The sequence below is a fragment of the Bos indicus genome, chromosome 10 (assembly GCF_029378745.1).
Source record: "Bos indicus isolate NIAB-ARS_2022 breed Sahiwal x Tharparkar chromosome 10, NIAB-ARS_B.indTharparkar_mat_pri_1.0, whole genome shotgun sequence".
In the NCBI taxonomy this organism is placed as follows: Eukaryota; Metazoa; Chordata; class Mammalia; order Artiodactyla; family Bovidae; genus Bos; species Bos indicus.
Window position 1 is genome coordinate 79,389,376 of NC_091769.1, and position 1,093,293 is coordinate 80,482,668.

The 1,093,293-nt window shown below is 43.0% G+C and overlaps 4 protein-coding genes, 7 long non-coding RNA genes and 1 pseudogene across 17 annotated transcripts; 6 read left to right on the forward strand and 6 right to left on the reverse strand.

Moving 5' to 3' along the window:
* Positions 1-760: 760 nt before the first annotated feature.
* RDH12 (retinol dehydrogenase 12) lies at positions 761-10,068 on the forward strand. Its single transcript, XM_019967984.2, has 7 exons — positions 761-993; positions 2,432-2,550; positions 3,035-3,190; positions 3,844-3,948; positions 4,680-4,889; positions 7,394-7,583; positions 8,746-10,068. Exons 1-7 carry the CDS (start codon positions 926-928, stop codon positions 8,846-8,848), a joined length of 951 nt encoding a protein of 316 aa, XP_019823543.2. The 5' UTR covers positions 761-925; the 3' UTR covers positions 8,849-10,068.
* Positions 10,069-20,179: 10,111 nt separating this feature from the next.
* ZFYVE26 (zinc finger FYVE-type containing 26) lies at positions 20,180-87,623 on the reverse strand. Its single transcript, XM_019969101.2, has 42 exons — positions 87,537-87,623; positions 86,785-87,062; positions 84,751-84,829; positions 81,027-81,116; positions 79,103-79,604; positions 78,444-78,565; positions 77,710-77,874; positions 77,482-77,570; positions 76,381-76,544; positions 73,325-73,528; positions 71,488-72,099; positions 70,872-70,958; positions 67,688-67,756; positions 66,917-67,068; positions 64,669-64,870; positions 63,556-63,819; positions 61,248-61,367; positions 60,989-61,153; positions 59,603-59,821; positions 58,905-59,007; positions 57,316-58,061; positions 55,328-55,524; positions 51,264-51,368; positions 49,470-49,592; positions 48,909-49,085; positions 46,872-47,118; positions 46,042-46,140; positions 43,483-43,646; positions 42,317-42,453; positions 40,368-40,399; positions 39,451-39,587; positions 38,192-38,412; positions 34,323-34,470; positions 33,890-34,099; positions 32,878-33,096; positions 28,587-28,784; positions 27,486-27,685; positions 26,608-26,749; positions 26,260-26,319; positions 25,333-25,515; positions 24,565-24,609; positions 20,180-22,264 (listed from the first exon to the last, which is right to left on the reverse strand). Exons 2-42 carry the CDS (start codon positions 86,976-86,978, stop codon positions 22,061-22,063), a joined length of 7,596 nt encoding a protein of 2,531 aa, XP_019824660.2. The 5' UTR covers positions 86,979-87,062; positions 87,537-87,623; the 3' UTR covers positions 20,180-22,060.
* A 122-nt stretch (positions 87,624-87,745) lies between these two features.
* Positions 87,746-707,646, forward strand: RAD51B (RAD51 paralog B). Of its 7 annotated transcripts, none has more exons than XM_070796749.1 (12): positions 87,746-87,865; positions 93,260-93,370; positions 94,579-94,692; positions 98,573-98,689; positions 117,794-117,930; positions 131,106-131,225; positions 132,910-133,093; positions 539,110-539,206; positions 651,899-652,002; positions 696,449-696,527; positions 699,587-703,773; positions 707,167-707,646. In XM_070796749.1, exons 2-11 carry the CDS (start codon positions 93,287-93,289, stop codon positions 699,637-699,639), a joined length of 1,089 nt encoding a protein of 362 aa, XP_070652850.1. In that variant the 5' UTR covers positions 87,746-87,865; positions 93,260-93,286; the 3' UTR covers positions 699,640-703,773; positions 707,167-707,646. The 7 variants fall into 7 exon arrangements, with proteins under 7 accessions (XP_070652850.1, XP_070652849.1, XP_070652847.1 ...); XM_070796748.1 differs by lacking the exon at positions 87,746-87,865 and adding an exon at positions 87,903-88,900; XM_070796746.1 differs by lacking the exon at positions 87,746-87,865 and adding an exon at positions 89,811-89,910.
* LOC139185121 (uncharacterized) lies at positions 393,164-421,461 on the reverse strand. The gene is made up of 3 exons (XR_011568663.1): positions 420,998-421,461; positions 417,994-418,115; positions 393,164-394,299 (listed from the first exon to the last, which is right to left on the reverse strand). It is a non-coding gene; the product is annotated as an uncharacterized lncRNA (long non-coding RNA).
* Positions 707,647-720,846: 13,200 nt separating the features above from the next.
* On the reverse strand, positions 720,847-731,391 carry LOC109565277 (uncharacterized). The gene is made up of 3 exons (XR_002181644.2): positions 731,183-731,391; positions 726,692-726,911; positions 720,847-723,146 (listed from the first exon to the last, which is right to left on the reverse strand). It is a non-coding gene; the product is annotated as an uncharacterized lncRNA (long non-coding RNA).
* Positions 731,392-800,850: 69,459 nt separating this feature from the next.
* Positions 800,851-827,307, forward strand: LOC109565279 (uncharacterized). Its single transcript, XR_011568664.1, has 2 exons — positions 800,851-804,279; positions 824,324-827,307. It is a non-coding gene; the product is annotated as an uncharacterized lncRNA (long non-coding RNA).
* On the forward strand, positions 804,513-818,186 carry LOC139185122 (uncharacterized). The gene is made up of 3 exons (XR_011568665.1): positions 804,513-805,598; positions 814,958-815,134; positions 818,102-818,186. It is a non-coding gene; the product is annotated as an uncharacterized lncRNA (long non-coding RNA).
* A 42,563-nt stretch (positions 827,308-869,870) lies between the features above and the next one.
* Positions 869,871-872,425, reverse strand: LOC109564570 (uncharacterized). The gene is made up of 3 exons (XR_002181507.2): positions 871,425-872,425; positions 870,768-870,910; positions 869,871-870,100 (listed from the first exon to the last, which is right to left on the reverse strand). It is a non-coding gene; the product is annotated as an uncharacterized lncRNA (long non-coding RNA).
* Positions 872,426-1,035,261: 162,836 nt separating this feature from the next.
* On the reverse strand, positions 1,035,262-1,040,777 carry ZFP36L1 (ZFP36 ring finger protein like 1). Its single transcript, XM_019969106.2, has 2 exons — positions 1,040,548-1,040,777; positions 1,035,262-1,038,083 (listed from the first exon to the last, which is right to left on the reverse strand). Exons 1-2 carry the CDS (start codon positions 1,040,602-1,040,604, stop codon positions 1,037,124-1,037,126), a joined length of 1,017 nt encoding a protein of 338 aa, XP_019824665.1. The 5' UTR covers positions 1,040,605-1,040,777; the 3' UTR covers positions 1,035,262-1,037,123.
* A 2,333-nt stretch (positions 1,040,778-1,043,110) lies between these two features.
* Positions 1,043,111-1,053,436, forward strand: LOC139185347 (uncharacterized). The gene is made up of 2 exons (XR_011568973.1): positions 1,043,111-1,044,043; positions 1,049,116-1,053,436. It is a non-coding gene; the product is annotated as an uncharacterized lncRNA (long non-coding RNA).
* Positions 1,050,482-1,073,918, reverse strand: LOC139185346 (uncharacterized). The gene is made up of 2 exons (XR_011568972.1): positions 1,061,711-1,073,918; positions 1,050,482-1,061,172 (listed from the first exon to the last, which is right to left on the reverse strand). It is a non-coding gene; the product is annotated as an uncharacterized lncRNA (long non-coding RNA).
* A 13,323-nt stretch (positions 1,073,919-1,087,241) lies between these two features.
* LOC109565281 (GTP-binding nuclear protein Ran pseudogene) lies at positions 1,087,242-1,088,613 on the forward strand (annotated as a pseudogene).
* Positions 1,088,614-1,093,293: the final 4,680 nt, after the last annotated feature.

Sequence of the window (1,093,293 nt, forward strand, 5' to 3'; positions counted from 1 at the left end):
AGAACATAAACACAGTCAAGGGCTTCGGTGGGGGGCCAGTGGCTAAGAATCTGCCTTGCAATGTAGGGGACACCAGTTTGACCCCTTGTCCAGGAGGACCCCACATGCTGTGGAGCAACTAAGCCCATGGGCCACAACTGCTGAGTTCATGAGCCACAGCTACTGAAGCCCCATATGCCCAAGAGCCTGTGCTCTGCAACAAGAGAAGCCACAGCAATGAGAAGCCCATGCACCACAATGAAGACTCAAGTACACTAAAAAATAAATAAAAAATTTTAAAAAACCACCAAGTGCACAGATCAAGTGCATGACTCAGTGAATTTTCACCAAGTGAGCACACCTGTGTAACAGCAGCCACCTCAAAGAACAGAACACTCCCAGCACCCCCCACCAGAAGATCCTAACATGCTCCGCCCCAATCTCTACCCCTTCCCCATCAAGGGAAACCACTCTGCTGAATTCTCTCATCGTTCTCCTTGTCTATTTTAATCACACTGTATTTCAAATATCATGGGGTCTGTTGCTAAAGTTAAAAATATTCTATTTTGCAGGTGTGGAGCTGGGGGTGGTTGAGAGAATACACCTCCTAGATAAGATAAATGATTGAGGATGGGAAAGTTAGGGGGCTGTTCTCCATCTGCCCTCATTCTCTTTGCTAATGTGAGGCTCTGCTCTTTTCTCTGTCCTCCTCCCCCAGGACTACATCTCCCAGCAGGCTGTGCTCTGACAGTGCTCGGATTTAAATAGGATTCTGGGCTACACTCAGAGCCAGGCTGTTGCTGAGCACCCAGGATCGAGAGGAGCTGGAGGAGAGAGAAGCAGCAAGAAGCAGCCAAGAGTTGGAGCCAGACCAGGAGGAGCCTGAGCCAGAGTTGGAGTAGAAGTTGCTCTTGCTGAAGCAGCAGCAACTAAAGAAGTTGAAAAGATGCTGGTTGTCTTGGGACTGCTCACCTCCTTCCTTTCTTTCCTGTATGTGATCGCTCCATCCATCAGGTTTGTCTTAATTCAGTAATTCATTGAATAGTTTACAAAGCCCTGAGTTGGGAGCCATGGAGCTTGTAAGGAGATGAGTTCTCAGCTGCTGAAGGAGGAGAAAGGGATGGAGGCCAAGGGAGAGAAAGTCAAGGCAGAAAAAGCACGAAGGAAGGAGGTGGTTATGAATACCATGGTGGAAGATGAGAAGGAAGCACCTGGGGCTGGGAGAGGAGAGGTGGGTTTGAATTCTGAAGCTAGTGAAAGGCTGCATGGATGACTCTAGTAAGTAGCTTGAAAGCCATCTTATGGGGGAGCCCTTGCTCTTTCATTCTACTCCCTTGGGTTCCTCTGAAGACCTCCCTTTCTTCAGTATCCCCAGTCAAGGTGGGCTTGCTGCATTATCATGGGTGGTCCATGCCAAGGGACTCATTGTTAAGTACCAGGCATCTTGGGAAGGAAACAAACTCTCCCCACTTTGAAACTACTGACAAGTAATGTTTGGGGATGGCTATTTTGCTGTAAGATTTCTGGGGTTGTCAGAGAAATGTGTGTTCTGACTAGAGAATTTTTAAATTGCTGATGGCCAAGAAGGTTAAAGGGACATATCTAGGACAAAGTATTACTCTAGGTCCTGGCAGAGAAACCTGGGTTCAGATTCTAGTTTTACCACTGTTAGCAAGTGAACTTCTTCAAGCCTCAGCTTTCTCCATTGTCATATGGGGATAATAACAGAATGACTGAATTAAATTTCCTTGGAAAGAGCCTGGCTTAGTGCTTGGCAGCTGGATGATGTTCAGGTCATGTCAGGTCTGTTCCTTCCTGTCCTATTTTGGGGAACTTGTCAGGTCAACTCTATGTAAAAGAATGCTCTTCGCACAGAGGTCTGAGCAAGGGAGGTTTTCCTCTCTGTGCACTGACGGCTAGAATGAAATCTCTAATAAGATGGCAGAATATTCTGGCTCTCTTAAAACTGGCAAGGCAACCCAAGAGCCATGTTTACATATGGAACCCCTGGAGGTGCTGTTCATCAGTTACTCACCACTGATGCTTATTGGAGACCGAGGGCTCAGGACCACTGATTGCACGAATGCCCACCCCTCTCATGTTTGTGGCGCAGGTTAGAGGAGGAATCTGACCTCTGAGAACCTCTAGAATTAAGAGCAAGATATCTTTGTTATCTAACAAGGAAGGTCTCCATTGGCTCTGGCTCAAGAGAATTGATTTTATTTGCTCTGATGATCATTTGTAGCTTCCAGGCACATGACCTCCCCACCTGAGCTGATAAGCAGGAGACTGTCTTGCTCACTGGGACAATGCTGTCCCCTGAAGATTAGCTGCTTTAGATCTCCTGACAACAATGCAAAGAAATCCCTCTTTGAGGGCAGGTGGGTTTTATGAATCTCCTTCTGGGGTTAGAAGAGATGGTGCGTAAATGTTTTGTTTCCTTTGCCTATAGGAAGTTCTTTGCTGGCGGGGTTTGTAGAACAGATGTGCAGCTTTTTGGGAAGGTGGTGGTGATCACTGGTGCCAACACAGGCATCGGCAAGGAGACAGCCAGAGAGCTCGCTCGCAGAGGCAAGTCTTTCCCTTCGTCTCCACAGGGCAGGACCTTCTGCCTTTCTTGCTAGGAGCTCTGCTCACATTCCCTTATCTTTCCTCCTGGGCTTTGAGGTTGTGGCCAGGAACTCAAGGATCCTGGGGTTCAAGTCCAGCTGGGACACCAACTTACTCTATGTCCTGAAACCTTCCTTCCTGCCTGCCCCTTCCTTATTATATAAAGTAAGGAAAACAGTGATGCCTGCGTATAATATTGATCAGGTTGGTTATTCTAAAAGGAGGTCCTTAGCTATGGTAAATATAAAACCAGGGTTGTGAAAATCAGGGTTCCCAGCCTGGGCTGAAGCTGATAGCAAAGAGAATCCAGAAGTGGCAATATAGCCACTCATTGTTTTAAGAATGGTGAGGGGGAGTGCTCTGCCCACCAGTCCTGAACTCACTTACTAGACTCTTCTTCAGCCCAGGCTCTGAACTTGTAGTCCTCTGTTTGTTTCGGCCCTAGGAGCCCGAGTATACATTGCCTGTCGAGATGTACTGAAGGGGGAGTCTGCTGCCAGTGAAATCCAAGCTGATACAAAGAACTCCCAGGTGCTGGTACGGAAACTGGACCTATCTGATACCAAATCCATCCGAGCCTTTGCTGAGGGCTTCCTGGCAGGTGAGGCCCCAGTAGGTGGCTAGAAAGGCAGGAAGCTGGGTGTGGGAGTGGCTGCTCCACCCTGGACCATCTCTAACTGTAAATCAGAACCATCACAGATCCCACTGGACAGGTTCTGCCGCATGAATTAGCAGGGCAGGGAACTGGCACAGGGACAGCGGGTGGACAGGTTGGGCAGGATCCTTATCATTCTCTTGCCCCAGAAGTGGGGATGTTGGAAGTGTCAGCTCCCTGTCTGGGCTTGCACCTTGGCATCATGGTGTGGCCCTGATGCCACGCTCTTCTTTGATTCTGAGAATCAGCGTTCTGTGGCCACAGGCACTAGAGGAAGTTGTGTTGCTGCTAATACTCTTCTGTATCTTGGAAAATGACCATCTCCCATCAAGGACTATGAAATCTATGAAGGACAGGGACAGTGTCTGTCTTATTTACCACTGTGTGCCCAGTGCCTAGCCCAGCCCCGAGTCAGTAACTGAATACACATTTGCTGAATGAATGGATGAATGGTGTCCGAGAAGACAACAGCAACCAAAATTAGAAACCCAGTGACAGCGGTTACAGAATATCACTGAGATAGGCCCAAAGGCAAGGAACAAACACTCAGAAGTGGGACAGGCAGCTAACCACATGGTCTCCTTGGCTGTGCTCTTTAGAGGAAAAGCAGCTTCATATTCTGATCAACAATGCAGGAGTGATGCTGTGCCCGTATTCCAAAACAGCTGATGGTTTTGAAACCCACTTGGCAGTCAACCACCTGGGTGAGTATCTTTGAGTGACTGAAAAGCAAGGCATACTGGTTTTTCCTTCATTATCTCTCTCCTAACCAGTACAAAAAAGTGAGCTCCTCTTACTCACACCATTAAGAAATCCCCCAAATTAGGAGATACCAGGAAGAAGAATGTCATTCTTGAAGGGAACCATGGTAGTGAAGACTTGCCAGGCAGGGCCAGATGTGGGGGTGCAGGGATCTTTGGCTGCAGGGGGTCAATTACTGTAACAAGTAAACCAAGGGTTGGTCCATGGAGGAGGCAGACCTTTGAGACTTGAGGTATGAGAGAGGTTATGGTTCAGAGTTCAAGGCAATGGCTTTCATGAGGGTGTCATGGAGCATGTTCTCTGATCATAAGCACATGTTATTTTCCCTGAATATTTCATCCTTCCTTAGTCCATGGCCCCAGCTGTGTGATCATAGCTAGAGGGGAGATGTCCAAAGCTCGCAGTTGCCCCTCACTGGGGCAAGGGCAAAGGTAGAAATAACTACAGGTTACATCTGTATTGCCTTACCTACAGTCCAGCTCTGGCCCTTGCCTTGAGAACTCCACTAACTCAGACTGACTGACCACTAGTGCTAAGTTGCTCATTGTATCAACGAGTTCATACCCAGAAGAGAGTGAGCTAGTGCTAAAGTCCTGTCATACGCCAGCTCTCACACCCAAGCCCAGGCTGCCAGTCCACTCTTACATTCCCCCCCCACTGGCTCTCCTCACAGGTCACTTCCTTCTCACCCACTTGCTCCTGGGGCGGCTGAAGGAGTCCGCCCCTGCACGGGTGGTGAACCTGTCGTCAGTGGCCCACCATCTCGGCAAGATTCGCTTCCATGATCTCCAGGGTGACAAGTACTACAACTTGGGATCCGCTTATTGCCACAGCAAGCTGGCGAATGTGCTCTTCACTCGCGAGTTGGCCAAGAGGCTCAAAGGTGAGTCTAGAGAAAGGGCCAGAGTTAAGACGGCAAAAGCGAGGGCTCAGCCCAGTTTCGAGGTTGGCAGAAACTTCTGAAGTCAGAATGTCAAGCATGCACATTTCTGTGGCAGCTCTGTGCACTAAGGAGAATGAGGTTACAAACAGAGTGAAAAACGAATGAGGTTATAAAACAGAGTCCTTGCCCTTGGGAAGGACTGTTAAAATTGAACAGGGGTCAGGAAAACCTATAAACCTTATGTGTTTTGTTACATCTTATTGGGTTGGCCAAAAAGCTCATTTGGGTTTTTCCATAACATCTTACAGAAAAACCTGAATAGACTTTTTGGTCAACCCAGTATTTCATATTTATAATCTCATCTGATTTTTAAAATAATTTTATTTATTTTTGACTGTGCTGGGTCTTCATTGCTGTGAGGGCTTTTCTCTAGTTGGGAGAGTAGGGGCTACTCCCTAGTTGCAGCGTGCAGGCTTCTCATTGCAGTGGCTTCTTTTGTTGCAGAGCGTGGGTTCTAGTGCATGCAGGCTTCAGTAGTTGGGGCACATGGGCTCCGTAGTTGCGGCTCCTGGGCTCTAGAGCACAGGATCAATAGTTGTGGCGCACAAGCCTAGTTGCTTCACAGCATAAAGGATGCTGCTGGATCAGGGATCGAACTCATGTTTCCTGTATTAGCAGGCAAATTCTTTACCACTGAGCCACCAGGGAAGCCCTCATCTGATTTTTTCATGACAACCTCTTGCAACAGGCAGAATAAGTATTATTTTTACTGTTTTATGGGTCCACACTGAGATTCAGAGAAGTGGCCAGCCCAAGATTATACAACAAGTGAAGGACAAGGACTGTAATGTGGGGACTGTGATTTAAGTCAGGTTGCTTCCTTTACTGGGCCTTCTGCTGAGGTTCACATGGTGAGCTGAGCTACAGAGTGGCCACTTGCTGCCTGGAGTCAGGGTTTCAGATACTTGGGTCTGAGTTTTTGCTCTGCCATATGCAGAGCCACGTGTATATGCAAACATGTCCCTTTAATCTCCCTTGACTTCATCCCTTCAGCTGTAAGGGGAGGTGAGGCCACTCTTAATCCTATGATTCTATGCTCCCCTGGAGTTTTTGTTGAGCTGTTGACTTTGATATCTTTGAATCTAGAGGACCATTTGCTCTAGTGAATAAGCCAGAGTTTGGGGGAAATGGTATTTACTATCAGAATGCAGAAAGTAGAAGAATCGGGTAACTCTGTTCAATGTCATATGGTGGCCTGGGTAGGAGGGGAGCTTGGGGGAGAATGGATACATGTATATGTATGGCTGAGTCCCTTTGCTGTCCATCTGAAACTATCACAACATTGTTAATCAGCTATACTCCGATATAAAATAAAAAGTTAAAAAATACTAATAATGACAACAATAATTGAGAGTTTGTATGTGCCATGTACTATTGATGTCTTTACTCATTTAATACAATATTCCTATGAGGTAAATGCTATTATTTTTCCCCTCCCTACAAAGAAAGAAATGAGCACAGATATCTTAAGAAACTTGCCCAAGCAGGATATATTATTCCTAAATGAGACAGGATTCAAATCCAGGCCGCTTGGAAGTCCATGCTCTTTGCTCTACATCAGGGTTCAGACCTTAGCTCTGCAACCTGCTAGGTGGGACCTTGGGCAATTTCCGTAACCTGTCTGATGAGAACTCAATTTTCTTAGCTATAAGTGGGCTTCTTAGTATTGCTTACCTCATGAACCTCTTTGAGAGTCAAATGAGATAACATGTAAAATATCTGGCACAGCCCTTGGATGTAATAAATACTGAAGACAGTAGAGGTAGCAGGGGTGTCTTAGGGGCCTGTCAGTAGCCCCCATCATATCCATCAACACCCCTCAACCTATATACTTCATCAAATGTGCTTGCCTGGCAAATGCAGTTTACAACAAGGTCCTAGCTTCCTACCTTCTAACAGAATTGTTACCCCTGAGACCCTCCAATAGAAATTCCAAAGACACCATTGAAGCCAAAGATTAAGATAACACTGAAACAGGGACTTCCCTGGTGGTCCAGGGAGTTCACCTCCCAGGGCAGGTGGTATGGATCTGATTGCTGGTTGGGAGGTAAGATTTCATAGGCCTCATGGCCCAAACACCAAAATATAAAACAGAATCAATATTGTAACAAATTAAAGACTTTAAAATCAGTCCACATAAAAGAATCTTCAAAAGAAAAGATGACACTGAAATAGGACCTTCAACCAAGCATTCCATCTGGCACATAGAAGGCTGAGAAAGTTATAGATTTTTCTGGATAACATCAATGAATTACTTGTGAGCTTCTACCTGGCGACTTAGCAGCTAAATCACCACCACCACCTCCACCTGGCTAGAAGTGGTGTCTTTGGAACACAGGGGTTCTCGAGGCTCTTCTTGTCGCTTGTGCATGATGGTGCAGGAGGTGAGCTGTTTTCCTGGCTGGGACTGTGTCTCTGGTCTAACTGTGCCCTCTTTGCCCTAGGCACGGGAGTCACCACCTACGCAGTGCACCCAGGCATCGTCCGCTCCAAGTTGGTCCGACACTCCTTCCTGCTGTGCCTGCTTTGGCGGCTCTTCTCCCCCTTCCTCAAGACGACGTGGGAGGGGGCCCAGACCAGCCTGCACTGTGCGCTGGCTGAGGGCCTGGAGCCTCTGAGCGGCAAGTACTTCAGGTGAGTAGCAGCTGTGTGCCTGCCGGGGGAATCTGGATTCAGGCTGGGCCAGTAAAGCAAGTGCTTTTACTTTTTAAAGGAAGCTTAGATTTGATACATAGGCTTCTCTAGTGGCTCAGTGGGAAAGAACCTGCCTGCCAATGCAGGAAACGTAGGTTCAATCCCCAGGCCAGGAAGATTCCCTGGAGAAGGAAATGGCAACCCACTCCAGTATTCTGGCCTGGAAAATCCTATGGAAAAAAAAAAGAAAATCCTATGGAGCCTGGCAGGCTACAGTCCATGGGGTTCTCAACAGAGTCAGACATGACCTAGTGACTAAACAAAAGCTTTGAAACTTGGCAAGAACTGGTTTCAACAACAACAACAAGGGTTGGTTTCATGGCTCGGTTTGAAGCCTGTGGGCCACAATTCCAGGTAAGCTTTGCAGAGCCTTTTTCTTTTCGCTGAAGCTTTTGGCTGACTTCCTTCATGAATTTTTAAATAGCACATAGCACAAAGCTCCAGGGCAAAGCCACTGCTTCCCAGCGTGAACTCTGTCTCCCAAAGATGCCGAGATTGGCACTAACTGATGGGATGTAAGAATAGACATTTTGTGGTCTACTAGATGAGCTAGCCTGGGGTCTGATCACCACCAGATTTCAAAGGACTGGTGAGCGTAAGTGACATTCTGTGCTCTCTGAAACAGAAGGTCTCTGAAATAGTGGACCTCTGAATAGTGGTCCCTGAAACCACTGCAAAGTGACATGAACATGTTCCTCTGCTATACATTTGTTTTTAAAATATTTTATGCTGTATATAAGACAGATAACCAACAAGGACCTATTATATGGCACAGGGAAAGCTACTCAGTACTCCGTGATAACCTTTATGAGAGAAGAACCTAAAAAAGAATGAAGATATATACATGTCTAACTGAACCACTTTGCCGTACACCTGTGCCTAACACAACACTGTAAATCAACTCGACACCAAGAAAATTAAAATTTTTGAAAAGTCAATACAAAACCCCAAATATTTTAAAATTGCGTTTTAGTACAGTTAGTTTCCTTTTTATCTAATATATTTTATACAGTTAGAAATCTATTCCAAGGAGGAGGACGTGAACTTTTCCGGACTGTCCATTTTCACACCTGGATATTCACTCTCTTTCTCTGCCCTCCAGTGACTGCAAGAAGACCTGGGTGTCGCCCAGGGCCCGGAACAATAAAACGGCTGAGCGCCTGTGGAATGTCAGCTGTGAGCTTCTGGGAATCCAGCAGGAGTAGACCTGGTGGAAGAGGCATTGTTGTATCAGGCCGAGACCACACCATGAGAAACAGGGACGGAGGAGAAAGCCTACCCTGCAGGCTTGTCCTGGCAGGCTGCTGTAGTGAACCCTGACCTGCTGTGATACTCCCAACCCTTCTAGAAATCTTTGCACACCCAACACTCTCATGAGGCTGGCTCATGGCATAAGATGGTCACACCTACAGAGCACTCTTCTCCAAGACTTACAGAGACTCTTGGGCCAGGAGAATGGGGCAGATGTCAGGCTGGGCATGAGAATGGCAGAAGAACCTGGGAAAGTGGCTCAGTTTCCTCACCAAGACCAGGAATGCCAGTCAGCACACTCAGCTGAGGGGATGAACATCAGTGTTACATCTTTCTAGGATCTATAGGCTCAAAGACTATTGACTGATCTCTTTCCTCTTTGTAACGCTAGTCTGGAGTCTGGACCAACTCAGGAAGATCTTGGCTCAACCTTGGCTGACTTTATTTCCTTCCTCTGAGCATCCTGGAGCCATAGTGTAAAGGCTCCAGTGTAAAGGCACAACAGCCTGTTCTCTCTTTCCAGTAGTTTTTTTTTTTTTTTAATTAAAAACAATTTTTTCAGCTCTATTGAGATATAATTGACATATAACGTTGTATAAGTTTGGACCTTCCCATTTTCAATCATGTAGATGGTTTCTTTTCCTAAAGAGTTGCCTTTGCCTCAATTTTAGAGAAAATAAAGACTGTGTATTCATCTTATTGCCTTATTTATTCTTTCAGGGTAGCAAGGGAGAAATGAAACCAACGTCAATGAGTAATATTTCACTTTCTTACCCACTGACCCATAATCTTCTTATAATATGTCCTCTAGGTACAGAATAAGATGGTTCAGTTGGGTGTTTTCTCAAGTTTCTTTCAGCTCTCACATTTTACTATTTAAGAAGTGGTAGGAGTGATTTAAATTATACAGATGCTGAGCTTCACTATAGATCAAGGTCAGAGGCAGTAGAGGACTTCATTTAATTTGATACTTAAAGACAGAAAAATCAAGCTCTGATAAACCCTCTAATTAAAACCATAGATCTCTTCTCTTCTGGCCTCCCTGTTCCCGTCTACTGTGGCCCTGGGTGACCTGCTCCTTGCCTTAAGTGCTGAAGGTCACCAAGAAGAGACAGAGAGATGCCAAATTTTTAAGTCAATTGACCCAAGAAATTATGTTATTGCTTAAAGTTTGAACATATCCAAAGGGCATATGGGAGAAGGCAGTGGCACCCCACTCCAGTACTCTTGCCTGGAAAATCCCATGGACGGAGGAGCCTGGTAGGCTGCAGTCCATGGGGTCGCGAAGAGTTGGACATGACTGAGCGACTTCACAGCTATTTGTAAGGCCTCCCCAGACAGCCATTTTGCTTTTTTGCATTTCTTTTCCATGGGGATGGTCTTGATCCCTGTCTCCTGTACAATGTCACGAACCTCATTCCATAGTTCATCAGGCACTCTATCTATCAGATCTAGGCCCTTAAATCTATTTCTCACTTCCACTGTATAATCATAAGGGATTTGATTTAGGTCATACCTGAATGGTCTAGTGGTTTTCCCTACTTTCTTCAACTTAAGTCTGAATTTGGTAATAAGGAGTTCATGGTCTGAGCCACAGTCAGCTCCTGGTCTTGTTTTTGCTGACGGTATAGAGCTTCTCCATTTGGCTGCAAAGAATATAATCAATCTGATTTCTGTGTTGGCCATCTGGTGATGTCCATGTGTAGAGTATTCTCTTGTGTTGTTGGAAGAGGGTGTTTGGTATGACCAGTGCATTCTCTTGGCAAAACTCTATTAGCCTTTGCCCTGCTTCATTCTGTACTCCAAGGCCAAATTTGCCTGTTACTCCAAGTATTTCTTGACTTCCTACTTTTGGATTCCAGTCCCCTATAATGAAAAGGACATCTTTTTTGGGTGTTAGTTCTAGAAGGTCTTGTAGGTCTTCATAGAACTGTTTAACTTCAGCTTCTTCAGCATTACTGGTTGGGGCATAGACTTGGATTACCGTGATATTCAATGGTTTGCCTTGCAAATGAATAGAGATCATTCTGTGGTTTTTGAGATTGCATCCAAGTACTGCATTTCGGACTCTTTTGTCGACATGATGGCTACTCCATTTCTTCTAAGGGATTCCTGCCCACAGTAGTAGATACAATGGTCATCTGAGTTAAATCCACCCATTCTAGTCCATTTTAGTTCGCTGATTGCTAGAATGTTGACGTTCACTCTTGCCATCTCCTGTTTGACCACTTTCAGTTTGCCTTGATTCATGGACCTAACATTCCAGGTCCCTATGTAGTATGGCTCTTTACAGCATTGGACCTTGCTTCTATCTTTAAAAGAGAATACAAAATTACAGATACAGGGGACATCATTGGTGGTTCAGTGGTTTAAGACTTTGCCTTCCAATGCAGGGGGTGAGGGTTTGATCCCTGGTCAGGAAGCTAAGACCCCCACATGCCTTGTAGCCAAAAAGCAAAAACATAAATCACAAACAATATTGTAACAAATTCAACAAAGACCTTAAAAATGGTCTGTATTCAAAGATCTCAATACATATACAAACTTAGGTACACAGATGACATTGATTTAAAATGAGGAAACCCCCCACTCCCAAATCCTGAGTAATTGGAGCTGTGGGAATTCAAAATCATCTGATATCTTTAGGCAATTTGATAGCAATACTTGCATAAAAATGCCTTCTTAAAGTAGTCTGGCTTCCTCTCCCCACTTAACTCCCCTCCCCAGTTCCCAGGAACTCCTGTAACTCTCAGGGGCCCAAGTGAACTTCAAGAACTTAATTGTAAAAACAGCCCTTAGGTTACAATATGAAGAGGTTCACATCCTCTCCGTATTTTTAAGCCACTTCACGAAGCAGCTCCCTTGAATTAGTAACAGGTGATTTCTCCTCTGACTTTATGGAGAACATGGAAGCCAGCAGTCCTAACTACTTCAACTTTCTGCTACCACACTAGCAAACTTACCTATATCCCATTCATATTATCTTCCTTTCTACTTTTCACGGTAAAAGAGGTGTTACTCCCTCTATTGTTTAATTTTCATATTGAAAAATTCTCTGAACATTTGTCTCCTTCTTTCATCAAAGATGAAGTTTCTGTTTGTGTTTGTTGCCCTCCTTCGCTCTTTGGGGGTGGTTTATGAGAGTAAACAGAGCCACGTGGAAACAAGAGATCAACACTTGTTCCCTTGGTTTCTGTGAACTGCATTTCTAGTTCTCCTCCCCTCTCTGGAGCTTCTTTCCAGGTTCTTCCTCTTCCTGCCCTTAAATTGTAGACATCCTCCATTTCTGGTGGCAGAGTCTGGAGAAAGGGTGGCAGGTGTGGTGTGGGGCATGAAGGTGGCAAGAAGAAGACCCTGCAGCTGCCCAGGAAGCAAGCCCAGGGAATGGATGAGGAAGATAAGGCATTCAAGCAGAAACAGAAGGAGCAGAGGACATTTGAGGAGCTGAAAGTGAAGGCCATGGGGAAAAGGTCCCCAGCCTTAGGTGGAATTAAGAAATCTGGCAAAAACAAGCTGTTCCTTGTGCCCGAGGCAATTATGATCTTTAATTCCATCCTTCTTAAAACACCTGGATTCCCTGCCATAACATTTGTTGCCACCTATAGCTAGAATGAAGTTTTGTCTCGAAATCTATTGTACTTTTAAGAACAAGTTTTTGTTAAAAAAAAAAAAAGTAAAAATAAAAAAATTGTAGATATCCTCAGGCCACCATTAGATCATTTATTTATTAAAAAAAGTACACACGATGTTCCAGGATTGTTGCCAGTATGGGTGACAGGAAGTGAACAAGAGACATGCTGTTTCTGCTCTTACTACAGATACACATGGCAGAAGTGCCCATGCTTGTCTGCGGTGGGGTGAAGAGATCGGAGATGTCCTAAGCCACGTGCCATGTGTTTAGCAAGACTTGTTCACCAGGTGAAGAGAAGGTAAAAAGAGATCAGGCAGCAGGCTCACAGGGGGCAAAGAATGGTCACATCTGAGAAGCTGAAAGAAGGGAGTGGGGGTGGAAGGTGAGAAATGAGAGGTATGTCAGGATCCAATAGGGCTTCCTTGGTGGCTCAGTGGTAAAGAATCCTCCTGCCAATGCAGGAGACAGAGGTTTGATCCCTGGGTCAGGAAGATCTGCGGGAGAAGGAAATGGCAACCCACTTCAGCATTCTTGCCTGGGGAATCCCAAGAACATAGGAGTCTTGCAGGCCATGGGATTGCAAAAGAGAGAGTCAGACACAACTTAGCGACTAAACAACAACGATGAGGGTCTAATAAGGATGGGCCTTGTGAGCCCTGTTGAGGATTTGAAGTTTATTCTGAGGGCTACAGAAAGCCTCAACTACCATCCAAATTTGGTAAAATCTCTTCTTCTCCTCCTCCCCTGCCCCAATTAACCTGTGCTCCATTCTGCAGCCAAAGTGACCTTAAAATTAAAGACATATCATGTCATTCTCTTGCTGAGAACATTCTGATGCTTTTGTATTATTCAGTGGGTTAAATCTGGAACTCTTTAACAAGCTTATAAGACAGCATGCTGACCTGGTCTCAGTGAGGTGCTCTGTTGTTTCTGGACCCCAAGACAAATTGTTTATCCTGCCAGGAACATTCCTCCAGCTATTTGTGTGTTGAGCATCACATTTGCTGGGAAGCCTCCATTGACTGCTCCCTAGTCTATATCCAGGACTCCTCCTGTGAGCTCTCATTTATACTTGGACATCCTCTCAATATTTAATACATAAGACTTATAACAAGTGACTGGGCATCTGCTATGACTCTCAAAACCCTAGCATACAGCTCACAATATAACCTTGATATTTGTTGGATAAATAAGTGAATAAAAAATGAAATAGGGGATGTAGTCAACATGTTCTGTGATCGCTTCTAGCTCTGAAAAATACATTCTCTGTAGGTGCTGTCTGATACAGGTGACTTAGGAAGAGTTGAACAATTTACTTCTAACAAGACAGTGGGAGTCAAATTTCTACTCTTTGAGTTCCTATTTCCATTAAATTGAAGTAACTACTATGTTGGATTTTTTTCCTCAGCTCAAATGTTCTCAATATATCAACACAGAAATGAAAAGTATCTCCTCAGCTTTTCTTTAAATATGTTCAATCTTGCCCATTTTCTCTATAAAGTACTTTTCTCTATAAAGTCTTTTTCTCTCCGAGGAAATGATTTCTATACAGGTTTCAGTTTCAGTTCAGTTGCTCAGAGAGTCCAACTCTCTGTGACCCCATGAACCGCAGCACGCCAGGCCTCCCTGTCCATCACCAACTCCCAGAGTCCACCCAAACCCATGTGCATTGAGTTGGTGATGCCATCCAACCATCTCATCCTCTGTTGTCCCCTTCTCCTCCTGCCCTCAATCTTTCCCAGCATCAGGGTCTTTTCAAATGAGTCAGCTCTTCCCATCAGGTGGCCAAAGTATTGGAATTTTAGTTTCAACATCAGTCCTTCCAGTGAACACCCAGGACTGATCTCCTTTAGGATGGACTGGTTGGATCTCCTTGCAGTCCAAGGGACTCTCAAGAGTCTTCTCCAACACCACAGTTCAAAAGCATCAATTCTTCAGTTCTCAGCTTTCTTTATAGTCCAACTCTCACATCCATACATGACCACAGGAAAAACCATAGCCTTGACTAGACAGACCTTTGTTGGCAAAGTAATGTCTCTGCTTTTTAATATGCTATCTAGGTTGGTCATAACTTTTCTTGCAAGGAGTAAGCGTCTTTTAATTTCATGGCTGAAGTCACCATCTGCAGTGATTTTGGAGCCCAGAAAAATAAAGTCTGCCACTGTTTCCCCATCTATTTGCCATGAAGTGATAGGACCGGATGCCATGATCTTAGTTTTCTGAATGTTGAGCTTTAAGCCAACTTTTTCACTCTCCTCTTTCACTCTCATCAAGATGCTCTTTAGTTCTTCACTTTCTGCCATAAGGGTGGTGTCATCTGCATATCTGAGGTTATTGATATTTCTCCCGGCAATCTTGATTCCAGCTTGTGCTTTCTCCAGCCCAGAGTTTCTCATGATGTACTCTGCATATAAGTTAAAGAAGCAGGGTGACAATATACAGCCTTGACATACTCCTTTTCCTATTTGGAACCAGTCTGTTGTTCCATATCCAGTTCTAACTGTTGCTTCCTGACCTACATACAGGTTTCTCAAGAGGCAGGTCAGGTGGTCTGGTATTCCCATCTCTTTCAGAATTTTCCACAGTTTATTGTGATCCACACAGTCAAAGGCTTTGGCATAGTCGATAAAGCAGAAATACATGTTTTTTTCTGGAACTCTCTTGCTTTTTCGATGATCCAGCGTATGTATGTTCCTTAAGTAAACTATTCCCATTGGTTCGAACCAATTAAAAAATTCAGCTAAAACTGATTGATAGCCCATCACGTGCCAGGCTCAGTCCTGGGGATATAAATAAGTCATTTGACCTTACCGTTATCTGACCGGCTTACAGCCTGGAAAGAGCCTCTTGAACAGATAACTTAAAAATGTTTCACTTTCTCAACTATTTCTGGTTCAGGACATGCTTTATACTATACAGTTTAATTTAAAATAATATTTATGTACTGGTAAGCAGTGCACAAGTAATTTGTAAGTGAACTTGAAGATGAGCAAAAGATGACCCTGGCTTCCAGGAGCTTATGGTCTATGAAGAAACAAAATGATAAGGTAAAATTGACTGTCAGCTCAGGGAACTTAGAGGGGTGGGAAGAAGGGAGGGAGGTTTCAAAGGGAGGGGACACATTACACCTATAACTAATTCATGTTGATGCATGGCAAAAATGAAACCAATATTGTATAGCTTTATCTTTCAGTTAAAAATAAAGAAATTAAAAAAACTGAATGTCAGGAAGGCAGACTAGGGGAGCTTTAAGAGAGACAGAGGGTTAAAGGAGTAACAGCACACATCCTTCGGGGAAGGGCAGAGACAGAAGTTGCCTAGTCAGTCAGTCGTGTCTGACTCTTTGTGACCCCATGGACTTTAGCTCGCAAGGCCTCAGTCCATTGGATTCTCCAGGCAAGAAAACTGGAGTGGGTTGCCATTTCCTTCTCTGAGAGAAGGAACCAGGAAACAAAAACTTCTCAGCACAACTGCTATTCGGAAAAGGCCCCGAAGTACCGATAAAATTGATGTAGGTACGTTATGTTAGTGGAATCATGTAATATTTATTATCTGTCCTTTTGCATCTGGCTTAGATTTCACTTAGCGTAATGAAAAGACAGTTTTTATGTAGTCAAATGTATGCTTATGGGTTTTTAAAATATGGGCTTCCCTGGTGGCTCAGATGGTAAAGAATCCACCTGCCATGCAGGAGACCCAAGTTCGATCCCTGGGTTGGGAAGATCCTGTAACAAAAATAAAAGGACTACCAAAAGTTGGAAAAACATGTTTGCAACATATATGACAAAGATCTAATTAATTGAGATGTAGGGTAGCACGGTGATTACCAGGGATTAGGGGTAGTCGAGGAGGGATAGAGGGTTAGTGGTGAATGGGTACAGGGTCTCAGTCTGGGAAGATGAAAACGTTCTGGAAAGGGATGGTGGTGATGGTCGCAAACAATGTGAATGCATTCAATGCTACTGAACTGCACACTAAAAAATGGTTAAAACGGGAACTTATGGTTACCAGGGGGAAGGGAGTTAGGGAGTTGGGGATGGTCATGTACACACTGCTATATTTAAAAAGGATAACCAATAAGGACCTACTGTATAGCACACGGAACTCTGCTCAATGATATGTGGCAGCCTGGATGGGAGGGGGTTTGGGAGAGAATGGATGCATGTATACATATGGCTGAGTCCCTTAAGCTGTTCAATTGAAAGTATCACAACATTTTTAATCAACTCTACTCCAATACAAAATAAAGAGTTCCAAAGAAACAAAATGGTTAAAATTATGAATCTTTTTGTTAGGGACATTTTAATCACAATAACAGCTAAATAACTTCATGGAAAATAGATGGGGAAACAGTGGAAACAGTGACAGATTTTCTTGGGCTCCAAAATAACTACAGACAGTGACTGCAGCCATGAAATTAAAAGACACTTACTCCTTGGAAGAAAAGCTGTGACAAACCTAGACAGCGTACTAAAAAGCAGAGACATTACTTTGCTGACAAATGTCCATATAGTCAAAGAAATGGTTTTACCAGTAGTCATGTACGGATGTGAGAGCTGGACAATAAAAACTGCTGAGCACCAAAGAATTGATGCCTTCGAACTGTGGGGCTGGAGAAGACTCTTGAGAGTCTCTTGGAAAGTGAGAAGATCAAACCAGTCAATCCTAAAAGAAATCAACCCTGAATATTCATTGGAAGGACTGATGCTGAAGCTGAAGCTCCAATACTTTGACCACCTGATGTGAAGAGCTGACTCATTGGAAAAGACCCTGATGCTGGGAAAGATTGAAGGCGGGAGGAGAAGGGGACAACAGAGGATGAGACAGTTGGTAGGCATCACTGACTCAATGGACATGAGTTTGAGCAAGCTCTGGGAGATGGTGAAGGACAGGGAAGCCTGGTGTGCTGCAGTCCATGGGGTCACAAAGAGTTGGACACAACTGAGCGACTGAACAACAATAATTAAATGTTTCAAGGATTCTGGAACTTACATCTGCTTAGAAAGACTTCCCATGCTTGAAGATCATAGAAAAGTTATTTTTTCCAGAAGTATTTTGTCTGTTAATATGGAGTTGATTGGAGGTGCAACTTTTGGATAGGTGTTTGAGATGAAGAAAATAGGCTTCTGCAACAGTCAGAGGAGGAAGTGACAAGGACCTGAAGTAAGGTGATGAAGGGTCAGGTTCTTCAGTTGGGAAAGCAGGATAGGAGGTCTTGGCTTTCAACAGGATATATGCTTGATGCATGGTAGGTACTTGAATATTTATTGAATGATGAGGAAAAAGAAAGTCAATACAGAGAACTCCTGAGGTTTCTAACCCAGGTGGCATTCACAATAGTAATACTAATATTAATTAATTGATGATACTAATATTCATTAAAGGAGGAAGGTTTGTGGGTAGAAGAGGATTGTGTTCCATTTTGAACATGCTAATATTTTTATGGGCAGTTCAGCCATCTGGGTGAGTTTCAGAAAAGAATCAAAGATGGATCTGATGTGGAAAAAACTTAAGGAAGACAAATTTGGTTTATAACTTGGCCAATGAAGATGACTGCTGAAGCTATGGAATTATTCAGGAGAGTATATGAGTGTCAAGGAAGAATGGATGTGACCTTGAAGGATTTTAGTCCTTCAGTGGGATGAAGAGGAAGTATAGCCAGAGCAGCAAATAATTTGTAGACAAGGCACTTGAAGTGGGTTTGAAGGGAATTCCCTGGTGGTCCAGTGGATAGGAGTCTGCACTTCCACTGCCAGGGATATACGTTTGATCCCTGGTCAGGGAACTAAGATCCCACATGCTGAATGGTGTGGCCAAAATAAATAAATAAATAAATAAAAGAAATGGGCTTGAAGGAAGGTTTTGGATAACAGCAGATTGGAGGGTGGGGTAGCAGAGGTGATGAAAGAAGAGCGCCAAGCAGGAATGACAACGTGAAGAAATAAGGAGTGTGAAAGCACCCCACTAGAGAAGCCATTCAGTAACCAGATGTTGAATAAACCTGTTGTAGAAGAATTGGAGGCTTCAAGGATGGGTCAGTTAACATCATTACTAAGAAGAGAGGATGATGACCAAGACAGGCCGTTTCCCTCAGGGTTATGGTGACCATTGCTATTTGGTTGCTTGAGTATGAAGAACCTGAGAGCATTTGATCTACTTCACTTAAAGCTCCAGCCAAAGATATCCAGTAAATTTGGAGCATCTCAGGTTTCTAAACATAGTCCGGGTCCTCTATCTTAAGATTTACTTTGGGTGTTCCAATTTCCTTTGTTTGAAGCATCTTCGTGACAGATCCCAAACAGGGGGTTTTCAGGTCTACTTTCATCATTACTTTTTGTTTGTTGTGTGTTTGAAGTTTTGTTAATTTTCTTAAATGAGATATTGGATGAGATCATGTTCCTGGGGAAAGACGATAACGGTAGCAAAGCTCCTGTCTGTGGCTCAAGTGTCATTCTGCACACAGGTGCTGTAAGAGGGCGGCCGGAAAACAACAAGCCCAGTGTGAGTTCTACTTTCCCCAAAGATCTGACCCCTGGTTTCAAAGAGTCACAGTTTGGTTGATATTAAAAAGATACGTAGAATTAAAAAAAAAAAAAAAAAAAACCAGCTTGAAAAAAAATTTCAGAGTTCCATTTTTCATTCTCAGACTGGCAGAGATCTACAGAGTTTGCTAAGTGTTGAGGTAAGGGTGTGGGAAAGCAGGCCCTTGTCTTCACTGCTGGTGGGACAGGTAATTACCATGACCTCTATGGAAGTGACTGACAACACTCACCAAATGCTCATACTCTCTGACCCAGGGTATTCTAGTTCAGAGGTTTTTTAATTTTTTGACTATGCCATGCAGCATACAGGATCCTAGTTCTCCAAACAGGGATAGAACCCATACCTCCTGCATTGGAAGTGCGGAGTCTTAACCACTGGACTGCCAGGAAGTCCTTGACCCAGGGTATTCCAGACAAGATAATTCCCTGCAGCATAATCTGTTGTGGTAAAGATGGCAACCACCTAAACTATCCATCAATAGAGACTGCTTAAATAATTATGGCATATCTTCACCACAGAATACTTTGGTCATTATTGCTTCTATATGCATAAAAGAGTTCTGAAATTATACACAAGAAACTGGTCACACAGGTAGCCTCTGGGAGGGGATGGGGCTGAGGGCTGAGGAGGTAGGAATGGGAAGGACTTTTCATTTGCCTTCTCTACCTGATGAATGTATAACCTACGTCCACCCACCACTCTGAATGAAGCAAAAAAAAAAAAAAAAATCCCTGGCGGTAGAGAGTACACTGGGAGGTTTTTGTGTGTGCCTAGTCGCTTCAGTTGTGTCTGACTCCTTGTGACTCCATGGACTGTAGCCTGCCAGACTCCTCTGTCCCTGGAATTCTCCAGGCAAGAATACTGGAGTGGGATGCCATGCACTCCTCCAGTGGATCTTTCCAACCCGGGGATTGAACCTGGCTCTCCTGCATTGCAGGCAGATTCTTTACCATCTGAGCCACCTAGGAAATTTGAGAAAAATCTTAACCCAAGAGGCCTGAGTTATAACAGGAATCATTTTGAGAAGTTCAAGAGTTGAAGGTTATTGCATCTTTCCCACCCACCTTTTCACTCCACAGAGACAGCACAAATGAGCCATGAAGCCAAGAACTTGTAGGACAGACATTTTATTGTGACTTGCTTATAGTCAAACATTCAACCCGGCGACTTGCCCATTAGTTAGTTGTTTTGCTGGAGATCACAGCCTGATGCCCAAAGGCCCTTAGCCTCATCTTTTGTCAGTCTAGTCAATGGTTGCCTATTTTACATTTCAATTAATTAGAGGAAAATGTCAGGAAAATCTGGTCTTAACATCTCAAATTAATGGCTGTGAGATTTGCAATCCATTTAATATAAAGTGCTCAAGTTCAGTGCAAAAAGGGCAGACTCAGAAGGGCAAGCAGGTGCCAGGGAGGAACGTTTCCTGGGAGACAGATGCATTCTACGACTCAAAGAAGAAAAAGCCACTTGTCCAACTTCCCCATAACGGGGTCTAGTATTTTCTTTGCCATCTCTTCCCTCTCTCAGAGGACCAGAACTTCTACAGATACTCTTAGAGTTGTTTAGTTCACTATTTAAAAAACCCAGTTCAGAGGGAGATCCGCAGGGTTTCTAAGCACCAGAGATACTGACTTGGGCTTCTAGCTCCCGTTCCTCTCAGCAGCCCCTGTGAGGCTGACAGGCTGAGTTCTGGCTGGTGGGAGGCTTGCAGCTGTGGAGCTCTCTTCACACCCCTCATTTGCAAATTCACATCACGGACTAGGGCAGACTTTTTCCAAAAGCTTGTCACATCTCCAGTGGGAAGACAGGCCCACACTAATTAAATAAAGGAGCACTTCATTTAGTTGCTCACCAACTGGACATGACCTATTTCATCTTCCCCTTGTTTAACTCTTGTCCTCAGGCCCAACTTTAAAGTGAACCTTTGACTCCCACTGTTAAGACAAAGAAGTGCACTGCCTTCTCAATGACCCTGGGTCTCTTCATGTCCATCCTTCTGTCCTGAAGAGACTGAAGAGAAGCAGGTGGGAAGAGGAAGCGATTTTTTACCAATTTAAGGGGCATAAATAGGACTGTAACTCAAACAGGCAAAGTCTAGCCATTCGGTCCCAGGACCTTGGCTATTGTTTCTCTCCCAGACTCTCCAAAAGGAAGCCACGTTCTTTTACTTGGCAGCAGGAATATTGACAAAAGCCAGTTCTGTGCTTGTAGACAACTCTCCTGCAATGCTGTTTGGAGAGGTTCCCCTTTCTCTCCCTGTGGATGAACACGATGGCGCCCCTCCTGCCCGTGTCTGGGGCTCCAGACTCCATCAGGTGGCCAGGCAGCCACAGCTTTCAGAAGCTAGCACCTGCGGACTCTTCTGTTCAGACTACTTTCCAAAGACTCACAGTAACTCTTGTGCTTGTGAGAGGAGAGAAGCTCAGAACGGTTTCACACCACAGGAAGCACCTGCCCCAAAGCCATCTCTGCATCTGGGGACGGGAAGGAGGGGAAAAGAGGCAAGCCTCTGATGTAGCTCCATCATTCTCAGTCAAAAACCCTTCTAGTCACGAGCAGCTACTGGAACATCTCCACACCAAGGAGACTGGGTACAAACAGGATGAGCCCGGGTTAAGAACCAAAAACGCAGGAAGGTTTTCAGACAGGCAGAAGTCGAAAGTAAAGTGCCTCTTTGCAGTGGGGGAGAGCTTCGTTTGTTCAGAAATGCTTGGGCGTAAACATGAGCGCAAAGAGCGTGAACACACACACACTCACTCTGAGGTAGAAAGAACTGGCCATCTCCAGACAAACACACACACAGACTCCACAATTTTACAGAAACATGGCACTTGCGTGAAAGATCCTATCTTTGCTCAAGATGGCAGGTTGGGTCCAATTCCAGCTCTTTCCGACCTGGGGTGGAGCCAGGGAAGTCCTGCCCCACAGGAGGAAAGAGCTGGAAGTGCGCCCATCACTCCTGCCCCACAGCTGTCTGGCCCTGCAGCCAGGGTCACTTCCTGGAGGCCGAACCATGGGCACCCCGGCTGCGGCTTGTCAGAAGCCACTGGGAGCAGATGTCTTGCACCACTGCGTCCCCGCTGCTCTTGGCGGCCTGCTGCACCTGCTCGACTAGGACTGCGGCCCGAGAGTGTTCTTGTTTCACGGCGATCAGGTAGGCAGAACGCAGCTTGCAGCACGTCAGGTAGGCCTGAACCTGGCAATTGGGTGTGAGAGATGGCCGGAAGGAAACCATCACTGACAAGTCACCAAGAAGCACACAGGGCCGCGTGAAGAGAGACAAGACAGCACTTCTCACCTACCAGTAACTGGGTTCTTGCCTTTTATTACGTTATGGCTACTCTTTAAATATTCTGGACACTAAGCTATTATACTGTATTACTGTACAGTGTAAAAGTTATTATAAATAAGACATGAATTTTAAAAAGCAGAAGGCAGGCAGGCAGAGCCTGGCCTCTATCTACTCCCTTCAAGGCCCTCCTCACTCTCCTGGGCTCTCCAGCTTTCTCCGGGCCTCATTGCTGACAAACTGGTTTTTGTGGTTATTTGGGTGATTATTTGATTGATGTCTGTCTCCCTGACTAGGAGGGCAGGAAAAGTGTCTGCTTTTTCTAACCATTCCTGGAGCCAAGCACAGGGCATGTGGGTGTTCCATGAATGTGCATGAAGTGAATGAATGAATGAATGAGTCATCACACCTGCCCTCTACAATGGGCCCATAGGGCCCCTTTCTCTATTTTTCTTCGACCTGCTTAGTTAAAAATCTTCTACCAGGAAGCTTGGGAAAAGAAACACAGATACACAATTAGAAAAACGTCTAATTAAGGGGTGGCCCCAGATTGACCTTACTTGCTGTTTGCATCAGAGACAGTCTAGTTTCCTGCATTCTGGACACACTCCATCTCATGAGTTCCTAGCATGAGGGAGATGAGAGCCCCTTCCTTCCCTGCCCTGACCCCACCAGCACCTCCCTGGTTAGCCAGGGCTCCAGGCTAGCAAATGGCAAGGTCCTGGTGAGCTGCCTCAGACCTCTAGGCCAGCAGCTGCCTTTTGCCATGACAGTCCTCCTGGTGGTTGGAGAGGACTCCTCTCTTCATGTTTCAAAGCTCTACCTTCTTTTCTTACTTCAGTCACTAAAGTCTTCCTTTTCTAAGCTCAGTTACAGATAATTGACAGCTGCAAGATGGCTGGCACGTTCTGAGCTCTGGTCTGGTTAATCCACCCACTGCTCTGGGATGTTCGCTCTCACCCAGGCCTTCAGCTCCACTTGGCACCAGTGTACATTGAACAGAATATCACCAAGTCGACAGGCAAAACTCCCTACCTAGAGAAGGGCATTTTTCCAGAAAGTCTGGAATAAAAACTGAATGAAGCTCTTTTACGGCAAGATCTTGTGGCCTTACATCTTGTGTGTTAGAACAGCGACTAATAGAAGAAAAAACCTGAATAAGTTAACAATGACGGTAGAGATTCCAGGGTCCATCTTTTCCAGGGACAAAGGCTCTGTCCTACTGAGCAGGAGGTCCCTGAAGGCTTAGAAAAGAGCCACACACAGTCTGAGAATCAAGAAGCCTGGGTATCAGGCCTGGCTGTCAGGTTCTCAGTCTGATTCTAGAAAAGGAATTTTTCACATTTCGGGATGTCAGAATTCCATTCTTTTCATAGGATCGCATCAGGATCTTGCAGAATTAGATGAAGAAATGTTAAGAACAGATCCTCCCTAAACCCTCGAATGAAACATGCCCTGGAAATTCAGTTCAGGAAACAGCAATACCGCCATGGGGGGCAGCAACGTGGTAGTGTGTAAGAAGTTGTTTGCTAACATGAGTTTTCTTCACGAGGCACTCAGCTGCCGGAGGATTCCGCTGCTAGTGGCCAGGGCAGGCTGGCTGGGTTTTCTCATGCCTCTCCTGGCCTGCAGGCCTTCCCCTGAATGGCAGGTGGATTGAGTCTATGGTGAGCCACAAACTGGAGCAGCTGGGAATACTTTTAGTCTATCCATTTCCTATGCAACACGAAGCAGGCACGGGCCTCAGGGGAAAGGCCTGTTCTGGAGACCAAGGCACTAACAGGCATTGTTGGTCAAAGGGCTGGCTGGATTTTTTCCCTACCATAGAGGGTACCCTCGCTCCTTTAGGATAAAGAGATGCCTGTTCACTCTGAGAACCTTATTCAGTGAGACAAGCTGCAAGTGAGGATTTCCTAGGGATGGGAGAGAAAACCTCCATGGAAAATGGGGAGAGTGGAAAGGCCTGTGTGTCTTGGGGGTACAGAAGAGAGAGGGCCAAGGCTCATGTGGTCAGGGTTCTTTCTCATGTTCTCTACATGTTCCCTCCCTTCTACGCCCTTATCTGGGTCCCGGCCCCACCTCTGATAATAAAGAGGGCGAGATAGGGGTTGAATGGAACTGTCGTAGCAAGTGAGGGGTGAAGGTGACAAGGCAACTCCAAAGGGCTGTTCCCGAGCATTACTGGGTGAGGAGACAACTCTGCTCACCTTGTTGTCGTCACTGTGTATCGCCTGGATCAGGCCCTCCAGCTCCTGTGCGGGACAGAGACACAGCAGTTGTGAGATGGAGCATGGGAGCCGGGGCTCAACTCCGTCTCAGCCCAGCCCTTCTGACTCTGGTTGGGGATGCCCGCCTGACCCTTCCTTATAAACTCAACTCCTGGGAAATCCTGGTGGTCCAGTAGTTAGGACTCGGTGCTTTCACTGCCGAGAGCCCACGTTCAGTCCCTGGTTGGGGAAATGAGATCCTGATAGCCTTGTGGTGTGGCCAAAATAAAAAAAAAAAACACCTCAACTCCTGCTATCAGAGCAATAGAGGAAATCTAATGATAACACTAAGCTTGGGAATCTGAGAATCAACACCAGATCAAAAGCTTTTCCTTGGTTTTCATGAATGATGTGTCTGTTCATCCCACAAAGCCATCAGGGGACAGTTTTGCAGGTGACATGCCACCTGCAGGCCCACACTGACCTCGTCTACAATCCCTGGGAGAAACTCAACTCCGTCTGTCCGCAGACACTTCCAGGTGTCAATAACATCAGACAACGGGATGCTTAGGGGGCGGCTTCTGGATACGTACCATGAATTTTCTTTCCAGGGAAGGGTTGATTAGCATAAGGCCATTATTATAGAGGGGTCAGAAAGACAGAGGGATCTTGTAGAGTTTTGGGTACATGATGGGGAAGAGAAAAATAAAGACGGGGATGTGAAGACACTGAAACAGATGCAGGAGCCGAGGTCTGGGGTGGGCGTACCTGGGGGGGAATCCTCCTGAACGCTTCCACGCAGTTGAGGAGGACGGTGTCCCTGTCGCTTTGGGCCGCCATGCCCGACTCGCTGACGCACTTGAGCAGCTGTCGGATCTCACCGAACTTCTCCCTCTCCACCAGCTGCCGGGCGGCCTTGCAGTAGGTAGCGGCGGCATCCAGCTGGAAGTCCTGGAACAGAACACAGGATGACAAGGGTAGGGAGGCAGGGACTCCACAGCTGGGGGAAGGACGGTGACATTCACAGAGCTCCGAACGGGCTTGGGGCAGACACGCCAAATTGACTGCAGTCCCAGTAGAAACATACATAAGCAGACAACCAGCAGAAAGTTCCTCTTTTGGAGTCTGGCAGACGTTTGGGAAGCAAGCATGAAAACTGGAGAGCGAGGGGCCTCTGGGTGCCTCTGTGTCACTGTGGAGTAGGGGCGGTCTGGCTTCTCACGGTCTTAGCTCCCTGCTCCATCCTGCTCCAGTGCCACAGCTGTACCTGGGTCCTCTTATCACAAGCAACAAAAAATGTATGCCTCGAGCTGGCTCGTGGGCAGATGAAGGATGGAGGGGCGGCTCTTGTTGCCAGGGGCCCCCTCCCACTGAATAGGACCTCTCCCCCCCACCAGCATCTCCTCCAGCCATGCTCCCCTGCAGGGAGGAGAGCTGTGGTGAACTGTTGTAGACCTGGTTTCAAGTATTTATTTGACGTTTTGATGAACTTGTCACCAGTTGCTTGGCTTTTGTCAAAGTGGCCTTCGGTCTCGAACTTGACCCAGTTTTGTAACAGCCACCTCGTTGCTTTCATCCTTGATGTAGTATAAATCTACTTTTCTCAGGATAAAAATTTTCTGAGGAATAATCTCTCACAGAACTGTGCTCATGTGCTGATCCCCGCTCGAATAATCCTGAGTAATCCGGTCATACCTGTAGAACACGGAATGCGATTCCAAAACCATCTTCTACATTTTTCCCTCCTAGCATGACCTGAAAAGGAGAGGGAAACATGCTTACAGAAACAATAATGACTGGAGCAGCCCCTCAGTTAAGAACAAGGCCCTCGTTCATTCGTTTATTCAACAAATATCCGGGAAGACTCTACTGGGCACAGGCATGAGGGATACGAGAGTCATCAAAATGGACTCAAGCCACAGCCTTCTGGGGCTCACACTCCATCGGGGAGGCAGCCATCAAACAAACGACTGAAAAGATCAGACGATCCCAAGCGTGATGAGCATTTAACAGCCTGTCGGGGGCCTGCGACATCAGGCATACCTTGCAGGCAACATCCATTTTCATGTGGTTATTTCCAAACAGGGTTGGCAGAGGCGAGGTGGTGACTTGGGAGGTCCCGGCACTTTCGCAGCGATGCAAGAACCTGGTCACTTCCATCTGCAGCTGAAGGGTGTTCATGTGTCTGTGGGGACAGGTGACACACAGTCTGGCCTCAGGAGGGAACTCGGGGGTAACTAGGACCAGGGGGGACTGAGAAGTCATAACAGGATGGCAATGAAAAGGACAAGAGAAAGGGTGCGGAGGGAAGAGATCCAAAAGGCCCTCTGAGAAGTTACGACAGGACAAAAAGGGGTGACGAGTGTTTACAGAGCATGGTATGCTGCTAACAACAGAGGTTGAGACAGATGTGAATCCTGGCCCCAGAGGCTAGAGGAGAGCTGGGGAGGGAATAAACACACCAAGGCACCTAGCGATTGGGACTGTGAAGGAAAAAACAATGACAGCGAGCATTCACTTCAGATGCTATGTTTCGGCATAAAGGCTGTGAGGAGGGAAGGACTCGGGGCGCCGAGGAGCCAGTGTGCCTGATGCACCTCAAGGAAGGAGAGTGCTTTGACGTAAGATTGAGATGAAGGGTCACCCAGGACTTCTTTTGCCTCTTGGAGGGGGTAGGGGTTTAGCCTGATTGTCACGGGTGAGCCTAATCCCTGCCCCTCCCCCACTCTCCTTTCCTCCAAGCTCCTCTGGAGACTTTTGAGACTTAACACCAGACACTATCATCCGTGAATGACTCCTATCAGGTATATATGTTTGTTTCCCATGATTTCAGAGATGGGCGAGGGCGGCTTCATCACCAACAGTCCTCCCGGTTCCAGCCCTTCTGCACTGCCCCAACTGTTCCCTGAACCCCGAGCTACCTTGACACATCAGACGCCGTCATCTTCTTTCGGAAGAAGGTGGTTTTCTTCCTTCCGCTACGCCGGGAGGTTTCTTGGAGGTAGATCTTCAGGTGGTCCTTGGCTTTCAGCAGCCAGGAGAGCTTCTCTCCCAGCTCCGTGTATGTCTTTGCTTTGTGAGTGAAGAACCGGATACAGGTCATGGCGGCCCGCACATGGTCCTGGAAGAGGAAAATGAATGTTCGGGTCAAAGGAGGCTTGGAGGCTGGGGATGCAGGGAGAATTCTGATCTGAATTCCACCCAGGATGTCTGGTTGCCAGCACCCCTTCCCTCAGAGGCCCAAGAGATCCAAAAGTCAACCGACTGGCTGGGTTCTTGTTTCTGCAGCCTTGTGGGCTATGCGTGTGCTCAGTCGTGTCTGACTCTGTGACCCCATGGACTGTAGCCCGCCAGGCTCCTCCATCCATGGGATTCTCCAGGCAAGAATACTGGAGTGGGTTGCCATTTCCTCCTCCAGGGGATCTTCCTGACCCAGGGATCAAACCTGCATGTCTGGTGTCTCCTGCATTGCATGGCTCCTGCTGAGCCATGGGGGAAACAGCTGGCCAGACTCTTGGGTAGGACATTATTCCACCACAAAAGAGATCTTTAAAAAGGAGACTTAGGATACTCCATGAGACTTGCCATCACTTTCACTCTGGCTTTGAATCATTCAATGTCTCTGTGACTTAGTATTGGCCACCCTCACAGACTGGAAGAAACATGATCCCTCTCCTTTCGTGCATGTTCTCTACAAATACTTCTCTACCCTTCCTTATGAATTCTGCATTCACACCCCATGTTTATCTAGAAACTACCATATCCCTCTCCTTTTTAATCTTTATATTTCCTGAATTCTGAAGAATGCCATTACTGACAAGATTAAAGTTTGCCTCTTTGGGATGAGAATGGAAATCCTGATATTACATAAGAATGCCTCAGAGCAACATGGATTTCTTGTTGCTGAGTCAAGGAGCAAGGCTAGGGACCAAGTGACAGTCTTGTTCCCTTATCCTGCGCAGACCCACCACATGGCAAGGCTGCAGGGACAGAGGTAGCAGGCAGGATGGGGCTGTTGTTACCTTCATAAACTGCTGCAGCTCATACAGGATGTGGTAGTAGTTCTTCTTCTGTAAATGCTGGCAGGCGGCAATCAAGTATTTTCCCCAGCTTTCCAAGGATGAGTCAATAGATTCTAGGAGGTTTTCTAAATCATGTAGCTTCCCACTTTTATAGCTTGGCTGGAAAATGCCTTCTATGAAGACTTCTGGGGGACTCTCCTGGAGCAGGGCAAAGCAAAAAGGCAGAAGTCTTGAGCCTGGTTCTGGCACTGCTTAGGATCCATTCTGAGTTTCCTTCCACTCACAACCCTCCGCATTCTCATATAGGGATGCTACTTAACCTTTTTTGTGCATCACAGATGGATCCCTTTGAGAATCCCACTCCAGGGACTGCTTCTCTCCTCTGTACAGAAGAGCTCTTTGACGGAGTTATCTACACCCCCTGTCTCTAATTCCTCTCCTGTGATTGTCTCTTGAACTCACTCTCATCCAGCTTTTATACCTACAACTCCACTGCAACTGCCCCTTAGGTCACCGAAGACCTCTACTTTGTTAAATCTAAAATTCTTAGTCCTTATTTTCCACCTATCCTGTCAATAGCTGCTGATAGCTGGTGGTTTGCTCCTTGAAAAACTGTCTTTATTTGGCTCCCAGGATACTATCCCTGCCAGGTTTTCATTTTATTTCTCTGGCTAGTCCTTCTCTACCTCTTTTGTTGATTCCTCCTAAGCTTCCCAGGGCTTAGGAGGATCCTCTTCTCTTTTCTTTTAGTCACTCTTTTGATTTTATAAGTCTCAGGGCTTTAAATCTAGCTATTTGCTGATTATGTCTAAATCTCTATTTCTAGCCTGTTTATTCTTCCTGAACTCCAGAACTGTATATCTAAATTATATTCAATTGCCGACCCAAAAAGTCCTCTTGGGTATCTAGAGAATACATACTGATATAAAACTGCACTCCTGATTGTTTCTCCTCACTCTGCTCTTTCTGTGGTCTTCCCTTTCTCAGATGGCAATTTTATTCTTCTATTTGTTCAGGCCAAAAGCCTTCACCATCTTCTTCTTACCTTGCAACATAGAAGTCATTACCAAATTCTATTGGCTCCACCTCAAATATACACAGTATCTATATGTAATTGACCACTTCTCACCACCTCATGTACCACCCTGGTCCATGTCATGGGCACCACTTGCCTGAATGATCCCAATGGCCTTCTCCCTGGTCTTCCTCTTCTACCTCCTGCCTCTTTTTTGACTAACGTCAATCAACCCAAGTGATTTGGTTAAAAACATAAGTTAGATCACATTATTTCTCTGCTCAAAATCTTCCAAAGGTTTTCCTTCTCATGCAGCACAAAGCTCAAGTCCTCATAATGTCTGCAAGGCCTTATATGATCTGGGCCCTATTAGGTTTCTGACCTTACCTGCTACCACCCTTTCCCCAGCTCACTCTGCTTAAGCCACCCTGGCTTTGCCCTTGTGACTCCGTCCACCTGGACTGTGCTTCTTCCACAGTCTACATGGTTCATTCCCCACCTACTTTAAGCCTTCGCTCAGATGTCACCTGTCCAAACATCCTGTCTACAATTGTACAATTCGCCTCTTCCCTCTCCTCTACTTTATTCTTATTACTTGTCACCTACACTATATATTTTATCTTGTTTATTGTCTCTCTCCCTAGTATAATGTAAGTTTTATAAAAGTAGATTTTTTTTTGGTTTGCCTTTTTTTTTCTTCACTGTTGTACTTCTGGTGCCCAGAATAGTCCTTGGCCATTTAATAACTATTTTTTGGGTGAATGAATAAATGATAAATATCATGGATCTTATCAGGAAAGTGTACACACTCACTAATCTACTCAATTCTGAAGCTCATCTGTGGTTCAGAGACCCTGAATCATACCCCCTCATTGCATAGTCATAGAAAAGAAAATCATTTGGCCATTTAGACTTTAGATGAGTAAGTGATGAGAAGTGAAGGACAGCTATAAACTCATGGCAGTACAACCATGCTGGCCTTGAAGCACTGGGCACAAGCTGTTTAGAAGTGGAGAGGATCTGGGCTTTAGAACATCCACAGTGGGCGAGTGGCTTCTTTCCCAATTTTGGCTCTTCCTGAACACTCAGACCTAACCTAAAAGTTGTAGGACACACTTTAAGAAGTAGGGAGATCAGCTGCACTGGAAAGGTACAATATCTCAGAAGAGCAACCCCTTAAGAACTTTCATTTCATCCACTCATTCACTGGCATTAGGACAGGTGGCTGAAGACAGCAGGTAAGGGAAGTAAGGGCCTTCTCGGTCCAGATGGGAAGACACAGTTGTAAAGAAATAGCTGCAATCCACTGGGATAAAAGCAATAAGAAACCTAGGTTCTAGGCACAGAGGTGGTATATAGGAAGAGGTGAATGCTCAACAGAGAGGGTCTAGAAGGACAAACAGGAGTTCTCCAAGAAAATAAGGAGGGGCAGGGCATCCTAGGGAGGGGAAACAGCAATGCAGATTCCTGGAGCTAAGAAAGGGCATGGTACTATTAGGAAAATTTAAGCAATCTGGCAAGTCTGGAATACAGATCATAGATAGGACTTGTGGTGAAAGTAAACTGGAGAAATAAGAGGACCTGATCCTATTGTGTTCTGCATTCATGCTAAAGAACGTGGACTTCATCTTAGAGCCATGGGGATCCACCGAAGGCCTTTTAGAGAGAGGAATCACATGAATTATGAATACCATAAATAACATGTACTATGTTTTAGAAAGCTCTCTCAGGGATGAAAGGCAGGGAATGAGCATCTTCCATGCTCTAGGCATTCAGTTGTAGTTTTCACAATGTTTTTTTTTTTCTGTTGTTCTCCACCTGCTTGAGAAGGTAAGATAGTCCACTTCAAGGGTAGTTGTGATTACAGGAGACAGAAAGAAGAAGCAGGGGCAAAGCTGTCATCAGCTTTTACCAAGATAAGTAGGTAAGCAGCTTAACTCTCTGGACTGGTCATCAGAAGAAACAGAACTGGGTGAGGTAAAGCAGCTTTATCTCAAAACTCATTTGGAAACTGAACAGACAATTAGCAATTGAAGACCAAATAACATAACTTTTACAATATTCTTGACACCCGGTTAAGACACAGTAGCTAAGGCAGGAGTGAAAACATCTCCCTTTTGTGTCCTGTGTGTGTGTGCTCATTCATGTCTGACTCTTTGCGACCCCATGGACTGTAAACTGCCAGGCTCCTCTGTCCATGGGATTTTTCAGGCAAGAAAACTGGATTGGGTTGCCATCTCCTCCTCCAGGGGATCTTCCTGACCCAGGGATCAAACCTGCGTCTCCAACACCCTGTAAGGGTGGGGTTACCAGGACTCTGTACTGCTGACTCACTTGGAGATATTCGAGAAGGTATGTCTATTTGTAAACTTGCATTGGCTACCATTTTGGATGAGGGCAGCAGACTAAAATTAAAGTAAAACTCAAGTTTCTTTAATTTTATATGAAATTTGCTATGAATCAGTTTTTCCCTCAGAAAAACTTCATGGGACATTCAGATAAAAAAAGAGAAGGTCAAAGAGTCATGGTGAAATGGAGTTTTGACTTGGCTTAACAATCGCTCCAAGGAAATCACACACTTCACCTTTGCCTCCTGTGAGAGGAGAGCAGAAGACATCAGAGGAAGAAAGGAGAGCATACTCTCTCCTCCCGTAAGATGCTTGGGGCCAAACTTAGGATCTGTGTCTTAGGGTGCCTCCTGGGCTTTGTGATGACAACTCAGAGTGGATGCGCAGTTGGGTTAGCAGCAGGACATAGTCCAGGGCAGGTGGGAAGTGTGTGGAAACAGAGAGAAGTTAAGCAATTTGCCCAAGGTCACACCACGCATACCAAACATCTTGTTCCAGAGCCCACATTCTCAGCTATTATTTAGTTCTGCTGTATGTTCTGGGAGAAGGGATGAAGTGTGTCATTGCCAGTGACAAGGGCAATCTGGGATCCAGGTTAAGACTTTTACATGCTCGTCCAAACATGATTTGTGTAGAGAGAATTTGCCATTTGTGGTTTTTTTTTTTTTGGTCGTGCCACACAACTCACAGGATCCTAGTTCCCTGAACAAGGATTGAACCTGGGTCCTCGGCAGTGAAAGTGCAGAGTCCCAACCACTGGACCGCCAGGGAAATCCCTAGAATTTGCCATTTGGACTTGACTCTGCCTGAGATGATCCTACAGCTGAACCCTGGGGTAGCATTAAGGGGGGTTATTGCTCCCGGAAGCTGGGCAGGCCAAGCCAGGGGGGCAAGGCAGGCACTGCGTGCGAGGTGTCTGGGGTCCCACCGTGTGTAGCAGGTGCAGCAGGGCCTCCCGCAGGCAGCTGTGCCTCACGTAGAAGCTGATGATGGCCAGGTGGGTGCTGTAGCTGTGCAGGTAGAAGAGGCATTCTTGGTAGTAGGTGTTGTTCAGGATCTTCCCTTCAGGAATCACTTCCAGAGAGAGGCTCTGGGTCCGGAGGGTTGCTTCCAGCTCTTTCAAGGTGGCCAAGAAGTCATCATCTTGCTGCCAAGAGAGGACAGAGAGGGAACAAGGGACCCAGAGAGTTCTCAGCAGCCTCTGGAAACGCTGCTTTCAAAAAACACTTAACAATATGGAAAAATGCTCTCTTGTATAGTGTTAAGGGTAGAAAACAGGCAGGATATAAAATTCTACACATTATAAACCGTATGCCATGCTGCGCTAAGTCACTTCGGTCGTGTCTGACTCTTTGTGACCCTATGGACTGTAGCCCGCCAGATTCCTCTGTCCATGGGGGATTCTGTAGGCAAGAATACTGGAGTGGCTTGCCAGGCCCTCCTCCAGGGGATCTTCCTGACCCAGGGGCTGAACCCGCATCTCCTGCATTGGCAGGCAGGTTCTTTACCACTGGCACCACCTGTGGAACCCTATATACTGTACAGCAGCAATTTAATTCAGAAACATAACGAAGAAAAGTCGCCAAAATCCAAATACGGCTTAAGTCTGGATATGGGATTATATGTGATTTTCATGTCTTTAAAATAATTCTTTTTGTTGTTGGAAATTTGACTGTTTATGACTTATCTAATCACACAGATGGTGAGGGACAGGGAAGCCTGGCATGCAGCAGGTCCATGGGTCATGAAGTGTAGGACATGACTAGGCGACTTTCTTGGAAAAGGAACCACATACACTGGAAAGAAGGAAATCCAAACTGGACAGCTCTGGGCCAGGGCTGCACTGTCATTGGGATGGAAGCTGATCTTCTTCCCAGGCCGTTACTGCTCTGGGGCCTCGCTGTTCCCCTGAGCCCAGCCTGTGCCTGCTGCGCTCTTACCACAGATAGGAGTGGCCTCGCTGTGGACTCCAGGTACTCAACCACCTCCTGTACCAGTCTTGAGCCATGACTCAGCTGATTGAGGTCGAAAGGGGGCTTCAGGCAGCGGCTGAACTTCTCCCGTGCAGCAGTGAGGTTCCCAGCTTTGAGGCAGGCCATGCCCCAAGCATGCCATGCCCCGGTGGGATCAAGGCCAGTCTTTGTGGAGACCTGGAGGAAAAACCGCTCCTTTTAGGGAAGAGGACTTGCAGCCAGGCCTGAGGGTCCCAAAGACTGACACTATCCCCTGGTTGTCAATCATCTCCCCTACCCCACCCCACCCCACCTGCCATGACTCCCACACTGGCAAACTGTCATGCCCTAGACACTCTCCATGGCCAAGGAAAAGAGGAGGAAGTAACTCACTGGGGCAGACATCAGCTCTGTGCCTCACCTCAACACCCAGTTGGTAGTACTCAGCTTCCAAGAGCTGGTTCCTGAGCCTGGTTACCGCAGCTGGTTGCAAGATCTGATCCAGAGATGGCACGTGGCGATAGGCAGCAGCAACTAAAATATTCAGCACATCGACCTTGCTGATGTAGCTACCAGGAGGAAAAGGGCATGGCAGTGAGGCTCCCCAGGGTCCTCCCAGCAACAGTGCTGCTTCAAGGTTCCCTATTTCATTTTTAATGTGAAATGGGATCATGAGAATTGGGAGGTACATGGGCGAATAGGTGCTGGAGTCAGACGTTCTGATTCTCAACTTAATCTCTTGGTGGCTCTATGATCTTAGGCAAGTTAGCTAACCTTTCTCTGCCTCAATCTACTCATCTGTGAAATGGATATAACAGGGGGTTTTAAGGATAAAATGAAATAACTGAAGGAAAAGACTTAGGATGGTATCTGGAGCTTTGCAGTAGATTGCAGTAGATGTAGTGTTAGTCGATCAGTGGTGTCCAACTCTTTGTGACCCTATGGACTGTAGCCTGCCAGGTTTCTGTCCATGGAATTCTCCAGGCAAGAATACTGGAGTGGGTTGCTATTTCCTTCTCCAAGGGATCTTCCCAACCCAGGGATCGAACCCAGGTCTCCTGCACTGCAGGCAGATTCTTTACCATCTGTGCCACCAGGGAAGCCCCCCCAAGGAAGCTTTCAGGAACTCATTAAATGTTAGCTATCAATACGTGGAGTAGGGACGTTCTGGAACACTCAGGTCTATTTGAGGCAAGGCCTTTACATTGAATGTTAGGAGCTCACAGGCTACCCATTGCTTTTTGGTTCTCTGGAAGCCTATTTGGGAGAGCGCATACAGACTGTATCAGGGGTCTGCACCTCCAGTCAGTATGGAGGTCACAGCACTACCATCCTCTGGAGTGCTGCTGGGCAGGGGCCTCCTGGCCTTTTGGATTCTCGTGCCCTGGACTTGACATCCTCTATCTGGGTCAAGGATGGATACTGTTACTAGGACTGCTGCCTCTGATCTTACTCCGAATATCTGGTGATTGCAAAAACCTTTTAAAGACAGACTCCAGAAAGCTGTCTGGGATCATTCTGTGTGGTCCTACCTGAGACAGGCCTACACTCAAGGTTCTTGACTCTTGCATCAGATTCTATCAAAACCCTTCCATGGATCCTGACTTGTCCACTGATTTCCCTGGAAAGGGATTCAGCACATGAGTGAGTCTCAACGAGTCAGGGTAGGGCAGGGGACGTTACAGTGTGTAAAAGCAAGTTTGGTATTATCATGTACTGCTGCTGCTGCTGCTAAGTCGCTGCAGTCGTGTCTGACTCTGTGTGACCCCATAGACGGCAGCCCACCAGGCTTCTCCGTCCCTGGGATTCTCCAGCCAAGAACACTGGAGTGGGTTGCCATTTCCTTCTCCAATGCATGAAAGTGAAGAGTGAAAGTGAAGTTGCTCAGTCGTGTCCGACTCTTAGCGACCCCATGGACTGCAGCCTACCAGGCTCCTCCGCCCATGGGATTTTCCAGGCAAGAGTACTGGAGTGGGTCGCCATGCCTTTTCCGACTAGATACGTGTAATAGGTGGTTTGAGCTTCTGTCTTTAAACATTATTTGTCTATAGACTCTTGAGCGTCCCTTGGACTGCAAGGAGATTAAACCAGTCAATCCTAAAGGAAATCAATAGTCATTGGAAAGACTGATACTGAAGCTGAAGCTCCAATACTTTGGCCACCTGATGTGAAGCGCCGACTCACTGGAAAAGACCCTGGTACTGGGAAAGACCGAGGGCAGGAGGAAAAGGGGATGACAGAAGATGAGATGGTTGGATGGCATCACCGACTCAATGGACAGGAGTCTGAGCAAACTCCGGGAGACAGTGAAGGACAGGGAAGTCTGGCGTGCTGCAGTCCATGGGGTTGCAAAAAGTTGGACATAGCTTAGCAACTGAACGACAACAATTTGTGTACTGGAAGAAGGTATTTAAAACAGTGGAAAAATACTCTGCAAACCAGGAGTTCTCAATACCCGAGAGAAGAATCTATTGTTGTCAGCAACTGGGTACAAATGCAGCTAATGTGAGGACTCCAGGGTTGGGCGGAAAGAATGTGCAATTTGAAACCACTGCTGTTACGGGGCCAGCAAGCCCAAGACACCTGGGGGTGGATGAGAATCCTCCTGAAGCAAGGCCCTCCTTAATTTCTGCTTGCTTAGTCCAAAGTGGATATTGCCTCCATCTGTACTGGATTTTGAAGGAAGTTTAGGACTTACTATTAAATTTGTTCTGCCTCCCCACAATCTGAGTATCTTTTTTCTCTTAATAAGACTGTATTTCATTTACATTTCCGATATTTGAGAAATATTCAGACATCTCAAGATTTTTGCCATTAACTCTGCCTTTTGCTATATGGGATGGTTTCTGTTCTTTCCTTCTCTTCTCCCCCATTTCTGATAAATTGGTATAGTTTTGGTTCTTTACATGGTTATTTAAAAAACTGTATTTAACATATTATATTCCTCTTTTTTTGTCAACTTGAAAAATGATATAGAAACCTTTGTCTCTTGATCAAGGAGTAAAATTAACTCCTACATATTTCCTTCTACTTTCTGTCCCACTTCTTTCTGCCTTTCTCAACCTTCGGGTGTTTGTTAATATGAATAAAACTGACATTTTTGGAGTACACAGGCCCAGTTCTTAGCCCTTTATATGGTTATAGTACTCACACTTTATCCTTATAACAGCCATATAGAATAAATATCATTATTATCCCCATTTTCCAGAGGAGGAAACTGAGGCCCAGAGTCATCTAAAGTTACAGAGCTCTAGGAAGTGGTGAAGCTGAGCGTCACTGTACTCTCTGTGACCCGGTGAGTGTGCAGGCTGGTACTCTGGGCAAGTGCCTGAAGCCCTGACACGTCAAAGAAAATTATGCTCTCTGCTCTGAAATCTGGGTAGGACTGAGTGCTGGGAACATACAACATGAGTCACACATTTGGGTGGGTAAGCTGGAAACTGGGAGTTTTCAATGTCAGGTTAACAGAGGCAGAGCAGGTTGTGCAGGGGCCTGGGGCAGAATCCTCCCCTTTCCACAGAGACTTCTATTTTATGACTCTCATTTCTCCCTGGGATGCAGGGACAGACCAGTCCACAGTGTGCTTCAAAGATCTGTCATCCACAGCTCCCTGAGGCCACACTCTCAATTTGATCAAGACTAGGTAGAGTTTTGGTTAAGGCTAAGGATACATTTCCTTGTCTTTTTTTTTTTTTTTTTTTAAATTTTTGGTTGCACTGAGCAGCATGCAGGATCTTAGTTCTCCAAGCAGGAATCAAACCTGCAACCTCTGTGGTGGAAGATTGGATTCTTAACCACTGTACAGCCAGGAAGTCCCAGAACACATTTTCTTTAAAAGCCAGAAAGTTCCACAGGGACTAAAGATGTTCCCCTAAATTAATTTTAATTACAAATTAGCCAGTCTTTCTTTCAGACCGGGTATAGCTAGAGAACCTTCCTTGAGGACCCCTCAGGGAAAGGGAAGAACTGTCTCGGGAGGGTGAGGAGGACGGCTTGTGGTCTGGTGATGGCATTTTGCCAACGTCAGACGGGATGCAAAACAGTTCAGCACGTCTTGTCAGAGGATGGGGAGGTGAAAACTCACAGTGGGATCAGAAAAAGAAGCTGGATAAACATGTTGTTTAGTCGCTAAGTTGGGTCTGACTCTTTGGCGATCCCATGGACTATAGCCCGCCAGGCCAGAATACTGGAGTGGGCTGTCACTTCCTTCTCCAGGGGGAGTTCGACCCAGGGATCGAACTTGCATCTCACGATCACCAGGTGAAAGAAGAGGGACTCACTTCCGCTTACCTGTCACAAAGCGCCAGGTCCTGGCTCTGGCCTGCCTTGACGAACATCATCTTGGCGCTGAAGAGCAGCTGCTTCATGATGTCCGTGAGCAGCCCCGCATCCACCTCGGGGTTGGTGAGCCCCTGGGACAGCCTGCAGCAGTGCTCGATCAGCTGGTGGCCACAGGACACGCTGTCCTCGTGCAGATTCAGGATGGCAATGCACAGGGAGGCACTGGGGGCCTGGCCCAAGCGGAAGAGGAGAGAGGCACACCGTGAGTTCAGGGGCCAGGTCGGTCTTCAAAGGCAGCTGGGGAGGCAGGAACTCTACCCATTTCAGGAAGCTTGAAAAGCTCAGGTGGAAGAAGCCAAACTCCCACAGAGCAGAAGTGGAACTAAACCTATTTTGGAAGTTCTAAGTCATACTCTGGCTGCTAGGCTTTGTCACCTGACTGGGAAGAAGGCAGCTGTGTCCACGTGTCACCTACTGCTTGGGAATGTCCGGAGGGGCCCTTCTTTTCCAGTTTACTAGGAGTTCAGGTACTCTTTGATGCTGGTTTGGACAACAGTTGACTTGCTTATTTAGCTACCTGGAGAGGTCTCTGCTTCAAGCCACTGGACACAGTGCTGCTAAAATTAATATTCTTAAAGCACATTCCATGGCCCCTCATGTCTACCTAGTACATATATCTCACTGCAGAGTGTAAGGCCCTACACATACGTAGCCCATTTCAACCTTACCTCTATTAACACCCCATGTTTCCTCCAAATTAAACCACTTCTAATTCCCCAACTATTTTGGGCACCGAGTCTTTGCTTGGATGTTCTAGTTTGGAAATCTTTGTCCTTACCCTATCCTCACTCCCCTCATGACACCCAAACTTCTGCTTGTCAAACTCCTACCACACTTCCCAAGCTCATCTTAAATGCCACGAAGGCTTTCCTGATTTTCTCCTGTGTATTTCTCAAGCTGTTCCTCATTTTGTGCTTTTAACTGGTTTCCTTGCCTTAGCTCCCATGTGATTACACTGTGAGCAAGTGAAGACCAGCCTGTGTTTGCCCAGCTCTGCGTTTCCTGCTATGTGACTATACATCACGTGTGTACGTGTTTTCAGCTGATCAGTCTTGTCTGACTCTTGGCGACTCTGTGGACTGTAGCCCGCCAGTCTCCTCTGTCCATGGGGATTCTCCAGGCAAGAATACTGGAGTGGGCTGCTATTTCCTTCTCCAGACTACACATTATAAAGAAACTCAAATGACTATCCATTTTATCGCTATTACCTGCTCATAGTAAAATTCACTCCGCACCAGCTCATTTTCCTCCTCGTTCAGATCCAAAATCCATTCCACCTCTGCTGCTTTGGGGACTCTCACCACAGCTGAATACGGAGGGCTTTCACTCTTGGAGCTGTCTGGGGCTGAGAAGACAAATACCATCCACGTGTCATTCATTGGCAGCAGCCCAGTTAGTCCAGCCAGTGGGCAGCGTGAGCTGTTGGCAGATCCCTGCCTGCTATCTTAGGGCTCTTTCTTTCCTTTTGGTCCCTTGTATTTCCTTCAGGAGATCACCTTGGGTACCTCAAACTTTCTTCCCCAGGCACAGACCTGGGATGAATGTTGCAATATTTGCCACAAAACCCTGTTGCTTCATGTGAGAAGCCCTGAAAGGTACATGCTTCCCCAGCAGAGGGCTGAGCCACTGGCTGCTCTAAACCAACCTGCCCAAACTACCAACGGTGATTACCAAGGGGAGGGAGGGAGCATTGGGAGGCAGGATGGTGGTCAAGGGGAACCTAGGGGGAAACAAGAAAAATAAGCTACTAAAAGTTAAGGACCCAATTCTTTGGCTACTGGCATTCTCGATGCTGGAAGCTAATGGGCCAGTGTGATAAGTTAATATGATGACAAATCTTAAGGGAAACAGCCTGATAGAAATGCCAAGAATTTTCTTTGGTCAGCCTACTGGACTGAGTTGCCACTGAGGGTGTCAGTTGCAGCAGATATGCTGAAGGAATGGCTAACTTGAGCACAGAAAGGAAAAGTCACAAGGAGGGAGCTCCCTGGCGGTCCAGTGGTTAGGACTCTGTGCTTTCGCCTCCAAGGGCTCAGGTTCAACTCCTGGTTGGGAAACTAAGCTCTTGCAAACCTGGCAGCATGGTCAAAAAAAAGAAGTCATAGGGCATGTGAGTCAGCCTTACCTTCTGCTTGTCCTGGATTCTCCTCTGGTACACTGGAAACAGAGAAAGAAAAGGAAATGCCTGTGAAAACCGAATTCCTCCTCCTCCTTGACCTTGGTATACAGCACTGACATTTACTATTACTGCACTGAAATTATCAGGGACTCATCCAAAACTCTTCTCTCTCTCTCACCTGTCACAGCCAACCACTTACCATTTCTTGTCCATTCCATCTCCTGAATCCCTCTTTAAATATCCTCATCTCTCTCCTCATCCCTGTCTCAGAGACAGCCCTCATCACTCAATGCTATTGCCTCTGCAGTAGCTTCTCAAATGGTCTCCTTGATTCTGCCAATCTATTCTCTACTTTGTAGCTATAGCAAGCTTTCAAAAAATGCATTATGCTATGCTTCTGCTTAAAATTCTTTAATAGCTCCTCGGGGTACAATATTGCACATTTGCAGGTTAGCAGACAAAGCTCCCCATGGAGCTGCCTCTGGAGACCATCTCCTACCACCCATGACCTCTGCTCAACCCATAAAAGTCCTATTCACACTGTCACAGGCTTTGATCAAGTTCAATTGGTGCCGTTAACCACTAAATCCCAATGTCACAGGCCAGAGCCCAAGGCTATCACCTGCATGAGGAGCCTTCTGATCAACCAATCCCAGCCCATGCTGCCAAAGAGCAAGCTCCAAGCCATTGTGCCATTCCCTAGGTCCTCCCAGCTCAGATGCCAGCCTCTGAGTCTAGAACCTTAGCCCATGACCTACCTATTTACACTTTTCAAAGGACCCACATTTTCTCCTATCCCTGACTTTGCAGGTGTTATTCCCACTTTTGGGCACACTCTGCTTTGACTTATTTTATCACCAACTTTTCATCCTCTAGGGAGGCTTAGGCCAAGTGCCACACCCCTAGGAAACCCTCCTGATCACTGAGCTAAGCTGGGTGTGTCTCCATACCACACTTACCAAAGGGCTCTGTGCTCTGTGTTTTGGCTATCTTCCCACCAAAATAGGAACTCCTCAAGGGAAAAGTGATTACTGCTGAGTGATTGCTGAGTGAAAGAATCCGTATTGACTGCTCATTTCAAATCTCAGCAGAAAGATAAATGGGTAATTTCCCTGACCCCCACTGGGAGGGAGACAGTGGTATGCCAGGGTCACAGAAACTGTGGTATAAGCAAGGCACGCCTTCCTTTCTATCAGGTCAGTAAACACCATGATAAACAATGATAAAAAAGTTCATGTTAAAAGAAACACAAACATGCGTTTGAGATCGATTTAGGTCTGTTCATAAAACACAAAGAAGTCAAAGTAATTTGGCTTTTGGATAGCTGCTTTGGCTCATATGCCCACACGCACTTAGTTTTACCCTCTTTTGCCGCTAGAAGTAGTGGAAAAAACAGCGACACTGAGCCGGCAAAAATCCCTTGACCTGTTTTGCCAGTGGCGTGAGCAGTTTCTGAGATTTGTCCCTGGGTGAACTGTGTGTAGGAAAGTGTGTGGGGACTCTGAGTCATGGATAACAAGCCAGAATGATAAGGTTGATGAGAGCTGATGTAAGTGAGGCCCCAACATTCAGTAGGTGAGCGTGTCGTTTTGAGTCCAGCTGAGACTGACTGAAGCAAGAGTGGCTGGAAAAGAGGTGAGGGTGTTGGCAAGCAAAGATCAGTGGCCTCAGTTAGGGGACAGGCCAAAGAACCCAGGGCCCTGATCTCTGAACATCATGCACGCACTTGCTCTCTGCTTCTACGCACCCCTACATCCTCTCTCTGATGTCTCTCCGACCAAGGTTGACCATTACACCGCAGGCTTAATGGCATTTCAGTGTGAATGTGGAAAGAAAACCTTCTGTAACTGCTCAGATTTGAGATGCTCTCCCTCATGAGACTTGTAGGTATGTCAGGACCCCGGGGGAGGGGGCACTGGTCACCAGCTGCAGTGGCCCCGCCGTGGGACACTCACTCTTGGTTGAAGTAGCTGTAGCACTGGTCACACACGCGGGTGGGGTTCTCTCGGCAGCCTTCCACTACCATTTTCTTGGTGGAGCAGGAACTGCACACCAGCCGGCCACAGCGGCGACAGTGATGACGCCTGTTGAACTGAGGAGTGTCATTGGAAAGAGAAAGAGGAGTAGGGAAGAGAAAGTGAGATGGCCGGACCTGTGAGCAACCTGTCAATCCATTTATCCTTGGAATGAGCCACCTGTGACTTGCTAAGACTATCAGGTGCTTGGGCCTCTGTTGAGAAAGAACACACTAATCCTTGCCTTCACAAAACTGACGTTTAAAAATCTCTCAGTTGATGGGCAAACATGCCCAAGCCATGGACAGTTTTGCAAGAGCTTCTGACAAGCCCTACCTGTCTGTGGAGGAAACATGTGAAGACGGAATAAAAAGCAGTGGGGAAGAAGTGACTTTCCCAGCCAATGAGGAACACAGTTCTACAAGGTATTGATGATGATGAAAAACTGTCCTTTTTTCAAGTGTTTTACAAATACTGCCTTATTTCATCGTAAGAGGTTGATAGACATTTTACACCTTTTTTATAGAAGAGGAGGAAACAAACCCAGAGAAACTACACCATCGTCATTTTCCCACGGGCTGAGCTGTTATGCCAGTCAGGTACTGTGCTCAGTGTGGTAACGTGTGTTACTATAGTGTTTATGAACCAAGTAATAATCATTGCCCCCAGTTTACAAGTGAGCATCTGAGATGAAAAGATTAATAGTCACATTGCAAGTAAGAGGTAGGGCTGGAATGAGAACTGAAGTCCTCTGGCTCCAGCACAGAAAACCATTACCAGGTCACCTGTCTTATTGCAAAAGACACAAGAGCTGGAAACAAGATTTCCTGATGTGTGGTCACTCCTTCTGCAATACCTCTGCCTCTTATCATTTATTTCATAAGAAAGGCAGAGATTTAGAATTTAAGGCTACTCAAGAGTGGGGGCGGTCTACCCTCTGTCTGAACTCAGAAAATACATCCTGGTCAGGTCAAAGATAAACTCAGTGCCTTAGACCTTCTGAACATACCCTCTCCCTTGGGGACAGGAGGTGACTATAAATTCAGGCTCATGAAGGAGAACTTTCATTTCTCCTACAGGTGAAGCTGGAGACAGATAAGACTTACCATGGTGAAGCGCTCCCTGCGGCAGACCATGCAGACACTCTCACTCTCATCTGGGACCCACTGGTGCCTGGCAGGGGGTGTAGCCGGGGGCACAAACTCCAGTGGCAACTGACTCGGGGGGAAGTTCCTCTCCCTCACACTTGGGGAATGTACAGTGGAGACACCTGGGAGTCAGAGCCAGAAGTCAGAGTAAAAGGTGATTAACAGTCAAGCTGATAAATGACAAACGAAGGAGACAATTAGAATTGTACCATTTTACAAAGCCTCCTGATATCACAGCTCCAATTAATGATCATGGATGGCTGATTGCCAAAAGAGCATTGTGTGGGACTTCCCTGGTGGGCCAGTGGCTAAGACTCTTGGCTCCCAATGCAGGGGGCCTGGGTCCAGTTCTTGGTCAGGGAACTGGATGCCACATGCCACAACTAAGACCTGGCACAGCCCAATAAATAAATACGTCATGTTTCTGAACTTGGTGATTTAAAGAAAAAAAGAGCATTGTGCATTTCCTGACGGAAGGCACAAGACCGCCTATCAAATATACTAGCCAAAAGACACTGAGCCTGAATCAAATCAAGCTTCTAGATCTATCTACAGGGTACTGGATACAGAGGGGACGGAGACCCAGATTACCACAGGGTGACAGTCAACAAAATCCAGAGTGTGGGAAGCTCTATGGGACAAGTGAACCAGTTTCCTTCACAAATAAAAAAAGAGGTAGAGGAAAAAAGAGGGTACGGAAACCTATTGATTAAAAGAGATTCTTATTGAGAGAGAGTTTAGTCAAATGCCATGTGTGGACATTATTTACATCCTTATTCTAGAAATACCAATTCTAAAAAAACTCCTCATGAGATTACTGGGGAAATCTGAATATTGACTGGATAGTTTATAATAATAAGGAATCATTAATTTAGTTTTAGGTATGAGAATGATGTTACGGTTTTGTTTTATATATGTCCTTACCTTTCAGAGATATATACTGTTTTTGGGGTTTTTTTGCGGGGGGCCATGCCATGCAGCTTGTGGGATCTCAGTTGGCTGACCAGGGATTGAACCCAAGCCATAGCTATGAAAGCCCTGAACCCTAACCATTAGACCACCAGGGAACTCCCAAGATAGACACTATTTCATTTATGAACAAAATGGTATGATGTCTAGGATCTATTTCAGAATAATCCAGTAGAGGGACAGGGGTACAGATGAAACAAGAATGGTCAGACTCAGATGATAAATATTGCAACTGAGTAATAGGTATGTGACACTTCATTACACTATTCTCTCTACTTTTGTGTACTGGAAGTTTTGTATAATAAAAAATAAAGAAAAAATTAAGTACACTAAAGCTGCTCAGGCTGCCTTATGCAGATTTGTGCAGCTGCTCATATCCCTGTATACCTGAGCCCTTCTGTCAGGTCTGCTGATTATCCTGAAGCATGGCTCCTTCTCAAAGTTGGGCCACAAAATGCCACTTTGCTCTATGGTATCTAAGGAGAAGGATGGTATGGTACCTAGCAGAATGATGTTGGCACGTCACAGTAAAAGAGAACTGGGAACACAGTGACTCTTAGCAGCACCCAAAAGAAGAGGGATTGTTGACCTCTCCCCAGGAGCCTGTTCTCCTGACTGTTGGCAAAACAAACACTCGCTGAGCGTCTTCTGAGTGCAGCCCATTGGGCAAAAGTCAGGAGACTGGAGTGGAAGGGTGGTGAAAAGGGGTGACCGAGAAATGGCAGGAGACTTCAAAGGCCTTGCACCCAGTGTGGGTGACAGGCGTAAATAACTGCCTGCAGGACTGGGCCAGAATGAACATGACAACTGAACAGTCGATCCTCCTTATTGGTAGATTCCGTATTTGTGAAGTGGCCTACTTGTTAAAATCTACTTTTAACTTCAAAATCGGTATTTGCATTGCTTTTGTAGACACATATAGAGTGGTGAATAATTGGAGTTGCAGGCTTGTTATTATGCAGGTTCTCATCTACGGTTGAGTAAGGTCATGTTTTGCTTCCTTATACAGAGCAGACCAGAGAATGGAGCCAGCAGAGGACAGTGCAGCAGGGAGTGCAAGAAGCTCACTTCTGGGGATGGCTGGACAGGGTTTGAATCCCAAATGCTCAATATGCATTCGTGGATGGGGTGACTTCAGGCAAGTCACTTTAACACTCTGAGCCTCTTTTTCTCTTTTGTACAATAAAGAAAATAGAATCTACTGGGATGAACTGTCTTCAGTTTGAGATTATAATGTATGTGAAATGTTATATATACGTATATATACGTCTGTGTACGTACAAGCATACACACACATACAAGCATATTTTCCCTAGGAGCAATGGTTCAGTATTTGCTAATTCATTGTGGAATCTTCATAGATATACTATTGCAAATAATAAGAATCGTTCATATGTTGAGTTTTCTGGGATATACAAAGCTGGAACAAATCAACAAAACCAATAAGAATGTTGTGACTGGAAATGAAAAAAGCAGCAAAAGAATAAAAAAATCAGAGTAAGGCAAGACTGAACTGAAAAATGGGTAACTCTCAGAACTCATTCTTACCAGGAGCAGTAGCAGAAGAGAACTCGGCTGATGGTGACCTAGACAAGGTCTCGAGGTCTGAAGCCTGACTGACAATCTCCTGGAGGTGAATTACAGAGTCTGCAGGGAAGGAAAGTGTTGACAGATCATTCTACCATAAACAAACCTTACTTGTTTTGCTAGGAATTTAGTTCAAAGCCCTGTTGGTTTCACTGTCATCCCATGATTCTACCAGGTATGCAAAGAATGAGAGAAGGGCGTCTAAGATAGTCATAAGCATGCTTCTCAAATGCCTCAATAAACAAACTATGTTAGGCATGTGAGATAAATGATGTAGACACTAGGATTTTACAGAATAAATCTAAAGATGTCCAGAGGGAAGTGGAAGATATTTAAGTGATAGTCCTGGAGGGTAGGGAGTAAGAAAAAAAAAAAGCTGGCTGGGAACATTAGCCCTCATTTATTTAATTTTCTTCATTCTATTGGAGGCTGAGTCAGCTCACATACTAGTGACATCTGATGTGACCCTGGGAATAGTCCTCAAATCAAAATGATGGCACTTAAGAGCCCATTGCACCAAGGCTAGACAGACACCACTCTCAGCATGTTCTGTTTTCTGAACCTTTATGTTATTATGCACATGGCGGTTATCCACCATCATTTCATTCAGGTTAGCCTGCCACTTCCTCCAAGACTGAGATCTCTCCTATACAAAAGAGCTCTCTCTCCTGAAGCGTATCCTCTCATTCTCTATCAACTCAAAACCATAAAAGAAGAGAAATGGAAACTAAGGATGGAGCACAGTACTTCCTTCTCCACATAGAACTCCCCCTGAGCACGCTGGCCGTTACCTGAGCGTTTCTCCCGCAGAGGGTATGGGAAATCCAGGGCTTTTCCCGCGTATCTGGAAAGCAGCGCATCCACCTCGTCCGTGGTGAAGCCAATCTCCTGGCCGGCCAGCAGCTGGCGCAGAGTCTGCACGGCCACAGCGGCCCAATCCACCTTCATGTTCATGAGCAGCTGCTCTAGCATGAGCAGGGGGCTGGAGGACAGGTGGGCGTAGCTGGCCCGGTGCTGCTCGGGCAGGGTCAGCAGCACCTGGGAGTGGGAGAGAGCCCCAGCGTGAAGGAAACAGGATATGAACTTCAGAAGAAAGTCAAGATTCTCATGGGGAAGTGGGAAGGGTATCTGGGACCAATGGGCTCTTGGCCAGCTGGCTGGGAGTCTTTTAGAAAGGAAGTAAGGCTGGACTCCTAGCTAAATCCTCCAGGTGGCAATCAAGATGAGGGGAACTGTCTCTGGAAAGGTTCAGATAGTAAATATTTCAGACTTTAAATATTCAGACAAAGGCCATAAGGTCTTTGTGGCAACTACTCAACTGGTAAATGAGCGTACATGCTTGTGTTTCAATAAAACATGATTTATAAAAGCAGGCAGAGGACTGGATTTGGCTCACAGGTGCTGGTCTCCTAACCCCCAGCCTAGACCAACCAGGCATGATTGACTTCTTCCTGATCCTTAAAGTCACCGTTCTGTCCTTCTGAGGCTTTGCTAGAATAAGCAATAGAAGGTGAACTAAACCTGGCATCTCCAGGGTCCTACAGGTGAATGATGACTCTAAATTCTTCCTAGGGGTTGTTATCATTGGGCTTGAAATATGTTCACTGGCTCTGATCATTGCCAGTCTTCAAAGATTCCACTCAGGCACAGTACAGCCAGAAAAGAAAAACAGGTGTATCTTCTTTAGGATCATTTTACGTGGTTGAACTCTTAGCAAGTAGGCTGGTGGTCATGTTCATGGCTCTACCAGCACTGGTTCTATTCATGCGGTGTGTTCTATACTCAGGGGACAGTATGACAGGCAACCACAATCATCAGAGAGTTAGAAGGCCTTATCTTTTCCTAAACACTACTCCACTGAAATTAGCTTGTAATTTCTTCTACTAGGTTACACATCAAGGGTAAGGACTTGTTATCCCACTGCATAGTGAGAGAGTCAGTTCCTAGGCAGGTTGATAGGGAGTCTAGGGGTTCCCAAGGAGAGAGGGGTCTGGAATTCTCAAGGAGGAAGAAAGGACAAACTTTTCTTTCTCCACATTGCTTAGGATTATATAACAATAATGTATCTTGCCTAAGGACAGTCTCTGGATTCAACCTTCTGTTATCTTAAAATGTAAATTATGGGAGTAGGTGTGATGAGGTCTTTACAACCTCCAGACATTCTTTGGATTCACTGGAGAGTATATAACTTCATTGTTAACACTAGCAAGTGGGTACTCTTTCTGCCCCCTTCTGATGCCTATGTCAGAAGTTTTCTCTATCTCCTTTATACTTTAATAAAACTTTATTACACAAAAGCTCTGAGTGATCAAGCCTCGTCTCTGGCCCCAGATTGAATTCTTCTCCTCTGGGGGCCAAGAATCCTGGTGTTTTCGCGTGATTCAACAACAACCTTTCAATAGACAATTGACCCCTTTCCTTTAGCACAGAGTAGTTTTAAGGATTTAAAGCAGCAGTTTTAAGTCTTCACATCAGAATCCTTCTGGAAAGCAGGCAGGTCCTGTCCCAAAAAGTTCAGTTGTAATTACTCTAGAGTGTGAGTCAACTACTGCTATTTTTAGAAAGTACAGGTGATTCTAATTCATAGTCAGACTTTAGAAGCCTTGATATAGCAGATGTCAGGCAAAGCATAAAGAGAACTTAGGAGGACTGTAAAATTCACTTTGGAGGCAGAGCAGTAGGCAACGCTAAGTTCTAAGGGATATGGTGGGCTATTAGGGTCAAGACTTTGTATAGCACAGGTCAAGGAAGGCAGGTGCCTGGAAGAGCAAGTTCTGAAGTGGGAGCTGGACCAGCATGCTTTCCCAACAGCCCCTTCCCCTCCTGACCTTGGATCCCATGTACAGTGCCTGGATTTCACGGTGTCGGTCAGCAGTCAGTTCTCCATAGAAGTGGGTGGTGAGGTAGTTGGCCAAGAAGTGAGAAGTGGCCAAGCTAGGGTGCTGGTCGAGGGACTGCTCTGTGACCTCAAGGCACATGGTGGGGTCGGGAATTCTTTGTAGAAGCTGTTGCAGGAGGAAGGTAGAGGAGAAAGGTGAGGCCTGTAGAAGAACTCTTAGTCCAGCCTTGTTTTGTTTGAGAACAGAACCTTTCAGTTTATTCACTTTGGATTAACCCTTTTTCTGCACTCATTTTTTTCCCTCCACCACTCCTCAGCTTCACAAATGATTTTGACAGGACCAGAGATCAGCAGGATCTTGGACCCAGCTGCCCACCTGGTATCTAATGTAAGGTTGGCACTTACAGGCAGGGTGACTATAACCAGCTTATGGAGGAGCAGATGTGAGACTGTGAGTGCTCTGAATGGGATCCAGTAGGAACAGAGCCATCCGATTCGACCAACTTTTGAATGCCTCCCCAAAGAAAACTGGGAAGAGTTGGAGGCTTACCTGCAGAGCCTTTTCATGATCTCCTCTTTCTAGAAGGTGGAGGAGATGCTTCTGATGTAGGTTGATTAAATGTTCTCTTGGAATAGGGTAGAGGCAGCCCCACTCCTCACACAGCTCATACTCCTGGAAGGAAACACACATGCCTTCAACCCATTTAAAATCCAGGCCTTGTTACTCATTCAACGCTTGCCTGGTTTTTCTCAGCAGTCCTGAATCTGCCAAAGCCCCAGGACAGCTTGGGAAGTGTTGATGGGAACTTCGTTGTGGGATTAAAGTGGGATCATAAAGGACTACAATTGGCAAGGTAAGTTCTGAAAATGGTGCAAGTAGGCAGCTAAAGATGTCCTTTTCCTCTTAGCTCGACTATAGAAAAGAAACAGATGACATACAGCCACAAGCACTTGGTGTCGGTGCCGGGAAGATACTAAGGAAGTGGGCAGGACGGAGAGGACTGTCAAAGGAGACAGAGCCCACTCAGCTCTGACTGTGGCCATATGACTGTGCAGGCCCCGTGCTGCCAGAGTTTAAAAATTTTCAAAAAAAATTTTTAGGGCTTCCTTGGTGGTCCAGTGGTTAAGACTCTACACTTTCACTGCAGGGGACATGGGTTCAATTCCTCATCAGGGAACTAAGTTATCTCTCACATGCTTTGTGGCACAGCCAGAAAAAATAAATTACAAAAACATTTTTTTTTAATTGAAAAATCTCCCTATTTTCCAATGCTGGCAATGAAATCAATATGAAAAGCTAAAAATTCCACAGACCACTACTGCACAGGCCAAATAAACACGTTGGTGTTAGATTCCATTGATATCAACCCTTGCTACTCCCTGCATCCCCACCCCCAATTTGTGAACTCTGGATTAAAGTTTCAGACGGTGGAATTCTCAGAGCTACGTCTGAGTGTTCTATGGTGGCATGTGGAAGGCTCTCCCTACAACTCTGCCTGGGGCCACCTTCTTCAGGATGTTCCCTTGTCTCTCAGGCTACATTAGATGCCCTGCCTGTGCCACCAGCACCGTCTGGGCTTGCTTCTGTCACCTGGTATATCACAATCACCTAGGGATATGTCTCACATTGCCCCCCACCCTCGCCCTACCCACCCCCTTCCCAAAATAATGAGCTGCACAAAGGAAAAGGCAAAGGCTAAGTTGAATGACCTTTAGTTTCACCATCGTCTAGCAGTGGTCAATAAAGGTTCCCTGGATGAGTCAGCACCTGAATAAACACATCTACATTTTGATCTATGATACAGATCAGCTTCTTAAAGGGTAAAGAAAAAATTTACTCAGCATTCAATGTCCAACAAACATGTGGAAAGGTAGTTGAGGTCATTAGTAATCATGACAACGTAAATTAAAACAATGATGAGATACCGTCTTATTGGCAGAAAGTAAAAAGCTGGACGATGCCAAAATTGCCAAGAAGATGCAGCAATACGGACTGTGAGTGGGAGACTAACTGGACCAGAACAATGTGGTAACATCTTAGTAAAGGTGAGGATGCTCGTGCAGCAGTTCCACATTGGGTATGTATTTTGTACCTACTGTGGACAGTGTAGGAAATTTCATGTATGAAAACAAGGGTGTTAGTTCAAAAGCGTTAACTGCCTTATTCTTTACACTTCTCTGAATGTTGGTAAATTTCACATGCATAAAAAAGAGAAAAAAGAGTGTTATGTAATTATAGAAAAAACTGTGAACCTTGACATATGGAAAGGAGTCTACCTAACTGGCTAAGGAGGGGCAAATCTAGAAAGAGGAGGAAGGAGAACAGTACCCAGGAAAATGGTACCTTGGCTTCCAGAATCAGGTTCATGACAGTCGATGGGTCCTCAGCACAACAGTTCCTCAGGGCCTGCCAGTTACACCACACTGGGGTAGACTGCAAACCTAGAATCTAAGGGAAGACAAGAAAAGCTATCAAACCACACTGTAGTTTCTCTGTCCAGGAACAAGTCCCTGGAGTTTCCAGGGATGGGCCATCCCCAGGTCTCTGTACCAAACTTGCCAGGAGAGAGAGGGAATGAGAACCAATGGGACAGAGTGTTTGGAGAGATGAGTGAACCAATCTGGCAAGTATAACCAGAGAGCCAAGATTTGGAGTGGGGAGGCCCCAACTGTAGGACAGTTCTCAGAGGCTTCTGTCCTTTGCAGCTTGTTCAGTCTTCTGGGGTCACTTGTCCCTTGCTCCTTCATCTCAAAACTCTATCCAGGTTATTCTTCTGGCTTGAATGCTCTGTGGGATCACCCTTCAGGCAGCATTTTAGCTCAGCATGAAAATTGCTGAGGAAGAGTAGAAAGAAAATCTTTTTCACTTGCCATTTTCACTTTCCCTGGTAGGGCTCTGGACTCTGGTTAAACAGTACACTTGGAAAGATTAGCATATATGTATACTTGTTATGTAGCTGTATCACGTAAATCTATCTCCCTAAGCCTCTTGATCTTGAATATAACACATACATCACAAGAACCTTTCACTTGAAAGGTTGAACTGAAAGTGAAATTGTCACTTTCAGTTATCCCTTTCAAAATGGCTATTGTTATAGTGAAGAGTTCTCATAAAACATGATCCACTGAAGGAGGAAATGGCAAACCTTGAGGTAATTTTTGCCTTGAGAACCCCATGAACAGTATGAAAAGGCAAAAAGATATGACACTAGAAAATGAGTCTCCAGATCAGAAGGTATACAATATGCTACAAGGGAAGAGTAGAGGGCAATTACTAATAGATTCAGAAAGAATGAAGTGGCTGGGCTAAAGTGGAAACGACGCTCAATTGTGGATGTGTCTGGGAATGAAAGTAAAGTCGAATGCTGTATACAGCAATACTGCACAGGAACCTGAAATGTTAGGTCCTAAAGCAAGGTAAATTGGACATGATCAAGCAGGAGATGACATGAATGAACACTGACATCTTAGGAATCAGCCGACTAAAATGGACAGGAATGGGTGAATTTAATTCAGATGACCATTATATCTACTACTGTGGGCAACAATTTCTTACAAGAAATGGAGTAGCCCTCATAGTCAACAAAAGAATCCAAAATGCAGTACTTGGGTGCAGTTTCAAAAATGACAGAATCATCTCGGTTTGTGTCCAAAGCAAACCACTCAATATCATAGTAATCCAAGTCTAAGCCCCAACCACTAACACCAAAGAAGCTGAAGTTGACCGGCTCTCTAAGACCTTCTACAGCTAACACCAAAAAAAGGTGTCCTTTTCATCATAGTGGATTGGAATGCAAAAGTGGGAAGGCCAAGATACCTGGAGGAACAGGCAAGTTTGGCCTTGGAGTACAAAATGAACCTGGGCGAAGGCTAACAGAGCTTTGCCAAGAGAACACACTGGTCTTCAGATCAGATCAGATCAGTTGTTCAGTCGTGTCCGACTCTTTGCGACCCCATGAATCGCAGCACGCCAGGCCTCCCTGTCCATCACCAAGTCCCGGAGTTCACTGAGACTCACGTCCATCGAGTCAGTGATGCCATCCAGCCATCTCATCCTCTGTCGTCCCCTTCTCCTCCTGCCCCCAATCCCTCCCAGCATCAGAGTCTTTTCCAATGAGTCAACTCTTCGCATGAGGTGGCCAAAGTCTTAGTAAATACCATTTCCCAACAACCCAAGAGATGACTCTACACATGGACATCACCAAACGGTCAGTACCAAAATCAAATTATGTTCTTGGCAGCTGAAGATGGAGAAACTCTATACAGTTAGCAAATCAAGACTGGGAGCTGACTGTGGCTCAGATTATGAGCTCCTTATTGCAAAATTCAGGCTTAAATTGAAGAAAGTAGGGAAAACCACTAGGTCATTCAGGTATGACCTAAATAAAATCCCTTATGATTATACAGTGGAGGTGACAAATAGATTCAAGGGATTAGATCTCTTAGACAGAGTGCCTAAAGAACTATGTACAGAGGTTTGTAACACTGTACAGGAGATGGTGGCCAAAACCATCCCCAAGAAAAAGAAGTGAAAGAAGGCAAAATTCTTAAAGAGATGGGAATACCAGACCACCTTACCTGTCTCCTAAGAAACCTGTATGTGGGTCAAGAAGCAACAGTTAGAATTGGACATGAAACAATAGACTGGTTCAAAATTGGAAAAGGAGTATGACAAGGTATAGCAGAGTACATCGTGTAAAATGCTGAGCTGGATGAATCACAAGCTGGAATCAAGATTGCTGGGAAAAATATCAACAACCTCAGATATGCAGATGATACCACTCTAAATGACAGAAAGTGAAAAGGAACTAAAAAGCCTCTTGATGAAGATGAAAGAGCAGAGTGAAAAAGCTGACTTAAAACTGAAAATTCAAAAAACGAAGATTATAGCATCCGGTCCCATCACTTCATGGCAAACAGAAAGGAAAAAAGTGGAAGCAGTGACAGAGTTTATCTTCCTAGTCTCTAAAATCACTATGGACAGTGACTGCAGCCATGAAATTAAAAGATGCTTGCTCCATAACAAACCTAGACAGTGTATTCAAAAGCAGAGACATCACTTTGCCAACAAAAGTTGGTATAGTCAAAGCTATGATATTTCCAGCAGTCAGGTACAGAAGTGAGAATTGGGACCATAAGGAAGGCTGAGTGTCAACAAATTGATGTTTTTGAATTGTGGTACTGGAGAAGACTCCTCAGAGTCCCTTGAACTGCAAGGAGATCAAATCAGTCAATCCTAAAGGAAATTAACCCTGAATATTCCTTGGAAGGACTGATGGTGAAGCTCCAATACTTTGGCCACCTGATGTGAAGAGCCAACTCATTGGAAAAGACCCTGATGCTGTGAAAGACTAAAGGCAAAAAACAGAAGAGGGTGGCAGAGGGTGAGATGGTTAGATAGCATCACTGACTCAATGAACATGAATTTGAGCAAACTTCCCTAAAAGACAGGGGAGCCTGGTGTGTTGTAGTCCATGGGGTCACACAGAGTCAGACACAACTAGGTGACTGAACAACAGCAACACTGAACTTTAACTGAAGTTTAAAATAATCTTTAAAGAAGACAGATTAAATTCTATAAAAACTCTTGACCATCACCAACAAAGACACCATATCCATAAAATGTACACAAAGCTCAAATATACAGGTATTCCTTGGGGGTACTGCGGGTTCAATTCTAGACGACGACAAAATGAATGTTATAATAAAGTGAGTCACACGAATTATTTGGCTTCCCAGTGCAAATAAAGTTATGTTTACACTGTACTGTAGTCAATAAATTGTACATTGTCTGAAAAATGCACATGCCTTAAATATTTTATTGCTAAGAAATGCTATTTTTTAGCATCTGAGCCTTCATCTAGGTGTAATCTTTTTGTGACAGCAACATCAGAGTTCACTGATCACAGATCACCATAACAAATATAATAATAATGAAAAAGTTTGAAATACGGTGAGAATTCTCAAAATGTGACACAGAGACATGAAGAGAGTAAATGCTATTGGACAAATGGTGCCAAGAGACGCTCAACACAGGGTTGCCACAGACCTTCAATTTGTAAAAAACGTAGTATCTGCAAAATGCAAAAAAGCGAAGTGCATCAAAAAAAAGAAAGGTATGCCTACACATAAAAAAGATGCTTTTTAGACTGTACAGCATCATTGCAGTGTTAATCTTGTTATGATTTTTAATCCTCATCTGACACATATATATTTAAAATCATAGGAGTCAATACAATGGGAACCAGGTAAGAGACCCTATCGATATTCACCTAAGAACAGAAGCTAGACACAGAAATAGCCAGGCCTAGATTTTGTTTCTTAAAATCCACCATCACATGAGAACAGGCTGGAGCTGGTAACAGGGTAAGAAGCCTACTTCCTTTCTCTTGATGCCAGGTCGTATACCTTCTGATACACCTGCAGCTCTGCGAGCTTTCTCCGTAGCTCACACTCCAGCCCATCTTGGACAGCTGTGTCTGAAAGGCAGTAGGCCAGGATCTCCAGGCACCACTCCAGGGGCCACCAGTCCACAAACTGCAGTGTTAGCTGACTTCTCAGACATGCATCCTTCACAGCAAACAGGAATTGCCAACCTTCTTTGTCTACGAGACAAAAAGATGTTCAGCAAGCCTGGCACGGGAGCTCAAGAGTCCAGGTTACTTCTTAAGAGAAGGGCTGCGTTCAGTTTTACAAACAGGAGCTGGGTGGGTCCTGAAGATCCATCCGACCCGAATTAGTTTTTACACTTGGAACAATTCTATGATGGGGACAGATGCTGTATCTTGTTTCTTGTTTATGCAAATGAAATCAAAGTCATGGGAGTTTCTGAAGAGAAAGGAGAAGAGAAGAGAGGAGAAAGGAAAAAAGGGAGAAAGAATGAAAAGAGAGAAGACAGAAGAACAGATGAGGAGCTCCATGGTTTGGCAAGCTGCATGCACAGCACCGTTTCAGACTCAACTTGTCAGCAGAACTTTTGGTTTTCCCTGTATTTCCATGCTGCTTCCTACATTATGACTTGAAAGTTATTGCAGGCAAACTAAGTGTTTTTTGTTTTTTTACTGTTGTTTTTACTTAGAAGCTCTCTTTCTCACACTCCCACATCATAGAGCTGAAACACAGACTCGAAGCCATTAAGACCTCGGAGCTGGTCATGGATTTCTCTACCTTCTCATGGAAGGATTTTCTCCTTTGCATAGAGAAGCCTAGGACCCACTCACAGCCTGCCTGGCTCTTGCTCCCCCTAGTGGAGGGCTGAAGGTCGCCACTCTCACCTCTGGGTACACGTCAGTCTCCTGGGGAGATTTTATAGTAGGAGTTAACTAGCAGGCCCTTGTGTATGTATGTTTTAAATAATTTTTAAAAATCATTTATTTATTTACTCTTGAGTGCACTGGGTCTTTGTCACTGCCCAGGCTTTCTCTAGTTGCAGTGAGCACGGGCAACTTTCTAGTTGCGGTGTACAGGCTTCTTATTGTGATGGGCTCTAGAGCACAGCTGACCACCTCAATAGTTGTGGTCCCATGGGCTCTGTTAGCAGGTGGGATCTTCCTGGACTAGGGATCGAACCAGTGCCTCCTACACTGGCAGGTGAGTTCTTTACCATCAGGGAAAGGGTCTGTTTTTATAAAGATTTACTAGAAGATAGCCACACTCACTTATTTATGGTCTATGGCTGATTTCATGCCGTAATGACAGATCCGAGAGGTTGCCACCAAGCCTGTGGAGCTTACAAAGCCCTTTACAGAAAAACTTTCCTGATTGCTCTTTTAAAGCAAACACTTGCCTGAACCTTATCATGGGCTTCTGGAAATGCTGCTGCTGCTGCTAAGTTGCTTCAGTCGTATCCGACTCTGTGCGGCCCCATAGACGGCAGCCCACTAGGCTCTCCCGTCCCCGGGATTCTCCAGGCAAGAATACTGGAGTGGGTTGCCATTTCCTTCTCCAATGCATGAAAGTAAAAAGTAAAAGTGAAGTCGCTCAGTCGTGTCCGACTCTTCGCAACTCCATGGACGGCAGCCTACCAGGCTCCTCCGTCCATGGGATTTTCCAAGGCAAGAGTACTGGAGTGGGGTGCCATTGCCTTCTCTCTGGCAATGGGGCTCAGATATTTGTAGTCTATAACATTTGCCAATGATTCTGATATGCAGGGTTGAGAATACTGGTTATGAGTGCCTGTCCCAAAGCTTGATGGGCTTGGGTTCTAAGCTCTGCTTCACCACTGACTATCCTGGGCAGTTTCCCACACTCTGGGCCTGGCTCGCCTCTCAGTATCATCAGACTATGGCGGCACCTTTCTCTAGGGTTCCTGTGAGGATCAGACATGATGAGCCACTCGGGGAACGCTCAATGTTATTACCACTAGCTGAAGGAGGGAGACACAGCTTTCTGCTCACCACAAGCCGCTGCACAGCTCAAGACTGCATCCTGTACGCTGCTCAAGTCATCCATATCTTGTCCGTACACATCAGTGAGCTGAAGGGCCCGGCGCCAATCTCTAGCCACCAGGGCTTCCTCGAAGGCCTCGGTGAGCACGTCCAGGGCAGTGGGAGAATGGGGGCCCAGGAGGACGGTGGACAGACTGGCCTGGCCACAGAGACTCGCGGCCAGACTCTGCCCCTGCTCGGAGGACCCTCGGAGGGGTTCCCAGGCAGCCAGGAGGGAGGCCTCCAGCACAGGGAACTGTTCCAGGAGACGCTCACACTCCCGAGCTACCTGCTCGGCTGTCAGAGGCACTTCCCTGCGGCCACGAAGCTCCTTCCAAGACAAGCTGGGCTTGGTGACCTTTGACCCCCGGGAAGCCCCCAGACAGGCCACGGTAGCCAGCAGCTTCGAGCGGGACTTCAGAAAGGCCAAGGCGGAGGAGGTGAGGGCTGGGGGTGATGAGTCCCTCGGGGAGGAAGGGGGCTTTCTCTCCAGTGTGGGGTTCTCAGTTGACTTCAGGCAGCTCAGCGTGGAAAGTGGGAGGTCATCCAGGCAGCGGGAGGTGTGCAGCTGGGCCAGGGTGCCCAGGCGGGTCAGAAGGGCTGATGTCTGCTTGCTCTGCCTGGAGGAGCAGAGGGTGAGGGGCTCGCAGCAGCAGTTGACAATGACTTGTGGCACGCTCAGGCTCAGACCCTCTTGGGCCAGGAGGGCTGCCAGCCTGGAGGGAAAGAAGCAGAGGGCACGCAAGGCTTGAGTACCTGGGCACCATCACTCAATCTCCAAATTTCTTTATGTTTAAACAAACAGAGGTAAATGCAGACTCTCTGTTTGCCCCTAATCCCCTCCTCTTTCGAACTCAAAAGGCAGCCTATTAGACCCAATGCCCTGCCCCTTGCTTTTTTACTTAATAACACATCTGGTAGATCTGTCCATATCCATCTACAGAGAGGCCCCTCATTCTTTTTTTTTTTCACAGCTACACAGCATTCCATTATCTGGAGGAACCTGAATTTAACTAGTCTCCTATTAGTGGACGATAGCTATGCCACACAAAGTTGTGATAAAATGACTTAGTACATACAGCATTTTTCATATGTATAATAAAGCTTTGGGATAAATTTCCCAATGTGGACTGCCAAAAATGTCAAAAATGCGGATCGTCATTTTAGTGGACATGGACAAACTGCTTTCCCACAGGGGCTGTACCGATTTATATCCTGCTGGCAATCTGTGAGAATGTTTGTTTTCCTACAGCCTAGCCAACTAATTGTGTTACCAACGTTTTGGATTTTTGCCTACTCTTAAGTAGAGTCACCTCTTTATTTTATTTACTTATTTATTTTTAATCTGATTTTAACCCCTTTATTTAGATGGGGATAGGAAGAAACAAGGCACATTGAATTTTAATGAAGCCTGCATAAGAGTAACTGCAAATTAATGGAAAAGTTGAAGAAATCTCCGCTTCCTGAACTGGACTCAAACACAGCTCCACTGAGCCCTTGGTTTCCTTGATGAAACAATTAGGAAGGCCCATGCCTTACACTCATGGGGTGGCTCCTACCTGTCTGGGGGTACTTGTCGCTCAAGCAGGAGATGTGACACCAGTTGGGAAGAGCTTTGTTGCAGGAGAACAAAGGGGTTTCCTACCTTGACCTCCACGTGATCTGCAGAAGTAAAGAAAGTGATCTTTGCATCACTGACCGCAACATTCAGAGCCCTATTTTCCAGACTCACCAACAAAAATAGTGTCAAAACTACATGGAAGGTCCTTTCATTGGTATTTTTCTAGGTAAAAGGTATTCTTGACATGATGCTGACCACAGGTTTATCACGCCTTAGCACTGTTCTAGAGACTTCCAACCACAGACACACTTCAGTGAACAGGTCTAGCCACAAATAGCAATTTCTGCTCCCTTCCATGCGACTGAAGTGCAGGTAATACTTGCTCTGTGGTAATACTTGCTCTGTGGACTCGAGTAAGCGTCTGGCATTTTAAACAGAGACTCAATTCCTCTTCTCAGTTCTCATATCCACAGTAGATCGAAGATCTGAGAGAGTATTTTTAAGTCATTAATGCCATCAAAATGTACTGAATACTCTCGTGTGCTGTACTACTGTATGAGGCATCGGGGAGATAGAGGTGAATAAGAGAGGACCTCATAAATCTACTGCTGCACCTAGAACCTCTTCATCGTGTGCCTTCTTCTTCCTTGCCCTAGACACTTGTGGGCCGGTCCTGACTGTATTCCTGCTACTTACCAGGCTCAGAGCTCAGGCTCCGAAGGAGAACAGCAGCCAGGGTGCTGCAGTACCTGAAGAAGGTGCCCATGTAGTCAGTCTGCTTGCCGCCTGCTGCCGTCTGTTTGCCCAGGTTCTTCTGGAGGAGCTGAGCCTGGATATACACAGGGTGGGCCTCGGCCTCTGGAGCTTTCTGGGCCACCTGCTCCACCAGGGAGGAGAGTGGGGTACTCCTGGGCTCTGGGAAGAGTTATGGAAGGAGAAGGCATGCAGTCTTGAGTCTGTGCATCTGGCTTTGGGTCAATTTCCAACACAATATGGGAACTGAGCCTCTGCTCAGTTCTGCATGGGGCATCCTATACGTGGGTATTATACTTACAAGGCAGCTATAAAATCCTAAGTTTAAGAAATATAAACGCAAGTATATACTGCATGGGGCATCCTACAGCTTGGGTATTACACTTATAAGGCAGCTACACAATCCCAAGGGCTTCCCTGATAGCTCAGTTGGTAAAGAATCTGCCTGCAATGCAGGAGACACAGGTTTGATTTCTGGGTTGGGAAGATCTGCTGGAGAAGGGATAGGCTACCCACTCCAGTATTCTTGGGCTTCCCTGGTGGCTCAGGTAAAGAATCTGCCTGCAGTGTGGAAGACCTGGGTTTGATTGCTGGGTTGGGAAGATCCCCTGGAGAAGGGAAAGGCTACCCACTCCAGTATTCTGTCCTGGAGAATGCCATGGACTGTATAGTTCCTGGTGTCGCAAAGTAGGACACGACTGATTGACTTTCACCACACAATCCCAACTTGGTTCCCCGTGCAAGTGATTCTCAGCCAGGAAGAGTTCTGAGTCTGGAGAAATTAGGGTGAAGAGTTCCAGTTTGAACTCATCTGCGAAATGCACAGCACTCTTTTGGGCACGGTTTGCCAATGTTTATGGAGTGACTTCTGGGTATATCTTTCACTAGGAATGAGAAACATGCACCAGCTAATGGTGCGCTAAGCATCCCTTCACTTAGGAGGTGGGCAAACAGGTGGGATTAGTTACAAGACCAGTCCTGGTTAACTACAGTGCTGGTAGGGCCCACTGCTGGGCTTCCCAGGTGGTGCTAGTGGTAAAGAACCCACCTGCTAATGCAGGAGACTTGGGTTCAGTCCCTGGGTCAGGAAGATCCCCTGGAGGAGGGCATGGCAACCCACTCATGCCTGGAGAATGTCATGGACAGAGGAGCCTGGCGGGCTACAGTCTACAGGGTGGCAAAGACTCGGACATGGCTGAAGCGACTCAGCACGCACACTCAAGGGCCCACTTCTGAGTCCTAAGCCTCCCTTCCAATGTGCTCCTTCACGCTCCGCTATGTCCTTTCCCTAGTTCAACCTCAACTGCTCCCTCACAGAAGGACTGGTACCTGGCAGCTCTAGCGCTTCTCTTAGCGACTGCAGGATCTGCTCCAGCTGCTGGGAGAGGGTGGTGTGGCTGGCTACACAGTCCTCGGTGAGGCTGGGCCAACACATCTGAAGCAGCTCAGCAATGCTGCACCGTGGGGGACCTCCTCCTTTATCCTCTCCACTCTCTATGGAGAGCAAACGAGAAAGAAAAAGTCAGGTCTGATGCTGACCCAACGTTCCGAGTCCAGGAGATTAAAAAAAGGTAGTTAAGCAGCTCACCTGATTTGATTTGCCCGGCTGACACAAGTGGGTAATTGAGAATCTTACTGATCTGCTGAAGAACGCCTGGAAAACCTCGAATGCCATCAGCATTGACGAATACGTGGTCTAGCCGGCGACCTGGAAATGGATGAAGCAAGAGGGAATGCAGAAGAAACACAAGGTACTTTCAGAGATTGAAAGTCCTGTATTTACATGTCAAATTTTATCTCCTTCAATATTAAGGGGGAGGTAGATGCTGTGCCAGTTGAGTAGACCAGTAAATCTGGTGTATTCCATGCTTGTGGTTCCAGGGCTATCTGAGGCAAGATGCCTCAGCTGTCCACAGCAGCAGACCCAGGAGCTCTGGTATTCCTGGGGAATTGCTGTCCCAAGCCAACCAGGTACTTCTTGTGGATTTGCCTTGGTACCTTTCTTAGTTGAGAATTTGATCTGGTATCCAGTCTCCTCTGATTATTTTAAATGGTATCCTGATACCCTGACTAGACTATAAAGAACTTTATGTAGAGATTATTCCTTATACCTCTCTTGTGCTCCATAAACTTCAGATAATCTGGAAATGCAGCAGGTACTAAATTAATTCCTGATTGGCATGAAACCAGTTGGCCTGAACATTATATAATCTTCATTCATTTTGGAATATAAGCGCTAGACGAGGGGGCAGTAAACTGTTCAGTAAAAACAGCATTGTGTATGCCACAGCACACTTTCTTAGAACAACTATGTCAGCATTAAAGGATTTCAAGCCAACCGCTCAGAAGTGATTTAGAAGGGTGTGCATAAAAGAGTTAACACAGAAGGCCTGAGACTGCTATCCTCAGAAAGGCCTGCTGGCAAGGCTGGTCCTTGGCTGGCATCTCCGAACTTGACTGGTAGAAGCTTTTCTACACTGACAAAATTTTCCCTAAATGATGGAAGTGACTGATTGTGCCTAAACTGTACGGTGTGGTTTATGCTGAACACCTGCCTTCCTTCCGAGACTCTGGAAGTTTGGTACATGTTGGGCAGAGGGTGCCTTTGTCACCAGCCCCCAGTAAAAACCTTGGGCTCTGGGTCACTGATGAGCTTCCAGTAAACAACATTTCACATTTGTTTGTCACAACTTACTGCTGGGAGAGTTCAGTACGTCCCGTGTGATTCCAGTGGGAGAGAATTCCTGGACGCTTATGTCTGGTTTCCTCCAGACTTTATCCCATGAGCCTTTTCCCTTTGCTAATTTTGCTTTGTGTCCTTTTGATGATACAATTTGTAGCCATGAGTATAACTGTATGCTGAGTCCTGTGGGCTCTCCCAGCGAATCACTGAACCCAGGGAAAGCTACTCATGTCACACCTGTTCACCATTGCACCCTCCGTATTACTCAGAGTACGTTCCTTTCTCTCTGCCTCGTCAGTCCTTCCAGTGTTGGGTGTGTGTATCAAGGATGGGCGGGGAGTGACACTTTGCCTAATTCTTTCTTCACATTCCTCTACCTTCATTCCTCTAAGAACTCCATAGACACATTCTGGGATATCATTAACCTCAAGGTACAATCCTCCCCTTAACTGTGATCCACTAAAATTTTCCCTTATACCTGGTGTACAAGTTTGAGACCCAGGTTTAGAGTGAAGTGGGATTCACTGTGGAGGAGGTATGCAGTTTAGGGGCACAAATTCCATTTGTACCATTTTTGGAAGGCAACTATATTCACCACTGTATCACCAATGCCATTTGAACCAGTTTTGAATGTTTATCTCTTTCTTGAGTTTATCTATAAACCAGAAGAAAATTTCCCCAAATGACTGTAGACTATTATGTCTGTTAAGAAGGTGAGATTCTTGGGCTTTCCTGGTGGCTCAGTGGTAAAGAATCCGCCTGCCAATGCACGAGACATGGGTTTGATCCCTGATCTGGGAAGATCCCACATACCGCAGAGCAAATAAGCCCTCATGCCACAACTATTGAGTCTGTGCTCTAGAGCCGGGGAGCTACAACTACTGAGTCCCTCACGTGCTACAGCCTATGCTCTGAATAAGAGAAGCCACTGTAACGAGAAGTCTGAGCACCGCACCTAGAGAGTAGCCTGGCTCTCTGCAACTAGAGAAACAGCGAAGACCCAGCAGGGCCAGAAATAAAATAAATTAAAAAGAAAAGAAGGCAAGACTCTCAATAGACTAGTCACCAGAATGGACATGAAGAAATAAAGAAACAATCCTTTCTCCTTGTCCCTCCTTCCCCAGTAACTTTCTTCCTGTACAATTATCAAGCATCTCAGAACCCTGTCTCCTTATTTGAGAATAAAGGGATCATGTGAAAGAAGCATACTCACCCTGACTCTCAAGGCTGCTGTTAAGGCGCCGTTCAGCTGTTTCCAAGAGCTGCTTGCCGGTTTTCCAGAGCTGGCACTGTGAGCAAGCCAGGTCAAACGCAGCCATGGCGGGCGGGCTGAGGTCTTCCAGAACCTCTTTCAGGGGAGCAGTGAGCTCCATTGGGCAACTGCTTATCCAAAAGTCCTCCTGGAGCGTGGGGATGGGGTCTCCAGAGGTGCTGAGCAGCTTGTCGGTCACATCAGAGATGGAATAAAATACCATCCCTGGACACCCAGCGGTTGGGGGTAAAAGGCAAGAGGTTAAAATGATGCTCACTACCACTTTTATTTTGAGAAGTAGTTATAAGGTCAGGAGGAGTAAGGGTTTCTTCCAGGTCGGGCCTAAAAGTAGGCTGAGAAAGAATGTGGTAGGTCTGTGTGTGCTCATCTGAAAAGATCTCTAAAATATATTGCTAAAAAACCAAAGCAGAAAATAGTACTTGTTATAAAAGCCCATTCATATTAAAAACAAAAAGCATATGCATATATTCTTTTGAATCTGTAAAGAAAATTTCTGGGAGCATATAGAAGGGGCAGTGTGTGATGGTAACTTGATATATACAGCCTAGACCGGCAAAAGATGTAAAAAATGGGACAAGGTTCCACTTTCAATAAACAATGAAAGGATGAGCTCTTTCTACAGTACAGCCAAGGTTGGGCCTGGAGATCTGAGAACCCCAGGCCACAGATGTTAGACAAAACTTCTTCACTTTTTAGGAATGTAAAATAATCCCTGAATAACTACATGGGAAGAAGATACACTAATCAATTCCCCAAAGCTCAAGATAATGGCCATCAAAACCCATGGTGGAAACTGCATTCACACTCCTCAGTATAAGTCACGTAGGACAGACTTAATGGAATAGTTCGAGCAGCAGGTAAGAGACCCCTGTGGTCAGCATAGTTGGCTGCAGCTAGAAAATGACTCGGGGGGTGTCAGGACTGCTGTTCTTCAAGGCAAGCGTCCTGCCCTGGGTTTCTGTCATCTTCACAGTGAGCCTCTGGTTTGGGTGGTTTCTTGCCCACACCCTCCTCCCACAACTCCCTCAGCACCTGACAAGAGGGAAGCCGGACCTGCGGCCGCAGCGCTGCCGATGGCCTGCAAGGTGGAACGGCCACTTCCTGTTCTTCGGATAGTGCTGCTGCCCCCGTCTGAGTTCTGGTTTTCGATTTTATGTTCTACTTGGGCCAGCTCCTGGATCACCTCCTGGTAGCGCTCCATGAACATCAGCTCCCCAGAACTGTGTGAAGACTTCAGGTTGAAGGTGAACACCACCTGTCATAGGAGAGAAAGGAGTGTGGCTTTTGGTGGGCCTGCTGGAGTGGGGAGAGTCTACAGATCTGAAATCTTGCCAGGCATCAGCCTCTGGCCCTGAGACAGCTGCTTTGGGGGGCTGGAAGAGTGCTGGATGTGCAGAGAGTAGATCAAATGTAGAAATGACTCATAAAAGTCAGCAAGAGAGTCACCAGAGCCCCGGCAGAATATAGGCAAATGATGTAGACAATTTCAAAGAGAAAATACATGTGACTAATACACACATGAAAAAATGCCTTCCCCTCCAAGTAGGATTCCTGTATTTCTCACAGCTTGCACACAGTCCTCTTAACATTCCAGGGGGCAGCACAAGCAGGTGTTACGTTTAACTCCAGTTTTCAGGTGAGGATATCAAAGCTCAGAGACAGTACCTCAGAGGGAGTAAGGGTCTTTCCGATTTTTAAATTTTAAATTCAGGGAATTTAAAAGTCATACTACGGTGCATCTATCATAAGGACAAAGTGTAAAAATAAACTCTCAGGGGGTGGTGGTAGAATGAGCTGTCACAATCTTTTTTGAAAAGCAATTTGGCAATCTATGGAGCTTTAAAAATGTTTATATTCTTTGACTCAGTCATTTTTATGAGAAACTTTCTTAATGAAAAAATTCCAAAGTCTTAATGTGTAAAGGTGATAATCTTTACACTAGTTATTACAATGATTACAGGATTGAAAATAATGGTCAAACACAGCTACATGATCAGATAAGGTTACTAAAATCAGTTACAGAGCAAATACTTGTAATGTAAAAAGGCACTAAAATTTTAGATTCAAAGTGATCTTGGCTCTATATAAAGGTCACATATATTTCAGAAAGACATTGGCAAAAAATATACTTTTATCTTTAGTATTGGTTCCTCTGGATAATTAGTTTTAATCTTATTTTATTTTCTGGTGAATACTTTTTGGCATTTTCTTATATGCACAACTTGCTCTGTAACCAGGTTGAAAAACTTCTATTAAAAAAGAAAAGAAGAAAAGAAAAACTCAAATTCTCAGAAAAGGAAGTGAGCACTTTAGTGGTAAAGCATCGGGGACCTCATAACTGACTTCTTGGTTTGGGTGTCAGAAAGGCTAGTGAGAGTCCTATCCTCCTGAGAGGGACAGAATTGTTACTGTTATTAAAATACAAGAGCTAAAATGTGTCAGAGGAAGTTAAACAAAAATTATCCCATTGCATAGATGTTTCCATGTAAACTCACATGAAAGAAAAATTCTGACCTGTGTGTTAAGAGACCAGCATAGGCATCATAAGTACAACAAGAGAGTTTTAAAAATTACAATGGTGGGTTTTTGTGCTATTACATTTAAACAATAGCAGAGGATTCCTGTATTTCTCACAGCTTACACACAATCCTCTTAACATTTCAGGAGGCAGCACAAGCAGGTATTACATTTAACTCCAGTTTTCAGGTGAGGATATCAAAGCTCAGAGAGAGTAGCTCAGAGGGAGTAAGGGTCTTTCCATTTTCACTCCCTGCAATTTCCCCTACACACATGAACCTAACAGTCTGCTAGCCCCCCTCCACTTCCTGCGTATTGAACTGGCTTTCTATTTCTTGTTAAAAATGGTCTGCACAGTGATTTCTAACTATATAAAACCACATATACGTTCAGAGAAGGACTACAAGGAAAGACATAAAAATCAATGTTTTGATTGCCGCCCAATACTTTATCTTGCTAAAACACCATTTATGTTAAGAAAACAAATGATTCAACAGCTTAAATCTCCCCTAGGCTGGCTCTTGAAATCCACAGTGCTCAATGGGGTGGATCCCACCCACCCCCCCACCCCCATGGGGTGGATGGGGTTCTGTACACGCAAACTCCCTCCTGCTTCTCCTGCTGGAACTGCGCCCTCGGGTGCACCCGAGTGGCTCTGGCTGCACACACACCTGCCTCTACCTGTGGCCCGCGGGTCCCGGAAGGTAAAAGGCTGCCCTAGCGCTTTCCTGCGACAAGGTAAGGCTGAGGCTCCTAACGCCTGTTGCACAAGAAGCCAGCTCACCTGGTGGGCTTCTGCAAAGTTCCCCCGGAGGATGCAGGATGCCAGCAGTGACTCCGGTGGGGAGAACATCATGGGGATGAGTGAACTGTGAGGCTGCGGCTGCAATCGGCCCTCCAGCTCGTTCTTCCCAGACGCAGCACTCAGACTTCCCTCTGTTGGGATACAGGAACATGGGCGGCTATGGAAGGGACAGCAATTGGGGAAAAACTATCCTGTCACCTGCTGCCCAACTCCTATCCTTCTCAAAGTCCTCTAAAAGGTCTATAAATAGATCTTGGTTTTTCCTCAAATGAAGGGCACACCTATGCTATCATCTTTTTATCTTCTTCTTAAATCTGAAGTACAGTTGAAGTAGAGTTAATATTGCATACTTTCAGGTGCACAGAAAGTGATTTGGTTATATCTCCTCTTTTTAAAAATTCTTTTCCGTTACTGGTTATTATAATAAGTATAGTTCCCTGTGCTACCTACCCAGTAAATCCTTGTCTATTTTATATATGGTAGTGTGTATCTGTTAATATGCTAAATTCTTTAACATATTAAATATAAGACTTTATCATCTTTAAATGTAAGACTTACGTACCAACTACTTTCCTTGGGTATTTACTTCTGTTTCTCTCTACTGATGGGTAACTCAGCTGATAGGGAAATAGCCCCTTCACTGCTGAACACAAGCAAGAACTGCTCAGTCCAAGGTTTCACATCAGGGTGTATGACAACTCTATCAGGGCAAAGTTACTGGAAGTTGGCAACTGGCAGGGACACTGATACCTGAAGTACTTGTGCTCAGTTCACTACTCGTATTTTCCAGGGATGATCTGGAACCTTTGTCCTGGTCATCTAGAGGTATTAGGAAGAAACAGAGAAAATCAACCATCAGTACCTTACAGTGCAGAAAGTGGGAGGTTGGCTTGAGAGCTGAGATCCAGGTAAAGTGAAAAGATAATGAGTAGTTACTACACCAGTGGCTCCTTCTACAGCAAAACACCAAGTTCCTACGGACCTATATATATATGTATATATATATATAATTATTTCCCCCACCCGCCGCCCAGTGGTGAGTCTTTATTCCTTTTAGCTGAGCTGTATTGCTCCCCTTGCAGGGAGGAGAATTTCCTCCTATCTCAGTCCAGCTGCTCCTTCTGAGCGCCCTGAGAAATGGGGATCCATCTTCTTAGTCTCATTCTAGAAGGCTCCAGGCTTCCTCAACTGATGGTCCGCTTCCCCTCCAGCACGAAGATACACCTACCAACAAGCTCCAGGGAGGGGTGCTGGCCCTGGCAGAGGAGCAGGGTCAGGAACTGGGGTGAGAGAAGCGACTCAGAGTCTGGCTGAAGGTGCTAGAGCAGCAGCTGCAGGAGTGGGCCCAAGAGGTGAGAGCGAGGGCCCTGGCTGGACCCCTCCCTGGGCACACTGATGGCCCCAGGGCGGGCTTAATATGACCCCAGTGCCCATTTGGGTAGAAGCTTATACCAGTGGTTAGCAAGCTCTGGGTCTCAGAGCCCCAGGAGCTTTCAAATTACTTCTAGGGGTCACCGACCCCCATCTGCCCACTAAGCACTGTCAACAGTCTGAAAAAAAATAAAAGCACAACTATGATAGCCAGGAAGCAGCAGGATGCCAAAGAGGGTCACAAAAACTTTCTGACATAGAAAAGGTGGTCCTAGTACTTGAAAGAGTAGGTAACCAAAGTGTAAGGCCAGGCAGGCTGAAGACCACGATATTGAAAGCCCTGGAGAAAAAGCATCTTCTTCTCAACACTTGCTTTCCTGAAGTGCTGGGGCTTTCAAGGGAAGCTTGCTATTCCTTGTTGTGAAGAATATGTAATTTGAGGGTAATGTCAGGCCACATAAGGCAGCCTCCTTGGCTTACTGTGGGGAAGGAACAGACAGCTGCGGGAAAGAGAAAATGAACTATGCATTTGGGGTTGGATCAGCCAGGTGAATGCAAACTATGCCTTTTGACTCGAATTAACTGAGTCACTTAAGGGGCTCAGCCTTTAAGTTTTCCGGTTCTCTCTCCATATCTTCCAGTCTGGCCAGGATGCTTGCATCTCTCATTGCCACTTATCTAAAGCCAACTCATTCATCCATGTTTGGTTCAATAGTCAACTCTTTTATAAAACCTGTTTCTCTGCCTTTTCAGGCTATGCTGACCTTCCCTTCCAAGAGATCTCTTCTGTTTTCAGGCCATGCCACTGGGCAGTTTAAGTTTTTCATGGGTATTGTTTATGCAGGTAAATTATAAATTCTTCAAAGGCAAAGTCCCGGTTTATGCCTCATTCACCTCCCTCAAAATACCCAGTATTTTTTAGGGCACAGTAAACTATTGAAGAATTACCTGTTAATTATTTAAAAACTAACACAAATCATAATGGAATATGACTATCCAAAATTTAATACTTCTGTATAATGCTCAACAGACAAAATGCAGCAAAGCTTGTAGCACATAATGACAGAACATTTTCCTTCAGGTATAAAGAGCTTCTTACAATTCAACAAGAAAGACAAACCCAATAGAAAATATGGACCTGAGACTGAAAATTATAAACAGCCAATAAATATATGAAAAGACACAATCTCAAACTAAAAATTAGTATTAAAATGATGACACACCATTACTATACTAATCATATTGGCAAAGATTAGTACTACTCGTTTTTTTTTTTGATACTCCTCATTTTTGATGAGTGTATATTCAAATAGGCTTTTATATACAGATGATGGGAGAGTAGATTGGCCTGCCTTTTTGGGGGGCGATTTGTTACATCTATATTTTGTACCCACATATACTTTGACTTGGTGAAGGCAATGGCACCCCGCTCCAGTACTCTTGCCTGGAAAATCCCATGGACGGAGGAGCCTGGTAGGCTGCAGTCCATGGGGTTGTGAAGAGTCGGACACGACTGAGCGACTTCACTTTCACTTTTCACTTTTATGCATTGGAGAAGGAAATGGCAACCCGCTCCAGTGTTCTTGCCTGGAGAATCCCAGGGACGGGGGAGCCTGGTGGGCTGCTGTCTATGGGGTCGCACAGAGTCGGACACGACTGAAGCGACGCAGCCGCAGCATACTTTGACTTTCTGTTAAACTGCTGTCTATATTATAGATATATTCACACAAGTATGCATAGACATACATACAGGGTTGTTTACTGTAGCACTGTTTATAGGAGCAAAAAACTAGAAACAATTTAAATGCCCACAAAAGGGTACGTAGGACAATGGACTCCTAAGCAGTCTTTAAAATAAGTGAAGTGACTTCCCAATACGGAGTATGATACATTTACATATGTAAGACAATGTAAGTGAAAAAAGAAAGTTGCAGCTCTCTCTATATGGTAACAATGAATCTATATATCTTCCCAGGTGGCACTAGTGGTAAAGAACCTGCCTGCCAATGCAGAAGATGCAAGAGACGCAAGTTTGATCCCTGGGTTCGGAAGATCCCCCTGGAGGAGGGCACGGCAACCCAGTCGAGTATTCTTGTCTGGAGAACCCATGGACAGAGGAGCATGGAGGGCTACGGTCCATAGGATCACACAACTGCAGCAATTTAGGGCACATATATATGCTTGCATTGCATAGAGAATTTCTGGGAGAAAACTACAAGCAGGGGTTATCTTAGGGGAGTGGGATTAGGATAATCTTAGACCACTTTTGTTTATACTTTATTTGGAATTGCTCTAAGATACTTTATCTTTGGGTGGTCCAGTGGTTAAAGACTCCACATTCCCCGCGCAGGGGGCCCATTTGGATTCCTGGTCAGGGAACTAGATCCCACATGCCACCACTAAGACCTAGCACAGACAAATACATAAATAACAATTTAGAAAAAAAGATACTTTATCTTTAAGAATTGCTTGACTGTTTTATCTTTAAGAATACTAAACAAGCGGCAATACACCATCTGCCTGGTGCATGGGATGGAGGCATGGGGAGAGCTCTTTGGATTACCTGCCCGGCTCTTTCTTGTCCGACGACCCCGGCGGAGACTGGGGTGCCGTGTGGTGATGGGTCGGTATCTTCGGGAGGGTTGTTCCTCTGAAACAGCAAACCCAGTGGGTCATATGGGAGGGTGATCAATTTTTTTTCTAATTGATGTATCACTGCTGCTGTACAGTATTATATAAGTTATAGGTGTACAATATTATATAAGTTACAGGTTATATATAACATATAATGTAATATTGTATATTACAGTTGCACAATATAGTGATGCACAATTTTTAAAGGTTATACTCCATTTATAGTTATAAAATATTGGCCCTATTCCCCGTGTTGTACAATATATCCTTGTAGCTTATTTTATACCTAACCGTTTGTACCTTTTACTCCCCTACTCCTATACTGCCCCTCCTCCCTTCGAGGGTGACCAATTTTGAGTTGGTCCACCTCCTGGGGTAATAACAGGGAAGATCTGAACCGGACTGTGAGCCATGGAGCAGCCCCCGAGTTCTGACAGGGGTGGCTCTGGTGATGTGTCTGGAGCTAGTTGGCTCTATGCACTCCTAGCTCTCTCCCGTATTCCCGAGATGCTTCTTCCACCTCCCCTTCTGTTATCGCCTCTCACCTGAGCCCTGGATGCTGGTCACCACCTTGTACCTCCACTGGGCCTCCGAGAGAACCTTAGAGAACTGGTGCAGGCGACTCTGCAGTCCGTCTCTGCTGCCCGAGCCACTCTGGCCTTCCAGCAACTTTGGCTTTTCAGGGGGACCGCGGCTGCTCAGCTCATCCAGCTGCTCCTGGAGCAGCCTGAGGAAGGCTCCTATCGCAAATTCATCAGCCAGGAACCCACTGACACTGCTCGTAAAGTGCTTTAGGTCCAAAAAGCTGTGCCCGTGAGGCTCCGGGGAACTGTTTTTTGGCTCTGGCTTCGGACAGCTTGGAACTGTGTAGGCCAGGCCCCTGGCGGTACCCAGGGCACCCTGTTCTGACTTCCTCTCAGGCTGTGCTATGTGCTGAGGGCTCTCTGATGGGGACCTCAAACCCAGCAGGCCTTTCCCCTCAACATCATCGTCCTCAGCGTAGTCCTCGGGCAGGTGAGGCTCTGGGTGAAGATCGGCAGAGGTGATGAGGAGCAACGAGAAGACGTTTTCTAGAAGTTCCAGGCACAGAGAGTCAGGAATACTGCACAGATACTGTTGACACCTGGCCAGGTATGTTGAGAAGAGATCTGAAGCACCTGAAGCAGCATGGGTAAGAGAAGAGGCCAGAGAAGGAGAAGGAAAGAGAGAGAATGCAAACATTAGAAAGAGTATTTGCCCGACTCAAACACTTTCCCAACTTTAACTCATTTCTTTCTTTGTAACGACTCGGGGAACTGTGGTTACAGTCAGAAGAACGAGAGACCGCTGAGCCATGTCTTCATGATTTGCAGAAAGATTTTGTTCCCTTAACAAAAAGCACAGCTGACTGAGCACTCAAAATTTTGTTTCTGCTTTTTGAAATTAGATTATTCCTCATCTCGGAGAAGCACTCCATATTTCAATTCCTACAATGAAGACAGCCTTATCCCTCATTTCCATTTTCATTCACTGTTACACTACAGGTGGCCACAGGCTACCCAGATCGCTTAAGACATACTCACTGGTCAAAAATGACCATGCTTAGAGGTGAAGGTCTATTCCAAAGCTGCAAGGGAGAGATATATGAACACAAGGCACAGAAGGCATCATAAGGAGTTGCAAGTTATTAAGAAAAATGGGAGAGAATAGGACAGAAGGTTCTTTCAAACTGTAGGCTGTGACCCAAGACACTGACTTAGCTGCACTTGAAAAAAATGAAATAAAATAGAAAAATAATCTGGAGTGTGCTCTGTATGGAAGGGTAAGCAATGTTTCTTGAAAGTTATTTCAGTTTTGTTGTTGTTTAGTTGCTAAGTTGTGTCTCTTTTGTGATCCCCAAGGAGTGTAGCCTACCAGGCTCCTGTCCATGGGATTTCTTAGGCTAGAATACTGGAGTGGGTTGCCATTTCCTTCTCCAGGGGATCTTCCCTACTCAAGAGATCGAACCTGCATCTCCTGTAGTGGCAGGCAGATTCTTTACCACTGAGCCACCAGGGCAGCCCTATTTCAGTTTATACGTCACATATATACATACACATAAAAGCACAGATTATATACCTAGGTACAAACTGAAGTGATGTAAAATACTGTGGGTTGAGTTAAAAAAAAAAAAAAAAGCATTTGGAAAATACGGTACTAGATCAGACTCTGAAAAGTTATATAAACCACTTGCTTTCTCCATGTCCCTTTGATTCACAGAGGCTGATACATAGAAGAAATTAATCATGGGCATAATAAAAGGCCACCTTCCAATCCTGGTGGAAAAGTGTTCCCACGCAAAGAGCCTCCTGGGGCAGGTGGTGCGCAGCTTCTGCTGGGGAAGGGGTGAGGGCAGCGCTGTACCTGGGGAGGAGGGAGTATCGTTCATGGGCTCTGCAACTGAGGCCAGGTCATCAGAGGGGCCGTCTTTGCACTGCCGGCACTGGGAGTGCTGGTGTGAGCTGACGCACAGGGCATAGATGGCGTACTTCATGGCACAGAAGCTCCGGTAGAGAGTCAGGCTCTGACTCTGGCTCAGGTGTTCGGGGACGAGGGTGTCAGCTGAATCTGAATTGCAGAGAGAAACAGGCAGAACTTCAGGGTTGCTCTTTTTAGGCCAGGGCCGCACTTGGGGCTGAAGCACAGAGATATCAAGCTACTAGTCCCCTAAGTGTTCTCACCCTCTTTCTTTTTGGGCAGTGTGATGGGTATCTCTTCCAGGTCTTGTTTCCTACTCAACAACAATGTCTAGTCCCCCTGTTTCCTCTTCCCCACCAACCTCCCCTCTACATGTCTGTTCAACCCAGGTCTCCTGGCTATTTAACAAGTTTTCCCCTTGCATTTCTTAAAATACTTGTTTTTCCTTTTTTAAATAATTAAAACTTGTAGAAGTTTAGTCTACTTTTAGAATGCCGCATTATCCAAGAGGAGGCTTAAAATGTGTTTAGATCGAGAAACAAGAGAGCAAAGGTAACACAAAATTTTTTTAAAAATTGATATTTTTAGGAAAGCCCCAAAGCAGACATCATGGGAAAAAAAATACAAACTCTGTTGAGATTCCTTTACACTTATTTAATAATTTATAATTTTTTATTAAAAATTTGTTTTGAATTTAGGAAGCAGGGTCCCATAATCTTTACAGAATCTCTAAACATCTTAATCTAGCCCAAATTATTTCCATAGAAGAAGTATAACCTGTTCAAAGAAATAAAGCAAAAAGAAGAAAAAAAATGTCACCCACAATCCTACCAGCTAAACACAAACCACTGGTAGGTACATTCTGGTTTAACCCCTTTCACACTTTTGTGTACAAGTGTATGTGTTTAAGTTGAATGTAACAACATTTTGTATACAATTTACTTTTTCTACTTCTTACGAATCCCTTGGAGCATAAGCACTGGATTATGTTTCTTTATAAACTAAATCTCTGCTGGCTGCATATAGTTCTACCATATGAACCCTTTGTCTAGGCATATTCCTCAAGGGACACTGGAGTAGTTAGGGGTGCTTTGCTACTACAAACCCTTACAGGTTTCCTAGTGATCAGTTCCTAGAAGCTCGGCCTTGCCAAGGTCAGGGTAATAAATAGAAGCTCGGCCTTGCCAAGGTCAGGGTAATAAATAGAACAAGGTCAATATTGTTCTATGGCCTTGACTTCTTCATGGCATTACTGCCCAGAGCCAGGACTTGCAAGCACCCAGACAGGGAGTGGCTCCAACATTGTTGTGCCAGACGCCACTCTTGCCTTACTCTGTACCGTGTGACACGCTCAGTTGTGTCCAATTCTTTGTGACCCCATGGACTGTAGCCTGCCAGGCTTCTCTGTCCATGGAATTTTCCAGGCAAGAATACTGGAGTAGGTTGCCATGCCCTCCTCCAGGGGATCTTCCCAACCAAGGGATCGAACCCATATCTCCCTCATTGTAGGCAGATTCTTTACCCTCTGAGCCACCAGGGAAGCCCAAGAATACTGGAGTGGGTATCCTATCCCTTCTCCAGGGGATCTTCTCGACCCAGGAATCGAACTGGTGTCTCCTGCATTGCAGGCAGATTCTTTACCAGCTGAGCTACCAGGGAAGCCCTGCCTCATCCGAGTCCAGCCCTGTTATCACTCCTCTTTGCCTCTTCCAAGTTCAAGGTCTGAGTGTGTCCTGTGACAGAATTCAAATGCTTCTTTGGAAGATTTTTGTACCTATATGTGGAAAATAGAGTTCCAGTTCTTTTAGGAAATCTGCTAAAGTTGTCTACATTTCTAAAAAAAAAAAAAAGTGGAATGTAGTAACACTAGCTGTAGAGTTAGTGGTAGGTCCTTTAAAAAAGTAAATGGTGGGGTGGGATGAATTGGGAGATTGGGATTGATGTATATACACTAGTGATATTATATATAAAATAAGTAACTAGTGAGAACCTTCTAGAGAATGAAATGGCAACCCACTCCAGTATTCTTGCCTAGGGAAATCCCATGGACAGAGGAGCCTGGTGGGCTATAGTCCATGGGGTCACAAGAGGCAGACACGACCGAGTGACAAAACAGCAACAATGAGAACCTACTGTAGAGCACGGGGAACTCTACTCAGTGCTCTGTGGTCACCTAAATGGGAAGGAAATCCAAAAAAGAGGGGATATATGTATACATATAGCTGACTCACTTTGCTGTACAGCAGAAACTAACATAACACTGTAATGTAATTATGCACCAATAAAAATTAATTTACAAAAGTAAAGCAAAGCAATATCTAGGCTGAAAGACATCTACTGCCATATGAAAATGTTTGTTTCTCCCAAAGGTAAGGTCCCTGGCCTGTGTAGTAGATTGAGACCACACTATCGTATGATTTTTGAGAGCGGAAAGAAAGAGCTTGCTACGAGGGCTCTGAATTTACACCAAAGATCTAAGGCTAAAGTAAGGCTTTATTACTGTTTAAGGCAAGTCTTTCTTTGGAAAGAAAAACTCTAAAAAAGTTTGAAAAAGAATGTTCTAAGAGAAAAATCCAACCTGTTCAATAGACTATGAAGAAGGTACAGGAGGGAAGGCAGGCACAAAATGTGCTACGAGACAGCTAATGGACCTTAGAGACTCACCAAGAACTGGCATAGATACTGCCAGTGACAATGCTGTGAATCGCCACGTCACATGACAGTTCCTAATTCCATGGAATGAGGGTATGCTTGTGGTTCCTGAGCTCGATCCCTAAGGGACTGCTCTCATAGGATTCCCCTGGCCTCACCTAGAAAGGGGAGGGTGTCCCTACATCTCATAATCTGATTGGAGCAAACAGCACTAATTTAGAAGGTACCTGCTGGACCACCCATCTTGACAGATCCCAGCAATCATGCTAAATAAATCTTGTGCTAAAAGAAACATGTGTAATACTTTCCTTGGGGGGAACCCTGCCTAGGTCACTCCTTCGCCAACTCACCATGCTCTTGCTGGGGGTCCTTGGCTGGCACCTTCTGTAGGAGCTTGAGAACATCTTCCTCCCTGAGGGCTGGAAGGTTTGTAAGGTGATGGAGAGAGTAGAGCACTGAGTGGCTGTCTCCACCATGTAAATGACACAAGAGATCTCTCTTTGGTATGGGGTTGCTGAAAGCAAAAGTTGGGAGGATGGAAGGGGAGACAGTTTAAATAATTGCTTGGGAAAAGACCAGTCTCCGTTTCCTCTTATTCTTTCTCTCTGGCTTGTAACACCACAGGTTTCACTTCCCCAAACACTAAATTTCAGATGGACAATGACAGAGGATAGCATTTGTTTTACCCTCAGGGAAGGACATCTATCAAACAAGCTTTTTACTTGTCTAGAAAAGATCTAGGAAGGGCCTTTGTGCTCAGCAGACTCTAAAAAGGCCCCATAGATTAAGCTTCCTAATTTCTGTAACCTTCCTAGCTGAGATCCAACAGGGGCTTCTCTGCTTTTCTTTGAGTCAGGGCCCCTCGCTACTTCCACCCCTGCTGGTAATGTGGGTGAAGAACAAAACAGGACCCCAGATTTAGGGAGGACTAAGGCTAAGTTATCAGGAAAACACAGGACCTCACACACATTTCCAAAGGCAGTTGTTGAATAAAAACGTGACTTAAGATAACATGCAGCTAAGGATGTGGACTATGCCCAAAAGCTGTGTGACTCTAGGCATGTTACTTAACACTTCTGGGCTTCAGGGGCCCCATCTTTAAAATGAGGATAACTTTGGTGTCTATCTCACAGGATTAGGGTCAAGCTCATTACGTAAATGACTTAAAGCAATCCCTGGTATACAGTAAGTGCTCAGGAAACACAAGCTTTTGTTTTTGTTATCATTGTCATCCTTAAATTATCCTCTAGTTATGACCTTGTGGCTATAGTGAAGATCATCACTACTTGTATTTCTTTCCTGGTTTAATAGTTGGAAAAACTACTTGTTGTGGGTCAATACTGTCAACTCAAGACATTTATGGGGAAGATGTGTTGAAAAGGCCACATGCGTAGATTGTGGGGTCAAGTGTGCCCAGTGGTGGGAAGGGGGCTGGTGGTACAGAACCGTACCTGCTGTGCTGCACACACCACTCCAGGACCTCCAGGTGAGCCCACAGCCCATCGCAGGCATCCCTCAGGAGCTTATCACAGCCTTGGTCCTGCATTGATATAGGAGAAGAAAGAGATGCTGACTCGGGCCCCTGGGGTCAGAGGCTGTGACCTACTTCAGGATCCTGCCCCAGCCCAAAGCCTCATCACACACATTTCTGGAGGAGCTTGGGCTACAGCGTGAGTTACCTGGGTCCTGTGGAGTGTCTGGAGCAGGCTCTTGGCTGATGCTAGGCTCTGGCAGTGTGTCCAGCCCAGGAGCACGAGCAGTCTGCTGAGAGGCCTGAATTCTCTACTGAGCAGGCAGCCAAGACTTGGGAAGTCTTCCTCCTTCAGTAGGGTGAGTGCTGTCACCTGGAAGCCAAAGGAGATGGCTAGAGGACTTGCTGCGCATCAGGGTGAGAAGATTTTCCGTTTAGAAGGGAGGTTTCCAACAATGCCAGAAGTGGCCAGTTGTTTATAAAATGTTTACAAAAATACTAGATGGTAAGCTTCCTGAAGGCAGGGACTGACTTCTATTGTATCTCCAGATCCTAGCATAGGATGTAGCACATAGACTAAGTTAATAAACAGTTGTTGAATTAAACTGGAGCTCAGCTGCAAATGGAAGAAGGGTAGAGTAATTAGATTCCCCTGTTAATTAGGTGACGTGTTGTTGCCACTGTCTCTTCTTCCTCATGCTCTCCAGAAAGCTTACACATACCTGCCCAAGGACAGATATGAAATGAAATGCTGGTAGTTCTAAATATGAATGATACTGGTTCTCAGAGCCTTCTGGAATTGTGAGAGGGACACAAACTAGATGACTTACCACTAAACTGCTCTGCATTGGACAGATGAATGGGCAAGAAAGGAAGAATGAAAAAAACCTGGTAAGGATCCCTGGGAACTTGTGTGATGGAGAATCACTGAGTTTGACTTACCAGGATCTGCTCGAGGAAGTGCTTGCTGTTGCTCAGGCAATAGAAATAGGCCACTTTCCAGGCGTGGGCTGGGTCAGGATTGGAGAACAAGGCTAGCATTGCCCGCTCAGGATCAAGAGGATCTGGTGGGAGTGAAAATTAACACAGACAGCCCAACTGATGTGAGAGTTCATTCTTTCAGAAAGTTACACCAGATTTTCTACACTTCTATCTTAAAGACTCTTTCTTCTCTCGGTGTGTGTGCTCAATTCATCAGTTGTGTCTAACTCTTTGCAACCCCATGGCTCCCCTGACCAGGCTCCTCTGTCCATGGGATTTCCCAGGCAAGAATACTGGAATGGGTTGTCATTTCCTTCTCCAGGGGATCTTCCTGACGCAGGGATTGAACCTGCAACTTTTGTGGCTCCTGCATTGGCAGGTGGATTTTTTCCCATTAGCGCCACCTCTTTCCTGCTAGTGTGTCATTTTTCCCCCATCACTCCATCTTGGACTACAAAATCCGTGCTTTCACAAAGCACAGATGCCCATTTTTACAGAACCCTTGCCCATTTTTCCTTAGCTTTTCCCATTAGATTTCCAGAGCAACATAGAAGACAGGGATTCAGAGGGGTTGGACAGGGTGGAATTGGCAACACAGGAGAAGCTGTGCAGGGACACACCTTTTCCTGAGGGCGTGGCCTTCTCTGCATAGGTGTGGCTGTACAGGGACACCAGGTCCCGCCCGGCCTTGTGCAGCAGGCAGCCCAGCAGCCGCTCCTCCCTCAGGGGACTCCCCTCGGACCTGCAGGCCTCCAGCAGCTCCTCACACAGGAGACGCAGCTCAGCCCCGAGTGGCTCTGCAGGGCAGCGCAGCGTCCGCAGAGCCCCGTAGATGGCATCGACTGTCCCTGGGGGAGCGGCGGTAGGGCCCTGCAAAGTTCGCAGTGCCTTCCGAATGAGGTCCACCAGTGCTTTCTGCAGAGGCCAGCCTCGGAGGCCCGCACCATCAACCTCCCCAAGCAGGAGCTCCAGCAGGGCCTGTGCGACCTGCGGGGCCTCCCTCAAGAGATCCCAGAGCATAGACACAGCTTCTGAGCTAAGTCGAGGTGGCCAGCTCTCCTGCCTCAGGTTTCCATCAAGCACAGGGTCCACTCTGTCTTGTGCTAAGACCGCATACAGCTCCTAAATAGAGGATGAAGAGAGAGATGGGTGGTATGCCCAGAATGTCATCATTTACAAGCCTTGATGTTTCCCTCCTTTCAGTGTACACATGCATGGATATATACAATAGTAGCAGTAGCAAAGGTTTCTGTAGTCGCTACTATGTGCCAGGTTCTTTAGACAGAAAAATTAATACTTAAAACCACCTCAGGAAGAAGACACTACTATTATCCTCATTTTGAAGGTGTCCTCTAACTAGGGGGTTGAGGCAAAGAGAGATTTGTCCAAGGCCTCCATCCTCAAGCTAGTCTATCCACACCCCTACCCCCATTGCCCCTGAAACGTACACTGTCACACTAAATCAGGGACTGCAAGCTCACAGACCAGGTAACAAGTTTTTATAAGCACTTAAATTCAATTTTTAAAAGAACACTACAGACTAGTTTTTAACCCTGGATCTAAATCCCAAGCAAGATTTCAGATACAGCCTGTTCTTTTCTTTTTGATTGTTTATTTTTCCTCAACTTTTAATTTTATATTGGAGTATAGCAGATTAACAATTTGGGGATAGTTTCAGGTGGACAGCAAAGGGACTCAGCCATACATATACATGTATCCAATCTTCCCCAAACTCCCCTCCTATCCAGGCTGCCACATAACATTGCAGATACAACCCATTTTTTTATCTTTCCATAAAACCTTCCCCAGTACCTCCAACCCACACAAGTCTCCCTCCTTATGGGGCTCAGTACCATATGGTTTAGTACATAATTGTGCTATGCACGTATTTCCTTCTTCCCCCACTAGACTGTATGTAGTCTTTAAAAGGCAAGATCTCTGGAGCCTATAATTTGTTTGGTAGGTTATTTCCCACTCTTCATTCCTGTGGGTGGTGCTCAGGGATACTTCTTCATTACCTGCCTCCGAGACAGTCAAAGGACCTTGAGTCCTAGTGAAAGTCCCTACCTTAAATCCTACTGTAAATATGTCTTTCATTAGCTGGTGGCCAGGTCATGAAGAAAATAAGCATTAAGCCTCAGAGCATCCCTCATGCACTAAAGGACAGATCTAGTTAAGATTCTGAATCTCTTCCCAGAAGGTGGTTGTGAGGATTAACTATAACATATTCAGTGCACCTGTTACAGAAAAAAGATTTTTTTTTTTTCCTTGTCTAAGGGATTTTTCCAGGCAAGACTACTGGAGTGGGTTGCCATTTCCTTCTCCAGAGCTATACTTAGTACTTCTGGCCAAAACACTTCTAGGAAGTCTACAATTAGATAAGATTTCCCTATCTGTAAATTTCCTTCAAGGGGCCTCCCCCTGGTCTGGCCTGAGAAAAGTGAACAGCCAGCATCCTGAGGGCTTGTTTCTGCTGGATCCCTGAAAGCTGGGCTTCTTGAGTGACTGCACACCTGGGAAGACAGAGCTGGGGCTCTTTCTCACCTTGAGGATGTCCTCTGAGATGTCACTTGGGAGGTCTTCTGACAATAAAAGAAACTCAAGTTTTCTCCGGAAGCCAGTTGGGAGTAACTTCTAGAAGAATCATACAAAGGAGCATAGAGATTAAGAATATGATTTAAGGGAATTCCCTGACTATCCAGCGCTTTCACTGCAGTGGGCCTCGGTCCAATTCCTGGCCAGGGAACTAAGATCCCACACACCACATGGAGCAGCCAAAAAAAAAAAGACTATATTTTAGCTGAAAATTATAAGTAAGTACTTACTTTTCTCCCGTTCAGCTTATTTCTGCTGTTTTCTCTAAGATAAACTACTTTCTTTCTTGATAAAATACTTTTGACCATTATGACCATTACATTTCTAGGTATGTTTTCATTCAGACACTTTTCTTTATAAACAAAAACAGCTAAACTGAACATATACTCCCCTTAAATACTAACACTGAGATCCCACACTGATCAGCCTCAAATGCCAAGGCTTGCTCGTTTCATGTGATTTTTTCCCTCCCTAACTTGAGGACCTTCTCCAAGAATCTTCCTTGTGGTGTCCCAAATACCCAGTTATGAGTAAGTTGGGATGGAATGGCCCACATGATCCTTTTTTGGACCAACCCCCTATTTTTAATTTCCATTTTTAGTTAGAAAATTAAAGGGGGAGAGATCTAATGTTCATGAAACACTTATTCTGTGCCAGTTACTACATGCCAAGTTTTCATATGCTTTTAAAAATCTCATTTAATTGCTAAATCAACAAACCTATGGCCTTGGGATGTTTTAAGACACAATCTTCAGTAAAGATGAAATGATTAGGAAGTATTTTCCAGTCATTTCAAGCATGAAAAGGAAGATGTTTGTTAAGGAGACATGTCATCAGAGATTAATGCATAAGCGAAGAGAAAGCTTCTGATTTATTCTGTACCTACTTATTTCACAGTAACTTCCCTTCAGCTGGTCCTTAAAACTAAAATGATAGTTCCCCTTTCTCTAGGCACAAATTCAAATAAGATGAAAGTCTGGGACTAATCCTGACAAGCACTCTTTAAAACTAGAGACACCTGTAAATCTTGCAGCTGGTTAAATCTTCCAGAAGATGGGTTTTATTGAAAAGTCTCCTAAGGCAAGGCAAGAAGCACCTGCAGGATTGTGTGTCTATTAAGCGAAGTTTAGAACATAAGAGCATGCTTACTTTATTCGTGTGTCATTCATTACATCAGAGGCTAATAAGATCTAGTATGTTCTTGGTCCAAAATCCTTCTTACCATGCCCTCCCCTAATGCTCTATGCCACCTGAATGCATGCATAATGCTAGTGATTGGAAGGTGATAAAGAAAATTCATCTGGCAAGCTGAAAGTTAGTGATTCCATTGAGGACTAGGAGGAAGGAATAGATAATGCCAGAGAGCAGGCTCTTAATAAAAGAACTGGTTAAGATTTTAGGACTTTCATTTAAAGTCCTAAAGACTGACTAGCTTGTATTTTTCTACTGGTGAGGTTACTTTATGTCTCTGCAGGGTCATAAACATTTAACATTTGTAAAACAGGCAAGAATTTGCCCAATGTTTCTAGGCACAGATTTTCTTATTAGAAAATCAAGGCCACATTCAATGTAGAGAAATCAGAGAATACAAACAGGCAAATGAAAACACACATTCACAACACACACATACCCCAACTCTTTCAACTGAAGGAGAACTATAATGACAACTGTATTCTAAGAGTATTCAGACCATTTTCTATATATGCATATAGGCATGCATAACAAACACTGTTTTCTAAACAGCTTTTTCTTTTTCTTCACATAGCAGAATACAAATATCCTTCCACAAGACTGAAAATTCATTCACCATGTAATTTTAATAGTGCCATGGTATGTTACAAATAGATTAATCAGTTCTGGACTGTGGACATGGGAGCTGTTTCCATTTTTCCTCTTTTAGAAGCAGCAGGCTGTGAACATTATGCTGTTCACTTGATAAAACATAAAAAGGCAGAAGGCAAAAATGGATGAAGGAAAGGGAAAATGGAATCACTGTTTCAACAAATAATTAAAAAGGAGCTTTCAGTAGCAGGTGGTAGACAGGAGAAGGAGCTGCCAGCAAGTCCCTAGAAGATGAAGGCTGGTCTAGGATAAAGACTGGCTTTGTAGAACTACTCCAGAAATGCATTTCAAGTCTTGGTCCTTGTATAAAGTTTTAAAATTCTCTGAGGTCCTTGTATAAAGTTTAAAACATTCCCTAAACTGCTTAAATAACTGAGGCACTGGGGCTTTAAGGACCAGATGATCTTCAATGCTGGGTAAAACAACTCTTAAGTCTGTGAAAAGGAGCCAGGGAAGTGAAATTCACCTTCAGATCTGGTTGAGTAACTGTACAGAAATTTAACCACCACCAGTTAGCATAGAGTAAGCAAATATGCTCTGTGAGGCGAAAGTTCATCTGGTTTGACAAATTCCATGTGTGTACTGAAAAGGTCCTTGGTAACAGTAAGACATTTTTTTCCCCTTTTCTCTTTGAAGATACTTTTGGATATTTTAGTTGAAGATGTCTCTTTTAGATATGAAACTATAGCCAACTCTGAATCACCCTGGGGTTGATTATTTCTCAGTTTCGGTTCTCTTTCTTCCCTCTCCTGCTGACCTTTTTTGTCATTTCTCTTTGCTAGTCCATTATCAAAAATCTGGATGATGAATGCATTTAGATTAGTAACTTCTGGTACTTTTTGAAATCTATGTGAAGAAAGGTAAGTGTCAGGCAAATTTGGAACTAAAGACAAAATTCATTTTGATGATCAAGAGAAGGGAAGAAGAAAATCAGGCTGAATTATAGACATTTAGAAAACATAATTTACAGTTTCTTACTTTCCAGTCCATGTAGGCTAAAGATAACACTGAGGTGGGAAAAGGAGAGGACTGAGGAGTTGGAGGCAGAAGACCCTGGTTCCGGCTCCAGTTCTGCCAACTAACTTTATGGTGTGACCTTGAGCCAGTCATCTCTTTTTTGAGTCAGAGGTTCCTCACTTAAATCTTAAAGTGTCAACTTTAATACAAAATTGCCTCAGAGTTTCTTTAATGGATATTTATTTCTGATAATTAACACATATTTCTAAAAGAGCTAAGAACGGTAATTTTTCTTTTTTTTTTTTTAAAAACGGTAATTTTTCTTAAAAACAAACCCTAAACCCTTCCTTATGTTTTCTTTCACTATTAATTTATTCATTTTTTTATTTGGTAACTTTTAGTTCCAGTCACGTGAGTTATTAACTTATTAATTAATGATGTTTAAATCAATAAGATTTCACTGTACTGGACTAGTTAAAATACAATTTTTGTATCAACAACCAAGTTTTGATTCAGCCATTCTCCATTATTTGAGTATTACGAGGATTAGACTTTATTCACAGTCTTGTCACTTTCACCGAGTTCTCCAAAGTTCTCTTCCAGCACAAGAGTCACAGTGGTTTTTAACACAATGGTACCACCTCAAATGGTAGGTTGGTGACTCAATGCCAATGCAAGTTAGTAAATTAATAAATGAATTTAGGTAAGGAGACATCAATAAATATTCAAGCCAACCTCACTGCCAATACTGAAAAAGGAATACAACAAACCTCAAAATAAAGGAAGCAGCAGACAGAAGGGAAATTTCACAACTCCTTCCAAGTTCTTTTCAATCCTGGCCTCAGGAGAAAATTTGAAATGTAAACCTATTTACCTTTTCCAGGGCCAACCATTTTTCCAGTACAAGAAGCCAGACCCAGGCTAATCTTTGAGGACTGATATCCTGTCCACATCTGAAAAATGTAAAAAGAAGAAAAAAAATCTAAACAAAGAGTTTCTACTTATTTTTTCTTCTTTGTGATCCAAAATTTAGATTTCACTGCTCAGTCTGTTTTACACCTGAACAGATAAGACATCGCCCTAATGAGAAATTTTTGAATGTATGTGACAGATCAGTAAAGGGAGAATCAGAACAGAACTAGCAGCATTCACTTAAAAAAAAAAAAGGGAAAAGGTCTCAATTCTATCTCTATCTCCTTATCTAGTCTTTCTTATTTTTAACAAAATAATATTCCATCAAAAGCCATAAAAGCAAAGCTATCTGAAACAGAAAACTTGAAATCTTGAAATAGAAACTGATATCAAGTAATCAAAGAAACCAGAAAGTTCATAAAAATTTAACTCTATGCTAAAAATAGGATTGGGGCTTCCCAGGTTACCCTAGTGGTAAAGAACCTGTCTGCTAATGCAGGATATATTAGAGAGGTGGGTTCAGTCCCTGCATTGGAAGATTCCCTGGAGTAGGAAATGGCAACCCATTCCAGTATTCTTGCCTGGAGAATTCCATGGACAGAGGAACCTGGCAGGCTACAGTCCATAGGGTCGCAAAGAGTTGGACGTGACTGAAGCGACTTAGCATAAAAAACAGAATTACAGGAATTCATAAGCCTTTCTTTGAAGTTAGTAGTTTAGACAGTAATTGACTAGAATCCAAATTTAAAGGAAAAAAAAAAAGGAAGAAAAGAATCATGTAAATCTCCATTCTATATGTAATACAATACTTTCTTATAAATAATTGCCAGAGTAAGGAAAAATGAGGGAAAAGACTGAAGTTTAACTCCTCTACCACTAACTGTTAATAGCACTGCTAAGAAGGACTTCAACATTCACACAGAGAACATTGGTTGCCAGGGGACAAGGAAGGAATCAATGCACAAACAGGTAGTCCCAGGGACGGGGGGGAATTCTTTTGCGGTGATGCCTGATTATAGTGGTAGTTACATGAATCTAAGAATGGATAAAGATGCACAGAACTACACACATAAAAATGAATACATATTGGGACTACCCAGGTGGTCCAGTGGTCGGGACTCCCACTTCTAATGCATGGGGTGTGGGTTCCATCTTTGGTTGGGGCACTAGGACCCTGCATGCAGTGCAGCACGGCCAAAAAAAAAAAAAAGAGAGAGAATGCAGATTAAAAAATGGTGAAGACTGAATAAGGGCTGTAGTCTAGCTAACAGTGGTGGTGGTTTAGTCACCTAGTCGTGTCCAACTCTTTGCGACCCCATAGGCTGCCAGCTCCTCTGTCCATGGGATTTCCCAGGAAAGAAACTGGAATGGGTTGCCATTTCCTTCTCCAAAGGATCTTCCTGACCCTGGGGCTGAACCCAAGTCTCCTGCATTGGCAGACGAATTCTTTACCAATAAGCCATGAGGGAAGCCCCCACCTAGTTAACAGTACTGGTGTCAATTTCTTGGTTTGATATTGACTATAGTTATATAAGATGTCACAATTGGGGGAAGTTGGGGAAAGGGTACTCTTAGTATCATTTATGCATTTCTTGTGAGTCTATAATTAATTATTTCAAAATAAAAAGCTTTAAGTGAACTCACTTCTGGTCCTTTGTTAAAGCTACAACAGTATCTTCAATTTCACAAGCAAGAAGGGAGCAGCATTTGCTCTTATGGAGGCAAAGAAAATGCTTTATTATTAATGATAATAAACATGAAATGCTGGTTCCAGGCTTAAATGCAGTTTCAGATGCTAGTTCAAAGCCAAACTGATTAAGTAATAAACAGGCATGTATCAATATTATAGAAGTAAAATTTCAGAACAAGTGAAATACAATCTGCCTTTGTTAATTCTTCACAGGTGATTGAGTGAGGCACGTGGACCAGAGCTCAAGTATTGAACCTTTCCTCTCCGGTCCTGTGACCGCATGGCAGGAAGCGAGAGATCCCTTACCTCAGCTGATTGGGACACAGGACCAGCGCCCAAAGTATATCTTCCACCTTCTTTGGGATATCCCCTTGTGCCTCGTGTAGCTGAGGTACGCATGCCTTTGCCAGTTCCCATTCTCCTCTCCGAAGGCACTCACAGAAAAATCCTAAAAGCTGCTTCTGGGAAGCAGCTTCTTCTTTTCCAAATGGATGGTGCATTTTCCCCAGCACAGAGTGCAGGGAGATATAAACAGATGAATTACACAAAACACATCGGCTTTTTTCTCATTTGTGGACTATCTCCTAGAAACAATACACATCCGAGAGAGAAGAAAAGGAAGGAATAAGACAAACTAGTAACTATTACTCGCACGAGGAAAGGCAGGACTTACTTTTCTAATTTGACATGTTACCGTCTCTCTTTTTGAGAAGTTCCACCTTTCCACAAGGGGTGGATCCCATCTTTCTAGGCGCATCCAATATTTGATTAATATTAATCGTCATATTAGCCCGCGACGCAGACCCAAAACTCCACTTCCTTATTTCCTCCTGAACTTTATGCCCAATCCGGCCCCGAATCTCCAGGTGGTCGCCTCCCTAAAGATGAGAAATTCAGCAGGAACCTCCCTAGTTTGAGCCCTCTTTTAAGGCAGAGTACTGATGATCAGGAGAGGAATCGGGGTCAGAACTGGAGGGCGGTGGGGACTGGGGCGCAGGGATGCTTTCTACCGGGATCGTGGAGAGTGCTCCTGCCTTCTTGGGGCGCCTTACACTCACCAGCTCCCGGTGCCCAAATCTGTACATCTTCCAGCGAAGCCATGTTTGAGCCGAGTCAGGTGACAAATCTTGTTCGGCAGGCTGGGGCGGGGGAGGGGGGGAGGGGGGGAGGGGGGAGGCGGGAATGACGATTGACATCGGCTACTGTAATTGGTCAATGGAGGAAAGATGCAAATAAAGCGCCATATTTGTTTGGGTCACGTGACTCTACCTCAGGCCCCGAGGAAGCCAGCCAGCTGGGAAAGCGATACCAGATACGTGCCTTAGGACCATCCCTCATAGTTCTGACAGTTCCTCCGCTTGATACCTTCCGTTTTGCCTTCGATGGAGTGAGTGGCAGGAATAGCTGTGTGCCTTGATCTTTTTTCTTTTGTTTTCTTTTCTCCTCCTAGTTTGAAGTTAGCGTTTGCCTAGCGCCAGCCAGTGACAGTGCTTTGCCACGCCCTGGGGATACCCAGATCAAGGAGATTTAACGTGAAGTCGCTCAGTCGTGTCCGACTCTTTGCGACCCCATGGACTGTAGCCTACCAGGCTCCTCCGTCCATGGGATTTTCCAGGCAAGAGTACTGGAGTGGATTGCCATTTCCTTCGCCAAGGGATCTTCCCAACCCAGGGATCGAACCCGGGTCTCCCGCATCATAGACAGATGCTTTTCCGCCTGAGCCACCAGGGAAGTCCAAGGCGACTTAAGTCCTCCGTTATTATTCCGACCACTTGGACTCCCTTATAATTCCAGAACCCTACGTTCTGAATTTCCGGTTCCTTCTGCTTAACTCCCGTTATGTATTTGCTCATTTACCGACTTATGACCAACCTAAACAGCATGTTAAAAAGCAGAGACATTACTTTGTCAACAAAGGTCCGTCTAGTCAAGGCTATGGTTTTTCCAGTAGTCATGTATGGATGTGAGAGTTGCACTATAAAGAAAGCTGAGCGCCAAAGAATTGATGCTTTTGAACTGTGGTGTTGGAGAAGACTCTTGAGAGTCCCTTGGACTGCAAGGAGATCCATCCAGTGTATCCTAAAGGAGATCAGTCCTGGGTGTTCACTGGAAGGGCTGATGCTAAAGCTGAAACTCCAATACTTTGGCCACCTGATGCGAGGAGCTGACTCATTTGATAAGACCCTGATGCTGGGAAAGATTGAGGGCAGGAGGAGAGGGGGACGACTGAGGATGAGATGGCTGGATGGCATCACCGACTCAATGGACATGGGTTTGGGTGGACTCCTGGAGTTGGTGATGGACAGGGAGGCCTGGCATGCTGCAGTTCATGGGGTTGCAAAGAGTCAGACACGACTGAGCAACTGAACTGAACCGACAACCGTGAACTGTGCACTAGACTCTACTTTAGAAGCTGAAGAAGGTACGGTCTTATCCTCAAAGAGATCACAGTCTACTGAGGGGTGCAGGTCAATAGTAAGGATGCAGTGGGCTAAATGATAAGACAGAGGTATGCACAGGGGAGATGAGAGCAAAGAATTAGCAAAAAGCCATTCTCAAATATAATAATCTGAAATTGAGTCTTAAAACAATTTACTAGGTTTCCTCATCACAGCTGCTTTTATACTGAACTTTCTGGTTTCCGTCATGTTCTTCAACTATAGACTAGGACTTTTCCCCGTTACATGTTTTTGGCTTGAGCAGTTTCATTCAATGTTTTCCAAACTATTTCACCACCAAAGGCGGAGAAAAAACCAAAGCAAACCAAAAGTTCTCTTCCAAAACTTGGATGATTGGTGGATTCTCATCTATTCTCAGAAAATTAACTTGTCTTTCTGGTCCATTAAGCAGTTTTTCTCCAGTACTCTTGCCTGGAAAATCCCATGAACGGAGGAGCCTGGTAGGCTGCAGACCATGAGGTCGCTAAGAGTCGGACACGACTGAGCGACTTAACTTTCACTTTTCACTTTCATGTATTGGAGAAGGAAATGGCAACCCACTCCAGTGTTATTGGCTGGAGAATCCCAGGGACGGGGAAGCCTGGTGGGCTGCCGTCTGTGGGGTCACACAGAGTCGGACACGACTGAAGTGACTTAGCAGCAGCAAGCAGTTTTTAAATGAAGTGACAAAATAAAGAATAGAAAATTAAAAGAAAGTCACTTCCTGGCATCGTATTCTCCTTGCTGATATTCCTCCACCGGATTTTAATAATCAGTATAATGGGAAATTGATTGCGACTCACAGGTATTGGAGAGTGTGAACTACAATTCCCAGCAAGCAGCGGAGCCGCCCTGGGCCTGTGCCTACCTTTTATTGGATAGTTCCCCAGGGTGACGACCCAATCAGGGCTTCGGTTGTTACTTTTCCTCACTTTCCGCGGGGAAGTGTGTAAGGGATAGGGGAAACTTTGAAAGTTGGATGCTGCAGAACCCGGTACTGGAAAGTTTCCTGTTGCGGGCGGTTTGAGGGAATGGGGTGCGCTTATTATTTCCTGCTCCCTCTCTGGGGACGTGTTGTTGATATCGGGGGAGTGGAGAGCCACTCTTGGGTGCAGGCGCACGCCCCCTTAGGTACATTGGGATCTTAACTTGATCCCAGCCTCAGATCTTAGGGGGTCTGGTCTTCCTTTGTGGGGGTTGCGTGGAAGCTGCACCTTTTTGGGAAGAGCTATTGTTAAGGGATTCTGGGGTGATGTTTTCGCCTCTTGATGTCCATCCATCTTCCCACGTGTGGGCAGTTTGAGGTCTAGGAAGGAGAGCCTGTCATTAAGGAAAGTTGAGTGTCTTCTTGTCTTCAGGTGTTGTTGAATTAGAGGTACTTAATAGTGTGGAATATGGAGTCAGATACCTGGATTCGAATGCAGACTCCACCTTGTGCTAGATGTTAGGTAGGCTTTGCTTAAGTTTTTCAACTCCCAGTGCCTCAATATCAAACTATAAAATGGGGTAAAAATCGGAGTTCTTGGAAAAGTGGCATGTAATAAGGGCTCAAGAAATATTAGCTATGATTGTTAATTCATAGTTTTCTATTGTGAGGATTTTTCTTTTGATAAGAAGAGCATTCACTTTCCAGGATCGAACTTCTTCCCTCACACCCTTGTGTACATGCACTCGCACATATACGCAGAGCATGGATTTAACGTGGAAGAAACAAACGTTCAAGCCATAACAATGTGTTAATAAGATTATCGAACAAATGAGTACACCATGGGATGAGAACATTGGAGAGAAACAGAGTAAGCAGGAAGTCTTGGTGGAGGAAAATCAGGGAGGCAGGATGGCGCTTATGTAACCTATTAATGTTATGGCTGGAAGGCAGGTCACCTGAGGTTGCAAACGCTGGTTTTGCTGAATGAATTAATAGTAATTGTTAGCACTCCGAGCCAGGCACCATCCACATCCTCTAACCTTCACTACGTTCCTGCAAAGTAGATATTTACACGATGTCTGTTTTTCAGATGAGCAAAGTAAGGTACTGGGAGGCAAGTGACTTTACCAGAAAGGTCAGAATCTGGGCCTTGCAATCTGATATATGAATAAGAGGAAAGTGAGGGACCAGTTTACCAAGAGGCTTTAGGCCATCATAAGAAATGAGTTTATCCTGTGGTCTCACGGTCCCATGGGCAGTTTGAAAGGATGAGAGCGACAGGATTGGAGCACATTTTTAGGAGGCTACCTCTGACAGGATTGTGACTTGTGGGTCAGTTTGGTGCTTATTCCTCTCTGCTTCCATCTGAGTGTGTGTTCTTGTTGCTGTTGTGTCCGACTCTTTGTCACCCTGTGGACTGTAGCTGCCTAGGGGGATTTTCCAGGCAAGAATACCGGAGTGAGTTGACATAGCACATTTAAATTCCTATGACAGTACTTGCTACATGACTAATTATTTGTGTATGTATTACTTTTCATCTTTTACTGTGAGTTTCCAAAGGGGAGAAATATACTTAAGTGATTCTTGTGCCACAGCACTCAGCAGAATGTGTGCTTAAGAAGCATCTGTGGAAGGAACAAACGATTTATTTTTTTGTGGGTTGGTGGGTGGGTGTGCAGGGCAGGGAGTGACCAGAGGCAATATGAGTAGTCTAGGCAAGTGATGTGTGTGTGTGCGCTCAGTCGTGTTTGACTCTTTGCGACCCCGTGGACTGTAGCCCACCAGGCTCTTCTGTCCATGGGATTTCCCAGGCAAGAATACTGGAGTGGGTTGCCATTTCCATCTTCAGGGGATCTTCCCTATCCAGGGATCAAACCTGCGTCTCTTGCATTGGCAGGTGGATTCTTTTATCACTGAGCCACCAGAGAAGCCCTGTTCTCCTTTTTGGGTTGAATTTATTAGTCAAAATGATGTCGTTGCCCAGAGCTACCTGGTATGTGAAGACCCTGGGCAATGATTCAACAGATGTCACTTGGTAAACTTTCTACTGGAGACACAAAACCCAACACTGACAAATTCCCTTTGAGTAAAATGAGAAGGATTTATTTTGTGATTGTGGGAGGGATGTGTGTGTGAGAGAGAGAAAGATGAGGGAGAGAGAAAGAGTGTTAATCTGATTAGAAATTTGGGCCATGGTATTGGAAATAAATATCTACATTCTCAGTGAATAGTTTAGTTCCCAAATGTGACTCTTTTTCTGATCATTTTATTGTTTTATCTCCTGGAACAATGAAGAGTCCCTGTTTCTATTTTATCCAGAGGATATTCTGCCATCTGAGTATAATACAGCTTCTCCTTTGTTTGTGTAATTAAGAGAATCACAGTGATTCTGTTCTAACTCTCTGAAGGCACATATTTCATGAGCCTCATTTAGTCCTTACAGGGTTCAACAGCAAGAGTGAAATTTAATTGCATGTGGGAATATGAGCAGCTACTATAATAAAAAACAATTTCAGTTTGTAAATAACACCTGAAATAACAAAATCTCAGTTGATTCAGAATGTTTGTTCTGACTCCTAAAAGAGAGGTTCAGTATGATTATGGACTTGTAGAAGAGTGTACTGACTAAGGGATAGGCTTCAGAGTCAGACTTCCTGGGTTCAAATTCTGGATCTACCATTTACTTTTTTTGGTAACAGTGGAATGGCTAACCTTTCCAGACTTTGGTTTTCTCATATGTAAAAATGGGATCCATCATCAACCTTCTTATAGGGCTGTTGAGAAGCTTAAATGTGGCAATTGATGTAAAGCTTTGAAACAGTGCCTGATATATAGAAGGTGGTCAATAACTTTATTATTGTTTCAGTACAATGAAAGCAGATGTTTTGGGAGTGCTCTTTGGGAATATTTGTATTAATTACACATCCAAATAAAGTTTATGGATGAACTGAAAATCTTAAGAAAGAAAGAAAAAGTGAAGTTGCTCAGTCATGTCCGACTCTTTGTGACCCCGTGGGCTGTAGCCTACCAGGCTTTTCTGTCCATGGGATTCTCCAGGCAAGAATACTGGAGTGGGTTACCATTTCCTTCTCCAGGGGATCTTCCTGACCCAGGGATTGAACTCAGGTCTCCGGCATTGGAGGCAGATGCTGGTATTATTATATTTGTGTAATAAGTTTTTACAGAATTTTTGTGAAATGCAGATTCTTACATTGTTTCTTTCCATGTTTGACAAACAGTAGTCTCCCCCATTTAAAGTATTTAGAAAGATTTATAGCCTTCTTTTATCAGTAATATTTTAAATACCATACATTTCATTTTATATATGGAGAGGCTTGAAAAATGTTTTATTTTGTAGAGTGTTGTGGATAGCCCATCTGCTACTGCTTATGCTATTTCCCAATGTTTTTTCAAGGTTCTTTTTCTTGCGGCACCTGGAGGCATGGGTAGCAAGAAACTAAGACGAGTGGGTTTATCGCAAGAGCTGTGTGACCGTCTGAACAGACATCAGATCGTTACCTGTCAGGTACAATTTGTTTAATTTTTCTCAGTGAGAAACCTTAAGTGCAAATTAATCTTAAGTGTACCTAAATAACTCTTTTCTTAAAAAAATTTTGCTTCAAGTTTTAGAAAACGTGTTTATTTTAATTGGAGGATAATTGCTTTAAAATATTGTTTTGGTTTCTGCCATACATCAACATGAATCAGCCATAGGTATACATATGTCCCCTCCTTCTTGACCGTCCCTCCCAATAATTCTTAATTGCATCTGAATGAACATTTAGGTTTAAAAAAAAAGATAAATGATGGCGCTTGCTAATTCAAAATAACAAACCACTTACCTTGTATTTCCAAATGTGATTTCATTTCAAGAGTTTTGCATTTTAGTTAGGCTTGGGTCTGGAGAATGCTCATGGCAGAAGGCGAAATACACCTGGCCATTTATTTGGGATTCTAGAGAAGTTTTGTCCTTGTAAAAGAAATTCTGTAGTTACATGAGAAATATGACTCAAATGAGGAGACAGTATTCAAAATGGAGAATTTCTCATGAAAGCAAGAAAAATTTTTAGGATTATTTTTCTATCAGTGGAGTGATGTTGTATATTTAAACACAAGAGTAAAGCAAATCCCTCTTAGGAGGTTAAATTAGATTTAACATTTTACATTAGGATTTAATCCTTGATAAGATGGACTTTTAGAGAATGCTGGAGTTTTTTTTTTTTTTTCCCAATTGTTTTGTGTGTTAATGCTATCTTTGCTTTCTCTGTTATACATTGGATAACCTTCGTGTTCATACTTTGAAACACTCTTAAAAATATGATATTTAACATTTCAGTCCATAGTTGGTTTTATTCTCTCTCAATTATTAAATACTTCCTCTGAATGATCTTATAGCTTAGGATGAAACGGATTTCATTTCTGGGTGTCTGTTTGTGTCCAAACTTTTGGGCACAGGGGCAGTGCTCATATCCACTTGGGCTGATTTCTGCTGCTGTGTATTTTCACTTGGTGTGTCCTCTGATATATACTAAGTTGGATAATTAGAAGATAAGATTATGTCATATCTTCTGGTTAAGGAATATGTAGGAGGAAAATACTATAAGAAACATACAAACTGATCTACAATAAATGATGCTTTTATTTACACATGGACAGTGTCAATTGAAAGCTTCCTTTTAATTCCAATATCTTTGTTATACATGTATATTTAAAATAGTCTCTTTATGTTTTTAGGACTTTCTGTGTCTTTCCCCACTGGAGCTTATGAAGATGACTGGCCTTAGTTATCAAGGTGTCCATGAACTTCTGTGTCTGGTTAGCAGGGCCTGTGCACCACAGATGCAAACGGTATATATGTATTTTAGAGTTATGGTTTGGTTATGATTTTTATTTTGAAAAGCTTCTGTATTCTCTTTAAAATCTTTTAGGGGATAAGGTAAAAGCAAAAATAGAGATGAACACCTCAAAAATACCAACCCTCACAACATAAGAGTTAGTCCTGTAATGAGAATAAACTTATGTTCTTTATAAGTTCATGGGAGACAGTTACGGGAATGAGAGGTAACAGGAATTTTTTTTCTCTGTAGCTGGCAGTTTTATTTCAAAAGGTCATCTTTCTCTTTTACTTGTTTGGGAAGGATTTGTGAACCTCATGGTTAAACTATAATATACTCATTTAGAGTATATTTAGGAAATTTTAGAATGTCCCTTTCTCTATAATACTAACTTTTACCATCATCATTTACTCTACATCTCAGAGTATGCATATTGGACTTACACTGACTTTTGATTGAATGAATAATGCTTTAAAACTTATCCTCACTCCTGAGAGGAGTTAAAGTCTTTTGAAATAAGCCCAAATCAAGTTGTACTATTATTTCATACTTTCTGTGTCCTGCCTTTAGCTTTTCAAAATGTAGGTTTAGTGCATGGTAGAAAATGTCTTATTTTCTCAGCATAAGAGTTACCTGAAAGTCTGTCCAGTGTTTTGTAAATGTATTTATTTGTGTGGGTTGTAAACTACTTACTATGTTATATTGAAATTTGGTAACCACTGAGCAATAAAGGAGGATCCAACTCTGTGGAGGAGGAAGGAAGGAATATTAGTGTCATTTGAAACTTTGAAAACAATGAACAGATTGAGCATTTTCTTTTGTTCAGGTTTTGCTTGTGGGTCTCAGGAAGATACTTTAAAGGCAGAATCATCAGAAGGTGATTTAGAATTGGAATTAGAGATGGGCACTAGTCTTAGCTTTGTCATTGGTTTCAACAAAGATAGGTAGCTTTGAACAGCTCACTTTGTTTTATGGGAGAAGTTAAAGAGTTAAAATCATATGTGATGATTTCATTAGGAGGTTCAAATTAACTGTCACTATTTTGAAAGTTGTAAAGTACCAAGAGAACCTTTTAATTTGACATCTGTGATTCAATATGTATTGCGTATTCCTAGTCGGATAATTAAGCAGGAGATGATGGCTAGGAAATTCACCTTCAATCTCCACGTCCTTCACCACTTTCAGCTGCAGTGTCACTGCCATCCCAGTCGCCAGGGCAAGGTGCCATCTTTCTCCTTTGTTGCACATTTACTTTTGTAACAGTCATTCTTTAGAGTCCTGCCTTAAATATTGGATTAGCCTTAGTTCATTCCCTCACAAAGATTTTTTGTTTTGTTAATTTATTTATTCAGTCATTTATTCCTTCAACCAATATTTATCGAGTGCCAGCCATGGATGTGTCAGGTACTGGAGATACTGTAGTGAAGATGATTGATAAAGTTTTCTGCACTTGTGTAGCTGACAGTCTAGTGGAAACAGTTGGACATTAAACAAACAATTGTGTAAATGATCAATTAATTGTAGTAATGATAAGTCCTATCAGAGAAAATACAAAGAGCTTAGGAACTGAAAGGGACATTACTTAGTGTAGGGGTCAGCAAAGGCTCCCTCATGGAAGCAACACTTCAGCTGAAACTGATGGATGAACAGGAGAGAGACAGCCAAAGGGATTGGGAAGGGAGGGGAACAGGGAAGGGCTTGCAAGCAGTGGGAGTGGGAAATGCAGAGACCCTGTGAAGAGCAGGAGAATGCTGCTTGTATGGTAAGAAGGTCAGGCCGGTCTGAGTGAACATAGCAAAGAAGAGAGGGGCAAGAGATGAAGCTGGAGAAGCAAGCAGGGTCAGATCACTGGGGCCTGCAGGCCTGTTAAGGATTTTGGACTTTATTCTGAGAACAATGATAAGTCATCAAAGGGAGTAATCTAGTATGTGTTTTTAAAAAACTCAGTCTTTAAACATAGACAAGTGATTGAAAAGGAACAAGCAAGTATTTGTGGACTAGTTAGGTATCTGTGACCATACTCCAGACAGATTGTGACATGGACTATTAGTGTCCATGTGTTAATGCCAATGGTATAATGTCAGTTACTGTGAGCGATATGTAGGAGGCAGCATGAATAGGATTTGGTGATGATTTGTCTGTGGGAGGTGGTGAGGTACAGGAAAGGTCAGAGATTCCTTGGTTCCTTGATTTTGCTCTAAGAGACGGGATGGTACCATTTCCTGAGATAAGGAATATTGGAAGAGGATCAGGTTTGAGGGAGGCAGATCATGGTTTTGTTAGTACTTGTTGAATTTAGGCACTTGTGAAACACTGAATGAATATGTGAAGTAGGCAGTTAAATATGTGGACCTAAGCTTGAAGGATAGTGTGCACTAGGGAGTCATCGGAATGAATATGGTAGTCAAAACCATGAAAATGGATGGGAGATTGCTGAGAAAGTATGCACAGTAAGAGAGTAAGTGTGCCCGAGGCCAAGTCCCGAGTCAGTCAGCATTAAAAGATCAGATCAGACAACGATGGATCTGAGAAGCAGCCACCGAAGAAGAAAACTGGTGGAGTTGCTGATAAAAGTTTTTGGCCAACCCTGTATTAATATGTTGGTCTCCTGTGTCCTCATAGAGGCAGAAGAGCTTGGATTTGAGACCAGATTTATTAAATTGTAAGCTGTAAGTGGGTAGAAACTATATCTATTTGGTTTACCACTCTATTCCCAGAGCTTATCATATTATATAGCATGCAGTAGGCAATTAATTTGTATTTGTTGAATGAATGAGTGAATGAATAATTGTAATTCTGTGGCTTGACCTCAGTTTATTTGGGCAACTTAATACTAGTAATTTTTATTGTTAGAGATTCTTACACATTGCCAGTAGGTATGTAATCACGTCAACCACATTTGGAAAGACCCTTTTTCCAACTAAGGTGACATCACAAGGATTTGATACGGCTTTCTTTTGAGGGGCCGTATCTTAGTCCACACCACGTGCTTTCAGGCTGTTCTTCACATACCAAGCTTGGTTTGAAATGGTAGCTTGATCATGTCACTCCCTGTTGCTCTCAGCCTACATGCTACACTTCAGCAAGGTTCATCTGATGCAGACCCTGCTTATTTCTCCAGCCTCATCGTTTGCCATGCCATCTCACGACCATGCTCCATCTTTCAGCCATTCTAAATCACCTCTTTCTTTTTTGCAATTTCCCTTAGTTTCCACTTCTTATTTCTTGCTCCTTGACCTCTCTTCCTACATTCTTGTCTCTTTGGCAGGAACATGCACATTTCCTTTGCCCATCTCATAGCCTTTTCAGGTTTTAGCTCAGACATCCAGATCTTCCCTTGATCACAAAATCCAGATCAGGTGATTTGACCTGGACAAATCCACTTGCCAGTCTCCACTTGCCCTATCACAGTAGCTTGTGTTTAACTGTATTGTAATTGCCTACTTTCTAGTCCTGGTTTCATAGTCTCTAGTTGGCTATAAGTCCTGTGAGGGTAGGGGCTCTGTCTTTTATATCACAGCCTTCAAATTTAGCACAGTCCATGTGAAGTGCAAGTTGGTCAGTCATGTCCGACTCTGCGACCCCATGGACTATACACTCCATGGAATTCTCCAGGCCAGAATACTGGCGTGGGTAGCCTTTCCCTTCTCCAGGGGATCTTCCCAACCCAGGGATCGAACCCAGGTCTCCCACATTGCAGGTGGATTCTTTACCAGCTGAGCCACAAGGGAAGCCCAGCACAGTCCATGGTACAGAGTAAATAGTTGTAGAATAAATAATAGAAGGAAAAAAACATGAATTGGGTTCTAGCTGCTAAAATTTGAATTTGGAGTTGGCTTATGTTTTTGAATAAATATGGAGGTTGAAAAGAACTTAACTTCTTCTTTGATCAGGCTTATGAGATAAAGACACAGAGGTGTGCTGCTCACTCATCAGCATTTTTGTCTACAACCCTGTCTGCTTTGGATGAAGCCCTGCATGGTGGTGTAGCTTGTGGATCCCTCACAGAGGTAAAGAAGACACTTTCCAAACCTTCTAACATTGACCTAGAACCTTCAGAACCAGGGGAAAAAATATAATTAAGATATATAAATTATTTCATGAATACTAATCTAAATTGTAAGTACCTCAAGGGCAGGGTTCTCCACTCAGTCCCTGGTGGTACTAGTGTAGTATACCAAAAGGAAGATGTTCTAAAAATCTTTGCTGACTGACTGAAATCTACTTGGGTGGTTGTTCCTCTGAATTAGAAATTGAATATTATGAAATAATAGGAAACAATTCGGGGGGAATTAGAACAGGATCCCTATTTAGTGTATTAGGAAGGAAAATTTGAAATTTTATTAATGTGCAGGTAAATTTTAGTATTATGCTGAAATGAGCTATTTTTACTCCCTGTTAAAGATAAAATTTGGTTCTAGGAAGTAATCAGTTGTTGTGTTAGTTATTTATTGTTACATAACAAACTACCCACAAACTAAGTGGCTTCCACGACAGTAAACAGTGATTTCTGTTTCTTTGGGACTGGCTTAGCTTGCAGATACTGGCGAGGGGTGCGAAGGGGCAGGTTGGTGCTGGTTGTTGGCAGGAGGTCATGATTCTCCCCTGGAGAGCTCCCCGCAGGCTGCCTCAGTCTCCTCATGGCACGATGTCTGACTCCCCCAGGCAAGATGGAAATGGCCATTCCTTTGATGATTTAGCTTTGTATGTTACACACCATCATTTCTGCCACTTTCTTCTCTTTAGAAGCAGGTCATTAAGTCCAGTCCATGTTCAAGGAAAGGCAAATTAAGCTCTACGTTTTGAATGTAGTGTCAAGAATTTGAGGATATTTTAAAACAACAACAGGTTTTTTCCTTGTAAACTGCATTGATGTGCTTACTGGTCCTGATGTGGTGACTCCATAGGCTGTGTTTACCAGTGCAGTCCTGAGGGCCTCCTTGCCTGAGAGTTCTAGGGGCATAGATGCGTGAATCAAACTTTTAATAAGAGTAGATGCTCAAAGCATTGTGATAGGCATAAATTTAACTGTAGATATTTTTCTTGGAAGATAGAGAACCTGTTTTAGATAGTAAGCCTTGTTTTATTTCCTGACTTCCAAGAAAGATTTAAAAATATGTGTTCTTTGCCTAGTAAATGAACCAGTAAAAGAGTTGATCTTAAAAAGAAATTAGAATCTGCTGTTGCAGTGCACTGCCACCAGATGGTGCCAGAATCCTATCTTCCATAATCTTTGCACTCTAGTTAGATCTTTCTTGAAATAGGTCTATGAAAAAAAAGTTTTATAACAATTGTGAGCCATAGTTATAAACTTACTTATTTAGATAACAAAAAATTGAACTTCAAGATGATTAACCAACAAATACTTTTTTATGTTTTTAAGTTTTGGTGTAGTTTTCAATACTTTTTCACATCAGTCAGTTTCAGTCACTCAGTCGTGTCTGACTCTTTGTGACCCCATGGACTGCAGCACGCCAAGCTTCCTTGTCCATCACCAACTCCCAGAGCTCACTCAGACTCATGTCCATTGAGTCAGTGATGCCATCCAACCATCTCATCCTCTGTCATCCCCTTCTCTTCCTGCCTTCAACCTTTCCCAGCATCAGGGTCTTTTCCAGTGAGTCAATTCTTCACCATCAGGTGGCCAAAGTATTGGAGTTTCAGCTTCAACATCAGTCCTTCCAATGAATACTCAAGACTGATTTCTTTTAGGATTGACTGGTTTGATCTCCTTGCAGTCCAAGGGACTTTCAAGAGTCTTCTCCAGCACCACAGTTCAAAAGCATCTATTCTTCGGTGCTCAGCTTTCTTTATAGTCCACCTCTCACATCTGTACGTGACTACTGGAAAAACCATAGCTTTGACTAGACGGACCTTTCTCAACCTTTTCTTGTAGCTTTTATCAATTCTTTTCGAATTCAAGAGGTAGTTACAAGCCCTGAGTTGTGTTTTCGTGATCTGATAGGATGGCATGGAATATAAATACCCTGATAGCTTATTAGTGGCAAGTTCTTTACTTTCTGTTCCATCCACAGGTAGCCTCTGCAGTCTTTTTTGGGACTTTTCAGCTGATTACAGAGATTGTTTACCTTTTATTAAAAATAAAATTTAACATATATCTTCTGTATACAAGATTAAATACTGCCTGCATGTATAAATTATAAACATTTATGAGCCTGTGACCCCAATATAAACCCCAGAATACCAAAATCATTGAAATTAACTGTGGGCTCCTCCCTGATCCTATCTTTGGCTTTCTGTTGGGAGGTAACTTCCATCCTGAATTTCTGCCATTCTTGTAGTTTTTTAAAATTGAAGTATAGTTGAATACTTCAATTATTTACAATATAGTTGAATTAGTTACGATATAGTTGAATATCATTGGGAATTGACTTAACGATATATCAATATTAGTGTCATGTGTACAGCCCAGTGATTCTACCATTCCTATGCTTTTTTCCCCAGTGTTTACTTATACCTGTAGTTTTTTTTTTAATCACCCATGTACATAGGAAATTTAGCATTTTATTTAGTTTTGCTTTTTGAGCTCTGTTACATCATATATTGATGATTAAATCATAGCATATCTCTTCTATGAATTGCTTTTTCCACTTAATATTATTTTGTAAGATTTATCCATGTTGTTGCAAGTAGCCGGAATATAATTCACTTTCATTGCTATATCATACTCCTGGCCTTTTTTTTTTTTCTGATCCTTTTTTCTGTGAATGAACATTTGGCTTGTTTCCAGTTTCCTGCTAGTATACATAAGTCCTATGAAAAGTGTTGTACATGTCTCCTGGGTCACACGTACAAATATTTCTCTATAGCAGGGATTGGCAAACTACTTCCTAGTGGTCAAATCTGGCTAGCTGCCTATTTTTTGTAAATAAAGTTTTATTGTCACACAGCTATGTTCATTTGTTTACATTTCGTCTGTGGCTTTGTTTGAGATACAAGACAGAGTCGAGGTACTTGTGACGGAGATCTCACGGTCTGAAACACCTAATATATTTACTGTCTGGTCCCTGTTGAGGGTATTTGCCTTGGAGTAATGGCTAGTTATAGAGTATGTACATAGGTAACTCTGTAGAATCAGGACAAATTATTTTCCAGAGTGGTTGTGCCTGTTTAATTTCCCACCAGTGATGTGCATGAATACTTCTTGCTCCATATCTTGCCTTGGTATTATCTGACTTCTTAATTTCTGCCTGTCTTTGTTTTCATTTTCCTGATTACTAATGAGCTTCAATTTCTTTTTTTTTTTTTTTAATAAGTCATTTGGCTATTTAAAAAGTAATTTTATTAATGTACAACTTAAATACTATGAAAGTCAATGTTTGTAACTGTATAATTCCATTGTATTAGGGGATTTATAGTAAGTCATCACCACAATCCACTTTTAGAACATTTTCATTATCCTAAAACATTCCCTCGTGCCCATTTATAGTTAATCCCCACTCCCATTCTCAGCCCTAGGCATCCACTGATCTACTTGGTGTCTCTATAAATTTGCCTTTTCTAAACATTTCATTTAAATGGAATTGTATAATATATAGTCTTTTGTGTTTGTTTTTTTTCACATAGCATGATGTTTTTAAGGTTCATTCATGTTGTAACACGCTTTGCCCATTTCTGGTTGGTTCCCGAAGGAGACATTGGGTGCCTCTTGGCATTGGCAGGCTACGGAGAAGGCAGTGGCACCCCACTCCAGTACTTTTGCCTGGAAAATCCCATGGACGGAGGAGCCTGGTGGGCTGCAGTCCATGGGGTCGCTAGAGTTGGACACAACTGAGCGACTTCACTTTCACTTTTCACTTTAATGCATTGGAGAAGGAAATGGCAACCCACTCCAGTGTTCTTGCCTGGAGAATCCCAGGGACGGGGAAGCCTGGTGGGCTGCTGTCTATGGGGTCGCACAGAGTCGGACACGACTGAAGTGACTTAGCAGCAGTAGCAACATGTATCAGAAGGTTGTTCCTTTTAATTGTTGAGTAATATTAATATCACTCCAGCCACAGGACTGGAAAAGGTCAATCTTCATCCCAGTTCTCAAGAAGGGTAGTGCTAAAGAATGTGCTAACCGTCGGACAGTTGTACTCATCTCCCATGCTAGTAAGGTCATGCTTAAAATCTTGCATGCTGGGCTTCAGCATTATGCGAATCAAGAACTTCCAGATGTCCAAGCTGGGTTTAGAAAGTAAGAGGAACCAGAGATCAAATTGCTAACATTCACTGGATTATAGAGAAAGCTAGGAAATTCCAGAAAAACATCTACCTCTGTTTCATTGACTACACCAAAGCCTTTGTCTGTGTGGATCATAATAAATTGTTGAAAGCTCTTAAAGAGATGGGATTACCAGACCATCTTACCGGTTTCCTGAGAAACCTGTATGCAGGTCAAGAAGCAACAGTTAGAACCCTGTATGGAACAACTGATTGGTTCAAGATTGAGAAAGGAGTATGACAGGGCTGTCTGCTGTCACCCTGTTTGTTTAATCTATACGGTGAGCACATCATGAGAAATGCCAGGCTGGATGAGTTACAAGCTGGAACCAAGAGAAGCGGGAGAAATATCAACAACCTCAGATATGCAGATGATACCACCCTAATGGCAGAAAGCAAAGAGAAACTAAAGAGCCTCTTGATGAGGGTGAAGTAGGAGAGTGAAAAAGTCAGCTTAAAACTAAATACTAAAAAAAACTAAGATCATGGCATCTGACCTCATTATTTCATGGCAAATAGAGGGGGGAAAGGTAGCAACAGTGACAAATTTGCTGATCTTGGGCTCTAAAATCACTCTGGTGACTGTAGCCATGAAATAAGAAGACGTTTGCTTCTTGGCAGGAAAGCTATGACAAACCTAGACAGTGTATTGAGAAGAGAGACATTACTCTGCTGACAAAGGTCCATATAGTCAAGGCTGTGGTCTTCCCAATGGTCATGTACGGTTATGAGAGCTGGACTGTAAAGAAGGCAGAGCACTGAAAAATTGTTGCCTTTGAACTGTGGTGCTGGAGAAGACTCCTGAGAGTCCCTTGGACAGCAAGGAAATCAAACCAGTCAATCTTAAGGGAAATCAACCCTGAATACTCGTTGGAAGAACTGATTCTGAAGCTGAAACTCTAGTATTTTGGTCATGTGATATGAACAGCTGACTCACTGGGAAAGTCCCTGATGCTGGGAAAGATGGAGGGCCGGAGAAGAGGGTTTCAGAGGATGAGATGGCTAGGTGGCATCATGGATACAATGAACATGAACTTGGGCAAACTTTGGGAGATGGTGAGAGACAGAGAGGCCTGGTGTGCTATAGTCCATGGGGTTGCAAAGAGTCGGACACAACTGGGCGACTGAACAGCAACATTAATGTTATTCCATGGTATGGTTATAACACATTTTGTTTATCCAACTGTTAGTTGATGTTCACTTGGATTGTTTATAGTTTTTTCTATCGGGAATATGACGTGTCTTTGTGTGGATGTCGGATTTTATTTCTCTTGGTTAGATTCCTTGGAGTGGAATGGCTAGATCATATGCTAGGTGTATGTTTAGTTTTTTAAGCAACTGCCAAATTTGCTTTCTGGAGTGGCTGTGCCATTTTACATTCTCACCTGCAGTGCATGATAGTTTATTTCTCCATATCCTCACCAACACTTAGTATTGTTTATCATTTTAACTATTCTAGTGAATGTTAGTAGTATTCATTGTGGTTTTAATTTGTCTTTTCCCAGTGACTGATGACATTGAACTCCTGTTCATGCACTTATAACCATTTGTATGTTTTTTAGAAATGAAATATCTGTTCCAATCTTTTGCCTGTTTTTAAATTGGTTGTTTTCTTGTTACTCAGTTGTGAGTTCTTTGTATACTCTAGATACAAGTCTTTTATCAGATACATAATTTGCAGTCCAATCTATGGCTTCTCTCCTTATTTTCTTAATGGCAGCTTGTGAAGTTTTAAATTTTGTAGTCTAGTCTGTTGGTTTTTTCCTTTATACTTGGTGTCAACTCTGTAAATTTTTTTTGTCTGGCCAGGCACACAAAGATTTTTGCTATATCTTTTTCTAGAGTTTTATATTTAGGTTTTGCATACAGTCTGTGGTCTGTTTTGAGTTTTTTTTTTCTGTGATCTATTTTGAGCTATTAGAATGATTTGTGGAATATCTTCTCTTTTTTATGTACTATAATAGTTTGTACATTGTTTCTTGAAAATTTGATATAAGTTTCCTGGAAAAGTGTCTGATCTTAGTATTTTCCCTGTGGGAAAATTAAAACAATGAAATAAATTCCTTTAATGATTAAAGGACTATTCAGGTTTTTTATTTCTTTTTAAGTAGTTTTACTGAATGATATTTTTAGAGATTTGCCCATTTTAAGTTTTAAAATTTATTGTCATAAAGTTTTTCATTGTATTCTCATCTTTAAATCTTGTTTGAATGTGTTTCTACCCCCTCGCCCTGTTTTCATTTCTACTGTTACTTCTTTGTCTTCTCTTTCCCTTCCTTTTAAAAAGACCTGGTCAGATGTTTGAGTATTTTATAGTCTTTTCAAAGAACTGTGCTTTTACTTTTGGTTCTTTGTTGGTTTTCTATCTTTTCTCTGTCTTCTACTTAAGTGATTTCTGTTTTTTTCTTATCTCCCTCTATCTAATTGTATTTTTCTGGGATTCTTCTCCCCCTCCCTCCAACTTATTAAATTACACATTTAATTCATAATTTTCAGTTTTTCTTCTTTTTACTCTGAGCTGTTGCATTCTTTTTGTGTGTGTGTGATGAAGTATTTTCATTTTTATTTAGTTCTCATAGTGTTTAAAAATTTTCATTATAATTACTTCTTTCACTCATGATTCTTTTTGGAATTTTTGAAAATCTAAATTATTTAATTAAATTTTCTTTCACATTTTAATTAGATTGCTAGCTTATTTGCATTTTAGTCAAAGAATTTTGTGTGATACTGATTCTTGGAATTTTTCTTGTTTTAAGGATTAATGTGATTAACTTGTGTAAGTGTCCTAAGTGTGCATGAGAAGAATGATTATTCTCTAATGATTTAGTGTTCTGCTTATGACAATTAAGTTAAACTTGGAATTTGGGTTGTGCAACTCTTCTTTATCTTTGCTGATTTTTTTCTTCAACCCGACCTAATACTAATCCAGAGAAGGTTGTTAAAATAGTCCATTATATCGTTAGCGAATTTACTTGTAGTTCTGTTATTTTGAATATTTTGAGCCTATTTGATTATGTTTAAATCAACAGAATTGTTGTATATTCCTTGAGAACTGACATGTTCTATGGTTCTTCTATGTAAGTACTTCTCACTGTTACAGTTTTATTGTTTGTGTGATTAGTTACTGTATGTCTTCCTCATTGGAGAATAAATTCCAAGTGGGCAGGAATTGTCTTTTTCTTCTTATTTTTACATCTACAATATTAACACATGTGGTGGTGGTGGTTTAGTTGTTCAGTAATGTCCGAATCTTGCAACCCCATCGATTGTAGCCTGCCAGGCTCCTCTGTCTATGAGATTTCCCAGGCAAGAATACTGGAGTGAGTTGCCATTTCCCTCTCCAATTAGCATATGTAGAAGGTACATAGTAAATATTAACTGAATGAATGAATTTGTTTTCATTTATTTATTTTTAAGCACTTATTTACTCTAATGTTTTGGTTCCTGCTGCCTCTCCTTCACTCTCAGACTCTTTGGTCTTGGAATAAGCCAAACTTCAGTAACTTTTAATGTTACTGCTCTTCTGTAGTACGGTATTTATTTTCATTTGTATGCCATTTGGTTTCTTCAAATTATCAAAATAGTACATTTAAGAAATATGATTTTTCTACCTAATTGATTTCTTTATTAATAAACATCAGCGATTATTTTAGGAGTTTTTTTTCTCATAAGTTTTAAAGTCGTTCCTCTCTGATTCTATATCTACAGATGTATAGAACTGTGTTAAACTGCTGTTTAACGAACCATTCCAAAACTTAGTGGCTAAACACATCAATAAATGTTTATTATCTCACACAGTTTCTGAGTCAGGAATTCAGGAGAAGCTTAGCTGGCTGTTTTCAGTTCTGGTGTCTTAGGAGATTACAATCAAGAAGTTGGCTGAGGCTGCCGTCATCTGAAAACTTGCCTGGAGGTGGGGAAGATGAAGATGCCTTTAAAGCAGCTCCCTGACCTATAGAACTGTGAGATAATAAACAGGATTGTTTTAAAGCTGCTAGTTTGTGGTTAATTGTTATATAGCAATAGAGAGCTCATGTAGATCTCAGAGGAGATGTCTAACTAGTTGTGTTGCTGGATCTTTGTTTCTGGTGAAAAGTTCAAACCTAGCATCCCAGATATCAGGTAGAAGTTAGATCTGGTGAAGATAAGATGTAAGGCATCTAGTTGAATAAACTTCGACCAGGCCTAAGGATGACTTGAGGGAGGAAGAATAAATCTGGAAACATTCTGCTGTCACTTTTATAGCTGCTCTTTCCTGACTCTGACTTCAAAACAACCTAATTTATTTATCATCAGTTTTGATTTATGTGAACTGCCCTGAATCTGTGTATGTTCAGCTACAGTACCAAGATTAAAAGTGGAATTAGAGAAGTGCTACTCATGCCAAAGGCAGAAGCAGCAGAGGAGAAATCAAAGGGAAACCAACTGTGCTGAATCACTAATGGAAGTGAGCTACAGGGCTTTGTCTCATTCCCAGAGAACATCAAATCCCTTACTTATGGAATATATAAGCAGATAATTCTACATCTATTATGACAGTATTGGTAGGGAAGATATGTTTGAAGTTTAAACTTTAAATATTTATGTTATGTGGAGATCAGACCGTGTAATGGTAGCCTTCTCATATGAGGTAATATAGATCAGATCAGTGTTTCTCAATCTTTGTTCATTACCACCCCTTAAGGAGCTTTTTAGTCATTTTTCCCCCCAATAACATTTCCACCCCCACTCGAGATTTTAATTGTTGCTGGTGAATTTAAGGTTCTTGCTTTGTCATGAAAGAATTTAGAGACAAAATGATAGGTTAAGAAGTGGCTTTATTTAGAGAGAAACACACTCCACAGACAGTGTGTGGACCATCTCAGAAAGAGAGAGCAAGAGAGCCTCAAAACATGATGTGGGTAGTTTTTATGGGCTGAATAATTTCATAGGCTAATGAGTCAGGGATTATTCCAATTATTTTGTGGAAGGGGTGGGGGTTTCCAGGTATTGGGCCACCACCCACTTTTTGACCTTCTGTGGTTGGCCTCAGAACTGTTATGGTGCTGGTGGGTGTGTCGTTTAGCATGTTCTTTTACCAGGAGGAGAAGGGGATGACAGAGGATGAGATGGTTGGATGGCATTGCCGACTCTGTGGACATGAGCTTGAGCAAGCTCCAAGAGTTGGTTATAGACAGGGAAGTCTGCTGTGCTGCAGTCTGTGGTTGCAAAGAGTGGGACACGACTGAGCAACTTAACTGATATTACCATGAGCACATAATGAGACTCAAGGTCTGCTGGAAGTTGGCTCATCTACCTTCTTGGACCTAGTTAGTTCTAACCAGTCTTTGTCATGTTCTGTCATTCTTTAAAAGGTTGTGCCCTGCCCCCTTCCCTCCTGTTTCATGTAGATATACTATATATCTGTTTATGTACTGTATGTAGATCTGTGCTTTATAAGGAAAAGAGAGTAACATCTTTCTTCCATGATCAAAACCAAGTTTTGCCCTTGAGGTCACTGTCACCCTTGCTGAGAATGCATGATAAAGATGCTGATATAATTAGGTAAAATTAAAGGTTGTATTTAAAGGGATCATTAAAAAAAGGTATTTTCATATTGTAATCCAGAGATTATAGGAATAGAAAACTGGTCCAAACTCACGTCGATGAAAAGAGGTATGGCATCTGCATATGTTGGTTGGAGAGTACCTCTGGACGGGTAAACCTGTGAAGCACCGCCAAATCTTTATAACATTTAAGAAAAATGATTATACCCAGATCCTTGCTCTAAATAATGAGAAACAATGTGGCACATGTCTACATTATTTGTGTTTCCTGAGTCGTTTCTATGCTTTGTTCATGATTTAAGAAGACCAGGTGTCCTCCTCGAAGGGGGCAGTTTTGCTTTGGAGGTGACCACTCTTCTGTCCCTAAAAGGTAGAGGCAGAATGCCAGACTCCTCTTTTGGCTTCCTTATCTTTCCTTAGAACAGTTCTGCTTGTTTCTCGTTGACTGGGTGGGCTGTCTAAGATTACAGGAGACAATAAGTCAAGGCTTGTAAATTCAAGTGTCCACAAAGGTCTTGGCATGTATAGAAATGCATAAACAATGAAATATAAGACATACATACTTTATCAGTCAATTTTGGCTGCTTACTCTGCTTACAACAGCAGCAGACAGTCATTTTTCTTGCTCAGGGGTCTGTAGGTCGGTCAGGGTGGGTCTCATCTCTTTTTCAAGCTGCAGTCAGGTTCTGGTCTGTTCCATGTGCAGCAGCAGCAGTAGGAAAACTAGGGAGAGATTTCTAATCTGCATTCCTGGAACATCATCTGCTGACAAGATTTGTTTATCCTGCCCTGTGTTTTGAAAGGCAAGATAACCAGGCCTCTGTTCTAAGACAGGAGTTTAGCATATGTGGTTGATTGAATCATTGTTCCTAATTCGTCACTCATTTCCTGATTTAGAAATAAGTATCTTTCTCCATAAAGGTTTCATAAAGTCTTTTATATGGCACATATTATATGATTGTTAAATTTTTTTTTAAGTTTTATTTTTAAAATTTATGAAGGATAATTGCTTTACAGAATTTTGTTGTTTTCTGTCAACATCAACATGAATCAGCCATAGGTATACATATGTCCCCTCCCTCTTGAACCTTCCTCCCATCTCCCTCCCATCCCACCCCTCAAGGTTGATTCAGAGCTCCTATTTGAGTTCCCTGAGTCATACAGCAAATTCCCATTGGCTATCTATTTTACACATGGTAATGTTTTGACACTTTTTTTTTTAATGTGAATCTTGGGGTACTTGTCATTTTCATGTCCTCTTGTTTTCTTTTTCTACTCTTTTACCCTGCCTTCTTTTTTCCCCTTACCTTTCCATTTACTTTAAAAACAGCAATTGTCAGTATGGAGTAAGAGAGAGTTGTGGAGAGAATTTAAAGTATAAAAGCTTCCACTTGTTGATATAAAATAACTTTAAAGATGAAAGTTTCTTTCACAAGGCAAACAGCTGCCTGACTGTTCTGAGATTGTTTGCTTTTTGTTTACTTTGGGATTCAAAGAGTGATTTTAAAAAAGAATTCTTTAGGTTTGAAAACCTAATTGTATTTCTGCCTAATTGTAGAGCATATGGAGACAGGTAGTTGGATGCTGGGGAAGGAGGCCATTAAAAAGATGATGTAACGTTTCCACATGCTCATTTCTCAGATCAGAACCAGGCAGTCCTTAAATTTTCTCTGCAAAATATTGGCTTGGTGGATTGACCCATCCTCTTGACCTCATCTTGAATGTGGAGGAACTCTCCCCCACATTCAAGATTTTGGGTCCTACTAGGTCTGGGTTTCACATTCATCTCTACTGCTTGTTCTCTTTTGAGACTAAAGTGACTAGGCTTCATTTTCACTTCAGTACAGTTAAACTGGGCTTCTTGGGTGGCTCAGTGGTAAGAATCTGCCTGCCAATGCAGCAGACACAGGAGTCTTAGGTTCGATTTCTGGGACGGAAGATCCCCTGGAGGAGGAAAATGGCAACCCACCCCGGTATACTAGCCTGAAGAATCCCATGGACAGAGGAGGCTGGTGGGCTCCAGTCCATGGCGTCGCAAAGAGTCAGACACAACTGAGCACACACACGCATGCACAATTAGACTTTCTTGGTAATAATTCTTTCCCCTTTAAAGCAATTGCTAGTATTTGCTTCTTTGTTGATATTCTAGTGATCTTTACTACTCGATGTTTCCTTTCTGTTCTTTTACATTTCTCAGGCAGGATTGTTGAAACTCAGGCTCTAACTATACGAAGCTAATCGTATTTTACCAGTATCTTCTGTGTGTAAATGCTGTATTCACTCGGAGTTTCCAAGAAGCAATCACTTAGACTATTCTGGTTTGGCATGTCTGCTGTTTCTGACCACCATTGGAGCTGAACCTGGGAACTGAACACAATTTGAAATTTTGTGGTTTGGCTGCTAGAAGTCAGAGCTAAACTATCTGAAGCTAAAAATTATTAATGTTGAAATGTTTTAACCCACTAAGTAAACTTGAAAAAATAATGAAATTTAACTCTAGCCAACCTTTAAAAATTGCAAACAGCATATTTTTTGAGGCTAGAAAGAGAGGAAAAATATATGAAAAGGATCTGAAATTGCTAAAGAATTAGCAATTATTTATTATAGTTTACTTAAAGAAAATGTTAATATTCAAATTTGAAAGCGAAGTAAAGCAAACACACAAAACCAGATGAACCCCAAAATCTTATGTTATCCACGTGATGTTCTACTTTTCTCAAGACTGTACTGAATCAGTACATAAAAATAATGAAGCAGGTAAAATGCCAGTTGCGCTTGTTTAACTTCAGAATTTTTAAAAACATGTTTTCTTTGAAGATGAAATGATAAGATATTACCTTACATTTTCATGGTATTTTATACTTTACTAAATATTTTCACATATAACATCTTAAAAAATGTTTTTAAGTTGAGGGCTTGCTTCACCTTTCCACTAAATATTAAAAGTATTTCATAGGTTTAAGCTCATTAAATCTCAGAACATATCTAAAGATCTAATTAAATCTTTCAGTTTAGTTCAGTAGTTTGGTCGTGTCTGACTCTTTGCGATCCCGTGAACCGCAGCACACCAGGCCTCCCTGTCCGTCACCAACTCCCAGAGTCTACCCAAACCCATGTCCATTGAGTCAGTGATGCCATCCAACCATCTCATCCTCTTTTGTCCCCTTCTCCTCCTGCCCTCAATCTTTCCCGGCATCAGGGTCTTTTCAAATGAGTCAGCTCTTCGCATCAGGTGGCCAAAGTATTGGAGTTTCAGCTTCAACATCAGTCCTTCCAATGAACACCCAGGACTGACCTCCTCTAGGATGGACTGGTTGGATCTCCTTGCAGTCCAAGGGACTCTCAAGAGTCTTCTCCAACACCACAGTTCAAAAGCGTCGTTTCTTTGGCACTCAGCTTTCTTTATAGTCCAACTCTCACATCCATACATGACCACTGGAAAAACCATAGTCTTGACTAGACGGACTTTTGTTGACAAAGTGATACCTTTGCTTTTTAATATGCTGTCTAGGTTGGTCATAACTTTTCTTGCAAGGAGTAAGCGTTTTTTAATTTCATGGCTTCAATCATCATCTGCAGTGATTTTGGAGCCCCCCAAAATAAAGTCTGACACTGTTTCCCCATCTATTTCCCATGAAGTGATGGGATCAGATGCCATGATCTTCGTTTTCTGAATGTTGAGCTTTAAGCCAACTTTTTCACTCTCCTCTTTCACTTTCATCAAGAGGCTTTTGAGTTTCTCTTCACTTTCTGCCATTAGGGTGGTGTCGTCTGCATATCTGAGGTTATTGATATTTCTCCTGGCAATCTTGATTCCAGCTTATGCTTCCTCCAGCCCAGTGTTTCTCATGATGTACTCTGCATATAAGTTAAATAAGCAGGGTGACAATATACAGCCTTGTATATTTCTAGGACATATCTGAAACTGGATAGGTAGATAGTGTATATTGGAAGGAAGTCGTTTATTCCTCCATTGGTTAACACTCTGAAGAGCTATCATTTCTCACCTTCAGGATCCACTTTCAAGTTTATTTATGAATATTTCCTTTGCTCTGATATCTGGCAGTTAATTTGATCCATATTGTTTTTGATGATGGTAAAAAAGTCAGTGAAAAGTGTTTTGGGGTCTTCAAAACTGCCAGTCTCCAAAGGAGAGTATGTAGCATGGCCCATTAGGTTATGGGAAGAAAATACTAGAATTTTTATTGGTGTTACATCTAAAACATAAAATAAACCTTAATTGACATTTAACATACGGCATCCTCACTTGATCCCTATCTTACACTGTCACGTGTCAGGTAATAATCCATGAGGAAAAGGTACAGAAGGTTGACAGAGACACCTTGTTTATATCTTTATTTTCAACATGTTGGGGTAGATTATAGTCCTACATGTTGGGATTCCCTGGTGGCTCAGACAGTAAAGCGTCTGCCCGCAATGAGGGAGACCTGGGTTCGATCCCTGGGTTGGGAAGATCCCCTGGAGAAGGAAATGGCAACCCATTCCAATACTCTTGCCTAGAAAATTCCATGGATGGAGGAGCCTGGTGGACTACAGTCCATGGGGTCGCAGAGTCGGACACGACTGAATGACTTCACTTCACTACTTATAGTCCTACATGGGTCTAGTTAGGTCAATTTATGGATTTAGCTAAATCAAATCTCGCAAAACAGACAAATGGCATAAAAAGATTCCTGCAAAAAAACTATATATTGAAGGCAATACTAATAATGTGAGTAGAAATGAACCACATGTATGTAAAAGTCAGAGGTGAGAACTCTCCTACGATTAATGAAGTAAAAATCAGTGACAGTCTAATCTCATTTGTAAAGACATCCCCAAAATTTGGAATTAGAAAACAATTTGATATGGAATTATCTCCATTATTGTTAATAATGAAACTTTCTCTGGTATTTTGTTCCTTGAAATAGTGATAGTAGGAAGCCATTGTTAAGAAACATACATCACAGAAAGACAAACATTCACAAGTTTTTCAGTCATGTTTAAGGTCATGTGACACATATTCAGTATCTAGACAAATTTCAGTAAAATTAATGTTAGATATTTAAAAGCCTCTTTTGGGTTTTCTTAATAACAAAAGACCAAATGCAATACATTTTTAATAACATTAGGGATACCTTTCAATGGACATGGTTTTGGGTGGACTCTGGGAGTTGGTGATGGACAGGGAGGGCTGGCATGCTGCAGTTCATGGGGTTGCAGAAAGTCGGACACGACTGAGCGACTGAACTGAACTGAACTGTTCTTCTGTTAAAATGGATGACATAAGACAGGGGAAGCAACATGGAATAACTTACATGGATTCTTTTAGGAATAAATACTTTCAGCTGGAAATCATTGCCAATGATGTGAAGCATTAAGGATTAAAGCAAATTATTCATTGAGGAAAGATGCTAGACAGTTAAAGTACAGAAGTTTCTAATAGGGCCCAGATTATCTTCTTAGCTAGATTCTGTTTCAGTAATGAGATACATGAACTAAATTATTTTTAAGCCACAAAAGTGAAGATATATCAAGGAAGATATGTTCTCAAAAATAAATGACTTCTTAAATATAAAACAATGTTTATGAGGGAATTTCCTGGCAGTAATATTCTTGTTCTGACCTGATAGGGGTTTGGATTGCTTACATATATATACATTTGCTACAGTTCATCAAATGAAACACTCACGATCTGGGCATTTCATTGTGTGGAAAATTTACCGTAAAAGAAAAAAGAATCATACTTACTAAATTCAGGTTAATGATACACACATCAAACTTTTAGGGGAAAGTATATTTATGTCTCTGACTTACTTTGAAATACATTTAAAAACATCTAAGATGGACTGACGAATGAATGGATTGATGGATAGTCTAGTGTATTAGTGAAAGTGAAAGTGAAGTTGCTCAGTCGTGTCTGACTCTTTGCGACCCCATGGACACCAGGCTCCGCTGTCCATGGGATTTTCTAGGCAAGAGTACTGGAATGGGGTGCCATTTCCTTCTCCAGGGAATCTTCCTGACCCAGGGATTGAACCCAGGTCTCCCACATGGTAGACACATGCTTTACTGTCTGAGCCACCAGGGAAGTCAAGTGTATTAGTAGACTGTACAATAGTATAAATATATGTATATATGCATGCACACTCAGTCGTGTCCAACTCTTTTTGACCCCATTAGTAGACTATACCCCTCCAGGCTCCTCTGTCCATGGGATTTCCCAGGCAAGAATACTGGAGTGGGTTGCCATTTCTTTCTGCAGGAGATCTTCCTGACCCAGGGATCAAACCTGTGTCTCCTGCATTGGCAGGCAGGTTCTTTACCAGCTGAGCCCCAGGGGAAGCCTGTTATAATAGTATAATAGTAATAAAATGGCAGTTGCAGAGTCTAGGTGGTGAGTATATGGATGTTACTTGTAAAATTCTTTGCATTTTTCTGGTACATCATCCTTAGTCTATAGTAACACAGAAGTTGATGTCATATGTGTGAAGAATGCTTCAGGATGGTACAATTTTTATAAAAACCTGACTAGTTTTTATTGACTCTTTATAGTACTCTGTAACGTGATGAGTGATCATGAAAATAATTTGAATCACAAGAACTTCTTTGGTTATCTCTCAGCAAAGATTGTAAAATGCTGTTGAATTTAAAAATGGGTGAAACTTTTTTAAAATGAAAAGTCAAATTTGTTGATCCTTTTTGTAAAACAAGTGACTGTGTAACTTGCCACCTAGCAGATTGCAAATCAGGCAGTCAGCCAACCAAGGGAACACTCTTATTCCATCCCTTCAAAGTAAAGGTGATATTTTTACAATGAGTGAGAAAGTAACTGCTTATTAAACGACAGAGATCAAAATACAGAACATTATTCAAATTTCTGCTTGGAAATGTTTTATGACGTGGTTTTTGTCTTCAAAGATGTACGTATCTTGTGAAAAAACTCTAACAATATTTTCTAAACTGTTAAGAAATCTTCCAAATAGTTTCATTTGATTTTGAAATCAATTTTTAAAAATGTTAAAGTGTAATACATCTTGATTGGTTTGCAAGAATAATTAATTGACCCGAGGGAAAATGACCATTTATTAGCCAAAGTTGAACAATAGCTTTTGCAATTATCCTTTCTCAACTACAGAGACATTACAATTGAGTACTACAATAAGCAGAACTTAGGAACTGTTTCAGTTGCTGGATTACAAAATAGTTAAATCAGTATTTTAAAAACAATGTACATAATTTCATTTATTTTCATTGTTTATTAGATTGAAAAGATCTGTATAACTAATATATAAAATATGAGTATTCTTTATGTTTCTAGATATTACTACTTTGTCACTTACATATATCACAAATGTAACCTTCAAATTTATAAGTCATCTTTTTACTTTCTTTATGGCATATTTTTATCAAAAAAAGTTCTTAAAGCAATGAAACTATTGATTTGTATTTTAAATGAAAAATATATGAAACTTTTTAAATGCTTGTAATCTTTTATTTTTAATCTCTGTGTATTTTTTACTGTCCATAATGTATTAGTAAAATAGTTTATATATAATACATATGCATATACTGGAGGATTGTAATAAAATTTTGTTTGTGTTTGTTTTTTTTTGGGTGTGTTTGTTGGAGTATGTAATCAAAGAATTTTGGCATTTTCACTGATCACTGATCTGGCACAGTGTTATTGCTAGCAGCAATTATTTATACTAAAAGTTTAAATCATTGTTTTAGAGATTATAAATCAACACATGGTTTCTAGCTTGTGAGCCTTTGTTTTTTTTCAACGTTAAACTTTGAAAAATGAAGTTTACCTTTAGTCTAAGTTCTATAACTGGTTCTCAAATGTGGAGCAGCATTGGTGTCAACTTATTAGAAATATAAATTTTCAGGTCCCCTTCCAGACCTATGGCTAACCAGAAATGCTGGTTAATGAGCTTGCCAGTTGAGTTTAAGCTCAGTCATGTTTGAGAACCACTGGCCTAGGTGATTTAGACTCCTGTGTCATCACTTCTCATTTCTTCCTGCTTCTTGGTATACCTGAGACAGTGTCTTCAGATCTGGTGTGTCTCAGTTTAGCTCAGAGTTCTGTTCGTCTCTACCTCAGATTTTCTTCTCTCCTCCTTTTCTACTTTTTCTTTTCCCTTCTTCCTATTGTGAAAAATTATTCATTAGTGCTATTCTCACAAAAGGGATAGTGTTTTGGTTCTGAAAATCTGGATGCCATAGCCAGTATGACAAACAGTATGTTTAAAGGGGTTATTTTAAATATTTCAAATTAATTTTTGTTAACTACTTCCTGTTGGACTCAAATATGCCTTGATTAATGTCCTAGGCATATTCTTTTCCATCTATGCCCTCTTGTTTTCAGATTTTATAGTCTCAAATAGCTTTCCAACAACTAAACTTTTAAAATATACACTTCAAAGTATGAATCACCTAGATTTAGCAGTTGTTGAATTTGTTTCATTTGCTTTATCTCTCTTCTACACACACACACACACTTTTTTCCTTTGCTAAACCATTTAAAATTGTATACATCAATACCTTTTACTCTTAAATACTTTATTAATATTAACGATCAAAGTACCTTTAAATGGGACTAATTTAAAATTGTTTTGAAAGGCCAATTCATAACAAATGTTAAACCAATTATTAAAGCCTCTTAAATATTTTCAGAGCTTTCTATAAATGTCTTATCGAGAAAAAATATAGAACTTCAAGTTGTGAGTGTATCAATGAATCCTCAAGCCTTTCTCAACCAAAGTTTTTCATCTGAATTTTGCACAACACAGGGATGATTTTGGTGACTGTTTTCTCATTTCTCCCAAGGATGGTCCATACCTAGTACTAATCCAGATGCATAGGGGAGAAGTTCTTTTATTATATATATATAGTGAAAGTGAAAGTCACTCAGTCATGTCCGACTCTTTGTGACCCCATGGACTATAAAGTCCATGGAATTCTCTAGGCCAGAATACAGGAATGGGCAGCCTTTCCCTTCTCCAGGGGATCTTCCCAACCCAGGGATTGAACCCAGGTCTCCCGCATTGCAGGCGAATTCTTTACCAGCTGAGCCATAAGGGAAGCCCAAGAATACTGGAATGGGTAGCCTATCTCTTCTCCAGTAGATCTTCCCAACCCAGGAATTGGACTGGGTGTCCTGCATTGCAGGCGGATTCTTGACCGACTGAGCTATCAGGGAACCCTTAAGAGTTGTATTAACAGTGTTCCCTTTGGGAACCCAGGTTAGTTGAACTGTGGCAAGTTCTTAAAAGGGTTTTGCTTTAACTAGATTGTGATGTTTATACAAATAATATTTTTTTCTTCTTATTTTTTTAGATTACAGGTCCCCCAGGTTGTGGAAAAACTCAGTTTTGTATAATGATGAGCATTTTGGCTACATTACCTACCAACATGGGAGGATTAGAAGGAGCTGTTGTGTACATTGACACAGAGTCAGCATTTAGTGCTGAAAGGTAGGAGATTTTATTTTCTATTATAATGCTTTATTTTTGTAACATATACAGCATAAAATATTTACAAACAGATTAATATTTACTTTTGAGAATATATTGTTAATAGATACAGGTTTAAAGGAATTTTCTTTTTAAAATTGACACAGGAAGCGTATTCTTTTTTTCACACTTTAAACTTTTTGTTTTAATTTGATGTATAGCCAATTAACAATGTTGTGGTAGTTTCAGGTGAATATTAAAGGGACTCAGACATACTTATCCATGTATCCATTCTCCTTCAAGCCCGGCTCCCATCTAGGCTGGCACATAACATTGAGCAGAGTTCACTGTGCTATACAGAGGTCTTAACCTTCCTAAAGTCCCTAACTCTCCAGGAAACATTTTCTTTTTGCCTTTTCTATCCCTTTGTTATGGTTTAAAGGGAGTTTCTGGATAAGCTGTGTTTTTCACAAAGTCAGGAAGAAACAAGTTTAAGAAACAGAGGGAGAAATGTAAGTAGAAAATGGAGAAGAGGGAAGATTAATAAGAAAGACAAAATGTAAAGTGTTTTGTAAGTAATTTCTAGTTGGAAGTAAAATATTTGTGAGTGAAAAAAATTGCAATTTTCAAAACATTTTTTATTGAACATTATTTTACTTTAATCTTTGAAATAATGTGGTATTAAATGCAGGAAATACTGATAGTAAGTATATGCATGCTTAGAAAGAAAAGATTTCCTTAATTTGGCAAGGACCTTTGTTTTAACATTCTGTGAGAAAGGTATTCAGTCATTTATGTAATTCTGTAAATCTGAAGATAAGTCTGGTCTCCTCTTCTGCTACTCTGATAGACATTCATAAACAGGAGTGCTTTATACATCTGGAAACTGATTCAATTCTGTTTTCTCAGCCAAGGTGTAGTATAGGTATAGTTCTTTGAGTCTTTCTCTAATTGTATCACAATGAATCTTCCTTATTTTTCTCTAAGAGTACTACAAAGATCAAAGTGTATTCCCTGACCAGGTAAATTCCAAATTTTGCCTAGAGCTTGTTTGCTTTGTTCTACAAATGGCACCCCACTCCAGTATTCTTGCCTGGAAAATCCCATGGACGGAGGAGCCTGATAGGCTGCAGTCCATGGGGTCGCTAAGCATGGGCATGACTGAGTGACTTCTCTTTCACTTTTCACTTTCATGCATTGGAGAAGGAAATGCAGTCCACTCCAGTATTCTTGCCTGGAGAATCCCAGGGACAGAGGAGCCTAGTGGGCTGCCGTCTATGGGGTCGCACAGAGTTGGACACGACTGAAGCAACTTAGCAGCAGCAGCACACTTCTTGATAATCTTTTCTTCCTAAGTATATACCACTGGTTTGTCAGCTGTTTAAGTTTGTGTTACATCTTTGTATCTTCAAAGCCAAATCCTACAAGTGGCACATACTGGCTACTCAGAAAATGTTTGATAAATGAGGGAATTGACAAGTGTTACTCTCAGATCATGGAATCCAGATACCATTTCCTACTAAAAGGAACTAGGGTTCCATAGGGGAATGGCCAATTCTAGGTATGGAGCAGAAGGTTTTTGTTTTTTAGTAAGAGGCAAAAGATTTATTTGATCTGAAGTTCAATCAGTATTAGGAGGTTTATAAGTTGAATCTGAAACATCAGATATCAAGAGAGCTATCGAAGACTACTTACAGGAGTATCAGAAGGACTTAAGAATCAACCTGAGGAGCTCACACTAGCCAAAGATGAAACAAATTAATTACCAATAGAACAATAATAGAAGTAGACTAAGATACATGAAATATATTTAAATTCATGAGTCTGTAATATTAAGAATGAAAAGCAACAAATTGATCATCCTTGGAGAATTCTGGAGATGCAACTTATTATTTTGAAAATTAGTTTTTATAAAAAGGGAAATTAAGCATTTATTCTGTTTTCTATATAAATATTACTAAGTAGCTGCTGCTGCTACTAAGTCGCTTCAGTCGTGTCCGACTCTGTGCGACTCCATAGACGGCAGCCCACGAGGCTCTGCCATCTTTGGGATTCTCCAGGCAAGAGCACTGGAGTGGGTTGCCATTTCCTTCTCCATACTAAGTAGCAAATATGTCTTTTTTATAGACAATAAATGAAGAAGAAATAATAGAATATCACCAAATTATAAACCCTAAAAATCTAATGGATCTAGGCACTGAATATTGTGATATAATAAATATGTGTTTTGTAGTCATCCTGGTTCCTGTCAAAAGAACTTCTAAAACTTTTGAAATTTCCTGAGTGATAGAACTGAAAGAAGCATCATTTGTATTCATAATTACCCCCTTTCCAACCATAATTGATTTATGCTAATGAGATGACTCTTGATGGCCCTCTAGATTGCATCCAAATGGACCTGATTGCCAGAGGAATCTGTCATGTAATTATAGGTTTGAACTTTCAGTCCTACCTCCCCAGTCTCTGAGCAGGGAAGAAGGACTAGAATTGGATCAATCAGCATTTCAATCATGCCCATGTAATGGAATCTTCCAAAACTCTCTAATTGATAGAGTTTGTAGAGCTTCTGGGTTGGTGAACCTGTTGAGGTGTTGGGGGCAGGTGGTGCTCTCAATTTATTGCTGGTTGGTGTGAAGTAACAGAGGTCTGGGACTTGTGATTGATGTCTGAGGTCGGGGCAGTCTTGTGAGTCTGAGCCTTTAATCTATGGGGTCTGAGTTAACTCCTAGTAGTTAGTATTAGAATTGAACTGACTTGCAGGACACACAGTTAGTGTCCATAGGGAACTGGAAAATTGCTTAGTATAGAAAACCTACACATTTGGTGTCAGAAGTGTGAATAAAAATGGTTCATAAACAGAAAAGCATGCTGACATCACAAGGCAACCAGCCATTTTGGTACTTCCTGATGGAAGAATAATCAAATCAGAAAGTGATCAAGGTTTCAGATCCAATGACCAGTTTATAGGGGCTTCCAGGTGGTGGTGGTGGTAAAGAACCCACCTGCCAATGCAGGAGACATAAGAGATGTGGGTTCGATCCCTGGGTTGGGAAGATCCCCTAGAGAAAGAAATGGCAACCCACTCCAGTATTCTTCCTGGAGAATCCCATGGACAGAGGAGCCTGGTGGGCTATAGTCCATAGGATCACAAAGAGTTGGACACTGCTGAAGTGATTTCAGTCACTTAATAATGTTTCCTAACTCACAAGGAACTTATGAAGGTTATTTGAAGACAAGGATTGAAATTTATATTGTTTTTACTTTTCTAGTCTATTCTTCACAAGGCTTGAAAAGTGTAGTCATCTAGTGCTAGGGTCAGATCGAATCAAAGGTCCTGGTGCTCTTTTGTATAGATGTCAGACTTGTGTTCTTATAGTGCCTTCTGGAGTTGGACATAGTGGGTTACAGAGTGGCACCAGCTCTGTCCTGCTTGGTCATGTTTCATTTGTGCTATTACAAGAGTGTTTGATCCCTGTTTGGTGTTGCTGGGAAAGGTAGGTCAGGAAAGCTTTCTCCTGCAAGCAGTTGAATACCCAAAGAATAGTGGCTTAAACAACAAGAGGTTTATTTTTTCTCTCATAGCAGGAAGACCTGAGTTGCTGGCAGTGGTTCTGCTTCTCAGTGGTGGTAGAGACCTAGGGCTGGTACATTTTCGGCATTATATCCATTCTGTGTTCCAGTCAGTGAGATGAGAAAGAGCCATTATATCTTAATCAGGAAAGTATATTTTTCAGAATAGCTGCCTCTTCTTCTCTGCTGATTTTCTTTTCATGCTTTGGAATCCTTCTCCAGATTTCTCAGTTGGTCACCCTTGCATGCAAAGGAGGAGGGAAAAATCAGGGGAGAAATATTTGTAACAAGTCTGATGGGGCTGGTTAACATTACTGCCTGAGTGAAATTGAGGTTCCCACATTGCAGGCAAGAAGTGGAAATGGATATTGGTGGGTAATTAACAGTGTCTGCCACAGCTGGGATAGTTTATAGACTTGGAAAAGATATAAAGCAGGAAAAATAAGACTGAAAAAGGAATATTTTTAGCTTTCTGTATGTCTCTATATGGAGCACTCTCTCCATTTTGTGTTTACAAACAACTTGTTGGAAAAAGGCAAATGAGAAAGTAAATTGAAGGATTAATATGATGGGAGATTAAAGGATTCACATCTAGGGAATTTAGGGTAAGTGGAAAATATTTTCTATCAATAAATTGCTGAATATCTTTTTATCAAGAAGGAGGAAGAAAACAATAAATAGAATGAAAAAGAATAAATAAAAGTAAAAATTTTTTAATTTATTTAAAAAAAAGAAACCCTTGTGGGTGATGTACGTAAAAGCACTTTGGAATGAATTGGGATGATTAGTTATATATATTTTTTACAACAGTGCACTAGCTAGCTTATTTTTATATGACTTTGAGCAGTATGTTAATCATACATGTTCATCACAGACTGCAATTATATTTCCATACTGTTAATAATTAGATAATAGTATGAAAATCAAAGTCGCTCGGTTGTGTCCGACTCTTTGCAACCCCATGGAGTATGCAGTCCAGGGAATTTTCCAGGCCAGAATACTGGAGTGGGTAGCCTTTCCCTTCTCCAGGGAATCTTCCCAACCCAGGGATCAAACCCAGGTCTCCCATATTGCAGGTGGATTCTTTACCAGCTGAGCCACAAGGGAAGCCCAAGAATGCTGGAGTGGGTAGCCTATCCCTTCTCTAGTGGATTTTCCTGACCCAGGAATTAAACCGGTGTCTCCTGCATTGCAGGAGGATTCTTTACCAACTGAGCTATCAGGGAAGCCCAGATAATACTATAGTCTGGTGCTAAACCCTCAGGTACTTAGGGACTGCCTTGGGGAGAGGGGAATGCGGCAGAATTCTGAATCCCCTTCTTCTGATTGATTCAGGAAAAGTCTGTTTATTTGTTTTACCTATTGGATTTCTGATTAGGGTCTGATATAGTTTTAGATGCTATATACTATATACACCTTGAGAATATGGATAAATAGATTAGTGACCTGTCTATGGAAATTTTGGCAGCCATGAAAATTCCAGTATACATATATTGAATAAATACTATATTGTCCCTATTGGGGATAATTAGAAGAAAAGATGGAGCTGGAGGTTAATAATAAAAAAGGAAGGTAATATGAATGGTAAGTAGTAATAGTGATTTTTGAAATAAAACTTTGTGAGAAATAAAGTGGATAAAGGAGAATAAACCCAGGTCTTAGGACTGCAAGTGGATCTGTGTGTGAGAAAGGCTGAAGGATCTGGGGAAGCCGGAGATCTGGGGAAGCTGAATTCAGGGCCCTGGAAGGTGGCGACTTGGGGAGGAGGGATATAGAACTGGAACTGTAAGAGGCAGAAGTGGACATTCCTGAGTTGTCATGAAATCAGAAGAGCTTGAAAACCAAGAAGAAAGATGTAGTGCAATAGGGGACGAAGACAATCAACTAATCACAAAAATGTAAAATTATAACTATTATAACTAAGTATGCAAAGGAGAGGTATATGTTGTGTTGGTACCATGTGGAAGCAATGGCCAAGCTTAGATCTGAAGGAAGTTTTCTACTTAGGGTGCAAGTCACTTCTGAGGGTACTGGGTGCTTTACCATTGCTGCTGCTGCTGCTGCTAAGTCACTTCAGTCGTGTCCGACTCTGTGCGGCCCCATAGATGGCAGCCTACCAGGCTCCTCTGCCCATGGGATTTTCCAGGCAAGAGTACTGGAGTGGGATGCTATTGCCTTCTCTGACTCTACCATTAGTGCCCTTTAATTCCTACCAAACTACTCAGAACATCAGTTTTTCTGAACCAGTGAAAGAGGGAGCAACATGTAGTGGTAGTGATAGCTTGACTTTGGCTGATTCTGATGGCAATGGCAGTGTAGTCTTAGGACCATCTACCTACTTGATAGTTAGTATGAAAGTGAAAGAGGAGAGTGAAAAAGTTGCTTAAAGCTCAACATTCAGAAAACTAAGATCATGGCATCTGGTCCCATCACTTCATGGCAAGTAAATGGGGAAACAGTGGAAACAGTGGCTGACTTTATTTTTGGGGGCTCCAAAATCACTGCAGATGGTGATTGCAGCATTGAAATTAAAAAATGCTTACTCCTTGGAAGGAAAGTTATGACCAACCTAGATAGCATATTAAAAAGCAGAGACATTACTTTGCCAACAAAGATCCGTCTAGTCAAGGCTATGGTTTTTCCAGTGGTCATGTATGGATGTGAGAGTTGGACTATAAAGAAAGCTGAGTGCGGAAGAACTGATGATTTTGAACTGTGGTGTTGGAGAAGACTCTTGAGAGTCCCTTGGACTGCAAGGAGATCCAACCAGTCCATCCTAAAGGAGATCAGTCCTGGGTATTCATTGGAAGGACTGATATTGAAGCCTAAACTCCAATACTTTGGCCACCTGATGCAAAGAGCTGACTCATTTGAGAAGACCCTGATGCTGGGAAAGATTGAGGGCAGGAAGACAAGGGGACGACAGAGGATGAGATGGTTGGATGGAATCACCAACTCAATGGACATGGGTTTGGGTGAACTCCGGGAGTTGGTGATGGACAGGGAGGCCTGGAGTACTGTGGTTCATGGGGTTGCAAAGAGTCGGACACGACTGAGCGACTGAACTGACTGACTGACTGACAAATCCAGGATCTTTGATCCAGGAGACAAACAGTAAGGGAGATAAATTCCCTTTTACCAGTTTATGAGATGGCTTCTTGAGTCTGATTAGGTTTTTATTGGTTCACTTCCAGCTCTCCTATCACTTGTGAATCCAGGTAAATTAGTGGTGAGGGAGATCCTGACGATTTCTGTGATAGAAAATAAAAATTATTCATAAGTACTTATTATCACTAAAACAAAACTTTGGAATATTCTGGAATCTGTAAGGAATTAATAGGTTCACATTATTATACTTCGTAATACCACAGTACTGAGCAAGTACATACTGAATTAATGAACAGGAAAGTATTACATGTGTGCAAGAAGCTTTGAGAAACCATAAACATATTTCAGCACATTTATTATGCTAGATTTCAACTAGAATTTTGAAAAGCTTTTTTTTTTTTTTAACATTAAGCTTGTGTTTTGTTTCAAATTGGCATGTGGTCACTAATGTAAAGCTTTTAATTCTCTTTTTATATGAGAGCTGTGAAGTAACAGGGGAAACTAATAAAAACCTTGATCTGAATCCAGTCTTCTTCACTTTCAGTTCAGTTCAGTTCAGTCGCTCAGTTGTGTCTGACTCTTTGCGACCCCATGAATTGCAGCACGCCAGGCCTCCCTGTCCATCACCAACTCCCGGAGTTCACCCAAACTCTTATCCATCGAGTTGGTGATGCCATCCAGTCATCTCATCCTCTGTCGTCCCCTTCTCCTCCTGCCCCCAATCCCTCCCAGCATCAGAGTCTTTTCCAATGAGTCAACTCTTTGCATGAGGTGGCCAAAGTATTAGAGTTTCAGCTTCAGCATCATTCCTTCCAAAGAAATCCCAGGGCTGATCTCCTTTAGAATGGACTGGTTGGATCTCCTTGCAGTCCAAGGGACTCTCAAGAGTCTTCTCCAACACCACAGTTCAAAAGCATCAATTCTTCGGGACTCAGCTTTCTTCACAGTCCAACTCTCACATCCATACATGACCACTGGAAAAACCATAGCCTTGACTAGACCTTATCTTGAATACAGTGTTACTAATTACCTGAGCTGTTCTCTCGGTCAAGTCATCATCTCTTATCGGGATGACTGCACTAGCTGATCTTGCTGTCACCCTTGCCCCTCTGTGTCCTATTCTCCATTTGGTAGCTAGAGTGATTCTTCAAAAAAAAAAAAAAAAAAAGAAGTCAGGGTTTTCCTTGTGGCTCCGTGGATAAGAATCCACCTGCCAATGTGGGAGACACAGTCCAGGAAGATCCCACATGCAGCAGAACAACTAAACCTGTGCACCACAACCACTGAGCCTGCAGTCTAGAGCCCGGGAGGTGCAACTGTGTGAGCCCACACACCCTAGAGACTGTGCTCCGCAATAAGAGAAGCCACCATAAAGAGAAGCCTGCGCACTGTACCTGGAGAGAAGTTAGAGAAAAGCCCGTGCGCAGCAACCAAAACCCAGCACAGCCAAAAATAAATAAATAAAATTATTTAAAAATATGTCATATCGTGTCAATCGTGATCGTAGGTTTCCTATCTTAGTGAATAAAATCTAAAAACAAAAACAAAACAAAACACCCGCAAACATAAAAATCTTTTGTGTCTTTGGCCCCTGGCTGTCTCTTTGACCTTATTTCATTTTATTCTGCCTCCTGGTTTCTGTGTTTCAGCTACTACATTAGCCCCCTTGTTTATTCCTCCAGCACACTAGGTATCTTCTCACAAAAGAGTGGACTTGTGCACTTGCTGTAATTCTTTCTTCCTGTGTGCTGTTTCACTGGATAGCCATATGGTTCATTTTCTCATCTCCTTTAAACTTTAGCTCAAATGTCAGTTTATTAAAGAGGCTTTCCCCGACTACCTTCCATGAAATAGCCCTTACTTCCTTCTGTTACAATGTGTTCTCTGATCCTGACTCACTTTTCTTTAAAGCACTTATCATCTGCCATATATATTTATTTGTCTTTCTCAGTAGCATGTAAGTTCCATGAGGGAAGGATTTTTTTGTTTTGTTGTTTTTGTTCACTGTTGTATCCTTAGCACCTAGAATGGTACCTGGCATATAGTGGTGATGGTTTAGTCACTGAGTTGTGTCCAACACTTTGTGACCCCATTGACTGTAGCCTCTCAGACTCCTCTGTCCATAGGACTTTCCAGGCAAGAATGCTGGAGTGGGCTGCCATTTCTTTCTTCATTGGGTCTTCCCCACCCAGTGATTGAACCTGGGTCTCCTGCATTGTAGGCAGATTCTTTACCGACTGAGCTACCAGGCATATGATAGGTCCTCAAATATTGGTTGAATGAATGAATATTAAGTGCACCTTTTGGAAAGAATGCTTTTTATAAAAAAGACATCCACTAGATGGCATTGCTTTCAAATTTTTTGTAATTAATGTCCGGGAGGAAAAGATAAGATCTTTTGCTTGCTGTAACCAAAAAGACCTTTGTAATAAAGATTGTCCTAGATTAATGTGAGGCCTACAGAATATTACATTTATATTTGGTGTTTGATTTATATGTATTTTAGATACATTTTTCTAAAGTAAACATGTGGAGAAGCTTATAGGAAAACAACAGCATATTGGTATGTGAATAACCATAAGATACTGTTGCTTAGTGTGGTTAACTGTGATGTCCATATAGTTCATGTCCACACACTGACCATCCTGCTTCTGAGGGGCCTACATGCAACAAGAGAGCAGAAGTGAGTCCAGAGTCTTTCACTACTCCAGCCACTAGTTAAAATCGAGCCTAGTGTTAGAGGCAGGAAATTATTGTTGTCTGTCAGCTGTTCAGTTGTTGCCACCAATGAGTTAAGTACTCTCATCTCATTAGGTACTCTCAGTCCGGTTTCTAATCAGTTGAAGATCCAAATATTAAAAAAAACCCTCCCTGTTTCCTGCAGATGTCACCATCACTATCCTGTTGAAAAGCAGTAGACTCCAAGGATCAGAGCTTTTTAGCTGACTTCTCTGACTAGCACTTAACTCAGCAAATAGTTTTTCTAATCAAGAAATTTGAACGTTTTCCCCAAGCTGTTAAAATCTGCCTGTTCCACCTTTGCCTGTGTCATCTCATTTCTTCCTGCTTTCATCACTTACCTCATTATTTGTCCAATCCCTATGCCTACCTCTCTCAAGTACTTCTCCTGAATGGTCATTTGATCCGTCTTGTTCTCACTTTGATGGATCCTGATTCTCAAGCTGGAATTGGGGTTGCCAGGAGAAATATCACTAATCTCAGATATGCAGATGACACCACCTTTATGACAGAAAGTGAAGAGGAACTAAAGAGCGCCTTGATGAAAGTGAGAGGAGAGTGAAGAAGCTGGCTTAAAACTCAGCATTCAAAAAATGAAGATCATGGCATCTGGTTCCCATCACTTCATGGCAAATAGATGGGGAAACAATGGAAACAATGAGAGACTTTATTTTTTTGGGCTCCAAAATCACTGCAGTTGGTGATTGCAGCCATGAAATTAAAAGATGCTTGCTCCTTGGAAGAAAAGCTATGACCAACCTAGACAGCATTTTAAAAAGCAGAGACATTACTTTGCCGACAAAGGTCCATCAAAGTCTGGTTTTTCCAGTGGTCATGTGTGGATATATGAGAGTTGGACCTTTTCTTGGAACTCACTATTTAGAAATGAAAAGTGTTTTTTATACTTTTGTATCATTAAATGGGACATAAAATATAGGATGGTTTTAGTGTTTACAGTCATTCCTCCCAGTCACCCTTGGATGATTAAGTTTTGGGGCTGCTGACTATCAGAGACAGAGACAGTTACTCAAAGATTTACATTTTTAACCAGAAATATCTGAAATTTCTAGTATTACTCCATGTCTTATATTATTAATGGTAAAGTTGCATCTGTTTCAACATGTCACCTCTAATGCTCAGCCTACCCCATGTATTTGATCTAGCTTTGAGGTGGGAATTCAGTATTTAGAAAATAGTTTTTTTTTTTTTTTTCTGAAGGAAATGATGGGCTGCTCTCGTGGTTCGGACTATAAAGAATAGGCCTGCAATGCAGGAGATCCGTATTTGATCCTTTGGTCAGGAAGAACTCCTGGAGAAGGGAATGGCCACCCACTCCATTATTCTTGCCTGAAGAATTCCACGAACATAGGAGCCTGGTTGGCTACAGTCTGCTGCTGCTGCTAAGTCACTTCAGTCATGTCCGACTCTATGTGACCCGATAGACAGCAGCCCACCAGGCTCCCCTGTCCCTGGGATTCTCCAGGTAAGAACACTGGAGTGGGTTGCCATTTCCTTCTCCAATGCATGAGAGTGAAAAGTGAAAGTAAAGTTGCTTAGTCGTGTCCAACCCTCAGCGACCCCATGGACTGCAGCCTTCCAGGCTCCTCCGTCCATGGGATTTTCCAGGCAAGAGTACTGGAGTGGGGTGCCATTGCCTTCTCCGGGGCTACAGTCTATGGGATCTCAAAGAATCAGACGTGACGACTAAGCACAAAGGCAATGTGGATAGCATCCATATGTTTAGAAAATAGCATCCCGTTTACAAAGGAGCAATTGGATAGCATTTATTTAGTATGTATTAAGCTTTCATTGATAAATCATATTTTTCTGGTCTGAGACATGGAGATTTACTGATATCTGATTATTAGAATAATATTCAAATATATATTTCATTCATGAAATTGAAAGCCCTTTTCTTAATTTACTAAACACATCTTATAGGTGGGAGTCAGATGGTCATTTATAATAACATTTTTGTATTAAACCTCAGAGATACTGCTTTCTCAGCACTAGATGAGATCTGAAAGCCCTTGCTGGGCTCATGCTCTGACTGGTAATCTTTTAGGAATTATAAAGAAGGGCTTCCATTCCAAAATCATATACAAAGCCATTTTGCTTATACCTGCTGTATTGATAAGACTTTTTTTCTAGTATTACTTGTGGCTTATGAGTTTCCTAAATAAAAGTCATTAGAGGTTTTGTAGTGTAACCAGAGATCAAATTGCCAACATCTGCTGGATCATGGAAAAAGCAAGAGAGTTCCAGAAAAACATCTATTTCTGCTTTATTGACTATGCCAAAGCCTTTGACTGTGTGGATCACAATAAACTGTGGAAAATTCTGAAAGAGATGGGAATACCAGACCACCTGATCTGCCTCTTGAGAAATCTGTATGCAGGTCAGGAAGCAACAGTTAGAACTGGACATGGAACAACAGACTGGTTCCAAATAGGAAAACGAGTACGTCAAGGCTGTATATTGTCACCCTGCTTATTTAACTTATATGCAGAGTACATCATGAGAAATGCTGGACTGGAAGAAGCACAAGCTGGAATCAAGATTGCCGGGAGAAATATCAATAACCTCAGATATGCAGATGACACCACCCTTGTGGCAGAAAGTGAAGAGGAACTAAAAAGCCTCTTGATGAAGGTGAAAGTGGAGAGTGAAAAAGTTGGCTTAAAGCTCAACATTCAGAAAACGAAGATCATGGCATCCGGTCCCATCACTTCATGGGAAATAGATGGGGAAACAGTGGAGACAGTGTCAGACTTTATTTTTTTGGGCTCCAAAATCACTGCAGATGGTGACTGCAGCCATGAAATTAAAAGACGCTTACTCCTTGGAAGGAAAGTTATGACCAGCCTAGATAGCATATTGAAAAGCAAAGACATTACTTTGCCAACAAAGTTTCGTCTAGTCAAGGCTATGGTTTTTCCTGTGGTCATGTATGGATGTGAGAGTTGGACTGTGAAGAAGGCTGAGCGCAGAAGAATTGATGCTTTTGAACTTTGGTGTTGGAGAAGACTCTTGAGAGTCCCTTGGACTGCAAGGAGATCCAACCAGTCCATTCTGAAGGAGATAAGCCCTGGGATTTCTTTGGAAGGAATGATGCTAAAGCTGAAACTCCAGTACTTTGGCCACCTCATGAGAAGAGTTGACTCCTTGGAAAAGACTCTGATGCTGGGAGGGATTGGGGGGCAGGAGGAAAAGGGGATGACAAACGATGAGATGGCTGGATGGCATCACTGACTCAATGGACGTGAGTCTGGGTGAACTCCAGGAGTTGGTGATGGACAGGGAGGCCTGGCGTGCTGCGATTCATGGGATTGCAAAGAGTCGGACACGACTGAGCGACTGAACTGAACTGAGTGTGATCTTAAAATTTGACTTATTTAAAATTTTTATTACAATTTTAAAGGTTACTATCCATTTATAGTTATTACAGAATATTGGGTATATTCCCTGTATTGTACAATACATCCTTGAGCCTGTCTTACACCCAATAGTTGGTATCTTCAACTCTTCCACCCCTGTACTATCCCTCCCCACTCCCCACTAGTAACCAATAGTTGTTCTCCATATCTGTGAGTCTGCTGCTTTTTTGTCGTATTCACCAGATGGTTATGTATGTTTTAGATTCCACGTGTACGTGACACCATACAGTGTTTGTCTCTAACTTATTTCACTTAGCATAATGCTTTGCACGTCCATCCATGTTGCTGCAAATGGCAGAAGATATTAACTACTGTTGCTTGTGCTATTTTTTCCCTTCACAGACTAGTTGAGATAGCAGAATCTCGTTTTCCCAGATATTTTGACACTGAAGAAAAATTACTTTTGACAAGCAGTAAAGTTCATCTTTATCGGGAACTCAGCTGTGATGAAGTTCTACAAAGGTATGCTGTTTTAGATTTTGGCATGTTAGTAATAGTTTGAAGATTTATTCTTTTGTTCTTCATGTTTTTAGCTTCTGAGTGAAAAAAAGTCCCTACATATTAGGATTAAGAGAAAAATCATTTCAGTGTTCTTTATTTACCACAGCCTATTGGTTGAAGTATTTCTTTAAAAATGAAAAAAAATTAAATGAATAAAATGTTTTAGATTTGACTAATTAAGTTGTATATTAAATATCTACTGTTCTGTTAACAAATTACCCCAGAATTTAGCAGCTTAAAATAATCTATTTATCTCACCTAGTTTTTGAGGGTTAGTTATCTGGGAATAGCTTAATTGGGTATTTCTGGCTCAAAGTTGCTCAAGAACTTGCAGTTAAGCTGTTGGGCAGGGCTGTAGTCATCTCAAGGGTCACTTGAGGCTGGGAGACCTTGGAGAATTCCAGGATCACTCATGTAGTTGTTGGGAGACTTCCATTTCTTCCTGGATTCTAGCCAGAGGTCTCCATTTCTCACCATGTGAGCCTTTCCATAGGGCTTCTTACAATATGTTGTTTATGCAAAAAAGTGCACAACTTAAAAGTTGAGAATTATGTTTTATTCAGTGGTCATACTGAGGACTTCAGCTTAGGGGGCAGCCTCTCTGATAGCCCTGAGGGACTACTCTAAGGATGTAAGGGAGGAACCAGGATATAGGAGTTTCTGCAACAAAAAACCAGGTAGTCAGAATATCAAAAGATTACTGTTAATTAAAGAAAAACCAGACATCTTTTAAAAATATATATATATTTATTTGGCTGTAGCAGGTCTTAGTTGCTAGTTTCAACACATGGGATCTTCCTTGCAACATGCAGGTTCACAAGGGATCTATAGTTGTGGCCTGTGGGATCTAGTTCCCTGACCAGGGATTGAACCTGGGCCCCATGCATTGGGAGTATGGAGTCTTAGCCTCTGGACCACGATGGAAGTCCCCAGATCAGACATATTGAGTTAAAGAATTTAGCATGTTTCTGTGTGTGGGAAGATGCAAGAGTCTGGGCTCATTGAAATCATTCCTTTGCTATGCACCTTAACTGTCTAGAGCCAGTATCTTGCTTTTCTCCATCCTGAATTCCCTCATGGTGCACAGCTTCAGTAGCTGATGGCTTGATGGCCTCAACATCATTTGTTTACTCATGTGGCAGGTAGCATTTCTGGTCCACAGTGGTATCTTGCCTTCCCCAGAGCGAGTGCTCTGAGAGTGGGCAAATGAGAAAGATCCCAAGACGGAAGCCTATCTCTCAGCAATGATGCACCATCGTTTTGTCATTTGGTCCACAGACGAACCCTGGTACAGTTGGGAAGGGGACTCCATAGGGATGTGAATACCGGGAGATGGGAATAAGTGGGGGCCATTTTGGAGACTATCCACTGCAAGTAGTTTTGCTCTAAAACTGGAGCTTTAGCAATATCATGAAAAAACCAAGGAATAAATCTACAGGAAAATATTTTGGCCTATTTACAAAAGAATGCAATATGTATGGAAGAGCTGGAAAATAAGTTATGTTTATTGAGAATATCTGCACTAACTACTGTAACTTAGAGAAGAGTAATTTGTTGTTTTACAGTTGGTTAACCTTTGCATTGCTCTATTTTTAAGAATTATACCTTGAAGTCATCCACTATCTTATATATTCTGCTTTTACAGGATTGAATCCTTGGAAGAAGAAATTATTTCAAAAGGAGTTAAACTTGTGATTATTGACTCTGTTGCTTCTGTGGTAAGAAAGGAGTTTGATACACAGCTTCAGGGCAATGTGAGAGAAAGGAACAAGTTCTTGGCTAGAGAAGCAGCCTCTTTGAAGTATTTGGCTGAGGAATTTTCAATCCCAGTAAGTTTTTCTTTTTCTTTTTTTCCTTTCTTTTATATGAAGTTCACTAATTTATAATATCAAAAATATAATTAGAAAGAAGTATAAAACAGATGACCAAAAAGGATAACACAGTCTGGTTGCTATAGCAAATACTGCCATCTTCTAAAATTTGTTTATCTGTTGAGATTGTTTTATCTTTTTCATAACTTGAGCCTAGAGCAGATTTAAATATTATTTTCCAAAGTTCCTATAGTCAGTCCTTTTCTTCTCTCTCATTGTTTACTCTTTGTGATGTTTTTATATTACTTTTGTTATGCTGAGGTAAGTAATAAGAATTAAAACTCCATGAAATCGCCCATATCTATATACCTTTTTTTAAATGACAGTATTCATCAGTTTTATAAATTTTTAAGGTTTAAATATTGTTATTGTGTTCAGTGCTGTTTTGTATGCTGTAGGAATTGGTTTGCTTCAAAAGCCAGAGATTGATTCTTAGGGTATGAACATTGGGAGCGATAGTAATGAAAGTGTAAGTAAGGAAAACTTGAAAACTTACTTTTGGCATGACTTTTAATAGTGGACCAGGAAATCTGAAGATGAGATGTATTGTAAGAGTTTGTGGTGGGTAAGCTACAAGAGCAATAAGTTATATTCCCATCAGTAGTGTGTGGGAGAGGACAACTTGTTCTGAAGTCTCGCCAGCATTTAGTACTGTCAGGCTTTTAAATTTTAGCCATGTGTCATCTGAACAGAAGATAGGAAAATTCCTTAAACTGAGATAAAATTTAGTAATGATTTTATAATTTTTAGATTTGTTTGGAAAATTAAAACCTTGGATCTTGGTAACATAGGAATATGTAGCATTAGTGGAAACTATCACATAGCCTTTGAGATTTATAAACCAAAACAAGGAGTTGAGGGAGAAAATGTGGCATTCAGAAAGTTCTGCATGTTTTAATGGCTTTTAAATTCATATTTTGGATTATATGGTATAATTCCTGGTGAAGCAAGTGCTGTAAAAGTTATCTTGGATGATGTTTATCTTTTAAATTTTGTTACAGTTACATAAAGGGACAAATTCAAACTGTATATTTCCTGGTCAAGGAGAATAGGGAATTAAAAAATATTTTATAGAGTGGATTGAGTGGAAAAGTTAAGTGTATATGTTTATTTCATTAATTCATACTGTTGCCTGATTTAATCTTATGTAAAATATGAAAATTCACTTTTTAAAAGTTGTATTTGTTATTGTTCTATTGTAATTATAGACTAATGCATTTCAGGTTTTTCTCCGGTTGTTACTTTTCTGAGTGAGAAAGGGCCTCTGCTTCTGTTTGTTTTTATAGAGCCTTCGGAAAGAATGGGTGCTTAGCATCTCCACATTCCTCTGTCTTTGCCTTTGTTTTTCTGTTTAGAGGTAAATGCAGAATACAACATATTTTTATATAACACAGTATGGTATTGGTTTTTCTGACAAATCAGTATTGGTTTTAGAAAGCTTTTGAAAAATACTTCCTTTAAGAAATGTCTGACTTTTCCTAGCCTACTTAGCTTGTCTAAATGGAAAACCATAAACTTTTAAACTTTTATATTGTACTTTGAATAGGTGGCTTCGTATGGAACAAAACACGTTAAAAAGTGTGTTGTCTTTTGGTTCATCGTACCTTTCAAATTAGCAGTCTTATGCCTCTTTGTATTCACTCAAAGTGAAAGTGAAAGTTGCTCAGTCGCGTCCGTCTCTTTGCCACCCCATGGACTATACAGCCCATGGAATTCTCCAGGCCAGAATTCTGGAGTGGGTAGTCTTTCCCTTCTCCAGGGGATCTTTCCAGTCCAGGGATCTAACCTAGGTCTCCCACATTGCAGGTAGATTCTTTACTAGCTGAGCCACAAGGGAAGTCCAAGAATACTAGAGTGGTTAGCCTATCCCTTCTTTTTTTTCTTTCTTTTTTTATCCTATCCCTTCTCCAGTGGATCTTCCCATCCCAGGAATAGAACTGGGGTCTCCTGTTTGTGTTTACTCAAACATGTCCACAAACATTCCTGTCCCAGTAAGTGTTTGCTGTTCCTTAGCCTGAAATATTCCTCCACTATATCCATATGATTTATTGTCTCCTATTGTCTTGTTAAGTGAGAACTTCCCTGACCATATTAGTATTAATCACACTACTTGTGTCTCTCTCTCTTATTATGCTTTATGTTCCTCCATCATAGTTTTCACCCTCTAGCATTATATATTTTTTATGTTTATTATCTGTGTGTCCCCACCGCCCATCGTGTGGTTATAGGGACTCTGTCTTCTTTGTTCATGGCTTTATTCTCAGTACCAGGAATAGTGCCTAACACATAGTAGGCACACTGAATGTGTGAACTTCTTAGGCTTGATTTAATCATGTATATATTGATATTGAACTTAAATTTTATTATTTGCTTTAAATTCTATTTTGATCCTATCTTTAATATTATTTACTATTTATATAGTGATAAAATATGATTTTAGATGGCAGAATCTTATCATATAGGAGCTGCCCTCAGTTTACACTGGTGTCTTATAGGAAGAAAAATAGTTTTTAAGATTCTTAAGCTTGGAAAAGTCTTTAGAGATCTAGATAGTATCACAAAGCCAGGAATTTTAGAAGAGATTTTATCTCAGTTTAGTAAAAGTGTGAAAAGTGAATGTCTGATGATCTCTGAAGATTGGGCAAAAAGCCAGGCCCTCCAACCTGTTGTTTAACTGTGGATCTGAGGTGGTGGATAGGGCCAGGAAACCTGGCATATTGATACACTTTAGGTATGTTTTCATTCAGATGAGAATAAAGAGTCAAACCAACTTGGGTAGTGGGTTGATTGCTTCATTGAATTTAAAAATTTCTCTATAGTGAAACTTCAGTGCTTTCAAAATGTGGGGGAAAAGCTTAAAATATAATTTGTATTTCATTTTGATCATCACACTGTGTATGTTTGTGTGTAGTACGTACAGTTGTCCCTCAGTATCTGTAGGAACTTGCTTCCAGAACACCCACAGATACCAAAGTCTGCAGATGTTCAAGTCCCTTGTGTAAAATGGCGGGCCTCCTTATCTGTGGGTGTTACGTTCAGGGCTTTGCATCAGAAATTGTTTAAGTGAGAATTTTTGATCCATGGTTGGTTGACTCCTCAGTTTTGGAACCCATGAATATGGAAGATGATCATATGTATGTTTGTATGCAAGCATGTCTATGTGCATGGAGATTTCAACTTCCTTTCTCAGTAACTAATGGAATAAATAGAAAGTCAGAAGAATAACATCAAGCAGCTTGATCTAATTAATATTAGATTAGATTATAAAACTTTCCACTTAAATGCCTGCAGAATACATACTCCTTTCAGGTGCACATGAGATATTCACCAAGATAGACTATATTTGGTGCCGTAAAATAAATCTCAACATATTTAAAAGATTGAAATAGTACAAAGTATGTTTTTTGACCACAAGAAAATTGAACTAGAAACAGAAACATGTCTGGAAAATTCACAGGTATTTGCAAATTAAGTAAAAACACTTCTAAATAACTCATGAGTCACAGAAGAACTTAGAAAATATTTTGAAATAAGTAAAAATGAAAATACAGTGTATCAAAATCTGTGGGTTGCAGCTAAGTCAGTGCTTGGAGGGAATTTTTTTTTTCTGCTGTAAGCACTTGATAAAGAAAGACTTATTTAATATTTAATATTAATTTTTAATATTTAACATTAATATTTATTACTTTTAATATTTATTATTTGATTTTATTTAATATTTATTTAAAGCAATCAGTGATCTAAGCTAGTGAAAAGTAGAAAAAAATTAAATCCAAAATAAGCAGAAGGAAGGAAATAAGATAAAAGCATAAATTCATGAAATTAAAAATAGGAAACAATAGAGAAAAAAAATCAGTGAAATAAAAAGCTGGTTCTTTGAAAAATTTAGTAGAGTTGATAAGACTCTCCAGACTGATCAAGAGAAAAAAGAGAGAAAAAGCAAATTAACAGTATAAGGAATGAAAGAGGTTATATATCACTGGAGGTCCTCAGATATTAAATGAACAATAAGGGATTGTTATGATCAACTTAATTTCACTAAATTTAGTGATGAAATGGATAAATTCTTTGAAAGCTATAAACTACCAAAGCTTTCTGAGGAAGAACCATATAACCTGGATAGTCTCATATCCATTAAAAGGGACTTCCCTGGTGGCTCAGTGGTAAAGAACCCACCTGCCAACGTGGGAGACTTGGGTTTGACCCCTGATCTGGGAAGATCCCACATGCTACTACAGAGCAACTAAGCCAGCTGTTGAACCTGTGGTCTGAAGAGCCTGGGAGCCCTGCTGAACCTATGTGCTGCAGCTACTGAAGCCCATGCAGCCTAGCACCCAGCTCCACAACAAGGGGAGCCACCACAGTGAGAAGCACACACGCCGTAGCTAGAGAGAAGCCCCTGCTTGCTGCAGTTAGAGAGAAGCCCATGCAGCAACAGAAATCCGGCACAGCCAAAAATAAGGAAGTAAACAAAATTATTAAAAAGAACAGAAATTGAATTTGTAGTTAAAAATCCCATGAAGAAACAGCTACATGTAAAAGGAGGAAATCAGAACACTTCCTAACACCATACACAAAGATAAACTCAAAATGGGTTAAAGACCTAAATGTAAGACCATAAACTATAAAACTCTTAGAGGAAAACATAGGCAGGACACTCAACGACATAAATGAAAGCAAGATCCTCTATGACCCACCACCTAGAGTAATAGAAATAAAACCAAAAATATACAAGTGGGACCTAATTAAACTTAAAAACTTTTGCACAGCAAAGGAAACTATAAACAAAGTGAAAAGACAACCCTCAGAATGGGAGAAAATAGTAGCAAATGAAACAACTAACTAAAGGATTAATTCCAAAAATGTACAAGCAGCTTGTACAACTCAATACCAGAAAAACAAACAACCTAATCAAAAAGTGGGAAAAAGACCTGAATAGACATTTCTCCAAAGAAGACATACAGATGGCTAGCAAACACATGAAAAGATGCTCGACATCGCCCGTTATTAGAGAAATGCAAATCAAAACTACAATGAGATATCACCTCACACAGGTCAGAATGGCCATCATCAAAAAGTCTACAAACAATAAATGCTGGAGATGGTGTGGAGAAAAGAGAAACCTCTTGCAGTGTTGGTGGGAATGTAAATTGATACAGCCACTATGGAAGACGGTAGGGAGATTCCTTAAAAAACTAGGAATAAAACCACCACATGACCCAACAATCCCACTCCTAGGCATATACTCTGAGGAAAGCAAAATTGAAAAAGACACATGTACCCCAATGTTCACTGTAGCACTGTTTACTGTAGCTAGAACATGGAAGCAACGTAGATGTCCACTGACAGATGAATGGATAAAGAAGTTGTGGTACATATACACAATGAAATATTACTCAGCCATAAAAGGAACATATGAGTCAGTTCTAATGAAGTGGATGAACCTAGAGCCTATTATACAGAGTGAAATAAGTCAGAAAGAGAAAGATAAATATCGTATACTAATGCATATATATGGAATTTAGAAAGATGATACCAAGAATTTATCTGCAGGGCAGCAGTGGAGAAACAGACACAGAGAACAGACTTATGGACATGGGGAGAGGAGAGGAGAGGGTGTGATGTACGGAGAGAGTAACATGTAAACTTACATTACTATATGTAAAATAGAGAGCCAATAGGAATTTGCTGTATGTCTCTGGGAACCCAAACAGGGGCTCTGTATCAACCTAGAGGGGTGGGATGGGGAGGGAGATAGGAAGGAGATTCAAGAGGGAGGGGACATATGTATACCTACAGCTGATTCATGTTGAGGTTTGACAGAAAACAACAAAATTCTGTAAAGCAATTATCCTTGAATTAAAAATTATATAAATTAATAAACAAAATCCCATGGAGAAAATTCTAGGTAAAATTCACTGGTAAAATCTATCAAACATTTAAAAGTGAAATAATATCAGTTCTACACAAACAACTACAGACTGATGTTTCTCATGAACATAAATATACAAATCCTTAAAAATATTAACAAAGTAAATTCAGCAATAAATAAAAAGAGTGAATACATCATGACCGAGCAGAGCTTATTTCAGGATTGCTAGGCTGATTTTGAATGCAACATTAAGATGTAAAATTTACCACAGCAACAGATAAATAAAAAAGATCATTTCAGTAGATGTAGAAAGAAAAAAATCATTGACAAAATCTATTAACTATTTATGATGAAAACTCTGAGGAAACCCAGAGTAGAAGGGAACTTTCTAAACCTGATAAAGGATTTAATACTTAATAGTGAAAGGCAATGGCAACCCACTCCAGTACTCTTGCCTGGAAAATCCCATGGATGGAGGAGCCTGGTAGGCTCCTAGGTTCACTAAGTCCAAGGTTCACTAAGAGTCAGGCACGACTGAGCGACCTCACTTTCACTTTTCACTTTCATGCATCGGAGAAGGAAATGGCAGCCCACTCCAGTGTTCTTGGAGAATCCCAGGGACAGGGGAGTCTGGTGGGCTGCCGTCTATGGGGTCGCACAGAGTCGGACACTACTGAAGCGACTTAGCAGCAGCAGCAGCAGTGAAATACTGGGAGAAGGAAATGACAACCCACTCCAGTATTTTTGCCTGGAGAATCCCAGGGACAGAGGAGTCTGGTGGGCTGCCATCTATGGGGTCGCACAGAGTCGGAAACAACTAAAGCAACTTAGCAGCAGCAGCAGCCGTGAAATACTGACTTCTTTATTCCTAAGATTGGGAATAAGGCAAAGATGGTCTATTCTTGCAATTTCTAATTAGCAGTGTATTGTTGAATCTAGCCAGTGTGATATGGCAAGAAAAAGAATTTAAGTGTATTTAGATTAGAAGAAATAAGACTATCTTTACTCATAGACAGTATGATATATTTGGTAGAAAACCCCAAAGATTTTACCCAAAAAGCTACTAGATTTAATGAGTGATTTTAGTAAGATTACAGAGTATAGGCATTAATTATTTTTCTGTAAGCTAGTGATGGACAATTGGAAATCAAAACTTACAACCTATACCATTAATAAGAGAATCTTAAACCATGAAATATTTGGTGATAAATGTAGCAAAATATATGTAAGATTTATATGCTGAAAGCTATAAAACATTGATGAGAGAAATCAAAGTAGACCTAAATAAATGAAAATATACCATGCTCATATACTCAAGACTCAGAAGTGTCACAATGTTAATTCTCTCCAAATTGCTCTGTATATTCAATACACAATCCTGTAGATCCCAGTAGGCTTTTGGGTAGAAGTCAATAATCTGACTGTGAAATCTATGTAGGAAAGAAAAAGATTAAGAAAAGCTAGAGCAATTTATGAAAAAGAAAGTGTAGTTAGAAGACTTGCACTCCCTGATTTTAAGAGCTACTAGAAAGCCATAATAATTAAGACAACATTGTACTGGTGATAGGATTGACACCAGATCAATGGAACAGAATAGAGAGTGAAGAAATAAATCCACAGTTTGCAGTTAATTTTGAACAAAGATGCCAAGAGAAGTCAATGGAAAAGGAATAGTTTGTCAACAAATGATGCTAGAACCAGTGGATGCTGCTGCTGCTGCTGCTAAGTCGCTTCAGTCGTGTCCGACTCTGTGCAACCCCATAGACGGCAGCCCATCAGGCTCCCCTGTCCCTGGGATTTTCCAGGCAAGAACACTGGAGTGGGTTGCCATTTCTTTCTCCAATGCATGAAAGTGGATATCCGTATGTAAAAAACAACAAATAAACTAATTCCTTTCACTATTGTAGAAACTCAACTCAAAATGAATCATACACCATAACATAAAACCTAAAACTATAAAACTTCTAGGAAAAAAAAAAAACATGGGAGAAAATCTTTGTGGCCTGGGGCCAGGCAAAGATTTCTTAAATGACATAAAAAAACATAAAATATAAAATATTAACATTTCTATTCTTTGAAGACATTTCAGAAAATGAAAAAATAAGCCACAGACTGAGATAATATTTATTATGATTAATATGATTAATATGAGATAATCACATGTTAAAGGACTTGGTAACTAGAAATATAAGGAACTATGAAAACTCTAACAATCTAATTTTAAAAATGGACAAAAAAATGGGCAAAATATTTGAATATGCACTTCAGTAAGGAAGATATACAGATGACAAATAAGCATGAGAAAATATGCTCAAAATCATTAGTCATTAAGAAATGCAAATTAAAATCACAATGCAGTACTACTATATACCTGTTAAAATACTTCAAAAAACAAAAACAAAAATCCTGACATTACCGAATACGGACAAAGATACGAGCATGCAGAGCACCTTGAATTCTCCTACGTACTGATGGAAATGCTATAATAGTATCGCCACCATGGAAAACAGTTTCTTATAAACATCTACTTTAACCATATGACCCAGCAGTCTTTCTCCTAGGTATTCTCTTTACCCAAATAAATGATATATATCAGTGCAAAAATCTGAAAATATTTTTAGTGGTTTAATTCATAATCACCAAACACCAGAAACAGCTCAGACAGGTCTGGGTTATAGTAGTAACTAGTTGTTCTTTTAAATTCAATTTATTTATCACAGAGCTTCAAATACAGCTTAACAAGTTAAAAAAAAAAAAGAGCTGTAAGGGGCCCTTATGTCTAATATTTAACATCTTCATTTTATAAATCAGAGAATCTTATCGTCTTATCTCTCTTCTAGAAACAGTAATGCTTTGTTTCCCACTTGTTTGCTTCAGGACTTTCAAATGCCAGTGAGCGCATTCTCATTTTGCCCTATTAGCTCACTGGCCAAAGGTCAGCAAATCTTTTCTATAAAGAGCCAGATAGTAATATTTTAGGTTTTATGGGCCCTACAGTCTCTGTGGCAACTACTCAATCAGCCATAGCATAAAGGAGCCTTAAACAATTTGTAAACAAATGGGTAAGGTTGCAGTTCAGTACGATTTGTTTACAAAACCAGATGGAGGGTCACAGGCCTTAGTTTGCCATCCCCTGATCTGCCCCTTTCCCTTTGCTCCTTAGCCTCAGGACTCAAGGCTGGTGCTACCAGTAGGATGAGGGTTTTAGAGGAAGGGTCAGAGAGCAGTCTCCTCATAAAGCAGGGTTTTCTCGAACTAGTGTAAGGCATTGACCCCTCTTAAATGCAAGTAATACTTTCATTAACCTCCATTTCTGACTTCAGGATTATTATAATATCATAGAAGTATATAGAATTATGTGCTAAGTAACTTCAGTCATGTCTGACTCTTTGTGACCCTATGAACTATATAGCCTGCTAGGCTCTTCTTTCCATGGGATTTTCCAGGCAAGAATACTGCAGTGGGTTGCCATTTCCTCCTCCAGGGGATCTTTCCAACACAGGGATTGAACCCGAGTCTCTTATGTCTCCTGCATTGGCAGGCAGGTTCTTTACCAAAAAGTAGTTAATAACTCTTCGTTTTAAACCATACTTACGAAACCATAAAAGTGGGTTGTATTTATAAATAACATAATACTATTCAAATTAATTATTCTAATATTATAGGTGATAATTTGTTAAATTAAACTATTACTTGCAATATAAATATACTAACGGTATAGCTTCTTTGAATTATGTGTGTGTGTGTGTGTATTTACTGTAGTTCACGTGATGCCTCAACTTTGAACTACTGTAAAATCTTTTTCTCTTTGGGAAGATGACATCAATTGGTCTTCACCTGGGCATGAATGCCTTTACATTTGAATTCTGCCATTACTTTTTATCATTCAGTTCAGTTCAGTTCAGTCCAATTGCTCAGTCATGTCTGACTGTTTGTGACCCCGTGAACCGCAGCACACCAGGCCTCCCTGTCCATCACCAACTACCGGAGTCCACCCAAACCCATGTCCATCGAGACGGTGATGCCATCCAACCATCTCATCCTCTGTCGTCCCCTTCTCCTCCTGCCCTCAGTCTTTCCCAGCATCAGGGTCTTTTCAGATGAGTCAGCTCTCCGCATCAGGTGGCCAAAGTATTGGAGTTTCAGCTTCAACATTAGTCCTTCCAGTGAATACCCAGGACTGACCTCCTCTAGGATGGACTGGTTGGATTTCCTTGCAGTCCAAAGGACTCTCAAGAGTCTTCTCCAACACCACAGTTCAAAAGCATCAATTCTTCTGTGCTCAGCTTTCTTTATAGTCCAACTCTCACATCCATACATGACTACTGGAAAAATCATAGCCTTGACTAGACGGACCTTTGTTGACAAAGTAATGTCTCTGCTTTTTAATATGCTGTCTGTTAGACTCTGACAATGAAAGTTGTGCCACTTGGCATCACTTGACTGAAAATACACATTAACATCTGGTGTCAGTTTTCAATTATAAAATGCCTATACTAATACAGATTTTGCGGCCATCATTGAAATGGAAACATAAAATTTTAAAATTCTCAGAAACAATTTATAAATCTTTGAATATGTTCACTGACTATAGTTTGAGAAACATTTGTACAAGTTTTGCAGAATTTTTTTTCTGAATTTTTTGGGGGAAGTTTAAAAGATACTTTGCTCTTGGGATGTAAGATGCAAAACCTTTGTCTTTTTAATTGAAGTATAGTCAATTTACAATGTTTTGTTAGTTTCAAGTGTGCTGCAAAGTGATTCAGATTATTTTCTATTATAGAAAACCTTTGTCTTTTTAAAGTGTGTCTATGCCAGTATTGGAAGAAACAGTAAGCTCTATAATTGTTTATAGATAATTGATGAAAATAACATAAAAGAATTTAAATATTACCTCTATAAAATAAATGTTGGTTATGGTTGCTTGTTATCATTGATTTCTAATTGCCATACAAAATAGTTTAGATATATTGTTAATTATGTATTAGATTAAAATAATTGAGGGTTTTTTGTTTTTTTTTGCCAGAAAAGACCTTTAAAATCATTTTCATTTTATAGATGACACTGATTCTGAGAGGTGACTTGACTTATTCTATTTTTAGCATAAGAGAAGACAGATGAGTGGGTACAATGCAAGGTCTTTGGGGTGCCAGTTCTTAAATTTTTTTCTTACAGTAGGAGTCTCTTTTCTGAGCTCTACAGAATGATGGTGGTGCTTCTTTGAAAATGCTTCAAAAGTGTCTTAAACAGGCCCTTACAAATGCAAAAAATGCACAAAATGCCGATAGCAATTTTTCATGTTCCAGAGAATTCAAGTTAATTTTAGTGTTGATCTATGAGTAGCATTGAAGTTTCTTGTCTCTTTCCCCTCTCTTTTCTTTTACCTTCCTTGCTTGATATTGTGCAAATGTTTTCTAGTGAAAGAGAACTAGTACTAGTTATCAGAATTTAGAGATGTGGTATTTCAAGAAAAATCAGAATGTACTATTTAAAGGTTCTAAGAAGGAAAAGTCTTTTTTTCATTAAAAGTTGTTAAAATCCAAATTATTTTACCAAAATGTGGTTTTGACAGGTTTTTCTGTTGTTGCCATCTGTGTAGTCTTGATTATGTGTTTTTTGAGAAAATGCATTGGTCTAATGTGTTGCATGATTTCTTTTGAAATATTAATGCTCATAAAATATTTAAAGCTGTTTAGAAAAATGAATTAAAACGTGTATTTCCTATTTTCATGTTTTAAGGACATAAGAGTTTAAAATAATTAACAAATTGAAATTGTGTTTAGTGAGGCAAATATTATAAAGTTAAACTTTTCATTATTATTTGACAAAAGCATAAAAACATTTTTCTCAGTTTCATGGTAAATTCACATGGGCCAGAATTTCTTCTTCTTTATTTTTAGCTGTTCGTCATACAAGATAGATTTAATCTTATAGGATTATACCTTATTTTAGATATTAATAAATATTGAAAATTAAAAAAATATGAAGCTAGGTCAATGCATTTAAAATAATTAAGGTTTTGTTATTTGCAAAACTATAATACAATGTTTATGACTTGAAATAGAGAGAAAAGGTACATATGAACCCAGTTTTGACATTTTTATCATAAATGTAAAAATTCAGGACTTGGATTTTCATAAAGCATTTTGTAATGAAGTTTCTCTAATTGCGAAGTTGAAATCCTAGACTCTAGATACATGTAAGTAAGCCATCAAAACTCTATAGTTATATTTTATTCTTGTATAATGTTATTATATGATTTTTCAGAAATGATACAATTTTTGGTTTGATTACTTTCATCTTAATTACTGAAAGCAAACACTATGGGAATTCTATGAGATAAGAAAAGTCTTTTACATTTTTCTTTCTTTTTTCATAAGTACCTTGTGTTTGCTAACTCACATTTGAAGTCAGAGTATCCTTAACGGTACCCTATATTCATTTTGGTGGCTGAAACTAACAGTCCGGACTAAGTCTTTATTTTATTTCATTAGTAACTGATAATAATTCTGGAAAAATTATATTCTTCCTTTGTGTGGCTCTTTATAATTTATAAAACTTTGTTTTTATTGTTGACTAGAACAAAAAGCTAGGAACAACTTAAGGTGAATGAGTGTGGGGTGCTTGGCTAAATTAGTGGTAGAATACCCATACAATGGAATACTGTGCTGTTGTTAAAATGAAGGAGATAACCCAAAAATGTATTCATAAGTTGTATAGGGAAAGGTTAACTCAGCTGGGGTGGGTTGCTGAGACCTAGCATGCCCCCAAGAAAGTCTGGTTTTTAGGACTACCAGCTCCTGGGAAATGAACTCAGAGCCTTTGGAACATTCTTAAGAGTGTTTTTGTATGCTGGATGCCTTGGACCACATAATACCAGTTGAATCAGATGGTTTATGCAAACAGTGTGATTTATGGTGAACACTTAACGTTGCTCTAGTGTTTAGTTGCTAAGTCATGTCTGATTCTTGTGACCCTATGGACTCTAGCCCACTAGGCTCCTCTGTCCATATCGTTTTCCAGGCAAGAATACTGGATTGAGTTGCCATTTCCTTCTCCAGGGGATCTTCCTGGTCCAAGATTTGAACCCAGATCTCTTGCATTGCAGGCAGATTCCTTACTAACTGAGCTACCAGGGGACTGGAGTCTCAGTAGCTCACGTCAGTCATGCAGGCTCTGCATGTTGTGTGACTGACCCCTAATAAAAACTCTGAACACCAGAGCTTGGGCAAGCTCTCTTGGTTGACTTTACTTTTCACATGTGTTGTCACATATAAATTCTGGGAGAATTAAACACGTCCATGCAACTCCACTGTGGGATGACACCTGGAAGCTTGTACCTGGTTTCTCCTGGACTTTATTCATGCTCCTTTTCTTTTTGCTTATATCAGACTGTACCTTTTTGCTGTACTAAACCATAACTGAATGTAAAAGCTTTTCTGAGTCCTAGGAGTCCTTTCAGTGAATCATTGAGCCAGAAAGTGGTCTTAGAGACCCCTGACACAGAGGGACATTAGTAGATAGGTACAAGAATGTTTAGGACTTTTATGGCAACTTAATTTAATTGTTCAAAACTGACAAAATTTAGTTATTAGTATTTCATCAGCCTTACTTTATTGGTTTTGATCAATGTATAAGATTATTTATAAAAGATGTCAACATTAGGAGAAGCTGGGTGAAGAGCATGTAAGAACTCTCTATTTCTTTTTGCAACTATTTATTGGATGAATCTAAAATTATTTTTGAATAAAAAATTAAAAAGAACAGAGTGGGTTGGGTGCTTTTATATGTGTAAATTGGCTCTGGAAACTCATTAAGAAACTCTGTTGGTTGAATCTGGAGAAGGAAAGTGGGTGTTGGAAGAGGGCTTATGTTTTAATCACTGAATGTCTTCCATTTAGTCATCTGGTCCTGTAGGTGTTACCTAATACCACTTCAATTTAGATGCTACTCTTCATCTTTCAGCTAATCTGGCTCCATTTCCAGTATATACTAAGTACCATCATCAGATTAATTCCCAGCAACTTCAGTGCTATCTACCCTGGTTCCGGGTGGTTAACAGTACTGGCTTTGGAGTTAGGTGTTGATTTGAATCATAGCTTCACTGTTTGCTGGTTTTATGACCTTGAGTAAGTTCCTAGTTCCAACTCTTAGTTTCCCGTTTGAAAAAATGGGGACAATAATATCCGACTTATGGGGGTGTGGGGATTAAATAAGATAATGTCTGTACTGTTCTTTGTGCAGTGTTTGATACATTCAATAAGAGGTAGCCATTAATTATTAATTTTAGTAGTTACGTCATTCCACATGCTTGGTATATTTTATCTCTCGCCTCCTATTTTTTTTTTTTTCCTTAGAAGTCTGCAAGCTCTTCAGAAGGAAAAACGTCTTACTGCTGTATCCCCTTCCAGATATTTTGCTGATGGTTGCTGTTACCGTCTGACTCTCCTATACCTGGTTTACTCACTTATTCTTTGGATCTCAGAAAAGTCCTAATTCGATCCTCAGCAGTGTGTACAAAACTCTCTGCTAGGCACTATGAGATCATAATGATGAATAAAACATAGTCTTTGCCCTTAAGACTTCTATAAATAAGTTATTTGTAGAAGACAAATGGCTCTCTATGGTATAATGGAGAATGAAATAAGTACCTTGTCTACTATTCTTTTTTTAACAGATAAGTAAATGCCTTGGTGTACTCTCTTCTCTGTCCTTTACTTGGAACTACAGATTACACACAGAGAAATAAAGAGAGGTGGCATAGATCTTCATTTTTGTTGTTCAGTTGCTCAGTCATGTCCCGACTCTTTGCCACCCCATGGACTGCAACACGCCAGGCTTCCCTGTCCTTCACCGTCTCCTGGAGCTTACTCAGACTCACGTCCATTGACTCTGTGATGCCATCCAAACATCTTGTCCTCTGTCCTCTTCTCCTCCTGCCTTCAATCTTTCCCAGCATCAGGGTCTTTTCTAATGAGTAGCACTTTGCATTGGGTGGCCAGAGTATTGAAGCTTCATCTTCAGCATCAGTCCTTCTAATGAATATTCAGGACTGATTTCCTTTAGGATTGACTGGTTGGATCTCCTTGCAGTCCAAGGGGCTCTCAAGAGTCTTCTCCAACACCACAGTCAAAAGCATCAGTTTTTCTGCTTTCAGCTTTATGGTCCAACTCTCACATCCATACATGACTACTAGAAAAATGATAGCTTTGAGTAGATGGACCTTTGTAGGCAAAGTAATATCTCAGCTTTTTAATATGCTGTCTAGGTTTGTCATAGCTTTTCTTCCAAGGAGCAAGCGTCTTTTAATTTCATGGCTGCAGTTACATCTGCGGTGATTTTGGAGTCCAAGAAAACAAAGTCTTTCACTATTTCCATTGTTTCCCCATCTATTTGCCATAAAGTGGTGGGACCGGATGCCATGATCTTCATTTTTTGAATGTTGAGTTTTAAGCCAGCTTTTTCACTCTTCTCTTTCACTTTCATCAAGAGGCTTTCATCATAGATCTTCATAGGCTCTAGCTAAATTCTGTCTCATCTGATCTTGACCCTGATGGTCCATTCTCTTTCAAAGAGTGTGCTTTTGGAGACAGATAGTGGTTAAACTGATGAAGTATAATGCCAAAGTTGAGTTGGTAAGAAAAAGTTAGAGATGAAAGAAAGCAAGTTGTAGCTGTTAGATTTTAGTGTTACTTTACATTTATTAGGCAGCGCTTTGATGTGCTTGTAGAATTTTCCAGTTGAGGATCTTAAGGTTGTAGCTGAATGGCAAACTTCAATTCTCAAGTGAGAACAGGGATGCAGAGAAATGAGGTGTTTTATCTAAGACTGCTCAAGAAGTATTTGCAGAATTGAATACTATCACTTATATCTTCTCTCCTGGATTATTATTACAGTGTCTTAATTGTTCTGTTGCTTTTCCACCCAAGTACCTATTACTGCTGCATAATATCCCAGAGTATATCTCTGATCACATCCTCTGCTCTGAAGAATTGCATGGCACCATATTTTTTTTATAGAATAAGCTACTAGACTATCATCACTGTGAGGGTAGAGAACTTCTCTGTTTTGTTCACACTTGTATCCTTTGCGTCTCGAATTGGGGTACATGACACAGAATAATTGCTCTAATTGGTATATGTTGAATAATTCATTCTAAGTTCCTGATCTGATATTCAAAGTTTGCTTCCACATGGTTCTAGCTTACTTCTCCTGCCTTTTCTCTTTGGTTCTGGCTGCTGGTCTGTCCCTGGTCACCTTATGTTTATTCCAGCTGTGGATGTCCTTCATCTCTCCTTTCTAAACTTTACTCTTCTTTGTTGTCTGAGCTCTCACGTTTTCTCTTTTTCCTGAGAGTTTTGTACCACTTGATTTTTAAGTACCAGTTAATTCTACACGCAGGTTTTAATCTCCATCAGTTCTGTCTTCTTTGTAGTATACATGGTCTTGACTTCTAAATTGGATCTTTAATCATTTATTGCTTTGCAGTATTATTTAAATTTTTGTGTGTCCATGTCTGGGCTCCTTAGTTATATTAGGAAGCTTCCTGAAAACAGAGCTATATTATAGGTATACTCCAGAGCTGCCTATATAGAATAGTATCCCTGTTGATTAGTGTCCTATGTATATTTTTAGAATGATTGTATCACTTTTTCTAGTCATGCAATTTATGAAATGCATATTTAATTGTCTACTTCATGTCTTACAATACTTAAAGGGAAAACCTTCTAACATTCATTATAAAAAGTGAAAAGATACTTGGAAACTAAACTTTGATGTCTTTTGCCAACCCCTTTCCTTCTTTAAAATTGATTTGCTCATGATTTGCTAGTTCTGTACCTTTAATATGATGGAAGAACTTCTGTCAGACATCATTGATCAAGATTTTATACAAAGAGTTGTGATCATCAAAGTGGGAATTTAACATTAGTGCTCTGATACATTATTACTATAATGCCTTGTTTGGAAGCTTAACAATATCGGATAATGCTCTATTTTAAGATTTTTAACTTATCAGAGGAAAGCATTGTAGATAAATTGGATCTTGAGTTTCACGGAATCAACAAACAGCTCACTGTTTAATTAAATTCAGATGAAGACTTTGAAATACAGTCTCGGCTCTATGAGAGGTTGGTCAGAGCATACTATCTTGTGTTTTTCAAAGACAAAAATTATTTCTTTGGTTCATACTGTTGTATGTTCTTTGTCTTTCTTCAGTATATCTGTTGAGTTAATTACACTTATCTTCCAAGTGCATACATATTGACATGTTGTTAGTGTTTTAGTTTTACACTTTTTAAAAAGTGTTTAAAATCTTCATATTTTAAAAAAAATTTTGTATTTTTTTGAGCTTAATTCTTTGACATTGTAAATTTTGACTTCTTTCTGGAAGCTTCCAGTTTTATAATTTCTGTTTTCCATCAGTTTATTAAGTCAAATAAATTTATTTCTCAGATAACTTATAATTTTAATAGAGTTTGAAGTCCTAGGCAAAGTTTTGCCTTAAAACAGAAAACAATTTTAATCATGGCAGTTAGAATTTTTTCCTTTATTGAGTACAAGAATTAAAGTAGGCGTTTAATTAACTGTCCAAGATTTAAGAAAAGTTTCCAAATACTTGAGTCTGTGTAAACATGTAACAGCTGTAGTTTAAAGGTTTTATTTCCCTTCCAATACAATTAAAATAATTTATAATAGAGACTATTGAAAGTTAGATGTTTCTTATTTGAGCAGTTTTTCCTTCCCCCTTTTTAATCTTTTGTTTATCCTTGATATTGAAATATTTCAATTTCACATTTTCCTATTTGTTTCGATTCTCTTAATGTGGATTCGTCTCTGCTGGGAAATGTCTTATTAAAAGTAAGACATTAAGGAATTCTCTGATGGTCCAGTGGTTATGACTCAGCGTTCTTACTGCTGGGGCCCTAGGTTTGATCCCTGGTTGGGGAACTATTATTAATAAGATCTCACAAGCAGCATGGCATGGCCAAAAATGAAGTAAAACATTAAATTAGTTGATGGCTCTTTAATTCTTAAGACTGTTTTGATTGTTACGGGAGAGAAAAATGTATGTGGATAGAAAGAGAACAAGGGCTCCTTACCACTAGTGGTTTGAAAAACTTAAGCGGCTTCTAAAATTAAATTTTGATCATAGATGTTTGGGTTTTGAAATCCCTTTTAAGATCAAGGACCCCTTATTTAGTATTTCAGAGTTTGTGTTAATTGTTTTACTGGCAGAAGTAAGTAGTTGTTGACTTTGTAGTTTGTCATCTTGAAAGACTGTTAATTATAAATAGCTGGACCTTACTGAGCACTTAAGTTTTTGTTCGAGGTATTGTAATGAGTACATTTTAAACATTTTTCATCTAATACTTTAAATAATTTTATGAAGCAGGTTATATTACTCTTGTTTTATAGTTGAACAAATTGAGTCTTGTAAGCATTAAAGATTTTAACTTTCCCAGAATCACATGGCTCGTGAGCGAAAGGGGTAGAATTTGAACTCAGATCTGTTTGATTCCAATACACATATTTTTTATTCACAGTGGAGCACATTGTTTCTTAAAGCACTAGTCAAAATTATTCTGCTCCCTCACTTAAAAAAAAAAGAAGAAAGTTTTATTTATTTATTTTTGGCTGTACTGGGTCTTCATTGCTTTGCATGGGTTTTCTCTAGTTGCAGTGAGCAGAGGCTACTCTTCCTTGTGGTACTCAAGCTTCTCATTGCCGCAGTTTTCTCTTGTAGAGCACAGGCTCTAGGCGTGCAGGCTTCAGCAGTTGCAGCACATGGGCTCGGTAGTTGTGGTGTACAGGCTCTAGGCACTCGGGCTTCAGTAGTTGTGGCACGTGGGCTCAGTAATTGCCGCTCATGGGCTCCAGAGCATGACCTCAGTAGTTACAGCAGTACGGGCTTAGTTGCTCTGCAGCATGTGGAATCTTCCCTGACCAGGGGTTGAGCCCGTCAGTGTCCCCTGCTTTGGCAGGCGAATTCTTATCCACGGCACCACCAGGGAAGTCCCCTTAAAAGCTGTTCAGTACTCAGAATTCTTTCTTCCAAAGCTTTTTCAGTGGAAGATTTCACACTTCACTTAATGCTTTGATTGTTGTTTGGAAGTGTAATGGTAGATGTGCTTCTATGTTAGCTGTATTGGTATTTCAAGTAAGAGAAATATTTGAACAGTTACAGCTTGGTTGCTTTTCCACCTGCATATAAATCATACTTGTATGTTAAGGGTATAATTAATCCCTTTTATCTGCTAGTGAATGTGCAGACTTGTTGGGTTTCTATATTTTCCAGCTAGAATTGGCGAATCTTAGCCTAAATCCTGTGTTAGGTATGCTATCTTAGGAAAATAATTTCTAGACACTTGTACTTTAGACCTCTCTTAGGGAACATCTGAAGTACAGACAACCTCCTAAGATTTTGCTCTGAGGTTTAATGAAGACTTAATACGTGCTGTGACTGTACGGGAGATATTTCAGTTTCATGGCATTGCCAGATGTATCTGGTAAAATTGGGTGTTCGTGATTTAATTAAAAGTTCCTAGGAACTTACAACTTAAGGTAGTTTTTATAAGCATTGGTACTCAAAGGATCTTTAATATATATATTTGAGGGAGGGACAGTTTTGACTTGAACTGAAATAAAGCCATGTTTGTAGTTATGATGACCAAGGTGCCATATTTTAAAGAAATACTGAAAATGTTATAATGTGAAGCTTTTTTTTTAATGCTCCTAGTTTAAAGTTATTGCAGTTGGTTTCATTTCCTAGACTATATTGCAGTGAATCTCTCTTTTGTTCTTCTTTATGATCTTTAGCTTAGTTTACCGGGTTGTCCAATGACATGAGATTGGTTTGCTCTGCTGCTGCTGCTGCTGCTAAGTTGCTTCAGTCGTGTCCAACTCCGTGTGACCCCATGGACTGCAGCCTACCAGGCTTCTCCGTCCATGGGATTCTCCAGGCAAGAACACTGCAGTGGGTTGCCATTTCCTTCTCCAGTTTGGGAAAGTGAAAAGTGAAAGTGAAGTCGCTCAGTCGTGTCTGACTTTTAGCGACCCCATGGACTGCAGCCAACCAGGCTCCTCCATCCATGGGATTTTCCAGGCCAGGGCACTGGAGTGGGTTGCCATTTCCTTCATGGTTTGCTCTAGAGCCTTAGAAATGACACTTCAGTGTTCAACAGTAGACCTCTCCTTTCACATTTCTTACCCCATCTTTGGGAGTCAATCATGTTTTGAAGAGTAAACATTTTATACAAACAGGATGATGTAGTAGAAAGTACCCCAGAATTTCAAGTCTGAAGATACGAGTTTAAGTACCAAGTATATTTCAACCAACTGTGTGGTTATGGTCCAATCAGTTCTCCTTCCGGAGCCTCAGTATCCTCGTCTATAGAAAGGGCATATAAATTCCTTCTCATAAGCCTTAATGTTATTGTTACTCATAATAGTAATATTATTACTAATACAAACTATAACTAGTAGATGAATAATAGTATTCATATTATTAGTAATATTTATTGCTAATACAGATTGCTAAATTACTTTTATAGAGATTTTTACAGTTAACAAACCACTTTCATATGTAGTAATTTTTAAAGAAGATCTATCTATCTATGAAAGGACTAAATTCTAAAGTACTGTGTGGGTATTAATTGATATTTGCATAACCAACTGAAGTGGCTGTTTTCAGTTTTAGTCATTTGAATGATAAACCAGAGTTTTTAAAATTCAGATAACACATTTCTGTTTAGCTAAAATAGAAGTTTTAGAATGTTTTCTGATTAGTGTTAAGATTGATTTTAAGTTAAATTTCAATAACATCTGATTTCTATATTACTATTATTATTTGGATTTCCCTGGTGGCTCAGACAGTAAAGCATCTGCTATTTAAAGAAATAGAGATAGATGATCAGTAAAATTATGAGTGATCAGGAGTACTTGTGAACTAGTGTCATTTCTAGAAAGTACAACAAGATTCCCGTTGCACTAACAGTAAGTTTATCATTTACTGCTAAATCACTGTGATTATTTAAAAATAAACAGTTAGCCCTTTGTGTTTACAAAGTACCCTGCAATTGTTAATTAGCCTGCACCAGTGTTTATAAAGGGCTGGACTAGTGCCTGTACTGGTCAGCTTTGTGCAGGATTTCCAGACACCATTCTGATGACTCAGTCTAACTCTGGGATCAGTTGATATTTGTCTGTATACTGCAGGGCATTATCAAAGCTTATTTCATCTTTCAGTTGCACCATCATTTTCTCAGAAAAAAGCTGAAGAAAAAATTATTAAATCTTTTTTGTGCATTTGTTTCAGAACCTCACAGTTTCTGGGACCTAGAAGTTCTTACTAAGTATGATATAAATATTTCCCTTCAGAATTTAAATAGCTAATAGTTTTAAGGTAGTTACCATTTAAGGCATTTTGTAATGAAATAATCTTTGCCTTCAAGACTCATATTTTACTAGTGGATGTAAGACATATATGTGAGAAAAGATCAATGTGATATAAGGTAGTAGGTAATGAGTGTTAACCAAGTGGTTGTGGCAGATACTGTTAGTTGCCTATCTAGTCCTCATTTCCATCTCCCATTGTTAATAGACCCCGATTAAGGTGGCAGTGTCCTCACCTTACTTAGTGTTAGTGTCAGTCACTCAGTCGTGTCTGACTCTTTGTGACCCCATGGACTGTAGCCCACCAGCTTCCTCTGTCCGTAGGATTTTCCAGGCAAGAACACTGGAGTGGGCTGCCATTTCCTTCTTCAGGGCACCTTAGTTAAGTTCATGGCCATCATGTTCCCTCATTTCCCAGGTTCTTTGCAGGTGAAGGTGGTCACGTGAGTTAGTTCTGGCCAATCATAGCAGTTTTAATTCTCGATTGTGCTTAATAAACTCTTCCAGAATGTAGTGACTTAAAACAACTTAAAACTTCTAGCTGTAGCTAGAAGACTCCAAGACTGGAGGCTGGAATTGTATGAAAAGGCCCCTTTGTACTGTTTGACGGTTAATGCTTACGTCTGCTGGGGACCCAGCTAGAACATTCACACGTGGTCTCAGCGTGGTTTCTGGGCTCTAAGAGTTTCCCAAAAGAGAGAGCCCCAGATGGAAGCTGTATTCTTTTTATGATGTTGCCTCAGAAGTCACATAGCATCACTTCTGCTGTACTCTGTTGGTCAAAAAGTCCCCCTTCCCAGATTCAAAGGGAGAAAATATGACCTCTCAGTTGAAGAAGTACCTATCACATTGTAAAAAGATCATGTGGGCTGGGGTGAGTTTGTTGGTGTGGCTATCTTTGAAAAATAAAGTTTGCCACAACCTATTGAGGGGAAGCTTATAAGAAAGCTTTTATAATACTTTCCAGATAAAAGAGAAGTGATATTTCTGCATGGTTCTTTGTTACTTGTCCCTTTTTCCTGCCTTAAAGGAGCAGCAACCATCTTGTGCTTATGATGTGACAAACCAGTATTCTAAGGATGTTAACATCATTGGATATCAACCCTGGACTATCTGCTTTCAGACTTTTTCTTCAGTCAGTTCAGTTGCTCAGTCATATACGACTCTTTGCGACCCCATGGACTGCAGCATGCCAGGCTTCCCTGTCCATCACCAACTCCCGAGCTTGCTCAAACTCATGTCCATCGAGTTGGTGATACCATCCAGCCATCTCATCCTCTGTTGTCCCCTTTTCCTCCTGCCTTCAATCTTTACCAGCATCAGGGTCTTTTCCAATGTGAGGCAAATAATTGCCTATTTATTTAAAATTGCTGTAGAGAGGTTTCCATTTTTTTTTGTTGTAATTTATTTATTTGGCTATGCCAGGTCTTAGTTGCGGCATGCAAACTCTTAGTTGTGGCGTGTGGGATCTAGTTTCCTGACCAGGGATCAAACCCAGGCCCCTGCATTGGGAGCACAGAGGCTTAGCCACTGGACTGCCAGGAAAGTCCCTAGGTTTTCATGATCTTGAAATCTCCTCGTTGTCAATACTGAGTGTGCATAGAGATCACCTGGAGAGCTTGTTAGGGCTGACTTAAAGGGAGACATGGATCTTGGGCTAGATAAGTACGATTTGGACAGATAGAATTAGGGAAGCAATTCAAGTATTACAGGTGGAATGAGCAAATACATCAAAGCCAAAAAAGTTAAGTTTTTTTTTTTGAACTTCTATAATCAGCTTACTTTGAGTTTTTATTGAGGGTTGGAAATTAGTTAAAGGGGAGGGAACAACTATATTAAGGAGGTCCATGGAGGCCAGAAAGACATTTCTTTTTTATTTTGTAAGTAGTTAGATGCCCAGAACTTGTCAAAGGCTTGTACTGTTTGACCATTGTTTGTCATTCCCCACCCCTCCAGTTCCTGCTAACCACCATTCTACTTTGTTTCCTTGATTTTTTTTTTTTTTTAAGATTCCATGTATAAGTGAAACCAGACAGTATTTGTCTTTCTGTATCTGCCTTGTTTTACTTAGCATGTCCTCCAGGTTCATCCATGTTGTCGCATATGGCAGAAATTCCCTCTTTCTTATAACTGAATAATACTCATTCATTGGTTGACACTTAAGTTGTTTCTATATCTTTTTTTGGCTATTGTGAATAATAATACCCTTTAAATTTTATATTTCACTAGATATGTGTAGTGCCAGATTTATGTAGTGACTCGAATTAGGTACCAATTAGACTTCAAGTTACTGACCCATATCTGAAGATAGCCTTGTATAGTATATATGTAATAATTTATATTGTGCATTGTAGGTCCGATTTTGAATTAATAGTTCTTCCTTTATGTCAGTGTTGAATACAAGATAGAATCCTTTATAAAACAGTGAGCCTAACCTGTAAAATGATCACATTCCTTTAGCTTTAGTAGTTTAAAAAACTGTCTCATCTGTTAGTATGTTATGACTGAGATGTTTGCCAAGTTTTTCTTAGGAGCAACTGTTGTGCAAGCTATGAGCCTATATAGTTGACTCTGGCCTGTGCTTTCTGTTATTAGCAAATAGTGTTTCTTCCAGGGAATGTTACGTTTCCTGAGTCTAGAAGTTCTGTGAGGTAGAGCAACACTGAAGGTCAAATCACACAAACCACATTTTTGGTATTGCTTCCAGAGACCTCTTACGCAGTTTCTGTGACTGATTTTTGTTTAATCTAAATAGTAGATGTTTGACATTTGTGACATATGTGACTGTCTTTTTTAGATAGTTTTCTCCACAAGTTGTTGCTCTGTATTGTTAGAGGGAAGTGTTTTGTTTGTTTGTTTTTTAAAAACAGTTTTTTGAGCTATAGTATACATACCATATAATTCACCCTAGGAGGAAATCTTGCTTCCATGGAAAGACTAATAGATTCGAAACAAAGCCCACATTTCTTTATTCATTTATTCCTACATATATCCCATATTATGAATTTATTTCCTACTTTACTGCTAGGCTACTATATATCCTGTTGCCATTATTATTATTATTATTATTATGCATCTTACTTTATACATTTTGAAATAAAAAGCTTCCATGTCATTTTAGATTGATGAGTATTTTGAAATTATTTTTATAGTTATACTCTAATATGAATTCTAATAGATGAAAGAGCTTTGCAAGCCATCTTACCGAAGACAGTAAAGATTTTAAAGATGTCCCAGTATAATGAGATTTCTAACAGCTGGAAAAGTTGATGCAGTGAATTCAGAACCAAATGATTGCATTGAAACATTAATGGGATGAGGGAAGAAAATATTTATCTTGGATGTTATTTATAGTCTACAAAGCATCCGTTCTTCTTTCTTCTTTCCTAATGGACCCATGCTTTTTCTCCAGGATTCCCCTGAAAGTGAAAAAGAAAGTGAAAGTGAAGTCTCTCAGTCATGTCTGACTGTGAGCTCATGGACTGTAGCCTACCAGGCTCCTCCATCCATGGATTTTCCAGACAAGAGTACTGGAGTGGGTTGCCATTTCCTTCTCCAAGGGATCTTCCCAACCCAGGGATCGAACCCAGGTCTCCCGCATTGCAGGCAGACACTTTACTATCTGAGCCACCAGGGAAGCCCTGGGATTCCTCTACTCCCATGTAACCAGTGAGCATCAGGAAAGCTGATTTCCACCCTCAGTTCAAGGGTGGGCCTGGTTGATCCAGGGTTACTTGCTGCTTGATGGTTCAGGTGTGAACAGATGACCTAATCCTGGCAAATAGGAAAGTGTTTTAAGTTTTGGGGCTAGTATTCCTTGCTCTTATAAGAGATCCATGGGAAGCCACTCTGTATCTTCTGTGGGAAATAATCAAGGAAATCATGTATTAATAGCTCTGATTACTATTGTCATCCACACTGTACCCAAAAAGGTGGAGCCAACCTTAGGATGAAGTGACATTTTGGATGGTATCTCAGAGAGATAGACGAGCTATGGGTTCTTGATCACATTGTTGAACAGTCTTATCTCTGGGTTTCCAGAAGTATTAATACATATATTTCTTCGTGGTTTAAGTCGCTGGTATGGAAATGGTGGTCTGTGAACTGATAGCATTAGCATCACCTGTGAGCTTGTTTGAACAAAGAAATTTCAGGGCCTACTGTAGTCCTGCTGAATCAGAATCTCCATTTTAATAGGCTGTCCGGATGATTCATGTACACACAAAAACTGAAGAAGTGTTATTTTAACCCACTTTGAAATGAGTTTTTGTTTACTTAACAAATGAAAGCATCCTACTATGATATTCTAGAGTTTTTTCTCTAAGAAGTTACAACCTGTTCCAAGCATGCCATTTAGAAATAATGGAGTTGGGGATAGGCACTATTTCTGGTTGTTATAGAAACAGCATTTATTGGGTCATGGTACAGAGTTTAAAAAATTCTCATCACACTTTGACTGATGTATGGTTTTTTTGGTTGTTTTTAATAGTTATTTTTAGATGAAACCTAAAACTGTAGTCCTTACTACTTGTGGTCAAAAAGACCCTAATGTTATTTTTGGAAAGTTGGGAGATGTGAGCTTAGCTGTGCTGGCTGAAAGCCAGCTTTGAGAGCTGCATTTTACCTTACCTAGGACCACCCCTTCCCATTCTCTCCTCATTCCCATTCCTATTTCAGCTCGTTTTGTACTGCTCTACTGTTCCAGAACTATTAACCCATTAACGTCTGGGGAGTACGTCTTGCAAACGTCTGCCTTTTAGACCAGATGTGTGTTTCAGTTACATGAATGGAGAAAAAAATTTTCTCCGCCTGCTGTAAATTATAAATTATCTGTCTGTATGAAGGTTAAAGATAGCATGAGTAAATTAAATCCACTGTCTATCTGGGAATTTTATTTGAGAATTTTTTTCTTCTACATTTGTGCAGAATTAGATGCAGCATTCCAAAGAAGCAACTCAGATTATTAAATTATACTTCTTTGTCCATTTTTCTAGAGGCCTTAATGAGCCTCTGTCAGGATAAATTGGATAATTCAGTTCACAAATTAGATGATCATTTCTGTAATTAATTGAGGATGAATGGTATCTGGTGTGCTGTACTGTGAGAATTGCCAAAGGTCTGTGTTCAGTCAGAAAGGTCTTAGCTCTGAAAGGAGTACTTTTAATGGAAATGCCAGTATGCCAATTGATTTTATTATTGCTATTTGCTGAGTTTTTACTGTGTGTTAGGCATTATGCTAGTTACTATGAGCATTTATCTCTGATCCTTACAGTTACTCTAAAAGTAAATGATCATTTTATTTCCATTTTAGACATGATAAAATTGGGGCTAGAGAGATTCATTAACTCCCAAGATCATATATATGTTAGAGCCTATGACTGGTATGGAGAAGGCAATGACACCCCACCCACTCCAGTACTCTTGCCTGGGAAATCCCATGGACGGAGGAGCCTGGTAGGCTGCAATCCATGGGGTTGCTAGGAATCAGACACGACTGAGCGACTTCACTTTCACTTTCCACTTTCATGCATTGGAGAAGGAAATGGCAACCCACTCCAGTGTTCTTGCCTGGAGAATCCCAGGGACGGCGGAGCCTGGTGGGCTGCCGTCTACGGGGTCACACAGAGTCGGACACGACTGAAGTGACTTAGCAATAGCAATAGCAATGACTGGTATACCCAAGCTCATTCAGGCCCTCAAGGAGTTTTAATTTCTACTGAATGGGAGTCTAACATGCAAACAGTACAGTGTAATACAATGAAAGATAAAGTAAAATTTTAAAATAAAATAAAATCTAAAGATAGACTACAAATAACATTTAATGAGAGAGTAGAGGAAGAGGGAATTAATTCTAGTCCAGAAGATCAGGAGAAAAATAATTCATCTTCCTTCCCATTTCTCTAGTTCCTTAATAGGCTTCACGTGACTTCTCTTGTTCTCTTAATGTTATTAGTAATCAAGACTCAGAACCTTTGCTATTTTGATTTTCTTCATATTCTTAACATTTCGTCAATCTGTAGTCTTTTAGTAGAGTTTCTGGCAGTCTCCTACTGTTCATTCCCACTTCTATTATCCTAGTTTTATCTATCGCCGTACCGTCTAGCCAGTAGTTGTTAACCTCTGTTGCGCCTAGGATTCAGCTAATGGTGCTTTGTCAATGTACAAATAGATTTGATTCATTAATTTGAGGTCACAGGTGATTCTGATGCACATTACAGTTGAGAACCACTTGACTAAGACAGGGGGTCCTCAAAATTTGATCTAGGCCTCCCGGGGTTAGGAGGCATTCCCTGGGAATCTTCAGGGGTGTGCACAGTCCATAACTGTTTTCATAATTGTACTAAGATGTTATTTGCCTTTTTCACTGTCCTGACTTTTCACTGTTGGTGAAAAAGCACGAAGAGTAAATTTGTAGTGCTTTACTCAAATTAAGGCAGTGGTGCCAAACTATGTTAGTAATCATTGTATTCTGTACTGTCACACCCTTGTGGAAAAAAATCTAGTTTTGCTTAAGAATGTCTTTCATGAATCAGTTAGTATTGTTCATTTCATTAAATCTTGCCCCTTGAGTACATGTTTATTATGACTCTATTTGACTGCACATTGTGCATTCTGATGTACAGTGGTTGTCTCAAGGACTGGCACTTTTGCAGTTGTTTGAATTGCGCTAAACTTTTTTTTTTTTTCATGGAACACCATTAAAAAAAATACTGATAGACTGAGGTTATTTAAGATTTTGATATTGGGCAGAAGTTTTCCCCAAATGAGCAAAAAGAATTTTACCATTGCTTGTGATAAAGTTTAAGCTTTCAAGCAAAAATGAAAATGTGAAAAAAACTTCCCAGTACTTGAAGACTTTTTGGATGAAATCGATGGTGTTTGAAATGTGTTGCTATTAGAAAGATAGCCAGTGTATTCCACATGACCAATGCATGATATTATAAAATCATTCAAAGTGCAAAGTAGAACAATGGATTTTAATGTAACAGAGCCTCAAGAGTTCACTGATAATAGTTCAAGTAGCAAAGCAACTGTCCATTTCTCTACCTCCTCTTCAACATTTGTTATTTGTGTTCTTTATGATGATAGTCATCTGGCAGGTGAGGTGATATCTCATTGTACTTTTGTCTTTAAAAAACGACCATTTGTTGAGTTTTGATGTACTGTCAAGGAAGACTATCTATAGTTACCCATAAAAGCTACTGAAACACTTCTTTTTCCAGCTACATATCTGAGGCCAGATTATCTTCAGATACCTCAACCAAAACTGTACATGATAAGACTGCAGAAGTAGATGTGAGAATCTAGCCATCTTTGATTGTGATTTACAGACATATAAAACAGTGCCATTCTTCTCACAATTTTTTTTGGAAAATACATTTATTGTTCATAAAAATGTGTTAAAGTGCAATGAGGTTTTTTTTTTTTTTTTTTCCATTTCTGTCTTAAATGAGCAAACTCAAGGAGATAGTGAAGGACAGGGAAGCCTGGCATGCTGCAGTTCACGGGGTCACAAAAAGTCAGACACAACTTAGCGACTGAATACAAACTACAACAAAATAAATGAGTAGAAAAGTACTTAAGCACTTAATTTTTATTTCTAATATGGTAGATATCAATATCTAACATGGTCAGTCAGTTCGGTTGTTCAGTTGTCTGAGTCTTTGCGACCCCGTGGACTGCAGGCCGTGAGGCTTCCCTGTCCATCACCAACTCTCGGAGCTTGCTCAAGCTCATGTCCATCGAGTTGGTGATGCCATCCAACCGTCTCATCCTCTGTCATCCCCTTCCCCTCCTGCCTTCAGTCTTTCCCAGCATCAGGATCTTTTCCAGTGAGTCAGCTCTTTGCATCAGGTGGCCAAAGTATTGGAGCTTCAGCTTCAGCATCAGTCCTTCCAATGCATATTCAGGACTGATTTTCTTTAGGATTGATTGGTTGGATCTCCTTGCAGTCCAAGGGACTCTCAAGAGTCTTCTCCAATACCATAGCTCAGAAGCGTCAATTCTTTGGCACTCAGCTCTCTTTATGATCTAACTCTAACATCCATACATGACTACTGGAAAAACAATAGCTTTGACTATATGGACCTTTGTCGGCAAAGTAATGTCTCTGCTTTTCAATATGCTGTCTAGGTTGGTCATAGCTTTTCTTTCAAGGAGCAAGTGTCTTTTAATTTCATGGCTGCAGTCACCATCTGCAGTGATGGAGCCCAAGATGATAAAGTCTGTAACTGTTTCCATTGTTTCCCCCATCTGTTTGCCATGAAGTGATGAGACCAGATCCCATGATCTTAGTTTTTTGAATGTTGAGCTTTAAGCCAGCTGTTTTACTCTCCTCTTTGACTTTCAACAAGAGGCTCTTTAATTCCTCTTCACTTTTTGCCATAAGTGTGGTGTCACCTGCATATCTGAGGTTATTGATATTTCTCCTGGAAGTCTTGATTCCAGCTTGTGCTTCATCCAGCCTGGCGTTTCGCATGATATACTCTGCATGTAAGTTAAATAAGCAGGGTGACAGTATATAGCCTTGATGTACTCCTTTCCCAATTTGGAACCAGTCTGTTGTTCCATGTCTGGTTCAACATATGAAAAAACCCTTTGGGAACCGCAGTCATTTTTAAAGAGTGTTAAGGGGCCTGTAAGTGAGTTGAATGTTCCCCCAAAAGATATATTCATGTCATAATCCGTGATCCTTTATTTGGAGACAGGATCTTGGCAGATGTATTTAAGTTAAAATGAGGTCATGGTGGATTACCACAGGCCCTAAATCTAATTACTGGTGTCTTTATAAGAGCAGGAAGGAGGAGATTTGAATATAGAGATGCAGAGGAGATGTATAGAGAAGAATGCCCTGTGAAGACAGAGGCAGAGATTGGAGTGATGTAGCTATAAGCCAAGGAACACCGGCGATTACCAGAAGCACCAAGGCTAGCAAGTGGCAAAGAAGGTTTCTCCCTCAGAACCTTCAAAGGGAGTGTGGCCCTGCCGGTACCTTGATTTCAGACTTCTAGCCTCCAGAATTGTGACAGAATACCTCTCTCTGTGTTAAGCCACTCATCTGTGGTACTTTTGTTACGATAGCCTGGAAAACTAATACAGGATCTTGAAACCAAAAAAGTTTAAGAATCTCTGACCTAGGTTACCCACCTATCTTTTCTTCCAGATTTTGTCTTGTCAGTACATACTGCTCACCACTGCTAGCTTACTTATCCTAAAACAAATATTATGCTTCCCTTTCTAAGAAAATGTCACTGATTTTTAAAATTATGTTGCAAATATAGTTCAAACTCTAAGTTTGCATTCAAAGTCATCTATAATCTGGCCCTAACCTACTTTTCCAATTTTGTGTATCACATTTTCCTAAGATACGATTTTCTAATATACTATATACCCTTTGGAATATTCACTTGAGTGTACATTTAAGCATGTATTCTCTTGTTCATTCATTTATTCAACAGAAACAAATACCTGTTCTGAGTTTTTATTCTAATAGTGTGTTGTCTAGTATGGTAAGCAGTAGCTCCAGGTGTCTATTCATTTGAAATTAAATACATAAAACTGAAAATTCACTTCTTTGGTCTCAGTGGCTGCATGTGACTGGTGACTGCTATATTGATCAGCACAGATATAGAACATATCCACTCTGTAGAAAGTTCTTTTAGATAGTTCTATTCTTATAAATAATCTCTTCACCTTGGCCCCATATCACCTTGCATTTTCCTTTGTTTTCAGCACTCCTGATATGGTCTTTCCAGAACTGGCTCTCTATCACACACCCCACACCTTTCCTCCAATTCCCTGGCATACTTTCCTCCCTGTTATTTATCAAAATCAACTTTTGATTCTGACTCAAATGATTCTTTTAAGATGACTCGAGCTGGATAGAATCCCTTGTTTCTATTACTGTAACACTAATTTTATTCTGTAATATATTTGTCTTGACCTGCATTTGCACCTGGCATGTAAGATGAACAGTTATGGTGTCTTTCCTACTAAGCTCATTGAAGGTAGGAACCTTGTCTTAGAGACTGGGGTATACTAATCATCATACTAGAAATAGAAGAAAAGAAAAAGAAACCCACCAGATAAATAAAATGTTTAGTGAATATGTTAATTTTAAAATCTTAATTTCTATTGAAAAATCCTCTCAGGCATATCTGTAAGGTGGTTACGATGCCTTGTTTTTGTTGTTGTTCAGTGGCTCAGTCGTGTCCGACTCTTTGCGACCCCATGGACTGCAGCACGCCAGGCTTCCCTGTCCTTCACCGTCTCCTGGAGCTTGCTCAAACTCAGGTCTATCGAGTCGGTGATGCCATCCAACCATCTCATCCTCTGTCATCCCCTTCTCCTCCTGCCTTCAATCTTGCCCAGCTTCAGGATCTTTTCCAGTGAGTCAGCTCTTCCCATCAGGTGGCCAAAGTATTGGAGCTTCAGCATCAGTCCTTCCAATGAATATTCAAGATTGATTTCCTTTAGGATTGACTGGTTTGATATCCTTGCAGTCTGGGAGACTCTCAAGAGTCTTCTCCAAAACCATAGTTAGGAATAAGAATTACACTGCTTCAGTATTTTGTTGTTTGTTTTTTGTCTCCTGTTTCAGAACCAATCGAATTGCCAGGTAGGTATGTCTTCTTGGATGTCTCATAAGCTCTTCAGATTCTTTGTATCTAAAACTGAACTTCAAATGCATTAGTAGCTCCTACTGGCCACAGAGAAGATTTGAGTCTCAAAAACAAAGCAGAACAAAAACCCCTACACAATTGATTGAAACATATTTAACATAAAATGATCTATATCATAATGACAAAAGGAGAATTACCCAACACCTCACTGAGACCACTGAAGAAACTAGGGCACTAATTCTAGTCTGAAAATTGGCCATTTAAAGGAAGAAATTCAGCATTTAATTAATTCACACTTAATACTAATTAAGATTTGTATAGCTAATCCTCTGGATTAGCTTATACTTCAGGAAGGTCAAGTAGCCCTTTACAGAAGAATTCCAGCTAATAAGTATGGAAAAAAAAATGATAGAAATAGAAGCTCATCATTTTGTGACTCCCCCCACACTCCCTGGGAAATAGATGGGGAAACAGTGGAAACAGTGTCAGACTTTATTTTTTGGGGCTCCAAAATCACTGCAGATGGTGACTGCAGCCATGAAATTAAAAGACGCTTACTCCTCGGAAGGAAAGTTATGACCAACCTAGATAGCATATTCAAAAGCAGAGACATTACTTTGCCAACAAAGGTTCATCTAGTCAAGGCTATGGTTTTTCCTGTGGTCATGTATGGATGTGAGAGTTGGACTGTGAAGAAGGCTGAGCGCTGAAAAATTGATGCCTTTGAACTGTGGTGTTGGAGAAGACTCTTGAGAGTCCCTTGGACTGCAAGGAGATCCAACCAGTCCATTCTGAAGGAGACCAGCCCTGGGATTTCTTTGGAAGGAATGATGCTAAAGCTGAAACTCCAGTACTTTGGCCACCTCATGCAAAAAGTTGACTCATTGGAAAAGACTCTGATGCTGGGAGGGATTGGGGGCAGGAGGAGAAGGGGACGACAGAGGATGAGATGGCTGGATGGCATCACTGACTCGATGGATGTGAGTCTGGGTGAACTCCGGGAGTTGGTGATGGACAGGGAGGCCTGGCGTGCTGCGATTCATGGGGTTGCAAAGAGTCGGACTCGACTGAGCGACTGAACTGAACTGAACTGAAACCATAATCATTGACGGATGAGGTTTGACTGAAAGGTTAAGTATGATTGATTATGTGTGTTTTGTTCCTTTATGTATATTTGATGCCTCTTTACCTAAATATGCATGTCTTTTTACTAAAGTGAAAGTGAAAGTGAAGTCGCTCAGTCGTGTCTGACTCTTTGCAACCCCATGGACTGTAGCCTACCAGGCTCCTCAGTCCACGAGATTTTCCAGGCAAGAGTACTGGAGTGGGTTTCCATTTCCTTCTCCAGGGGATCTTCCCGACCTAGGGATCGAACCTGGGTCTCCCGCATTGTAGGCAGACGCTTTACTGTCTGAGCCACCACTAAGTATGCACCTAAATAGTAAAATCTCCTTCAGTCTGAGTTTTCATATGATTCGATGTGAGAAATACTCTTTCTGGGAGGGGATATATGTATACCTTTGGCTGATTCATGCTGAGATTTGACAGAAAACAGCAAAATTCTGTAAAGCAATTATCCTTCAATAAAAAATAAATTAATTAAAGAAAAAAAAGAAATGCTCTTTCTGACAAGAATACCACAGAAGTGATGTGTATTCTGTGTATCACAACAGAAGGTAAATGATATTGATTTGTCCCATTGCTTTTGGTATTAACTTCAATCACCTTGTTTAGGAAATATCTTTCAGGTTTCCTACTATAAAGTTACTATTGTCCCCTTTGAAATTTAAGCGTCTTATGAGGGGTTAGCTTTGAAGCTGTAAATATGTTCTGTTCCCCCTCAAGCTTTCACTGTTTTAACAACCACTGTTGCTTCTTGCCTGAATCGGTTACCACTATGATGGCTGTCAAATGGTGATTTTCTAATATTATCATTTTATTTATATTTGTTAATGGGATTTCTACTGGAAGGAGCAAGTTTTCTTTTCTGTTTGTTTATCTGTTTGTTTTATAAGCATGAATTTATGGATTTTAAAAAATTCAGTTGTCTGTAAACCATTACTATTATTATGAGAAAAGGTGAACGAACATCTTTTCTTAGGTTTAAAGGCCATTTTTATATCTTTTTGTGTAAATTATTGATTTTTTTGCACATATTTATGTGGCGTTTTTGGACTTTTTTCCTTTAATTTTAAGATTTTAAAAATTTTGTTAGTGATTATTAGCCCTTTATCTGTGACATATTTTACATATACTTACATATTTTACATATACTTTTTCCATTTGTTTTCTTTTGACTTTTGCACATTTTTTGCCATGCATAAGTTTTTTATTCTTATGTAGTCAAACATATTTTCTTTCAAATGTATCTAGAATTTAAGTCATGGTTAGAAAGCCTTTTCCTATACTGAGGTTAGAGGGGAAGCCACTTGTATTTTCTTGAAGTGTGTACGTATAGGTGATCTTCATTGCAGATTCTGTATTTGTACTAAAATGTATTTGTAACCTCAGGTCAATACTCGTGGTGCTCTTGTAGTCATGTACAGATATTTGCAAACTGGCACAAATCCGAGTCAGCCAGTGATCATGGGCCCAGCTGAGTTCGTACAAGGCGATGCTCTGCCTTCTTTCAGCGCTCGCATTGTAAACAGTGTCCTTTTCATATTTTTGTGCTTTTTGTTGGTGATTTTACTGTTTGACCCCAAAGTATGGTGCTGAATTTGTGTCTACAGAACTTCAGTTCTTAAGCACATAAATACTGTGATGTCCGTTAGGGAGAAAATAAGTGTATTAGATAAGCTTCATTTAGGTATGAGTTACAGTGCTGTGGTGGTGTGTTCAATGTTTATGACTCAACAACATACATTGAATAAGGTGTCTCTGAACAAAAACACATAAAATAAGTTATGTGTTGATCAGTTGATGAAATTATTATCAGAGGCTTGCAGGAACCTGACCCTTTGTTTGCCCTAGGAATAATCATTCAGTATTTGTGAATTCAATGTTTGCAGAAACTTTGTAGAACATTGCCATGAATGCCATGAATACCAAGAATCGACTCTCATTTCATTTTTTACTTTTTAATCTCTGATCTTTTGGGATTTGTGTAAATAATTTGTTGTAGGGATCTAGTTTTATCTTTTTCCAAATGGCTAAACAGTTGTTCCATCATTTTTCTTTCTTCCTTTCTTTCTCTCTCTTTTTCTTTCTTTCTTTCTAAAATTTACCTTAGTTGTAGTGATTTGAGATACCATTTTTATTATTACTAAGTTTCTATATGTATTTGGCTCTGATTTCAGAGTCTCTTTCATAGTCTATTTGTGTGCTGATACCTCATGTTTTAGTTATAGATATTTTGTTTTATGTTCTAATTTTGGTAGGGATAGTTCCTTCTCATCGGAGAAGGCAATGGCACCCTACTCCAGCACTCTTGCCTGGAAAATCCCATGGACGGAGGAGCCTGGTGGGCTGCAGTCCATGGAGTCGAGAAGAGTCGGACACGACTGAGCAACTTCCCTTTCACTTTTCGCTTTCCTGCACTGGAGAAGGAAATGGCAACCCACTCCAGTGTTCTTGCCTGGAGAATCCCAAGGACGGTAGAGCCTGGTGGGCTGCCGTCTATGAGGTCGCACAGAGTTGGACACGACTGAACGACTTAGCAGCAGCAGCAGTTCCCTCTCATAGCTTTTCTTTTTTAGTGTTTTCCTGGATATCTTTACTTGTTTATTTTTCCAAGTTGTCTAGCTTCCCAAAAAAGATTATTAGTATTTTTATTAGCATCGTATTAAATTTAGAAGTTAATTCAAGGAGAACTTAAAATTTTATGATGTTTAGTTATCCTGTCCAAGAACACCAGATATCTTTTCATTTGTTCAAGTCTATTTTTGTGCCTGTCAAGTGTCTTAAAGTTTCTGTCATATAAGTTTTGCACATTTCTTGTTAATTTGTTTGTAAGCATTTTATCTTATTTGTTGTTACATTAAGGAAAATTTTCTTGTCCACCATATCCTTTAACTATTTAGTATGCTTTCATATGAAGGCTATTGTTTTTTATATTTTAATTTTATATCTTGCTACCTTATTAAATTCTTTTATTATTTTAATTAGTTTATCTTATTGATTTACTAAGATTTTCCATGTTCCCTTCTACGTCATTTGAAAATAGTTGTTTAATTTTATTTTTTTTTCCAATTTATAAGCTTCTTGCCCATTTCATTGGCTAATACTTTCAGTCCAGGGTTGCATAGTAGTGGAGATAGTGGACATCCTTGCCTTGCATTTGATCATGCATCTCTAGTGTTTATTAAGTAAGATGTTGGCTTTAGGACTGAGATATGTATTATTTTATCAAGTTAATGAATAATGCTTTTATTTTGATATAGTAAGACTGCTAGAATTTCTAACAGTGCTGGGAAGATCTAAGTAGAGAGAGGAAATGAAGTTGAAATGGACAAAAGAAGGAAGGAAGTGAGAAAGCAAAAGGCTTTGGAATGATCAGTAAAACTGCTCAATGGGAAAGAGAATGCTGTTTTTAATAACAACACATCTCACTGTTCACTTGGTTAATTAATCAAAGACTGAATGTCTGCACATTAAGATAGTAGAAATAATTCTAGAAATATTATTATCACTCTGCCTCTATTATATTCTTGGATTTTGCTGGTAGCTTGAGTAAATAAAATACTTATATGACTGTAACCCTGAAAATGGAGCTTTGCCTTGTTTTTGAACTTCCAGTTTTTCCAGATCGCTCCATAAGGCAATCATAAATGTTTATCGAGTGCCTTATATTAGAATATATATATATTTATATATATGCACACACACATATATTTACAGTGTGCACACACATACACATTGTCTAGCTTCAAGTGAGATTTAATCCAAAGGCTCAAATGATTTTATCAGAACTCAGTCTTCTTTCTCTTGATCTTTCTGTTCTACTTTTGTTAGTGTTACCCTCATCCTCAGGGTCTGCTTTTGGCAGAAGAGATTTAGATTTATGTCTTCACCTCTTTGTAGCTCCTGTACAAGTCCTTGGAGTTCACTCTGGCTGGACTACCCCCATCATATGCCCACAGTGGCAGCAGGGTTTGTGGTTCCTGCCGGACCCCAATGGCACACTCCACTCCTCATGGGGATGCAGTTTCCTCCCCAAAAAACATGGTCTGAGAGACTGGAGGGGTAGTTTTCCAGAAGAAATGGGGTGTATTTATTGTAGTAGAAGAAGGGAGGGTTAGGTGCCAGTCAGGCAAAAAAGCAGCAGCTGTTTGCTGCAATAACTGAGTAAAGTTTATTCGATGGACTCGAGTTTAGTAGTGAATGAAAAAGTTGCAGTAATTTGGAGAAAGGGAATATGCCTGAATGAATTCTTTGGACATAGACTCCTCACTGCTTGCTTCCTTCCTTCCTTTGGCAATAGCTTACTGTTTTTCTTCCAGAACTGATTCCTCTAGCTTTATTGGATTCTTTCACCCTTGCTGGAGGGAAATGATATCAGGTAAGTAGTGAATGTGAAGATAAGCATCACAGTTCTGTTTTTCTGCAGCTTTAGTCCTGTCTCCCAGATCTGCTGCCAGAGATGAATAGAAGGCCTCCTCCCAGCTTTCTTCTTGACTCTAGGGGATGAAATGTGTCATTCTTACATAACACAGAATATTTATCATATGGCATACTTGACCGCAGTATTGGTTCTTTTTTTTAGTGTCATCTAAAGTAACAATATGTATAAGTCTCTATCTTTCCTTTCTAGGGCTGCCAATACAAAAAAGTAATATTTCCTTTTGGAGCCTGAGGCTTGTTTTCCTCTTATTTATGGAGAATATGCAATTTAGATATTTGAATAGGAATAGCGGAAGCAGCCAAAAGCTTTTAAATAGTCCAGTTAAAATACAGAATAGCATGTGTTTAAAGTAAATCTTTGGAATACAGATCCGAAAATCCTGGATACAGTCATATCGTATGTACCGCAAAGGCATGCCTTGCTAGTAAGTACAAGTGGGAGAAAGCACTACATATCCTACAAGGGGTCAGAGATTCCTACTAAGATGTTTCTCTGGCAGCCTTGTTCCCATCTAGGTAGCTGAAGGACTAAAGGAATTTTCCAGTCTTGCTTAGTCTACTGGCTTTTATTGAGTTAAATGCCATCACCTCTGCAGCCTCACATATTTGCATAAACACTCTCCTTCAGAATTTAAACAAAGAGTTATATATTCTCCTTTGTTAGAAATGTAAGAAAAAAACTTGCAAAGCCTGGAAGTCTGTGGAGGATTCACCTCATTTTAATCATAGACATGGACAGGGGGCAGTCTAACTTAAACATGTGGACTTTGGCACCAGGCCAGCATGGATTTTAACCCGGTTTTTCATGTTTTGGATGTGTATCCTTAGACAAGTTGATCGTCGTAGGCCTCACTTCTCTTATATATGAAAGTTATTCATTTATTCATCCGACATGTTTGTTATTAACTACTCTTCCAGTTAATGCATCAATAAACAAAACAATAGAGGTCTCTTCCTTTCTGCGGCTTATGTTCTAATGGTGGGGAGAAGCAAGAAAGAGAAATTAGGTGTTCAAAAATCATAATTGCTGTAAGAAAGGAAAGACAAGAGCAAGATCATGGAGAAATGGATTAGGGAAGAGAGTGGGTGCAGAAGTAGGGTAATCAGGATTGGCATCACTGAGAAGGTGATGTTTGAAGTTTTCAGTGAAGTTTTAAAAGACGCTCTCTGCCTTGAGAACAAATTGTCGGGGGTTAAAAAAATAGAATTGTTAGGAGGCTTTCATTGTAACGTCGGTGAGAGTTGATGGTGACACAGTAGTAACACTGAAGATGGTGAGAATGGCTGAATTCTGTATACATTTTGTAGGCTCAGCCAACAGAATTTTCTGATGGTTAAGCTATGTTGTGTGAGACAAGAAGAGGAACCAAGGCTTTTGACCTGAAGAACTGGATGGAGGAATTGTTAGGTGACAAGAGGAAGACTGTGGGTAGGGTGAGTTTTAGGGAAAAGATCAGGAGTTCAGTTCTGTATATATTTATATTGAGTTTGAGATGTCTGTTGGGCATCCACATAGGCATAAGAACATATACGCACAGGTTGCTTGTGGTGATTCAGTATGGTGAATATAAGTCACTTAGCACAGTGCCTGACATAATTATCTGTATGAGATCAGAGAATATTTTGCTACATGAAACAAGAATCAGTTCAGTTCGGTCACTCAGTTATGTCCGAATCTTTGTGATCCCATGAACCGCAGCATGCCAGGCCTCCCTGTCCATCACCAATTCCTGGAGTTTACCCAAACTCATGTCCATTGAGTCAATAATGCCATCCAACCATCTCATCCTCTGTCGTCTCCTTCTCCTGCCTTCAATCTTTCCTAGCATCAGGGTTTTTTTCAAATGAGTCAGCTCTTCGCATCAGGTGGCCAAAGTATTGGAGTTTCAGCCTCAACATCAGTCCTTCCAGTGAACACCCAGGACTCATCTCCTTTAGGACGGATGGTTGGATCTCCTTGCAGTCCAAGGGACTCTCAAGAGTCTTCTCCAACACCACAGTTCAAAAGCATCAATTCTTCGGCGTTCAGCCTTCTTCACAGTCCAACTCTCACATCCATACGTGACCACAGGAAAAACCATAGCCTTGACTAGACAGACCTTTGTTGGCAAAGTAATGTCTCTGCTTTTTAATATGTTGTCTAGGTTGGTCATAACTTTCCTTCCATGGAGTAAGCGTCTTTTAATTTCATGGCTGCAGTCACCATCTGCAGTGATTTTGGAGCCCCCCAAAATAAAGTCAGCCACTGTTTCCACTGTTTCCCCATCTATTTGCCATGAAGTGATGGGACTGGATGCCATGATCTTAGTTTTCTGAATGTTGAGCTTTAAGCCAACTTTTTCCACTCTCCTCTTTCACTTTCATCAAGAGGCTTTTTAGTTCCTCTTCACTTTCTGCCATAAGGGTGGTGTCATCTGCATATCTGAGGTTATTGATATTTCTCCAGGCAGTCTTGATTCCAGCTTGTGCTTCTTCCAGCCCAGCATTTCTCATGATGTACTCTGCATATAAGTTAAATAAGCAGGGTGACAATATACAGCCTTGACGTACTTGTTTTCCTATTTGGAACCAGTCTGTTGTTCCATGTCCAGTTCTAACTGTTGCTTCCTGACCTGCATACAGGTTTCTCAAGAGGCAGATCAGGTAGTCTGGTATTCCCATCTCTTTCAGAATTTTCCACAGTTTGCTGTGATCCACACCATCAAAGGCTTTGGCATAGTCAATAAAGCAGAAATAGATGTTTTTCTGGAACTCTCTTGCTTTTTAGATGATCCAGCAGATGTTGGCAATTTGATCTCTGGTTCCTCTGCCTTTTCTAAAACCAGCTTGAACATCTGGAAGTTCATGGTTTGCATATTGCTGAAGCCTGGCTTGGAGAATTTTGAGCATTACTTTACTAACGTGTGAGATGAGTGCAACTGTGTGATAGTTTGAGCATTCTTTGGCATTGCCTTTCTTTGGGACACTGCTGAGTTTTCCAAATTTGCTGACATATTGAGTGCAGCACTTTCACAGCATCATCTTTCAGGATTTGAAATAGCTCAACTGGAATTCCATCACCTCCACTAGCTTTGTTTGGAGTGATGCTTCCTAAGGCCCACTTGACTTCACATTCCAGGATGTCTGGCTCTAGGTGAGTGATCACACCATCGTGATTATCTGGGTCGTGAAGATCTTTTTTGTACAGTTCTTTTGTGTATTCTTGCCACCTCTTAATATCTTCTGCTTCTGTTCGGTCCATACCATTTCATAACAAGTTGCAAAACCAGATATTCAGGGGAAAAGGGCTCATTGAATATAATAGCAAAATGATAAATAATAGTTTGAAAGGCTGAGGAAATGAAAGGCTGAGAAAATGAAAGTCAGAGGGATGCAAAAGTCATAGAGAATCCATGTAGGAGGTCTAACTCCTTCCTAATGGGACTCTTAGAGACACAGACCAAAGAAAATGAAAAAAAGAAATTATGAGTGAAACAGGACAAGAAAGAATTCCAGAACTGAAGGACAAGAATTCCTATTGAAAGTGCTCAGCACTAAGAATAGGGGGTTGAGTGGGGTGGGAAGAAATATAGTACCAAGACATTTTAGAACAGCAGAGAGAAGCAGCAAGTCATAAAGAAAGGATTAGAAATTAGCAGATTGTCAGACTTTTCAAAAGTAATGCAGGATGGAAGTAGACAATGGATTAGTACCTTTAAGGTTCTGAGGGAAAATGATCAAACATAGATTTCTATGTCCAGCCAAACAGTTAGTTATAAGGATAAGGTGACAATATTTTCCAACGTGCAAGGTCTCAGAAAATTTATCTCCTAATACATCCTTCCTTGGGAAGCTATTAGGAAAATAGGATATAACAGTAGAGAGACATAAAGGAAATTCCTAGAATGATGATGAAATAAAGTCCAGGATAACAGCTGAATAGCAAGTCTAGAGTTTAAGGTAAATACAGTTAGGGCAGAAGGATGTAAGACCCAGGGAACGTGTCTCTAAGAAGAAGATTGAACTGACATTTGATGTGTTTGACTTTTCTGAAGGAGATTCATAGGTCTTCCAGAGAGCTAGGGGATCAACTGTTCCCAGCTTAAAGCAACTTACACTGCAGTATGGCATATGCACAAGGAAGGAGGTAATTACGTAGTCTGTGAAGGTTTGGAAAGCTTAGTACCCTTCTCCTAGACCACCCATAGTTGGAATGTGGGTTTAGAAGTCTAGTATTTAGCTCCTTCAGCATCTGTAATTGAACTGTCAAACCAACAGCTTGAAGCTGACTGTTGGACTAGCTGAAAAATCATTCCACAGTCTAGGAAAGAAAGTCTTTTTCTTTTTCAGGGGGTGGGCGGGGGAAACTATTGCTTATTACTAGTTGAAAGAATTTAAAATATATGTATGTATATTTATAATCATTTATCAGTTTTTATTTTTGTATGTATGACACTATATGTTTGTAAGAATGTCTTGTTTTTACAATGGGTGTGGAATAGTACAAGAGAAAAAACTTTCAGTTGTCAATTTAGGTATAAAAAGCAACTGAATTTTTTATATAATAATTTATTTTATCCTCCCAAGATAACTTACACCCCAGTGACTTCTGCCTATAAGATATAAGAAGTTCTCCCAATATAATAGTGACCTTTTGTGTGTGTGGAATTCTTCACTATAAAGTTATTTTATAGTTGGAGATTGATTGCAAGCAAATTCAAATTTTACTCTTTGGCTTAGACTTTGCATTTTTTGGTAAGCTTTGGCTATAATAGAAGATATAGTGGTTTTGTGTCACATAAGTATTTCTCAATATAAATATGGAATGATATTTATGTCTTATCTAATTTCTCACTCACTGCTGCAATCCATGAGGTTGTGAAGAGTCACACATGAATGAGCAACTGAATAGCAACAGTTAATATATATACTGTACAGATGTATAGAGTGAGTATATAAAGAAAAATTGCAAGGGGAGAAAAAGATAATCAAAATGAAGTTTATTATTTTAAAGTTCTAATACTATGTAAGATTTTATGGTAGTTAAGTTCCTATAGAATATGGTCATCTGTAATATATGACCTGGGAACATCAGTTAATCTGCTGGGAACACAGGAAAAGTTAGGACATTATTCCTGCTCTCTGATAATTCTTAGTCCTAAAGAAATTAATTTATAAACAAGTAAATGTAATAAAATAGAGGGTTGTTGATGTGTTGTGCTAAGTTGCTTCAGTCGTGTCTGACTCTTTGTGACCCTATGGACTGTAGCCTGCCAGGCTCCTCTGTCCATTGGATTCTCCAGGCGAGAATACTGCAGTGGGTTGCCATGCCCTCCTCCAGGGACCTTCCCGACCCAGGGATAGAACCCATGTCTCTTATGTCTCCTTCATTGTCAGGTGGGTTCTTTACCACTAGCGCCATCTGGGAAGCCCAAATAGAGGGTTAGAAGTACTTTAAATGATATTTACCAAATGAGTAAAGAGAGAAAATCATCCCAAGAAAAGTATGGATTAAGAAGACAGATATGGAGATGCAGTACTATTTGTGGAAATGGCAAACTTTTTGTTTGTTTGTGGCGTAGATTAAGAGGAAGGACCTGGGAAATACATGAGCTCCATCTCATAGAGCAGGCCTGTCGTACTCAGAGATTTAATTATTTCGTCCTAGGACAGTGTTTCTCAAATTTATGTGATCATAAGAATCAGGTAGAAAGTTAAAGCAAAGCAGAACAAGAAAACCTCTAAAGTTCACCCTTGACCTGACAAGTCAGAATCCTCAGAGGAGGTCTGGTTTAATGTATCTGGTGCTGCTAGAAGACCTAACTGGCACAAACAGAAGAACTGCAATTCATTGGTATTTCTTAGTTGTTGTTATTTGGTCGCTCAGTGTCCAACTGTTTTGCAATCCCATGGACTGTAGCCCACCAGGGTCCTCTGTCTGTGGGATTTCTCTGGCGAGAATACTGGAGTGGGTTGCTATTTCCTTCTTCAGGGGATCTTCCCGACCCAGAACCCGGTCTCCTGCTTGGTAATCAGATTCTTTACCACTGAACCACCGGGGACACCCATTTCTTGGTTAACTTTCAGGTTTTCCAGTTTTATTATGTGGTTCCTCTGGATAAAGGGAGCTTAGACCACTAGGGGGTGCTTTGTAATTAGAAAATGCAGGTCCTCCTTTGCTACCACTGGGGTTAGTGCAGCAAAGCAGTGGCCAGTCAGAAGAGTTGGTGCCAGTCCTAAGACACATTTAAAATAAGAGAGAGAAGAAGAAAGGAAGAGATGACGATAGCGAGAAAAGAAGTCGAAGGGCAAGAAGAGAGAAGAGGAGAAAGTAAACAGGTATACTGTGAAGGAGGTTGTCAAATACCATCAGTAATTACCTCAGGAAAATGGCTCCTATGCCGCTTGTTGCTGATTTATTTCTGTGTTTATTCATTTGACTCTCATTTAAGGAGAGTCAACTGAGGATACCATGGTTAACAAGATGTTCTCCCTACTCTCTGAGAGTTTATAAAGGTAAAGGGAGCTTAAAAAATCTGAACTTAAAATCTTGACCCTTTCTTTGTGGAGTATGTTAAATAATATGGAAAAGAATACTTTAAAATTTTAGTTTTGTTTGTTTCATATCCTCTGTTTCATTCCCCTACTGGAGAAAACCTTTTCTAGAATTTCAAAGAAATTTTTCTGATAAAAGTATTTGAAAATTAGCTGCTTGAGGTCTAATTCTTCAGAAATTCAGAGCATGTAGTTCATTACTGGGCTGTTATTAACAGGTGAGGGAGTGTGGAGGTATCCAAGTGTGTTGAATAAATGATGGGTTCAGAGAGGGCCCTCAGCAGCCAGCTCCTGATTTGAGTCTGCAGCCTTCCTGGCTCATTCCAGAATTCAGGCTTCTGACCTTGAGCACTCTCCCAACAGCCCAGTATTCCCTCCTCAGCTGTAGCACACTGCTGCCATTGCCTGTTTACAAGGCATTCTGTGTGTCTCCATAGTGGTGAGTTCTTTTATGGTAGACTATGTGTCTAATTTAACTCATTTATGTAATCCCAATGTTTGGCAGGTGTGAGTGCTCAACAAATTTTGGTTGAAAGGGTGAGTAAATCGTATTCGGTAGTGAACTTGGTAAACAATAGATTCCTAATAGGGCTCCCTTCTACAAGAGGTGTTTTTTGAATATGCCAGAAAGCCCTTTCTTTAACACTTTTCATATGCATGAGTGTGTAGACTTGAAGTATAAGATTAGAGTACACTTTCAGAGATAACCAAATGATGCACCCTTCATCAGATAGAGATGGATTTGTCAATCCAACTCAAATTTTAATGTTGGATTCTGTTGCTTCACCATAGGTAAATAGCCCAGCTGTAGTTCTCTATATTTCTAATATAATAGGGACTGATGGCACCTATTATTAATATTTCAGGCTCTATGGCCTGCTGAGGACTTTGTCTTACAAAGATGTGCATTGAAGTTGTCAAGGTTGAGTTGAGGAGTAAAAGACAGGAAGACAGATTTCACAGTGGGTGAATTCTAGTCCCCCAGAAGTCAGTGACAGTAGATCAACATCTACTGAATGCGAGAGCTTTACTATTCAATAATGCACATCATGAAATAGATGTATCATTATAGGCCTCAAAAATGCTTGTTGTTTTATAAAGAACACATTACAGAAAGCCTTCAAATAACACATTTTTTAAAACAGCTTTATTGAGATATAATTCACATATCATACAACTCACCCTTTTAAAGTAGATAAGACTTTTTTTTTTAGCATATTCACAAATTTGTGCAACTGTCACCACTATCTAATGCCAAAACATTTTCATCACCCCCCCCAAAGAAACCCATTCCTAGTTAACAGTCACTCTCTGTGACTGTGAGAAGAGAATAATTATTTCCCTCTTTTGTGGTTCAGGCAGTGTATGCTTTTAGAGATACAGCTAAAAACAAAAAGCAACAAAGGGCCAACTGGTTCCATCAGGGATGGCAGTAGTTCAGCTCTAGTCAAATCATTATCAGAGCAATATCCTCACAGTTGATCAACATCATAGTGCTGCAAGCTGTTATTTTTCTTTGACTGTGGGTTCAGTGAGAGTTGCCCTTGGGCTACCAAACACCTAATTTAGATGATGAAGGGGAGATATGAGGAGAAAATATAATGTCTGTGTCAAGGTTTTCTACTAGCCATGGGCGAGTGAACTGCTCTGATGAACATGGACATGGAGTGACACAGTGAGGTGGTTGTGACCACTTGCACATCTTTTTGGCGGAGTCTCATCCTGTGGTCAAGAACAGTCTTGGTGCCCTCACCACACCTTTAGCTTGATATCAAAGTGTAGTGGTAACAGTGAAGATGGTTTAAACTCAACTGAGACAAATTAAGAAATGGTCATATATAGCAAGTGATAGGTACAGATGAGTGATTTTTTTTTCTTCTTTTTTTCATGGAGTGTTTGAAAAAGAATACTAAGAGTCTTCTGGGAATGATGTTCAATGTCCCGAAACTTTTTCCTGGAATGACCTATCAAAACTGTTATGGATTCTTGACCAAGACTTCTCAGCTGTATTAATGTGAAAAGGTTTGGGTTTGGTAAAGTAGCCTGGCATATGCTGCAGTACTTAAAATTTTTTTTTTAATTTTAGTTTTTTTTTAATAATAGCACTAATTCCAGATTATAGGTGCACTTGTGTGAACAGTTCCCTAAACTTTTCTTTCTAAAGTGTAAATTGTTAAGTCTTTCGGAATAACAGTACAGTTGTCTCTTTAGAAAGATCCTTTAGATTGATGTCTTATGACTGGCCTAAGTTCTTCTGGCACATTCTCTCCTGACTCCTTTTTATACCCAGAGAGATATTTCTTTCTTCTTAATCTATGCTTTGTTCAGAATAAAGAAATGTCAAAGAAGTTCTCTAACATACTTTTAGGAGAGATTGCACAATAAAATTTTGAATCCAGAATGGCATAAACTGTCTACTTTTGCTGTTCTCGGCTGATGGACAAATTTGTAATCAACCGTTTTGCATAATGGCCACGTAATTGAAGTTGTAGGTTTATCCTTAAGAACACAGCCTCAAAGACACTTGTTCAGTTAGTAATGTTTAAGGTGATTGTGAAACTCTTTGCTGTCAAATAGTGGGGACTTCTCTATCAGTTTGGTTTGCTTTGTAGACAATGCTGTCTTTAAGTAAAAAACAGTTGACACCTCCATGTCTTATTGGCATGTCTGGTTAAGTGTAGCTCAAATATATATTAAACTTTTGTGTGTGATAATGTGCTCTCCAAGTAAGGAGTCATCACTGTATGACTCTAGTAGATGAATTGTCTCATTTGATAATTTCAGTACCACCTAAGATTTTATCTAGTGTGTGATGAGGTCATGTAGTGACTGTTATTATATATTGATTCAGAGTCTAGGAAGATAACTGATGAACTTGGTCCTTGGTTCCTAGAGGTCTGTCATAGGAGAAAGGCAATGATTAAAGAAGCAATCTTTATTGTTGCTGACCAGCTCTACTGTGGAACATTTAAGACATTGGGGCTCTGATGTGAAAGATGAATTGAAAAATAAGTATTTAGCACTTATTCTATGCCCATAACTTTGTTAGGTACTGGTAAGTTAGAGACATAATTTCTGATCATGAGGTACTTAAATTTGGGGGAAGATAGGCAAAAAGATACTTCTTTTAAAAAAAAAATACATTGAGGTAATGGCTTCCCTGGTGGCTTAGATGGTTAAGAATCTGCCTTACCATGCAGGAGACCCCAGTTAGAACTCTGGGTCAGAAAGATCCCTTGGAGAACGGAATGACTACCCACTCTGGTATTCTTGCCTGGAGAATTCCATGTACAGAGGAGCCTGGTGAGCTACACAGTTCATGGGGTTGTAAAGAGCTGGACACGACTGAGTGACTAACACTTGAAGGACTTTACTTTTTCTTCCCTCCCCATTGTGGAAGCATGCACAAAGAATGATTAGCAAATACATCAGAACATGCCATCAGTTGTAGTAAAAATTATTTTATAAGAGGCAAGAATAAAATAAATGCATTACTCAGAATATTGATGATCTTCGGGAGGGAGACAGAAGAATGGAATTCAAGAAGGGCCGATGTGTAACTTCACTGGGATTGGGAATATTCTGATTCATAAATTGGGTGATGGGTTCATGAGTATATATTTTATCATTATGGTTCAGTAACCTACATAGTATACATATTCTTTTATATCTATTAAATGGTATATAAGTTTAAAAAAATCAAGATATTTTAGTAAACATTTCCCAATCTTAATTCATTAGAAGCATTTACCTAGGATAAAATGGGAGAAAGACTGAACTCAGCCAGACTTTCTCTGAACAGTATCTATTCATCCACTCATCCCTTTTTTTTTTTACTTTTAGTTTTTGAAATATAATAAAAATAATGTAGATTTTTTTTCATAGGACCTGAATGCCCTATTTCTGTGCTCCCTAAGGTTCCATGGACTCTGTGTAGAACCCAGTTTATAAGTCAAAAGGATTCTGTCTGGACTGGCTGGCTAGACATTTAAGTATTCATTACCTCTGTGCATGTGTGTGTACGTGTGTGTGTATATTTAATGATGTTTGTGCATGACTTAGCTAGGGATTTTGAAGTATTTGTAGGGTTTTCCTATTTGCTGGGTGGCTTTAGAATTGAGAGCCATCAGTAGAAAGAAAACAAAGAAAAATACTATTTCTTCTTTCATCTGTGTCCTGTATCATACAAGTGTTGGCTGAAAATAGCACCAGTTTTCTGGGAAAGGTCATGCCTGAGACTTTTCTCACCCTTTACCCCTACTCTCCAATTCACCTTTCCTTCTTACAACGTGGTCATGCGCTTGCCCAAGTCGGGCTTATGAACCGTGTCGAATATTTGTGCAGTTTTGTTTTTTAAGCCCTGCACTGTGCACATGATGCAGTATTTAATTTGGAATGGACCCTGAGTTTAGTCACACGTGCTTCTTGTGGTGTTTATCTTGGAATCCACAAGTAGGAGGGAGGTATTTTTGCATTTTATACATCTGGACATTGTTCATGATCCTCTTGTGACTTGGGAATTCTGTGTGGGGCAAAATCCAAAGAACAGCATTAAAAATAACATGGAGCTATTATGACATCTGAGTAAAAATCCTTGAGAATGCCCTTCTAATCCCAGCAGAGTTTGATCTTGACAGTGCATGTGTGTGTTAGTCACTCAGTCGTGTCGGACCCTTTGCAACCCCATGAACTGTAGCCCTTCAGGCTCCTCTGTCCATGGGCTTTCCCAGGCAAGAATACTGAAGTGGTTTGCCATTCCCTTCACCAGGGGATCTTCCCGACCCAAGGATTGAACCCAGGTCATTTGCATTGCAGGCAGATTCTTTACTGTTTGAGCCACCTGGGAAGCCCTTGATTTTGAGAATGAACTTTTTCAATTGTGCACTTCACTGTTGGCCTGAGTAGATTGCTGGGGTTATGTTTACCTGACACCTTTGCATGGAGGCTAATGCACTGCCAGGCTTTCTGAAAGTCTACTGCACAGTCAGCCTTTTGGGAGGGGAAGATTCTGCCTTGATGGTGCATGGGGTAAGACAGATGAAGTAAATTCTGCTTACTGCTGCAGTGTCTCTGCCATTCTCTTACTCCATGGGCATCTTAAAATGATGATGACCTGTGAGCATCTTTCTAGTCATTCCCTTGATCTTGCCTCATTCCATGTAGTTTAGAGCTAAAGGTTGATCTGACACCACCTTGGGCTGTGTCAAGACTAGGGATGGGAGTCGGGGGAGGGTGTTGGGTGATGGGTGGGGGAGGCAGGGAGGTGCATCCGGTGAACTTATCCTTTCCTTGATTATACATGGGAAGTCGTTTTCAACAGGATTGGACAGATATAGTACATCGCCTCCTCCTTTTGGCTAGGGTTCTGCTAGGATGGCAAAAGTGAGAAGGGATGTATAGAAGCCTTGCTGCTCTTTGAGTGAGTTTGCGTACGGACAGTATTGCTTTTTGGCTCCAATCTAGTTTTCTTTCATTCCCATGTCTCATCTTTTATGCAGCTGCAGAGAGCAGGTTTGGAAAGTGGAATGAAAGCTTCAAACAAATTTGCTCTTGAATACAAGAAAAGAGTGATTTCTCTGGGTCAGAGTACAGATTCAACTGAGGAGGAAGCTATTTGCCTTATCACTTTCTGAGTGAGGGCTGTTAGCTTTTTTCCCTTCAAATGTAATAAAAAGGGGAAAAAGCTGATAAGGTAGTTGGATCTGCTAGTTATAATTTATATAGAATTTTCAAATGTACTTAATAAGGTTTATCATATGATTATAAAAGAAGTAAATACTTGGAGGGCAAAGGTCAGCCTTTGCTTGAGGTTTCAGAAAGAGTGGAATATGGGGTGGTTGAGTGCTTGAATAGGACTACTCAAGTAGGAGCTGTTTCTCTTTGCTCGTTTCTTTGGCTTTGGGAACTTTTTCCTCCTTACTTTCCTAATGCATTTTGCAACTTTCAGTTAAAAAATATCCACCAGAGTTTAAGCTTTTAGCAAATAAACACGTCCTGGTCCTACGATGGGAATCACAACATAACTGAGAATGGCTTGACTTCAGCTGGAGAGAGGTTAATCGTCGGAACTCTGAGGGTTGATACCAAGATCGTGCTTGTTTAATGTTTTAATGACTCCAAAAGGAAATGGTGAAATCTGCTGATGACACCAAATAGTTTTTGCTGATCCAAACAGGAATTTCTGGGAAGCTTCTTCATAGTATTTGGAAGACTGGAAGAATTGGGCAATGTGGTAGCAGACACACCAAACTTGAAGTGAAGGTTTATGTGAAGTAGCAGGAGTAATGTCAATTTGTTGAAGCTACAAAGCCTGCCAAGTCCTCCAAGGGGAAGACTGCGGGGTCCCTATAAAGGACTTGGCTTTGATTCCTCTCATGAAAGGAAGATTTAGAACAAAGCATATTTTGATATATAGAAAATGAAAACTACTGTGGTAATAGTTGTAATTATAAAGCATAGTGATTTAAAGATACGGTGTCCAAGTTTCTTTGCTAGTGCCAGCAGTAGTATATCCACATAAGTGCTATTTTCTCTCCAAATGCTCATAGAAGATTGTATACTCATTTTATGCGTGCTCCTTTTTGGGGAAATAGTTCCTAGTATATATCCTTTTCACTATTTTCTGGGTTGGCAGGTCTTAATTTTTTAGGTTTATTTTTGATTTTTGATGTAGCCAGTGGTCAAAGGACTTCCCAGGTGGCTCAGTGGTGGTAAAGAATTTGCCTGCCAATTTACAGGAGATGCAGCACATGTGGGTTCAATCCCTGGGTCGGGAATATCCCCTAGAGAAGGAAATGGCAACCCACTCCAGTATTCTTGCCTGGAAAATTCCATGGACAGAGGAGGCTGGTAGGCTATAGTCCATGGGGCCACAAAAAGTTGGACACGACTGAGTGACTGAGCAAACTACACACACAAGTTGTACAGGGTAATGGTTTGATATATGTATATAGTGTGAAATGATTAACACAATCAACACACCCAGCATCTCACATAGTTACTACTGTTTTATGTTTGTTGAGAACACTTAAGATTTACTTTCTTAGCAAATTTCAAGTATATAATACTGCAGCTCTAAGTATAGTCATCATACTGTACATTAGATCCCCAGAACTCATTCATCTTATTACTGTCCCTTTGTCAAGCATCTCCCCATTTCCCCCCAATCCAGCCCTGACCAACTACTTTTTGCTCTCTGTTTCTGTGAGTTTGACATTTTTAGATTTCACATATGAGTGAGATCATACAGTATTTGTCTTTCTCTTTCTGAATTATTTCACTTAGCAGAGTGTCCTCCAGGTTCATCCATGTTGTTGCAAATAGCCAGGCTATTTAGAGTAAGTTCTTGATTGATTTATTTCCCAAATGTCACTCAAATAGATATGTAATGATAGTGTTGTTAAAACACTTGTTTCATTACATTATAGATACACCATGTTTATAAGTGACCTTCTCTTTTTAAAATTCTTAGAACTCTTGTCCCCCAACTGTACTCTTAAGGAGGAATGAAGAGATTGAATAGTAACTGGAGATTCATTTAATACATTGATATTTTCTCATTAAAACTTCCATCTGTATAATTAAAAAAGACCCTGTGGGTTAATTAATAAGATAGTCACTGTCACAGAGGCTCTGGGCTAGCTGTCTATATCCATCCATCCATCCATCTATCTGTTCATTTACTTCACAAGAATAGTCATAGACCCTTACTTCAAGATTTTTTTCCCTGACAGGGTGGTAAATTCATGTGAAGCAGAGAGCAGTGAGTTGTACCGGTGTCAGTGGAGTAAGTCAGTGGTTTTCAGACTTTGTCTATGGATGTATTTTGATTAAATGAGGGCAGGATGGGAGTGGTATTTAATTTTTGTCTTCTCTTTTCCCCCTCAATGAGAATTCATGGAGTAACTTTTGAAAAATCACAGGTACAGAGAATAAGTTATCTGGAAGGTCAGAAAAGAGTTTGTATACAGAAAGCAGTGAGGGAGGCTTACTTCATTTCTTCCCTACTCTTCTAAGATTATTAAAACAGAATTAAGAATTTCCATTTATCAATCTTATATTTTTGTATCTTGAAAGTCAGTAAAACACAAAATCCCAGTTTATGACAGTTTCACCATCATAGTTCTCTGTGTGTAAACTCTCTAAAATACGAGAAAATTAACGAGAACTTCTAATTTAATAACAGATGGATAGCGCAAACATAAACTATGTCTTAGAGCTCTATTGTTCTAAATTCTGGGCCCCAGACTGACTGTGTCAAATCTGGCAAGGCTTTCAAATTTCAGCTCAGACATAATGAATCAGAATCTCCAGAGTAAGGCCCAGGTATTTTAAAAAGTTCTTTGCGTTAAAATAACACCTCTGGAAAAACAGATGTATACGAAAAAAGCCTATAGGGAGAGATAATGATGTTATAATGTATTAAGGTAAAGTGTTGTAGACTTTGTCCTATGGAGTTCTGATGACAGAAGGCTGATTAATCATGATTTGAACCTACCTATAGTAATAGCTTGATATCATGGTAAAGAGATGGGTTCTAGACCCAGAATGTCTGGATTTAAACATAGTTTGATCACACTTAGTTGTGCTACCTTGAGCAAAGTTTGAATAACTCCTTTGTGCCTCAGTTTCCTTATCTGTAAAATGGAGATAATACTAATGACAGCTGTCTCAAAGGATTATTGTGACAATTACTTGAGATATTGAGTCTAAAGCACTTAAAACACTATTTGGCACACAGTAAACTTTCAGTCGAGTTTCATGGATCACAGCCTTGTGGTGAAAGGGCTTGTGACCCTGATGCTGGGAAAGATTGAAGGCAAAAGAAGAAGGGGGCGGCAGATAATGAGATGGTTAGATAGCATCACCAACTCAATGGACATGAATCTGAGCAAACTCTGGGAGATGGTGGAGGACAGAGGATCCTGGTGTGCTGCAGTCCATGGGGTCACAAAGAGTCAGACACAACTTAGTGACTGAACAACAACAAAAACTCTCAGTCAGACTTTGCTACTATTATGACTTGTTCTTCTAATATACAGGAGTAAGTATTTGGTCCCTACTGTGATACTCTGCTTATAGTGAGTTTAGGCCTACTAATTAGAAAGTGAAGAGAAAACAGGAAAAATGATTGTACAGATATGAAAGTGTGTGTGTGTGTGTGTGTGTGTGTGGGTAGGCAGTTCCACTAAGTATATGTATAAAAATATGTAATGGGGAAAAAAGCACACCCTCTAATTTTTTTGGAATAGAATTTTAAAGTAACAGATTCTTTATTTACTACATTTTGCTTTTCTCTAGCACTCTGATAAAATAAACAAAAAAATGATGTGATCCTGACAGACACAGTAGATGGCGCTTTAGACTTAATTTTTAAAGGAACTGGCACCAGAAGGAAAAAGAAAACTAAAGCACACTTTAATGGACTTTTTAGAAGTTTCACCACCAGGACAGTTTCATCTTAGGATACATGCCTTTAAGAAGTAAGGATTTTTTTTTTTTGACAGTGCTGGACAATAATTTTAGCAAAAATAAATTTCCCAGTTGCTATGTTTGTGCCCGGTTTGTCACTTGGAAAATGTTAGTTGTGTTTTAAGCCACAAATATATAAGGAAATAGCTTTCTTTTGAAACACTGAGATTTATGAGATTTCCCCTGCTCTTTTTCTCTATATTTAATATTTCTTTTCCTAGTTTTTTTTGGATCCTTTTTAATTATTTATTTTATAAAAATGTCATAAAATTAATTTGAATCACATTCATTTATAATGTAGTTATATTTAAAAATTCAGCTACAGTCATCCTAACAGGCCTAAAAATGTAGGTCTCCTTTAAAGGATAATTATAGTACTTTTGTTACTACCATGTTATGCTTTGTGTACTTGATCTTACTTAATCTTAGCAATAACTCTATCAGGATTGCTGTTCTCTCTTTTTAGATAAATAAACTGTCTCAGAGATGTTTTGTAACTTGCTGAGCTCACATACTTAGTGATAGAAGTAGTAGCCGGTTTAAAAGTTTCATCAGTGCAGTGTAGGTGCATTTTTTGAGCAACTGCTGTGTGTCAGGCTTGCCAAGCACTGGCCGTAGTATAGTGACCAAACCCTGACCTTCTGGACCTTGCAGATAGTTAGCTATTTGATAGCAACTCTTTGAAGTCTACAAGATTGGGAATATGCAGAGATGTATTTCAGAGTCACTGTGATTTTAGGTAGATTAGGGAGCCCTTAACCAGAGAGAAAGACTCATGCCTAGCTTGAACGTATTGTTATACTGAAATACTTCTTCAGGCATACTGATTCTAGCCAAGGAAAGAGCAAAATCTCCCTTCTCTCTACAACTCTGGACAGTTAAATTATAAAATCAAAAAATGAAAAAAAGTAAAATCAACAAATAAAACCCACCATAAGCTAAACTGATTTCCAGATATGGGACAGGTAGAGTAAGGAAAATATAAGTGTACTAGAATGTCAAAATTTTCCTTTGGTTAAATGGTATTGAAACATATAAGGCAAGAAAATGTCAGTGATAGTCTGAGAGAATAATGGACTTTGTGCCCAGTAAGACTATGGTAACTTCTAGATGGTTTCACTTGTGCCATTTGGTGAAATGTTTTGGTGTACAACCAGTCTGTGCTTAGTCGCTCAGTTCTGTCCAACTCTTTGTGATCCCATGGACTGTAGCCCGCCAGGCTTCTCTGTCCATGGGGATTCTCCAGGCAGGCATACTGGAGTGGGTTGCTGTGCCCTCCTCCAGGGGATCTTCCCAACCCAGGGATTAAACTAAGGTCTCCTGCGTTGTAGGCAGATTCTTTACCAACTGAACCACCAGGGAAGCCCAACCAGTCTAGTGATACCCAAATTGCCAAGTATCCCTTCCACTTTGAGACGTTTAATGTTTTTCTTTTAACTGATTTTTTTTTTTTTTCAAAAAGTTTTGCTCTATTATTTTCACATATGATCCCAAGCTCCTATGCTAGAGAAAGGTAAGTAATCGATGAGGAAACAGACCAAGAGTTTTAAACTAAGGTCCATAACTGGGCTTCAGTAAGTCTTTAGAACTCCTGAAATTGTATGAAATTTTATGTGTAAGTACTCAGGAATGTTACTCTAGGAAGAAACTCCATAGCATTCACAAAATACTTAAAAGACTTCTATGACTATTAAAAAAGTTAAGAATTACTGTAATTAGGACTTTAGTCAAAGAAGTTTGCTAGATTCACTCCAGTTCAGGATCATGAAAAGAGAGGTATCTTCCCAAACAGCATCTTAGAGAAGAAGGGGCTGTTTTGTTCCTTGTAGGGATTGCAGTTTTGAGACTCTGAGTAAATTTGGGATTTGAAAGTGGAGTTTTAGAACTCTCCGCTCTCAGTGGGGTATCCTGACTTCAACTGGGGGATACCTTTTGGGGAATTGGAAAATGCTTCTTTTCAATATAATCTTTTAGTCAAATGATTCCCAGGTAGCACAGTGGTAAAGAATCTGCCTGCCAGTGCAGGAGACCCAAGAGACTAGGTTTCAATCCTTGGGTTGAGAAGTCCCCTGGAGTAGGAAATGGCAACCCATTCCAGTATTCTTGCCTGGAAAATCCCATAGACAGAGGAGCCTGGCGGGCTGCAGTCCATGGGGTTGCAGAGTCAGACACAACTGAGTATGCATGCATGGACATTTTTTTTTTTTTAATGAAATAGAAAGGTAGTAGCAAATGAAAAAAGTTGTTAGATCGCAGTGGAATAAATAACTGAAGAAATTAATTCCTAAATCTTTAAATTTCATCAAGGTTAAAGATATTCCTTTAGTTCAAAGTCTTTGGTGTAAGTTCTTTGATAATACAAATTGACTTTTTTGGGACACAGGTTTAAGAGGATAGGAGATATGTATAGGAGATATGTATAGTTCTTCTTTCTTCCCTATCACCTCTCTTATCTTAACCTTTGCATATATTTTGCTAAAGAGCAGGTAGTTATAACTTACAGTTAGGGTTTCCCAATTAAGCTGTTACTTGTGATTCATATTAAAAAGCAGAGACATTACTTTGCCAACAAAGGTCTGTCTAGTCAGCCTTGACTAGACCATTGGTCATGTATGGATTTGAGAGCTGGACTGTGAAGAAAGCTGAGCACCAAAGAATTGATACGTTTAAACTGTGGTGTTGGAGAAGACTCTTGAGAGTTCCTTGGACTGCAAGGAGATCCAACCAGTCCATCCTAAAGGAGATCAGACCTGGGTCTTCACTGGAAGGACTGGTGTTGAAGCTGAAACTCCAATACTTGGGCCACCTCATGCGAAGAGTTGACTCATTGGAAAAGACCCTGATGCTGAGAGGGATTGGGGGCAGGAGGAGAAGGGGACGACAGAGGATGAGATGGCTGGATGGCATCACTGACTCGATGGAAATGAGTTTGGGTAAACTCCGGGAGTTGGTGATGGACAGGGAGACCTGGTGTGCTGCAATTCATGGGGTCGCAAAGAGTTGGACGCGACTGAGCAACTGAACTGAACTGAACTGTGGTTCTAGATAGATGAATCAAAAAGTAGAATTAGATTTCTTAATTTGATATATTTGTCTTTTATTTTTATCTAATAATTTTTGATCAAACAGTGATCTTTTAATTCTAACACTGTCACACATAATAATAGTACCTATCAAATAGGATATGGTGAAGATTATGGTGAAGGGTAGACTGAATAATAAATACGGTGTTTAGTGTAGTATCTGAGGTTTAATGAATACTTTCACAAGTATTAGCTATTGCTGTCTTCATCATTATCATTATCATTAATAGTAATATGTATATTATATATCTCTATGACTGAATACATAGCATAAAATCACCCCAAAATGTAAAGAAATGGGAAGGCTACGTTAGCTGGCCTCTTGTTTAGGGAAGCAGATTATCCCAGGAGTTGAGAGAGTTTCCTGTAAGGCATGCATATCTTTTATTCATGGGTTAATGGCAATATGGATAGCTTTTTTTAAAAAAATTATTTTTTTACTGAAGGATAATTGCTTTACAGAATTTTGCTATTTTCTGTCAAACCTCAACATGAATCAGCAATAGGTATACATATATCCTCTCCCTTTTGAACCTCACTCCCAGCTCCCTCCTCATCCCACCCCTCTAGGTTGATACAGAGCCCCTGTTTGAGTTTCCTGAGCTCTTTGGATGTAAGAAAAATAATGGCGTTAGATCAATTATAAACTCATGAGGGCAAGGACTGTGTTTTATTTGCCTGTATTCTTTTTGGTTTTGGCTGTGCCATGTGGCTTGGGATCTTATTTTCCCAACCAAGGGGTCTAATGTGGGCCCCCTGCAGTGGAAGTGTGAAGTCCTAACCACTGGACCACCAGGGAAGGCCCTCTGCCTGTACCCTTAACTCTCCTTTCAGTGTCTGGCCCATGATCCGTGTTCCATTACTTGTTTTTATTTATTTATGTTTTCTTTGTTTTTCCTTCAGCTTCCAAAAATATTTGCTGTTTCCATATTCAGAATTCCTATGAAAGAGTTACATTAGTATTGTGACTTTTTGAATTATTGATTAAAATATGGATCTTTTTTGGAATGTTTTGCTTGAAGCAAATTACCTGTGAAACAAGACTCAATTCAACTTAAGAACATTCAGACTTAAGACTTTTTGTAGAAAGGCAAATATTTGGTCTTAACAAAGGAAAAAGAACTTTATCTTCATTTATGTGTGTGTCCGGCAATCACTAATGTTTAACAACACTTAAGTTACCTAGTGTACTGGTGTGTATATATCATAATGGAAAAATGTACTGCCTAAAGAACAATATCTTTAATAAGATATTTAAGAAACACCGTTTACTCTCCCATATTAGAGAACTTTAGACAGCCAAACAAATATTTATGATTATAGGAAACATGATATTTTTCAGAAATGAATACCAATCATAAGTATGGCTACTGTGACAAAATTAGGTAATATAGTTAACATCTGTTAACTCATCTTTCTTTTGGAAATGTATTTAGATTAAATACTAAATTGGACATAAAAATTAGTATCCCTATTGCATAAAAGAACCCAGCTATATGCAGGCCCAGGGTACTTTGTTATAGTTTATAAGAACATTGTAGATATGACCCCTTTGAAAAATGGACTTTTATGAGGCTTGGTTGGTTCTTGAATTACTCAAGATTGAGCTCAAGTTAGGGGACATTTCACTTCTTTGGTCATTGAATTGTTTTCTCCCTATTTCTAGTAATAAACAACTCTGGATGCCTTCTGAGACAGAGTAGAAATAGTACATATCTCTAGTAACAGGAATTAGGGTCTGGAGATAAATGATACTCAACATACAGTGTTACAGTATCTTTGTTTTGGTAGGAGATTTGCTTACAGTATATGTAGTTGGTCACCTATGGTTTGGTATCCATTGAAATGTATTATTATTCATCTGGTCTGGAGTTGGGTGAGGTTTGTATTAACAATATCTACTTGTTGTCAGAGGGCTTCTGGTCTTTTTCTTTCTTCTGTGGTCGTGTGCTATTATTAAGTGAAATTTTTATGAACATTTTTAGAAGAATAGAAATTGAAAAATTATTTGTTAACTAACTTCAGTCTTAAATGTAGCGTTCATTCCTCCCACCCCCCAAAAAATTATTGTCCTCTTAGATTAAAAGGTTTAGACGGTGGAATAAGAATGATGAGTAATTTTGAAATTCAAAAGTTAGAACCTGTTTTCTCTTGATCATATAATCACTGCTGCTGAGTCACTTTGTCGTGTCCGACTCTGTGCGACCCCACAGACGGCAGCCCACCAGGCTCCTCCGTCCCTGGGATTCTCCAGGCAAGAACACTGGAGTGGGTTGCCATTTCCTTCTTCAATCCATGAAAGTGAAAAGTGAAAGTGAAGTCGCTCAGTCGTCTCCGACTCTTAGCAACCCCATGGACTGCAGCCTACCAGGCTCCTCCATCCATGGGAGTTTCCAGGCAAGAGTACTGGAGTGGGGTGCCATTGCCATATAATCACAGGAGTCACAAAAGAGTGGGCCTCATTATCAGTAGATGAGAGTTCAAGATTATCTGAATTTAAAGTTTTAAATTAGGGTCTTCCTTGGTGGGGCAGTAGATAGGAATCCACCTGCCAATGCAAGGGGGCACAGGTTCGACCCCTGGTCCAGGAAGATTCCACATGCCTTGGAGCAATTAAGCCTGGTAGCCGCAACTACTGAGCCTACGTGCCACAACTACCGAAGCCCACTCTCGAGCCCGAGGGTAGCAACTCCTGAAGCCCGCTTGCCTGGATTCTGTGCTCTGCAACAAGAGAAGCCACCATAATGAGAAAATTGTGCACTGTGATGAAGAGTAACCCCTGCTCGCCGCAACTAGAGAAAAGCTCATGTACCAATGAAGACCCAGTGCAGCCAAAAATAAAGAAATAAATACATTAAAAAAAATTAAATTTTACTTTAACCATAGTAACGTTATTAAAAGCCTTACTTAAATCACAGTTGACTTGATGCCACCATGTTGTCTTGGGAGGTAATGTCAGGTGGCTGGAGAGTTGCTTATAGTTAACCTTGAAGGTACCTCATTCTCCTGAGAACACTTTCTATAACTTAGTATTTATTTGCAAAATAAACCACATTTTCCCCTTGTCTTATTAAAATGATGGAATTATTTCTAGCATATGGAAACATTTCTGCACCTCATGTTCTTTTGAGCAGGTAACCCCATGTGATTTACAAATGTTGATAAAAGCAATAGATATTTCCAAATGCTATTAGAATGATGCAACTAATATATAGATATTAAAAAATTTTCTTCATTGGGATAAATGAAAACTGCAATGAATAAAGTATTAGGTACTCTTTCTACTGTTTTAATTCCAGAATTACTTTAGTTATTGTTGCTACTTTAATTTTTGTTGCTACTGTAATATCAGTATCACCACAAAAGATTCAACACTCCTCTCAACAGGCAACTGAATATTGCCCACCAAAGGTAGAAAGTTCTCCTTGCTTCACTTACAGAGAAAATAGCTGGTAGTTAAAAAAAGGTGTCCAGACTCTTGAAAGTATCATTTTAAATTATCATTGTCAAAATACATGCCAGGTTAAGATTTTAAGCATGTAAAATCTGTGCATGGAAAAATGAATGAAATATTTCTATAATATATTAATGATGATCAGATATTAATATATGGGGAGAAGTAATAGTGAACCTGGTCCTGTATTCTGACTGTAAATGAGCAGAGTGCTCATAAAAAAGTGACATATCACTGTAATAGGATGTATTCTAAACTCCTTCCTAAATGACATCTTGAAATTTTGCCCTGTCCAAAAACATTTTTTTTTTTTTTTTTTGAGGAAGGACAGATGGGTTTAGCTGCTGTCTTCAAGGAAAAAGAAAAAGTGACATCATAACCTGTATTAAATTTCATGAGGTAAAGTAAAGATGGCCTCTGAAAAAATGATAAGGTAGAGAAGGAGCAGGAGAAGAAGGAAAGGATCTTTAAAAAAAAAAAATAGAAATAGTTGAAGACATTGGGGTGTCTAATATCATCAGGAACGGTGCGTGTAATGAGACTGTTGGCAGAGTGCAGCTTCAGAGTTCTCTGAGGATTCTAAAAGCAAAAATTGTTTTTTCAACACAAAGGAATCAGACATTCTTTGGCATCTTAAAATGAGTGTCTGCTACTACATCAGCTATTTTGTGAGACTTCATTAATTCAATGCATATTCTAGATCCATCTACTGTAGGCTGCTATGCTGAGCACTTCAGAAAAAAACAAGATGTTATGATATTGTCTCTGTCTCAGAGAATTTATTATCCAGTAAGGGAGAGAACATCCATATACAAATATCTACAGCACAGAGCAGAACAAACATCTGAGAGGACTCTACTGACAAGACAGATCCCATCCTTTTGTCAAGATGAATGCTTCATGAGGGAGGACAAGTGAACTGAATGTTGTTTTGCTCCTCCCCCCCCCGCACCCCCACCGGCTATACCACGTGGCTTGTGGGATCTTAGTTCCCTGACCAGAGATCAAACCCTAGCCCCTTGCAGTGGAAGCACTCAGTCCTAACCACTGGGCTGCCAAGGAAGTCCCCTGGGGTTGTTCTTGTGTAGAATTTGGACAGTTTAGGATGGAATTGGGGTAGGAGTTAGGCTTTTGGCAAAGAAAGAAGCATGAGCAAACTGGAGCAGGGATGAAAATGGGGGGCATGTTTAGGGAACAGGGCAGAGCTGAGAGAGGGTGAAGTGCAGGTTTTATGGAAGAGAGTGGTGGGAGGCAAAATGGAAAGTAAAGCTTGAGGTCAGGCATGGAAGGTTTTAAAAAGTGAACTGAAGGATTTTGGTCTTGATTCTCTAGGCAGTGGGGAGTCCATGAAAGCTCTTCATTGGTGACAAGATAGGAGCTAATAGCTGTGCTTTAGAATACTTAAGTCGGAGAAGGCAATGGCACCCCACTCCAGTTCTCTTGCCTGGAAAATCCCATGGACGGAGGAGCCTGGTAGGCGGCAGTCCATGGGGTCGTTAAGAGTCGGACATGACTGAGCGACTTCTCTTTCACTTTTCGCTTTCATGCATTGGAGAAGGAAATGGCAACCCACTCCGGTATTCTTGCCTGGAGAATCCCAGGGACAGGGGAGCCTGGTGGGCTGCCGTCTAGGGGGTTGCACAGAGTCGGACATGACTGAAGTGACTTAGCAGCAGAATACTTAACTGGAAGGATACACTGGAGTAGGGAGAAACTTTAGAACTAAGATTTAAAATCAAGAGGCCTGGAGAGTCCCATGTGAAAAATAATCAGGGCCTGACAGAAGCTGTGGCAGTGGAGAAGGTAAAAAAGGAGAAATATTTAGTGAGAATCAGCAGAACTGAACTGTGATTATGTGGGGTAAGTAAAAGAAAAGAGAATTCAAGGAAGATTTGCATCTGCCTCAGTTAGGGCAGTGGTGCTGCCGTCAACAGAAAGACGAATGTTAGGCAGAGGAGCTGGTTTGGGAAATTAAAATTCGTTAAGGCAGTGGTTGAGGAGGAAAAAAGAAGATTTGTTAAATGCTTGAAATGAATGGGTAGGGGCACATAAGAATGGTAAGGAAGAAAAACAAGAAGACAAGAGAAGTTTAAAGATGAAGAAGCCTTAAGAAATACGTACCTTTGGGGATTCGAATAGAAAAAAGGGAAGAAGTTGGCAAGAATGGTCAAAGAGGGGATGAAGAGATAAGGACACTGTGTTCTTCAAAGGCCCCTCTTTTAGGCTGTGTGACCCTGTTTTATGGCGGTCACTGAAGATTCTACTATCTGTGTGGTCCCTGCTATACTCCCTCAAAGACTTTTCACTGTCCAGTGAGTGGCCTTTCTACCAAAGAAAAACCCCCAAATTTCTGGGAAATTGGTTACAGTAACCCTCTAACTCAACTTAATTCCATTGTTCTTTTTATTTCAATATCACAGGAGCTGTTATGACTGATAATCAACAAAAGGGTACAAGGAATCAGAGGCTTACATTGCCAGTGCCAAGGTTACACAGCACTCCCGAGCTCACCTGATAGGTCAGATTCTGTGTGCGTATTTCCCCCACACATAGGAAGGAAGGAATCGGTGTGAGTCCGATGTTTCTTTTCCTGTATCTTATGAGTGAGGGAAGGGTGGTAGGCATTTTGTTCGTGTCCAGGCTGGCTCTCGTGTTCGTTCTCCAGATCAGTGTGTCACTTGGAAACCAAGAGATGAAAACATTTTAATGAGAGTTCAGTCAGTAGTATCATGATTAATACCACTTGGTTTAGTGGTTTTGAGTTCATGGATGGCCTTTGAAAAGATAGTTTTAGTAAAATAATATAGGTAGAAGAATCCACTAGTTATAGAATAAATACATTATCAAGAATGGACTTAACTATTGTAAACTACTCTTTCAGGACTTGAGAATAGAGAGGAATGGGAATAGATAGGAGCACTAGGATGAAAGGAAGATTTTTTTCCCCTTTCTCTCTCTCTCTGTTTTTAGTGGAAAAATGAACATGTTTGTAGGCAGAGGTAAGGGAGCCTTAGGAGAATGTACTGGGGAGGAGAGGGTTCATTACTGATTGACAGATATTGGAGGAGTCTGGAAAGAAGGAGACCAAGAGTATGGGTTCAGGTATTGATGTTGGGAGGGAATATTTAGAGATCAGAGGAAAAAGGACGAAAGATGGATGAAGGTGGGGGAGCTCCATGGTGGAGAGCATGGGTGCTGAGGGACAATGTACCACATGACCTCAGACATCTCATTAAAGAAGGAAAATCCACTTGCCAGGGGTGAGGGGAAAGGAAAGAGGAGAAAAGATGTGGAGTAGCTGCTGTGAGAAATAGTTTAATTGTTGAGTTTCAGTGAGAACGCAATTGAGGATAGTTAATCTTATTTCTTGCTTTTCTTTAGTAAGATTTATGTGAGGTTTTTTTTTTTTTTTTTTCACTTAAAAGGATAGAAGAAATTTCCATGAACGTCTGCGCTCAAAAATGTGAAGAATTTTGTTGTCAGCTAATTCATGCTGATGCACATATCTTGGATCCAGAAATATAGATGACGATGGTACTATTCCTGCTGATGGGTGGATCACAGAAAAGCAATATCTACTGAGGACCTGATGGTTCTTTCAAGTGTTAAAAGAAAACAGAATTTCTTCAGGGACTTGTTTTAGGAATGTAGCTTGGGATTTCGCCAAGCATATCTTCTCTGTCACTCAGTGCATGGTTTTGCATGACAGTGTCTGGCTCCTCTTGTTTCTGATTTCTTCTCTTTCATATGAAAGGTATTTCTCTAGGTTTGGAAATACTCCAAATCAAGATATGTAAAAGATGCTTGACTCAATCCAAGAAGACTGTAAATTTTCTGAATTTGTCATGATGAAAAAGGAAATATTACATATAGGTATTGGTGGTAGTTCAGAAAAGTGGGACAGTAAACTCTATGGGGCTAACATTCATTGTGTAACATTCATTGTGTATAATGAACTTGACAAACATCTGTAGAACAAAGCAGAATTGAACCATCTGAGAAGACTCCCAGATCCCAGTCTTTTTTTTTTTTTGGTCAAGGGGAATGCTTCATGAAGGCGCAGTATATGAACTTGACTATATAGTACATTTAGAATTTGGATGATGAAGGTGAGTTTGGGGTAAGAGGCTTTTGACAAAGAATATAGTATAAGCAGAGATGAAACAGAGATGGAGATGTGGGACATATTAAGGAAACTTCTTTCTTTCCCTAGTTCCTTTTCTGAAAGTAAATACTTGACTTAGCTGTTTGTGGAGGACATACAGTTCAGACAGTATAACATCTTTCTTTGTCTTGTTTTACTTTAATGGTGATTGTCTGATTTTTAGAATTACTTGCTATTTTTCAAGTGGAAAGAAAAAAGAAATGTCAAAGTCTTTAAGTTTTAGCAGTTGCTATCTTCATTTCAACTAAAGAGTGTTTTAAAATACGCCTACTATATATAAGATGTTGATGAACAAGATAAAATTCCTACCCTGAAAACATGTGCACCCTGTTAAGAGAAATTTTACCTTGGAAATTTTAATTATTTGAGCAAACTATGCTTTAATGTTCAATTTATTACACAACATAAGCAAACCAAATTGTGCATAATTTTGTATATTCCCATTGTGATTCTAGAGCTACATTGTTCAATATATTAACCACTAGCCACTTGTGGCTGTTAAAATGAATGAAAATTAAATAAAATTAAAAATTAAGTCACACTGGTTCATTTCTAAGTGCTTTGCAGCCACATATGACTAGTATTTATTAGTATATACTGTACTGGAAAGCAAAGATACTGAACATTTTCACTGTTGCAGGAAGCTCTGTCCTGTTCTAGAGATCTAGAACAAATTTTAATTGTTTTGGTCAGGTGATTGGCTTAGTCATTCATCTCCTCGGTGATGCAGCCACAGTACTGAGCATTTTTTCTGTGCCAAGTCCAGCATCGTGTTAGAGAAGCCCCACAACAGCCCAGTGAAGATGAAGAAACTGAAGCTGAGCAAGGTCAAGTCACTTGCCCACATCACTTAGCTGAGAAAAGGCTGAGTCAGGATCTGTACCTAAGCCCCTCTGATGCCGTGTGTGTGTGTGTGTGTGTGTGTGTGTGTGTGTGTGTGTGTGTGTGTGTGCTCTCATTCAGTTGTGTCCGACTCGTTGCGACCCCATGGACTTTAGTCCGCCAGGCTCCTCTGTCCTTGGGATTTCCCAGGCAAGAATACTGGAATGGGTTGCTATTTCCTCCTCCAGGGGATCTTCCCAACCCAGGAACCGAACCTGCGTCTGTTGTGTCTCTCGCATTGGCAGGAGGATTCTTTACCCCTGTGCCACCTGGGAAGCCCCTCTATAAACCTTCATGAAATGCCTGCCATGTAGCAGGTGTTGTGCTAGAGCTAAGTAATAAAAGTCATGGTTTCTGTCCACATGGACTTTTCAGTCTGGTGGAGGAAAGAGATAAGTTAACAGGTGGATTACATAGGATATGATAAGTGCTTTCAGTTGGTAAAGAATCTGCATTGCAGGAGATCCTGGTTCGATTCCTGGGTCGAGAAGATCCATGGGAGAAAGGATAGGCTACCCACTCCAATATTCTTGGGCTTCCCTTATGGCTCAGCTGGTAAAGAATCTGCCTGCCATGTGGGAGACCTGGGTTTGATTCCCTGGGTTGGGAAGATCCCCTGGAGAAGGGAAAGGTTACCCATTCCAGTGTTCTGGCCTGGAAAATTCCATGGACTGTATAGTCCATGGAGTTGCAAAGAGTCAGACACAATGAAGCGACTTTCACTCACCATGGGAAAAGAAATCCAATAGGCTATGAACAATATATAAGGAAAACTACAGAAGCAATGCTCAAGATTTACCTCTGAGGAAAGGTCAATAGATACTAGCTTGTGTAAGCTGGAGAGAGTGGTGAAAAGATGATCCTGGCAGTGTAAAACACCTAGGATGTAAAACAACACAGCAAATTGGAGGGACTGAAAGATGTTCACTCTGGGGCCAAATAATCTCTAAGATCTCATAATTCTTTCTTTTTATGATATATTTACATTATTTTAAAAAACAGGCTGAAGTTGAACAGTTTTGTGAAGACCTACAAGACCTTCTAGAACTAACACCCAAAAAAGATGTCCTTTTCATTATAGGGGGCTAGAATGCAAAAGTAGGAAGTCAAGAAATATCTGGAGTAACAGACAAATTTGGCCTTAGAGTACAGAATGAAGCAGAGAAAAGGCTAATAGCGTTTTGCCAAGAGAACACACTGGTCATAGCAAACTGTCTCTTCCAGTAGCACAAGAGAAGACTCTACACATGGACATCACCAGATGGTCAATACCAAAATCAGATTGATTATATTCTTTGTAGCCAAAGATGGAGAAGCTCTATACAGTCAGCAAAATCAAGACCAAACTGTGGCTCAGATCATGAACTTGTTATTGCCAAATTCAGACTTAAATTGAAGAAAGTAGGGAAAACCACTACACCATTCAGGTATGACCTAAATCAAATCCCTTACGATTATACAGTGGAAGTGAGAAATAGATTCAAGGGATTAGATCTGATAGAGTGCCTGAAGAACTATGGATGGAAGTTTGTGACATTGTACAGGAGGCAGTGATAAAGACCATCCCCAAGAAAAAGAAATTCAAAAAGGCAAAATGGTTGTCTGAGTAGGCCTTACAAATGGCTATGAAAAGAAGAGAAGTGAAAGGGAAAGGAGAAAAGGAAAGATATACCCATCTGAATGCAGAGTTCCAAAGAATAGCAAGGGGAGATTAGAAAGACTTCCTTAGTGATCAGTACGAAGAAACAGAGGAAAACAATAGAATGGGAAAGACTAGAGATCTCTTCAAGAAAATTAGAGATACCAAGGGAACATTTCATGCAAAGATGGGCTCGATAAAGGACAGAAATGGTATGGACCTAACAGAAACAGATGATATTAAGAAGAAGTGACAAGAATACACAGAAGAACTGTACAAAAAAGATCTTCCTGACCCAGATAATCACGATGGTGTGATCACTCACCTAGAGCCAGACATCCTGGAATGTGAAGTCGAGTGGGCCTTAGGAAGCATCACTACGAACAGAGCTAGTGGAGGTGATGGAATTCCAGTTGAGCTATTTCAGATCCTAAAAGATGCTCTGTTAATGTGCTACACTCAATATGCCACCAAATTTGGAAAGCTCAGCAGTGGCCACAGGACTGGAAAAGGTCAGTTTTCATTCCAATCCCAAAGAAAGGCAATGCCAAAGAATACTCAAACTACCATACAACTGCACTCATCTCTTATGCTAGTAAAGTAATGCTCAAAATTCTCCAAACCAGGCTTCAACAGTACATAAACTGTGAACTTCCAGTTGTTCAAGCTGGATTTAGAAGAGGCAGAGAGGAACCAGAGATCAAATTGCCAACATCTGTTGGATCATCGAAAAAGCAAGAGAGTTCCAGAAAAATATTTACTTCTGCTTTATTGACTACGCCTAAGCATTTGTGTGGATCACAGCAAACTGTGGAAAATTCTGAAAGAGATGGGAATCCCAGACCACCTGACATGCCTCCTGAGAAATCTGTATGCAGGTCAGGAAGCAACAGTTAGAACTGGACATGGAACAACAGCCTGGTTCCAAATCGGGAAAGGAGTACGTCAAAGTTGTATATTGTCACCCTGCTTATTTAACTTATATGCAGAGTACATTATACGAAATGCCGGGCTGTATGAAGCACAAGCTGGAATAAAGATAGCTGGGAGAAATATCAATAACCTCAGATATTCAGATGACACCACCCTTATGGCAGAAAGTGAAGAACTGAAGAGCCTCTTAATGAAAGTGAAAGAGGAGAGGGAAAAAGTTGGCTTAAAGCTCAACATTCAGAAAACTAAGATCATGGCATCTGGTTCCATCACTTCATGGCAAATAGATGGGGAAACAACGGAAACAGTGACAGCCTATATTTTTTGGGGCTCCAAAATCACTGCAGATGGTGACTGCAGCCATGAAATTAAAAGACGCTTGCTCCTTGGAAGAAAAGTTATGACCAACCTAGACAGCATATTAAAAAGCAGAGACATTACTTTGCCAACAAAGGTCCGACTAGTCAAGGCTATGGTTTTTCCAGTGGTCATGTATGGATGTGAGAGTTGTGAAGCTCTGTGCTTCTGAGCTTTCTGTGAAGAAAGCTGAGCACCAAAGAATTGATGCTTTCGAACGGTGGTGTTGGAGAAGACTCTTGAGTGTCCCTTGGACTGCAAGGAATCCAACCAGTCCATCCTAAAGGAAATCAGTCTTGAATCATTGGAAGGACTGATGCTATAGCTGAAACTCCAGTACGTTGGCCACCTGATGCAAAGAACTAACTCATTGGAAAAGAGCCTGATTCTGGGAAAGATTGAAAGCGGGAGGAGAAGGGGATGACAGAGGATAAGATGGTTGGGTGGCATCACCAACTCCATGGACATGAGTTTAAATAGGCTCTGGGAATTGGTGATGGACAGGGAAGCCTGGCATGCTGCAGTCCACGAGGCTGCAAAGTTGTACACGACTGAGTGACTGAACTGAACTGAAAAAACAGGCTCCTTCCTTTTCTGAAAAGAAAAAAAAAAAGTCCCTGGGTCTCTCCCACTGTTTGGGGAGCTTCTTATACCTATCTTACCTTTGTAGATCCTGCAGTTACAGGAAGACAAGAGGTAAAAAGAAATTGGAGAAAAGAAGAAAGAAAGGGAGAAAGATGGCCAGAACAAGCTGCAGAGAAATAGGACAGGTGATATTTGATGGGGAATGTCAGTGCCATTTATAATACTCAGATTCCCTGTCTCTCATCAAAAGTTCAGATCAACCATTTCAAAAGGTCATGTCTTTGTATCATGAAATGTATTTATGTGAGAATATTTTTGATAAGGTGTCTAAAAACTGAACTGCTATAGTGATTCATTTCATTAGAATCATAATAGAATTTTCTTTGTTCTATCGTCATGTCTGTGCACTTACAGTATATTCCACCTGGCAGAAATTTAAATGCTATTATTTTATTTTTATAGGGCAATAAGTAGTCACTGTAAAACTGTAAGATTGAAACATAAGGAGTCAGAGATGGATTAAAGTCAGGACACAATGAATTGTATCTTTACTCACCAATTCTAGAGATTATTCCATGTATTATACAAAATACATTACACATAATAAATCTCTCACATTTTGTAAATATTTAGTCGTTGTTGATTTATTTCTGCCTTGGCAGCCATCATGTCTCTGTTCTGCGTTGTGAAAGTCTGTTTATATGTCTGTGTCGACACCATCTGCGCTAGGGTGGAGGCTTCTGGAAGGCAGGGATGATGTCCATTTGCTTTGCATAATGCTTAGCATATAGCTCTGTACATGGAGCTTTATTTTTGTTTGATGAGGATGATTTTCTTTATGTATTTCTTTTCTTTCCTGTCTTCAGATTGGCCACATCTTCTGGTAACAATGACTCCAGTAGAACACAGAGATGAAATTAACTGTTGAATGCCTACTCAGGCTGGGCAGCCCAGTGTCTCTTGCAACTATATGAGGTCTTACACCACCAAAAAGAGGCACCCTCTTGTAAAAAAATGAAAAATACAGAGAAGCCACCCACGTTGGTTTTCATGAAGGAAAAATTTGGTGTCTAGTTTTACCACCAGTGCTTGTCAAATAAACTTGGTCTGAAATCAAGGCTGAATACAGTAAACAGAAAATTCAGATAAAAGCTAAGTGGGGGAAAAAAAATCCTCTTTATTTCCATCCCTATTCTTTCTGGGCATGGGCTTCTGGAATAGTGTTGGGGGTTCAATGTAAGTTTGATCAAATGGAGCTGGAGCCAAGTAAGAACTCAGTATTTTTTGAAGATCTTCCAACTCTTTGTTTTAGTAAAAACAAATTTTACTACTGTATCCTCCTTTAGATTATCCATCTTTTAAAACTGGCATCACTAAATTATAAATCTGGGTATTGAAAGTCATTGTGTGGACACAATTATTAAGTTTAGTTTTGTTAGAATATTCCAAACACTAAAAAGAAACATCCTAGACTCTTAAGGTACCTTTAAACATTTCCTTAAAAACTCTCTTTTCTCCTTTACCTTGCCTTTTCTGCTCTTTCTCTAGATTTATCATGAGTTTTTCTATTGAATTTCAGAGAACTTTTAGGGGTTACTTGTTACAACTTTTGTTATAGTCAGTTTTTTATGTAACCTTTTTTGTATTAACCTATTATAAGTGACATTTCTTTTATATGATTTCTAGATTCTTCATTTTTATTTTTTTTTTTTTCTATATTTTATTGAGGTCTGTATGTGTAACATAACAAATCTTATTATAAGGGGAATCAATATTCAGTTCAGTTCAGTTGCTCAGTCGTGTCCGACTCTTTGCGACCCCATGAATCACAGCACGCCAGGCCTCCCTGTCCATCACCAACTCCTGGAGTTCACTCAAACTCACGTCCATAAATCACATTTGTTTTGTTAGTTATCAATGAAGGTTCTTATTTTCTTCAGTGCAACATTTCAGAGGAACCTATATCTTGGCTTTTGTTTCAGGACCCTGTCTCAGGGATTTTAGTAATTTGAACGCATCAGAGTATAGGTTTATCAATATATACACAATATACCTAAGAGGAAATATATTTAAGAGAAATATATTTTTGAGAACACTGGATGGTGCCTGGACATATTAATCAACAATTTCCCAGAATTTAAAAGGAATTTCTTTATTCAGATACAGTTTGATAAGAGAAATTCTCTAAGGTCCTTATTTCCTTAACCTCTGAAACAGAAGAACAAGATCAGTCAGGAAAAAAGGAGAAGTTTTCTTTCACACATGCTCTGTATCTCTGTCTCAGACAGATGGGGTGCTGGTGATTAGAATAGCAACACGGCTTACTTTGCTATTTTTTCAAAGCTACTTACTACTACTACTCATAGCTTGAGGAAGAACTTTATTCTTGGAAAGTTATGTATTTTGGATCATTGACATAAAGATGGTTAGTGCTTAGCTGGATACTTAAAACTTAGAGCTAGCTTAAATTATAGTTATATAAGCTCTATATCTGTTAGTGCCTATCAATATCTGTGTCCGAGTAACAGTATTCAAAAAAATTTAGGAAGTTTGGGTAGGCAAAAAGAAAAAAGTCACTGACTACAGCAGAAAGCTATTAAAATTCTGTTGTTAGCCTTTTGGACTTTATAGTACATGTATATACACACATAAATCAAACACAATATACATAATTAAAATAATATACTTTAAAATACACTCATATTGATGAAAAGTGAGATTGTAGAGCTATGGAAACAAATTATGGACTAGAACAACACCATTAAAAAACTAGTAAGTGGTGGAGAACCAATAAGGAATAGAATAGAGATGGCTGAAAATTTAATGGGTTGGAGCAAAAGCTTGACACAATCACTGTGAAAACAGGGGTAAAGATGAAAGCATATTGGTTAACAGTGAAAGATAACGACACAAGGCGAGTCAAGGAGAAGATTACTGGTGTCTGTGAGGAAGAGGAGTCAAACAAATGGAACTAAAAAGGTATTCAGAGAATTGAAACAGCGAAACTTAACTGAAATGAAGAGCTGAATCTGCAGGTTAAACATACACACCAAATACTGAAATTGGTAAAGGAGAATCAGTATCAACTCATATCCTGGTTGTATCTGAAGAGAGACTTCTTCAGTCATCACACAAAAGCAAAAGTCATCTGCAAGGGAGAAGATGAGTGGTCTGAGACTTCTCCACAACAAAGTGTAATACTACAGAAGCTGTGTCAACAAAGTTCAGATACAGGGAAATATGACCAAGAATATTGTATCTAGACAAGTTATTAAAGAATAAAGGTAGCAGGCATGTAATTCTCAAATGTGAAAGAACCCTGAGAATACAGTATCTGTGAGATCCCTGGAAAACTTGTTAAAATTTAGCCAACCAAGAGATGAATCAAAACAAAACTGGTTTTGAATATTAAAAACATTTATATATGTCTCAGATTTAGAAACTGTGGTAACAGGATGTGAAAATTATACACCGTAGCAAAGTAAAACAAATATTGGGAGGTGGGTGGAAGGGAAATGGAAATTATTAATCTCTTTATCTTTCATAGCAACAATTCAGTCAATATAGTCTAAAATTTAAAGTAGTTTTAAAGTAATATTAATCTCTCTGATTTTTTATAATTTTTCTTAAACATGGATTTTTATAATTAATATTTTTTGAGTGAAGAAGCAATTATCTAAGGTTTAAAATTGCTTCAGTTTCGTTTTAACTTCTGTTACTTTCAAGTAAAATTAGCATTGATACATTTTTATTATTTTTAAAAGTGAGTATACTCTTATTTTTTAGAAGTAAGTATACACTTATTTTTACAACTGAGTATACTCATCCTAGAAATTATAAATTTATTTTTGTTTATACTTCTATCTGTATATGTGAGTAGCTGTCTGGAGTGATATTCACTAAATCTTAATACTGAATATTTCTCAATGGTGAGATTTTGGATCATTTGTTGAATTTTTCATTGTTTATTTTGTATTATGTGAATATTGATAGACTATTTAGTGAAAATGATACAATGAATCTATTATCCTGAAAAATGGATTTATATTTATATATAGTTTCTCAGATATAGAATTTACTATCCTCATTTACTTTGCCAACAAAGGTCTGTCTAGTCAAAGCTATGGTTTTTCCAGTAGTCATGTATGGATGTGAGAGGTGGACCATAAAGAAAGCTGAGAACTGAAGAATTGATGTTTTTGAACTGTGGTGTTGGAGAAGACTCTTGAGAGTCCCTTGGACTGCAGGGAGATCAAACCAGTCCATCCTAAAGGAGATCAGTCCTGAATGTTCATGGGAAGGACTTATGCTAAAGCTGAAACTACAATACTTAGGCCAAGAAGTGACTGATTGGAACTAACGGGAAAGATTGAAGGCAGGAAGAGAAGGGGATGACAGAGGATGAGATGGATGGATAACATCACCGACTCGATGGACGTGAATTTGAGCAAGCTCCGGGAGTTGGTGATGGACAGGGAAGCCTGGCATGCTGCAGTCCATGGGGTTGCAAAGAGTCGGACAGGACTGAGCGACTGAACTGAGCTGATCCTCCTTTAAAAAAATTTTATTATGACCCTTTTTCTCTCGCCATGATATTTAACAGCTCACAGTGTTTTATGGATATGTTACACTTCTTCCAATCTTGATCTCAGTTTCTTCATCTGTAATTTCAGAGTTGGATTAGGTTAGTAGTTTGCAGTCTTTTTCTTTAAACAGTAGAAACTTTCCAATAAATAAAACAATTTATAACTCTTGGAATATAGTTTCAAAGCTGTACAGATTAGGTAATTTCTGAGATTTATTCCATTTTACCAGAAAAGTGTTTTTCTTAGGATTTTTTTTTTGAGTGACTGCTTTACTGTGTGTTAAAAAAAGAAAAATCAAGTAATAGCCATAAACTTAGGAATCAGAATTTTAAGGTGAAAGGGAAGAGCCTTTAAAAACCGTCTCATCTATTTCCCCTAACTTTTAGATATAAAGAAACCAAATTTAAAGTTGCTTAACTAATGTGAAATGTATGGGACTTCAGCCCAGATCTTCTGACTTTCTATGCTGTTCTTTCCTCTACAGTACATGTGAATATATATATATGTATATTTTAAATGATGGGCAGGAGAGATACAATTTTATCTTAACCTATTTCACATGTAGACTAACTTGTAAATGTGAGGAAATGCACTTAATTTATAGTGTATTTATTTTTTTCCTCGTGAAGAAAGATCTGCAGGGCAGGCATTTATCGAACTCCTAAGTTCCAGAAATTAGGAAAGTGAGTGGGATTTTGGTGAGGAAGAAAGCATTTACTTGTCAAAGATTTGGAATTTACTGTGGTTGCTGAGATTAAAATAAAACTAAAACTTGACTTGGCAGAGGATTAAAAACAAAGCGGCTCCAAAGTGTGTGCACATTATGGAGAAGATGCCCTTCTTCCTTCAGGCGTCCAAGGGGGAAGGGAGTATTGTTTCTTTGTGTTGCCGGAGTTGATTTATTTAGTTATGATTTCAGCATGCCTAGGAGGCAAACCCCAGAAAACATTGCACAACATTAACCGGAACAAATGTGTTTTTTTCCCCCTATATCCCCCTTCTTAAGGTTTTCCAAATAAAACAGCACTGGTTTTTGTTTTTGTTTTTTCAGACTGTTTAGCTGGTTGTGATTATGTTTGACTGTTGGGTGTGGCAGGTTTTAGAATCTTAAGTGGTACTACAGGTTCCTGAACAAGAAAGAGAATTAAAGGTGAGGTGACTTGATTATTGGAATGTGTAGAATGTAAAGTCTAAGAGGTATTATGGTCTGCCGCAGGCTGCTCTTAGTAATAGGCCTTCTTGTTAAAAGCCCTATTATTATTGGAAATTTATTTTGGAAACGACTATAGACGAAATTTGACAAGAAAGTGAAACAAACCACCTTGTCTCATATTTCCTTTCCACACCAGGCACTTTGAAGAGCTATCTTAAATATTGTCAAGCCTCAATTATCCTGGGATAGGTTAGCATTAGCACCATCCTCACATCCTCACAAACTTAAATTAAACACACACGGTGTTGCATTGTGTGCAACAGCACAGAGACAGTTAGCAAACAAGATCCTTATCCTTTTGGAGCTTGCTGAAAGTTGATAGCTTCGTGTGTAGTTCACCAAATCCCCATCTCGTTTTCCCACACGCTGTCTCTAAAGCCGCCTCCCTTCCTGTATTCTCTCTCTTCTTTAATAGCTCTCCATCCTCTCAGCTGGAAACCTCACGTCCATCTTGAGTCCTTATGTTCTCTTAGGTTTCCCAGCCAATCGATCTACAAGTCCTGTCTCTTCTGTCTCCAGAATTGCTTTTGAATATGTTTCCTCTCCTCCATTCTCATAGCCATAGGCCTTGTTTAGGCCCTTTTCATCTTTCACTTCTTAGGAGAGATGCTTGTCTGCTTTCAGGCTTTCCGTTTTACAATCCATCCTCCATACTGCTGTCAAACCTTTCTTTAAAGACAGATCCAATCATATCATCTTCTGGCTTAAAAACCTTTGATGGGACCCCATTGCCTTCAAGGGGATAAAGTCTAAACTCCTTAGCTAGTCATGCAAGGGTTTCATAGTCTGGCCCCAATGTGCTTATTCTCGCCTCATTTTCTGCCACATTTCCGTCTCCCTCCACCTCTTGTTCCACCAGCTTCCTCATGGTTTCCTGAGTTCACCCTTTCCTCGTACTTTTATCATACTGTTCCTTGCTCTCTACTCACAGAATGCTTTTTCTTGATTGCCATGATCCCCAAGCCCAAGCCTGGTTCAGTTCAGTTCAGTTCAGTTGCTCAGTCATGTCCGACTCTTTGGGACCCCATGAATCGCAGCACGCCAGGCCTCTCTGTCCATCACCAATTCCCGGAGTTCAACCAGACTCACGTCCATCGAGTCAGTGATGCCATCAACCATCTCATCCTCTGTCGTCCCCTTCTCCTCCCGCCCCCAATCCCTCCCAGCATCAGAGTCTTTTCCAATGAGTCAACTCTTCGCATGAGGTGGCCAAAGTACTGGAGTTTAAGCTTTAGCATCATTCCTTCCAAAGAAATCCCAGGGCTGGTCTCCTTCAGAATGGACTGGTTGGATCTCCTTGCAGTCCAAGGGACTCTCAAGAGTCTTCTCCAACACCACAGTTCAAAAGCATCGATTCTTCGGCACTCAGCCTTCTTCACAGTCCAACTCTCACATCCATACGTGACCACAGGAAAAACCATAGTCTTGACTAGACAGACCTTTGTTGGCAAAGTAATGTCTCTGCTTTTAAATGATGACTATTTTCAGTTTGGTGTCTGTCCTTCCAAGCAAGCCTTTTTATATGCGTTGACTTAGAGATAGATGCAGGGGTTGATAAATAGGTTTATGAAAGACACATAGTGTTTTGTATGTGGGTGTTTGTGTGTGCTTTTTCCACAAAAACAGTATTGTATGTATTGCCTTGCATTGGTCAAACTTCCTTTTTAAATTCTACAATTGATATTGGAGATCTTTTCATATTATCACATACAGATGATGATTTATAACCTTTTTTTCAGTTCCTCCCACATGGTATCACCTTTAGGACTAGCTTTACTTTTCCTCTTTTCCTGTATTCTCATATGTACAATTAGAAGGTAAAAGAGAAAACAGTTATAGCAAGCAAGTATAGATTCTGATGCCAATTAAATAAGGAAGTGAAAGTGAAGTCGCTCAGTCGTGTCCAACTCTTTGCGACCCGTAGACTGCAGCCCACCAAGATCCTCTGTCCATGGGATTCGCCAGTCAAGAGCACTGGAGTGGGGTGCCATCGCCTTCTCCGATTAAATAAGGAAGAAGCTTGCAATTGCTGGCTGGGGGAAGGAATGTTTTCCTTAAAAGTTAGACTGTCTTAGAAACACTGTTGGACGCAGTTCAAAGGATATCACTGACATTAACACCCTCTCCCCTCCCCTTCCCCTACCCGGTTTCCCCAAATGTTGCTGGAAACTAAATGTAACCAGGGCTCTTTGTGTTATGTGTACATCTGGCTTTCCCTTTTCCATATGCTTAAGTCCTCCCTCCTCAATTGCTTCTGTTTAGTACTTAATTTAAATTCCCAAATTAATCCAAGAAACAAATTTGAAACCTGTGAATTGAGGGGGTTTGATGATTTTTTTAGGTCTTTTAGAGCTCTGAAAAGCCAAAGTGAAAGTCGCTCAGTTGCGTTCACCTCTTTGCAACCCCATGGACTGTATAGTCCATGGAATTCTTCAGGCCAGAATTCTGGAATGGGTAGCCATTTCCTTTTCCAGGGGGTCTTCTCAACCCAGGGATCAAACCAAGGTCTCCTGCACTGCAGGCGATTCTTTACCAGCTGAGCCACTAGGGAAGCTCTTTAGAGTTCTAGGATTCTTTTAAATACTTAGTAGACAGTTTTATTTCAGAGAATTTATTCTAATAAAATGTTTAAGTTGTTTGTTTAAGTTGTAGTTAAGGGCCCAAGAGTGGGCTCTTGTCTAACATTCTGAAACAAATTGTCGGAGGAGACAATTATTGGGAGACTTTATTGGGAAGGGGTGCCCAGGCAGAGAGCAGGATGGTAAGGGAACCTAGGAGGACTACCCTGCCATGTGACTTGCAGTCTCTGGTTTTCTGGTGATGGGGTTAGTTTCCTGGTTGTCTTTGGTCACTCAGGGTCCTTCCTGGTGGCTCACACATTGCTCAGCCAAGTTGGATGCCAATGAGAAGGATTCTGGGAAGTGGTAGGACACATGGGGTCTCCTTTTGACCTTTCCTGAATTCTTCAGGTTGCTGGTGGCTTGTTTTGTGTTCCTTGCCAGGACTTCCTGTTGTAAAATAACGCATGCAAATAGTTACCACGGTGCCTGGCCAGGGTGAGTGGTTTCAATCAAAGTTTCCTCTAACATTAGGCTAAGGAAAAGTTTTCTATGTTAGAAATAAAAATACTGAAAACTAATATAAAAGTAAGGTTTGTAACATTGTAGGATCTGATCTGATCTATACAATTCTCTCCAGCTCTAATGTTTGAAGATATTTACTGCCTTTGACAAATAATTAGTGACACACGTTTTAGTTTTTTTTTTGGTTATATATTTGTTGAAATATTCTCCATGAGTTCTGTCCTTTAGATAACCTTGGAATAGAAAGTCATATATAAAATTTTCCACTTTATTTGAATTCTAATCCTTTTTGTGGAGTTATTATGTCAGGTTCTGTTTCTAAATTCCATTTCTCACTTTCTTGTGATTGGTTGTTTTTTATGATAAAAACCTGTTAAAAAAACTCTTAACCTCCTTGAAAAATATCTGTTGCTCTTTCAGTTGATGCAAACACCAGTAAACTTCCTCTTTAAAGAAAAAAAGAAATTGCAGTCGAAAGGAGATATATATTTGAGGAAGAGTGTAAAGAAATGCATACTTTTCTCATTGTACTTCTTTCCAAATTTTTGTCACCCCAGAGGGTGTGAGAATTCTCTCGAAGCTTCAGGTCTGACTGGTGAACAGAGCTGACACTTGATCGTGTGAAGTCCAGTGGTGTTTGGTTGTGTAGTTTCTGCATCTGGAGACGATTCTGTTATGTGAAAAATTAAGATTACAATTTTTAAAGTATATATTTCACAATCAGAGTATTTATAAACACATATGAAACTTGTTCTACATGTAACTTATGCTGAAATGAAATGGTAATGTTTATAACTCAGTAGGTAAACTACTCTGGAATGTTTCAGACCCGTCTCAGCTGACATTTTGAACTAATAACATAAGAAAGAGTTTGTTTCCTTATTCAGCAGTTTCATATGCATTTAAAAAGGTAGCTGATGTCTAGTTAGTTCCAAATTCAAGTTTGCTATACTTATGCCACTAGAACATGTTTTTTCTTCTGTTTGTAGACATAGTGGTGTTGGTCTTGGAATATGGATTTGCAGGTTAAAAAAAAAAAAGATTATTTGATTCTTCTTGAGCTTTAGAATTCAAATCAGTCAAGTAACCAAGAAGCACAATTAGGATACTGTTGACATGCTTTATATTTGTTGCTTTTTCTTTCTTTGTCTGCAAACTTATACTAAACTGTGGTTTTGTACTTAAAAATAAACATTAGAGAAAACTTGGAAAATGGAGAGAGGAAAATGAACTATAATAAATAGGGTCTGAGGTGAGTCTTGAAGAATACATAGTACTTAATGTTGGTGTTTAGTCACTAAGTCGTGTACGACTCTTTTGCAACACTTTTGCTGTAGCCTGACAGCTTTTTTCGACATTCAGAAAACTAAGATCATGGCATCTGGTCCCATCACTTCATGGGAAATAGATGGGGAAACAGTGGAAACAGTGTCAGACTTTATTTTTTGGGGCTCCAAAATCACTGCAGATGGTGACTGCAGCCATGAAATTAAAAGATGCTTACTCCTTGGAAACTTATGACCAACCTAGACAGCATATTAAAAAGTAGAGACATTACTTTGTCAACAAAGGTCCATCTAGTCAAGGCTATGGTTTTTCCAGTAGTCATGTATGGATGTGAGAGTTGGACTGTGAAGAAAGCTGAGAGCTGAAGAATTGATGCTTTTGAACTGTGGTGTTGGAGAAGACTCTTGAGAGTCCCTTGGACTGCAAGGAGATCCAACCAGTCCATCCTAAAGCAGATCAGTCCTGGGTGTTCATTGGAAGGACTGATGTTGAAGCTGAAACTCCAGTACTTTGGCCACCTCATGCGAAGAGTTGACTCATTGGAAAAGACCCTGATGCCAGGAGGGATTGAGGGCAGGAGGAAAAGGGGATGACAGAGGATGAGATGGCTGGATGGCATCACCGACTCGATGGACATGAGTTTGGGTGAACTCCGGGAGTTGGTGATGGACAGGGAGGCCTGGCGTGCTGCAATTCATGGGGTTGCAAAGAGTCGGACACGACTGAGCAACTGAACTGAACTGAACTGACAGGCTTCTCTGTCCACGGAATTTCCCAGGTAAAAATACTGGAGTGGTTTGTCATTTCCTTCTCCAGGGGATCTTCTCGACCCAGGGATTAAACCCGTGACCCCTAGGTTGATGGTCAGATTTTTTACCACTGAACCACCAGGAAAGACCAGTATTTGATGTATTCCAGACTATCTCTTGGACAATCTGTGTGACTGTTGTGTGTTATATGTTATGCAACTGTGGTCATCCTGCCTTGGTGGAAAGAGTTGATAACTACGGTATAATCTTTTAAAATTTTTTCTAACTTAAAAAAAAATTTTTATTGATGTATAATTGATTTACAATGCTATGTTAGTTTCTGGTATATCGTAAAGTGATTGTTATACATATATATTCCTTTTCAAGTTCTTTCCCATTGTGGGTTATCACAGATATTGAATATCTGTGCTTGTTTATCTATTTTGTATATAGCAGTTTGTATCTGCTGATCCCAAACTCCTAATTTTTCCCTCCTCCGCCCCCTATAATATAATCTTAACATATCTCCATCTATAAAATGATCATAGCTATATAATTTAAGGTCTATTTAATTCAGTGGAGGTAAACCTTTTAAATTTGTGGAAATGACTTTCACTGTGAGTGGATTTAAGATAGAAGATAGCATTGCATATTCACACATTGTTCTACATTTAAGATGGAACCCCCCCCTTTTTTTTTTTGGCACAACGGTGAAGATTAGGCTCCCAAGATAGTTTGAGTGCCTTCTGCATGTTCTAGCTCGCAATAGTCTTAACCAGCATCTGGTTTATCCATGAGAGCCTTATAATTAGCCAGTTAGTACTTCTCTGTTTGGGAAGATTTATAGTATACTTCAGGTGATGTGAGATAGAAGGCAGAAGACTAAATAGCTAACTCTGCTTAGTTTAGAAGAAATGTGTATTCCTGATACCAATATTGTTAAAAAATTATTTCCCAAAACTCTTCATTTGACGTGGTTGATAACTTTACTGTCTGAACAACCTAAGAAGCTTAAGCCCCTTGGGTGTGGTTTTAGTCTTAGGAAAGCCTGAGGAACCTGAGCTTTAGAGGGGTTGACTTGTGTGTTCTGGAGTGTTATGCAAGGAAGAATTATTGGGCCAGGTGCCTTTCATGTCTGTATCTGCCACAGTAAAAAGCTGTAGAGGCAAGAGTTTGTTGCAATAAAATTTTCATATGTTCTCTTCTCTAGGCAAAATGGCTTTGTAGTACAAGCAAGAGTCCAGATACTTCATAGGTAATCAATCTCAAAAGGGAAATTTGTTTTCTGATTGGTTATCAAATAGATACACACTTCTGTTGCTGTGTTCTGCTTAAACTATAATTAAGAAAATCTTGTTAAGTAGGATTTTATGAAATGAAGCCTATTAATTACATCAGACCCTTTGGTTTTATGTGAAACTATTATCATGGCATGAATTGAGAGCTGATTTTGCAACCTACTTATTTGGAAAATTCGTTACCTTGAAATTTTGTTTCAAATCCATGACTTCTAATGGAAAGGGTGTGGTGAGAGGCAACAGTAGATTTCTCATTCTCTTTTTCTTAAAAATCCCTCAGTGATCAAATTGCTTTGATTGAGTAGATCTAAAACCAGGGTTTGAGGTTAGTTTCAAGACATTTTGTGAAATACTCTTCTAGGGACAGGTTTATGCTAGCTAGACCCATAGAAATCAAAACTTATCAACATAGTGATGACAATGTAATTAGCCACATCTATCAGCAGTGTATAATCAACCATATCTGAGACTGCTGAAATGTCCACTGAGGTAAAAATTCTTGCTGTACCCTTGACTCTCAGTAATGACCTGAGATTTTGAACTCTGTAAGTGGACTTAAATCTAACCTGGGATTTACTCTGTGGTTCCAGGTAAATAGTGTGCAAAGTTAGGAAACTAGATCAAAACAAAACTCACTTTATAACTTGGATAAATTATGATAGAGTGAGAAATTGGCAGTAAGAAGTTTTAGTGAATAGGACCTTCAAAGAAAGCTGAAGTCTGTTGCATTGACTTTAAAAAAAAAAAAAAAAAACTTTGTCTAAACTGTTAAAGAAGATTTTATGTAAATTGTTCATGCTAAATATTTGCATTATATATTCCTATTTCTTTGTACTTCCCATTTGATGAAGTTTTCAAACTGTGGTTTGCTAGAGGGGAAAAAAAACCCAAACCCAAACCACATAGGACAAATTGAATTACAAACCTGGTGTGGTCCTTTAACTCAATTACATCTAATTTGTGTTATTTTAGTCATCCTGGGAGGCAGCTGTTCTGCGTGATTGCCCACAAACAATTTCAGTGTAAGAATTTGTCCTGATTAAGACTCCTTAAGATTAGTAGTAGCCTATTTCTATTGTAAGGGGCAAACTTACAGATTAATTTTGTGTTATCAGGACCATTTTAAAAAATTAAAAATACAGTTGGTTTGTTTCTTAAATTGACTTAAGAATTAATAGTAAGCATATAATGTTTAAATGTTAACTTTTTAATAAGTTCACCTCATTTTTTAAAAAATTTCTTATGCTTCTAAAGTTTCTCCTAACAATAGCCTCTTAATTACATCTTTTAGGCAGTTATCAATTTGAAGGCAAGGGAATATGGAATTTTAGGTTTTTGAAATACCTAAATAAATATTTTGACATTCTAAACCAACATTTGGAATGGTCTTGGAAGAAAGGACAGGAAAGAATATGGAATTATTGCTGTTCAGAATAATTGAGAGGGAGATTTCAGTTAGAGTTGAGTTAGGATTGAGTCTGAAATGCAATTGACTTTACAGAAATGAAGAATTTGTAAATTCTTCAGAATTTATAGAAATCGAAACCCAAGTGGCTTATGCAAAAACAGACACAGGAAGCACTTACATGAATGGTGTCTAACAATATCAACTTGTCCTTCACTCACTTTCTGTCTTTTATGATTATTCTTATTTTATTCTCAGGGGATTCATCTTCTGAGCAAAATACTCAGTTTAGATCATAGAGTATTATTAACTTTGACAGTAAGAGGACACTTAAATGTCTTTATTATTAGAGGTGAAATCTGCAGAATATATAGATGCAGAAGAGAACATACATGATAGAGAGATCTCAACTAGTTGTCTGAAGTGGGCAGATGGGATTACTGTGAAGAGATACTGTCCAACAGAGACAAAAATGGAAGAAAAATCTTAATTCTTCAGAAATGATATATGAATATGCTTGGAAAGACATCTTTCTACTATATCTAGTAATTTTCAGTTAGCAACTGAACATCGGTTATAGGTTAGATGTTGTTTTAGGTACTGAGACTTCACAGATCACTAAACTATAGGTCCCTACTTTGGAGGAATTTACGTGTAGAAAGGATGGCAAACATGTAAATAATAATTTATAGGGAATTCCCTGGCTGTCCAGTGGTTAGGACTCCATGCTTTTAATGCATGGGCATGGCTTCAATCCCTGCTTGGGAAACTAAGCCACTTGGCATGGCCAAAAAAATACATAATACTTTATGGCACCAAATGGTAGGTAATGTGATAGAGGTTTGAATAACTTCAAAGCTTATATTTTGTTAGGTCAAAGTATAGGACTAAAGTTAGGATTTAGATCAAAATGGAAGTGTATTCCAAAACATACTACTTTATATGAGAGGCATCAGTTACTAGTTGACCATAGATTTAGGAATATAGATTAAGTTTGTGGTGTCTTTCGGCTGCCTGTACTACTTTCCTGTCATTCTCTTCATAAGGAAGAAACTAACAATTTGATTGCCTTTTATTCTGAGCATTTTCTTGCATATTATCTGCTTTTAATTAGTTGTGAACTATACCAAGTTCAGTAACATTTAAAAATTTTTTTCATCATCCTATATTCTTTTATTTCTGACCCTATCCACATATTTACTACTTGAAACTCTTACCACCCCCTTGGTTTTCAATGGCAGTATATTTTTTGATTTTCCTCCTGCCTTTCTAACCTTAGTTGGTGCCCCTTTTGCTGGCTTCATTTCTAGATTAGTTATCTATTGCTGTGACAAATCATCCTAAAATTTAGTGGCTTAAAGCAATGAACGTTCATTGTCTGACTGTTTCTGTGAACCAGTAATAACACAGGCACATAATAAATATTCAGACATTCAACAAATATTGTTGAATGTTTCATAAATGGACGCTGTTATTCTAGTTGATGTTCTCATCATTTCACACCTAGATAACTCCACCTACTTCTTTACTGGCTTTCAATCTTTATCCCCGTGTTGCTGTTAAACCAGCATTTGTGAAGAATTTCATGATGCTGCTTCTCTGGTCCGTAACCAATTGTGACTCTCATTGGACTAACTTTAAGTTTGTATTGGTCTTGGCATTCAAAGTATTCCATATAGGAGCCTCACCCTATTTAACCATTTTTCTCAACAAACACCTACTTTATCTACTTATTTATTTTTATTGGAATATGGTTGCTTTATAATCCTGTGTTAGTTTCTGTTGTACAACAAAGTGAATCAGCTATGCATATGCATACATCCCCTTTATTGGGAATTTCCATTTAGGTTTCCACAGAGCATTGAGTAGAGTTCTCATTAGTTCCATTAGACAGTAGGTTCTCACTAGTTACCTATTTTATGCAGAGTATTGTATATGTCAGTCCCAATCTCCCAGTTCCTCCCCCTAACCCTGTATCCATACATCTGCTCTCTACATCTGTGTCTCTCTTTCTGCTTTACAAATAGGTGCATCCGTGTCATTTTTCTAGATTCCACAAGTAAGCCATATTATCTGATACTTGGTTTTCCTTTTCTGACTTCACTCTGTATGACAGTCTCTAGATCTATCCATGTCTTTGCAAATTTTGTTCCTTTGAATGGCTGAGTAATATTCTGTTGTTTATATGCACCACATCTTCTTTATCTGTTCTGCTGTTGATGGACAGTTAGGTTGCTTCCATGTCCTGGCTATTGAAATAGGGCTGCTATGAACATTGGGGTGCATGTATCTTTTTGATTTATAGTTTTCTGCTGGTACATGACCAGGAGTGGGGTTGCTGGTCTATGGTAGTTCTAGTTTTCGTTTTTTAGGGAACCTCCATATTGTTCTCCATAGTGGCTGTATCAGTGTACATTCCTACCAACAGTGTAAGAGGGTTTCCTTTTCTCCACACCCTCTCCAGCGTTTACTGTTGGTAGATTTTTTTTGATGATGGCCGTTCTGATGGGTGTCAGGTGATACCTTATTGTAGTTTTGATTTGCATTTCTCTAATAATTAGTGATGTTGAGCATCTTTTCATATGTTTGTTGGCCATCTGCATGTCTTCTTTGGAGAAATGTCTATTTAGGTTTTCTGCCCATTTTTTGATTGGGTTGTTTGTTATTTTGATATTAAGCTGCATGAGCTATGTATATATTTTGAAGACTAATCCCTTGTCAGTTGCTTTGACAAATACCTTCTTTAGTTAAACTGGTTGTTTATACCATATAAACCCCCAGCTCCATCCCTAATACTGTGTTTGATTTTGTTTTTTTATTGCCTTTATTACTGATTTTCTGCCAAATTTTATTCTCTCTCTAATTATATTCCTTCCACTTTTTCAGTAGTCACTTTGGACTTTTTCTGGCCCATTCTAGTTTTTAATATTTAAATTTTCTGTTAAGTAATGCTCTGGCCTGGAGAATTCCATGGACAGAGGAGCCTGGCAGGCTACAGTCCATGGGGTCGCAAAGAGTTTGATACGACTGAGTGACTTTCAGTCACACACTCACACACAAACCCACCAAACAGTATAGTTCTTTATCTTTAGTTTGAGTTAATTTCTCTTCCTAACTAAGATCCCAATTATCTGAGAGCAAAATTCTTTCACTGCTTGTATCTCTAGTGTACTGAGTCTGTAATGTGCATACATGCATAGTCACTTCAGTCGTGTCTGACTCACATGTTGCTTGATTGAGAATTAGGGTCACCTGTGAAAATGGTGCTGACTGAATCTTAACTCCCAGAGCCATAAGTGAGGATGAGCTGGGACTTCAGGACTGTTTGGAACTACATTTCATCATTTTCATGAAGCATTGATGTATGAAGTGATTAATTTGAAAAATGTTCCCTCTGGCCAACAATCAAAACTGGCTTTTAGCCTTGAACTATCAAAGCAAAAGTTTCACAGTTGCCTGGAGCAAAACAGGTATTCAGTAGCAAGCAGTTCAAGGCCTCTGATCCCTGCTTCAGCTATCTGCCTGGCCAAGCCCCTTGGCATAGATGAATCAAGGAATTTACTTTTATCTTCTTTCTCTTGAAAGTTTCCTGAGTTTGATTCACAAAGAAAGGGTAATAATTGAAATTTTATGTCAGCATCTTCTCATTCTTCTAAAAAAGTTAAAGTTAGATAATAATAGTAATCAAAATATAAGAACACGTATAGCTTGAAAACATCATTGGGGCTAATTGTGTTCCTTAATCCTCGGTATAATTTTGCACTAGCCCTGGAGAATGAGGCCTGAGAGCCAGTGGGAAGTAAAACTCCAGTTCTTTTGGTAGCTTTAAGTTTAGTTTTGTGGTTTTGCTAAGATAGGATTCTCTTAATATTCCCTTGTATGCCTTTATTTTTTTTATTTCCTTCTTTCTCTCCCTTTCTGTTCCTCTTTGTTCAGTTCAGTTCAGTCGCTCAGTCGTGTCCGACTCTTTGCGACCCCATGAATTGCAGCACGCCAGGCCTCCCTGTCCATCACCAACTCCTGGGGTTCACTCAAACTCATGTCCATTGAGTCGGTGATGCTATCCAGCCATCTCATCCTCTGTCGTCCCCTTCTCCTCCTGCCCCCAATCCCTCCCAGCATCAGAGTCTTTTCCAATGAGTCAACTCTTCACATGAGGTGGCCAAAGTACTGGAGTTTCAGCTTTAGCATCATTCCTTCCAAAGAACACCCAGGGCTGATCTCCTTTAGAATGGACTGGTTAGATCTCCTCTTTGTTGCTGCTGCTGCTAAGTCGCTTCAGTTGTATCCGACTCTGTGCGACGCCATAGACAGCAGCCCACCAGGCTCCTCTGTCCCTGGGATTCTCCAGGCAAGAACACTGGAGTGGGTTGCCATTTCCTTCTCCAATGCATGAAAGTGAAAAGCAAAAATGAAGTCACTCAGTCATGTCCGACTCTTAGCGACGTCATGGACTGCAGCCTACCAGCCTACTCCTCTGTCCATGGGATTTTCCAGGCAATAGTACTGGAGTGGGTTGCCATTGCCTTTTCCTCCTCTTTGTTACTTACCCCAAAGCTATAGGTATGGTATTTGGTCATGGTTAGAATATAAAAAGAACGTTAAAATTTTCATTGCAGCCATCTCAAATTCTTTTTAGGTTTGTATTTTAGGATTATTTATAGTATCAAAACTATGATTTAGTTTATTATTTGCACAGTTTTGGTTTCACTGTGGCTAAATTACTGATGTTTATATAAAAACTTTTTTTTTTTCCTTTTTATTTGTTCATGTAGGTGTTTCAGCCAAGATTCCTGTCTTTAGCACAGGAATATTTGAATTAGAGAAATAAAGGAAGTTGAAAAGGTTAAAGCTTTTGATTCTGGCCTTTTATCTGTATAGCTAATGACTTTTGGCTGTGTTTCCTGGAGAAGATAAAGAGTATCAGTTGTGAATTTACCTGGTTACTACCCAGATCACCTTGATTCATACATCCTGCCTCTGCATTCCTGCCTCTAGTTTCCCTGCACGTCTTAGGGCCTGCTCATACATGCCAATCCAGTGATGCTAGCTCTGATTATTACCTCTTTTAGTTTTCTTCTGTTCTTATCCCATACTTCTTCACATATGGAAAAGTGAAGTCGCTCAGTCGTGTCCGACTCTTTGCGACCCCATGGACTGTAGCCTACCAGGCTCCTCTGTCCATGGGATTTTCCAGGCAATAGTACTGGAGTGGGTTGCCATTTCCTTCTCCAGGGGATCTTCCCGACCCAGGGATCGAACCTGGGTCTCCCGCATTGTAGACAGACGCTTTACCATCTGAGCCACCATCTGCTACACTGCCTTCAGCTGTGCTTAAAAGTGGGCTTCCCAGGTGGCTCATTGATAAAGAATCCACCTGCCAATGCAAGAAGCCTGGGTTCGACCCCTGGGTTGGGAAGATCCCCTGGAGGAGGAAATGGCAACCTACTTCTTGCTGATATAATTCCATGGACAGGGGAGCCTGGTGGGTGAGCCACTGAGTGTGCACATACTTAAAGGTAAAAGATAAAGAAGTGGGAGACAGAGAGTGAGGGAGAGGCAGAGACACACAAGAAGACTGTCAGGAAGAGATATGATTGTTATCTTCAGTGGACTCCCTGCCCTTTCCAAACACTGCCCTCCTCTGCCTTGTTCCTGTTGTCACCACTTGAATGTTTCTAAAAGGAAGTGTTAGTCACTCAGTCGTGTTTGACTCTTTGCAGCCCCATAGACTGTAGCCTGCCAGGCTCCTCTTTCCACGAAATTCTCCAGACAAGAATACTGGAGTGGGTAGCCATTTTCTTCTCCAGGGGATCTTCCCAACCCAGAGAACCCGGATGTCCTGCGTTGCAGGTAGATCCTTTACTGTCTGAGTCACCAGGGAAGCCTCAAAAGAGATTTAAATAAAAATTAAATTTTTATTTGAATTTCAGTTCTCAACACTCAGAAGTGCTTTTGAGAAGATCACCAATGTTGTCCTTAAATCTCATGGTTTTTGCTTAGTTTCTGTCTTCGTTGATCACTCTGCTGCATTTTATACAAATTGAACATTCACTTCTTGCTAAGAAAGAAGACTTATGAATACAACTTTTGCCACATGAAACCTTGCCTAATCAGCCTCATTTGAAAGTACACATTTCATTTTATGGCATTTGCAAATTATCTACCCTCCTCTGTCCCGGAACTTGCAATATTAAAATGCTTCCATATGCTAAAAGCCAGTCTACTCATTTTGCTGAAGAAGAAAGAAGAAAAACGTACTTTACTAACTTGCTGTTTTATAAACATGAAGCTACAATGTGGGCGGACTTGGCAATGGCAGCCCCTCAGAGTTCACTGTAAACAACTTTGCAGCCCTGAGGCCTCACTGCCATTCAAGATGAGTGTGGAGAGTTGTTTTTGCTCCACAAAAGTAAATTGTTAAAAACGAAATGCATTTGTGATTTGTATACAGTTCTAAACTATTTCAGTTCAGTTCAGTTCAGTCGCTCAATTGTGTCCGACTCTTTGCAACCCCATGAATCGCAGCACGCCAGGCCTCCCTGTCCATCACCAACTCCGGGGTTCACTCAGACTCACATCCATCGAGTCAGTGATGCCATCCAGCCATCTCATCCTCTGTCGTCCCCTTCTCCTCCTGCCCCCAATCCCTCCCAGCATCAGAGTCTTTTCCAATGAGTCAACTCTTCACATGAGGTGGCCAAAGTACTGGAGTTTCAGCTTCAGCATCATTCCCTCCAAAGAAATCCCATGGCTGATCCCTTCAGAATGGACTGGTTGGATCTCCTTGCAGTCCAAGGGAACTATTTAAGTACAGTTAAAATATAGTATTAGACTTTGATTAGATTTGGACATTTAGAATAGCTAAAATACTTAGCTATTCAAAGTTTCAGATTCTTTATCTCAAGGCATTTATTTCAATAGCCACCACTCTGATCTGGGTCCCCAACACCACATGGTTGGATTACAGCAATAGTCTTCTCACTGAGCTCCCTAACATTAGTCATTCTCCCTTTTAGTCTCTCCTACCTGGTGCTGTAGGATAATCTTTCTTAAATAACTTTATGCCTTTTCCTATCAACTGATCTCACTTATACTAATCTCACCAGTATTTCTTTCAAGCTCTGACTTATAATTTCCTTTATGGAGTCTTCCTAACAATCCCATCTGGCCCTGTTTTTTCCACAGTACTTTTCAACCAAGCTCCTGCTCAGTTGTATGTAGTTGCTTTGTTAAAGATTTCCTTGTTTTTGTTGTATGTGTGTTGTTTCCTTCTCAAGTGGATATTAGTGTGATAGAAATACAGTCTGCTATTTCTTTTGACTGGATTCTCATGGACTTAGGAGCAAATAATAGATATAAAATATGTATATTCTGTTAACCACAGGTTATCAGTTAAAAATTGTGGCTGTTTGCCTAAATTGAGTAAATTATCAAATAAAGAGCTGAATTACGGTATCTGAGCAATGCTAAATATATACTAGAGACTTTAAAATAAATCCTACTGAAGTCAGTAGGAGACTATACTTTGTCTTCTTTGAAGATTTATTGCTTGGGTTTTAGCACTGATGGTTTTATCTTTTAAAGAAAGAAATAGGTCTGCTGTTCATGTGGTTATAGACAGAAATTCCAGTATTTCATATTTATCACTGAAGCATCTTACACCAAAAAAAAAAAAAATGTCTTAAAGAACAACTTTGGAAAAGAAGATAAGGTTCGAGGACTAACATTACCTGACGTCAAGATTTATAAACCTAGAACAAATAAGACAATGTGGTATTGTCATTAAGACAGAGAAATAAACAAATGGACTTGATCCACACATGATTGAACAACTGAATTTTGACAAAAGTGTAAAGGCAATTAATTGGAGAGAGACCATTCTTTTAAAATGATGGTGCTAAACCAGTTGGATATCCATATTAAAGAATGATTCATATCATACCATATAAAATATTAACTCAAAATGGATCATAGACTTACATGTAAAACCTAAAACTGTTAAATTCCTAAAGGATATGATAGCAAACCTTTATCTTGGTTAGGCAAAGGTTCTTATACACAATTACAAATGTATAATCCATAAAAGAACAAATTGATAAATTGGGCTTCATCAAAGTAAAAAAGTTGCTTTTCAAAAGAAAATGGAAAGATAAGCCACTGAGTAGGAGGTAATATTTTCAGAACCTATGTGTGATAAAGGACTTGTATATACTCAGAATGTATAAAGAACTCAAGAAAACAAACCACCCAGCGGGTAATGAGACAAAAGCTTTGAACAGATTTTATTTTACCAAAGAAGTTATATGGATGATGAATAAGAACATGAAAAGAAGCTAAACATCATCAGTTATTAGGGAAATGGAAATGAAAGCAAAAGTGAGATACCATACCTATTGGTATGGCTAAAATTTTAAAGATTGACCATGCCACGTGCTGGCGAGGATGTGGAGGAACTAGAACTCTGATGCCCTGCTGGTGGGAACATAGAAGACAGTTTCTGTTTTCTAGCTTATTTTGAGATATAATTGATGTTGAACATTGTGTAAATGTAAGGTATGCATGTTGATTTGATAGATTTATATACCACAAAGTGATTACCACTCTAGCATCAGCGAACATTTCCATCCTGTCACATAATTACTAATTTTTTTTTTGTGGTGAGACTATTTAGTATCTACTCTCTTAGCAGCTTTCAAGTACATAATATAGTATAATTAGCTATAATCGCCATGCAGTACACTAGACCTTATTAACCTTTCAGATGGAAGTTTGTGCCTTTGACCAGTTATCTCCCCATTTCCCCTACCCTTCAGCCTCTGGTAACTGCCACTCTACTCTCTGGCAGTTTCTTAAATGTTAAGCATAGACCTACTATTCAATCAGCCATTCTACTTAGCTTTTTACCCAAAAGTATTAAAAGCATATTGCTGTACAAAGGTGACTTATACATGAATATCATAGCAGCCTTATTTTTAATAGCCCCAAAATGGAAATCATGTCCATTAACATGTGAATGGATAAAAAACCTGTAGTATATCCGTGCAAGAGAATACTGTTAGGAATAAAAAGAAATTAATTATTGGCACATGCAACAACATGCATGGCTCTCAAAATAATTATGCTGAGTCAAACAAGGCACACTTTCTCTTTACTGCCCTCTCCCCAAAGTATATACTGTAGTATTTCAATTCTGTAAAATTCTAGAAAATGGAAACTTTTATGTATTGACAGCAGATCACTGGTCACCTAGGAATGAGGGGCAGGGGAAGAGGAAGGAGTCCAGAGAGGCACATGGAAACCTTTGAGAGTTATTGACATTTTCACTATCTTAATTGTGGTAATGGTTTTGCAGGATGTGTATGTGATTCAGAGTTTATAAAATTTTACTCTTTGAATATGTGCAGCTATTTTATAGGTCAATAAAACTATATCTCAATTCAAAAAAGAAAAAATATTGTGAAAAAAAAGGTCTAATTTAGCAGCAAAAGCAACATCATTTAGCATACTTATTTACATGCTGTAAATAATATATAAACAAATATATATTTATAAACATAAATATAACACATATACATTATTGAAGAGACCCACATGCCACTTACCATATTTAGTCTTATAGAGTTGCTAGAATGTTATCAAAGAAGACCATTTTAAAAGGGAATTATTATACCCTGACCATCCAGCACTTGCCTTTCATTCTGCATAGAAGATGTGTACAACTGCAGTGATAACAATAAAAAAAGGAACTGCAAGCTTTATTTTTAATTCTGGTAGACTATCTCAATCTTTATCTAAATATCAATATTTTTGTTTTTTTTTTCTTTCACTTTCTTGATAAAGCCTTATATTTTGCTTTATCTTCTCAATGTGTTCTCTTAAACCAGCTTATTATTAACATAGAGAGTGGATCAGAGGAGCCATGTAAACTGTTCCATGGTATTGCGTAAGCAACTAAATTACAAAATAATGTGCGAAGGGAAATTACTGTATTTTATCACAAGTGAGGAATGAGAACCGAAAAAATGCCAGTGGTTAAAATAAAGAGTCTAAATCAAGCAAAGTCTTAAGATTCTCTTGTTATTTTATATATTGTGCTGAAGTTTTCCATTATGAAAGTGAAGTCAAATCTCATTGGTCTCTTTATTTTTTAAAAAAGGGGAATTTTATGTAGGCCAACTTATATCAACATCAGTCTGAGTGAAAGAAAATAATGAGTTTCTGCTAAGGTTCAGTGACACCACTTGGACAGCTCAGTACTAACATGTAATAATGCACAAAATATACACAAATTCGTTAGTGTTTTCTCACGGCAAACTATCACCAAACTACCAAGGAGCAGACACTAGGGGTGTATGACTTTGACTCTATATAATGATGTTTAAGAGATACTTAAACTTGACTTTAAAGCTCTGCAATGATTTGTCTAAGATGAACCTACAAAACTACTAAACTTTAGTTTTTTTTTTTTTTAAGTTCTTGTTGATAGTAATAAGCCTGTCAATTATTTGATGTTTTAATACTTTGGAGGAAAGAATGTGACCAGTTGACATTTTGGCTGAAATAACATTGGCAAAATAAATGGCCTGTGCTGACAGTTGTTAGGTATATCTTGAAGGTAAATCACTTTGATGGATCAGAAACAACTTTATACCTATAGTTAGATAACTTAGACAAGTAAAAATATTAGGTGAAGCTAAGTTTTTATTAAAGATTCAGTTTGGTTCTTAAATGTTATAACTAAGTCCTGATGCATAATTTACCAATGACTTATGTACTTTCCTGAATTAATCCTGTAAGACATTGCCAGGTGTTAATTATTGTAAACATTTTTGGTTTCAGGACACTTATTACTCTAAATACAAGTTTTTCATTGCCTATGTGCTTTGTTCTTCCTTGAATTTATGTTCAAGACCTTTCACAATCCATCATCAAGCTATTCTTTATCTCTTTGTGTCACTGCGCCTCTGTATGAATTGCCAAGAATTCTGTGATTTTCTTCTTCTTTGCCTTTTGTCTGTCTCTGTTCAGCTGGACCCTCTGCTTTTCTCTCCTCTTTAGTTTTCACCCCTCTAAGCCCTACAGTGCTTCAGGTGCCACATAAGTCAAACTTTTCTTGATATTCTGGGCTTCCCTGATGGCCCAGCAGGTAAAGAATCCGCCTGCAATTCAGGAGACACAGGAAATGTGGGTTCGATCCCTGGGTCAGGAAGATCCCCTGGAGGAGAAAATGGCAACCCACTCCATTTTCTTGCCTGAAAAATCCCATGGACAGAGAAGCCTGGCAGGCTATAGTCCAAAGGGATACAAAAAGATGGACATGAGTGAGCGTGCACTATGGCTGTTGCGTTTGACATTCCGTTCACACATGTTATATATGCCTCTTTGGTGCTTCAGGTGGTCTGTGCCATTTGTCACCAAGGTAGGGGCAGATGGAGAGACTGCCCAGGACGTTCCACTGCGGTGCAGGAAGAAAAAATTAGAATTTTACAAATATTTTTAGTCTCATCCTGGCTCATGTGTGTGTGTATATATATGTCTTATAATATACAAGATAAATTATTGTCCAAACAGAAGACATAAAATAATTGAAATACATATAGTGGGGGTAGAGGTACATGCCCAAAATATGTTACTGATGGAGCACACACCAAAAAGTTAGAGGACCACTCATCTACACTGGTTATCATATGTCTCGAATTGTCGGATCTGTTTCTTCATTTGTTAAATTAGGTCCAGGATTGGGTTAGATCATTTCTAAGGTCTTTTGTAGCTTAAATGTTCACTGAGTTAAAAATGTTGTTAAAAATTTTTTTAAGCATACAGAAAAGTTTCAACTATGGTATAGTGAACTCCCTTATGCTACTCACATAGTTTTATCCACTGTTAACTTTGTGCTACATTTCCCATTTCCTCTTTCTCTCTTAAATACATGTATATCATAATACTTTTAATCAGAACCATTTCATAACAAATTGCAAAGGTTGTGACCATTCAATGTAAGTACTTTAGCATGTATCTATTAAGAGCAAGGACAGTCTTACATAACCACAGGATATTGATCGAATTCAATACTGGACTATTATCTAGACCTCATTCAAATTTTTCAAATTGTCTGGAGTATGACCTATGTAAGTGTTCTCCCCACGGTCCGAGGATTGAAGGATAATTTTTTTTTTCATGTCTCTTTAGCCTTCTTTACCAGAACAGTCTTTTAACTTTTCTTTGTCTTTCATGACACTGACATTTTTTGAAGAATAGAGACTTTCAGTTTTCTGGAGTGTCTCTTTTGAGTTTTGTGCAGCTGTTTCCACCGAACCTTGGTGTTTTCTTTTTTGTAGTTTAGTTCTCTCTCTATGTTATGTACTCATGCTGCGTGTTTATGTGTGGGTCTTCTTTTCTGAACTAGGTTCTAAGTTCCTCAGAGACAGTGATGATTTATCCTGTTCATATCTGTTCTTTACACTTCCATGCACATGTAATACTTTGCCTATAATATGTGTTACAAATATTCACAAACCAAAAGCTCTTTCATAATTTTTTGTAGGTTAAAAGGGTTCTTTAAAACATAGAGAAGGATATAACAGATTAATTAACTCTCAGTAATTAATGTCAAAGAATGCCATGGTAACAATAGAGTCATTATGTTTTATTTTATTGAGTCTTGAAGGAAATTGGCTGCCTCAAAGTGTAGTATAATATGGGGCATGCTAAGAACACTGTGAATCTTGTACTTATTGACATACTTCTTTTCATCATTCCTTTGAGGAAACCCTTTGCAATAATGTTTGACCCCTTTCCATACACAATATTCCAATATAGCACTTGCATCTGTTCTGATATTTCAATAGGCAGTGAAATTAGGATGAAAGATCTTAGGCATAAAAATATCTTTCAAGATTGGAAATATCTAAGGTTGTCAAGAAAAGGTGTTTATTATCCTTAATTATCCTTTCAGTTAATAACTAAACAAAGTTATAAGAAAGTGATTCAGCCGAAGTTTCAAGGCAGCCACAAGTTAAAAGTTTTCCATTTTAAAATCAGCATCTGAGAAGATGCACTGTAGCCTTTTAGAGGCTCTGATTTCCCCTAAAATTCATCAGTTATTTGTAAAAGTCCATAGCTTTCAGGAAGTCTTAGAACCCGGTTTTCTCTTGTTTTGATGGCTGACATTTAATACATGGGTTTTCTTAGAATTGACATTTGTAGCTATCGTCTGGAACAATTATTGTCTTGGTTGATTATCTCTGAAAGCGTATTCTAACTCTACATTTATCTGAAATTACTGAATAACTCCTCGTTACTCAGCACATACTTCAGTGAAGATATTCTTAGGAGTAGTGGCTGACATTCTCCATATTGTGGTTTGTCTGTGTGTTTGTGCCTGTGGATAACTTGGCAATCACTTCCTCAGTAAAATAACAGTCAGTGTGGTTCAGCCAAAGTTTAGAGGAGTGAAATGACTGAAGTGGGAGTTTTTTGCGTAATGCCAAGTGATACTGTCCTTGGTTCATTCTTATTGAATTGCTCAGGTAGCAGGTAGTGTTTCGTTGCCTTGGAAGGTATTAAAAGCACAACAATACAAAGCAAGCAAGCAAACAAAGAAAACCCAACAACAAGTGGCAAACAGGAAATACCAGGTAATTCAGGTGCTCTACTCTCTTGCCATGGTGTGAAGACAAAAACTCTTCCTGTAACTGAAAAATGTATGCTTGGATAAGAATCTGATTTAGAGAATGAAAAACATCTTTTCTGTTTTTTCCAGGATCAGATTTAGTAAGAAACTGGTGATGCAGTAATCTTTTCTTAGATATGACTTGAGACTATTTCATATGTTAAAAAAAAAAACAAAACAGAATTTTTTGAGGCTTATTTCTACTGCAGCAGGAAGAGGAGTCCTGTTATCCACTAAATTGTATGAATTAAAGGCATGATCATGGAACAGGCCATTGAAAATGATGGCTCCTGCAGGATTAAAAGTGCTTTGATCTTCTGTTTTCATATGATGAGTTTATCTTTAATTATATGTGATGATAGTTGATTACTATACACTTAGACTATTATAATGTGGTTTGTAAAATGTAGTTTGCACTATATAATAACTTTAGCACCCATGTTTCAGTAGTTATGGGCTTGCAGAGGTATGTTCTAGTTTTGTTTAAATGAAAACTACTAGATTTCTGAATTAGAAGACACTTAAATTGTAAAATATTTATCTGCCAGGCAAAGTATCTTTCCTGTAAAATAAGGATTATTGTGCTCAGTTGGACCCAGTGTCTTATTTTATGAAGGTAACAGAATTATGTATGGTTATTAATTCCTGATCTATCCACTAACGGTCTGCTTGACTTCAGGCAAATCACTCAGGGCCTTTGAAAAATGAAGGCCTTAGACTGGGTGAAATTGTTACTGAATACAAGTTCATGTGTCTGTCACACAGTGAAGCCAAGCAAACTGAAATGTCAGTTTGGAGCAGAGAAAGGGTTACTGCAGGCGAAGCAAGGGAAATTGATTGGTATTTGCTCTAAAAATCCCCCAATAACAATATCCCAGGCTTCAACTCTGAAATTCTGTAATTCTACTATTCTGTGATGTCTGTGGTAGACATAATACAGAATAAAATAGAAATTCCCAACACATTTTCTAAAAGAAAGATGTTTGTGCAGTACTGCATAAGTTAACAGTTTGACCTTGCATTTTGATATGGAAATGAGATAAAAAAAAAAAAAACCCTACAATGACTTTTTCATTTTGCTGGGTCAGGGCAATGGATTGGTGGGCAACCCCGCTATGAAGCCACAATTGTCAATTTTATTTGAAATTTCCTGTATTACACCATCCCTTTAGCCTTAAGGGTATGAGGTCTTTCTTTGAAATTGCCTGCTTTGCTTGCTTGCATTTACATGCCCAGCCTTGGATTTTTCCCAGTTTAGGCAGTTATATGCTCTGCTTATGAAATGTCCTTAAAAGTTTGAACTGGATTTAATTCTCCAGAGGAAATTACAAAATGATTCTTTTCAAATGGTAGCCAGTCATGGTGATTTGATTCTTAACACCATTTCATCAATTTTGCAATTGTTCCTAATGGGACAATCAGGCAAAAAACAAAAGTAAAAACGAATAAACAAAATCCTTCAAGTCCAGGGGCTATTTGGATAGTACAATTAGGGAGCATAATATTCCATGTGTTTTTATCCTGGATTTTGCTTATCTTTGTCATATGATAATCCTTTACTTGCTTAAAAGGCATCTCATGTTTTAAGAACTTTTCTCTAATTATGGTTAGGATGATCTGGAAACATACAGGATGATAGGTCCATAATAGAAATTTGTAAATGTGAATATAAACTTTTAATATTTATTTATTATATTTTTATAAACGTAAATTCACTCAATAAATATTTAAGTGAATTGCAGTTTCAGAAACATTTTTCAAACATAAACATGAAAGATTTAAGAGACTGGATTAGTGGTTGAAATTGTTAAGCTTCTTAACAAATGCTAGAGTTATCTTTGTTGAAGAAATGAATTGTATGTTTTTCTTCTCTTTTTTTAATTGACTGTAAGATTCATTACTTTAAATTCTGATTGGTCGCACATGACAATTGGGTATGATTATTTACTGCCTAGGAAATAAGCATTACTACTTTGACAAGTTTAAAAAAATTTTTTTTTACTGAAAGATCATAGTATGTTTTATTTGTAAATACTTGCAGATTTTTTTAAGCTAAAGCCTATAAATACAGATAATTTGTAGTAAGTAAGTGACAGAGTGAAAAGCAAAACCAGAAAGGTATAATCATACAGCTGCATCTCAAGCTAGCCTCTTCTTTGCTCACAGACTATTGCTATGTTAAGATTTTAGAATTGGTTTCTTTTTAGGGAGAGTGGAAAGGTGAAGTCTTAGCATAAACCAGCAGTCCTCAACCTTTTTGGCACCAGGGACCAGTTTCATGGAAGACAGGTTTTCCTTGGACTGAGGTAGGGGGGATGATTTTGATGATCAAATGCATTACATTTATTGTGCACTTTGATTTTTATTATTATTTCATCAGTTTCACCTCAGATCATCAGGCATTAGATCCTGGAGGTTGGGGGCCCCTGAATGAACCATTTCCAGGCAGTTAGCTCTATACCACATACTAATGGAGAAGAAGAGAGGTACAGATAATTCAAAACAGTTGTTACCTATTGCTTCCCTTTGTTGGTAAAAAGAGCGCAGGAAAGGCATTTGGGAACTGGAGCTGGGTGGGCATGTAAAATCTGGAAACCCTGTTGTTGGTGTCTTTTTTCCCCTCTGCCTCTGTCTGGATCCCTCTCCCTGTGCTTGTTCAGGATCCCTTGAGATTGAACTTCAGTAGGAAGAATGAAGGGGGAAAAGAGAGAGAGGACAGATCACTGAGCCTAAGGCTATGGTGACCCTAATGGTAAAGAACCCACCTGCCAAGTGCAAGAGACTTTAGAGATGTGGGTTCGATCCCTGTCGGGAAGATCCCCTGGAGAAGGGCATGGCAACCCATGCCAGTATTCTTGCTTGGAGAATCCCATGGACAGAGGACCTGGTGGGTTACAGTCTATAGGGTTGCAAAGAGTTGGACACGACTGTAGCGACTTAGCACACACGCAAGGCAATAGCATCTATGGGTTCTCTTTCTTTCTTGTTCCCTACAGGCAGTGAATGTGACATGAGTCTTCAGTAAAATTCCAGGTTAGAGGATTTAGCAGATGAGCACTCAGAAGGAAAAATATTGATCTCTAAGGAGCCAACCTGAGTTTATTAAAAAAAAATGTTATGATAGATTAACCTAAATTCATTCTCCTTTAGCAGATTATCAGGAGATTCCCTGGTGGCTCAGTTGGTAAAGCCTCTGCCTGCAATGCAGGAGACCCAGGTTCAATCCCTGGATCGGGAAGATCCCTTGGAGAAGGAAATGGCAACCCACTCCAGTACTCATGCCTGGAAAATTCCATGGATAGAGAAGCCTGGTGGGCTACAGTCCATGGGGTCGCAAAAAGTCGGACACGACTGAGCGACTTCACTTCACTTAGCAGATTATTAGACTATTAACACACAATACAAGTGTCTGAATTTTATCATGATGGACCATACCATCATGATATCATTGTAGGCAAGATGAGTGAGAATGGTATGATAATGCAGTTATGTTAATGTGCAGCTGGTTGAGTAATTATCTGAAAGAGTGTTAACAGAAAAGGAAGACTCCGGGATACTACAGGAATCCTGTCTTCAGCTTCGTATTACATAATACATAAACAAAGAGGTAAAAGGAAATAGTAGCTGGCACACTGATCAAATTTGTAGATAATGCATAATTGGAGAAGAATGGCTAAAGTTACTAGATGATAGAGACAGGAATCGAGAGCTTTTAAACATGCAGGGATGATGGCCTTGATCAAGGAGATGAAATTTACTGAGAACAGATTTAGAATGTAATATATACTGTGCATGCATGCTTAGTTGCTCAGTTGTGTCCAACTCTTTGTGACCCTATGACTGCAGCCCACCAGTCTCCTCTGTCCATGGGATTTTCCCCTCAAGAAAGTTGGAGTGGGTTGCCACTTCCTCCTCCACAGGATCTTCCTGACCCAGGGATTGAACTCGTGTCTCCTGTGTCTCCAGCATTGCAGGTGGGTTCTTTACCACTGAGCCACTGGAGAAGCCAAGAGGTCATAATAGCCATCTCCTAATCTTTGATGGACTTCCCTATAGAAGAGGGTTTAGAGTGAGACTGTGAGGGTTCACAACATAAAATGATAGCCAGTGGTTGTATGTTATATAGCGATCAATTTTGGCTCCATATAAAGAAGAGTTTTCTGGTCCTTAGAAGTGTCTGAAAGAATGGAATGGGCTACATTGGGAATTAAATAGTGAGTTTTCCAGGCTCTTGCCAAATTATTTTCTGGGCCTGTGGTAACAGGAAATTTATTCATCCAATAGGGAATAAAACTGGTTGATTTAAAGATGCAGCCTGACTTTTCTTTGGTGGTATGGTCCCTGTTTGTTTACTACCAGTCTTGCTTCCTGTCCTTTGGCTAAGAATGTCTTTGACCGAAAATTATGAATCAGGAATTATCTGTATAGGTTATTATCAAAACATGCCTGTTGCTTTTTCAAGGAGCTTTTTTCTTATCTGTTCACTCCTAAAATATCTTTCTGAAATTAGAAGGACTTAACAAAAATGTTTAGAAGGGAAAATATTTGTAGGAAACATTATGTATATACTTGACACATTTTTTATTAGCACCAGAACCAAAATGATCATATGGTAACTGTTAGAAGATAGTACTCTGCAATGAACACATACAGATAAATCAGAAAAACCAAGTTTACTGGTTTGGTCTCTCATTTGTTCTTTTACTCATTAATTCATTTATAAATATTTTTTGACTCCTGGTAAATGCTAGGCACTTTGCTAGGTGATAGGAAGCTAATGTATACTAGTTTCTCTCGTCAAAAATCTGTCATAGGCTCTGTTTCTTATAACTTGCCCAAGAAATACTTCCATTTAAAATAATAATATTTTCTATTTTTTGATAATATAAACTTCAAAAAAGACTATAGGGAATTCCATGGCAATTCAGTGATTAGGACTCTGTATTTCTACTGCTGTGGGCCTGGGTTTGATCCCTGGTCAGGGAACTAGATCCCACATCTCATTCCCACAGCCATGTGGCATAGCAAAAAAAAAAAGAAACTCTGGAAAATCCTGACATTAACTCTGGATTATATATATTCATATAAAAATTATGATTTTATTAATCATAATTGTATATAATAATCGTCATTATTAACATTGCTTTGAGACTGGATTCGCAGGCAGAACTTGTTTTTTTCAGCTTTCTTTTCTTTCAGAATTAGTGTTTTATATTTTCTTGTTTTTCTTCCTTGGACTGTTAGTATCCATGTTGCTCTTTGAACAGAAAAATAAAATACTATATAAAGGGCTTAAACATACTAAATACAACTTTTTAAGAAAAAGTTTTGCTCTCCTGACTGAATGTTTTTAGCTAGTTTTAATTCAGTGTGTATTATTGCTAGGTAGACAGGAATGATCTTGAAAAAAGAAAGCTTTTGAAATACTAAGCCAGCAAAGGCATTGCCTGCAGGATAAGTTAATAGTTGAACATATTCACTGGTTATGCTGCCAAGTTTTATCCTTAATTTATTTTAATGTAAGGTGGTTACTTTGTCTTTCATCTTTAAAGTGCACCTATTAATATGAGCTTATAAATCAATATCACACCCAGGTAGGGTTTATTAGTAGCATTCTTATAATTAAAAATATAGAATGAGAAGCAAGTCCTCCTCTGTGTGACTTCTATAGCCAAGCAGTGTTTAAGTCAGGGAGGGTCCCCGCTGGTTGGTCTTCAAGTCATCTGTACATGTCTGAGACTATTGCTACTGCCGTGTTGTCTTTCTCTGAAGTTTTCCAGGTTTCTCTGGTGAAATGTTAGCTTCCAACAATCAGTCTTACCATCCCCAGCTTATGGTCTTCTCTAACATTTCCCATAATCATCCCAAGACTGCAGAGAAATGGAAAAGATACTTATATACTCATGTTCATAGCAGCATTGTTTACAATAGCCAGAAGATAGAATCAATCCAGATGTTCATCAGCAGATGCATGGAAAAATTTTCAGCCTTAAAAAGAAAGGAAATGTTACAATATGGATGAACCTTGAGAACATAACACTGGGTGTAATGAGACAGTAATAGAGACAGATAGTATATGATTTCATTTATATGAGGCGTCTAGAGTAGTCTAGCTCATAGAGACAGAAAGTGGAATGTGGTTGGCAAGAACTGGGGGAGGTGGTAATGGGAAGTTGTTTAATGGGTATAGTTTTCTAAGATAAGAAAGTTTTAGAAATTGGTTGTGTTAATACAACAGTGTGAATATACTGAACACTGATGAATTGTATACTCATAAGTGGTTAAGATGGTAAATTTTTTATATGTATTTTACCACAATTAAAAAGAGAACTTTCAAAGATACTTCAAAAGGTTAACTAAATAGAAGTGTTCCCATCATATTAAATAAAAAGTTGCAAAGAAATGAAAAAAAATGAGAACAAAAACATGGCCTCCACAAAAATAGGTCACCAGATTAAGACCTGGCTTTGACTTTCAGGATTTGGACTGTGAGACAGATTTACTAGAGGAAATAAGTAAGTCATTTACTCCACATGTCCAAAACCGAACTCAGCATCTTTTCACAAATATGTTTTTGCTTCCTCTGTCCCTGTTGGACATATGAATGTCAATTCACACCTCTTTTTGTCATTTGCCCTCCAGATACTACTGATGGGCAAATCCTGCTAATTATATATTCTTCACCTTTCTCTTAGCTGTGTTCTCTACATCACTGATACAGTTTATTCATTTCAGGAATACTTTGTTAGCAGTAGTATATGCAGGACTCTGTTCTAGTTGACTGAGACTTATCAATCAGTCCAGTTTAGTCCCTTAGTCATGTCTGACTCTTTGTGACCCCATGGACTGCAGCACGCCAAGCTTCCCTGTCCATCACCAACTCCTGGTGCTCAAACTCATGTCCATCAAGTTGGTGATGCCATCCAACCATCTTATCCTCTGTCATCCCCTTCTCCTCCCGCCTTCAATCTTTACCAGCATATATCAGATGTATCAATGAATAATAGCAAAAAAAGATCCCTGCCTTCCTGAAGCTTGTGGTGAGGACAGATAATAAAGACTAGATCTAAGAGTTAAATGAAATATATAATATTTTAAAAGGTATTAATGCCACAAAGAAGGAAATAGTATGATAAGATGGGGGTTTTGAACTGTGGGAGTGTGGAAAGAGTTGTGATTTTAAAAATAGTGGTCTGTGTTGACCTTACTGAAAAGATGGAAATTGAGCAAAAACCTGAAGGAGGTGAATGAGAATATCTGGGGAAAAGCTTTCCAGATAGAATAACTCAGTGCAAAGACTGTAAGATGAGAGCATCCCTGGTGAGTTCAGGGAACACCAAGGAGGCCAGTACATATGGAGTACCTCTGGAGTACAAGAGAGCAAGAGCAAGGGTCATGGGAAATGAGATTTTAGATTTAACAGTGGTCAGTTTCTGTAGGGCCTTTGTGGAGCACTGAATGGAGGTATTGCGTTGAGCAGAGAAGAGGTACCAGATGTATGTTTTAAGAGAGTCACTTTGGTTGCTGGGCTGAGAATGGACTGTGTGAGCAAGGACTGAAACAGACCGGTTAGGAGGCTGGAATATTTTAATCAAGAAATGAACATAGCTTGGATGGAGTGTTTAGTGTTAAATGGACTAGCACTTAGTCCAACAGTAGTTGGCAACAGTAGTTTCTAATAGATTAGAAACTGGGCATAACAGACAGGGTCAAGATAAATCTAAGGTTTCTTTTCCTCCCCTCACTGAGTAACTATTTCCCATCAACTGAGATGAAAATGCTGTAGGTGGAAGAGCTTTAGAAGGGAGCAATAAGCCTTGAGTTGTTGGACTTGCTAACTTTGAGATGTCTACTTGGTATCCAAGTGAAGGTATTGAGTAGATAGTCAGATACATGAGTTCAGAATTCAGTGGAAATAAATTTGAGAGGCAAATGCAAATATATGGTATTTAAAACCAAAGGCTAAATGAATGTTCTAAAAGTATGAGTAAAAACAAATAAATAAATAAAAGTATGAGTAGATGGAGAAAGGGACAAGAACTGAGCACAGTGCTCTTCAACACTAAGAAGTCTAGGTTTGGGTGAGATGGGGACAAAAAGAGAATTGACAAAGGAGATGAGAAGAAGCAACCAGTGAAATGACCAGGAGATCTAGTGTGCTGTCCTGGAAGACCAGTGAAGGAAGAGTATCAGGAAGGAGCAAGTAGCTCATCTTTGCCTTAGTTTAGGTTTCCTTAGTCATCTCCTAAGTTATACAGAGTCCACATCTCCAGGCCTGTCCTCAGCCCTTTCTGTATACCCTATCCTTTTCCTACATCTCTATTGTGAAAGTGCACTTTAAAGCAAAAACACAAAGAAAACATTATTCTGCAATTAAAACTTTATCAGGTACTCCTAGTTGTCTCTGAAATCCATACTCCTTTTCGTGAAACAGATTTTTGTGGTCTGTCATCCCTTTATCCGGTCTCACCTCTGTTCCCTTTCTATCTTCTGCTTCAGCCTTACTGAATTATTTTACTGACTCACACTGTCTCATGCCTCTTCTATTTATGGAATATATTGTGTTTTCCTACCTTCATCCCCAAAATCACTTATTGAACATCTGTATATCTTTCAAATCTTAGCTCTGTCATCATCTGTGGATGAAGACTTCTCTGTAGAACGTACCTCCTAGCAGAATTGATCTCTTCCTTCCTTGCTCTGACTATGGCAAGTACCTACTCTTCTCAAAAATCCTTATATTTTGCACATATATAAGCATATTTGTTTATCTGTCTTTCTTCCTCCTAAGTGTCTTGAGGGTAAATATTATTTCTGATTCATCACTTTATCCCCTGATTGTAGCATAATGTGTGATACATAGTGGTACCAAACAAATGATTTAAAGGTAACATTTTGTGCTTTAAACAATGTTTGAAGGAATTAAATAAATGAGGAAAAAAGCCTTTTATGTTTAAAATTAAATAGTAATATTTTAATTAAATTTATTTTATAAATTTATCAAAGTTTAATTTGTACATGTTTACTATGATAATACAATTTATAAATGATGATTTTATATTTATTAACCCACTTCAGTGTTCTTGCCTGGAGAATCCCAGGGACGGGGGAGCCTGGTAGGCTGCCGTCTATGGGGTCGCACAGAGTTGGACACGACTGAAGCGACTTAGCAGCAGCAGTAGCAGCAGCAGCAAATATTAAGTATTAAAACTAAAAATTAATAATAAATGCTACATATTTACCTTTTCTGATATTCTTTGTTTCTTTGTGTAGATCCAGGTTTTCATCTGGCATCATTTAATTACATCCTGAAGAATATTCTCTAACATTTCTTTTATTGCAGATGTGTTTGCAATAAATTCTCTCAGCCTTCGTTTTTCTGCAAAAAAAATCTTTATTTTACTTTTGATTTTAAAGGGTATTTTTACTAGATACGGATTCTGCAGTGACAGTATTTAGTGTGGGCGTGTGTGTTTTTCCTTTTTGCACTTAAGTTGTCATTCTATTATATTCTAGCTTGTGTTGCTTTGCATGAAAATTCAAAGGAATTCTTACCTTTGTTGGCATGTAATGTTTTTTCTGCTACTGCTTAAAATTTTTTCTCTGTTTATAACTTTTCTTTTAGTACGTTGATAATGATGTGATTTTCAGTGGTTTTCTTTATGTTTATCTTGCCTGCCATTTGTTAAGCTTTTATGTGTGTGTGTGTGTGTGTGTGTTTTCCCCATCAAATATGGCAACTTTTGACCATTAGGTTTTCAAATACTGTCCTGCACATCCCCCACCCCTTGCCCCTCTCCGTTCATGGTACTCTAATTATATGTATGTTAAAATAGTTGATTTTGTTCCACAGATAGTGAGCCTTTGTTAATTTTATCTTTCTTTTTTCTGTGCCTCAATTTGAATAATTTCTATGGTGCTTCGAGGTCAATGATCTTTTCTTATGTCCAATCTGTGATTAATTCTATTCACTGAATTTTTCACTTCAGATAATGTGTTTTTCACTTTTAGGAGCTCTGTTTTGTGTGTGTGTGTGTGTAGCTTTCATTTCTCTCCGTGTTTTCGTTTCCCTTTACATTCACAAAATAAGTAAATTTAGTTCTTTTACAGTCTTTCTCTGCTATTTCTGTGTCTTTGTCATTTATATAGCTATTTTATTTACTAACTTTTCTTTTGTTTATGGGTTTCATTCTCTTGCTTCCTTGTATGTCTAATAGTTTTTATTGGATATTGTGAATGTTACGTTGTTAAATGGAGAATTTTATTGTCTTTCTATCAAGTGTGTGTTAGGTTTAGGTATAGCAAGTTGTTTAAGTTAATTGTGGATCAACTCTCTTGAACTGGCTTGGAGTCAAGAGTTATCTTTTCTCTAGGGCAGTGGTTCTCCAAATTCGTTACCTGAACTAACTGCATCAGTATTATGTGGAAACTGGTTAGAAATGTGAATTCTAGAGCTTTACTCCAAAATTACTAAATCAAAAACTATGGGGGTGATACTTAGCAGTCTGGGTTTTAACAAACCCTCCTAGTTTTTCTGATGCATTCTAACTTAAAAAAAAAAGATGTATTGTATTTGGCTGCCTTGGATCCTGGTTGCATCATGTGGGATCTTCTGTTGCTGTGCCGAGACTCTCTAGTTGTGGAATGTGGGCTCGGTAGTTGCCGCGCCTGGGCTTAGTTGCTCTGTGGCATGTGGGATCTTAGTTCTCTGACCAGGGAATCAAACCCAGGTCACCTGCATTGCAAGGCAGATTCTTAACCATTGGACCACCAGGGAATCCCTTCATCCTTACTTTTTAAGTACCACTCCAGAGCTACTTGGGACCCTTTTGGAGTCTCTGTGCAGTGTTCTATATATTTATTGAGGGCTCTACTTTAGCTGGTTAAAATATGTCACAGCCTTGTATGAATTCTGGATGTTATTCAGATTGCCAGTCATTGAAGTTTGTCTCTGTGGCCTTTATTCTAGTTTTTACCCATAGTCTCAAGAAGACCCCTATACAGATTTCTTGAGCTCTTCTCTGCATGGCTGCCTTCTCTCTACTCTGTCCTGCAGAGTCCGTCTCGTCTCTTCTTCAAATTCTGGACTCTGTTCACCCCAAGTCAATAAGACATCTGTACTCTGATTGGGTTACCACTCCCTGTGTTGCATTCCAGAAAATGCTTTCAGACAGACATCCTGTGTAATTTGGGGGCTTACCTTATTCATTTCCCTTCACTTAGGGGACACAGTCTTATCCTGACATTTGTCCAAGGTGTAACAATAATTCTTTTGTATATTTTATCCAGGGTTCTCACTGCTTATAATAGGAGGACAACTCTGGTCCCAGGTACTTAATTTTTTATGATCATGAGGCCTTACAATAGCTAATTATATGAGGAAAATGAACATTGTATTAATTTCCTCATATCATATCTAGCACTACTAGAGTGCTTTATGTACTACATAATCGACAATATACTAGGACAGGCGTATTCAAACCTAGACAGGACAGAGTCTTTGCCTTCAAAGATCTCATAACCTCTGAGGGTGGACTGACATATAAACAACTCATCATAGCTCAGTCTATGGTAACGGCTATAATAGAAGCAGCTTAAAATTATATAAAGACCACGGACTTTGAAGTCAGATAGGCTTCATTTGAATCTCGTATCCATGACTTATAGCTTTAGTTTCCCATTCTGCAGAATAGAGAGAATAGTACTTTGTAGAACCATTGAGAAGATTAAAATGAAACTCTTTCGTAGAGCATCTAGCATGTAGTAGAGGCTTGTGAAGTGGTAGTTTCTCCTTAGGATAAATGGAGGATACAGGGACAGGAATTATTAAATACATAGAGTTCTTGAGTGAGGAAATGATATTTAAATTGTTCCTTTGAAGGTCAAGTAGGATTTTGATATATGTTAGATGTGTGCCAAGAACATTCCACTTTTATGGAGCTAAATGAGCAAAAGCTCCAAGGGTAGAATGTGGGAAAGCTTGCAGATATCCTTATGAAAGTTAGCATAGTCTAGACCCTTAGGAAAGCAGCTTGGATATTAAAAAGAAAATTCCTAGGAGTAGGAAAGTAAAAATGCAGAAAAAAGGGCAAACCGAAAATCTAACCCATAGTAAAAAGTATACTTCCTTAGACCATTCCTATTTACTGCCATGACTAATAAATTTGGGCAGGCCTGTGGAAAATTCCTGTGGGCTGATATTTTCCTAACCACTATTCAAAATGACTTTAAGTTGATATTCTAAGCCGATCATTTCATTAATATTAAACTCCAGACCATGTCCTCAAGTTTCCAAGTTTGCTTCATTGTTTTTCTCTAGTATCTGTTTCCTTGGGTTACTTCCATTTTTTCTTTCTCATTCTGCAAACATTGATTCTCTAGGTTTTCTAAATGATTGGTAATGTGAAAGCACTAAAAAGATCTTTCTTAAACTCTGGTTTGTCTTTCTGTGTTCACATTTGGTAGGAATACTAAAGGGCTTAGTGAATTATATGAATGGTATTCTTTCTACATTTCTATTGGTGGGGGATTATAAACATAAACAAGTGTAAAGAGGATTTTAAATTAACTTTCAGGTTAGGATTTGTCCTCATGAGATTTTTGTTTGTTTGCTTTCAATTATTATCTTTTATACTGTCTGTTAAGAATCAGATGGCTTCCTGGATTGAGTTTGCTTCATTTCTTCAGTGAGTAACTTTTATGTGACCTTTAGATATTTGTTCTAATATTGTTTGGTTTGCTTTCTGAAGCTTTGGGATGTTTTAGGAAAAATAAAGCTTAGGACTTCCCTGGTGGTCCAGTGGTTAACTTTCTGCACTTCACTGCAGGGAGCCTGGGTTCCATCCTCAGTCAGCGAACTAAGAACCTGCATGCCCGTGCATGCTCAGTTGCTCAGTTGTGTCTGACTCTTTGCTACCCCATGGACTGTAAACCACCAGGCTCCTCTGTCCACAGGATCTTCAGGCAAGAATACTGGAGTGGGTTGCCATTTCCTCCTCCAGGGAATTTCCCAACACAGGAATCGAACCCGAGTCCCTTGTGTCCACGGGCAGACTCTTTACCACTAGTGCCACCTGGGAAGCTCTGCATGCCATGGGGTACGACACCCACCTCAAAAAAAAAAAGTCTCATGGAGAAGAGCTATTATCCCTGAAAATGAAAAGATCAAAAATGGAAAAAAGAAAAATCAGAAATCACTCCTGAAATCTTTATTTCCGTTTTTAAAATGTCCTTTGCTTCTGTCTCTGATACCAATCATTTAGAAGATTATCTGTCTCCTTCTGTGATATATTTTCACCAAATATTCTCTTGTGTTTGTACTAGATTATATTGAGTTCAAAACTTAAGTGAGGAGAATTTACATATTTATGACAGTGAATTTTCTTACTCATAAAAATGTTTTTTCCTTTATTTAGACCTTCTTCAGTAATATTATAGTTTTATCCCCAGAAAGCTTACACATCTTTTATTAGGTTTATTCTAATAAAAGTTCTTAAGAGTTTTTAAAAAATGGGAGTTATGCACAGTCACATTGGTAATTGCCTCAAAAAATTGATTTTATGTTTAGATTTTGAGTCCAACAAACTTGCTTTACTTGCTTGTGAAAATGAGTTGTAGATTTTCTTTGATTTTCCAGGGAGAGAGTCCTATCCTATGCAATGCAATCCTTTCCTTTTCAAATCTCATACTTCTTTATTCTTGAATGACTATGGTGTTGCGGCTGCTGCTAAGTCGCTTCAGTCGTGTCCGACTCTGTGCGACCCCATAGACGGCAGCCCACCAGGCTCCCCTGTCCCTGGGATTCTCCAGGCAAGAACACTGGAGTGGGTTGCCATTTCCTTCTCCAATGCATGAAAGTGAAAAGTGAAAGTGAAGTCGCTCAGTCGTGTCCGACCCTCAGCGACCCCATGGACTGCAGCCTACCAGGCTCCTCCGTCCATGGGATTTTCCAGGCAAGAGTACTGGAGTGGGATGCTAGTGGGACCTTATTTTGTTCCAGATTTAAAGAGACTCTCTCTAATGTATCAATTTTCATGTTAGAAAGTTTCTTTTTGTTGCTGAATCAGTGGACATTTTCAAAAGTAGTGAATCACTATAGAATTTCACAAATGTGTTTCCAGTGTCTACTGAGGTAAATTGTATGGGTTTTCTCTTTTATTCTATTAATGTAGTAACATATGTTAATGGATTTTCTAGTGTTGAACCATTCTTATACTCCCAAACTCTATTTGGTTATATAAAAATAATATATTGCCAGGTTTCTTTTATTAATATTTTGTTAAGGAATACCCTGGGATCTTTCTTTTTACTATTATACCTACCTTTTAATGATAGAGTAAACTTGGTAGCTTTTCCTCATTTTCTGTTACCTGTAAAAAGTTATATAACATAGGATTTATTTCTTCCCTGAAGATGATATGGTAAACTTATTTTACGCCATCTGTACCTAGTGTGGAGTTTTTAGGTGGGAGGTTTTTTGTTTTTTCTTAAAGTTTTAAAATATTGGAATATAACATGGATATGGAAAAAGTACGTAAATCATAAACATGTAACTCACTGAATTTTCAGAAACTGAATAGATGTATATAACCAGAATCCAGATTAAGAAACTAAAAATTGCCAGCTCCCCAGAAGTCCTTATTGTGTGCTAAAAGGACACACCATGGTCCTCCCCAGGGGTAACCACAATCCAATTTCTAAGCCATAGGTTAGAATCTTTTTGTTTGATTGGTCTCATACTATATGTAAATAGAACCAAAGAGAAAGAATTTTTTTGTATGTGGCTTCTTTTACTCAACAGTTATATTTGTGAGACTCATCATATTGTTTTGGTAATTACAGTTTATTCTTTCTGTTTACTGTGTAGTATTTCACTCAATAGAATCCACTACATCATATTTCCATTCTAGTACAAATGGATTTTTGAATACTTTCCAATTTTGGCCAATATGACTATATCTTTTGATGAGTAAATTTACATATTCTCCTTTAAATTTTTTTAATTAAAATATTGTAGATTTACAATGTTGCATTAGTTTCAGGTGTATAGCAAAGTAATTCAGTTTTACATACAAACATATGTGTGTATATATGTGTGTGTGTGTGTGTATGTGTGTTTACATTCTCTTCCATTGCTGCTGCTAAGTCGCTTCAGTCGTGTCCGACTCTGTACGACCCCATAGACGGCAGCCCACCAGGCTCCCTGGTCTCTTCCATTATAGGTTATTATATGATATTAAATATAGTTCCCTGTGCTATACAGTAGGTCTTTGTTGATTATCTATTTTATATTTATATATTTTAATCTCAAACTCCTAGTTTATCCCCCACCCCTTGATAACCATCAATTTGTTTTCTATATCTGTGTGTCTATTTCTGTTTTTTTAAATAAGTTCATTAGTATCTTTTTTTTTTTATTCCACATATAAGTGATATCATATGGTATTTGTCTTTCTCTGCCTGGCTTACTTTACTTAGTATGATAATCTTTAGGTCCATCCATTGCTACAAATGGTATTACTTCATTCTTTTTTATGGCTGAGTAATATTTCTATTGATAGACACTCAGGTTGTTTCTTCAGCTGAGAAGTTGAATTGTTGGATCATAGGATTTGTGTTTGTTCAGTTTTAGTGGTGGTGTACAACAGCTAAGTTGTAGAACTAGCTTACATTCTTACCAGCAGTGTTTGAATTCTGAATGTTCCACATTCTTGTTGGGATTTCATAGTTAATTATTTTACTTTAGCCATTTAATGGCTATGTTGAATATTATAGTATTCTGTTAATTTTTCCTTGGTGAGGAAGTGCATTAAGGACCTTCTTCATAAACTTATTGCTCATTTGTATAGTCTCCCTGGTGAAGTACCTAGATAAGTTTTTGTTCATTTATATCATCTGCCTTTTTCTTATTGATATATGAAAGTTCTTTATATATCGATACCATCCCTTTGTTGGATTTCTTTATTCCAAGGAGCTTCTCTTAATGATCAATTATGAATAGACATTTATTATATAGTAATTATGGATGTTTGGGCCTACATCTTCATTTATCAACAGCTCCAACCCAATTTTAAGAGAAAAGTATTAGGAACTTTTCTAGCATAAATTAAATGGAGCTAATTATTAGCAAAGTGCTGATAAAAACTACATGAAAAGTTTAAACATCTGTTTACTAGAAAAACTTTAAAGGCCAACAACAAAGAGGTGGAACTGTTTGCAGTGTGTGTGTTGATGAAGGGCAAATCTCTCTATACATAGTGTTCATGAAAATCAGAGAGAGAAACGATGCTAATCTCTAATATAAAATGGCCAAATAATATTAAAAAAAAAAAGATTTCACAGAAGAAATACAACTGGCTAATAGAAAAAAGATTAGCTTCATTGATTAAATAAATGCAAATTCAATAATGACATGTTATTTTTTGCCTTGCATATTTTCAAAAAATATGATACCTTTTGTGGGCAAGTATGGAATGGAAACTCTCAGATAACTAAGTAGCAGAAATGTAAGTTGGCATTACCTTGTGGAAGACATTTGACAACACTTATAAAGCTTGATATAATATATCTGTATAATTTAAACCAGAGTTTTACTGCTTGGAATTTATTCTAAGAAAATAATTGTTATTTTTAATATAGGTTGAATACAGTGATGTTCATTCCAACATCAAGTTTAATGGCATAAATTTGAAATTAACAATGGAGAGATGGTTAGTTACATACAGTAGAATATTTTACCATTATTGAAATTAATACTTTAAAATGTGGGCTAATTGCTTTTCAAGTAATATTAATGTTAAATGAAAAATAGCAGTATACAAATCTATGTAAAAAGTATAACACTTCCATGAAAAACTATTCCCATAACAACCATTAAACATATACATGCATATACATATATAAAAATAAACACCTCTTTATATTGGAAATAAATACCACATTTCACTGATATCTTTGGATGATATTTTCTCTAGATAGTTCTGAATTTTCCACATTTTCAAGAATAGATACATATTGCTTTTAAATTAGGAAAAAAGTATAACAATTACAAATAAAATGTTTTCACACAGATTAAACAGATTATTATAGCATGGTGAGAATTTGTTCCATATGGCCATGGGATTTTCTGTTTATAAGTTGAAGTGCTGACAGTTGTGAACTAGTTTTCTAAGTGATAGGAAGCAGCTTTGAAATGTGAAGCATTCTAAACCGTATGGGTTGACAATGAAGAAAATACTTGGGCAAATAGTGTCAATAAGCTTGACAAGTACTGCTAGCTTGTCACCAGTTTGGTTAACATCCATGTGATGATAACTTTGTTATTCCTCCCCCATTTATTACAGTCTCCCAGCTCACCCTTTGCCAAGCCCATATGAGTAGTTATATGTTGCAATAATAGATATGAGGCCCATTTCAGTAGTTTTCTCTCACTCCAGCTTCCTTTTAAAACCTAACATTTACCTTTAAATGTTATATTTTATTTATTGTTGTGAATATGTTAATGGAATTTCCCTAAATAAGGAGAGCCATCTGCCTGATTTTGGGGTCATGGTCTCTTTTAATTATATTGGAGTTTTTATAATTATATCTAAAGTGGAAATCTGCATAAATTCAACCTTATTTTACGTCTCCTGTGTATCATTGTACTTGTATTAGGGATATAACAAGGAATGGACTGTGAATTTTGTCATTCTGGAGTTCCCAGTGGAGACTATATATTAATAGTATAGTGGGGAGAGAATCAGTTCAGCTCAGTCTCCCAGTCGGGTCTGACTCTTTGTGACGCCATGGACTGCAGCATGCCAGGCTTCCCTGTCCATGACTAACTCCCGGAGCTTGCTCAAACTCATGTCCATTGAGTCAGTAATGCCATCCAGCCATCTTCTCCTCTGTCGTCCCCTTCTCCTTCTGCCTTCAATCTTTCCCAGCATCAGAGTCTTTTCCAACGAGTCAGTTCTTCACATCAGGTGGCCAAAGTATTGGAGTTTCAGTAATTGAAAGAATGAACTACTTAATGGGATTAAATGCCTGCTTTATAATTTACCAGCTTGTGATTTAAGCTCTCTATAGCTTCATCTCTAAAGTAGAAATAACAGTACTTCCTTCTATCACCCTCTATTTCCCTTTATTTTTCACTTTTCTTCATTGAACTTTTCATTTGTGAGACATGGTTTTGTTCATTTATTGACATTAATGTAAAATCCTGGAGGACAGTCACTTTATTTGGTTCACTTATGTATTTTCAGCATCTAGCTTAGGATCTACTACATAGTAACTCTCAGTAAATTGGTATTCCTTCTCCTGGGAATATTCTTCCTACGTATTTGCACATAGCACATCCTCATGCTCTATTATCATGCCCAAATATCATCTTGGTGGAGGGACCTTGCTAGACAACCTCTTCTATAAAACAGCATCCTCTATTTTTCTCTGTTTTATCTTGCCTTATTTTTCTCTGTAACACTTGGCACTACTGATATTATATTTCTTGCTTATTGTCTATATTTTCCACTAGAATATAAGATTTCTGATTCTAGGACTTTTTTGGTTTACTCCTTGATCCTTAGTTTCTCACCAGGCACATTAGGCTCTTAAATGTTTGTTGAATAAATAAGCGAATAACAATGTTGAATATATGGATGAATAGGTAAAGGAATATTACTTATACTATAGGGTTACTATGAAAATGAAAAAATTCATGTGTTACACTTCCATAGTGACTGATACAAGTAGATGTTTAAATAAATGCTAGCCATAATATAATGGAGAAGGCAATGGCACCCAACTCCAGTACTCTTGCCTGGAAAATCCCATGGACGGAGGAGCCTGCTGGGCTGCAGTCCATGGGGTCGCTAGCAGTCGGACATGACTGAGCAACTTCACTTTCACTTTTCACTTTCATGCATTGGAGAAGGAAATGGCAACCCACTCCAGTGTTCTTGCCTGGAGAATCCCAGGGACGGGGGAGCCTGGTGGGCTGCTGTCTATGGGGTCCCACAGAGTCAGACACGACTGAAGTGACTTAGCAGCAGCATAATATAATGTTGCTCAGAATTTCTAATTCTTACAACAAATTTGCTAAAACTTTTTTTTTTTTTTTTTTTTACTATTTTATAGATGAGAAAATTGAAGCTCAAGATTTGTTCAAGGTGTAGTAAAGGCTAATTCTGGGGTTCAGACTTTAATCTGCCTTTTTCCTTAACTGCATCTCTTTTTACTCTGCTCTGTTGCTGTCAGAAATATTAAAGAGTGCTCATGGGGATGGCAACATTTGAACTAGCTTTGAAAGATGAATGGGAGTTTGCCTAGCATACAGTTGGAGGAAGGGCACTCTGAGTAGTGGGAACTCCATGATGGAAACCATGAGCAGTGAGCAGTGACAGAAAGCATGGTTATGCATGTGCACTTGTGGTAAGCTAGCTCCTTACTCTCGGAGAAGGCAACGGCACCCCACTCCAGTACTCTTGCCTGGAAAATCCCATGGACGGAGGAGCCTGCTGGGCTGCAGTCCATGGGGTCGCTAGCAGTCGGACATGACTGAGCAACTTCACTTTCACTTTTCACTTTCATGCATTGGAGAAGGCAACGGCACCCCACTCCAGTACTCTTGCCTGGAAAATCCCATGGACGGAGGAGCCTGGTGGGCTGCCGTCTATGGGGTTACACAGAGTTGGACACAACTGAAGTGACTTAGCAGCAGCAGCAGCAGCTCCTTACTGTGAAGAGTATCGAAAGAATTTTTTTAAGCAGAATTTTTATAACTGGGGGTGTTATGGACATTCTGGCTGCCAACTTTGTCAGCGATTTTACAAGTCTTAATGGGCATATTTCTGGCACACAAGCAATAGACCTGAACTGCCCAAAATGGTAGCCAGTAGACATCTGTGGCCATTTAAATATAAATTAAAAGTAAAGTTAAAAATTAGTTCTTCAGATGCCCTAGCTGCATTACAGGTGGTCAATAGCTACAGGTGGCCAGTGGCTACTATATTAGAGAGTGTGGTTATGGAACATACCCATTGCAGAAAGTTAAATTGTGCAGCATTGTTACAGACAGCTAACACATGACTGGATAGAGGACTCAAGCTGATTTATATAGAAGGAGAGGATAGTGAATAAAAAGATTCCCCAAGCTAAAAATGTTTTACAAACAGAGTGTGGAGTAGTTATTGGAAATTCTACTCTAATCAAACTTAAAAAGGTCAGTTAGGCTTTTGTTTTTCCTTATAGATGAAAACTTCAGTTTATTTGGCTTGGGTGGAGATACAAAGCCAAAAGCTTCAGGAGTCTTGGAACATCGCTTCATGGATATAGATTAAAAGTCATCTAATGTGACAGAGGATGAGATGGCTGAATGGCGTCACCGACTCGATGGACATGAGTTTGAGTGAACTCCGGGAGTTGGTGATAGACAGGGAGGCCTGGCATGCTGCAGTTCATAGGGTCGCAAAGAGTTGGACACGACTGAGCGACTGAACTGAACTGAATGTGCCTCTCTATGCTGCCCATTAACCTGGCATGCCAAAACAAATGGAGTCAGAAACTTGGAATAGCCCATCCCTGATCTAGGCTCTGAACCATTTAGACTGGTTACTGATTAGGTAAAGAGTTGAGTTTACTTAATATGGATTTATAATCATCTTCATATTTACAGAAGTTTATATATTGTCTCTTCTCACTTTATAAAAACTTCACATAAATCCTCAAAATATCCCTGTGAGTTTGGCTCTGTTTCTTCAGACAGAGAAATAAGAATGCACGTAACCATGTAACTGATACCATGTAACCAGGAGGTGCTAGAGCCAGTATGCAGCCTCATATTTTCTGACTTTTAGGTCAAATGCTCCTCAAACCATATTAACAGTGAGGATACACTGTTTTAACCTGGATAAAAAGGAATGTAAAACTCTTATGACCAAAGTGAGAAGAGCTCAGATGAAAGGTAGGATGAGAGGCCTTAAAGAAGTGACTCTTTTGGCAGCAACAGGTTGATCCTTAAAATCATTGAAAGTCACCAAAGTTCTGTCTTTGCAGTGTCGTAAAACTTGGTAATGAACTTGATCACTCTGTTGAGGAGCAAATAGGTGAAAGAGCATGTTTGATGCTGGGAATCTAATGAAGTATTATAAATAAAAGATGATCTGGGCTTGGACTTTGTAGAAAGAAGTTTAAGGGAGGTGGATTAAGATACATCTTGAAGAAAGAATACATATTATTTGGCATAACATTATTCTAACAGTCGAGCTTAAAACATTGGTCTTCCCAGTTCTACTCAGGATTGATTGTGCTATCCTCCGGACTATTATAATATGTTGCTTATACCTATATTATAATATTGATTATGTTCAAACTTCATTTTCATAATTTTTGAGCGCCTTGTAGGCACTCAAGTGTCAGGTCTCCATAAATGTTTGCTAAACTTGTCCATGCTTTCTGTCTTATTCTCAAATTTAATAAATTGCCAGTTTGTGACAATTTTCAGGTTCCCTTTATCTGTTTCTGTGCCCACTTCGATTTTCCCTCCCACCACTGTTGTTCAGGCATCAGCCACTTACTTTGTGTACAGTTGAAGTTTCTTAATTTTGTTTTTTTTTCCTCCAGTCCTTTAACCCTCTAATCCAACCTGCACAAGAATCTAGATTACACTTCTTCAAATATTGCTATTACCATTTCACTCTTTTTCAGTGGCTTGCCATGATCTCTGAATTAAGTGAAAATCCTTAACTTGATATTCAAACATTTTTATATGATAGCTAATTGGAATATACTTTTCCACAGCACTAGGGAAAATCTTGAAGTAAGTTCTTAAGAATTGCTTATTGATGTGTTTAGATTGCTTTGAGATTCAAAAGCTTCTAAAGACACAAAGCAACATAAAAAAATGACTTGAAAATAGTAGAAATCAATATATCATCAATTACTTGACCATGTGATTCGTCCACACATACTTCAGAGAAAAAGATCATTGAAACTTTGGGTCATCAGACATACAGCTTTATTGGAGAAGCTGACAGTTTTGGGGGCCCTGAATCATTTATTCATTTTATTTATTCGGAGTAAATTTCCCCCTGTTTTCCTAGTAAATATATGAGGTTTTAGAGTAATGGGCTCTGTTTTGTCAGTATAAAACTATTTCTTTTGTCAGAAGAATTCGGATACTTATACATAGAAACTTGTGGTTAAATGTCATTATTTTAAATGTTATTGGATCCCTTCTCAGAACATTGAAAATATATATACCTGAGCTGTTTCTTCTGATCAGCTTCTACTGTGGGCACTTAGTTTGAAGTCACAATAGAATAATTGGAGAAAAAGTTGAATTTGGCAGATACAGCATTTGAGTACCTTTCATAAAATTTGGGTTTCAAATAGGATATGGCATTGTTTAAGCTCAACTTATAATAAGTATAATTTGTCAATTATGTAATATATACTCAAAAGTTCTATTTTTATGGATGATGGCTTTTCCTATATGGTTAACTTCTCTGTTTTGTACTCAATACAAAGAAATTTGTATTTCTTTGTCTTTTAGATAAAAGAAATCTAGAGTGTCATACACAATAGTAAAAATATCAGATGCCTTAAATAACACTTCTAATTTTCCAGGAATTTTCAAAAATAGAAGATGTAAATTGGCTAGTTGTGTCTTTTTAGTGACTGGATTGGTTACTTTTCCTGAGGACTATTTTAACTAATTAATTCATCCAGACAAGCTGTTTCTATTACCATGACATGGCTAGCACTTAAGCTGCTAGTGTTCAACTTGTATCTATCCTATGTCTGTAAAAAGGGCTGTCTGTGACCCTATACTTACTGCTTTTTATTTACTTAAACTTTATTTTGCATTCCTAAACAAAATGAGTAAACATTTTTATACATATGATTTCATTTCCTGCAATACTTATTCCAGTTTCTAAGGGCTTTCTGATTTACAGACTCTTAAAAATCTTTCTCCTTCCAATTCAAATCTAAGTAATTAGCTTCTTCCTAATTTGGAACTTCAACTTGAAAACCAGTGTGATTTGGCATTAGATTAGGAATCTTATTTTAGATGAGATCGTATAACTTTGGTTTTAGGTGATCACAGAAGTGTTTGTCGAGCAGCATCTTTGTAGCCTTGAGAAAACTAGAAAACAACTTTTCTACTAAGATTATGATTCTCCTTGACAGTCACTTTAACTGCAGTTAGGTCCTGGCTGTACCAACTCCAGTTTAAACAACTGGACTCTGAACCTGTTTTTGTTCTGATTAAGAAGTTTATTTATATGTTCGGGAATACAGAGGCACAACCTGTTAACAGCTGTAAATTTGGTTGATTAAGCTCTATGTAGACAAATTTACTAGCGAGGACTGCTCCCTAGAAATTCCAGTTCACTTACATATGAAGGTAGTCTGGCTATTTCTCACCAGTTTCCATCACTTCCTGCCAAGAAAAATAAACATTTTCTTGCAAAGGATTGATGTAGAGGTTAGAAGTGGTCAGTGTTTTATCAGTCATACTGGGCTGTCGTGAATCTCAATAAACAAACATAGTAATATCCATGTATATGCCTGGAAAAGCAGCCAGACCCGAGAGAGATCATTTCTTTCAGATGGTCTTCCAGACCTTTTCAATGTAGGTGAATGTCAATTATTAATAGACATTTATTGTAATAGAAATTATGGATGTTTAGCCCCATATTTTCACTTACCAACAGTTCAGGGAAGCTTGTGGTTTTAGTGGATAATAATAGGCTGGAGCCAGAAACGATGTTTTCTTAATTTAGTGTAACTGTAAGTACTATTATAAGTATTGTAATAAAAATGAGCTTATTAGGTCAAACTTCTGGTATTCAACATTTCCCTATAGTGGTCTATTGGGCAAACTATGGCCCCAGGGCCATCCCACAGAATATTTTTGTGGTGGGCACAATCTGAGAATTGTTTTATATTTTTAAAGAGCTATAACAAAGAAGAATATGCAGCAAAGACTATATATAGCTTTCAACGTCTAAAATGTTCATTATCTGACCCTTTAAGAAAAGTTTGCCAACTCCTACTAATATAGATTAGCAATAGTCATGGTGAGATCCACTGTTGTTTAGTCGCTCAGTAGTGTCCGACTCTTTTGTGACTCTGTGGACAGTAAGTAGCCTGCCAGGCTCCTCTGTCCATGTGATTTCCTACTCAAGAATACTAGAGTGGGTTGCCACTTTCTTTTCCAGGGGATCCTCCCGACCACGAGGGATAGAACTCATATCTCTTATGTCTCCTGCATTAGAAGGTGGGTTCTTTACCACTGAGCTACCTGGGAAGCCTGGCAATCCATTACAAGGATTCAAAAAAAGCCATCTGAATAAACAAAGCAAGACGAAAATATGGAAAATATGTTTTTCATAGTTTTAGTTTTAGAACCTCTTATTTCTGGTTTGCACGTGATATGTGAAATAAAGATGATACCATTATCCTTATAGGGTTCTTAGAATCATTGAATCATGGCTCCTTGCAGTACCTTACATATGGAAGATAACTGGTATCTATTACTGTTGTTATAGTAATGTGTTGAATGCCTGACAATTGTTTCTGCTTTATTTTATGAGTCTCTGTTCTATTCATGCCATATTTGCATTTTATTTAATTTTGTAAGCCACTTTAATTCTTTTATATTTTAGTTGAAATGTAAATCTTAAGTGTTACAGTTTTATTGCTCCTGTTACTATGGCTGCGTAACAAATTACCCCAACATTTAGTGGCATGAAAAAATAGGTTATAATGCTCACAGATTCTGTGGATCAAGAGTTCAGACAGGGCACAGCAGGATGACCTCTCTCTTTGTCCTGCAACATCTGAAGCTGGAAAACTCAAAACTGGGAACTGGAATCATCTGAAGACTTCATTCACTCTGACGGTTGTTGCTGTCTGTTGGCTAGGAAGGCTCCAGTTCCTCTCCATATGGGTCTCTCCTTGTGATATCTCCAAACAGACTAGTTTGTGCTTCCTTGAGTGAGCCAACAGGGTTCCCCAGAGCATGCATTCCAAAAAGACAGAGCCAGGCTGGAGCTATCCTCTCTATGACATAGCCTTGGAAACCACAGAACATCATTTCTTTTTTCTGCTTTGATGGTCAGAACAGGCACAAGTCCACCAAGTTCAAGGGGAGAAAAAAAGACTTTTGATGGAGGCTGAGGATATTTTTGGAATTAAAATTTCCTGTAATTATATCATTTTATTTATTTAACAATTGCTTACATATGATTTAATCCACATACCAGACACTGTTCTAAGTATTTTGCAAATATTAATTCATATACTCTAGAATAGGATTATTTTATAGATGGAGAAATTGAATCAAAATATTGAATTAACTGGAATACAATTTTCTCTGACTTTGATGGGTCATAAAAAAGTTACTATAATTTTTTTTAATTTGAACAGTATTAATTCAAAGATTTAAAAATATTTCAAATACATACTTCTGTTTCTTGCCTTAGAATTGCTTTGAGAGAGGCGTAGTTTCACATAAGTAATTTCTTAAATGTGTGCAGTGGTTAGGCCCCCACGGTTCCATCCTTCCATATTCTTAGTGTTGGGCTGTGTGGTAAATAAGTTGGGATTTCTTAATGAAGCAGGTTTCAAATAATAAGTAGGAATAATACTCTATTTTGACAGCAGTCTTGGACTAGCTTACCAAACTTGACTAATAGATTGATTCTGTGTCCTTTTATGAAAATCAATACAATGTCTTGGTCTAGGTGTGATGATCTTACATATCAATTGCTATCTTTTCCTTCATTGCTATTGAAATTGCAAGCTTTGGTTGGTAAGGTCAGTGATCTTTCAGTCTCCATTGTCATGAAGATATTTTATCAGGGGCAAATGTTCCTTCTCTTCTTCTTCTTCTTTTTTTTAATTAACAGTATGAATGTTTGTTGGGTATATTTCTTTTTTGGGGGGGGTATATTTCAAGCCCTAGGTCTTTTTGGTTTTGTGATTTTTTTGCTCTTTTACCTCTGTTGATTGGTTTTTACCTTGGAGATTTAGCAGTCTCTGACCAAGTTGTTTATAGCTTTTCAATCGGTTTGGTCTCCCAGAATTCAGTAGTCTTATTTTAAGGGTAGCCCAAAGTGACTTTCACCCTGATTCATTTGTGACACAGGTAACACTGTATCTCCGAGTCTAATGAATTTATGCTTGCTTATATGTTGTACTATATTTAAAATGGATAATCAACAAGGACCTATTGTATAGTACATGGAACTCTTTTCAATGTTATGTGGCAGCTTGGATGGGAGGAGAGTTTTGGGGAGAATGGATACGTATATATGTATGGCTGAGTTCCTTTGCTGTTCACCTAAAAGTGTAACAACATTGTTAATAGGCTATCCTTCAATACAAAATAAAAAATTTAAAGAAACACTCTATCTCCTAGTCTCTGCATATATAAATGTATAACAGGTATGAAGTATGCAGATAAGAAAAGGGTAGCCTTGTTAGAGTTCAGTTCAGTTCAGTTGCTCAGTCATGTCTGACTCCTTGCGACCCCGTGGACTGCATGCAGCATGCAGGCCTCTCTGCCCATCACCAACTCCCAGAGTTTACTCAAATTCATGTCCATTGAGACAGTGATGCCATCCAACCATCTCATCCTCTGTCGTCCCCTTCTCCTTCTGCCTTCCATCTTTCCTAACATCAGGGTCTTTTCAAGTGAGTCAGTTCTTCATCAGGTGGCCAAAGTATTGGAGTTTCAGCTTCAGCATCAGTCCTTCCAATGAATATTTCCTTCCCTTTCCTTTCTTTCCCTTGTGGCTCAGCTGGTAAAGAATCTGTCTGCAATGCAGGAAACCTGGGTTCCATCCCTGGGTTTGAAGATCCCCTGGAGAAGGGAAAAGCTACCCACTCCAGTATTCTGGCCTGGGTCACAAAAAGTCGGACACGACTGAGCAACTTTCACTTGTTAGCGTATCAAAACTCAGATGAAGTATCTAATACTTTAGGGGGATATTTAAATAATTTTGTTCTAATTGTAAAATTTGGGTTGTTCTTTGAAAACATATTTGATTAGGAGTAAATGTAGAAATTTGCATATCAAAACTTGCCAAATCTAAGACTCACTAATTTTATATTTTTAAATTTAAAATATAAGACAGAGAGATCAGTACTATGTGATCTGATTACACATATGTGTAATGTATGTGAATGAACTGATTACACTGAGTGGCATTATTTATTTACTTATTTAGACTCAGAAATAGTGTAAGAATGAATGCACAAAGGAGCTGTCCTGCTGCCCACTCATTTATCTGCGAGGTAGCATGGTGCCTGGTTTTATAGTCTAGCTCTTCTGCCATCTATGTGATTTTGTTCTAGTTATTATTTCTTTGTGATTCAGTTTCATTGTGTAATAGCTTAGTTCTCTCACTGGTCATGGCAGCACCTACCTCTTAATGTTGTAGTGGAAATGAAATGATTTAATACATATCAAGTGCTTCAGACAGTGTCTAGCAAATTGTAAGCTCGTAAACAGCTCTTATTCATTAATCCATCCTTTCTCTTACTCATTAAAGAAACATTTACTGAACATCTACTATGATGTGGACACAAAGATAAAGTTCTGCTCTGAAGGTATGAGTAGTTTAGTGGGGCAGAGGAATACAATAGTTGTTGTAACATAGGATGAGGGAAGTGATACATTGTAAAGTAGATATACAAAAGTGCTATGAAAAGGAAGAGGTTGGGGACTTCTCTGGTGTTCCAGGGGTTAGGGCCCTGCACTTCCACTGCAGGGCACACAAGTTCCATCACAGTGCAGCCAAGAAAAAAACAAAAGGAAAGGAGGAGGATGGAGTTTTTGATAGCCTTAATCATTTTACTTTTCTATGACACTGTTTTTCATCTGAAAATGTTCTTTTGTGAACCTTTTAAAATTCTTAAGGACATAGTTTCCTTTCTTTGTATCTCTGTATCATTTTATCTTACGATATTTATCACTTTTTGTCTTGTTAAATCATTATTTGTTCATATCTTTTTTACTTCAAGATGTCAACATTTCTGTATCACCAACAACTACTCAACACAGTACTCTTTAAAAATACTATATAAACATTTGCTAACTTAGCTGGTAAAGAATCCACCTGCAATTTAGGAGACCCCAGTTTGATTCCTGGACCGGGAAGATCCCCTGGAGAAGAGATAGGCTACCTACTCCAGCTTCCCTGGTGGCTCTGACAGTAAAGAATCCATCTGCAATGCAGGAGACCTGGGTTTGATCCCTGGGTTGGGAAGATCCCCTAGAGAAGGGAACAGGCTACCCACTCCAGTATTCTGGCTTGGAGAATTCCATGGACTGTATAAGTCCATGGGGTTGCAAAGAGTCGGACACAACTGAGCAATTTTCACTTTCTTTCTTTTTCAAGTGGCTCAAAAAGTAAAACTGATTAAAATGCTTAGATGCCAGTCTCTGCTTCTACCTTTTGAGGACTTTTTAAATGTGTAGATAAGTGGAAAAGTACAGAGTCTGAGGGTAAAATAAACAAGATACATATATGGCTCACTGTCTGAATAATCAGGCTAGTTCTCTAGATTCTCTAGGAGGGTAAAAAGCCCCATTTGTACCATTTCCCCATTTCCACAATATGAATACTCCCACTATGGCCAAACTTATGCTACAGTGTGACATTACTGAGTGTAGATGGGAAGAGATGTGCAGTAGAATACCAGTATATAGTAATATCTCCACTGTATAGATACAGTAGCTATAATTAACTTTGAGCAAAGATATTAGTAAGGTGTATTAATACAATTAAAAAATGATGAATTTTGAGTATTTTTTAATTTAAAATTTAATTATACATTTACAGAATTTAATTTTTAATGATGTTGGTATTTAACAACTTGCTTAGAAAATTTCTGAAAATTTAACAATAAGTACTTGTGAACCTATGCAAGCTGAGTCTATCACATCTCTTGTCCCAGGCCCTGTTCTTTACTGATTATATGTCTTTGACTAGTGATTTAGTTGCTAGAATTTATGCTAAGGAAATTATCTGTGAATCCAAAAAAACACAGATATTTATCTTGGCATTATTAGCATAACAAGAAGCAACCTAATATAATAGTTTAAAGTGAATTGTGGGATTTTTATTGGTTTGTTCAGTCACTGAATTGTGTCCAACTCTTTGCGACCCCATGGACTGCAGCATGCCAAACTTGCCTGTCCTTCAGTATCTCCCGGAGTTTGCTCAAACTCATGTCCATTGTGTCAGTGACACCCTCCTACCATCTTATCCTCTATTGCCCACTTCTTCTGCCTTCAATCTTCCCTAGCATCAGGGTCTTTTCTAGTGAGTCGGTTCTTTATATCAAGTGGCCAGAGTACTAGAGCTTCAGCTTCAGCATCAGTCCTTCCAGTGAATATTCAGGGTGGATTTCCTTTAGGACTGACTTGGTTTGATCTCCTTGCTGCCCAAGAGACTCTTGAGAGTCTTCTCTAGCACCTCGGTCTGAAAGCATGAATTCTTTGGCACTCAGCCTTCTTTATGGTCCAACTCTCACATCCATACATGACTACCAGAAAAACCATAGCTTTGATTATATGGATCTTTTGTCAGCAAAGTGATGTAAAGTATGAATTGTGGTTAAGTAATTTATTAGAATTTCCTAGAATTAAAAGTGACTTTATTGAAGACTTTATAATAGCATCGAAAAATGCCATAAGTTTAAGTGAATAAGAAAGAATGCTGAATACCTAATTTATATAGAATTATCAAAGATTTTTATAATATAGAAATATATTAATTAGAAGGAAGTGTTAGTGGTGAGAACATGGCTGTATTTTTTTTTAATCTTTATCTTCACTTTACAAATTTCCAGCAATAAGCATATTTTATATCTATAATGAAAACATAGTATCATTTTTGTTACAAAACCAAATTCTAAGTAATACCTATAATTTTTTGTTGAATTAAAAGCATTATCAACATAGACCTTTTCTGTTTTGGAAATTAAATCTTTTCTTGTAACAACCAATAAAACATATGATTTGAATTTTTTTTTTTAATTCAGAAACACAAAACTTATTTATTCTTTTAGTTTGTTGCTTATTGTTTTATTGGAATTTCTATAAAAAATGCTTTCTTTAAGAAAAAGTAAAAGCTGTTGACATCCAGTGACATTTTTTAAAATTTATTTTTTAACTGGAGTATAATTATAATTGCTTTATAATGTTGTGTTGGCTGACTCATGTTGTTTTATAGCAGGAGCTAACAGAACATCGAATTTGATTTTTATAGATCTATACTAGATTTGTTTTTCTCCCTAGATCTCATATACAGGCTGTCATAGATTTCCATGGAATACTTTGAATTTTTATAAAAGTATCCTACATTAAAAATGCTAACTTCAGAAATACCATTTTGAAAAGCTGTTTAGCAGTTAAGTCACTAACTCTTCACTTTAAGAAAACTGAAGATATATTGTTTCACAATGATGTGGGCCCTGTGTGTCTCACATTCCTGTCTAATCTCGGCATTGTTAAAAAATTTTTTGACCATTATAGCTCTTCTTTTGTGAAGGAATTTCTCTAGAGCTTTTCAAATTTTCTTTCAATATAAACAGATAATCTAATTTCACACACTTCCAGAAAGTAGTTTTAACTACTTTTACTGTCCCTTTTTAGTTAATAACTGGTTAACTGTAGTAGACAATTTAGAAAAGCTTCTGTGTAATTTTTTTCCCCTGAAGATTAAGATGTGATGAAACAAATCACCTGTGGCATTCTTTGTAGAAAGAATATGCTTTTTTGGTGATTTTTTTAAAGGTACTAATTTAAACGTCAAATCAAGTTCTGTTAGGATTTTGCCTTTGTTCCAAGGTTGTAATGTCTCTTACCACTTTATTTACTTGGTTTGGATTGGTTTCAACAGGATTTGGTCTAATGTAATTCTCTATATTTTTATGAAGGAGAAATTGAAGCATTTCATGATCTCTTGAACTCTCCCTCCTAGGAACTCCTAGTACTTATTATTTGTGTGTTTTTATCATGTGTTCTTATTAACTTTTTGAATTATTCAACTTTTTATTTGTCTGGATTGTGTTTTTAAAATACCATATATTTCTTTTGTGCAGATCAATTTTTAAACTAGTATAAGTAGATATCTTTACAGTTACAAACTATGAAATGACAGTGTTCAACCAGAAGGTATGACGGAGCAGTGAAAGTCAGAATTCAGTGAAGAAAACACTGAAGCAATAGATAGTTCTCTGCTTTGCCTCGAAGTGTCATCAATTTATAGTTTTAGTGTTAACTCTGCAAGTGTCTGTGGATACATTTTATATTAAGGGTAGACCAAAATCAACACATCAAAACTTCAAAAATTGGGGGGATCTGGATCAAGTAGAAGCACTTTTGGCTTCAAATAAATATACTGATTTTTAACTGCTTTTGCCCACATAAAAAGCTGGTATTTACAGGAAACCTGGCTACCTTTATAATTATGGTTGAAAGTATCAATTATAATGCCAGAAGATGATAATGTGTAGACAGTAGTGGGTATCTGACAAAGTATTTTTCAAAAGTGATGAACTTAAAATGTTAAAGAAAAGTAACATATTCACAGAATCAGGGGTGTTAAATTTTGGCCAATCAGGATTCTAGGTGATCAACACATAGACCACTCCTGAATGAGACTAATTTTGTCTTTTGATTGTCTTAATGAACTTATTAAATAATCTGAATTTTAAAACTGCTGCTTATGTGAGAATTAGGCCCTTGATGAACCATTGAGTGTTTAAAATATCTTTGCATCATAGTACAGAAATTTATAAAAATATGTTGACTGCTAACAGGTATTTTCACAGGTTTGACTTGTTTCTTGATAAAGTTATTAAGACATTAAAGAAAGGTTGAAATAAACAACTAAATGAGACTTGAGAACTGGCCTTTGGTTTTAAATACTTGATTTGTTCCTATAAACCTTGTCAATAAAAACAATAAATCAAAATAAAATAAAATAAAATACCATAAACTCGGTGATGCAGATATGTGTGGGCCATGGGGAATGATAGGTAATGAACTTTAGAGAGGGTAAATCTGACTTATCACTTACTGGCTATGGGACCTTGGGTAATTATTCTTTGGGCCTTAGCCCTCTTATCTCTAAAGTGAATAGAACAACCTCTAGCTTGTGGGGTTACTGAGAGGATTAGAGATAAGGTATAATGTTCCTGGCATATAATAGCTGTTCAATAAATGATTGGTTATTAGGTGATCAGTAACAATTGAATGAATGATTGTGTATTAGTCTGCTTGGGCTATAACAAAACACCATAGAAACACCATAGACTGGTTGCTTAAGCATCAAAAATTTATTTTTTCACAGTTCTGGAGGCTCACAAGTTGAAGATCAAGTTGCCTGCCAGTTCACTTCCTTTTCCTGGCTTACATGTGGCTTCACATGGTTAGGGCTGGGGGTAAAGAGAGAGAGAAAGGGAAGAAGCAAGCTCTTTGGTGTCTCTTATATGAGCACTAATTCCATCATAAAGAACCTTCATGACCTCATTTAACATAATTACTTCTCAAAGGCCCCATTTCCAAATACCATCACATGAGGTGGGGGGAGATTAGGGCTTTAATATACACATTTTGTCTTGAAGAAGGCAATGGCGACCTACTCCAGCAGTCTTGCCTGGAAAATCCCATGGACGGTGGAGCCTGGTAGGCTGCAGTCCATGGGGTCGATAAGAGTCGGACAGGACTGAGCGACTTCACTTTCACTTTTCACTTTCATGCATTGGAGAAGGAAATGGCAACCCACTCCAGTGTTCTTGCCTGGAGAATCCCAGGGATGGGGGAGCTTGGTGGGCTGCTGTCTATGGGGTTGCACAGAGTCAGACATGACTGACGTGACTTAGCAGCCCCATACACATTTTGGAGAGACATGATTCATCACAGAAATTTGGATTACTGAAATAGCCATTAAACACCTACAAAATTTTAAGCACAGTCAAAACATGAAATTAAAAGATGCTTGCTCCTTGGAAGAAACACTATGAGCAACCTGGACAGCATATTAAAAAGCAGAGATGTTCCTTTGCCAACAAAGGTCCATATAGTCAAAGCTATGGTTTTTCCAGTAGTCACATATGGATGTGAGAGTTGGACTATAATAAAGAAAGCTGAACGCAGAAGAATTGATGCTTTTGAACTGTGCTGTTGGAGAAGATTCTTGAGAGTCCCTTGGACTGTGAGGAGATCCAGCCAGTCCATCCTAAAGGAGATCAGTCCTGAGTGTTCTTTGGAAGGACTGATGTTGAAGCTGAAACTCCAATACTTCGGCCACCTGATGCAAAGAACTGACTCATTTGAAAAGACCCTAATGCTGGAAAAGACTGAAGGCAGGAGGAGAAGGGGATGACAAAGGATGAGATGGTTGGATGGCATCACTGACTCAATGGACATAAGTGTGAGTAAACTCTGGGAGTTGGTGATGGACAGAGAGGCCTGGCATGCAGTCCATGGGGTCGCAAAGACTGAGCAACTGAACTGAACTGAAAACTTAGAAAAGAAAATCACTTATAATTGCATTGTCCAGTATTAATGTTTTTAGAGTATATCAGGTCAGACTCTTTTTGTGTTCACATGTAAAAATTTATTATTTTCATGTGATAGATACAGAATTTAAGTTTGGAGACAAAGTTCAGGAGGTGGATTGTAATGATAGTTGCACAATAATGTGACTGTATCTAATGTCACCAAACTGTATATTTGAAAATAGTTAAAATGGTAAGTTTTATGTTATGTGTATGTAACTGCAATAAAAAAAAAAATTACTGTTTGCAAAAATAAGCTCATACTCAATATCTTTTTTTAAAGTCTACTTTTTATGCTCAACAATGAAAAAAGAACACCTTTCCACATAAGTAAATATATTTTTGTACTGTGATTTTTGTGGCTGAATATTTATTTTATTCTTTGGATGTACCACCTTTTATTGAGGGCAGTGTTAAAGCAAATAAAAAGGAGTGTTAGCCCTTTCCTTTTTAAGTGGATTCACAGAGAACTTTGTGATGCATGGCAGAGGACTTGGGGAAATAACCAGATGGTGGAAACTGAAAACCCCCCTGGGTCCTTAAACTGTGTCTGCCTTGTTCAAATGACTCTCTAAATAAACTGCTTTACTGTTCTGATGTCAACATGGCAGCTTTGCTTTCTTTTTTTTCCAAGTATAATTTTTTTTTATTTGTCTAAAAGGATGTTTATTCCAGACTAGTGGTTTTCTTGGATTTCTGCCTTTACTACGTTAATGTCATATTAGAGGAATCAGGGCAAAAGAGAAGCAATAGATGGAGAATATTGCACCCTGAGAATTGGTTCCTTCACACAAGGATCAGATGCCATGATGGCAGGCATGTCTGAAATTTCAGCATTGGTAAGCCACTCTTAGGAAGCTTCCTCTTGACTTAAGGTCTGGCTCTCCCCTAAGATGCTATTTTTTTTCTTTTTTTTAATAGCTCTTCTGAAAGGATGCTCCTCATTTTCCCACACTTTCTCTGTCACAGGGTCCTTGTCTTCCTAGGCTGCCCCTACCTCTTTTAGACCACCATTTCTTCACCTGCTGTAAAATACTCTGCTTCTTTTTGTTTCTTTACTTTTGACTGAGCTGGGTCTTTGTTGCTGCACGCAGCTTTTCTCTAGTTGCAGAACGTGGGCTTCTCATTGCAGTGGCTTCTCTTGTTGCGGAGCAGGGCTCTAGGGCATGCGGGGCTTCGGAAGTTGTGGTGCACAGACCTAGTTGTCCCGCGGCATGTGGAATCTTCCTGGACCAGGGATAGAACCTGCAACCCCTGCATAGGCAGGTGGATTCTTCTCCACTGCACCACTAGGGAAGTCCAGTACTCTGCTTCTTTGAGGATGCCTTTGCTACTCAGCTAAGCTAACTGGTATTTCTTTTCTGTGCCATAATTTCCTTATCTTTCCAGCTTATACACCAAATCTTCAGCCTTTCAGGGACTTGCTGTTATATGGCACATGTTCTTCACTCCTTTTTATCTTCACTTTAGATTCCATGGACCATAACTCTTAACTTATCTCTTGTCAGCTTACTGAACTCCAGTGCCCCATTATCAGTCATGTCTGCTTGGTGTTTTCACAACTGTGGGTGACTCTGAGGTTTTTCTGCAATTGCTCCCAGGCTGCTAAATTCAGTGGGAGAAAAGTATAGCGTGAGGCAGATGTCTCCATCAATACATGGCCCTCTCCTCATCTGTGCTCTCAGCATTACCGAGAAGTCTTGTGTCATTCCCTAAATAACCTTTTCGACATCCTCCATGGCAGTGTGTTTCACCTGGGGCTTTTCCTGCTAGTCTCAGCTTGCACCCCACCAAGCACCTCATATAAAGCAGTTCTCTGTAAGTTCTCTTGGCCCCGGAATCCTGATTAATTTCCTCCAGTAGCATATCACAATATGAAATTATCTTGTTTGCTTGTTTATTTTATGTGTTCCCCTGAATAAACTTAAGGATCATATGAGCTGATAACTTAGTTTTGTTTTACTACTATATTCCCTGTGCCTAGAATAGTACCCAGTGCCTTTTGTTGAGTGAATGGGTGACAGTTTCAGTTGTTTTCTACTCTTTAATCCTATCTTGATTCTCAGCAAATGACTACTTCCAAGTCAATAGGAAAGATGTATGTGTGTGCTCAGTCGCTCAGTTGTATCTGACTCTTTTGCGACCTCATGGACTATAACCTGCCAGGCTCCTCTGTCCATGGAATTTTCTAGGCAAGAATACAGGAGCAGATTGTCATTTCTATGCCAGGGGATCTTCCTGACCCAGGAATCGGACCTTTGTCTCTTGTGTCTCCTGCATTGGCAGGCAGATTCTTTACCACTGTGCCATCTGGGAAGCCCCAATAGGAAAGATAGAAATCTTCAAATGGAAAACCTGTTCCTCATTTGCCATTAAAAGTAAACCTTTCTACATGTTTTTTTTTTTTTTTTCTTCCTCTGTCCTGTCTGTTATAAAAAAAGGCTTTCCTCATTTCCTAAAGCCTGGGGCCCATCCTTTTTCACCTTATAGGTATCTTGATTTTTCTCTAATCCTGTGTATGGTATGGTGATTATGAACGTGGACTTTGTAATCAGACATATGGATTCAAATTTGAGGTCTGTTGCTATGAAATATTGGGAAAAGTTTCTAACATCTCTCAGCCTCAGTTTCTGTGTGCTTGGTTGGAGATAGTAATATCTATATCATAGAGTTGTGAAGCTGGAAAGATTTCATATTTTTAAAGTGCTAATAAGTTTTGTGGTTGGGACAAAACAAGCACTCAGAAGAAAGGTTTTTGTTATTATTGCCTCCCTTTCTATGAGCTCCTAATTTTATTAAGGTCATCTTTAAAAATTGTCCTATTTCAACGACATATTTAACACCCTATTTTTCTTTTACCCATCACACCTCTTCTCCAGTTTTTACCTCCTCCTCATTTTAGAACCCACTCCGGTCTGGCTTCCCAAACATTTCACATTTTATTCCCACTCCTAATCCCAGTCTTGTTACTTTCCCATCCATCTCTCTCCAAGCCTGTCCACCTCCAGTGATTTCATCTCCCAGTGGTCCAAATCAGAAGCCTGGAAGGTAGGCTTGTCCTCTCCTTCTTCCTTCCCTACATTGCATCACCAAGCAGAATTCTGATAATTCTACCTCCTAAATATTTCTTCAATTTTCCCTCATCTCTTTTTCCTTTGATGCTGCCATTCCAGTTCAAAGATCTATCATCTCTCACAGGATTGTGATCATAGCTTCCTGTCATTCACTCCTGTACCACACTGTTCCATACTCCATACTGTCGACAGAGCAATCTTCTAAAAAATGCAAAGCCGATAACATTATTCCCTTTTTAAACATCCCAGTGACTTCTTATAGTTCTTCAGGCAGAGCCCTTCTTGATTAGATCTTACTTATCTCTTTGGCTTTACCTTGTACCATGGTTCCCCATGTCCATGCCTTAGCCCTCTATTGAACTTAAATTCTTTCTCGTTTGTTCGGCTCTTTCACATTACTGTTCTGCTGCCTCTTTCATCATCCCTCTTTCCTGCTTAGCCTTCTGTTCTCAACCTAAATTTTACTTCCTCAGAGAGGCCTTCCTGCAGTTTGGTGCCCTGTGGTCTGTCCCATATCACTGTATCAACATGGTGTTTGTTACATGTGATAGGTCCTTGTCTCTTCTCTAGATCCCTGATGGCAGGAGGCATGTAATGTTTGCTCATCGGTGTATTCCCTTGTGGAGTGCCTGGTCTATAGTAGATACTCAGCAAAGTTTTATTAAATGTTGTTATTAAATGATAATTCAGTGAGGAGAAAAAACATCCTGTTTTACATTTGGTAGGGTTTAGAGCTACGTATGGTATTCCTGTATTTAGCTTTGAATATATCTTTAAACATAAGTAAATGTGGAAGATAATAAGACTGCTTTTCAACACATGCTCTTATTTTTCTATCTTCATACATTCCCTTATTTTAAAATCTTTTAATGTTTGTTTTTATTCTGTACTACAAACACAGATTCCCCCATGTGGATGCTTTTGAGTGTGAAATGCCACTTAACATCAGCACATCTGCCAGCTTTCATTCAGCTCTTTTCCATAGACGATCTTGTGAAGCTTTTCTATTAGACATTGAGTCTAAGTCATGCAGTCTTCTAATGGTGCATTTGCAAAATGGTGAAGCCTACTGAACTGTCTTGTTCTCTAGCACACTAGATAGAAAGCACTAGGACAGAGAGCTGTGACTTGGACTTTTTGGCTCTTCATAGCCACTCCACAGGCTCTTGGATTAATGATCCTTTCCTTCTCAGTCAGCCTTGGGTCTAAGCAGGTTATGGAGCTGAATCATCCCTGACAGGCAAAAATAAATGCTCTGGAAAGACATGGGAATTGGCTTAGATGCATTTTCTTCAAGGGTATTGAAAGCTTCATTATGGAAGGTAGTTGATACTGATTGTGTTTTTACTGTTCTTAAGAAAGAAATCCTTTTTTTTTTTCTTTTTTTAAAATCTGAGCTACAAGATCACTGTATGTTAGTTTCCCTTGCCTTACTAATATGACCACCAATTATTTGACTGTTGTTTGATAATGTAGTTTGTGGCAGCTTTTATTCGTTTTTTAGTGCATTTTGGATTAAAAGTGTAAATAGGAAAATTTTACAGGGAAATATTTGTAATCTTGTATTTACTGGGCTTTCCATAGGATTTGTCAGAACTCTTTTCCCTGAACGGATTAGACTTTTATTTTTAGATCAGTCATGATTATTTGCTTTCTTAAGTCTATAACAAGAATGTAAGATTATTATATTTATATAACCCCATTTGATACAAAATTATCATTAGCTAGAGTTAAATTAATGGATATCCCTTGTGCACAGTTTCAGGCAGACTTGGATAGCACTTTTAGCAAGAAAGGTAAATCGGTTGTTGAAAATCCTCAGAGGAAGGTCAGTCTAGTTAGTTATGAAAAGTCCTTTAGGGAGAAAGAGTAAGCTGTTTCAATTATTTATTTATTTTTGATGTCAGGAAAAACTGAGAAAGCAGTAGCTAGAGGGATCAGTGGTTAAAGAGGTTCTTTTGTTTGTTTTTTTAAATTTTTATTGGGGATAGTTAATGTACAGTGTTGTGTTAATTTCAGGTGTACAGCAGAGTCAATTAGTTATGCATATACATATATCCATTTTGTTTTGTTTTTAGATTCTTTTCCCAGATAGGTCATTACAGAGTATTGAGTAGAGTTCCCTGTGCAATACACTAGGTCCTTAATAGTTAGCTGTTCCACTTTTTTTTTTCCTTCAAATTTGACTCTGGCAATTGTCTATACCCAGGGAGCCTGGAGGGCTCCTCTGAAGAAATTGGGATTTCTAATGTTGCAAATTAAGTAATTCATCCTTGTGCCTTGGATTTCAAGCAGAAGCAGGAAGAGGATCTGATGAAGGAATTAACTTTGTGTCTCCAATGTTAAATATATTCTAAATCCATTTTGGTGATAGGTGTTTCCTGGTTGCAATGTGATCTCTGGTTCTTTTAGACTCTGATAATTTAATTTACTCAGTTCTTCTACTTTAAGTAAAACTGTCAAGAGCTCGTATTCATGGATTTCATCATTTTATCTCTAATTTCCGGAGTCTTTTTTTCCTTTTATCCTTATCTTTAAAAAAAATAACTTAAGGTGTTTGTCTTAGGAAGGCTGGCAGGATGTCAGTTTTAATGTGTTCATAAAATGAGCTGTTTTTGTTTTATGTACATGCTCAGATACTCTGTGTAAACATCAACTAATTTAAAGGAAATTAATTCAAGTGTTTTAATAAGTGAATAATTACTTTCTCACAGATTAACACATTCTGAGTTACATTCTTGGGTGAGATATGAAAATAAGAAAATACACCATTAATCTCCTCTTGTTGAGTACTAATATGAAAGGAAAGTTTATCTCATTACTACTTCGACACTCCGGGAGGTGGACTCGAGCTGCTGTTTATACTGTGGAGGAAATATATCCAGGGTTAGATGGGGAACAGCCATCCGAAGTTCCCCCCCTCACTCTTTCCTTCTGCTTAATCATGGTAGGAAAGGCTGGGGCCGCAGGAGCTGCCACTGATATTCTGGATGCTAAGAGGGCCATGCCTTCCTCTGGTAGTGTAAAAAATACTGTTTCTCCCCCTGGTAATAGGCCCCAGGGCATAATGAAAAGAACACAGACATTGGAAGCAAGATGGACTTGGGCTCTAATCCCTCTGCTTTGATTTACTTGCTGCTTAGTCTTAAGCAAACTGCACTTTCTGATGCTCAGAGAGATTAAATGAGCTTGAAACTGAGAGTGAGAAAAAAATATGACATCTTAGGTTTATGACCCGGTTCACCTGAGGGAGCCAAGCTTCCTGTTTCAGGACATAAAAAGGTAGATGCAATCTTCAAAGGCCTATTAACTATTCTTGCCCTGTTGTTACTGACCATGGTACCAACTTATTAATGACAGACTAGATTCGTAACAAAACCTAACACCACGTTTCGGTATCTTTCGAATACAAAGAAAATACCAGAATTAGTTAATGCTAATAGAAGTTAAACGTGATCTACCAGTATATCCTAGAAGATTATAATGACTAAAGACTGGTTATATAGTAGATTTCAAACCCGAAGGTTTAAGATTCAGCTCACTCAGTCATGTCCATCCCTTTGCAACCCCAAGGGCTGCAGCACTCCAGGCCTCCTTGTCCATCACCAACTCCTGGAGTTTACTTAGATTCGTCTGTTGAGTCGGTGATACCATCCAACTATCTCATCCTCTGTTGTCCCCTTTTCCTCCCACCTTTAATCTTTCCCAGCATCAGGGTCTTTTCAAATGAATCAGTTCTTCCCATCAGGTGGCCAAAGTATTGGAGTTTCAGCTTCAGCATCAGTCCTTCCAATGAATATTCAGGACTGGTTTCCTTTAGGATTGACAGGTTTGATCTCCTTGCAGTCCAGGGGACTCTCAAGAGTCTTCTCCAACACCACAGTTCAAAAGCATCAATTCTTTGGTGCTCAGTAAGGTTTAAGATTTTGGTCAGTCTTAACAAACACAGTTTATGTTAAGATGTAGAATTTTTGCGAAGATTATTCGTACGCTCAGTCATTCACTCCTTTTTTATTCTATGATTTTACTTCATATTATAAATTTTCAAATGCTGCTCTCTTGTCATATATTAGTAAGTATCTGGCATTTGAAATGTGTGGCCATTGTGAATGGAACTTCTCAGGAAAAAAAGAAGCAAACTGTTGCCATCACTCTGTGCCCAATAGTTTAAAAATAGAAATTATATGTATTAGACACATTAGAGTTTAGAGAGAAGATTCAACTGAAACCATTGTGCCCCAGAACCTTAATAACTTAAATGTAAATACTGGCATATATCCAGAAAGTAAGATTCAATTAAGTACCGTTGTTTCATCTTTAAAAAAATCATCTTTCCATCAAGAAATTTTGGCAGCTGTATTGATGACTTCTCAAGAGAGGGGCAGATGGGACTATAAAGACGCCTGAAATCTTCTTTTCCCACTGACTTCCTAATTCTTCATTTTTTTTTTTCTTTTTACTGTCAGGAGGAACCAGGCCGTAGAAATCAAGTACTCTGACTTGCCCTCTGCTTTTCCAATCATAAGTTTAGTTACTCTAGCTGTCTCTTATCTGTTCAGATGTTATAATTTGTAGTGATGGCGTAAGTGGATGTAATGGAAGTGGAAATTGGATAGGATCTAGATGGCAGATTATGGGCTTAGTTTCAAAGACTGTTTTTACCTGGAGAATAAATAAAAAGAGTTAATAAGCATTTTCTAGTGATTGGTGGTTTATCTGTTCCTTGTGTTCCACCTTGACTTAGCACTGGTCTCTCGGGAACTTCTAAAACCTCTCTTGCCTATGTCAGAATTCATTTTTTTCCCTGAAGAGATCAAAGCTTTTATGGGCATTATTTATTGTAGTCTCACAATATCCTAGGGAGCTAAGTAGAGTTTATGTGGCTCCATTTTTATTTTTAAAGTCAAGCGACGAACAGATAAATCTCTTCACCAAGGTTACAAAATGAGGCTGTGGTGGAGGCAGAAATAGACTCCTTAGTCAGAGACATCTCTTAATTCTGGCCCTTGTGTCTAAGATGCAGTAGATTGTTTGGCCTTTCTCTAAACAGGCCTTTGACACTTAGAGTGTGTGGAAAGTATGCGCTTCCGTCAACGAGTTTTGCTGTTTAGCTATTCTTTGCCTGTTAAAGCAATGACTGGGGGACTAAAGAAAACAGAAAGGACGTCCAAGCCTTATTTCAGCCCCGAGCTTTGAACAGAGAGTGCTTTTTTATTTCCTTAGGATTACTTTTCTGTCTTTATATTCAACTTGAACAGGATTTTTCTTCAGGGCACTACTGATATTGAGAACTTTTAAGGGAAATTAGTATTATTGTTTTTTTTAAATGAAAGCTTTGTATGTGAAAATTAGACTTTTGAAATAATAAGTATACCAATACTAGACCACATTGAAAGAAGATTTGGGGAGATAACTGCACATTTTTACATTTTCAAATGTAGGTTTAGTGGCCCCCCCCCACTTTTTTTCTTTTTTCCCCTGAAAGTCATTGCCAAATGGATTATATTTTAAAATTACCCTAATTCAGCAATTTATATTACTATACATTAAAGTTTTTAAAAATGAAATAGTATGCTTGATAATAATTATTTTGTCAAAATTTCAACTGTTTTCATTTGAATATTTATCACTCAGTGGTTATTAAATTTATGACTTTTTATAAATTTACTCACTCCACTCTTCTCTTTTAGTATCCATAATGCTTATTTGGAATTTTAAGCACAAGACAGGAAGGAATAGTTTTTCTTCTTTCCTTTTCTTTAAGGTCTGCTTCTCAAATTAGCCTGCATGCCTGAACCTGTGTTACAATTCAGAAGGAACAGTGGAGTGTATTGCATACAGTCTTTTTGTTAAGCCGGGTTAGCACCACTATCCTCCTGATGTCTTAAACATTGCAATTTATGTAAACTTTTCCATGTGCCTCCAGCATCTCCAATTTGTGAGCGAGTCTTACTATATTTATCCCTATTGTATATGTCCACATGTTTGTTTTGCAGTGGAATAACTCTTGACAGTTATAAATTTTTCCATATGTTCCATCCTGTAGAGATAAACAATATGTGTGCTGTAGGTTTCCCTCAGCTTTGAAGACTTACTTTTGAAATAAACAAACCCAGAGGACACTATGCTTGGTTTTGGAAAGTCATTTACATGAGCATACTTTCCACGAAAGGGAAGGTAGTGAATTTTCACCCTTTTAATGTGAAGCTGGTTAATTGAATTTTTCTAAAGGACTGAGAGCTACTTAACTGCTTTCAGTTTTTCAGAGATTTACCAGGCAATTCAGACTTATTTTTGAAAGTCTTTAAAAGTGCCAGTTAAATCATAAATGACCATTTCACGAAGTTCTCTCAGTCTCTCACCGGTTTACTTTGGCTGTAGGGATTAGTGAAATAGCTTTGGATTTCCTTATAATTTTCCCTTTTATCTTTATAGATTGAAAAGTTGGTATTGGCATGTAATGATGGCATCTGAAGCATTTATATTGTGGCTGCTTTTTTTTTTTTTTGTCTATAGAAAGAATTATTATGATTCACTTATAAGCAGCTATTTCTTTTTCTTTGGATTCTCCTAGGAAATCAAGTCTTTCTGACCAGTTTAATATGTGAAAATTGATGCAAGTATCTTTATTCTTAGCTAGATGCGTGTGTGTGTGCTCATTCATGTCTGATTCTTTGCAACCCTGTGGACTGTAGCCCTCGGGGCTCCTCTGTTCATGGGATTCTCCAGGCAAGAATACTGGAGTAGGTTGCCATTTTCTTCTCCAGGAGATCTTCCCATCCGGGGGATCGAACCCATGTCTCCTCCCTTGGCAGGCGGGTTCTTTACCACTAGTGTCACCTGGGAAGCCTTGATGTTCTTTTTTACCCCAACAGATATCTTCTGCCTACATTTCTTTCCCCCAGAAATGCAAAGGTGCTTTTATTAGTTGATTTGCTAAAGCCTTTGGGTATATAAATGTTTCCTACGTTTTCTATTGCTAACTGCAAGATTGACTACATAAGGGATACAAATTGTATCTGTATTGCAATTTTTATTTATTTATTTATTTTTTTGTCGTCTCTTTAACATACAAAATTTATCGTCTTTCTCCAAGTGCTTTTTAACTTAGAAAACTGAAAAGTGATGTGTAAATCTGGCGGTATAAGCAACAATGTGTGGGATGTGGTTCAAGGCTAGTGACGTGCTAGAGTGAGCCCCCACCAGCTCCTAAAAACCAATTATTAAATTTTCAGAAAATTTCTGAGCTTGTTAACATTAAAAATTAAACTATATAAACTTTTAATTAAAATAAATTATATTTAAAAAAAGATTTGTACTCAAAACTCATCACATCATAATTATTTTTTACTACATTTTACTAGTTGACTCATTGGAAAAGACTCTGATGCTGGGAGGGATTGGGGGCAGGAGGAGAAGGGGACGACAGAGGATGAGATGGCTGGATGGCATCACTGACTCGATGGACATGAGTCTGGCTGAACTCCGGGAGTTGGTGATGGACAGGGAGGCCTGGCGTGCTGTGATTCATGGGGTTGCAAAGAGTCGGACATGACTGAGCAACTGAACTGAACTGTTATCAGTGCTCTTGAAATTATTTGTGCCTATTTTATCTGTATTGGAAATACTATATACTAGTGAATACTTCTGGACACCTCTTCCAACTCTATGTTCACTGATAACTTGAAATCAAAGAAGTAGTAACACCATTGGCAAACACAGCAAATTAGGACTTGACTTATTGCTTTGTTAATTGTCTACACTTATGAAAATGATGAAGTATCAGTGATGAAGACTAAGCTATGGCTTAGTCTATAGCTACTATTAGGTTGGTGCAAATGTAACTGAGGTTTCAGACTGTGAATTTTAAATCGTTATAACTAGGCTCGAATACATCTTTATTAATCAAAGTAGGAACCATTACAGTCAACACATTTTTGCCAACAAGAAATGTTTGTTTATTACTGTAGCCTAAAAGTCTGGGCTTCAAGATTTGATGAACTCTTTGAAAGCATTTTCTGCCTCCTGATGGTTGTGAAAATGTCTTCCCTGTAAAAAGTTGTCGAGATCCTTGAAGAAGTGGTAGTTGGTTAGCAAGAGATCAGGTGAATATGGTGTGTGTGAAGTCACTTAAGTTGTCTGACTCTTTGTGACCCTATGGATTATAGCCCTCCAGGCTCCTCTGTCCATGGAATTCTCCAGCAAGAATACTGGAGTGAGTTTCTATGTCCTTCTCCGGGGATCTTCCCCAACCAGGGATCAAACCTGCATCTCTAGCATCTACTTCTCATGTAGTTGTAAGAGGATCAGTTATGATGATCCTCTCAACTGGTCTTTGTCAACTTCCAATGACTGGCCCCTATGCTCCCATCTTCAAGGCTCTCATCTCCTTTGCAAAACTTCTTGAATCACCACTGCTCTGTACATTTGTTAGCAGTTCCTAGGTCAAATGCGTTGTTGATGTTGTGAGTTGTTTCTGCTGTTTTACAATGCATCTTGAATAAGAAAATCACTTGAATTTGCTTTTTGTCTAACATCATTTCCCTAGTCTAAAATAAATATAAAATAAATAGCAAGTAATAAGTCATTAGCACATACATCACAGCAGGATCCTCTATGACCCACCTCCCAGAATATTGGAAATAAAAGCAAAAATAAACAAATGGGACCTAATTAACCTTAAAAGCTTCTGCACATCAAAGGAAACTATTAGCAAGGTGAAAAGACAGCCTTCAGAATGGGAGAAAATAATAGCAAATGAAGCAACTGACAAACAACTAATCTCAAAAATATACAAGCAACTCCTACAATTCAACTCCAGAAAAATAAACGACCCAATCAAAAAATGGGCCAAAGAACTAAATAGACATTTCTCCAAAGAAGACATACAGATGGCTAACAAACACAGGAAAAGATGCTCAACATCACTCATTATCAGAGAAATGCAAATCAAAACCACTATGAGGTACCATTTCACACCAGTCAGAATGGCTGCGATCCAAAAGTCTACAAATAGTAAATGCTGGAGAGGGTGTGGAGAAAAGGGAACCCTCTTACACTGTTGGTGGGAATGCAAACTAGTACAGCCACTATGGAGAACAGTGTGGAGATTCCTTAAAAAACTGGAAATAGAACTGCCTTATGATCCAGCAATCCCACTGCTGGGCATACACACTGAGGAAACCAGAAGGGAAAGAGACACATGTACCCCAGTGTTCATCGCAGCACTGTTTATAATAGCCAGGACATGGGAGCAACCTAGATGTCCATCAGCAGAGGAATGGATAAGAAAGCTGTGGTACATACACACAATGGAGTATTACTCAGCCATTAAAAAGAATACATTTGAATCAGTTCTAATGAGGTGGATGAAACTGGAGCCTATTATACAGAGTGAAGTAAGCCAGAAGGAAAAACATCAATACAGTATACTAACGCATATATATGGAATTTAGAAAGATGGTAACAATAACCCTGTGTACGAGCAGCAAAAGAGACACTGATGTATAGAACAGTCTTATGGACTCTGTGGGAGAGGGAGAGGGTGGGAAGATTTGGGAGAATGACATTGAAACATGTAAAATATCATGTAAGAAACGAGTTGCCAGTCCAGGTTCGATGCACGATAGTGGATGCTTGGGGCTAGTGCACTGGGACGACCCAGAGGGACGGTATGGGAGGGAGGAGGGAGGAGGGTTCAGGATGGGGAACACATGTATAGCTGTGGTGGATTCATTTTGATATTTGGCAAAACTAATACAATTATGTAAAGTTTAAAAATAAAATAAAATTAAAAAAAATAAAGGAGAATGGTTAAAAAAAATAAGTCATTAGCAAAAAACCATAAAATGAGAAATGTGCATTAAAATGATGTATGGCATAACCATATTTATTTAAGAATGTATTTCAGAATCAAATGGCAAAGTTCAACAAAGCAAAACTGCAATTACTTTTGCACCAACCTAATATGAATAACCCAAAAAGCTTGAGAAAATATATTTCCAGTATTTGAAACGGTTATCTGATTCAGCAAAGAAGCGGTTCACATCACGGAAAACTGAATGAGTGAAATTCTGACATACGTCTGTGTTCATGTTCCTTTTTCTCATTAACTTGAACAAAATCATCAACCAACTAAGCAGAATTGTAAGAATAATATATTGCTCCAAGTGTACCGGACATTCGATGCTAAATACATCAAGAAGCCTTTTATAGTTCTCTTCTGAAAACCATGCTACTCACAAACATGCTGCCTCTCTTCCAACTCATACATGACTTTAGATTTCCTCTCTTTGCTCTAACGGCTATTGTTAAAGGGTATGACAAATTCATTTATTCAGTCATCTGCATCCATCCCTTTGACCACAAATTACCTTGGAGCAGTGTTAGAAAAAGTTTGCTGGAAAAGAGAAACAGTTTAATACTGGATTTATAAAACCGTAGCTTTCCTTTCTTGGAGGCATAATTCTGTTATTTAGGCCACTGTTGAAAGGTGGTTTAGATTGGCAGTTTACGTATCAAAGGAGAAAATAGCTTTATTCAATAGAATTTGTTTTCCTAAGCTTTATGGATAGTCTTCCCTGGTGGCTTAGAGGTTAAAGCAATGCAGGAGACCTGGGTTTGATCCCTGGGTCAGAAAGATCCCCTGGAGAAGGAAATGGCAACCCACTCCAGTACTCTTGCCTAGAGAATCCCATGGATGGAGGAGTCTGATGGGCTACAGTCCACGGGGTCACAAAGAGTCGGACACGACTGAGTGACTTCACTTCACTTCATGGATAGTCTGATGATCCATGATAGTGTATGTAATTCATACAAATAAATGTGGATAAGAATATCATATAGTTAAAGTTCAATTTTTCAGCCTTGAGTGACCAGAAGATTTTGAAATACATTTGGAACTCTTATCACACACTTGCTCCTTATGATGGGATAATCTAGTCAAGCCCCTGCCTTCCTGTTTTAATTGATGCTTCAACTTTAGTCATTTGAATATCACCCTCATCATTTTTGTCATATCCACGTACCTCTTATACCTTTATTTACTTATTAATTTTTTAATTGACTTTTCCCTTATGACATAGCTTTATTCTAGGTGACAATTGGAGAAGGCAATGGCACCCCACTCCAGTACTCTTGCCTGGAAAATCCCATGGATGGAGGAGCCTGGTGGGCTGCAGTCCATGGGGTTGCTGAAAGTCGGACATGACTGAGCAACTTCACTTTCACTTTTCACTTTCATGCATTGGAGAAGGAAATGGCAACCCACTCCAGTGTTCTTGCCTGGAGAATCCCAGGGACAGGGGAGCCTTGTGGGCTGCCGTCTATGGGGTCACACAGAGTCGGACACGACTGAAGTGACTTAGCAGTAGCAGCAGCAGGTGACAATACCCATGAAATCTTGAGTTTAATGTAATCATCTTGTGTTTAAGTTATTTTTTTCTAATACCCATTAAAATATTGCCTACAAATTAAGTTTTTTTAAGTTTGTCCATGTACCACCAATGGTATGTGTACCACATTTTGGGAAATGATGTACCAGTGGATGGTAATAACTAGACATTAGGCCAAATAGTCTTGTTTATTCCTCATGTCAACTTAGTGAGGTAGGGATTGCTATCTCTTTTTAATAGGTGAGGAAGCTGAGAAATTAAATTTGTTAACTAACTTGTCCACAGTCATTAGTTGAGTCAAAATTTACCTAACAAAGATCCACACTAACCCCTGAGACTCACAGCTTGATTTCTAGTCCAGCAGTATCCAGCATCACCTGGGAGCTTCTTAGAAATGCAAAAGCTCTGGCCTCATTCCAGACCTAATTAATTAGAATCTGAAGTTCAACAAGATTCCCGGATGATTCTGATGTGTGTGAGAAGGTGTGAGAAGCCTTGATCCAGACTCCTGTGGTGTCTGCCACAGGAGAAGAAGAAAAGATGGATGCCTCGACGAGTCTCTTTTACTCTCTGCAGTAAAAGCGACCATCATGCCCTGCTGCTCTGAGATATAGCTATTTCTGAGAAACACCCATTGGCTATGGATGGGAAGGTAGGAAATCATGTTCTCAATCACTTTGGTTATTTTTCTCTCTTGAAGTCACCTTTTGTTTGCTTCACTTTTTTCCTTGATTGAGGTATAAGGCTGGGTTGAAAGGTCAACAGTTTCTCTCTTTTCTCTCCTAGTTTCCTTCCCCAGCATCCACAGATCCACTTCTTGCCCTCTGAAATGGCCTGGTCCTTTTTCTCTTGCCCACCCCAAACCTACCTAGGCCCTGAGAACTGTCTGCACAGCTACAACTAATTTTCAGTTCTTCTTGGATGGTTCTAATAGTGTGTATGCTGCCCTGACTCTTGGCTTCTTTCCTTCTGCTTGCTGCTGTCTGCAGCTCAGCTATTTTACTGCTTGCTTTTATTTTCTCTAAGCCATCCTTACCTCTGCACTCAGGAGGCCGCTGTTTCCATTCTGCTCTGCATCTCACTCTTGCTGTTGCTCTTACAATTGGAAGTGTTACTATAAGCAGCAGCCTCAGGAGACCCTATTAAGACAATCTCATGGAAATGGTCAGAGTGTTGGGAATTTGATGGTTGGTTCTGGGAATATCAAGAATGGCTGTGACTGATGAACATAACTAGCTATAAATTTTGAAGTATTCCCGTGCGTCATCAGCATTTCATCAGCTTATTGTCTTAGTGTTTTTTCGTAGAATTTCCTTGTGAATCCTATGCCTGGAGGAATCTGCAGGGTTTCTAGACACCACACCCCGTTTGTACAGTTACAGGCCTTCTGTCTTGGAATTTATGTAGTTGTTTATTCAGTCTCCAAGATGACTAGTTATTTGAGATGAGTGGAAGTTGCATTTATTAATGAGATCAGACCTTGCCTTCTTGTTCTCTACTGGCCAGGTACAGGTCATAATAGTATTTCATTTTCTTAACTTTGAATAGTGTTAAAAGGGAGTTGACTCATTTGAATTATAAGAAATACTGAAAGAAAACTATACTGTTCATTATATATTGTAAACTGAGAAACAAAGAGGGATGGTTGTTTCTTACCATAGTCATTTCAGGCTCTGAAAGATTTGTTTATCAGCCAACTGTAGACACACCTATCCCAACCCAGATTTTTTTAATGACCTTCAGCTTTGTAGTCATTTAGAGTTGAGTCTTTTTTTCCCCCCCTTTTCTCCTTTCTGCCACATTTTTTGGGTACACACCCTTCTTCCCTCCCCTTTGTCATTTTCTTGTTTCCTTGAGAAAAGGAGAGTCCCTCTTAGAGTGTAAACAGTTCTTTGTGGAGTGTGACTTATTTATGCTTGAGGGGCTGTCAGTGTATACACAATAGAGAGGTGACGGAGGCTCCCAGGCATGCCAAGTCAGCACTTTGCGCATGTGAAGGCCAAAGAGCATGTTAAGCAGGCTGAAAAAATTTTAACAAGTCAGAACATTTTACAATTTCCATATTTATCAAACATGTCAGGGGATGGGATCACAAAGCCTTCCAGGGATTAACTGCCTCTAGGACCTGAACTGTTTTATTAAGATGGAGGAAGCCAAGTTCTCAATACCCCATGATTTTCTCTAATAACCACAGGAGTTAGAATGTAGGTGATCCTTGCTGAATGAAAGGTAATCCTCGGGCTAAATTGCTCATTGAATGGGGAAAAAAAAAAATCTTTCAACAGATGAACTGTGTGTGAATCTATCTGACAGAGCTTTGGAGCTTGAAGTTTATTTACCTAGAGCTTCAGTTTTATTAAATCTCTGGTTGGTGGTTCTTGACCTTTGACACTTAAGGGCTTAGAATATGAAGACTAAGTAGATGTCAGAAACATGCAGACATTCTTAAAGAGGGGTGGCCTTTGGGTTTTGGGGTTTGGCAAGGCATCCTAGAGTTATTATTTATTTTCAAATGTTTGGGGTTTGGCAGATCCAAAGATGCATTTTGCCAAGCATTTTCCTTTGAATTTTAGTACAGGAATATCTTGGGTGGAATTTAATTGCTTTATTGGTGATTCATTTGCAGTATACTGATCAGAATGCTATTTTGGAAAAGATATTTGATGATTGATAAATATTAGGAACTTGACAGTTTTTTGAGTACCAACATTTTCTTAGATGAGGATAGAAATGGCATTCAGGCTCCAAATATTTTCAGTAAGATTTGGAACTTGGAATCTTTAAGCAGTAGTTTCCAAATTTGTCTATCCCTTTTTCCACAAAAGCAAACTAGACTCTACTTCCCTGGCTTGATCTGCAAACCTTTAGAAAAGTTGCCGAGCTGATCTGCAACATTGGGCCAACTCTTAATTTGAAAATTAATATTAAAAAAAAGATTTTCAACAAGTAGAGAGAGCAACCCTCTTCTGGAGAAATAAGCTGGAATTAAAACAACAACCCAAGAAGACTAAGCATAGGGTAGATTTTGGGTTCTAAAGCCAAATTACCAGGAATGACAAAACCCCTGAGAGGACTAAAGTTATATAAGGTGCCATGAGGTAGCTTTTCCATTACAGTTTGTAGAAAAGCTTGTAAAAGAAGGAAGCATGCTGAGACTTTACAAATGAGGACCAAGTCATAACTTTTTAAAGAACAAGAAAGGGACATGGCTAAATATGGCACTGAACTTCTCACTGCCCATTGGGTTACAGCAAAGCATGATGATAAAAACAAGTTTCTTATTGTCTGTTGCCAGCTTCTTATCTTTTGTGATTGGCTCAGAAGCGGCAGTGCCAGCAACTTGAATGACTGCACACACTCTCCATGAGAAAACAGCAATGCAAATAATCATCTAGCAGGAGAAAGAAAAGCATTTAAAACAAATTGACATGGATGTCTTCCATGTCCCAATTATTTTAAAACCAACTGGTGGAAATTTTGGGAAATTCTAGTTATGAATTCTGCAAACTAGTGGTAGGAGATGACAGAAGGACATAGACTTCTTCATTTGCTTCAAATAGTGGGGTGCAGGAAACTGTGGATGTATCATTGAGCTCGCATCTCCCTTAATCCATATGTTCTTTAAATGACTTAAAATGCCCAAGCAGCAAGGTGATCTGTTTTGAATCCTTGAGTTTATCCTGGTACTGATTTAACAGATGAGATTATTAGGTGATCTGTAGAGAACCATACTGATGTATGCCTAAAATTTTTTATTTGGACCAACTTTAAGTAATTGTAAATGTCTTTCAGTGTAAGTAAAATTTCATGTTTTTCTTCTTAAACTTTGGTCCTGATGACCTTAAAACAGGCAATTTGCCAAAGACAACTTTTTATTTTTCCTTTCTCTCTCTTCTCCTCTCTTTTTTCTTGTTCCTCTTTCCTTCCCTTTCTTACTGGTTATCATCTAATTAGTGGGTGCTTATTAATGACCAATGGAACATGTGACTTTTTGCTCAGCTGCAGTCTGTTCCAGCAGGCAGGATTTGTGTGAAGTTGACAGGAAAGGATGGGTCCCACCCATCTGATGCTGTTACCTTTTAGAAAATTGAAGTGATTTGTTTCATAATTGAGAACATGTGTTACATTTGGACAGTAGAGAATGTAAGTAAACATTTCAAGGGTAACTCTTGCTCTATGCTTGCTATCTCCCACAGTGCCTTTTATGTAGTAGAGGCTGAACACAAAATTGTTACTGATTTTAATTCTGTTAATTTTTGACTATAAGGGAAGATAAACTCATTTTGTTATCGTAATATGTTATCCAGGGGTGGTAAACAACATATTCTGCGAAAAACCCACTAACCATAGTAAATAAAAATCAACGAAAGTCTTACAAGTAAGAAGTAATTTAGTTTTTACAAGTAATGTATTTTTTAAAGAGAAGGATAAAATGTTTTGCAATCTGCATTTGAAATTAAGATTAAGAAGCAAAGCATTCTCACAAGTAAGTATGTGAAACAATGAGAAAGTATCTTACCTCTGCATTTAGTGCTGTTCTACAGTAGGTATTAATTAGTGACCAGAGGACAAGCCAGTGTGTAATATGGGATAGGAGAAAAGAAAGCATCTTACTTAGCTCAAGGCTGCTCTAGCAAAATACCAGAGACTGGGTGACTTAAACAAAAAGTGTTTATTTCTTATATTTCTGGAGGCTGTGAACTCTAAGATCAAGGTTCCTGCAAATTCATTTCTTGGTATGGGCTCTCTTCCTAGCTGTAGACAGTTGCTTTCCTGCTGTGTGGTCATCTGGCCTCTCCTCACTGCTTGTGTGTGGAGAGAGAGTGAGACCTCTGTGGCCCTCTTCTTATAAGGGCACTAATCCCATCATGAGGGTCCCACCCCCATGATTTAATCTAACCTAATTACCTCCCAAAGACCCCATCTCCAAAACCATCACACTGGGGATGAGGGGACTAGGGCTTCAACACATGAATTTTTGGGGAATTCTTTCAATGCATAATAGAGAGTGTGATGTGCAAGCTCTCATGCATGATGGTTTAACTGCTTAAAAAGAGAAGCCTTCTAGATTTGTTCAGGGTTTACAAATATTGGATTTTTAAAGTTTAATTATTTTAATTCTTTTCTCAATTCTTCTCAGTTTTTTCTTCTTAGATTTAGTAGCAGCACTACTGGAAACCATGGCTTCCTTCTCAGGAAATTGGAGGAAAAGAGAATCTGTGGAATACTTTGTTCATCTTGTAGCCATTAGGAATATTGCTTCTGAAAATGTTTAAAGCCATCTGCAAACTGTGGTTTTCAGTATAAAATGGGGTTAATTATTGATACTTCACTACAGTCAGATAGAATTATGTTATGGTCCAATTTAAGCTCATTGGATGAAAGATCCTCCAATTTAGTATGGTATTTGTAATATATAAGATATAGGATAATTAGGATTTTAGCATTTTTAAATTCTAACATTTCCTGTGTTTTCAACATATTAAGAGGCCAATTCACATCATGTATTCACTACAGGAGGCTTTTACAATAATGTGTCATGTAGCTACATAAGTAAGATTTCTATTTATAAGCTTCTTAAGAGCTCATTTTTGTTTATTTTTTATACATATAATTAAAAAATTTTTACTGAAGTATAGTTGGTTTACAATGTTGTATTAGTTTCAAATGTATAACAGTGATTGTTATATATACATACATATGCATATATATTCTTTTTCAGATTCTTTTCCATTATAGGTAATTTAAATATACTGATTAGAGTTTCCTATGTTATACAGTAGGTCCTTATTACCTATTTTATATATAGTATGTGTAAAGTTTTTATTCTTTAAGATCAGAAAGCAAGTGAAAGAATAGCAGGTAGACAACTTTCAAAGAATCAGAAGGAAGAAGTTGAAGGAAATAAAGTTTATGAGAAGAGCTTTGATCTTGTCATTAAGAGAGCCAAGGTGTTCAATAGAGGGAGAAGACAAAAATTCTATCAGTATCTACTTGGCAGAGGAAGTAAGACCCTCCCATTTCTTTTATGCAAAATCCCAGATATTTTCACATTTACGATTATAAAAAAAATATCTTCCTGTTGGGAGAAATTTGAAAACAATCAGAAAAAATAAAGAGTAACCATGTAACATCAACCATCTGGAGATTAATGACTCAACTTTTTTCTCATGGTTGCATGACTTTATTCATGCATTTTCCCATATTTATTGAAATGTAATTGATTTAATATCATTATATAAGTTTAGAGTGTACAGTGCAATAGTTTGACATATGTATATAGTATTATGAAGTGATTACTATGATAAGGTTAGTTAACCATCACCTCACATAGGTTTTTTTTGTTTGTTTTTGGTAAGAACTTTTAAGATCTAGTCTCTTAGCAACTTTTAAGTGTATAATATGGAATTATTAGCTATAGTAATCAGGCTGTTCATTATATCCTCAGAACTGATTAATCTTAAACCTAGAAGGTGGTCCCCTTTAATGATATGCACCTCCTCCACCTGCCAAGCATCTGGTATCCACCAATCTGCTCTGTTTCTGTGAGTTCCTGTTTTTCAGATTCCAACCTATAAGGGATATCATACAGAATTTGTCTGTCTGACTTAATTCACCTAGTATAATGCCCTCTAGGTCCATCCATTTTTCTGTGTTGCTGTAGATGGCAAGATTTCCTCTTTTTTTGGTTTTTAATGGCTGAATAATATTTCCGTGTGTGTGTGTGCGTGTGTATGTGTGTATCGCATCTTCTTTGTCCATTCTTTTGTTGATGGGCACTTAGGTTATTTCCGCATCTTGGCTATTGCAGCAATGCTGCAGTGAACGTGGCGGTGCACCTATTTCTTTTGCGATAGTGACTTCATTCCCTTCAGATATGTATCTAGAAGTGTAATTTCTGAATCAGGTGTCAGTTCTGTTTTAATTTTTTAGGAACCTCCGTACTGTTTTCTATAGTAGCTGTGCCAATTTACATTCTCACCTGCGATGTAGTAAAGTTCCCTTTTCTTGAGCCCTCCTGTACTGTTAGTGGGAATGTAAATCGGTATAGCCACTGTGGAATAGAGTATGGAGGTTTCGTAAAGAACTAAAAATAGATTTGCCATATGATCCCACTCCTGGGCATATACCCAGACAAAAATATAATTCAAAAAGATACACGCATCACTATTTTCATAGCAGCAGTATTCACAATAGCCAAGACATAGGAGTAACCTTAATGTCCATTGACAGATGAATGAAGAAGATCTGGTATACTTATACAATGGAATATTACTCAGCCATTAAAAAGAATAATGCTATTTGCAGCAACATGGATGGATCTAGAGATTATCATGCTAAGTGAAGTAGGTCAGACAAAGAAACACGAATATTGTCTGATGTCACTTACATGTGGAATCTAAAATACAACACAAATTAATATGTCTATGAAACAAAACCAGACTCATAGATATAGAGAACAGACCTGTGATCGCCAAGCAGGGGGTTGTGTAGGGAAGGATTGGGAGTTTGGAATTAGCAAATGCAAATTATTATGTATAGGATGATAAGCAAGGTCCTACTGTATAGCACAGGGAATGATATTCAATATCCTGTGATAAATCATTATGGAAAAGAATATATGTGTGTGTGTGTGTGTGTGTGTGTGTAACTGAGTCATTTTGCTGTATAAGCTATACTTCAATAAAATTTAAAAAGAAAAAAAAATTCCTTTTCTTCCATCCTCTTCAGCACTTGTCTTATTTTTAATAGTAGCCATTCTAACAGATGTGAGGTGATACCTCATTGGGGTTTTGATTTGCAATTCCCTGATGATTAGTGATGTTGAGCATCTACTCATATACCTGTTAGCCAATTGTGTATCTTCAATGGAAAATGTCTATTCACATCTTTGCCTGTGATGAATAAGTGTTGTCTTGCTATTGTCCTGCTTTTGGTTTTGTTGACCACTGTGTTTTATTCTCATTCTGAATAATTACAATATCTTAGGCACTGTGTTAAGCACTTTACAAATACTATATCCTTTCATCTTCCCTGGTGGCTCAGGGGGTAAAGCATCTGCCTGCAATGCAGGAGACTGGGATTCGATCCCTGGGTCGGGAAGATCCACTGAAGAAGGAAATGGCAACCCACTCCAGTATTCTTGCCTGGAGAATCCCACGGACAGAGGAGCCTGGTGGGCTAGAGTCCAGGATCACAAAGAGTCAGACACGACTGAGTGCCTTCACTTTCACTTTCACTTTCATCAACACTATAAGGATAGATACTATTATGCCTTGAGGTTTTGTTTCAGGGAATGTCTATAAATGAGTCTGCTTCTTTAAGTGAGTGGGCTTCACTGTATGGGGAGAATGCCTACAGGAAGAAAGAAAGCTAGACACTTTTCATCTATAGTCTTTTCATTTCTCTCACCTTTTTCTTTCTCTTTCTCTTTCCTCTCCTTCTTTGTTAGGTTTTATTTTAGAAAGAAGGAAAGAAAATTTTCCTTTTTAAAGGATAAATGTTTTTAACTGAACCCTTGTCTGCCATGTTTAGTGTGTGAACAAGTTTTAAATTGTGAAAAAGTCTTATCAGAAGGAAGACTGCTTTGAAAGTGATATGGACATATTTGTTGGCTGTTCACTTCTTTAAGCCTAGATGAAGTATACGAGGGAGTAACTAAATTTTACAGTGTTTGGATAGTTACACAGTGAGTAAGCATTCTTTATGCCTTTAATAGAAAGTTAAGATCAGTCTTCGTAGAGTTTATATGATAGGACTGAATCCCGGAATCGGTACCTTGGACATTTTTGTTAGCTCTAGAGCTGCTACTCAGACCCTGGGCCAGGTCCCACTTCCCTCTAAGGTGCCAGAACACATCAGAGTTCCTAGAGGCTGCGACAATGTTCCAGAATACTTCTCCAATTAAATGCCTCTGTTCCTCTGCCAACACCCAAGGCCTCTCCATCTTTCCTCCTCAGAGGCACTCCTTGCCCTTTCCTCCACCTTCTAGATTACAAACAACTCCAGATTCCCTGTGTCCAAGTGATCTGTAGCTCCTAGAGCCCAAGATCTCTTTGGAATTGCTATTAAGACTTTGAGATTTTATAGCAAGAGTTTCCGACTTGGATTTGCCCCTGTGAATCTATCACCATAGCCAAGAGAATAATCCAGGCCTTCGTTACTCCAGCAGCCTCCTAATCAGCCCTTCTGCTTCTTGCCTCACTGCTCATCCTCTTACGTACCATTCCAGATTTATCTTTCTAAAACGTTTTTCTCCTGTCATTCCTCTTCTTAAGAATGCCTTGAGCATCAGGCCCAGATTCCTCAGCTTGTCCTCCAAGGCCGTCTTTAACCTAACCGGCCCTACTGGGCCCCTTTCCTCATGAAACTTTCTTTGTGGCCCACAGGTGTGTGTTTTAGCCTGTATCCCTTTGATTGTGTTTTTCCCATAGGTCTAGAAAATCCTTACTTCTTAAAATTTATTGAAACTTTATCTTCAAGTTCCGTTTCTTCTATTAAGTGTTTCCTAATTCAGTTTTCCAAAGTGTTGTCTTATTCTGACAACTTCCCCTTATAGAAAGTATCATATAGATGAAATCATGTTATTATGGAAGTTATTTTCCCAAAGAGATTATAAAATTCTTCATCAATGAAGCTATGATAAAAATGGAGTGAATGCTGTTTCCTTTTCTTCATCATCATGATAAATAAAGCATGTACCCTTTAAAAGCTTACTCTTTTTTTTTCCTCCAACTTTTTTCCTATTACCCCTCCTTGCTAATTCAAATCATCGGACTGTTATCCCCTCTCCCTTCTATTATATTTCTCTCTTTTCTTTCGGAAGCCTCATCAATATACCAGCATACTCTAGTATGTATCATATTTTAGTCTATAGTGAAAATAGCTTGTTTTTTTGTACATATTACTGTGTAATTATCTTCATGTAAAACATTTTTGAAACCCTCATAAAAAAGAACCTGAAATCCCATCACAGTAAGAAGTCTACCGTGAACATTTTGGTGACTTGTCTGTTTAGGTATTTCCGTTTGTACACACATTGACGTAAGTGCCATGCTGCTTTTCAGGAATATCTTTTCAAAAATGTACATCTTTTTTGAGAAGGAGGTTTATCTTTTCTCATCTTCTTACTATCTCTTTAGGCATCCATGTTAACAAGCTGTATGTCTAAACATTCACCAAGTTCATTTGATCATATACAAATACAGGGGCTTTTTTCCTTTTGTTGCAGGAAAGGGGACCCCTTGCAGGGCCCGAAACTGGGCTCTTGTCTAACACTCGGAAATGAATTGTCTGAGGAGACACGTGTGTTGACAAAGCAAGAGATTTTATTGGGAAAGCGCACCCGGGTGGAGAGCAGTAGGGTAAGGGAACCCAGGAGAACAGCTCTGTCACATGGCTCACAGTCTCCAGTTTTATGGTGATGGGATTAGTTTTGGGTTGTCTTTAGCTAATCATTCTGACTCAGAGTCTTTCCTGGTGCACGCCTTGTTCAGCCAAATGGATGCCAGAGAGGATTCTGGGAGGTGGTCGGACATGTGGTGTCTCCTTTTGACCTTTCCCGAACTCTTCCGATTGGTGGAGGCTTATTAGTTCGGTGTTTCTTAACCGGGACCTCCTGTCATAAAATCAGTGTGCCTTCCCTAACGCTTTCAGTTTATCCTTAAGGGTTTTTGAAATTTTTGACACTGCTATGAATAGAACAATTATATTTTTAGCTAGTTACTTAATGGTATAAAGAAAAGCTATTGAGATACATATATATTTAGTATCTAGTCATCAGACTTTTTTCTTATTAATTCAAATTCCTTGTTAAAATTTCTTGTAGAGTTAGACACAAAGCAATTCTTTAGAAGAATTTTCTCAGCGTATAGTTAAGTGGAAAAAGCTAAATCCCAATGACTGTATATAATCTGATCCCATTTTGGCAAGCATCCTCCCCTCCCATACGTAACACTATATCCATATATCCATATATATATATATATATGTTATATATAAATAAATATATATAATATATATTTTATATATAAACAAATATATGTATAAATATAAATATATATATAAGTATAAATCCATATATATAAATGTTGTAAGGAGCATCCTGTGGGTAAATTTTTGTGCACAATCCTGGTTGTTTCTATGAAATAAAAAACCTGGAAATAAAATTGCTGGATGAATTTTCACATTTTTAAGGCCTTTGCCACATGGGTGCTCATTATCGTGCTATTAACAATTGTTGTTGTTTTAGTAGCTAAGTGGTGTCCAGCTCTTTGCGACCCTATGGTTTGTAGCCTGCCAGGCTTCTCTGTCCATGGGACTTCCCAGGCCAGAATACTGGAGTGGGTTCCTGTTTCCTTTGCTAATCTAATTCCCAATGGAATCTTTGTTTACTAAAGAGACTGGACATTTTTCACATTTGGTATTTTTATTTGACAAGTATTTTTTTCTTTTTTGACAACTGTTGTTAGGGGAACTACAAAGGGATCAACTCACTAGCTTTCAAAACTAAGAAAAAAACTTACTTGAGGTGTAAGTCATTTTGAGATGTAAATGGTATGCAAACTGACAAATTGCAATCAAACTACAGACTCCAGCTTTTTTAAACATGACAGGAAGATCTGGTTTTTCTACATTTTGCTGTTTCACTCTCTATGGCAATTAGGACATTAATATCTTGAGGAAATAAGTGATAAGCAAAATGTGATATCTGGGGAATTCCATACCAGAAATCTCGTACATTTTCTTCTTAGGTCCAACTCGGGTAACACCATCAAGGTGTATTTCTTCAGCTTCTACTAGTAATTAATTAACAATAGTAGTAATAACTAACATATTGAAATAGAATAGATAGAATTCTATTATTCTGAGATAGGATAATAGAAATCCTGAGATAGGATTTAAATATTTTGTTTCTTTTTACTGATGGGAAAATTTACCATAATGAGGAATTAACTAGCATTGAGTGAGAGGACAGAACCCTGCAGCTGGCCTCATTATTACTCACCATAATCGTTTCCCTCATTCAGTCTTTTCTGTCCTTAGTCCTAACTTCTGCTTCATCACCTCTAGTCATTTCTAGATTTCTTTACTCTTTTTCTCTCTTGGTGTCTTCCTTTGTCCCAATTCCCTGCCTCCTTGTTATATGGACACCAGCTGTGCCGCCTTCTCTTTCTTTTTTTTTTCTGTCTTATCATCCATTTGTTTTATTGGTTGCTGCTGCTGCTCCTAAGTCGCTTCAGTCGTGTCCGACTCTGTGCATAGACGGAGGCCCACCAGGCTCCCCCATCCCTGGGATTCTCCAGGCAAGAACACTGGAGTGGGCTGCCATTTCCTTCTCCAATGCATGAAAGTGAAAAGTGAAAGTGAAGTCGCTCAGTCGTGTCCGACTCTTCGAGACCCCATGGATTGCAGCCTACCAGGCTCCTCCGCCCATGGGATTTTCCAGGCAAGAGTACTGGAGTGGGGTGCCATTGCCTTCTCTGGTTTTATTGGTAGCTATATTTAATTTAACCTACGGAAGCTTGATCTTCTTCTGTAGAAAAAGGGATGGATCTACTGCCCATTCAGTTGGAAGGAATGTTTACTTACATTGTTGTGTTTTAAAAATGTAGTTATTTATTTATAAAATTAAAAAAGCTAAAAACTAAAAAACATATGTGTAAAAAAGGAAATAAACATTGGTATAATACTGTTACCTAGTTTATAGACCTTATTCAGATTCTTTCATTTGTTTCAATAATAGCCTTTTTAACAAATTAAAATCCCTGATCATGTGTTGCATTCACTTACCATGCTTCTTAATCTTTACTCTGAGACATTTTATTAGTCATCTTTGTTTTCTACTATTAACATATTTGATTAGTACTGGTTTGTTGTTTTATTCAAAGCACATCATTTTGAGTTTGTGCAATTTCTTATGAGCAGATTCAGATTGTGTATTTTCAAGCACTAATACCACGGAAATGATATTTTGTCCTTATCTCTTCCTGTAAAAAACTATGGGTTCATACTGATTACTCCAATTCCAATTCAGTATCACAAAGTTCATTCTATTTTTCCTCTTTTCCATATTTTTAGTCCTCTTTTTTTGACAGTGAGAAACTGGATCCGTTATCTTCAATATATTTACTTATTTACTCAATCCTAAAATACAAAGAAAGCAATTTCAGAATTTCTAACCCATATATCTACCAAAGGAACCTTGTTAACTATGTACAGTGTTTTAGGGTGCTTTGTTTTTAGTCTAATAAATATGGTTGTATTTATTATAGTGCAAATAACTGTGTCCAAAATTTACTTGGATTAGTTTGCCATTCTCAGTTCTCCTCTGCTCCTCCATCAAATGTGGTTGTGTTATTCATTTAAATACAAGTGTGATTCACTTATTCTATTTGTGTTTCATTTTCATATCTCCTGTCATTCTTATTATGTGTGTGGGCGGGTGCATGCATGTGTAAAACATCGACATGTTTCCAAAACTCAGAAATGTATGAAAAACTATATTCAGAGAGGGAGGCATTACCTCCCATTTTTTTCCATGTCATTTCCATACCCCATATTTCTCACCCACCAATCTATAAGTATCTAATCTCTCTCATTTCTTGTGCATTCTTTTGATGTTTCTTTTTTTGCAGATATGTATATATTTTGTATATATTTTTTTGAAGATATGTATATATTTCTTATTTGAACAGATACTTCTATACTTCTTCTTTTTCTCTTCTTTCTTACACAAAAATGTCACATACCATAGATACTATTCTGTATTTTATCTTAATAATGTTCTTAAATCATTCCGTATCAGTTCAGAGATTTTCCTCATTCTTTTTTTCAATAGCATAATACTTCATTATATCAATGTATCTTTAGATTACATTCATCTTTTTAAAAAAAAAAAAAACTTTTTATTTTGTATTGAGTTATAGCTGATTAACAATGTTGTAATAGTTTCGGGTGAACAGTTTAGAGACTCAGCCCTACATGTACTTGAACCAATCTTTAATTGTATTGAGGGAACTTTTTCCTCTTTAAGTTTCAATCAGTTTGGAGAGCTATTAATAGTTAGGCTATGGTGGTCGTAGTATATTGTATTAATTTCCACAAACTCAACAGTGTAGGAATAAACTAGTATTCCTAACAAGTGAGAAAGACTTATCTAATTATGCAGTAACTTGGGGCCTTACTTTCTGCACCTATAAATATCAAGGCATTGATCTAGATGATCACTGATGTCCCTTCCATCTTGAATATATTGATTTTGTATCCTGAAACTTTACTGTTTGTTGATTTAGTTCTAATAGTTTTTTTTTTTTTTTTTTTGGTAGTGTCTTTTGGGTTTTCTATATATAATATGTCATCTGAAAGTAGAGATAGTTTTATTTCTTTCTTTCCAGTTTGGATGTCATTTCTTTCTTTTTCTGGCCTCATTGCTCTGAGTAGGACTTCCAGTACCATGTTGAATAAAAGTGGCAAGAGTGGGCATCCTTGTCTTGTTCCTGATCTTAGAGGAAAAATTTTTAGCTTTTTACCATTGGATATGAATTTAACTGGAGAAGGCAATGGCACCCGACTCCAGTACTCTTGCCTGGAAAATCCCATGGACAGGGGAGCCTGGTGGGCTGAAGTCCATGGGGTCTCGGAAAGTCGGACACGACTGAGCGCCTTCACTTTCACTTTTCACTTTCCTGCATTGGAGAAGGAAATGGCAACCCACTCCAGTGTTCTTGCCTGGAGAATCCCAGGGACGGGGGAGCCGGGTGGGCTTCCGTCTATGGGGTCGCAGAGTCAGACACGACTGAAGCGACCTAGCAGCAGCAGCAGCAGCATGTTAACTGTGGGCTTGATGTATATATGGCCTTTATTATGTTAAGGTACCTTACCTCTATACCAACTCTCTGGAGAGTTTTTGCTATGAATGGATGATAAATTTTGTGAAGTTTTCCTAAATCTATTGAGATGATCCTATGATTTTTATCCTTTATTTTGTTAATATGGTCCATCTCATAGATTGATTTGTGGATGTTGAATTGACTATCCTTGTATCTGTGAAATAAATTCCACTTGACCATGATGTGTGATGCTTTTAATGTATTGTTGATTCCAGTTTCTTTATATTTTGTTGAAAAATTTTGCATATGGTTCATTAGGGATATGGAAGTATAATTTTCTTGTAGAGTTTTTGTCTGATTTTGGTATCAGGGTAGTGCTGGCTTTGTGGAATGATATTAAAAGTGTTCTTTCCTTAATAAATCCCTTGAAGGATGAATGATTATTGACTTACTTATGTATTTATGTATGATTAGGATGTTCAAGAATTCTGATGTACTTGATGATATGCAGATAAACATACTGCATTATGATAAATTATCATCAAAGGCAAAAATTCCCACAAATGATTCAGAAAAGAGGTTAAAATAATTAACAACCTAGAAGAAATGGATAAATTCCTAGAAATACAACCTACCATGAATCCTGAAGAAATATAAAATTTCAATAGACCAGTTACTAATAAGGAGACTAAATCTGAAATCAGAAACCTCCCACAAACAAAAGTCCAGGACCAGATGGCTTCACTGCCTCATGGAATGTTATGGTGTGAGGTGGAGAGCAATTATGTGATAATAGCAGCTAGAGATCAATAAGCAATGCTAGTGTGCTCATGTGAGCAGTACATATACTAAAAGTAAACAATGCTAGGTATAGAAATCTTGTTGAATATTTTAAAATATACAATTATTTATATCTTTGCAAAAATATAAGATAAATATCACACAGACATACTTTCTAGATATTTATAATGTCCTACTAGAATTGGGTTACAATATTATCATTTGCCAGTAGATGCCACTATCTGATATTATATCTTCTTAACAACCAGGATATTGTGTTCCTTACTTCCCAGGCCTCAAATACTAAAAGTAGTTGCCTCCAGTATCTATTGGATACTCCAATATCAGTTTCTATAAAGTTGAAAGTCTAAATTGCAAGTTTATTGAAAATGAAGATTATTTCAATTGCCTTGAAAATTTTAACATTACAAAAGCTTTCCTTTTTTCCTTTTTCTGTTCTCCTTTTATTTTTCTCTTTAAAGTTTTCATTTCCCTTCTTGAATGAAACCTCCTTTCATTTATAGGGTTGTGGGGCTTCCTTGTTGGCTCAGATGGTAAAGAATCTCTTTGCAATGTAGGAGACCCTGGTTCAATCCCTGGGTTGGGAGGATCTCCTGGAGAAGAGAATGGCTACCCATTCCAGTATTCTTGCCTGGAGAATTCCACGGGCAGAGTAGCCTGATGGGCTATAGTCCATGGGGTTACAAAGAGTTGGGCATGGAGAAGGAAATGGCAGCCCACTCCAGTGTTCTTGCCTGGAGAATCCCAGGGATGGGGGAGCCTGGTGGGCTGTCGTCTCTGGGGTCGCACAGAGTCGGACACGACTGAAGTGACTTAGCAGCAGCAGCAGCAGAGCGACTAACATGGTGTTATTAACAAGGAAAGTAACCCTTTGTTTTGTCTTGATATTGCTTTAGCAGAGGCATGTGAGTGTCATTCAAGCTTCATTCCAAGGTTGGCTCTGATTTTGTCAGTTTTCAGTATTTATATATTTTTGAAATAGGTATTGAATCTCAACTGATATATCCTAAGTACCAGATATGGCACTAAAAAAAAACCTAAAAGAAAGCATCAGTAAGTGCTGATGTGAACCTCAATAGAGAATAATTTCTTAAGCCTAAGAGCAATGGAAGAAATAAACGATTAATAGACTTGTGTTAAAATATTAATACTTTATTAATACAAAAACCTTAAATATAAAAAACCATATATTTTGAAAGTGAAAGTGAAGTTGCTCAGTCTTGTTGGACTCTTTGCGACCCCGTGGACTGTAGCCTACTAGGCTCTTCCATCCATGGGATTTTCCAGGCAAGAGTACTGGAGTGGGTTGGCATTGCCTTCTCTGGGGATCTTCCTGACACAGGGATTGAACCCTGGTCTCCCACATTGTAGGCAGACGCTTTTACGGTCTGAGCCACCAGGCATACTTAAAACTTATTGATTTCATTTTATTTTGTTTAAAAATAATGCCTGAAGTTATATATGATATGAACTCACTCACAGACCTTTGGGGGTATAAAATGATACAGCTCCCATAGAATGTAACTTAGTGTCATCATATTAGGAATTTTGAAATTGTCTATAAATTTTTTTAGTATCATGATTAACAGAAGAACTGTTAAAAATAATCATATATAAATATAAATATTTATAAAGAATTTACTGCCTTATTATTTTAAAATGAAAAATAGAAAATAATGTAAATATTTCAGTGATTAAATGTTATTGATATTTATACAATATTATACAGTTTTGGGGCTTCCGTAGTGGCTCAGCTGTAAAGAATCTGCCTACAATGCAGGAGATGGAGGTTTGATCCCTGGGTCAGGAAGATCCCCTGGAGAAGGAACTGGCAGCCCACTCCAGTATTCTTGCCTGGGAAATTCCATGGACAGAGGAGCCTGGTGGCCTACAGTCCAGGGGGGTCATAAGAGTTGGACATGACTTGGTGACTAAAGCACTACATGGGTGCTATTTTCTAAAGGGTGTTTTCTTCCTTTGACCTGGCGAGATCAATCTATTGACTTGCAGTATATTCCAAAAGAATAATCAGAAATATAAAAAAGTATTCATTGTCATACTCATAATAGTGAAATTTTGAAAGCAACCTAATGTTATGAGAATTAAGGAGGATGATGGTTCAATAGAAGAAGATATAATGTTTGCAAATAATCTGTAATGGTATGAGGAAACACAATTAATATAATTAAGGGGACATTTTATAAAATTGTATGTATAGTTGAGGTCTCAAACTATGTTGATAATACCTGAAATAAAGTATGAGGGAGAATACAGAAAAATGTTAGTTTTTCTGCTGGATTGATAATATAATAAGTACTTTAAATTTTCTTTTCACTTTTCCATTTTTCTAGAAAAACATATATAATGTTTTCATTTTTGTTTGTTTTGTTTTGGCCTAAGACAACAGAAATTTATTTTCTCACAGTTCTGGAGCCCAGAATTTCAAAATCAGTGTCTTGGCAGGGTTGATTCCTTCTGGAAACTGAGAGAAAATTGGTTCCATGGATCTCTCCCCGTGTTTGGTAACTGCGGGTGGTCCTCAGCCTTCATGGTCTCGAGGCTTCTTCACTTCCGTCTCAGCTGTGTGGATATACCACATGTTATTTATCCATTCATCACCTGATAGACATTCAGGTTGTTTCTACCTTTGGGCTATTATGAACAATGCTCTTATGAGTGTATGTATACAGGTTATTGTATGGACATGTTTCAGTTCCCTTGTATTTTTACTTAGGGGTGGAAGGAATAGCTGAGTTGTTTGGTAATTCCTCAATTGTTGCAGGCCTTTTGATTGATTCCCAGAGTTCTGGAGGAATTGATTTTTGACAATTTTGCTACCACTGGGTGTAATTGTCAATATGGGAGGAAATATTGAGGGCAGTATTGGTTGTTTGCAACTGGCCTTCTATGGGTCAGTTTCCTTATGTCTAACTGAGATGATATTACTTCTCTATACAAGAAATAGTCTTTGGGTGTAGAGGTACTTTTTCATGCTTCTTCTTCACAAATAGAAGGAGCTGAAAGTAGTATTTGTATTAGTAATACTCATATCTCAGTAGCTATAGATAGCAATCAACTATCTTATCCTCATGGGTATTTTATCAAGTGCCTTTATCACACACAGGTAAGAATGAGTGACTTATAAAATATTACATGTCAACTATATTTCAGTTTTAAAAAATGAGTTTTAAAAACTTCTCTAGCCCACTCATCTCATTTTTTAAAACTGAAATGAGTGGGCTAGAGAAGTTTAACCTGAAGGAGAGTTAATACAAGTGAGTAATAGGGCATCGCTCTTCAAAAAGCTGAAAAATTGGCACATGGAAAGCAGAATAAATCCAATTTCTGTAGAAGACAGACAGGACCAGTGGATCAAAGTTATAGGAATACACATTTTTAGTTACTTCCAGAAAGGGGCCTGACAGTTAGAGCTGATTTCTTATGTTCAGAAGTAGTTAGCATGAGCTTCTTAGGAGTTTGTCAAAATAATTCCTAATTGGGAGAAAGTTTGAACTAACACATTTAGGGAACTTTCTTACTTGAAGAATACATCTAGTATTTTTTATGTCTTACAATTACTGTGAAATAAATTACTTGCCCCAGATTCTTGCTTAAACAAACTTTAGTTCATTTCTATTACTTATTACATGAAAGTGAGAATTTCCTTTAGGAATATAAGGGACCTCTCAGAATTCAAGAAATAGTTGTACAGCCATACCTAAAAAAAGAAAAGGAACTAAGATAGCTCTAAGAAACTCAGCAAAACCTTTAATATTCTGCCATTGACATGTTTAACTTCCCAGTATCAGTGTGTGTGTGTGTGTGTGTGTGTGTGTGTGTGTGTGTATATGCCTGTGCTCAGTTGTGTCCAACTCTCGTGACCCCATGGACTGTAACCCACCAGGCTTCTTTGTCCGTGGGATTTTCTAGGCAAGATACTGAGTGGGCTGCCCTTTCCTTCTTCAGGGGATCTTCCTGACCCAGGGATGGAACCTGCATCTCTCGCATGGCCTGAATTGGCAGGTGTATTCTTTATTGCTTGTGCCACTTGGGAAGCGCAAATACCACTTTATGTGCCTCTGATTTCATATTCTCAGGTGAGACAGTCTGATTGCCTTTATCTGTGTTCTGTCTGCCTGTGATTCATTCGGCTCTAGGCCAGGAGTAAAAGTCATGTAACAGGGGGTTAACATGGTGGTAGTGCTGGGCTTACTCCTCTGGGTGGTGGTCAGCAGCTCTAAGAGGGAAGGTGGAGTAAGCTGTGGACTAGATGCTCCGAAAGATATTTATCACATTTCCCAAAATGTCAATGGTAAAAATAGGGCTAGGATTTGGACTATTTAACTCTATTTTGGACAAGTATTTATTATATAAATATTATATGCAAGCCACCATGCTAGGTGATGGACAGAATGTAGAAATGTAAGAAATAGTCCCTGCCATCAGTATTTATAGTCATTCTGTCTAGTAGACTATTTATTATTTAAGAGGTCATCTTGCTGAGGTTTCATTTTGGAAGGATTAACCTACTGATTATGTTAAAGGGCTCCATGTAGACTGAAAAACGTGTCAAGTTGAATATTAAAACATTTGCTTTTTCTAAATATCCACACGTGTATTATTTGTGTAGACCAATCCTAAAGGATGATCATAAGCTCAGACTCCAAAAACACAAACAAAACACCCAATTTCTTCACATCAAAGAAAAAAATGAGTTGTATGTCTTACATTGCTCAGAATCTATCATATTAAAATGTGTGCCGATTCTTCTGTGTACATGAGGAGGAAGACTACAGATATTTTAAGGCTCTTTGAGCTACCCAGTATCTTTGATAATGAACATATATAACATGACATACACATGCTCCTGCTGCTAAGTCGCTTCAGTCGTGTCCGACTCTGTGCGACCCCATAGACGGCAGCCCACCAGGCTCCCCGCTCTGGGATTCTCCAGGCAAGAACACTGGAGTGGGTTGCCATTTCCTTCTCCAATGCATGAAAGTGAAAAGTGAAAGTGAAGTCGCTCAGTCGTGTCCGACTCTTCGAGACCCCATGGACTGTAGCCTACCAGGCTCCTCCGTCCATGGGATTTTCCAGGCAAGAATACTGGAGTGGGGTGCCACTTCCTTCTCTATGGCATACACATATGGTGCAGATATTACCTGAAGGAGTATGCATATTAATTATTTCTAGTTTTTATTTTCATTATTTTAAGGGTATGTATTTATTTTAATTGAATGGCTAAGAATATTGTGTTATTTCCTATCTGTGTTTCAGCTGCCTTTAGGTTTGCAATATGTGAAAGGTGTCATTTCTGGTTTGCATTCAGCTCTTATTTTATCAGTGGAATAGTTTATCAGTAGCAGATGATAAAGTAAAAATGTATGTGTGTTCAGTCACTCGGTTGTGTCCAACTCTTTGCAGTCCTGTGGACTATAGCCTGCCAGGCTCCTCTGTCCACAGAATTTTCCAGGCAAAAATACTGGAGCAGGTTGCCATTTCCTACTCCAGGGGATCTTCCAGATCCAGGTGGATTCTTTACCATTTACCTGTGAAGCCCATAAAGTAAAAATAATGTAGTGTATATGTTAAATTCTAAGCCTTAGCCTTATTTATTTTCTAAATAAAGATGATGAAGATTTTCTAGGTGGAATGTAACATTAAAACCTTATAAGGATAATTAGTAGTAGACTTAGAAAATTGTTTGAATGTTTCCAGAAAATACTGGATTTCCACTTGAATAGGCCATTGGTTTTATTAAGACCCTATGTTGAAATCCTGGATTTATTTTAAATGGTTATCCATATTTTCATGGTACATGCTACACCTTCTTCTGGGACTCTGTGTGGCCTTAGAACCCAACTAACTTCTCTATGGATATTTCTCAGAGACCATTTTTCCTAAATAATCATTTCATTTTTTTGGATTTTAGTGCGCATTTTAAAAGTTGTTTTACAATTGCTCATATATTGTTAACTCTCCACTCTGCCAGTATGATTTCAGGAAAGGAGCACTTAAGAGAGTATGTTCAATTAAAGTTTCTGCAGATAAATTATTACTTGCCCTACTTTTCAAGTTTCATGTGGTCTTGGCAAAATGTAGTCAAAATTGTAGTATAAATGTAGCTTAGAATCGTATGTTTCCATTGATTTTTATAATATTTGTGGCTGTTAAAAAAAAAAGTACATCAATCCTGCTGCTACTGCTGCTGCTGCTGCTAAGTTGCTTCAGTCGTGTCTGACTCTGTGTGACCCCGTAGACAGCAGCCCATCAGGCTCCTCCGTCCCTGGGATTCTCCAGGCAAGAACACTGGAGTGGGTTGCCATTTCCTTCTCCAATGCAGGAAAGTGAAAAGTGAAAGTGAAGTCACTCAGTCGTGTCCAAATCTTAGCGACCGCATGGACTGCAGCCTACCAGGCTCCTCCATCCATGGGATTTTCCAGGCAAGAGTACTGGAGTGGATTGCCATTGGCTTCTCGATAGTAATGTTTAGCTCTTCAGATCAGATCAGATCAGTCGCTCAGTCGTGTCCGACTCTTTGCGACCCCATGAATCGCAGCACGCTAGGCCTCCCTGTCCATCACCAACTCCGGGAGTTCACCCAGACTCACGTCCATCAAATCAGTGATGCCATTCAGCCATCTCATCCTCTGTCATCCCCTTCTCCTCTTGCCCCCAATCCCTCCCAGCATCAGAGTCTTTTCCAATGAGTCAACTCTTCGCATGAGGTGGCCAAAGTACTGGAGTTTCAGCTTTAGCATCATTCCTTCCAAAGAAATCCCAGGGCTGGTCTCCTTCAGAATGGACTGGTTGGATCTCCTTGCAGTCCAAGGGACTCTCAAGAGTCTTCTCCAACACCACAGTTCAAAAGCATCAATTCTTTGGTGCTCAGCCTTCTTCACAGTCCACCTCTCACATCCATACATGACCACAGGAAAAACCATAGCCTTGACTAGACGAACCTTTGTTGGCAAAGTAATGTCTCTGCTTTTGAATATGCTATCTAGGTTGGTTATAACTTTCCTTCCAAGGAGTAAGCGTCTTTTAATTTCATGGCTGCAGTCACCATCTGCAGTGATTTTGGAGCCCAGAAAAATAAAGTCTGACACTGTTTCCACTGTTTCCCCATCTATTTCCCATGAAGTGATGGGATGCCATGATCTTCGTTTTCTAACTGTTGAGCTTTAAGCCAACTTTTTCACTCTCCTCTTTCACTTTCATCAAGAGGCTTTTTAGATCCTCTTCACTTTCTGCCATAAGGATGGTGTCATCCGCATATCTGAGGTTATTGATATTTCTCCCGGCAATCTTGATTCCAGCTTGTGCTTCTTCCAGTCCAGTGTTTCTCATGATGTACTCTGCATATAAGTTAAATAAACAGGGTGACAATATACAGCCTTGATGGACTCCTTTTTCTATTTGGAACCAGTCTGTTGTTCCATGTCCAGTTCTAACTGTTGCTTCCTGACCTGCATACAGATTTCTCAAGAGGCAGATCAGGTGGTCTGGTATTGCCATCTCTTTCAGAATTTTCCACAGTTTATTGTGATCCACATAGTCAAAGGCTTTGGCGTAGTCAATAAAGCAGAAATAGATGTTTATCTCTTACTTCTGTCTAAACTCTGATACGTTCAAGAAAGTGGAGGGTGTCCTAGTAGTATTTTCTTTATAGTTGTAGCATAGAATATTACTATCATATAAGTAAGTATTTGAGAATTAGGATGAGCCTGCCTATCTCAATAGAATCTAAGTCTTTTAGTTGATTTTTGCTTTGTCACTGCTGCACCCAGTGCTATTTGAATATTAAATCAAAATGCATTAACAATATAAAAGGCAAAAAGACAGAAGGTTTTTTAATGTGTATATATTTTTTTCTCATTTCCCATGACATTAGACTACCTCTGTGCCATCTATTTAAAATGAATTTCTGTTTCCAAAAAGATTTCAGGTGTGTTTTTCACTCTCTCTCTCCATCACCCCTGCCCCTCTTCCTTACACACATAAACACCCTCCTAGACCTCAAGGACCCTGTCTTTTCTCCCTTTCTCCCCACTTCTTTTGTTGCTGTTCAGTCACTAAGTCATGTCTGACCCTTTGCCATCCCATGGACTACAGCATACCAGGCTTCCCTGTCCTTCACTATCTCCCTGAGTTTGCTCAAATTCATGTCCATTGAGTCTGTGATTCTATCTAACCTTCTCATCTTCTGCCGCCCCCTTCTCCGCTGGCCCTCAGTCTTTCCCAGCATCAGGGTCTTTTCCAAGGAGTTGGCTCTTCGCATCAGGTAGCCGAAGAATTGGAGCTTCAGCTTCAGCATCATTCCTTCCAATGAATTCAGAGTTGATTTCCTTTAGGATTGATTTGTTTGATCTCCCTGGCTAAAATAATATTCTGTATGCATGAAAATGACCATTGCGTATTACGCCGTGATTATTAGGTAGTTCACAACTTTCTTGAAGGACAGATACAAAGAACAAACGGGTCCTTCTTTCAAAGCAAAGATTAAAACATAGCTTCCTGCGACTTAACCTTACTGTTCTCACTCAATCATTACTTCTGTAAACCTGTAACTTTTCCCCTCCACATTGTGAACTTTTATGCTTCATGCCTGATTTTCTTATTTGCAAAATAAGAATAAAAACAGTTGCTTCCCATTTACTTCACAGAGAATTAAAGGAATCGGCTATGTTCCTTCCCCAGATGTAGCAACTTAATCTTACTTGTATATTTTCTGTCTGTTATTCTCTTCCATAATGTCCAGTTGTATATATATTTTCCATTCTTTTATTTACATTCTTTTCTTTCTCTGGGGTTTTTCAAAATCAAAGCGTGTTAATCACATTTCACAATGTACTTGAGTACTCAAGATACTTTTCAGACACGGGAGATGTTTGAATAGCTGCATTTGTTTTGGAGTGTCTGTCAAAATCCAGGCCCCGGACCATTGAAAAGTACAATAAGGCGGAGCGTCCCCAACCTGAAGTGTTGATTAGTTCCACGGTGAGTGTTTCAGCCTTCTCTGAAAACCTCTCTGGTCTTCTCAGTTACCTTCTTTTCTTTTCACCTAGATGATCATTTATGAAACAATGGCATGATTGAGGGTTGAGTTTGCTCTCTTCAAGAGCATTAGCTGAAAAGTCTGATTTCTTATCTGAAGAACAGATGCTTTATCACAGTCCTCAATGCTTATGTGCCTGGTCAGCTTGGTATTGATAGAGAAAAAGAAAAAGTTTAGTAGTCAATATCTGGTGTCACTATCAATTACAGATAAACTATTAACAGTTAAATTACAACATAATTATTATTTTTGAATAATAGAGCATTGAAACTTAGACCTAAACTATTAATTGATGGAATTTCACTGAAGGTTAGTGTCAGAATAATGGCTTCCATCTATAAGGCTGTGCAGAAATCCTGACCTTGATATGATTTATGAATTCCAGTGGGAGCAAACTCTTAGTTGAAAACCCTAAGTTTTTAGCACTAACACAACCTGGAAACAATGATCTTAGATTTTGAAGTCAGGAGTTAATTAGAAGTCTCTGTCACTTTATTATGGCTCTTTAAAAATTTTAAAAAATTTTTTTAAAAATTTGCCCTATAGTGAGATCCCTAAAGGATAGAGTGTCCTCCAGAGATCACAGGTTTTGGGTTGGTATAACTGATAACGAATTTTTTGTCTTCTGTTAGAAGGTGACCAAAGATTCAAATGCTTCTTGAATCTGCTCCTAGAATATGTGAGCAGGGCTGTGGTCCCAGTTCCATGGAGCATCCTAAACTTTCTTTTAGCTGTGGCCCCAGGACATGTGTCCAGATCATACAGTCACTTCATGAAATAATTGTTGTTGTTTAGTCACTAAGTTCAGAGAAGGCAATGGCAAGCCACTCCAGTACTCTTGCCTAGAAAATCCCATGGATGGAGGAGCCTGGTAGGCTGCAGTCCATGGGGTCGCTACAAGTCGGACGCGACCGAGAGACTTCACTTTCACTTTTCACTTTCACACAATGGAGAAGGCAATGGCAACCCACTCCAGTGTTTTTGCCTGGAGAATCCCAGGGATGGGGGAGCCTGGTGGGCTGCCGTCTATGGGGTTGCACAGAGTCGGACATGACTGAAGCGACTTAGCAGCAGCAGCATCAGCAGTCACTAAGTTTGTGTCTGACTCTTTGTGACCCCACTTACTACAGCACGCCAGGCTCTTCTGTCCTCTACTGTCTCCCAGAATTTGCTCAAATTCATGTCCATTGAGTTGGTGATGCTATCTAACCATCTCATCCTCTGCCACCCACTTCTCCTTTGCCTTCAGTCTTTCCCAGCATCAGGGTCTTTTCCAGTGAGTTGACTCTGCATCAGGTGGCCAAAGTATTGGAGCTTCAGCAACAGTCCTTCTAATGAATATTCAGGGTTCAATTCCTTTAGGATTGACTGTATTGATATTACAGTCTAAGGGACACTCAAGAGTCTTCTTCAGCACCAGAATTGGAAATACAGGTTTGTTTGTTTTTTTTTAGAAAGAAAGGAGCTAGGACAAAATTTTAGTTTTTGACACTTAAATTTGGAACCACCTGTGTCAAACTTTTTTCTGTATTTATGTGTATTTCTTAATGATAGACAAATAAATTAGGCAAAAACATCTCATTTTTTTTCTTTTCCATAATTTAGGAAAATGAGCTTTATCAGTGTTCACTAATTGAATCTTAATGCTGCCTCTTTTTCATTGCAAGTACATTGATTTGAAGAGAAAGTTATTGAGGAAAAAGCTGCCATCGATTTTGTTGTTGTTGTTGTTAATTACTGTTTTGTTTCGGCTTCCTCAATGGTGCTAGCAGTAAGGAGCCTGCTTCCCAATGCAGAACATGTAAGAGATGAGAGTTCAATCCCTGGGTCGGTAACGTCCCCGGGAGGAGGGCATGGCAACCCAGTCCAGTGTTCTTTCTTGAAGAATCCCATGGACAGAGAAGTCTGGCAGGCTACAGTCCATAGGGTAGCAAAGAGTGGACACGACTAAAGAGACTGAGCATGTACTGTTTTGTTAGGAGTTCTTACCAGTGCCATGTTCATAGAATGTTGAGGTACACATTGAACAATATATTAACAGAATTTACTGATTTAGAGAGTAATAAATAATTTTTCCCCTGATGGACAATTATGCATTGTTTTGGCAAATTAGATTTTAAATTTCAGTTGCACTTTTTTCGAATAGGAACTACATTCGCCTGGTTCACGATTCCAGAGCCACACAGCTGCACAGCAGTCTGTAGGAAGAAGTGTTCTGCTCATTCTTGTCCCCAAATCACCGTAGTAGTCTCTCTGAAGTACAGTTTCTGTTATCTAAATTCCTTTGTTTCTTTCCATAAATATTTTACACATATAGAAGATATACATATGTGTGCATGTATATATGTATATTATTTGTAACAAAAGAATTTTCCTTCTCACATAAATGCTCACTACTATTTCTCCTGTTGCTTAGTTTCACTTAACAGTGTATCTTAAAAACAATTTCATGTTGGTCTGTAAAAAGCTTTCTTACTCTTGTGGCCTCATGGTATCTATTATATGGATGGATGGTAGTCTTATTTAATGTAGGCCCCTACTAATGAACATTTAAGTTGCTGCCAATCTTTTATTTTTTATTAACAATGATTAATATTGTTTTCTCCTTATTTTTCATTTTTAATTCATTTCCTGCTTTTGTCAGGGTCTATATATTAGTACCAAGAACTGAGAAGCATTTATTCTGACACATTTGGTGTTTGTGTGTAGACATTCAGGTAAATGTACACACTCCTAAGCTATATAGTTCTAGTCTCCTTCCTAGAGTACTCACCTACAATAAAACCTATTTATTGGAATTCATATGCTATATAAGTGCTGAGTCATAGCGCCTATTGGCAAACTAGAAATTTCCAGTTACTAATCTGTGATTTCGATTCCTGTGCCATATTCCATGTTTCAGTGACAGGGAACATCCCTTATTTGGTGAGAGTCAAATAGCCTTAAGTAAAACTGTATCATTGATAAGATAGGGTTAAGAAAATGGAAACTGTCTAAGCTCTTAGGGTAAGATGAGTTTAGGAGATCAGAGCAGTTTTACTCTTTGATTTCAGGGTTTCTGTACGTTATTTCAGATAATTCTGTTAGGGCCACAGCTGGGACATTTGCTGATCAGAACTCTTAAGGTAGTAATATGTGTGTGTGTTTAGTTGCTCAGTCGTGTCTGACTCTTTGGGAACCCATGGACTATACATGATGTTTTCCAGGCAGGAGTACTGGAGTGAGTTGCCATTTCCTTCTCCAAGGAGTCTTCTTGATCCAGGGATCAGGGTCTTGTGTCTCTTGCATTGGCAGGTGGATTCTTTACTGCTGCAGCCCCAGGAGAGTCCCTAAGATAGTAATCAGATGTAGTAATTAGATAGCGAATCATTGAGCAGGTTTTTTGACCTATGGTTCAGTTCAGTTGAACTCAGTCGTGTCCAACTCTTTGCGACCCCATGAATCGCAGCACACCAGGCCTCCCTGTCCATCACCAACTCCCAGAGTTCACTCAAACTCATGTCCATTGAGTTGGTGATGGCATCCAGCCATCTCATCCTCTGTTTTCCCCTTCTCCTCCTGCCCCCAATCCCTCCCAGCATCAGGATCTTTTCCAATGAGTCAACTCTTTGCATGAGGTGGCCAAAGTATTGGAGTTTCAGCTTCAGCATCAGTCCTTCCAGTGGACACCCAGGACTGATCTCCTTTAGGATGGACTGGTTGGATCTCCTTGCAGTCCAAGGGACTCTCAAGAGTCTTCTCCAACACCACAGTTCAAAAGCATCGATTCTTCGGCACTCAGCTTTCTTCACAGTCCAACTCTCACATCCATACATGACCACTTGAAAAACCATAGCCTTGACTAGACGGACCTTTGTTGGCAAAGTAATATCTCTGCTTTTCAATATGCTATCTAAGTTGGTCATAACTTTCCTTCCAAGGAGTAAGCATCTTTTAATTTCATGGCTGCAAAGTTACTCTAAATTGTTATAATATCATAAAAAGTACAAAAAGAATATTGTCAAAGCAAGCAATGGAGGTTTTAATATTTAATCACTAGATTGAACCAATTTCTCCCTAAAATTTTCACTTTTTCACTCAATGAATCATAACTGCAGTTCTCTTAGCTTACTCTGATTTTGTCCAGAAAACACTTTTTTTAAAAAAAATGTATCTGGAAGGACAATAGAAATAAAGTCATTAGGATTGTTATATATTGGTATTGATTTGATGGTTATTTGGCTGTATAAATAAAGAGAAAACAGATAAAATTCTATATTTTAAAAGTCTATGGAAGTAAATAAAAATTTTACTGGATCCTGATTATTTTCTATTAATGTATTTCAGTGACATATACATATATATATATTTTAAATAGACTTAGCCTCTTTAACCCCTCTTTCCCTCTGTTTAGTAACTCCCTTTCCCCTCTCTTTTTTCCATTTCTTGCTTTTCTTCAGATAATTGGGGACTTTGTGTTGCAGCATTTGCTGCTATCAGTCATGCCAGGAAATCTTCTGCACCAGAAATACTGTGAGATGTTTTTAAGCAAGACATAAAAAAGAGAGAGAGAGGGGAGGATAAGATAGGAGGAAGGGGGTAGATGGGGGGTGGGGGGATGGGAAGGAGAGGGGCAGAAACAGTGTCTGGGGTCATCGTGCTGGTGTTTTTTTCCTCTTTCAGTGAAGCTTCAGATTCTGTTTGGCTCTGGCTCAGCTGCTCTTTGGTCATAACTGAAGAAGGGGGTCAGAGAGGGGGAGAAGGCAATTAAAACCTTGAATACTGTAAAAGCCCTTCTAATTAAGTGGTGAGGATGGAAAAATAAAATTGCTTCTTAGGCTTTATTTCCGTTCTCCCTTTAAAAGTCTGCTGAGGGATTGAAGTTCATGTCCCTTAGAAGAGATAAAGTTCAAAATAACAACTCTGGAAAGAAAAAGTTTTCATGAACTTTTCAAATAAAGCCATCTTTATTTGATTTCCTGGGGCCCCCTCACCTGGGTCCTCCTCGCCACCCCCACCGTCACTCCAGCCTGAAGCACCCAATTCTCTGGAGTATTGCAGGAGACAGTTCAAGTAGCTCGCTGCTCCAGTTCCTTTGTTCAGGTTGCTTTTGGTCCTTGCTGGGAAATGTTCTGAAAACTGAACCAGCCATGAAACACAAAGGCTGACCTATGTCTTCCCTCCCGGTAACCACTGTGCGATTTGTTCCCACTCCTGTTCAGGACTCATTAGTTCCTCGGAACAGAAAAGGTTGTTCCCCTGGAATAAAAGGAATGGGCCGGGCTCAGAGTCCTCTTTCACCTTTTCCTGTGTTTTATTTGGGTGCTCTCACAGCCCCCTACCTTCATTAGTGACCTGGTGCAGGGGGGTGGGGGGGGGGTTCGTGGTGGGTTGGCACAGTGCTGAGACCAGCTTTTGCTGGTTCCCTGGGTGTATCGGAGATCTCAGAACTCAATACCTTACTGTGAAAACAAAATACTCTGCTTCAGACGACCTTTGCATGGAACAAAGCCATCCGTCCCAATCTGCCTGGGCCTCTCAAATTGCCATCCCTGCCAAGAGCCCGTCTTGCATTTTGCACATGCCCTTCACCCCCCAACTTCCCCCTCGCCCCCACCCTTCCTCTGACTGTGGTTCTTTAGGTTGCCTCTGTATCAGGTAGATATTTATGTGTGTGAACATGCAGGCTTTATGTGAAGACCTTGTGTATTTAAAACACAGTTCAGGGTGGTAGTTTCTTGGAAGAGCTGTAAGCAGCAGATATCTGTGGGCTTTTACACCCCAAGTGCGGGCTTCCCAGGTCGTGCTAGCAGTAAAGACTCTGCCTGCCAATGCTGGGGTTGCAGAAGACACAGTTTCTGATCTCTGGATGGGGAAGATCCCCTGGAGGAGGACGTGGCAACCCATTCTAGTATTCTTGCCTGGAAAATCCGATGGACAGAGGAGCCTGGCGGACTGCAGTCAATGGGGTCACAAAGAACTGAACACAACTGAGTGAACAGACACACACATACCCCAAGTGATATTATTTCAGATTCATATAGGAAGTTTGGGAAAGTATGTGAAAACTTAAGAGATGCTCTAGAAAACTGAGTTACGTATTTATAATTCAAGTTGTTTTCCCTAATTTTCCAGAGTGACTCAATTATTTTCTTATTTAAAACCTGGTCTCCTGGAGATCTCTCCCTGATGCCAGAGCCACACGTATGCGTGTGTGTGATAATGTGCGACACTAACATGTACAGTGTCCATCAAACTTATCTTAAAGCCCTTGGAGTACTCAGAGTATTGTGTCTGTTCAGCTCCCAGTGTTTACATGCTATAATTCTTGGAAACGCATTACTGTACTTACTTTAAGGCATTGTGGGAAACTAAAACTAAGGGACTTTTTGTTATTAAATGACCATTTGAGTCTTAAGTAGAACTCAACTTTCTTATCCATTGATTGTTATCACATCATCACTGCAACAACAAGGTAAGATTTGCAGTTCTAATGTGCTGAGTCGCTCAGTCGTGTCCGACTCTGTGAGCTCATGGACTGCAGCCCACCAGGCTCCTCTGTCCATGGTCTCCTCCAGGCAAGAATACTGGAGTAGGTTGCCGTTCTTTTCTCCAGAGGATCTTCTCAACCCAGGGATCAAACCCGGGTCTCCTGCATTGCAAACAGATTCTTTATTGTATGAGCTACAGGGAAATTCTAATAAATTGTTCTAAATCTCAAAGTTCATTATTTCATTTCAATGATAATATTCAGATTGTATGAGATAGTTAGGGCCTTTGTTTATAGAGTATTTAGTAATTCAAGAAAAATCTCTTTTGAGTCCACAGGAAAATAATATACATATGCAAATATGATGTGCTATTTTTGTTTTGTATTTCAGGTTTGCAGACATGCTCTAATTTTCTACAGAAAGTTTATGATAGACTCTTGTTTGAAAAATCTATAGAGATAGAAATATTTTCATAGTTTGGGTCTACATGATTTTCTTTGCATAAAAAAGTGGATTACCTCTTCCTTCCTGCTACCACAGACAGTAGAGCATCTTTGAACTCTCCAGGGTTTGTCCTCCGGAGTAGGATTGCAGGGTAATCAAGAACACACATTCTGAACGTCCCTGAGTACTGCCAGGTTGCTTCCTGGAAAGGCTGCCCTAGTCTGTGTCCCACCAACAGGAGACAACTGCTCCTGCTTCCCACATCCTTGCAAAGATTTGCTATGTTTAGACTTCATCATTTTTCCAAACTGATGGGTATAGAGTGATATTTCATTTTAATTTGCATTTCTCTGATTGCTAGTGAAGTTGAACATTTCTTTACATACTGGTTAGTTATTTGGCTTTTTACTATCATGGCTTGATTTAAGGTTTCATGTTGATGTAGACCTTAATTTTGAGTTTCGTAAATATATTCAAAAATGATGTCTCTTTTAATCTTACAGTTTATGCTGTTAGGATTCAAGACCATGGGTTACTCTCTGACATTTTTTCCTGTTAGCACACTACTTTTAGGCTTTAATTCATCTAGATGTGACTTTCGGTTGCAGCAGCGTCGTTTTAGGTAGCAACTTCATACTTTGCAACATGATACAGCGGTGTGGTGTGAACTCAAGGGCTATATTGCACCATGTATGCAGTCTGAAGAGAGGATTTGGTGAAAAAAAGATGGCTGTGGATTCATGGTATATTAACCATGTATATACACAAGACGGAGTAGGGAATAGCAACTCACTCCAGTATTCTTGCCTGGAAAATTCCATGGACAGAGGAACCTGGTGGGCTATGGTTCATCGGGTCACAAAGAGCTGGACACGACTGAGCAAGTGAGCACATATGCAAGACAGTACTTGATATTTTTCAAATAAACAGTCCATATCCAAAGATAGTCACCAGGCAGGTAAGTGTTTGTTTATGTAGGAGTAGGAGAGAATAGGAATTATAGATAAAGGGGAAAAAAAAACAAATTAATAAATTAACATAGACTGAGAGAGGGGCCTTGCAGAGATAGTATATTCTGGACTGAGAAGTATGATTAACCTAGTGATTTGGGGACAGGGTGAATATAATTTAGAGAGGTAATCAGAAAATAGGTTAGGTGACCAGCTAAAAGAGGTTAATTGAAGGAAAATAAAAATAAAATATTTTAATTGTTATAATTTGTAAGTAAGATGCCTATAAGGAAAAAAAATGCTCTTAAATAACTGCATCTGGTTGTGGGCTTTTCTTATTTTTTTTTTGCTTTTAAAGCTTGTGTGGGAGAAACAAATTTTTCTTATTATTCCTTAGGTGAAGATATCTGTAAGAAAGAAAGCAGGTGTTTCTTTTCAAGTGCATGTGTACACCTGCCATAAGACAAAATGAGTAGGTACCGCTGAGAACAGGCCCTGGTTATTTTTTATGTTGCTTGTTAAATTAAAAATTTTTTTTCCTGGCAAGCATAGGTTTATAATTAAGTCATTTATCATAAGTGTTCTTTTAACTGCAACTTAAGTTTGATGACATGCAGAAGTAATATGTGGATGGTTACTTGGAAATTAGATGAATGAATTATTTTACTGGCCTTTATCAGTTGATGTGTTGATCTTCCTATTTATAATAAACACTTAACACTGATCAATTATTTGCAACTGAAAAAGTAAAAAACATCTTCGTTTGGAACTGTGTTCTTGACTTATTTCCAGCCCACCAACACTTGAGGAGTGTGCTACATCGCATTAATAGAGGTGGTGCTCTCTTGGCACCATACTCAGTTCTTTTACAGTATGAAGAAGCTTCCATGTCAGATATAGATTCCATGTCTCCCTTGCCTCAATATCATGTATTCTCTTTTTTTGCTATATCGGTTCTGTGGGTACTCTGCCCCATGCCCTCTCATTTATTTTGTGTCCACATACTCAGCACTACACTAGCACTTTACATTTTTTTTAATCTCATTTATTCCTCATTACACGTCACATACTATATAGATAGAGAAAATAGACTCAGAAAGTGGATGTGATTTTTCTAGGGTCATACAGCCATCAGTAGCAGAACAAAGATTTGAAGCCAAGCATAACTCCTAAATGCGCCTCTTTTTCTGCTTGACTGCATTATATTTTTCATGGGCTATCTTCAAAATTCATATTTGTGTAGAGTGTGGTATCTTCATTGCTGTTAAGTCACTTCAGTCGTGTCTGACTGTGTGCGACCCCATAGACGGCAGCCCACCAGGCTCCCCCATCCCTGGGATTCTCCAGGCAAGAACAGTGGAGTGGGTTGCCATTTCCTTCTCCAATGCATGAAAGTGAAAAGTGAAAGTGAAGTCGCTCAGTCGTGTCCGACTCCTAGCGACCCCATGGACTGCAGCCTACCAGGCTCCTCCATCCATGGGATTTTCCAGGCAAGAGTACTGGAGTGGGGTGCCATTGCCTTCTCCAGGTATCTTCATTAGGCTCCTTAATTTTGAAAGAGAACATTAATCCTATTCTCTGCTCCCACTGTTGCTGAAAGAGGTGGACAACTTTAAGTTGCATCATAGAGAATCTATATTCAGGTTCCCTTTACAGATTAGTATTTTGAACTCTCTACTATTCTAGTTGGTCAAAAATCTGCTTGTAGAAGATTGGCCTTCAATGATTGATGATGTCATGAAATCCACTCTTCATAAGTAATGGAGTTTTTGAAGAGGCCCTGACTATATCACACCCAATCATCTTTAGGATGACCTGGAAATGAAATTCCTCAAGCCTCTGGGTCAGGAAACACTGCTTGATTTTCTGTTAAAAAAAAAAATAATCTTGTGGCTTTTATGAATCTTATATTTGATTATATTTTCATCTTTAAGTACCTTAGAGCCAAATTTACACGTAATTTCTAATAGCTGTGGAGAAATAAACAATGTGCATTTGTGTGCTAATCTTACTCTTAGCATTATTACACCTAGCATTATTTCTCTGTGTTCCTCTTTGATCTTTTGTTTCTTTTTCTCTGTGGCCCCATGGACTGTAGCCCACCAGGCTCCTCTGTCCATGAAATTCTCCAGGTAAGAATACTGGAGTGGGTAGCCATTTCCTTCTCCAGGGGATCTTCTGACCCAGGGATCAAACCCGGGTCTCCTTCATTGCAGACAGAATCTTTACCATCTGAGACACTAGGGAAGTCCTTATTTATTTGTATTAAGTGTATTTTCATTTGTTGTTGTTGTTTAGTTACGAAGTAGTATGGGGTCGCAAAGAGTCGGACACGACTGAGCGACTGATCTGATCTGATCTGACTCTGTGATCCCATGAGCTGCAGCATGCCAGGCTTCCCTGTCCTTCACTATCTCCTGGAGTTTGTCCAAACTCAGGTCCATTGAGTCGATGATGCCATCCAACTATTTCATTCTCTATCATCCTCTTCTCCTCCTGCCTTCAATCTTTCCCAGGATCAGGGTCTTTTCTAATGAGTCAGCTCTTCACATCAGGTGGCCAAAGTATTGGAGCTTCAGCTTCAGCATCAGTCCTTCCAATGAATATTGTGTTGATTTCCTTGTTGATCTCCTTGCTGTCCAAGGGACAGTTTATTTTCATAAATTGTCACAAATCATTTCACTGGTGTGGAATATAAATATACAATATCATGTGTAAGTTTTCCTGATTTGACGGCTCAGTCACATTCCTATTAGGAAATGTCATGTGTTCATCTTTCATGTTTGTTTCCTCCATTCTTTCATTTCCTAATTTTCCATTGTCTATTAGGGATTTCTCCCTTGATTAACAGGTTAGTAGAATTTCAGTGGTGTTTCTGATTATTGAGTGTCTACACAAGGAGTTATTTTATTTTAGAAAAATTAATCATCCATGTTTTTAGTAAAAGTATAATTTTTTATGGAAAAAATAAATTTAACTAATTTGATTTTGTTTTCATCTGAGGATAAGAATAGGGAAATCTGGAATCTCAGAGCAGTGCCATTATATAAAGTTTGGAGAGTTTATATAGAATGAAATGATTTTTCAACTTATTATAATGAAGGCAGTGAATTCTCTGTCTGTTGCCTACTGGACATCACTAATTGGATGTTCAGCTGCTACTTCAGATTGTCTGAAACTTCACATCTAATTCCCCTCCTCAATGAAGTTACCTCCACCATTTCTGCCTTCCCATTCCTCATTCCATTTCCTAATTTGGTGACTCGTATTACTTTGTACCTCGTTACCCAAATCATATATGTGGCAGTCATATTAGACTCCTCTAAGCAGTCACTTGGCTTCCCCCGTGGCTCAGTGGTGAAGAATCTGCCTGCCAGTGCAGAAGACACAGGAGACATGGGTTTGATCCCTGGGTTGGGAAGATCCCCTGGAGAAGGAAATGGCAACCCACTCCAGTACTTTTGCCTGGGAAATCCCATGGACAGAGGAGACTGGTGGGTCCATGGGGTTGCAGAAAGTCTGAAGCAACTTAGTGACTAAACAACAACAGTCAGTCACTCAGTTCTTTACTTATTTCACAGCTTTTAAGCTGGCCCTTTTCCAGTCTCATTGCTTTTTACCGATTCCAGTGCCTTGCCCAGAGCCTTTCCTAGGCAGGCACTCCAAATTGTTGGTTGAAAAAAGGAAGAAATGGCTGAATGGATGCAGGAAGGAATTGTCTTCATTTCATTTCTGCTCTCAGGACTACTGCAAGACTTATCTTTGTGCCTCTATCCTGGCCACTCCTAATGCCCTCAGAGTGATAACCCGAAAATGCAGATCAGATCCTGTCAGTCTTTTGTTTAAAACCTCCAACAACTTCTTTAGCTTCCAGGATTAGGTTTAGTTTAGTACCAGAGCCATCCGCGCCAAGTCCCCTGTGTCTTTCTCATTTACCGCCTGCATTTCTACTGGCAGCTTCATCATGTGGCTGCATGTTCCACCTCCTCCCACACGCTCCTTCATTCTGAAGAATCTAACTGTAGCTTCACTGGAGAACTTGACTGACTCTGCCAAGTCTGAGTTAAATGCTTTTTCTCATTGCCCTCATATTCCTTTATTCACAGCACATAGCTCATCTCACATTAAACTACTATCATGACTTCCTTATCTAGGGGCCTTTAATTTTTTTTTTTTTTTTTCTTTTTTAATTTGGCTGCATTGGGTCTTGGTTGTGACACTTGGGATATTTGATCTTCGTTGCAGCATGTGGGATCTAGTTCCCTGACCAGGGTCGAACTCAGGCCTTCTGTATTGGAAGCAGGGAGTCTTAGCCACTGGACCACTAGGGGAGTCCCTAGGGGCCTTTTCTTAACCTGGGTTCTTTACTCCTAGATAGTATCCAACATGTAGCGAATAACCAGTAATTGACTGACTGACTGACTGAATATGGAATAGAAAAAGTCTGTAGGCTATAATCCAATCTGTTTATTCAGTAACTATTTATTGAGTACTTACTACATTTCAGATGTTGGTTGAGGGCTGGGATTATTGCAGTGAACAGTTACTACACAGACAATTTTAAAATTAGCAAAAAGATGTATAGTGTTGGATAGTGTTAAGTGCTATAAGGAAAATGAAGAAGGAAGGATACAGAGATTCCAGAGTGTACAGTCAAGCAAGACATGTTTGGAGAGGAAACCTTTGAGCAGAGACCTGAATGGAGGAGCCACGTGGCGCAGGTGGTGGCATGGGAGAGGGGTGGTTCTGGGCAAAGATAGTAACTTTCCTGAGTACTTATCATGTACCAGGCCCTACTCTCAGGGTCCTGGGGAAAGCAATGAACAATACTGTTAAACATCAGCATTGTTTATTGTTTAATGGTGAAGTCTATTCTTTTTCAATATTATATATCATACCTTTCTTTAATTGCTTGATTTTCTGAAATTAAAAAATTCTATTATGGTGAAGTCCCTTTTTTCTCCATAACTGCTTTTCATTTTTCTTCAGGAGAAGGACCTCTAGATTTTTACTATCTAGGGAGTCCTTGGAGAAGGCAATGGCACCCTACTCCAGTATTCTTGCCTGGAAAATCCCATGGACGGAGGAGCCTGGTAGGCTGCAGTCCATGGGGTCGCGAAGAGTCGGACACGACTGAGAGACTTCACTTTCACTCTTTACTTTCATGCATTGGAGAAGGAAATGGCAACCCACTCCAGTGTTCTTGCCTGGAGAATCCCAGGGATGGTGGAGCCTGATGGGCTGCCGTATATGGGGTCGCACAGAGTCAGACATGACTGAAGCGATGCAGCAGCAGTAGCAGCAGCAGCAGCAGGGAGTCCTAATGCTAGTAAAGTAATGCTCAAAATTCTTCAAGCCAGGCTTCAGCAATACGTGAAACGTGAACTTCCAGATGTTCAAGCTGGTTTTAGAAAAGGCAGAGGAACCAGAGATCAAATTGAAAAAGCAAGAGAGTTCCAGAAAAACATCTATTTCTGCTTTATTGACTATGCCAAAGCCTTTGACTGTGTGGATCACAATAAACTATGGAAAATTCTGAAAGAGATGGGAATACCAGATCACCTGACCTGCCTCTTGAGAAACCTATATGCAGGTCAGGAAGCAACAGTTAGAACTGGACATGGAACAACTTGACAAGGAGTACGTCAAGGTTGTATATTGTCCCCTTGCTTATTTAACTTATATGCAGAGTACATCATGAGAAATGCTGGGCTGGAGGAAGCACAAGCTGGAATCAAGATTGTCGGGGGAAATATCAATAACCTAAGATATGCAGATAACACCACCCTTATGGCAGAAAGTGAGGAAGAACTAAAGAGCATCTTGATGAAAGTAAAAGAGGAGAGGGAAAAAGTTGGCTTAAAGCTCAACACTCAGAAAACTAAGATCATGGCATCTGGTCCCATCACTTCATGGTAAATAGATGGGGAAATAGTGGAAACAGTGGCTGACTTTATTTTTCTGGGCTCCGAAATCACTGCTGATGGTGATTGCAGCCATGAAATTAAAAGATGCTTACTCCTTGGAAGGGAAGTTATGACCAACCTAGACAGCATATTAAAAAGCAGAGACATTACTTTGCCAATAAAGGTCTGTCTAGTCAAGGCTATGGTTTTTCCAATAGTCATATGGATGTGAGAGTTGGACTATAAAGAAAGCTGAGCACCAAAGAATTGATGCTTTTGAACTGTGGTGTTGGAGAAGACTCTTGAGAGTCCCTTGGACTGCAAGGAGATCCAACCAGTCCATCCTAAAGGAGATCAGTCCTGGGTGTTCATTAGAAGGACTGAGGCTGAAGCTGAAACTCCAATACTTTGTCCACCTGATGCGGAGAGCTGACTCATTTGAAAAGAACCTGATGCTGGGAAAGATTGAGGGCAGGAGGAGAAGGGGATGACAGAGGATGAGATGGTTGGATGCTATCACTGACTCAACGGACATGGGTTTGGGTGAACTCCAGGAGTTGGTGATGGACAGGGAGGCCTAGCGTGCTGTGGTTCATGGGGTTGCAAAGAGTCGAACATGACTGAGCGACTGAACTGAACTGAACAGTAGGATACTGATTCAGGGGACAGACCCTCAATCTGCTGCTGCTGCTAAGTCGCTTCAGTCGTGTCCGACTCTGTGCGACCCCATAGACGGCAGCCCACCAGGCTTCCCCATCCCTGGGATTCTCCAGGCAAGAACACTGGAGTGGGTTGCCATTTCCTTCTCCAGTGCATGAAAGTGGAAAGTGAAAGTGAAGTCGCTCAGTCGTGTCCGACTAGCGACCCCATGGACTGCAGCCCACCAGGCTCCTCTGTCCATGGGATTTTCCAGGCAAGAGTACTGGAGTGGGGTGCCATTGCCTTCTCTGGACCCTCAATCTAGCCATATTTAATTATGGTGTTTGGGAATGTGTGAAAGTGTCTTAAGCTTTTATGTCTTTGAGTTGACACAAATGTGGATATACATAAAGTTCCCTTTCCATGACTAGATATAAATATCCCCGTTTCCTTTTTCCAGACCCCCAATCTAGCCCACAATCCTGGGTAAAACATTTTTAGATCCTTTTGAGTCACTAAAACAAGAAATCACAATTTAGAAAAAAGTGGAGTATGTAGGTAATTTACAATATTATCTTTCAGATGTACAACATAGTGGTTCAATATTTTTATAGACTGTACTCTTTTAGAGTTATTACAAAATACTGATGGCTCAGCAGGTAAAGAATCTGCCTGCAGTGCAGGAGATACCAGAGGTGCAGGTTTGATCTCTGGGTTGAGAAGATCCCCTGGAGGAGGAAATGGCAACCCACTCTAGTATTCTTGCCTGAAAAAAATCCCATGGACAGTGGAGCCTGGTGGGCTGCAGTCCAAAGGGTCGCAAAGAATCAGACACAACTGGGCGACTAAGCACACACACACTTGTGCTGTGCAATATCTCCTGGTTGCTTATTTATTTTACACATAGTAGTTCTTTAATACCCCTGTCTTCCCCATCTGTACTTCTCTCTCCTCACTGGAAAACACCAGCTTGTTCTCTGTATGTAAGAAATCATAATTTTGAATGCTATTCCTTACCTTGTCACTTGCCTACTTGGTAAGTTAAATCTGCTCTGTGGCAGTTTCCCATTGGTAAGCAAAGGCACCCTTCCAGTTAAGTCATAAACAGTCTCTCTTTAAATAAGCCCCCATGCCCTTGAAGAATAGGAGCTGTAGAAGCGGAGTGTCCAAATAGGAAAAAAGAAAGAACATTCCTAAGAAAACTGTGTAAATTTGCAAATTCGTTGTCCCCTGGATGCAGCTGACAGGTGGAGTGACAACCCAACCAAATAACACTAGGGCCATTGTGATAGGAGGGAACTTAATATTGTTATTGTTCCGCTCGGATGAAGTTTGCGTGAGGCCATGCCAGCTCTTGTATTGAGAACACCCAGTCGAGCGGAAGAGTCTTTGGTTTCTGAGTTTAGAGCTGCCCAACTACTGAGGAAAACCGATTAAATCTGGAAGGTGGCAGCTCACTCGACAGGCTTCTCCGGGCACCCTTGAGCAGAATCAAAGATAAATAAATACCACGTTTTATGAGAGGAGTGTGGGGTGAGAGGGGGTGCCTGGACAGGAGCTAAAATTTCAAAGGGTGGGGGACGTTCTCACTGACTTTCTTCCTGATCACACTCTTGTCTTATGACCTCGTTCATGCTCGGATTAGAGCCAGCCTTGTAAACATGTGTGAGTTTGATGGGGAAGAAAGGAGATAAGAGTGTATTTCCAACGACCTCATCTGTAGAAGCAAAATATTCAAATACAAATATCTTTTAAAAATGGTATATTGGGTGTTTGTTTGCCTGTGGAATGTGTAAAACTTCTGGCCTGTTATGCAGAGATTTATTTTTGAAAGTCTAATTCTTTTCAGGGAAAGTTTATGGACTTTTCAATATGGCCCATGTTCCAAGTTCAGTAAATTACCTCAAGGCCAGGTGGCACTCTGATTCTCTGTTTCCTGGGTTTGGACCTTGGTCCCTCATCTTTCCACTGTGCCTTACTTTTTTTTTTTTTTTTTTTTAAATCTTAATGAATAATTTTTCACTTGAGTTTGACCTACCTCAGAGGGCTATGAATATTTAATTGGCTGAAAATCATTAATTATTTTCATAGACTTATAGAGCTTTAGAGATCATTTGGCCCACTCCTCCCATTTTATAAAGAGAAACAGAAGTCCAGAGAAGTCCAGTGGCTTGCCTAGGGAAAATCAAACGGCAAGGATAGGCTCAAGGACTTCACCCAGATTCTGATACACCCAGTACTTTCCCCCCACCCCCATGTCTTTTGAGCTGCTTAGGGTTCAATATTACATACAGTGGAGAGAACTATAGCAGTTTACTTTATTGATTTATAAAAAATAATTAATGAAATAATTACAGGAATTTTCATATAATTCAAAACCTCTTCTGAGAGCAGCTGCGAAATAGATGACCACAATGAGTTTTAATTTATTGTGTTTTCCTTCCTGCTGTGGTGACTATGGTAATTAAAAAAAATAAAATGAAGTAGCCTAAAGTTAGGCAAACAGCAGGTGAAGAACAAAACCAAAGGTGTTAATTACTTTGTTAAGTGCCAATAACTGAGATTCTAGACTATGACTCCTGTGAATATAGTTTGAATCACTGTGACTATTGTTAAAACATTTTATGTCTCCATAGCTTGTAATACTTTCTCATTCTCGTTCTTTTTTCCCAGTGTGCAAACTTGACTTAAAATACTAGTACAGATTGAGGAAGGATAGCTTTTAAAGATTTTCGAGGAAGATAGGGGCCCTTGCCTGGACTAGAATAAAGGAGAAGAAAATATATTATTGACTACTTTTGATAGACCACTTCACAGAACAAGTTCTTAAACAATTAATTTAAAAAGGCATTAGTATCAAATAATCCCTCAAAAGAAAAGTGCTTTATGGATGAAAAATACAGTTAATTGCTCCTGTAAAAATGTAGGGAATTTTGCAGGTTCAGTATATTTTGTTCCCTCTTAGAAGTGATAGTTGGCATTTGTTAGTATTAGTTATCAGTGCTGCTATTTTTCAGTATTAGCTGTGGCTTGCCTGGTTTCTCCTCCTTCTGTCTTTGTTTTAGAGAATAGAACTCACGCAGTCAGTTTTCAGAAGGGCTGAGGTAACCTTCAGTATGACAATAGTACTGTTTATGTTGGAGACAAATCCCAGAAACTCACAGTAACGACATACACAGAGTGAAAGAGTATATCCGGGAGATTTTTATTTGGCATTTTTACTGCTAACAATCTACAGAAGTTTTAGTATTTAGTGCCAGGTCAGGCTTAAGGGGCAGTTTCTATTTCTGTGTGATTTTGGAAGGTACAAAGAATAAGCAAAAGAATTATATAATAGATAATAGACAATGAAGAATCTGGCTTCTATAGAAATTTACAAAGATATGGGGGAAGGCAAACAGCTGCTTCTATTTTGCTGCTGTTGTTTTAATTAAAGGAGCTGAAGAAGTTCGGTGTGTGTTTTGGTTCTTTGAGCAAGGCCTTTGTTTGCAAAAGTCTTGGAAACCCACCCCCTTCCCCAGACCTATATATACTAATGTGACAGATTAAAAAGACAGGTAAACTGAGAAACAAAGAATTTAGAAGATAGGCCTCGGGTCACATGGTGTGACCAACACAAATTCTGTGTCTTAAAACTTAGTTATCTAATCTCCCCACTCCATTGCATATTCTACTAGCAGTCATTCAGTAAAGTACCTTTCAACACTGTGGAGTCTTGCTATAAACACAGTGGCTTTGGAACAAGGTTATCTCTAGACTGTTGACATCGTGTCTCTGCTCACATACCAATTGGGTGAATATTGGTCCACATGATTCTTTTAAGTGGATTACAAGGAATCCATGATAGATCTCCTTCACTTCTGATGAAACCAGGAACTTTGCCTCTCCAGTGTCTTAGTGAGATACTGTTATTTGTGTATTACTCAGGGTGCAGGTAAGGGCTGTTAGCTCTCTGAATTCTTAGGCATTCAACTGTGAAAATCAAATCCATCATTTTACTGCACTTATGCAGAAGTTAGCTACATTTGTAATAAGGTCTAGTAGGAAATAGTAATATCTTTTAAAATTATGCAAGGAACAAAATAGCAGAGCTTCCAAGTCCTAAAGAGTTACGCATAGCTCTGGCAGTTAACTAATTTTGGACAAGTTACCTAATTAACTGAGTTTGTTTCCTGAACTCTAAAACAAAGATAAGTGCTCTTCAGGTAAATGCTCTTCTAAGTTGCCTCAAGCTCTTAAGTTCTCTAATTACTGTGTTATAGTCATACACTGATAATGAAACAAAAATTATCTATGTGCATAGTTATATTTTGCAGTAAAGAAGATGCTTTATATTTGTTAATAGTAGACTTGAAATTTCTTTTGTGTGTGTATAGTTGGTTATACTTGGCCAGTGAATGCAAAATTTCAGGTTGTAACTAAGAAACAGTTAACGGTTTCTTCTAAGGAGCAAGGCTATCGGTTTGTGGTAAGAGAGGAAGAATTTTATATTCATTTTATACTTCTTTTCGCTTTTATTTTTTTACTAAGTCCATGCAAGTTTTAAGTTATTTAAATTTGGCCTTATTATTTTTCAAAGAGCAAAGGGAAGACTTTAGAATCATTAGTGACTGTATACTAGAATGATAGTATCTGGAACTTAATTTCTGACTCCAAATACTTTATTTAGCCTGAGAGTATTATTTGAAATTACACGTAAATTGTTTGCTTTTATTAAAGGTCTTTTAAATCCTATCAATGAGAGCAGCTACTTTTGTTTGATGAAACAAGCAGCCTTTTAAAAGCATAGAAGCAGAGTTTAACAATATTAATGACAGTATTATATAGCTTCTATTTACTGATCCTCTGAAGATCTTTATTCTTTATCCTTTCTGTAACAGTTTCTGGAATTATCTTCCTTTGATTTGCAGCTATGCAAATGAAATAGAGGTGGGAAAAAAATTGTTTTTCAAATCAATTAGAAAAGATGAATGCCAAGTTTAGAGTCTCTCACAGTCATATTGCCATGCTTTAAATGCAAAACAGTAGCTCTTTCTTAATCTTCTTAGAAGAAAACTACAGGAAATGAAAAAGTCTGTTCAAACGTTAGAAGCCATTTCTAGAGGCTGCATATGGCAACTGGACTTGAATTTTGGTTTGAACATTGGTTTTTGTTCTCTTTTCCTACTTTTACAGATACTTCTATGAAGTTTTGAGAAACCGTAAGAACCCCAAAACTAGGGGTTTCTAGTCTGGCATATACATGGGGTTCCTTTTCTTTTTATCTTTTCTATTTTTTGGTTTTTTGAAAAAATGAACTTTTCAGAAAATGAGAGCCTAAAGAACATTTCATTCTATTTTTGAAAAATTGGAGTACCTTCTTAGCACTGTTAATGCATTTATTTTATTAAAATCAATATAATACAGACATGATGGGGTTTTTATTTTCAGTTGTTCTGTCAAACCTTGAACATTTCCCCCTATCTGGATCAATGTTTTCTGGCCTTATCCAGATTCAACAGGAGCAAATATGGTGGTTCCTTCATATCTGAGGGAGATTGGTTGCAGGACCCCCGTGCATGCTCAGTAACTCAGTTATACCTGACTCTTTGGGACCCCACTGACTGTAGCACACAGGCTCCTCTGTCTGTGGCATTCTCCAGTCAAGAATACTGGAAGGAGTTTTCATTTCCTACTCCAGGGGATCTTCCCGACTCAGAGATTGAACTTGAGTTTCTCGTGGCTCCTGCATTGACAGGAAGACTGGATACTGAAATACGAGGGTAGTCAAGTCCCTCATATAACATGGCATAATACTTGCATATAATCTTTGCACATCAGCCCATATACTTTGAATTATCTCCAGATTACTTATAATACCTAATACAATGTAAATGCTATTATATAGTTGAAAATACAATATAAACACTATGTGAATTGTTGCCAGTTCTTGGCAAATTCAAGTTTTGCTTTTTGTAACTTTTTGGATGGTTTTCGAATATTTTTGATGCCCAATCAGTTAAATCCAAGGATGTGGAACTTCTGATACCTTATCACAATCTACTTATGCGGAGAACCTGTCTTATTTGATTCCAGTCTGCATTCTGCTGCATTCTACTGCCTCATGATAATCAGTACTATTTCCTTCATTAAAGATGTTTATAAACATATAGCATTGGTTTGAACATGCTTGATTATGGACATAATTATTTCTTTTTAACCTTGGTGCCTCGAGACTAGAAGAGACACTCAAACCTAATACTTTAAGCATCAAAAAGGGTACAACACTTTGAAATAAATTTTACCAAAAAAAAGTTAGAAGATTTTTACATTGAAAACTACAAAACATTGCTGAAGGAAATTAAAGCAGCCTAAACAATGGAAAATCCCATGGATGGAAGAGCCTGGAGGGCTGCAGTCCATGGGGTCGCTGAGGGTCGGACATGACTGAGCGACTTCACTTTCACTTTTCCCTTTCATGCGTTGGAGAAGGAAATGGCAACCCACTCCAGTGTTCTTGCCTGGAGAATCCCAGGGACAGGGGAGCCTGGTGGGCTGCCGTCTATGGGGTCGCACAGAGTCAGACAGGACTGAAGCGACTTAGCAGCAGCAGCAGCAAACAATGGAAAGATATCTCGTGTTTAAGGATTAGAAGACTCAGTATTAAGATGGAAATATTCCCCAAGTTGATCTACAAATTCAGTACAATCTCTATCAAAACTTTAACTGATCCTAAATTCATTTTGCCTCAAAATACCCAAAATAATTTTAAAAATAAAAACAGAGTTGACAGACTCAACATTTCTAACTTCAGATTTAACTGCAAAGCTACAGTAATCCAGATAATGTGATGCTGGTATAGGGTAGAAATACAGATCAATGGATTAGAATTAAGAGTTCAGAAAATAGATTAATGGTTGCTAGGGGAAAAAAAGAAAGAAAAAATGGGAACAACTACTAATGAGTTTTTTTGGGGGTAATGAAAATGTTTTGGACTTATATATTGATGATGGTGATATACTCTCTGACTATACTAAAAAACACTGAATTGTAAAAGAGTAAATTTTATATTGTGTGAGTTATTTCTCAATGAAACTGTTACATGTATCTGGTTTTGGGAGTTTGGATTAAATTTGGATTATCTGTTTGTATTTGGGTTCTTTCAGTCTGAGTACAGTGTAATGTAGACTTTTATTACCATGAGGATCTTTAATCTTCTTTGTCTGTCTGTTGCCTTACTTTACACTGGCTAGCCTTATTGAAGTGAACTGAAGGGAAGTCGCTCAGTCGTGTCCAACTCTTTGCGACCCTGTGGACTGTAGCCTACCAGGCTTCTCAGTCCATGGGATTTTCCAGGCAAGAGTACTGGAATGGGTTGCCATTTCCGTCTCCAGGGGATCTTCCCGACCCAGGGATCAAACCCAGGTCTCCCACATTGTAGGCAGACGCTTTACCCTCTGAGCCACCAGGCTAGCCTTATTCAGATCAGATCAGATCAGTCGCTCAGTCGTATCCAACTCTTTGCGACCCCATGAATCGCAGCACGCCAGGCCTCCCTGTCCATCACCAACTCCCAGAGTTCACTGAGACTCACGTCCATCGAGTCAGTGATGCCATCCAGCCATCTCATCCTCTGTTGTCCCCTTCTCCTCCTGCCCCCAATCCCTCCCAGCATCAGAGTCTTTTCCAATGAGTCAACTCTTCCCATGAGGTGGCCAAAGTACTGGAGTTTCAGCTTTAGCAGCATTCCTTCCCAAGAAATCCCAGGGCTGATCTCCTTCAGAATGGACTGGTTGGATCTCCTTGCAGTCCAAGGGACTCCCAAGAGTCTTCTCCAACACCACAGTTCAAAAGCATCAATTCTTCGGTGCTCAGCCTTCTTCACAGTCCAACTCTCACATCCATACATGACCACAGGAAAAACCATAGCCTTGACTAGACGAACCTTTGTTGGCAAAGTAATGTCTCTGCTTTTGAATATGCTATCTAGGTTGGTCATAACTTTCCTTCCAAGGAATAAGCATCTTTTAATTTCATGGCTTATTAGGTGTAGGCAAAAACGGATACAGGATACAATATACAGCCATTTTGTTTATACTTTCTTCTTGATTCCTTTTTTTAAAACCTTAATGTTATATTAATTTTCAAACCAAAAGTGGCATATTATTATAATTATATCACTCAGGTTATGTATTTATTTTCAGGAGTACAGATTTGATTTAGAAACTGCTTTTCCTTCATTCTTACTTATTCATTGCACTTGATGGCCACCCAGTTTAAATGCTCCCTGGCCAGAGCACAAGAGTCTTGGTGGGTCATTGTAGAAGTGATTCATGATTTGATAAAATAGAGGCAGGTGGAATATGACTTTTATAATGTGGCTGTGAGCCCAGCTTATGGTATGGATTTGTATGCGTCTCTTTTGTAAACATGGAATTGAAGTAGGTTTTATTTCTTGAATGTTCTAGCATAGTGCTGGTGAGAAGTGTGAGTGTCCTACCCAGAGCATTCTATAGCAGGAAGCAAAGTTTGCTGAGAGAAATAGGGATCTTGGTAGAAAGAGAAGATAAAAATCTTTGATGGGGGATAGTTCTTTTCCATTGATATTCCCAATGCATTTCCCCAGGGTGTGTGCTGGAGGATCCTGTGCTATAGTTGGTAGATAATATTTCCTCTTATGCAGGGTGATTGGATAAAGAAACCAGTTATTTGGGGCCTGGAGTATAGACAGCAAGGAGCCATGGTTCTGAATGTGGTGTCTGGCCAGGCATTCTTGCCAGTGATGGTAACATAAGCTGGGCGGAGAAAGAGTGGGCGGCAGTATTTGATAACACAAGCCCTGGCATCACCAATTTTATTTCTGGTCTTCCCTTTTAAAATAGATTATGTTTTAGCCTCTTGTCAAATTACATTCTGAGTATCCCTGTAACTGTTGCCTGCCTTCCGAGTCATTGACAAATATGGAGAGAATTCTGTAAAAGCAGTTGCCAGCACATTTGAATTGTTAATTTTAATCAACTCTTTCATACATTGGTCCTGCCCACCAGCAACTTTCCCTTTTTGCACTTTAGTCTTTCTGCCCAATTCAAGTGACAGCAACCTCCAAATTCAGCACTCTTAATCCCTAACCTTATAGTTGTTACTTTCAGTGGTACCATGGGCAGTTGGCTTGTTTGTTCACTTGAATTTCTGAAGAAATAACATGGTTTCATGCCAGAAATGGACTTCCCTGGTAGCTCAGATGATAAAGAATCTGGCTGCAATGCAGGATACCCAGGTTTGATCCCTGGGTCGGGAAAATCCCCCAGAGAAGGGAATGCCAACTCACTCCAGTATTCTTGTCTGGAGAATCCCACGGTTGCAAAGAGTCAGACACAACTGCACGACTAACACTTTCACTCTTTCATGCCAGAAATGCATTTTAATTATTACACCATCTTGGAGTTAAGTGGAATCTTGAGATAACGTCCACTCTCTTCTTCCTAGTGGAATGCTTTAACTAAAACCATCCTAAGAAATAAACAGTCTTAATTTAAAGAAAACCTTAATTTTAAAAGAGATAACTCATTCTAAGGTTTATGGGTTTTTACAGTCAGGGAAATTGTGTTTTAAATTTTTTTTAATTGATTTCCTTAAGCAAAGTTAATTCAGTTTTCTCACTTATTTTTCCTTAATATCCTATCAGGTAGATTTTTAATATATTCACTCTCAATCTGAAGCATGTCATTTTTCTCTACTTTAACACTAAACATTTCTCTCCAAAACAGGGGGAGAGGAGACAGTCTCTTAGACAAGTGGCTTCCTAGTCACCCTTGAGTTGTATCTCCCTTGAGTTCACGTTATGCTTGAACTGGACATAGATGTCTGGTTTTACTACTCAGAGATATGCTGATGTTTAAGTATTATTAATAGTTTGAAGTCTCTGAAGTCCAAATTCTATTGAAGTTCATAACTAGACATATGCCATTCCCAAGAACCATCACATTCAGGAGCTACTGAGAAATCAGGGTAAGTTTAGTGTGTCTTCTGTGAAAGGTGGAAGTTTAAGGTGGGAGAACTGTGCACAAGGGGGCAGCAGGCCTATTCTTTGAGGTTTCCTGTTGAATTCAAGATCCTGATGGGTTAGGAACTCAAGAGAATTCGTGCCATGGACACAAGGGAGCTGGATAGAAGTGGAGGATGAGGAGATTCTTAACTATGCTGAAAAAAATGGGGAAGTGTTCACAGTATCCCGTAATCCCCTCTTCTTACCATTATGACTTTGGTAAGAGGACAAAACTTTCTTACCTCTGCGTCAAGGTTGTTAACCTGCATTGGATGGACAGGAATCAGGGAGGGAGCAGAGCTACGTTACTTAAATTTCTTTTTTTAGGACTTTGGATGCTGAAGTCTTAATGATGGTCAGTTTAGGTTTTCATAAGTAAAAGTAGGACTCATAATTATTACCATTTATTGAATACAGGAATTGTGCTAAGCACTTTAACTATATTATTGCTTTATTTATTTAATCCATACAGCTCTGTAATATAAGCATTTCTCTATAAGTTAATGGATGTAAAGCACTTAGAATAGTGCCTGAAATATAGCAAGAACTCAATAAAATGTTATTGTCAATACCCATTTTGAAGATAAGAGAATTATCTTAGAATAGCATTGGTAGAATTTGAATCCATGGCTGTTAAACTCTGAAGTTCATGCTTTAAACTATTATGCAATATAGTGTCCCTTTCCTTCAAGAACTAAACTTCCTTTACAAAAGTGTTTCCTGATCTTCTCTGTGATATCCATTCTAGGATAATACTTATTTTTTAAATTCTACATTCCTACCTGTTCTAGTTTGTGAGTCCTAAATCCTTTTTTTCTCCCCACTGCACTTATCCCTGGGGAAGTTCATTCTTCACATTATCAAGGTCTGGGCCAGATTTGTTTAGTGAGAATGTAGAATTCTTCTTACAAGATTTTAAAAGAACAAGTAAGATAATTACATGAAAGGATCTGTTTAGGCTCTTTTGCATGGTAGGGGGTGGACCAAATAACCTTTGGATCACTTCCACTTGTATAATTCACCATTTCGGCAGGACAGCAACATTTCAGGCCAAAGTTCAACTTTTTTTTATTATTAAATTCTTTTATCGTCACCAGGAAACTAGAGAAAATGAATTCTTCACAGTGTGCTTGTGCATGCAACTTGAAACGGTTTGCACACTAAATGAAATTAAATGAAAGACAGCTGTTTGGGAAAGAGCTGTCAGAAACTGATTGGGTTCTATTAGGGAAGAATAGAGGCTAGGAATAAGTTTTCAGAAACAGGATATCAGTGGTTTAAAAAGCAAGCAAATTTACATACACAAAAGCTCTCATGTGGTTGTGCTGTTGCATGTCTTTTCAGTTCATTCATCTTAAATTATTATTTGCTCTTGGTGAGGAGGTGTCTGCTTTCAAGGCTGGTTTTCACATATCAAGTGTACAGCAGTTCTTTCTGAGAAGTAAATACAGCACAACCCCACTACAATGCCATTCTGAGTACTTTGGTTTTGGTTAAATTGCAAATCTAGTAATGCTCACCAGACCACTTCCTTTGCCCAGTACCTCTGTGTTCCTACCAAAATGCAAAAGGAGAAGGACCACCTAGGCTTGGTTGCCAGAGGTGCCACCAGGGTCTCCTAAAATGGCTGACAGCAAAAAAGGAGCAATTACATCCCGTCACAGTCTCAAAGCAGATGGTCTCCTATGGTGATAAGAGCTATGATGTTATTAAGCCTTTGACTTGTGATTTTACTTTGTACTTTCAAAGCATTCAAGTTGTGTTACCTGTGTGGTGCTGCTCTCTGACCCGCAAGACCTCATTGCTTATTGTTTGGGTATTTGTCCTTGTATCTTACCCTGAAACCCTGCTACTGCTGGAAAGCTTCACTCTGCTGTCCTCCAACCCTCCTGCTAGATGATAGCTCTTAGTAGAGTCTCTGCTGGGCCCTCACAGCAGCGGATACAGTGCTACATGTGAAACTACCTTTAAAGGAATTAAAGTATTCCTTTAAAGGAATAAAAATATCCTCACATTACAGCTCCTATATTCTTTATTACTTCTACAAAATAAGTGGCGGTAGGCACCAGTTTAGAGGCACCACCAAAGTTCGCCATCTTTCCAAAGGTATTTCCTGAAGCAGATGTCATTACTGAAAGTAAGCCATGAGCTTACCAGTGATTTTGTTGGTGAGAACATTTGCTTCTTAGTTCTGAAACTGCTTATGTTAATTCCTCTGAATGCTTTCTTCCTTTTTCTCATCATTAAGCTCTAGAGCAGATACCAAAAACATTGCCCTTTTTTCCTTAAACTTTTGATTTTGTATTGATGTATAACCAATTAACAAACCATGTTGTGATAGCTTCAGGAGAACAGCAAAGGGGGGATTCAGCCATACATATACGCGTATCCATTCTTCCCCAAACTCCCTTCCCATCCATGCTGCCACATAACAACGAGCAGAGGTCTGTGTGCTGTACAGCAGGTCCTTGTGTATAGCAGTGTGTATAGGTACATCCCAAGCTCCCTAAGTATCCCTTCCCCCTCACCTTTCCCCCCGGAAGCAATAAGCTTGTTCTGTAAGTCTGTGAGTCTGTTTCTGTTTTGTAAGTAAGTTCATTTGTATTGTTTCTTTTTACATTCCACGTATAAGGGATGCCATGTGATATTTATCCTCCTCTGATTTACTTCACTCAGTTTGACACTCTCCAGGTCCATCCATATTGCTGCAAACAGTATTATTTTGTTCTTTTTAATAGCTGAGTCATATTCCATTGTATATATGTACCACATCTTCTTTATCCATTCCTCTGTTGATGGACATCTAGGTTGCTTCCATGTCTTGGCTATTGTAAACAGTGCTGTTAACATTGGGGTGCAGGTATCCTTTCAGATCATGTTTTTCTTGGGATATATGCCCAGGGGTGGGATTGCAGTGCCATATGGTAGCTCTATTTTTAGTTTTTTAAGGAACTTCCATACTGTTCTCCATAGTGGCTCTACTAATTTACATTCCCACCAACAGAATAAGAGGGTTCCTTATCCTCTAAACCTTCTCTAGCATTTTTTGTTTGTGGATTTTTTTTTTTTTTTTATGATAGCCATTCTGGCTTGCGTGAGGTGATATCTCATTATCGTTTTGATATGCATTCCTCTAATAATTAGCGATGTTGAGCATCATTTCATGTGTCTGTTGGCCATCTGTATGTCTTCTTTTGAGAAATTTTCATTTAGGTCTTCTGCCCATTTTTTAACTGGATTGTTTGTTTTGATGCTGTTAAACATCATGAGCTGTTTATAAATTTTGGAGACTAATCCCTTACCTGTCACATCATTTGCAAATATTCTCTCCCAATCTATGGGTTGTCTTTTTACTTTTATTGTTTTCTTTGCTGTGCAAAAACTTTTGAGTTTCAGTAGGTCCCATTTGTTTATTTTTGTTTTTATTTCCATTATTCTGGAAGATGAATAAAAAAAGATATTGCTGCTATTTTTGTTAGAGAGTTCTGCCTATCTATTTCTCTAGGATTTTTATAATATCCAGTCTGACGTTTAGGTCTTTAACCCATTTTGAGCTAATTTTTGTGTATGGAGTTAAAGAATGATCTAATTTTATTCTTCACATGTAGCTGTCCAGTTTTCCCAGCATTATTTGTTGAAGAGACTGTCTTTCTAGCATCATATAGTCTTACCTCCTTTGTCATTTATTAACTGACCATAAGTATATGGGCTTATATCTGGGTTTTCATTCTGTTCCATTGATCTGTAGTTCTATTTTTGCGCTAGTCTCATACTCTTTTAATGACTGTATCTTTGTAGTATAGTCTAAAGTCAGAGAGCCTGATTCCTCCAGCTCCGTTTTTCTATCCCAAGATTGCTTTGGCTTTTCAAGGTCTTTTGTGTTTCCATATAGATTCTGAGATTTTTGTTGTTGTTGTTCTTTTTCTGTGAAAAATGCCATTGGTAATTTTATAGGGATTGCATTGAATTTATAGATTGCTTTGGTAAGTATAGTCATTATGACAATATTGATTCTTCCTTTCCATGAACATGGTATATCTTTCCATCTGTTTATATCTTTGATTTCTTTCATCAGCATCTTATAGTTTTCAGACTACAGGTCTTTCGTCCCTTAGGTAGGTTTATTCCTAGATATTTTATTCTTTTTGATGTGATGGTAAATAAAATTGCTTCTTGAATTTTTCTTTCTGAATTTTCAGTGTTAGTGTATAGTAATGCAACATATTTCTGTGTATTAATTTTATAACCTGAAACTCTACCAAATTCACTGATGAATTCTAGTAGTTTTCTGGTAGCATCTTTAGGATCTTCTATGTATAGTATCATGTCATCTTCAAAGTGAGAGTTTAACTTCTTCTTTTCCAATTTGGATTTCCTTTGCTTCTTTTCTTTGATTGCTATAGCTAGGACTTCCAAAATTATGTTGAATAAAAGTGGTGAGAGTAGACATCCTTGTCTTGTTCCTGATCTTAGAGGGAATGCTTTCAGCTTTCCATCATTGAGTATGATGCTAGCTTGGTTTATCATATATGGGCTTTCTTATATTGAGGTATATACCTTCTATGCCCACTTTCTGTACAGTTTTTTTTTTTAATCACATATGGTTGCTGAATTTTGTCAAAAGTTTTTTCTGCATCTACTGAGATGACCATATCATTTTTATTCTTCAATTTGTTGATGTGGTGTGTTATATTGATTGATTTGCAGATATTGAAAAATCCTTGTGTGCCTGGGTTGAATCCCACTTGATCATGGTGTATGATCTTTTTATACTGTATTGTTGGATATGAATTGTTAGCATTGGGTTGGCCATTTTTGCTTCTATGTTCATCAGTGATATTGGTCTGTAATTTTTTTGTGTGTGATATCTGTTGGATCATCAAAATATCTGTTGGATCATCGAAAAAGCAAGAGAGTTCCAGAAAAACATCTGCTTTATTGACTGCACCAAAGCCTTTGACTGTGTGGATCACAACAAATTGTGGAAAATTCTTCAAGTGATGGGAATAACAGACCACCTGACCTACCTCCTGAGAAATCTGTATGCAGGTCAAGAAACAACAGTTAGAACTGGACATGGAACAACAAACTGGTTCCAAATAGGGAAAGGAGTACGTCAAGGCTGTATAGATTGTCACCCTGCTTATTTAACTTATATGCTAAGTACATCATGAGAAACACTGGGCTGGAGGAAGCACAAGCTGGAATCAAGATTGCCGGGAGAAATATCGATAACCTCAGATATGCAGATGACACCACAATTATAGCAGAAAGCAAAGAAGAACTAAAGAGCCTCTTAATGAAAGTAAAAGAGGAGAGTGAAAAAATTGGCTTAAAACTCAGAAAACTGAGATCAGAAACATTCAGAAAACTAAGATCATAGCATCAGGTCCCATCCAGTAGATGGGGAAACAATGGAAACAGTGACAGCCTTTATTTTTTTGGGCTCCAAAATCACTGCAAATGGTGACTGCAGCCATGAAATTAAAAGGCACTTGGTCCTTGGAAGAAAAGTTGTGACCAACCTAGACAACATATGAAAAAGCAGAGACATTACTTAACCAACAAAGGTCCATCTAGTCAAAGCTATGGTTTTTCCAGTAGTCATCCATACATGGATGTGAGAGTTGGACTATAAAGAAAGCTGAGTGCTGAAGAATTGATGCTTTTGAATGGTGTTGTTGGAGAAGACTCTCGAGAGTCCCTTGGACAGCAAGGGGACCCAACCAGTCAGTCCTAAATCCTAAAGGAAATCAGTCCTGAATATTCATTAGAACGACTGATGCTGAAGCTCCAATACTCTCTACTTCTTACTTTTCCTGTATCACATAAATAATTAAATCATAAGTCTTGTCTTATTGTTACCTAGTTAGGGGAGATTTAATTGTTTGTATCAGTTACCTTTTATAATCTTCAACACTTTCCCACCTCATTCATTTAGAAAACATTTCTTGAGCAACTGTTCTGTGCTAGGTACTATTCTAAGACTGATGTCAGAAAAATTGGTGAACTGTGTCTCTTGCTCTTGAGAGCTTATGGTCTGGTGAGCTGTGAGGAAAAGTGTTTTTCTGAGTGTTGATATAATAATTACTTGTTGTTAATGGCATTTATGTCAATAATAGTTTTAATAATATATTTCTCTCCTTCTTCATCTAATCAATGTGATATTTATTCCCCTCCACAAAATATGATCAGCCCTTTTGTCTACCTGACCTCAGATGAGAAGACAAAATGTACATTGGGGTACATGACACAGCCACAAACGTAATTCTCTGTGCAGATAGTCTTCCCTATTTCTTGACACATTTTAATTGTTAATGTTGTGAGTCTTCGCTGTAGTAATATAGATTGAATTATCGTGTGATCAAGCTGGGGTGATTGTTTTTAGTGTAGCCATGAGAAATCAAAGCTGACAATGGGGATGCAGCTGTGACCCAGCTGGTTCTGTTGAGCTGCATTCAGTGGGAGAAGGGGTGGCAGCTCTCCAGGCTCCACAGCTCCAGGAGATGGTCTTCTTCAGTCATCCAAGGCAAGCTCTGCCAGATGCTTTTGAAGTCAGTGCAAGTAACACTCAGGAAGTGAGACTTCAGTAAAAAGATATTAAGAATATAGTGCGTGTTTAGGTCACATGTAATCGTCATTTTCTTCCTTACACATTTAATAAACCTACAGCATAAAGACTACTTACCTCATACAACCAGGCAATATTTTCCCTGCATTACAAAGACATGCTTTTAAGGTTGACTGTCCTAATGTTCTCTAAACTCTCATAAGATTCTAACCTATGATGTCTAATTTTTGCCTGAAAATATTTGTAGATTCTATCAGGCAGAATAGCATATTTATGTTTAAAATATATTCAGTTGTTTTACTGATTTTATTAATTCTCACTAGAATTTGCATTAGCTACTTTTAGTTTTCTTGGAGCAAACCATGTTTGTAATTTAAATTAATCAATGTTGTCCTTATTTTAAATGATATTAATACTATAATGAAAGCTGGAATAAAATTGTTGCTGTGCATAATGAATGACTGACTAGTATCCACAATATATTCAGAATTGTACAACCTATTGTGTTGGTTTCTGGCATATATCGACATGAATCAGCTGTAGGTATATTTATATCCCCTCCCTCTTGACAAGCTTTATTTTTAAGGATAAACATTTTGAGGTTTCTTCACATATGATCTGTTAGTGAAGACCTTCCCACAATCATTATATGTACAGGTTTTTCACTGTATATATATGCATATGTATAAATGATGCAGTCAAAGATATGATTTCTCAGCAAAAGATTTCCCACATATAGTACATCCATGAGGTTTCTCTGCAGTATGAATCTTCTGAAGTGTAAATTAATTCTGACTTCTAGCTGTGGACCTGCCAATATTCAGTGCATAAGAGTTTCTCTCCAGGAAGAATTTTCTGGTACGAATGAAGTCTTAATCTTTTGATAGGAGTTTTTCTGCATTCCATATATATATATATAGTTTTTCATGTCTGTGGACTCACTGATGTCCTAGGAACTGCAGGACTCATGCTTGTTTTACTATTTTGTCCTAAATACTTGTGATCCTTGTTAGTGACAGCTGTCCAATCCTGAGTCATGGCAAACACTTGACCTTTATTGAATGACATGCTCTTTGCCTAATTATGCTTTTTGTTATGTATCTGAATTTATGAAAGTGGAATTTGACTATTTCTTTGTTATATGCTAGAAATTGTTCCAAGTTACATTGAAAGACCACTTGTTTTTGCTGACCCATTTATATAGATTGCATGCTGACTTGCCATAATAATCCTTCAGCTATGTAATCTGAGTGTCACACAGTTGAATAACAGTATTTTTCTTATCTACCAGCATAGTATGATAGTCACTCTTTCAATTAAGCTTGTGAGGGTTATACATAGCCTTTTGTCTTTAAATTTGTGCAGTTATATATGATGGTTTCTCTGTTCTATTTCATAATATACCAACATGTTAAAATTGTTATGTCAAGAGTACTTATTTTCTTAATCTTGTTACTCTTATTGGGTTGAGTTTCTTATCAAAATATAGGCTAAATATTTATTAACTTGTGTTCCATTGTCATGGGTTTGGTGTACAAGTAAAAGTATTGGTATTTCCCTAAGACATTCATAAAATCATTTTTATTGAACATCAATTGATTTGTCAGAGTTTATTATTATTAATTGCAAATCATTTTTATAATTGCTGTTTATTGAGTTCATACTCCTGAACAGCAATTGTGTAGAATGTTTCATGTATTATCTCATTCAATCATCTTAATAACTTTTAGTATGGTTGTGTTTTCAAGTGAGTAATAGTTTCATACTGGCTAAGTAGAGCACAAGTAGCAGTCATTTGAAGGGATTCATTGAGAAAATGTGTAAAACTACAGTAACAGAGGGTAAATGATTCAAATCTGCAGATATAAAATTTTCTTTTAGTCTCTGTAGGATTCTGCTCTTTGAATAGTGATAGAATATGGTCTAATGTTTAAGCAGAGAATCTGAGAGTTGTGAGATAGTATTGTGAACTTTAAATCTTTACTAACTCTCTAAATCATTGTATTTCTCTAAAAATCCCCAGCTGGAAATGTTGAATGAATGTGCTTAGCTATTACTGAGGGGCATTTTTTATACTCACAGGCTTAGACCATCGGTGAATACTGCTTGGGGTTTTTGGTTAGTTAATTGTGTTTGTTCCTGGTTCTGCAGTATAAGAAATTGGACTTTGCTTATATAAAGAGATGTCTATAAAGGCACAGGCAAGTAAAGTTGGTATTTCTTCCTAGGGGAAATCTGGAGTGTAGAGGTATAAGCAAATATTAAGGTTCAAAGCAGGCAATATAATGAGCACATTCAAGAAATTAGTAAGTATGTAACACTTCATGTTTGCAATCTGTTTTACAGCCATATTCATTCATTTACATAAGTTCCCTGGAAGGTAACAATGTTATTACATCTGTTTTATAAGCAAGACAAGCAAAATATAGGCAAATTAATTGGCAAAAGATAGAGAAATTAGGACATTGATTCCAAGGCTTGGGCCTATAATCTGTACAACGTTATTCCATTAGGGAAATAAATAAAATGCTTCTGTTTTGTTGTAGACTTGGGCATCATGCCTATTTGGGTAATTGCTTATGTATTTATATAATTTTATATATTATTTTTTCAATTATATGGTTCAAAAGCCTCCCAATACAGCTTCTAATGAATGAAAATCTGAGCTTATTATTCATGAATAAGGTCCCTAGTTATAAATTTTACATAAAATGTTCATGGCCAACAGATTGGTGAATATGTCTGGGGGATGCTCAGTGTTGACCTTGATAGAATACACACTGAGACCAACCAAGGGTTGGATGACCTCGGAGAGCTGACCTTGCTAACTGCATACTGCCTGTACACCACTCTCTTCTCTCACTGTTTCTCTTTGTACTTTCCTTACACCCCCCAGAGAATAGCAAATTTCTACTAAGGAGTAATAAATTTTCTCATAACCTCAAAAAGGTAAAACTAGAAGAACTTCCTAACAGACGAGATTAGAAAAATCACTCAGACTCTTGTGTTCGAAAACAGGAGACATGATAAATTATTGCATTCAATTAACTTTTCTTTCACTTACTAAGCACACAGAAATTGCTTTAACACCCTGAGGTGTTAAAAGTAACGAAGAGTCACTTTTTAGAATAAATATACCATAAGGTACCCTGTTTAAATGAATGCTATTCTTCAATGTAGCCACTCTTTTACACTAATTCAACAATGCTGTTATTGCAAAAAATATTTTTGGACCTTGTCCTTTTGAATTGCCTTTGGAAGCTATAAAACTGTAAAAGAAAACAGAGTCGTATTTACCTAAAGTCACACCATGTTTTTTTAATCAACTCCTCTCCAACCAAGAAATTTATTACCCAGATAGATTACTGACCTTTTCACCAGCCTTTGTTCTGCACTAATTTTTCTTTTCTTTTCTGATTTCAAAATCAGTTCTATACTTAAAAAAAAAAAATAACAATTTGCCATCAATAAGGGTATTTATTAATTTTTTAAAACTTAAAATCTTAAACTTAGGAAGTTACAAAAATAGTAGAATTTCCATTATTCTTCACCCAGCTTTCTCTAATGTTAACATCTACTTGAAGTATAGAGCAGTTCTCAAAATTAGGAAATTGTTATTGATAAATACTATTTGATAAATACTAGATAATACTATTTGCTAATCTGCAGACATTATTGAAGTCTCTCCAGTTCCCCAGTAATATACTTTTGTGTTTCAGGACGCAATCCGGGATCCCACACGGCATTTAGTTGTCATGTCTCTTTAAGACTTTAACTGTAATCTGTGACAGTTCCCAATAAGAACATTTAAAAGAAAGTACTCCCTTGGAAAAGAAGGCCATAGACTCCGAATGTAATTCCAAAAATATCTGTCTCTGTCACTGTCTTGTGAATATTTGATATATTGTGGCCTAAAATTTGTGCTGACTGCTGAAATAAAAAGAAAAGTAGGATATGCTTGGACACAAAGGAGCTCACAGTGCATGAAAGCAAAAGACCTGTCTGTTAGGGTGCCAGGTGTATATCAAGCTCTGGATTTTTTTTATGATGCTCAGAGCCTCTTATATCTCTGCCTTCCTTTCCATTTCCTTTGCCGTACCCTCAGTTTAGACTCTCTCTACCTCACGCCTTATCTGTCACAATAATTTTCTACCTAGTCTAACTATAATTCCCTTCCCCCTTCCAGTTCACCTAAAATATCTCTTATATGTATCATCTCTCTATTCAGTAACTTTGTAGCTCTCCCTAAATTTAATTTCTTAATAACTTCTCTGTTTCTTAACTGGACAGCTCTAATGTTTGTTAATCATTGAACCTACTCTAATAGCTCCCTAATTGGTTGCCCTATATCTGCTCTTGTACCTTCGTATTATACAGAATGATCTTTTCAAAATGCAACTCTGACCACATCATACTTCTGTTTAACCCTTTGAGTGATGTCCCATTGTTCGTAGGATACCATCCAAGATATCTTTAGCAAGACCTATTAGCCCTTGTATGATCTGACCATAATATTATTGCCTCATAGGGTTTTAGGAAGGATTAGATGAGTTAGAACTCATAAAGCACTTGAAATGTCGTAAGCAGTTAATAAAAGTACAAAATCATTTCATTAAGAATGGTGAATTTTATAAAATACTTTTCATCATGTAAAGACATGCTAATATAATTTTTCTATTGATGTTCTAATATGGTAAATTATATTAATAGATTTCTTAACATTGGACTATCCTTATATTCCTAGTGTGAACTCTATTTCGTCATAGTGATTATTTTTGCAGGCATAATGACTGAGACTTATTTGTACTATTAATTTTTTATGTTAGTTTCTCATTCTCTAGTCTTTCTATGAGATATCTTATTTCCCTTATATAGTGCTTTCTGCTACTATAATTAGTTTTTGTCCAATTATTTGTTTGATGTCTTTTTCCTGTTAGACTATAAATACTTTGAATGCAAGAACCAAGTTTGTTTTATTCACCAGTGTATCCCTTACACTCAGGTCTTCTGAGGTGGTTCAGTGGTAAAGAATCCACCTGCCAGTGCAGGAGATATGGGTTTGATCCCTGAGTCAGAAAGATCTTCTGGAGTAGGAAATGGTAACCCACTTTTGTATTCTTGCCAGGAAAATCCCATGGACAGAGGAGCCTGGCAGGCTACAGTCCATGGGGCTGCAAAGTGTCAGATTTGACTGAGCACGCACAAACATTCCTTACACTCAATACAATTCTGCGAGCACAGTAGATGCTCAACAAATATGTATTTATTGAATAAATGAATTAATTAGTAATTATACAAGCGAACAGATACATTTTTTGCAGTGATGCAAGCGACTTTAGCTTCTTCCACCACTACTACTACAATAAGGGACTATGTAAATACTATACAAGTGTTTTGTGTGAAAGTCGTTCAGTTGTGTCTGAGTCTTTGTGACCCCACGGACTATTACAGTCCATGGAATTCTCCAGGCCAGAATACTGGAGTGGGTAGCCATTCCCTTCTCCTTCTCCAGAGGATGTTCCCAACCCAGAGACTGAGCCCTAGTCTCCCACATCGTAGGTGGATTCTTTACCAGCGAGCCACCAGGGATGCCCGTAAGTGCTTTAAAGTTAAGCAAGTCCGAGAAAGGAGAATTTAAATGAATGGTGTCTATTTTCCCTGTTTCCTCTGCTCTCACAAATATTTGTGATTTAATGAAGAGGTAGAATAATCTTACAGGAGAAATTATTGAATAATTCCTTACCTATAACACTTCCAATCAGGCTGAAATTGTTATTTAAATAAAAGACACTGTATTTACAAAGATAAACGGGACAGAGGGCTGAAAAATTCAGCCCTTTGTCCCTTGTTCTCAAGATTCTGACCATTTAGAACTTCTTAACTTTGGCCACCTCATGCGAAGAGTTGACTCATTGGAAAAGACTCTGATGCTGGGAGGGATTGGGGGCAGGAGGAGAAGGGGACGACAGAGGATGAGATGGCTGGATGGCATCACTGACTTGATGGACGTGAGTCTGGGTGAACTCCGGGAGTTGGTGATGGACAGGGAGGCCTGGCGTGCTGGGATTCATTGGGTCGCAAAGAGTCGGACACGACTGAGTGACTGATCTGATCTGATCTGATCTGAACTTTCTGTTTTTCCTAACACTTACTTTTAAAGAGAAAGTTTAAGTGTTAGGGATGACCCACCACTGGCAAAGTTCATACTGAAGAGGAGAATGTGATTGGGCTTAATCTGTTTTCAGATTGGTAAGTGGGCACTCACCAACCACCTATGGATTGTGGATCCTGAGTCAAGTTAGTATCTTTCATCCATCTGACTGAGGACAGAATCATATGGTATAAACCTTGGCTGCTACCACTCAGCAGGGTGAAATAACATCTCTTAGAAGGATATTGGTAGGCAGTTGCCATCTGTGTGTCTACTACAACTTCCTACTACCTTGAATCATTGGAAAAGTTTCATAAATGGTCTGACTTTCAGTTTCTTTACTTTAAAAATAAGGCTAATAAGGCATGGTTACAAAGTTAGTGTAATGATTAGAGATAATATATGTAAATGCCTGGAACACAGCAGTACTCAGTTGTTATAGCTAGTGTTATTCATATGAGATAACATTAAAAAGTGTTCTAATTTGGAACACACAGAAGAAAGCTATAACTTCCATGGATTCTTGTTCAGTTGCTCATATCTGACTCTTTGCAACCCCATCGACTGCAGCACATCGGGCTTCCCTGTCCTTCATTATTACCTAGAGTTTGTTCTAATCCATGTCCATTGAGTCAGTGATGTTATCTAACGATCTCATCCTCTGCCACTCTCTTCTTTTGCCTTCAATCTTTCCCAGCATCAGTCCTTCCAGTGAATATTCAGGGTTGATTTCCTTTAGGATAAGCTGGTTCGATCTCCTTGCAGTCCAAGGGACTCTCAAGGGTTTTCTTCAGCATTACAATTTGAAGAGGTTAGGTAATTTTTTTACTCTGGACTACATAGTTTATATGTAGAAGAATTTAGTTGCAAAGTTTGTGCTTTTGACTACTATGTTGTCTTTCATATGAAGATACTTTTTAAAATATATGTATGTATATACCTAATTTGAGAGGCCAACATCTTGCTTAATAAGGAAACAGCAAAAGCATTTCCATAAAATTATTAAGACAATACCTCTATTCCCACTATCACTTAATATTGATGTAGAGATACTGGCCAAAGTAGTCTTATAAGAAAACAATTAGAGGTAAACAAAAAGTTGCAAAGAGGAGTGTTAATCATACTTTGAAGCTTATATATTGAAGAATTGGATATCTGGAAAAGTGAAGTGACTCAACTGAAAACCTGATAAAAATAAGAATGCATAATGACATGCTGAGAAAGAAGAGTATAGAGGTGAATTAGTCCATCTTTTTAATAAAAATATTGAACTATAATTTATGCTGATATAGCTGAGTGGAAAAGCCTGGGAAATTCAAAAAATCAATGTGGGATAAATAGACATACGTGGAAATGTCACAGATGATAAAATTGGCATTATGCTTCATAAAGGACAAGATGGAGGCTTTAATAAATGTTAACTTTCTGTAAAGAAATAAAGTTAACTTTTACCTTAAACCTTATTACAAAATAATTCATAATGGAACATAATTTAAATGTAAAGAATAAAATGAGAAAAATCTTTTCAAGATAAAATACAAAATCCAGTAGCCATGAAAGAGATGATACATTTATATACTTAACAAAATTTTTCATTGAAAATAATCCATCATAGCCAAAAGGCCAAGACAGAAAACAGCAAAATTCTGTAAAGCAATTATCCTTCAATTAAAAAATAATCCATTATATGCAAAATCAAATAACACATGAAAATCTAGAGAAATATCTTATGTATATATGTCACAGACCAAGGCTATTTTATTTATTGTATAAAGAGCATCTACAAATAAGTAAGAATACAATAACCAACAATCTGGTAGAAAAAATAGATAAGGGACAAGGACAGACAAAGTAGTAAATACTAATGATTTTTAAACTTAAAAAAAGATGTCCAATTTCACTTATATATTAAGTGAAATAACATCAGATTGTTGAAGATAAAGAAGTTTAATCAAAAGTGTATCGTCAAGGGTTTGAGGAAACAATTGGTCTCATACTTCTGGTGGAATGATAAATTGAAACAACTTCTGTAATGGTCAGTCTATTAAAAAAGAAAAACCCTTGAATTTGTGTATACTTTGATTAAGTAATGCCACTCTTATGAATTTTCCTACATTTGTACTTTCATTTGAGCAAAATGGCGACATAAGCATAGTTACTGCATTATCATTTGTAATACCAGAGGTTTGGAAACAACTTAAACATCTATCAGTAGGGGGCTGATAAATATATTATGATATACCATGGAATATACTATGCAACTTTTTAAAAGAATGGGGAAGTTCTACAGTGCTAATGGAACAATCATATTGTTAAGTAATAAAGCAAAGTTAGAACAGTAAATATATTATGCTACCATTTGTATAAATTACACACATGCAAAGCTTAGCTTATTTTTATAGGATTGTTTTTAGGGAGAGAACTGATGCTTGGGAAACAGGGAAAAGAAAGAGATTCTCTTTTCACTGCAAATCCCTTTGTATTTTATATCATGTGCAGGCTTTGCCTGTTGGAAAAAAATAAAATTAGCCATGTAAATATTGTGAACTTATTTTAAAAGTGAGATGATGTCAATTCATGGTTGCATTTCAGACTGTTATTTGGAAAGATCTACAAGCACAGGAATTGCGTGGAATTTCATTTGTTTCTCTTAGAAGGATAAAAGCTTGGTTAGACTTGGTCTGATTGGACTGTTTCTGTAGGAGCTAATATTCCAACATGATGTATTAGGTCCCTGGACTCTTGATTAGTGATCTATAGGTCAAGACCTATGATATGCTATTTAAATCATCTGGCAAATAGATGTTTGAGGGAAAGAACTCTCCCCATTTTTTAAAAAAGAAACTTAAGTTTGTTTGTGTGGTAAGCACATAGAAAGATTGGAACCATCATTTTGGAAACGTCCTTAAATGAAAGGAGGATATGTAAACTCATAATTCCATCCAACAGGGCAAGTCCAACTTTATTTTTCCGTTCCTTCCATGGAGCTGCTGGGTAACCCTGAGTAAGCAGTTTCATGCACTTTGACCTTAAGCAGTTTCATGCACTTTGACCTCAAGACTGTATATTCCTAATGGAGGAGCAGTTATGTTGGTACGTTTCTTATTCAGAGGGTGGCAGATTAATGAGACTTTGGGTAGTTTCAAGATTCTAGCCAAACGAAAAGGACTTTTGTATACAAGATGGTGTGATTTTTCACTTAGTTATTTTATTACATCTCTACTCTTTGAAACCCTATAAGAGTTTTTCCTAATTTAAAACACTGAACTAGCTCCTTAATGTCACTGAATTTGCAAATCATTTTGGTTCATTTTGAATAATGAATAGGTCTCATAAATTGTTAATAAAAAGAAGACAGATATTCTTATTCTCATAATAATATAAAGATGCAGTTGAAAGATTATATAACTTTCTCAAGTTCTCATGAGAAACCAGATGACAAAAGCTTAAGTTTTCTCACATAATGTCATTTTGGATGAGAAATATATCCTTGTTTAAAATATTATATCAGTGAGTCACAAGCTTTGTGGAGCTCTCCTGCCAGCAGTAACATTACTAAGCCCTATACTGGGCAAGCAAGCAAGTGGTCTGAAAATTGGATAGAGCTCTAGCATCCATTTACATAGCATTCAAAACAAAATTAATTTCGAGTCAGGCAAGTGGAACTGTAGAATTTAAGGGGGTGGGAAATGATTTGTGTTCACTTCTTTTTTTATCCTCTCGTTTTCTTTAGCTGATGTTCTTTCTCAGATGCCAGAGAGACCAGTCATGGTTGCCAGATGACTGGGCCCTGCTGGCTCATTGAGGGACTGTGGCAGTACTTGTTTCCATGAGAGCTGGAAGAAAAGATGCAATGGAAAAAGCACACGCAGTCATTTATAAGTAGCTGGCTACGTAATTCTCAGTGCCCTGTGCACCTCAAAATGTGAACTTAATCTGGGAATTCTTACATCTGGGGCATCTTTAATACAAATTCAAGTGCCTGAAAGCTGATACATGAGCAGTGGCAGAGCGCTTTGGTTAACGTGTACACATCCAGGCTTGTAGGCATAATCGGTGCCACTTGACTTGGGTCGATTTGATTGCCAGGAGTCTATGAGTGAGAAAGACAAAGTGCCTCCTTTCTGGAGATACTGTAATCATTTAGATACTTAAGAGATGTATTTTGTAAAGGTAAATCCCTTTTGGGTGATCAGAGTGTTGATCTTAACTATCATGTAATCTGCTATGAAATTTGATGGTAGGCTCTGTTCCGAGAATAGGAGTTCAATCAAAGCCCATTCTCATGGTGTTTTTTAGAAGTATATTAAATATGATAAGGTACCAAGGCCCCACAGGAATCACATAAAAGCAGAGTTTATAAAGAAGTTACTGAAATGATACCTTTGAAGTTGGTGTTTTCTCATGGCTTCTCTGTTGCTAGATCTGACATGAATTACTTGGCTACAATAATTGTAATGAAATGGAGATTGAATTGTAAACATCTATTTCTTATAGCCATGCAATTTCTTTGGGCTAATGATGTTTTTTCATGACAGAGTGACTGAGCACATACTTCCCATAGTAGCAAAAAAGAATCAGTTTCCTTTTTTGAATATTCATACTTCACTTTTTTTTTTAATTTTATTTTATTTTTAAACTTTACATAATTGTATTAGTTTTGCCAAATATCAAAATGAATCCACCACAGGTATACATGTGTTCCCCATCCTGAACCCTCCTCCCTCCTCCCTCCCCATACCATCCCTCTGGGTCGTCCCAGTGCTCTAGCCCCAAGCATCCAGTATCGTGCATCAAACCTGGACTGGCATCTCGTTTCATACATGATATTTTACATGTTTCAATGCCATTCTCCCAAATCTTCCCACCCTCTCCCTCTCCCACAGAGTTAGTTCATATGGCCTAATTTTCTGATCACTTTTACTTTCTTGGTTCTGCTGTGCATATTATTTTTCCTGGTGAGCCATTTAGTTCTTGTATATGCCAAAAAACATCTCACATTCAAGATGCACAGTTACTTTTCTTCTTAATGGATTATTCTGTTTTCAAGTTTTCTAATTCTAAATCACTGTCAGCAAAGATGAGAAGCAGCAGTCCAAAGTATTCTACTCCTTTGAACAACTAGATAAAACTGTATCAACCTGTCCACCTCCAGATGGGTTTTGCACTATCGTACATCTGATCAGTGTGAGATTGCTGCTGGACCGGACCAGAGGCTGTGCATCGACCCTCTCAACAGCAGAGGAATTTTTTACTTCCCTTATGCCTAATCTGAAGCATTTGTCTATACGCAGAAGTGACCAGCTTGTTTTCCAATCAAAATGGCTTTTTTCTGCAATTCAACCTTTTTTGGAAATTAGGTACACTTTCCAACATATATGTTTTGAGGCCCTTGGGTATTTGAACCATTTCCTAGCCCATTTTCCCAGACATAAAAGATACCATGTGTGAAATATGTGGAATGAGATTGTCAAGGTGTTTGGGTGGATTCTTTCTGCAGAAAATGTATTTGCTTATTGCAGTTTCTCTATAAAGACTTTGTGTCAGGGAAAATCTATAAGCACCTCTTCAGAACTGAAGCCATTTATGTCTCCCAGTATAAATAGAACCTAGAATATAAGCCAATTAGCCGCTGCAAATACCACCTCCTTTATGTAGCCTTCTTCATTCATTGCCTTTGTTGAAAAGAAAGCAGTCATCCCTTCTCCACTTTTACCAAGCACTTTCCATTTACAAAACAGTGCTTATCTCATATCTCAGTCTGCCTCTAATTAGGTTTTTATACATTTCTCTCCCCGTCCACCATTAAAGCAGGGTAGGGATTTTGTCTTCCTCATTTTTTATTTCTCCAACTGTTATATCCGGACCATTGATTGTAGCAATAGATCAGGCACCTGCCCCAACCTGCCTGATTTCTTCCTCTAAAAAGGTCTGTTTACTCCTTTGTCTCTGCTAGGATTATGTTCTCTTAAAGCACTACTCACACACTATTCCAATGACTTGCTTGCATAGGGGTTTCTCCTGTTAGATTTTGTACTCCCTGGTGACATGACTATGCCCTCCATCTGTATTTCCTCAGAGTCTATCATAGTGTTGGGACATACAGAGTACTCATTAAATTTCTACTGAATGACTGTTGGACTTAGTGAACAGTGGCCTTAAGTTATATGAATGGGAAAGATAGGGGCCCATTTTCCAAAGTTAGCTATACTGTGTAATAATAATAAAGCATAAATAACAGTTGCACATTGCAATACATATTCATGCTTTGGTACTTTTTGTCCCTGGAGAACTGTGAGTACTCAAGAAGTATTCTACTGTATGTTCATATCATCAAGACATGAGGCATATTTTGCTTTTAATTCTCACCTTAAAACCCAGAGATCTGTCATCTCTTAGAAGGTTAAGTAGAGTTGATTCCTGTCTTTTTGTCTGATCTGTAATCAGATTTAGACTTAAATTTTTGAGTTTTTATTTTATCAATTGATAGAATTGGCTTTCCTGGTGGCTCAGATGGTAAAGAGTCCGCCTGCAATGCAGGAGACCTGGGTTTGATCCCTGGATTGGGAAGATCCCCTGGAGGAGGGCCTGGCAACCCACTCCAGTATTCTTGACTGGAGAATCCCCATGGACAAAGGAGCCTGGTGGGCTACACTCTATAGGGTGGCAAAGAGTCTGACATGACTGAGTGACTAAGCACAGCACATTGATAGAATTGCCTGTTAAAGAAATGGTCTGTCTCTTCCAGGAATGTGCACACCCTGGGTGTGGAAACTGTGCCTCTTACTCCCAGGCTGCTAGCAGAGAGCCTGAAAAGTATGGTAGATGATCAATCAATATTGAATTGAATGTGAAAATAAATATGACCCAAATGAAATTAAAAGACGCTTGCTCCTTGGAAGAAAAGCTATGGCCAACCTAGACAGCATATTGAAAAGCAGAGACATTATTTGCCGACAAAGGTCCATCTAATCAAAGCTATGATTCTTCCAGTTTTCATGTATGGATGTGAGAGTTGGACCATAAAGAAAGCTGAGTGCCAAAGAATTGATGCTTTTGAACTGTGGTGTTGGAGAAGACTCTTGAGAGTCCCTTGAACTGCAAGGAGGTCCAACCAGTCAATCCTAAAGGAAGTCAGTTCTGAATATTCATTGGAAGAACTGATGCTGAAGCTGAAGCTTCAATACTTGGCCACCTGATGTGAAGAACTGATTGGAAAAGACCCTGATGCTGGGCAATATTGAAGGCAGGAGGAGAAAGGGATGACAGAGGATGAGATTGCTGGATGGCATCACTAACTCAATGGACATGAGTTTGGTCAAGCTTCAGGAGTTTGTGATGGACAGCGAAGCCTGGCGTGCTGCAGTCCATGTGGTTGCAAAGAGTTGTACACAACTGAAGCGATTGAACTAAACTGAACTGAATTAGAAACACCTATATGAATAATTTATCTTAATTTTCTTTTTCTTTTAACTTAAAAAAATTAACTAATTTATCCGCATTGGGTCTTAGCTGTGGCACGTGTGCTGTTTCTTTGCAGTGTGCGGACTCTCTAGTTGTGGTGCTGGGCTCCAGAGTGCACAGGCTTCAGCAGTTGTGGCATACTGGCTTAGTTGCTCCGTGGGATGTGGTATCTTAGTTCCCTGACCAGGGATCAAGCTTTCATTCCCTGCATTGCAAGGTGGATTCTTAACCACCGGCTCGCCAGAGAAATCTCTCTTTATCTTAATTTTCAAGTGAGAGCTCTTTTGCCTGCTTGGAAATGATCACTGGACAAAATGACTTTTGTCATTTCCAGATAAAAGTTGCAAAGATGGTGTCTTACTGCTAGAATATGGGTTGTCTGGTATTGGTTATTCCTAGGTTCTTTTTTTAGAAAATTGTGCTTCATTCCTTTAGAAGCTTAATCCTATTTGTTTCCCTATTTCTGTCTTAGATTATCATCCAGAGAAACAGGTTTTCAGAAAAGGTAATGTGGAGAACAATCAAATTAGGTCACAAGAATAAAGTTTCCTAGCAGTCACATTTTCTGTAACTTTCAGATCAAATGTGACAGAGGATCCTTTTCTGCCTATTCTCACATGAAAGTAATTGATATTACCCAGCTCTTAATAAGTTATCCCTTTCCTCTTAAAGTGACATGAATTAAATTTAAATTCTCAACCTAATTTTGATAAGCCTCTAAAAGTTAACGTGTCATTGAAAATTAATTTCTCTTTACTCCCAAAGATAGCTTCCTACAGATGGAAAGATATCTAGCATTTTCTACTTCTTGTGAGATATTATGCAAATTAAGCAACTTGCAATATTATTTACTACTTTATATCTTTCTTTTATCATCAAGGGCATTGGTCTGGCCTCGGCAGGAATGATCTGTGAATGAGAAAGCCACACATAATTTAGCTGCAGAAGACCTTAGAGCCCATCCATTGTGCTTCATTTTATAGATGAAGAAATAAAGGCTCGAAAGTATTCAAAAATAAACTCAAAATGGATTAAAGATCTAAATGTAAGACCAGAAACTATAAAACTCCTAGAGGAGAACATAGGCAAAACACTCTCTGACATACATCACAGCAGGATCCTCTATGACCCACCTCCCAGAATATTGGAAATAAAAGCAAAAATAAACAAATGGGACCTAATTAACCTTAAAAGCTTCTGCACATCAAAGGAAACTATTAGCAAGGTGAAAAGACAGCCTTCAGAATGGGAGAAAATAATAGCAAATGAAGCAACCGACAAACAACTAATCTCAAAAATATACAAGCAACTCCTACAGTTCAACTCCAGAAAAATAAACGACCCAATCAAAAAATGGGCCAAAGAACTAAATAGACATTTCTCCAAAGAAGACATACAGATGGCTAACAAACACATGAAAAGATGCTCAACATCACTCATTATCAGAGAAATGCAAATCAAAACCACTATGAGGTACCATTTCACACCAGTCAGAATGGCTGCGATCCAAAAGTCTACAAATAATAAATGCTGGAGAGGGTGTGGAGAAAAGGGAACCCTCTTACACTGTTGGTGGGAATGCAAACTAGTACAGCCACTATGGAGAACAGTGTGGAGATTCCTTAAAAAACTGGAAATAGAACTGCCTTATGATCCAGCAATCCCACTGCTGGGCATACACACTGAGGAAACCAGAAGGGAAAGAGACACGTGTACCCCAATGTTCATCACAGCAATGTTTATAATAGCCAGGACATGGAAGCAACCTAGATGTCCATCAGCAGATGAATGGATAAGAAAGCTATGGTACATATACACAATGGAGTATTACTCAGCCATTAAAAAGAATACATTTGAATCAGTTCTAATGAGGGGATGAAACTGGAGCCTATTATACAGAGTGAAGTAAGCCAGAAGGAAAAACATCAATACAGTATACTAACACATATATATGGAATTTAGAAAGATGGTAACAATAACCCGGTGTACGAGACAGCAAAAGAGACACTGATGTATAGAACAGTCTTATGGCCTCTGTGGGAGAGGGAGAGGGTGGGAAGATTTGGGAGAATGACATTGAAACATGTAAAATATCATGTAAGAAACGAGTTGCCAGTCCAGGTTCGATGCACGATAGTGGATGCTTGGGGCTAGTGCACTGGGACGACCCAGAGGGACGGTATGGGGAGGGAGGTGGGAGGAGGGTTCAGGATGGGGAACACATGTATACCTGTGGCGGATTCATTTTGATATTTGGCAAAACTAATACAATTATGTAAAGTTTAAAAATAAAATTAAAAAAAAAAAAAAGAAAGAAAGACTCTGGGATGTTAACTGACTTCTTAGGATTACACAGTTAGACTCTGGTAGAGCCTCACTGGATCCTGAGTCCTTTGGCAGCTAGTCCAAGACTCTTTCTACTGTGCTTTATGGGTTTTCTTTATCTAGTAAGGCACGATGCTCACTTCCAGGTCCTTATTGCTAAAACTGACCATCAGAGTTGTATGAATTGAGTTTTGGGTGGCTAAAATGTAACACACACAGCCAAGATGTAAGGATTTAAGTTCACTGTATTATTCTTTCACTGGAGAGCTAGATGTAGATACCACATGGCAGTGATCCCCAACCATTTTGGTACCAGGGATCATTTCTATGGAAGACAATTTTTCCACAGACTAGAGGTGAAGGGAGTGGTTTCAGGATGATTCAAGCATATTACACTTATTGTGCACTTTTTAATATTATTATTACATCAGCTGCATCTCAGATCTTCAGGCATTTGGTCCTGGGGGTTGGGGACCCCTGCCCTAGGGGAACAACAACAGTGAGGTGCCTCTTAGTTAATGAGGTAATGAATGTAAGGTTTATCCTTAGAGGTTAAACTACAAATCAAGAAGTACTGGAGCCCAGTGGGTATTTATACAACAGTTTTAAAGAGTATGATGCCAAGGCAAAAATAGATGACTACAAAACTAAATAGCATGTATTAACATCCCAGAGAAAGAGTGTATCAGTCAGAAAATATGTTGGCCAGCTGTTGAAGCATGGATGATCACAAGGTCAAGTTTCCTGTGCGTTAACCATCATGTATTTCTGTGGTTCCTAGACTGCCGTACACTTCAGTGTTAGCTAGAGGGCTTGTTAAAATACAGATTGTGGGACCCTACCCTCCAAATTCCTCTGGCCCAAGAATTTGCATTTCTAATAAGTACCTAGATGATAGTGATGCTGGCTGGGGGAGCTACATTTTGAGAATCAGGCGTTTATAGGTGTATTCGTTTTCTATATTTGTATAACACATTACTAAACTGTGGCACACTTAGCAGCTTAAAACAACCTGTTAGCTCATGGTCCTATAGGTCAGAAACAGGGAACGGCATGCCTGAGTTCTCTGTATTCAGCCCGAAATCAAGGTGTTGGATGGCAACATTCTCATCTGGAGCTCAGGGTCCTTTTCCAAGCTCATTCCTGTTATTGGTAAGAATCATTCCCTTGAAGTGATAGGACTGAAGTCTTTTTTTTTGCTGTCAGCTCTAATCGAAGTTGGGGCCTGCTCTCAGCTCCTGATGGTCACTCTCAGGTCCATAGAGGATCCCTACAAGGGAGAAAGTATGCTAGACCGATGGACTCAAATGTTCCTGGTCTATGTAGTAACTGATTTCACTCAAATGATTAGTAAATCAGTATCCTGATTATATCTGTTAGCTCCTGTGATCTTATTTGATGTGAATCTCATCTTAGTAAAAGGTCCCATTCTTACTGCATTTAATAGACGGGGGTTTGAGACTGCGTAGCCTCAGTTCAGATCCTGGATAAAAATAAACTCAACAAAATGGAAACTGATGTTGGGGAGCAGACAGGGCAGCCAGCCTACTTTCCTAGCGATCACCCTTCTCTATTGCTTTACATTTGTACTTGTTCTTCAAACGTTTTATTATGTAGCATATCCTAGACTAAGCCATGCTTAAAATTAAAATGGAAAAGTTCTCAGAAATTCGGACAAAACGTCCACTGATTTTTCTTTAGCCAGTCTCCCCAACATCTCTTTGTTGGAGTTGATTCTTTAGCTGAAGCCTTGCTGAGCAGTATAAAGTTTCCGAACTGAAGTAGGACGCTGAAGATAAAATGAGAAAAGGTGAAACAGTGACAGCTTCTCTTCGCTTACCTGGGAGATTCCTGAAAACACCAAGATGGAGAAGTACACGGCAGCTGCATATGATTGAGAGTTAATACATAAAGCTTTGTGATCTACTGGTTTTTAATACCATCTATGTTCCTAATTGTGCATGTGTGTCTTTTATTTCTGTTTTCCTAATTGTTTTTCTTCATCACTTAGGAAAAAGGGTATCAGTGGCCTAGAGGTCCTTTAATACGCATTTGTTGTTTTTGTTGAGTCACTAAGTTATGTCCATCTCTTTGCGACCCCATGGACTGCAGCAGGCCAAGCTTGCCTGTTCTTCACTAACTCCTGGAGCTCGCTCAAACTCATGTCCATTGTGTCGGTGATGCCATTCAACCATCTCATCCTCTATTGCCCTCTTCTCCTCTTGCCTTCAATCTTTCCCAGCATCAGGGTCTTTTTCACTGTGTCGGCTGTTCACATCAGGTGGCCAAAGTACTATAGCTTCAGCATCAGTCCTTCCAATGAATATTCAGGACTAATTTCCTTTAGGATTGACTGATTTGATATCCTTGAGTCCCAAGGACTCTCGAGAGTCTTCTCCAGCACCGCATTACAAAAGCACCAATTCTTTGGCACTCACTTAGCTTATTTTTTAATATAACTGAAATATTCAAATATAAAATTTTTATATTCCTTTAGTAAAGTTGATAATAGGACTATTCTTAGTTCATTCCTTTGTTAGATCAGGATAGGTTTGCATTGCAAGAGAATAAAGCTCAGTTCTATTTGCTTTCTTTCCTAAAGTCGGTGACAATCATGTCAGAACACTGGCAATAGTAAACCTTTGTAGACTGGGCTAGAATGAACTATATAATCCCAACAAGCTGAAATGTTACTCAGGTTTTTAAAAGTCAACTATGTAACTCAGGGCAGAAAATATTTAATTTTATAGAAATTAGTATGAAAAAGACCTAAAATTTTAATTCCCTATCAACTCAAACTGTACCATCATTCTCGTACACTTGTGACAGGGAATTTTACATGAACGATATTTCCATAAGCATGTGTCTGGCCCAAAGGTGGAAATATTATTCTATCTCTGCTACGACCAGGCCACCTGTTTTTTGACTGTTCAGAAATTTTTTGATAAATGAGTTTACTTAGGAGGGAATCATTCAGGTTAGAGATTGGAAGTCGTCACATAAAATAATACATTTTTAACAAACTGGGCTTGTTGTTCAGTCTCTGTCATGTCTGACTCATTGTGACCCCATGAACTGCAGTACACCAGGCTTCCCTGTCCTTCACTATCTTCTGGAGTTTGCTCAAATTCATATCCATTGAGTCAGTGATGCCACCCAGCCATCCTCTGTCTCCCCTTTCTCCTCTTGCTCTCAATCATTCCCAGCATCAGGGTTTTTCCCAGTGAGCTGGCTCTTCGCATTAGGTGGCCCAAGTATTGGAGCTTCAGCATCAGTCCTTCCAGTATCTATTCAGGATTGACTTCCTTTAGGACTGACTGGTTTGATCTCCTTGCTGTCCAAGAGACTCCCAAGAGTCTTCTCAAACACAATTCAAAAGCATCAGTTCTGTGGTGCTCAGTTACATAATGTAAAAAGAGAACTTGAGGGGTGGGAATGTTTCAGTTAAGAGTCTTTGATTGCATAAACTAGGTAACTTTAACAATAATATACCTCATTGGAAGAGGGTCAAGGAATTTATAGACTCAGAGAAAATAGAAGAATCAGGTTACCAAAAAATGGGGTCTCAGCAGAGGTCTCAGTTACCCTGGTGGTCATGTTCCTCAGGGCTTCATTGCCAGAGGCATCAGTCCTCAGCAACCTTCAGCACTTTTGTGAAGATTCAAAACTAGGGATTCTAACTTGGGTCATGTACTCACTCTTTGGCTAAAGGAAGGCAGGATACCTTGACTCACAGTCCTACCAGGCTACATTCAGTAGGGGAGAGGTAATTTCCCACAAAGAATTGGGATTCTGTTATTGATATAGGGAAGCATGCTCTGCAGTCAAAAAGTAGCAATTTTCCACAACAGGTTATGTGATCATGATCTTTGAATATTTTGAAAAGAGATGAGACTTGGTATAGATGTAGGACAAGGGTTAGCATGTCAAGGAGGTCTTATTGGATTTTAACTTGAGGAAGAACATTCCAACAGAGCTGTTAATAGGCTGCATTGTGAGGTTATGGACCTCTTATTTTTTATTAGGATCCTTTTGGTTGCATGCAGCAGAAATTTGTTTTGCATTAGCTTGGTAGAAAGAGAAAATTATTAGAAAAATACTATGACTATCTCATGTGAACAAGGGAAGGACTGACCAGCCAAAAGACTGTGGGAAAGGCAGACATCCCACTGGGTCTCAGAAAAACTAGAACCAAGGACTCAGATGCAGCGGGTCTTATTTCTGTTTCTCCCATCACTTGCTGTCTCTGAGTATTGGCTTCATTTTTTTTTTTTTTTCCTCTGCGGACTCTCTCTCATGTGCATCATGTGAAACATGGTTGCTGAGTGCCTGAGTTTCACATTTCACAACACTGCAGAGAAGCTCTCTTTCTCTATCACATTTGAGAAGAATCTTGCGGAAAGGCTCTGGTCCAGCTTCGGCCAGATGTCCAGCTCTGGGCAAACCAACCAGCGCTAAGGGACAGGAGGGCTTCGCAGGTGGTGCTAGTGGTAAAGAACCTGCCTGCCAATGCAGGAGGCATAAGAGACACAGCTTTGATTCCTGGGTTGGGAAGATCCCCTGGAGGAGGATGTGGCAACCCACTTCAGTATTCTTGCCTGGAGAATCCCACAGACAGGAGCCTGGCAGGCTATATAGTCCATAGCATTGCAAAGAGTCAGGCACGACTGAAGCGACTTGGCACACACAGGGTCAGGTTGCTCAGTGTGGTCAGCTATCTTCTCTGGACTGAATCAGAGTATGGGAGAAATTTGGCTCTTGGTAGAACCACAATTGGGACAAAGCAGTTCACCACAGAAGAAAAAGGGGTGCTTGTGTTTGAAAAGAATGTGGTGGGCAGGTAAAACAATAAGAATCCATTGCTCTGTCACTGTATCTGTTTAAACAAAGGTTGGATCAGTCAGAGATATTACAGAAAGGATACTTCTGTTGGTGGAAATTTAAACTGGAGTTATTAGAACCCTAACTTCTAAGAACTTAGAACCCTAAATTCTTTCCAACTTGGAGATACAAACATTCCAACTGCTTTCTAAATAAAGCAGTCCTGTGTTAGTTTTGGGTTGTATCTGAGATTTTCTTTTTCTGTGTATTTCAGTTCCACAGTTATTCTGGTTGAAAACCAGGAAATATTTACCCAGAATTTTTTTTTTTTTTTTAGTTTGAGAACAGAGAAAATATTGTATGATTTAAAAATGAATAGATTCCTGGTTCAGGAAGATCCGCTGGAGAAGGGATAGGCTACCCATTCTTGGGCTTCCCTTGTGGCTCAGCCGGTAAAGAATCCGCCCGCAATGCGGGAGACCTGGGTTCAGTCCCTGGGTTGGGAATCCCTTGGAGAAGGGAAAGGCTGGCTACCCATGCCAGTGTTCTGGCCTGGAGAATTCCATGGACTGTGTAGTCCATGGGGTTGCAAAGAATCAGACATGACTGAGCAACTTTCACTTGGCTTTCATCCAGTGGAGGAGTCATGTAAAGGTTTAAAAACAATGGACCTTAGGGACTTAAAATCACATAATTATCTTCAGAGGGCGAGAACACTCTTAACTCTGAATTATTTGTTTTAAGATGATTTTGTAAAAACTTTTCATTTTGAAATAATTATAGATTCACAGGAAAATGCAAAGAAATGTCCAGGGAAATCTCATGTGCCCTTCACCCAGCCTCCCCCAGTGTCAGCATTTTGCATGACTCTAGTCAATATCAAAACCAGGAAACGTGAATCAGTAAAATCCACTGAACTTATTTTTCACAGATGTTATATATGCACTCATTTGTGTGTGTGCATACATATAATTTTGCATTTAATCACATGTGTAGCTTTGTTTAACCACCATCAGAATACTGTACCGTTACCATAAAGGTCTCTACAGCCACACCCATCCCCAAGTCCCTCATCTCTGGCAACCACTAACCTGCTCTCCACATCTGTAATTAGATTATGTCACAAACGTTATATAACTGGAACTTCCACATGTACCATTCTGAGACTGACTTTTTTCGCTCAGTAGGGTTTCATTAAGGTTCATCCACATTGCTGTGTGGATATGTAATTCATTGTTTTTTATTGCTCAGTATTATTCTGTGGTATGGATGTACTGTAGTTTAACTGTTTACCCTTTTAAGGGTATTTGGCTAGTTTCTATTTGGGGGCTATTATGAATAAAGCTGCTTTGAACATTCATGTACAATTTTCCAAATGTAACTTTTATTTTCTCTTAAGATATATGGCTGAGAGTATTTATCTGGGTTGTTTGATAAATCCATTTTTAGTTTTAAAAGGTATTGTCAAACTATTTCCAGAGTGGCTATTCCATTTTGTGTTCCTGCCAGCAGTGTATGAGTCTTCTAGTTATTCATGTCCTCTTAAGCAATTGGTGTTATCACAAATTTTAATTTTAGCCATTTTGATAGGTGTGTAGTTATATTTCATTGTTTGATATTTTTTTTGGCCAAACTGTGTGGCATGAGGGATCCCAGCTCCCTGACTAGGAATTGAATCCATGCCCCATGCATTGGAAGTGCAGAGTTTTAACTACTTAGCTGCCAGGGACGTCCCTCGTTATGTTTTTAATTTATGTTTTTCTAATAGCTAATGATATTGAACATCTTCTCATGTGCTTACTTGCCATTTGTGCATCTTCTTTGCTGGATTGTCTCTGCATATCTTTTTGCTTATTTTCTAATTGAACTGTTTGATTTTTTAATGTTGAATTTTGAGAATCCTTTCCATAGTCTGCATACAAGTCCTTTGTTGGATATGTGGTTTACAGATGTTTTCTATCAGACTGTTAATTGTTTTTTCATCCTCTTAACCTGGTCTTTTGCAGAGCACAAGTTTTAAATTTTGATGAAGATGATTCTGTTTTAAATAATGAAAGAATATATTTTGCATATTTGTGAGTGATCTAAAGAATTTTAAGTTAGTAAATTACCTGCTCCACCTTCTCCTTTTTCTGCTGAGAAGCTGAGACATGGTTAAATTTAAAATGAATAAAATCATATAGTATACATGTTCAAATGTACTGGAATGCCTGTGTGTTTGACTCTATTGTGGACTTCCCTGGTGGTTCAGATGGTAAAGAATCTGCCTGCAATGCAGGAGGCCTGGGTTTTGATCCCTGGGTCAGGAAGATTCCCTGAGAAGAAAATGGAAATGCACTCCAGTATTATTGCCTGGAGAATTCCATGGACAGAAGAGACTGGTGGGCTACAGTCCACGAGGTTGCAAGGAGTTGGACACGACTGAGTGACTAACAATTTTTTACTCTAACACCTATTTTTTTCTTTAGTGATATTTTAATTAATGAAGAAAAAGAAAATTCAAGTCTTTTAAGGAGGTAGTTTCATTTTTAATTTAAGCAAGATACTACAGATTGGAGAGAGGACATGTAATTCTGCTTGTACCACTGATTTTGCAAATAAAGACACTTCACATTACTAGTAGTTTTCTCTCCACGCAGTCCCAAACACACCAGCAGATGCAGCCACATTCAATATTGCTTTGGTTATACACATTTGTCTTTTGGCTTTTCCTCTGGACAGTCCATTTGCTCAGTCTAAGATACCGCAGGACATACCAGAACCTCAGGACTGTGCTGGATTTAGGGTTATGATGGGGAACAAGATTCACATAGGTGCTGCCCTCATGGAGTTTACATTTTTGTTCTTATTTCTTGGTATTATAATATTTGTTCTTATTTCTTAATATCATAGACTTGTGTTGCTTGTCAGTGTTTCATTGATTAAATTAAATGTTCTTATTTCCCATCTCTTGTTACAGAATCTTTCCCACTTATCCAGTGTGTCCAAATTTCAGTGAATGATTTTGATGCTTTGGGAGTGGCTGCATTCCATTAAAATGACAACTAAGCCAAACAAGTAATACTTACAAGCATACACATGAAAATTTGTTATGAGGAGGATAATCCTCATATTTAGTTACTTTTTTGCTAATGGAGGAAATTTTTGGCAGAGCCTTAAGTTATCTTAAGCGTGATTGAAGATTCTAAATATGAGATCTCAAAGGCTCCCATTCACCTTATTCTATAAAATGAAGCCCAGCCATTTAAATGAGCCAGTTCATATACCATTTGAATGAACCAGTTAATATACTTTCTGCATAAGCTATGTTTTAAAAAATCTTGATCTTGTATCATTTATAAAAATTATGATTCCATGTTGATTTTATGTTATAAATAGGACACTTTTCCTGTCTATAAACTGGGTGACCTATTTGTAGTCTGGCTTAAATGTAACTTGCCCAAACATAGAGAAAATTCTAAAATAGCATCTAAAATGTATTAGTTAAAAATCAAAATTGGTTAAGAAACATTCTGAGTTGAAATTTTAGTTTTGCGTTAAATTCTGTGTTATTTGATAGGATATCAAAGTGATAGAATCAATAGAGTTAAGAACAGAGGGAGAAGGAAACTAAGATGTTCGTATCTGTGACAGATGATATTCTTTTGCATTGTTATAGCTGAACTTTGGGACCTACATCAAAGTGGAAAGTCCTTGTAGATTTTTAGTACTGCACTGATCGATCAGAACCCTTTTTATGAGAAAGTAATAAAAAAATACAAGTAAAACTCTATCATTAGGTTGCATTTGGCTGTAAGTTACAAAACTTCTATTCCAAATGACTTAACAAAAGGGAATTTATCATCTTGTTATCTCACATGTTGAGAATACAGAGTTGGCAACAATTCAGCAGCTCATTGATTTCATTAAGAACTCCTATTCCATCCATGCCTCTACTCTGCCTTTTAGTGGGGAGGCTTTGCTGCTAGATTGACTCTCCTCATGTTCAGATGGCTATAACATTTCTATCACATTTTAAACCAACATTATCCAAAGACAGCAGAGAGACTCTTGTGCCCCTTTTTTAGGAATAAGGAAGCCTTCCCCAAAAGCCTCTTGACACACTTCCCCATATGTTTTATTGACCAGAATTCTGTTACATGGCCCATTTGAAAATCAGTTTCAGGCAAGGAGAATGGCATTACCATGTTTGACTAGACTCCATGCCATCCAACAGAACTTTCTGTAGTGATGGCAATGTTTTGTATTTTTGCTGTTCAGTACAGTAGCCACTCACCACACGTGGCAGTTAGTGAGCAACTAACACTAGTGCAACTGAGGAACTGAATGTTAAAAATTATTTTAAATTTAGCCACATATGGCTAGTGGATGCCATATTGAACCACATAGGGCTGGATCAGTCATTTGAGACAGTGGATTTTGGGTAGTCAACTACCATGTTCATCACATCTTTAAATGAAACAATGAACCAATGATACATTAGTCTTTAGAACTTCAGTCGAACTACTGACCCACTAAGAAGGCTCTCTGGGAGACAGATAAACCACATAAGTAAAACCAGTGCACACAGGTGTGCATGCTAGCAGTAGCAGCCTCTCGTAGGTGAAAAGGTAAGGTTGTGAGATGATGGGATGCCAGCACTGTGGCACGGTGTAATTGATAGTGGGGGTTGGATTGGGATATCGTTGGCTAGGAACTCAACTGGTGAGGAACTCCTCTTCTCCACTAGGATGCTGTTTTATTTGCAGTGCTGTAAACGGGGAATAAAGACAGCTCTTATTAATATAATAATGCCAAAGCCTTTTTGCCTTGGAGGTTGTACAGCCAGGGAAATGCATAGATGGCACTGGTACATCCAGTAAATATCAGTTATTTGCTGTGCTCCACATACTATTCTAGGTACTGAAAAGATAGTAAACAGGACTCAGACTAGTGAACAAGTTCCTGCCCTCATGGAACTTAGTTTTTACAAACAAGTAATCTATTTCAAATTGCGATAAGTGTTAAGAAAAAAGCAAGATAATAGGTAGAGTGAATAAAACAGCCTTAACAAATGTCTAGATCTGTGACTGTCTTGTCAAAAGCTCGGGAGTTTTAAGTTTTTTCTCTGGGAAAAAAAGGACATTTGGTTTTATAGGCTTAATTAGTTTAACAGCAAAGAGAAACAAAAGGTCTTTGGCTTAGCTATTTGCCAAAATACAGGGAAATTAAATTAGTTTCTGAGAACGGTTTTCTGATTTTAAACTAAATTTTGCCTGAGTTGTTGTGGTATTGTAGGTGTGACCCAATTGTAGGATGAAGTTTATTTCTATTTTGTCCGTTTTCTTCTGTATCCTTTGCCTTATCTGGAGAACTTTGGCTACTTTGTCAACTTCTAGGCTCCAGCTCTCTCAGCCATAAAATGGCATTATTTAATAATAATAATTAATTATATGGGTTCTGGGAAGATTGGCTATTATCAGAATAATTATGAAAATTTTATAAAATTGCAGGCCAAAGGAAACATTAAGCTTTTTTCATTAAAATTGAGCAAGTCCTTTAACCTCTCTGGGTCTTAGTTTTTCCAATGTTGAAACAAAGTAGTTAGTATTGTCAAGAATGTTAGCAAACAGATCCTTTCTTGCAGTGCTGATGGAAATTGTTGTTTAGTCACTCAGTTGTGTCTGCTGCTTTTGCGACCCCATGGGCTGTACCCCACCAGGCTCCTCTGTCCATGGCAATTTCCAGGCAGGAATGCTGGGGTGGGTTGCCATTTCCTTTCCCAGGGAACCTTCCCAACCCAAGGAGTGAACCCAAGTCTCCTGTATTGGCAGGTGGATTCTTTACCACTGTGCCATCAGGAAAGCCTTGCTTTCCTGGGATTGGTATATTCTTCCTCCAGAGCCAATTTTCAGAATAATTTCAAGTTCTTTAAAATGTACAAACCTTTTCCCCCTAGGAACAGAATTCAAACAAGTATTCACATGTACATGTTTAAGGATGTTTATCATACTATTGTTTATAATGGCAAACAGACCATAAATGGATGTTGAACAATTGAAATTTGGTTCAGTTATGATACACTCCCTGTGAAATTCTGTGCAGCTACTAAAGATGGTAGTATTAATAAATATTAATGTAATTAGATAGAAGTTCTCTGTGCCAACATATGTGGTAGTCTGCCTCTTCACTTTGACCTACTGCAGTCAAGGGCAGTAATTAGGGTTGCCTAGAAAACAGTCTAGCAATAGTGAAAGATAATAATTGAGCACTCCAGTATCCTAGGCACCAGGCGGAACTTTCCTCACATATCATCTCACTGAAGTTTTCATATTAACCCTACTGAGTAAGAACAGTTTGGAACCTAACTTTACAGATGAAAAAACCAAAGCTCAGAGGAACAAAGTACCTTGTCCAAGGTCTTAAATGCAGTAGTAAAGTCAGCCTTCGTAACCTAGTCATTTGACTTCAGAGCCTGCTTTCTGAAACTAAGGGCCAAATTGCCTCTCTCTAAACTGTCTTTGGATTCTTCTTGCACTGGTAGATTGTGGGAACTCCTTCACATCCTTTCCTGTAGCTGCACACTTATTCGAGAATACTTTGGCCTGGGACTATGGTAGAGGAATGAGTGGTTCACTGTTTAATACAGAGGCCGGCAAACTATGGCCAGAGTGCTGATACAGCCTGCGTTTTTGTGAATCAAGTGTTACTGCAACCCAGTCATGCTTATTCATTTAGGTCTTGTCTATGGCTTCCCTGGTGGCTCAGATGATAAAGAATCTGCCTACAATGCCGGAGACCTGGGTTCGATCCCTGGGTTGGGAAGATCACCTGGAGAAGGAAATGGCAGCCCACTCCAGTGTTCTTGCCTGGGAAATCCCATGGACAGAGGAGTCTGGCAGGCTACAGTTCATGGGGTTGCAGAGTCGGACACAACTGAGCAGCTAACAGTTTCAGTTTCATGGCTGTTTTTGCACTGCTAGGGCAGAAATGAGTGTTTCAACAGAGACCATATGGCTATTTGTATTATCTGGTCCTTTACAGAGAAAGTTTGTCGATAGAAATCTGGAGGGATGTGTGCTGTATTAGTTATCATTTTTCTTTCCTTAAAGAGAGTAACTTATAAGACACAACAGTGGCTTCTCTGGTGGCGCAGTGGTAAAGAATTTGCCTGCCAATGCAGAAGACATGGGTTTGATTCCTGGTCCAGGAAGTTCCCACATGCTGTGGAGCAACTAAGTCCATGTGCCACAACTACTGATCCTGTGCTCTAGAGCCTGGGAACCGCAACTATGGAAGCCCGTGAGCTCTAGTACCCCTGCTCTGCAATAAGACAATAAGAAGCCCATGCAACTAGAGAAAAGCCTGCGCAGCAACAAAGACCCAGCACAGCCAAAAATAAACTTATTAAAAAAAAAATTTTTTTAAAGGAGGCAAAACAGCTCAGTTTTAGGACCACTCTCCTGCCACAGGGATACAGGCTGTTGTGGGGTTTTCCAAGGCAAGTGAATAAGAATCTATTTCAGGACAACTGAAGGCTCTCTGTGTGCACGCTGACTGGCATTCTCTAACTGGGTCTTAGTTGCCTTGAAACCCTGCCTGCTGTTGCTCCTCTGAGATGGAATGTGTATTCACAAGTGAGGCGCTCCATTAGTCATGGTGCATTTCCTGGGCCCTGGAGACATGGGCATGACATCACCAAGGGCCAATGAGAAAGGCTTCCCCTGCCCCGCAAGCCCTTGAACCTCTTTAGAGTTCTGTATGGAGTGTGTGTTCTGTTCGTAGCCCTCAGGGTGTGATTTGAGACTGCCCTCCTCATCCAGCCATATTCTGGGCACAGAAGTTGAGCTTCCAGACCCCAGAGGCCAGGACAAGTTTGAAAATCTGCAGAGCTGGAGGCAGATTCCCATTTCGTACTTTTTTCCAGGGCTAAGGTTTTTATTCCCACAGTTTTCCACTCTTAATGACGTTGATACTTCATGTGGGGAAGGGAGGCTGGTGAAAGGCGCAGACTGTGTTAGATAAAAGACACTTGGCAGTTAGAGTTTCTGGGTAAGTATAGGTTGGTAACATAACAAAATCAAAAGCATATTTTGCTGTTTTGTTACATGGCTTTTGTGTGTAGCTTAACATTGTAAAACAACATCTTTTAACAGAAAAGGCTCCTGGCAAAATTAGTGTGGCTCAGAGTAGGGCAAGTACCAAAGGAATTTTACTGAGGGGAATTAGTCACTCATTAAATCTTTTATCTTCAGGAAGAAAAGAAATTTTTCTTTTCCAATTCTTTTTTCTTAGAATTTAAGCATTTTAGGTATACCCAGTGCCAGCACCCCCTCTTCCTAATTTGTGTATTTGTTTATTTATGAGAATGATTTGTGAAATTTAGTCTCAGGGATAACTACCAGAAAGTTAATTGAAAAAGACTTGTTTTCTTATGGATAACAGCTCAATCTCTTGCTAACAAGTCATAATCGTAAAATTCCCTCTTTAAAAATCATTCAAGGAAACAGGCTCAGGACTCAGGGTGAGGTTATACTGGACAGACTTTTATAGTTTAATTTAGGAATTGAGCCCAAACTTGTGTTTTCCAATCTTCATAGGCAACCTATGGTTGAGTGAGAATGATTCCTTCACTATTTTTTCATGTTTGAACACTTTTTGAGGACATCTAAGAGAAATTATGAGGCACAGTCATTTTTGTTAGTATGTTATCTGTGGCTGCCCTAAGCCACCCCTACTGCTTAAAAAAATAATCCTCATTGTTTCTGCAAAGATGAAGATGATTTTACTTTATTAAATTGTAGGCGCTTTTAAGAATCGCTTGAAAGCATTTGAATTTATTCCTGTGGTCGCTAAGAGTCAGACACGACTGAGAGACTTCACTTCTAAGGACAAATATATAGTAGGTAAAGGAATTTCTTCTAGAACTGTGCTATATACCATAAAAGAGGGCTGTGTGTGCGCTTACTTGCTCAGTTGTGCTTTTTCGCATTTCAGAGATTCTCCCTTGAAGAACTCTATGCAGTTTAAAATATTAATGATTAAAATTTCCAAACATCTGTGGTATTTTTTCATGATATAGCTTTTATGGGTGAGGAAACTGACATATGGAAGGATTGAATCTCCTATCTTGTGTCATTCATAGAAGTAGATGCTGAATGCATAAATCATTCTTATCAAAACACTTAAGACATTCCTCTGTGTCTTTATACGTGGTTGTTCTTATTTTTTCTTTGCTAGCTTCAAGCTTTGCCTCATTAACAACAAATTGTGTTTTTCACAAGCTCTTTGACTGGGACAAAAGAGCAGGTTAGCCTGGGCAGACTGGAGCCAGCCTGGAAAGGGGCCAGTTACTATAGGGGTGAAGGTGTGGGGCCAGGCCTCTGGGGGATCTCCTACTGCCTTGCTCTTGGCAAAAGGACTTGATTCTCCTCAACCCCATCCCCCACTTTCTCACACCTGAACTAATATTTTGCCACCTCTCAGGGTTGTCATGAACACCGATGAGTTTCATGTCAAAAAAATGCCTTTTGGAAAGAAAGTCTATCTTATATAAGTAAGTACACAATTAGTATTGGCCACAGCACCTAGTCACAAGCCTCTTGAGTGGGCAGTAGGTACCCTTGAATGAAGTTAACCAGATCCTCATTTTGCTGAGGACAGACTCTGGAGTGAGGTCTGCTGCTGCCTTGAGAGGACACATCTGGCTTAAAATGTTGAAAGCCAGGTGCTCCTTACAGCAGCTACACAGTAATGTCACTTCACTGCTTCTGTTTTCTGCTAATCTGGTGAGTAGCAGATGCCTCCTTCGGAATCCCTCCCAGAGCGCTGGCATGCCATGGTGATCTTCTCACTAAGCCCTGCACTTCTCCCACGAGAAGAAAAGTCTCGAAAGACTAATTCAGAATATGATAGCGAGAAGTCTTGAGAGATAGTCAAATTGGTTTAGGAAAAGTTAAGGATGAGTCATGTTACTCCTAAAGGGCTTGGCATCCATTTATCACACTAAACCAAACACTGAAGGAAGAATGTCTTTAGTCTCATTAAGGAACCCAGACAAAAATCCCACTTAATCCATCTTGCTTTTCCTTTTCCTCCGACTCAGCTGGTGTGCAGGTGTAGGGCAGCTTGGCAGAAGCTTTGAACATTTGGAAAAGGGAGTCATTACTGAAAGTCACTGACACACACTTCCCTTGGAATGCTGCTGATGTCATGGAAAACTGGGACCTTAGCAGTAACCCCTAACAACCAGAGCTACAGTAAACAGTAAATGTTACCTCCACCAAGGCATTGGTTTTTAAAGAGTTTTAACAGGCTAGGGCTTGCCAGCCACAACTCATAAAAATGTTCTTATAATTTTACCCTACTCTCTAAAAGCACTGGATAACTGCTGAGGTTTCTCTGCCACTGGGGTATGCAAAGCCAAATGCGCGTCAGTTTCAAGGTTCACTATTCAGAATTTATGGTGCTTCTTTTCCATTCCTTTTCATACCCCCTGCCATGCTCACAGGGAGATTTAATACCTTTTCAAAAAAGGCTCTTGTCTTACTGAGTTGCCCCCATTTCTGATGATGGGGTAAATCTATGTGCTAGCTTTTGCCTAGTGTTTTATTAGCCTAGCGGTTAACCCAGTCTGGTTAATTTGTAGCCCTTGATCAATAGGTTATATTCCAACCAATTTGAGATATTTGGTTTAAGTGACACCTTGTAGTTCAAATTCTGAACTAGGTGAGTAACAAGAGAACAAGTAGCCCGTGCTGTCGTATAGAGGTGTCAAGAAAGGAAAAGTAGATATAGAGACCAGGAGATCAGGAGGACTTTTCTTCCATGATTGGCTTTCTTTAAGGAGAAGAATTTGGAGAAATATTACTTTGTAAACAAAACCCAGCGTGGCTTCTTTTAGACCTGTCCACACAGTGGGAAGAAGCAGAATGCTAGCACTACTCATGCAAGACATTGTCAAAACCATATAACTTACTGTCCAAACTGGATACTTGGGAGAGTGAAAGGGCTCTACTAATAATTACTCCGGGACAATGGGAATAAACCTGGATTGTCCCAAGCAAAGCCGGCAATGGGCACCCCCATCACTGTACCAAAATCCAAGCCCAGTCCCTTTGAGGAGGCAGTCTTCACAGTGCCAGAGAGAGTAGACCCATTCATGCAACCTGGGTTGTCTCAATTCCAAGAAGACAAATCCACTCCTAGAATTAGTGGCCTAGATAAGGAACTCTCTTACTGAAAAATTTCCCTAAGTTAAAACCTCAAGTAGAATAAGCACTAGGATATCTGTTAAATATACAGAAGGAAGGAAAGTTAGTTAATTTAGCTAGTTATTGAAGTCTCCAGCCCCCCAGCCCCCAAAATAGAGGGCATTTATTACATCTTTAAAATATCACAGATAGGTCTTAGGAATCATGAAAAAAGTGAAAGTGAAGTTGCTCAGTCATGTTCGACTCTTTGTGACCCCATGGACTGTAGCCTGCCAGGCTCCTCTGTCCATGGAATTCTCTCCAGGCAAGAATACTGGAATGGGTTGCCATTTCCTTCTCCAGGGGATCTTCTTAACCCAGGGATTGAACTCGGGTCTCCCACACTGTGGGCAGACTCTTTACCACCTAAGCCACCAGAGAAATCCAAGAATGCTGGAGTAGGTAGCCTGTCCCCTCTACAAGGGATCTTCCTAACCCAGGAATCGAACTGGAGCCTCCTGCATTGCAGGTGGATTCTTTACCAGCTGAGCTGCCCAGGAAGGCTGGTTTTAACCTTTGTGACTTGCTAAATCAAAGCAGCTGAATTTGACATAAGTTCAATATAGTTTCCTTCAAGAATTAACTCATGTTTCTAGACTTGAGATACCCTGTGGATATTTTTTCCATGTTTTTTTCCCACCCAGGACATTGTAGAGTTCAACAAGAGACCGCTTTAAAAAAAATTGTTTTTAAATTTTTAATTGGGGGATAATTGCTTTCCAGTGTTACGTTGGTTTCTGCCATACAACAAGGTGAATCAGCCATAGGTATATATATGTCCCCTCCCTCTTAAACCTCCCTCCTACCCCCTACTTCATCCCACCCCTCTAGGTTATTACAGAATACCTGATTGAGCTCCCTGTGTCATACAGCAACTTCCCGCTGGCTATCTATTTTAATATGGTAATGTATGTATTTGAGTGCTACTCTCTCAATTCATCCCCTCTCCCTTCTTCCCCCCGCTGTAAGTGACCTCTTCTGAATAAGGATGTCAGCTGGGAGGTGGGCACGTACAGGCTTCACCTTAACGACCATAACAACCCCTGTAATGCCCTCGTTGGTGTCCTGTATAAAACTGCAGATGGTGCCAACTACAGCCAGTTCTTCGTGTTTCCCACTATTTGCCAATCCAGAGCCTCTTTTCCCTCCAAGGGCAACTGAGGTCTACATTGACGTGACTGAAGCCCCGCTGCAGGGTGCCTCTGGGGCCCTTCACAGTAACCATGTGGTGATGGTTACCGTCTATGTTCAGCGTGATGTGGACATTTTCTGGAATGTCGACAGTCTGTTGAGAATTGACTTCATTCTTACAGTAGATGCAGCAAAGGGAGGCATTTTTGTTTTTACGTTTTAATGTCATTTTAACATGGTTTCCATAGTACTGAACAAAAATTTTTTTCTCAAAAACAAATCTGAGAAAAGACGATCGACTGCTTTGTTATGTACTTGTAAACTGATATTCAGTGGGCCCTGCGTATCCCCAGATGCGGAACTTGTGGATGTGGAGGGCCAACCGTACTGAGCCATTTTATATAAGGGACTTGAACATTTGAGGATTTCGGTGTCTGCACAGGATGTCCTGGAACTAATTCCCTGTGGATGCCAAGGGGCCATATTTCCACCCATCCCTCCACACTCACAAACTCCTTATCAGAATCGGAACCTTTAAAGCCTTTAAAGGTTGGTTACTTTTTTCTGAGAATGTGATTTTTCTCAACATCAGAAATTATTTGTTTTGGCAAGAAGGGAAAAATTCTACTATATGTTATATATGTGTGTCCGTTTGTGTGTGTGTGTATATATATGCATACCACATCTTCTTTATCCACTCACTTGTTGATGGACAGTTAGGTTGCTTCCATGTCTTGACAGTTGTAAATAATGCTACTGTGAACATTGAGGCGCATGTATCTTTTTGAATTAGTGTTTTTTTTTCCCCCAGATATATACCTAGGAGTGGAATTACTGGGTCATATGATAGTTCTGTTTTTAGTTTTTTTTAGAACCTCCATAGCATTTTCCACTGTGGCTACAACAGTTCAGATTCCCACCAATAGAAAGTCCCATTTCTCCATATCCTTGCCAACTTTTGTTACTTGTGTTCTTTTTGATGATGGCCATTCTTACAGGTATGAGGTAACAACTCGTTTTGTTTTTGATTTGCATTTCCCTGTTGATTAGGAAACTGACTCATCTTTTCATGTGTCTGTTGGCCATCTGCATGTCCTCTTTGGAAAAAATGTCAATTCCGTTCTTCTGCCCATTTTTTAATTGGGTCGTATGGGGTGTTTTATAATGTTGAGTTGTATGAGCTGTTTATATATGCTGGACATATATATCTCCACATATGGATATATATGTTGAATATTATATATACAAATATAAGTATATATATGTATATATGAAACCTCTTATCAGTCATATTATTTGCTAATATTTTCTCCTATTAAGTAGGTTCTCTTTTTGTTTTATATATGGCTTCCATTGCAGTATGAAAGCTTCTAATTTTAAGTAGGTCCCATTTGTTTATATTTTTTGGATCCATCTCCTAAAACAAAGAAAGATATTCTGCTTGGTTTTAGGTTAGTCTTTTTTCTGACTGCAGTTAGTTATATGTCTCCAAGTCTCTTTTCCTTAAGACCTAACATTTTGGATAGTTACTTACAAAACTTATATGCAATTTTAAAATAAGTAAACAGAGAGAATATATCACAGTTCATATCAAGTTCTCTTTTAAAAAGGGCTTGAAAAAAATTTTTTTAAATAAAAAGGTTTGGTGGGGGAAGATTAGTATTTTGTCTGAGATGGAGTCCTAAAGGAACACCGATATTTGTGGACAGGGAGGGCACTGACTGGATGGAATGGGAGAACTGGATATTTGTCCTGACTTTTGCTGCTCTCTAAATATTAGTATAATTTCAGCAGGTCACCCTGCTTTCCTTAGGTACTCTTCGTTTCCCCATCTGTAAAATCAGAGTGCATTAGATGGTCTTAAGGCCCCTTGCAGATCATCTTACTCTATAGTTTGTATTATACTGTCAGGACTTCTTGAAGTCCTTAGTTGACAAATAAGGTTTGGGCGGAAATGACAGAGTCTTGAATAACCAAAATGGATTTTGTCTACACACATGTGCTAATCCCCAAAAGAAGAAAAAAATGCAAACGAGCCAGGGGCCGAACACGAAAATGGTGACATTGAGAACATTGAAGCAGACAGCTGAAAGCTCCATTTCCTGGCCCGCATGAGAAAAGCTGAGACTGCCAAAGCCTCCAGGCAATCAAGGCCAGAACTTTGGCTCACTCTTATTTTGAGCTACCCCCACACCACACACACAAACCACACAGGAAAATTGTCTCTCTCCCTTCATATTTGTGCATTTTGGCTATATTTCTATTTATGCCAACTTCTTGCCTAATCCCCTTCTTCCAGCTGTCACTGTATTCTGCCTGCTGCTTTCTGGGGCTTTGGAGAGCAGCTGTAGTTGTCAGTGAAGGCCCAGAGGTGGTAGCCTTGGCAGTGGGCGTTGTCAGGGTGTGTGGACTCTTTCAGAACCCACAGTCACTTTTACCTGGTTTATAGGCAGCTTGAGCAGTGTTCTCACGCTCCTTCTTTGGCAAATGTCAGAACTGATGGCTTTAATTTTTTCCTCTCCTCTCTTTGGGGGAGATTTTTCCTCCCTCTGCATTCCTCAGGCTTTTTGTCTGCGAACATCTTATGGAAGGTTTGGTTTGTCTCAGGTTCTCTGCCCATCTTCTTCTTTTTTTTGCCTTTTTTCCACATAAAACATATTTATCTATCAGGAGAGCTTGAGTTGGATAGCCAGAGCTTACAAGCCTAGAAATTTGACCACTTCTCATCTCTGACAGTGTATCGTGTATCCCAAGCCATTAGGTTTCCCAAGGCCCAGAGAGCTCTTGGCTGGTCGCTGTCCATCCAGCCCCAGTTGTGGGGGTGGCTAGCTTTGGTGTTCTTTCACCTCTGGCTTTTGGTGTTTTCCCATTGAGCTTGTCTGCATACACCTCATGCTGGCTCTTAGTGATGGTGAATGAGCAAAGAGACACTTGGTTCTCATCATTTTAGAAAACTGAGCAAGAGTCAGGAAATCTGCTTGAAGAATCTTGGCTGAATATAAGAAGTCATGAAGGTTTTAAATCATTTCAGCATGCACAGACTGACCTTCCTGGCCTGAATATTGAAAGCAAAACACAGCAAAACCGCCTCACAGTCATCTTTTGCTGATAAGGAGAGCTTTTTTAGGTCCAATGGATTGTTCTCTGCCACTCTGGAAATGCCATCAACTATCTTGCCTCCTACTTGGCAGAACCAATTCACACTGTTGGTTATATAAGAAGAACTTTACATAGTTTTCAGAAGCTAGGGTAAAAAGCAAAACTAAAAATGTGTCTGTATTTGTATGATTTTTGTATTTTATTTCAAGGAATTTAAATGTTGCTGCTAAGCTAAGTCTCTTCAGTCGTGTCCGACTCTGTGCGACCCCATACAGGGCAGCCCACCAGGCTCCCCCGTCCCTGGGATTCTCCAGGCAAGAATACTGGAGAGGGTGGCCATTTCCTTCTCCAATGCATGAAAGTGAAAAGTGAAAGGGAAGTCGCTCACTCGTGTCCGACTCTTTGCGACCCCATGGACTGCAGCCCACCAGGCTCCTCCGTCCATGGGGTTTTCCAGGCAAGAGTACTGGAGTGAGGTGCCATTGCCTTCTCCAAATTTAAATGTTAGGTATGTTAAATTTAAATAGGTGAGTCTATTTGATAAAATCCTTTGGTGATAGGATTCTGTTTAGCTTTGTAGGAACTATGTAAAGTCTTTCCATTCATGTTGGGAATATAATACCAATATTACAAAGCCATTTTCTTTCAGTTCTATGTCTTTTTCTCAGTCCTGGACTTACTTGATGATATTGTTTCTTATGCCCAGTTAACCCTTTTCTCATTCATCCTTTCATCCAGTCCACATTTTTGTGTTGTCTATAATTCATAGAGCTATAGTTTGATAAAGCATTCGTGCTAGAAGGGCCCTTAGATGTTAACTACCCAGACTTCATTCCATAGATGAGAAGAAGCCTACAAAAGGAACAGGATTAGGCCAAGGTCACATACCTGCCAGAGCTTAGGCTCACAAGTATTTTTCCATTATACTACTCCAGACTCCATGTGTCAGGAATTTTCCAAATCACTAGACCAGTAATAACTGCTTCAACAGCCAGGGAGTGAATCCTCCTGGAAAGGGCAGAGGGTAAATTGGGCAAGTAATAAGTTTTTAGGGACTCTGTTTCTTCTTCTGTGATATGGGAAGCTGTCTATGGGGTCACACAGAGTCGGACACGACTGAAGCGACTTAGCAGCAGCAGCAGCAGCAGCAGCAGTAATAGTTCAGAGTTATTATGAATATTGCATTATCTGATCTATATAATGTGCCTGTTATACATGTGTTCAACAAATTATTATTATAAAACTCTACCTATCATAGGGAAATGTTGTATCATATATGTAAATAACAATTTATTAAAATAGGTATATTATAATTAGCGAGTCTGAGCATCACTTCTTCAATATTCTCCTAAATTTAGCATTAAAATATGAATGGGGTGTATTGTCTGGAAATGAATTCCTGAAAGTTATTTATACCATGACAGTGATTCATGTATTTCCCTTTTCTTTATGGCTTTCATCTGTACTTAGCTGCAGTGTATCTTGTCCAAAAATTTTTGTGCAAGTTGAACTTAACTTAGGAAGACATCTGGAGCATCCTTGGGTTTGGCCCCTGGTTTTCATTTAGATAAACACTAGGGTATAAATCTAGAATATAAGCTATATGGAATGTTATATTCATATTTCTGAGAAACTTGAAATATTTACTGTTATCCTGAAACTCAGAGAACTGTGTGATGAACAGCTTTGATGTGAAATTATACGTACCTGTTTGGAGAATAGGCTGAAGTTATGTTCAACATAAAGGGGTCCAAGATCATTATGTTAAAAGGAAGTAAATCTATGTTTTTATTGTTGTTCTTGTTGAACCCTATGGCATGGAGAGGAGGAATGAGTTAGGAAACAAAAGCTAAGACTGAATTAGCAAAGGCCAGAAGCAACAAAAGAAGGTTTGGAAGCTTCAGAAGGAGTGATTCAGGGGAATTTCAGTTGAGGGCCTCTTGGGTTGCATTGATGTCGTTGGCTGACTGGAATGCACTTAAGTTTGAAGTGGATGGAAGGACCTTGAGAAACTAGACAGAAAGAATTTTGCTTCTTTAATAAAGAGAGGGCTTGGGATAAAGAGCTTTGGCTTAGATTTTAGAGAAATTAAGTGCAACTAGAAAGAAACACTATTTACTTTCCTCCATATGGAACCCTTCATTGCTTAGGTCCTTACAAATCCATGTAATTTGGTCCGTAACTATGATTAGATACATAGAAGTGTAGATGGTTTTTTTAAATTGCTTTTTCAGTAAGGAGAAAGTGAAAGTGCAGGAGTGGTAGAGAGCAGAATGGATATTCCTTGTGCATGTTCCTGTCCAGTGTCATATGTTAGGTTAAAAGCCTTAGCCTGGCAGTTTCTTAAAAGTAGACAAGAGTTTGGAGGAATATTATAACCAAATATGAGCAGGAAGTAGAAGGTGCTATTTTGCTCTAGTTTGGGTTCATCCAGATGGGATCAAACCAGAGGAATTTGGCAAGCATTGGGACTCACCACTTAGAACCGCACTGAAATAGTTGTGGTAGCAAAAGAATTTCTCCAGGAGACTTATTCCACTTGAGGCATAACAGCCAGAGATTCCTGACCCTTAAGGGGAGCGTGCCAAAGTTGATAAATTTTAGTACAATCAACTGAAGTCTATAAACGCAGAAATAGTTCAATTAGATGATACCGGGCCTATATTGTTTCCTTGATTTTCACACAAAGGACATATGATGAGAAAAATATTTCTGTAATCCACTGTTTAGAATTAGCTCCTCCCTAATATTATGTCCTTTCCTTGGGATTTATTATATTGCAATTTAATAAATGAGACGAGTCTAAAAGAATTTAACTTTAAGAATGTGTGTTTGACTTCTGTATTTGTGAAATTCTGACATATTAACCTTATCGTTTTTTTTTTTTTTTTAAGACTTTCTGGAAGAGCTCTTTGTGATCTAAAATTTACCTTCCCGTTTAATTATTTTCTGAGGTTTTTTATAGTCTGGCAACATGAACTACACTTCATCATCAATGGTGTTGCTTATCCCTTGTCACCTGACATCTATCCCTGTATTGTCCAATTGTATCCCCTTCAAGCGCCCGGTCCACTGACTTAACATACATTAGGTTTTCATTAAATATTTTTTTATTTAGTGGTGAATGAGGAAGTATTTCTTTATATTTGAAACAACTGGCTATTGTGGAGAAAGCGCAACAGGAAGGAATTACTGTGAGTAAAGAGTCAAACGAGACTAAAAATGCGAGTGTTAAAAATTTTTAACAGCTCTATTGAATCATAATCGACAGTAGGCAGCACATCTTTAATGCAATTCAAAAAGATTTAACATATGTATACACCCATGAAGTCATCACCACAGTCAGGATAATGAATGTATCCATCATCCCCAAAAGTTTCTCTGTGGCTGTTTTAATCCATTTCTCTCATCCTTCCCCACCTTACCCTCTTCAAGCAAACCACTCATCTGTTTTTGTCACTATAGTTTGCATTTTCTAGAGTTTTATATAAACAGAATCATTTAGGGTAAACTCTTTTGGTCTAGCTTTTCCACTCAGCTTAATTATTTTGAGATTTATCCATGATGTTGCATGTGTCACTATTTTACTCATTTTGAGTAGTATTCCATTGTATTCATATAACACAATTTACTTATCCAGTCACCTAGTGATGGATGTTTGGGGTTCTTTTCCAGTTTTTGGATATTATAATTAAAGCTACTATGAACACTTGGCCACAAATCAGAGGTATGCTGTTTTTTGTTTTGTTTTTTTTTCATGGATAAATTCCCAGGAGTATAATGGTTCAATCACAGGATGATGTGTGTTAAGTTTTATAAAAAACTGACAAACTATTCCAGAGTGGCTATATATACCTTTTTGCATTTCTACCAGCAATGAAATAGAGTTCCTGTTGCTTCACATGCTTGCCAGCATTTGATAATGTCAGAGCTTTGCATCTTATCCATTCTAATAGATGTACCGTGATATCTCATTATTGTTTGAATTTTCAATTCCCTAATGACATATGAGGTTGAGCATCTGCTAAATAAATACTTATTTGTCACTTGTGTGTCTTATTTGGTAAGAGGTCTAGTCAAATCTTTTACCCGTTTTTAAATCAGATTGTTTAAAGGTTGTTTGAGTCCCTTGTGTGTTTTGGATATGAATCCTTTATCACTAAGCATTTTGTAAGGTTTTTGTCTCAGTCAGACAAGCCATTTCATTCTCTTAACAGTGTCTTTTGCTAAGCAGAAATTTTCAATTTTAGTGAAGTCCAGCTTGACAATTTTTTCTTTCATGGAGAGCACTTTTGCTGTTATATCCAGAAAACTCATTGCCAAGCTCAAAGTCACCTAGCTTTTCTCCTATATTATTTTACCTTCCAGAGTTCTATGACTTTGTATTTTATATTTAGTCCTATCATCCACTTTGAGCTAATTTTTGTAAAGAGTGTAAGCTAAGTGTCTAAATTCATTTTTTAAAATGTGGGTGTTTGACTGTTCTAGCACCGTTTGTTGAAAAGATGATCCTTCTACATTGAATTGCCTTTTGCTCCTTTGTCAAAATTCAGTTAACTATATGTGAGTCTATTTATAAGCTCTCTATTCTTTTCCATTGATCTAGTTATCTGTTCTTTCACTGATGGCACACTGCCTAGATTACTGTAGCTTTACAGTAAGTCTTGAAGTCAGGTCATTTCAGTCCTCTGGTTTTGTTTTTCTTCTGTATTGTGTGGACTACTATGGGTCTTTTGCCTTTCTTTATAAGCTTTATTATCAATTTGTCCTTATCCATAAGGCAACTTATGGGGATTTGAGGAAGAGTATTGAGAATATTGGGTCTTCCTATCCATGGAATGTCTCTCCATTTATTTAGATCTTCTTTGAGTTATGTCATCAGAGTGTTATAGTTTCCTCATATAGATCCTAAGTATTTATACCTAAGTATTTCTCTCCCTTTCTCTTTCAGTGGCAGTATAAATGGTGTTGTGTTTCTAATTTCAAATTCTAATTGTTCATTGCCGGTGTGAGTGAGTGAGTAATAGTCGCTCAGTCATGTCTCACTCTTTGCAACCCCATGGGCTATAGTCTGCCAGGCTCCTCTGTCCATGGGATTTTCCAGGCAAGAATACTGGAATGGATTGCCATTCTCTTCTGCAGGGGATCTTCCCAACCCAGGGATCAAACACAGGTCTCCCACATTGCAGGCGCATTCTTTACCAGATGAGCCACCAGGAAAGCCCACCAGTATATAAGGAAGCAATTAAGTTTTGTACATTAATGTATCCCATCTTCCTTTGGATTAAGTATTTTTTATGATACCATTTTATATCCTTTATTGTCTTGTTACCTATAATACTTTATTTGTTTTTTGTGCTTTCTTTAGAATTTATATTATACATCTCAAGTGATCACACTCTAGCTGCTGTTATGCCGCTTCACATATAGTATACAAATGTTGTAGTAGCTTTATTAGTAGTTGTTATACAATGGCACCCCACTCCAGTACTCTTGCCTGGAAAATCCCATGGACGGAGGAGCCTGGTAGGCTGTAGTTCATGGGGTCGCTAAGAGTCGGACACGACTGAGCGACTTCACTTTCACTTTTCACTTTCCTGCATTGGAGAAGGAAATGGCAACCCACTCCAGTGTTCTTGCCTGGGGAATCCCAGGGATGGGGGAGCCTGGTGGGCTGCCGTCTGTGGGGTCACACAGAGTCGGACACGACTGAAGTGACTTAGCAGCAGTATACGTTTTATTTATATGTGTTATACTTAAATTATGAATCACACGTAAAGTTTTGTTTAGGCAACCAATTTTATTTAAAATATATTTAATAAAATGTCTTATATACTTACTTGCTGCTGCTGCTGCTGCTGCTAAGTCACTTCAGTCATGTCCGACTCTGTGCGACCCCATATAGGGCAGCCCACCAGGCTCCCCCGGGCCTGGGATTCTCCAGGCAAGAACACTGGAGAGGGTGGCCGTTTCCTTCTCCAATGCATGAAAGTGAAAAGTGAAAGTGAAGTCGCTCAGTCGTATCCAACTCTTCAAAACCCCATGGGCTGCAGCCTACCAGTCTCCTCCATCCATGGGATTTTCCAGGCAAGAGTACTAGAATGGGGTGCCATCACCTTCTCCATATACTTACCTAGAAGGTATCATTTTCATTGTTCTTTATTCCTTTGTATAGATCCAGATTTCAATTTGATGTTATTTCCCTTCTACCTGAAGGACTTACTTTATTATTTCTTGTAATGTAGGTCAGCTGGTGATGAATTTTTTCAGCTTTTGTATGTTTAAAGAGCTCTTTACTTTACCTTTGTTTTTGGAAGATAGTTTTCCTGGGAATAGAATTCTCAGTTGAGTTTTCACTTTCAGTTTTTTGAAGTTGTGCTACTGTATTTTTACTTTCGTTGTTTCTAACTAGAAACTGCACTTATTTTTGTTTCTCTGTATATAACACATCTTTTTCTCTTGTTCCTTTTTCTTTCTTTTCACTTGTTTCGAGCAACTTAATTGTGATGTACCTTTATGTCATTTTCTTATGTTTTTTATGTTTGGGATTTGTTGAGCTTTTTGATATTTGGAGTTACAGTTTTTATCAAATTTGGCAAAATCCTGACCATTACCTTTTCAAAAGTTTTTCTTCTCTTTTACTTCTTTTCTCCTCCTTGGAGACTCCAATTACACATATAGTAAGCCACCTAGTATATTCAAAGGCAGAGACATTATTTTGCCAACAAATGTCCGTCTAGTCAAGGCTATGGTTTTTCCAGTGGTCATGTATGGATGTGAGAGTTGGACTGTGAAGAAAGCTGAGCACCGAAGAATTGATGCTTTTGAACTGTGGTGCTGGAGAAGACTCTTGAGAGTCCCTTGGACTGCAAGGAGATCCAACCAGTCCATTCTAAAGGAGATCAGTCCTGGGTGTTCTTTGGAAGGAATGATGCTAAAGCTGAAACTCCAGTACTTTGGCCACCTCATGTGAAGAGTTGAGTCATTGGAAAAGACTCTGTTGCTGGGAGGGATTGGGGGCAGAAGGAGAAGGGGACGACAGAGGATGAGATGGCTGGATGGCATCACTGACTCGATGGACATGAGTCTGAGTGAACTCCGGGAGTTGGTGGTGGACAGGGAGGCCTGACATGCTGCAATTCATGAGGTTGCAAAGAGTTGGACATGACTGAGCGACTGAACTGAACTGAACTGAACTGAAGCCACCTCAGGTTGTCTCATAGCTCAGTGATGCTCTTTTCATTTTGTTGATTTTTTTCTGCATTTCATTTTAGATAGTGAATGTTGCTATCGCTTCTACCATTAATCCTATGCAGTGTATTTGTCATCTCATATATTGTAGTGTTTATCTATAAAAGTTTGATTTTCAATCTTTGTGCCATCTCTATTTAACTTTTCAAACATACAGAATATAGTTAAAATAAGTATTTTAATGTTCTTGTCTACTCATTCTAGCATTTATGTCAGTACTGAGTCCATTTCAGTGACTGATTTTTCTCCTTATTATAGGTCTCAACTTTGCAGTTTCTATACATATTTAGTTATATTTGATTAGATGCTAGACATTGTGAGTTTCACCTTCTTGGGTGCTGTATTTTTTTGTACTCCTGTAAATGTTAAGTTTTGTTTTGGGATACAGTTGAATTATTTGGAAACAGTTTGATCCTTTTGTATCTTGCTTTTAAGATTGGGGGGTCGGGGTAGGGGCAGAACCAGAACCATTTGGTTTAAACCAAATTATTCTTCCCTATCAAGGCAAGATCCTTCTGTATACTCTATTCAGTGCTCCATGATTTATGAAATTTAGTCTGGTTGATGAGGAGATAGGCATTATGCCTGGCTTTGTGTGAGTACCAGGCACTTGTCTCTTTGCTCCTATCAATCTTTTTTTCTACAGCCTCAAGCAGTTTTCTCACATGCATGTATTGAGGGGGATTCCTCACAGATCTCTCCTGAGAACTCTAGCTGCCTTGTTCTTCCCAGGTCCTAGGCTTCATCTCGTCAACTTGAGGGGTCTGCTTGACTCCATCTGGGCTCTATCTCCTTGTATCATAGCCTAGAAATTATTTCAGGGCAGTATGCTGGGGCAATCATAGAGTGTTCTTTGTTTTTCTGTCTCTGAGGGATCACTCTTTTTCACTGCTTGATGTCCAATGTCTTGGGAGGGAGGGAGAAAGTTGTTTCATATGTTTCATCTTAAAACTTTTCTTTTTTTTTTTTTACTATTCTAGGTGATGGGGTAAATCTGATCCCTATTACTCCATCTTGGTCAGAAGCAATAAAGCTTTTAAGTTTTCAGTGGTGGTTATAAAAATGACCAATAGTAAAACAGGGAGTCTCTAACCAAAATATCCATGGTATTTTTTCATAACTTTAGAAATTGGAAAGAGAATTAATCTCAGAATTATCATTATCTATTCTTTCTTCCACTCATATCCATCACAAACATTTACACAACAAGATTCGTTGAACAAATAGTCAATCACATCATTCAGGGAGGGGAACATTGAATCTAAGAGGAAAAGCCATCACAAGCCACTAGAATTATAAGTTTCAAAGAACATATTATGTAAAAAGGAAATGATGTCAAGTGAATTGAGTTGGTATCATAGTACAGTACTATTTTAATTTCTTTATATCAGTAAATAGCTGTGAAATTTTTGGTTTTGTTTGTTTTATTTGTGCTTCACAGGGAAGCCAAGTGATTTTTGCCAAAAAAAGAAGCAGAAAAAAATAAGAAAATGCTAGAGAAATGTAGGTTATCTCTTACATGTTCTTATAGCCCCTATAATGTCAGCTTAGTCAATAAATGTTTGCAAAAATCCAACTAGAATGTGATAAGGTAGTTGCTGTAGCTGCTTTCTCTTTTCCTACTTTTGTAAAAGTAGGAAAGTTCATGGATAAATGGTAGTAATTAGCATGCAATTGTGAATCTAGGTTGCAATTTGCAAGTGTGAGTTTCAAACTGACTAGGCCCTCAGAACAGAAAGACCCTTCTAAGACTGGTACACAAAGACTTGGAGTTCATCTGCCCAGTTTATATGACTAATTAGCACTTAGGGTTTTCTTCAATAGGGGCTAGTGAAATAAGACCTAAATAATATCTTGTAAGATTTTTTTTTTTTCTATCTGTACTTCTCAGAAGAGGGGCTTGTTGAATTGGAATGGAAAAATTAAACAGATTTTTAAATGAAGCCCTGATATACTGGCTGCTTGCCTGCTCTATTGGGACAACTCTGGTTCCAGGGAAAGAGAATGCTTTTTTTGTTTATTTGTTTGTTTCCAGACAATTTCCTGCGTCATCACATTTTTTGTGAGAGCCAAGTGTTTGAGGTTGATGATGTTGACAGAGCCCTTGGAGAATCGAAGGAGTTCATCGCCACAGAGAAAAGCTTTTGTATTTCAAGTTCTGAAATCCCAGAATATTTTTCTATAGCATTGTTATTGCTAGCTTTTTATGTCTTTTTATTGGAGAAGACTGATCTCCCTTTTATCTAGTCATCAGCTTTTTAGGTGGATTACTCTTTTAAGTCGAGAAGGCTTTTTAGAAAAACTATTTCTCTTGGTATTTATGAAACTCACAACCACGTATCTTGCTCTATTTGAGTCTGTCTGGCTGGTTGTACATGTTGTAATCCCAGAGGCTTAGAGTTTCATTGTAACTATAAATTCTATGTTTATTCATATTTAATTTTCCTATAATAGAATCATTGTTTAATTAATGATATTATCTCTTGAAGTGTTTGGGAAAATATAAAATATGTTTGAACTATAATGAATTATAATGGTTTCCATTTATTTACAAATTTACTTTTCTGAATAATGTACCCAAGACTATTTTTGACAATTTGAAAACAGAAACTTTTTATATATGTGTGTACACACACACACACACACACACACACACACATACACATGTTTTTCTGGTAAGATTTGGGACTCTGACATAAAGGTATAAAGTCTTATTCATAATAGAGTTCTCAGTCTGGTTCCATAGCATCTCTGATTCAAAGAGAGTGTCACAGTTTGTAAAAAGACTTACCTTTGGTAGCTGAGGTGGTGATTTTGGAGAAATTGTGGTAGAGGGGGAAGTGTTAAGTACAGAAATATTTTTCTAACATCTATTATATGCCAAGTGCTGGGCCAGACATCTGTATGTTATCCTTTTATAAATTGTCATTTCTGAGTCTCAGAAAATGACCTGATTAGGTGGGATTTATACAACTAGAAAATCTTACTGTTATTTCTTTTTTAAGCTAGACCTATAAAAGAGCATTAAAAATTCTTTTAATAGGAGTGCTTCTTTTTCTCTGCTTCAGATTTAAACTGTTATTCTATAAGCTAATCAACAGAGGGGTAATTAATATTTTAAAGCATGTTATAGGAAAGGCAAGGCATTATGAAAAATGGAGACACTAAATAAAATGTAATGAATAGTAGGTATGAAATCCGGTAGTCTGAGAACTATAGAATTAAAAATAATCTTAGAAATCGCTTGGACCATATATTTCACCTGACAGACTAGAAAATTGCTGTCCTTGCTGGGCTGGATGAAGCTCAAACTGAAATCAGGATTGCCAGGAGAAATATCAATAACCTCAGATAGGCAGATGATACCACCCTTATGGCAGAAAATGAAAAGAAACTAAAGAGCCTCTTGATGAAAGTGAAAGAGGAGAATGAAAAAGGTGGCTTAAAACTCAACATTCAAAAAATGAAGATCATGACATCCAGCCGCATCGCTTCATGGCAAATAGATGGGGAAACAATGGAAATAGTGACAGATTTTATTTTCTTGGGCTCCAAAATCACTGCAGATGGTGACTGCAGCCATGAAATTAAAAGTCACTTGTTCCTTGGAAGAAAAGTAGTGACCAACCTAGACAGCATATGAAAAAGCAGAGACAGTACTTTGCTGACAAAGGTTCGCCTAGTCAAAGCTATGGTTTTTCCAGTAGTCATGTAGATGTGAGAGTTGTACTATAAAGAAAGCTGAGCACCAAGGAACTGATGCTTTTGAACTGTGGTTTTGGAGAAGACTCTTGAGAATCCCTTGGACTGCAAGGAGATCAAAGCAGTCAATCCTAAAGGAAATCAGTCCTGAATATTCATTGGAAGGACTAATGCTGAAGCTGAAGCTCCAATACTTTGGCCACCTGATGAGAAGAACTGATTCACTGGAAAAGACCCTGATGTTGGGCAAGATTGAAGACAGGAGGAGAAAGGGACAACAGAGGATGAGATGGTTGGATGGCATCACCAACTCGATGGACATGAGTTTGAGCAAGCTCTGGGGGTTGGTGATGGACTGGGAAGCCTGGCATGCTGCAGTCCATGGGGTCGCAAATAGTCAGACACGACTGAGTGACTGAACTGAAGGAACATGTAGCTCATGGCAGACTATTCTCATCACACCCTTCCCATAAACTTTTTTTTTTCCCTCCCCCATATCCCATTCCAACCTGCCTTGACAAAACACAGTGAACAGGAACCATTGTATGAATCGGAAGGAAAATGCCTTAAATATATGAGTTATAATGACTTGGTAAGTGCTATAAAAATACTCTGTAACTGAGTTGGAAGTTGCATCATCCATGCCTGTGGCACTATGGACTGGGCCCAAGTGGTATAATTCTTTACTGTAACACTGAAGTAATGTTTGCATCTGCCGAGTAAATAGGTTAGATTTCAAACCCGTGAAATGGCCAACTGTAATTGTTCAATTCCAGTGAACCACAGGTATATTTTGTTTACTTTACTTCTTACTGTCTTCTTTAGGTATGCTGAGCCATCTAATTAAGATTGTGTTCTTATATGAATCTACAAGGTGAGCTGTAAAGTCACTCAATGTATTTGAATGCCTACATATTATACAGCCCTGCTGTCTTAAATGTACAAACTCTTTAATAGAGTATAAGTCCATTTCTATACAGAAAACAATAATTTTCATCTACATATGTCATGGTAATGGTAGAAATAACATATTGTAATAATAGAGCATGCTGCTGCTGCTGCTGCTGCTGCTGCTGCTGCTAAGTTGCTTCAGTTGTGTCCGACTCTGTGCGACCCCATAGATGGCAGCCCACCAGGCTCCCCCGTCCCTGGGATTCTCCAGGCAAGAACACTGGAGTGGGTTGCCATTTCCTTCTCCAATGCAGGAAAGTGAAAAGTGAAAGGGAAGTCGCTCAGTCGTGTCTGACTCTTCGCAACCCCATGGACTGCAGCCCACCAGGCTCCTCCGTCCATGGGATTTTCCAGGCAAGAGTGCTGGAGTGGGGTGCCATTGCCTTCTCCAAATAGAGCATGAGAAATCAGAAATTTTAGATTCATCTTTTCCCTTACTGTCAATTTTCATCGGATCTGGCTTGAATCATTTCCTTTCTCTTTAGCTTCTTTATCTGGTGAAGGTGAATAATAATACTTTCATTTGCCCCACAGAGGTGCTGGGAGAATGAAAGATAAATTTTTCCAAAGCATTTTGAGCTATTTAAAACAAAGATTATTTGTTTATTTGATTATTATATTGTTATTTCTTACATTCAAATACCACAGTAAGTGTTAGAAGAGGCTCAAAAGATTTGGTTGTTTTTCATAATTTCATTTGTAGTAGGTAAGAAGGTGAGTATAATGGCCTGCATCTTATAAACAAAGACTAAGGCCCCAAAAGATTTGTTTATTGTGGCACTTAAAATGAATATCCCTTTATGAGAACTGGGAGAAATCAGTGAGGGTATAGGCAATAACACTGGCCATGAGTTGATAATTATTGAAACTGTTAATGGGTATATGGGGGATCATTATACTTTCCTGTACACCTTGTCTGTGTTTGAAAGTTTGCGTAATACAAAGTTAAAAATATATTGATTTTAAAAAACGAATGGCCACTGTTTTTATTTACAAAGTCCTTTTCAAAAGCTACTGAGTCCCTTTATCTCCTAGGCCTGGATAATTCTTTATTTCATAGGGTTCAGCAAAAAAAATTAACATGCTTGGATCAGAGCACAGGCATTTTAGTTTTTCATATTTAGTGTTTATGTTCTATTTCCTCATGGCTCAGCTGGTAAAGAGTCCTCCTACAATGTGGGAGACCTGGGTTCAATCCCTGTGTTGGGAAGATCCCCTGGAGAAGGGAGAGGCTACCCACTTCAGTATTCTGGCCTGGAGAATTCCATGGATTGTATACATGGGGTTGCAAAGAGTCAGACACAACTGACCGACTTTCATTCACTCTTTTTCCATTGCTTTTTCAGTCACCTGCTACTTTTATCACTTTAATGTAATCGATTATTTTTTAAAGAATTAATAGATTACTTTTTTTCTTACTCCTATTCCAGATACTTGTTAGCTTCTCTTTGTTGTTGTTGATTTTAGATTTTCCTTTTCCTGTTTCTGAAAATTGTTGGGAATTATAAGCAGTCACTTATTAACCCAATTATTTTATGCTTCAGCAGACTTGTCAGTGGGTGGGCCATATGAATTATTTCAGCTTTTAGCGACACAGATCAACCTTGCTACTCCATACCCACAATGGAAAGCTGCTGACCTCCCCACTGCAGGATCTTATAATCAAACGGCATGTGAAACATGTGAGAGCACTCATATTAAACAAACAAAAACAACCCTCAACCTGGGTTATTTTCACTGGTAGACTTGAATGCTTAAAGCTTGTTATTTCATAGGCTCCTAGATAACACGAATGCTGGACTGAAAATGCAACATAATAGTATTTATTTGTTTTTAGACATCAAAGAAATTAAATTTAGAATATAATCATAGGACTTTAGAGTTAAGAAAGCTCAGTTTATGTGTGAAAAAACTAAAGTCTAGAATGGCCAAGTAATTTTCTGGGTTACGTAACTCAGTACTGGCAGAGCTGGTTAGCTTTCAATTCAGAGTTCTCAACTGGGTTGCCTCTCAAGAGCATTTAGGTCCTTGATGTTGTTTGTGAACACTAGATATGCCTCTGCTTTTTCTATTAATAGCTTAGAAATTTTACTGTTCTGGAATGCCATGATGAGCCATTTTGAAGCCTGGGGCAAAGGAAAAAGTCAATGATGTTGACCTTGCCTTTATTTAAAATTCTGATATTTTCTTCATCATGGATTTTTGGCATTAATTCTGAATTTTAAATTGTGCATTAAAATATCATTAATCTTGCTTCTATTTTGATTACCGAGTTTTGCATCTAAGGTGGGTATCTCACTCGACACACCCTAGTCCCAATCATGATATTTTGATGATTAAATCCAGTTTAACCCCTCTTTCAGTCTTCTGGAAGTTATTAAAAAAAAAAACTATTAATATTAAATCATTATACTCAAAGCAAACCTTTACTGTTGGCCACCTAGAAATGTGGCAACAAAGAAAAGAAACCAAATTTGCATGTGCTATTCATTGACATCATAGTAGGTAACTCAAAGCATAGTAATTTTTGGCTCCATGAATTTAAGCTCTTTTAGACTCTATACCAGAGAAGGCAATGGCAACCCACTCAAGTACTCTTGCCTGGAGAATCCCAGGGACGGGGGAGCCTGGTGGGCTGCCGTCTGTGGGGCTGCACAGAGTCAGACACGACTGAAGCGACTTAGCCGCGGCAGACTCTATACCAGTTTATTGAAAAGAACTCAAAGCCAATCATGGGTTCTGATCCTTGACTGCATTGTGTTTTTCGGTCTTATATAATTGTGTTTGTTTTGATTTCTATAAAGTGAGAACCAGAGGAAGGAAGCTCTTTATAGGCTTATTGTGTTCATTATTTTACTTGGTCTTTTCAACAACTGTTTGAGATAGGTAACTCATAGGTTAGGACCTTTTTGGTTCCAAGTGATAAAACCCAACTCAATCCTGACTTAAGTAAAAATAAAAGGGAATTCATTACCTAACGTAACTGAAGAACGTAAGGGGTAGATCGAACTTCAGGTATTTTACATCGTCTCATCAAGGCTTGGTCTCTCTCTGTCTCTTGACTTTATTTTCCACTGGGTTGATTTTTCCCACACAGAAGCTCTAGGCTTATGGTCCTACTCGCTTAACAACTTCAGGAGAAAGACAATGCATCTTTCCTCTTTCTCCAGCAAAATGCCTCAGAATTGAGTATAATTGGCCCAGCTTGGGTCACATGCCCATCCTTGTGCTATTAATTAATGCCTAGGACATGCATTTATTTCACTGGTTAGGCGGGCCTCACATGCTCAACCCTGGAGCACAGGAATATAATGAGAGTGGAAAAACTGTTTCCTCCTAAGGAAGAGAGGACTGGGCTGGAGGGCAAAGGCAAATGTCTACTAGGATGTTGTTATACCCGTTTCATTAATGAGGAAGTTGAGGCTTAATCAAGTTGATTTTCAGAAGGCTACGCAGCTATTGAGTGATAGTCCTAATTCCAGTCTGCGTAACTCTAAAGCCCATCTTCTTTTCTTCGTAACTTGTATCCCTAGAATACTGTGCTTCTTCCCTGATGGCTCAGGTGGTAAAGAATCTGCCCACCATGTGGGAGATATAGGTTTGAGCCCTGGGTGGGGAAGATCCCCTGGAGAAGGGGATGGCTACCCACACCAGTTTTCTTGCCTAGGGAATTCCATGGACAGAGGAACCTGGCATGGGGTTAAGCAACCAACACTTTGACTTCACGTTCTCCTGAATAAAACTGTGATGGTTGTCGTTCCTTTATAGCAGTTGTTTTCAGCTGGGGTGATTTTGCCTTTAGGGGAAATTTGGTGATGTCTGGAGACATTTTTTTGGTTGTCAGAACTGAGCAGGGAAGTTGAAGAGATACTGCTGGGTAGAATGCAAGGATGCTGCTGAACATCTGTGCACAGGACAGCACCTCACATGAAGAATTACCCAGCCCCAAACGCCAATATAGTGCGAAGGTTAAGAAACCCTCCTGTATAATAAGGTTCCAGTTCCAAGCTATTACTATTAAGAAAAATTTTGAAAGAAAGGTATGATACAGAGCAAGATTTGAAGGATTCAGACATCTAGGTACAGTTCAGTAGCCAATCAATTCAGAAAAACATTTATTTTCATAACAGCCAATATTAGAACACTGATTTCTCTTATTTAATGGGTAAAATTGTCATATTAGTGAAGTAAATCAAACAGAGAAAGCAAAATATCTGTGATATCACTTATGTGTGGAATCTAAAAAAAATTATACAAATAAACTTACTTATAGAAATAGACTCACAGACTTAGAGAATGAGCTTATGGTTCTGAGCTATGAGCCTGGGGGAAGTGATAGTTAGGGAGTTGGGGATGGACATGCACACACTGCCATATATAAAGTGGATAACCAACAAGACCCTGCTGTATCGCACAGGGAACCCTACTCAATGTTGTGTGACAGCCTGGATGGGAAGGGAATTTAGGGGAGAAGGGATACAAGAAAACCTATGGCTGAGTCACTCTGCTGTGTACCTAAAACAATCACAACACTGTTAATTGGTTATAATCCAACATAAGATAAAAGGTTAGAAAAAAGTTTTAAAAAATTGTTCTATAAAAGCTTTAGCTAATTTTTCAGGTATAATTTTTATTTCATATAAAATTTCTTTAAATTTAAATTTAAATAATCTAGGGTTATTTTAAATCAAATACTGAATGCTTTCAATTAAAAAATCTTCACAGTATTTATCTCCATTTGTTTAATCTTATTTTATTGCTTTCATGAGTTTTGGGTAGTTTTCAGCATACAAGTACTGTACATGTTTTGTTTGATTTACATCTAAGTACTTCATTTATTTTAGTGATGATAAATAGTATTTCTCCTAGTTTTACTGAGGTATAATTGACAAATAAAATTTGTATATTTAAAGCATACAACATGATTGATATATGTATACAATGTAAAATGATTACCATAGTTAATTAACATCCATTACCTCACATAGATACATTTTGTGTGAGTGTGGTGAGAAAACTTAAAATCTATCCTCAGCAAGTCTTAAGAATACAGAACAGTATTCTTGACTATAGTCACCATGATGTGCGTTAGATCCCCAGGACTTCATCTTATAACTGAAGGTTTGTGCCCTTTGACCAACATCTCCCCACTTCCTCCACCCACCATGGCGACCATGATTCTGCTCTCTGCTTCTCTGAGTTGGACTTTTCTATTTTTAAATTCCACGTAATGGTGAGATCATACAGTGTTTATCTTTCTCTGTCTGGCTTGTTTTACTTGGCTTAATGTCCTCCCTGTTCATCTATGTTGTCACAAGTGGAAGGATTTTCTTCCTTTTTTATGGCTAATTGTGTGAATGTGTACACGTGGGTGTGTGTATATCACACTTTATTTATTCTCAACATTGAGGCTGTATATCTATCTTGGCTATTGTGAGCAGTGCTTCCATGACCATGGGAGTACAGATATCTTGCCCAGATACTAATTTCATTTCCTTCAAATATACACCCAGAAGTAGGATTGCTTGATCACATAGCAGGTCTGTTTTTAATTTTATTTCAGTATCCTGTGTACAGGCTTCTCTGATGGCTCAGTCAGTGGTAAAAAATTTGCCTGCCAGTGCAGGAGACTTGGGTTTGATCCCTGGGTCAGGAAGATCCCCTGGAGAAGGAAAATGACAACCCACTTCAGTGTTCTTGCCTGGAAAATCCCATGGACAGAGGAGCCTGGCAGGCTACAGTCCATGTGGTTGCAAAGAGTCAGACATGACTTAGCAACTAAACAACAGCATCCCTGTGTACATGCTAATATGTAGAAATGATTTTTGATTACTTGTTTTATATCCTGTGACCTTGCTAAACTCACTTATTAGTTCTAAGAGGGTTTGGTGAGGGTTTTGGTATATTTCTTAGAGTTTTCTTTTTCTTTCATTGAAATATAATTGATGTACAGTATTATGGTACTTTCAGGTGTACAGCATAGTTATTTAACATTTACATACATTATGAAATGAAAAGTCTAGTAACCATCTGTCCCCATCCAAAGTTTCTACAGTATTATTGATGATATCCCCTAGGCTGTATATTACAACTTGTGACTTATTTATTTTATAACTGAAGTTTGTTCCTCTTAATTTCTTTTACTTATTTCTTTTATTCCCCTGGCCCTTCTCCTCTGGAAACCACCAGTTTCTTCTCTGTATCTATGAGTCTGTTTCCATTTTTTAAAACTCATTTTGTTTTTTAGATTCCATATATAAGTGAAGTCATAATTCCACATGTAAGAAATCTGACTTATTTCATTTAGCAAATACCCTCTAGGTCCATCCACATCTTCACCAGTAGCAAGATTTCATTCTTTTTATGGCTGAGTATGGGCTCCCCTAGTGGCTCAGTGGTAAAGAATCCACCTGCCAATGCAGGAGACTAGGGTTCAATCCCTGGGTCAGGAAGATTCCCTGGAGAAGGAAATGGCAACCAGTAACCAAATACTCCAGTATTCTTGCTTGGGAAATCTCATGGACAGAGGAGTCTGGTGGACTACAGTCCATGGGGTCACAAAAGAGTAGGGCACAACTTAGCAACTAAACAACGACAACAGCATTCCTTTGTGTGTGTGTGTGTGTGTGTGTGTGTGTGTGTGTGTGTGTGTGTGTGTGTATATCTCTTGGAGAAGGCAATGGCACCCCACTCCAGTACTCTTGCCTGGAAAATCCCATGGGTGAGGAGCCTGGTAGGCTGCAGTCCATGGGGTCGCTAAGAGTCGGACACGACTCAGTGACTTCACTTTCACTTTTCACTTTCGTGCATTGGAGAAGGAAATAGCAACCCGCTCCAGTGTTCTTGCCTGGAGAATCCCAGGGACGGGGGAGCCTGGTGGGCTGCCGTCTATGGGGTCGCACAGAGTCGGACACGACTGAAGCGACTTAGCATATATATATCTATATACCATGTCGTCTTTCCATTCATCTTCCGTTATACATTTAGGTTGCTTCCATGAATACTGAATAATTTTAAAACAAATATATAAGTTTATCTTAGATGCCTTTTAAACCTTTCAAATAGAAGATTCTATATGAGGGGAAATAATTATTTTTTAACCTCTCAGCCAAAGCATTTTTTAAAATTATGATGCAAATAGGATATTTAATGTGCTAGAAAATGTACAGAATTTTATTCCCTTTAATCAGCACATATTTTGGGGAAAAAGGAATGAAGGCAGAAGAGTATATTTAATATACTGTAGCTGCTAGTTATAGGGGCTTTCCTGGTGGCTCAGATGGTAAAGAATCTGCCTGCAGTGCTGAAAACCTGAGTTCAATCCCTGGGTTGGGAGGATCCCCTGGAGAAGAGAATAGCTACCCACTCCAGTATTCTGGCCTGGAGAATTCCATGGACAGAGGAGCCTGGCAGGCTACAGTCCATGGGGTCGCAAAGAGTCAGATACGACTGAGCAACTGAGCTGCTAGTTATGGGGCTTAGCATTTCAGAGAAATCAATCTGCTTGTTTAATGACACGAACATACTTCCAACAGTCCATCTCCTTAGGACTGCAAGTGCTTTCTGGATTGTGCAAGTCTGAATAACGTAGGAAAGCTGTACTTCTCTAGTCACACGTCACATAGTATTCCAGTAGAGTAATGGAATGAGTAGAGGGATAGTACAGAAGGCATTGACAGAGAAGTCTTTAACAATCCAGCAAATCAAATTTATTATTGGAATTGGAAGATTTGGGACTTTTCTCATTTTGCCTGTCTTACCAAATAATTTTTCAGTATCATATTCCAGGTGCCTCACAATTCTGTGCATGCACGGAATTACAGATCCATTTCTCTCTAATTCTTTTCAGCTTCACTGAACCCAAACCAGATCAACAGCATTTTCTCCAATTTCAACCAAATAATTCCTACTTGTCTTGGTATCTCACGTGGAAGACCCTCCTTCTGTCTTGCTTTAATCACTTGAGGTCCCTTCAGCCCATGCCTATCACCCCCTGGTTTGGCTTCGTTTTTTAATTCACCATCCACCCAGCTCTATGATTGCTTCTTTTGTTCCTTCTGTTTTCTTTTGGCCTCAGTTCCCTCTCCTTTATTATATTTCCTCCATGCAGATTACTCTTACTTCCTTTTGTGTCCCAAGCCTTAAATGTTGTTGTTGTTTAGTGGCTAAGTCATGTCAGAACTCTTTGCAAATCCATGGACTGCAGCACGCCAGGCCCCTCTGACAATGAAGCAAGAATATTAGAGTGGGTTTCCACTACCTTCTCCAGGGGATTTTCCCTCCCCAGGGATCAAGCCTTCCTCTCCTGCTTGGCAGGTGGATTCTTTACCACTGAGCCACCTGGTAAGTCCTCAAGCCTTATTTACTGGTTTCATATCCCTAGATATCCCCATTTCATAGTTCGTGTCCTCACCTACTAAGATGTCTAATGTCTACCCATCTAGCATATGTTAGTAAGGTATGGGTGTATAGACAAGCCATCTATTCATTGTTCATAAAATCCAATTTGCAATTTCCTGGGAAATAAGGCAACTACTTATCTTCAAACTACCCAAGGTCTTAGTCTCCAGAATGCAAGTCCTCCTGACACAGTAGCAGGGGTAATAATTGTATGTCTACAAAACATTTTGGGAAAATACCTTTGTAAATGGTGCTGGGTAAAATGTTACACTTTATTAGTATAGTCCTGCTAATTTCCTTGAGAAGAAATGTTCTTGGAGATTTGGAATTTCTTATCTCTCCATTTATATGCATTTTCCTGGTGCTGTCAGAAGTTTGCTCCTCCCCACAGTTTTGTGGGATATGTTGGTATTCTCAGTTTACAGAGCAGAGAGAAGAGAGGTCACTTGACTAACCGAGTCATCTGACTTGTTTAGAATTTTACAGCAAGCTAATTGCAGAGTCCTTGAGTTTCCTGGCTCTAGTTCCTGTGATATAAATATAAAATGATTTATTTTGCATTGCTTATTTATATAAATGCCTTAGAGCATTTCCTTTCCTTCTAATAAAATTGTAAAAACTCTTACCTGGTAAAGATATTGTTAGTATAGAAAAGAAATGAACTAGGGCCAAGGTTACCTCAATTTGATTACTGCCTCTCCAGCTGACTAGCTCTAAAGGATGTTGGTTCCTAGACTCTCCTTTCAAATTGTGAAAGCTGTACGCATTTTATTCTACACTGGTGATGTCCCTTGAAGTCCTTTAAAAAAAAACAAAACAGAAAACTTAAAGTACAAAGTGTTCTTATTGATTAACTTAAAAGGACCCTTGTTTGTGTTGCTAGGGCAGGTGATCCCATGGGTTAGCATTGTGGAGTGTGGTGGGAACTAGCCAGGTCTCAGTAATTTCTTTTGGATTTCTAGGACTGTCTTTCTGTGGAGTTGAAGTGGGGAAACAGCTTGTGGAACTGCTTTTGGTGCTGCCATGAGTGTGTTTGGGAAGAAAAGGGTGCATTCCGATGGTATGTTAGGGGGATGTTAGCTGTTCAGGAAAAATAACCCTTACCAAAGTTAATGGCTCCCACTAGCATTTTCAGTAACATGTACCAGATGTGGGTAGTTAATTATTCTCAGATCTGATAAGTACCTGCCAGCCAAGGCTAATTTTATTTTCAGTAAACAGTGGCCAAAGGTCCTAGCTGTTCATTTGATAGGATAGGGCCTGTTTGCACTTATCTATTAATAAAAGCACAACACTCCTTTAGTTTTCCTTTCCCAGGGCCAGATAAAACATTTCAGACACTCAATGTATTTGTCTTAGTAAATCAGGCAAAGTAAACAAATCTGGTGGATTAACTTGGTAAACAGAGAGTGGTTAAGTGTTACCTTTTGAGTTTAGCTCAATGCCATATAAATAGCATTAATCGCATGGTATTTTCAATAACCTTTATGGAGCAAGACAGAAGAGGCCTTTTTTTTTTTTTTTTCTTTCTTTCTTTCAGTCACAAGGGATATGGTGTGTTTCTTAAGTACTTTCAGATGTCCTTCTGTAGGAAGATTTGAAAATCACTTTAAAATGAAATTTATTCTTTTGTCCCATTAATAACGCATCAGGAAGCTTGCACCAGTTAATGTGTGTAAACCTGGAACCCTCCATGGATCCTCTTAGAAAGTAAGATTGCACAGTGGCATGTGGGCTTTGCCACAGAGAGATAAGGAACATCTAGAGGTTATTGATTTGGATGGAACAGTGGAAAGGGGACCACCTTTATGGTGGAGAAAGGGGCAGGGAGGCAGAAATTCAGACTTTATTCATCCAGAATTTTTCTCTTGGACAGAGTCCTATTAGGGTCAGGAGTGCTATTTATTTTGTGGTGTAGATGCTTGTCTTGTGAGAACTGGCATAAAACAGATCAGTTATTTCATACTAGCCAACAGAGCACCATTATATCAAAGTATCTTCCAGTTACACCAGGCCTGGACTGGATTTGTACTGGTGCTCCAGTCTCTCGCCAGCTCTCTGTATCATCTTGTATCCCTTGTTAAACTTTCTTTTTTTAGTAATGATCAAAACCAACTCTCTACTTATACAACACACACACATATATATTTTGCACTGGGTTTATACTCAAGGTTGTATGTACTTTATAAAATGCTTTTTAAGTTTTGCATGCTGTAGAATAATTCATTTAATTTGGTAAACATCATGCATAAGAGAAATAGCTGAAAGGCCTTAGAGACAATTCCCTACTCACACCTCCACCCCCATTCCTCTGCATTAATACCTTATTCTACAAAAGGGTGATCTGACCCAGTGCTGTGAATACAGTGCCAGGTGAACAGAGTACAAGGTACCCACCCAGTGGTAACATCCCGGATGTGACTGATGATGATAGAGTGGAAGAGACAGTGAAAGCCAGGAATTTAGATCTGTTCTCTCTTTTCAGCTTCACTTTATTGACCTACTCAGGGACAACTGAATGACTGCAATTGTCTTCTTGCCACCAGACCTATCCAACTGCAGTCTATTCTCGGGCCATTTCTAGATTAGCCTTCCAAAATACAAGTCATAAAGTGTCACTTTCTCACTTTAAAAAATTTGGTAGTGGATTCTTGTGTCCTTACAAGATAAGACTTAAACTTCTGATATTATCACGGTCTTAATTATTTTTACCTTGTTTCTAGCTTGGCATCCTCTCGCTGGTTTATGCTTCAACCATATTGAATATTTGTGTGTTATTAAACATACATGTTGTTGAACACTCTACCCTCTCTCTGTCCATTTCTTTGATCGATGAATACCCGTTGATTTTTTAACACCCAGTTTCAGCATAAAGTCTCTAGTGACTCAAATGGAATTGATTAATCTTGCTTCATCGTACCCTGTGCATATTGCTTACATAGTTCCTATGAAACCTATGGCACGTACTTTGTGTATTGCCTTTTCTTCGTACTTAATTACCAGAGGGATTGTATCTTGTCCAGTTTTGTATTTTCGTGTCCAGCTGAGTGATTGGCACAGAGCTAGGACCTGTCTGGTTGGTTGGATGGATGGATGGATAGATAGTTGAGTGTATGCATGGATGGATGAAGTAAAGTCCCATAACCATATCTCCTTGCTCAAATTCCACTCCCTTTTCAGTGTTGCATGGAAATAGCCCTTAAAAGTACCCAGATTAAGATTTGATAGGTATACCTGGTCTTTACTTGTGTGAGTGAAGGATCAAGAAGAACGCTCCCATACTCCTTGTACTTACCCAGAGATTTCATAGTCTGAAATTTCACCTTAAAGACTCATTCATCAGTTTTCTTATATTCTGTCTACATTTCCTGCCCTCTTTAGAACTTTATACATAGTTGTGAAGTCCTTCCATAAGCATTGTCTTATTTAGTTTTGAAAAGGACTTTATTAGATAGATTTCTATTATATATATTTTAGAGGTAAAAGAATATAACTTCAAAGCAATTCACTGATCTGCCTAAGGTCATTCCTTTGCCATGGATGAGCTAGTGCTGAGCTGAAGGCCTTTGACCCTGGCATCCTCTTTTCTTTAGCCCCTTGCCTTAGAAGGAGACACAGATCTATTAGTCATTAAATACTTTAGGATATTAATACTGTTTGATATTAATCAAACAGATCACTGTCTCCATGCCAGCTCACCAGATTCTGAGGAAAATAAGAGTTTTGATTTCTAAATTGGGAAGGAGAAGTAATATGAAGAGAAAAAATGAAGGATAATTTTAAAGACTGGGTCAAGCACAAAGAGTTTGGTTAGATGTGACAGTGGCCCAGGATGGACACTATCTTAACGTAAATATACCAAATTTATATTTCTTAATTCACCACTTCTTTGTTAAACTACATTTTCACTAATAAAAGGGACATAGACATTTCTATCATCATTATATTGATATTCATACAGATCTTATCAAAGTACAAGGTGCCAAATATTGAAAATCGTATCCTTAACATGCCCAGAAGTGCCCTTTAAGCATCTTTAATATAGTTGTTTCATTGTTGTTGTTGATGTTCAGTCACTAACTTGTGTCTGACTCTGTGACCTCACGCACCACGGCTTGCCAGGCTTCCCTGCCTTTCACCATCTCCTGGAGCTTGATTAAACTCATGTTCATTGAGTTGGTGATGCCATCCAACCGTCTCATCCTCTGTCATCCCATTCTCCTCCTGCCTTCAATCTTTCCCAGAATCAGGGTCTTTTCCAGTGAGTCAGCTCTTTGCATCAGGTGGCCAAAGTATTGGAGCTTCAGCTTCAGCATCAGTCATTCCAATATGTATTCAGAGTTGATTTCCTTTAGGATTGACTGGTTTGATCTCCTTGCTGTCCAAGAGACTCTCAAGAGTCTTCTCCAGCATCACAATTCAAAAGCATCAGTTCTTTGGTGCTCAGACTTCTTTATGGTCCAACTCTCCCATTGGGAAACACAAACTGTTTTTATGACACAGGTGACATGGATGGGATTATGATTTGCTCTTTATCTCTCATGGTGGAGGCTTTCTTTCAAAAGTCTGATGTTCTTTGGCCCTCTGTGTTGAAGAGTAAGAGGTGCATGCACATGCATGGGCATCACATGTTTGTACCACACACACAGGTGCTTTAGGTACATGGGCAGTTTTGTTGACTGGTGTCTTTATTAGACGGTTTATGGCATGGAAACAGTGTCTTGTGGGTGGACCTCCAAATGTCTACGTCTGTATGTCTTTTCTCTACATAGAAAAGAAATCTTTTTGTCCAGAGAAGACGGTTTCAATTTTCTTTTTGAGAGTTAAACATCTGGTTGCCAGAGTTTAGGGAGCTGAGGGAGAGAAAGAGGCTAAGGTGCAGATGTTGTCTGTCCCAGGATGTAGACTCTTCCTTAAATCTTCCATTTCAGTTCAATTACCTCCTCCAGCCCACCCTCTACTTTTGTGTCCAGAACTCCTTTACATCCATTTCATTGGGAATAAATCCCTGAAGTATATGTTAATTGTGGGTAGGATTTAAACACAAGGCGATCAGAAAACCTTCCTGCAAAAAGAAGAAAGCAGGAGAATGTAAGGCTGAGTCCCTCTGTTGGGCACCTGAAACTATCATAGTGTTGTTAATCGACTATACTTCAATATAAAATAAAAAGTTTAAAAGAAGAAAAATGCAAGCTAAGACATGAATTTGGAGGAAAAAAAAAAAAAAAACAATGAATGGGAAATAGCCAATAATTCACTTCACTTTGTGTGAAGCACACATGAAGATCTGTACTTAAGAAGAAATGAACGTGGGAACAGAGACTAAAGCTTCAAAGACTAAGAAGCCTAGACTTCTGGAGGCATCAAAGAGCCAGCTTCTGCACACTCATTCATTCATTTGTTCAGTCAGTTTCCGAGAGCCTGGTAGATCGTTACTGGAGTTTTAAAAATGAGTTAGATCGGACTGCTGCTCCGTGACTTTGACTCAGTTCACTATTTTTCAGTTGAGGTCTCAACATGGAAAGATTTAATATTTCATATATATAATGTTGGAGCTCACAGATTCTAAGGAGGTTATCAGGCTTGGGAGACTTGATGTTTTTTGAGATCTGCATTTCTTTCTCCAACAATGAGATCATTTTGTTAGAGTATGAGAGCTTGGAAATATCTTTTATCTTCTTGTCAGTGAATGTTATTACTTATAGCACAAATATCACTTCTTCAGGTGGGCCATATGACCAAGGATCCAGGTGGGCCATATGACCAAGAGGCTCGAATGAACATTATCGCTTCATAAATGGAATTAAATTTGATGTTTAATAGAAATGGACTTCTAGAATTTTTTGCCATCAACCCAGGACCAAAATACAGGACAAAACTATTGTACATTGCCTAACATTGTGCTCAGTTCTGCAAAGTCCTTTTATGCTGTTGATGATAGTGGTGAAAATTTGTAAGTAGTTTTTGCCCACATATGTATGCCATGGTAAAGCAGTTTTCTTCCTTAGCAGTCTAGGAAGAACATTATTATATTTATAGACCTCAGTTACAAATTCTCTCCTTCAGACTATTGGCCTGAGCTTAAAAATATGACATGATTACACAAGCACTCTGGAATTTAGATTAAACAGCATTCAATTTGAAAATCTAATCATATTATCTAAATATCATGAAGTTATAACAGGCTGATTGATAGGGACCAACGGTGTCTTTTCCTGGCGCTACATGCCTTTCACTCAGCCAGCCTTTTCCAGCTAAGATGTTGATAAAGGCGACTATAAATCTTAATAGTTGCAGACAGTTTAAAAGCATAGTTCACTGGGTAAGGTCACACCCACTTAAGTGATCTATTTTGTATACTTTTCAAAAATAGGTTAATTAACTTAATAGAAATAATAGGACTCTCGTATTGATGTGCAATTACTACTAAAACAAGTTTTTTCTTTCTTTTTTTTTTTTCCCAAGTGAACATGATGTTCATGAAATTGAGGGCATAATAGCCATGACAAGAACCAGGCTTAGCAAGGCAGGTCACATTCAGCGAGTATATTTCAGACTTGCCCTTTAAAACCTGCCTTTATTCCCGTCCTAGGACATGGGCATGCCTCCACCAACGCATTTCATTCCTGGCACTCTCCTCTTTCAGTTTTCAGGAGGGATTATTCTTGCTATTTTGTTTCCCTAATCACTCTCACAGTCGTTTATATAGCCCCTGTTCCCTGAAGACTCCAACGTGCGTAGGATGCTCTATGAATTTGGGTCTCTGTTCTTTTTCATCTGGGGCTGTTTTCTTCACTCTTCTAACAAATGATTCATCTGGTACCCTGGGAGAAGCATGGTTTCAGAGGAGGCTGCAGTGAAGGACGACGAGGGAGGGCCCAGGCCAGAGTCATGTTTGGGACAAGTTATATTGTCCTAAAATGGCCTGGTTTCATTTTATTGTTTAGTGCCTGGTTCCAGCTTTCTACACTCAAAGTGATTTACCCTACTCTAAGACCTCTTGCTGATGGCTTAACCTTCTTATTTTATTATTGGTCACTCACTTTGCATAATTTGATTTTTTCCATTTATTTAGTCTTTAAAATAGACCTTACAGTTTTATATCTTAAATCAAGTGTATGGGTGTTTATTATATTATTTTTCAGAACACCTCAATATATTTAAAATAGCATATTACGTTTTAAGATGTGCATCCCTTCCTTCAATGTGGTATCTTATATCACAAACAGCTCTCTCTGTGGATATTGCTGAGTCCTCAGGGCTTGAATTCTCCTGTGGCCTAGGCGGTATAAGAGGGAGTTGGTTGTTGTTTAGTTGCTAAATCATGTCTAACTCTTTGTGACCCCATGGACTGTAGACCGCCAGGCTCCTCTTTCCATGGGATTTCCTAGGCAAGAATTCTGGAGTGGGTTGCCATTTCCTTCTTCAGGGCATCTTCCCGACCCAGGGATCGAAGCCACGAATCCTGCTTCGGTAGGAAGATTCTTTACTGTCTGAGCCACCTGGTTAGTGATATCTGTACATATGAGGGCAGGATGCATTTTGAACCAATGGGCATATTTTGAACTGGGGATCCCAGGTGGATTCCTAGTTTATCTTACGGCTGTACTGTTTTTCCACTTCCTTACACTGCCCTGCCAACACAGCCTTTTCTAAACAGAAACAAATCTTGTTGGTACGTATGTGTGAATGTACATAGAAAAGAGCAGGTAATACTTAGCTGGGGTAGAAAGAACCTTTTAACCATCTCCCTGCCTTAGGTTCATTAGAGAAATGCCTTCCTTACAGATGGTTGCAATGACTGTGAAGTTCAGTTTTCAGACTTAGTTTTCTGTTGAGCAATAAAATGGTTCACCTGCAGTGCAGGATGGAACCACCCCACTTGAATATGCCATATTCCTCTGTTTCCTAGGTTAATGTTAGTGGTTTTCCCTCCCAAGCATTCTCTCTAGAGTTTAGCAGCATTCCTTTCTTGAAAGCAAAGACCTCATTTCCTATTTCTTTCATATCCTCTAATTTGCCCAGTACAGGGTCCAATTGAGAACAAGCGTTTGTTAAAAACATTTTAGGTAATTAACTAGAAAACGTCTGGCTTGGGTTTCAGAGAGCATGAGAGATTGGGCACGGGAAGTTCTGGCAACGGAAGAATTGAACTCAAAGGGATATCTTTTTTTGTTACTATTTTTCTTTAATAATAAAAGAATTATAAGTACCTTGTACATATAAGATTTGGGAGCACAAAATTGTTTTAAAAACGGATCCATCTGCTCCTAAGAATACACTTAAAATAATTGAAAAAAAGTTGTATACAAATGTTCATAGCATCATTATTAGTAATACCCCCAAAGTGGAAATACCTTAAATATACATCAGTGGATGAATGAATAAACAACAGGTGGCATGTCCATACAATGAAATATTATTTGATGGTAAACAGAAATGAAGTACTGATACATGTTACAATGTAGATGAACCTTGAAAACATTATGCTAAGTGAAAGAAGCCTTTCACCAAAGACCGCACATTCTAAGATAACATTTGTGTGAAATGCCCAGAGCAGGGAAATCTATAGAGACAGAAATTAGGTTAGTGGTTGCTTACGGATGGGAGTGGGTGGGCTTGTGGATGATAGCTAAAGGGTACAGGATTTCTTTTTGAAGTGATAAAAAGGTTCTAAAATTGATTGTGGTAATGGTTGTACCACTCAGTGACTATTTTAAAAATGATTGAGAATTTTCCAATGAATGAATTGTATAGTATGTGAATTATCTCTCAATAAAGCTATTATAAAAAAAGTTAATGATCTAAAAACCCATCCTTAAATATCTACTGTTAATAATATTATATTTCCTTCATCTTTAAATATTTAAATTTTTACACACTTTAGCTCATAGTTTACATAATCTTGTATAGTGTTTTCATTTGCCATTTCATCATGATCATTTTCTCATTCTATTAAAAAATTTTTTGTAAACAGATTTTTAATGGCCACAAAATAAATTCTCTCATTGTAGCATAATTTCCATCACTGTTCTTCTAGATGTTGTACATTTAGGTTGTATCTCTTTTTCACAATTAGAAAGTTACATTTTGGAAAGACTATGAAAACTTTTATTCTCATTTGTGAGCATAAAGAGTTGAAGTAAAAGAAAAAAGAAAAGTGTAGTGAATAATGCCTTCATTGAGTTTTAGACTAAGGTTTCCCAAAATAAAAGCTTTATGTCTTGGTTTTAGCCTTTGGGTGCTGCTGCTGCTAAGTCGATTCAGTCGTGTCCAACTCTGCGCGACCCCATAGACTGGCAGCCCGCCAGGCTCCTCCGTCCCTGGGATTCTCCAGGCAAGAACACTGGAATGGGTTGCCATTTCCTTCTCCAGTGCATGGAAGTGAAAAGTGAAAGTGAAGTCCCTCAGTCGTGTACGACTCTTAGCGACCCCATGGACTGCAGCCCACCAGGCTCCTCCGTCCATGGGATTTTCCAGGCAAGAGTACTGGAGTGGGGTGCCATTGCCTTCTCCGAGCCTTCGGGTAGAACAAAGTAAATTTTCATTAGGAGTCATTAGAAGAGCAAGGCCCACCTGCCCAGGGAGAGTTTTAGGTCAACATACAAATTAGCTCCTCCTCCATACCCTGGCAAGTAGCAGAAGTCTCTTGCTTTCCTGTGTGAAGAGGTGGACAAGTTCTCAGCCTGACTGAGTTCATATCTCTATACAGTAGGTTCTTTTTCCTAAGAGATTCTACCTTATTTGATCCTTCATCATTTTCTGTTACTCTCGAGCCTGCAGTATGAAAAAAAAGTAAGAATTTCTAGAAAAGAGTCTTCTCTAGAGAAAAGGATTAAAGTTTTATTCACTGTAAATTTTCATTTTGTTATTTTCTAAAGAAAAAATTAAATGCAGTGTTTTAGGCAGTTATAACCTTTCATCATATTTATCATATCTCATATTCTTATTTTAGGCTGATGAAAATATTTAAAACTCATAACTCTGTTTAAATTTGTATACCCACCAGCCAGTTTTAGTATGCTTCTTTCCATTATATTCTGTTTAGTCTCTAATTTCAATTTGTACCTTCCCTTCTCCCTTAAATTGTCCGGTTCTAATTCAGAAGGGTAAGGAAATGCTTGGTCAGTTGTTGAGAGGAGGGTGTTGATCCTGTGTGTTTTTCTGTCATTTCATTCTTAACCTATTACATGTATTAATACATTTGTCCTGTCCTCACTGACTTGACCTCTGATCACATTGCAAAGTACAAACATCTTCTAAGGAAGGGAGAGCCAGGCGCTAATGAGCTTGTGCCTTTGTTAGCCAGGGCTCAATTCAGAATTTCTGTTTTCTAACTTGGGGGAATAAGAAGCTTAGCTAGATTAAGAGACTTGCCTAAGTCACATAGCAAGAAGCTGAGATCAGGACTGAAAGCTGTTGCCAAATTCTTCCACTAAAATCTGTAAACTTATGGAAGCTCACTCATACAATATATAAATTGGTGTAGGGAAGAAAAATAATTATGTATCCAGGTTGAACTGATCTCTCTCAAATTTCAAGTGAAGAAAGACCCTTTAAGGAAGAATTTAAGAGAATTAAAATGATGTGAACCTGAACCATGGTTCCTTTCTCATTCAATTATTTCCTTTTAACCACCGATGGCTTTTTGTGCTTGGCTGGGTATGTTTTCAGCTAGTCAAGCCTATGTTATGAAAGAGAAATAAGACACTTAATCCTGTGAATGATTAACCTGCATTGGCCTCCCTCCCCAGTAGCTTGCCCTTCCTGTATTGTAGTCTGTTTACTCACTTCTGAGCCAAATCTCCAAGGTCTCTTCTTATTGAGTGTAGGGCCATCTGGATCAGGAGTAGGGCCTTGCCTTTGTTTTATTCTGGAGACGATGTGACTGATTATACAGCTCCAGGCATTTGCATTTTTCAAAGGAATTTTTAAGTTTATTGCTTGCAAAAACCCAGTTACAGTAAAATATCAGTTTAAAAAGTTTACGGATGAGGAAGTTGAAGCCAGCGAAGTTTTGACTTTCCGAAAAAAGTTCCCCAACAAGTCAATGGCAGAATTCAAATTGGTGTACACTCTTATATAGTTAGTTCAGTGTCTAATTTGTTGAGGTGTGTTTTTTATTCTTATTTATAAAGCCAAGTAGAGCTGGCTTGAGTCATTTGTAGTTAATAAGTTTTTGTGTTTGATCTGTTGCTATTGCAACCCAGGTCAGGCTTAAAGATAGTTATATTCTCTACATTCTTGGCAAAGAGCTGTTTGCTACTTTGTCATACTGTCTGAGAGAGAAATTCAACCTGAGAACCAAAAATTTATTCTCCAAGATGGCTGTCAGTAGGTTCACTGAGACCTAGGGAATAACCTTTGGGCTGTAGATTTTCCTTCTGTGAACTGGAAGGCCTAATTGGGCTCCCAGAGGCGACAAGAACAGACTGATTACTCAGTGATTTAGATTCCAGGACTTGGGCATTTTAGTGGGATAAGAATCCCGTGGAATATGAGTAATTTTGTGTGAAGGTCTCTAGGACTTAGTCCAAGGGCATAGACTCTTAGTTCCTTAGTAGAGGGAACTAAGGAGAAATGGCTTTCACACTGTCATATTGAAAAGCAGGAGCAGAAAGAAGCCAGATTTCCTGGCTTCTCTCTTTGGGCTGTAACCATTAGACTGCGTAGATAAATATTTACTCAAGGAAGAATGCATAGCACTGAAAGAGCAAAGTCTTAAAATGGGTAAAATATACAAAATACTCCAAGGTAGGTTATTATATTGACATTTGTGGCCACATACTGGTCCATGAAGGGGAAAGTTCTAGCCACTGAAACCTCAACCACTAGAAACTTACTCTGCAGGGCGTCTTTGTAATTATGGCACTGACTAGCCCATGTTAATTAGCAACCCCTATTAATTCCTCAGTTCAGTTCAGTCGCTCAGTCGTGTCCGACTCTTTGCAACCCCATGGACTGCAGCATGCCAGGCTTCCCCGTCCATCATCAACTCCCGGAGCTTACTCAAGCTACTCCTTGTGTTATTTTCCTAATGACCCTTACAAAGTTTGCTATCTTCTTACTTTGCACATTTAGCTTCTGGTGGAGGTGCTGGTGAGTTCTACTTTCTGGTAGATTTTAGAGTCCAGATAGTCAAGAAAGAAAGAACAACAATGAGAAAGAGGAAAAAAAAAAAAAAAAAAACACATCAATTTGACTAAGACAAGGATATAGTGTTGATGGGCCTCAGTGACCCCAAGCTAAGATCAGAGCAACTTAGATTTAGTGTTAAAAGCTCTTTAATGGAAGCTATTTAAAACTAAAGCGTATGAACCTAAGACAAGCTGTGTTGGCAAGAGGGAACAATGCTGGAGCAAAGCCAAGAGCACGTGGTGAGACTCCATCCAGTGGGGCCGAGATAGGAGTGTTGGGTTGGATCAAGGTTAGTGGCGAAAATGCTCTTCTCCTTGATAACCACATGACTAACTCCCTCACCCTCTCCATTCTTTGCTTTAAATATCATCTTGTCAATGAGACCTACACATCTATTCTGACCCATCTATTTGAACTTGCAGTGAATAAAATGAGTTAATTAAACCTCATGTTGATTAATCCTGAATTACAGAAGAAAATTTAATGCTATAGATGGTTGAGCTCCATGGTATTATAATCCTCATCTTGGTTTTTAGTTTAATGCTCCTTGAAAATACTGGTATTCAATTAGTGTAAATATTAAAAAATATTTGCCCATGAGAAAGGAATAGGATGTGTATTCCCTTTCTTCAGCCATACTTTGAATCCTGGTGATCAAGATTTTCCTGAAAGATTAAAAATGAAATAAGGCAATACATTGATTTTGTTACATGATCTTTTTGTATACTAATATACTGTATTTTCTCATTTCCTTTCTTTCTTGTCCATGTTTTTTTTTTTTTCCTAGCCAATGGAAACTCACAATCTCAAACTCCTTTTTCATCCTTTTGCTGTCAGGGGTGAGGGAGAATGGAAGATGCTTTTGCTGAGCTTAAATGTAGTTAAATGTTTATAATCAAAGTAAAGCATACCAGTGGAGAAGGAAATGGCAACCCACTCCAGTATTCTTGCCTGGAGAATTCCATGGACAAAGGAGACTGGCAAGCTACAGTCCATGGGGCCACAGAGTTGGACACGACTGAGCGACTATCACAGAGTGTGCCAAAGAGGCACAGTATTAGAGTTTCATCAGTCATGTAGGGTAATTTAAGTATGAAACGCATCAGACAGCTTATTTCCGCTTTCTTTGTTATAGGCATAGCTTAAAAAGACTTGGTAGATGTACTTGTTCATGGCCTTCCCACCTGTGTTTGGGATGAGCTCATCATGGTTTATAAACATAGCTGACATGAGGTAGTCTTTACATGGAATACAACTAAGAAACACCTATTTTGGGTTGCATCAGGTGAGCTATTGCTGACTCACCCTGTGATGCTTTTCTGTCTAAATCATTGCTGGGGCTTGATACTAAGTGTGCCAGTGCTCACCAGGAAGACCAGAGTTCTTTTATGGTTCCTAAATCAAATTCAGGTTCTGGAATTTATGGTGTCTGTTTAAATTCCAGGTGGCTGAGATAAGTTCTCAGTTAACATTTACACACTGGATTGTCATCTTCTAGTAAATTCATAGTATTGATAGAAAATGTATGGATTAGTCTGACCTAGGTTCAAATCTTTCTACTGCTACTTATTCTGTTGGGTAAACCTCTTTGTGCTTCTACTTCCTCATCTGAAAATCTGACAGTTCAAAGATGATGGCTTCATGATTCTTGACTACACATTCACTTTTTAGAATAGTTGCAAACAATTTGCAATATCTGTCATTGAGGTGTTACCTGTTTTTCCTTCCTTTGTTCTTCTATTGCTGTAACTGATACAGCAGCCTGTTTACTGCAGTCATCAGGAAATTGCTAGTCTTCTAATTGACTGGCTCCTCCTGGTGAGCTGGGACTCCATTTGGGTGTTGTGTTCTATTTGTTGTTGTTCAGTCACTCAGCGTGTCCAACTCTTTACGGCCCCATGGACTGCAGCACACAGGTTCCCCTGTCCTTCAGTATCTCCCAGAGTTTGCTCAGATTCATGTCTGTTGAGTCACTGATGCTATCTAACCATCTCATCCTCTGCCACCCCTTCTTCTTTTGCCTTCTAATGCTTTCTCAGCATTAGAGTCTTTTGCAATGTGTTCACTCTTCGCATCAGGTGGCCAAAGTATTGGAGCCTCAGCTTCAGCATCAGTTCTTTCAATGAATATTCAGGGTTGATTTCCTTTAATATTGGCTGGTTTGATCTTCTTATAGTCCAAGGGACTCTCAGGAGTCTCCTCCAGCACCACAATTCAAAAGCATCAATTGACATTCAGCTTTCTTTATGGTCCAGCCCTCACATCTACACATGACTACTGGAAAAACCATAGTTTTGACTATATGGACCTTTGTTGGCAAAGTGATGTCTTTGCTTTTTAATATGTTGTCTATGTTTGTCATAACTTTTCTTCCAAGGAGCAAGGGTCTTTTAATTTCATGGCTGTGTGTTCTATCAGCTGCGTTCTGAGTACGTGTTGACTTGCCAATCTATCTAGTCCTTAACTCTGGGAGATGAAGAGACAGATTTTATTTCTTCGGTGTATGCATTTTGGGAAACATCAGCTCACACTTACCTACTTTTCTGGGACTTTGTGTGAAGAGTAGAAAGTGAAAACTAGAGGTTATGTCACTTATTCAAGATCCACAATAGTAAACAGGGAAACAAATTCAAACATAGGTCCAACTAGTTTCAAAACCTGCACTCTTAGCTCTCAAATACTTGGTCATTTCTAAAACTAATGTAATAGAATCTAGTGGTGAAATAGTGAATCAGGAAATTAAGATTTCACTTCTCAGCGTCACCATTGCCTTTACCTCGGCAACTCAATTATCCTTTGATGATTTGTCCATAAGGATAGTGAGGAATGTAATGTCTGTAACATTAAAAGCTAAAACAAATTAGCATCAGAAAAGACTTTCAGTCTCCAGAGAGGATGAACATTGCATGAATTTATAGTTGTTAATGTTTCATATTGAAGACTTCTGAACACATCCATTTTAAATACAAAAAGGTAAACTTTGGACCATGAATATCCAGATTCTGGGAATCAAATGGTAACCAACCTTGAAATAGTTATAACAGTGCCCAAACAGGCTAGGATAACAGAACAATGTCACCCAGGTGACTACCAGAGGAGGCTGCTGGATCGTTTCAGTTAGCAGCAAGAGTATGCATTTCTTGGGCCCAGAGCATATTAATCAACTGCCCTGTGCCAAGACTTGAGTTATGTTTTTTTGCTAGAGACCTGTTCTAAATCACTTTGTTCATAATATTGTCGTCAAGTTTGCCATCCACAGTTGAGGCATGTCACGAAATGAGCAAAGGAGCTTTTTTCTCCCAAGCTATAACTACAAGAATGAGCCAAGAAAGACAATTTTGAGGATTTAGACTTGTTTCTGTGAAAGCTTATTCTTTTAGATTCTAGAATGCCACGGAGTGTACACTGTCACATCTCCCTTCAAGGGCAAACAGCACGTAATGCTATACACAGACATACTCAGTGATGTTTCTCCTGGAAACCTTTAAAAGTACCACCTTTTCCTGGATGCCGGAAAGACACTCAGCCCACCAGCAGCTGCCTCTGTTTATGCACGTGTGTGCACATAAAGGCACTTAGGTTCTTGTTTTTAGAGAAGGATCTTTTTTTTTCCTGAATGATCTTGTTTTTTAGAATGACCCTGTTGCTGCCCATTACCAGAGTAATCTAATTATGTATGCTTTACTGATCCCCATCTAGCAATATCCATTTTTCAAGTGTAACTAGGGTTCTTCAATGGTTCTTTAAAAACATGTGATCCATCACAGGTAGTTATCATTTCACTTAGAGCTGAAGTCCTTTCATAAGGAGAAAATATAAAATTGTTTTAATTTTGGCATTACCATTGAAGTTTCTCCAACAATTCTAAATTGAGAGAGTGTGAGAAAAAGAAAGAGAAAGGAGGATGGAAAGGGAGAGAGGGGAAGCAAAAGGGAGAGAGAAGGGGTTAAAAGAATTGAACTGTCCAGCCAAAAGGTTCAAACCTTCTGACCTTTGACCAACCTTTCACCTGGTCTTATCTATTGTTCCTTGAGTCACTGTTGAGCTGACCAAGATAACTAGGGGCTGAGAATACTTTAAAGAAAGTTGCCTTGCTGGAGAACATTTTCCTCCTCAAAATCTTTAACAGCTCAGTGCATATGACCTTGACATTACCTGAAAGGGCAGCTCATCCAAGTGGGTAGAGTACCAGATCATGTCTGCACGGCTTTCATTCATTACGACACTTTCCTAGCATTGAGCTGGTGACTATGTGCCGCCTTCATTTTGCAAGAATCAGGGTCTTCTCCTTCTTTTCTCACCCTCCTTCCCTGCCCTGAGGCTGTTTTGACTACGGTAAGCATAAACTGGAAACCCATCTCTTTGCAAAGACCTAGAATCAATTAATTGATAGGCAGCTTTTTAGTATTTAACTTTGGACTCATTTATCAAAATTCTAACTAAGACTCTTCCCTGGTGATCCAATTAATTGGATTATGCTTTCTAAAGCTGTTGGAGAGACTATTACTGCTTTATATGCTTTTCTGTGACCACTTCCCATGTTGCAGTGTACTGTACACACTTTCTTGTCACCATCTCCCTGCCTATACTGTTGGTTTCATGAACGACTAACTGGGGTTAGTACTTGACCATAATCATGTGAGGAGCTGGCATTGGAGATTGGATTAAGATTTCGGTCATCCAAGTAATTAAACTACACACAGCTTATTTAATCACATTCCTTTCCAAATCCTTCTTTGTTAAAAGTTTGAAGGTCGGGATGTTTTATTTTCTCTTATTCCTATAAGTCAACCAAGGAATTTTTAGGCTGCATCTGGACTTCTTCCCAGTCCTGGCCCACAGCTAACATATGGGAAATTGGCAAAATGTAGGGTCAAGAGAGAAAGGGGTTCTCAGTAAAGCACCGTGAAAGCTTTCCCCACACTAACACATCCCTTTCAGTGCTCCTGTTTTGTGTGGCTGGCAATTGATGTTGTTTGGGTTGTAAAAAAATCATTTTGCCCAAGTTTTTCAGGCAGACACAAGACAGGATTCTTTGAGGTCAGAACTCGAGCAAAGTATTTGGTTCTATTGAAGAAGTTGAAATAAAGGGCACTTTGAATGAGATGCATAGATGAAAATGTTGCTCTGGTCTGAATCACAGAGAAGTGTGTGTTTTGTCAGAGTATTGTGGGAGTATATTGGCGTTTTGGACATAGAAGCAGGTGAGATTAGTGCCACCTTCTTGCAAAGTACAGTAAAACCCCTTCTTCCTTCATTAATATTTTTTCCTTTGAAGATAAAGGAGCTACTTCCAGTATGTGTTAGCATTCCTTTTATCATTAAATTACTGTTTATTGGTATGTGATTTCCTTGTTACTCTAGAATGTGATAGATTCTCCTCATATATAATCCCTGGATTACAGGCTTTGTTTTTAGGATAAGGCTTTGTTGTTGTTATTATTTTTTTCTTTCTTGACAAGAATCTGGGGATAAAACAGATTTCATTCAGCAAATTAAAAATAAATATTTAAATTACTTTTTTCTTCATCTAAAAATTTCAAAGCACTTATAGCTAATATTACGCTCAGGTCAAGCCAAAGGGATAAATATATATATTTTATCTCTGACCTATAGGTAGGAAATTAAAGAGCAGAATAATAAAGGCCTAGTTTCACTTACTAGGTTGCACTTACTAAGTTATCATTAAATGTTTGAAGCTTACTGAACGGTAGGTTTCTTTCTGGTATTAGTTTAGAGCAATGCTTCTCGACCTTTCTATGCCATGATACACAAAAATGCGTACTAATTACTGGAATATTTTTTTCAAAGGACATCTCTAGTGATAACATAATTTAGATAGGAGAACAACTTGAAAAATATTATGTTATATTATTATTGTATGTGTTGGGTGTAAAACTGCCAAAGGGCTCATGCATTAGAGTGCTCATCTGTGACATGGGTAAACAGATAACACATCCTTTACCCCATAGGAGTGTTATGCCAGACATCATGCTAAAGATACAAATGGCTTACAAGGAGCCACAAAGACTAGGATTCCAGCCAGTTCAGGTCTTACTTCAAGACAATTGATTCCTTTACAAATGGTAGACAGTGTCTATGTGTGTATTCCTCCAAGGCATTCTGTGACTAGAGCTGGGCCTTTGACACCAACAGTTTCTCAGTTCTGAAGAACATGTATAGGCCAGAGCATTGCCTAACTCCAATAGTCATCCTTAGTATTCTTGCCTGGGAAATCCCATAGACAGAGGAGCTTGGTGGGCTACAGTCCATGGAGTCACAAAGAGTTGGATATGATTTAGCGACTAAGCAACAACAGTCAAGGAAAGGAGTTTCAGCACCTGTCACCTTAAAATATGTCAAATTTGGGTAGATTCTGAACCATCACCTGCATTTTTAGAGCATTTAGTTTCATGGAGTACAGAGTATTTAGAGCGCTCCACCCCATTCATCTTTATTTTGCCTTTGACTAATACTTTGCCCAAACTTGTTTATCCTATAGCATGCTTACAGGTACCTCCATTTGCCTTTGCTCACTGTGCTTTGCAAGTAGCAGCTCATCTGTCCACTGATAGATGAGGCTGTACTGGTAACACTACATTACTATACTGTACTATTAGAGGGGACCAGTTAGAGGAATGATCTTTTTTAAAAAAGTACTCAGCATTAGTAATGGAAGTATCGTCATGTTCATCATCGAGCATTATGACATTTTAGACTCTGCTATAACATTGTGTGTTGATCCTTTAAAAGAATATTTTAGGTTGGACATGAGTTTGAGCAAGCTCTAGGAGTTGGTGATGGACAGGGAAGCCTGGTGTGTTGTAGTCCATGGGGTTGCAGAGTCGGACACGTCTGAGCGACTGAACTGAAATGAACTGATAGGTGATTTACATCATTGTGCTTATTTCTGCTGTGCAGCAAAGTGATTCAGTTATACATACCTGTATTCTTTTTCATATTCTTTTCCATTACGATTTATCACAGGATATTGAAAGTAGCTCCCTGTGCTATACAGTAGGACTTTTAAAATTAATCCATCCTATACATACTACTTTGCATCTACTAATCCCACACTCCCAGTCCTCTCCTCCCACATCTCTCCTCCCTCTTGGCAACCACAAGTCTCTTCCCCATGTCTGTGAGTCTTTGTTTCATAGATATGCTCACTTGTGTCATATTTTAGATTCTGATATAAGTGATATCATATTGTGTGTGTCTCTGTCTTTCTGGTTTACTTTTCTTCGTGTGATAAGCTCTAGGTCCATCCATTGTTTCATTCTTTTAGACAGCTGAGTAATATTCCATTGTATGTGTGTATCTTCTTTATTCATTCATCTGTTGACAGACTTTTTTTTAATTTTTAAAATTTATTTATTTTAATTGGAGGCTAATTACTTTACAATATTGTAGTGGTTTTTGCCATACATTGACATGAATCAGCCATGGGTGTGCATATGTTCCCCATCCTGAAGCCCCCTCCCACCTGCCTTCCCATCCCATCCCCCAGGGTCATCCCAGTGCACCAGCCCTGAGTGCCCTGTCTCATGCATCGAACCTGGACCAGCAATCTGACAGACACTTAGGTTGTTTGCAGCTCTTGGCTATTGTGAATAGTGCTTCTGTGAACATAGGCGTGCATGTATCTTTTGGAATTATAGTTTTCTCTGGGTATATGCTGAGCAGTGGGATTGCTATGTCATATGGTAACTATTTTCAGTTTTATGAAGCATTATGTTTCCTATGGTGTGTTTTTCAACAATGTCTTTCCTCCACAGCCTCTCTAACATTTACTATTTGTAGACTTTTTAATTATAGTTATTCTGACCAGTGTGAGGTGATACCTCATTGTAGTTTTGATTTGCATTTCTCTAATAATTAGCGATGATGACCATCTTTTCATATGCCTATTGGCTGTCTGTATGTCTCTTTAGAGAAGTATCTATTTAGATTTTTTCAATTAGCTTGTATTTTTGTTATTGAATTATATGAGCTGTTTTTATCGTATATTTGATCTTTACAACTCTACGAGGTTGCTGGCATCCTTATCCTCATTTTACAAATTAGGAAACTGAAGCAAAGAGAGGCTGAGTAACTTTTCCAAGGGCATGCAGGTCATGAGTTTGCAGAGCCTAGAACATTTAACTCCAGAGTCCCTAGCCTTATGCACTATTTCTTCTTTACGTAGATGGGAGTGGGGAGAGATACCTTAGGGAGCAGATGCAGAGAATAATAGATAATCACAGTGGTGGGATGAGCCCTTATGCTGAGTTACATACTTCAAGAGGTAAGGAAAAGATGGGGAAATGTGGAAAGACAAAAGCGTTTTTTTTCTAGATGAGAGCAGCCATGTGGCCATCATGGTGAAGTTGGATCCTGTCTGGTGTATACTGTGAGCATTCCTGTCCATATACATTGGGAACACTAAGATGGGGAAGTGGCAAGACAAGCCAGCATCACCTCCATGAGGCTGATGAGGAAAGGGAGGCAAACAGTAGAAGCATGGAGTGTCTTGTATTTAGGTGAGCGCACAGCCTAATGTGAAAACTCACTTATTATTACATCAACATTTGGATGCTCTTTGAAAGGCTTCTGGGAGGGTTATGAGAATGATTTGAGGGTGGGTTTTGGTCTTGACCCTGTGCCACAGCAAACAAAATGAAACTCTCCTTGAGCTCAAGGTAATCAAGATGAAAGTGTGTTTACATAGATGAGCAGTGGGATTTATCCTGCAACTCTGGAAGGTAATCCCAGGGTTCAGCGCTCCATGAATACCATGCCGTGTTCCTAAGCTGGTAAATTACTGTGAGCTTTTATGAGAATGGATTGTGGGAAGCATCTAGATGAAATTCAGCCTGTTTCACCTCAAGTCCAGGGCCCACTAATGCACTCCAGGTGTGCAGGCTGCCCAGGCTTTCTGCCTTGGAAGCCTCAAAGAAGAACTTTCATCCCACAAGGGAAGCTTTGAAGAATACCAAGGGCCTTTCTATCTCTCCTTGTTTTTTTGTATTCTGTCTGCCCACATTTGGTAATTGGAGATATTTGTGGTGTTAAAGCCGGACTTGTTCCTTCTCAGCCTGCCCCTCCAACAGTGAAATTTTAAGCCTGTGGCTTCAATTGTGCACAGCAGTGATTTCTCTGCAGTGTCCCTCAGATGTAAAAGGAGAACGGCTGAAATTCTAGAAAGGGGGATATAGGAAATCACCAAACAACAATTTTCCACGTCTATAGATCCTTTCATCTGAGGGCAAAAGAAGCTGGAAAGGGTCCCTCCAAGAGGACTGGCGGGGGTTGGGGGCACAATTTAAAACTCCCTGGTTATGGGCTAAGGAACTAAGATCAAAGGACTCTGTCCTCAGAATTACACAGTGAGTCACTGGAAAAACTCTGAGTAAAAGTCAGGCATCCTGTTCTCCAATCTTATATGGCTAATAAGTACAATTGACTTTAAACAGTACGTTTATTTTTTTCATTTAGATCCAATACCTTCCTAAAGAATATAATTATATGTGCATTATGGATGAAGAATTTCAAGCCCTGGGGCAGTCTGAGGGATTTTGCTGTGATGATACAGTAGTTGAAGGGAAAAGGGACTTGAGAAGCCGTGTGTCTATTGTGTGGTCCCTGTGCTCTCCTGGGTTGTTGGCCCCCCTTACAAACCACTGCCATTATTCAGGCCATCTTGTGGCTTCCATTTAGAAGTTCTCCTTTAGGAGAGATTTTTCCAAAGCTAAATTAACAGCTATGAACTGTACTGGGTAAGTCTGTGATTTCCTTTTTCCAGTTTTGACTGCTGTAAGCATTTCAGTCTGGTGCCCACTAGTTCAGATTAGCATGTCGGTTTTAACTTTATTTCCAAATGCACTGCTTTCACATAGTATAACAAATGTGTTTGTAGATTTGAGGGCAGCAGAGTTGGCTTGAACAGGGACTGTATAAGTTCTGTAAATATTTTAATATCCCATTTAATTTGGATTCTTTTTTCATAGGTCCTCCTTTTTAAAAATATTTTTGGCCTCACCATGTGGCATGTGGGGTCTTAGTTCCCTGACCAGGGATCGAACCCGAGCCCCGTGCACTGGAAGCACAGTCTGAATCGCTGGACCACCAGGGAAGTCCTCACACGTCCTCTCGATGTATGTCAGTTTCTGATGATGGGTGATCTGGCTTCAAGGTCAGGTGCCTTGAAGTGCAGGTGGCTAATATGTGCATGTGCCCACATGAAATGTTCATGTGGTAAAACTGAGCCAGAGCTGTTAACCTTCTCACTACCTGCCAGAAGCTGGAAGAAAACATCCACTGCAGAGATGAGTTCTAAGTATCTTCCCCAAGCATGTTCTAAGAGACCACCTCCTGGGGAAAATGTTGAGGGCTTTGCCTCTTTGTTTCTTGGAGATTTAAAGAGCATTGGCTCTCTGACTGTACCTAGGTTGGTGAGACACAGGGCTGTCATCTTTGGGGTCATCCAGGAAGTGTATTAGAGTCAGAGAGACTTTTGCAAATCCCTTGAGACGCATACAGATATATAAAGGTAGCAAGGACATAATGCAAAGAGCATGAACTTTGCAGTGAGACAGATTAGGGCTTAATGCAGGCCGCACCACTTCCTGGATATGTAACTTTCAGTTAATTACTTAATTGCTATCATCTTGATTTCTTCTTTCATGAAAATGAGAATAATAATAAGTACCAGCCAGATTTGTTGTGAGACTTAACCAAGAATAAATATGTGAAAGTTTCTAGGACATGGTAGAGTTTCTCTAAATATTAGTTTTATTTCACCTCTGTCATAGCCCCCTTCTCACTCTATCCTCATATGACCGGCAAGAAGAAAAGAAAGCTCTTGTGTTTCTTCCTGTAAGGGCGCTAATCCCATCATGAGGGTTCTACTCTCATGACCTAATTACCTCTCAAAGGCCCCATCTCCAAACACTATCACATTGGGAATTAGAGTTTCATTATGTGAATTTTGGGGGGACACATATATGTCCCCTCCAATTCATACCACTTTCCCTTTCTCCCTTTTGCATATCTGATTTGAAAAATCTATATGCTATCAGTTCAATTCAGTTAAGTCGCTCAGTTGTGTCCAGCTCTTTGCAACCCCTTGGACTGCAGCACACCAGGCTTCCCTGTTCATCACCAACTCCTGGAGCTTGCTCAAATTCATGTCCATCAAGTCGTTGATGCCATCCAACCATCTCATCCTCTGTCATTCTCTTCTCCTCCTGCCTTCAATCTTTCCCAGCATCAGGGTCTTTTCAGATGAGTCAGTTCTTTGCATTAGATGGCCAAAGTACTGGAGTTTCAGCTTTAGCATCAGTCCTTCCAGGAATATTCAATATTCAATGAATACTGATTTCCTTTAGGCTGGACTGGTTGGATCTCCTTGTAGTCCAGGGGAATCTCAAGAGTGTTCTCCACACACCAGTTCAAAAGCATCAGTTCTTCAGTGGTCAGCTTTGTTTATGGTCCAGTCGTCACATCCATACATGACTACTAGAAAAACCATAGCTTTGACTAGATGGACCTTTGTTGGCAAAGTAATGTCTCTGCTTTTTAATATGCTGTCTAGGTTGGTCATAGCTTTTTTTCCAAGGAGCAAGGCTACAGTCACCACCTGCAGTGATTTTGGAGCCCAGGAAAATAAAGTCTCTCACTGTTTCCATTGTTTCCCCATCTATTTGCCAAGTGATGGGACTGGATGCCATGATCTTTGTTTTTTGAACGTTGATTTTTAAGCCAGCTTTTTCACTCTCCTCTTTCACTTTCATCAAGAGGCTCCTCAGTTCCTCTTCACTTTCTCCCATAAGGGTGGTATTATCGGCATATTTGAGGTTATTGATATTTTTCCTGGAAATCTTGATCCCCCAGCTTGAGCTTCATTCAGCCCATCATTTCACATTGTACTCTGCACATATATTAAATAAGCAGGGCGACAATATACAGCCTTAACGTACTCCTTTCCCAATTTTGAACCAGTCCATTGTTCCATGTCCAGTTCTAACTGTTGCTTCTTGACCTGCATACAGATTTCTCAGGAAGCAGATAAAGTGGTCTGATATTCCCATCTCTTGAAGAATTTTCCTTAGAGTATTGTGATCCACACAGTCAAAGGCTTTGGTGTAGTAAATAAACAGAAGTAGATGTTTTTCTTGAACTCTCTTGCCTTTTCTATGATCCAACAGTTGTTGGCAACTTGATCTCTGGTTCCTCTGCCTTTTCTAAATCCAGCTTGAACATCTGGAAGCCCTTGGTTCACGTACTGTTGAAGCCTAACTTGGAGAATTTTGAGCATTACTTTGCTAGCGTGTGAGATGAGTGCAATTGTGTAGTAGTTTGAACATTTTTTGTCATTGCCTTTATTTGGGATTGGAATGAAAACTGACCTTTTCTAGTCCTGTGGCCACTGCTGGGTTTTCTAAATTTGCTGACATATTGAGTGCCACACTTTCACAGCATCATCTTTTAGGATTTGAAATAGCTCAACTGGAATTCCATCACCTCTACTAGATTTGTTTGTAGTGATGCTTCCTAAGGCCCACTTGACTTCGCATTCCAAGATGTCTGGCTCTAGTTGAGTGATCACACCATCGTGATTATCTGGGTCATGAAGATCTTCTTTGTATAGTTCTGTGTGTTCTTGCCACCTCTTCTTAATATCTTCTGCTTGTGTTAGGTCCATGCTGTTTCTGTCCTTTACTGTGCCCATCTAGCATGAAATGTTCCCTTGGTATCTCTAATTCTCTTGAAGAGATCTCTAGTCTTTCCCACTCTATTGTTTTCCTCTGTTTCTTTGCATTGATCACTGAGGAAGGCTTTCTTATCTCTCCTTGTTCTTCTTTGGAACTCTGCATTCAGATGGGTATATTTTTCCCTTTCTCCTTTGCCTTTAGCTTCTTTTCTTTTCTCAGCTATTTGTAAGGCCTCCTCAGACAACCATTTTGCCTTTTTGCATTTCTTTTCTATATGCTATAATTGATTTTAATTATGCTTTTCTCACCATAAAATACGATCAAAGTCTTCTAAAAACTTGATTGGACATTTGGATTTCATTGCATCTTTTCATGATTTGCTTATAACATGTGTATGATTCTATCATTTGACTTTCTTAACCTATGTGAAATTCAGAGTATAAATTCACTGACAAGAAAGCATTCAATGTGCGGTTAGCATTTTCCTGTCAAAGTCTGGTCACAGTTAATGGCCCTAGATTAAGGAAGAGAGGCTTATCCGCGACTCGGTCAGGGTCTGGCCTTGCGCACTGGGCCTATTGGATTTGTCAGCTAGCACTAGTTGTTTTCATGCATAAACTCCTAAATCTCAATGACTCAGTGAATTCAAATTTATTTCCTGCTCCCATCAAATTTAATTAGATGTTCTTAGTTGGTGGAAAGCTCTTCTCCAAGCAGAAATTCCTTCCACTTTGTAGCTCAGTCATTTTCAACAAGTGACGTCCAAGGTCACTTTGGAAGAAGAAAGCACATGAAGATTTGTAAATGGGAGGTTTTTAGAGGTCAGCCCTGGAAGTGTCTCAGATCAGTCCCATCCATATTCCATTGGCTTGGACTTACACGGCCGTAGTGAACATAAGGACAACTAGAAAGTGTGACATAGCTATGTGTCCAGGTGGAAGAGGAAATAGGTTCTGTGTACAATCAGCCATCTCTGACATATGTATTTGTTGATTCAACCTCATCCTTCTGGACTTGTTTGTCTTTCCTCAGTTGACCCCTGTTCCAACTTATGACATCAGTTTGTAATTTTGACTCTAACTTTATTAACACCTTATTTAAGAGATTTTGACTTACTTAATTTGTCCTCATCTTATATCCTTTTGACTCTGATTCTTGCCCCTGCCCTCTGGCCTTTTTTCATTCAGAGAAGATTGGAATTGTTTCAGAGTTAAAGAGAATTTTAGAGATCATTGAGTTCAAGAATTGTTTTCTGTGCTTCCCTGGCGGTCCAGTGGTTGGTACTCCCTGCTTCCACTGCAGGGGACACGGGTTCGATCCCCGGTCAGGGAACTAAGATCTTGACTGCCATGCAGTGTGGCCAAAAACAATAAATAAATAAAAAGAATTGTTTGTTATACTAGAGGTGTCTATTTCCAAAGACCATTGGTAAGTTTACATAGTACATGGAAACAAAATATGAACGTATCAGGATCTTTTTCTGCAGCTTTCCTCTTTTCTTAAATATTTATTTTATTTATTTATTTGGCTGTGTCGGGTCTTAGTTACAGTTTATGGGATCTAGTTCCTTGACCAGGAATCAAACTCAGGCCGCCTGCTCTGGGAGCATAGAGTCTTAGCCACTGGACCCCCAGGGAAGTCCCTGAAGCTTTCTTCTTTATAATGCTTGGGCATTGTGAAAGGAGCTTCCTGGTGTGATGGAACGTGTTCATGAATTTCAGCCCTAGTTTTGATGTTGATTAGTCATGTGAAAATTTTCTCATTTTAAAATGGGCTTAATAGGAAATGACAACCCACTCCAGTACTCTTGCCTGGAAAATCCCACGGATAGAGGAGCGTGGTAGGCTACAGTCCATGGGGTCGCAAAGAGTCAGACATGACTCAGCAACTAACACAATGCTTAACAGAATGTAGAGAAGAATTATTAGACACAAGGAGTAACAGTGTTATTTATGTCTGGTGGTAAGACTATGAATGATTCTTTGGCTTGGTTCTGTTTTGTTTTGTTTTTCACTTTTTTTTCTCCAGATTTTATGCACTGGGAATGCATTCCTTTTCTCTTTACTGCCCTTTCCCAGCTGAGTATCTCTTCAAATGTAAAAATCATGAAGAGCAAAAAGATGGAGATAAGTTCTAGCTCTAACTATCTCATAGAGTTAGGAGAATCACATGAAATAAGATGTAAAAGTACACTTTGAAAAATGAAGGCTAACTATATAATAAGGTTATTGCTGACAGGTTGGACTTGGCCTTAAAGATTCAGAATTTCTATGCAGGGGAAGTGGAACACATGAAGACATATTTTTTTTAAATTACTGGTTTATTTGGCTGCTGCCAAGTCTTAGTTGGGGCCCACGGATCTTTAGTTGCGACCTGCTATGACTATAAGACATCTTGTTGTTGTGTTAGTCACTTAGTCGTGTCTGACTCTTTGTGACCCCGTGGACTGTACTCCACCAGACTCCTCTGTCTATGGGATTCTCCAGGCAAGAATGCTGGAGTGGGTTGCCATTCCCTTCTCCTGGAGATCTTCCCGACCCAGGGATCAAACCCGGGTCTCCTGCATTGCAGGTGGACTCTTTACCGTCTGAGCCACCTGGGAAGCTAATGATGCATCTTGAATATCTTCAATTCACCACTTCAGTTTATTGCTCCTCCAAGAGGAGGAGATTTGGCAGACCCAGCATGAATATTTGTTTCTCACAAAGACAAAAGCTAAAGATCATTTGCTGCTCATACAGACTAACAGTAAAATATTCAGTATTAAAATAATCACTGCTCATACAGACTAACAGTAAAATATTCAGTATTAAAATAATCACTTGAACATCCACATTTGGGGGGGGGGGAAATGACCTTAGGAAGGAATTACACCGTTTTCCTGAAGAAAGTGAGGAGATAAATAAGGATTGTCTGCTAATCTAGAAACCCTGCCTTTGATATGTTATGTTGGCCACATAGAAATGGGGCAGACCTGCTTGTTAGTGGTGACTGTCACATGGAAGGGCTTTAGTTCACTTATCTGGCTTCCCACAACCTTTGTGATTATAGGCCACTGTCGAAAGGTTTTATTTAAATCAAATTGATCCTTCAGTGGTTTTTCTGCTTGTAAAAGTAGTACATACTCATAAAATTCAGACTTTTAAGAACTGTATTATGGGGAAAAAGAACTAGTCCCCCATTATCTTAGACTTAACTACTGATAGCAAGTTTGTGTATAGTCCTTTACGTTTCTTCAATGCATATATGAATGCATTTACTATGAATTTTCTGAACAAAAATGTGTTTCTATGTTACATACTGTTTTGCACATTTTTTTCCTCATGTTACATCATTACATCTTGAACATATTTCATAGGAGGATTTTTGATACCCGTTGCCCTACTTTTCTCATTTTCTTTCACAGACCCTTAGACCCTGATCTGGATGGTAAATAACTTACAGTGTGAAAAACAAGAGAGCCGGAGAGTGATTCAAAAAATAAGGCAAAACCTTTTTTAAAGTCAGAGCTTTTTCAGTTTGGCCATGGCCCTACATTCTTATTGGCCAACCTATTACTTGTGACTGTTGTATTGATAGTATGAGTCATGAATTAATGACTTCAGAAAAGTAATTTTTTCCCCCCATCCTGGCATTCTTTCCAGCACAGGGCTTGTGAAAACTAATTGGATTTAAGGGTGATGTTGATCTGCCCTGGAAAGATGGAATGAGTTATCCACTGAGAAATACATCTGATCCAGCCACTCTCCAAAAACATCTCTCAATTTCTCTTCTACAGAATAGAATCCAAACTCATTAGTTTCATAGGTCAGATTTTCTTGGCTCATCTCTCCAGTTTCAACTCCCAGCATCCCATTTCATGTACACATGCTTCACAAACTGCCTTTCTTGCTGACTCTTACCTTTGTGTTTTTGCATTGACTTACCCTTTGTGAAGATGCATTTTGCTAGCTTTGCTTGGTGGAGGGCTTCCCTGGTGGCTCAGAGGTTAAAGCATCTGCCTGCAATGCGGGAGACCTGGGTTCGATCCCTGGGTTGGGAAGATCCCCTGGAGAAGGAAATGGCAACCCACTTCAGTATTCTTGCCTGGAAAATCCCATGGACAGAGGAGCCTGGTGGGCTATACTCCACGGGGTAGCAAAGAGTCAGACATGACTGAGCGACTTCACTTGCTGGGTGGAGTTTGTATGCTCATCAGCTCTTTGGTGAGATTTTGCTGGACTCCCTAGGCAGAGTAAAGAACTCCTCTCTCTTCTCCATGCTGGTTCTATTTCGGTGGTTCTGATGCTAGAGTGAAACTTACCTTACCAGTCTGAATTCATACCTGAACTGTAAGCCTTTAGAATTTAAGAACCATATTTTATTCATCCTTTCTCTCCAGAGATACTCAATAAGTGCTTCAGTGAAATTAGTAACACTTATAATTTCCTCAGTCCATCTAGTGTTGATTTCTCTATGGGAAGGGGACAATAAAGGTTTTGTTTTGTTTGTTTGTTTGTTTTTTAGGACTGTGACCAAGTATATTTGTTTACTTCCTTGCCACTAGCCTCAAAAGTGAAGAGATATAACTCAGTACGAATTTCCTTAGTAGGAGTTATGGATTGTCAGTAGCAATTATGGATCCATGAACAAAAACAAATGTTATCCATTTATCTATCCACTTGATGAGGCTTCCTTGATAGTTCAGTTGGTAAAGAATCCGTCTGCAATGCGGGAGATCCTGGTTTGATTCCTGGGTCAGGAAGCTACCCTGGAGAAGGGATAGGCTACCCACTCCAATGTTTTGGGGCTTCCCTTGTGGCTCTGCTGGTAAAGAATCCGCCTGCAATGCAGGAGACCTGGGTTCGATCCCTGGATTGAGAAAGAGAAGAGAAAGGCTACCCACTGGAGAAGAGAAAGGCTACCCACTCCAGTATTCTGGCCTGGAGAATTCCATGGTTAGTCCATGGGGTCGCAAAGAGTTGGACACGACTGAGCGACTTTCACTCACTCACGCACCCATTTGATAAAGTTTTACTGGAAAATATAAATCTTAAGACTTGAGGTATTAGCAGAGAGACATGGTTAGGATCAAACTGCCTTCCCCTTATTATTTATTCCTTGTAGTAAAAAGCAACTGTGCCTTCCCTTTTAAATTCCTAAATCTAGATTTAGACTGCTTAAGAAATTGGAAATGGATGTTTAATTTCAAAATTGCTTATCCCACTAAGAGTTGCCAACATAGTAAAGGAGATAGTACTTATGTATGTTTTTTTAAGCTAAATATCAGAAAACTTGCTCAGAGTAATTTGACTTAACAAAAGGGTTAGTAATCTTCCTTGAAAAATGATCCTGAAATCAATTCCTTTAATTTACACTAGGCTCTCCAAGGAAATAAACACACTTTCCTATTTAAAATGAGGCTGGCCTAGATACCTTTTCTGAGCTAGAAAAATCCAGGCTGAAATAGTACTTTACATTGATTCCTTTTATAAACTCTTCTTTGGGACTTCCCTGGTGGCTCAGATAGTAAATAGTCCGCCTGCAATGCAGGAGACTCAGGTTTGATTCTTCCTGAGTCAGGAAGATCCCCTGTAGAAGGGAACAGCTACCCACTCAAGTATTCTTATCTACAGAATTCCATGGACAGAGAAGCCTGGCTATAGCGCATGGTGTTGCAAAGAGTCGGGCATGACTGAGTGACAAACTCTTTCACTCTGAAAAGTATATCTAGAAATAGCTAAACAATAGAACCAAATGGGCATGTTTTTTTCTGTCCTTATGAACTCAGATACCTTTTTCCCTTTTCAGCCTTAGTTTTATTATACAACTGCCCTTCTTCCATTAATTAACTAAGCAATCAATCACCTCATTCATTCACGTTGTCATTGTTGATGCCTCTTTGATGTGCAAGACACTCTAGATTTGGGAACACAAAGGTACCAAGTTCAGGTTAGACTTTTATCTCATCTCTCTATTCTTAAAAAATTAGTTTTTACTCCCTGTGACTGACTGCTCAATTTAATGAGTGTCCATTTAGGATCTGTTCTGTGCTCAGAACTGTTCAAACCCCTAATCCATAATCTTTCTAGAAGCTAGCAATTTATCCCATAAATTTAAATGACTAATAAATTTGAAGTTCTTTCTGTGGTTAATGTCATATGTTTCTTTTTTTAATTTATTTTTTATTGAAGTATAGTTGATTTACAATGTAGAGTTAGCATAAGTTATACAGCAAAGTGATTCAGTTATATATGTATATATTCTTTTTCAGCTTCTTTTCCCATATAGGTTATTACAAAATACTGAGTATAGTTCCGTGTGCTACACACTAGGTCCTTGTTGTTCATCTACAGTAGTGTGTATATGTTACTCTCAAATGCCTAAGTTATCCCCCCCTCTGTTTTTCCCTTCAGTAACCAGAAGTTTGTTTTTCATGTCTGTGAGTTTCTGTTTTATAAATATATTGTGTATATTTGTATCATATATTTCCTTAGTAATAATGAAATGGAAGATTTATGGAAACTCTTATTTCCTGTGAAATATATATCTCCTTAGTTCTCAATATTGATTATCCAAATGCTTTTAGTTAATGCTCTATTACTGTAGGCTTTTTGAAATATGCTGAAAGAATGTATCTGTGTTAGACAAATGTTATTGTTCATTTTTAGACGGACTGAGTGGTTTTGTTAGCAGAGTTGGAAACAGAAATGTGATTGCTTAAATCTTAAATTGTGTTAAGATGTGAACTGGTGATAAACAGACAAAAATTAATCATATGTGCCATGATTATGGTTTTATAGAGGTCATAGATCTGCTTTATGGAAACTGGAGTTTCTGTGTAACAGTTTGAAATTATTGCATAATCAGGCCACTTAATAGGACAACCCAATAAAAGGTAATTTGAGGTCTATGTTAAGAAACTGAAAACTAAGTGATATGACTACTTACCAGGTGAAATGAGAAAAGTCAGTCTCTCCTTTAGTTTCATCTGTTGTGGGCAGGGGAAAAACAGTTCTTAGAATCAGGTCTTAGCTTATCTAAGACTGAGAAGACACTGGCAGCTTCTCAGTGTATACCTTCTAGGGAAGCAGATAATGAAAGACCCTTTCTTCCTTGTCTTGTATGATCTCTCTTTTAAAGCCCAGGTCTTATTTAAGCATAGATTCTCATACTCAGAAAAACTCAGACTGTTTTGGTCTTAACCTATAAATCAAGAGGTAAAGCCTTTTCCTGCTCTCCTGAAGAGTTCTGCCCTCAGTAAAGGGCAGAGAAAGAGTTTATGTCATAAATCACTCAGGAGTTGTTTACCATGTTAATCTAGAGGGCACTTGCCCATGGCAGGCAGTAAAGTTACCTTGGTTGTTTAAAAATAACCTGAGTGGTTTATTCAGACTGTTCACAAATGTTTGGACATTATTCAGGGGCTGTCTTAGACTGACCAATTACCTTTATTTTTCACTGCTCTTCTTAGATTCACCCTTACACCATCCAATCACATTGAGTGGAGCAGGGGTTCCTGAAATTGCAACATTACTGACTTTCCAGCCATGTGATATAGCGTCTCAGACCCTGAGTTAAATTTCAACCCAGGCATCTCTCTTCAATTCGGGTCACCTACAGGCCAGACAAAAATCAAGGTCATGTTGAACCAATGTAAGGAGTTTTTTGTTGGTTGCAATAACTATAATGTTATTCACTGTTTGAAATACTATGCCATGGTTAATCATAAGTTGCTGCTGTTGTTGCCTTTTATTTATGAGCCCTTAATCAAGAGGATGCAGCAAGGGCCACTGTTTGAAAGGAGCCTTTCATGAGGTCTTCCTTTTGGATCTCCTTCATCTTTCATTGTGAAAAGAGGACTTCATGTGACTTTCAAAAGTTATTGAATATTGTGTATTGGCCTCTTGGAGAACAGATTTTACTCTTCTGAATTGAAATGATCGTGTTATAAACTTTATGTTTCAGCTGATAACCAATAGAACACTAAGCCAGTACTCTTCAGACTATTCCTTTCAGTTGGTCCCAAACTTGATTAATTCTTATATGTCAGTCACTATCACTAAAAGTTATATATTGGTTCTCTGAAAGCACATTTTGCTATCTAGAATTCAAGTTGTCTGTTTTTAACCATATGTTTCTGCTGATGTTAATGTAAACAGTCAGACCAGATCCCTCCAGGCAGCCCTTTTTACTGCCCCTCCTCCCCGACTCCTTCAGACTAATGGTTGAGACCTTAAATGTCAGTCTCTCTCTTTTTTTAAGCTTTTATATCCTATTTTATGAGAATTCATCTTGTGAGTTACCCTTGTTAAAAGAGGGGGTGATATCCAGGAATTAGAATAGGATCATTTTGTGAATGAATTTTGGAATTGATCATGCATGTGAATGAATATTTTTAAACCTAAGAATTGAGTAAGAGGTTATGCTCTCAGACTTGTTGATTTGTCAACTTCATCCTAAATTGAATTTGGATAAAACTAAAGCTTGGGTAGCTGCTTTTTCTTTGAGGCACTCAAAATGTTTCCAAAGTTTAAAATCAAATTTATTTTTTACTGATAGCTTTTTTGTGGATAGTGATATGAAATGATATGAAATGAAATGAAATGATAGCTCATTTCATTTACATGAGCTTTTAACTCTTCAGTTGATCCCTTGTGAGCCCTCTCCACGGGCCACACTAATTTCATGTGGTTCCCTAAGTATAGCACACACTCCTGTGTGGCTTGGCTTTTGCTGTTACTGTTACCAACCTGAGTTCTTGGCCTCCTTAATCAATAGAAATAGATAAGAGGCTAGACAGGAAATTCAGGCAAAGCATTATCAGGGTTCCTGTTGTAGCAGGAAGGAGTGAGCACAAGTAACAGGTTCCCTTGCTTGCTCACTCCCTGAGGTGGGACAAGCTGGTTCCTTTTGTGAAGTGAGGGTAGAGGTGGGTTCAGCTGTTGGGCCTGAGGGTGGCTTAGGTGTTTTGCCCATCCTTTTGGTGGTATTGTGTGCAGGGAACATACATAGTACCCTGTTTTTGCTCCTTCCTCTTAAGAAGTGGCAATTGGGTTTTTGGTCTTTTTGTATCTTGTTGTCCATAATTTGTCCCAACTGCTCATGCATGTGGTTATTATTAGTCCCTTATTTCTTTTGTTTTGTTGCTTGAGGAGACATTTGTCCAGGATCAAGCATGCTAGCAAAGGGTCCCAGGTCTCGGTCCCAGCCTGTCTCATTACTTCAGGCTGGTGTTCCACAGTACTTGACATCCTTGGAGGTAAGGCTGAAGTACTCCTTCCATCAGTACCTTCTGCCTCTGCTTACCACCTGGACTTAAATGCTGCTCACTGAACCATTTTATTTGGCCTGTTACTGAAGCACTTATTTCTCTCTACCTTGTGTTTTAATTGATTTTGTGCACATTTACTCCTCTATGAGAGGCAGACTTATTGAGGAGCGGGACTCTATCTTCATGCAGCATCCAAATGATTGACTTGATACAAAGCTGTGTGCATCTCTCGTTTTTTCATTAACATAAGGAAACTTTTCTCATAACATTTCTCAGAACTGCTGTGAGGAAGGGCTAAGAGATGGAGAGGAAAACTCTTGATCAAATTCAGAAGTCTCTTTACAATAGTGTTGATCTGAAAAGGAACACCTCAAGTTTTCAGTGACAGAGTGTGACATAACAGCTTTGCATTTTTCTAAGATACCCAAAGATCAAGATGGATAGTTGGCCAGAACAAGAGGTGATACCTGCCTCCAATCTGTTTGACCAAGTCAGGTTGAGACAAGAATGCTGGAGAATGAGCTTCTCCGACTGAACATGCTTGTTTAGGCCTCCTTCAAGCTTCTTACCCCTGGGCTTCCTCTCTCCTGGTACCCACATTTTCAATGCTCTTTTTACGTAGAATGGCATGTTAGCTGTAAGAGATAATAGGGATCATATTCATTGTGCCAACAATAGTCTATCTTAATGTGATCACACGCACTAGACAGATTATTACAGGAACTTGGGGTAAATAGCGTGGGACATTAAAACAAACAAGCCAAGAGGGCTGTCTGGGACCAAAGGAACAGAGTTACTGGATTTGTTTAAAGAATTAAGCTTATGAGCTACACTTTCCCCCTTTGCAACACAGATAAAAATCTTTACTTGAGGGACATTTCAACATCACAGCTGCAAGTGTAGCTTACAATGGAAAATGTTTTTCATTTTGGAAAGAGGCAATTGCTATTTTGTAATGGAAGACATGCTATTTTGCATGCATAGCCAATACAGTTTGATGAAGGAAGCAGAGTCTAGTGTATTAACCTCTAAGTCAGGAGATCAACATTTTCATCTTACTAGTCCTTCAGTCAAGAAATCTTAAGTGTCTCCTCTGTTTGGAACTGCTAATATCATGGACAATATAGTAAAAGTAGAAGACATTATGTCTTCCCCAGGAGGGAGAGGAAATGTAATAGGCAGCTCATATGTACCCAGGTCAACAAAGTATGTTAGTTCAGCTGGGTCTTATCAAAGTGTCACATGACTAACTACGACCAGAAGGCAAGGAGTGGATTGCTGTGGATTTTACTGCTAGGTGGCTTTAGATTCTTGGATCTTCTCCATGACTCATAACTTCCATTTAAACTAAAGATTATACCCACTGTGTACCAAGTAATGGAAGTAATCAAAGTAATGTTGAGGCTGTGAATTTAGAACCTGAGTCTCTTGCACTTTGGTACACAGAAAGAGGAAATATGACAGTGTGGTAGAAGAGACTCTTGAAGATTGATGAGATTCATGTTGATGTATGGCAAAACCAATACAATATTGTAAAGTAATTCAGTTCAGTTCAGTCGCTCAGTCATGTCCGACTCTTTGTGACCCCATGAATCTCAGCACGCCAGGCCTCCCTGTCCATCACCAACTCCCGGAGTTCACTCAGATTCACGTCCATCGAGTCAGTGATGCCATCCAGCCATCTCATCCTCTGTTGTCCCCTTCTCCTCCTGCCCCCAATCCCTCCCAGCATCAGAGTCTTTTCCAATGAGTCAACTCTTCACATGAGGTGGCCAAAGTACTGGAGTTTCAGCTTTAGCATCATTCCTTCCAAAGAAATCACAGGGCTGATCTCCTTCAGAATGAACTGGGTGGATCTCCTTGCAGTCCAAGGGTCTTCTCCAACACCACAGTTCAAAAGCATCAATTCTTTGGCACTCAGCTTTCTTCACAGTCCAACTCTCACATCCATACATGACCACAGGAAAAACCATAGCCTTGACTAGATGGACCTGTGTTGGCAAAGTAATGTCTCTGCTTTTGAATATGCTATCTAGATTGGTCATAACTTTCCTTCCAAAGAGTAAGCGTCTTTTAATTTCACGGCTGCAGTCACCATCTGCAGTGATTTTGGAGCCCTCAAAAATAAAGTCTGACACTGTTTCCACTGTTTCCCCATCTATTTCCCATGAAGTGATGGGATGCCATGATCTTCGTTTTCTAACTGTTGAGCTTTAAGCCAACTTTTTCACTCTCCTCTTTCACTTTCATCAAGAGGCTTTTTAGTTCCTCTTCACTTTCTGCCATAAGGGTGGTGTCATCTGCATATCTGAGGTTATTGATATTTCTCCTGGCAATCTTGATTCCAGCTTGTGTTTCTTCCAGCCCAGCGTTTCTCATGATGTACTCTGCATGTAAATTAAATAAGCAGGGTGACAATATACAGCCTTGATGTACTCCTTTTCCTATTTGGAACCAGTCTGTTGTTCCATGTCCAGTTCTAACTGTTGCTTCCTGACCTGCATACAGATTTCTCAAGAGGCAGATCAGGTGGTCTGGTATTGCCATCTCTTTCAGAATTTTCCACAGTTTATTGTGATCACACAGTCAAAGGCTTTGGCATAGTCAATAAAGCAGAAATAGATGCTTTTCTGGAACTCTCTTGCTTTTTCCATGATCCAGCAGATGTTGGCAATTTGATCTCTGGTTCCTCTTTCTTTTCTAAAACCAGGTTGAACATCAGGAAGTTCACGGTTCACATATTGCTGAAGCCTGGCTTAGAGAATTTTGAGCATTACTTTACTAGCGTGTGAGATGAGTGCAACTGTGCAATAGTTTGAGCATTCTTTGGCATTGCCTTTCTTTGGGATTGGAATGAAAACTGACCTTTCCCAGTCCTGTGGCCACTGCTGAGTTTTCCAAATTTGCTGGCATATTGAGTGCAGCACTTTCACAGCATCATCTTTCAGGATTTGAAATAGCTCAACTGGAATTCCATCACCTCCACTAGCTTTGTTTGTAGTAATGCTTTCTAAGGCCCACTTGACTTCACATTCCAGGATGTCTGGCTCTAGGTGAGTGATCACACCATCGTGATTATCTGGGTCGTGAAGATCTTTTTTGTACAGTTCTTCTGTGTATTCTTGCCATCTCTTCTTAATATCTTCTTCTTGTGTTAGGTCCATACCATTTTTGTCCTTTATTGAACCCATCTTTGCATGAAATGTTCCCTTGGTATCTCTAATTTTCTTGAAGAGATCTCTAGTCTTTCCCATTCTGTTGTTTTCCTCTATTTCTTTGCATTGATCACTGAAGAAGGCTTTCTTATCTCTTCTTGCTGTTCTTTGGAACTGTGCATTCAGATGCTTATATCTTTCCTTTTCTCCTTTGCTTTTCGCTTCTCTTCTTTTCACAGCTATTTGTAAGGCCTCCCCAGATGCCTCCAATTAAAATAAATAAATTTAAGTTAAAAAAAAGAGTGCTTTTATAGTATGATTTTAATTAAAGAGATTCTTCTTTTAGTTTTGTAAATTGTAACTTTCTGTTAATAAGTGGCAACTTATTAGGAAGATCTATCAAGTTGATTTGTTGTTCCTTTAAGAAACACAGGACATTTTATTTTCCCATAAGACTATTTTTTTTTCATTTTTATTTTACTCCATTCATTAATTCATTCAGTTTGTAATTACTGAGCACGTATGCTTTACTTGGCAGGAATATAAATCTGAAGAAGACATGGGCCATGTTGCTAAAGATCTCATGTAGAGGAGACTGAAGAAACCAAGGAGAGTTTTTACTGTTTTGAGTAGTTAGGATCATTTTTGCTTGTTTTCAACAGTTTGAAGAAAACTCCAGATTTTAGCTAGGTTTACTGTGCTGTCTTCATTTGTTCATTTTTTTCCAAGTTAATGGGTACTAGACACCTGATCTTTCTTGACATCTACTTTTCATTTCCCTCGAAATACAAGTGATCCCCACGTCCTTTTGATGCCTGTCTCCAGGAGATGTGTGAATCTGTCCCCTTCTCAACTTATTCACCCTCTTGACTACTCCATTCACCTTCTAACTGGTTTCCGAGGGTTTGCTCTTAATCCCTCTCATTAGAGGCTTTTGACTTTTTTTAACTATGACTCACAATAAAAAAATACATTCACGAGACCCACAGTACACATATGTCTGTGCTTTGTTTCTATCAGTAACTCTGAAATGAGAGAGTCATGAAATAATACTTTTACTCTGTATGACACAGTCTGATATTTTTTTAATTCTGTTTTTTTTTTTTTTTTATACTGCCATGGTCAACTAAATTCACTTCATGATCCATTAATGGGTTGAAATACACTGTGCTGATCCTTTTCAACACAGTGGCCAGCATGATGGTATTATCCCACTTCTTGTTTAAAACTTTTCATTGGCTTCCCATTGCACGGATGATGAAACCTGGAAATAACAGTGCCATCCGTGAGGTCCTGCATGATCCCACTCCTGCTTCTCCTCATTCTTTCCCATTTTTCAACACCTTTTCAGTTCAGTTCAGTCACTCAGTCGTGTCCAACTCTTTGTGACCCCATGAGCTGCAGCACGCCACGCCTCCCTGTCCATCACCAACTCCTGGAGTTTAACCAAACTCATGTTCATTGAATCAGCGATGCCATCCAACCATCTCATCCTCCGTCATCCCCTTCTCTTCCTGCCCTCAACCTTTCCCAGCATCAGGGTCTTTTCAAATGAGTCAGCTCTTTGCATGAGGTGGCCAAAGTATTGGAGTTTCAGCTTCAGCATCAGTCCTTCCAATGAACACCCAGGACTGACCTCCTCTAGGATGGACTGTTTGGATTTCCTTGCAGTCCAAGGGACTCTCAAGAGTCTTCTCCAACACCACAGTTCAAAAGCATCAGTTTTTCTGCACTCAGCTTTCTTTATAGTACAGCTCTCACATCCATACATGACTACTGGAAAAACCATAGCCTTGACTAGACAGACCTTTGTTGACAAAGTAGTGTCTCTGCTTTTTAATATGCTGTCTAGGTTGGTCATAGGTTTCCTTCCAAAGAGTGAGTGTCTTTTAATTTCATGGCTTCAATCACCATCTACAGTGATTTTGGAGCCCCCCAAAATAAAGTCAGCTACTGTTTCCACTGTTTCCCCATCCATTTGCCATGAAGTGATGGGACCAGATGCCATGATCTTCGTTTTCTGAACGTTGAGCTTTAAGCCAACTTTTTCCCTCTCCTCTTTCACTTTCATCAAGAGGCTCTTTAGTTCTTCTTCACTTTCTGCCATAAAGGTGGTGTCATCTGTATATCTGAGGTTATTGATATTTCTGCCAGCAATCTTGATTCCAGCCTGTGCTTCTTCCAGCCCAGCATTTCTCATGATGTACTCTGCATGTAAATTAAATAAGCAGGGTGACAATATACAGCCTTGACGTACTCCTTTTCCTATTTGGAACCAGTCTGTTGTTCTATGTCCAGTTCTAACTGTTGCTTCCTGACCTACATACAGGTTTCTCTAGAGGCAGGTCAAGTGGTCTGGTATTCCCTTCTCTTTCAGAATTTTCCACAGTTTATTGTGATACACACCATCAAAGGCTTTGGCATAGTCAATAAAGCAGAAATAGATGCTTTTCTGGAACTTTCTTGCTTTTTCGATGATCCAGAAAATGTTGGCAATTTGATCTCAGGTTCCTCTGCCTTTTCTAAAACCAGCTTGAACATCAGCAAGTTCACGGTTCACATATTGCTGAAGCCTGGCTTGGAGAATTTTGAGCATTACTTTACTAGAGTGTGAGATGAGTGCAACTGTGTGGTAGTTTGAGCATTCTTTGGCATTGCCTTTCTTTGGGATTGGAATGAAAACTGACCTTTTCCAGTCCTGTGGCCACTGCTGAGTTTTCCAAGTTTGCTTACATATTGAGTGCAGCACTTTCACAGCATCATCTTTCAGGATTTGAAATAGCTCAACTGGAATTCCATCACCTCCACTAGCTTTGTTCGTAGTGATGCTTCCTAAGGGCCACTTGACTTCACATTCCAGGATGTCTGGCTCTAGGTCAGTGATCACACCATCGTGATTATCTGGGTAAAAAGATCTTTTTTTGTATAGTTCTTCTGTGTATTCTTGCCATCTCTTCTTAATATCTTCTGCTTCGGTTAGGTCCATACCACTTCTGTCCTTTATTGAGCCCATCTTTGCATGAAATGTTCCCTTGGTATCTCTAGTTTTTTTGAGGAGATCTCTAGTCTTTCCCATCCTATTGTTTTCCTCTATTTCTTTGCATTGATCACTGATGAAGGCTTTCTTATCTCTCCTTGCTATTCTTTGGAACTCTGCATTCAAATGGGTATACCTTTCCTTTTCTCCTTTGCTTTTTGCTTCTCTTTTTTCACAGCTATTTGTAAGGCCTCCCCAGACAGCCATTTTGCTTTTTTTGCATTCTTTTTCTTGGGGCTGGTCTTGATCCCTGTCTCCTGTACAGTGTCACGAACCTTTGTCCATAGTTCATCAGGCACTCTGTCTACCAGATCTAATCCCTTAAATCTGTTTCTCACTTCCACTGTATAATCATAAGGGATTTGATTTAGGTCATACCTGAATGGTCTAGTGGTTTTCCCCACTTTCTTCAATTTAAGTCTGAATTTGGCAATAAGGAATTCATGATCTGAGCCACACCTATACATGTGTTCTTTCCTCTTCCTAGTTTTTACCCAGCCTACTCCTTCTGTTTTCCTGCAGGACTCTGTATAAAGATCACTGCTTTAAGAAAATTAGATTTCCCTTTATAATCCCTCATCCCTCATCTTCCTCTTTACTTTTTATTAACTGTAATTGTTATAGTAATAAAAAAAAAGTTTGTTGTGATTTTATGATTATGTGTTCCATTGTATGACTCTTTGTTTAATCTTGATGGCTCACCCTGGACTGTAAATTGCACAACAGCTAGGACCAGGCCTGTTTTGTTTATTGCTGCCTCCACAGCACCTCGCACCGTCCTAGCGTGGTTAGCAAATATTTTTGAGCATCTACTTTGTGTCAGGCTCTGTCCTTGGCCCAAGAGTGCAAAGATGAATAAGTCATAGACCCTGCTGTCAAGATATGCCTCTTTGGCATGTGGTGTGTCTCCCATGGACGGAGGAGCCTGGTGGGCTGCAGTCCATGAGGTTTCTAAGAGTCGGACACGACTGAGCGACTTCACTTTGGCTTTTCACTTTGATGCATTGTAGAGGGAAATGGCAACCCACTCCAGTGTTCTTGCCTGGAGAATCCCAGGGATGGGGGAGTCTGGTGGGCTGTCGTCTCTGGGGTTGCACAGAGTCGTACACGACTGAAGTGACTTAGCAGCAACAGTGTCTGAAAACAAGCTCTGTAGAAAGCAAAATAGGTTAAGAAAAATGTTTGAAAGGGTATGAGAATGCTAAAATTCCTACAAATAAGGGTTTCTTTAGTTTAAGACTGTAACTGGAGCAGGGTTTTCCTTATTGTGATACAAATTCAAGAAACTATAGTGTTTTGTGGAATGACTATGACATTTCTCACTGATATATAGAAGGATTTAAGCAAATGATAGATGCCTTTTCTTTTGAATGTTATTTATGTCTCATTACGTGGTTCTCAGACTCAGTCTGAAAGACAAGGCATTGAGACTAGTCTCCCTCTGAATTCCGGAACACTCAGTTATAACATCCCTGCCAGGTGCTCATTAAACCTTGAACTCTTGGAGAAGTAACTCTTAGACAAAACAGCCTTTTCCATTTTGGAACAGTTTGAATTGTTAGAAAATGTTTTATTACGTTGCCTTATTTTTCTGCCCATTTGTCTGCCCTTTCGAGATATGCTTGCTCTTTCTTCCACAAAACAACTCTCCAGCTATGTATTTGCAGATAGCTCACCTGCCCACAGCTTTCTTTTTTCCCAGTTGAAATAATTTTGGTTTTTCCAATTATGCCTGTGATATGATTTCCCTACCCTTTCTATTCCTATGACACTCTTAACACGTTCCAGGTATTTCCATGTATACTTGGAAACTTAGCACCCACGGTGGAGGCAGCACTCCACTTGTGTCCGAACCAGTGCAGCACAGGACTATTTTTTCCTCCTCTGAACACTATACCTCTGCTAATCTGGCCTTAAATTGCATTGGATTTTTCAGCAGCCAAGCCACACTGCTGGCTCACATAATGTTCACAGTCAGCTAAAACCCACTAGGTCTTTTTCACATGAACTCTTGTTCAGCCTGGTCACTCTCCCACCCTGACCTGAGGCATGTAATAGTTTTCTTTCTTGTATCTATGTAGTAGGTTTTTACGTTTATTCCCATTCAGTCTCATCTTATTAACTTCAGACCAACATTCCCTCCAGTTGCTTGTGGAGTCTACAGGCTTGGCAAAAGAAGAAAAAAAAAAAAAAAAAAAAAACAAACCAAAAACCCTCCAACTCCAGTGAATACCACAAACAGTTATTTGCTTTAGGTTCAGGAAATGAAAAGTTATGCTGGTTTTAAGTTTCTCAATTTGCCTTCCTCGTCCCTCCTCCGTGCCACCCCCAACCCGCTTCAGTGTTTTGGTCTGAGGCCCAGTGCAGTATGTCTGCAACTTAGGCTCTTTTTACGGAGGGCCCAGCTCTCATCCTCCACACGCTGAGGTGCGGCAATAGCCAGGGTCTGTCTTGGCTAAGCTGAGGGAACATACATCTCTTAGCCTTGCTGAGGAAACCTTTGCTGCCTTATGATATGAAACATGCCACCTACTTGCTCTGTGCCATTGTGGGGCCGACTTGGCTCATTGTCTCCCAGAGGAAACACAGAGCAAGCAAACTCCTTCTCCCTCGCCCCCTCCCTCACCCCCCACCATCTCTTTTGTCCCCACAATCCAGCTCTGGAAAATATCTGAAGGCCACAGAAGTGGGAGTACCCTTTGATGTTTATATTGGCTGGCTCCTTTTCCTTTTTACTTCTTCTTTTTTTTTTTTTAATAATCAGAGTAGTAGAAAACGTGGAGAATTAACCGCATGACAGCAGCAGAGGAATTCATCAGAAAAACTGAGATGAATTCTGCTCAGATTTCAGGTTCTCAGGCAGGAGTCACAAAGGAGTAATCGTCTTCTAGTTGTTTTTAATCATTTCTTTTGTGGCACCTTCCTTGTCCATGAAACCAATCTCAGTGTCCAGCATGAGGGAGCCTGAGAACAGAGGCTGTTGGAATGGAGGCTTTGATTGGCAAATTACTACAGTGGTATTAACTACTTCCTTCTAACCTCCCTTTGATGGAACTTGTCCATCTTGGAGAGGGCAACGGACAGTGCTATGTCACTGTATTTTATTTCAAGTGTTACCTATTAACTTTTTAAGACTGTAAATAATGTGCATAAAACTTTACTACAGAAAATTCTTAAATTGACAAAAACAACTTCTGAGGCACCAAGTTTTGCAAAGTGTGTTTTCTCACTTAAACTGCAGAACTCCTCCCAACCCTTTTTTTCTTTATTATCCTTGAAAGCAACTCTGATGGTGTCTCTGCCCTTGATTTAGTTCATTTATGCTTAAAGTTTTTCTTGAAGGAACTTGGTAAAATAAAACATTGATTTTCTCTCTAAATATATAAAGGCAGCAACTGGATTTCCAGAAGCTATGATAGGATAAAAATTTTACTCCAAAGTAGTTTTGACTGCTTTGCTTAAATATTGGATCTTCATTGCTATTCTATTTACTCATGAATCTGTTTTTAAAATGCAATCATATTAGGAAGTTTCATAGTGGAATAATTTAAAAGAAAAATCTTTCTCAAGTACTTTCATACCCTTCAGAAGTTCCTGTTAATACATAATGTATCAATCTTTTAAGTATGAATCTTTGTATCTACTTATTAAAGCAGATTCTATAAAGCCCCCCTTTCAGACCTTTTAGTGCAGTTCTAGTAAAATAGATCTACCCGAAAGCAATGAAAAGGAAAATGCTTGAATCTTAGTGATAGTTTTGCAAAGAGAATTCATTAACCTGAAGTACTCATGCATGTCATTTATTTAAAAGCCATTTGGTTTTAACTTTAAGCTCACCCAGTCAGCACGTGCTTTCGTCAGACATTTAGGGCCTAACAGGGATGGATTTATTTAGTATCACAGAAAATTTCCCAGGGAACACTCTTCTCATCTTAGGGCACAAAGTCAGACTCCGAGACTCAGAACCAGACCGTTGGCAAGTAAATTACTTTTCATGTCATGTTCCTCTTACCTGCCCAGTGGAGATGCACAAACTCATTATCTGCTTGTCAATGAGAGAAAAATATATCCTGTCTTTTTTGTGTCAGTGGTTATCAGGAAGCAGTGATAACTGTGGCCTGCAGTTTTTATAGGGAAGGCCCTGTGGAAGATGGGAGACATGAGCGAGGCCTGGGAGAGTACATAGGATGTTAGTCATTCTGAGACCATTTTTTGAGGACTTCTGATACAGGGACATTTAAGATATGTTGCCTGCTTCTGTTTTAGATTGGCACAGAGAAGTCACGAAGGCAACAAGAGAAAGGGAGTAAAAGCATAGCAGCCAAAAATCTCATAGTGTGTTTTGTATTCATGAAGCAGTGGAAGATGTGATTCAATTTAAGTTTAAAAAAACAGCCATTCATCCTAAGGAGATCATTAAGAAAGGAGTATAAAGTATGTTTTTATGAATATTTTTATTTGTGCTATTTATAAAAATGAAAAGTTGAGGGGAAAAGTCTCAGAAAACTGATTAAATAAGACTATAAGTAGAGAATGGAGTACTCTACAGATATTAAAATCACGCTGTGTAAAAGTATTTATTCCAATGGGGAAATACTTGTGGTATAGGGAAGAATGGAAATGTAGGTTATGAAATAGAATATACACTGTGGTCCCAATTTTGTAAAGTGTTTATATTTATTATGTGGGGAAAAATTAGAGAGGATCCGTAACAGTTAGCAATATGTTCTGAGATGAGTTTGACTTTCTTCTTTGGGCTCTGATGTTTTCAGCTTTCTTCTTCCAACAAAAGGCAATTAATTCTTTTTTAAAGTTAGGCTAAGAAGTTAGGCACTTTTTGGAATTGATTTATTCACTTATATGAGGCAATACAGAGTCCATTGAGAAAATCTGAGTCGATGAGTGACAGAATGAAAATAATCTTGTTGGGAGACGAATAAGATAAATAAGCCTAAAATGTTTCAGTGTAGAGAGACTACAGTTGGAGTGATGCATCTACAGACTGCAACAATACTTTATTGTAAAATGGTAGATGTTTGATGTTTGTTCCTGGAGTAGGAAATGGCAACCCACTCCAGTATTCTTGCCTGGAAAATTCCATGGACAGAGGAGCCTGGCGGGCTACAGTCCGTGGGATCACAAAGAGTCAGATGCAACTGAGTGACTGAGCACAGCACAACACAGATGTTTGAAATAAGAAGGTAATTGTAGGAATTCAAAAGAAGGGATGGATGCGGAACAGTATGAAGGGTGAATAGGCAGAATATGGTGAAATGGCTCTGGAGATGGGGGAGAGAATAGTCCTGAGGGAAAATGCAATATTTCAAGCTTGTTGAGGGCATGAAGTCAATAGAAGACAGAGACCGCTGTCTTGGAAATAGGGAAAAGTGGTTTTCAGACCAGGTTGGTTGGTTGGTTTGGTTGGTTTTTAGTGTGTATGTTTTAGTTTCTAGCTTTTTATTGGGAAGTGCAAAAAAATGTTGCAAAATAAAAATAGTATATTTGAGTACCTTTACCCAGTGGTATTTGACTACAGTTGCCTCATGACTTATCACTTGTCTATGTACATATACATACTTTTTTCCAGATATGTTTATCTTGATCCTTTACCCTCAAATACTAAGTTTGTATTCCAGAGAAAGTGGGTATTCTCTTCCATAACCATTGTAGAGAATTATCAACTGTAGTAAATTTGGTTAGATACATTTATCTACACTATCATTAATATTCCAGTTTTGTCAATTACGTCAGTAATGCAACAGTGTCTTTCACAGCATTTTTTTCTCTCTAGCACAGGAAAAAAGTCTAGGTTTAAGTATTACAATTAATTGTCTTTCCTTTTTAGTCTCCTTTCATCTAGAACTGGAACATACTCATAGCCTTTCATTTTCTTTTATGGCTGATATTTCTGAAGACTATGGTTCGTCTATCCACCCTCCACCCCCTTTTATTTTTAATTTGTTTTATTCAGTTTCCTCATGATTAGGCTTGAGTTATGCCTTGTCAGCCAGGTAAATGTTTTGTTCTTCTCAGGTTATCATATCTGGAGGCACATAATGTTCATCTGCCTCTCACTGGGATGTAAATTTTAATCATCAGGTCAAGGTATTATTAGATTTTCCTCTACATAGGTACTATTTTTCCCTTGAAAACACTAAGCAGTCAGTGGGAAGCAAATATCTTATTCCTCATGGTTCACCCAGATTTACTGTCCATTAATAATTCTTTCATAAGCCAAACTTTTTAAGATAGTTGCAAAATCACAATTTTCCAACTCCACATTCCTGCCACACTTACCAATCATCACTAGATATTTTCCAGTAAGCAAAAGAGCTCTTTGTTTTTCTCATCTATTTATCCATCCATCTCTTCCTCCATCCATCCCTTACCAGTTTGGATTTATGGATTCCTGTTTTGTTTTGTTTTGTTTTAATGGTCAATACTGTACCGAATCACTTTGGTGCTCAAATTGTCCCAGATTTGGCTAATGTGTTTTTGTGCCATATCCTCACCATTTATTTCCCTTTCTTTTAAAAATATTTACTTTCTAATTTTTTGGCATAGTAAGTTATCTTAGGCTCATCTAAACCTATTCCTTCCTAGTCCTCAAATTGCCCATTTCTCCAAGAATCCTCAGTTGTTTTGTAGTGGCATGATATTAGAGACCAAGTTCTGGGAATAGGTGGGCTCATTACTGCTGGAGTATCTTTGCTTCTTGGCCCTTTTGTGGACAGAGTTGAGAACTATATACATACATACACATCTGCATATATACATACATACGTATACATATTTTAGAAACGGAATTCATTCGTATACTTCCAAATTTAGTCCATTCCCACAGGTTTCTTCCTTGCTTGATTCAGTTTTCTATGACTTTCAGTTTGAAATAATGATAAGGCAAAATGGTAAAGAAGTCTAGCATGCAGTAGGGAGACAGAAAATTGAAACTCACGTGAAAGCGTCAAGCTTAGTGATTAGGTTAGGGTGTCCCCCACACAGAGTAAGGCGCAAGTCGAGCTTGCCAAATCCAAAGGCAAAAGAGAAAGATAGTGAAAGTGGCAGAGGATGGCCCCTGAATTTTGAGATGAAGACACTGCAGTAGAGATAAGAATAGCTCAGGGAAGGAGGTGCAGAAAATGAAGTCAAAAAAGGAGGAGAAGCCAGTAGAGTCATGATGGTCAAGACTGGTAAGATTTTCAGTAGCTAGATACTTCAGAATGGTCAGAAAAAATTGAAGATTGAGACTAGACCTTTGGATTTGATATTTGATTACCAAAGATTTTACAAACTAGAGCTCATTGGAGAATTTTTTGAGAGTACAACTTTAAAGTGGCCACGTAGCTCAGGCTAATTATGATAACATTTGATTAAATGTTTGGGGGATGTTCACAGTTACTTTTTCTTTTAGATATGTTCACCAAATACCATTTTGTTTCTAATTACATGCTAATAAGCCAGTATGTTCTGTGTATAAAGTGACCAAATCTAAGAGGCATTGTAGACGGGCTATTTTAGGGAACTCATGTTTTTCTTTAAAAGCTCAGTTAGCATTTGGAATCGATATACAGTATAATATTTAAAAGAAAAACAACATATTTCCTCATCCCCCAAGAGGTTTCTTAAAATAGCATGTAATCTTACCTACAGTGGGAAAAAGTCTCAAATTTTATAAATTGGGTTGAATCTACTAACTCAGATTACCTGACCAGGAGAGCCCCCAAGAAAAACAAGGTGTGGTAAAGGTTATTGTAATGGTAATTAAGAAATTTGTGTTCTGCATGCTGGGCCTCCCTCACTAAAGGCAGTGACCCAGCCTGTGGCTACTGGCACCATTTCTACTGCTGAGACATGCTGTCTTTTTAGAGAGACGTCCAAACCAAATCTTTGCCCACTTTGAAAGCCAAGATATTCTTCTCATTCCTTGCAGCCACAGAAAGGCTGAGCTTTTGCTAATGGGATCCATGTCTCTGTGACCTGTTGAGGCATCAACCTGTTTTCTTACGTGGCATGTTAGCAATACAGGGTTTAATTTTAGTTGTTTTTCTTCCCAGAGTCAGAAGTGCTAGAAATCAGAAAGGATCTCTGAGGTCAACTGCTTTAAGCCTCTCACTTTCCAGATGAGAACACCAAGGCTCAGAGAGGTGAAATAATGTGTGCATGGCCCCACAGCTGGAAGACAGTGGAGCTTGAACTCAGGCCAGTTGACCTTCCTCCCAGGTCTGCAGCTGTAGCATGCATCACAGCATCTCTAGTCAACAGTAAAACCTCTGGGGTTATGTATTATACGTTAGATTCTATGTATCAGATTCTTACTGGGCTCAGCAACAGTTTGGTAGCTATACCCACAAGCAAACCCTGTGGGCAGTCTGAAGGTACAGTCTGTTCTGAGTTGAAAGGAGTCTGTGGAGATCCGTTCTGTAAATCTGTGAAGCTCTGTGTTGCTGAGTGCTTGCAGCTATTCTCCAAGCTGTTGCATTTGGTGGAAGTCCTTTCCTCTTTCATGATGGGTAATTCCATTTGCCATGAAATTAAGACGCTTACTCCTTGGAAGGAAAGTTATGACCAATCTAGATAGCATATTCAAAAGCAGAGACATTGCTTTGCCAACAAAGGTCCGTCTAGTCAAGGCTATGGTTTTTCCAGTGGTCATGTATGGATGTGAGAGTTGGACTGTGAAGAAGGCTGAGCGCCGAAGAATTGATGCTTTTGAACTGTGGTGTTGGAGAAGACTCTTGAGAGTCCCTTGAATTGCAAGGAGATCCACCCAGTCCATTCTGAAGAAGATCAGCCCTGGGATTTCTTTGGAAGGAATGATGCTAAAGCTGAAACTCTAATACTTTGGCCACCTCATGCAAAGAGTTGACTCATTGGAAAAGACTCTGATACTGGGAGGGATTGGGGGCAGGAGGAGAAGGGGACGACAGAGGATGAGATAGCTGGTTGGCATCACTGACTCGATGGACGTGAGTCTGAGTGAACTCCAGGAGTTGGTAATGGACAGGGAGGCCTGGCGTGCTGCGATTCATGGGGTCATAGAGAGTCGGACATGACTGAGCGACTGAACTGAACTGAACTGAACTGAACTGAATCCCATTTGCAAACTCTGATGGACCAGGAAGATTTTCTTATCCTTCATATTACAAAACTCAAAGACAGTCGATTAAAAATAGTATTTCTTTCTTCTTTCTTCCAGTAGCGAACATTCTACTTTACTTTCAATAGCATGTTCTACATGCTAATGTCTAACATTTTGGCACAGACAGGAGCTTGTTTCCATTTTATCTGATTTTAGTGAACAGATATTTATAGAAGGCGGTGTGAGCCAGGCACCATGCTGGGCACTGTGAGGTGACCAAGGGCCTTTGAGAACTGTTCATCGTCACTCCTGAGTTCAGGGTAGTGACCGATTGTGCAGCAACCTCTGCTGACCGTCTCTGAGAGGCCCTTGATGAGTAACCCCTCTGGTTCCCAGGGCCTTGCTATCAGCTTCACTGATACTCTCTCCAGGGAACTTGTCCCTCTCACTATGATTCCCTTCAAAAAGATGAGATTTTCCAAGAGAATTTAAAAAGTGTCTTTGTTGTCTTACTCGTTTCATTTTTCTTTAACATTTGAAAGGTCTGAAGTCAGGAGAAAGAAGAATGTTTAAGTCTAAAAACATGTGAATGTTCCTTTAAATCTGCTTTTGAGAAATGATAGAAAAACGTTCAGTACACTCAGAGATCTACTGCCCTTGGGATACTCATGCCTTGATTATCATCATGTTAGAAGATACTATGTTTAGGCTTCAAAGAAAGGAATTATACTGGGAACTCTTAGTAATGAATCTTTTATTGTAACCTTGGTTTTCTTCCTCCTGCTAATCTTTTTAAATGGGTATTGCAGGAAGCTACTTGCCAGGCTGTAATATACCTCCAGGGAATGTAGCACATAATCTTTCTCCTTATTTGGCACTGAAATTTCATCAGGCTGTATTAATCTGAGTGAAGCACACTCTAGGAATATCTTGAGAATAGGTCTCTAGTTAGAAAAGTTGAGACCAGATGCATGCCTGAAACAAATGACCAGTATTTGTGTGCAGTATCAGATACACCAGGACCAAATAAATAGTACTATCTTGAAAACATTCTCATCCATGTCTGTGTTTTCTTTTAAAAACGTTAAGGGTGATAACACAGTGTAGGGTACGTAGATAGACATGAATCATTGCAGAAACCGGGCTCGCTTATTTGGTTGACTAGGACACGGGCTAATTAAGGGTAGTGGAGTGATCATCCTGTCTGTCGTGGTGGCCTTTGGTGAAGTCTGGGTGGGCTGTGATAGCAACCTCAGCTGCTGTAATATCATAGAAAAAAAACCTTGAACTTAAAGCAGTTTCCTTACCTGTAACAGACAGACAGTAATCTCCACCTCACAGAGTTGGTGTGAGGGTTAAATGAGAAAGTGGGAAAGTGCTTTGTCATCCACATAGCTCTCTGCAGAAGCAAAGATGTTCTTCTGATCATTGTCACAATGACATGGAATGAGTTATTCCCCAGATATTTTGATAAGGTTGTCAGAAAAGAGTAGGTAGCTCACTTCACTAGGATTCTGAATGTGTTACAGGAATTCCCAGTTTGAGTCACAGAGTTAAATGAAAGGCAATGAGAAGTGTGCTTCATTGAAAATGTTGTTTCATTTTCACATTTCATTCTTCACCACTGGACTCTTTCACTTCATTTCCAGTCACTTTCACTTTCAAGTTCTCAAGCTTCACTTCAGTGTTAGTGATGTTCCCACACTTCAAAATTTGCATTGTTTTCCTCGATCTTCTCTGACTAATGGATTGTGGTCAGGATGAGAGCATTGCTCGGGGTGCATTTCCTAGGTAGGAATGTCTAAAATCAACAAGAACATTCTCTATGACCCTCCTGACCCACCCTCCTCTCCCAATGCCAAGTGACTCTGATTTGTTTGCATATAGGACTACTTCATTTTTAGTTCAAGGGCCTGACTGCTTGTACACTGGACTCTTTCTGTGAACTGTGGCTTAGAGCCTTTATCAGCATCTGGCTGCCTGCTTTTTTCTGTAAGTGAGAGTGTTATAACAAGGCAGTAAGCTCTTCCATGACAGATTTTTGGGATTCCAAGGTATTCTGGCTTAGTCTCAGGAATCACAGTCTAGAAAACATTCATAGCACGTATCCTGTTCTGTCATCTTTCAGCATCCTTCTCATAAGCCCTAGAAAATACTTAAACCAGAAGAAAAGGTAAGCAAGTAGGGTTATGCTGTGCTTAGTATCTGAGCTGGTCTGAGGCCTCCAGGTGTCTAAGGGAAAGCAGGATGGGATGTGTCCTTTGGGGCCCAAGAGACAGACAGAACCAAGGCCGTGGGCAGAAGCTACACAGAGACAGATTTTGAACTGAATAATATGAAGATTGTTCTAACAGAGCTGTCCAAACATGGGATGAATTGCCTCAAGAGTCTGTGAGTTTCCATTACTGGAGGTGTTTAGAGTAAACTAGACTACCAGTGAAGGTATATCATAGGGAAAATTTATATTATCAGATGAGATAACTTTTATTTTTTTAAAGCATTGGAATTTTAACCATGAAAGTAACTCATCCCTTTTATAACAAATAACACAGGGCTATATAACGAATCTTAGTAGTCCTTTTTCTTTTCTCTGATCACATTGCTCTTTCTCTTTCCCCTGTCCCCAGTGTAACCACTGTGAGGAAAAGATAGGAAAAAAAATATCTCAAATCCTATTTCTATACTAAAAAGGGGAGCTTTCCGGTGGTGCTAGCAGTAAAGAACCTGCTTGCCAATGCAGGAGACATTAGAGATCTGGGTTTGATCCCTGGTTCAGGAAGATCCCCTGGAGAAGGGCATGGCAACCTACTCTCCCATATTCTTGCCTGGAGAATCCCATGGACAGAGGAGCCTGGTGGGCTGTAGTTCATAGGGTCACAAAGAGTCGGACACGACTGAAGCAACTTAGCACGCATGCACACACTAAGAAAGAAAATTAAAAAAATAGTAGGAGAGCGCCTGTTTTTCTTAACTGAGTCAAAGGTTTTAGGCCAAAGCTGGTTATGTTATGAGTCTAGACCAGATGTGGGAGTTACTCAAGGACTTGGTTGGGAAGTAAATTTATATCTCTCTATTTATATATGGCCATCAGAGAATGGATTAGAGCAAAGATGTGGAAATTCATCTAAAGAGAATGATGATCTCTAAGCCAAAGACTGGCAGGCGTGGTGGTGGTTTAGTCCCTAAGTCGTGTCCAACTCCTGCGACCTCATGGAGCCTACCAGGCTCCTCTGTCCATGGGATTCTGCAGGCAAGATTAAACCTAAATAAAACGCAGATGTGTCAGAAAGGAAGCTAGTCAACATCAGAAGCATCCAGAGTGAACACTGGTTGTGCTCTGTGTCCCCAGCAACTGTCTATAGGAATGGGAGTCTTCAAGGTCTCAGTTCCCCTGGCAAGAGCCTTCCTCTGTAGAAAATTCAGTTCGACATTCCAGTTCTATAGCAAGCTCCTCTTTATGATACCTCATGATTATCATTTGCCTCTGTAGGTAGAACTGTCTGAAGGGGGAAATGCTCTGGTCAGAATGTTACGAGTATCTTAGTCTGTGTGACAGATACATCACTATTGTAAAGCAATAAATTGGCATTCTGGTTTGCAGCACTGGTTTATTATGAATTTTGTTAAGGTGAAGTGTGAGAACTAACCCTTGTCAACTCTGGGATACAGACAATGTCAAGTTTCTGGGCCTGCAAGGCTGGAACTGGACCCTAGCTGTTAGTTCGTATCGTCTTAGGTTGTCATTTAGTACAAAAGGGAGATAATATATACTTGGATAATTTAGTCTCTAGAGTCTGATTTGGGTTTGAATGCTTGATCAGCCATTTATAAAATGTATGAACTAAGCCTTTTTCCTTCTCTGTAAAAGGGGAGAGAGATCATCATAACCCCAACCTCAAAGGGTTGTTTTGAAGATGAAATTAGATAATCTATGTAAAATGCTTGGCTCAGAGCCCTGCACAGAGCTGCTCTCATCTTACTACCAAAGCAAATGACACCTTGTGATGATTATTAAAAGCCAGTATGAGCTCATTAAAGCAAAGCATTCCTGTTTCCTTCTTTTACATTTCATCTGATTGCTTATAGGAATGTCATGGAGTAGAGTTGAGGTGTTTGGCAGAGATTTTTATTATATCCTTGATGTCTCATTGGGTTAATTAAGTAAACTCAGAGCTGGTTGAACAAACGTGACCAAGTGGTTTTGAGCTTAGATTGATGACAATCCAGAGGGAGATCATCACAGTAAAGAGTGTTTGCTGATACTATTCTATCCAATTTTCTCACTTAAAATTTTGATGAAAGCAGAGAAGACATGTTTGTGTAACATATGGTGGCCTCAAAGTTGAAAGAGATGGCTCACCCATCCAATAAGAGAGACCGGATTTAAAAAGATCTGTGTAGGTTGATGGGATAGGTTTGCAGCTAACAACCACATATGCATTTATTGAGCGCTTACCATGTGCCAGGCAGAAAGCTAAATGTGTTCCGTGGATTCCCTCATTTAATCCTCACAGTCACCCTCTGAGTTGTACATTATTAATACTCCATTTGATAAGCAGATATAGAAGCACAGAGATGTTATTTCCTCAAGTCCTCCAGCCACAGAGGCACAGCTGGAACATGGACCAGTTGTCTGACACCAAAGCCCACACTCTTAACCATTGTAATAAGCTCTCTGAGCCAGTGAGTCTAAATTTTACATAAGTTGATGTAAAGTTCCACACTTAGGTTAGCAAAATATTGTGATAAGTCCTAAAAAGAAGGCAGGAGCTTAGTTTGATAGCAAGTAATGGGGGTGTTTGTTGATGGGTAACTCAGTGAGTCAACACTGTCATGTCCTTGCTTAAAAAAAAAAAAAAACTAATACAATTATGTAAAGTTTAAAACTAAAATAAAATTAAAAAAAAAAAAAAAGAGTTACAGAAAAACATCTATTAAAAAAAAAAAAAAAAAAGAAGAAGAACAATGTCTTCCATACTCCGAATTAGAGAGAAGGTAGCCTATTTCACATCTGCCCCAAAATCCTTCTTGAATCCTTGGATGGGGCTGCAAAAAATACCAAAATGTTGCTCTAGCAGGAGGCCCCTCAGGAAAGCCTCAGGGCAAGGGAATTGTGTTAGCCCCAGGACTGGTCATCTGTGGCTCCAAGGGCAACCAGACCAGCAGGGCAGCCTTGTCCCTGGGCTGTCCAGCCTCTGTGTGGAATGGGTGAAGATGATCCTGCCAGCAATGGGAGTTGTGGGGGATAGAAGATTTCTAAGACCCCGTGCCTAAGATTCTCTGAGATAATTTATGACACACACTGAACAGCAACTCTGAGTTAAGGAAGTCGGTGGTTTGAGGGCTGAGTTTAAGCAACAAGAGACGGCCGATGTTCTGAGTGTTGCGGCGGTCATGTTTTGGACGTGGCTTTGCTTCTGCTGTTTGTTCACCAGTGTTTTGAATTAAAGGGAATGACAGTCTAGAAATTTATGTACATGGCATTTCACAGAATAGAAGAAGCCAGCTTCTGGCCACTGATATCCACATGCAACAAATAGAACTTGTAGCCTTCCCCTAGGACTCAATTTGTAAGCCTCTTTATTGCATTGTGCTATAGTAACTATTTCCCAGTTTTGTGGGCAATCTGTGAAACCATCTTTCCCTTGATTTCCACTTTATTGTTGTTGTTTTGCGTTTATACAATGAGTTAAATGATCCCTTAGGGGTTCCAAATATATTACGAAAAAAAGACCTTGGAGTTCTGAGAACCTGAAGAACATTTTGTTTTTCTCAGCTAGATATTTAGGGACCTTTAGGACGTAGTTATCATTTTCAAAAAATGTCAAGATTAATCCTCTCTGTCAGCTCAGATGTCAGAGATAGTATATTCAATTCTCTCTTGAGTTATCCTCATAATAACCCCATATTCTTATATGGTCTTTTACATTTTCCCAAATGCTATTATTTCACGTATGATAATCATCACAAATAATACTATCTGGAAGATAGAACACAGGAGGCAAGATAGATATTATTGCCTCATTTCAGAAACAGAGAATGTGAAACTATGAAATTGGTGGTGGTAATAATTAGTTATTTTCTGAAAGCCAACTCTGTGCCAACTACCTGCAATACTTTATTTAATTCTTATTAATAATAGTTCGACAAATTAGGTATTATTATCTCCATTTTGAGATGGGGAAGCTGTGGCTCAGAGAGTGATTTGCTCAAGGTCACACAGTAGTAAGCAGAAGAACCAGAATCAAATCTAGGGCTTTTGGTTCTGAAATCCAGGCTCATAATCAATAGATTATTACCATCAGAGAGGTTATGAACCTGCCCAAGGCCATCTGGCTACTCAGGAACCTCCATCAGGCCAGAATCTATGTCTTTAGACTGCTCAGCACATTTTTTCCTATGTATATACTGCAGCTGCTTCACTGGTTTTCATTAACATTGGTTCTTTACGACGTATGAAGAGGAAACCCCTTCATGGATCATAGCCTTGTTGTGCTGAAGGGGCTTGTGTAACTCAGTGAGATTACGAGCCATGCTGTGCAGGGCCACCCAAGATGGACAGGTCATAGTGAAGAGTCCTGGAAAAATGTGGTCCACTGGAGGAGGAAATGACAACCCACTCCAGTATTCTTGCCACAAGAACCCCATGAACAGTATAAAAAGGCAAAAAGATGTGACACTGGAAGATGAGCCTTCTATGTCAGAAGGTGTCCAGTATGCTGCTGGGGAATAGTGGAGGGCAATTACTAATAGCCCTAGAAAGAATGAAGCAGCTGGGCCAAAGCAGAAATGACACTCAGCTGTAGATGTGTCTAGTGGTGAAAGTAAAGTCTGATGCTGTAAAGAACAATATTACATAGGAATGTTAGGTCCTTGAATCAAGGTAAATTGAACATGGTCAAGCAGGAGATGGCAAGATTGAACATCGACATCTTAGGAATCAGTGAACTAAAATGGACGGGAATGGGCGAACTTAATTTAGATGACCATTGTATTTACCACTGCGGGCAAGAATCCCTTAGGAGAAATGGAGTAGACCTCATGGTCAACAGAAGAGTTTGAAATACAGTACTTGGGTGCAACCTCAAAAATGACAGAATGAACTCTTCTTTGTTTCCAAGGCAAACTATTCACGATGACAACAATTCAAATATATGCTCCAACTACTAACGCCAAATAAGCTGAGGCTGACCAGTTCTGTGAAGACTTACAACATCTTCTAGAACTAACACCAAAAAAAATGTCCTTTTCATCATAGGGAATTGGAATGCAAAAGTAGGAAGTCAGGAGATACCTGGAGTAACAGGCAAGTTTGGCCTTGGATTACAAAATGAAGCAGGGCAAAGGCTAGCAGAGTTTTGTCAAAAGAATATACTAGTTATAGCAAACACCCTTTCCCAACAACCCAAGAGATGACTCTACACATGGACATCACCAGATGGTCAGTCCTGAAATCAGATTGATTATGTTCTTTGAAGCTAAAGATGGAGAGGCTCTATACAGTCAGTAAAAACAAGATCTGGAGCTGACTGTGGCTCCAATCATGAGCTCCTTATTGCAAAATTCAAGCTTAATTTGAAGAAAGTAGGGAAAAGAACTTTCTTTAGGTTTCATTTATGTATGACCTAAATCAAATCCCTTAGGATTATATAGTGGAGGTGAAATTAGATCTGGTAGATGAAGTGCCTGAAGAACTATGGATGGAGGTTTGTAATGTTGTACAGGAGGTAGTGACCAAAACCATCAAAACCTAAGAAAAAGCAATGCAAGAAGGACAGTGGGTATCTGAGGAGGCTTTACAAATAGCTGAGGAAAGAAGAGAAGCAAAAGACAAGGGAGAAAGGGAAAGATATACCCAACTGAATGCATACTTCCGGAGAACAGCAAGGAGAGATAAAAAGGCCCTCTTAGTGAACAAGGCAGAGAAATAGAAGAAAACAATAGAATGGGAAAGACTAGAGATCTCTTCAAGAAAATTGGAGATACCAAGGGAACATTTCAGGCAAGGATGGGCAAAATAAAGGACAGAAACAGCAAGGACCTAACAGAAGCAGAAGATATTAAGAAGAGGTGGCAAGAATGCACAAGAATGTACTGAAGAGCTGTATCAAAAAAGGTCTTAATGACTCAGATAACCACAATGGTGTGGTCTCTCCCCTAGAACCAGACATCCTGGAGTGTGAAGTCAAGTGGGCCTTGGGGAGTGTTACTATGAACAAAGCTAGTGAAGGTGATGGAATTCCAGTTGAGCTATTCAAATCCTAAAAGATGGTGCTGTTAAAGTGCTGCACTCAATATGTCAGCAAACTTGGAAAGCTCAGCAGTGGCCACAAGAATGGCAAAGGTAAGTTTTCATTCCAATCTCAAGGAAGAGCAGTACCAAACAATGTTCATACTGCCATAAAATTGCACACATTTCAAATGCTAGTAAGGTGATGCTCAAAATTCTTCAAGTTGACTTCAGCAGTATGTGAACTGAGAACTTTGAGATGTACAAGCTTGGTGGAGAAAAAGGAGAGGAGCCAGAGATCAGGTTGCCAATATTCGTTGGATCATAGAGAAAGCAAGGAAATTCCAGAAAAACATCTACTTCTGCTTCATTAACTATGTTGAAACCTTTGACTGTGTGGATCACAACAAACTGGGGGAAATTCTTAAAGATATGGGAGTACCAGACCACCTTACCTGTCTCCTCAGAAACCTGTATGTGGGGTAAGAAGCAACCATTAGAACCAAACATGGAACAATGAACTGGTTCTAAATTGGGAAAGGAATATGACAAGGCTGTATATTGACATCCTGCTTATTTAACTTATATGCAGAATACATCATGCAACGTGTTGGGCTGGATAAATGACAAGCTAGAATCAAGACTGCCGGGAGAAATATCAACAACCTCAGATATACAGATGACTTCACCCTGGTGGCAGAAAGCGAAGAGGAACTGAGAGCCTCTTCATGAGAGTAATAGAGGAAAGTGGAAAAACTGGCTTAAAACTCAACATTTAAAAAACTATGATCATGGCATCTTGTTCCATCACTTTATGGTAAATAGAAGGGGAGTGGAAGCAGTGACATATTTTTCTTTTCTTAGGCTCCAAAATCACTGTAGATGGTGACTGCAACCATGAAATTAAAAAATGCTCCTTGGAAGGAAAGCTATCGCAAATCCAGAGAGCATATTAAAAAAGAGACATCACTTTGCCGACAAAGGCCTGTATAGTCAAAGGTATGGTTTTTCCAGTAGTCATGTATGGATTTGAAAGTTGGACCATAAAGAAGGCTGAGCACCAAAGAAATGATTCTTTCCAATTGTGGTGTTGGAGAAGACTCTTGAAAGTGCTTTGGACTGCAAGGAGATCAAACCAGTCAATCCTAAAGGAAATCAACCATGAAATACTCATTGGAAGGACTCATGCTGAAGCTGAAGCTCCAGTACTTTGGCCACCTGATTCGAAGAGCCAACTTATTGGAAAAGACCCTAATGCTGGGAAAAATTGAGGGCAGGAGCAGAAGGGGGAGGCAGAGGAGAGATGGTTGGATGGCATCACCAACTCAATGGACATGAATTTGAGCAAGCTCCAGGAGATTGTGGAGGACAGAGAAGTCTGGCGTTCTGCAGTTCCTGGGGTCATAACAAGTTGAACACAACTTAGCTTCTGAACAAAAGAGGAAGCAAATGAAAACTGAGCCAAATTTTGCCCTTATCACATAAAGGAACTCACTCAGAACCAAAGAGAATCTCAGGCTCTTATGGGTTTTTAAGTGCCTGATGTTCTCTTCATAATCTTCGTCTTCACCATCACCATCATTTAATGCAGGTGGTTCTTGTCTGAGGGTGATTCATATGTGACCCTGAACCAGGTACACCTGTTCTACTCGGTTTGACATCTGTAGAGGCAGCATGTTTTTCAACCAACTTGGGGGAAGTAAGTTCTGATACTCTGTAGTAGACAAACAAACAGGAGAGACAACAGATTGAGCAGAAGGAACTTTGGCATCAGTTTTCAGCAGAGTTAAAAATCCCAGCTCAGCCTCTTCCTAAAGGAATGAGTTTCTCAACCTCACTACAAATTTGTTTCTGTATTTTAAAATGGAGATAGCACTTGAATCATGGGTTTGTTGTAAAGAACAAATGAAAAAGGTAATTAAGTGTTTATCGGGCATGTACTCTCTGGTTGGTGCTGTGCTTGCATCATTTACTTTTTTTTCTTAAACATTTTTACATCATTTAATCCTCATAAAAGCCTTAGGAAATAAGTGTTATTAGCCTTTTCCCCACTTCCAACCACTTGACAGATAAGGGAACTGAATCTTAAGGAGATTTTATAACTTTCCCGAGGTGATTTTTACCACGATGTCTTAGAAAAGTTTAAGAGGGCATTCTATCAAACATACCTAAATCAGTTTCCCTAAGCCATGAACTATCCTTAAGACCCCCCCAAAATGTTTCCCAAAATCTTCTCAAAGAATGCCATCTAGCTTCCATTATCTTAGCTGTTTCTCCATCTTTTTGGTGCCATAAAATTAAATTTAAAATTACACAGAAAAAAAATTAAATGTATATTGCTCTGTGGTATGGATTTATGTATCCCATTCTACATCATCAGGAATCAAGAGGGGGTATATGCGCTTGAACAAGATTCACTTTTACTTAACTTCATTGGATACTCCGTTATCAGGAGTCAAGGGGAACCCAGGTGATCATCCCTCTCTGACCCCACTCTCAGCCTGGCCATCAATCTCTGCCTCTAGTAACACAGATCTGATTTCATTGTGCTTCGATTACTGTGTAGATGTCACAAGGAGCCCAACTTGTAGGAAACCCTTTATCTCCCAAACTCTCATTCCTCTCTTCCACCCCGTCTTCATCTCCCTGCCAAGTCCTGTGTCCCTACAGTTCAGAAACTGACATCAGCAAAATCTGGCATCCTATATCCTCAGCCTCTTCTTGGAGCACTCCTTTCCCCTTCTAACTCTAGGAGAACTTTGCTTCTCCTGTGTCTAAGCCTGCTGCCCTCTTAGTTGATGGCAGTTATTTTCCATAGTCTCCTACCATGAGCCCTGGATGTGGGGTCGGCATCATCCTTTTCCTCATTGCTGCTTTCAGATCATTCTTCATTCCTCCTTTCTAAAAGCCTCCAACTTAGAATCTCAGATTATCAGTAATATGGAAACTTCAGAGACTTTTTTTCTACACAGTATAAAGGCATATCATTTGTGGTTGATTAAATGCTCTTTTACAGAAAGTGATCCTTTGTAAAAGGTCCCTTGATCAAGAACATAACTGCTGTTTTAGTGAGTCAGTATTTTGTGATAGGGCTGTGTGGGACAGGGGAAGTGGGTTTAGCTTCCATCACTGGGAGTTGGCGTCATAGCCCATGAAGGGCACAAGAACTGCTGTATTAATGAGCAGACACTCAGACGCACTGTCTGAAGTATGACTGGCATCTGTTCTGAACATCAGAAATATACCATCCCTGCCCTGGAGTGATGATCACAAGATTTTTTACCTGGTGGGACTGTGTGGCTCTGGGCTAAATTAAATTTGAAATAAACTCCATTTTCATAGTCTCTGTGGAGGAATGGGACCTACAAAATGTGGTGCAGAGAGTTGGGCACCTATGTTGAATGTTTTTCTAAAACAGAGGAAGTTGTGGAAGACTCAGGATCTGGAGTGTTAAGTGTTTGTCTACCTAATTTTGAAAGGACAACTTTGTAGACATGAGCAAAGCCTTCTTGTTGAAGGTTAATTTTAAAAAGTAAGAAGGCCTTGTTGGATTTCTCCATAATTCTCAGTGGTTCCCAGAGGTCAGAACTACTCCTTATCTATAAGTGGCGGGTCTTTAGGTTATAGACCTAATGGGGATATAACTTTAATGTTGTGCAGTTAAACCAGCTTCACACTATTTACAAGACATGTCAGACAACACTGAAAACAAGAAATTAGAGTATGTGGAAACTATGCTACTAAAATTAAGCAGTGTAAGGAAAATTAATATAACCCTGTAAGTCACAGCTTGACTTCTGTTTCAGGAGCCAACCCAAAGGCAGTGGAGCCAAAAACAATTTTAAGACCTGTTCTGTTCTGACTTGTAAAGAGTATTTGATGTTACCCCTCCACATACACCCCTACCTCACTTCCAAGTTAGTATAGGGGTTAGGAAAAAGATTATAATATTTCCTGATTCATTTCTGGTCTAACTTTGATTCTGGCTTCAGTAAGGTGGGATGTGTGCTTTCTATTCAGTATTGCTGGAGTTAGCAGTGCATTTTGTGTTAGTTTATGTGGCTGCCAGTATTATTTATGATACTCTGAAGATGGACACTGAGGAAATAGGTGCTTATTGGAAAGTATGCCAATTTGTAAGGGATGACTTAGTTTTGCTATTACCTGAGTGTGAGTGCTGTTAATATGGCATGATCTATTTAATCAAGAGACAAATTGCAAATGTATAATTATGACATGAGTGTATTGATCTCTCTTCAGAGATAAAAAGCATATAGTTAAGAGCTGTGCAAAGTTGCCCTAATTATATCAGAAAATTCATAGTTCTATGTTGAAAATGTATGTAGCTAATATAATCCAAAAGCTTGATTTTGTGGAATTTTCAGTATGAAAATATGATGTATTAGTGAGTGGGCTGTATATATTTTATCAAGGCACAACTTGGAATATTGATATTTGATTATCCAGTTATCATGGAGGGGAGCAGAAGGGATTCCGTGAAGCACAAAGTCTGGCAAGAGGTGAATAAGAAAAATTCTCCAGTCTGACAGACTGGTTGGGCAGAGATAAGGCTGACAGCAGAGAAATTTTCAGAATTAGGGGAAAATTAGAAAATTCTGGAAATATTAGTAAAGAGAATGGGAACTTCTAAGTAGCTAAAAGTCCCAGCATCAGTGTTTTTGACAGAACGCCTGAGTCTGTGTATCAGAGCTTTTGAGTTCATCTGCAGCAAGAGAATTTGGTCATTTTTTTTTCTCCCATAAGGATGACTTATAGAGGAAAACAATAGGAAGCTGAAATTATCCAAAAAAAGTTGACTTCAACATAAACCCGGTTGGACTTCATCTAGTCCATAACATGTCTTTCTATCTATCCCACTTGCTTACCTTAAAATACTCTCTAGTCCCCCTCCCCCACTGCTGCTGTCCATCGCTAACCTACTCTCTGCAAATTCTAGACGTTGCGTATAAAAGTGTATGTTGCCTTTTGTGTCTGACTTCTTACTTTTAGCATAATATTTTCAAGTTTCTCCCACTCTGTAGCATAAATCAGAATCTCATTCCTTTTATGGATGAATAATATTCCATTGCATGGATACACCATATTTTGCTTATTCTTGCATAGTTGTTAAACTCAGAGTTATATTAATGTCATATAGTCTATTCTCTTCCTCCCTCAGGATACTCTGTCAGATTTGAGGTTTTGAATCTTATTTAGCTTTTCAATTCTTTATTTTTCAGTTTTATAAGATTCTTTTGAATTCCTAATTTTACTGCTCAACACAGTATTATTCACAAGCTACATAAACCTACATCAAACATGACTTGTTTCATTTTTTAAACAGACATGTTCATTATATGATGGATACAACAAGTCCCTTCTCATTTGTCAGATTCTCATCCCTCACAAGTTTGGGCATTTACTAAACAGTCTTAGAGAAGAGCACTTCTCAAAGCATGCTAACTCACTGGTCCTGGGAGTAGGTAAGGATGGATTAGCGTGTTTGATAGCAGCTGCTCAGTTTTTACAAAACCTCCCTCCTGTTGCTGATGGTGATCATTTGTTCCCTCTTCATGAGGAGTGGACATACAGAACATGAGGACTTTTAAAAGAGCATGGATTGGGACTTACTTGTGGTCCAGTGAGGTTAAGAATCTGCCCATCCCTGGTTGGGGAACTAAGATCCCACATGCCATGGAGCAACTAAGCCTGAGCACTATAACTAGAGAGCTGGCATGCTGCAACTAGAGAATCCATGTGCTGCAAGGAAAGATCCCAAATGACCCAACAAAGATCCCACATGCCACAACTAAGACCCAACATGGCCAAATAAATATTTTTTAAAAACTTTTTAAAGAACGTGGATTTACTCTTGTGAACATAGACACATTTGGCTTTGTGTCTTGGCTGTGCTATTTGGCAGCAGCTGTATCCTAACTGTTATATCTGTGAAATGGAGTAGTAATATCAACCTTGTATAGTCGTTGTGAAGTCTAAATGAAATCATCTGTAAAGTCCTTCCAAATAATACCTGAAAAGTGAAAGTTAAAGTGTTAGTCGCTCAGTCATGTTGGACTCTTTGCAATCCTATGGATTGTAGCCCATCAGGCTCCTCTGTCCATGGAATTCTCCAGCCAAGATTACTGGAGTGAGTTGCCATTCCAGGGGAATCTTCCTGACCCAGGGACTGAACCCAGGTCTCCTGTATTGCAGGCAGATTCTTTACTGTCTGAGCCAGCAGGGAAGCCCTTAATAATGCCTGGATGTGCATTTAAGAACAAAATGAAAAGCTTAGGGAAACATATTGGAAAGGCATAGAAAGTACAAAATAATATTTTCTATTTCACTTTAGTAAATTTTGAGGGACAGTGTAGAACCTGGTGGGCTACAGTCCATGGGGTTGCGGAGTTGGGCACTTCTGAACTGACAGCATGCACACGTGTAGAGGAGGTACCACTGATATCAAGAAAGAAGTGTGTCTTACTCAGATGCCCATAAAACAGTCTCCGGGAGGGCTGGGACTCCCGTTTCCTTCTCCTCTATGCCTGGAAGTACCACATGAAATGACTGCATGGAGTGGCCACCCCAGGGAGGTATATACTAAATCGCTGCCTGTTACAGCATTCTAGATGCCAGCCTTGGTTTGCCTCTCACTGCGTGTTCTCCCTGGGCGATCTCTTATTTATGCTTATGAAATCCACCCACACTCCGACCAGTCTCAGAACTCTACTTCCAGCCCAGACTTCCCCCTACGCTCGAGCTCCTGTGTCCAAGTGTTTGCTGGATATCTACTCGATGTTGTGTAGCCGCCTGCAGCTCAGAACGCCCAGGTCTGGGCTGCTAGTCTTTCTTTCCACAATGACCATCTCTCACAGTTTTCCCATTTTTGTTAGTGGAAAATCCTGGTCCACATAGCTGCCCAAGTCACAATTTAGGGGCATAGGAACTCCGCCTCCCCCATCCAAGTGAATACATTTACCTTCCTCTTTCTCCTGTAGTTCAGGATTCCCACCAAGACAGGGTCCTTTTCTCATTACTCTTAGCCTTCCTCACCAAAGTTTGATCCAGAAAATACACGTTTTTCATAAATGTCTAGTGAACTGGCATTTTATTCTATAGTTTTTCATTTTTGTTGAAAGGGCACACACACAAATGTGTGGGCCTGTGACCACATACATCCATATACGTCATCCTAGTTCACCATCTCCCATTCAGTGCTCTTAACTCCCCCAACTTATTGAGGAGATGAGCACAAACCTACAAGCCTGTCTAGTTGTAAAGAGGATGTGAATTGAGAATTCTGCCATGATAAACTCAAAACTCCTTCCTACTGGCTAGTTAAGCCACACACTCCATTCTGCCAAACCTTTCTCAGACATTTCTCAACCATTTTCCTTCTCCTTTGCTAACCAATTTTCAAAATTAAAGAAAAAGAAAGAAGGAGAAAAGAAAAGCATACCCTAAGACATTATCTTGAGCTGGATGCAAATACCATTTGGATTCCCAGTTGACCATTTTCCATTCTGTCATGGAGATGTATCTGAAGAACAACAATAAATAACCCCTGAGCCCTGTCGTTGTTTCTTTATGGTTCATGTTTCATGCTCCGCTGCTTAGCCGGCAGGGAGGGAGGCTTAACTGACAAACCCAATTTCTGGAGCTGTGCTGATATCATCCATGATTCAAAGCCACAGTTAAAAAATTACAAATCAACCTCAGCCACATTTTTGTTGTTGTTCTTCTTCTTCTTCTTGCTGAGAAACACACATGCACAGACAGAGAAGCCCCGTGTTTGCCAAGTGGGACCAAATGATCCCACTGTGGAATGAAGAAAGATTGTGAAACCATAGTGAGTGAAATTATGGAAACCATAAAAGGCAAATGACTTTGTTTCCCTGGATTGCCTGGCCTTTTAAACCGTCTCCTTTTTACGTAGTGTCCATCCTGCACGAAGCCTGTTGTGTTAATTAGTTGTTTACTCACTGAGATTGCACTGAAATGGCGTGACTGCGTGAACGGTACTTGGATGACTTTTAGTTGGAACATTTACTGTAAAAATAGCGTGTCTCCAGCATCCAGTTCAGTTCTTTCCCAACGACTCCCTTGGCCAGTGTGCCAGTAGCTGTGTCAGGAATGCCATCCTGCCTTCCTGTGCTTAGTGGATGTGCCTTCGGCTTGAGTGTGGGGTCAAAATCCTGCTCACTCCTCAAGGTCCTCCTTAAATGTCATCTCCTTTGGAGAACCTTCCAAGTTTATATGTGTTTTGTTTTTTTTCAATATTCTTTCCCAATCTCTAAGCACCTAGTGTGTGCACAGCAGGCATGTGACAAATATTCATTAAGTTGATGTTAATCTATGGCTCATACTATTGTGATCTTAATTCTTCATGTAAACAACAAAAGACATCTGAAAAAGCCAGTTTCATTTTGAGCCTCAGTGGTACTGACAGAGAACATAGGAGATAAGTTTGTCTGTTAGAGAAAAAAGCATTTAGACACGCCACTGTGCAATTTATAAAAATTCTTTTTCCTAAAATATTCTGAATTTAGAAAAATTGTGCAAAGAAGGAGAAAACACTGTAGGAACAGTGTATGGTAACTAAATTGTGTTCCAGCAACTCATTACTTCTTAGATGCCACTGAACTATCTGTGTCAATATAAAAACAGTGATGCACAAAACCCAAATCTCCTTATATTTACATTTGATACACATTTTAGGATTCCTGTTCAGCTAACCTATTGATACTTTCTTATGTTTTTCCTGTATTCTTCCAAGGTAGTTCTCCCTAACTGCTTGGAGGAGAGTAGATAGAAGCATGTTGAGAGTTGGGAGATAGCCAGTTTACGTTTGCTATGAAGGATAATTTACTTTTACCCTAAATTAGGGTGCTATAGTTTTACAAACCAAAGCATGGTCTTGGAATGCTAATTTAGGGAACCTTCCTGTAGGAACTATGACACAATCAGCTTGCTAGTCCGCATTCAGAACCATAGTAGGAAATTGTGCTCAGTTCTGTGATTTGTAATTAACGGGGAGGAGTTGAGTCTCGAGGTAGCTGAGAGTTCAGCCACAAAGGTGATTAAAGGATTGGGGAAGAAGAAGTATGAGGGAATTTAAAGAAACTGGGATTAGTCAGCTTGGAAAGAAAAGAGGATAAAAGACAGTTTAATAGCAATCTTTGCGTCCATGAACATGCTTAGCAGAAAATAATGACACGTGTTTTCCATCTCACCTGAAAATAACACAAGAGGCTTAAACTGCAGTGTGAAGGATTGGGAGTGGATATAAGGAAGTATCTACTAAGAAGCAAAACTGGAGTAGACTATGAGAAATGTCTAGAATTTCCATCTCTGAAGGTTATATATATATAACTCTGTTCTCTTTAAGTGTTTTAAAATGAGTCCTTTTAAAAAGTTTTTATTTTATATTAGCTGATTAACAATGTTGTGATAGTTTCAAGCAGACAGTAAAAGGACTCACCATATATACATATATATATATATACACATGTATCCATTCTCCCCCAAACTCTGCTCCCATCCAGGCTACCACATAACATTGAGCAGAGTTCCCTGTGCTATACAGTAGGTCCTTGTTGGTTTTTCCTGAAATAAGTCCTGCTCAAAGACAGTGGCACCAGAGCATGACAGAAAACAACAAAATTCTGTAAAGCAATTATCCTTCAATTAAAAAATAAATAAACTAAAAAAACAAAGCAGTGGCATGGATCCTATGGCTTCTTTGAATCTCATTAATCATGTGGCATTACTTTGAAGTCTCACGGACAGCAGGAGAGAAACAAGAGTACCAGTCAAGTCCTGAAGCAGTGTGAGTAGAAAAGCGGGTACCACACTTCTGAGGGAACTTCACTGCTGTCCTAGGTGTCAGTCAGTCAGTTCAGTCGCTCAGTCGTGTCCGACTCTTTGCGACCCCATGAATCGCAGCACACCAGGCCTCCCTGTCCATCACCAACTCCCGGAGTTCACTCAGACTCACATCCATCGAGTCGGTGATGCCATCCAGCCATCTCATCCTCTGTCGTCCTCTTCTCCTCCTGCCCCCAATCCCTCCTAGCTTCAGAGTCTTTTCCAATGAGTCAGCTCTTCACATGAGGTGGCCAAAGTATTAGAGTTTCAGCTTTAGCATCAGTCCTTCCGAAGAACACCCAGGACTGATCTTCAGAATAGACTGGTTGGATCTCTTTGCAGTCCAAGGAACTCTCAAGAGTCTTCTCCAACACCACTGTTCAAAAGCATCAATTCTTCGGCGCTCAGCTTTCTTCACAGTCCAACTCTCACATCCATACATGACCACTGGAAAAACCATAGCCTTGACTAGATGGACCTTTGTTGGCAAAGTAATGTCTCTGCTTTTTAATATGCTATCTAGGTTGGTCATAACTTTCCTTCCAAGGAGTAAGTGTCTTTTAATTTCATGGCTGCAATCACCATCTGCAGTGATTTTGGAGCCCAAAAAATAAAATCTGACACTATTTCCACTGTTTCCCCATCTATTTCCCATGAAGTGATGGGGCCAGATGCCATGATCTTCGTTTTCTGAATGTTGAGCTTTAAGCCAACTTTTCACTCTTCTCTTTCACTTGCATCAAGAGGCTTCATCTTCACTTTCTGCCATAAAGGTGGTGTCATCTGCATATCTGAGGTTATTGATATTTCTCAACAGCTATCTTGATTCTAGCTTGTGCTTCTTCCAGCCCAGCGTTTCTCATGGTGTACTCTGCATATAAATTAAATAAGCAGGGTGACAATATACAGCCTTGACATACTCCTTTTCCTATTTGGAACCAGTCTGTTGTTGCATGTCCAGTTCTAACTGTTCTAAAGTTAATTAATTAATAACAATTGTATTGTTCTTGCCACTTAACTTCTCCATATTTTAAGTTCCTCATGTGTAAGATAAGGAGGCCAAGTTAAATGACAGAATGGAGTTTAAAAGATGAAAAGTATCATATCAGTAAACATTAAGTTAAAAGCCTCTTCTAGGCCAGCCATTGTACAAGACTGCTTTACATATTATCTCCTTTATAGATCATCTTATCAACCCATTTTATAAATGAGGAAGCTGAGGGCCAGAGAGATTAAGTTTTATTTTATTAAAAAAAATTTTTTTTTATATTGGGGAGCTTCCCTGGTGACTCAGATGGTAAAGAATCTGCCTGCAATGTGGGAGACCTAGGTTTGATCCCTGGGTCAGGAAGATAGCATGGAGAATGAAATGGCTACCCAGTCCAGTATTCTTGCCTGGAGAATTCCATGGGCAGAGGAGCGAGGTAGGCTAGAGTCTATGGGGTCTCAAAGAGTCGGACACACCTGAGCTACTAACACTTAAGTTATTACATATTGAGTCAAGTTCCTTGTGCTACACAGTAGGTCCTTGTTGGTTATCTATATTTTAAATATAGTAGTGAGTATGTTTAAGAGACTTACTCTTTTTTTTCCCTCCACTTTTCCTCGAAATTAGCAGTCTGATTTTTCAGTCTGTTGCTGGATTGGATTTAATGTAGTGTTTCTGTTTCATCAGTTTTATACATCTAGTTTTAGAACTGGGTAGGACCCAAGTCTCCTGACTCCCAGGCCAATGTTCTGTCACTGAGCTAGGGCTCTGATAAATTTTTTGAGAATCTTTTCTAGTTTTTTTAACCTTCACTTCCCCCTTTCCTTCTAGAAATGTTTATTGTGCCCTATTAATATGGTAGGCACTATAGAAGGTGCTGGCCATACCTAATGGATCTTTGATGGAGTCATCAAGGACTTTAATTCAGAAATGTTGGAGGCATCTTTGGGATTTTTCCAGGCATGTAAATACCTATCACAGTACAGTAATGCCTCCTTGACCCAAGTCGGTCAGAGGCAGAGTATCAGGACAGAGAGATACACATCCTCCAAGGCCTGTGGCTTTGACTTAGAGGTCAGTAGGCCTCTCCTGTCTTTTTTTCAGACAGTCCCTTCCCTCTTTTTTTCTCTCCTCTCAAAACCTCTGATTTGGACCTCAGCATGGCTGAGACATAGGTGGAGCTTTCCCAGCTGCCGGGACCAGGTTCTGGAATCCCAGGAGTGTACTTCCCCTCCTGTGGGGGCTCAGGGCTGTAGCCAGTCCTTCAATCTGAAGATTCCTTGGGTTTAAATCCCTACTCTGCCCCTCACCAGCTGCTGCTGCTAAGTCGCTTCAGTCATGTCTGACTCTGTGCGACCCCAGAGACGGCAGCCCACCAGGCTCCCCCGTCCCTGGGATTCTCCAGGCAAGAACACTGGAGTGGGTTGCCATTTCCTTCTCCAATGCATGAAAGTGAAAAGTGAAAGTGAAGTCGCTCAGTCGTGTCCGACTCCTAGCGACCCCATGGACTGCAGCTTACCAGGCTCCTCCATCCATGGGATTTTCCAGGCAAGAGTACTGGAGTGGGGTGCCATTGCCTTCTCCACCTCACCAGCTGGTGACCTTCAATAAGTTACTTAAGTCTTCCACGAAAAGGAGGTAATCCTGATGCCTCTATCTCAGAGGGGTGTTGTAAGGATTAAATGAAACCATGCCTGTGAAGCTATGATTATTACTGAGGAAGCAATTAAGTGTTAGCAGTCAGTACATTTTAGCCATTTTGATTTCCGAGGCAGCAATACTACCCTCATCTTCACAGCCATGGTCCCTTCAACATAGTTCCAAGGAGACCAACCCCCTCCCAGATCTTTTCAGTGAAATGGTGCTTTCTTCTCATGGATTAGTCTAGAGAGTGTATTTCTGTTTGGAGACAGTGTACAGAGTAGTCATGTGTTCAGGTTCCCTTTTTTCCATCCTAGGCAAGAATGAAGGCCTCACTTCTGGACCAGAAGCAGACGTCATAATGGTTTCTAGGGCTTACTTGTTAGCTGACTGAAAATAGCCCCTATTGCTGGCAAAACAATTCACATACTGTTGAATCATTATTGTTGATATGATTGTACACATTTATTTATCTTTTGCCTCAATTCTCTTGCCTTTACCACAGTGTGAAAATGTATTAATGCTAAAACATCAAGAGGCACTTTTAGAAAGCAACTTTTTTCCCTTTTTTTTTTGAAGGAACTTAATTATATTTGTATTTATCATTTTATGCCTACATAGACCAGCTCCTGGCATATCAGATGTGTTTTATAAATGCATGTTGAATGGGATGAATGAGAATTTAGTAGCTTTGTTTTTAAAGCACTTGGTGTAGTGAAACAAGCACTGGACTTAAGTCAGATAATCTGTGCTCTCAGTTTAGCCAGGCCACCGATCAGCTATGTGACTTATATCAAGTAACTACTTCCTAACTGGCCCGCACATGCAGTTTGACCTTTGTAAAATGGTGAAATGTAATCTAAATGATTGCTAAGGTCCCATCTGAGTCTCAGCTTTTGTAGCTTTCTGTAGACTGTGGAAATAAAGTATTCCTTTTTTTTTTTTTCAGGGATTCATCTGGAATCCCAGAACCTAGCCAATTTGGAAAGAAAACCTTGTGTTCTCCAAAAATACTACAGAAATTCTTAAGTTACCAACAGATAAGTTCCAAAAGTCTACTTGTTCCTAAGTCCCAAAAGATACTATTCATGCAACAGCTAATAACATCTTTTGCTGATGAGCTAAGTTGACTGAGACATAGCTTTATACTTTTGAAAGTTTATAAATGGAAAGTTCTGTTGTAAGTAAGTACTTCTAGATTTCTGAGAAGTAATTATTTTCTCTTACATCAATTTGAATATATTTAAATATTTTATATTAACTTGTAATAGCATCACTGACTCAGTGGACATGAGTTTGAGTTGGTGATGGACAGGAAAGCCTGGCGTGCTACAGTTTATGGGGTCACAAAGAGTTGGACATGACTGAGGGACTGAACTGAACTGAATAGTTGTCATCCTGGTCAAGTTAACATGTTTTAATGGCCAGGAGCTGGAGAACCTAGTCACTACTGGCCTCATTTTATTCTCGGCATACCTATGGAACTCTTGGCATTTATAGGGTTTCTTATAAAACTCTTTCCTGGAGGGGCCTTAGTGGATAATATGAATAACACATTGCATTTTAGAATAGTATGTGATAAGAACCAAGATGATGAAATAATGTTTGAGACTTCTGGACAATTTTCAATGTAGGTAAGAATTTGATATTATGTAAGATGCCTCTGGCTTACATTGCCATTTCCAAGGTCTTTTATATTGCAGACTGAGAGAGAAATGAGCCCATGGAGTAGACAGCTGCAATGAAATCTGAGTTAATCTCCTCACAGTTAGTTTCAGAGCAGAGCAGTATCCAGGGTGTTGGGAATAACCCAGCCACAGTCTCTAGTCGTAGACTCCCTTACATTCTTTTTTTTTTTTTTTTTTAATTTTACTTATTTATTTGGACACACAGGCATTTGGGATCTTAGTTCCACGACCAGGGATTGGACTTATGCCCCCTGCATTGGAAGCACAGCCTTAACCACTGGACCATCAAGGAAGTCCCTCACATTCTTGCAAGGTGTTTGGCATAAGCTGTATAGTGCTCCCTTTTCAGGTGGTCAGTCACCGTGTCTCCAGACAAAGAGGCTGGTCCTGAAAGCTGTGACCAACAGGGCAAGTATCCCAGCTCCAGTGTGGGGCTTGCTATGCCCTGTTAGACAAGGCTTAATTTTGGGGCCAGGCTCAGAGCTGTGTTATAGATCTGTATCTCTGCAACCATACCCCCCACCCTCAGTTCTCTAGATTGTCTCATCTCTAAATGAATGTCTTAGGGTTTGACAGAATGGTTCTGACCAGTTTCTGGTGCCATCATAAACCAGGCTACAGCTTCATCTCTTATTAAAATTTTAACTTTTTGACTAGGTTGACTCATCTCATTTCTAGCCTGTCACCGCATTCTGGCCCTGCTTTTCAGAACAAGTTAAACTGTTTCAGCTGGGCTTCCAGGACTGCGATGGCACAGAGAACAGGCCTGTAGTTGAGAGGTTGCAAAAGGCGTCAAGCTGCAGGACAGCCTTACACAGATGACTTGTTGATTCAATGTAATGTGGATCATATTAGTTGAGAGTTTTTAATTAAAATTAACAGACACTAACTCTGGCTGATTAAAGGGGAAAAACAATTTTGGAATAGATGCAGAGTAAATCATATAACTGAAGGAAAAGTAGAGTAGGACAGCTCTAGGAATACAGGAAACAGGAACTAGTGGACACATCATAGTACCACCTTGGGGATGAATCCATTCCAGATATTTTCTGATCTTTGTTGATTAGCTAATATCAGATTTCCGGGAGAGAGTTCGATTGGCTGGCTTGGGTTATAAGCCCACCCCTTGGCTAGCAGAATCACCTGTGCCTGGGATGACAATCCCATCAGCACTGCCTACAATGAAGGTCAGGATGGTGCTCCAAACCATGTGGTTCTACTGAAAGAAAGGGAGGCTCAAAGACAACAGATGCTAACTACGAATCTATACAGAGTGTGAATAGAGTCAGCCTCACAGCCAAAGAAACAGGCAGCTGTGCAGATATTTCTGTTTCTTAGGAGTTGCCATACAGATATTTAACCCAGCTTAGGGGTCCTTGGCTCTAATTTTCATGCCCTTTTGTCCCCAATATACTTTCAGGCTTTAAATCAGTAATTAACAAGCGGCATCTTTTGGTCATTGTAGTTGCCTGGAGCAAAATGAATTTTTAAAATTCTTTGTGATTAAAAAACACCATCATTGTCATTATCACATATGGAAGGCCAGTAAACTGTCAGAAGAACATCCCAGTTAGTTCTTTTCTCATTTTTGAGTTATGTCAATTGACAGGATTTGAGTCTTTGAGGGCTTTGATGAGAGTAGCTGACTTCAAAAGAGTCAGCAAGACAGATATTTCAGTTTCTATAGGCTGAGGGATTTCTAACTGGAAGCCATATTGTGGATAGTAGATTATAATAACAAAGGAGATTTTAAAAATGAGGATGACACATTGACTTGGAATGTTTTCTCATCTGTATTTACTTATTCCTAAATATTTTCCTTTATGCTTTCTTTTTCAAGTGGATGGCCAGCTGCCTGCCACCTTTTTCTTTTCTCATTGCCTCTGTTCCTCATTTCTTTCTTTTCCTTAGCCACTCCACTTTCCTTCCTTGAATCCTGTGTTTTCTCTCTAAATCTTCCTTTCTCTAATCCTATTTCATCCCTCTCTTTCTTTTCCTTATTTGGTCTTACAGTTCATAACTTCTCTTTCTTTTCCTGAAATTCCCTTCTGTTCTCCTCCTCCAAAATCAATGTTCTGGTGCCCTATTCCCAAGCTTCTTATCTCTCCACTGTTAATCCCTAATGTGTTTACTGATCTGTGGGCCAAACGGCAGAATCCCCAGGGCCCTCTCTCCATGCCAACACAGTGCAAAGCAGCAGTTAGCATTGCTCAACAAGTGCCCTGTGAACCATGAATCAGTGGGTGGAAACCCTGTCAGTGAGAGGTTGCATATGTCTGTTTGTATGTGTATATGAGATGTATGATGATGCTCAAGCAACTAGTTTGTTGAATGGAGGGATTCCTGGATTTTTTTTTTTTTCCTGGCAGTAAAATGAATTAAGCAGCAAGCTTTGCCTACATTTCTTTCTTCATTAAGTTAATGGACACGTTTCTAAGAAGTTATGTAAGGAAAACAGATGATGTTAAAGAGAGAAACAGAGACAAGAGACTGGTAAACAGTCAGGCATTAGTAGATCCTGCTGACACATTTTTGATAGCAAACACAAAGAATGTGTTATGAATGCAGTGATAGAATAGAAAGCAGAACCAGGAAAGAGATGGCAATAAATGGTAATAAAATCCAAGTGATTCATATGTTTAAATCAAAGAAAGAAGAAGGATGGTAGTGCCCAAAATGTGAAAGGGTAATAAAATGGAAGTAGAGACATACTGGTGAAGACCAAGAGATTAGAAATTTGAGGAACTCTTCTTACATCAATACAACATTACATGTTAAACAACAAACAAAGAGCATGCAACTATACTTCTCAGATGCAGTATCTCTAGTAACTTTAGGGAAATAAAAGCCAGATAAGATTAGTGTAGCATCTTTAAAAAAAAAAAAATGTAAACTTCAGAATTCACATCCGCTATAAAAGGATTGGAAGAATTTGAAAAGATGAGGAACAGTGGCAAATGATAGAAATCTTAAGCAGAAAAAGTGATTTTAAATGGTATGGCCAGGTTTTCAAAAAGGAAAGTACTCTGGTTCTCTCTGCCCTGAGAGTTGGGAGACCAACATGGCCTAAAGAAGAATAGACCCACCTCATGTTTGCCATATACTGAGCTGGATGCTTTACGTTCACTTCTCATTTAAGCCTCATGATACATAAAGTGAAGCCAAAGACTGAGAATGATACCCACTGGGAGGAAAAAGAGGGAATTTTCTGAGCTAGTTCCAAAATCATAAGGCTCAGGGGGAGTAGCTTTGGTTTTGTCAAGTCAGAGCAGACAGCCAAAGGCAGCAGACATAGGATATTATCAGAGGTAAATCACCCAGCTAAGCCTGTTCTGTCTTTATTGCAAGGTCAGAGGACCGTAGCAAGGCAGCCAAATGTTTTCAACCATGGAAATCCCCTAACTTTCCAATGGCTACAGCCCCACAGCTCTGAGGTTTTACTCACAGGATGGCTCTCATCCAGCTTTCAAATGTCTTCAAGTGGATTAATCATTTTCTTCTCCTGACTCATTCAAGCCTCCAGCAAATAGCTGTAGGTACTGGAGGGGCTGAGTAGATCAGTTGACTTGATATTGGGCTATAGAAAAACTTATAATACAGTGACAAAAACACCTAAGTGTCTGTCCTCAGGTGCTAGTGTGTGGGTTATGGCCAGACGACATTGGCTCATTCATGTGTTTGAAGCAGGGTATTTTCATTTGCAGTAGGAAACTTGGTTATGTGTGGGGATTTTAGTCTCTAATTGTAAGATGAAGTATTGTATGCCACTGACTTAGACAGTAGAATTCCATTATGACAGCTTAGTTTTATATTTATTTAGATGGATTATGGGTCAGAACATAACCCCTTAATAACAAGACCAAACATATATACAGTGCTTATGGTGTGCTGGGCATTGTACTAATTGCTTTCCTTAAGAGGGCATAGTCACAGGATTGAAAGGTCGGTTCTGGTTGTCTAAGCCAAGACCATGTCTATCAATTACATTATTTTGTCTGGCTAATGTTCCTCATCATGAAGTTTATTTTTGAAGAAGTGTTCATTTCTAGATTCCTGATTGTACTTAGTTATACTGGAAAGTCAGTTTTTCTTGCTTTCGGAATGCTTTAATTTCCTGGTTCAGTCATTCAGTTCATGGACATTTATTAAGCACCTGAGTGTACTGATCATGGAAGATACGGTTGTGAGTAAGACATGGCCTCAGACCTAGAGTTCAGCACTCTGTTAGTGCTTTGTGATTGGCATGAGCAAAATACCTGGGAAGCAGCAGCAAATATTTCTTCAAAGGAAACATTAGAGCTGAAACTTTAAGAATATATAGAAACTGCTCACTCTAATAAAGGCAAAAGGAGCATCATCAATAGAAGAAACAGCATGTGAGAAAGAATATAGCATGTTCAGGGTGGAAGAAGACATTTTAAACATGGGATTGTGGCAAAAAAAAATGAGCCTAAATAGGTTCAGTTGGGATAAGATTCTGATGGATCTTGTATAACATCCTAAGGCATTCTCTTGTAAGCACTGGAGGGGCTTATGGAGGTTTTTAAGAAAGAGTAACTTTATTTGATTATGTTTCAGTAAGAGAGTCCTGATGACAATGTGGGGTAGGAGAGAGGGGTAACAAAATGGGACTGGTTAGAAAACTGTTGCACAGTCTAGAAGCGATAGCAGTAGGGGCAAAGGCGGGGGATAGATTTGAGATGCAGCTGGGGAATGATGTGAGCAGACTGTAATGTCGGGTTGGATACAGAGATTGATGTGTGGGTGCCGTCCCCGATGAGGGACTCAGGATGTCGGGTTGGATACAGAGATTGATGTGTGGGTGCCGTCCCTGATGAGGGACTCAGGATGTCGGGTTGGATACAGAGATTGATGTGTGGGTGCCGTCCCCGATGAGGGACTCAGGTCTTTGGATGGGCCATGATGCTTTCCCATGAGAAATGAGGAGGAAAACTAGCCTTGGGGAGTGATGAGATTCCTTTGTGACATGTTGAGTTGAAATTAAGGTGCTAGTGAGAGGTGAAGTGCTTGAAGCTGATTAGATCAGTGAAGCTGAAGAGGAAAAGGGGCCAAGGATGGTAAAGCGTGCATTCTATTTAGATTGTGGGTCAGGAATCTATCCACGCTGTGCAGAGAGAGTTTGGGGAATTACTGGCTGGCTGTTTTAGCCATGTTGGTTGTTTCTGTGGTAGAACACACTTTGGATTCTGTTATTTTCCTACGCATGACTAATACATTTTTAAATGAGGTTGGAAGCCTCAGTCAAAGGCTAGCAGGACACTGACCCCGTATAGACCATTATTCTGCATGTGCTGCTTTGGGGAGGAGTTGAAGAGTCATTCTTGGAGACACAGAAACGCAAGTTCCCACTCAGATTTCTCTGGCTGACCTGGATTCCAAAGGACTGCTGGCCCTATAGAGATTTGCAGACATCCACACAAAAGGAGCATCGTTTGTATGCAGCCCTGAACTAATTGTAACAATCTGTTCCTTAAGTCTCTGAGAAAGCACACAAATTGATTCTCCAGGACTTGTCCATTTTCAAGGACATCTGTGTGACCCTTCATCACATCAGCTGACCCCTCCCCCTTTTGTTCACCTGCTGTTTCAATTATGTGAGCTGGGATGTATCTGCCTCAAAACACCCTGTCCTGGGAATTTCCTTCAGAAGAAAATTATTGGAAAAAATATTTCTGCTTTTGAAGCAACTCAGGGATTTAAATCTCCTCCGGCCTACAGAGCCCTTGGATTCAAGTGTCTCTTCCCTTGTGACTCTGGAAGATTGAGTTGTTTCTTGAATGGAAGCTCATAAGCACATTGAGGAACTCGGAGTCTGTTTCCTCCTGCTGTTTACTGAAGCAATGAAAAAATAAACAAATTCAGGTAGTCCAGAGCCAGTCCTAAGGATCATGTGATGGGGCCCAGTGGTGTCCTGGAGCTCAGGAGGCCAGTTTTGGTGCCTGGGGCATAACTGTCTCCTGCAGGCTTCTGAAGCCACCTGCCTCTTTCAGAAATGCCACTTTCCATTCATCCTCATAACTGACTGACCAGGACGTGTGTTCTTGTTCCTAACTTTCACTGCCTTATACCCAAGAGGTCTGTGACAAATATTTTCAACCTGTTGGATTGTCTCAAGTTTTGGAGGTCACTTAATATATTTAAAGGCTTCTGAGCTCATTGAATGCCATCAACTTTGCTAACAGCAAAGGAAGGTGCATATATTGATTGAAGGTCAAAAGCTGGCAGTCATGGGATCCTCTGGTCTACAGATCTATGGGCCATACTTAACTCTCTCAATGATGTCTTTAGGAAAATATGAATTTAGTATCAATATTAACAGAGCAAAATCATCGTAAAACAACCCAGGTTTTCTGACTTTTTTGGAAACTGCAAGATTTGACAACATTGGGCTGCATTCCTGCAGGTTGATGATTGATGAGAGCTGCATAACTGCTGCTCATTTGAGGGTGGGCATATCTCTCCCATTTGCCAAGATGTCCACATCCCTCACTCACGTTTCATGCCTCACTTCTGTAGGTTTTTCTTTGTGGGTATCAGCAGCAAAATTACTTAGAAAACATACAAATTAGCCTGATATTTCAAAAGCATTTTATTTTGATATAATTCACTTACCATAGGGACTTCCCTCATGCTCCAGTGGTTAAGACTCTGCACTTCTCCTGCAGGGGATGTGGTTTTGATCCCTGGTTGGGGAACTAAGATCCCACATGCCACTCAGCCAAAAAATGGGAAAAAAAAAAAAAAAACCAATTACTATATATTAAGTTCACCCATTTAAAGTGTGCAATTCAGTATTTTTTGGCTCATGGTTGTGTAACTATTGCCACTACTGCGTTTCAGAACTTTTTCACACTCAAAAGAGATTCTATACCCGTTAGCAGTCACCTGCTATTCTTTCCCCTACCCCCTAGACCTCTGCTAATCTGCTTTCTGTCTCTGTGGCTTTGGGTTGGTTCTACTTTTTAGCTATTACAGATAGTGGTGCTAATGAATATTTGCATACAAATGTCTGAAAGGACATATGTTTTCACTTCTTTTGGGAATATACCTAGGAAGTGAAATGATTGGTCTTAACTCCATGTTTTAATTTTTTGAGGACCTGCCACATTTTCTTCCAAAGCGACTGTACTATTTTACATTCCCCATCAATGTATAAGGGATCAAGTTTCTCTATACCCTCAACAGCACTTTTTGTTTTTCTTCTTGTAGCCATTCTAGTTGTTGTGAAGTGGTATTTCATTGTGGTTTTGATTTTTAAAAAACATTTTTTTATAAAATAGAATTTATTAATTTTTACAAGGAAATGTTGCCAATAGGTCATGCTAACCCTTCTTCATCACTGGAACTCTCAGCTTCATCTCAGTTCTCATGGGCAGAACACATCATATATTGTGTATATTCCCCTGGCTGTCCCCTGTGGCGCCCTCATGAATGGGATTAGTGCCCGTATTAAGAAGACCCCAGAGAGCTCTCTTGCTCCGTCTATTATGTGAGGTTGCAATGAGAAGATAGCAGTCTGCATTCCAGAAGAGGGTCCTCACCAGAAGCTGACCATTTTAGCAGCCTGAACTTGGTCTTTCCAGCCTCCAGAATTGTGAGAAATAAATTTCTGTCATAAGCCACCCAGTTAACGGACTTGATTACAGCAGGCCTGATGACCTAGGTGGGAGCTTCTCTGGTGGTTCATATGGTAAGAATCTGCCTACAGTGCAGGAGATCCTGGTTTGATCCCTGGGTCAGGAAGACCCCTGGAGAAGGGAATGGCAACCCACTCCAGTATTCTTGATTGGAGAATTCCATGGACAGAGGAGCCTGGTGGGCTAGCGTTCATGAGGTCGCAGAGTTGTACATGACTGAGTGACTCACACACACACACACACACACACACACACACAGGCACCAGACTTAGACACTGGCCTTCCAAGGGAAGAAGCAGTGATCCTCCTCTAGACTCAGGTTCTCTTTTTTTCCCAAGAAGCTGTACTTTTTTTTTCCCCACTGAGTCCAAGGGCTTGACTCTGATGCCTGACTTGGATCTGTTTTTGTGAACTCACCACGCTCTGCTTTTGTTCACTGCTCTCTCTCTCTCTCTCCTCTCACGCTTTCTCGCTTCTACCCACCCATCCCATCAGCCCAGTGGTTCTGATCCAGTTCTGAGACTCTGGAGCCTCCTTTAGTGATACCACCAGGCAGAAGAACCACATGAGTCCTTTTTGTCCAGCAGTATCTGATTTAATTATCAGACGTTCCAACAATTGCATTTTGAATATTCTGTTCCATCCTTGCCTTAACTTTACTGGCAAGGTTTTCAAGTTGCAAAAATTTGGCTACCTTAATTGTAATACAATCAATATCTGAGTGAAAAAGTGAAAGATCTTAGTCTGGATGTGAAAAAGCTTCATTGGCCACATTGTTCCAGTCCACAATTATTCCGTATTTTTACTGAGTCTACGTAAAAGGCCGCTATCTGACCACAAGAGCAAAGAGACCTTTTCCCTAAGTGTGACACTGAAATTCTCCAGCAGCCCCCAACCCCTCTTTATCAGCAATAGTGGGTTTTATAGGACACCCTTATTACCTGGGGTGTTATATCTGCAATAATAAAGACTGCCTCAGATCTTTCGCTTCCTTTATCTCAGAACAGACCTTGTTGTGTGTATTTAGAGCCACAGCCCAGGCCTATTACATCTGTAACGAATGGGTTGACTTAAAACAGCACCTTTCACCTCAGAATCTGGAAGCCTTTAACAGCCTCAGCTCCACACTTCCACACACAAACACTTTAGGGAAGGACAGACAGTAAACAGGAACTTCTGGTGATTGTCCTGTCAGGGAGAACGGAGAGAAAAAGAAGACGGTATGCCCAGGCAGTGTGAGCCTTTCTCCTTCAGTCACTGTGACTTAAGCTCATGTGAGTGTCTAGGGTAATTTTTCTACAGCATAGGCATAATCAGTGCTTTCATTTACCTAATCTTTCATTAGAAGTGCTTTACTCATCGATTGCTAGAAGGGAATATGGTGATAAAGGACAATTATTTCTCTAACACATAGGAACTTGCTCTTTCTGGTGAGTCAGTAGAAGAATAAGATAAAGTGTCCAGAGTACAAACGGCCTCTTGTTTTCGTATGGCCTAATATTTGTTCACCTTCTTGCTTCATTTATTTCTCAAGGAAACAGGCTCTATTCCCGTACCTATACTCACTTATAGGTAAGGCCGGAACTCCAGGACTTTAACCCATAGAAACTTGCCTTGATGTTTTTCTTTCTGAAGATTTAGAGAACTACTTTATATTTTTCCAACTTAAACCTTCAGAGAAAGAGAGCTTATCTTACCTGTTTGTTGGCTAGAGTGGGAAGCTGAGAAGGAAAAGGAGAGGATCTAGCATTTGCCTGGCTTCAGGCTCTGTGCTGGTCACTTTGTCTATATTATCCCATGAAACTAAAAGAAAACCCAGAATGTGTATCATTTGTTCTGTTGGCCAGTAGCCATCTGTATGCCATCATGGCCTTAGTCCTGATACCCACCAGGACCTATTCTATGATATCTTGTTTTTCCTTTTAAAATGTGGCTCTGGTACATTAATAAACCCAAATTGCATATTCTTCGCTCTTGCAAGGTGCTATTCAGGGTCGAACTTAGCATTAGACAAACATCTTTCTCTCTGTTTTAAAAATCTCTTTTCTGTCTTCCTTTGTTGTGAGAAAAACATATTTATACTCTTTTAGAGTTGTCGATCACAGTGTTATAGTAAAATACTTGGTTTTATCATTTTGGCTCAATCGAATAAATAAGTTCCATTTAATTTAAATTCTCTTGGTTCTCAGATTTTCTTTTTTTTTTTTAAGAAACCTGTAGTCCCTGCTTAGGAGAAGGCAATGGCAACCCACTCCAGTACTCTTGCCTGGAAAATCCCATGGATGGAGGAGCCTGGTAGGCTCCAGTCCATGGGGTTGTGATGAGTCGGACACGACTGAGCAACTTCACTTTCACTTTTCACTTTCATGCACTGGAGAAGGAAATGGCAACCCACTCCAGTGTTCTTGCGTGGAGAATCCCAGGGACGGGGGAGCCTGGTGGGCTGCCGTCTATGGGGTCCCACAGAGTCGGACACGACTGACACGACTTAGCAGCAGCCTCAGCAGCAGTCCTTGCTTGCTGCCCCCTTAGCCCACCCCTGGCAGTCCAGCCCATGTTTTTACCCCTACCAATAGTCAAAAGACTATTACATGATTCTCCTGCCCAGTTCTGTCTCTGTCTTCACAAATTCTGGAGTCATACTGACTTTGTCACCCCCAAAACTCACCCCCAAAACTGAGCTGTGTGACCTTGGGCTCACATTTCCTCATTTCCCCATCTGAAAACACTGACTCAGTTATTATCAGGATTAAATGACCTGGTAGTGTCTGCCCTGTTCCCAGGTTCCCCCTGCTTGGGTTGACTGTGTACCCAGCTGATAAATCATTTTGCCTGAGCCTTGCCATATCTTGACTCTGAAGCTTCTCTGGCTCCTTCCCACCATGCCTTCGCATTTGAGGGCCTTCTTGATAAAGAGTCTGCCTGCAGTGCAGGAAACATGGGTTCGATCCCTGGGTTGGGAAGATCCCTTGGAGGTGAGCATGGCAACCCACTCCAGTATTCTGGCCTGGAGAATCCCCATGGACGGAAGGTGCTGGTGTGCTGCAGTCCATGTGGTCACAAAGAGTCAGACGTGACTAAGCACCGCACGGCCCGGCACAGGCTGCTCCACACTGCTCTTTCCAGACCTATTTCTCGCTACTCCACAGCATAAACTGTCTTCCAGCCAGCCTGGACTAGACATTCCCTAATGATGTACTTGCTGTCTTCACATTATACTTCTCTTGGTACACCCTGTTTTCCCAGGATGAGTCCCTTCTGCCATCTTTGCTCATCAGAAACCCCATCACCTTTGACGGTACCCTCGAAGGAGCGATTACTGGTCACCTCCGGACTCTGAATCCTAGTTAGTCTATGCCTGGATAGCTCTTGTCATAGACAGCTGGAGAATGATTAGCACAACTTCTTTTCCTCTTCTAGGTTGTAAGTCCCATGGAGGTAGGAAGTTTAGTTCTTACATGTCAGTCCTTAATAAATATTTGTTGAACAAATAAGGCCCCTTTGTCACTTTCTTGTCTCCTCAGTTGAACTTGATAGTTTCCTCTACTGTTTAAACAGAGGAGGACAGAGTATATGTACAGTCCGGATTTGATTTTATGTCACCAACTTGCACTTTCTGAGTACCTGCTGAATGTTAGAAACTGTGCTATTGCTAGGGTCAAAAATAATAATTGCAGCTACAATTTACTGAGCCCTTCCTAGGTGCTAGGCACCTTGCTAAACTGTTTTTTTAAATATTATCTCACTTAACACTCAAGATAACCTTATGAGGAAGATACTTTCAGTGTATTGTCATGAAAGCTATATGGTTCAGAGAGGTTAGTACCCTGCTCAAGGTCAGCAGCTAGTCAGAGGTAGAGCCAGGATTTGAAACTAGGTTGTCTACTCCCAAACCTGTGCTCTTAATCATGTTAATAAGAGTTCTACCTTTTGAGTTACTAAGTGTCCAGTAATGAAGATATGTGAGCTGGTCCACATCTTCTTCTCTGACTTTTACCTTGTAATACCACACTTCAACCACACTGGCCTTCCGCAGTCCCTTCATTGTACCAGACCTGTTCCTGCCCCAGGACCCTTGGACCTACAACAGTCCAGACAGCCGCTTAGAATGCTGTCAGTGCTGACCTTCACATCACTGGCATGTCTTGATTAGAAAGTCATCTCCTAGAAATACTTCCCTGAACTCCTCATTTAAAGTAACATTCCACTTTCCCACCTGCTCTGTGCTCCCTCTACCCCAGTTACCCTGGTTCATTTTCTTCTGGTATTTCTATCACTGTCTGCATTGATCGCATGTACTTGTGAATTTATTCTTTTCCCCTACTAGAATTGAAGTCCAGCAAGAGTAAAATTTATTCACCACTGAATCTCCAGTATCTAGAACAGGCCTTGTGTGTTGAACAAATGGGTGAATTTTTGACAGCTAACTGTTTCAGGTTGGGTTCCGGAAAAGTATACACTGAAATGGACTTTTTAGTGCAAGATGTTGTTGGGAATCAATACTTGCAAAAGACAGGGGAAGCGGCAGGATTGAACAGAGGGAGGAATTGAGTTGTGCAAAGAGCCAACTCTTTGCAACAGAGAGTTGGATCCAACAGAGCTTCAGTCAACCCTGTAGCAAGTTTTAGAGTTAAAAAAAAAAAAAATCTTCCCACTAGAATTTGCTGTATGACACAAGAAGTTCAAACCGGTGCTCCATGGCAACCTAAAGGGGCGGGATGGGGTGGAAGGTGGGACAGAAATTCATAAGGGAGTTATTGTTGTTCAGTCACTAAGTTGTGTCTGACTCTTTGTGACCCCATGGATTGCAGCACCCCAGGCTTCCTTGTCTTTCAGTATCTCCCGGAGCTTGCTCAAACTCGTGTCCATTGAGTCAGTGATGCCAACTAACCATCTCATCCTTTGTCACCCCCTTCTCCTCCTGCCCTCAATCTTTCCCAGTATCAGAGTCTTTTCTAGTGAGTTGCCTTTTTGCATCATGTGGCCAACATATTGGAGCTTCAGCTTCAGCATCAGTCCTTCCAATGAATATTCAGAGTTGATTTCCTTTAGGATTGACTGGTTTGATCTTGCAGTCCAAAGGACTCTCAAGAGTCTTCTCCAACACCACAGTTCAAAGCATCATATCTTGATGCTGGGGGACATATGTATACCTATGGCTGATTCATACTATAAAAAATTATTCTTCAATTAAAAATAAATTTTAAAAAGAGAGAGAAAAAAATCCCTCCACTAGACTAATAATAAGCTAGCATTATATTAATAATTAAAAATCAGGTTTAGTCTAGAACTTGCTGTGGACTTTATACTCCCTCCCCCCTCCACTGATGCCCCCTTAGTTAAGGGGTATGGGTGTGATCTACTCCTGGAAGGTCATGACCTCAGGCAAGGAGACCTCTAAAACTGGGGCTGACCCTGAAGGAGTTAATGTTGGATGCTGTTTGCTGACTATCCTCCCATAGCCAGAAATCGAACCCTTCCTTACAGAGGCCTTTGGTCAATGAGTTTTAGTATCTACTAACTAATGACAGTATTATAAATAGTGCGTACCTTATGCATGATTGTCTCTATTGTTGATGTAAGTGGTGTTCTTCAGAATTAATTTACATCTAAAAGCTGGGAGTATTTATACCAGAAATTTTAAAGCAAATCAGTACTTGTTGCTTTCAGATCACCCATTACTTTGATTCACATATGATATTCAATGACCTTTCTCTCTCTTTCTCTTTCTAATATATGTTTGGCATTATAATTTTTCAAAATGCACCAAAAACTTGCCTAGAATTATTATTATGATGACTTTTATAGTTAGTGACAGATTTTCAAGGTGATCACATTTTTTAACCTTTGTAAGTTCTGGTAAACTAAAGTTTCTTTTTATTTTTTCTGTAAAGCAGTGTTCAAATTTTTTTTTCTGATTATAAATATACTTATATAAACCTTTAGACTAACAGCAACTTTCTGCATGTTATTTCATGTTTTTAATAGTTTATCTTTTTAACTAGGTCATTTAGCATGTAAGAACTATTGAGCAACATCACCAATAAATTGTCATGTTTGATGTTATTTTGTATTTTCTGAGGTCTCAATCTTAACTGACTTTTTTTTTTAATCTGGCGTTTTTCTTCCTTGGGGAATTTAATTTCCCTTTGTTCGCTTATTTATAGCTTTGCAGATGGCGTGGTTGGAACCTTAGTTTTTATTGGTGTGATTATTCTACAGTAATTGACACACTAAACATTCCTAGTCCCATGTTCCATTTACATATGGACACATACGACTTGATGACTCAAATAGACTATAATGAATCCCCTTTATTCTGGGTTATCTTTGAGATTCTGGGTTACTGTGTGGGTCTGTTCTCCTTAAACATGGAACTGACAGCATTGAGTATTGGAAACAACTGACCTTTTATTTCCGCTGGCATTTCATCACTATGGGTGCATCCCAATCTAATTATATGTTGATTTGTAATCAACAGAGGTTTCCTCTCATTTAATTTTCTGCTGACTTTATTTTCTCCCTGTTTGGAAACCTCCAAGATTATTATATCAGTTTCAATTTCTTAAACAGGTTTTCTTTCATGATGGCCTGCTTCCAATCTCTTACTTTGCTATTCAGTTACTCTGTCAACCCATGTTATCTGTTTAAAAAATAAAAAAGCCAAACAAAACAAAATGCTGATCCGTTGGTGGGCTCTATGCTGTCATCTAAACTGTTATGGAGAGAACTATTTATGTTATAATGTTGTTATGAATTAACTCAGTGGCCCATATCTCTCTGTACATGAAATGCACTTGACCTTAGAAGAAAAAAAAATCTGAACCAGAATCCTCATTGAAGTCTCTGACTTGGCTACAATAAGAATTCATCAAAAACATAGAAGCTACATTTCCTAGGAAATGCAGGCTTTTTCCTGTATTTGGGAGCGGTAAAGGATACGCCCAAGAACTTGGAACACATACAACCCTGGCAGACAAACAAAAGATCTGAAGGGCAGAACTTCCTTTTTATTCCCTGAGCTCTCTCTCCCATTGTCTAAGAGAAGATGGGGCAAATACCCAGACAGAAGCTGTTTCAGTATTGTCTTTTATTGATAGGCTGCTTGTGTTCAGTGATTCCTCTGGCCCATAGTGTCTGCTGGACAGTTGGAGGCTTTTTGAAGCCATTGTATTGTTAGAGAATAATTAGGGTGAATGAAGCAGGGGGTAGGGGTTAACAACAATTCTTTGTTGCAAGCAATTGCTAGTCTTGGCATCAGTATTGGTAACAAGGCCAATCTACTGGAAGGGATGGAAACAAAAGAAGGAAAGGTTGCCGTTGGTTTGTCTAATCCATCCAGCAAATCCACCCATGCGTGGCCATTGTGCTTTGTGAGCTCTCTGGAAATGCCTTTGGTCACACTGCATTCCAAGCCACTGGGTGGGTGATCTCTAGGAGGATCTCATACATGGATTTCCTAGAATGCTTCCCATAGCGAAAAAGTGGATGCACAGGTGTTGCCTTGGCAACTAATCAGCATACTTCATAAAGAAAATAATCTTCTGACATTTGGGTAGATGAATGTCCTAACACAAAAGAGCTAAGATGTGTCGATTGACACCAAGGTGAACACACCTATGCAGAACCTTGGCCTGTGTCCTCACTTTCTCCTCCATCCTCTCTAGGATAGTCAGGCCCTGTCCTGATCATCATGGTCTTGATCTCACTTGAATTGTGATCTAGAAGAGCCCCAGCCGGGGTAGGGTCCAGCAAACTGGGGTGGTTATCAATTTAATGCTTCTAGGAAAATGGTTCTTACTAGAAGACTTTATAAACTGGTTGCCTATCTCAGCTTGCCCATTTGGGGAACTGGAGCTGCTGCTGCATTCAGAGTCAAGGTGACGTCTAGTTGTGGTTGATCAGATACCTGAGGTATTAATAATACATGGCAGAGTACCTCACACGGGGGCCTAGGGTCCTACTTGAAGTCTGTGTTCAGATTTTATAGCATCCGTGTAATTCTGTAGCATGTGTTGCTTCCTACATCCTTCTCCCAAATCAGCTTTCTGACAAGGGTGCCCAAGCACAGAGGGGATGTGCCTCAAATAGTTGATTCAAATTGTACAACAGAAGTTACCCCATATATCCCTTCCTGTTGCTTATCTAGAAGGACAGAGACACAGAGGCAATTTGGAAGTGGATGGAGGCATCTCTCCAAGGAGATTTTTTGACCTTGGACACACCTCCCCGAAAGGTGAAATCCTGCTCTCACGTATGAAATAGGGCTTTAATGTTACAGTCTGATTTAGACCAACGATGATTTACATTTGAAATCTCAAACGGGGAATGTTCAAGGTTGATCTTGAACTCTGAGCAGTTGGGGCAGGGGTGGTGTTTACCTATGCGTTATGCTGAGGGCATCTACACTCCCGGGAGTGGAGTGGTGGGCGTTAGGCAGTGGGTAGGGAGAGAGAGGTGGCATGGGGCTTTAAGGAGTGGGGAGGACGGACAGAGTGTGCTTCTTTTCAGTTTGTCAGCTGTTCTGGAAAACTGCCAAAATGAATGAGCTACAACAAGCCCGCATGGTTGTTGTAAGCCAAGGCGAGGCTAGGCCCCTCCTTTTAAAAGGCTCTGTGGAATTTAGACTTAAAACTTCATGTGTGTTTGGTTTGGGGCAAATGTGAAATCCCTGAACTTTCCCCAGGAAAATATTAGCTCCCTGGAACACACAGTGGGTCCGAACTCTCTGGACAGAAGTGTGTCTTGAGGGAGAAAAAAGAATCCAGCACCTTCCCATTTAGCCTCCTGACTCTGTTTGGCTAGCAGAGAAAGATTGATGAAAACCCTGATTAGATCTGTCTCCATGGCCTCCAGCAGATTATTGGAAAGTCCTGAAAAAATCCTTTTGATACAGTGGGTAGAGGTTCCAGTGGACGGGGGGAGGGAAAGGGCTGAATCTTACTAGCCCAAATGTGCCGGGATACACACAAACGAGCAGCCGGTGAGCAAGGGGGAGAATGAGCAAAGGCTGAGCATTTTTACAAGACTAGGCACCGACATTCTCCTAAGGGAGAGGGAACGTGGAACATTTAAAATAAGGCTCTTCCATATGGGAAGAAGAGCCTGTAAACCCAGTGTGGTTGAGATTTCAGAAACAGAAATCCATGGCTAGGTTTTTCTAGGCAGGACTTGTATCCTCTGTTGGCAGTCAGGTTCCAAGCCTGACCCCTCTGCCGTGTGACTTTGGTCTGACGTTCATGTCAGGAAAACTCTAGGCTGTTTTTGCCGTCCTGCCTGCTAATGTTGACATTGGTAGGGAGAGAGGAAATCTGGATAAATAGAACTCTTTTCTTGGCGTTGTTAAAAATATTACTAAAAAGAGCAAAGGGTGTTTTCGGAGCTACATGGAAGCAAAGTCTTTCTTTGGAACTTTGAAAGCCTAGGTAGGTGGCTGGGTAAGCATTTTCTCGCAGCCTGTTTGTTTTAGCCCGTGGTGGTTTCTGATTAGTTTTAAAATTCTGATAGAGGGCACACACACCCCCATCCCACAGTGGCCCTCTCTCCTGATGCTGTCCTTTGTATCTTGTGATTGAAAACTTACACAGCTTTTAGGACTTTTCTGAGGATCACATTGTAGCTGGTCTACCACGAGCTTTAAATTTTCTTGAAATTTTACTGTCAAAAGCAGAAGAACAGCTTTTCATCATTGAACTGGGAGGAGCAGTTTTGTTTGCCCCTTACATTTTGCACTTTCAGAAACTGAAATTGAGAACTACAAGCAACTTGCCTAAAGTTACACCGTTTAGTTAGTATGGGAACAGAAAGGAAAAACTCCTAAGTTTCCTGATGCCTGGGTTATTATCATAACAAAAGCTGTGCCCCCAGAAGGAAATTTCGGTTCAGATTCTCTACAACTTTAAGAACATGGACGAATATATGGATTTTAGTAGAAACAGCTGATCAAGATAACCTCATCATTCTCAAGGGAATGTAACTTTGAGGAGACAGGTTTGGAATAACCTGATTTTACACGATAATGCAAATTCCTTCTCTATTCTAGTGGGGGAGATTTTCCTATGTTGCATGAACTATTTGAACATTTTCTAATTTAAAATTTCTTATAACCATAAAAGCATTTGTGCTGTGCTCAGCCGCTTCAGTGGTCTCTGACTCTTTGTGACACTGTGTTCTGTAGCCCACCAGGCTCCTCTATCCATGGGGATTCTCCAGGCAAGAATAGTGGAGAGGGTTGCCATGCCCTCCTCCAGGGGATCTTCCCAACCCAGGGATCGAACCTGCATCTCCTGAGTCTCCTGCATTGCAGGCAGATTGTTGACCCACCGAGCCACCTGGGAAGTATACTTTTTTGAGAATAAACACAAATTGGTTATGCAAGCCCTTCACACAGAGGGCTCCGTAACTGATGCTGTCAACCAAGGAAGGGTACAACAGAATGGGGGAGATGGTCTCCATAGTGCTTTATAGCTGACAGGACGCCTTGGCATACATGTTCAAACTGATCCTCTGGACAGTTTTGGAAAAGTAGGCATAAGTACAACTGTTTTCCAGAAAAGAAAAACAAAGCTCAGCGATACAGAGTAACTCACCCAGCACAGGTGGGTGCTGAGTTGGGTCTCAAACCCAGGCTTTCACTCTAAGCCCGCAACTCATTTCATTACCCGCTGATACATTACGCAGGTGATAATGCCTTATGGAGCAATCCCTGGTTTTTTTTCTTTCTAAGACAGAAAGTGCAGTGGCTACACTGTGCCTGCCCAGATGGTTTTTACTTCCTGGCTTGTTTTATTCTATTAGTGCTATTTACCTTCCATGGAGGGACTCGACCTTTTAAAAATCATTAAAATGGGGTTTTGAGGTTATCCTCATTTCTCCTTCACATCCTGAACTTGAGACCTAATGCTCCCTTGTCTTCCCATTCAAACGAGAAAAGGATTATTGTGATTGTTGGTGATGCCTCCCCAGGATGCCAGCATAAATGAAGGATGCTCTTTTTAAGAAAGAAAGAAAAAAATGCAGTTTAGCAGTGTTCTTGATTCTTTTTACTCTTTCAACACCGCATCTGCTTTTAAAGACGTTGTTTGTTTGTTTCCTTGTGTAACACTAGGTGGCAGAATAACTACACCGCACAACACCAGAGCCTTTGTTTCTGGCTGCTCTCAGAGCAGGGACCCGAACTGTGAGGCATAAACCATCTGTGGTTGCATGAGACTGGACCAACCAACCTGGCTAATATTTTCTTGACAGGGAGCTGGCTGCAGTGATTCTAAAACATATGCTTCCAAGATCCTGTCTTTAAGGTTTCCCTCTTTCTTTTTTTCCCAGCTCCCCAGCATTTTAATTTGTATGCCCCATTGCATCCATGTAGACAAGGCCTGCAGGCAGCTGCTTTGAAACGGCAAATCTGGATGGACGCACCCAGTGGCGCTGGCACTCTTGCCCTAGTGTGCCAGTGGGTCAGGGAGGGTCTGGGGAAAAGAGGCCTGAGCCCTTGTCCCCAAGTGGTGTCAGCGGGTGTGGTTGAGGGGCAGCAGTGGCCAAGCTGGACCAAGCTTGAAAATGCTGCCCTCACTAACTCAGGTATACAGAAGGGTGTTTGTTTTGAAAGAGCAGCCTGATCTTGGTTCAGCTGTTTAGTGGGTTTAGAAATGCTGCCACGTGGTCTGTGGGACCCTGCCTCCGTTTCTTCCCCCTGACGCTCTGCCCGAGTCTCAGTGCTCGAAGTGTCTGTTGCCCTGAGCCCCTCCCGAGCCAACAGGATGTGCTGCGCTAAATGGAGCTGCTCTGGCTTTCCCCTTTCATGTTGTAAAGAGGATGAGCTTGGGGGTGCAGAAATACTTCTTCGGATTTTTTTGCTGAAAAAGAAGATCGTTATAACAAAACAATCCATATTTAAGTCTAGTGATAGCACTCTAAGTATACTCTACCTCAAGGCATCCCAATGAAACCAAGTCTGAATGTGTAAAATGGATCAAACAGGAAGGTCTTATTTTAATTATAAAAGCGTTCCTTACAACTGAAGCCACAATCGGATTTTCATTAAATAGCATGCTCCCTGATGTGAATTGTAAATGATTCCATTTACAAAAATGAAGAAAAAAGAAGTATTTAAACCTTGACTTTTCAGGAACCCACTTGTTGCATGAACTGGACTACAGTTTACCGTACTTTCACCACACCCTACTCCACTTTCCAACTGGGAATCTCAGGGTATTTTTAGCTTATAGCTGAGGGTGCTGGCCCTGACTTAAGTTTTCAGGGAAGACATTGGTGACGTGAAGGCTCCTTGTTGATGGGACCCCGGTGAGTCACAGTAATCAGGGCAAGTCTGCAGCTTAGGGATTTGGGGGTTTTGTTTGTTCGCCCTCCAGAGATGCCACTCTTTCATAAAGAATAAACTATGTGACTTTGGAGAATACCTGAAACAACATACATAAATCAGGCCAGGGATATCCATCTCAGGCCCACCACCATGGGGAGGCTTTGAAGCTCAAAGAGGGTTGAGCCCTTCTTGTTTGTTAAGAATGAAATGTCATAAAAATTCCAAAGCAAGACTCAAATTTCCAGGGGGAAGGGACCTCTTTATTGTTTCCTCTAATAGCTGCTTTGGTGCTTTAGTGAATAAATGTGTTGCTCAAAATAACCCAAGATGCAGGCTCGGAACTATAGCCTGGCTTGGCTCCACTTTTGTCCTGAGCATCCATCCTGAATTATTTATTTATGATCATTTTGCTATTTTCATCACTCCTCGCTGCCCCCTCTCCCCACTCCCTGCCACCATTTGCCCCATCTTTTATTCTCACGCCCTTCAATTAAATGATATCTTCTGCTCTTAGGACAGCGGCAAATGTGTCTCTTCGTGTTTATGTGGGATCCTCAGTAAGCAGGCCATGCTTTTAAGTTTCTGGAATAGAACAATGACAGAAATGAGTCATGGCTTGTTTCCATGTTTGCTTCTGAGTCAAGAAACTTAGTTTTCCCAGTATAATGCTCAAGGTGCAGAGCTTGAGTTGACTTTTAGAGACATAACCAAAATGTAGTCAGCTCCTTTCATCAGATGTTTTTGAATCATACAGAATTCTCTAGATTTGTATTTCCAAAATGAAAAAAGCACAGTGGCCATGGTTTTATTATTTTCTGTCCATAGGGAGAAAAGCCTTACCCAAAATAGGCCAGATCCTACCCCAAATTTTCTCCAGCAACAGGCCTTTGGGGTATGCCCAAGGTTGCTTATAACCTTAGGATGACCAGCCTTCACTGAGGGCCTTATACCTGTATTTAAATGACATCTTAAAACCAGAGACCTGAGGGACTGGGATCTAATAGTCAGAAAATAATGAGATACAACTGAGGGTTAGGGGGCATTTGTGGGGCAAGGGTAGAATATTGGCAAAACAAAACAGGAGAGGCGAGCTGGGGGCCCAGCCCCACTGCAGTGGACCGGACTGTAGCAAAGGGTGACCAGAGGCTCTGGCGCCTCCCCCCTCATGGACACAAGCCAGAGATGTCAGTGTGCCTTGATTTTCAAACATAATAAAGCCAAGTAATGTTCTTGAGTGTCAGTTCATGGATATCTCCAGTGCAGCCTCATAACTTATATTAATTGGGAGGAAAATGCTTCCAGAGAAAAGAGAGATGCTGGGGGAAAAAAGTGTGTCTTTGACTAGCTGTCACAGCCCTGCTGTTTGCAGTCACTGACGAGTCCTTGGTTCTTTAATGACAGATCCTGAAGAAAAGTGATTCATCTTCTCTCTGCTGTACCTTTCAAGGAGGACATTTTTTTCTTTCTTTCTTAAAGACAGATTATGTTTATGGACAGAACATCCCTGGCAGTGGCCAGTGGGCTGAGAATCTTTGCAAGATATAATTTACTATTCTGCTCCTCCCTCCTAAGTTTGTGCACCACGAGAAGCTCCATCCCATTAAAATTCCTTCTTAAAAGCATAAGGTGAAAGAGCCAAGCATGTGTTTTTTTGTTTTTTAAAGGGAGTGTAGCTGCAAAAAGGGAGAGGACCCTGGCCTTTTCTCTTTAAAATGCTAGTAAATAGCTTAAAACCTGTGGAAGCTTTTGGAGGAATGTGAAGGAGTTGTCATTTGACTCTAATGTCTAGAAAAACAAAAAAGTTTTAAGAAGACACTTTTCCATGATGGACTCGACTCCCTGAAGTGTCCTGTGAGCACCACATCCGTTCCTCCATGTACACCAGCTAACTTCAGTTGCCTCCATGATTGCTGGACCCAACAACTTTGCTCATTTTCCTACTGAATTTTTTCTTCAGACTTTAGGTCTGTACTTTTTTCAGCTCCCTCCTTAAAAAAGTGTGCAGTACTGTTTTTGATGGCAAGAAAGAATAGTGTTGTTTAAAGATGAGATGCTAATATATTTCTGTACACATTCTTCATTATCTAATGTTAGAGGAAAACCACCAGTGTCTGTTGTGACTGAATGGCATTCTCACTCAGCCGTGTTGCCTTAGGCTCATGCCCGTAGAGATGGACCTGCGAAGCCTTCACAACCTGAAAGGCTCGGGAAAGAACTGGTTTTTATCAAGAATTTAGAAGGAGTATCTTTGATAGCCAATAGCTTTCCTTTCTGAGTCTCTTATTTCTAAGAGGTCTTTTGCAGCTTCTACAAAAGAGAGAGGGCTTAAATTCATCTTTGAATCCTCCAGCCTGAAGGAATTGAATATACCTATAGTCAAGCAGGGCCTCACTTGTGGCTCATCCGGTAAAGAATCCGCCTGCAATGTGGGAGACCTGGATTCCCTGATAGCTCAGTTGGTAAGGAATCTGCCTGCAGTGCAGGAGACCCTGGTTCGATTCATGGGTTGGGAAGATCTGCTAGAGAAGGGAAAGGCTGCCCATTCCAGTGTTCTGGCCTAGAGGATGCCATGGACTGTATAGTCCACAGGTTGCAGAGTTGGACATGACTGAGTGACTTTTACTTTCACAGTCAAGCAGCTAAAACTTGAAAACAGCAAAAGAAAGGTGTGTATTCAATTATGTCCGACTCTTTTGCAACCCCATGGACTATAGCCTGCCAGGCTCCTCTATCCATGGAATTTCCTAGGCCAGGATACTGGAGTGGGGTACCATTTCCTACTCCAGGGGATCTTCCCAACCCAGGGATCGAATCCACGTCTCTTGTGTCTCCTGCATTAGCAAGCAGATTCTTTACCACTAGTGCCACCTGGGAAGCAAATTACAATCTAAAAAAGTTGTTTATTGTATTTTAGCTGTGGACATTTTGAGCTTCAGACCCCAATGAGGTCCTGGTTTTCCTGGGAAATTGTCTGTGTAGCAACCTCAAGTTCAGATCTTGAAAAATTATATGATGGTGAAATAGAAGCCATATAAAATGAGGTGAATCTAGCTTGGATATGTATTTTTGAATACACATTGAAAATGATCCTATCTTAGACTCTGGAAATGCAGTATACTCCCTCAGACCCTAATTTCTTCTCCTGCTTCTCATCCACCATCTCTCCTTCCATCTCACACACACACACACACACACACATATGCATCTTTTGGCAAATAGCGGAGAAATATACATAATATTTTTAATGAGGTTATACTTAACTGTTTTGTAACTTGTTTCATTTTATGTTAAAACATGGCAGAAAAAATATACTTCATTCTGTTATAACAGCTGCTTATTTGAAGTTATTTGAATATATGCATGCATATTATGTATGTTTCTAACCCGTTTGCTATAAATGGACATTTAGAGGACTCCGGACTCTTAATTTTTCACTATTCCAAGCAATACTGCAGTGTTATTTTATTTGTCTATTAAAAAGAAATGTTTCCCGTTGTAAACTTGGTCAAATTCTCCATTCACAAAGGCAGCAAAACATAAAGAATATAAAAATCACTTACTCGTAACCCTCTATCCAGAGACGCCTTTAACATTCTGACTTCCATTCTCTTTTCAATATATTCATGTTTTTATCAAGTTGATAGGCTGCTGTATGTAGTTTTGGTCATTTTTTTCTACTTAACAGTTTACTTCAGGTATTTTCTCACATCATTAAAACTTCTTTTGAGCAAACTTACCGTGTGTATTTTGTCTTTTGTGAGTCGTCTGTTTGTGTCTTTTGTTCATTTGTCTATTGGAATGTTAGTGTGTGTTTTTATATTGATTTGTGAGAACTCTTTTTGAGGTAAGACCATTAATCTTTTGTCTCTCATAGTCATTTCAATTATTTTCCTTAATTTTTCATTTACCTTTTAATTTTGTTTATGGAACCAATGCTATTTAAAAGTCTTAAATTTCTGGGTAATCAAATATATCAGTACTTTCCTTTATAGTTACTTTTAGGCTTGAAAGGACCTTTAAAGAAACCGTAATAAATAATAGACATTTTTAGCACTTAACTACCATGTCAACAGTTTTATATGTATGTATTTTCTCTTTACAACAAATCAGTGAGGTAGGTAATATTATCTCTGTTTCCTTGTTGAGGAAATTAAGGCACAGAATGTCGTATAGACGGAAGAGGCAGAAACCTAGGCAGCCTGGCCTGGGAGCCTGTCCTCTTCCTGACTTCACTGTATTTGCCATATGTTTGACAGAGTGTATTTATTTAGCCTCAAGTTCTCTGCTAAATCCTGCTCTGTTTCAACAATCACTAAAAACAAACAAACAAAAAAAGCATCCATATTTTCTCCTGGTTTTGAATAGTTTTAATTATATTTAATTCTAGTGTGTCCAGATCTTACCTTGACGTGTGGTGTGAGCTGGGGCTTGTGTATTTCAGTCAGTCAGCGTCCCCAGTGTGAGGGCATTTCTTTAAGAATTTGGAAAGGACTTGCCTTTTCCAAGAAGCCTTTGTAGTTAGTGCCACTTCATGCTGTTTCTTCAGCTATATTTCTTCAGAGTTGTCGGTTTTCTCAGCAACTTTGGTCTGCATAATTTTGTGGAATCTCGTGTGCTGCTGGATTAAAAGAGACTCTTCTACTTATTTTCACTCTGTATAAGAATAGGATAAGAGATTCTCATCCTAGGGTCAGTGGAACCCTCTTCTCCCTGAATTCAGGATATCTGTGAACTTGGATGAGAAAAAGAAAGTGCATCTCCATTTTCACTAACCTTTTAATGAAATTGATATTTTCCTTCAATTTTGAATGTAGATCACACACCTCAGTAGTATTAGCAGAACCTGGGATTTTAAACTATAGATACTTAGTATTACATTTCATTTGTTCTTGAATAATTCTTTACACTTATCACTGCTTTGACATTATAGTAATTATATTAGACCAACCACTAGATTTTGCTATTTAAAGGATTAAGAAGCACATTTATTAATATTTTACTTATTCAGAAGTTATTTTGAAAACTGGATTTCTATAGAATTGGTTTCCTTTGTGATCCTATGTATTTTTTTTTATGCACTAGGAAACATTTTTCTGACAAAGTTTCCATAGGTTTCATCAAACCACCAAAGGGATCATGGCATAAACATTGTGAAGAGGCCTCATCTCTTTGAATGCAAGGCATACCATTCAGCTTTATAAGCAGTCCTTAGGTACTGAGTAATTGAGAGATGATTTGGGTGGAGGTGGAAAACAGTCCAGCATATTCCTCTCTGTTGTCTTGATTCTTTCACTCCTGGAAATATTCTCTTTATCATCCCAAATAGAACTGTTTCTTCTCTTTCTTCTCCGTCCTTCTTTACCCTCCCTTTGCACTTAGTACTCCTCATTCTTCCTATTTTCTCTCTTTTTCATTTCTTCCTCTTTCACTTCCTCCATTTGGCTCTTATTTTTCTTCCTATTCTTTTTCTCTTCTTAAAAAAATTAATATCTTAAGGAATTTGTTTCAAATATTTTAAAAAATGTTTCCTCTTTTGGGTTTAAGAATGAATTCAAAGACAGTGGGGGAAAAGAATTAATAGAAAGAGTTAATAACATCAGCAAGAAGTTGAAAGCAAGATTTGCCAAAGATAAGTGTGAGATAATTAAAAATTGACGTTTTGTTTGGCCACAGGAAAGAGCCTGTGTCTCTTGGTTCTGGCTCATAAGTCCAAGTCCTGCTTTCACATCTGACTTAACCAACTTCTTTGATAAATTGTTCGCCTCATAATACAATCAGTCACTCGATAAATTTACAGAGTACCCACAGGGAGGAACCTGTTTTGAAAGAATGAGACAACCAGGCTGTATTATTGATTTGCAGTCATTTCTTTGGGATCAGTTAAAAAGTACACATATTTAATGGGCAAAAGTTATCACACAGTTTTCTCACTTAAAGTGGAACTTCTGATGCTTGGAATAAGTTAGTATTTCATTTCTGAGATGCTCATGCCATGGGCTCACCTGTCTGCTGAAAGGTAGTAATGATTCATTTTAGTCATTGGTCATGGGTGTCTACTGATAAACAATCTGTATGGCGATAGAATTTTTCCTCTTTTTCTTAAAGTAAGTTCTGTCTGGGACAATGCTGTTTTTCTACACTAAAAACTTTAGCTCGTCTTACAGCTAACATAAGCTGAAAATTAGAGGTGCCTGGGGGAGGGAAATGAGGCAGATGGATTGTTTACATGAGTGCTATAGTTTCACTTTTTATGCACCAGTCACCTTGGAAAAATTAATGCCCTGTAAGTTTGCCAATCAGATTGCTCCAGTCATCTCTAAACATTCCATTTGGTTTATTAGAATAATAAATACTGTGCAAAGAAAGTTCATCTGGATCCAAGACATTATACTGTGGTCAACCAAAGAAATATGTGCTGCACCTTACCTCTGACTACATTTGGTCAGGTGATATGCTGAACTGGACAAACGGATACAGATTTACCCTATTTGGGCATTGAATCTGAGGACTGGCCACTGGAGTTACAGCATCATTGTTGCCTGACCTGGCCAGTGTTGGTGGCCCTTTCACTCGCCGTGTCTGGCGTCCTTCGCCATCTGATGTCTGCTAAGTGTTCTCTTTGGAAAGGAGTAAGAAGTTTCTCTTCATCTGTCAGGTAGATTTTGTATCTGAAGTTATCCCCAGAGAAGACTTACCAAAAAGTCCATTTAAATGTTTCATCTGATTTGATGATTGGGACCTTGAATTAATTTCGATTTGAGAAGTCTCAGTTTTTACATTTGGCTTTCAGATCCTTCTCTTTCAGGTTGTTTTAGCTCTTCCCGTGATACTTCTGCCTCTCTCAGGGAACCAGTTCTTTGAGTCACACTGCTTCATCATATACTTCAGTATTTTCTCTGAAACTGCTTTCCTTATCTGTAGAGTCCCTCTTCTCTGAGGTATGTTTCCAATGCCTGAGTCAAGTTTCACCTTCTTCGCTTGCCTTTCCTACTGTCTCCATCCATCACCAGTTCTCTCTTGCTGCGCTAAACTTCTACTGATCTGACAGTTGGTACAAAAAGACTAACTTTGGGCATAGGAAGCAATCCAATTGAGTCAGAGACATACTAAAGTCATCAATATAAAAAATCTAGTTTTTTTCATACAAGGTATACTAAAGAGATCATAAGTACTGTCGTCTTAGAACAACATTCTTGTTTTAACTCTTTATTTCTGGGGATACCAGATATAGGGAAAAGTATTAAATCTAAAATTGAATTAACATTACAAAGTGACCAGTGCACTGATTAAATTAATTGCAGCATTATTTATAAAGGGAAAAACATCCTCAATGTCTAACAGTAGAAGAATGACTAGTTTGCTTAATACACTGTGCTTTTATTAATTGATAACAATTAAAAATTAAATGATAATTTTGAGGATGTTCCACTGATAACAATTTTTGTGTAATAGTAAGCACAAGCTGGAATCAGGATTGCCAGGGGAAATATCAATAACCTCTGATATGCAGATATACTACTCTTATGGCCATAAGCAAAGAGGAATTAAAGAGCCTCTTGATGAAGGTGAGAGAGGAGAGAGAAAAAGCTGGCTTAAAACTCAACATTCAAAAAACGAAGATCATGGCATCTGGTCCCATCACTTCATGGCAGATAGTTGGGGAAACAATGGAAACAGTGACAGACTTTATTTTCTTGGGTTTAAAATCACTGTGGACAGTAACTGCAGCCATGAAATTAAAAGATGCTTGCTCCATGGAAGAAAAGCAATGACAAATCTAAGCAGCATATTAAAAAGCAGAGATATTACTTTGCCTACAAAGGTCTGTCTGGTCAAAGTTGTGGTTTTACCAGTAGTCATGTACAGATGTGAGAGCTGGACAATAAAAAAGACTGAGCACTGAAGAATTGATGCTTTTGAACTGTGGTGCTGGAGAAGACTCTTGAGAGTCCATTGGACTGCAAGGAGATCAAACCAGTCAATCCTAAAGGAAATCAACCCTGAATATTCATTTGGAGGACTGATGCTGAAGCTCCAATATTTTGGCCACTTGACGCAAAGAGCCAACTCATTGGAAAAGACCCTGATGCTGGGAAAGATTGAAGGCAGCAGGAGAAAGGGATGACGGAGGATGAGATGGTTGGATGGCATCACCGACTCAGTGGACATGAGTTTGAGCAAGCTCCAGGAGATGGTGAAGGACAGGGAAGCCTGGTGTGCTGCGGTTCATGGGGTCACAAAGAGTCAGACATGATGTGAGTGACTGAACAACAACAAAGCAATAAAATCAGAACATGAAATTATAAACGTGTGTATATATGGATCAGGATAGAGCATAGATAAATGAAAACAGCTGATTGGTTAAGGTGGTGGGGATTGGTAATCTTTTTGATTGAAAGATTTTCATTTTAGCAATATTATAAAATCCTCAAGTTTGTTATATGAATATATTAGAGTTTCAAATCTTGTTTTCTGTGAAAATTTTTGGCATCCTAACTCAATTGTAAGCTCCATAAAAGAAGAGTATATGTCTTTTATTTCTATCATACTCTGTGCTTTTAAAAGAATAAATTGGTGCAGCCACTATGGAAAACAGTATGGAGATTCCTCAAAAGATTAGAAATAAAGTTATCATATCCAGCAATTCCACGTCTGGGTATTTATCCAAAGAAAACAAAAACACTACCATGAAAAGATATACACACTACCATATTCATTGCAGCACTGTTTACAACAGCCAAGATAGGGGAAAACCTCAATGTCTATTGCTGGATGAATGGATAAAGAAATTATGATATACATTATGGTGAAGATCGCTCAGTCATGTCTGACTCTTTGCGACCCCATGGACTGTAGCCTACCAGGCTCCTCTGTCCATGGGATTTTCCAGGCAATAGTACTGGAGTGGATTGCCATTTCCTTCTCCAGGGATCTTCCCGACCCAGGGATCGAACCCGGGTCTCCCACATTGTAGACAGACGCCTAACCGTCTGAGCCACCATATATATATATATATATATATATATTCATATATATATATGAATATATATGCAATATTATTATATACAGTATTATTTAGCCATAAAAAGGGATGACATCTTACCATTTGTGACAACATGGATAGACTTTGAGGGCCTTATGCTAAGTGAAATAAGTCAGAAAGATAAATACAATATGATCTCTCTTATATGCAGATTAACAAAAAAACAGCTTATAGATACGGAGAACAGACTGGTGATTGCCAGATGTGGGGGTCAGTGGGTGGGAGAAATGGGCCACAGGGTCAAAAGATAAAAAGAATTAAAAAAATAAAAACTAAAAGCCTCACTTCAAAAAGTAAATAAAATAGTAAAGTAGAACAGATATTATCTCTCCAAAGAATTACTTGTAATCAAGAATTAACAACAAATGAAATATATAGTTTAACTTTGTCAGCAAGGAAGACTTAATTTTTTTCTTTAGGGATATATGCATTATTTTTTGTGTAAGTACTTTTTTTTTTTTTTCCAAAATCCTCTCTATCACTTGGAAAAGCAGAAAATCAAAAAGTAATAAAATAAATTATCTCTTGATTTATACACTGAGCACTTAATATGGAACAAGAGTCCTTACTAAGGTTTATGATTTCTAAAAAAAAATTTTTTTTAATTAAATATTGCTTTAAAATGAATACAGAATAGATAGTTCATGCTTTTTGGTTAATGAGTATATTTATTAATTATGAGGAAAGTAAGAACATTTACACTAAAGGGTGGAAAGTGATGTTTTTAAATACTTTTTATGTGCCCGACAAGGGGCTAAATGTTTAATATAGTTTGTTTCATTTAAATATCTGTTCAGTTCAGTTCAATCACTCAGTGCTGCTGCTGGTGCTAAGTCGCTTCAGTCGTGTCCGACTCCGTGCGACCCCATAGACGGCAGCCCATGAGGCTCCGCCATCCCTGGGATTCTCCAGGCAAGAACACTGGAGTGGGTTGCCATTGCCTTCTCCACTGCATGAAAGTGAAAAGTGAAAGTGAAGTTGCTCAGTCGTGTCCGACTCTTCTCGACCCCATGGACCGCAGCCTACCAGGCTCCTCCGTCCATGGGATTTCCCAGGCAAGAGTACTGGAGTGGGGTGCCATTGCCTTCTCCATCAATCACTCAGTAAAACCCTGTAAATATCTGTATTCTGTATATATCTGTAAATACCTCATTTGTGGAAATCGTGGGAAATCAAATGGTTCATCCAACCCAGGGTGAAACTGAGCTCAAAGAATAGCGGTCTCAGATCTGCTATGTTGTGTCTTCATAGTGACTTGAATGGTACTAAGATGCTGATCTCAGACTTCTGTAACAAACATTAAGCAAGTACAGTTTCCTACAACACAAAGTAAGAGTCACAAGTTTAAGGTGAAATTGTTGTAAACAAAAACATTGTTTTTAAAAATCACTAAGTCAAAGTAGAGCTTAAACTAGCCAGGATTTACTTTAGTGATGAAAATGCACAGAGGAAGTCTGGTGACAAAGGACCTTGCCTCTTCCTAACACTGATATACACACACACACACGCATATATATATATATATATATATATATATATATATATATATGTATGTATATACACCACTTGAGTGACAGTTGGACTATAAAGAAAGCTGAGTGCCAAAGAATTGATGCTTTTGAACTGTGGTGTTGAAAAAGACTTTTGAGAGTCCCTGGGACTGCAAGGAAATCCAACCAGTCCATCCTAAATGAGACCAGTCCTGAGTGTTCATTGGAAGGACTGACACTGAAGCTGAAACTCTAATCCTTTGGCCACCTGATGGGAAGAGCTGACTCATTTGAAAAGACCCTGATGCTGGGAAAGATTGAGGGCAGGAGAAGAAGGGGACAACAGAGGATGAGATGGCTGGATGGCATCACCAACATGATGGATATAGGTTTGGGTAAATTTCGGAGTGGTGATAGACAGGGAGGCCTGTCATGCTGCAGTCCATGGGGTCGCAAAGAGTTGGACACAACTGAGCGACTGAATGGAACTGAACTGACACCACTTGAGGCCATGTAGCTTTGTATATAAACATGTATATACCCAGGTGGCTCAGTGGTAAAGAACCTGCCTGCCAATGCAGGAGACACAGTAGATTCAGATACAATCCCTGGGTCAGGAGGATCTCCTGGAGTAGCAAATGGCAACCTGCTCTAGTGTTCTTGCCTGGGAAATCTCATGGACACAGAAGCCTGATGGGCTACAGTCCATGGGGTTGCAGAGAGGAGGACATGACTGAGTGATTGAGCACATGCACCTCTTTTAATGGCGAGGTATCTGAGAAACATGAATTGTGTGAGGTGATGTGGGTAGTAAGATTTGAAACTAGTTGTTGGTTTTGATTAGTTTTTCCTTATCCAAGAAGCATATCCCTTTAGTCAGTAATAAAATTACTGTGACCCTGGGAAATGCCTGTGGGCTTTGTGTCTTGTCTTAATAAAACTTAAAAGCCCTAGATTCACTGAATATGTGTGTATATATTATATACATATATTATATGTATATAATATATGTATTAGTATATTTATATTAGTATTTATATTAGTATAGAAATCATTATTAGTGATACATATATATATTACATATATTCTATGTATATAATATATATATGTATCACTAATAATGATTTATTATTATTTATATTATATATATAATATATATATGTATCACTAATAATGATTTCTATGACCACCTGACCTGCCTCTTGAGAAATCTGTATGCAGATCAGGAAGCAACAGTTAGAACTGGACATGGAACAACAGACTGGTTCCAAATAGGAAAAGGAGTACGTCAAGGCTGTATATTGTCACCCTGCTTATTTAACTTATATGCAGAGTACATCATGAGAAATGCTGGGCTGGAAGAAACACAAGCTGGAATCAAGATTGCCAGGAGAAATATCAATAACGTCAGATATGCAGATGACACCACCCTTATGGCAGAAAGTGAAGAGGAACTAAAAAGCCTCTTGATGAAAGTGAAAGTGGAGAGTGAAAAAGTTGGCTTAAAGCTCAACATTCAGAAAATGAAGATCATGGCATCCGGTCCCACCACTTCATGGGAAATAGATGGGGAAACAGTGGAAACAGTGTCAGACTTTATTTTTCTGGGCTCCAAAATCACCACAGATGGTGACTGCAGCCATGAAATTAAAAGACGCTTACTCCTTGGAAGGAAAGTTATGACCAACCTAGAAAGCATATTCAAAAGCAGAGACATTACTTTGCCAACAAAGGTCCGTCTAGTCAAGGCTATGGTTTTTCCTGTGGTCATGTATGGATGTGAGAGTTGGACTGTGGAGAAGGCTGAGTGCCAAAGAATTGATGCTTTTGAACTGTGGTGTTGGAGAAGACTCTTGAGAGTCCCTTGGACTGCAAGGAGATCCAACCAGTCCATTCTGAAGGAGATCAGCCCTGGGATTTCTTTGGAAGGAATGATGCTGAAGCTGAAACTCCAGTACTTTGGCCACCTCATGTGAAGAGTTGACTCATTGGAAAAGACTCTGATGCTGGGAGGGATTGGGGGCAAGAGGAGAAGGGGATGACAGAGAATGAGATGGCTGGATGGCATCACTGACTCGATGGACGTTGAGTCTGAGTGAACTCTGGGAGTTGGCGATGGACAGGGAGGCCTGGCGTGCTACGATTCATGGGGTTGCAAAGAGTCGGACACGACTGAGCGACTGAACTGAACTGAACTGAACTGATGGTTCCTTCAAAATACAACTTATTCTCGAAAACTATGTCATCTCAAGTATACAGTTCAGTGGGGACCATATTGTCAGATTGTGTGTGTTGTGTGTGTGGTGTCAAATAATGAAGTTATCTTTTTCATCATTTTCTTATTCAAGGCTGTCCCACAAGTTGCTTGCTTTGTTAGAGCAGTTCATGACCATCCCCATGGGATGATTTACTAGAGAGTGTTTTTTCCCCTCCTTCTCATACTGGTTTGTTGTTGCTGTTTAGTTGCTAAGTTATGTTCGACACTTTGTGACCATATGGACTGCAGTACACCAGGCTTCCCTGTCCTTCACTGTATCCCGGAGTTTGCTCAAACTCATGTCCATTGAGTCGGTGATGATGTTTAACCCGTCTCATCCTCTGTCATCCCCTTCTCCTCCTGCCCTCAATCTTCCCAGCATCAGAGTCTTTGCCACTGAGTCAGCTCTTTGCATCATGTGGCCAAAGTATTGGCGTTTCAGCTTCCATATCAGTCCTCTGAATTAATATTCAGGGTTGATATTAATATTCCGGTTCCTTTAGGATTGACTGGTTTGATCTCCTTGCAGTCCAAGGGACTCTCGAAAACCTTCTCCAGCAGATTAAAAGTATCAATGCTTTGGCACTCAGCATTCTTTATGGCCCAACTCTCACATCTGTACATGACTACTGGAAAAACCAGTAGTAACCTATATGGATCTTTTGGCAAAGGGATGTCTCTGCTTTTTATACACTGTCTAGGTTTGTCACTGGAGAAAGAAATGGCAACCCACTCCAGTAGTCTTGCCTAGAAAATCCCATGGATGGAGGAGCCTGGTGTCCCTGGGGTCACAAAGAGTCGGACACGACTGAGCGACTTCACTCTCACTTTCACTTTTCAGGTTTGTCATAGTTCATACTGGTACTGTTGGGATTAGACTTTTGTGGTTGTAAGGAATAAAGATCCATTCAAACTAGCTCAAATGAAAAGAAGATTTATTGCAGAGAAAGAAGAATCCCCTGGAAATTCAAGAACAGGAGTCATGACAGTGTGAAGCTTCATGGAGGCAAAAACCAGAAGGTAGACTTCAACAGAGGCACTCCTGGAATCTTGTTCATTGCCAGGTCTCAGCTGCAGTCCAGCCAGTTTCTTCCAGATCCACCACCCACTGTCAAATTCTCTCCTAACTTCTTGTCCTTGACTCAGTTGCTTAACTCTCTGTTCTAATCAACTTTGGGAATGGATAAACCTGGTCTAAAATATGACCACCTAGGCAGTGGAGGCTCAGAATTTTACATAGGAGGCCATGGGAGCAGCAACATGGTTGGGGGAAGAAGAAGAAGAAGGATGCCATTAAGAGGCTACATTTGAAGAAAAATTTACAGAGAGTTTCATTTGTATCAGAGGATGTGAGAAACGGGAAGGGGCATAACTTGTACCAATACTAGTAGAAAAGACTGTTGATAGGTGGTCTTTTTAGGAGACCTGCTTGCAGTAGGCCAAGATCCAAGTGTCTAGTTTTCTTGTTGCTGTTGTGTGGTTGCTATGTTGTGTTTGTGACCCTATGGACTGTAAGCCTGCCAAGCTCCTCTATCCACAGCATTTTCCAGGCAAGAATACTAGAATGAGTTATCATTCCCTTCTCCAGGGGATCTTCCTGACCCAGGAATCAAGCCTGCATCTCCTGTATTACAGATGGATTCTTTACTGCTGAGCTACCAGGGAAGCCCAAGTGTCAAGTGTAGGGACATGAAACAGATTATTGTTATTTATTCCAGCATATGGATTTGTTTTTAATTACTACTGCCTAGACTCATATTTCAGAGAAGGCAATGGCACCGCACTCCAGTACTCTTGCCTGGAGAATCCCAGGGACAGGGGAGCCTGGTGGGCTGCCGTCTATGGGGTCGCACAGAGTCGGACACGACTGAAGCGATTTAGCAGCAGCAGCAGCAGACTCATATTTAGATGCTGAGTTTCACTCAGAAGCAAGAGTTAATCTCTAATTAGAGAGGGAAAATATAGAACCTAAACTGGAGGAAATCAAACCTATGAAATATCAATTTCTAAAATATGGTCATCATTCAACTTCCTGGTCTCTGCTAGGCTCCTGACTTCATTTCTGTCCACCTTATGTTTATAATCCTTCTTGATGATCTCATTACCCCAGGTAGATAATCTGTCCAACATTCTAACTTCTCAGGGTGACTCCCTCCCCTGAAGGATCTTTTCTTCTGTCCTACTTCAGCAACCCATTCTAGTTGGCTTACCTTACACCTGATACCAATTACGCCATCCCCTCTTCCAAAGTCATGACTTCAAGTATCTTCCACCTCCTGTATTTTTAGGTCATTTATTCTATTATCCCTACTCCAAAAACACTTTGATCACATGAAGACCCCCAAACTGAGTCCATGGTCCATTATGATAATAGCAATTTTGTATATACACTCAACTTCTTGCTTTTTGTCATACTCATACCCTTCAGAAGACCTCTATACTAATTCTAATATACTATAGAATCAGATCAGATCAGTCGCTCAGTCATGTCCGACTCTGCGACCCCATGAATCGCAGCACACCAGGCCTTCCTGTCCATCACCAACTCCTGGAGTTCACTGAGACTCACGTCCATCAAGTCAGTGATGCCATCCAGCCATCTCATCCTCTGTCATCCCCTTCTCCTCCTGCCCCCAATCCCTCCCAGCATCAGAGTCTTTTCCAATGAGTCAACTCTTCGCGTGAGGTGGCCAAAGTACTGGAGTTTCAGCTTCAGCATCATTCCTTCCAAAGAAATCCCAGGGCTGATCTCCTTCAGAATGGACTGGTTGGATCTCCTTGCAGTCCAAGGAACTCTCAAGAGTCTTCTCCAACACCACAGTTCAAAAGCATCAATTCTTCGGTGCTCAGCTTTCTTCACAGTCCAACTGTCACATCCATACATGACCACAGGAAAAACCATAGCCTTGACTAGACGGACCTTTGTTGGCAAAGTAATGTCTCTGCTTTTGAATATGCTATCTAGGTTGGTCATAACTTTCCTTCCAAGGAGTAAGCGTCTTTTAATTTCATGACTGCAGTCACCATCTGTAGTGATTTTGGAGCCCAGAAAAATAAAGTCTGACACTGTTTCCACTGTTTCCCCATCTATTTCCCATGAAGTGGTGGGACCGGATGCCATGATCTTCGTTTTCTGAATGTTGAGCTTTAAGCCAACTGTTTCACTCTCCACTTTCACTTTCATCAAGAGGCTTTTTAGTTCCTCTTCACTTTCTGCCATAAGGGTGGTGTCATCTGCATATCTGAGGTTACCTCTATACTAATTAAGCCTAACTCTTTGTCCACTCTGGTTTTCACTAAAATACAACACATACTGTCTAAATTTATGTTTATAATCTTTACCTGAATGCCTTCAGTCCTGCCCAGCATCGCCTCTCTGAAATAACCATTTCATATCTTCTTCTTTCTCTAACTTCTGATACTTCTTTTCTGCTCTTTTCTGTTGAACTTTTCTCAGACTTCACTGGGAAAATGGAGGCTATCAGAAGAGATTGTTTCTCATCTTCCCACTAACAACCCTGTCAACTCTACCTCTACTCATTTTCCCCCTGGTCCTATCTAAGGCCAGTGCTTAATTTGTGCACTGGATCCCACTTACTCTCACCTCCTCAAATTCCTCACGCCTTTCTTTCCTCCTAAATTTCTCTCTCTCCACGTCCCATCAGCATTAAAACTGGAATAATACTTATCTTGAAAATCAACTTTAGACTTCACATTTCCTCTCTGGCTACCCTGTGTTTACTTCAACTCAAAGGGCATATCTAAATCCCCACTCACTGTGTTCAACTCACCATCCATTCTCTTCTCAGCCCACTCTGATGAGGCTCTTGTTCCCAGCCTCCCCCGAAACCAATCTTTTCAAGATTACTAATGACCTTTGCTTTGTTGAGTCCAGGGGCCAGTTCTCAGTTTTCATCTTTCAGGCATTCTCACTAGCATTTGACACAGTTGATCCTTGATTCATTTCCTTTACTTGGCTTGGCTTCTGGGACATCATGCTGCTGCTGCTGCTGCTTCTCCTCCTCTCTTTAATCCATTTCCAGTTAATATTTTTGTGTATGGTGTAAGATAGGGGATCTAGTTTCATTCTTTTGCATGTGGCTGCCCAGTTTTCCCAACACCATTTACTGAAGAGACTCCCTTTACCCCATTGTATATTCTTGGCTCCTTTGTCATAAATTAATTAACCATGTTTGCAGAGGTTTATTTCTTGGCTCTCTATTCTGTTCCATGTGTCTTTCTGTGCCAATACTATACTGTTTTATTTTCTTGGGCTCCAAAATCACTGTGGATGGTGACTGCAGCCATGAACTTAAAAGATGCTTATTCCTTGGAAGGAGAGCTATGACAAACCTGGACAGTGTATTTAAAAGCAGAGACATCATTTTGCAAACAAAGGTCTACAGAACCAAAGCTATGTTTTTTTCAGTAGTCATATACACATGTGAGAATTGGACCATAAAGAAGGCTGAATGCCAAAGAATTGATGCTTTCAAATTGTGGTGCTGGAGAAGACTCTTGAGAGTCCCTTGGACTGCAAGGAGATCAAACCTGTCAGTCCTAAAGGAAATCAACCTTGAATGTTCATTGGAAGGACTGATGTTGAAGCTGAAGCTCCAATACTTTGGCTACCCAATGTGAAGAGCCAACTCATTGAAAAAGACCCTGATGCTAGGAAAGACTGAGAGCAGGAGGAGAAGGGGATGACAGAGAATGAGATGGTTGGATGGCATCACTGACTCAATGGACATGAGTTTGAGCAAACTCCAGGAAATAGTGGAGGACAGAGGAGCCTGATATGCTGCAGTTCATAGAGCTTCCTTAGAGTTGGACATCAGTTAGCAACCGAATGGCAACAGCAACAAAATACTGTTTTGATTACTATAGCTTTGCAATGTAGTTTGAAGTCAGGGCATATGATACTTCTAGCTTTCTTCTATCTCGAGATTGCTTTGGCTATTCAAGATCTTTTGTGGTTCCATACAAATTTTAGGATTATTTATTCTGTTTTTGTGAAAAATGCCTTTAGAATTTTGATAGGCATTTCATTGAATCTATAGATTGCTGTAAGTAGTATAGACATTTTAACAATGTTAATTATTTTGGTCAATGAGAAACTTCTTTGCTATTCTCTTTGTTTGTACCTGTCCCATGGTTTTTATTATTATTACTATAACCTCAGATATGCAGATGACACCACCCTTATGGTAGAAAGTGAAGAGGAACTAAAAAGCCTCTTGATGAAAGTGAAAGAGGAGAGTGAAACAGTTGGCTTAAAGCTCAACATTCAGAAAACGAAGATCATGGCATCTGGTCCCACCACTTCATGGGAAATAGATGGGGAAACAGTGTCAGACTTTATTTTTCTGGGCTCCAAAATCACTACAGATGGTGACTGCAGCCATGAAATTAAAAGACGCTTACTCCTTGGAAGGAAAGTTATGACCAACCTAGATAGCATATTCAAAAGCAGAGACATTACTTTGCCAACAAAGGTCCGTCTAGTCAAGGCTATGGTTTTTCCTGTGGTCATGTATGGATGTGAGAGTTGGACTGTGAAGAAGGCTGAGCACCGAAGAATTGATGCTTTTGAACTGTGGTGTTGGAGAAGACTCTTGAGAGTCCCTTGGACTGCAAGGAGATCCAACCAGTCCATTCTGAAGGAGATCAGCCCTGGGATTTCTTTGGAAGGAATGATGCTGAAGCTGAAACTCCAGTACTTTGGCCACCTCATGTGAAGAGTTGACTCATTGGAAAAGACTCTGATGCTGGGAAGGGATTGGGGGCAGGAGGAGAAGGGGATGACAGAGGATGAGATGGCTGGATGGCATCACTGACTCGATGAACGTGAGTCTCAGTGAACTCCGGGAGTTGGTGTTGGACAGGGAGGCCTGGCGTGCTGCGATTCATGGGGTCGCAAAGAGTCGGACACGACTGAGCAACTGATCTGATCTGATCTGATCTGATTATTATTATTTTGGCCATACCATGCAGCATGCAGGGATTGAACCCATGCCCCCTGCAATGGAAGCTTGGAGTCTTACCACTGGTCTGCCAGGAAAGTCCCCCCATGGTTTAAATATCAGCTGTATATACACGGATGGTGATTCCTGCTCTGTATTCCTTGGTTCCAGATTTATATATCCAAATACCTCTTGACACTGCCATTTGTATGTCTAATAGGCATTCAAACTTAATATATTTAAAACAAAACTCTTGATTTCTCCCCAAAGCTGTTCTTTCATAATCTTCATGACCTTAGTTAATGGCACACCATTTACCCGGTTGCCCAGGCCAAGAATCTTGGAGTCATTCTTGATTATATTTTCCTCACTCACATTAAATCCATCAGCAAGTTTGTCAACTGTACTTTCAAAATAAGCCCTGAGCCTATTCTCTTCTTCCTTCTTCCACCTCTATCACACTAACCAAGTCACCATCATTAGTGATCTAAGTAACTTGGTATAGCCTGGATTCCCAGTTTCTACTTCTGCCCTCTTACGTCTGTTCCCCTTACAGTAGCCAGGGTGGTCTTTTCAAACATAAATCACTATCACTCCACTGCTTAAAACTTGCCAGTGGCTTTTCTTCTGTCTCAGAGTATAATCCAGAATCGTCACTCTGGCCCCCACGGTTGTACATGGTCTCCCATCATTTTGATCAGGTTTCCCTCTTGACTACAGCTGCACTTGTCTGCTTGTCGTTTCTCCAACCTACACACCAACATGATGTATCCTACTGTGATGTAAGCTCCACAAAGCAGGGACTTTATTTTGGCCATTGCTATAATCTCAACCCCTAAAACAGAACCTGTTATGTAGAAGATGCTCTACAAATATTTGTTGAATGAAATGAATAACGTAAGAGTTTATTTAAAAAAAAAATAAAGAGGGAGTAGAAAGTGCTGTCATCGGCGAAATCATTCCAAGTATGGAATTTTCCCTGCATTTCTCTCTCATATCTGTCACTCCTAAGAATTATATGATTGCAAATAAATCATACTGAAATTCTTGATTGTCTCAAGGAAATAAAAATGTTGTTTTTAGATGCATGAGAATGTATTTTTAAAAATAATTTTAGTTTTGTATTTATTTTTGACTGTGCTGGGTCTTCACTGCTGTGCGGGCTTTTCTATAGTTTTGGCGAGTGGGGACTACTCTCTGTTGCAGTGAGCAGGCTTCTCATTGCGGTGGTTCCTCTTGTTGAGGAGCACGGGCTCGAGCACATCGAGGGCTCAGTAGTCGCCGCTCCTGGGCTCTAGAGCACAGGCTCAATAGTTGTGGCACATGCACTCAGTGCTCCACTGTATGTGGGATCTTCCCGGATCAGGGATTTAACCTGTGTCTCCTGCATTGGCAGGCAGATTCTTTACCACTGACCAACCCGGAAAGTCCCATATGAATAAATTTTTAAATGTTGAAAATTATATGTAGAGGAAGCATCAGGATTTCAGGAAGTTGTGGAGATGAGTTCATCAGCATGCTGGTCCTTCCACTCAAACTTTATCCCATTGGGCCTGTCTGCTCTCTTACTATTTTGAAAAAACTGAACAATATGCAAAGAAAAGAAGGATGATATAAAAACTCTTAGAGCACAAATAAAGTGTTCTAAAGGCCTTTGCTGGGGTCACCACATGTGATTTCACATAGAAGGGTTTGCCTTTTTCTGGGGATTGAAGAAGAATTGGCATGGTTAAGCATATAATGCTAATTGTAATCTGACAGTGTGGTTATAAATGGCCATAGTTTCATATGATTTCAAAGTAAGGTGGATAGCAGACCATGGATAAGCACATATCTGTGATGGATACATACACAGAGCACCACTAAAGTATGTTTTTTACATTTGCTCCAGTCTATTCAAAGAAGCTGGTAACACATTTTATAAAGTAAATTCTCTTAGTCATCCTAGAAAATTTTGGTAAGCAACCAGTGATAATATTTATTTTAGTCTTGTTTTGTTTCCAGTTAGATATTTTCCAGTGGATATTTGTAACAAACATTTCTGAAAAATAAATGATATAAGTCAAAACCAGTATCATTATTTCTACACCATCTGGAGAAAAAATTGCCTTCTGAGATCTGTATCTTTGCTGGATTACATCCTTTGTTTTGTTTGTTTTTAATTTGAAGGTTTATGTCATTTTCACCAAAAACATTAGATTTGGAAAACTCATTTGATGTGTGGTTTTCTGTCTCACAAAGATGGGTTCTGTGAGATCTTGATCAAGGAAATGGTTGTGGGGAAATAAAAAGAGAACTGTCTACTGAGGCTCGGGATTTGGGTTCCAATCTTGACATGTCCCCTTCATGTATTTTTTAGTCACATCTCTCTGGCCTCCCGTGTTTTCATGTGTGTAAACAAGGATAAAGTTGAATTTTTACCCTACATGGTTATTATAAGAATTAAACACCCATGTAGACATAACGGGGGTAACTAGGATGATGCCTGACACGTTAGAAGAGACTGGGGGAAATATTTGTTTGTTCTCCCATTCATCATGGTTTGTTACTATATGCTGTTTTATTCCCCATTCTCTAGTTAAATATTCAGTGTCTTCCATGGCTTAGATTATAGGGAACACATACATTTATTATCACTGATTCCATCTGCCTTCTGCATCTTGTCTTCTAAGTGGATTATTTGTTCCTATAACAAGTGATTCCTGGGGTGAGCCCCCTCTGAGCCTCTTCTGATATTTCCAGTCAGCCTTGTATGCACATATGTTTGTCTTTTGTCTCCTACTGTGAAGTTGGTGGTGTTGAGCTTGCTGACTCTTGCTCCCATCAGTGTCCTCTGTGGCAATGTTCTCAGTGCAGTGTCGGGTCTGCAGTGTGATTGGTAAAGTTCTGTGGACTTGAGTCTCAGCAGGTACTGTGAAAAGAAGTGGGTATATTCTTTTGGGCAAGGAAGAAGGCATCATGTCTTATGGTTATGCCATAACCAGCTTTCTTTTCCCACAAAGCTGTAAATTGGAACTCTGTGTTCTCACTGAGTCTAGCTGAACCAGGTATAAGGAGCCTGGGTTTTAGTTCATGGTACAAAGAATTGGTTCTGTTGGAGACCTCAGACAGGGATATACCTGATATTCCTGGTAGGTGATGGTTCTGTATCTCTAGTACCTCTCTCCTCTTTTTAGTAGGCAGAGAAGGAAGACAGTATATAGAGGAGCCGCAAACCAGTCAATCCTATAATATTCTTGGCTATCTAGAAATTTAAGCTTGCAAGTCATCTCTTAAAGCTCTATTTTCCCTCTTGGCCTCTTCCTAGTACTTAAGGTAGTAGGTACCAGTTAGACAGGGTTCCCTGGCCATGATGCTGTGGTCCATGCAGGAGGGCTAAGGCTACATGGCCATAGCTTTATGACTGTTTTGAGAATTGTTTATTCTCTCATCAAATATTTACTGGACACCTAAACTGAGCCAGGCATGAATAGGTATTTAGGAGAGAGTGGTGAATAAGACAGAGTTTCTGTCTTCAAGGAGCTTACATTCCAATGAAGGGATTCAGACAGTAAGCAAAATAACAAATATATGAGATGTTTTTCCAATAGTTATAAATATGACAAGGTAAATAGAACCTTGTCATTGCTTGTCATGGCTTCCCTGGTAGCTCAATCAGTAAAGAATCTGCCTGCAGTGCAGGAGTCTCGGGTTTGATCCCTGGGTTGGGAAGATCCCCTGGAGAGGGAAATGGCAACCCACTATAGGATTCTTGCCTGAAAAATCCTATGGACAGAGGAGCCTGGCGGGCTACAGTCCATGGAGTCTCAAGAGTCGGACACAATTTAGTGATTAAACCACCACAAACAGGGAGAAGACAGGTGTATGTAGAGAGACTGGAGAGACTGACTGCTGTAAAATGGGTGATTAGAGGGACTGCCCTGGTGGTCCAGTGACTAAGACCCTGTGATCCCAATGCAGGGGGCCAGGGTTCTATCCCTGATTGAGGAACTAGATCCACATTCATAACTTAGACCTGGAAGCCAAATAAATAAGTAAAAAAAAAAAAAAAAAATATATATATATATATATATATTTTTTTTTTTTTTTAATGGGTAGTTAGAGAAGGCTTCTTTGAGGACTCAACCTGGGCTGAGACCTAAATGATGACAGATCCAGTCATGGGAAGAACAGAGGAGAGCATACTCAAGATAGATGTAGATGGCTGGTGCAAAGTGCTGGGGTAGGTGCAAGCTTGAGTTACTGAGACCTTGTGTGCATATATGTGGGGAGGGGGAAGAAGTAGGGAGGAAAGGAGGAAAGTAGGGATAATGATACAGGGATAAGCTTATTTTCTCACATTTACAGGAATATTCAACAGCTAAGATAAATAATTACTGACACTATATTGAAAGATATACTTGGAGAATGAGTACTTTAGACCCCATAAGCACTTTTGCAAAAATTATTCAGCTTCCATTCATCCTTCAGTGTCTCTGGTAACGTTTGTTTTACCCCACGTTTTAGTTCAAATGCCTTTTCCAGGTCATTCTGCCTGGCTTCTTAGAATTTATTTTCTCTTTAGGCTGGTGCATCCTTCAGATACCTTGGGCCAGTTGGTTTGAAAGACCCTTACATTCCCTCCAGGTTGAGTGCGGTGGACGTGGCAGCCCCAGGAAGCATCTGAAACTGGGCATCTTTCACAGCCTGGTGTAGAAGTTATTGCCTGCAGTTCTTACCGGCTTTCTCTTTTAGAAATCTTCTTTTGTTCCTGCCACAAGGCAAAAACAGGAAAAGAGATCTGTGTGAAAGAATGCTCTCCCTTATTCTTTTGTGGTGATTGTGTATCTTAAGAGAAGGCCTCAAAGGTTCCCGGAGCTGTCTGTCTTTTCATGTAAATGGAGCCCTTAAGCCTATTTAGAAGTGTGCGGAAGCCTGTGGGAGTTGGGGGTGAAAGAGGCCTAGGTAGCATCAGCGGCCCAGTTAATTTATTCAAGTTCAAGTTTGCACTGTCTTTCGTGTATATAATTAAAAATACTGCAGAATTGTATTTTGCACTTGTAATTTTAATTATATGCTATGCATATTACTGTATACACATATTACTGTGCTGTGTCGTAACTGCAAAACCCTATATTTTTTACTGGGAGGTTTAAGGGATTTTCCAGGGTAATTTTGACTATGTAAATTTTGCCTCAGATGCTAACTATAGAGGGCAATCCCTGGGCAAATGTGACCCTCTGTATTAGATACTTGAAAATCCTACTCATCCCAAAGGGGTAGACATAACTGGGACTCATATTCATCCCTCACCCCCAAACCAGTGACAGGTATAGGATTGATACTGGGCTTTGTGAGTAGAAAAGGGATGAGGCAGAAGGAATTTAGGAGATTAAAACAGAAGAGAGCTGAACAAGGGAATCTCAGGTCAGAGGTGGTGGGCCAGAGATTCCAAGGTCAGGCAGAGAATAGGGGCTGATGGGTGGTTCCTGAGTGAGACTGTTCCTTCCAGTAAGTGCAGGGCTCAGGGCCATCCAAGTGATGCAGGAGTAGACCCTTCTGGGTGGCATGACACCTTTCCCCTAGAAGCCCTTCACCTTAGGACAACACTACAGTGCACTGTTCCTTGTGAGCATTGCTGCCTGTGTGTGGGTATGCATGCGTGTGTGTGTGTGTGTGTGTGTGCATGCACGCGCGCACAAATGTGTACTTGTGCCCTTACAGACAGAGTGGAAGGAAAAAGAAACAGTGTTGGAGAGAAGAGACAGGGAAGCAGGAGGATTTAGGACCTGAGGTTTTAGGAGCAAGTTCAGCCTTTCATGGTTCTGTGGCTGGGGCAGTGTTAGATGGGAGGGGCCTGAGACACTAGGGGCGGAGCAGAGTGAAAGTGAAACTTGTTCCATCCTTGCAGCCCCTTTCCCAGGCTGCTGCCCTCCCCCCAGCACCTCTCCCCACTCCCTTCCCAGCCCTTCCCAAACCCCAAGGCCACATCTGTTTATTCTGATGCACAAAACTTTCAGATTTGGTAGCTGTGCTTAGTTACTCAGTCTTGTACGACTCTGTGTGACCCCATGGACTTCAGCCTGCCAGGCTCCTCTGTCCATGGGATTCTCCAGGCAAGAATACTGGAGTGGGTTGCCATGCCCTTCTCCAGGGGATCTTCCCAACCCAACCCAGGTCTCCACATTACCGGCGGATTCTTTACTGATTGAACCACCAGGAAAGATAAACAACCTATCCCAGTGCACCACCTAAGCTTTTTACTAAAGTGCAGGTGAAACTTATATTCAGAATCCCTACTGTGGGATTTTCACTGACTCCGTTACCCATTCCTTGAGGACATAGATGGCATTCTGAGTCTTACCAGCCTGGGTTGGAATCCTCTCCAGGACTGTCAGCTGTTCTTTTTTTCCCCCTTTTTAAAAAAAATTTATTGGGATATAGTTGCTTTACAACTATATTCTATAGTTGTAAATACACAGCTATATTCTGTGGTTGTAAATACACAGCTATATTCTGTGGTTGTAAATACACAGCTATATTCTGTGGTTGTAAATACACAGCTATATTCTGTGGTTGTAAATACACAGCTATATTCTATGGTTATACATACACAGCTATATTCTATGGTTGTACATACACAGCTATATTGTATTAGTTTCTGCTGTATAGCAAATTGAACCAGCCACACATATATGTATACTCCCTCTTTTTTAGACTGCCTTCCCATCTGTGTCACCACAGATCATTCAGTAGAGAGCCATTTATTTTTGAGCGAGTCTCTGAGCCTCAGTTGTGAGGGTTGAAGATAGCATTGTCTTCAAGCACTTTGCCACAGGTTTTTGCAGGTTGCCTGTAAAACAAATGGGTCTACCAAGGGACTTTGAACACAAAAGATTCTAATGCATAGTACAACATTTTGATCAAGACTTTGTTGCCAAGTGAGAAAAACCCAACAGAGACTGCTTATTTGCAAAAATCTGACATTTCTTATTTCGTAGAAGCCAGGGAAGAGCTGGAATGAAGGTTCCCAGTGACATTAACAATGTATTTTCAACCAAAATTTAAATGATGTTTTTGAATTTCAATCTTACAATAATATTCATTATGAATACTTAATTCTAATTTTACATTTTATATTTATTTTGCTCATATTGATTACATATATGGCAAAGATTAATATATTTCACAATGGTTTTTTTTCCCTTAACAATTAGTTGTTATCTGAAGACACAAACTACATTTTACTGTAAGCAAAAAAGAATCTGTCAGGCTTTCGATTCGGAAACCTGAGTCAAATCTGCAGTCTCCTGGAGGAGGAAGGTTGTAGGGCCTCCGTTCTTTCATAATGGGTCTAGCCCTTCCCCCTCATCTGACATTTTCTTGTGGAAAACATCTGGTTCAAATGAGCACTCACGGCAGCCTTGATCATCAGAAACCAGAAAGCAAAAATCATAAACAGTGTATAGTACATACAAGGGATGCCAAGAAGCATTGTGCAAAGAGCCTGTCAGCAGCAAATTTATTTTCTATGGAAATTTCACCTTTTGGGTGCTTATCTTCTCACTAACTTATACTTCTCTTCTGGAGAACAGCCAAGCCCCCCTCAAACACAGGGGTGAGCCTTTGTCCCACCTTGCCGAACCTTTGAGATGGATCTGCAGACCTATCCTCTAATTCATGACCTTCCCGCCACTTCATCCAAATTCACTGAAAACAGTGGATAGAGTTCTACAGACCAGGGCATGCTGCTTAGAGTATCGGTGAATATTTTGTTTATCTAGGGTGATAGCTCCTAAATGAGTAGAACAATTCTGACTAACCCTGTTCTCCTGGTGGGCTTCCTGGGTGGCACCAACCCAGGTGGGTAAAGAACCCACCTGCTAATGCAGGAGACCCAAGAGATGCGGGTTCAGTCTCTGGGTTGGGAAGATCCCCTGGAGGAAAGGATGGCAACCCATGGCAGTATTCTTGTCTGGAGAATTCTATGGACAGAAGAGCCCAGTGGACTACAGTCCATAGGGTCACAAAGAGTCGAACACAACTGAAGCAACTTAGCACACACGCATGCACATTCTCCTGGACTTACATCCAGGGATGGAACCAGACTTCTGATATATATCAGAAGTTTATAGTCTTAGAATTTACCAGAGCAGAAAAGAAGAGAAAGTTTCTGAGTAGGTAGTATTTTGGAAGGATGGGGTTTGTGAGAAGGTTTAGGATGAGCCAGTAATTGATACTATGGACTATCAGGGGCCTTAGCAATTTGCAGGGAATTCCAGAGGTGCAGGAGGTATCTCATAGGGTGTTTGCCTTTCCATAGACTAGGAAGGAGAGGAAAGGGAAGGTGATACAAGTTGGTTATTGGAACTTTTATGGAGCTTTACTCCTTGGAAGAAAAGTTATGACCAACCTAGATAGCATATTCAAAAGCAGAGACATTACTTTGCCAACAAAGGTCCGTCTAGTTAAGGCTATGGTTTTTCCAGTGATCATGTATGGATGTGAGAGTTGGACTGTGAAGAAAGCTGAGCGCAGAAGAACTGATGCTTTTGAACTGTGGTGTTGGAGAAGACTCTTGAGAGTCCCTTGGACTGCAAGGAGATCCAACCAGTCCATTCTGAAGGAGATCAGCCCTGGGATTTCTTTGGAAGGAATGATGCTGAAGCTGAAACTCCAGTACTCTGGCCACCTCATGCGAAGAGTTGACTCATTGGAAAAGACCCTGATGCTGGGAGGGATTGGGGGCAGGAGGAGAAGGGGACGACAGAGGATGAGATGGCTGGATGGCATCACCGACTCAATGGACGTGAGTCTGAGTGAACTCCAGGAGTTGGTGATGGACAGGGAGGCCTGGCGTGCTGCGATTCATGGGGTTGCAAAGAGTCGGACACGACTGAGCGACTGAATTGAACTGAAGTGAACTGAAGATGGTTGTCAGGGGCAGGAGGCTGAGGCCAGTTTGGAGACATTTCAGAGTACTGAATAAGATGTTAGAAGCTTTCAGAATCCAAGGAGAATGGATGTCAGGAAGTAAGAGAGAGTTGTTCACTTTGTGTTTTAATGTCCTTTACCACTTCTCATCTGCCTTGTCTGTATGTTACTTATCTCAAATTAAAGGTGTATCTCTGGAGGTTGAATACTGGGAAAAACATGAAATATAGAGTCTGAAGACCTTTGAACTCAAGCTTTACGGTGGAATATGTTTACCACAGGGTTTGGTGTGAAATAAATGGGATAATCTAGGTCAAGTGGATTGGACAGAACAGTGGCCAAGTGACCAGATGTCTTGGGATGAGTGGGATAGTCTTGGATTTCAGCTTCCTATTCTGTATCAAGTTCACTTTACTGATAGAGCTTCCTGTTACCCTGATATGTGGAATGAATAAATCTTTATGAACTAGATACCAGTGGTAACTTTTATCAGTGATTAGAACAGAATTCTTAAGCTGGATTTATATGTTTAAGTAGCATTATAATGGCAGAGTACTGTGTCTTTGGGACAGTGATTTGGCCTTAGTAAAATTTGGTCTGTTAAGATTCATCACTCATTTATGGCTAAAGTGTTAGTCGCTCAGTTGTGTCCAACTCTTTGCGACCCCATGGACTGTAGTCTGCCAGCCTCCTCAGTCCATGGAATTCTCCAGGCAAGAATACTGGAGAGGATTGCCATTCCCTTTTCCAGGGGATCTTCCCAATCCAGGGATCGAACCCAGGTCTCCCTCATTGTGGGCAGATTCTTTACCATTTGAGCTGCCCAGGAAGCCCATTTTTGGCTAAGAACATCACAAATAATTATTAGGTCCCATAGTGAGCTTTCAGCAATCATTTCCGTAGGATCTGCCATGTATCAGGTGCTGTGCTGTGCAGAGGTGACTGAGCTAATGGTCCTTGTTTTTAAGGTGTCCCCAGACCAGTAGGACAGACTGGGATGAAAATAATTGAATGTGTAGAATAAGATAGTTAAGTGCTATTCTATTGGTATGAATCAAGTAGAAAGAGAAAATAATTCCCTTTGGAAAATCAAGGAAGTACTCATAGAGGAGGGAGTGGATGGCTGGGGTTTTGAGGGATGAATATGATCATGGTCAGCAAAATGTGGATTATAAATATAGTGACACTGGAAATGCACCATAACTGAAGTGCCACCAAATAGGATAAAGTGTACCTTTTGGGTTTGTGGATGGCAGATGGATGATCCTGTTGTTATTCTTTATCTCTTTACTACTCATGAGAAAGTCCTTGTCTAGCAAAGTGATCAGTGTTTGCAACCTTGGAAACAGGCGTTAGATACTTCCTTCTCTGGAAGGCAGATGGCTTTTTGATCTAAGTGAAGTTATCAGAGGCAATGTGGTATAAACGAGCAGAGGACAGGCTATGAAACAAAATTCTAATTCCACCACTTACGAGCTGAGTGTCTTTGACAAACCTCACATATTCCCAAGGACTTTGATATCTCTATGAAATAGGATTAAGAATAACACTGATTCACAAGGTTGTTGCCTCAAGTGCACTAATAAATATGAAAGCACTTTGTAAAGTGCTGTGAAAAGATGTAAATGTTACTGTTTTCTTGAACACATCATCTAACCATTTATTTATGTAGTTGTATATATTGTGCAGAGCTGCAGAGATAGAGGAGCCATCTTCTGGGGAAATAGAATCAGAATTCCAAATTGGCTCCAAAGCAGGGAGACCAAAGCCTTAAGTTCTCACTAGGCACCCTGACCCAAAAGAGTAGACATAGGAGTCTGCCTCTGTGTTCCTCCAATGACCCTGTTTGCTCTTCAGCTGGGTAAAAAGCAATTTGGAAAGGGGAAGTAGATTATGCTCTCAGGAAAGAAATTACTTTTTTTTTTTTGCTCTTTGGAAATGTTTGCTCTTTTAATTTTGAGCTCCAAATATGAACAATCCAGCTGATTCAGATCCCTAGAGTAGCCCTAATCACAGAAATACTGTGACAACCACAAATATTAAAAACATACCCCAGTTCAGGCAACCAAGGTAAGGCAAATACAAATAGTATTATATGAAAAGAAAATTCCCCTATGCAGACCTAGAATGTCATTGCATTTAACATTAAGGAAGTAATGACAGAACTTGTTTACCACAGGGAGATTCAAGGAGATAGTCTTCTGGATATAGGCAGTAGAAAGAGAATAATGAAGAGCAATCTTGTTTCTGGAAAAGTAAAATTGGGAGATTATCTTAACATTAGATTTAAAAAAATTTTTTTTAATTTATATACAATAAAGTGTGTGGTTTGATGCGTTTTGACAAACATGTACACCTAAAAACCACATTTTCATTACCCCCAAAAGTTCCCTCATGTTCCCTTGCAGTCAGTCCCCTCCCACAGCCTTAGGCAAACACTGATTTGCCTTCTGATGCTGTAGTTTTGCTAAAGTTTCATTTTAATTCATATTTTGCTGGATAATGATGATTTTTTGCAGAGATGATGATAACTGGACATTGTCAAAATTTAGAACTAGAATCCTACCTCCTTTTAGTTCAGTTCAGTCTCTCAGTCATGTCCGACTCTTTGCGACCCCATGAATAGCAGCATGCCAGGCCTCCCTATCCATCACCAACTCCTGGAGTTCACTCAAACTCATACCCATCGAGTTGGTGATGCCATCCAGCCATCTCATCCTCTGTCATCCCCTTCACCTCCTGCCCCCAATCCCTCCCAGCATCAGGGTCTTTTCCAATGAGTCAACTCTTCACATGAGGTGGCCAAAGTATTGGAGTTTCAGCTTCAGCATCAGTCCTTCCAATGAACACCCAGGGATGATCTCCTTTAGGATGGACTGGTTGGATCTCCTTGCAGTCCAAGAAACTGTCAAGAGTCTTCTCCAACACTACAGTTCAAAAGCATCAATTCTTTGGCACTCAGCTTTCTTTACAGTCCAACTCTCGCATCCATGTATGACCACTGGAAAAATAGCCTTGACTAGATGGACTTTTGTTGGCAAAGTAATATCTCTGCTTTTCAATATGCTGCCTAGGTTGGTCATAACTTTCCTTCCAAGGAGTAAGCGTCTTTTAATTTCATGGCTGCAATCACCATCTGCAGTGATTTTGGAGCCCAGAAGAATAAAGTCTGCCACTGTTTCCCCATCTATTTCCCATGAAGTGATGGGACCGGATACCATGATCTTTGTTTTCTGAATGTTGAGCTTTAAGCCCACTTTTTCACTCTCCTCTTTCACTTTCATCAAGAGGCTTTTTAGTTCCTCTTCACTTTCTGCCATAAGGGTGGTGTCATCTGCATATCTCAGGTTATTGATATTTCTCCCGGCAATCTTGATTCCAGCTTGTGCTTCTCCAGCCCAGCATTTCTCATGATGTACTCTGCATATAAGTTAAATAAGCAGGGTGACAATATACAGCCTTGACGTACTCCTTTTCCTATTTGGAACCAGTCTGTTGTTCCATGTCCAGTTCTAACTGTTGCTTCCTGACCTGCATATAGGTTTCTCAAGAGGCAGGTCAGGTGATCTGGTATTCCCATCTCTTTCCGAATTTTCCACAGTTTATTGTGATCCAAAGAAAGTACAACTCCAGTAATTTCTCTGAATCTCAGTTTTACCATATTAGTAAGTATAGTAACAACTTTTCTGTATACCTCGAAAGATTGCTATAAAAATCCAAAGAGATAACAGATGAGAATTAAGTAAGAACTTGAAGAATTATTTAGCAAATATTAAAGCTAATCAAAAAGACGGCACTTCTAGATATAAGCCATTTTATGGAGTAATTTCCATGCCAGAGCTCATGTGGTGCCTGTGCAGACCCGTGAAGGCAAGTCTTCCTCACAGTAGAGAAAATTGTCTTTGAAATAGTTGGCTCATGGGCCAAGAACTCAGTCTCTTGTCTTTCTAGTTGACAGTAGAGGACTGTAACTCAGCTGGTATATCTGAGTTAACATCAGCTTGATCATATAAATCATACTGAGTATGAATATGATATAAAATATTATTATTTTTTTTTTTTTTTGCTGTGTTCACGATGCTTTCTCATAATAAATTAAATAGTTTGCTTCATGCACACACTCCCACTGGCCTGGCTCTGAGGAGTGTCAGTTTTACAGTTCCCATTTCACACAGATAAAACTGAACTCTTCAGATGTCAAGTCATGTGCCAGGGGCTCCAGTGTAGACTATCAACTCCCGTTATAAATTGCTGTCGTTTTAAACAAGTGACCTAAAAGCCATTTTTATTGGAAATTGTTTGAGTGGAAGGTAGAGACTGACATATAAAATAAAGCTTCTGACTGAGTTCTAATATTTCTCTGTGGGCAAGCAACAAGAGAATTGCATTCCTTGTTGGCCAGAGAAAACAGACCAACTTTATGTTCCCTTTCTGGGAGAGATCACGTTAGACACTTTGTAGGCATATTTAGATCTTGCTTATTTCTCTTGGATGAGCTGTTAGAACGCATAGGTATGTGTGTACACACACCCTCACTCACAACCATACACACCATGCTGCCATTCTTCTCTGTGTATGCATATATATATCACATGTAGATGGTGCATTTCCAAAAACGACAAATGATCACCAGCTGGTCACTCTCACTTCCTCCCGTGTACATTTTGTAGCTTCCCCATAGGGAAGCGAAACTGATGGTGGTTTGGAAGAGATTGCGTTTACTGAAGTGGATTCAGCCAAGTGGCTGTTTATGGATGACCTTTGTCTTTTAAGGGGCAGTAGCAGGAGGAGATATAGATTCCTCTAGAATGTCTGATCATGTCTCGTCACAATTAGAATTATAAACCATGGGCCTTGTGAGTGCATTCATCTGAGACAGAGATGGACCAGGTATCCAAAGACTCGGGACTGAGCTCTGTCTTTAAATATCTCCACATATGTGAAGGTAGCCCTGTACCACTGTGCATCTTTTCCCTCTTCCTTCTGTCTTCCCCATGAGCTTTTCTAATCTTCAAAGGCACATTGCATCTGTAATTTACACAGTATTCACTTTTTCATCTTTTTCTATTCCTGCTCTGCATTTAGTAGGGATGTGATAATGACTTGACAATAGAGTGAGAACATATCCTGCCTTGGATGAACTGGAATTCTTTGAAAGTGTTGCCAGCTAGAAATATTCTGCTTCAGGGCCATCACTACTGTTAAGAATATGCTGGAACAGTGTGATCAGATACCGTATCCTCCCAGGTCTCACTCTCTGGTCCCCCTGAGAAGATGGGGCTATGAGAGTACTCCCCTGGCTCCAGTCTATACCCTTAATGGGTCTTTCTCCTATTGTGCTGTGTTTCTGAGACCCTGTATTGAAGTCCGTACACCTCTCTCAATTCTTAGCATCCTGAAGAGTCTTAGTGGATACTTTTCTTCCTTTCTCCTTTCCTTTCTTTCTTTCTCCCTCTGTCCCTTTCTTTCAAACAAGAGGGAGTGAACTCATGAATATCTGAAGTAGATTTCATAGAACGTAAAATTTCACAAGGGGGATACCGAGGTGGAGTTTTAATTCCTCAGAATCATCACACTTTAAAACATAAACCAGATCATGTCAGTCCCCTACTTTAAACCCACTCGTGGCCTCCCACTACCTTTAAATTCAAACCCACAGTCTTTGTACTGGCCTACAAGACGCTGTCTGAGTCTACCTTGTCCACCTCTCTCACTAACCTTCAGCCACGTGGGTCTTCTTTGGCTTCTTAGAGCACCCCAAGTTGGTTTCTGTTTCAGGACCTTAGCACCCATCTTTTGCCTGGGACTCTCTGCCCTGAACTCTGTGCTGCCCCAGAGCCACTCAGATCTCTGCCCAAGTGCCCTCTCTCAGACAGGCCTGCCCTGACCATCCCATCAATAACCCCCACACAGTACTGTTTCCTTCATGTCACTCATCATATCTGAAATGTCCAACCCATCTCCATTTTCTTGTATGTTGCTAGACCCTGGCTAGCGTGGGTACTCCCTCCACAGGGCAGATGGAGGCTTTATTAGTCCTGTTCTGTTATCTCCCAGTGGGGCTCCATGAACATATAACATGTTACTCAGTGAGGAATTGAATCTGAATTTATTTCCGTCTCTCTTGGCTTTTCCTTCACTTGCTCTCTCATTTCTTTTGCAGAAACTAAATCATGAACAGCAGTGTGATCTGATGCTGGAGCACAGGTCCTGGATCAGGGCCCTGGGTTTTGCTGCTCAGTTGATCGTACACAGCTGCCAATTAAAACAGCTGTTCTCAAACGACTCTCTTTTTTTCCATTGATCAACAAGGAAATCAAAAGTAGGAATAAGTTTCAAATAGTCTGTAAGACTTTACTAGCGTTAAGTCTGGTAATAACTTTCAGTCTTAACTTCCATGACCAAACTGCTGCTTCACTTCCCCTACTTTGTGAGTTACTCTGTGATCTAACCCAATAGAGGAGATAATGTAGGATATATACTGCTGTATCCTTGGGGCTTTTCAGGTGGCACTAGTGATAACCCGCCTGCCAATGTAGGCAGACATAAAAAACATGGGTTCAATCCCTGGGTTGGGAAGATCCCCTGGAGGAGGAAATGGCAACTCACTTCAGTATTCTTGCCTGGAGAATCCCATGAACAGAGAAGCCTGGCGGACTATAGTCCATAGGGTCGCAAAGAGTTGAATACGACTGAAGTGACTGAGCACACGCGCGCTCACACACACACACACACTGCTGTATCCTCAGATACAGTCAAAGAATAGTGCTTGTGAACTGGAAGGGGAAGACGGTTCAACCAGGGACCATTCATAGAGGAGGCCAAGTACCAGAACTGAGTGCCTAGCTTTAGGTGTTTTTCGTTCGAAATTTGAGAATACAGGGATAGCTTCGTAGGATTTTGCTAATAGAGGGATTCTCTTTTTGTTTGTATTAAGAGATTATCTCTGGAACTTCCCACAGACATAGGCTGAACTCCCGGGTGACCCTAGCCCTGTAATAAGTTCTTACAGCAGGATTGCCTAGGCCTTGTGAACTCTTGGAAAGTGTAATGGAGGTTTTGCTGGAGATATCACATTTAGGTCACAGGGGTTCAGCTGGTCTTTGGCTGCTATGCCGAGCAGTTTTATGGGAATAGTTGTATAATGCTAACATCTGTAGGCTGAGAGCTTGACGAAGACATCACCCAGATTGCCTCGGAAAGCTGCTTACTTTGGGAGCTCATTCTTTATGGGTTAAATATATGCCCCTCCTCTTTCCCCCTTGCCTCTACACAGTCACCCAACCTTCCCATTTCCATCTGCAATGGTGGAAGAGCTCTGTGCGTATTTGCTTGTCACCTTGCACTATGCATTTTTGGCAATTTAGGAGGCCAAGCAAAGGCCCTTGGCTTTTGAACTTTTCTGCTTTCTTAGTGTTTCCCTATGAGATAAGATGTTAAAGGGCTAGAGGATTTCTCTTTAAAGATTTCTGGTGAGGAGATAGGGAACTGACTGATACTCACATGCCTGCTGCCTCAGCAACTTCAAGTCCATATTTCTCCTTTCCCATGAAGCCTCTCTTGCCCGTTTTGTTTAAAATCACAGCCTGTTCCAACACCTTATACTAAATCCCCTTTACTCTGGTTTGTCTCCCCTAGAAATGATTACTCCTGGACATGCAGTATTCTTTACCACTTACTGTGTTCATCGTCTGCCTCCATTGTCTGCCGTAACATAGACTCCTCAAGGGCAAGGATTTCTAGCTGTTTTATTCACTGTGTATCCGAAGAGCCTAGAATGCTGCCTGGTGTGTAGTTAAGTCTTGACACAGAGTCCTTGTAAGAATGAGCTAACAGCCCAGCAAAAGGAGAGATGATGTAGTGTCATGGTGAAAAGCTTGAGCTTTGGAGTCAAATGATCCTGGATTTGAACCCCAGCTTTGCGACTTACCAGCTCTATGTCTTCAGAAAGTGATTTAAACTCTCTGAGTCTCAATTTTCTCATCTGTAAAGTAAGAATTGTAGCACTAACCTTGGAGGTTTGTTGTAAAGATCAGAAGGGAGAAAGAGGCAACATGACTTGATGGTTATGAGGCAAGGCTTTGCATTCCTGTAGATCTGGAGTCTGGGCTTTACCTTCAAGTTCTGGCTCTCCCAGTACCTTGTGCAATTTTTATACAAACTCTCTAAGCCCGCCTTCTTCACATGTCAAATGGATATAATACCCTGGCCTATCTCATAGGATACTGGTAAGAAGCTAATTCATATGAAGCTCATAGCAAGGGATCCATTAACTTGAGCGGGTTGGAGGATGGTGATAATGATGTTTGTAAAGTTAGCCTCATTACTTGCACAAAGTAACTACTCAATAAATGGTAGGTTTGAGAAAAGAGCATGCTTGTAGAACCTTGGAACTCTCCTAAATTGATATGGCCATTTTCTTTGCATTCCCCTTCTTCAGGGAGAGTAAAGCAAATGCTTATTATCTTTGTAATGTACTTGTTTCAACTTAAAGTGGAACAGCGAACATTTTTTTATGTGCCATAGCCCCTTCTTTGATCTGTAATCAATTCTATTTGGATTTCAGGGGTTATTTTTGAATTTTCCTTTTGAGTTGCCACAGGGGCTCTGCTCCACCCAGTGACCTTCAGGGGGACTTCATATAACTTGGGTGTTGAGTCAGCACATTCGCAGCCAATGGAATTGGCTCCAGCAGCCATGGGTTTGGGAGATTGTGCTGTTTCCAGGGTTCCATCAGCTTCCGCCTGCTTTTATGAGAGATGCTTCCTCCCACCTCTAATCCTCACTTGCAGTATGAGTCTCAGCAAGACACTTCACATCATCCAAACCCTTTAACTGTATGGTTCCTATGGAAATCCATGCTTTGTCTTGCCATGTGACCCTGGCCAGATTATTCAACCTCACTGTGTTTTATTCTCCACTGTTGTAAATTAATAATGGAAATAAAAACAGAATGTTTTCACACCACAGGGTTTTGTGAGGACTGAATGAGTTATTCTGTGTAGTAGTAGTCACTCAGTCATGTCTGACTCTTCACAACCCCATGGACTGTAGCCTGCCAGGCTCCTCTGTCCATGGAATTCTCCAGGCAAGATTACTAGAGTGGGTAGCCCTTCCCATCTCCAGGGGATCTTCCCAATTCAGGGGTCAAACCCAGGTCTCCCACATTGCAGGCAGATTCTTTACTATTTGAGCCACCAGGGAAGCCAAGAATACTGGAGTGGGTAGCCTTCTCCTTTCTCCAGGGCATCTTCCAGACCCAGGAATCAAACCAGGGCCTCCTACATTGCAGGCAGATTCTTTACCAGCTGAACTACCAGGAAAGCCCTATTAGGGCATTTTGAAAGTACTCAGTAATGTTTATTATTATGTTTTTTATAAAAATTGAAATATTCTACTACTAGATCTATGAACATTTCCTGTATTTAGAAATCTCTTGGTACTTCCGCTTCTGCTCACAGTGCCCTGTGGGGTCCTGGAAGTGCATGGTGAAGAATATCTTTGCTTGAAAGAGCCACACTTGTCCACTGCATCTTCCCGGAGATGGTCAGACACAGTTGCCTCTCCACTGTTTAGTGTTATGTAGGCAAATAATAGGGATTCACTGGGTTGTTGTGAAAGTGCTCAGGGTCCTGTGATGAGAGGACACTGCAGCCGGGGCAGCTTCTGAGGAGGAGGCTGCTGGCCAAAGTCAGGCAGTTTGGCAAGGTGGGCTTTATCTGGTGATCTGGCCTCGGCCCACGTTTTGACCCAGGGCTTGTCACACTCAGGAGGACCTGGCCTGTTCTTGGTCCCAGAGCTCAGAGGGACCGAACTAGGAAAGTAGAATGCCAAATTATTCATTTTGTGATGAAAAAGAAAGCTGTCCTATGCATTGAAGAGCCACGCCTGTCTAGCTAGCATGTTTCCCCTTTAAAGCAAATTATAAATGAGAAATCGAGTTATTGGCAGATTCCTTGGTAAGTATGAAATTGATCAAGGGATTAAGTGATTCAGAGGGTTATGGTATCAGGAGCCGTTAGCCTGCTGCGACCGTCCCCACAGTCCAGCCCTCCTTGTCAAGTGATCTATGCTCATGGAGAAGGGAGGGGTCCCACATACCAGGGGCCTGACAGCTTTAGTTGGGTTTGGAATCAGTACTGCTACTGTTTGTTTCTCTGACTGTCCTTTAAAAAAAATGAAGTATTGTTTCTTTACAATGTTTTATTACTTTCAAGTGTATAGCAAAGTGATTCAGTAACACACACACATACAAAATACTTCTATATGTATGTATATTTTCTTTTCCATTATAGGTTAATCTAAGATATTGAGTTTGGTTCAGTACAGTAGGTCTTTGTTTATCTATTTTATATATAATAGTTTGTATCTGCTGATCACAAACTCCTAATTTCTCTCTTTCCCACGACCTCCCATGATCCCCTTTGGTAACTATAAATTTATGTCTGTGAGTCAATTTATGTTTTGTAAATAAGTTCATTTACATCCTTTTTTTTTTTAAGATTCTACATATAAGTGATATCATAGGAAATTTGTCTTCCTCTGTTTGACTTACTTCACTTAGGATGATAATCTCTAAATCCATTTATGTTGCTGCAAATTGCATTATTTCATTCTTTTTATGGCTGAATAGTATTTCATTGAATATATTCCTCTTTTACTGTGTGTGAAGCAACACTTACGTTGCTTCCTTGTCTTGGCTATTGTAAATTGTGCTGCCATGAACATTGGGGTGCATGCATCTTTTTGAATTAGAGTCTTTTCCAGATATATACCCAGGAGTGGGATTGCTGGATCGTATGTTTTATTTATAATTTTTAAAGGAAACTTCATACTGTTCTCCATAGTGGCTGTACCAGTTTGCCTTTCCGCCAGCAGTAGAAGGGGTTGCCTTCTCTCCACACCCACTCCAGCGTGTATTTTTTGTAGGCTTTTTGATGATGGTCACTGTGACTGGTGTGAAGTGATACCACATTGTAGTTTTGACTTGCATTTCTTTAATAATTAGCAATGTTGAGCATCTTTCCATGTGCCTGTTGGCCATCTGTATATCTTTAGAGAAATGACTGTTTAGGTCCTCTGCCTCTCACTATCCTTTATATTAATTTTTGGCTGACAAACATCCTCCCCACATCATTCTGATGTATGTTTTAATTTACATTTTGTCTTTCATCGGAGTGAAACATATATTGTTTTATAAATCTAATAATCATATAATAATATAATACTTATATTGAAAAACAGCATGTCTACTTCTCCCCTTTGATTCTTTCTTTCTGGAAGCAGGGACTTTCAAATCATTATAGCATAATTGTGTTTCATTCTTTCCTTGCTGATTCTGCTAGTTACTCCCACATTTCTAAATTGTGTATACAAATTACTATTTTTGTTTTTCCTATTGAAGATGACATCTGTGGAAATGACCACTGAAAACTTATTTTCTCTTCCTTCTTGTATGGTTATATCTTATATATTTAGTTAAAATCATATTTAACACTTACATTATTGTGCCAATGTAAGTATCCATGGTGAGCTTCTAAAATGTACCATTATTATGTTTCCTTCCTTCCTCTCTTGTATGTATTTTTAATTTTGTCTCTGGAACATATTTCTCCATCCACCCTTTCTCTTTAAATTGATAAGGGAATTTGAAACCATAACTTCTATGCTTGTACCACACCTAATAAAATGAACAATTCATTAAATCCTGTAATACCCAGCCCATATTCAAATGCCCCGATTGCCTCGACAATGTCCTTTTATAGTTGTTTACTTTGAATAAAGATCTAAATAAGGTCCACAAATTGTATTTGGTTGTTACATTCCCTTTCTTTTAATCTGTGACACCCCCTGCAGCTTTATTTGTGACATTGATTCATTGATCAATTGAATGTAGAGTGCCATATTTTCTAGTGATTGGCTGATGGTTTTGTCATGGTGTGATTTAACTTGTTCTTCCATATCCTGTAAACTAGTGGTTATTAGATTAGGGTTTGGATTTTTTAGGCAAAATATTGTATAGGTGGTGCTATGTACTTGCAGTTTTATTGTCATAAGGGAATAATGTCTGGTTATACCACCTGTAATGATGATTAAATTGATCAGTGGATTCAGAGGATGATAGTCTCATCAGTCTATTGCTAACTTCCCTATCAGCTTTTGACCCTATGGTTACCTAATGACCATCTCCTGAAGATTTTTGCCTAGATCCACTATTTTACGGAGCACATAGCCTGTCTTCTTATTCTGCATTGAGCCAATAAGTGCTGATTACGTAGTTTACCCCCAGAGGGTCATTTTATTTTCCTTATTCCCAAGTCTAGGTTGGGGTCAAGGGGACTTCTGTGTGACTCACATGTACTACTAAATAACTGACTAAGTTTACATGAAATCAATATGCTTATATGTTATATTGATTAACATTTTTATTTGAACCATAGTTGAGCTTTGCTGTTGGCTTAGAGAACATAAACAGAAAAGTGGAAACGTTTGTCAGTCATGTTGAAATGCAACTGGCAGGAAAAAAAATAGATTGTTTTAAGAAGTGGAATAAATCAGAGGACTCTGCTTTGGCTCATAATGCCTTCTTTCTCCAGGGTAGGAAAACTCTGAAATCTAATGGGGTCTCTTCTGCTCGTGAGGGAATTGAAGGGAAACTACCAGAATGGTCTCCGATACAGTCACTTGAGGACTTTTGGGTTGTTGTTTTGTTTTAGTTTTCACTCTGCTAGTTTGCTAAGAAGTCTTTCATAAAGATTTTTCCTAAACCCTGTTGCATATGAATTAGGGCTTTTCCTTTCCTCTGTAATGGGGCCTGATACCCTTTGATGTGTTCTAGCAGAATTTAGCTTCTAAATACAGTTTGAAACTTAGCTCTACAGTTTGAAACACACACACATGTGCCCTTGCCCCTCCCTCCCTTCCTCCCTCCCTCCCTCCCTCCCTCTCTCTCTCTCTCTCTCTCTCTCCCTCTCTCTCTCTCTCTCTCCCTCTCTCTCTCTCTCTCTCTCCCCTGCAGTGTTTGTTTTTTCACTGCAAGAACCTTTCCTGTAGGAACTAACTTCCATGGCAGGATGGTACTGTGGAGACCCCATCTCCTTCCTGAAAGGTCAGGATGTGCAGGCGTGAGAAGTTGTATGAAGAAGGGAAGTTTTCCCCAGTGTCTCTTACCTGGGAGATCTGTTTCCATTTTTTTCAAGTATCTCCTTTTAAAGACAGATACATCCCTGATATAAATGTCTGTTCTGTTACTGTAAAGAGATGCAGATTGATTACCTTTTGAGTGACTCCTAGTATTCCAGTTTAAGGCTCTTCTCTGAAATACGCTGCAGATCCAAATTCTTACAATATTGGGGCCTCTTTTGCCATTTGGAATGACCTTTCACATAACTTTCAATGACCAAATGATGCCTATCTTTCAAGGCCCAGATCAAATGACACTTTCCCTGAGTCCCCCAGTGAGAAGTCATGTCACCCCATCTTCTAGACTCCTGCATGACAAGAATTATTTATTTGCTCCCTTTCATTCTAGTTTGCTCATCTACTCATATTACTGCCCCTTTTTAACAGGAAAATAGCAGTCTTATTTTTTTGTTCTGACCATAGTATTTAATAACCAATTTATTAACATTTTAAATTTTAATAATTAATAAATTGCTTGAGTAATATTATTTTGTCAGACATTCAGTTTATATTTCAGCTATGCTTCAGATATCTGTGGGGGAAATCTGTCAGTCAGATGTAGAGCCAGATTTTCTATTTCAGAAGAGGGACGGAAAGAATGTATAGAGAATTAATGTGGAACTTGAAGATTCAAGACCCAGCTGTACCACTTCAGTGTCATTGTTTTAGAGCAACAGGTTAGATTCATCACTAGGGGCCCTATCCTGAGAAGGCAATGGCACCCCACTCCAGTACTCTTGCCTGGAGAGTCCCATGGACGGAGGAGCCTGGTAGGCTGCAGTCCATGGGGTCGCTAAGAGTCGGACACGACTGAGCGACTTCACTTTCACTTTTCACTTTCATGCCTTGGAGAAGGAAATGGCAACCCACTCCAGTGTTCTTGCCTGGAGAATCCCAGGGATGGGGGAGCCTGGTGGGCTGCACACAGGTCACATGTGTCTATGGGGTCACACAGAGTCGGACACGACTGAAGCAACTTGGCAGCAGCAGCAGCAGCAGTAAGGGCCCTATCTGGTAACATGAAGATCTTCAGCCAAAGTCACTTAAGACTTATTTAAAATTTAGTTCTTTAGAGAGAGCTGTACAGATTTCCGAGCAGTGGTAGATGGTACAGGGATGGGGTCTTGGGCTCTTAAAGCCCAGCAAGGTAGTGCAGGCAGGGAAAGGAAGTCTGGGAGGGGTCCCACTCTTGCTGTACTAGGAAGGATGAGTGTACAAAGGCTGTGGGGTACCTAGGAGAGAGAGCAGATCATGAGGCCTGGAGTGGAAAGCTATGATTATATACTTTATTATTTAACATCCTTTCAGTCTTGCCCTGGACCTACCTAGTCCCAGATATGGCTTTCTCTCGCTTCTTATTTCCTCTGTCCTTTCTTGGGAACTCCTTGGCTGAATTATGAATGGGATCACTTTGATAAACTATAATAGCACTTATAATGAGCCTTATATTACTAATGGAGGACTACCCTCAGAGAGGCCATAGAAATTCTAACACTGTATAGATAGTCATCTCTGTAGAGAAGTGAAGTAAAGCCAAGATCCCATGTACTGGACTTCACAACTCCACAAGCAGCTCATATTTGTTTCAGAAAGACCTGAGACCCAGCTTTTTCATGGTTGCTATTTCTTTACCATCAATCTGCCTCTCTGCAAGCTACCCTCCCCATTAGGATCAAAGAATGTAAAGAACATGGGATCTGAAGTCTTCTGACTGGGTTTGGGTCCATTTATATGCTGTAAACTATAGGCTACTCACTTTTCCTGATGTAATACCTGCCTTATCACTAGGTGGTAAGGAGATTTAGATGCGATATTACAAAGAATTCTTCCGCATTAACGAGTTATCATATTTCAAAAGGTACATCTTTCCAAGGGTAAGAATCGAAGTCATGTTATGGTCCAATGCCACTTCTTTTTATTGGCGTGAGCAATTACCTACAGCTCTTGGCACCTTTGCTTTCCTCTCCTGTGAAATGGGCAAGAATATTCGTTGTCCAGAGACGGAACTTATCTGGAGTAGAAAATGTGCAAGGTAGACTTAGGACTGGTGAGTTACCATTATGCTAGTTCTAATACCACCAATTTCATTTCTTCCAGCAGGATTTAGAATGCCACAGTAGTCTTCTCGGAGCCATGCTTGAACCTGGTATATCTGGTTGAAAGAGTGATTTGGGGCAGCTGCTTGCTATGAGCTAGGCACATTATTCGGCTTCCCTGGTGGCTCAGATGGTAAAGAATCTACCTGCAATGCAGGAGACCTGGCTTTGATCCCTGGAGTGGGAAGATCCCCTGGAAAAGGGCATGTCAACCCACTCCAGTATTCTTGCCTGGAGAATACCATGGACAGAGAAGCCTGGCAAGGTACAGCCCATGGGGTCTCAAAGAATCAGACATGACTGGGCGACTAAGCACACAGGCACATTATTAAATATGTTTATCCTCAAAGTAGAAGAATAATATCATCTACCTCATAAGATTGCAAAGAGGACTGAGGAGCTTATGTAAATAGGGTGCTGAGTGGGGTATTTGGCACCCAGTGGGGACACAACCCTAGACTATATATTGCTTTTCAGGTTCTACCTTCATCAAATAGCATTTATTAAAAACTCTAAATAAGACATGATACTAGGTGCTTTTACTTTAAATAATAGAGGGCTAAGGGAAGGTCTGGAGAAGGAAATGGCAACCCACTCCAGTGTTCTTGCCTGGAGAATCCCAGGGACCCGGGAGCCTGGTGGGCTGCCGTCTATGGGGTTGCACAGAGTCGGACACGACTAAAGCGACTTAGCAGCAGCAGCAGCAGCAACAAGGGAAGGTCAGGTTAGGGTGAAGGGCGAAGGGAGCCAGTTTGTATTTGTTTGTTTGTTCTATAATAAACAGTAGTAACATTGCCTCTCCTTCCCCTGGTCCCGAGCCTGCTGAGTCACTGTTCCAGCCTCTTGGCCCCACGATCTCTGGCTGTGTCCATGGAATACAGCAAAACCCACAAGAAACCAGCACTAATAAATGGCAGATCATTTTGAGGGATTTTTGTTTGCGTTCCTGTGCTTGCTCTCCTGGCGAGATAGGAAACCTTTAATAAGACTTTTCCAAAATGATGCTGCATGTGAAATGTGAATTTTTTCCCCCTCTGTTCTCCTAACAAATGACCATTTCATGAGGTTTCTTTTCATATTTTTTCCATCTTCTTTCCTGCTTCTCAGTACATTCTACAAAGAGCTTATTCCTCTGCTGGTTACTGATTGATGGTTCTACTCTGTGTGCCCTTTAATTTTGCAATAAACCAACAAGGAGTTGAGACCACAAACTTAAAGAGGATTGACTTATTTATTTGACTGGATTCACTAGAGCAACAGGCAGATTTAGTCATTTCAGTGTGGTCCTGGGGAGGGCAGGAGGAGTCCATGAGAAGGAACACTCTTGTAAATAACCAGATAGAAGAAAACTTGCTTGTCCTCCCGTTCCTGGACACCCGTTCCCAGCAGTGATCCCTTCCAGACCTTCGTGGGAGCAGGAAGTCTTCCACGAGACTTGCCCACAGATCCAGGATTCTGAATTCACTGGGACTCTGGATAATGTGGAAATGATAGCACTACCCACAGGTCCCATGTCCCTTCTTTTCAGAGAGATCACAGTGCCCCTTAAAGAGTTGCAGGAATATCCACAAACCTGCCAAGGTCACCAGTCTTTCAGACCTAGCCTCTTGATTAGATCACTTCGAAGACCCAGAACAAACCTCTCTCCCTACTACCTCCATCCCAGCTGTGTCTTCACCATAAAACTGGGGCCTCCAGGATTCAGGGGCACTAATACACTTCGTGAATTGATAACAAAACATATTAAGAATTAGTCATTTCTCACTTAGCACCACCATTATATGGAGTCACCAATCTGAAAATAAATGCAAACATCATTTCAAGTAGGAAAATAACAAGCTTCTTGAATGACTCATGTGAATAATCCTCAGTAAACTAAAGAGAACCCTTATAGGGTATTTAAAAACATAAACTATAATGGAAAAGAATCTGAAAAAATATATGTATTAATATATAACTGAATCACTTTGCTGTACATCAGAAACTAACACAACATTGTCAATCAACTATAATTTTTAAAAAATGAGTAAAAAAAAAAGACCACATAGATATTATTATCATTTAGATTTAAGGATTGCTCCATACCCAGTGCTGCTCTCTAAGAATTGATGTGAAGCTGGAAAGACAAATGCCCAAATGGAATTTGTCCCAGCTGTGAACTGCTCCAGATCTCAATGTTGTTTGCGGCTCCGCCACTTTTAACCAACTAACTGCCTGTTCTTATTCTGCTCTTATGTGGCAGCCTTTCTTCTGAAACTCTTGTCATCGCATTTTAGCAGAAGTGAAAATACTAGCAAAGTGGCTAGAGGCCAAGACAGAAATAGACTCCAGGAGTCTGTGTCCTTTCTCTCGCCATACCTGCTAGAGCATGGTTCCTCCCTGGCCTGAAGACTCAATATTTCCAGCTCTACCAGACAGCAGTCAGTCGACTGCTTTTTTTCCTGTCACTGAAAGTTTGTCTTATTCTCAAATGTTTGGTACAGTTTTCTTTTACATGTGATTTTGCTTTAAACAGCACAGAACTTGGTCAGTGTTATATCAGCAAATGCCTGGCTCTGAAGAAATTAATCGACAAAGATCCACGAGGCTATGAGTTTTCATGTTGAGAGCCTTTTATGTGGTAGAACCAGCGTAGGCTAGAGGGCCAGACAGATCTGGTTTGAATCCGGCTCTTCCACGTGCTAACTATTTGCTCTCAGAAAATTGCTCAATTTCTCTAAACCTCAGTTTCCTCATCTTCAAAACTGCGATAATAATGTTTACTTTCCTGGGGTATGAGGATGAAATGAGCTAATGTATGTAAAGTACTTGGTACAAGGTCTGATGCATAGGAAGTGCTCAGGAGATGCTAGTTTCCCTGCCTCTCCCTCCCCTCCTTTAGAAACACATAAAACCTCATGGCATTTACACTGAAGGTCGAAAGATAAGAATAACACGGGCGACATAACTAGGAAAAATTCTCATACTGAATTACTTGGTACTGATTCTAGGGTGGGAATGTTCAGAACTGAGAGGTCAGTGTCAGCTAGCATAGTTAGGGAAGAGCTCATGGAAGAGGTAAGATTTAAATTGGCCCCAGAAAGGTGGAAACTTAAAGAAGAATAAAGGGGTTATTTCAGACTGGGGCACTTGGGGTGGGGTCTATAGTCCAAGTGAGTGAACTGTGAAAATATAAAGATAGAATATAAAGGTCACAAGCCTCAGTTGTTTTCACTTGGAAAACTGAAGTGCATAGAATAAAGAGCTAATATTTTTTAGGCACCTGCTAGATATTAGGCACTGTCCTAAGTGCTTTGTATCGAAGTCATTTATCCCCGCAATAGGTATGATTGTTATCTCAGTTACAGAGTTGAAGAAAGGCAGAGAAAGCCTAAGTATCTTACCTGAAACTATCCAGCCAGTAGGTGGTAAAACTGAGATGGAAACCCAGGAGGTCTGACCGCCGAGCCCACCCTTCTGACACTCGGCAGCTGCCTGGGTTATTTTTCATCTTCCCTCCCAAGGCAGTGAGGGTCAACTGAGACCATTCTGTGAACAAACTCTGAAAAATCTAAAGTATCATGCTCGTGGAAGATGGTGTGATTGTACTAGCTAGTAATGTCAAGTGTGAGGTGAACAAGATGGTAGAAAAGAACTGAAAGTGATGGAGAATTTCAGGATGGCACACTCACGCGGCAGTGGGCAAGTTCAGCAGCACCGTGTCCCCCCCATCCCCTCTAGCAACACAGACGCCTGACGCCACTTCCTGTTTCCTCCCGGGTCAGTGCTTCAGGTGGCCGTTCCCAAGCCACCAGAGTGGGTATGGGAGACTCGGGCCTACTTGTCATCTGGCATTAAGTGTTTCTGGAAAATCCCATGGGCGGAGGAGCCTGGTAGGCTGCAGTCCATGGGGTCATGAAGAGTCGGACACGACTGAGCGACTTCACTTTCACTTTTCACTTTCATGCACTGGAGAAGGAAATGGCAACCCACTCCAGTGTTCTTGCCTGGAGAATCCCAGGGATGGGGGAGCCTGGTGGGCTGCCGTCTATGGGGTCGCACAGAGTCGGACACGACTGAAGCGACTTACTGCAGTAGTAGTGACCTGCCAGGATATCCGTTTTATGGACCTGTAGCATGTGATCGGTCGTTGGCTTATCAGTGGCCATGATGGAAGATCACCACTATGTGGCATTGCCTTGGAAGGAGGTCTGCTCCTCCTCACCATGTAAATATTTAACCATTTTAATGTATTTATTCTGGGCCTGTTCTTCTTGTGTCTCTCCCGAGTTGACTGTTTAATCAAAGTTGATTACTGTTTGCCTTTATTGATATCATGTACTTAAGTATAGACACAGACAGCATTGCTTCAGCTCCCAGCCACGACCCCGCCCTGCACCTTTTGTTTTTAAATAACACCTTACACAATATCCCTTTCTTGAGGATGTCATATAAATAGCTTTTGTTCGAGAGCATATCTGATGAGGCTGCTGCCTTGGAAATTTGTTCCTAGGCAGACCTTTTGACCTCTTTTTGAACAGACAGTGAGTGACCTCTGCTCCCATTTTATGCCACAGATTCCCTCTGGAGATAGAGTTGAATGCACACATCCATTTACTGAGTTTGGAGAGCCCTTGGTTAGCCTGCCATTTGCCTGTGTGAAATAGAGAAACAAGGAGTCAGACCAGTGTTGGCTCCTCCTGCTTTGGAGGTTCCTCAGAGGCCCCTCTGGGCTTTAGCCTCTCCCTCCTCTAAGCCACTGTAAGCGTGGTGGGGCCTGGAGAGTAGCCAGGTCAGTGTTTATCAGGCTGGACTCCCCCAAGAACTATATTTTCTGACACCGCACCCCCACCCAGGGAGCAAGTGACTCAACAGGAGTGTTTTCTTGATCTCAGATGAGTCTAAGGAGGGGAAATCAGTTAATAGCAGCCGTCTGTGATGGACTGATCACAAAACTGTGTCTTTCTAATCCTCTGCAAATCAAAGAGAGGGGAATCCCCAGAGTCCAGGCGTACAAGTGAATAGAAAGCACCACCAAGTAACAAAACACCTAAAAAGGTCAGCAGAAACTCGGGGGGGTGTTGGAAATTCACCTCCCTTGCCTTTCTGTAGGGCTCAGTGGGCAGGAGGGGTGTGGGCGAAGACAACCAAACAAACACCCTGCAAAAGCCACTCGGCCACAGGAAATGTACAGTGGAGGAAGGTTTCTTCCACGTCCGGGAACCCCAGAGTCCTCTGACAGTTGGCCTTGTTCTTTTCCAAGCCCTGGCTTCCGGAGACTCTTTTGCTCCCGTGCTAACTGCAGAACTGCACACCGTCGGTGTGCGCACCATTAGAAGCCGCTGTGAACGCACTGTCGCAGTTCACCAATGGTGCGTGTTGCTTCCTGCAGCGGGCCCCACATCGCTGACAGGATGCCGCCGAGGTTGGGCTGAAGGTGGAAACAGCCAGCCTGCTCTTTGTGGCCTCGTTACAACTGTCGCCCCATCTGAGACCCGGAACCAACACGTGTTAACCTCAGCCCCATTGGGGCCAGTGGAACAGTGAGCCGACCGTGGAACCCGAGCACTTCACGCCTACGTCCACGGCACAATAGCTGCCGGCCCAGGGTTTCCACTACATCCTCTCGTATGTGCACCCCAGGAGAAGTAGGCCAAGGGGAAAACCGCCCTATGGTGCAGCCCTGTTTGCTCGTGTGTTTATTTTGGCCAAATGGCAGACATGGTACTTACTTCAGTGCATTTTCTCTAAACTCGGTGGTCAAGGCAATGGCTGCAACAGAGTGTAAGCAGTACGTCATCAGTCCCTTCGTGATTGACTGGATGTGTATTTGTGCAAGGATGAGAAGGTTCTTTTCTGTTCTTCTGTCTATGTTGCCTCATACTGAGCCAGTATCTTCTTTAGGGACTCCCCTACTAGCTCTACTGTGAAAATCACAGTGAAATCTACAACAGAGATTTTCCCCCACCCCCAGGTCTACTATTGGAGATATGGATTTTATCAAGATTGAAAATATTCTCAGCATAAACACAGAATTATTTAAAGTTGTCTCCCTTATTCTTTTTTCCCCTCCTCTCTTCCTCAGACTCTGCCAATTGGTTCTATGTAGGATGGATTTCCTAAGGTTAGACATGATGAGAACCAAGGATAGTGGTGAAATATTAAGTACAACACTAATACCGATGTGGTGTTAAACCTTTTTCGTAGTGGGCTGCCATTACAGTCATAATACATTCTTTTCTTCATGTCCTTTACGGACTCACTTTTAGGTGCAGAGAGGTTTGGAGCCTTTCCCAAAATTGCACAGCAGGTTAGCGACAGAGCCAAAACTAAAAGGCAGGCTTCCTAACTCACACAGTAATCTTTTCGTCAAGCCAAAGTTCAGTTTGGTCCTTTTACCACAAATATTTCTAAAGGAAAATCCCCCATAGCCTTTCAGATTTTCCCAGAGAACAGTTGTCACGCAGAACTTCAAGATGGAAATAGCAGGCTGGAATACTAAAACCCTATCAGTTCTTTATTCTAGAGCAGACAGTTGATATTCTCTGGGCTGAAGCTAAAGAAAAATGATTTTTTTTTCCCATAATGGAATGATTTATAATTTTCCAGAGCTTGGCAAAACTAAGCCAGTGAATAGTAAAACCAGATTTGTGATGCTCAAACTCCAAAATATTTGGTCTGACTTTTCCTCAAATATTGGATATCTCCTTTCAAAGCTGGAAGTGATGGGAAGGGAGGGGGTGGGGAATCGTCAGAGGAGAGGCTTGAGTCTGCAAGTATGGCTTTCCAGATCTGCTTTTAGGGGGGCTTACCCTGTTCCCACGCTGTACTCAGAGCACCCCCTCTCTCTTCTTGGCCTTCTCCCTGCCTCCCCCCACCCCCCACAGTCTCCCTCTTACTCTTAGCTCCTATTCAGCAGGCCGGTTGGGGCAGACACTGTCATGGTTGGGAGGCAAGAGGAAAGGATGGTGAAAACCACTCCAGGGCCTTTCTCTCAAGCCTTGGCGATGAAAGGACTCAATGAACCTTAACAATTTCTCACAGGAAAATTCCATCCTCTGTCTCCTTAAGAGCAAGGCATTCAGTAACCCTTAACCGAGTCAGGATGAAAATTCAGGATTTCTAACTGAATCGAGGCCTGTGTTTAGATAGTAAGGCTCCGTCACAGTCATACCTGGCAATTCAGATCATTCTAGATACCAAAAGTAACATTTTTAAAAAGGGTACCTTAAGCAGATAGGTTGTGTTTAATATAAAAATAATAAATACAGGCTTCAAACCAGAGCCCTGGTTTGACAGGGCTCAAACCAGAGGCCTGTCATATTTTTTTCATATTTGGGGAAGGGTTTGGCTATAGTCCCTTTATTTTTCTTAATCAAAGTATAGTTGCTTTATAATACTGTATTAGTGTATTGACCATGGATTTGCAGAGAGTCAGCCATGACTGAAGCGACTTAGCAGCAGCAGCAGCGGTATTGTATTTCAGGTGTATAGCAAAGTGTGATTTGGTTATACGCGCGCGCGTGTGTGTGTGTGTGTGTGCATGCGTGCTAAGTCGCTTCAGTCATGTCCAACTCTGCAATGCTATGGACTGTAGCCCGCCAGAGTCCTCTGTCCACGCGATTTTCCAGGCAAGAGTACTGGAGTGGGTTGCCATGCCCTGCTCCAGGGGATCTTCCCAACCCAGTAATCGCGTCTCTTCTGTCTCCTGCATTGGCAGGTGGGTTCTTTACCGCTAGCACCACCTGGGAATCCCTTGGTTATACCCATATATGTATATATCTATATTCTTTTAAAAAACTTCTATGCCATTTTAGTTTAGAGCTTGGTCATTTTGAGAGTGCTAGATATGGCATCAGGCAAGCAGTTTGGGAGCAGAGTGAGTCCTGAAGTCTCTCTTTCTCATCAGCTGATTCCTTTCTCCGGCTGCCCAGTTTATCCAGGGGGCTGCCTGTTCTTTTGGGATCTGTGAGTATCAGGGCCTTTACTGTACCTAGCTCTTCAGGCGCAGTTAAAGTGATCTTGAAACTTCTCTGATTTCTTTTATGTTATAGCAGGTTTCTGGCACAGAATGAGCAGGAGGGCGAAGCTGGTATCCTTTTGGGTGTAGAAACACCCCCAAGATGCCTGAGGTTGCCTGATGATTCCTCTAAACCAGTGTGTGTGTGTGTGTGTGTGTGTGTATGTGTGTGTGTGTTCAGTTGTATCCGACTCTTTGTGACCCTGTGGACTGTAGCCTGCCAGGTTCCTCTGTCCATGGAATTTTCTGGGTAAGAATACTGGAGTGGGTTGCCATTTCCTACTCCAGGGGATCGTCCCCATTTAGGGACTGAACCTGTATCTTTTGTGTCTCCTGCGTTGGCAGTCGGGTTCTTTACCAGCTAAGCCACCAAGGAAGCTCCCTCTAGCCCAGACAACTCCTCAAACTTTGTTGCACCATGAACATGAAGAGCTTTAGTGTTCAAGCCTCCTATGGGTTTTGGAAATGACAAGCCACATACATGCATCTGAAGTCACTGAAAGCCACTAAAAAAACTGGCAGAATTTGGCTAGGATTGCTTCAAATGCTTAGTCCTTTCATAGAGGCTGAGCTTTACTTGGTTTATGGTTATTTATTAGCATCAGAGTCTGAAAGCATTCTTGCCACAAGATTGGACTTGTTACAGTGTTCAGTTCAGTTCAGTTCGGTCACTCAGTCCTGTCCCATTCTTTGCAACCCCATGATCACAGCAGGCCAACGCCTCCCTGTCCATCACCAACTCCCGGAGTTCACTCAACTCATGTCCATCGAGTCAGTGATGCCATCCAGCCATCTCATCCTCTATCGTCCTCTTCTCCTCCTGCCCCCAATCCCTCCCAGCATCAGGGTCTTTTCCAATGAGTCAACTCTTCACATGAGGTGGCCAAAGTATTGGAGTTTCAGCTTTAGCATCATTCCTTCCAATGAACACCCAGGACTGATCTCCTTTAGGATGGACTGGTTGGATCTCCTCACAGTCCAAGGGACTCTCAAGAGTCTTCTCCAACACCACAGTTCAAAAGCATCAATTCTTCGGCACTCAGCTTTCTTCACAGTCCAACTCTCGCATCCATACATGACCACTGGAAAAACCATAGCCTTGACTAGACAGACCTTTGTTGGCAAAGTAATATCTCTGCTTTTCAATATGCTATCTATGTTGGTCATAACTTTCCTTCCAAGGAGTAAGTGTCTTTTAATTTCATGGCTGCAATCACCATCTGCAGTGACTTTGGAGCCCAGAAAAATAAAGTCTCTCACTATTTGCATTGTTTCCCCATCTATTTGCCATGAAGTGATGGGACCGGATGCCATGATCTTAGTTTTCTGAATGTTGAGCTTTAAGCCAACTTTTTCACTCTCCACTTTCACTTTCATCAAGAGGCTTTTTAGTTCCTCTTCACTTTCTGCCATAAGGGTGGTGTCATCTGCATATCTCACGTTATTGATATTTCTCCTGGCAATCTTGATTCCAGCTTGTGCTTCTTCCAGCCCAGCGTTTCTCATGATGTACTCTGCATATAAGTTAAATAAGCAGGGTGACAATATACAGCCTTGACGAACTCCTTTTCCTATTTGGAACCAGTCAGTGTAGCATTTTCATAATCTTTTAATGTATTTCTAGATGTTGAAACAGGTATAATATCATATGTGAAACAAATCGCCAGTCCAGGTTTGATGCATGATACAGGATGCTCGGGGCTGGTGCACTGGGATGACCCAGAGGGATGGGATGGGGAGGGAGGTGGGAGGGGGGTTCAGGATGGGGAACACGTGTACACCCGTGGTGGATTCATGTTGATGTATGGCAAAACCAATACAATATTGTAAAGTAATTAGCCTCCAATTAAAATAAATAAATTTATATTTTAAAAAATTTAAAAAAAATAGATGTTAGACACTTTGTTCGTTACTTTTATTAGATCAGATTCTGGTGACCCAGATTCAAGGCCTGGGCCTGTCCGTGGCTGTGGGCTGAGAGTTGTTCTCTCTCTTCTCCTCTGCTCAGTCCTGTCTTGGGAGGGAGAGTGGGCAGGGAGGCCTGCAGACCCCCTTTCTTATCTGAACTATTAATCTCAGGCCAGTGACTCTAGTTCAATCTCTGAAAAGAAGGGATTAAAAAGTTTGTCTCTCACCTGCCTGCACAGAAAGCTAAATGAGAGCATGTGCCATATTCTTAGGTCCTTAAAGATATCCAACTTATAGATGTTGAGCTATTGTCTTGTTGATCATGAATCTCTCTTCTGCTGACCAAACAGGGCCAGACATCCCATTCCAACTTATTCTACTCCTGGCTGACCACACAGTCCCTCTTAGTTGCCTCCCAAGAGTCAAATAAAAAGAGCTTCTTTTTCAAAGGCTGGACTTTTAGGCCTGACAGTTTCCCACTCTGATTTCTCCAGCACTGTCCCACTCTTTCTTCTCTCCATCACTTTCTAGTACTCAGTGGGCTGGACTATACTGAGTGGCTACTAATGATACTTTTTTTTAACACTTCAGTGTAGGGTGGATCAGGTTAGGTACATACAAGCTACACACATACAGAGGCCCCAAAGGCAGGATTTATTCTGGACCAGGAGCGGGAGGCATGAGTGGGGTGTAGGTATAGCCCAGATTAGTCTTGTCCTACTGTAGCTGAAGAAAGATGTGCCCGCTGAAGGCAGATGGTCCACACTGGTGGAGGGTCAGGCTCAATTGGTCAGTGGACTCCAGCTCACCAGTTCCCTGGCCCTGGGGGCTGATGGTTCTTCTGACCAGCTCATCCTACTCCTACCTGTTTTGTTGTTGTTCAGCCTCTCAGTTGTGTCCAACTCTTTGCAACCCCATAGACTGTAGCCCACCAGGCTCCTCTGTCCATGGGATTTTTCAGGCAAGAATACTGAAGTGGGTTGCCATTTCTTTCTCCAAGGAATCTTCTCAACCGAGAAATCAAACCTACATCTCCTGCCTTGGATTATTTACCACTGAGCCAACTGGAAGTCCTACCTGCTTATCTCTAGGTATTTCCTTTCGTAAGCTACCTTTTTGCTACTTACTGGAAGGGAGTCATGTTTTCGTTTGTCTGTTGGCTGGATTTTCTTCCCCAGGACCTTCTGCCTTCTGCCAAAAATGACATTCATTCCCACCTGTCTGCCTTATTAGTTCTTCTTGTCTTTAAATGCTTCATGTTTTTCCATCTCCTTGCTAGCTTATGAGAGAAGTCCTACTCTCTATGAAGGCAGGGGCTATTAGGTTTTTTATAAATCTGTACTCTGAAACTTCTTCCTTAGAGAGCTTCACTGTTCCCTTGAATTGAGCTTAGCTGTTCAACTTCAGTACACACAAGGGTTGAATAGGATGCATTTAGAGAAGTTGGGTGATGCAAGGGAAACTTAGAACCCAAGGGCAAACTTATGAAACCCCTTTATTTTGCCTGGGGAGGGGAGCACTAAAAATGAGACTCCAGGTGTACATGACATGATTTGAGAAGTCATTTCCTTTCATGTGTACCTGAAACATCCTATAACCAGCTGTCGTTGCAAGGAAGTCTTGGGAGAAATTGATCTCTCCTTATTTCACGCTGAATGGAGTTTAGTTAGTAGTTACCTTATACATTGTATAGGGCTGCCTATTTCTCCCAGTAAGTAGATCATCTTCTCTGGTCTGAAGAGTAGACTTTAAGCTGAATTCCATCTCCTCCTGGCTTCAGATGTAAAGATGTAATCACAACCATCAAAAAAAACCACAAAAAACCTAAAAGCAAAATTTCTCCTTAGTTCAAGAGTCTCACTCTAGTCTTTGGATTTGAAATTGATGGTAGTAGCAGGGAGAGGGAATGTTATATGTTCTCAACTAGTCATATTTTTAGAGAAATGGCAAAAATAGCATGCACTTTCATTTAAATTTTTATTGCTTTTTTAGCATATCACCAACCAATATTTGTTCTTTGTCATCAGTGTACTATATATTGTACAAAAGGGAATCAGACATAGGTTTTCTGTCTCAACAAGCCAGGTATAAAGTCAGCAAAAGATAACTAAAGACAATGGTGGAAGTTAACGTTTAAGCATTTCCCACTGGCCAGGCACTATCCTCAGGACTTTATGAGCATTCTTCAGAACTCTGAATTAAGAATTATACCCAGAGAACTTGTGACACTTGCCCATCATCACACAGTAAGTGGTAGAAGCCAGGATCTGAACTCAGATGTGTCTGACTCCAAACTTCTCAACCTCATCATGTACACAGACAGCACTCTTGCACAAATTCAGTACCAAGTGTGAGAAGGCTTCATCTTTTCAGCAGAGCAAAGCAGCAGGAAAGCCCCTCTGAAGTGTCAGTATCAAAACTCATTTTCTGAAAGCAGATCGTGTTAAGATTCTGTTCATAACATGTAATAGTATTTGATAAGTTATTTTAGGAGTGTCGTTTTCATGACTCCAGGTTGCCTCAGAGGACAGCACATCTATAGGCTTCCACCCAAGTCATGATTATTTGTAATCGATGCTGTTTGGAAAGGTTTCCATTCTATCATTTTGCTGATCACAGGCTTAGCAAATCACAACAATTCAGTAAGAGCACCCTCTCGAGTTTGGTTGTGTATCCCTTCAGCAATTTGGCTTTCAGACTTATAGGAAAAAGGGAGTGGATTATTACCAAAACCATGGACGCGCTTGTTCTTTTGCCATTGGAGAGTGAAAATGTTTTCTTCTCTGTCTACTCTTTCATTGGAAGTGGCGGTGGGGGTGGGTATCTTTGGAGGCACATCTGTAGTTTGCTTTTAGGCTTGGCAAGGTATCATTTTTATTAGCTATGTATAATAAAAACATCATCTCAGTGCACGTTTCCATTGTAGGACCAGGGAAATAATAATGCAATTGAGAATAAGTGGTCTGAATACCTTAGTAAATGTTTTACTTTTAACTTACTTAGTTTCTTGAGAAGACACACCAAGACTTCCTCTCTTTATTTTCCCCTGGGTACATAGTAACATGCTCTGCATGGTCAGTATTCAGAAACTTTTTTTCTTGTTACTGTATCACTAGTGTTTTAGTCATTTTCACCAAACCATCTTTTAGAAGAATTCCCTAAAAAGTAGAGCTTACATATTTAGCTCTCTCGAAGCTTCACTTTTTTAAAAAGACTATGACAGGCAGATACATTATCTTCTTCATTAGTAGACAAACTATGTAGTACTCTCAGAACAATATCAGTTGGTTGCTGGCTTTGCTTTAAGTAATTACTATCTTTTTCTTACTGAGATTTTTATGTAATTCTTTGCACCTAAAGAAAGTTTAGGACTAAGATTGGCAGAAATGATCAGGTGCTGATCTTGATGTAGAAAATTGTGATTTCATTGTTATTAGATCTAATATCTGAAGCATGTGGCATGTGCTTTATTAATAATTTATTAGCCTATATAACACCCTTCTGAAGGAAATAGTAGCAACAACAATGGCTTACATTTACTGGATATATATCATGTGCCAGATACCGTATTTAATACCTTGCATTGGTTATTGATTATCTCATTCGATTCTCATAATGATTCCATAAGATAGGTGTTATTTCACCTATGAATAGATGAAGTTCGAAGATTTAAGTAACTTTCCCAAGGTTCACAGTGTCAGAATTTGAATCCCATTCTATTGAACTCCAAAGCTCATACCGTATAAAATAAAGAGGAAAATGAACATAATTTCTTACTCTTGCTCCTAAATATGAATATTGTTTCATAAGAGAGCAGGCTATTATTTGACCATTTCCAGACATTTTAATTGAAAAACTTATCATATGTGATTCTTACCCATCCAGATAAAAATGAGCAATACAAAAGAATAGGAGGGAAAAGATTAGCAAGCACTCAGTGGAATACTGCAATATCTGGCAGATACATTATTATGTATTATGATTATTATGTTTTATACATATTATGGCAGATACAATATCTGGCAGATATCTGCAGATCATCACTGCAGAGAAACTGGGGACTCACACGAGCCTTGTTGACACACAAAGAGCTTGGACAGGCTGTCTTTGCTAATAGAGTACTTCATTTCTTTACCTGACCCTGCCATCCTGCTGCCCTCTCCGCCCCCAATTAAGCTGCCATTGGCATAGGATTTATAACGTGTCATTGGTCCATTCAAGAGACAGCAACAGAGGTGCAGCTGAAAAGCTGGACAATTAAGAATGGAGACGATTTCCATTTCTACTCCAGTCAGGATGGCAACAAAACCATAGCTGACCCTTGGGACAGACCAAGACAGTCTGGCCAGATGCGTATTCCAGGCACCAAATGCCTGGTTTTTCAGAAGAGGGACCAAAATGGCTCACCAATGTGTCCATGATGGGAACATCCAAATCTGGGAAACTGATCGTGGCATTAGTCCGGCTGCAGTTTTCCAAAAGAGAATCTGTGTTTTGTTCTTTAGCTTTATAAACAATAGAGTAAATTTTACAAATGAGGATTTTTAAGGAAAAGAATAATTTCTTGATAGAACCACATATTAAAATATTGTGTGGAAATAAACCATGTGAATTAAGTAATTTCAGAGTTCTTTCTAGGAATTTTAAATGTTATGAACTTTATTTTGTATAGGTCAGATTCTATTCATTTGTGTTTTAAATACGTAGTGAGACTTCGAATTTCTTTTGTTAGAATTCAACTTGTTTAAGAGAAGAGTGCTAGTCCTTTAGAGATGAGTTTTATTCCAATTTCACAGATTTGGAAAGAAAATTCTGATTTTCACGTTGACAAGGGAAGAAGCCCCAGGCATTCAGATGTTAAATCATTGCCTCTCTTCAGCACTGATATTGTATGTTGTGGATATAATCTTAAAAATGATAAAATGTGTACATGTGCATTTTCATTCTCTGGTTGGCCTTGTGTTAATATTATTCAGCTGATACGCCAATACCTCTCTGTCGCAATTTGCTCAGCATTTAGAAATAATTGATAAATAGTTTAAGCTGGAAAAAAAAAGTTAGTCTGTTTCCTGGGTTTTCTATGATTTGAATGACCTGGAGACTTGGCCAGATATTCTGGCCTCAAGATAAAATTGATGAAAGTCAGAGCTGGGGTTTTCCTACCTGTGTATTTAGCAGTCTTCCCCTAAACCACAGTCTGCCTTTTGATAGCTCTAATAATTAATTTGGTCTCTCTTTTCCCTTCCCTCCACCTTCTCCTTGTCTGTTCACAGGTTATCTTGACGAATCAGATTACAACCCATCTGAGCGGAGCCCTAGCTTCTCAGGCAGACCTGGTGTCTCCAGCTGATGATTTGTCCTTGTCTGAAGGTAAGAGATCTGTCCTAGAGGGGCTGAAACTTGACACTGACACCCAGCCCCACCACCACCTCTCTGCCTCCTGCTGAGAACTGAGACACAGCTAATAGGTGCTGGCCAGTGAACCAAGCCGGAGGCGGGCGATGGAGTCTTGGCCACCTTTCCTGGCCTCTGATTCCTTATATTTGTAGAATCTCTTATTCTGTCTCTAGCTTGTTCTGTCTCTACAAGTGAACTTCCTTTTTCACTTGAGTGAAGCATCTTCTCAGGCATCTTCACCACCACCTAAGGCCTCCTCTATAGTTTCTTTTGGGTCCTTAGTACAAAAGCTGGTAAACTGCTCAATGACTTTGTTTTTGAGACTGATGCTCCAATGTTGGCTTTACCCCTGGTTCCACAGCAGTTTAACCTTTTTTTTAAACTGGGTCCTTTGGGGCTATCTAAATGTATGCACCAGTATCACGTACTAGAGATGTGGCATTCCCAATCAGTTTTACAGAAAGATTAAGAAAAAACTCTCCATGTAGGTAAATCTGCAAATTTTATCCACCGTCCCATGCTAGCAAAGGTCAGACTGGCTCTGGTTTACGTAGCTAGGGGAATTACAGCACTGAGCCAGTGGGTGGTTTCTAGTTTTATTGAAAGTTCTTACTTGACATTTCTGAGTTCTGCTAGTTGCCTTCTGATTTCTTTTAGGGTAAAAAGCTGTGGGCCTGGGTGGATGAACATAGCTGTTCCAGGCCCCTCTGCACTTTCCATTTTCTGAGAATTATTCATGATGGAATATATGGGACCTCTAGGGCTCCTAACTGCCCAGGTGGTTTTTCATGGATTGGCCTTGGTTTATGGTCCCCCAAATGGCAAGGACTACATCCCTGCTTCTTGGTGGTGCTTTTCAGGATGAAAATGTTTCAGGATGAAAAGGAGGCCTTTTCAGGATAAAAAGCGTAAAATGTTCTGTGTACCCTATTTCCACACTCGGTGATGCCTTTCATTCTCCCATCACCTGGGCTAAAAAGCTGAATCACCACCTATCATCCTTCCCTCCATATACTCCTTTCATCATCAAGTCTACCTGATTTTTTCTTTCCAAACATACCTGTCCCCTCTTATGAGTTATATTGTGAGCAATACACTGACTTACTAAAAACTCACAATTGGATTATTTTAATAAATTCCATAATGACCTTCCCATTTCCAGCCTTTACCACATCACCCACTTCCCCATTTCTGGCTTCCTTTTATTGTGTCATTCTCCTACTCTTGAATCTTGAAATTATTTTAGCCCATTTCCTGAGAATGGGCAAAAATCAACAAGCTGATTTTAAAATATTCAGGAATTCGTGGCTTGTTAGCTTTCAATCAACCAGGGTGGAAGTATTTACACCATGGAAGTCAACACATACTGAAAATCAGGTTTTTTTCTTTCCTTTCGTGTGGATCAGTTTCCCCAAAAATATCCTAGGTTAGGTTGATACTTCTCAATTCTTGGTGGTCTGGCCTTTCCTTCGTATTCAGCCTCTGGGAAGCTCCTCCAGCAAGTGTGCGCCCTTCTGCCGGCTCTCCCGACCCCTGCCTTTGTGCTCTGCACAGACAGCTTGCCCGTCTAGAACACCATCCCCCTTTTTACTTCTACCTCTTCTTTTCCTCCCAAATCCTCCCACTCCCTCGAGGTGAGGTTTGTTTAAAGACCGCCTCTTCCACAAAACCTCCTTGCCTGTTCCAGGCTGCCTTGGTATCACTTTCTCTTCCTCCTCTGTGGTCCTTCTACCTGGTCACCAAGATAGATCTTTAAAAGATCTTTAAAAATAATTTCACTTTTCATGGTTTCCCTACTGAATTGGCAGATATTTTAAGGACACAGGTTTCTCGTATTCTTTTTTTATCCATGTTGTGGATTAAAAACTTTGCTGAGTGACCAGCAAGGTTTTAACCGCAGTGTGTGTGTGTGTGTGTGTGTGTGCACACGTGTGTGTGCGTGTGTGTGTGTGTGTGTGTGCGTGCGCACGCTCAGTCGTGTCCAACTCTTTGCGAACCCATGGACTATAGCCCACTAGGCCCCTGTGTCCATGGAATTTTCCGGGCGAGAATACTAGAGTGGGTTGCCATTTCCTTCTCCAGGGGATCTTCCCAACCCAGGGATGGAACCCGAATCTCTTGCATCTCCTGCACTGGCAGGTGTTTTGTTTACCATTGTACCACCTGGGAAGACCGCCTAGGCACAGAGTGGGCACTAAATAAATGCTGAACCAATACCGTAGTAAATGCTTTGTAACTACGGTTAACCATGGGGATCACCTATGAATGTGACCAAAAATTGTTATTATAATAATTACACACAGACACACACATTTATTCAGTTCCTAGGAGGAGACCACAAGAGAATATCTTGTTTCCTCATTTGAAAACCAATAAGCAAGAGTACTTTTCCCTGTCCTGGCTTCCTGGTTTATCTCAAGCAAAGAGGAGGAGCAAAACAGATACAAAGGAAATTGCTTTGGGGCTCCAGTGTAACCGCTTTAAGAAAATGGTAAAGTCATGTTCATGGCAAAGGGACAGTTACCAGCTTGTTCCGAGACAACTTTTTCTTAACGTGAAACCCAAGGGAGAACGGAAGCAATTGATGTTTTTGGTCTTTTCCTTGCATAGCAAAGCAGATAAAGAGTCTATGGAATTTTTTTTTCTGAAGTTCTTTACCAGTGAATGAAAAAGATAATAAATTTCTTAGAATATTTATACCTATTCAACTATATCACAGTGTTTATTAATGTTGCTATGATTAAAATGTATAAATCGCTTTGTTGCTGTTGTAAGCATTCATTGTATCGGCTTTGCCCTTGTGCTATTATCTCTGTAAGCTTGAGCAGCTCTTTTAATTACTTTGGGCCTCAGTTTTTTTCTGTTAAATGACAGACTGGATGAATATAAGATGGCTGAAGTCTTTTCTGGTTTTAACATTATTAGATTGTGATGTGGGTCTGAAGGTCAGGAGCTTTCACTCATTGATGGGGTTTTAAAATTCTGATTTACAGGGTGGGAAGAGTGACCTTGTCGTCCTAGATTAAGCATAACGGGGCGGATCTTTGGAAATCTTAGCGCTGATCCATCGGCATACCTCTAACAACTCCCTCTCCCCATCCTGCTGTTTCTTTCTCTGTAAACATTTCTGGGTTTGTCTGTCCCTTGCTCTTGCTGCCTCTCTCCCGCGCAAACGTGTACACAAGAAGTGTGCAAGCCGGTGAGAGTGAGGAGCACACTGTGATGGGCTGAGTCCACGGTTTACCCTGTCCTGTAATGGATTTCAGCTGCAGAGCAGAGGGCACAGCTTAAAACAGCGCTCCCTTGAAAACAGTTGTAGGGTGAGAACAAGCAGCAGAGAGCAGCCAGTGAGAAAATGATCCGAGTTGACCCGAGAGAAGTACCCAGCAGGGGCTGATGTGCGGAGATGAAGTCCCTTCTGCTCTGACGCAGAGCAGGGAATATGAGTGACCTGGCCCAACTGAGAGATCTCTTCCACACCAGCGGATCCTGTACTATTAATATCTGCCAGCTGCAGGCCCAGAGCTTCCCCCTGCTGAGATCAAAAGAGCTCCTATCTTAGCTGGAACAAGGTCATCTGCACAGGGCTGTAAAAGGGAGCCCTGGCTGGCTGCAGGGACCTCGATGGGGGAGGAGAAGGCAGGAGATGGGAGGTGTTCTCTCACGCTCCTTTAATCTCGGCTGACCAGCTGTTGCCCTCCCAGTGTTTGTAAAGTTGAGAGTTCTTTGTTTTTGTGTTGCTGGGGTGTTTTTTTTTTTTCTTATTAAATTTATGCTTGGATTATGTAGACCCACATTCACTGCTAGGGTCCATGGTCTGATTCCCTTCGAGGATTCATTCCCCAGGTAAATTATCCAGTTCCCAAGCAGGGGGAAGCGACGAAGGGAGAAGTGACCCCTGGAGAACTGTCCCGACATTGCTTCTGCTCATAAGCTGTGTGCGTTGTGAAGGCATTAGAAGGCAAAGTGAATTTTCCCTATTTAGTTAAAATAACTCCCCACGTGTGTACATGTGCTTGTCAGTTTTCAGACTGCCTTTCACAAACATTCTTTCCTTCAAGTGGGAGAATGGACTGGTCGAGGCTTATGCAAACTGACCCAAGTTCTATTGTGAACCCAAGGGCAGAAATCAGGATTTTTGACTTTATGATCTACATTGTTCTTGACCAGGCACTGTGAGTCCAAGTATTTTCTTCTTCGGTGTTTTTTTCTGCTGGTGGAAACTCAAGCATGTAGGTTATTACGAAGTTCAGTGTCTGGTTACTCACTAGATTATGGTAACTGTTCCGTGGCCAAGGATATATTTCTTAGATGCCCTTGATGTTTCTTCCTGGAGGTCATTGAAGGTGTTAAGGATGATGGGATTTCACAGAGAACATCCTTTTTGCCTCTATTGATCAGTGAAGAGAGGCTCTACAGTCCAGCTGGCCTAAGACACCATCCGTGTCCTATTCTGAAGTCACCTGGAATTTGAGCAGAAGGGCTTCCTGAGTCCCTGTCTATTCAGGCAGAGTTGGTAGTTGAGATTGATGTATGGTGACTGTGGACCCTGTGCAAGACTGAAGCTCTCTTCAACTTAGGTCATTGGCTTTCCTTCCTTTGATAATATCCTTTGGGATAGCATTCACTCCAGTGTGGTGACATGTCCATTTCAGGAGCCTAGGGTGGCATGTTAATATCCTTTTATCTGTAGTAATAGTTTTGGTAGATAATAGCCTTAAAAACTAAAAATTTAAAGTATCTGGCTGGGTCAAGGAAAGAACACAAGAGAAAAAGTATTATTACTAGGACTAAAAATGATTTCTAGTTTTAGTATTGGAAGCCTTTCTATTCCAATTGAATTGATGGCTGATTCCATGTGCACGAGAAATATTTTGGGATTCATATTCCCTAGCAAACCATCCTTGCAAAAAGCTGGAGTCCATTTGATAGATTATATGCAAGTGTGTGTCTTGTGTCTCTTTTAAAATAAATTCAACACGCGAGAACAGCTCGGAGTGGTTGGGACAAATCAGGGACTCGTGGTTGTGAAAGAGGCAGACTTCAAAGCATGGTATGAATTTTCAAGTTTTATTTCCACTCTTGCTTTCCAGCTGGATCTGCTCTGGATTTACTGCAGGATGTTTGAAAATGTGGCTCCCTGCTAATCTCAGACAGTTGCTATGATCAATGGTTTCTTCCATTTCCGATAAAAAACACTGGTGTTTCTGCTTAAATTGTGTGTACTTTCAGCTTTATTATTATAGTAGTAATTTATTGTCCCGCATTACCCAAATTTGTAATCCATTAACCACAAACTTTGGGGTGGATTGGTCAAGTTAGCAGGACTCTGTCCACGCTTTGGCTCCAAGGCTTTGCACAGTCCAAGCCCAAACTCATTGTTCATTTAGATAGGACCCTGGGCAAAATGAGTGTGGGCTGAAGCAGCTTTAAAAATCCACTGCTCGGGGTCATGGTGCAGGTTGGTTATAATTAGCACTTTGAAAGCATGAAGTGTCGCCATGTGACTGCAAGGTTAATATTAACAAGGACGATCAACATGTGAACATTAGCATTTCCATAGTATTTTAAAATGTCTTAATGTGATAAATCATTTGATCTGTCTCAAGCAAGTGAAGCATGAAGGCGAGAAGGGTGTTGCCCAAAGGCCCCACAGCAAATGAGAGGTGATGGTGCCAGAACCAAAGCCAGAGCTCCTCTCCTGAGGTCCTAGGTTCGCACACTGCTGCCACTTAGGAGAGAGTTTGGGGCAAAAACGTATGTGTCCTAGTGGCCTTTCCATTTTTGATTCCAAAGCCCCAGACGTGGATCAACACACACAACTTCACAGCTTTTGGTTACAAGGGGACACACACCTACCTCTGCTATGCTTCCCCTAGGTAGTCAAACATCCAGGGTCCTTAGCTGGGTATATACCACTTCTAGCAATGATTCAGGTGCTATGAAAGGTCTAATTTATAGAGAAAACTTAGAAGATTGAAACACTACCCAAACCCTGTAGTATTTAACTAAAAGGAAACCTAAATGTTATGTGAGGTGGGGGCTGCCAGAGTTGAGAGGGGACTGGGCACAGCCTACAAACATCTGAAAAGCTGTCAGTCTCACAAGGGAGAGGAACTTGTTGAGGATTTTTCAGCAGCGAGGCCAGGGGCAATACAACCATAGCCGAGGGATCAAATGGAGAAAGGAACAGTGAAGTCAACCCCCAGGAAGCGCTTCTTGATCAGGAGCTCTGTTTTGCTAGAGAGTTTGCCAGAGAGACGTGTTTGAGGCAGGAGGTACGTTAAGATCAAATGAGATGAGAGCTGAAAGTTTTCTTAGGGAAGAAGTCTTTGAGGTGGTTCATGGGAGAACAGGGTTAAATGTTGTGAAAATCTTTTCCCCTCACCCTCAGACCTCTCACTATTTAGGATTGACGGGCTCATTTCCCAGATCACACATGTTCCTTCAGTGTCATGAAGGCAGAAGGGACGAGAACACCAAAGCCAGTTTTGCCAGTTGCTTCAACTACAGAGACAGAGGGGCCGAAGACCCAGAGAATGGGATGTCAAGAAGAGGTGTGATCCCAGAGGGCTACAGATTAGAAGGATTCTCTGAGAAGAGATCCTCGTTTACCATCATTGAAAAGAGTTCTGTACTGAAGATGAGATGCGTCTAGGTCAGCAATCATAAGAAAGGTATGGTTGGTTTCTAGGAGTGGTGCCGGGGGATAACTTAGTCTGTGCTGTTATGTGGCATGAAAAACATTTAGAATGCATTGGTGGTGTTTACTAGGATTTGGGAAGGATTGTAACAAGGTCTGGTAAAGTGGTCTAGCCCTAGAATAGACAGTCCAGCTCAGCTGTGCCCTAGGTCTGGATCTCCGACGGCTTTGCTTTTCTTCCTTTTTCTGATAAGCCAGTTGATAAATATCAGTTGGATTAAACAGTATTTCATTCAGTCAGACTGACTTTTCCTGGGCATTAGCTGCATTCCTGCATATATTAGCATAGTTTTAGAGCCTTGGTCCCTCCAAAAAAATTTTTTAAAAAAACACCTTTTTGGCTAGGTGAGGAGACCTTTCAGTGACTTCCAACCTTATGATTTCATGAGTGTGGAGCCCATACTTTATGCACTGTATTTACTATATTCATGTTATGGTGCCATTTGAGAGTCATTCTAAAGAACAGTATTTGGGTAGAATGTGTGCAATGCTTTAGACAAGTAGGGTATGAAACAAAGTCTCCAGGATTTAGGAAGAAAGGAACATCTCTTTCAGTAAAGGGAGAGCTTAAGGGTCCAGGGAAGAAGGTAGAAGAGATAGGCCTCGAAGGATGGATAGGATTTCAAGAAGCACAGAAAAGATCAGGAAAAGCTGAGAACTAAGGCATTAAGTTCAAAATACGCCTTTTCTGCCCTCTTTCCTATCAGTCTCCCCTTCTCCAAACCTGCTCTAGCTGTATAGCCCACTTCCTTGTTCCTTAGACTCTGGGCTTTCTGTCTCTGGCCTTTTGCACTTGCTCTTCCCATTGACTGGGGCACTTGTCCAGAGCTTCACTTTGCCTGTTGCCTCACTACCTTCAGTCTCACTCAAGTGTCATCTTCCCAGAGAGGTCTTCCTGCATTTCTGTCTTCGATGAAACCACTACCCCCATCCCAACCTTCTCTAATCCCCTAAGCCTGCTTTATTTTCTTCATTGCCCTTATCACTACCTGACCTTATAAGTTTATTTGTTTATGGGTTTATGGACTGCCTCCTTGCTTTTGTATAATCTTCTCAAGGGCAGGGACTTTGTCTTGATCACTCCTGTATCCCCTAGGTCCTGGAGGGTACTCAGTAAATACAGCATCTCTGTTGCAGGGAAATGTAGCATATGTTGGGAAGGGGGCATTTGCCTGGGGCTTTAGGGTAGATATAGGAGGTCATGCCAGACTGATTAAGGTTTTATGATAAAATGATCATAATATGTACTCTGTGGATTCTCTAGATGAGATGTGTTAGATGGCTTAGGGATGGGGAGATTGGAAGTAAGGAAACAATGAACTCATCAAATATTTAGGGAAATGGGACACCCATTATGCACCAGGAGCTATACTTAGTGTAAGGATACAGAGATGAAAGGATGATGTTCTAGATAGAGGATAGATCATTACCAAAGCTACGATGGCAGGAGCATGGCCATCTGAAGAAGATAAGAATCATTCCTTATGACTGGGAGTGCAGGGGGCACATAGAGGAAGGCAAGGGATGAGACAGTGCAGATCATGGACATCCGGCATGCCATGATGGGGAGTTTCCTGAGGCCTCTGTGAAAAGAATGAGAGGATGATCCATTGGCAACATGTCATTTCCCTGATCATCGTGATTGATGAGACTTATTTGACTGGCTGGGAATGCTTCTCCATCCTCTTTTGTAGTTTCTTGTGTATCCCTTCCTAAGCCATGAGGTCAAAGGTGGATGATCCCCAGATAGAATAGGACTTCAGTCAAGGATGAGAAGTGGTGTTTCCCCAACAGAACCCTCATTCCAGTGGGTCTCAAACTTTAGTGTGCGTTAAAATCATGCTGAGAGGGTAATTAATACACACACCACCAAGCTCCCACTCTCAAAGTTTCAGTCAGTCTTGGGAGGGGCCAGGGAATTTGTAATTCTAGCAAATTTTCAGGAGTTGTTAATCCTGCTGTTCTAGAAACCTCACTTTGTTATTGTTGTTATTCAGTTGCTCAGTCGTGTCCAGCTCTTTACAACCCCATGGACTGCAGCTCCCCAAGCTTCCTGGTCCTTCACTATCCCCTAGAGTTTGCTCAAACTCATATCCATTGAGTCTGTGATGCTATCCAACCATCTCACCCTCTGTCGTCCCCTTCTCCTCCCACCTTCTATCTTTCCCAGCATCAGGGTCTTTTCCAATGAGTCCGCTCTTTGCATCAGGTGGCCAAAGGATTGGAGATTCAGCTTCAGCATCAGTCCTTCCAAATGAATATTCAGGTTGCTTTCCTTTAGGATGGACTGGTTGGATCTCCTTGCAGTCCAAGGGACTTTCAAGAGTCTCCTCTAGCACCACAGTTCAAAAGCATCAATTCTTCAGCACTCAGCTTTCTTTATGGTCCAGCTCTCACATCTATACATGACTACTGGATAAACCATAGCTTTGACTATATGGACCTTTATCGGCAAAGTGATTTCTCTGCTTTGTAGGTTTCTTTCCAAGGAGCAAGCGTCTTTTAGTTTCATGGCTCCAGTCACTGTCTGCAGTGATTTTGGAGCCCAGGGAATAAAAAATCTATTTGCCATGAAGTGATGGGAACTTTGAGAAACACTCTTTATGCATTGAGTCTTTTATCCATGTTAGGCACAGAAATACCAAAACAAAAGCATCTCTATCTGAGCTCTGAAGGAGACAATACCCTAAGAGAGGAGACAGGCATGTAGAAGGTGTATCATCAGACTCCTGGCAGCCACATGCTTTCACTGGGTCACCAGTGGAATTTTCTTCAGGCTTTGCCTCACGTCTGGGAGACAGTATTTACTAGACTGTTTCAGGGCTCTTTTGGTAGCAAGAAACAGAAAGCCACTCAAGTTTACTTAAAAAAAAAAGCCTCAGGTCTACTAATAAGTGTCGCTACCATTCATGGGCCATGTTTTTGTGTGCCTGGCATTGTACATCCACAATCACATTTAATACTCACAACAACCCTCTGAGGCAGATGGTAATCATTATCCATTTTCTAGATGGAGGAACTGAGTCTTCGGAAAGTGACACCATTACTGGCAGAGCCGGGATTCCGACTCAGAGAGTCTGGCTTTAGAACTTAAATTTTCATCCACTAAGTTCTTCTGTAAGGATGTGTTGGCATTCTCATGGCTATGTGCAAATAGAAAGCAAATTACAGTCAGATTTCTTGGAAACTGGAAAGGTTGAAACTTGGGACATTGTCTTCCTTTTTCTCCTATCTGTCTAATCTTTCCATGGCACTGACCTTGGACCATATGAGCTGATCAGCCCAATTTACCTTTTCACACCTGCTAATTCTGTGGCTGGGTTATCTTTTGGTCCAATCAGCCATGGCCAAGAAATAATACAGTAAAGAACTCAGCCAGTACACCCATCCTTTCTGTTGGGTCCAGGAAAAAGGGGCATTTTCCTCTTATAAGGGGTTATGTGTGAAGGGCAGATTCCCTTAGAAGGAAGTACCTACGGAGTCCCCAGCCATAGCAGCTAGTTAAACAACTGTGTCCAATGGAGCCGATATTTTTATTAAGTTTGCTTGTAAACACGGAAGTCTGTGTACCTTTGTCAATGGCCTTCAATCATATTCATTCTCAAAATCATCTTTTAGATCAAAGTTTTAGTATTACGTCCCTATTGCTAGTCAATGTGTTAAATCCAACATACTGTTTTTCTTGTTAAATATTCGAAAACATTTTATTTCTAGTTCCAGATCAGGCTCCTCTTTGATCTGATTTTCTTTATGCCCACTGTCAGCCCTAAAGTACCTCTTCAGGGTAAAGAGAGGTCTCTCCTGTTTATTCAGAATTCACTGCCTCCTCTAAACAGTTATTATCTGAGGAGGTATGAGGCTAAGCTTACCTGTGTGGAAGTTGCTTCCTCTTCAGGGACATGTGGCAGGTACCTTAGCACAGACTGTTTATCCTGTGGCCAGCCATCATTCACCCCTACTTAAGACAAGACAGGGCAGAGAAGCCAAGATGGCAGCTGGCGGATTGAAATGTGTGCAGGAAGTAGTCTGTACCTGTCAGTTACACCCTCTCCATCATTTACAATATGCTGGAGCAAAATTACTCCTTCCTTTAAGAGAGGGTCTGAAGGATGAAATGAAATGTGTGTGTGTGTATTGGAGAGGGCTTCTTATGTTTTAATAGAAGACATGGAGGCCTTTTTAGGTTCTGATGTTTATTTTTCTCCACTACCTTTCTATTGAATAGGCCCATAAAAGAAGCTCAGAGAATCTAAGTTTCTCAGAAGTATTTCTTTCAGCTATAGAAGATAGATGACACCCCAGTGGGTGAAGCAGTAAGGAGACAAACTTTTTTGCTTTTAAATGTAATGTAAGGGGAGAGGGATAAATTAGGGATTTGGGATTAACATGGACATACAACTGTGTATAAAATATATAACCAACAAGGCCGTAACTGTATAGCACAGGGAGCTATACTCAATATTTTGTAATAACCTATAAAGGAAAAGACTGAAAAAACAGATATATATGTATATGTAACTGAATCACTTTGCTGTACACCTGAAAATAACATAACGTTGTAAAATGTATAGATAAATGAGGCTGGAAAAGCACTAAAATAAATTGCTTCTGAGTTGTGTGACAAGGTGGACATGCCTCTAAGACAGATGTAGACCAGAGATAGAACAGGTGATTGAAATCTCTAAATGTAGAACTCATGAAACCAACATCAGTGAGTAAGTAGCTGGCAGAGCCCAAAGTCAGGCTCTTCCAGCCAGGAAGAACCTCCTTACTCCTTCAGAGACCCAACTAGAACTAAGGAACATTGCTTGCCCTTTGACATGATACCCCAAGTTAAGGTAAATCAGCAAGAGAACCCTGTCATAGGGTCATTAGAATGTAAGCTCCCTAAGGAGAGGCCTCCTTATCTCTTTCATTCACTGCTGAATCTCCAGAGCCAGGAAGAGTGCTTGGTCCTTATAATTACTCCATAAATACTCAATGAATGATTGAGACACCTACAGCTACAAGAGGGACAGTCAAAGAATGATTTAAAGTTTTAGACCAGTACTCACCTAAAATAAGCATGAGACTGCCACTGTGACCTCTGAGATATCACGTATGCTCTAAAATTCCTACCAAGTACAGTCAGCTTGAACTATGTGCCCGCACTGACTGTATTAATGAATAACAGTAGGCAGCATAGGGAAAACATCAGAGAGGAAAGGGGCCCAACAGTTCTGCTTTGGGAAAAGGAATCTCCCATATTCACGCAAGAGTTGTGAGTGAAGTAGTTTAGTCTGATTTACAAATAAGGGTGTTTACCAGGACTCTCTACTGGGTCCTTAGCTAGACAGACGGCTTAGGGATACAGAGACAGAAGCTAAGGCCCAGCTCTTTGGAAAGCTCATAGTTAGGTTGCTGGGGAATCATGATGTACGTGTATACAAAGTGTGCTGTAGTGGTTCTTGCATCAGGGTTTTGCTGGGGAAGCACATGAGAGTCCTAATTTGGGGGTGGGAGTGCTGTGTGAAGGTTCTTCATGAGAAGACACTTGAGCTGGATTGTGAAGGATCAGTAGCTGTTACCTAGAGGAGAAAGAGAAGAGGAAGGTGATCTTGGCCAAGATAAAAGCCCGTGTAATGGGACAAGAGGCAGGGTTCCATGGGAGACCTGTGGGCCATCCGTTATGGCTGACATGGAAGGGAGTGGTGACAGATTGTCAGCCCCCTGAAACCTCTCTACAAATGGACGTTAGAGAAACAGTGTGTTATAACAGTAGATAAAGCACCGCATTTGGAATTAGGAGATTTGTGTTCAAGGGCCAGCCCTAGCAAGTCACTTAACTTCTCAAAATTGAGCTTTGGTCTCGTCAACTTTTCATTCATTCAAAACAGAACATGTGTAATAAGAAATGCTTCCTGAAGGATCAAGGGTTAAAAAGAACAGTGTCAGGCTTGGTCTCTGCCCACTAGAACATAAAGGCTAGTTCTCATTTTTTGTCAGCTTTATCTGGTTGGAACCCAGAAGTCCTTCCTACTGTAATGAGCTAACCTTACATCCAAACTGGCTGTATGTGTTGTACTACCGTGGATAGGACAGGAAAAGATAAGAATATAAGGAAAGGCCAGAATACGAGGCCCACATCCATGGAGCAGCTAAAGTCACACTACAGCCCAGCAGCTAGTGAATTACCAGGTTGAGGGAGACACATCTTTTATGTCAGAAACACTCAAGGAAAGGTGTTCATCATGATCTTGTGGCATAATCTTGTGGTGGCTTGGGCCACCATCTTGAGATATCAGGGCATAAAGACGGACTCCCTGATCAATCTTTCCTGAATCACAGTATAGGTAGGTCCCTGGATATCAGCCAGTAGCCAATCTCCAAGATGGGCTTAGACCCACTCACAAAGTGGCAGGCTGTAAATCAGCCCCACACTTTCTGAGAACTTGCCCGGCTGGCCAGGGGAGCTTAGCACCTGTGGTGGGTGGCTGTTTTTCTGGGCCAGCTGTTTAATGAGCCCCAAATCAGGTAAACTGCAATTGGTTCCTGTGTGCTTTCCAGACACAAACAATGACGCTCATCCAGCTGGAATGGTCCTGTAGCGAACCTGGCTTCCCTGTGTCAATCATCTGCTTTTCCCACCCCCTTGAGGGAGATTTTGGAGAAGCTGTTGGGGTGACTTTGAGAAAGTTGTTAACTGTTTAAAGTTTAGCTCTTCATCACCAAAATTTTTCAGAAATGGTTTGTAGCCAATGCCTTCCTGCTGCTGCTAAGTCACTTCAGTCGTGTCCGACTCTTAGTGACCCCGTGGACTGCAGCCTACCAGGCTTCTCCGTCCATGGGATTTTCCAGGCAAGAGTGCTGGAGTGGGGTGCCATTGCCTTCTCCCAATGCCTTCCTAGGTAGTTTTAAAGTTATCAAAATCACAACTTAATTCATCCTACCCTCTACTCAGGGTTGGCTGAGAGAAGTAGGAGGTTACAGTTCATGGATCCTTTTCTGGTTTTGTAACCAACCTACAGTCTCAAGTTGAGGTAATCACCTTGCCCTTCTTAGTTTATTCATCTGTGACCCGGGGTAAAGCTGCCCATGCCTCATCTGGTTGCGTTTCAAATTTTGTGAGAAATTTCTTTGCTTCATGAGAATGCACAGATCAGCTGAGACTAGCATGATTGATTCCAGACACAAATTAGAACAAGCCTGAGCTGAATAGCTCTCCTGAGCTGAATAGCTCTCCCAGGAGAAGTCATCGAAAATTGGTTTGTGTGGCCTAGTATATGGCCTTTGACCAACTGGCTTCGGGAACCGGGACCGGCATGGAGGAACTCTGACCTTGATCTGTTGCCTGCCCTACTGATAAATATTCTTGCCATTAAGTGTATCTTGAATTTGTGGTAAGTGTGTATTGGAGAAATCTTTAAAAACAAGCAAGTCAGTAATGCTGTCTCTTTGGGAGGATGTACTTGCATGTCCTTAATGACCCAAATCAGAGATTTCAGTGGGAAGAGTATGGTGGAGAGAGAGCAAGAGAGTGTGTGTTGATCACTGGAGGACATATTATGGTGTGCCAGGTGATGGATTTCCCCATCAGGAAAGGAATCTAGAAAGGCAAGGAGACTCATGAGAAAGGAGGTGACTTCTGTTGACAGGTCACTGTTGTTCAGACTCACAGAGAAAGGAAATCCAGAAACAGCTTCTCTTGGACTGGACGAAAATACTGACTTTTTTTTTCTAGCTGGAATTTGCCAGGGTCAGTTCACGTCTGGGTTTTCAGCACTTAATACAGGGCCCTTTTGTCTCGGGAGGCGGCTGGACTGGTTTTTCCTCCAGGCAGGTGCACAGAGAACGTTTATTGTAGCCTGAAATGCAAACACCAAGCCCCTAGGCCCTGATCCCCACACTCTCTGGCGTGGCTCAAGGAAGTACAGTGAACAATGTCTCTTGCAAAAGGCAAGCACTGTAAATGCCACTCCTGAATGAAATATTTCTTTAAACGTTGTATCTGTAACTCGATCGTCTCTTAAAACTTAATTATATGTCAGGAAAAGGAAGCCATTGGCTCCTCTAGCCGTCCAGGTTGAACATGGACACACAATGGAGCATATCCGATTCACGGCCTGGCTTAGGTAATCAGATTAATATCTCTTGAATTGAATTTACCCTTTTGATACGGAGTCTTTCAGCTGCCTTGTTTCACATCTCCAATTCTGACAAAGCTGTGCGGCCTTTGAGTAATTCCCCTGAAATCTATATGCGGGAAGCCTGTGCTCTTTCGAACACTTTTTGGGACTTGTACCAATTAAATCTGTTTCTGGCACACGTTTAATGGCATACTTTCCCCTGAGTCAACAACTGCTCCAAAATCTGAGGTCATTTGTTTAATTTAAAAGCAAAGGTTATGAAACATCCATTTCAGGCTTCACCAGCCAAGCCCCTGTGGCTTTGAAAGGGGTGATGAGACAGGGGAAAGGCTAATAAACTGGATTTCTTACACACCAAATAAATTCATTACCATGTTTCTGTGAAATCAGTATCAAACCAGGTTTGTCCACACCCTCCCTGCCTGCCTGGCTGCCCCTTTCTCTTCAAACACACACATCCTCATCTTCTGGGACTCTCATGCTCAAGACTGAAGTTCACCCTCTTGCTGTTGTTCTTGCAAAACAAACATCTGGACTGGATTTTTGTCAGCTGGAGTTGAGAGAGAAATGTAAATGATGCAGTGATTTTTTTTTTCATGCTTATTAAATTTATTTATAACCAGGCTGAAGCCAGGAAACATGTTTTTAAATGGCTAGAGCCCTTGATTGGAGGTGCTCGAGGAACAGAGAGTGGATGGTATTTTTCCCCCTGCCATTTTCTAAATAACACAAGGGTAGAATTACATAATTCCACCATTTGGGTGGTTTTATTTTCCCCCTGAAGGAACCTTCATGAAGACATGTTGTAGATCAGAATTCTTCCCTTAGCCTATCCAGCGTGCCCTTCTTTCTGTCTGTGAGAGAAAAGAGAATGTAACTGGCAGGGTGTTTCTGAACAATATAATCATGGAGAGTGAGTTTCTGGTTATTTGAGATGTGAAGCAGGGGCACGGGTATTTTCTTTTGCCAGAAGAACACAGCCTGGATCCTATTTCTACCTTTTCCACTCACCAACCTCTAAAATCTTAAAAGCTGCCATAGCCTAAAGACTCTCAATCATTTTCTCATTATTTAAGATAATAAAAGGCTCCACGAGGGGGCTTACTAAAATAATTTACCAAATACTTTGGTGTGCCCTTAGATCTGATTAAATCACAGTGCCTCCCAAGGCATTGTATAATTATTTAAGGAAAAAAAAACCTTCTAGGGGAAGCTGAGTCAGATGATGATTTTTTTTTGAGGTCCCTTCCTGTTCTGTGATTGGAGATGATTCTTTGATTTCCTTTCACTGTCATAAAGCAAAAAAAAAAGGGGGGGCTGTTTGAGAATGAGGTTTGCTACCCACAGGCATTTTCTTCTCCAGAGAAAAGGCTAATCTGCTTCCTGCCACCCAAGTAAGTCATCCTCAGCCTGAACAATGGAGCTTAATGTTCTCCATCTTGCTAAGGGTTAGTCTCTGTTGTTATGAAAGTGAATTGAAACCAAATGCACTTTCTATTGGAAAAGCTGCAATTGATCTCAGCTCATAGACAATACTGAAAGGGAAGGTGCTTATAAAACAGAGGGGAAAAGCCCTCGCTGTTATATCCCGACACCACTTATCTCACGGCGAGGCCTATGCACATATCTTTGATGCCACATCACTCTGTTTTATGATGTTTCCGTGCCACTTGAAGATTGGTGTTCCACATTGAGTTCTTAGGAACGTTAACAGGTTATTTAGTGAATTGTCTGGCTAATGGACTGGGAAAGCTATTCTTAAAGCAAGACCCTTCATTAACTAAGAGGGCATAAGATAGCTCACGTTCTCCACCAAGAAAGGCAGCTCTATTTCATCTGCCTAAATGGGGAGGCTTTGGAGGCAGGGCAGCCTCATCAAATGTGGTGTCTGCTGCCCACTTTCCAGTTATTAAAGTAGAAGCCAAGTCATTGGCACTGGTCCTGGCAGTGAAATGAGCCACAGAGAGGTCACCACTCATCACCAGCATCACGATTCAAGCCTCTGGAGCAGAAAATGGCAGGCCCAAGGGTAAAGAACATTTATTTTCCATTAAGGAGAACGGAGAATCACAGAGAAGTAGAGAGAGGCAAAGGGCAGAAGATGGACATCTGGACATTAAGCAACAGTGCATCTTCCAAGATCATAAAGCCAAATGGTTCCTGCTAGATTTAACTTTTATTATGTTTGGAGATGAAAATCAGAGGGTGGATAAAGGTGCTTGGAGATTTGCTGCTCTAGGCCACTCGTGCGAGGGGTGTGAAGTCCTTGGTCTGCCCTTGGAACATTCCACGGTACTTTCCTAACAACAACAACAATATTAATAAAGATAGTAATCGCTTTTATTAAATCCCGCTAAAGAAGCATCTTTCAGTGCGGTGTTGTTTGCTATAAAACTTTCCAGCTAATGGCAGGGTCAGGATCTCTGCTGGAGCTGTGGTGAGGGACTGGACACAGAACCACGGGTAGTGGACGCTGGCCGAGTCAGTTCCTCTGACCAAAAGTAATGGCTGGTTATGGTCAGTGGTTATTCTAGCTGTGATGCTTAGAGAATTTCAACAGAATGGGATAGTATTATGTAAGGGATATTTTTCGACTTATCAGGATGATGTATGTCAATCAACTGGACTGGCTATAGTAGGGAAACCTAATTTGATGAATATGTAAGATGTTTTGTAAGGTGTTATTTGATTCGGCTATATTTTATGTTAGTTTTGAGTCATTGTCAGGCATGGACAGTCTTTCATTTATATTCCTGTTTTCTATAATTCAGTACCATATACGTAAATTAATTTTGAGTCAGTAAAATCTTATGAGGATACCCCACATCACTCCTGCATAAAATCCATCCTCCTCTGGAATCTTCCATTGAGTAGCAGTAAGATCAGATAACCCTGTTCACTCTAGGATGGAAAGGATCACATCAAAACTTTGTTGGCTATTTCCCCCTCAGGCACCCGAACCTGATTTCCTTTTATCACTCTATGAATTTTTAAATGTTCTGCTTTTTTCATCCTCTGTGTTTGTTCTTTTTGTGAAGCCACAAAGCCTGAAAAACTGCATGAGAGATACGATCACAGCATTACTTGGGAGCACGCCACGCTGTTGTTTGGACTCTTGTGGGTCTGAGAGCTGAGGTGGGACCAGTCAGGCTGAGCTTGAGAGGGAAGAGAACAGTCTGCTGAAAGAGCAAATCGCCTTTTTCTCTAAAGGAAAGCTAGTTTTTTGGTTTTGTTTGTTTTTAAAATAATGTTTATTGGAGTATAGTTGCTTTATAATTCTGAGTTCGTTTCTGTTGTATAGCAAAGTGAATCAGCCTTATATACACATATATCCCCTCCCTTTTGGACTTCCTTCCCATTTAAGTCGCAAAAATAAACTCCACAGAGTGGAGAGCAGCCTTGCTTATTTGAACCAGGTTCCACCCTGTCCTCTGCCATTTTCTCTTTAACCCCACTGTGAGCCACTTCACTTCCTCTCTCAGAGGCTTTCCCAGGGCACTGCAGTCATGGCGCAGCCTCCGCTGTGGAGATATTTTCAGTCACGTTGTCCTCCCAGCAGGGAGCCCAGTCTCTCATCAGGCAATACTTTGGAGATGAACCTCTTCAGAGAGTAGCCTTTCTTCCCTTGCCTTTTAACTCTTTTTTTTTTTTTAATTTTATTTTTTGACTTTACAATATCGTATTGGTTTTGCCATATATCAACATGAATCCGCCACAGGTATACACGTGTTCCCCATCCTGAACCCTCCTCCCTCCTCCCTCCCCGTACCATCCTTCTGGGTCGTCCCAGTGCACCAGCCCCAAGCATCCAGTATCATGCATCGAACCTGGACTGGTGACTCATTTCATATATGATATTATACATGTTTTCCAACCCTGTATACCTCATCTCTATATGGACGAAACTTAGTCTCCCCAGAAAGTTTCCATGAGTGGCCAGAGTAGACTATTGTGCCGTGTCAACTTTGTTCGTCACAGCCCAGCAAGTAATCCAGTAGAAGTGGACTTGGATCCAAATCAGGAAAGGTGGTGCCATTACAATGGAGGAGCATATGAGGGTGAGGAACGTCATCCTTGGGGCGGTGTTCAGTGTCAGAGCTCTTAATGGGGCCAATGAGTAACCCTCATTGCTTGCATTTTACTTGCAGTAGTGATTGAGTAAAGGATTGCAGTCATAGTATGCACACTACTTGCTATTGTTTTGTTTTAATATTCAACTGTGGGAGTGTGTTAAAAGTTAAATGAACCCTGTGTGGCAGGGTGGTGATTTACTAGGGTAGTCAGAGGAGGACTCATGGAGAAGGTGACATTGGAGGAAAGACCTGGAGGTAAGCCATGGGACCATCTAGGGAAAGAATGAGCCAGGCAGAAGGCACAGAGTGTGCAAAGGCCCTGAGGCAGTGTTGTGCTTTACATGTTGGAGGAACAGCAAGGACCCCTGTTCAGGAAAGAAATCCAACAAAATCAATTTTAGCAGACTACCCATAGGCAGTTTTTTCTGAAGAGGAAGTAGTGGCAAACTAGAAAAATGAGACTTAATGAGTAGGCCATTTGGGAAGCAAGCAGTGATTATTTTCTTTTATTTTTTTGCCAGCAAAATGGGTTTATTTGGAAGCAGCAAAGAGGGCAATGACTATTTTAAAGTTGGGGGGCAGTGTCTAACATATGTGTATGCCTTTCCCCCCCTCATCTCTTACAAATAGATAATGGTTGACGTCAAGAGAAAATTCAGGAAAAATGTCTTTTTTTTTTTTTTTTTTTAACTTCCAGGAAATCTGGTCACTGTGTCCTGTAGCCAGTGATAAATGGCAATGCCACCAGCAGTGACCTAGGACATCCTGAATTCTTGCTCTTATGAAGAGCTTGCATTCTCTTTTTGAAGGGCTTGCATTCTCTTTTTGAAAGGTACCCTGTTCTAAAGCAATCCTGGAGCTATCGCAGCTCAAGATCATCTCCTTTCCGCCCATTACCATACTTAGAATAGCAACGGTGCTGTATAGAAGACTCAGCAGAACTCATAGATGTTGATGTCATCTGGAAGGAGGGAGGGATGAAAAGTTGGGAACTGGATACTGGCCCCGAACATATTATAGTGCAGCAAATCAACCCACCAAAACTCAGTTCTGTTAGTTCAGCTGTTTATTTCAAATCAAATAAATACTAGTTTGTCCACTGGTGGGAGTTCCCAAGTGCCTTACATCCACAAAGGCCATATTCCTATAGAGTAGCAGCATCGTGGAGGAGGAATGTGATGTTTAAAACAAAATGTGCTGGTGAAAGGCCCTGTTCCCAAGGGTAAATTGTAAACAGAGCAACTGTTTCTGATTATGAAGATTGATTCACTCTGTCTGCACGGATGCTACCTAAAGAGGTGGGAGGAGCAAAGAATTGTTCCCAGGAGCCTCTCAGTTGCTTTGTATCCCTGTGAGTTTAAAGCAAAAGATAGAACCAATCCATGGTTCTGCTTCCCTGCTGTCTTCAGTTTAAAACGTGTTGAGGACGAAGGTCCAGAGGGAGAAGGCTCTCTTGTGCCGTCTCTGCCCCGTGGGTCTCCACACAGATTATGCAGGTCCTTCAGTCTTCAACCCATTGTCTGCTGGCTGAGGCAACAGGTACATCCCTCTTTTCCCTGAGCCGAGGCACCTGGACTTTCAGGGGAGAAAAAGCCCAACTCTAGAAAAACAGTTCTGAAAACCCAATTAAACTAGAATGTCTTGTTAGCAGTTTCTTTCCACAGTTTATGGATTTTACATAATTATCATTATGCAAATTTTTGCACAATTATCACTAAGCATCATTAGCAAGCTTTTACTGTTTCTCTTGTTTCACTGTCTTGCTTTGTTTGAGTCACCTGATGATATCATTGCCTTTCTTTCTGAAGAACCTGTGGAAGATAAAATATTGCTAAAAGCAATTGAGATAGTACTGAAAAAATATTAGGAAAGAAATAGAGGGAGTAGCCATTGTCAACAAAATGGCCTGGTTGTAAGTAGTAAGCTTTGAAGAGAAGAACTGAGACCATTTGGGCTATCTGTACAAAACACCTTTGTTTATCCAACCATGGAAAAAGCCCTTGCTTGGGGTGTCTTGAGGAGTCAGAACCTGGGATGGTTCCAAGATTGCTAGCACTGTGCTTCAACCACCACATGGCTGTAACTTTCAAAGTTTAGAGGAAAAGGAATGCTATGAGTTTTGCGGTCTTTGCTGATTTCTTATTCCAAACACTCTTTGAGTTCCAAGCAGCTGATTACTTGGATTGCTTATACCTGGTGAATTCTAATACTCTGTATGGAAACTGCACCGCATGGGGTGGGGGGCGGGCTTCCCATCTGCCTCCTTTGTGAACCTCTTCCCCTTTCAGTGCTTCCAAACTTGGGGCTCCGGAGAGGAGGACAGCAGCTGAATGTCATGCTCTTGGGCCTTGGCCCAGGCATGCATCTTTCTGGAAGGATGATTGAATCCCCTTCTTAAGTCTAAAGTTCCTCTTGATTAGCAGCTCCTTTTGTTTGTTGTTTTTAAGGCATCTCTGTCTTTCATGGGTAGCTTACAGGGATGTGTTTGAGAGCCCCTTCCAGCTGGGAAGCTGCCCAACTCCCACCAGCTGAGTCGGGGGATGACTTCCCTTTAGTTCCGCTGCTGCCTGTGGCCTCCGCAGACTCCACTTCCAGCCCCGGCCACAGTGGTCCTTGTCTGCTGTGCAAACTTGGCTCTGTTCTGCGGGTTTTCATTCTCCAGCCATCTGGGCATTTTGAGCACCCCTCTTATCTCAGTACCTTGGCACTCAGGACCACATGCCATCCTATCCTAGAGATGAAAACAAAGGCATCCTTCATTTTTGGCCTGCAGTTTCCCTAGAACCATCCTAGGTTGAGTGACAGTCAACAAGACTGTGGGGCCAGGGATGGGTCTGGAGTGATGTAAACGGTTTTGCTGATAGAAAGCCTACGGAATGGTGTGACAATAGCTAGGATTGTTCAGGGCCAGATTCCTAGTAACTAGTCTTCATTTTCCCTTGGCTGTTTTGAAATCAAGGAGCGAGGAGTCAGGAGCATGAAGATCCCTGTGGCCTCTGATGGCTGTAGCCTCTCCAGGACTGTCAGCCAAAGATTAGGGTCTAGCAAGTACTATATGCTGGCAGAGTGAATCTAGCTTGCAACTAGGAATTCTGTATGCATCACCAGCTTTTAAAATCCCTCCTTCCACCTCCTCAGCTGCTGATTTGGGAAGGGTTTGATCAGAGTCCTGTACTCTTCAGAGAAGTGTCTGGAGAGATTAGTCTAAGAGCGCTGACAGCAAGTTCCCTATAATCATTCTGCCTAGAGAAAAATAAGCATTTGATTCAAAGACAGTCCCATCGCCCAGTTTCCTCCTACTCCACAGAGTCCTTTCTGTCCCTGACCCCCAGCCTCTGACCCCCATGTACTTATCTAGACCCCTCACCCTGTGCACACCTCTCGGAGGTGGTCTGTGAGGCATTGGCTAGCCAAAGAAATGCAGCCAGTGTTAAGTCACGTCTTTGTAGACCCTGGTAATTGGGTGTGGCTACAGCTTCTTGAAAGGCAGATGTAAAATGCTTGCCTCTTTTTAGAGATTCTGATTTCACATTTGGCCGCTGATCATCTGGTACTGGCGTTAATTCATATGTTGGAAGCCCAGAGCTTCCACACACTTGATTCTACAGAGCCTTGTAATACTAACAAGACATGTCTTGATTATGGAGCCAAAAAGGTGATGCAACGTCATTTCACACCAAAGCGGGTGGGTATGTTTACTTATGTTTTAATAGTTGAGGCAGCAGAAACACAGGGAGGGTCAGAAATTCATTCAAGATCATCCAGTGAGCCCAAGTTCTGATCTTCTGGTCCCTATGACAGGCAACAGTGGTCTCTTTCCTGTAGAGCATGTGACCAGTGTGACTGGAATCATTGTTTCTAGATATGACTCCCCCTCCCCACCTACTGACACTGTCACCCAGTTGCCAGAACCCAGCCGGTTTCTGTAGAATGCCAGCTAATGGTACATGGTGTGGGTTCCACCAGAAGGCTTTTCAGTCTATCTCATTTGAGGCGTTACATCTCAACCAAGAAGATAACTCTTCACATATAAAGTTAACTCCCTCTAATTTTCACAGTTTCTTTCCAAGAATCACCCACCATCAGCCCCTAGTCCTCTGTCTGGCAATTTTAGAAGAAATGATGCAGTTCAGACTGATCATCACTCTCAACACACATTAATGAAACAGTGACCTTTCGTGTGTCTGTAAATGAATGGAGAAGGAATGCATATTCTCTGGCACAAGCTGGCTCTCCCACATGGTTTGAAGTAAATGCCATTTTATTTCACATTAGGAGGAGAGACTGGAACAGCTTGGCAACAGATCTGTAGCTGGATAATTAATCTAAGAACCATAGCTTTCTTCCACTCAGGAGATTAAATACCAGTCTTTGGTCAGATCAAAGCAGGCCTCTTGAGTGATCTGGTCTTTCCAGAAGACCCCATGTTGGGCCAACACAACCATTTTTTCATGTATTGCTCCCTATGTTAAAAAAAAGAGAGAGAGAGAGAGACCATTTTAGTGTGTTTAAAGAATTAAATCTGCCAGCGTTTGTAGCTCTTTGTAAGCTGAGTAAATATGGATTTTCTTCTACTAAAACAAGTCCACTGTCTCTCAGAATTTGAAGAAAGGTGAAGGTTATTTTCTGAATGAAAACAGTGGCGTTTCTCTTTGGGTAGCATTACAATAAATAACATTTAAGACTAATCTGGCATTTTCTTTAGGGCATTAACAACTGAGTTTATGGCGTCTCTCATTCATTTTCTTGATATCTCATCGAAATGATTTGGAGACTGGTCCTATAGCCTTCATCTGTAAAACAGAAAGAACCAAAGTATTAAGTTCAACTTAGATGGATGACAAGAAAGAATGTAGACATTTGTGTGATCTGTGTTGCCAAGATGCTGCCCAGAACTTTTAAATTTTATTAAGAGCTGTGTTTCACCTAACTAGGGGGCATCTAAGCAGTGTATAATTTGGGCCAGGGTGCAACAGGCTTATGGCCAGGTGGAACTGGACAAATCCGTGGAACTGGTTCCAGTTTACCAACCTGGCACTAATTATGTGCTGGTCAAGGAAGTGTTTTTCAAATCACAGGGAGCCACCAGTGAAAATCCATTGGTGCTTTGATGGTGGCCTTTGGAGATGCTTCTATAATTTGAAACCATTCCCATGGCAGGCCCAGGGAGAGGTCTGACTTCAGCCAACATGCAACATTAGGCAGAAGAAACGGGGCCTTTCTTGCTGAGTTGACCTGTGGGTGGGCCCTCTTCCACATGTTTCTAATTAAGGATGCAAGAGAGAGTAGATATTCCATGGCGACTCTCCTTTCCTTCTCGGCTGTGAGATAGAACAACAGTGCCTTTATGGTGACCTCTGCAGAGCTGTTGACATTTGGTGACCTGCCTGAGCTCCCCTGCTAGCATGGATGCACCTCCTGGCTAACAAGGAACAGCCACGATATCTGGTACTATGGTAGACCCTGAAGTCAAAATGAAAAAGAAGATCCTTTCCTTGTGGTGTAGACTAAGTTAAATTTTTTTTAATGTATTTATTGAGGTGTAATTTATATACCATAAGCTCATCCATTGTAAGTATACAATTCAATGATTTTTAGTAAATTTAGAGAGTTATATTACCATCAACACAATTTGGTTTTAGAACTTTCATGGGACTTATTTGAAAATGCCAAATAATGATCATAATGGGAGTGCAGATCATGCTGAAGTTGAAAAATAAATTCTGAGGCTATCTTGGACAAAGGAAAAGGGCCACATAGGATGTCATTTGAGACAACTAAGTCTTAAATTTCTCCAAGTACATGAAGCCTTGAGATTAGCATTTATATTTAGGAAGACTTTACTTATTTTTGCTCATCAAATGGTATGACCTACCTGAAAGAACCAAGCAGACATTTGCTACAGCACCTAACCTCATATGTTGACATCAATTAAAGTTTCTTAATTATAAAGAGAAGATACAGAGGGTGAGAATGTGTGTACCCTCCCCTCAAAGAGCTTATAGTCCACTTTGAAAATCTCATCAAGTCTTTATTTGCTTGACCGCCCATCTTCAAGTATTATGTTAGGCACTGCAGATACATAGATGAGTGGACCAAGGTTTCTACCTAAGAGCTTATAGTCCAGTGGCTTATGTAGCTTATGTATAAACAGATAATTTCAATGTGATGTCATAAGTTCTGTGGTAGAGTTAAGTGCCATGCAGTATCAGAAATGTCATCAATATAAAATTTTCCTAGAGAAGATATTACTAAGAAATCAAAGACATAGTTAATAACTACATCAATCCTGCTGACATAGGTTGAGTACCCTGCCCCCTGCTCTATTTGGACAAGGCCCTGTAAGATCTGGTTCCTGTCTTCAGGGGGCCTTATAACTGGTAGAGAAAACAAGACCATCACTATCAAATGGTAATGACTGCACTTAAGTGGAAAGAACAGCACACACTAAGAATTCGAGGCAAAAGAAAGATCATTTCAGGGAAGCCTTCCAAGAAGAAGTATCCAAACACTACTTCAAAAGCTGGAAAATTTGAAGTTTGACCCATAGGTAGGACTTCAGCAGGCATGGTGAGTATTAGGAAGCAGTCCAGAAGAAAGATGCGAGCAAAGGCTCAGGGGCAGGAGAGCTTGGGATGTATGCGGAGAACAGTGAGCAAGCCAAGATGGACTGATAAATAAAACTATGAAGTGAAGTGAAATTTTAGTCACTCAGTCATGTGCAACTCTTTGTGACCCATGGACTATAGCCTGCCAGGCTCCTCTGTCCATGGAAGAGAATTCTCTCTCTCCAGGCGAGAACACTGGAGTGGGTAGCCATTCCCTTTTCCAGGGGATCTTCCTGATCCAGAGATGGAACCCTGGTCTCCTGCATTGCAGGCAGATTCTTTACCATCTGAGGCACTAGGGAAGCCATGAATATGTCTGATAGTATGAAGTATTTCTATATGTCTGTATCAGAAACAGGGAAGTCAAGTGGATCAGAAGTTCAGAATTCCCTTGCCTATATCAAGGAAGGCTTCCTAGAGACGTGGTTTATTCTCTCTGTCTCTTAGGTAGGCCCTATGCCAAGGGGATATGATGATTAGTTTTCTTCTTCAGTTTCGTCTTTCATGATTCATCATATTGCCACCACCTACTGGGCCGCCATCAAAGCACCAGTGACTTTTCACTAGTGGTTCCCATGATTTAAAAAGCTCTCCTTTGATCAGTACATTCGGGTGCCAGGTTGATGAGCTGGACCAGATTCCATGTGTTTGTCCAGTCCTACCTGGCCACAGGCCTGTTGCACTCTGGCACAGAAGTTTCATGCAATACTTTCAAGAAAATTTAAGAAGAAAAAAACACTTGGAAATATTGGCTCCCGACCTTTGAAGGAGTCATTCTTGTACCTGAGTAGACTTAGGAAGTAGATTAGAGGTCTGAGAAGAAAAAAATGGATAAGAATGGTACCATTCGCTTAAAATTCCCATGGGTCCACAGGGTAAACCTCTTTCTAAATTTAGGTCGCTAAGGACCTTGAACCTGGAGTTGTTCGGGGGGATATTTTGCAAAATAAGGAATCCTGTTGGCTTTCACTCAGGAAGGAAAGAACTCAGTTGTCTTTGATATAACCAAGGAAGAAGAAGTTCTGTATTTGTTTGTTTGCATGGATGATCCACCTACAGCATGGCCTTGTTCGCGACATGGCTAACCTCTCTCTGGGGTCAGTGTGAATAGCCAGGCTGCAGCTGTGACTAGAGACAATGGCCAGCACTGTTGGGCAGTGCCCTTTAGGCCCCAAAGATTAATTTCATAATATTTTGTGGCATTGAACCTGCCAAAGAAAATGCTTTGTCATTTGGTGAAATGTTTCTGTACGTGTGTTTTGTTGTTGGTTTTTTTTCATGAAGAATAAAGAATAGAGATTTTCGGAAGGACTTAACTCATCCTATTGGCCTTGCTAGAAAAGCTAAAAAAGCAAGATGTCATACTCCTACAAGCGTCATGTCTGAAACGTCAGTTGACCAATAATTATGCATATGCCATCACAGGGCAAATCCCCTCCCATTGTTATTCTTTTTCTCTAGACTTAGATGCTTGAAAAAAAATCCCTGGGTGGGGAAATTATATCTTTTTTTAAAGTCTGTAAATGTAGTACTATATTTGCTGAGAAGTAACAGCCCTAAGAACTGTGGGGTTTTAGGGTTTTGGTGGTTTTCTTTTTTTTTTTTTTTTTTTTTGCCGAAAAGTAACAGCCCAAGGAACTGTGGGGTTTAGGGTTTTGGTGGGGGTTTTTTTGTGTATGTTTTCCAATGCAGTGCCAATTATGGATGGAGGTAACTTTGCTTTGCCAGTCTGCAGGTTAAAAAGGGCAGTTTCTTGGCCACTGTCTAGAGTTGCCAGGTAAACCTACAGGATGTCCAGTTAAATCTACATTTTAGCTAAACAGCAAATAATTTTTTAGTGTTAAGTACATCCCAAATATTGTACTGAGATATACCAAAGTAAGTATCCTTTTTTTTATATACCCAAAAATTCATTGTTTATCAGAAATTTAAATTTAACTGGACATCCTGTATTTTTTAGTTGCTAAATCTAGCAATCCTACATTTACTTATGTGATAAAAATGCCACCCGAGGAGAGTGGGAGCTTTCACAATGACTGAAAGTCACTCTCAATTTTGAACCCAAACAGAACAGTGTATGAGAAAGAACTGAATATAGAATCAGGTTAGTCATATGAAGGTGAAGGGGGTCCTTCCTCATTTCTTTATCTTTGTGTGGCTCTGAGGATTCATTTCTATTGGGAATGGCTCTCCGACATCCACTGTAGGTCAACATCATACTTGGTAGGCCACCTGGATGGCATCTTTGTCCCAGCTTTAACTAGATGAGCATATCAGACCTGGAGGTCCCTTTTATTTTTTATTTATTTTACAAGTTTATCTATTTATTTGTGGTTGTGCTAGGTCTCGCTGCTGCGGGCAGGCTTTTGTAGTTGCAGCAAGCCAGCTGCTCTCTGTTGCGATGCCTGAGCTTCTCACTGCAGTGGTTTCTTTTGTTACATAGCACAGGCTCTAGGCATGTGGTCTCAGTTGCTGCAGTGCGTGGGCTCTAGAGTGTATGTGTTTCAGTAGTTGTGGCCCACGGGCTTAGTTGCTGAATGACATTTGAAATCTTCCCAGACCAGAGCTTGAATTCATGTCCCCAACATTGGCAGGTGGATTCTTAATACCTGAACCACTAGGGAAGTTTGGAGCTCCCTTTTAAATCCAAAGTGCTTGACATCTTTAGGATAGCTCTGGGCCCTCTTGAATTTTTGCTTCTACAAAATTTCTACCAGGCCTAGTGAAGTGGGTTCTTACCAAACTTGTGTCTGAGATTAATTATAGCTGTCATTTAACTGAGTGCCTTATAGATACCACTGCTTTTCCAATATCTACCTACATGGGTCATATTGCCTCCTAACAGCCCTGTTAGATGGGTACTGTTATTTCCATTTTACAAACGACAGAATGAAAGCTCAAAAAGATGAAGTAACTTGCTGCAGGTCACAGAGCCATTGAAAAGCAGAGTTGAGATTTGCATTTAGATCAGTCTGACTCTAAAACTCCATTGTTTAACCACTGCTCTTAACCACACATGGTCCCTTAGATCCCCATTCTTCCCTCCACAGAACCCAGTTGGATTGATATTGGAATAGCATCCCTTTGTCTCATTGGTCCTTACTAGTTGGAATTGGCCCTGCATCATCATCAATATGTATCATGCAGCAGTGCAATACACACAGAAAGCTGAGCACTGGAAGTTGTTACCTTTGGATGCTTCCTATTTTACATGAGAATGATTAAACCAATGGGGGAAAAAAGCCCAGGAACTGTGTTACAACATTTTAAAATGTGTCATCGTTTTAATATCTTTAAAGAGCCTTAAGAGACTTTCCAGCATGAGACTGTAAATAGCTAACAGCTCCAAGATGAGCTGATATAGGAATCACATGATAGTTCCAAAATGGCCATTTGTCCAAACTCTGCAGAGCTGCCGTAGTGCTCAGCCAACTCTCCTGCAAAGGCGGAGGCCCTCTGTACCCCACCCATTCCCTCCACCCAGCTCTCCTCTTGGTAAAGAAGCAGCAAAAATATACTGCCAGACACCATTTTCTTTTTGAACCAACACGTGCTCCCCCTCAACACGTTCACTCCTTATATGAAATGATTTGTCAGCATTTTGAGCTCATCAAGTGAAATGTTTTACTTGTTCCAGCTGGGAAAATCCACAGAGTTGGCCATTCTCTTTCCATCATCTGCTGTGGCCCAGTTGTTAAGTGCAAAATATCTCTGTTGGGTGCGGTCTACACAATGGCATTTCTCAAATTGTGGGTTATGGACTCAAGGGTCTGGAAGAATTTGTTTCACAGGGTCACACTCGAACACTGACTCTTTCTGGTGAAAAATTGGCCCAGCCTTCTTCCTCTGACTCTCATCCTGTCTCCCATCTTTCTTTTTCCCCGGAGTAGCGTAATGAGCTGTCTCTCTTCTTTTCCTCTGCGCTCTTATCATGTCTCCTTTCCCCATTTGCTATATTTCTTGGTGTTCCTGATTCTTTAAACCCCTAACTCCTCATAGTCTTAAAAACCAGGTCCATCCATCTCTCAAAGAAAATTTAAAATAAGAAATGGGACACTAGGAAAAACAATGGAGGTGGGAAGCATAATATTCCACTTTTCTTCTTTAGCCATCCACATCTGAGAAAAACAAGCTTGTTCTGTTCTCCATGGAAACTCAGGGCAGCCCCAGGCACTCCTTCCCCCTTTATTTTCCCTCCTGACATCCATCCCTCTGTTCTTTTGTGTCTCTAACTCCTCTCCCCACTTCAGGTGTAACGTAGCCAATTTCTACACTTGGTAAATTTGCACACATTTTGTTTCCCTCCTTTTGGGTGGTGGAACCCTAGTGCTTGGGGACTTTTAGGAACAATTCAGTAAGTGATAGTCGTGTGAGTATGTATGTGTGTTCAGTCCTGTCCGACTCTTTGTCACCCCATGGACTGTAGCCCGCCAGGCTCCTCTGTCCATGCAATTCTCTAGGCCAGGATACTGGAACAGACTGCCTTCTCCAGGGGATCTTCCCAATACGAGTCGGAAATCTAACCCAGGTCTCTTGCGTCTCCTGCATTGGCAGGCAGATTCTTTACCACTATCATAGGAAGCTCAAGTGATAGTCTTAAAATATTTCAAAAGAAGTTCTGTGAAGATGTTATTGATTAATCTCTGCACATGGTATTTCATTTGCCTCTTTGAGGGGCTCAGCAGACAGAGCATTTGGTCCATCATCTGCTCTTCCTTGGGAATAGGAGAGGCAGCACAGGCATAGGCCTTAGCAGATCTCCTAAATTCTGTGTTTTTTTTTTTCCCAGCTGTATAAAGGACAAAATAATTACTCCGACTTCACGGCACTGCGGTGCATATCCAATGAATTAATATTTATAAATCTGTTGGAATAGGGCTTAGCACATAGTAAGCACTGTATTAAATAAGGAAATGTAACAAGGCAAAGAGCGATAAGAATATCTTTCTTCTGATTCATACATGAATAGGTGTATTCAGCTCCTTTATGACACCTTAGAGATATAAAATAAATCCAAGGACTGTAGCCTAACACACTTCATAATTTCACTCAAGGACTTTGGCAATCTGGTCTTAATGTACCTCTTCTCACCTGCATTTTGGCCAGACTGATTGACTGATTATTTTCCACTCAAATTCCCCCTTCCATGCCTTCCAGATGTGTCTAGATGCCCTTGCTGCCTTTACCTCGTATTGGCTGTCAGCATGTGTGGCCCAGTAGTATTGAGTATCTATTTAAGTGCAGAGCCTTTCTTCTCTTCTAGATCACAAGCTTCTTTTGAGGGGTGAGGACCACCTTTCTGATGGTTGTGTATCATTCTTCATGCCTTGTACATAAATGGTACTCTGTAAATGTTTTGATTGGCTGATTTGAGCTTTTGCAGACTAGGAAACAGTTGGCTGAGAGTCAAGTGGCCCCTAGATGAATCTTGCCTCGAGGACTTATGGATCTGTTCTGTTGAAAGGCCAGTGCCTTCCTGCTTTGTGTTAAGACAATGAAGCCTCCCATTTGTCCAGAATGGGTCGGGGCAGACAAAGCCACTGTGAGATTGGGGTGTTGGGGGCAGTGTGCTGGGATTCAAATGTGGGACAAACGAAAGAAGAAGTACCAACAAATAGAAGGCTAAAGGCAGTGGCTTTGCACAATTACCAGGAATGCTTTTAATTAGCACCTTGATAAAGTTTGGGTGAAAAGGAACAGTTAAAAAGTACTTTTTATAATGCAATGGCCTGCCTCCAAAAATGTTCCAACTTTGCAGGCCTAGTGGGAAAACGACTAAACACAGTTGGAGAAAAGTCACAGCACCATTGCTCAAAGGTGTATAGGTTGGAGCAAAATGGAGACGTTGGCACACCCATTAGAGGCCGTCTCTAAAAAAAAAATAAACCAGTGGGGTGCTTTTGCTCATATCCTGTGTGATTTTTGGTGGACGGATAAATAAAATTATATGAGAAAGCTGTTTTCTAAAAGTAAATTCTGCCACTCCAGCACAATGGTATGTATGTCCACCCTTTGATAAATAGATTTACACAGACTCACGTGGCCATGTAGCTAGCTCTCACATGTTAGAAAGACAGTTGGCAAAGACAGTTGGAAGAATTATAAAGTGCTATGTTTTTTCCCCATTTGTGGGTAGCTTTTGATGTTTGTAAATGTGTGGTTTTATTAACCTTGACTAGTAGGTATGGCAACTGTGAGAATTTCAACAAGGAAAGCAAGACTCCAGAGAGGAAAACATCTCCTGTTTCTAGGGGGCAGTCTTCCCAGCAGCCCTCAGTCTAGAAGACAAGGAGGGCCCAAGGACAAGATAAATAGGCTTCCCGACCCAAAGCAGGAACACCCAGGAGACCAGAGGATCTGGGAGTGGGAGCAGATGGGAGAGGTAGTGTGTCCAGAGGGAGGCTGGGACCAGCTGTGGGCTGGGCAGTTGGTCATTCTGTGGCAGCTGAGCATTGCTGCTGTGCAGCAGAGGGCAGGGCCCCTGAGAGGCCCAGAGGTGGAAGCCTGCCTTTGTTTGTGCCTTCATTCTTCAGCAAACCTTTCCTGCGTTCTTATAATGTGGCAGATACTGGGCTGAGCCCCAGTGTGTGAACTCACTAGGCACTGACTCCGAGGCCTTGGCGGCTAAGGGTGATGTTCCTTAGAGAACTGGGAGGTCTGCCAGGGAAGAGGCATAGCACAAACAAGAAGGCACTGGAGAACCCATCAGAGGAAGTGAGGCACAGATGCTCTGCACCAAGAGCAGCAGCCGGAGCCGCAACATTCTTCTGAGAATTCAGACCTGACTTTGTACTGTGGTATTCAGATACTCGGAGAACTTGCAGAAGGAGTTCAGAGACCCTTCCAGCCAGGATATGCCATTGTGAGTCTTCTGAAGCTACACAGCCAGCCAGGAGGAGCAGGAGAAGAAGCTGAGAAAAGGAGGCAGCACAGATACCTGCAATCGCCAAACCTCTTTCAGGGCCATAAATAGCACCATATCTTCACTTGAACATACTGTCGTTCATGTGATAAGTGCTCAGCATAGCCAACTGTGCAGTTTACTTACAGTCCTCTTGGTTGGTTTTCAAATTAACCTCTTGTTTTATGTTCTAAAGTCCACTTGGATACTGCAAGCATAGAATCTGAGCCCAGGTGGCCTGAACAGATCATCTTCCCCCAGCCTGCATGTCTGGGCAGGGATGACTCTTGTGAAGTTTATATCACCTCTCAGGTTGCTTTTGACCCATCTGCTCAGTGCTTTATCTACCTGTCCTTCACACTCTGCCCCAGTTCTTCCTTGCCTGTGCTGTATGGCCTTATTAATGTCAATGGGGCATTACCCATTCTCTTTCTTGCCATTTATGGGTCCAGAGAAAACTCTCTTGCGTGCATCTCTGTGCTTCCCATAGCAACTAGCACAATGCCTTTCACTCTAGTAGATGCTCAATAAATGGGTGCAAATAAATTCCATTAGTGAGACAAGGTAGTTAGGAGCAGGTATTAGCTCATTGGTGAGGGAGCAGGAGCAGACTAGTTAAGAGTACAAGCATTTGAGTGGGACTGCCTGGGTTCTAATCTTGGCCTCATCACTAGCTACATTTATGACTCTGAGAAGTCTGCCAAACCTCCCTGGATCTCAACTTCTTCATCTTTAAAATGAAGACAACAGTAGTACTTATGTGATGAAGGTAAGGGCTAACTTAAGAGTTCAGATAAGTACCACACTTAGCCCAGGGCCCAAATTCATTATCAGCTGCCGGGGTTTGAATAAAGAAAGCTAATTCCTCTAAGTCAGGGGTCCCCAACCTCTGGGATCTAACACACGATGATCTCAGGTAAAGCTGATATAATAGAAATAAAGTGCACAATAAGTGTAATACACTTGAATCACCCCAAAACCACCCCCCCGCTAGTCCATGGAAAAATTTTCTTCCACAAAACCAGTCCCTGGTGCCACAAAGTTGGGGACCACAGACCTAGGTTATGTTCTGTGAAGTCTGGACTAGGATGCATCTTCTTAGATCCCTCATGGAGTACCTTGTATCCTGCCTTTTTTCTACACAGGGAACATGTCTGCTTCAGGGTCATATGGACCATCTTGACTCAGAGTATTTTTTTCCTCTACCTGTAGTCTTTGACCTATATTTATCTATTGGTGTCAGAGCAGGTATATTGTTTTCATCAGATTCTCAAAGGGGGAAGTCCATGACCCAAAATAGGTTTTAATACCACTGCGGGAGACGTTGGTGATATTCTGATAAGAAGAGTGAGGAAAGTCAGAAAGTGCACCGTTGTGCACACGGTGGAAATGTACACTCAGGACACACAAGTGTGGCTTCCCACGGCACTTGCCACCCTCCTGTCCCCATGAACAGACACTCCAGTTCATCTCGATAAATGTTTTAATGGGCCCCTATAGAGTGTCAGGCGCTGAGCTAGGTCTGGGGACCAGACCTGTGAGTCGGACATGGTTTCTGCTATGGAGGTACTTGGGGTTCTAACAGTTGCCTTTAATCTTTTATTAAACACTAATTGAATAATTTTATAGCTCATGAGTAAGTAAGACTCATCTCCCTGAGTGAACTGACTGTGTGCTTAGTACTGTCCTGGACACTATTACAGGCAGTGCTGTTTGCCCCACCACTACCCAGTGGAAGGAAAGAGTGACAAGCTGAAAGATGAGGTGGGGATTTTGAGGACAGTGGGGAGGAGAAGGCAGGGTCATGTCAACATGCTGAAAGCCGAGCAGTCCTTGCTCCACGCTTGGTATCTATGTCTAGATAGAGGGTAGAGGACTGAAGGCTTTTTTGGTCATAAACCTCCTTATGCCTTGGCTTGGCCTGCATTCAGCTCTCATAAAAATAGTAGTAAATGTGAGGACTAGAAATGAAACGAGGCACAGGTTGCGATTAGAACTTTTTCTACAACTGAATTACTTTTTCTTCAGCTGAATATATTACATGTTGTATCAGCCAAGATCCCATCAAGAGATGGCTTTCATTAGAATCATTCGGAGACTTTAATGATAAAAGGAGTACTCTTAGTGGAATGAACAGGGGCTTGTGCAGGTCTGCCAGGGTTAATTACAGTAGGGCTCCACTAATACCCCTATTCCTGAAAGGATGAGGGGACAGACTGGATTCTAGAAGCAGGAGACAGAAAAGGCTGTCTGGGGGAATCTGAGACCTTCAGGAGGTGCAGGCAACCCACAGCCCAAGGCCACTCTGCCACCTCCCATCTCCTGCAGGTGTTTCCCAGCGGTCAAAGCCAGGAAAGGGTCCTGTTGATATGGTCCACATAGGTCCGATGCCAAAGCAAGAGACCAGGGTGAAGAAGGATGTAGAGTGTTCTGGAGGGACACACAGGAAGGTAGCTGGCAAACATGTGTGTGCTTGATTTTAGAGATAAGGGTGTGTATTTCAACTTACCTGTTTTGGCAAGCTAGATTTTTAATAGGGTATAAAATATTTCTGCCATACTCATTACACCATCAGTTTGATGATCTCAGCCATTTTTCTCAGTGCCTTATGAGTTTAGCCTTTCTTTTTGTACGGGAATTTGTATACAAGCCTGTTCTCTTCCAGAGCATACAGAGAATAAAAATGCTATTTTTCACAGATATTTCCTTGTACAAAGAGAGTTGTTCCATTTCCTCTCTTTTTTTTTCCCTCTCTACCGCATTCTCCTTCTATGCTTTGGCCAAGAGTATATTATATTTGGAGACATCTTGCCCAGTGCTTCCCAAAGCTTTCTCAGCCAAAGACTCCTTTGGGAATCCAACTAAATTTCCTGGTTCTCTTTTGCTTTTAATACCAATGCCCATATTACCCAACGAGGTTATTTTTATTACTTACAAATATTTTTATAATTAACTTAAGACTCAACAAGGAACCAAACCAAAGATAAACAGACCATAATTATTTCAAGTTCTAACCACTATGAGTGGATATTAATATCTGAAGAAGGTATTATTAAAACACAGTATAAAATTGTCACAAATATCAAAGTCATAATTGCAAAGGCATATCTGTGACTATAAAAGGCAAAATAAACTGGAATTTAAAAGGTAGTTGCTGTGCCATAGTAAATATGATTGTGACACATTTCAGCACAGGATTAGAATAGGACCTTATCTTCTGATTATTCACTGATAGGCATTCGTATTACTATGATATTCAGTAAGAAACCTCTTATATCACTTTCCAAAGGTAGGTGACTTTGTAGAACAGCTGCCCTGCCTCTGCCAAGAGCCTTATAGGCACCCACTCCTCTATAGAGCCCCGGTTTCTTCCTCCCTTCCCACATACCTCATACATCTTTATCCAGCCTTGTTCCTCTGGCCACCCCAGCTGTTTTACTGAGCTGGCCAAAATTCACTGCAAAATTTTGATCAGAACTTCACTGAACCAGGGATCAAAGACATGCTAAAGGAATTCTCATTATAGGCTTTAAGTAAATATATGTTACTTCTTAGATGCATGGGAGTGATTTCTCTAATTCTGGGGTTGCCCTCCCTGAAATTACACAGAAAGGACTATGTCTTCTCAACCCTTTTCGCTTCTCCACCGCCCCCAACCATTCCAACCCAGCAAACATTTCCCCTGGTGCATTGCTAAGCAGTGCTACGGTTATTCCTAAGTGCTTGAGGTCTTGTGCTGGTACTGGGCCCGTGGTCACAGAGGGGCCAGGCTGCTGGCCAATGGACTCATTCTTCAAGCCCTTATCAATTCCATTCTGTGTGTCACAGACCGTGCTATTTGTGGCCTTCCTGAAAGGCTGTGAATAGAGGAGCGTGTTCTTCCCTACCACACTTCTCCTCACCCTTCTTATGGAAATAGCGCCTAATCTGCACCAGGTCCCCAAAGTTTTCCTTTGGGGAACTGCCCCAAATGAATCTCCATCTAGTGGTCTGCATGAAGCTGATGCCACCTTCTAGCTCTAGAAGTTGACTCTGAACTTGGATCAGACCAAGCAGAGTTTTGGTGATTGGTTTAGGAATAAATATGTGACCCAAGCTGAGGATGTGAGAATTCACCACGAGTTTGGGTGGAGCTACTAGAAAAGAGGAACCTTCTCTCTCTGCCGGGTCCCTCTACTGGTATTCTGTAAGCCTGTTGTTGTTTAGTCGCTAAAGTCATGTCCGATTCTTTGCAACCCCGTGGCCCACCAGGCTCCTCTGTCCATGGGATTCTTCAGGAAAGTAGACTAGAGTGGGTTGCCATTTCCCTCTCCAGGGGATCTTCCCAACCCAGGGATCAAACTCACATCTTCTGCATTGTGGTGGATTCTTTACCATTCAGGCAACAGGGAAGCCCTTATGTAAGCCTATAGTCATCGCTTAATGGAAGTCTGCCTAAAAATGCCAAAACACTGGAACACAGAATTGGAAGATGGAGAAAGACAGCTTCCCATCATCATTTAAGCACTTGGGTCCAGCTCCTTTTGGTAACGTGACCCATTAATAGACCCCACCTATTGTTTTGCCCACGATGACCGTTTGAGTGGCACTCTTGTCATTTCCAACCTGGACTCCTGAGTAAGACATCCACACCCTTGATAATTCATCACTCTCTGGGACCCCAGCCCTAGGGAGGCCACAAGCTACTAAAAAGAGACTACAGGCAGCTTGAGCTGCAGGGCCCAGAGAACTACATAGAGTATTGTTATTTTTCCTTGGTTCCAGAAAACAAGATGATGCACATATGAAATTTTGAAAATTCCAGGAGCAGACTCGGGACTGTAATAAGGTATATTACCAGCTATGTGTGCCATCTGTGATTAAATTTGTTAAAACCCTATGAGGACTAGGTTTTTACCTTAAGAGAAGCACATTCTAAATGATTTGGGGACTTTTCACTTTTAAACAAGTTAACGTTAAAAAAATTTTTAATAACAGTTAAAGAGGTCAAAGTAAAAATCAATTACATATACACACATATTTATATATGTGTGTATGTGTGTAGATATATATATATAATACATAAATATACATATATATATATATTTAAGTACACTTTAAAATCTAACACAATGCTGGACTGTACTGGCATGAAAGCCTACGTCACCATACTCAGCGTTAATGGAACACTTAGTGGCCAAGCTGTCATTCAGTGACCATGCCCAGTTTGGGCTTCTGCATTTTGAGAGGATGTGGAAAGCAATTGAATTGATTAAAAGCATGGAAAATCAGATCTCTGAAGAATGATGAAAGTGGGCTATTTAACCTACAGAAAGGAAGATTGAAGGGAGAAAATAAATGGTGTTTAAGTCTAGAAAGAATTCTTATAAAGAAAAAGGTGGCCGATGTTTTCCGCCTCCACTGAGTATAAGAAGAGAAACTTGCCTTAGGTATTTTATTTGTAGTAAAGAAGGATTTTTTTCAAGCAGATGAGATTCCTATACTGGATAAAGAAGTTGGACTAGGTGAACTTTAATATTTCTCTTCACTAAGATTCTGTGATTACTGGATTGAGAATTTGCCTATCAAAAGAGTTGTGGAACTGCTTGGTGCATATCTTAAAAGATAACTTAAACAAACACTGGCTGGTTTAGTTTAAATGTTGTTCAGCCCAGGAGTTACTTCTAATTCTCATAATATGCCTGTGAAGAAGCAAATATTATGTATAGACAAATAGCATATCAAAGAAAAAAGAAACCTGGTGGTCAAGTAATGATAAAACCAAGGACTTCTATTTTCTACTCCTTCATTTTTGGCATTAGAAAGCAAATGAGAATTCATTTAAATGAGACAAATCATGGGATAGCTTAGTATTGTGCCAGTATTTTTGGAGAGGTAGAGTTAAGTATATAGGATCCAGATTGAGTCAGGAGCATTTTAATGTTGGCTCTGGTAGGTATCTGGCTTATTTCCTACACGTCTAATTTAGATTCAGACTTCAAACCAAGACTCAAGAAAATGGATTTTACTTAGGGAAACAATTCTAGTTTATATATTAAAAAGCTATTCTAAAGCACAATAGCTTTGGCATTATTACTGCTTTGATTCTAGTTCTAGACTTATTTTAAAAGTTAAGGTTAAAAAAGTGGTGAAGCCCACAGGTTGCTCCACATGGTTCTATACTGTTGGGTTGGCTGAAAAGTTCACTTGAGTTTTTCCATAAGATGTTCTGAAAATAAACTTTTTGGCCAACCTGATATTTGGGCCATTACATCAAGTTCTACTGTCTGGCAATCCTCTGACCATACTTTTCATGCATCCACATAATCTACTAATTGGCTTCACCACTGGATTCTGCAGTTTCCTTGGCCACATGGCTTAGAGGCTACAGTCTCTGCATATTACATACCAACCGTCATTTTTCCTTCATGGAGCCCACATGGTTGCTTGCCAGTCATTTATCCAGGAGGCTTTCCAGTCTTTAAGCAAATCTCTTAATAAGCAAAGGTTGACTGACTTCACAGTCAGTTACTCTAAATAAATTCAAATGATAATTTCTAGGTCTGTAGTTTTCAGGTTACTAACTGGGGAGAGAGAATAGCAAGTCTGCCAACCTTTTGTTGAAAGGAGGAAGAGTTTTCTGAAGCTGGTGATTTTGATAAAACAGGACCTCACAATCCCTTCCCCGTACCCATTTTCTGACTGAATTTTGTAGAAAGAGTCAACTGAGAAATAAAACCAAACGAGCAAACAATCCAAACACCTCCTAACAACAGCAACAAAACCTGGCTTCCAAACAGATTGCACATTTATAGGTGGCCTTTTTTAAAAACTGATTAGAAACAAGAAGCTAGTTTCTAAGTTTATTTCCACACTTGCCCTCTGACCTCTGTCTTGTTGAAAGATTCAGGGTATCAGATTCTCTCCCATCATCTCCTTTCAACAGAACTTACTGTATTACCCACCCACCCCCCAAATATAAATTGCTAACACAGCTGGCTCTTTCACTCTGGGTATGCACACACAAACAAAGGAGACACACATATACATGTAGAATATACAGCTCTGCATATGTAAACACACACTTTGGTCATTTATTTTTTTAACAGAATAAAAGTCATTAATCAAAATACAATTCATTTTAACAGTCAAGGTTTGACACGAGATCATTATTTCAGGGAAACCCAAAGAGACTAAGCCCCCTTTCATAGCATTGTTTTCTTTCTAAACCTCTGTAGGGTGCGTGACTCTTCTCCTCTGAGGAAGTTGGGGACAGAGCCGTGGTGCAGCCTGGTGCCCACATGTTCAAAGATCTAGGTTTTCTTGGGGAAGGAACTTATGCCACATACTCACCTTACAGAGGAGAAGACTTTGCATCTGCTGTATTTCTAACACTAGGCTGTCTCTAGTTAACCCTAAGGCAAAGAAAACAAAAGTATTTCCTCCTGTTTCTCGGAAGGTGCAGAGAAATAAAGCTAAATGTTTTTATGAAAATTGCATTTTAGTTTAGTTTCATCTGCTTTTTTCTTAAATGTTTTATAAGCTGAGAGGAAACATTTTCAGGTCATTTCATCTAAGTGAAACCTGTCTTTAGAAAGCTTAAGAGAGTACAGGTCTTTTTCTTCTTCAGTCCATGCTGCTGCTGCTGCTAAGTTGCTTCAGTCGTGTCCAACTCTGTGCAACCCCAGAAACGGCAGCCCACCAGGCTCCCCCTTCCCTGCGATTCTCCAGGCAAGAGTACTGGCGTGGGGTGCCATTGTCTTCTCTGTTTCAGTCCATGAGAGATCATGAAAAGGCTTATAAAGATTTCTGCCTCTTACTGCCTAGGAAATAGAGGTGTTGAGTAGCAGATTGAACAGATGAATGACCAAGCAAGTGAAAAAGAACCCAAGAGCTCTGTCCATAACCTGCCCATCCAGATGAGTAACTAGTTATCTGTTTCCTGAATAACATGACCTCACTCCTATGCTGTTGATGCAGGCTTTGCCACGAAGCCTGCCCCCAAGTTGGGTGGCCCCTTTGCCCAATCAGGGCCATCCAGCAGCTCCCATTACTAGTCTGTAATCTATGACCCTCTAGCCTTAAGATGTTCAATATATTCATATTCTCTAAGTAAAAAGAAAATGGCAACCCAAGAGAAAAATGGGCAAAGGCTATAAACTGGTGATTTGTAGAAGAAACCTGAGTATTCAACTTTACAAGTCATTAAGGAAATAAAAATTAATGCAAAAATGAGATACCACTCTTAACCCATCAGTTTGGCAACAAACAAACAAAACAAAACAAATAACTCTACCAAAACCAAAACTGAAAACTCCTAAAGTTGGTGAGCATGTGTGGAGACTGGGACTCCATTGCTAACGGGAGAGTGGATTGGTACAGGCACTTTGAAGAACAATCTGGCAGCTTCAAGTTAAACGTAGAAAGAAACACTGCGACCCAATGAATACAGTTCTGAATTTGTGCCTTAGAGACACTCTATGCTTCACTGATAAGATTATGTAGTCCCAAGGACTATATTTATTTTAGAAAGACTAGAAGGATGCATACCAAATTCTTGAGAATGGTTGTCACCTGGAGAAGGCAAGGTGATTATGGTACTTCAGCATGATATATTTTTAAACATACAAGACAACAAAGAAAAAAACTGAGGAAAATATAGAAACTGTGTTTGTTATCTTTTTCTCTGTAATTTTCTATATTTAAAATTTTTTCAGAGTTAAAAAAAGAAGAGAACCATCCATGCATTTGACTAGTACTATCAGTGTATTTTAGTCCTTCAATAATTTTCTGATTTGCGTCTTTCCTTTCCTGGAGCACATCAACTTTCCTTTATGATACCAACAGGTTTCACTGTGACTAATTTTCCTGCCTAGAGCTGCTTATAAGCTCTGTGAAGGTGGTGCTGACAAGGCCCACCATCATGGGTGCTGTAGAAGAGGCCTAGCATCTTTTTCTGTTGTTGTTGTTTTTAATAACATTTTGCAGAGCTGGAAAATAGCCTCAGGATATTTTCTAATACCTACTATCTAATATCCTAAAAAGATCTAATATAATTCTTTTATTTAAATGAGGAAATTGAGGCCTTGAGAGGCTTGTTCAAAATCACTAGCTAACTAAAGGTAGAGTTGGGACCAGAATCCATGACTACTGATTTTCCAGTAACAAAAGTTTGACATGTGGAAATGAATGGAAGCAGATCCTTTCTTCAGAGCCTTCACGGTGGACTTGCAGGTACCCCACACAGGTTTAGTGTTATGGAAATGGCCATTAGACCAGCAATACTTGAAGAGACTGGAAGGAGAAAAGTGAAGACTCTGTGTGGTCACTATGACACATGAAGCAGGAAAGCGTAGAGGTGAAGGGGTTTGTCAGAATTTGCAGTTTTTGCCTGGATATAGCCTGGCTCTGTTGCTTCGGGCATTTTACCTTCGCTGTTATTTAACCCTTCTGTGCCATTGTAAACATGAGCATATTAATCAAACCTATTTCAGGGGCCAAAATGAGAGTTGAAAGAGTTAATACTGTCATCTGTGAGGATGCTGTCTGATGTATGTGTTCAAGTGTTAGCTCTTATTATTACATCATTTGTAGAGCAAGCGATTGAGGAAACTGGATATTTAATTATGGTTCTGCCATCTTTTGCCTTAAACCACATACCTACTCTCAAAGCTGTCATTAGTATCTTCCTTTGTATTTGACTTGGATGAGTCTCTGTTTGGAGTTAAGAAAGCAGAATTCAAAAAGGTAAGATCATTTGTTTGTCCAGAACAATGTCATAAAGGAGTGGTAGTGATTATATTTTCTTTTCACTACATTTCACTTAACACTTATTCCTTTCTTTTGGTACACCTGGGGCTATTGGTGGGGGATATTAAGCAGTGAAGTGACCATAGTAGAAGACTCGTTCCTTGAGGGGTCTTAATGTCCAATGCCCAAATTATTGTGGTATTTTCCAATCAATTACCAGCAGGTTCTTGAGGTTTTTCAAGAGGTAAATAACCACCCCCTAAATTCCTACAGTCATCTTGACAGAAGTACCTTGAACTTTAACCTAAGATGATGACAGGATTCTACTCGCTGCCAAATTTGTATTGATTACTTGGAAGAGGTTTCTAAGTTCTAAATCAGATTCTCTTCCTCTTATTTTATTTTTTATTGAAACTCCTGTTGTTGTACAGGAATCCTTACATGCCTTTCAGACTTCAGTCTGTTCACTGGTGGAGAATTCATTCCCAGGGTTTACAGGAGAGCTACCATATCTTTCTTTATTACCAGTGCCTCTTAACCCAAGAATGTAGTTCTTAAAAGGTACATTTTTATAGAGTAGAAGATTACAAACTTTTTTATAATTGTTGAAAAAAATCTTGACAAATATTACAGTAATCTTTCTCATCTAGCTCAGAAAAAGATTACTCTCTAAACCTGAGATAAATTCCTTTGTCAAAGTTACAAGAGGGTGATTTCATTTGTAGTTATACTTACTAATTTATTCCATAATTTGGGTGTTAATTTTGCTGTCAGATGAATACAATCAACTTTTGGACTCAATTTCTTCCTGTGCAGGGGAGAATTTCTATACCAAATTCCCACTTAATTGCCTCTTTTGCACACACCCACATCTTATTTTCATTTGTGCCTTGCCTAGCCCATCATAACCTATAATTGTCTAGCTAAATAATGTTTTTTTAAGATCTGATGCTTCCAGATACCAAAATGATTTAGATTTAAAGCTACAGGGAATAGTTTATTGTTATGTAAAGCAAACCTGAAATACTTTGAATCCTTGGAGCCTTAAATCCCTTTCATGACGGAAGACTGACATTGACCGCAGTTTGCTCAGTGTGGAAGTACATGCTGAGTCATTTACAGTGTGCAGCTTTGTGGAAGTGGTGTGCAGTCTTGCATCCTATGGGTATTCCTTCCCCTTTTGCCATTGTTATCTTGGCCTGGAATGTCTGTTTTCTTTTGATGCCCAGCCTTCTGCTATGTACTGGTTGCCATTCCATCAACCATAGTTCTTCTCTTGAGTTTTTAAAAACATCACGTGTCTGAGTTCTTTCCCAGACCTGCTGAATCAGGGGTCTGAACAGGGGTATTTGGATTTTCAGAAACCTCTCTAGGGCATTCTGATGCTCAACCAGAACTGAGAACTACTGTCTCTTTAAAAAAAAAAAAAATATATAAATATATATATATATATATATATATTGCTTTATGATGTTGCTTTTGTACAGCAAAGTGAATCAGCTATATGTTTACATATATCCCCTCTTTTTCAGATTTTCTTCCCATTTAGCATTGAGTAGAGTTCCCTGGGCTAGGTTCTCATTTGTTATCTGTTTTACACATAGAATCAATTGTATATGCATGTCAGTCCCATTCTCCTAATTAATCCCCCCCACACACACACTTTTCCCCTTGATATCTGTACATTTGGAGAACCACTGTCTTATTGCCTAGGTTAAAAATCTTTTGCTTACAAATAGTTGAAACCCACTCAAACTGTCCATAACAACAAGAGAAAATTTACCATAAGAAAAGAGAAATTTACCATAAGAAAGCAGGAGAGTCTTATAGAACCCAGGTGCGTGGGATCTACATGGGCTTCTTAAAAAGACCCAGTCCTGAAACTGGAACACTGACAAGGACCCAGGGAAGCTAGTCCTCTCTTCCCATGCATCCCTCTATTTGCCCAGCTCCTTTCAGATCTTGTGATCTCAGAGCTCTACTTCGCTCTGTATGTCTGCTTCTTTCTTTTTCTCTTTCTTAGTTGGCCTCTTTCACCACGAAGTAAATACATGTCCCAACATGGTAGCCTCCTCAGTACCCAAGACTATATATTCTCAGTTCAACTGACCAGTCTAGGTTGACTGGCATCTTTCAGTCTAAATTCCTATGAGAAGATCAGATTGGCCGAGGACTGGTGATGTGTCTGCCCTTACCAATCAGATAACATGGTTCAAACATGGCTGCCAAAGGTCCACCCTGTGTGAGTTCAGAATGAAGGCTGTTCAGATATCTCAAACTATTTATCTACTTGCCATATTCTCCATACTAAATCACTCTATTTTTTATTTCAGCTTTATTGCCAACATTTTCCCATTTAAGGAAGTTGAGCTGCAACGATTTCCACATATCAAGGTGTTTTAATTTTGCAGATGCCAAACAGTGAATGTGCTATTCTTTATCCTTTGTCCTCCCTTTTATAAATATGCATCACTTTAAATGTTGAGAAAATTGGAGCCTTGGGAAATCTGCTTCTCCTAAGTAGTAAAAGTCGAAAAGTAGTAGAGTAAGAGCAACTGAATGGCACAGTTATTTTCTATAATATACAATGTTAATCATCAAAATAAAGAATGTTTAAAGGCATAGAGGTAGTTCATCACAGACAGTGCTGAGATGTGACCTTACAATGATCTGTTACAGAAAAGTTTCCTGCCTTTTCTTTGTCAACACAAAGACTTTAAAAAAAAAAGAGGAAATGCTTTTAGGAGGAATAAAACATAGAGCCTGGCAAAGGATTAGTATTCAATAGTATTTTACCAATAGCATTTACTTAGAAATATTTATTAGAAGTAACTTCCAGGCAGTATTGAAACACTGGACTAAGTTACCAAGGAAAGTAGGTAAGAGTTTATTCACTCCTATTTTAATCGTCCTGTGAGCATCTTACACATATGGAATAGACAGAGATACCCATACTTGGCTCTCTATGAAAACAGAGTTTGTTAGAGGAAGTAAAATACAAAAACAGTGGTAACACTCTTATCTTTGGTATTCAGAGATCTCCACGTGCTCTTACTTGTCCCATTTTATTTTTACGGGGCGAGAAAAAGGAATAGGGTTCACTGTCTCTGTTTTACTTCTGAGTAAACAGAGGCTCAGCCGTTCCTACAATTAAAGATTCTAATTTCCCTAATTTCTCCTCCAGGGAAGGTGCACAACAATTTGCACATATCACGGTGACTTAATCTTGCAGGTATCACTAAGATGAACTAAGCAGATAGAACGTTAAGAGAGAGCACAATGTTAATGACTAAATTAGAATTGAATTTGGTCTCTTTAAAGGGCAACAAGAACCAAGGTGACTGTATTTCAGTAAATTATAATGCAAAGAAAATTCACAGAAGTATATTTGTGTTAGTGAAGGTTGGGTTAGGAAAGGGACTTTTCTGGTGGTCCCATGGCTAAAACTGCATGCAACTGAGCACATGATAGGAGAGCTAAAAACTGAAGGTAACAGTTGATAAATGTTATTGTATCAGAGTAGCTTCATCACTGGATGACACTGTGTCACTTAGAGCAAAACTGGCAATTCCTGGAGCATATCTTACAGTGTTAAAGCAGTAAGCATCTTCATAAAGCTTTGCAGAAGTCTCAGCTCTAATATCTTCAGTCAAAGGTAAAATAAAAACAATCTATAAGTCATGTTTTCAAGTAATTTGTAAGCTTATGATAAATACTGTGTTATCTGGGATTTTTTTGTTGTAAGTAGCAGATTCAGTGGAATCTATTGGGTAAAATTAATTGGGTAATTGAGATCTAAGGAGTAAATCTAGCTCCGTTTCCAGTGATGTCATCATTGTTTCTTCTGATATTTCCACCTCTCTGCTCTGCCTTTCTCCTGATGGTTTTATTCTCAGCAGGTTTTGCCACATGATGACAAAGCAGCTTCCCTGGTACTTATCTCTTAGGATATCAGAAAGCATGAGGTCCTTTTTCTTTCTGCTTTTAAGTCATTACCCCCCAACAGAATCCAATTGGACCACTAGATCACCTGCCTACCCCTTAGGCAGGGAGGCAAGAGGCCTAAAGTTGGGGCTGAGTAGTTCGCTAAAGAAAAGGAACGCTTCTGTTACCAGAAACAGGAGAAGGGGGTGTTGAGTAGGCAGAAAGAACAGATGTCCACCCATATATTACACAATTGCCCGTTAGGCACTTTCACATCCTTGGCAAAAAAAAAAAAAAGCCTTCACTAATGAAAAAAAAAATGACAGCTTGAAATATTATAAGTAGTAAAAGAAAAAAATGTTTGAGTCCTTTTTAATATTCTCTCCAGTGCCCCAGGGTTACAACTAATTATTACTTTCTCTTTGCTTGTAAATATTTGCTTGGCCCTCTGCTCTGTTATTCAGTTATCTTTCTTCTACAGATCTATCTTCCTAAAATAGGGTATGAACACTTGAAGACAAAAACTTTGTCTTTTATCTGTTAATGTCCAGTGCCTAGTTCAGTACCCGGGACACAAAAGCGTTTAAAATGGAATTGGATCCTATCTAACATCTATCTGTTATATGTACTACTTAAATTAGGAAAACAGCAATAATAAACATTTCGCTAGACTAGATAGGTCACTCCTCCCCAGGGAAACTGGAATGGCTCATCTGATTGGTGAGTCTGGGATGAGGAAGGAACTGCTCACATTCAAGTAGGTTCTTCCCCCAGCCACAGAGGCATGGGAGCCACTGCCTGATCCACTTTGGAGGTGCCCACAGTTGCTGTGCACCCAAGCCATGTCTTTTACCTCCCCTGTTTCTTTTGATGGGTACAGAATTCAGGTGCAGAAAGAGTGTATAATCCAATGGTCCTCTCAGAGAGTTTAGAAAGACCCTGTGTTTGTGTTTAGATATGTGCAGAGAATGGATTTAAAAATAAGTATCTTAAAAAAAAAAAGTATCTTGGTATTTTACATATTAATTATTTATATCCCATCATTTTCCAAAACAAATGTAAGATGGCTTCAACTTTGGCATGCTAATCTAATCCATGACATTCAAAAGCCACAAGGGCAGATAAAGAATTTTCTAAAATACCCTGAAGCACTACTTCATCTATATGATTTCTTAGCCTAGATTATAATCAGGAAGGCACTGATCCCTTTTATTGTTGTTGTTTTTAAGCAGAAAGGATCCTGTTGCTCCTCCCCTCTTCTTCCTTGTGGTGAAAAGCTCCACCAGCTACCCCATCACCAAACCAGAAACCTGGAATCAGCTGATTTCTTTTCCTCCCTGCTGCCCTTCCCCATAAATATCCACTCTATCATCAGGATTTCCTCCTCGACACCTTCTCTAAGTTCACACATTGAATTTTCTTTCTCCTGGCCCCCATCCGGCATTCCCCTTTATAGACCTTCTTTTCCTTTTCTGACTGTGGCCAAAGTGTTCCTTCTAATGTAACAGTGTGATTGTATTACTCTTGCATTTGAAATCTCTTTACTGCCTCTAGGATTTAGTCCAAACTCCTTAGCATACATACAGGGACTTCAAGGATCTGGCAGCTGCTGAGTTCTCCAGCCATGTCTCTGAATGATTTCTCTCTCAGTCCCGTTTCCCCATCACCCCTCCTCCTCCAAAACACATACACTAGAGCCATTGTGAAGTACTCACAGTACCTCTTATGGGCTAGGCTCATTCACATTTGGGGGTTGCTTTTGCTGCGCTTCTGCCTATAATTTACCCCTTCCAGTCTCCTCCTGCCCCCAAACTAGCTCAGCTTTCAAAACTCAACCCAAGTGCAACTTCCTCTCTGAAGTCTTTTTGACAACTCACCCTCAGGAAAAATCAAGCACTCTCTTCCATGTGTCTCCTTCTGTGTCTTGTAATCTCTAACACATTTTTTTTCATCAGCTGTCTGCAATACTCTGCCTCCTGTAGACTGAAAAGATCCTGGGGACTAAATCCATGTCATGATCCTTTCGTTATCTGACACTTTAGCAATGTCCCATAAATGTTTGTTGACTAAATGCATGTTTCTATGCATGAAAGAAGAACAGTTCAGGAATTTTTATTAGCAGTGTTCCTTTACTTCCTGTAACTTTGAGAATATAGAATTAGCTGCTCCCCCAAAATGGTTGGGGAGGGGGGCCTGTATTGTAAAGAACTGGCTTTAAGAAGCAGCCTTGTGAAAGGCAGCAGGCTCTGCCTACAGTGATTTCAGCTACTGATGTTAGCAGGCTTTGTTCCTTGTAGGGTTCAAAGAACTGCTGGCCACTTTTGGTCTTTATCTTACAAACACCCACACACAGAAAGATTGCATGGGAAGTCAAGCAGAGAATATCTGTGTATATTGAGAGAGGACTTAAAAGCTTTTGAGCACCTCATCTTTCTGGAGTATTTTAAACATGCATGTCTCAGGCATAGGGATGGAATAAATGAATTGCCTCAAAATTCCATCCAGGTTCTGAAAACCAACAGAGCAAGAGGGAAGTTGAGAAGCAAAGATGGCTGGTAAAGCCAATAAGGATTTACTTAGTGACCATTGCTTGGCTCGTGCTATGAGAGGGAGGGCACAGACCGAAGTTAAGTAAAAAGAACTTTTCTCAAAGAGGTAACTGTGCAAAGTCATTAATGTTACTAAAATAAATATACCTTCTGTGATAGGTTCTAATGAGAATGTAGACAGCTTTTTTTTTTTCTAATTATATAACAACGTAAAGTACTTTGGGGCTTCCCAGGTGGCTTAGTGGTAAAGAATCCGCCCGCCGATGCAGGAAAGGTGGGTTCAATCCCTGGGTAGGGAAGGTCCTCTGGAGGAGGAAATGGCCACCCACTCTAGTGTTCCTGCCTGGAGAATCCCATGGACATAGGAGCCTGGTGGGCTACAGTCCACGGGTCGCAGAGAGTCGGACACAACTGAGCATGCGAGCACTGTGCACTGCATAAAATACTTTGCAAAGCCCAGACTATTTTCTTACAGTTTATAATGGTTGAAAAGTGAAGAGTTCAAGGGATGTTCATGTTCTGAATCAGAGGCTGTATGTTGGCCCACTGGACGAGAGTCATACAAAATTTTCAAATTCAAGAATTTTTTTAAATAAAAATTAAGATTTCCTACTTGTGGTTTCTTGGGGGAAAACTGTACAAACAGTTTTGGATAAGTGGTTTCTTGTAGAAACACAGAGTATATTTAGCTCTATTGTGAGTTCCTAGGCATAATGCATAGGTTTGTTAAAAACAGCCCCATCCCCAAAAGCAACTGAAAATTAATATTGCCTTTGTTTCATGGTTTAGATCTGAGATCAACACACACTTTCAGTAAAGGGCTAGATAATCAAAGTTTCAGGCTTCTCATTGTAAATCGTGTGGTCTTTGTCGCAGCTGCTCAACTCTGCCATTGCAGTGAGGAAGAAGCCGTAGATAATATCTGAACAGATGTGCATGGCTGGGCTCACCTGGTGGCTCAGCAGTAAAGCATCTGCCTGCAATGCAGGAGATGCAGGAGACTGGGTTCGATCCCTGGGTCGGGAAGCTCCCCTGGAGGAGAAAATGGCAAACCACTTCAGTATTCTTGCTGAAAGAATTCCATGGACAGAGGAGCCTGGAACGCCACAGTCCTTGGTGTTGCAAAGAGTCAGACACAACTGAAGCAACTGAGCATGTACACACGTATTCCGATAAAACATCATTCATAAATACAGACATTTAAATTGTGTATAATTTCCATGTCACAAAATATTGTCCTTTGTCTTTTTTTCCCCAGTGATTGAAAAATGTAAAAATTATTCTTAGCTCGTGGACCATATGAAAATAGGAGGCAGACCTCACTTGGCCCTAGGCCAAATGGCCATTCGATGATTATCATTAAAAATTTTTGCTCTTAGGCGTTTTAGTCCTAACTAGACCAAGAGGAACAAGTTAGGATATGCTATCCTCTATAGAGTGCCAGGGAATTCTCCGTTCCTCACTTCTTTATACTCAAAAGAAGCTGGGTCAGTATTCCACTTGAAGATAGAAGAGCCAGGTTGCTCACCTCAGAGGCTAGTCTGCATTTCAGACAGACCGAGTGAAGAGTGAGGCTTGTGTTTTCCACAAGGAACTCTATCCCTTCAGCATCTGTATCCCAGTCATACTTATGCATGGAAAAGGCTAAGTAAAATTTATTAATATCCTAGCTAGAAAGAAAACTATAAAATTACACATATATGCAAGCTTGTGTGTATCTGCAGTTCAAAGTGTAGTCAGCAAAAAATGCACGCACACTATTGCACTGGGAGGAAACCGGTGTCTTTGAAATCAAATACCCTGCCATTGGCATATTCAGGCTTGAAACCCGGCTTCAGCTTTTAGCTTCCACCACATGTTTACATTGGAAATCTCTCTGTGCGCATATAGAGTTTGTTCTCTTATGAAATCATGTCTCTTGGGAAGGATAATTTAAAGCCATTTCCGTTTGTTATGTCTGAGCTGAACTAGACTATTAGGGCTTGTTAACGCTGGATAAACTTGAGCCCTATAACTGCCTTCATCTGCAGATTATAGAATCTGTCCAACAAATTGCATTCTGATGTTTTCAGATGAAGGCTAAGCAAGCAGGGGCCTTTTAATTTATATTCTATCACCATGGTTGTCTGAGGAATCATGGTTTTGCCTTTCATGCCTACTTGGTAGAGTATAGATGATATAAGTCTTGAATGGGCCAAATCCAGAAGTAATTGAGACACAAAACTCCCATCTGCTACAGCCAAGCAAGAAAGGCTGGCAGTCAGAAAACTGCTGGCTAAGCATCTTTCTTCAGAGTATCTCCCTCCCCACCCCAGTCTTAGCATAAATCAATGTTAGGTCCACTGGAATATCATGTGTGGTCTGCATTTAGAAATTTCATTTGAAAATTATATCGTGGCAACCATGAGACAGAAGGATAAAGTAAAACAAGTTTTCTTTAGGCTCGTGTTAAGTAAATAGAATTAAGTGAAGATAGACGGTTTCCTTGATTTAGCAAAGGGGAAGTGATGGCTGCCCCAGGGATCTCACTCCCTCCACCTTCATACATCAAGCCCACAGAACACCCTTACTGTCATGCTCCTCTTTAAGCAGTTGGCTTGTTGTCATTCTCTTTCTTAGATACTGGGGTATTAGAAGGTGAAAATTGCATCTGTTTGACTTCTTTTTAAAAAAAGTTCAGCAGAACTGCAGGACAGCTTCAGTAACATCTTCAGTAGGATGGTACTGGGCAGCAGTGTGACCAGGCAACATGGTGTCTCTAACTCAGTCTTATTAACAGTGTCTCTGCTGAGTTCAGTTCTCTCCAATAAACTTGTAGAAGGCACCATCCTAACACCAACGGTTGGTGACAGGGGTGGTGATGGGATATAGAGACAGTTAAGACATGGACCCTCTCAAAAGATGACTATGGATATGAATCACCTTTATTAGGACCAGATTCAAAGAATGCCAGAAATGAAGGGCAGATACTAGAGTATAAAATTTAAATGGGGTTTTGAGTAGGAAATCGGGTTTTAACCAGCAGGAAGGAGAATCTTCTAGACTAAGGGAACAACATAAAATTCTGAAAGTAGAAAAGTTCAGAACGTGTTCAAGGAGTGTGGGAATAAGCCCTCTCCAGACTTCCTTCCTTCCCTCTTTCCTTTATCCAGTAGTTATTTAATGAATACCTGGGGGAAACCAAATAGACTTGGCCCCTGTCTGCACAAAGCTTACAGCCTAGAGAGGAGACAGCGATGATTCAGGGAAACCCAGTGTGAATGACAGATTGTAGCTGTGATCCCTGCCTCCAAGAAGAGGGCTGCTTTGGCTAAGAGAGCATTACAGGAGAATTCAACATCCTTTCGGAGTAGTTTAAAGGGATAATAGGCACTGATTTGTTATTGTTGTTCAGCCACTAAGTCAACTCTTTGCAACCCCATGGACTGCAGCACGCCAGGCTTCCCTGTCCTTCACTATCTCCCAGAGTTTGCTCAAACTCATGTCCATTGTGTTGATGATGCCATCCAACCATCTCACCCTCTAGTGCCCAGCATCAGCCCTTCCAGTGAATATTCAGGGTTGATTTCCTTTAGGATTGACTGGTTTGATCTCCTTGTAATCCAAGGGAGTCTCAGGAGTCTTCTCCAGCATCACAATTTAAAAGCATCAATCCTTCAGGTTCTCAACCTTCTTTATGGTCCAACTCTCATATCTGTATATGACTACTGGAAAAACCATAGCTGTGATTGAAGACACTGATTGTAAGGGGTCATTGCATGAAGTAGGAGTGTGCAAAGCATGTGCAGGAGACTGCAAGAGTGAGGCTATGTATGTCGTTCGATGCGGCCCCCAGAGAGTCAGGGGATGGAATGGGGTTCTTGTCTTTGTTCTAAGAGCAAGGAAAACTATTGATTTGCTTTGAGCAATGAAAGCGATGGCATGATGAGATGTGTGTTTTGGAAAGATCAATCTGGCTGAAGTGTAGAGACTGAATTAGAGATGTTGGGAGGGGGTGGGGAGTTTTCCTGGATGGCAGATGCAGTTTTCCAGAAGAAATATTACTGGTTGTTTACTCTGGGGTAATGCTAGGGAGATGAGAAGAAGGAAATGATTTTGAGGGCTGAAGATGATCTTGACCTTGGAGACATTGATTTTGAGATGCCTGTAAGACACTGAGAAGATAGACCAGAAAGTTATGAGGCTGGAGCTCAGTGAAAACATCTGGACTGAGAGACGCATTTGAGAGTCATCTCCTTATAGATGGAAATTGAACCATGAGTGTGGTTAAATGCTTAATGAATGGATGATAGAATGAATAAATTAATAAATGAGATTGGGAGAGGAGAGAGCACACAGGGTAAGAGGAAGGGCCAGCAACTGTGTGATGCTGTGTTTCTATAACTGCCGTTGTTGCTTGTGAGGATGCCAAGGTAAGCTTCTAGTTCCATGGTTAGATCTCATGCTTCACATGGACATATTTGGAGAGCTGACAAGAACCACAGAAGTGACCAGGCACCCTCTTTCCCATGAGGAGATGCCTCTCCTAACCCTTCCAACTTACAAGTGGGCAGGCTCCAAGAGTTCCCAGAGAAGATGGTTGTTTGGGTTGTAAAACTGTTCCCCAAAGAACAGCCTCGGTCCTAGGCTGATGCCATCAATGATCTGAATTGATCAGGGTCCTTTCTATGAGACACTATGTTCACGAAGACCTTGGGGGACCAGGAGAACTTTGTTCTGGTCTTCCTGCCTTGGGTACTCTTGTGGGGAGCCTTCCCTACTCTCCTCCCATCCCACTCACCAGGCACTGAGAGACAGGACTGTCCACCTAGGTGTCATCGGAAGGGGCTTCAGAGAGGGAGTTTCAGGGGATTCGGGGATACCTACAAGCACAAGCTCCCTGAGGCTCTCCTAGGTCTGCCCCTGAATCGTCACCCCTTTGTCATCTTTTCTTAGGACCCCCAGGGTTGGCCTGCCTGTGTCTCTTGGTTTCACCACCAGCAGATGGGGATCCGGTGGGGTGAGGGGGAGAGATATGATGGGGAAGGTGGGATGGCAAGGCTTTTCCTCGTGTTTAGCCTGCAAGGTGTAGTCATAAAACTTCTCATCCTTCCAGTTCCTGAAGTGAGCACACAGTTCCTTGGAAGTTTCTGAGGGTTTTTATGACTCGCAAAGTCAGAGAGCAGGTTAAGAGCCAAAGCAGCCCCCTCTGGGCCTCCTCCCCCAGCTTCTCCTTATTTTGTGTCGTTTTCCTTAGATACCTATCCCAGTTTCTGAGGTCAGGCCTGGTGTACACCTGGTATCTTGGCGTAATTGCCAGTCACACCTCCTTACGCTTTAAAATGTTTAGAAGATAAATTACAGCCACCCTATTTAACCTCAAAGAGAAAGAGAAATTGATGTCTTGATGGTAATGGTAGGTTCACAAAGGACTGAAATCACCTTATCTGTATTTTAGTGAGCCAGCAGCATAACTTTTTTGGTATTTCGTCCCAACAGCTGGACTGGGCCTCTGCGTGTGTAGGGGTTGGGGTGCTGGAAGGGAGGATGCATGGGAAAGTGCTGGATCTGGTGCTGGGTGCTGCCACAGAGATTAGCCTGCCCTTTTCTCCTGTCCCTTCCTTCCTCCATGACCAGTTCTGCCCATGGGAGATTCAGACTGGCCCTTGAGGAAGATGAGCGTAAAGACTAGGGTTGAGAAAAGTGGGTTTCCAAGCAGCTATGGGGGTCAACAGTGGAGAAGAGAAAAATTTGGAGGCAGAAATGGAACCAGGTTACAACAGAACAAAGCGTAGGGGTTGCAGTGGGCCAGCCTGTCTGATTGTTGTCTGGTTGTTGCAGCAGCGGGTGGGGAACACAAAATTGTCAACATTTACTTATAATTTTTCTCTAGAATAAGTTGCCACTTTGGGGAAATGGTTCAGGAAGACCATCCCTGTGTCCACATAGCTGTGCTTCTATTATGAGGTTTCTGGGCATCTCAGGCCACCCAAATGGAGTAACCCACCCAAGTCTGTGGGTCTCTAAGGGATGTATTTAAATCACATGTACTCGATGTAAGAGCCATCCGTGATGTTAAACCAACCAACAAACAAACATCTGATCCTTTCTCATTGCCACTTCCGTGCAACAAAAAAATATTTAGAATTGTTGACTATAGGGGTAGTGTTTTCTCAACAAAGAGATTACTGGTAAAGTAACAACATTGGAAAAAGAGCCACAGTCACTACTGTTTTTGGTGCTACATTGGCGATCTGCTTATAATAACCTTTGCATCTCTCTTTGATGTTTTAAAATAGGAAAATGAAGTTTGTTGCTTCTGGGCACTCAGAAAGTCTGAAAACCTTATGCTGTCTGATAGGGAAGACAAATCAGTTAAGTCCTTGGGAATCTGTAGGCCAGCCTCTGGAATCACTCATGACTTGAGGAAGAAAAGGAAAACTCAGTGGTGGATTCGGGACTGAAATTTGAATTCAAAGCCCCATATCAAGCTTTAAGTTCCAAAATGCCTTTGTGTAAGCCACGTGGTCTCAGCGTGACTCAGTTTCTTTTGCTGTAAAAGCAGAAGGTAATCCTAGTATTAGAACTAGTATCTCAGTACCTTCCAGCATTTAGGAAAAATTCCAGTGAAGGAAGTGAGCTCTGACTGTGTAGCAGACCATGGTGTACAGTGACGTGGGCTCGTCACTGGAGGGGTGACCTTGCTCAGGAATGGTAGAGAGACACTCCTGCTTTGGTGGGACTAGTGCCAATATGTTTTTGCATCACGTTTTTATTTTGTCTGTTTTTAGAGAAACACCTTTTTAAAAAAAATTCTTTGCATTGCATAAAGAAAATGTTAATATAAATCTTACTGAGTGGTAGTTTAGTTCCAATAATTCTGAGTCAGTTCAACATTCATAAATAAAGAATAACACTATTAATTAAAGTGACTATATATAATATTTCATTAAATAGATGTGCCATAGCTCATTTATACATTTCCCAATTATTGATCATTTGGGTTTTCTGGTTTTGTTTTGTTTTACTATCACAAAAAAGCATTGTAATGAACATCCTATTACAGATTTCCAAATTTGTCTAATCATCTCCTTAAAATACATCCCTGAGTGAAATCAGTCGTGAATAATCATTGGAAGGACTGATGCCAAAGCTGAAACTCCAATACTTTGGCCACCTGATGCAAAGAACTGACTCATTTGAAAAGACCCTGATGCTGGGAAAGATTGAGGGAGGGAGGAGAAGGGGACGACAGAGGATGAGATGGTTGGATGGCATCACCGACTCAACGGACATGAGTTTGAGTGAACTCGGGGAGTTGGTGATGGACAGGGAGGCCTGGCGTGCTACAGTCCAGAGTTGGACACAACTGAGCGACTGAACTGAACTGACTGAGTGGTATTATGGGTCATATGTGTGTTTCTATTTTTATGTGAACTGCCAGACTACCTGTGAGGAGGGTATTGGTTCACATGCCTACACTGGGGGATTGTATTTTCTTTCAGTCTTTGTGACTGTCATATGAAAATGATATCTCGTTGCTGATTGTACTTGCTTTACTTCAGCTCCTAGAGAGGTCAAGCATCTTTTGTATGTATATCGCCTGTTTGTATTTTTCCTATTGTGAATGGCTTGTTTAGTCCAGACTGGAAACTCTGGGAGGGCTATGGTCTGGTTGGTCCATGGAATGCAGGATGTGGGCTATAAATTATTCTTCAGTTAGATGGCATGATATGAAAGCCTACAGTAAAGAAATTTTTAAAAACCATTAGAAGGATATTTTCAGAGTATTGCATGTTTATGATAAACTATGCCATGGAGTTTAAGTATCCTTAAGAAAAGGAGAAATTCACAATGCTAATTGGAGAGACCAGGCCGAGGAAAGGTGGGACAGGACTGTGTCCCTCTGCTGCCTGTCTACTAGGAGTGACGGAATTCTTGGAAACCTCTCCAAATTGACACCACCCCGCAGAGGAGCCGCTGCAGCAGCCAACCGTACCCCACTTGCTCACAGAGGCCATAGGCCTGCCTCTCCAAATTTTATGATGCATCTGAAATGAAGTTTAACTGCATCCTCCCCACCCAACTCACAGAAAACCACGGTAGGGGAGGAAAGAAAAACAGAACCCACCAAGAGGAACCGGCAGACCTGTCCAAGGGTGGGGACTTGGCTACTCCGTGGGGCAGCGGGAGAGTAAACGACAAAAGGCATAAAGCACACCTCGCTTTAATCCCTTCCATCCGCCCACAGTCCCCAGAAAGCTCATAAAGCCTCCCTTTCTGGGTGATTGGATTCCTTTAGCTTAGGGGCAGGCGGGGTGTTTTTCTTGTTTGGAGAGAGGGCAGGGAGGCGGAGGGGGCTGGTTGAGGAAAAGGAGAATGGCCATCACTGGGGGAGAATGAAAACCAAGTCCCCCACTTGCTTCAAGGTGGTGAGTGGTAAACAGAAACAGCTGCTGCCTGCAAACACGTGGGGGCCGGGCAGCCAGGGCAGTCAGCTGCTGTAAGAGGACCCAGCAGTTCCTAGAGGCAACTACCTCCCTCAGAAGCCATGCCTATCTGCGAAACGTTTTTGTTTTTTTCCCTTTTTTCCACCTTTTGAGGGCTCTTCTTGGCTAACTCAAAGAAATCATTTTGAATGCTGCTGGCAAAAATGTTGCGGAAAGTTGTGTGTGGTGGGTGGTGTGTTTTTTCTCTCTCTAAAAAGAGTAGTTGTTCTCCTCTGCCAGCATTTAGAAGCTGAAACTGTCTGTTCTTTTTGTTTGAAGTAGAGACTTTGGAGACCAGTCCTTTCAGAGACCAGAAAAAAGAGAAAGAAAGAAAAAAAAAAGAATCCTCTCGTTTGCCTTTGGCCTGGAGACTTTTCGCTTGTTTATTTTTGACCTTTCTCCCTATTTGTAGCCTACACAGGAATCCTGGTCAGCCTGGGCTGGGCTCCGGGTCTCAAACAACAAACTCGCAAACAATCCAAAAGAAAAATTCTTTGGCACTCAAGCTCCTAAAGTTTGTCTAGGCTTGCTCATTTTTGAACTCCTGGTGAACGCGGAAGAGAAAATGCACTTACTTGCTCTTCATCCTGTGGCCCACCTCCCTCCTAAGGCCTTCTCTTATTCCTCCTCACTCAAGTCTCCCCCAAAACACACTCCTCGACAGAGCTGCCCTTTGGGCTTCTCCACCTTCGCAGGTGCCACTCCCTCTCCTGGAAGCTTTCTTCCCCATCCTTGGCTGGTGAAGTCCTCCTGGTCGTATCCAGCTGCCCTAAATGCACTGAGCTCAGCTGGTAAAGAATCTGCCTGCAATGCGGGAAACCTGGGTTTGATCCCTGGGTTGGGAAGATCCCCTGGAGAAGGGAAAGGCTACCCACTCCAGTATTCTGGCCTAGAGAATTCCATGGACTGTATATATCATCCACGGGGTCATAAAGAGTCAGACACAACTGAACAACTTCCACTTCACTTTCCTTCCGTTCCATTGGCTGACGGCTTTGAAAGCAGGGCCTAATCTTAGGTGTCTAGCACAGCGCCTGTGGTACCAGGGCAGCAGGGTGTTAAGATTAGCGTCAGTAATGGTAACATAATACTTGCTCTTCTGGGGGCCTGTGCCTTGTGCTAGATACTCTCACATGCATTGTCTCTTATCCTCCCAATAACCCTACCTCATAGGTGATGTCATATTTGTTTTATAGATGAGGAAATTGAGGCTTAGAAGTTCAGAAAGTTCACTGAGCTAACAAATAACTGAACCCAAGTTGGAATCCAGGTTTTTACTCATTCCTACTCTATTTCCAGGCCTCTTAATAAATGCTCAATAACTATCTATTAATTGAACACATGGCCCTGAAATTGTTTTTCTGAGCCTGGGGAAATCTTTCCAGGAATTTCAAGAGCCACAGCTTTTACACTTGATCCCTTACACTTGGTTCCCTTGACCTTTAGTCTCTCTTCTTCTATACCAGGCATCATCTCATCTCCCATTTTGCCCCTAAGAATCATACCCTGTCTTCATGTTTTAGCCCTGGAGGGTGGGGATGGAGCAAAGCAGTAGCCTCCTGGTCCTTCTTCCACGTGTCTTTCCTTGAACTGGTCTTTGTTCCCCTGAAGTCTTTATTGTCCCCTGAAGGAAATTAGGCCAGCTTAAATAAAGATCAAAAACAGTTGAATTTTTTACAAACATACAAACAGCCATATTGTATGGTTCAAACGAATACAGTGCCTCTATCAGAAGCCTTAAGAAGGTGCCTACAAACTTTCTTCATGGAATTGTAAGAATTACATAAATATAAGACCACGAATGTCTGACACATGGTGAGTTCTTAAAAAATGCAAAAGTTAGCTCTTGTCATTGTTTTTGTAAATCCTTTACTGGGGTACTCAAACTCCTAAAAGGGATTGAGATAAGGGAGAAACTTTCATATTAATAATTATTATCAGTTCAGTTCAGTTCAGTCACTCAGTCATGTCCAGCTGTTTGAGAACCCATGAATCACAGCACGCCAGGCCTCCCTGTCCATCACCATCTCCTGGAGTTCACTCAAACTCATGTCCATCGAGTTGGTGATGCCATCCAGCCATTTCATCCTCTGTTGTCCCCTTTTCCTCCTGCCCTCAATCGCGCCCAGCATCAGGGTCTTTTCCAATGAGTCAACTCTTCGCATGAGGTGGCCAAAGTACTGGAGTTTCAGCTTTAGCATCATTCCTTCCAAAGAAATCCCAGGGCTGATCTCCTTCAGAATGGACTGGTTGGATCTCCTTGCAGTCCAAGGGACTCTCAAGAGTCTTCTCCAACACCACAGTTCAAAAGCATCAATTCTTTGGTGCTCAGCCTTCTTCACAGTCCAACTCTCGCATCCATACATGACCACTGGAAAAACCATAGCCTTGACTAGACAGACCTTTGTTGGCAAAGTAATGTCTCTGCTTTTGAATATGCTATCTATGTTGATCAAAAGTTTTCTTTCAAGGAGTAAGTGTCTTTTAATTTCATGGCTGCAGTCACCATCTGCAGTGATTTTGGGGCCCAAAAAGATAAAGTCTGACACTGTTTCCACTGTTTCCCCATCTATTTCCCATGAAGTGATGGGACCAGATGCCATGATCTTCGTTTTCTGAATGTTGAGCTTTAAGCCAACTTTTTCACTCTCCTCTTTCACTTTCATCAAGAGGCTTTTTAGTTCCTCTTCACTTTCTGCCATAAGGGTGGTGTCATCTGCATATCTGAGGTGATTGATATTTCTCCTGGCAACCTTGATTCCAGCTTGTGCTTCTTCCAGCCCAGCATTTCTCATAATGTACTCTGCATAGAAGTTAAATAAGCAGGGTGACAATATACAGCCTTGACGTACTCCTTTTCCTGTTTGGAACCAGTCTGTTGTTCCATGTCCAGTTCTAACTGTTGCTTCCTGACCTGCATACAGGTTTCTCAAGAGGCAGGTCAGGTGATCTGGTATTCCCATCTCTTTCAGAATTTTCCACAGTTTATTGTGATCCACATAGTCAAAGGCTTTGGCATAGTCAATAAAGCAGAAATAGATGTTTTTCTGGAACTCTCTTGCTCTTTTGATGATCCAGCGGACGTTGGCAATTTGATCTCTGGTTCCTCTGCTTTTTCTAAAACTAGCTTGAACATCTGGAAGTTCACAGTTCATGTATTGCTAAAGCCTAGCTTGGAGAATTTTGAGCATTACTTTACTAGCATGTGAGATGAGTGCAATTGTGCGGTAGTCTGAGCATTCTTTGGCATTGCCTTTCTTTGGGATTGGAATGAAAACTGACCTTTTCCAGTCCTGTGGCCACTGCTGAGTTTTCCAAATTTGCTGGCATATTGAGTGCAACACTTTCACAGCATCATCTTTTAGGATTTGAAATAGCTCAACTGGAATTCCATCACCTCCACTAGCTTTGTTCGTAGTGATGCTTTCTAAAGCCCGCTTGACTTCACAATATAATAATTATTATAGCAACTAATAAATATTTATTACTATGTATCAAGCACTTTTTAAAAGGTTTTTCAAATATTAACTCATTTAATTCTTACAATCTGATAACATCGGTACTATCACTGGCTCTTTTTACAGTTGAGGAGATGGAGGAGCAGAGAGGTTAAGTTGGGGAGCTTGGGTTCAAGTCTCTGGTTCTAGAGTCTATACTCTCATAGTCATCACTGCTCTGAAAAAAAATAAGCATGAAGCCTAAAAGAAACATAACAGAAATGTGATATATTTAATCCCTTCTCATTCTTTTCTTGAATGTGCATTTTCAGGAGAGTGAGTGTATTTGTGAGAGGCAGTGCCTCTGGTGTTTTTGCACCATTCCAGGCACCACCAGGAGGAGGGCGGGTAACCCAGAGTCATCCATGTTCCTGGTAAACAACTCAAAATGGGTAGAACCTTGTGCGCCAAACCCAGCCTCTGCAAACTAGTATTTCCCAGTTGCCAGCTTGGCACAAAACCCCACATTACCACAGTTGAGCCTGTTTTGTGAGGAAAGACTTTTTGGTACAAAAATGTTTTTCATATTCGCTCTTGTTACTCTTGAGACTGCAAAACACCATGTCTTCCTGCTGCCAGAGGCCAAAACAAATTCTATGGCTGAGGACAATTTTTGCAGCTCTTTTTCAGAATGGTCCAATGCAGAGAGTAGAATTAACCTAAGCAGCTAAACTGTAAAAAGCAACACATGTACCTAGGTGCTGCATATTTGCATAGGAAATCACACACATACAAAATAAATTTCATACACAAACTGTACATTTATGTGTGTGTGTATATATATTTGTTAACATATATTTTTTTCTTTCTTTGTGCTAATATGTCTTTTCTGAATTTTCCTTGGTGTAGAGATGGAACACGTTTAAGGGTGCAAGCTGGGACTCGGGAGGCCCCCTGACCGCGGTGTGCTGGGCTCTGTGGACCGGTGCCCGCTCCTGTCTTCCTGCCTTATTCAGCTCATCACCCTGTGGTTACCATCACTCTGGGGTTCGAGTGGCGGGCCAGGAGCAGAGACCCAGGGCTGGTGTCACCTCTGAATGTGTTAAAGAAGATGTTCTATCACCGTGTTTCCACCAGCCTCGTAATGCACCAGGCAGAGCTGGAAACGGGCCGGTGGGGGTGTGGGTGTGGGTGTGTGTGTGTGTGTGTGTGTGTGTGTGTGTGTGTGTGTGTTGGAGGTAGAGGCACCCACTTAGTAAGACTGAGCCTGGCCTTCACCGTGTGCTTCCCTGTGCCCACGGTGGAAATCACAGAGCTCCCCAAAGAAAAGGCAAAATCGACGATGTGTTAGCATCTGCAGGAGACCACTGTGTTGTGGAGAGAGGCCAGCGCTCTGCTGGCCGGGCTGCTTGCCCATTTTTACACACAGGCTCTGAGTGAGGGCAACATGCAGCGGGCTTCCTCCCCGGGCACTGGCCACGTGTGGCAGAGTTAATGTGTGTGCGGCGTCTCCTTTGGCCCTTCCTCATCATTGAGCTCGGCCTAATGCTTTCTCCTCTCCTATGGTCCTCTCCTCTCTCAGGACTGCACTTGTTTGTTCCTGCACTTCCCAGCTCCCAGCCACCCCGCTCACCCCTTGCTGCCTTCTCCCCTCCCTTCCCTCTACGACCACTCACTCCCCACAGGCCCCAGGAGAGCCGTCTCTTGACTCAAGACACCCATTAAACAAGACTGAGACACTAACAATCATCGGGCACTTTGTGAGGAGGGCCAATTAGAGGCCGGCCTGACCAGGGCGAGCAGCGGGACGTCCAGAAAGACGCTTTGCTCCTGGGGAGTGGGAGCCTAATCCCGTTACTGGCTGGATGGAGGCTCCTGGGGCCCAGGAGCCTCATTCCTGCTGGGCCTGGAGGGCTGTCATTGGAGGATGGCTGGGCCTGGGGGCTCTGCTCTCGGGCAGCCTCCCTCCCTCCCCCAGCCCCCTCGTGTCTCTTTTCTTTCGCAGTGACACACGCTGCAGTGCCTCTGAGGTCATTCGTTTCCCACAGCCTCACAGGGCGCTGTGGCAACCAGGGGGACAATGATCTCTCACAGGAATGATGGGAGGCCTTTTTTTTGCCTTAAATAAGCCCCTTCAAGGGAGCAGTAAGGTCTGTTGTGCGTGCGGTTTGTTTTTTCAGAAAATCCTCTTGCACGTAGTTCCAGTGTGAAGGACTCAGGCAACTTCAATAGAAACCATAAAGAATCTTGTGTGTGTGCCTGTGTGTGTGTGTGTGTGTGTGTGTGATTTTATTTTTATTGCTGTTTTGAGACCAGGATCGTGTTTTCCCTTCTGCAAGATACCCTTTTCCCACTCATGCTCCCTCAACCCTAGTGTTCTTTGATAGTTTTAGGCAGGAATTGGCAGGTGTTGGGGCAGAGATGCCCAGGGCTCTGTGCTGGCATCTGACTGCCCTTGACTGTGGTGATGCGGCTCTGGGCTGAGCGCCCCAGAGGTCTGGTCCTCCGCACATTTCTCATCCTATCCCAGGCACTCAGAGAGTGCTCGGGACTGGATAACTAAGGCTGGAATTCAGAGTAGAGTGAAAGTGAGCTGGGAGGAAACACAGCTTTGTAGATTGCCTCAGAACAGATCACTAGCTTTAATGCCAGAGCTTCAGGGGAATATGTGGAAAGAAAAGGGTCTGTATGTGAAATCTGGAATAAAGAGAAGTCAGGTTCTTTATCTGATGTAGCTGTTTCGTGAGGGAAGATATAGTTTATTTCTCCCCCACCCTGATAGCACCATTGGAAACCAAGACTGTCCTGTTCTCCAGTGTGCTAGGTCTTCAGACTGCTGAGGATCGAGTAACCTTAGAGCCTACATATGCACACGTTATTTTTAAAGGCTCTTTACTTCATGAATTACATTGTATCATATAATCTAGATATTTCATCTGGGAAAACTGAGTTTAGGCAGATTAAACTCTGTCCCAAAACCACATGATGAATTAATTTTAAAGCTTATGAATAAAACCTAGATCCTTACCTTTCCAGATCATTAACTAATCAGTGTGATCTGCAAATTGTTTCTCCTTGTTCCAAAGAAAAAGAGTAATCAAGACATTCTCTCATCTGAGCCTAATGTATTATCAGAAACCGAATGGCTGTCTAAATTATATTTTAAAGCTATCTTTTCATTCTTTACCTTGTATAAATCATGTTTTCAACTGTGTACAAAATTTTATCACCTCTTGACCATTTAAGGCTCAAAAACTGTTGGCCTTACGGCTGAGCCACTAGAAAAATATAACATTTTTTCCCTTACCTTTTCATTCCCTGACTTCTTTCCAGTGATAATTTTAATGCATTTGTGAAATACTCAAGCAGGAAGGAGAGTTTTCCAGATGTTTCTGTTGACTGCTCTGTTGCAAACACAAGACAATTCAAAGACTGGTATCACTTTTTGGTAAAGTGAAGAAACATATTTTTTTGATCACTAGCTATCCTCGAGATAATAAACATTCCTAAGATTAACTCTTAACAATCCCAGTGTTATTTTCACTGTTCACAAATTCTAAAGTGGGAGTCCTGGAAGTTCTGATAAACAGATTGACATGTTGACATATTTCTCTGGACCATCTGTTAAAGTTTTATTCTCAACTGTTCATTAACTTTGCGTAACAAACACACCATAGTCAATTCCCCAAAGAGAGCCAGTGTCTCTTTCTTACAGTCATAGGATGTTGGCCAGACCATCTTTTCTCTGACCATGACAGACGTGTTCCAGTCTTAGCTAAAGATAGACCAACTCATGCTTTAGTATTCATTTTAAAGGAAACAACAAAAATAAATAAATAAAGTCACTAATATACGAGCTGTAGCAGATGATGAATAGCAAAAGAACTCCCTGATCCTGCATCCTTAATAAGCCACCTTTGGAAATGTTTGACTCAAAGGGCAGGCAGATTGTTCCTGGTCTGCCTGGACTCAAGCTCCTTCCCTCTGGGCTCATCTCAGTATCTTCCTAGAGGTTTCTTGCCTCCTGGCAAGTCCCACTGCATCTTCTAGATGCACAGAAGATGAGTATGATTAAATCAAAAATGGTAACCCAAAATGTTGAGTAGCTAGAAAGTGGCCATGGTGGCGTCAGAAGCTGGTAAATAAATAACAGGCTTGTTGTCCCACACCCTAGTTTAATGCTCTCAAGAGGTTCTTATGTTGCTCGCATTAGTGGGCATGTAAATGAAACCCCTGTTGGCCTTGGCAGATATTGGCCTCTTCTGTGACCTTGTTTGACTGAAACAAAAAGTCATTGGTGGAACAAAATTTTCAGAGCTCCGAACTGGGTTGAAAGAAAAGGGCAATTCTCTGAATTGGGTAATTGGATCACCCTCCCAAGTGCCCTAGGGCTTATATCAAACATATAAGAAGAGAATTAATAACTTCAGTGTATAAATGAGCTTTAGGCGGCTTCCAACTGTAACATTTCACTCTCAGGAGCTTTAAGACATAAATACAGATTTCTTTCCCCCTAGAGCATTTTGAAGTGCTCTTCATAAAATGCAGGAAGGGACTGCAGACCTCTGTGGAATCCTTATAATTGTGTATGGTCTATCTCATGGGTGGGCAACCTGAAAGCCTCTATAAAATAGCCACTTAATAAAACTGTTCATGAGTTGTATTATTGGCGTTAGATGATGACAATAATATTATTTCAAATTGTGCTTGATATTCATTTCCTTGGTCATCATTCTGTTGTCTAGATTAAATTAGATGTATCTATACAATGGAAAACTCATCATTTTCCTATTTCTTTCAGTTGAGTCAGTGAATTTTAAAACTTACTACAGACCTATATACTTTTGTGTGAGTTGTAAGGAGCCATTTGAGAAGCTGAAAACTTAAATAATAATAATTTGTTAATTTATTCATTAATTTGCTTACTCAATATTTATTTAATACCTACTATACACCAGGCTTGAGAACATACAAAAGCATAAAACAGAACAAGTATAGTAAGACCCATGAAAAGATATTTGAAATATCTATTGAAATATTTGTCAAGACTGAAGGAACATGCAAGCGGGGAGCCATTATTTCTTAGGAATGGGGAGGTCAGGAGAGGGCTAAAACTTGTTTTAAGGTTTTCACTCAGACAAGGGGTGAGTCCAGGAGGCAGAAAGATGAAAAAAAGTATTTCAGGCAGAGGGTTCAACACTGGACAAGATTCTGCACCAAGGCCAAGTTGGTGAGTGATTTGGCCCAGATTAGCGATATTGGCCAAAATTGTCATTCTTCTCTTGGAGGAGAAGGATCAAGAAGGGTCCTGTTGGGTCCTGAAGAAGTTGAATTATTAGTGATGGAGGCAAACTGTTAGAGCCCCAACTTGAGTAGAAATGGGGAAAGGAGTGAAAACGTCTGAAAATACATCATTTTGAAATATATCTTTAAAGTATAGACATTCTGAGACCTTTGGCACCCACATAGAAGAACTCATGGGGGAACATTCTAGAATTGATGCTTATCTTAATGGCTATAGATCTGTCTGGATTCCAAAACAGTTCAAAGACTCCTGCTCTGTATTTATGACTAATTAAAGTTGGCTTTTTTTTTTAACTGAAGAAATACTACCAAAGCTGGGTAGAGTTGTTTCTAAGAACTAAAATACCAGAAAGCTAATCAGAAAATGAACTAACTTTAATCATGATCCAAGTATTTATTTTCATTTTTCTCCTATAATTTGAATAGAAACCTATGAGGCAAGGGTTTTATCTAGGTAGTCACAATAAACAACTTCAGAGAAGTTAAATAAATCCTCAGAATCCTACATCAGCATTTGGCAAAGCCCATGTCCTCCTCGTATCGATACTCCAGCCCCTCATAGCTAAATCTTTAGGTTTAGGTGCACCTATAGGCGTGCATGTGTACTCAGTCACATCAGTCATGTCCAACTCTTTATGACCCCATGGACTATAGCCTGCAAGGTTCCTCTGTTTATGAGATTTTCCCAGAAGGAGTACTGGAGTTGGTTGCCATGCCCTCTCCAGGGGATCTTCCCAACCCAGGGATCAAACCCACATCTCCTGCATCACAGGCGGATTCTTTACCACTGAGCCACCAGGGAAGCCCCCACCTACAGGAATAAAGGCAAAATACTTGAATTCTCTCATACTTGTTTTGGTTTTCTCACAGACCATGTTTTTCTTCCTATAAAGTAGATTTGTTTCATTCTTCTTCTTTTTTCCCTATATTATCTAGGTCCTTCTGGTCAGAGGTGGCAAATAGGTTCCATCTTCTATTCAATTCCAAAGGATCAGAGTAGTTTAATGGATGACTGTATAGTAACTGCTTAATAGCTGCTCCCATGGTCTCTGTAGTGGGGAGTGGTACATGGGCTGCATATATGTTACCAAGGCTGCTATGTTAGCATCTTTATATCATGCCTAAAGTGGTAAATGAGATAAATCCTCTAAAGTCCTAATGTAAGAAAGTTATGTCTTCTTCCCAAAGTAGGGAACACACCTCTTCTGCATTAAGAAATGGAAGACAGCAGTGAATTTATAAGAAAGATTTTCAGTCTGAGAATCAGAGGGGGAAGTCTGTAGAGGGCTAGATGAAATAGATGACAAACATCTGAAGTGTAGCTGCAAAATCAAGTTGGGATTTTTATCTTCAGAGTAGATGTAGAATCTGTTTGCTGTTTTCTTTTCTTTTTTTAGCATCATTGTGTTTTTTTCCCTCTGTGCACAGTGAGATGGCAACCACAAAAAGCAACAGTCTCTTGGGTCTCTTGGCTTTACAGTTTAGCCAGTACCCAGTTCCCCTCCCTGCAGCCAGCACTAGCTTGTCCTAAAGAGGCTGGTGACTCATCCCTCTTGGGAGATGAGATGTGGTTCCATATTGATATCACTCATTGGGCTCATTGCTTGAATCCCCAGATTGTTCATGTGTTTGTTGAGTTTTCATCTAAAAACAAAAGTCACTTAAGGCAGATAGGCTAGTGCCAATGGGTTTGGCTATTTGTACAGTTTATAAACTCATTTAGGAAACCACCATCAGGATTTTCTTGGCATTGTCTCAGACTTGGAATGTTGCACTTCAGCACACCAGCTCTTGCACAGATGGAGTCTGTTGAGTTGAGTTATGGGAAACCTCCCTGAGAAAATCAAAACACTCAGGAAGTAGTATTGGTAATCCACAAGGCATTGCTATGTCCACTAAGGTTCTCTCCTGATATACCATTGTTCCTTCTTGAGTAAAATGTGAGGGTTTCCCCTTCCCAGGGGAAAACATGCTAGTTTCTTGGCTTTAGAATTTAGTGCAACTCAGTCAATGATCTACCTCTTCCATAAACTCCTCCTGTTCTTTAAACGGGTGCCACATCCTTCATTTTCCCTCCCAAGTCATTATACATTATTTCTGGCTGCTAGATTCCATTCCAGAGCATACTAAATTTAAGTAATAGATGGAATAATCATAATGACTAACTCAGTACAAGTTGCAGAATTGGAAACTGCAGCCTAGTCATCCCTCTGGGTCACACAGAAGTCACTTAGGACAAAAAGTGCTGTATACAACATATATTTTTAAAAACGATCTTTCTTCTACTTTGTGCTGCAAAAACAAACTTTGAGGGGATGGTTCTCCCACAGGATATGGAAATGGCCTTGGAGCACATCCAGGGTTAGTGACACAGCTGCTGTTTCCTGCTAGGGACATCCCACAGCCAGAAAGGGAAAAAGACAAAGTTAAATATATAGCAGGAAGTTAATGACTGAACCTATTAACAAGAATGAAAGGATCAGCCTGTTACACAGTCTGTTTATAATAATATACAGCCATTGGCCAAACTTAACAGTTTATGTTTAGAAGACATATTTAAAACTCTTTACCAGAGGGCAACTGATGCAATAATAGCCGTAGCATCAACAACATTGTCTGCTTATGGTAGCCAATAATTTTAAAGTTCCTTTGGGTACTTAGGTCTATATTCACAACAACCTGGTGAAGCTGGTAAGTTGGGTAGAGAGGTTGGTGGCTTAGATGGTAAAGAATCCGCCTGCAATATGGGAAACCTGGGTTCGATCCCTGGGTTGGGAAGATGCCCTGGCGAAGGGAATGGCTACTCACTCCAGTATCCTGGCCTGGAGAATTCCATGGACTATATTGTCCATGGGGTCACAAAGAGTTGGACATGACTGACCGACTTTCACTTTCATTTCTTTCAGGGTGTGTAAGCAAGGAAAGGAGTTTGGATTTCATTTTAAGAATGATGTAAATTTTTAAGCAAGACCATTGCATGGCATGTCTTACATTTTAGAAAGATCGTTCAACTTGCTCTATGGAACATGGACTATAGGGTGCCAGAGCAGAAGATGAAGGACTAGTCAGGAAACATGACACTAATTCAGGTGAAAAATGATATGGTTTGGACTGGGTAGTGGTGGTGAAGGGGTGGTTAGGTAGATTTTGAAGAAACTACTTAAAAGTAAATGTTGCTCAGTCGTGTCCGACTCTTTGCGACCCCATGGACTGTAGCCTACCAGGTTCCTCCGTCCATGGGATTTTCTACTTGCAAGATCTACAAACAGATTGGAGGTAATGTGTGAATTTTTTAAAATTAAGAATATCTAAATTTGGAAGCCTAGATAACTTAGAATTCTGGGGTGTTTTTCTCCCCCCTATGAAGTTCTGTGATGTTATTTAGGCCCCAAGATCTAGGAATGCTGAAGGAAAGAGCAGATTTGTGTGGAGAAGAGTAGGGTAGGGATTTCTATCCTGGAAATGTTGAGTTTGAAATGATTGTTAAACATGCAAGTGGAGATATCACATAGGCAGCTGAATATAGGAGCCTAGAACTCTTGGGAATGGGCTGAACTGGGGATGGGGAGAGGCCTAAGGACTGATCTCAGAGGTACAGCAGCATTTGGAGACAGAGAAGTCTGGGAGGGAAGGGATAATAAGCTGGGGGAATCCCTGAGAGTATGATTTTTCTGGAAGTCAAAGGAAGCAAGTACTTCGAGAAGGAAGGGGCTAAACCCAGTGCTGAGAAGTCAAGTAAGATGATGACTGAGAATTGACCCTTGGATTTGACAGGATACAGTCAATGTTGAACTTGATAATAATGGTGCCAGTAGAGTGTTGGGGACTTAAGCCTGCCTGGAGTAGGTTTAAGGGAGAATCAGAGATAAAGAAATAACATGGACAACTTTTTAAAGGTGTTTTGCTATGAATAGAAAGAAGGAAATTGAGTGGAAGCTGGAGAAATCAAAGGTGTTTTTATTTTATGTTTTTGTATTGATGTACATGATTAGTAGAAAGGGAAAATGGGTTAATACTGGAGAGAAAGAAGGATCACCGCTTGTAAGTACAAAGACCTGGAAGATGTAAGCAGGGATGGGATATAGGTCTGTGTGGATGGGCTGGCCTTCCAGCCAGGTTGAAGCAGGACTGTTTATCCACTGGACCAGAGAAGAAGGGCAACTGCTTGAGGACAAGTGTAAATGCATAAGTAGATTTAGTGAGGATGAGAATGAAGTAGTTCTCTTCTTATGGCTTCACTTTTCTCTGTGAAATTAGACATGAGATGGTCAACAGAAAGTGGAAAGAGGGAAGAAAATGTTGGAGATGGCAGAAGACATGAAATAGTCAGATAATCTTTATACTTAGCCACCACTGCCTTGATTCCTAATGATTTCGTGGGAAAACAGATAACAGGTCTAGGCTTGGTAATTTACTCGACAGAGAAAGAGCTCAGGAAGAAGATATGACTTAAGCGGCTGCCAGCTCTGTGGACTAGAGATAGTGGGATTTATAAAGAAGGGATAAAATGTTGGTGGTCAAGTGAACCATCTCTAAAGACTCCCCTGCTCCCTGTTTATATCCCCCCCTATAGAGTGTGTGGAGCTGGGAAGCTATACAAGCCTTCTCCTCCTTCCTAGTTGCCCCACTTGGCAGAAGTCATGTTTCCCAGCTCTCCCAGGGGCATTGCTGACCCAACTCATTCTGTCCCTTACTGGGTTGCTTAGAGACACTCACCAAATCAATTCAGCATATCATCATTCCCCATTCACATTATGCCGCTTTCATATTTATGATAGAAGTCTTGACTCATATCTGCATATACTACAGACCCTCTTAGGGAAAGAGAATAATGACCAGAGGACTTCACATATGGTATATGTCTAGTATATTCCCTTGCAGATAATTGAATTCTGCTCAAATGCTATCAGTATGCTGGGGTTAATTAAAGTTCTTATTTTCTAAGATCCTTGCTTTGTGTTCTGATAACTAGAAAGTAAAAAAGCTAGACTTATAGATGATAAAATTCTTGAGCCCCTGAAAGGATGGCAACAGGGAAGTCAAACAGAACTTTCTTCCCACTTTAAGGTGGTGATATTACCTTTATTTATTTGCTTTTTTATTTTGCTGTGTTGGATCTTAGTTGCAGCATACAGGATCTTTCATAGTGCACAGACTCTCTAGTTGGGCACAAGGGCTCCAGAGCACATGGGCTTCAGTAGTTGTGGCACGTAGGCTTTCTAGTTGCAACACGCAGGCTTAGTTGCTCCAAGGCATATGAAGGTCTTAGCTCCCCACCCAGGAATTGAACTTACGTGCCTTGCATTGCAAGGTGGATTCTTAACCACTGAACCACCAAGGAAGTCTCAATGATATTGCCTTTTTGTGGCACTTTTCATTACTTCTCCCGGAAATCCTGTTGTGATGTACTACATCCTTATGATTAATGATATATTCCTTTAATCTGTATTTTTGTTGCTCTATAAATAAATGAAATAAATGAAGAAAAGTACATACAAATAGTACTGTAATAATTAAATCAAACCAGTTCCTTTGAGATAGGCTGTGTGTGTGTCTTTATTATTTGCTAATCACCCAGTTATTTTTCACAGCTTATTGGTTAACCAGATGGCTCAGATGATAAAGAATCTGCCTGCAATGCAGGAGACCTGTGTTTAATCCCTGGGTCAGGAAGATCCCCTGGAGAAGGGAATGGCTACCCATTCCAGTGTTCTTGCCTGGAGAATTCCATGGACAGAGGAACCTGGCAGGCTAAAGCCTGTGGGGTCACAAAGAATCAGACATGACTGAGCAAATAATATACATTGGTTAACCTAGACATGTTGCATTGATCATCTTATTTAACTCTCAAAACTGCTCCATCGTTGCCATTTTATAGATAAGGACATGGAGACCCAGAGAGATTTGAAATAGTAATATTGTGCTCAAGACCACATATCCAGTAAGAGGGAAAGTCAGTAATTTAATTCCGCTGTCTGTGTTTCCAAAGCCAGAAATCTTTCCACTAACCACATTGCTTACTAAATGATCGATAGTAATAATGGCTTGCTTATTTGAATTGGTGAAATATCTCTTATTGAAACTCTAAACATTAGTGTCGTCTTTGTGATTTCGAGAAAGAAAGGAAAGAACCAATGTTTATTGGACACCTTATATGTGTCAGCTTCCCAGGTGCTGCAATGATTTAAAAAATCTCCCTGCCCATGCAGGAGACACAAGAGACATGGGTTCAGTTCCTGTTGGGAAGATCCCCTAGGAAAAGAAAAGGCAATCCACACCAGCATTCTTGCCTGGAAAATTCCATGGACAGAGGAGCCTGGTGGGCTATAGTCCTTGGGGTCGTAAAGACTCGAACACAACTGGGCATGCACATACCTTATAAGTGTCAGATATAATTTTAGGCACATTCACATACCAGATGGGTTATATTATCTTCATTTTCAGATGAGGAAATGAAACTTAACAAATTACTAAGTTACCCAGTGCCACAGATTACAAAGGAGTTAAGAGTCAGTTCTGGCACTTGTCTTCAGCAAATGCTGAAGTCTGCTGGAGCAGGGAGAGAGTCTGTTTTTAGTCCCTGTTATACACCTAGTGTTTAGTACAGGGTCTCTGGCACATAGTAGATGCTCAGGAAAGGTTTATTGAGTAAATAATGATTGAACCTACTATAAGCTGCAGTTAGAATGCAAGAAGTCTTGTCTTGTGCTTCCTAGGATCTTCCAGTGAATATTGACATGATATAATGAAAGGATTCTGAAAAATGAATCAGCAAATGCAGGAATGTTTCTGATTACAGAGCCCTTGCCCTTCTCACAGTTGTGTGAGCTCAGTGATAAAATTGCTTTTCTATCGTCGGCAAAACTGAGGCGTAAAAGTCACCCTGGCAAAGGTTTTGCAAGTCAGTGGACACTTTGTGGCACACCTAAAATCTTGAAATTCTCACCTTTATAGCCCCAACCACTTAATGATCCTGTGGTGCTGGTGGGATTATAGCTTTCCATAAATCTGTAATTTAATCATTTAATCATTTAAAGAGATGGCAATTTATCTTAAATACACCCCTTCATATGGATGTGACACGCTTAGCACAGATGGTCTCAAACGTTTTTCCTGGCTTCCCCTACCCTCACGGTATCTAGTAAGTGAACGTCAATATTAGCTTTACTGTTTTAGGTAACTTTGGTATGCTTCTCATTAGCTGGAACCATAAAGAGCTCAGTTTTACCTGCACTGAGGGATCGCTAAATTCCTATTGGCATCTGAGCGCTCAGTCCCATGTCGAAAGTGAGGTCATGTTTCTCCTGGATTGTGCCTGTATCTGATGAGCCTGGGCTGGCGTGAATCCGAGACAATGAAATAATCACACCCATTAGCTCACCAGGGCCCTATTAAGATGTGGCCTGGCTTTCCATCCATTTCTCCTGCTTGGAAAAACTGACACAGTCGTGGCTGTAAAGGTTAGTAGAGCTGTAACAGCTTCAACAACCGAAACTTAGCACTACCCTGTATTTAGATCTGAGACCTGCCTGCTACTTAATCTGGGGAAATGGCACTCCAGGAGCTGGGGTGCAAGGATCTTCTTTAATCTTCTTTTGTGCGCTGGTAAAGCTGGATTTTCCTAACACTTTCCCCCGTCCCAGCTTCTGTGACTAGTGGGTCACTCTGGAGCAGTGGTTCCTAAACAATTCACTATTTATTGTATTTCTTTTTACAGACCTCACTTTAAAAAAAAAAATTGGAATATAGTATTGCTTTGATGTTGTGTTGGTTTCTGCCGTATAGCAGTGTAAATCAGCCGTAAGTATACATATATCCCCTCGCTCTTGGCCCTCCCTCTCACACCCACTCCCATCCCTCCCCTCTGGGTCATCCCAGAGCACCAAGCTGAACTCCCTCTGTTATGCCGCAGTTCCCACTAGCTAACTGTCTTACACATGGTAGTGTATATATGTCAGACCCCACATTTTGAAGGTTTGGGTCTAGTAAACAAACCATAAGGGTTAGATAATGATTCGGTTTTCTTGTTGATACCTAATGTCACTATGCTGCATCGTCTCTGGCTCAGGTCTTCATGGTTCTTTCTTAGGGCCACCTTCCCAGACCCTGTGACCATTTTTGGGCTGTGGCCTCGAGTTATACCTCACAGAGTGTCCTTAACCTCAACAGAGCACTTTTCACAATTATAACTAATTACTTGTGTAACTATTTGCTCATCTAGACTGTAGGCTCCAGGAGCACAAGGACCACACCTGTCTTGTTCACAGCAATTTTCCCAGTGCCTAAGCCTTCATTGACACATAGCGGACATTCAAGAAACATTTGCTGAGGGAATTAATGAATTAGCTGATTTCATCCCAGTGAAAAGTAAACCTGTCCCTTATACTGACTTAGGGAGCCTTATCCTGTGTAAATTTGATAGGATTTTTGAAGTGTTGATGGGGCTTTCCTGGTGGCTCAGATGGTAAAGAATCAACCTACAATGTGGGAGACCCAGGTTTGATCCCTGGGTCGGGAAGATCCCCTGGAAAAGGGCATGGCAACCCACTTCGGTAGTCTTGCCTGGAGAATCCCATGGACTGAGGAGCCTGGCTGGCTATAGTCCATAGGGTCACAAAAAGTCGGACACGACCAAAGCAACTTACTTCTTTTGAAGTGTTGATGGTAGCTTGACTGAAAATCACCACTTTTAGAATAAAGGTTAACTCAGGTTGGAGACAAGATGGTGCTACTGGGGAGGATTGCACAAGGGACTTTCAGAATATTGATAAGGTTCTATTTCTTAAACTAGAGAACTCCTAGGGATTCAAGGCCCCCGACTCATTCCTAAACTAGGAAAGTAGTGAAAGTGTTAGTTGCTCAGGCATGTCTGACTCTTTGTGACTCCATGAACTATAACCTGCCAGGTTCCTCTGTCCATGGAATTCTTCAGGCAAGAATACTGGAGTGGGTTGCCATTTCCTTCTCCAGGGGTTCTTCCCGACCCAGGGATTGAACCCTGGTCTCCTGCATTGCAGGCAGATTCTTGACTGTCTAAGCCACCAGGAAACCCCCCTGAGGGGGACATGCCAAATAAGCCACTTGCAATTTATGCTATGCATATACCCAAGGCAGAGTCATCAGGACCACCTAAGGATTTTGCAAAAAGGGAAGGTGATATTAAAATAGGCTTATTACTTTATAACTCTTATGATTGTTCACCAAAATCCTTGAAAACTACCTGTTTCTCTCTGCTTATATCTCTGGAGACAGAGTTCCTGCAAACAAGCCTTTTATGTCAACTACCTCTTGAGCCCATCTCATGTTCCTAAGCCCCTGCTGAAACAAAACCAAATTAAAACCTAAAAACAAGCAATCAGCCATCAATGGTCAATTGAGTACCTACTATCTGCTTTGCATTATTAGCAGTAATTAAAATACCTTGAGTCTTGTCCTGAGAGTCCTAGGATCTTGTGGATATTGTTATGCAACAATAAGAAAGTTATCCGAAAGTGATCTGATGTCAGGGCAATTTTTTTAGTCTTGCCTGAACGTCTGATGTTTTCTTGTATGGGTCACAATCTTTGGAATGATCAGAGATATCTTGGAAAAGTCACAGCATGTCCCAACACAGTTGAGCAAGGACCCAAGTGGGATGACTGGTGTGGCATTGCTCCCTGATATTCAGAAACCACCTAACACCAAAAACTTGTTAGGACCTGTTCCAGGGAAGGGTCAAGGCAGCGGGCCCAATCAATCTTCTCATCAGATCACAATCAAAAGTTACTTGATAAATCAGTAAGGCTGAAAATATTCTTGGTAGTTTTAACAGGCAGAGGTAAGAACATGCTTTCTGAATTACAATGAGTTTATTATGTAAAGGCCGGAAGTGACCAAAATCATTGATTGGCTAATTATACATAACTCAAGGACCATAATGCTTCAGTCATTTTGTGGGAATCCTCATAAAGCACTTGAGTTCAGTTCCAATAGGAGAAGGAATGCATCCAGGGAACTGTAGGGCAAAGTCTGGGAATGGAGAGAGTATAGGATATTATTGGTCTAAAATGGAAAGGCTTAACGTATTATTGAGTTTTGCAAACAGATACTTGAAAAACAGACTCCCTAAGTCTTTCCCAGCTTTCAGATGGGATGAAAAACTAGAAGCCTTAACCTTTACTTGTGGTCGTCTAAAAATCTGCCCTATTTTTCTTAGGAAGGGAAGCAGTTGCCTTAACACCTTGGCCAGATTCCCAACATGTACAGGGTGGCCCGTTTAAAACAGGCCCGTGGATGCTTCAACGTGAGGAAAGGGGTTTGTTGTAAAGTGCCATGTGTATGTGGGTGTTTAATGAATATGAGCTGATTAAATTGGCCACCCTGAATTATAACCTCATACCTTCTGCAGTTCCTCTCCGGTTTTTAGCTTGAGACCATATTCTTCCTACTTTTCTGCCCAAACTTGTTAGGCAGAAATGCTATCGCTATTAAAACTGTTTGGTTTTCTACCCAAAGTTCCTTTGTTTCAATGGTGAGCAAAAGAATCTCTCCTTGGAAATAACTCTCTTACAAATTGCTGGCCCAGCTGCAACTTTCCACATCAGCCACACCCACGTCACCTCCCCTTCAAACCTTCTTGCCTCCATCTGTTTCCCTGTCTCTGGGCTAACACAATACCAGTATCTGTCTGGAGCAGATAGTGAGCTCTGCCACAAACAGAGGAGGCCTTGTCTAAAGAAGGAAAAGGCTTTGCTCTAGAAATCAGGTGACCTAGACTTCTGGCTTGCTTTTGCTAATAGCCATTTGTGTGGCTTAGGAGAGTCAGTGTCTTCCCAGACCTAAGTTCCTTCATCCATAAAAGGAAGGGGCGAGACAAGAATCAACATTTCTCAAAATGGGGGCTGTGGCAACTTGGAATCTGCATATTCTGTAGGGTTTTATATTTTTTATGTTTTTATTTTAAATATATATATATTATTATGAAGACAATGCTTTGCAATGAAAAGAGATTTTCAATAAGTAAATCCTAAGTTTCTTAAGTTGACAATTCTGAAACTCAGACCAAGGTCTCTTAGAGGTTTCTAAATATATTTTTGGTGTCTCAAATAATTTTTCTCCTTTAAAAGGAAGCCATATATCATTCCCCTTTGAGAAACACTGGACTATTTCCATATACTCATAAACTAGATATATAAGTGGGACAAAATATTAGCTCTAACTTTCTTATCCTCATCCTACTCAACCTAATTATTTTTAGACCACCCTAATGGGCTTCTTTAGTTTTCATAACTGAAATATCCCCTGTTTTCAATCACTGTGTATTAATTCATAGAGCATGTTTCTCCCAAAAGCAGTTTCTCTTTCCCTTTAAGACTCAGATGAGTTCATTTATTGGTAATTGACCTGGTTGAGACCACCTTCTTCTGTAAAGGCTTCTGTGTTGGTTGAAGTGAAAAGATGAGCTCCTTTCATCCGTGACCTTAAGACTGAGCAATTGCACCTATAGTTTATATATGCCTTCTATTTTCAGACTATACAAAGTGCCTTCTTTCATGTAGGTTATTTCTTTTGATTTTCGATGCAATCTCATTTTGTAAGTAAACAAGTAGCAGGAGCCCCATTTTACAGATGAAGACACTAAGGCACAGACACGCGTCCTATCTTTTCTTTTTCTTTTTTATTAAAAATTTATTTATTTTTAATTGAAGAATAATTGCTTTACAGTATTGTGTTAGTTTCTACCAGACACCAACATGAATCAGCCATAGGTCTACCCATGTCCCCCCTGCCCGCCTACTTGAACATCCCTCCCACCTCCCCCTCATCCCTCCCCTCTAGGTTGTTACCAAGCACCAGTTTGAGTTCCCCGAGTCAGACAGCAAGCTCCCATTGGCTATCTATTTTACATATGGTTATGTACGCTTCCCTGTTACTCTCTCCGCAATCCTACCCTGTCCTCCCCCCGCCCCCAGCCATGTCCATAAGTGCATTAGGCCTCCTATCTTCTGACTCAGTTTACTCGTTCTTTCCAACAATAATGCTTCTTCATCCAATGATAGCAGCAGTATATACTGGGTAGTTATGATTTGCCATATTGTGCTGTTCCACTGTGGTTTTGTTCCAGGAAATTTTAAGTGAAGCTTCTCACTTAGGATAGACTAATATTACCAGGCTTGTTCAGCCTGACATAAGTCATATGACATTATTTACTAAAAGACCTAGCTGGTCTTACTCAGCCCAGTTCCTTGTACTTAGAGATTACTCAATAAATATTTATTGGAGGATGAATGCATAGATGAACAACTCTAAAAAAATCCTTCCGATAAAAACTCACACACTGGAGATAATTTTTGCCAACATTTGTTCAAGTTCTCAGTCAGTTGGATTTGCTCAAAGACTGCCAAGTGCTCGAAAGGGAGAAGAACAGGGAACTGCTGAGAAAGGTGCACTGACCAGCCAGCAGAGGAAATCCCCTTTCTGGCTTTATCTGCCTTCCTGCCTGTGATGGGTTTCCTCGGCTCAGAGTAGATATGGGAAATGGGTCACTTTGCCTGGAGCTGACTGAAATAATCAACTCCCACCATAGGGAGAGGAGAGAAATGATGGATATGTGTGAAGAGTACGTGGAAAGGCAGATCAGTGGAACTGAGTTAGAAGATGAGGAGGAAAGCAGAGCAGTTGGTGGGAAGACGGTTTCTGTGGTCAGGCTATGTCTGAGTGGAGAGGGGAGAGATGTTTGGTGTGCTCCTTCCGTGGTGTGGTTTGGCTGCTTTCCCTCTGCTTTCCAAGAGAACTATTAGTGACCAGGGACATCACGTTTCAATCAAGGCAGCTCTCTCTGGGCTGGTAAGCTAGGCTCCCAAGGGTGTGGTGAAGTTATAGCAGGCTGACCAGGGAGTCTCCTGGTCACAAAGGGATCTAGTCACCCTCTTCCGCTGTTGGCGGCTGTTGTGGTGTCTATAAACATATAGTGTTCACTCACAGACTCATAAATGCTGGTTATTGTCATATGATTGCATTGTCTATGAAAGTGGATTGCCTGGAAAAAGTGATTCCACTTCTTTTTTATATACTCATTGTTCCTGGAACCACTTCCTGAAATTCCAGGCTTCTTTTTTTCTTTTGCTGTCATTTTCTTAAATTACTTCTTTCTCGGAGCCCCAGGGTTCTGGAGAGGTTCTTGTGCTAAAGTGGGCTTCTAAGTAGCTTCTGGGAACTGTGTGGAATGGGTCCGGCTCCAGCTGGTCAATGAGGAGGCTCCTTTGCCTCCCGATTATTCCTCTCTGACAGCAGTTGTCGGTCATATTGAAAAGCTAAGGATGTGAGGGGACCAGAGTGAAATTGCAGAGCGTGGTCACCCAGCCAAACTGAAACACACATGATTAACTGACCACACACATGGTCTTGGAATGACATCTCACTTGGGGAGTAAAAGCCAAGGATTGTGGTTAGTGCCCCAGCAGGCCCCAGATGGTTAGAGTTAATATACACCTGTACTTTCTGCCAGGCAGTTTTCATCAGTTTCCTCAGGATGTCAGTGTGTGTGTATAATTAAGAGTATTTAATCACATTATAATTCCCCACAGAGAGATGGGGGTGGGGGGTGGAGTAGGATCACTGGCTTTTACCGTCACAGAGAGTCATCAGTTGAAAAAGAAACTGAGAAAAGCCAAGTCTCTGAGCTATGTCTGTGCCATGCTCCTCAGAAGCTGGGCTGGCACAGCCCCTCCAGTGACACTGCAGTGAAAACTTAACCCACATGTTTTGTTGCAGTCTCAGGGTTCTCGGTGTTAGGTTAGAATACTTGAATTGCAGGAGGAAAACTATGTTTTAATTCTCCCTCCACTGAGGCTGGGAGAAGGCAATGGCACCCCACTCCAGTACTCCTGCCTGGAAAATCCCATGGACAGAGGAGCTCGGTAGGCTGCAGTCCATGGGGTCGCTAAGAGTCGGACACGACTGAGTGACTTCACTTTGACTTTTCACTTTCATGCATTGGAGGAGGAAATGGCAACCCACTCCAGTGTTCTTGCCTAGAGAATCCCAGGGACGGAGGAGCCTGGTGGGCTGCCGTCTCAGGGGTCGCACAGAGTCGGACACGACTGAAGCGACTTAGCAGCAGTAGCAGCACTGAGGCTGTGTTTGTGGAAACCCACGTGAGGCAACCTTCAGTTTGAAAGGGCAGTGACTCTAGTCTTGTGAAAATAAATGAGGCGAACACTTCAGTCATTTTAAGTTAGATCTGACCAACAGAGTCCATTTAACCAGCATCTGTTGATAGGATTCTAAATAAAAAGAGTGGAACCTAAGCCATGAAATCATTTTTATGTTTATTTTAAGTCCTTCATTTTTTCCAGCTTTTCTGTAAATTATCTTTTCTTTATCCTGTCAATCGCCAGATTTAGCTGCTGAAAGTGACTTCTTATTTTGGATGAGGAAACCAAGTCTCATTGACAGTAAGGGACTTTTAGGATCACACAGCTCGTTAGCTAGTTAGAATCTGGGCCACCAGAATTCTCACCTTTTCACTTTACCAGGTAGTCATCCCTAGGATATATATTTTTACCTGTTCCTTAGAAGAATTTTGGTAATATGAGTTTCACTTAAAGCAACACAGTTTTATTTTCTAATTCCATTAAATCGATCATGGTGAATTTCTGTTTAAATGCCATAGAGTTTCCCTGTAATTAGGTTCCAAAATCATTCCTTCATTCATACACTGAAAGAATAGCTATTGCAGATGATACTTTGTCAGTCCCATGAGAATGCAGAACTTAATACTCTTTAGATGCTACTCAGTATAGTTGATTTGCTCACCTGTATGAACGAAATGAAGATTTTGAGGTTGTATTCCCTTATCTAGCTTTAACTTGGACCAGGCATCTCACAGATTGGATCAGCATAAAAGTATCCTGGTTACTCCAAAAAACATTTTAAAGACATATCCTACTGATGGTACGTTGAGAGCTTCCTAGGATATGAAGGTGACATGGTAAAAGCTTGAAAGGACTCTTAGAGACAAGTGGGGGAAAAAATCCTCTTGTGAAATCAGCAGCACAGTGTCACATGGCTTTTTCTGGCTCAAGTGAGCCCAGCCCTATTGGTCGTTAGACTCAGATCACTATTCTTTATGATACCAGATGGCCTTGTTTATATTTCTTATATTCCTTTAGTTTCCTCTGATTCTTCTTTCTAGATAAGAAATCAGCTGGGGGGCGGAAATCAGTTAATACTTAATTTGCTCTTAAATGTCTCCCCCTTTTTTTAAATTAAACTTTTTATTTTGTATTGGAGTATAGCCCATTAACAATGTTGTGATAGTTTCGAGTGAACAGCAAAGGGATTCAGCCATACATATACATGTATCCTTTATAGATCTAAAATATCTCCCCTTTGGAAAGTAATCAATGCTCTGTCATTTGGTCCTGGTTCTCCTTCAGTATTTCATTCTCTTTGGATGCTTATGAGCTGGATTCTTATTAAGCAAGATAAAGATATATATCACAAGCTAGTTACTTAACTTTTCAGAGCATCGGCTGTAAGTTTATATTAAGTCTCCCATTCAAGCTTTTTTCAGAATTTTAGCTCTACCTTGTGTGCGAATGTACCAGTTATTCTCAAGCTGGGGTAATGTTGCCACTCCAGGGATGTTTGGCAATGTGTGAAGTCATTTTGTTTCCAACAACTGGAGGGGGATACTTCTGGAGGATGCTGCTAAACATCCTATAATGTATAAGACAGCCCCACAACCAAGGCTTACCCAGCCAACATGCCAACAGTGCTGAGGCTGAGAAGCCCCATGGTGTAGAGTGCAGGGAATGTAACTGAACTAGATGCTGATCATTTACCAGTTCCACTCCTTCAGGATATCCTCCTCTTTTTACAAGGAAGTTGTGCCTAGTTACTTCCCATGAAAGACAGCTGACCCTTAGGGTTGCAGAGTGTGTTCCACCATGAAGTTCCACTTCCAAAAAGGTTATATTTGGTTCCCTCAGAGCAGTGCTTTCTGTACCCAGTGTTCAAGATCTCTACAGGCATATTTTACTGCTTCTAATTATTAGGCATATGATGAAGGGTAGAATATAAGTATTTTCCCAGGTATCCTTTGGTCTGGAATTGACCCCGCTGGCTGACAAGCTGCAGATCCTTAGAGGTGATTGCTTTCACTATGTCCGTCCCAAGGTCCTCTTCTAAGAAGACAGAGGTGAGCAAGGAGCCCCCAGAGGGTCACTGGGTAGGCAAATTTGGGGATATAGGCTTCTTTCTCAATGTCTCTATTTAGGTGCCTGGTCTATTGAATAATTCAGTGACCACTTAAGTTTCTTCTCATGAGTCAGCTTTTCACTTTGCAAAAGCAAAACCCATTTGCATCAGTGACGTTTAAATGAACTTTTTTAAGCCTCTTATTTACCTTACTGAATGAAATAGAGGTGGAATAGCTGGTGTGGAGGACATTTACCAAAATACATAAATCAGGGATTTTTTTAAGCTTCTTTTTCTTTCTGAAGCTCTTCTATTGTTTACATACTGGAATTGTGTTACTAAAGAGATTATTATAAAAATGAACCGATTTTCAAAAGTATGAGGCAGGTTTTCCAGTAGGGCTCAATCTCAGCTGGCCTCAATGCCAGGTGAGTCTCTGAGCTGCTGACACCACATTACCACCTGGAAACAATGACCAGTGAAAAAGAAGCAGAAAAAAAAAAAAAAACCCTACAAGAAGTACAGTGTGGAAAATAACTTGTAAAGTGGCTGTTTGCCTCCCAAAGTGGCAAGGTCTGGTCTAAGCATGCAAACATCAGTTATCACATGTGATAAATGCCCATGAAGGAAACTGTTCCACAGTCTATAGGTCTGACTAAAGGAAACTTATTTTGTGTTCAGAATAAAAGTTCCCTTTTCTTGTTTTCATCCCCAAGTTATAAATTATACCCTTCTGAGCATTCTCGTTTGCAACTGTGTGCCTTTTAAGCCGTTGTTATGAGGAATCATATGTCAAGTATAAAATAACAAGAATTCAATAAAATTAACTTTGCTTTTCCTTTAGAACCAAAGGTCAGTATCTCTCCAAAGCTGTCTGAAAGACATTCTCACCCTATACCCCACTTGTGGGTGACAGTTATATTTAGAAAGTCCTGTTACAGCTTTTTTTTTTTTTTTTTTCACACAGGATGGTTTCTCTGTGACTATGATCTTCTGAGATGAGCCAAGAGGGCCGGGTAGAGTTAGATAGCGTGAGGACAGAAGAGAAGCTAGTGGGAGCACATTGCAAACAGAGATGGGAGAGTTAAGTTACTGCAATTGCCATCTGTCTCTGTTTTGCTAACTCATTAGCTCGGACACCACATTGTGTTAATCCCCACTTCCCCTGGCTATGAGCTTGATCCAGATCTCCAGGAGATAGTGGAACTGCTTAGCCTGACTCTCCTGTCAGCTGGCTACTGCCTTCCACAGTGGGCAGCTTGCCAGGCCTGCACCTTTCCAGAAGACTCTTTGGCCTTTTATTCACTAGCACCCTGTTCCCTGCACCTGCCCTCACCCCCACCGTGCCACAGCCCAAGGCAACTGCAATTTCAGGCTGACCATCTTGGAAGTTTGATGGCACTACATACTATCAACCAAATGGTCTTTCATCCTTTCTGAAAATGCTGAGGGGCACAAGAGCCCATTGGGCAACTAAGAACAAGTGAGCCCTTATTTGTCCCCCAGGACAGTACTGAGGAGGAGTAACCAGGAGGACAGAAATATCTCATTTCTGGTCCTAGTCCAGCATTAAGAACATCCAATGATGATACTTATGGAACTTTTTGAGACTAGTTTTTCAAGAATGTCATTGTCTCTGCTGACAGACTGGTTGGGCTATGCGAGTCATTTCTGTTCACTTATTTTGACCTCTCTGGCCCTTGGTTTTCTCACCTGTGAAAAGGTGTTTTCTGAGGGCTCAATATTTTGTGAAGTCTTTTTCAGCTCTGAAAATGAAAGTATGCTGTGCTTGTTAGTAGTAAAATTTACTAATCTTGCCAGACACTGCTCTGGGCATTTAACGTATATGAACTCATTTAATGGTACCTATGATTCATCTAGTCAAGGCTATGGTTTTTCCTGTGGTCATGTATGGATGTGAGAGCTGGACTGTGAAGAAGACTGAGCGCCAAAGAATTGATGCTTTTGAACTGTGGTGTTGGAGAAGACTCTTGAGAGTCCCTTGGACTGCAAGGAGATCCAACCAGTCCATTCTGAAGGAAATCAGCCCTGGGATTTCTTTGGAAGGAATGATGCTGAAGCTGAAACTCCAGTACTTTGGCCACCTCATGTGAAGAGTTGACTCATTGGAAAAGACTCTGATGCTGGGAGGGATTGGGGGCAGGAGGAAAAGGGGACAACAGAGGATGAGATGGCTGGATGGCATCACTGACTCGATGGACGTGAGTCTGAGTGAACTCTGAGAGTTGGTGATGGACAGGGAGGCCTGGCGTGCTGCTATTCATGGGGTTGCAAAGAGTTGGACACGACTGAGCGACTGATCTGATCTGATCTGATGATTACAGATGGACTTCCCTCGTGGCTCAGTTGATAAAGAATCTGCCTGCAGTGCAGGAAACCTGGGTTCAAGCCCTGGGTTGGGAAGATCCCCTGGAGAACAGAATGGTAACCCACTCCAGAATTCTTGCCTGGAGAATTCCATGGACAGAGGAGCCTGGAAGGCTACAGTCATGGGGTCGCAAAGAGTCTGACTCAACTAAACAGCTAACATTTTCACTTACTTTTTGATTACTGATGTCCTCTGTGATTTACAGACGAGGAAACTGAGACAGTGAGAGATTAAGTAGTTTGTCCAAAGGCACACAGCTAGTAAGTAGCAGAGCCAGAGCTGAAACCCAGAGCTCAGCTCCAGAGTCTGTGCTTTTAGCCACGTAATGTGGTTACTTATTGTGGCCCCTTAATCTGCCTATTTCCTCAGCATTGTTTCCAGAATTTGTAGGTTCTTCAGATGTGCTCTTATTAACGTTTAGGGCTGTATATTTGGAAAGTTTTTGTTGCCCCTTGTTTTTTACAAATTTAAACTTTGAGATAAAAGCAGGGACTTGCGTAAGGCCACACGTAAGTTCTTGTTCTTCTCGGAAGCCAGAAGCCCCTGCTTTCTGGCTGGGGCCTCCATCTGCTAAGTGTCTCTCCTACACATCACGAGCAGAAAATTCAAATATTAGAGGTTAAGTATTCTTTGACCTGCTTAACCCTTTCAACCAGGGCAAATCAGGAACAACTCCACAGACAATTGGGTTAAGTTCCCAATTCAAATGATGAATGATCTACACAGGATATAAAGCCTTTACAAGCCTATGACATAGACAAATGTAGCAATAACATACCGTTCCCCACTTCTCTCCTTGGCACTCAATAGCTCACACCTCTTGGGATGGCAGGAGTTACAGAGAATTCTGCAGACTTCCTCCCACGTTCAGTCCCTGCAGGGCTCATCAGGGAATTTTAACAGCAGGAGGTGATGGAGAGCTTGCTCTTTTTGGTCCTTCCTGACTCTCTGCCCTGATACTGCCTAGAACTCTTTGGCCTTTACCGTCTCCTCCAGTCTCCCTGGATCGCATGTGCCTTTAGCATTAGAGGGTTTGAAAGCCAATCCAGAAACCTTCATTATAGAATTCTCTCTCTCCTCACCCCAGGAGGGTTTCCCATCAAGCAACGGGAGGGTGATTGTTTTAGCCTCTTATTTAGTTGTGCCTTTCCACCTTCCTGGCAGTAGTTGCCTGCCGAAATGTCCTGGGACCTGGGACCACATATGCATTTAGGATGCCCAAAGACTGGTTTGTGACATGGGAAAATTAAAATCCAGATAAAACTCTACATTGATATCACCTCTCCTGTTCAGGTCTGGACCTATAGCAGAATGAAATTAACCTCAGTGAAGTTAAGCTCTCGACCCATTCCCCTCAAATTCCAGTTCCATGTTTAACCAAAGACACACAGAAATAAATGTGTGTTGGCAGAAAGACAAACCCTGAGATGAAGTAGGAGGGATGTTGGCTGATAGAAAGGCTGTTTTTTCATTTCTTTTACATTGCAGCAGTCTCAGATGGATGGTATCCAGGTAACTTGTAGTGCCTGCACCTTATTAAACTCCTGTTTGATTCAGAATTTACAGTTAAAATGCACCTGGAATACTTCAAGCTAGAACAAGACTTTGGTTCATTTGTTCTCAAAAGTGGTATACAAATTGATGGTGCAACCTACAGCAAGTAATAGAAAAAAACTTTCAGAATTAAATTTTTGTTAATGCTTTTATTTCTTGATTTATAAATTCAACAATGCTGATTTAGTGTCAACTCTTTGACAGATGTTGTGCCTCTAAAGCAGGATGCACATATGGGTGTGTTTTCCCTATATTTATCTTTATAAGTTAGGACTCTTTTTATTCCAAGTGTCAGAAACCATCCTTGAAGTAGCTTAAGCAGAAAGTGGAAATTCTCAAAGGATACTGGTGTATCTATAGGAACTAAAAACTGGAACATAGCTGATTTCAGGAACAGATGGAGCTGGTATTAAATACCATCAAGTCAGTGTGAGTTTTTTCCTCTTTCTCTCTGGCAGTTTTACACACACACACACACATACCCTGTTCATCTTTGTAAAAGAACTTCCACCAAATGGATATGCCCCTAGACCTGCATTGTTGATACAATAGTCACTAGACACATGTGGCTATTAAGCATTTGAAATGTACTATATGTGTGAAATATACACTGGATCACAAAGACTTAGTATTAGGGAAAATAATGTAAAATATCTTAATTTTCATATTGATTTCATGTTGATCTGATAATGTTGTAGACATACTAAATAAGATATATTATCCACGTTTATTTTAACTTTTTCTTTTTTTCATGTGGCTATTACAAAATTTTAAATTATATTTGTGGGCTATATTGTATTTTTATTGGACAGTGCTTTTCTAAATGGCTTTACCAAAAAACTACAGCAACACAAACCTCCCCACTCCTGACTTGGCTTCCTTGAGGCACACTGAAGGGACAGAGACACAAATCACTAAATATATGTCATCTTACTACATCTTTTTCCTTTTTGTTTACCATTCATGGTAACTTCTACTTGAGCTGTAACAGTTTCCTCTTTTTGAAAGTGGATTTATACACTCCCTCACTTCAAAAATATTTATTGAGCCTCTATTCTGTGCCAGGACTTGCATTAGGCGCTGGGGATATGAGGTCCTGGCCTTCACAGAGCCTCTCTTCTAGCAAATATAGTCACTTTCGCTTGTTTTTATGAATGCACGCTCAGTGCGGGAAGTGCACCTCCCAGTGTGGCCGCATCTGGTCCAGGCTGATTCATCAAGCCTTATAGTGAGGCTGAGTCAAATGAAAACCTGGATTTCCAGAGTCACCATCAACAGATCAGGACCCTTCTGTGACGCAGATTTGAATTTCTCTTCCTGCTTTTGTGGAGCCTGGTTCCAGGCCCCCTTCCTCAGAGATGGAGCTACGGGGATACTACCGTCTTCTCCTTGGGATCACCACCATCCAAAGGAGACAGTTGTATACCTAAAGTTCAGTTTGAAGTATCTCTCCCCACCCAAAAAGAATTGCCGTTTCTCTCGACTTCTTGACTGTGTGTGTGTGTGTGTGTGTGTGTGTAAGGAAGCCTCTGGATGTGGGTTTGGTTTAGCTTGGTTTGGTTTTCATTTCAGTAACTTTAAAAGTGCATCATAATACAAACAAAAAAGTGTATGCATCATAAGTGGACAACTCTGTGAACTTTTGCAGCAAACACACATGTGTAACCACATCAAAGTAAGAAAAAGGGACATTAACATATCCTGGAAGCTCCCCATTTCTATCACTACCCCAAACGCCTCCACCAAAGGTAACCACCATCCAGATTTCTACAAACATAGATTAGTTTTGCCTGTATTTAAACTTCATATAAACAGGATCATGTAATAAATTTTCTTTGGTAATGTTGCCTTTTGCTCAACATTATGTTTATAAAATTTATCCATGTTGCTATAGGTACCAATAGAAAATATAACCAAAAAAGAAAATAAAAATCACAAAGGCATTCCATGAGATAATGTAAAATATCAGTGTTTATAATTTTATCCACTTTTCTATGCATATAATACTTATGTACATTTTTTTTTCAAAAATTAGACCATTGTGCACATACTACTTCATGATTTGCTTTTTTGTTTAATATATCAGATCTACCAAAGTATTCTAAACCTTGGTCTGTCTTGAGGTTGCATTCTGAATTGACCTGAAAGGTAATATAGAAAAATGAAAACTTACCTTTTAAAAATCAGGAACACACATTATTATCTGTATTAGTCATTTTGATAGATCTGATCAGGCCTCCAAAAGACTTCTAAATAAAGATAGTAAGCAAATGGACCAGTGAGTCACCAGGGAAATCAGATACTCAGGATTGAATTGGACCTCTTGTTTCTCAATGAATCTTCTAAATTTCTCTCTACTCTTTTAAATCCAGGTTTTCTGATAACCCATTCGGAATCCAGGTAATCCTGTGAGTGACTTATTGGAGTCTCTGGTTTAGTCCTTACACTCTTATCCTAGGTAAATCGATAAAATGTCCTCTATTTCTCAAATGGAGAATCTCATTGCCACATCTGTTTGAGATCATAAGAAATAATACTTACATAACATGTTTAATATCTTTGAATGAAAAGTTCCTTGGAGTTGCTGACCATTTAAAATTTCCTCAACTAACATTGTGGAAACCCATTGTCATGGAGATAGTTGATGAGCTGGGTCATAAACTAGACAGCAAATCTTGGGTATTGGAAACATCTGAGCCCTGAAGCTCTAGTCATTTATTTCAAAAGCTACCCATTGATTTCCTAGATGTTAGCATAGAGAACTTACCCTGTTGTAGTTTTTATTTCCATGATGAATCTCCCCATTTGGGTCTTCATCCTTTCCCATTTGGAATGTATCCACTGGCATATGCCAGCAGGTTCTCCTGAGTGAGGTCACCTGGAACAATGGTATTCTGACTTTAACTTTCTTCTGTAGGAGTGAAGAAAAGTGGCCAGGAAAGCTTGAATTCCTGACCTGAGACTCCTCAGACACTGTAAGGCACCCCTAGGGACCAGCACTGGATAAAACTACAAAGATAGAAAATATAGTATGGCTGGGGAAAATGCTGGAGCCAATCTACGCAGAGATACAGTAGTTTTAGGGCATATTAGAGATGGAGAAGGTATTAGAGGCCCTCTAATCCTACTCCTTCATTTTTCAAGTCGAGAAACTGAATCCAAGGAAGTCACAGCATGAGTTCATCACAGAATAAAGTTGGAAGCTCACTTTATTGTTCTGTTACCTACCCAGATGTCTGTACTGTTCAGGAGATAGAGGGAAAGACATGTCAGAGGAGTGGTTAGGGTGAGCTCTAGGCTACATTATACTAGTACTATCCTTAGTAGGATCCAAAGCCATACACTTCTCTGGGCCATTCAAGGATAAACTGAGAATAGTAATCCATTCTTCCCCTTTCCTCACCTTGGGATTATAATGGGGAGAGATATTTGGCTTTTTACCTGCTTGGCACTGGAAACTTGACCTTCTTCTGGAGAATTCAAACGTTCAGTTCAGGAGATATTCAGAAAATGCCTTCTTCCAGAATCAGGTGATGAAGATCAATTGCTATTAAATTTATAAAGCTTTCCTTCTCTCCCTCTCTCGTCCCTCTTTCCCTCCCTCCCTTCCTCCTCCCCTCCCTTCCAGTATTCTTTTCTAAATTTAATTCTGATGACCTCTTAACTCCTGCTTTTCAAGTTCAATTACATTTCTGTTGTCACAGATATATCTGTGCTTGAGGCTTTAGTATGCAGACATATTGAACTTCCCTTCTGTAATTCTTCCGGGGTCAGTTTGCTTTATGGTCTAGGTCCAGGAAATTAGAATATTTCCAATTCATCAGGGACCATCTTGGCCTTGAGCAGAAGTGGCGTCTGAATCATTACCTAAGAGGGCTTTGTAGATTGTCACAGTTGGCAGCCTCCAGGCTTGAGCTAATCCTGGAAATTCTTTAACTTCCCAGAAAGAAGGTTCCACAAGGTCAGGCTGAGGTCCTCAGAGACAGCAGATGGAATAAAGCTTGCGGCTAGTCACTTTTGCAGCTGGATATGAAGATAAATAAAATTATACCCATTTTTTTTTTTTTTTTGCATCATCAAGTCTTTGACTTTCATTTGTTCTTTACTCTTTTTTCCCTGTATGTGGAGGGGGGGAAAAAAAAAGAATGTGCTGCAATCAGTGAAATAAAAGCAAGCAAACTTGTTGACTCAGTTCTCATGGTGAATGCAAGGAAGGCCAGGCCAATAGAAACAACTGAGATATTACAAAAATGTGTTTCTTTCTGGCGGCTACACAGTCAGTCCTTTATATCCAGTCATTGTAATCAGCCCATCACCCAAGACTCTTTCCAAGGTCATTATTCTGGTTGCGGGGGCTGCTTCTCCTGCAAACAAATGTTGATTTTACTAAAAGTCCTGTCTCTCCAACCCTCTTTGTGACAAAGAGTATCAAAGCATCATTCTTGAAAAGAAAGTATAAAAGATCAGAGAGATAAAATACTTCGGGTTTTCTAAATGCTTAGACATATCTGGCTCAAGCAACACAAATTATAAACTATGAAGCCACCTGTAAAATCCTGTTTTAATTAACTTGAAGGCACACTAATGTTATTTCATTAAAATGAAATTCTCTTTAAATGGAAAACCACCACTGCAGGGTACATTGAGGGCATTGTTCACATGGCTTTTAGGGTTGGCAAGTGAACCCTGTATTTAGAAAAACTAAAGCAAATGCTATTTCCTTGGAGCCTTCTTAAACTTTGAACGACTTGTCATAGTTTTCTTGGAATGTAAGGAGTATCCCTCGGTAAGCCCTGGGCAAACTCGAAATGTTGTTTGCCAATTCTTTTTTTTGATAATCCTTCCAGGCTTCTTCCTGTTCCCTGCCTCCCTCCATCTCTTTAGTCCTTAGCCTTGATGTTCCAGGACTACCTCTCGCATCTCCCACCTGGAAGACTGATTTGATGCCACTGTCGTTTGGAAGGATATTGGATGACACAGAGGCTCTATGAGGAGACAAGGGTGCTATTTCAGACTTACAAGCAAAATGAAGCTCAGATTGTCACAAGGGGCCGGTGAAACATAGAGGCCCTCTTTTGAAATTCTCACTCCACTCATGATCTATGGAGCTGGAAAGAAAAGTAAAAGTGCTAATTGCTCAGTTGTGTCCGACTCTTTGCGATCCCCTGGACTGTAGCCCACCAGGCTCCTCTGTCCATGAAATTCTCCAGGCAGGAATACTGGCGTGGGTTGCCATTTCCTTCTCCAGGGGATCTTCCTGATATGGGGATCAAACCCGGGTCTCCTGCATTGCAGGAGGATTCTTTACTGTCTGAGCCACCAGGGAAGCCCAGTGAGCTGGAAGATACCTTAAAGATCCTCTCGGAAACCCCTCAATTTCCCGTAGAGAACGTTGAAAATCAGAGGTGAAATGACTTATCCAAACCAGTTAGGACCACCCCCGTGGGGCTTCTCCAGTCGACTCTTGTCCTACTTCCTCCAGCAGTTCTGTGGACCTGTTGATTACAACACTGCCCACGGCCAGAAAATCCTGCCCCATCAGCAAAACAGCTTTCCAGGCTGACATAGGACATGTCCCGTTAGAAGACGGCTGAGTTTTAGTTCCAGTTCTGCCCCTGCTTTGTTGGCTCAAATGAGTCACTTCTTCCTTTGTCTATTTCCCCTATTGGTAAGGAGAAGATAATGAACCTTTCCACCTATCAGGCTCACTTGAGTGTTGTAAAGAATAATGAGGTGATATTTGTAAAGTGCTTTGAGCGGCTGGGAAAGAGGAGGGGGTGGGCTCAGTAGAAAGCATTATTAGCTGCAAGCACTTATCAATTGAGCTGTTTAACAATAGCAGAGAGTAAGAATACCCAGAAATGAATTCCAGGGACTCACCCTGCTTTGAATTTAGGAGGAGGATTAGTGGGGACCTAATAGGTATTCCACTTCTCCAGTTTCTTTAGAGTACCGTCAAACTAGGAAAGGTAATTACATTCTTCTATGGCGGCTTCAGCCTGGAGTTTCAATTGGGATGTCAAAGCGTACTTGTCTTCTATTCTCCTCCTGAGGCTGTGTTCTGTTGTAATTGTTAAAGCCTTGGGCATCTTCTATCCCCAGGGGTAAATTCACTTAGGAGCTATACAAAGTCATTTCTGTGTAGTGGCTGGGCTGCTGTTTATAAGGTTGATTAGTGGAGCTTTCTAAATCTAAAGCGCCTGGGGAGCAATTTGGATGAAGCTGGGAAATAAAAAGGCAAAGTCTTCATCATGGTTGATCTTTTTTTATTACACTGCTCCATGGGAATTTTCTCAGTAACTCAGTATATGCACAGTGCAGTATGGCTGGATAGCCATTGCCACATCCTCTTTCCTGGGGAAACGGAGACCTAGCCCAGGTTAAGATGACTGTGCCAGGTCACTAAATATATTTAGAGCCACCTTTTAACTTCTCTTACTCCCACTGAGGGCTTTCTGGTGGTTCAGTGTAAAGAGTCCATCTGCCAATGCAGGAGACACGGGTTCGATCCCTGGGTCGGGAAGATCCCCTTGGAGGAAGAAATGGCAGCCCACTCCAGGATTCTTGCTTGGGAAATCTTACAGACAGAGGAGCCTGGTGGGCTACAGTCCATGGAGTTGCAAAGAGTCGGACACTGTGACTAAACAACAACTCCCACTGGAGGTTAGATGAGAGGTATTTGTGGGGGTCTTAGATGTGTAGGAATGTTTCCAAATAATGATTCTGGTCTGTTTCCCCAAACTCATGCCCCACTGTCTCAAGATCCTTAGGCTTGAGTTCAGTTCTCTCTCATTTTCTGAGTCAGGGCAGAAGAGAGAGGCAAATCAAAACCAGAGAAATGTTTTGAGCTTGTGCAGGTCTCTGTGGGCCAACAGGACAGTGAGCCAAGAAGAATGTGGCTCCCTCCTCATTGGGTAGGAGCAGGGCTGAATTCTTTCATCATCCTCTAGAGGCTGTAGGGAGACTTCAAGGGGTCATTTGGAATAGAAATTTTCTTGATCAGAGTTATATTAAGGAAAGTATACTGAAGGATGCATCTTTGTGCCCTGAAGTTTATGGGCATTTTTGCAGTCGCTGCTTCCGCAAACCCTTAGCTCCTTAAACCAATTATCCAGGCCTCCATATGCAGGGGTTAACACTCCCAGGAGACCAGAGGTGCATATTACCAGCATCGCTCCATGGTGACTTGTGAGTCTCCAATAACATCCACCAGCAGTGAGCCCATCCTGGTGCCTGTCACACACCCACCCACCCCCACACACCCACCCACACACACACACACACACCCTGGGTGCCAAAGGTCCCTCCTCTCCTCCTGTCATCCCACTGTGTCCAGCAAAGCCCCACTCAGAATTTGGTACCTCTTTGGGGGCAGACTCAGATCTCTGGGCTCCTTCCTGAGTCTGCCCCCCAACTCCTGCTGGATTTCCTCAGCAAATCTTCTCTGCCCTGAGACTCCTTGAAATCATATGGGATTTACTTGGCAGGATTCTCTGAACTCTTTCAAAGACCTAGATTTCTTGTTTACTGTAGTTTCAATCCTCTAAAAGCATTTGGAATATTTTCTTCATTTCCCTCTCCCAAGGTATCTATTTGGTCCCAGGCAGGCCTCCCCCAGTGCCTTTGGGGGTGGGGGAGGATGCTGAGACACTGGGCCCCAGCCACTGTCCTTTCCTTCACCTCTGCCAGGGCAAAGACCAGTGCTGGGCTGACCTTTCCTGGCCAGGCCAAAAGAGAAGGCTGTGGAAACCCGCACGCCCCCACGGCCGTCCTGCCCTCTGCGGCCACAGCTGCTTGCCCTCCCCGCCCCCTCCGCCTGCTCTTTTTCTCAGTGATCCTCCACGCCGCTGGTGCCCCAGCGAGCCGCTGGGAACAGAGGTCTGTTTCCCGCCCCTGCACTGGCCTCGGCTCCCCACACTAGAACATTCAGGCATCAATGGGAAACAGCAAGATCTGTCAGCATCGCCCCTTTCTTCGGGGCTTTGAGGGCCACATTCTCCACGGCCATCTGTTCCCTTTCACCTCTCTGGACAATGTTGCTTTTTAAAGCCAGGGATTCTTCCTCCTTTATCTCCTCCTATCCCGCCTCCCCTTCTTCTGCGTTCCCACCCTTCCCTGCCCCCCACCCCATCATCATCTCTCTCTTTGCCCAACCCTCTGAAATGAGCTTCTCTGAAGAGAAAACTTGCCCTTCTTCCACACAAAGCTGTTTTACAACCCCTATGGGTTTTGGAGTTTTTATTAAAAAAAAATTTTTTTTTTGAAGTGAGAGTTAGCTGCTTTTAAACTTTGTGATTGTCTCGGATGGGGGGGAGCTATTCTTTTGATAGGGATGGGAATCGAAAAACCTTTCAGTCATGCAGAAAGAGAACACAGAATAATAATAAGTGTTAGGTTCCTGCTGGCAGGCACTTGCCTCTTTCAAGAAGGAACTTGATGATCAGTTTAGAGAAATGTTTATACCCTCGAGGTGTTTCCACCATTTATTTTATTATTATTTTTGTTGTTTCTGTTGTGCTGTTTGTATTTGTTTTCTTTTTTATTTTAAGTCCACGTGTCTTGTGCTGTTTTTAATTTAGAGGCAGGGCTGCTGTGAAGCGGGTGCTGTGTTCCCTATGGCCCTGGAGAGCTGTGTCCACTTACAAAGATGCTTGGTCTGACAGGAGGCCAGTGTTGTCTAGGAGAAGCACTAGGTTCTGAGGTTCCAGGACGTAAGAAGGAGTGTTTGTCCAAGTACTGACCTATGACTAAGCGTGTCACCTTAGGTATGTCACTTTCCTTAAGAGTGATGGTGATAAAATCTTAAAATGCTGATAAAAATCTTCGACTCTAAAAAAAATGCTTAATACGTGACTCTTGTATTTGTACTGTGACGCTGTTTCATAAATAAGATGTGTCTATGGTAATGTCATGAAAACTTTATGGGCCATCCTTGACTATGGATGTTAGAATAATCCACTGCTGGGATCAGACTCAGCTGCTGCCATGGGAAGTCAGCTAGAACATGGACTCCCAGCCTGGACTGCCTTTCAGAATCATGGGCAAGGCTGGAGCAGGCCCTGGGGCTGGACTGTGAGGGTTTGAATCCTCCCCACCACTTACTAGCTGTACAGATGTGAGCACAGTTTCATCCTCTGTAAAATGAGGGCGGTAATAGTATCCAGCTTCATACTGTTGAGATGATTAAGAGAATTTTATCATGTAAAGCGCCTGGAATCACATCTGGCATGTAGTAGGTACGGGTAAATGATAACTGTGGTTGCTGTCTCGGCATGCATCTCACAACTATAGTAATATCTGAAGTGCAGTACAGACGAGAAAATGGGCTGGTTGCCTCCTGTGGGTCTCTTCTGACTCTCCCACACTTGCCTTCTGCTGCTTTATTTTTTATTGTGCAGTTAACATTGAGAAAAGCACTAATGCAATTATCAATGGGATTGTAATGATGATTAACATAGCAGTTCCACTTGGCAATGTCATAAAACACAGCAACATCCTAAGATATACACAAAAGACATATGATAATGTTCTTCTGGCAAAGAAGGTGAACCAGATGTGGAGATTATAGTCACAGAAGGAAAGCCAGTCATGATTTTGGCAACTCAGGTTATTTGACATATTTTCAGTTGAAAAGCTACAGAATCTGGAGATTTATTTTTCTTCGGTATCAGTTTCGAGAAACCTATCATATGACTAAGAGTTTCCCAACAACAGGGAGAGAACGCTAATCAAATATGCTTTTCTAGTCAGGTACAGATGACTCTGAATAAGACATTAAATATTATAGTTTAACGTGGAAAAGAAAATGAGTAGAATATTTAGAAAATGGGGTAAGGCAGCCCAATGAGTTTTCTCTTCCAGAGGGGGAAATGAGTGGTCATTGTTGTGGTACCTTCTAAATGGCTGAAGTGACTAGTTAGACACCTGGGATCAAGTCCTTACTCTGCCACTTGCTAAGCAACCTCGGGTAATCACTGAGTCTCCCTGTTGATCAGCTTCCTTCTCTAGAAAATTGGCATCATCATGACATCTCCCTCATAGAGATAATGTAGGTAAGGTATTGAGCCTCCTGCTCAGAAAGTACTTGTCATCCCCAAAAATGTTACCTGGTAGTCAGTCCTTTACCATAATGCCTTATATCAGCTGACCTCTGAGATGGGAGACAAATTACACCAACCCAGTCGTCTTGGTCATTTTGCTGAAACTGGCCATTTTCAGTAAACCCATAGTTCCAGCCCATAGATAAACAGTGGCCTTCAAGGAAGAAGGAAATTGCCTTGCTTAAGAACTCATGGTTTGAAGATGTGGACTGACAGCCTGCTGCCACCAAAACCAGTTCCCCCGATTGAAATAGCCCTGTTAGCGTCAGCACATTCGGTTCATCAGTTCCCTTTCCCTTCACGAGCCTGCTGCCCGAAAAGCTGTGCTGCGCCAGGGACTGGGACACTCTCTTGGAGGAACCCTTGAGGAAGTTAAAGCAAGGTCGTCTCCATTGCCTAAGAGCCCCTACATCCTAGCGGTCTGCACGTGGTTCCAACCCTACAGCTTGTGGTCTGGGGGCCACTGTGAGTTCCTGTCACAAATGGGATTTTCCCTTCCTCAGCGGCTGCAGTTTATTTTGAGCCTTGTGTTGGTATGACAGGCATGGGGACAGCCCTTGTGTACGTGTGCGTGTGTGCACGTCGCAAAGTAGGAGATGTGCAGTTGCTTCTATCCTAGCCTTGACTCAGGAAGCCCAGCTCCAAATGTCAGGGAGACACAGGCTGAACTGAAGGAACGCAGCAGCCAAGCTGGGTTCACCAGTGTGGGAAGGAAACCTGAAGAACCTTTGGGGTTCTTGTGTAAAACTCAGGGTGCGGTGGGTTCTGAGATTGCCTCACCAAGGATTCAACAGTCTACTCCCCCACCGCCCGCCCTCTTCTTAGAGCCTTCAGGGGCAACAAACATATGTGACGCCAGCATTCCATTCCCTCCCACGCATGAAAATATCCTGATTTCTGTCATGATCACTCTACTTCCCAAAGGGGTGTTTAAGGTGGGGCCGGAGGAAAGCATAACAATAAATCTTCGCACTCTGGGCAAGGTGATAATTAGAAGCATTCCCCACGATGATATGCTCTCAGATGCCCAAAGGGAAGCAACTGGGACAGCAGGAAGTCGCAGAATACCTGGGCTTGGGCCCCAGCTCTGCCTCTGACTAGGTGGGTTTCAGGAGTCGGGTCACTTCTTTGTTCTGTGAAATGGGAATAATGATTGCACCAATGTAGCCGCTTTGAAGGAAGCAGTATGTATTAATGCACTTTAACTTGGATTCACTGGATGCTCCTACGTTCCCTGGAGTTTTCCAAGCACCTCAGGGCGTCTGTCTCCAATCCTGTTTCATTCTCTTTATTTTCTGTTTCTGTTCTCACGGAAGAAACAAAGCGGGGAGCTTGAACTCTGAAAGCTGAGCTGTGTTTGGCCTCTGGAAGAAATGGTGGTCAGGGAGCCTGACTGAGGACCTTACTCAGGGTCTCTGCCTGCGTGGGGACCTGGGCCCCTTTACTTGCCCCGTCCTGTTTCATGCCCCAGACAGTCAGCTGCCCCTCCTTCACTTTCTGAATTAGGGTCTTGGGTGATTATTCTGACAAGCAGTTTAACCAGATGAATTATAGAATTTCTAAAGAGCATTTACTTCTCTTCTCTACCCTCCTTGGAAAACAAACCAAAGGGCATTCACCAGAATGTTGCCTTCCATGATGAAAAGCTGCATCATGGGGTATTTAAGTAGAGATTTTCATAACATTTGCTTCATGGACTGTCCATGGGTCTGAGAAACCTACAGTTAAAAACCAAAACAACAAATGCCTAATATGTAATTTCGTTTTCAAACGAATGATCTGGGAGAGCATTTTGAAAATGCAGACCTCTGGGCGATGACCGCTCAGAGATCCTGACTCACTAGGTTTGGTATGGGGTCAAGGATTCTGCATTTTTTAGAGTGGTTTGCCTGGTTTAGGTGATTCTGCTGCATAAACACACATATGAAACAATACCTTTAGTTATTTCTCCAGAGATCTAGTCCTGTATCCTGATTTCATATCTACCCAGGTCTTCTCATAGGGTAGGCCAGCCTATATTTTCACGCTGTTTTTTTTGGTAGAAAAATAATTCAAACCTATAAAAAAGTTCTAAGGAAAGTATAATGAACTCCTACATATCCTTCCCCTAGATTGTAAACATTTTACACTATTCATTTGATTTCTTTCATATTACTATTGTCTATTTTTTTATAATATTAATTTATTATTGTTATCTTTGCTAAACCATTTTAGAGTAACTTTTAGACATCATGACCCTTCATCTCCAAATACTTCAGCACTTTCCTTTTAAGAACAAGAACTTCTTTGACATAACCACAATACAGTGATCTCACCCAGGAAATTAGTGCTGATATAATACCATTATCTAATATACCAGCCATATTCAAACTTTGCCAGGTGTCCTAATAATGTCATTCACAGCAATTTTTTTTCTGATCCAAGAGCCAGTTCAGGATAACACATTGTATTCAGTTGAAATGTCCTTCTATATTGATGATCTTTTTTAAGCCACTGCTGTTTTCATAGAAATATTTTTCAAAAACATATTTCCTGATAAACAACAGCATTTTCCCTCCTTCTCTCATTACTTGCAAAGAGCCAGTGATCCAGTGTCAGCCTGAAGCAAAAGCAGACTTACCTGGGCCAAATTCTGCATCAGCTGAGGCCTTGGGAAAAGACTCTGTCTCCTGGTCCTGGGTTTGCCCTGTAAGCTGATTTCCCAAAGACAAACCCTGTGACTGTTAGTGTATCCCTTTGATCTTTAATCAAATGGGCTGTCACCTGGCTTACTCACTGTCCAGACTAATTCCTGGGCTATGAAAAGCTACTAAATATTATTTTGCCATGGTTTTTAATAAACCTTGACTGTAACCCACCAGGCTTCTCTATCTTATGGAATTCTCTAGGCAATAATACTAGAATGGGTAGCCATTCCCTTCTCCAGAGAATCCTCCTGACCCAGGGATTGAACCTGGTTCTCCTGCATTGCAGGCAGATTCTTTACTGACTGATCCACCAGAGAATTCTCAATATTCTTGCCTGGAGAATCCCATGGACAGAGGAACTTGATGGGCTATATAGTCCATAGCGTTGCAAATAGTCGGACAGTACCGAAGCAACTTAGCACACATGCGTAGTTTTTAAATCTGCCCAGGAAAAGTGACCAATAAGTGATATGCCACTTTAAAAACAAACAAAATAAGTAAAAAAGTAAATAAAAAATAAATCCTTTTTAAAAGAATATATAAATTCCAAGCAATGTTGAAAAGGGGGAAAAAAAAAGATATGTGACTTTTTACCCTTCCCAACTTTCTCCAAAGGCAATGCACATATCTGAGGGTGATCTTTTTCCAGAAGCCAGGACTATTTTTGTTGTTTAGTTACTAAATGGTGTCCAACTCTTGCTACGCCATGGACTGTAGCCCACCAGTCTCCTCTGTCCATGGGATTTCCCAGGCAAGAGTACTAGGGTGGCTTGTCATTTCCTTCTCCAGGGAATCTTCCTGACCCAGGGACTGAACTGCGTCTCCTGCACTGGCAAGCAGATTCTTTACCACTGAGCCACTATAAACAATCAGTAATCAGGATAAGTTGGCTGTATTCCTTCTGCTTCAGCAAGAAAAGAGAGTCATCTGAAAATGAATGGTCAAAAAATGAGATGATGACCAGATATAATACCTAAGATTTACTGCAATCTGGCTCTGATATCCTCAGATTCTACAGAGTAGAAAAGCAGAACTCATACCAAGATGGCTGATGGGCACAGTTTGAGGAATTCACAGCAAACAGATGGGACACATTTTTGCAGAAGAAAGCCCATTTCACATAAGTCATCTTCCTGCCTTATATTGAATGACACCTAAATTAAGAGGGGAAAAAAAGCCTTTAATTTCCTTAAATGATTGAGTTTGGGGATTTTTTCCCTTTGTTTTATTTTGCTGGCATTTACTTAAGGATAGCATGTGTTTTCTCTAGTGAGTGAATTTATTTTTATTAAAGAGTTTTTCAAAGGGTCAGGAGATGTAGCTAGAGGCCACCATTCAGAATCTTTTTTTCCCCTTAAATAGAGGCTAGCAGGAGGAAAACTGTGTCATTGGAGAAAACGTTCAGGTTCATGGGCTCCTGAGCAAGATGGAAGCTGAGCTAGATGGGGCAGATTGCTCCTTTCTATTCAGACATCCTAGTTCTGTCCTTCTCAGGCCTGTGTTTTCCTAGCTGTCTTTGAGGACCTTTCCGATTGTCACTGCAAACATAAAAGCCCTATGCAATATCCCCTATAGAACTTCTGGTCGGTAAATGAGATGGGTTCTGGAAGGACCAGTATTTCATAGGGTGAGAATCCTCATCCCAATTCTGGACATTTCCTACAAGACATCTCTGTAGGGTGAACCATGCATCTTGGTTGGCCCCTGAATGGTCCTGATTTCTCTCTTTCATCCCAATATATTTATTGAGATGCCCCCATTTCATTTTCTAAAGCATTCTGGTGGGATTATAGCCTACATGAACCACTCTGAGACTATGGGAAACTTAAAGTATTTCCTCCCCACACAAAAACCAGTGGACTTGTTTGAGTGGTGTGTGCTGCTGCATAACCACTCTTTATCCTAGTGATTAGCTTAACTCTGCGTCTCCCTTCTGCTGTGGAGGATTGCCCCATCTCTAACCCTTGCATTCCAAAGGTTCTGATCATCCCACCTTATCTTGTCTTCTTCACATTTCTTACCTTCCTCAGGAATGAGCTTTACAGAAACTTGGACAAGACTGGGTGTGTTGTGCAAGAAAAGACTCTGGACTGCATTTACCTTTTTCACCTCTCACCAAGAGACATTGAGAATGAAATCCTCTGTTTTCTCAAAATGCAGCAACCTTATTCTTTACTCAGGCCGAAGGTCTTCCTCAGTGGGCAGATGCTGTTGAGGCAGTTATTGTGTGGTTTTATGCCTCAGATCCTTTATTTGTAAATTTGAAAGAACACTAATAACTTTAAAGTATTTTGAGAATCTCGAGGCTCAGAAGATTATAAATAACAAGAGATTTTTTTTTTCCTCGTCTAAAATGGCAGCACAGATACTGTGGTTACTTACTTAATAGATAGCGTGTGGTCCCCAGGCCATATGCAGCTGATGGGTTTTTTCCAGTGTGCTATTTATAGAGCTAGATCAGAAATATCACTTCCGTTGGAACTTGACCTACAGACCATCGGCAATTTTAAAGACCCAAGGAAGTAGAGTATATGCTAAATACAGCTGGTTCACAGGTTCAGTTAGTGAAGCACAAGCCGCCAAGGAAATTAAGTTTGCTGGAGGACAGATGTCTGAGCCTGTCTCAATCACTTTTTATTTAAATTAATTTTTATTGGAATATAGTTGCCTTACAATGTTGTGTTGGTTTATACTGCACAGCAGAGTTAATCTGCTATATGTATACACATATCCCCTCCCTTTTGAATTTCCTTCTCATTTGCCATGTGGCCTTATGGAACTTGTCAGTCGTCTTGAATCCTTATTCTCAAACACCCTATCCTCTGTAGTCTTCCCCCCTCTTTATAGACAGCCTCTTCAGTGTAGGCTGCTGAAATTCTGGCTTTCTGCGTCAAATAGCAAAAGAGCTCACGATCCATTAGCAGAAGTAACTCAGGCTACTCTGGGAAGCTTCAGAAAAAGATCTAAACATTTCCCTACTTCATCTTTCTATTGAGGCTAAACAAGATTCTCAGTCACTTCCTCACTTCAAATGAGTGACCCAACAACAACAACAACCAAAAAAGCATATGCTGAAGCTCAGCAACTTCCACGGGCCTGGTTTTAAACAGGGGAAACTGAATTTAATGAACGATAATCCCTTTCTAATCCCTACTCTCTCACTCAGACTCCCATCTTTAAGCTTTGTTCTTATGAAGTTGTGTTTGCTGGGATTTGGCCACTGGCCAACACATGTTTACCCATCAAAAGGTTTTAGTAGGTAGGATAGACTAAGAAAATCCCTAGTCTGGGGAGAAATCTGCTCTTAGGAAAAGGAGCCCACATCTGCACTCTTCAGTCTTAGATGAGTGCTGGGTGGGGCGCAGACATTGACAAACAGCACACTGAGTACAGCAGTCTCAGACTTCCTGGAAAAAGTAAGGTCCAGAATGAGGAACTAATTTCTTGCCATTAAAATACCATAGATTCAAAGTTCTTTGTACAGGCGGGAACTTTTGAGATCATTTTGAACAACCCCTTCTTGTCGTGGATGAGGAAATGGAGGCTCAGAGAAGTGAACTAACTGCTCATTACCAAGGTCTGCTAAGATGTTCTCAGTTACATCATTCTCTTCTCCCACCTGGTCTCATTAAAAGCCCACAGCTAGGGACTTCCCTGGTGGTCTAGTGGTTAAGAATTTGCCTTGCAATGCAAGGGATGCGGGTTCTACCCCTGCGTAGGGAAGTAAGATCCCACATGCCACAGAGTAGCTAGGCTGGTGCACCACAGCTAGAGAGTCCACGTGCTCTGGAGCCCATGTGCCACAACTAGAGTCTGTTCACCGCAATGGAAGTTCCCACATGGAGCAACGAAGATCCTCCGTGCCTCAACTAAGACCGGACACAGCCAAATAAATAAATAAATATTAAAAAGAAATAAGCCCACAGCTAAGTCAGAAATAGAATTCCAGGGTCCTGTCTTCCAGCCAGCCATATGCCATCATGCATCATATAGAACATGTTTCAGATGTGAGGATGAGAGATCAGAAAGAGAATGTCAACTCCAGTGGTTAACAACACCATCCCCTTCCCCGAACTTATTTAAGGACTGAAAACATTTGTATTTTCATCCTTTTTTGTTTTTTAAAATTTCCTCTTTCTAGTCTCAATAAATTGTCTTTCATTTAAAGGGGCAGGAGAGACCTAATGTCCAGAGGAGCCAGCCCTCTCTGGCCATGAACTTCTCCTTCCCCTCAGTTCCTATTCTGGGAGTCGCTGCTTTGTTTACATTTTTTTTTTTTAAAGCATGGAAAAGTCTAGTCTTTTAAAGTTGACCTTGTGCCACAGGGCACACTTTCATGTTATATTCTGGAGATTCCATTTGACTTCCCAGAAACGCTTAGCATAGGAGTCATAAATTGCAATGTTTTTAGAGAAGGAGTTTCCTCATTGAAAGCGCCCTCAATACTGACACTGGTTGGTACCAGAAGCCCATTACCTTTTTGGAAATCAAGGCTACATAGCAACCTGCTTATCCTCCTCCAGGCTGATTGCACAAGGACTACACCCTCCATGCAGAGCCGAAAGAGAGAGAGAGAGAGCGAGCGCGAGCGCGAGCGCGCACGCGCGAGCAAGAGAGGAAAGCAAGCTTCTTGCCTTGTAAGAAATTTGTCTTTGTAACCACTCCCACTCCAAAGGAGTAGGGGAATGGATCCAGAGATAGTAGTCATGAAAGATATTCCAGAATCCAAATCCTGCTGTTTTAACCACTTCATTACTGAGCTTTACTAGCCTGCCTCATTGTAAGAATAAAAAAAAAGTACTAGATGATTAAACGTCTTTTCTCCCTAGAATATTATCTTCAGTGTTTGATCATCATTGTTCCTGTCATTTATACATATCAAGTATCTTCATCTAAGGGTCATCAAGAACCTTTGGTTTCCTGGAGGCAAAAATTATTATTCACATTTTACAGATGGATAAGCAATCACAGAGAGAGGGTATGCTTTGACTTACCTGAAAGTGTCTCTGAGACAGTAGAGGATGACTATTCCCTCAGTCTTTTTAAAAGAGATCTGGTGATGGTGGTTTAGTTTTAAGTCATGTACAACTCATGATCCCATGGACTGTCGCCTGCCAGGCTCCTCTGTCCATAGGATTTCCCAGACAAGAATACTGGAATAGGTTGCCATTTCCTTCTCCTGGGAATCTTCCCAACCCAGGGATCAAATCCCCTATCTCCTGCATAGCAGGCGGATTCTTTACCAATGAGCCACTAGGGATTCCCAAAGAGACGTGACTTCGGTGTAAATAAATTAGATTTTCTGTCTGGAGCTTACTCAGGTACTTCTATAAGCTCAGTCTTGTGACCATGAAAAATTTCCAATAATGAAAATATTTTTAAAACCCAGTTCACTTATTTGATTTTTTATTTGTATTGGGATCAACCAAATTCTAGTACAATGAAGTCATACTGCCTTGGCAGATCTAAATATCACAGTCATCGAAAAGGAGAGAGGGAGGGAATGCCCCGATTTTTGTACCTTCTGCTAAAATGAGCTTAGAAAAGATTCACATAGCTGTTTCCTGACCAATTAGGTCATTGGACAGGAAATCACCTTTTCTGAAAAGCCAATAAGCAGATTCCTTCTACCTTAAATTTCCTATAAACAGCATTAATGATCATCTATGCCAGCCCTCACACAGGAATGCTTAAAAGTCAAAAGACATTAGAGACCACTGAGTTTTCTAATTGAAAATAAAATTACAAATTTATAGTAACTGATAGCTTCCCCACTTCCCTTTCTCAAGCCATGCCACCACCTGTAACCACTCTTCGATTGTTTTTCCATATTCAGAGTCCTATTAAGTGAAATAACTTTTCAGTCTTCACCAGATTTTTTAATCCTCCAACCAGAGAGGGTTAGTTTCAGGCCACCTGATTTGCCTGAATCCAGTTGCTGGGCCAGTTGAGTGAGGTTAAATAACTTGCCACGCCAGGGCACGTAGTGTCTTTCTGGAAACCCCTTGCCCTGGGTTATTGCTGTACATCAGAACAGAGGAAGCCGAGTGTAGGGCCTGAGTGACGCACAGAGTTCAGATGAGTTGATAAGATGCTCACAACATACTTCCATCAGTGTCTTCCCAGAGATAAGCCTCTGGGCTCTTCAGGCCCTTCCCAGCCACCACCACCCCACCTGCCCCAGGCTGGCAGAGTGGCCAGCTATTTGACATAATGAGCCTGCTGCTGCTGCTGCTAAGTCGCTTCAGTCGTGTCCGACTCTATGCGACCCCATAGACAGCCTCCCACCAGGCTCCCCCGTCCCTGGGATTCTCCAGGCAAAAACACTGGAGTGGGTTGCCATTTCCTTTTCCAGTTCATGAAAGTGAAAAGTGAAAGTGAAGTCGCTCAGTCGTGTCCAACTCTTAGCGACCGGATGGACTGCAGCCCACCAGGCTCCTCCGTCCATGGGACTCTCCAGGCAAGAGTACCGGAGTGAGGTGCCATTGCCTTCTCCGGCATAATGAGCCTAGAGAAGGCTAATTGGAATAGTGGTTAAGACCCAGTCATATACCTGCTACTATATGTAAAAGAAATTACCAACAAGGACCTACGTGTATAACACAGGGAACTCGACTCAATATTTTGTGATAACCTGTAAGGGAAAAATGGAGAAGGCAATGGCACCCCACTCCAGTACTCTTGCCTGGAAAATCCCATGGATGCAGGAGCCTGTGGGCTGCAGTCCATGGGGTCGCTGAGGGTCAGACACGACTGAGTGACTTCACTTTCACTTTTCACTTTCATGCATTGGAGAAGGAAATGGCAACCCACTCCAGTGTTCTTGCCTGGAGAATCCCAGGGACGGGGGAGCCTGGTGGGCTGCCGTCTATGGGGTCGCAGAGTCGGACACGACTGAAGTGACTTAGCAGTAGCAGTATAAGGGAAAAAACCCTGGAGAAGAAAATGGCAACCCACTCCAGTATTCTAGCCTGGGAAATCCCATGGACAGAGGAGCCTGGCGGACTAGAGTCCATGGGGTCACAAAGAGTTGAACATGACTAAGCGACTAACACATTGGTAAAGGAAAAGAATCTGGAAAAGATATATATAATCTGAATCACTTTGCTGTACACTGGAAACCAATACAACATTATGAATCAACTATACACCAAAAAAAAAGACTCGGCCTAGTTTTGAACCCTGGCTCTATCATTAACGAACATGTGACCTTGGGAGAATTACTTATCTCTTACAGCCTTGGTCTGTTGATAGGGATGATGATATTACCTACCTCATAAGGTGGTTTTCAGGATCAAAAAAGATGTACCTAAGATACAAAGCTCAAACAGGGTATAAGCCCTCCTTATTTAAAGGGCTTACCTAGTGCCTAGTTTATAGTATTATACTTTTAAAATATTGTTTTTCCTTATCAACTGTTTAACGTTTAACATTTCCCATTTCCTTATCATCTAAGGTCCTGCTGTTATTGCTCTTGTGGTGGCTTAGCATTTGTAAACACTCCTGAAGATATAGCTCCCTAAGCTTGCCCACTCAAGGTTTCCACTGGAAAATTTTCTCTGGTTATTGTTGCTCATGGCCTTGGGTTAAGGACCCAAGCTTACCTGTCTGACAAGCAGCCAAGCATGTGGGTCCTTTTCTAAAATTCTGTTTTCATTCGTTTAGGGACATGGAATTCTTTAAATAAGCACTGCTGCCTTTTATGGCTCTGACCCCTGTAAACATCTTTTGGACCCGGGCAACACCTACAGTTGTATCACCAGTTTTTTTTTTTTTTTTGAGTGCGTAACTCATTAGCAACTCCTCAGTATTCACATGTAGCTCTTCCTTGGTGAACTTTCAAATTCAGGCTCAGTTCCTCCTATCACTTAGTGGGCATCAGAGCCACAAGCTTCTAGAGTTTGCTTGAAAAATGTAAACCTATTAACTTTGGCTTAAGCAAGATCAGATTAAGAATGTAAATCTGCTGCTAAAACAAATATATAACATAGTTCAAAGTTTAATAGTAATAACTTATTGACTATTTAACCACAGTTTCTGAAGCATCTTTTGGGTCTTCAACCTCGTGAATCAGGCACACTAATATAAATCAGACTTGGACTTGATCCTCTTAAAATATACATCAGAGGTGCTAAGAAAAGCACACAAGTAGCATGTCACAGGATAGAAAATGGCAGCAACATGAGAGCATAATATAAAGTGTCATGGGCATTTGAAGGAGGAAGGCATTATTTCTGTGATGACCAGGGAGGTGGCGTGTAAGAAGGAGTACTGAAGATGATGCGTGGGCATGGGAGGTGGGGCACACGAGAAAAGAGTGATTACATTGGAGCAGACAGAGTCTTTATGAAGTGGAATGGAGGGAAGACGTGCGCAGAGGCAGGTCGGACACAGCTGCACGAGCACCAATCTTAGGAATTTAGAACTCTTCAAAAGAACTCGGGGGCCGCCAAAAGTTTCTGAGCTTGCTGCTCGTAAGTGGAAGGGCAACACGCTTAGCTGTGTGCCTGGGCAGCTGAAACAAACAGTAGAATAAAGGATGTTTTCATAGGGAGAAACTCAGAGCAGCATGGTGACTGCAGCCATCCCAAGGTGAAAGTAATGTGCCTCTGATCTAGGATGGGGTAGAATGAACGGATGTAGGTGAGACATTTACAGTGAAGCAAACCTGACTTCACAGTTTATTGAAACTGAGAAGCACAGGAGAGGGAGACATTTTTTAAATGGAACTAAGGTTTCAAATCAGATTAACTAGAAGGCCAAAGAAGGAGGAGTAAATTTATACAGGAAGCGTATAAGCTTGATTTGAAGATACTGAGTTTATAGTACCCAAATTCATCATATTAGGCCTGCAGATCTTGTCGTTGAAAATGAGAGACAGGGGCTGAGGTAAGTGGGACACTAAGACAGAGGCTTAGAAGTCATTCCCTCTGGGGGTGTCATCCTTGTCAACAGTGAGGACATCCCGCATGGAGCAGACATTGCAAGCTTGGTGGGAATGAGTCATTTAACATGTTTAAAAATTGTTTTAAATAAACCAGCATTTTCCAATCAGAAGATTGTACTTAAAGTATTAGTTTTTAAAATAAGATCAAAAGATATGGGGACTTCCCTGGTGGCTCAGACGGTAAAGCATCTGTCTACGATGCGGGAGACCCAGGTTCGATCCCTGGGTTGGGAAGATCCCTTGGAGAAGGAAATGGCAATCCACTCCAGTACTATTGCCTGGAAAATCCCATGGACAGAGGAGCCTGGTGGGCTGAATTGTCTGATTCACCACCATCTCCACTATTCCCCATCATCTCCTAGCACTTAATATTAGATGGAAAGTGGGTTAATAATTGCCTAGGGCTTCAAGACAGGAAGGAAGGGCTGCAGGCTTATGGCTAAGAGATCTGGAGTTTCTTCTGGGGGTGATAAAATGTTCCAAAGTTGATTGTAGTGATGGTTGATCAACTCTGAATATAGTAAAAACCATTGAACTGTACACTTTAAATGGGTGGATGGTACAACATGTGAGTTGTCTCAGCAAAGCTGTTTTGTAAAAATGCAAGAAAAAGGAACACCAGTGGCTATTGTCCTTGCAGTGTTGGCTTTCTTGTAGCAGAAAATACTTCTCTGTTAGTGTGTCTCGATCAAAAATGGGGGAATGAAAGACGGACTGAGAGGTCCATGTATTTCAAGAAAAACGGGAGGGAGTACATCTCTTTGTGGTAGTAAAGACTTTTCTACGGGCTAAGATGCAGACACTTGGTCTCTTTATTAATATACATTACCTTCCTAGCCACTGAAGGCATGTGGGTGTTAGGGAAATAACTGCTCATGACCAGTTCTCCGAGATCCACCCACAACTAAGGAGAGAGAGAGAGGAAAAGCAGAGAAGGAAAAGGAATACTCAACATGATTGATACAAGGAGAAGCAAAGAGGCTAGTATATTGGATGCTGGAAGAAGCTTTATCAAATGCTGACAAGAGTTCAAGGAGGATGGAGACAGAGAAGTCAGGAGGTTACAGGACCATCCATCCAGAGAAATGGGGCCAGAGAGATGCAGATGCAGATGACAAAGCATTCAGAACACCTAGTCCTGAAGTTAGCAGTGTGATCAGATCAGCACAGTCCAGATTATTTGTTTTCAAATTAATTCATTTGTGTTTTGAATTGTATATATGATGAACCAAGGTCACCCTAAATTTTATTCTCTCCTTCATTAAATTCTCCCTCAGTCTGAAACCCCAGATTTGTTGAAGCCCTAATGTGGATGATATCCAATTCCCATATCTGCTTGAACCAGAGAAAAATATGTGTTGTTGTTGTTTTTTTAACCCATGGCTTCTCACCATCGGCCCTGTTGTATCTGGGGCTGGATAATTTGTTATGTGGACTGGGCTGTGCATCACAAGGTGTTTAACAGCATCCCTGACCTCTACCCTCTGGACACTATAGCACTCATACCTCCATACTGCCCACAGAATCATTTCCAGCCTAGAACCACTGAACCACATTTATCTGTTGCTGTATTTGAGTCCAGGAGTTATCAAATCCCCTATGAATATGCAGTGGAGGTGAGGAATAGATAAAGGAATTAGATCTGGTAGACAGAGTGTCTGAAGAACTGTAGATGAGGTTTGTTACATTGTATGGGAGGCGGTGACCAAAACCATCCCAAAGAAAAAGAAATGCAAGAAGGCAAAGTGGTCGTCTGAGGAGGCCTTACAACTAGCTGAGAAAAGAGAAGAAAAAGGCAAGGGAGAAAGGGAAAGATATACCCAACTGAATACAGAGTTCCAGAGAATAGGAAGGAGAGATAAGAAAGCCTTCTTAAGTGAACAGTGCAAAGAAATAGAGGAAAACAATAGAATGGGAAAAACTAGAGATCGCTTCAAGAAAATTGGAGCTATCAAGGGAACATTAATGCAAGGATGGGCACAATAAAGGACAAAAACAGCAAAGACCTAACAGAAGCAGAAGAGATTAAGAAGAGGTGGCAAGAATACACAGAAGAACTGTACAAAAAAAGATCTTCATGACCCAGATATTCATGATGGTGTGATCACTCACCTAGAGCCAGACATCCGGGAGTACAAAGTCAAGTGGGCCTTAGGAAACATCACCATGAACAGAGTGAAGGTTATGGCAATCCAGCTGAGCTATTTCGAATCCTAAAAGATGATGCTGTTAGAGTGCTGCATTCAATATGTCAACAAATTTGGAAAACTCAGCAATGGCCACAGGACTGGAAAAGGTGAGTTTTCATTCCAATCCCAAAGAAAGGTAATGCCAAAGAATGTTCAAATTACCACAAAATTGAGTTCATTTCACACATTAACAAAGTAATGCTCAAAATCCTTCAAGCTAGACATGAATCCTTCAGCAGTACATGAACCAAGAACTTGCAGATGTACAAGCTGGATTTATAAAAGGCAGAGGAACCAGAGATCAAATTGCCAACATCCATTGGATCATAGAAAAAGCAAGAGAATTCCAGAAAAACATCTATTTCTGCTTCATTGACTACGCTAAAGCCTTTGACTGTGTGGATCACAACAAACTGGAAAATTCTTAAAGAGATGGGAGTATCAGACCACCTTACCTGTCTCCTGAGAAACCTATATGCAGGTCGAGAAGCAACAGCTAGAACTGGACATGGAACAATGATTTCCAGCCATGGCTGGGAACCCACTGGTGCTGCCTCCTGACCAAGCACTCTCACCAAGTGCTCGCATCCCTGATGGGGTTTGTGGCCCTGTTTATTACCATTCTTATGTCCAGGTGTGGGCCTGATTCCCTGTGGAAACCAGGGCTTCCATCACAGGGATTTTCCCTAAGCACAGGGTTAGGATCAACGTGGTCAGTAAATGTGCAAATGAACATTTTTTTAAAACACCAAAAAAAAAAAAGGGAAAGGAATACGTCAAGGCTGTATATTGTTACCCTGCTTGTTTAACTTCTATGCAGAGTACATCATGTGAAATGCTGGACTGGGTGAGTCCCAAGCTGGAATCAAGATTGCCAGGAGAAATATCAACAACCTCAGATATGCACATAATACCACTCTAATGGCAGAAAGTGAAAAGGAATTACGCAGCCTCTTGATGAGGGTGAAAGAGGAGAGTGGGAAAGCTGGCTTAAAACTCAATATTTACAACTCTTAAGCTCATGGTATCTCGTCCCATTGCTTCATGGCAAATAGATGGAGAAAAAGTGGAAACTGACAGATTTTCTTTTCTTGTGCTTCAGAATCACTGTGGATGATGACAGCAGCCATGAAATTAAAAGATGCTTCTCTTTGGAAGAAAAGCTATGACAAACCTAGAGAGTGTATTAAAAAGTGGAGACATCACTTTGCCGACAAAGGTCCATGTAGTCAAAGCTATGGTTTTTCCAGTAGTCATGTTCGGATGTGAAAGTTGGACCATAAAAGAAGGTTGAGTGCCTGAGGAATTGATGCTTTCAAACTGTGGTGCTGGAGAAGGCTCTTGAGAATCCCTTGGACAGCGAGGAGATCAAATCAATCAATCCTTAAGGAAATCAACACTGAATATTCATTGGAAGGACTGATGCTGAAGCTTCAATACTTTGGCCACCTGATGCGAAGAGCTGAGTCATTGGAAAAGATCTTGATGCTGGGAAAGATTGAGGGTAAGAGGAGAAGGGAGCAACACAGGAAGAGATGGTTGGATGGCATCACTGACTCAATAGACATGAGTTTGAGCAAATTCCAGGTATAGTGAAAGACAGGGAAATCTGGCATGCTGTAGTCCATGGGGTTGCATAGAGTTGAACATGACTGAGTGACTGAACAACAACAAGCTTAAGACCATGCAGAGTTGGGAGAGCACCCTGAAAGATGGTGACCCAGAAAAGAGGACCAATTCCTATTTCACACAGACGGTGAACATGAGATGATCATGAGCAGGCAACAAATGAGACATTCAAGGCCTCATTTTGCTTTAGTTGATTCAGTGGACTTCGGCCTTTTGGTACTTGGTCCCCTCACTGGAAAGAGATAGCATTTTGAGGACACAAGACAAACTACAAGTCCACATGCCCCCTCAGGCTAAGACCCATTTCATGGCCCAGGGCCAAAGTGAACACAGGAGCTTGGAGGAGACCTCAGAATGTGCTCCAGATGAGAGTCAGTGCTGACTTCTAAGTGATGGGACTTGTAAGCCTGCTGCTAACACAGAAAAGGGAGAAGTGCAGGAGTGGGTTCTTTCTAGTTATGTCAAAAGAGGTCAGTGATGCTCTGGAGATGTCAGAGGGTAGCTGAAATGCAACTTGGTATAGACTAGAAAGTCAGATAAAGTTTACTTCAGATCCTCCCCCTTATAGGAAAGTCTTAGAAGGTAAAAGAATGTTTCTCTTGGGATAAGAATGTCTAATACAGATTAGATATGAAATGATGAGATCTTCCAGATTCCTCTTTGGGGTTCATGTGTGTTCAGGTTGGAAAGGCATAGAAATTTTATATACATATGCCATCATTTCTATATTGATAAGGGAAACTGAATTAAGAGTCTTATCAACCTGGAAAAGTCTTACAACTTTATTAAACTAAGACTATTTCATAACAGGCTCGTATTCTGTGTCGTCAAGTTATGCCTTTCTGCCGTGGATGTTGAGTAGCTTGATTTATTATTAGCGATGGCTCCAACCTGCCTTGCACTGTAACCTCTTATTGATATATAACTCTGTTATCTCTGAGCCCAATGGTGGTTACTTTCACTGAGGCTGAAGGAAACCCATGCTGGTTTTTCTTTTTAGTCTCATATTCCTTAAGCCCTTGCTTCCTTCTTTCCTTCATCAACTTTTGTAGTAGTGACCTGGGCTCCCAAGTGCTGTCTGAGCAATGAACAGTGACTGGACTTTTGCTTAAGACCATGATGAGACTAGGTGTCCATAAGCATGCTTTCGTTCTGTTTCGTTTCAGGCACTTCTGGATCTAGCTGTTTGACAGCTGCGCTAGGAAACACCTGGAGTCACAGTGTGAACACCCGGCTGATTCTCCAGTACCTTGGTTCAGAGAGAAGACAGGTGAGTGCTTTGACAATGTTCTCTGACTGTCAAGGTCAGAGAACAAGATGTACCAGCAGTCTGGGTGTTCATCTTCTGAAAGCATTGGCCATGCTGTCTGTCCTGGGCCAACACTGTCAGAGGGTGGGTAAAGAAACCAGTCTCCCTACCCACCTCAATAGCAGTTCTAATAAACTGGGAAGATAAGTCACACACAAGGAAAAAAATACAAAAAATAGAGCGTTGACCCCTGATTTTTTGCCAATAGCTTGGTGAGTGACCAAGGTTTCTACCCCTAAGGGATCTCCAACACTCTACCTCTAAAGGGTGAATAAATGATCATTTCTCTTAGCTAGTATTTGTTAAGGGCTAGATTATTTGTGTATAAATTAAATAACGATGATGCTTTTTCTTGAGGTTAGGATGTTTTGAAATCCTTAGGCACACAGACTCTGCTAAGTGAATACACTCTTCTCCAGATCCTGGGTACTTTTGCATTAACTCATAAACCAGTAGGTTAAAGTACTGAATGATGCCAGAAATTATCCAAAAGGATAATGACTCTCTCAGAACTCTATTAATTCTGTCTATCCTGGACTCAATTCCCCACCTGTATCCAGAAAGGTTACTTTTTACATCTTTCTTAATTTCCCCTCCCACTCCAAAGAAAGGAACACCACAGTTTGACCCTTTCCATGAAAAGTTTCATAATTAGGAAGTTTATTTTTCCTGATATCTAACCTCAACTTTATCCTGCTATGTGGACCAGGCTCCATCTTGACTCTCCTACAAGAGGGAGAAAGAAGACAGGGGGATTATCCTGTTTTGTTGGATGGAGCAGAATTCAGAACCCAGACTTGCCCATCTTGCTAAATATATAACAAATCCAAGTTATTAATGAAAGAGGCATGAAGTATCATGATGGTGGTCCTTTCTGGAGAAGGTGGTAGGAAGGGAGTTGTTTCCCTTTACCTGCATTAAGTAAACTGGCTGTTTTTCAAGGAATCAGGAATCGTCAAAAACAGACATGAGTCTTTGCCTGTTGCAGACATGACTTTCTGAGTGCCCTTGGTTACAGACCAGAGACTTCTTAGTTTGCTCGGGACTGTGTAAATAACATTCCAGCTCGATGATTGAGTCGGCCATGTTCTGAGAAGATAGAGCTGCTTGTTTTCACTGAAGGGAACATTCTTGAGTGTTCAGGCCCTGGCCTGCTCATTACCTCAGTGATACCTTTTCCCTGATGACGTAAGTACTCTGGGTTCTAAATCCATTACTTCTCTTTCAGTGGAACATGTTAAAAAATGTTCCGGTAGAACCCAATAACCTTTGGTTTGTACCTTAAGTTATAAATCATGTTAAATAAACCCTGTTTACAGCCATCGGGGATACCATTAAGGATTGTCAAGCACTACTACCTAAACTCTAATTTGAGAAAGCAAAATTGCTTGTGTGCTTTCATTTTCATGGATCCTTAACTTTATGCCTTCAAAACTTGCAGTTTATCTCTGTTCTTGATTTTAGATGGTACACACAGATTTTTTGATTCAGTTTATTGTATAGGGTACCATGGATTCCAGGTTCCCAGATCCCAGTTTTAGTAATTCTACTTAGCTATTAGTAAATAAAGAGGTCAGAGCCACATTTTTCTTTTCCTTTTGTTTTAGTAAATTAACTAGTCATTTCTAGTTTGTCAGTGTCAACAGGAAGTAGCAGGCAGGCTACTGTTATTTGGTGAGTGGAGGGTTTGGGTGGCTCTTGGTTCTTGGCTCATAAGGTCAAATGCAGGCCACTAGTCACAAGAAGAACAGAAAGCAAAGCAGGGATAGATCAGTGACAGTCTATCAACTCCTATCCTATTAGATAGGTCAGCAGCGTTATCTTAATCTACAAAGGACAACTTGTTACCATCATTACTAATCCGTCGAGTGGACTTAAATGTTTTTGAATCATGTTTGCACACAATAATCGGAAATTAAAGTAAAATGTGACCAGTGTTAAAATGGCCAACCCAAGCCAAAGAATGTACATTTAATTAATTTATAGAAATGTATGTGACTTTTGGGACCAGTTGTTAAATGTGTGGCCTAACAACCAGGATAAATGTTGGTACTGAAAACATGTCTCTATTTGCTGACCTTATCTTGCCTTAGCAAAGGGGGTACCTAGTGATTCACTGAACCTTTCCTGTGATCTTACTTCCCGATCAAATAGAAAAGCCATATGCAAGCCAAACTTTTTCTGGGATATGGGCACAAAATAACATTTGAAAGCCACCTTTTAAGGTAATTGCACAAAATATTTCCTTCTAACTCAATTTAGGAGGAGAATTTGCCTGGATCATTCTAGTGTGGGCAAAGCCATGGAGCACCAGCTACTTGGGGAAGATACCAGGATAGCTTTTTTTTTTTTTTTTAATGCACAGGTAGAGGCCACTAGACCAAAGGATCAAGGTTATAGAATAAGGATTATGTTTTATCCCCTTCCTATGACACTGAGCTCTACAACAGGGCTCTTGAATGTGAGGCTTAGTCTGAGACCACAGAGCTGGAAGGGGGTCAGGTCAAGCTGAGCAGATCCGCAAGCCGATTAACCCGAAAGTTGAATTGTATAGTCCAAGGCAAGGAGTCCGCCATGGGTGATTATTTTCTTTACACCCTGGAAACTTTGTAAAATTATATAACCAGGAAAGAAATCTCCTTATCAGGGCACAAGCCAAGTTAATTCTCTTGTTTATTCTGCTTCGGGGTTGCAAAAAAAAAAAAAAAAAAAACCCTTTTAAGAAGCTGGGAAACATTTTCTTTTGGACTAATTTAGCTTTTTTTTCCATTTGACTTTTATTTACTCTTTCCCTCCTCTCCTTCAATCTTGCCCCACCCTTTTTGCAGCATTTTTATTCTTACCAAAGACATATCCTTAGAGTTAAAATGGCCTCTACTAGGTGTTTTGTTGTTTGTTTTTTTTTTCTTTTTAATGCTCAAAAATATGTTTTGGTCTACTGTATGCATGGCGTGGGGATGCAAAGAAGTAGAAGATACAGCTCCTGCCTTCAGGGTTCTTCCAGTTTAGTACAGGAGATGAACCAAACTGCAGTGAGTCAGTTAAAAAGCAGACTCACACTGAGGGCCTGTCACAGGCAGTGTTTGATTTGTGATCTAATACGTGGTTAAAAACGATAACTGCTTTGAAGCCAGAGGAAGGTGAACTCCTCGGAGGCACGTTCGTCTTTTCAGGAGAAGGTGGGACTTGAGTATCACTTTAAATCATCATTTCTCAAGCCCTGGCTGCACCTCCCACTCACCACAGGAACATTTACAAAATGCCAACGCCAGGGCTGCACCCCAACCAAGTAAATCAAAATCTCTGCTGATGGGGCCAAGAGTTGGTGTTCATTTTATTTATAACACTCCCTCCAGTGCTTCTACTGTGCAGCCAAGGTTGAAAATCTCTGCCTTAAATAGATCAAATTAGGTGAGTGAAAAAGGAAGGGAAAGATGTGGGAGGGAAGTCAAACAGCAAAAGAAGAGAAACAAAACGACAGGTCACGTGTTCAGAAGATCCGGGCTGAGGTTTGCCTTTTAACAAGAGCAGAGGGTTTGGGTCACACATTCATTTGATACACCTTTATTTAATCACCTCTTGTCTGCCAATTTGTGTGTAAGATGCTAGGATTCAAAGTGTAAGTGGATGTCCTGTAGTTGTTCACAGATAAACATCTAAAGAGAACATGCTGTACCAGCATCATGCATCCGGTGAGCATAGAGGAGGTGGCGGCTGCTACAACGAAGGAAAACCATGAATGAGGCAGTGGCACCCAGAATGGATTGGCTAAGGACTACTTTGGGGCAGCTCTTATAGTAACCAGGTGCCTTGTAACAAGGGACTGGAAAAGTTAGAAGGAGGGAGGTTATACTTGAAAGAATGATGAAAAAACTTGATGAAATATTCATACTATTTCTCATCAGATCCTCATGTAGTCTGTTCATACAAACCACATATGGGATTATATAAATTTTTAAGTGCCCTGGAAGGAGTAATGAAGTAAATTAATCCCAACTAAGCTTCACACCCCCTTGATGAAATAAATATTATGACTCTCTTATTTCAACAAATTGGAGAGAGGTAACTTTTTCATATAGGAGGTTTATTTAAATGGACTTTATAATAATATTTTCATCTTCTGCTTAGAAGGCACTCTGAAGTTTCAGAACACTGGAGGGAAGAGCCTAAAGACCAATCCAATTACTCAAACTCTGATTCTTACTTGAATCCTTAGGCTTTTTTGAAGTCCCTGGTTATTTTGCATCTTGAAGGTATTTGGTGTTTCCTTTCTGGTGACGGAATTCTTCACTCAGTATCCATTTTGTGTTTTGAAGGACTCAAACCCCATCACTGTGAAGATTTTGTAATGCATGCATGCTCAATCTTGTCCAACTCTTTGTGACCCTGTGAAGGCTGTGACTGAATCTTAACTGTGTACCCTCAGAGGCAAGACAAGTGCTTGACACTCACACATTCAATGCATGTATTTTGAGAAAGAAAAAAGAAAAAGAAACTCCTTATATCCACACATGAATGCAGTCTTGAGGAAGAAGGATATACTGCTTATTTAGAATCACTCTTCCCCACAGAATTTGAGTTTTCCACTGTAAAAGTTCCTTTAAATTGTTAGTAATAGTCATTTTTAAAGATGAGCATCAAATCAATTCAAGCAGATACTTCTATAGATATACTGTAAGAATACTGAGTATAGGAATATCTTTTTGCAGAACCCGCCTGCTGGGGGCTGTAGGAGAGTGGGAGCCAGGCTTCCCTTGAAATCCTAGTTGGAATTCCTTTGTGTAAGCAAGCCAGAGGCCTAAACACAGACCCAGGCGGAGCACAGGAGTCCTGCAGCTGCTCCCAGGGAACAGGCAGCCAGGGGACTTTGGCCTCTGGGAAGGATAAGAAATCTTTGCCGCTATCTTCCATAGGTCTTAAGTTCTCTACTCTGTGGTTGGAAAGGCTTAATGAAGGACTGAAAAACTGAAAGAAAAGATGATAAATCTTTTCTCCCAGATAAACTGAAGGGCAGATTTGGGGCAAGAATGTCAAACATATATCCCTATTCACCCAAACAAAGACAGAGATTGGAAATGATGTTTTGCCTGATGTTAAGTCAGTTTTAACTTTTCAACTTTCAAGTCAGTTTTATAAACCTTTATGAACCTCTACCTTTGTAGAATGGTCCAGGGCACTCATCTTGTTTGTTCCTTTATTTTCTGCCCCAACTCATTTGCTTTTCTTAAGCAAAGAGACGTTTTTTTGTTGTTATTGTTTTCAGTGGTGACTCGATCCAGCCAGAAGAGAGGTTTGGCTGTCCTGCAGAGGTGGGAGAAATGTCTTTTTAAGCATAAATATCTGCAGAAATAGCAAAGGGCACAGAGAATCCCAGCCAAGTACATTGCCATGGGTATAAATGTTGCCTCCCTTTCAGAGCCCCTCATGTGTGAAGTCTAACCCACTGCTCACACTCTTCCATCGGAAGTGTTCTAACAGCTATTGAGAATCTGGGAGAATGTATGAAAGGGGACCCCAAAATAGGGACTTTAAAGAGGATTCTTTTTTCAGGTCACCAGGTAAGTGTATTAAAATCTAAGGAAATCGCACCTTAAAGTAGACAGTAGCAGCAAATGAATGCAGTGAACTAAGACTCGCGGAGCAGAAAGACAGGTTCTGACCTAGAAAGGGTAACTCACATACCCAGGTGCACACTTCCTGTTTCTATCTTCACGTTCGAAATAAGAATATAATTATCTTTCCCACCACTTAACCAAAAAAACGTAAATTCCATAGGGCTCCCTTTGAAAAAAATCAGTGTGCTCCCAAAATCACTCCTTGTGAATGGGCTAAAGTAGAGAAAACTTTTCCCTTTTCCAATGAAGAGGTTCCATTGGAAACTGACAGTTTAAAATGTACTTTGCACAACTGCCCCCAGGCTTCTGATGGGGGTGCCCCTTTCAGATACTTTGTACATGAAAGACCACAGACCTCTGCTGAGGAAAAGTGCCCATGTCCCTAGGAGATTTTGAGCCACTTGAGGTCAACAGAAGTTTAAAGAAAAATCAAACCAAAGCAAGAGTTGGGGAACCAGCATAAAGTTTTAAATGTCTTTTTTTTTTTCAGTCAAATAGAGTTGCAAAATTAATTGTTGCCACCCTTTAAAAAGGGTTAAAATACCATTAACACCAGAAAGTAGAAAGAATACATCTGTGAATAAAGAATACTGCTGTAAATTGAATACATTTGTTTTTATGAAAGACTTAGTACATGTCTTCATTTCTCTGTTTGAGGATCACAGCCTCTGACGGTCAGGGGCTGAATGAGGGGTCCAGTCACTGAGTGCTTAGGTAACTTCCCCTGTGATGAACCACTCATTTCACCGGTGTTTTGTTACCTCCGTCATTCTCCTCCAGCTCTGACTAGTTTTATTTTTACGCACTGTCTGGCACCAAATCTCCTTATTCAGTGACCCTCTCAGCTCTAACTTGCCAAGTAAACCAGAGCAAATAGGTGAATGAGAGATTTCTAGAGAAATCTCAGCTGTGGCAGGAAGTAGAAGAGACTCAGGGTTCTGGAATCAAAACTGAAGGCCTCACTGTCAGGCTAGGGAAACAAGAGAGGAAACAGCTACAAGCTCTCATGGACAAGGCAGTGACCTGGGAGTCAAGGATGCTGATGATTAGTTGGCTCATTTGAAAATGAAGGTTGGACAGGATGTTGTATCTTAGCCTTGGCTGGTTAGCTATAGAAAGTGAAGTCGCTCAGTCATGTCCGACTCTTTGCGACCCCATGGTTAGCTATGAGTGAGGGAAAAAACTGGGTTCTTTGGTTAGGAGAAGCAAAGGAGAACGAAGGATTCCGTATGTCTATAAAGTGTAAACTGATTTACAAATGAACCAGCACTTTCACTAGAACAAAACCATTTAGAATATGACAGAGTCCCTGTCCTGAGATACCCTCTAGGAATCATCTCATCCAGTGATTATCAACTACAGTGAGAGGGAGGCGTAAGAGGGAGGGGATATATGTAAACTTACAGCTGGTTCACATTGTTGTACAATTGTACAGCAATTGTACAGCAACATTGTAAAGCAATTATCTCCCAATGAGCAAAATAAAAAATAATAAAATTTAAAACAAGAAAACAAAATCCCAAGTGTTCATTAACAGTGAAGATACCTAGGCCCTGCCCCTAATGACCACTCAGATAGGGCAAGCACTTTCAGTGATTCTCACAGGAGTGGTCTTCAGACCCATAGTCTATTCTAGTCCCTTCATCAAACGGTTAACAGTTAGGGGTGACTTATTCGGTATCACACAACTAGTACACAGTAGAAATGGAACTGGAGTTAAATTCTCTTCACTTCTAATTTGTCGCTATTCTCACTTTGCCAACTTTTAGTAAGAAAAGTGGGCAAAAAAGTCCCCAACCCAGTCAAATTACTATGTTTGCAGGCGATGTGATATTTATATTCCCTCTGATTTTCCGTGGTGTATAGAAAGGTTCTACAGAACTCTGCAGAAAAATATTTTTGAAAGGTACCATCCCACCCCACATTGCAATGAATTATCAGCCTTTTAAATGCTTGGGCCCAGGCATGTGAATAAGTGACTTTTTCCAAGTTGAACCTCACCATGAGTGTGGACTTCTCAGTTGAATGACTTACAGACAACATCCTGCAAACAGGGCTGACTTCTCTGCCCCTCTCCTGCAAATGGTCTTTTGTGCTCGTAGAGGGTCACCCTTAAAATCTTGAGCTTCCTGTTGCCTATCTTCACAGGCTAGATGTGCTCAATGGTTTTTGAGTACTGGAATTGTGTGTCTAGTTTTCTCAACATGGGAGAAACTTCATAGCTATATTTTTTACGTGTTTGCATCTTTAGTTTAAGAAGTCAAAGTGGGACAGAGAGAGCAAAGAAGGCAAGAAGTAGCCCATGTGGGGACCTGTTTTCTACCATCTTGGGGTCCCACTGTTTGGTCGTGAAAAATATCTTTTCTCCATTTCAGTGCGCTAGGCAACACTAATTTAAACCTTCTTTAATTTCCAGGAATGGAAGGAAGTTCTTTGTGGATATCAGATTTTATAATTCCACATGCATTTTTCCATTAACTTCAACAAGAACCTTTTAGTATACATCTCATCATCTTCCTTTTTACAAATAGATAAACTGGGCTGAGGATAATACTGTATATCCAGTAGTAGTATTGAGATTTGAAGCCAAGTTTGTGTTAACTCTGGAGCTTAAGTGTTTTTGGCTATACCATATTCTCTAAGATGAGGGAATTTATTTTTAATTTAGGAATGAAATGAGATGCTGGAAAATGAAGCCTTGTCTTAGTGATGATTCTTTTGGCTTGTAATGAATAGCTCTTGTTATCTTTCTGTCTGATTTTTCCCTGGAGATGGCTGGATCTTGAGTGTCATTGAGCTTACCTCCAAAGTTTACTGAATTGCATATTAGAACAGCACTTCTGCTCTGGGGCAGGGACATTAGGAAGTAGATGATGGGCTGCTTCTTGCTTTTTTCTCTTACTCTTGCCATTATTTGGCTTGTGACTTCTGGCACGTGACTGATTTAGAATGCTCCTTGCCCTGTCTGTGTACAGGATTTGAAAAATGTAGTTTGTCACACATATGAACCAAGGAGATCCAACTTACAGAACTCATTGTCTGGTTGGTTGCTGTGGATGGTAGAGTGTGCCTGCCTGAGCCTATGGCTCTGCTTCTCTCCCAGGGATCTGCGTGGTGCGATGCTGGTTTGCCTTTCAGTCTAATTGGAGCAGCAAATGCGGTGGGGCTTCAGACCCTTCCAAAATCTTAATGGCTTGTGAAATTAGGTGTAGGGGTATGGGAAGCAGACAAAGCATTTGCATGATGGAGATGTGAGGGGAAATGGATCAAGTATGTCTCTAGAATTCTATTTGAATATATATGTCTGATTGTGTGACCATAACATTTTATGATATGCTAAACATTATCTAATGCATGATTGGTTGTCAACTGCAGTTTAACTCATTGAGCATTCCTGATTTCTGCTAATCTAAGTAATTTGTGATTTTCAGTTACCAGAGTTGACATATTCACTCCTTCCTTCCCTCAACTTTTTCCTACCCTGTTGATCCTCTCTCCACACCCACCCCTCCAGTCACCTTCAGATTTTTAAACCAGTCAATGACTGCTGGCAACTGCCTTACAGTTCAAATGCTTGAAGCAGAGATTTTTCCACAGAGGGTCTCTTTCTGAAAGTTTCCCTTCTTGGCTTGGCAAAGCTTAAGAGTTCTGGCATCTAGGACAAAGAACATGTGTGCTGGAGTCTTGGACCCTTGTTTTATTGTTACCAAAGGGATCATGATTTGGCGAACACCTTCGGAGAGCCGAGCTACAGTGGCCCTACCCGTGCCTACTTTCTGAATCCTCGACTCAGAACTGGCAGTGAGCGACTGAGCCGAGATCATGATCCGTGACTCCAAGTAACAGAATTCCCTGCGCGTCACACTTCCAGAAAGAGACGCATCAATATAAACCTGTAAACGTTAGAAGTGAGGCATCTGGCGTGTCGGGAAGGGATTGAGCACAGATCACCCAGCACAGCCCTGACTTTCTGGTTGCTTTGCTCAGTCTTCTCAACCATTTATTGAGTTTCCTTTGTGCCAGTCACTCTCGTAAGTACTTTGTGGGCATTTTCTTGGTCAAGCCTCACAACTACTCTATGAGAGAAGTATTACTTGGTATACTTTAAGATGAGTGTATTGAGGTTTACAGAGTTTTTTAAAAACTGCTCTGAATCACATGGCTTCCAAGGGGTGGTCCCCCTATACATACACACTCTCTTCGCTGCAGCCCTCTCTTCTTAATCATTATCCTATATTGAAAATGTCACTCAGTTGTGTCTGACTCTTTGTGACTCCATGAACTATAGCCCACCAGGCTTCTCTGTCCAAGGAATTCTCCTGGCAAGAATCCTGGGGTGGGTTGCCATTCTCTTCTCCAGGGAATCTTCCCAATCCAGTGATCGAACCCAGGTCTCCTGCATTGCAGGCAGATTCTTTACCGTCTGAGCCACCAGGGAAACCCATCCTATACTGAACCCCGTGTTAATATAAGATCATTCATGCACACTCCTTGGAAGTAATTGCAGAACATTTCTCCAAACAGTCACTGTGGTGTGGCCACCTTCAATGTTTGAACCAGGAAGAATGATGCCTTCAAAGAACAGACTGAGTCTTTGCCTTGAGAGAGCTTTGTATAATAATCCCTAGTTAAATAATCCCTAATTATTTCCTATGATGATGTGGCTCTGGGTAGCTACAGAACACCCTTGAGGAAGAATGAGCTCCATGGGACATGTTCAGCTCCTCTGAACCTCACCATCCAGACAGGGGACAGCCTGGCCCTTCCTCTCTCAACTGCTAAGTTCTGGTCTTTCCAGCCGGTTTCTTTTTCACATTCTGATTTGGCTTCAGTGTTCTGCCATGTTCCGTCAAAGCCGAAAAAGATAGTCTCTGTGGAGTCTTGCCCACACTGGAGACAGTCTGTGCCCACCTGTTCATGGTCTCTTCCGGTGGGAACCTGCAGGCCAGGAGGTACAGTGGCAGAGACATGCCTTCCCTCATGGATGATACAGCATGACATATAAGCCATCTCTGCCTCTTTACACTTCCCTTGCAAAGTCACTTTCCCCACAGAGTAGTCAATGCCATGTTTTACATTTACAGCCTTCCTGAGTTGTCTATTCCTCTCTGAAAACATTATTCTACCCCTGCTGAGGAAGATTCGGTCACTGTCTAGTGAAATGGGAAGACTCTGACAGTTCTGTGTTCTCTGATGGGGGCCTCCTTAAAATACAAGTGCAATAGGTCCAGTGTGGCCTCTTCCCCTTCCACAGGCATGCTTATACCATGCTGTTCTCTCTTCTTTATAGCTAGGCAGTATTCTTTCCAGACACACTGTTCTATATGGCCACACATGGAAACTTAGGCTATTCTTTGTGACTGGTCTCCACTTTCTACCTGTAACTAACCTTACATTCTGCGACTAACCTTACGTGTTTATAGCCCTCACTCTGAGATCCCTGGGACAGCCTCTGATAAGAGCATGTCAGCATTTCATCCCATTGCCTGGAGAAGAATAGTTCTTCCCAGAAGCCAGCCTTTAACCTATTAAACAGCAGACGTTTCTACCAGAGGCTTCATTTGTCTCTAGGACCCCTGTGTATAGGGAGTCTCATTACACGCTGTGGTTGTCCGAAAGCCAAGTATTCGCAAAGAAAACCCACTGAGACAAGTTGGCTGAGCGACGGCCATAGCATCTGTGAAGTTTTGGTCATTTTTTTTTTCCTTCTCCTAAAAATTGAATATTTTCTCTCAGTTAAGAAATGGTATACATTACAGCTTTAAAGTCTTTCACAATAAATCTTCTAGAGTCTGCAATTGTAATAATAGTCCTTTGTGTTTGCTCTAACCATAGACATGGATCCTCTTATAACTCTTCTCTTTTTATCTGGACGAGACCATTAAGTGCTTGACACTCCCCTTTCCTGCCATCCTTTCCTCCCTTCTTCCTTTTCTACCTTCAGATCTTTGCCAGGTAGATGTGTGTGCCAAATGCTGGGGATGTGAAGTCAAATAAGTCTGATTTCCCGCCCCAACAAGCCATACAGCAGAAGGAAGATGCCTAGTAGAGAGTGACAGACATAAGTATCAATATATACAAGAAGGGACTGAGGGAACTTCAGTGGAGGACAGAGTGGTCATCAGCATTGGGACGCTCAGAACCCTCAGCAGCGAAGACATGGTCAGGGGAGGATTCAGAGGAGGGTATAATGTTTAAGACTTGAAAGGCATATCAGTACTGGCCAGGTAGGTGGGAAAGAAGGCTGAGGAAGCTGTGTGAACAAAGGCTCCAGGGTGGGAACTGCAAATGGTCCTTCTTTAGTGCTGTTGGGGAGAGGATATAGGTGTCTGTGCAATGGGTAGGGGTGGGGGGAACTGAGGCCTGTGTAGAGAAATAAAGCAAGGAAAGATAGGAGAGATTAGACTTGACTCTGAAGGCTTGGAAGCCCCCATGAGAGACTTCCAGCAGGGCTGTGACATCAGATTTATACTCTGCAAGGTGCTCTTGAGCAGGAGTTTACATATGGGTTTGGAGGCGTTTGAAATAAAATGCAAAGAAATGAGGGCCTGAATGGGAACAGTGGCCACTGAGATGGAGAAGAAGGAAAAGAGATGCAACGACTAGGAGGCAGGATCAACAGCATTCTAGCACAGTGACTGGCTCTGGAAGGAGGTTGGAAGGAGGGTCGTTTCTGATATAAGTGAGTAAATGAGGTTATTGTTCATCTACTCACAGACTGGGCCAGTCCAGGAGATGAGCAGGCCTGGGAGGGGGACCAGAGCTGGCCTTGCCCAGAACACACGCCATTCCCTACTTATGGGACAGAGTAGCAATTTCCTCTCTTTCACCAGACCTCAGTGACTGCCGTCAGGATGGAGATCAGAAGGGATTTTTATAACTGTGCAGAATCTTAGGTCCAAATGTTCTCTTCCCCCTGCTGACCCTGCACCATCTCTTCCAGCCCATCATTCCCTTCTTCCCAACCTTCAGTGCTATTTCCTTCTTTTAGAACCCTTGGTTTCCATAAAGAGACAGTGGTCATCAGAACGTGCAGGAAATGAAGTTTAGAAACACATGCTGGGGAAAGTGAGGACAGGTGTATCTCCTGCTCCAGGGAATTCTGGCAAACTTCAGGTCTAGGGGTGTAGAATCAGTAACCAGTTTGGAGAACTACCAGTTTAGGCTTCAAAGTTTTGTTTTTTGAAGATCCTTATCTGCAAATTGGGAATCAAGAGGCCCTGCCTTGTTGGGTCCTGTCAGTCAATTGCTTCTTCGCTCTCAGATACACTCCCTGCCTTTCCTCTGCTCAGGTTAGTACCACAGGGAACTAACCATGTGAGCTGCCTTTCCCAGCTCCCTTTCCATTGATTCTGCTTAGTTTGGGGCCCTGGAGGGAGAATGAAAAATATGGGAGAAGCCACACATTTCTGCCTCCCTCTCTCTTTTTCCAGTGATGTCTCCAATGACCCCAATTCCTCCTCCGTGGTCCCTTTGTATGGGCTTCTAGATGGTGCTAGAGGTAGAGAACCCATCCATGCAGGAGATGTGAGAGACATGGGTTCAATCCCTGGGTCAGGAAGATTCTCTGGAGCAACCCACTCCAGTATTCTTGCCTGGAGAATCCCATGGACAGAGGAGCCTGGAGGGCTGCAGTCTGTAGGGTCGCAAAGAGCTGGACATGACTGAGCAACTGAGCACAATCCCTTTGTGGACCCAGCTCTGTGAAGAGCTGGAGATGGGCAGCTCTATCGTCTGAGCCCTAACAACAGCACCCCTTCCTTTGTTAATCCAGCCCTAGGGGTGACGGTGGCTTCTTACTCTTGTTAGTCTCTATGTTGCTTCACTGTTCCTTATTCTCCTTTCAAGCTCTTCCAACACATTTGTAATTAGTTCTCAACATTAAACTCTCTCTCTTAAACTACCTGGGGTGAGTCCCATTTTTCTGATGGACCTTGACTGCCATGATCTACATTAGCTCTTTGGTTAGCACATGGATATGAGACCCTAAATCATCTCCATTGGTTCTGTTCCCCAGAGGGCTCCTCTGTCTGCCATGATTCTCCAGTCCTGAGAGTTGGGTTCCTGGACTGGGCTGTCTTAGAGGGCAAACATTTTGTGCAGTGCTTCTTGAATGGCAGGAGAAAAGGAGTTCTCTTGGCTCAGTCTCCTTCCTGTGGGATTTTCCAAAACTTTCCAGATGTATCTAAGCTCAGGAAACATTTTAATGGCTGGAAATAATGCCTCATGGGGGCTTGGGGGCTTGAAACCCACAGAACACCTAAAAGAGGTGTGTTGAAATATTTCATGGCCTGTATGTACGTATCCAGACCCTGCCTCTCCCTTGTTGGAAGCCTGGCAGGCTCCCTTCCTTGTCGTGGAAGAGGAGTTGGCATTCTCTGAATGCACTGATGTCATGGAGCAGAGGAGCAGCTCTGAAGGTTGGAATTCTATCCAGGAAGGACAGGATGATTAAGTGGTTAACTATGTAGCTGGATACTAATTCAGATTCCACCTCTGATTCTATAAGGAGAATTCTATTATCCTCTTCTAAGGCCAATAATAATGACTATAAGATTGATCTGGTGGTGGTGGTGTAGCCGCTAAGTCATGATTGACTCTTGCAACCCCATGGACTGCAGCCCTCCAGGCTCCCCTGTCCGTGGGATTTCCCAAGCAAGAATACTAGAGTGGGTTGCTATTTCCTTCTCCAGGGGCCTTCCTGACCCAGAGATTGAACCCAGGTCTCCTGCATTACAGGTGGTCTCCTGCATTGCAGGGAGATTCTTTACTGACATGAGGGAAGCCCCATAAGATTGATCTGCTGCTGCTGCTGCTAAGTCGCTTCAGTCGTGTCCAACTCTGTTCGACCCCATGGACTGCAGCCTACCAGGCTCCCCTGTCCCTGGGAGTTTCCAGGCAAGAGTACTGGAGTGGGGTGCCGTTGCCTTCTCCGAAGATTGATCTAAGTCATAATAAATCTTTTCTAAGGCCACCATTACCAACTTAATGAATAGGAGCCTTCTGAGATTCTCAGAGGGTGGGCATCATCCAACTGCAGAATACATTACTGATTTTCTCCAAACAAAAAGCTGAGGCTTTCACTGTGCTTTGTTGCCTACATTTCTTAACAGCTTTCAGAAGGGACTCTGTTGGGGGATCATCGTTATCTTAAAGCACTCATCAAAGAAAAATAGAAGTGGGGGTGCTATATTTGTGTACCTTCTCAGATTCTTCAATATTGGGCCAAGAATTAGAGAGTAATCACTTCTAGTCTGTGGGGGTGAACCCCCCAGAAATTGCTAAGAGGCTCTTACATACTGCTGGGAATATCTGAAACTCCATCCTTTCCAATGACTCTGAATCCAACCCCATATTGATTCATCTGGGCTGTGTCCAGGAAGTTCCCAAATTCTTTAACACAGTAACCACTAAAGAGGATGCTTGTGCGGTTATTTGATGACGCACAGAACTTTATAGGTCTTGGGGTCAGATATATGTTTTATATTAGAAGAGCAGAATTTTAATGAAAAGGAAGCAAGTGGTGTGCACTAATGTGAAGAGAGTTTCTGGTGTCTCTGACATGTCCAGCATTGTATGGTGGTGTTACTTCTTTCTTCTAACCAAGTTTCTTCCATTAGCCTGCAAAGGAGCTGATAGAATGAATAATAGCCCCAGACACACCATGGGAGAACTTTTACGTTTTATTGCATCAAAAAGCTAGGATGATTTTTTTATTCTCTCAGCGATTAAAATTAATTCATAGTTCCTAGCCTATAACAAAGATACATACATAGCCCTTTGTCTTCACCTCTAAGTACCTAGAAAAAAGATTCTCCATTGTGAAAACAGGTAATGATATTTTAGAATTACATTCTAGCTTTGTTTCTAATTAGATGCGTGATCTTGGGCAGAGGACTCTGAGTCACAGGTTCTTCCATAAAATAGATCTAGAAGATGAGGCAGTGCCATGTTCTACCTCAATTACTATTTTGTACAATGGGAACATTCTTCATTATTTATGGTAGGGCTTGCCACACTGCTTGTGCTGAACCATGGGCTACAACCCTAGGACTCTGCACAGTTCTTAATATTTATTTGGCTAATGACTTCCTCTTGTAATGTTTCTTGACCAGTGGTCAGAGGAATACCTCTGGGAATCCACTAGTAGAACTTGTTAGCATTCAGATTTCTGGGCCGTCCTAGACTAAATCAGATGGTTCTAGATATCTGCATGTTTTATACATTGCCCAGGTGATTCTTAGATACACTGGGTCTAAGACCCACTGCCAGCTGATAGCACATGGTATCCTCTGTAATATGAATCACTTTAACTCTTTTTACCCTTTGTATCCAGTCTGCAAGGTCTTAGCTCAGGATCTACCACTAACTGGATGACTTGGTCACACGTTTTCATCACTGATGGCTCAGATGGTAAAGAACCTGCCTACAGTGTAGGAGACCTGGGTTCAATCCTCGGATTGGGAAGATCCCCTGGAAAAGGGACTGGCTACACACTCTGGTATTCTCACCTGGAGATTTCCATGGACAGAGGAGCCTGGCAGGCTACAGTCCTTGGGGTAGCAAAGAGTCGGACACAACTGAGCAACTTAAACTTTTCATCTCTCTAGGACTGTTTTCTTATGTATAAAATGTGGGGGCTGGAGTATTAATCTCTAAGGAATCCTTGGGTTCTAATAGTCTATGATGGTAGTTCTCTGGTGACTTGTTAGAGTTCCGGAACCAAGCTTAGCAAATCCTATTTCTTGAGTCCCTACTATGCCCTAGGTATTGTGCAACTTTTACATATTCTTTATTTTTTTCTTCACAGTAACCTTTGATATTAGCACTATTATATTCACTCTTGACACTTAAGGAACTGAGGCTGGGAAAAGTGAAGCAGCTTGTCCAAGTCTGCTCAGCTAACAAGGGGAACCGCAGTGAACTGGGATTAAACTGGGGTCATAAACACATGAATAGTTGCCAGAGTTGCTGTGCCCCCCATGACTTCGAAAGGCCTGGGGCTTGTCCAGCATGCCTTTCACTCACTCTGCGTTCTACTATCCCAGCAAAGGAGCCTGGTGTTGGTTTCCTTAGATGTTTACTTGGCCTCTTGCTAAAGCATTTGCCTTTCCTACTCAGTAACAGTGAAAAGACCTTTAAAAAAAAAAAAATCCCAGGGCTGGAAACATTTTGTTTCCTACAAAAAGAATATTTTGCAGCCAGCTCTGTGGTCGAAAGTATTTTTCCTGTGGTCTAGGGATGGGTTGGATCCCATCTCTTCTTGGCCAGTGTCTGAGAACTTAGCCCATGGCTTCCCATCAAGTCAGCACACAGTACGTTGTGTTTTTTAAAATGAGTGTCTAGTGATGTTGAATGTGTGCACAAGTGGACGGATCCGTTTATCTGGGTGTATAAGAATGTGTACATGTACCTCTGGCCTTTCCATGGCAGAGAGAACCCTGGAATGGTTTTCCACATGCTGCACACATCAACATAGCTTTTAAGGTTTCATCACTCACACGACAACCAAACAAATTCAGATGCTGACAAAATGAGAAGAGAGTGATATGTGAGCCTTATGTGGATTTGCAAGTAATTAGAAAGCCAACGGAATCTGAGATTTTGACCTGTCACATTTCTTTCCACTTTCAGATGTTCAAAATCAAGACCTGGGGCTGGTTTTATTAGATGGCAGGGTGGTCTGATGGTGATGGCAGAAAACATGAATTCTGAGATCCGCCACCAGCCTGGCCGCTTGTAAAGTTCAGGACACTGACCTTTGCCCATTCTTGCATAAGTCACTGCTTCTCAAGGACTGCTTTTTCCTGTCTAAAAACATAAATTAAAAAAAAAAAAAACACAAAACACAGCTGTATGCTTCAAATAATAAAAGCTCTTCCATGGGAGATGAATCTCGAGCATTCCAACAGAATTTGCAGATAAGAAGTATTACTAGTACTAGGTACATTTTCTTTATTCATAATTTATGTGCTTTCAGTAAAATGTTGCACTGTGTGGTAGTGCCTAGAACTTTCTACCCTTACTTTCTTTGCTCAGGCTGTATTACCTGCCTGGAAGGCCCTTCATTTGAAGAAATACTACTTGTCCTTTATGGTGTGGCTTGGATGATACCATTTCTTTGCATTTGTCTCAACCACAAGGCTCTCTGTCTTCCCACTGAGTGTGGTTTTAGGTAGTACTTTCCTGCCACATTAGGCGTTCAGCTAAATTAGAAGGCAGGGCTGACTCACTCCTAAAGGTCCCGGCACAGTGCAGAGCAGATGGCCAGTGTGTGTTTGTTGACTCAAATGGAATTGACTTCTCCAAGCATGACAAGCTACTGTTTGTAACTTCATAATTCTCTGGTGTGAGTCCTCTATGTAGCTGTCCAACTGGGGACATTTTGAAAACTCAAGGCATCATGGCTATCCAGGGAGAAAAGTTATAGTCACGGGATTTGGGGGTACCATTTGAAGAAATAAGCAAATCCCAATGGTGGAAGGAGTTATGAATCCTATTGTGTTTACAATTTTTGAGAGGGGGAGATATTAGGGAAGAATTGAGGGGCTATTGAAATAGAAACTAAGCCATCATGAGTGGTTCCCTTGAGAAGGGCAGGGATTGAGATAGAAGTAGACCCCATGCCCAGGTTGAAGCATTGGTGACATTGGCTATAGAGCTGCCCCTACCCTGGGATGCAGGAACTGGCCCATCCAAGAGAGTCCGTGGGAAAGGATGACCACAAAGAGATCAGGGTTCACCAATGGGGAAAAGCTGGCCTTTGCTCCACTTCCTCACAGAAGGCAGTAGAACTATTCTCACGATAGGGTTGGGGTGGGGTTGGGGTAGTGGTGGTGATTTTAGTAAACCAATTTTCCGATGACAAGCATGTTTCTGTTTTTACCCCTTAACAATGAGACAACAACCCAAATAACAGATCCCTCAGTACATTGAAATGCCAAGGCTAAATGAACTGGTGGAACTTTGTGGCTTTGGCTCTTGGCTTACAGGCGTATCCATGCATTAGGGCCATGGCTTGGCAGTAGACAAAGCGGCTGTGTGGGTCCATAGGGAGCTTTCTGGCTCTGTGGCTTTCTTTGATATGCAATTGAACTTTGGCAAATTTTCCCTCTCAAGTCTCTGTTTATGAGGTTCAGAGGTAGATAGAGACTCTCATTACGGAGCCCAAAGCTAACAGCAGACTAGAACTACAGGATATCTTCCCACTTTCACACTTTGCTTTCAAGGGTAAAGAGCTGGCCCACAAGGCTTACAACAAAGGGACAAGTTAGGGGTAGAGACTGCTGAATTCTCTTCCCAACTTCATACATCTCTAAACCTGTAAGCTTGGCCAGAACTCTTAAATTTTCTTTCTTTCAAAATGAAAAAGATCTCTTGCTTGTCAAAGGACCAGTAAGATCATCAATTTACTGGTTTTCAATGTAGCTGTTCTTAACAACAACAGCTAACATCAAATGCTTAACCACTTACATGGTCCCATGTAATTATCTATTCAGTCATCACATCTTTGTAAGATAGGTACTATTATCCTCATCTTACAGATGAAGGAACCAAGGCACGAAGAGGTTAGGCCATTACTAGTTGTTGCTGTGCTTAATTATTATTCACTAAGTTAAGGTCCAACTCTGCAGGTATATCTTAAAATTGACTGGCTTTCCTGAATCCATTTCTCCTCAGATTTTATCACTGGGCCAGAAATAATAAAATTATTGGAGTTAATAGAGTTAGCATTCTTAATTGCTGACTCGCCTTAAAGTGTAAGTAGTCTTTGGCCATGTTCAAGTTACATCATTCTTATATTGAGAAACCTTAGAAATTAAGACTTTGGAAAGTGATCGATTTGGTGAACAAGGGGGATTATCCATTCTATTGAACTTGTACAGTAAAGAGAAAACAAATGTGGTATTGGGCTGAGAAGAATTTTAAAAATTGAAAGTAGGGATTCTATTTAAGTGCCAAGAGCAAGCCAGTGGACTCCAGGGAGGCTGAAAAATGAGGCTGTATGCCATGGTTTGCATCTAGGTTATGGCTGTGCACCTTCTTTCCTACTCATTTCTGTAAGAAAGAGCCTTTGTGGGGTAGCGTTTGTGCTTTCTATAAATGCCCCAGGGAATGCCGATGATACCATTAACTGTCAGCCATTTTTGTAACAGGCATATGATGAGAGCTATACAAACTTTATCTTTACAATATACTATGAGATGGGTTTTTACAGTAACACTATGAGATGGGTATTATTACTCTGATTTTACAGTTGGGGAAATAGGCTCTCTGAAGCAAAAACAACTAGTAAATGGTGGAAAATGGAGTCAAACTCAGATTTAACTCTGAAGTAACTGAGCCCTGATTTTCTATAAGGAGACACCTCTCTTCCATTTTCAGCCTGCGCTGTATCCACTGGCTTGAGGTCTGGCCAATGGTGGGATCACGCACTCTCTGTAAAGATGGTTTGCAGCAGTCAGTTTAGAATCAACCTGGGACTTTGCTAAAATAATCAGAGTTGCTACATTGGGAGAATGTAAGTCCGGCACTCTTGGTGGCCATCTTTGCCACTATCCAGAGGGAACCTACTTGGGAATGACAGTGAAGTCAACCCAGAGGGAGACAAAACCAAGAGACTCCATAACGGGGAAAGGGGGAAGTTCAGAGGTCATCATTTGAGGCCCTGGATCCAGCTGTGCCTGAGGTCACATACCCTGAAGATTCCAGTTATGTGAGCCAAGAGGCTTTCTTTTTATTTAGTCTCAGTTGCATTTCTGTGACTTGCATCTGAATAATACATGCATTAGATGTTCATAATTGTGTACCAATGTGCAGCCAGAAAATTCTAATAAGGAGAACCTTTATTATTAAAGGGGCTTCCCTGGTGGCTCAGACGGTAAAACATCTGTCTGCAATGCTGGAGACCCGGGTTCAATCCCTGGGTCGGGAAGATCCCCTGGAGTAGGAAATGGCAACCCACTCTAAGACTCTTGCCTGGAAAATCCCATGGACAGAGGAGCCTGGTAGGCTACAGTCCATGGGGTTGCAAAGAGTCGGACACGACTGAGCAACTTTACTTTACTTTTACTTTTATTATTAAAGTGGTTTATACCCTCCCATTAGGTAGAGACCAGTCCTGATTATTCAGGCCCACCTTCCATGTTTCTAGATGATTCTACTCCTGTGCATCTCTTCTTCCTCCTTTTACATTTGTTGAACCTCTCACTGGTTTCCTTTCAGACTTTTTCTTATTCACCTCCACTATTCTAGAGAGAAAAAAAGGCGTGAAACTCACATTCAACAGCTTTTCTGGTTTATGAGGCTCTTTGAAACAGTTCAGATAAAGAGTAAGTTAAAAATAATGACTTAAAAGCAATTAAAAAATCATTTTGAGCTTTTAGTTAGCCATGGCTTCTTTGCTACGTACGAAGTTTTATGGAAGTACTTGATGTCATTTCTTCCGTGATAAAAATACATTTTCTGGTTTAGTTTCACTTAATCATTAATGATAGGCTGTAAAATATTCTTTCCAGTTCAAAAGTGGCATCAAATAAGTAGCTGAGATTAGTAATAATTTTGGAAATGTGGTCATTTAGCAAGCTGGCATTTACTGAACATCTACTGTGTACTGGACTAAGCTCTGGAAAAAGCAAAGATGAATAAAACATAATGTTCAAAATCTAGCTGGATCGGCAAGGCTAGGAAACACTGACCATAATGTAGTGTGACGAGCAGGAGGATAGTGCAAGCATTGTACGACTGGTCCTGAAGAGGGGGGGACCAGGCAGGACGGATGCCAGACCATGGGCGAAGGGGCTTCTGCAGCACCCCCTCCCCCGCGCCAGGCAGTAACCCCTTAGTACTGGATCACGTGGCGGGGGAGCCTTGGGCTGGTGAAATAGTGGAGCCCTAAGGGCCTTAGGAGCCGCAGATATTTGCCAAATGACATGGCAGTATTTCAGTATTTTAACAACTGGAATGGCCTGAGGAAAAGCCTGGGAGTCATTCTGTGATCAAGGCCTCTTAAAATAGAGGGGAGGGAAGAATGACAAAGAATGCGGAGACAGGAGGTGACTTTTGAGCTGGTCTCTCATGAAATTCATTCAGGTAAGAGAGATCAGCCCCAGGTAAGGGATGCCTGACATCTTTAATTAGCAGAGTTAGATTGGGGAGTGATCAGGAGGGGAGGAGTTAAGAGGTGAAATCAGTGAGTTGGGCCAGGTTGAGAAGGACCTGCCCAAGAGTTTGAAAAGATACTAGAGAGCCAAGAATGGATTTTGAGAAATTAAAAAATGTGATAGTTCAATGGTGAGATCCTTTGGTTTATCTGCAAAGGGTCTTGCTTCTCTGATGGAGAGAGAACACTCATTTTAAGATTAAATGGATATATGATCCATATGATCTACAAGGACCCCTCTTTTATAGATTGATCTGATTAATCTGGAAAAGCTAGAAGTACAGGGCTTTATGCCATGAAAACCTTGGACTGCCATTCACCCTGAGGCAAGGGGCTGGGAAGCAAGTGTTTTCTCCCTGTTATCTTCTGGATCCCCAAGGCCTTGGGTTACTTTGGCGCTAACCATTTAGCTTCTTATGGGTGGGGACCTCATCATATTCATTTTCATTTTCCCTAATGTCTAGCTTAGTACCTAGGACATAGGACGTACTCAGTAAATATTTGTTGAATTAGTATAACATTAACAAAGTCATTCAGTTCTCAGCAGCTGTTGCTTACACTTATTTTAAATATGGCTTTATTTAATTGCAAAGTATCTATCCTTTTTAGGTCCTGTGTTTTTGTTCTGGCATGATCTACTTTCAGTGGCATTCAGCTACAGTCTATGCCACTCAACAGGAAATTTCTGGCAACAACAAATTGCATATCCTGGCTAGATTGCTGACTAAGTATGGCAGAACACTCACTTTCTCTTTAACTTGACTTTCCCTATCTGTATGAAGGAAAGAATGTTTTTGCTTATTTATTCTGAAACAGGAAACATAAAAGTAATGCTTGCTTGTGGGGGAAAAAAGCAAGCAATATACATAGTAGAAGGGAAAATCTCCCAGGGGTATATAATCTCCTCGGCTTTTCTGTGCATATATTAAAATATGTGTATGCTCACAATATCATCCATACATCATGGATAATCTTTCCATGTAAATATAGTTACTATCCTTTTTTTCACAGCAGCATAGTATTCCATGATAGGGATATATAGAAATATAGGCAAGAGGATGGCAAGTGGAAAATTCTTAAAGAGATGGAAATATCAGACCACCTTACCTGTCTACTGAGAAACCTGTATTCAGACCAAGAAGCAACAGTTCAAACCTTACATGGACAATAGATTGATTCAAAATTGACAAAGGAGTATTACAAGGCTATATATTGTCACCCTGTTTATTTAACATCTATGCAGAGTACATTGTGTGAAATGCTGGGCTGAATGAATCACAAGCTAGGATCAAGATTGCCAGGAGAAATATCAACAACCTCAGATATACATATGATACCACTCTAATGGCAGAAAGTGAAGAGGAACTAAACATACTCCTGATCAGAGTGAAAGAAGAGAGTGGAAAAGCTGGCTTAAAACTCAACATTCAAAACACTAATCTCATGGCATCCGGTCCATCACTTTATGGCAGGTAGATGGAGGAAAAAGTGGAAACTGTGACAGATTTTCTTTTCTTGGGCTCCAAAATCACTGTGTCCAGTGAGTGCAACTATGAAATTAAAAGACACTTGCCTTGGAAGCGTATTGCCTAGACAGCATATTAAAAATCAAAGACATTACTTTGCTGACAAAAGTCTGTATAGTCAAAGCTATGGTTTTTTCAATAGTCATATACAGATATGAGAGTTGGACCATAAGGAAGGCTGAGTGCCTGAAGAATTGATGCTTTCGAACTGCGGTGTTGGAGAAGACTCTTGAGAGTCCCTTGGGCTGCAAGGAGATCAAACCAGTCAGTCCTAAAGGAAATCAACCCGAAATGTTCATTGGAAGGACTGAGGTTGAAGCTGAAGTTCCAGTACTTTGGCCTCCTGATGTGAAGAGCTGACTCATTGGAAAAGACCCTGATGCTCGGAAAGATTGAAGGCAGGAAGAGAAGGGGACAACAAAGGATGAGATGGTTGGATGGCATCATCAACTCAATGGAACGTGAATTTGAGCAAACTCTGGGAGATAGTGAAGGACAGGGAGGCCTGGCGTGCTGCGGTTTATGGGGTCTCAAGGAGTTGGGCACAACTTAGTAATTGAACAACAACAGGCAAGAGGATGATGACATTAACATGATTGAAATGGTACATTCCTTAAACTCAAAAAATTTAAGCATTTTTGTTTTTAATTATTTAAATAAAACAAACAACTTTGATCTAAGCTAGAGAAGTAGCATTCAATAGCTTCACTTCTGAAATAGCTGGCAGTCTACTAATATTTGTCGCCATTCTTTGCTTCATTGTTAACCTTGCCTAACCCCTTCTAGCTAGAAACCCCAAAGAGCACAGTAAATGTTATACAAATACTCCATAAAAGTTGTTCTTTACTGATCTGGACCGAAATGGATCTTAAAATATAGTTGGTTTTTTTAATGTCTTTTAATAGGGCTCGCCTTAATTGGTCCTCTCTCTTGATCCTGATTTTAAAAGGAGATGATGGCTCAGAAAACTGCTCCAGGTCACCAAATAAATCCCAGCTCAGAACAATAGGATTCCTTTAGGCCCATCCCCCAAGCTGTCCCCCCAAATCACACTCTCCATCACATGACTTCTGTGAGCTGGAGATTCTGCAGCTGTTTGGAAGAGGACTAAAATCTCTGCTCTTGGGTTACTGAACCTGGCTTTTGTTTTTTTGCTTCCATTCTTTTTTTTTTTTGCCTTTCTTCCTCTTTGGTGTCCCAGTTTTTATAGAGTCCTGGCTGGCTCCCCTAGAGATGAATCTGCCTGCCTGTGTATAGAGGAATCCACGGTGTCATTAGGGGAGTTACCTCTAACCATTCTTCCTCATTGCTAATAGAGGAACTCTGAGCGCTAAGAAAACGTCAATGTGTGGGCTCTTGTCTATGCGATGAAAGCTTTTGTCCCATAGTAATGAGGCAGAGCTCTCGTTTACTTCTAAAACATGATTAACTCCTTGGGAAGGAGGGGGAAAAAACAGAGTTGTTATTTAAGATGGTGCCCTGGGGGAACAAAGGAGAGGCTTTTCACATTATTGTACCTCCTAATTGGGCCAAGCCAAGGTTGCTGTGTACCATTCCAGAAGGCAGTTCCCTGCTTGGTGGCGGGGACAGGAGCAGAGGGGTGACAGATTGAAGCTGACATTGGAAAGGCATGGAACCAGAAAGAGCTTAGGACTTTTTAAGGCCAAATCTTCTGGACTTGCCTCCCATCCCACCTCCAAAGGGCCCCAAGGGAGAGAAGGGAGCTTTGACCACCCACCACCTCCCCTAACCCCAGCTCCCACTCTGTGGTCCCTGACATCAAGAGTTCCCTTACCCAGAATTTCTGGGAAAGTGCTGGTTTGCTTTGTTCCTCACAATTCTATATTTATTGAATTGTTTATAGTAAACAGGCATTATTAATATAATCAGGGAAACATAAAGAAAGCTATATTCATAGTGTGGCAGGGGAAAAGAGAGAGAAAGTCAGTAGTTTGGTAGAACTGGCAAATACTTCCTTAGTGCAGTCCAGTCAACATTAAAGATAAAAAGTTTATTTGGGATTAGGATACTTTAAAGGTGCCTAAATTCTTAACAGAGCTGATCATTAGCATGAAGACCAAAAAGGAAGACTAAACACCCTCACCTCCTTCCTTTAGGGGCTCCATGCCAGGCCTTGCTGGACCCTGCAAAGCATCCTGTCCAGATTTCCCAGCCCAGAGAACATCTACATTAGACAGTTTTCTACCCTCTTGATGGTCAATATTCATCTGTATTCTTCAGGGTCATGCATTTTAGGCAAGATTATCTGCTGACTTATTCTGGAGAAGTTTCTCTGCCTGATAGAACACACTGTTTGTGTTGAACAGGGAGACCAGCTGGAGACACAGGTTTACCTGAATGTCTGATTCCAGTGAGAATTTCAAACCCTAACAAGTCCGCAAGAGAGGGAAAATTTTGACTAGGGACCTTTGGCAGCCCCTCCAATCAGATCCCATGAGTGGCTGCCTAGTGAGTGCACTTGTTCTCAATATTGTATAAATAAAAGTTTTGGACATGGACATGGGCAACCAGACATGCCCCTCTGGTGATCAGTCGACTTTCATGATCTGCATCTCAACTTCTTCATTGGTTAAATGGGATAATAATAGCATTCACCTCGTAAGGTTGATATAAGGATAACCTGTCTTAGGACAGTGCCTGGCACATAACAAGAACTTAATAACTGTTAGCTCTTATCACTATAATTACGAAGTCTGCCAGGAGTCCTGATGTTTAAAGTAGGCCCCAAATGGAAATCTGATGGGTTCTCAAAGAGATCAGATAGTTTTAGACTCCTTCCAAATCCGATCCGGTTGCTATCAACTCTTCTTCCCACGTCCTTTCTAAAGCCCTTCTCCTGCAGATTCCTATTTCTTGAATTATTTCAGTCTATGAACCTGTTTCTATAGGTTAAAAATACCTTAATTTTCCAACAATATGTTATAAATGCACCACTTTATATCTAGTGTAAGATTTAGATAGAGTAACATTAAAAATACAAAAGACTAAACTGACAACTCCCAATTATGCCCTAACAACACCAGAGAGAGTTATTATATGAAGTTGCAGCTTCCTTCCATCTGATTGAACTTGTTGCAAAGACTGGTTCCAACTAGACTGAGTTGAAGCCCTAAAGGAAAGGATAGGAAAGGTACTCTATTGTCTCTCTGTTACACCCATGAAGTCATCTGAAATCCTGTCTTGTGTTTCCTTCTTGTCCTTTGCCCTTTATTTCACTGGAGGAAGGCTTTAGGGAAATAGTAAGAATGCTGCGGTAACAGAGGGAATTAATTTGACCCTGCTCTGAAGAAACAGTGTGTTGATTCCCACTAGCAATAGTTTCTCCACCCTTCAGAACAGGGCAAGGGATGTGGTCCATTACACAAGCCAGTCCCACTTGACCAGCCACTTTTGGAGATGTCAAATCCAGAGTTCAGCCTCTCTACATAGAAACATGTTGCCTTCCTCGAATCAATTCCTTTGAGACTATAGAAAACCCCGTGTGGCCCAAGCATGATGTAACAGGGATGTGTGCTTCAGAATTCAAGACACACCCTCTGAGTTCCTGGCATCTTTTTTACCATAATAATCGCACAGTCACAGCCTTCCTTCAGTGACCCTTGCAGGCCAGAGTTCCCTTGGCTGTGTCTCCTAGCAGACTCGTGACAAGAAGGGCCAGCTCTGCTTCCTCTGGGTCTGTGGACAGTGCTAGGAAGTCAGGCCTATCTCACCAGGTGTTCAGAGAACTTAGCATTTATATCTGGACAGAGTTCCTGTGCATCTTATTTTTATGGTCATTTTTATACTCCTGGTTTATGGTAGAGAAAGGGAATTGGTTTTTGTCACTTGAAATTGCCTGTAACAGTATTTAGTTGCTTTAATTAGAGCCAGATTGAAATTTCCAAATTTCTAAATTCAGACAATGCAACAAGCACATACTTGTTCATACTTGAAAGTTAAAACCAGTAATACTTATACCAACTTTTGATTTTTAAAAGAAACATTAAAAATAAAGTTTAAATGTGGTATTTGATGGCCATGAACTTGCTAGTAATACAAACATCTCTTCTTTCTTTAGCAGCACCCCACAGCAATACTAACAAATGATAACACTAACAATTTCAAAAAGGGTTAGAAATATCATTTTAAACCTAAATGTACAGTGCTGTGGCCTGTGTATAAAACTGTACATTAGCCTTATACACATAGACCCTCTTACATGGGCCGTAAAGTAAGCAAAGGCAAATAGATCATGGAACTAATTCTTTAGCCTTCAAGATAGGGAAAAATCACTAACCTTCCTACATTTTTTACCTGCTCCCCCACCACAGTGGAAAGAAACTTACATTTCTTAGGTTCTTATGATGTGCCATATTTTCCATTCATTTCATTCATCTCACTAATTTTCACAATAAGCCTATGAAGCTGATATTACTGTGCTCATTTTAGACATAAAGAAAGTGAGAGGTAGAGAGGTTAAAATGCCCCAAATCATACAGCCAAGATTTGAAGCCATGGTAACTAAATTCAAAGCATCTTACATTTTGTAATAATGATGATCATACTTGGCCTCAAGCCACCTTTTTTCAGTCCCCTGAAAGGATAATTTAAAGATAGTTAAAAATTATATTAACCACTGAGAGGAGCTTTTAGGTGTATGGTAATTTTATATGTAGTATGTGCATAAGTGTATGTGTGTGTGTGTGTAACTGACCCTCAAAGCTGATATTGTGATAATACCACCAATTCACTACCCAACTGGAGATAAAAGAACTAAAGCTCACAAAGAGGGCCTCCTCTCTAATGTGAAGGTTTGACCACTTAAATCTCCACTCTTTCTCATAATCTATCTGAAATTATTTCCATTTAATAATAATAAAAATGGTTAATCCCAAAGGGCAGGAAGATTAGGTCTCTTTGAGACATCAACAGGTTTCTACAAGATATTAGAAGACAGGAAGTGATGGAAGATTGACAAGATATAACTGAGGAAACTATAAGCCAAAGTATTCTCAATGTAGTGTAACAGCAGAACACTTAAAAGATTTCCTGGGACTTGGAAGCACCAGATATCACAAAAAGCAGAGAAGATGAAAACAGGAGATTGGTTGAAAATTTTACATGAAATATAGGAAATAGTTGGACCACGTTTCTCATCCTGAGAGCCAGGTGACCAATCTCCAATCCAAGTTGACGACCAAAATTTATTTTGGAGAAAATGAATTAAAGAAGTTTCAGACTTAGGACTTCAAATAAAAGTGGAGGACAAAGTGGGAGGCATTGCCTAAAACAAGGGATTACACCTGTCAAATGGTGAACCTGAAGCCCCTTTCTCTGCCCTGCTTCTAGAATGTAGGAACTAGACAAGAGATTGGGCAAGTCTTTTCTGTAAATACCAATCTACCTCTGAGAAGATATCTCCATGTATTGACATTTATAAGTCCCCAGTGAATCCCACCAGTTTACCATATGCACGTTATTTCTAATTATAGTTTTAGAGTAAATTTTATTTTCTATTATATAATTTAAAAATGACTGGACAACCAAGGATCACCCAACTCATAGAATGTACCTCACACAAGAAGGCAAAAACTAATAAAAAGAACACTGAGGAATTATAGATAATACAAGATTTAAGGGAGGAAAGTCCTTACTATAATTAATATCCTTAGAATTAAAAATTATATAAAAACAAAGGTAGGATGTGTTGAATTAGAAATAGAAGACAAGAAAGAGCTCTTGGAAATTAAAAATATGATGGCTGACATAAGCTCAATTAAAGAAGTAGAAGATAATATGAAGTGATATTATCTGAATTATGTGTAAGCATTAAATTGATTAAAAACAAAATAATCAATTTTCTAGAATTGTGAAAATATTTTAAACAGAAAGAGAATTGCAGAGTTGAACAGGGGGAGATAACAAAGACAGATGTTGAATCAATGTTTAAAAATTTGTCTTGGGAGACTTAACATATAGAATGGCAGAGTAAGGCACTCAGGCAACTTGCATCTCCTCAAAAATGACAAGAACATTGATTAAAACTGTCAAAATCAACTTTTTCAGAACTCTGGAAATTACTGGAGGCTTGGAAAATCTGGCAAATTTTTACTCAAGAAAGCCAGGTGAATCTCAGTAAGAACAGCAAGATTTGTGGCCTTAAACTTTTACAAGTTCCACCGTTCTTTCCCCAGTTGTGTAGTAATCTTGAAAGCCAACCATCTCACAACTACAGTAGCATTGTATTGCAGCTTGGAAAGGTTTGGAGGTCCCTATAGCCCCACGCAAGAGAACTGTCACTATTTGACCTGACTCAGAGCTTGGTCTGTGTGAATAGCCCTACCCTACAGGCTGGTGGCAATTGTTTACATCATGGCTGCCTAAGGTCTTGTTACCTGGTAGAGCTCACAAGAGGCTGACCAAAATATTTTAAAGAAAAAAATTGGGTGATGAGATATCCATAAGGAGTTTTGTAAAGGTCCTACGTATACCAGGCTAGAATGCCATACGCCTTGCTCATGGCCAAGAAGAACCCAAGAAGACCTTTAAGCTGTCACTTCTGGCTGACCTTGAGGCTCTGTGTGAACAGGAAGTGAACATTAAGACAAAGCTTTAAATTCCCTGAATGCATGCCCCAACACACACACGACACACACATACACACAGCTTGGGAGACTTACTGATCCAGGTTATTTAGGGAAACCTGTTCAATCAAATTCAGTTCAATCGTTAATCACTAAGTGACTTCATTTACAAGGCATCCTCAATAAAATTATAGGCTGGCTTCCAATCAGAAACTCTGGAGGTCAGAAGGCAACAGAATGATGTATTCAAATTGCTGTCAATCCACAATTGTATATCCAGCAAAACTATCCCTCAAAATTGAAGAAATTAAAACACTCTCAGAAATACAGAATCTTAGAATTTGTCACTAGTACACCAAGCCTACAAGAAACACTAAAAGCAGTTCTTCAAGTTGAAATGAAAAGACTCTAGAGGGTAACTGGAATCCATATGCAAAAGTAAAGAGCACCGGTAAAGGTAAATACATAAGTAAATATAGAAGTATGAATGTGGAAGGTGTTTGTTATTTTTTTCTCAAATATGATTTGAAAGACACCTGCATAAAACCATAAATCTAAAGTTGTGTTGGTGGACTTCTAATGTATAAATATGTAATTTGCATAAGAGTAGTTGTGCAAAGGAGGAAAAGAGAATGGAGCTATAATGGAGCAATTTTTTTGTAAACAATATAAGTTAGCATCAGTCTAAACTAGATTGTTTTAAGTTAAAACATTAATAGCAACTTCCAGGGCAACCTATAAGAAAATAACTCAAAGTAGATAGTAAAAGAAACAAGAGAATTAAAATGGTAAACTAGAAAAATACCTAACATAGAGACATCAGTAATAGAAAAATAGAGGAACATAAACCACAAGATATACAGAAAAACACATAGCAAAATGGCAGACATATATCCTGTCTTATCAATGATCACATTAAAAGTAAATGGACTCAACACATCAATCAAAAGGCAGAGATTGGCTGATAGAGTCAAAACAAACAAACCCCACCCCCATGATCCAACTATATGTTGCCTCCAATAGATACACTTTAAAGTCAGACACAAATCAGTTGAAAGTAAAAGAATGGAAATTATATACCGTAGTATTGCAGAGTACATCATGAGAAACGCTGGACTGGAAGAAACACAAGCTGGAATCAAGATTGCCGGGAGAAATATCAATAACCTCAGATATGCAGATGACACCACCCTTATGGCAGAAAGTGAAGAGGAACTCAAAAGCCTCTTGATGAAAGTGAAAGTGGAGAGTGAAAAAGTTGGCTTAAAGCTCAACATTCAGAAAACGAAGATCATGGCATCCAGTCCCACCACTTCATGGGAAATAGATGGGGAAACAGTGGAAACAGTGTCCAACTTTATTTTTCTGGGCTCCAAAATCACTGCAGATGGTGACTGCAGCCATGAAATTAAAAGACGCTTACTCCTTGGAAGGAAAGTTATGACCAGCCTAGATAGCATATTCAAAAGCAGAGACATTACTTTGCCAACAAAGGTTCATCTAGTCAAGGCTATGGTTTTTCCTGTGGTCATGTATGGATGTGAGAGTTGGACTGTGAAGAAGGCTGAGCGCAGAAGAATTGATGCTTTTGAACTGTGGTGTTGGAGAAGACTCTTGAGAGTCCCTTGGACTGCAAGGAGATCCAGCCAGTCCATTCTGAAGGAGATCACCCCTGGGATTTCTTTGAAAGGAATGATGCTAAAGCTGAAGCTCCAGTACTTTGGCCACCTCATGCAAAGAGTTGACTCATTGGAACAGACTCTGATGCTGGGAGGGATTGGGGGCAGGAGGAGAAGGGGACGACAGAGGATGAGATGGCTGGAGGGCATCACTGACTCGATGGATATGAGTCTCAGTGAACTCCGGGAGTTGGTGATGGACAGGGAGGCCTGGTGTGCTGCGATTCATGGGGTCGCAGAGTCGGACATGACTGAGCGACTGATCTGATCTGATTGTGATTTAGAAGATATATATAGATATAGACATATATATGGTCATTCAGATAACCAAAATATATTTCTCCAAAATATATATATTTATGCTGCTGCTGCTAAGTCGCTTCAGTCGTGTCTGACTCTGTGTGACCCCATAGACGGCAGCCCCCTGGCTCCCCCGTCCCTGGGATTCTCCAGGCAAGAACACTAGAGTGGGTTGCCATTTCCTTCTCCAATGCAGGAAAGTGAAAAGTGAAAGTGAAGTCGCTCAGTCGTGTCCAACTCTTAGCGATCCCATGGACTGCAACCCACCAGGCTCCTCCATCCGTGGGATTCTCCAGGCAAGAGTGCTGGAGTGGGGTGCCATTGCCTTTAGTTTTTATTCGTAGTTCCTAACTCACAGGTTCCAAAACCCTTGGAATTTTCTGAGTGATAAGAACAACAGGAGCATCATTTGTTGCAATATTTTCTCTCTTCAGTTCAGTTCAGTTCAGTCGCTCAGTCGTGTCCGACTCTTTGCGACCCCATGAATCACACACAGCATGCCAGGCCTCCCTGTCCATCACCAACTCCTGGAGTTCACCCAAACTCATGTCCATTGAGTCAGTGATGCCATCCAGCCATCTCATCCTCTGTCTTCCCCTTCTCCTCCTGCCCCCAATCCCTCCCAGCATCAGGGTCTTTTCCAATGAGTCAACTCTTCGCGTGAGGTGGCCAAAGTATTGGAGTTTCAGCTTCAGCAGTTTTTGAAAATGCTTCAGAGCCATCACAGTGAAATGGGTTACTTGTTACTTATAACAAGCTGTTTCCACCACAATGGGGTTCACGTAATGAAGTTGACTTTTGTATAGCACCTAAGGATGGGTGCTAGTTGCCAGGAGAACCAATCATGAAAAGAGAGTGGGAACTTCCAGTCCCACCCCCTGATTTCCGGGGAGGGCAGAGGGGCTAGAGGTAGAGTCAACCAGCAGTGGACAATGAATTAATCAATTATGCCTGTGTAATTCAGCCTCCATAAAAACTCAAAAAGAGAGGTGTTTAGAGAGCTTCCACACTGGGGAACCAGAACACTCTCCTATGCCACCATGCTGGGCTCCAAGCTCCACTAAGACAGAAGCTCCTTTGTTTGGGACTTCACCCTATGTATCCCTTCTTCTGCTTGTTGATCTAAATTAATAATAATAAAAGGAAATTTGGGGGATTCTCAAATGTGTACAAATTAAACACACACTCACATACTTCTAAATGAGCAACAAGTCAATAAATAACAAGGGAAATTAGAAAATACTTTGAGAAAATGAAAACAAAAATATACCAAAACTTATGAGATGCCGCTAAAGCCGTGCTTGGAGGGAAATATATAACTTATATACCTGAATTAAGAATTTTATTGTATGGACTTCCCTGGTGGCTCAGTGATATAGAAACTGCCTGCCAATGCAGACGACACGGGTTTGGTCCCTGGGCAAGGAAGATCCCACATGCCAAGGAACACCTAAGCCCATGTACCAGAACTATTGAGCCTGTGCTCTAGAGCCCAGGCGCCACAATTACTGAAGCCTGCACACCGTAGAGCCTGTGCTACGCAGGCAACAAGAGGTATCACTGCAATGAGAAACCCTCGCACTGCAATTAGAGAGTAGTCCCCACTCACAACTAAAGGAAAGCCAGCACAGCAGTGAAGACCCAGCAGAGCCAAAAGTAAACAGATAAATAAAATTATCAAAAAGAATTTCATTATATGCATATTCACCTCAATAAAGCTGATATTTAATATAGAAATAATGACCCATATTCTTTGACTATACAAATTTGCATGCTACCATACAGGAGTAGACACTAAATTCTCTCTAATTTTAGTATAAGTTGGAAAAAATCACTAATACTTTCAAACCACATATAAAGTGCACTGGAAAAAAACAAAAGAACCCTAACATGATTTTTAAAATATATGGACAAAAAACTAAGCTTATAATTAATTATATGCATGCTGAAGTATTTAGGGGAAAGTGCATGATGTTTGCAATTTACTTTAAAATGCAACAACATAAAGCTAAGATGGGTTGTTGTATAGATAAGTAATAAAAACAAGTATTATAAAATGTTAGTGGTAGAATCTACTTGTTAGGTTTATGGGTATTCACTATAAAATTTTTTAAATTTTGCTGCATGTTTGAAATTTTTCATAATAAAATGATAGGAAAAATAATAAACTCAAAATACCACTCTGACCTGAACTATTATGATTGCATAATTTACTAAGTTAATAGCCTATTGATCTGAAGAAATGAATGTTTTCTTTAAGGAGCAAGTTATTTTAGTTTATAAACTTTGGGAACCTAACGTATTATATAAACATTTTTAAACAATCGCCTCACCCAGAGAGATGTTATGAAAGAGCATAATGATACTCTGGGGGGGAATAAGATCTTGTAGCCTCAGGGCCAAACTTTCTAGGAGAATCTTCCCAGGGTCTAGAATTATATGTCATAAGGGATTCAGATCAACTTTAGATTTCTGCCCCCAGTTTCTGTCAGAAAAGTTGTGAAATAGGCCACGTGTAGGTAAATTAATAAGTTCATGCCTGCTCAAATACAGTGCCTTCTTCCACCTTGTCATTTTCCAGCACAGTATTACTACTACAGATCTTGCTTCCCTATTTTGAGAAGGCAGTTTAGACACCATTCACTTCTTTCTCTACTCTCCCCTCATAATCTTACAAAGCTGTTGGTACTGAGGCTTCAGTGTTCCATGGAGAGTGGTTTTCCAAGTGATGAAGCAGGTTCTAATCAATATACAATCCAGATATGTACTGGGACCTGGATCTCTGCCACCTTTCCCTCCAGCTCTCTTAACACAATGACTAGGGAATTCCTTTGAGGATCACTGAGTATGCTTCAAGCCACCCTGTTCCTGTGGCCTCCTTCCAGCCACAAGATCTTCCTGTCTGGAGCATTTCCGGCCCTTCTGTCCCTTGGCTTGGAGAGTTCAGCTCAACCTGGGGAAAGGACAGAAGACTCGAGGTTATCAAAAGCCTGTTGAATTATCTGATGCAAGACTGGCTGGCTTGTTTGCCTCCCTGGCTCTCTTCCTGGGCTTCAAAGCAGCTGAGAAAACAACCTTTTTCTAAGTCTTGGACAAGGAGGAAAATCTCAGGCATGAAGGATTTCTGTCGCAGACATTTGGCACAGCTAGAGGAAAGGTTTGGTTAGCTTGCAAAAGGTTTTATTAGCCCAGACATGCAGGCGAAATGAGATAATGGGGTCCCTGTTGAAGGACATTTTAGAATCAATGGGTTTGCTCCCTTCCTTCTCAGCAGGTCCCTTGTGTACAGATGTAAATATTAGAAGTGTTTAACGAGGACACCGCCGGTGAGTTCATCAACTACCACACAATCCTGCTGATCATGGGGGAGACTGAGATAGGGTTAAAAAATTAGCAAGCTAGAAATCTGTGGATGGATGCAAAGTCCTATTTCTGAGCTATCCAACTCAACCGTTTCTCACCCCAGCTTTCTTAGCTGAACACATTACAATGTCTTTGGTCCCTGCATTTTGTGGATGGAAAGAAAGGGATAGAAAGAAAGCCAGGCCTACCACCTGCCCCTGCAGGAAGAAACTGTGCTTACACTTTCCTTCTGCCAGCTCATTTTACTCTGCCCTTTGCCCCTGACCAATATGAGATTTGGGGTAATGGGTGGGAAAGGGAAGGAAATAAAAGAGAGGAAGGATTCATTAACAGTGTTAAAGGAAGCCTGCCTGGCACAGGAGTCAGAGAAGAGAAAGTGAAAGAATTGGTGCCAGCTAACCCTCAGCACATGGCTGCCTATTCATGTCTGCTTCCCTGGGCCACAAAGGCAAAACTCACTTTTTCCTAAAGTCAGGGCTCTTTTGCAGAAACTCATATACCCTGCCAGGACCAGAATTCTATAAAAGCAGCCTCCAAGAGAGCCTGTACCTAAGGTTCCTGATGTCTTTGTGCTGTCTTGTCCACACTGACCTTCCTGGCCACCCATAGAAGAGAAGGGTAGGCCGGGTTGCTCTGGAGGAGGGTCACACCTGTACTTTAAAGGGACACAAGTACTATCTCTAGAAGGTGTCACCATCCTGGAGGATGCTTGAGGTTCCTATGTCCAGCACTTTCTGTTCTGTGGCTCCTTTTCCACTTTCTGAGCCTCTTGGAAGTGGGATCAAGCCAGGAAAAACATGTGATGCTATAGCAAGCTGAAACCAAAGACTTGACTGTGGTTCTGCCCAAGCCAAGTCTTGGCAATGATTGACGGGGCAGCCTGCACTTTTCTATGTGACATAGTCTAAGTCCCCCAACTTTGGGGATGGGTTGCCAGATAAGCCTCAAAATAGGTATGAGTCAGAGCTTCAGAGAGTCACCATTTTTTTATATTTTATAATTGAGTTTCCATTATGCATACAACATCATACTGGAGGTTGCTAGGACTAGAAGCAGCAATGATGATGATGTCCTTTGCCTTCAAACACATGGTAATAAATTCAAGGGGCATTAACTATAAAATGGTGGAGAAAACAGTGAGTGCTGTTAGAGAGGTTATAGATACAGTGTGATAGATTTGAGAGATGTTACCTCAGGCTAGAGAAATTGGCATGAGCTTTCTGGAAGAGGTAGCATTTTTACAGCATTCCAAGAGGAGGTAGGATTTGGACATTGAGACAGGAAGGACAAAAGGAAGATTATTAGTGTGGAAGCTTGTGAGCCTCTTAGTCAACCTGCATGGATGCCCTTCTTTGTCTTGAACTGTGCAGAATCCATGCTGGAAAGCAAATGCCTTTATTTGTTGTTATGTATTCTGCCTCCTTGATGTCTTATCCCTTGGATGTGGATTTATCTATGCATGACAGATTAGAGGTTACCATCATGCTGGTTGAAAGTACAGACTATAGAACTGGTTGGCTTGGGCCAGAATCTTGTCTTCAGCACTTATAAGCTGTCTGCCTCAGAGGGCTATTGTGAGGAATAACATCTATTGGTTGTTTGCATCATCATTACTGTGGGACCCTTGGAAGGTCCTCCAGCCCACCCCAAACCATAAGACTTTCCACCATTTTTAGGTCTATTACTCTCTTCTGACAGTCTTACATTAAAATGCAAAATGTAAAGTTTCCTTAGCACTAGAAGGTTTAAACCAGCTCTGCTTTAGAGCAAAAGAGAATCAGCTGATAACTTATTTGCTTAGAGCAAAATAGGCACCTGAGTGGAGAGATATAAAGGAGGAGAAGAGATTCTGTACAGGGAGGCCAGTGAGCTCCAGGAGCCAACTTCTCCCCCCATGTTTTATTTAGAGTACCCAGGCTTCTGGGGTTTCACTTGTACACTGAGAGAAACCTTCACACATATACTATGGGGATAATGTGAGGAACAGTGAAGAAAATGTCCATCTGTCATTTTCAGAGACCACACATGCAAAGCACTGAACTGGGCTCTATGAAATGGAAGAGTATGGGATCAAAGGCAATGCCCTTGATCTTTGCAATCCCACTGAGAATTCAGAACATATTTCTAGGAAATAAATTGACGTAGAAATGTATAGCAGTCTTTTTTTTTTGTCATCATAATGGTGAAAGTGATGATATTCCAGTTGAGATATTTCAAATCCTAAAAGATGATGCTGTGAAAGTGCTGCACTCAATACACCAGCAAATTTGGAAAACTCAGCAGTGGCCACAGGACTGGAAAAGGTCAGTTTTCATTCCAATCCCAAAGGAAGGCAATGCCAAAGAATGCTCAAACTACTGCACAGTTGCACTCATCTCACACGCTAGTAAAGGAATGCTCAAAATTCTCCAAGCCAGGCTTCTGCAATACGTGAACTGTGAACTTCCTGATGTTCAAGCTGGATTTAGAAAAGGCAGAGGAACCAGAGATCAAATTGCCAACATCCGCTGGATCATCGAAAAAGCAAGAGAGTTCAGAAAAACATCTATTTCTGCTTTATTGACTATGTCAAAGCCTTTGACTGTGTGGATCACAATAAACTGTGGAAAATTCTGAAAGAGATGGTAATACCAGACCACCTGATCTGCCTCTTAAGAAATCTATATGCAGGTCAGGTGTTGGAGAAGCAACAGTTAGAACTGGACATGGAACAACAGACTGGTTCCAAATTGGGAAACGAGTACATCACGGCTGTATATTGTCACCATGCTTATTTAACTTATATGCAGGGTGTATCATGAGAAATGCTGGGCTGGATGAAGCACAAGCTGGAATCAAGATTGCTGGGAGAGATATCAATTACCTCAGATATGCAGATGATACCACCCTTATGGCAAAAAGTAAAGAAGAACTAAAGAGCCTCTTGATGAAAGTGAAAGAGGAGAGTGAAAAAGTTGGCTTAAAGCTCAACATTCAGAAAACTAAGATCATGGCATCTGGTCCTGTCACTTCATGGCAAATAGATGGGGAAACAGTGGCTGATTTTATTTTTGGGGCTCCAAAATCACTGCAGATGGTGATTGCAGCCATGAAATTAAAAGACGTGTACTCCTTGGAAGGAAAGTTATGACCAACCTAGACAGCATATTAAAAAGCAGAGACATTACTTTGCCAACAAAGTCCATCTAGTCAAGGCTATGGTTTTTCCAGTAGTCATGTATAGATGTGAGAGTTGGACTATAAAGAAAGCTGAGCACAGAAGAATTGATGCTTTGGAACTGTGGTGTTGGAGAAGACTCTTGAGAGTCCCTTGGACTGCAAGGAGATCCAACCAGTCCATCCTAAAGGAGATCAGTTTTGAGTGTTCATTGGAAGGACTGATGTTGAAGCTGAAACTCCAATACTTTGGCCACCTGATGTGAAGAGCTGACTCATTTGAAAAGACTCTGACGCTGGGAAAGATTGAGGGCAAGAGAAGAAGGGGACAATAGAGGATGAGATGGTTAGATAGCATCACCGACTCGATGGACCTGAGTTTGGGTAAACGCCGGGAGATGGTGATGGACAGGGAGGCCTGGCTTGCTGTGGTCCATGGGGTCACAAAGAATTGGACATGATGGAGCAACTGAACTGAACTGAACTGAATGGTGAAAGTTTAATTATTTGTCAACTCTATGATTGTGTCTGCTTTCTCTTTAAAAAAATTTTTTTTGTATTTTAGTACAATTGTTAAAGATACTTTCCATTTACAGTTACAACAAAATACTGGCCATATTCTCCATGTTGTACAATACATCCTCAAGCCTAGCTTACCCCTAACAGTTTATACCTCTTTTCCACCCACCCCATGAACTCCCCTCACCCCCACCACAGGTCACCACTAGCTTGTTCTTCATATGTGTGAGTTTCAGATGGCAGTCTTTTAAAAAGTACAAATTCTCACAATAGATAGGATTGTGGCTCACAGTACCACACACCTGTCTTGTGGAGTTCCAGAGTTTTCAGAGCCGCACATGTCTGTACTCATTCTTACCCAACTATATATTTCCGTGAACCCTTAGAAAATTCTAAAACCAACTTCACATATTACATACAGGGTTGAGTGGGATAAAAACTTTTCACGAAAGTCCTGGATTCTATTAAGCTGCAGGGCTTATGTATTGAAGAATCCAGGAGGGCACTCGAAAACAGCACAAGTCAGACAATGATTAGAACACCCCAGCTGTATAGGTTGACTGACCTTCTGAAACAGCCTGAGTTATCGGCTAGGGAGGGTTGTTTGCTTTATAAGAGGGTTATTTATTGTTTGAAAGGCACAAGGGCATGGGGTGCTCATTGAAGTCTAAAAGAGGGAAAAGTCAATATGTGTTCACAAGGACAGTGTGGCAAACATCACTTTTTTTCCTGAAATCTGTTAAGCTAAAAAGCTAATTTACACTTCTTCACTCTGCCACATAACACTAGAGAATCTTCAGGTCAGAAAACTCATGTTAAAAGCAATATGCATTTACCTTTACCCCAGGCCTCTTACCAGCGTGTTTGCTTTGAAGTGTTTATGGTCATAGGTTGGTTTGGGTATCTAACCACCCTGATGGAGTTCTCCTCCCGTTGTTCTCTTGTCAGTTTCCCTGTAGAAATTTGGGCTCCAGTCCAAACATATTTCATCCACCATGGCTGAATGAGCAGAGTAGCACCTTGTTCTAGATACTCTGTCTCCATTAATACAACCTGAGATCACACTGCTGCTGCTGCTGCTGCTGCTGCTAAGTCGCTTCAGTCGTGTCCGACTCTGTGTGACCCCATAGACGGCAGCCCACCAGGCTCCCCTGTCCCTTGGATTCTCCAGGCAAGAACACTGGAGTGGGTTGCCATTTCCTTCTCCAATGCATGAAAATGAAAAGTGAAAGTGAAGTCGCTCAGTTGTGTCCGACTCTAGCGACCCCATGGACTGCAGCCTACCAGGCTTCTCTGTCCATGGGATTTTCCAAGCAAAAGTACTGGAGTGGGGTGCACTAGATTTTTGCAAACCACATCTCCCACCTGACTGGTACTGAACTGTAGTGAACTAACACGTAATTCATTTTCTGAATGTTAAATCTCATCTTCCCCGTTCTGAAACCAGAACAAATTAGTCCCCTGTTCTTAAGGGCAAGGCTTTACATGTATTTCAATAAAATTGTGTCCTAAAGATTCATAGGGTTTGTCCCAACATTCTAACCAAATTGAGGTTTGTTTTCATATAATGGCTGTCTAATATATTACCTGTTCCTCTAAATTTGGTGTCTCCTGTTGCCGTATCCAGCGTCTCATCAGTGGGTTTAATTACATGATTCATGAGTCCAAATGTCACTTTTAGGGTGAGATCTTCTCTTAACTCCCTCTTTTAATCCAATATGTTTCCTATACTCTTTCTCTGCTTTTTTTCTCCATAGCATATATAATCATCTAATATGCGATATATTTCACTACATATTCATTTTGTTTATTATCTTTTGCCTCCTTTAGAATGTATCTCCTAGGGTAGCAATTTTTTTCAGTTCTATTCCCTGTTGTATGGATGTGGTTGAATACAGCAGTGTGTGCATCCAGGTCAGTAAGTACGTTGAATATGATAGGACTGAGGATAGAATGCAGTACCTTCTACTAGAGGTTGTTACCCCATACGATTGTTACTAAACTTTTGGATACTTTCAGATCCATTTCATGGTATTAGCATCCAGTCCACCTTGTCTTCACTTTATCCAAAAGGCTACTGAGAATTTGTTACCTTTTTTTTGCTGAAAATCTGATAGTTTATGCTGGTGGTAGCCCTCTGAGCTATCAATCTGGAAGTTCTTTCCCAAAAAAGGAAGAGGGATTCATCTGACGTAACTGATCACTTCCTCTTTCCAACTGCATACAATCATCCTTTTGATAGCTCATTTTAAACCCTGTCCAACCCTTGATTTCCTGGAAAGGAGGTACTTCCAAGTGTGAGAACCTTCCATGTGAGGTCCTTCTGGCTCGAGCTCTGGGCTTGTTCACAGAATGGGCACATGCTTCCTGGAAGAGGAAGTCATCAGATGATGGTGGGTACACCACTGAGCTGAAAGGCTTAGGTTCAGGTGGCATTTATTGTGTTGCATTGGAATATCATATCCTTTTTCTGATTCGAAGATTCTGTGGTCTATAAAATAAATTTTCAAAAATATAGTATAATAGTTTATTGAATACTGTTTATTTACACCCTTCTGGCTTTTCATGTCCAATTTTTCATGCGGGCAATGAAGATCTGAGGTTTGGTATATGTTTATTTATATTGATTTTTGATCTAAAGGCTTTTTATTTCTCTTTTTATTTCAATTCTCCATTCCTCTTTTCCCTTTCTTCCTGACACACCTGTGGTTTAAGTGTCTCCTCATCCCTGAATTATTACAGTAGCTCCCTATCTGACTCCAGGACTCCTGTCTCTTGCTTCTCCACCTCAGACTCTTCAGTCAGGCTAATTTCCTGAACCCAGCTGTTCAAAATGTGGTCTATGGACCACAGCATCAGCATCTCCTAGGAGCTTGCTAGAAAGGCAGATACTCAAGCCCCACTCAAAACCTAGTGAATCAAAATCTACGTGTCAGGACCTGCAGGTGATTCATACCAACATTAAAGCTTGAGAAGCACTGTCCTCTGTTCTGCCATTCCCCTACCAAGGAGCACCCATACATGCACGTTGAACCGTCCCTACATCATCTCTGTCAGAAATGATCCACTTTAATTATCAGGTGAGAAGTTTTTGACATAAAGATGTAAGTGTCCGCCTATACCATCTACTCATTTGTTCTGAGAATGAGCGCTGGTTTATCTAGATAACTTCAGAGCAGTTATCAAAATTGAGATTCAACTTGAATTGAATCCTTCAGGTAAAAACCAAGTATATTGCTTTTTGGTAAGTGAAAGTTAAGGGGAACTTGGGAATCATATGTAGTGAGTTGGTTGGAAATATTCAAACTGAGGTTTTTAGTTTGACACAGGTGTTTTTAAAGGTAATTTATTTTAGTTTTATTTATTTATTTTTGGCTCTGCTGAGTGTTCACTGCTGCACGGGCTTTTCTCTAGTTGAGGCAAGCATAGGCTACGCTTCATTGCAGTCCCCAGGCTTCTCCCTGCGGTGGCTTCTCTTGTGCAGCACAGGCTCTAGTGTGCAAGGGCTTCAGTAGTTGTGGCTCCCGTACTCTCAAGTACAGGCTCAGTAGTTGTGGCTCATGGACTTAGTTACTCTGCAGCCTGTGGGATATTCCTGGACCAGGGATCAAACCCATGTCCCCTGCACTGGCAGGCAGATTCCACCAGGAAAGCCCAACACAGGCATGTTTTATACTTAATCTTCAACATTATCTCATTTAGGTGGGTGTTGTTATCTCCATTTTACCTACAAGGAAACTGAGGCTCAAAAAGGTGAAGTTGTCCAGAGCCAAAGTATTGGGTACGTTTCAGGCTATACCATAGGCATCCGAAATACAATGGTTCGCACAAGTGGCTCTGTACTGAGCTGGACAGGTGACCAGGTGGGAGGCTTTGCTGATTTATGAGGTCACCCAGCTTCCTTCCCACATGTTGCTTCATCATCCCCCAGGATGTGGTTGAAGCTGGGTCTGGCCCTTGGGAAGAGGGAAAGGGAAAGTGAAGAGCCCATACTTTTCTTATAATCCAGAAGTTCTACCTGTCACTTTTGTCATCTTCTGTCAGTCAAAGCTTAGCCACATCAGCACACCTAGCTGCAAACAAGGCGTAAAAATGTTGAAACCTGGGGAGTTGTTAACTCTAAGGAAGAAAGGATGTGGCTACTAGGGGGAGACTACACAGCCGTCAGTTGACTTGCCATAGGCATCAAGTTGATTAGTGGAGGAACCTTGATTCAAACTCCATGCCTACAACCTGTGATCTTTCTACCATTCTGTTCCACCCTTTCTCACAGTTGACAGTGAATGTTTGTTGAATTGTTGTAGATTGAGATAGTACAAGTGTAAGCCTTTGGTTATTTGAAATTATTTCTTCCTTCTCCCCTCTCTCCCTGATTACTTAAGTGGCTCTGTGCCAAACTATCACTATTTTTTGATGATGTTTATTTGCAAAACAGGAAACAGATCGTCATCTTCCTTCAGGAGAAATACAATAATAAAACATAATCCACCAGTTCTTAGAGGTTCTGTGGAATCATATGCAGTGTGTTAAAGGGTTAAATAATAGTAATCTTTTAACCATCAAATGACCATCCCTTTTAAAGTAGGTATCCTCATAGTAGAGTGCCATCATGCAGAATATTTTTGATACTTTGTGTTGGTTGGTGTGTCAGCCAACTGTCACTGCAGTAGTGCTTTGTGACAACTTCAAAATCACAGAGGTGTGCATACAGTCATAATCATTTAACCCATGTGTATGTAGATCTCCTGGGGATCAGCTATTTAGATTGGACCTAACTGGCCAGCTCTACGTCAGGTGTCTCTCTTCCTCCTTCTGAGACAGCAGATTAGCTTGAACATATTTTTATCTGGCAGTAGCAGAAGCATAAAAAGAACAAGTGAAGTTTTGTGAGGCTTCTTGAGGCCTAGGCTAAGAACTGGCACAACCTATTAGTCAATGCAAGTCATGTGGCCAAACCTATGGTCAAGGATCATGGGAAATACTCTATACCTCCAGGAGGAGGGAAGGTAGTCACGTGGCTAAGGATGTGACTATAGACTTAGTGAAGGGTTGGGGGCCAACCAGGCAACCTGCCATGGCTCTGCCTTTAGCAAGTTATTTTGAATATTTGCAGTGATGTTAAATCTTTATCTTTTAGGGGTAGATTTGAATTTTTTAATAAAATAGCTAAATTTATGAATATAGTTAAAGGCTCAGGCTAAATGATCTTTGGGCGGAAAGGTAGCTATTTAAGCATGTGAGATAATAATGAAACTTGTATCTAAAACTGGCTCAAGAATATGGCCTTCATTGATAGAATAGTTGGAATTGATGTACAGCCTACCAAGGTGGTCAGTTGTTTGAAGGAATAACACTCATTTGGTTCTAAAATAATTTCAAAGTAAACAAACCTCATAGTTTGTGGTCACATGTTACCACTTTGCTTCAGAGTGGGAAGAGGAGTGAACAGAGGCTCGTCTCTATTTCCTTTGACTAATCCTGAGCAAATATGCTTTCTGTGCAGATTCTCATTGCCAAGTCCCCTCTGGCACCCTTCACCGCCTTTGTCTACACCATCGAGAAGGAAGGCCTGGTTCTTCAAGGTAAGATCTTCGGACGAAGCCATTTCTTTCATCTAATTATACTCAGCACTGCCCATTGTGGGTGATAATTACTGCTTTGCTCCTGATGGAAGCTCCTTCGGGACAGAATCAAAGGCCAAGAAGAACTAGCCGGTGATGTTGATCCTGATAAGATAAAAGAGGTTGGCAATTGTGGCAAGAATTTGACAGAGGTCAGGGAGAATTACAGAGTTCCCTAACAGAGTGGGACAACCCAAGAATGAGGGACAAGTCGAGCAGGCTAGGAACTGCAACTCCTCCAGTCCTCTTTGCAGATCCCACAGGGGAAGGGACCCAGCCCTGCCTCAGAGCCTTCTCACTTAGCTGGGAAAAACCATCTGGGCTGGCAGCCTGTGGGGCACTTTGTCATGGCTCCATGAGCACCACTTCCTCGGCCTCCGTCTGGTTACTCTATTTCCTCCCCCTGTACTCAAGTCCCGACTAGGGACCAGGCCTTGCAGACCTGCACTTTGTGACATGGGCCTGAGTTCTGACTCACGGAAGAGCCCCTCAAGGCCACAAGCTGGAACTAATTCAACAAACAGGGGAGAAAGCGGATTGAGAGGCATCATTCCTTGATGTAGGATCAGGGTGATTAGGAAAGGTGTCGTTTTATGGCAGGTCTGCAGAAAACAATGAAGAGGAGGGGTTAAATTCAAACCCCATTGAACTTAGCCTGGAGGGTCAGATGTCCCACACTGCTTTGTAGATTAAGAAGGGTCCCCATAAAAGTGCTCAGAGTACACATCTGTCCCCCACTGTTGGGCTGGAGACGTCACCCAGAGATGCTTGGCACATGTCTGCTCAGAACCTCCGAGGAGCATATTGTCTTTGCTGTCTGTGGGAGGAATATCTGCCCTTTAGGATTTTATAAGCTGAATGTTTTCCCCAAGTTAGGGGAAGGGTGAAATAGGGTGAGCCCTTACAGTATCCCCATGGAGACACCTTGCATTATAAAGCTCTAGCAGGACTTCTAGGCAGGCGGCTGGACAGTGCTTCTGACTGAGGAACAGGCTTCAGCCCTCCCTTTCCTTGCCTTCTAAAGCATCCACTTCTTAACGGATCCAGAAAGCAGTGTGTTTGTTTGGTGTAGCTGAGCTCCACAGCAGGGACTCGGGTCCAAGGAAATTTGGAGTAAGAACTCCTGACCTTTGGCTCTTAGCCTTTGACTTATGCTATCCAAGTTCCTTGGTAAATATTTTTTTTTACAATTGCAAATATTGTTTTCTGACAAAGAAGCAGAGATTTTAAGACCAGATTAAGCAAAGCAAACAGCAGGCCTCTTTGTTACGGACTCTCTAAGGGTGTATAAGTAATAAGCAATCAGAGAGCTGGACTTGGGTTTACCCTGTGCGGTATGCCCTTCGGCTTTTCATATTTAGAGCCTTGCTTTAAAAGATTAGAACTCCAGCAAATAGCAGATTTAGACGAAGATTTCAAGATGTTCTATGCAAGATTATAAGGTAATTTCAGGAGGGAAAGAGCCCATTCTGCCCAGATAGTTTGTAGGAGAGCCTTGATATGGTGCCTATATCTTGATCACTGGGCATTTTGGTAAACAACAGTTGAAAGCCTGGTCTTAATTGGATAACTTTGGGATAATATTGTGGAAGCGAGATTCACAGAGTTGCCTCTCTGACTCTCATTGCTAAGATCATGATTTTGACGGGAAAGAGGAAGTTGTTTAGGGAAAGTAGAAACTGAAACCACAGTAAATTGGTAGGGGTTAGAAAGCTTCAAAGAAAGACTATTAGAAATAGTTGGAAAAGGAGAGAAAGTGGATTACTAAAGGAGGCTGGCCTGGAACCGGGTGTCCAGGAAATAGAAACATTCAGGAAAGTGTCTGATGATGCAAGAATCCCAACCAGTAAATAAAAATGTCTGGGAGACCTCAGAGCCTCACCTGTTTGCTTTTGAAGCCACACCTTCCTCTCTGAGGTTTTTTGGAGGCAGCAGGAACCTTCTGCCCCTATCAGCAGTGCCATTTCATGTAAACCTCTGGGCATTCCCTCCCCTCTAACTATGTGCTCCCAAGGCTTTAAGTAAACAAAAAGGAGCTCTGATCCTCAGAAAAATGGGGGCCCCTCCTGTATTAGACCCACCTTGGATTTCCGTTCCAGTTCTGGTATGTTCTTGAGAAAATCTCTCAAATCCTAGTTTTGTCAGCTTGAAAAAGACAATGTTGACCTTGACTCAGTGCTCTGCAAACTGTTTTGTGACTCATTGGTGGGTCATGAAATAAAATTAAGGAATCACAACCAGCATTGGGGGAAAAAAAAAAAGAAAGAGAGAATAGAAAATAACAGATTATATCACATATGTTGTACTGCTTTGTGAAATATTTCCTGTGTGATTGCGTGTGCATGTACCTGCATTATGAATTTATGTACAGAGGTTGCAGTGCAAAATGTTTTTCTTCATTGCATTGTAGTTATCAGCCTGGCTGATCTCTAAAGGCCTTCCCAATTCACCTTTATCTGATTCTCTGAGGAGATGATGTACTTATCATTCACTGAGCTCAGTAGAGTTGTACCCTTGAGATCTCCACAACCTGGAAAGTAAAAGCTTACTTTCCCCCCAGTTTTAACAGATGACTGAGCTAAAACACACCTGCACCATTTCCCAGGTTTAAAGCAAAGAAAGCTTTGATCCCTGGGTGATAACCTTGGAAAGGTCTCAGAAGTCAAGGCCAAGAAGCTTTTCTTGTGAGAGGTTGTTCTGGCATGATAGTCCTGAAGTGGCATGCAGGTTGGCACCCACAGCTGTGGCAAGGTGGGGGCACGTACAGTCCTTGTCTGAGGGACATAGAGACAGAGAGGGGAAGGGCTGGAAGAGTGAGGGCAGTTCCTGGGTTACCAACTAAAGAAGAGCCAGCGGCTGTGGCTCCACTTTCCGTCTTTGTAATGGAGCCAGCCTGGGGTGGCAGGAAAAAACCAATCCAAATAGGCTAGCCTGGCTTTTGGCGGGGGTGAGGGTGGGGGTGAGGGACAGAGCTATTAGTGAATCTGGGAATGATCGCTGGGTGCCTTTTATCCCCTTAGCAAGCCCCGAGATTCCTACCAGCCTGCTAACCAGGAGGTTTTATAATACCTGAAGAGCTCCTGAGTACAGAAGCAGAGGGAGGGAGAGAATAAAAGGTGAGGCCCACATTGGATTTACCGGCTCCACAGGCCACGCCCCACCCCAGTTCTCAAGGATTAGGATGCTGAGAACAAGCCAGCCACCGGGGCCTTTCAGCCTTCCCGCCCTTTTGTTCACAGGGATGGGAGGGACAATAAAACGGCAGGCTGGGGAGACTGAGGGGCTTGGTTAGAGATTTCTCAGGCTGCTTTTTGAAACACTTGAAGGAGCCAGTCCATGCTATTGTTGTAGTAAAATAGAAAGCGGAACTATTCTCCTTTCGCAAGGAAAAAAGAAAGAAAGAAAGAAACCCCCCCACCCCCCACCCCAGCATCTTCAGGAGGCTGCTGGGCTCAGGCTGTTACCATGGTAATACTGTGTTGTTCACATCTTCTTTGTCTCCCACTGGTCCAGGATCCTGGCCTCTCCTGGTTGAGCTCAAGACTCTGGAAATACTTGGGCCCCTGGACTCTGGAAACATTTGGGCCCCCAAGGAGAGGGATCTCAGAGCCCCCAACTTCTTGATGGTTCAGACTCTGACAGGGACCAGGTCCCAGCAGAGGAAGAGTTCAGCTGTTTTGTGCTACTCAACTGGGAAAGGTGGAAGGGGGTCAAGAAAGATCCTATTAATCCATTTTCCCTTTTGTTCCCAGAGTTCACCGTGAAGTCCCAGTGCCCACTGAATGGGAAAGCTTAGAGGTTTGACTAGCCCAGAGTGAGGCCCAGTGGTGCCAGGACCTAGTGGAGAGGAGAGGGAAAAGCGAGACTTGGCTTTGGGAATTGGCTTGCATGGAGTGGGTCCACAGAACCGAGTGGCTGCGGATGGGAAGGGAGTGTTGACTCTGAAATCCAACTTGATCCACATCTATTCTGGTCATGTCCTCTGCTTCCCCAGTAAGTTCCAAATGTTGTGCCACCCAGAGCACAGCCGGGGCCCCTGGACCTCTGTGTCAAGGCCAGGAATAATGATTCTGTCCCTGAAAGCAGCCAGACTGTTGCTGATGCCACAGGAGGCGAAAGGACAACCTAGAGCCCGAGTCTCCTGGAGCTGTTGTGGCTTTCATGGGTAATAAAGCCCTGCCAACTTGGCAAAGGAGAGGATACCCTAGGAGAGGTTGGCCAGGGAAAAGGCAGGAGTGGGCTCGGAATCTGGGTGGGGGGGGAGTGTCCTCCTTGATCACTCTTCCCTGCCCTCTAGTCTCCTTTTACTTAGGGATCTAGGAAGTGTTTGAAAAACAAAAAACAAGTTGATTTGAACAGGATAGAGGACAATGGTTTAGTTTCTCAACAGGGCAGAATTATGTGCTTTTAAATTGTTTTTAAAAAATAAAGATCAGGTCAGGCAGGTTGAATCTTGATTCTGGTGCTGCCTTTATTAGTTTAGTTTGAATAAGCAGCATATACTTTGGGCTTGGGACCCTCAGGGAGCCTAGAGCACCCTGAGATAGGTCCAGAAAAGGTTCTGGAAACAAGCTAGTTTCCTGTTTTTCCAACTACCTGGTATATAGGGACTCAGAAAATAAAAAATAATGATTTGAGAGCTGGGAAGCTATAAGCCTCATCTTCCTTGTAAAGTCAAAAATGATTGTTTGATTGCTTTTTTGAAGCACACTGGGAAGACATTAATCTCCTCTGTTTGTTCCCTTGTCACAAAGTTGGGTTAGATTCTTCCACCCCATTTTCTTAGTCACTGAGCCAACTGGATGATTCACTGAAAACTTCTTTGCCCCCAAATACCACCATCTGAGTTCATCAGATTTCAGTTACAATCAGTAACCCATCTAAATGTTTCTGCCCAGTGGACTCAGAGTGACCCAGAAGATTCTCAGTCTGAATCCATCCATCCAGGTATGGAGGTGTCTGCCTGGTAAATATCACCCACACCTGGCACAGCCTGGCATGCTCTTGGGAGCCTGGCAGAGAGCCCTGGGATTCAGTGGAGCAGAGTGAACTCGTTCTCACAGGGCGTGGAGGAGAGGGCCGCGGATGCCTGTCTCATTGTCCTGAGCTGCTTCTGCCTGCCCCTCTAAGAGGTGCTTCCGAGGGCAGAGAACACAGGACTCCCATTCGCAGAGTTGCCCCTTTTTGCTTCACATCCCCTCCCTCCATGACAGCGTCCCACACTGGCCCTCAGCTTTTGGTCCCTTCTTTCACTCTCGCTGTTAGCCTCAAAGACAGATTTTCTTTTTAATGTGGAAAATATAGTTTAAATATATAACAATACAGAAAATAGTAAAGCCAAACCCATGACTCTAACATCCAGAATTAACAAATGTTAATGTTTTCTCAGATTTTTTTAGGCTGAAATATAGTTGACTTATAGTGTTGTGTTAGTTTCAGGTATACAGCAAATTGATATCAGTATATATATTCTTTTTCAGGTTCTTATCCCTTATAGGTTATTACACAATACTGAATAGTTCCCTGTACAGTACAGTAGATACTTGTTGTTTCTCTATTTTATATGTAGCAGTCTGCATATATCAATCCTGGGGCTTCCTAGGTGGTGCCGGTGGTGAAGAACCCGCCTGCCAATGCAGGAGACATAAGAGACACAGGTTCAGTCCCTGGGTTGGGAAGATCCTCTGGAAGAGGGCACAGCAACCCAGTCCAGTATTCTTGCCTGGAGAATCCCATGGACAGAGGAGCCTGGCAGGCTACGGTCCATAGCGTTGAAAAGAGTTGGACACAACTGGTGCAATTTAGCACACCCCTATGTTAATCCCAAACTCATAATTTCAGATTTTTTTTTTAAGTATAGAAATATAACCTTACAAAGTGCAAAGCTCCTTTGTACCTATCCCTAGCCGATTCTCTCTCTCCTCTATGTTGCTCCACAGAAGTAAAATCTCTCTAGGGTTTGATATATATCTTTCCCCCACTCTGAAAAACTTTTCTACATATATGTGAATCCAAATATCATATTTGCTCTGAGTGCATCCTAAATTTGCATAAATGGTCTGTTGTACACATCATTCCACAACTTGCTTTTTTCACTTAGCATCATGCTTTGCGACATATCTGTGTTGATACACGTGGATCATATTCTTTGAATTTAACTGAGGTGTCCATATCCATTGTATGAATATACCGCATGTTATACATTTCTCTATTGATGGAAATTTTAATTATTTGTTAACTTAATGAATCCTGTTGCACATGTTTCTTGGTATATGCAAGTATGAGAGTTTCTCTGCTGCTGCTGCTGCTAAGTTGCTTCAGTCGTGTCCGACTCTGTGTGACCCCATAGACGGCAGCCCACCAGGCCCCGCCGTCCCTGGAATTCTCCAGGCAAGAACACTAGAATGGGTTGCCATTTCCTCCTCCAATGCATGAAAGTGAAAAGTGAAAGTGAAGTCGCTCAGTTGTGTCTGACTCTTAGCGACCCCATGGACTGCAGCCTACCAGGCTCCTCCGTCCATGGGATTTTCCAGGCAAGAGTACTGGAGTGGGGTGCCATTGCCTTCTCCCAGTATATATAATTTTTAAAAATGGAATGGCTAGCCAGGGGATGCACATTTTTGTCTTTATTTTCCCAAATTGTTCTTCAAAGAGGTTTACCAATATATGCTTCCTTTGGAAGTAGTAGACCAATTCCTGTGTAACTGTGTATAATGATAAGTGCATTGTCATGTTTCCATGGGCAATCTTCTTATGTATTCTTTATGGCTGCCTCTTTTATCTACACTATTGGGGTGTAAGCTTTCCATAGCTTCTAGAGGGATTTTCTGCATAGTCGTGAGCTTCCTTTGTGGCTCAGATGATAAAGAATCTGCCTGCAATGCGGGAGACCTGGGTTTGATCCCTGGGTTGGGAAGATCTGCTGGAGGAGGGCATGGCTACCCACTCCAGTATTCTGGCCTGGAGAATTCCATGGACTGTATAGTCCATGGGGTCACAAAGAGTTGGACATGACTGAGCCACTTTCACTTTCACATGTGCTTTATGCATATAGTTACATGATTAACTGATAAAAATTATTCTACTCCTCTTAAATTATTCTACTCCTCTATCTCCCAGAAAGGGATCTTTTCACATTCATCTTTATTTTCAGGTGAGGGGACTGAGTGCCAGAAAGGTGAAGTGATGCTTACTGCCTCAGAATTGGGTTTGTAGCCATTTCTAAGTATTCAGCCTGGGCTCCTGTGATTTTTCATAAAATCAGAAATGAGTTTGGGCCCCCTTGTCTCCCATCATGGCAGCCCCTGTGACAATTTACCTCTTGGGCTTCATAAGCCTCCATTGGGGTAGTCTAGGCCCATTCTGAATCTTGAATCCTGAAATCCTAAGCTATGATGGATCAGTCACATTGATATAGTGATCCTTCAAGGAATTTCCTTAGTTGGATCATAAATTTGGCTGGGTGGAACCATAACCTAGATCAACAGTGGTGTACAAGGTAGAAGTTGACTGCTTTCTCGTGTAGCATTATGGAGGAATGCAGTCCAGAGCTGATATAGCAACTCAGCCTCACATATTAGTCCAGCTGCTGCTGCTGCTAAGTCACTTCAGTCCTGTCCGACTCTGTGCAACCCCATAGACAGCAGCCTGCCAGGCTCCGCCGTCCCTGGGATTCTCCAGGCAAGAACACTGAAGTGGGTTGCCATTGCCTTCTCCAATGCATGAAAGTGAAAAGTGAAAGTGAAGTCATTCAGTCGTGTCCGACTCTTCACAACCCCATGGACTGCAGGCTTCTCTGTCCATGGGATTTTCCAGGCAAGAATACTGCAGTGGGGTGCCATTGCCTTCTCCAATATTAGTCCAGAGACCCTGGCAATTCTCTTGTTGCTCCAGCATGCCTGGGAGGCTGTCTTCATTGTCATGATCCAAAATGGCTCACTATCATGTCCTATATCAAGGTAGTGGAAGTTATATGGGGCAGAGATTCAATAGGAGGAAAGGGCAGCCCCCTTCCTTAAGGGTATTAACAAGAAGTTACATGTATTATTTCTGCCAATCTATAGATGTATAGAAAGTAAGGCTGGAAAATGTAGTTGTTAATCTCAGTGGCCATGTGCCGAGTCAAAGTTGAGGAGTTCTATTATCATGAGAGAGAGAGGAGATGCATATTCAGTGATACATTTCGTTCAGAAGAGCATAGTTGCAGAGATTAGCCCCCAGGGTACAATAGTACAGACCCTAGAGCTGGACTTGTTGCATAATGTCCAAATGCAGTATAAATATTGCAGTTTCTCAGAGTTACCTGGAAAATAGTGTGGCTCAGATACATCTCTTTTCCGTTCTTAAAAAAACAAATGTATATTTAAAATGGTATCAGGACATTCTTTAATAGAGTCTAAAACAGAGTAGTGGAGTTTCACAGTCAGCAATGCCACCAAAGATCAACACCCAAAAATCTTGGTTCCCCTTCCAAAACAAAATCTCTGTCAAGCAGAAACGTAGGACGTGTTTTGCTATTGTGCACTATTCAAGAAAAATACTTGAACAAGAGCTAGTGCTTATAGCACAAAGCAGAGTATAAATTTGGTTCCAAAGTCATAGACTAAACACATTTTTTTCCCAAAATGTTTTTTCTGTCTCCACCGTCAAAAAAAAAAAAAAACATGAAACAAAATGTCAGTTTGAATAAGGTTATAGAGAAAAACTTATTCCAAGGCCTGGACTATGGTTAGAATCAATCCATACTCCGCTTTTGGAACTGGGAAGCCATTTGGCTATCTTTGCAGAGTTAACAATTTGCATTTGTGAAAATGCCCAGGTAATAATACCCAAAGATGTTAAATCAATTCAGGTTGTTGATTTTCTTTGAAAACCTCTTCCAGAAGGACTTGGAGTTCTTTCTGGAATATGACTTAGGCTCCATTTCAGTGAGTTCAGTTAAGCAGGTATTTCTTGAACATCTATTATATATAAACCATGGTGCTCAGGAGAGAGAGGCTGATTAAAAAAAAAAAAAAATCCCTGATTTTAGTAGTTGACAATCTAAATAGTTAGCTTAAAAACAAACTAGCAGACTGCCACACCTGTTATCAAGGCTCAAACACTGGGATCTGAAAAGATAGAGGAAATAAGACTCATTCCATCTGGGATGACTAAGGAAGATTCCTGAGAGGACAGGGGACTTGAACTGGATGTCAGCTCCTGAATACTGACAAAAACGGCATTTCATTGTCTCTTGACAGAGGCCAGTTTCTTTTGCTGTTTGAGGATAGATTTGGGCGCACTGGGGAATGCTGATTAGTACCGTGTGACTCGTGTTGAATCATGCTGACTAATGCGTTCTAAATGGATTGATTCAACAATAAAGGGAACACTGAGAGTCAAGAGTTCAGATCCTGAATTTTATCATGTGATGAAGTATAAATCACTTAGCCTCCGTACTTCATTTTTTTGTCAATTAAAATGTGCTCCTGATGAGAAGCCAACAAATCACCTTGACTAGAAAGTGCTTTACAGAGCTCAAGGATAACAGAAATGCTTAACAACAATTCCCAGGACAGGCTTATGCAACCTTGGGTTATTCATGGTCCACACAGAATCAGAGCATCCATCACATGCTGCTCCCTAGCCATGTGAAACTTCTATTTCCTCACACATGCCATGAGAACTGACAAATAGTGCACTGCACTCACAAAAACTGACAGAGGAGCTTTTGAAAAATCTTCCTATATACCTACTGGGGTGTCTCTGTTTCTCAACAACAAATGTCGCCACAGAACTGAGAGCTTGCATTGCACACACAGCTCTTTCTCTCTTTTGACATCTCCGCAGCTAGACTGCTTGAGAACCTGGCCTTCCGTGTCCAGATGTTTACTGAATTCTGAAGGCCCCCCCCAAAGGGCCCAAGTTCCTTTGTTGCTCTCCAAATCACTTCCCACAGAGACTGACCAATGTCCTGAAGGAGCCCTTCAATAGGGAGGATAAATGGAGGCAGATGAAGACATGACCCCCTGAGGCTCACCCACGTCCACGCTAACAAAGGGTCTGAGGCACAACCTTGTAAGGAGCATTTTGGTCAGCAGCATCCCCTCCAGAGGCCAGGTCTCCCCCACAGGGCTGTTTTCAATGGCTCCCATCGCAGTGGAAGCCCTAGGCATTTGTTCAGGGCCGGGGTGTGCTAGGTATAGCACAAAACATCTAAATCATAGCCCCCAGCCTTTGTGAGGGCTTCCTGGCTACAGATGGCAGCTGGCTTTCTCAGGGGAAACCTGGGGGCAGTAGAGGAAGCTGAAGGGGGGCTCCCGAGTCTCTGGATGACCTCTTCCCACTCGGCCCAGAAAGGCTCCCCTTTTGTTTACAGCTATCAGCAGTCTAGCCAGGGCTGTGGGGCCTTAGCCCACACCTGTGCTGAGTTTCTGGGTGTCTGGTTTACGAAGCCATTGGCTCCCTGAGTAATAGATAGATAGGTACGCATGTCAGAGGACTGCCACCGGAAGGAAAAGTTTATTTAGACTGCTGGTGAGAAGCTAGTGCATTTCATGACAGCGATGGTTTTTCAAACATTCTTTCTCTCCCTCTCTCTCTCTTTTTTTTCCTTTAGACCAACAGAGGCCATAGGGACACTATGACCTTTGTCTCAAGCTGATGGGGGCGTGATTTGTGAAATGAAACAGGACCGGGCTGCTTGGAAGAAGGAAACGGAAGCCAACATAATGGGGATTAATTAGTTGATTGCTGTTGAGATGGTAACAGATTTGCTCCCCCACCCCTTTACCATTGAGCCAGCCATCTCAGACCTAGCAGGGAAGGTGAAGATGAAGAGGCCTTTGTTCAGGTCTCTAGATGCTTGGGGCTGAAGGCTTTGCCGCCATGGGATGGCAACAGCCATAATAATAATAATTTGCACTTATATAGCACCTTTCAACCAGGCACCTCAAAGCGGTTTAACCACATTAATTAATTAAAGCCCACAATCCCCCTGGGGAGAGGAGGAGGATGACTAACAGGATTTGTAATTACAGGAGGGAACATTTCCGAATAAAGTATTGTCCACCAAATAAAAAGAGTAGGTGTAAAGGAATTGGGGTCTCCAAAGAGTAACTGATTCAGAAATGAAATCTTGGAAGGATGGGGGAGGCTGAGGGAGGGCATGGGCGTGGGGGTCTGCTCTTGTGTCACAGGGAGGTCAGTGGGCTCAGAATTCACTGACAGGTTCGGATCCAACTGAGAAGCGGGACACGTATGGTATTAGTGGCATTTGGGAAGGTCATTAGTGGTACATGTATTGTGGTGTAAATTCAAGTTTCACTGGTATATTGTGTAGAGCCCTGCAGGACAAAGAGTGAGATTCATGCAGTGTTTAATAAAGGATGAAATGATTTCTTTAGATTTAAAGCCCAAGGCTGGGCCAGTCAATGAGCAAATCAATCAATTGGTGACCCATAGGATAATTTAGTCATTTTCAGCAGAAGACCCAGCCTACTCCTCGTACCGCATGAGGTTTCCAAACGAAGCATCAAAGCTGGGGGGTTCAGCCCCTTCAAAGCCAGGCATCAAATCTTCCCAGCCTTTGACATTGGGACCTCTTTCCCCCACCTTGTTGCTGACACTCAGGCTGTCCTCTATAAAATCACTCTGTATCTGCTTCCCCTTCAGAGGTTTATAAATGCCTTGGGTGCTAGAATCAAGTTTTGTCCTATCTCATGTCTGCCATCAATGCCCAACAGAGTGTCGTACCCAAAGTAGGTACCTGATCAGCGAAGAATGGTTAAATGACAAAGTCTTTTAACAAAACTCAGCATTTGTTGAACACGTCCCAAATGCTAAGGCAAAGCTCAGAAACATAGGTTATGTGTATTATGAGGAATGGAAATGACTCATGTACTCCCAGCTATAATATAAAGCAGAATAAAATAAAGTCGACATTGTAGATGTACGCCCCAGTCACAGGCTGAAAGCGCAAAGGAAGGACACTTTATGCAGCTGGAGTGAATCAAGGAAGATATTCCTGGAGAGCAAACAATGCACCAGGCATTGGAAGGTGAGAAAGATTTTGCCGGACCTGGAAGAGGTGGAGGACACCGAGTTTCCAGACTGTGGTCATCTGTCTCCTTCAGAGCGAGGGGCCTTTGGAGAGCTTGCGGTCTTCAATAGAACATTTGTGGAAACCAGGCTGAGTTTTTGCAGCTGATTCAATGTACATTTCCTATGAATTCTTGAAGATGAGCTGACTAATTTGAAACAGCCAGGGACTATTCGGGAAGTTGAGAAAGATATTTTGTTCTCTGTAACTATTAATTCGCTCTCTCTGCACTTTTACTGTCCACCAAGAAAGAAAAGCTAAGCAGTTCACACATTAAACAGGGCACTTAGGAATGTCTGAGAAAGGAATGAGGAAAATATATCTCAATCCCAAATGTTAAAGATTAAATAGCTTCCTACTTAAGGTCGAAGATTTTTCTCTTTTCAGTTTTTGACCGTGCTGGGTCTTCGTGGCTGCGTGCAGGCCTTCCCTGGTTGCAGTGAGAAGGGGCTACTCTCTAGCTGCGGTGTGCAGGCTTCTCACTTGAATGACTTCTCTTGTTGTGGAGCACGGGATCTAGGTGCAGGGGTTTTAGTAGATGTGCGCATGGGCTTAGTTGCCCCGTGGTATGTGGGATCTTAGTTTCCAGATCAGGAATCGAACCCATGTCCCCTCCATTGGCAGGCGAATTCTTAGCCACTGGACCACCAGGGAAATCCGAGGCCTTTTTTTTTTTGACCCCAGAAAACAGTAAGACAGTGCTCTCTGCTCAGTGATTGACAGACAAACCAGTCCCTGTGCTCTCCTGCTCCAAGGTCCACCAGGACTTTCATCACAAACTGAGCTGCCGGGAAAGGACCTAAGCACTGTCTTTGCATCGTGCCGACACTCAGTGTTGCTGTGTGTGTCTCACACACACACACACTGTAGTTGCAGCCGCTCATCTTACCGCCTCACAGTCTCACATGATAGGACTTTACGTCATTCCTTCTTCAAAGATGAGGGATGAGGCAAGAAAAGTTGTCTCTTGCTAGAACATGATGGGATGTGGATTTGAACCCTGGCAGTCTTGCTTCTTCCCCTCTTCCCCCTCACCCCTGTACTCTTTCTGTTCGTATCTGTTACAATCTTTCTTAGTCACCCTCACTAACATACTCAGCAAAATACTGTACACATAGTAGGAATTCAGTGAATATTTTCCAAATAAAAGAATCATCAGAGCAGTACTGGTAGTTGGATCTTCCAGTAGAAGTGACTGCAGAGAATATGGTAGAGGATCTATCACTGCCTTCTTCTCTTTTCATTAAAAATGGGGAGACATGTAGGAAAGCTGCCCCAGGGAATATTGACAAGGAAGAAGACACAGGTGGCACTCCTGAGCTGAAAGTCTGCCAAACTGGTACCACTCATGGAATGCTAGTGAAGCATCTTGTATTATTGATTACTTTTATTGAACTTGGATGTAATGCATGGGATGTATTTCTTGTGATTTCTTGGGATGTACGTACCCGTACATATGTAAGGCAAAGTCCAGCTTTTGTCTTCCTAAGTGTGCTACCATCCTACCTGCTCTGCTGATGTGCTGTAGTCCTGGTGAAGATTCAGAAGTGTGTGGTCCCTGTCAGCCCATGGAGTAAACACTTTTGAATTAACCCAGAAGTGCCAAACTCTATGCCTAGTGTCTTTTAGTTTGATGTTGTGAACAAATCCCGGAGATGGGATTGTAGAAGTTTGTCCTGCAAACCCAGGATTGCCAAATGAGAATTCTGGAAATTGGCAATGAGGATTAGGTAATGGAGGACAGGGGAACGAAAGTAAGAGGAAGTGCAAAATATCAGATTCTGACCTAAGCAATCATGGTCTTAGAACCACTTGGGAGTGTCATTTTTTCCCTAAGCTTTGGTTTTAATACTATCACCATCACTTTTGTCTGATGGCCATGAAAGGAACGTCTTTACAGAATCCAGCAGAGGCCACTTTTGCTCAGATGGAGCGAAACAGTCCATCACTCCTCTCAGATGAATAACCTAAGTGGGAGAGAAAGCACATGGCCTACTTTGAATTTCAGTGAAGGTGGGATTCAGATGTAGCACAAGTGCTCCAGAACTCTGAACAGAACTTGGAGGAGAGAAGACCAATCAATAGTGGGCCTAAGTCAGGACAGACTTGGTTTTGTTGCTGAAAGCAACTCCCTGAAATCTCAGTGACTTAAAACCACGTCTGTGCATAACTGAGAGACCCTCCCCAGAGGCTGTCCTCTGTGTGATGACTCAGTTCTTCAATTCAGTATCAACATGCATTTCACATTTGCCAATGGGGGGAGGTGTTGTATACTAGCAATTAAGTGCCTCTTCCAAGAAACAACACATAATCACTTCTTTCATGGCCAAGTAATCATGCATCCACCCATCCCCAACTCCAAGGAGCTGGGAACCTCGACTGTATTGGGAAGGAAAGGAGAACTGGAGATTGGTAAACACTCACAATGTCTGCCACAGACTCTAGACCCAGCAAGTGGTAAACATCTCCTTCCTTCACATCCACCGCTTGTTCCTTTCCCTTGGATTACTGGGCATTTAGCAAAGACTTATGGGGTAGAGTTGAAAACTGAAGACCAAATAATTTTGTAGCCCATTTTAGCCCACAAAATGGTGACCTTTTTGAAAAAGAGGAGCAGCAAAGGAAAATCAATTAACTTTGGGTTCTTTTCCCTTAAGCTATCGATACTAATAACTCTAGGAAAGGATAATGGGTTAAAGGCAGCCATGGCCCAATTTAAATGATATCTAAGACAGAATGACTCACCTTAAGTTGCCCAGGACCATCATGCTTTGTGTGAAAAGACATCTGGAAATGTGCCCTCCTGCCTCCATCCCGTCCCTTGTTACCAGACATGATTCAAATTCCCTCTAAGCCCTGTGATTTTTCCAGAAAGCAGCTTTCCCAGCAGCAGAGAGAGAGAGAGAAGAAAAAAGAAACTTTCCCTTATTATTCTTCCAATAATGAATTCCTGCTCTGAGTGGGCTGCTTCCATGTGTTTTCAGTCAAGTGCTGATGGCAGCCTTGCTGGGGGACATTTCCAAGAGGCTGTGGACATAATGGCTGCGGTCTCATATTGACAAGAGCTGCTCTCAGTTTTCCTTCCAGTTTAGCCCTCCTGAGCCCTGAAATCCAAGATGAGAAATGATTCACGAGATCTCGCTGGTGAACCAATATGGCTGCCACACCTCTCTGCTCTTTTGAACTAAGTAAAAATGCATGCTTTTGAAGCTTCCCTTAGAGAGATTTGTTGACATGGATCCTAGTAACTTTAAAAGGTCCTACCTTTCTTAGACTAAACCAGTTCTTTGTAGATGCCAAGATCTCCTTTCTTCAGGACTGAAATGTAGTTTTGACTTGCTTTGACATCAGAAGAACAAAAGGAGAAATTGGGTCACACCATTTCCTGCCTAAAACCTAATCTCAAGAACGCAAGATGCTTCCAAGTAAGCCGTGGTGGTAGGTCATGTTTGCTAAGGGAACCAACCTACTCCTTTTCCCCAAAGCAAATGTATTCAGATAATAATTCAGTTTCAGCTTACTTACAAGAATTTGAGCAAACGATTATAGTTAGGCTCTTTCCATTGAGAAGAAACTCAGTTACTCCGGTAAAAGGGAACAGATGTTAAGGGTACAAGGGGTTTGGAACTGGAAAATCTTGAGGAGCAAAGGCAACCCTGGGGCTTCGTTACCTTAGAGTCTCTGCTTCTCTCTGTATACATGCCCAAGGCAACTCTCTCCCAGCAGACATGCCCTGCATACTACAGTTCTGCTTATTCAGAACTTCAGCTGGCATATACTCGTCTTGGTCTCTTGAGCTCCTCTCTGTCCATCTCAGCCTTTCAACTCCAAGTCTGTTGGCATTTTTCCTTGGTATTTAGTAGTTGGAATTCCTAGGAGAAAGTATGATTGATGTAGAATCATCTTATTGTTTTTTCTCAGATAACATCTTTGGTCACTAGCCAGCCAGTCTACTGTGGGCTGAAGGAGGAGCTGAAAGCGTGGCTGCCTCAGCAGTAGCAGATATGGGCAAGGCAACTCCATAGAGAGGCCATGGAGAGTGAGGCAGGAATGATGAGCCATCGTGCACTGTTTATACCCTTAACCAGACTTCTGCACAGATTCTCATTCTCTCTCTTTCTTCTGTCGCCCCTTCTCATCACCGTAGACACCCCCCATCACAGCCTGGTCTCCCACTATTGCTCATCCCCCACCCCTGAGTTCTAGGCGGTTCCCAGGTGGTTCTATTGGTAAAGAATGCACCTGCCAAAGCAGGAGATGTAAGAGATGCAAATTCGATCCCTGGGTTGGAAAGATCCTCTGGAGGAGGAAATGGCTACCCACTCCTGTATTCTTGCCTGGAGAATCCCATGGACAGAGGAGCCTGGCGGGCTGCAGTCGACAGGGTCACAAAGAGTCGGACACGACTGAAGCAACATAGCATGCGTGCACATACCCCTGACTTCTGTATCCTGCTTCTCATCCTGTGAAAGTACCCAGCCACAGAGGTGGATGACTGGGATGGAAGGAAGAGATCTTAACATGTATGTGAGAATAGAAGGAAAACCGGGGGAGGTGTGATATGGAAGGAGGAATGGAAATAAAATCCTTTCTTAGTGAAAGAAAATCTCATTCCCACCAGAAGCACACTTTCACCAGAAGCACCACTTTCCTCTTTCTCCCAATCTTTACAGCAATTTCCCTCTCCCCAAAACCAGACATCCGCAGAAGCAAAACAAAAAACATCCACTGAGGAACGCCAACCAAGCAGAGAGGGAAGGTATTCTGGCTCAACTAATCCTTAAGACCTTCTGACCCCTGATGATGAACCGTAGAATGCTTGGATGAACCATAGCATTCGAAGTCCCCATCCCAGATCCTTGCCTTTCCCTGGCCCCACCTAGGCTTCAGGGAGCCCTGATCTCAGATCCTTGAATAGTAAATGCCAAACAATTTACTTTCAAACTAAGGTTTAGAAAACCAATGAAGGACGCTGTTTAAATAAGGTCTTTGCCAATTGTGTCCTCCCAAGATGCACAAAGCTCTTCGTTGGCAGTTTTCACAAATCTTCATGATGCTTTTGGAGGACTGGTCATGTGTAGTGTTGCCCTATTTCAACTGAGTCAGAGAAATTGTGCTTATGTAAATTCCACACATCAATAGAGGACTAGGGAGAAAATTGACTTGTGATTCTGAGCTTCGCCTTTTACTCATTATAGACCATTCCCTTTATCTCTCATCAGATAATAAAAATCCAACCCAAACCATCTACATTCAGATTTCAGTATTTCCATATTCCTTTCAGTGGACATGAAGCTAGAAATGAATTCAAGGGAAATCTAGACAACCCTGTGTTTTCCTGCTCTCTCCTGAGCCCTGAGTATGTTAGTGTTGATTAAAACACAGGTCGACCCTTGACCTATGACTGACACTTTTATCTACTGACTAAAATTTGAACTGTGGTGTTGGAGAAGACTCTTGAGAGTCCCCTAGTCTGTAAGGAGGTCAAACCAATCAATCCTAAAGGAAATCAGTCCTGAATACTCATTGGGGGGACTGATGCTGAAGCTAAAGCTCCAATTCTTTGGCCACCTGATGTGAACAGCTGACTCATTAGAAAAGATCCTGATGTTGGGAAAGACTGAAAGCAGGAGAAGGGGATGACAGAGGATGAGATGATTGGATGGCATCACCGACTCAATGGACATGAGTTTGAGCGAGCTCCAGGAGTCGGTGATGGACAGGGAAGCCTGGGGTGCTGCAGTCCATGGTGTCGGACACCACTGAGCGACTGAACAACAAAATTGCAGTTTCCCTAGGAATCTAAGATGGCAGAGGAGGCGGTGCTAATGGTGTTTCTAAACCCGTTGCTATGAGTTTCTAGAGCCAGTTTCATGGATCACTTCCAGATCTCTGCTCATTCCATTTGAAATCTGGGTTTGAAATCTCTTGCTATTGGCTGTCCCCTGGGATCTGAGGGCCCGTCTGGGGTTTGTCTGATGTCTCTCCCTCCCACCATCCCCCTCCACAGTCATTACTACTCTAACAGCTTGAAAGTTGATGCAAAGATGGAGCAGAAGCCAGTTTGGCTTTCCCCCAGTTCTCCAGGCCCCTCTGGGGTTAATCAGCAAACAACCACCTATCTTTGTGTTAAAAATAAAAGCCTCTCTAACTAGAGCACCTGGAGGAGACCCATAGGAAAGCTTAAGATGAAACCAATTCTGCAGTAATTATTCTGACCATCACTCTGTTTAAGCTTAATTCAGACTCTGCAGACAAAAACAGTTTGCTAAACCCAAGCAATGGCCTGGATGGACCTATAACTCTTAATGTACCTTAACCCACTTTGAGTTTTGCTAATACCCCACATCTCAGCTCCCAAGTCTCCTTATGCTGTGTACTTCAGGCAGCATCTCCCCATTTCAAGTTTAGCAAAATGCCCTGAGTGCATCTCGCTGGTAGTGGCCCCCTCCCAGCCCTTTCCCTACCTTCCCAGACCATCTGATGGTGGTTGTTTGCACCTTGCAGAAGTAACAGAACTTCTTGCCTGGGGCTGCTGACCACTCCTTTTAATAACTGATCCAAATGCCCTTAAGTGTTAGGTGATTACCTGTGCTGAGGAAAGGGACCAGGGGCTGGGGGTGCAGAACAGATGGGCAGGGAGTGCATGGAAAACAATTCCTTGCTGGTTTCTGCTAAGGCCGCCATAACAGAATACCACCGCTGCTGCTGCTGCTAAGTCACTTCAGTCGTGTCCGACTCTGTGTGACCCCACGGATGGCAGCCCACCAGGCTCCCCCGTCCCTGGGATTCTCCAGGCAAGAACACTGGAGTGGGTTGCCATTTCCTTCTCCAATGCATGAAAGTGAAAAGTGAAAGGGAAGGTGCTCAGTCGTGTCCAACCCTCAATGACCCCATGGACTGCAGCCTTCCAGGCTCCTCCATCCATGGGATTTTCCAGGCAGGAGTACTGGAGTGGGGTGCCATTGCCTTCTCCGAACAGAATACCACAGAAGAGCTTAAACAGCAGAAAGTTATTTTCTCCCAGCTCTGGAAGCTAGAAGTCCAAGCTCGAGTACCAGGTGCTTTGGTTTCTCCTGGGGCCTTTCTCCTTGGCTTGCAGATGGATGCCTTCTTGCTGTGTTCTCATGCAGCCTTTCTTTACGTGCACTCCGAGTGTCTCTTCCTCTTTTTGTAAGGACACCTTGGATTAGGGTCTCCTCTTATGACCTCGTTTAACCTTAATTACCTCCTTTTAAAGGAGATAATGTTGCCAGAACTTCTGATTTTTCAAGGGAAGCCAGAATTCTGGATCTTCAGATGACATTTTTCTTCAAATAAATCTTTACATTATGGAAAGTAATTCAAAAATTATAAAATACTGTAGGTCAAATAAACACATTTACAGTCTAAATGAACCCTGGAGGCTGGCAGATTTCCATTCTCAGAATACTAGAAAGACATCTATAATGTCATCACATGAGGATGTAGGTGTTTAAGAGCTCAGGGTCAAGAGTACACTGTTGGGTTCATATTCCAGCCCACCACTTACTAGCTTTGTAATCTTGGGCAAATTATGCATGTAACTCAGAGGTTTTATGAGAATGAAATCAGTTAATACATGTAGATGCCTAGAAGAATGCCTGCTTCCTAGTAAGAAACTAATATCTGAGCCAGTATTATTAGGTAGTATCAATAAACCTCTTGGTTTCCTCATCTGTAAAATGCAGACCATGTTTGCCTTACCTGTCCCCCAAAGGAAATAAATGTAAATGAAAGGATTTACAAAAGTGTGAACATTACTAAGAAATACACCATGCATAATTTTTGCTACAGTACCTATAAATGAGACTCAGCCTTGCGCCATACAGGCATGGGAATCCCTAGGAGGAGGAGGAGGAGGAGGACAGTGGTGACTGGATCTGGTCTTCTTTTTCTTTCAAGGGTCACTTGGCCATATTGCTGTTCTTAGAATTTGGTGAGTTTTTCTTATTTTATGACATTTTTAAACATTCAGCCACATAGAGGAAACAGTCTATGAACACCCAAGTAACTTATCTAGATTTAATCTTTGTTAACATTCGTCTTAGTGAGCATTCCTGGCAGAATGTAGGAATGGAATGTGACAGAGATGCAGTAAGGAAATGGGGTGGGGGGAGGAGTGGGCTTAATGATGCTGAATGGGAGAGACCGGGAGTTTTAACTCCCTCAGAGACTCCTCGTATTTTGCAAGAAAGTAAAACCCAATCAGTTGTAGATGATTCCTTTTTTTAGATAGGGTCCAAAGAAGTGGTTTTTGTGAGGGATTGTTTATTAGAGATGATACATTAATACCATCTTAATGATAGGGCATTATAACCTGGGACGCAGAAACTTTTTCATTATTTATAAGGTTTTTATTGTTGTTTTTAAGGGTTTGGGGGTTTTTTTGTTGTTATTTTTAAGGTTTTATACATGAACATATTCATATATTGCTTGTGTAATTGAAAACCTAAAATGTCTAAAGAGACTTTTAGAGTACAAATGTCTGTCATAAAGGATTTAGGTAATGAAACTGTGGCGGATGTGTGTGAGAAGCCCAGTAAAATCATGGTGATATAAGAAAAGTTGGTCACTAAAAATGAAAGGCTTGAGGAGCAGAAACATTCAAAGAAAGTATATGCCAATTATAAAGGGCTCTTCTGTTGAAGCATGTAAAAGGGTCTCTAAGACACATTGCCCCATTTCTCAACATGAGCTCTTAACTGCATGTAAATGCAAAAGCTTCTACCCTGGAAAGGATGCCTTCCAACACGAAAGCAACTAAACCTTGCTTTAAAATTCTATTATTCAGACCCTCATTCATTTAAGCTGACATTCCTCCTCAATTGAGGCAAATCATCAAAGCTTTATTGTATTGAGAACCTTGAATTCAGCAACAAAGAGCGTGGGGTTTGGAGGGAAATGTGGAGGGGGGAAGAGGCTGAGAGCTCTGAGACCCAAAGAACCGGGGAGGGGAGGTAGGGGAGGGGAGGGCTGGAGTCCTGAGAGGCAGAGGGGAGAGCAAAGGAAGTAAAAGAGCCGAGAGGGACTACCGGAGGCAGCTCTTTGCTGCAAAGCTGCCCCTTGTTAATCAACATGGCAGAAAGCAAAACCAGCCTGCAACTCTGTCCTCCCAAATACTTTTCCAGAGTCAGGACAAGAAGGAAGAGAGGGAATAGGGAAAGCATTTCCCTTTCTTCCTTCATTCAGGGGCCTCTGGAGTCTCCTGTCCCTGGTGCCCTGAGCCGCAGCACAAGGCCTGGCAGGAAGTCGCCCCTGAGCCTGGATCCCAGAGCTCCCCCTCCCTCCTTTCATCAGTTCCATCTGGCCCGGTGGCACCTCCACCCCAGGCTTCCAGCAGGCTCTCTCTTCCTTTCTGGCGTGATTTACTGCAGGATGTACGAAGTGGGATGTAGAATATATTGGGTGCATTGTTGAGGCATCAGGCAAGAAAGGATCTTTGAAATGTGAGGACGTCACCCACAGACTTTTATTGAGCATCTACGATGTCTAATGAGAATAAAGTAAAATTTGTAAGACAGACTTGAAAGCCTAAGGGAAAACTGGGTTTTTCAATTAAGTAAAATACTGATTTTGAAAAGCAAATTACAGTAGTCCCTCCTTTCCCATGGTTTCACATTCTATGCTTTCAGTTATCCACCGTCAACCATGGCCCAGAAATACTAACTGGAAAATCCCAGAAATAAACAGTTCTTAAGTTTTAAATTGCAAGCCCTTCTGCGTGATGCAACCTTGCACTGTTCAGCTCCATTCAGCCCTAGACGTGAATCATCTCTTTGTCCATCGTATCTATATTGTATGCTCTACCCACCCATTAGTCTCTTAGTAAAGACGCTTACTCCTTGGAAGGAAAGTTATGACCAATCTAGACAGCATATTAAAAAGCAGAGACATTACTTTGTCAAAAAAGGTCTGTCTAGTCAAGGCTATGGTTTTTCCAGTGGTCATGTATGGATGCGAGAGTTGGACTGTGAAGAAAGCTGAGCACTTAAGAATTGATGCTTTTGAACTGTGGTGTTGGAGAAGACTCTTGAGAGTCCCTTGGACTGCAAGGAGATCCAACCAGTCCATCCTGGAGGAGATCAGTCCTGGGTGTTCATTGAAGGGACAGGTGCTGAAGCTGAAACTCCAATACTTTGGCCACCTCATGCAAAGAGTTGACTCATTGGAAAAGACTCTGATGCTGGGAGGGATTGGGGGCGGGAGGAGAAGGGGACGACAGAGGATGAGATGGCTGGATGGCATCACCGACTCGATGGACATGAGTTTGAGTGAACTCCAGGAGTTGGTGATGGACAGGGAGGCCTGGCGTGCTACAATTCATGGGGTTGCAAAGAGTCGGACACGACTGAGTGACTGAACTGAACTGAACTGAGCCTTCTGGGTTATCAGATTGACTGTATCACAGTGCTTGTGTTCAAGTGACCCTTATTTTACTTAATAATGGCCCCAAAGTGCAAGAGCAGTGATACTGGTGCTTTGGTTGTGCCAGAGATAAGCAGTGAAGTGCTTCCTTCAAGTGAAAAGGTGAAATTTCTTGACTTGGAAAGGTTACAATATATTGGGTTCAGTACTTTCCCCGGTTCAAGCACTGGGGGTCTTAAATTTACATCCTCTGCAGATTAGCAGGGGCTACTGTAGTCCCAGATGGTCTTTTTCCTGCACCAAAAGAGTCGTCAAGGACGCAACAGACTTATGTGGACACCGTGGAGCAGACAGATCCTGGTGCCCAGCGACCTGCTGCGAGTAACTCAAAGGAGGCTATAGGACTTTAGCTTCCAGACTGCCACCTTCCAACTCTGTGACCTCAGTGAATGCACGTGACCTCCCTGCGTCACAATTTCCCAATTTGTAAAATGGTTACAGAGATAATCTGTCTCATTTTCAGCCTGAGGGACCCATGAGGGTAAGCAAGTAGGCAAACAGGTGATTTTCCAGCCTTCCCTGTGATCTGAACCAGGGTTACTACATTGACCCATCCTCCGGCTTTAAGATAAATCAGGTCATGTTATTCTTATGCTCAAAACTCTGAAGTGGCTCCCTTTTCACTGAGACTGGAAGCAAAGTATCTCCCCTGTCCTTAAAGTCCCCCGTGCCCAGAAGCACCTGGTGTCCCATCTCAAAACTCCCCCCAGGCTCACCTGCTACAACCACCCAGGTCTCCAAGCCCTTCCTCCAGTTACCAGGAACCCTTCCCCTTGGGGTCTCTGCAACTCCAAACCCTTTGTCTGAATGCTCTTTCCCCAGACAGTCTGTAGCTGATGCCCACACCTCTTTCCCCAGATTCTGGCATGACTCTCTGACTGCTTAGTTTTTGCCAAAATGTCGTCTTCTCCATGAGACCTACCCAGTTTAAGCTGCAGCCCACTCTCCCTCCCCCCATCCTGTTCTACCTGTGCTTTCCCCAAGCACCCATCACCAGGCAACAGCACAAATAACTCACTGTGTTTACCATTCGTTGTGTGTCTTCCCCGCTAGTTTAAGCCCTGGTGGGCAGGCATCTTTGATTGTGTCCTAAGCACCTTGAGCAGTGTCAGGCACATTAAGGACCCTCAATAAATAGGTTGGATCTTTAAATCTCCTCCACCATCTCTGCAGGCTCTCTGTGGAATACTTCTTGCTCTAATGAGGAGGTTTGAAAACTGCTGACATTCCCTCCTATGTAAAACCTGTGTCTGAGATACAAAGTGCCATGTCAAGTCCAAAGGCCTGGCATAAACATGTTGGTACAAACAGACACCAGGTTGGTAGAGTAATAAAGGAATTGGAGGGGTAGCAGGGCAGGGACAAGGATCCCAGGACTGGGTCTTTGCTGCCTTCACCACTCAGCCAAGCCTTACTTGTCTATTCTTCCTTTGTTTCACACAACATAACTATGATGATTTTAGACTGGAAAACACATTTTTAAGGACGTTTGTTGAGTAGCTACTGTGTGCTGGGCAGTGTCTGCGCTCAACTCACTACATAAGTGATCTCACAAAACTATCAGCCGTCTCACCGCTGTCACTATGGTATCTTATACCAGTCCTGGCACCTATAAGGTGCTCAATAAATGCTCACTTATTTCCCTAACAACTCTCTGGGGCGGTACTATTAACCCCTTTTTCAAGTGAGGGACCAAAGTTCAGGTTTGGGTAGCTTGCTTCAGATCATACAAGTAGTGAGTGACAAAGCAAGGATTTCTTTTTATTTTATTTTATTGTTGGAGTATAATTGCTTTACAATGTTGTTAGTTTCTGCGGTACAACAAAGTAGATCGGCTACATACATGCATCTATCCACTCCCTTCGCATCCATCTAGGCCATCACAGAGCAGTGAGCTGAGCTTCCTGTGCTTTAGAGCAGGAGCCCACTAGCCATCTATTTTACACATGCTACCCCAGTGTTCACTGCAGCACTATTAACAGTAGCCAGGACTGGAAACAACCTAAATATCCATTGACAGAGGAATGGGTAAAGAAGATATGGCATGTATTTCCAATGGAATATTACTCAGCCACACAAAGGAATGAAATACGTCATCTGTAGAGACGCGGATGGACCTAGAGACTGCCATACAGAGTGAAGTCAGAGAGAGCAAAGTAAACATCACATATTAACAAATATGTGTGGAATCTAGAGCAAGGGTTTCAGTTCTACTTAGACAAGCTCCAGCCACAGTGGTTCTGAAAGAGAATTCAAGTTAGATCAGCCCTCCAGGCTCCCCTCAAGCAGATCGGTCTCCTGGCCACACCAGGAGATGAGGGAATGGGTATTTCTTTTCTTCTTGGCTATCTCTTCTCCACCTGGCTCATGCCTTCCCTTTGTATATTAACTCACCTGGAGGAGGCTCCTGCCACCTTTTGATTAATTGGCCTGCCTTTCCCACCCTCTGTGCCTTGGTAACCCCAGTGTTAGCAGTGGTTCATCTTGAATCATAAATCAAGTTCTGAAAGACATTGTGTTTGTGCTTAAAATCTTCATAGAATTCAAATTCTTTCTGAGGGTCCTTTGCTTATGAGTAGAATGATGGATTTCATATCTCTCCCTTTAAGAAAAATCTGGATGGTATCTGCTGACTTCCCCTTGCCCCCTTCAAAAACACAGCCCTAGTTAGTCCATATGATGCAGCTAGAATTCCCCCAAGGACCTCACATTCCATTTCCGCTCTGGCCACACTAAGGAAAAGCTCCAATCATGTCATCTTTTTGCATAAACAGAAATCATTTGTAACTCACATGTGTTGTGCTTTCCATAACCCACCCTTAGGTGGATTTTTCTTTCTTCACTATTGCTGAAAGCCATGCCTGCTATTAGTAAAAGGCTGGAGTAGTTAGTTCTTCAGTTGTGTGGGACTCTCCTGTGTACTAGGGGACTTTATCCTTCCTGCCTTATCCATAAAATGCCAGGTGCATCCCCCAGTAACTGAAAGAAGCAGAACAGCCTGTAGGCAATGTTCCAAGCGCCCCTGGCTGAAGCCACCAGTGATGGGATCTCTGAAGATGGTGCACCAGATGCAGATACTAAGTTCTGCCGCTGGCAAGGGCATCAGTCTATCTCCAGGGACACCCCCTTTCTCCCAGTGTAAGTTGCTTCCCTCCTTGGTCTTGATGAACACTTATTTTAATCTCTGATTTCTCCTATGTAAAAATGTAGACAGTGGGAAGAAGAGGAGAAAGTACTGAAATTTTCCCTGGGCCCATATCATTTTAAGAAGGATTTTGTTCTCTGGAATGATTTTGTACTCTTTCAAGTTCATGATTGAGAGAGTTTACTAGATGTAAGTTACCAAATCTAATCAGCAGTCTGGGATAAAATCAGAGTCTGGGATAAAAGAGAGAAACAAATGGATTCACCAGGACTGAAACATTGGACGGCACCCATTGCAGCTTCCCTACTTGTGCCCCACATCAGTCCTGACTTGCTGTGAATCCCTGAGCTCCACTCCTTTCCTACCCCACAAAGCATGGCGAGTTCTAATTTCCAAAATACCAACATTCTCTGCAAATGGCCAGAGTCAGAATCTTCTAGTAGGGCAGGGATTCAGTAACTCCCTGGACCCTGGAAGAGTGCAGCTGTCTATCAAGAACCATCCAGAGAGGCTGTCAGATGAATCAGGGTATCTGTTCATCATGTCCTACTTCTTGTCTCTCTTGGGCATGACTTGCCATACATGCCAGTGCCCCAGCTCACAGAACATCTATTCCAGCCCTGCATCCCATCCTCCCGTCTTGCCGAGGCAGTGCTCTGTGCTGCTCTCAGCACATCCTGTTTGTTCAGTCCCCTTTGTCTCCCACCGGAGCAATAGGGAGAGAGGATTCTTCGGAGTCCCTTTGCTTTGGGCTTTGAAATCAGATCCTGGCACACCTGATTACACTCAATAGCTGGAAATGGTAAGGATGTCCGATGGGCAGACGGCTCTTGTTCTAAGCTGTGCACATCAGGAAGGCAGGGGCTGGGTCTCCTCCTGGAGTTTGCGCTGGAGGGGGCAGGATGCTCTAGCAGGAAAAGCAAACAGTGTAACTGAAGGGAAATTCACTTGAAAAAGAACTCAGACATAACCATCAAGCAGGGTATAAACCATCCCCAAGGACAAAAAGTGGAGCTTAGACTCATTCCTCTCGCCCCCTGCATCCTTCCCTGGGAAACATTCAGTCCCAGTAACCATCTGCCCAAGGGCCAGGAGGGTCAAACCTCCTCCTTGTCCTTTTTTCTGTACAAATGTTGCCACTGAGACCTTGGCAAGGGGAATAAAAACATAGCGACTTACATGCCACACAGTGGGAAGCTCAGCAGGCATTGGAACATGAAAGGGCAGCTCTTGTGCTTCCAAGAGCTCCTCAGCCTCCTTGTACTGCAAGCTTTCCAACACTGAAGCTACCCCAATACTTGAAAAGTCATTAGGAAAATGTCCCACATACAGAAAGGCTTAAGGAGCAAAACTGACCCACACCCAGCTTAAGAAATGAAATATTTCGCATGCAGTTAGAGCCCTGCCTGAACCATTCTCCTCCCTGCCTCCGCCGTGCTAACTGCTCAGCTATGCTGGGCATTTCTTTACACCTTATACATCCCAGTGATGTGTGCAGCCCTCTTAGGGATATTGCTTAACCTTTTTGAGCCTCAGTGTCTTCATCTGTATAAAGGGGCTATTGAGAGGATTAAAGGGAATGCCTTATGATAAATATTTGGCTGCTGTTCTTAGGAAAAGGAAAAAGTCAGCAGAAAGAACTGGGTCAAATGCAAGGCTCTTCCTAGCCTGGCCCTGACCTGCCTGGACAGCCTCCCTTCCTCTCTGTAGCCCTCCCCAGCCTTCCAAATGCCAGGTTCCCAGAATCCCAGAGGGGCCACCTGTTTTCCTGACTTTTGGACCCACACAGATGCTGTGCTCACCTGCCTGAAATGCTCATCCCCTATTGCAGTCCTGTTCGACTGTGCGTTCACATGTCACCATTGCTGGAGACATCACCCCATCACCCCAGGCAGTGACTCTGGAGCTCTCATGGCCCTCTGCTTCTGTCTGAGCACTATGCCCATGACATTCCCAGGGTGCCCACCCCTACTCTCTCACTGAGCTGCAATGGCAGGAAGGCCAGGGCCTGCGGCTCCTCTGGCTGCGCCAGTTATTATCCTGACCCATTGTCTGCTGGTGCAGGTCAGGCCCATGCTGAGTGAGCGAGTGAGTGGATGAGTGAGTGAGGGCGTGAATGAATGACTGTTCAGTCATCAGACTTAAAACTTTCTGCCCCAGTTAACAGGAAGAACTCCCTGTGCCCCCAGTTCTCCTTATAGGCATTTTTCTCCTCTTACGTCCCAAATCTCCTCTGTCCTAGAAGCACAAAACTAAAAGGTCTCTCCGTATTTCTCAGAGTTGGAGCAAATGTAATAGGAGCCTGAACTTTCTACTTCCTAACTTCAGCAAACAACAGTTGCAAAGAGTCCCAGACGGGCTTTGTGTGCCTTATGCAGGCCTTAAATATGTTTTTCTAGGTGTATGGCCACTTGTGTTCTTTTTCTTCTTTGCAGCCTGTAGAAATTCTTAAAGACAAAGCAATATACAAGCCCATTCATCTTGTTTAGAAAGGCTGTTTTACCGCCACAAAACCCAAACATTGTGAAACAGCAGTCTGGCTATGAAGGTGTTCTCACCTGCACCCATTGTTCTATGCCAGAATGTTTGCTTGCCTCTGTGCAGACTCAACTTTAGTCATGGCAATTTAGAGGATGTGTCTCCGAAGTGGGATCAAGAGCAAGGCTGACGGTAATCTGCACCCTAAGCCAACTGGGTGCCTTGGCACTGAAAATGGGCACACAGGTCTGCCCAGGAAGGCACTATGAAGTGAAAATGAGAGCAGTGCCTGGGGTGTTCCAGTGCCTGGAACACAAAGGTCAGCTTTGGGTTTTCTTTCTTTTTTTTCCCCCACATTTTAAATTTTTATCAAGGTGAGATTCACATAGTATAACCATTTTAAAGTGAACAATTAAGTGGCAATTAGTACATTCACAATTTTGTGTACAACCACCACCTCTGTCTGGTTCCCAAATGTTTTCATCACCCTGAAAGGAAACCCCATACCCATTAGGCAGTGCTCCCCAATCAGCCTTCCTCCAGTTCCTGAAAGACACCAATCTGTGTTCTGTCTCTCTGGATATACCTCTTCTAGATATTTCATATAAACTGAATCATATAGAGTGTGACCTTTTGTGTCTGGCTCCTTTAACTAGCATGTTTTTGAGGTTCATCCACATTATAGCATGAATCAGTACTTCATTCCTTTTTATGGCCATGTAATATTCCACTGACATTCAGAAAACTAAGGTCATGGCATCTGGTCCCACCACGTCATGGGAAATAGATGGGGAAACAGTGGAAACAGCGTCAGACTTTATTTTGGGGGGCTGTAAAATCACTGCAGATGGTGATGGCAGCCATGAAATTAAAAGATGCTTACTCCTTGGAAGGAAAGTTATGACCAACCTAGATAGCATATTAAAAAGCAGAGACATTACTTTGCCAACAAAGGTCCATCTAGTCAAGGCTATGGTTTTTCCAGTGGTCATGTATGGATGTGAGAGTTGGACTATGAAGAAGGCTGAGCGCCGAAGAATTGATGCTTTGAAATGTGGTGTTGGAGAAGACTCTCAAGAGTCCCTTGGACTCAAGGAGATACAACCAGTCCATTCTAAAGGAGATCAGTCCATTCTAAAGGAGATCAGTCCTGGGTGTTCATTGGAGGGACTGATGCTGAAGCTGAAACTCCAATACTTTGGCCACCTCATGCAAAGAGTTGACTCACTGGAAAAGACCCTGATGCTGGGAGGGATTGGGGGCGGGAGGAGAAGGGGACAACAGAGGGTGAGATGGCCGGATGGCATCACTGACTCGATGGAAATGAGTTTGGATAAACTCCGGAAGTTGGTGATGGACAGGGAGGCCTGACGTGCTGTGATTCAGGGGGTTGCAAAGAGTTGGACACGACTGAGCGACTGAACTGAATATTCCACTGTATGGATATACCACTTTTTGTTTATCCACTCATCCACTGATGGACATTGGGACTGATGGACAAAATTGTTTCTACATTTTGGCTATTGTGAACAGTGCTACTATGAGTGTGTGTGTATATGTATTTATGCAAATACCTGTGTTCAATTCTGTGAGGTTAGTAGAATTGCTGGATCATACAATAATTCTATGTTTAACTTTTGCAGGAACTGCCACACTGTTTTCCACAGTGACTGAACTGTTTTACGTTCCCACCAGCAATGTAGGAGCACAGGTCAGATTTTATCCTTCTGGGAGTCACATTCTAAAGTGACACAAGGCCCTCCCAGGTCTAAAGGGCCATTTTCCATGTACACAGAACTCACACTCTATATGTGAAGATACAGATTCTGTACACACATGTGGACAGGGAAAGGGGAGAAAGTGGAATCCTTGGTAGACAAGCTGAAGGATGGTTCAGAGAGTAATGAACTTCTTAGCCCATCTGTCTTGCCATGTTATTCTTAGCTAAACAAGGAACACACTGAAGAATCTTACTGTCTACTCTGTCTTCTTTTACTTCTTTCCAGTTAGTCTTCACTCCTACTTTATCCTCGAGATTGTAGGGTCGCAGTGACTTTGCCACCCTTGGCCATTTTCCAGTAAACATGTGGGACTGTTAGCTTGTGATCCAGTGTTTAGAGCTCCCACATTTGCGAATGCCGAATGCTCCACACGCCACTCAGCAACATCTGCGAGCCAGAAGTAGGAAGAACACCTTTAAAGAGAGAGATGTGAGAGCAGAATTATTAATAGTAACCTGTCGAGAGGATGAGATGGCTGGATGGCATCACTGACTCGATGGACGTGAGTCTGAGTGAACTCCAGGAGTTGGTGATGGACAGGGAGGCCTGGCGTGCTGCGATTCATGGGGTCGCAAAGAGTCGGACACAACTGAGCGACTGAACTGAACTGAACTGAAACCTGTTGAGAAGAAAGGTAAGGCCATCGACAGAGTCCCCTGCTGAATCCGATTCTTCGGAGGGAAAGGGCACAAAACTGGTTTATTTCTCAAAACCACCTGGAAGGAACCAAGGCCTGCGTTAAATCTACGAATCGGTATTATTTGATTAGAAGAGTTAAAAATACTGTAGTATTCTAATCTTCCATTTCTCACAGTCTGGCAGCTGAGGTCTCAGCCATCTGGAGGGGAAGGCCCTCCTGAGAGGGCTGAACTCCTGGGACGATACTCTTTCTACTAGACAGAGGCCTTCATGGCTGAACAAGGGTCTGAAAGAGGAAATGGAGGAGAGGGGCCAGGGAGGAGGGCCCGAGGAGGCCTCTGAGAAGAGAGGAATGGGTCCCCTGGGTGTTCTCCATGAGTGTGGGGCCTCAGGAGGGTGGCAAGGAGACAAGGGGAAGGCCTGAGCGCAGCGAGAATTAGTGCTTCCAGGGATTTGGAGGGAAGGAGACTCACCACACCACTGGGAAGTAGGTCTTTGAAGCTCACTCATAAGCCTTAGAGGCAAAATGAGATTGGAAACCCCAATGTATCTGGCTAAGAACAGGAGGCCCCAGGATGCAGTTCTGAATTGAAATTGAACCCTGCCTCTGGGTATGGTTGAGGTGGGGTGGTCCTCAGTTCTTCACAGAGCAGGAGGGACTCACTATAGTCCTCACTATCTGCCAATAAAGAAAGAAGGAATAGCCAGGTTATCTTTCAAAGATGAGCCACACTCCCTTTTAGGGGTCAAATGGAAACCTGGTGATGTCAGCCTAGAAAGAAGAGAGCCTCCTCCCCAGCCACAGGTAAGAACTCTTAGCTTTTTAGTCATAATCCAATGAGACAGTTTGCAGAGTTAGTGGGTGTGGTGGGCTTAATGGTGCCCCCACAAAGGTATGTCTACACCTCAATCCTTGGAACCTGTGAATGTGACCTTCTCTGGAAGATGGGTCTTTGCAGATGTAATTAAGTTAGGGATCTTGAGATGAGATCATCCTGGATTACCCTGGTGGGCTAAATCCAATGACAACTGTCCCTGTAACAGAAGGCCACGTGACCATGGCAGACTGGAGTGATGCCCACAGGCCAAGGAGCATCTGGAGCCACCTGAAGCTGGCAGAGCCAGGACATATCCTCCCCTGGGGAGAAACACGACCCTGCCAACACCTTGACTTTGGACTTCTGGCTTCCAGAACTGTCAAAGAATAAAGTTCTGTTGTTTAAGCCAAAAGGCTTGTGGTCACTTGCTGCAGCTAATACAGGGCAGATGCACGGAGAGAATTAGGGACTGCAGAGCGGAAGGGTCTGGAAAACCAAGTTCAGTCCTGGATCTGCTGCTGCTGACTGAGGTGAACTTTATGCTTCAGGTTCATTTCCTCTCTGTTCCTCACATGCCTGGCCCTCACAGCTGGGCGCGGGGCTCACATCTCACTTGAAGAAGTTACTCAAAATCTAAGGAGGTCAGGTGAGATACTCCCTACCTGTTTGGAACAGTGGTAACAGGAATAACCACACTCGTAGAATGTTGAATACATACTAGATACGTTTACACACATTATCTTGTGTAATCCTCAAAATATTCCCACGAGATTAGCATTCACATCCCCATCTTCTAGGTGAGGAGACTGAGGTTCCGAGAGGTCCTATAGCCTGTTCAAGGTCATTCACCGAGCGAGCCCATGTCTACCTGTGCTCGATCCACAACATTACAAAAGGCTCAAGCTCCACAAAGACAGTGGGTCCAGATTCCCACAACATCCCACAGCACTCACAGCACTCAGCTGGATGACGGAAGGGGGTTTGTTTATTTTCTGAATATTAGCAGCACTGGCACTACAGCTCGGTGGCGGATGACAGAGTAAGTTTGCTGAGAGAACCTGTTTGGACTCGGCTAACAGAGTGGACTCTGCTAGCATGGTGCATGCATGTGTACTCAGTCGTGCCCAACTCTTCACGACCCCATGGACTGTAGCCTGTCAGGCTCCTCTGTCCATGGGATACTCCAGGCAAGAGTACTGGAGCGGGTTGCCATGTCCTCCTCCAAGGGATCTTCCCGAACCAGAGATGGAACTTGCGTCTCTTACGTCTCCTGCATTGGCAGGTGGGTTCTTTACCACTAGCATCACCTGCGAAGCCCTGCTAACAGTAGAGGGTTAGCAAAATATCCACATTAGGGAGAAATATAGTCTCAACTAAGACCCATCTTGGTCCTCTTGGCCCCAAGTCTCCGAGGCTTTCTTCTCTCTCACCTTGCTGGAGAAAGAGATGAAACCCCTAGCCAAGGGGCTTCTGCCAGGTGAGAGTCTGGATGGACAGTCACACACACAGAACATATCCACATCACTCCCTCCCCAGCCAAGACGAAGAAGAGAAGGAACCAACTGAGAGGCTCTAGAGAAGCCCTGTCCTGAGCAGCCCGACACATCTGGGGCCCCCTCTTGTCTGGCTGGAGTCCCTGTGCCTTTCCCAGAGTCCCCGTCAGAGGTTTAGGTGATCTATACCGATCCCCTGCTGGCTGTGGTTTAGGCAGGGCCATGGCTAACATGGCAGCTGCTTCCCTGTTCTTCCAGCGCTTAGGGTTGGAGAGAGAGCTGGAGCCCAGAGATGACCCAAGGACCTGCCAGATTTCCTCCCAGGCAGACCTCTGTGCGAGATAAAGTCAGGCAAGGCTGAGCCGCAGGACAGCAGCATAATAAATTCCCCTGGCCTCCTCCCAGGCTCATTGTTCTATTGCTGGAGTTGTTTTGAGTAGGATCAAAAGGAAGGAAGAGCTCTGTGCTATCAGGCTGGGGAAGAAGGATGCTCTCCTGACCGCTCCTGTTGCCCTTGGCCACCCTCGTGTTAAATATGAGGAAATCGAAGGGCAGTGTGCAGCCTAACCTCGTCCTCATGGTGAGGCGCACGGCCCTCAGTGAGGCAGCACCCCCATCAGAGCCCACTGACGGCCGCCGTGGTCAGCCCTGGTCCTCTCACCCCGGCCAGCCCAGCCCTGGGAGGCCGAGCCCAGGGTCAGCAGCGTTGGGGAGGTGGGGGAGCCGGAAGTGGGCCCTAGAATGGCTGCATTAGCTGTTGTTTACCCCTGGGGCTGAGAACTGAAGCTGTAGGGCCACAACCCTTGGAAATAATAGGCCAGAAAAGGAACTTCCCGAGCTTGGCTGGCCTAGTGCCTACGGCTCAGACAGTGAGTTGCTCAAGTTCTCAGGAAACCTAGTCAGCTCCAGGATCTGTGGCCTTTCCTCTGCTCTGCCTGTGTTCATGGGGTGGTGAGCGCCTTCAGGCCCCACGACTGGATTCCTGGGGGGAACTGGAGCAGAAAGCATCACCTTCCTTCAGCCCTGGACTGAGGAGACAGGAAGGGCTGAGCCAAGGGTTCCTCATCGCCGACCCACAGGGCTCAGGGAGTCCTTGGCCCCTCAGACGTTCTGCTCTGCCCAGTGCCAGGGTCTGATTCCCCAGGTGCCTGGCTGCAGCGGGCTCGGTCACCTTTGTCTGGGCTAGTGGCCATATCTGCGCCATCAAAGGACCTCAACGGGAGAGGATGTCAATGTGTTTCCTCAACCAGAAAGGTGGTTTGAGTTCAGCCAGAGCAGCCCAAGCAAACAAGCAGAAGCCTGTCAATGGAAAGCTGGGGGCTGCTGGGAGATCACAGACAACAAAACGAGAACCATTATCAGTCCCGGCCGGGCCCGAAGGAGGGACAGCCTTTGAAGGCACAAACAGGCTGAACAGAACTTTCCACCTGAGAGACGCTGGAGATGGGAGGTCAGGCTGCCTGCAGCCCCCGCAAAACCTGATCAAAGCCTCCTGCAGAAGGGAGGAGGCCCACAGCTGCAGCCCCACTGCCCCCCACCCCCGGCACGGGGCCTCCCAGGGCTTTCTGAAGACAACCGGGCCGCCTTCGCAGGGGCCTGTGGGAAAACCCAGCACAGATGCGCTGTGCAGCCAAACCTCCGAGCACTGTGGGCCAGGGGAAAGTAAACCCCTCGGCGGTCCTGAAAAGAAGAGGAAGGGAAGCAAAGCACACAGAAAATGCAAAGACCACCCACCTGATGAGCGCCCACCTTTCGGAAACAAATAGCTGCCAGCTTCCCAGGCGCACTTCTAAAAGAACAAACAGGCTAAACACACCACCTCAAAGCTCCGTGCACCAAGGGAATTGTGGGAAGCCCGGCCTCTTGTAAACATTGGAAGCTTAATTTAAAGTGCATTGGCCTCCGTGGTGCCTGTTTGAGGGTTTCCTTGCATCCGCTCTCCTCCCTGGCAACTGAGAAACAGCAAGAAGCCCCATCAGGGCGGGATCAGGTCCTACGTGGACGCCCTTAGTGTACTTCTCTCGGGCTGGATAGGGACATTCTGCCAGGAGGTGTTCTGGGGGCATCTTCCAGATGGATCCAGGATGAGGGTAGCCCTGTCGGTCCTGCCTGGATTGGTCCCTCTGGGACAGCCCGCTCTGCCTGGCCTTGTGGTTCTTCCCTTTGCAGAACCAGCACTTCACGGAACCCATAGTTTGATCTTTTCTGAAGCCAGGTGCAGCAGAGCAAAACCATCTCCGCTATGTTCTCCTTCTCAAAAGACTGAGAAGGATTTTTTCTTTTCCTTTTTGGAGATAGGTTTGAGGTGGGCGGGAGGTGGGGTGGTGGAGGAGGACAGTCATATGGAGGCCTTGTAGGTTTTAGGGGGAAAGAGGAAGTGTGTGGAGGAAGTAGTTGCCCAGCAGTACTGGGGGAAACTGAGATGAGAAAGTTCCAGAACCTCTGGTTTAACCAGCTGGCATTCTTTCCACAGTGGATGAATGAGGACTAGACAGAGGGCCTCAGGGAGAAGAAACAGAACAGAGGACAGCGGCATCTCCTCTCCCAGCTTATCCAGAGGCCAGATCCTAAAGAGGGGAGACAGTTGGGAGTTACCGATCGCCCACCCACTACCCACTAGGAGATCTATACCTTTTTATTACTTTGCCCTTGAGATGATTGGGATTGCCTCCATTTTACAAGCAGCAAAACCAAGATCCCAAAAGGTAACCAAGGCTCTGCTAGGACATATATGAAACTGCAGAGCCAGAACTCAGCCTCAGATGGCCTGGCTCCAAAGTCCATAACCTTGCCCACTGTTTCCAGCCCTGCCCTGCCTCTCAGGATTAGGCACGTGTTTGTCGATGCTACCAACTGAACAGACACAGGCCTCTTTCACCCTGATCAAGAGGCATCCTTACAGGGTCTGGGTTATGGAAAGAAATTCTCCAAGGCACCAATAAAATCCTGCTCTGGAGTGCAAGAAGGCCTTTTTGGAAATACTTCCTAATAAAGTTGACACTGACCTCCCCAAAGCAAAAACAGAAGGGAACTAGATCAGTCAAAAGCAGAGTAGGTAGATGATAAAGCCTCACTGGGTCAGCTTTCTTCCAGGAAGCCAAAGCCCTCACAGGCTCTCATTATGTCCTCATCCCCACGGCCCTGTCTGGAGGCGGTGGACACATGTGGACAGTGGTCCTCATGTTAGGCGTGGACAGTCTTGAGTACTAAAACCATCAGTTCTCCCTAAAGTAAACGGAGTACAGAGCCGAAATGGGAGCACAGCCTCATTCCCCAAAGCTGTATGAGATGCTACTTTTAGTTGCGTCTCCTGGCTTGGCAGTTAAAGCTAGGTTCTTCTTTGAGAGGTTTGGAGGGTCCAGGGATGAGAGGGGCACAGCTGAGGAAGGAGGCCTCACTTTGTTCGCCCATAGGCCCATTCTTTAACTTAGGCTTGTGCTCTTTAACTTAGGCTCATGTCCATCACTGGTGCTCACAGTCATGGGGCACAGAGGCCTGGGATGGGCCACTCGCCAGACAATAAGCACCTCTGAAGATGAAGATGGGAAAATGGCATGTGGGCTGACACTCATCCAGGAAGGCCTGCTGGACACAGGGGCTGTTGAGGCTCAGACAGCTGGAGAAGGGAAAGGGGATCTAATTGCAAGAGAGTCATCCCCCTTTGCTGGTTCATATCCAGTCATGTCATTTCTTGGCTTTAATAACATAGTCCATCCTAAAGGAAATCAGTCCTGAATATTCATTAGAAGAACTGATGCTGAAGCTGAAACTCCAGTACTTTGGCCACCTGATGCGAATAACTGACTCATTGGAAAAGACCCTGATGCTGGGAAAGACTGAAGGCAGGAGGAGAAGGGGATGACAGGGGATTAGATGGTCGCATGGCATCACCAACTCGATGGACATGAATTTGAGCAAGCTCCAGGAGTTGGTGATGGACAGGAAGCCTGGCATGCTGCAGTCCACGGGGTTGCAAAGAGTCGAACAGGACTGTGTGACTGAACTGACCTCAATTCCATTTCCGCTCTGGCCACACTAAGGAAAAGCTCCAATCATGTCATCTTTTTGCATAAACAGAAATCATTTGTAACTCACATGTTTTATGCTTTCCATAACCCACCCTCAGCTGGATTTTTCTTTCTTCACTATTGCTGAAAGCCATGCCTGCTATTAGTAAAAGGCTGGAGTAGTTCTTCAGTTGTGTGGGACTCTCCTGTGTACTAGGGGACTTTGTCCTTCCTGTCTTATCCATAAAATGCCAGGTGCATCCCCCAGTAACTGAAAGAAGCAGAACAGCCTGTAGGCAGCGTTCCAAGCGCCCCTGGCTGAAGCCAGCAGTGATGAGATCTCTGAAGATGGTGCACCAGATACAAAGTTCTGCCGCTGGCAAGGGCATCAGTCTATCTCCAGGGACACCCCCTTTCTCCCAGTGTAAGTTGCTTCCCTCTTTGAGGCCCCTGTCATTGTGTGACTCCTTCTAGGGCCCCAATTCTTATGTCTTGCTCCTCACCTAATTTCTGTGCAGGGATTCCCCCCAAATTTGTGAGCTGCAGACCTGTGGGGGCCATGGAGTTTCAGCAAGGGGTTCCTCCCTCTGTACCCTACACCAAACAGGGGCTACAGCCTGAATCAACAGTATGAAAAATTCAGGTTAATTTGAAAGGGTCGTCAAATTTCTAGCAGTTCTTTACATTGTGTGTTTTCTTGGTTACTGGAGTTCAGCAACTGCTATGAGAAGAGGCCTGCCTGCATTGTGATGTTGTTCAGTAGCTAAGTCATGTCTGACTCTACGGCCCCATGAATGGCAACACTCCAGGTTTCCCATCTTTCACTCTTTCCCAGAGTTTGCTCAAACTCATGTCCACTGAGTTGGTGATATTATTCAACCATCTTGTCCTCTGTCGCTCCCTTTTCCTCCTGCCTTCAATCTTTCCCAGCATCAAAATCTTTTCCCATGAGTCGGCTCTTCGCATCAGGTGGCCAAGGTATTGGAGCTTCAGCATCTGTCCTTCCAGTGAATATTCAGGGTTGTGATAGCGGTTTTCAAACTGGGATCCAAGGAACCCCTCAGAGAGGCCCTGAAGGGGGAAGGTTCAGGATGAAACCAGAAGAGATGGAGACCCCCATCTGCCCCCTGCACACGCACGCACATGCACTCACACACACAACTAATTCATCCCCTTCCTTTGCAACCAGAGCAACTCTGCTTTTATCACTCTTGCACACTGGGCTTTCTAGTAAGATTTTATTTGACGAAAGGACTCTGCTGGGTAGGAGGGTGGGGTGGTGTTTACAAACAACGACTGAGGACAAAGTACAGGTACTCCAGCCATCTCCTTGCCGGTGTTCAGTGGAGCACAGGGGGACATCTGTCACAGCCCCACTTGTGTAAACCGTGAATAAACTGTGATGTGTGACTGACACGATGGCAGGCAGCTGCTCCATCCAGCCCCACGACGTGACAAGCTGGGTTAGTTTCCCAGATGCCTGAAGTCCATCAGGCTCTCGGAAATGAAAAATGAACTTGTACGTTAGCGGGTCCTATGGGCAATGCAGACGCAGTGTCAATGTGTATACATATGTGGTGCAGCATTTACTGCTGCGGGGGGTCGGGGGGCGCGGGGTGGGAGGGAAATCCAGCCCTCCCAATGCACCAACGTTCCCAGCAGGGGTGGTCACTTGGGGCCCATTTTCATCTCCTTTAGTTTCTGCCCAAATTAGTCTTTGCCCGTGCTGGTGCTTTCTACCCAGGCCCTCAGAGGACACGGTTTGCCCTCAGGCAGCCTGGGCCTAGAATAACGAGAGGCGGCAAAGCAGGACCATGAGCTGGTAGTTAGGTGGCCATTTATGAGTCGGTCCTGCCTCATCCTAGACAGGGTCATCTTTCACACCCCCACCTGGACACGCCCAGAGATCCTCTCTTTTGTGGTCAAGGACCTCTGCTAGGTTTCCAGCCATATCAGGACCAAGCAAGGTAAAACAGCCAGCACAGGTTGGGGCATAAGACCTAAAATGTGATTAAAATTAACCCAGGGTTCATCATGCTGTATTTGTAATAAACTAGCTTTGTGGTTTTTGCACCCTCTGACAATAATATTTGTGGAAATTCCTCGGCTGAGACTCCATCCTCCCAGTTTGGTTTCAGACAGGGCAGCAAATAAAGAAATTCTCTAACCCTGCTTATTAGCACATGAGACTCAGGCAGGAAATCAGAAGGGCCGCCTTTGTCCCTGCTTTGGCTCTACTGTCACACGTACTTTTAAAAAGCCACCTTCCCAGCACTCAGGCTCGGGGCAAATGCGACAAAACAGATGGCAAACCTCTCTGTTACATGAATGTCCCATTAGAGGCATAGGGGAAACAATGGCAAGCAGACCCAGGCCTGTCAAGTGTGTGACTGGGCCTGTTGGAATGTGGCTGTGTGTGTGTGTGTGTGTGTGTGTGTGTGTACACATGGGAACCTAAACACACTTGGCTCTGAGTTCCTACGTGCCGGGGGTATGCTGAGTGAGCAAAAAGCTTCACGTGTGTCTGAGAGGGTGACAGGGAGCCCCCAGACGCTTAGCTGCTCAGATTTCTAGATGGGGAGAAGCAAGGGGAAGTTTTGAGAATGGGAGGGCAGCTGTGTGTGAACACACGTCTCCATTTGTGTGTATCGGGGGAAACTGAGGGGAAATTCTGCGTTCGGGTGTGCTAGCCCTCATGGCGGGTGTGCGTGCATTCAAGCGTGCCGAGGGGAAGCTGAGAGAAAGTTTTGCGAGTTTTGAAAATTCTCAGAAAAAATCTGGCAACTGCCCATACCACAGGTTGGTACACATTCAATGCTTGTGAAGCTCATTTCCTGTACTAGTTACCAGCCCTTGTTTATACAGGACACAAAATATGATTTAGAGCAAAAGCTCCAGGTGTCAGAGGTGAGTCAAGGGACAGTGTATTCCCAGAGGATAGGGAAGGGAGGGCAATCTCTGCCAATGCCTTTTGAAGCAGTGAAATCAACTTTCAGTTTTAAAATCCATGGTTCCCACCTTTATAGGCTTGAAAGGGAGAGATGATTAAACTCAACTCTTAAAATTAATGCCATCCTGCATCATTGCTCTGAAGCCATTTTAGCACCCAATCTGCTCAGCCAATAGCAGCAGGGCGTTCTTGTGTGTTTATGCGTTGTTAAGCTCGGCTGTCTGGCTTCACTCTGAGCCCCAGTTTGGGAGCCCAGCTCCAGAACCTGTTTATGAGCTTTTACACTTGGCTTTATTCTGACTCAGCTTTGTTTGTTGGCACAGAGGGTAGCGCCTAACTTCAGCACTCTGTTCTTTGCATGGGGATCCCAGATCACAGAGGGTCCTCGGGCTGCCATCCACAGCCAAGTTGAGGAGTTTGCACCATCGCCTCGTGGTGTGCATGTGGGCAGGCATTTCTGAACGCCTCAACGTGGAGAGACACTGCACTCTACAAACGCCTTGGCATGCGACTTTCTCAGAGTCTGTCTTGCCAGAGTGTTCATGCATGTGGCACCCAGCTTGTAACAAACTTTCAGTGGCCGCTAATTAACCATGGTGCATTCCATTCCATTCAAGGCTCATGAAGCCATGACCAGAGACAACAGAGCCAATATCGCTCGCTCATCAGCCCAGCTCAGGACCTTGCTAGATCAGGTGTCCTGAACACCTGCATGGTTTCCTGATATATCCATGTGACAGTCATGAGCCTCTGTTCTTTCTCTAGTTTAGAGTAGAGGGAAGCAGGAACAAAAGTCTCCCAGCTGTTGGACTCCAGGGAGCAAAGAGCCCAACCCTATCAGGAGACCAAGTCTAGGCAAAGCACAACTTTGAGGATTACTCCCACAACTCTTGGTCCTGGTGGAAGTGAAGAATACCAACCAGGCTCATCAAAAGGTGGAAGCCAGAGAACCATACCTTATCCTTTATCAAGCCAAGATCTAAGTCCTGCTTAAGGCTCTTCCTGAGTACAGTCCCTGTGATGGTAGGACCCAAAGATGCTGATGGGGGCATTTCCCAGGCTTTACACTGGTTCAACTTGGGACTTACTTCAGTTGTTCATGATGATAGGAATTTGCTTTATACTTCATCCTGGCTCAGTTGGAGCCCCTGCATCATCCTCAGGCAATTCACAATCTTAGTAAGCTGGGAGTGAACTTCCCAGTTGGCTCTAGTAGTAAAGAACCTGCCTGCCAATGCAGAAGACACAAGAGACTCCACTTTGGTTCCTGAGTTGGGAAGATTCTCTGGAGGAGGGCATGGCAGCCCATTCCAGTATTTTTGCCTGGAGAATCCCACGGAGAGAGGAGCCTGGCGGGCTACAGTCTATAGGGGCGCAAAGAGTTGGACACAACTGAAGCGAGTTAGTACTCACTTAGCATGCAGTGAACTGGGAGACCTCTGAACAACAGCAGGACTCTAAAGATTGTGGCCCATGACTCCTTAGTGAATTCTACAATCCTTTGAGGCACTACCTGAAGTTCGAGGAGGAGCTTGCCAAGGAAGAGGGACCTGAGGACAGCAGTGGAGATGGAGATGTGGAGTACAGATCATTATTCTTTACAGGAATTCTCAGATCCTGTCTGCTGGAGGTCTTTACAGAGAGTTGACCTTCTGTGCAAGTTAATGTGGCAGTCTGTTGAGCTGTGATTCTGTTCGAGGCCCAGTATAACCAAGAAGATGAGGGGGAAGGAAGGAGGGGGAGGGGATATTCCAGGTCACAGCCACTGCAGCCCCGGGGTAACATCCTTCCTTGGGTAGAAATGTCTTCACCTGTGAAATGGGAGTATAGTGTTGTCAGGGCAAGTGCTTTGAACCCATAACTGAATGGCCAGATTGTTAGCTTTGTTCTCTGTTGCCACTGGTTAAGTGAGCATAAAGACACTTCCCTAGAAAGCAATATTTGCAAGGATCCTAGTATGGTGTGGGAACTGAGTGGATCCTAAATCTGTCTCCTCTTGTCCTGTGAGTGGAATGGCCGCCCCATAGTTCTCCAGCTAAGGGGTCAGCAAACTTTTACTATGAGGGGCACATAGCAAATATTTTCAGCTTTGCAAGCCATACCATCTCTGCCACGGTCACTAAAGGAGCCGTAGAAAATACATAAACAAGTGGGCATGGCTGTCTTCCAATTCAAGTTTATTTACACAGTCAGACTGTGGACCAACCTGATCCATGGGCTGTAGTTTGCTGACCCCTGCTTTAGCTCATGGTAGATGTCCAGCAAACACTTGGGAAATTAACCTGTTGAAGATAAGTGAGTAGGGATCTCTCTGTCCATCCAGATCTTTGATTTGAATGCTGTTTTCACAGGCCCAGGTTATGTGTTCCTACCGTGGGGTCAGAGCAGCAAGACCCTCACCTCCTCTTCACTCCCCTCCCCCAGCTTTGAGAGACCACAGCTCATTCAAACCCACCCCCATAATGGAGAGCAGCATTTGTGCACCTTCCAGGATCAGCTTCCCTATCCCTCCCCACCTAGGGCCTTTCCCTTCCATCCCGTTTGTGGGACACACAATTTGTAATCTCCTTAAAGCCCAAGAAGCCAGGTCTCTGATTCATGTAGATTAAAATCAGCTGCAACCTATTAATGGCCCAGAGCCCAAGACAGATTTTAGGAAACAAAAACACTGGACCAAATTAGACTGAACTGGCCTCTGTCTCCAGGGGAGGGGGGTGGGGTAGGAGGCTGGGGGTGAGGGGAGTGGCCATGTGGTTTTAATTAATTTGGATTCTCTTCCTGAAGCTAATTCACCCAACACAAAGCATGTGTAGCTCCATGGAAGCAGGCCGCCATGGAGCTGGGCTCTCCCTGGTGCAGCCCCAGGTCCTACTGGGGGACTGGGACTGGTTGTGTGTCTGTAATTAACAGGTTTCAAAGTGGTTATTTTGGAAAAGAGAATTTCAGTGGCGCGTTAAAATCCTTTCATCAGCCATCAGCCAGCGTCCCAAGGCCTTTAGCAAGGCCCTGGCCACTTACGGCTTCAGAGCTTTGAATTCCCAGGGTCTTGTTTGAGAATGTGGAGGCTTTTGCCATGGGTTTTATTAGGCTGACGGTTACCATGATTTTCATTATGTTGTTTGGTTACTGGGATCATAAACATGCTTCTCTCTTCCTAGAGTACCTAAGAACATAAAAAATAAAAGAAAAAGAAGAGCCCCTGCCTTTGTAGAAGTTGCATCACATACAAAGCTAATACTCCCTCATGAGAAAGAGCTGGCTGTGCCTCTGGGTGGGTGGAGGGTGGGTAGAAGGTAGGCAGGAATCAAGAGGCTAGGAAGAGGCAGGAAGGGTGCCCGACCAGCACCCCGTCCTGACCTCACATCTGAGGAAACCGAGGCCAAGAGAGATGCCTCCTGCTGGACTCTGGCTCCCCAACTCTCAGTCCCGTGTTCTTTTTCCTCCTGGTGGCATCAGGCTGTGAACAAGAGTTGCAGAGGTATTTGCAGAAGTGAGAAGGAGTCTGAATTCTTTTAGGCTGGTGCTTCAGGACACTTCTGAGAGTAGAAGGAAATGGTCGGATTCACATGCAGCTTAAAATAAAGCGCCGAGGTGTATAGGGAACTGATCCGGCCCGTGCTGTGTGTTCTGATGGTGCCTCTGGGGTGCTGGGGCGGGGGGTGCACTCCTCGGGCTGCAGCAGCTGCACGGAGGCCCTGGAAGGAGAGGGGAGTCACTGGGGCCCTCACTTGGCACCCACAGCCTTGAGCTGCGGGAAGAAGGGAAATAGGTACCAAATCCCACAAGCCACAGAGATGATTTCTTGCCGCTCTGAGTACAAAACCTCTGAAACCTGGTCAAGCTCCCAGAATCACCATATGGGGCAACAGGAACTTCGGTTAAGCCTGACTTATCTGATAAATGGAACCCCAGCCTGGCTTTCCTTCCTATTTTGATGGTGGCTACCTTCCAGAGCGTTCTTTCATGGGGGACATGAAAAATAGTGTGGGAGAATTTCTATGAAATCACCTCTGTTACTCCAGAGCAGCAGCTCTGGCTTTCAGGAGGACAAGAGTAAGACCTTCGTCCACATGAAAGCTATGATGGCATGTTCAGAGAATCATAGAGTATCAGAGCTGGGAAGGAAATGCAAGTCTAGCCAGCCCATCTTACAAATAGGGAAACTGAGGTCCGAAGCCAGGGTCGGGTCCAGCCCATGGTTTCTGACTATCAGTTTGCTCAACAATACCATTCCTCACCAGGCCACAGTTCCCCTTTGTCCTGATATTTTTGTTCATTTGTTTAATATTTACTGATTATCCCCTATGAGCCAGACACTTTGAGGTGCATTAATTTTGTTTCTTTAAATTTTTTGAGATGAAATAAAAGAAGTACATGTCTGTGGAATACGGTAAAGAAGGAAAGGAAAATCTTCTCCCCTCCCAAGTTCAGGTTTTAGGAAAACTTTGTGAGCCTGGGCACCCTTGGGAAACACCTGCTGGGCTGGATGTGCCTTTTAGATGGCCTAGTAATATCGCTGTCATGTAAGGATGGACTTAACTAGAATGCCTCCACTTGCAGTCACCACCTAGGCAGCCTAGCCCAAAGGGTTCTGGGAGTGACAATCATCAGGGATTCTCTGGATCCAAGTTTGAGCTGATGCTGTGGGGAACCCACGCCAGTTGAAGGAATACGGATTATTGGGGTCCCTTGGTCTGTTTCCCATCATTCTTATATAATTTGCTTGTCAGTCCTTTGCTCTTGTTTACCTCTGTGTGAATAACTCCTCGATTATAAATCAGAGGACTTGGCACTGCGGTTTGGATCATCTGTGATCCATAACTTTCCCAAGGCAAAAGAAATTTAACAAATCTCTTCTCTCACGATGTAGTATCCAAATCATGGATGCGTTGATCTGTGTAGAGCAAGCCAAGTCTGAGCCTCCCCACCCCCACCACACTCACCCTGAGCAGTCATGCACACATTCATTCACTGATTCATGGGTTCATTCAACAAATATTCAGTGAGCAATTAGGTGCCAGACTCCATTCTAGACGATGGATATACAGAGTGGAAAAAGACAACATCCCTCCTTATTCTGTTTACATCTTGGGGTGGGGGCAACATATAATAAGCCAAATATATATACTATATATCTATACACTCACACATACATACATGAACTAGTGATAAGCCCCTTGAAAAAAGTAAAGCACGATGAAGAGACAGGGGTGAGGGGAACACTTTTACACACAGAAGAGTCAGGAAGACCTCTCTGAAGAGGTGACCTTTGGGCAAGGCTTGAATGAAGAGCATTCCAGGCAAAAGGAATAATAAATGTGAAGACCTGGGACAAGGACCTGTTGGATGTCTTGGGGAACAGCCAGGAAAGTTAAGCTGGAGCAGAGGGAGCAATAGGGATGTCAAAGGTACAGAAGGTCAGAGAAGTGAGCAGAGCCCAGGTCAGGGGAGGAAGACTTGACGTCTGTTCTGAGCACTATGGAATGTCTTAGGAGCAGGAGAGTGATGCTGCAGAGATGTACACTAGAGGGCCACGGAGAAGCTGACAGTGACGATGGCCCAGCTCCGGTTAAACGTTTGCATTCAGACCCATGGCAGGTGGTGCGCCTCGAGGGCGGTGCCTGCAGTGGAAACCTTCCAAGAGAGCTACATGTCTCAACAGGGCGAGGCTGGGCCTGGGAGCTCACTACCTCTCTACCAATTAGTCTTAAGCCCCAAAAAAGGAAATGGTGCTATTTAAATAGCAGGGTTGGGATCCGTGAGTCAGAGAACTCTCAATCCATCAGGTCACCCCCAGTTAGGCTCTGGAAAATTGCTGATACTCAGGCCCCCAGTGGAGAGTTTGGCTGCAGGCTCAGATACAGACCTGGCCTTTAGGGGATCGGGCTTTTTTTCTGGCTGACTATATACTGTCTGGTCAGTTTCATTCCCAAGCCCTTCACTTTGCAAAATGCAGGTGACTTAGCTGGGGAGCAGAGGGAAGAGGGAAAAGGCATGAACTGTGCTTTCAGTCAGCCCTGGGTTGCAATTTTTGCCTCCATGCTTAACAAACTTTTGGAAATGCTACTGGATCTGCTACAACTACACTATCCAATACAGTAGCCACCGTCATGTGTGGCTACTTACATTTAAATCTTAAGTTTAAATCAATTAAAATGATATGAAATGTAAAATTTAGTTCCTTAATCCCACTGGGCACACCGCAAGGGCTCAATAGCCACGTGGAGCTGGTGATTATCATGGTATTGGACAGTGCAGACATAGAACATTTCTGTCATGGCAGGAAGTTCTGTTGGACAGTTTCACTTCCTCGAAAAAGAAGTAACCCGTGAGAAATGAACGTGTTAATACACAGAAAGCACAGGGTACTTCTGTCTCATTATAGGTACCCAGCAAACAGCAATCTCCATGATTTACTATGTGGATCTCCATCCTGGCCCTGCTACTGACCAGCTGTGAGGCCATTCAACCTCTCTGAGCCTCAGTTTTCTGATCTCTAAAATGGGAATAACAAGTAATACTGAGTGAGTTTCTCATAGCATAACATATAACCTAATCTTTATTTTTCTCAGTTTTCCCTGGACCTGAGAACATCCCCGTTAACCCTCTGCTGACTTATCGAGACCCAAATTTGGAATCTCCAATCCTGCCACGCTTAGCAGGAGGCATGACTGAGATCATGGCTTTGTGATGAGTTCTGGAGCTTTTAGCCATTTTGAAGGGTGTGAAGTTCTAATGAAACAAGTGGGCAAATCTGCTCAAGAAATACAATCATTTTTACTCAAGTCAGATATTCTCCTGCTCTGGTACTCTGAAAGCAGTCGTGTCTGGGTTCCCCTAGCCCTGGGCCCCCACTTCCTTGCCTGAATGCTCCTTCTCAGGGTGCAGCCTGCAGGGAGAGGCTCTCAAGCAGCCCTTCTGGTATCTTAGCCTCCAATCAGTCTTCTTTTTTCTACTTTGGGGCTTTGTTGTTGTTGAACATTTATTAACTGCAGGCATTTGGTGGGTGGAAGTGGATTTGCCTGGGGCTGGAAGGAAGTTATTTGCCAGGCCAGGAGAAGGTGTGGTTTCAGAATTGAAGCTGGAATCCCCTTCACCTGCTTAATGCATTTCAGGGGAGATTTGCTTTCAACTCCCAAATTACCTGCTAGGATTTCTAGACCTGAGATCATATCTCCCCTGGCTGTTTTCTTTCATTTCCCATAAAAAAGACAAAGAAAAAATTAAAGAGTGAGAGGCTCAAGAACAATAGTCTCCTGCTCTTTTAAATTAAATTGCACACAGTGAGTGATTTTTTTTCACTGTCTACTGTCAGGCTGGCAGGAGAAGGGCCTGTGCAAGTACTCAGAACCTCTGCTTTTGGGGACCCATGGAGAAAGTACAGCTGGGCTTCTACAGAAAACTCAGGGAACAGTATAGACTTACTGTGTCCACTGGAACTTTCTAAATCTACCCCCTGCAAGCTGTTCCACCTGCAACTTTCTCTTAAGTGATAGCAGCTCCGACCCTTGGGCTGTTTACGACCCAAACCTAAATGGAGTCATACTTAAACCCCGACTTTCTTTCACACCCCACTTCCAAGGTGCTGGAGCATGTTATTGGCTTTACTTTCAAAATCTGTCCAGAATCCACCCAATTCTCATTATCCCCTCTGCCAGCATCCTGGTCTAAGCCACCACCATCTCTTCTCCAATCACCTGTGATAACCTCCTACCAACCTCTCTCTTTCCCCTTCCCACTAACTGGCCCACGTACTTCTACTTGCCTTGCAGTGTATTCTCAACGTACTCTGCTCCAAATCCCCAAATGGCCCACAATGAGTCCCATCCCATCCAGAGTAAAAAGCCAAAGTCCTTCCACTGGCCATGGGAGCCCTGAAGAATCTCACCCATGCTAATGCTGACCTTTCCGCCCTCCCCTCTCCCCCTTGCTCATTCATCTCCAGTTACCCTGGCCTTCTTGCTTTTCTCAAACACACAAGATACATGCCCTTGTTGGGGCCTTTGCTGCAGCTGTTCCCTTACCTCTTCAAGTCTTCACTAAAATGTCACCTTCTCACCAAAGCTCCCTCTGATCACCTGGCTCATCTCAAGTTCTCCTCATACCCCTTGCACTCTCACTTGCTTTGAGCTGACTCAGCCTCCCCTCCTTAACACTTATCACTCTCTAACCTACTACAGTCTCCCTTCTAGGATTCCCACGTCCCCAGATCTGCAGGGTTTGCTTCCGCAGAGAGATGACTGTGTATCATTTGGGTGTTGGTTTTATTGTTTTTCTCTCTCCTCACTTGTAGAATTGTCATCCCCATGAAGGCAGGGACCCTGCCCTGTTGAGTTTGCTTCCAGGCACTGGGCTCAGAGCCTCTCTTTTTCTCCCACCAATAACCCCTTCTTGGAGATGTGAGCTGTTCAGGGAGCCTGACCTGAGAAGACTAGAGCTGACTTGAGCCCCAAGTGTTGCCAGGCAAAAAAAAATCCAATAGGTCAAGGCTACAAGGAGGGTTAAACTCATAAAGGAACCCCAGATAAGTTTGAGTTTAGAAGGAACTGTCCCCAAGGTCATGGAGGGTAAGTGAGCAAGAAGTTGCCTAAATGATCGTATGACTATGAGCAAGGAGACAAAGAAGAAGGAAGAGGAGAGGGAAAGAGAGATGAAGGAGAAAGAGAAGAAAAAGAATTGACAAGGCTATCAGCTCTCACATGTTTTGCTCATGTGCTGTGCTGTGCTTAGTCACTCAGTCGTGTCCGACCCTTTACAATCCCATGGACTGTAGTCCTCCAGGCTCCTCTGTCCATGGGGATTCTCCAGGCAAGAATACTGGAGCGGGTTGCCATGCCTCCTCTAGGTTTTGCTCTTAAGGACCCCTTTATACTTAAAACTTGTTGAAGCCCCCCCAAAAGCCTTTGTTTCCATGTTTGCATCTGTTGATAAATCCGGGGGTAACCAGCCTCCTGGATAGTCCCCAGTGATCCTTCTCTCCCAGCATTCCTGCCCTTGTGTGTTCAATGAGGGCTGGTCTGTGTGGCTGCAGAAAATGGCAGAAGTGAGGATACGTGACTTTAGCTGGCTTCAGAGGCTAGGCCTTAAAAGGGGCTACAGGTTTCTACTTGGTCTCTTCTACTGTCCACTCCAGAGAAAGCCAGTTGCCGCATTTAGAGGACACTGGGAGAGACCTATGTGAAGAGGAAATGAGGCCCCTCACAATAGCCAGACACAACTGGCCAGGCTTGTGAGTGTACTACCTCGACAGCAAATACCCTAGCCCTGGTCAGGCCTTAAGGGTACAACCTCTCAAGAGAAAGAGCCCAGCCACTCCTGAATTCCTTATCCGCAGCAACTCTAAGGGGTAAAGGTAATGGTTGTGTGTTTGAGGGTGGGGGGAGTTATATTTATTTTATTGAAGTATAGTTGATTTACAATATTGTGTTCATTTCTCCTGTACAGCAAAATGATTCAGTTATTCACATATATACACATACTCTTTCATATTTCCCATTCTGGTCTATCCCAGGATTTTGACTGTATTTCCCTGTGCTGTACGGTAGGACCTTGTTGTTTATCCTTCCTCTATATACTAGTTTCTGTCTGCTAATTCCAAACCCCCAATCCATCCCTCCCCGCCCTCCTACCTCTTGGCAACCATAGGTCTGTTTCTGTGCCTGTGAGTCTGTTTCTATTTTGTAGATAGGTTTATTCGTGTCATATTTGAGATTCCACATATAAGTGATATCATATGGTATTTGTTTTTCTCTTTGTGAGCCACTTCACTCAGTGTGACATTCTCTAGATCCATCCGTGTTGCTGCAAATGGCATTATTTCATTCTCATTTACGGCTGAGTAGTATTCCATCCTGTATGTCCCACGTCGTCTTTATCTGTTTGGTGACTATTGTTGTTTTAAGCCACTAGGTTCTGGAGTATTTTGCTATGCAGCAATAGATATTTAAGTCATTTACCATATTAAAAATTAGAACAGAAAACTATTTTAAACAAAAGTTGTTGATACTTGCTCAAATGTGGCTGTTTTGATATATACTTACATAATAAATTGCCAGCCATGGGCATTAGTTTCTGCAAAAATCTCCCAGTCAATATTGTGTTAATGCTTATTTGTTAACCATTTAATGTATATTTATATGAATAAATTCCTATTTATTAATTAACAAAAATCCAAAACTTTATTTGTTTAAAACTTTAAAATAGCACAATCTTACTGTAAAAATAGCTGTTTTCCAAAACAAAACAGAACAAAATTTAATGAGAAGAATGACAGTGTTTTACATTTTTGCAAATCTCTTTAATGTCTGGCTTAATAGAAGACAGCTGGATTCTCATATCTACTTCTGCATTCAATCAGCAGTGATAATATTGTTTTGGTTGAAGTTTATGAAGGAAACCCAGCCTCACATAGATACGAAGTTGGAAAAGGGAGGAATATTTTTAATAGCCTTTTCAGATAATTGTAGATATTCTTCTTTGACACTATACCAGAACTCGATAAATGGTCGTTTATTAAAGGTTACTTGCAGTGTGGAATCTGAAACTATCTCAATGAACTCTTTGTACTCAGTTTCATTAAAATCTGTTTGGTCTGTGTTGCACTGAATGGATCTTTTGCCCATGCATGATTTTGTAATCTTTGCATGGTCATTTGGAAAATATTGCTTCACTAAGTTATGCGGATCTGAATCTGATCTACTTCATGATGAAAACTAAAAATTCACATTTGTTGATATCACCACTGATCTTATCTGAAACCTCACTAAGTACTGAAACAGTATAAAGCTCACTGAGACAGATACAAGTTTTCAGAAATTTTAACGTTTGCTTGAAAGTTTTTATTTTGACAACGAGCACTGTCGATTATCTTTCTTAAAATGACAAGTTCAGATTGTTCCTTTTGGAGAAAATGACTGTCAAATAACCAAGTCTGAATAACCGTGGTAATTCAGGCCTTTCAAGTAAACATGATATTTCATGAAAGTGGCTAGTTCAACTCACAACTCCGCCGCTCTCACAAATGCTTTTTCTCTGAACAAACAATTGTACCTCAGAAAGCACCAGAAATGCCTCATGCTTACTTTCTAGTTTGCCACGCATAATACTCAAAAGACTTGGACTTTGGGCAAGATTTCATAAAATTAATAATTTTTACTGCTCCATCTCAGACACACTTAAGTGAAATTGGTTTCTTTTTTTTGGTCCGACTTTGTGGCAGTGAAGAATATGACAATTTTACCCAAATGTCGACACTGTGAAGCAGACAAATAACATCTTGGAATTATGAACATAGTTTTGACCTCGAAAACACCTTCTTAGGGTCTCAGGGACCCCAGGGGTCCATAGACCTCACTTTGAGACCCATTGCTTTAGAGAAATGGATCCTGTTTCATCACTTAGAGCATTTGTAGGTGAGTGTACTACATGCTAACACATGCGTGTACCAGGTCTTTGTGTCAGACTGTGATGGCCACCATCTGTTACACAAAATGGAAACATTGTTAGATGTTTGTTAGATACATAGCTTGTTAGATACCAGCTTACTCTTGTGGTTAGAGTAGATATGAGAAAGGTTATGTAAGGGAGGTTAGGGTATTTTTATGTTTGTTTGCCCCACTTATGAAAGGTGTGTGGATGGTAGGAGAAAGCTAGGCTCTGGGGAATTCCTCGGATGATCAGGGTGGTATAATTAAGGTAAATGAGGAAGCTAACACCTGCAGCCCTTTATAATGCTTTTCTTCTCTCCCTTTCATCCAATGAGCTATAAAAGCTCAGTGCACTGCAGAGGCACCCTTTTCAGAGCAGTGGGGTCCTTCAAGCTCCAGATTTAAAGCGGGCAAGAGGGCTCACTCCCTCTGGCAGGACCACCAATCAGGACAAGAGAAGCAGCAGGCCCGAGAGGCTGCATTGGTTCTAAAGGTCAGGGCACCCGTGAGGATTTGGTCGCCGTGGAAAAGCTAACAAGCCGGCCTCTCGTAAAGTCCTCAGCATTTCCACAAAGTGGACTTAGAGCAAGGCAGGGAGGGACGGGGTTATTTTTCAGTCTGTTTCAGTTCAGTTTTTCACTGCAGACACACAGAGTAGGTTTGAACCCGCACCTGACTGGGCCCAGCTCTTTGGTGAGTGATGTGTAACTGTTCTGTCTGTGATCATGGGCCCCATCGGCGGGGGAGAAACAACCAGCAGTTGTGTCCGGAGCCCTGGGAACTGGAGACCTTTCCACATCTGTTTGCCTAGTCGGGGGTGGGAGGAAATCACCAAAAACCCTCCAGAGCTGGGCCAGAGCCGGAGGTGGGGGTCAGGGCACAAAAGGGCTTAAGCCGCTGGCGACCCCGGGTCATATGACCACCCCATGGTCCTCCCCCAGCCCCTTTCATCCCCTCAGGTGCCCAACACTCAGCCTTTTCATCATCCCCTAGGTCAGCAGGATCAGGTTTATGTGAGTCGACCAGAAAGCTTATCAAACGAAGGCAGAAGCAGGTGTTTGAAAACCTCCTCCTGCTAAAAGCTGGGTCGAACAAGGTTGTCGATGCAGCCAAGGCCAGGGTCCCTCACTAATTGCGTTTTCTTTCCTGTTCCCTTTTCCTCTCTTTCTGCTTTGGAACCCCTAGAGGTCTGTGGGAATCAGTCACTAAAATAAACCACTCCAAGAGCTGGGGATACAGGGAAAAACAAAGCTAAATCAGGGTGTCATTGTTGGTAGCTTGAATCGACCGTGATGGGGGCAGTTGCATCATGGAAATCAATAGGCTACAATGCAGACTCTCTTCCCTCCAAAATCAGTTGTTAAACATTTACCAGCTTTCACTGTGGAGACTGTTGCTCAAAGTATGATTCTCAGAGCAATTGTATCTGAATTTCCCAGGGAAAGAAAGAAGGTAGGGGTGGAGGTGTTGCTATTTAAATACAGATTTCCTGGTCAACCTGAACTCATTGAATCAAATTCTCTGGAAGGGAGCCTGGAGAGATGTGTTTTTAGCAAAGTTATTAATAAATTTGATAAAGTTTAAGACTTCGGTCTTAGGGAGTGGGAGAGAAGAGTGGGTGTACATCTGGCTTTTGGCATCTAGAAGGAACAGCTGGCTTCAGTCCCAGTTGGCCTGAACCCGGACAGCTGTTTTCCCTCGAGATATAAACTTCATGACGGGAAAAGGAGGTGGGAATTCTGGGGTCCCATCCATCCACTGACAACATGATTGGTTCTGCCTTGGATCGCAGGATGTCTCCACATTCTAACCTTGAAACTTGGACCCAAGACAACATGAGCAAATGCCCAGACATATGCATTAGCGTGAAGAAATTCACCACCATTCATGCCATCGATAGGGGCAGTGGAAGCCCTACCCAGGGCTCCAGGCAGAGGAGCCCAGGCAGGACCCAGTGTTTCCATATTAGATTGCCTAGGACAGCAATTTTCTTTCAGGTTTGTAGAGGCATTAGCGGGAGCTTTCACAATCAGATATGATTTATGAAAAAAGGTCCTTGTTTACTTTAGCCCACTGGATCAGGAAGAGAAGGTCCTTTAAAGAAGAAAGAAAAAGAGAAGAAAAGAGAGATCTTTCTTTCCTCAGAGGTGAAACAGAAACTTTGCAGAGGGCTCAACATTGCTTTTGACTTGTTTTGCATCTACCTGAGGGAATAGTACAGATTAATTTTTTTCTGAAAACTTGACTACATTTCCAAACAGTTCTGGGAGGTAGGTGTTGATGAGAAAGCAAAGACCAGGCCAGACCACATGAAAATAGAGCTGGTAAGTGGAAGGAAGGGCTGGAGTTTGGACTCCAATTCTGATGAAGCCCCACTCCCCAAAAAATACCACTGCAGTTCCCTTCCAAGCCCAAAGCAGTATTTTTTTTTTTTTTTCTTGCATGTGGTTGGAGCCCAGAGGTGGAGAAGGAAATGGCAACCCACTCCAATGTTCTTGCCTGGAGAATCCCAGGGACGGGGGAGCCTGGTGGGCTGCCGTCTATGAGGTCGCACAGAGTCAGACACGACTGAAGCGACTTAGCAGCAGCAGGAGCCCAGAAGAGTTGTTAACAGGCAACTGGGACAGTAACATTGGACATTTGAGCTCAAATTATTGTGAATTCTTAAACCATTAGAGCTCCTTGTATCCTGATGCAAATTCAGAAATATAAAGCCACATGTAAAACTTTCAAGATTATGAACTATTAAATTATGAACTATTATATTATTGGCTATTTAATTATCCACTGGAATGGATAGTTGAGAGTCCACCATGTTGCTGAGTATAATTTAGGCACTCCCCATATCAGGCATTCAGGCTCATAGCACTTCATTAAGTTCACAAGCAGGGCCTACTTGTTTGCTCTGACTGTTCAGGGCTTTTATCAAATATGAAACTTCATCAAGTGGAAGGGGGAAGTGGCCAAATGGCCTACTTCAGGAAAGCAAGATGTGATCTCAAGTATTTTTTCTGAGGTTTCATGGCCTTCTTGTACCTACGAACTCTCCTCCTTACCCAAAGCCTCATCTCCACTTTGAAATCACTCACTCATTTAGCAAATAATTAGCAAGAACCTACTATGCATTAGGGCTTCCCTGGTGCCTCAGTTGGTAAAAAATTGGTATGCAATGCAGGAGACCCATGTTCCATCCCTGGATTGGGAAGATTCCCCTGGAGAAGAAAAAGTCCACTCCAGTATTGTTTGCCTGGAGGATTCCATGAACAGAGGAGCCTGGCAGGCTACAGTCCATGAGGTCTCAAAAATCGGACAGAGCTTAGTGACTAAACCCCCCACCACTATGTGTCAAGGAAGAACAGAAAGCAAATAGACCACATCTCATCCTCATGAAGTTCAGTCTATTGAGAGACAGATATTATACAAAAATATATAAAAATAAATATATTCTACCTTGTCTGAAATGCTGTGAAAAAAGAGCACATGGTGTAAAGAGACCAATGGTTTTGATGGTCATCCACATTGAGAACATTTACAAGGAAACCTTACTGATAGGATTTTTTGTTTTCATTGTTTTGGATGGCACGGGGTGGGGAGAAGGGGTTGCTGAAAGTTTAGTTGGGAACACTTGAAAGGGAGATGTCATGTAGGCAACTGAATTCCCAACTCAGGAGAGAAGCTGGTTTGGGAGTCAGCAACACAGAAGAAGACTGGGGCCCTCATCAGAGGGCCCAGACGAGGTCATTTAGGGACGATGTGTAGAATGACTGAGGCCTGCACCCTGGGCTGCCCATATGGAGCTCTCTTGGACAGAAAGCCACTTGAAAAGTCTGGTTGGTTGCACTTAGGAGTAGTGGACGTGCAAATACAAAAATCAGAAAAGCAATTCACAGCCCCCAGGACACTGACTCCCACATCTTTTTTTTCCCATGAGCCAAGCAGGCTGTCTGAGGGCCAGTGAGTGGATTAAACTAGAACTTCCAGAACTGGAACAACTAGCCTTGTCCTAGGAAGTGCTTCATAGCTCTGTTATTTTCTCTTTCTTCCTCAGTTCCAAGTTCCTTGGCCCCTTGGAGATGCTGCGTGTGTAGGTATTAGGGAGAAAGCAAGTAAACCAGTTCACACTGGTGTGTGAGTGCTGTTTAACCACCTAAGCCTCACTGAGGTATATCACTGAAAAAAGGCAAAACTAAATCTCAAGTCTGTGCAGTTTTAGGAAACCTAGTATATTTATGGTGATGCCTTCAGGAGGGAAGACACTTGTGGGTAGGGGTGATCACTCTGTCCCCCCTTCAGCTTCCTTCCGTTCCTCCTGCAGCAGCTTCTTTTCTTCCTCCATTGCAAGACTCCCGAGAGCCTTGAAAATCTCCACCACTTACAGAGTGGCTCCTCTGGCATCATAACCAGGCCCCTGACAATTATGTTAGCTAATAACAGTGGACATTAACTGAGCACTCACTATGTGTAGTGAGTGCTACACTCAAGCACTTTTCACAGCTGACTTCGTTTATGTCACAGCAACGAGGTTGGGCCACTCTTCTCACTTTATAGGGGAGGCCAAGAAGGATTTGCCGTGTGACTCAGCTGCCTATGGACACGCAGCTCATAGGCTGAGATTTGAAACAGGGTCTTGCTTCCCAGTCCACACTTGGGGAGGTGAGTCTGAGACTCTGTATTTGGGTTTGCTGGGAGTATAAAAGTGAACCCCAATCTGATGCTCTGAGGTGGGCTCTCACTATGCCTGGCTTAGTTTGGCCCCATCCTGAGGTGTCTCAGGAGGACAGCCCAGGCCAAGCCTGTCATTTCTGATCACAAACAAAATGGGAGTCCTGTGAGGTGTCAGGCTTCTGTCTCTTTAGAGAGAGGACCAAAAATTCCCCTGAATTTGTTAGAATGAGATTGAGGACACAATCTTTTCAAGCCAAGCCTCTTGGGTAGAGCTTGCAGTGACCACAGAAGAATACGGAAATTCCCTTCACCGTCTCTGAGGTGTTCAAATTCTTCTCTCTCTGGAACAAAGCCTTTGGAAGCCTCCATAACCCTCCCTCTCTTGGCTCAGAGGCCCAGCTACACTTTATAAAACAACCCAGGGCCATCTGATTTGAAGCATGTACCGGCTCGTGTGGGCAAGACAGTAATTACCTCCAATTCCAGTTAGGAAAGCTGAAACCTGCCTTTTTCATGCCTCAAACAATTATGGAAGCGCCTTTTGAAGCTCTAGATAGAATAGAAAAGCAAAACAAACCAGAGCCAATTAGAGCCTGGGATTTGAGGATGGCTTAGTTTTGTGCAGCGGGACTCAGGAGGAACTGTGGGAGAGGGTCAGGGGTCACCCCAAACCTCCAGCTGCCAACCAACTTTGCCTGTGCCAAAAGGACCATTATTTTGTATTTAAAATCAAGGCCCCTTTCCCTGGCTCGGGAACAATTTGCAGGAACGGCCTCTGCATCAGCTGTGAAGAAGACTCCCTGATTAGATAAGGCCTGGAATGCATTTGATGTTGAGCAAAACAGTTCTCTGACAGCTTTCCTCACATGCCTTTAAAATGTTTTTCCCTCAGCTCAAAGTTGGTAAGAGAAACTGAATCCCCAGAGGCTCTTTTGCTTTGGGGTCCATATCTGAGGAATTTCTGTGGCCCGTATGCCATTTGGGGTTGAAGTTCTCCAGCCCTGAAGCCCTTCTGGTCTTGGTTGTAGAATCTGGCTGTTTGGAGGCAGGCTGGGGAACTACCATGAGAGTGGAAAGAGCAGATGACCAGGCATGAGGTCAGAGGTCAGCAAACAGTCCTGGGGTGGGGCGGGAAGCCCGAGGACCCAGGCTTCTTTACAGAACCCAGTGACCATTCTGTGTTGTTCAACACTGTGCCACAAAGTACAGAGATGGGAGTGGAGCTGGGGCATGGAGGTTTGAAGCTGCATTAAAGCTGGTTTGGCCAAAATCTGTTCATGAGAAAGATTGTCCAGGTGGCCTTTTGAATTAGTAGGATTGGGCTGACCTTGAGGGCCACGTGACATTGCTCTGGGAGGCTTCCCTTTTGAGTTTGAATTAAGATAAACTGGACACCAGAGAGCCCCAAGAGAATGCCCTCTGCTGTATTTGTGCCCCTATTCCAAACTGAGAAGAGACCTTGGTATAGCTGCTCTGCTCTCCATCTGCCTGTCATTCACCCACTTGAAATGGGGCTTGATGTCTCCCTTTGACTATAAGAAACAGCCATATGGGAACAGTATTCCTGTAGAGCAATACAAAGGAAACTTTGCTCAGGAATATATCGGCTGCAGTCAAGATTGAGTGAATATCAGTGTTCTTGAGATATCAAAATGACTGGTTCTCCGGCTATAAGAGAAAAGCTTCATATCTTGTTAGGTCTTTGATAATTGTAACAGCCAAGATGTATCAGAGCTTTTACCAAGTACTGTGCTCTATTCTAAGGGCTTTGTGTGGTCTCTCATCTGCTCCTGACTCCAACCCTTTGAGGCAGGTGCTTTTATTATCCTCAAGGTACAGATGAGGAAACTGAGACGTGGGGAGGTCAAGTAACCTGACCAAAATCACAGAGGGAATCAGCCTTGCTCGTAAGACACCGACAGAGAAAGCTACTGTCATGATTTTGGAGTGGCTTAGAAGCACTGAAAATTTAAATAATAATCAGATCAGATCAGATCAGTCGCTCAGTCGCGTCCGACTCTTTGCGACCCTGTGAATCGAAGCACGCCAGGCCTCCCTGTCCATCACCAACTCCCGGAGTTCACTCAGACTCACATCCATCGAGTCAGTGATGCCATCCAGCCATCTCATCCTCTGTTGTCCCCTTCTCCTCCTGCTCCCAATCCCTCCCAGCATCGGAGTCTTTTCCAATGAGTCAACTCTTGGCATGAGGTGGCCAAAGTACTGGAGTTTCAGCTTTAGCATCATTCCTCCCAAAGAAATCCCAGGGCTGATCTCCTTCAGAACGGACTGGTTGGATCTCCTTGCAGTCCAAGGGACTCTCAAGAGTCTTCTCCAACACCACAGTTCAAAAGCATCAAGAAAGCACTCAGCTTTCTTCACAGTCCAACTCTGACATCCATACATGACCACAGGAAAAACCATAGCCTTGACTAGACAATGCTTAAAATTTTTAAATCCAAACTTTTCAATCTGGTCAGACTAAAAGTGTATAGCTGGAGTTAACCCTGAATGGGTAGCCAAGCAGTGTTGGAATCAGAGGCCTCTCTCCTGCATAATCTTGAAGGAGCTCTGTCAAGACCAAGAAATAGAAGCATGTTACAAGTACTACATTAACAACCCTAGAAGGGAGACATGTGAAACACCCACAGGCTCAAACTGCTTTTGAATAAAGTGTCCTTAATGTATCCAAAACACATGATTAAGAAATGTTCTGGATACACTTTCAAGATTTTGGAGCTGAGTTACCTGTGGAGAATGCTCATATTCTCCTAGAAACTGTGTCTTGTGGTCATTGTTCAGGAGGATTCCTGGCTACTGTCATTAATTTGACCCTGTGGGATGGTTCTTTTTCTAGGCTCTGGTGGGGAGCATAGGCATTGATGCTCTAGACTTTGAGTTGAGTCTTCTCAGGAAGATGGGTGTGTCTGAAGCCCTTTAAGCATTGTTTATGTGATTTCCCAACCTTTTCTCTGCAGCAGACCCCAGGTGATTCTTCTCCAGGATGCAGCAGAGACTGCCAGCTGCTTAGTAGGCTCTCAGTTGGGCTTGAATGCTCATGATCAGGGTTCTCAGCTTTTCCATTTGGGGCCTATGGTAGGCAGAATAATGACCTCACAAAGATGTCTATGTCCTAATCCCTGGAACTTATGACTATGTTATATGGCATGGGAGAATTGAGGAAGCAGATGAAATTAAGGTTGCTAGTCAGTTGACTTTAGAAATAACATCCTGGATTATACAGGTGGGCCCAATGTAATCACAGGGCCTGTAAATGTGGAGGGAAACAGAAGAGTCAGAATGATGTGATATGAGAAAGACTTTGATGGGCCATTGCTGGCTTTGAAGGTGGAAGGGGGCCATGAGTCAAAAAATGTGGACAGCCTCCTGAAGCAGGAAAAGGAAGGAAATAAATTTTCCCCTAGAAGCTCTAGAAAGGAACACAGCCCTTCCAATACCTTGATTTTAGTCCAGTGAGACCTATGTCAGACTTTTGACCTCTTGAACCATAAATTTGTATTGCTTTAAGCTATTATATTCGTGGTAATTTGTGAGAGCAGTCATAGAAAACTAATCCAAGGCCATAGGCAGCTACAACATGAAAGACAGCAATCTCTTCAGGGTCCATGACCTGGGAGTGAGAAACCATGAAGGCCACCTCAGCATTTTCCCAATAACTGTCTGGAAACTCTCACTGCCCCCACCCCTTGGCCAGTTACCATCTACATGTGCACACTCCAGTCATCAGAGTTTTCCCTGGATGGGGCCTCTTCTCAGCTGGCATGGTCCATTTCTGGGCAGTGTTGCCAAGGCCTCTCCCCAGTATGGTCCATAAGCCCTATGGTGTGATGGTGAGAGGCTCTTCACATCCATCCAAAATGCCAAACCCTTCTGGCCAGCTCAAGGTTTGGGGGATTTTTTCTGTCTTTCCAAACAGCCAGCCACAGCTTCTCTGAGATCTAGAATATGGAATTAACATGACAGAACCTTGATATGCTAAGTGTGGGAGGACCACCTGAGCCATCCTTGGATTTGAGAAGCCATATGTTGCAAAATTTATGGTTTTCTTCTATCTTCCACTATTCCTCTCATATGAACATTCAAGTCAAACTTGTGGTCTGGGTTAAGAAGCTAGAATTCCTGGGATTCTGGCTCAGTCTCTTACTAACTCTGTGATGTTAGGTAAGTTATTTAAATTCATTGTGTTTCATCTCTTGTCTGTAAAATAGGGAAAATATGAGTTAATATAGGTAAAGTGCTTAGATTACTTCCTGTAACATGTTCAGTGCTATGCAAAAGTTATTTCTTATTATAACTACTGTGTGTGTTCTGGTTGCTATTATTATTAAATGGGTCCCAAGCCTCAGGGGTAAGTCATTTGGCACATTGGGAAAACCAGCCTCTTCGTGGTTTGCCATGTTTTATACTTCCAGCAATTGAGATGAATTACCACCATATGGAGTGTGGAAGCTCAGGTGTGTAACATCCTTTTAAAACTTTTCTTCCCACAAACATCTCCTTCAGGAAGCGGACTCTGTTGTGCCAGGGTCAAATGAGTAATTGTTGGGAAAGGCAAAGCCCTATGCTTAGAGTTATGCAAATATAGTGGAGAGAGGGCATCTCAGTTGCTGAGTCACATCCACTGTCAACCCAGCCAGATTCATCCAGGTAGCTCAGAGCTCTCCACTTGGAGGATCTCAGCTCACCATGTGGACAACCAGGAGCCCTGACATTTAGGCCTCTTGGTTCTTCAACACTTAGCTCATCGGTCCCCAAAAGTGGTGAGGAAGAGGGGAGAAGATTGGCCAGTTTTCGGGCAGAAGCACCCCCGGCACACAGGACACTACTCGCATTGGCCAAAGGCCACTCTCAGTTAACTGCCCCTTCTGGGTGTGGCAGCCAGCCTGTCTTGGCCACCATGTAGCCTGGATCGTGTAGAGGGAGCAGGTTATTAATAGTTCCTTAAGGGCTGCTGTAGGATGCTTCAGTCTGTGACTCACCCAAGAGAGAAGTTTCTGGGCAGATAAGGGGGCTCAAGAGAGAAGGAACTTACAACTGCACAAAGCTTCAATTGTAAAGCACAGTAATAACAGTGACACGCAAGAATGTTCCCTGCTCTCCGGTATCATGGGGACTGAAAACAGAACCACGATTTCAGACTTTCTCTTACCTTGATCCCCATAAAAGATGTTTGAATTACAATATTTTATCAGAACAAAACCCATCAGAACAGCTGCCTGAGCTAACCTGAAAACCTCACATGCTGGAGTTAGTGACCTCCAAAATGTAGGGGAAGGGGAGAAAAGAAAAGAGAGAGATAAGGGAAAGAACGAGCTCCTTCTGCTTTCTGTTCTGGCCATTTGGCACCCACGAGCCGGCTGAGCTGATGTCAGACCCAGGCACCCCTGCTCCCAGGAGTCACAGGCGAGTACCAGGCACCAGGGAGATGCCTGTGTCTCAGAGAAGCAGCACCTAGTAAAAGAGAAACACTACCCTGCAGAGTCAGACACACCCAAGCATGTGTTCTTGCTCCTCCTCTCACCAGGTGTTATTTAAAACCAGTTATATAACCTCTTTGCAAACATGAAAAACTGCCTTATACCTGTTGGTATTAGGACTGTAAATACCAGTAAGAATCTGGAGCACATTGGGCATTCAATAGGCAAGCAATAGATATTCTTATTATTAAATATAGTAACCACTTGGACCAAAGACCACCTAATTTATAGTCATCTTACTGGAAGTTCACTACAAGAAGTCAGCTAATATATGTACACGTAGAAAAACGTCTAGAAGGAAATTCATTAAAGTTTTGATAATGATTGTAGGCAATGGGATTATGAAGAGACAATTTTGTTTTCTTCTTTATACTCTTGTATTTTCCAAATTTTGGCAATAAATATGTATCTTTTACTACCTGAAGTTTTCAAAACATTACTGTTTAAAAAGTTCTCAATCCCAGCTTCCTGTCTCTGAGAGTCATATTTGCAATAAGTCACCCAAATCCAGAGTTGTTCAGCCTATTTCTAAAGCCAGAGGGATAGATTTCATCTCTATGTAGAGAATTCCTTCTTCCACACCATGTACCCAGAATGGAGTTCAACCCCTAAATGGTTTTTAGTCCCTTGTAACCTTGCCAAACTACTTAAGAGAAAAACTTTAGCCATTGAGAACTATGTCACCCATCACTTTCCACTCTTTTGCCTTCAGCTGCCAAAAAGCCTTAAACAAATTTAATTCTCAATTACAGAAACAATTAGCTCAGGTTTTTGGCATAAGTATTCCCCCTTTCTCCTCTATGGTTCAAACTTCTCTTTTTCTTATTCATCTAATTTATTGTACATGTGTCTGTTACTATAAACTATCTCAAGAATACTTTGACAGTTGGATATAAATCATAAAGTCCAAATTAAATTAATGAAATTTTACCTGATCTGTTGTAAGAACCTATGATCAGCCTGTTAAAATTCATATTATTAAGCATCTTGATCAGCAAGTACCAGGAAGGAGGCATGAAGAGAGTACTGAGGAGAAAGTCTCTAAGTCCAGATCCCATATTTAGGGGAGGGGGACTTCTGGTTACAAATATGGATTTGTTTGCAACTAAATATTTATGTTTTAAAATGATTGGTTGATAATCATTCTAATGCATGTTGTGAGCATCTACTGGGTGCCAGACACTGTTTCAAACTTCATCCCATCAAAGTTGTGAGGTAGGTATTATCATTTCTAACTGATGAATTTAAACATAATCAAACAAGTTAGATAACTTTCCCCAGACTTCCAGCTAGTAAGTGGTGGGTCTGTGGCTGGCACCCTGGTCTGTCCAACTCTAAATAATTCTGCTTCCACAAATGAAGCTAATTTTCTTTTTCTCAGTGAATTAATGTTGAAATGGTAGACAATGCTGAAGCTGCAGTTGGCTGAATTTCAAATCTAGAAGGATAAAAAGAAGCTCCTGTGGAGTAAGGAGGACTAAATTGCTCCAAGCAGAGTTGATGACTGGAGTTAGGTTCATGGCTTAACATTAAGCACTGAAGTAGAACTTTCTCATTAGAGAAAGAAGGTTGGAAAAAAAAAAAAAAAAAAAAGCTGATGACACTACCAGAACTGCTTCCATGAAACTGTAAGCCTTTTTAGATGAACAAGGAAGTACTCACAGCTCAGCAACCAAAAACCACATGCTTCTACTACTCAGGGAGAGATCACTAATACCATGGTTGGGCAGGATCTCAAGCTGTCATTTAGTTCTGAACCAGAGACCTCTATAAAACCTCTAGGATAGAAAAGATGAAGAGAAAGAAGGTAAAAGGACACCCACTCAAATGGGCATTCAAAAAGATACCCAACACTAGGAAAAACAGTCAACAAAATTAACACTTGTTAGATCAGTTTTGTCCAAAAGATATTAATATGACAATCTGACAAAAACTTTGTGTGGTTTAAATACTCAAAGAATAACATCCATTTTTAAAAGATAATTATGAAACAGAGCAGGCATAAATGAAAGGAGAACTGGTAAATATAAAAGAAAACCAGTTAGAAAGGTAAAATCTTTAGATAGAATATATTCTAATCAATTCAGAGGAAGAGGGAATTAGTGAATGGGAAGGTTGTCTTGAAGAAATCACCCAAAAAAAGTAGCCCAGAGTCAAAGTTAAGGCCATGAAAGAGATTGAGAAGTTCCAATTTATGTCTAATATTAATAAAAGTTCTGGAAGAAACTTGGGATGGTAAAGAAACAACATTTGAAAACATATTAATTGGAAAAATGCATTTTGAATACTGAGCAGAATAAATAAAAATAAATCCATATCTCTATATTTGCAGTAAAACTGTAGAATTTCAAGGATAAAAAGGCAATATTGAAACGTACTTGAAGAAAAAGAAGTTACTTATAAAGGAATGAAAATTGCATTGATGGTAGACTCCTCAATAACAATAGATTCTAGAAGACAAGGGGGTGATATCTTAAAAAATCTGAGGGGGGAAATTGTTAATCTAGAGTTTTATACCTAGTTAAACTATCATTTTAAAGTGAGTTTAAAAATAAAGGAATTTTTTTTTAATTAAAAACAATTGAGTTTATCAGCCTTGAACCTTCATTAAAAGTGCCATTAAAGGATGTATTACAACACAAAACTGAATCTTTAGTAGCGTATATAAATCAAGAATCCTTAGTGAGCATAAAAATACTTTTTTTTAATGGTTAAACAAAATATTAATCAAGATAATATGATGGGAAAGGGAGTGTTCATTAGTTAAAATGTACTAAGACTCTTGCCTATTCAAGAGAAGGATAAAATACTGAAAATCTTTATACTTTGAAACATTTGCAGTTAAATGTAGATGGTAAAGGTGCTTCCCTGGTGGCTCAGATGGAACTTTAGGGTCATAGAACTTCAGTCTATAGCTTCCAAAACCAAACAGGAAAATATGGGATACAGAATACCTTATAAATTTAAGAAAAGGCAAAAAAGAAGAAAAAAAGGAAGAAACAAAGAAAGATAATTAGAATAAATAAAATGGAAGAAATAAGCCGAATATAATACTAACCACAATAAATGGATTAAATGTACCTACTAAAAATTAGAAATTATCAGATAAGAATTTTTAAAGTATCCAGCTACGACCTATTTTCAAAAGACAAAATCACACAGAAACTTAGAAATAAAGAGATGGCAAATGATATACCAGGAATTCCTAACCAGAAGAAAGGGGGAGGATCAGAGTATCAATAGCAGACAAATAGAATATAGGTCAATACATATTATGTTAAAAGAGATAAAGAGAAACTCATAATAACAAAAGAAGCACTACATCAAGAAGACATCACATTCATGAAGCTGTATGCCTCTAAAAGCATAATCTCAAAACCTCAAAATATGTAAAATAAAAGCTGAGAGAATTACAAATGTACAATCATTGTAGGAAATTTAAACTCATTTTTATGAAGATGCTTATTAAAAACTTAAAAACTATAACTACAAACTGACACTTTACTCAAAATTCAACAATAAAGGATACATATTCTTTTTTAAGAAAACAGTCAACATTTACATAAATTGACATCACAGTCCACAAAAAGTCTCAACAAATTTTTAAGAATTGACAACAAATAAGAAAACAATAAAAAATAGTTTAGAATACATTTGGAAACCAATCTCCTGAGTAACTCATTTGTTAAAATAGAAACAATGTAGTTATATATCAAAGCTTAAGGACATAGCTAGAGCAATACTTAGGAGAGAAATTTAAAATCTTAAAGTTCATTAATAAAAAAATGGAGTGAATATGAAGGAGCTAAATGTTTAAATCTAGCAGCAAGGAAACCAAAAGCTCAAATCCAAAAAAAGCAGAGAACAAAATAATACAGTTCAGAAACTAGTGGAAAAGAAACAGAGACGCAAACAAAGAAAATGGAATCAACAAGTTGATTATTTGCAATTACTAGTAACACAGATATAACTTGATACAGCAGCTCAAGAAACTAAGAAAAAACATAATAAATAATATTAAGAATTAAAAAGAGACTGTGGCTCATATCTACATATGTAGTTGGGATGAAAAATATTGTCATAAAGGAGGATGAGCAATTTTATGAACAGCTCTGTAAGCAACTTAATGCCAATGGATGAAATCGATACTTTTTAGAAAAAAAAATTTCAAAATTGAATCAATGATATTTAACTGGAAAATTCAAATGAGTCAGTATTCCATGAAAGAACTGATCGATATTCAAAATTTGCCACTCAAATGACATTGGGCCTAGGTAGTTTTGCTGGAATGTTTTACCAATCTATCAAGAAACAGCTAATGCTATGCTAAGTCACTTCAGTTGTGTCCGACTCTGTGCGACCCCATAGATGGCAGCCCACCAGGCTCCCCCGTCCCTGGGATTCTCCAGGCAAGAACACTGGAGCGGGCTGCCGTTTCCTTCTCCAATGCATGAAAGTGAAAAGTAAAAGTGAAGTCGCTCAGTCGTGTCCGACTCTTAGCGACCCCATGGATTGCAGCCTAATAGGCTCCTCTGTCCATGGGATTTTCCAAGCAAGAGTACTGGAGTGGGGTGCCATTGCCTTCTCCAAGAAACAGCTAAACGTCTATGTAATACAAACAATCTTAGAGTGTAGAAAAAGAGGGGAAATTACCCAATTTATGAGGCTAGTATAAACTTGATATGAAGTCTACGAGTTTACAATTATAGATTCAGTTCAGTTCAGTTCAGTTGCTCAGTCGTGTCCAACTCTTTGAGACCCCATGAATTGCAGCACACCAGGCCTCCCTGTCTATCACCAACTCCCAGAGTTTACTCAAACTCATGTCCATCGAGTCCGTGATGCCATCCAGCCATCCCATCCTCTGTTGTCCCCTTCTCCTCCTGCCCCCAATCCCTCCCAGCATCAGAGTCTTTTCCAGTGAGTCAACTCTTTGCATCAGGTGGCCAAAGTATTGGAGTTTCAGCTTTGGCATCAGTCCTTCCAGTGAACACCCAGGACTGATCTCCTTTAGGATGGACTGGTTGGATCTCCTTGCAGTCCAAGGGACTTCAAGAGTCTTCTCCAACACCACAGTTCAAAAGCATCAATTCTTCTGTGCTCAGCTTTCTTCACAGTTCAACTCTCACATCCATACCTGACCACTGGAAAAACCATTAGTCTATTACAAATTAGGTGAAAATTCCCTAAATAAAAGAGATGATGATGGTGTGTATGTGTGTATTTTTTAAATTCTCTATTGAAATTTATCTTAAAAATAGAAGGACTACCCAACATCAGAGGCTGCTAATATAATAAATCACTGTAATAAATTAAAATATTAATAGAAAAGGTTTACGATCTTTTACAGATGCAGGAAAGTCATTGGATAGAATCCAAAATTCCTTTGTTATAAAAACTCAGTAAACTAAGAATAAGAGGAAGCGTCCTTTATTTGATAAAGAATATGTAACAAATACCTTTTAGAATCACACTTTGTAGTCAGAGCTAAACTATGTTCTCATTAAAATCAGAAAAAAAAATAATGATACTTACTACCACCCTCATTATTCAGTATCATTCTGGAAGATCTACCAGTGCAATAGAAAGAGAGAGAAAATAAGACATAAAAATTGGAAAGGGAAGAGTCAAATCTATCTTTCTTTAAAGATAACAAGATTGCTTACATGGAAAATCCATAGTATAAGGAAAATTATTTTAGATAATAAGAATTCAGCAAGTTTGCTTAATACAACATCAATATGGAAATTGCCAGAGGCCAGCAAGGAGAGAGAGATGAATAGTTAGTGCACAGAGGATCTCAAGGGCAGTGAAACTATTCTATAAGATACTGTGATGGATACCTGTCATTACACATTTGTCTAAAGCCAAACCATTATATATTTGTATAATACCAAAGCAAACAATGGGCTTTGAGTGACAATGATGTGTCAATGTGGGTTCATCAGTTTAACAAAGCTCCTACTCTGGTGGGGGATGTTGATGATGCAGGAGGCTACATATGTGGAAGGCAGGAATATCTCAGAACCTTCTGATCAATTTTGCCATGAACTTAAAACTTCTCCAAAAGTAGAGTCTGAAAAGTCACTATCATTTCATACATACTGCTGCTGCTGCTGCTGCTGCTAAGTCGATTCAGTCGTGTCCAACTCTGTGCGACCCCATAGACAGCAGCCCACCAGGCTCCCCCGTCCCTGGGATTCTCCAGGCAAGACCACTGGAGTGAGTTGCCATTTCCTTCTCCAATGCATGAAAGTGAAGAGTGGAAGTGAAGTCGCTCAGTTGTGTCTGACTCTTAGCGACTCCATGGACTACAGCCTACCAGGCTCCTGCATCCATGGGATTTTCCAGGCAAATGTACTGGAGTGGGGTGCCATTGCCTTCTCCGTTCATACATACTGCTGTTGCTGCTGCTGCTGCGTCGCTTCAGTCATGTCCGACTCTGTGCGACCCCATAGACGGCAGCCTACCAGGCTTCCCGTCCCTGGGATTCTCCAGGCAAGAAAACTGGAGTGGGTTGCCATTTCCTTCTCCAATGCGGTTCATACATACTAGGTAATACTAATTAAAAGGGAGACAGAGAAATAGGATGGTAGCCAGAGTAGAATGTTGAGTCAGAAGGGAAGATTTTTAAAGATGAGAGATACATGGGCACTTTGTTGCTTATGTGGATAGAATGACTTAGTAGAGTGGAAGAAGCTGATTATGCAGAAAAGAGGGACAACGACCTCAGGAACAAAGTTCTTGAGATATCTAGAGAAGATGGGCTTTTAAACACAAATAGAGAGGTTTGGCTTTAAAGCCAAACCTTATTTAAATAAGAAGAAGGGCACTTCTGTTGTAATGAGAGGGAAGACATACTACACCAATATACTTGGAGATGTCATTATGGGGAGATAGGAGAGTTTCTGATTATTTCTATTTCTCATTGAGACAGGAGTTGAGATCATCAGCTATAAGTAGGTGATCATTGGAGGTTTGAGAGGGAGAAGAGATATAAAGTGTGATCCTGAAAAAAAAAAAAAGGAATGAACTTACTAGGAAAACAATGTAGGATTTCTGGGCAATATTGAGTGTTCATCTATTGATGAGCACTCATCTATTGATGCACTTATTAATATTGAGTGCAGTAGTCATCTATTTAAAGTTTGATCAATCAATTCAGTATATTATTTTCTCCAGTAGTCATATTTAATCAGCTTGGGGTTGTGGTAGGCAAGTTTGATTCGAGGAAAGAGGGGCAAAGAAGTAGAGGATATTTGTAGTATTTGTAGGCAGTGTTTATAATCATGGGCCATAACACTGATGATGGATAAAGAGAAAAACAAGGACATGAGAGGAGGTGACAAGTAGAACAAAAGAGAGCAAAACAACACAAAAGTAATAAATAAGCAGGTTGCTTAATTGATTAGAGGAGAAATATTAGAGAAAGTTAAGTGGAAAACTGAAGCAGGTGGTTGGATCATATGACAAATGAAATCTAGACTTGAAAAGTTGTGATGACAATACCTAGGCTGCTGCTGCTGCTGCTGCTGCTGCTGCTGCTGCTAAGTCTCTTCAGTTGTGTCCGGCTCTGTGCGACCCCATAGATGGCAGCCCACCAGGCTCTTCTGCCCCTGGGATTCTCCAGGCAAGAATACTGGAGTGGGTTGCCATTTCCTTCTCCAACGCATGCATGCACACTGAGTTGCTTTAGTCATGTCCGACTCTGTGCTACCCTATGGACAGCAGCCCACCAGGCTCCTCTGTCCACAGGATTCTCTAGGCAAGAATACTGGAGTGGGTTGCCATTTCCTTCTCCGATACCTAGGCTATAGCCATCTTAACGTAGCTGAGGAAAGTGGAAGAACAGATCACTGGAAGTGAGGAAGCCAAGGAATTCAAGATATTAAAGTCATGAAGAATGACAGAAATAGGGGTGAAACGGAGGAGGCTGCGTTGGGTGCTTCAGTGTGCAATAAATGGGTAAAGAGGAGGTTGTTGATGACAGCAACAAAATGGGAAAAGAGGGATACAGCCTAAGGAAGAGCTGTGGTTTATATAAGATGAGGAGGAGAAAGGAAACCAGCTTATCTATCTTCAGGCTTTGGGATATGTGGACAGTGAGAGAAAAAGCATAACCCACTTTTGAGGGCAATGGGAAAAAACATCCTCAGGGCCATACTGGTTTCATTTAAGACACCAAGAAGAGCGGAATGCTTAAAGAAGAGGATAAAGATTTAAAGGAATTTCAGAAAGTTTGGCAGAATAGGTGGGTATTGGGTCAGATAATAATAATTGGGTCAGATATTAAAAATAGCACCAACATTGCTCATTGTCTCTGCCCTTACTCCCACCTGCCCTAGCATGTAATCTTCATGGAGGCAGGGATCTTTGTCTATTTTGTTCATTGATATATCCCAAGGACAAGAACAGCATCTGGAATGAAATATCATAGATGCTCAACATTGGTTGAGTGAATAATTGTAGGTAATATTTGTTGAGCACTAATGTACCAGAATATGCTAAATGTTTATATGCATTATCATTATCACCCTATGTTATAGGACAGGACGTTGAGGCACAGAGAGGTTAAATAACTTGCCTAACTCAGGTCATTGGGCTAGTAAGTGGTAGAGCTGAAATTCAAACACACTCTAGTTATAGTTTGGCCCTACCGCTACTGCTAAGTCACTTCAGTCGTGTCCAACTCTGTGCGACCCCACAGATGGCAGCCCGCCAGGCTCCGCCGTCCCTGGGATTCTCCAGGCAAGAACACTGGAGTGGGTTACCATTTCCTTCTCCAATGCGTGAAAGTGAAAAGTGAAAGTGAAGTCGCTTAGTCGTGTCCGACCCTCAGCAACCCCGTGGACTGCAGCCTTCCAGGTTCCTCCGTCCATGGGATTTTCCAGGCAAGAGTACTGGAGTGGGGTGCCATTGCCTAGAGTCCCTGTATTCTTAACCTCTAAATTACCCCTGTGGTTGGCCCATATCTAGAACAGTATCAAGATAAGAGACCAGGTGAAGGTAAATGATGAAAGCAATGAGATTAAAAGTTAAGCAATAAATATTGCTACTGATTTCAAAAGCTGGTCTAGGGATCTGCTGCCCCTAATGTCATATACTCATGTCCATCTCTCACTGTGACCCAAGCACTTTCTGCTATCGGTTCCTAGTTCTTCTCATTTCTTTCCTCTATATCTTCACCCACCCCTCACGTATCCCCCTTCTTCATTATTTTTCGTTCCACCTGGCAAACCCTCAGCCTTTTCCACTAGCTTTGATCAAGGGCAGTCAGGCGCACTGGAAGCTAGTTTCTAAGCATGTGATATTGACACATCGATCTTACAGCAGGCCTTAGGCTCACCAGGCTGACTCACTGTCATACTGATTCCAACTACATACTCATTCTGGGAGTGTCCTTTGAAGTGCTGAGAGTCTGCTGGCCGTTTTCTGAACAGCTCATGCTGTGAAGAGAAAAATGAAATGAACATTCCACAATTCGGGAAAACTGAGAAGGAAACTGAATCCACGTAACTGGGTAAAAGAAACCTGGGATAGTGCCACTGTTTTGGGGTTAAGTCTCTACATCGTATCCTTCAGGGAGATACCCTGAGGTCAAGATATATGGAAGGTTTCGATAAACACTGGTTAAACTGGACTGAAGGTCAGTACCCATGGTGCATTGGTGGTGGTTTACTCACTAAGTCATGTCCAACTTTTGTGACCCCATGGACTGTAGCCTGCCAGGCTCCTCTGTCCATGAGATTCTCCAGGCAAGAATACTGGAGTGGGTTGCCCTTTCCTTCTCCACCCATGGTGCATTAGGTACAGTGATAAATGAATACAATAACTTGTGTCCCTTAAAGTTCTTTGGTTGCATGTAACAGAAACACCTCTGGCTAACATAAGCCCAAGGGAGTTTAAAAGAAGAAGGTAGGATGCCTACAGGCATGAGGGGCGACTAGAGACCCAGTCACAGAAATGGATGAGAAGCAATCAAGTTCTGGAATCTAGGAGGTAAGAATTCTAGAAAGTGAGAATCACAAAAAGGGTCATAAAAGTCTGTTCAGGATATGCTGCTCTGTGACATTCCTAACATTTTCATTCTCTTTGTTCCTCTGCTCAAAACTCATATTCCAGTGAAGAAGCATCTGATTGGTCTAACTTAGATCACAAATCACCTAATAACCAGCTCTATTCACAGACTGTATCCTATGGGGAAGAGATTATCCCCCCAAAAGAAAACAGGGTGTTGTCAGGCATGGAAAATGGGTGTTAGGTATTCTAGCACAACCAATTCCCACAATTCCCAATTCCTCCATGGATATTTCAGTTCAGTTCAGTCATTCAGTAGTGTCCGACTCTTTGCAACTCCATGAACCACAGCACGCCAGGCCTCCCTGTCCATTACCAACTCCCAGAGTTTACCCAAACTCATGTCCATAGAGTTGGTGATGCCATCCAACCATCTCATCCTCTGTCATCCCTTCCTCTTCCTGCCCTCAATCTTTTCCATCATCAGGGTCTTTTCAAATGAGTCAGCTCTTCACATCAGGTAGCCAAAGTATTGGAGTTTCAGCTTCAGCATCAGTCCTTCCAAAGAACATCCAGGACTGATCTCCTTTAGGATGGACTGGTTGGATCTCCTTGCAGTCCAAGGGGCTCTCAAGAGTCTTCTCCAACACCACAGTTCAAAAGCATCAATTCTTTGGCACTCAGCTTTTTTTACAGTCCAACTCTCACATCCATACATGACTATTGGAAAAACCATAGTCTTGACTAGACAGACCTTTGTTGGCAAAGTAATGTCTCTGCTTTTTAATATGCTATCTAGGTTGGTCATAACTTTCCTTCCAAGGAGTAAGTGTCTTTTAATTTCATGGCTACAATCACCATCTGCAGTGATTTTGGAGCCCCCAAAATAAAGTCAGCCACTGTTTCCTCTGTTTCCCCATCTATTTGCCATGAAGTGACGGGACTGGATGCCATGATCTTAGTTTTCTGAATGTTGAGCTTTAACTTTTTTACTCTCCTCTTTCACTTTCATCAAGATCTTGGTAAGGGGAACCCCTGCCTTGAAACCCATGCTTTAAAGGGCCTAACTCTGGCCCTTGTCTAATACCATGGACCAAAGAGGTATGACCAGCATGAGCCTATGCTCCTCCTTCTAGACCATGTGCTGGGTCTCTAAGCCCATTTGGGTCTGTCCTCCCCAAGGACAGACTGCACGCTTGATGTGGTTAACACTAAGCCAGAGGGACAGCAAAGGGTGACTGTTTGAAATGTAGGGGTAGAGCCAGAGCTTGGACTTGTGGGCTGGAGCATCTGTCTGTGTGAATGTATGAGGCCCCAGGCAACAGAGGACAGAGCCAGGAGAGGGGACAGAAAGCTGGGGACCAGGAACCAGCACTCCCCGCTGCTGCCCCATTTCTGTAAGGAACTCCAAGGTGACCTCGAACTCTGAATGTATACCTGGCTTTGCAGCCCACTCCAGTATGCTTGCCTGGAGAATCCCAGGGACAGAGGAGCCTGGCAGGCTACAGTTCATGGGGTTGCAGAGTCGGACATGACTGAGCAACTAACACTTTCACTTTTCAATTTCCAGGTCATTACAGGAAGGCATGTTTTTTCATTACAGGCAGACAGAGCATATTTTAACAGTTAGTGAGCTTGATTTTTACCTTTTCAGTATTTAGACATGTGATACATGGGCCTCCATTTGTGCTTTTGGCCCAGACCCTGAGAACGTGAGGAGTGGGCTTGCAGTATGCTAACATATTTTGTTTGGCTACCATGTCTGGTTTTTTTTTCTTAAACATCTTGAATTAGTTTCCAACATTAACAATTGGAGATGTCATATAAGAATTAGAGATTTCTGGTTTCTTTTTTTAACAAAACACAGAAAATCATGTCATTCAGAGCCTGCCTATCTGTGTGGCAGGAAGGGGCAGAGGCTGCATCTCAACTGCCTTCCCTGGATGGGCAGGTGTTTTCTCCTTGGCCACAGTTCCCACCTGTCTGCTTTCACTCGTTTTGGTGACCGCTCTGGCCGCTGGGGGCATTTGAGTTTGTCATCCCTGACTCAGGTCCTTCCTTAGATGTCTCCTTTCCAGATAAAGCCACCAGGCTCACACATTTTTGTACATTTGGAACCTCTTCTCTCCACCTTTCCTCAAAGAAAACTGTTTTTCAGGTTTTGGTTTCATTAGCTAACTCTAATTCCCTAAATTTTAATATGGCTGAGTCCCCATCATTTTAGTATCCTGTTCCCTAACTTCTGAGTCTTGGGGAATCATTAAAACAAGAGCTAGGAATTTCAAGGGAGAAGTCTCTAGGCAGAGATCGCCCCACTTTCACCAGGCTCTGCAAACTGGGGACCAAATGAGATGGATTTTCTCACTTTGACCCCAGTGAGGGAGGGAGATTTTCAATAACTGACAAAGAGCTTTTGTTCAGATTTGCGTCAGGATAAATCAGCTTGCCCTGCTGCATGGCCCCTTACTTCTACCAGGCTCATCTTCCCTTTCTACCCTAGAAGAGCCCCCTGCCCTTCCTCCTCCCATGCATGGGGGCCACAGCCCTCAATGCCTCCAGGTCTCCAGCACTCTACCCCTCCTCCACTCCGCCTCTCAGTCTGGAAAACAGCTTTGCAAGTTAACCTCCAGGGGCATTCACTGGGTTTCCAGCGGGGTCCCCAGCCCCACAGGCTGCCAAAATAGGCTCTTTACACTCCATAGATGGGAGAGAAAAATCTGCTTGTTCGGTTGCAACTGTCAAGCAAAGGACGTGCTGAGCTTAGATAGAAATAGCAGCAGGGTCAGGGCAGGGCAAGGCCCTAGCATTTCATTAGCTCAGCCCACTAAGGGTGATTGAATGCACACAGTGGCCCATGAATGGGGCCATGGAGGGCAGCCACACAGTGCAGCACAGAAAAATCATTCTTTGGCCGCTGTCAGCTGGCTGAATGGGACTTAATTATCGGGATAATGAGAACTGATTTTCATTGTTTTAATTTTGGGGAAGGGGTGAGAAAGGAGGGACTTTTTTCCCTCATCTGGGTGAAAGGATGCTAAGTATGGCCTCCAACTGGGCCCCACATCTTCTAGGCTGCTGTGAGCTAAGCCTCCTGCATTTGCTGTTTTTTATGGATGCAATAAGTAAGGGTGTTAGGTTTGTCTTCTGTGTTGGTACTTCCTGTAGGCCCTGTAAGCCTGGCAGGATGTATCCTTGTAAGAGCATGTCTGTGCTGGCATCTGACCCCAACAGCTGGGCCGAGGTAACATGGACAGAATCCGCTGGACAGATCTGTCTGTTCTCAGCTCTTTACAAGTGCTTTCAAGTCATCAGTGAATCCTGTCTTGTTTCTCTTTTTGTTTTGTTTTTAATGCAAGATCTAGAGAATTCCAACTATTTGCTGAGGTCAAACATAGGAGAAAAATTCTGAGTTTCTTCTGTTCATTTTGAGGCTCAAAGTCCCAGGGGTCCACTGCAGACCAGTGTGAGGGTCATCAGAACTCTTTAAAACCCAGAAATCCTTGATGAATGAGATAAGCTCTGACCGCACAAACCGTGAACGTCACAAATCCATCTCACTCTTATTCAGTTTAATTCACCTGCTACTTTCCTAAGAGCTTGTTCTTCATAGAGAAATGAGAGGGTTATTTATTCTCCAGCTTGATCCCTCCTTTCTCTAAATGACATATACTATTAGCTGGATGGTCAGACAAAAAGTATTTGTAAACTTGGGTTTAGCATGGTTCTAGATACATCCACCCCATGAAAGTCATCTGGGAAGACCTAAAACAATTACAGAGGCACACAAGGAGGCTAGCCAGGGGGAGGAGGAGAGAGTGGGTTTAGGAGTGGTGAGGGAAGCTTTATGAAGCTGAGGGAGGCTTGAGAGGACTCCAATTTCATCAGGAGCAAGAGGGTGAAATTGAATGGTGTGTTTGCGAGAAGGAAACAGACATCATTAAAATGAAGAATTCACATGAGGCGTAAGATTTAAGATTTTGTAGAGTAGGGCCAGATGATTAGAGTTGTGAAAACCAGAGCATGTTTTTTTTGTTGTTGTTTTTTATTTTCTTTCCTAACTCCATCTTTGGCCATAAAAAAATGGTTGTAATTGCTTTTGTTTTGTTTTTTATTTTCATTTTCCCCTCCAAGTGCTTTAATAAGAAAAGCAGAAAGGAAGAGGGTGTACTCTCCTTCTGAAGAAAGAGAAGAAAACTCTCCTAGATGTTTCAGGGTTTTTAGTGCTTATTCCTGCCCGGAGACTGCCTGACCTCTGTACCCCCTGGAATTCCTTATCCTGCCCAATTCAATTTATCCCTTCTTTCCTTGAAGACTTGACAGGGTATAGGTTAAGTTATTCAAATCTGGCAACTCAGTTCTTTGTGGCAAGGAATAGATGGTTAAAGAGAACTGGCTGTGATAGGTAAACGGCCCACCTGCCCCTCTCCAAGGAGAAATGCCACACTCCTTCCAAGGAGCCACATCCTACCACATGCAGAGTCTTGATAGGATGAGCCTGCCCATCACAATCAATTAATCATGCCTGTCCACAGTGGGAATGTCCTCTGTGACTAAAACAGCGCTTATGTCCCTCATGACTGAAGATTCCTTGCTTTGGAAACCCTTACATGTGAGACAGGAAAGCTGAGTCTGGATGGCATACAGTATTCTTTGGGTATGTTTTCTCATCCCCAAAACTTGCTCTGTGCTTTATGTCAACCAAATAACTCTGTTCATTGCAAAGCTATATTGTCAGTGTAATCTTTGTGGCCAGAGGTCAGCAAACTTTTCTGTAAAAGACCAGAAAAGTTTTATAGGCCATACTGTTCTTGTCACTACTCAATTCTGCCATTGTAGTTCAAAAACAGCCACAGCCACAGATAATGCAGACATAAACCAATGAGCATGTGTTCCAACAAAACTTTGCAAAAATAAGAGGTAGACTGGGTTTGGCCCTAGGGCTGCTGTTTGTTAACTTCTTCCATAGAGAGCTTCTACCATCCCACTTCCAGCTTTTTCCCCAGGATCGTCTGTGTAAAATCTCCCCTTCCCCAACACACAGAATTCCTTGAAGTCAAAGACTTTTATACATCTCTTCCAGAACCTAGAAGTCCTGGGCCTAGAGGTCATTCAGTAAAGACATACTGGGGCTTCCTAGGTGGTGCTAATGCTAAAGAACCTGCCTGCCAATGCAGGAGACACAAGAGATGCAAGTTCGATCCCTGGGTCAGGAAGATCCCCTGGAGGAGGGCATGGTGACCCACTCCAGTAGTCTTGCCTAGAGAAGCTCATGGACAGAGGAGCCTGGTGGGCTACAGTCCATGGGGTGGTGAAGAGTTGGACAGGACTGAAGCAATTTAGCAAGACATAGCATGGCAAAGGCATACAATTCCACTTTAATTTTTATTAAAATATAGTTGATTTACAATACTGTGTTAGTTTCAGATATATAGGATATATATATCCCTTTTATTAACTTTCTTTTCCATTATTACCAAGTATTGAGTATAGTTCTCTTGCTATACAGTAGGTCCTTGTTGGTTATCTGTTTTATATACAGTAGTATGTATATTTTAATCCCAAACTCCTAATTTATCTCCCCTCTTTCCCCTTGGGCAACCATAAATTTGTTTTCTATGTCTGTGAATCTACTTATGTTTTGTAAATAAGCTCATTTGTATCATTTTTTAGATCCCACATGTAAGTGATCTCCTATAATAATTCGTCTTTCTCTGACTTACTTAGTATGATAATCTCTTGTCCATCAATGTTGCTGCAAATGGCATTATTTCATTCATTTTTATGACTAAGTACTATTTCATTGTATATATGTATATGTACCACATCTCCTTTATCCATCCATCTGTCAATGGACATTAAGGCGGCCTCAAGTCTTGGCTATTGTAAAAAAGTGCTGCTATGAACATTAGGGTGCATGTATCTTTTCAATTTATGATTTTCTCTGGATATATGCCCATGTGGTAGCTCTATTTTTAATTTTTAAAAAATCATCATACATTGTTCAGAGTAGCTATACCAATAGCAAAGGCATATTATTGAAAATCTAGAAAAATTCTTCCATTGAGTATAAGATTGAATAGCTTGCTTCTAAGACTTACTCCAAATAAAAGATATATAAAAATCGTAATTAATGAGATTAAAGCATTTTGCTTCAGTAGGAACTAGACTTGCTAACAGGCCAGTGTCCTGCTGATCTGAGCACCCACGTTCATATCCCTATCATGCTATTCTGACCCACTACTTCAGTGGAACCTGGAGAAGCCCTTCATTTTCAATCACAGAGGCATTTCTAAGACTGAAACCTCCCTAAATGTATATGATACTTTATGGTTTGCAAAACATGTAGCACAATTCCCATTTTGTAGATGAGGCAACTGAGGTATTGTAAGGGAGTTGCCCAGTGAATGACGTAGTTTGAGCTTTGACCTGGTTTTCTGATTCCCCACTTAGGCTCTTTCATTATACCAGACACCTCTTAATTAATTAGAACAAAATGACAGTGCAAAATTAATTCAAAGAATACATTACCCCTATTTAAGATTCCAGAGAGACTTAGGACAATACATGTGAGAATTTCAATGGTATTTTGTGGAGCTGGCCCAGTGGAAGTATAGATACCCTGCCAGCTTTACACAAGATACATAAATCTCAAAATTGATTTAGCTAACCTTCATTTATTTTGGAAACACAAAACTTTAAGCTAGAAATTGGCTTGAATGAAGAGATTCACACCAAGCCTGCATCCTTGCTACTCTTGGAAAATGTTTCATGAACCCCAGTGTTGAAGACCTCACTGTTTTAGTTTGACTGTGAAGGCAGCCTACATATACTTGCTGCCAGTGGAAGGTTAATACTGACTCAGAAGCAAGAGGTCCCCTGACTGAATCACCACCACTTACTCCAGTCCTTTCCTCTGTGTTCCTTGGAAACCTCTTGCCTCAGTTTGGGTTTAACCCAACCCACTTAGAAGGAAAGACAGCAATTTTACAGGCCCGCGTGGAGTGACTCCAAGCCAATCGTATCTATTTCCAAATGATCTGACGCAGCAAGTGGATCACATTTCCTTTGGAGGCTTGGCTGAGGACAGTTGAGTTGGCAACATTGAACCAGAGTGAATAAAATACGGCTGTCAAGAAAAAAATCTGAAATGGTCCCTAAGGACATAGGAGTAATGAAATGCTCAGGTCAGGGGTGGGGTGCTTTCTGGGGAGACTGAGAAAAGAAAAGAGGATGAGGTGACCATGTGTGAAATTCAAATGAATCAACAGTGATTTGAGAAAGCCAGGCAGATTGGCACATGCCCAGTACCTTTCTGAGAGCAGGCACCAAGCCTAAAAAAAGTTTCAGAAAATCTAACTCCTCTTTCATTCTTACCTTTAATCGGATTTTTATTGCAATTTTTATTCTTGGTTCCCTGTCCACTTTTCCCTTATCCTGCCAAAGGAGCCAGGGACTCTGAATGTATTTACCAAAGACCTACAGACCCCTGTGTTCAATTATTCTGGTCTTAGGGATTAATGATTAGGAAGTTCCAAGGATGAGAGCACAGAAGATAGGTTCCATTTAAGGTCATTGGAAAGAAACAAGTACCCTAGTTGCTAGGATGGAAATGGTGCTGTTTCTTTGCACATCTTTTGAAGAGATGAACTGAACCCTAGAACCAACTCACAACCCAGGGGAGTGTCTGTTCACATGAATACAGGCAAATCTTTGAGCACCAGTCGCCACTGACACATATCTGCTTCATTGTTCTCTCCTTGGTTGTGCAAAAATATTTTCAAAGGCAAAGACTCAGTGACAAAGTTAGGCTCTTTGAAGCTGTTCCTTGAACAGGAGGAGGTGTGTGCCTCTGGCCATCCACTTGGCAATGGATGTCTCCACACTGCTTCTTTCCATCCAAATATTTTGGCCACTAAAATTGTTTTAGCAGGAAATAGTCTACAAAGGACAACAATCACTTGCCTTTGCTTCATGCTCTTCACAGTCAATTCAACTGGCGTGTTTCGTGCACCCACTCTGTGCCAGGCATTTTTTCAGAATGGAACAAGACCTCCCTCAATGCCTTAGCAGGCTAGCAGGAGAGACAGTCAAATATTACAAGTACCTGGGGCAGAAACAGTGGAAACACCATGGAGACTCAGGGGAAGGAGCCATTGCAGAAAAGCTTCACCAAAGAGCAGATGTGAGAAAGGGGAGAGGGCATTACTCTGGTTGGAACCCTATCCATCATTCATTCATCCACACATTGATTCCCCAAACATTTATTACCCATCTGTTATTTGCCAGTAACAAGGGACTTGGGATTCAAAGATGAATGGGATTTGGAGCACAGAAAGGAGGGGCTTGAGGGTAGAGGAAGTTGTGGAAGAGGAATTGAAAAAAGATTGGGCCAGATTGGCAAGGGCCTCACATGCCAAGCTGAGGAGTTGAACTTTGTTCTATAGATATTGAGGAGCCTTTGGAGATCTTTACATGGCTGGTGGCACAGATACTCACACTACCCCTTATTACTACAATTTAAAAGTATTTTATTCACTCATGTGTCTTGTGCTTTTTCCCCTTTGACTCCCCAGCTGAGATGTGAGCCTGAAGAGGACAGAGATCCTCCCAGTCATATTTATTGTTGTATGCCCAGTTCTGGCACAGAGTGGGCCCTCAGCAAACGTTTACTGAATCAAATCTGTGTTTAGACAGTTGTCTCCTGTTTGTAAAGTGGAGGGAGATGCAAGCCTGGGAGATCCTTTAGGAGGGATAGTAATAGCAGAGAGATGCTAAGAGCCTAAAGGTGACACAGATGGAAGGGAGAGAGAGTTAAAGGGCTCATCAGAGTTAACACCGACAGACCTTGATCTGGGAGAAAGAGGGGTCAGGGGTGATTCTAAGGTTTCCATTGGGATGTTTGAGTGGCCAGTGATATCACTGACTGAGAGAGAAAGGATAGGGGAGGGACCATGGAGGGGCTTGTCATGGGAAGCAGGAGAGCGTAGATAATGAGATCAGTTTTGGACACGTGTGATTTGAGACAACTGTAGAACGTCCAACTGGAGATGTTCAGCAGACAGTTGGAAATATATGCGGGCAATTCAGGAGGTGGTGGGGGCTGAGGTCACAGGGTTTCGTGTGATGAATGGAGCCAGCAGAGAATGAGGGCACTCAGAGTAGAGTTCAGAGAAGGCAGAAGCCCAAACCTGGAAGAAATATAATTTAAGGGAGGTTGGAAAAGAGGACCCAGTGGAAGAGACAGAAGATGAGGTCTTAGAGATAGGAGAAGGGAGGAGGGATTCCTGGCTAATTGAGAAATATGGGTCTACCCAGGGCTTCCCAGATGGCACAGTTGGTAAAGAATCTGCCTGCCAATGCAGGAGATGCAAGAGACACAGGTTTGATCCCTGGGTTGGGAAGATTCCCTTGGAGAAGGAAATGGCAACCCTCTCCAGTATTCTTGCCTGGGAAATCCCATGGACAGAGGACCTTGGAGGGCTACTATCTGTGGGATTGCAAAGAGTTGGACACCGCTGAGCACACACACAGGACAGAGCCAAGAGAATGGTAGCCGCCATCTTGGTGACTAACTGCCTACTTCTTCCCATATTAATGATGTAGGGGAAGGAGGAGGTTCTTAGCAATTCTGGGCCACAAAGAAGAACAGAAACACCTCTGTGTAGTTTATCAGTATTTTCACATTCTGAAAGACCCTGAGGGCGGGGCCAGATTTAGACATGTGCCGCATGGTGTGCCTATTTGAGGATGTCCTCAGCTTGGAAACCCTTTCAGGTGGGCAGTTATGACTCCAACACCAGCATGTCCTGCCTCTTATCACCTTCTGCTGAGAATGGTTCAAGGGGACTTGACGGTTGCTTGACAGACAGCCCCCACTCTGGGGTCTGGTTCAGGGTCCAGCAGGGCGATGGCGGCTGGTTCCAGTTCTTTCAGGGAGATGGTTTCCTCTGAGAGCTGGTTCACACGGAAGAGTTGATCCCAACCCCGCCTCGGGGCACACTCCTTTTCTCAGCGTCCTCTGCCACATCCCACCCTGTTTCTACAGACCCTCCTTCTGCCTGCCTGCCTGCCTTCCACCCACTGTGTACTGCTTTCCACTTCCTGCTTGCCGGGGCAGACCGGTGATTTCCATACTGATTTTCATCACTGAAAATGTTGTGGAAAAGAACTGAAAACCTAAAAAGAAGCCTGGAAATCAGACCAAAGTGGAGGTGCTCTGACTCCAGGGAGAAGCATAGGGGTCCAACAGTCTGGCTCACTCAGAGCCCTAGGGTGCCAGGGAATCTTCTGTGAGCCTCAGGATGGGAGAATCAGGTCACGTCTCTGAGTCTGCGGACCTAGATTCCTTAGCCCATCTCTTCCCCTTATCACCGGTGGATTTAGGTTCCCCCTGGTTCTGAAATTCTCTGAGAAAGCATCTGCAGGTCTTGAGTCTCCACTCTCTTGGCGGGGGCATTTTCCCTCCCAGGGAAAGAACAGGCCAGGCTGGGACAGAGTGTTGGACACCCTGACTCAGAACACACTCCCATCGTCCCCCCGGTTTTTCCCAGAGCTTCATCGCCCAGACTTTCAGACCCTTTCTGTGAATGGAGTCATGTAGTCTGTGTGGCTGAGCAGAGCTTACCTGGAAAAGGCTGCTTGGGGACTCAGAGACATGGGTGTCCCACTGTAAGAGGTCCTCCAGTGGAGGACTCCCACCACACACACACACACACACACACACACACACACACACAATTTAAAGGATCCTGTCTTACAGGCCTCAACATTTTCCTCTTAGGGAGGAAAGCTAAAGGAGGAAAAGGAGAAGCTTTGTAAAGTTTGCATCATATTCTCATAGTCTATCTATCTATCCACCTGCTTCCCAGGCAGTGCTAGTGGTAAAGAACCCACCTACCAATACAAGAAAGGTAAGAGATACAGGTTTAATCCCTGGGTCAGGAAGATCCCCTGGAGAAGGGCATGGCAACCCAGTCCAGTATTCTTTCCTGGAGAATCCCATGGACAGAGGAGCCTGGCGGGCTATGGTCAATAGGGCTATAAAGAGCCGGGCAAGACTGAAGCGACTTAGCACAGCACAGTACATCTATCTAACTATATCCACCGTTTATCTATAGCTCTTATCTCTCCCCTCCTTTGTTAACTGCTCCCTCTCTCTCTTTCTAGCAGACTGACTTTGCTAGGGCTTCCTTGCCCCTCCCTCACTTCCATTTAGTGCCGGGTGAATCCTGTCCATCACCCTGCCTGGGACTGCACCAGTCTCCCTTTGCGGCTTACTCACCCTGGTGCCCAGCCCAGCCCCGCCCTGCCGCATACTTTACTCAGCTCGTGCGTCATGGCTATTCATCTTGTTTAGTGCTCGGCTTGGCTGCAGATGCTGTAAATATGGTAATTTTAGACTGGCTGATTGGAAAGGGTTGTGGGGTGGAATGGGGAGAGGGCAGGAAGGAGAGCTTGGTTTACTCTGTTGGAGCTGGTTCGTAGCTGGCCCTGCCACTCACTCTCTGTGTGCCCTTCCCCAAGCTTCAGCCTCTGCAGCCCCTCTCCTTGCTTTCAGTCCTAACTTCTCTGAGCCTCTGAGAAAAGAAAGGAACAAGAGATGTGCCTGGTTTCTGAGCCTAGCCTGGAGAATGGCAAGTTAGCACAGGGCACTTTGGGCCAAAAGTGTAGCCAGTGACACATGGGGTGGGGGTCCTGACCCTGCCATGACAATGCAGAGGGTGAGTGGCCCGGGGATTAGTCCCCCACCCAGGGCCTGTGTTCCAGAGCACACTGGAGATGAAGTGGGGGCAGCCAGAGGCCTCTGACCCCTCCTGAGCTCACTCCCTTTTTCCACTCTTTCCCTCCTGACCTACCCCTGTGGGGGGCTGTCATTCCCAAGGGCCTTAGGCAAGGCTCCCAGGGCTGCCAGCTAATCCCTCCTCCCACCCCTATAGCATTTAATGGCGTAATTTGCATTTGAGTGCAGAACCCCTGATCAGTCTCTGGGAGGATTCAAATCCCCAGGGAATAACTAGGAGGCTAACATTTCAGGCATTGGGAGTCAGGGTGGGAGCTGAGAGAACTTAGAGCCCAGGGCCATGTCGGGTCCTTCTAAAGCCACCAGATAATGCTTCCAGCTGTCCCTCCTGTCTGAAGGACAAAGCTAATCTGAGCTGGACTTGGAATGACAGTTTTTGAGCCACTGTCCAGTCAATCCTAAAGGAAATCAGTCCTGAATTTTCATTGGAATCAGTTCACTTCAGTTCAGTTGCTCAGTCATGTCCGACTGTTTGCGACCCCATGGACTGCAGCACGCCAGGCCTCCCTGTCCATCACCAACTCCCAGAGCCTACTCAAACTCATGTCCTTCACATCGGTGATGCCATCCAACCATCTCATCCTCTGTCGTCCCCCTCTCCTCCTGCCCTCAATCTTTCCCAGCATCAGGGTCTTTTCTAATGAGTCAGTTCTTCACATCAGGTGGCCAAAGTATTGGAGTTTCAGCTTCAACATCAGTCCTTCTAATGAAGACCCAGGACTGATCTCCTTTAGGATGGACTGGTTGGATCTCCTTGCAGTCCAAGGGACTCTCAAGAGTCTTCCCCAATACCACAGTTCAAAAGCATCAATTCTTACTAAGAAAATGCAAATCAAAACCACACTGAGGTACCATGTCACACCAGTCAGAATGGCCATCATTAAAAAGTCTGTGAACAGCAAATGCTGGAGAGGGTGTAGAGAAAAAGGAACCCTCCTACATTGTTGCTGGGAATGTAAGTTGGTGTAGCCACTGTGGAAAACACTATGGAGTTTCCTCTGAAAACTAAAAATAGAGCTACCATGTAATCCATCAATCCTGGGCATATATACAGACAAAATTCTAATTCAAAAAGATACACGCACCCCTATGTTCATAGCAGCACTATTTGAAATAGACAAGACATGGAAATAACTTAAATGTCTCTCAACAGATGAATGGGTAAAGAAGATGTGGTACATGTATGCAATGGAATACTATTCATCCTTAAAAAGAATGAAATAGTGCCATTTGCTTCAACATGGATGCAACGAGAGATTATACTGTCAGAAAGAGAAAGACAAATATCATATGATATCTTTTATATGTGGAATCTAAAATATGACACAATGAATCTATCTATGAAACAAAAACAGAATCATGGACATAGAAAATAGACTGGTGTTGCCAAAGGAGAGGGGGTTGGGGAAAGGATGAAATGGGAGGCTGGGGTTAGCAGATGTAAGCTTTTATATATAGAAGGGATAAACAGCAAGGTCCAACTGTATAGAACAGACAACTATATTCAATATCTTTAGATAAAGTGAAAGTTGCTCAAAAAAAAAAGCATCAATTCTTCGGCGCTCAGCTTTCTTCACAGTCCAACTCTCACATCCATACATGACCACTGGAAAAACCATAGCTTTGCACAGATGGACGTTTGTTGGCAAAGTAATGTCTCTGCTTTTTAATATGCTGTCTAGGTTTGTCATAGCTTTTCTTCCAAGGAGCAAGTGTCTTTTAATTTCATGGCTGCATTCACTATCTGCAGTGATTTTGGAGCCCAAAGAAATAAAGTCTCTCACTGTTTCCATTGATTGATGCTAAAGTCCAATACTCTGGCCATCTGATGCAAAGAGCTGACTCATTGGAAAAGACCTTGATACTGGGAAAGAATGAGGGCAGGAGGAGAAGAGGGTGACAGAGGATAAGATGGTTGGATGGCATTATTGACATGATGTACATGATTTTGAGTAAGCTCCAGGAGATAGTGAAGGACAGCGAAGCCTGGCGTGCTGCATCCATGGGGTCTCAAAGAATCAGACAAGACTGAGTGACTAAACAACAATGACTACAAGTCACAGAATGTTCGCCCCAGGAGCCAGCTCAGATTTCTATGAGCCCAAATCCCCACTTGACCAAAGAGAAGTGACCTGCACAAAATCACAGGACCCAGTAACCATGGGACTGTTAGCCTATATCTGGTTCTTCATCCATGCCCCAGGTACATTTTTATAGGAGGTTCTAGAAGAAGGAAAGAAGGGTCTGATAGGTATTTCTTTGTTTCTGAGGAAGCCGCAGTCGCTGCTGATAGATGTTGAGCTGATGTTTGGTCATCTCTGGGGACGGGAAACTTGTCGTCTCCGAGGAGGCAGCCTGTGAAAATGTTGGTCAGCTCAGACTGCTGTTTAATAACTCTGCCTCTGTGAGCTGTCCTGCATCTGTTTCACAGGGTGGGGTGGGTCCTGGGAGAAGAATTGGGGGGAGCAGGGAGTCTCTGAAGGGGGACATAGGCTGTCCTGCTTTGGGAAAAGAACTAGCGGGTCTTGGACATCTGGGGGTCCAATGTAGCAGCCTAGAGAGACCCTCTCAGCTCTCCTCAGTAGGCCCACTCCCTTCCTGTGTTTACACCACAGACAGACGCTCCCTTCTGCAGTGTCCATCCACCACATACTTGTGCTTGTTCACTTTGCCTCCTGGAAATGGGGACCCAACAGCGTTTGACTCACTTCAGAGCAAGGGGTCCTTTCCTGGAAGCCTTAAGGTGCATAATCCCCAGTGAGAGTTGTACCGTCATTGTGGGACCGAAACAAAGAAAGAAAAAGAAAGTTGCTGAGTCGTGTCTGACTCTTTGCGACCCAACAAACTGTAAGCCCACCAGGCTCCCCCATCCATGGAATTTTCCAGGCAAGAGTACTGGAGTGGATTGCCATTTCCTACTCCAGGGGATCTTCCCGACCCAGGGATCAAACTGGGGTCTCCCGCGTTGTAGGCAGACGCTTTACCATCTGAGCCACCAGGGAGTCCACCTGTGGGACCCAGGTGTTCAGTGATATTTCGTGGAGTTTTTCTTTCTTACATATGCATTGCAATGAAATGGCACTGGTTCGGACTAATACAGGTTATGGCTAGAGAGCCTCAGGCTTCATGCATGCCTAGCCTAATAGTCTTATTACTCTCCATCCTGTCGAATAAATCACAATCACAGCTAACAAAAATCTTCTCTGGGAGAGGTGTGGCTTGCTCTGCTTTGATGGGCCTCATGTATAAACAGCATTTTGCCTGTTGGGCTATAAATGGTGTGGGAGTGTTCAGAAACAGTTTGTTCTCTTCGTGGATTACCAGTTTCCCCCTGAAAAAAAAAAATTGTTTCACAGAATTTGCACACTCTTCCTTTGTATGCAGTAAGGGATTTTATATCAGCCAGCCTGGAAGGGTCAGAACTCTGGAAGCTTTGCTGTGCTCAAGCCATCGACCCTGGCAATGATCTCTGTTATAGAGAGTTGGGGACAAAAAGGGGCTGAATATTTTCTGGAGAGATTTGAAGATAACAGTACATTAGCAAAAGAAGGGGATGCTTCCAAATTTTCAAAATTAGTTAAGGAAAAGGTATTTACAACCACAAGACCTGGTCAGCAGAGAACACAGACGTGCTGGTGGAGGAGAACCAGAGGAACGTGCAGGTGGGAAGAGACGAGTTTAAAATGTTTTCCTTCTATAAAATTTCCATTATCCCCCCGAGGCAGTCAGTTTGGGCAGCATCCCCCACTACCTCCCAAATTTCGTCCATCCAGAGACCTGGTAAAGAAGGCATCCTTCACAGGGCTCCCCACCCATTCCCAGGCCCCAGGCGGGGTCTCCCCACAAGCCTGCTGTCTCATCTCCACTTCTGCTTTATCCTGTGCTCACCAACCCCTGATGACCACTCCCACAGGTCATTTCTGTGCTTCCCCTTCCCTGCCAACAAGTGAGATAGTCTGCCATGCTCTGGCCTGGCATTCAGCATCCGCATGGCTCCAGGGGACCCTTCCCATCTCATGCCTTGTCCCTCATGTGTATGAAGCCAAAGGAGCTTACTTACCAACCCATAGAGCACTTAGAGAGGGCCTAGCATGCCACAGCTACCATTGTAATAACCAGTTATTATGATGATTTTATTATCTTGCTTTTGCTTGGGTTGCCCCTCCTGCTCCCTCTCTGTCTGGAAGGACTCCCCCAACCCTGACCCCTCTCCACACAAAGGACCCTCCTCTTGTCTCCTGTAACTGATGCAGGTAACATTCTTATAACTGACTGACTCACAACATCCAGAATTTCTCTCACTTTCCAGAATGAAAACCCCTTTGGGTCAAGGACTCTCTCTCGCACTTATTTGTTAAGTCCTTAGCACTTAGCACAGTGTGCTGTACACAGTAGGTGTTTGTTTCAGGCTGTGACATACTTAATAATAATGGTCATTCTACTTTATTATTCATTCCCCATGTGCAAGTTGTTGGGGACTTCTGCTGAGATTAATCTTCACAACACTCCCAAAGAGTGTTCTGTTTTATGGAGTAGGAAAGTGAGGTTCAGAGGATGTTTACTTGCCTGAAATCATAGGTAGTGAATGACAGAGCTGCAATTTGAACCCAGGTTTGTCCACTCTTGAACCTGAACTTGAACTCATAAGGGCTCCGTTATACTCTCATGAAGACAGGGACTGTGTCTTTCCCTAAGACAGGGTTGCAAATTGGCAACCTGAGGGCCAAATCTGGCCCACAGATGTGTTTTGTTTGGCCCATGCAGTGTTTTTTAAAAATCAGGAAATTTTACATCATCATCTACATTTCTGGCTTTGCTGGAAAACCTGGGCGATCCAGTAACCCTGTCTCAGCACGGTGATACTAGGCTGCTGCTGAGAAGCAGCTGTGCCCTGCTTTCTCTCTGTCCCTCCCAGACGTGGCCAGCATCAACTACCCAGTTCTGTTCTTCTCCCCCAGGGTGTCGGCGCTGGGGGCAGGTCAATCCTTGGTTACACGGAACTGTCTACCTAGCGTAGGCTGTTTAGCAACCTTGGTCCTCACCCCCTGTAAGTCAACAGTGCCCTTCCTTCTGTGACTTTTGACAATCAAGAAAACACCCGCCAAACGCTTCCAAAGCCCTTGGTGGGGGGAGCCACACCGGCCCCTGTTGAGAACCCCTGGTAGACAACCCCTTACACTACCAGTACTGGCACACAGTAGGGCCTCAGATAAATAGATTAAGTAGACTTAGAATGAAATAGCCATAACCAAATGGTTCCACATGTGAAAAGTTCCCATGAAAAAGAAGGCAGAAAAATGAAGTAATCAAAGCATTTTTTAAAATATAAATTATCTGGAGCAAATTTAGCGCATTCCCCTCAACACCTGTCCAACAGTGGAAAAAAAATTAGTACTAACACGTTCCTGTTGAGGCATTTCCATTCTGCATGCCTCAGTTCCCGCTGTAATGTTAATTGGTTATGGTTTTCTCTGCTTCTAGTCCTTACATGTAACAAGAGTTACTGTGCAGCTGTCAGCCAGACACCACCCAAAAAGGCTGCATTTAAAGGGAAACAAGCAGAACTAAATCACAAGTGGCCTTTCTTCAGAGAAACATTGTTAATACTATTTTTGCCTTTTGTTCTAATTATAAAAATACTATATGTTTACAGTAGAAATTTCAGAACATGGTGAAGTACTAAGAGTAAATAAAAATCACACACTCATCACCTGAAGATAATCACTATTTCTATTTTTGTGTATTTTCTTCCAGTCTTTTTTACCCCCATGCACATATTTGTGTTGTTAAAAAAAAAAACTTGTTTCTTTTGGCCCTTAGAAAAACTGGGATCTTCCTACTTATAAAGTTTTTCTTGATATCTCATGGCTGAACCCATAATGAATTCAACCAATCCCCTTTTGTTAGACATAGAGTTGGTTCCCAGCTTCAGCTCTTAAAAACAGCACAGTGATCAGCTTCCTTACTGATAAATCCTTTTTGTTCACTCTGATTGCTTTTATAGAAAGTGTGATGTGCCCACCCGTACAGAAAGACCTTATCCCCTCCACTGGGAGATAATGTTGGCTCTGGATCTAGAAAAGATGGGTAAAGAGTAGATTAAGGTTTGATAATGAAGGTCTAGAATTCCCAGGTGGCACTAGTGGTAAATACCTTGCTTGCCAATGCTGGAGACATAAGAGACGGAGGTTCGATCCCTAGGTCGGGCAGATCTCCTGGAGAAGGGCTTGGCAACCCACTCCAGTATTCTTGCCTGGAGAATCCCACAGACAGAGGAGTCTGGAGGGCTACAGTCCACAGGGTTGCAAAGAGTCAGATATGACTGAAGTGACTTGGCATGCGCACACACAAGATATGTCCAGGCAGGGAAAAGCCCATGTTGTTGAACTTGCACCTTAGTGTAGCCAAAGCCAAGCCACCTGCCGGGAACAAGGGGAGTGGATGTGGAGTTGGGGACTTGGGTTTGGAGTTCTCACCGCAGGAAGCAAACAAGGGCTTAACCAAAGGATGAAAGCTGTGGCACCACTGAGAGCCCAGTTGAGGTCACACCATGGGATTTAGTAACAGAGGCCATTGGCACAGACACACAACTCTCTCCAGTGAGGCTGGGAGACAGAAACCGAGATGGGGGGTGGGGTAAGGGCGGGGATCGTAGGATTATCTGAACTTTGGGAAATGTCTTGATAGATCATCCAGAGAGCCTCATGCAGTCTTTTCCCACTCCAAATAATAAGTAAAAATAGTCTTTGCAACTTGGCACACAGAACTAAGAAATTATATTTGTCTGTTAGAATGGCTTTATAGATCCAGCATGAGCTGAACAGAGCCCCTGAATTGCTTTATGGTATAATAATAACAACAATGAACAATTTCTACAGCACATCGCAGTTTACAAATGTTTTATACAATATAGTCCTATCTAGTCCAATGTCTTCGGGTGAAAGTTATTAAGCGAGTATCCATTTTGCAAAAGAGAAAATTGAGGCTGTGATTTATCTGGGCTCAGAGAATGTGATTTGTCTAAGCAGACAGGTAGCAGTACTGGCGCTGGACTCCAGACCAGCATGAAAGACAGAGTTGTGACAGACCATCCATTCTCTTGTATTGTCCCTTCTGCCCTCGTGAGATGACATTTGTTGGGAAACAGATATATCCTAAGCCTATGACTTTGACCTCCTTAGCAAGATGAATTAGCCAGGTGAGCTACCGGGAAAAGCTAGTTCTGTCCATGGTCAGAATGGACTTAGTGCTCTTCCCATCAGACTGCCCTCCTCGCTGAGCCTTGAACAGATCATGTATGCACAGGACCATACCCTCTGCAGGCAGTTGCTGCACCTAAAATCTCTCCCAAATGTCACCACAGCTCATTTCCTCACCTCTTCAATCCAAAAAGATAACACCTTTCAGTGGCGCCTTCCCTGTCCACTTGATTTTAAATTGTGTCCCTCCAACAGCCAACTCCCACCACTGGCACTTCCTGTCTCCTCCCCAGCTTTATTTTTCTCACCTTCTCTGTCCTATACATACTCCTCATCTTCTTGTTTGTTTTCTCTACTAGAATGTAAATGTGATGAGGACTGGATTTTTGTCTGTTTCTTCCCTGCTGTTTTCCCCAGTCTAGACCATACCGGGGGCATGGTAGGTGCTTAAAAGGAACTGTTGAATGAGTAGCGGTAGAGGCATTAGGATAAATAAAGACTTCCTAAGAGTACTAGCATGTGACTAGTTCATAATAGGGAATTAATATGTGTTGGGTCCCTTTCTCTCCTTTCCTTCTCCTCTGTTAAATGCTATATGCTCGGCACAGCTATCTTTTTTATTAGAATATAATTACTTTACAATTATATTTTATGCTGTACAGGGAAGTGAATCAGCTCTGTGTATATGTATATCCCCTCTCTCTCGGACCTCCCTCCCACCCATCTAGATCATCACAGAGCACTGAGCTGAGCTCCCTGTGCTTTATAACAGGTTCCCACTAGCCAGCTATTTTATGCAAAGTAGTGTATATATGCCAATCCCACTCTCCCCTCACCCCTTGACTCCGCATGTCTGCTCTCTACATCTTTGTCTCTATTCCTGCCCTGGAAGCAAGTTCATCTGTACAATTTGGGAACAACCTAGATGTCTAACAACTAATAAATGGATAAAGAAGGTATGGTCCATATATACAATGGAATATTATTCAGCCACTAAAAGGAACAAAATAGGGTCCATTTGTAGAGATGTGGATAGACCTAAAGGCTGACACGCAGAGTGAAGTTAGAGAGAGAAAAACAAACACTGTACATTAACGCAAGTATGTGGAGTTTAGTACAGTCACCTTTCACAATTAAAATATTTCTGAAAGAGATAAAACATTAAGCCTTGACATCCAGTCCATAAAGCAGATATTGCAGGGAGATGAAGCCCACATTGGCCCTCAAGAGAAGCGGGCAGTTCACACCCAAAACCAGTGAGGGTCTAGGTCAATCTCGTGGCGGGGTGGGGGTGAAATGTGTGGTCTCAGGGGACGTCTTCAGTGCTGTCTGCGATTGCAGCCAGGCTTGGCTCAGTGTGGCCGAAATAGGCGACAGGTGTGGGAGTGAGTCCCCTCCTCTGCCTGCTGGAGTTCCTGGGATGTCTGGTCATCAACTTGTAAGGGAGGAAAGAATTTTCCTGCACTCCCTCAAGGTCCCTGTTGGGCTTGAAAATTAAAGTGCCAGAGACAGATTAGCAGGTGAGAAGCATACACATTTATTTAATGTAAGTTTTATGTGACACGAGGGCCTTCATCAGGAAAGGGAGACCCAGAGAAATAGACTGGATATTTTTATGCCAGGTCTGATGAAGAGTGGGCAGTCGTGGAGGGATAGGATAGGAACACGAGGCCAGTGGAACAAACCGGGGAACTTGGCAAAGCTTGTTTGCTAGGATTCTTCTTGGCGTTCCTTTGTCTTCAGAGACAGATATATTTCCGGTCACAGGAAGGGCACCCCTCACATGAGGGTTTTATGGGCTGGGTCAGGGGAGAAGAGTCAGGGGGACAGTCAGAGTGACTTTCTTGCTTCTATTGTTTTCTCAGACTCCTTCAGCTTAAAATATTTCATGTCTTAAGTTGCCGTATTTGAGGGTAGAATGTCCAGAACCCCATTATCTGCTGTGGGCTTGCAGAGAGTGTCCCTTCTCTTTGGTGGGGACTCCGCTGAGTTACTCACTTACCCACTCACCCCTTCACTACCACTTCGCTTATTCAGTAGATACGTGCTGAGTGTCCACACACGTCCAGAGCCTTCTGGGGCCGGAGAAGTGGTGTTGAAGGCACAGACAAAGGCTCGTGGCTCCGGTCAGGTGAAGGCAACAGACTTCACTCAGGAAAGACCCGCCTTCAGGGCTGACTTTCCTATCCTCCTTTGTGAGGGCTCCTCCTTCTCAAGGCCTTGCTCGGGCTGTCCCAGGAGCCAGCGGCCTCCCCACCGTCCTCTTGTTTACACCCTCCCAGCACACCCCTCCTCCCAGTGCAGCTGCTCCCTTCCAGGTTGTTCCTAAAAGCCAGGATTGGATGGAGCATGGTGGCCCCAGCAGAGGCAGAGGGCTAGTCTTGTGGAGAAAAGCAGGCCCGGCTGAAAATGCCCCGTGCTCCTGAAGGACAGGCCTATCTGCCCCAAAGGGAGGGGCCAGGTGAGCAAGGAAGGTCAGAGGAGATGGGGGTGGAGGGCAGGCAGGGGACACCCCAGGTGGGGACCATCTGAGAGGCGAGGTGGCCAGAAGGAACAAAAGGGACAGGGAACAAAGAAGGGTGATTCTAGTGTGGGAGACTGGAGGAGAAAACATCCCACAAGGTTTGAGGGAAGGTTTGCTCTGAAGCGCATCAGAACCCACGGCATAGCCACCAGGAAGCCTGGGGTGAAGCACCCATCAGGCCTCACAGACCCTTTTCTGAATTCAAGTCCAAGGGGAAGCCATAGTTTGGGAGGAACAATCTGTTTACACAGATTCTGGGCACAGTTTCGACCTGTTCCTCTCCACTGCCCACCATTCTTAGCCAAGCTCTCAAGACCACCCCCTGCCCCCCAACTCAAGGCCTCTGCTCACCTCTCCAGCCATGTTTCCTGTCCCTGCCTGGCCATCTCCACACACCCTAGCTTCTCACCATCCCCCGAGAAGGCACATGAGTGGCTTCACCACTCGTTCCAGGCTATTCTCAGGAGCTCCGGCCCCTTCTTCCTCTTAGCATGTTCCCAAACCCTTCCTGGTGTTCATGCCTGTAAGTATCTTCCATTTCTTCCATACACACCCAATTTCTCCTGGAAAATTTCCTATAAACCCCCTCGTATGGGATCATTTTCTTGATGTTCATGACTTAGCTGTTGTGCCATCTAGATTGTAAACTCCTTAAAGACAGGACTAGGGATTAAAATTCCTTTTGTCCTGCAGAGAGTTACTACCATGCCATGGACATGGAGCCCCTTAGATTGCAGCTGATTGCATCCACTTCCCAGGGCCAGCCCAGGGAGAGGCTGCCCACGGCAGGGGCAGGCAGCAGAGGCAGTCAGCATCCTAAACGTGCCTGCTGCCTTTGGGTCTGGTGCCTGGAAACAACTCCAGTGGCCTTGAAGAATTAATACTGCTGTCAGAGGGGCTGCCCTTCAAAGGGTCCTGATAGCTCTTGTTATATTCAAAGTGGAAAAGGTAAGGGGACTGTTCTCGGCATTTCCTGCCTCTCAATTGAGTGAGGACAGATGGATGATTTATTGGGCATTTCCTACCCTCTCCTTCACCATAGGAAACCAGTCTGGGGGAAAAAAAAAAGGTGCAAATTTTAAAAAGATGTGTGGCTGTTTGGAGGAGTGTGGGGAGGATTCCTGTGTACCATTAAAGTGAAAAGACAAAACTCTGTAACAGCCTGAAACTCCCATCTAGAACACTAGCCATAAATTTCCACCACACTTTGAGGGCTCAAAGCTCTCAAAAAAGCTGTCCTGGTGTGGGGAGAGAGTGGGGCAGGGAGAGAAAGGCTATGGAGTGTCATCCTCTCTCACCTCCCAGTTTCCAGATGACCAGGCGTGGACTTAGGGTAGGTGGCCAGTTGCCCTGAGCCATCAGCCATCACCATCGAGGACTGGGGGATATGGGAGCTTCATAATCTGTCAGATGTTGGTTTCAGTTGGAAACAGTTAAGTATCTCCACCCTACCCCTTCCCCTGAGAGAGAGAGAGAGACTGCCAGGGAAAGGAGCCAAGAAGTGGGGGCTCAGCAGATGCAAAAGCTTGGTGAACACGAAGGCTTTGCTTCTCTTCCATTCCACAGCAGGAGGCTTGTTCATTTCCTAGGGCTGCCCTAGCAAAGACTCACACACACTGATGCTTAAGTGGGTGGCTTAAAACAACAGAAATGCATTCTCTCACAGTTCTAGAGACCAGAAGTCTGAAGTCAAGGTGCCTGTAGAGCCTTGCAAGCTCTCAGTAAGGACCCGTCTCTGCTGCTTCTTAGCATCAGATGGTTGCTGGCAATCCTTGGAGTTCCGTGGCTTATAAGATGCATCACTCCAATCTCTTTCCATCACCATAGGGCCTTCTCCCCTGCATGTCTGTGTCTTCTCCCTCTGTATGTCTATCTCTGTTGTTCTTACAAGGACACCGGTCATACTGAAATAAGGGCCCTCTCTCCTCTAGTATGAGTTTATTTTAATTCACATCTTGGTTACATCTGCAAAGACTCTATTTACACATAAGGTCATATTCACAGGTTAAGACTTCAGTATATCTTTTGGGGGACACAATTCAACCCTCAGTAAGAGTCAAATGTTTATTTGACTCAGTAAGAGTCAAATGTAAATAAAACATTTGGGTTTCATTGGGAAGTCTTAGGTAACTTAACCAGTGGCTCATGCAGGTCTGTATATGTGATTTGTCTTTCTGTATAGTGTTTTATATATACATACAAATACCATCATATATGTGCCTGTGTGTGTGTATATATATATATTTTGTTGTTGTTGTTTAGTCGCTAAGTCATGTCCAACTCTTGCGACCCCATGGACTGTAGCCCTTCAGGCTCCTCTGTGCATGATATTTCCCAGGCAAGAATACTGGAGTGGGTTGCCATTTCCTTTTCCAAGGGATCTTCCCAATGCAGCAATTGAACCTGCATCTCCTGCATTGGCAGGTGGATGCTTTACTGCTGAGTTACCAGGGAAGCCCATGTGTATGTATATACAAATACCTATATATAGATATTTACCTATATATACCTATAATGTAATAGGTATGTGTAATATACATATGAACACCCTCAATTTGTATTTGTATAGTGTCATATATATTTATACAGTGTCATATATATAACACTATATGTGAAACATTATATAAACACAAATGACAGGTATTTATGATTTGTATAAGTGCTGTGCAACACAATGTAAATAAATATATGACACTATATAAATACACATCACAGGGGCAACTTTGAGTAATGCTCTAAGTTTATTACTCTGCAGAAGACCGCAGAGCTACCCTGTTTCCTGTGGTTTTCCCACTGAAGAGACAGTGGGAAAGGTCTGGGTTTGCCCAGGTTGGACTCTAAGGAGGACTCCAGCATGCAGAGTGGACAGAGGCTCCGTGTATCCGCTTGGGTGGCCCCTGTGCCACAGGGCAGCCGCTCTGCTGGCCACACTGGGCTCTCCCCGCTCATCCGTGTGCTCCCCGGACCCAGAGCCTTGGCGTGGCTCGTCCAAGTCCATGTGGACACAGAAGGAGAAGGAGAAGTTGGCCTCCGTGTGCCCAAAGTCTTCCGTCTTCCCATGCTCGTGCCACCTCACTGCTTTCTCTCCTCCTAGTCCCACTTTTCTGTCGTTGTTTCTCAGTTGCTAAGTCATGTCCCGCTCTGTGACCCCGTGGCCTGCAGCACCCCAGGCCTCCCTGTCCTTCACTCCCTCCCGGAGTTTGCTCACATTCATGTCCACTGAGTTGGTGATGCTTCAGACAGCATCTCCATCTCATCTTCTAACCACTTTCCGGACTAACAGTCAAATTTTCACTTGAGTTACTTCCACAGAGCATGCCCAGCTGTTATAGGTGGTTACCAAAATAGCACTATTTTCCTTTAAATGAGCTGAGAAATTATTTTCATGGAGGTTCTACCACGTGCCAAGTTTAAAGTACTCTGTGTTCAGTTGTTTTGGAGTTGTTGGTGAGTTGAGGAAAAACTCTTCCAATTTTATAAAGGATTTTTCTTTTTTTCATTTCCTCAAACTCCAAACTGATCAAAAGCTTAATTTCATTATCTGGACACAGTGGCCTGCCCAGGAGTGTCTTCCATTAATGAGTTGGGGACTCGGGGTCTCTCGGGGCTGCTTCTCTGCTAAGCCTCTGAAAGCGACCTTCAGCAGTACTGGAATGTCCTTTCCTTTGCCCTGGGTGGCCTACCTGGGTGTCCACCGCGTTCTTTCTGCTTTGCAGGCTGTCTGCTTTCCCTTTTGAAAGCCCTAGGGCCTGATATACTCTCCATCCTGTTTGCTGGGATCATCTAGCAGGAAATGGCCAGATTCAGAAATGCCTTTTAAAATGGGGTTCTGGACTCACTCTACTTGGAACTTTTGCTGGGGAATTTTTTGCCAGGGCCTTCGCCTCTCCAGGACTTTCAGATGGACTGGCAGAGAGACCACATCGCCTCCTACATCTTCCTGTGCCAGTCCTTACTTCCTCTCAGCCCAGTCCCCCCATTTGAGAATACCCACACAGGGACCCAGCTAAACTCCCAGCTCTTTGCACGGCGCCTGCTCTACAGCCTCTGAACCACAAGAGGCAGAGTTCAGTGCGTTGCTATCTGGTTTCTGTGTGGCTACATCTGGCTCGTGTTCAATACATCATAATTCATAAAAAGCCTAAACTATGGGCCTCAAACTTTAGGGAGCATCAGAACCCCTTAGGGAGCTTGTTTAAAATGCAGATTTCCAGTCTCACTGCTGAGAACCTTAATGAGGTTTACAGCAGCGCCTGAGAATCTGCATTCTTGAAGCATCCTAGAGGATTCCGGTGCTGGTTGTCTAATTGCCAGCCTTGGATGTTTGGTCAGACTGGCTGACTTGGGGCCTCTACTCTGCAAAGCGCCACCCAGGGCACTTAGAGGAAGAGGTGACAAGGAGGAAGGAAAGACCAGAAGTGTGAGAGTACGGACTGAGGCACAAATATAAACCAGGCGGGCATGGGCTTGGGCCTGGGGAGCTGGGTGGAGGGAGGGCAGCTCCGAGTGTGATGGCTCAGGGACCGACACTGCAGGGCCCTGCATGGAAACACAGCTGGGACGGTGACTGGAGAGACCTGGACGCTTTCTGCTGGCGTGGCACAGGCCGTCAAGCCTGATGAAGGAACTGCTCCTAAATGCTGTATGTGTGTGTGTGGTGGGGGGGGCTCCTGCAGCTTCTCCCCAGAGTCAGCCCCGCATGAAGAACAAAAGCCCTGGCTTTGGACTCACCCTGCCTGGGTGATTGTCATTGTCCAATCTCTCAGGGCGAACTTCAACAAGCTACCTACTGTCTCTGCACCTTGGTGTCCACCTCTGGAAAAGCAGAACAATAGTACTTGCTTCTGAGGGTTATTGAGAGGGTTAAATCTGAGATGATATGTACAAAGTCCTGAGCCGTCCTGGGAACAGCGAGGGCTACATGAACCTGGGCTATGGCCTTGGTGCTCACCACTGCCTGTCTGCCTTGAAGCACATCTCCAAAGCTGCCTTTTGCAGACTTGGGCCACACGAATGGTTTGGATGGTCCACGAGTGCCTTTGTTCCCCGTCTACCGGAAAGCCTTTGGTTTTCCCTTTTCCTCCCTCTGAAGGCCCTTGACGCCCTGCAAGTGCCAGTTTGAAATAAGCAACGCCTACAGTAACACCCGCCTTCCTCTCCAAGTGACCTCACCTCACGGAAAATGGATGCCCTCCCAGTGATATTGAAGGAAGCTCTGCTCAACAGATGGGGGCCAGAACTCTGCAACCGAAAACTGCGGGTTTGAATTCCAAACCTCCGCCTGCTGAAGGCTGTGTGATCTACAAAGTGATATAGGGAGTTCCAGGTTGGAATCAAAGACTCCCGAGCAGATGGAGAAAGGAAAGGCACAGACGCAGGTCCAGACGGCCCCCAACTAACGCCTCTATGCCTCTGCCACCTTGCGGGGGAGGGGAGGTGGTGGTACTGGCTTCAGCCTTGAAGGACACTGCCCCAGTTTCCCCCTGCAGGCTGGAGCCAGCACACATGTTTCACTGCATGGTGAACTAGCTCCTTATGCAAGCAGTACAGTATTGGGAGCACTATCAGTAATGGTTCTTTGATCTAATGATCAGCTGTGAGCACCTAAGAGATGCTATAGCTTTGTAAATAAAAGATCTCAATTTATCAGGATAACCAGGTAGCCATGAAGCAGCTGTCCCCCTGCCCCCTCATCAGCAGCACATGTCTTAAAGGTCAGCGATGCTGTTTTGTACTCATCTGGTACAAAAGCCCAAGGTAAGATAGCCCAAGGTAAGTATCCCTGGGCCAGAAAAGTGAAAAAGAACAAAGTAACATCTCTGCAAGGGAGACTCAAAACCCATGGAGCATTTTCTAGATGGAGACCATTGCCTCCACATCCAGACACCAGCTATGTTGCTAACGAGGAAGACCCTCCTCCATGTTCCATGAAAGGAACTGAGGTCCTGCAGGGTTCACAGTGGGGCCCCCGGGGGCCGACCCCCTCCTCACTGGGGTGGCTGCCTGGTGAGTGGGAAGACGAGGCTGGGAGAAGAGCCAGGGTGTGCTTTGTTGACTCTGTGGAGTTCAGAGAGGGCTTCCCATTTGACTTGGCGAAGGAGAAAAGTCCTTTATTTCCCCCTAGCTCTGGGGCCTGCCGGCCCCACGGCTGACGGAGGGGGCTGCCCCCCTTCCCTGACTCCTACACCGTGACTTGCAGAGTTCACTGAGAAGCCCCATCCAGAACGGGCCGAGCTGGGTCTGGGACGTGCCTGTTCGGTCCCCAGAGCACGCTCACGCGCCCCACCTCCAGCCCAGCCAGGCAGGCCTTCCCAGAGATCCTCTCGATCTGGCTTTTTTTCTTTCTCTTTTTTTCCCCTAAGCCCAGAGCCCAGTTATTTACCCAAAGAAAACAGGGAAGTGACAAGGTAACAGAGTACACATGTTGTGAAAATATGCAGGCTGAGGCCGAAGAAAAGAAAACATTCTTCCATAAGTAGCTGCCTTGTTAATTCATTTTTTTCCCCCAGATTAGAACCAGCCATTTCTTGTGCTCCTTCAAGCACCTTCTGTGGTTTCCTAACAGCTGCCTGCAAGGGGTGAGATTTGGCTTGAAAAATGGGCCATCGGTCATGCTTCAGGGGCAGGGCAGAAACCAAAATTCCCAGATTGCTCAAATTCACTGCTCCCTTTTTAGAGGGGAATGAAAGAGGGAGAGGTGGTGGGGAGAGGATTGTATAAACTCCGAGGCGTCACCTGATTTTCCATAAGACACGACAGCTCGGTAATGAACCGTCCTTGGGACTGGCTTTCTTGCCTCCTCTGAAGTCAGTTTCCGACCCCTGGCAAGCCCACACTCTGCAGCTTTGAGGAACAGCCATGGGCTGATTCTCAGCAATTAAAAATAACATTGGCCCTGATAGAGGACTCATGGCTGCCCCCCCTCCCGCCCCACCGTGCATACACGCATGTGCACAAGCGCGCATGCACACACACACACACACACACACACACACACACACACACACGCCTTCTTCATTCCGTGCCAAAGATCACTTTCCCAAACCTGTTTGAAACACCTGGCTGCATCCGAGGAGCAGGCTGCAGCCCTGAGCACCCTGAGTGGACCTGGGAGTGGCCAGGGTTATTAATAGCATTTGCTCGGCCTGGTGTTTGGGGCAGAAGAAGGGTGATCTGCTTCTTTGGGGGATATTTGGCCATCATGGTTTGGAGCCTGATTTTTCCTCGTTGGATCCTTTAAACCTCAGAGCCAACAGAGAATGGCCGAGACGGCCTGCAAACCGGCTCGCCCGGCCCCAGTACAAACCTTCATGTTTCTCATTTTTTCCCTCCTCAATGTTCCCACTCTACTTCTCGGCCTGTGGGCATTGGCCCACTGCTTGGCCTGGCTGCTCACAGGAGAGATCACACCGCAGAGGCCTGGATGGCCCCTGTTAGCATTGCTGTGACACTTTCTGTTAACCGGAGGCCTCTGGAGCCGGGCGGTCCACCCCAGCGTGGGGCAGGCCTGTGAGAGTATGTGTTCCCGTTTCCTAGACAGGCCTGTGCAGGTCTGAGGGGGAGCTGGGCTTATAGGAGGCTTCTCACGCCTTCCTTACTGCCACAGAGTTCGTCAGCTCCCCACCACCAGCATGCAGCAGCCTTGACCTCAGAATGGGTGGAAATCCGACCGTCTCCCCAGAGGGCTTGCCACCACCACAAGGCCCCTTCCCAAGAACCCCGGAGGGGGCTGGACATCAGGCCTGGAGTGGCCTTGCTATCAGGTTGTATTCAGGCAGAAGTGATACACCTGGAGATGGAGGCCCATTACGGGTCGGATGATAAGGTGTGGCCTCCAGGCAGACCTCTCCCGCTGAGAGAGCTGCTAGGCTGGGGCCCTTCCCATCAGAGCCTGCGGCCTCGTGGGTGGAAGAAATCTCAAAGAGCCAGTGTTCAGGGCCCAGGCTAAGAAAGCCCAGCCGTGCCCTCTAACGAGCCTCCTTAACGTGGGTCACCAGGTTCTCACTGGGGGAACGCATCCTCTCCCCCAGGCTGGGCCAGGTTCCAGCCTCGGGCCGTAGGTGAGAGACTATTTCCGACGATTGTTTTCAGATATTCTACCTCTAGTGCGTGAAAACACAATAGTGACAGGAAAAATTCAGCTCACACACACACGCACACAATACAAAGGTGGTTCCATCCTCACTGTGAGGAGGTCAGAGGACTCTTTCATCACTCCAGTCCTTGATGTGGCTCCAAGGGAAGTAGCGCCTTTGAACTCTGCGGCATCCACCGCAGGCCCGGCTGCAAGGGTGGGGTCAGGGAGCCAGACGCGACGAGCGGCCTTTTCAGGGGCCAGTCTCAGGCCCTCCTGTGAGGACCAGGCTTCCTCTCCCACAGGGTGATTTAGAGCTGTTTGTTCAATCATCCGAGATGGCCGAGGAGGGCTGGGAGCAGCTGGGATCTGACTTAGCCAGAGCCAGACCCTTCTGTTCTGGAGTTTCTGCACAGACCCCTGAGGACTGTGTTCTAATTCTGAGCAAGTCTCTCCTTTGACTTTTGTCTCTCCATTTTGGGCATTTTTTAAAAAAATGACTCCCAGGAGAAGGAATGACCGCTAAGCCCTTGGGGATGAAGGGCTGGCAGGGAATGAATTCTGTCGACATTCAATTTTGAGAACCAGCTTTTGCACCTACAACCATGCCTTGCATATAGTAGGTGTTCAACAATGGTTTGTTACTATGTAGTGGAGGGAGACCACCTGTGTTAAAATCCTTGCCTAGCACTCTCTAGCTGTGTATCCCTGAACAAGTGACTCAACCTCTCTGTGCCTGCTTTCTCACGTATAAAATGGCAATAATAAAGTGCCTATTTCATTGCTGGTTGTAAGGATTAAGGTGTTTAAAACTTTCATCCATGTAAAGTGCTTAATAAATATTAATTCAGTTCCATTCAGTTCAGTCGTGTCCAACTCTTTGCAACCCCATGGACTGCAGCACACTAGGCCTCCCTGTCCATCACCAACTCCCAGAGTTTACTCAAACTCATGTCCATCAAGTCGGTGATGCCATCCAGCCATCTCATTCTCTGTTGTCCCCTTCTCCTCTCGCCTTCACTCTTTCCCAGCATCAGGGTCTTTTCCAGTGAGTCAGTTCTTCACATCAGGTGGCCAAAGTATTGGAGTTTCAGCTTCAGCATCAGTCCTTCCAATGAATATTCAGGACTGGTTTCCTTTAGGATGGGCTGGTTGGATCTCTTTGCAGTCCAAGGGACTCTCAAGAGTCTTCTTCAATACCATAGTTACTAGTCTTAAAAAACAAAAGAACCAGCTTTGGGGGTTCTATACTTGCTTCTAAAAGGTTTTTCTCTGGATTCTGGGTGAGGCTGATCCTCAGACTCCTCCTTCTACCTTTCAGATCTCTGCTTTCCTTAATTAGAATTTGAGATTGGGAGAGTAGGAGGGCTTTGATTGGCCCTGGAGTCTAACATAACTGTTCCAACAGATGACCATCCTGGGGTTTGAATTCTCCCAGAATGGGCTGTCCACTACTTTGATATCTGAACCATTGTTTGAAAGTTTTCATCCTTAGGCAGGATTTTTTTCTTACTGAGGTGGAATCTGCCACTCCGTGACTTGTATCCATTGACCCAGTTTTATACTAATTCTTGAGACCCGGGTAACAGTACAGCCAGGTCTCCATACCAGGCAGAGCAGGCACACTGAGAAGCCTAACCCTATCCCCTCTGCCCCTGCTTCTCTCTGCGTCTCACGCCAGATTGTTAATACTTTGATTACACATTAGACAGACTGAGTCTTGCTTTCCCCCGATGCATTTTCATGATGGACTTAACATCTTCGTGTCAACAGTACTTTTTTAAGATCTTCCTGGAAAGATGCTATTTTTGGAGAATGCTCAGAGGAAGCATCTGCCTCCATGTGCATCTCATTCCATCCCTTTATCCTGATGCAGCTGGGAGAGTATCTGGGTCTCTCCGCTCCAGGGGAGTTTCACCTCTCCCATCCTTTCCTGGTATCACTATGACTACAAGCCACTTTTGCTGGTATATCTGTTTGCATCCCTTGGGCATGGTGGGGTAGAAAACGCGAGGACTGCTTTTCTAAAACAGGGTAAGCTTGCTCCCTCCTCATGGTGCCAAAGCCCCATATTTCTCTGGTTTTTCCCTTCTCTCCTGGCCTCTCCAGCTTAAGCAGTTCTAGGACCCATGTTTCTCTGCAACTGACGAGAAGCTAACTTTACAGAGCTTCTTACCAGAATGGTAGCTCTGGGAGAGTAGGGAGTTTGTTTTGCTGCTCTGTCCTCAGAGTCTGTAACTATTTGTTGAACGACTGCCTTACTCCCAAGGTGCAACTTATAAAGAAACCCACATCTTCATCTCTCACCCTCTGTACTAAAAACCCAGAGAATAAACAAGAAGGTAGATGTGGCCCGTTGTCCACAGCACTGTCTTATCTATTGTTCTTGTTGGATGTTAAGAAAGCAACATCAAGGCCGTGTTTAAAACAGCAAGAAAGCAGCATAACCAGACCAACTCCTCACGCTTGTACACTCCTTGCATCACATGGTATGCCTGATTCACTCGTAACGCGATCTTGATCCATTTCTAGCAAGTCCATACTCACGGAACACTGCGGGATCTTACCCACTGCTGCCAGATCCACTACAATCTTCCATAGCTCTGTTCACAGATAATCATGAGGTCACAGCATACGGCTGCAGGGCTGGGAGAAACTCTTGCTGCCTTGAAGACTGGGAGAATGTTCTAGTTTCTCTTAATACTCGTCAAACTCTGCTTCTGCGGCTATAATTTTCATTACATCACTTCTCAGCTCTAAAACCTACAAAGCCTCTTGTGTTCTTCAAAATCGAGTCCCAACTTCTCTGCTTGACTTTCAAGACTTCGCCATCTGGCCCCACCTTGCCAACCCAACGTAAGTTCTTATTATTCTCTAATGCATACTCTTTTCCACAATCTACGGTCAAGCCATGTTGTCTGGTGCCTTCCCCATGTATTTTGCTGGCTCTTTTTTTCAATATGCTTGAAAATGGACTCATACATTTGTAAAAAAAAGTGGACTTAATTTTTTTAAGAGCAGTTTTAGATTCACAGCAAAACTGAGCAGAAAGTACAGAGATTTCTTATATACTCTGTCCCCCCCCACACACACAATCTCCCCCACTATCAGAGTGAGTGCATTTGTTTAAGTGATGAACCTACACTGACACATCAAAATCACCCAAAGTCCATAATTTACATTAGGGTTCATTCATGATAGTATACATTTTGTGGATTTTGACTAATGTATAATGACCTGTATCCACCATTACAGTTTCATACAGAACAGTTTCTCTACCCTAAAAACTCTCTCTACACCTTCTTCTTATAATCCTATTTTCATCATCATAAATAATGGAAGCTCTACTTTCTTCCCCCAAACCCTTCCAGTAACTGTAGTCCTAACAGATCTGTCTTTCCCCAGGACTCTTGCTGTACCCACAGGTAAGGACACCCTTGCCAACGCCCTTATTGCATCCTTCCGTGTTAGCTCCCTCTCTGCAACTAGAGTTGAAGCTCCTCGTACTTGGATGCCCCCATTGTGCCTGTGTAGGTGTTTCATAAACAGGGCCACCATACTGAATAGCTCTGGGGGTCTCATTCTCATAATATCCATGTGCATAGGGTCCCTAGAATTAGGTAGCTGGATTTAGAAAAGGCAGAGGAACCAGAGATCAAATTGCCAACATCCGTTGGATCATAGAAAAAGCAAGAGAATTCCAGAAAAACCTCTGCTTCATTGACTACGCTGAAGTCTTTGACTGTGTGGATCACAATAAACTGTGGAAAATTCTTACAGAGATGGGAATCACAGACCACTTCACCTGCCTCCTGAGAAACCTGTATGCAGGTCAAGAAGCAACAGTTAGATCTGGGCATGGAACAACGGACTGGTTCCGAACTGGGAAAGGAGTATATCAAGGCTGTATATTGTCACCCTGTTATTTAACTTATACGCAGAATACATCATGTGAAATGCCTGGCTGGATAAAGCACAAGCCAGAATCAAGATTGCCAGGAGAATTATCAATAACCTCAGATATGCAGATGACACCACTCTTAAGACAGAAAACAAAGAGGGACTAAAGAGTCTCTTGATGAAGGTGAAAGAGGAGAGTGAAAAAGCCGGTTTAAAACTCAACATTCAAAAAACTAAGATCATGGCATCTGGTCCCATCACTTCATGGCAAACAGATGGGGAAACAATGGAAACAGTGAGAGACTTTATTTTCTTAGGCTCCAAAATTACTGCAGATGGTGACTGCAGCCATGAAATTAAAAGATGCTTGCTCCTTGGAAGAAAAGTTATGACCAACCTAGATAGCATATTAAAAAGCAGAGACATTACTTTGCCAACAAAGGTCCATCTAGTCAAAGCTATGGTTTTTCCAGTGGTCATGTATGGATGTGAGAGTTGGACCATAAAGAAGGCTGAGCACCAAAGAATTGATGCTTTTGAGCTGTGATGTTGGAGAAGACTCTTGAGAATTCCTTGGACTGCAAGGAGATCAAATCAGTCAACCCTAAAGGAAATCTGTCCTGAATATTCATTGGAAGGACTGATGCTTAAGCTGAAGCTCCAATACTTTAGCCACATGATGCAAAGAACCAACTCATTAGAAAAGACCTTCGTGGTGGGAAAGATAGTAGACAGAAGGAAAAGGGGATGACAGAGGATGAGATGGTTGGATGGCATCACTGACTCAATGGACATGAGTTTGAGCAAGCTCCAGGAGATGGTGAAGGACAGGGAAGTCTGGTGTGCTGCAGTCCATGGGATCACAAAGAATCAGACACAACTAAGTGACTGAGCAACACAAGAGTTATGTAGTGCCATAGCCCTGTTCACAAGTCCTTGGTTATTGAATCCCAATCTAGGACCTGAAAAGAAACAATTATCCTAATCATGATTCAATTCAATTCTTCAGGTGATGGCTAAATAGCTAACCACCACCAATACCAAAATCAATAATGATTGACTGAGGGTGATCCTACCCTCGAAGGAATTATAGTCTTGTAACAGAAAACTAAGTAAACAGATCACCATAATACAATGTGAACAGTGCTAACATATAACTATGTATAAAGAATATAGCACTAAATATGTAGCTTGAAGTAGCAGCAAGAATCTATCAGGCAAGGGAGTGGGTAGAGGACACTCCAGCAGGAAGATGGCAAAATGAACCCAGATGGCATATTTAGAGACTTGCAAGTGGTAGGTTATTTCCCAGTGATAGAACTGGAAGCACGGTGGTTAAGTGATTGCCTATGCTCCCCAGGTAAACTGATAGCAGATCATTGGCACAATAGGAGTGCGTAGTCACTTCTAGAATCAGAAATGAAAGAGTAGAGCCCTATCCTGCTTAGTCATCTCTTGCTCTTCTGAGGATTGGGTGGGATAAGCCCCAGGGCCAGTGTATTTCTTTCATTTACCCTGTCCTGTGTTGCTTTGTGCACGGTGGGGTGGACCATCCGGGCAGCAGGATTGGGTCCTCCCGAGTCCTCCTTGAACAGCCTCAGGAATGGGTCGTAGTTTTCTATAGGCTTGCTTTGGAAGTTTGCACTGTTTTGGCCTACTTCATGAATTTCGTCTTTCTCTTCCTCCTCTTCTTCTGCCTTCACTTCCTCCTCTTTCTCATCCTCGATTTTGGGGGCATATTAAATGTCTGGTTAATCAGCTGAACACCAGTGTGGGCCAACATAGAGCAGCTTACGCCCCTCACACAGCTTCCTTTTCCCAGTCCCGTGCTAAGTAGACAATCATTGGCTGCCATGTTGGAGTCTGGACATGACTGGGCCACCGCAGTGCATGGCCCAGTCCCAGGGTATGAACAGGGTGTCGAGGCCTTGCTGGATGAAAGGGCTGGAGCCCCACGTTGTGATTCTGGGCACCTCTCATTTCCCCCTTCTCCGTTTCTGCCGTTTCATTGCCAGCAGGAGTCTGTTTGAGGCTTCTAGAGCTTGTCTTTGTTTCACCTGGGAAAGTCCCTTCAGGGAGAGCGAAGATCTCCCCAGAGGAATGGCTGGAGGCCTGACCTCTGTCACCTGAATTGTTTAGATGAAGAAGCCCCCAGAGGGGTTAGGAGGGTGATCAATTGGGAACTTAAGGAGCAAAGACCTCTCTCTCCCTCTCCTCCCTCTGCTCATTGTGCTCAGAAGGGCAGCGGGGTCAGCGGTAGCAAACTGAAGGGCCAACTAGCCGCGCCTTGAAAGGCGCTCGTTTTGTGTTTCAGTAATGAGCGCTCTCTTTCTCCCCTTGGATGCACTCAGATTTCACGAGTTACAGGGAACCTGTCAACTGCTGTTTTCATTGTATGGGACTCACAGGGAACTTGGGTATAGGGCAAGCTCATTTCAAAGAGAGCAGGGGGAGGAAAAGTCCTGAATAGATGCAAAGTGCTGTCATATGCAGATCACAGCCCCAGTTGCTATGGGACACCTCTGCCCGCCTAAAGGACGAGACGCTGAAGTCCTGTGTTGAGGTGGCTGCTTCCTTGGAGATGGGAATGCCACTGCCGAAAGGGCACAGCCAGCAAGCCTGCACTGCCTTGGGCTCCCGGGTTTGCCACGGAGCCCGGCTTAACACGGCTTGGATCCCAGCAGCCTCTGCCCCAGACTGGCTCTGCAGTCAGGAGCCTCTCACTGAGGCCTGAGGGAACAGGCCCATTAACCCTGGAGGAGTGGAGACAGGCAAGTAGAAAGGGGGTCTCTTTAAGGGCCACCAGGTCTCTGCTCCCAGATGAGCCACCAGAGCCCATGGACCCGAACTGGGACCTGATGTGAAAGGCAGGTTTTCACCTTCTTTGTTTGCCATGCCCTCTGAGAACACTTGGCAGTAACACTGCTTTCCTGATGGGTTCATTTTGTAGCTGACAGACATTGTTTTCTTTCCCCTGTTTACCTAGAGTGACCCAGGGTAACAGGACAGGCCGTGCCTAAAAGAGGGAAAAGCGGGCCTGCCTTGGCTCCCCACACCCAGGTCCTTCTGCCCTGCATCCACCTATGGGGACAGGGACGAGCCCGGGGACTGCCCTGCCTGGAGTAGAGACCAGAGCAGGACCTACAGAGGAGTCCAACACTATAGAAGTGCCCAGAATTAAGACTCTCTCCATAAGACTCTCTCTAAGGCGTCCTTCAACTGGAGGTCCTTGGAGTGAAAGCATCTGGTAGAGCTCATGGTAGGACCTAAAAGAAACCAGGGGAGAGTCCTAAGGGAAATGTTGCCAGCAACTGTTTACTGAACACCTTACTCTGTCTACAATTAAAGGGCCAAGGAATGGCCCTGTCTTTGGGGAGTCTGAGTCTGAGAGCTGTGGCTAAGCCAGGAGTTAGGGCCAGTGCCCTTGGCAACACGTTGTGACCTCCTCCTGACCCTCATGTTTTCACTCCTGTGCCCACTTTTATCACAGCTTAGCTTCTCCCTAACCCAGTCCAGTACTCTTACCTGGAGAATCCCATGGACAGAGGAGCCTGGCAGGCTACAGTCCATGGGGTTGCAAAGAGTCGGACATGACTGAAGCGACTCAGCACGCGTGTAAGCTTCTCCATACGAGGGCTGACAAGATACATACTTCAGTCTAGGACCTTGCCCTCAAAGAGGCCTCTGTGTAGTGAGAGGGTAACTTCTGAGTATACGGAACTATTGTGGAAGGTGCTTTGCAAGGCTGAAAGCTCTGTGCAACTGTAAGACATAATGACCCTCTAGGAGGAATCTCAAACATTGGCAGAGGTGAGAGGCAGGCACAGTTCAAGAGTGGCAAGACGCCATGACTGGCTGGAGCACAGGACAGGGGACCTTGTGAGCTAAGGCCGGAGCAGCAGGCTGAGGACCACATATGCTGCAGCCCTGAGATTGGCCATGTGGAACAGTTTAAATCGTTACGGTGTTTGTTTTCTATTTCAGCTATAGCACGTTGCCACAAACGAAGCGGCTTCAACAGTACAAATTCATTATCTTACAGTGCTGGAGCTCAGATGCCTGACATGGGTCTCACCGGGCTGAGATCAGGGTACTGGCAGGGCCATGTTTATCTCTGTAGGCTCCAGGGTCAACTCCAGTTCCCTGCCTTTTCCTGCTTCTAGAGGCCACCCACATCCCTTGGCCTGTGGCCCCTTCCTCCATCTGCAAAACCAGTAATAGAAGGCTGAATCTTTCTCACATCTCATCACTCTGTCCTCCCCTTCTGCCTCCCTTCCATTTTTAGGGACCCTGTGGTTACATTGGGCTTCTCTGGTGGCCCAGCGGTAAAGAATCCACTTGCAATGCAAGAGACGCAGGAATCACAGGTTCGATCCTTGGATCTGGAACATCCCCTGGAGAAGGCATGGTGACCCACTCCAGTATTCTTTCGGGGAGAATCTCATGGACAGAGGAGACTGGCAGGCTACAGTCCATAGGGTCACAAAGAGTCGGACATAACAAAGCAACTTAGCATGCAGGCACATGATTACATTGGGCCCATCTGGATGATCTAGGACAATATGCCTGTTTTAAGGCTAGTCAATTAATAACCCTAAGCCCCCTTTTCCTTGGAAAGTAATATGTTCATAAGTTCCAAAAATTAGGACATGGGCATCCTTGAGGGCCCATTATTCTGCCATTGGTTAGTTGGTTGGTTATTAGTCAGTTACTGGTTGTTTGGTTGTTGGCTGGCTGTTTTCTGAGACAAACCCCTGCCCTCCACACTCACTCAAGAACTGGATAATCCCATTTATAAGAAGAAGGGAAAAACAAGTGTGAGAGGCCCCTAAGGGGAAGAAGGGAGGCAGACATGGTTAGAGAATATCAATGTCATCCCACTGCCTATCAGAATGATTTGATAAACCACAATCCCAACAATAAGACAGCATATGGTTCTGGAGAAGTCTGTTAGTCCATACACCCCCTCAGACCCTGGTGCATAGCTGGGTTGTTTTCCATGCAAAAATTTAGCCTCAAGTTCTTGGTTTCTGTCCTGTGTCCTCTGGCTTAGAAGCAGAAATGCTTGTAACCCATTCTAAAATGTCTGGTCAACCTTTTGAGATAGTGTCTCTAATCCAAATACACTAGTGGATTTTTCTAAGTGTCTAACAGTCCCCCGAGCCTCTCAATTCCACAGTGGGTTTTGGTCTGTCTCCTACGCTTCAGCCCCAGCCCTGCTTCATGAACCCTGCCCAGCAGCCTTGAGGACTTCACAGCTTGCAGGCTGGACTATGTCAGCAGCTGCTCTGCTTCCCACCTTGTTAGAAGCTGAAGCTTGCTCTTTAGGAAGTCCATCAAAACCCTTGAAGTCAAGTGTAGATATCCTTTGCCCCTGAAGATATTGATCTCCCATCTCTAAACTGCCTGTGTCCCACAAACAGCAGCAGCAGCAGCGTAATAATGGCTGATGTTGGAACACTTTCTGTGTGCCAGGCACTGTGCATGTATTACCTCATTTAATGCTTGCAACCACCCTAGAAAGAGCCCTATGAAGAATGGGCGCTGGTCCATTTCACCCATGAGGAGGCAGAAGCAGAGAGCGATTAAATAGCTTACCCAAAGTAAAGGAGGGTTTCCCTGGTGGCTCAGTCAGTAAAAAGAAATCCAAATGCAGGAGAGCTGGATTCAATCCCTGGGTCGGGAAGGTCCCCTGGAGAAGGAAATGGCAGCCCACTCCAGTATTCTTGCCTGGGAAATCCCAAGGACAAAGGAGTCTGGTGGGATATAGTCCATGGGGTTGCAGGAGTCAGACATGACATAGCAACAAACCACAAAGTAATGGAGCTCATATGAGATGGAGTCAGGATTCAAACCCAGGCTGTGGAGGCCCATCATCCCTCACCAGGATCACTGCTGTAGGCGCCCTCTTTTCACTTCACTCTGCTTACCATCCAAGCCCAACAGCCGGAGTGATCCATGTATATGAGGTTGTGTGCCCCCTGTTTTCAGAACCCTCCAGTGGCTCTCATCTGACTCAAGAAAAGCCAGGGGCTCACAGGGGCCCCTAGGCCCACATGATCGAGCCCTGCTCCTTCTCTGCTGGCACCTCCTGCCATCTCCCCAGCCCTCTCTCTTCCTTTCCAGCCACACTGGGCTCCTTGCTCTTTCTCCTGCCTTGAACATGCTAGTCTTTCTCCCTGGTTGCTCTCCCCAATCCCCATATCTTGGCTCATTCTCTTCTCAAGGAAACAGTCTACATAAAGAAAAAAGCAAAACAAAACCTGTATTTGTGGCACCCTTACCCAAAGACTCCCTAACCCCATTCCCTAGCTTATTTTCTCCATAAGATTGTCACCAAATAACACATGAGATATGTACCTGTTGCTTATTATCTGTTTCTCCCACTGGAAACAAAGCTCCAGCATGTGCTCATGGATGAACGAGTGAAGCCCCAGGACTCCCCTGAAGACCTTTATTTAAAATCATAAACCTGAGAAATCACTGTTAATCTCTTTCTAAGGATGGCTCCACCTAGGACTTCTGCAGCCCATGTAGGTGGCACCCTGAGGGTTGCTTGAGTGTGTCTGGGGCACTGGGGCCGCTATGTTGAATCCACCAGAACCGTCCTAATGAGAGCCCGCCTGGTCAATGGATCCTGGGCTGGGAAATAGGAATGTGTTACTGAAATGGCCCCGTGGTTTGAGAGCCCCATAGGAACAGGTTCTGGGCTTGAATCCCCCATCACCGTTCTCCAACAGAGAGTAGTCTTTTATTTTCTTATGGCTGATGGCAAGGCTGCACCTGTGGTAACCTCATTAGTCTGTTCCAGAGCTCCACAGAGAGAGGTGAAAGCCTGCCAATTTAGCGAGGGATTTTTCGTCTCAGGCTGCTAGGTGTGGGGGGATTGGGGACTCAGCCAGACTCCAGGCTGAGAATCCACAAAAGTTTGGGGTCCAGCTGATCTGGAGTGAAATGAGCTCAGGGGATGTTTCTTTGTGTCTTGGACCCCACTTGGTAAGTTGAAATTGATCACTGGATCAACCCCCAGCCTCACAGATTTCAGACCACAGAAACGCAGATTCTGTCTCTTTCCCTATAACCCCCTCCTTACTTCCCTTTGTACACCTTTGCTGAGCTGGGACTATCCCCAAAAGGAAGGCTCAGTAACTGCTGGGGCCCTCTGCCCTGCTCATTCTAGAAAGCTATAGGAGCCAGCAGCCACCCCTGTGCCTGGCCTATTCGCCCAACAGGCAGCCAGTTTCATCCTTTGTGGGTCACCAGGTTTTGGAGAATGAGATGTTAAGACCTTTGCAGGAAGGCTGAGGATGCATAAACATAAAATCCTTGTTCAAAGGCAAGTCTCTTTGGCATCCTTCTCATGCTGCCGGGTGATGAGGAATGAGTCTTACTTTAGGGACACAGACACTAAAGCTGTGGGCATGACTAGCCCTGAGGGATGCAGGGAAACATTCTCAGGCAATGATCCAGGCCTTGGTACTTGGGAGCTTCTAGTGTGGGAGATATCTTCGCCTCTTAACAAGTAGGTCACTATTGCTCCTCTGAACTCTATTGTTGGATTGAGCTGTGTTGGAGGCAAGATCTGGTTTGGACTTTGATTCAGGGCAGGAGCATGATGTGAGGTCAGCGAGGGGTCAGAGATGGGCCTGAGCTTGATCTCTGCCTCTTCATTCAGAATCATTGTTCTTTACTGTGCTCTTTTCTGAACTCACCACGGCCTCAGTACAGCAGATCCCAGCATGCAGATATTTCAAGAGCAAGAGAAGACAGTTAATTTTATCTTATTTAGAAACAAGCCTGGATGAAGGAGAAATAAACAGGGCCATTCTCTTTGTGGTTTGCTGAGATTCCCTGGAAAGCAAGCTTAGGAGGCCAGAGCCTATGTCAGAGCAGGAGAGACCAACGCCCTCTGCAAGATATGTGCAAACAGAAAGGGCTTCAGAACTGGCTGGAAGTCATGGAGAGGGAAGCAAAATTTCCAGTTTGGGTCCAAGTCTTTTCAGGCCTTGACCTTTAACCTAAAAGCCAGAGAACCAAACTGATCTCCATGATGACCATGGCTCCAGAGGAGACCCATGGGCCAGGAGATGGGGGAAATGCTAGCTTTGCATGGCCAGGGTCACAGGAACCCAAGGAACTGCCCTCCCCTTTGCAGGATAACTAAAGCAAAGCTCCTGGTTCCTCCTCATCCCAAGACCTTATCGTGCCCTTGTCTGTGACTTTAATCATTTTGAAAATGAAGTCCCAAAAAGGATTAACTAAGGATGAATCCTGTCACCTCTACTCTAGATGATTCCACAGTGAAATGTAAAGTTATTATTCTGGTGATTTTACTCATTGTTCCACTGAGTTTTACTTAAAAAGAATAACAAATTTGAGTCTCAGGCTGGTGCTTGCCATGAGGTTCTAAATCCCAGGCCACGAGCCAGGGTTCCTACTTCTCTCTTCACCCCTTCCTCCTACTTCTCTCTTCACCCCTTCCTCCTACCTCCGCCCAGATCCCACATTGCAGCTTCCACCTACCTGGACCTGGTCTGAGCCCTTCTGCCTTCAGGCCATTCACCCTGCCATGTTGCTTCCCTGCTGAGGCCTAGGTTTTGTCTCAGAATGAAGGGATAAGGCTGGTCCTGGAGTGCAGCCCTTCCCTGGTGCCCTGTGGTGGAGGTCAGCCTCTTTGCTGACACAGGGACCAGCTCAGCCCACACGCCCACCTCCCTGGCTCTGTCCTTTGGTCCATCTCCTTGCCTTTCTCTTTTTCTTCTCATTTGGAGACAAAAATGTGTCCCTGCCAAGAGTCACGTTCTCCCAAGGTGCACTTCTCTCAGTGAGGGAGCTACTCCCGACTTCATAAAAATACATCTCCTCCTTCTTATACCTTCAGTACAGCCGTTTGGAATTTGGAACTGGACTGGCGTCTTAAAGGGACCACGTGTTGTCCTTGCTTTTTCTGAAATCTTTCCCCGAATCTTTATCTGAATAGACCTGGATGTAGACAGAGTAGCCTAAGATCATGAATGATCATAACAATCCCAACAGTTGCCATTTACTGATTGTCACTTGCAGGCTCAGTGCTAACTAAGCCCCTTGGTGATAGCTCAGCTCAGTAACTTGTTGGGGGTGACCTTGGGTCAGCCTGACTGCAGAGGCCACTCCCTGAACCACCACACAGAAAGGTTCCTCTCTGCCTTCTCTCTTCCAATCTGCCTGGACCCCGCCCTACAGCACCCACCCACCCAAGCATAGCCAGCTTCTTGGGATCTACTTCACTACACATTGCTTGCCGACACCTCAGGTTCATGAGGCCCCAGAGCCTGTCATCAGCACATGATCATCATCACCCACAATCTACTTGTGTAGCCTGGCTTTCATGCCTTCAAAAGGTCTCCCATTGTATACACCTTAAGTCTCACTGGGACACCAAGATCTTCCCATCTCTAGGTGCAATAGAATATGTGTGCAATCCATTTGCAGCCATCACTCACTCCCAAGGATGTTCTTGATTTAGGAAATCTGTACCCAAAAAGAACCAGCCTTTGCTGCGGGTAACCTGACTTGCCACCAAATTCTGAGCGTGGCTCTTCAGTAGCGCAGAGAAGGACCTCAGGGCTCCACCCTCAGACCCCTTCTCTTTTCCGTCTTCATTTACTCCCTACATGATCTCGTGCTATCTCATAGTGACATCCATCTGCCAACAGGTCCCAAACTGAGTCTCTGGCCTGGACCTCTCCCCTAGATTCCAGAATTGCATCTCTAACTGCCTACTTGATATCTCCACTGGGATACAGCTCTGGGGCATGTTCAGATGAATGTATCCACAATCAAACTCCCAGTTCTCATCATCCTCACAACATGCTCTGCCCTCAGTCTCCTCATATCTATAAAAGGTAACTCCATCCTTCCAGTTTTTCAGGCCAGAAGTTTTAGAGTCCTCCTTGCCTCCTCTGGGAATATTACACCGTGCATCTCAGTCACTGGCAAATCCTGCTCGCAATTCCTTCTAAATAAACCCAGAATCCAACCATCTCTTATCACCTCGATTGCTCCTTTGCTGGTCAAAGTGACCATCATCTCTTGCCTAGATTATTGCAAAAGCCTCCAGCTGGTCTCTGCTTCCAGCCTCCCATGCCTCCCTTCAAACTATTCTCATCACCACAGCCAGAACGATTGTTTTGAAAACACAAACCGATCATGTCACATCTCTGCTCAAAGTGTTCCGGGCCTTCCAGCCTCACTGAGAGTAAAGGCCAGTGTGCTTATGGTGGCCTGCAGGGCCTGCCTGGTGGCCGGCTCTACTCCTCCCCTGCCTCTTCTTGCCTTCATTCTCTGCCCTGCACACTGGCCTCTGTGTCCTTCCTCCTGCGTGATGGGCTTGATTCCACCTCAGGCCCCTCTCCTTGCTGATCCCTCCGTCTGGAATGCTTTATCCCCTAGATCTTTGTAGCTAGCTCCTCATTTCAGGTTTCCAAATTATCAGCTTTTCAGAAAAGGGTTTGTCACCTCCCTCCAGAGAAGAGCAGCCTTGTCACCCCTCACTGCTTTATTTTTCTCTCTAACACTACTGTCACCAGATAGATGGTGTTTGTTTATTAGTCATCTCCCCCTCAACACATGCACACACACAAATACGGACTTTGTCTATTTTCTCCAAACCTATATCCCCAACACTTTGAATAATGCCTTCCATGTAGTGAAGTGAAGTGGAGTAAATTGAAGTGAAGTCGCTCAGTCGTGTCCAACTCTTTGCAACCCCATGGACTGTAGCCTACCAGGCTCCTCTGTCCATGGGTTTTTCCAGGCAATAGTACTGGAATAGATTGCCATTTCTTTCTCCAGTAGATCTTCCCAACCCAGGGATCGAACTCAGTTCTCCTGCATTGTAGACAGATGCTTTACTGTCTGAGCCCCCAGGGAAGCCATCCATGTAGTGAGTGCTCCATTAAGTATTTAATAAGTGAATGAATGAATGATTTGTCCTCGGGGGTAGGATCAAAGCTGAGGGAATGTTGGGTGTGGAATTTGTTTTGCTTTGTGGGATTTCAAGCTGGTCCAGTGGGTCATTCTCATCAGGCAAACTCCTAACAAGCTCACTGAGCCTCCTGATGCTGTGGGGTGGGGTGTGTCATCAGCACGTAGTCGGACACACTGCTGCCCTTGCAGCAGAATGCTGCCACAGCTGTTGAAACTCGTCGCTAATGGAAGTGAAAGCCGAGAAAGCAAAAATGAACAAAGCAGTGTGCCCTCAGAGAGAGTGTGACATGGCAGCCTTCATGGGGGTTTCAGAATGTGCCAGCCCCACTCCTACATGACCTGATACACAATTAGCTAAAAACAAACCATCACATCTGAGCCCCAGGTTTTGAATGTCTTTTGATAACCTCTCTCCCTGAAGATTATATCAAATTATAGGGAAAAGTCGTGGATGATGAACTGCCAAGGTCAGGATGGAAGGAGTAGGTCACAGGACCAAAATCCAGAAAGGTGTTCAGAGAAAATAGTCTGGATTTAGACACTGTACCCAACGCACGTACCTTCCAACACATGACGGATCAAAGGGTGATCAGAGACAGGAGGAGAGGAGAGTGCGCTGGAGGAATAACTAATACATTTATGTGTCACCCTACCCCAGACCTAACTCTTGGGAAGTACTGGGATAGTCAGTGATCTGGGTTGCAGGCTTAGCTTCCCTCCAGCGGGACCGCCCCCACTTGCCCTTCGTACACCTGGCCTCGCTTCCTCGCTTGCCGCAAAAACACAAGGATCTTAAGGCAGATCCTTCAGAGCCTCTCCTGCAAGGAAGCAGCCCCTAATCTGCTTCAGGATCTTTGTCCAGCTGCTTCCAAAGTGCCAAGCTACCCCTCTGCCTCACTCTGGCTACCGCCCATGGAGACATAGGCCCCCTGCCAGAGTGGGCCAGAGGAGGGACCTCTTAACTTGGCACTTAAGCTTCTCAGACAACAAAACAAGATAACTCAGAGATTTCTCTTATCCAAGGAGCACAAGGCCATAAGCAGGTCCACTAGATCAAAGGCTCGACACCTGCCTGAGCTTCTCTTTAACTGAGTCCCGGGAGCCAAGCTGCGGGTTTCTGTTTCAGGGTAGCATTGCCAGATTTGGCCAATGAAAATAGAGAAGGCCCATTAAAATTTGAATTTCAGGTAAATAGTGAATGACTTTTTAGTTTAAAAGCATGTTCCGTATAGTATTGGGCATATACGTATGCTGAAAAATCATTTCCTTGTTTTCTGAAACCCCAGTTGCATTTGGTGTTCTCTATTTTATCTGACAACCCTATCTGCATGGTTTCTAAACATACCAGCCACACCCCAGTCAGCCTGGATAGATCTGGGCCTGCAGCATGGGACACAACTCTTGACCCCAGTTTCTGTTCCCCACACACATCCCTTCCAATGGAGCTGGCTGGCCATCCATCAGGGGAGAGAGGAAAGAAAATGCTTGTTGTACACACCTGACTTATATAATGTTACAAATCAACATGATCTCAATTTATACATGGATGCATGAAAGAAATGAAAAAAGAAAATGCGAAGAAGAAACTGCTCATGGCATTGTGCTCCCCAAAGTCAAGGGCACCGGGATCTGTGAAGTGCCTTGTTCAGATAATATACCCGGGAAGAGGAGGTGGCCAGGGAAGGGTGGCCACAGGGAGCAGAAGCAGGAGAGAGGGAAAGGGCCCAGTAGGGCCAGCGTGAAGCTTTGAAGGGGTTTCCGGAAGGTACCACCTGGGAGGCACTGATTTCCTGCAGAGCAGCTGCGAGCCCTGCCCTCCCTGAGGCCTCAGCTGGCTCCCCCTATCCCAGGACAAAACAGGGCCTGAGCTCTGGGACCCTCTCATTTCCCCCTTTAAATTCATCGTCTCTCCATCCTCAGCCCCCTCAATGTTCTGGAAGGTGGTGGACATGGACACCTTGTGGAAAGTTCCAGACATGGCAGAGGCCCCACCCCTCTATCCCCCACCCTCATGTCCTGCTCATAGACCCACTGTGGTCTGACTGGAGGGTAGTAACCAGCACACGTTGCTCTCCCAGGCTCAAATCCCCATCCCTGCCTTGTCCTAGCTGTGTGACCTTGGAATACTTAGCACTCTGCCCGTCTGTTTCCATCAGCAAATGGGGACTCGAGTCAGGATGAAATGACTTAATACTCAGGAAGCACAGTGACCAGCCCGGAGAAGGCGCTGTTAAACACTTGGGCTTGTTTTCTATCCCTGCTTCTCCCAAAGGGCCACCTCGATCACGCTTGCTGATTATATTCTTGGTTCTCGCCTTCTCAAGCCCCTCGCTGCCCCTGACATGCGCCTCCCACTATCTCCTCTCGTGGCATCCATGTTGCTTGCCCTGTGACTGTGCTTCTCCGCCGCTGATATCTCTGCTTTCTTCTCAAGGTCCTTTACCTCCTTCGGACTCTTCTAACCAGATCCATTTCTCCAAGGTTCTTTCTAGGCATGATTGTGCTCTCATCTCTGATCCCCTTCCCTTGGAGCTCTCCAGTAACAGATGGGAATGCTAAGAGAGTCTAGCCTTAGACACACACAGAAAGTTCTGCATGGGACACAACCACCGTGTTTCCATGGTCATCTCTGCAGACAGGCATCTGAGCCTCAGTAAGGTGAGGGAGCCTCTGCGTTTGACTTTCTACCCTGCTGGAGGATATGTAATCTTTTCCATGGGCATTAACTACTTTTCCAATAGTAATTGCAATGACAGTGTGGTTTTTTGGAGGAGAAGGGATGGATGTCTTCTGACTGGGTTCACAGGCAATTCTGTATTGAACAGTCTGTCTTTAGGATGGGGTGGAAGAAGGACATTCAGAGTATAACAGACGATCTGTGCAAAGGCACAGAGTAAGAGACAGAAGGGACTGAGAGGCCTTGGTGCTTATATAGAAATTTCAGGCCTCACTGGTGGAGACACAGAACATGGGGGAAGCTAAGGAGATCCTCCAGGTTCCCTCAAAATTACTCAGGGGCCGAGTTTGCCTCCCAGTAAGGCAGACCCTGCATTCTCACACAGGATCCCTACGATCAATACGTGATCAAGGCCAGAGTAACATACCTGGTAGACTCTCTGTGGGCCTGTGCTCCGTGTCGCTGTGCCTTCTGAGACTGACTGCAGGGAGAGAGGCGATTCACCGAGGCCTGGCCTCTGTTGGGTTTGCCCATAAGCTTGCCTAGGGTACCTGCAGGTCTGCCAGGAGGGGATGAGCTCATCCGAGACTAGGTGATCCTTAATAGCCTTGCAAGTTGAAGGAAGGACTGTAAAATTGGTAGGAAACTTAGACTCATCCTCTAACATTTGGAATCCAGCCATGAATACAACAGAGGCCTGCTCCCACACGTCTAAATATAGGAAAGTACAAATCAAGCTAACAAACTATTAAATATCATGTTCTCTCCTCTTACCCTTGACAAATACACCTTCATGACATCCTGAAGGCCAAGTTTGAATTTAGAATTTGTGGACTCCTTGGAGTTCCCTACTGTATTATGGTGGCCTAAGCAGAGGGCTGGCTTCATAGCTTGGCTCCGTCTGGTAGGGTCTTGAGTGCACATGTTTGTACACTCAGCTCACATGTTCAAGCTCCAGGTCCACACACACACACACACCACCCAAAGCCCACCACTTGGTCACCGCTGAGGGTCATAGGTATGCATACCGTAGCACAGTCTACTCTTGTTGGCAAGTCAGGCATAGGTTAGAGATCTGCACTGACCTTGGGATTAAGCTCAGGGAATTGAGCAGGAAACTCCAGGGTCTGAGTACTTGAAGCTAGGTCTGGAGCAGAGCATGTGTGGGTTTGGGGGGAAGTGTCCCTTTACCCACATGGACTCCTGGCTCATGGCTGCTGGACTGTGGCTGGAGGAGAGCAAGAAGACCCCTAACTTGTGGGCCACCGCAAGGGCCACTCTTGTCCCTGGATAGGGGTGCCCACTGAGGGGGAAGGTAGTCAATGAGGAAGAGCCTCCAGATTTCCTAGAAGAGTCCTCAGTGCGCTCAGGCATCTCCCTGTCCCAGACTGGGCATCTGTCCGACACCTCGTGCCTCGGGGTCATTCAGGTGTCACCGTCTCACGCTCCTGACACAGTAGGGAACTTGTTTTTCTCTTCTCTCACTCCCTGACTCTAATCCTCACCAGCCTGTGCCACTTGGCTGGCCTCCTTGGCAGAAAGGTGACAAAAGGAAGTGTCTCTGAAGAGTCAGATCCCTCAGCCAGAACTCAAGCCTCCTTGGGGCCGCGTGAGCCGATGGTTGAGGGCCCTGACCTCCAATCACGGACCCTGATGTCTCTCGCCTCCCACTGCTGGGGTGTGGGTGGCATCACTCAGAGTAGGTTCACCGACAAGAGAAGCAGGAGCTGTCACACTGCTGAGAGCAAGCCTCCACTCTCCTCTCCTGCACTCTCGCTGCTCCCCACTGCCTGGACTGCCCATCTTCATCAAGCCTTACCTTCTAGTGTTTCTCAACATCTACTTTGACTCCAGCCAGCTCACCTCCTCCCCTGCTCCCAACAACTGCTCATCTGCCCCCAGCTCATCAACTTTCTCCTGTCCAAATCCCTTTCATTCTTCAAGGTACACTTTAAATTTCACCTCCATGAAAGCTTCCCAATACTTCCATTAATCCTCCTGATTTCTCACCTGCATGGTTTACCACCTGGACCCCACATTTGGCCCGTGAATTATATTCATGTAGCACTTTATACCATTCGATGTTACTATGGACTAACTAACAGGACTAGAAGAGACCCTAAAGACCATCTCATCCAACCCTCGCTTTTTGAAGATGAGGAAATCAAGAAAAACAGGTTCTGTAACTTACCCAGGCTGAAACTCTTGAAATGACACTAAAACTACAGTCAGCTCTCTTAACCTAATGCAGGACTTCCCCACATCCCCTTGCTGCCCCTCTACATGGAATTTTGTGTCACCCACAAGCTGGGGCTGTCATGCAGGGCAATCACATGATGTACTGATCAGTTGGGCACATGGTGCCTCCCCTTTACCAGCAGGACAGAGCCCAGACCTGCAGCCCACCAGTAGACCCCATGTATTTCAAGTTCCTTGCTATCCATTTTAATAACCACCCAGCCAAAAAAAAAAAAAAAATGTGATTACCAGAGGTCCCTTGGATTTTCTCAGACCAGCTCTGATTTCCTGCTGTATCCCCTTTAATTCAAAAAGAATAAGCCCAATTCCTACTCCACCATGGCAGAAGGCCAGCTTCTCCTGCTGCCAATCCCCATAATCCCTTATATTTTCATTTTGGAAGACCAGAGCGCATCTTAGCAAGCCTCTCCTCTGTCTTTCACAGGGAGAGACGAGAAGGCAAGAGGCTGGCGGGCCACAGCCAGGACGGGCACTGAGTACACAGCCAAGGAGGGCCTGAGTGGAGGGGCCCAGCTTTCACAGAGGGCGGGGAGCAAGGGGAGAACAGACTAGGGGCAGAAGATCCGGGAGTGGCGGGGCAAGGATGACCTGCCCAAAATAAGGCCCCTAAACTCCAAGCCAATCACCCCATTCAAAACCAGCCGGAACAGGGCAAAACAAGCATTTTTCTTTTCTCCCTTCTGCTCTAGCTGCCCTGCTCACTGCAAGGAAGAAAGATAGAATAATGAGCCACGTCGTCAGAGAGTGACACCCAAGCAGCTCCGGAAGGCCGTGGGCAGACGCCTGGCTGGGTGGCTAGCTTTCTCTGTTTTCTGGTAGAGGTTTTATAAATATTCGGAGAGTTTGATCTGAGGCTGGTGGTGGGGAGGCGAGGGGAGCAGCAGAAGGGGGAGATAACTCAGCCCACGGGGGTTCTGGGACCTCTCCGAGGCCTGCTTTTCATTAGCGTCTCCAAGACAACGGCCCATCCGCGGCAGATCCCCTCACTCCCTGCAAAGCGTCCTCAGCGCATGACGCCTTTCCTTGAATAGTGAATCTGCTGCGATCAGCCTTCCTCCAAACCCCCTCCCCTCAGCCTGCACCTCCTAGGCTGGAAAAGAGAAGAGAATTATGGGGGAGATTGAAGTCCAACTCTCAGGCTGTTGTGGAGAGACAGAGCCTCAATCTTCCTGCTCTAAGGGTGATGATTGACCCGGGGGGCAGTTGGAGGCTGGGTGGTAATGAGTTTGGGATAACCAGGCTGCAGCAGCACCTCAGTTTCAGTCCCTCCTCCACTTTGCACACCCAGCCTTAACTCTCATCTCCTCCCTGTCTGACCTGACCTTTCCCCTCCGCACATACATTTATTCTTGATCAGGGCAAACGTTTGCAGAGTTCCCAAGGAACAACCTGGCCAGTCATTGTGCTGATAAGTTCCAGATGCCCATGGAAGCACAAGCCCATGTGTGTCTCTGGTTTTCACCAAGATGTCCAGTGGGTTCTAAAAGGGTGGTGTCAGGGAGGCTGGCCAGGGAAGAAAGGGAGGTCCATGTTTGCAAGTCAGTGTGAGAGTGGGCAAGTCTACCCAACGAGGTGGCCGTCTCACCTTGGAGAGAAGAGAGCTGGGCTGGGTGATCAACATGGCCTGGGAGGAATTGTAGACTCAGAACCTGTAACCCCAGCATCGCAGACACTTGGCATTTTCTCCATGCAACTCCATTTCTCTACTTAAAGATCAGCTCCCTCTAGCTGTGGGCTCCATGGGGCTACAGGCAGGGACCCCTGGTCTCTGCTACACACCTGTGCCAGCCAAGCACCTGTGTGTGGCCCTCGGTAACACCTGTTGAAAGGAGAGTTGTCGGCAGATAGACTGCAGGGTCTGGGATTTCTGGGTTGTCTTTCTAGCCTGTCTTTGTGCTCCTGAGCAGACCTGAGCCCCAGCCTCTCCCAGCCCCTCCTTTCTGTGGAATGCAGGTCACCCCAGCCCTCCTGAAAGGTCTGTACTCAGAGCCAGCCCTGGAGGCCGGGGCGAAAAAGCCAGAGAAGGTCCTCCTGGCTACAAATGGAGCAGAACCATGAACCCGAGGCATGCGGCTCAGACAAAAGCCACTTCTGCCTTCTTGCTTGTGTTCTTTTTCCCACCAAGATTGGCCCTGGAGGAGCAAACCCCGAGTTCCTCTGCTAGTCTGAGCAGGAAATTCCTGTCAGCTCGTGGGAGAGACCAACCGGGGGAGATATCATCACGTCGATTTCCCCTGAGATACAGGATCGTATCAAAGTCTTATCCTGGCCCTGGGGAGCGACTACTCCCTGCCACCATCCCCTCTGTGGCTCTCTCAAGCAGACCCTGCCAGTCTTCCTCACCCGGAGATGATGTTAGGTTTTCGGCAGTCACCCAAGGAGCAAGGAGGAGTGAGATGATTAACAGTAATTAAGCGTAGCTAACTGGGACACATGGGTGGTTTTTGGGTGCATTCTGGTGGCAAAGTTGTATCAAAGAGGCCAGGACATGCCAGCCCCAAGGGCACAGATAAGTATGAATTAAAGAAGGCAGGGGGATGAAGATCCTTGCTCCTCACATGTGATCCAGGGGCCTGCAGCATGGCCATCAGCAGTAGCTGGCTACAGGGGCAGAATCTTAGGCCCCTGCTGAATCAGGAAATATGTTTTAACGAGATGGCCAGCGGATCCAAGGCACACTTGAGTCTGAGACACATTGGTGCACAGGAAGGGACATGGGGTGCTTCCATCTCTGACCCCACGGATTCTAGTCCAGATCTGCCAGTCGGTAACTGTGTGACATTAGGTAAGTGAAACCCTCTCTCTGAGCTTCAGTTTCCTCATTTGAAAGCAGAAATGCTGTAGTCTATCCTAAAGGTTTGACTGACGTGACATGGGGCTTGGCACCAGTAGGCTCCAACCCTAGTAAATCGTTGTTGTTTGCTGTTTAGTCACTCAGTCACGTTCAACGTGTGACCTTATGTACTGTAACCCTCCAGGCTCCTCTGTCCATGGAATTTCCAGGCAAGGATACTGGAGTGGGTTGCCATTTCCTTCTCCAGGGGATCTTCCTGACCCAGGGATCGAACCTGTGTCTCCTGCATTGGCAGGCGGGTTCTTTACCACTGAGCCACCAGGGAAGCCCCTAGTAAATGGTAGCAGCACAGAATTGCTTGCTCGGAGAACAATAATAATATCCTTGGCTTCCCCAGGCCAGCTACCCAGGAGGCTGGGATTCAGCCAGACCTCTTGCTGTTATTTCACTTTTGCATTTTCTAGAGAGGATCTATAGACCTCCAATCATGAATCCTGAAGCCAATAGTCATAGCCTTTCATCTCCAGTTTCCCCATAAGTGAAACTAGGACATGAGTGCCCTCGTGGTGGGATGGATGCTGTGGGTGTAGGAGCTGGAGTATGTGGCCAGGCAGGGCCAGGCTGAGAGCTGGGGCTTCTAGGAAGAGAAGACACCGCCTCTGACCTTGGCAATGGAACCTTATGAACAGCACTTCAACCATTTCCCACGAGCAAGTAGTACAGAGTCTGGGTTTCATTTCTTTTATCATCTCTGTGTTTCCTTGAGACACTATAGGATTCCCATATGGTTGAGGGGGTCGACCCACTCCCCTATGTCCTATCTTGATGTTTCTGTAGCAGTATTTCCCCCCACTTTCCCAGGATAATGTAATGGGGTCTACAGGGAGCTCGAGGTCTTTCTGAATGCTGGGCTCGCAGAACTGCTTCCCCAGTAATGCTTGGCTGAAGTTACTTTTCACTTTAGTTTCAGGGAGAAGAGAGAAGGACAGTCCCCAGGTATTCCCTGGAATGTGCTGGCTGATGACCTGGATGAGTCATTTAACCTTTCTAAGCCTCAGTTTCCTCCTAAGATGAAAATATTAAGTCAAAGAAATGCCCCAAAGATGCCAGACAAGTCTTTACCCATTCCAGGGATGATGGGATTGCTGAGGGATTAAATGAGGTGATACTGATAAAGAACATGGTCCAGAGAGGGATATATATGGTCAGTACGTGCTAGCTGCCCTTTCTGTGGGTTGTTGGAAGAGGTAGGCCTCAGACAGTTGGCCCCGGGCAAAAATCACAAATAAGAGAGTGGCCTCCATTTGCAAACAGCAAAGCCAGCCTTCTGGCTCCTGTACAGGTCAGCAACTGACCCTTCCCTCCCCTACCGTCATATTTCTTTCTTTCACACAGAAGTTGAGACTTGTGGCTCGCCAGGCAACCTCAACGAGTTTAAAGCTTGAAATCAATATACTCTCAAAACTGCTGTCACGTCCCTGCCCCCACGACTGTCGCAGGCCCCTCCTAACCTGGGGACGGCTCTCCCGCCCTCTCCTCCTGTTTCCTCTCCTGCTGGAAGCCAGGCCGGGGCTGAGCCCTCGAGAAGGTATCTCCGCTGCACGTATGCTGGCCCCAGGGGCCCTGCACGGGGCGGACGGGGCTCGTCCTGATCCAGCACAGACTCTCCTCTTCCTGGGTTTGTTAGAAGCCTGACCAGGCCCCCGAGTCTTATGACTTCAACAGATGTTTCTGCTTAAGCAGCCCTGGCATCTTTATGGCCTGTTTTTTCCATTCTTGCTTCTCTTCCTCTGTCCCAGCAGCCCTGAACGCAATTTGGACTTCATTTTCTTTCTAATGGTTACAGGGATAGAAAGGACTATTTTTTTTTGTTTTTCATGTGTTCCCTTTTACTTAGCTTTTCAAGTGACACCCATACACCTCCCCTCCGCCCCCCACCCCCACACACACTCCATAGGCAGGCAGATCTGTGCTGCCGGTGTGCATTTGTCAACGTTGCGCTGACATTTATTTTCACTTCAGACTGAACCCCAATTCAAAACTTCCCTCCCTGCCTCCACCAGCACCTCACATTTATCCCCTCTGTGTCCCCACATGGATCACCCCAGGGCCGCTGATTAGCACATCTTCCCAACTGCTGATTCTGAAAGCTTGTGCTGGCCTCGGGCTCTGGCCTGTCCCTCCAGTGAGACGTGAAGAGCCGCGTGTCTGTCCGGCTCTGTGGGTCTGGGAAGGTTTTGCCATCTGATGGAGGGAAAGCTAAGAATACAGTGACCCCGTATCTCATCAAACTGCCTGGCCAGCCGGTCTGCCCAGGCTCAGGTGGGGCCAAGGTGACAGCTGTTAAAAAATGGAGCCAGTTTTCCACGGGTACGTGACAAGCTTGAAACCAGTCTGGCCACTCTTCACGTCAACACCTATAATTCCACCTGGCTTGCCACCATTACAGGGTGTTCCCACCCACTGGCCCTATAGGGCTTGGGGTCACTTGCCTTGAGTCTGGTTCCCAGAGCAAAGAAAGCCTGGAGACTGCAGGTGCTCCACCAAAGGCTGGTCTGTGTCGAAGGCCCCTAGGGCTCAGAACCCTTGATCTCCTCCCAAGACTGCGGTGCAGAGCTGGATTCCTCCTCTGGGCTCCTACCACGGGTGTGGACAGATCTACGCGGAGTGCTGAATGTTGACACCACCTGCTGCCTCACCTGGTTGCCCATTGCCTAAGAAGTGCGTGTGTGCGTGCTCAGTTGCTCCAGTCATCTCTGACTCTACAAAACCCCATGGACTGTAACCCGCCAGGCTCCTCTGTCCATGGGATTCTCTAGGCAAGAATACTGGAGTGGGTTACCATGCAGTCCTCCAGGGGATCTTCCTGACCCAGGGACTGAACCCAGGTCTGCCGCATTGCAGGCAGATTCTTTACCATTGAGCTACCTGGGAAGGCCCAAAGAAGTGCATCCAACGTTAATTCCTCCAGGTCCCTGCAGCCTTTCTACCTGAGTGTCTGATATACTGACTCACCTCTCAGGACATGTTTAGAGCTGAGCTAACCATCAAGGACCGCTCTCGTGAGCCATCTTCTGCTGACCGTGGGGGAGGGGGAGTCATCAGGATGTCCCATCTTCAACGCCCTTACATGAAGGGCCTTTTCAGAAGGACAATGACAGGGGCCTGAGCTCAGCCTCATGAAGTCCTTACTTGGTGACTGCTCCACTTGAGAAGAGCCAGCCAGCCAGCCTCCCCTCCTCTCTCCACTGTGGTCCTGTCACCGTATACATTACATACATCGCCATTCTCTTCTCACCTTCCTATTGACACAAGTTAAAACCCTGGTTCCTATTTCTTCATGTTTTGGAGGCTGAGTCGTGACACCCTCCCCACAGTGGATTAAGGGAGGCTGCTCAGGGAAGTCAGCCACAGAGGGGTGAGCTTGGGCTTCAATAACAGGCTGACACGCACATGAGGGCTGCGGGGAGAGGAGGAAGGAGGAAGCCCTGGAAGCAGGGGTGAGGGGTGACGGTCCCCTACGCAGCTCTACTGAGCTGGGCATGCAGAACGGCAGCCACATGCTTCCAGCAGGGTCCTGTGGATGCCCCCTGCCGTTTGCTTCCCTGTCACACATATTCACCAATGAAGAGGGAGATGGGAGCTGGCTCCTTGGCTTTTCCATTCATATGACCCTCCAGAATTCCTCTCCAATGTAGACATATCTCCAGAAACAACTCTATGGTAATGTCATAACCAGAGATCCTGCTGATGGTTCAAAATCAATTCAACATCAACAGCCCCGTTAGTCTGAAGCCGTCCTTCCCTGAGTGTTTGCCTCGCTGTGTGTATGTGAATGGTGGGGGAGGTGAGTGGGGGAGAGGGGGTGGCTTGTTTCATTTCTGCTGCTCTCCAGGGTCCCCCAAATCAAATGTCTGCAACAGCATCTCTCTCCTTGTCGCTGAGGAACACTGGGTACCTGCATCCATGTGAGGCTCTGGCTCTGCCCAGGAAGATCTTTGGGGATCTCCAAGGGCCATTGGATTGGGAATGCTGAGCCCTGGGGAAGTGGGACTGTCTGGCCAGCCAGATACCCAGCATAGCCCTCTGGTCACTTCCCTTTTTCTCCTGTCACTAGGGGATCCCACCAGAGGAATGAAGCCTGGAAAACTAGAACTGTGTGGAGCCAGACAAGATACAGGTGGCAAGTGACCTCCAGACGGTCAGAGAAAGCCCACCCTCCGTGTTCTCTGGAGGTCTCCTTCCCAGAGGGACCTGGCCAAGCCCTTCTTTCTGGACAGCTGTGATGTCGTGTCTCTTCTATCCCAGGAGTGAGGAAATGGATGCTTTCCTCATTCTTCAAGAACCAAACCTCCAAAAAAAAAAAAAAAGAACCAAACCTCCAGGCTTTCCTGGCAGTCTAGTGGTTAAGAATCCACTTGCCAATGCAGGGGACAGGGGTTTGATCCCTGGTCTGGGAGGATCCCACACATCTGGAGCAGCTAAGCCCATGTGCCACAATTAAGCCAGCACTCGAGAGCCCACGTGCTGCAACAACTGAAGCCCATGCATTCTAGAGCCTGTGCTCCACAGCAAGAGAAGCCACCACAGTGAGAAGGCTGTGCATGGCAACTAGAGAGTAGCCACAACCCACCACAACCAGAGAAGGCAACGAAGACCCAGCATAGCCATAAATAAACAAATAAGTCCTTAAAAATACAAAAAAACCAATCCCCCTTCCTGCCTTAGGAGGCCCTGCTTTCATGTTTGATAAGGGAACAGCAGAACCCCCAGGCCTTTATTCCACCATATATGTGAGGGTAATGATGCAGTAAGGATGGGGTGTTCAAGGGAAGGGAGAAAGGAGCAAGCAGGTCTTTCTGGAATATCCAAGGTAGGTCTCTGTTGCAAGGAGAGACCTAAGTGACCCTCGTGCTTCAAATATATGCACCCCAGTTTTCAAAGAACCACGGTAGTAATACTAATAATTTTTTGACTGTCATTCAGGGAGATCTTTCTCTATGCCAAGCATTTAGCATATATTTATGTCATTTAATTCTGTGAGGTACCTATGAGGTACAAGTATTGTTATGTCATTTTTCAAATGAGAAAACAAATATTGAAAAGTTAGGTCAATTGCCAATGATCATGGATCTGAGAAGTGGCAGAGCCAGGATTAGACTCCCAGCTCCTGACCCAGAGCCCACAGTCTTTACCAGGCTGCTCATCCACCTCTATAGAGGAGTGACAATATCTACATGGAAAATAGCAACTGCTTACATTTACAGAATGGGCTTCCCTGGTGGCTCAGTGGTAAAGAATCCACTTTCAATGCAGGAGACTCAGGTTCAATCCCTCAGTCGGGACGATGCCCTGGAGAAGAGAATGGCAACCCACCCCAGTATTCTTGCCTGGAGAATTCCATGGACAGAGGAGCCTCACGGGCTATAGTCCATGGGGTCGAAAAGAGTTGGACATGACTGAGCAGCTAACGCTTTCACATTTGCTGTGTACTTGCCACGTGCCAGATTCTGTTTTATGTGCTTTATATAGATTCACTTAATTCATTGTCACAAAACTCTATTTGCTATTATCTCATTGTCCAGATGGGCAAACTGAGGTACGGAGCATTTCTATACTGATTTCCTTCCACAAATATAAATTGAACACCTCTTGTGTGTTTAACACTGCACCAGGGGCTCTGTGTGGGACCCAGAGATGAGTAAGACACCAATCTTATCCTCTGAGTATCAGCACGGTCCATGGCCATGACCAGCAGAATGAGCTTGGGGTGGGATTTTGGAACTTGAAATGGAGCATGGTTACAATAGGGCATCCTAAGATATCCTAGAGAGATGGGCATACCCGGAGGTCTCCAAAGCAGAGACCCAAGCGCAGGAGCAAGACAGAATCCTGTGGTCAGATTGAGGCCTCAGGTCACATCTGGACTAGCAGTTGAACAGATAGAACCAGGGCCATTTGATTCTGCCCTCAATGGGGCCTTAAGAACAGGACTCCAGAACCCAGCTTCCAGGTTTAAATCCTTACCCTTCTACTCTTCAACGGTATGACCTGGGGCAATTTCAGTATTCTCATTTGCACAATGAGGATAATAGCAGTGCCTGTCTCACAGAGTTGTTGTGAGAACTCAATGAGTTAATACAGGAGACACCCTTAGAACAGGGCCTGGCCCACGGTTGGCTCTCAGGCTCCCATCAGCCTGTGATCACGTTGGATACTTGAGGCTGAGGCAGGCAGAGGCTCCGGGTAGGGGCCAAGTTGTCTCAGCAATAGAAAAAAACTGTAAAAGGAACCAGTTAGAGCCTGTCCACGGAGGCTTCAAAGAGAGGAGAGATGAACTCTGATGGGATACAGAGGGACTTCACAACCTTGGTGGAACAGGCGGACAAACGGGCACTGGGCTCTCCCTTCTTAATCACCAGAGGCCAAGATGCAAGTGCCTGGCACCCGGGCTGGATGGAAGCGGCGCATTTCTCTGGGCTGGCATTTACAGTGTCGCCACTGATGTCCAATTCTGGGCGTGAAGAGAGGTTCCTGCTGCCTTTCCACAGTTTCTCAATCACTCAGGACAGGCTTATTGATCTTTTCCCAGCATCCTCTCTATAAACTTCCCCCAACCTCAGCCTCTGGCTTGGAAGAAAGACGGGGGTGACTGGGGGAGGTGGTGGACAGCAGCCATATTCTGTTGCAGTAAATCCTTCCTAGAAGCCCTGCCTGCTTTCCTAGAAGAGGAGACAGCTGAGCTCATCATCCAGGGCTGGAACAGCCCAGAAACAATCCTTTCCAATCCCCAGAAGACCCCTCAGCAGCTTGGGAAAGGAGCGGCTCGCTGGGGGGCTTTGTTTGTGGACGTGGGACTGTCAGACTGGGCAGGGGCGCCTGGTGACAGAGCGGAGCAGCTGAGGAGCAAGGATGGCCTTTTGGAGGTGGGACAGACATGCAGCCTAAGGGGAATCTTGTGACTGGCCCAGTTCCCCACTCCCACTCTTTAGAGAACTGGCTCCAGGACTTTTCCTATGCACTGGAGACTACGATTTCCTCTCAAAGCCCCATTAAACTGTGAGTGAGCCAGTGTGCGCGTGCATACGCAGGCACATGTGAGCCTTTTGCCCCACCTACTTTTAATTTCTCATACTTCTTTGCACATTTCAACCATCTTGTGATTTCCCATGACATTCCCCTTGAACTCATTCTCTTGCCCTGGAGTCTTCCCCTACAGGCTTCTTCTGAAAGCCTCGGGACCTCAGAGGATAGCAAGAGGGTCTTACAATTTGCCTTGAAATGAGAATTTCTTCCTTCTCGTCATTTGAAGGCCACTGAAGATGTGCGTGGGGCCGTTGGGATGAGAAGTGGGTGATGGTGTGGGATGTGACCACTGACCCCTCCCACCCAGACCCAGCTGTCAGGCCTGCAGCACCTGCCTCTCCACCTCGGAGCCTGTTTCCCCTCTGGCCTCCTCTGGCCTGAAGTACCAGCGACACGGAGACTGGAGGTGTCTAAGGCACACCCCCACGTGGAAGCTTGAGCTTCTCGAAGCTGAGCTGAACTGAGAACCAGTGACCTAGATTTTGCCCCAGATTCTCAGCTGGGAGTCTGCTCAGTGCTGTCCTCTGGCCAGGCCAAGAACAGTATAAGCTCCTTGGCACGCGGGGAGCCCTGGGTCTTTGTGCTAGTCCCTCACGGTGACCTACTCTAATGGAGCAGAACAGCAACACTGAAAATACGAAACATAGACGCTGGTTCCAAACGATGGACGGTTCAGTCCGGAACTCGTGCTCCCAGTTGCCTTCACTGCTCTACCCTCTAATTACAGGCTTCCACAGCTATTAAAGTCACCCTCCCTCTCCTGTCAAAAAGACGATCAAGTCAAAGAGGAGCCAGTTAAGGGCGCCCGTTTTATCTGAAACAATGCATCTGTGAAGAAATAAGTTGAACACAGCTATCTTTTCACATTGGTGGGTGTTTCGGTGGCATGGAGGGAAGTCTCAGGGCTACGCAGTCTTGAGTAGATTGCTTGTCCTTGTTTTCCGAGCAAGAGTTGGGAAGTCATGAGGCAGAGTCTGTCTGGCCCACACATGACTGATGGCTGCTGAGGAAGAACTAAGTGATATACGTCTAGGACAATGAGGCAGCCTGAGTTAGTCTCGTGAGTGGGTACAAACTGTTATCTACAATAGCAAAAAATATTAGGCACAACCTAAATATTCACCCACGAGGTATTAGTTGAATGACCATCTATATGATGGAAGACAGTCGATAGAATTATGGGCTAGAAGCAGGCTTAATCTCATGGGAAAATATTCACAACATATCATTAAGGAAAAAGTGGATTATAAGGCAGTATGCATAGAATGTAGCAGTTGTGCAAGAAAAAAATATTGTGTACATTTTTTAACTGGAAGAATACATACAAAAATGTTAACAGTGCTGTCTCTGGGTATTAAGATTTGGCTTGACTTTTATTTTCTTTCTTGGATTTGTCTCTGTTTTTCAAATTTTCTCCCATGAATACATATTATTCCAAATCAGGGGGGAAAGAATTGTATTTAAAAAATTATTATCTCAGGGATCCACAGATGTGTTTCCTGTTTCTTATCCCATGTCTATTCTGCATTTGATTTTGGAGATTCAGATGCCTCAGGCTTTCCCACCACAGACCCTGGAGCAGGGGGGCTGGAGTAGCTGATGTCCTGAACAGTGCCAAGGTGAATTAGTCACTGACAGTAACGACAGCAACAGCTTTGGAAAGATTTCATTTCCATCTGACACTGGGAATTAATTATACCCAAATCTTTTTTTTTTCCCCCTAATCAGGAATGAGCTTCTCCAAGGGATCTTTTAATATGTATACAGGGGCTTACAGAGGACAATTACAAACCTCAACAGCTGCTCCATGGGTTTTCAAATGGGAGAGTGAATCATCTCTTCTCCCAGCACTTTTTACAGCATCCCATCCCTCAGAGTTTTAAAAACCTGCTGTCACAGTGACATGGGAAGGAGCTGGAAGAGCCGTGACCCCTGCTTCTTTCATGGAAGGATGAGGAAGGGAAATGGAGAGAACAAAACTGAGGGGCTGAGACAATCTGGCTTGGTGTATCTAGTTCCTAGGGCAGGGTCTCACACAGAGGAAGGAGTGCCCAGAGAGTGGATGAAGGGGGTAAGAAGTGAGTTCTCAGGAGGGAACAGCTGGAGCGTGGAGAAGTCTACTGATGAAGAGAGACAGACCTTAGCGCGCACCATTTCTGCCACAGATTTGGTTTTCCCTAGTGGCTCAGATGGTAAAGAATCTGCCTGTAAGGCAGGAGACCTGGGTTCGACCCCTGGGTTGGGGAGATCCCCTGGAGGAGGAAATGGCAACCGGTTCCAGTATTCTTGCCTGGAGAATCCCGTGGACAGAGGAGCCTGGTGGGCTACAGTCCGGAGTGGGTCACGAAGAGTCAGACATGACTGAGCAACTAACACCGTGTAGCTTTTAGCGGCTCCTCATCTAAACAAAACGGCCTAGACTGTCTCCCTCCTCACCACAGGAGTCAGCACTACAAGTGTCCCAGCTGTCCTGGAGGCTCCATTCATGTCAGTGGCAGATGTTACGGGAAGGGGAGAGCTGCTGCCCTCCAGGCCACCATTCCCGCTTCCAACTCCGTCTGCCACCCCGGCGGTGCCATGTCCCGCTACGGGTGCAGTCAGAGGATGGCTTTTCTCAGTCAGCTTGTCCTTGGAAAGTTCATCCCCTATTGTATTGGAAAATTCCTCTTGTGCCTGTCGCTGAGCACATCAGGAGACCAAGGTTTCCATTTTCTCAGAAGTAATTAGCCAGCTACTGTCATGGAGACTGAGCTTGTTCCTGGAATTTTTTATTTATTCTTTGAAAACTATAATCCAACCCCAAGAGACGAAGTCTGAGGCAGGGGCCTGAGTTCTCCCAAAGTGGAGAAATAAGCTGAGGCTAGGCCGGGCTGTGTCTACACCCACTCAGCCTTACCACTGAAGTCATTTCATGTCATCTGCTCTTAACTGCCTGGGGACATCTGAAGATGGCAGAATAGAGACCACGGAAGGAAGGGCCAGCTGAGGAGCACTTTCTTTATTGAATAAGGCTTCCTCTGCCCTGGCTCTCCATAAGACTTCTTAGAAGATATATAAATAAATAAAAGGAGATGGACCTAGATCAACCCTGATAGTGGGAAGTCTATCTTATCCTTGCCAGATTACAAGATGGGGAGACACAGAAATATAAAGTACTGGATTTCAGGGGGCCCAAACAGAACAGATTCAACAGAAGATCCTCACTGTTTCAGTTCCTGGGATTTGCTGAAGTGAGGAAGTCAGCTTGGAAAAATAGATGAGAATCCCCTTTGCCCCTGAGAGTGCCATAGCGGGCTCCATGTGATTTTAAATCTAAATTCTCCAGTGTAAGTGGCTCCTGGGGAAGAGAGATCTACTTGTGCACAAAATAGCGCTATCAGTAGGAAATCCTGAGGCCCTACTGTCTCATTATCAAAGCTGATGAATGTGATATCAGTTGATATCATTGTCAGATGATGCAAAACAGACCAACCCAAACCTCACATTCATTCCTGTGTCTGTTTAACAAACATTTACTGACCATCTTGTATGTACATGAACCAAATATCATGCATTACCTACCATCCCTGAGCTCATAGCACAGGAGGAGGGCATTCAGGGAGATGGGGAAATTACAAAAGGAGGAGAGGGCGGCAGAGGATGAGGTGGTTAGATTGCGTCATTGACTCAATGGACGTGAACCTGAGCAAACTCCGGGAGATAGAGAAGAACGGGGAAGTCTAATGTGCTGCAGTCCCTGGGGTCACAAAGCATCAGACACGACTCAGTGACTAAACAGCAACATGATTAATGCCTAAAGCAAAGTAAGAAGGACAAGCCCCAGGGCACAAAGACGAGGGCTGCTCACTCTACCTGCGGCTCCTGGGGCTCTTCACAGTCAAGCAGACTTGTAAGTTGGGGTTGAAAATGAGCAGAAATTTTCTTAGAGTTGAACTGATGTTTTCATTGTAGACATGCTTGTGTTTCACTATGCATCTGAGCTCCAAGAGTCAGGACACAGTGACTGTGGATGACAGCTTTCTGAAGGACATATACACCTCCACCAACAGGAGCCATGGCTGCTCTTTGGCAGTGAGCCTGCCCAAGGGGCTGGTGACCCAAAGCAAGCCATCATGTTTAATGCAGCCAGAAGACACTTCAGACCAGAGTCCTGAACCCAGTGGCATATCCATCCCGGGACAGCTCCTTCTCAGGAAAAGGAGGGTCCAACTCTACTGAAACAACAGGCAAACAGGCCTGGACAAAGATTAGAAAGGGCTTGTACAAGGGTAGGTCCAAATTCACCATGGGTCTCAGTCCCATGGTTATACCCCTCCCTCCCTCTGCCTGTCACATCTGCTCCCTTCTCCCCTGAGCATCTGATGAACACGCACTCAGGATTCAAGACTCGGTTCAAATGCCATCTCCTCTCAGACAACTTTCTCAATATTCCCAGAGCAAATGATCATCCCCTGACTTACCCCACCCCACCCTTCTTACCTTCATCAGAAGTCACTGCATTCACTTACTTACATGTCAGTCTTCCATAGTGGCTCAGATGGTAAAGAAATCTGCCTGCAATGCAAGAGACCCAGGTTCAATCTCTAGGTCAGGGAGATCCCCTGGAGAAGGGAACGCTACCCACTCCCGTATTCTTACCTGGAGGATCCCATGGACAGAGGAGCCTGGCTGACTATAGTCCATGGGGTCACAAAGAGTCGGACACAACTAAGCCACTAACACTCCCTGAGGGTACATCTCTGGTGTCTACCTGAGTGCCTGGTAAACTTACTGAATGGATGCAGGCTGCACTCGTGTACTAAGCACGCCCTGGAATCTCTCAATAGAGCAGAAGATATTCTACTGCAAAGCACCCCCTGATAAAAATCCCTGAGTGTCTAATACATATAAAAATATCACATATAATGAAACTAACGTGTAAGGGGAAGCAAGTCCAGAATTGAGTTTGTGACGGATGCCAGAGCACAGTTCCCAGCCAGGATCGTGCTGAGACCAGAATTCCTCAGAGCCCCTGGGCCACCCCAAATCAGATGAAATTCTAAACAAGCCAGAGCCTCACTGAACAGCTCCACAGTGTTGGGCTCCAGAGTGTTCTGGAAGGTTCTCCTGGGCTATGCCTCCAGAAGGTCAGGGAGGGCAGAAGCCCCACAGGCCCCAGTGCAGTGTCAAGTTCCCCCTCTGCTGTCAGCAGGCCTGGAAGAGCCTTGAAGAAAATGGAGTATTATTATTTGTTTGTTTTTACAGTGACTCATCTGTCGTAACTGGGTTAAAGTCCACTAAGAGAAAAGGAGAACAAAAGACCTCCTGTTAGTGCTGGAAGTTTGCCTCTTAAGATATCACTGAGAGGAACTGGGAAGAAAAAAAAACCCCAGCAGGGCAGAGGAAGCGGCAGGCCTTGAGGAACACAGCGGCACTTTGGAAAGCCAAACACGGCGGCTTTCATCTCCAGCGCCCTTTCTGCGCTGACCGCTCCCTCGGCTTCTGCGTTGTGACCCGCCGTAGCGCTGACCCTCGGATGCCGGCCAGTGCCCGATTCCCACACTCTGAGAACAGGGGGAGGCTGCCAGGAGCTGTGTCCATGTGGGCAAATCCCTACATCCAGCTGAAAAGCCAGGCTGAGAAAGATGACTGTGGGACTAACATCTAGACCTTACTAGGTGGCAGGCTGTTCTAATATTATATAACAAAACTAATTTCATAAGTTCCCCAGCTGCAGCAGAAAGGAGATGCCATAAGGCAGAGATGTGGTCTTGCCCACTTTGGGAAGCCCGCTGGCCTCATTTCTCCCAGAAGAAGAAGCATGGGGCTTGTAGGCTCCCTAATGGAGTGGAACCAGCTTTCCAGGGTACGGACTCAGGCCATCTGATGCCACGATCTTCAAAGGGTGAAAACTCACCCTTTACTCGCTTCAAATGAAAAAAAAAAATACAGTCCAAGAAAGAGAAGACTTTAGTGCTCTTACCATAACCTTCCACCTGATCAGCCCCACCAATGTTCAACCTACACCCATGACCTTTATCTGTGCAGTGTCAAGCTATGTCAGGAAATGCTGTTCTCACCCTTGCCCACACAGTCCATGGGGTGGGTCTGCACCACGACTGCCCATTCTGCTGCTGGCCCACTTCACCCTTATGGTAAAAGGCTGGACTTTCTCTGTTCCAAGGCTATGAAAGAGGGATGGGGACAAGAAAAAACAGACAAACTCCCTGAAAATCCCAGGTCTTCCCTCCATTCAGAAGCCTTTCATACCACCCTCTTTACAAGGGTCTGCTGGTCCCCCAGAGATGAGGCCTCGACTGTGGGTCCCAGGCCTCTGCCCTTCAGGCTGGCTGGGCCTTCTGGGTCTCTCAATTCAAATAGCCATTTCCTGAACAAGACACGGGCTTCCCTTGTAGCTCAGTCAGTAAAGAGTCTGCCTGCAATGTAGCAGACCTGGATTCAATACCTGGGCCAGGAAGATCCCCTGGAAAAGGGAATGGCAACCCGCTCCAGTATTCTTGCCTGGAGAATCCCATGGACAGATGAGCCTGGGGTCGCAAGAGTCAGACACGACTTAGGGACTAAACGATGACAATGAACAAGACATGTTTTTGGTAATTTCTGATCAGACACCAAGAATTCTGCAACAGAAGCTGCAAAATGAAAGTGTTAGGATGCTAATTTATCCTTTCTTTTCTCATGCATATCCGTGTTCCATGGCCTGCAGCAGAAACCACCTACATGTTATAGTAGGCGCCACAATTTAGCTGATCCTGTGCAGGGCTGGTCCTCCAGTTTTCTGTTCACTGCTCTGTGACTTTGAAGGGATTATTCCCACTAATGAGCAAGGCCTCCACAAACAATGAGTTGACAGGAAGACTCAAAAGAAGCTGATCCAATGTTCTTTGGGTTGCTTCTCCTTTTGCCTAGCCTTATGGGGTTCAGCCCCTTGGTGGAATCACAGGAGATTTTGGGCTTAATTAAACCCTGGCTTTAGGCCAACAAACCGATGGCCCCTTGAATTTCCCAGGTCCATCCAAGTGGATAAACACTAGACTGGGAATGCGAACTGCTTAGCTGCTCCCACAAGAGCAGTCCTCATTAGGTAAGAGCCTGAGTATCACCAGCTCCCAGGGCTCAGCAGATGTGGGCAGGCCCAATCCCAGAAATGCAGCATGACTTTAAGGTAATGGTTCCCACATCTATACTCCCTGGGGCTGCAGCTGGGGGGCTTTGCAGATCACCTGCACCATTGGGATCTTAGGATCCTCTTTGCTGATAAAACCCGAGCTCATCACTCAGTGGAAGAAACCAAATCACCTTCTCAGTGGGCTGTCCTTGACTATGCTTTGCATTTAGAGATCTTTTTGCTTTTGAGTAAATGGTTGGATCTTGCACAGCCCCAAGCATAAGGATTGGGAGTATTTCCCTACTTGAGGGCACTAGAGAATTTCTTGTGTGAGGGAACCCACCAAAAAAAAAAAAAAAAAAGTGGAACAACTGCATGCTTTCTTGAGTTTGGTGATTTTGTTGTTGCCTAGACCCAGCCTGGAAAATCCCATGGATCAAACAGCCTGGTGGGCTGCAGTCCATGGGGTCACTAAGGGTCGGACACAACTGAGCGACTTCACTTTCACTTCTCACTTTCATGCATTGGAGAAGGAAATGGCAACCCACTCCAGTGTTCTTGCCTGGAGAATCCCAGGGACGGGGAAGCCTGGTGGGCTGCCGTCTATGGGGCTGCACAGAGTGGGACACAACTGAAGCAACTTAGCAGCAGCAGCAGACCCAGCATTTGCTCAGGACCCTCAAAGACTCAGCAGAGGAAGCTGCTTAAATGTCCATGTGGTCCAGGACTGAGCAAACAAAAGACCCTTTTCCTGAGCCCCACAGCCGGCTGGCCCTTAGGATCCCTCTGGGATTATCCCCCAGTCACCCGCTGAAGCATTGGACCCTGTACTTGGTCTCATTGCCAAGTTTCACCAGCTACTTGGGGGGCCTGACAAGATGTGGGTGATTTAGGAATGGCCTAGCAGCGGAAGGGGTGGAACCAGACACAACTCCCACCCCGACCAGCTTTGTGACCCTGGTTGGCAGCACGGTTCTTATCTTGGCCAAGATGTCTGTGCCTGTAAACATAATGATGATAACTGCCACCAACTTTTCCCTAAAGGGGGCTGCGGGAGTGAATTAATTAATGTTTATTGAGCACTTGGAGTTCTTTGGAGAAAGGCCTTTATAAATATAAGGCATGATTAAAGGATATCAGTTTGCCAGCTCTCAGAGGAAGTACTTAATGGGATCAGGGGTGAATATCTTGATGACTGAGTTTCATTCTTTATTCAAATATGCACCAGGCTCCCATAACTCAACTCTGCTATCCACTCTTGTTATTATCCTGGTGCTTTTCATTTCCACAAGTATAGTGGAGTCCAACAAATGTTACCCACTTACCCTGCTTACCCACTTCCTCTTTCCCGCACACCAGCCTCTGACTCTTCTGCTGAGGTTGCAAGGTCACCAAATTTTCAAGCCCAAAGGCTTTTTCTCAGTCTTTATTTTCCCTATCCCTTCTAGAGTATGACACTGGTCACTACCCCATCCTCACCTTTGAAAATCTTATTCTGCAATGTCTGCGATGTACAGCAAATCTAAACTGAAGTCCCCGTCGTCCCCAAGCCAACTGACCGTTCCTGTGCAGCCCAGCCTCCAGACCTCCCTCTTCATTGCCATCCCCTCAGTGCAGCCCCTTATTGCCCCGCCTACCCAGTCCCTGGCTGGTGGAAACTCCAGACTCAAGGCAGAGTGATATGTATGTCCCTGAACTGCTCCCTTCACCCAGACCTCTCGGCACCACCTTGGCCTCCAGTTATCCTGTTCCCAAACCCACCTGAGTCTCCTGCCATCTTGCTATTTTCCACTCCATGCACCACGAGACTTGCTTTCCTGCTAGTCCACCTTCCTGCCTGGTTCCCAGACCCAGCTTGCACCGCTACTACCAGAAACCAACCAAAAGCCCAACAATAGAGGTCCTTTTCCAGGATACCATGACAGACCCCCCCGCCAACAGACACAGGCACTTGTACACTTGTGTGGGTAGCCACAGAGGCGCACAAGCATACAGAGAGATGCAGGTACACACGCAGGCCCACACAGACATACAATACAAACACACACACACTCATGCAGATATACACAAACACAGATTCCTAGATATAGTCACAGACATAAATACTCAAACAGATACACACAAACAGACATGCACATAGGCACACACATCCAGATACACACAAACCAAGCAGGCATGCACATAATGACACACACACGGATGTATATACACACACACATCCATTTTTGCTGTGTTCCCAGCATCCTGACAGACTGAACTGGTCCTCCTACTACTATCTCCATTCCCATCTGCATTCGTTAGGGTTCTCCAGAGAAACAGAACAAATAGGATGTGTAATATTCTCTTATATGGTTACATATACCTACAACTATATTAAAAAGCAGAGACGTCACTTTGCTGACAAAGGTCCATATAGTCAAAGCTATGGTTTTTCCCATAGTCATGTACGGATGTGAGAGTTGGATCATAAAGTAGGCTGGGTGCCGAAGAATTGATGCTTTTAAACTGTGATGTTGGAGAAGACTTCTGAGAGTCCCTTGGACTGCAAGGAGATGAAACCAGTCAATCCTAAAGGAAATCAACCTTTGGTATTCACTGGAAGGACTGATCCTGAAGCTGAAGCTCCAATATTTTGGCAAAGATTTGACTCATTGGAAAGACCCTGATGCTGGGAAAGATTGAAGGCAAAAAGAGAAGAGGACGGCTGAAGATGAAATGGTTAGATAGCATCATTGACTCAATGGACACAAATTTTAGCAGACTCCAGGATTTAGTGGAGAACAGGGGAGTCTGGCATGCTGCAATCCATGGAGTTGCAAAGAGTTGGACACAACTTAGTGGATAAACAACAACAACACCTACACCCATACCTCTCTGTCTCTGTCTAAATATATGTGTATGTATGTGTGTGTGTGTGTGTGTGTGTGTATGGAATTGGTTCATGCAGCTGGCAATTCTGAAATCTTGCCAGTCCCCAGGGAAGAGCTGATGTTGCATCTCAAGTCAGAAAGCAGTCCAGAGGCAGAATTTCCTCTTCTTCAATAGAACCCCATTCTTTTCTCTTAAGGCCTTCAATGGATTTGACAAGACCCACCCACATAGTGGCAGGTCATCTGCTCTACTCAAAGTCTACTGACTGAAATGTTAATCTCATCTATAAATCACCTTCACTGCAACATGTAGACTGGTGTTTCACCAAATATCTGGATACTATGGCCTAGCCAAGTTGACACACACAATTAACCGTCACACCATCCATCTGGTAAGCCATTGCTCATATAAATCTCCTAAATGTCACTCTCATCACAATGGTTCCCTGCTCTAAAACCTAAACACCTTTCACCCCTGACTCACAGAAGACACAAGGTAAATAATTATTGAGTAAGTGAATAACGAATAGCCTTGGTGATGGGCACCACTCAGCTCAACACAGCAAAATATTTTGAGAGCCCAACAGTGTGCTTTGCCAAGAGCTCAACGTCCAGATATCAAAAGCCTCTCTATGTGTCTGATGTTCCAATACTTGGGCCACCTGATGCCAAGAACTGACTCATTGGGAAAGACCCTGATGCTAGGAAAGATTGAAGGCAGGAGGAGAAGGGGATGACAGAGGATGAGATGCTTGGATAGCATCACTGACTCAATGGACATGAATTTGAGCAAGTTCCGGGAGCTGGTGATGGACACGGAAGCCTAGCGTGCTGTAGTCCACGGGGTCACAAAGAGTCGGACACGACTGCATGACTGAACTGACTAATGGGTCACTTGTCTTCTCCCTCCACCTTCTCAGGGCCAGGCCTGCGATGCAGACATCACTAATCCCCACAGTACTTTAGACAAAGCAGACCCCCAGTTACTTGTGGATTAATTCCTTTTTACTAATCCTTGTATCAAATTTAGGGGCTTCCCAGGTGGCTCAGTGGTAAAGAATCCTGCCAATGCAGGAGACACAAGTTCAATCCCTAGGTCAGGAAGATCCCCTGGAGGAGGAAATGGCTACCCCCTCCAGTATTCTTGCCTGGAAAATTCCATGGACAGAGGAGCCTGGCAGGCTATAGTCCACGGGGTCACAAAGAGTCAGCCACGACTTACTGACTGAGCACACGTGCATATCAAATTTACCTGCAATTTTAGGGCCTCATTTACAAAACTATAAATTGCCGTGCTAGTCTGTTTCCATTTTTATTTTTAAGGTGCAGATGTGAAGAGACATTTTCATACCAGGGGCGGGTATATATACTCCAGAACACTGACCATGGTCTCTAGGGATGGGATTGTGGGTGGCTTCTATTGGATTTTTTATTCTTTTCTGTGTCTTCCAACGTGCCCTCTGTGACCATGTGTTACTTTTATAACCTGTTTTTCTTTCATCTTTTCCTTTATGAGCATGAGAAGATTAAGGTCCCGTTCTCAGCGTTTTCTGAGGGCTCTCAGCATATCTACACAGCCTTTGAAAAGAAAGTGTTCTGGGACGAACGTCCTTATAAAAATCCACGAGGTCGTAAAAGGTAAAGTGAACTGCAAACGGTTGTTCTGTTTTAATTATGTTCAAGTGTCAGGTAACAGGGAACTTTTCATAAAAGGCTTCGAGAAGTTAATGATTATGGCTGTTGTGAAACAAGAGACAGCAGGGAACCCAGGTACCTAGGTCTCGCCTCGGGCCACTTCTCCAGCCTCCAGGCCAGCTGCCCGCCTATCAGTGTGTTGTCAGTCTTGCCAGAGAAGCACTACCCAGCCCCACGGGAGAAGCCGTGGGGAAAGCAACTGTTCTTTGAAATTTGCTTCAGATCCTGCCTGCCGCGGTCTCAGGAGGAAAGTGTTCACCTCTCGCCCAAATGAACTGGAGTTTCAAAAAACCCATAGCCTCAGGCCTGAACTTTGTATTTCTTAGACTGCCAGAATCGCTGGCTTCGAGGACTCCCCAAAATGGGAAGGAGAAACCAGAGAACCGGAGGAGCACAGACATTTGTGGCTGCAAAGTCTGAGAGTGGCCTTGGATGTGGGGCCATGTGTGCGGGCAGCAGCTGGGCCTCATGCGAATGTGGGTGACCCAGAACAGGGAGGCCAGGCCCGCTTCAAGGCTGCCATTCCAAGACACTCCCCCTGCACCAGACCAAGTGTGTGAAATCCTCCCTGTTCTGATCCTGCATGAGTTCCCGGGGTTTCCAGTGCGATACTTGATAAGTGCAAATGGGCTGAAAATATTCCCAAGATTTGAGGATTTGTACAATTAGCGGTGGCTGCCGAGGCCTGTCTCACCACCTACAGCATCCCACCAGTGGGTGCAGTTTGTCCTGGGCCACTTTGCCCCTGCAGTAAACTCTGCAGAAGAAAGCGGGGCCCAGCTCTACAGCCCCACAGGCACATGCCCCACTGCAGCCCTTCCTGGGCCTGTCCAGGCAGAGAGACCACGTGTGTGCGTGCGTGCTAAGTCGCTTCAGTTGTGTCCCACTCTGCAACCCCATGGACCATGGTTGCCATGCCCTCCTCCAAAGGATCTTCCCAACCCAGGGATCGAATATGCGTCTCCTGTGGCTCCTATGTTGTAGGTAAATTCTTAACCTCTGAGCCACTGGGAAAGCCCAGAGAGACTGCAGTAGCCCCGCAAAATGCCCTGGTGGCAGCACAGTGGCCCTCAGCCAGGATGCCCTCTTTGCTCCCTTTTAGTCACCAAATATCAGAGTCATGCCCATGGGCCCAAACTCCTCATTTGGGTTCAAGCTCCCTGAGTGCAGGGCAAGGCTGGCTCTGGGCTCTGTACCTTCATGTTCCCAGAGCTCAGCACACAGTAGGGCTCTATAAATAGGTGGTGAGTGAGTACGTTAATGATTGGAGTGACTCATTTGTTCTCAGCTTACCTTCATAGAGTAACGTTTTGGACAGGTCACATCTCACTCTGTCCCCTCAGCTTTTCAGTAGAAAGAGCCCATTGTGCCCCCTTCTTGCCTTGCAGAATCCTTGGCACCGAGCCAGGCACAGCCTGCCGCTCCCCAGGTGCCCCCAGTATGGCTGGGCTCAGGCCTTGGTCTCTGTCACAAGTGTCACAGGAGGAGTGTCTGCAGCAGGGATTTATTACCATCAGCCTCTGTACTTGTTTCCTGCTGCTGCTGCTGCTAAGTCGCTTCAGTCGTGTCCGACTCTGTGCAACCCCATAGTCGGAAGCCCACCAGGCTCCCTCGTCCTTGGGATTTTCCAGGCAAGAAGACTGGAGTGGGCTGCCATTTCCTTCTCCAATGCATGAAAGTGAAAAGTGAAAGGGAAGTCGCTCAGTCGTGTCCAAGGGCTGCTGTAACAGCATCACAAACTCAGTAAAGCTTGGGTTCAAACTGCAGACACTCATTCCCCGACAGTTCTGGAGGCTAGAAGTCTGAAATCAAGATGTCAACACGGTCGGCTCCTTCTGGAGTCTGAGGGAGGATCTGTTCCAGGCCCTCCTCCCAGCTTTTGACGGTTGCCCACAGTCTTTGACATCCCTTGGTCTATGGCTGCGTCCGCACTCGTCTCTGCCTCCCCCTTCACATGGCATCGGCCCTGTGTGTCTCTTTGCTCTTATCATAAGGACAGCAGTCATGTTGTGTTAGGGGCTCCCCCTTCTCCAGTATGGCCTCATCTTAACTAGTTACATCTGCAATGACTCTCTTTCTGAATAAGTTCATGTTCTGAGATTCCTACATCGTTGCTGTTCCGTCGCTAGGTTATATCCGACTCTTTGTGACCCCATGGACTATATAGCCCACGAGGCTCCTCTATCCAAGGCATTTTCCAGGCAAGAATACTGGAGTGGGTTGACATTTCCTTCTCCAGCAGGTCTTCCTGACCCAGGGATTGAACTCACATCTCCTGCATTGCAGGTGGATTATTTACCGCTGAGCCACCAGGGAAGCAGAGAGGACATGAATTTTAGGGGGACACTATCCAACCCAGAACAACCTTCCTACGCCCCTAACCAAGTTCTGTCTTGTTCTTCACCTACATGCCCCACCACCACCTGGCAACCTCACTTCCTTTTCCCTTTAGTTGGGGGTGTGGCCTTCTGGAATTCAGTCTCCTGTAGTCTAAGCAGCAGCTGGGAGGCAGAGAGGAGGGAGCTGTCTGTCACTGTTTCCCATCCTTGGACATGGACCCTCTGGGGCTCCTGAACTCCCAAGTCTGAACTGTAAGGCAGTGTACCCAGCTCACACTGCATCTCAGAATTGCCCAGAAGCTCTTCACCTCACAGAGCACTTACACACCCAGGATTCTGGCTCGCTGGGTCGGGGTGGGACCTGGTCTTGGGGTTTTTCAAAAGCTCATCAGGTGATTCTAATGTGAAGCCTGGGATGAGGACAGCTCTTCCATTAGCACCACCCCATGGCCCCCACCCAGACCACATTCACCAGCACAATGGGTCTCTGCAGCTCAGCTGCCTGGGGGGCCCAGAACAGCCATTAGAAAACTCCCCCACCCCATTCTCAGGCAGCAAGAGAGTGCAAATATGTACGTACTCTGAGGGAACCCAGAACAGACAGCAAGGACAGAATGCCCTTGATGCTTCCTGTTGTAAAGTTTAAATTTTGCATCCTCTTCTATAGTCTGGCCATCCTGTTTCACAATTTTTTGGTACATTGGTGTGTTTTTTTTCCCGTCCAGAAATAGCCAAGTGTAGAAATGAGGCTCCAGAAAGATGTGCCATGTTTACCCTCCTTGACACATTATTCGTTTCCCCTGAGTTTCCTGACTTTGAAAAGCCCAGCCAGAGTTAGATGGAACAGCAGCCGATCTGTTTAAACTTCTTACAGAGGAAAGCCTGCACCCAGAGAGATTAAGTCACTCACCCAAGATCACACAGTTTGTTCCTAACTGAATGGGAATGATACCTCAGGACCCACCTTTTCCACTGCACTGACCTAGGTCAACTGCTGACTTGCTGTGTGACCTTTGATAGATCTCTTTCTCTCTCTGTGTCAGTTTTCCTGCCCATAAAATGCTGATGCTATCTGCTCCACTTCAGATGAGAAAGGGTATGTGGGGGCACTTTGAAATTATATATAAAGGCAAGATGCTGTAATTGTGGCAATTACAGCCTCACACTTCTGGGCGAGGCACAGAGATTCCAGCAAGAGAGACGCCCTTCAGGGTCATGATGAGCCGGCCTCTGTCTGAGGGCCAGAAGAGCAGCATTGTGCCGCCTGGTCCTCTGAGCCAGCTGAGAGGTCCAGGCAAACTCCGCGATGTTCCAGTCCCAGGACAGGCTGAGGCCAGCAAGCTCAAACCCACGCTTCACTTTGCTCTCCACTGGTCCAAGCTTTCTCTCTGCCCGACCCCAGCCTAAGAAAGCATTTCCCCTAAACAACCTTCTGGCCCAGTCCTGAGAATGTCTTTTCATAAGGATAAGTCATAGAAAAATGAGTGGCAAACAAGGCAGGGCCAGTGTCTTCTCTCTCCTTTATGAGCCCGTGGAGACCTTCCCCAACAACCCAGCCCTTCCAGAGGAAGTGGAGGCCGCTCCAGGCCCCTCCCTCACCGTCCCAGCCTGAGCGAGGCTCCACAGCCCACGTCCGCCCTTTTCTGTTTATACTGCGAGATGAGCTTCTACTGAGCTTAAGTGCAGTTCTGGCCCTTTTGTTTGTTTTTAAGTCAAGTTACAACTTTGCTCCTGGATTTATTGCGAATTCCATTTATCTTCTTCTGCCTAGGGTCTCTGCATAAATCCTTTTGAGCTCTCCTCCCCTCCTGAGGACATATAACCAGGGGGCACAGGGAAGGGAGAAGGAACACATGGACAATGATGGACAGAAGGACATGGGGGAGGACACCCTGGGGAAGGGCCAGAGCGGTCCCCTGCGGACCTGGGGAAGAGCAAGGCTGACCACACAGGATTGGCTGCAGGTTACCCAGGGCAGGTCAGGCCAAAGGAAGGCCAGTGCCCGACCTCCTGTCCCTTTCCTACAAAGACCTCCACTGGAAGGACGAGCCAGGTGGACAAGCAAAGAAACTCCAGGTCTCAGTGGAGGGAGGAAAGAAAAATTAGTTCTGATTTGGAGGGAAGGAGCCCATGGCGGTTTCTGGCAGTGGTGATCTGAGCCTGGGGATCCCAAGGGCCTGGAAGGGATGTCACGTGGGGCTGTCCGACAAGGGCTGAGGGTCTGAGGGCTGGCTGTGGACATGCACCCGTGGAGGCCACTCAGGCAAGGGGAAACCCACTGAGAGGGCCGAGCACAGCATCTGAGAGTTCCCTTCCCTCCTCTTTCCTCCCCAGACACCGCTGGTTCCCCGAACCACTGAGGAAGAGCAAACGACCACAGGCTGAAGCTCACCAGGGAGAGAAAGAGAATCAAACTGAGGGTAACAACCCACGAGCCAGGCAACCAGCCACACTGCCAGCAGGTTCTCCTGAGGCAGGCAGGGCCGGCGCCCCATCCCAACAGAGCTCCTTGGTGGAGGATGTGCAGGGGACACTCACGGGCTCCACTACAGGCCTTCACAGTTTGAGGCGGATGGGAGGCAGATCCCAGGGGCTGGGAGAGTGGGACCTGCTGGATGCTCAGTGCCTAAGGACCTGATGTCAGGATGGGGTTTTCATCTTCCCTGGCCCAGGAGAGCGGCTGCAGGTGGCTGGACGACCACGGAGTGCAGGCTGTGGGACGGCGGGTCAGTCGCTGAGGCACTCTCTCTCACACCCTCCACTCCATGTCACAATCCAAACACATGAAACTCAGGCCCCAGTGTCCCGGCCCAAGACTGCATTCAAGGAGCCTCAGGAAATAGAGACTGAGTGAATGAGAACAGGGAAGGCCCCTCTGCCTTTGGGAGCCATCCTGGCCTCCAAACAGGTGCTGTTGCAAATGAGAAGACAGGACTTACCCAGGAATTTGACAGGCTGTGGCCTGGCTCTGCCCCTACCAGTGCTGTTGGGCTTTGACTCTCCCTCAGTGGTCCTCACTCTGCCACAAGACCAACCTTGCCCGCTCACCCTGCCCTCCATGCTCTGGCCCCTCCTCATCTCTCCAGCTTCCACTCTGCTCCATCTCAGTCACATACCTGACTGGCCACCTTCTTTGCCCACAACTACTCACCTCTGAGACCTTCTCTAATTGTGGCTCTTGGACCACAGCTTCCCCTCTCACATCTTCCTTTCTCCTGCTCTCCCCTCTAACCCTGTCTCTTGTGCTTGCACCCCGCCCCCATGTCCGTTTAGGAGCTTGCCCTCCACCAAGCTCTCATCTGAGCCCTCAGGCCCACCAGCCTGTTTTCCCTGAGCTTCCAGGGCCCACAGAGGGGAGAGTCACCACCCTGGCTACACAGCTTACCTGAGTCCTGCTCTGCTCTACAGCCAGCAAGTCAGCCAGACCACTGTCCCAAGGCTTTCACTCTCCTCAGAGTCCCCCATGCCCATTCTACCTTCTGTCTGAAGAATCTCTCACTGCCCACCTGACAGAGAAAGTCCAGGCCTTTCCACAGGGACTCCCTCAGTCTCCTTACCCCACCTCATAACTCATTCACATCACCCTTCCCTCAGTCTGAGTGCAGCTGACCTCCCACCTCCTCAGCACAACTAACTTACTTCCCTGGTCCAAGATGGCACATCAACTCCCATCTCTTCCAGGCCATGTTGACCCTGCCCTCATTCCTGGGTCATAAGCTGCATGTTAACAGGCTTCCTATGATCTGAATGCACGTTCATGGGTGAGAAGCATGGCCTTAACCTAACATGGTTTCCCTTGGCCCTGCTGCCTCTCCGTTTGTTCTCCCTTCCTTTATTACAAACTTCTCTGTAGGGTCCTATACACCTTCTCCTTCTACTTCCTCTTCTTAGGCCTTGGCAATTGGCTGCTGGTCCAGGGCCATTTCATAGGACTTCCTCGCAACAGTGGCCCAGGAGCCACCTCACGTCCTTCTCCTCACATGGCCTGGCGCCCCTCCCACCACTAAGATTTATTCTTCAGGCTCCTGGCTACTTCCTGCTGGGCTGCTTCTTTCCTCTCCATCCAGGTGCTCTCTACCTGCTTCTCTGCCTGGCCATCCTCTCCCCTCACCACATCCTCCTCGTCTATCTCATCTACACCCACATCTTCAACTATTATGTCCATGAGCTCCAGATCTCTAGCTACCAAAATTTCCACATTTCCACCTGCCTGCTAGTCATCTCTACACAGGCATCTCAAAGTCTTTCTGCACAAAACTAAACTGGTTGTTTCCTCTCTATACCCACCTCTCTTCTGGAGGTTGCCCATCTCTTGTGAATCTCCACTCTCCCCAATGCATAGGCTCAAAATCCTCAAAACTGTCCTTCTCTCCTTCTTCTCCCTCTACTTTTACTTCTGATCAACCTAAAGTCTGCAGAATTTTCTTTTGCTCTATTTTTTTATATATCCTTTCCACCCCAATGTGGTTATCTAATTCAAGCCACTATCAAGTCTTCCTTGGCCCTTTGGGCTCCTCTCTTGTGGTCCACCTGCCCTTGAACACAGAGCCAACGATAGTGATCCATCTCACTTTCAGAAACACATGTGGACTCCACACTGCTTATGGCTCCCCAGACAGGGAGACTCTGCCCCTGTTCTGGCCCAGTCCTCACTGCTCCATCATCACTTAGCTGATAGTCACTGAAGGCCTACTGTGTGATGAGCCCTACTCATGGATGCCTACTTTCTGCTCCCAGAACTTGCCACCCTCTCCCCACCAGTTTGCTGGTCCTTCTTTTGGTTCACTTGTTTGGTTCACTCCCATATCCACCTAGCAACACTTTATCCGACCTTTTTCATGCCCGAGCTCATAGCCCACCTCCTCCAGTAAGCCTATAAGATTCCAGAGACAGACTCAATCCGTCCCCTTCCCCATTCTCCCTCTCAGTACTGTCGGTTTCCTATTACAACTGTGTCTGAGCACAAGTATATGTCTCATCTCCCTGGCTGAGTGGTCCTACAGCCCAAAGGACAGTACTTGCTCAACTCTGTAGCCCAGACATACTTAAGAAACTTTTGTTGGATTTGAATTGGGTCCTATTCCCTCATGATAAAATTGTGGCCCGGTCTTAGATGCTAGTCGGCAGTAGAATCACATCCCAGCCCTAGTCTCCTGGTTCCTGGTTACTCAGGAAATGAAAGAATCCCAGGCTCACCTGCCCAGTGTCCAGTTGCACATGACCTCTACAGAGGTGGGTGGGGTTTTCCTGGCCACTTGGTAAAGAACCTGCCTGCAATTCAGGAGACCCATGTTCAGATCCCTGAGTCGGGAAGATCACTTAGAGAAGGGAATGGCTACCCACTCCAGTATTCCTGTCTGGAGAATTCCATAGACAGAGGAGCCTGGCGGGCCACAGTCTATGGGGTCACAAAGAGTTGGACATGACTGAGCAACTAACACTTTCACTCTTTTTTCACTACAGAGGTAGGTACCCACTGTCCTCAACTCTGCTCTTCCTCCTCTAAGCTGGGCAGACTAAGAACAGAACAGAGAGACCTCAGATGTGTAGCCAAGGTGCATCCAGGGGTTACCTAGCCTATTTTTCCAGCACCCACAGGTCTACACTGAATACCCAACAATGAGTGAAACAATCCTGTTTCCTGAACCTTTGGGGAAATTGCTTTCTCATCTTTCTCAGCAAAGAACATCATTGTCTTACAACGTCTCCAGGGAAAAATTACTCTTTCCTCTTCTCTAAATCTTCCTCCTACCCCTCCAATCCTTGACACCCACGATGAGTCTCATTTGCTGTGGCCAGGTCTTCTGTGGAGATAGGAGGAACTCCTCCTGCCTTCATGACGGCATCGTCTGTACCGCAGGAGGACTTCTGAAGCTGGTTAAGGCTTATGGCTCCTAGGAGGAAATGATGCACCATCCAAAAATAAACAAATTAGTGTGTTTTGTAAAAGTCAAGTAGGGGCTTCCCTGGTGGCTCAGACGGTAAAGAATCTGCCTGCAATGCAGGAGACCTGGGTTCAACCCCTGGGTTGGGAAAATCCCTGGAGAAGGGAATAGCTACTGGCTCCAGTATTCTTGCCTGGAGAATTTCATGGGCAGAGGAGTCTGGTGGGCTACAGTCCATGGGGTTGCAAAGAATCAGACATGGCTGAGCAACTAATACTTTCACTTCACTTTCATTATCTGTATAGCTGGCTGTCCACACTGGGTGGTCATGCCAGAGTTCTCATAGTGGGATTTGGGGAAAGCTAAACTTTTTCACTTGGTGAAGGTTCACATAGCTTTGTGCCTGGGCACCTGCACCCAGAACGAACTCAGTCTACCACCAGATCTGGTCTGGACATCACAGTGCCTGTGAGAGTCACCTTCATTTTCACATCTCCTTGCTTCCAGTCTATCTGTGGCCTGACGTCAAATCCAGTGAAAGTTTCTCTCTTTCAGTATAAGGAATTGGTTCATTCATCTTCACAAAAGCTGGTGGCAGGATCATGCAGGAGACTCATATCTTTGCAGTGAATTTTGAAGGCCTGACTGAGTAAATACCATGTCGTGCCAACGGCATAGATTGCATCAACCACAATTAGTCACGGCAAAGGACATTTTGAAAGTCCTTCACATTGCATTCTACATAACTTGAAACAGAAAAATATTCATTTCTCTGAAGGAGCTTATGTTCTCTTTCAAGGTAAGTGGGAGCAGGCTGACCTGGGAACAGGCGCTTGAATATTTTCACTTGCGTGGGAAGTCCAGCTGTCTCGATGGGGCCCAGGAGACAGACCAACAAGGGGAGAATTCCTGTGTTTGGGATTGGGTTTGTAAAGGCTCCTGTTTGTAACAGCCAACTTACAGAAGAATGTCCAGCTGTTGTCATGGTGAGAGAGCCCTCCTGATTCTGACTCGGGCTGTTTCTATGCTCTGGTCTCTCCTATTCCTTTTCCTGGGTGGGTTACCCCCATCAAACCCCCATCCTCTGGGCCAGCAATGGAGCCAGGTGACACTTTGCCATCAAGAAACAGAAGTTGTAAAGGGACAGATACTGTATGAAACTACTTAGGTAAGGTACCTGGAGGAGTCAAATTCACAGAGACAGAAAGTAGAATGGTGGTTGGTCAGGGAGGAATGGGGAGTTTGAGTTTAATGGGTAGGAAGTTTCAGTTTGGGAAGATGAAAAAATTCTGGAGATGGATGGTAATGTCACAGAATCGTTTACTTAAAATTGGTTTAAACAGTACATTTTACAATCTATAGTTTTAATCATAATAAAATAAGAACAAAAGAAATATAAGTAGGGATTCAGCCGTGGTCATAGCACTGCTGAGAGAAGGCAGTCAAGCGACTCAATTTCCATCTCTAAAGAGGATGTGTGTGTGGGTGGATGGGAGGGTGTGTGGGTAGGTGGGAGGATGTGTGTGAGGGTAGATGGGTGGGTGTGAGGGAGTGTGGGTGGCTGGGTGGGGGGTGGGGGGGGTGGAGGTGCACATATGTGCACATGTGTGCACAGGTACATGCATGTCATGGGTGATGTGACCCTGCAGGAGTGAAAAAAGGAGGTAAAAACATCATCGTTAAGGAGATACAAACATCATAGTTAAGGAGATGAGCCTACCAGACCAAGCCATTTAACCTCTAGGGCTCCCCATGACTAGTTTGGAGATCATTCTGCAGAATGCAGACCAATGGAAGATTCTCAGTGGAAGTTGCTTGAATGCCAGAAAGCCTGCCTAATATCCTTGGAGGGCTGGGTGGGAGGCCTTTTCTTCATGACCTGTTTAAAAATGGATATCAGATGTTCTAAGAAAGACTAGGTTTGGGGAGGTGAGAGAAATTGGGGCTGGAGTTCAGAGTCTGCCCCTGTGTGGCAAGTCATGATGCTTAATGGAAATTTAAATGCCCAAGTTCAAAAGAGTGTAAATATGAAAATACTCTTTGTAAACAGTACAGTGTCTCTTCATCATCGTTTATTCTTTCAATCAAGACTAGCTACGGGAGCAAGTTGGCAATGCATTTTTAAAAACTCACACTGCAGGGAAGTTTGCATAAACCCTAAAATACAAGTTCTCCTGTACTACCTGTTACAGGATTCTTTTGGCTTTGGAGGCAGCCCAGTAGCAACCACAGTTGAAAATGAAATCTAAAGTCATAGGAGCTAGACTTTTTGAGAAAACAGATTCTGTAGCTTCTGAGGGGAGAGGTCAAGGTAAACCAGATATTCCTGAGAAGACTGGCACATAAAGCCTTTATCAGCATCAGTACAGATATATTTCTATCAGATCCTTATTTTTTTAATCCACATACCATAAAATCTACCATTTTAAAGTGTATAATTCAGTGGTTTTTAGTATAGTCACAAGGTTTTATAACAACCCCTACTATTAAGTTCAGAATATTTTCATCACCCCAGAAAGAAATCCCATATTCATTAGCAGTCACTCTCCATTCCTCCCACCTCTAGTCCCTGGCGACCAGTAATCTACCATCTGCCTCTCTGAATTTTCCTATTTTTTAATTTCATATAAATGGAATTATACCATATACGACCTTTTGTGTCTGGCTTCTTTCATTTAGCATGTTTTCCAGGTCCATCCAAGTTGTAGCGTGTGTGAGAATTTCATCCCTTTTTATGGCTGAATAGTGCTCCATTGTATAGATACACCACATTTATTCATTCATCACTGATGCACATTTGAGCTGTTTCTATTTTTTGGCCAATATTAATAGTGCTGCTATGGACATTCATGTACAAGTGAAGGTAGAGATGTATTTTCAGTTCTCTTGGGACAATATCTAACAGTAGAATTGCTAGGTCATATGGTAACTCTATGTTTAACTTTTAGAGGAACTGTCCATTTCTTTTCCAAAGTAGTGGTACCATTTTACATTCTCACTAGTACTATATGAGAGTTCCAATCTCTTCACATTCTTATAACACTTGTTACTGTCTGTCTTTTTCTTATAACCATACCAATAGGTATGAAATGATATCCCATTGTGATTTTTATTTGCATTTTTCTAAAAACTATACATGTGTATTTTTCATGTCTTTATTGGCCATTTGTATGTTGTCTTTGGATCAATGTCTATTCAAATCCTTTGCCGCTTTTTAAAATGTGGGACATCTGTCTTTTTATTGTTGCATTGTAAGAGTTCTTTGTGTATTTTGGATACAAATCGTTTATCATTTATGTGCTTTGCAAATATTTTTCCCATTGCATTAGTTGTCTTTTCACTTGATGGTATCCTTTGACACACAAATGTGTTTAATCGATAAAGTCCAATTTATTTTTCTCTTTTGTTGCTTGTGTTTTTGGTGTCACAGCTACGAAACCATTGCATAGTGCTGTGTTTTCAATTTCACTTATTTTTACTCACTGAGTCCAGTTTGCTTTAAATTTCATCTAATGACTTCTAATTTCAGATATCATACTGTTTCATTGCTAGAAGTTCCACTTGGTTATACACGCGCACAAACACACACACATACATACTTCACTTCTTTCCTCATTCTAGTCATGCTTTTCTTTAGATCTTTGAGCACACTGTACATAGTGTGTGTCTGCTCATTCTACCAACTCTGTCATTTCCAAGTCTGTTTCTATTGCCTGATTTTTCTCTTGGTTATGAGTCCCATTTTCCTTCTATTTGGTGACTCTAGTGATTTTTTTTTTTTAACTGGATGTTGGATTTTTTTAAAAGTTACATTGTGGATTGTCTACTTTTTTTTTTTTTAACCTTCCTTTAAATAGTATTGGACTTTTATTTAGCAGGCAGTTAGGTTACTTATGGATAAGACTGGTTCTTAGGAGATTGTTTTAAGCTTTGTTAGAGTGAGTCTAAAGTTTTCATTTCTCTAGGGATAGTTTAGTCCTGGGCTTCGCTGGTGGCTCAGCCATAAAGAATCCATTTGTAATGTAGGAGATGCAGATTCAATCCCTGGGTCAGGAAGATGCCCTGGAGGAGGGCATGGCAACCAGACTCCAGGATTCTTGCCTGGAGAATCCCATAAACAGAGGAGGCTGGAGGCCACAGTCCATAGGGTTGCAAAGAGTCAGACATGTGAAGTGACTTAGCACACACGCAGCATAGTTTAGTTCTATGATTAGGCAGGGCCCTTGTGGGGTGTCTACTAAATGCCCTAGGGGGTGAAGTTGGTTAATATTTGAACATTTCTCAGTCCCATATGCAGTTTGTGAATTATTCAGCTCCTGGTCATTCTCTGCCCAGCCTTATAGAGCTTCGTTCTGTGTGTACATCTTCATATTAACTAAGTAATCAAGAGGACCCTTATGCAGATTCCTGGAGCTTTTTCTACAGAATCCTCTCTTTTCTAGACCTCTGTCCCATAACTTCCAAACAAATTTTCTCTTTGATCTTCCTTTTCTTGTCTTTCAACTCAGGAAAACCATCATACTCTGCTCAGGATTCCTTCCCCTAGTGCATCATCCAGAAATACGTCTCCAATCACAGGGCTCACCTCCTTTATTTCCTTCATCTCAGGGATCACAGTCCTGTACTGTCCGTTGTTCAGAATCTGAAGCCATTCGTACAATTATGTTGTCTAGTTTTTTTAATCGTTGATGGTTGGAAAGTAAATCTAGACCCTGTTGCTCTATCATGGCTAGAAGTGGAAATCATAAGAACTGATTTTGATTAAAGAAATAACAGTGATTTCCATTTCTAGCCATGATAGAGCAACAGGGTCTAGAAAAGAGAGGATGACTTAGAGATGTTAGAGTTTTACTACTCCCTTTCTGTACCCTGGGACCCCCAGCCTAGTCATCAGAATCTAGACACTGATGATTAGGCTGGGGGTCCCAGAGTACAGAAAGGGAGTAGTAAAACTCTAGCATCTCTAAGTCATGTAGGACCAGGTACAACAATAAAGAAGGAAGAAAAAAATGTGGAGGCTACTATGAACCAATCTTGTCTGTTTTCTTAGGTAGCTAGATAGATTCCATGTGCTCCTCCAGATCCAGCCTCCACCCTTTGCCCTAACTGGTACCCCAGATGATGAACCTGTCCATATGGCATCCATGCTGCTCCTGTGACCTCTGGTCTCTAGTCATACCCAGGCAAAGGGAGGTAACAGCAGGAAGTTGGAAGATTATTTATCCCCCTAGTTCCTTCGCTGCCAATCACCGTGGATTAGTGTCTCCACCAAAGGTCACAAGTCAGGTCAGGCAGCCTTCTCCTTACAGGTCCTCTCTCTGGGTTCTAGTAATGATTCCTTCTTCTTGACACTTCGAACTTAGAGATGGTAATACTTCCTCCAAGTTATTAAATCTGAAGTATCACACCATCCTTTGTCAGTTCCTTAAGCCCTGCCCATACCTTGCTAAATAATCCCTTCACTAAACTCCCTCTATTTTCCCCACCAGGCCCCTAACTGATACTATAGAGTGGTTGATGCCCCTAAATGTGAACAATGTACTGTCCACTAATTGTGTGACCTCTGGCAGATCCCTTGACTGACTTCATCCATCCTCAGTTTGCCCTAATTCAGGAGACTACACCACAGCAGCAGCCCTGGAATAAACAGTGGCCCCACTATGTCCCTTAGCTCTTTTTTCTGTCCCCTACTCCCAACGCTGCAATTCCTGGCTTAGCTGCTCTGCTTCACAGGGTCATTCAAGTCCCTCCCTCCAGATCTTAGAAATGGATACAACCTGCTGAAGGCGAAGCTAGCTGGCCAAATAAAGAACACTTACATAGAGATGACCATCAAGCGGGGATCATAGTCAAGGTCAAGTTCATACAAGCCACTCAATTTTTAGCCTGAAGTAGTAGGGCTCAACAAATAGGAGCCTCTTCCCCTCCTGACACATGCTTCCTGGAAAAACATTTATTTTTAGTTTTTAACTAGAAAGACAGATGAATAGCATAAATAAAGAAAAATGTTGAAAGTTCAAGATTTTAAGTAATAAAGAAGGGAAAGTCATGAGTTTTTAAGGGTTTGTGTTATATAAAGGTAGTCAGTCCATAATGCAAAAAAAAAGAAAGGTCAATAAAGCAAATCAGACAGAGCTGGTACTGCAGCCCCCCTCCACCTCGCAGGCTGAAGCAGATTTAGAAATGGATGCCAAAGGTGTGGTGGAAGGAATCGACAAGCAAGAGGAGTCAGAGTTGGTGGCAACCTATCCTCAAAGACCTTCAGGACCTGTGAAGACCCTACATGTGAACACATGACTACCCGGGCAGGCATCCACCAGCTTCCTGTCCTGTGAGAAGGATGATGAAGTGGCCTTCTGCCCTTCTCTGAAAACCCACTAAACCCCCTTGCCTTCCTGGGGAGGTTATTTCTGCATAGTGCGCCTTTTGTGTCTTCCCCTTGATCAAAAGGACACGTAAGGCCCCTCTGAGGCATCTAACATGACCAGTCTATTCACTCTCCAGGGTTGACATTTTCCTAGAGTTTCACTCGACCCTTGCCCAAATACAATGTGCCTTTTCTCAGCCCACCTTGGAACGCAGCGCCAAAGCCTCCAGGGCCACTGCTCCTGGGCCTGTCTTTCTCTCCCTTGCTCACTCTTCCTCCTACAGCTCCTTCCAAGATTTTTCAGGTAAGGTTTACACTTCTTTGGGAATGAGGCCTCCTCATCCCTATTCTTACACAGTCTTAAACATGACATTGCATCTCTTTTTAGAGAAACTGCCTTTCTTTTCCTGTTATTTGCAGACATTATCAGCAACCTAGACCTACCAGAGAATTCACCCAGGCAGGTTGCTGGATTGGACCTACCCAGGAGCCCTGGGATTCCTGAGTGAGTTCAGAGAGCCCTGAAGTAGCAGCGTCCTGAGAATGGGACCCGTTCCATACAGCCTCTGTCTAACTCCTTTCTAACCACTCCCACCACCTAGCTGTTGTATACTGACTCACAGTTCCCCTCTGGAAAGATAAGGGCCTTTCATGAAAGAAGCCTCACTCATCCCCACCCACACTGCCCACACTCTTGGTCCAGGGCTTGGAGGGTGTAACCCTTTGACCTGCTAACCCTTGATCCTGATCCTAATGAACTGTTCCCAATGGGCCTTCCCTGGGAATACACCTGTACTTGACATTTTTTACTGAAGGGAGAGAAGAGACAATCCACTCAATGATTTGCTTATTGTTAGAGTAATTAATACTCCAAATCCCTGAGTAGGAGTGACTGAAAAGCTTAAGGCTCTTTAACTCTTCCTATTCTCAAACTAATCTGGAGTGTATTTTCCCCGCCTCCTATAATCATGTTTCAGGCCCTCACCTGTCTTCCTTGCCTCATTTACTTGGGAAGGGATTTGGGGAGAGTAGACACAATGCCTTGCAGTTGACTGGTGGCAGCTCTGGAATTTCTGTAAAGGAGGACCTAGATGTGAAATATGGCTGATACAGAGCGGGGGGCTTTCTTCAGGATGCTTGTATAGTAAACACTATTTTTCACTTAGATTGCTTGCTTTTTTAGGACAGAGATTAGAGGGAAGACAGAAGGCCCTCTCAAACCACCCCTGGCACCAACATTGTAGCTGACAGTCCCAGTCCCTGCCAAAACTGCTTCATCCATTATTGGATTCTCTCACGACTTTGTTTCTCCCCCTTTTTACCCACTCAATTCCTAGCTAATTCTATCCCACTGATCTTTGTCCTACTCACCCACCCACCCACCCAGGATGGCAGCTCCTTCCCAATGGGGAATGAAGTCCCTTGCTAGAGAGAAGCCCTATTTTTTTCATCCAGGCCTGTGGGGCCTGTGGGACCTACTTTGGCTTCACACCCCAAGTGGTCCCCAAGGCTGCTGTGGGTGTTACTGCACTTCTCCAAGTTACCTTTCTCCTCATCCCCTCCCCAACCCTTTTCTCTACTTACAAGTTTCTTTTCTGTTTTCTCTCCCTTTTTCCTTTCCTTTTTTCCCCCCTCTGTTCCCTGTTCTCTAGGCCTACTCAAGGAAGCCCCACGGCTACTGTGTCATCATTAAAACTAAGGAAGGACCACAGAGTCCCATCTTAGAAGAGCTAACAGTTCTAGTTCACAGGTCCCCCCTCCCCCAGCCACCCTCTGTTTGCCTGAAGTACAAGTCGTTCAGTTGTGTCTGACTCTTTGTGACCCCATGGACTGTAGCCCATTAGGCTCCTCTGTCCGTGAGATTCTCCGGGCAAGAATACTAGAATGGGTAGCCATTCCCTTCTCCAAGGATCCTCCCGACCCAGGGACTAAACCCAGGTCTCCTGAATTGCGGGCAGATTCTTTACCTTCTGAGCCACTAGGGAAACCTCAGTTTGCCTGGGGCAGAACTAAACTTACCTACTCCTCACTGGCCACCAAGATCTGGACTTTAAGGCTTCTCTGGGGTTCCCAGAGCATCCAGCCTCTGTGTGGGGCCCCAGCCTGGTTACAGCCTATCTACAGGAGAAAAAATGAGCTCTCTACATGGAAAGGACGGCCTTCCCTCCTGTTGCTATTGACAACAGAACAACAGAAGGCCAGGATCTAGTGGGCCAACAAGAATTAAACAGTGCTATTCACAACCAAGGCCCGGATAATCTCCTTCCACGGTGACCTGGGTTCTGCACAGTGACGATTGGTGTTACCGGACCCAGAGATCGGAGTTGCAGGAGGCAGGTCCACAGCCACAGCCTCCCCGTTCTCCCATCTCCTCTGCCTCTGGTTGGTTGGAAGGCAGTGGGGTCACATGGGCTTGGAGTACCGACATCACCATCCAGCTCACTGATGAGGGTGCCTCTTCTGAGCTGAACTCTCAGGTCATAGCTTTATTTCTTTCCTAAAGAGGGAGCAGGACCAAAGCCAGGGCACGTGGAATGGCTCTGCAAGCACGCCTCTTACCTGGCCTGCACCCCATACACTGATTACCCCTTTACTATCCAGGCTTCCAGAGTCTCATCCATCCTAGAATTTCTGGCTTTAGGCTGAAGGAACCTTAGCCATCATCTGGTCCCAACCCTCTCAGGAGCAGAACAATCCCTGCTTGGGATTCAACCCCCCACAGGAGATGTATTTCCTAAACACTGGACTATCACAGGACAGGAAGCCGTTCTGATCCAGTCTACTTGGTGGAGAACAAATGGATTCAGTCAACACACAATACTTGGGGCCATGCTTAGCCAGGACTGGTACAGAGGCATCAGACAAGTGCAGACGTTGTCCCTCCCCTCCTGAAACTGACTAGTGGGGAAAACAGAAATGCATCAAGCAAGTAAAGTGAAATGCTGTTTATCAAAAAGGAGTGTGCATAGGGGTGGTCAGAAAAGGCCTTTCCAAGAAAATGGCATTTAAACAGACAGCAGGAGAGTATTTTTCTCATCCATCTCTTCACCCCAGGCCTAGTATTGAACTGGCACATGGTAGATACTCAGTAAATGTTTGCTGAATGAATGGACGAGGAAATGAACAACCGTCTACATGTTTCCTGAGAGTCTGGTTCCTCGCAGGACTGGGGGCTGAGTCTATTAATGTATCCGTTTGTAGAACAATCTAAGTGAACTTGAAGTTGTGAGTCTTCATGAGGTCTACTCATGTTATGAACATGCTGCATGCTGTCCATTCTGCTTTAGAGGTGAGTATGCTGGGGCATAGCTGGGGAAGATGATACCCCTGAGATTCCACAGAAGTCTTCTGGACTCACTCCCTCCCCCGCAGATCACACCCTGGAGAACTCCATAAATGGGCTCATCAAAGCAGGGAAGGCCAGCCCCTTGACAGGTGATTGGATTTAGATCTGAAAGCAGAGATGGGTTACATCTCCCCGCACCCAGATGTCCTAACCACAGACCAAAGCTCAAGAGGAGGCGAGGGGAGACTAGCTCCATGGCCCTACCCTCTCTTTCTCAGAAGAGAGTTAAGGGTTCTTGGAAATTCCCATAAAGCATCCAGATGAGCAAATCCGGAGCTGGTTGCTGTCAGATTTCCCAGTAGGATTATGGACCGACTAGCCAGCTGTTCCATCCCCCAGGTCTGTCTTAACTTCAAAGACTGGGTTCTCTGTCCCAGGAAAAGTACACCCTACTGGAAAATGCCCTGAAACTCTCAAAACATGCCTGCATTCAAGTGCTGCTCTTGGGCCTCCAGGAACCTGTCTCTAACATACAGCAATAGGCATTCTCTTCCCTCTCCCTCTCCAGCAAACACCTCTCCAAGAAAAGAAACTGAACTAGTGACAACGTGCGCAGGCAGGGCCACCATGCACAGTTGCACAGGCTGTTCACTGCACAAAGCAGGGGCTGAAATCCAGCCCTCACTCTGCTTGCCAAGCTGTGCCCCCTGGCATAGCTACATCCACACAGGGGAAGGGGTGGCTTGTTCTAATTTGCAAATAGGTGCCATGTGGATGAGCAGTGACCCTGGGTGGAGAGCCCAAAGAATTGCATCTGAGAAAGGAAATAAGCCAATCCTAACCTTGTCATCACCTAAATAGTTTAACCAGGTGTTCCTCAACTGATCAGATATGCAAATAGGGCAGCCTTCTTAGAAGGTAATAGAATATGATGGATAAACTACTAGGTCCAGTAAGGTTTTATTTCTCTATGTCCTGAGTTCAGATGACAGAGAAAATGAACTATTGAGATGTACTAAAGGAGGATCGAATGTCTTCTTTCTGTTAAACTACTTTAAGGAGAGTAAAGATTTACAGTAAGTATAACCGTTGAAAACACCAGAGTTTTGGAATCTTTCCCAGACACAGGGCTCTAGCTTCACGTATCTAGAGCCTGTTGGTCAGGAAGTAGGCCCCTGAAAGATGAGGTAAAGCCGGCATTTTCTCAGGAAAACGACCCTCCCTGTGGAAGGCCAGGCTTCTCACCAGAGAACGCACTCCATACTGAGAACGATTCCCTGACAGGACCTTCTGAAAGGTGGCCTAACACGATGCACTGCTTGGGAAAGGCACTGTGACCCCAGCAAACACTTGATGGACCCTGAGGACAGGGCGCTGATGTCCCTCTCGCGCCGCTCTACACTGCAGGCACGTTTGGCCAAGGCTAACTTATAATCCTGGGCAGGCGCTGCTGCCCCCTCTCAGAAATGCCTTCCAACATGGTCTCCTTTGGTAGCTGTCTATCTGCCCCATCTTCCTGGAGGCTGAAAAACAAACTATGGGCTGGGGACACTGAGAGGAAAGATAAGGAAGGAGCAGAGACTGCAAGTCACAGCTCGCCTAGTGCTCCTGACGTGTCCACAGGCTGGAGCCTGAAATTCGATCAAGGGATGGAACCAAAATGCTTCCCGAGGCTCTAGGGCCCCCCCAAGCTCAATTCCCTCCCGCGCCAGCTCCAAATACTCTATGGCACCTGGGCCAGGCAATTCCCTGCGAATGACCCTGGGGGGATTAGTGGGGGCAAGTCTATCCCTGGCTTCAGGAAGAGGAGCCAAGGCTCCCAGGGCCATGTGAAACTCATGGAATGCTGGGGCAGTTCTGGGTGGTGGGGCACATGTGAGCACCTCGGCCAGGAAAATCAAGTCAGTGTCGTATGGGTCCTGTTTGATCTCCCAAGCAGCAGATGACTGGAACATCCATCACCCTGGGCAATTTCATTCCCAGGTGAGTCTCCCTCCTCTAGCCCCATCATTCCTGTTGATTTTTCTAAGTAAAAACCACTCCTGCTACATCAGTCAGGACCTTGCAGATAACTGCACATCCACAGCCTACCCATGCCTTGAGGGAAGTGCATACAGTAGGAGCCAACAATTCCTGAGCACCCGCAGGCACCAGCCATGGAGCAGAATGCTTACTTTGCTAGCAGGATCTCATAGAATCCCCAGGCAACCCACAGATGAAGAATATTACTATTCTTTTACTGATGAGGAACTCGAGGTTCAGAGAGGTTAGGCAACTCGAACAAGATCACACAGCCAATAAGAGATAAAGCTGGGGCTCGAACTCAGATTGTGAAGCACCAGAACTTCCAGGTCTCGTTAGAAGATTGAGGTATAATGAGGAGGCACCCTGAAAAAGCACCAAGTTCTACAGAAGCAGCCCTGCCTCTCCACCATGGACCCTGGCGTCCGTACAAGTCCATAGGTGAGCCTGGGGAGTCCTGCGGGCTCACACTTTTGTGGGGGCTTGCTTCCATCCATGCAGTTGTAACCTCCCTGGCAGCCATGATAAAAGACATCAGCAATCACATGTGAAAGAGCAAAAGCCAAGCCACAAAGCATATTGTGATGCTGTTCCAACTGTTATTCTCCAAGTTTATTGAGGGAAATGGCTTGACAAATCTGCCAGTGTTAGGGAGGGTAGGAATTAAATCAGAGCCTACCTCACAATGTCCACAACAGCATGGAAGAGACAGATGCACGTGGAGCAATTAGCAGGAATACAAGGTTTCTGTGCTGTGTGCCAAGCATACTGCAAAAGGAGAGGCGGCATTGGGAGCACACAGGGGAACAGTAAAGACTGATGTTAGAGCCCCTTGAAGTGAATGAGTTACCACAAGTGCCTCTTCTGTCTTCCCTCTCCATCCAGCATTTGGTTGTTATTCAGTTTCTAAGTCGTGTCTGACTCTTTTTGACCCCGTGGACTGCAGCACACCAGGCTTTCCTGTCCTCCACTGTCTCCTGGAGTTGGCTCAAGTTCAAGTCCGATGAGTCGGTGATGCTATCTAACCATCTAATCCTCTGCCGCCCTCTTCTCCTTTTGCCTTCTGTCTCTCCCACATCAAGGTCTTTTCCTATGAGTCGGCTCTTTGCATCTGGTGGCCAAAGTATTGGAGCTTCAGCTTCAGCATCAGTCCTTCCAGTGAATATTCAGGCTTGATTTCCTTTAGGATTTCCTTTAGGTTTGATCTCCTTGCTGTCCAAAGGACTCTCAAGAGTCTTCTCCAGTATCACAATTCGAAAGCATCAATTTCTCAGCGCTCAGCCTTTTTTATGGTCTAACTCTCACATCCATACATGACTACTGGAAAAACCATACCTTTGACTATATAGACCTTTGTTGGCAAAGTGATGTCTTGACTCTTTAATACACTGTCTAGGTTTGCCGTAGCTTTTCTTCCAAGAAGCAAGCATCCTCTTATTTCCTGGCTGCTTTCACCATCCGCAGTGATTCAGCGCCCAAGAAAAGAAAATCTGTCACTGCTTCTACTTTTTCCCTTTCTATCTGCCATGAAGTGATGGGACTAGATGTCATGATCTTAGTTTTTTAAATGTTGAGTTTTAAACCAGCTTTTTCACTCTTCAGCATTTTATCCCCACATTCAATTACCAATTGCTACAGAATAGACTACCCTCAAACTCAGCAACTTAAAATAATTTATTACTATCCCTTACACCCCTGCTGATTGAGCTCAGCTGGCTGGCTCTCATTCAGAATCTCTTGCAGTTAGAATCAAATGGCGGCTCCTGTTAGAGTCATCTGAAGGCTCTACTGAGCTAGACAGCCACGTGATCCTCACTCACAAGCTGGCAGTGATGTGAATGCTGGTGGAGAGCTCAGCTAGGGTTCTTGACAAGAGCACCTACCTCTGGCCTTTCAGTGTAGCCTGGACTTCTTACAGGATGGTGACTGGCTTCTAGAGGTAGTGTGTCAGGAGTGAAGGTTCTAACAGACGCAGACAGAGATCACAAGGTTCTCATGACCAAGTCTTAACAGTTCCAGGATGTCACTCCCACCATATTCTGTTGGTCAAGCAAGTCTCTATGGTCTGCCCAGATTCAAGAGGTGAGAAGCAGCACACCAACCCTAGCCCAAAAATGGTTGAGGGCTGCCATTTTGGAAACTGTCTACCACAACGTACTATAGATAAAGATAAAATTCTTTTATTGAGCTGGGAGAGGGAGAGGAAATGAGCTCTGGGCTAAGGAAGTCGAGAGGAAAGAGACTGTGTCCCTGTGTCCAGAAGAAGGTACTTGGCCAAGTCCCTCCCCACACTGTTCTCTTACCTCACATCCCAAGGTACATTCTTAAACTGTCCTAGACTCAGAACGTGAAGGAGAGTGGAAAAAAACCACTGACATCATCCTAACTAAGCAGCCTTCATCGAGAATGAGTCTGCTACGTGACTGTTGCCACAAAACCGTTTTATCTGCCCTTGCTGCAGCGTGGCCTTTAAGGGACACGATCTGGTGCCAGTGACATCCCAGTGGTGGTTGCCCTGGAGACCCAGAGGTCAAGGATGATGAGGGAGAGTGTTGCCAAGATGACCTCACATAGAAATCTCTTTGCTTTCTTGTGACCACCTGGTAACTGAGCTACAAAGGAAAGAGAAAAAGCCATAAATTCCTCAGATGCATGTTCACAGGCAGAGCAAAGAGAGCTAAAGCACAGTCCCGGCACAGAAGTTATGAGACACCACACTGATGCCTTCCATTCCCCCTGACTTACTCTGATGAGGCCTCCATCTAACCTCCGTTATTCTGAAGGCTCTGGGATCACCTGGTGCCTTTCCCATTCATCTGGATAATTTAAGCATAATAACTCACAGTTCTAAGTCTGCAGTTAGCTTCTTCCAGCCTCTGCCTGACACTCCCCCATTACGCGGGGTGGGGGGAAGGGAGGAAATCATTGCCAGTATACAGCAGGATCGGGTATTTTGTGCACCCATCCCCCACTAAGTCATTCCTAGTCTATCTTAGCTGGGAGACTTCTTCAATAATCTTCCTCTCAAGCAATAAAATATTTAATAATTACTATCTTTCTTCCTTTTCTATCTCAGAAACTCCAGCGCATTGATTGCATGAATTATATTTCTTGGTTCTTGACCCAATCTTATCTTTGTACCATGCACACTCCACTTCTACTTAGTTATTTTTAAAATATATTTATATGTATAAACATCGGCCAGCCCACAACCTCAAACAAAAGCCAGGGCCTTGACAATAACCAACATATCTTTCAAATCCCAAGTGACAGTAAACAGGAAAATAAAACAGCCAGTCACCCAGCATACACAAGACAGAAGAACTAGGCCTTTAAAAAGGTTTTGCTAGCGCCTGAAGAAGGCATCTTTTCGAAATACCTCGATTTTTACATGGCCCAAGCGTCCCATTAAATCCCGGTCATTTAAAATCTGGGTTCCCAACTGGTATATCATTTTATTTTAATGATCTGTGCTTCCTATAGAAACACGGAAAACGACTATTTCTTTTTTCAATTAAACGTGTAACGGCCAGCAGATGAAAGCCAGCTTCTCTCTCCGCCGACCCCGGGGAGCGGCCGGGGAAGGGGTTAACGAAGGCTCCGCGGACCGGGGTGGAAAACTCTGGGTAACCCGAGCGCGGCCAGTCCGCTGGGCGCATGCGCTGGGGCAGCACTCTGCGCGCCCGCCCGCAGCTCCCCGCTCCAGGCTGCTTGGTACACAAAGACCTGCTTTGTTCCCTCGGCTGTGTTTTAAATATCTGACGGTTATTCCCCCCATCCCTGCGCCAAATCCCCGGCCTGGCTGCAGGCGCGGCACAAGGGCGCATTGTGGGGCCGAGCGAGGGGAGAAGGGGGTTGGGGGCGGCCGCCCCGTTGGGGACGCTCGTGTTTCGCCAAGTTGACGCAGCCTTTTGGGTCACCTGGGTTGTGTCGTGGGGGTGGGTGAAGAGGAAGAGACGGGGGGCGGGGGGTGTCTCATCGTCTTTTTTTCCCCTGTCCCAGACGTAAAGATCGGAACCTGGGGACCCTGGGAATGAGCAGAATCCAAAGTTTCCAACGCAGGCCCCGGGAGGAGGTGCTGAGGTTTCAGCCGAACCACCGAGGCGGGGGGAGGGGGAGCTCGCCGGCCCTGCCCCAGCCCCGGGGCTGCCAGGAGGGCCACGAACCCGCGAAGCCAGACGCTGGGTTTCTTATCTCTCCATCGCTGTATATTTAGAAAGTGCCGATCACTCAGACACTTTGAATAGCGTGGCATTCCAGCGCAAACCAACCCGAACGAGGGAAGGGGGAGGAAGGACGAGGGGTGGTCCCTTCTTCCTCCAAGCTGGGGACCCAGAGGCGCTCCAGAATAGGCACTACCCTGATCTTTCTGCACCCCAGCTTTCAGGCCCTCGAGGTGCCCCGCCCAGTTTTAGGAATACCCCCCTCGGGGAAATCATACCCGCCCCGGCGAGGCTTCTCCCTCCCACGGGCAGGTAGTGAAGGCTGGGATGGGGTTCAAACAAAAGTAGGCTTTCAGCTCGCTGGCTAGCTGGCCCTGCCCCACCCTCGCCCCTCCCTTGTCTTGCTGGCGCTCCCTGCAGACTCCCAGGTAGTTTTTCTTCCCATCTCAGGTGTTTGTTTACCTGCTGAGAAGGAGGAGTTCTTGTACTCTGGGGAGGTTTGCAAAACGCCAGTCAAAAACCCACTTCTCTTTCCCATTTTCTTCTTTTAATGACAGGGAAAACATTGCCTTTCAGACCAGGTCTTGGAAACTTAAAGCAAAACACAAAATGTGGGCCCTAGCAATTCTGAAAGGTGAGCTTGGTCTTAAGTTTGTGACCAAAGCCCCCAAGACCCCTCAGAGTCTGGGAGGGAAATTGTGACCCTTCCACAGGGCAGGTGAAGGAGGAGGAACTGGCTCAGAGGATTTGATTCAGAAGCAAAGGGCGCTGTGATTTCGATGTGGCTGTTCTAGGCCTGACTGGGAGCCCCCAAAGCCCCCCTCATGGTTTGTAACGAATTTCAGGGTGGGTCTCACATTGCCTTGGTCAGATTCCTCAGCTGTGAAGAGCAGAAATATTTCCTGAGATTTATTTTTTAGAATCATGCTTTATAATTTTCACATTTCACATGTTATCTCAGTTCACCAATACTCTGAGTGTTAGAGTTCATACAGACCAACCCTCTTACTTTGCAAATGAGAGAAGTTGTCGAGAGCCACTCAGAAAGACAAGGCAGAGGCCTGGAGGTCAAGTCTCCTATGGGCACCACTGGATTCTTTCCCCTCTGAGGTGCCAGATAGTCGTGGGCTAAAAGACCCAGGTTTCACCTACCATTTCCTCCAAAAGTCCTTTCCAAATAAAGTATTCTAATTCAAGGGTAAGAAGCTTTGAGAAAAGATTCTTGAGTGTCAGGCAGCTCTGATGAGTGTCTAGGACTCACTCTTCAGTGTATCCCCTAGAACTGCTGCTGAGTTTGCAAGGACCGACCACACTAGCTTCAAGCCTAGAGATGTAAGTCATGCTCTACTGCCAGGGTTGCTAAGTGGCAGAGAAATCCTGGGTGTCTGTTACCAGGCACTCTTCGGTCGGCCGAGGAATGTCTTCAAGCAACACGGAATGTCCTTTCACCACTCTGTTCGCCAGTAAGCCCCATATCTCTGGAGGTGATAGCAGCCCCCCACTGCCAGCAGTCCAGCCTGCCATGAGTTGTATGGAAAAGTGTTACCTAGAACTTGACTCCTGGTGATGAGTGTATAGAATCTCTCCAGCTGTAAAATAGGATAGGGGTCCCTACAGTCCCCTTCCGCTCACCCACCTGCAGCCTCAGAGATGTCAGAATGTTTACTGGAGCATATCTGTGACGTCACACAAACTGCTTGGAGAAAAACCATCACCAACCTCACTGCATGGCAGTGCCTGCCCTTTGGGGCAGGAGGTGGCAGGATTTATACCCTCACTGAGCTTCAGAGGGTGGGGTCATTCCAGATGACCCTTAGTTTGTATTTCTGACTTTGGTACAGCCCTCTTTTTCTGTACATTCAACATTGGCCCATACCACCTCTAGCCCTCACCCCACCCCCTCCCCCTTGAGCCAAATGCTGGTTTCAAGCTTTCTCAGGTTGGCGGATGAACTAACATTTCAAGCCATCCCATGGAAACACAGCCTGGCAGCCAGCAGTTCAATTTCAGCAGTGTCACCTTTGACCATTCAGCAATGTTTGTGCACGTATTTAAATATTTTATTGCATTTCAACCTTATTATTTTATAAGAATGAGTGGAAAATGGAAAAATGAAGTGCTGATGCTAGTGATAAGAAGTGCAGGTCTCATAAACCTAATATAATTGAGACAAAGATGGAAATCATTAGGCATGCCGAACATGAGGAATATTTAGCTTCAATCAACTGCACACTGGATGTGAGCCAGTCAACTTGTGTTCAATCGTGAAGAAAAAGAATAAAAGATTATATATGAAATACTGAACATACAAGGTCAAAGATTCTATCTAAAGGTGGTGTGTTGCAGGATTTACCATATTTCTTCAATTCTAAACCTGCACTGATTTCATAACAGATTTTCTGAGCTGAGGTGAGGGAGATGCCGTGAGACTGGAAATCCAGAAAATAGAGTGATAATATTTTCTAACTTCCTGGGAACAGAACCTTCCTTTAGAACGTGCAGGTCGGCTACTTGCCTCTTGCATGTGAGACCAGTGGATCCTCAGAAAAGCGTTAGGTATGAAAGGAGATGGTGACCTATGGATACGGTCACCATGGGGGTCACCCCAGCACCAAAGTCAGGAACAGGCCTTGAGGGGATGTGCCAGAAGGGAACTCAACAGAAGCCCTTGTGCCAGGAGGCTTTCTCAGCCCTCTTGTGCCTGGCTGTCAGAAAATCAGGAGAGTCGAAGGCAAAGACTTCGGGGCGGACCTCTTCTTTGGGCACAGGCTCCCATCACAGTCCTGTCCCAGCTGTCTCCGGGGTGAGGGCGGGGGCACGATCCCGCGGTTGCACAGACGTGCCCTCTGCCTGGATTAGCTGTCCTTCCTCTTGGGCTGCCTGGCTGATTCCCGGCTCTTCCTTGCAGACTCAGCTCACGCTCCTGCCCGCTCACTGCGTGCTCGCTGCCCACTCTCTATCCTCGCTCTTTCCGCACTGTGTCACCATCACTGGCTTGCGTGGGAGACCTCTGAGGGCAAGGAGAGCCCTCAACCACAGCATCCAGGCTCAGTGGCCCTCAGGAAGTGTCTGCTAAGTGACCAAGGGACTGAAGGACCAGTAGACCCTTGGAAAGACCTCTTTGGCACGAGACTGTTGATGGGTGCTTGCAAGGGCGACCTAGGGCTGTCATTTGAACTCCCTGAAAGTGAAAGTATTAGTCGCTCAATTGTGTCTGACTCTTTGCAACCACATGGACTGTAACCTGCCAGGCTCCTCTGTCCCTGGAATTCTCCAGACAAGAGTACTGGAGTGCGTTGCCATTCTTTTCTCCAGGGGATCTTCCTGACTCAGGGATTGAACCCAGGTCTCTTGCATTGCAGGCAGATTCTTTACTGTCTGAGCCACTAGGAAAGCCCCTTGAACGCCTTAGACTCTTCAAAAAAAACCTTTTTTCTCCTCCAGACGCGGACCATTTGTCTGTAAATTCCTCTCCCTTTGCTACAAGTTTCCCTCATCGGTGGGCCTTCTTGCTCACACTAGCGTCTTCAGTCTCAGCCCGGTACGGCTGCCCCTCACCTCCCCTACCACACCATGGTTCTTTACAAACACTTTTATTAAGTAAATCCACTGACTTTTCCTCCAACGATAGACCTCTTGCTGAATTCCTACCACTTTCCTCAGGCAAAAACAACCCAGAAATGCTGTCTGATCCAAAGCATTTCCCAGGGAGGGCAGCCAAGTGAGTGCAAGAACCTCTCGGCCGTCTGGGACTGTGATGTGATGTCTGAACAGCTTCTTTAGACACACTCCAGCCTTTTCCAGCGATGCCATGCAGACGGGGTCGCTCCGTGTCAGCCCCTCGCAGTTGTCGGGGGTCCTGGGGGTAGGTGGGACAACACCCAGCCAAGGAACTTAGCTGACTGGGCCTCAGTTAGGGTCACTTGGTCAGTCCTACATGAAGAGGGGGTCAGAACTCTGGTTTGCAGCCCTCCATCCACTGACTCTTTCTTGGCCTAACACACCCTGCCCTGCTGCCCTTGGCTGTCACAGTGGGAAGCAAGGCCTGAAAAGCCTGAGTGGGGGCAGCTCAGAGAAGCCCACCACTATTCCACCTCCCACCCCACCCAGCATGGTGCCCAGGAGCCACCTTGACCAGCTGGGTAAGATGCATTCAGCACCGGTCAGTCCCCCTTACTCTCCCAGTCCTCTGGAGAGCCAGTCCTCTGGAGAGCCAGCTCTCTGGGGTGGAACCCAGAGTCCATTTGATAGAAAGCTGATTCTTCTCCTGTGGGGCAAACAGCTCTGATCAGGACACGTCAGCCAGGGGGCGACTTGGCAGAGCTACAATGCCAAGGCCTGATGCATCCTTTCTCTGTGATTTCCCAAATCCAGGCAGGAAAGCATGCCACCCCACCCCCAGCTCCTGGCTCCCCCCACCGGCATTTGCATCCCCCCCCCAGTGCTATATAAAAGGAGCCAGTCGCCGGCCCCAGCCAGGACAAGGCTGTGATTCAGCCAGGCTCCTGTGACATCCCAGCCGTGAGAGTGCAGCTGGGGCAGTTTATGAACAGCGCGAGTCCCAGGGGGAAGTCGGCCCTGTCCTCTAGCCCACAAACGTCTATTGTTCACTTTCTTGTTTTTCTCCAAATGTTGAGATGTGCTCAGAGCACAGAAAAGCCCCAGACCAAGGCCATCAGCCAGGGCCAGCTTGAGGCTGGAAATCTGGGGGCCTCCTCTCCCTTCCGCTGACAGTTGTTCCCACCTCTCCCTTAGATGTGACCCTGCTGGGGCTGGAGGGTGAGAGGGTGGCCTCTTCTTAGCGGAGGCTCTTTGGACCACAGAAGGCTTGGGCTGTTCCACTGAGCAAGGTGTGAGGCCACGGCACAGGCTCACTTGGTTGGCAGCTAGGTGCTACTGTCCATGTTACCCGGGGTGGGCCGCAACGTGGACGAGGAAAAGTATCTTCCAGTTGCTTGTCACTGACCGCAGCAGTGTGACAAGAACACTCGTGTGCTGGGTCCTGCCTGCCTCAACAATTTGGGCTCCAAGGGTCAGACTCTTGTGTTTGACTCCCAGCTCCAGCTCATACTAGCTATGCAATTTTGAGCAAGTGGCTTAGCCTCTCTGAACCTCAGTTGCCTTCTAGGCAAAATGAAATATCCCTCTTAGAGCTTTTTTTTGGCTTTAACATGACAATCAAGGGAGACACCTGACACAGCCCTCCGTAAATACTCATTATTCTTTGCATAATTCTTCTTCTTGTCTGTGACCACTCTCACACCATCCTGAAACCACCCCCTCTCTGCTTTGAGGGCCCGCTTTTGTACCTAAACTGAATGCCTTTGACAGTCTCCAGTTGGGGGTCAGAGAACAGCTGTGCTGGCCGGCAGTGCCAGAGGAATGAAGGATGAGGTGCCTTGTGACGTAGGGGAGGAGAGAACGTGCTCAAAAGCCCGTAGCCTCCGCCTCCCCCGCCCCTCAGCCCCAGATCCCTTTCTCATGTTACCTGCCCTCCCCCATCAACGATGGTTCTCAGCCCTGCCATGCCACGTGGCCAGTTCCAGCAGGCCCACCGAAACCCCATCCCTGCCAGGAAAGCCCCTCTTGTGCCACCTGGGCAGCTACCAATAGCCAGCGTGGGGACCGGGAGGTGCACAGAAGTGGAGTCTCTGGAAATTTTGCCTAATCGAGAGGGTGTGAGGATTCAAATCCCCATCGCCAACCCTGCATAAGCCTGGGCTGCTAAGTGTGGTCTAGAGATTGGGGGTTCATTGACAACAGCCCAAAGGACCTGATGGACATGAATTTGAGTAAGCTCCAGGAGTTGGTGATAGACAGGGAAGCCTGGCGTGCTGCAGTCCACGGGGCCTCAAAGAGTCGGACACAACTAAGTGACTGAACCGAAGGGCTTTGTTGTGAAGTGGGGGTGGACAGTGTGGGAGAGAGAGGAGCCCAGGGAAGGCAAGAGAAAGTCCTGAGTGCTAGTCCTCCCTGCCTGGGATCAGTCAGTTCCCGTCCCTACTGGGGGGTTTGGGGCTTTTGCCTCCTCAAAGCAGAAAAGAGATGATCCCCTTTTGGAGTCATTAATCCTTTTGAGAATAAGGCCCTGGGAGCCTCCTGACAGAGCCATATGGTTTCCTTATCTTCCTTATCGCCAAGCACTCACCTTCCATTCGGAATGTTTATCCCAAGATAAAGATCAGATTCCACTTAGGATGATTGAATGGGGGCCTCCTCTGGGTATTTCCCCCACAATCTCAAATGAAGGGACCATCCAACCCAATAATAAATGAGCCAGACCAGGCTCTGATCATGGATAGGACACCCCCACACTCTCCCAGGCCCCCTCCAGAGATCCCCCAAATCCTCTTCCCTCTCTGCCACCTGAGCAGCTACATTTTTACCTGCTTTGTATAGTGGAGTTCTTACTGGACAAAATGTAACTGCCTTAAATGATGCATTAAAACACGCGTTTTTTAACATTTAATTTGTGAGGTATTTCACTTTCACTTTTTGATATTTAGTCTTCAAAATCTAGTGTGTGTTTGATGTTTTGTGTCGATGAGGACTAACCACGTTCCAAGTGTTCTGTTGGCCCAGTGGCTAGTGGCGCTTGCGTTGGACTGGGAGGGTCTAGACAGACTGCACTAAGACAGCTGGGGCCAGGAAAGACTGTCATGGGCAGCACCGCCATCGCCCTTGATCTGGCTGCCATCGAAAGGCTCTGGGGGAACATGGACAGTCCATGAGTTTGTTCCCAGTCAAAACAAAGGTCCAGACTCCATCTTCCTGCCCCCTAGCCTTTCCCCCACCAGGAAGGAAAACACATACACCACAGTGTTTTTTTTTAATGGTAGCCATTTTTATTGCTGTTTATTTAATATTAGTCATTTCAGGTACTAATAAACTTGTTCACCGAAGCCTCTATCACTAAGGTACTTTTCCTTTGGGCTGTTTCAAGGTGAAGATGGTGTTGGTTGACATCAAGCATCCATTCAGTGGGTTCCACTGTCAGAAGAATGGGGAGCCCTGGCTCCCCCTGAGTAGTTGGCCAGATAGTGGTCACCAATGCCAGTACATGCACCCTAATTCTAGGAAGGAAGAGACGTGATTTGGACACAGACAGGACACTTGGACAAAGCTGCTACTACTTATTCAGACACCACATTGTGTTCTGAACAGGGAACCAGGAGAGGACCGTGTCTGTGCTAGGTGATTTCCTTCTGGCCAGGGTGAGGCTCTCATAGTTAATAATGCAGTAGCTCTCCTGCTGCGACTGAGCTGTACCCAGTGCCTCCCCTGCTCTTAAGATCAAGATAAACACCATACAACGAGAAGGATGGGAGGGAAGACCTCTGGCAAAGCAGGGGGATGTTAAAGATGCCAGCCATACACCTCACATGGAGAAAAAAAAGGTGGGGGAAATGGTCCAGGCCTCCTGGGAAGGCCTTCCTGGTCAGTCTGTATAAGAGTTGGTCTCTGGCCCCCCTCTCTGTTTCATCTTTTGAAGTATTTATTTATTTGACTACTCTGGGTTTAATTTGCATCACACTCAATCTTTCGTTGCTGCATACAAACTCCCTAGTTGTGGCACTTGGGTTTAGTTGGTCCACGACATGTGGGATCTTAGTTCCCTGACCAGGGATCGAACCCGGGTCCCCTGCATTGCAAGGTGGATTCTTAAGCACTGGATCACCATGGAAGTCCCCTTTGCTTAGTTTTTCTTTATAGTCCCTGTAAGTCTCGACATGCTCTTACATTTTTCTCTGTTGACTGTCTGTCCTCAGTTTGGTTCTTGTGCACTCCAGTGCCTAGGAGGGTGTCTGTCACTGTTAGTAAACATTTGCTGACTGAATAAATAGTGCTTGAGAGGTTGTGCAGGCCCCAAAGAGCTGTGGTCCCTGGAACAGCAAGAGGAGGAGAGTGAGTGTTTCGGAAAGGCAGTGAGGGTGGGACAGGGTGGGGAGGGGTGTGAAGACACAGAAAGAGATGGTGGTCTGTGTGTGCGATTCCCCTAGTAATGGGAGACAGAGAAGAATTTGAGAAAGTGGAGGAATGTGATTGCAGCACAAAAGCAGTGAGATTATTTTGTCAGCAACATTTGGATCCCATTGGTGATGAGAGACATGTGGGCCCAGCAAGGAGACAATTGTGGTAGTCAAGACAGGATGTGAATAAGACATAAAGAAGTGTTTCATCAGTGGGGATGGAAAAGAACCAGGGCTGCGGTAGCCAAGTCAAGGAGTAGGAAGGGTCAGCCCCAACACTCCCGTGGGCTGCGTCTCATCCACGCGCAGTGTGCTACACACGTGCACAAGGGCAGACACGCGTGCAAACCTGCACACACACCCACATGCACGTCAGGACCCACTAGGCTGCCAGCAAGAGCGGTGCAATCAGAAGTCCCCATCACACCTTCCAGCACAACTGCAGACGCCACTTTCCACTCCGATCTCTGGTCTTTGTCTTCTTTTGGCTTCTTCCCATTTCCATGAAGACAGCCTAGTGGGGACAGAGAACAAGGACCCAGAAACTCCGGAGCAAGAGGCAGTATCTTGTCCATTCGCCAGGTTTGTTTCTGCCTAGTTTGAGAGGGAAGAGGCATGGAAGAAGGTTACATAGTCCCCTGGACTACACTGAGGAGAGGAAAGCCGCAGGGAAGGAAAGCCTGGAAGAAGAGAGAAATCTTCTTTGAATTGATCGCTGCCATCCTAATGCATGGTCACACATGTGTGGGCCACGTGAAGGGGCTGTCATTGGGACTGGGGACCTGGAGGAGGCGAACAAGCTTGTTCAGAGTGGGTGGGGACATGCTCGGGGATCCAGCTGAAACAGGATTTTATTTTTAAAGAGGCTTAGATTGATGTCTCTGCTAGCCTAAATATAACCGAGCAGCCAACTTCTTCCCAGCTCAGCCAGGCCTCCGAGCAAGCTCCAAGGGCCTGTGTTTAAAAAGAAAAAAAAAAAAAAGAGAGAGGGGGAAGAGAGAGGAATCCACAGATGCAAAAGGTCATGCAGTTAGCCCTCTGAGTGTGCTGGGAGGAGGAAGATGGATGAGCTGGCTGTGTATACTCTGCAACTCCAGCCTCACCCTCCAGCACGAAAGATGGAAGGTTGTTGCAGGGAGGGGGAACAGACACCCGCCTTGTATCTGGGCTCTGCCTGGCCTGATGGGCACAGTGGCAACACAGGCTTGTGCTCAGGGGAGCCGACAGTCCAGTGGGAGGGAGAGAAGCAGGGGTGAACAGGCTCACGGCGTTGCAGCACAGCGATGATGATGGGAGGCAAGCGAATGGTGGGCTGTGAGCATCCTTCCACGTGGCTGGAGGACCCGAGAAGCCTTGTCTTGAAGAAGGAAGGATTTTAAGTGGGAGGATTTTGACAAAGATGGAGAAAAAACAAAGAAGCAGCAGAGACAACAGTGGACAGGATAACATTTGGGCAGCTCTGAGTTTGGATCTGACAAGAGTGCAAGAACGGGAGAGAGACAGAGAGAGCATAAGTGGTGGGGAGGGGCTTGGAGCTCCAGGCTCTGTGCCTCTTCCGGAGGCTCACCCTGGAGTCTGTAGACAAAGGGGAGCCATTGAAGACTGGGGGGAACAGCAGCGGCACGACCCAGATAGACTGAAGGAAGGTTGCTTTGGCAATGAGGTGTAGGCTGAAGGAGAACAGGGAGTCTCTGTGATGGGGAGAGCCAGGGACACAAAGATCGGTGAGGGCTCTGACCTCACTGAGGTTCGCTAGCTGCTGCAGCAGACTACCGAACCTCAGACACACCATAGGAGTTTATTCCTTGTTCACGTACAGCTCACTCGGCCCAGGGCTGGGTGTAGGGCTCTGCCCCTCCAGTAACTCAAGGACTCAAGGATTCTGACTGAGGGAGGCTCTGTACCCTTCAGCATGCCGCGCTGGAGGTCACCCTGCAACTGACATCCACCTGCACAGGGTTTTTCTTTTTATATGGACCAGGCATTCTGCTGACCAGGGCCCAGGCACCTGCAGGGGCCCTGTGGATAGGCCCTGGCTGGCCACACTTCTCAGAACATGGCAGTCAGGAGGTCAGCTTGGCTGCAAGGACAAGGAGAGGCGCTCAGATCTGAAGGGGTATGTTGGCAGCAGAAAAGGAAATCTTTCATTTATATGAGGTGGGCAAGTGGGCAGAGCGGCCACATTTAGGAGTTAGGAGGAGGAGAAGCCAGAGAAGAAAGTCAAGGGAGGCAGCTTGAGGGGAAAGAGAGAAAATGGGTCAGTGTTACAGTCTTCAGGGAAGGGGGACTCAGGAAGAGCCTTGGGATGTGACTCTCACAAGGCCTGGGAGTTGGGTAAGGAAGCAGCTGGCAATGACTCCCTGGGACTTTCCACAAGCACACCCCTGAACTAGGTGTGCATGACCCCTGGGAAGGCATGCACCAATGACTCGCTGTGGAGCAGCAGCGGCAACATGGACTTTAGCGTGAGAAGACCTGGTTTTGCATCCAGGCACCCAGGCATTGCCATCTTCACTTGAACAAACACTTATCTCTCCAAGTCTCTGTTTTCTTACTTGTTACCTACCTCTCAAGAGTCCCTTGGACTGCAAGGAGATCCAACCAGTCCATTCTGAAGGAGATCAGCCCTGGGATTTCTTTGGAAGGAATGATGCTAAAGCTGAAACTCCAGTACTTTGGCCACCTCATGCGAAGAGTTGACTCATTGGAAAAGACTCGGATGCTGGGAGGGATTGGGGGCAGGAGGAGAAGGGGATGCCAGAGGATGAGATGGCTGGATGGCATCACTGACTCGATGGACGTGAGCCTCAGTGAACTCCGGGAGTTGGTGATGGACAGGGAGGCCTAGTGTGCTGTGATTCATGGGGTCGCAAAGAGTCGGACATGCCTAAGCAACTGATCTGATCTGATCTGATCCCTTGTGTAAAGTGCTTCGCTCAGTGTCAGTTTTGGGTAACTCGTGCAGCAAATGTTTGTTGTGCACATAATGGGGGCCAGGTAACCTTATTAGGCATTGGGTATTTAAAGGGCCCAGACAAAATTCCTGCCCTCAAGAGGCTTATACTCTGGTAGGGCTGATAGCCACAGAAGCAGATCCTTAAAATATAACAGGATAAATGCAGTATTGGAAGTATTTCTAAATGGGGAGGTCCAGCCCTGGCTGGCTGGAAGAGATGACTGCCTGACTCTTAGTAGAGAAGGGTTCTTGGAATAGAAATCCCAAAGATAAACCCAAGATCCTATGGGGATCTTATCTTTGACAAAGAAGGCAAAAATATGCAATGGAGAAAAGACAGTCTCTTCAGTAAATGGTGCCGGGAAAATTGGGCAGCAATGTGTAAAAGAATGAAATCAGAACACTTCCTGACACCATACACAAAAATAAACTCAAAATGGATTAAAGACCTAAATGTAAGACCAGAAGCTATAAAACTGCTGGAGGAAAACATAGGCATAATACTCTTTGATGTAAATCACAGCAAGATCCTCTCTGACCCACTTCCCAGTGTAATGGAAATAAAAACAAAAATAAACAAATAGGACCTAATTAAACTTAAAAGCTTTTTCACAATGAAGGAAGCTATAAGCAAGGTGAAAAGGCATCCCTCAGAATGGGAGAAAATAACAGCAAATAAAACAACTGACCAAGGATTAATCTTCAAATTATACGAGCAGCTCTTGCAGCTCAATATCAGAAAAATGAACAACCCAATCAAAAAGTGGGCAGAAGACCTAAGCAGACATGTCTCCAAAGATGGCTGATAAATAGCTGAAAGGCTCAACATCTCTCATTATCAGAGAAATGCAAATCAAAACTGCAATACAGCATCATCTCACACCAGCTGTAATGGCCAGCAACAAAAAGTCTACAAACAATAAATGCTGAAGAGGGTGTGCAGAAAAGGGAACCCTCTTTTCTGTTGATGGGAGTGAAAATTGATACAGCCACTATGGAGAACAGTATGCATATGCATGTGTTCTCACTCAAGTCCAACTCTTTGGAACCCCATGAACTGTAGCCCACAAGGCATGGGATTTTCCAGGTAAGAATACTAGAGTGGGTTCTCATTTCCTTCGCCAGGGGATCTTTCCAACCCAGGGATTGACACTGTTTCCTGTGTCTCCTGAATTGGCAGGCAGATTCTTTGAGCCAGTAGGGAGGTTCCTTTAAAAACTAGGAATAAAATTACCATGTGACCCAGCAATCCAGCTACTGGGCATATACCCGTAGGAAACCATAACTGAAAAAGGCATGTGTACCCCAATGTTCACTGCAGCATTATTTACAATAGCTAGGACTTGGAAGCAACCTCAATGTCCATTGACAGATAAATGGATAAAGGAGTTGTGGTATATATACACAATGGAATATTACTCACCTATGAAAAGGAATGCATTAAAGTCAGTTCTAATGAGGTGGATGAACCTAGAGCCTATTATACAGAATGAAGTAAATCAGAAAAAGAAAGACAAATATCATATATTAACACATATATATGGAATCTAGAAAGATGGTACTGATGATCTTATTTGCAGGGCAGCAGAGAAGACACAGACATTAAGAAGAGACTTTTGGTCACAGTAGGGGAGGGAGAGGGTGGGATGACTTGAGAGAGTAGTATTGAAACATATACATTACCATATGTAAAATAGATGGCCAGTGGAAATTTGCTGTATGATCCCGGGAACCAAAGCCAGTGCTTTGTGGCAACCTAGAGGGGTGGGATGGGGAGGAAAGTGGGAGGAAGCTTTGAGAGGGTGCTTATGAGGGAGAGGACATGTGTAAGCCTGTGGCTGATTCATGTTGATATATGGCAGAAACCATTACAATATTGTAAAATATTTATCCTCCAATTAAAATTGAGATTTGGGGGGGAAAAAAGAGTTCTTGGAGGGTTAGTGTGCTGTGGGCATTGCTAGCATGCTGATTCACGCAACAAATATTTATGTGTTCATCGCAGTTCATACAATGAACACCTACTGAATGCTCAGAAGGTTGCCCCTAAGGTCTTGGGGGAGAGGCGAGCATTCTGCAGGGCTGTAGGGTGTGGCCCTCTTCTGGTGCCAGGCTGAGGCCCAGGACCCTTGCCATGGGGCCTGTTCCTGGTCACCCGACTATAGGAGCTACCTCTTTCTGCCTCTTCTCTGCCACCCTAGGAACCCCTAGAATCCTTCTTTGAAGCTGGGACTCCATCCTGGGACCCTACATGGAAACAAGACCCTGGTTTCTGCTGCCACTTTTTGAAGCCCTCATACCACCCTGAGGGTTGCTCTCCTTTGTGAATCTCTGCCTCAAGAGCAGGGCTGTATTAGAAGAGGCATCACCCGTCCATCCATTTCCTATCTCACCTCAGAGTGTCATTTGTTCGGACTCTCCTAGATATGTCATCAAACAATGGTTCAGGTTGGGACCATGTCTCAATTTTGGTTTTATTATATTTTCTTAATTAACTCCACACCTGCCGTTGATCTATGCTCATGCTGGAGACATTAGAAGAAAAAAAAAAACTATTAATATAGAGAGAAGAGAATAAAAATAGTCTCAGCACTCAGCGGGAGCCACTCTTGGCATTTTGTTTTTCTCTCCTGTCATGAGTTTGAGTGAATTCTGGGAGTTGGTGATGGACAGGGAGGCCTGGCATGCTGCAGTCCATGGGGTCACAGAGAGTCGGACATGACTGAGCAACTGAACTGAACCTGTGCTTATTGTTCTATGTACTTGAGATCATAGCTTTGGCCTCACTTGTTTTAAACTTTTTATTGTGGTAAAATATACCAAAAATTTACCACCTAAGCTATTTTTAAGTGTACAGTTAAGTGTAAAATAGGGACATTTTGTACATGTCCCTATTTTACATGTTGTACAACCATCACCACTTTCCATCTCCAGGACTCTTCCTCTTGCACAACTGAAATTCTGTACCCATTAAACACCGATTCCTCACCACCGTACCCCCAGCCTCTGGCAACCACCACTCTAGTTTCTCTCTCTATTATTTTGACTACTCTAATTTTCTTAAATAAGTGATGAAAGTGAAAAGTAAAAGTGAAGATCGCTTAGTCGTGTCTGACTCTTTGCAATCTCATGGATTATACAGTCCATGGAATTCTCCAGGCCAGAACCCAAGTTTCCCGTGTTGCAGGCAGATTCTTTACCAGCTGAGCCACAAGGGAAGCCCAGGAATCCTGGAGTGGGTAGCCTATCCCTTCTCCAGTGGATCTTCCCGACCCAGGAATCAAACCGGGGTCTCCTGCATTGCAGACGGATTCTTTACCAACTGAGCTATCAGGGAAGCCCACTTATATAAATAAGTGATATCATATAGTATTTGTCTTTTAGTGACTGGGTTATTTCACTTCGCAAAATGTCCTCAAATTTCATTCATGAGGTAGCATGTGTCAGAATTTCTTTTCTTTTTTAAGGCTGAAAAATATTTCATTGCAATACCACATTTTGCTTATCCCTATATACATCAATAGACACTTGGGTTTCTTTCACATTTTAGCTATTATGAATAATGCCGCTATAAACATAGGTGTACAAATAATCTCTTCGAGATGCTTCTTTTAATTCTTTGGGGTATATACCCAGAAGTGGAATTGCTGGATCCTGTTAGTTGTATGTTTAATTTTTTGAGGAACTGCCATGCTGTTTTCCACATTGGCTGTACTGTTTTACATTCCCACCGACAGTATACAAGGGTTCCCATTTCTTCATCACATTCTCCCTAACACTTGTTATTTTCCATTTTGTTTTGTTCTGTTTTGATAGTAGCCATCTTAAGGGATATGCAGCGCCTGCTTGTTTTTTAACTTTACCTCTTATTATAAGTATTGTCCTTATGACCTTGATGCTGGGAGAGATTCAAGGCAGAAGGAGAAGAAGGCAACAGAGGATGAGATGGTTGGATGGCATCACTGTTTTAATGAACATGAACTTGTGCAAACTCCGGGAGGTGGTGAGGGACAGGGAAACTTGGTGTGCTGCAGTCATGGGGTCACAAAGAGTCGGACTACTTGGTGGACTCAACAACAAACGTACGTATTGTCATTAGAAACTTCAGACGCAGACCCTTTCCCGTTCTCCTACTGCTGAAAATTTATTTTCCTTTGATATTTTTGCTATCATCATAAATAAAATTGTAACAAAGATCTGTGCCTGAATCTTTGCAGGATTTTGGATTATTTCCGTAAGCAAGGATTGACAGATAAAATATAGGATGCTCAGTTGAACTTGCATTTCAGAGAAACAATAAATAATTTTTTAGTATTTTAGTCCCCAAAATATTGTCAGGGACAAACTTATTCTTAAAACATATTTGTTGTACACCTGAAATTCATATTTAACTGAGTGTTCTATATTTTTATTTGCTGCTGCTGCTGCTGCTGCTAAGTCGCTTCAGTCGTGTCCGACTCTGTGCGACCCCATAGACGTCAGCCCACCAGGCTCCCCCGTCTCTGGGGTTCAAGTCTAGCCAAATTACCACAGGTAGAATTCTCAGGAGTGGAAGTAATGGATCAAAGTTGATGAACATTTTCAAGAAGCATATGGCAAAAGGTCTTTTCAGTAAAGCGATGCTAGTTTTTCCCCCAACAGTGAATAAGAATGCCTGTTTCCCTATAAAACTGGCATCTTTGAGTTATTTCATTTAAAAATAAGCAAAACCTTGCTTCTTTAATAAGAAGAAAATGATTGATCACAAAGTTTTTATTATCAATGAATCTGGTCCTCCTTCCCTTCCAAAGGTTGGTCTTTGTACTTCCTTTTACATAAACTATGTGTTCCTGCCTTTGCTCATTTATCTTTTTGTTTTTCTTGTCAAAGTATATGAACTCTTAAAGGATAATAGCCTTTTGTCATTCACTATTTCATTCAAATACTTCTCCCAGCTTGTTGTTTGCCTTTTAGTTATGCTTCTATAATTTCCAAAGTAAAAGTATTTAAACATTTTTATATAGTCAAATGTCTAGTTTTTCATGACCCTTCCAGATGCTTTGAGTCTAGAGTCCTCTCTCATTTAGAGATTAGGTATGTTTATTCATTTATATTCTCCTCTAGAAGTTTGTGTAGGTACTTTTACCTGTTTTTTGTTTGTTTGTTTGTTTTTCATATTTAACTCTTTAAAGCATTTGGAGTTTATTTGGAAATGATGTCCAATGAGTCTCTGAATAAATTTTTCTCTCAAATCTCTAATTTGTTTCAGCTCTATTTGCTGAATAAAGTCCTTCCCTTCTCAATGATTTGTGGAACCTCTTAATCTTATACATAAAGAAAAATCCATGTTTCTTAAAAGTGAACTTATCAATGTCATTTAATCATTCATATATTCAAAAAATATTTATTGAGCACCTACTGTAGGTCAGGTACATATTTAAGATTTCTTCCAACCTTAAAATTCTAAATATATGGGAACTTCTATCCATTTATTTTCACATCTTTGGAAGAAATGGACATAATTTGCTCCACTTGTTGGCTTTTATTTATGTGTCTTACATTAATCTACTTTGTGTGCATGTGTGCTGAGCTATTTCAGTCGTGTCCAACTCTCTGTGACCCTCATGGACTGTAGCCCACCAGGCTCCTCTGTCCATGGGATTCTCCAGGCAAGAATACTGGAGTGGGTTGTCATGCCCTTCTCCAGGGGATCTTCCTGACTCAGGGATCAAACCCATATATCCTACATCTAAAGCTTAATTTTATTCATCTCCTTTCTAGGAGTTTTACCTCTTATTGTTATATCATGTCTTATTGCATTAGAAGAAACTTCAAATGATTTTTATATAATAAAATTGTATAGTTTCATGTAATCTTTATTTTATCTCTACTTTTAATGACAATGTCTCTAATGTTGTGCCATTAAGAATATTCTCAGTGGTCCAGTGATTAGGACTTAGTGCTTTCACTCCTGAAGGCCCGGGTTCAACCTCAATCAGGGAACTAAGGTCCCACAAGATACATGGCATGCCCCCCGCAAAATAATAATAGCTAAATAAATAAATTTAATATAATAAATGTAATAAGTAAATAATATAAAATTTTAAAAAAGAAGAGCCTTGGCTTTTGATTTAAGAAGCATTTTCATGTTAAGAAAGTAATAGTCTCTTCTTATTTTTCTAATAAGTTTCTTTTTTTTAAAGAAATGGAAAATCAGAAATGATTAATTTTGCTTAATGTATTTTGTAGTTGGGGTTCCCTGGTGGCTCAGCTGGTAAAGAATCCGCCTGCAAAGCGGGAGACCTGGGTTCGATCCCTGGGTTGGGAAGATCCCCTGGAGAAGGGAAAGGCTGCCCACTCCAGTATTCTGGCCTAGAGAATTCCTTGGACTGTATAGTCCATGGGGTTGCAAAGAGTTGGACCCGACTGAGTGACTTTCAATAATTAATAATAATAAAACTGTGCCATTTTTATTTTTATAGTTTTTCATCTGAAGTACAAGTACTGCTGGTTCACCAAACTGCATGAGGTAGTATTTGGGTAAATAGACACAATCCTCACCACATTATATTATATGGTGCCTTTGTGAGCAGCAACTCTGAACTTGAACTATGTGTTAAAATCTTGATTGCACAAGCCTACTAATAAAAAAACTTGAAGATCCTCCAAATATATATGGATATATATATATATATATATAGATGGAGAGAGAGAGAGAGAGAGTTTTACAATTATATATAATAGTAAATAAACATATACTTTATACGCATGTGTGTATATTTACTATAATATATACATTATAAAAGACAACAAATTAAATTTTAAAAAATAAATATTCTAATATTTTTCCCTTATCCCAATAAGTCAGTTTTCATATACCCTACTTCCATGACCAGTCATATAAAAGATGAGCATTAGTGGGATATTTAGAGGTTCATTCTACCATGAGTGAATACCGAGTTGTGTGGTGCACACTCATGCCTATCAGTCATCAAAGATAACAAATAATGTATTTGAATTGGAATATTAACAACTCAAAATGCCCTCTGAAGCTTGTAGAATTTTATAAACTAGTGGGATTAAGCAAACCACAACCCCCCCCCTCTCCCCCCCTGCCCCCCCACCCCCGCCCCCCCCCACCCCCACCCCCGCCCCAGCACACATACCGGAAAAGCAAGTTATTCAACTCTGCCTGAACTTGTGCAAGTTATGTAGCTCTTTGGGACTCAGTTTCCTCATTACTAAAATGACACAGTTAGGCTAAATAACTGCCGAGCCCCTTGCTGCACTGACATTTTGTAACAGTGATGACCCTGGAGGAGTATCAGGTTAGGGGAGAAGCAGGTCTGCATGTCAGTCAGCTGGACAGCTCTGTTATTAGGAAATCAAGCAGTGCGATCCTAGGGTGGACGACCAGGAATGCAGTGTGCATTGCAATCAGTCCTGGCTATCCCCAAGGGCAACCCTGGCACCAGATGGAGCAATGGGACATGAAGAATTTGGAAATCTTTAGAAGGGATCAGAGCAAGACAACATAAAGATTAAAGCCTTGGAAAATGGGTCCTCTGAGGAAATGTTAAAGACTTGGAATTCCTCAGGTTGAAGAAGGACATATTAAGATGGATCTAGCCTGGAGCTCCTGGTGTTTGAGCAAGTGTTTTAAAGAGATTGTGGCAGTCTTAGACAAAGCACTCTCTGTTGCAAAGAAGAGACTTCCTCTAGATAGAGCATAGAAATCCACAAGGACTCAGAAACAGACAGCTGTGAGGGGCTCAGCCAGCCCTCCTTTAGTGACTTCACATTCTACACGTTCTCCAAACCTCCGCTCTCCACTTCTTACTCCCACCTTCCACTTGGCCATAGGAAAGTCAGCTCTCAGCCAACATCATGGCCCCACCATAGCTACATTTTCAACGTCAGTGTCCAATAGTTCCAGTCTTTCCACTTCCAATCCTAGATTTCCTTGAAAGGATTGATTTATCCTGGCTCATCTTTTTGAGCCAGGCCATCTCAATCTTTGGTCATCATTGGTTGGGTCACCCATAAGTGGGTGCCCACCCGTGGTCCCATCATGTGAGGAGGGGAGATGGATTACGTGTTCCAGAGCATGGTTTGTGTAGGGCACATTTCCTCAGATCTGCAAGTGGGCAGATCGGCCGTGAGGCACATCTCAGCAAAGGGACCAATTGTCTTTTAATCTGACACTGATTATGAGAGTAAAATATGTCTGACCCTGAGCTCTCATATAAGAGAAAGTTGTAACAGCACTTCTCAAAACCCTCTTTGAAATAATGTGAGACTCCTCCTGTCTTGAGTCAACCTAATAGAGCACTGCCTTGGTGCGGTGGCCTGGGCTACAGCGCATCTGAGAGTCCCCTTTTGGCCTGTTGGTCTGGGAAAATAGAAAGTCACTTCCCCTCGTGGAGCCTAATTTCTCTGTCTGAACTTTGCTGATGGGAGATCAGCTATTTGAGGACTTGACACAGCACTGAATCTGATTAACCACAGTAAGACCATCACTGCTTAACCAGAAGAGAGCAGAAACAACCCAAGGATCTCTAGGCCCTCCCAGGTTGGCCTGATTTGAATATCCAGTCTCTACCTAGAACCGATACACAACCCAATTCCTTCCTATCCTCCCATTTTTTGATGCTACATATGGCTCTTCTGCTCAGCATCCTGCCTGGAAATCACCATCATCTTCCAGCACATAGAAAATGGGACATTCGTGAGCAAGTGGGTAGGGTCATTCTTTATGGTCTTTTTCCCGTGCTGGGTCTAATCACACTACAAGCCTCACATACAGGCAGGCAAAAAATCCATTGACCTCAAATGCAAAGGCCTTGAGAACATAGGGTTCAAAGGAGAATCAGACTTCCTTTACCCAAAACATAACTACCCAGACACCTCACTATCTAAAATCAGACCAGAACCTGGAGATGAGCCAAGTGACGTCTAAGTAGCCAAAATTATCTGCATAGGCTCATATTGGTTTATTTAAAGTAGCATATAATTCAAAGCAACTGTCCCCAGAGAACTAGATGAACTATTACCCTCTAAGAAAGACTGAATAAATCCTATAGGAATAGAAGAGGCTAAATTCCTCACTCATATTCTGTTTACTTTCTGTTTACACAGAATTTTAACGACTTGGCATATCTGGTTTCTCAACCCAGAACAGACTAAAAAAAGTTAGGTCTTGGAGTCAAATGTCATGCTCCCGGATAAAAAGTAGACCCAGGAACCCCAAAAGTACAACAACATGAAGTGACTTGGGATAGAGACAATGGCCACACATATCTCCAAGGTCTTGGGTCCACTGGAAGAACAGCATGGTGACTAAAGTTTATTAAGAGAACTTTAAGCAAAATAACAATATTAAATTAAAATCAGCATACTCCATCTCAAAACCTAGGAAATGAATGCTTTTTTTAAGAAAAACTTCCATTCAAAATAATTACATTTTAAACGTAATGTTTCAAAGGGCAAACCTTGAGCTAGCCAGAAAGTTCCACTGTCTGGAATAATACATTCCATTCTGGATAACTGAAGTTTTATTATAGCTCCATTTGAACCCCCTAGACTTTTTCCTAAAGGACGATGGAGCACTTAGCCGGGGAAATCCTGTTGCTTTGACTTATATGCTATTTGGAATAAAGCAACTGGGGCTTAAGGAGGTTTTACTGTATTTGGTTTGCAGGCTTCTTTTGGCACCATCTCTTTAAAAGGCTGCCTGCCTTTGAACTAATCCTCTATTTATAATCCAGCTGGAGAAAGGCCTCGGCAATATATACAAATTCCTAGGATTTACAGAGTGCTGCTCACGGAGCTCTGAGCCCCCACGCCGAGCCCCTGCCTCGGCCCTCACCCTCCAGAAAGCCTCCTGTGGCATCCTCACCCACATCTCGGTGCCGTGGCTGACGGGCCACCTGGCACGCCCAGGAATGTACCGGTGTCCTTGGTGGAGAGTACAGGGCTTGTCTGGGGACATGGGCATGAGCTGGATCAGGCTCCGTAAACACCATCACTCACTCTTGACGGCCTGCACTGTTCAGACGCCCTTTCCTAAGGGCCCGGGGCTGAGGCTTCGTGCACGGCTCTCCCCTATCAAGCCGTTCTTTTCTTATAACTCATTCCCTCCCTGAAACGACGCCAACTTCACATTTTCCTTTTTCCCCCCTTGCACAAATTATTGCAAGTCATGACAGTCTAAATATAGCCCCCGGTCTGTTTTCCAGATGCGGAGGCCTCGACGTTTTCCTGATGTCTCTCCAGCTGCCTCTCTGCTCTTGCTTTCCTTTCTCCTTCTTTCTCGCCTTTTTTTCCTCCCTAATACTCCTGCCCTCTGCCTCCCAGGCTCCCCTTGTCTTTCCTGCTTCCCCAGTTCAAAGGAAAGTTCTAGAAGCAAGGCCTGAAACCTGGCCAGCCCTCTCCCCAGAGCTCCAGCAGTGCCAGTAGTGGAGTGGGGATGTAATCAAAGGAAAAAGGCACTTACTTGCTCTGTCCAGGGGCCATTTACCTCCACCCTTCTCCCTACCCCCACAGGCTTCTTCTTCTTCAGTCCTGGGCACCAAAGAGTGGCTGGTCATGTCCTCCACTTAGAAACCTCCCGTGTTACTGAAGTACAGCCACTAGGACTCCCTTCAGCCATCACTCCTTGAGATTAAACAATATCATTCCTTTGCATTTCTTCATCAGGCCTAGGCGTCCAGAACTTTAATCATTTTTATAGATTCTATCGGTAATGACTCCAAGCTGGTCCTATCCCACCAGTAGGACATGAAGCCGATCCTTAAGTCCTCTGCCCTAATAAGGGTCAACTCCAGCCGTGAGCCTGCATTGAAAGAATTCACCTGATACTTCTCAATTACAGGCTTCTGTCTAATTAAAAAACAGATGCTACAGTGGAGATATGTGTTCATGCCAAACTTGACATCTACTCCAGTGGTATTATATAGGTCCTTTCCTGCAGCGAATGCAAACGTCAATTCAAGAACATGTTTTATTGCATCCTTTTCAATATACTTCCTCACTATTGGTCAACCTCACTATTGGTCAAATTACCTAGTCTCAAAGTGACCCACATGTTATAGACAGAGAGGACAGAAAACTATTAGTCAGTCTGCCATATATTTGTCAGATACCTCTTTAGGCCAAGCACTGCAGACAAAAAGACACAAAGAAGAAGTCACCTTAGAGATATACATTCTAATACAGAGTGGCTCAATCTTGGCACATGTGGGGCTAAATAATTCTTAGTCCTGGGGCTGTCCTGTGCATTGTACAGTGTTTAGCAGCATCCCTGGCCTCTACCCTCTAGACGACAGTAACAGTGCTCCCCAAAGTTGTCTCCAGACATAGCCAAAAGTCCTCAGAAGGTAAAATCACCCCCGGGGGATAGACAAATATGTAATTGATGGTTACAGTTTTTTTTTAAGTCTTACGAAAGAGACGCAAACATGGGACTGTGCATGGAGTTAGAGGGCATTTGAACGGTGTTCTAAAGGACAGATATGCATTTCTGGGTAGAGACAGTGTTGGGGGGGTGATATTCTAAGCAGAGAGAATGGCATGTGCAAAGGCACAGGGGCATCGGGGAACAGTTTCATGTGCCTGGCGTGGCAGGTACCTGGGGAAGCAACAGGTGGTGAGGAGGAACTGGGGCTGGCCCCAGTTTATACTTGTGTGGCTAAGATGCTCGCACGTGAGCCTGGGGATGAGGGAAAACAAGGAGATTTTCAGGCTGGGAAGTGTCGTGAGCAGATGCATTTTTGGTATGACAGGATGGTGGCAGGGAGGGTGGTGTGAGCAGGTATGGTGGTAATTCAGAAAGAGATGATGGGAGCTTGAATTAAAGCAGTGGTGCTTGGGGACAGAAGGAAGAGGCAGGATTTGGGAGCCCTCTCTGAGACAGAACATGCAAAACTCAGACACAGCGGCGGATGGGGGACAAAGAAAGAGAGCAGAGTTGGACGTGACCCTGGTGCTTCGGAGTGGATAGGATCCATCTGTGTCAGCCTTGGAGCTGAGGCCTGTTTTTATCCTGGAAACACTCTGGAGTTCGCACCACGTCTGCCTCACAAGGGAAGATGAGGCCCTGGAAATATGTTTACCTTAGGGAATGTTTACATTAAGCCTTCTTCCTCTCCTGCCTTTACACCAGGCTCGTGGGAGGCAGCTGGTGGAAGGAACCTCACCTTTAGGAACTGGGTTAAGGGACTGAGCTTTGTCACCAGCAGCGTCTGGCAGTCAGGTGGCCCTGAGCCTCAGTTTGTCCATTTGCGGTGGAAGGAGAACCCCCCCTCCTCCGCCCCCACCTCACCAGGATGTGGTGAGTGTGAAGAGGGCAGTTTCTGTGGGTGGCTCAGACCCCCGTAGGTACTTGGCACTTAATGCCTGCAGTTGGCCGGGATCATGAGTGGTTGTAATCAGGCCTGATGGAAAGGCCCCTGACTCCACCGCGGCCTTGAGCAGCTGCCAACTCCGAGACTGGCCTGCTTTGAGACTTGCCTGCAAATTCTTTTCTTTTCTTTTTTTTTTTTTCAGGGTGTCTGGTTCCTGCAAACTGGCTTCCCAAAATCTTCTCGGGCTCCAAGAAGCCCTTTTGGCTGTGCATCCCACTGTCCTTCATGGTCCCCCAGCTCAGAGGGAAGTTGAGACAATCCCAATCCATTTGGCTTCATGTAAACCCTCCCTTCCAACTCCTCCTCACTGCTTCCCAGTTAAATTAGAGGGAAAGAGCACATGGCTGGGATAGAAGCAGCTTAGAGAGAGGCTAGCCCAGCTGGCCAGTCGTCCTGGACTAGGGCCCACTAAGGACCACCTCTCCCAGAGCGTACTCTTCTGGGCAAGGTGTGTGGATGGTACCAGGAGGCAAATGGTGGGTGTGAGTATGTGTGTGCATATGATTGCGCCTTGGTGGTGGGGAGTTGAGCTAACTGCCCCTCATTCCCAGGAGCCCCAGCACTGATGGTGATCTCTCTCAGTGCACGAACAACGGTTTGCATTGTTAGCTTGCCTGTCTCTTGGTTTCTGATTCACCCTGGGCCACTGCAGCCTGAGCAGGTTCGCAGCTGCTCTGGGATATACTTTCCAGCACATTTAGGACTTGGAAGAGCCCCAGGTTTCAAGAACACATGGTGAGGCGGGAGGGAAGGGGCTCGAATGGAGTCGGAAGGGGAGAAGTGAGCTACTTCTTTCTTGCTTCAAGACGAAGCTCCATTTTCATCATCTGGTGGCAGGAACAGCATCTGAGGATGCCAGATGAATTGCAAACCTGTGCAGGTCGGGGGAGAGGGCAGGCAAGTAGGGGGAGATGGGCAGATTCATTTCACCCTGGCTGAGGTCTTCTTGTGCAGCCCCGGCCCCTCTGACACACGGCTCCTGCTACAGTTACAGACTCCGCCCAGCCCCAGCCTGCCTGCCCAGAGCCCGTGGGGCTCTCGCCTGCAGTGGAAGTCAGCCCCAGGAGCCAGTCTCTGGCTTCCAACCACCAAAGCCAAGGGGCAAAACAGGAGCCAGAGACTGGCTCTCAGACCTGGGGTCCTGGCGGAGCACCAGTGCCAGTGGGCCTGGTTGTACAAACGAGCAGCCTCTCTTCTCTGCATCCTGTTGCTAGTAAGGAGGAAATAGAGACTGTCCTGAACAGGGGTGGTACCGTCGCAGCTCTGGCATCACCTCTTTTTCTCCCAGACAGTTAACTGTCTCACAGCAGACAGGCTCTGGGCGACACTGTGCCTACATTCAGCCCCATTCAACCCCAGCCATTCATCCATCCGTCTGATGTCTGTTCAGGGCCTTCTTAGTGCCAGGCATGGTCAAGGTACCAGCTCTTGCAAGGAACAGAACAAGATCCCTGCCTTCTGGGAGTTCCACTTAAGGGAGAGTCCAGAGAAATAAGTCCACACATCCAGTGCAGAGTGAAGGGGCTCAGGCAGGACGAGTCCAGATCTGAAACCCTCAGTTCCTCGGAGAGACCAAGCGACCTGCTCACTGGACTTCAGACAGCCTCTGTCTCTGCCACCATCAGTGCTAGCAGTGGAGTGGGGTTGTAATCAAAGGACAAGGCACTCATTTGCTCTGTCAAGTAAGGCTGGGTGCCCAGGGCCAGTTTCCCTGTGCCCATTAGTCATCTCAGTCCGCCAGAGAAGATGATCATAGGGAGTCCCACCTGCCTCCCAGGGTAGCTGCCAGACTCCAGTTAGACTGCACACAGCCCCTTGGCAGTGTATACATCTCTGATTCTCCTATCCTTCGACTCCCTCTTTCCCAGTAGGGTAACCGAGGATGACAGTCCATCCCACACGAGCCAGCATGAGAACAGGGAGGGGAAGTGCGCCGCCGGAGCTCGCTGCCCCTCCCCAGCCGATCTCTCTGGGCAGAGCTGCACAGGACTGGCCTCTGTGTGGGACTCAGAGCAGCTCCCGGGCTCCCAGACAGAGAGCCTTTCTGCACACTTCTGCACAAAGCTCACTCACAGGGCCTATTCAGAGGGCTGAGGGACTGAAAGGACGACCTCTGGGCCTGCCTGGGTGGGTGAGGGAGTCAGGCCCCACGGCCCTGCTGCCCTGAAGGGTTGGTAGCTTAGTCACTCAGTCGTGTCCAACTCTCTGCGACCCCATGGACTGTAGCCCACAAGGCTCCTCTGTCCGTGGAGATTTCCAAGGCAAGAATACTGGAGTGGGTTGCCATGCCCTCCTCCTGGGGATCTTCCCAACCCGGGGATCAAACCCAGGTCTCGCGCAGTGCAGGCAGATTCTTTACTGTCTGAGCCCCCAGAGAAGGCCAAGAATACTGGAGTGGGTAGCCTATCCCTTCTTCAGGGGATCTTCCCGACCCAGGAATCAAAATCGGGTCTTCTGCATTGCAGGTGGATTCTTTACCAGCTAAGCTATCATGGAAGCCCCCTGAGGGGTTTGCCAGGCCCTAAATCTGCATAGACGCCTCAAGGAAGGTACAGAGGGGCCTGAGGACAGGGCTGAGTGCCTGGACCCAGCCCCTCTGCTCTGCTAGGCTCCTGTTCCTTCCCAGAGCCTGGGGATTAATTACCACACTCCCCTCAGGGACAGACAAGCTGGGTAGGCAGAGGGTAGAAGACATAGGTTTGAAAAATAGCTAGTTTGTAGCTATTTTATTAGTTTATTTTTATTTATTTTATTAATAGTTGTTAATTTTATTAATGGTTTAGATGGCATGACTAAAACAATAGCAAGTTAGCACAGCCCAGTCACAGTCCTGCCTAGTAGAACTTTCTGGGCAGGTGGCAGCTTCCATGTCTGATAGCCACCAGCCACACGTGGCTACAGAGCACTAGAATGTAGCTTGTGTGACTGAGGAACTGAGGTTTTTGTTCAGTTCAATTAGCTGAGTCACCTGTGGCTGCCCCTGGACTAGTTCAGTCAGTTTAGTCGCTCAGTCATGTCCGACTCTTTGCGACCCCATGAACCGCAGCATGCCAGGCCTCCCTGTCCATTACCAACTCCTGGAGTTTACCCAAACCCATGTCCTCAAGTCAGTGATGCCATCCAACCATCTCATCCTCTGTTGTCCCTTCTCCTGCCCTCAATCTTTCCCAGCATCAGGGTCTTTTCAAATGAGTCAGCTCTTCACATCAGGTGGCCAAAGTATTGGAGTTTCAGCTTCAACATCAGTCCTTCCAATGAACACCCAGGACTGATCTCCTTTAGGATGAACTGGTTGGACCTCCTTGCAGTCCAAGGGACTCTCAAGAGTCTTCTCCAACACCACAGTTCAAAAGCATCAATTATTCTACGCTCAGCTTTCTTTATAGTCCAACTCTCACATCCATACGTGACCACTGGAGAAATCATAGCCTTGACTAGATGGACCTTTGTTGGCAAAGTAATGTCTCTGCTTTGTAATATGCTGTCTAGGTAGGTCATAACTTTCCTTCCAAGAAGTAAGCATCTTTTAATTTCATGGCTTCAATCACCATCTGATTTTGGAGCCCAGAAAAATAAAGTCAGCCACTGTTTCCACTGTTTCCCCATCTATTTGCCATGAAGTGATGGGACCAAATGCCATGATCTTAGTTTTCTGAATGTTGAGCTTTAAGCCAACTTTTTCACTCTCCTCTTTCATTTTCATCAAGAGGCTCTTTAGTTCTTCTTCACTTTCTGCCATATGGGTGGTGTCATCTGCATATCTGAGGTTATTGATATTTCTCCCGGCAATCTTGATTCCAGCTTGTGCTTCTTCCAGCCCAGCATTTCTCATGATGTACTCTGCATATAAGTTAAATAAGCAGAGTGACAATATACAGCCTTGGCATACTCGTTTCCCTATTTGGAACCAGTCTGTTGTTCCATGTCCAGTTCTAACTGTTGCTTCCTGACCTGCATGCAGGTTTCTCAAGAGGTAGGTCAGGTGGTCTGGTATTTCCATCTCTTTCAGAATTTTCTACAGTTTATTGTGATCCACACAGTCAAAGGCTTTGGCATAGTCAATAAAGCAGAAATAGATGTTTTTCTGGCACTCTCTTGCTTTTTTGATGATCCCGCGGATGTTGGCAATTTTATCCCTGCACTAGGGACATCCCCAGTCCGTCAGGCTGGTCTGCTGGAGAGGGGATGCAGATGCTCCAAAGCCACACAGACCAGGTTCAAGCCTCACTGGAACTTATTGCTGTGCGACCAAATCATGGTGCTTGGCGTCTCTGACTCAGTTTCCCCATCATTAAATAGATGGTGGTATAATGATACGAAGTGAGCCTGGCGGGAGGAGCCTGAGCAGCCTGACACTGACCAGAAGGGTCCAACTCACAGGCGCAGAGGTGAGCTGGTAGATGCCTCAGTCAGGGTGCATGCTCCCCTGGTAGGGGTCAGTCTGGGGGCTTCAGGCATCCAAGTTCGCAAGGAGGAGACAGATCCAGGCTTCTGCTTCCTGGGTCTGTACTTCACAGAGGGAGGCCTGTACACAGAAGAAGGTCACCTCTCCACGGGGTGCGAAAGGTTTGACAGAGCAAGTCCAGTAGCCGTGGGACAGGCCGTCTGCCTGGGCCTTACGCTCTGGGCCCACCTGCTTGATCATCTATGAACAAACATCCTGGACTCTGTTGGCCAGCCTGCCAGATTCAGTTTGGACAGTGACCAGACTAGGAGGAAGTTTCTCTCCCTGGACCTCTGCTTTCCGCCTAAGCCATGCACCTGTGCCAACTTTTCTTCTTCCTGTTGTACCTGAGTCAAACTTACCCCACACCCCTCAACATGTGCCATCCTGGTAAGAATTTGCTCACATCATTTTGCCAAATGAGAGCTGCCTTGCCCTGGTCCAGATGCTGGTTTCTTCCTGAGATCTGACCATGTCATTGCAGGACTCTAGGAGCAGGACTGTCAGGCAGTGTGTAAAGGAGAGAGGTTCTGGGCCGGGTGGGCAGGTGACATGGCGAGGAAGGGCTCCCCAAGCCACCCTCTGAGGGCAGCCTCATCCTCTGCCTTTTCCTATGGGAACCTCTAAGCCAGCATCCCAGAGACCCCAGGCCACCGGGCCCCAGCCAGCCCTGACAGGTCTGTCTTCATGATGCATGGCACAGAGACTTCATCCACATGACAAGGGCTTCTGACCTCCCTGGCTAGTAAGACCAGACAGGAGAACTGGTGCGTACCATGGAGCCTACAGGCACAGAGAGAAACAGCCCCTACAGGGCCAAGAGTGCTGAAGTTCCCCCATCACCCCTTCATCTCAGGTATATCAAGAGGATCTGCTCTACTTCATGATCCTAATCCCTCTACAGAGAGAAGGGGAAAAACTCAACTCCATCTGCAGAGAAGATGGAGGTCCTGCAAGTCACCCAGAGACTCAGCATCAACTTTCTCCTTCCCTCCCACCCCATATCCCATCGGGTCATCATCTCCGCCACCAGTGCCACCCCCTCATCACCATTTTTTAAGTATTGCCCAGTTTTGTGTGGAATGTGCTTGTTATATTGTTCCATTCTGTGTGAAGTTAAGTATCACTATCCCCATTTCACAGATGGATAAACTGAGGATCAGAAAAGTTACTAACTTATCCAGAACCACACAGCTCCTTTGAGGCTGGAGAGAAGACATGACGCCCAGGCTGTCGTTCCCTGTAAAACTGAGCAAGCCGTCAAGAGAGAAAAGCAGAGGGGAGGAAAGCTGGTGGGACGGTCCCTCCTCCATAACGTGCCTCAGAGCTCAGAACAAGGGGTTTGCTGCCAGTGGACATGGCCATGCTGCCTGCAGCGCATGCAGGCAGAGAGCAGAGAGCCGGCAGGGAACACTGCCGACCCAGCTGCAGAAGCAAGCCGAGCCTCTTTCCACGGGCTTTTCCTCCAAGCCAGCCTGTTCCACTGGAAAAACAACCTCCCCTGCCTGGGGACTTGGGGCCGGCTGGGCCACCTTCTGGTCTGTCTTCATTCAGATCCCATTTCTCCTCTCCCCGGGATGTGGGGGAGGGAGTCCCGCTGGGGAGGGCGAGGGTGAGGCTGAAGTCTTCATCTGTCCCCCCTTTAAGCCAAGCAAAGAAAAATAGCTCTTTGCCAAGATCTTTCATCTCAGTCATTTACTCTCACAGATGTTTTCTGCAATATAAACAAGAAGCAAAGAATGTTGGGGAGGAGAGGAGGGCAAGAGGCGGGCGGGAAGAGAAGGAAGAGTGAATACAGCTTTGAAATCTGGGCCTGAGGAGGGCAGGAAGTGGGTCCTCGGCAGGGTCCCTACTGCCCTCAGAGCGTGGGCAAACTCGGGTCACTGCCCCGGGCCAAATGGAGGGTCACTTCCCAGGGTGTCTTTGAAAGGAGGTTCTAGGGAGGTGGCATTTGGAGTGGGTGGTCTCCCCACACAGCCTCCCCCCACCCCCAGCCTGGGACCTGACTCACACAAAGCAGCTGCTGGGGTCTCTGGGCTCAACCTGAAGCTGGGCCCTGCTGGGGCACACACCTGCCCACCTAGGGCTGCCCATGCACTGGGCGAGGCCCCTGGGGCAGGGATGCTCAGTTTACTGCCAGAAGCTCTGTCCTCAAGACCGACTGGAGGCAGGGGGCCCGCTGTGGGAATCAGGACTTGGTGCACCAGGAAGAGAAAGAATCTTGGGCTGAACTGGGATGGAGAGGCACATCCTAGAGCAGATCAGGATACAATCCAGGAACTCAGGTATCTCTAAGCTCAAAATGCCTTGGGATTCCTACTGATGTCAGTCGCTCTCAAACTAAACGCAAATGCCGAAGGAGGCTAGCAGGAACCCAAAGGGGTAAAGCTGGGTAGACCGCCATGACCTAGAGAAGGCCTTTCTACAGAGGGGAGCCACAGCTCAGTATCAGCCGAACATTTAAGAGAGCCCAGAAATTCAGAGTAAAATCTGTGGGCAGTTTTTAAAAAAAAAACATTTACAATAATTTAAAACAAAACAGCAAAACTGACTGTTGACCTCATGAGACATGCCTATGGGCAGTTTTAGTTCATGAATCACGAGTTTGAGACATTTGTGAAATGTTGGTTGAATGAATGAATGCTAACTTTCTGTTTACTCCTCCTGCTCTAGACTAGACTTTCGTGAGAGGAAGTTTGGAAAAAAAAAAAAAAATCAAGCAGCTTTTATTGGGTACCTACTGACATGGGCTTCCCTGGTGGCTCAGAGGGTAAAGCGTCTGCCTACAATGTGGGAGACCTGGGTTCGATCCCTGGGTTGGGAAGACCCCTTGGAGAAGGAAATGGCAACCCACTCCAGTACTCTTGCCTGGAAAATCCCATGGTCTGTGAAGCCTGGTAGGCTACAGTCCATGGGGTCACAAAGAGTTGGACACGACTGAGCGACTTCACTTCACTTCTTCACTGACTGAATGACTAACACTTTCACTTTGGCCTTCCTGGGTGGCTGAGATTGTAAAGAATCTTAGCCTGCAATGCAGGAGACCTGGGTTCGATTCCTGGGTAGGGAAGATCCCCTGGAGAAGGGAATGGCTACCCACTCCAGTATTTTTGCCTAGTGAATTCCATGGACAGAGGAGCCTGGCGGTCTATAGTCCATAGGATCGCAAAGAGTTAGACATGACTGAGCAACTCATGCTTTCCCTTTTTCACTGTCTTCCCAAGACAGAGATAAACACTGTGATAGATTGAGAAAATCAGATGACCTGGTCCCAGTCCTTGAGGGTTTACTCTGGGATTGGGGAGACTGCAGTGACACAGGCAAAGAGACTGGCCCTTGACAGTGCTTGCTTGTATGGCACAGAATGTTCAGGGAACAGGGAAAAAGCAGGCACCGCTTCCCAGAGGAGGTGGTGTCTGGGCTGAACCTCGACAAATGGGTAGAACACGCACTCATTCGGGCTGCTTGTGAACTCTGAAACTGGAAGGATTCTCACCCCACCCAGGACATGGAGAACTATACAGAATCAAGACCCAGGAGCACAGGAAGAGGAGGTTCCGCCTGCTAAGAAAGAGTGGCCACTGTATTATTGGCACCAACCTCCCAACCCCACCCACCCACCACCACTACCCATAATTTGGGTAGGATCTTCAAGGAAAAGTTATTGAGGGGGAGGCACGAGCCATGAACAAGCTGTGGAGAAAGAGCGGCCATTTAGGAAGGACCAAGGGGCAGGCCTGGTGCTCAGCACCTTTGAAGAAGGACAGAGGGGGACAAATTTCACATAAAGGCCCATGAAATTTCTGGGCCTTCATGATTTCCTGCCAATGGCCCTAGCTCTAGCTCCTTGCAAGAAATAAAAGGCAAAGGGAACTAAGCGTGGGCTGACCCCAGACTCCACCCATGTTACCCCTGTATGTCTTACAATGCTTGCTGCAGGGCGGGAGGCAAAGAACACGGCAGCTCCCTGAACTCCGCTCCCCAGCATGGGGCCCACACCCAAGAGCTGAGTGAATCTTCTGAAGTCTCCCAGCCAGACATGCCCAAGAGGAGGCAAGCCCAGGTCTGCCTGACCCCACAGCCCAGGCTCTTTCCACTCCACTGGGAAAGCCTACATCCCCAGGGTTCTCAGACAGTTACTGGATGTGCTCTGTCCCCATGACCACAGCCAGTGGATGGTCAGTGAGTTGGAAGAGCAGCGTGCAAACATTGCTCATGCAGCTGGGCATTCAGACGCACCAGAGATCCTCCGAAACGATACGGGCGTCCTTTTCACTCTGTGCCTCAGGGTCCTCTGCACCAACCTGTGGCCAGAACACCTCCAGGGAGAGAGACCCACAACCTCACTCCCTCCTCTGACTGCCGGCAGGCTGAGCTCCAATTAGCTGGCCTCTCTTTAGACTTCAGAGACATTACTTTGCCAACAAAGATCCGTCTAGTCAAGGCTATGGTTTTCCAGTGATCATGTATCAGTGTGAGAGTTGGACTGTAAAGAAAGCTGAGCGCCGAAGAATTGATGCTTTTGAACTGTGGTGCTGGTGAAGACTCTTGAGAGTCCCTTGGACTGCAAGGAGATTCAACCAGTCCATCCTAAAGAAGATCAGTCCTGGGTGTTCATTGGAAAAACTGATCCTGAAGCTGAAACTCCAATACTTTGGCCACCTCATGCGAAGAGTTGACTCATTGGAAAAGACCCTGATGCTGGGAATGATTGGGGGCAGGAGGAGAAGGGGACGACAGAGGATGAGATGGCTGGATGGCATCACTGACTCGATGGACAAGAGTTTAGGGGAACTCAGGGAGTTGGTGATGGACAGGAGGCCTGGTGTGCTGCAATTCATGGGGTCGCAAAGAGTCAAACACGACTGAGCGACTGAACTGAACTGAATGGTCATGGTGCTCACGTTCTACACAACATGGACAAGGCACCTTGAAGACCCCTTTCTTGTTCTCCCTCTCCCTTGTTGTCCTTATCTGCCGCTCCTTTTCTTTCACGTGTGTTCCTCACATGCCACGCTCTCTGACACCCTCCTCCATCCCCGTGCCTCTCCCCAAATGCAGGGCCATCTGTGCTTCTCCTTTAAAAGTGATGCTCACTGTGGCCTTCCAGGGCTCCCCTGGTGGCTCAGATGGTAAAGAATCCACCTGCAATGTAGGAGACCTGGGTTCGATCTCTGGGTCAGGAAAATCCCCTAGAGAAAGAAATGGCTACCCACTCCAGTATTCTTGCCTAGAGAATTCCATGGACAGTGGAGCCTGGCAGGCTGCAGTCCATGGGGTCCCAAAGAGTTGGACACGACTGAGTGACTAACATTGTGGCCTTCCAGATGGGACAGACCAGCAAAGGGTCCAGCAAGAGAAATACCTCCCTGTCCTCAATGCTCTTTGTCAATTAATGTCACCTAAAATTACACCAATTTTCTTGCTAATCAACTCATGTCAAGTTTACCATCAACATAAACCCCCAAGTTTTTCACATCCTCCCATCCAAGATGGATAGGTCCATTTGTTTAGGCCCCAAGGTTTCAGATGTACCTTTAACCCTATTATTTTTTATCCTGTTACAGTTAGCCAAAACTCATCCAAACTATCTATCATGGGGGCGGGGGGGGGGGGCGCGGATTTTAATTCTTTAATCCAAAGTATGAGCTACTCCTAGCCCCTGGTAGATGGTTCTTCCTAGTCTCTGATGGAACTGTTGATATAAAGGCTTTGGGGGAGCTTTGAGACACTGATGGAACTATCCAGGCTGACATTCACCTGTTTCAATCAGCATTTTAAGGCTTCCCTTGTGGCTCAACTGGTAAAGAATCCGCCCGTAATGCGGGAGACCTGGGTTTGATCCCCGGGTTGGGAAGATCCCCTGGAGAAGAGAAAGGCTACCCACTCCAGTATTCTGGCCTGGAGAATTCCATGGAGTGTATAGTCCATGGGGTCGCAAAGAGTTGGACACGACTGAGCAACTTTCACTTCACTTCACTTCACTGAGCACATTCCCAGCCACTCTATTTATGCTGTCTTCACTTCACTGTCCTCAAGAATGCCCTAAGGTCCTTCCTGCCTACTGCAATGCCATGAGCTCCCAACTCAGGATTCCCATGCCCTCCCTAAAAGGGCAACTGGAAGGCCATCTCTTTTCTTGGTGACTCCATGCTGATTCGTAATGACCAGAATTTTCTTTCTCATATCCTTAGAAGACATTCCTTTACCTGTAGATGAAAGAGATTATCCTTGAACCCCAAAGCAGAAGCTACCCTCAGACAGTCAAACTTGTTATCTCACTGTGGCTGGGCATGTCCATCTGTCCATCTGCTCCTCCAGTTCCCCTCTTCATCCTTCTCCCCTGGCTCTGTGCCCCAGGAGGCTAACTTTGAGGACATCATCACTGGGCACTTTTGCCCTCTGGCTTCAGTTGGGTTCAACCAATGAAAGGCACCCAGAGAGAGGAAGGCGGGGCAACATCATGGGTGTATATCCCCCTGGTTCCTCTCCACCAGCCCCTACTTGGCTGTGTCCCTCTACTTCCCTCTACTCAAGGCCATAGCACCTATTAGGCAGTTCTCTCCTAAGGAACTTTCTCTCATGCCTCTGTCCCTCTCCCCATAGGCTCTTACTTCTCTTAGCCCTGGAAGGCTTCCCCGTACCTTATTAGTTTCCTTTAACCTTACTCAACCTGTAAGTCTTCCCATTTCTAAATTCTCCTCAATTACCCGGAGTGTGCCATCTGTCTCCTGCCAGGATGCTGATGGATGCACTCCTGTTCTGAATCATGTTGCCCAAAGCCTTAGACAACAGTGTTCAGGTGTGTGGGAGGTTGTGTAGGTGCTGGTGAGAACATTATAGTGGTTAAGTGCACAGAATCTATGGTCTAACCAACTGGAATTGAATTTTATCTCCACCATTTTCTCATTTTGTGGCTATTTCACTTCGTGAACCTCTGCTTTCTCTTCTGCAAAATGGGAACAGGGGCTTCCCTGATAGCTCAGTTGGTAAAGAATCCCCCTGCAATGCAGGAGACCCTGGTTTGATTCCTGGGTCAGGATGATCCACTGGAGAAGGGATAGGCTACCCACTCCAGTATTCTTGGGCTTCTCTTGTAGCTCAGCTGGTAAAGAATCCACATGCAATGTGGGAGACCTGGGTTTGATCCCTGTGTTGGGAAGATCCCCTGGAGAAGGAAAAGTGTACCCACTCCAGTATTCTGGCCTGGAGAATTTCATGGACTGTATAGTCCATGGGGTCGCAAAGAGTCGGACACGAGTGAGCGACCTTCACTTTCACTTTCAATCCCTTCTCACAAGCTCATTGCAAGGACTCAATGAGATTATAGTAGTAAAACACTGAGTTTAGCATCAAGTTATAATGCATCACTCTATAAATGAGACTTATCATAGATTATTATTAAAAGAAAATCCAACCATTGAGGGTGTTGCTTTGGCAATAGGATCAGCTATCAGTATGCTTCTAGATTTTGCTAGATTTCTTATAGCTACCGGGGAATTTGGACCTCAGGTTATCTGTCCACATGCTACAGGAGAAAGAAAACAAACATAATTGTTGTTATTTTAATAGGTAAAGAAACTGTCAATTCTATTATTAATACTCAGTTTCAAGAGAAGTTTTAACAGAGAATACTCTAGAAGACTGTTTTTTATATTTGATCTAAACTTTCCTACCCCTTCTTGGCATGATCTTAAAGTCCCCCAATCACAAAGCATGATTCCTACAAGTTTAAACTCCAGAAATGTGATGCCCTTTCGCCTGCCCTTGCAGAGCTCCCCCCACCATCCCATCCTTCCCCAAATGATGTTCTTAACCAAAATAAGGCTCAGAAGAGAGTCTCTTAACTCTGTCCAAAAGCTAAAACCAAGAGAGGACAAAGGTTCTCTGGTTAGTCACATTTCACCCAACTATTTTTAGCTGGCATAGGGTGAAACAAGGTTCCCCAAAGATCTGGGTCCTGTGAAAGTTGGAAGCTCTGCCAAGATGGAGGAATACAGCTCCCCCCGTTGGAAGAGAGAGAACAATTCCCTCCTTCATCACTTGCTGCCAAGGAGTCTTCCACCTGCTCTGTCTTGCTTACATTTGATCCCATTGGGTTGGTCTGCTTGTTCACTGTTTCAGCCCCAACTTTTGCTACTGAGCTGTCAATTTGTCAATTCATTCTGTGGACCATCTCATGCCACATTATCCTCAAGCTCTTGTGTTGGAAGCTTGGTGGGTTTCTGAATCTCTATCCTAATGGAAATGCATGACAAAGCGTCCTGGATTCTCAACCTGGACACACTTCTTTTTCCTGGTTTCTCTCTCCTAAGAGCCCCAAGCTCTGCCATACCCTTCTCCTTTCAGCCCTTTCCTCCTCCTACTCACATGGATGCATCAAGGACAAGCATCTTCCTGCCCAGAGATATCTGCGCTTCCACATACTCCTATATGACCTTCCACTCTCTGACCTCCATTGCTGAAATCCCTTGAGTTCGAAAACCAGAGATGTTTCCATGACTTTTAAGGCTTATATTGGCAAGACTTACAGAGAAGGGAGTGAGGGACCATGCTGAGTTTCTGCCTGACCCCAGATCACCACTGAGGGCAATGCTATGGGAAGGTTGCCTCCCCATAGGCCTAGGGGCTATCTCATTGGGATGACACCATTGGAGACTCAATATCCACTCTTCTGTTCCTTCAGTCTTCAGGCAGGATACTGGGCAGATGGAAACTGAGTTTCAAGTTAAAGGAGTGGGTAGAACTCCATACAGTGATTTATGGTCTAGGCCAGGGCTTTCAAAACTGTATAAAGAGCTATTCCTGGCCAAGTTCCTTATTAGTCATATGTGTGAAATGGAAACATCACTTTGTCAGAAATATACTCCCCCACCTCCTCCCCAACTGTGTCTATAATCAGGTTCTGGAAATAGAGCTGGGTGTTGGGAAAAGGACTTAAGGGAAGAACACTTTACTAATAGACCTTGCATTACCCTGGCAGCGGCATTTGCACCAAACACTGATGGAAAGAGATCCTGGGGCAGGCAAAAAAAGGATAAACCAACTTCACGTTGGCATTGCCCCCAGAGGTGCTTTTCCGTAAATGAATAGATTGTGAATGTTTCAGCTTTCTCATTTGTCATTTTATCTATTCAGCACTCATCTACTCGTCTGGTACCCATGCCCCATTTTCCTCTTGGGGAATCCCACCGTGTCCTCTGTTCTCAGTCCATGAGATTCCAGGGCAGCTCAAGACGAAGCACATGATCCAGGCTTAAGCCAATCAGTGCAGTCCATTCTCCTGGGGATAGAGGTTAGTTTAAGAACTGGCAGCTGATCAATCAAATTCAATTAGATACCTTGAGGTTTTCTCTAGGATTTCTGGGAAAAAGATTCACTCTTTCTCTTAAACCTCAAATCTGGGAGATGTAGGGCCTGGAACTCGGCTATTTTTCGATCATGTGAAAACTGAGTCTGAAGCCAGCAGAGCTGAGAGATGGAAAGTAATCATGTCCTGACAATGGTCCTGAATCCAGTTGTGTCTGATGCTAGTTCTCATTCTAGATCTTTTGGTTGCAGGGACCATTAGATTTCCCTTTTGCAAAAGCAGTTTGAGACAGATTTTCTGTCCCCGGCCTTTGTTAACAGTTGTTTAAAAGAATACATAAGGCTTAAATGGAACTAAAAGAAAAGCAGGAGGGCCAGCACGAGGCCTGTAATGTGCAAGCACAATCCGTGGCTCAGGTGCACAGACTGAGGTTCATCACACACTTTAATGTGAGCAAAGCACACCAGGACGTACCCAGACAGGAAGATGAAGAGCCCTAGACAGGAAGTTCCCCCAGCAAACACCACCTTTTAGAGATGAAATTGCTAAGACACTAGATCATTTCTATTGAGTTCAGTCTGTGTTACACCCCACTTTATATATTTAATGCAATAGTAAATACTACTACTTTAGTAAAACTCCCTCATTTATACCATTTCAACTTATAATTCCCTATAATTTATTCCTTTTCCTTATGAATTCTTTAAAAAAAAATGCCTGTTCATCTATGAAATGACTTCTCATTTAATCTCTGCCTTCCCCTCATTAATCAAAGTTCTTCAGAGAAACAGAGCCAATGGGAGGTAAAGATAGAGATATAAGACAAGAGAGAGGTTGAGAGATTTTTTCCTAATTGGCAGCAGGCAGCCTGGATTCAGATAAGAGTTGATGTTACAGTATTGAATCCAAAGGTTAGACACTCAGGCAAAATTTTCATGTTGCAATTTGGAGGCAGAATTCCTTCTTCTTTGGGAAACCTCATCCTTTGTCCTAAAGGCCTTCAACTGATTGGATAAGACCCACCCACATTATGGAAGGTCATCTACTTTACTTCAAAATCAACAGATTGCAAATGTTAATCACGTCTAAAAAATACCTTCACAGAAACATCTAGACTAGTGTTTGACCAGATAACCTGACACCACAGCCTATATAAGTTGACAAATAAAATTAACCATCACACCCAGTTGTAACCAATAGTCCCATCAGCTCATCCACATATTAGTGAGGGTTCAGCTCCAGATTCTCAAGCCAATACCAAGGAGGACTCTATACAAATGACATCCTCTTGTCAAAGTTCTATTAGTTCCCAGCATAGAGGAAAATTCATAATGATCACTCAGTTCAGTTTGGATGATTTGCTTCACTATTTCTGTTGCTGTTGAAGTTTGTAAATCAGCTCTCATTTATTAAATCTCCCTTGGTTTAGTTTTCACTATTTGCAGAATTTCCCTTCTTAACTACCATCCCAGAAAAGCACTTGAGCCCTGCCACACAGATGTGACCACTGTATCCTAGTTGAAGGCAACAAAGGAGCCCTGGGATGTTGGGATGAAGCACCTCGAGCAGGAGAAAGCATTTGTCCCATGAGTTCTGCCTGTAGGAGAGCCTGAAGTGAAACAGACACAAAGAAGACATTTCACCTGGCCTGAGTCTAGTAGAGAAGTTGACCTTTGGTCCCCATAAGCACGTGTGTGTGCTCAGTCACTTATGTCCAACTGCTGTGACCTATGGACTATATAGCCCACCAGGCTCCTCTGTCCATGGAATTCCCCAGGCAAGAATACCAGAGTGGGTTGCCATGACCTCCTCCAGAGGATCTTCCCAAGCCAGGGATCGAACCTACATCTCCTGCATTGCAGGCAGTTTCTTTACCCACTGAGCCACCTCTCACGGCGGTAAGCACAAGTTACTACAGTTCCATGTGCTTTCAACTGAAGGACTTTGGTCCTGCCTTCTGAAGATCTGAGATATGTCTACTTACACTATAAGCCAGGTACTTTTTTTTATTCTCTTTGGCTACCTGTTCTAGGTCCCATCTTGGCTTCTAGCCCTGCTTTATGCCCCAGGATGTCTCCCTGAAGCAGCTACCTTCCTTCAGGCATCTATGCCAGGAGGGGACAGTGGTGGTGATAGCAGGCCCTGTCAGTCCATAGGACTGCACTGCTACAGCTTCATTAAGTTTTTCTGAGGATGTTCTTTAGGCTTCCATGCCATGGCTGATGACACCAGGTCAAAGCCTCCAGTGATGCCTACTCATCCCAAATCTGATATTTCCCAGCTTCCCTTGCTGGGAAATTGTTAGGTCCCTTGTTAGGGCAAAGCCAGGTGACTGTGTTCCAGCCAAAGAGACATGGGCAGAAATGGTATTAGCCAATTTTACAGGGCCTTAACAGCATCTCAGCAATCCTCCTGTCCTACCTTCCCTGACTACGGCAATCCTGATGTCCCAAGTTTCAGATGGTGTGACAACTGAGATGTGGGGGTGTATTTGTTACTGTAGCCCAGTCTTTCCTGTACTGACTAATGCAGAGCGTAAGAAGGAGTGTTCCTCTGACCCATGGCCCTCCTCACCTCAGTGAGCCATCTCACAGATGGAGGGTATTCCCCGCATCTCTCTCAATCTCTGATGAAACAGACTTGGACATCTGCTGTGCTGATGGTGGCAGGTCAGGAGCAGCATCTTTGTGTCTACAGTTGCTCAGGATCTGCTCTGTCCCAAATCCCTAAGGAAAGGCACAAATTAGTGAAGTAATTGAACCACAGTAGGTTTTTCTGAAAAGGCTTTCACAGCTTTGAGCTCAGTTAGGAGGAAAGAGAGAATTTCAGACCCTAAACTGTATGGAACCCTTTCTACTTCAGTTGAAGACATCCTTGCTAGGATCAAAACACAGAGTCTTATCTGTTGAGAATTCGTGCAACTTCAAGTTCCTACATTACAAAAAGCCTACCCTGCCTACCACGCCATGTGATCCGTGAATGAGGGTGGGGCTGCTTGGTATTTTCATACTGTTGGAAACAGTGGCCTTGTTGATCTCAGAGAGTCCCAGATTAAGCTGATTTCGCTATTTTTAATCTCTCCGGAAATAAGCAAAGAAGACAGGCCTAATTGCAAACAGACTGAACTTTACATAGGAAATATGTAGGTCCCCCGAGGCACCTAGAAAGTGTCTGAAACCCTAACAGCCTCCTCGTCTCCCCCACTGCATGCTTCCCTCCCCAGAGCACGTAGGCCCTGCACCCAGGGAAGCCTGGTGGGGGCAGCAGGGGTTGGAATCAGGAGTTCAGCTCTGGCCTTGAACTGGCCAAACCAGCCCAGCCAGCCCCTGGGGCCTGAAGGCAGGGGCTCTGCATGAGAAACAGGAAGATATTCTACCCACAACTTGAACCATGGCTTTGGGAAGGCTCTTTGTTTTCCCATCCCCTTTATTTTGGGTTTTTTGACCCTTCTCTACTCTGTTGCTTGTCAAATTCCAGGCATGGGGAGGATTTCAAACAGCACCATCAAGGCTGCAACACACCCACACACACACACACACTGCAATTCCATTTGCCACACAGCCCTGGGATTTGTGGCTAAGTGTGGCCCAGTAAGAGCTTTCTAACCATTCACATGGCCCCCAGCCTTCCCCACAAAGCCAATGTGAAAGTACCAGCCAGAACCCTGGGCCTTGCTGGCAGCTGTGCTGCTGGGTCGCTGCAGGAGGTCGGACAAGGCCCTGTAGCCTGCTGTGCCTCAGTTTCCCTGCCCGTCAGTTTGGACAACCATGACCGCAGCTAATTCAGAGTTGTCTGCCTGCTGGTGGGATCGAGCACTGGAGGGGGCTCAGATTTATGGCACGGAAGTCCCAGAATGAGTCAAACAAGAAAAAGACCAAAATAGATTGGGAGCCGAGGGCCCAGAAAGGCAGCCAGAGGAGATTAGACACGCTGTGGAGAGAACCATCCCGATGACTTTATTGAGGGCTCTTGCTCATAAACAGCCAGTGTGTTACATTAACTTCCATGGAGCAGGCCGATCCTTGCCTAGGATGGGAAGTTTGGGATTGGAGCCATCCATGGGTCCTGCTGCTGCTGAGGTCACCCCAGGAGCTGGGGCTCTTCCAAGGAAAATCAGCATGGGGCTCTGAGGCTTGGCGAAATGGCTGGACAGATGGACAGTTCTTTGAGTGAGAAAGTCACGGTTACCAGGCAGGGGGGAGTGGTAAGTGTCCCCCATGCTGCACCTCTGCTAGCGGAAGCAAGTCTTGGTTTATGGGGCATTTCTGCTGAAAAGCCCTTCTTCCCTTCCCTTTGCCTCTTGAGCTCATGAATCCTAACAGTGGGCAGCAGGCCAGGAGCACAGACGTGGAAAAGACCCAAGAACTGCTGCCATAAGCTCCTACCCCTGAGAGCCCCCAGTCTGTGGCCATCCCCAGCCATGACTTTGCCTGTCACATCCTGACCCTTCACATCCGCTGCCTCTTTACAGCACCCAGCTGGCCCTCCTGGCCGCGTGCTCCTCCTCATCTTCCCTTTCACAGGGAGAACAGCACTGGCAGGTGATGTTCCCCTGTTGCTTCAGGCAACAGTGAAACTTGATTCAAGTTTGCCAACAAGACTGCCCAAAGCCACTGTGCTCTTTTGTAGATAGGGGCTCATAAATATCTCATTTCAACTCTGAAGACCCTTCTTTCCCTCTTACTGTCTGCTCTCAACCGGCCACCCATTTCCCGCTCATCTCTGCCGGAAATGATCCCAGCCAAGCCGAGCCAAGCCAAGCCAGGCAGCTGTCTGTGGGCTCACAGACCTTCCCAAGATGAGAGTCTCTTCTGTGGCTACCAGATTGCACCCTGATGCCAGCCAGCTCCTGGCATCTACCACCGGCCCTCCCAAGGTGGTAGCATGGGGAGACACAGCCCAAACCCTTGATTCAACCTCCTTCCAGTCCAGTTCTGTTGGCAAAATGAAACTCTCTGATGAAGAAAACTCAGCCTGGACTGCCTATGAGGCACCTCTGATAACCAGGCAAACCACTTGTCCTGGATGGGTCCATGCTTGGGGGCTTACTAGTGGACCAGTATAAGGAAGAAGGTAGGAGGAAGAAGTCTAGAGCAAATGTCAGGTTTGGGGACAAGCCATTCGCTGCTGGCAACATGTCTTTATCTGGAAAACAGCACACAGGAACTTACAGTGAAAAAGAAGAGTTTAAAGGCCTCCATGGACTTCTCCAGTGTTCCAGTGGTTGAGGGTCTGCCTGCCAATGCAAGAAGTGGGGGTTCAATCCCTGGTCCAGGGGGATTCCATGTGCTGTGGGGCAGCTAGGCCCATGAGCCACCTCTGCTGGGCCCGTGTGCTCTGGAGCCCATGCTCCCAAACAGGGGAGGCCGCTGCGGTGAGGGGTTGGCAGGGGGGCTCCACGTGCTGTGGCTGGAGGGAGCCCAAGCACGGCAGCCAGGATCCAGTGCAACATAAATACTAAAAAGTGATTCACCACTGAACTAACCTGAATCTTGAGCCACTAAGGTCACTTGATCTCTCTGGGTTTCAATTACTAGGGAGAAATGGTCACAAAGATCCTTCCAGCTCCCGCAGCTTATTATGCTGGGTGCCAGTTGTTCTCAGGTCCCAGGCCAGTGAGAGGAAATGACAGAAAGAGGGCTTAGTTCTCTGGGTTACTGTCTCTCAGGGCTCTCCTTGCATTTATGGGTTGGGTTCAACCTGAATCTGACTTCAGGATGAGTCTTTGTAATTACAGTGCTCAGTGATTCTGTCCTGTAGCAAGTTCATTTTTGAAGATCTTCTCTACAATTTATTCATTTACTAAAAAACAGCAGTTTTTTAAAAATTATTTACTGCACAAAAATAAATTATATTTTTTTTTTAAATGAAGCCTTCTATGATGTAACCCCATGCCACCATGGCTCCAGTCTGCTCCAACACACCTTCCCTCATGTGAATTGCATCTTGGTCAGACCTACAAACCCAACCAATGGCCTGCTCATTCCTGCTCTCTGTCCTTGTTCCTTCCATCGCCTTTGCTCACAATATCTATCTAGATTTTGTCCATCTTCTAAGGCCTTGCTCCAACCCTGTCCTCCCACCAAACCCCTGCTGCTGCTGCTAAGTCACTTCAGGTGTGTCCAACTCTGTGAGACCCCATAGATGGTAGCCCACTAGGCTCCCCCATCCCTGGGATTCTCCAGGCAAGAACACTGGAGTGGGTTGCCATTTCCTTCTCCAATGCATGAAAGTGAAAAGTGAAAGTGAAGTCGCTCAGTCGTGTCTGACTCTTAGCAACCCCATGGACCGCAGCCTACCAGGCTCCTCCACCCACGGGACTTTCCAGGCAAGAGTACTGGAGTGGGGTGCCATTGCCTTCTCCTACCCTTGGCCAAACCTCAGAGAAGCCTAGAGCCTACACCTTCCCCTTCTCCACCCCCAACACTTATTGTCCACCCTACACAATTTACTTCTTTATGGATGACCATCCCATATGATCTCTTTCAGATGTGCTGGCCTTTGTCTCTTTGAGTCTGTGTCCCAGAATTCTTGCCTCAAGGACACATCCCCAGTTCTCTGAACACTACAGGGCCTTAGACAATACCTACAGATTCGATTGATTATGCAATAAGGAATTTAAGTGATCAGAAATGTGCATAACCTGGAAGAAAAATAGAATGTTCAGTGAAACTGTGAGTGTGGGCCCAGGTGGTCCTGCTTAGGGGAAGTGGTGTAATGGGTTTTCCTTTCTAGGCTGCCCTCTGATAGGCCTAGAATCCCACAGAGGCCCATGGAAGGTGGCGGTTGAGTGAACAGTGATCTGCAACCAAAAGAGACCATAAATGCAAAGGAGAGAGCTGAGCAATGTCAGCTTCACAACTCCAGGTGATGAGAATGGTATTTATAGACTCAGTGACATGTTTGAAGCAGTGAGTCCCAGAGGGTAATATTTTAAGCTGGACATCCTGAGACCCTGACGTTCTGTTTTTATTCTCCTCCCTATCCTTCCCTCCTGTAGCCCCTGGAACTTTCCATGGTTTGGACAAGAGCATGAAACCTCTATTGTTTCTCAATCTTTGCTAGTGCTAGGGAAGGATTTAAAAACTGCTTTGTGGAAGGATGATTAGTGATGAGTGAAAAGCATTCTGAGGCCTCAAAAATGACATTTGCCATTACACTGAAACTTCTAGCAGAGAATTTCAAAATAATAGAGAGGGAGGCCTATCTGCCCTTGGAGAACTCCAAGGGCAATGGGCCTGGGAGGAGGAACAGAAAGCCCTTGTTTGTACATGGACCCATTGGAGCCCAGAGGGTCCAGAGAGTCTAGAGCCACCTATTTAAGAATTTTCTTTCTCTTGAGCACATTTTTATATTGGGTAAAATTCTCTGAGGAATCTATAAACAGAGGGTGGGAACCTAAAACTACTCTTTACATGGCTCAGAATACAGATGGAGAAATCGGTGTTTTCCCTCAGAGCAATCTAGAAAGTACTAGCCAAAGAACAAATTACAAACAGCTACACAAGCACTAGGGAAGTCCCACAGATCATAGGGGATGGAAAATAACCATGAGATCATCAGGCTCAACTCCCCAGTGACCTGGACAGCCAGGATGCAGCCTCACCATCCCCTTTCGGAGAGCGTTTCACCTTTCTCTTGCTTGGGACCGTGAACAGAGTCCCAGATTCATCGTCCATACACCCCCACCTCCACTCCCAGACAGGCAACGCCTACAACAGAGTTCCTCATGCATAAAAATTAAGTCCAGAACGTTCTCTACGGTGTGGTTTTTATGTTGTTTGTAAACAACAGTGGATGCTTACTCCCCTCCTCCCCCACATGTTGAGGAGTCTATGGATCAGTGGGATCTGGCCAAATTGAAACATCAAGTCCTGCTTAGCCTCTGAGTCTAAAGCCCAACTTTCAGAACAGGAAAACAAAACAAAACAAAACATACCTGTTTTCATGCCAAAGAAAGCTGATACCCTGCAACACAGTAAATATATAACACTGATACATGTTATATATGAAAGTTGTTAAGAGAGTAAATCTAAGAGTTCTCATCTCAAGAGAAAAAATGTTTTTCTATTTCTTTTCTTTATATCTATATGAGATGATGGATGTCTTCTAAATTTACTGTGATAATCATTTCATGATGTAGTTAAGTCAAGTCATTACGCTATACGCCTTCAACTTATACAGTTCAGTTCAGTCGCTCAGTCGTGTCCAACTCTGCGACCCCATGAATTGCAGCACGCCAGGCCTCCCTGTCTGCCAGGCCTCCCTGTCCATCACCAACTCCCGGTGTTCACCCAAACTCATGTGCGTCGAGTCGGTGACGCCATCCAGCCATCTCATCCTCCGTCGTCCCCTTCTCCTCTAGCCCCCAGATCCCTCCCAGCATCAGGGTCTTTTCCAATGAGTCAATTCTTTGCATGATATGGCCAGTGCTGTGTGTCAATTTTATCTCAAAAAACTAGAAGGGGAAAAAAGCTAATTTTATCCTCTAAATTTAGGTTAGTCAAAGGGTAAAAATGGATTTACTGCTGATGATGATGGAGAGATAAGCATATGAGTTCTGATTTCTTCTCTTTTAAATGAAAAGGAATGTACAGTTGCCAAGAACAAATAAAAATGGCACAAAGAAACAAGCAAAAATATTATACATGTGGGCAGAAGAAAGAAAAGCACATACCCTCTACCAGGGAAACAAACAAAACTAATGACCTAAAAATAACTTGAAAACTTTTGTTTCCACCAAAGAGAAACACACACACACACACACATTTTTTTCCCTCCTAATTACAACAATAATAAATGCCCAATGCAAGAAACTTGGAAAATACAGAAAAAAACACAACTGAAAAACTATTATAGTATTTTGTTGTGTTATCTCCCAATATTTCTTTATGACTAGTCACCTATATATTAGCAATATAATATATACTAATGCTATGTCAAAGCTTTCTAAGGCAAACCATTCAATATCACAGTAATCCAAGTCTATGCCCCAACCAGTAACGCTGAAGAAGCTGAAGTTGAACGGTTCTATGAAGACCTACAAGACCTTTTAGAACTAACACCCAAAAAAGATGTCCTTTTCATTATATAGGGAACTGGAATGCAAAAGTAGGAAGTCAAGAAACACCTGGAGTAACAGGCAAATTTGGCCTTGGAATATGGAATGAAGCAGGGCAAAGACTAATAGAGTTTTGCCAAGAAAATGCACTGGTCATAACAAACACCCTCTTCCAACAACACAAGAGAAGGCTCTACACATGGACATCACCAGATGGTCAACACCGAAATCAGATTGATTATATTCTTTGCAGCCAAAGATAGAGAAGCTCTATACAGTTAGCAAAAAAAAAAAAACCAGGAGGTGACTGTGGCTCAGACCATGAACTCCTTATTGCCAAATTCAGACTTAAATTGAAGAAAGTAGGGAAAACCACTAGACCATTCAGGTATGACCTAAATCAAATCCCTTATGATTATACAGTGGAAGTGAGAAATAGATTTAAGGGCCTAGATCTGATAGATAGAGTGCCTGATGAACTATGGAATGAGGTTCGTGACATTGTACAGGAGACAGGGATCAAGACCATCCCCATAGAAAAGAAATGCAAAAAAGAAAAATGGCTGTCTGGGGAGGCCTTACAAATAGCTGTGAAAAGAAGAGAAGTGAAAAGCAAAGGAGAAAAGGAAAGATATAAACATCTGAATGCAGAGTTCCAAAGAATAGCAAGAAGAGATAAGAAAGCCTTCTTCAGCGATCAATGCAAAGAAATAGAGGAAAACAACAGAACGGGAAAGACTAGGGATCTCTTCAAGAAAATCAGAGATACCAAAGGAACACTTCATGCAAAGATGAGCTCGATAAAGGACAGAAATGGTATGGACCTAACAGAAGCAAAAGATATTAAGAAGAGATGGCAAGAATACACAGAAGAACGCTACAAAAAAGATCTTCACGACCCAGATAATCACGATGGTGTGATCACTGACCTAGAGCCAGACATCCTGGAATGTGAAGTCAAGTGGGCCTTAGAAAGCATCACTACAAACAAAGCTAGTGGAGGTGATGGAATTCCAGTGGAGCTATTCCAAACCCTGAAAGATGATGCTGTGAAAGTGCTGCACTCAATATGCCAGCAAATTTGGAAAACTCAGCAGTGGCCACAGGACTGGAAAAGGTCAGTTTTCATTCCAATCCCAAAGAAAGGCAATGACAAAGAATGCTCAAACTACCACACAATTGCACTCATCTCACACGCTAGTAAAGTAATGGTCAAAATTCTCCAAGCCAGGCTTCAGCAATATGTGAACCGTGAACTTCCTGATGTTCAAGCTGGTTTTAGAAAAGGCAGAGGAACCAGAGATCAAATTGCCAACATCCACTGGATCATAGAAAAAGCAAGAGAGTTCCAGAAAAACATCTATTTCTGCTTTATTGACTATGCCAAAGCCTTTGACTGTGTGGATCACAATAAACTGTGGAAAATTCTGAAAGAGATGGGAATACCAGACCACCTGATCTGCCTCTTGAGAAATGTGTATGCAGGTCAGGAAGCAACAGTTAGAACTGGACATGGAACAACAGACTGGTTCCAAATAGGAAAAGGAGTTCGTCAAGGCTGTATATTGTTGCCCTGTTTATTTAACTTATATGCAGAGTACATCATGAGAAACGCTGGGCTGGAAGAAACACAAGCTGGAATCAAGATTGTCGGGAGAAATATCAATAACCTCAGATATGCAGATGACACCACCCTTATGGCAGAAAGTGAAGAGGAACTAAAAAGCCTCTTGATGAAAGTGAAAGTGGAGAGTGAAAAAGTAGGCTTAAAGCTCAACATTCAGAAAACGAAGATCATGGCATCCGGTCCCACCACTTCATGGGAAATAGATGGGGAAACAGTGGAAACAGTGTCAGACTTTATTTTTCTGGGCTCCCAAATCACCACAGATGGTGACTGCAGCCATGAAATTAAAAGACACTTACTCCTCGGAAGGAAAGTTATGACCAACCTAGATAGCATATTCAAAAGCAGAGACATTACTTTGCCAACAAAGGTTCGTCTAGTCAAGGCTATGGTTTTTCCTGTGGTCATGTATGGATGTGAGAGTTGGACTGTGAAGAAGGCTGAGCACTGAAGAATTGATGCTTTTGAACTGTGGTGTTGGAGAAGACTCTTGAGAGTCCCTTGGACTGCAAGGAGATCCAACCAGTCCATTCTGAAGGAGATCAGCCCTGGGATTTCTTTGGAAGGAATGATGCTAAAGCTGAAACTCCAGTACTTTGGCCACCTCATGCGAAGAGTTTTGACTCATTGGAAAAGACTCTGATGCTGAGAGGGATTGGGTCAGGAGGAGAAGGGGACGACAGAGGATGAGATGGCTGGATGGCATCACTGACTCAATGGACGTGAGTCTGAGTGAACTCCAGGAGTTGGTGATGGACAGGGAGGCGTGGCGTGCTGCGATTCATGGGGTCACAAAGAGTCGGACACAACTGAGCGACTGATCTGATCTGATCTGATCTGATGTCAAAGCTATGGCTTTTCTTGTAGTCATGTATGGACATGAGAGTGGTATCATAAAGAAGGCTGAATGATTGATGCCTTCTAACTGTGTAGTGCTGGAGAAGATTCTTGAGAGTCCCTTGGACAGCAAGGAGATCAAACTAGTCAATACTAAAGGAAATTAGCCCTGAATTTTCATTGGAAATACTGATGCTGAAGCTCCAATATTTTGGCCACCTGATGTGAAGAGTCAACTCATTGGAAAAGACTCAGATGATGGGAAAGATCTAGGACAGGAGGAGAAAGGAGTGACAGAGGATGAGACGGTTGGATGGCATCACTGACTCAACAAACATGAATTTGAGCAAACTCCAGGAGATAGTGAAGGACAGGGAAGCCTGGAGTGCTGCAGTCCATGGGGTCACAAAGAGTCGGACATGACTTAGCAACTGAACATATTAGAGGACTTCCTTGGTGGCCCAGTGGTTAGGACTCTGCACTTCCACTGCAGGGAATGCAGTTATATAATACATAATATATATATTATGTTATCTTATATATTACATAATATATAGTTATATAAATGAAGGCTATAGAATTCTTTACATATAAAATATTCATTCATTCATATATGAATTTCAAATAAAATGTTAAGAAATTCTCAGTTAAGGTAGCATATGTTAATTATAGAAATCAGAAATAAGCTTTAGCGGAAAGAGATGAAAATTATTTTCCTCACATGGGAAAGTCCACTTTCATTTGCTGTATATGCCCTTCTCACTTATTTTAAATATATATCCATAAGTATAATAAGAAATGATATGGCAAAGCATACAGAAGTAGCATGGTGACGTTTGATATGCCAGGCGATATCGGTGAACCTCCTAAACCATCGTATGATCCTTTCCCCATGAGTTATCTCCTGCTATGGCTTCTTCTTGTGGAGGGGACGCTGTCCTTGACAATGGGCCACTGACCGGCCTGCAGGGCCCACGATGACTCTTGAGGAATCCTAAATGGTAAAGTCTTTCTTTTCCGTAACAGGAGCAGAGCCAGGAAGTCTGATAACAGAACTTACAGTAAGCTACAGCAGAGAGAAGACAGGCGACAGCCTGAGGAGAGTTCCGGCAGCACAGTGGGGACAGCAGAAAGCTCTTCTGGGTCAGGAGGAGAAGCTGAGGAGGGCGAGGAAGAGGGGCAGCAGTTAGACTAGCCAGGTCTCTCCTGCTCCCCTTCCTTGAGGTTGTATCTTGAGGATTGGGGTTTTTCAACATCTAGAGGGAATTTCTAAATAGTCACTCAGACGTGTCCAAGCCCGCCAGGCTCCTCTGTCCATGGAATTCTCCAGGCATGAATACTGGAGTGGATGGCCATTTCCTTCTCCAGGGGATCTTCCCGATCAGGGATCAAGCCTAGGTATCCTGCATTGCACATGGATTCTTTACCATCTGAGCCACAAAGAAAGCCCTGGGGGGAAATTCAGGGGGATCTAAAAACATCTGGGTTGGGTCTTGCATTTCTGAGATATTGTTTGAGGAGATGCCAAGTCTCTTGGGTTCGCCTGGCACACATCCTGCACGGGGCCACGGGGTGAGTTAGAAGTGACAGCAGAAAGTGGCACAGGTCGTGGGGCATCGGCATGAGTCGCGCAGCTTGCTTGGGTGTCTCGGGGATTCCAGATGCCCCCAGGGCCCAGCACAGTAGCAGAAGCATGAAGAACAGGCCTGGGATTAAGACCAAGAGGCCACAGTGTTCTCAGCCCTCCACCCTAAATCAAGGGAGGGGGTGTGTGGTGAATACACTAACTTTCAAACGCAGTTCAATTTAAGGGCCTTATATTGAGTTATCACCTTACACAAGGAGGGCAAAGATAAGGCTTCCGCTCAAAGAGCTTAGTATTTGAAGAACTGAACTGGTTCTATACTGTCATTGGAGAAGGCAATGGCACCCCACTCCAGTACTCTTGTCTGGAAAATCCCATGGATGGAGGAACCTGGTGGGCTGCAGTCCATGGGGTCGCTAAGAGTCGGATACGACTGAGCGTCTTCACTTTCACATACCGTCATAGAACTAAAAGTTACCACCACGTTACTAAAAGTTAGACTAAGGCAGGTGCTGGAAGGAACAGTGGACCAGTTCCGCAGTTGCTCTTGCTCCTGCGCTGGGCTGTTGGCCTCATCCTCATGGTTCCCTCATCCAGTTTCTACAACCTCTGTGCTCTCCCACACGCTCCCTGAGCCCAGCTCCATCCCCTTCTCAACCCTCCCTCCCAACCCGCTTTAGGCAACTTCTCTTCCACCCCTGCTCCTGTGAATCTTGGAGCGCTCATGGCAGTAGCCAACATTAGGGGGACAGGCTACAACGAGAAGTCAGAAAAATGGCACCAGAATAATAACTGGGCTAGAAAATGGATAGTAACAACTACTATGATTCATCACTTATAATTAGTCTTGCTACGTGCCCGGCCCTGGTTGAAGTGCTTTTCATACACATTTTGAACTCATATTGTGCTAACTCGTACATTAACTCATATGTCAGATATACAGGCTCAGACATCTATGTAAAAACCTATGAGGGAAATGTGACTGCGAGTCTTCCTTTTAGGGATAAGAGAAACATGGCACAGACAGGCTACAGTGATTTACCCAGGGTCACACAGTGAGTAAGTGAAAACTAGAGCCCCTCCTGGCAGGCCAACTCTAGATCCTCACAGTGGATAACATCTGGGGACACTGACGTCCCTGAGTTAGAACAAGGGACAGGGCTGCGTGTAGTCAGTGAAGGCAGACTGTCCCACAGATGTCCCAGACACTCTAAAACTATCCATAAACTTTCAGGAAGAAGCGGGTTTAGGGTGCTTGAGGCTCTTACCTGGCAGGTCTGGAAACTGAGACCCGGGGAGATTAGGGCTGCAGGGCCCACAGGTGCAGAGGCAGCTGTGGGAGAGTGGAGTTTGCACTGCAATGCACACTCTCAGGGATACAGTCAGCATCCAGGGAGGCGTACGTGTTCACACCTGCGCAGGTGTGTCTGGGGCAAGGCGGGCTGGCAAGCCCCCTGCTGAAGAATGAGGCAGGGGAAGGCACCCTTTGCCTCTCTCCCGTGGCTTTTGAGCAAAAAGCCCAGAGTGCTTTGCAGGCGCTCTTCCATGTGCTTGGCACCTGAGCCTCACTGATTGGCTGACTTGCCTCTTGGCCCAGCATCCAGGAAGTGTGTCTCCACTTGCAAACAGGCCAGTGGGAGGTCAGCATCTACCGAAGGAGCCCAGTTCTTCTCTAAGGAGCACATCTCGAAGGAGCCCAGTGGGCTTGCTGCAGTGAGTGGTCCCCTGAGCACCCAGACCCAGAGGTCCCAGGGGTTCATAACAAACGGGCCTGTAAGACCAGCTGTGTCTTTTTCAGTGCTTTATCTCGTTCAGCCTTGGCAGTGTTTCCAGGGGAGGAGCCAAGCATGCTCCTCCCAGTGTCACAGATGAGGAAACTGAGGCTCAAGGTCAAAGCTAAAAAATGACATTTCAGGAACTTCAAATGAAATCTCCTGGCCCCTGCACCATACCATCTTCAAGTATATCTTCACATATACCATACAGTCCTGAGCACCCACGCCGCTTAAAACACCAAACACAACAAGGAGCTTTGGCCATAATTGGCCTGCCACTGGGAACCATTCCAGGGCACAAATTTAGGCCTCCTAAGCGACAGGTCCTGTACACTTATTATCTCATCTAAACCGACTCTTGCTACAAACTCGTGAATTAGGCATTATTGTCCCCATTTGGTAAGTTAAAAACAAACAACAAAACTTCAAAAGGTGATCCAGTGGATAAGAATCCACCTGCCAATGCAGAAGACACAGGTTCGATCCCTGATCCAGGAAGATCCCACATGCTAAGGAGCAACTAAGCCCATGGGCCACAACTATTGAGCCTGTGCCCTAGAGCCCAAGAGCCGCAGCTACTGAAGCCCGCATGCCCTGGAGCCCATGTTTCACAACAGGAGAGGTCACCATAAAGTAGAAACCTGTACACCACAACAAAGAGTAGCCCCTGCTCGCGGCAACTAGAGAAAGCCTGTGTGTAGCAGCAAGCCCCAGTACAGCCAAAAATAAATAAATACAGTTTTTAAAAAGACTATAGACCAGTCTTTCTCCTTAAAAAAAAAAAAAAAAATACAAAAACTTCAAAAGATAAATGTTACCAAAGTCACATAAATGACAAGTTTGGGTTTTTAATCCAGGTGTGTCTGACCCCAAGAGAGTGAAAGTGTTAGTCATTCAGTTGTGTCTGACTCTTTGCAACCCCATGGACTATAGCCCACCAGGCTCATCTGTCCATGGAATTCTCTAGGCCAGAATACTGGAGTAGGTTGCCATTCTCTTCTCCAGGGTCTCTTCCTGACCCAGGGATTGAATCTGGGTGTCCTGCATTGCAGACAGATTCCTTACTGTCTGAGCCACCACAGAAGCCCCGACACCAAAGTCTGCACTATTTCTCTTTCTTCATCAAGTACCAGCTTAGCCATCGATGTAGAAAGAAAAACCTTGGGCCAATATGGTAGCCACAGTTTCCCATCTGTAAAATGGGTAGGATGCTGAAAACTAAGTTATCTATTACCTCACAGTTCTGTTCCAATGGTCACATGAACTCATGAATAAGAAAGGCCTTTCAAACTTTAAGGCGGTGTGAATAAATGGTATTAATCTTCGCCGTGAATTTAGAAGTTATCATGGCTTTTCTGTTCTCTAACCTTATTGGTATCCAATAGTATACTTCAACTTAGCCTATCTAGTTTATTTCCTGCATTTCTGTTCTGATGGGCTACTCTCTGTTGCTGGCTCTGAATTGTATCATCTGTGTTGATCTCTTCCACTCTGTCCTTCAGACATGCCCCTTACTGCTGAGTCGCTGGTATTCTACAATGATCTTACTTCTGGGACCCCAAAGAAACAATTCATATGCCCTCCTTTCTAGTAGTGTGATGGTTTTTCCAGTGGTCATGTATGGATATGAGAGTTGGACTATAAAGAAAGCTGAGTGCCGAAAAATTGATGCTTTTGAACTGTGGTGTTGGAGAAAACTCTTGAGGGTCCCTTGGACTGCAAGGAGAGCCAACCAGTCCATCCTAAAGGAGATTAGTCCTGGGTGTTCATTGGAAGGACTGAAACTCCAGTTGAAGCTGAAACTCCAATACTTTGGCCACCTGATGTGAAGAACTGACTCATTTGAAAAGACCCTGATGCTGGGAAAGATTGAGGACCGGAGGAGAAGGGGACGGCAGAGGATGGGATGGTTGAATGGCATCACCGACTCAATGGACATGGATTTGGGTAGACTCTGGCAATTGGTGATGGTCAGGGAGGCCTGGCGTGTGGCGGTTCATGAAGTCGCAAAGAGCTGGACACGACTGAGAGATTGAACTGACTGAACTGAACTGACAGCCATTGTTTCACCATCGGTTTCCTACATGGAGAACTGACATTGAATGTTGGTTGATAATCACACTTACAAGCATCAGTAAGTCAAAAGTGAAACAACAAGGATGCATCCGAGAACTTCACTCATTTGTCAATGTCAGGAGTGATTTCTTTGCTGAACTGGATAGTTGTTTTTGAATACTGGAAAAAAATTGCCTTGATTCGTTGGGTCCTTCACCATGTCATTGCTACAGAGATAACATACTTTTATGCTTATTCTGCCTTCTAAGCATTTTCTCTATCACTTTCTTAAGTCTGGACAAGCAACAAACCAATATATCAAGCCCCCATTCGTAGTGTGTGCCAGTTTCTGTGGTACAAATAGTCTCCCTATATCTGATTCCCAACTATCCAATGTGATGCCACTAAACATGAATTTGGGAAGAGAGGCACAGGGACATAGCACCATGTAGTATTTCCACTACATCCATGTAAAGGCAAATAACTCCAGAGCATGGATAATAGCAAAGGGCAGCAAAATAATTAGGATGTGATCTGTCTTTAGTATTGATTACCTTTGTTTTTAATATTAATTTAAGTTTATAAAATTTAATTTACTGTAATGGCTGTGTTGAACAAGCAGCTCGCGAAATTCCTAAAAATTTAACAATCAGTCAATGTAAGCTAGCTCCAGTACATCATTGTCCCTTCCCTCCTTCCTGTTAGCCTCTATGGGCTTCATGACATCTGATGGCCACACCCTTCATTAAATAGCTCCAGCTAGCCCAGGTCCACAGGAATTAAGAGATCACTCAGTGCTCAGCTTCTCCAAACAAGCAATGTCCACAGCTTCAGTCCAATGAAGTGAAGTGACTTAATAATCTGTGTCCTTCAATAAGCTGTGATTTCTGAACTTAATTCAGATACCTGAGCATCACTGTAAGCTGAGAATGAGGCCCAAAGGCGTTCATGATGTAATATACCAGGTTTAAACTTGGCAAGTGGATGACATTGTGAGAAATGGATTTTCTTAGGCTGATTTTAGGAGTCTGGGGTGTTTTTTTAAGAGTTAAGCCAAGGCAAAAAATAACCCTTGCAACACATCACTTCACAGCTGGTCAGCCTGGGAGAAACTATTCTGGGATATCCAAGCTAAGGTGCCTCTTTAAACTCCAGGCAAACTGAAATCAGGATGTGGGGTTTCTATTCTTGTCTCAAGAATTTGCTATGACACCCCTGGCCAGTTAGTGCCCTGGCTGGTGCCTCAGTTTATCCTCTGGTGAAATCAAGTCAACTGCCTTAGCTGAGGTTATTAGACTTGAGCCCTGGGAAGTGAAAATCTTTGTTTCCAAAGGTGTGGAGCATCCACTCGAGGAGTTCTTAATCTATGGAGAATTTAGAAGGAGCTAAGTTTTAGATGAAATCTTTTAAGAAATGACAAGTGAGCATGGTCTAACAGAGAGGAACACGAAAAGCAATAGAAAGTAAAGGAGGAGGTGAGCCTTCAAACAACATCTGGAGAAAGGGATTAGACTGGACCAGGGATTAGAGGAAACTGGGTCCATATTCACTTCACCAGGACAGAGTCTGTGCAAAGGGTGAGTTAACTACCGAAGAAAAAGCAGCCAAGACGGGGCTAGTAGTGCCTTTTGTTTGGATTTGAGATAGTTTCCTGAGTAGAAATGGAATGTGATCAAAGTTATATTAATAATTCTAACTGCGTGGAAGATGACCACGGAGTGGGTAAACTTGAAAGCAATACCATCCTGGAAATACCCCTGGAATACCTGTGACCTGATGTGTGCAAGCTCAGTCACTTATGGAGTCTGACTCTTTGTGACCCCATGGACTGCAGCCTGTCAGGCTCCTCTCTCCATGAAATTTCCCAGGCAAGAATATTAGAGCATGTTGCCATTTCCTACTCCAGGAGATCTTCCCAACCAGGGGATCAAACCCCCTTCTCCTACATCTCCTGCGTTGGCAGATTCTTTACCCACTGAGCCACCTGGGATGCCCCACATGTGACCTGGGCCCCTATGTAAATAATCTCTCTACTGTTCATCACCCGGCACTGTAATTCTCGGAGAACGAGACTCTCCCCTTTATTGAGAGCCTGACTCAGCCCTTTGGAAGGAGAAGAATTAGGAGTGATCACTGTGTATTTCTGTCCAGTTCTCCCCATGCCTTGGAATTCTGCCATCTCACTCTTTTCACCAGCAACCCAGAGGAGAGGGGACACTATTCCTAATTTTAACACAGAAGCCACTGAGACTTACATTAAGTGACTTGCCCCAGATCACACTTAGGCTTGATCCATCGCTCAACCACAAATCTAGCACCTCATCTACACCAAGCTGTCTCTACCAAACCCAACCTGCTAGTCAGCTTTTCCCTCCATAGGCCAGACACATTCTGAAATAAAAAGCCGACTGAACTGAACGGCTAGTTCCAGTTGTCAAACACTATAAGTTAGAGAGTTTCTTCCAAAACTTCTACGGGAAGTCCAAGGATTCTGAAATCCAAAGCCAGCCAAATCTGGATTTCCTCTACAAAGAGACTGTCCCTCCCCATGAAGAACATACCCTTCCCCATTAAGCTCGTTCCATGTTTCCTAATAACTTTTGCTTACACCACAAAATTGTCATAGATTATGGAAACACAAAGGCCTTGGGAAAAAAATGTCCCGAGGCCCCTGGAAGTCATTATTTTTTCCTTTAGCAATTGCTGAGTTAAGCAGTAAAAATATGGTTTCCATCTTGCGCACACACACACACACACTCACACATACACATTCACACAGCCGATCTGCTGGACATATGTTCAGAAGAAAGCAGGGATGTGGGGGTGGGAGAAGATTCACATGTCGTGAGTCAAGAGCTTGAACATTTGAAAAGAAAAAGTGGGAGAGGGTGGGGAGTTTGCAGCCCTGGAAAGGGACTATCCAAAGGATTTATTGCCTTTGAGCATCTCACAAGGCATTTTTTTTTTATAAAAATCTGTAACTTATGGCTTTTTTTTTTCCTGTATAGGGTAGTAAACAAGAGCTCTGAAAGGGGAAGGAAACCAGGAGAAAGCCAGCTCCATTAGTCACGCAGCTGCATATCCTGTCACAAAGGACCCCAGTTGAGTAATCGCCCAAAATATGCCTGTTATTTTTTTTTCTGTCAGAAAAAAAAATGGGGCCTGCCAAAATGTACTGTAAAAAAAAAAGAAAAAAATCTGGTCTCTCAGCCCCAGAGGGGGAAAAGAAAAGAAAGAAGAAACAGGCGTAACTTCTCAGCACTCCTCTAACCCTCTCCCCAACTTATCTTTAAAAGAAAAAGCCTTCAGATTCTCCACAACGATGGAGCCGGCTTGAAAAGAGCTGGGTCTGTGAGATGTTCCAGGTCTCCGAGTCCAGGCAGTTATGCAGTGCTGAGAGCTTAGAAAGAAGAGGGAAGATAGGAGAGGGGAGGAAGAGGACAGGGACATTGAAGCCGGCCTTTGATAGACTAAGGGGGTGAGCTAAGTGTCCCACAGAGAACCTGCGGTGACCCACAGGTTTCATGAGCGTGCCATGGGCCCAGCCAGTGGCCAAGCAAGCTACAGAAGCTTTTCTGATGGCCTCAGCGAAGCCACCCTTGTCTCCAGCCTCCAATGTGCCCTAGGCTATGTGGGCCACAGAATGAACAACAAAAATTTGTGTGGCAGGACTCTGACTCTGGGGAAGTCTGCAGAACAGGGGCTGGGGAAGGACCAGAGCTGCCTACCATCTCAGGAATTTTCCTGGACTGGTTTTTCAAAACCCCTGGAGGCAAGGCTCCTGGTGGGGCAAACGGAGGCACAGCAAACCAAGGTGTTCTAAAGCCTGGCTCAGTCTCTGGACCTCTCTGTCAACGCCCTTGGTCCCTGAGTTCTCAGGACCAGGACACAAAGGATGGTCAGTCCAAGCACAGGGCACCCTTAGAAAGTCACAGTTTCCCTCCTGTTCACATTCTGATCCGTCAGCGTTGTCCACGGGGAATCGGCTTTCTGAACCCAGTTGACCAAAAGAAAAAAGAGCAGCCGAAAGTCTTCTGCTCGGGAAACAGAACAGAGGCCTACAGGGGAGGAACAGACTGGTGTACTGCTTTTGCTCTGGGCTCTTCAGAGGAGAGCACAGCCCTGCCTCAGCTCCACAGTGCCAGGCTGGGAGGAGACCCTTTCCAGAAGCACCTCTAGCGACCTGGGTCCTAATTTGTCTGCTTGGCAGTTTAGGACCAAGGGAACTCCAACTCCAAGGACCACATTAATCCCCAGGCCAACTGCTGCAGGAAGGCCCTGATGTTACTAAAATCAGCACTTCCAGGTCTTTGATCCCTGCCCTTTCTGTCCAAGACACAGTCTCAAAGCCAGTCCTGAGGTTTGAGATCCAGCCCTGACCACTGCTTCCCCGGGGTGAGCTAACTGACACCTAAAGCCGTTCAAAGGATGCAGCAGTATCCTTCAGAGGACCAGCCTTTGAGGGGTAGGGGCAGATTTTCCTCCCCAGCACCACTGCTGGTTTGCTGTGGAATTTCAGGCAATTCAATTGAATTCTGTGACTATTTGTCCCTCCCTTAGAGACCTATCAACTATTAGTCAGAGCCTCTATATGCCTACAATGTGCAAGATGCTGGGAATTCCAAGGTAGAGAACACAGATTTAGTCTTTTTCTTCATGTGAAACCTGGGCAACCTTTTCTGTATCTGCTGCAGCAGGTGATTTCTTGAGTTTCCAGAAACCTGCTCCTTGGCTGGGTGACTCTATGGGTTGAGGGATGGGATTTTGTTGTTGTTCAGTGGCTAAGTCACGTTCGACTCTTTGTGACCCCATGGACTGCAGCGTGCCAGGCTTCCCTGTCCTTCACTATCTCCCAGAGTTTGCTCAAATTCATGTCCATTGAGTCAGTGATGCCATCAGACCATCTCATCCTCTGTTGCCCCCCTCTCCTCCTGCCCTCAATCTTTCCTAGCATCAAGGTCTTTTCCAATGAGTCAGCTCTTAGCATCAGGTGGCCAAAGTACTGGAGCTTCATCTTCAGCATCAGTCTTTCCAATGAATATTCAGAGTTGATTTCCTCTAGGTGTGATCTCCTTGCTCTCCACAGGACTCTCCAGAGTCTTCTCCAGCACCACAATTCAAAAGCATCAATTCTTCGGGTTTCAGCCTTCTTAATGGTGCAACTGTCACATCTGTACATGACTACTGGAAAAAACACAGCTTTGAGTATACAGACCTTTGTTGGCAAAGTGATGTCTCTGCTCCTAAGGTATGGAATAGGAGCAAATACAACAACAAAAAAATGCACTGAAATGTTTAAAAGGGCAGAAACTAATGCTAGCATTTCCAAAATGCTTCTGGACAGAGGACAGCCCCTTAGCCACCGGCATGCTTGCATGCTAAGTCGCTTCACTCATGTCCAACTCTTTGCAACCTTATGGACAGTAGCCCACCAGGCTCTTCTGTCCATGGGATTCTCCAGGCAAGAATACTGGAGTAGGTTGCCATTTCCTATTCCAGGGGATCTTCCTGATCGAGGGATCAAACCCACATCTCTTATGTCTTCTGCATTGGGAGGCAGGTTCTTTACCACTAGGACCACTTGGGAAGCCCCTTGACCACGGTGAAAATTCTAGCAAGGCAGTTGGAATCCCCTCCATTAGACATTCCAGCTCATTGGCACATGGAAAGGACCATGGTGGCTTAATGATGCACAAACCATGTTGATGGTGATGCGGACAAGCTAGCCCACATCAAGCCCTGGTTCCTGGACTGAGTTGCGGGGACCCTGCTTTAGAGGTAGGAACCTGCTTTAGAGGCAGGAAGTGCCTGAGGGCTGCTGTCTTCCTCAAGGCTCAGCTCCTTCTTGAGGCCGGTCCTTCATGTAAACCAAGAATTGAAATCAGAAACTTCAGCACAGGACTGTTGACTAATGCTCCGTTAGTTGTCAGGCCGGGCATCCGAACACAGGGGGGATGTTCTCGTCCCCTGAATCGCAAGTGAATGAGGTCTCTGGAGGTGCCCACCGCCCCCCACGGATTTCCCTTTGTGGTGACAGTGACATCTGAGTCACTGAGCGTGGGGCCGCCAGGTAGCTTCACCCCTTCCCGTCTCTCTGCCCCGGAAGGGGGCTGGGGGCAGGTCCTCGCAGCAGAGGAGCCTCCGCTTCCTTCCAGCTCCCGACAACAACGCTTCTCAGCCGCGCCAGGCCTTGCAGCTTTGCAAGCCTGCGGTTGACAGGCACCCAGGTGATGAGGTCTTTCTCAGCCTATTCTTCTCTCACTAACCTTTTGATGTTTTTAAGTTGACAAAAGTCAGCATCTTACAGGCTGTGGGGAACAAGTTTGCCAGGTACACCTTCCAAGCAGCTGATTAAGACGCAAGACAGTCTCTGGTCAGAGGAGAGTCTCAAGGAGCTGTTGAAATGACTCAACTAACTCAACCCCATCCTTTGGGGAACTCTATCCTGTCAGCCAAAGGACTTTAACAGAGGATGAAGCTGGAGAGCCAAAAGGGAAAAGCTCTAAGTAACACACACACACACACACACACACATACACACCCCAAATGAGGTGAGAGATGGGAGGAGGGTATCTCTTTTACCTGCCAGGGCCGAGGAGTCCTGTGCTCCAGTATTATGCTTAGAAATCAAGCCCAGCAACATCGGTCCATCATGCTGGTGAGAAATGAGCAGGCTCCCAAGGCCCTCAGAGTCCACTCAGCAGCCTATGCTGTGGTGCCCTCAGCCCTTATGCTGGGGGATAATGTAACCAGAGCCTTCGAGTGTATGGAGTCAGGGCCTGACAAAGCACTTACTGACCGAGAAAAAATTAACTTCAGGTGCAGCAGGAAAGGTCTGGTACCAAGAATGTCTGGGGTTTCGAGACACTGGAAAAGATTGCCTAACACTGCAATGGCTCCCTTCCCTGGAAATATCTGAAAATAGGATAAGTACTCTCAAATCCTGAATAGGTCAGCCTTGCCTTGAGGTGAGGAGATGGTTACATTGACCCACGGAGAGAGCTTGCCAGGAACTTTGAGTCTTTAAGATGGTATATTTCCATACAAAAAAAAAAGTTTTTGTTGTGGTAACATAGACATAACATTAAATTTACCATCTTAAACCATTTTAAAATTTACAGTTCAGCGGCATTCACACTGTTGTGTCAATCACCTACAGAAATGTTTCATCTTTCCAAGCTGAAGCTCTGTACCCATTAAGCACTATCTCCCCATTCTCTCTCTCGCCAGCCCCTGGCAGCCACCATTCTAAGTTCTGTCTCTATGAATCTGATTACTTCAGGTACCTCATATTAGTGGAATCACATACAATATTTGTCATTTTTATATAACTGGCTTATTTCACTTGGCATAATATCTTCATTTCAACCATGTTGTAGCATGTGTCAGAACTACATTCCTTTTAAAGGATGAATAATATTCCATTGTGTATATATGTCACATTTTATCTATTCAGTCATGATGGATGTGTGGGTTGATTTCACCTTTTGCCTATTGTGACTAATGCTACTCGGACATGGGTGTACAAATATCTGTTCAATTGCCCTGATTTCAATTCTTTTGGTTACATACCCAGAAGTGGAATTGCATGAAGAAAAATTTTAAAAAGCATTGTGCCGCAGGAAAAATGTTATTATGCTCACATCATGATTCTGTATGGAGAACAGACACTTTAAAGGATGGAAGCTGCAATCAGGCTTAGGCGAGAGGGCTAAGGAAGCTGGAAGAGGGAGCCAGTGGGCTCCTGGTTCAATCTGGGAAGGCTTCAGGGAGGACAGGAAATTTGAGTTGGGTAGTTTCTGACAGATGACTAGGAGTTTGCCTGGTTAAAAAAAAAAATGAAAAGGGGCAGGAAAAGAAATAACCTTTTTTTAGAAAAAAAAAGAGTAGACAGACTGTTAAAAGAGCATGTCTTTTGACCCTGTATTGTGCTGGTAAGAACTTCCCTGAAGATATACTCACATACATACACCCAAGGCACATAACCAAAGATCCTCATGGCAACGATGTTTGTAAGGCTATAAGATGGAAATAGCCTCTGTGCCCATCACTAGGACACTGGTTAAATAAACTATGGTATAGTCACAGGATGAATTAATATGCAACTGTTAAAAAGAATGAAGGGGGTCTCCATGTGCTGATATGGCAAGAATTCTAGACTTATTTTTAATTAAAAAAAGATGTCAGCATACATCTAAATTATTTCCCTGAAGAATACACAAGGAACTGTTAGCAATCATTGCCTTGGGGAGGAACAGCTATGGTTTAAGAGAAGAGAAACTTAAGTTTCATGATATACCTTCCTATGCTTTTTCTTTTAAGCCATGTACATGCACTGCATTAAAAAAATGCTAACAGGACTCTCAGGTGATAGGATTATGAGGCATTTTTACATTCTGTACGCTTTCCTTATTTAAAATATTTTAAAGGGGAAAGGAGCTATTTTTCTGGAATGGTTTAGTCCCACTGGCTCCTAAAGCATGGAACAGTTGCTTAAAGGGCCAGCCTTTAGAAGAGTTTCTCTTAGAACTTTGCAAGGATTCCTTTCAAGACAGAATGGTGTCCTCACATTCTGGAAAGGGAAACTGAGGGACAGTGGTAAGAGGAACAAGCCAGAAGTGTCAGGCGAGGAAAGTGCGGAGTCAGGGGAGATCCCAGAATGCCTGCCCATCTGTCTAGAAGTCCCGAGGAACTCCATGTCTTCTGCAGTTTCTGCTCCCCTCGTGGATGCTCACGTCTCCAGGACAGAGACCCAACCACACAGGGTTAACCCACGTGCTTTGCTTCACTGAGCATGGTGGGAGGACTGCTGGGGGGCGCGCAGAGGGGCCCAGCCCACCCCATTCCAGGCAGCATTAATAAAATGCAGGTGCTTTACAGTCCCGTTACAGAGCAGGGAAGAAAGGGTCTCCGCCACAGCAAGCGTATAGCAGTATAGAAACAAGAGCCGATCACGGTGGGGGAAAATACGCCTGCAAATAATGAGGAAGCATTTTGGAAAGAGGGCTGGCTTTGGGGTTAGGAGGAATGTAGCAGTTTCTGGCACAGGGCTACCCTATAGCTGTGTGTGTGTGTGTACACAGGCTCCTCCTGTTCTGCTGCACACATGCATGCACACACACACACACACTCTCTCTCTCTCTCTCTTCTACCACCATCACAGATCTTTTCCCAACAACACCTCAGACACCTCGAGTCCGGCCTTGGCTTGCCTAGCCCCGGGATTGGCTCTGGCACTCCCAGGCCAAGGTGGCCTGCCTCTCCTCTGCGCCCTTCCTGTCTCTGGGCCCTGGGCCCACACACCTCCTCCTTTTCCAACCATCAGCTTTTCTTTCTGGGGCCACTGGTGGACTGTGTCTCCGTGTGGCCTGCCCCTGTTTCTTCCTCCCCCTGCATCCAGGCCAGCAATCTCTGAGCCTGACTCCCACCCCCTTTCCCAAACCCCGCCTTCCTTGAAATCAGGGAGAAAGGAAAAGAGAACAAATGGTGCCTCTGTCTTGGGCTTCTAGAAGACCGTGGAGCTGGGTTGGTGTCCCCCAGCTCCTGCTGCTTTTGCTCCATGGAGATGCTCTCTGTTTAATTTCATAAACCTGGAGCCTAGATGAGCCAGGTGTGATACAGCACAGGGCAGCCTCCCTCCTCCGAGCCACCCCAGGACAGCAGAGGGACTAGGGGTGGCCGCAGCTCCGCGGGGAGCTGGGCTCACTGGGGGTCCTCGGCCCCTCCCCTCTCTCCTCCCCTGGGGGTGGGGGTGGCAAACAAAAGAATCGCTGCCTTGCCCTTGCCTTTCAGGGGCTCCCAGCTCTCCCTGAGTTAAAAGAACCTGAAAGGAGTTACTTCTGTGATTTGTTTGGTTGACTCCTTGTCTGGGACTACTGAGCCGTGCAACGGTCAGCATGTGGTCCTGACACAGGAAAAGGCTTTGGGAGAACCAGGCAGACCCGGGAGGCCCCCTGCTCAGTCCAAGGTGGGCTGGAGTCCGAGATGGAGGCGAAGCTCCTCCAAACAGATGGGGGTGCAGATTCCCAAGAGGAGGGACGGGGAGGGAAGTGTGTTGGGGGCCCAGGAACTGTCTCCTGTGACCGGCAGTTAAGCTTACCCTGAGGGTCTGTGTATGTGAACCCTGACCGGCTGAGCCACAACCGCTGCAGGGTGGAAGGCCAGCCCAGCTGCACGGAAAAGCGTTCCCCAGAATTCAGCACTCCAAACAAGGTCAGAGCAGGGTTGGGGTGACAAGAGCTTGTGTGTGAGGTGTCCTCTGCCCTGGCCTCTGGATGGGAGCAGCAAACCTCCGAAGCCCAAGTTTCTACTTTCTCAGCTCCCATCCTCCACCCAAATTACCTCCCCTTCAAAATCAAAACAAAAAACAGCCCCAGCAGAGCAATGTGGACCGACCGCAACCAAAGCGTCACCCAGTTCGTGCCCCCACCCATCATTGGGCCACTTGCTGTGCGGAGGGGACAGCACTGGCTGCCAGCGGTGGGGTCTATGTTCAGAGGTTCCAGAGAATTGGAGACAGAGTACAGTTACTGGGACTGATGTGCCAGGTCCACAGCTGGAACGATCTGCCCGAAAAGACCTGGACTTGTCACCTGTAGGGCTAACAGTGGGCACCATCCTGAAATCCAGGCTGCAAGAGCACCCCACCAGCGCCAAGGGGCCTTGGGGGCCTCTGGTGTCTCCACACTTAGCCTTGACTCTCTTCCACGAATGGGATGGGGGAAGACGGCTGAAAATCGCCCTCGGGCATAACTATTCCTCTGCGGCCCTGTGCCCTGCACCGAGGAGTTCTTCGAGGACCAGATGTTTCCAATGAAGGGCCCAGACTAGGGCCCCGGGGGAGAACAGGAAAGCCGTGTGGCTCTGGCTCCCATGGAGGAGCCGCCCCCGGGCCTCTGAAAGCAGGAGCCGGCTAGTGAATGGGACACACACTCTCTTGAATTCTCAGCTCCTTTCAGGAAATTGCCAAGCTGGCCCTTGGCTTTCTCTTCCCCGAGCCGCTTGCTCCGTCTCCATAGCAACCGCCTCCCCATCCCTCAGGAGCCTCTCCCGGCCCTGCCCGCCCCTCCTTCCCTGCGCCCTCCGCTCTCATCTGTCTGGGTGGGAACCGGGATTAGAGTTGGTCCGCGCCCGCGGATGCTTTTCCCAGGGCTGTCGCGCCTTCGTGATCCTTTTGCGCCGCCCGGCCCCTGCCCCAGGCTTTTCAAGTGCCCAAACTTAATGACTGGCCCTGGGTTTCCTCCTCTTCCCTTTTCTCTGCCTCCAATAAAGCGGGAGAATTAACCCAGGTTTTAAGTGCCCCCGTTTCCAAGCTGCATATCAAAGGGGGCTTCCCCAAGCTGCTTCTGCATTTCAAAGGGATTGATTTATCGCTTTCACTTAAACTGGCACATTTTGGGGAAGAGTTTTACCCAGAGGTCAAACCGTGGAAAAACAAATGGATCCCCGTCCACCCCCTCCTGCGATGCTGGGGGCTATTAGTATATCAACTGCTGGGGGACAGGGAGCAGGTAAGGAAACAGGCACGCCTCAGCAGCTTGGGGACTAGCCTGAGCCCCAGATCACTCACATCCTCTGAAGGCTGTGTTGTAAAGAACCGGGGAGAGAACGGAACCACTCCTGACATGGGCCAAGTCACCATGTCTGTTTCCTGCTTCCTCAGTCTTTTCTGGAGTCCTAACCTGAGAGCTGAATAGCCTCTGGCCTGAGTTAGCGATTCCAAGTGTGTGTGTGTGGCGGGGGGGGGGGGGGGGCGGGGGCGGAGCGGGTGGTGGTGTGCTCACCGCCCCTGTGATTCTGCTCCTCCGATGTGACCCTGGCCCCTGTGCGTGCCTGATTAATTTTTCCCTCCCGCGCTCACGGTGAACCTTTGCAGGCACTTACAGTTCAGCTGCTGTACCAGCCCGGCCACTGAGTCACATGCACTCCTGCTCCCTCCTACCCTCTCACAGTGGAAGCTCGCCCACGCCCTTCCTTCCACATCCACCCTCACACAGGGTCACTCACTCTCTCCCACAGCCCCCTCCCACCCACACTCAGCTCAATAAACTGTCCTTATTATTTCCTGCCTCCCAAAGGAATCACCCCCAAACCCCGGAACCTTTCTTTCCTGTCTGTTTGTGCTGCATGCCCCACCCCCAGCCCCAGCAGACTCCCTCCAGTTTCACTGGAGAGTGTAAGTTTCACCTTCCTTCTATTTAATCCAGACCTGAGTCCCAGGCATTCTCAGGCTTGAAGTCACCACCAAATGTGCAAGTCTCTCATTGGACTGACCAGAAAAGCCGCAGGTGAACTGCAGTGAAGAAGTCCTTGGAGGAGGCTGGGCAGGTGGCCCCCAGCTGGAGGAGCTCCTCACTTAGCTCTAAGGACAAGAGGTGGAGAAGCAGCCCCAGGAAAACAACCTCTGGAGAGGACATCCTGAGTCAGGTTCCTGGAGGCAGGTTTCCCCTTAAAGGATATATGTCTTGTTTCTTGTTCTTATTCATTCATTCATTCACTCATGTGGAGTGCCTGCTGTCCATATGCAGCAGGAGCTCCTGACTCTGGAGCAGGGGAATTAGACAACAGAGCCAATCATTAATCACCGTGTGAGTAGATTAACCTTCCTTTTCGTAAAGAAGCTGGCGACTCTCACTGAGCTCACCTAACTCCTTCTGTGGGGGACCCAGGGAAGACTCCAGATAGGGGGAGATCTGACTTGAGTTTGAAAGAAGAATGGGAGCTTATCAGAGAAACAAGCATATTCCAGGCAGAGGGAACAGCAGGTACAAAGTCATGGAGGCTCCCTGGGCCACCCCAGGTGCTGCTGTCAGGTAGTCAGTGGGGCCAGCACACAGAATGTGGATGGAGGAGGGAGGTGTGGGGAGATGAGCCTGGAAGGGCAGGAACGAGGCGGTGATCACCAGGCCAAGGGATCTGGAAGTTGTGGCTGAGCATCAGAGCATGTAAAACCCAAAGAGGAGACTGAAGGAGGTAGAGGTGTGGTACACCCCTATCACCCTCACCACTAGCTTCTTTGTAGGCTACACGGGCTCAGATCCTGCCTTTGTGTATCCCATTCCACCAGAGAAAAGAGACAGGCTCTTCTCCTGGAAGCCGTGCTATAGAATGCGCTCATCATTGCATCCTGAGCTGGGGAGCTCAGTAGAACATATGAGGGGAAACTTCTCTCTCCCCAGAAAGAAGTGAAGGAGACAGAGAAAGTTTGGAGCAAACTACAGAAGGCCTGGCAAAGTGTGCAGATAAGGTGGGGAGGATGCAGGGGCACTGAGAATGAAAATACCACCCATGTCCCAGGACCCCACAGAGCAGCCTTTGGAATTTTATAGAAAGAATTCCTGGGAGGGATCCTCTAAGCCCCTTCCAGTGCCACATCTTGTGATACCAAGGCTGATGCCATAAAGCAGGGAAGCCCACCCAGCCATCATTTTAGCTTCCTATTGCAAGGGCAGCAAACTGCCCGGCCCTCACCAAGCAAGCCATAAGTAGCAGAACTCCCATTGCTGCAGCTCGTATCTGCAGCCCAGGTAACCCAGAAGCCCAGGCTCTCAGCAGATCGCATTGTCCTGGGCACAGGACTTCTGAAATCACAGAGTTGCGGAAAACAAAGATCAGAGCATGGTTCTGAACCTTCATCTTTATGATGTTCCTCAAGATCCAGGAGTTGAATAACCTGTCATTTGCACATTTCACGTGCAAACAACAGGCTTCATACAATAGGTATGTTCCCCCAGAACTGTTGGGGTTAAAATGGTGCTATGCAAGTAATGATTTTAGAGGTCCCAGAAGGGGTCGGTCTTTGTGCCGTGTGTTCATATAATCTGGATAATTTGGATAACTGCTGTGTATCTTGGGTTGGCTTAAAGCCAGGAGGCATCTTGAACCAAAATAGGAGCGCTGTGTGTGGCCTGGCGCCTTCCGCTTGGACTTGCTCTGTTTGTCAAACGTCCCCCTTAAGTCTTGGCTTCCCCACTTGATTTCACTGACATCTCCAGCCCCTGATGACTGCCCCAGAGTCACCCTCCCAGAGTCTTTCTTCACACCCTCTTTTGGGCTTTTTCTCCTCAATGAGCATTTGCTTAGTCTGTCCAAAGCTCAGGATGCTGCTGAAGGTGTGAGGAAGGAAGGGAGGGAGAGAAGACTCCACCCTTGGAAAGCTTCCCCAGAAGGAAGGACCCCTGCTCTGGTCTTCCAGGAGTGTCAGCATGCCCTCAGGCCATAGGAAGCCCCACACAGGCTGCCCCAGGCTCTACTTGGCCAGGTCTCCCTTGGAGGCAACTGCAATGCAGGCAGAAATCGCCAGCCTTTATCCTGAGGCTTGTTCCAGCTTTGTTTCTCCTCCTTCCAACTCATGAGAAGAAGGGTAGAACTGGAAAGAAAAGAAAAATCCAGTCGTGCTCAGGAATCTTATTTTCTGTGTTTCCCTCTGAACTTTCTTGCCTTCAGCCAAAACACTACACCCCTTTCTCTCCATGGGCACAGAATCTATGCCCTGTCACACGGACCAGGCCTCCTTTTCCTGCTTAAATCCATGAGCCTTTCAGGAAAGTCTTGCTCCAGTAACATCATCTCATCTCCTCTTCTTTCTGTAACTGGTCTCAGGCCTGCTCTCCACCACCAACCAGAGCCTGGATCCCTGATTCAGCAACCGAGGCAGGTGTTTAAGAGAGTCTGGGTGAGGGCCAAGGGAAGCCAAAGGAAATAACATTGGTCTGACTTGAGACCTTCAGGAATGAGTCACTCCTCAGCCCATGAACCATCACGTTTCATAATATCATACCCGCATTATTCATGAGTGATCGTCTTCAGTTTACTAGACAGCAGAGCCCAACATGACTTATGGAGCCCGAGCATGACTTATCAGTCTGCTGTGAACTCAACATCAAGTATACATCTTACGTCTATCCAAAAAATGAAGTGCAAGAGCACCACGTCAAGGGGGCTCATCCTCAGAGTATCTTTCTGAAGCCTCTGCCAACCCCTGAGCAGTCAGTCCTGAATCTCACACCTTAGAAAAACATCCCCTGCGGATGCAATGAGTGGAAAGGGTCCTGGGAGGAAGGAGGGGGCTGGCTGGCCAGTGTGTGCAGCATCCTGGCCCAGCCCTCCTTTGCCCACAGTCTTAGGTTGGCACAGTCGCTGGCTGCAGCTTGCATCCTGCATCCTATGGGATAGACTGATATTATCTTTGGTTCTCATTCCTTCTATGGTAGGTCCAATTAAGGACCCACCAAGTCATAGTTTTAATTGGATAGTGACTTTCCTTCACATGGGGCAAGGGGGACTTTTCTGGGCATAGTGGGATAATGCCGGGGTTGTAAACATGGCTTTGGAGATCCAGAGACCTGGACTTAAGTTCCAACTCTGCCACCTACCAGCTCAGCAAATGATTTCACTCCTCTGAGCCTCAGTTTCCTCACTTATAATGGGAGTAGTAAGAATGACAACCTTGTTGTTCTACTGAGCTTTTAATGACTTTGGGTTCATAAATGCCCAGCACATAATAAGCTCTCCTTAAATGGTCCTGCCTTGGTACTGTTGTTGTTATTACTAATATTACCACTATTACCACCATTCTCCCTAGGCCAAAGTCTTCTACAACATAAGGAGCCTTGTCTTATTTATTTTTGCTTTCTCAGCACCAGGCACTTAGTAAGACACAGTCAGTGGTGGTTAAATTAAACTTCAGAAGGTGAGGAGCCTCAGAGAGAAAGTTTGAAAGAGAGAAAAGAAAGAGGGCTTCCCTGGTGGCTCAGATGGTAAAGTGTCTGCCTGCAATGTGGGAGACCTGGGTTTGATCCCTGGGTCGGGAAGATCCCATGGAGAAGGAAACGGCAAGCCACTCCAGTATTCTTGCCTGGAAAATTCCATGGACAGAGGAGCTTGGTAGGCTACAGTCCATGGTATCGCAAAGAGTCAGACACAATTGAGCAACTTCACTTTCCTGTCATTGTTATTACTATTATTACCACCATTCTCCTTAGGTCAAAGTCATCTGCAACATAAGGAGCCTTGTCTTATTTATTTTTGCATTCTCAGCGCCAGGCACTTAATAAGACAGTCAGTGGTGGTTAAATTAAACTTGAGAAGGTGAGGAGCCTCAGAGAGAAAGTTTAATATATATAAAGGCCTTGTGTTGGGAAGTAAATGGCACATTTGAAGAAAATACTGTATAAAAAAAAAAAAAAAAATATATATATATATATATATATACACACACAAGTACCAGCTAAAGGAGAAAAACAGATGCCCTAACCAACCTTCCTACCCCATAATTTGTGACTCAAGATCACTGAAGCCTGGGGCCTTGGTGCCTACTCAGGGCCCCCTGCTTTCCTCCCTGGCTAGGAAACTTCCAACAGGACAGAAATGCCTATGGACCCAGAGGAGTGGAAATACACCGAGAAAGGATGCTGAGGCCTTTAGCGTTTGGTTGCCCTAGAGAAATAATCACCCAAACTTGTTGGGGCGATTTGTATTTGGATTGGATAATTAGGAGGTAAAGAAGGAAGGCGAGGAGGACATCCAGCCTGTGGTTGCCAGGTGGGGAGGGAGCACTTTGTATCCAAAGCCAAAGGCCATGATGGGGGAGGTAGGGGTCTCTGCCTTCCATGTAGCTCGTACGGCCCCAGCCCCAGCGTCCTTACGGTGCATGGATGCAGCCAGGCCACCGACCACACCGCCAGCTACCCCCACCTCCCACTCTTCTCCCTGCCGCCCCCTCACCCCCCTACCCCCACTGACTCTGCCACAGCCTCTCTCAACTTAAACTAGTCACCCTCCCAGGGATACTTGCATTTAAGAAAAAGAAGGGTCTCAATATGCAAAGCAGAGGCTCCTTAATAGTTCCTTTTCTGGTCCTGGAACACAAGGAGAATAAGGCCTATCAGAGCTTACTGGGGCCCTCATGGGCGGTTCGGGATCTGAGGAGGCAGAAAGGCAACAGGAACCAGACCCAAGGTGGGTCTCCACACCTCTGTCCTAGAACCTAGTTGCACTGTGTCTTTTTAAAATCAGATTTATTTCTTTTTTGGCCGTGTGACATGCAGAATATTAGTTCCCCAGACAGGGATCAAACCTATAAATCCATGTACCCTGCAGCAGAAGCACAGACTACCAACCACTGGACCGCCAGAGAAGTCCCGAAAGTCAGCTTTATTGTTTGTAATTTATATACAGTAATTTACATATATATGTTTATAATTTACATACAGTAAAATTCATCCATTTAAAATATAATTCTATCCAAACTTACCGTTATGGGGGGAAGAGTGAGGGAGAGGGATAGTTAGGGAGTTTTGGTTGACATGTACACACTGCTAGATTTAAAACAGATAGCCAACAAGAACCTACTGTACAACACAGGGAACTCAGCTCAATACTCTGTAATAATCTAAGTGGGTAAAGAATTTGAAAGAAAATAGATACATGTATATGTGTAACTGAATCATTTTGCTGTACACCTGAAACTAACAACATTGTTATCAACTATACTCCAATATGAGCTTCCCAGGTGGCGCTAGTGGTAAAGAACCTGCCTATCAACGCAGGAGATGTAAGAGACAGGGGTTCGATCCCCAGGTTGGGACGATCCCCTGGAGGAAGGCATGGCAACCCATTCCAATAATCTTGCCTGCAGAAGCCTCATGGGCTATAGTCCATAGGGTCACAAAGAGTCGGACACTACGGAAGCAACTTAGCATGCATGCACATACTCCAATATAAAATAAAAATGTTTTAAACATGTACTGCATATAGTTCTGTGAGTCTTAACAAACGTATGTAGTCATGTAACCACCACCTCAGTGAAGATACCGAACAGTTCCATCATCCCCCCAAATTCTCCAGTGTTCTCTGTAGTCAACGCTGCCCCTAGCCCCAGCCCCTGAAAACCATTCTTCAGTTTTATCATCTCTGTAGCTTTGCCTTTTCCAAAACACCATGTAAATGGAATCATACCGTCTGTGATCCAGGTCTGCTTCTTTCCCTTAGCAAGTGCTCTTAAGATTTGTCTGTGTTTCTGCCTGTGCAAACAGCTCATTTTCATGGCTGAATAGTGAGCGTCCACTGCAAGAGGCATAACAGTTTGTCTAACCATCCAGCGATCCAAGGATATTTGGGTTTTTTCCAGTTTGGGGCCATTATGAAAAATGCTATGTTAAATATTTGCATACTGTCTTTTGTGTGGACCTAAGTTTTCACTTCTCCTGGTAAATACCCAAGTGTGGGATTGCTAGGTCACGAGTGTGTGGTTAGCTTTACACTAAGCTGCCAAACGTTTTCCAAAGTGGGCTGTACCGTTTTGCATTCCCACCAGCAAGGAATGAGTTCCAGTTGCTCCACGTCCTCCCAGTCGTTGGTACCATCAGTGTTTTTGGTTTGTTTTAGTGTGTTTTTTCTTTCATGTGTGTGTGTGTGTGTGTGTGTTTTATTTTTATGTTAGACATTCTAAAAGTTATGTAGCAGTTTCTCATTATGATTTTAATCTAGTGACTAATGATGCTAAACATTTTTCCATGTGTTTACTTGCCATCTCTATTTCTTCTGTAGTGAAATGTGTGTTCAAATATTTGCCCATTTAAAAAATTGGATTGTTTTCTTGTTATCAAGTTTTGAGAGTTTTTTTTTTTAATGTATTCTAGATACAAGTCCTCTATCAGATACATGTTTTATAAACATTTCCTCCCAGTCTATGGCCTGTCTTTTCGTTTTCTTAACAGTATCTTTTGGGGAAAAAAGGAAGAACTTTTTAATATTGAGAAGTTCAATTTGTCAGCTTTTTCGGTTATGAGTTTATTATGCTTTTGGTGTCTTATATAAGAAATCATTGCCTAAAGACAAATCACAAAGATTTTCTCCCATGTTTTCTTCTATAATACTTTTAGGGTTTTTTTTTTCTTTTATGCTTTTGCCTCTGTTTCTTTTATTCTTTTATGTTCTACATTTAGGCCTATGATTTATTTTGAATTATAGGTCAAGGTTCTTTTTTATTCTCCATTTTGTATATGAATGTCTATTTCCCATTGAATTCCCCTTCACTTTGTCAAAACTTAACTACGTATGTGTGCACTCCTTGTTGTGTTCCGCTGTTATGAATGTCCATCTTTCATCAGTTCTAATTACTGTCTTGATTACTCTAGCTTAATAGTGATTCTTAAAATCAGGGAGTGTGAATCCGCCCGGTCGCACTGTTTTCCTGCAAGGCCCTCCTCTTTCCTATGGTCTTTCAGGTCAGGAGGCAGAGGTTGAACAAAGCCCCAAGGCCCTGATGTGGCCTTGCAGGTCCTGTGATGCAATCCCACTGGCTCATCTCCTATTACACTGCCTGTAGGAATGATGACGCGCTTCTGTTCTCTGCTTTCATCCAGCAACGTCAGACCTCTAAGTCCTTACGTGCACTATAACCTCTGCCTGGAAGGCCCTGCCTCTGTCCCCACCCCACCCCTTTCTCTTCTCCTGACTAACTCGGATCATCCTCCAAGGCTCCGCGGAGGCATGATCACCTTGGGGACAGCTCCCCTGGCTTGCTGGCTGGCAGAGTGCGGGCTCCACTCATTGTTCCCCCGCTGCCACCCCCAAGTCTCCCTCTTTCCCACACTCAGTCAATAGACATCTGACTGTCTCTTCCTCTGCCGCCAACACCCCAGGGTACATAACATGTCTACTTTAGCAGGTTCCTCCCAGTGCCCAGCCCAGCCGCTGGCACAACGTTGGTGCCAACACATGGCTCTTGAATGAAGAGAATCAGTGGTACTTTCCTCTGGCCTCCATGTGAGTGACAGTGGAAGATGCCAAGCTTGCAGCTCAGCCTGAAGAGTTTTCTCCCCCTCTTCCCTGGGGTTCTTGTCAAAGCCCTCAGGAGCCTCAGCTGGTAGAGAAGGAGGTTCAGACATTCTGGCTCCTGAAAGAAAAGGAATTTCTCCTAAGGAATCGGGGTCTCATTAGAAATATCCAGGGGAACCAGGACTGCCTCCTCGAAAGGCTCATAAGCAATCCAACATAGTGGCTGGAGTGTGGATGGGAGCCAATTGCCCAGGTCTCAATTCAGAGTACCTGAACCCATGGCTGCCTTACTACTAGGGCAAGTTACTTCCCCTCTCTGTGCCTCAGTTTCCTCATCTGTAAAATAGGAACAAAGTGCCTCTTCTTTGGATTGCTGTAAGGGATAAATGAGTTAATATATGTATAGATAAATACAGCTGCATATTTAAATATATGTTGTTGTTCAGTCATCCCCCAGCCATGTCCGACTCTTTGCAACCCCATGGACTGCAGCATTTCAGGCCTCCCTGTTCCTCACCATCTCCCAGAAGTTTGCCTGGGTTCATGTTCTGTGATGCTGTCAGCCATCTCATCCTCTGACACACTCTCTCCTTCTGCTCTTGATCTTTCCCAGCATCAGAGTCTTTTCCATCAGATGACCAAAATACTGGAGCTTAGCTTCAGCATCAGTCTTTCCAGTGAATAGTCAAGGTTGATTGATCTCCCTTAAAATTGACTGGTTTGATCTCTATGCCGTCCAAGGGACTTGCAGGAGTCTTCTCCAGCACTATAGTTCGAAGGCATCAATTCTTTGGCATTCTGCCTTCTTTACAGTCTAGCTCTCACAACTGCATGTGACCACTGGGAAGACCATAGCCTTGACTATATGGACCCTTGTCGAAGAGTAATGTCTCTGTTTTTCAACAACTGTCTAGGTTTGTCATTGCTTTCCTGCCAGGAAGCAATCGTCTTCTGATTTCATGGCTGCAGTCACTGTCTGCAGTGATTTTGGAGCCCAAGAAGAGGAAATCTGTCACTACTTCCACCTTTTCCCCCTTTATTTGCCATGCAGTAATGGGTCCTGAATATTCATTGGAAGGACTGATGCTGAAGCTGAAGCTCCAATACTTTGGCCACCTAATGCAAAGAACTGACTCGTTGGAAAAGACCCGGATGCTGGGAAAGATTGAAGGCAGGAGGAGAAGGGGATAACAGAGGATGAGATAGTTGGATGGCCTCACTGACGAAATGGACATGAGTTTGAGCAAGCTCCGGGAGTTGGTGCTGGACAGCCTGGCATGCTGCAATCCATGGGGTCGCAAAGAGTCGGACACAACTGAGCAACTGAACTGAACTGAACTGAATGGGGCCAGGTGGCATGATCTTAGTTTTTTTAATGCTCAGTCTTAAGCCAGCTTTTTACTGTCCTCCTTTGCCCTCATCAAGGAGCTCTTTAGTTCCTCTTCACTTTCTGCCATTAGAGTGGTATCATTTGCATATCTGACTTAAATATATACTTACTATAATAAATAGAGGACTTCCCAGGTGGTGCTAGTGGTAAAGAACCCACCTGCCAATGCCAGAGACATAAGAGACACAGGTTCAATCCCTGGGTCAGAGAGATCCCCTGGAGGAGGGCGTGGCAACGCACTCCAGTATTCTTGCCTGGATAATCCTATGGACAGAGGAGACTGGCGGGCTACAGTCTATAGGGTTGCAAAGAGTCGGACATGACTGAAGTGACTTAGCGCGCACGCATACATGCATAATATATAGAACAAATACCCAATAAAGCTGGGTTATTATCATCATCATTTAAGTGGAGCCTTGAGTCCACAGGTGTCAAGAAAACATGTGAGCACAGCTTTTTCCCTCACTGGTAACCCCACCTCAGGCAGAGGTCAAGGCCATCAACTCCCTACTCCAGCACTGCTGCTCTCAGTAGGCACATGGTGGAGAACAAGCTGGCACGAGGGACAGACTAGCCCTGCCTCAGTGTTCCTGCGAACCCGTCAGGGGGCCAGCACTGTGGGAATCCCTGCCCAATGAGGCCTAAGCCGGGGTTCAGACCCAGATGGCCTTGTGGTCCTCGGACAGTGATGTGTCAGCTTCAAGTCCAGATCAGCTGGACCATCTATTGTGGAGGAAGAAGCTCACTTGCAAGGGGACCCCAGGAAGCAGAGCCCTGTTTGCCCATGAGGTTAGGTTCCCCTGAAGGAGGGGATCAAGATAGCACCACTGACTTTATTCCAGGGCAGAGTACAGAAAATATCTGAAGATGAGAGACATTGAGGTACAGAGAGAGAAAACCTCAGGGCATCCAAACTTCCTCCCTGATCTCAGGCCATACACTTGGCTGTGTGCTCTTACCCAGGGTGGGACATAACATTCACAGAAGCCCTAGTCAATGCAATGGATCCTGTTTTCAAAGAAGGGGAAAACCTCTGGTTCTTGGAGCGACTGCCCACCTCCTGCAGCCTCTCCCAACTGGGCCACTGGACATGGCCTGATGGCAGCTCAGGGAGGGTGCCATCCTCCTTCTTGCCCCATCGGTCCTGGCTGAATGGCCTGGTTCCTCAGGCCTCTCTCCTCCCAGGACTGCCTCCCCAGGCCCTGCAGAGCTGAGGGGTGGGAGACAGGGGGTCAGGCTATTGCCAGACCCGGCGCCTTGAAGCATCGGCCAGTGAGGAGTGGGTGGACAGTGCCTTTGCCAGAGCTTTGGGGAGGAGGGCAGGGCATTCTTTTGAGTCCATTCAGCTGCTCAGCTATTTCCTGCCCTGTTCCAGCACCCGGCATGCTCCACCTGCTCTTACTTAACCATTTCCTGTTTACCGCCTGCCTTCTGCATCCTCCAAGCTCCCAGGCAGCAGCCAGCAGCCCAGAGCTCCCCGGATGGACAGATGTACCGCCAGCCTTCTGCAGCCTCCAAGCTCCCAGGCAGCAGCCAGCAGCCCAGAGCTCCCCGGATGGACAGATGAACGCCTGGCTGCCAGAACAGACAAGGCTGGATGGCTGCTCTCTGGGCAGGGGGTGGCACCCTGGTCCTTCCCTTCAGATGATTTAATCAATCACAGAGCTAGATAGCACAACCCACATTCCCCAGGGTTAGGACATGGGCCTGGGGATGTTTCCTGGGCTCAGGCTGACTGTAGTATTAGTCTTCCCTGCACAAGAATCAGCATTGACCTCTAGTAGCCTCTTCTTTAGCAGGGCGCCCCTTCCCCATGATTACCTGCCCAAAGATTCACTCCCACCCACCCTTACCCACACCCACTGACACAGTTCAGACAGACATGAGAGCCCCCGTGGTCCCTTTCACTCAAAAGGTTCCTCTGTGACACTAACTTCCTGCAGGAGAAATCATCAGGGGTGTTCTATTAATAATTACAGATTTGGGGGCAAAGACTTGGTTTCAATCTCAGCACCGCCCCTTCCTACCTCTCTATCTTGAGCAATTTAAAAGACTCATCTGGACCTCAGCTAGGTTTGTTTTCTTTTTTCTCAAGGAGTAATAAATAATAATATTACCCATCTGATAGGGCTGTTGTGACAATGATACCATATCATCATATGGGAAAGTTCCCGGTACAAAATAAGCAACTGATTCATGATATTGACTACTATTAAATACTATTTTATGGCTCAGATGGTAAAGAGTCTGCCAGCAATGCGGGAGACCTGGGTTCAGTCCCGGGGTTGGGAAGATCCCCTGTAGAAGGGCATGGCAACCCACTCTAGTATTCTTGCCTGGCCCCACAGACAGAGGAACCTGGTAAGCTACAGTACACGGGGTTGCGAACAGTCGGACACGACTGAGTGACTAAGCACATATACAGATAAAAGAAAAAAGTATTCCTTTATATATAGTGCCTCCAATGTGGGAGACCCAGGTTCGATCCCTGGGTCGGGAAGATCCCCTGGAGAAGGAAATGGTAACCCACTCCAATATTCTTGCCTGGAGAATCCCATGGACGGAGAAGCCTGGTAGGCTACAGTCCACAGGGTCGCAAAGAGTCTGACACGACAGAGCAACTTCACTGTCACTTCACTTTCTGAGAAACAGTAAGAAATCCCTCGTTTCCTTGCCCCTTTGAAACTCTGGGCTGACATGGAATAAAATAAAAGAAGGTAAGAGGTTTTCTCAGCATTAAAGACCTTGCCCTCCAGCCCCAGATATGGAAGCAGGGATGGAGATGAGCAGCGAGGAGCAGGACCCATCCTGCAGGGAGAACTGTGACTCCTCGCGAGGACCCAAAGGGAGAGAAGGCTGTGAAAGCACCATCATCCTGGACTCATGGAAGCCCACGTGAGTTCACCTCTTAACACAAGGCCCCCCACACCAGCTGCTCCAGCCTCTTCTCTCGCCTTTCTCAACTGTGGCACTGTTGACACTTGGGCCAGATTAATCCTCTGTTGTTGGGGGAGGACGGATGTTCTGTGCATTGTCAGATAAGTTTAGCAGCATCTCCAACTTCTGCACAATAAACGCCAGTAGTGATCCCCTCCCCCTGACACTTGTGACAACGCAAAATACCTCTAGACATTGCCAAGTGCCCCAGGCTGGGGGGCAGGATGGAGAATCACCTCCCTGCCTCCAGGGAGAACCGCTGCTCTAAAGAAAGGCTATGGGCACAGAGAGAGGCCCCCTGGTCCTCCATGAGTCCATCCCCCATCTCCCTGCATCTTCCTGAGCCTTCCTCCCCACCTCACCCCTACCCAAGGCCTGGCTGGGGTGTCTGCCCAAACAGTCGTCGGAAGAAGCAATGCCAATTCCCTGGCAAATGCACCACCCAAAGTTGACCTCCAAGTGCAGGCAACCCGCTGCATCTCGGGAAGGCTGCCTGTGGCAATTGGCAGATGGCCTGACTCAGCGAGAATGGCCAGCTCTGGACCAGGGAGTGGTCAGTGGAGGAGTCTGGGAGCGAACAGAGAAATCCAGTGCCTCAGAGATGAGCCAGGGATGCAAGGAGCATGAGGCTGAGGTAAGGCCAAGTGGTGTGTGTGGGCACTGACCTGGGCACTTTCTGCTTGGTCAGCGGCACACCCGTGGGGAGGCCCCCGAGAGCTGACAGGGAGCTCAGAGCTCCAGCCACCAGGCACGGCCTTACCAGGATCCTGAAAGTCCAGCCAGGTTGGACCCCAAATATTCAGACGACCTAGGCCGGCCACTTCTGGAGCCTCACAGAGGGCTGAGGGTCCAAAGCTTCCAGTGCAACAAGTTTTATAAGTTACAGCAAGGGGGAAAGAAGTGGGAAAGCAGCAGGCTTCACAGAGGAGGTGACTGTGGAACCAGTTTTTTCAGATGAGAAGTTCGCCAGGCAGAGAAGCCAACGGAGGAAGGACATTTCCAGGAAAGGGTGCCCAGACCAGGGCCGCCCAAAACACAGGGGAGGGTCGCAGCTCTGTGGGGCTGGGGTCGGCCCCCTGGCGGGCAGCACAGTTTAACCTTTGGGCCATGGGGTGGGGGTGGGGTGAGTCTGTGCATCTCTGCCCCCAGAGAGTGGCCAGGTCGAGAAGGGACCGTTTGACTTGGCCTCCTTCCTGCCCCACCTCACCAGTGAAGTTCAGCTCACCCTGAGGCCAAAGTCAAGCTCTCCTGGTGTGAGGGAGGTGGCCATTGTTCCTGCAGGAACCCGACCCCAAGTATATCCGGCACTGATCAGTTCCCTGGGGAAGACCCTGAGGACTGCCCCCTTTGCCCTGCTCAGCAGGAGGATAAGGTAGCGACGTCACCTGATCCAAGAGCAGGGTCAGGAGGCAGGAGGGGAATGTGGGATGCCTTGCTGTCTCTGAGCACTGGTATCTCCCTGTGACCAGCGATGAGGTGGGAGAGGGGGTTAATATTCTCCATCCTCACTCTGCCCTGGCCCACTGGGGCCATCCCTTTCCCCCAGGCCATTAGAGAAGGCCACCCCTGCTGTAAGACCAGCCCTCCATCGCCCCAGGTCCGGGAGAAGATCAGAGAGATCCAGGGTACCCAGGACCCAGCCCCTCCCTGCCCTGCCCCCGTGGGTCTTTCCCGTCCCACCCAGTCCCAGGAAAGGGCTGGGACCGTTTCTATTTCCAGCGTGTCTGGGCCTCTCCTTCTTGCCCTGGTAACTCTTCTGGGAAAACCTAAAACCACTGGGCAGGCTTTTCGGGACTGACAATCTCACGTGCTGCTGAAATACCTTATTTTAGAGGACCTCAAAACCTCTTGCAAGAAATAGGGGTTGTGCCAGCTGTGGGAGGAGCCAGAGAAGGGGATCACATGTCAAGCGGGTGGTACCTTTGAGTGGAATGGATGCTCTGAAAGACTGGCTCCCAGGGAAGAAGAATGGCAGAACCCAAAAGCTGAAATTGGGTCTCTAATAAAAATTGTTTGAGGTTAAAGCAGGAGTTGCCTTTCTAGGGAAATTTATACAAAGCCAATAAGCACACAGCGAGGGGAGTGTGTGTGTGTCTGTGTCTGTGTCTCTCTGTGTGTGTATCTATATGTGTGTCTCTGTGTGTCTCTGTCTCTGTGTGTCTGTATGTGTCTGTATATCTGTGTGTGTGTGTGTGTGTGTGTGTGTGTGCATGTTGCAGAGAGCAGGTAGAACAGAACAAGATGTGATCTCACTCTGCCTCCATCTGTCTTTCTAGGATGACAGACTACTGACAGTGCCTCTAACATGAGAATCTTCCCTCCAAGACCCTGAACCAAGGGTGCCTTCTCCTCTGCACCCAGCAAGGCCCAGATCCCCCACTTGATAGAAGACAGCCACTTTAGGCCACCTGTCCTCTTGATGTTCACCTGTACATCCTACCTAAGAGACGAGGCCATTACTTTGCAATGTCCTTCTGATCATTCTTCCCTTCCCACAGACCCCTGCCACCTGATGCTTAGCTCCCCACCCCACTGCCCATTCTCACCAGTCTTACATGCTATCACCAGATTAACCATTCTAAAATGCTGCTTCAATTGGTTATGCATCCTTATCCAAAACATATGGTCCAAAATCCTCCCAAGGTCCTCAAGCCCCTCCACAGGTTGATCTTCCTCCTCTGGTCCTCCCAGCATGAAGTCTCTTCCAGGTACTTCACCGTCTGTTCACCATCACCCTGTGTGCCGCGAGCCCTCCTCCCTCTCTGCCCTTCTAGATCCTTCCCACTTAACCTGAGGAACCAGCTCTGCCAGGAAGCCTTTCCAGCACAAGTCCCCTGCCACTGAGTCTGTTACCCAGCAGATCACATCCAAAACTGTTCTTTCTCCAAAGTACTTATCTGTACTTCTCACTCCGTCCTTGTTAACACACTGCCTGGGTTGTAAACTGTCTCTTCAGAGAAATTGGGTTGCCAGATTTAGCAAATAAAAATTCAGGACTGCCAGTTAAATTTGAATCGAAAAATAAACAACAACAAAATGTTTGAGTCTAAGTGTATTCCATGTATATTAGAATATACTTATACTAAAAATTTTGTGTTGTTTATCTGAAATTAAAATTTAACTGAGTATCCTGTATTTTCTCTGGCAACCCAACAAAGAAAGCACAAACCCTTGTCTGGTACTTTCCACCTCCCTTGGTGTTTGACACTTGGACACATTCTTCAGGATCTGTATTGTTGACTGATTCCTTTTATATTCAGTAGAGAATTGCCGGCTTTCATCTGCTGTTGGCCTCAAGACCCAGAGTCTGTTTAAATGCCTTTGGTCCAGTCTAACATCTGTAGCAAGCACAAAGCATGCCACCTATGAGAATACCTCTTCCTCTTCTTCCCTTTAAACATTTATCCTGAAATTTGCAGTGGCAGCGGATGGGCTCCAGGTGATAAAACGGTATATTTCTTGCTCACCAAAGGAGGCAGAAGCTATGGAACCAACCTGCCTGGTTTTAAAGCATAGTGGCTGCGGAACCTCGAACAATGATTTAGCGTCTGTGAACCAGGGATAATAATACTGCCTACCTCAGAGGGTTGCAGTGGGAATTAAATGAGATGATGCATGGAAATTGGTGAGGACTCTTGAGTGGAAGGCACTCGGTGAACGTGAGCTGACACTGTCAGCGGTTAACTGAGGCTGCGTGTGGCTGCTGGCATCAGCACAATGTCCTTTCACCAGCTGCTAAACTGTCAGGGTGAAGCCCACAAGGGAAGTCATGTGTAAATGCGTACAATCAACAGAGCGGAGGCAGTCACAGAGGGGTCACTCCAGGGAGAAAGTACGGCCCACCTTAGGTGAGGGGGAGCAAGAATTATAGCGGCTTCTTTCCTCTGAGAGTGCAGTCTGGCCCTACTTCTCCAACAACAGTATTGCAAACTGTTGACCTCCTGTTTGATGTTCTCTAAAGAATGGGTCTCAGCAACTGTATAATGACACGTGTCCATCCTTATGGCATCACACAGAGTATCGTCACTGCCCCAAAAATCTGTGCTCTGCTTATTCGTTCTCTTCCTACCCTAACCGCTGGCAATCACATACCTTTTTACTGTCTCCACTTTCTGGAATGTCATATACTTGAAATTATACAATAGGTAGCCTTTTGGTTGGCTTGTTTCACTTGGTAGTATGCATTTAAGTTTCCCGTATGTCCTTTTATAGCTTGATGGCTCATTTCTTTTTAGCGTGGAATAATATTCCATTGTCTGTATGCACTACAGTTTACTCACCCATTTACCTACTGAGATACATCTTGGTTGTTTCCAAGTTCCCACAATTATTAATAAAGCTACTAAAAAAAAGAAAGAAAAGGATGGGTCTCAGGTCTTTACAAGAGTGGTGAGAGTTTCTGTCTTCTGTGATGAAGTAGCTGCCAGCCTCCAGACCCACTGGATGTGAACAGAGGAAGAGCCATCACTGGCGTCCTTAGGACTCTAAGGGGCACACGGAGAGACAGCTCCCTCACCCAGATCCTTCCACAGCCTGCAACCCAACCTCAGCCTCCTACTCTTCCAACTCTCCTGAAGCTCAGCATGGCTAGGGTACCCTGGGCTTTCTGAAAGATTGTTCAGTCACTAAGTCATGTCTGACTCTTTGTGACCCCATGAACACACCAGCCTTCCCTGTCCTTCACCATCTCCTGGAGTTTGCTCAGACTCATGTCCATTGAGTCGGTGATGCCATCTAACCATTTCATCCTCTGTTGCCCCCTCCACCTGCCTTCAATCCTTCCTAACATCAGGGTCTTTTCCAATGAGTTGGCTCTTCGCATCAGGTAGCCAAATATTGGAGCTTCAGTTTCAGCATCAGTCCTTCCAAAGAATATTCAGGGTTGATTTCCTTAAGATTGACTGGTGCGATCTCCTCGCAGTGCAAGGCTCCCTCAAGAGTCTTCAGCACCACAATTCAAAAGCATCAATTCTTTGGCACTCAGCCTTCTTTATGGTCCAACTCTCACATCCATATACATGACTACTGAGGAAAAAATAGCCTTGACTATTGTCAAGACTTTTGTTGGCAAAATTGTATCTCTACTTTTACAATACTTAATTGTATCTCTACTTTTTAAAATCTCTAGGTTTGTCATAGCTTTTCTTTCAAGGAGCAAGAGTCTTTTTAACTTCATGGCTGCAATCACCGTCAACAGTGATTTTGGAGTCCAAGAAAATAAAATCTGCCACTGTTTCCACATTTTCCCCATCTATTTGCCATGAAGTGATGGAACTGGATGCCATGATCTTAGTTTTTTGAATGCTGAATTTTAAGCCAGCTTTTTCAGTCTCCTCTTCCACCTTCATCAAGAGGTTCTTTAATTCCTCTTCACTTTCTGCCATTAGGGTGATATCATCTGCATATCTGAGGTTGTTGATATTTCTCCCAGCCATCTTGATTCCAGCTTGTGATTTATCCAGCCCAGCATTTTTCATGAGGTACTCTGCATAAAAGTTAAATAAGCAGAGTGACGATATACAGCCTTGTCATACTTCTTTCCCAATTTTGAACCAGTCTGTTGTTCCATGCCCTGTTCTAACTGTTGCTTTTTGACCTGCACACAGATTTTACAGGAGGCAGGTAAGGTGGTGTGGTATTCCCATCTCTTTGAGAATTTTCCAGTTTGTTGTGATCCATACAGTCAAAGACTTTAGCATAGTCAATGATGCAGAAGAAGATGTTTTCCTGGAATTCTTTTGGTTAGGGTGATGAAGAATGACTAATTATGAAGAGTTACTAAGATATTCTAAGGTGGAATTTTTTTTCTTTTTTTTAGAGTGCTTTAAAATTACACCTAACATTAACACTGGGTTTATTAAATAATAAAAATCACTTGTATCCCACCATTCTGACACAATTAACTTCTTTTGCAAAAGCCTTCAGTATGAATGCATACTTTACAGATTACCAGAATGTATAAAAAATGCTTACTTATATTCTACTTTTTCCTTTTTTGCCTGCATGCTAAGTCACTTCAGTCATGTCCAACTCTTTGCTACCCTGTGGACTGTAGCCCACCATACTCCTCTGTCCATGGGATTCTCCGGGCAAGAATACTGGAGTGGGTTGCCATGCTCTCCTCCAGGGGAATCTTCCCCACCCAGGGATCAAACCTGAGTCTCTTATGTCTCCTGCATTGGCAGACAGGTTCTTTACCACTAGCACCACGTGGGAAGCCCATCTTTTTCCTTTAACTACCAGGTATATGAGTTATATATGGTATACCACCTACAGATTAGCTATCATTTATTCAACTAGCCTTCTATTCTTTTATATCTCCTTTGTGCTAAATTGTTTCCAATTTTTAGCAGCAGTAAATATCTCCAAATGTGAAGTTTGGGTTTCTGTTGAATAATTTCCTTAGAATTCATTTCCAGGACTGTTACTAGTGGTGTGGTAGGAATCTACAGTCATTCCCTGCAGTAAGGCAATGGCAACCCACTCTGGTACTGTTGCCTGGAAAATCCCATGAATGGAGGAGCCTGGTAGGCTGCAGTCCATGGGGTCGCTAAGAGTTGGACACTTCACTTTCACTTTTTACTTTCATGCATTGGAGAAGGAAAAGGCAACCCACTCCAGTGTTCTTGCCTGGAAAATCCCAGGGATGGGGGAGCCTGGTAGGCTGCTGTCTATGGGGTCACACAGAGTTGGACACGACTGAAGCAACTTAGCAGCAGCAGCAGCAGCAGTAAGAACAAAACAGAAATAAGGTACAAAGGCCATTCCTAGGATAACATGCTATGTGTACATTGTAATTTTCCACTAAGTTACTCTTGTGGGGCCATAGGAATAAGGGTCACAGTTAGTTTTACAGGTCAATTTAAGTTCAAGTCATTGAAGAAGCTGGACATGTAGGGTTCTGAGTTTCATATAGCATCATGATCTTGGGAAGTCCTGAGATAATGTAGACCTTAGTGAGTCCCAGGATTCAATGCATAATAAAGATAGAACACTTAGTTCACCAACAGTCTGGCATAATTGAATTGCACCATGGATACTCCTTGCCACACCATCCAACCATCTCAGTAACATCTAGAAGCATCCCACTGAGTTCCAAGACCTTGGGAAGGGTGGAGCCAACACCCCTAACTCCCACCCTGCCCTGTCCCCTGCTATTCCACCAACAGAGGATAGAAGTGGAAGTCTGTTTGTACCAAAGACCATTACCCAAGTCTCACTTCTTGTTCAGAGCTGACGTTGTCACAGTGTGCGAGGAACCAGGGAAAACCAGGAGGAACAATCTCGTTGCTCCCCAGACGTGTAACATAAAGTGGTCATTCTGATTTTGCTTCCATGCACATGGGATCTTTGTCTTACTGACCCCTTGGGAAGTACTCAGCAAAGAGCTGTTGGTTGAGTACATGAATCAATGCCCTTTGTCTAACCTCCTGGACCCCTCAGGCTCCCCATCCCCCAGACTGCCTCTCCCTGATGTGCTCTGTAGGGGGCACTCTCACTATGGCCTTTGCTGCAGCCAACACCTGGGATACGGGCAGCTGTGTCTCCATCCTGGACAGTGTGACCTTGGCTTTATCTCTTTGATCTGACCTCAGGGAAGCTGTCAACAGGGCTCAGACTCCGCAAGACAAAAGGCAGGCAGGCATTCGGGGCACTGAAGCAGACTCTGTGAACAATATTTTTTAGGCAGTTGCACACTGTAGCAGCTACAGAGCCTCCTTTCATGAGGCATCATGGCAACATCGCTGCCTGGAAACTGGAGTGCAGGTTCTTCTTCCCCAGCTGTCTTCTCCATCTCTCTCCAGCCTACTTGAGTTTTCCCTCCCTGGCTGTCCAACTAGCATCTCTTGGCAGGTTTCCGCCTCCTCTTCTGAGATCCAGCTATCCCTACTAAGAAGTCAGCTTGTAAACTTAGAACTAAGAGAGTCCTTCCTTTCTCTGTTCCCTGCCTCCTTCCAGCCCCAGCATCTCTATGAACCTCACCAGGGTCACTTAAAGCACCCAATCCCATTTTACAACAACCAGGAATCAATTCAATAGATATTAAAGGCAGAGCCTTGGTCCCACCAATCATGGGCCATACATTTAGGTGGGAGCCACAGCAGGGAAGCCACCTTCATTCCACCTCCACTTCCAATTCCCAGAATTCTGAATCTCCAGTAAAAAGTGGAGAGGTGTGCTTCCTGTTTTCCCAGCCCAGCAGTCAAGAGATGAGCTAGAGAGGACGGCCTCCATCCAGTTGGCCCAGGCTGAGGCCCAGACAATCAGACACCTCCTAGTTCCCACGCTCAGACAGCAGGCCTGAAGCAGAACTGGTTTCATAATCTCACCTCTGCCAGTGCTTTTTGCATAATGATCTGCCTTTTCGTTCCCACATCACAATCATAGTATTTATCTATGCAAAACAGCACCTCATTAAAAAAAAGAAAGAAAGAAACACACCACCATTGGCCCAACCCTTCATTAGAGTATAATGCACAAGCCCTGGGCACACCCAGGGTGGAAACAGCGTTCAGGTTTTAGGCTTCCAGGCCTCCCTGGTACTGCTCATACTAGCTCTGCCCCACCCTCTCCTCATTCCCCCAGGTGAGTGGGCTGTTTCCCAAATCCATGCAGTGGAAGATCACAGAGGAGCCTTGGGGACCAAGAGATGGGTCCACGGGGGATCCCTACCTCCAAGAGGTCTTCTCCCTGCAAAACGTCTTCCCCCTGCAAAATGTTATCTCTAAACCCCTTTCTATTGTTTTTAGCCTAATTCATGTATTTGGTGCTGACCTATTTTAACTTTTGTTTCCCATTAGAATCAAAACTCCATGAGAACAGGCACTATATTACATTTTTCAGGGCTTAAACCAGTTCCTGGCACGTAGTAGGCCCTCATTAAATATTTCTAGAATGTCTGCTTTAATTTTTGACTTCATGATAATAAATTCCGTGGTTGTTTCTCTGCCAAACTGGTCCCCGTCCACCACCCCCTTTTGTTTCTTTAAACAATCCTTTCAACCCTTAATACCCCAGGCCTTGGAAATAATAGTTAAAACGCCTTCATTCTGAACAATAATGTTATGCTTTTTGTACTGTTAGAATGGTTTCAATTTAGTGTGCAATATTTAAGATATGCAGAAAGGAAATAAAGAAAAACAGAACACCCCTGTTCTCACCACCAAAAAAAAAAAAATCCTAAAACATTACTAATACAGCTGAAGTCCCTGGCTATCCTGACGCCACTGGTCCCTCCTCTTCCTCCCCTTCAGAGGAACCTGTATCCCAAATTTGGGGGAACCTATATCCTAAATTTGGTGACCACTCAAAATTCTTTACAGTCTGTATATTAGGTTTACCGTCAGATAAAAGTCCTAAATATTCATTGGAAGGACTGATGCTGACGCTGAAACTCCAGTACTTTGACCACCTGATGCGAAGAACTGACTCACTGGAAACGACCCTGATGCTGGGGAAGATTGAAGGAGGGAGGAGAAGGGGACAACAGAGGATGAAATGATTGGATGACATCACCAATGCAATGGACTTGAGTTTGAGTAAGCTCTGGGAGTTGGTGATGGACAGGAAAGCCTGGCATGCTGCAGTCCATGGGGTCGCAAAGAGTCAGACGCAACTGAGCAACTGAACTGAACTGAACTAAACTGAAAGGGCTAACACTGTTTTTCTTCTAAAGCTGTTTTTTTCTCCTTGTTTGGGCTCAGGGGACAATGTGGACAGGACAGGGCCCAGTGTGTCCTGCGAGCCAGGGTCAGATGTATGTTCTCAGTCTGAGCTCCACCTGTGTGCCACACCTGCCCTGTGTCCCAGTTTATCTGTAAAATGATGCTAATAATATATGTCTCTTCCCCACTCCTCAGAGTGTGCAGATGACTGAGATAAATGTAAAGTGTTGGGAGCATCGGCCAAGGAAGAGAGGCACTAGATAACCCCCAAGAGGGCAGGCAGCACACGGAGACTCAGCAGGCACCCCAAAGCAGAGTTCTCACTCCTGGGAAGGGCTGGCTAAGCGAGTCTTTCCTCCAGTGCCCCGGCCCACAAAGCCAGCACCTTCTCATTACACAGACAGCTCACCTTCATTTATGTGGAGAGGCCTCCCATCAATGCTGTATCATAAGACAGTGTCACCTTCTGGCCACGGGGGACTCATTTTACCAGCACAATTGGCAATTTCTTGCCCCCACTGCATCAGGATCTTTCCCACCTCCCTTCCTGCCTTTCTGTAAACCAGAGCTGTACTGCCTTCACGGCAAGCCCCTAAGGAATGGAGAGGATCAGGCCAGCTGTACTCCAGAAGAAATGGGGAGAATTTTCCAATAGTGTCACCCCAGCAGCAGCAGCATTTGTGAGATCTGTGTGATCACACCAAGGAAACGGTCCAGGGAGGCTACCAAGTCAAAGACCCCTGCTCCCTGGACCCAAGAGAGAAAAAAGTTGAAAAACAAACAAACAAAAAACACCAAATCAACATCAAAATAGAAACTTAAAGAGTCGATCATTTGCACCTCTGGCCATCTGTCCACATTTGCACCGAGAGCTTCACGTGTGGACACCACGTAAGGAGAAGTGAAGCGAGATCATGTGGCTGGTCCAGGAGGCTCCAGAAGACACCCGATGAGAGGCAGAAGGCCATGGACCGAGGTTTGCCCAAGACGCCAGCACTAGACTGACCAGGGGAGGGCTCTGAGGTCAGTCATGTGACGACATGCTGGAAGACAGGGGCAAGCAGGGTAGGTGAAAGCGTTTACTAACACAGATGTTATCTGTGACACAGAAGAAGTCACTGTCATCGGAAAATATTCCCACATGCGCTAAGTGCTTTCAGCACTCAAGCGAGAGCCGTGATTCAGAGGGCTGATGTTGCAGACAAGAGCAAGTGTGGGAGCGGCGATGCCGCCCATCCTTGAATCTGGTGTTAGTTTCTCAGTCATGTCCGACTCTTTGGGACCCCATGAACCATAGCCCCGCAAGGCTCCCTTGTCCATGGAATTCTCCAGGCAAGAATACTGGAGTGGGTTGCCATTCACTTCTCCAAGGGATCGTTCCAGCCCAGGGGTCGAACCTGGGTCTCCCATGTAGCAGGTGGATTCTTTACCATCTGAGCCACCAGGGAATCTAGGATTCACTGCAAATTCCAGGCACCCTCCTGTGCCTCATATTTCAGACAGCCCTTGGGACCAGCATTGTTCCCAGAGAAATCCCAAAGATGTGTGCTGGTGGGAGGATGGGAGGCGCCAACCTGGATGTCATGAGTGGCTGCAGATAAAGACCAGGAGGGTTAGGGTTGGAAAGCAAGGCCATCACTGGGGACTTTCCTGGGAGAGAAGAAAGAATCCTGAGCTAGTGAGCTGAGCTCTAGATCTAGCTCGGCCACTTACTATCTGTGTGACCTCGGGTGAGTCAATTCATCTCTCAGGGTCTGTTTCCTCATTTGGAGCCCAAGGGGACTGGAGTGAATTACCTCTAAAGTCCTATCACATTTCCATCCTAAGGACAGTGTCAAAGGTCAAGGGAGAGACCGACACTGGAATATTCCTAAATGTAATACTCACAGCCATGTGAACAGAATGGAGTATAGAATTAGAACTTGTATTTGGGAAGGATCAGGACACACTGTCCAGCCCTACTTCCCACAGTCACATGCAGCACCCTGACTTCATTGCCCTGCTGGTCGGAGGATTAGCCAATGGCCTCCTAGTTGGGCAACCTGATTCTCGGTCTAACACTTCTACTGGCTGTCACGTTAGGCAAGGCAGTTATCTTTTTGCTGTGCCTGTTTCCTCATCTCTAAAACCCTCTGCCTCCTCCTCAGCCTGTGAGGAAGCTGTGAGAATTCACTGAGTAATGTGCATGAAGTACTTAGCTTGCACGGGGAGAAGAGTCTCCACATAAACAGAAGATGATGATTGTTGTGACAGCTGCTTGATTCCCTTAACTCTTCCCCAGCCCTTCCTTTGCTGATGCCGGAAACTAACCTCTCGTGAGTCATCACCTTCTTTTTCTCAAGGTTGGTTCAGAGAATTCCCCTTAAGCACTGAGTTCATATCTAGCCTCATGGCCAAGCGACAAGACATCAAAGAACAAGGCTGAAAAAACATGATGCCAAACTTCCCTAACACCTGATTTCACTTTGCCTTTTACCCACAAGCATGTACGTTTCATAAAGGCAGGGACATCTGGGCCACTGTGTTACCTAAGTACAGCCTTCAGTTGGCACTCAATAAACGAATTAAATGAATGAGTGAAAGGCACAAACTGCCCAGATGAGATCTGAGTGAAAGGAAGAAAATTACCACTTTTTTAATGCCCACCCTAGGTCTTTTCTATTTTTATTTTGTTTGTTCCTCTCCATAGCCCCATGGAATCAAAATCATTCTCCCACTTTATGGTTGGGCAGACCGAGGCTTAAGCATGAAGTAGTTCAACTAAGATCTCACACTGTGTCAGTGGTTGATGTAACATTTAAAACCCCAGGACTGTCTGGCTGGATTCCAGCCACAGTGCCTTGAATGGGCATGGGAAGCAGGCAAACCCCTTGAACAAAGATAAGCTATCTTCTTCAACAGGTGTTTGAACTGGGCCAGCCAAGCAAACAAGTACATAAGGCCCAGACAGGCCCAGACAGCCCTCAGTCATATAGGACTTGGCTTGGTTTGTCGTGGATCAGCAAGGTAACAGCAGGGAAGGGAGCTACCTGTGAGCAGTGCATATGTGCTAAGTTGCTTCAGTCATGTCTGACTCTTTGGGACACCGTGGACCATAGCCTACCAGGCTCCTCTGTCCATGGGATTCTCCAGGCAAGACTGACACCTTGGGTTGCCATGCCCTCCTCCAGGGGAATCTTCCCAACCCAGGGATCGAACCCGAGTCTCTTGTATCTGCCCGGAGTAGGGGGATGGGACTGGGTGAGCTCATGCAATTCCTCCTGCTCTTGCCAGAGACCCAGCATAGTCAGCTCTCCCAACCCCTCAGAGACAGCGGCGTCTCAGTTAGGAAAATGTAACCCGAGCTTTGCTCACTAGGATCTACAGAATAGCTTCACTAAGCAGGGAACCCAAGACCAAGACTTGTTTTTAAATGTGTGAGGCTACATCCCAGCTCTGCCAGTTTCTACTGCACTCATTAGATAGGGCTGGCGTAACAAAATCCCACAGAATTCAACATATTTACATATCTACTCAGGCCTGTGACACTCATAAAGGAATTATTGAGAGTTGACAATAATCTGGGTGGCTTAAACGACAGAAATGTATTTTCTCATACTTCTGGAGGCTGGTAGTCCAAGATCAAAGTGTCAGCAGGTATCTCCTGAGGCCTGTGTCCTTGGCTTACAGACAGCTGGCTTCTTGCTGTGTCCTCACATGAATGCGCTCCCCACCCCTTCCCCCCACCTCATCCTGTGTCTGTCTGTGTGTCCAGATTTCCTTTGCCTATATAGATACCAGTCAGATTGGATTAGGGCCCACTCCAATGGCCTCATTTTAACAAAGTTACCTCTTTAGGAACTTCCCTGATGGTCCAGTAGTTAAGAATCTGCCTTCCAATGCAGCGGATGCAGGTTCAATCCCTGGTCAGGGAACAAAGATTTCCCATGCCGCAGAACAACTAAGCCTGTGTGCCACAACCACTGAGCCCACGCGCCCTGGAGCCCTTGTGCTGCGACAGGCCAATGTGCCATAACTAGAGAAAAAGAGCCACGTGCACAGCCAAAAAAAAAGATAAAATAATAAATTACCTCTTTAAAAAGGCCCTATCTCCAAATATAGTCATGTTCTGAGGTACTGAGAGGCTAGGACTTCAACACAGAAACTTTGGACACGATTCAGCTCATAACACTTCCCTTGGCCAAATCATGTTCCCAAACAGCGCCTTCATTTTCTTCACTTGGAACCCATTTCCAGGCCAGTGGCTTTCTGAGGAAGGCAGTATGACTATACTCCTCAAGGAAAAACTGTGTAAGAAATGCCAAGGGCAGAGTAGGAAGCAGGAAAGAGCCCTCTGTGAGCTGTCCTCGAAAGATTAGAGGTATCTGCGGAAGAGCAAGCCCCTACCTGACACCATTCCCTCTCTGAAATTCTCTCTCCTTGCTTCCAAAGGTATCGCCTGTGGATTTTGATTTAGGTACTTCCAGGTGAACTCAGGCCTCTGTTAAAAAAAGGAGTCAAATTTCTGTCCTGTAAAATATCTGATGTTGCTACTTTTTTAATTAATTTTTTTCCAGGCCTTAGTGGTAAAGAACTGAGCTAATCCTATTATTCTATTCATGATGTCACCATGCTCCCTGCATTTCCCCAACCTCAACAGCCACCACACTAATGTATTTCTAGATAGCCTTTGATATATGTTTGTTGTTTAGTCACTAAATTGTGTCCAATTCTTTTATGGCCCCATGGACTATAACCCACCAGGTTCCTCTGTCCATTGGATTTCCCAGGCAAGAATACTGGAGTCGGCTGCCATTTCCTTCTCCAGGAGATCTTCCCAACCCAGGGATTGAACCTGCCTCTCCTGCATTGGCAGGCGGATTCTTTACCCCTGAGCCACAAGGGAAGGACATACAAATTCATACCTCCACATAAACTTCCGGTGGGTAATAAGTAATGATGATGTTAAAATACCTCTCATGGTGAGTCACTCTCCATAATTTTGAAAGCCACTGATTCAATGTCCCCTCAGCCCTACAACCTCACTCTGATCATCTATGTCCAGAGAGCACGAAGGATAAAATCTACTTCACACCTTTAAGTGTGACAGGAAATTGGTGAAAAGAAACTAGTTCTAATTACTAAGAAAGTAGAGAACTGTATCTGTGAAAGAGGAAAGCCAATACAAAGGCACACAGGTCAAGGCCCCTGGAGATGCAGCCTGGCCTCTCTAGCTCCACACTCACCTCAGCTGTACCTGCATCTATCTCCCCAGGACGGGCTCCATCAAGTCTGAGATTCTAGGAGACAACCAAGCAGAGTTCCTGACCACTGCCAGCTAACCTTTCCCGTCACCATCTTCATTGCCCCAGATGCTCAAGCCAGATCTGAGCTGCCCTCCAGAGCTGCTCTCTAGCTCTCCACAGCTGAGTCGGCCAAAATTCACCTCAGAACTTCCCCCATCCCTCCATCCGGACCACCACCAGCCCAGCGGGGAATCACCATCAGCACTCCTCAGCTCTTCTTACTCCCAGACACTCAAACAGGGCTCTGACAAACTTTGCGCTCTGCACGATATATTTAAGTAATCCCAGCCTTTAAAATGTTATGCTATGAATCTAAAAGTTTACAAAGAGTGTAATTTCTGGCATATTGTAAATACTGGCATTTTTAGTCAAACTTACACTTCTTAAAATACATTCAAAGGAATCTAAATACCACTGCAACGATATCCATCATCCTTTTTTTTTAAATATACAGATAGGCTTTCCTGTATTGCTGGATAGTCCCTTAAAGAATTCTAACCTAATATAACTTTATGATCAAAGCCTTTTTCAACAAAACTATGGGTACAAATTGAGATTTCAGGATTTTTTTTTTTTTACATCCTGGAACCATAGGATCTAAGTGTTAATTTTTTTCTTCTGAATTTTATCATTATAATTTTTATTAGCACACAACTGATCAACAAATTTTACAAATGTTCATAGGTAATTAAACATAATTTTATTGAAAATTCATCCTTTAATGAGATGAACGGAACTATCTTTCCCCCCAATTGATTTATGTGAATATTGTTGCCAGAATGAGCAAGGTTAATTAGCATCGATTTAATCTTATTTTTCTTGTCCTTTTTTTTTTTTTTTAATGTAAGCACTGAGAAAGCTTGTTCACATAAATAGATGTGAATGGAAGGACTTTTGTTACAGCACTGTCCCTACATGCTCTAAACTCTCTCAGCATTTTAGCCAAAAACCTATCATTAAAAAGAACTTTTGGGGAAAATATTTGCAAACAAAGCAACTGACAACGGATTAATCCCCAAAATACACAAACAGCTCATGCAGCTCAATATCAAAAAAACAAACAACCCAACCCAAAAATGGGCAAAAGACCTAAATAGACATTTCTCCAAAGAAACATACAGATGGGCAATAAACACTTGAAAAAATGCTCAGCATCACTAATGATTTAGAGAAATGCACATCAAAACTACAATGAGGTATCACCTCACATCGGTCAGAATGGCTATCATCAAAAAATCTGCCAACAATAAATGCTGGAAAGAATGTGAAGAAAAGGAAACCCTTTTATACTATTGGTGGGAATGTAAACTGGTACAGCCACTGTGGAGAACGGTACGGAGATTCCTTTAAAAACTAAAAATTAAACTACCACATGACCCGGTAATCCCACTCCTGGGCATATACAATGGAATATTACTCAGCCATAAAAAGGGGTGAAATTGTGCAATTTGCAGATACATGGATGGACCTAGAGACTACCATACAAAGTCAAGTAAGTCAGAAAGAGAAAAAAAATGTATAATATTGTTATATGTGGAATCTAGAAAAACTATACAGATGAACTTATTTGCAAAGCAGAAACAGAGACTTAGATGTAGAGAGTGGCCATATGGATACCAGAGGGGATGTGGGGGATGGGATGAATTGGGAGATTAGGACTGACATATATTCACTGCTGCTGCTGCTGCTGCTGCTAAGTCGCTTCAGTCGTGTCTGACTCTGTGCGACCCCATAGACGGCAGCCCACCAGGTTCCCCCGTCCCTGGGATTCTCCAGGCAAGAACACTGGAGTGGGTTACCATTTCCTTCTCCAATGCATGAAAGTGAAAAGTGAAAGTGAAGTCACTCAGTTGTGTCCGACTCTTTGCGACCCCATGGACCACAGCCTTCCAGGCTCCTCCGTCCATGGGGTTTTCCAGGCAAGAGTACTGGAGTAGGGTGCCATCGCCTTCTCCGATATATACACTACTATTTATAAAATAGATCAATGATGAGAACCAACTGTATAGCACGGCGAACTCTACTCGATGTTTTGTGGTGACCTAAATGGGAAGTAAATCCCAAAAAAAAGAGGGGATATATCTATACATATAGCTGATTCATTTTGCCATACAACAGAAAATAACTCAACATTATAAAATGCTATACTCCAATAAAAATTAATTTTTAAAAAAAGACTTTTGATGGTCTAACAACTCCCAGTTTGACTGGGTCCTCCTTTAATTTTATAGAAAGTAAAGACTTGGAAACCATCGGAGTTACAAATGACTCTATCATCCAATCAGAGTTGAATAATTTTCTCCTAACCAATACCAGTATTTCAAATTGTCCCTTTGCCCAAGATGAAGCACAAAGCAAGATAAGGGCCAGGTAAAAGGTATGCCTCTCTTTGGCAAAACAGAGAAGTGAGATTGTGGAAGACATGGTGGAAAATGATCACTTGAGACCTCAGATCAGTAGCAAGATACATGGATATTGGGGATTCTCTGAAAGTTATCCCCTTGCCCTGGTACCACTTAAGAGTTTTCAGGTACCAGATAGCCCAGTTTAATAGCAACTAAGCAACAGGACCTGTGACCAAAAGCATTCTCTTTTAAAAATGTAATTTGCATCTTTTGGTTTGCTGGCTACTTTTAACAACTCATCTCACGCTTAAAAAATAAAACTGAAGCTCCTCACTAGGACCTCCTCTAAAGTCTAACCTTATCTCACTATCTGACAAAACCACACTGGCCTTCACCATGTCCCTGGATTGCCAGCAGTGCCTCCCACCAGAGGACCTTTGCACCTGCCCTTCCCTCTGCTTGCTGCACGGCTGCTCCTACATGTCCTCCAGACTTCAGTTCCAACATCACCTCTGACCACCTGACCACGCTGCCCACTTCACTATTCTCTCCCACAGCAATCGAATTATTGATAGTTCTTATTATAAGCACAACTATACTTCCTTGTAAAATATATGATAGCATTCGGTGGGGAGCTGTGTTTTTAACTTACAAATGGCATGCTCTGAATAGCATTTGACTACCAGCTTGTTTTTCCCAGCTGTAAAATAACTGTCATAGTATAATATGTACATGTAGTTCTCTACATCTAAGAGCTATGAGTATTCCGTAGTATGTGCCCACCACAGTTAACTTATCCATTCCCTTGGTGATGGGACGACTAGGCTGCCACAAAACAAGGCTGGAGTGAATATCCTAATGGCGTGTATAAGAATTGCTCTTAGTAAGAATCCCAGGAGGGGTTTCTGTGACCCTGGTGGACACACCCTCATGTCACTGAGCACTTTCAGACTGGTCTCTGAAATGGCAAGACCAAATTGATCTATTTAATAGGGTACTCAGTACAGTGATATTAATTTTATCAGCTGTTAACAAAAGAATTCTATGCTGGAACATCAGGGTTTAACCCAGCTCTGCCACAGGCTGGCCATGGGGTCTTATGAAAGTTACATCACCTGTGTGGGTCTCAGGGTCCTCTCCTGCCAAGTGAGTGTTCCAGACAAAGTCAGTGTCAAGGCAAAGTCCAGCACCACGTGGGAATGCATCTGGAGCAGAACAGTAAAATAGGCAAGGAACAAAACTGGACCCTAAGTCCTGGCTTTGAAAACCTTAGCAAATGACCGAAGAAGATAGTTTCATCACCCTTAATTTGGAAATATGTATGTAACAGGAGTTCTTGGACAATCAAATGAAACGCTATATGTTGAGTACCTGGCACTTTGAGAAGCTGTTCAAGCAAATTAGTTCTCTTCTTTCTCTTCTTCACCCCTTTCTTTGTTTTGTTTGGGTTTTATTTGAAGAATTCACCTTTACTTTCTCTCTCTCTCTCTCTCTCTCTCTCTCTCTCAATCTCACTCTTGCTCTCACTCTTTGAGGTGTAAATACACACAGTAGAATGCACTAATCTCTTTTTAATAACAGCTTTATTGAGATATAATTCACATACCATAAAACTCACCCTTTTAAAGTGTGCAATTCAGTGGTTTCTACTATATTCACAGAATTGTGCAACCCTCACCACTATTTCATCTAAGAACATTTTCATTCCCCTGAAAATACTGTAGCCATCAGTCATCACTCCCCCTTGCCTCCTCCCCTTAACCCCTGGCAACCATTAATCTACTTTCTGTCTACGATTCTGAACATCTCATACACATGGAATCATTCAGTCTGTGGTCTTTTGTGACCAGCTTCTTTCACTTAGTATGTTTTCAAAATTCATACATATTGCAGTATGTATCAGTACTTTATTCCTTTTTATCCTTGAAAAATTCATTCTGTAGATAGACCACACCTTGTTTATCTATTTGTCAACTGATGAACATGTGGGTTGTTACCACTTTTTTGGCTATCATGAATAATGCTGCTATGAACATTCATGCACAGACTCTTGGGTGGACATACATTTTCAATTCTCTTGGCCATACCTAGGAGTAGAATCACCAGCCATATGGTAATTCCATGTTTATCTTTGTGAAGAACTGCTACATTTTTCTTTAAAAAACTCTCTAATCCCAGCAACCATGCATGAGGAGCAGCTCCTCCCCATCCTCACCAGCACTCGCTATTGTCTGTTTTGTTTTCGCCTTCATTGTGGTGGTAATAGAAGTGGTATCCCACTGTGGTCCTGAAGTGCACTAATCTTAAATTAACAGCTGGATGGATTTTGCAAATGTACGCACCTATAAAATCACCACTCAAGGGACGTCCCTGGCAGTCCAGTGGTTAAGACTGAGTTCTTCCACTGTTCTAGACTCAGGTTTGATCCCTGGTTGGGGAACTAAGATCCCACATGCTGCAAGATACAGCCAAAAAAATTTTTTTAATCACCACTCAGCCTGCGACATAGGCATTTCCCTCATCCTACCCCCCAGTCACTATCCCCTTACCCAAAGTAATAACAGCTCTGCATCATCATGGATTAGTTTTTCTGTTCTTGAACTTTGTATAAATGAAATCATGAAGTATATACTCTTTAGGGTCTGGCTTCTTTCATTCAAAAAATTTTGTGGTATCAATGTTTTAGCTGTTTATTCTTTTTATTTCTGTGTAGCATTCCATTGTATGAGTATGCTGCAATCTATTTGTCCCTTCTCCTATTAGTGGGCATTTGTGTTGGTTCCAGTTTGGGGTTATAAGACACATGAACACAATTTCTCTTGAGTATATCCCTAGACATGGGATTGCCGGATCACGGGGTAGTTTTAGCTTTAGTAGATGTTGCCAGTTTTCCAAAGTGGTTGTACCAATTTATACTCCCACCAGCAGTGCATGAGAGTTCTAAGTTGCTCTCCATCCTCACCAGCACTTAAGTATGTCAGGCTTTTTAAGTTTTAGCCATTCTGATGTATGTGTCTCTCCTGGTGGTTTTAATCTGCACTCCTCAGGTGGCTAATCACATTAAGCCCGTTTATTCATTGTCTTTAGTCTGAAATTTAGCTAAAGGGATCTGATAGCTAATACTTACCTCTCCTTGGTGATTGCTGGAAGAGCTAAAGAACTGGGTTCCCCATCAGCATGGATACATGTCTGTGTATGGCTGAGTCCCATCACTGTCCATCTGAAACTATCACAACAATGCCAGCTAGCTATACCTCAGTACAAAATATAAAGCTTTTCAAAAAAAGGCATTGGGTCCACCACCCCGGATCCTTGATCACATTCTACTAGTTAAAGTGAACACTGACGTAAAATCAGTTGTGAATTCATTCATTTCTGAATAATCTGTATTTTACTCTCAACTCCTAAATCTCTCTTGCAACACATCCTTAGTCCAAAACCGAAGAAGAAAGAGTATTCTGAAAGCAAGAAAAAAAATCAACCAGTCAACCTTCAAGGCAAAGACTTAACTATGTTTAAACAAAAGAACTTTCCACTTTAAAGTTAAAGTCAGATGAAATTATCATCCGCTGTTTAGTGGGTGTTTAGGTTAGTGGAGTTTTTAAATAGGAGGGTTTTTTTATTCTTTATGGTGGTTTAATGAAAGGAGCACTTAAAAGACAGTTTACTCTGTCTTCCAGTTGGGTAAGAATTTCAGGAGATTCTTTAGGATAGTCATATCATCCATGCTCCATGGGAAGGATATGGAACTGGGAGTGGGGGGGCGGTGGGGGGCGGGTTGGGAGGATGCTGAGAGAATTGCCAAGGCAATTGGTGTAAGGAGCAGTTCGACTCCAGACGGCTTCTGCCGTGTCCACCTCCCAGGACTGGGGCAAGATACCCAGGTCCTTTGGATGGAAGAATTGCAGACAGTCACAGAGATGCGAGGCAAGACATGAAGTTCCCAACCCCTCCACACTAGGTCTCATATAAACAAGCCAGCGGTAAACTCCCATCTTCTCTGCCCGACAAACAGCGCTGATGTATTTATGTCCTGTAGAGCCTTGGGGCAAAAGAGCAAGCCCCACGTTAAATAGAGCAGAAATCATCCCACAACTTTTATCAAATGCTAAAAACAATTTTGAATGTGGAAAATTTCTTCTTAATAGGGAAATGGAAAATTACAGATATAGAATCACATAATCTTAGAGCTGGAGGGAACCTTGGAGGTCATCGGTTGAACCTCACGCCTAGTTCTGGAATTCACATTACGACATCCCTGCCGTCCCGTTTTCACGATCCTGAAACTGGGCCCTTTCTCAGCACCTCCAAGGAAGCTTTCCATTCATCGTTGGATGATTATTAGACAGTCATTCTAATATTGAACCAAAACATTCTTTCTGGAAACTTCCACCCTTCAGTCATAGTTTGAGTGAATCTATTTCCTTTCCTTCATGAGAGCCCTTTGGGTATTTTAACACTATCAGCCTGATCCCTTCTGAGAGTTTTTTCCCCAGGATAAGCATTCTCAGTTCCTCCAAGCAATCTATTATAAAACACAGCCCTGGACAGGCCTGAGCTCACTGGAGTGGAGTCTTCCTGATGTTTCTTCCCCTTGTCTTGAAAACCAGACCTGTGTTAGGGGCTGGGGCAGGTAATCCGCTCTCAGGGATTTGCCCAAAGATACAGGGAGTGCTTCTGAGAAATGCAAGGTCTACACAATAGTACTGGAAGATTTTTTTTTCAAAAAATGTTTAGCAAAGTCGGAGTATATTGAGGAAGTAAGTGTGACACTGTTGACCCCCATCTGAAACAAACCGAAGTGGTTTTCCCAGGAGAGGGGTAGGTTCATGTTAATCAGATCACATACTCAAGCTCACTATCTTTTCCAGGCACCTCTGAGGATGGCAGAATAGCTCCTTCAGAACACTGTTGGACCTGGGACTTCCTCAGTCCTTTGTTCTGTCCACCTGGACAAAGTGGCCCCGACCAGCACTGGAGAGGAAGAGAATGTGGATACCTTAGAGTAAGAGTCGGGTGAAGGCCTTCTGTGTTCATGCCTTACCTGACATGAAACTGCTTCACCATCTTGTCCCCCACAACCTGGGTCCCAGGGTGAAGCAGTATATTGTGAGCATGTGCACAAGTGTGTATAGACCCACACACACTCACAAGTACACATGCCCTTAAGGCTTTTCTTATCAGCACCCCTACTTGTATTCAACTATCCACCAAGACCAGGAAATAAAAACCAGCTCTTCACAAGCAGAATCTTGGCCTCTCCTTGGAGGCTGAATGATTTTATGGTAGAGGCAATTTTGAGCAGCCAACAAAACAAGACAAAGGTCTTATTTGGTTTATCAAGCCCAGGTTACGCCCATTGTTCAGCAGGCCAAGCATCGTTAATCAGTACCCAGACCTCTGAATAGAATCTTTACTAAATAAATCTGTGTAGATATTCTTGCTACATAATGATAAAATTACTATTCTGGGGAGGAAGCAAAATCACTAAGGTTTTAGGCAATAATCTTTCCTTCCCTATAAAAATAGAAAGGAATGCCTGTCCCAGAGATATAAAGGAAGGGAAATCTATAACTTATGATAAAATCAACTGCCAAAACAACACTTAAGTGGGGACTTTTGGAAAGAAGGTATTGTAAGTAAAGTCCTAAAAGGACCCTCTCTCCCCAGTTCCTTTTTACATTCCCATGCAAACTCATAAAGGGGAAAACTGCATGATTTTGAAACCCAAGTATCCTATTTTTAAAAAATCATACGTCAAAATTTAAGAATGTAAAAGAATTGTAATTACAACACCAAGAGGAGTGGTTATGAAATACCAATAATGGTTGATAAATGCTCAACCTATTTAATGAAATACATAAACAAACCTTTGACCAGAGGCATGGATGTTAGCAGGTCACCGTCAGGGTGATGGAAGCCTCTGAACACACCTCTGACAAGGGTGAAGGTAATCAGAGAGCAGCCTGTCTCCCTTTGATGAGGGCTGCTCTCTGAGAAGACCAGCTTGAGAGAGAGCTGGAAATAATCAACCATTGTTTTGGAAAGGGCTCTCCTAGATCCTCAGGTTATCTTGCAGCCCATTCTACAGGCCTCCCAACTTCCCCCACTGCTTGTCAAAACAAATCTGTGGGAGAAGCATGCTCAGGAATGTATGATGCTCTGTTTAATATGGAAAAAGAGAAAAAAATGGAAAATGATCCTCTGGAGGCCTGGGAAGAAATAAAGAAACCCATTTCTGCAACCTCCACATTACAGACTCTAAGAGAAGGAGCCTTTTAACAGGACGCCTAAGAAAGTTTGAGCTTCCCCGGTGGCTCAGTGGTAAAGAATCCTCCTACAATGCAGGAGCCACAGGAGACATGGATTCGATTCCTGGATCAAGAAGGTCCCTTGGAGGAGGGCATGGCAGCCCGCTCCAGTATTCTTGCCTAGAGAATTCCATGATCAGAGGAGCCTGGTGGGCTACAGTCCATAGGGTCACAAAGAGTCAAACAAAACTGAAGTGACTTAAAGACGCATGTATGCCCTAAGAAAGATCTGGAATTTGTCCCTCCTTCAGAAAATTGTCAGTCCATTTCATTGTAGGCTTCTAAGAGTTTAAGTCAGCACCATGGACTGTAGTTCAATCTGAGCTTTCCTTCCTATTCTCTTCTTTCACTGGTCTTATGAACAGCAGGGCCTGTTTACCCACTGCTTAGAGAAGAACACGAAAGTACTACCCTCAACAGGGCAACCCCTGTTGAATTTTTAAAGAATTAGCACACAGTGAAACATGTCACACCTAACTAGGCTTTTAATTCTGAATCTCAGCCTCCAGACTTAATAGCAGGGTGATCTTAATATCTCTGAGTCTCCGTTTCCTCAACTACCAAATGGGGCTAGAACCTAAGTTACAAAAATTAAATCAGTTAAATGAATTCAAATTTCATCCCATTCCCTGGCACATGGCATCTAGGAAACAGTAACTATGATTATAATCAACTTTTCACTGCTGATTCATTCATGGGCTCTAGACATTTTGCGCTGAAGAATCGATACTATGAAAATCAATCATTGTGTAGGGAAACAATGCTAGATTCAGACTGTAGAGAAATAATTTAGTAACAAAGTGCTGAAATCCCTGTGGCTCTTGCTCTTGAGATTCTGAACAGACACATTCTTACAGGATCCAACTGGTACATTTCTGCTGTGATGTAATGAAAGGGCCTGGGTTTTAAACCAGGGAAATGGTCTCAGTCTCAGCAATGATACCTTCTAGCTATGTAACTGGGAAACAGCTACTCAGAAAATAGCAAGTGAAGTTTATAAAGCATTTACCTGTTTTGAAAATGTTATAATGCCATGTTTTCTTTTTATAGTCATTTCAATAGCAAGACTTTGCATTTTTTAAAATGAAAGTCTAATCACTCTTTCAATTTTCTGTTTTGTTTTTAGATTAGAAAACTACAGTATGTAACTTTGGAAAACAGCAAAGTGGAAGAAACAGCATAATTCTACCTTCCTAACCATCTCCGTTATTCTCTTACAATAAAAGCACTCCCAAAACCCAACATGATCTTTCTTACCTGCCTTCCCTTCCCCATTCTCTCAAATGCTTGATTACTGGCTCATTATCAGACTAAAGTGCATGTATGTGTGTATGTGTGTATGTGTGCACACACACACCCCACAAATATGAGAAAGGGCAAAATATATAGATTTCGAGGATGCTATCAAGAACTTCCGGGGTGGTCCCTCTGTTAAGAATCCACCTGCCAATGCAGGGAACACCGATTTGATCCCTGGTCTGGGAAGATCCCGCCTGCCTCAAGGCAACTGAGCCCATGCGCCACAACTACTGAACCCACGCTCTGCAACAACGAGAAGCCCGAGCACCACAACTGGAGAGAAGCCCCTGCTCGCCTCAACTAGAGAAGCCCATGTGCAGCAACAAAGACCCAGCACAGCCAAAAATAATTTTTAAAAAAAAGGATTCTATCAAATGGACCAATGCTACCTATGACCCTTATCGATCTTGCTCAATAGACATTTTTGTTCATTCGATCAGTCGTGTCCAACTCTTTGCAACCCCGTGGACTGCAGCACACCAGGCTTCCCTGTCCTTCATTATCTCGTGGAGTTTGCTCAAACTCATGTCCATTGCGTCCAGGATGCCATCCAACCATGTCCTCCTCTATCTCGCGCTTCTCCTCCTGCCCTCAATCTTTGACAAATGTGGACATGATCAAGAAGGAAACTGACAACCTCAGATAGTCTTCTGCCGATATTGAATCCCCTCAAGTCTTCACGTCTGGATTACTGGTACCATCGGAAGTTATCCACTCAGAAGTCTCTAACAAAAGGCCTGAGGAAAAGTGATCAGAAAGACGGAAGGGTTATAAAAATCAACTATGGGAAAATTATCTGATGCTCCTGGCACTTCTCTGTTTAGAAGGGGACACTTAGTGAGGAGAGGTGAAGACAATTCATGACACTGCTTCACACAAGAGATAGTAAACCCTGACACTCTGCCTTCAGAGGTACTGTGTACTGACAAGAAATAAAAGATTCAAAGAGGCTTGGGTATGTAGGGCTGGGAGCCAGAGTTGTCAGATAAAATACAGGACACCCAGTTAAATTTTAATTTCAGGTAACCAACACTTTTTTTTTTAGCGTGAGTGTCTCCCATGCATTCTTTGAGACATGCTTACTCTGAAAAATTATTTGTTGTTTATCTGAAATTAAAATTTAACTGAGGGTCCTGTATTTTGATTTGCTAAGTCCAGCATTTCTACTTGGAGAGAAGAAGCTAGGCAAAAAGAAAAGAGGCAGAGACTGGGCGATAAAATGAAGTGTGGTGACAGAAAATGTTAAGATTTTTTTTTTAAGTTTGAGTATCATTTATAAATAATGGAGTCATCAATGTTTGCTATACAGATCAGGAAAAATTTCCTAATAGAGCCTCTAAAATTAAGATTGTTTCCTATCACAGTGGGTAACTGCCTCCTGGCAATATTCCCTGGGTGCCTTGGGCCAACAAAACCCTTGTAGATGGGAATGGGTGCAGCATTAGAGCACCCATGTTCCTCATCCTCCCTGTCCACCCTCTTCCCTCTAAGAGGTCAAGCTGCAGAGCCTGTGTGACCTGTTCCCAGCCTCAATCCACAGAAATCTAAGCACCAGACACCGTACAAACAAGAGCCCAACTGCCAGGTCCCAGGGAAAGCGCTCAGTATATTTGTTGAATAAATACTTGAATCAACTCATTCCCTTCCAAAGCCTGTCCCCAGCATTCGCATATCACCTCAATTCTCCTTAGAAAAACTCCTTCACTTCCCTGCACCCTGAGCTCTAATCAATACCTGCACCTTGACCCGTATGAGTGAAGAATGAATGAATGAACATCGGGCTGTATGGACAGGGGTGGGAATTTTGCTTATGGGCCCTCCTGACCCTGCATGTTCTTCACAGGCAAGGATCATGCCCTGCTTGTCTTCAACTGCTTCTGACCGCTCTACATATATTATGGTGGTTTCTGTCACTTAGGGGCTAAGTTTTTGCCCATGGTGGTTCCGTGTAAAAGGTGATCTTTATCAAGTAATCCTGTATAGATGGGTGAGTAGGCAATATGGCCAGAATACACCCTGACTTGGGCATCTGAGAAGAGTTTGATCCTGTCCTGGAAGTAGCTGGACCATGAAATCAGATATCAGGCACCAGGGGATACAGGAATGCTAGCTAGGCTGAGGGGCTATGCACACATGGCCACCCAAGTAGGCTTTGGCCAGAACTCATTCCCCTCTACTTCCACTCAAGTGTTACAATGAGTCCAGCCCAAGCTTGCTATATCACTCCATCCATGTTTAGGAGTAAGGTGTCATGGGGCGGTGTCTATTATTTCCTAGTTATTAATTAGAATTTTAATTCTCCCACTGTGAATGTATCAGTTTATTGAATGAGACACACTGGTTAACACATGAATTTCGAACAGTCTCCACTGACAGCCGTGACTGCGGACACAGGACATTGAGATAATAAAAATCCTTTTACTCAAAGGGACTTCGAAAAAATCTAATTTGTTTTCTCTCCCCCTTGGTGCCTTGTTCATGATAGATTCTTAGCAAATATTAGTCAAGTGACTGAACGAATAAGTGAATGAGTGAACGGCAGATGTTTAAATCCCCTTTGATGCACGAGAACGAAACGTGAGATCAGGCTTCAAGCCACTGTGGGAAAAGCCCCGGAGCAGTCATAGCTTTACCAGAGAGGAATCTTGTGACTGGAACAAGTCACTCCACCATCTGCAGCTTCTCAGGCTGTAAATGAGAATAATCTCCTGCCTTAATAAGGAGTTTTGAGATTCAACTGAGATTTCATATCTGAAAGTGGCTGTTATATATATAGATATAAGATAATCAGATAGGATTTGAAACCCAGTTCTTCTACTGTATGACCCAGCAATTCCACTCCTAGGTATATATCATGAAAAAAAAAAAAGGCACTAATTCGAAAAGACACATGCCCCCCAATGTTCATATTATTTACAATAGCCAAACATGGAAGCAACCTATGTGTCCATCAGCAGATTGATGCAGTACACGTATAGAACGGAATACTTCTCAGGCCTTAAAAAACAATGAAATTTTGGACTTCCCTGGCAGTGGAGTGGATGGGAATCTGCCTGCCAATGCAGGGGACATGGGTTCGATCCCTAGTCTGGGAAGATTCCACCTGCTACGAGCCTGTGTGCCACAACTGCCGAGCCCATGTGCTGCATCTACCAAAGCCAGCCTGCGCTCTGCAGCAAGCGAAACCCCCACCGTGAGAGGCCCACACACCACGACCGGAGAGTAGCCCTCGCTCACTGCAGCTAGAGAAAGCTCACGAGCAGCCTCAAAGACCCAGCAGAGTCAAAAGTAAAATTAATTAATCTAAAAAATAAACAATGAGATGTTGTCATCTGCAGCAACATGAATGGATCTGGAAGGCATTAAGCTAAGTGAAACGTCAGACAGAGAAAAGACCAATATTGTATGATATCACTTACATGTGGAATCTAAATAAATATGACAAACCAGTGACGCAGGCTCACAGACACAGAGAACACACTAGTGGGCACCAGTGGGGAGGTGGGGGAGCGGGAAGTACAAACCATTGGGTGTAAGATAGGCTCAGGATGTATTGTGCAGCATGGGAAATATGGCTAATATTTTGTAAATAGGAAACGGAAAGTGACCTTTAAAAATTACAGTTAACTTTTTAAAATTTTTAAACAATCATTATTTTAAAAATTTAACTATACTTCTAGATAATAAGGAAAAGCAAGCTGAAAAAATTAAAAAACAAGACAGGAGGAGATAAAAAACAAAAAGCCTAGTTCTCTCCATTTTAAGCTATGAGATCCTGCTTCAGTTAGTTAACCTACCCACGCCTAGGTTTTCTCATCTACAATTGGGAAAAATACTCACATCCCCTTCCTTGAATTGTCATAAAAATAAAATGAGATTATATATCCCCAAGAGTGCTCAGAAGGTAAGCTCATATCAGTCTCTCTCTGAGTTCCCATTCCCTGGATAATTTCTAAATAGATTGTCCTCTTGTGTTGCCTGGACTTTTTCTCTGCCAGTTCGCCAGTCTGTAAGTAAATTAATTAGGTGATAAGGGATTCCTTAACCTTTTATTATTACTATCATTATCATTTTGATGATGATCATTAAAGCAGGTGGTCATCTGATTGACCATAGGTCATGCATTCAAAGCAGCTGCAGTGGTATCTCGGGATTATTTCCTGATCCAGGTCCTGCCACCCAGGTGTTTCCTCATCTCAGAGTTCACCCTTGAGGTTTCCTCAAATTGTGTCTTTCAGAGAAGACCCACCCACTGGAGCTGCACTTTGAAGGGACTGACCTTGTTGTATCTGAGGAAGTATTTCACTGGGGATGGCCTCAGCCACTCTCTTGGGAAAACAGTGACCTCTCCCCTCCCTTCCCCACCCCCAGATCCTCAGGCATGAACCCCGTTCTCATTATCTCCAAGAACTGCCCAGCCATCGCAGACAAGAATTTGTGTTTGTTTTGCTTTTCAAAAATCATTTTCAGGGTCCTGAACAGTAGGCTGCTTTATACTCTTCATCTGTCTTCCTAAGCCCCCATTTCACTTTATTGATTCTGCTTGTTCCACGTGGGAGATGCCATGCTTTTGCTTTTGAGGCGTTCGCAGTCAATGCCAGGTCGCAAGTCCTCACAATCTAACACCCCGGGGGGCGGGAGGGGTGGGGGTTACACCAACATTCCCATGTACCTCTATTCTAGTGAAAACAAGTTGGGACCTGTCATCCCAGAGTCCTGGGTCAAGGTCTCCTGGCCCTTATCTCTTGTTTTCACTGAGGCAAAAAGCATCTGTTTGGTATGTGTATAGATTTTTTAACTCCTTTCACAAAGCCTAGTGCTTGAGACAAAGTTAGCCCAGGTTCTGCACTTTGTCTGTGCTTCAGCAGCTCTCTTGCTTGATATTAAAAATAGCCTTGTCTTGCCCATTGAGATCAGACCCAGGAGACGGGCGCCTGCTATTCTAATCTCTGCTTCACAAATAGCTCTCTATGAACTCAAGCATCTATCAACACTTCCAGGGGTCTCCAGTTACAAAACAAGGCTGGGCCTTGCTACCTATAAAGGTAGGCTCGGCTGAACTCTCCCGAGCTGTCCATGAAGTTCATGAGAGGCCTACTCAGATCCATTCCCATCGTGGACCACCAACCATGGCCCAGAACTGGGAAGCGGTTAAGAACAGCCCCCACACTTGGGTATCCTGTATTTCCCAGGCGGGAACCTACGAAAGAGTCCCTCAAACCGTCCCTCAAACCGTGCTGGTAAACAGGCTGCCCCTCCCCCCTTCTGCTCACTGCCCCCAACCCCCACCCCAAGCCCATCTTGCTCTCTGTGAAAGACCTAGCTCTTGCGGTTGCCAAGGGAACCAAGCCTTTTATTCCATCCCAGTGACTGGGCTGGTTGGGGCTGAGGAGTGGGGTAACAACTGGCTCCCCTGGCCTTTGGAAGCCCCCCGCCAGGCCCTCCATTTTCTCAAAGTGGGGTGGGGTGGGGTGCACCCCCGTTGCCTTCTCACCCAAGCTCAGCTGGGTGGCGTGGAGCCCCCGGGCTCTCGGGAGCTCCCTGGGCTGCAGCTCAGGGTGATCGGCAGCCTCCTTTGGCCCTGGCCCTTTCCAGAGGACAATAGCCTCTATGCAAGGGAAAATTCCATCGCCTAGGGTTCAAGTCTCCAAGGAGTTGCTGGGGCCTCAGTTGAGCCTGCAGTGGGCTCTGAGGAGCCGCTGCAGCTGCCTGGCTTGTTCCCCCCCCCCCTTGCTGTGTTTTGTTTTTAACCCCTGAACTGCCAAGGATTGTCTTGCCCCAGCCAATGCCTGGGAACCTAGAGGAAAGAAATAAGGCTTTGTTCCCTTTGGGGGATTAATTGGGAGAGGCAGGCAGTGTGAGGCTCCCACCCTTGCACACACATCTGCCCCCGACCCCAGCCCGCACCCAGGAGTCTGGGAGCAGGGGTCAGTCCTCTGGGACTGAGCCCCGAGGGCTAGCGGAGAAGTAGGGGACGCTTCAGAGGGCAAAACAGCCAAAAGCCATTTTCTGGGGCTCAGAAGATATTCGGGAAATAGGGATGCTGGGAACTGGAAATGTCTGCTCTTTGCCTTTTCAGACCTCCAAACCGACTCCTGCTTTTATCCCCTGTTGCTCCTTCCCAGATCTGCATAAGGAACTCTGGAAGGAAAGCGAGGGAACTTAGATAAAGTAAAAAAAAAAAAAAATAGGAAAATCAAGACACGATGCTTTTAAATATTAGGTTAATAAATGGAAACACCTAGCAGTCCCACTTTTCAATTTACCAAAAAAATACTTTTACTCAAGAATTTAATCTCATACGTGCACGTGTGCTCAGTCGTGCTCGACTATTTGAGACCTAACGGACTGTAGCCCACCAGGCTCCTCTGCCCATGGGATTTCCCAGGCAAGAATACTGGAGTGGGTTGCCATGCCCTCCTCCACGGGATCTTCCCAACCCAAGACTCCTGTGTATCCTGCGTCGGCAGGTGGATTCTTTACCACTGAACCACCTGGGAAGCCGTAATCTCATCCAAATCAGCTCGAATCAATGAAAAGTTTGACCCACTACCATCTTAAGACTGAATAAATCCCAGATAGGGATCCATAAGAGAATTTAAGGATTATTTTGGTCCCATTTAGAAACAGCAAATTTCTTTTTTTTCCCCTAAGTAGTAATTGTTTGTGTTTATTGAATTCCTGTTATGTGGCATATGTGTTCTTTTTCTTCCAGTTTATTGAGAAATACTCAACATCAGAGCAAATTTCTAAGAAATCTTCAACCCTGTCCACTTGCAGCAAGCCAGTCATATTGTGGCAAATGTCCACCCAGTGCATTCAAGTAAGGACTGTTGGTCTCTCCATCAAGAATGATTGAGAAAGAAAATGCTCTTGGCACTCAGTAAATGACAGTAATGCAGATGAACACAAGCCAGGCTTAAGTGCTAACTGGATGCAATGGATAATCTGCAAAGAGCATCTCTGCACCTGGGCACCCATGCTCCACTTTTTGAACGAGGGTCCCTGACCCTGGTGTGTAGACAGCTGGGGAAGAGGACAATGTCGGCTGAGAGAACCAAAGGTTCATACTCATACTGGAAAATTGTTACATAGTGTGTGTGGTAGAAGTAAGTTTTAATAAAATTTCAGCCTTGTTAACTTTTCACACATTCAGCTGTGGCTCTGACTCTCCCTCTGTTAAATCCTGCTAACACAGGATCCCACGCTGATTTTGGTCCATCCTTCCTCCAGTGTGGCAAGACTACATTTTCAGGAGCTGGTGGGCAGAGTGAGGCAACTCTAAGCTCTGAAGAAGCATCTACGTGCCTTTTAGGGTCGGAGTTTAACCTGCAGGAACTTCCTAGCATGCACACTGAGGTCTTGAGAGAGCAAATGGAAGGGTGAGTCAAGCTGAGTGTCAGCATCCTTGAGCCTGGCCATGGCTCCCCTTATGTCATCCCACACCGTCTCTGTCTGTCTGCTCCAAGTAAATGGAGTCCCAGGCTTCTGCACCTCACTCCACACTCCCCATCTCAGTATCAGGTGCCAAGCCAGAATCAACACTGAGCCCAGGTCCTCTGAGAACTGGGCACTGCTGGCAGCCCTGAACCAGGCCATCTCAGAGGCGGGCTCCGTGCCACATAGCCTAGCCCCCACCAGGGTTGACTGTGCATTGGGCCATCTATATTCTTTTTTTCCCCCAGCTTTTCTTAAGACAAACTGCTGGCTGTTGGGAGACCGGCCAGGGTTAAGGTGGAGCTTCAATGTGGCCATTTTCACAGCCCCAATAAAGTCCATGGTTGGTGCCAAAGTCTCATTGAGTTGAATAGAATGGAGGAAAGCAGACCAACCCATCAGAATAATAATAGCTAACCATTAGAGAGTGATCACACACCAAGACTGCTCTAAATGATTTCTGGGCATTATTTTCCCCTCATGCTAATTGCAGAAGATAAGAGCTATTACTTTTCTATCTTATAGATGAGGAAACCAAAGCAAGGTTGCAAACCAGGCAACCCCATGTGCCACAATTACTGCCTCCCTGAGGAAGCCCAGTCCAAATGACCAGATTGTTGGCCCAGGGTCATCTCCCGGCAACCACGTGTCCACACTGCAGCATCACCTGGCTTATCTGCTGAAAGAAGAAAGATGCAGGGGTCCCTCCAGAAGCTTAAAGAGGTAGGCATGTGGTTTAATTGGGCAAACGTGGCTTGAGAGTCAGGAGACCCGTATTCCCATTCTGACTCGGCCTTTTACGCATGTAAGTGTTGCCGACTATCCCAGCTCCTAAGCGCTGCTCCACTCCTTGGTCAGGCATGAGGTCTCCCAGACCTCCTAGGTCCCTAGCCATCCTCAGACTCTCTGAAGAACGGTGACAGGTCACACGAGTTGGCTTAAGGATGGACTCCAGACAGGGCAAACCTGACAAATCACCACTCACTCCACACATGAGCCTTAGTATGCACATTTCGGTGTTTGGGGAACTATGTGTTCTTTTGAAATGTGTCTGGGTCATGAGTAAGTACTGGGGGAGAGGGGACAGGAGCCTTTTTCCAGTTAATGAAGTGAGGCTTCATGGAGGAAGATTTTCTTAGTCACATTTCCTGTTTCACACTGACCTTTTCAAAGGAAAGCCACAAGTAAACCAGTACCAAGGCCTGCTTATAAGATCTGCCCACAGGTATAATAAAGATGCTCTAAATAAAGAGCACATTGGGCTAAGCTTCACCTGAGTTAGTGGAAATAATAAGACACTAAGAAGGTCTGATGGGCTGAGATAAAGAGGATGGTGGCCCTCCGTGGACTGCAAAGAAAAACAATGGCATGTAAGAAATCCAAATGCTTGCTCAAGAGAGATGCAAGCAGAGAGGCAGAGAAAAACCGTGCAGTGATCTCCTCGTTGGTCTCTAGGTACTTAGGGCTTTGTTGTTGTTGTCTAGTCACTAAGTCACATCTGACTTAGCGGACTGTGACATCTGACTTTGCGACTCCTTGGACTGTAGCCACCAGGCTCCTCTGTCCATGAGATTTTCCCAGGCAAGAATACTGGGTCAGGTTGCCATTTCCTCCTCCAGGGCATCTTCCCAACCCAGGGATTTAACCTAAGACTCCTGCATCTCCTGCATTGGCAGGCGGATTCTTTACCACTGAGCCACCAGGGAAGCCCACTTAGGGCTTAACCTCTTGTTATAAAACAGAGGCTCTAAAATTAAGAGAGATGCTTGGTGTGATTTCAAAAGAAGGAATGATGTCTGCATTGTAGAATTAGTTACAGGACTCAGGATTATTTAGTCTTGTGAAGAAAGGACCGAGAGATACCTGAGGAGCCGGAGAGTTGGTGAGGATTGGTTATTTGATGGGCAAGATGGCTGAGATGCAGCTCCACAGCTGTGACCGCAGAATGGAAGGCCCACACAGAGAATGTCCAAGGATGTGCTGAAGATGACTGGAGCTGGAGATGGACCAGCTTGCCGAGGCCATGGTTGGCCTCACTGTCACCAGCAGAGGTGGACCATCGGGTTTCAGAGCCAAGGTCCCATGAGATGAAGGACACCAGCTGTCATTGCTCTCCATGTCTACTCAAGGAGAATGTCACAGAGGAGGGCTGAGGTCTGGGAAACTTTGTTTGTTTTAAATAGGGAGGCCTGGAATTGGACTAAGGGTGGAAAAAAAAAAAATCAGGCAAAGGAAGCAGTGATAATGTTAGTAAAAATGAAGTGGGAAATAGGGGCCAGGAGATAAGAGGCACTAAGCCAGAGAGCACCTAAAAGTTAAAGAGTCTTGATTTTTGTGTTTTTGTCAAAAGTAAAAAGGACTTCTTAAAATAGGTAATCCATGGTCAGAAATAAAAACATAGCAAATGATAAATAATATCTCATTCCCACTTGTCCCCCTCATCCACCTAGTTCTTATGTCCATATACCCATCTTTATTCATTTCTTACCTAGCCTTCCAGAATTTCTTTCTGTAATTATAAGCAAATATGATCACAGATATTTGCCTTTTCAATTCCTCTTTTGCACAAATGTAGTATGATACCACATATACATAGTATTGCACCCCAGGGTTTTTCACTCAAAGGAGCATTCCAGAATTCTTACCCTATCGGCAAGTAGGGAGTTTCCAGATGCCTCTTTGCACAGGGAATTGAGAGAGAGGTATTCTCAACCAGAATACCTCCAGGTCTCTTCCCAGCCAGCCTCCAGGTTTCTCTTCCATCCAACTCCACACCTAAAACTCTCACCCACCGCCAGAGTTACTCTCAAATCCCCTTAAACCCTTCTGTGCCGCTCAGGAGATTTCTTACTCGGGCACCATATCCCTGAGGAACTCACAACGTCCGTTTGATGGAGAAGAATGCAACTTTGCAGAGTGAGAGTACAGCCAGACCTCAGCATTTCAGAGGAAGAGACGCTCCTCCGTTGCCAGAAAGCACCTTTGCCAGCCAGCACGAAGCCCTCAGCTGCCACGATCGAAGCTTCAGGCCACCCTCACCCTGGTGTTCCCTCCACACCCCCAGCCCTTCTCAGCTCAGTCGACCCGGCTGTCCTTCCCCCGTGACAGAGCTCCCAGGACCCACCCTCCTCCGGCCCCAACCTGCCTGGAAACTGAGTGACGTGGGGACTTGCAGGCCATCTCTGCCAGGTCACAGTCGGGTGAGGCAAGAGAGTTGGTCAAGTGGTGCCCACATGCTCCTCAGAAGGGCACAGGTAGCAGGGAGCAGAGTGGGCACCTTTGCCAGGCCCTCACGCTGCATCTCAGGCCTCACCTGAGACTATGCCCTGACTTGTACTGCTTGGGACCACCCCCCAACAGTGTCATGTTCCCAGGGGTCTCCACCTGCTGTTCTGTGACTCCCCTGAAATAACATTTTGAAAGGCGGTCTATGTCATGGCTATGAGCTTCCCAGGTGGCTCGGTGGTAAAGAACCCGCCTGCCAATACAGAGGCCATAGGAGGCGAGGGTTCGATCCCTGGCTTGGGAAGATCCCCTGGTGGCAGGCATGGCAACCCACTCCAGTACTCTTGCGGGGAAAATCCCCATGGACAGAGGAGCCTGGCGGGCTACAGTCCATGCAGTCACAAAGAGCTGGAGACAACGAAGCAACTGAGCATGCACGCATGCACGCACGTGGTGGTTATGAGCGCTGGTTTAGGGTCAAGCAGATGTGGGTTTGTGTCCTGGGTCTGCCCCTCACACGCTGTATGGCCTGGATAAATCCCTTGACCTCTTAGGGTCTCAGTTTCCTTATCTACAAAACAGAAATAATACTTATTCCAGAGGCTTACTGTGATGATTAAATCAAGGTGATGCTCAGACATAGAGAACAGACTTGTGGTTGCCAAGGGGGAGGAAGGGGAGGGTAGGGCTAGAGTGGGAGTTTGGGATTACCAGATGGAAAGTAGTATATAGAGAATGGATTAACAAGGTCCTACTGTATAACCCAGGGAACTCTATTCACTATCCTGTGATGAACCATAATGGAAAAGAATATATAAAAGAATGTATGTGCCACAGGCGTTAACAAAGTGTCGCAAATCAACTCCACTTCAACAAGATTTTTTAGAAGTATATGGGAACTTCCCTGGTGGTCCAATTATTAAGACTTTGTCTTCCAATATAAGGCATGCGGGTTCCATCCCCTGGTTGGGGAGTTAAGATCCCACAGGTCTCACGGCCAAAATATCAAAACATAAAACAGAAGCAATACTGTAACAAATTCAATAAGGATGTTTAAAATGGTCCACATCCAAAGGAAAAAAATCTTTTAAAAAAGAAAGAATGTATATACAGGCATAACCGAATCACTTCGCTGTATAGCAGAAATTAACACAAAGTCGTAAATCAACTATCCTTCAGTAAAAATATAAATAAAATTTTTAAATTAATTTCATGCTATTTAAAGTCTCAGTCTGGTATAATCAGATGCTCCAAGAGTGGCCTCAGTTGTCTCTCTTCCACCTGCCCTGCAGAGCCCAACACCTAAGCACAGGTAACAAGTGGACCCTGGCTGGAGGCCACACAGACACAGGCAGGTTTTGAAGAGCCCCTTGCAGGTGGCAGCTGCAGGTGAGGGAGGGCATCGATCAATCTAGCAGTCTCAGTGTGGGCCTCTGCCTCCTGGAACTTTGAGGGTACAGAAAAGGCCCTCATGCTCCCTGCTCAGAGTCTCCAAAAGCATCTTCAGCTCCTGATCTTGCAAAAACAAACCCAGGCAGCACAGGAGATAGCGTTCATACACGGCCACTCCCTGCTTAGCTGGGTAATTTCTATTTTTTTTTCTGCAGCCCTGGTAGGTAGGCCTGGGGGAGGACTGGGTCTGGCTACACCACAATCCCCTGATAAACCCTGAGAGGGAGCAAGAAGCCAGGCAGGGCCTATGCCATGCTCCACTGGCACCTGCGATACCCCCACCACTGAGCCAACTAGGGGCCACGCACAGGTAGGGTCCTCACCCTTCCTAGGCCCCGCACCCAGACCAGACCTCTCCTGAAAAGAAATATCCCCAGGGCCCATGTCCCACCAGAGTCTGACAAGGAAGCCTCAGAAAATCACTGCCATCTAGGGCACCCCCTTTACCACCCCAGTCTTTTCAGGAATTTCTTAAACAAGGTGGGATGCAGACCCACAACAACAGAATTCATGAGCCCTGCCAGGATTAACAATGGAAGGAGTCAGGAGGGCCGCCAGGCCGGCAGTCTTTCTTTGGGGTCACTCCACAACTGTGTGTTCAGTGTTGTAAGTGGATTGAACCCCAAACAGAATAAATTCCCGGGAAATCCAGCTGTTTTTATGCCTGGGTTTCTGGGTCGTATGTTTAGAAATTGTCTTGGCTTAACTAGTTCTATTCAGTTTTAGAATCTGCAAGGGGGGTGCCAACCCAAGATATTAAACGGCTAGATCCAGGTTCCCAGCACCTTCCTGCCATGGCTCCCGAGACCTGGTCTGACACAACCTTGCCCACTGGCCAGTCTCATCTTGAGTTCCTCCCCCTTCTTCTATATTCTACCCACAGACTCTCCCTCCATTCCTTCAAAGTGTTTCCCATCTCACCCATCCCTCTTTCTTGGAGTAGTCAACCCCTCCCTTTGCCTGGCTAACCCTTACTTCATCTGTTCTTCTGCATTAGAGTTTTAAAACCTAAGTGCAGGATTTAGGTTCATCTCAGCCAGTTGAGATCTTTCAGGATACTGACCCCATCCCCCCGTGTCCTGCCTCTCTCTCTCCATGTGTGATGTCCACTATTTCCAAGTAATCCTTCCAATGTTCTTATTGTTGCTATTGTTGTGGCTACCTGTAAGTCTTTGTCATCAGAGAGGCTATATAGGAATGAGTTGTGCACCCCACTGCTAGAGGCTTCCTTCCTGAAAGCTGATGTTGATCCATCCACCTCCATGCTAATGGCAGAAGGACGAGGTGGTTTTTTAGTTATCAATTTTTATGGAGCAAATGAGCTCAGGCTTGGCGATATGAAACACCAGATGCTTTTTCATACTCTGAGCCTCTGTGTGTAAGGAATTTGGACAGAGCACTGCAGAGATGGCTTTCCTCTGCTTTACCATGTCTAGGGCTTCAGTTGGGGAAGTGGATGATGAGGAAAGGGCAGGCCATGTGAATAGCAGGGGCTGGAGTTATCTAGAGGCTTCTCCATTCACATGTCTGGAAGCAGTGTTGGGATAATTCAAAAGTGGGTTCAGCTGGAACTGCCCCACTTAAGCCTACATGTGGCTTCTCCGCCTGGCTTGGGTGTCTCATAGCCTGGCAGTTGAGCACCAAGTGAATATTCCAGAAGGCAGAAGCTATGGCGCCTTCTATGACCCAGCCTTAGAAGTCACAGAGCACCACTTTTCCATCCTCTACTGATCAAAGCCGCTGCAAGACTATCAGATTTCAGGGGAGGAACATAGATACCACCTCTGGATGGAACGAATGAGAATGTCAAAGGATTTTAGAACAACCACAGCAGCACTGGAGGCCCACACCAGTGCAGAAGCACTTGGAGTTGGGGGCCCTTCGCCAAGTCAGGGCGTATGTTCTTGCTGCTCAGGCTACTCAGCGGTGATAAGTAATCAAGGAGAAGCAATATTCAGTGTCTCTGACATTCCTGCAGAGAGGAATATAGGCCAGGCTTCCACAGGTAGGACCCTTTGACCAAACTAAGATTGCGGATGTGTCTCCTGAAAAAGGCAGAAGCCCATTTACCACAACTGGGGCTTGTGCAGGGACAGACCAGCAGCATGTGACCTGATGCCATCACACACCTGCAATCCTCCTCCTGAGAGCATGTGAGTTTATCAGAGCAGGTTCCTGATCTGACAATTCAGACATTGTGTCAGAAAAGGAAGGGGACCAAGGCTTGTTCCTGGTGGGCCTACGCTAGCTCCCAGTGATCACCATGCCTTTCAAATGCACGTGGACCATCCTGGACCACCCTGTCTGAGACCAATGTGGAACTCCCCAGAACGGGAAAGGGAGTAGCAAGCACACACGTGTGAAGAGGGAAATGGGAGAAAGCAGGAAGAGCTTTCTAGAATTATCCCCAGATTCCTCTAGAGATGTGAGAAGAAAGGGATCCCAAGGCCCAGGGTATTCAGGTGGTCCCAGCCTGTCAGCAACCTGGCTCTTTCTCAGTGTCCTGCTTCAGGGCAGGCCCCATTTCTTCCGGGAAGAAAAGCATCTGCACTGAAAGGGGTCACTTTATTTCACAAGCTGGAGTACTTGGGACTTGGAAGGAGCAGCAGAGGGGAAACAGCTCAGAGATGGATCTGGGGAAGGTGAAGAGGTGAAATTGATTTTTAGGGGGGTAGTATGCAGTTCTTCTCGTGGAAGCTGTGTATAGTAACCCAGAGTTATTGCTTGCTGTAAGTCATCAACCTCCAGATCTCTGGTTGACACAGTCCTAGAAGCCCAGAGCAGGTGATGCCTGCTCTGAGATGATCTAGTCCAACCCTCCTATTAGAGGGATGAAGAAACCATGGCAGAGTCCATTGTACTCACAGAATATCCAGTGCTCCCCCTGCATTTCCCAATCTTCCCTGCAGCTAGTCAGGGATCATGTGATTCATTCTGAGCTGTAAACTGTAAATGACATGTTATTCCCAAGCCCAAACAGTTAAGAGATGGTGTGCTTTCATCATCTCTCTCTTCCCTTTCCATGGTCACCTTACGGGCCACATGTTTCAGTAGCATGGCTACAAGATGGAAGAGGTTCTATCCACCCTCATTAGAGCAAGAGATGAAGCGTGATTGTGTTAAGCTACTGACGCTCAGGGTTTATTTGTCACTTCAGCATAGCCTTGCTTAGCCTGACTAATATGGAAATCAAGGCCTACAGAAAGGAAGTATTTGTAGTAACCTGAATGATGCCTGCCAGGTCTCTGCTCCATCAGGAATGCAGAGTAGGTAGAGTAACAACAGTAGGATTTTCTGCTCGGGGGTAGTGATCAGGCAGCATTGATCTTACAAGCACCGTGCAGTGCTTTATAATTTACAAAGCACATTCATGGAAAATCCGCCACCAACCTTGGCAGGACCATCTTCAGCTGTATTTTGTTAAGAATTTAAGAGACACAGCCAGAGTTTCCCTAGTAGCTCAGTGGTAGCGAGTCCACCTGCCAACGCAAGAGACATTGGTTCAATCCCTGGTCCGGGAAGATCCCACAGGCCACAGTGCAACTAAGCCAGTGTGCCACATCTACTGAGCCTTTGCTCTAGAGCCCAGGAACCACAATTTATTGAGCCCACATGCCATGGCTACTGAAGACTGCACACCGCAGAGCCTGTGTTTACAAGAGAAGTTCCCATTATGAGAAGCCCACACACTGCTACAAAGAGTAGCCCCCACTCACTACCACTAGAGAAAAGCCCAAGCAGCAACAAGACACTGCACAGCCAAAAGTAAATAAATAAAAAACTGTTTTAAAAAACTACTGACAAACTGTTTAAAAACCAAAAAAAAAGACTCTGGGTGGTATAGGCTGATTTTTTTCCCATAGGTCTATTTTTGCAGAAAGTTTATTTCAATATTTAAATAAATATTTACATTTTGCCTTGAGAAGATTCTGGGATCCTTGGAGAGAACTGGAGGTACCCACGGAGTCAGGGCTGGGAAACTCCACCCTCAGGGGTCTCTGACTCAGAGTCCCCTCGGCCTGTCCCCGAGGAGCCACCGCCACCATGGTCCCTGTCAGACCAGCAAATGAAGAAGTTGGCTTGGACCACATCAAAGCAAGATTTCTTCAAAAAATCCAAATCAGAACCAGGTTCCTCTTCTTCACACCATACAGAGTAAGTAAGAGGGACCTTCTGGAGCTGCTTCCTCTTTCAAAAGAAAGGGGAAAGGCTACAGGCCTGAGAATGGCTGTTTATGTCTGAGAGTAGATGACAAGTTAAAGGCCAAGCTCGGGGACCCAGGCTCCCCGACACTCTGTGTTTTCCAAATTACAGCCTCAGCCACGGGGATCCAGGGAGGCCCAGCCCCCCTGCAGCCCCAACGCTGGTTACCCGCCGGGCCCACCTGATCTGGAGGTCACTTCAGACCCTCATACGTGTGCCCTTCCCTCTTTGTCAACACAGATGAATAACTCAGTTCTGGGGTCTCATTTCCCCTCCAGCTCCTTCCTCCGAAGACCTCCATAGTCTGACTTCCATTTTCACCTCGATTCTAAAACTGTTCCCACCAAGGACACCACCAAGATGCTATTGTCCAAACGAGAAGCCCTGGCCCCAGCTAGCCCTGCTAGCTCACCCACACCTTAACTCTCTCCCCTGGGATTCCACAGCCCATGGGAGTGCATGCTGTACAATCAGAGATCGTTTTATATGGAGACCTGCTGCGTAGCGCCATGAACCCAAGTCAAATCACTGAGGGCAGGAAGAGGGTTTTCTATTTCTCTGGTCTTCTTAATAAGTAGAGCTAAGTACACAGTCGGGGCTTAATAAATGCCTCCTCCATGAATTCTGCTGCCTGCTTGTTGACTCTCCCTCTAACATTGACTTGTTTGGGGCTGGAAGACTGCAGCTTCAAACAAAGCTCTATCACTTACAAATTTGTGGCAACTGGTAAGCTGCTTATCTTCTCTGGTCTGTTTCCTCATCTGAAAAATTGGCATAATAACAGGACCTGGCTCATAGAGTTCCTATGAGGATGAAATGAGTTAATGTGGAGAAAGAACTTGGCAGAATCCATGGTTCCCATTGTCTATCATGTGATGAATACAAGTTATCAATCTTTCATCCAAAACACTTGTGGCCAAAGGTCATAACTGTTTTAAAAATTGAGATATAATTGACATGTAATATTATACTAATTTTAGGTGTACAACTTAATGAGCTGATGTGTGTATAGATTATGAAGCGATCAACTGCAATAAGTTTTGTTAACATCCAACTCTCACATAGTTACAAATATTTTTTCTTGCAATGAGAGCTTTTAAAACCTACTCTGGTACCAACTTTGAAATATACAATACAATATTGTTAGCTATAGCCACCATGCTGTGCATCATATCCCCAGGGTTTATTTATCTTATAAATGGAAGCTTGTACCTCTTGGCCACCCTCATCTGTTGCTCCCACTTCCACTGCCCACCTCTGGCAACTACCATCTGTTCTCTATGAGTTTGGTGTTTTTTCTTTTATAAGCATTCATATGTAAGTAAAATCATACAGTCTTTGTCTTTCTTTGACTTACTGCATCCAGTTTTTATTTTAGAAGGTAATATGGTTCATAACCATCTCTTGACATATCTCCCATGGTGAGTGCCAGGGCAGAATGTGCCCACATCAGATATATTCATGATTCTGAAGCAACTGTATCGATCTTCATGGAGGGACTTAAGACAGAGCCTCTTAACTGAAAGAGCCTCTTCAGTTCAGGTCAAGTTTGCTGCCAGGTAAGATTTGGCAACAAATTAACAACAACATCAACAACAACAAAACAATTGTTTCTGTTGTCGAGATATTTGGACTTCAGCCTTGCAGACAAGGGATTGTAACTTGGTATTAATACTATTCATATTTATCCACTGGAATTTTTCTGTCACCTAGACTGCAACGTGTGCTCGATGACTCCTCTCCAGGAAGCCCTGGCCCCAGCTAGCCCTGCTAGCTCACCCCACCTTAACTCTCTCCCCTGGGATTCCACAGCCCATGGGAGTGCGTGCTGTACAATCAGAGATCGTTTTATATGGAGACCTGCTGCGTAGCGCCATGAACCCAAGTCAAATCATCGAGGGCAGGAAGAGGGTTTTCTATTTCTCTGGTCTTCTTAATAAGTAGAGCTGAGTACGCAGTCGGGGCTTAATAAATGCCTCCTCCATGAATTCTGCTGCCCACTTGTTGACTCTCCCTCTAACACTGACTTGTTTGGGGCTGGAAGAGACCGCATGGTATCCGGAAACGACGTGGCTTCTGTGCTCATTCAGGTCTAACTTTGCAGCCCACTTAGGCACCTCACTGGCCACCTGTAACCCCCCAAAATGTACTGAGCGTGTGCAATATACTAAAACCTTCCCTAAGCCCCTTTATGCTTTAATTCACTTAATTCTCACAGTGACCCTGCTGAGACTACCATTTCTCCAGTGAACCCCAGGCACTGTGCATAACATACAATTTACTAATTTCCCCATTTTAAGTGTACAAAGCAGTGACACTAAGGACATGCACTCTGTTGTATCACCATCACCACTACCTATTTTCAGAACTTCTCATCTTGCACAGCTGAAACTCTCTACCCATTAAGCACATCTCCCCATCCCCCACCCCTTGGTAGCCTCTGATTGACTCTGTCCTGATGAATTTAACTATTCTAGATATTTCATATAAATGGAATCATACAATATTTATCTTTCTGCGTCTGGTTTATTCCACTTAGCCTAATGTTTTCCGGGTTCACCCATGTTGCAGCATGTGTCAGAATTGCCTTCCTATTTGGGGATGAATAATATTCTATTGGGCATCTACACCGCATTTTGTTTATCCATTCATCTGATGGACGCTTGGGTTGTTTCCACCTTTTGGCTATTGTAATGATGCTGCTGTGAGCACAGGTGTACAAATATCCATTCAAGTCCCTGTTTCAATGCTGAGGATATACAATTACTAGGAAATGGAATTGCTGGCCTTATGGTAATTCTATGTCTGGTTTTTTGAGGAACCAGCAAATTATTTTCCATGGGAGCTTCAATCCATTTCAGTTATTATTTCTCCATCCCTCCACTCGTCACACAACTAGTCAGTGGGTGTCGTCCTCATGCAGGCATGGTGCTAGGTTCTGGGGACTCACGGGGCACTTGCAGTGTGACGGTACATAGACACAGCCAACAGTATGAAGAACACAAACGCACGGCGTGGGCTTCCTCCCTGTTTGTCCCAGTATATCTCCCCTCCTACCTCCTCTTATCAGCTTTTGTGGTTCTCCACCAATCTGATGACTCTTCCTCAGCATCCATCTCTCCCAGCACAGTTCAAAACACTCCACACACCTGCAGGCTGAGAGAAGTCCCTTCCAGACTCTCTTGATTCCCACCTTTCGACCTTCCTTAAAATGACATCACCTTCCCTGAAGCTTGTGGAACCTCTTGCCGTTGTCAAACTCTGACTTGCCAATCGTGGACTTCCAGCTCACCATCCCCACTGGTCTTCATAATTGTCTGGTCCCCTAGGCAACCCACCCCAGCATCTTCACACACCCCTCGCCGTCCCTCTGTGCCTCCATCCTGGTGTCTCCCCAGCTGCCCTGGGGGCCCAGCCAGGACCAGCCTCACTTCAAAGTGGAGTGAAAGTTGGATTTTCCGTCCAGAAATACGAAACCAGAGTCACATTCTTTGGTGAAGCCTTTCTATATGAATCCCTCTCCGGAGCTTCGGGCCACTCCTATTTTGCTTTTAATCAATTTGGTTTTAATGAATTTCTGTACATGAACCCCTCTCACCATCGATTTCCATTATAAAACTGGAAGATGGGTTTAAAGAAAATAAATTCATGGCAGGCCTCCCAAATGTCTGCTGGGCAACTATGGGCTCCCACCCCAAGGACCTGAGCGTTATGGGGAACCGCAGCCTGGGCCCTGTTCTACCGTGTTTTGTGGGGAACCATGGCTTTTCACTTTTGCCCTCTCTTGGCCCCCTTTCTGCGAGGGGTCTTCTGTAAGACTCGAGCTCAGCCTCCCAGCCATAGAGAATGGAGCCTCTCCTTTGAGGTGCGACAGTCCTTCCTTTTCTCCTACCATGTAGTTGGCAAGACTTCCCTCAATGGGCTGCTTGCTGCTTTCAGGGCTTTGGGAGCCCGCTTGCCTCTGGGGGTTAGCATATAGACCCCCTCCTTATGTCCCCTGAAGTCTCCAGCCCACATCAAATCACATGGTTTCCTAAATTCCAGTTTTCTCAAACTGGAACAATGGGGAACTTCAGTTTTCCTTTCTCCTCTCCACCTCCCACTCAGTTCTCACAGCTTCCTCCTAGGCTCCTCGACCCATAACTGGCTGGGAATTCATGTTCAGCCAACCTGAAACATTAGCATACCTAAAAGCCACATTTACATTTTATTACTCTGTAGGAAGACATGTACAATACAACCTACAATAAATGGAAGAAAAGAGAAATTGACACAGGTTCTCCAGGGTGTAGGGTGGGCAATATATACCTATATATTATTTTTAAGACTTTTTTTTAATGAGAAGGTGGTTAATGAAGTAGCTAGGCCTGTGGTATGCCGGGTGTCTTATGCCACTGGTGTTTCTGCTTCATTTACCCAATTCTTTTTTTAACCAGAGGAATTTTTCCCTAACGGGGAATCCCCTGATTTTGCATTCAAAGCTCTCCAAATTTAGTTCCTCCCCTCTTTTTGTTTTGTATTTATCTGTCAAACACAGCCAGACTGAGAAAGTACACTTTGAAGTGCTGGGGTGGAACCTTTCTTAAGTTCTGCTGTGGGCTGTGCATTTCTTAAGTTCAAACCTTGAAAAAGAGTAAATCATTCCAGGGCACCGAGTGGCCAATTTTATGCCTTAGAAACTCTAAGATAAGTGTAAGTAAACTTGCTGGAATTCAGTTTCACAGCCATCTTCTTTGTCCAATGGGTTGATGCTACATGGCAGCACAGCTCCCCAGGGTCCCTGAAAAGCAAAAGTCATGCAAGCCTTTGAGTAAACTCTCCTTAGCTGATGGAGCTGACCCTCTTTTGCTCCCTCGGCTCACAGCTCCTGAAACACACCCGCTGCTGACCCTCCCTCCCTGAATTCGGCATTAGGACTATCCTCTCAGGCTGCACCATCAACAAAGGCTGGTGACACCTGGGGACAGTGTCCGGAGACGCCCTTCAGCCCTTGCAGTGTCTGGAGAAGAACACTGCCTCCTGGTCTTCGTGGCTCTGCTCAGATCACACTGAGTATCCAGGGAAAACCAGAACAGTGATGCTGTTCAGGGTCCTGTCATTGGAAAACTCTCAGGGAAGTCTGCCCGGGGTGACAGACCTGAGGCGTCCCGCACTCCGCCTGGACTCCACGCCCTCGTGTTGCCCCAGGGTGTCACTGTGCACTGCATGCCCTCTCTCTGCCCAGCTTTTCCTTCCCTAGTGAAGCACCCCCATCAGTGCACACATATATTTTACTACCTTTCATCTTTAAAAAATAATTAAATAGAAACAAATCCCTTGAAGCTAGGTCACTCTTCTGCTAGCACCCGATTCTTCCTCTCCCTTTCGGAATAAAATTCATCAAAAGAACTGATTTTCACAGTCACTACCTTCCCTCTGCCCATCATCTCTTGAACCCTTTCCAACCAGGCCTTGCTCCCACCACAGCCCTGAAACTGCTCTTGCCAAGGGTTACAATGGTACCCAGTGGTCAGATCTCAGTCCTCATCCTCCCTGCCTCTCAGCACCTTTGGGCCAGTAGACTGCTCCCTCCTAGAAACATCTTTCTGGGTCTCTTAACATGCCTGTCTCTGATTCTACCTCCCTCACTACTGTTTTCAGTCCACCTGACGAGGTCATCCTTAACTCCAGGCTCCATCCATGGATCCCTCATTTTCTTGAGCTGTGCTCACTCCCTGGGCACTGCATTGCATCCTTGTTTTGAGAAGCGTTCATATGCAGACGAGTTTGCATTCTAGCTCTGACCTTTCTTAGCTGGGTGACCTTGGACAAGCCAGGTAACCTCTCCTTGCCTGGGTATCCTCATCTGTAAAATGAGGAGAATAATAATACCCCAATCATAGGGTTGTCATGAGGATTAACTGAGGTGGTACCTGCAATGCACTAAGTCGTGCCTGGTAGGTTGATCAAGTAAATGCTTTTCCCACCCCTTCACCTGGCCAACCTCAGCTCACACTCTAGGTCTCAGTATAAATGTTACTGCTAGACTGCTATGCACCTTCTTCTACTTATCTCACTTATAATTGTGATGGATGCATTACCTCTGTGGCTGTTGGCTTTAGCTATCTCCGTGCTATAACCAGTTAGCCCCTAGAGATCAAGGACAGCACTTTTCCATGCTCTATTCCCAGCATTCAGAGTGATGGGGTGCTGGTGGTGGAGGGGACACCTCCGTGAAGTCACTGGGTGAATGAAAGAGCAACTGAACACATGAATGGCTGTACTCTAAGTGGCTTCTGAGGCCGTGGAGCTTAATTAAGCAGGTGGATCTCTCCTAAGAAAGGAACTGTAGAAGGATCTTGATCAGGACACACTGAAGAGCCTGGGCTGTAGAGGAGGCTGTGAACTCGCATCCCCATGACCCCGACGGAGGCTCTTGTGTCCTGCTGTGCTTGGCTCCTGTGCCCTGGATGACTCAGATTTTTCCCACAGCAGTGGATGATACATCTGAGCCCTGGACATTCTGTGGCTGAACAAGGCCCAAGCTGACTGACAAGAATTGGTCAAGAGTTGAGGATTCAGTTTATACCTGGAACTGAGACTCAGTCATGAACTGGTATTTCTGAACTAGACTTAACTATGGCCAGCTGGACACCATGGAGGCAGCCAGTGAGACAAGATCATGGTTGCCGTCCAGTGGACCTATGTTGAATTCTGGCTCTGCTCCAGGTCACTTGTGTGACTCTGGGAAGAAATGGTTGAAACTCTAGGTCTTCAGTTATAAAGTAATTACACTCCTGGTGCTGCTGGGAAGGTAAAATGAGGTGCTAAGCTTAGCACAAGGTAGAAATGCACACGTTTACTTCCCTCTCTCTAACATGAAACAGAAGCTTTCCACAGACAATGAAAACAGTGGACATTAAGAAGCTCCAGGAAGGAGCAGAGGGTTTGTCCCATCAAGAGCTACACGTTTGACCCTGAATATTCATTGGAAGGACTGATCCTGAAGCTCCAATACTTTGGCCACCTGATGAAAAAGCCAACTCGTTGGAAAAGACCCTGATGCTGGGAAAGATTGAGGGCAGAAGGAGAAGGGGGAGATAGAGGATGAGGTGGTTGGATGGCATCACTGACTCAATGGACATGAGTTTATGCAAGCTCCAGGAGATAGTAAAGGACAGGGAAGCCTGGCGTGCTGCAGTCCGTGGGATCACAAAGAGTCGGACTCAACTGAGTGACTAAACAACAACAAGGGTAAATGTGAGGATGACTCAACTCAATTCATTACAACTCAGTGAAAAAATATCTGTAAGGACCCTACTTGGGGCATGACTAAGTGATGACCAAAGGAGAAGATGGCAAAACTTCAATTTTTGTTTCTCTAGAATTTTGTGTATAAAGCCATAAGGGACTTTTTTAAAGTCTTTAAAGTCCTTCTCTGTTAATCCCATGATTCAGATGGAACAAGCTTCTAATGAGGGGAGGAAATTAATATTGCTTGAATACCAACATAGTCAGAAGCCTTCATGTGCTTTCTGATGAAATTCCCCCCGCCACCCAGTGATGCAGGTATTCTGAAACATCACCCGAGTGAAGCCCCGTCTCTGGAGTCCCAGCAGGCAGGGCCTCCATGAAGGACCGGAAAACCCCCGAGCCTCAGAGCATATTTAATCATGCCTCGGGGGTTTAGAAAGACACCAGAGGAGCCAGTTCAAACCTGCAGAAGTCCTAAGCCCTGAACCTATGATTCAAAATGAAGGCACTGCAAATTCATAAAATGCAAAACTTACATGTGTGCTGAAGTTAAAATTGCTTCTTTTCAAACACAACATATGTGTTTCTGTCCCAAAACAATATACTAGATTTATCAAAGCTACATTTTTTTTTTTTTTTTTTTTTGCTTATTGCTTTGGGCCCCCTGACTCGCTGGTACCCTAATGAGTCCCTTGGTCTGCCTATTGGGTCAGGGAGCAGCAAGTGTCTGCTGAGTCCTCACAAGATCAGGGGTGAATGAGTTTAGGCAAGGCCAGTATTGTCCACAGCCTTTCCAGCTGCTGAGGAGTTATCAGCTCTAAACACTTCATAGGGGCATTCCTTATAAGCACTATTTAGAGAAACAGAAACACTGATGAGGCCCGTGAGATAACCAGATAGAGAGATAACTAGGGACTGTTTCAAGGTCAGTGGATTTGGTGGCATGCTCAAACTCATCTTCACTTCTTTTTTCCACTCTTACATGAAAAAAAAAAGATAAATGTGTAGCCTCTCTATGGTTCAGTGCAAGATTTTCAGGTAGAAAATCCTGGTCCCCGTTGAATAACTCACAGTACTCAGAAGTTTCTTTGGGAAACCTGTTGACAGTTTTTTGTGATCTTAGACCCAGATACTACTCTCCAACAGGCCTTGTGATCATGATTTTAAGTATCTCTGGGAAGACACTGAAAGAACACACCCGCAAAAGAATACTCAATCTCAACCTCCTAAGGAATGCATAGCAGAAATGGCAACAATACCCATTGTTCATGAGGATGTGGGGGAATAGCAATTCCCATAACTGTTGGAAGGAGTGTAAATTGATACTTCTTTTTTGGAGCACAAATTATAAAACCTATAAAAATGTTCATTCTGTACGCATCTTCTCTGACTCAGTTATTTCATTTCTAGAATTTTATCCTATGCATTCAGACAAGTGCTCAACAACATATAAGCAAAGGTTTTCACTGCAGCCATTTTTGTCATTTTTTCAAAACAGGAAATAAGCTTAATGTCCATTAATGAAGGACAGTTAAATAATGTATGGTATATCTGTTTTATGATAGACTATGCAGCAGTTTGCCTTTTTATACAGTTCATGGGGCTCTCATGGCAAGAGAGTGGTTTGCCTGGAGTGGTTTGCCATTCCCTCCTCCAGTGAAGAGGAGAGTGGAAAAGCTGGCTTAAAACTCAATATTAAAAAACTAATATCATGGCATCTGGTCCCATTACTTTATGGAAAATAGAAGTGGAAAAGGTAGAAGCAGTGACAGATTTCCTCTTCTAGGGCTCTAAAATCACTCAGAATGGTTACTGCAACCATGAAATTAGAAGAAAATTACTTCCTGGAAGGAAAGCTATGACAAATCTAGACAGTCTATTAAAAATCAAAGACATCACTTTACCAACAAAGGCCCATATAGCCAAGGCTATGGTCTTTCCAGTAGTCATTAGCAATGTGAGAGTTGGACCATAAAGAAGGCAGAGCACCAAAGACTTGATGCTTTGTAACTGTGGTGCTGGAGAAGATTCTTGAGAGTCCCTTGGACAGCAAGGAAGATCAAACCAGGCAATCCTAAAGGCAATCAACCTGGAATACTCATTGGAGGGATTGAAGCTCCAATACACTGGCCACTTGATGCAAACAGCCAAGTCATTGGAAAAGACCCTGGTGCTGAGAAAGATCAAAGGCAAAAGGAGAAGGCAACAGAGGATGAGATGGTTGGATGGCATCACTGATTCAATGGACATGAACTTGGGCAGACTCTAGGAGATGGTGAGGGACAGGAAGGGCTGGTGGTGTGCTGCAGTCCATGGGGTCACAAAGAGTCAGACACGCCTTGGCAACTGAACAGCAACATGTGGCAGTTTAAAAAACTAAGGGTAAGATCTATTTTCATGACATGACACAGAAAGAAGCCCACAATTGCTCATTAAGTTGGAAGCACAAGTTTTCAAACTATATAAACCAAACCATGCTTTTGTTAAAAAAAAAAAAAAGTAAGTGCGTGTGTATTCCTACAAGCATAGGAAACATTAGGAAGATATGTCAGTTGGAAGAGGGGCTCTGGGTAAGGGGGTAGAGAATGTAGGACTTTGTTATTTTTCTATACGGAATTTTTTTTTTCATGTAAGGAAGATATGTGACTTTAATATTAAGGTTGTTTTATTTTGTTAAGAATGCACAGGGGGCTTCCCTGGTGGCTCAGCGAATTCTTTAATCCACTGGCCAATGCAGAAGGCACAGGTTTGGACCCTGATTCAGGAAGATCCCATATGCCAAGGAGCAACTGAGCCCGTGTGCCAACGACTATCGAGCCTGAGCTCTAAAGCCCGGGAACTGCAGCTACCGAGCCCATGTGCAGCAGTGACTGAAGCCTGAACGCTCTAGAGCCCGAGCTCAGCAACAAGAGGAGCCACCACAGTGAGAAGCCCTTGCACCACAACTAGAGAAAAGCCTGCACAGCAACGAAGACCCAGCACAGTCCAAAGTAAATAAATATTTAAAAAAAGCATACACAGAGGCGTTTGGTGATGTTTTGTCAACAACACACGGCAGGACCAGAGTCAAGGCCACCTCACCTCCACAAACGCTGTTCCAAGCTCCATGCCCCTCTGAGTATAAGTGAACCCAAGGCTTTCAGAAAGAGATTGGCACGCACCTCCTGCCAGGTGAAAGGAAACACCCCCTACTCTCTCTGCTTGTTGCGGACAGAAAGAGCTTTGCAATTTACATGGTGCCTTTTCCCTACCTTATCTCCCTACAGTCTGGGAGACAGACAGGACAGGAATTTTCATTTCCATTTCTACAGGGCAGGAGGATGGTGAGAGGGGGACTATTGAGCCAGCCCCTGATCACGTGACTGGAAAGGCAGCAAGCCACCCCTGGGTCTGATCAGAAGCATGTTAAGTCACAGGCCTATCTCCCTGTGAAGGCACATACTTTTCACCAGGACCAGATAGAATGTGCCGCTGGGCCAGAGTGGGCTCTTGCTGGTCAGGGCTTCATGGAAACAACCCACATTGTCTCTGACTTTTCATTTTCAAGCTGACACAGTCAAATCTGACTGAAACCTGACATGTCAGAAACCCATTCTAGCTCTTGAAACTAGGTATCTTTGCGGGGCTCTGCCTCCAGCCACCTGTTACTTAGTGATGTGTTGGTTTGGGCTGAATTGTATCCCCCCAGAATTCGTATCAGTTCAGTTCAGTTCAGTCACTCAGTCATGTCTGACTCTTTGTGACCCCATGGACTGCAGCATGCCAGGCTTCCCTGTCCATCACCAACTCCCAGAGCTTACTCAAACTTATGTCCATCGAGTTGGTGATAGCATCCAACTATCTCATCCTCTGTAGTCCCCTTCTCCTCCCACCTTCAATCTTTCCCAGCATCAGGATCTTTTCCAATGAGTTGGCTCTTTGCATCAGGTGGCCAAAATATTGGAGCTTCAGCTTCAGCATCAGTCCTTCTAATGAATATTAAGGACTGATTTCCTTGAGGATGGACTAGTTGGATCTCCTTGCAGTCCAAGGGACTCTGAAGAGTCTTCTCCAACACCACAGTTCAAAAGCATCAATTCTTTGCACTCAGCTTTCTTTATAGTCCAACTCTCACATCCACACATGACTACTGGAAAAACCATAGCTTTGATTAGACAGACCTTTGTTGGCAAAGTAATGTCTCTGCTTTTCAATATGCTGTCTAGGTTGGTCATAGCTTTTCTTCCAAGGAGCAAGCATATTTTAATTTCATGGCTGCAGTCACCATCTGCAGTGATTCTGGAGCGCCCCCCCCCCCAAAAAAAAAATCTATCACTGCTTCCATTGTTTCCCCATCTATATGCCATGAAGTGATGGGATCAGATGCCATGATCTTAGTTTTCTGAATGTTGAGTTTTAAGCCAACTTTTTCACTCTCCTCTTTCACTTTCATCAAGAGGCTCTTTAATTCCTCTTCGCTTTCTGCCCTGCTTTCTGCCATAAGGATGGTGTTATCTGCATATCTGAGGTTATTGATATTTCTCCCGGCAATCTTGATTCCAGTTTGTGCTTCATCCAGCCCAGCATTTCACATGATGTACTCTGCATATAAGTTAAATAAGCAGGGTGACAATATACAGCCTCGACGTACTCCTTTCCCGATGGGGAACTAGTCTGTTGTTCCGTGTCCGGTTCTAACTGTTGCTTCTTGACTTGCATACAGATTTCTCAGGAGGCAGGTAAGGTGGTCTGATAGTCCCATCTCTTGAAGAATTTTCCACAGTTTGTTGTGACCTGCACAGTCAAAGGCTTTGGCATAGTCAATAAAACAGAAGTAGATGTTTTTCTGGAACTCTCTTGCTTTTTTTATGATCCAACAGATGTTGGCAATTTGATCTCTGGTTCCTCTGCCTTTTCTGAATTTTTCTGCCAAAATTCATATATTGAAATCCTAACCACCCAATGCCTCAGAATGTGACTGAAATTAGAGACAACATTTTTAAAGAGGTCATTAAGTTAAAATGAGGGCTTCTCTGGTGGCCCAGCTGGTAAAGAATCTGCCTGCAATGCGGGAGACCTAGGTTTGATCCCTGGGTTGGAAAGATCCCTGGAGAAGGGAAAGGCTACCCGCTCCAGTATTCTGGCCTGGAGAATTCCATTGACCATACAGTCCTTGGGGTCGCAGAGTTGGACACGACTGAGCAACTTTCACTTTCACATACAGAAGGAAGAGGGTATGGAGACACAGGTAGGAGATGACAGACCACCAGCTGAGGAGAGTGGCCTCGGGCAGGTCCTTCCTTTATCACTCTCAGAAGGAACCAACCCTGTGGACACCTTGATATTGGGCTTTCAGCCTCCAGAGAAACAAAACAATGAATTTCTGTTTTTTTTAAAGTCGCCTGGCCTGTGGTGCTTCATTACAGCAGCCCCAGCATACTAATATATGCATCTCCCAGCAGACAACGTTGTATTCCTTATCTCTACCTTCTTGAGCGAGGACCTTACTATCCTGTACAAATTGTAATATCATCTAAAAAATTCTCAAGAGATCTACCTTAGGATGATCCAGCTCTACAAAATAATCAGTCCTCCTAAGTCTTTAGGTGGAACCTCTAGACAGTAAGTAAGGAGGACAAATGGGCCTCGGGGAACTGTAGCTTAGCAAATGTCTATAAGTGAAGCCAGGTGGTGGAAATGCTTCCAAGAAGGATCTGGGCCCATTTGGAGATGAAGAACCCAGTACTGCTTAGTTTCAGGGTCCTCAGTCTGTTTATAGATAAAATGAAACTCCTCAGCATATGAATCCTAGGAAATAGAAAGCCCTTTAATTTGTCCCACAGAAGATGATTTCTGTTTTAAAAGTGTGTATTTATGTGTTTCTATGATAAAGTAATACTCACTTTTAGAAATTTTGGAAAATGTAGAAAAAAGAAGAAAAGCACTATAACCCTACCACCCTGAGACTGCCTTTGTTTACATTTTTGTATATTTTTGCTTTGTTTTACATGGTTGTATTTCATAATTAAATAGAGTTATATATACAGTTTTACATACTTTTTTTTAATTTATAAAGCATTCCTGCCTGTTATTGTAATCTCTCTGTAAACATCATTTGAAATGACTGCAAAATATCCCATCAAGTTGATTAGTTTTCTTAAATGTGAACTGCAGAACATCTGCATCAGAATTATATGAGGTATGTTAAAAATGTAGATTTCTGGATCTCATCCCAGACCCGTTAAGTCAATCTCTAGGGGTGGAGGCTGGGAATCCTCAGCTTAATAAGCTTCTCAAGCAACTCGTAAAGTTACAAAAACTTGGAAACCACCGAAATCGGCTAACCGTAGTTTGATGTCACCTTACCCCAAATGTTGCACATTTCTGTTGTTCCTAATTTTTTCTTTTATAAACAACTGTGTGAAGAACATCTTCATGCATAAAGCATATTGCACATTTTACAGCATTGCCTTAGGACGGTTTCCCAGAAGTGATACTATTTTGAAAGACATAAACATTTTAAAGACTTGATAACACACACAAAACACCTGACTACACAGTCAAGCACATAGCCTACTCAGGTGTCGGGGAGCAGTCAGTTGTCAATTACTTGTCTGTATTCCTGGTTTAGACTGCTTTTCTTTTCCAGCTCTCTTCTCAACAGGGTTCTAACTTATTACTGAAAGTATGGAGTTGGATCACAGTAAAGTAGGCAAGGAATGAGCAGACAGTCAATAAAATGTTCTTTATTGATACATAAATGACTCTGGTCTAACCCCACAGGAAACCCAGGCCACAGATAACCACGGCACCCCAGGGATTCCAGATGCTAACCAAAGCTTAAAGTGGACACAGCAGCACCCAGGCACCCACGTCCCATGCGCCACAAGAGCAGTGTTCTCCTGATGAGAAGAAGAAAGTGATAGTCAACATGAAGGCGGATGCATGTGGGTAGAAGCTGGACTCATCTTCCCCGACTGAGGAGGCATTCATCTTTCAAAACACAAAGAACACAGCAGCTAGCAGGATTTGGGGGTCCTGATGAGAAAAATCAGTTTGCAGAGCCATAATGCACTCAGAATAGGGCAACTTACAAGTGGCCAACGGGTCAGGGAGAGCCATAAAATGGGATGTCAAGGGCATAGCCAGCATAGGTACTGGTTTTTGGCTGTGTATTTACATGGCTAGAAAGGGGGCGGCTGAAGGGAAAAGAAATGATATGGAGATATGAGCAAGCTAAACAACCCACTCTGCCACGGCATCAGGACAATGAGAGCTCAGTCATTTGTTTAACTAAGCTCTATAGGCTACCCACTCCAGTATTCTTACGGCTTCTCTTATGGCTCAAATGGTAAAGAATCGGCCTGCAATGCAGGAGACCTGTGTTCAATCCCTGGATTGGAAAGATCCCCTGAAGAAGGGAAAGGCTCCCCACTCCAGTATTCTGGCCTAGAGAATTCCAATGGGCTGTGTAGTCCATGGGGTCGCAAAGAGTCAGACACAACCGAGCGACTTTCACTCATAGCTTTAACCATGTGCTAGGCATTGGTCTAAAAGCTTTACAAATGCTAACTTGTTCAAGCCCTACAATTAAGCCTGTAAAATATCATCACCCTCACTCTACAGATAAGGAAACCCAGACAGAGAGAGGTTAAGTAACTTGACCAAAGTCACACAGCTAATAAGTACAGGAGCCAATATTTAAATCCAAGCAGTCTGGCTCCAGAGTCCATGCTTTGGGTCAGTATTCTATTCTCCCTGAGAAGAAAGGACTAAGAAGTATTGGGAACCCAGTACACAGAAAGAAATTCTAGAAAAAATTTCGAAAACTCAGATTATTCATTATAAACCGGTCTTTCAGAAAGTCTTCTCCTACTGCCCTCGCCCCGCACCCGCTTTGTCACCTTCCCTGCTGGCTTCAGCCTGCGGCCCCTAAGCCCCTGGGGTACCCTCTCCCTAGTTACAACCCCTCCCTTTAGGGACCACCTCTGTATTTTACAGGAAGACTGCAAAATCCATCACAGAAGCCCTCATCCCTTGCCTCCAAGGCCTTCCACCGCTGCAACTAATTATGTGTGCTGTAAACTCCCATGTGGAAACAATCGACAGGATTTCCCATCAAACCTGGCTGGCTGGCGGCTTCCACGCCTGCACCGAAGCAAGCCCGCCTCCCCTTTTAAACAAACACATTAAGTTAATAATAACACCAACCACGTTTGACAGCCACATTTACTAATTAATTCTCATTTGTTCCTTCTGCTAGGAAGGGGGACTAGGACTTGCCCAGCTGACTGAGGAACTGAGGCTCCACAAGGATTTCTCTTAAGGCGGCACCAAAAATGTATTGGAGAGCTTGAGAACCTTCCTCTTTATTCAGCCTTGCCCACTGAGGTAGTGGCCTCACCTACACTTCACCTAAGTTCCCCCAGGGCCATGTTTGGGACGGAGAAGAGCCTAGAATCACCTTCTGCTCACATCAGGTAGTGGGTAGTCCTGCCCCTTGACATGCATGCAGGCTGCTCCTCAAAACCTCCCCTTCCATTCACCCAGTACAGCCTGTAGTGATATCACTCCAGCTTACCAACCAGCCCTAAGAAATCTTGATATGACCCCATCAAAGAGGGGCAACTGTGGCTTTGAAAGGTCAATGACATGCTCAAGAACACATGGCTTGGAAGAAACAAGATCTATTGTCTGCAGCCTCTCCCTTTGCCCAGAGATGATTGGTCAGGAAATTTGTTCCAGGTGATATGACAGCTTCCAGGAGAACAGAAGTCTCTGTGCTGGCCTTGGGCTCTGACCACAGAACCCACCCTCTCACCCCACACCTGCCTCCAAAGACCTTTGGGCTCTTGGCACTGAAGAGCTGAACTGTTTGCGGGCTCTTGAGGAAGAAGGGCGGATCCTTCAGGAAAGCTTCTCCTACTCCAACAGCCTCTGTTCCCTTAATCCCGAATCAGTTTATCCAAAGAGTGCTGTTGCCTGGGCCAGAGAGCCCTGGACTAATGGCTTAAGCCATGTCATCGCTGGAATTGCACCCCACGCTGTTCTCAGTTCATGGCATCCCAAGATTAGGAAACATTCTCTATCTGCTTATCTTAACCTCACCCCCTATCTTCTCTCCCTTCTGTAACATTCAGTGAGCATTTCAATGAGCCAAATGTTCCACTGGAACCATTAATACTCTAGATCATCTTTAGTTCTTGCAGCAACCCTACAAGGCATGTATTGTTATGGCAGTGCTGGTTTTACAGACATGGAAATTGAGGCACAGAAAGCTTTGTGCATGACAGGCCATGTGACTGCCGTGCAGCAGAACTGGCCTCTGCCTTCAAATCCAGGCTTCAGACACTGGTCTCCAGCTGACAGGAGGCACATTTCACAAGGTCCGCCACCTCCCACCCTCCCATTGCAGAGGCTGCTGAATTCTCAGGGCCAATGGCCCCATTGTCACATTTTCAACTGGTGATGGCCCCGGGGGCTGGTGGCAGCCCTGTGTCGTCTTCCAAGAGGTCTCAGGGTCTCTGGTCCAAAAACCCTTACCTCTACTTTGGTTGTCAGGCAAGGGGTATCAGCTGATTCTGAGCGCTAAGAGCCCCAGATTTCTGAGGTTGCACGGAGGAAAAGGGGGAGTACACTTGGCTTCCTGCTCCATCTGGGTCCAGCTAACCATGTCCCACCAGCATGGGACTTCATGAGGAATAACACCACTGGGCTCTTCTGGAACCTCAGAACTCTGAATTTTCCCAGGGCCTCACCAAGGACCCACAGCTCTGTGACAAACATGACCTCACATACTCTTGTGATACCCTCATGAGCCAGAGGGAAAGGGTGGCCAAAGGGGCCCTTCTCCTCCTTTAAAAGTGGAGGGGGTCTTCCCTGGCAGTCCAGCAGTTAAGACTCCATACTTCCAATGCAGGGGACACAAGTTTGATCCCTGGTCAGGGAACTAAGATCCCACATGCAGTGTGGTGCAGAAAAAAAATTTAAAAATGGTGGAGACAGTGAGTTACAGAAGGGAGATTGGGTTTGCCAGCAGTTGATTAGCAAGAACTGAAACTCCAGTCCCTTATCTGTCAGGAGGCCAGAGCCACAAGACGCCTCCACTGCTTATCCTGATCCAAGAAAGAATGATGGTTTCTAGGCCTCTCAAGGCAGCTGGAGTAGAGGTGGCTCCAGGGTGCTCATTTAAAGAAAGGCAGTGGCTCTGATGGGAAAGAGCCCAGACAGCTGGAGTGAACAGTTTGGCCATTATCTGCAGGCCTCCCCACCTCCCCCTCCTGCTTAACCGCCCTGCCCCAAGATAACACTCAGGGGCCGCTCTGAACACCATGGGCTGCCTGTAGACACCGCCTTTCCTCTATGCTGGCCTCCAAACAACCAGGAAGCAAAGCTACCGTTAGTCTGGAGAGCTTAGCTTGATCCTTGCACTTGCCCAGCCATGCTGGCCTCCACAGCAAGGTCCAGCTGGGGGTGCCTTTCCTCCTCGCCTGCCCCAGGCAGGTCCATTCAGCAGAAAGCTGTCGGGGCAATCCTGTGAGGCAAGGGCACCCATCTCAGTCAGTGAGCAGGGATGACATCACTGACTCCAGCCCCCTCAGAGGTCCACCCAGGCTGGATCTTGGCCTCGGGGTCTCTTTTGAGATGGCTGAGTGGGATGGACAAAGCCTGAGAGGGTAGCTAATTGCTCTGATTCCCTATTCACAACCCTTACCCCTAACTCTGACCTTCCAGCCCTTCTTCCTTAATTTCTGTACCTCAGCTGGTTTCTATTACTGCCCTCCTGCTCCCCCAGTTGGTTCCCCCTTTTATACCCACCCAGGCAAACCCCTCAGCCTGAGTTTCCTAGCAGTCTCCCTGGCCCACCCTTGGTGAATGGCTTTGCTGAGAACATTCGAGCTGGAAGAACCCCCAAAAGCCACTGTCAGCATTTCACATTCAAGGAAACCATGGCCCCCCTTCCCCAAAGGGTTAGTGACAGGTCCAGGGCCCCCTTTTGGTAAAAGCAGAACCGAACTGGTGTCCAAGAATTCCAGAAATGTTTGCTCCACTAACCTACACACAGGAAACCAAATTAAGGTAATTGGGTTGGTAGGTGGGATTAGGTAGAGAATGTTTTATCCAAATTAAAGACGAGGAAACCGATGTCCAGAGGGGTGAACCGATGATGTTCAGTGTTACTGAATACAGGGTAACTCCGTGATCAGATTGTTAGTGTGATCTCTTTTACACAGCCTAAATGGATGAGAAGCCCCCAATTCTGTTGGTGACAGCCAATGTCCAGAGAGCATGATTTTGTAACCTCAGTTAGTCATCTATTAACAAGCACCTCTGAAAATCCTTTGGCAGGGTTGCCATCAATCCCTTTGGTTACAAGGTACTGTACACACCTTGGTTCCCAGGAGAGCTTCTCCACAAAGGGATTCAGTTCCCAAGTCAGAATAGAAGCCGATGAATCAGAAAAGGAATCAGGGCCAGATGTGCGAGCTGTGTGTGCCCAGTCACGTCCAATTCTTTTCGACCCTCTGGATTGTAGCCCACCAGGCTCCTCTGTCCATGGGATTTTCCAGGCAAGAATACTGGAACTGGAGTTGGTTGCCATTTCCTCCTCCAGGGGATCTTCCCAACCCAGAGATCCAACGTTCGTCTCTTGTATCTCCTGCATTGCAGGCGAATTCTTTACCGATGAGCCACAAGGGAAGCCCTAAGGGCCAAATAGTACTTTCATTTTTAAAGTGGTTTAATAAAGAAAGTTTTAAATTATTCAAGTAGCCAAATCACTAGCTCCTGGAGAACACCCTGAGTTGTGAGCACCACAGCTCAGTAGCCACGGGAGCCCAGCTCCCCTGCCGCTGCTCCAGTTTCTCAGCCCCTTTGAGCCTCAGTTTTCTCATTCATCAAATGGGAATATTACCTTCTTTCCTGTCTCTGTGTGAGATTGAAATTAGAAAATAAATGTAAACAAATGCTGTGATTTGTTAGGTGTTCCACAAACATAATAAGTTATTTGTGATTAACGTAATACTCTCCTGATATTTGAGAAGGGCCCTTTGTGGGGAAGGAGGAAGGGCATTTAGGTAACTCTGCCAGGTTACTCCCACCATCCTGATTTAATGAGCTCCACTCTTAGTCACTGAAGCTGCTCTCTCATAGTGCCTGCCTGGGTCCATCAGCTTTTCCTGAAATCTATAATCCAGAGCCCTCGTCCACATATCCCACGGTCCCTCTCCACTGACAATGGAGCCCCCAGGGGCTCTCAGGAAAGGGTTTCTCCCTCGCCTTCTCCCACCTCCAGCTCCCCTCCAACAGGTGAGCTGACTGGGTGACCTGGGCAAGCTGGTGAGGTCCCTCCTTTCCCCGTAGAGGCATCACAGGATGAATCAGAGGCCAGCTGACCCCCCGGTCCTTAATGCAGAGCCTCTCAGGTCAGTCAGACACTTCTGGGATGGGGACAGAGGTGGGCTTGGGCCAGGTTGGTGGCAGCATCCCTGGCCCCTCCCATTTTCTGAATCCCACACTGCATCAGAGGGCGGGGCAGAGAAGTAGCATTTACTAACCCTCTATTATGTTCCCACATGAGGGTTACTTCCCATAACCCACGGAGGGTATCATTATCTCCGTGTAACAGATGAGGAGAAACAGGTTCCAAAATGCTAAGAAACACATTCACAGTCATACTGGGCAGAAGGGATGGGACGGAAATATAAATCCAGGGTTCTCACCTCTCAACTGGTGAGGGTGGATGGCACACACCACGGTCATTTCCTTAGTCTATAGATAGCAGGTTTACAGGAGCAGATGAAAAGAAAAGAAAGTATAAAATTCCATGGACTTCTGGATTTTTTATTATGATTTCGCAAGAAATACTAGAAGTCAGTATAAAAAGTTAAAATAATTGCTGTCAGAGTAGATATCTTTAATATTGCTGTATTACATTCTCAGTTAAAAAAAACAAAAAACTGAACGATTCTTTCCCAACAATTCCTATTCCCAAAGTGAACAGCTGAGATATATAAAGAGTAGCAATTAATACTGATTGACCACTTAAATACACAAAGCCTTATACAGAAACAATCTCTTTTAACCCACTGCTATGCAATAGGGACTATTGTTACCTGTTTTACAGATGAGGAAACTGAGAGCAAACGTGATTTCCCCCACGTCACTGAGGTAGCTAGAACATTTGAACCCCAACAATCTGATATTGGGGACTTCCCTTGTAGCTCAGTTGGTAAAGAATCTGCCTGTAATGCCGGAGACTGGGTTCAATTCCTGGATCTGGAAGATCCCCTGGAGAAGGAAATGGCAACCCACTCCGGTATTCTTGCCTGGAGAATCCTATGGACAGAGGAGCCTGGCAGGCTGTAGTCTATGGGGTCGCAAGAGTCGGACACGACTTAGCAACTAAATCACCACCAATCTGATATTGGAGCCCATACTCTCCCTGACCCATTAAACCTAACAGTATCAGCCCTGGGACTTCCTGAACCAAGGATGGAACTTCAGCCAATGAAGGGATCTACTGTGGGCTAGTGCCAGAGTAAGTAAGCACTCAGTAACCACCGAGTGGAATGGAAAGAAGGAAGGATGAGTAGAAAGCAAATGGATGACTTCCTGGGGGGAACTCAGGGGTAACTGACACACATGGAAGGGTTGGGTTGACCATCAGCAACTGGATCCTTCTAGCTGCCACCCCCACGAGGGCAAGATGGGGATGCGGACAGATACAGCTTCAAGGGAATCAGGCCCTACCCATATGGGGTACAGCTCAACCCTCAATATGGATCCCACCCGTCCTACTCCAGAGAGGCCAACCACCCAGGACAATAGTGCCTGTCTGGTGTCTTCTCAAACTATCCAAGGCTGGGCTGAGGGACCAGACAGATGCCTGCCACAGATGAGGCGGAGGCCAAGAGGAACACCCATGGGAGGGAGCCCGAAGCCCACAAGCGTTTGCTGAGCACTGACACTGGGAGGCAACCAGATGAGAATGATGAGGCTTCTTGCTCTGGGAGTTACCACCTAAGATCATCTCAGACTTGACTGTGGTTTCCACTTCTCCATAGAGGAAAGTCTCCTGGAGGCCTCCCACCTCCCATCCCAACCAGTCCACATTGCTCCCATTCCCCCCCCCTCCCTCCAGGTCCCCCTTGTTATTTCCATCTGCCTGCCTCTGCAGCCCTATACCTCACTGCTTCCTTCAGTCTCATGAAACACCACTACTGTCTTTGTCTCCCAAATACCCCAGTCTCTTTAACGTCCTTGGTGCTTTCATCTGCATAATGTCCTCTGCCTGGGATTCTCTTCCTCTGTACTGCCCCTGATTATCTAGACAATCCTGCTCACCCTTCAGAAAGTCTTCCTCAACCATCAGGAAGGTTGGGTCCCTGCCATATGCTTCTATAGCAAGTCCTGCCTTGTGCTTGGTTTCTTTTGCTCTCCACGAGGGCATGGACTATGTCTATTTTGTTCATTATTCTATCCCTATTCCCTAGCACAGCACCTAGCACAAGAGCAATTAATCTTCCACTGTGTTTAGCTCCCCAGGTTTTGTACAGTTTAGGCTTTCTTTCAGGGAGGCTGAGGAATGCAGTTCAGAAAAAAATAAGGCAGGGGATCCTTGAATTAGCTTAAGCCTGTTACCATAAGGCTCTGTTGTGGCTGGAAACCCTTTCCCAGAGACCGAGGAGGCCAGAGGAGAGGTAGAGCTGCCATACCCATTACTTTGGGGAACCCAAGCCACAGTCCAAGGTGAAAGCTTTGTATTTTAGCTCAAGTCCTTGCTCAGCCAGCTTTCTGCAGAAGTCCGGGCTGGGGGTAGGAGGTAAAGGAGAGATGTAAAAGCCACTCAGGCGTTGGCCAGCTGAAAGCAAGCCTTGGTCCAGGAACCCCATACTGCCCTCCACCCACACAGCTCCTCTATCCCCACCCCCAGGGACCAGCAGCAAGAACTCAAGCTTATGTAAACAAGGCCACAGGAAAGCAAGCAATCTGTTATCAGTTCTCTTTCTCCAGCTCAGCCACTTGGCTGGAATGGCAGCCAGGAGGTGGGAGCTGGCCAGGCTCCTCCCCTTTTCTGCTTTATCTTTTCTCCCTGGTCAGCTCCTCCTCCCCGGGGGCTTGAGCTCCCCAAGGGTCACTGCTCCCGCCAGCTGGAGAAGGGAGGCGGTCCTATCTTAACAACCCAAGTCAAGGCCAAGTCTCTGATTGTCTGTGCTGGGGAGGCTCCCTCCTCCCTTCTTTCCTCCCTCCCGGCTCCCTCAGGATGGGGTCGCAGATGTGTTTATCTTGTAGGAGGAGATGGGGAGGGGCCGTGGGCAGCTGTCTGAAAGTAGCTAAAGGGTACGGAGTGTCCATGGGGTCTTAAGTCCTGGCTTTGACACCTAGGATAAGAGCGTTGCGTTTTGGTCCTCGTGGCTTTCAGATATCCAGTTGGAACCAGATGGACAAGAGTTCATTAGGTGCAAGGTCTGTTCGTGCTCTAAACTTGTGTGATGACCAGCTAGAAGGCTGCGGGGGAAGGTTCTTGGCTGGGGTGAGTCTGCCTGTCTGCCTGTCTCCTCTTTGGACTTCTAATTACATAAGTCTGGTACTGACCCAAAAAGAGGGGGCGGCCGGCTAATACTCTCCAGACTGTCATATCACACCAGAGGCATTCCAGCCTGAAAAGAAAAAAAAAAAAAAAAAAATCTATGGGTCTGAGGCATTAGATTCCATGACATGAAAATATCTGAGCCACATCCCTAAGAAAATAGAGCTCTCTTCTCAGATCAACTGAACCATGAAGGGAATGGTGAACTTCTGCCTCATCCAGCCCTTCTCTTTTCCAAGTCTAGGGGCCCCTCAGAGAAGTCAAACAAGGAATGTGGACTCATGCCCCAAAGCAAAAGAGATGAGTATACCGATTCAGCAGACACCTGAAACTTAGAGCAACACAGTGAGACCCAATCCTAGCCTGGCCAGGGATGTTAGGAAAGGAAAATAAACTAAAGCAGAAAATTAACACTGGAAGTGGATGTCAGGAGGTGCCCAAACTATAATATTGTGGCATTTCATTTTATGGAGATTAGAATAATAAATGTATGACCCTAAGATGGTCCCTGAAAAAGATATTAGGGGAAGCAAGGGGGAAAGCAAGAGCTTCAGAAGGCAGCCTTGTGGCTAGATTAGGGGTAGGCAGACTGCAACCCACCAGCCTATTCTGGCCCACAGACTGCCTTTGCAAATAAAGTTTTATTGGAACATAGCCACACCCACTGATCACCTACACATTGTCTCTGGCTGCTTTTGCATTTCTACAGTTGAGTAGTTGTCACAGAGACCATATGGTATGGCCTCCAGAGCCTGAAATATTTACTATCTGCCCTCTACAGAGAAAAAGCTTGCTGACTCCTGGGCTAAACCAAAACAGGGGCTGAAAACAGCATCCAAAGTCAGGAGGTGAAGTCTTAGCTCCTCTGGTTTCATCAGAGAGCTACAGGTTCTCCATACCCAGAGATACAGGAGCACGGGACACAGATACTCCTTGGCTGAGGCAGAAAGGGTCAAATTGCATCTTAAGCCCATTTATAATTCATTCAGCAACAAATACTTGTTGAAGGACCTGTTCTTGGCCCTCGGGATACAGTAAACAAATTAGACCAAGATTCATCCCTCATGAAGCATAGGTTCCTGTAACGTTTATATCACTATCCCAAGACAGCAGTTATCCACAACAGGACTCTGAGGTGTCTACACCTCTCAAGAACTGGAGGTGAGGCTGGACCCCCAAAGGATCTAAAGCAAAGCAGGCTTTGTGGGAGAGACTTTATTGTTGTTCATTAGAGGACTATGCTTCCCTCTCCCAGGGGAGTTTAGGTTTGGCCACGTGACTTGCTTTGGCCGATGAGACGTGAGCAGATATAACAACTGTCACTAGAAGTTTTAAGGACCAGAAAGTTGTTCGTCACATCCGTCTCTTTTCCCTCTGCTATGAAACCATCAGTGCACCAGATGAAGAAGTCCCACTGTCCCTCCATTAGCCCAGGAGTAAAAACCACTCAGCATCCCTAAAGCCAAGACGCAACAGACATTTGGGACAAATGAAAAATAGCCTTTGTTATGGTGAGTCACCAAGACTTTGTGGCCGTTACCACAGCATAACCACACACACCCTGACTTCATTTTCATACACTAGATGTGTCCCCAGTTGAGCTGACTGTGTGTTTTTCTCTTTTTGCCCATTGACTGTCATTGGGAAAATGCTCAACTGATTCCAGTTGACGACGTGAAATTCTCCACAGGCCGCAAGGACTTTTCACCACTCTTCCCTGTACAACACAGGCCTTCCCTCAAGACTTTTTATTATGCTTGATTAGTTCACTCACAGTTCCCCATACCTTCTTTTTGTGGCCCCTAAAGGACAAGTCTTGGTAGGTCTGTGTTCAAATCTTCCTTTTTTTGTTTTTTTTTGGCTGCATCACATGGCATGCAGTAACTTCCCCAACCAGGAACTGAACTCTCAACCCCTGCAGAGGAAGCACAGCATCTTAACCGCTGTACCACTAGGGAATTCCCTCACAGTTTTTAAGTAGGTAGACCCATCTTCCTCACACTTACAGATTTTAGCCTGATTCTAGAGGATTCCATTGGTTATAAAATATATTCAAGCTGATAGATGAATGGATAAAGAAGATATAGTACCTACATACAATGGAATATTACTCAGCCATAAAAAATAATGATGATAATGCCATTACAGCAACATGGACGGACCTAAGATTATTGTACTAAATGAAGTCAAACAGGGAAAGCCAAATGTCACATGATATCGCTTATATGTGGAATCTAAAAAATGATACAAATGAACTTATTTACAAAACAGAAACAGCCTCACACCCATAGAAAATAAATGTACCATTAACAAAAGGGAAAAATGAGGTAGGCAAGGGATAAATTAGGAGTTTGGGATTAGCAGATACAAACTACGGTGCATAAAATAAACAACAAAGTCCTACTGTATAGCACAGGGAACTATATTGAATATCCTGTGATCAATAATAAAGGAAAAGAATATGAGAAAGAATATGTATATATGTATAACTGAATCACGTTGCTGTACAGCAGAAATTAATACAACATTGTAAATCAGCTGTACTTGGAATTAATATATACATATATCCACATCTGTCTGTCTCTTTAGTTCAAAGTCATACACATCCAGTTGACTTCTGTTTTATCTGCACATTTGTGCTCCATCAACCTTTCCTCACAGTACCCTCTATTTTGAGAGTGTTTCCTGTTGACCTGCTCAGTCCCAACTCTACCAGAGGAGCCGTTTTCCCCTGTGACCAACTGTTCTTGGTCTCTAGCGTGTATTCCAGTTTCCTTGTCAAAACCATTTGTCTTCTGGGATTCTATACACCTTTCTTCTGACTCTTTTACTTCCCTGGCTGGTCTGGGGCAGCCTGCAGGTATTGGCGGAAGTTTCCAAAACTAGAATGCTCAAGTTGGAAAGATTGGTGTGCTTATGGGGAAATATTGGAGCGTTTATCTGGGCCAGGATTGCCTGAGATCTGTGCCATTTGGAAGGAAGGAGGCTGAGACCCAGTCGGTATGGGAGACAGTACTGACCTCTGCCTTGCCTGGCTGATGGACCTGCAGAGCCATTGGCAGAACAAGATGGAAAGCCATGGGCAGACCCGGTAGGAGAGACAGGTGTGGAAATAAACAGGGGTTACTCTAATGTAACAAGGTACCAGGAGCTCTGGTTCCCCTCCTAGCCTAGAGTTTCTCCCTTCTGGGAGACACAGGAAGAGGGGAGCCGAGATATGCCAGGTAGGGGCACGTGTCTGGGAAGAAGAGGGGAGCAGGATTAATAGAAATGAAGAAGGTTGCAGGAAGGAGCACCATCCCAGAGCCGTAATCCCTCCTCTCACCCTACATGAAAGCTGAGCGTGGCAGCACATCCCGTACAAGTTCTCAGTCCCGGAAACAGGGAGGAGAGGGATGGGAGGGTCAGGGTTAAGGCCCTCCTGGGAGTACATGGGGTGGAGGCAAATGAATTCCTCAATCCTCTCCCAGTTCATGAGCTAATAGACACGAAAACCCTTTGTTCACTACAGAACATCATAAAAAATGTAAGGTATTGCCATGGTTGGTGGTGGTGTTGGTATTATTATTATTATTACTATTAATCACTCTCTCCTTTGCCCCAGAGGTCAGCCGAGGTTCTGTCAACCCCAAGGCTCAATTTCTCCTTAAGGACATGGAGTCTGGTCACATCCCCAAGCTTACAGGAAGCTCTGTGTTCCATAGCATTTCGAGTGACTTGTCTTCCCATACCCCTCCTCACCAGCGGTCTCATTTTTTGGCTCCATGCACCAGCGTCCCCATCTCTCCTGAAGTGACATGTCATCCCATTCCCCTTGCACCCCATTCCATCCAGGCTGGAGGTGAACAGAGACCTACCTGGTCTGAAGGCCACATTGACACAAAGAGAAGGGCCACGTGGGAGATTCCTGGGGTGGTTCTCAACAAAGCCCTGAGTAAGTCAATGGTCTTCCTTGCCCCAATGCCTCTTCTTTCCACCCCAGACCTTTCTTCCCTAGCCACTACAGTCTCTGGTTGTTCCAGCTTGGAGCCCCATTGCCTTGCCCCACTGTGGAGTCCATCTTCCTTAGGCAGCACCCCCGAACTAAGCATTAAAGCCTACCAGTCCCATGACCCATCCTTTGAAGCTCTGCTCTCCTATGTAGCTCAGCTACCTACAAACTATCAACCTTCAGTAGATGCTTCATAAGCACAGAGCACTGTGCTAAGTGATGTGTGGACATCAGTGGGACCTGGACCTTGTCTTCAAGGGAGTTAAAGAAATAAACATATACCTGGAAACAGACATTCATTCAGGAGAATCAAGGCCATGAGTGGTACCCTATGTTCTGTGTAGGTCATGGAGTTCTCTGGGGTTCTATGGAGCTCAGAAGCAGGGTCCAGTCCTGCATGGAGGGTGAATTTCATCTGGGTGGAGAGGATACGGTGGGCCTTGCTGCCCTAACATATTCCAGAGTGATGAAACTGTCCTGTTTGTGAAGGACCTCCAGGGCTGGAGGTTCACTGCAGCCCAATGGTCTGGTGCACTCTTTTCCCTTTGACCTCTCTCAGATATGGCTGTCCACTGCGGCCAAAATTCCCTGCTAATCCCCAGGAGATGGAAAATAGCTGGTGGCCAGCCTCAGTGCGACCACCTGACCAGTAGATGGGAAGACGGGCAGAAGAGTAGCATGGATGTCACTGAGAGCTGGGAAAACCAGCCCAGTTAGACCTTGAGAAAAGGATTGAGGGAGCAGTCCTCACCAGTCATCTGATATCTGGTTTCCATGATGGACAGACACTTAATTAGCCACCATTCTAATAAGGGGGTGGGAGGTATTTGGGGATCTGCAGGGGACAAGAGATTCCCAGGTGTTCTCAGGTAGTGAGGATGATTAAGAAGGAAGGCATGGCCAGGTCGTAGGAGGACAAGGCTTCACAGTCCCCTTCCCAAAAGGGAAGTTTATGCTTCCAAACTGACGAGGCTGTGAAATGAGCCTTCTGTTGAGGTTGGATGCGGGCAAAGGAAGAACCAGGTGGGAAAGGATGTTGTGCTCCTATTCTTTCCCTATCTGCCCCATTCCCACCACGGCCAGCACAACAATCAATGTTTATTAAGCACAGATCGTGGGCTCTTCACTATGCTGAGATCCCACTCATCTGTCCCCAACTCCCCACAACTCTTTTAAAGTGGGTCAGGTGTGTAACCCCCAGCATAGACATAAGCAAACCTCAGAAGGTTTGTTGATCTGCCCAGAGTCACACAGCAAGAAGTGGCCGGAAGCCCCCAAACAAATCCCTGCTCCAGGCTCCTGCGACTACCACGTGACCTCTTGTAATCTGCATAACCCCTCCATAAGGTCATAATAGTGCATAATAGTGCAGGACTATTATCATCCCCATTTCACAGCTGAGGATATTGAGGCTCAAAGAGGTCAAGTGCCTTCCTTAAAGTTATGCCAGAGGCCAGAGGGCAAAGTTAGGGTTGAACCCCAGGCTTTCCAACTTCAGAGCTCACACTTGTAATCAATCAATCTCTACTACCCACCTTCCCATCCCCAACATGAGAAGCAGAGAGGGGTTCAGATAGTTTCTTCCAAAAAGAGTTACCTTCTCCAAGAGTAATGTGATCTGTAATGTGAAAACGCTTGTGAAGAAACACACACCTGGGCTTCCCAGGTGGCTCAGTGGTAAAGAATCCACCTGCCAATGCAGGAGACATGGGTTCAATCCCTGGGTGAGGAAAATCCCCTGAAAAAGGAAATGGCAACCCACTCCAGTATTCTCGCCTGGCAAATCCCACGGATAGAGGAGCCTGGCGGGCTACAGTCCATGGGGTTGCAAAGAGTCAGACACGACTTAGCGACTAAACAATAACGACCCTTTTTAATGTCATGTGGCTGTAGAAGGTTGTTGAGTGGGATAGCCTCCTGCTGCCTTTTTGGTGGTTTATCGTGGATTCATTGTTACTGGGTGGGGAGAAAATGTGCCTCTTGGTAAAACATAAGGGCACACCCGCTGAGAGACTGTGTCTGCAAACACCAGCACTGTCGCAGCAGCAACGTGCTGTAGGAGAAACTCGCGTCACACAAAGGAAGGCGAGGGAAGACCCAGGAAGGCACCCACATCTCTGAGAAAGCAAGAAGACCCTTCTGCTGGGGCCTCATGGGGCCAGGGCCAGGGCTGGGGAGTTTGGGAGGCCTCATTTTCTGACCTGCCAGCCTCACACTACCTCCAAACTCTGCCCAAAACGGTTTCCTAAACCAGGGAGTTCAACCTGGCTCTCCTGAGGAGCCTCATAAGAGGAGCCGGCAGAGGATGGGAGTGGGTTGCTGAGCTCTCCCGCAGAGGATCTTCCCGACCCAGGAATCAAACCCAAGTCTCTGTCTGTCTAACTGCATTGGCAGGTGGGTTCTTTACCACTAGTGCTGCCTGGGAGGCCATCTTTATGGCAGCAGAAGGCAAACTCGGCCCCAGCCCCTCCTCCCTCCTCCACCTGGAGGAAGTGGAGAAGAGCTTAGGCTTTCCCGGAAGCCCCTCACCTGCAAATCTGAACAAGGGGTCCTCACTGCCGTCCTTCCTCTAAGTGGACAAGGGCCTCCTTAGAATTCCTCGCTGTATGATTTCTTGTACCTCATTCTCTAAGACTTGTGTTGCTTATATTGTCATTTACCTTTTTTTTTAAGTCTTTATTGAATTCGTGACAATACTGCTTCTGTTTCATGGTTTGGTATTCTGGCCCAGGAAGCATGTGGGATCTTACCTCCCTGACCAAGGATTGAACCAGCACCCCCTGTGTTGGGAAACGAAGTCTTAACCACTGGACCACCAGAGAAGTTCCTGTCATTTACCTTTTCATGCCTATTAGTCTTGTTTCTGAGAGGGACTGGGTTGTTTCTGGTTCATATGCACAGCTGCATTCCCCATCATACCCACAGGCACGTAGTGGGTCTCTTCAGTTACTTGTTCAGCAAGCGCCTGTGCGGGGAAAGTTAGGACCCGGTCCACATTCCCCGCTCCTTCCCCACCTGGGTACCACCGTACGTGTCCTTCATCACCTCCTCTCTTGGTTCATTTCTCTGTTTCTGCACTGAGTCCTTGAAATAGGGCTCTTACCCACACCTGTTGGAATGCTCCTTGCCCGGCACAGTGCCTGGCACACAGCTGTTATTGGCATTCATTCACTTAACATGTATTCCATTCCTTCTGCTGGTTTTGTCTCATATGCTCCATATATACAGTCTCCTTGATTTTTAAACCACATTTCTGTAAGCGTCCATAGGTGGATATTCTCCCATTTTAGAGAGGGAAAACTGAGGCTCAGAGACCTTAACTGAGGACATCCAACTTGTAAGAGGCAGAGGCAAGATTCAAGTCCAGGCTCTTCTGGTGCCAAAACCAAGCTCTGTTTCACAGGCCCACTGCCACCTCAGCCTCAAAGCAATAGCCTCTCTCATCCAACCCTTCCAGGCCTGTGGGATACAGCCACAGCATCACCCCAGTAGGAAGCCTGCTTCTTCTGGGCCCCAGGGAGAGGTTTTGGAGCTCAAACCTGGAGCTTTCCATCACCATGCTGGGAGCATGGGAAGCGGGTGTTTTTCTTCCTTGTGGCCTCATGGCTGTTTCCTACAACGTATCCGCCCTGGAGAATGCCCGGAAGAGGTGGCTTCCGGCTGGCACAGGGAGGAGCTGGCCTCTTCCCATCCTGCAGAGAAGGGGTTTTTGCTCCAATGCAGCAGTTCCCTCTGCCTTACCCTTTAACGGGGAGCATGGGCGAGTTTGGGTGCAGGGTCTGGATCCTTCCCCTGCCTGTTCAGATCAAGGAATAGCTATTGAGCACCTCCTAGGTACCAGGGACTGCCTGAGATGAACTCCTCCCATCATCACCTACCAGCTGGGTGACCTTGGGAAAGGTACTCCATTGTGCGGAGGCTATTTCTCCATCTGAAAACGGGAGAGCGATAGTTATCTCAGGTTACTGGAACATTAACACAAAAATATAAGCAAGGGGCTTAGAACAATGCTTGGCACATAGCGAGTATTCAGCAAACGTTCAAAAGCATGTGAGAGAGAAACAGATACTACCCTCGGCGTCAGTATTCCCGTCTGTAAATTGCTCGCAGTTTGCCAGGGAGAGAGCTGACACCAGTAGTAGTTGCTCCCAATTTACAGATGGGAAAACTGACACAGACAGTAAGAGTGAAGCTGGGATTTGAATCAAGAGGCCCTGGTTCCAAATCCTCTGCTCTTCACAAGGCTCCGCACTCCTCACAGCTCTCACCACGTGGCCAAGCGACACAGCTGATAAGTGACAACACCAGGAGGATTCCGTCTCAATCCTATAGAATCGGAATTAGGAGGTGATGAAGTGGGGGATTTATTATATTCCCTATTAATATAATTTCTAAATTACAAGTTTATAGAATTTACTATTTAATAATGGCTGTGTTTAAAGACTGACTCTCAAAATTCCTGGAAACTTAGCAATCAGCTCTCATGAGCCAGTGCTTCTACAATAACCAATTACTTCTCAGGGCTGTTGTTAAACCAAAGGAGGAAAGGTGAGTGTCAACCATTGGTGTGCAAGAACCAGCTGTAGGGCCTTGGTCAAGTTTCTTAAGCACCGTGTACTTCAGATTTTCCCCAATTGGAAAATGAAGCTGTCATGAAGATTGCATGAGAAAATGTATATAAAAAAATCTAGCCAGGGCAGATCCAGGGTGAGGCAAAATTCAACCTATGCTGAGAACCTACAGTACAAAATTCAATAAGGTGCTCTCTTTCAACGTCGCCTAGTGCAGGGTCAGCAGCGAGGCGTGCCTTAAATTGTGTATGCTAAGCGTCTCACGTACCTCACCCTCCTCCTAGCCCTATTCCTGGCACACAGTAGGCAGTCGCTGTTATTACAAGAGCTTCAAGGAGGGTGTAACCTATCAGAGTAGACAAGGCTTAAAGATGAGAAAAGTTACCTAACAATCTGGTATTTGTGAGAAAAACAATAGCATGGTACATTGTCCTGGGGCATAAGGTAGGTACTGCGATGAGTCTCTCAGATAGCTGTGTTAAATTTCCACAATAATTGGCCACCGCCTGCCAAGGAGACTGAGCCATCTCTAGATCCAAGGCTGTCTCTGGAAATAGCTACTGCAAGCAGGAATTTCTTCACATTCATTCGAAAGATAAAAACACTAGTCCTTAAATATGCTTTCTAAGAGGTGGCAAGAATACTCAGAAGAATTATACGAAAAAGATCTTCATGACCCAGATAACCATGATGCTGTGATCACTCACCTAGAGCCAGACTTCCTGGGATGCAAAGGCAAGTGGGCCTTGGGAAGCATCACTATGAACAAAGCTAGCAGAGGTGATGGAATTCCAGGTTAACTATTTAAAATCCTAAAAGATGATGCTGCGAAAAGTGCTGCACTCAATATACCAGCAAATTTGGAAAATTCAGCAGTGGCCACAGGACTGGAAAATGTCCATTTTCATTCCCATCCCAAAGAAAGGCAATGCCAAAGAATGCTCAGACTACCGCACAATTGCACTCATCTCACATGCTAGCAAAGTAATGCTCAAAATTCTCCAAGCTAGGCTTCAACAGTATGTGAACCGAGAACTTCCATATGTTCAAGCTGGATTTAGAAAAGGCAGGGGAACCAGAGATCAAATTCACAACATCCACTGGGTCATAGAAAAGGCAAGAGAATTCCAGAAAAACAACTACTTTCTGCTTCATTGACTACGCTAAAGCCTTTGACTGTGAGGATCACAGCAAACTGTGGAAAATTCTTCAAGAGATGGGAATACCAGACCACCTGACCTGCCTCCTGTGAAGCTTATATGCAGGTCAAGAAACAACAGCTAGAACCAGGCATAGAACAATGGACTGGTTCCGAATTGGGAAAGGAGTACGTCAAGGCTGTATATTGACACCCTGCTTGTTTAACTTATATGCAGAGTACATCATGTGAAATGATGGGCTGGATGAAGCACAAGCTGGAATCAAGATTGCTGGGAGAAATATCAATAACCTCAGACAGGCAGATGACACCACCCTTATGGCAGAAAGTGAAGAGGAATTGTGATAAAATCTTGTGATGAAATTGTAAGGAATCTTGATGAAAGTAAAAGAGGAGAGTGAAAAAGTTGGCTTAAAACTCAACATTAAGAAAACTAAGATCATGGCATCTGGTCCCATCACTTCATGGCAAATAGATGGGGAAACAATGGATACAGTGACAGACTTTATTTTCTTGGGCTCCAAAATCACTGCAGATGGTGACTGCAACCATGGAATTAAAAGACACTTGCTCCTTGGAAGAAAAGCTATGACAAACTTAGACAACATATTAAAAAGCAGAGACATTACTTTATTGACAAAGGTCCGCATTGGTATAGCTGTGATTTTTCCAGTAGTCATGTATGGATGTGAGAGTTGGACCATAAAGAAGGCAGAACGCCAAAGAATTGATGTTTTGGAACTTTGGAGAAGGTGCTGGAGAGTTCCTTGGACTGCAAGATCAAACCAGTCAATCCTAAAGGAAATCAATCCTAAATTATCATTGAAAGGACTGATTCTGAAGCTGAAGCTCCAATACTTTGACCATCTGATGCAAACAGCTGATTCATTAGAAAAGACCCTGATGCTGGGAAAGATTGAGGGCAGGAGGAAAAGGGGATGACAGAAGACAAGATGGTTGGATGGCATCACCAATTCAGCGGACATAAGTTTGAGCAAGCTCCAGGAAATGGTGATGGACAGGGAAGCCTGGCATGCTGCAGTCCATGGGGTTGCAAAGAGTCAGACGCAACTGAGCGATTGAACAACAGCAAAAACACCACCACCTCCCCAAAAAACTTTGCCAGTAAAATTGACACCAGGATAAGATGTGCCTGTTGACATGTGGTTTCTGAAGCTCCCCGACACCCCACTGGGCACCAGCCACTACTGGGGAGGATGGGGGGAGGGAAGACCAGCGTGCTGAGACCCTAGCTGTACCCTGTCGGGAAAAGGAAAGAGATGTGTGGGCTGAGGTTTCTCTTATAGAGGAACAGGGAAGGGGAATTGGGGACTGGATTTGGGCTTCCCTGGTAGCTCAGATAAAGAATCTGCCTGCAACGCAGGAGACCTGGCTTTGGTTCCTGGGGTGGGAAGATCCCCTGAAGAAGGGAATGGCTATCCACTCCAGTATACTTGCCTGGGAAATCCCATGGACAAAGGAACCTGGCGGGTGACAGTCCATGGGGTCACAGAAAGTTGGACATGACTGAGCAACTAACACTTTGACTTCTCACTTTTTTCACTTAGGCATCTCCAGAAACAGAATCAATAGGATATAGAGAGAAAGAAAGAGGAATTAGTCCAGGTGATTATGGAGGCTGAGAAGTCCCCCATCTGCCACCTTGCAGGCCTGATGCCCAGAAAAGCCAGAGTTATAGTTCCAGTCCAAACCTGAAGGCCTGAGAACCAGGGGGGCTGATGGTGTCAATCCCAGTCCAAGTCTGAAAGCCTAAAATTTGGGGGACATACGGTGTCAATCCCAGCATGAGTCCAAAGGTCTCAGAACCAGGGGCACCAATGTCTGAGGACAGAAGATGAACTTCCCAGCTCAAGCAAGAACAAATTTGTCCTTCATGCACCTTTTTGTTTTATTCAGGCCTCAATAATTGGATGATGCCCACCTGCATTGGTAAGGGCAGTCTTAGTCTACTGAATCAAACGTGAATCACTTCTGGAAACACCCTCACATATAAAAATATTCTACCAGCCATCTAGGCATCCTTTAGACCAGTTAAATTGACACATAAAATTAACCATCACAGGGTTGATGCCTTGAAAATTCCTAAAGTGTGTAACATTTTAAAGGAAGTCAACTCTTAAAACTCTAAGTCATTTCTCTTCAGTGCAATATTTGAGCAGATTCCGGACTGACGTTGGCATTGTGATTAGAGTATTGGATTTGGAATTTAAAAGACTTGGTTTCATGGAAGTAAACTGGCTATTGCTTAGGGTTGGGAGGGTTTGAGGAGGGGAGGAATGAGGGGTGATAGCTAAAGGATGCTGGATTTGAGGGGGGGTAATAATGAAAATGTTCTAAAATTGACTCTGGTAATGGTTGCACAACTCTGTGACTATACTAAAAACCATTTAATTGTACACATTAATGGGTAAATTACATCTCAAAAAACTTTTTTTTTAATTTTAATTAACGATTTTGTGTGGTATTGTCATGAAAAATAAAAAATCATTGTTTAAAAAATAAATCCCTTATCACCTCCATAGCCTTGAGCTAGTCATTTGATCTGTAGAGATCAAATGACTAGCTCAAGGTACAAGGCTCAATTTCTCTATCCGTAAAATGGGACCATGCAGAGGAGCCAATGAAATGAGAGCCCTTCAAGGTGAATAGTTGCTACACCAATGGTCACATGGCTATGAGTTGGCTGACCATATGAAGATCCTCAGCCAGTGATGCCAAAAGCCTCTTTGACTTCCAAGAGGCATGGTGAGTGCTGCGGTGAGGGCTATTCATACAGATCAGTCCTGACCCATGCATATTTGAGCTCTGCAGACTTAGTTCACATCCAGCTGGACCCATGTAGAAATACTGCAAGAATGTCTCTGCCTCCTGGGTTGGAAGGAGGGCCTTCCATTGCAATTGATGTCTTAATATCAAAGGAGTTTGCTCCTCTCAGAAAGACCACACCACCAGGGAATGAGGATGAGGCCAGAGCCACCCAGCCTTTCTTCACATTCAAATTTGGTGAATCTGGAAGGGTGTCCTAGCCCTGAAGGCGGGTTGGCCTTGGGGATCTCTCTCATCCCTGCCCAGTCTGGCTGTGCAGACTTTAGAGAATATACCTAGATTTGTTCTCTTCTGAGCTTGATGGTGCTGTAAGAACACAGTGGGTTTCTACCTGGCATTTAGGAGAGCAGAATAGAGGAGGAGAAAAGGCCAGAGATCTGCAGGAGGCATTCAAACATGAGCTGTGTGTTGGCAGAGAGGTGGGTAACCCAAAGGTGGAGGTGTGACCCCAGGCAGCCCAAGAAACATGCCATGGCTGGGCATGTGCTCCCCAGCTCATGTCTGGACAAGGGCTGTCACTCCACCCGAGGTAAACAGATGCCACGCTGTACACCGGGTCAGAGCGCTTTGGCTAGCTCTTTGTATGTGTATTTCTTCTGTGTTTTATGTAGGGAGGTGAATTAATACCTCTCCATGACGCCACCTACATTTGAAGTAGCTGCCAAATTTCCTTAAGCTCAAAAGTAAACTTTCTTTAATGGTTGATTAAACGAAGGGAAGCAGTAACATCCTATGTGATTCACTCACCTATGTTTTTTCCTATAAAAATAGCTTCTCTTAAGGAAAGAAAACTTGCTTATTAGCTAAGCAAGTTCAGGGCTTTAAAAAAGTAAACCACCGAATACAAATTATACGTCCTTGACTCAACTTCACTGTTACAACACGTCCCTGTCCAACAGTGGATGCTCTTCAGAGAAAAACAATGAATTTCAGCCTTGGTTCTTTTCCCCTAGGATCCATGACTGTGCTTCACGTCTCCCCTCCCACCACCACTCCCCACCCACCAGGCCATCCCAGAAGTTGGCGTCTGCTCCAGGGCTCCAAGCACCCGACATCCCCATGTCTCCAGATCAACCTCTCTCACTTATTCCTCCATCCTCCAGTCGGCTTCCTAAAGGGGGAAACCCTTTACTTTCTGAAATTCTACCTTTTTAAAAGACAAATAAACTATCCCATGCTTTCAGAAACATTTACCCAGTTTTCTTTACCACTCCCCGTGAAGCCGGCATTGAGCAAAATAGAGAAGTAGAACCAACGCCTTCTTTGGGCCAGTCTCTCCCCTCCTTCCATCCATATGCTTCCCTCCCCACTCCCACCTTACAAGTTGGGTTTCTTAGCTGCAAGCCAAGTAGAAATTCATTAAGAGGATATGGTATACTTCACATAATCCCTGGGAGAGATAAAAAACAAAGCTTGAGATTCTGCAGCCAGAAGCGTGCATGCATGCTAAGTTGCTTCAGTCTTGTCTGACTCTTTTCAACCCCGTGGACTGTAGCCCACCAGGCTCCTCTGTCCATGGGATTCTCCAGGCAAGAATACTGGAGTGGGTTGCCATGCCCTCCTCCAGGGGATCTTCCCGACCCAGGGATTGAACCAGCGTCTCTCATGTCTCCTGCATTGGCAGATGGGTTCTTTACTACTAGTGCCACCTGGGAAGTCCCTGCAGCCAGAAGAAATTCCCCCAAAACATGCCGCAGAATTTGTTTAGCAAAAATATCACTGCCATGGATCCTGGACACCATGGCTGGTTCCAACAGCACACAACCCCTGATATGGGACTCAGCCTCTGGCCCCACAGCCACCGCTGCTCCAGGAATTCAGACCACCTCTAGAGAGAGCTCACCGATCCCACTTCTTCACATCACTAGCTCCTATCCTGAGTCCAGAGGCAGGTATGTCTGATCAGCAAAGCCCAGGTCGTACACCCACCTCCTGGCTGCAGAAGAAGGCTAGGAAAGGGAAGACATGGTCTTTCCACCGTCTAACGTGGCCAGCTCTGCCACCACTCATCAGAACTAGCAAGGTAGGCATTCCCTAAACACAGGGAAAAGGGTTCAGATACTGGCCAAAAAGAGATGTACGTGTCTATGACATCTCCTTTCCCTAAAGCCACTCAGCTCTTTTCTACTCTCCCAACCTACACAGAATCACCGCCTTGGTAAGCAGAGATTTAATGAGCTGTCCCTCAGAAATAATTGCTTACTTACAGATGATCAACGGAAAAGACTGCTTAACAGAAAGCATCTGTGGAGGAGATGCTGTAGGACAGAGATGTTCCCACATTTGACCCAAACAGCTTCTGACTCCTACTCCATCTAAAAGACAGAGCCCACTGGTTTTCATTGTCCACCGGAACACAAGCTGCCTCGAGGCTCAACCATGTGGTAGATTATTTGTAAGAGTGGATGCAAATATTCCTCTTCCTGTACATATCCTCCTAAATATAACTTTCTAGCTCTTCCCACCAAGAAGCAGAGTCTATGTCCCCACCCTGTGAATCTGGGCCAGACGGATGACTTGCATTGGCCAACAGACTGTGGAGGCAGTGATACCGTGCCAGTTCCAAGCCCAGGCCTCCAGAGCACTTGCCTGCCTCAGCCCATTCCCTTCCCTGAGAATAAGCCCCAGCTAGACTGCTGGAGGATAAGAGACCATGGGGGACAGATAAGCTGTCCCCACGAGGCCATCTCAGACCAGCCAGTTGGTCGCAGATGCATGAGTGAGCCCTGCTGAGTCCAGAACTGCCCAACTGAGCCCAACCCAAGTCGCCCATCCACTGAGATGAGAGCTAGGTAAACTTGTTATTTTAAGCCAGAAAATTTGGAGAGATCTGTTATGTAGCAAAAGCTATGGTATAGGATGGGCATAGTACCTCTGCAAAGCACCCTGGGGTCCAGACAGGACATTCAGCCTGTGTGGATAGAAGGGAGGCTGCGGGTGCAGCAGGTACCCTCCTACACATCCCCTCGCCCTCACCATTTCAGTGCATGCCTGTCCAGATGCCAGATGCCAACACTGTATCTCTGCTAACCAGAGCCCCACCCCCACCCACCCTCACATCAGGGCCAAGTGGCCCCAACCCATCACTGAGGGGTTGGCATTTGAACACCCCAGTTCCCTTGCCCCTTGGCTATGCTGTGTCTGAGGCATGTGTCCTTCACTGACTCCCAGACCATCCAGGAGGATCAAGGTCCAGCTATCCCCGGGGAGAACAAGCTTGACTGCAAACACTTTATCAGCTTCCTACCGTCCTCTGACTCACTTCTCCCCCACTCCCATTGGTGCTTCCTGGGATTGCCTCTCAAATAAACTACTTACATTCACATCCTTATCTCAGGGTTTGCTTCTGAGCAACTAACGGCTGGCACTGAGACGGGGCGTCCACACGGGACCGCTACTGCCATCAGCCCCTCTGTGTCCCACAGCAATCCCCCACTCTGGTCCTGGAGCCAGCTACACAAACACTGCCCACAATCCCACCACAGGACAGCCCCTCTCAAGGCTTCAGTGGCCTAAAGGACCACTTCCTATTCCATCGGGCTTCATCAACAATTATGCTTTTTCCTTTACTCTCCAGTGAAGATGCCTGCTGTCACATCTCATAGTCTGGAGGGTGAAGGTGGTGGAGAAAGAAATACTTACAGGAGATCTAGACTTGGAACAAAAAGGTGTGGAGCAAGTTGGTCTGTCCCTGCTTGTCGCTCTGATCAGACCTGAGCCCCCAGCAGGACACTGTGCGCAGAGGAACAAGTTCAGTAAACACAGCCCCAGACCACAGGGCTCAGGGGCCATCTGCCAGCACATATCTTCAAAGATATTCACCAGGTGCCTGTTAGGCAGTGAGTACTGCTCTCGGTGCTCGGACAGAGTTCACACACTTGCATGCGCACACGCACACACACACACACACACACACACCATGCACCCATCATCCCAGGCCAAGGGCATCTGTCTTAAAGCCTCACAGCACAAAGGAAGCAAACATGAAACTGGATTCTGGAGTCAGACAGTTATTGTTCAGTCGCTCAGTCATGTCTGACTCTTTGCGACCCCATGGACTGCAGCACACCAGGCTTCCCTGTCCTTCACTATCTCCCAGACTTTGCTCAAACTTATGTCCGTTGAATCGGTGATGCCATCCAACCATCTCATCCTCTGTTACCCTCTTCTCTTGCCCTCAATCTTTTCCAGCATCGGGGTCTTTTCCAATGAGTCGGCTCTTTGCATCAGGTGGCCAAAGTATTGGAGCTTCAGCATCAGTCCTTCTAATGAACATAGAGGGTTGATTTCCTTTACGATTGACTGGTTTGATCTCCTTGCAGTTCAAGGGACTGTCTAAGAGTCTTCTCCAGCACCACAATTCGAAAACATCAATTCTTCAGTGCTCAGACTTCTTTATGGTCCAACTCTCACACCTATATATTCAAATCCTGTCTCCACCCTCAAGGAGCTGTGTGACCCTGGACATGTTGGTTAACCTCTTTATGTCTGCTTCCTCCTCTGTGAGGCAGAGATAAGTAACGGTACCTATCTCTCAGGGTTGTTGGGAAGGTAGATGCACATATAAACCTCTAATAAATCTCAGCTATTAGGACTAGCTTTCTTGCTGCAGAGCCTCTGTTATATAACCTATCTGTTTCCCACAAGCTCCTGCAGACTCCACTGACACAGAGCCCAGCAGGAATCTACAGGAGAGAGGCAGGTGGGCTAAATTCCTTCAACATAGATGCCCTTTGTTTGCATATTCTTCATTTCTATGAAGAACAGGCTTGTTCTTATCATCTTTTAAAAAAAAAAACACAGCTCTATTGGGCCTTTGTTTTTCTTATTCTTGATAGAAATATGAGTACAAAGATATATTTCTCTACCATTATGGGAAAAAGATTCAGGCAGTACTGGGGACTTACAGGGAATGGTAGGGACTGGAACAGGCTGAGGAGTATGAGCTTTGACTTAAATGAATGCTACTTAGATCCGCAGGACTGTTGCCACAAATGATGTCAAAGAGGAATTTGAGTTTTACATGGCCAGATCTCCCAAGGTTCCCAGAGATGTCAGACAACTGGATTTTTTTTTTTTTAAGAATTTGCTGCTTACATTATTGCCTGTTTTTTTATTATTTATTTTATTTTTTATTTTTGTATGTGCTGGTCTTTGTGGCTGCGTGTGGGCTTTCTCTAGTTGCAGCAAGTGGGCACTGCTCTCTTGTCGCAGAGCACGGGCTCTATGCACATGGGTTCAGTAGTTGCAGCTCACAGGCTCAGTTACCCTGTGGCACATGCGATCTTCCCGGACCAGCGATTGAACCCATGTCCCCTGCATTGGCAGGTGGATTCTTAACCACTGGACCACCAAGGAAGTCCTGGATTATTGCTGGTTAAATCTTTTGGTTTTGAAGCGTTGGCTCAAATATTTAGAAATATTTGTGTAAAGGGCAGTACATTTAATGGGTCCATGGGCTGACCAAGACCCAGAGGTGGTGACCTTGAGGCTTCTCCATCCTTTGCTCATCTCAAGGTCTCTGCAATCTAAGCCTCGTGGTGCAGGGCTGCCACCCTACACAGCCCCAAGTGGGCACCATGCACATTTGATTCCCTGAGAATTGTGACTCAGAGCAGTAGCAAGGGCACAGCTATACCCCTAGGGCCAGGCCAGTGTAGAGCTGCAAGCAAGCCTTTCTCCAGACAAATGCTGACCCTCACCAATCTCCCTCCTCTGACTCATTGGCACTACATGTTCCACCCAATCAGCAGGGTCTCACCAGCTACTGTCCCCTAATTATCTCAAGCTTGTCTGTTATTGTATCAGTACACAATACTGCTGCTGCTGCTGCTAAGTCGCTTCAGTCGTGTCCAACTGTGTGCGACGCCATAGACGGCAGCCCACCAGGCTCCCCCGTCCCTGGGATTCTCCAGGCAAGAACACTGGAGTGGGTTGCCCTTTCCTTCTCCAATGCATGAAAGTGAAAAGTGAAAGTGAAGTCTTTCAGTCGTGCCTAACTCTTAGCGACCCCATGGACTGCAGCCTACCAAGCTCCTCTGTCCATGGGATTTTCCAGGCAAGAGTACTGGAGTGGGTTGCCATTGCCTTCTCCAATCACAGTACAAAATCCAGTCTTTTTAATTGGTGGTTTCATTAGATTATGCCTTGTCTCCTCAACTAAAATGTAAACTTTATAAATAAGCATCACATTTTATGCTTTTTGAACCATATAGCAACCTTTATGCTATATTAGCACCCAATGCCTACCTATACGGATCTTATAGCGGCTCAGTGGTAAACAAACTGCCTGCAACGCAGGAGCTGCAAGAGACCCGGGTTCAATCCCTGGGTCGGGAAGATCCTCTGGAGAAGGAAATGGCAATCCACTCCGGTATTCTTGCCTGGAGAATCCCATGGACAGAGGAGCCTGGTGGGCTACAGCCCACAGAGTCACTAAGAACCCGACATGACTCAGCACACATGCACCTACCTGTACACTGACTGCTTTATCACGAAGCAGTGATTTATCATACTTTGCTAAGTCGCTTCAGTCATGTCTGACTCTGTGCGACCCCGTAGACGGCAGCCCACTAGGCTTCCCCGTCACTGGGATTCTCCAGTGACAAGAACACTGGAGTGGGTTGCCATTTCCTTCTCCAATGCATGAAAGTGAAAAGTGAAAGTGAAGTCGCTCAGTCGTGTCTGACTCTTCTCGACCCCATGGACTGCAGCCTACCAGGCTCCTCCGTCCATGGGATTTTCCAGGCAAGAGTACTGGAGTGGGGTGCCATTGCCTTCTCCGTATCATACTTTAGGATGTAGAAAAAATCTTTTCCAAGTACAGGAAGAAATAGGAATATGTTGGGGAAAGCCCTAAATTTATCTAAAAGAAAAAACTGTCACCTCCTGCCCACCTTCCATGTCAGCCCATGCCAGCCACAGAGCACAATCCTTCAGCAGGGGGCATTTTAACTTTGTCCTTAAGAGTAGCTTACTTTCAATTTTCTCACCAGTAAAATGGAGTCATCCAGGCTTACTAGCCATCTCCAAGAGAGGCCAGAGAGAATAAAGAATGTGTACACTATCTCCACTTATAAAGTATTTTTAAAATCAGAACATTAGATATGTTGCAGCTGAGTGCACAGTTAAGTGGCTAAAGTATATCAGCAAAAGAATCTCAATTGTTAATTTATGCCTGGGTTGAACTATCTGTATTTAACCTGGCAATTATTTAATTAAACAGTCCATTCCCTTGGGGTCTCCCCATAGTCCGTGTAATTTGTTAGGCAGAATAAAACAACCATTTGCACTTGTATTTACTCTTCCCTTCTCAAGGCTACTTAATTTTTTTTTTCTGTTTTAATATGCCTAGAACCCCTAATAAAAGAAAGTTGAACAAACAGTCTGAGAACAGACGAGTGAATGCAAACAGAGAGTACTTGAAATCACAAGGTAGGCCAGCTGGAAAGAGTCTTGAAGATAACCGAATCCAACCCTCTCCGTCTATAGATGAAGCAACCAGACCCAGAAATGTTGGATGACTCACCCAGGGGACCCACAGCCAGCAAGGGAGATGACACAGATCCAATTCCCAGGGCTCACTCCATGCTCACCAACCCAGGACACCAAGGCCCTTCAAACCACCCCGCCCAGGCTCTCGAGGAGCCTAATCCCATAGACCAGTGGGCTAGTAGACCTGGAAGTGATAAACCTAAACCAATAGTAAACTTTTATCTGTTCAGTATGGCTGCGTACAGTTCAGCTGCTTCGGTCATGTCCTACTCTTTGCTACCCTGTGGACTGTATCCCATGAGGCTCCTCTGTTCATGGGATTCTACAGGCAAGAACACTGGAGTGGGTCCCCATGACCTTCTCCAGGGGATCTTCCTGACCCAGGGATCGAACCTGCGTCCCCTGCATTGCTAGCAGATTCTTTACCACTGAGTCACTGGGGAAGCCCCAGTATTTGATGAGTGACTGCTAAGTGCCAGGAGATGGAACACTGGAGGAAGAATGATGGACAAGAGTCCAGGGGCCTGCTTTGCCAGCTTTACCTCCAAGTTTAGTAAGGCAATGGCCAATGAATAAAAGAATACATGAACGTGACACTTACAGAAAGTGTCAAGTATTTAAAAATCCAACCAGGATGGTATGAAAGAGTAGGGAAGGGGGTGCTGCTTCGGACAGGGTGTCAGGGAATCCCTCTGCAATGTCCCCGATGAGGGTGGGGGGCAGGAGAACACAGAGGTGAGCAGAGGGTCAGTGGTAAGCTCCAGGCTTTGGTTTGAACATCACCAACAACAGGAAGTTCAGCATCTCTAAAACCCAGCCCCACTTGTTAAAAGTTCTTTCCTGGACTGAGCTGAAATCTACCTCCCTGGGTCTTCAGATATCAGTAACTCGTTCTCACGAGTGTCACAAAAACAAGTCAGCTAAAGAGATGTTAAACAGCATGTTCAGGTGCTAAACACAATCCTCAAATAAGACAGTTGCTTCAATGTTTTAATTTAAAATGGCATATTTGGGGAAATACAACATACCAACGAGATGACTTACATGGTCTCGGTCAACCTCCAGTTCATAAAAGGGTTTCAAACCACCACTTCAAAGGAGGTTCAGACAGCCAGCTTCTAGAGTCTTGGACCTGTCCATGTGAGTCACCTGACATCATCAACGACTCACACCAACTCCCTTCCATCTAGAACTCCGGCTGGGGCTGTACAGCATCAACACTGCTGCCCCCACTGCCCCATCACTCAACGTGGTAAAGGACATGTGGCTTCATGTGTTCTGCTTTCTAAGATAACCGTGGAATCATAGAACTAAGAACTCATCTGGCCCAACCCCTTTATTTCATAGACAAGGAAATAAAGCCTGGAAATAAGAAGTAATGATTCAGGTCAATCTATCAGCAAGTTGTAGCCAGGACTTGTCCCCTCCAGCCCCCAAACCAAGCCGGATATCATGGGGGAGTTGTACAAACATGTAACTCCCAACTTTGCTTGGATGTTGGGAGGGACTTCCAATCCTCCAGTGATTTCTAATGCACGTTTAAGAAGAGAAAGCCCAGCTCCCTAACTCCCTTCTCATGTGGACCCATAGCCAGGGCTCAGCTCCTGCCCCTGGAGGTGGCTTCAGTGCTGTGACAGGGACACTTTGCCCCATGTTCCCACAGCCTCAAGTAAACCCCACCATCCCAAGGCAGCTGTCTCACCACCAGCCTCCAAAATCACTGTGGACAGTGACTGCAGCCATGAAATTAAAAGACGCTTGCTCCGTGGTAAAAAAGCTATGAGAAGCCTAGACAGTGTATTAAAAAGCAGAGACATCACTTTGCCGACAAAGGTCCATACAGTCAAAGCTATGATTTTTCCAGTAGTCATGTATGGATGTGAGAAGGTTGAGCACAGAAGAATTGATGCTTTCTAACTGCGGTGCTGGAGAAGACTCTGGAGAGTCCCTTGGACAGCAAGTTCAGACCACTCCATCCTAGAGAAAATCAACCCTGACTATTCATTGGAAGGACAGGTGCTGAAGCTGAAGCTCCAATACTTTGGCCACTGATACCAAGAGTCGACTTGTTGGAAAAGACCCTGATGCTAGGAAAGATTGAAGGCAGAAGGAGGAGGGGGTGGCAGAAGATGAGATGCCTGGATAGCATCACTGATTCAATGGATATGAGTTTCAGCAAATTCTGGGAGATAGTGAAGGACAGGGAAGTCTGCCATGCTGCAGTCCATGGGGTGGCAAAGAGTCGGACACAACTGAACGACTGAACAACAACAACACAGCCCAGAGATCTTCCGAACATCTGGCTGCACATTGAAGGGGTCAGGGGCAAGCGCTGCTCGGCTTAGGGGGAGGGGGTCCTCCACTGTGCGGGAAAACTAGCTTCCTGCTCCAAACTAAACCAAAAGACGCAGGATGCTGGAAGAGAAGCCAAGGTCAGGGTCAACACCGAAGCTAAAAATATTCTAGCTTCTATCTGAGTCCAAAAAGCTGACTGAACCAATTGTCTGACTGCCTGCAATGCCCTCAGGAAGGGCTATAAGCTGAGCAGTGAAATGGGAGTCACATGAGAAGGAAGAGGCCCGGGATACGGGCCTCCTTGAGCCAGTCAATGAAGGACCAGGCCCTGCCCTCCTTCCCCCAGCTTGAGGCAAGCAAGGGAGTGTTTGAGCAGCTGACAGGCAGGACCTCCTTCCTCTGCCCTTGCTGGCTTCTGCTGCTGGCTGGAGCTCTGAGAATGTAGCATTTTTGCCCCTCGGACCCCCACATTGGCAGGAATAAACGACTTCCTTGGGTGGAAGGGGAACCCTGGAATGCAATTCAATAATATGGGCAGCATCTCTCAGAAAATAAAGCATCTAAAAAAGAAGTACCAACTCCAGCAGCCAGCCAGTGCCTTCCAGCGTGGGCCCCCAAGGTCCCCAGTTTCAGGTAGACCGTAAGGCTGGCAGCTGATTAGACAGTAGTCCTGGGGAGGACTACTGTTAGTCCTGAGGAGGCTCCCACATTCCCTGGGGTTTCTCCATTCCTCATCAGGCTGGACGACAGCATCCCTCTGAGTGGTCAATATACCCTCCACTTCCAGCCGTGCAGCGACACAGCCGAGGTAAGAATCTGGTTTTCAATCAGCTGCTGCACCTGAGGGTGAGCCCAGCTCCATTGCCATCAACAGATCAGACCTCAGACTGCCCCTCAATAAGAGAAGCAGAGGGCTTCCCATTGATTCAGTGGTAAAGAACTTGCCTGCCGATGTAGGACACGTAAGAGATGCGGGTTTGATCCCTAGATTGGGAAGATCCCCTGGAGGAGGGCACTCCAGTACTCTTGCCTGGAGAATCCCCTGGACAGAGGAGCCTCGTGGGCTACAGTCCAAGGGGTTGCAAAGAGTCAGACACAACTGAGGTAGTTTAGCATAGCATGCACGCAAGAGGCAAAAAACAAGCCTACTCTTGCTCACAACTCCAATCCCATGGGCTGCAGAGAGGGTAACCAGATGGGATAGAAATATCCCAACAAGGGATGGGCTGGGAGGAGACCAATTCTCCTCCGTGACCATGGGTCTCCAGGGAGAACAAATATCAGAATCCAGACCCGCTGAGTGACCCCAGTGCCGTCTGACATCTGCCTCCCAAGTCAAGTACGGGGGCTGAGAGCTTGGGTGTTGGGGTGACACAGGCCTGGGTCCCAGCTTGATTATGTATGGCTAGGTGGTTGTGAATGGAGACTTCTCCCTGAGCCTTTCTTCGTTTGTAAAATGGGTCTAATGATAGTACCTATTCATAGGTACCGTCAGCTGGGACCACATGACAAAAGCTGGGCCCGGAGCGTGCTGCTAAGTCTGAGCTGTGTGTAACCTGAATCGTGTGTTTTCTCATGTACATTTTAATGAATCACCTACAACATACACACCACATGTGAGTGTGAGATAGGAACTCTAGAGGGTGGGCCAAGGCAGCAAGGCACGCCAGGTGATGACACTAAAACATCTCTGGAGAAGGGCTTTTTCACCCAAGGGCTACACACTATCCCTACACTCTTAGAAACACCTATGTCCAGGGTCTTTTCATTCCTGAAGCTCCTTTCCCTCCATCTCATCTGATCCTCACCACAGCCCTAGAAGGTGGCCAGGGTGTCCCTGTTTACAGGAGGAAAATGAGTCTCAGAGTGGTTAAGTGACTAGCCTCAGGTCACACAGCTGGAATGCGACTGAGCAGAGTCACATTAGTGACTGGCTGATGGGACTGGAATGAGAGGAAAGCGAGTAAGTAAGATGCCTGGTGTGTAAAGTGTATCGAGGCACTAGCTGGCAAACAGGAAGGAGCATCTCCTTTAGCTCAGCCCTGCTCATGTCTGAGCCCAAGCCCACGAGCCCTTCTTGGAGCACGAGGCTGCTGTCCACACACACTGCCTTTGAAGGTCAGCCCTGTAAGAACCCACCCCCAGAGCCTTGGGGTAGCCACATCTACTGGCTGTGCTGGGTGTCTTCCTCTGTCAAGATTCAAGAACATCTTCCCAGAGACTGGCTACTGGAACCACTTCCCAAAAGAGTGAAATGGAGCAGATTGCAGAGGTGGTACCATAATGGCCACATGAGGCTTCTGTGCCCTCTTGAGCCTGAGGACCTGGGAAGACAGGCTGGGCCTGGCCCACGGAGGCCTCAAAACCCCCGCCAGCCTTAGGAAGAGAAGAGCGGAAACAATCAGGCCACGCTGGAGAGTCCCTGGACCGTGGCCCCTGGATGCTGGTCTACCCAGCCAAGCTCTCCTCTCTCCAGCCCTTCAGAGCCAAGCAGGCCCCAGCTAGGCCTCTTTCAACCTCACACAAAACCTGGAAAGCATCAGCCAGCTGACAGAGATTTCTTTAGAGTCTGCAAAGAGCAACTTTTCTAACACAGATGATCACCTTTAGGTATTAGCCCACCTGCCCAAGTCTGGATTACCGTATAGTTTTTCTGAAGAAGCCTCACCTGTGTATCCAGGGCCGCATTGAGTCATTGGCACTGTGTAGGCTTGAGACCTGATCTGCCAGATTCAAGGCCCACTTCACCCGGGCAGGTAACTCACCTGTTCTGGGCCCATTACCTCCTTCTATAAAAAGAGGATGAGAACAGCACCTGAAGATTTCAGGTTGTTGCTATTTAAAAAAAAAAAGCCACAATGTATTAAATGCCTATAACGGGCCAGGTACTGAATTTCTTTTTTTCTGTTTCTTATATGTATTTTTTAATATTCACAATAGCTCTGTTTCTCTTCTTGAGGTGTAGCTTGCATGCAGTAAAGTGCATAAGTCTTCAGTATGCAGTTCACTGAACTTTCCTGTGTTCTTCTAATCAAGTCTCTCTCGGTGTACAGCAGTTTTGCCTGCGTATGAACCTCTTACACATGAACTCAGATAAAATGTGCTCTTTTGTGACAGGCTTCTTTCATTCAGCTTTCTGTTTTTGCAGTTCAGCCAAGGTATTGTGTATATACATGTCATTTATCCTTTTATATCACTGTATAGTATTCTATTGTGTGCCTCTGCCAGAGTTTATCCATTGAATTAGGTGTTTGTCCTCATCATTATCATCATAATCCCATTTTGCAAATGAGGAAAGAGGGGCCCTTGAGCTGCTTAACTAAGTTTTTAGCCTGAAGTCTCAGAGTGCAGTTGACTCCAAGCAGGAACTTGAATCCAGACTCCTAACTCTAAAACTAACTCGTTACCTGGGCAACAGAGCCTCCCTCCCTCCTGCAGTGCTGGGGTGGGCAGAAATGAACTCTGTCCCACATGGTCATGAGCTCCTTCTCCCCGAAATACTACTGGGAGTCAGGAGCAGCTACCTGACTGGCTTCCGGTGGTGAGAAAATTGCCTCTGCTTTGGCCATTGCCAATATTTATTTTTCACTATCCCCCTGATAGCACAGGCACAGTCGTCACTCCCAGCCCTGTACCTTGAGACCCAGCCTCTGCCGATATGTCGAAAGAACTGCAAACAGCCTACGTGTGGTGGAGGCAGCCTTGGCCCCCGATCAGCAACTAGCTCTTGTGGGCAAGTGGAGCGATCCCAACCTGGCATGCGAGTAGCCCCTGCCCTCTTCCCTCAGAGACTAAGTTCCCACAGTGGTAACTCAGATGTAACCCTTCAAGGCTCCTGGAGAAGTATCATAAGTCCTTGGAGGTTTCTCTGTAGGCCAAGCTTTACCCACCGAGAGGTGGGTCATCCTAGGGCCCTCCAGTGCTGATCTGACCTCAAGAAAAGGCCAAGATTCCACCTCGCTTCCCACCTCTCTGAATCCTCGTTTGCTGGCAGAGGCCGGCCTGAGGGGCCACCTGCAAGGAGAGGGGAGGACCGTGGCTGGTCACCACTGTCCCCGCCCCCTGAACTCAGGTAGCATTCAGGTCCATCCAGCCAGATGTGATTAAATGATTGGTTACATGCAGGGAGGGAGACCCTGGGAGAAGAAGGGCACAAGGCCAACTCTCGAGGCAGCCCCAGGCACCCTTTGCCCTGTCAGTCATTAACAGAAGCCACCCCATGACAGGCAAAGAAGGGGAAAGTCCAAGGCGGTGGCCTGCCCCTCCTCCTGGGCACCGTCCTCCAAACACTTCAATCCAGGGCCCCGTGGGACATGAGATCATGACACCCAGTGGAGGGGGTGCGTGCAGAGTCATCTAATCCAACTGGTCGCCTCTCACGTCCCTGCAAAATCTCCACAAAAGCCAAGGGAGATAGGAACTAACACTGTCAATCTGCAGTTACTATGGGGGACTATGCCAAAAGCATTTGGTGTCTGAGACATAATAGTGAAAGGCAGGCATGGAGCTGGCCTACTTGTGTTCAAATCCTGACACTTCTAACCATGTGACAAATGAGGGAACTTCTCTGCACCCCAAATTCTCCATCTGTAAAATCGTGGTAGTATTGAACTTCCTCTGAGTGTTCACTATGAGCATTTAATGAGTTAACACACACAAAGTTCTCAGACTACCTGGCACTGATGGAGAGCGATCATTGGTATGGTTCACGTAATCCTCACAGTCACCCCTTAAGATACAGATGGAAAATTCAAGGTTGAGTCACTCACCCAAGGAACAAGCTGGCATAAGTAGAGCTGGGATTTGAACCCAAGTTGAAGGGCTCCAACCTCCATGCCATAAAAACATCTTCCTGCTTTGACCATGTCTGCCCATAACCAGTGCTTTGTTATGATCCACTTGAATGCAAAACCTGTCTCACATTTGCCTCCCCATTCCTCCCAAAGGTCCCCCCGCTTTCACCAGGGTAACACTAAGGTAGAGCATGCTCCCAAACTCCTCCCCAAAAGTGAGGCTTCAAGGCCCAAAAAGGTGAATCATTGCTCACTGGCCAAAAGAGCTGATGTCTTTGAGCTGCTGCAAGGGAAAAAGTTTAACCAAAAGCCAGACCATAAGTTGCAGACCTGATGCTGGGAAAGATTGAGGGCAGGAGGAAAAGGGGGAAACAAAGAATGCGATGGTTGGATGGCATCACTGACTCGATGGACATGAGTTTGAGCAAGCTCCAGGAGATAGTGAAGGACAGGGAAGCCTGGAGTGCTGCAGTTCATGGGTTGCAAAGAGGTGGACACAACTGAGCGACTAAACAACAACAAAATGATTTGCAGGGCCAACAGCCATGGAGGCCCTGCCCAGCCAGGACAGACCTTGCAAAGACCCCCAAAACAGAGATGCCCCAAGTTTCAGGGAAGGAGGTGAGGACGTAGGCCTCTTGCCCCAGGAAGCTGGCTGACAAAGGCAGGCCTGGCCTTTCCTGCCCCACCTTCCTCTCTGGAGGCCTTACTTCCCGCTCTCTCTGCATAGCTCTTATCTTCTCTGGCCACAGAGGGGCTCAGGGAGGTTCCCTGCCAGCTCTGGGCTCACACCTCCTTGGACTCCCTGCCAGCCCAGAGCACAGGACTAGGGCTGCTTTCAAGGCCTTTCATCACCTAATATCCGGGAAAAAGAATAGGCCTGAAAAGATTCTGCAATTTCATTTCCCAAGTAGCTTTGGACTTGGGGATCTCGTCTACCTTTAAGTCTATATGGTAGAAAATCAGGTTCTTGTGGTGATTATGCTTGGGCCTGAGTGGGCCTAAGTCCAGCCTGTGTGAGTTTTCCATGGAGACACTGAAGTAAAGGGTCAAGTCTTGGGGACAGGAAGCTTCCCCAGGCCATAGGGAACCTCCCCTCACCTTTACAGCCAGAGCCTACACTCCAGGATCTCTGGGAATCAATGCTTCCATCTTTGGTATCACCCAGGGACTGACTCCGGTGGAGGAAATTCTGGGCTGGCCAATGGGTGTGCTCAGCCCCCAACCAGTGCTCCATGAACTGGGGAATTACAAAGATATCTGCCATATGCTCAACTATGCCTACAGTAAACCAGCTCAAGGTGCACAATTATATATGTTTTTGCTTTTAGTCAGAGAGGAAACATATGCTCCCACACCACGATCACCATCCACCACACACACATACATGTATTCATTCCCTCTGCAAGGGACAGGAGGCCTAGGTTTACTCCAGACCCCGGGAGGGCTGATTTTCCTCCTTCTTCCACCAGCAGCCCTTGCCCTTGAAGAGGTAATAGTCCCATTTTTCTACATCCTGGCCCTGTTCCCCAGCAAGCACCTACCGGCCAGGGAACAAAATCACAGGATGCCTAAGGTAGGTCTGCCCCACCTCAAGGACAGCTCTGGGCCAGCTGATGTGTGCTGCAGACCTGTCTGCCTTGGGAGAGGCCCAGTGGAGTCCCAGTGGAAATTCAGCTTACTCCCTAAAACTGAATGCTAGGAAAGATTGAGGGCAGGAGAAGGGGGCAACAGAGGTTAAGATGATAGGATGGCATCATTGACTCAACAGACATGAATCTGAGCAAGGTCCAGAAGACGGTGAAGGACAGGGAAGCCCAGCATGCTGCAGTCCATGGGGTGGCAGAGTCAGACATGACCAAGTGAATGGGCAATCACAACAGCAACCCTAAAACTTACTGAGTGCAAGGAACTGAAGGCAGCTAAGCCTCAGATATCCTTGCCTCCTCAGAAAGAAATCCTCCCAAGAACCAGAATGAGATTTCAGAAGGATGCAGCCTCTCTCTGGCAGGCAGAACATCCCCTCTAAGTGGCCATCTGACACTGGCTGAGGTTCCTCTAGCCAAGGAGACCTCATCCTTCCCAAGATGACCACCTGCCCATCCTGTGTGGCATCAGGGATGCAACAAAGACTAAGGTGGTGGGAATGATGATTTCCCGTTACACGGGCCATTTTCATGCCTCTTCCCTTTAACAGCGTTCCGGATATAGCAGCACATGTTAAGTCCAAACGAAACTACCTTTGCCCCTAGTGCCCTGTGACAGCCCCTCGCCACCCTGAAAACCCATGAGTCTACAGTGGTTAATCATACCCACCCCAGACAGATGTTAAGAGGCTAGGGCTTCAGGTCCATCTCCTGCAGGGAAAAACAAGCCTAGAGGGAATTCCTGGCTGTCCAGTGATTAGGACTCCACATTCCCAATGCATGGGTGTGGGTTTGACCCCTAGTCTAGGAACTAAGATTGCATGTGCCAGGTGGCACAGCCAAAAACAAAAAAAAGGCTGGAAGCGCCCAAATAAAAGAACAAATCCAGGTTTGCTGGAGTGCCATGTGCTACATCCCCCTCTTATCATTTCAGCACCCCAAACATTAGGACCACAGACTAAGCAGGGAAGACTGGAAGGCCCCATGCCTCAGGTCTCCAAAGAATCTTCGAGGCTACAGGGTGGATAAGGCTGGCCCCTTGTCAACAACCAACAACTGGGCAGGTTAATACAAATACAGGCTGCTTTGCAATCAACCCCCACACCATCCCCTCTAAGCTCAGCAGACTTTCCAACCTCAACAAAAGGAACCAGCCACTGGTTTAGCTGTTAAAGACTAGAAGAAATCACCCAGTGCCCTTCCCCCCTCCTCCCCTTCCTAGCACCTACCTCATCTATAAAGGACAAGCCTACAAGGCACAGTAAAACCAAAGCAAGCAAAACCAGCTTCACCATCAATGTTTCTTGAAAAAAAATGGGTTTATTGATTTTTAAACTGCAAATAGTCGTTACAAAAAGTTTTTTTTTTTAAATAAATTCACACAAAGAAAGAGAAATAGAAAGCGACGGTAGTGACCAGCAAGAGGAATAATAATTACATTCATCTTAATGTGTGGTGTGCCAGTTCTGTTTGTATTAACATTGGAAAACTCCAAAACCTGGAATCCAGAACCTCAAATCTGCAATCGGAATGTCTTGAGATGGGCACGTGGAAGTCAAAGGGTTTCTTTTTTTTTTTTTTCCCTTTTAGAAGCTATACATAAGAAGTTGTTTTCCTTCTGTACTGTCACAGAACTTTTACATACATTCTCAGTCCTAGTTGTGAAAGGCCAAAAGAGAAAGAAACTCAATTTGCAGTCCAACACAAAGGGGGGAAATTTCTAAAATAAATAATCCAACAGTTTTTTGCATTTTTTTAAATTAATTTTTCATTTTTTTAAAATAAAATAACCAAAAAAAGTGTAAAGTTACAAAAAATGTCGTTGAAGAATAATATATTAAAACTGTGGAAAAAAAGGAAAAAGACACGTCACAAAATTTTAAGATTAATATGAAGATCATAATTTAACATAAAAGAATATATTCTATGGATTTGTCATCCCGATAAATATGAACAAAATTAACAAAAAAAAAAGCATAGTTTGGCAATAAATACGTTTTGATAAGTTAAATAAGCTTTTTTATATTGATGTGCAGTGACAAGCAAAATTTTTGCTCTCCAATTTCTGAAAGTTATATGAAGTTTAAAACCCAGGGAAAAAAGCATGGCGTGAGTGCTCTAAGGATAGACCTACGGTATTCTAGAGCAAAAACCATTAAAGCTACTTCTACAGGAAATCGTTTTACACAGATATTGTATGTGGAATGAATACCATTAACTGCTCACCCCTTACATGTTTTTTTTTTTAAGCTTTTCTCTCTTTTTGTTGTTATTTTTTAAGATGTCACATATGAACTGGGGAACTTTAGCACCAAAATCAAGTCTCTCATAGTCCATCTAGCTTCCCCTTCCTCCCCACTTAAAAAAGAAAAAAATTAAATCACAAAGTCCCACTTATGTCACAATCTTCATCCGCTTTTGCAGTCTTCCTTCCTGCAGACCTACACGAACCCAGGCAAGATTAGTCAACAGAGGTTCAGGTCGGGAAGAAAAAAGGTTTTGAATGTCAAGACAGGTTTCCCCAAAAACCCAAGTCTGGCAACAACTCTCCCAAGGGGGGTGTGGGGGCTACCAGGGAGAGGGAGAGAGGAAGTGTGTGGGAGATTGAAATTAAGGAAAGGTGCAATTGTGTTGCCAGTGGAGGGAGCTGCTGTTTCTACATGCCCCCCCCACCTCCCCCTCCCCGGGGCAGAGGCTCTGGGGAGGCTCACGGGTGCCCTCTGGCGCTGAAGAGGTAATGTAGTCACAGTGACAAAGTTAGATTACAAGGCACTAAGTTGCTTCTGTAAACTGTTACTGCTTTTTCTTTTGTGATTTGGCACTTAAGGCTTAAGCCAGGGGGGGTAAAAAAAAAAAAGGCATCTACTGACAAATATGGGACTTGTCTGTTATGCATGGTTAAGTGGGCTATAAAAATCGAGGGGGTTCAAGCCAGAGGAAGCTACTGACAAACTGACTTGTCCTTATGTTGGGGGGTGGGGTGTAAAGAGGGGAGAGGGAGGGGGCGTTCCAAGGTTCTGGGGGAAAGGGGTTGAGCTTAACCTTGTTAATGTAGGGGTTTGTCAGGAATCAGATGGGGAGGGAGGTAAGGGTAGGGGATGTGGGGAGGGGATGAGGGGGTGGGGGAGGGGAGTAGGCAGGGGGGTCCCTCCCTACCCTGGTTTAGTCATCTGAGATGGAAAGTCTGCTGAAAATGGGCAGGCGTCTTGAGTTGTCCAAAGTAGGGGAGTCTGAGCCACTGTGGCTGCTGCTGGAGCTGCTCAGGTAGCCCTCCTGGTCCGAGAGAGAATCCTGAGGGCTGGGGGGAGAGTCAAACATGTGAGGGGACTCAGACATGGGCCGGAAGAGGAAGGTGGTCGGGGAGCCACCCCCGGGCAGCCCCATGCTAGGGGCAAAGAGGCTCGCCAGCTCCTGGCTGGAGAAGGCGAAGGGGTTATTGGTGCCATCAGGGAGGGTGGGTGAGCCCAGGAGGTCATCGGCGCTCAGGATGGGGGGTGGGGTGATGGATGTGGGGCTGTCCAGCAGCCCCGTGGCAGCGGCGGTGGCGGCGGCACTGGGAAACCCAGCAAAGCTAAAGCTATGCTGGAGGCGGGGACGGTCAGCAGAGAGGTCCCGGGCCCCGGCCAGGGCACGGCGCTCCTCGGCGTTGTGGATGAAGTGGCAGCGGGGCCCGTAGGGGCAGAAGCCGATGGTGTGGAAGGTGCGGCACAGCTCCGTCTTGTACTTGGGGTGGCGGGTCAGGCTTCGGAGCTCGTGGATGCCGTGGGCGAACTGGCACTTGTCGCCGTACTTACAGGCTCCGTTCTCCTCGAAGGGGCGGCACAGCTCCGTCTTGTAGCGGCTGGAGTTGACCTGGCCGCTTCCCGGCTGCTTCTGGGGGGGCAGCAGCCGCTCGCCCCCTTCTGAGAAAGAGCGGTCTCGGAAGCGGCTGTCCCGAGAGCTCAGAGCTGGGGCTGGCTCACCCTTGAGGCTACTGAGGAGCTGGTTCTGGTGGAATTTGGAGCTGGGCAGAGTGACCGAGTGCCTCCGGGGGAAGCCCCCACCGGCAGGGGTGCCCACTGCCTTCCTGTCCAGCAGGCAACCCCCGGCACTGGGAGTACTGTAGTTGAGCATCTTGTTACCCTGGAGGGGAAAGAGAGGAGACTGTGGTTAGCAGCAAAGGCCATCCACCAGGCCCAAGAAGGGTACCCTCTACGGGCAGCCCCCTCCACAATCAGAAATGCTCCCTCTCTCTCAAAGGAACTCATCATCCCCACCTCTGCCCTGGCAAGCCCCCTCCTCCTCTTTCTCCCATTCCACCAGCCAAGAGGGTTTACTTTGGTCCCAGGCAGAAGAAACCACAAAAATCCTGGCCTGTGTGAGAAATTGTTTTACACACGCACCTACTCCATGCCGATCCCTGGATCCCTGGAATGCACTGTCATATCCTGTCCCTAAACCTACCACTTTCATCCAGAAAATCCAACTTCACCTTCCTCAGTTCAAAATCTCACACACAACTCACAAACTCTCATTTCCCACCCTCCTAACAAAAAAAGGTAAACCGCAGGAGACTATGGGCTAGGCCTCCTTTCAATCAGTCCCTGCTTAACTGACTATCCCCGCCCCAAACACACACATACACACAAACACACAGCCTGGCCGGACTCTCAACTTCCTCCTTCAGAAGCGATCTATTGCTTTGGCGACAGGTTTCCAGACTGCCTTCACTTTACCTAGCTGCTGAGAGGGGAGAGGGAGGGGCTAGAGGAGAAATCCCTAATGGGGGTGGGGGGCTACGGGGAGAGGGATGTGATCCCTGAATACAAAACTCCCATGGTCCCAGAAGGGGAGCCTTCTACAATGATCTCTCCCACCATTCACTGCGCACCCCACCCCCTCCGCTGAGAGGATGCCTTTGCAGTTAGTCTCCTGGCTGCAAGAGCAGGCTTGGATAAGAGCGCCAGTGTTTAATCTTTAACGCAAAGCTGCAGGTGGGAAAGAAAAGTAAAGCACCAAATCCCCCCAGCCTCATCCCAGTCAATAATGGACGTGGGGGGCGGGGGGGGGGGGGGTGCGCAGAGGCACCACAGGCAGGTCTCTGTTCCAATGGGACTCAATTCACCTGCCCAACCTGTACCCAAGATTTGGAAAGGGTGTGAGCAGGGGACCTGGGAGTTGGCTTCCCGGCCCATGTGGGTGTCATTGTGCAAATTCTAAAGGTGGCCCCTTAGGATCAGCTGCGGGGGATCGGGAATCTCTAACAGCAACCACCCCCTGGAGCGGATTACAGGAACCGAGTGGAGAGCCAGTTCCCAACAATGAGGTTCATTTAAAAAGTCCTGAGGGGGGAGGGAGCAAGAGAAAGAGAAATAGATCAAAGAGCCGGAGAGCCGCGAAAAGAAGGAAGAAGTGCCGGCTAGCTCAGGCAGCCGCCAGGGCAACTGAAGTTTGGAAAAGCACAGGGAGGGAAGGAAACTGAAATTCAAACTTTTTGATGTTGCTCTTCAGCTCCAGGGTGTCCCTGCACCCCAACCCGGCAGCCCTGGGGCCCTGGCAGCTGCACCGACTGGAGAAGCAAGCTAGGAAAAGACAGCAACATGACTCGACGTGTTTAAAAGAAGGCAAAACACTTCAGCAATTAAAAGTAGCCAAGCAGCTTTTTCTCTTTCAAACTGGGGAGAGGGGGCGAAAAAAAATTTAACATCCATGGGCTTCTGGTATATACCCTTAAGCTGCACTCCTGGAATAAATATTTCTGATTTAAAACTCGCCTTTTTCCACACCGGCTGGCAAGCTACACAACTTAAGGAGGCCCTCATTAAATCCTTCCTCGCCAAGACCCTAGAGCTCAGACGGGTATTTTATCGTTGTGTCTCCCCCACCGCCCCCCCCCCCCATTCCGTCCATATCCACGAGTCTCATTCTCTAGGAAAGGAGGAAAGCGGGTGAACCCGAGTGCCACTTTTACCCCCAAAGTTTGCAGCACGATCGGCTATCACAAGAGGAAGCCTGTCGAGCTGGGGCGAACTGAAGTCCCAGTGCAAACTCGTTTGACAACATCCTTTGAATCACAACTCTTGGCCTTTTTCTCGCAGATCCCCAGCCTCTCCAGAACAGAGGGGGAAATCACTCAGCAAAACGTCATCCCGAGATTCTCCTTCCCGAGGGACCTGCACCTCCCGACCTGCAGTCCGGCAAAGTAGCTGGAGAGACTCGAACTCCCTCCCAGGAGCGGCGACACCCGAAACGGAACGGACTAGCGAAGCCGGGCTCAAGAGCGGCACGTCACGGACGAAAAGAATCACCGAAAAATTGCCCCAATCCCAAACATTGCCCAGGGCAGCCCCTACGCACACTGCGCACCCTAAAACTCTGGTCTCTGGATTCCCAGGTAATGCCCGCCAGGAACAGTTGAAACGCAAAGGGTGGGGAGGAGAAAACCAAATTCCTTCAAACTGGGGAGAAAAATGAGGCGGAAAAAACAACCGTCTCGCCTCTCTTTCTCTTCCCCGACCCCTGCCTGTCCAGACCTAAACTTCTGGAGATTCTTTTTGAGGATAAAAGAAAAAAGACTTTGAAAAGCAAGCGCTGCGCCCCACTTTACCTTGCATAAAACTTCGCTCAAGTCGAAGATGGTGGCAGACACGAGGGTGGTGGTCATCTTGGGCGCTCGCGCGGGGCAGGGACGGGGGTCTGGTGTGTCGCGAAGGTCCCGGTGCGGGGAAGGCGCAGCCTCCGGCTCTCCGGTCAGGAGTCCCACACGCCTGCTCCCGGCGCCCCTCGCCTTTCTGACTCTCCCGGGCTGCGGCGCGCGAAGCCCAATTTATATAAGTTTCAGATTTGGTGGGCCGGAGGGGGAGGAGGAGCTTTAAACTTATTTAAATGAGGAAGAGGAGGAAAAAAAAGTTGATTGACACTGGAGTTGAATCAGCCATGCGGTCAAACTCGGGGGAAAAAAAAAAAAAAGAAAGAAACTTTCAAAAGGAAGAAGGGGGAGGGGAGACGAGGAAAGAAGGCGAAGAGGGAAAAAAAAAAAACCCCACTGCGAGCCGCGCACAACTTTTTTTTTTTCTTAAAGAGGAAAAGTTTCGAGTCCGCTCGCCTGTCTACCCCCGGCTGCCGGCGCCCCTTTCTGGGGCCGCGCGCGGCGCGGGGGGTGGGGAAGGGGCGCCCCCCTTTTGTCAGCCTGCGAGCGCTGCTCTGTGACATCACTCATTCCACACTCTTCGGGGTTCTTGTTGTTGTGTTGTTATTTTTCTTTTTTCTTTTTTTTGGTCGGGCAGGAAGGCGGGCTCGACTTTCTCTTTTTGCAAGCGGGAGCAGAAAGAAGCCCGTCCTAAGCGCCCGGTTTCCATCTTGTGCCGATCTCCCATGAAACTTCTCCAAGTTCCCGCACAACTTCACTCTTCCCGGGATCTCTTCAGCCCTCGGTTCCCCTCCGCAAACCCCACGGGGAGAGGAAACTGGAAATAAGGGGAGCACAGAGCGTTCAAGTCTAGGGTTTTGTTTCTTCAGGGGCGGGGGTGAGGGAGAAGGATTAAGGAGGTTCCCCCCCAACCCCGCCAAACACACACACACCCTGGAGGACCGGGCCTGGCGAGGACGAGCACCAAGCGATTTCGCGCGCCGCTCGCGTCTACACTGGCGCTCGCTGTGCAGCGGGCACTCTCCAAGTCTGGGCCGGGGCGCGGGGTCGGGGGGTGCTCCGCGAAAAAGACCCCCGCCTGGGCGGATTGTTTGTTTTCACAGGCCTGGGAGTGGTATTTATTGCACGCAGCAATCTTTAAATATTTTTCTAAAACAAACCTGAATCCTCACGAACGCCCTTCTGCCCACCCCCAAAAAGAAATCACCCAGCAACGCACAACTTGCCCCGCGCTCTGAACCACGGGCTGCGCCCGAAACTCCCTGAGCAACACGTATACACACCACAGACGCTAGAACCATGAAAAAAAAAAGTTACTTTGGTAAGAATGAAGATACTAAAATGGGGGGAGGCGACACTTACTGTTGCTTCTCCCCCGCCCTCACGGGAATGGAACATATGGCTTGTCACACTGCGCTGTTTTGGCGGGATGGGGGGAGGGGGGGCATGGGATCCTCGAAACCGAAAGGCCTCGAGTTGGCAATTACTCTTCTGAAAGCTGGAAAGTATATATTTATTTACTGTTTGTTCGGACACCCCTCTACCCACCCAAATAAAAAGTTGTGAATGTGTCCCCCACAGACCGAGGTGGAAACCGCGGGGCTGCGTTTCTTTCCTGTTTCCCCGCGTGCCCGGCCGCCTCCTCAGCCCTCGCACGTTTCTTCCCAGCACTCGAGGCCGCCGGGTCTGTTATGAAACCCCGTGCGCCGAGTGGCTAAGAGCGGGTTCCATTGCGATGTAATTAGGTCACCCCATTACGAGCACGTTTCTTTGAAAAGGTCCGGGCGGGCGGAGCAGAGCGCTGGAGTCGCACTCTCGCCGCCGCCACCAACACACACATATTTTTACTGCATTTCTTGTCAGCCTCCGAGCAAACCCAGAAACCTTCCAAATCACAACTGTTTTAGGAACCTGTTGGGGTTTTTTTTCATCTTCGCGAAACACACCACCTTTGCTGCAGCCATGAACCAATGTATGTGCAATGTATGGGTCCCCATTCCGGTCTGCTTTTATTTGTCCCCTGTGACTTAAATTAATGGCCCCCATTTTTAACCTGGCCGCTGCCCCTTTGCTTTTCTTCTTTTGGTGTCTTCTTTTGCCTGTTGCTTCCCTCCCCCTGCTCCCATTTTTCAGCTTTTCTTGAAATCTGGCAAGCGCCAGAAGGGGAAATAACTTCCATCCACCTTAATTTAAATCATTCAAATGTAGGTTTCTTTCTTAAAGGGCTGTTTGCTCCCTCTCGTCCCCGCTTCAAGGAGGGGGTGGGGGGGAGCGGTTTCGTGCAGTTTCTTAGTGATGAGGTAATGAGTTCCAGATTTCAGGACAGAATAGGGTGCGCGTTAAAACCACAAGGTTAGTCTGCGTCCTGATGTGAAGCTATTTCAGTTTTTTATACCCCCACTCTCCCTGCAAGAAAAAAAAAGGCCCATTGGTCTTTAAATCTGGAGGGTTCGCGAAGCTCTGCTGGGGGGGACAGGGGAGGGGCGGAGAAGCGGGGATGGAAAGCCTGGGGGAAGGGGCCCGGAGCGGGCGGGGCCCAGGGCCAGTCCCGACCCGCACCCAGGGTCCCCCTCTCCAGGTGGCGCCTCTTACACCCCCCCCCCCCGCCTCCAACCCCCGCGACTGCGGGACCCGCCAGAAGCACCATGACGGGGCCTTGGCACCGCGGGCTAGCTAAAAAGTCTTCCACTGCGCCCCCCCAACCCTGCCAAAAGAAGGCCGATTCCTCGAATTTCCTTCGGTTCCCAACTCCTGGAGGGCGCTCCCCTCCCCCGCTCCCAGGGGCGCGGGCTCCGCGGGCGGCGTCCAGCCCGGCCCGCTCGCTCCGGAGTTGTTTACCGGCCCCACCGACCGACCGGGTTTGTTCCAACTCCCAGAGCCTGTCTCTATAATTAAACTCTTTTTTTTAATTGTCGGGTTGCAACGTCATTTCGGGGACTTTCCAAGGGTGAGGAAGCCGGCCTCCTTAACCCTTCGCTGACCTGGCATCCGCGCCGCGGCGGACCGGGGAGCAACGTCCCGCCGGGTGGAGGAGGGACAGAGCCGGCCTGCGCGCCCCCTCGACCCCGCGCCCCGTACGTGCTCAGCAGGTGCCGGGTGTCGGGGGAACGGCAGCGACCCGGGCCGGAAGCCGGACGGGAGGCGTGCGCGGACCTCCGCCGCCGCCTGCGCTCAGCCCTCGGGTTCCTCGCCCGCGCCCGGCCCAGAGCCGCCGCCCAGTCACCTGCACTACCTTTTCCGACCGGGAGGCGACGGGCCAGATTTGCCGTCCGGGGCCCAACATCCGGGCCCTCCCCGCTCACACGGAGCCGGTCGCCTAAGCGAGGAGGGGCTAGCCAGGTATTTTCGGCTTGGGGGTTTTAGGTTTTACGAAAAGAGGAAAGTGAAAGTCCTCAGAATTAGGGAAGCGCGACGGACAAACTCCTTCGGCCAGTTTGGGCGCACCTCGCGGCAGGTGAGAGTGTGGGGCGACGGGCTGCTGCGATGTTGTGCTTCTTCCTCAGCTTCAAGTCATTTGCAAAAAAAAAAAAAAGCCCAAATTCTCAGATCAGACCCCGCGCTTCCCTCGTAACCTCTGCTAGCTGAGACCCTAGGATAACAGCTAGGTTCCTGGATTAGAGAGAGAGGGAGGAAGGGACAAGTGCTGTTGCAAAGTTATCTGATTCAGATTCGCGTGTGGAATGCAGGTTCCCCTGCCTTGGTTCCAGGCCCACTGAATCAATTACTCTGGGATGGGACCAGGAATCTGCATTCTTTGTAAATTTCATGTTAGTGACTCAAACACCAAGGTGTAAGAATCAGTGGTCCAGGGCTTTGAAGTTGGGGCAGTTTGGAATCCAAATTTTGGCTCTGCCACTTCTTAACCTTTTTTCAAGACACTGACCAAAGTCTCTAAAGTAGGGATAACAATTCCGCCTTAAATTGGCAGGTAAAGTGTCTATAGTCTCATGCCTAGCTGAACCCTTGTGTATGTCCAGCCACTGTGTGTAAATTAAACCATTCTTGGTGTCTTTCTAAAGCATAAAACAAATTCAGGAAGTATTCACTTTGCAAAGGATTCTTCAATATAGATTCTTCCATAAAATGATCAGCTGACAGCTTTGATCTGGATCACTCTCTGACCTCCCCCCCAACCTCCTGCCCAGGCCCAGGCCTGGACAAAGCAGGCTTGGACGCCTGGAAAGGGGCAGAGAGCACTGGCCCCAGAGCCTGGGAAAGAGCAAGGTGAGTCAGGATGAGGTGATCAGGATCTGCTGCCCAACTGAAAAATACCAGGTTGTTGTCACAGGTATTTCTCAAAACTAGATCACTCGGCCCTGTTGATATCCAATAAAAGCCAGACTCTTCTTTCTCTCAATATCCTCAAGCAACCTCAGTGCTTAGTGGCCACAGCTCAGCTGCCAGTATGCTATGAACCAGGCAGAGGCTTCAAGAGAGGGCACTTGAGGGTCTGCTGTAAATGCACCTCTGCACAGTGTTGGGAACCTTTGGGGTACAGCTCAGGGAGCCCACCACCTCCTGGTAGGACTGGGAATCCAACCCCAGGGCTACCACAGCCTTGGGGAGTCTCATTGCCTGGCAGCGGGATATCTAAACCTACTTCTTGAGTCAATTGTTTTAACACTTTTCCTGCAGAAATGTCCCACCATTCCATTAAGTTCCCAGGCTAACCCACAGCTATATAACCCCTCCTTCCTTGCCTGGGTCACCTGCCTAGAGACACAGGGTTAGCCCATGAGTTTTGAGCCACCTAGACTTTGATAGGAAGCCCAACTCTGCCAGCTGGTTACCAGTTGGACAACCTCGAGCAGGTCCCTTCGCCTCTGGGGTGGTCAGGAAGGTGTAGCCCTTTCCCGACAGTGCTAACCCCTGAGAGCCATTTCCCCTTCAGCCACTCCAAGCTGCTAACAGTTGCTGATGGTTGCTGCATACCCCTCCCTGGGGCTTCCTTTTGCTGGGATTTCAGGCAGCTCCCCAGCAGGCAAAATACCTCTTTCTTAGTGGCGCCGTTGTAGCCTGCAGCATTTTATGGAAATTACCTGTTTATTCCCCTCTAGGCTGAACTCCTAAGGGCCAGGACTTCTCTATTACTGGCAATTCGTGAATAGATCCTGCGTAGGTGGTCAGTAAATGTTTTCAGTTTGCACCCGACCCTTGCTGTTGAGCCCATTCAGACTCTTTGGTCACCATGAAATCTAGCAGCAGGAGTAGAAGAAGGAAGGGGAAGAGGTTCCAGGGGTGGCAGGAAGGGAGGGAGGGCCTGGGCTTTGCAGGAAGAGGGGATGACAACCTTAACACTGGAATGTTCAGAAAGCCAGCGCTGGTAACTCAGGGAGGCTGGGCTTCCGCAGTTTACCCAGGGCATATTCTGTGCAGCTGTTAAGAGGCAACAGGGTTCAATGGAATGAGCACTGATCCAGGAGTAAGGCATTCTGGAGCTACTCTGCCTCCGTTTCAGGGGGTTGTTTGTCTAGTCTGGGCTAAGTCTTCTGAGATAGAGATGGAGAGTGGGGACTAGGCTGTGGTACCCAAACATCACTCTGAGCACAATCATCTGGGAAGCTTTTAAAATAATGCTGGGCGTCAGGCCCCACCCCACCTCCAAAGATTCTGCTTCAGTTGGTCTGGGGTGAAGGCCAGTATTTGTATTTTCTAAGCTCCCTAGACGATTCTATTGTGAAGCCAGAAATACTGAATTTGGTTGTTTTAGAATGGTGGTTCTCAACCAGGGTTGATACACCTGCAGTGAATATTTGGCAATGTCTAGAGAAGTTTTTTGGCTGTCACAACTGGAGGAGGGAAGGTCAGTGCTACCGGAATCTGGTAGGTTGAGACCAAGGATGCTACTGAATGTCCTGCAATGCACAGGCCAACCCCTGGCCACGTGCCCCGCCCCCGCCCCCCCCCCCACAACAAAAAATTATCTGACCCAAAATGTCAATAGTACCAACATTGAGAAATCCTGTTTGAGAGGTCCTTTCCAACTCTAAGATTCCTGTGTGCTCCCCAAATCCTCTCCTTTGGGCACCCATAGTAATTTTTTTTCAAAACCTAGATCTGATCTTGTGTTTTGTGTGTGTTAGTTGCTCAGTCCTGTCCGACTCTGTGAGACCCCATGGACTGTGGCCAGTCAGGCTCCTTTGTCCATGGAATTTCCCAGACAAGAATACTAGAGTGGGTAGCCATTCCCTTCTTCAGGATCTTGTATTATACAATTGCCTCAAACCCTTCACTACCCATCCCTTGTAGAGTAAAAACCAAACCCATAATCTAGCATAATCAGACTCTTTTACTGCTCAGTTCTTGGCTTTCATGCTGCTGCCCCTCCCCACCACCATCTCTCCCACCCCTCCAAGGCGCTCCCTGTGCCCTAGTCTGTCTCAGATGAAAATGAGCCATCCTTCCTCCTGCCCCAGGGCCTTGACACGTTCAATTTCTTCTATCTGAATTGACCTTCCTTTGACCCAAGTAAATTCTCAATCATTCTTTAGAACCCAGCTCAAGCATCACTTCCTCAACCATTCTTGGCACCCTCTCCCCTGATCAAGGCAATGTGTCTGTCTTCTCTCTTCTTTCTTCAAGGAATATTCGTTTCCTCCAAAGTTGTTTCAATTTGTATTTGTACATTCCTGTAACTTTACTATTTAATTTAAAATATAGCAAAATTGACCTTTATTCAGTATACAATTCTATGGATTTTAACGTGTGAGTATATTTATGTAGCTACCACTTCAAATGGGAAACAGAACAGTTCCATTATCCCCCCAAAACTCACATGCTCTCCCTTTGTGGTCAGATGTGCTGTGCTAAGTCGCTTCAGTTGTGTCTAACTGTCACCCTATGGACTGTAGCCTACCAGGCTCCTCTGTCCATGGGATCCTCTAGGCAAGAATACTGGAGTGGGTTGCCTGCCCTCCTCTTTGTGGTCAGACCCTCCCCCATCCCTTCCTCTGGCAAGCACTGATCTGCTGTCTATAGTGTCATTTCGTCTTTTCTAGAATGCCATATAACTGGAATCATACAGTCAATATGATTTCACAGAGCATATTGCCTTTGAGACTTATCCATGTTGTTGCATGTATCAATAGTTCATTCCTTTTAAATGAAGAATGGTATTTCACTGGGTCTACCACCATTGGTTTATTCACCTGTTAAAAGTCACTGGATTATTTCCAGTTTGGGGCCATTGTAAATAGAGCTGCAGTAAACACTGTGTATAGATTTTTGTGTGAACATAAGTTCTTATTTCTTGAGGGTAAATAAGTAGGAGTGGGATTACTGGATCACATAGTAACTGTATGTTAAAGTTTAAAAAAAAAAAGGGCAAACCTTATTTGAGAGTGAGTATACCATTTTGCTAGAGAAGGAAATGGCAACCCACTCCAATATTCTTGCCTGGAAAATCCCATGGACAAAGGAGCCTGGAAGGCTACAGTCCATGGGGTCACAAAGAGTCGGACACAACTGAGCAACTTCACTTTCTTTCAGTATACCGTTATGCACCTCCCACAGCAATATATGAGTTTCCAGGTGGCTCAGTGGTAAAGAATCTGCCTGCCAGTTCAGGAGACGCAAGAGATGTGGGTTTGATCCCTGTGTCGGGAAGATCCCCTGGAGTAGGAAATGGCAACCCACTCCAGTATTCTTGCCTGGAAAATTCCATGGATAGAGAAGCCTGGGGGGGCTACTGTCCTTAGCAGCACTCACAATTGTCAGTATTTTTTATTTTAATCACTCTAACAGTTGTGTAGTGGTATCTTATTGTGGTTTTAATTTACATTTCTCCAACAGGTAATGATTTTAAACATTTCATATGCTTATTTGCCACCTGTATGCCCTCTTTGATGAAACGTCTGTTCAACTCTTTCCCCTGTTTTTAATCGGGTTTGTTTTCTTACTGTTGAGTTTTGAGAGTTCTTTAGATATTCTGAATATAGGCTTTGTCAAATAAGTGATTTGCAAATATTTTCTGCAGTCTGTATCTTACCTTTTCATTCTCTGAACAAAGTATCTTTCACAGAGCAAAAGTTTTAAATTTTGATGGTGTCTAACTTATCAGTTTTATGAATCATGCTTTTTGGTGACCCGTCTAAGGACTCTTTAGCTAGCCTTAGGTCATTAAATTTTCTATTTTATTCTAATAATTTTATAGTTGTATGTTTTACACTGAGATCCATTTGGTGTTAATTTTTATGTAAAATAGATTTAGGTTGAGGTTAATTTTTTTTTTTTTTTGCCTCTGGATGTCTAATCAGGACATTCTTTATTGAAAAGAGTATCATTTTTGTATTATGATTGTATATTTTTTTGTATACAAAAAATCATTTTGTATTTATATTTTGTAATGTATTGAATTTTTCTACTGAATTGCTTTTTAGTCTGTTCTATTGATCTGTGTGTTTCATTCCTTTGCCAATTCCACAGCCTTGATTATTGTAACTTTGTGTCTGTGTTCAGTCCTGTTTAACTCTTTATGACCCCCTGGACTGTAGCTCACCAGGCTCCTCCGTCCATGGAATTTTTCAGGCAAGAATACTGGAGAGGGTTGCCATTTCCTACACCAGGGAATCCTCCCGACCCAGGAATCAAACCCACCTTTCTTGCATCTTCTGCATTGGCAAGCAGATTCTTTACCACTGTGCCACCTGGAAAGCCCAGTAGTAAGTCTTAAAATCAGGTTGTATAATTCCTCCAACTTTATTCTTAATTTTCCAAATTGTTTTAGCTGTTCTAGTTCTTTTGCTGCCTGTTCATATAAATTTCAGATTCAGCTTGTCTGTAACTACAAAAGAAAAAGAATTCTACTGGGATATTATATTGGAATTGTATTAAGTCTATAGGTCAATTTCAGGAAGAATTATATCTGCTTTACTAATATGTCTTTTAATTCATGAACATGATATGTCTATTTATTTAGGTCTTCTTCAATATCTTTAATCAGTGTTTTGTAGTTTTTAACACAAGATCTTATGTATATTTTGTTAGATTTATATCTAATATTCCCTTTTGGGGGGGGGAACTATAGTTGACCCTTGAACAGTGCAAGAGTTGGGGGCACCAACCTTTCTCACAGGCAAAATTCCATGTAGAACTTATAGTTGGCCCTCAAGAATATGTGCAGTTTCTCACATCCACAGTTCTGCATCTGCGGATTTAACCAACCTTGTGTCATGTAGTACTGTTGCATTTACTTTTGAAAAAAATAAGTGGACTTGTGCAGTTCAAACCAGTGTTGTTCAGGGGCCAACTATATTATAATTTTTTTCTTAATTTGTTTTTAATTTCTCATTACTATTTTATAGAAATACAGTTGACTTTTGTATATTGATCTTGCATCCTATGACCTTGCGAAAGTCATTTTAGTTTTTTTTTTTTTTTTCAATTAATTTTATTGGCTGTGCTGGGTCTTCATTGCTTTGTGTGGGCTTTCTCTAGTTGCAGCAAATGCAGGCTACTCTTCCTTTCGGTGCGTAGGCTTCTTAGCGCGGTGGCTTCTCTTGTTGCGGAGCACACGCTCTAGGGGTAAACAGGCTTCAGTAGTTGTGGGACATGGGCTCAGTCATTGCAGCACACGGTCCAAGTTGCTCTGAGGGTAAGTGGGGTCTTCCCGGACCAGGGATCGAACCCATCCCCTGCATTGGTAGGCAGATTCTTCTCCACTCTACCACCAGGGAAGTCCTCCTTTAGTTTTAAGACCGTTTTTTGGTGAATTCCTTGAGTTTTGTTTTGGATTTTTTTTTAAATATAGAAAATTATGTTGTCTTTGAATGGAAATAGTTTGACTTCTTCCTTTCCAATTATATGCATTATATCTCTTTTTTTTGTGCTATTGCCCTGTCTAGGACTTGCGCCATGGTATTGAATAGGTGTGGTGAGACTGGACATGCTCATCTTGACCCCATTCTTAAGAGAAGGTGTTTAATCTTTCACTATTAAGTACGATATTAGTTGCCAGGCTTTTGTAGTCATCTTACTTTCTGACATCTCTCTTCCCACCAGCATGTTTGCTCCATAAGTAGGCTCTTTCTGCTCTCCACTCAACTGCCAGTACCTGGCCCAGTGCCTAGCACACAGTAGGTCTCAAATAAGTAATTCTCTACTTTGGTAACTTAGCCAGCCATAACTATTGTCCTGTGACAGACAACAGAGGGACTTGGCTGAACACACACAGACATAGCGAAGAATAACGTTACAGTAAATATCCCAACAGATCCAACCAGGCAGTGGCCCCGTAGAGTTAACTATTTTAAGCTGTACAGCATCCGTAGATCGGCTTTCTAGCAAGCCATACTATGTCAGAGTATTTATCTATGAGGAATAGATGACTGCAGTAAAATAATTATTTTAGATCGAGCACATTCCATTTTCAAAGGAAATTTTAAACAAAAAGCTCTCAGCTCTGAAAAACAGGGGCTTTCAGGGGAAAGAGTCCCACTGCTCTGAAATCTTAGGCCCTCAGACGGGTGGGGTTGTTTCGCTAAATTTATTTCAGCCGCTTATAGAAACAGAAGGGGGAAGAGGGGGGCGGCCGCTTGCACACCAGCCCTGGCTCTGGAGTATTAATATCTGCCGGGTCAGACTTTTATTTGGGTTTTGTTGTACCTTTGGGGGGTGGGAAGGCAGGCAGCAACAGGAATATCTCCCAGCTGCGCGGCTCTGAGCTGTGGTTTCCTACTTTCCTACCCGGTGCCCAGCCCACCCCTCCCCTGCCTCACCTTGGGATGGCCTGCTGCCTGCTGGGTACCAAGCGCTGGGCCAGGCCTCTTACCTTTTGACAGGAGCTTTCCTCTCAGGCCCAGGAGGAGTCTGAGCTCGGAGAGAAAGACAGACCAAATCTACCTCTTTGCTTTCTGGCACAAGTATGAGTGTAGGAGGAGCCTGGGGCCTCTGTCTCTGGCCCCCATCAGGAACCCCTACCCATTCACACACCCGCCTTCCCAGTGGCTCGACCCCTTGGTGAGATCCAGGCCTTTTTATCCCCGTCTTCTTTCTCCTCAGGCTCCCTCAGCACATATGCTTCTTCGTACCTGATACCTGAACAGTCTCTTCTGTCACACACACCACCTCCCCGCCATACATAGAAAAAGGAGTTAGATGACACCACGCTGTTGCTTTTTAAAGCCTGTTGTTGCACTGCGTTTAGAATGCTCTATGGGGAACAGGTTAATTACCTCCCACAAGTGTGGGGAAAGCAAGGTGCAGGAGGGAGGCTGCAGCAGGTGACCTGCCCTCGCTGTCGGCGAGAGACAAGTGTCCTCTGGCTGGCCCCTGGAGACTCCCCAGGACCTGAGAAAGCGCCAGAGGAAGACAGGGCACTGTGTCTGGGAGCTCACTGCCACGCGGCCATGGCTGTCTGAGGGCAGGAACAAGAAACACACACACGGAAGCTAAAAAATCTGCTGGCTTAAGGCTTGAATAATTACATGAGACCATGGGGAAGTACCTCGCACAGCACCCGGCCCGTGGGAACCCAACAAATGGCAGCTTGATTCTCTGGCAGACTCCTGCTTCCTAGGTCACCAAGGAAGATAAGGGAAGAGGCATCTGTCCCCTCCACTCCCCAGCCCCCAAGTATTATTGGTGGGAAGTAAGGTGGCCTGGGGCAGGAGATGGGGAGAAGCCCCAGTATGAAGATCCTCCAGCACTAAGCCGGGGAATCTGCTTCAGGGGGAGGATCAAGGGTATAGCACAGACTTGCAAACTGTAAAGTGCTTGTAAGTACACTTAAGTTCCTGTTTTGTCCTAGCACCAGCCAGCTTGCTTCAGCATTGCTCTCCAGCCCTCTCCAGCACACCCAGCCCAGAGAGGGGCAGATCCCACCCTGGGGAGCTGTTTCTTGGAGAAGCAGGACCCACGACCCCAGCCAGAGCAGGGATCAGACAGCTCTTGGAGGGTCGCCACGGAGGCAGCCGGCAGAGGAAAGCATGGACCTTTGCCACAGCCTGTGACTTTTTAACAGTTGAGTTTCTCCCGCCAACTGCACCCTCCACCCCAGAGGGGGCCCACAAGGCCCCCAAACCAGGGCCTGCCCTTGTCTGACCAAAGGCAACCAGATCTGCTGCAGCTGTTCAGTAAGAGAACAAGCTCTCCCAGAAACCAGGGAAGCAGCTGGAGAAAGATTCCTGCCAGCCCGGGGGTGTAAATATTTATACAACGTGGTGCGTGGGAAGGGGGAAAGCAGAGGGAGGTGGCAGGAACGAGGCGGCACTGACACCGCAGGTTGCATGAGCGTGTGCTTTGGGCTCAGGTGGGAAGGGCAAGAGGCTGCCAGATCCTAACCCCACCCAAATTCCTGCATCAAAGAGGCCGGGGCCTCCCCCAGAGTGGAAGGGAGAACTTGGAAGAAAATTCATCATCTGTCGCCTCACCAACCCTCCTGTCTAGGTTGACCCTCTGTGCCGGGGAGGAGGGAGGCTCTGCCTTGAACCAGAGATGAACCAAGTCCATGGGGCCCAGGAGTCAGGGCCTTGGGGTGGGGGGGGTTGGTGGGCGGCTCTTGGGACTCATGGTTCCAGGGTCTTGAGGGATGCTGCTGCTGCTGCTAAGTCGCTTCAGTCGTGTCTGACTCCGTGCGACCCCATAGACGGCAGCCCACCAGGCTCCCCCGTCCCTGGGATTCTCCAGGCAAGAACACTGGAGTGGGTTGCCATTTCCTTCTCCAATGCATGAAAGTGAAAAGTGAAAGTGAAGTCTCTCAGTCCTGTCCAACTCTTCCAGACCCCATGGACTGCAGCCTACCAGGCTCTAGCTAGACCCAAGAGTTGGACTCTAGGACTAGAGGCTTAGAAAACATAAGCAAATGAGAAGAAGCAAAATATAAAACAAGTGAACATTTCTCTCAAGCTTCCATATGATCAACTGTCTTTCCTAAAGTGGCAGCGAACCTTGTGCACTGATAAGGGAGGAGGATAGATGGGACCCGGCAAGTGAGCAGGGGGAGGAGAAGGCAAGGGGCCCTGACGGCACTTCCAGGGAAGCAAGTGGCCGCCATCGCCACAGGGCCTCAGGGTAGGCAGCGCACCAGAGCACCTGGTGCTCTCGGACCCCTTTACCCCAGGGTGCAACCCAGCTGCCGCGGTGCCCCAGGCAGAACACTGATGCGTCTGCCCCCCGCCGAGGACTCAGCCAGCACCCAGCAGCACTGATGGCCCAGGGTGGGACGCCAGCCTGGGCCAGGGAAGACAGCCAGATGGACTCCAGTTGACTCGGCTCAGACAGCTGGGGAGCAGGGGCCGGCCACTCCTCACCGTCCCCCCCCACCCCCAACTCCAGACAAGGAGGGGTGCGGCTGTGACTTCTAGGATTTCTCTGCCACCTCACCCATCGAGAAGTGCCACCTGCTTCTCTTGGTACCAGACTGGACCCTCAGGGCCTCCCACAGATGGGCTCTGTGTGGCTCCCAGTGGCCAAGAGCCTTTAAAGACACCTCACAGTGATCAGCCTCTTCTTGCATTCTTCCTGGGCTCTCAAAACGCCTACTGGCCGGGGTGGGGGGTGGGAAGGAAGGACTCTCCACCAGAGAACTGCCTCAGTTTCCCCGCAGGCAGCTCCAGATGCTCAGGCCAGCTTTGGCCAGGGACCCAGGGTCACAGGATACCTAGACTCCCCCTGAGAGGCAGCCCCCACGCAGCAGGTCCTCCCACCCACAGCACAGAGCCTTGCAAGTGATACATTCCCCTCCGGGGCACCTCCCCCGAGCCTCAGCCTTTCTGGGTGGAACCTGATGAGTCTTCCACCTGTCCACCGAGAAGGGCTGATTCCATCGCTGCCCTGTGAGATGGGGCCCCGGCCCACACACCGTGGAGGAAACACCATCTGCCCCCAACCTTCAGCCGGGGGCTGGCAGGCGACGTCCAGCCTCACAGGGGGAGAGCAGCAGAGGCCCAGCCCCCTCTCCAGAAGGAAGCCCTTCTTCCAAGGACACCCGAGCTGGGGGAGAATCTTCAGACTCCCAGGTCCTCTTCTGCCACCGTGGCCCTGCCTGCCGGCTGTGGCCTCCTCCTTGCCAGCATGTCTTAAACAGATGAACAAGAATAAAAGCCTGTGTGGCCCAAGGAAAGCTTTGGGGGAAAGAACTGAAGCTGAAGGAAGCGAAACAAGAACATCAACAACAACAAAACTGTAAAAAATGGGAGAGGAGGGAAATTCAGGAAACAGACAAAATAAACCATCCGGGAATCCAGATGCAGAACAAGGAAGGCCAAAAGAAAAGAAAAATTATGTGAAGGCAGAGTGGGGTGGGAAGGGGAATTGAGAATGAAAAAGAAGGGGGTGGGGTGGGGGAGATGTGAATATTCTGAAGAAAGAGAAGAATGTGAGAGCAAACACCACCAGAAAAACAAAAAACACAGACCCAGGAGAGAAAAAGAAGCAGCAGTGGATTTAAAACAACTGTTTTGACCCTCAACCAACCACACTCAGGAATGTTCTGAGCCTTAATGTTTCTTATGGATTACAGACTCTTCCAAACACTGAACAAGGACAGTCCTAGAAAAGCAAGCTTTCCTTCTTGCCCATGTTTTTCCTACAGTTCTCCCAACTCACTCCCACTGGTGGTCTCTTGCAGAGTGAGGGCTGATCTTCCTGGAGCAGGGCTGAAAGCCAGTCTAGTTCACTGCAAATTTTGGAGGCTTCCACTGTGGTGCCTCCACAGTGGAAGGAGGACTCAAAGGAGAATCTGAGCAGAAGCATATGATGGAGCTGGGTTATAGCTTTGCATTTTCCAGGCACCTACCTCTGTGTACACCGGGGCAAACCCAACCCACCAGCACACGATTCCTAGAAGAGCAGGAGTTCGTGGAAGATTGGCATACCGAACTGAGGCCAAAGCTGGAGGAGCCCCAGCAAACGCAACTTTTGGAAACAATGTAGATGATTTGATTCCTCTCTAGACATTCCCAAGGAGACCTAATGATAACCCCAGCTTCCTCATTGCCATGGTGGGCAGACAGCTTCTGGAAGTTCAGCCTCACTGCCTAGTGTCCATAAACCCCACGAACACGTCCAGCAAACACTGCGTCCTCTCCTTTTGAGTTTGGCCTCGTGATTCAGCTTTCGGTTGCTTCTCTTTCTCCTGTGAGTCCGCCAGTGCACCTCTGCTCTGTGTCTGCTTTGGTTGTTCCATGTCCCTTAATTAATCAAACCCACCTCTGCCCACTCTTCCATTTCTCTAGAGCAGCAGGAGTTGGGAAAAAGCTTAAGCAAACTAAAGCAAAATCAAGAGTGTGACTGAATTTAGTTTAGTGCCCAGCTTTCATGCCCAGGCTGTCCGAGGTGCGTGAGACAGGCTTGCAGTGGATTGGGACTGAGCCTCACCAGGCCACCTAAAACTGCTCCTGCAAAGTTCAGCCAAGGCGAAGCCACACAGGCTGAACTCTGATTGCCTGGGGTAAAGGACACTGTGCCTGCACTAGCCCTTCTCCCTCCAAGATTTCTTAAGTATTCGACCCTGATTCTGTATGTTCCAAAAGTCCCATTTTTCAGACTATCAAACACTGAGAGATGTGACAAAATGTACAGAAAGGATAATGTCTAGGTTGTAGGCTTACTCAACCTAGCTTCTTCCCATCCCTCCTAACCTTCACACCTGTCACAGTCCTGTAATCCATGACTCAAACTATTATTTAACCATGAAAAAGACAAACCAGGAAATTCGAAGCTGAATGACCTAAAATGTTTTCCATTCAACTGAGCTAATCTCCTAATAAGGGCGTGTGTAATAATAAGTCATGCTATATCTGTTCTGGAAGACGTGAACATTGCAAGGAAAAGTGCATGGTGACTGCAGATCCCAACTTGTCAAGATTTGTCCTCAGAAAGGTAAGAGCCTTGTCCTAGGCCAAGTTGCCTAGAAGTCTGCTAAACGAGGCTTAACGTTTGAGAACCAGTGTTGCGATGGAGAGCGCTCAACATTCAGAGGGACCGTGTTCAAATCCTGGCACAGCCACTTCCTCGGCCAGCAAGGCACTTACCTGCCCTCCCTTAGTCTTATCGGCTGTGAAATGGCAGTGACAGCAATACCCATCTTTGGCACTGCCGTGAGGACAGATGAGCAAAGCGCTTGGCATGAAACCACCATGAAACCACCCTGTCAACTGTTGCTGTATGTTAAGCAGCAAATTGGCAAAACCAAGACGGCTGGAGGCCCCACAAAGTGGGGTTCCACGGAGTCACTGGAAAATAGTCAAGTATCTGGAGCGAGAGAGAGAAGAGGGTTCCCTAGGAGGCCCAGGCAGCTGGCGGGTGGAGCACCGCATGGAAAGCCAAGGACAGCCACTCAGAGTGTGGGTGGGAGGACATAGGGGCTGCTCTCCAGTCCCCCCACATTAGCTCAACGCGCCACATCCCCACCCTCCCTGTGTTCATCTTTAACTGAAGCTCACACTGGCCTGGCCCCCACTTACGTGCACAGCCCTGGCCAAGCAGAGGGCGGTAGTGGGAACAAGCTTTAGAAATGATCGCTGGCCTCAGAGAATTAATAACTGGGCGTTTCTGCCCAGATTCAGAAATCTATCCTTTTAGGAGCCATCGTCAGGATATGACCCGATGCTGAGAAATACATATTTCTTTTTTTTTTTTTCTTTAAGTAGAAAGGCAAAAAGTTTAAAAATGTTCTAGAAAGGTGAAGAGCAGATGAATCTTGCTAATATTTAGGCAGTTATTATTAATTTTTAAATGAAGTAAGAACAACGTAAGTGTAATGAGTTTTTTTAAGAGATATGTACTGAAGTACTAAAAGATGAAGTGATATGACCTGATGCATTGGACTTATCTAAAAACTATATGGGTGTGGAGAGGTGGATGCTGACACACATGGACGGACTTGGCCAGGACTTGGCGATGGTGCTGGTGGGCACATGGGCGTTCAGCATACCATCTGCTCCTTTATATGTCTGAAATTTTGCATAATGTTTTAAGTGCATAAAAGCTGAGGAAAATGTGCAATGAGGGATTCTCATCTTACTGGTTCTTGCAACACGATATTTACTTCCTAAGGACATGTGCTCTTGGACAAGAGATAAGGCTGTGGGGAGGCCTGCCAGGAGCTGGGAAGGGCTGGAGAACAGACAGGGAGACCACCACCCGGGGATGAGGAAAGTGCCCCAAACATGCTGAAGACAGAGTGCTGTCCTGCCTCTCAAGGACCTCCGAGCCTGGAGAAGAAAATATTCATTATTGTCCCTGTGCACTCCTTTTGAACTCAGTGAAAATTATTTTTTAGCAGACAGCCATGATAGAGTGGACAAGTATTCCGACCTCACTTTCTTCAACTGGAAAGTGGGAAGAATCACACGTACCCCACTTCCCAGGGTGTGGGGTAAATGAGATGAATGGTCCTAAAGTGCCCTGGCACTGATAAAGACTGGGTCTGATTGAGGGGGTTTTGGCAGATGTTGACCTTCAGCCTGTCAGGACCACGGGGGGCCATCCCATCGTGGGCACTCTCATATGTAGGTGCTCCACTTAAACATATAGGTTAAATGTGAGTCAAGGCACACATTCTGTGAGACCACTGGGGGCCAGGCGTCCTGCCGAGTGTCGGCCCCCTTGGGTGTCACACAGGAGCCACTGCTGGCCTCCTCCCTCCCCAGAGGAGCCACCCCTGCCGTGCACCCCTGAGAAGAACAGGAATGGAGCCCCCAGAGTTTTCTCTCTAGATGAAGAATGAGTTAGAAAATGAAAAACAGGGCACTACCCATTCTGGGCTGTGGCTTTGAATGGAGAAATGCATCCTAAGAAAACAGATCTTTGGCAGATCAGCTCACTCTCAAAGAGGGGGACAAGGGCTGCACAGACAGACACCTGCTCTGTGCTCAGTGGCGCCCCCACAGGGAGCTTCTGGAGCTCTAAGCAGGCATGATGGCCTCCAGACACCAGGGGGCAGCCTAACACACCCTCCAGGGGTGGAGGGACCCGCCAAAGGTGACCTGGCAACAGACACTTCCAAGACAAATCTAAGTAGCCCGGGCATGCAGAGGAGGAAATCCCAGGGAGGCAAGATGGCCCACACCGCCAGCTCTTGAGTCTTTGCCATTTGCCCCCAGGCAACTGGTGAGTAGCTTCCTGCAAGACAAGCTTTAGCCAGAAGAGAGTGTTGGTGAGGGACCCACAGGCTACAGAACTGGCAGGGACATGGCATGCAATAAAAGCAGAAGGTAGGCTGGGGGCTGAGAGAGCAGCCACGCCAAGTCTTTGGATTCTTGCTCTAGAACCTCCTGCCGAGCAGATGAAAGGTCTGTCCCATCCCAACCTGCTCCACATCCTCCCCTTCCGCTGTCCATGGGACCCCCCGCATGTTCCGTGCCTTCATCCCAATAAGGAAGCAGAAAGGAGACCCCAGGAAGGTCTGAATGTTTTCCAAAACTCCTTGGAGTTTGAGATCTTTGAAACGCATTCATGGGATTACTCTCAGAAAGCCCCCTGGCTCCAGAGAAGAGAGCAGCCTCTGTTTGAGCCCTTCAGAGCTTCAGTGCCTGGGTTCAAATCCTGCCTCTGCTGTTTACCAGCTCTGTAACAGAGGGCAAGGTACTTAGCCTCTGCGCCTTAGTCTCCCGCTCTGTAAAAAGAGTAACAGTGACTCTCTTGGGTCATTGCCTACAACAATGGCTGGCTGCAACAAGGGAAGGCATTTGAAGAAAGCCTGAAGTTTTCATAGAAAATAACTCAGAGACACGCACAGCACTGCTCTCTGCACAAGCCAGAAGCCCCAAAGGTCTGTGCTTCTTCCTAGCAGGATGCATTCACAGAGACCACCAAGCTGTGGAGGCACAGGCCCTGAGTCCGCAGCAGGAGTGGGTTTAGTGTCTTCCCAAGAGAGGGAAGCTCCTCTCACAGGGAGCTTCTGGAGCTCTGAGCACCTGAGCTCAGTGCAGCCAGCTTACCCAGTGCAGCCCGCCTGTGCCCACTTTGGGTTTTGTGCAGGACAAGCAGAATACATCACTCACATTGAAGCTGGGCTTGTTAAACTCATCAGCCAGAGGCTGAAAGGCAGGCTGGCAGCCCTCTGGAGGACGGGCCCACGTGGGCAAGCCTGGGGAGAGCCAGCCTTGCGGAGGCCAGGCCTGCACAGAGGGTGTGAGGAACCTACCAGCCTCAGAGCAGGGTTGGGCTTCCTTGGGATGGAGACGAAAGAGTTAAGTCGACTCTGGGCTCCAGAGGGCGGCTCTACAGCTATAAACAGTGAGCCAAGGGAGGGAGGGAGCTGACACAGGATGTGGCCAGGGCCTGAGCTGTCTGATTATTAACTTCACTTTTATTTGGAGGGGGATTCGATTCTCTGTTTTACTTCCCATCAAGGAAGTGAAAGCCCAGGTCTCGGAGGGGCCTGGTTTCAAATTGTTTTGTCACAGCTCATTTATTTTTCCTCTTAAATAAATAAACAAAACCGCCTCTTTGTTTTCCCCTGAATGAATGTTCAGCAAATTATCTGTGGGTGAGGCATGAAAGGGGTTTTCTGGAGTCTTTCGTGGGGGCACTTGGGCTTTTTCTTTTAAAAGGAAAAAAGCAAAAACTCTTCCTTTAGCTTTGACCTTCTCCAAGACTGTCAAGGCACTTTCTTTTCTGTCTCATCTTGAGATGGCAGCCTGAAATCACAGCCTCAAGCCCAATCAGACACACAGACTTTCCTTTGCTGGTCCTTGGGGCCAGCCTTCACATGTCACAGGCTCCAACCCCACGGCCACACAGAGGAAGCAGCAAGAACACTTGGAGCTCAGTGGTTAGTTAGTCCTCTTGGTCAGCTAGGACCCATGGGGTTTTTTTTCCTATGGCACTTTGGTGTTTCCACTAAAAATAACAAAGCAATGAAACACAAAAGGATTCCATCACAGGGCTTAATAAAACCCATTACATGTTCCTTCGCTCAAGGTTCAAAATATTTGGAAAATTCGTTTACAACACCAAAACCATTCAATAATCTCTTGACTCTTGGAATAACCCTTTCCTGTATGACCTACATATGGGAGGGGCCAAGTGGGGTGCAAAGACCACCGTCACACAGTCCCTACCCTCCTGGTGCCCACAGTTCAGAGAGGAGAGAGGAAAACAGGAGCTCCTACAGCAGAGGCCAGTGGAACCACAGGTGGGCAGGGAGGGAAAAGACAGGCTCTGCTGGAAATGAGGGGGGAAATGGAGGCTAGTTTCCTGATGGAGCTTATATTTAAGCTGGATCTTGAACCGATGCTATTAAGAAGAAAGGATATGCGAAGAGCTGAAAAGTACTCAAATGACAGACAATATCAATCTGTGAACCAGGTCAGATACAAGACCATGGGACTGGTGGAGGCTGGAGGGCCTATGGTTCCTCAAATGGCATTCAGAAAGGCGGCTAAAGTCCTCACGGTGGAGAGGAGCTCAAAGGAGCAAGCCACTTCAATTCCGCTTCAGCTGCGAGTCCCTGGCTTGGCTTGGAGACGGGCCTGCGTGTGAAGAAGCTGCTGTTTATGCTGTGAGATACACTTGTCTGGGGAGGGGGCGCGGACAGACGCTGGGCTAGTCCCAGACACCTGAAGACGACCACCACCGGGAGCGACCACCACCGGGAGCAACGTTTGGTGCCTGTTCGCTGCCTCTAGCTTTCTGATCCTGGAATAAGGGGCAAAGAAGGAAGGAGTGACTTTAACAAACCCAATTCACTTAAAAAGGCTCGGGCTCCTGATGCTATATAGAATACGGGATGGGGTTTCCAAAGACCACCACCACCCCGGGGGGAGTTGCCAGGATCTAAGGTTTTCTTCTAGGTCTTGGAAATTCCTGCTCCGTCCCCCGTGGCATCGCAGCTTCCAACCCTCAAGGTGCCCTCGCCGCCGCGCTGGGCCGGGCGCCGCGGCCACGACGGGGTTAAGGCGCCGCCAAGATGGCCGCCTTGTTTTGCACTTCTGAGGGGGTCACGCGGGAGGCTGCCCTTTGCCTCCGGGGAGGCAGTCAAGGTCCCGCCGCCCTCCCCGGGCGGGCGCTCTGCCCTCAGCGGCCGGACGGCGCCTCCTCCCCTGCGCGTCCCGCACTTTCGGGGCCGCTGAACTTTCCAGGCCCCAAGCGAGCCAAACTCCCAACCTTCCAGGCAGCAGGCCTGGCCTTGGATGGGGCGAGGCAGGGAGGGCCCCCCACCCACCCTCGGCGATACCCGGGCCGGGGGTGCGCTCCAGCCGGGCCCCTTCGGCCTCTGAGAACGTCTGGAGGCCCTGTGAGCCGAGACCACAGCCTGGGCCGCGATTCCTACTTCTTGTCTCTTGCCTGAAGCCGCCCCTGCAGTCTCCCGGAAGGCCTCCGAAGGCTGCTCCCGCCTGCAACCGGGCAGGGGCGCGATGCACGTGGTCGCACTGCCCTCCAGTGGCCGGTGTGCCGAACAGCACGGCGGGCCGGGGCAGGGGTCCGGGTGATGAGCCAGTGTCCCGTACACTCAGCCGGCCGGCCCGCCTTAGAAAAGGGCTCCCCCTTGCTGCTTTTGAAGACGTGGCCTTGCTCATCCCCAGTGCCTTTTATAGGCGGCCCTTTGCCGCGGTGGCCACTAATCCAACAACAGGGCATTTGCTTCCGCCAGTGGTTCTTGAACTCTTGTGTGCCCCCTTCTGGGTGCCCAGTTGCTTCAAACCCAGATTGCTAGACCCTACACCCAAAGTCAGGGAATCTGCATTTCCTTGCTAACAAGTTCCCAGGAGCCGCTCCTGGGGAGACATTTATAGAACCACTGGCCCAGGGGCTCCTCCTGTCCTGAGGATCCTGTTATTCACTCATTGGGTATGTGATACGCCCTGCTGGGCGCTGAAGACCAGAAGTGACCGTCACCAAGTTCCCACCTCACCAGGCCCCCTATAACAGAAAAGACAGATTCATTTAAATAGATAATCTCATATTATCTATTTGAAAAATAGGTTCCATTTGAAAAAGTGTTCAAATTCCTCTGAAGGAAAAGAATAAGCTGCTCAAAGAACTTGTATGCATGGAAAACTATTTCAGAGTTGGGATGAGGAGGCTGTTGTTCCCTCTCTGAGGAAGCTCTAAGTTGAGGCCGACAGGAGGAGAGAAGAGATGTCAGAGAGGTGGGAGAGGGTCTGAGGCAGCAGATAGAGCAGGCGAGAAGCTGTAGACAGTGAAAGGAGATGCAGAGACTGGAAGGATGGAACTGGGTGGTAGAAGGGGAGGGGATGTAGAGGGTCAGAGACCCCAGGTCTATGCATCTGGTACCCAAAGACCCCACTTCAAAAGGGGCAACATGCAGAGAAAGCTGAACAATTAGCCACCCTCCTCAGGGCCCAGGAATCGTGTCCCACCAGAGGAAACCTCAGCCAAGTGCCCTTGGCCCATGAACTTGCTGCTCCCTGAACCAGATTGGTGCAGGCTTCTCCCCCAAACCTGAAGGAGAGCCACATTTGATGGATCCAGGTGAGCAGTGGTAGGAAGACGTGCTGTACCATCTACCCATCTGCACACTGGGCGTTTCATCTCCTCCCTACTGTGGGTACAGGATACAGCCATTTCTCCAATGAGCATTTTTAATTATCTATGTGTCTGCTCTGGAGTCACTACAGTAACACGTGAGGTGTGCCACAAGGGGCATGGCCTGCCCGCTGGACTGTCCTGCAGGGCAGGGAGATGGAGGACCCCATCCCTGATCCCAGTCTCAGTTCCTAGCTAGCTGCCTGAACCCACATCCCACCCACATATCCCTGGGGCAGCTCCTGGAGGGGAAGCGGGGCAGGGAACAAGATGGCAAAGGGAGTCTGAGAACTCCACTGTGGGGACGTTGTGTGTGTGCACGCTCAGTCACTCATTCATGTCTGAGTCTTTGTGACCCCTTGGACTGTAACCCTCTAGGCTCCTTTGTCCATGGGATTCTCCAGGCAAGAATACTGGAGTGGGTTGCCATTTCCTTCTCCAGGGCATCTTCCCAACCCAGGGATCAAACCCACATATCTTGTGTCTCCTGCATTTGCAGGTGGATTCTTTACCACTGCACCATTTACTTGGTATCAATGCCAGTTTGATGGCAGGGGTGAGGTGACCTCCAGCCACTCCACTGCCTCTATTCCTCAAGCTTAATCTCTAGGTATCTTCTCATTAGGACTGTCACCTTGCACAGTCACTACCCTCTCCAGTTTTCTCATCGGAAAAATGGGGGTGGAGATGAGTTGTATTAGATGATCTCCAAGGTGTTTTGATCCAGGCCTAGCCTATCAGCCCACGGCTGGAGGGATGGATGAAGAGAAGGTTTCTGCTCAGTGACACTGCAACTATGCAAAGTCAGGCCTTGGTGCTAATCACCTCCAGGTTGCGGGGAAGGAGAGAAGAGCATCTGGAAATCTGTTGCAGCTTCAGAGTCAAACCAGTCCAGTTCAAATACTGGCTCGGCTCCTGACTTGCTGTGTGATCTCCAGCAAGTGGCTCAACCTCTCTGAGCCTCAGCTTCCTCACTTGAGAAATGAGTATAACATAGGACCTTACCTCATCAGGTTGTTCTGCAGATGCACAGTGATAGCTAACCACTTATCAAGCACTTATTCCATGTGAGATGGCACACTAAGGGCTTCTTAGGAATGACATGAGGTCACGCACGTAGTCCTGGATCGCTGCCGGCGAGGAGTGACGTTTGATAATGAGAGCCCCAGTTGTTATCATTTCACAATCGCCCCCTGGTGCTTTGCACAGGCGGGTGCGTTCAGTAGACAGGAGGGGCTTAGCAAGCCCTCGGCACACAGGAAGCACTCAATAAAAGATGGCCTTTATTATTAAGACAGAAGGGACCCTTGTGAAGAGTTGCTGCAGCAAGGAGAAGTGGGGGAGGGTGGGCTGAGAGCAAGGCGCACCCGCTTCTCCCCAGGCGGGCCAGGCCCCGGGCTGCCTGGTTAGCCATTGCCCGGGCTGCGACGTCAGCTCTTACTCACCCTTCCCAGAGAGCTGCTAATTAGCCTCCTCGCAGCCAGGAGCTCCCCAGATGAAAGGTGCCTAATACACATGCAAGGTGTGACCCCCATATTTATAACCAAGGTTCCCTTGGGTGAGGAAGGCCCGGAGGCAGGGAGACAGGCCAGATCAGGGCCTCACCTTCTTTATGACAGAGGTTCTCAGGGAAGGGAGCTGCGCTGGGGTGGTTGCGAGCCTGAGAAAAAGGCTTCAGGGCAGTGGGTGTGGGACACCCAGGTCCTGGGAGTGGGAGGAGCTGGGTGGTTGAGGGGGAGGAACGCTCCAGGCCTCAGGCTGCATCTCGGACCAGGAGCTCAAGGTGGGGATGGTGGTAGCCCTGACCTCACAGCACTTAGGACAGTAGGCCTGCCACCCTCTGGCCTTTGCTCCTTCCGTAGACATTGATTAAGCACCTACTCTGTGCACCTACTTCATGGCAAATAGATGGGGAAACAGTGGAAACAGTGGCTGACTTTATTTTTCTGGGCTCCAAAATCACTACAGATGGTGACTGCAGCCATGAAATTAAAAGACGCTTACTCTTTGGAAGGAAAGTTATGACCAACCTAGATAGCATATTCAAAAGCAGAGACATTCCTTTGCCAACAAAGGTTCGTCTAGTCAAGGCTATGGTTTTTCCTGTGATCACATATGAATATGAGAGTTGGACTGTGAAGAAGGCTGAGCGCTAAAGAATTGATGCTTTTGAACTGTGGTGTTGGAGAAGACTCTTGAGAGTCCCTTGGACTGCAAGGAGATCCAACCAGTCCATCCTAAAGGAGATCAGTCCTGGGTGTTCATTGGAGGGACTGATGCTGAAGCTGAAACTCCAATACTTTGGCCACCTCATTCGAAGAGCTGACTCATTGGAAAAGACCCTGATGCTGAGAGGGATTGGGGGCAAGAGGAGAAGGGAACGACAGAGGATGAGATGGTTGGATGGCATCACCGACTCGATGGACATGGGTTTGGGTGGACTCCGGGAGTTGGTGATGGACAGGGAGGCCTGGTGTGCTGTGGTCCATGGGGTCCCAGAGAGTCGGACACGACTGAGCGACTGAACTGAACTCTGTGTCAGGCACTGGGTGTGCTGGGAATACCGACGTGGACATGCCAGATCAAGCAGACCTCCCCACCGTGGACTCACATTCTGTGTGGAAGACAGACAAGAAACACAAGCACCGAGTGATCCCTGATACTCTCCCTGACAGTGGCCCGCACTGTGAACAAGACAGGACTGAGGTGCAGGGATACGACAGAGGTGATGCGTCAAACGCAGCAGTCACACACACTTGCCAAGGCAGGTCTGGGCAGATTAAGAAATGGACGGAGGGTGAAGGACCAGCCCAAAGCTGCCCAGCAAATCCAAGGCTGGAGCCTGGGTCCGCAGCACAGGAACCTTGACCACAGCTGGTGAAGCGGCCGCAGAAGTCCCCTTTACCTCTGGTTAACAGACGCGCTCGCTGCCTGGCCTCATCTGTGCACCACCTGGCCCTGTGCACTGGCCAGTCTGGAGTTGGGGGGGCAGGCGGGCAGCGAGGGTTACAGCTGCTAGGCTGCACCTCGGTCTCACATCTCTCTCCGTTATCCCAGCTGCCCGGCGAAGTCAGTAGCAACCCCATAATGTTCATTCAGGTGAGATTCACATACTGGAAAACGAACCCTCTTAGAGTGACCAGTTCAGTGGCATCTAGCACACGCCCAGTGTGAGACCCGCATCTCTACGGAGCTGCAGCTCATTCTCTCCAGCCCAGAAGAGAACTTGTGTGCATTAAGCAGTTGCTCTCCATCCCCTCTCCCTGCAGTCCCTGGAAACCACCAGTCTACTTTCCATCTCTGGATTTGCCGGTTCGGGATGCATCCTGTACCCAGATCTTTAGGCCTGGCTTCGGTCACGGGACCTGTGTTCAAGGTTCACCCACACTATAGTATTCTGTTTTTTGGCTGAATACTGTTCCATTGTATGTAAGCATCTCTGTAAGCAGTTTACAGACAAGGAAGCACTCAAACCAGCAACGCCCAAAGGTCACAGCCCGTCCACACAAGATTGGATCCCAGCCTGAGTCCACGCAGGCCGTTTCCACGAGCGGGCCTGCTCCCCGGAGCATGGGCCCAAGTCCCAGGATGGGAGAGGGCCGCCTCTGGGAGTGGACTCCGGCGCCCCCAGGTGCGGCCCCGCCTCTTCTCAGCACAGGTTCTCAGTGTGGGCGAGGTGGCCTCCCAGTCACCCTGCTCCAGGTCAGCCCAGAGCGTGGCTGAAGAGGCCGCCTCCTTGAGTGGAATTCCAGGTCCCTGCCAACCTCAGGGCACTCCTGGGCCCCAAATCCTCCCTCTCAGCTGGGTCACGAGGCTGGCAGGCACCTCAATCCAGGGGCAGCCTGGTGGGCTGGCCAGGTCAGGAGCACTGGACCCCAGCTGGCTGATGGCCCTGGGCAGAGCCCCCCCCCAACCCAGCAAGTAGATACCTTGACCCACAAGCATTTATTAAGCACCCATTCTTTGCTAGGTGGCACGCGACTTCTGCCTTTACAGTGGCTCCCTCGCTGAGGGAGGCACCAACCCCTGCACAGAAAGTGGGTTCTGGGACCCAGTAACAGAACGGAGTTGGGGAGTCCCTGAACTCGGTCAAGAAGGCTGCACATGTGCCAGCCCTGCCAGCCTCCCTCTACAGGGCAGGTGGAGGGCACAAGGCAGGCTACACACAGACCACTGGGATGCCCTCGCAGGATGCCCACTTGGGCTCCTCGATGCCCCAGCAGGATGCGATATTCACTGTCCATGTACCCCCTGACCTGACTGCTTGCCTGCCTAGCATCCATTCATTCATTCATCCCATTGTGTTGACCAGTGCCCATCTAGGGTGTGTGTGTGCGTTAAGTCACTTCAGTTGTGTCTGACTCTTTGCGACTCTATGGACTGTAGCCCCCCCAGGGTCCTCTGTTCATGGGATTCTCCAGGCAAGAAAACTGGAGTGGGTTGCCATGCCCTCCTCCAGGGCATCTTACCAACCCAGAGATCGAACCTGGGTCTCTTACATCTCCTGCATTGGCAGATGAGTTCTTTAACAGTAGCACCACCTGGGAAGAGGATACAATGTTTTTTTAAAATGTCAAATAGTCCTTGTCCTTTGGGAGTTTGAAACCGAGTGGACTCTGCAAACTAACAATGACCATGTGGCCTGGTGCAAGGAGCCCAGAGCCAGGGCCCCCACTCCGTGGGCAGCCACTGCTCGAGCGTGAGTGTGAGCAGCTCCCATGCGTCCCGCAGCTGAGCCTGTTTCTAGACAACAAGCTCCTCACCCCAGACATGTACACTCCCCCCATCCATACACACGATAGGTTCACTCGGCAAAGAATTTCACCAGCCAGGAAATGTCCCCTGAAAGTTCCCCTGAGGACTCGCAGAGGGGAGAGAAGGACCCCCCAGGGCCCCCAAAGGGCACCATTGCATGGCTCCTGAAGGCTGTCCTGGGGGGTGCTGGGCTGAGCTGAATGACTCAGGAACTCCCCCAGGCTGGTACACGGCCACTGCCCACAGTGGCCTCCCCTCGGTGCCAGGCACATGCTCAGCATGGCACGTGCATTTCTTAAACCACTAAGATTTTTATCAGTGACCAGCCCAAGGTGCCAGGACCAGTGGAGAGTTTGCAGTGTGGTCTGATCCACCCCGAAGTCCACACCCACAGTTGTACACATTATCCCCGAGACAAGGCTGGTATCCAACGCTCCCCCACGTACTGGGCAGCCTCCTGACTGTCTGCAGGAGAGGGAACTGACCCCCTTTCACATCAAGTCCCACCCTAACCTGCTCCTGCCAGCTCCCCTCGCCCACCCCAACTGACTCTTCCTGCAGTCAGGAAGCACCTTCGGCTCCCAAAGAGCCCCCAGAGGGCCTATGGAAGGAAGAGAATGAGGTGGGGACGGACAGGTCCATGTATAGGCCTCGGAGGGGAGGGGAAATGACCCTTTGAGGGGTCAGATGCTCTAAGCCGCCCCACTCTCCACAGATGTCATGAAGACCTTGCAGCCAAAGGGGAGGGAGCAAGCTGGTTCTTCCAGGTGTCTTGGCTGACCTGATGTAACCCCAGAGTGCCCTGCAAGCCAGAAGGCAGAGGAAGGGGTGTGTGGGAAGGTGGTGATTATCGACCTCCATTTCAGGGCTGGGTGTGAGGGCCACCTGCCCAGGGAGGACAGCCTGGTCAAGAAGCAGGGATGAGCCCCTGCCGGTCCCGGGTGTAACCTGAGGCACAGGGAAGCCATGGGAAACAGGCCAAGTGGAGTCCCCACAGCCGGGACATGGCCACTGAGAGGCCCAGTGACCACAGCCGCGTTCCCTGGGCTCTGGTTAAAGCACCCTAATTAATTCCGAATCCAATCTTTATGCCCACTGTGGGAGGAAGAGGGTCCCCATTTTACAGATGAGGAGACTGAGGCTCGGAGATTTGACAAATGTTCCCATTGCCACGTGGCCTGGAAACAGTACAGTCAGGATTCACATCTGGTCTCTCTGACCCCAAAAGCTTTGCCCTCGGTCACTTAGAGCTTCCCTAATGGCTGGGTTCAGTGCCAAGACCGGCAACTGAGCTGTTCAGACTCCCTCTGGATGAGAGGGTGAGAGGACCAGGGAGTGGACAAGTGGGCAGTGGGCAGTGGGCAGTGGGCAGCATGAGTGAGGGCAGAAGTATCTCCACTTCCACAGCCACCGAGCCATTGAGCAAGTGGACAGGTAGGCAAGTAGACTAAGATCCAAATAGTAGGACAGCTAAAGGGCTCAGAAGGGAAAAGCAACCACTGCTCCATCGAATGGCCTCTGGAGGACAAGAAGGACCGAGGTTTCTGGGAAGCTGGGTGGCCCATCTAGTGCTAGCTAACCGTGAAGAATACCCTGTAGACCTCCCTCCTGAGACAGCAAGTCTCCAGAACAAGGGGCCCTGCCCGCCAGGTACACACGCTCCATGACCAAGTACCGGGCCGGCCTGGTCAGTCATCGACCGGCCATTGCTTGATTGCGTAAGAGGACCCCAGGCCAGGCGTTGCCGTGCCAACCCCTGCTGGGAGGAAAAGAGGAACAAGAGATCCATTGGCCCTTCCCGAGGTGGAGGTGGGGGTGGTGGCCGAGAGGGCCTTGCTGCTGCCTCCTGCAGGGAGGTAGGCCTGGCCAGGACAGCAGCTCTGCCCTGCAGCCACCGGGCCCCGGGGTCAGTGCCCAGGCCTGTTTGCCAAAGGGATTGGGTACAAGCTGGCATGGAAGTAGCTCACCAAGGGGTCATTGCCAAGGGCTGGGGGAGTAGGGGATGGGGGGAGATCTGAGGTCCAAGGAGGTAACAGGGCTATGAAGGGTGGGGTCAGGGTGCACAGAAAACGGTTCAACAGCTTGCTTCCCTCCCCTGTGCCCACCCGCCTGTGTGAACCCCCTGAGCCAAGGAAATCTTTAAGGGGACAGAAACCAGTACTGCCCTCCTTGGCCTTTCTATGCGGGGTTCCTTGGTCTTCTTAGCCCCTTATCCCCAAATGAGGACCTTCTGAAATTATACTCCATTGGAAAATGCCACAGAGGTCAGTTTGGACCCTGAGCTGGACAGCAGTGAGAGGCAGGGTTAGGGGCAGGGAACGGCCCAGCCTCAACACAAGCCCTGAAGAGGAGGCGTGTGCCCCCTGGTGGCTCTGTGTGGAACAGACGTGTGGAACCACACTCCCCAGACAGGACTTGTAGGAGAGCAGCCTCCACGCAGCCTCCTACAGGCTCTCAGTTCAGGAGCATCTAAATAACCCATAAATTCTTAACGGGAGTGGGGGGAGGTGATACAATTTACACAAAAGGTCATTGTGAGGATTGCACAATATGGGCAGTCCTCTCAGCGTGACATTCTGCAAATAATAATAATGACACAGTGACTCGGGAGGTAGGTGTTTGTTTCCAGTTTTCATGAAATGGGGGCTTGCTCAGAAACACTCAAAGAGTAACTGGCAGAACCCAGATTTGAACCTAGGTGGGATGCCAAGCTTGTACCGTGTTTTAGGCACTATAACCACTCAGATCTTAACAAGAGACCGTTTCCAGCCAATGGGTAGCTTTTTCTCTCCTGTCTCCTGCTTCCAAGAGACTGCACTAATGGGGAGAAGACAGAGAAATGACCCTTCCTCTTCGCATGTTCAAAGGATCAGTGTTAAATCTTTGTGTGTCCCGCACTTTACAAAGGACTTTCCCCTGTGTTACCTCACTTGCACTTCACACCAGCCCCGTGAGGGAGGGGGCTGTGGCCCTCTACAACATGCAACCCTAAAGTCGGTGGTTCACATAACTTCCAGCCCTGCACCCACATAAGCCCCACCTGGGGCCAAATCCAATACCCAATATTCCTGTAAAAATCCACTCACAGAAAATATTTGCAAAACATATGTGACGAGGGACCAGTATTCAGGATATAGAAAGAACGCATATAACTCAGTAGTAAAAGGACAACCCCACCTAAAGATAGACAGAAGATTTGAACAAACACTTCTCAAAAGAAGACATGTGAATGGCCAGGCCAATAAGCACATAAAAGAAGATAATCAACATCATTAGTCATCATTAGGAAGTATAAAATAACACATTATACACCCACCACCATGGTGGAAATTGAAAAGCCTGACAAAGCCACATGCTAATGAGACTGTTAACGGGAACACTCATACACTGTTGGTAAATGTATAAAGTTGTACAACCACTCTGGAAAAAAGTCTAGTGATTTCTCATAAAAATGAAACCTATACCTCTTCCATGACCCAGCAATTACGCTTCTTAGGTATTTACCCAAGAGAAATGAGGATATATGTTCACAAAAAAGACTCATAGGGGAATGTTCCTAGTAGCCTTATTCATAATAACCAAAAACCCAGAAACAGGCCAGCAGATGTACAGACCGTGGTATACCTACATGAGAGCACACTCCTCAGCAACACACGGGGACGAATTTCTGAAACGCACGGCATAAAATCAAAATCATTATGTGAGTGACAAAAGTATTACACAGGATAACCTATTGTCTGATCCTATTTATATGGAGTTCTAAAACTGGCAGAGTAATCGATGGTGGGAAAATAATCACAATGGCAGTTGCCTCTAGGGGCTAGGGTAGGGATTGCCTGGGGAGAGAACTTTCTAGTTGCCAGTAATGCTTTATATCTTGATTGGAGTCTCATTTCATTATTAGATGCATTTATTGAAAATTCAAAAAGACAGTTGTTGTGAACATTTCATGGTATGTAATTTTTTTTTTTTTTTTTTTTTGCTTTCCTGATGGCTCAGCAGTACGGAATCTGCCTGCAAATACAGGAGATACGGGTTCGATCCCTGGGTCGGGAAGATCCCCTGGAGGAGGGCTTGGCAAGCCACTCCAGTATTGCTGCCTGGAGAATCTCATGGACAGAGAAGCCTGGCAGGCTACAGTCCATGGGATCGCAAAGAGTCGGACATGACTTACTGACTAAACAACAATGACAACAAACCTTCTTTTACCCCAAAGGAAAAAAAATTATAAACAAATACTGAATTCTAGTTAACAACTTGCACATGGAAACACTGAGGAGGAAGTGTGCCCAACCCATCTCTCCAGCCCTCCTTCCACTTGCCCCACCAACCACTGCTGACAGCTGGGCTTCTCCAGCACCAGCAAGCAAGCAGATCACCAGGACAGCCTCATAAGAAGTTCCTTCTGAGTGAGTGCACCTGGGCTGGGGCCCAAGCATCTGCATCTCTGACAAGCTCCAGGTGATGATGCTGCCAGTCCTCGGACCACACTTTGAGTAGCAAAGACTTTGAATGTTACCTTCTGACAAAGATAATTCCTATATCGGGATCCACCAAATGAAGGTCACCCCAGTGGCCTGGCCCACATCCCAAATCTAAACAAACCTCAGTCGGGCCTCAGTTATTGACACACCTTACTGAGGAAAACTAACATGCACGGGTGGCAATCCTCTAAGACAGCTGGAGCTAGCTTACCTGGCCCTAGAAGAGAGGATCCGCTGGCCTTATAAGGAAACCCTCACCTCATAGCCAGTCATGCTCGGTATCCTTGTTACTGCTTCTAATGCTTGATGAAACCCTTGCCCCAGAATCCTCAGGAAGGGTGCTCCACCCCTTGTGAGGCCATATACTCCCCCAACCCATGGAGTGTCTTCCCTTGAATAAAGGACACTAAAGCTCATTAGGAAATTGTTTTATTTCATCACCTGACACTTCCTGCCTCTTCTCTTTGGCTCCCACTGCTCCCCTCCTGCTTGCCTTGCCTTGACCACCCTGTGATTGGCTCTCTGAGTGCCCATCCATTTTCCACCTTTCCCCACCTTCCTCTTCCAGTGGGTGACAACTCCTACTAATGATGATGATGACTGATAGCAACGACAACCATCTGTGACACTAGGCGCTTGGACTGTGCTGCATACTTTACAAGCATCGCTTTGTGATTAATCCTTTTAACAGCCCTATGAAGTTGATACTAATACTGTTCCCATTTTACAGATGAGGAAACTGAGGTACAGAGAGGTTACACATTTGCCCGAGGTCGCAAAGTCTTGGTCACCTGTATGTTTCCTCTGGCTCCAATTACTACCAGCCTCATGGTAACGACTGTTGTGTCTGCATGTGCACACTCACACACCTGTTTTCTCTCTGCACTGACATCATGTTGTCTTTGAAAGTAGGGACAATAATGCTGTCTCTCTCCCTCCTCCCCAGCCCCTCACCCTCATCAGCATGCAGGCATGCTAAGCCGCTTCAGTCGTGCCTGACTCTTTGCTACCCTATGGACTGTAGCCCACCAGGCTCCTCTGTCCATGAGATTCTCCAGGAAGCAATACTGGAGTGGCTTGCCAAGCCCTCCTCCAGGGGACCTTCCCAACCCAGGGGTCAAACCCACCTCTCTTACATCACCTGCATCGGCAGGCGGGTTCTTTACCTCTAGAGCCTTTGCCACATCAGGGTCTCTTGTTCAAAATGGAACACGACGCAAGTCTCAGCCCACCTGTCATGGGGGCCACAGATGCCCCACTAGTCCTCCCACAGGGTGCTGGCATGGGCGCCCCCAGCTTGGAGCTCCCCAGCTGAGTGGGCCTCCCAGGCAACCCCTTCCGGTTCAGCCCATCTCTGCTCCTAGCTCCTTTCAGTCTTCCCTCCCATCCCAGGGTGTCCAGAGCCTAAAGCAGCCAACCTGGGCCCCGCTCCACCTGCCCTCTGAAGGGGACCCCACGAAAGTCTCCTTTGCTCCCACCCCACACACTACCCCCTGCACCACATGCTCTGTGAGAGCAGGGAGGGACCAGGCCCCTCCATGGTAGAAGGGTCTCCCGGGCTGGCCTGAGATCGGAGCAGAGTTCAGGTTGGAGGTCCCCGCCCCCTCGAGTAACCTTGCCGGCTGCTCGGTGTCTCCATCACCTTCCAGCCTAGACCGGAGGCATCTCCCACGTGGAGCCCTAACCATGTCCCGCAGTTCCCAGCCCTCCCCAGCACCCCCTCCATCCTCCCGCAAGGCCCTGCTTGGTTTCTCTCCTCCCCGCTAAGACCGAGGAGGGAGGAGATTTTACTTCCCCAGACAAGCTCAGCAATGCCGTGTCTCCTCCTAAGAGGTTAAGGCTAATTGCTCTTCCCAGAAGAAAAGCCTCCGAGGTTTTCCTTGTGGTGAGGTAGGAGGTTGGAAAATTACATGTTCGAGGCAACATCGGGTGACTATATTAAGTCCAGTTCACAGTCGGACGGCTACTGGGCAGCACAAGCTCCATCTGCTGGCCCAAAGCAGAATACCAGCGCGGTCCCGGGCGGAGAGGCCAGCACCGCTACTCCGCGGGGGTGGGGAGTCCTGACGAAGGCACGACGCACACCCGGCTCCGTCTTCCCTTACTGTTCTGATTTTAAAAGCCCCATCTCAACAGTGACGTCTAATTTATCGTGTCCCACATACACTAATTTTGTGATTTCCAGGGATGGAAAGACTTAAAAACTGCCAGTTATGAGCACATCAAGTTGCATACATTAAATATCTACAGGTTTTTGTTTATCGATCAGACCTCAATAAAACAGTTTCTTTTTTTAAAGGTACCAGACACACTATACACATTAGGCAACGAAAAGACTGTATTTCTATACACGCCCATACAAACACACTGAGACATCTAATTGATGTGATCTCTGACACTTACTGTACCAAATTAGATTTGGCAGCCTTTAGCCTATCGGAGAAGGCAATGGCAACCCACTCCAGTACTCTTGCCTGGAAAATCCCATGGACAGAGGGGCCTGGTGGGCCGCAGTCCATGGGGTCGCTAGGAGTCGGACACGACTGAGCGACTTCACTTTACTTTTCACGTTCATGCATTGGAGAAGGAAATGGCAACCCACTCCAGTGTTCTTGGCTGGAGAATCTCAGGGACGGGGGAGCCTGGTGGGCTGCGGTCTATGGGGTCGCACAAGTCGGACACGACTGAAGCGACTTAGCAGCAGCAGCAGCAGCCTATGGTGTTAGCTGCCCACTCTGTGCGACCCCATCAACTGTAGCCTGCCAGGCTCCTCTGCCAATGGGATTTTCCAGACAAGAATACTGGAGTGGGTTACCATTTCCTTCTCCAGGGGATCCCCCCAATCCAGGGATCCAACGCAGGTCTCCTGCATTACAGGCAGTCTTTACTGTCTGAGCCACCAGAGATGAAAAGGTGTGACCCAGTCAGTCCAGTCAGTGGTAGGCCCTGAGCTAAGACCTTGCAGACTGGATCCAGGGGATCTTCCTGACCCAGGGATCAAACCTGCGTCTCTTGAGTCTCCTGCGTTGGCAAGCAGATTCTTTACCACTGGGCCACCTGGGGATCCCTTTTATCCTATTAGATTGTCTCACGTCCATCTTTAAACAAATGGCTCTCTCAAACGTTACGGTGGGAACGTAAATTAGAAATGATTTTCAGTCAATCAAATGATAAAAGCACATAGAGTGCAGGAGTCCCGTTACTGGTAATGAACTCAGTGGACGCATCCACATGCCCCAGACCCCCAAGCGTGAGCCCTGGAGGGGCAGCACCCGTACACGGGGAGTGGAGAGGGTAGAGGGTCAGAAGCGACCTTGCCAGTGGGGGTGCTCAGTCAGGGAGTGGTTACAGCACCCTCCAACACTCCAGAGACAGAAAAGTCCAGAAGCATAAAACCACAAATGAGAAGCAAAAAAGAATCACTACATTTCATGGATGCTAAGATAAAATGTAGTTTTTTTTTAATGTACTTTTTTTTTCATATTTCACTTCCTCTGAATTCTGAGTATGTTTCACATTCACTGGCAAGTCAATTTATCTGGCAGTTTTTTCTCCCTTCCTTTTGTTTGTTTGTTTGGTTTTTTTTTTTTTGGCCACACCACACAGCATGTGGGGATCTTCCAACCAGAGATGGAACCCATGCCCCCTGCAGTGGAAGCATAGAGTCCTAACCACAGGACCCCCAGGGAATTCCCCATCTTTCTTTGTTTCTTTGAAGACTCTTTTTAAAAAAAATTTTTTATTGAGATATAATTCACAAATAAAACTATAAGATATTCAAAGTATACTAAATATACATATACATTATGAAAGGATTCCCCTTGAAAGATGCTTCTTAAAACTGATGGCATGTTAGACTCAGTGAAATACATTATCTATTGAGCCCTGAATATGTTGCAGGCACCATGTTGGTCAATTAGCATTCATTATCATAAACTCATTACAGATGAGAAAAGCACCTCAGAGAAGTTAAGTAACTTTCCCAAGGTCACACAGCTAGCAAGTAGCCGAAGTAGGATTCAAACTCAGGCTTGCTGATCTCCAACGCCCCTGTGCTTCCCACCACGTCGTCCTAACCTCCTTCCTTCTGGATGAAGTGAGGGGGACAAAGTCAAAGCCTCAGGTCTGTAGGTCCTAGATGATTCTCCTGGGTGATTTATTCCGGTCAGCTTTACTTGGATCCTCACTATTCCACTCCAAGCCTAGATGCTTAGGAAGCCCTGGTTCATGGCTCACAGCTCACCCGGTTCTGGAGCAGCTTCACAGACCTCCCTGGCCTGTCTCCACCGCCTGTCCTCCCCAACTCTAATTTTGGGTTTCCTGTTGCCTTCCCAAGCTCACTGGGTACTTTACTGGCCAAACCTACCCCCACTCCTCCGCCCACCCCAGATTCTAGGGGGAAAGGCTAGAAGAACTCCACGAGGTGGCAGTTTTGGGAAAGACACTAATTATGAGTTGTCTCATCAGACTGGAACTGAGAGGATGAGCAGACCAGGGCTCCCACTTTCAAAACAGCCCGTGACAGAAGGGGCCACTGGGAAGGCCTGCGGGGAGTCAGTGGAATTGGAACTCAAACCAGGGTGAAGCAAGGGGGCAAGCACCAAAGAGTCTGAGAGATCCCTCCCTTTTCTCCTCCTCTATGCTGCAGCCGCCCACTCGCCAAGGACCTGACATAACCTCTCCCCACCCTTTTTCCCCCCACCCTCCCCCCATCTCTGGGCTCTGACTTTGCCTGTGGGTTCAATTCCCCCCCCCCCCCCCCCCCCCCCCCCCGCCAGGCCTTGAAGTTTATGCTTTGTCTCAAGGCTCAGCTGCCTCCAGGCAGTCTTCAGCCCTCCCAGTCCCACTGGTCCCGCTCCCCTCTGCCAGGACACCCCTCCCTGAGGAGCTCTCAATTATACCACCATGTGGCTTGGTTACTCTCTTTGGCTTGTGGACCAGAAATGCTGCCTGCCATTTCAGTAAACATACTGCCCACCACCACGCCCTCAGTCCCTGCAGCCGCCCCCAACAATGTACACAGAGGGAAATTCAGGATGGAAATAAGATACTGGTCCCAGATAGTTAAGATGCTTGTCAAAGGAATGATTTCAATAAGCCCAGACCCTTGCATCTTCCCATACACAGAAAACCGTTAAAATCATAAAGTTGAAATGCCTGTTTTTGTAATGAGCAGTAATTTTGTGATATTCGACTATATGTTTGTTTTCCAGCAAAAACTATACATCCTGGCTCCTCCCTTACCTCATCAGAATAGCCCCTCAGAGCCAACTATCTGAGAGTCTGTCTCCCGGGCTATAGTTCTCAGGAAGGTCCCTGAATAAAACATAATTCTCAAAAAAAAAACAAAAAACAAAAAACCCCACATAATTCCCAACTTTTAGTTTGTGCATTTTTTCAGCTAACAAATAGTTGTGCCTACAATAGATGGACACTGTCCTTAGTGCTAGAGTGGCAAGACACTGCAGAGGGGACACTGAGTAGAATCAAACACAGTGGAGGAGAGCAAGTGTTCCAGCAGCAGCCCCTCGGGAGAGCCGGCTCCTGGGAGAGGGCAGTGGGCAGCTCCTCTCCAGTCTGTGGTCTCAGTGACATCAACTTGGCACTGGAAATTGGTCCTGCTGGGAAGATTTATGCCACAGAAATCTGAAAACCAGGACTTTTCTTTTCCTAAATAGTAATTTATTAAAGATGAACTAGTGGGCTTCCCTGGTGGCTCAGTAGTAAAGAATCCACCTGCCATGGCAGGAGACCCAGGTTCAATCTCTGATCTGGGAAATTCCCACGTGCCACAGAACAGCTAAGCCCCTGTGCCCCAACTGTGCGGCCACGTGCCACAACTGCTGAAGCTGGAGTGCCCTTGAGCCCTGTGCTCTGCAACAAGAGAAGCCACTACAATGAGAAGCCCACTCAATGCCAGAGAGTAGCCCCCCACCACCACCACCACTCTCCATAATGAGAGAAAAGTCCATGCAGGAATGAAGGCCCAGCACAGCCAAAAATAAATTAAAAAAAAAAAATTTTTTTTTAAGATGGACAGGCAGGCCACTGTGGGAGGAGCAGGATGAGGCCTGTGGGTCTGGGGAGAGCCACTGGTTTGGGTTTCCCCTAAAAACAGATCCTGAGACAAGGACTTAGCAACAAGTGGTTTCCTTGGAAGGTAATCTCAGGGGACAACAGTGGTGAGGCAGGGAAGGGAAGGAACTTGTTTAAGGAGGTATTACATTTTCAAACATGGGCAACCAGCGCTCAATCTGGGGATGGCAGACAGTGAGGAACAGAACTTCAGTCAGCCACTGAGGCTCGAGGAAGCCGGGCCATTTATCCACCCCTGTGAGTCTTTGGAGGCCTTCACTCCCTGGCTTCTTGGACCCCACATGCTCCTGTCTCCCTGAGACTATAAATCCCCTGGGATTGAGACTCTGCTATTCTGTCTACTGAGGTCCTTGAGACCCATTCAGGAAAGCCATTAGATCAAAACTATTTCTACAACAGGCTTCCCTATGGTAAAGAATCTGCCTGACAATGCAGGAGACCCAGGTTCGATCCCATTTCTTTCTCCAGGGGATCCAAGTCGGAAAGATCCCCTGGAGAAAGAAATGGCAACCCACTCCAGTATTCTCACCCGGGAAATCTCATGGACAGAGAAGCCTGGCAGGCAACAGTCCTTGAGGTCACAAAGAGTCAGACACGACTGAGCGACGAACACTTTCACTTTCATATTCCTACAACAACACTAAGACATTGGTATTTTGCCTTCTCATTCTCTCATGAGTCTGCAGTACACTTTTCCAGAGGCTCCATGGCGTGTAATATTACAGTAGTTCTGCGTGCAGAAGCAAATACAAGAGTCCAAGCTGTTCTTTTAAGCCAAACATTAAAGAGATTTGTACAAATGTAGCAAAAAGTACTGATCTTCTCACTTATTTGTTTTGAAAGATACAAGTTTTAAAGGTGAGGTTTTTATATTGGTATTTCACATCTGAAAGACAACATCAAATTAGACTAAGTTTTCGAGTCGGAATTTCTCAAACTGGGTCCTGGGAGGTTTTCTTAAAAATCTGTGAAAACATGTTTCTTTTAAATGAAATTATTGCTCTCGGTGAGTTAGCCTGTTTTCCTGAAAACTGTCCAATCTGTAGGTTTCCCCAAATGAAAAGGGTTTTTTTATATATAATAATTGTAAGAGTAGCACTTGCTTCAGGTTAAAAAAAAATCAGATAATGCAAATGGTATAAGGAGGAAGTTGTGAGGAGGGAAGCACTAAAGAAAGAAGCACTACAGTGGGGGTGGGTGGGTGTGGGGAGTGAGGGGGAGCCCTCGTGGTCCTGGGGTGGGTGAGAGTGGGACGGAAATCCTACTGGTTTATGGAAACAAAGCTGGTGGGGGTGTGGGGAGGGAACCCTCTTGCAGGCAGACCCCGGCTTGGAGCCCCAGAGCCTGGGCAGGAGCAGCTAGTTTGGCCATCCACACAGTCCCTTGTCCCTCAAGGCCAGGTGCCCCCAGAATTCACCCTTGGCTCCCAGTGTTACCAAACCAAGCTCAGGTCACATGTAAATCACATGTGAGTTCCGGCACCTGCCGGAGGCCATACAGGAGGTAAAGCAGAAGCTGAGAGCGTCATGTTCCTGCTCTTGGCTCTGTCCTTCCATAGGCCTCCCCGCCCTGCACACAAGCTTGCAGAAACTCCTGGGCCCTCTCTGGATGGACAGCCTGAGTCCCTAGGGTGCCGGGGAGGGGTCTGTAGCACTCTGCCCTCTCAGACCCTCAGGACCCAGCCATAGAGCCAACCCCTTCCCCACACAGCCTTTGTCCACAGAGCAGAGTCAGAAGACTCACAGGGTCTGTTTTCTGCCTAAATAACTGAAAGTCTAGGCAGAGACCCCAAGGCCCTGGAGGCCTTGAGCCTGGGAAGCCATCAGACTCATGGCCGGAGTATCCCAGAGGGCTGCTCCAACTCCAGGGTTGAAGCCACCCTATGAAATCTAGGGCAGCTGCTCCACAGGCCCACCAGACCCTTATATAAGCATGCTCACAACAGGTGAGGCAAGTCGGCTTAACAACACTGAAACCCAGACCCTGTAAACCCAAGTTCCTCTGCTGAGTTTCTGATCAACCTCTCTATCCAAAACTTTATTCCCTTTCTTGTCCCGTCCCTATTCCCCTCAGGACTGAGGAGAATTAGAAAAGGGGGATCGAAACTGAGCAGAACCCTGAGGGGCCCTCCTAGGTCCAAAAGCCCCTGTTTCTCATTTGTAGAAAAAGGCTTTCATCTCCTAGACCTTCCCTGAGTTCCAAAGAGCAGCTTCAACTATCACTAATTAGGGAAGTGAGAGAATGAGGAAGCCAAGGAAAGGCAGTCAAGAAACAATACTGCAGAAATAAAAGGGTCCTAGTTTCTCCTCAAGGGATGTACCTAATAATCTGATAAAGATTTCTGAGCACTACCGCAGAGGGCTGCTCCAACCTCAGGGCTGATGCCACCCTATGACATCTTAGCTAAGAAAGAAAGCTGAGCGCCAAAGAATTGATGCTTTCGAACTGTGGTGTTGGAAAAGACTCTTGAGAGTCCCTTGGACTGTAAGGAGATCCAACCAGTCCATCCTAAAGGAAATCAGTCCTGAATATTCATTGGAAGGACTGATGCTGAAACTGAAGCTCCAATACTTTGGCCACCTGATGCAAAGAGCTGACCCATTGGAAAAGACCCTGATGCAGGGAAAGACTGAAGGTGGGAGGAGAAGGGGATGACAGAGGATGAGATGGTTGGACGGCATCACTGACTCAGTGGACATGAGTTTGATCAAGCTCCGGGAATAGGTGATGGATAGGGAAGTCTGGCGTGCTGCAGTCCATGGGGTCACAAAGAGTCAGACATGACTGAGTGACTGAACTGAACTGAACAGATTTCTGAGTTGCTCTGCACGAACTAAGGCCCCACCAAGATGGGGGATGGAACTACATGCTGAGACCCTGGACTGGCTGGAAGCAGAAGGCTGATGACTGAGATTCCTGGAACACCGCCCTGTTACCTCACCACCACCCAATCAGAAGAGAGTCACACACTGCAGCCCTCACCCCAAATGTTGCCTTTAAAAACTTTACCCTGAAAATCCTCAGGGACTTCGGGTCTTTTGACCACTAGCTGCCCATTCTCCTTACTTAGACCTTTAACTCAAATTTTCTCTGCTCTTAATTCTGACATTTCAGTTTGTTTGGCCTTGAGGCAGGAGGTAGGTAGACTCCAGGCTGAAGAGTTTTCCCCCTGTGGACAGAAAGTCCATAAAAGCAGGATGGGGGGGGAGGCTGGCTTCTGCCCAGGCAGATATGAGATAAAGATATTCTTCATTCTCGAAGTCAAGGAGACCTCACCAACTACACACGTGCAGAAAGGCTCCTTGGAGGTCCAAAAGGGAGGGGGCGTCCCCTCACAGTAAGTGGTGTCAACTACGCATAAGCCTCTTCACTAGGCTAAGAGATGACTAAGAGATGAGCGTGCACACAGGAGTACCCTGAGCTATACCAAATACTGACTCAGAGGAGGCAAATCAGAATGACTTGTCAAAGGAAACCCCAAAGAAATGCCCCGTAAAAGTGATTCAAACCACTGCAAGGGTGCAACTCAGCTGCCTGTGTGTCTATCCACACAGCCTATACTCTTCTTCCTCCGAACAAACGTTTACTTGTTTCTCTACTTTCCATCTTTGTGGGAATTCTTTTTCACGCAAAGCCGAAGAGCCAGAGTCTTGTCACTGACCACTGGTCTAGTAGCTATAGAATTCGGTGTTCTCACGCCACAGCCCAGCCTCAATCTCTGGCCGGGAACCAAAGCCGAGCTTCAAGCCCCTACAGGCTGAGATCAGCCTCACTGAGTGCTGGGCACACAAACTTGAGTTCGATAAGGATGTTGTGCATTTTAAGTCACTTTAGTCACGTCTGACAAAAAGAATCTGCCTACGAATGCAGGAGACACGGGTTCAGGGGATACCTTCTCCAGGAAAATCACATAACGTGGAGCAACTAAGCCCTTGTGTCATAACTGCTGGGCCCATGCTCTAGAGCCCTTGAGCTGCAGCTACGGAAGCCTGTGTGCCTAGAGTCCACGCAACAAGAGAAGCCTGTGCGCCTCAGTGGAGAGTCGCCCCCACTCACCACAATCAGAGAAAGCCTACACGCAACAGTGAAGACCCAGCAGAGCCAATAAAAGTAAATACACCTTTAAAAAAAAAAACAAGAGGAAAACAAACAGAAGTCTATTAACATGTGTATCCTGCACATACATGGGAGCTCTCAGAGTTAAGTAACTCACAAGAGTGGTGAGAACTTGGGCTTGTATAGTATCTTAACAAAAGAACAATAAACTTTTAGAGAAATGATAAGACACAGGAAAAGGAACTTGGAGGGTATAGGGTGGAAAATTATGGGAAGGCAAATATATGGGGAAGCCAGTGGTAGCTAAGGGCTAGTTTTAGCAAGACTTGTGCTTAGATTCGGAGGTGATGGCACCCCACCCCAGTACTCTTGCCTGGAAAATCCCATGGATGGAGGACCCTGGTGGATCGCAGTCCATGGGGTCACTAAGAGTCGGACACGACTGAGCGACTTCACTTTCACTTTTCACTTTCATGCATTGGAGAAGGAAATGGCAGCCCACTCCCGTGTTCTTGCCTGGAGAATCCCAGGGACGGGGGAGTCTGGTGGGCTGCCGTCTATGGGGTCGCACAGAGTCGGACACGACTGAAGCGACTTAGCAGCAGCAGCACCAGTGTTTAGATTCCTCTGATGTTGTCTCTAGGCTGGAGAGGGTCTAGAGCTGTTGCCAGAGATTAATTTCTGGACTTCTTGGTAGAGAGCAGAATTTACAAATGATACATCAATTTATAAATTTATGATCTGCTTTTAGGCAAATAGGAGAAAGGAATAGAGCTTTTTTGTATCTGCTTCTCAAAAGCCTTCAGTTCAAAATAATCCTTGTGCTGAAGTAGCATATTTTGGAGTGTCATCAGGGGCTACCCACCGTGATGGGCTGCCAATGAAAGGAGCCTCAAGATAGAAGAAAGGAGAGGAGGAATTTCTTATCTCTTGGAGGTTCACACCCTGGCATCCTCATCTGTAAACCGGGGCCATCGACCTCCAAGGGTTACCAAGGAGGGGAAATGAGATTGTGTGCACCTACATCCTTGACGTGTAGACATTAGCCGAATCAGAATATAGGAATATTACAAAGTTCTTTCTTATATCCTAACAAACTCTTCCTCCTATTAATGATGCGGTCTTAATCTAATGCTTTCCAAAGCGTGGCCCGTCACCCTGCTTGGACTACTTATTGGATTCTACCCATAATGTGCCATGGACAGATTCCCAATTGTCTTTGCTCCTCTTAGATCCACTCAATCACAATCTTGGGGGATAGAACCCTAGACTCTGCATCTTTGACAAACTCCCTAAACAATTCTTGGACATAGCAGTTTGCCTACCACTGGTAAAGTGAACGAACCACTGCTTCTGGTGATTAGAGAGACCTGGGTTCAAATCAGTTTGGCCATTAACTTAAGGTTTCTATGCCTTGGTTTCCTGGTTTTTAAAATGGGGATGAAAATACTATATGTGACATTTAAATGCAAGGAAATTGCTTAAGATGGGCCAGCACAAGTTAAGTGTCAAGAGGTGTTAGCCTTTGTTTTTCTCCCGTTAAATGTTGCTTCTGCTGCCCCTCTGTGGCACAGACCATGGCCCCAACCATCCTGCGAACAGCCCAGCTGGAACCTGTGGTGAGTGAGTGAAAGTTGCTTAGTCGTGTCCAACTCTTTGCAACCCTATGGACTATACAGTCCATGGCATTCTCTAGGCCAGAATACTGGAGTGGGTAGCCTTTCCCTTCTCCAGGGGATCTTCCCAATCCAGGGATCAAACCCAGGTCTCTGGCATTGCGGGTGGATTCTTTACCAGCTGAACCATAAGGGAAGCCCAGAATCTGTTGGGAGCAGTGCAAACCAGAGTGAGGAGGATGGGGGCTTGGGTTTTGCACCTTCTCCCTTCAAACTGGGAAACACTGTACGGACACATCTGGCCACTGGAGGGCAGCATCCATCTAGCTAATTTAAACAACCGCTTTCTCAAAAAGCAGCTTTCTGTTGGTAATGAGGGGAAGATGGTGGACCCTAGGTGAGATGCCTCACCCGAAGCTTTCATTTAAATTTTCCTCCTTTAGTCAGCCCTTAGACGTGCCCTAAAATAACCTATGAAGAGAGGTTTTGCGCAAAGAACTCTGCTTTCCCATTGCCTTGGATTTGCATGAGAATTTTTATCCTAAACCTGGGTTCTCTCACAGGTGCCCAGTGACAGTCTTCTGAGTCTCCATGTGCCTGACCGCCAGGACTCTGCACTCCACCCCCAGCACACAAATAGCTCCCGATTTTCCAAGCCTCAGCTGCTGCACATGAAGAGCACAGAGACTCTTGGTATTCCCTTCTCAAGGTGGCAGCGGGGTGCCTTCTGCAACCAGTGGGTCGGAGTGTTCCAGTGTGGAGCGAGGACCAGGCGTGGGGCCCCTGGTCACCCATCTCAAGGGTCTCAGAAGTCACTCCCCATAGCATGTCCTCGAGAATGGTCCGGGTCTCACTTTGGGTGAGCAAAGCTCTAGATGACGGTGTGCCAGTTAATCGCCCTCTGGCCGTACGAGCTTGAACTGGGTTTTGTGGTTCTTGCCCTAGAAGGCTCCCAACCAAATATACAACCTACTGAGCAGGTGGTGCTAGTGGTCAAGAACCCACCTGCCAATCAATGCAGGAGATGTAAGGGATGCTGGTTTGACCCCTGGGTCAGGAAGATCCCCTGAAGGAGGGCATGGCAACCCACTCCAGTGTTCTTGCCTAGAGAATCCCCATGGACAGAGGATCCTGGTGGGCTATAGTCCATGGGGTCTCCACGAGTCAGACATGACTGAAGCGACTTAGCACGCATGCATGAGCAACCCCCTCACATGACTCGGGGTTGAGTACATGCATGAGATATCACATCTAATCTTCTCAAGCTGATTGTGTGAAACCAAAATATCCTTCCTTCTCTTCCTTTCCCACCCCCCACCTCCTCCCACCCACGTGGGCTCCAAGCTTGGCTGGATGGTAGACAGAGCCCTGGGCTGAGTCAAGAGACCTGAGTTCTTGTCACCCTGCGACCCTAGCAGTGCAACCAGTGCTCCCAGGCCTCGATTCTCTCCTCTGTCAAATGAAAGGTTTTCCAGCACTAACATTCTATGGATATTTTCCTCCATCCCATATTTAGCCAGTCACCGAGGCCCATTTAAGTTCCCTCAGACATCTCACCCACCCCTTCCGCATTCTATTACCTTTGTAAGGAGAATGAATACCTTCTCCCTTTCTTCCTTAAACCACTGCTTTCTCCATGGGGTCTAAATTTAGAACTATAAAGAAAGTTTGCAGTGAGGAGAGCCTGAGAGATACCCCTCCCCCTGAAAGTTCTGGAGCGCCAAGGGGACATCTCCACTAATTCTGATCCTCAGAATAAGTCCCAAATGACCCTCTGCCTGGGGTTTCCTCAGACAACCTAGAGTCCTTGGTTGTGTCTTGCCCATCCCACTACCTCCGTATAAAGTGGACACCTTTTTGTATTGGTTAGGACTTTCGCTGCAAGTGTCCAAAGCCCATCTGAGCTAACTTGCATTAGAAAAGGAAAATGTGTCACTACAGACAAGGATCCAGTTCATTTCACTCCCAGGCTTGGGGTTGAGTCTCTCCTCTGTGGAGGCAAGGCTTTATTTTGTCTTGTCAAAGGCCAGCTTTTCATGCTTCTCCTACAATTGGCAGATGTGAGCACAAGCAACTTCTGAGTTTCCAAGTTTTCAGTCCAACCCAAGATCAGATTAGCCCTTTGAAGCTGCCTCACTACTCTGTTCACTCATACTAAGCTGAGGACCTTCTTGGTCTCTTTTTCAGGGTATCTCCCACATCTTGTGTTTTTTTAGATCCACTTTCAGGGTTTTACATGCATTCTCATAAAACATAATCTTAGAAGATTACTTTCATTGCCCGTTGAGATCTTTTGTGATCCTAATTCTCTTGTTTACCTTATAGGCTTCATAACACCTGCGGGTTTGAAGGTGAACACCTGAGTCCGAGTCAGTAGGACCTGAACAAGCCAGGACCAAGAACCAGTGCTTACAGCCTACAGTGACCTCCCAGAAGTTGTCAGATTCATAAGCCAGCACACTCTGGACACACTTTTTATTTACACAGCCACTGAGCCCTGCAGTGGAACTCTCCCACCAAGAACAGAGGAGATGCTGCTTGTCTGAATTTCAGCAAGGACTGAGACATCTTTATATTGCTCTTTCCAGGGAGCCTGGTACCAACCCCAAAAGAAGATGTTAGTCAAGCAGCATCTGCTATTCATGGAACTGTGCTGTGCCCAGGGATGACTGTATCTTTTTACAAGTGTTCACAAGCCATCTTTCAAAGATCTTGCTTTCAGAAGCCAGCTTCCCAGGTATTAAGTGTTTGCAAAATCTCTCCTGCAGTTTCTGCTGGAAAAGTAGGACTCATGAAGATGGCTAAGAAAAATATAATTAGATGGAGAAGGAAATGGCAACCTACTCCAATATTCTTGCCTGGGAAATCCCACAGACAGAGGAGTCTAGCAGGCTATAGTCCTTGGGGTCGCAAACAGACACAACTTAGTGACTAAACAACAACAAAGATATCTATTTACACATTCATCCTTATATATAAATTTCTAAGGCCTATGTGTATATATATGTCCACAGTCCTTTTTTTTTTTTTTTAATTTTACAATTTAAAAAATCTGAGAGCAAACATGTTTTCTTATGATCCATTTGGTTACCAAACCTGAGATGACCTGAATTTATTTGCTGGTGAAATAAAGACTGTTTATCCCCCTCCCCCGAAAAAAAAAATATATATATAATTAGAAGTGGAAGATACTAGAGAGAGGTGATAAGAAAGCAAATGTCAGTGATAAGAATGGATGTTTTACATTGCCTGTGATCTCTTAGCTTGCCAAATTAGAGAATAGGTTTAGGATGAACCTTTGTGAGACATCTCTATATTGCTCTTTCTGGAGAGTAAGGTACCAACCCCAGTGAATCTTTGAACCCCTGGTACCAATCTCCAATGAATCTTTCTTTTGTTGTCTCATCAAAAATAGAATCCAGAAGGTTTGGGAGAGTTGACAGGTAATCTGTTTTGTGGTCCATATTTCATTGGATCTAAAATACAATCAGATTAATAAGATGCTCCAGTATTTTATAAACATCAAGAAAGAAAACATGTAGCCACTTAAACTGTAACACAATGCTTTATCATTCTTACTATTATAAACTTGTTTATGTTTAATATATGTAGTTACTGATGGCCTTCCCTGGTGGCTCAGTGGTACAGAATCTGCCTGCCAATTCAGTCAGATAGATATGTGAAAGTAACATTACAATGGCTGCCCAAAGAGAACCCCAAGTTCAGTTCAAACTTGTTTTGGTGGGTGATGGTGACATTGGCAAAACTACACCTGTGAAACACCATCTGACTGGTGAATCTGAGAAGTGTGGAGCTACCCGGAGTGTTGAGTCCCATTCCCCGTGTTCCATACTAACAGAGGACCTACCTATTAAGTTCAATGTATGGGATGCAGCTGGTCAGGAGAAATTTGGTGGACGAAGAGATGGCTATAACCAAGATGAGTGTCTCATTAGAACGTTTGACATCAGGAGTTACGAGAACACGCCTAACAGGCACAGAGATCTGGTCCGAGTGTGTGAGAACAACCCCCATCATATTGTGTAGCAACAAAGTAGATATTAAGGACAGAAAGATTAAGGCAAAGTCAGTTGTCTCCCACCAAAAGGAGACTCTTCAGTACTATGTCATTTCTGCCAAAAGTAGGCAGAAAAGCTTTGAAAAGCCCTCGCTCTGGCTTGCTAGAAAGCCGTGGAGGCCCTAACTCGGAGTTTGTCATCATGCCCGCTCTCACCCGCCAGAGGTGGTCATGGACCCAGCCTGGCAGTGCATCTAGAGGTTGCTCAGACAGCTCCTTTCCCGGATGAAAATGATGACCTGTGAGAAGCTGAGCCCAGCGTCAGAAGTCTAGTTTTACAGGCGACTGTCCTGTCAGTGGTGCCTGTTCGCACTTTATTACACATCGAAGCAGAGCCTGTGCTTACTCTTTGGATGCTGAAGGAGATGGATGGGCTTCAGAGTGAAACTGGCAGTTTAAAGAAAACTTCATTTTTCCGACCTGTGTATTTAGGTGTTTCTGGAATACAGATGCTTCCGCCTTGCGTTTCAAATATAAGACTGCTACAGTCACATGACAATACTGAGAGGTGGAATCTTGTTTGTTACTACCACTCGCGTTCCTGTTTGTTTAGAATCAGAAAAAAGTTGTATTTCAAATATCTATTTAAAAAAAAAGAATTTGGCTGCCAGTGCAGGAGACGTGGCTTCCATCTCTGAGTCAGGAAGATCCCCTGGAGAAGGAAATGACAACCCCCTCCAGCCTGGGAAACCCCATGGACGGAGGAGCCTGGCGGGCTACAGTCCATGGGGTTGCAGAGTCAGCCACGACGTAGTTATTGAAAAAGCTTTTAGTCTTTAAACATGTTTATCATCTGTCACTCTTGTGCAGAGGTGAGCAAAACAAATTTGCTAAAACGTCCTCAAATGCAGAGTCTAGCTCCTCTGAACTCCTTGCCAGAGTCTTCCAGTGCATTTTCCACACACCATTTTAATCCATAGCATTTAAGAGCACAGCTTTTGATGAGGGAGCTCCACTAGGACTTCCAGATTGTCTTTCTGTATACTCATTCTGCAGGCTTTGATCCTGGTGCTTGATCTTACTAGAAGGTGTCAACGGATGTCTGAGACAAAACCAGGACTCATTTTCCTACTTCTAAAGAGCAGGCCATGACTGGAGGTCATGACTGCCACCTGGCCAACAGTAGCTAGGACACTAATAATTCCAAAGTGAGATCGGTTGTAAGCTGAATCCAAATCTCAGAGATAAAATTGATGATGAAATGAGGTAGCCTTCACTTTTTGAGTTATCTGCCCCACCCAGCCTGACCAATGCCGCAAGCCTCATCCATGGACTGGTAGGCATCACCGCGTCAGACCAGGCCAGGCTGGGCCAAGCAGGTCCTGCAAACGAGGAACAGGGATTGGCCTCCTTTTAGAGGAAAACACAAGGGCATGTGGGGTTGGCCTTTCCCACCATGGGGGTCATGACCAGAGAAAGCTAGGCCCAAGAGAGGAGTGAGGCCCCCACATAGAGGGGCTGAGATAGAGCAGGCTCACTGCTTATCCAGGGCTTCCTAGGGCATGTGGCAGATCCCAACTTGAGGCTGGGCTGCCACCTAGGCCCTGGGTTCGAGAGACACCCTGAAGTCTCATCTCCCCTTCATCTCTAAGGTGGCAAGGTGTCCAATAACTAGTCAAAGGTCCCACAGCAGCACCTGAGCTGTGCTTGCTCAAATGGGGACTCCCCCACCTCTCTTGGAGCTTCAAAAGCCTTGATGGTCACAAAGTGGCCCCTAGAGCTTTCATTTAGCTGAAGGACTCCATCCCACCACGTCTTAGTGTCCCGAAAACCCCAGGCCCTCTCAGCTTCGATGTGGGCTCCCAGCTCCCATATCCAGGCTTCCCCAGAGTCGGGTGTGGAAAGGGGCCCTCTCCAGCACCACCCTGCAGGACAGCACATGTGGACGAGGCCCTTCAGTGGTTCTGGTGGCAGTGCCACTGCTTAGTTACCTCTTCTGTCCCCCTAAGTTTGGCCTGGACTGGGGGGGAGGGAACAGCCTGTTGGGGGACTCTCGTCCATGTGAGGTCACCTACCCCATTAGGGGATAAGCCCACAGCCTTCAGCCCCTCAGCCAGTGCCACTAACCAGCAACCACCCCCCAACCGCCCCCACTGGGCATAGTCATTCTGACCCTTTGGAGGTTTCATCTGAAACCTCCATCTCCCCTCCTCTGCAGACGAAATTTTAGGGTTAGGGGTTCTGGTCAGCACCTGTGGCAGCCTCCCCAGAGCTGACGTTTTACAAGTTTAGGCCTCTGAAGCTGGGGTGGTTGAGCCAAAGCCTCAAGCCTACAACACAAGTCACTGATATCAGGGTGGGGTTGGGGGGTGGGGGGCAGCCAGCCTGTCCAGAGGCCTGGATGATTAAGCAAGCGTTAGCTTCCTGTTGCCACAGTAACAAAGCACATGTAGTGCCTTAAAATACGTATTTATTATCTTCTCGGTTCAGAAACCTAAAATGGGTCAGCAGGGCGGCATTCCCACTGAGGCTCTAAGTGGGGCTTCCATCTCCTTGCCTGTTCCAGCTTCTAGAAGACAGTGCATTCCTTGGCTTGTGGCCTCATGTCATTCCAACCTCTACCTCCGTCGTCACATCTCTGATACTGCTGCCTCCCTCTTCATCAAAGCCCACCCAGACAATCCAGAATAATGTCTCCATTAAGGACTTTAACTCAGTTACACCTGCAAAGTCCCGTTTGCCATGTAAAGTAACAGAGTCACAGGATCCAAGGGATTAGGACACGGACATCTCGTGAGGACCATTATTCAGCCCATCACAGAGCTCAAACGCTCAAAGAGGACTCCTCAGTGGTATTTTCCTAAATATATATATATGTATCTCTTGAACCTCTGACCCCAAAAGCCAGCAATGAGTAGCTAAAGGACTTGAAATCACCTCTTTAGAAATAACTAAACAGATGAAGTATTCATAAATCAAACTCTTGGTACTAATACGTTGGTGGTGTTCAGCAGTTTTGTATGCATCATGACAACGAGTGGGTTAAGGTGACTGAACACATAAAAGAACCCAGCATATAATAGCTTTGTGATTTTTCATCTGCAATGTGCAACTGAAATGAGACGTGTAATTTCAATTTTGGAGGTCTAAGAGAACTGTTAGTAAACAGCTTTGAACTGCTCCAGGGAACCTGATTTGCTGCATTTATAATATTTCAATTGCTTTGTGCTGAGTGAAACTCTGCAGCTTGGATTTGAATCTGCCTGGGTTGGGAGTCTGATGTCTTAAAGAGTGATTAAAACTTGCTAATATGTTTAAAATATCTAAAGGGATTTAACAAAGTTTGCAAACGGGGTTGTTCTGGAGGATTAAATCTGTTTAAATGTATGAATGATTAAGACACAGAAGAATGTTATTTTTACAGGAAAATTACATTATCAATAAAATAAAATGTCCATGATGCGCTTAAAAGCTTAAGAAATGAAATTTTAAGATTTTACCTCTAATGGATTGAAAATTATAGTCGTTTGCACACATATAGTCATTTATAAGCACCCTTGAATGTTGAGAAACTCAAACCCTTGAAGACTGTGGAATAACTCTATAAACACACCTTGTTCAAATGACTCTTACGCATTCTTTTAAAGATTGATCATACCTCTGGAAATTGAGGGGGATTTTGTGGCATTTTGTTTAATACTGTGGCCATGATGCACAGCATGTGGGATCTTAGTTCCCTGACCAAGGGTCGAACCCACGTCCCCTGCAGTGGAAGCTTGGAGTCTTAACTACTAGACCACCAGGGAAGTCCCTGAAAATTGAGGCTTATTAATGCACACACCCTCAGTTTAGGAAACTTTCTGGTTGGAACAATTTCCTTCTCCTCAACTCTTAAACCACAGTCTTCCCCACCAAGCTGCCGTCACAGCAGACCTACCTTGAGCAGGTACGGCTTTCTGCCAGCCAGTGGGAAAACCTGCAATCACGGTTCCCAAAGCAAAAGCCAACCTCTCCCCACGTCCATTCTCCACAAACGCCTTGCCTCTTTCCCAGGGCAGTGGGTGTTCCAGAAACTCATGGAACTAATTCCTAAACAAACGGGGCTTACACTGGAAAACTGTCATCTCTGGCCCCAGTTCAATAAATTCCAATTTGGTCTTAGTCTTCTTATATGAGGGGACTTCTATCATGTTAAGGGTTCTCTTTTAAAGAGATCCTTCAAGCGAATCCCTTAAAACTTAAAGTAGGATTGACCTCAACATTTATATGCACGAATACTTTGGGAGTTCTATATATTAGAGCATCAACCTTCCAGCAGCACTATTATTCCCTGTTAGTGGATGAGAGAACTGTAGTGCCCAGTTTATCCGTTTTGGAAATGGCCGTGGTAGGTTTGAACTCTGGCCATCAGACTCCACAGACTCAACTCCCTGTTACTGCTGCATGAAATTGCTTTACCCCTCGACACAGAACTGGAACACAGACCTGCAGCTTCCATTGCTAAATTATGTCGATAAATCACTGCACTGTTACTGATACCGTTACTGGCAGTCCTCGCTGCCTGTCCTGTGAGTAGAAGCCTCGAGGAGGAAAGAGGCAAGGAGGAAAAATCAAAAGAAACAGAGATCCCCCAGGGACCTTGTTTAAAGGCAGATTCTAATGAGAGGGTCTGAGGTAGACCCGAGAGCCTGCATTTCCAACAGCCTACCAGGTGAGGCTGGACAGCTGCTGTCTACGGGACAGTCTGACTTCCTGAGTGTCTCCTGCAGCAAAAATACAAGGAACCGGGGCATGTAGATGTCACAGAGCTGTTTGATGATGTGAGAAACAAAGGCGGGGTTTATTTTCAACGCATAGGAGCCTTGTGAGGAAACCACGTTCTCCTCTGGAAAACGAAACAAGTATAAGGTTGAACGTGCCAAGGTCAAAAGCATATTAGGGGTGGTACAGGTGCCCCACACCATCCTTGATCCCATGCACTCTTTTGGAAAACAGTAAGCAAGGAGCAAGGAACTGACATGGGAGTGTTGCTGCTTTAACACTGCTGCTGCTGCTGCTGCTACTGCTAAATCGCTTCAGTCCTGTCCGACTCTGTGTGACCCCATAGATGGCAGCCCACCAGGCTCCCCCGTCCCTGGGATTCTCCAGGCAAGAACACTGGAGTGGGCTGCCATTTCCTTCTCCAATGCATGAAAGTGAAAAGTGAAAGGGAAGTTGCTCAGTAGTGTCCGACTCTTAGCGACCC

What these genes read in the sequence shown, in the direction of transcription:
- RDH12 (XM_019967984.2), top strand. Translation starts at nt 926, where the DNA reads ATGCTGGTTGTCTTGGGACTGCTCACCTCCTTCCTTTCTTTCCTGTAT. An exon ending in GTGATCGCTCCATCCATCAG is followed by an intron (nt 994 to 2,431) that starts GTTTGTCTTAAT and finishes CTTTGCCTATAG; the next exon opens with GAAGTTCTTTGCTGGCGGGG. An exon ending in TGCTGAGGGCTTCCTGGCAG is followed by an intron (nt 3,191 to 3,843) that starts GTGAGGCCCCAG and finishes TGTGCTCTTTAG; the next exon opens with AGGAAAAGCAGCTTCATATT.
- ZFYVE26 (XM_019969101.2), bottom strand. Translation starts at nt 86,978, where the DNA reads ATGCACCATCCATTTGGAAAAGAAGAAGCTGCTTCCCAGAAGCAGCTT. An exon ending in ACTTCCTCGAGCAGATCCTG is followed by an intron (nt 77,875 to 78,443) that starts GTAAGTCAAACT and finishes TTTGGCTTCCAG; the next exon opens with GTGACAGCACTCACCCTACT. An exon ending in CAGCAGCCTTGAGAGTCAGG is followed by an intron (nt 61,368 to 63,555) that starts GTGAGTATGCTT and finishes ATCCATTTCCAG; the next exon opens with GTCGCCGGCTAGACCACGTA.
- RAD51B (XM_070796746.1), top strand. An exon ending in GTGCACCACAGATGCAAACG is followed by an intron (nt 94,693 to 98,572) that starts GTATATATGTAT and finishes TTCTTTGATCAG; the next exon opens with GCTTATGAGATAAAGACACA. An exon ending in TGATTTGTCCTTGTCTGAAG is followed by an intron (nt 539,207 to 651,898) that starts GTAAGAGATCTG and finishes GTTTCGTTTCAG; the next exon opens with GCACTTCTGGATCTAGCTGT.
- ZFP36L1 (XM_019969106.2), bottom strand. Translation starts at nt 1,040,604, where the DNA reads ATGACCACCACCCTCGTGTCTGCCACCATCTTCGACTTGAGCGAAGTT. An exon ending in TGAGCGAAGTTTTATGCAAG is followed by an intron (nt 1,038,084 to 1,040,547) that starts GTAAAGTGGGGC and finishes TTTCCCCTCCAG; the next exon opens with GGTAACAAGATGCTCAACTA.